Source organism: Zeugodacus cucurbitae, chromosome 2, assembly GCF_028554725.1.
Source record: "Zeugodacus cucurbitae isolate PBARC_wt_2022May chromosome 2, idZeuCucr1.2, whole genome shotgun sequence".
NCBI classification, from domain to species: Eukaryota; Metazoa; Arthropoda; class Insecta; order Diptera; family Tephritidae; genus Zeugodacus; species Zeugodacus cucurbitae.
Genome location: NC_071667.1, coordinates 2,882,339 through 3,819,249, shown reverse-complemented (window position 1 = coordinate 3,819,249; position 936,911 = coordinate 2,882,339). Strand labels below are relative to the sequence as shown.

General features: G+C 35.8%; 69 protein-coding genes, 1 long non-coding RNA gene and 2 other non-coding genes across 157 annotated transcripts in view; 38 read left to right on the top strand and 34 right to left on the bottom strand.

Annotated features, from left to right (window-relative positions):
• Atx2_1 (ataxin-2 homolog) overlaps nt 1-3,803 on the bottom strand; it is a 7,396-nt gene extending 3,593 nt beyond the window's left edge. Inside the window, exons 1-5 of the mRNA XM_011198617.3 lie at nt 2,705-3,803; nt 1,557-1,933; nt 316-1,495; nt 85-244; nt 1-20 (exon numbers count right to left, since the gene is read on the bottom strand). The exon at nt 1-20 is cut by the window's left edge and continues 1,277 nt beyond it. Coding sequence (XP_011196919.1) covers nt 1-20; nt 85-244; nt 316-1,495; nt 1,557-1,933; nt 2,705-2,754 — 1,787 coding nt within the window. The 5' untranslated portion in view covers nt 2,755-3,803. The remainder of the gene's footprint in view (nt 21-84; nt 245-315; nt 1,496-1,556; nt 1,934-2,704) is intronic.
• An 8,624-nt stretch (nt 3,804-12,427) lies between these two features.
• Nucleotides 12,428-20,002, top strand: LOC105221554 (sodium-independent sulfate anion transporter). 2 transcript variants are annotated; one of them, XM_011198619.3, is made up of 9 exons: nt 12,428-12,913; nt 16,329-16,598; nt 16,748-16,918; nt 17,869-18,071; nt 18,198-18,534; nt 18,600-18,761; nt 18,831-18,931; nt 19,134-19,319; nt 19,398-20,002. In XM_011198619.3, exons 1-9 carry the CDS (start codon nt 12,883-12,885, stop codon nt 19,725-19,727), a joined length of 1,791 nt encoding a protein of 596 aa, XP_011196921.1. In that variant the 5' UTR covers nt 12,428-12,882; the 3' UTR covers nt 19,728-20,002. The 2 variants fall into 2 exon arrangements, with proteins under 2 accessions (XP_011196921.1, XP_011196920.2); XM_011198618.3 differs by lacking the exon at nt 12,428-12,913 and adding an exon at nt 15,687-15,970.
• Nucleotides 20,003-25,180: 5,178 nt separating this feature from the next.
• LOC105221556 (RIMS-binding protein 2) lies at nt 25,181-85,577 on the bottom strand. 8 transcript variants are annotated; one of them, XM_054225640.1, is made up of 21 exons: nt 83,479-85,577; nt 59,278-59,405; nt 59,066-59,164; nt 58,639-58,881; nt 58,389-58,509; nt 58,292-58,327; nt 57,716-58,215; nt 52,546-53,110; nt 52,366-52,477; nt 52,037-52,182; nt 51,769-51,969; nt 50,634-50,824; nt 50,163-50,564; nt 49,837-50,098; nt 49,520-49,758; nt 47,359-47,448; nt 44,493-45,077; nt 43,560-43,865; nt 42,572-42,854; nt 37,175-37,242; nt 25,181-30,791 (listed from the first exon to the last, which is right to left on the bottom strand). In XM_054225640.1, exons 2-21 carry the CDS (start codon nt 59,395-59,397, stop codon nt 30,060-30,062), a joined length of 5,301 nt encoding a protein of 1,766 aa, XP_054081615.1. In that variant the 5' UTR covers nt 59,398-59,405; nt 83,479-85,577; the 3' UTR covers nt 25,181-30,059. The 8 variants fall into 8 exon arrangements, with proteins under 8 accessions (XP_054081615.1, XP_054081624.1, XP_054081629.1 ...); XM_054225649.1 differs by having other exon boundaries at nt 52,546-53,080; XM_054225654.1 differs by having other exon boundaries at nt 52,546-53,080; nt 57,761-58,215.
• Nucleotides 85,578-86,088: 511 nt separating this feature from the next.
• On the bottom strand, nt 86,089-87,694 carry LOC105221558 (programmed cell death protein 10). Its single transcript, XM_011198625.3, has 5 exons — nt 87,452-87,694; nt 87,161-87,338; nt 86,967-87,099; nt 86,745-86,909; nt 86,089-86,326 (listed from the first exon to the last, which is right to left on the bottom strand). The coding sequence occupies exons 1-5, from the start codon at nt 87,521-87,523 to the stop codon at nt 86,242-86,244; spliced, it is 633 nt and encodes a 210-aa protein (XP_011196927.1). The 5' UTR covers nt 87,524-87,694; the 3' UTR covers nt 86,089-86,241.
• Nucleotides 87,695-87,837: 143 nt separating this feature from the next.
• Nucleotides 87,838-91,503, top strand: LOC105221557 (cullin-5). The gene is made up of 7 exons (XM_011198624.3): nt 87,838-88,169; nt 88,249-89,514; nt 89,578-89,810; nt 89,915-90,035; nt 90,098-90,455; nt 90,521-90,699; nt 90,775-91,503. Exons 1-7 carry the CDS (start codon nt 88,161-88,163, stop codon nt 91,060-91,062), a joined length of 2,454 nt encoding a protein of 817 aa, XP_011196926.2. The 5' UTR covers nt 87,838-88,160; the 3' UTR covers nt 91,063-91,503.
• On the bottom strand, nt 91,122-96,005 carry LOC105221559 (NAD-dependent protein deacetylase Sirt7). The gene is made up of 2 exons (XM_011198626.3): nt 95,327-96,005; nt 91,122-95,108 (listed from the first exon to the last, which is right to left on the bottom strand). The coding sequence occupies exons 1-2, from the start codon at nt 95,528-95,530 to the stop codon at nt 92,679-92,681; spliced, it is 2,634 nt and encodes an 877-aa protein (XP_011196928.2). The 5' UTR covers nt 95,531-96,005; the 3' UTR covers nt 91,122-92,678.
• A 534-nt stretch (nt 96,006-96,539) lies between these two features.
• On the top strand, nt 96,540-98,024 carry LOC105221560 (serine protease snake). Its single transcript, XM_029037905.2, has 3 exons — nt 96,540-96,804; nt 96,869-97,139; nt 97,371-98,024. The coding sequence occupies exons 1-3, from the start codon at nt 96,693-96,695 to the stop codon at nt 97,945-97,947; spliced, it is 960 nt and encodes a 319-aa protein (XP_028893738.2). The 5' UTR covers nt 96,540-96,692; the 3' UTR covers nt 97,948-98,024.
• A 387-nt stretch (nt 98,025-98,411) lies between these two features.
• LOC105221561 (beta-1,4-N-acetylgalactosaminyltransferase bre-4) lies at nt 98,412-99,664 on the bottom strand. The gene has a single exon (XM_011198628.3). The coding sequence runs from the start codon at nt 99,516-99,518 to the stop codon at nt 98,550-98,552; it is 969 nt and encodes a 322-aa protein (XP_011196930.1). The 5' UTR covers nt 99,519-99,664; the 3' UTR covers nt 98,412-98,549.
• Nucleotides 99,665-100,179: 515 nt separating this feature from the next.
• LOC105221562 (protein AF-9) lies at nt 100,180-108,019 on the top strand. 2 transcript variants are annotated; one of them, XM_011198629.3, is made up of 3 exons: nt 100,180-100,498; nt 101,372-101,733; nt 103,024-108,019. In XM_011198629.3, exons 2-3 carry the CDS (start codon nt 101,553-101,555, stop codon nt 106,179-106,181), a joined length of 3,339 nt encoding a protein of 1,112 aa, XP_011196931.2. In that variant the 5' UTR covers nt 100,180-100,498; nt 101,372-101,552; the 3' UTR covers nt 106,182-108,019. The 2 variants fall into 2 exon arrangements, with proteins under 2 accessions (XP_011196931.2, XP_011196932.2); XM_011198630.3 differs by having other exon boundaries at nt 100,489-100,628.
• Nucleotides 108,020-109,500: 1,481 nt separating this feature from the next.
• On the bottom strand, nt 109,501-123,041 carry LOC105221563 (mucin-12). Of its 2 annotated transcripts, XM_054225755.1 has the most exons (7): nt 122,900-123,041; nt 122,226-122,807; nt 121,928-122,050; nt 119,730-121,491; nt 117,973-119,342; nt 117,241-117,525; nt 109,501-110,453 (listed from the first exon to the last, which is right to left on the bottom strand). In XM_054225755.1, the coding sequence occupies exons 4-6, from the start codon at nt 121,413-121,415 to the stop codon at nt 117,444-117,446; spliced, it is 3,138 nt and encodes a 1,045-aa protein (XP_054081730.1). In that variant the 5' UTR covers nt 121,416-121,491; nt 121,928-122,050; nt 122,226-122,807; nt 122,900-123,041; the 3' UTR covers nt 109,501-110,453; nt 117,241-117,443. The 2 variants fall into 2 exon arrangements, with proteins under 2 accessions (XP_054081730.1, XP_054081727.1); XM_054225752.1 differs by lacking the exon at nt 121,928-122,050.
• A 5,970-nt stretch (nt 123,042-129,011) lies between these two features.
• Nucleotides 129,012-133,874, top strand: LOC105208448 (putative ammonium transporter 2). The gene is made up of 5 exons (XM_054225834.1): nt 129,012-129,474; nt 130,566-130,851; nt 132,158-132,303; nt 132,545-132,794; nt 132,872-133,874. Exons 1-5 carry the CDS (start codon nt 129,315-129,317, stop codon nt 133,797-133,799), a joined length of 1,770 nt encoding a protein of 589 aa, XP_054081809.1. The 5' UTR covers nt 129,012-129,314; the 3' UTR covers nt 133,800-133,874.
• A 60-nt stretch (nt 133,875-133,934) lies between these two features.
• LOC128919963 (uncharacterized) lies at nt 133,935-135,140 on the bottom strand. The gene is made up of 2 exons (XM_054225893.1): nt 134,439-135,140; nt 133,935-134,378 (listed from the first exon to the last, which is right to left on the bottom strand). The coding sequence occupies exons 1-2, from the start codon at nt 134,791-134,793 to the stop codon at nt 134,365-134,367; spliced, it is 369 nt and encodes a 122-aa protein (XP_054081868.1). The 5' UTR covers nt 134,794-135,140; the 3' UTR covers nt 133,935-134,364.
• A 1,133-nt stretch (nt 135,141-136,273) lies between these two features.
• LOC105221565 (heat shock 70 kDa protein cognate 4) lies at nt 136,274-140,468 on the bottom strand. The gene is made up of 2 exons (XM_011198632.3): nt 140,306-140,468; nt 136,274-138,315 (listed from the first exon to the last, which is right to left on the bottom strand). The coding sequence occupies exon 2, from the start codon at nt 138,313-138,315 to the stop codon at nt 136,354-136,356; it is 1,962 nt and encodes a 653-aa protein (XP_011196934.1). The 5' UTR covers nt 140,306-140,468; the 3' UTR covers nt 136,274-136,353.
• A 666-nt stretch (nt 140,469-141,134) lies between these two features.
• Nucleotides 141,135-142,023, top strand: Dhfr_2 (succinate dehydrogenase assembly factor 3, mitochondrial). Its single transcript, XM_011198634.3, has 3 exons — nt 141,135-141,574; nt 141,637-141,746; nt 141,804-142,023. Exons 1-3 carry the CDS (start codon nt 141,493-141,495, stop codon nt 141,996-141,998), a joined length of 387 nt encoding a protein of 128 aa, XP_011196936.2. The 5' UTR covers nt 141,135-141,492; the 3' UTR covers nt 141,999-142,023.
• LOC105221566 (dihydrofolate reductase) lies at nt 141,996-142,722 on the bottom strand. The gene is made up of 2 exons (XM_011198633.3): nt 142,563-142,722; nt 141,996-142,498 (listed from the first exon to the last, which is right to left on the bottom strand). The coding sequence occupies exons 1-2, from the start codon at nt 142,640-142,642 to the stop codon at nt 142,021-142,023; spliced, it is 558 nt and encodes a 185-aa protein (XP_011196935.2). The 5' UTR covers nt 142,643-142,722; the 3' UTR covers nt 141,996-142,020.
• A 142-nt stretch (nt 142,723-142,864) lies between these two features.
• Nucleotides 142,865-146,021, top strand: LOC105221568 (uncharacterized). 2 transcript variants are annotated; one of them, XM_054225829.1, is made up of 14 exons: nt 142,865-143,226; nt 143,285-143,555; nt 143,610-143,670; nt 143,733-143,797; nt 143,860-143,885; nt 144,016-144,213; nt 144,279-144,429; nt 144,488-144,645; nt 144,700-144,773; nt 144,888-145,042; nt 145,104-145,147; nt 145,210-145,380; nt 145,444-145,600; nt 145,717-146,021. In XM_054225829.1, exons 1-14 carry the CDS (start codon nt 143,080-143,082, stop codon nt 145,836-145,838), a joined length of 1,800 nt encoding a protein of 599 aa, XP_054081804.1. In that variant the 5' UTR covers nt 142,865-143,079; the 3' UTR covers nt 145,839-146,021. The 2 variants fall into 2 exon arrangements, with proteins under 2 accessions (XP_054081804.1, XP_011196937.2); XM_011198635.3 differs by having other exon boundaries at nt 143,860-143,948.
• A 350-nt stretch (nt 146,022-146,371) lies between these two features.
• LOC105221572 (zinc finger protein Xfin) lies at nt 146,372-152,198 on the top strand. Of its 2 annotated transcripts, none has more exons than XM_029037724.2 (9): nt 146,372-146,658; nt 146,718-147,099; nt 147,163-147,265; nt 147,330-147,634; nt 147,699-147,786; nt 147,852-149,761; nt 149,828-150,495; nt 150,553-151,125; nt 151,193-152,198. In XM_029037724.2, the coding sequence occupies exons 1-9, from the start codon at nt 146,524-146,526 to the stop codon at nt 152,066-152,068; spliced, it is 5,040 nt and encodes a 1,679-aa protein (XP_028893557.2). In that variant the 5' UTR covers nt 146,372-146,523; the 3' UTR covers nt 152,069-152,198. The 2 variants fall into 2 exon arrangements, with proteins under 2 accessions (XP_028893557.2, XP_011196941.2); XM_011198639.3 differs by having other exon boundaries at nt 147,160-147,265.
• Nucleotides 152,199-152,613: 415 nt separating this feature from the next.
• LOC105221570 (uncharacterized) lies at nt 152,614-155,786 on the top strand. Of its 2 annotated transcripts, none has more exons than XR_003752018.2 (8): nt 152,614-152,785; nt 152,846-153,023; nt 153,080-153,221; nt 153,274-153,408; nt 153,460-153,880; nt 153,941-155,128; nt 155,221-155,375; nt 155,449-155,592. XR_003752018.2 is itself a non-coding variant. In XM_011198637.3 (8 exons), the coding sequence occupies exons 1-8, from the start codon at nt 152,698-152,700 to the stop codon at nt 155,579-155,581; spliced, it is 2,457 nt and encodes an 818-aa protein (XP_011196939.2). In that variant the 5' UTR covers nt 152,619-152,697; the 3' UTR covers nt 155,582-155,786. The 2 variants fall into 2 exon arrangements, 1 of the variants encoding a protein (XP_011196939.2); XM_011198637.3 differs by having other exon boundaries at nt 152,619-152,785; nt 153,941-155,145; nt 155,449-155,786.
• On the bottom strand, nt 155,713-158,178 carry LOC105221569 (myogenesis-regulating glycosidase). Its single transcript, XM_011198636.3, has 4 exons — nt 157,856-158,178; nt 156,917-157,787; nt 156,105-156,823; nt 155,713-156,040 (listed from the first exon to the last, which is right to left on the bottom strand). Exons 1-4 carry the CDS (start codon nt 158,019-158,021, stop codon nt 155,850-155,852), a joined length of 1,947 nt encoding a protein of 648 aa, XP_011196938.2. The 5' UTR covers nt 158,022-158,178; the 3' UTR covers nt 155,713-155,849.
• Nucleotides 158,179-162,969: 4,791 nt separating this feature from the next.
• LOC105208452 (furin-like protease 1) lies at nt 162,970-470,423 on the bottom strand. Of its 4 annotated transcripts, XM_054225764.1 has the most exons (12): nt 469,698-470,423; nt 377,149-377,189; nt 318,351-318,563; nt 298,103-299,117; nt 196,241-196,486; nt 196,027-196,155; nt 195,087-195,961; nt 194,849-195,022; nt 192,771-192,889; nt 188,978-189,132; nt 178,921-178,996; nt 162,970-163,996 (listed from the first exon to the last, which is right to left on the bottom strand). In XM_054225764.1, exons 4-12 carry the CDS (start codon nt 298,895-298,897, stop codon nt 163,155-163,157), a joined length of 3,411 nt encoding a protein of 1,136 aa, XP_054081739.1. In that variant the 5' UTR covers nt 298,898-299,117; nt 318,351-318,563; nt 377,149-377,189; nt 469,698-470,423; the 3' UTR covers nt 162,970-163,154. The 4 variants fall into 4 exon arrangements, with proteins under 4 accessions (XP_054081739.1, XP_028893711.2, XP_054081753.1 ...); XM_029037878.2 differs by lacking the exon at nt 377,149-377,189; XM_054225778.1 differs by lacking the exons at nt 318,351-318,563; nt 377,149-377,189.
• On the top strand, nt 193,289-194,657 carry LOC105221575 (serine-rich adhesin for platelets). Its single transcript, XM_011198644.3, has one exon. The coding sequence runs from the start codon at nt 193,527-193,529 to the stop codon at nt 194,340-194,342; it is 816 nt and encodes a 271-aa protein (XP_011196946.2). The 5' UTR covers nt 193,289-193,526; the 3' UTR covers nt 194,343-194,657.
• LOC105221574 (NADH-ubiquinone oxidoreductase 49 kDa subunit) lies at nt 196,556-198,480 on the top strand. Its single transcript, XM_011198641.3, has 2 exons — nt 196,556-196,853; nt 196,947-198,480. Exons 1-2 carry the CDS (start codon nt 196,661-196,663, stop codon nt 198,317-198,319), a joined length of 1,566 nt encoding a protein of 521 aa, XP_011196943.2. The 5' UTR covers nt 196,556-196,660; the 3' UTR covers nt 198,320-198,480.
• Nucleotides 253,493-256,580, bottom strand: LOC105221573 (carboxypeptidase N subunit 2). The gene has a single exon (XM_011198640.3). The coding sequence runs from the start codon at nt 255,214-255,216 to the stop codon at nt 253,819-253,821; it is 1,398 nt and encodes a 465-aa protein (XP_011196942.2). The 5' UTR covers nt 255,217-256,580; the 3' UTR covers nt 253,493-253,818.
• A 571-nt stretch (nt 470,424-470,994) lies between the features above and the next one.
• On the top strand, nt 470,995-473,375 carry LOC105221580 (vacuolar protein sorting-associated protein 33B). Its single transcript, XM_011198658.3, has 2 exons — nt 470,995-471,699; nt 471,758-473,375. The coding sequence occupies exons 1-2, from the start codon at nt 471,205-471,207 to the stop codon at nt 473,252-473,254; spliced, it is 1,992 nt and encodes a 663-aa protein (XP_011196960.1). The 5' UTR covers nt 470,995-471,204; the 3' UTR covers nt 473,255-473,375.
• Nucleotides 473,376-473,545: 170 nt separating this feature from the next.
• LOC105221579 (uncharacterized) lies at nt 473,546-475,991 on the top strand. The gene has a single exon (XM_011198657.3). The coding sequence runs from the start codon at nt 473,685-473,687 to the stop codon at nt 474,852-474,854; it is 1,170 nt and encodes a 389-aa protein (XP_011196959.1). The 5' UTR covers nt 473,546-473,684; the 3' UTR covers nt 474,855-475,991.
• Nucleotides 475,139-490,385, bottom strand: LOC105221578 (F-BAR domain only protein 2). Of its 12 annotated transcripts, none has more exons than XM_054225707.1 (16): nt 490,223-490,382; nt 483,011-483,265; nt 482,379-482,945; nt 482,210-482,308; nt 482,038-482,134; nt 481,155-481,961; nt 480,020-480,274; nt 478,897-479,002; nt 478,460-478,827; nt 478,215-478,387; nt 477,976-478,133; nt 477,543-477,908; nt 477,314-477,487; nt 476,800-477,135; nt 476,509-476,738; nt 475,139-476,406 (listed from the first exon to the last, which is right to left on the bottom strand). In XM_054225707.1, the coding sequence occupies exons 2-16, from the start codon at nt 483,038-483,040 to the stop codon at nt 476,309-476,311; spliced, it is 3,864 nt and encodes a 1,287-aa protein (XP_054081682.1). In that variant the 5' UTR covers nt 483,041-483,265; nt 490,223-490,382; the 3' UTR covers nt 475,139-476,308. The 12 variants fall into 12 exon arrangements, with proteins under 12 accessions (XP_054081682.1, XP_011196952.1, XP_011196956.1 ...); XM_011198650.3 differs by having other exon boundaries at nt 481,329-481,961; XM_011198654.3 differs by having other exon boundaries at nt 481,425-481,961.
• On the top strand, nt 477,036-478,134 carry LOC128919965 (uncharacterized). The gene is made up of 2 exons (XR_008470076.1): nt 477,036-477,166; nt 477,227-478,134. It is a non-coding gene; the product is annotated as an uncharacterized LOC128919965 (long non-coding RNA).
• Nucleotides 490,386-491,406: 1,021 nt separating the features above from the next.
• On the bottom strand, nt 491,407-495,031 carry LOC105221576 (ras-like protein 1). Of its 3 annotated transcripts, none has more exons than XM_011198645.3 (5): nt 494,865-495,031; nt 493,857-494,164; nt 493,600-493,740; nt 493,377-493,492; nt 491,407-493,297 (listed from the first exon to the last, which is right to left on the bottom strand). In XM_011198645.3, the coding sequence occupies exons 2-5, from the start codon at nt 493,993-493,995 to the stop codon at nt 493,121-493,123; spliced, it is 573 nt and encodes a 190-aa protein (XP_011196947.1). In that variant the 5' UTR covers nt 493,996-494,164; nt 494,865-495,031; the 3' UTR covers nt 491,407-493,120. The 3 variants fall into 3 exon arrangements, with proteins under 3 accessions (XP_011196947.1, XP_011196949.1, XP_011196948.1); XM_011198647.3 differs by having other exon boundaries at nt 493,857-494,098; XM_011198646.3 differs by lacking the exon at nt 494,865-495,031 and adding an exon at nt 494,622-494,755.
• Nucleotides 495,032-495,443: 412 nt separating this feature from the next.
• LOC105221585 (GATOR complex protein WDR24) lies at nt 495,444-498,955 on the top strand. The gene is made up of 4 exons (XM_011198669.3): nt 495,444-495,602; nt 495,659-495,820; nt 495,882-497,294; nt 498,101-498,955. Exons 1-3 carry the CDS (start codon nt 495,573-495,575, stop codon nt 497,289-497,291), a joined length of 1,602 nt encoding a protein of 533 aa, XP_011196971.2. The 5' UTR covers nt 495,444-495,572; the 3' UTR covers nt 497,292-497,294; nt 498,101-498,955.
• Nucleotides 497,306-498,465, bottom strand: LOC105221584 (39S ribosomal protein L47, mitochondrial). Its single transcript, XM_011198668.2, has 5 exons — nt 498,330-498,465; nt 497,957-498,260; nt 497,766-497,902; nt 497,569-497,709; nt 497,306-497,507 (listed from the first exon to the last, which is right to left on the bottom strand). Exons 1-5 carry the CDS (start codon nt 498,425-498,427, stop codon nt 497,357-497,359), a joined length of 831 nt encoding a protein of 276 aa, XP_011196970.2. The 5' UTR covers nt 498,428-498,465; the 3' UTR covers nt 497,306-497,356.
• On the top strand, nt 498,815-503,098 carry LOC105221583 (heterogeneous nuclear ribonucleoprotein M). 2 transcript variants are annotated; one of them, XM_011198667.3, is made up of 6 exons: nt 498,815-498,955; nt 499,060-499,618; nt 500,581-500,719; nt 501,494-502,474; nt 502,540-502,675; nt 502,747-503,098. In XM_011198667.3, exons 2-6 carry the CDS (start codon nt 499,068-499,070, stop codon nt 502,800-502,802), a joined length of 1,863 nt encoding a protein of 620 aa, XP_011196969.2. In that variant the 5' UTR covers nt 498,815-498,955; nt 499,060-499,067; the 3' UTR covers nt 502,803-503,098. The 2 variants fall into 2 exon arrangements, with proteins under 2 accessions (XP_011196969.2, XP_028893604.1); XM_029037771.2 differs by lacking the exons at nt 500,581-500,719; nt 502,540-502,675; nt 502,747-503,098 and having other exon boundaries at nt 501,494-501,843.
• A 186-nt stretch (nt 503,099-503,284) lies between these two features.
• Nucleotides 503,285-504,732, bottom strand: LOC105221582 (uncharacterized). The gene is made up of 2 exons (XM_011198666.3): nt 504,570-504,732; nt 503,285-504,507 (listed from the first exon to the last, which is right to left on the bottom strand). Exons 1-2 carry the CDS (start codon nt 504,597-504,599, stop codon nt 503,488-503,490), a joined length of 1,050 nt encoding a protein of 349 aa, XP_011196968.2. The 5' UTR covers nt 504,600-504,732; the 3' UTR covers nt 503,285-503,487.
• A 607-nt stretch (nt 504,733-505,339) lies between these two features.
• LOC105221581 (ras-related protein Rab-23) lies at nt 505,340-513,926 on the top strand. Of its 4 annotated transcripts, none has more exons than XM_011198660.3 (3): nt 505,340-505,476; nt 511,417-512,615; nt 513,467-513,926. In XM_011198660.3, exon 2 carries the CDS (start codon nt 511,727-511,729, stop codon nt 512,459-512,461), a length of 735 nt encoding a protein of 244 aa, XP_011196962.1. In that variant the 5' UTR covers nt 505,340-505,476; nt 511,417-511,726; the 3' UTR covers nt 512,462-512,615; nt 513,467-513,926. The 4 variants fall into 4 exon arrangements, with proteins under 4 accessions (XP_011196962.1, XP_011196964.1, XP_011196965.1 ...); XM_011198662.3 differs by having other exon boundaries at nt 505,419-505,552; XM_011198663.3 differs by lacking the exon at nt 505,340-505,476 and adding an exon at nt 505,565-505,750.
• Nucleotides 513,927-514,890: 964 nt separating this feature from the next.
• On the bottom strand, nt 514,891-526,876 carry LOC105221586 (RB1-inducible coiled-coil protein 1). 4 transcript variants are annotated; one of them, XM_011198671.3, is made up of 6 exons: nt 525,982-526,876; nt 517,899-519,725; nt 516,221-517,836; nt 515,861-516,134; nt 515,665-515,770; nt 514,891-515,597 (listed from the first exon to the last, which is right to left on the bottom strand). In XM_011198671.3, exons 2-6 carry the CDS (start codon nt 519,408-519,410, stop codon nt 514,948-514,950), a joined length of 4,158 nt encoding a protein of 1,385 aa, XP_011196973.2. In that variant the 5' UTR covers nt 519,411-519,725; nt 525,982-526,876; the 3' UTR covers nt 514,891-514,947. The 4 variants fall into 4 exon arrangements, with proteins under 4 accessions (XP_011196973.2, XP_054082012.1, XP_054082013.1 ...); XM_054226037.1 differs by having other exon boundaries at nt 526,277-526,876; XM_054226038.1 differs by lacking the exon at nt 525,982-526,876 and adding an exon at nt 523,604-524,096.
• Nucleotides 526,877-527,329: 453 nt separating this feature from the next.
• On the top strand, nt 527,330-533,449 carry Wdr33_0 (pre-mRNA 3' end processing protein WDR33). Its single transcript, XM_011198674.3, has 9 exons — nt 527,330-527,626; nt 527,697-528,036; nt 528,128-528,397; nt 528,630-528,781; nt 531,235-531,332; nt 531,424-531,550; nt 531,620-531,853; nt 531,911-532,122; nt 532,190-533,449. Exons 2-9 carry the CDS (start codon nt 527,707-527,709, stop codon nt 533,368-533,370), a joined length of 2,604 nt encoding a protein of 867 aa, XP_011196976.2. The 5' UTR covers nt 527,330-527,626; nt 527,697-527,706; the 3' UTR covers nt 533,371-533,449.
• A 1,167-nt stretch (nt 533,450-534,616) lies between these two features.
• LOC105221588 (A-kinase anchor protein 17A) lies at nt 534,617-538,463 on the bottom strand. 2 transcript variants are annotated; one of them, XM_011198676.3, is made up of 7 exons: nt 538,316-538,463; nt 537,777-537,962; nt 537,263-537,723; nt 536,946-537,203; nt 536,492-536,699; nt 535,743-536,395; nt 534,617-535,682 (listed from the first exon to the last, which is right to left on the bottom strand). In XM_011198676.3, the coding sequence occupies exons 2-7, from the start codon at nt 537,888-537,890 to the stop codon at nt 534,827-534,829; spliced, it is 2,550 nt and encodes an 849-aa protein (XP_011196978.1). In that variant the 5' UTR covers nt 537,891-537,962; nt 538,316-538,463; the 3' UTR covers nt 534,617-534,826. The 2 variants fall into 2 exon arrangements, with proteins under 2 accessions (XP_011196978.1, XP_011196977.1); XM_011198675.3 differs by having other exon boundaries at nt 537,777-538,447.
• Nucleotides 538,464-539,299: 836 nt separating this feature from the next.
• On the top strand, nt 539,300-573,015 carry Mme_3 (neprilysin-2). 5 transcript variants are annotated; one of them, XM_029037896.2, is made up of 12 exons: nt 539,300-539,458; nt 539,990-540,103; nt 567,062-567,195; nt 567,307-567,684; nt 567,743-567,957; nt 568,030-568,206; nt 568,267-568,643; nt 569,012-569,044; nt 571,057-571,466; nt 571,532-571,782; nt 571,989-572,175; nt 572,250-573,015. In XM_029037896.2, the coding sequence occupies exons 2-12, from the start codon at nt 540,087-540,089 to the stop codon at nt 572,399-572,401; spliced, it is 2,331 nt and encodes a 776-aa protein (XP_028893729.1). In that variant the 5' UTR covers nt 539,300-539,458; nt 539,990-540,086; the 3' UTR covers nt 572,402-573,015. The 5 variants fall into 5 exon arrangements, with proteins under 5 accessions (XP_028893729.1, XP_011196979.1, XP_011196980.1 ...); XM_011198677.3 differs by lacking the exons at nt 539,300-539,458; nt 539,990-540,103; nt 569,012-569,044 and adding exons at nt 560,997-561,170; nt 569,899-569,931; XM_011198678.3 differs by lacking the exons at nt 539,300-539,458; nt 539,990-540,103 and adding an exon at nt 560,997-561,170.
• A 142-nt stretch (nt 573,016-573,157) lies between these two features.
• Nucleotides 573,158-576,705, top strand: LOC105221590 (kelch-like protein 2). Its single transcript, XM_029037843.2, has 5 exons — nt 573,158-574,099; nt 574,241-574,574; nt 574,630-574,736; nt 574,795-575,446; nt 575,503-576,705. The coding sequence occupies exons 1-5, from the start codon at nt 573,977-573,979 to the stop codon at nt 575,910-575,912; spliced, it is 1,626 nt and encodes a 541-aa protein (XP_028893676.1). The 5' UTR covers nt 573,158-573,976; the 3' UTR covers nt 575,913-576,705.
• A 3,736-nt stretch (nt 576,706-580,441) lies between these two features.
• On the bottom strand, nt 580,442-719,540 carry LOC105221591 (serine-rich adhesin for platelets). Of its 6 annotated transcripts, none has more exons than XM_054226035.1 (12): nt 718,788-719,539; nt 685,946-685,990; nt 631,888-632,038; nt 608,297-609,212; nt 605,897-606,103; nt 600,222-600,364; nt 599,936-600,089; nt 596,598-597,878; nt 583,864-585,532; nt 582,362-583,799; nt 582,017-582,294; nt 580,442-581,179 (listed from the first exon to the last, which is right to left on the bottom strand). In XM_054226035.1, exons 4-12 carry the CDS (start codon nt 608,579-608,581, stop codon nt 580,992-580,994), a joined length of 5,643 nt encoding a protein of 1,880 aa, XP_054082010.1. In that variant the 5' UTR covers nt 608,582-609,212; nt 631,888-632,038; nt 685,946-685,990; nt 718,788-719,539; the 3' UTR covers nt 580,442-580,991. The 6 variants fall into 6 exon arrangements, with proteins under 6 accessions (XP_054082010.1, XP_011196986.2, XP_011196987.2 ...); XM_011198686.3 differs by lacking the exon at nt 631,888-632,038 and adding an exon at nt 581,498-581,594 and having other exon boundaries at nt 581,127-581,179; nt 581,993-582,294; nt 718,788-719,540; XM_011198684.3 differs by lacking the exon at nt 631,888-632,038.
• A 542-nt stretch (nt 719,541-720,082) lies between these two features.
• LOC105221592 (DNA cross-link repair 1A protein) lies at nt 720,083-723,018 on the bottom strand. Its single transcript, XM_011198688.3, has 4 exons — nt 721,593-723,018; nt 721,407-721,518; nt 720,891-721,341; nt 720,083-720,825 (listed from the first exon to the last, which is right to left on the bottom strand). The coding sequence occupies exons 1-4, from the start codon at nt 722,920-722,922 to the stop codon at nt 720,265-720,267; spliced, it is 2,454 nt and encodes an 817-aa protein (XP_011196990.2). The 5' UTR covers nt 722,923-723,018; the 3' UTR covers nt 720,083-720,264.
• A 276-nt stretch (nt 723,019-723,294) lies between these two features.
• Nucleotides 723,295-737,931, top strand: LOC105221595 (uncharacterized). 3 transcript variants are annotated; one of them, XM_054226040.1, is made up of 16 exons: nt 723,295-723,763; nt 723,826-724,310; nt 727,062-727,472; nt 727,638-727,848; nt 728,586-728,657; nt 731,425-731,660; nt 731,728-731,813; nt 731,886-732,188; nt 732,247-733,153; nt 733,221-733,580; nt 733,654-734,111; nt 734,177-734,275; nt 734,351-734,661; nt 734,729-735,005; nt 735,069-735,224; nt 735,291-737,931. In XM_054226040.1, the coding sequence occupies exons 3-16, from the start codon at nt 727,280-727,282 to the stop codon at nt 735,489-735,491; spliced, it is 3,870 nt and encodes a 1,289-aa protein (XP_054082015.1). In that variant the 5' UTR covers nt 723,295-723,763; nt 723,826-724,310; nt 727,062-727,279; the 3' UTR covers nt 735,492-737,931. The 3 variants fall into 3 exon arrangements, with proteins under 3 accessions (XP_054082015.1, XP_011196994.2, XP_054082016.1); XM_054226041.1 differs by lacking the exons at nt 723,295-723,763; nt 723,826-724,310 and adding an exon at nt 726,773-726,914; XM_011198692.3 differs by lacking the exon at nt 728,586-728,657 and having other exon boundaries at nt 723,296-724,310.
• A 2,844-nt stretch (nt 737,932-740,775) lies between these two features.
• Nucleotides 740,776-740,847, bottom strand: Trnag-ucc (transfer RNA glycine (anticodon UCC)). Its single transcript has one exon. It is a non-coding gene; the product is annotated as a tRNA-Gly (tRNA).
• A 279-nt stretch (nt 740,848-741,126) lies between these two features.
• On the top strand, nt 741,127-741,198 carry Trnag-ucc (transfer RNA glycine (anticodon UCC)). The gene has a single exon. It is a non-coding gene; the product is annotated as a tRNA-Gly (tRNA).
• A 64-nt stretch (nt 741,199-741,262) lies between these two features.
• Nucleotides 741,263-742,576, bottom strand: LOC105221594 (uncharacterized). The gene is made up of 3 exons (XM_011198689.3): nt 742,328-742,576; nt 742,018-742,268; nt 741,263-741,959 (listed from the first exon to the last, which is right to left on the bottom strand). Exons 1-3 carry the CDS (start codon nt 742,343-742,345, stop codon nt 741,383-741,385), a joined length of 846 nt encoding a protein of 281 aa, XP_011196991.2. The 5' UTR covers nt 742,346-742,576; the 3' UTR covers nt 741,263-741,382.
• A 1,385-nt stretch (nt 742,577-743,961) lies between these two features.
• Nucleotides 743,962-771,018, bottom strand: LOC105221597 (inositol 1,4,5-trisphosphate receptor). 2 transcript variants are annotated; one of them, XM_011198695.3, is made up of 25 exons: nt 770,055-771,018; nt 757,155-757,697; nt 756,409-756,479; nt 756,142-756,257; nt 754,713-755,466; nt 754,412-754,626; nt 753,810-754,283; nt 753,227-753,745; nt 752,996-753,171; nt 752,787-752,942; nt 752,555-752,708; nt 752,339-752,495; nt 752,080-752,100; nt 751,317-751,981; nt 750,861-750,996; nt 750,654-750,797; nt 750,213-750,436; nt 748,615-750,052; nt 747,136-748,547; nt 746,883-747,075; nt 746,687-746,809; nt 746,432-746,604; nt 746,208-746,372; nt 745,658-746,146; nt 743,962-745,588 (listed from the first exon to the last, which is right to left on the bottom strand). In XM_011198695.3, exons 2-25 carry the CDS (start codon nt 757,253-757,255, stop codon nt 744,995-744,997), a joined length of 8,670 nt encoding a protein of 2,889 aa, XP_011196997.2. In that variant the 5' UTR covers nt 757,256-757,697; nt 770,055-771,018; the 3' UTR covers nt 743,962-744,994. The 2 variants fall into 2 exon arrangements, with proteins under 2 accessions (XP_011196997.2, XP_011196998.2); XM_011198696.3 differs by lacking the exon at nt 752,080-752,100 and having other exon boundaries at nt 770,055-771,017.
• Nmdar1 (glutamate [NMDA] receptor subunit 1) lies at nt 763,694-781,935 on the top strand. 2 transcript variants are annotated; one of them, XM_011198694.3, is made up of 14 exons: nt 763,694-763,797; nt 771,463-771,682; nt 773,495-773,617; nt 777,212-777,436; nt 777,509-777,711; nt 777,782-777,947; nt 778,719-778,824; nt 778,951-779,111; nt 779,186-779,402; nt 779,752-780,169; nt 780,537-780,965; nt 781,040-781,212; nt 781,272-781,525; nt 781,589-781,935. In XM_011198694.3, the coding sequence occupies exons 2-14, from the start codon at nt 771,515-771,517 to the stop codon at nt 781,901-781,903; spliced, it is 2,958 nt and encodes a 985-aa protein (XP_011196996.1). In that variant the 5' UTR covers nt 763,694-763,797; nt 771,463-771,514; the 3' UTR covers nt 781,904-781,935. The 2 variants fall into 2 exon arrangements, with proteins under 2 accessions (XP_011196996.1, XP_054081970.1); XM_054225995.1 differs by lacking the exons at nt 763,694-763,797; nt 771,463-771,682; nt 773,495-773,617 and adding an exon at nt 777,039-777,117.
• LOC114803535 (mitochondrial sodium/calcium exchanger protein-like) lies at nt 773,701-776,985 on the bottom strand. 2 transcript variants are annotated; one of them, XM_029037753.2, is made up of 10 exons: nt 776,823-776,985; nt 776,531-776,751; nt 776,029-776,357; nt 775,887-775,961; nt 775,774-775,818; nt 774,995-775,342; nt 774,813-774,931; nt 774,504-774,738; nt 774,379-774,446; nt 773,701-773,949 (listed from the first exon to the last, which is right to left on the bottom strand). In XM_029037753.2, exons 1-10 carry the CDS (start codon nt 776,907-776,909, stop codon nt 773,716-773,718), a joined length of 1,761 nt encoding a protein of 586 aa, XP_028893586.1. In that variant the 5' UTR covers nt 776,910-776,985; the 3' UTR covers nt 773,701-773,715. The 2 variants fall into 2 exon arrangements, with proteins under 2 accessions (XP_028893586.1, XP_054081979.1); XM_054226004.1 differs by having other exon boundaries at nt 776,433-776,910.
• Nucleotides 781,936-809,662: 27,727 nt separating the features above from the next.
• Nucleotides 809,663-826,144, top strand: LOC105221598 (bumetanide-sensitive sodium-(potassium)-chloride cotransporter). Its single transcript, XM_011198697.3, has 12 exons — nt 809,663-810,396; nt 817,805-817,898; nt 822,244-822,628; nt 822,693-822,926; nt 822,981-823,297; nt 823,547-823,933; nt 824,014-824,361; nt 824,430-824,671; nt 824,754-825,172; nt 825,245-825,356; nt 825,420-825,693; nt 825,797-826,144. Exons 1-12 carry the CDS (start codon nt 810,104-810,106, stop codon nt 825,911-825,913), a joined length of 3,222 nt encoding a protein of 1,073 aa, XP_011196999.1. The 5' UTR covers nt 809,663-810,103; the 3' UTR covers nt 825,914-826,144.
• A 211-nt stretch (nt 826,145-826,355) lies between these two features.
• On the bottom strand, nt 826,356-831,460 carry Sugp1_1 (SURP and G-patch domain-containing protein 1). Of its 4 annotated transcripts, none has more exons than XM_054228364.1 (9): nt 831,387-831,460; nt 830,777-831,199; nt 830,475-830,720; nt 829,443-830,407; nt 828,993-829,137; nt 827,283-827,875; nt 826,664-827,222; nt 826,459-826,588; nt 826,356-826,386 (listed from the first exon to the last, which is right to left on the bottom strand). In XM_054228364.1, the coding sequence occupies exons 2-9, from the start codon at nt 831,070-831,072 to the stop codon at nt 826,360-826,362; spliced, it is 2,961 nt and encodes a 986-aa protein (XP_054084339.1). In that variant the 5' UTR covers nt 831,073-831,199; nt 831,387-831,460; the 3' UTR covers nt 826,356-826,359. The 4 variants fall into 4 exon arrangements, with proteins under 4 accessions (XP_054084339.1, XP_054084338.1, XP_054084340.1 ...); XM_054228363.1 differs by having other exon boundaries at nt 831,312-831,459; XM_054228365.1 differs by having other exon boundaries at nt 830,777-831,159; nt 831,387-831,405.
• Nucleotides 831,461-832,742: 1,282 nt separating this feature from the next.
• On the bottom strand, nt 832,743-845,740 carry LOC105221608 (biotin--protein ligase). Of its 2 annotated transcripts, none has more exons than XM_011198710.3 (14): nt 845,234-845,740; nt 844,852-845,165; nt 844,527-844,683; nt 843,826-844,349; nt 843,341-843,762; nt 843,077-843,275; nt 842,811-842,959; nt 841,003-841,159; nt 840,208-840,405; nt 839,854-840,036; nt 839,635-839,784; nt 839,403-839,546; nt 833,452-833,780; nt 832,743-833,384 (listed from the first exon to the last, which is right to left on the bottom strand). In XM_011198710.3, exons 1-14 carry the CDS (start codon nt 845,373-845,375, stop codon nt 833,207-833,209), a joined length of 3,246 nt encoding a protein of 1,081 aa, XP_011197012.2. In that variant the 5' UTR covers nt 845,376-845,740; the 3' UTR covers nt 832,743-833,206. The 2 variants fall into 2 exon arrangements, with proteins under 2 accessions (XP_011197012.2, XP_011197013.2); XM_011198711.3 differs by having other exon boundaries at nt 841,003-841,141.
• Nucleotides 833,903-838,588, top strand: LOC105221607 (kinase suppressor of Ras 2). Of its 6 annotated transcripts, none has more exons than XM_054226566.1 (3): nt 833,906-834,063; nt 834,262-834,575; nt 834,687-838,588. In XM_054226566.1, the coding sequence occupies exon 3, from the start codon at nt 834,741-834,743 to the stop codon at nt 837,936-837,938; it is 3,198 nt and encodes a 1,065-aa protein (XP_054082541.1). In that variant the 5' UTR covers nt 833,906-834,063; nt 834,262-834,575; nt 834,687-834,740; the 3' UTR covers nt 837,939-838,588. The 6 variants fall into 6 exon arrangements, with proteins under 6 accessions (XP_011197010.1, XP_054082541.1, XP_011197011.1 ...); XM_011198709.3 differs by having other exon boundaries at nt 834,682-838,588; XM_054226536.1 differs by having other exon boundaries at nt 834,660-838,588.
• A 191-nt stretch (nt 845,741-845,931) lies between the features above and the next one.
• Nucleotides 845,932-847,580, top strand: LOC105221606 (actin-related protein 2/3 complex subunit 3). 2 transcript variants are annotated; one of them, XM_054228034.1, is made up of 4 exons: nt 845,932-846,074; nt 846,744-846,917; nt 847,047-847,242; nt 847,307-847,580. In XM_054228034.1, exons 2-4 carry the CDS (start codon nt 846,789-846,791, stop codon nt 847,462-847,464), a joined length of 483 nt encoding a protein of 160 aa, XP_054084009.1. In that variant the 5' UTR covers nt 845,932-846,074; nt 846,744-846,788; the 3' UTR covers nt 847,465-847,580. The 2 variants fall into 2 exon arrangements, with proteins under 2 accessions (XP_054084009.1, XP_011197009.1); XM_011198707.3 differs by lacking the exon at nt 845,932-846,074 and adding an exon at nt 846,423-846,606.
• A 2-nt stretch (nt 847,581-847,582) lies between these two features.
• On the bottom strand, nt 847,583-848,637 carry LOC105221605 (NADH dehydrogenase (ubiquinone) 23 kDa subunit). Its single transcript, XM_011198706.3, has 3 exons — nt 848,461-848,637; nt 847,894-848,330; nt 847,583-847,839 (listed from the first exon to the last, which is right to left on the bottom strand). The coding sequence occupies exons 1-3, from the start codon at nt 848,498-848,500 to the stop codon at nt 847,678-847,680; spliced, it is 639 nt and encodes a 212-aa protein (XP_011197008.1). The 5' UTR covers nt 848,501-848,637; the 3' UTR covers nt 847,583-847,677.
• Nucleotides 848,638-848,758: 121 nt separating this feature from the next.
• LOC105221604 (polymerase delta-interacting protein 2) lies at nt 848,759-850,829 on the top strand. Its single transcript, XM_011198704.3, has 4 exons — nt 848,759-849,107; nt 849,314-849,716; nt 849,795-850,136; nt 850,195-850,829. The coding sequence occupies exons 1-4, from the start codon at nt 848,977-848,979 to the stop codon at nt 850,564-850,566; spliced, it is 1,248 nt and encodes a 415-aa protein (XP_011197006.2). The 5' UTR covers nt 848,759-848,976; the 3' UTR covers nt 850,567-850,829.
• On the bottom strand, nt 850,810-852,114 carry LOC105221603 (39S ribosomal protein L44, mitochondrial). Its single transcript, XM_011198703.3, has 3 exons — nt 851,955-852,114; nt 851,130-851,888; nt 850,810-851,037 (listed from the first exon to the last, which is right to left on the bottom strand). The coding sequence occupies exons 1-3, from the start codon at nt 852,022-852,024 to the stop codon at nt 850,889-850,891; spliced, it is 978 nt and encodes a 325-aa protein (XP_011197005.1). The 5' UTR covers nt 852,025-852,114; the 3' UTR covers nt 850,810-850,888.
• A 258-nt stretch (nt 852,115-852,372) lies between these two features.
• On the top strand, nt 852,373-853,919 carry LOC105221602 (SWI/SNF-related matrix-associated actin-dependent regulator of chromatin subfamily B member 1). Its single transcript, XM_011198702.3, has 3 exons — nt 852,373-852,773; nt 852,852-853,159; nt 853,224-853,919. The coding sequence occupies exons 1-3, from the start codon at nt 852,502-852,504 to the stop codon at nt 853,754-853,756; spliced, it is 1,113 nt and encodes a 370-aa protein (XP_011197004.1). The 5' UTR covers nt 852,373-852,501; the 3' UTR covers nt 853,757-853,919.
• A 38-nt stretch (nt 853,920-853,957) lies between these two features.
• LOC105221600 (histone deacetylase 3) lies at nt 853,958-856,006 on the bottom strand. The gene is made up of 4 exons (XM_029037839.2): nt 855,409-856,006; nt 855,254-855,342; nt 854,997-855,191; nt 853,958-854,931 (listed from the first exon to the last, which is right to left on the bottom strand). Exons 1-4 carry the CDS (start codon nt 855,573-855,575, stop codon nt 854,060-854,062), a joined length of 1,323 nt encoding a protein of 440 aa, XP_028893672.1. The 5' UTR covers nt 855,576-856,006; the 3' UTR covers nt 853,958-854,059.
• Nucleotides 856,007-856,131: 125 nt separating this feature from the next.
• On the top strand, nt 856,132-859,719 carry LOC105221609 (centromere protein J). The gene is made up of 2 exons (XM_029037727.2): nt 856,132-858,333; nt 858,387-859,719. The coding sequence occupies exons 1-2, from the start codon at nt 856,255-856,257 to the stop codon at nt 859,407-859,409; spliced, it is 3,102 nt and encodes a 1,033-aa protein (XP_028893560.2). The 5' UTR covers nt 856,132-856,254; the 3' UTR covers nt 859,410-859,719.
• On the top strand, nt 856,270-869,579 carry LOC105221613 (uncharacterized). Its single transcript, XM_011198716.3, has 4 exons — nt 856,270-856,289; nt 867,559-867,626; nt 867,691-867,963; nt 868,034-869,579. The coding sequence occupies exons 2-4, from the start codon at nt 867,622-867,624 to the stop codon at nt 868,605-868,607; spliced, it is 852 nt and encodes a 283-aa protein (XP_011197018.1). The 5' UTR covers nt 856,270-856,289; nt 867,559-867,621; the 3' UTR covers nt 868,608-869,579.
• Nucleotides 859,494-867,428, bottom strand: LOC105221612 (GPN-loop GTPase 3). The gene is made up of 3 exons (XM_011198715.3): nt 867,125-867,428; nt 866,396-867,060; nt 859,494-859,726 (listed from the first exon to the last, which is right to left on the bottom strand). The coding sequence occupies exons 1-3, from the start codon at nt 867,167-867,169 to the stop codon at nt 859,570-859,572; spliced, it is 867 nt and encodes a 288-aa protein (XP_011197017.1). The 5' UTR covers nt 867,170-867,428; the 3' UTR covers nt 859,494-859,569.
• On the bottom strand, nt 859,494-892,872 carry LOC105221616 (protein Red). The gene is made up of 3 exons (XM_011198728.3): nt 891,286-892,872; nt 891,052-891,212; nt 859,494-859,726 (listed from the first exon to the last, which is right to left on the bottom strand). The coding sequence occupies exons 1-2, from the start codon at nt 892,780-892,782 to the stop codon at nt 891,141-891,143; spliced, it is 1,569 nt and encodes a 522-aa protein (XP_011197030.1). The 5' UTR covers nt 892,783-892,872; the 3' UTR covers nt 859,494-859,726; nt 891,052-891,140.
• On the top strand, nt 859,992-866,594 carry Gst1_1 (glutathione S-transferase 1). 3 transcript variants are annotated; one of them, XM_011198714.3, is made up of 5 exons: nt 859,992-860,723; nt 860,979-861,964; nt 862,038-862,829; nt 864,858-864,999; nt 865,066-866,594. In XM_011198714.3, the coding sequence occupies exons 1-5, from the start codon at nt 860,196-860,198 to the stop codon at nt 865,624-865,626; spliced, it is 3,009 nt and encodes a 1,002-aa protein (XP_011197016.1). In that variant the 5' UTR covers nt 859,992-860,195; the 3' UTR covers nt 865,627-866,594. The 3 variants fall into 3 exon arrangements, with proteins under 3 accessions (XP_011197016.1, XP_028893562.1, XP_054082782.1); XM_029037729.2 differs by lacking the exons at nt 859,992-860,723; nt 860,979-861,964; nt 862,038-862,829 and adding an exon at nt 864,346-864,516; XM_054226807.1 differs by lacking the exons at nt 859,992-860,723; nt 860,979-861,964; nt 862,038-862,829 and adding an exon at nt 864,581-864,765.
• Nucleotides 869,410-884,629, top strand: Kdm2_0 (jmjC domain-containing histone demethylation protein 1). Of its 5 annotated transcripts, none has more exons than XM_011198733.3 (6): nt 869,410-869,547; nt 872,920-873,053; nt 878,362-878,522; nt 878,585-879,975; nt 880,137-880,876; nt 881,225-884,629. In XM_011198733.3, exons 2-6 carry the CDS (start codon nt 872,991-872,993, stop codon nt 882,692-882,694), a joined length of 3,825 nt encoding a protein of 1,274 aa, XP_011197035.2. In that variant the 5' UTR covers nt 869,410-869,547; nt 872,920-872,990; the 3' UTR covers nt 882,695-884,629. The 5 variants fall into 5 exon arrangements, with proteins under 5 accessions (XP_011197035.2, XP_011197033.2, XP_011197034.2 ...); XM_011198731.3 differs by having other exon boundaries at nt 869,442-869,576; XM_011198732.3 differs by lacking the exon at nt 869,410-869,547 and adding an exon at nt 869,604-869,742.
• On the top strand, nt 885,887-891,109 carry Zfp184 (zinc finger protein 888). 3 transcript variants are annotated; one of them, XM_029037732.2, is made up of 6 exons: nt 885,887-886,023; nt 887,507-889,679; nt 889,769-889,858; nt 889,913-890,371; nt 890,458-890,604; nt 890,656-891,109. In XM_029037732.2, the coding sequence occupies exons 2-6, from the start codon at nt 887,681-887,683 to the stop codon at nt 890,703-890,705; spliced, it is 2,745 nt and encodes a 914-aa protein (XP_028893565.1). In that variant the 5' UTR covers nt 885,887-886,023; nt 887,507-887,680; the 3' UTR covers nt 890,706-891,109. The 3 variants fall into 3 exon arrangements, with proteins under 3 accessions (XP_028893565.1, XP_011197031.1, XP_028893563.1); XM_011198729.3 differs by lacking the exon at nt 885,887-886,023 and adding an exon at nt 886,872-887,021; XM_029037730.2 differs by lacking the exon at nt 885,887-886,023 and adding an exon at nt 886,960-887,043.
• A 1,009-nt stretch (nt 892,873-893,881) lies between the features above and the next one.
• On the top strand, nt 893,882-897,813 carry Lly_3 (4-hydroxyphenylpyruvate dioxygenase). Of its 11 annotated transcripts, none has more exons than XM_054227208.1 (7): nt 893,882-894,068; nt 894,701-894,902; nt 894,959-895,112; nt 895,242-896,036; nt 896,109-896,290; nt 896,480-896,658; nt 896,737-897,813. In XM_054227208.1, the coding sequence occupies exons 2-7, from the start codon at nt 894,787-894,789 to the stop codon at nt 897,381-897,383; spliced, it is 2,073 nt and encodes a 690-aa protein (XP_054083183.1). In that variant the 5' UTR covers nt 893,882-894,068; nt 894,701-894,786; the 3' UTR covers nt 897,384-897,813. The 11 variants fall into 11 exon arrangements, with proteins under 11 accessions (XP_054083183.1, XP_011197028.1, XP_054083285.1 ...); XM_011198726.3 differs by having other exon boundaries at nt 893,882-894,074; nt 894,758-894,902; XM_054227310.1 differs by having other exon boundaries at nt 893,882-894,074; nt 894,735-894,902.
• A 223-nt stretch (nt 897,814-898,036) lies between these two features.
• Su(var)3-9 (eukaryotic translation initiation factor 2 subunit 3) lies at nt 898,037-904,121 on the bottom strand. 2 transcript variants are annotated; one of them, XM_011198720.3, is made up of 6 exons: nt 903,899-904,099; nt 903,165-903,339; nt 899,483-899,719; nt 899,186-899,403; nt 898,472-899,127; nt 898,037-898,410 (listed from the first exon to the last, which is right to left on the bottom strand). In XM_011198720.3, the coding sequence occupies exons 1-6, from the start codon at nt 903,962-903,964 to the stop codon at nt 898,335-898,337; spliced, it is 1,428 nt and encodes a 475-aa protein (XP_011197022.1). In that variant the 5' UTR covers nt 903,965-904,099; the 3' UTR covers nt 898,037-898,334. The 2 variants fall into 2 exon arrangements, with proteins under 2 accessions (XP_011197022.1, XP_011197020.2); XM_011198718.3 differs by lacking the exons at nt 898,037-898,410; nt 898,472-899,127; nt 899,186-899,403; nt 899,483-899,719 and adding an exon at nt 899,778-901,924 and having other exon boundaries at nt 903,899-904,121.
• A 984-nt stretch (nt 904,122-905,105) lies between these two features.
• Nucleotides 905,106-907,609, top strand: LOC105221620 (protein SET). The gene is made up of 5 exons (XM_011198736.3): nt 905,106-905,588; nt 906,182-906,371; nt 906,433-906,723; nt 906,792-906,842; nt 906,916-907,609. Exons 1-5 carry the CDS (start codon nt 905,331-905,333, stop codon nt 906,924-906,926), a joined length of 801 nt encoding a protein of 266 aa, XP_011197038.1. The 5' UTR covers nt 905,106-905,330; the 3' UTR covers nt 906,927-907,609.
• Nucleotides 907,610-907,865: 256 nt separating this feature from the next.
• LOC105221621 (ATP synthase subunit O, mitochondrial) lies at nt 907,866-908,938 on the top strand. The gene is made up of 3 exons (XM_011198737.3): nt 907,866-908,027; nt 908,198-908,635; nt 908,695-908,938. Exons 1-3 carry the CDS (start codon nt 907,998-908,000, stop codon nt 908,848-908,850), a joined length of 624 nt encoding a protein of 207 aa, XP_011197039.1. The 5' UTR covers nt 907,866-907,997; the 3' UTR covers nt 908,851-908,938.
• A 2,044-nt stretch (nt 908,939-910,982) lies between these two features.
• Nucleotides 910,983-913,218, top strand: LOC105221622 (zinc transporter ZIP1). Of its 2 annotated transcripts, none has more exons than XM_011198738.3 (4): nt 910,983-911,732; nt 911,777-912,026; nt 912,590-912,968; nt 913,034-913,218. In XM_011198738.3, exons 1-4 carry the CDS (start codon nt 911,293-911,295, stop codon nt 913,045-913,047), a joined length of 1,083 nt encoding a protein of 360 aa, XP_011197040.2. In that variant the 5' UTR covers nt 910,983-911,292; the 3' UTR covers nt 913,048-913,218. The 2 variants fall into 2 exon arrangements, with proteins under 2 accessions (XP_011197040.2, XP_054083627.1); XM_054227652.1 differs by having other exon boundaries at nt 910,987-911,732; nt 911,786-912,026.
• Nucleotides 913,219-914,050: 832 nt separating this feature from the next.
• On the bottom strand, nt 914,051-918,835 carry Cp190_1 (centrosome-associated zinc finger protein CP190). Of its 2 annotated transcripts, none has more exons than XM_011198740.3 (4): nt 918,592-918,835; nt 917,761-918,205; nt 915,334-917,697; nt 914,051-915,217 (listed from the first exon to the last, which is right to left on the bottom strand). In XM_011198740.3, exons 2-4 carry the CDS (start codon nt 918,160-918,162, stop codon nt 914,165-914,167), a joined length of 3,819 nt encoding a protein of 1,272 aa, XP_011197042.2. In that variant the 5' UTR covers nt 918,163-918,205; nt 918,592-918,835; the 3' UTR covers nt 914,051-914,164. The 2 variants fall into 2 exon arrangements, with proteins under 2 accessions (XP_011197042.2, XP_028893587.2); XM_029037754.2 differs by lacking the exon at nt 918,592-918,835 and adding an exon at nt 918,383-918,533.
• Nucleotides 918,836-919,711: 876 nt separating this feature from the next.
• LOC105221624 (ribosomal protein S6 kinase delta-1) lies at nt 919,712-924,036 on the top strand. Of its 4 annotated transcripts, none has more exons than XR_008471467.1 (6): nt 919,712-919,937; nt 920,000-920,780; nt 920,841-921,780; nt 922,274-922,493; nt 922,553-922,844; nt 922,897-924,036. XR_008471467.1 is itself a non-coding variant. In XM_011198741.3 (6 exons), the coding sequence occupies exons 1-6, from the start codon at nt 919,842-919,844 to the stop codon at nt 922,784-922,786; spliced, it is 2,211 nt and encodes a 736-aa protein (XP_011197043.2). In that variant the 5' UTR covers nt 919,712-919,841; the 3' UTR covers nt 922,787-924,036. The 4 variants fall into 4 exon arrangements, 3 of the variants coding, with proteins under 3 accessions (XP_011197043.2, XP_054088049.1, XP_054088041.1); XM_011198741.3 differs by having other exon boundaries at nt 920,000-920,381; nt 920,442-920,780; nt 922,553-924,036; XM_054232074.1 differs by having other exon boundaries at nt 919,713-919,937; nt 922,553-922,825.
• LOC105221625 (uncharacterized) lies at nt 923,943-927,740 on the bottom strand. Its single transcript, XM_011198742.3, has 2 exons — nt 926,066-927,740; nt 923,943-925,290 (listed from the first exon to the last, which is right to left on the bottom strand). Exons 1-2 carry the CDS (start codon nt 927,157-927,159, stop codon nt 924,342-924,344), a joined length of 2,043 nt encoding a protein of 680 aa, XP_011197044.1. The 5' UTR covers nt 927,160-927,740; the 3' UTR covers nt 923,943-924,341.
• Between the last annotated feature and the right edge of the window lie 9,171 nt (nt 927,741-936,911).

Below are 936,911 nucleotides of genomic sequence, written 5' to 3'. Positions count from 1 at the left end.
TGTGATTTTCCCATTGAAATCTGAAATCAATTTAAAAGCCGATTACAAATCACAAATTGAAAATGATTTTTTAATATAATTTACCTGATTCTGCGAGTCGTTGTAGTTCAACGGAGAATTTGTTTGAGAATTTTGATACTGACGCATATTACGATGCTGCATTGGTTTGCCCGAGTTCGGGTTAGAATCTCCATTTACCTTTGTCGGTCCTCCCATATGCTGTTGGTTCCTATACTGCGACGAGCTAAATGGACACAAATATTGAGCATTAAACATCAGCGAAATCAATGCAATTAGTGTATGTAAATAACGCACCCATGAATTATTTGAGGATAATTTTGTAATGATTGGTTTGGAATAGGCATCGGTTGATAATTGCCACTTTTGCCGCCACCAACACCCGACTGACTTCCGCTACTTCCTTGAGCCATGTTACCTCCGTTGCCACCAACCCCCGATTGAGTGTTCGAATTATTGGATATCGGTGCGTTACGCATGACTTGTTTACCCTGTGGCCCTGGTTTACGCTTCATCATGGAACCGCCGCCATACTTGTTGCCACCATCTGTACCGCTGACTATTCCAGCATTTGATGGCAAAGGTAACGACGATGGATTCTTTATGCCACCTCCGATGCCTCCGGATGACGATTGCATAGAGCCAGCTTGTTGTTGTGGCTGTTGCTGCGCCTGACCCATGTTTGATGCAACCGGTACATTTACCACGCGCTCGCCACCCATTATATCACTATTACCACCGCTATTAACACTACAACCACGATCCATATGACCACGTTGTGTGGGACCATTGCCACTGGTTTGTGATGATACGGTCGAAGAAGAAGAATTGGTAGACGCCATAGCAACAGGTGGTGGTGGACCGGTTATACTGCGTGTTGGTTTTGTTATATAACGTTCGGTAACCATTTCCCGATGATCGTAAGCACTTGCACCTGGACGTTTGCTACGTTCTCGATCATCACGTTCTCGATCGCGTTCTCTATCACGTTGTTCACGTTCACGATCGCGTTCCCGCTCACGATCACGCTCTCTTTCTTTTTCTCTCTCCCGCTCGCGTTCCCGCTCCCGATCCCGTTCACGTTCTAATTCACGTTCACGATCTCTTTCACGCTCACGTTCACGTTCGCGCTCCATGGCGCTACTTGGACGTTCCACTGCTGCGAATAGAGTCTCCTCATCTCCGTTCTCTAAATCAACGCGTTCTCTGTAAATAGGATTACTTTCGATTTCGGCAGCCAACTTTTCTGCCTTGGCTTCCGCTTCTTTAAACTCATCAGAATCAACTTTATCAAGTTGAACAGTATACGACGAAAGCGAATCATCAAAAGTCGATTGAACTCCAAAAACATGCTCATTTTGGCGGAACATATCATTTGGGTCCCAACCATTGGAGGCACCGTCTAGTTCTATGTCCACGTCTCCATTCATGCCAGACGCATCCCATGGTTCTAGTTCCTTCTCCTCGAATCGAATGCCTGCAAAAAAAAAGAGAACATTTTTACCAATTCATTAAACTATATTTTTGCAATAACCTACCATTAAATTTTTCTGAGATTGCTCCGTCTGTTGCGAAAGTCCTCGTAGTGGCATAACGAGAATCGAAGTCCCTTGCCGATATATTTACAACTGTATCGCAAGGAAAAATCATGTGATTAGGGACATGTTTTCCTTCATCTTCAATTTTGTTTGATTTAATGCATAAAGGTAGCTCCAGGGCTACATCAAAACTTGGCGAGAACGTGTGAAAAACACCCTCATAAATATTACCCGAACGCAAACGAACTTGGACGATACTGCCAACTAACGATGTGGCAGCGTGGATAAAATGAGTATTTTTATACACACCCTGCGCCTGCGTACGTCCTTTATTTGAATGCTGTTGATGTTGAGATTGGCGATTATCGCTGACATATCTTGAAGGTAAGAAAATATGTTATTTTATTTTAAAAACAGTTCCAATGAAATTGAGATCTATCACCAGTATGATGATATTGTTGTCTTAAATATATTGTATTCAATTATTAAACACACCTAACCTAAAATAAAAAAATACGTAATCAAAACAATATTGCGAATCATCGCGCATAACATGGTACAAATATCATCAAAGTCAACGCACTTTCTAATTCATCGACGTGACTTCTTTGCGGTCTATCGCCTTGCGTTGGAGCTGGTGTGAAGATGTACGTATTTAACACTAAGATATTAAGGTAAAAACATAAAAGAGAATGAATTTCGTAAACAAAAGAAGGAAATCAAGAAATTACTCATTTGGCTTCGGTTTTTATTCAAATTTGTTTATTACTAACAAAGCGTCCGCGATATTTAGTCAAAGCCATTGACCTTGCCTTTAGCCATGTAGTACCGAACGCGCATATATTAAAAATAATTGATAACATGAATATGATCTCTTACATCAAGCAGCAATCGTCAATATGGCTATACAAAAACAGAAAGCTGTTTGGCTTAGATAATGTACTTAGATCATTACGATAAAATTTTTACTAATAATATTCTCATATCAAAGTTTCTAAATGCTTTATATTTTGAGGATACAGAAAGGCCATATAATAACCATTTTAATCAATTAAAAGCACATGTCTAGCTATCATACTATTATATAAGACCCAGTTAAGATGATATTATATCCTTCATATATTTTATTCCTTTATTAAACAACTTACCGTCCTACGCCTCCAGGGCGATTTTTGCGTTTATTGCTATTGTTATTCATACTGATGTTGTGCTTAATTCACAACGATAAATTACCAAGTGGCACTTTCGCTTGTGCCGCTTTTAGATGTACCGCGTTGTCGATTCTTGCTCCACTTCTATTTCTCCCTGCCCCAACGATAAGATGCACTACACGCACTTTGTAAACGGGAAAAAATAGGCTGCTTTTTGTTGAGCACGTTTTCGATCTTTTTACGTACGTATTTAACAACTTCAACAATAGTTGCTTTGTTTTGACAATTTAATGTTATACTTCAAACTTCAAAAAAGTTCCGTATACCAAAAACACAAAATGAAAGGAACGTTTCACACTTTGTCAGTTCTTTTTGTTATAATTTTTATGCAATTATCGCACTCGACACACACACACACGAAGTCGCTGTAATCGAAGTTGCTTTCAATCTATACTTTCTCGTGTTGTAAAAAATTATATTTTGGATTGTACACAATATACTTGAATTACTTTTTTCACAGTTAACACTTTTACTTCTTTATTAAGTTTGATTTTAAATTATGGTTGGCAAATTTATGCTGATGTTGCTTCCTCATGCGTTTCTGCTTTTTCATTGGACATTCCTTTTCAAACCACTTCGCTCATGCAGGTATTTTCCTTTCCTTTTAATATTGGTCGTTGATGCGTTTTTCTTGTCACTATTACGCTTCGATGCGACGTTTGGTCAAATTCATTTTCACTACACACTCTTCCTTCGCTAAGAGCACCGTTGCCACCTTCTCACACTGTCACAATTCTACTACTAGGAAGCAAATGCGAACATCACCTTCACTAATTTATATTTTTGTTACTCTTTCTACTTTCCTACCATCCAAGTTGACTTGCCACAAATGCAGACTGAATAGCTCAAAGATGATGCAGTATCTTTTATAGTCGATCCGATGCATGCAACTCAAGTGAAGCACAGGAGTTGTTTTTGTATTAATTCCTTGAAATTCGCTAAAAATGCACTAAACACAATAGTTTTCAGGTAAACTGCTCCTATCAATTATTACTGTTCCGAAATTTTTCGCTGTCACTGCTGCGCTTGCAGGGTTGTACAGCGATATGCAGGCAGTGCTACCAAGTTGAATGCCACTACCTGCTATTAATGACTGCCGCACTCAACAGTTCTTGACGGCGTTGAAAATATTATTTACTTAAAACTAAATTTGGGAAAATAAACAATTTTTACAATTACTAGTAAATAAGGTTATTTACTTAAAATAGTTGCTTCTTGATTGTCTTAATTATACGCATGCATGCACGCTAAAAATAACATTTTTTATTTGAAAACAAATAATATTTTTAACTATTGAATATAAATTAATTGTTGATAAGAGTTTATGTTGATAGAATAAGTAACTTTGAATGTTAATGTTTTTAAGATATGAAAATGCTTATCAAAGTTTCAAACAGTTGATTTCTAAACAAAGATAGACTTTATATTACGTTTCAAGGAATAATAAATCAGTTAGTATAAATTTGTCTATTGTTTGTATAAAGATATGCTCTAGCAAATAATTAAGTAAAAACAATTTTTGCTTTTGTGTACATTTATGTAAATACATACAGTATACTCTCGAAAAGTAAATTCTCAGAAAGTAAATAATCGCGGAAAAGTTAATCACCTTTAAGATTACACATGCACCTCGAAAAAGTAAATTTTTTAATTTACTTTTCAGAGAGTGTGATAAAAAATTCGAAACGAAGCAAGAAGCGTTTTTTACGATGTTGCAAAAACACTTACTCTCTTGTTTATCGCGTCTTTTTAGTAAATAAACTCTCCTACTTGATCCACTGGTTTAAAAATGAAAACGATGCAAATCAGGTGTCAGACTTTTTGAATTGTCGTACAAAAATGGTCAGAAAATATATTTCAAAAGAAAAAAAACAAAAGAATATCAAGATTTTTTCTCTTCATAGTAAATACATATGTATGTATGTAAATGTAAATATGTTTTTCATGTAAATCCATATGTTTTATTGAAGCAAATAAATTTAATGCATTTTTTAAGTTTAAAAATGCATTTAATATTAAAAAAAAACAGATAATTTATATATATATTTGGAAAAGTAAATTACCCAAAATACCAATCGATTTACTTTTCGAGAGTATACTGTATATAGTTTTAATCTTCTAATACATATGTATACATCTATACATATACCTAATTTCGAGTGTCTACTGTTTTTGAGTGGTCGTCTAAAGGATAAACCGAACAGACAATGAAAACAATTACGGGAATTTTTTATTTTTCAAATCTTTTGTGGACAGCAAAGAAAAATGTTGAACAAGTTTACTCCACACGTAGTAAAGGTTAAAAGGTTCCAAGAAAGCAATAATTTATGCAAGGTTACACTGTTTTTAGAGGTTAATGTTTAAGGTAATTTTGAGGAATAATTTTGTTTTTATTACATAAAAACTACTTCATATTTACAAACTCATTATTTAGATATTCAGAAGAGTTGATATTCGCAACTGCTAAGCGCAATGTTTAGAGAACTGAATAGAAACAGTAAATAACATAATATTATCATTTATTTTTTGCATTTTCTTTTCCAAATTTAATAATTTATCGTCAGAAATATATTTCACTTTATTGTGATGAATTTGTTAAATTATATAACTCTGAGTCTTTCTTGGCTAGGCTGATTTTGATCAAGAAATTCCCTCCATGTAAACTGCAATGGGCATGAATCACATCAATATAAAAAAATATATTTTATAATTACATACTAATATTCAAATATATGTATATAATCAAATAGTACTTCTAAAATCCTTCGTATGCCACCTGATACAATATATTCGTGCATGTGTTTGTATGTATGTTGAAAAGTGCGCCTGCGAGCAAACCAGTACTGCTTAATCTATTTACCCTAGTAATTGTATCTTATCTGGTTAAATCGTGTGTTAATAAACATAAACTACGCACGAGAAATTTCAGCTTTAAGCAAATTAAGCAAACAAAATACGTTTGTTAATAATATTTTCTTTTCAAAGTCTAAAAACAGCTGTGCTTCAAACCACCAACCGAACGAAGTCAGAAGAAGCAAAATTCAGCTGGATGTTCAGTATTTATTTCATAAAGCTTTGGTAAATGTGCGAAATCTTAAACCACAGACTTTATGATAATGACTATAATTAGTTTGTTTGGAGTACTTAAATAAGTAATAAAACATTCGACGTAATTGAAAAATTAACTGAAAGAATATCAAAAAAATTAAAATCTCCTTAAAAAGCTTCTAATATTATATACTCGTATGTACGAGAGATATGTATCACTCATGTATAAGCAAATTCGTGTTTTCTAAATATTAATAGAAACTATTTTCATGAATATAAATGAGTACACAAATTATTTCCTCTATACTCAACATTTTCTTCTTAAAATAGTTTTATCACAATTCGAACTTATTCATGAAGTTTGATAAGTTGTTTCGATCTAATGTATAAAGATCTAATATACAAAGAATAAAGATCGATTAATAAGGTTCTGCTAGGTTCAGATTGAGTGAAACAATTAGTTCCTCTTGACTAATCATTAACATATTCAGCCTTATTGTAAACTTCATGTGAATAAAGCGTTCCCATGAATTTTTATTTCCGCACGAAAGAAAATTTCGTATCATGAATTTCGTGTGAATGAAAACTTATATTCGATATTCTGTCACAAATATTTTTGTTTTGGTTTTTTGATGATTCGTATTGGGGCTAAATATGAAGATTCCGTTTATAAAGCCAATTACGCGACTGTTGTAAAGCATAAATTATCATTCCATATGGAAATGTTGATATGTTTCCACATCATCTTCTTCCAGGCAACTTCTGCAGCCGGTTCCAATTTTTAAAGGGACAATAACCCCTTCAACTAAGAAAAAAAATATTACTGAGAACAAAGAGCTCCCAAGATGTCGAGAACTCGTAAAATATCGAGATTTTCCTTGGTTCAGAAGGATCTTGATACTGACTAGCGCTTGTGCAGCTCAGCTGAAGCCCAACTGTCCAGTAATAAATCACAATAGGATAGGTAGTGCTCCTACTTGTATCATTCTCATGTCGATAAGACTGACATGTGTAGTCCTACAATTTCCTGAATTGTCATTAACCTGAAGGACGCTACACTTCGAAGATGTAGATCCGCTGCTATATTTAACGCAGCAACTTGCACTTTAAAAACACTAAAATAGTCTTGAAGACTTTTGAAGCGCACTCCACCGCACAAGGACCCTAACGAATAATAATTTCAATATGGTTTCATATTGCCAAAGGACTAGCATACCATAATTCATATAAACGACATTTCCATTGAAATTAACACATTTGTGTTTTTCGTATCATGTATTTCACATGGGGAAAATCTCACATCTTCGAAAATTTTCCCTTATTGTAAATGTAATTTTGTTCATGTGAAACAGCAAAATTTGTTCACAAAATAAATTGTTGGGAACCAGTATCAATATTAACAATTTAATTAATTTTAAAAACTTTTTTAATATGAACTAAGATCTACATATATTAAGTAGTTCTTTGGCTATATGAACCCAAAGTTAAATTAATATTCGGCGGGATTCTTTTGTGGTGGAGGCTTCATAACGCTTCACGACTATTATTGTTTTTTTTAAACGCAAGTGGCTGCTAAAAAATAGCACTGGATCTATTACTTCGAAGCGTAGCATCCTTCGGTGAAGTGACGTTCACTCTGGTAGTAAGAGACTGGTAAAAAATGTCTATCCTTACTTTCAGTCGATACCTGGTCACGGAGGAATCCTAGGTAATAACTTTAGGCTAATGAGCTTCTTAACTACATTAGAAAACGAATAAGTACGAGCACCACCAACGCCCTTGTGATCTACTGGACAGTTGGGCTTCAGCTGTCCTGGATAAAAGCTGGTCAGACACAAGATCCTTCGGACTCACGGAAAATCGTAAGATGTCTAGGGCACTCTTCGCCCTCAGTAATATTTCTTAGTTATAGGAGTCATTGACCCATTAAAAATGTTTTTCTTGCGAATTAGCGAATTTAGAAGTAAAAAAACATATGCAGATTTGTAGTAGTAAAGGACTATCCTTATAGTCTAAGTGTATTCCTCCTTTTGTGGGAAACAGCCATTAAAAATAACCTAAGGGATATTAACAAAACACAGTTCAAGTTTTTGGTGGAAAATCCTGATAAAGTAAGTAAAATAAAGAGCTTTTACATTGAAAATAAGGAGAAAGTGCATGCATTTTGGATTAGTAATATGATTCCCTGGATATCATGGGGCCACCATCAAAATCGATTGCAGAATAGAACGAGGTTGTTAAGCTATCCAATGTGAGTCCGTTCAAATTATTTTATTAAATAATTTTTTCTTTATTCTTTCAGTTGGATTTATGGTAGTGCAACACTTAAATATGTATATTTCTGTATAGGTTTTAAATATAATATTTCCAAATCCAAATTAAAATCAGGGTCTGGTCCAGTTACATATAACGATCCAAATGTTGCGAGAACGTAACTTAAAGTATATAGAGAATCGATAAGTTAAATTCGTACAGTAATTCTTAATTATAGCGTAAACTCTAATATATTTTTTATTTTTAATTTTTCAAAATTCTCACCTTTCTGTATCGCATTTACATACATATACCATACTCAATATTCCATTTAACTCGACTTAGGCTACTCTTCCATACTACCGCGCTGTATGTCACGCGAAAGCTGTGGACACATGATTATAAGTGTGGGTATTCTAATTTTATATCTCACTTTAAGCTTTGGTATAAAATCATTAAAAAAGTTCCCAAATAAATTTGAGTATACTAATTTAATTAGCTTTAAGAATTTAACATAATTTTTGCGAAAATATTTGTACTTTTCGAATTTGTTTATGCATAATAAATACATATGTATCTACAATGAACTTTTTATTGATTTTTTTGTTTTTTATTCGTTTTGATTTTGCGGCTATATAATTTAGTCACACACATTGTGGATAAAATGTTATAATGTTCCTAATTCCAATCAAGTTCACAGCAAGAATAATGACTGTTGAAGGAAGTTGGTCTGCCCTCTCCATAGCATCCATGGTTGTTTTTATGGTTGTATGTAGGCTTCACAACAGATCGGACCAAATACGAAAGCTTCTATGTCTGCTCAGATAATGGAATGGATGTCGATTTATCTAATTTATTTATTTAATTTAATTTAATCGATAATGAAATTTTTCTTGAAAATTATAACACATTTAACTGTATGTCAAACTCTTCTAAAACCGGAGGAGTTACATTTTATGCTAAGAAAAATTGGAAAATTGTAAAAACATCTGAAAAAATTGTTACATCTAAAATATGGTGGTTGACATGTGTATGTAATGATGGAGACAATATGATAATAGTAATCGTATTATATAGATCACCAACTAGTTCAAAATCAGAATTTTGCGAATTCTTTAAAGAAAATGTGGAAGAACTAACCGAAAAAAGTAAAACTGTAATAATACTAGGAGATTTCAACATAGACTGGAACAGTGATGAATTTTATAAAAATCAAATTCAAGGTATTTTAAATGATAATGGCCTAACGCAAAACATGCAAGAACATACTAGAATAACTAACCACTCACGAACAATTATTGATTATGTTATATCGAACAAATACTGCTTAATTGCTACAGTTGATCAGAATTTAAAAATATCGGATCATGAAACAATTAAAATAGAAATTCCAAGAAAAACAAGCAAATTGTCAAAAATTTCACAAAGAAGTAAAAAAATTTATTATTACAAGTATGATAAATCTATATTTAAAAAGAGCATAGAAAGAATAAACATTGAATATGAAGAATTGCGTTCCATCGAATACAATTTAAATAAATTAGAAATGACATTTAAAGAAATAATTGCAAGTAATACAAAAGGTAAAATAAATAAATATATTAACACCAAAAAATGGTTCAATAGAAATCTAAGTTTACTGAAAGCAGAAAAAATTAATGGGTACCAAACAGCAAAATTTAAAAATACACATTATAGTTGGGAAATATATACCAAAAGTAGAAATAAATATAAAAAAGAAATAAACAATGTAAAAAATAATTATATTAAGAGCAGTATACAAAATTGCCAAAGCCAAAAACAAATGTGGAAAACAATCAAAGAATTAGTATTACGTGAAGAAAGATTAGAAATAAATACGGTTATATTTCAGGGAGTCGAATGTAATGACAGTGAAAAGATAGCAAACAAATTTAATGAGTATTTCATAAACAGTATTGAAGAAATCAGTAGTACAATTGAAAAAGTAAAATATATAAACCGAATTAAGGATGTTAACAGCAGATTTAAATTTAGGGAAATAACAAATGGAGAACTTTGTAAAATATGTAAAAATATGAAAAATAAACCAGATTTCGATAAAATAAATAGAGACATGATGTTAGATAATTGGGAAAAAATTGGATATAATATCTTAAAAATAATCAATAAATCGTTAGTAGACGGTGTCTTTCCACAATCGCTAAAAGAATCCATGATAACTCCAATTCAAAAAGTACGCAACACAAAAAAAGTAGAAGAATTTAGACCAATTAACACATTATTATACATACAATTGAAAAACTGTTAGAAATCGTAGTGAAAGAACAATTAATTCAATATCTTGAAGATAATATGCTTCTTTCAAAGTTCCAATCGTGTTTCCGCAAGTATCACTCATGTGAAACAGCGATAAACTACATCATAGACGAATGGAAAACGAAGGGAACAAATAATAAAATTATAGCAGTTTTTCTGGATTTTAAAAGGGCATTTGAAACCATAGATAGGAATATACTTATAAACAAGATGTATACCTACGGGGTTCAAGGAATCGAACTAAACTGGTTTAAGTCGTATTTAGAAAATAGATATCAAAGAACTAAAGTAAATGGAAAAATATCAAATTGGGGTACTGTAGAGAAGGGAATACCACAGGGATCGATTTTAGGACCGATACTGTTCATATTATACATAAATGACATAGAATCGGTAATAAAAGCTTGTAAGATAACGCTATATGCTGATGATACCCTAATATATGCAGAAGGCGAAAATGAGGAGAAGTGCAAGAATAAGATACTCAATGATATTGATGAAGTTTGTAACTGGTTAAAGATGAATAAGCTTAAATTGAATGAGAGTAAAACGAAATTTATGGAAATAAATTTCAAAGGGACTTTTGCTTTAACAATAAACGATAAATGTATTGAGAGAACTAAAAACATTAAATATCTGGGTATTATTATAGATAATGAAATGAAATTCAATGATCACATAGAGTACATTTGTAAAAAAAATGGAAAAAAATTAGCATACTTTAGATGGATACGTAAAAGATATTATAACAGCAATAAATATATGCAATGTGATGATAAAGCCACATTTTGAATATTGTTCCACCATTACATATACATGTGCAAACCAAAAGCATATGGAAAGACTGCAAAAATTGCAAAATAAAGGAATGAGAACTATTTTAAAATAAATATACATCAATAAAACACATGTTAGAAACGTTAAAATGGCTTAGTATCAGAGAAAGATTTGAACTCAATATTCTTATAACTTTAAATAAAATAAAAAATGGAAGCGCACCTAAATATTTAAGTGAAAAAATTGAATATGTAGGGGAAACCCATAATTACAACCTAAGAAATAACAATGATTTTAAAATTGCATATAAGCAAAGTTCCTAAGTTCCAAAGCGCAAAAGTCGATGTTTTATACAGGTTTAAAAATGTTTAACAATTTACCATTGGAAATAAAAAATGAAACAAGAAGCGTAGCATTTAAGCAAATGTGCTAGAATTCGTTAGAAATAAGACAAATAATTTATTAAATTTGTAAATATGTATATGATGTAAAAAGTATTTTTTATACTAATAAAGTAAATAATAATAAAATAAAAAAAATTAAATTAAATTAACTTTAATGATTCCAAATGTAAAATGTATAATCAACAGCGTTAAAATTAATAACTAATTTAAATAAATATGTTTATCATTAAAATATTCCGACATCCTATGCTAGACCACACAGTAAAATCTATAAACATATTTAGTATTTGTATTTCGGTGATCTCTCTATCTTTTAACGATAAATTTAACAGCTCAGCTAATAAAGCCATTATTATTTTCGGATTTCATGTGAATTGTTGTATTTGTGCATGCGTAGTTAGCTACAAAAAACGCGCTCGTTCGGACACCTTACAGAGATGGCACAGACTGCCCTTTGTCGTACATACCTCACGGTGGACGCAAATAGGATGCTAATTGCTTTGACAAATTCTCTCGCGCCGCAAATTGATAAGTGAGTGCCACGTCGACTGCGGCTTGTTGCTCTGCTATTTGTCCATTTGATTTATGTCATTATTATTCATTATAATTTTGATCGAAACGGAAAATTACGGAGACAATTTGAGATCAAGAATTGAATCGACGCACACGGCGACAAGTGCGGGGAGCAGCACATGCTCTTCATACTCTCATCTTACTATCAACAAATATCAGCAAGTCACAGCGACAAAGAGTGATCTGCGAATTATAGTATTTTTTTTAGATGCAATTTCTCATAAAAGTTTGTAGATAAATTTTATTATCAGTATTTGATATTAGCATAATGTCCGTATTTAAAACATTTGGCTGAGTAAGACAACACCTCAGTTGCACTCTTCATGTTATCGCGACGACGTCGATTACACAACCATCGGATGGTTGCGCGTTCCAGCTTCCGCGAGCCTAGATAAGCGCCCACGCCGTCGAAGGGCACTATCTTTTCGCAACTGATTGCAATACGTATCGGTTGGGCCAACGGACGTATAAGCGCAAGGACACCCACAAGGATAAACAAATCCGTATCTACAAAGAACCGTTGTCTACGAAGTAGCCACAAGAAAATAACTAAGATAAAACGCGACTATACGAATTAAATACATTTAAAAGTGTTCTAGTTCAACAAAAAAATACGTGTACAGTGTGTATTTCAAGGAGAACGTAATTCCATTTCCATCTTTCGTTCGTCAAATGTTGAACTTAAATAGAACTTAATTCAAAATAATTCAAGTTCAACGCAACTATTAAAGTGTGTGCTGTCAGTCGTTAGTTGGGGCTAAGATGACGAAAACTAAAAATCTCACAATTGAAGGTATGTACTATATACAGTTGAACTTCCATAACTCGAACTTCTACAGCTCAAAGTTCTCCATAACTCGAGCTCTTAAATTGGCAACGGAAGTCAAATTGCATACGAATTGCCTTCCGTAACTCGGGAGTCTCTCCAACTCGAAGCGGATTATGTTAATTCGAATTAGGGAAGTTCAACTGTATATCTCAGCGATGTAAGGCAGTTGAAGTTTAAATAAGTAAAATTATTTAATTAATTAAGCTAGTCATGTCGCTTAGGGGATTGGGATTGGGCAATTTGGGGAACGAATACACAAAATGCGTGCGACCGTCACAGAATAGTTGAATAAATGCTTCGAATCAATCACATTATAAGAATAGAAATTGTCATTCCTGTACTCTGTGAATTTGACTGAAAAATTCTACAAATTCATTCACATAAAAAAAGATAAAATCGAATAGAAATTTAAAATACACAAAAATTTAAGTTTAATTATAAAATTTGTCCCATTTCCTTTTATATAAACTGTTTGGCTCTCACAAATAAGGTAAAACGTAAGTGAAATTGCTCGTCAGACTTCCAACCGTCTTTTTAATAAAATTCCAACCACTATCAATTTTTATTTGTGTGAAAAAACAATTGTCCGATCGTCAATCGTATTGCTAAATAGATCAATAATGGCATGTACAAGTCTCAATACTAATCCCATTCCTTATATTCGGAAATTCTGAAATTTTAGTTTCATATTTCCCATTAACTATCTTCCGTTGAAATATGTCGCTCATGATCTTGGTTGGCTTTTCGTAGTTTTATGCCCGACACAGACCATTTTCAGCTCACCTAAATGTGATTCAGGTTGTTCTGAGCTTTTTTTGAAATAATTAAAATAAATATTTTCCATTTCCAAATTGACCTTAACCTTTGCGGCATAATCTACTCATCATCTACTAAATACCGGATGCGCATTACAGACTAACTAACTAAAACAAATATGCTAACCTTGCTTTCATTTTTATCAAACTTCAAAGCATGTAATCTAAATACACAATTACAGAGCTGCAAAGTTAGACTCCCGTCAGATACAAGTACTGCTGCGATTAAAGCACTTCAACCCGTATTTACAGTCGCAGCAAAATTAGCTGACTGCCTGTTAGACATCAAGTGTTTTTCGCTATTTATAACACCCCTACAGCTTTTAACGGTGAATTAATATGAACACAGTGACAGTTTCACCGAGTTGTTGACTCTTTTGGCAAGATTTATTGCCATCAGGTGTCACTGGCAGCCGTCACTCCAAGTGACAACTTCAAGCTCTTGCTTATCACTTATCTATGTGAGAAAAATTGCAAAAATAAACAATTTTACATTAAAATGTGAAAATATTCTAAGAAACTAAAATGTATATATTTGTGGGGGTTTATTCAAATGCACGTGGGAATAATATGCGACTTACTAAAATTAGGTGAAACCTGAAATTTAGATAAGCCTTTTAATTTTCTTCGCTAATATGATATTATCTATTTATTTAGGTTTAAAATTTAGTCGCCGTGTGACTTGTGGTCTTGTGTTTTTACGTCACATAACGAGCTTTCAAGCAGACTTAGGGGGTAGTATAAAAATAATTGTTTGTTTGCGATTTCAAAGCAGTGATGCTAGTCATTCTTAAAGATATAAACATAAATATGAGAGCAGGTGTAGCACGGAAGATTTACAAATCTGTCTACCACTTACTGACATTAAACACCTAAAACAAACAGTTACCTCGGTGGTGCCCTTTACCTGAAGGAAGTACTAGAAATTACCCAAAATTTTTTCTATATTTTGCCTATATGTCCAGAGGCTATTCAATATTCTTTTGTATGTCAAAAACATACATTGCTTTATAGTGCGTGTCTGAGCAAAAATCATCTCTTATTTGCGCATAAATAAATCTCAATGTCACGATCGCAAACAGATTTAATGACAAGTGTTGGATATAAAGCAAACAGCATAATAATGGAGTTCGGTGTGTAAATAAGTCATACTCGTCAACTCCTATGTTCTTATACGAGTATGTTTGAGCAATAATTTTGGATGCTCAAATTGAGGCTAACAAAAAAAATTAATTCTAAGCCAACAAAAACTAGTTGAAGCTGAAAGTAAAGAATTCTTTATTCCTTTTTTAAGCGTTGATGGGTGCAATTAAACCTCAATGAGTGCATCGTCAAGATCGATCGATCGTCATGTCGATCGATTTTAGCTGTGTAACAACAACAGTAAAGTGTTGAAATTCCAGTCGGTCGTTAATTTGCCGATGCGAACCTAAAAGTCTATGGACTAACTCTGAACCCCAAGCAACAAATACTCAATATTCATAAAATTTTCTCTGAGATAATGGGTCATTTAATGATGGAATGGAACAATGGAAACAATAAATAAATTGCAGTAAACACTCGATTTGATGTTGAATCGCGGTAGAAGCGCTAATAATTAATTTTTTTATTGATAAATCAAAGTAATCACATATAATTAATGACACCTAACATTTAACGTGTGATTCCATATATGAAATAGTGTACATATGTATGTATGTGCTTTTGAAAAAATCCCCTAAAATGTTAACAAAACAAAAGCAGGCGCAAAAAATGTTTGTCCAACAATTAACGTTAGTTTTATATCTAGATTTATATACATACGTACATATGTATTTCCGAAAGCTTTCTCATAAAAAAACATTGGCTTTGGCAATATACTCCCTAGCTTCGAAGTTAAGCCACGGTTTATTCAGTACTGAAAGCTCTTTCGCACTACATTCATACGCTCAATTCACATTCTATGTATGGTTGTACTACCTGATCGTTCAATGAATGATCGCTTATTGTTATTACTATTCAAATTTCGCAATTAGTTTCAAAATGAGATTCTTCATAAAACGTACATTTCGGTTGCCACAGTTGACAAATTACAGCTCCCACAATTGTAATGTTGGCGCAAATAAGCAAACTCCAGCAATTAACGAGAGATCAGTGGAGAATAGTCTTGTGAATGGAAAAAATGACGATGCTATACAAAATGCGGATAACTTAGTGGAAAATAAATGTAAATAACTGTTCGTGTAATAATAAAATATTAATACTTTATAACAGTAATATGAACGATGTGCTGGCGTACAATGGTCACGCACTTCAAACACTTAACGGCCATCATACTCGTACTAAATAATTAATATTTTTAAAACGTTAACAACAAAAACAAAAAATATGACTTTAGTTGTCATTACCAACATATATTTACAGTTTAAAACCCGACAATTGTTCCAAATATTAAACGTGCTTCAAGCAATTCAATGTCATACCAATTACTAGTACAGTTGAATATATACTTTTGTTTTATATTCAACAGCAATTTTTGCTAAACTATATTTTTTATAATAATTGCTTGTGTCATTTACTTACAGCTCTGGAAGAGCTAAAACCAATGAAAAATGGTGAATTCCTGGACACCAAGGTGACGATAGAAGCCGTGAAATATGAGCAGCCACCAGAGAAACATTGGATTTTACGACGCTTATACTTTTTGAATTGGCTGCAAAACTACGATCGTGAAACTGCCATAGCGGATTTAATTGCAGGCATCACATTGGGTCTGACGATAATACCACAAAGTATCGCATATGCCTCACTGGCTGGACTCTCATCGGAATATGGCTTGTACTCGGCTATTATTGGTAAGTTGACAGGAGTAGGAGCAAAATTTTTCGTTTTGTGGAGGGAATTCTTTTTGTTGACAAATTGTGAACATAAACATTAACATACATATTCATATATTTCTTAATTGGCTTATTGTATTTACAACTCTTCATTTCCTCTCTTTTAGGCACACTTTTCTATTCCTTATTTGGCACAATTCCACAAGTATCAATTGGACCGACCAGTTTAATGTCCTTGATGGTGCTGCAATTTGTTGCTGATCGACCAGTGCAATTTGTTTTTGTACTCGCATTTCTAGCGGGTCTTGTGGAGCTTCTTATGGGCGTCTTTCAGTTGGGTAAGCTACTACAATAATTATTCAATTGCATACACACCCTCTAACAGGCTAAAAAATAACTGACTACATTAGCCATCGCTGTCTTTAAGACCTAGGATTGTTATTCTTTTTTTTTTGGAATTTTTAATTAATTTCTAATAAATTTAAAAATAATTATTTAGTCGGTGAAAACAATTTTCGTTTATGCAATGAAAACGTTAATTTATAGAAAAGAACCAACAGAGCATTCGTGGAGTTCCAGTTCGTGGAAGCTCTCAGCTTTTCCAAAAGAAATTCTAAAATCTGTTTCAGTGGACGTACCGCATTTTTACACGTTATTATGCACTTAACATTCATTAAATTACGTTGATTAGAAAAAATTTCCGACAGCAACAAATGCTATTGCTACTCATGGAATAAACAAATTAATGTCACTAATTAGTTTAATAAGCAAATCATTACATTTGTCATTGTTCTGAAATTAACTTTGACAAATTTTCACACATATTTGCCCACATATCTATGTGAATTGCTGCTAAAAATAAATATAGTTAAATTCTGTACTTTCCACAGTAAAATGTGTGAAATGTAAAGACAGCTTATTTTTGCATGTGCATCAATATTAGCTTTAAACGGAACGGATACAATGTACGTATGTTAATTAATTGAGATCTAATAGATGAAATAAATATACATTTAGTGAGTAGCTAAGCAGTGGGGTCCAGCAATTTAGGTTTAATTGGTAAAACCAATATATAATAAGTACTTACTAAGAACACCTCTTAATTAGAATTGGAAATTATAATCGAAATAAAAAAACAAAAAAATGCAGTTAATAACAAATCACACTATTTGAGGACATGTCTCATGAAGAATTTAGTACTATTATATAATATAATCAAATAAAAGCTCAATAAACATATACACATTTCAATTACAAAAAACTTTTCCATTTCACATTGCGCCACCAGGTTTCGTCGTCAACTTCATACCAACGCCAGTAACGAAAGCATTCACCAGCGCCACCGCTGTCATTGTCGCTGCAGTGCAATTTAAAAATTTATTAGGCCTGAAAGGAAAAGGTGTACCATCATTTGGCGAACTCTTCAAGAGCATAAAGTACTCGGATGCCCTACTGGGTTTCATTTGTTTGGTGGTGTTGCTGCTCTTGAGAGTAAGTATGCTATAATAGCTGTCATCGATTCGTTAAACCTTAGAGAGTTACGAATCAAACAGACACAGTTATAACTCACGTAGAAATATAATGTAATCTTCACGTTTATTTTTCGCCGCTCCACAGCAATTAGCTCACATTAATTTCAAGAGGGACACACCGCATACACGCAGATTCAAGAAATTTCTTTGGTACGTGAGCATCTCACGCAATGCACTGGTTGTATTCATCTGCAGTACAATTACATACTTTTGGATGAAAAATCGTTCGTTGGAGTCCATACCATACACGCTCACCGCCAAGGTTACCTCAGCTCAATTGTCATTCAGTTTGCCACCATTCGCCTTTGACTACAAGAACACAACACTCGTATTCACCGATATCATACACGAACTGGGCAGTGGCATTGCTGTGGTGCCCATTGTGGCAATTTTGGCGAACGTGGCCATTGCTAAGGCCTTTGGTGAGTTGGAAAATACCCTAATTGTGTGTTCGAGAAAAATAGTTCAATAATTTGATTGCTTGTAGTTAAGGACAATCGCTTGGATGCCTCCCAGGAAATGCTGACGTTGGGTATTTGTAACTTGGCTGGTTCGTTCTTCCATTGCATGCCCACCTGTGGTGCCTTCACGCGTTCCGCCGTCAGTCAGGCGAGTGGTGTACGAACTCCGCTATGCGGTATATATACAGGTGAATATCTACCAGCAAGTAAATCATAAAGCAAATGTAAAAATGTGTTTTGCATTATTTCGTCTGAAGCTCTCTTGGTGTACTTGGCGCTCAGTGTACTTACTCCCTACTTTGGTTATATACCAAGATCATCAATTTCGGCATTACTTATTGTTGCTGTGGTGTTTATGGTGAGTACATAAAGACAAAAAAAGAACACAAAGCAATTCTAAAATAGCCCTCACCAAAATGGCGATCAGGACACCCATTTTCTAGAACAAATATGAAATGTTATATATTTATGGGCTTTATCTATAAATATCATTTGATACTTCAATAACTCATGGTAATAAACATAGGAATAATTAGTTTATTAATGATTAATTCTTTCAGGTCGACTTCTCGCCCATTAAAGAACTTTGGCGTACGAATAAAAAAGACTTCTTCAGTTGGGTGGGCTGCTTTATCGTATGCCTCGCCACTGGCGTAGAAGTGGGACTGTTGTTTGGTATCGTGCTGAACATGATATTCGTACTTTTGCGATTAGGAAATCCCAAGGTGGAGGTGACGCTGAAAGAGGTAAGCGTGAAATAGCGATTTACCACCCAAGGTTAATAATTCTTTCTTATAACACTTTACTCTCCTCTACTATTCCAGGTGGAAAATCGTAATTACATCTTCGTCAGCCCTACTTCCGATGTCTACTATTCGGGTATCGAATATATACGCGATAAAATCAACGACGCTTGTTTGCTGTATCGAGACGATTTTCCGATTGTGTTGGATTGTCGCCGCTTCATGCAGTTCGATGCTACATTCGTGGATGTGATCAGTGCTGTTGCTAAGGAATTGCACGAACGTGATGTATTATTGGTATTGTACGGTATTAGTGACGAATCCCAGGAGTTAATGCATAAATCGCCGAACATCAACTACTGTGAAGCTGGTCATATCTGCTCGGATGATTTGTCACCAAAGAAACAATAAGTTTGAAGGAATACGAAGAATAATTGAGGCAAAGAGCAACTGAGATCACATTTGTAAATAGAAACTTCAATCGAAAATGTAGAAGAATGCAGTAGTATTATTGTTCATTAAAACCGCGTATATTTTATGTAAGCGCTGGAGAGCACTGGAAACGATAAAGTTCCACATTATCTACTCATAGACCACATTATTGTCATTGCTAGTTAATTAATTGATATTATTTTACTTTTAATCGTTATCTTGAATAAAGTATTAAATCTTTTGAATTATACATACATACATATGTATTATTAATGTTGATTTCTTCTCATCGTTATTAATTGATGTCACCAGGGCATACATAGTCCCGGAATTTTGTCCTCAACTATGAATGTGAGCTCATTGCTCAAAACTTTCAAATAGTCAGTTATTCTGAATGCCTAAAAGTTCATGCACCTCACGTATACTATTTCTCTCTGGCACATAAAAATTCCGCGGAACAAAGGTGATTTTTAAGGAGAGACCTACATATATGGTATAGTATGAGCAATATAACTTTCCTTCAGTATTGTACATAGACTCGGTCACTGATGAAAAAAATGGTTTCAAGGCAGACATTTTTAATGACCATTCATGATATGCTCGTATTTGGACTCCATTTCTTAGGACTCTTAAGTGTATTTCCGATAAAAGCCAAGCCATTACTCAAACCGATATAATTCGATGGATTTTATATCAGTCTGTGATTATCACAGATTATGTTTCTCGTGGAATTAGGGGATTTCAACAACTAACCCCAAGTTTGAGAAACCTTTGAACGATGAAGAAGTACACTATGAAGCGTGTCAGTTGGTATAATAATTTTTTAAAACAATGACTATTGCCAATGAGTGCAACTAAATATAGTTACAAAATATACTATTTGGTGTTTTCAATATCGCATTTTAAACTAATAGGAAACATTATTTTGCCGTTCTGTGGTAAAGCGAACGGCGTCGCGGGGACTTTACTTTGATGATTTACGACGGTATGGCTTTATTCATTTAGCATTGTTGATTCTGCACTCTGAAGCTTTATTAGATAATAAATGTAAATAAACATGAAGTGAAAAATGATATATAAATGTATAATTGTTTTATTTTCTTGCAACTGCTGACGTTAGTTGTTGAATAAAAAAACTGTAAATGAAAACAATTTCACTGAATTTGTCTCGAATCATTTCCCTTAAATTCGACGTAATTCTTCACATTTGTCATTTGTGCTTGGTAAACAGTAGCTATGTTTTTATCATTGTTGGCTAATAGATTTAATTAGAATCTGGCTGTAAAAGCTGTAGCGTGTATTATAAATTCTTTGTAAAGCTTAACTGTTTGTTAGTGTTTATATGATGACGTTATAATACAATCGTCTACAAATTCAACCAAATAATATTGCACAACGCGTACCATGTTTTAAAACGTGCTATGAAGATTACTATATCTTAGTTAAGTTTTATACATAGATCTATAACACTATTCATGCTCAATTTCAGCCCAGGAAATATAATTCTTCTTCTTCTTGACTGGCGTAGACATCGCTTACTCGGTTATAGCCGAGTCCAAAACAGCGCTCCACGTATCCCTCCTTCTGGCAGTTTGGCGCCAATTGCTTATTCCAAGCGAAGCCAAGTCCTTCTCCACCTGGTCCTTCCATCGGAGTGGAGGTCTCCCTCTTCCTCGGCTTCCACCAGCGGGTACTGCATCGAATACTTTCAGAGCTGGAGCTCATCGTTCCATCGTCTGCGGTATTCGCCGTTGCCAATTCTTAAGGGACCATAAATCTTCCGCAAAACCTTTCTCTCGAAAACTCCTAGTGCCGTCTCATCGGATGTTGACATCGTCCTCGCTTCTGCACCGTAAAGTAGGACGGGAATGATGAGAGACTTGTGGAGTTTTATTTTTGTTCGTCGAGAGAGGACTTTACTTTTCAATTGCCTACTTAGTCCATAGTAGCACCTTTTGGCAAGAGTGATTCTGCGTACGCCAGTAGCTGTACACTCTTATAGAAGATTGTACCTTCTCGGTTTAGCTCTGCAGCTCGTATTATTTTCTCCAGCATCAGGTTAAAGAAATCACACGAGAGTGAGTCACCTTGTCTGAAACCTCGTCTGGTATCGAACGGCTCAGAGAGGTCCTCCCGATCCTGACGGAGCTTTTGGTGTTGCTCAACGTCAGCTTACACAGCCGTATTAGTTTTGCGGGGATACCAAATTCAGACATCGCGGCATAACGGCAGCTCCTTTTCGTGCTGTCGAAAGCAGCTTTAAAGTCGACAAAGAGATGGTGTGTGTCGATCCTATTTTCACGGGTCTTCTCCAAAATTTGGCGCATGGTGAATATCTAGTCTGTTGTTGATTTTCCAGGTCTAAAGCCACACTGATAAGGTCCAATCAGTTTGTTGACGGTAGGCTTTAGTCTTTCACACAATACGCTCGACAGAACCTTATACGCGATGTTGAGGAGGCTTATCCCACGGTAATTGGCGCAAATTGTGGGGTCTCCCTTTTTTTGTATTGGGCAGAGTACACTGAGATTCCAATCGTCAGGCATACTTTCTTCCGACCATATTCTGCAAAGAAGCTGATGCATGCACCTTATCAGCTCATCGCCGCCGTATTTGAATAGCTCGGCCGATAATCCATCGGCCCCCGCCGCCTTATTGTTCTTCAAGCGGGTAATTGCTATTCGAATTTCTTCACGGTCGGGAAATGGAACATCTGCTCCATCGTCGTCGATTGGGGAATCGGGTTCGCCATCTCCTGTTGTTGTACTTTCACTGCCATTCAGCAGGCTGGAGAAGTGTTCCCTCAACAAACTCAGTATACTCTGGTCATCAATAACTAGATCACCTCTGAGGGTCCTACAGGAGTGTGCTCCGGTCTTGAAACCTTCAGCTAGTCGCCGGATCTTTTCGTAAAATTTTCGAGCATTACCCCTGTCGGCCAGCTTGTCAAGCTCTTCATACTCACGCATTTCGGCCTCTTTCTTTTTTTGTCTGCAAATGCGTCTCGCTTCCCTCTTCAGCTCTCGGTATCTTTCCCATCCCGCTCGTGTTGCGGTCGATCGCAACATTGCGAGGTAGGCAGTCTGTTTTCTCTCCACTGCGAGACGACAATCCTCATCATACCAGCTGTTTTTTTGACTTTTCCGAAAGCCAATGGTTTCGGTTGCAGCTGTATGTAAGGAGTTTGATATGCCGTCCCACAGCTCCCTTATACCGAGATGCTGATGAGTGCTCTCAGAGAACAGGAGTGCAAGTCGAGTAGAAAATCGTTCGGCTGTCGGTTGTGATTGCAGTTTCTCGATGTCGAACCTTCCTTGTGTTTGTTGACGTGTGCGCTTTTCTACACAGAGGCGGGTGCGTATTTTAGCTGCTACAAGATAGTGACAAGATAGTGGTCCGAGTCGATGTTGGGACCACGAAGCGTACGCACATCAGAAACACTGGAGACATGTCGTCCATCTATCACAACATGATCGATCTGGTTGCGAGTGATTCGATCCGGGGACAGCCAAGTAGCTTGATGGATTTTCTTATGCTGGAATCTAATACTACAGACGACCATATTTCGGGTCCCGGCGAAGTCGATCAGCCTCAGACCGTTTGGTGATGTTTCGTCATGGAGGCTGAATTTTCCGACTGTTGTGCCAAAGACACCTTCTTTACCCACCCTAGCGTTGAAATCGCCAAGCACGATTTTGACATCGTGGCGGGGGCAGCGCTCATAGGTACGTTCTAGGCGCTCATAGAAGGTATCTTTGATCACTTCGTCCTTCTCTTCCGTCGGGGCGTGGGCGCAAATCAGCGATATGTTGAAGAACCTCGCTTTGATGCGGATTGTGGCTAGACGTTCATCCACCGGAGTGAATGCCAGGACTCGACGACGGAGTTTCTCTCCCACCACGAATCCCTCACCGAATTTGCGCTCCTTTATATGACCGCTGTAGTAGATGTCACAAGGACCCACCTTCTTCCGTCCTTGTCCCATCCATTGCATTTCTTGGATTGCGGTGATGTCAGCCTTTACTCTTACGGGATGGAGGATGGAGTCATATGTAGAAGTTCACGTAAGTGAGGAAAGTTTCTGACTGTCATTCACTTGGGAGTGGCCAAGTACGATTATTTTACATGTGGCTCAAGCAGCTCACGACTTCCGGTCTTAGACCAAGTATCCTCTGGGTAGCCAACAGACATCCGTTTAGAGGCGAGCTAAAGTGAGAAGGCGAAACCCGCCTATGCGGTTGTGCGTAGGGTTTGGGACCCACCACATAAAAACACCCCGCAATGAAAAAGAAAAAACAGCCTCGGTTGAGAAACCCCAGGAAATATAATTAGAGACTCAAAATAGAAGAACGCCCAGCACACAAGACAGCTTCTTGTACCAGTGATCCAGAACGTGGGTGTTGCATTTTTATTATTATCACAACATGTCGCAAGTTATTAATGATAAATTGGTTTCCTTAAGAGTTGTTTTAATAATAAAATACATAGATGTCGACTTATATTTATTACAAAAAGATCTGTTCGACGAGTCGTCTTGATTATCGGATGTCTGTGTGGTAATTTGAGTAAAAATTGTGATGTCTTGATAAAAGTTGGTACACATGTTTCTTGACAAGATTAGTATAGAAAAGGTATGAAATCCAGAAAACAGCACCTACTTTTTGGAGCCAAAAAAAATTAACTCTACCTTCGCGATGACTTACCGATACAAACAGGCTATCGAAATAATAGCCGTTGGCCGGATAAAATCCGGCTCGATTCTAGAATCACAGCATCCGGTTGTTGTGGAAAATGGTCGACCTTTGTCGAGGTCAATGGTGGGATGAGTAATGAGCAAGTGATCCCGCGAGATTAAGTCATTAATGAAACTCAAACCGAAACTCGAATAGTTCGTTAATATTTGCATGTACTGTAATTAATAATTAACTACTTGTTTCAATTTAATGAAGAACACATTGGTAGCTATTTTTCTGCATTATTTTCTTTTTTTTGCAATTATGTATTTACGATTTTTTCTCATTTACTTTTATTAAATAAATTATAAGTTATAGAAAAAGTATAATAATACCGTATAACAATTGTCTGTTTCATCATTATCATCATCATCATCATCATTATTATTGTAGTCATTATTATATTTATACTTCAATATATATATATTATGTGATTTTTCATCTTTTATGCATTCACCATTAAATTGCTTAATTTCTTTTACTATTTTTATGATGTCAGATAAGTTTGTAATCTGTGAAAGTATTTGACTGTTCGCATTCGCATTCGCATTTTCTGGTTTTTGTTTTTTTATCATTTCTTAGTAAATAGTTATTAAAACAAAATTTTGCTAGTGAGATTTTTGCTAAGTATTGTATTTGATGTATGTATGTATGTAAGTAAATATTTCTGTATTGTATCTATGCATTAGTAAATATGTATGTGAACAATTGCAATACTACGCATGTATGTATGTTTGTAAGTAAGAATTTACATACATCTGCAGTTTGGTATGAGTTTGTAAATGTTGCGTTTTATTCCTTCGAATGGGTATATATGTATAAGTAAGTACATTTAGTGAATAGTGGGCGTGGCATTAACAAGTGTATATATGTACGTGTGTGTGTGTGTTTAAATGCTTGCCGTTTTTTGTTTTCATAATCAATAAAAAATCTTTACATTTTAAAGCTTGACTTGGCCGCTAACTGCGAGCTCTGGTGAATAGTAGGTGAATAAAATTGTAGAAATTGAGTTGGCAATAACGGTTGAGAGTTGTGTTGAGTGGGAGTTTCGCCTTTCGACTTATAGCAAAAGCACCATTTAATAAGTAAATACTATTTAGGCATTATTACGGTTTCATTTCACTTTTACTTATTAACAACAAATCGGTTTTTCTTTTGACTAAGTAAATATAAATATTAAATGATTCTTTTAGTATATACAAAATTTAGGTGTAAACATGTTTTTCTCATTTTGTGGGCAACATTGGATAGTCAACGATTGAATATTATTTGTATTGTTTTGCTTTATTGTTGGGAACTAATTTGTTTGTTCCTCAAATTGTGTTTTTTCTTCACTTATTGTGTTTGTTGTAATTTCTAATTTGTTGTATGTGTGTGTGTGTAGTTTATGAAAAAGGAATCGCACTAACTAATATTTGTTATTGTTATTTTATTCCCTTTTTCAAAAGATCAGAATTTTAATAGAGTTCTATGTATTTTAACCTTTGGTGTGTCATGTTATAGATGCATGTGTGTGTGTGCGCGAATTGTGTTATACAATTTGTTTGTATGTAAATGTGAGTTTGTGTCCATTGCATAAATCCTGTTTACTGTCAATTAAGTACGTGTGTATATATGCATTTTCGACTTGTATATATGTTTACATAATTAGCCACTATTCTATTTCAACTTCCCTACTTCATTGCTTTGTTTATTTGTTTGTCTAGTGATACAATAGGTACATAAAATATTTGGTATATTCGATCATGTTTTTGTGATTCTGCAATTGGCCGTATGCTTTATCTAAATGTATGTATGTATATGCATAAGATTCTCAACACCAGTTTATGCGCCTTTTTTTAATTTTAGCGATTTCATTTGAATGCATGAAGATTTTATCCAGAAATAAGTGAAGAAGTTGCGGAAACTCTATGAAGTTACTGGCTGTGGCCGTTTACAGTTACTTTCGCAGTGGCATGTTCACTTATTTATTATTTTAAATAATTTTTTCTATTTTTTTTTTTGCTTCGAGAAAGTGAGAGAAAGCATTTTAATACATATTTGCAGGTTACTATATTTAGTTATTTATTGATTATTTAATGCTAGCCGCATTTTGAACAGAATAATTTCACTTGCTTACTTGTTTAAACTGTTATAATACAATCGCTTTCATTATTATTAGTGATTTGATTTTAAACTTCTTCTTCTCTTATGTATGTATGTATGTATGTAGAGTAAAAGTAGTTTTGTTTGAAAAGTTTTGTGGTTACTCGAAGAATGGCAATGCCTAATGCAAAGTTATGAAGAAGATTGTTTGATCGGAATTATTGGCAGATAATTTTGTCATTTATTTTCTAAATATATTATATATATATGTTAAGGAAGCAACTCAGAGTGAAAAGCAAGAATAATTAGAAGAGTTTAAGTTTATTTTTAATATTGTTATTATATTAATATGTATGCATGTATGTATTTATGTTTGATTAGCTTACTAAGATATTCTCTACAGTTCCGCGAAATTTTGTGCTTTTTTGGTTACTACAAAAGTTTAATGGCCAACTTAACTAATCTCAAAGACATTCGGTATAGTTTTTCAAAATCATTTTATACCATACAAACACAAAAAATAAAGACTGCAGAATTTTAAAACTCACAATTCAATTTTCGAAAATAAAACATAAAAAAAAATTATTAACTTGGAAACTTTCAGTGAAAGTTCGAAATTAAGTTTTTGTTAAAATATTACAGTAAATGTTAAAAGCTGATTTTTTTCTAATTTAATCATTGTATACTTATTTATAACAAAAATAAAAATATAAATATATTTTCGAAAGCTTTCTAAACCTTTTATAATCTTCAAACATTTTCTTCAAGCTAAATTATATTTCAAAATTAGAAGCTGTAGGCTAAACTATATAGAAAGCAAATTACATTTTATATATTTTAGTAGATTTAATGTTAATTTCATTCACTTTTTCACGTGGATTTCCTTTAGATGTTACTTTTTACCTAGAAAAAAATTATATAAGTAAAATATGCATTGTATGAACTTGCTTAAGAACTGTAGAGATTATTTGAGATGCCGCAAGATTTGACTACTAGTTTGAGTTTTAATATAATAGAAATTCAACTAGGGGTAAAGTAAAAAATGCGAGGTTAGGACGCGGTATTCAATTTATTTGACGTACATGCACACATACTTGTCTATCATTACTTTTTTTTTTTTTTGCTTACAATATACACATAAATCCGTGTATATGTGTATATACATATGTATTAGGGAATTAGCCTATACATATTTTGTTTGAATGTTTCGACAAGTTTACAATATACGAAAAAAGAATTAGAGAATAGCAACAGTTTTTCAAATTAATTCAAAATTGAAATCGCACGAAATAGCACGAGTTAAAACAACGAACTCTTATAAACGACATTACAGTCTCGACAGTAGCGGTAGGCAATTTCAATGCTACGAAGGTCAAGTGAAAATGAAAGTTATCTATAGCAGTCAACTTTAAAACAAAATCCACAATGGAAATCTTAATAATTGCAGAATCAAAATAATTCTTAACGCACCAGATGGTATAAAATATAACTAAAATTGTTAAAAATGCGGAAATACTTGTTACTAACACCACCGATAGAGTTCTTTTAGAGTTTACTAACAAAAAGCGTTATTTATTATTTGTTTATTTATTATTATTATTTTTTTAATAAATTTGCCTTAGCATTAGAAATGTTTTGTTAAATTTTGGTATTTAGATTAGATTTGTTTGTTTTAAATTCACTCATTTTAGTATTAATCAATTGGAAATAGCTTTAACTAAATTTTTGTATGTATGTATGTAGTACGTATCATTTAAAGTATTAGCATTTAAGTTTAAGTGTTACTTTTAAAGCAGATTTCTTATATCATTCAAACTCACTTTTTTTCTTTATTTTTGTATATATATATATATATGTATATGTCTGTATTTATATGCTTGTACATATATAGTATGCTGTCGCAGTTGATGAAGCCATTCACTTCTTTGTTTTTTACGAAACAGTTTTACAGGTGTTCTTTGTTTGTTTTCTCACAAGTAGTGTACTTTATTTTGAATTTTGCCAATTTCATTTTTTATTTTATTCTTTACATTTAAACTTGTGTTCTTTGGTTTCATTAGTTTTTTTTTTAAATATAATATAATGTATTTAGTATAGGTTAGTTGTAATGTTTTCTTGTGTTTTTTTGTAAGTTCTGGTTTTTATTTTTCATATTTTTTTCACGTACACGCATATAATACATAGTGTGTAGCATGTTTTATTCTTGTTTTCTGTTATGTATTATATTATATTTTTATATATTTTTGACTTTCAATTATTATATATATATATTCATTTTGTTTTATTTATAAACTGGTCAGCAACAGTAGCAAATTTAACAATGTGCGTAACAAATAATTATTTTTCTTGTAAATATATTCATATATTTATTTATATGTATATATAATAATATATAATTTGTTTTAATGTTTAATTATATTAATTATTAATATTTATTCATCTTTATATGTATGCATGTATGTATGTTGTGTTTGAATGCAGTATGTATAATTTTAATTTTATTTTGCATTGCCTGGAAATATGCATGTATGTTATTATATATATATATATATATATATATATAGATGTATGTATGTATGTGTGCATATGTGTAGCTAGGTATAGATAATATATCGTATGCATGTTTATATGTATGTATGTTCGTATGTAAATACATGAAGAATTCAAATAAAGTACATAGTTAAGAGTGAGTTTCATATAAATTTTAGTAAATTTCATTTTCAATATGATTTTTCTCATTTTTCTTTTTGTTGTCGAATATTATTGCATTTTTAACTTCTAAGTGACATCCCCTCAACATTTCACTTTAGCTTGTATTATTGTGTACGGTGTAGGTGTGTCTGTATGTAATTAGTTTTCAATTTGGACTTCCACATGTGTCTTCGTGTTTTCGTGTGATTTCGTGTACTTAAATCTTATTTTTCTTTTTACAACAATCATATAGCTTTTTCTCACAGTATTTTGGTTGATTTCCGCATAGTTTACACGCGTGCGGGTCCTCCGCCATCGCCCTTTAATCCCACTAAATATGCGCCGCTGTGTCAAAAGACCCCATGGCACGCCCTTCTTTCATTCTTTCAACCGTTCGGTCAATTCACATATATATGTATGCAAGTGTGTCGCATTGTTTTTTCGCCCGCAAAAAAGGGAAAAAACACAAACAATAACTTTATTAAATATTACTATCAGTTTGTGGTTTGTCGCTTTTACAATTCTCAGTTAATCATCGCTTTGCGCAAATTTTTGTCATCTCATATTATGTAATAAAAAATGCTAGTACCGTTAGTTTTTTATAATCACCACTGCAAACAATTGCTTTGTATGATTTACAATAATCATATTTATAATATTTATTATTATTGTTGTTGTTATTATTTATATTTTTAAGCGTTAATAATAGTTGTGGTTTTTGTTGTTTTCGTCTCTTAGTTAATAATAATAAATACAAATTGAAATACAATATAAATAGAAATGCCCTACAAAATGACCGGGGTTATTTGCCGAAGCCGAATCCAAATTTGCCGAAGAGATCTTTGCCTTTTGACAGTACATCCCCACCGGGCGCCGCCGCTGCAATCCCTTTCAGTCCGCCCAACAGCCCCGCCCCAGGTCCCTGACCCTGTGGCGGTGGCTGTTGCCCTTGCGGCGGTGGCTGCTGTTGGCCTGGCTGCGTTGGCTGCGCACCGACTGGTGGTTGCATTGGATCTTGTTTCGGTGGTTGTTTCGAACCAAATAGACCACCGGTGGCAGCCGAAGTAGCACCTGAGAGTAGGCTTGTCGCACCGGAGAATAAACCGCCAGATGACTGTGTTGTTACAGGCGGCTGTTGTTGTTGTTGCCCCATCATACCGCCCATACCCATTTGTTGTTGACCGCCCATCATACCGGGCTGTTGTTGTTGCCCCATCGCACCCATTTGGCCCATTTGTCCCATCTGCCCGCCCATGCCCATTTGTTGTTGCTGCTGCTGTTGTTGTTGTTGCTGTTGTTGTTGCTGCTGTGGCGTCATCTGCCCCATCTGGCCCATTTGGCCCATCTGACCCATGGCGCCCATTTGTCCTCCCATCGGCTGTTGTTGTTGTTGCTGTCCCATCATACCCTGCTGCTGTTGCCCCATTCCCATTTGTTGTTGTTGCTGCTGCTGTTGCGTCTGTTGCTGACCATAAGGTTGTTGTTGTTGTAGTTGTTGTTGCATACCAACATTACCACCGCGACCGATCATCCCCTGCAAATGTGCACACAATTCATCAGATTAGTCCATTTAGTAATGCCCATATTTTCGAATTGGAACTACGACAGAGGTTTTCGTTACTCATTATCTCAAGGGTGAGACGAGGAGGGAGTGGTGGGCAAAGATATAGATTTTGACAAAGGTTAGAAAATTGGAGAGCATAAGAGATAGTGAAACAGTTGAAGGAATTACAGGTAAAATAAGTCAGTGATTAACTTGGAACGCGGGAATTTTTATTTTTAATTTTTAATTTTTTTTTTTTCTAAAACGAAACTAACTAAAATCATGTTGATTAACGGATAAGTACAGGAACTTTACCATAGATATCGCTTTGATATTGTCCATTTAACTTGACTAGCTTTGCAATTGTTAATTGTCCAAGTATTAAAACCTTAAGAAAGCAATTATTACTAATGTGGTTAACAAAATTTCTTAATTTTCGAAAGAAACAAATTTCTAAACTTCCTATTTTACTATTACTATGGTTAAGGTTACAAGATTAGGAACGGATTCTACGAAACATCATTTATCGCTTAGAGAACGTATTTTATAATTTTCTAGATATAATCGTGGGAACGACGTGGAAGTTTAAGAGCAACTAATTGCTAGTGTCTGGGTTACATTATTTGTATGCTATTCCAGCTCAATTCGCTTCCGATTAAGCTAAACATTGAACATTCGGAAATTGTATTACGTGCGATGGACAGCGCCAAAGGAGAAATTTCTCAAAATGTGGAAACGAAGTTTTCTTGAACACTTCTTAATGTTTTTTGTTTCAGAGGCGAAGGTTCATCAGTAGTAAATCCAGGCGAAAACGTTTGAAATATCTGAGTGTTTTGGCAATTACTTTAAGATCTTAAATTTTTTGAAATATTATGATTTCCAACCATTTATTTGTTGACCGAAAAACTCAAGAGGCACCACTCAAATTAACGCTCAATTGCTTCTCTTAATTTCTTGTTACAGTTATAATAATTAAGCAATACGAAGTATAAGTAAGACTGAGTAAAATTTAAATCAATTAATAGAGAAGTAATAGCGATGGGCTGAAGTATAATCAAGTGAATATAATGTGAATCTTATAATACCAAAAAAGTCTCAAATTGTGATACGAAAAGTAAGCCCTACTAAAATCTTGTTAACCACATATATTAACTATATACAATGATACAACATGTCCTTTTTACCATAACAAAACGTACAAATACATTAAAATACCGTTTTTTTTATTTCTTTTACTCAATTATTATTTGTTTAATATTATTTCAGTTGACTTCTTTTACACGTTTACTGCTTTGAAAAGTCGAAAAATCTTCATTAAAAGTTAGTAGAAGATCAATGGGAAGATGGGTTTTTATGTAGAACTAGCAACGTTTTCATAACATTTTCGAACTTTGAACACTCTAAAGGAACTAGTTTCATAACTCTTATAAATACTAAGAAAAACAAGTAGGCTTTGTTGTAAGAGGAACATAACTCAAGGTGAAGATATTGAAACATATGTAAATATGTAAATAGTTTGTTTACGAACGAAAAATGGAAATCTTTAGAACTCAAAGAAAACAAACAACTAAATTTACTAAATCGTAGGCAAAAATATACATATATAGCCTTCAGATTTCACTTCATATTGATAGGTGTTAATTATAATATTTAAATTCAATTGTTAAAATGTGTATTGATATTTATGTATATAAATTATAGCAAAAGCTTATAAGCAATTTCGTCAATTTTTATGTACTTATAAGTAAGTTTTATTTAAATATTGATAGAAGTATGTATGTATGTATGTATGAGTATGTGGCAAGTGGAGAAATGTGTATGTAAATATAGATGTTGGTAGGTATGTATGTATGTATGTATGAGCGATAATTCAAAGTACGACGTTAAAATTCGAGGCGCTTTGTTGATGGTGATGTAGAGTTGTGGCAGCGGTGGTGAGGTTGGTGGACGCGTGGTACTTTGGTGGCAATTGGCAGGTTAAGTGTTTTACTTTCTTGTTTTACTTTTCAAAATTAATAACAACAAACGCAAGAAATTATCTATTTCAAATTAATATCAAAAGAAGCAGTTACTACTCCATATATGTATATGTATGTACACACATATACATATATATATAAGTATTTATAGATATGTACGCTCGATTACTATCCTGAGGGCTTACGCCTAATTTATGTGACTGATTTTTGTTGTATTTATGGTACAAATGTTGAATCATAAGCGCCATTTTATTTGGCAATCTACACGTGTATAATAATTTGGCACTAAGTACAGCCGGCACATATGTATGCATGTATACTCGATTATGTTGAGCAAAAATGTTGTATTATATATTATTTGAATCATGTATACGCTAGTTTAATTCACTTAAATTCGAACTAGTCAGTGTTCCTTGCAAAAAACCGAAAAAATTAAAGATTCGAAGCGATAGGAGAAAAGATTTTTATGGAATTTTTTTTTTTCATTTTACTAAAGAAATAAAATGGTTAACTAAATTTCAAAAATACAATATTGGACATAAAAAATAGTAAAACTAAAATAACGATAACGAAAAGTATTGAATTAAATTATGAGTGGAGGTTGCGATGATCACACATTACTGCACTACATAAGGAGAAATAGTGGGGGCGCACATGGAGAGGCATAAGAAAATATGTATTTTAGAGTTGTCCTAGTAAAAAGCAAAAGCAACTGTTTTACAATAAATAATATTGAGTGTCAACGTACACACAAATCTAGAATTGTTATTAGCACAAAAATAATCTAAACAAAATGCCGAAATTTCAGAAGAATATTTTACAATGGGAATAGAGGAGATAGAACAGGTAGAATAGGTACACAATCAATACATCAGAACTAAAACTCAAAAAGAACGAATAAGCTTTTTACACTTACAAATGAAAATACAAAGTTTTCATAGATTATATTGGTCGCATTACACAGTGAATCACATAGAGGTACTTTACGTAATACAATAATTACACTCATTACATCCAATAGTAATTAAACAAATCATAAGACAATACAATTTTACGTTCACCAAATGTAAAATAAAAACTATTTTTTACAAAATACACATTATTGCTTTTGTTATTTACTGTCTTCTAATGAAATATTAATAATAGATACATTACATGTTCTTGGTTTCTGAAAGCAAATACGCTAATTTCTTTGTGCTCGTTTTGTGTTTCAAACTGGAACTAATCAATATGGTATGTAAATGCGTTTCGTATTTACAGTTTGTTAAATTAAGTTGGTGCATAATTTTGTAGACTTAATCTTGTAAACTGTCTGTTAGCGGTGATTGAAGAGATGGTTTGATTGTTAGTGATTGAGTGAGATGCTGTGACGGCAGTGTACTGATAAATTAAGAATAAATATCTATGTATAATATGAATTTTGAGAAGTATAAAAAGTCGCAAAAAATTCTAAATACAATATTTCCAATATTGCCCAAAACCCTCTTACTATTTATCCTTTGTATGAAACAAGCAAGCGATAGCAAATAATGTCACATTGAGGCCTTGAATCAAATAATCATGCCAAACTCGGGATTTTATTAAATACTGGGGCATGACAATATGTTCAATTCAAATAATATTCTCAAATTCATTGACCCGAATAAACTACCATCTGGAACAATTTCCAACTGTGAAATAGTAATACCAACCTAGTCTGGGTTATCGTATACCTTGATTGTATAATAATTGAATTGACTTTTTTGTATGAACAATTTTTAAATACTGATAAATTGCTTGCCCTCTTTGTTACCACATAAGTTTTATGTGTCTCACGCTGTTGAAATATTTGATTGTTATAGAAAGTAGTTTGGTATATACGCTCTGAAAGGCATTGGGATCAGTTTTAGATCCAAAGAGTTACATATTTATATTTGTGATTTTTATAGAAAGTTCTTTGGTATATAGAAGATTTACGGTTCCTTAAACATTGGACGAAAGTGCTCCATCTCTGAAAGTGTTCGATGCAGTACCCGCTGGTGGAAGCCGAGGAAGAGATCCACTCCGATGGATGGACCAGGTGGAGAAGGACCTGGCTTCGCTTGGTAGTACCAATTGGCGCAAACTGCCATAAAGAGAGATGCGTGGCGCGCTGTTGTGGACTCGGCTATAACCGCGTAAGCGGTGTCAACGCCAGTCAAGAAGAAGAAGTTTGGTATATAGGCTCTGAAAGGCATTGGAACTAAATCTAGATCCAAAGAGTTACATATTTATATTTCGAGAAATCGTGTACCGATTTCAATATATCCCAACATAATAAAGGTAAAGATGTTTTTTTGGAAATTATGAAAAAATGCTGTACTTTACAGCATAGTAGGATTATATTGTATTTACACCCTGTTATCATCCTACCCGTTTATACTTATTACAATTATAATGATAACATTTTCAACATATTTAAAAATAAAGTGATTGTATTTATAAGAAATAAAGCAGAATGTATGAATATATGAAATGTATGGAGGATACTGTGGTATTGTGGAACTCCTTTGTTGCCATTGACTATGTTTCGAGTGCTTATGGTTTATGTTAGAAATTTATGAATTTCAATCTATTGCCGTTTTATTATACAATTTAATTATTTGTCCATTAGTATAATGTTTATAAGTAGTCCTTAAGAATTATAAGTTAAGACGTTAAATGAAAATGTAATTGTATATTTCAAGAGTACGTCTAAACCAGAATTGATTCTCAACTATTTTCGTTATCCTAACAAATAATAATACTGTTGTGTTTGGACTGAAGAAACACGGACAACCAATTTTGCTTTTCAAAACTATAGATTTTGAATTTCTTCAGTCTGCATTAAATGGATATAACATCATTTATGTTTGAGATAAACTTAAATACTTAATTGGATACTTAATTGTATTATCATTATAATAAAACAGCAAAAGATTAGAAATATTGCTCGTCTAGAATGTATGAAGTAATCTGAATAGACATTTTTATTTGCATGAAGAGTGAGCTGATTGTTCAAAATATATATGCTGGAAGTGATGAAAATAATAAATGAAGAAACCAAAAGTTGTACGCAGATAAAATGATAATGGTGGTGAAATGTGAAGAATAAACTGAAAATGTTTTCGAAATGCACAAAATGTACGTTTGCGGGGTAACTGTATATCATAATATCAACAAATAGGAGTACTATGGAAAAATAGATAGTACGAATATAGTATTTGGTAATGGTAACTACAAGAGTTTTGTTCAAAATGTTGCTAGTTATACATAAAGTTTTATTTGATAATTTAGTTTTTCGTTTGTTGAATTTTTATATATATATATATATATACGAGTATATATTGGTATACTGACAATATGACGGTATTGGTTGATAAGTATTCATATTTATATATAGTATATAATATAGTACTGTAAAAAATGCTTGACTGTTACTTGGTTTTTTCTCAAATATTGATTTTTGTTTCGCTAAAGTTTTTGTCCAATTTTCGCATTTAATGAATTTTATTTTAATTTAACTATTTTCACGTTTTGGTATTTTTGTGCTGTAAATTGAGTTCGAAAATTATGAAACTGTATCTTAATGGTTCAATAAAATATAGAAAAAAAATAAAACTGTAATATTTTTAAAAGGATAGTAAATGAAATTAAATAACACAAGTATATTTTTATCATCTTAACTTCCTGAAACTAGTTGAAATAATATTTGAAGTATTGTTTTCAAATCAGTTGCTGAATAGAGAAAATTTTAAAATTTTAAATTTTTAGTAAGAAAAATGAATCTCTGTTTAGTAGTTGATACCACCTTATCTATATCTAGAATATATAGAACTTATACGACTCAAAAAATATTAAATAAGCTTCTGAATATTTAGCGCTCGTTTATAATTTTCTATTTCTTGATGAATATTTCATTGACGAAAAATATAAATAAATTTGAATGTATTTACTCTAGTGCCTTTGAAGTATTAAAATATTTATATGTACAATTCTTATGAGCTTTTGGAAAAAGGATTCCCAAAAAACACACAGCAACCGATCTGAATAACGAAAATAATATAAAGGCTACAAATATTTTACAAAACTCAAAACAAAAAAAAAACACGTAGAATTCCAAAATTATAAAAAATAAACTTAATAAAAATATATGAAACATATTTTATATACAGGGAAATAATTTATTTGAAGTAAAATATCAGCAGAAATGGACTGGTTGGAGAAAAGAGAGAGCGGGATGGTGATAGAGTAATGTTTTTCTGGTTATATTTATACATGTATTTATATAGATATTGTTTTTGCTTAATAAATAAGACAAGAAAACGAAACAGAATGAACGAACGTAGAGAAGAAATGCGTTTTTTTTTTCGTTAAAAAAGAGAAAAGAGTATTTACCTGCGTTTGGTGATCGGGGGCAGGGAGGCCCGTGTTGTCTAACAGTGTAGGGGAAGCAGGGCGAGCATCTATAGCAACAAATATAACATAAAGACTTCACATTTACCACAGCAGACCATTACAGAAAAAGAAACTAAACTAAACTTAACTTTCGAGTTTCGAATAATAAATTAATGAAAGTGTTTCAATTTTGAAAAATAAATTACAAACTAATATTCAATATAATACAATCTCGAAATGATTAGAAAAAAACAAATTATATATATTTTTTCTATTTTTTTTTTAATTAGCCAATATTTGACTCACTATAATTTGTTTCCTTTGCCCTATTTAACTATTGTTCTCTTCTAATTGTTTTAATTTGTAAAAACCAATTCTTGTGAAAAATGCACATTCATATAGATATATATGTATAAATAGAAAATTGAAATTTTTTACAGCGTACATAAACAAAAACAAAATGAAACTTAAATCATAACAAATAAATGCTTAAATAGTAGAAGGATAGACACGTAAGTAAGTTGCATTAAGTTTTGTTTCGTTCTTGTTTTGTTGTTAATAAAAACACACCGATCAACTGGACAGACACCGGCTAGAGTGACCAAACAAACGATTATATTCACGTTTATGAGCTGTTAGTGCAGTTTTGCTTAGTATTTTTACAATTTAGTCACTGTAGTTTAAGCTTTTTTTGTTTTCTTGTTATTACACATAATTACAAAATGATCGCACCAATATGTTTATTTTTTGTGTACAGGCAAGTTGTAATGCAAGTACATTTACGCAGAGCTGCATTTCAAATATATTTGTACTGTATAAATAGTTTGCAGCTAAAATAAAAAATGTTTATAAATGCATTTATGCAGAATAAATATTTTATATATGTAATTATTTAGAAAAACACACACACACATATATATATATGTTTATAATATGTATGCCTCTAACAAATTCACCTCAAATTAATTAAAGTAAAGTTTTTGGGTCATCAATAGTAAAAGGAAGTGATCAAAATGTAAAAAATGTGGAAATAGCAACAAAAAATTAATATCACTAGACGCAATCATGATAATTTGCATATTACCTCATTTAATATTAATTATATTTGTTATAGTTGTGTATAAACACAAGTCTTCTCATTGCATATCATTAAAAAGTACGCGATGTCGATGTTTCTGCTCATTATTGTGTACTTAACTACTGTTTATTTTGGATGTCTTTTTAATTTTTTTCATTTTTAAACTGGCAATGTTTTTGTATAATTTTGTTGTTGTATGTTAAATATGTATTATGCGACATATCGCTATATAATGAATATTCATATAAATACATATATAACTGCAGCAAATCAAACACTCTGTATTACCTTTATTGCGCGCCCGTATGTAGACTTCCCGGACAAATCACTTATACACATTTCAAAAGTAGCAAATATTTACAATTTACAGTTTTACAGTTTTCGTCAGCATTCGTTTAATTAATAATTTTAAATGGTAATTATCTAAGTGTAGTTTTCACAATAGTCATACATTAGTTGCTTTTATATTTAAACTTATTTACAAAAGATATGATTTTTATATGTGCTGGATACCGATTTTTGGGACATTTATGTAAATAGGTGAATATAAATAAGAGAATAGTTTTATTTTGTGCTCGCAAGGCGTATGTTGTTGTTTTTGTTGTTTATGTTACACTACAAATACTATAAAAAATAAAATTTTGCCTAAAGTAAAACCTGAAATCAGTCAACCCAATCTAACCTTTCTTTTAATATGCATGTATATAATAATATATAATTATAAATTACAGACTACCAATGGAAATGTAGCAAATGTTGGACAAGTTTTAAATGCGGTTTGAGTACAATGCGCCCGTGCTACTTGTTCATATCGGAGTTAGATTTCAGATAAATATTTCATAATAAATAATTCATTTTCCGCAATAATAACTGATTAATATATTTTAATTAACGATAAACCGATTCAGTGATATAAAGATAAGATAAGTTCTTTGACATTAGAACTGTTCGGTACATAGCTGTTAGTGGTGAAGGTTCATTGAGTATGAGATTGGAAGGAATGTCACTGGAACTCTTAATTAGTAAACAAAAAAAACATCTGTTTCAATTTTTTATTTCTGAAATGTTTAATTTGGCAACATTTCTTATTTTCAAATTTATTTGGAAAACATTTCAGTTAGAAGCAGAAACTATTAGCTTCCGTTCGAATTGCGCTATAAATATTGCTTGTCTTCTAATAAATGTCTATAAATAATATAATTATATTGATTTTAAGCAAGTACATAAAATACAATATAAAAATGTGTAGTAAAATTAAACAAAGGAACGAGTAAGTTGGAAAAGTTGTCTTGAAAATAGCGTACATATAAGGGCACAGAGTAATCACAAATACATATATAGTAACAATAAATGACTCCTTAAATAATAGAGAAATTTATGTGGACTTAATAAAACTAGGCAGTTAGAAGGTTTAGTGTCATTAAAAGTTTACATCAACTGTTGCAAGAGTAAAATAAAAGGTATTTGAAGATTTCAATTTTGTTTACCAATTACTTAGTGAACCGAACAAAGTTATTCAAAACTGGTAACGAGTGATAAAATAAATTTTTTCTTTCGAGTTGAGTGATGTTTTATTCTCCTTATATATTTTTTTGTTGGTAGGAAACCTTTGCCCAACTATTGAAATTTCATTTGTTAACCACCAATAACTATCTAACGCCATAAACTTATATATTTACATTATAAAGTACGGATGTGATTTCGAAAATTTAAAAGCTGATGAAAGGACTCCTCTTTGCTATCACTATGCACTGTAATACTAATAAATAGATAATATATTTCTAGGCATCCATGTAATACTTCACAGGAAAAACTTTGGTGGCATAAAAAATGTTCATACAAATACTTTGACAGCGTTTTTGGCAACTGGCAACAGTCTTCTTAAAAACTCATTGGTAATAATAAATATATAACGAGTAGTAGTTAAATGAAAGGCCCTTAATCCGCCTTAGAAACTCAAAAGGTATGCAAGCATTATGGCATATGTATTATTTCTGTTTACTCCTTAATTTCTAGATTTTACATGCATATATCAATTATACAAAACTATGAACGATAATAATAATTGGTCAAAAAAAGTTTAACATACAAAAAATGTATGAAATATATGTATGTATAAATGAAATTTTCAATAGATATTGTAGTATATTTAAACTCTAAAACGAACGAAAGTTGAGACCATCATGCATTTTTTAACGAATGCCAAATTTCGACATTATTGAATTTCCAAATATGTTCTACTTCGATAAGTTTCAACGCAAAAGGCGTCAAAAAGTATTCTTCAATAAAATTCTATGGCAGAAATTAGGTAATTTTCCACTTGCGAAGAATTTAAGTGAATTCTGCTGAAAAAATCGTCTGATTATTTTGCTGAAAACAAGCGGGGGATGTATGTACATTGTACATCGTAAAGCTTTCTAGTGTCGAAATTCAAGTAGTTTTAGAAAACACTTATTTAGGGACTTTTCATTTGATCCAAAAATGACTTTCAAAATCAGTGAGAATAGACCAGATATTAAATACCCATGGTTTCACAGGCTGTTGCAATTTTACCGTTAGTTTTCAGGACGAGCAATAAGGGATAAAGAAAGAAAAATCAATGGAAAATTCAAAGAAAATTTAATGACATTTAACAGAATTATGCGTAATTGACTTTGATAGAAAATGTGAGGAACTCTGAAAGGTGAAATCGTCAACAATGGCATTGTGTTTAACTAGGAACAATTTAAAGAAAAAATCAAAACATTTTGAAACAAGTGCGGAGTTAAGGAAATTGTTCAACTACGTTTATATGTATGTAAGAGTACCATGTGTCCAATATGTAAATTTAAAATTCACGCAAATTACAAAAAAATACGGTTCAAAAAAGTAGAATGAAAATTAATTTTTCAAAAGGACGATATTCACTAATTTCGCCTTAAGTGACATATGGTACTCTTCCAACCATGGACCGTTGAGTGGCCACCCAAAACAAAACTGAAGGATTTTTAATAAATACAAAATATGCCGTAGAAAGTACAACATCGACAACAAGAACAACAACTATTTATATTGAACAGCTTACATTTCGCATACTTTTTGCATTTTCATTCAATGCAATAAACCAAGGATCTTGAAAAAAAACAATAATTTAACTGTGCCGAAAGGGAAATTGTGAAAATCTTTAAATATAAATATATACATGTACATATTAAGGACTATAACTGGAAATATTAAAAGCATTGTATTTGTATTTAAATGGACTTAACGCTTTGCATTCACTAAAATGAATAAAAATGAGAATTACAACTGAAAGAAAACAATTTGGAATCAAGAAAGAGTTAAAGCTTAGGAAAAAGTAAATTTGTAAATTGTTATTGTTTCTTTTTTTTTTTTAATATAATTCAAAGAAAATATATATGTAGTGCGCATATTTCAGCTTAGTTTAGTTAGAAGGAAAATTCATTAAAATAATAGTAATTTGTTGCTTGTAGTTTTTCATTTGAACTTTTTTCTTGTTTTTTTTTTTTATAGTATAGTAAACTGCGGACAAATATATATATTTATTATTTATTTCAGTTTTTCGGTTTAAGTATTATAGTTTTGTAAATGTGTCATATATATGTTCATACGCATCCTAACGTTTGTTTGCGCCCTGGTTTCTATAGAACAATTTACACTGAAGAAAATGAAAGCTCCGAATTTGTAGTTTAAATCGCCTGAGTTTGTTATGCCAAAAAGGGTTAATTAATTGTCTTTGATCACATAATGCGTTCGTGAATATTGTAATACACATGTCTATCGTTGTAAATAAATTATGTTTTTGTTTTTGTGCCTAAATTTTTGTTGTGCCTAATCAAATTGTAAATTGAACTCTTTAAATAAAATAAGAACAAAAAATCATGTAATCTCAAGTATATATAGTTAAGTAGTATATATGTATATTGTATAATATATAATAAGTAGATATGAATATGGCAATAATCTAAGTATATGTAGAAACTGACCTTCAACTGTACATTTTATTGTTTCGTTCGAAGGCAAATAAAAACGAAATGAAGAAATGAAAATAGAATAAAAATTACAAACTTATAATCACAGAAAATTTGCATAAAAAGATAGTTATAAGTACAAGTACACGTATTTTTTGTTGTATGTATACCATTTCTCATTTTTTATATCGTATATATCATTTTGCTTTGTTTAATGTCTGTTAGTAATATCAATAAGTAATTTGTACGAGTACAGTTAAATATTTGTGCATGTATGTATGTATACGACAGACATACATACAATAAGCATATGTAGAGTACGTAAATATTGACACAAAATTGACTTACTTTTGCCAATGGAACCACGTTGCCCAGTCATGCCGGGCATCATGTTATCTCTGGGCGGTGGCGGTGGCCCTCTGGCGCCAGGACCTTGTCCTCTGCCCCGTTGACTTAGGCCACCACGTCCTGCCGGTCCCATTTGATTGTTGTACTGATCGGGTGCTTCGGCGAGGAAATTCGACGGCACGAGACCGCGTATACCGTCTAATTCACCCATATAGAAACCATCTTCGTCCATATCACCATAAACGAGTATTACTTCACCCGTTTTGAAGCTCAATTCCACCTGCTGTGGTTTTCAAAATAATATTAATTCGTTAGTTTGCTTCATAAACCGGAATGTTGTTATCAGTAGACACTTTTAAAGAGATGAATGCAAGAAATATGTAGGCACATTCGAGCTTACACTTTCTACACGCTATCTCCTAGAGGAACAGTCTTAGATTTGTATACCTAGCTATGTCCCAATACCGAATCGAGGTTGACAATAAAGTCATGTAAATAGGTAGAGCACTATGAAAATAGGGATCAAACAATCTTACGTGGATAAAATAACATACTTCGGGTGCTATAGGTAGGTCCATGATCTAAATGTGATCCTAATATTAAATAAGTCATAATTGTACGCTTTAGGGCTATGCTATATTACGAGCTTATAATAATATTTCCCCATTAATTATTTCGTAATTAGTCATTAATTTAATAAAGTAAGCTGGTTCATAGAAATTTGCATTTTACAAAGCTCTCATAATATAGAAAAATTAGCGAAGTCAAAGCAACAGAATACGACCACTCACATTGCGTGGAACTTTTTGATTTGCTTGGGGAGTTCCAAATAGTTCATCTATGAAACCACCTAAGAAACCGCTACTTTTTTCCTTGCGCTAAGCAACAACAACAACAGTAGAACATTCAAATAGTTAAAGGCCCGATAAATTAACTAATACAAATAATGTCTAGTAATTAAATCATAAAGGTCTTTGTGTATACTTACTTCGGCGTCCACATTTGGACTCAGCTCTTGCGGGTCGTAATCATACAGTGCAATCATACGTTTCACCGGCATGTTTGCATAGATATCTCCCCAACGATCGCGACTTACATTGCGCATACTTTGTTGCGGGCCACCCTGACCAGGCATCACTTGACCCGGACCACCAGGCTGCTGTTGTACGCCCGGCATTGGGCCCATACCGCCGGTACCATCATCCACTTCAGTTACCATATTGTGCGGCACATAACCACGACGTCCGCGCAATTCACCCCAATAAAAGCCATCGGCATCTTTGTCGCCGAAAACCTGTATGGATTAGACGTGATCAATGTGAGAGCTTACAATTCATCGAATATTACATGTGGATATATGGAATATTATTGTCTTTTTAAAACTTATGTCATAAAAAATACATCAATAACACTTAAATGAATGTCTTGAAAATGGTTTTCTTTTTTATTCTGAACACAAGACTACAGCGGATGATTAAATATCATATAGCAATAGACTAACGGTTAAGGCATGCAACTTGGGTTTAGTGTATAAGAAATTACTGCAAATCTGATCTGTTTAATTAAAATGTATATGTATATGTAAGTGAGTAAGTAGCCGATTCTGTAACCGATTCATTCTCGCTCCGATTGGCAAAATCAATATTTTAAAAAGAAACTGTTTGGTGGTTGGTTATATGCGTATGCCTCATACCTTAGAGGTTTAGAAAAAAGTACTATTTGCTTCAGCTATCGCGTTCTCCACACACTTTTTCATATGCTAGCTCACCTCAATTCACCTTTGCTGGTGATTTTTGGTCCGTTCTTTTAAATATTGTATATTGTAAAGAGTATTGTTTTCACACCACCCTGTATACTAATTCTACACATTTACTACATACCAATATTCTACTATATGCTACCCCACAACACTACCACATACCTTGATTGTGTCACCTTCTTGGAATGGCAGTTCTTCATCGCAGCCATCTGGATTTGGACTCATTGTGCTTGGATCGTAGTCGAACATAGCGACGAAATATCGTGGCTTCTTTTGTGCCGCCAACTGTTGTTGTTGGGTTAATGGTTGTTGCCCAGGGCCCATACCCATTTGTCCCTGTTGTTGTTGTTGCTGCTGCTGTTGTTGCTGTTGCATTTGTTGTTGTGGATTTAGTGGACCACGCGGACCCATAGCACCTTGCATTTGACCCTGCATTTGTCCGGGCATTTGACCTTGCATCTGCCCCTGCATCTGACCGGGCATTTGACCTTGCATCTGCCCTTGCATTTGTCCTTGCATCTGTCCTTGCATTTGTCCTTGGGCTTGCATTTGTCCCTGCATCTGGCCGGGCATTTGGCCCTGCATCTGTCCCGGTGTAGGTCCACGTTGGCCGGGAAAACGTTGTTGTGCGCCCATTTGACCCTGCGGTCCATACGGTTGCTGTCCAGGTTGTTGTCCGCCCATCATCTGTGGACCAGGAGGTCGGCCCTGCATCATTGGCCGCTGCCCGGTTCCCGGCTGATAGCCCTTCATTTATAGCAAATGGTGCATGCATTTGTTTGTTTTTATGTTTTATTTAATTTTTGGATTTTTGGATTTTTGTTGGATCGTCCAAATCATCGGTTTGATGTGGTTTCGTAGTAATTATTATTGTAATTTTGAATTGAATCAAACGAATATTGTTAAGTAATGATAAATCAGGCATGAATTTTGTTTATAAAGAAATTTTGGAATTTAGTTTAATTGATTTAATGCTACGATTTATTGCTGTTTTTACATAAAATTATTCACTGTGGCAACGATTCGTATTTAGCTTTTTCCACAAATTAATAGATGTCTGTATATGGTATAACGTTATCAAACTTAAAAATGTAAGCGAAACTAAAATACATGAATAATCTTAGAGGCGCATCACATTACAATGATTTGTTGTAGGTATTACTTATACATATATTTTACGAGTATTTAGGAAAAGATATAGAGCTGAAGGTAAAGGAAAGTACAAAGCTACAAGTACAGAACGAAATTAAGTTCGAAATAGAATGCCTACCAAGAAATTATTCACGCAGTAAACATAAAAATAAGCTGAATAAAATATGAATTTACCTACAGTTATACAATAGATTCGGCTTAACGAGAATTCGGGTATAAAATAGAGAGCTTACATTTATTCAATTTATTTTTTTAATGAAAGTGTCATGATATGAAATCATGACATTTCTCCCTTATATAATACGTAATGTCCTAAAGACACTGTTTACTGAATTAACATATAGAACTTTTATTCAACTCCTATCAGCTATCGTCCTAATCCTAGTAAAGTTTAATTTTTAGTTAGTAATTATTGAAACTGTCATGCTCCTTACAAAAATTGTATATAAACACAGTAGGGATATTTTACGGAGATTACCACACATTTTAAATAATTAGAGACAATTTTGCTAAATTTCGTTATAATCGTCCGCGCCATCAAGTGACGCCTGGTCAGAAAGAATTGAAAAAAAGCATTATCGCAAATCAACAAATCTGTGTTGATATAGTTTTGTCCAAGTTAGTGTAATAACAGCGGCAATATTGTGTGATCCACAAAAAACAAACTTGTGTTGAAGAGTATTACTCTCAATTTTAGAACAGATTCGCACTGGTTGAAACCACTAAAAATTGTGTACTGGCTTATACAGATTTAATCTCACACTTGTGTCCAAACATGAAAATGTTAAGTATTTTTTAAGAGAGTTATACTGTTATAATTATGAATATATTTTTGTTCCGAAGTTGGATAATTGAGAAACCGAAAAACAAAAATAAACTTCTTTGAGCAAAACACGATATACAATAGAATAATGTACGGTATCCATTCCCTCTTAGTGTGTTATTCACACAAAGTTAGACAATTTGAATTGGTTTTTATACTCTAAGACCAAACTTTTGGCGTATTCTCAAGTGAAAATTAGACCTAACCATAATTTCGGATCAGATATATCGGAAACATTATATATTTTCACTTGTGTAATCAAAATATTTATTGTTGTATTGTGCATTGCGCTTAATTTATTCTTAATCAATTGCTTTATACAAAAATTATTTTTAAAACGGTTTTGTATTAACTCTTAGAAGGCATGTTCAAATTCAAATTTGTTTTAGAAACCGCTAAAACTAATCGACAGTTGAAGTACTTATTTTGGGTGAGTGACAGGTAAATCGGTTCTCAAATCTACACATCCGCTAGAATCACAAAAGTACTAAATCTAAAAGCGTCATACATACATATTTATGTGGGTAATTTTGATGTGAGAAAGTAATATGGTTTTCAGTTTTTGCAAGCAAAATGTAGGATGTGATATGGATGAGTACTTCAAAGGAGCTGAGTTGAGTACGTAAATATGATAAGTACATGATTGTAAAATATCAACGCTTCTAATGTATTTAACGGTGTTAAACTAAAAACAAAGTGTTTAATATATTTTTATCAAGAAAAAAAATACAGTGTAACTAAGTGTTAAGCATTCAAATGCATTCAGTTATTCAGTATTTACGTAGTATAGAGAAACAGTGTTGTAAAATGAAATTGTAATCGGTAATGTTGGTTAATGCCAGCAAGACTAGCCGCTAATTGTAAGTGTTAAATAGTAAAAACAATTAAAACTAATGTTTCGTATATTATGTAGCAATGTATCTTTAGTTATGTAATATTATTTTAAATAATTAATATTTTATAACAAAAGTAATTAAGTAATTAATTCATTTAAGTAGACAAGTAAGTAGTAAGTATGTGGTAAGTTTATGTGTTGTTGGGTGAGTAACTTACATTGACATTCTGATTCACTTGACTCTGAGTAGTAGGTTTTGAGAAGAGGCCACCGAGCAGCCCACCTAATAAGCCATGGCTTCCGTCAGGCTGCAGTGCGAGTATTATAGATGGATGCGTTTGGGTTTTATGAAAATTGTTGTAAAATGTTGGTTGGTTTGATTTTGGTTTATTTTATTTTTTTTTGGAGTTGTTTGATTGAATGTTAAAAATTGTTTACTTGATTGATTGATTGTTTGATACGAGTAGTTGGATTTGTACGTTTTTTGTAATGTATGTATATATGTTTTGCATTTTAGAAAATAAGTACATAAGTGAGATATTCTTGACTTCTGCATTTCCTAATTACAATTAGGGACGTTTAACTATAAAACATTACATTAATTGTTCAATAAAATATTCAATTCATTTCAAAAATTCAAATAACTTCGTTGAATGAAATTTCAGAAAAAATGCACAAGTCACAAAAGTTAATAAAAAAGTTTTTAAATTGGAAAAATTCGCTGATTCTTCGAAACTCAGTAGACATGCTCAAAATATTTAAATCTTACTGTTTTTTTTCTATTAATTGGTTTTAAACCACGAATAATTTATGTCAAACTTTACATACATACATTCGTCAGAACTCTACTATTGTTCTCAAATTGTCATATAAAATGGGGCTCAAAATGTGGGACCTTAGGGAGTAACAACTAAGTTTCGCATAAAAAATTGTTTTAGTGAGTACAGTGCAATTAAATTTTGCTTGTTAGTATTACTTAACTTATATTTCATAAAGCTCAGACAACACTTACAACAGTATCAAATATATATATTTAAGTAATCTTATTTAATGCAAAAGAATTTAGAGCAGAAAAAATGTATAGTGTTGTAGAAAACATTTTGTTTCAGAATATAGTTCAAAAGTAGGGCAGATAGATACACAGATTAGGTGTACGAAAGTAAGAGAAGATAAAATTGAAGGACGAAAGGAAATATGGCAAATGGAAGAGTGAAAAATGTTAGAGAGATTTTTTTTCACAATTTAAATAGCAACAAATAGTAAAGAGAACTTGCAAATCCGAGATTATATTATTTGTTTATTTCTCTATTATTTTTGGTAATCAACTTTATATACGAGTATGATTATAAAGGCTCGCTTAAGCTCTGTATTTTTAGTCCGTTCCGATTAGAAACTCAAATTGTTAGATATAAAATAACTCCTTGAAGTTCTGCAATATTTGTCTAAATACCAGTATGAGCTTGGAACAGAATTTTTGACGCTCTCACCACAACAGCATCTTTCTCACACTTCCATTCGCATTTTGAATCCACACATTTACAGTTTTTTACATTTTATAAATATTTAAGCCCGCGTTCATAAAAAATAAAATGCTTTGCAATGGTAAGGAATGAGACATTTGTCAAAGAAGCCATTTTATAGAAAATTGAAACTGCATTCTATTTTTTATGAATTACAGGGGGTAGTGTGTCGGCTGTTATTATATTTAATATAATACATATGTATATTTAAAATTTAATGGCAAAACAAAATTTGATGCAAACGCAAACAAAAGCGCACATTGTTTCAAACATAATCTTCCAGAATATTTCAAACATTTCCTGTTGAGTTAGTGGGTTAGTATTGAGTGCTTGTGATATTTGTGCTTGTGTTTTGAGTGTTCTTTTCAAGGTGTTTACTCTTTATACCAAAGCAATAATTTCACGGAAAACAAAAACGAAATCTGGAAATAGTTTCATCCTTTGGTTGTCTGCTTGTATGTATGTATGTATGTATGTACACATGTACGATTATTGATTATGTACAGCGCGCATGAACTGATTTTCCAAATAATACATTGAAATTGTAACACACACAGAGGACCATAAACAATCGAAAAACGTTTAAAATGTATACCAATTAATTTGAGAACTTGAAAATTGAAAAATAGTTCGAATTTAGTTTCAACAACTCAGACGGAGATTTCATATTTATGTACAATGTGCAAATGTTTGTGTTTGTGGGTATATTTATTTGCGTATAGTTGTAGTGATATCGATTGTTATCGAAAGTAAAAATCGAATGTTTTATCGATATCGAAGTAAGTGTACTTATTTTCTTCGTGTTCTGTTGTTTCTGTTTATATTGGTTAGACTGCCTTTTACGCATTGTATAGCTCACCTGTTGTCCCGGCTGTCCGGGCTGTTGTTGCCCCGTTTGTTGTTGTTGTCCGGGTTGCATTTGTTGATTCGGATCATATTGATGTGGGTCCTGACCCATCATGTGCGGCTGTTGTTGCTGATGCGGTTGACCGGGCATACCCATTTGGCCAGGCATACCATGTGGACCGGGCTGCATTTGTTGTGGACCCATGCCCATTTGCTGTGGGCCTCGACGACCAACTGCACTGCGCACTGTATCTGTAATTAAAATTCGTGTAACACAGTCTTGCCTTAGTCCCCCAACGTTTCGTTTGTCCAAAATGTGTAGCAACTCACTTGGTATTAGTATCGGTGCACTATCGGCCGATTGTGCGTCTCGCGATTTGGTGCGTATGGTGACCGCACGTGGATTGAATACGCCCAGTTTGCCGATATCGATGAGCGCATGATCCCCAGTTGGTGAATTAATGTCTGTAACTTTTTTACCATCGGCGTACACAGAATAGCCGGTTACGGGGCCAGAAGATGTTGGCCGGTTAACCGGCTGCCATGTCACCAAAATGGTACCATCTTGAGGACCAGCCTCAAGTTGGATATCCTAAAAAGATATTGAAGTGTGTGATTTAAGTTTCGCAAAGAGTTGTATTTTAATGCGAACTTACCTGTGGCGGATCGGGCAAACCCTTAGTCAACGTACGGAAATCAGCATACGCACCCGGTGCTTCCTCCTGCGGGCGTCCCGGTGTCGGTTGTCCACCTGCCGCTCGCAAATGTTTGGCCCGCACAGTGACTCGATATTGTGTGCTCGGGGCCAGCCCGGTAATGGTGTGGCGATAGACACCCGGTTTGACTGTACGCACTTCCACGTTATTCACGCACACCACGTGCTGATGATTGGAGTTGGCCGGTAACCATGATATGACTGCCGATGAACACGTAATATGTGAAGCACGCACCGCTGAGGGGCCTAAATGCGAGGTGTCACGTCCAATAATCATTGTGCAAGCCGCATCACGTGATGTCTGACGATTCTGTGTAACACTACGCACGCTGATACGATGCGGCTGTGTTTGTGTATAAACATATACGTTCGTATAGTGAAACCAAGCAAATAACACGAATTGACTGCTTACCCTATTCGAGTCTACGCCCTCTATAAGCGCTCGTGTTCGCTCATTAGCCTTTACCGTTACTTTCAGTACACCATCGACATAGACATGATAGCTGTCAATGAGATTATAGCCTACAGGTTCAGGTGGTGACCAACCAATGAGCACACTTTTATTTAGCTGGCGCTCGAGCGTTAAGTGTTTCGGTGCTGGAACTGTGAACCAAGATAATAACGAGAACAATTTATTAGCACTCAGACATAAAATATCCACGTTAGGTTTATTCTCGGGATGAGCGAGCACATTTCTAACGATAACTGTACATCTCTAACATTTGTTTTTGCTTCTTTCGAAAATATTTACAAATAATTTATACAAAGAGACAGAAAATATGAAAGCAATCCAAACTACCAACTGAAATCAATAAGCCATCAGTAAATATATATTTTTTCGGAAAATCGCACTGTGGCTGTGTTATTGGTGTTCCATTTTCATATAAGTCCGATTCCTGAAAGTTGCCATTTCTTTTGGTGTCATCATGTGTTATCTGAGCAACAGACTCTCAAGATTTTTAAATTATGAAGTTGGTAGTGTACACAAAATAAGCTTCTAGTCACCATAAGTAAACGCGATAATATCCATGTAAGGCACATTTAGCACAGAGAGGACTCAGGAAATAAAATTAAAAATATGGTTGTGATGTTGAAACAAACAGTATGGAATATAACTAAAGTGAAGGTGGAGTGAAGTTTTGACAGTCAACAAATTATCTACAACATTTTTAGCAATAACAGTAAAACCTCGCATTACAGATATATGGCACTAGCTTTATTACTTTATGTGAATATTTATTTAAATAATTTTTTATAATTTTTTTTTTTGTAAAATTTCAACTAGCCTTCAAATGCAGGCGCTGAACCTAAGAACAATTGATTCAATGGCCTCGATGAACCTATATAGCTAGTACGCATGTCGGAGTATACTTGCTCACGTTTCAACCACATTCAGATTACAACAACAAATCAATTGAAGAAACATTAAAAGCATAGAACAGTAACAGAGGAGAATAAACCAAATTAAATTAATTAATTGAAAAAAATTAACATTTTATTAACAAATTATAGATCAATACGCGACTTTAGATATATAAGACACTCACCATTATCACTTATGTCATCTTGATCGTGTTCCAGATCTGTGTGCGTCTCACTCAATCGTGCTAAATCCTCCTGGGTGTGTGTGAGCAATGGATTGTGTGGCGGCAGCGAGGGCAACGAAGTAGTATCACATTGCATTGAACCATCCTCGGCGTCGCGTAATGTCGACAGTACTGCCTGATGGAATTCCAGCAGATCATCACCTGTAAGGCAATATAGAATTACGGATATGAATATGATCAAATGTCAATAATCGAGCTTAATAGTTACCAATCAAACGTTGCACAAATGAGGCGGGCACGAGACCTCGCCTACCATCCAGCAATTCGGCATCCAAATACCCGCCTTGGGGTTCACCGCTGGTCCAAACAAGTAAATAATCGCCAGCACAAAGCGATAATTCGCCTTCAGCTTCCCTAATGAAGTAAATACAGAAGTGTTTAATAAAAGAGTTATCTAAAAGCAGTTTGTGGAGAACCGAACTAAAACAAGACAACTGGAGTACTGGAGTACTGGAGTCTAGACATTCTGCATAGTCATAATCTCATATAAAAAAGACGCTCTTCTAAGCGTAAACTTAACTGCCATGTCGTACTTACTCTGGTGGATCGTACGGAAAGCGCGCTATGAAGACGCAGCATCGTCCCTTGCCCGGTATGTCCAACATGTCTACTTGTGGTTCACTAACACCGTTTAAATTATGATTGCGCGCTGCAAATACATCGAATTACCATTAGATAATATTCCATACACACCTTACCACATATTGGCTCACTCACTTTCCAAATCCAATGCGCCCAACGCCAAATTGCCACGATTATGTAGCATTGATGCGCTCAAACTATCGGTGAACTCATCGAGTCCCCACGTGCTGGGCGGTATTGGCGAACACGGCGAGCTTCGATTGCCATAACGTGTCAACGGTATATCAATCTCATCGAGCATTTTCATTTTCGTAGCAGTACGTAATGCAGCCGATGAGTACGGATATGAGGCGCTCGAACCAACATCAATGAACGGTGGGGGATATGAATTGGGTAGACCACTGGTGAGTCCACTTAAACCACCAATACCAGTGCCGGCGCCTAATCCATACAACGAAGAGGGGCCCGTCACTCCGCTCAAACCCGACAAACCGGTAGTGCCCAGAAGAGTGTTCGTATCGAGCATATTGCCCAATGTGGGGTGTGTCAACGACGAGCCTAGCGGTGGCACTCCGACGGTACCGGCACCACTTAGCCCCAGTGCCGAGTAGCTGCTCGTGCCGGTCGGTATATTATGCGCGTTCAACGACAAGATGGGCATGGTTGTGCTCTGTAAATTATACAGTTGTATTGTGCCACGCTATTTTATTAATTTATTTTCATTTTTTTCGTTTATTTCGAAAATTTTGCAAAGTATTTGGGTTTTTATTTATTGATTATTATTTATCAGATATTGTGTTTTGTTTAATTTACATACAAATTTGTGATTTATTTAAATTCAAAATATATAAATTTATATATTTATATTTTGTTTGGTAAAGGTTAGTATATTTTGTTTACACAGTACACAAAAACAGACACACACACAAATTGGGAATCAAGAGAGAGAGAGAGAGAAAGAGAGCGCAAATATATAGAGACACAAAAAGAAGTGACAGATATACCGTATATTCGTTTTGATTGATAAGAGACAGCGAGATATTTAGATAAGGACAACATATTTAAATAATTTATATAAATATAAGAATTGAAAAAAGGTAGTTTTTGATTATTTCGACACAACACAGTTGAACGGTTAGGTTGATGTATCACATTTTACATATTTTCATTAACAAGTTTTGTTTTAAACATTCGTGTTAAAAAAGAAAGAATGAAAGAGACAACAGCACATATGAAAGAAGGAAAGAGAAATGAAAAATTACTTGCTTTCAGTTACCGTTGCTTCACTTTCAGTACGAAAGAAATTCTATGAGAAAATATTTATATACGAGACGAGTATGTATGAATATGTAGTATGTGCGAAACAATATATTACACATACGTAAGAACTATAAATGGTTATATGTAAATAAGTAATATTAGATACGATGCTGCTAAATACGTTTATGTACGAATTAATGTACGAAAAATGTGTTTATATACTTATAATATCTACTTATGTCCTTCTAGATGAAGATCCATTATATTTTCTGTAGTATGAATGTCGTCTCAGACGAATGCTAATGTACATACTAGAGACAGGTGAAGCATGAAGTTAGAATGTCTTAATACGAGCGCAAGTGAATGTAATGCTCAACTCGAGTAACTAGTATGTAAATACATATGTAATTTGAACAACAGCGTATTAAAGCGTTTTCGGCTATCAAATCTTTTCAGCAACTAATGAACAGAGCAAAGTGGGAGAAGAAAAATAAGTCACTTGAATACAGAAACATACATATACGAGTATACACTCGTTCAATATCGAGTTGAAATCAAAGAAAAAGCGTTACTCTCAACGTAATCATATGCATTGGGCATCAATATAAGCGTATATAATTTTTATTTTTTTAATTTAATTTCAATATTTAACACACACAAGCATACATACAAACACAAGATAACAATTTAATTTAAATATTAAAAAGTTGCCATGCAATTATTTTCAGCTTTTTTTATAAAAATGTATAGATTTAATATATTTGTCTAAATTTTAAAATGTTTCTAATATCAAGCGTGTTTTGTAATTTGTCAACTGCGCGCAATTGGTGTGGTCATTAGGGTGGCCCTTAGCTGTATGGAGGATAAAAAAAGTTTCTGAATTCTCGATCGCACCCCCTAGAAATATGTGAATAGCCCAAGAACTAGTATATACAAAGTTTTGGGTCAATCAAAAAAGATTTAGAGGTTGCGCAAGGAGCTTGAAATCCTGAAAAAATAAGAATTTTTGCCATTTTTATGCCTCAGATTTCCATATTTCAAAGTCACACTATCCCTTACTGGTTTTCCATACCGTAATAAGATAATAAGAATAACATTAGAACCGTTAAACGGTATATCACGAGCATGCGACGCTTGAGAATGCACCACACTAAATTTACTTTCATATTTGTATTTCTGTAACTCTATCATCAATCGACCGATTTTTAAGATTTTGGTAATTTTGGAAAGGTAATAAAATGCAGGTCTTATTACGGTATGGAAACCAGATAGTATGGCTTTGAAATATGGAGAGATACTAGTTTTTGGGCTATTCGCATATTTCTAGGGGGTGCGATCGAGAATCGGAATACTTTGGAAAATAAGGGCCAACCTAGTGGTCATATATCAAATTATTGTCGAGAATTGATATTGAAGACTATGTTCAAAAACATATACTGTTAAGTATTTCAGTACTTAATAATATCATCAAATATCTACTCATTAAAAGCTGATATCTTCATACTCAATAAGTAAAGTAAAGTAAATAATTGTTTAACTATTACCATCGAAATTATTTTTCAGTAAATAAAAACATTGTAACAAGAATGTTAGAATGTAAACTCAATTTAGCATAAAGTAAAGCAAACGTCACAAGAATCGAATATCTAAGGCGGCTCCTAAATACCCAACCTTACGACAGAATAGATAACAAGATAATTAACAAAATATGAAAGTAGCCATGCAAATTGTTTGAAGGAGTAAAGAAGTTTAATAAATACAAAATAACTTGAATAGTTTCTAAAATGATTGGCTGCTTCTATTTAACCAGTGTGTCCTGATGTAAAAAAGGGAGCCAAAAAAGCTATAGGCCATATCCGAACGACTGCATGGCTGCAGTACTTTTTCATGGCAGAAATTACTCATCATATTGTAATGTTTTGCTTTTAGCTTTAAGCTTTAACTAACGGAACAAATAAATATGTAATCTAACAAGTAAGGAAAGGTTAAGTTCGGGTGCAACCGACCATTTTATACTCTTGCAAATTTATTGATGTAATTTTAGAAAGATAACACAATTCGACCCATATATTCGGCATAAAGTTCAATAGAATAACGAAAATCATCATAAATAGTTTATGGGGACTGAGGTAATTCTTGAACCGATTTCATTCGTTTTCACCACCAAGATACAATATATCGAAGGCTATATGCTCACTTAATTGTATATTACCTATAATTAGGTATATGGGATCTGGGGGAAGTTATGACCCAATTTTGACCATTTTTGGTACAGAGACAAACTGTTATAAGAAAAAAATTCAGATGAAATGAATTACATTAAAATATTTGAGAGATTTAACTATATTTTCGGTGAAAAATTACCCTTAGGCACTAAGTTCTTCATATTCGATATCAGGGGCCTTGAAAAGTCATAGTCCGATTTTGACAATTTCTCCACAAGTGGTGTTACAGCTCAAATACAGTATTTTTGTAAAGTTTTATTCCGCTATCTTAATTGGTTGCTAATGTATATATTATAAAGTGAACGAATCAGAAAAATTCAAGATTGAGTTAAATGGGAGGCACTTTTTGTAATTTTCGACCTAACCTTTGTATGGGAGGTGGGCGTGGTTATTATCCGATTTCTTTCATTTTTGGACTGTATAAGGAAATGGCTAAAAGAAACGACTGCAGAGAGTTTGAAAGTTTATATAGCTTTATTGGTTTGCGAGTTATATACAAAAAACATATTTGGGGGCGGGGTCACGCCCACTTTTCAATAAAAATTACATCCAAATGTGCCCCTCCCTATGGCTTAGTTATGACACTGTATAGGTTTTCGGTTTTCGCCATTTTGTGGGCGTGGCAATGGACCGATTTTGCCCATCTTCGAAAGCAACCTCCTCAGGGTTCCAAGGCATATGTGTTCCAAGTTTCACTAAGATATCTTAATTTTTACTCAAGTTATCGCTTGCACGACAGACGGACGGACAGTCATCCGGATTTCAACTCCACTTGGATATAATCATATAAAATTTTTATTAAAAATAATAATAATAACAAGTGGTAGTTTTCTTTTTTTTAAGAATTAGCTAACTCGTTCACTGAGTATTACGTTTACAAGGTAATTTAAGAAAACTTCAGTAAGAATGCGTAACAGTCATTTGTATATTAAAGAAACATTCTTAAAAAACATATTGAAGAGGATTTAATTAAAGTATGCAAATAGAATTTAAGGCTTATTTAAAGAATAGTAAAAAAAGAGCACGCATTTTGAAAGCTAGCAAAAATTAACACTATGAGTACGGTTTTTACTCACTTGTTTGTGATTTAAAGAAATGAGTAAGCCAAAAATTATATATAAAATTATTTTCAATAATGAAACTACTGCACAACAATAATACCATACATTTACTACGAAAGCAGTTGGTGATTTCAGCGATTTTTATAATTTCGATTACACAAATTGCTTTACGAAAAGTGTATTGAGATTTTTATTTTTGTAGAATTAAATAAGTTTTTTAAATTAAGTAACATTTATGAAGATTGAGAATTTCCGAAGTTTTAACAAAAGCAATAGTTCACATTTTTTTTGTTTTTTATTCATTTTAAATGTTCATCGTTAACCGACATCAATACGATAATCATTCGAAACCCCTTAAAAGTTGTATAAAATATTCCGTTATCTTAATTCGCTCAATCAACCATTGTGCTTTCGCTGCAAATCGCTGGGTATTCGACGTTTTACCAATAATTTTTGCATTTGCTTATTGCTCTCTTTCGCATAACAAGCGGATGAGTTAGTATTCAATACAAAATACGAACAATTACAATGAAATTGCAAAATTCTTAGTGAAGCCAATTCGAATTTGTTAGTACGATTGTATGTTATTCTGATTGAAATTAATTTGTAGTCGATAACGATTTATCATTGTTACATATGTAAATCAAAAGTTTTCGAATACATTACTAAGTGATTTTCTGATTTGTTTTTTGTTTGTTTTTATTGTTTTGGTCAATGTAATTTGTGATTGCTTTTGGTTCATTATTAAAAATAGTTTACCTGACTTAATGCTGATGGCATAGACTTCATCGTATGAATATTTACCGGCAATGGTGGAATGCCGCCAGCGATTCCACTTGTTCCGCTTAGCAGTTTCTCAACGGACGTGGGACCAGCGCCATAGGCGGACGCTGCCGCGTTCATCGATTGTATGGCATGACTGCTCAAACTCGACGATATGCCGCCAATGGAGTTGGGCACCAGCGCTGATATGGATGAGAGGCCCATAACACCACCGCCGCCGCCGCCACCACCACCTGGACCACTGCCGCCACTACCACCACCACTGCCGACACTGCTGCCACCACCTCCACTAACGCCAACACCAACACCGCTGCTGCCTCCACCACCAACTAGTGCGGCTGACATGGCGCCAGCGCCATTCGGCAATGTGGAGGTAAGCGATGATGGTAAGCCACCAGCGCCGGTGGTGGCTGCGGTACCATAGCTGCTGGTGAGCGCCGAACTACCGACGGCGGTGCCGCTTGTGCCGCCCAACACTGCAATGAATTTTATGTTTGTTAGAATTGATGATTGCGAAAATCCCAGCGTTAGTCCGCTAAAATCCTTACTCACCTGCTCGCTTATAACGGTTCAGTTCTTCTTCTAATTCTGCAAATTTACAAAGTTTTCATTATAAAGCGGTATTTATGAAGTTTTTAGCATTGCTTACCATTTTTTGATATGGTTTTAAATTCACTATTTGTGGTATTCAATATGGAACTGGTTGGCATCGAAGACATGCCCATGGCCGATGTACGGGGCTGCTCCAGCTCGGCCAATACGCGATTATCCTGAAAAGCAAAAAAAAAAAATAATTATAGTCCTTATTGAGCAATATTCCCATTAGTCAGATATCTATCTTTTGATTTCGCTCCTATAAAATATAATTTTGCGCTCTTCACTCGCATGTATATTCTCACTTGTTCGATTTTCGCCATAATGATATCGATTTCAGAGCCTTGGTCCTGATGACTGATTGTCGGTGCCCATGTGACAGTGGAGCTTGTGCCCGAAGTGGCGGCCGCTGAAGAAGCACTTGCGCTTGATGCCGACATGCCGCCATAGTTGCCTCGATCGCTACCGCCAGAACGCGCAGACTTCGCCTTCAGCGCGGACGTCAATTCAATTTGCAATTCCTCACAGCGTACATTTTCCAAAGCGACCTAAAATTTAGCGCCGTTAAAATATATAAATTTGATTTAAACAGCGAAAAATATTAATTCAACGAAATGCGCTACAAGCGCCAGCGGCGCTGCGAAGCACAGCTTTACGAAATAGTTTCCAGTAATACACGAGCTTGGCACCTGTGCCGCATCACAATTTTAATTAAACACACGACCAACTCACTTTTTTCTCAAGTTCACGAGCACGCGACTGCAGATTCTCGACAGCTTCCGTATCCGGGCGACTACTGCTCGACAAATTGCGTATTTGTGCCAACGTTTCCTGATGACCATGGCGAAATGAAAACGAAGCAAAAGCAAGCGGTAAACGTTTATTGAAAACATAAATTTTGTTAAAGTTGTAATTGATTTTGATTTTGTAGCTGGTTTATTTACCTGGTGTGCGCGCTCTATTTCAGTGCGGCGCATCTCCGCATCACGGAGCTGCAAACTCAATGAGTCCAACATGCCGTTGGGCGCTGATGACTGGTGGTGATGCATGGACTCGTACGGCATTTTAGCGACTGCAATGCAATGCAAAAAAAAATTAAGAAATTAATATGTGTTTAATTGATAAATATAAGAAATCCGCAATTTAGGAACAGCCGCTTTCGGTTTAATTTTGTAACAATATTTTTATGGAGAAATAGTCATTAGGAAATTAGTAGGCGTAAATAGCTTTTTTTAATTCCGAGAAAGTAATTAAGTCACGCGCTAAAGTTGGCGAAATTAACGTCTGATCTTGGACTTCATCGACTGCGAAGACATTAAACTAATTTTTATAGTATTCTTACATATTATTCAGCTACGTATCCGATAATCACACGGATTCTTTTGAGAAACTTTTATATTTCAGAATTATACTCGGAAGTACGGCTTGCATTCGACCAATATTTGAGCCCAGCAGCGGTCAGGGTGGCTAACCAATCAAACTCCTTTTATAGGAATTAAGCGGACCACCAATATTTCCAACTACAGTGGCATCTAGCCAATGCAGTGAGCCACAACTTATGCATTTAGAAATGTGTGCATAGCAAACAACTCTACTTACGTTTCCTCCACTTTGTTTACGCTTTAATAACCTCCAACAGAGGAACCAAATTTTAAAATAATGAACAGCAACGTCTTTTATATGAAGAGGAATGTCGAAAAACTCTCCGCAGCGGGGTGTACAACGCTACCAAGCTGGATGGAATGCGGTATGCGATGCAGCCAAAAAAGGAGTGAGCACAGGAAATAGAAAGGAAGGCAGCCAATGCGCGGATTTAAATCCGAACTCACTATGGATGTCGCTGCCCGCTGGTCCACACTACGACAATTTAAATGCGAGTGAGAGGGTTTGTGACGTAGTGTTGGTGCGCATTTCTGCGCCTGTGTTTGTAAGCAAACGAAATGAGGTCAAACATTTTTTGACAACGACACGTACTGGAGCTCTGGCACGCGCCAAGCCTCAGTTGCAAATACACAACAACAATAATCCACTCGATGCAAGATGAACTATGTATGAAAACGAGTATGTCTTTTTGTAAAGAAGTTTTTGCACGAGGAACATAGAGTAAACAGTTGCTGCGTCGGCTGGTGAATAGAGGAGCTGCAGTCTTTCATTGCTTGCATACAAACCTCTACAAATATGTGCATACATAATTCCACGCGTACCATACAGACGAATACATAGATACATGTGTGTGAGTATGTAAATATTTGCACATCATGCAGTTGTTCATATACATGTATGTAGCGTCATTTATACAAACACAGTTACATAAATACACACACATTTGTAGATTTTCACGCGCACTTTCCGCTATCTTCAGATGCTTTTGAACTTTGAACTTTGGGTTAATTGCTTTGCTGACCGTGTTTTTAAGCAGCCAACGGCAAGGCGAAGCGGATGCGCTTAAGTGTGTGGCAGGCGACCACAGCCGGTATGCGTTCGTACCATCATCGAATATATATAACCTACTAAGGACAGGCAAGTAGCCAAATAAGCACCAGTAGTCGTTCATCAATTTAACGACTCAACAACTCCATATTATAGTATTTCCGTTACACGGCAGTGATACACAATCATACAAGGTGCTGAAAACTATTTTTTCGACTATTAAGATATGCGACTATTAATCAAAGTAATTTCTTCGACAATTTTCGAAATTAGCGCTTTTACGCTGATATGTACATTTATCATGCTCTAAATTCTCCACTGTCTTCATTTGCCATGTGTACACAGTTGGTACTATAACTAAAAATTAAATTTGTATTAAGTTCGCTTCAGATTCATTACTTCAACTTACAACACATTTCACAAGCATAGTTTTTATTTTAGTTTAAATTCAATTATATATCACTAACTAATCGTTTTATGCACAACTGTTTCAACTTTACTCGGTTTCACCTTCACGAAATTAAATTTACCTTCATTCTCTTTGCTTTATTGAATTTTTATATCATTTATAAAGTTGTGTACGCTGTTTATGGGATACTGGCAGACTGCACATTGGCAGCAAAATCTGATTAAGCAAGTTTGAAAGCAGCTGGATTGCGGTGGCGTATGAGTAACTTTCAGGTGGTTTACATGCGCGCGTGCGTACAAACAAACAAGTGCATACATATGTATATTCATATGTATATGCATTTGCTATGCTGCAATTTGAAGCTGACTGGCACTTTTGAGCCATAACACACTCTCATCGTAAATAATTTAATTTAAACTCAAGTATTTGTAAATTCGCTGTAATTTTTTTTCGAGCACATAACAAACATCAGCATATATAATATATTGTTAATTGAAGGGGTTAGGTGGGTGAAAAGTGCATTTTTAATGTATACAACATATATTTCAGTTAATTAAATTCTCTATATTAAAGATGCATACATAAATACAAATATTTTTGTGAAATTTTTATTTAAAAACAAGTAGGAAAATGCTAAGTTCGGGTGTAAACGAACGTTTTATACTCTCGCAATTTATTGCTATATTTTTATTAAGATAACACACAATTAAGATAACACACATATATTCGGCATAAAGTCCAATAGAAAAACGAAATCATTATATATAGTATATAAGCTGAGTTAATTCCTAAACCGACTTCACTCATTTTCATCACCAACATACATTATATCTAATATTATATGCTCACTTAATTTGGCTAAGATATTTCACATATTAACCCCTTGACGTATCAATTAGCGCAACGAAATTCGCTTCCAACTATTCGCACACAACTTGCACTAAACAAACCAGTTTTGATGCTTACGAAAAGTCTCAAAACGAAATACTTCTACACACACGTAGAAATACGGTAAGGTTATAAGCTATAAAATTATTGAAAATCCTATAATTAGCTATATGAGAGCTAGGGGAAGTTATGACCCAATTTTAACCAATTCTGGTACAGAGACACACTATTAGAAGAAAAAGATATCCTCTGAATAAAATTGAGATATCTAAAAGATTTACCGATATTTTCGGTGAAAAATTACTATAAGGCACTGAGTTCTTCATATTCGATATCCTGGGCATTGAAAAGTCATAGTCATTTCGATAATTTTTTCACAAGTGAAGTCACAGATCATATAAAGTATCGCTATCTTCATTGGTTCCTTATGTGCATATTATAAAGTGAAGGAATCAGATGGAATTCAAAATTGAGTTATAAGGAAGGTAGTCGTGGCTATGAACCGATTTCGCCCATTTTTTATCCGTGTTTTCAGTATTTTTATCATTGAAATCTGTCGAGTAGTTCCTGAGATATGGTTTTTGACCCATAAGTGGGCGATGCCACGTCCATTTATCATTTTGTAAAAAAATCTGAGTGAAGCTTCCTTCTGCTATTTCTTCTAGTGTGTAGTGCTTCTGATGTTTTTCGTTTGTGAGTTAACCCACTTTTAGTAATTTTCAACCAAACCTTTGTATGGGAGGTGGGCGTGATCCGATTTCAAATATTTTAATGGTGTGTGGTGGGGTACACAAGTGAACCGGCTGCAGAAAGTTTGGCTTTTAGCTTTATAGGTTTGCGAGATATATACAAATAACCGAATTGGGGGCGGGGCCAAGCCCACTTCCCCAAAAAAATTACATCCAAATATTTCCCTTTCTAGTGCGATCCTTTATTCCAAATTTTACTTTTATAACTTTATTTATGGCTTAGTTATGACACTTTTTGGTTTTCGTCCTTTTGTGGGCTTGGCGATGATCCGATTTTGCCCACCTTCGAAAGCAAATTTCTCAGGGAGCCATGGAATACGTGGTGCAAGTAAGTTAAGATATCTCAATTTGTATTCAAGTTATCCGTTGCACGGACAGACGGACAGACAGACGCCCGGATCAACTCGTCTCGTTATCCTGATCATTCTGATATATATAACCCTATATCTAACTCACATAATTAAAAACCGCATCACTCAGTCTGGTACATCGAAGAATTATTTTTTATTGTAACTAGCTCTCACAAATATTTTCACAATTTTAAATACACACCTCTCTATCACCATTTTTCGCCAAACTAAGACTCTCACAAACGAATAGCAAAGGACGTGGGCAACAAGGACATATTATACAAACGGTACTACAATCACAAACGTACAAAATTCAATGACCCTACTCAAGTGCCAGCAAAGTGAGAATCCATCCAAAAGACAAACAAAATGTTAGCGATAGTTTAGAGCATTGAGATATGACAATTCTTTTCGTTTACACATTAGTTGAAAGCTAAGGCCAACGACCAAATGATACCGCGACTGAAAGGCGGCAATACGCAATAAGCGCAAATTTAAAGATAGAACAACAAGACACTAGTGTTACTATATACATATATATGTATGTGAATCGGATTTGAACAGAGGATATAATAGGAGGGAAAAGCGGAAACGAAAAGGAAGGGCGATGACTTGTAAATGTACTGGAACATAAAATCGAACAAATTATGATTTTAGTGCGTATACTGAATATCAAAAAGAATCCAAAAGAATTTGCTAAAATATATGATGCTTTCTCTAAGAAAATAAGGTTATGTATTTTGTGATTATATTTTCTGATTGCCAGTTGCTAGTTGCCATGTTGACTCATTGAAGTGTTACCAGACGAATTTTGTCGTTCTCTTAGTGTTCAAAACATTTTCTACATTTTTCATACATTTTCGCCATAGGCACAAGTATACAAGCACATACTTATCTATACTAACAACCAACAAAATTTGTGAATGAATGTTTTTTTTTTGTTAGTATGTACTCATTATTTGTTGTTTGTAAGCACCAATAATATTATATAAATAGTTCATGCACCCCGCAAAGCAGTACTTTGTTTTGGTAGCAAACACTCATACGCCCAGTCGTACACTTAAATGTCACACACAAGCTTATGTAAACGTATGTACATATGCATGTGCATATTTGTGATGGTTACTTATACGCAGCGGCCAGTTGGCAACACTTCATCGCTCCGTTTAGTCACTTAGTCACTTATACGCACAGCATGCAAAATTACACACTCAATCTATTGGTAACTCATATGCCCCGCACAACAACTCTATGCATATACATATGCATATTAACACACACATTCGCACAACTAGCGCTATGACGCTAGTTTGTCTAGACAGTAGCGCAATTAAATGAGATTCAATGTACGTTCCTATAGAAGCGAGCGTGTGCATAGAATGGCTGTTGTTTGACTTCGCATTGACCAACACCGCGAAGTGTAATAAAATGGAAATTATGAACTTTATGACTGCCTGATTGTACTAATTCCGGGTTGGCGCTATCTTCAATTTACATTCACACTGCATTGGTTTAATGAATAGTCAATTAGAATGTGGAGTACAAAGCAAAATTTATGAGCAGAAAATTGTGCATGTGCTTTTTCCCATGAGTGTGCGGTTCCCACTATTGTGAGTTCGATTTGAATAATATTAAAATGTGAAAATGGCAGCAATGAGTTCTGTGACAATTGGAGTGCTTTTTAGTTTAACTATCCGGCAATATACCTATGAGGAAAATGTAACGATGCACGATGACTTTTTTTAATTTTAAATGCAAAGATATGATATGAAATTAGCTTTATTGTGAAGCACTAAACTTTTAGTCAAATATGGTCTGTGGTCAATTACAAAGTGATACTAAATCCCCTAAGCCAACAACAAAATCGCTTTCAGGGCCTCTCCGTTATATAAAGTCCTAAGGTATATTACCATATCAAGTTAAACAACAATAAAATTAACAAAATTGTCAGTGTTTTCATATTTGTTATCAGTAATAAATAGAGAATAGTTACTGTGTACTGTCTTCAAAGAATCCACACCAATTTTATTCCAAGTTGGTTGATTAATAAGATCGTTTTGAATATATTTATTTTTTATGAAATATATATGTAAGTCATACCACTTCCAACTCACACATGCTCAAGGCCTTAGTTTCCACATCTTGCACACAACTAATAGATTGCTGCTAAAGTACTCGCGCCGACAATAGAACTATTAATGCATTTACACCTACTACTTATACACACATGCATACATAATACAGGATGCAGCACTTAAAAACCATTACGTTATGTGCTTGTCTGTTAAGAATGCACACGACTGCACACATACATATAATAGATATAAGTGGGTGTCGTTAGGTAGATATGTCGAACTTTGAAGATGGCAAATGGAGTAAAGATAGAGGTTAAGAAAGATAAATCAGTGAGCAGAGCTTGACATTTCTACTTTTCACTTAGTGCTACCACTATTCTACACTACGATCACACACCAGCTACGGCAGGCAGCGGCACTCATTCATGCAGCCGCTTCACAGACACAATCGCAGGCAATTCATCAAAGCACACACATACATACATACATTCGTACAAAAGTGTTCGTGTGTACACACACGTACAAAGATTACGTTATTATCTGCTCGATGGTTACATACAGGCACCAATACTTATACAGATTGCATATATATGAACCAGTATGTAAGTAGTAGGTGCAAACATGTTTGACTAAATCATGCAATCAGCCACCTACATTCCCACAACACCAATAACATAACAAGCAAACAAACAAACAAAAAACCACAATTCAAACACACACAAGGTCCAGCTGCAACGAAAGAGGAGCATACTGCACAGGCAGCAGTCACCAATTCACAAGATACACACAAATTTCGAAAAATTTGCATTGATAAACTGATACTAAAATTTTCATATTTATGAAGTTGTCAACTAAAAAGTTTAACGTTTTCATTATGGAAGAACTTACAACTTCTGCATTTCTTATTGATTTTCATTAAACTTTGCCAATTTACCTGCTGCGTTTGCTGGCACAATTTATGCACGAAAATTCACTTCCCTTTTTAATTTTTACCAAATGGTTTGCGCTTCTTTATTAAACTAAGTGCTCTTATGAAGATTTCACGGTTTTCATTTTTCTTTTCACTAAAGGAAAAAATTACGCGAATGCCTTGCGATAAACAAATTTCGACGTCCTCTTGCTTCGCCAAACACTCGCGAGATGATGACGAAAATTCGCACGCACTTGTGTACATGCACAAATATACAGCGAACATCAATGTCTGAGCAACGAAGTTTGCCATCGTTATGTTTATACGAATACGAAAGGAATTTCTGCGTAAATTCATGTGTGTTTAAGTGTATGCACGCAAAGAAATTCGTATGCAAACATACTTGTGTATGTGTGTGTGTGTGTGTGTGTGTGTGTGTAAGGCATACAGTTGTACGTTTTAACGTGTGCACCCGAGCAGCACACGAGTTAAAGAGTCGCCTCTGGCCACTAGTTGCTGCTTTTGGCTGCAATGTGACAATTGTGAACGAATAACTGATGAAAAGCAAAAACCTAGCGAGTATGCATACACGTAAAAATGAGCGAGTAAAACACAAGAGTAAAAGTAACGAATAAATAAAACGAGAGTTTCATAAAACAGGGTAATACGAGCGAATGTAGATAGGTTATGTGAGAGTGTGTATAGAAAAAAGCATTAACGTGTCAAACGAAGAGATTTCACTTCAGCAACGAGCAATGATTGTCAATAGCCTGAGGCTATATATTAATAGCAATAGCCAAAAAAACAGGAAGTTCCTTGAGAATGAAAAGAGAAAGAGTTGAGACTAAGAGTAGTAAGTACAAGTCTTTAAAATACATTAAGAGAAACTTGTATTCTTTGCGATAAAACAATGTTTGGATGACAACTTTACATCAAGCCGAGGAGTTTTTTTAATTCCGATACTTGAGAAGGCGCTTATTCTAAATTAGCTAGTTTAGCTTTGCGCAGTCTTAACCTCACTGCGAACGGCTTAATTATGTCAACCTTAAGTAGAATTATTATAGATTTTGCTCATCATTTCATAAATCGACACTGCTTAAGCCAAAAAATCAACTACATTGTCTTCGATATGAGTCACAAGAGCCGATGTTTTATCAAACCGTACTGCGAATTTGACATTTCTAACCAATTTCTCAGTTTGACAGTAATCTATAGAGAGCACAGAACTTTTTTTAATTGACAGTGGATTCTTTTAAAGTGGTTCGCATACTATGGTCGCCTCTGAACTCGCCAAATAACTCTCTTAACAATTTCTTTAGCTCTTACACTCTCAATCCCTTACATTCATTTGATACGTGCACAACGAGTAATAATTGCGCATGCCAACAAACAACATGGAAATAATAGGGAAACAACCGTAACAGTAGTATCTGAAAAAAGGCCAAAAGCAACAAAAAAAATGTGCAAGCATCAAATGAAATGTGGGTGAGATACTTAATCAAAAGTGACAGCTGTCACTGAGCGTAGCCATGATGGTGTTTAGTGGGATGATATGGGTGTACGTGTGACGTAAGAGAAATATAAGCGAGTATTTTGCAGGAGGCGTGAGTTCATGCATTGCGCAGGTATACATACATATATGTATATATGTTATATGGAGGAGTTGCGGTGAAAATGCTACTCGGTTTTGTACTCGCACATACATATACGCACACACAAATACTCGAGAAATGGCAAACGAAATACACACACGCATTCACACGCATGTTGAAGAAGCACAGCTGTCAAACCGTCTAATCTTGACCTAATAGATTTATTTTTGTGTAATTGCTTAATTGGTTGGCATTTAAGCCAGCATACGTAGCTTAATTACTCGACCATTTCCTGTTTTCACCGACACCTTTGCGGTTATTGTTATTATCACGATAATAATTTTCTCTATCTTTAAAGCAATTTCAATTGCAATAAGTAATTAGGCGATGCTTTCGCAGCCTTCTTTCGCACAGGCACATCGAGTTTTTATACTCTCGCAACAAAAGTTGCTAAGAGAGTATTATAGTTTTGTCCACATAACGCACACTAAAACTAAACGAGTTAGATATAGGGTTATATATACCAAAGTTATCAGGGTGATCAAGTTCAAATCCGGATGTCCGTCTGTCCGTCCGTGCAAGCTGTAACTTGAGTAAAAATTGAAAAATTTCCTTGGCACCATTAGAAGGTTAAATTCGAAGATGGGCGGAATCGGACCACTGCCACGCCCACAAAATGGCAATAACCGAAAACACATAAAAAGCTATAACTAAGCCATAAATTAAGCTATGAAAGTGAAATGTGTTACAAAGGACTGTTTTAAGAAGAGGCATATTTGGATGTATTTTTTTGTGGGCGTGACCCCGCCCCCTTATAAGTTTTTTGTAAATATCTCGTAACCTACTAAAGCCATATCAACGAAACTCTCAGGAGTCGTTTTTTCAGGTATTTCCTTATATAGTCCAAAAATGGAGGAAATCGGATTATAACCACGCCCACCTCCCATACAAAGCTTATGTTGAAAACTACTAAAAATGCTTTAATTCAGTAAGGAAAACCAACAGAAACCTTAAATTTCATTATAAAGAAGGTACAGAAGAGCTGCACTCAAAATGGTATACAAAATTTTAAATAGGCGTGGTTCCGCCCACTTATGGTTCAAAAACCTTATCACCGAAACTACTCGACCAATTTCAATGAAATTCGGTTTGTAATATTTCCCTAGCATCCCAATAATATGCTGTGAAAATAGGCCAAATCGGTTCACAACCACGCCTATTTCCTATATACCAGAACTTTGAAATCGATCTGAATAGTTTACTTTACAATATGTATAGTAAGCACTAGAGAAGATATCGGAACAGAACTTTGCACAAATACTACATTTATAGTGTGGCATCGCCCTTCTAAAAATCGTCGAAATCGGACCATAAATTTTCAAGGCCCCATATATCGAACATAAGACGTCAGTGTTTCTAATATTTTTTTACCGAAAATATTGATAAGTCTCTCAGATATTTTAAAGAAATTCGGAGGAATATCTTTCTTTTAATAATATGTCTCCGTGCCTAAAATACGTGAAATCGGGTCATAACTTCACCTAACTCCCATATACTTAATATTAGGGTTTTTATACCATATACATATATGACGAATATGTGGGTCAAATTGTTTGTTATATTAATGAATTTAATAAATAAATTGCGAGAGTATAAAATGTTCGATTACACCCGAACTTAGCCCTTCCTTACTTGTTTAAATATGGCTTAGCCAACTTCTTGAGTTGTTCATAATCTCTAGTAGCAAAAAAGGAAATTAGAAGCTGCAGGTCAATAAAACCTTGCAATGCGAAGTTTCCATTTTTGAAAAAGGAGATATTTTGTTCTACTTGGAAGGTATGGATATTGAATAGATATCTATGTAAATGCGGAAGATTTACAGAACAGAAAACGCTTCTCAATATCTATTCACCAGACAAAGCATGCATACATTCTTCTAATAGAAGATAGATTTGGGTTCTCAGTGTTAGTAGTGTCCGTACTACAGCAACTATCTACGGTGGAATATGCATCGAATTAGTATATATATCTGAGGTAAAATATTCTTCTTTCGGAGCCCTTACCTTCATTTAAATTGAAAATAACATTTTAACCAAAGTTTTCGTAGCAAAAAAATTAAAAAAAAACATCTTGATCATATTTTCAACATTCTTTAAGAACACGGCATATGCATTTTCAAAACATCAAAGTTGCTTCTAATTCCAAAAGTTCTAGGTTCTAATTCGAATAATACTAATAATACTATGTCCGCATGCATTCTTATACGTCTATATATATGCGGAACACACAAAAAACCATGAATGGATGTGCATATAAAGCAGAAAAAGATAAAACGTTTGATAGAGACAGAGCATATATACAATAAATATATGTATTTACTTGTAAATATACGTGCCTTTTTATGCGATTCTGAACTACCGGAATACCCGCACGGGAATTCCGTACATGTATGCACATTTGTATATGCGCGCATACATAGTTGCAGTTGTGTTAAATATGGCTTTGTGTCCATGTGTTTACAGGCAAAGTGTAAGCATGTCAAGTACCGTTAGCTGCTGGTAACAAATTTGCATAAAAGTAACACATTTACTTATTTCCATTAACGTAAATAGCCTAACCTGTAAATTAACCAACTTGAGATTGAAGACAGGCAGGTGCAAAAGTAATACGAAGTTCAAGTAGATAAGACACAAACACTTGCATGTGCCATGAGGGAATATGTTAAAGTGGAGTAGCAAGATATATGTGTATATATATAGTAGAAAAAACTATTTTAGAATCGTCGCATGGCGATAATACAGTGGATAGAAGTTGTAATAATTTCCATGTTTGACCTATGTATAAGTAGCAAGTAGATAGTTCCGCGCGTCTCATACAACATATTTCTCATTTAATTGCACGGTAGCAAAGGTTTTTATTATTAACCCAAACACATTTAACACTCCAATGCCCGCTAGCTGGGGTGCCCGTTGCAGTAGCTCATATTAATGTGTAATAATATTGTCGATGTTAACTGCTGTCAAACCCCGCGCCAATCACCACCTGCTTTCCTCTCCCTCGCCGATGTGATGTTGGCTTTGCTTGCACTTGAGCGCACTGAGGGCGTTCAAGCGAAATTAACTTCAACAACAACAGTATGCGGCACCGCAAGCAACAACAACATCGTACGAGCAAAACGAGCAGGGAAATTGCTATTAGCAGTGCAAACCACGAACTGCCACTGCAGCAGCCGCATCTGTTGTGTATTGGCCACATTTGCATCTGCCAAGCATCAATATGCCCACCGCGTGCCTCTACCGAAGCCAACGTCAGCTATACTTAGATGTGCATAAGAGGCAAAGCAATGTTTGAAATGACGGCGTTGCGCTGTGGGGTACGTGAAGTATCATGAATAAATTCGCGGCGCCGTTTGAGTTTATAAACTGCATTATGAAGGTGTTCACTACATCATTTATACTTTGTGTAAGCGCACATGTTCACCTCATATATTTTCATATTTCAACAGCTTGAATACTTGCTTGCTTTTTCATTCGTATTTGGGTACGTAGGAACCGATTTCCGGTGGAAATGTTAAACGTTTAATAAATAGTACATTCAGAAAAGCGCCGAAAGGAGAGGATACAATAAAGGACAATTTTTAATTTCTTAACCATACCTTCCAAGAAGGAGGCATCGAAGATCTCTACTCGTATAACACGAACTTTTGACTTGGCAATAGCGTTTAGAAATCAAATTACATACAAATTTTCTTCCATAACTTGAACCTCTATAACTCGAAGTTCTTCATAACTCCAACTCTTGAATTGGCAATAGAAGTCAAATTCCATACAAATTTTCTTCCATAAAACGAACTTTTCAACCATAACACAAAATTAAAAAAATTACTATCGAAGCAGAATCTTAAAAGAGTCTCTCCAAAAATACAAAAAAATGATATTGCACTTATGGATTGCATAAATCTTGTAAGAAAAGCTTGTATACAGACATCAAGAGCCAAGCAATAGCAAACTGCAGCAAACAAGATTACAGAATAAATGCTTTAACGTATTTCACCAAACTTTATGCGAAGTAAATAAATAAAACTATGTATAAATCTAAATTTTCCAAATTTTTGGAAAGTTTTATGTTTTAGTGAAAATTCTACAACTCGAAGTCTCTTTTACTCGAAGTGTTTTTGTGGATTATGGTGATTCGAGTTAGAGAAGTTCCACTGTATTTGATGCTCGTATTATATCAGTTTGTGTTGAGCTGCCTCCAGCTGGCCCGAAAACGGTCACAATGGGGAATAACGTTTCAAACGTTCACGGGCCTATCTTGACATAGCTCCGAATGTTGGTGCCCGAGATAGCTGAGACAGTAGGCGTATAAAAAAATAGCGTAAAGTATAGCAATAACAATACGAAAGAGTATCAGAGAGATAATGGTCGCCACTTTCTGATCTACACCGACTTTCTGAATAGGGGTAAATTATTCGTAAGTAAGTTAGTTGTATGGGAGGATGGGATCATGTGTAGAAGTTCACGCAAGTGAAGAAAGTTTTTGATTGTCATTCACTTGGGAGTGGCCAAAAACGATTCTTCTCCACATGATTCAAGCAGCTCACGACTTCCGGTTTTAGACCAAGTATCCTCTGGGTAGCCAACAGACATCCGTTTGAAGGCGAGCTAAAGTGAGAATGCGAAGCCCGCTTATGCGGTTGTGCGTAGGGTTTGGGACCCACCACATAAAAACGAAGTACCAATGAAAAATCGACGAAAGCCTCGGATGAGACACCCCCCTTTTGATGACGACCCCTGCAAACGTTCGCCAAATCTTGGAGAAGACCCGTGAAAAGAGGATCGACACACACCACCTTTTTGTCGATTTTAAAGCTGCTTTCGACAGCACGAAAAGGAGCTGTCTTTACGCCGCGATGTCTGAATTTGGTATCCCCGCAAAACTAATACGGCTGTGTAAATTGACGTTGAGCAACACCAAAAGCTCCGTCGTGATTGGGAAGGACCTCTCCGAGCCGTTCGATACCAAACGAGGTTTCAGACAAGGTGACTCACTATCGTGCGACTTCTTTAACCTGATGCTGGAAAAAATTATAAGAGCTGCAGAGCTAAACAGAGAAGGTACAATCTTCTACAAGAGTGTACAGCTCCTGGCGTACGCCGATGATATTGATATCATCGGAAGCAACAACCGCGCCGTTTGTTCTGCCTTTTCCCGCATGGATAAGGAGGCGAAGCGAATGGGTCTGGAGGTGAATGAAGACAAGACGAAATATCTCCTGTCATCAAGCAAACAGTCAGCGCATTCGCGTCTTGGCTCCCACGTCACTGTTGACAGTCATAACTTCGAGGTCGTAGATAATTTCGTATACCTGGGAACCAGCATCAACAACACGAACAATGTCAGCCTCGAAATCCAGCGCAGAATAACTCTTGCCAACAGGTGCTACTTTGGACTGAGTAGGCAATTGAACAGTAAAGTCCTCTCTCGACGAACCAAAATTAAACTCTACAAGTCGCTTATCATTCCCGTCCTGCTTTACGGTGCAGAAGCTTGGACGATGTCAACATCAGATGAGACGACACTAGGAGTTTTCGAGAGGAAAATTTTGCGCAAGATTTATGGTCCTCAGAACATTGGCAAAGGCGAATACCGCAGACGATGGAACGATGAGCTGTACGAGTTATACGACGACATTGACATAGTTCAGCGAATAAAAAGACAACGGCTACGCTGGCTAGGTCATGTTGTCCGAATGGACGAAAACACTCCAGCCCTGAAAGTATTCGATGCAGTACCCGCCGGAGGAAGCCGAGGAAGGGGAAGGCCTCCACTCCGTTGGAGGGACCAGGTGGAGAGCGACCTGGTTACACTTGGGATGTCCAACTGGCGCCGAACTGCGAAGGAGAGAGAGAGGTGGCGCACTATCGTCGATTCGGCTATAACCGGCTAAACGGTTGCAACGCTAATCACATATGTACATACAAGTTAGTTGTATGAGCCAACTTTAAAACCGTGTCTCACGAACTCGCAATAATACTACAAACTATTCAAAGTGTTGAGAATCCGTCTGCTTGGCAGATTGACTGACCCGTCTGCTCATTGACACAATTTTTGAAATGGCATGAATACAGTGGCAAAGCAACCGACGTCACGTGCTTATATTAATTCTTTTTTGCTGTCAGCTTGGGTTCACTAAGGGCCGTGTATGTTTTCCGCATTTTCTTCATATTAGACACTTATATCTCGCTGGTTGTACTGTTTTCTCTCCTAGTCTATGTCATTGGCTTTGTGCTTTTACCTTTCATGACACAACAGTAGTCAGCACTCAAGCAGTCTTGTAATTAGTCTTCTTTCTCATTTAAACGCCTTGTGTAAACGTGGCGCTTCGTTTGTCGGCGTTATGCAAAAAGCCCGAAGAACATATAACAGGACGTTTGGGTATGCCAAAGAACACATGCTTATTTTGCTCATGAAACATATGAAGTGCTATATGTACGAGAAGTTATAAAATGATTCAGTTCCTTTAGTATACATATTTACTTTTACTTATATTTCCAATGAAATGATATATGATAGAATTCCAGAAATCTGCCATCATAAACATGGAAGGATTCAAATCTCGTGATTTGATTGGAAATCTCCGACCACCGACTTAACTTAAATAAGCAGGCAATGCAATTAAACTTTTATTGTTTCCGAAATTATTATTCCCATAGGGATAGTTTCTTCTCGTTTTACTCTACCGCGGTTGTTGACCCACTTTTCAAATATATGTGATCGTGTCACTCAAATGCAAATAGTATAATCATTAAAGTTTAATTTAATGAATTCCTTAGGTGGGGATTAGTTCGATTTTCTTCCCCTGTACTTGTTCTACTTACCTATACCATTCCTTCAAAAGCTTTATCTTATCCACACTTCAGTTACTGAAAAAAGCACAAAACAAGACTCAACAACAATGTGACCTATTAAGCATATGCTTCTGACCATCTGATCGCTCTTCAGTTGACGTTGATGCCGTCGCTGTCCACACCACTGGCAACTGCAGGTTTTGCCTTGGCACTGCCACCATTCTACTATACACTGATTCGTTCGATTGTATGGAGTAGTTGGCGTGCATGCTGTGGGCCTCTCATTGTCATCCGTTCAACTAACTGACAGTTCCAATTGTCAAGGGATAAAGGGTGGTGCAGGAGGCATACTAACTAGGGAAACCAAAGCCCATTCACATGAAGGAATGAAGGGAAAGGGCAGAGTGAAAATGCACAATGCGAAATGGATTGAATGATTTGCTGGGATAGTTAATGTGGTCTAAATATATATTTGTTTGTTGCTATTGTTGGCATTGCTCTCGCTGTCTTTTTTTATTATTACACCTCACATATTTAATACATAGCGAATTTGTTGTTTTGGCCGCAAGTGTAACTACCAACATCGTTCACACTTGAATGCAACTGTAGCAAATGGATGACCTCACTAGTTGGCTGACTGGCGGGCTTTTAAAGGGCAGAGGACTTCTGAGCTCTAGGGTATAAAGTAGTAGTATAAGAGACAAAACTATTAACCTAATTTCATGACAGATGTGGTTATCGAGAAAAATATATAGAAAATACATATAATCTATACAAAAGCAGAGAGAGATTTTTGAGACGGGTAGGACCAAATATGGGAGGATGGGATCATGTGTAGAAGTTCACGTAAGTGAGGAAAGTTTTTGATTGTCATTCACTTGGGAGTGGCCAGAAACGATTCTTCTCCACATGATTCAAGCAGCTCACGACTTCCGGTTTTAGACCAAGTATCCTCTGGGTAGCTAACAAACATCCGTTTGAAGGCGAGCTAAAGTGAGAAGGCGAACACGCTTCTGCGGTTGTGTGTAGGGCTTGGGACCCACCTCATAAAAACGGAGTACCAATGAAAAATCGAAAAAGAAAGCCTCGGATGAGACACCCCCCTTTTGATGACGACCCCGGCAAACGTTTTAAGGATAATAATATAAGGGCATGCACCTGGAATGTCCGGACCCTTAATTGGGAAGGTGCCTCTGCCCAGCTGGTTGATGTCCTCATACGACTAAGAACTGACATCACCGCCATCCAAGAAGTGCGATGGACGGGACAAGGACGGAAGAAGGTGGGTCCTTGTGACATCTACTACAGCGGCCATATAAAGGAGCGCAAATTTGGTGTTGGATTTGTGGTGGGAGAGAGACTCCGTCGACGAGTCCTGGCATTCACCTCGGTGGATGAACGTCTAGCCACAATCCGCATAAAAGCGAGGTTCTTCAACATATCGCTTATTTGCGCCCACGCCCCAACGGAAGAGAAGGACGATGTGACCAAAGATGCTTCCTATGAGCGCCTAGAACGCACCTATGAGCGCTGCCCCCGCCACGACGTCAAAATCGTGCTTGGCGATTTCAACGCCAGGGTGGGTAAAGAAGGTGTCTTTGGCACAACAGTCGGAAAATTCAGACTCCATGACGAAACATCGCCAAACGGCCTGAGGCTGATCGACTTCGCTGGGGCCCGAAAGATGGTCGTCTGTAGTACCAGATTCCAGCATTAGAAAATACATCAAGCTATTTGGCTGTCTCCTGATCGAAACACGCGGAAACAAATCGATCACGTTGTGATAGACGGAAGACATGTCTCCAGTGTTTTAGACGTGCGTACGCTTCGTGGTATCAACATCGACTCGGACCACTATCTTGTAGCAGCTAAGATACGCACCCGCTTCTGTGTAGAAAAGCGCACACATCAACAAACACAAGGTAGGTTCGACATCGAGAAGCTGCAATCACAACCGACAGCCGAACGATTTTCTACTCGACTTGCACTCCTGCTCTCTGAGAGCACTCATCAGCATCTCGGTATAAGGGAGCTGTGGGACGGCATATCAAACTCCATACGTACAGCTGCAACGGAAATCATTGGTTTTCGGAAAAGTCAAAAAAACAGCTGGTATGATGAGGATTGTCGTCTCGCAGTGGAGAGAAAACAGACTGCCTACCTCGCAATGTTGCGATCGACCGCAACACGAGCGGGAGGGGAAAGGTACCGAGAGCTGAAGAGGGAAGCGAGACGCATCTGCAGACAAAAAAAGAAAGAGGCCGAAATGCGTGAGTATGAAGAGCTTGACAAGCTGGACGACAGGGGTAATGTTCGAAAATTTTACAAAAAGATCCGGCGACTAACTGAAGGTTTCAAGACCGGAGCACACTCCTGTAGGACCCCCAGAGGTGATCTAGTTATTGATGAGCAGAGTATACTGAGTTTGTGGAGGGAACACTTCTCCAGCCTGCTGAACGGCAGTGAAAGTACAACACCAGGAGACGGCGAACCCGATTCCCCAATCGACGACGATAGAGCAGATGTTCCATTGCCCGACCGCGAAGAAATTCGAATAGAAATTACCCGCTTGAAGAACAATAAGGCGGCGGGGGCCGATGAATTACCGGCCGAGCTATTCAAATACGACGGCGAAGAGCTGGTAAGGTGCTTGCATCAGCTTCTTTGCAGTATATGGTCGGAAGAAAGCATGCCTGACGATTGGAATCTCAGTGTGCTCTGTCCAATCCATAAAAAGGGAGACCCCACAATCTGCGCCAATTACCGTGGGATAAGCCTCCTAAATATCGCCTATAAGGTTCTATCGAGCGTACTGTGCGAAAGACTTAAGCCCGCCGTCAACAAACTGATGGGACCTTATCAGTGTGGCTTTAGACCTGGAAAGTCCACCATGGACCAGATTTTCACCATGCGCCAAATCTTGGAGAAGACCCGTGAAAAGAGGATCGACACACACCACCTTTTTGTCGATTTCAAAGCTGCTTATAACGGGTGATTTTTTAAGAGCTTGACAACTTTTTTTAAAAAAAAAACGCATAAAATTTGCAAAATCTCATCGGTTCTTTATTTGAAACGTTAGATTGGTTCATGACATTTACTTTTTGAAGATAATTTCATTTAAATGTTGACCGCGGCTGCGTCTTAGGTGGTCCATTCGGAAAGTCCAATTTTGGGCAACTTTTTCGAGCATTTCGGCCGGAATAGCCCGAATTTCTTCGGAAATGTTGTCTTCCAAAGCTGGAATAGTTGCTGGCTTATTTCTGTAGACTTTAGACTTGACGTAGCCCCACAAAAAATAGTCTAAAGGCGTTAAATCGCATGATCTTGGTGGCCAACTTACGGGTCCATTTCTTGAGATGAATTGTTCTCCGAAGTTTTCCCTCAAAATGGCCATAGAATCGCGAGCTGTGTGGCATGTAGCGCCATCTTGTTGAAACCACATGTCAACCAAGTTCAGTTCTTCCATTTTTGGCAACAAAAAGTTTGTTAGCATCGAACGATAGCGATCGCCATTCACCGTAACGTTGCGTCCAACAGCATCTTTGAAAAAATACGGTCCAATGATTCCACCAGCGTACAAACCACACCAAACAGTGCATTTTTCGGGATGCATGGGCAGTTCTTGAACGGCTTCTGGTTGCTCTTCACCCCAAATGCGGCAATTTTGCTTATTTACGTAGCCATTCAACCAGAAATGAGCCTCATCGCTGAACAAAATTTGTCGATAAACACATTTCGAACCGAACACTGATTTTGGTAATAAAATTCAATGATTTGCAAGCGTTGCTCGTTAGTAAGTCTATTCATGATGAAATGTCAAAGCATACTGAGCATCTTTCTCTTTGACACCATGTCTGAAATCCCACGTGATCTGTCAAATACTAATGCATGAAAATCCTAACCTCAAAAAAATCACCCGTTACCTGGGAACCAGTATATACCTGGGAACCAGTATATACCTGGGAACCAGTATATACCTGGGAACCAGTATCAACAACACCAACAATGTCAGCCTCGAAATCCAGCGCAGAATCACTCTTGCCAACAGGTGCTACTTTGGACTGAGTAGGCAATTGAACAGTAAAGTCCTCTCTCGACGAACCAAAATTAAACTCTACAAGTCGCTTATCATTCCCGTCCTGCTTTATGGTGCAGAAGCTTGGACGATGTCAACATCAGATGAGACGACACTAGGAGTTTTCGAGAAGAAAAATTTGCACAAGATTTACGGACCTCAGAACATTGGCAACGGCGTATACCGCAGACGATGGAACGATGAGCTGTACGAGTTATACGACGACATTGACATAGTTCAGCGAATAAAAAGACAGCGGCTACGCTGGCTGGGTCATGTTGTCCGAATGGACGAAAACACTCCAGCCCTGAAAGTGTTCGATGCAGTACCCGCCGGAGGAACCCGACGAAGGGGAAGGTCTCCACTCCGTTGGAGGGACCAGGTGGAGAGCGACCTGGTTACACTTGGAATCTCCAACTGGCGCCGAACTGCGAAGGAAAGAGAGGAGTGGCGCGCTCTCATCGATTCGGCTATAACCGGCTAAACGGTTGAACGCCAATCACATACAGGACCAAATATTAACTGATTTCGAAAAAATTATAGAAATAGCGTATACGTCAGTTTCGAACCATTACGTTTTTGGGAAAGCGTTTGATAGGAAAGTAATTGTGTTCGTGACGTCATGAGTTTCCTCTTTCACTTTTGTTTTAAATTACAAAGCAGAAGAGTTCGATTAACATCTTACAGACTGTCGGATTTTCAGCAAATTTTGAGAAAGAAAAAGTACTAAAAAAGTACCGTTAATGTGTTAATATTTCACCTAAACTATATAAAATTACTCAAATTGTGAAACTCGAAATAATTTATGTACTGAGAAAAATTACTTCGATTCTTTATATCAAGTATTACTATATTTTGCCGAATCGAATGTACTTGATTTCCTATTGATGTGAAGATTTTATTCAATTTATGCCACTTCTGCGTAAATTAAGTTTGTTTTATTATTGGCAGAGGTTCGTTGTGTTATTCAAATTTAAAAGGCACAATAATGATACACCAACGTTATTTATTCGTTCCACTCATTGGCGTTGTGTAAAACTTCCCACTGTTCTCATCTAAAATATGTATGTATGTAGGTCGAGGGATATTTTAAACATTATGTGCCTTTATATACACAAGCAGAAATATATTATATACTCGTATGTACTTCTAGGAAAACAGATAATTTTCTTTAAGCTACTCAATTGTAAAACGTTCCCGCTCTGTGTGTTGCAAGGGTTAATGGCTAATTAACCATAAAGCCCATGGTGATGCACGCACAAAGCTCCAATTTAACAATATTTTCTATTAATACAATAACACACACACACATACAGATACACATGTTTATAAGTAAAACCCACATAATTTGTGTAATCCTTTGGTAAAGGAGCTTAAGTTTTATATTTACGCAAAATGACAGCGATGAGCTTGAGAACGACAATTTAACAATGAGATACTTTATTAATATAACATTGAATGGGCAGTGAATTATGAAAAATTCATTTTAATGAAATCGTAGTATATACAGGATGTGTTCAAATACTAACGGAAATTTTAGTTTTTGGTTTTAGAAATTATTTATAAATTCCACTACATTAATGTTGTGGCCTTGAAAATAGTCGCCATTCAATATTATGCACTTATAACAGCGTTTCTTCTAATTGTCAAAACACTGCTCAAACTCGATTTTAGGAATAGCCTTTGGTTCCTTCAACGATTTCTCGCATGCTTGTAAAACGTCGTCTCTTTAAGGTTTTTGAGGAAAAAGTCAAAACACGGAGCCACGGCTGGCGAATATGTAGGCTGGAGCATCGTTACAGTATTGTTTTTGACCAAGAATTATCGAACAAGCAACGACCAAACGTTGCTTTGAACAAACGAAATAAAAACACATTTAACCTTAGCGGCTTATACAGGCAGAGCAAACAGAGAATACTGCTAAAAATTGTATCGTACTTCAGGGACACATATGTATTTCAACATAATAAATAAATAAACAAGTAAGGAAAGGCTAAGTTCGGGTGCAACCGAACATTTTATACTCTCGCAATTTATTGAAGTTATTTTATTAATATAGCACACAAATTTACCCATAAATTCGGCATAAAGTTTAATAGAATATTGAAAATCGTCATAAATAGATATGAGGTCTGAGGTAATTCCTGAACCGATTTCTTTTATTTTCACCAGCAAGGTACACTATATCCAAGACAATACGCTCACTTAATTTTGCTAAGATATCTCACATATTAACCAATACATATATGCGGAATAAAGCCCATCGTATTTTTAAAAAACCTATAACCTATATGGGAGCTAGGAGATGATATTTTTGAAAAACCTATAATTAGGTATATGGGAGCTAAGAGATGTTATGACCCGATTTTAATAATTTTTGAAAAAGAGACACACTATTAGAAGAAAACAATTTCCTCTGAATTACATTAAATTATCTGAGAGATTTACCCATATTTTCGGTTAAAATTTACACTTAGGCGCTGAATTCAACATGTTCGATAACTGGGGCCTTGAAAAGTTATAGTTCGTTTTCGACAATTTTTTCACAAGTGAAGCCAGATATGGTATGTACTATTTGTGTAAAGTTTTATTCCGCTATCTTCATTGGTTCCTAATGTATTTATTATAAATTGAAGGAATCAGATGGAATTCAAAATTGAGTTATAAGGAAAGTAGTCGTGGTTGTGAACTGATTTCGCCCATTTTTTATCCGTGAAAATATTATATACCGAATTTCATTGAAATCTGTCGAATACTTCCTGAGATATGGTTTTTGACCCATAAGTGGGCGATGCCACGCCCTTTTTCCATTTTATAAAAAAATCTCAGTGCAGCTTCCTTCTGCTATTATTTCTGTGAAAATTAGTGTTTCTGACGTTTTTCGTTAGTGAGTTAACCCACTTTTAGTAATTTTCAACCTAACCTTTGTATGGGAGGTGGGCGTGGTTATTATCCAATTTCAATTATTTTCATCGTGTGTGGTGGGGTACGTAAGAGAACCGACTGCAGAAAGTTTGGTTTATATAGCTTTATTGGTTTGCGTGATATATACAAATAACCGATTTGGGGGCGGGGCCACGCCCACTTGCCCAAAAAAATTACATCCCAATATGCCCCTTTCTAGTGCGATACTTTAATCCAAATTTTATATCTTCATTTATGGCTTAGTTATGACACTTTATGTGTTTTTGGTTTTCGCCATTTTGTGGGCGTGGCAATGGTCCGATTCCGCCCATCTTGATCTTCTTATGGTGCCAAGGAATATTTGTGCCAAGTTTCGTCAAGATATCTTAATTTATAATCAAGTTACAGCTTGCACAGACGGACAGACGGACAGACGGACGGACGTACAGACATCCGGATTTCAAATCTACTCGTCACCCTGATCACTTTGGTATATATGACTCTATATCTAACTCTTTTAGTTTTAGGTGTTACAAACAACCGTTATGTGAACAAAACTATAATACTCTCTTAGCAACTTTTGTTGCGAGAGTATAAAAACTGACTAATATAGCGTAATATTGCTCAATATTTTTGGAATTAACATAGTTGTTATTTATTTATTTTTTTTTAAGTTTTGATTTTTTGAACCAGATTAGTATATTAAACCTTCGCTGGACGTTTGATCGAACTTAAATAATAATGTTGCTGTAGAAAAACCTCCATATTTTTAATATCATTTAACTAAGTATTTTTGTCGGTTTTATCATTTGCGTCTATTAACTTGTTTTTAATTCATTACGCACATATTTTGTCCTTTAATTCACTTCACTATCTTACATACATAGTTGCAATCTGTATTACCGAATTACAAAAGAACCGCAGTTGCATCATATGGCTAATTTCATTCATAATAGCACGGTTTTACACGCTACATCAGTTTAACGGTATTTTTAGCAAGCTGTTGCGAACTAAATATAAAATGAACAGTAACAACAGTAATGAAAAAAGTTGTTAAAAACTCATATTAAATCATTTGGAAGCACTATCTTGACATCGAAAAATATAACCAGAGACAAACCACAAAAACAAGCCACTACTTACGCTTAGTTCAATGTAAACTGCTTAACTTGCCGTCACACTTTTATCTGGGGGTAGTTCTTGAACCCACCTCACTTGCCCGCCATCGCACACAAACTCTCAGTGATTCTACTCTCACGCACTATCATACTCTTGTTTACGCTCACGCTCTTTTGCTGATAACTTAACAGTGAGGATGTGGGAGTGAGGGCACTTGGCGTATGAGTATCGCAAGAGCAGTGAAACAGTCGCAATCCGCCGCCATCACTTTGGTATCAGTTAGGAAAACTAAAAGCATTGTTGTAATTGTATATTTACATTTACCACCTCTTAGAATCATTTGTTCTTATGGGGATGTCAGAGATAACAACATCCACGCATGTATGTAAACGAGTGTGTGCACTTATGTACATATGTATGTATGTCCGCATATGTGCTTTCAATTGTGCACAGGAATGAGCGCAAGGGTAGATATACGCGCACATACAGCTATTGCCCCGAATGAGCACAAAGCTATCATTTTTCATTTTCTCTTTTTATTTGCTTTTTACCTCGTCAATTCAAGGGGATGAGGACAATTTGCCTGCAGCACTCGCTACATTGTAAAAGCCAACACGCGACATTTCACGTCACAGTAATAAAGCAAAACAAAAATATTTAGCAATTTCTTGCGAGTTGCGAAGTTCAGTGTAGAGGGGAGAGAGCGGATTGTCATATTCAATAAATAATAAAATTTATAATATAATACATTGTATGTACTCGTATTGATGTGGTGATGTGTGGATGTACTTACATTTTTACGATTTTGCGGTTGTTAAATTTGGTTTTATTTTAGTTATTAATGTTGTAGTTATTGTTGTTGTTACTATTGCTGTTCGTAGTTTTAACGTTATCCGTGATTTTATTCCCTATGCGCTGTTGCTGTAGATTCTGTTGATGTTTGTGTTGTTGCTGTTGCTGTTGCCCCATCCGTTGTTGGACGTATGAAATCATTTAGGCGAATTGCTTTAACAAGCAACCATAAATTTCGCCAGTCAACCGAAAGGCAGTGAAGCAGGCGACTAACGGTGAAGCCGATGGTGTACGAGCGTTTGTAATGATAAAATGTGCCTGCGAGCGTGTTGGCGTGTGATTGTGTGAGCGTGCGAACGTCAACGCAATCAAGTAGAACGCCTTTGCCTTTGCCGTCGCTTACGCTTACGCTTACGTGCTTATCACGTCTGCATTGATGTGTGTGCGTGTGTGTGTGTGAATGTCTGTACGACTGTGTATGTGTACTATTTGTACGCTGCGTAAGTGTGTATGGGTGTGTGTGCAATTTTTTCGTATTCGCTGCCCAAAAGTACCACCTGCTGACCCTTCACTTCCACTTCCTGCACGTTTGCGTGTCGATATGCTTTTTTCGCGTTGGAAAGTTGAACTCTCCTCCGTATAGAATAATTTTTCGATTTTTATTCGCTATCTTTACTCCCTACATAGTTGCACGTTTGCTTGCGAGTTATTTTTTTTTTATTGCCGACATTTAAATATTTTGTAAATTTAATATCGTATTTTTATATTTTTCTTTATTTTACGAATAATATGTATGTATATTTTTAGTTCATATGTATTGCTATTATTTATCCCCTTATTTTTATTATACACGAATGAGTGGAGGCGAAAATTAGTACAGATTAAATTTTTTCGCTATTTTAATATACATAAATTGTATTATTTGTAAGGTGCTGATTAATAATTTACATTTGCATTCGGAGGAATTTAGTTATTTATCATAAATGCATTTCAAAGGGTAAATATGTATGTATTATATGTATGTTTTACAATTTCTCACACCTTCACTGGCAATACTTATTTCTTCCTTCCACAACTAAAAACTGGTGTATCTATTTTTCGCTAGCTTTTGCTCTACTTTTATCGCCAACATCGTCAGATATTTGTTTTGTCGAAAAACTAAAATGAAACTCTGCCACACGACTAATTTATAGATTTATAGATTTACGCAATTGTAAAACTTTTCTTTTTCTATCTACATATTTTTTTACACTTCTAGCCCATTTCATTTAATATTTTGCAGAAAGCACATTTTTAGCACATTTTCACTCGCGCAACCATGAAAACCAGCTTTGTGACCGATTTTTATACAACTTCGTGCCAGCAGTTTTCTGTATAGCCTCTGCTAGCGCTCCGCTGGTGCTCCATTGGCGCTCCACATCTTTTGCTGTTACGCCTACTGCTGTGCGCTGGAATGCGGAATGCGGAGTTAAGGGGTGATTTTATAGTATAGAGCGAACTTTTGGGCCTGCGGATGCCTGTATATGCCTCTAGTGTCTTCAAAGTGGTTTTTCACACTTCATTTGCCTTTATACTTTTATGTTAGTTTATTTAACTGTTATTAATTGTTAAGCATATGGTCGCGCTAATCTTTTCTATTTACACACATTAATATTTACACATTTATTTTAACACTAAATTCTTTTTGAACCCAACACAATGATTGCTATTTCTTAATGCGAAAATTCCGAAAAGTGGGTCATCATCCTCGGTCGCTCAGTCGTGGTGGTGTTCGATTTTCGTTCTTCGTACGGAACGGTCGAGTTGATTTTGGCTTTGGCTTTCAGCAACGAGTAGCTAAAATCTACTGTCACAGCTTTTCTGCATGCTGGCGTAACTCTGTAGTGATTTTATGGCACTCGACTCGTTTCAACAATGTCCGAAGAATCGATTTTTGTTAACGGTCGCAATACAATAACAGAGCAACATGCTCTCATCTCTGCATTTGCTACTCTTAAATGCTTTCGACGCCTAATCTTGGCAGTTGAGGCCACCCCCTTTAGACAATAACATAGAGGCGTTCATTTCGCTCAGCCTACTTGCAGTTAACACCGACTCTCTGACTATAATGCGAATGTCACAAAACCAAAAACAGGGATGTCTCTTAACAATTCATGGATCGCTATTCGCTGAATTTCAATACAATTTTTTTTAAATGTATATAATATACTATATATATTCGAAAATTTCCATTAAACTGATCATAAAATGTCCGGACTAATTATAAGGAAACTGTCATTCATATTCAATCGCCACCGGAAATGGTTTCCTCGTTTAGAATACAAGCTGTTATTCTGCGAGTAGTTTTTTTTTATTCTTATAAAAATACTTTAAACTAGAATTTCTATCAATCTGAATTTATTTGCATGATCTACAGATTAAACCCCACTAAAAGGAAAAGTTCTACAACACTGCACATATGAATGAATGGTACCGACTATTCGTTGAATTTTGGCAGAGGTAGTCATGAAATGAGCTAAAATATAAAATTAGCCCCTTGACGCGGCATTGTTTATATTTAAAAATTTAAATTTGGAAGTTACACTAATATTTTATATTATATGTACATGTATTTCTTCATGTTGTTGTTGTTTTCTCATTTTATTCATATTCAATATTTTATCAATAATTTAATGTATTTTAGATTCATTATAATGGATTACTTTAAATAACTTTTGTTGTTGAAATAAAGAAGAAATTCCACTAATTTGTATATTTTAGTTTTTTATTCGCATTTGCTTTTTACTGTCAACATTATTTGATTCGTTTGTCGTATCAGATAAAGTGCACTTATGAATACTGCATTCGATCTGGAACAAAGAAAAGAAGTTGAAATTACTTTTAATTACAGTATGTTTGCAATTGACAATAAGATAAGATAACAGTAGGCATGAATTTTATAAGTATGACTTATAGAAATTAATATACAATGCAATGCACAATAATTTAAACGAAAATTCAACACATTTTATCCACTTTGTTCGAATTACTCATTGTAAATAGCAGTGACATCATGCATTAACTACATACATATATGATAAGAGTTCGATGCGTATAAAGTTTGATAAGCATTGCGGAATTAAAATTCCATTACTTTAACTGATTTTCTAAATTAATATCAAAATATCAGTCTAATTAATTATGTGTGTGTTGTCATAATAATATTTGTGACATCTATGATTGACCTCTAAAGCTCTGAATATTACAATAAGGTGTGTTTATACTCACTGTCCCTCTTTGAAATATTCTTTAAGCGTTGTGCTAAATTTTTTAGAATATTTTACAAATTCCTTTTTACGCTGCTCAACCGCTTGTTTGCCGGTCACTCCTGGTATAAAGGATCCGATTTCGTTCACCACATCTAATAGTTTTTTTATGGCGCTGGCAATTTCTCTAAGTAATTTGAAACATTTTAATTATTATAACTGGACAGTTATTATTAGTACGCACTTAATAGTCTCCAAGAAAGCCTTACGATCTGTTATCTCATCAGGTATACGACTTAGTATGACTTTGAGAGCAACGGATTTGCGGTTTAGCTCTTGGAATGGTTCTTCAGTCCGTGTAAGACGATATTCATGTACTGTAAGTATGATTTGCTATAGATATTATTTAAATGTTTTCATGTTGGAAATTTGGCTTACAATCCGACTCGGCTATATTGCCCTGCAAGCGAAGTACTGCTTCATTTAGATTAACATTAAGCTCTGCACGACGAATAATGGCCGCCACGAGGTCATAACATAAACCTGGATTATTTTGCTCACATTTCATTATGGCTGAACGCAGTGACTGTGCTGCCCCAACATCTCGACGTTCCAACTACAATCAAAAACATTAAAATTTAATAGGCCATATATGCCCCACTCCCACTGCTGTTCGAATTATCTGCATGAAATGGCCTACTTGCACTTTACTCCAATGAGCACACAAACCTTTGCAAAGATCGGCCTCAACAATACTGGAAATATTAGGGAAGATGTTGGTGTTTCACCACCCATTGTCATTTTCAGCTATTTTCTGCACTGTATTCACTTATTCCTTCTGTTCCTCAATTGTCCAAAAATTTTCACTGATCTTCTATTAATTAATTTATAAAAAATAGAATTTGAATACGAAAGAACAAAAATTCAGTAAAAAATAAGAGTAGTCATGAGAAATACCAATAAGAGTAAGCAAATGAATAGATGAAACGCATACAAAATGCATAAAAATTTGACATTTAGCCAACAACAATAGTAGATGTGTTTAAGAGGCGAAACAGAGTAGATGAAGGGTGTAAAATTCGGTGTGTTTAATGGCACCAATAAACTGAATTTGCAAATGAGGATCAATTCGACATTATGACATTAACGATTTCTTTGCCTGGTGTTTTTTTATTCGGAATCACTTAATCAATTAATTATAATAATGCATAGCACGTTTCATTTATTATAGCTGACCCTCATAGTTGGTGGTCAGCTGGTGTTCATGTGACTAGTGAACTCTAGATGGTGCTAATTTGCAAATTGACAATTGCATTTGCTGAGACGATTGGTTTTTTTATATCTCTCATTTTCTACACGAATTTGTCAAAATTTGCAGAACAAAAGAGCGTTTAATAAATGATTTCTTCAAAATAAAGCGCATTTGTAAAGCCATACAATGTTAAAAGTAAGTTTTCCTCATGCAATATAAAATATAATTAAATACCGCAATGCCCATATATATTAAATGGTTTTATGTGCATTAGGTCTCCATCGGACAGGGTAAAGGATTGAGGACCTTTGAAGAAGTGTGGCCCGAAAAACGTCTTATAGTGCTGAAACTATTAAACCAAGAAACTGTTTCGCAATTAGAATGGCAGGAATTGTTTTATGGTGTACATTTGGTTTGCTTGTGGGATGAGAAAGGAGCCACGAAAATTTATGACTGCTTGCGAGCAGATATTGTCGAATTTATAGTACATGCTCAAAGCAAGGTACAATCGCAACGCGGCGAACAGGCACTACTTACCACGTACATTGTCGAATGGCGTAAATTCTTCACTCAATCCAATTACCTGCCGCTCCCTTTTCGCCAGTTGGAGCAGTCTCTACAGTTCAAGGTGCCTACGTCCTCCTCAACATCGGCATCTAGTTCCTCTGCCGCCAGTACAAGTGCCAATACTACATCAGCTTCAACAGCTGCCGGCCCCTCCACATCAGCTGCTGCTGCAAACTCCACAACCTCACCGTCAGGAGGTAATAGTAGTAAAAAAAATACAACTGATGATTCTATTGTACGCAAACTAATGCTTGACTCTTGGAATGAAAATATATTTTGTGATATAAAAGATCGTTTACAAGAATCGGCCATGAAAATTGTTCATGCTGAGCGGAACGGCGATGCTTATGATGCGCAACTTGTAATTGGTGTGCGTGAAAGCTACGTAAATTTATGTTCTAATCCAGACGATAAACTTCAGATCTATCGAGAGAATTTTGAAGCAGCTTACTTAAAGGCAACGGCTGCATTTTATCGTCTTAAAACCACAGAACAACAGCAGGCAAATGGAGTATTGGCATTTATGAGATATGCAGACGCAAAATTACGAGAAGAAGAGGCACGTGCGAAACGATACCTTGAACCAAGTAGTTATTGTGTTCTGACTCAAACTTGTGTCAAAGCGCTGATCGGTGATCATATGAACACAATCATTGCCGAGTGTGCAGCACTAATAAAAGAATACGAAACCGAAAAACTAAATCTCATGTTCCGCCTTTTGGATCGTGTGCACGATGGTGTTGAACCAATGTTGCGCGACTTAGAGAGCCACATTGTTACTGCCGGTTTAGCAGACATGCTCTCAGCCTCCGATGTAATCACACAAGACTCAGAAAAATATGTGGAACGACTGCTTGAACTATTCAATAAATTCAGTCTATTAGTAAAATATGCCTTCAACGATGATCCGCGATTCCTGACGGCACGCGACAAAGCATTCAAGACGGTTGTCAATGATACAAGTGTGTTTAAGGTGAAGTTCCCCTATCATATACACAATAATTAAAATATTTTAATCGTTATTTTCTATTGATAGCTCGAACTACCAACCGGCTTAACAAACCGTGGCGTTAAGTCTATCACTCCTGAGAGTAAATGCCCAGAACTTTTAGCAAATTATTGTGACATGTTACTGCGTCGCACCCCATTAAGTAAGAAGCTTACTAGCGAACAAATCGATGCTCGATTACGCGACGTGCTATTAGTGCTAAAATATGTGAACAATAAGGACGTGTTTATGCGATATCACAAAGTTCATTTGACTAGAAGGTAAAGCCAAGTTACACAATAGGAACTCACCCGGTATTTCATCCGGCCAAAGACAACTCAACTCGATAAAATAGAGTAATATACTAATTCTATTTCATTTACAGACTCATTCTTAGTACGAGCGCAGACAGCGAAAAGGAAGAAGACATTGTTGAATGGTTACGCGAAGCCGGTATGCCAGCGGATTACGTAAATCGATTAGGGCGTATGTTCCAAGACATTAAAGTGAGTTGAGACCACCTAAAATAATTAAAATATTAACTAAATAAATTATATTTATTTTTCAGCTTAGTGAAGATTTAAATACTCAATTCCGCAACTGCACCGGTCGCCATGACGCAATTAATATCAAGATTCTCAATGCCGGTGCTTGGGCACGTTGCTCTGAACGGGTTTCTGTGAGTTTGCCCCTTGAATTGGAGGATTACATTCCAGACGTGGAAGAGTTTTATAAGAAAAACTTTTGTGGTCGTAAATTGCAATGGTATCATCACATGAGTAATGGCACAATTACATTTGTAAACAATTTTGGTCGATACGACCTGGACGTGACCACATTTCAAATGGCTGTGCTTTTTGCATGGAATCAACGGCCACATGATAAAATCTCGTACGAGAATTTACGTTTAGCAACGGAATTACCAGGCTAGTTTGTTTTGCATAAACTCTCCACTAAAATTTCCTTATTCTCTAATTCCCACCTTCTACAGATCCGGAACTCAGACGAACACTCTGGTCGCTTGTGGCGTTTCCAAAACTGAAAAAACAAATTTTGCTCATGGAACCCTCAACAATAACAACGCCGAAAGAATTTTCAGAAAATACTTTATTTAGCGTTAATCAGGAATTTGCTGTTGTGAAAAATGGCAAACCACAGCGCAGAGGAAAGGTGTGTACAATTGTTAGCTTTTGTCTTTTCTTATTATTGTTATTGTTTCACACAAATTATTTATCGTTTATGCAGATGAACATGATTGGTCGTTTGCAATTGAGTACAGAGCGCTCGCAACAGGAAGACAATCAATCAATAGTGCAGTTGCGTATATTACGCACCCAGGAAGCCATAATTAAAATTATGAAGATGCGCAAACGCTTGAATAATGCAACATTACAGGCGGAGTTGATTGACATACTCAAGAATATGTTCTTGCCATCGAAAAAAATGATTAAAGAGCAACTGGAGTGGTTGATCGAGCACAAGTATATGCGGCGTGACGACGATGACATCAATACATTCATTTATGTGGCTTAATAAGTTCAAGGATATACAGATAATTAGGCTCGGCAGCATACAACAGAGAGTGAGATATGTTGTATTACTATTGCCTCTCCGTTTTTACTATATTTTAATAATTTAAATTTTACCTTATAAGTTAATTGAAGTGGTCCAAATGTGGAATGCTATTTATAACACATACCCAAATATCATATAATAATTCATTAGTTTAAGATAATATATGCTTAGGAATATTTAAAATGCCAAACATTTGCAATTACTTTAAACATGTTTGTACACGCGGGTTCTTAAATTATGTTTAACATTCGGTACTAGTTAGAACGCATTACATTCATTGACTCCAAGTCACCCTTGTGTATTAGTTATAGATAACTCGACTTTTCGGTTATCAATCGGCGACTGCTTCATTTATCCCTTTTTCTAAATATGTATATCGCAGTTAAGTCATTATTATATTATTTTATTTTATTATTTTTATATGAATTTTTAATTGTATATTTTATATTTGTGTATTGTATTTTAAGTCCATTGTTATTAAATATCCTCTCATTACCATTTTATAAATTTAGGTTTTAACCAGGCATGTTTTTATTTGTTTTTATATCATTAATTGCAATGTGAATTGAGTGTTGGAAAGAAACAAACTTCAGCAAACCCAAATGCATATTGTATATTTGTGAATATGTTTGAAAGAAGCAACTTTTCATCAGCAATAATTGTACTAAATCTCATAAATGCGTACACACTTTGTTATATATACATACGTGTGAAGAGAATAATAGAATAACGACAGTATAATGAAAATAACTTATTTTAAAATTTAAATACATATATATAAATATATCAGAATACACTAAGTTATTATAAATAATACATAAATATAAAATAAAAACCGTTTAACAGCATCATTTAGAAAGCTTATGCAAATAAAAAATTCGAACCATGAAAACATCTGAAAAATATGCGTGTTATTCACTTGCTATACTGAGAATATTCATAGCACACTCAAATATGTATAGAGCTGTTTATCCAAATTTGGAGTAATTGAATTAAACGAAATAACTGGCGTGGTTGCAACAATAATTCTCTAGATAAAAATAGAGAGTTGTACTGATCATAAACAAAATTTCAAATAAATTCAAAAGATATAGTAACTTTTTAAAGAATTGTATTTTTATTGTTTTCTCTTGCTAAAGTTTATTTTTTTACCACTTTTTACTTAGTACATTTATAAACCTTAAACTATAGCGTGCTGCCACGAAAGATGTCAATATTGTTTTTAATGGAACAAAACAAAATTATATATGTATGAAAGTGTGTACAATTAATACTTATATTTTTGTATGATCGGTCATTTGAGACTATGCTAAATATTAGGAATCTCGTTCGGTAAAAATTTCAGTACATTGCAACTTATTCATTTAGTTATAAAACATGCCTTAGATTATAATCTAATCAACAAACAGTTACGGAAGACGTAACAAAATTACTTGCGCTTAAATTCGTACACTTTATTCAAATTACACTTAAAAAATGCACAGTAGCTGCAAACCTTAAATATAACTTCTTATGACTGTATAAATAATAGAGAATACTCATAAATGTTTTGTGGACTGGCGCAGTTGTTAACTTTATTTGCGTCGACGTGCCTTACGATACCCCTTGCCATACCAGCCTGCTTGTGTGCGCGCCAATTTGCGGGGGAAAGTGTTGCTTAGCTGTAATTGCCGCTTCGCTGCCTCAGCTGCTGCTATATGCGCTAACGAAATATTTTCATCGTAGTCATCATCGTCTTCATCTGAGTAGGAACAGCACTCACACACCACAAAACGGCCATTGCGTGCGCGTTTCTTATGTTTACGTTCGTTGAGATGCCATTTACGATAAAACTGACACTCAAATTCGGCATAATTATCAAAGCAAAATTCACAGGCGGCCGCTGCTCGATTCATGGCAAATATTGGTATTACTTGATAGTTCCAAATATTCATATCGGCTGGCGGTGGATAAACAATACTATGTAGACCTGAATAAGCATACTTTACATCGTACCAACAGGGTAATTTGCGTAAAAGCCAGTAACGTTGTGTTCCAATGCCATCCAGAGCCTCTTGCTTTGGCAATTTTAGTATGTCCATTTGGGCAACAACGTTCTCACAACCGGGATCATCATCATCAGAGTTAATTACATTGACCATGGTATTTAGAACCTGATTTACTTCAGATTTAACGACATTGAATGGCTTAATTTGACTAATGGGTACTAAAGCAGGCATTTCAACAGGAATTTCTGTTTTAACTTCTATTTTGGGATCTTCTTTTACACCATCAACATCCGTTTGTAAGGAGCACATATTTTTTAAGGCAACTTTGTTGTTGTTGGTGTTCAATGTGATATTAGTGTTGATTAGATTCGTGTCATCATCTTTCTTTATCCCTGAATTGAGAACAGTATCGGTTGTTAGTTTAGTTACAAAAGAATCCGATACAAGTTCCACTTTAATTTCCTGCTCATGTTTCATATCCACATCTACGGATGTATTGAATTCCAGTACATTACAAGCCACTGTCTTTGGGTTGTCAACCTCCTCTTTTATAGCAGAATGCTCGTCTATTAACTCTTGTTTAATATTTTCAATTTGATTTTTTTCATCTAACTGTACGAGTACACTCGGTTGATTAGATGATTTAGCTGAACGTCCACCTTCGTCGGCTTCTTTTACAGTAGTTTGGTCTTCATTCATCAAATCTTTAGATATATTTTTATCACTCTTTCTTACTGCTTCTATATAACTTTTATCGCTCCTTTCACTCTTCCCATCATCATCACAACTCTGGTTACCACTCCCCATTTCTATACGTGGCATCTTGTATTTCAGCTTCAAATTCGTTTTTATACGGGTACTACTCTTAAGGGGTGTCCGTATGCGCGGCCCTTTGCCTATCGGTATATCCGCACAACTGTCTCCCGACATTATTGAGTCCAAAGTTTCTTCGGTTGCACTGGTGCATGTTTCAGCATCATCTTCGGCGGTCTCAGTATCTTTGTCTCTATCTTCGCCGCCACTTTTTAACAACGGTTGTGTTAACGTATGCAGCTCCTCTGGCATAAGTAGGGATGCGTGGGCAAATATCGGATCTTTCTCTTTTGTGTAGACGGGTACAGTTATGTTGAGTGCACGCATTAAAATCTCCATAACACGATCACATTTACCATTTATTTTTATTGTTGCAATACTGTCCTTCGGTGTCCATTGCAAGTTGACAATGCATATTTTTGCACGTTGCTTTGCTGGTCGGTCCATTTGCCACAGCCATGTATATTTTTTTAATACTTTCAAACTAGATCCTAAACATAAAATAACATCAGCTTTCTCCGCATGATGACAGGCACCCGCCCAATTTAAAGGCCATTTAAGATTCCCGCGTTCCCCAAAATGTACAATAGTATCGTATAGTGGCTCTGAACAGCGATGACAAAGTCGATTTGTTTTATGACAATATCGTGCGGTCATCTCCGTCGTGTCGAACAGTCTCCAATATACCGCAGGACTAGGTTTGCAATGCTTGCACACCTCCATGTACATGTTGCCGTGTATTTCAGACAGAGATGCTCGCGGCAATCCCGAACGCAAATGTAAACCGTCACAATTTTGAGAAACAACATATCGTAAAAGTCGTCGCCGATGTAATTCGTAGAGTGCCATATGAGTATAAGTAGGATTTGCAGCCGACAAATCATGCTCTCCAATATCTTCACCTTTTTGTAATAGAGTCCAAATACCCTTACTGCCACGATAATCTGGTATTAAAGCTGATGTACTAATGCCTGCACCCGTATAACAAATTAAGTGTTTTGACTGTGCTATTATCGCCGCCAAGTCTTCAACCTTTGCCTCTATGACATGCTGTTCATCTTCTTTTTCGACGATACGATCTTTGTAAATTTCAACTCGTTCTTTTCGTTTTTTTATTTGTTTCACAATATCCGGATATTTTTCGCATAACTGGCGTTCTTCTGCCGTCAACAATGAATCGCATTTTTTAAAAATAGTTGATATCTGAAAGAAAAAGATACTTTAAATATATTCCACAACTGTACGCTTATGCTTATTTGAAATACCAGGGTTGTTTTGATAATTATAAACTTGGTGTAACACTAACTCACACCACCTGCACGATGGTCCCACCCTCTAGTTTGATCACGTAAAACAATTAAACTACATACTTATATATATATACATATATATATATCTTTGTAATTATCTTCGCCAATTACCTTACGCATTGCATCTTTTCGTCGTCGTTTTTCGTTATCACTTTTAGCAGGATTCATTTTAGCCCTTGTTATATACGATCCTTTCTGGCCACAATTTTCATTTGCCTCGATTACCTTGGCGCTGCCACCAATAGAAATTCCTGCCAATGGATTTTGCACACCCTTTTGTGCCTCTAAGTTGAGCTCCATCTTTACACTTGCCATTTCAGCTTTTCAAGGAAGCCCGTCGAAGTTCTTCACAATGAAGCAATATAATCACGTTCAAAAGAACTCGTTCGGCTACAGTATTAGCATATATTTTAAAAGTTTAGCATATGTAGACACAACATGAAAAAAGCACGCACAAAACAAAACAATTAAAAAGTGCGGCGTTCAACGCCGTCCTTTGGCAATTATGTAAAAATCAATTGCTTCGATGCACATTTGCCGAAAATAAGTTTATTGACTTCTGACATATCTCACAAATGTAACAATGTTTTATATACACTTATTTTGTTCTAATTATTTATATTCAATGTATAAAATGTAAACAAACAAATCAGCGCGTAATACGCGAGACGCTGCTTTAATTCCTCTGTTTCTGCCGTCGTCTCGTTGATTTCCTTGTCGCAGTCATATTTGTTGTTTTTCATACATGCGTGTTTTGAAGTTTAACGCCAGTGTTGCCAGTTCAACTACACGTCATATCGTTTTTAATATGATTCAACTGAGAGCGTAATTTCATATCGTTATAGTAGAGTTGATCTTTTGCTTAATTTCGTTTTTCAAAGTTCTTAAATATTTAAATTCCTATTTGCACAAAATTAAATTACTGGGGTACGGAAGTCATTATTGTGCTCATTTTGTAAGTTTTGTTCATTGTAAACATACAATAAACAAAGAATCTACAATGGTTTTATTACCTTTTTATTTTATATATAATCTTAATTTTATATAATTAATCCATCAAGTTTTAGATGTACCCGTAAGCGATGGAACGACTATCACTCAAAATATACTTGGTTCGAAACCGCATCTGATGGGTCATCTTTTCAAAAAAAAAACTGCAAGGTAATTTAAACAGCATCTTTCACAAATTACAAGAAAATTATAGACAAAGAACAACTTTTAAATGAGTTAGAGAATCCCTGTTGTAATTTAAGAACGATGAAAAGAAAAAGCTCGACTTAATTCAAAGTTTTAAAAGTAAAAATAGGGAATTAGGGAATAGCAAATTTACTCACATATAAGTGTATAAAAATAGAATAGACGAGTGCTTGCATTTATAAGTCTCTCTTCTCAGCACAATGGAAGATGTATGTATAACTAGGTATCGGTCAAACGCAGTTTAGTGAAGCTCCAGCAGTTGATCAGTTGTTTCGATAATATGCAGCAGTTCAGTTACCTTTCACCAACATTAACACTACTCATCCTATTGCTCTTCGGAAATAAGTGGAGGATCGCTAAAGCACAAAATGGCATTCCAACTGAAGTAAGAAGTAAGTATTATAACTTATATGCATTGAAGATAATATCGTTCTAATTCAATAATTTTGTTCTTAGGATGTACTCTCGTTAAACAACAAATATTCGAAGAGGTGAAAACTTTCAGTGCTTTCATACATGGGGCTGAAGAATTGAAATATACTATAGATCATTGTAAGCAATTTGCTCCCCTAATAGTCGGGGGAAGCCCAGCGAGTCCTAAGGAATTTCCGCACATTGCACGTTTGGGTCACGCAAGTAATGGAAGACCGACAGAGTGGTTTTGTGGTGGTACTCTTATAAGTGAGAAATTTGTTTTGACTGCAGCGCATTGTTTCTCAACAAACCGGTAAGTCATCATCATTATATTATATTCGTATCATATACATATGTATGTAGAAATACATTTAAATAAAGACATACATACATCGTAGGTTATCATCCATGTTAAAGCTTGCTAAATAACAAAAATACACTTATATAAGATTATAGATCGTTGTTTTCATAGCATTAGGAATACATGTATATTTAAAGTGTGAAACAGGAAATAAAACACCTTTTATGATCTTGAATTCCTCAGTGGTGAAGTGAACATTGTACGCTTAGGTGAGTTGGACTTTAGCAGAGAATCGGATGATGCGCGGCCAGAGGACTTCCGTGTACGACGCTACCTAGAGCATAAAGACTACAACCCAGCAACAATTTACAATGACTTAGCACTCATTGAACTGGAACGAGCTGTACGTTTCGACGCATATAAACATCCTGCCTGTTTACCTACCACTTCTGGAGAAGAATTTAAAAAAATGGTGGCTATCGGTTGGGGAAGCACCCGTTTCGCCGATTCTGAATCGAAAAAACTTCTGAAAGTAACGCTCGATCGGGTGGCCTTCGATCGCTGCCAACGTCTTATCGCATCATCGGATGTGGTTGTGGATTATCGATCGCAAATATGTGCTGGTTCACGAGAAACAAAAGATACTTGTAGTGGTGATTCGGGCGGTCCATTATTAGCCTATCATCCCAACTATCCCTGCATGTACACTATTGTTGGTATAACATCACACGGAATTGGCTGTGGAGCACCCGATCAACCGGGTATTTATACTAGGGTATATAACTATATTGATTGGATACGTAATATTGTTTGGAGGTAAAGTTCATGCAATTAAAAAAGTACATTTGTAACAAGTACATGCGAATAATAAATTGCCTTAATAAGAAAATTTCAAAATATGTATTTGTGATTTGCGTAACAGTGTAAGTAAATGTATTTAGGGTGTATACTACTTTTTTTTTAATATTATTATAATTAATCTCTAGAGTAAAATCAAATGAATATTTCCAAATTCTGTCTATGTAGCATTAATTTATTATTACTATTATATTTAAATATATATGTTTATATCGAAATTGTTTGGTGCTCTAAATTTAAAACAATTTAAAGCACTTGACATAATTGCATTAGGATTCATGTATATATACATATAATATTAATTAGCATTTTGTGGCCATGGAATTGTACATTCCAGTGTGTGTGTGCGTTTATGCGAATCGTACGCGCGTGTTGTATTAAAAAAAATTTGCATATTTTTATTTTTCCGTCAATATTAACTTAAAAATATGTATATGTATATCATTACGTTATAGCGTTAATAACTACAACCACAAGCCTTTTTTTCATAGGTTCTTAAACTATTTCCATCGGACGAATATGTGAAACTTGTTTGTTTAACATCTCTGACATCATCTCAGCAATTCACGTTTCTACTAAAATATGTGTAAATAGACTATGCAATCGACGTTCCTTCTCTGTGTAAACTAATGAATTTAATCCATCTATTTCAAAGCGTTTATATCCGCTTCGTAATAGTTTAATACGATTTTCGTTCTTCTTCTCCTGTTTATGAGGCATCATTGTGTATGTACTGTAGCTTGGATCGAAGCGGCAAATACCTAATTTATGCGAACATACTCTTGCGTAGAAATCATCATCTTCTCCTCCCCAACCCTCATATAAATTAGACATTCCGTTAATAAAACGATATTGATGTGTTTGAATGGCTACAACACCACCAAATAGTCCTCCATAAGGTAATGTGAAACGGAAAATATCCAAAGCGGAGGACATATGTCGAGGTTTCTGAGTACAGGCATACAATTGTCCCAGATTCATTGGAAGTAAATCGACGTCATGCAATATTAAACAAGGAAATTCAAGTTCTGCTGCAATTACTGAGCCAATATTAAATAATTTGGCGCGATTGAACGGTTTCTGATCATACTGTTCAACTAAGAAAATTCGATAGTGAATACGTTGTTGACGCAAATAATTGTGCATGTAAACAAGAAAAGCATGAAGTTGTTCCTCGCGTTTTCGGTAAGGCACGATGATTGCCGTACTAAAGCGTGCGCTGCAGTCCTCTGGAAAATATTCGCCACCAGGTAAAATTTCTTCTCCCCGCAAGACATGTTCTCGATATTGCGAAAGATATGTGATAACGTTATCTGCTAAGATATCACTATATTCACATGCCGGCATACGTTGCATGGAAATATTGCTAGTAACTTGTTCAACAAGCTCGCGCTGTATCTCATTTCGTTGTAAATATTCATAATGGGAAGCAAATCGCCATGGCATAACCCAATATATCACCAAAGCGACACATGCGATACGAACTATCAAATCTGTAACATGATAGTTTCTTTGATTTATTTTTAAAAACATACTTCTAATTATTCATAAAATTTTAATACTGCTATCACTACATGTCACACTTGTTTCAAATTATTTAATATTTTATAACATAGTTTATAAAATCGTACTAAATGTATTGTGATGAATCAGCTGATTTTGTGATGCCGTTGAATTTTGGGTTGTTTGTATAAAAAAAATAGGCAACTACGAATAGAGTTGCCAGAAACAGGTAACATTTTCATGGTATACCTTTGGGAAAACCGAAAGTAGCGTTTATAAAGGGTGATTTTTGCGACTTGTGGTTTTCAAGAAGAAATAAAACGCATCATTATGAAATGGCAAACCAAACTGGGTCGAAATCAAGCAAAACCTGTCAAATAGACCAACTCTGAAAAAAGTATAGTCTCATCGAAAACCACACGACTAAAACACAATAAACTAGTTATTTTAATCACATAAAATAATCAAAGATATAAAACAGATTTATAAATAATACAAATTTTATGTAAACTCCTTTCACTACTTCTACTTTTATACTTTTAAAACAAAATAATTATTTTTATTAATCACTTATTTAGCCAAGTTAAGAACCTTTGTCAGCGTTGCCAACAGCAACTGAAGCAGAAAGAACAAGTGAGGATAAGGCAGAGAACGTCGATAAAGTAGAATGAAAGCACATAAAAGAAAATAGAAAACTATGAAGTAGATCAGTAATCGAGAGAAGCGCAAGCAGAACGTATAATATGTGATGAAGATTGATGTGAAGTTACTAAAAATTCGTTTCTGGTAAAAAAGTAAAGGATTTAAAGAAACATGGTTTATCTAAATTTCTGTAAAGTATTAAAATAAGATTATGCAAATAAAATTTTTATTATCAAAACTAAAAATTACATGTGATTGCAAAGTGAATGAAAGTAGCAAGAGAACGTGAAAAATCGAAGTGAAAAAGTGAGTGGGGGCAGCAGCCTCAGCAGCAGCGGCGGCAGAAGCAGCAGCAGTCAATTGAAAAGGTGAGCACGCCGAAGAAAGATTTACCAAAAATGTGGTAATAATGGTGTCAAGCCGTGATATATTGCCGTTGAGATAGTAGTGAAAATATGGGAAACAACATGATTTGAAATGTGTCGATGGCGTCCAACGGTGAGGTGTTTATGTTAACTATGTGTAAAAAAACCCAACTGCTGCGTTATTCCGCGGAGACACAATGTCGACGTTGAGACTGTGTGATACAACTTTTTTCTAGTTTTTCGTTTCTTTTACTTCATTATTATTACTCATATATCAATGTATTCACTATGAAACTGTGCCTACATTAAAAACAAAATATGAATTAAATATGCATACATATATTCATTAATGGAGCAACACAACTTACTACATAAACAATATTTAAACCAGTTACGGCGCGAAAAGCAATATTGACTCGGAACTCGGAAGGATTTTTCTATAGTACATTTTTATTTTTGTTGTTGCTTGTGTGTAGTGCTTCTCCTAACATTTTATGTGCCGCATTTTGAATGACTACGTGCTTTAATATCGCCGTACCGCCAAACTAGAAATGCACCACCATTAATAGCAATGCATTCAATACGCGTCGGCGCATTTTGCCTCGTTAATTTTTTTTTACTTCGTTTATACCTATTCTTAAATAAAATTTAATTATTTTATATTTCCTAAAATATACCTGCGTTCACTATAAATACTATTTATCTATGTAAATCCACCTGCTCTTAATTTGTTGTTTGATTTTTCTTTAATACATTTGTATTTATAGAAGTATGTAGCTCCTGACTGACAACTCCATTGTTTTTGCTACTTATGCTATTCATTCTATTAGAACATCTTTACTAATGACATGTGTTTGTTTTTTCTCTTTTTTTAAGATTGATACACCAATTGGATATTTCGTGTTCATCAAGATACAAAATAAGATAAGCTGAAGAAATAGTGTGAATAAGGGGAGAGACTACGTGCGGCGTAAATAAATCACATTGTTACTGGGTTCTGTAACTGCAGGTTCTTGGTGGTCATTAATAATTATTATCTAGTTCGCCATCCACTGCGATGGCAGTGAAAGTGCAATTTGAGATCGGTCATACGGCGAGGCTGCGCAGCAAAAAAACACCAGAAGGCTTTACACATGACTGGGAATTGTATGTGCGTGGTGTGAAGGAGGCAGATATCGGCGCCTACGTTGACAAGGTCGTTTTCAATTTACACGATTCTTTTCCAAAACCAAAGAGGGGTAAGTAAAATTTATTTATATAAATATACCCAACCAATGATAATAAAACATAAATGAAAGCGGCGCACACAAGCTACATACATTGGTATACGCGTAAATATGTGTACTTTCCTAGATATGTTAATATGTGTGTGTCAGGATCAAAAACCATTGTAAAAAAGGGGTTGAGTGAGTAGATGTATCTGTAAATTTGTTGGAGGGTAGAAGACATTGTTTAGAGGGTGGTTGTTGACGTGCGAATATAAGGGATGTGTAGCATTTGCTTCAAACAAATCCTTGTTGACTTGGATTTGGTTGTTGCTTTATTTTTTATTCCAATTCTTCGTTTTGTTTTTCTACACACTTTTGTGACCAAAAAAAGGGGACACTTCTTGTTAACAGAGATAACAATTTATCTTTTTGTGTTTTGCTTTTAGCTTGTCGCTCTTAACTAGTGTTTATTGAAGAACCCGCATTAAAACGATGTACTGTTTTACATGTAAATTTGGGAGGAAAATAAATAAATAAAGTTAAATACTGATTTTATATTAACCTGTTTCAAGAGTATTAGTGAAAAGAATGCGCAGAACTTCTGCACTTAATTAATCAACTTCCTGAAGGTGCTTTACTAAAACTAACTGAAATCAGTCTAAATCCTTTAATTAATGAACTATTTTAGCCTCCTATTATGTATAAGTGTGTATGGATTTATATTCGAAATTCGGTTTCAACAAATTCCCGCCTCTTACGTTAAGAGCTGCTAATTCTCTACACGGATGTGCCATATGCGTTCCCTCCTTTTATTTAGTACACGTATGATTGTGGCGCACGACATATATGTACATAAGCATGTGTACTTATCTATAATCACCCTCAGCTAAAATATCGCACCTCAATTAGTACTTACAGCATTAATTGGTTATCAACTCAACCAAAAGCCATTTCTTCATTATAGAATCTACATGCGTTGCAACCCTTATCATGTTGCCTTTAGATAATCGTGATTTCTGCACATAATAAAACGAATATCGTACATCGAAATTTTAATGGGATTTTATTAGTTAATTCACATATCACCCATACAGTTTGGAAACAGCTAAAGCAATTTAAATTGGTTTGGTTAAGCATTATAATTTTCTATGAGATGTAACGATTTTTTTTTTTAATTATTAGTAATATTCAAAGGGCATACCACAAAAATATGAAATTTTTAAGAGTCACAATTTTTTTATGCCTAATATATGTATATACTTGTGTATTGTTTCGTTTAACACAATTTCTAATACCTTTCATGCATTATTCTTCTTACAGTTTGCAACAAGCCACCATACGTGATCACAGAGTCTGGTTACGCAGGATTCTTGCTACCGATCGATATTTATTTTCGCAATCGCGATGAGCCCAAGCGTATACAGTTCACTTACGATTTAGATTTGCAACAGACTGGTCCGCCACATCATCGCTTTGAAGTGCAGAAATTTGTATTTGACCATGTATCAGAGGATTTTCGTCAAAAGTTACTCAAAGGTGGCGGCATACCTGTAACTGGTGCTGGGATGGTTGGTGGTTCCACCGTTCCATCTACTAATACCACCCCGAATGCCAATGTTATTGACGAAGGAGGTGGTATGATTAGTAAACCCAAGCTGAGTAGCGGAGATTCAACTGGTGGCAGTAGCAGTAAAAAACACAAAACTCGCGTCGATGACTCGAAGAGTAATTCATTTGCGAATTTATTTGGTGCACCAATTAAAAGCGGCTCTAGTAAACATTCACCTGATGGTAAAAATAATAGTTTGAATACTGGTGGGGGCAAAGGAGCCCCGAGTACTAGTAACGCGAATGGTAGTGGTGTTGGGACTGGTGGTGAAGTCACCCCCAACCCGGGAAATATCAACGCGAACAACAATAGTTTAAAAGAAAAGTCTGTTAAGGATCGAGATAAAACTAGCAACTCTTCATCGGTGGCTACTGGTAGCAATGAAAAGACTCGTGATAAATCTGATAAGAAAGAAAAGCACAAGTCTTCAACTAGCCCCAATAAGGAATCACGCAGTGAAAACAAGAAATCCTCTGGAGAAAGTAGCAAACATGAAAAACGCGAAGAGTCCAAGTCAAAAAAGGATAAGTCACGAGACAAGGAGCGTGAGCGTAGTCGGGAGAAAGGTTCAAGCAGTGGCTCCAAACGCTCTCTAAGTCCAAAATCGAATGCGCGTGATGCTGGTGCGCCGAGTCCAAAACGGCCCTCACCGCCGCGATCTTCTTCATCCGCCAGCGGACGTGTGGATGATATTAAGTCATCTGGTAGTAGCAAAACTGAGGGGAAAGAATCAAAGACTCGGGAAGAAAAGTCCAGTTCAAGTGGTAAAAAGTCAAAGAAGGAAAAGAAAGACAAAGAACGCGATAAAGAGCGACGTGATGAGCATAAAGAGAAGCATCGTAGCGGTGATGGGAAGACAAAGGATTCGAAAGAGGAACGACACAGCAATATTGCTCCAGGACATGTTATAGCAAATAGCAGCAGCAACAGCAGTAATCCCGCGACATCATCAACGACGCCTAGTGGCCTAGTTAACAATGAAGCTAAAGACAATAAAGGCCAACAGTCACCGGCAAATGTGAGCATCAAGAAACCAGATAAAGATCCCAAAGATAAAACAGAAGCTGTGAAAGTAAAGAATAGTGATAAAAATATAGACAAGATATCGGCAAATGCAACCAATATACAATCAGCTGGTGTAAATGCCGGAACTACAGGTGGCGATAAGAAACTATCAGCCAGCTCAAACAGTCAAGGTGAAAAGATGGAGAAGGAAAAGGACAAAGAGAAAGAAAAAGATAAGGAAAAGAGATCTCACAAACACAAGAAAAAAGACAAGAACAAGGATAAAGATAAGGAACGTGAAAAAGAGCGGGATAAGGAGAGGCACAAAGAGAAGGAGAAAGAAAAAGAGAAAGAGCGATCTGAGGAGAAATCACGATCCGAAAAACACATAGAAGCTAATTCGAATGGGAATATATCGTCAACAGGAGCTGCATCTGCATCAGGATCCGGAGCCAAAGCATCGTCTCTCCCTGCAGAAATAACAGCGCCACACAATGAACCCCCCAAGCTTGAACCGAATAACGTAAACATGTTATCTAACCCGACAAGTAATTTTGTCAATTCCAATAACGTAAATAATAACAACGCGCCGGTATCAGTGCCCATTGGACCCACAAAGAAGTCACAAAGCAAAGATAGAAAATCCAAAGATAAATCATCCAAAGAGGAGAAACGCAATTCCGCCGAAGTAGGTGATTTGGAATCGCGAAGCAGTAATAAGCATAGTAACAAAAATACCACAGCTTCTATACTCGCAACAACCAATACACTTGTCGCAACCACTACTTCGAATACTAGTGGCAATACCAGCAGCAGCAAGACCGTTGATGCAATTGACTCTGGCAAGGTGCCCTCCCCAGAAGACTCTGCCTCTCTAACGGCAACATCAACACCAAGTTCAGCGGCTGCCACATCTACTGCTACGGCCGCTTTACATTCAGATAGTTCTAACAGCAGTTTTCCAGATTTAACGCCGAAGCCGTCGGCAGCCAGTAAAACTACATCGCAAAGTACCAAAGCGGATACAATACCAACAACAGAAAAGCCAGATAAGATTACTAGTATTAACGCTAAAGAACACAAACAGCGCGGGGGCGACCGTAACGGAAAGATGAAAGATGCTGGCGATAAACCCGAAAAAACTGACAAAAAGTTAGAAAAGGAAGAGAAGAAGCGTCGACGAAGTTCCGTTGCAGCGAGTACAGTGTCAGCAAACTCCTTTTTGGAACCGCCAGTAAAGCAAGCTAAAAAAGAGTCTAACAAGACGGGCCGTGAACAAACGAAATCTCCGGCATTGCGACACAGTCGAGCAGCAAGTATAAGTGGCCCCATTGGCAGCGATAATGGTAATAACAGCTCCAATGCGACTACTCAAAGCAATAATACCACCGATGCATTAAACAGTGGTGGCGCATTTTTGCCGCCACCCAGCAATACGACTGGCACTAGTGTGACCACCTCCCCCGCTGCTATCGCTACTACCGCCAATGCCAACGCTAATTTGAATGCTAACAACATTGTAAGCACATCGACGACAGGTGCAGCGCCGATCGCGTCACCACATCCACTGCGACCAACGTCGCCGGCTGGGCCGGTGGGAGCGTTGGCTGCAGAAGCTGCAAGCGCTAACAATGGCGCAACACCAACACCGGCATTGCCAACTGAATATCTAAGTGAACTACAGGAGTTACATCATAAAATAATGACGCTACAGGACAATGAGGAATTGCAACAAGTAGTCGAGATGATCGCTGCCACTGGGTGCTATGAGATTACCGCCAAAACGTTTGATTTCGATCTATGTAAGCTTGATCGTAGCACCGTGCAGCGTCTGCAAGAGTTTTTTGCAACATCCGTGTCGTGACACAAGATACACGCCTAAGGTGGAGAAGTGCCTCGCAGCAATGATGGCTGGATGCAGCGGAAAGCGACAGACCGTCTATGCTGGTACTAGATCAGCTCGACAGTTTGCCCTTCATGCCAACAACTAGCCAGCTAGCTAATAACAGAAAGTAAAATAATAAAGTACACTTAAGGGGCAAGTTGCTTTGCGTTTGTAAAAGTCGGATTAATTAGAGTAATAAATTACAGCGCTATATCACAGTTATTTTTAACACTCATTTTTAAGAAATCCGGGCGCATCAAAACAATCGTTGTACGCGTACAAACAATATAAAATATGATTCGCAACAGAATAAATAGAGACTCGTTTACCATAAGACAGTGTATATATGATTAATATATGTGAAACGTAATATCTACCATCAAAATATGTACTTGTATATACATACGTTAAAGCTAAATGAAGCTCAATGATAATTACATTTTATACTATCAATCGAATTATTGGAATATACAAAACGTACTAATGAGGCAAAAGATATTTTTTTTTATAAACAATTTATTCGTTTATGTTCTTGTCATAAACGCGAACACAGATACATATGGTACATATGAAATACGAAGGATGCAAGAGATTTTCAATTGCCTTGCAAGCTGCGTTGTTTGTTATTATTACTTTCATTGAGTTTTAAATTTATATCTGAACATAACGAAAACTAAGTCTTTACAAATGCGAATCACCTGTACATAAAATTTTTACATAAACATATATATACATACATAAAACAAAATGTAAACACGTTGCGTATACGTGTGTAGTTTAATATACATAATGCTAACGAAATGTTGTATTAAATAGTTTTTAGTCTAGTCTAGTAATTTTTTCTTAGAATCTAATTCTTATAATTTTTCATCATTTCATGTGCCCTGTGGTAACTGCTATGGAAAATTTATTAATATGACAAAATTACTTAGTTATGCATTATTCTGTATAAATATTTCACAATCAAGCATGTCCTTTTTTTATTATATATGCATATATAAAATCTAATTAATATCAGAAAACGCTGTATCAGCTACAAATGTTTGTATAACTATGAAGAAATTAGAAATAAATATAAAAACAAAAATTTATATACAAATGCATAACTACTGATTCTTGAAAATACTCTCATAATGAATTCGCTTAAGTAACTGGCTGCAATACACGTAATTCTACACACAAACATATATACGCACTTCAAGGTTTAAACTTTATTTATAGGATTCCTATATACTTTATTTAGAGGAAGTGGGAAAAACAATATTGAATGTGTATATGAAGTACACACACAGTTCTTGGATGAATGATAGCTTTGCTCAGCTTTTTGTATTTGATTTCGGTTTGGTTTAGTTATTTACGCATATTAATTTAAAATAACGGTAATCGTAAATATTTTCCATCTAAAGGTGAAAAAAATGAATTAGTGGAAAATGATGCAATGCACAGGAAGATAGGTTTACAAAACTTTTGTAAAGACAAAGAAGACTTTTTAAAAATTTAATGACTTACAGATCTACAATGTCCTTTTTTGCATATTTCATAAAGACAAAACTTTATGTAGTTTTGCTCTTTTTTATTATCAATTTTTTATGATAATTACAAGGCTTGCAGCAAATAATGTTTTTTTTTTTTGGGAATGTGGGAAAATAAATTATGTAAAATTATCAGTGATCTGCAGGAGTAGTATGAACAGAATCAATAAAACCAAAGAGCTAACAGAAGCGGCATTGACGTCAATGAAAATAACACATAATTTCATCACTTGTATTTTAAATGGTTATATGTATGTAATAAGAAAATTGATTAAATTTACAGAGCTCAAATAAATATATTCAAGTAAATCTACATTTTCATAACACAAAAATATATTTAATTTCTATTAACTCATCTATAATACATTTTTGTATCAAAGGACAACATTAATTTAGAGAGTATATTTTTCATTTGAATATCACCTGATAGCTAACAAATAAAAAAGAAAAAACAATATAATTAATTAAACATTTAAATTAAAGTTCATAAATTAGTTTGTAAATATTATACTCAATAGTAAAAAATTAAGCGCTGAAATTATCTTTTTTATTCGAAAATTTTTATTGTTTTTTATTTATACAAATGTTTGTCTACTAAAGTGTGTTATCTACGTTATCTGCACACACATAACAGAACGCATATATATTGTATTAATGAAAAATAATATCGACTTGCAATATAGTTTACATTAATAAATATCTAAATACGAAAAATAATTATGAAAATATAGAATCTTAAACTGAAATTGTCAAACAATGTGTAACATATATATATATAATAAATAAACGTGTTAATAAAACTTACCGAATTTACTAGATATTTTCAAACATATGCACATATATACACCGATACTTATTGTTTTTTGATTAATTTTTATCTGAAAAGTTTCAAATTTTCTTTCCTCTGTTATGTTAATAATTAAATATATGGAACTGTAATGCTTATGTTTAATATACATATATCGGTTGCTACGCTCATCCGCAGTCTTTTGTGTACTTTTTCCTTTGAAATAAAAATTATGTAAAATTACTTGTAGTTTTAAATAGAATTTTTTTTTTGTTTTGGCTATTTTTAAGTTATATAATTTCATTCAACTAATACATGAGCATTGAGGATTGGGAAAATGTATTCATTAATGATACTTAAATTCTTTTGTCTTTAATTTGCTGTTATTGTTTTTGTAATAACACAAAACAATACTGTGGTAATCCCTTGAGATGTTAGTTCTTCATCTTTGACTTTGATGTTCACAGAATTTAACATATTACTGTTAAGAAGTCGGAAGGGTTTAATGGTCGTCACTTATTTTTTTCCTCTTAACTGCATGTAGATTTTGAGCGATTGATGCAACGGGGTAATTAAATTCAGTTTAGTTAAACTAATTTATTGTTTTTGTATTTTAAGACGTATACAAATAATACAACTCCAGAGTTTTGAAAACGGCTTCAGAAGATCAAAATCTACTACCTGCCGTAGGTAGATACAAAGAAACGCCCTTTAATCACATATCTACGGAAAATACTAATTTTCACATTCTTTTATTTTACTCGCAAATCTCATGCAAAATAATCTACCGATTCATCCCAACTTCACAAGAAATAATATTATTGAAAAATGGGGCATGCAAATCTCATGCAAAATAATCTACATTCGATTCATCCTAAATTCACAAGAAATAATACTATTGAAAAATGGGGCATGCGTTGCAATGTTGTATGGGACCAAACTTACCAAATTCTGCCTCTGACAATGAAAATAAAATATGTTAATTTTTTATTTATTATTTATTTTATATATTATGGTAGTTCTTTTACACTCTTACAACTAAATACAATTCGTTTTTATTTTTCGCGAAAATCTTATCTTTTCGTACTTTTTATGCTTCTTCTTTTAAATTTAATATTTGCATAAGTTTCTTTTAAGATTTTAGTACATTTCTGACTGATTTTAATTTGTTTAACTGCCACTTAATATATATATACATACATTATGAATATATATTAATTGTTAATTTAAATATAACGATAATCTGTAACTTCTTTCTAAAATTTCAAAACAATGCATTTATTTGCGATTTTTACGAGTTGTATACATAGATTTATTTTAATATTTGGTTTTAAGATTTTTCATTTCGTCTTAATACTGGTTGCTGAAACATACTCTCGATCACTAGCTTACTATAATTTATAAGTAATACCATTTACATTTCTTTAAAGTACTTAGTGAAGTCATAAATGCTGGTACACGGTTGAAGTAAGCGAAAATCGAAAGGGTTACGCAGTCTCTACGCGAAGAACACTCACAGACAAATTCTGTTTACTATTCAATAGATAAAACGGTCGTGTGAATGCTCGGTCATCCAATAAAGCATTTCAACGCATCACAAACATAGCGCCTTATTTTCGCAAGAAAGAAGTGAACAAATCATCCAAAGGATATCAATAAACCGTCTTGGCACCCATTGTGAAGCCTTAACCAATGAAATATTCGCCAACAAGTCGTGGAATTACCAACAAGACTCTGCTCTATAACACAAAAGCGACTTTATATCAACGAATTATTGGCCAACTGGTAGCACAGACCTGTTGGATTACAAGTTGTGTTCCGTATTCTACTCTACTCTAAACTCAAATCTTGAGTTATTGAAGAAAGCCCTTGTCCGTGCGGTGGACAATTTTTCCTCGCGTTTGATGAGTGAACGTGTCGTCTCAAGTTGTGCTGAAAGGCAAAACGAAGTCATTTCGAATACTCGAAGATTTGTAGCCATTGAATAATCCTCCGCCATTCGGGGGTCGATTTTTTTGCGCAGCAATATTTATGACTTGACCAAGTATATAGTATCTAAAACTAATTCTAATACATCTAAGAAAGTTTTGTTGGTTTTGCATTATTTTGAAAGTAATTTCAAAATTTTCAAATCAACACATACATTTACAGCTACTATAAACACTCAAAGGATACACATATTGTTTGCTATTGAAAATGTTTGTTTCTTTGCGCTCTTAATTGTGTGTATATGTATAGGCATGTGCTTGTGAAGGCCAAGTAATTATAATTCTGGTCTTTTAATTTTGATACTTATACCCCCTACTGCAATTTATTAGTGACAGCATGATGTTGGAGACAAAATCGAAAATTAAATAATATTTAAGAAATTTGTTTATAATACAATCCCGAAACTATTGTTGGTGCGACCCGAAATATGGCATTGGCAAAAAAATCCATTTATCATTTACTTAATACAAAGTTTCAGCGTAGCATATTTTATTAAAACAAGTCGCAGTCGAAACACATTTTTGCGCTGGTAACTCGAATATCCTCTTTTAATTATATTCTGTTTAATTCAGTATCTTTAAAAGTTGAGCTTTCGAAGTTCCAAAGGATTCGAATATTGACGTCATTCATTCATCTTAATGTTATTACGAAGTGTTTAGATTGATCTGCTTTACTTCCGAAGGATCAGTAACAACAAAAACAAAAAACTAAAATGATAGCAACAACAATCGGCAAAAATAGCTTCAAACTGCTGTCCTCATCAGCAATCTCAGATATCATTTTAGCTTTCTGCGCTTATTTATCCCAAGTGCGTGGCAGCACCCGAAAAAATGGGTGTGGTGTTGCACTCCTAGAATTAAGTACAGATTGACTTTTACATTTAACAAAAATGGATAACTGGGACACTGAAACAAGAATTTGGATTGTCCGCCGCTATCACGCACTGGAGTCCGTAGTTTCGGTTCAAAGAGAGTATAGGCGCACGTTTGGCGGCAATCCTCCGGCGGCAAACGGATAAGTTTAACTTTAAACTCATCTTCTCTCATCTTGCCCGTCTTTAGTTAATTGCTGTTTCAGTATACAAGGATATAAAAAGTATTCTGAGCGGAAATAAATCTATAAAATAATAATAGAAGATGATATTTTCAGCTAAAATGTGCCACAAGGTTCTCGAATTTGTTTAACATTTTATTCAGACATTCGAAGAAAGCACATTTTTCCCATTTGGTGCTAATTGTATATTCGCTGTACTAGTCACTGAACCAAGTTTACACACTGCCCGTTATGACAGTCTATTGCTGCAAGAATTCTTTTGTCTTCTTGCTTCTTCACTTATCTTCCAAACTATAGACTACTGGAGTCCAATTATTTATATCAAATGGCTTTCCTTATTAATCGTTTACCTTCACCCGAAGAGGAAGAGTTATCTCAGGGTGTTTAAAAATATTAAATTTAAAGCAAATTTGCGAAAGGTGTTTCGCAGTGATTCTGGGGTGATTGCTCACCCCGGAAAATGGAAAAAAAGTGAAGATGACGCGTGAAGATCTGTTCACAAGATGCGCTTCATGTGGTACTGTTGCAAACGTGTCCATGAGCAAACTTGTATGTAAAACTTTATTATTGTTTGGAGGAAGCTATGTAAGTATTATATTTTCCATGGTACTTAATTTAATTATAATGAAATCACTGCATAATGAAGTTGTATTCGTTAGTCGATTTTTAAATTGGTTATTGCTGAAATAAGTACCGTGGCAACACGGTATTCAGCTTATACTTCATTGAAGATTTCTTTATAATCTATTTGTAAACTGCATTATGTTGCAAGGTGTGGAAAATTGTGAACATATTTATTGTAATCATTCTATGAGTGGGATCATTGTGTTGATTATTTAATTGCTATTTAATTATTGTTTTTATATTTAATATGTTTAGAAAGGACTGGATCTGTAGTCAATTGACCTATACCCAAAATATCTTGACTTGTATTTATTTAACTATCGCGATCATAAAACATAGATTCGCTTTACAATATGCGTTATGTGTTCTTATTATTGCTGTAGGAGTTGTCAGGCGTGGACAAATTCATGGAACTTGGCGCAGTACTGCCGGTTTTAATTGTTAATACCGGTAACTACGATGAAATTGTTGATGCAATTGGCTTTCGGTGATCAGAATTTAATTAAGGCTTATTTACAATTAAATAAAAATTAATAAGGTTTATTATATTGTGTACAATTCAGTATCTAACCGAATGTTCGATGCGGTAATAAATAAAAGAGGATTCACGTATTACTAATAACAGCCTGCCTTTAAAATTGCAATTAGAGGCCTTAAACCTTTCTAATTAACAAGCGACATATGCCGGTCTCAGACAAGTGTGAGGCAACATATACCACTATCAATATGTTGTGCGGACCATACCGAAATCTAGCAATTAATATTGCAAAGAGGAGTTATGTTTTAAAAAACACTTTTTTTTCAGAACCTTGACTTTGATGATCTGTTTTTTGTACGATATACATGAATTAACCAAATGAAACCATTAAAAATGTTGAAATCGAACAGAACAAAACTAAAATCTAATGAACATCAACGATCAGTTAAGAGGGTGGCCACTATATGACCTAGCGGATGTGTGACCGCTAACAGTTAGAAATGCATGGTGGTACCTTCAATAAAACAATTATTACTTAAAAGTAGCCGTCGTTAACTATTTCAGCGACAGTCCACAACACAGTCGCTACCATTCACTCATCGACGGCGAATACTTGCTACGGTCTCGAGAACTATTAACTAATTAATAGGGAGGCTCCATCCAAATTCCGTATACGGCACAAAAATGTTGGTATAAATGTTAAATGATAAATAATGGACTCATTTCAATATAACCTTTAATTGACTTAAACACTGAGTAAGTACGGAGGAATAAAGGTGTTTACATCAAATGAGTTTTACAATAACTTTCCAACGAGTACTTTAAAGCAATCCTCACCACTGTTTTTATTCAAAACACAATACAGAAATGTATTTGATTACAAAACAAAATAAAGGCTTTAAAGAGGATTTACTATAATTGTAAACGTCAGCGACATCAGGCGATAAGGAAGTCTTTGAACAACAAAAGAATGATAACAACATTTCTTAGTTCACTTCTCTTTCTGAATTTAAGCATATTTTTTTCGACATATTTATATAGATGAGATAATACTAATTACCATATGCCTTTATTTTTTATAATATACGGAAAATCAGTTATCAGGATATATGTAAGTATGTACGTGTCAGTACGATCTGAGTAGAGGTTTGACAAGCGGACAATGCAAACCATCTTCATATTATCTGGTTGCCTTTGTTTACAGAAACGCAATGGTTTTTGTGGGCATGAAAGTAATGACACGTTACCAAAAGGAAGGAAAGTAATTGAAACTGGGTTCAAGAGGTTAGATGTGTAAGTATTAAATGTTTAGATTTGTAAATATTAAATAAAAGAGGAGAGAAAATAGACTTTGTTTTGCTTTCATTCCAAACGTAAAAGACTTAAGACTTTTAGTAAATATAGAGTTTACATCAGTTCCTACAAATAGAAATGAACCTGCGAAAGCAAGTTTTTCATGCACAAAACGTTTGAAAACAAATAAACATTTATTTTTGTGAAATAACTAGCGCAATACAGGAGAAGAATCATTCAAACAAAAGCGATTGGAACTCGAATTGATTATACGCCGCATTGGCTTAATTTGAGCACATCAGATAAAAAAATATATATATTCTAATATCACTTTTAACTTGTTTATATCAAAAAGGACACAAGTCATGTTTAGTCGGCACATCATTGTTAAAAATCGATCTGTTTTCTGAATGATGCTCATAGGAGGTAGCATCACTTCATATGATGATGCTTATACCTTTCATTCACTGAATCACATTTCATGTATATCATGTCAATATTTAACTTTTAAGCTTTTCAATGGTATGTTCCAATTAATGATGATAAATTATAACAGAATTAAAGTAGTAAACTCTAGGTAAACTTGTTAATAATGAAAATACATATATAATGGCTGATTGGTTTGAGTGTCGGATTAGGACTTTCTTATTTAGATCAGAATATAATTATTAATTTCAATACAATTCTCATACCAACTTCCATAAATATTGTGTTTTGTCTTTAACAGCCCTATTCTCATGCCCTCACAAAAATCACCACACTCACTACTGTGAGGTTTTTGGATTTTGTGATGATTACCTTATGCTGGAGAAAATTCAAAAGCTCAAATGCTCACAATTTTCTCAAATATCTGTGACGTGTGAAAGCAGCCATCACAATACAAAAATATTTGTGTTTGTTTTGGTTTTTAGCAATATTTGGAAACAAATGTGTAAATATTTGCGTGCTATAACGAGCATGGAGGAATTGTTCTTTGAAAAAAAGGGCCTCTATAAAAGTTCAGTTATCGAATAATTGTGTTTAACCGAATCTGGAGCAATATGGACGTACCTTGCATTTTCATTTGTTGAGCGATTCGCTGCCAACGACATCTACGATCCGATAAGGACGCATTATTTTTGTAAAGCAAAGGTCACTGACGCACAGCCTCTATAAGACGATGACTTACATCCATATAATATTTTTATACTCTCGCAACAAAGTTGCTCCGAGAGTATTATAGTTTTGTCCACATAACGGTTGGTTGTAAAACCCAAAACTAAATGAGTTAGATATAGGGTTATATATATCAAAATGATCAGGGTGACGAAAAAAGTTCAAATCCGGATGTCTGTCTGTCCGTCCGTCCGTCTGTCCATGCAACGGATAACTTGAGTAAAAATTGAGATATCTTAACGAAACTCGAAACACGTATTTCTTGGCACCATAAGAAGGTTAAGTTCGAAAATGTGCGTAATCGGACATCCACACCCACAAAATGGCGATAACCAAAAATTTGGTACAAAGGATTGTTTTAGGAAGGGGCATATTTGGATGTAATTTTTTTGGGGAATTGGGCGTGGCCCCGCCCACTACTAAGTTTTTTGTACATATCGCGCAAACTAATTAAGCTATATCAAGGAAACTTTCTAGAGTCGTTTCTTTCAGGTACTACCTTATACCGTCCAAAAATGAAGGAAATCGGGTCATAACCACGCCCACCTCCCATACAAAGGTTATATTGAAAATTACTAAAAATGCAGTAAGTTCAGTAAGGAAAACCATCAGAAACCTTAAATTTCATTGTAAATATGGTACAGAAGAGCTGCTCTCAAAATGGTATACAAAATTTTAAATGGGCGTGGTTCCGCCCACTTATGGGTCAAAAACCATATCTTCCTTACTTGTTTTATAATTCTTTTGTTTTTTAACTTTCGACTGTAAATACGCAATTCCATTTGTTTACAAATTTTACATCAATTTGTATTTATTTTGAATTTATTTCTTTTAACTGTTTGACAGCAAAATGCTTTTCACCTCAATTGGTGACTTTTTTAAATTTTTTTCTTATGAGGTTCGAGCCAGAATAGACTCACAAAATATACGTCACAAGAAACCTCACAAATTGTTCCTCACAACTTAGTTATGAGGTTTTTTCAGAATAGGGCTGTAAGTCTATCGACGGCACTTCAAATAACTCGAGATGACGATCATATTTCTATACTATATGTCTTGCATTACTACGGAGACAGTTAAGGAGAACTCAAATAATATATTGTACATACGCAATGGCTGAATGGTAGTTTCGTCTTTTGTGAAAACATAATGAAAAATGAAAAAATATATATTGTCTACATTTTAAAATTCAACGGTTTTGGTTTTCGATTATTTTTGAATGTTTTTAAATCAAAGCAAAGATGAGTAATCACTGTAAATTGCCAGAAAGGAATATCGAAAACTGAATTAATACTTGGCATTCACGTACACTGTTTCCCTGTTTCTATCTCAACTAATGATGTTGAGCTGTAATTTTAGAAAGAATATTCACATTACTGGCTGTACAGCACGTCTTTATCTCCTTTTGATGTTTTTTAAACTAATTTAAATTGGCAGTTCAAATAAGATGTTTTGCATTTTTAAATCTATGTATATATCTATAACTAATTATGTGAATTTAGTTTCAATTGTAGTGTGTACCGCTAGCAATGTGATTATCTGATGTAATGTCGTTATGTATTTTCTATCGTATGGGAACATAAATATGTCAATGTTTTTTTTTTTTTTTTTTTTTTTAATTTTATACATCTAATATTTAATTCAAGTAAATTTTTCTTAGCATATTGTATGACTATACTGCCCAACGAAAACTATTTTACTGTCTTAATTATTAGTTAATTGAAGCGCACAATTATGAACATTTTTCTTTACATAAGAATACATTAAAATTTGGGATTAAATTTTTGGTATCGCTTAATTGTACAATATGTTTGTTTGTAATACTATTTTTTATTTATTATATATGTTATGTCGACAGGCTCGCACATTGTTGTTATATTGTTTTTTTTTTTTACTGAATCATATTGGTGAAATGTGCAAAGAGTAAAAAAAACGAGAATTAACAGTATATCTTTCCTTTATCATTTTCCATTGCTCAAAAACGAGATATTTTCAAGAGCCTTTCACTGTTCCTTAACTTGCTTAAGTATGCTCTTTAAAGTTAGCTTAATTTTTTTACTCGCAATACAGTTTAAATATACTATATATACTGTTTCAAATAAATGTATATATCATTTCAATACTTACTTAGACTTACCCGCTGTGCAGATATTACATTTAATGTTCGTACTGTCGTTTTCAATCTTAAACTTTTCGGTTTGCAAATCTCGAAGCCTCTCACTCACTCCGATACTCTGGTGTGTGCATATTTTTGTGTGTGCGTATATGTAATTATTGGTGCGCATCGTTTTTGTTTTTTTATTCTTTATTTAAAGAAAATGTGTTAAATCTCATTCATTGACATCCTCTTCGGATGACGAACTAGCAGGGATTGTAGAAAACCATGGTTCACGATTGTTATTTTTGATTGGACTAGACAAATTAAAACAAATTAAAAATGTTATTTAAAAGCTAATAATTATTTGCGATAAATGTTAAAACATCTATTTTAATTGTTTGTGTCTATTTCATAAACTAAATTTCATTGGAATTGCCTTTTATAGATCTACGTCCAACTAATGTAACAAACTTTGTTCAGATTTCAAAAATGTAAATATGACAACAACAATATGTTGAAGCAAGCCCCTAAAATACTCCTCAGGTACTTAGTCGAAGTACTGTTAACGGAAAATACTATGCCGAATATTGGTTATGTTAGAGCCCGCCCCGTTGACAGAGGCCATGCTGTCGCGTAAATTGCATATCTACAAGCTGATTTTATTTCATTAGACAGTCTCTTAAAAATTTTATAGATTCAGTATTTTCCTAATATCTGCCTATTACAAATGTATTAAGTTTTTAAGACAATAGTATACTCACGCATTCTTCTTTGGGTTCGTTGGTAGTGTGTGCGAAATTCGATAATACGCCTGTTCTTGTTCCTCTTTGTTGTCGTCCATCGATTTGCGCTGCAGGGTCATTGTCTCTTGTGGTGTTGCCTCCACTTCTTCGGCATTTAAAAAATATTTGGCACTCTGCGCAATTTTGCAATTCTCACACTCGCTTAAGTAATCATCATCCAAACTGGTGTCGTTTGGCAAAAAGTGCTCCTTTGGATTGTGGCAATTCTTAGAAGTGGTGCAGACTGGTAAATGTTTGGCAGAAGACAGCGCATCACTATCAGAAATGGTGGAATTGAACTGCGTTGTTGCATTAGCTGTTGCGGTTGATTTGATTTGTGAACTGCTGTACTGATGTGGATAGGCGGGCATATTGCATTGTGATACCGAAGATGTGGACACGGCTGTTGTTGTTGCATTATTCAAATATTTTGTGCCGCTACTGACGTTATTGCTATTGCAATTGTTGGTAGCATTCACATCTTGCTGTTTTTTGGCACGCAATACCTTTGGCAATGTGGTGCTACGGCCGTTCGCACTGACACTCTTCGACGTGGACGACATTGCCGTGGATTCGTGTTTACTGTTTGTTGTTACATTGCTGTGACTTAAGGCGTTATTTGTACAGCTGTTGTTATTCTCAAACAGATCAACTTCCCCGCCACCGACTGGTATACTGATCACTGAAGGCACCTTGCTAACTACACTGGCAATGGTGCTATTCAGCGATACTTTGCCACTTATGTGTTTTGGCAGTGTGTATGTCACATGATTATTTTGCAGTGGATAAAATGTACTTGAATTGATTTTGCTTGACTTTTCAGCTGAATGTGTTTGCGACCCTACCGTATTGTTGCCGGAACTACTTCCACTACCACTACTAGTACTGGTGCTCACACCTCCAAAGTTATTTGTTAACCCCGGCGAAAGTGTGAGCGGCAGAGTGAGTGATGGTGGCGAATTCTTACTACAATTGCTAGTTGCGACGTTGCCATTCACAGGTTCATGGATAGTATGATGCTCCTTGCGGCTCACATGTGCTGCAGTCGATGTGGTTGGTTTGCTGAGAGTGTATACCGTCTGTACGGCAGTGCAACTTGATGAGTTGGTGGCTGTACTTGTGGGGTTGGGTGTAGTAGCAGCAGCGCACGAAATCACTGTTGCTATGGTCGTTATACTATGATTGTTGTTTGTTGTAGTTTTTAAATTCGTTAGAGATTTGTGTAGTTTCGGTGGTAATATTGGATTTGTTTCGTTGGTTTGTTGTTGTTGGTGGTGATTCTGCTGCTGCTGTTGTGCATTGAGATTGCTGAAATTTTGTGGATGGGGAAAATTCAAGTATGCGTCGCCCTAATAAGATTAAATAGTTAAAAAAAAATTAATTCCTACTTAGCCAGACATACATAATATGCACGCACAATTTTCATTAGAGTCGACAAAATTTTGTTCATCTATTTGGTACATTGAGTTTGCATTAAAATGATGAATTAAAAATAATTCAATCACTCTAGTTAGTTTAGAAACGAATTCCGAACCTTACGACTTCAAAAAAAAAAAAACAAAAAACGCAAAAAATTAAATTCTTTTACCACATATATGAAAAGTAATTTAATTAATCTTTTTGTATTAACAAAATGAACAAACTTGTGCCTAAACATTTGCATCAAATATTCATATTTATTCGTACTAAGAATTGCAATTGTTTACCAACGTTCTCTTACCTCATCTACCACTCACCTTTCCATTCAAGTAGATTGCAGCCGCGCTATTCTCCAATTGGTGTGAGCTACTGTTGCTGCTTGCACGGCCACTACTAGCACTACGCGCGCGTTCCCGTTCCCGTTCCCTCTCACGCTCTCCACTGGATCGTTTCTGTACCCTCCCCAAAACTATGGGCATACTCTCGTCATGGGTCTGTGTCGGTAGCACAACAACACTGTGTGCATGATGAGAATGATGTGAATGATGGGCAGCGTGATGATGATGACCAGTTATGGTTGTGCCACCTAGATCTGCAGCGGTACTATCACCGACTTGTTTGGAAATAGTGGCTATTTTCGTATCATAACTGCATACCGATGTAGCATTAATGTTGCTATTGTTGTTATTATTAGTGGCCGTCGCCGTGTTGGTGCTGGTGCTCGTGGTGTGTATGGTACGTTTCAAGGTGCCGCCGACACCAAAGCTGTTTACATCGTTCGTTGACGATTGTTGAAGACTGTTGGAGGATTTGGCTCGTTGTGAATAGCCCAATGTAGTAACAGTGTTGGAGCGCCCAGAGCTACTGCTGCCATGTGATGTAACTAGAGTTGATGATGCTGACGTCGTTTGAGATGCAGCTGATGATTGGCAAGCAGCGTTCAATTTGCTACTTAGGGCCGAAAGAAGCGCACTGTTACTGGCACATTGCGCAACATTGCTCAATTGCGTGGCCGCCATATATGACATGGGCACATGTTGTACTGGGCATTGGCAGGTGGGTTTTTTGGTAGAAGTTCCAGTTGACACAGTGCCGCTCGCGCTAGCACGTGAACTATTATCCGATTTACTTTTACTTACGCCATAGGCCTCTTTGGCACTCAATGGATCGGTAAGTGCAAAGTATCGCGGTATAGTGCGATGATAACGACGTGAACTTGAAGGTGTTTTGCTACTTTGGCTACTAATGCTATTGGTGCTGCTGCTACCACTTTTTAATGTTTGCGTGTGAGCATTTGTTGGCAGTGTATGCGGCCCGGAGACGGCGCTTATTGGTGTTTGTGTGATTGAATCGCTGGTATTGCTAGAAATTGTAGCGATTTCGCCACTCATCAATGGCAACACATCAATGCTGGGTGTTGAAATGGCCCCTGATATCTGTGTTCCAGTATATTGCGATGACGTAGGCACCGTAGTAGCACTGACCAGCTCAATTTCACTGTCACCCCCACCTACACCGCTGCCATTTGGCAATGAGTGATACCCAACAGTGTTGCCACTGATTTCCACATCAGCAACAGTAACAAACTGTTGAAGCATATCATGTGTCATATGTGTGGCTTGAATTGGCATTGTACGTTGGGAGCGGCGCTGCTGCGATCCGCCTACGGCTGACGAAGAAGCCGACGCAGTACTAGCGCTGATATTCAGATGACAGTTTTTATAGCTACACTCGTAGTTGGTCGACGAAGAACCAACCGAAGATGACATTGCCTGCTGCAAAGCTTGACAGGCGACGTTTGCAGCAGTAATTTCATGGTGATGTTGTTGCTGCTGTTGCTGATGGTGGAGAGATTTAAGCCCCATCATTTGCGTTGATTGATTGGTTGTCTGGTTACCACCCGCTCCACCTGAGAGCGTCTGCACACAAATTGAGTTACTGGGCGTAGCAGCAGTCAAGTGAAGACGTCCCCCACTACTATTTCCTATGTGAGTTGTATTCATTAATTGTGGTTGCTGTTGTAACGACTGATGATTATGTGGTTCCTGCAAAACATTGCCGCCACTTTCGTGTTGCAAACTGAAATATGTAGAACTTCATATATAAATTCTTCTCCATACTATACTTTTTAAATACATGTACTTTTTCAATCTGAATTCTGAGTTCACATAGAGATGATGTGTATTAGAGATGTCAATGGTAAAGGGTTAAAACAAAGCAATATTGATGCGTAACATATAAACTTCATAATTTAAATTACATCAGATTTAGTGTAAGAGTTTACGGCTTAAAATGTTTAGTAATATTGATCAAGTGCGATGGCGAAACATGACGTTAATCACTACTTATATCGTTAAATATCAACAAATTTCCTACCAAGCTTTGTTATATGTAAAACTAACCGAATTGTTTTGATGTTAATGCATAGAAAATGGTACATTGTACAGCGATAATGATTTAAAAACAACAGAAGTATTATTAAATACGTATGTAGGTAACCAAAAATAATACATACGTCCAATTTGTAATAATAAATATAGAAGTGTGCACTAGTAAACAATTTAGATTCCAAAGACATTTATATTTCCAGAAATTTGTTTTTTAGTTATTTTTCTGTGTTGTACTCGAGTTTTGAGAACTGTATAGAAGAAACATAAACCAAATAAGAATAAAAAATTAAAATATGTATATGAGTGAAATAAATATGATTCAATCAATATTCCTCTTCAACCCAAATAGTTTATACTAAACCATCTAACATTGATTGACTATTTTTTCACTAAAACAGTTCCTTTACTGCTGTAAGCGCTCACCTATATGGAGGTTGATGATTTTCACCAGTAGCAATTGTGGTCACATTGCCTCCACTATTAATATTGATGTTAATTAGGTTGGTGGTGCTCTGTGTTATTTGATTGTGGGATTGTTGATGATGTTGTTGTTGTTGTGCCGTAGACGTCAATGCACCAATATGATGCTGCAATGTTTGCGTCGTGTTAGGCATCCCGACTAGCGAATTAGTACCGTTTACACCACTACCATTGTGTGATGTCGTCGGTTGATGCAAATGTATTGCATGTTGTTGGACTAAAGTTTGTTGTTGCTGCTGCTGTTGCATGTTTCGACGCATTTCAGCACTCAATTCAACCGGTGTAACAGTGGCATTAAGACCCATTGCACGGTGTGCTGTTGTTGCCACACTAACCGTGCACTGTGCGCTTAAAGCTTCTGCTTGCGATATGGCGACAGCCTCTTCATACGGTGGCGGCGCCTCCCCACGTGGAAAGTAACCACTAGCTGGTTTCCATAGTGGATAGTGAGAAGCACCTCCAGCGTAGGAATAATCCATACCACTCATGTTTCCTTCCATGTAACCCATATTACCGGCTATGTAACTATAATGAGCAGTAAACATTTTCAATTAATTTTAATTTTTTGCTACATTTTGTTCTATTTTGCGTGCTTGCTTGCTCGTATACACACTTACCCAATACTTCCAACAATACTGCGTTGATCCTCGGCATTCTGTCGACTTTCGCGTGCACGTATCTTACGTTGTCTCAGACGATTTACCAGAAAGAAAAGTAAAGATAAAGAGAGTGTGGCAGTAATGCCACTGGCCACCAGTCAAATACCGAAATCAGTACTTCCATCAGTGAATTGATCATCAAGACAGATCACTTCGCAACAGTTGTTACCACTACCAACTTGAAATGATTTGCATTTGCTAAATGCTTCACATAGTACCATCTTACAGGACTTCGGTAGACCGTTTTCACATATGCAAAGACGGCATGAATCCGGGCCGGGCATATAATGCATGCCCGTCTCGTATAGTTTGCCATTGTAATCACGGCAATGGCCACCGGGAATGAGACTTGAGCTGGCTGAAATTGCACCTGTAATAAACATTTTAAAATATGTATATACATATGTGAGTAGAATTACAAGTCCACATTTTAACAAGTAAGGAAAGGCTAAGTTCGGGTGCAACCGAACATTTTATACTCTCGCAATTTATTGAATAAATTTTATTAAGATAACATACAAATTAAACCATAAATTCGGTATAAAGTTTAATAGAATAACGAAAACCGTCATATATAGTATTTGAGGGCTGAGGTAATTCCTGAACCGATTTCATTAATTTTCATCAGCAAGGTACACTATATCCAAGACTATACGCTCACTTAATTTTGCTAAGATAGCTCACATATCAACCAATACATATATGCGGAATAAAGCTCACCGTATTTTTGAAATGCCTTAAATTAGGTATATGGGAGCTAGGAGAAGATACTTTTGAAAAACCTACAATGAGGTATATGGAGATGTTATGACCCGATTTTAATAATTTTTGGAACAGAGACATACTATTAGAAGAAAACAATTTCCTCTGAATTACATTAAATTATCTGAGAGATTTACCCATATTTTCGGTTAAAATCTATCCTTATTCGAATCGGTCGAGTAGTTTCTGAGATATGGTTTTTGACCCATAAGTGGGCGATGCCACGCCCATTTTCCATTTTGTAAAAAAAATTCTGATTGTAGCTTCCTTCTGCTATTATTTCTGCAAAATTTAGTGTTTCTGACGTTTTTCGTTAGTTATTTAACCCACTTTTAGTAATTTTCAACCTAACCTTTGTATGGGAGGTGGGTGGATCGTGGTTATTATCCGATTTGAACTATTTTCATAGTGTGTGGAGGGGTACGTAAGAGAACCGACTGCAGAAAGTTTGGTTTATATACATAGCTTTATTGGTTTGCGAGTTAAATACAAGTAACAGATTTGTGAGCGGGGCCACACCCACTTCCCCAAAAAATTACCTCCAAATATGCCCCCTCCTAGTGCGATCCTTTACTCCAAATTTTACTTTTATAACTTCATTTATGGCTTAGATATGACACTTTATGTGTTTTTGGCTTTCGCCATTTTGTGGGCGTGGCAATGATCCGATTCTGCCCATTTTCGAACTTAACCTTCTTATGGTGCCAAGGAATATTTGTGCCAAGTTTCGTCATGATATCTTAATTTTTACTCAAGTTACAGCTTGCACAGACGGACAGACATCCGGATTTCAAATCTACTCGTCACCCTGATCACTTTGATATATATGACTCTATATCGAACTCTTTTAGTTTTAGGTGTTACAAACAACCGTTATGTGAACAAAACTATAATACTCTCTTTAGCAACTTTTGTTGCGAGAGTATAAAAAACAATTGCTTCATATCGAAACCTTAATTTGTGTAATTATTAATAGCAAAGTACTCCATAACATTTTAATAATTATAATCAATATTTTCCTTTAATTAACGGGTGTGGCCCTTAGCTTCCGAGTGCACCCTGTTATACTTACAGTCCCATGCAATATTTTTAATTGCTCTATTGAAGATTTCCGTTACTTCTAATTAAGTGTAATAGGCAAAATGTAAATTGCGGAAGGTAACTAAAGATTACAAGCTTAATTAGCAATATGATATTATTTTTACATCATTGATAGCTTGTTTAAGATGTTTGTTCATAAGTATATAGATAGTTTTCGGCTTTATAAAATAATTTAATATTAAGCCAATGAAGCCTTGAATTATAAAGACTCCATCCGAATGTTAGCATTAGCATTACATTACAATGGCTATCAAAAAACATTGACTTAATCCAATTTATAAGCTAGCAAACGACAGAACGACTCTGTGCGTCGCCTAAAAAATCGACTGTAAATATTCTGTAATATCTTTTAAAAGGACTTATAAAATATAAATATATATGTAGATTTGCAGGTATAATATATATAATATAAGTTATATATGCACATTTTTAACAATACGAAAACCAAAGGAATTTAAATTTATTATTTATAAAAAACTATATTTTTATTATACATATTTTCATTCCTAAATGAACACTGCCGTTATTTGAGCATTACTGTAGTGGTACTCACACTTAAATAGGTAGGATAAGTATATTGAAATTGATCCAGACGAAATCAATATTTTTGAATGAATAAATCGAATACAAGTATTTTGGATTTGAAATATACATATGAATATTGTAAGCGGTCATATTGCTAGAGTATTATAATATTCACATTTACTATTACTAATTTATTATTAAACTAGTATTTATGTATATTGTTACTCACAGAAAAAATATTTTCTCTCAGACACAAATAAGTACAAATTTCCAATACAACCACTTCCACTACATTTATGCGACTAATCGAAATAAATTTAGATGCAGTTTGTGGCAGCTTAATGTCCATTGAATAAATATGACTAGCATTCTGTCGGCAGCTTCTTCGTCTACACGAAGTTGAAAGCCACCTATTGCAGTTAGCAACAAATTTTTGTTGCAGTCACATTCTTCCCATTTCTTCCCATTTTCCACTAATGTTCATAGTTTTCTTTGTGTTTACAGTAGTTTTGGAAACTTGCATCACTGAATACACCTAACACATATCATAACTTTATCCTATAATAAGTTTATACTTATCTGAAGATGTCTAGCATATAGGCTTTAGGCAATGCAACTTACACATCTCTAGTATATATCACCTCTTCGAAAACCTTTAAAAAGTAACACTCAACCGACTCAACAGAAAATCCAACAGAAAACTAGGAAAAAAAAACTATAGACCAAACGTCATAATACCTTCCTAGCAACATACCTCCACAGGTTTGATTGCACCTAACCGAGTTGCAGTTTTACACATACATATATATCACTACTGCACTTCAAACACCACCCACACAAGTCATCTTATATACATATAAACATATGCATATAACGAATATATGTATATACAGAACACGAATACATATGTAACTGTTGTATGCTCTGCTTCGTGGACTAGCCTCCTCCAATTGGTAGTTTCACTTTGAGCACCCATTCGTATTTGCTCCTGATGCGCTTCGTGCATAAATTAATAAGCACAAACGAAAGCACCCGACAGGCTTTAAAATTGGGAGCCCAACAAGACGAGGCTGAACACCAAAGAAGCGAACACATAGGCGAAGATGAACACAAAGCACATATAAAAAAGGATGTTGAGAAAACAGCACAGTATTGCGCGCCGCCAGAGAAAGGGGTGTCCCATAAATTTGGGACTTCGTTGACGTTGGCCATGGACCATTCGTTCGTTTGTTGGTGTTAATTGCTGCGTATTGAGAAAACTTGAACAGCTGAATATTATGCGATGAAATGCAATTGACACAATTAATACTTTTTGAAGGCGTTTGGCCGTACATATATGTAGGTTTAGATTTTGCAATTAATAAATATATAAAAATGGACATACACAGCCATTTCAACAATTTTCACTTATAGTTTTTCATATCCATTTTTCTGCTGATGTTGAACAAGGCGACTTATTTAGATGAAGTGGTATACCATTTTCATTATTACCTTGAATGAAATTAAACACAAGCACTGCAAAAACCAACATTATCGCGCACTTTATACAATTTACTTGAATTTTCAAATATTTTAATTCTATTATCAATTAAACAGCGTACATAAATTTGATGTTAAAGCACAAAAATATTTTTCTTGTCCTATTTTTTATCACACTCGCCCCGAATATTTTCTTTCACCAACTGCTGCATTCAGCATACAGCGACAATAGACAAGCGTTGCCATGCCAATTAAGGTGGAATAATAATACTTTGTCACTTTTAGTTATTGCATTTAAAAATATTGTTATAGAAAACTGGAATACAACCACTTGAGAAAAATTGCTAGCTCTGTAATAAAATAAAAAAATCTCATACATAAAGAGCTCCGAAAAATCGCTGATACTCAAATAACAATAAAGTTGCTTGGCTAGAAATATGGTAACTACTTGAAAACGTTCTAATTGGATACAAAATACAAAAGGAAACTCAGTCATTGACAGTTTTGCTATCACTGTAAAATGCATTAATTCAACTGTTGCAAGCAATTGGAGAATAATGGACGTATATCCGGTGAAGTGAGATAACGATATAATTCGAAATATATTTATTGCAATACTATATTCAGTTAGCGGGACTATTTATATTCCATATTAAATCATTTGTTAAATAAAAATTTGCGATTTACACCACAAGCAACTAGCAATTTTAAGGTAAAACAAACAAACTCAAAAACACATAAAACTTTGGCTTCTATTTTTAATTTTTTTTTTTATTTTTTTATTTTTAAGAGGTGGTTTGTATTTATAAGAAAGATTATGATCTGCAGCATCAAGTAAGCAACAATTCATCAAAATGTTTACATGAAGGTGTTTTTTCTAATGACAATCGTCGAGAACTTCTCGGCAATTGAAAATGAACACGATTGTTTTAAGTATTCTTACTGTGTAAGTTTTCTTTTTAAAAATATAATACATATACAAAGAAACGTTTGTATTATTACATATGTATGTACATATGTACTTACTCTTGAAAATTTTATTTAGTACTATTTAGTGGCAAATAAAACGACACTGAACGCTGTTACCGATTTGTGTGTACACAATTCTCTTTTACACATACATAAATGTGCCTCCATTCATAGAAATGCATGAATTGCAGCATGTGATACAACCGTTAATGAGTTAGTCGATTCGCTATTTGCAACAACAGTTTGTCGTCGCGCATAGTCCAGCCGCCTACCCACAACGATTAGGGGCAAAACGAAACGGAGTTAGCCTTTGGCTAATTTAATTTAATCGTTCCTTCAAAATAGATAAATATTATATTATCTACACGGTAAAAGTTTACAGGTACGCTCTTACTAATTCAAATATTTATATATGCAAATATTCGTATTCGTTGGTGAATTGTACAGTCAGTCGGGTGTTGATGAATGTATACCTTTAAAGGGATTCATTGCGTGTACACAAAGGCGTCGGGATTAGGGGCTGAATTTGGACAGCAAACTTTCACAATTAACATGAAATATTAAACAAATTATTTAATTAACATTCCCTTAAAATTATCTGTTACACCATATGTTAACATTTGTATGTATGTGAAGTGTGGTCAACTCTATATCATTTCAAGGTTTGGTATTTCTACAGACCACACGGCCCAACAGTAATATGTAGAGGTTAGCTTAGGTGTATAATCCTTTTTGGTAGCCTGATGATCCGCCTGTGGTTTTGTTGATAGCTGCGTTAGCATGCAAACTTGTTGACAATTCAAATCTAATTTTGAGGGTGTTCATGTTAAGTGGAGTACGCTAAACCAATATTTATGTACAATATGTAGATATAATTTATATATTCGACTTTGTGAACTTAAAAAAAACTTCAGTTGCTTTGTATTGTTGTATTCTATTAATTATATAAAGCTTTTTGCAGAGTACATACAAAGTTTATATTGGATGAGAATATAGACTTTCCTAATATTATGCCAATTTTTATTACATGTGTAAATTTTTAGAAACTTCTTAAGATATATTTGTTTCTGCCACTCCTGCAAGGAGCATTGATAACTTCAGATATGCACGATGAGTTTTCCAGATGCTTACTGTGAGACGATATCTGTTAAAAACCTTTCCCATAACACCGTGTGTAGCGCACAAGCCTTTAACTTCAGAAACACGCTATATATGTGCATAGGTTTGTGTCTGGCAATGAGCACAACAACGATAATTTGGTGCAGTTAATTCAAATGTGAATGCATAATTGTTGTTGTCCGCATAGGTGTAGTAATGGTTGTTATTGTTAGTGAAGTTAAATTAAAAAAAAAAAAAACGATTATTTACAAGGAACAACGAACACGAAACGACTAAATGTGTACGACAATCAGTAAAGTTACGAAACACCTGCCAGTCATAGTCAGTAAAGAACTTAAAACACGTATATTCTTCTCAATCGCCGGATTGTCAGCATTCCTTAAAGAAATTGAGAAGTCACAACTTGCGTTCAAGCACAATGACTTCAAAAGTGACAAATGTCTCAGCATCACAAGCCACAGCGTTGAAGGGCATTATACGCAATAGTAGTTATGTCATACCAGGATTATACGATCTTAGCGTGGAGGACACCAATTGGGTATTGACGTCATCCTTCATAATTTTCACAATGCAAACAGGTAAGTTTGAGACTAATATTTAAACAAAAGTGTGTTACAGGAATCAATTCTACTGATCTCGATGAAACTATTTTTTTTTTCTCATCTGCTAGCCCTAAAAAAATACCAAAAATAAATAAATAAATAACAGTACACAGTTTCTGTTGCAGTTGGATTTTTACCTCCGACGCATGCTAGTAAAATAATAATATTTGGGGAAGACTACTTCAATACAAATAAAAACTTAAAGAATATTTAAAAACACGACATCGCATGAAATTTGACTGGTCACTAGTATCCAGAAAGTACAGTTATAGAAAATAGTTATTGCATGTATATCCGGCAGAGTGTAAAATGTCAAGCAGTTCCAATTCCATACTAATAATAGAAATTGTAATGGCGGAATGTAATCTATTTTATAACACTTTATTTTAAAATGAATTTTACGACATCATAAAAGGTTTTCATTACAAAAACAACTGTTGCGCATTGAACGAAAAAATGGGTGAATAACATTTGTAATTGTATAAATGTCTAGCATTTGAACATTCTCATATAGCATGACACAGCCAATTTTACTGGGCGTTGGTAATATCCTTCTCTTGTACGAGAAACAAAGACTGAAATCTCTTACATAAGATAATTATGCGAAAAAGTAAGCAATTCGACGGAAACCATTCAATAATTTCGCCAAATTTTCACTTCCCAGGTGTTCCTTGTTCCGATGGTATTGTTATTCTTCAAATAGTTTTGAGGAAGTATTACATTCGCGTGATCTTGTAAGAATAAGTGAACTTTTAAATCAAGTTTAACTATTTCTACCCAGATATGAGACTTTTTTCTTTTCAATACAAAAAAATTGCGAATTGGACGAACATTTATACCCTTAATGACGATCACTTACTTGTACTAAATTCTTATACAATTTATTCTTGATTGATGCACATTTTTCGAAAGAGAATAGAACTAAATTTTACCGAATAGAAATTTGGTGAATCGCATGCAACCATCATTGGAGTGACATATTCATATATGGTACAATCTTTATTATTAAATGCAATATAATAAACGATTCGGAATTACTCTTTAATAACATTTACCTTCTCTCATAGGATTTGGCATGCTCGAATCGGGTTGTGTATCAATTAAAAATGAGGTCAACATTATGATGAAGAACGTCATTGATATTGTACTTGGCGGCTTTACCTACTGGCTCTTCGGGTATGGCATGAGTTACGGGCGTGGACCACTTTCGAATCCATTCATAGCGGTTGGAGATTTTCTACTTGATCCACCTGTCGGCGATCCCTTGATGGGACAAATTTTTGCTGCCTTTTTATTTCAGCTGTCCTTCGCTACAACAGCAACCACGATTGTAAGTGGCGCCATGGCAGAAAGGTACTTTGAAATAATTAAAACTGAATGTCAATTTTGAACATACTATTATGTAAGCTTTCTATTGCATGTTCATAAGAAATCTGGGGGTACTCTCCCACAACATTTGGTGGGGTTACACAATGTCAAGGAAAATGTAGTTTCATTTTTTGTAGTATAACGGTTTTATTCACCTAATATCTGTGTTTCTGTCCGTCCATTCGTCTGTTTTTCCATGCTTAAGATAGTGATTTATGTTAGTTGTTTAGTATATAATTTGCCCTTAATAATTTTTCTCTAATTTGTAGTCAATGAAGGCAGTATTCTGCTTTACAGGCTACAAAAAATCGATTTTTTTGTTTTGTTGTAAATCTCTTCCCAAACTATCCAAGAATATGTCTTTAAAATGCCAGAGGCCAATTCGACATATTTTCGAAGCTAGAGCAGTTTTAGTGACCGAGCGTCGAGTAGGTGCGAATGCTCAGGCAGACCTTTAAAGCGCGTTTTCTCGTGTTTTCATTTTCACAAGTGTTAGAAAACGGTGCCGGCGATAGCTTCTGTATTAAATTATCTTCTATTTGAACTAAAAAGTTGGACAAAAGTATTATACTACTTGTTTTGCAACTTAAAGTCAATTTTTTTTTTTAAAAGAGTGAGTTTTTTTCAAACTTCAAAAAAGTTTGGAATTTTATAACTTCTTCGGTATTTTTTTAGTTCATAAAGAAATGAAACTTATAAAAATTAAAAAAAAAAATTTGGTTCGACTGTTTCAGATGCTTCGCACGACCTCCATCACCGGCACCGATTAACAAGTGCAGACTCCAGGCGCTCCAGAAAAATACTTACAACTTTGAAAAAATTTCAATATTTTTCAATAATAAATATTGTTTTTTAAGCCTTAAATATAGTACACTATCGTCTTAAAATTCCGTTTACCGCAATCATTTCCTTCCCTTTCAAAAAAAAATTGCTAAAAAACACTTTTTTACGGCTTCTAAAGCAGACTACTGCCTGAACTAAAAGTGTTACATACATAGTTACTTTACCAAAAAAGGTCTTGAATATTATGACTGTAAAATCGATATCTCACATCGGTGAGATAACTTAATGAAAACTGGGGCCAATAAAGAATATTAGTTCTCAAATTGTCGAATACCGAGGCCTCATAGAATAATAACAACACTATTTTGAGCTAGATTATGATTACAAACATACAAATAGTCGTAGTATATATCGTGTGTTCGTTTTTTAACATTATAAATATTTGTGATTGACCTTAACTTGCGTAATAGCTGTGACACATTTTTATTCAACTTAACCTCAATTTCAGATGCAATTTCAAAGCGTACTGTTTATTTTCGTTACTAAATACTGCTGTCTACTGTATACCCGCCGGTTGGGTGTGGGGTGAGCATGGTTTCCTCAATAATCTTGGAGCTGTTGATATAGCCGGAAGTGGGCCCGTACATTTAATTGGTAAGTATGATTAACTCGCAAACCAGCTATTTTACACGCACATATTATTTACTTAGAATTACGTATTTACATTGAAGATTTAAGCTAGTTTGTCATTTAAGGGTTGTTGGTTAAAATTTAGGCAGACGTAATAATTAAGTTTGTAAAAAAGAAAATATTTTTTGTAACAGCGGCGACCTCTCTCCTGAAATTAACATTGGACAGTTTGTAAAACATATAGCTGTATTTTATTTTCTTTTAGGAGGTGCCGCCGCATTTGCATCTGCAGCTATGTTAGGTCCGCGGTTGGGTCGCTACTCGGACGGCTATGATCCTCTACCACTTGGTAATCCAGTGAACGCATGTATGGGTCTGTTTGTGCTCTGGTGGGGTTGGCTTGCTTTCAATTCCGGCAGTACCTATGGTGTAAGTGGAGCCAAATGGCAATATGCGGCACGTGCCGCTGTCATGACTATGATGGGTTCATTTGGAGGTGGGATCATAAGTTGCGCGTAAGTTGTGGAGGCACAGTTTAAGATAAATTAATTTAAAAAAAAAAAAACAAAAACAACCCTAACTTGATTCAAAGGTACTCGCTTTGGCGCCATGATGGACGTATGGACATTATCGACCTTATTAACGGTGTGCTCGGGTCACTGGTCTCAATTACGGCTGGATGTTTCCTATATCGTGCTTGGGAGGCACTAGTCATTGGTATGTTGGGTGCACTGCTCTGTGTTGTCGCAATGCCTTTGTTCGACCGGTTAGGGGTGGATGACCCAGTAGGTGCCAGCTCGGTTCATGGTGTTTGTGGAATTTGGGGCGTTCTCGCGGTCGGATTTTTCGCTGATAATCCTGTACCGCTTGAGACAACCAAGGGACGTTCAGGCCTATTTAAAGGTGGTGGTTGGTACTTGATCGGCATACAGAGTTTATCGGCATTATGTCTTGCTTGCTGGGGCATATGTTCAACATTTCTACTACTTTACATTATCAATAAATTTATACCTTTGCGCATGGACCCCAATGAAGAGTTGCTCGGCGCTGATCTTATGGAACATCGGATTCGTCACTCACAAATCGGGTTGTCGCGTGCCATTTCCGCACTTGCACCGATTAAGGTGAATCTCAAGGAAGTCGCCGGAATTCAACCGATTGGCCTAAATCCAGGTCACGAGAAAAGTATTGAACAACTACGCGCTGCCGAAGATAAATTACTAGAATGGCAGCAATATCTAGAACAAATGGGTCCACAATTACCCAAACATGTGCAAGAGCAATTTGCCACAGAGGAGCACAATATACTCAAGAAGATTCATAATTCGCCTGATCCCAAAGCGCAAACGATTGGCAATGTTTTTAGTAACAAATTAAAATCAGTACATATCAAGAAAGATCCGGACCGCAATGTGCATACCCAAATTACTCCCGGCTTTTATAAACCGAACAATAAAGAATTGCCAGTAATTTCGTCGAGACAAATTGACAAGGATACCAATTTCGCATGGATCGATTGAAGAATGAAATATGGTGATGGAAAAATAACCTTAAACCATTTTATGTAATAAATGATATGTACCTATTTACTTATTTTCTTTTGTAGTTTTATTTTACATGTCTGTTCGTTAAAAATTTTTATGACGAAAGCTGAAAATAGTTGCTACTTGATAAGAAAATGAATCTACGAAAATTTCCCGCCTCTCGGACCACGCCTTATAGGGCCGATAGAAAATTGTATTGATAATTGCACGTCACTCATGTATGATACATTACACAAAACTATAATTATTTCCAACTTTTAAAAGTTTGTTTTGAACAATTCGGATACATTTTCCTATGTTCTTGTATGCATTGCAAAATATAACCCCAATCACTTTCATTTTTGGTTAGCAATCCATGGTAATCTTGCATTAGTTTTACGGCTCTTTCTGCAGTGTCGTTAACTACTTTTAGAGAGTTTATTATTTTTTTGCCATCCATATATGAAGCCTTCGTCTGCCATGTTTCTGGGTTGAAATCCAAGAAGCTGGTATCTATCTGCAGCCTTGAAAACAATTTGAGACTGTTGGAAGATATGAAATGCTACATGGTCTCTTCTGTAAGACAATAATTTAAGAATAAAATAAAAATTTAAGAGTATCATTCTCATATTATACCTAACAATTGTCCCATGTCTTGTGAACTTAAAATAAGTTTTTTGCATCCATCGCATCTGCCAGGTTTTTTAAGAGCACTGACCATTTTGACTTTTGTCTCTACTGATTGTCTGTCATCAAAAAAGGCTAAAGCGGCTGCTTCCTCTGTCAAATACCATAAATGGTTAGACAATTTTCGCAGTGCAGCATCGCTGGTTGTAAAATCAATGCTTTCATAATATTTTAAACTTTTTATTATATTTAAATCGTCAACGGGAGCAGCAGTAGCGTCGGAGCATTTGAACCAAATCTTAATATAAAATCGCACTATGAAAATGCAGACATCAGCTAGTGCTGCTTTTTGTTCTTCCTGCATAGGATATTGAGCTCGGAACAGGAATATTTTTAAACAGTAAATAGCGCGAAAAATTTTTAATAGTAAATAGTTCAGCGAATAAAAAGACAGCGGCTACGCTGGCTAGGTCATGTTGTACGGATGGAAGAAAACACTCCAGCTCTGAAAGTATTCGATGCAGTACCCGCTGGAGGAAGCCGCGGAAGAGGACGACCTCCACTCCGGTGGAAAGACCAAGTGCAAAGTGACCTGGCTTCACTTGGTGTTTCCAATTGGCGCCAAAAAGCAAAAAGGAGGAATGAGTGGCGCGCTCTGGTGGATTCGGCTATAATCGCTTAAAGCGGTTCCTACGCCAAATATATATATATATAAATAGCGCGTGCCATCCATCTGGCTTGATGCATTGCTCCTGGAGGACGAAGTCGGATTCGTGTATCGCTTTTGATATACAAGAAGATTAATGTCAATTCCAAAAGCTCTCGATAGTCTTCTCTAACTAGACTTTTTTTAATTGTTGTGCAGCAAAATCTGCATCGTTAATGCTTTCACGGCAATGTTCATCCTCCATACCACTTTGATATTTATCTCTGTCAAGCTTTGACCAAGATTTCTTAAATTCTTTAAATAACGGAATATCGGGGCTTGATGTGAAGTGTGGAAGTTTAGCTTCAAACACTCCTCTCAGTACTATCTCAAATATATGGTGTCGACAAGGGAGATAAAGCAGCTCTCTATCAAGCATTTGCTCTAAGAGCACACAGGCACCACTCAATTGGCCAGTGTTTGAAAGTGTAGTGTCACAGCATAATGCCTGCACTTTCTCCGATACATTCCACTCCTCCAACGCATTATATACGGCGTAACGGTACTATCTTGCTCATCAAAGAATCATAGTGCAAACAATACCAAAACAATAACGTAAGTGTTAGCATAAGGCGTCTAGACGAAACGGTAAGTTGTCATCAATTGAGAAATATAGTTTTTGGAAATTAATTTTAACAAAAAAAATGTTTTCTTAATTCAATGCATTGATAATTTGATATAGTAAGAGACGAAATAAACTCGAATGAAGCAATATAAAATGAAGCAATACATTTGTGAAATGTAAATAATTTTTTGTAATGTATCATACATAATTCAGCGAATGTACGATTGGGGTATGAGTGACGTGCAATTAACAATACAATTTTCTATCGGCACTATAAGGCGTGGTCCGAGAAGCGTGAAATTTCCGTAGATTCATTTTCTTATCTAGTCTCAACTATTTTCAGCTTTCGTGACAAAAATTTCGAATAAAATAATTTTCCCATACAAAGGAAGAACAGCCTAATGTACATATTGCATAACTTTATACGCATACAATTCCTAACCATCTCTTTGAAAGCATATGTAATCTGACCGATTTTGACGAAACACTACAGAACATACCAAATTGCGGAACTTTATGAAAACAAGTATAAATAAAACGTATTTAAAAAAAAAATAATAAAAAACCATTAGATTTATATTGAAACATTCGCTTTATTTAGAATTGTTGCTCAAATATTTACGAGTTTTCACAATATTGTTTCGACTAATCGTTTAGTCGACTTCCTCGATGGTTGGTCCAGCACCGGCACCAGCGCCACCAGCACCTGGAGCACCGCCAGCTCCTGGGAAGCCACCGGGCATACCACCAGGCATACCTCCTGGAGCACCACCGGCTCCCTGGTACAACTTGGTGATGATTGGATTGCATACTGATTCCAATTCCTTTTGGCGGTGTTCATATTCCTCTTTCTCGGCCAACTGGTTGGCATCCAACCACTTGATTGTTTCGTTGCACTTGTCCAAAATGGAGGTGCGGTCAGATTCAGAGATCTTAGTTTTCATGTTCTCTTCATCTAAAGTGGCCTTCATGTTGAAGCAGTAAGATTCCAACGAGTTCTTGGCAGCAATAGTTTCCTTTTGCTTCTCATCTTCGGAACGGTATTTCTCGGCTTCGTTCACCATGCGCTCGATGTCCTCCTTCGACAAACGTCCCTTGTCATTGGTGATGGTAATCTTGTTTTCCTTGTTAGTGGAACGTTCCAGAGCGGTTACGTTCAAGATACCGTTGGCGTCAATATCAAAGGTGACTTCAATTTGTGGTACACCGCGTGGTGCTGGTGGAATTCCAGACAATTCGAATTTGCCAAGCAAATTGTTGTCCTTTGTCATGGCACGTTCACCTTCATAAACTTGAATCAACACACCAGGTTGGTTGTCAGAGTAGGTGGTGAATGTTTGGGTCTGTTTGGTTGGAATGGTTGTGTTACGCTTGATCAACACGCTCATCACACCGCCAGCTGTTTCAATACCCAACGATAGGGGAGTAACATCGAGCAGCAACAGATCTTGCACTTCTTGTGACTTGTCACCATGCAAGATAGCAGCTTGAACAGCAGCACCGTAAGCAACAGCCTCATCGGGGTTGATCGACTTGTTCAACTCTTTGCCGTTGAACAGATCTTGCAACAAGCGCTGCACCTTGGGAATACGGGTCGAACCACCAACCAATACAATATCGTGAATTGCAGATTTGTCCAATTTGGCATCACGCAACGCCTTCTCGACGGGGTCCATGGTGCTACGGAACAAATCAGCGTTCAATTCCTCGAAACGGGCACGAGTGATGGAAGTGTAAAAATCGACACCTTCGAACAAAGAGTCGATTTCAATGCTAGCCTGAGTAGAGGAAGATAGAGTACGCTTTGCGCGCTCGCAAGCGGTGCGCAGACGACGTAGGGCACGCTTATTGGTGGTCAGATCCTTCTTATGCTTGCGCTTGAATTCCTGAACGAAATGGGTGACGAGACGATTATCGAAATCTTCACCACCCAAATGTGTGTCACCAGCGGTCGACTTGACCTCAAAGATGCCATCATCGATTGAGAGAATGGACACATCAAAAGTACCACCACCCAAATCAAAGATCAAAACGTTGCGTTCACCAACAGCCTTCTTGTCCAAACCGTACGCAATAGCAGCAGCAGTTGGCTCGTTAATAATACGCAATACATTCAAACCAGCAATGGTACCGGCATCTTTAGTGGCTTGACGTTGAGAATCGTTGAAGTAAGCGGGCACGGTGATGACAGCGTTGGTAACTGTTTTGCCCAAATAAGCCTCAGCGGTTTCCTTCATCTTGGTCAACACCATCGATGAGATTTCTTCGGGGAAGAAAGTCTTTTTCTCATCCTTGTAGGAGACACTAATCTTTGGTTTGCCATCAGCACTGACCACCTCGAAAGGCCAGTGTTTCATATCTGATTGTACGTTAGCATCATCGAATTTACGACCGATCAAACGTTTGGCATCGAAAATGGTGTTTGTGGGATTCATGGCAACCTGATTCTTGGCAGCATCACCAATCAGACGCTCTGTCTCGGTGAAGGCAACATATGATGGGGTGGTGCGATTACCCTGGTCGTTGGCAATAATTTCAACTTTGCCATGTTGGAATACACCCACGCAGGAGTAGGTAGTACCCAAATCAATACCAACAGCAGGAGCTTTAGACATCTAAAATAGAAAAGAAAATAACATCAGTTAAAACATAAACACATATTTAGGTTCTAAAAGCACAAATTTTATTAAAAATTAACACGCCATTGTCAATATGATGTATTTTCTGTTTGGTTAGATACGATACGAAATTATAAATTTATTAAACATTACCATATTGTAAACGCCCACGTAGTTTTTAAATGTCACGAAATTTAATGAATTGTTTGTATTACGACAGAACGAAAACCATGGAGTAATTGGTTGAAGTTAATTCAACAAAAAAAATATCACAAGCCATTTATTAAGGAAAATTAAAATCAAAGCTTGAGATTAAATGGAAGACGGGATTGAATAAAGGCAAGTACGTATTAACAGTTAGAAATGAATTTATTGTATGTGTAAAAAAAATTAACAGGAAGTCAGTCAGCATGAATGCAATTTTATCGAAATACATATATAATTTTACCCTTATTGATTGTAATTCAATCGATCCGAAAAAAGGTTAAAAAGAAAACCGAATTTATTTGAATGTGCAAGTTACAAAAATAAAATATCGTTTTATGTATTAAAATAAACAACCACACGATCACATACGCTGGGCGCTGATACAAAAACCGAGATAAGCGTCAATGAACGGACAAACATACACACACACACACACGCTTAGAATTTTATGGAATGAATGGCGACTCATGTTGGCATACACTCGTACATACCTAGAATTCAACACAAAGCAAAGGTACGCCATTTATACAAGCGTAGTCACTACATGTGTTAAGAAACTTCTAGGGTTAGTTATTAGATACTACATTCGTACATAGTCCATAACTTTTAAGAGCTAAAAATAAACTGTACGAAGAAATAATGTGGGTATGTTAGACGGCAACAGTGAAACAGAAGTGTACGTCAAATACAAAAGGCAAAACATGTGTTTTCTCAATATTTTACCTATAATTCAGTTTGAAATAATATCCGATTTAAGCAACTGGCAAGTAAACGGAAAACAACCCCTATTGTATATTTGAAATGACTTCCTTCGTTCTCGCTTTCTTTAAATGTATGCCAATATACATATTAATTTTACAAGACCTAACACGAGGGCAATAGTCTGAATTCCCTGGAATAATTAAATATTTTCCCCAATTCGTGGAAGGGAATATAATGAGGGAAATATTTCAACGGCGCGTTAAGGATAGGCCAAATAGTCATATATTATAATCGAAGTTTGAGATTTAATTCCATCACGATTAATTTGGTCATTCGGTGCAGCTGCAACTTTCTCCTTTGTCAGTAAAATTGTGAACTCTAAACAAAAGCATGGAAAAAAATAACAAGCATATTGAACACCAGACGTTTTATTTTATCTCATTTTAAGTGAGATCTGAGAATTGCCATGACTCATCATGAAATTAATACCAGTATAGAAATATTGCATACAAGCGCAATTTTCATTTGATGAAACATCAACACTTCTACAGAAATCATTACGGAAATTTCCAGTCGACAGAGATTGCTTACTTTAAACGTGCAGAATATAGCGTAGGAAGAATATGACGCTTTAAAACCACAAACCACGTGATAAAAAAGTAACGTTTGGATGTGAAATGTAGAAAAATATTTTTCATATGCAATATTTCTAATTTCATGCGCAACTCTCCTCTTCATGTGGCAAACAAAAGAAAATATATACAATCGATATTCTCACTCCAAAGTTCACACCCAATGTTGAAATGTATATGCATGAAGAATAGAGTATAATGCTTAGGTAAATTAAACCTTGTTTAATTACAATAAAATACTCGACTTTGCCTTGATCTAAAAACGTTTTCCTAACTTGACATCATGCGAATTTGAACCCAAAATTCCAATTCCAGCGGATGTTCAGTAACCACGTGTGTAATGTACAAATTTAAAAGTTTTCAAAACGCAGATAAAAAATCGTAGAACATTCTTTATATAATTACATTAAAATGTATTTTATTTCTTTGCAAATTTTGACACTTACCTTTATTGTATTTTATTAAATGTACACAAAATATTTAATCGCAATTTGTTACTTCACTTCTCTTCTACAAGTTTTTCTCGTGTTTAACGCGTCCGACTAGACACACACTTTTTCAAGGAATGATGGTAGCGTGCCACTTCCAACACTTTTATAAATTATCGATGACAAATATTCTAGCACGTTCTGTACAATGCTGCTTTTCCCTGGAAAGGGAAAAAACACTGGAATTATGCTGGCGTTCTTGCAGCTGTTGAGCTATTTGTCACTCTTTGTAATGTTTGTGCATACACATATGCATATAAAAATGGCATTTATTCTAAAAAATGATATGATATGACAAATAACCTATAAAAAGCAGTTATCATTGTATATTATTGTGTATAATTTTCGGAAATATGGGATGGAACTGCTATTGTTTTTAAAAGTGTCTAATTTCAATGCAACATTGGCTGGAATATTCCATTTTAAAAATTGTGGAAATTAGACTGTGTTCAGACAAGGCATTGAATAAACCCATCTACAAACAACGAAACATTTATTACTCGTTACAGGCAATTTTTCTTTTAGTCCTCAACTTTCCGTAGAAACAGTGCAATTCATGTCGGACATATGTTAAAAAATAATTTTATTTAAATATTCCAACATATTAGCTGTCATAGATAATAGAGAAGCCACTAGAAGACAATCCAGTAATTCAAACAAAAAGACAGCACTTGTAGGGCAACCCTGCGCTAAAAAGTCCCCTGAAGCATGTGTAATAGTGTTGCACTATGTTCTCTGATGGATAAATTCTTAAATATTTTGGAAAAAAATTTGGCGTCTTACGTTTTCTTCAATCAAATTTAAATTATTTCAAGTTAAAAAAATTAAAAAAAAAATATATTTGTATTGTCCTTTTTGTCAATAATCTGTCCTATGAACCATTTTTACCATTGTGAATGGTGTAAAGGTGTAAAACAAAGTTTGGTAGCACTAACGCAAGCGTCGACAAAATGGCTATTATTGCTACCAATAATATTATCGAGATAACATTGATATCCAGCTGATGTAGCCTTAAAGGTGAGAACATAGGATAATTAAGCGCTGCCCTTAAAGCAAATTTCAAGGGGGTATCATATAAAAACAGCTGTTTAATTCATTATGTGCATTATAAAATCATAACACATCTATCCGATAATTTCTAAAAGATGTCTAAAATAATTATTGATCAACTGACACACGCACAAAAGGTGCGTATTTTGTATAAAACAATCTTACGTTTGCACAGAGGTAAATCTTGTTATCGTTATACAGTTCTATCATTTATTTTATTCACTGTTTTGTGCATGCAGGTTTACCAGAAGAACTTCGGGATTTGGGTGATAAATATGCTCGCGATGAATTTCGTCGTCACCTTACTTGTTCACCTATGGAGGCCCAACTATTTATAACAGAATGGGCGGTAATTACTTTCCTTTGTTTAATTCATAAAAATATAAATTTATACTTCATTTTACAGAAGTATGCAGTAACGATTACTTCACAATTAGGACTGAAAGGCAAAGCAAAGGGTACAATAGGTGACCAATTGGAAACAAGCACTGTGGAAATGCTTAAAGACGACCAAGTGATACAATTATATGAACTAATGTTGGCTGCTAGGGGCATTGAAGGTGAAACAATTACAGCTGAAGATTTACATCGGGCTAAATAAATGTTAATGCATTTTATTTACTCTATTTTCGTTTTTCCAATACTTTATATTCATATTGTATGCCTCCCTCTTCTTGGATGCCCATTGGAATTTCTGGGTCTAGTTTCACTTCTTGAAAATCAGCTGGAATCTCAGGGAAGAAAGTATCACACTCAAATTGTTGAAGGATTTTTGTTAAATATATTCGGTTACATCTTGGTGAAATTAATGCCTCCTTGTATACTCCACTGCCACCAACAATCCACACTGTTTCTATTTGTTCCCTTAATTCGGATTGCTCTAACTGTTGCATTGCCGATTCCAAGTTGGGAAAGAGTAGCACGCTTTCTGGTAGATCTGTGGCCTTGAGTGTTGTACTTAACACTACATTAAGTCGGTCAAATAGGGGACGCTTATCTTCAGGTATAGCAAAAAAAGTTCTTCGTCCCATTATGGCCACATTTTGTTTTTTCGGATCCAACCGTCTCCTTGTAGTAGATGAAAAGTATTTGAGCTCTGACCTGTTCAAATTAAAATAATAGCCAGTTGTAAAATGTGCTGTATTTTATTCAGCAATTAAGATACCTTAGACGCCATGGAAGTTCACCTTTCACACCAATACCGAAATTTTCACAAACAGCAACTATTAAATTAAAATTGAGCATTTCCAAAGATGATTTAGCAAACGCCGCCAAATTAAGAGATCCGAAGTCATAATCAACTAACTAATGTATATCGATCGGATGATAACCAACAATCGATATAGCCAACAATCGTCTATTGAAAGTCCGTGTTTAAAAAATATTAATTTTATATGTTTTTAAGTTTTTAGATTTATTTAATGTATTTTTTCTATACAAGTATAATACAGTAAATCTTTCACTATAATTTAAAAACTTGCAATAACCTCCGCTTGGCTACAAGTGCATTCTTGCCAGCCATGGAAAACTGTAGCAAAGTAAGCACTTACTTTAACCAATTGCGAATCGATAACTTTAAGAAGAAGAAGCAAAATCTATATAAACAATTGTGATGTTTTAGTTGATATGTGTCTATCAATCCATTGATAGAAAGACTTGTTTTCGGATATAACTTTATAATCATGACGAGCAGGAACATTGTTCAACAGAGATGTCGTACTTGCTTAGATACCACGGATGTAAACTTCCATTCCTTGGACGGCAAACTCGTAAAAGATAATCAAAAGAAAACACTGGCAAGTTTTCTCTGGGACACATGCAAATTGGAGGTATGTAATATATTAATAAAAGTGAGTATTATTATTATTTAATATATTTTCATTATAGAATCATTCCGAAGCTGCAAAATTTTTACCACAAAAAATTTGCGGAAATTGTTTGCGTAAATTAAAAATTACGTTTTCATTTGTAATGCAAGTGGAGGAGGTGAATAGGAAAATGATGGCCAATCTTCGTACCGTAAAAATAATAGGCAAAGAATCCATTCCAGAAAAATATGTTGAAGAGACTAATGAAATGGATGCCGATAACCATAGTTTCTGTAGATATAGCGAGTGTTTCATTGATTGCAACAATTCATTACCACAATTAGATGAAGGTAAATCACAATATTATGACAATCGTTTGTTGTTAATAAGCAAATTTAATTTAGACCCCATAGCAACTTCGACGACTACTAATAAGAAAATAAAGACGGATCGACATTTAAAAAGGTAGGATATTCTATTATCTAGGTATTTTTATAATCTATTTCATTCGTATAAATTTGATAAAGTGCACAATCCTCATATGGGCAACGGCAGAATGAAGAAGAAGAGTGTAAAAATGAATGCCACAAAGGTAATAAAATGGTATTTGATAGTTTATATATTTAAAAATAATACGACCCATATTATGAATAGAAATGAAGACCATGCTCCAGGATTTGGTGAGTATGCAGAAACAAATGAATGACAGATTTAAAGATGTTGGAATACATACCGACAAAAATGTAATATTATATGAAGTATTTCATATATAATGATCATCTTTTTATAGCATCTGTTTATAATTTGTAGATCTTAAATCAAATGAGTAAATTTACACAACCCAATGCTGACATTGAAGAAAACACTGTCCTTCAACTAGCCAATCAAGACAATTACGAGGAAATTGATCGCTTTGAAACTGTGAAAAGTTGGTTTCCAATATCAACGGTCGAACAAGCGCTTGAATTAGAGGATAATATTAAAAATCACAATTATGGTGGAGATTTCGTAAGAATATGAAAACTTGATATTTATTTCAGTAGATTATATTTGATTGGTTTTTGTTTTTACAGATAGCTTATTTAAAGTGGAATGAATACAACAGCGTTGACCATCTTTTACGTAGTATTTTCAAAGATGAACTAATAAATCAATATAATCTAGATGGCCGATCCGGAAAAATGTCTTTCATTACTTTCAAATCAATTCTAAAATGTGTCCAATGTAAGTTTTTTATCCTTAAACAAAAGTATGAGAAAATTTAAATATTTTTATTTTATAGGTGTATTTTCGGCTATCCCCGAAAAGAAATTTTTATACTTAGTTCGTAAATACATCATACTCTGTCATGGTAGACATAAGTATAAAAAATATAATTTAAAGAAAAAAACAACTTTTGAAAAAGTGATGAACCATCATGATACTGATTTGGAAAATTTTGTAAGATCATTAGTATGTTGGCTGAATAATTTAAAATAATACAATATATTTCAGACATATGAATCATCAGAATGCGTTGAAAGTCCAGTTATAGAAAATGCAGAGGAAATAGAAATTGATATTGAAAGGTAAATTCATGTACATAAAATGAAATTAAATTAAGTCGCTTAATTTTTGTTGTAAATAACATTTGGAACATTTATATTTATTCTATTAAAAGTACATATTTATTTTTCTTTAAGTGAACAATTAACGAGTGAAAGTTTTGAGGTCTCGAATTCACCAGGAAATTTATACAATGAAATTAAGAGGGTACACTCTCCTCTAAATTTTGAAGAACATGCTCGAAAAAGAACGAGATTTTCGGGGCGCGGTGAGAAGCTTAAGAGACATAAAGGTATAGTAAATAAAATATAGTCATTAGGTTACTTAAGTATGTATGTGTGTTTATTTTGTAGGAAGATTTATTGCCGGTAATGATGGTGCAGAGAGTTACGTCAAGGTTAGAACATGTCTAGAATTTATCACTAGATCTTTTTAACCGTGTTTAATGTTTTTTCTTAGCAACCAAAGAAATCAGGCCGCACATCAAGCTCTCACCAACAACAACGAATGGAAAGTGTTGATAAGGAATACAAAATGTTTGAAATTTCAAAAATGTTTCCTATACAAAGCCAAGACCAATTACTTGAAATTGAACAAAATATTATGGACACGGATTGCGCTGATGAAATAGTAAGCGTAATTGAAATCCAATATCACTTCTAAATAGTAACATCTCTCTTATTTTTAAATCAGTATGAATATTTAAACAGGTTAAAAGGTAAAAATGGCAATATAGACTACGTTCTACGAAAAATTTTTTCGGACGACTTGATTGCTAACTACAATTTGGAAGGTCTGCAAGGAAAACATTGCTTTCGCGACTTGAATCTTATTTCAGATTGTTTATTTAGTAAGTATGAGTATATAATAAGTATATTGGCTATTAATAATAAATAATACACATAATTATGAATTTTGTGCTTGAATATATTTTATTAATGATTTATTTCATATCTTCCTTTTTAGAGGCATTTTCGGAAATTACAAATATGGAATTTATGAAAGAAGTTCGTAGATATGTGACTATGAGTCACTATCGGACAAAAAACAAACGTACAAAAGCAACAAGGAAAGGAATGTCTACATAATAATTTCTGGAAGTTTTATTAAAACCGTTTGAACAACATTACATTCACGAATGCATACATATATAGATTTTGGTTTTTTGAACTTAAGAGTAATGACTTCAAAATAATGAATTTGCTTCATTTTATTGGTTTTGTTTTTTTTTTTTTTTAATAAAAGAAGAAAAGAAGTGGTATCTTACATTATGTACTTAGTACATACAGATTTGACAATTATTTCCAAACTGGTTTTTCTGGGTCAATCGTTAAAAAGGTTGATCCCTTTATCCTTTTAAGGTATTCCTGAGACAAACGGCTAAGTAAACGAACTAAAAATTATCTCCGGCTAAAATGTACATATCATGTAGAAATGTTCGAGAGCGCAGCTAATAAAAAATTGACTACAGAGTGTTATACATTTGTAGTATATATGTATGTATTATCTACATTTGTATATTTATCAGAATGTTTACAACGTAAAACACTTTGTATATATGTGTATATATTCAATTGTTTAGCTGCGATACATTATCGATATTTTTGAATAACGTTGATGATTTGCATGCACTCCGACGATAGCTTTCGGTCATCTTTAAAACGAACATTATCTATTGAAAGAATACGAATATTAAGTTCTATTGCATACGTATCTTATTTGTTAATGGATTTGTTGGGACTTCAGGTGTATTCTATAAAGAATATATAAATAATGTCGTCATATCAATGTCGAACGTGTCGCGAGCCTCAAGGTGGTAGTTTCTATTCTCTTGGAGAACTTTTGGATGAGGATCGACATCCTAATAAAACTCTTGCAGATTTCTTATGGGACATTGCAAAAATTAATGTATCTACAATATAATTAAATGCTTACAGTTGTATTAACAAAAGGTTTTTTATGTTTAGAATGAGACTGAAGTTGCTAAACGTTTGCCACAGCAAATTTGTGAAGGGTGCTCACACCAGCTTAAAAATGCATATTCATTTGTACTACAGGCACAAGCAACAAATGAAAAATTACAAGCTAATTTGTACATCGAAAATGTTAAAACTTTTACTGCCACAGTGGTGTCAGATAAGCAGAATGATTGCTTGTTGGAATCACCTATTGATATACCCAGTGAACAAACAGAAATAAAAAAAGAAACAGAATTTAATGACGAACAAGAAACTGTATCCAATGAAGAATTCGTTAACATCAGTAAAAATGAAAGTGGAATTGAAGTAAAAAGAGAAGTTGGCGTAGATTTAAGTGCGGTAGAAAATGATACCGAGAGCATTAATACAGGTAAAATATTTACATTTCTATACCTACATATATTATTTAAAGAATACCAAACCAAATTAGAAGACAACATGGTCATAGACCCCATAACCACTGTAAAAACTAACTGGCACAAAGACGCAGATAATGATGGAATAGAACACTTGAGTAATTTGGACAATAGCTTGAGGTAATATATCGGATATAGTTTTTATTTTGGATTCCCAATAAGTTTATTATTGGATATAATTCAGTGAAGACTCAGACACCCCATTATTGAAACGCCGTCGGTCTAGACAGATATCCACGCTGACATTTCAATTTACATTTCGTGACAACGATGGTCGATATCATTGTAATAAATGTTCTAAAAGTTTTGCATGGAAAAAAGACGCAAAACGTCATTTGCTCTTACATTCCGACATCTATCCATACGAATGCACAGAATGCACTCGTCGCTTCCAGCGTAAGGATAAATTTGATAAACATGTGGAAGTACATTCCAAGCGAAACGAAAAGAAATTAACGGAAAAAAGACTTCATTCTAATATAAATACGGGTAACAGTTATAGCGTTTACTATTGGAAAAATTTTCATATTGTAAATTACTTTTACTTATGTAGAAGATGAACAAATGGAATTTGATTCATGTTTGCAGCTTCATACAACAGTTAGTGAAACTAGTGAGGATGACAGTGACGGAGATGAAATGTAAATATGGATATGTAACCAAAATGTCCGTTATAATATAATTTTACTATCTATACTATTAACAGCATAACTAAGCGACTAAGGAGTAGGCGGGCATCTTCAAAAAAACCGGAATTCACTTATTGTAATGACGATGGCCGTTATCACTGCAACAGATGTAATAAAGATTTTGCTTGGAAAAAAGATGTGGAACGTCACATAAAAAGTCATTTCGGCATTTTCCCATTCGAATGCATAAAATGTCATCATCGCTTTCAGCGAAAAGATAAGTTTGCTGAGCATTTAAAGATTCATGCCAAACATGAGAAAAAAGTTCGTCGTCCTCGACCAATACAGTGGAATTTTGCGGAACATCTTTATACCGAGCAGCGTTTCCGTTCGCTAGAGTGTAAGCTCTGCCCTGAGGTTATAGAAAATATTGCCACTCTACGTCAACATATTCAAACACATAATGAGACTCACACATTGCATTTAGATGCTGAAAGTGACGTGATTAAGGAATTATTCCCCAATTTCAATGGTGACGTAATTAAAATTAAGGAAAAGATTTGCAAAGATATTAGAGATAAAGTTTTTGCCAAGTATTACACTATTGTTAATGCATATGGCTATGAAATGGCTTTAAGTGATTCTGATGCAGAACATGATTCGAATGTGGACAAATACAATTGCGAATTATGTAACGAAAAGTTCAGCAGAAAGTATCAGGTATTCCAGCATTCAAAGTCAGAGCATTCACAAGATAAGCTTCCTCACAAATGCAACGTTTGTAAATTGGAGTTTGTCAGCAGAACAATGTTTGAGTTACATTCACGCACACAATGCCGAAATAAGGATAGAAAATATCAATGTCTCAAATGCCCGGGTAAATTTGTTTGGGTACAAAATCTTCAAAGACATAACTGCTCCAACCGGCTAAATGTATATGTACCGAAGCGTCCAGAACAGCGCAAAAGAAATTTATTGCAGTGTAATTTTTGTGATAAAACTTTTCGTTATGCTACTGACTTGAAACGACATCAAGAGACGCATAACTTGAAGAGTCAATCCCATGTTTGCCCCATCTGCAGTCAACCATTTTTAAAGGCAGAAAATTTACGTCAACATTTACGGCAGGATCACGAGCAAATTAAACGACGCATTGAATGTTGCTTGTGTGGGGAGAAACTGAAAACACTCGCTGAGCTTCGCGTTCATTTGTTGCGCCATTCGGATGGCTGGAGTGGTATCAGATATACAGAGGGTCAATATTTTAAGGTTCATTGGCCGCACGGTTGTCAAGGAAAAGAGAGTGAGGTCGAACGTAGCATTATTATTGATTTTGCTGGTCAAAATTTAACAAATTATTATACGGCTGTTGATGAGAGTGGTAATGAGTTGGATTTGTACGATTCAGAGAGTGATTTTGAAACGGGCAGCAAGCAAGGCGGGAATCCTTTACCCGTATCCTATACGTGTGATCTGTGTGGTGAAGTTTTTTTCAGAAGAACACGCATCCTGCAACATCAACATAGCGCACATGCTGATGAGGAAGCCTCCTTACCTCATGCTTGTAGTCGTTGTGAGAAGCGTTACGTTTGTTTAGGCTTACTGGAACAGCACTATAAACGTGATTGTGGTAATATCTATAAGCGATTCAATTGCCAACGATGCTCAGCCCGATTTGTGTGGGAGGAAAACCTACAACAACATATGCAGCGGCAACACATTGATCCAGAGCAACAAATAAGTCGACAACTTGCTAATAAACTACAATGTGATCAATGCAATAAAGTATTTGTTTGGCCAAAAGATCTGACGCGACACAAACGCATTCACATGCCCGATGATGAGAAGTTTGAATGCCTGTATTGTGAACGAAAATTCTACCGGAAAGATCACCTACAGACACATTTGAGAGTTCATGGTTCCGGTGGCAGCATGGCAACGACAACAGCGGCCGCCACTAAACGCGAGCTTAATCGTAAAGTTAATGGTAAGTAGAATCACTATAATAATCACTTTTAAAATAAATAGTTAACATATTCTATTATTCTTTTAGCTGTCGACCCGCATCTCTGCAGACCCAACGGTTGCAAATGTGTTCAATGCAAAATCTGTTTGTCTAAGCATACAAAAATTGCTGATTTGCGAACACATATCTTGGAGCATCGAACAAATGTGTCGTTGTCGCAACATGTTACAACAAATTCGGAAGTTTCTTTACTTTTTTATCCAGATGAGGCCCCCATGTCCAGGGAGTTACTTATTGCGCGCATGATGGCTGATATTACAGCCGGCCAACTGGATCGATTCTACTCAATTACTAATGAATTGGGCCACGAGATAAGCATAAGCGGCTCCGACACTGATGATACTGATTCAGATTCCGAACCTGACGAAGTATTGTATCATGCAACTGGGGAAAATATTCGGCACCCAAGGCGTTCAATATACAATTGCGATTTGTGCAGTATCACGGTAACGCGTAAATACAAACTGTTTGCTCATCAAGCGAGTGATCATAATTGGGATGATGCTCCACATGTATGTCAACATTGCGGGGCGCGCTTTTTGTGTGAGAAGTTATTGCAGTCTCATTACCGACACCAATGCAAAAACTTATTGAAACGGTACGTGTGTCGTAAATGTCCTCAACGATTTATGTGGAAAGAAAACCTCAAAATGCATTTACGTACTATGCACCCGGACAGCGAAGAGGTTAAGAAGGTGATAACAGCGGAGTTGAAGTGAATTTTAAGATTTAATTAAAATTTTTTTTTTCAGTGTTTTGCACCCAGTTCTTTTGATTGCGAAGAGTGCTCTAGAAGTTTCCAGATGCAGAAGGATCTAACACGCCACATGATGACACATCGGGTCGATGCCACTGTGTTTCCATGTCTATGGTGTCCACGTAAATTCTACCGAAGAAGTAATTTGTATTTGCATATCAAGAGACATGGTATAACTTCACATCAGTTGAGTGCTGCAGCTTCTCACATCACTGCCAGTAAAGGACCGAATGGTATTAAACAGATTTATTGCCGGGTTTGTAACATAAAATTCCAAAGTTTGTCGGCTCTACGCACTCATCTGCGTCAAGAGACAACAGAAGTGCTTTCTTCGCACCACAGCTACAATTCACCACACAATTATTCAATTATGAATGAGTTGGGGTACGAGCTGAGCCTTGATGATTCAGAGACAGACGAAGGCGGCAATGCTAAAACATATAAGTGTCAAATGTGTGGATTAGTTTGCAAAAGGCGTTATGAAATGGGTCAGCATCAGTTGTCAGTGCATAAGCATGAACATATCACACTCAAGTGTGATAAGTGTGTGTTTAGAACAGTTTCAAGTGTAAGTGCGATAAGATATTTATATATTAAAATCGGAAGTCGTTGCTAATATTTTTTTTAATTTTCAGGACATTATGGAACATCATATGCGCACACAATGTAATAATAATGAAAAACTACATCCGTGCACACACTGTTCATATAAATTTATGTGGCCTGAAAATTTGGACGTGCACATGAAGCTGGTTCATCCAGAAGAAATACAAAAAACTGTTGAAGCTGCAGAAGATGTTGCGGTGTCCTCCCGCAGTGAGCCCGTACCTCTTCAAGAATTCCATTGCGATAAATGTGATAGCCGTTACAATCGTAAAGATCGCTTAATTGCACATATAAAAAAGATACATCCGCTAGTTGGTGATGATGCCAGTTGCAGTACGAATGTTGTCAAAGTTAACTTATCCAAAGATGAAAAAAAGCAGCCGAAAGAGAAGAAGTTTCTTTGTGCATTTTGTGGGCGCGCTGTAAGTTCTTCTTCAAACTTGGTTGTTCATATGCGACGCCATACAGGCGAGAAGCCATTTCAGTGTGAATTTTGTGATAAAGCCTTCCCACGCTCATCTGATTTGGCCTGCCATCGGCGTACTCATACGGGAGAAAAGCCGCATCGTTGCACAGTATGTGACAAATCGTTTTCGCGCTCGTATAAGTTACATACGCACATGCGTATACATTCAGGTGAAAGACCATATAAGTGTTCGTTCTGCGAGAAGAGTTTCACCCAATCCAATGATCTTGCTTTGCATGTACGCCGCCATACTGGTGAACGTCCGTATGTGTGCAATATTTGCGATGAGGGTTTTATTCAAGGAACTGCGTTAAAGAATCACCGCGCGTTACGGGGACATTTCGAAAAAGAGGAAATTAATGACATTCCTGGGATGGAGGAACAGCCGAACAACATGTTGCAATTGGATGAGCAGGGCAACAGTTTAATACAGTTGTAAAAAAAAAACATTTTGGTACAAAATTAAATGTACGTGGGAAAAGATGTGTATAGGTACAATTAAAGTTTATTGTAATATTTCTTTCCTGTTCCCATTCTATGTAAATATATAAGTGTAAAGAATATAGTGATATTGTTGTATTAATAAAAGGTGCAAAGGGTTTAATTTAATAAATTTCGTGAGCTTTATATAATAAGAAAGACTTTTCCTAACATCAAACAGTTTGTTCATTTTAATTGAGTCCAATTCGGGGCTATATTTGTAAAGAAATTGGTCTTAATAGCTTTCGTAGCTTAACATTTTATTTTTAACATGGTTTCTACCAGATCATTTAATATTTTTGAGGGAATGAATGTGAACCATAATTTGTCCATGGATTGGACATATGGTCAGAGTCAACCATATATATTTTTCATTTGACATAACAATTTGTGCATTTCTCAACACTAGCATGGTAAACAAATAATTGTGAATTATGAAACGTTAGAAGAAGCACTGTTTTTCTCATTGACTTTCAGAAAATTTTGAAAAATATCGTTATATTTATTCCATTCGCACGTATATATTTAAATATTTATTTTATTTTTGTCCAAATATTGTTTGAAAAAAAAGGATTGCATATTGTTGACATGAGCAACACGGCTTACTCTGCCTCTGAGAGCGATGCATCCGAAAGCGCGGATAATTCATTCTGCATATTTTTGCATCTTGTAGAAGGTGAGTTTTCAGTGCAGTTATTTGGAAAACTAGTTTGAAATACCAATTAATTATTGTTAGGAATTGGTCTGCATCGACGTGATGGTATTGGAGATTTTACAGAACGACATAAAGATAAGGTTATACTTACTGCCACTTTAAATGGTGTGAAATTCGAAGTAGAGGGTCATTCTACAGAAACAGTGACCATCTTTAACAGCAACTGCATTTGGGAGTGCGAGCTCAGTGATATTAAACGGTGTGCAACTGGTAATAATTACAAATACAAGTAACTTATTATAATTGTTTCTAAAGAATGAAAACGGACAATCGACCAGTGAAACTGGAAATATTTATTAAAAGTGGAAGAACGGATACATCTCCTCGTCGTGGAATTGGTTCCTTGCTTCTGCCTATTAGAGGGGTTCCACTAATCGCCGCACTTCGGAATGTCCAAGTAAAGTACATACTTACATTTTACTCAAATAATATAATATTATATGTTTTAGCTAAAACTACATTGGCATAAACTTAACGTACTAAGTTCAGAATGGCGGCAAAATAAGCCGGAAATTTATTTGCTTTTAGTGATCGTAAAAAAGAATCTCATTGATAGTGGGCAATTTGAAGTATTTTTGGGAAAGGTAAAATACGTGTAGAAATAATTAACGGGTAATTTAAATGTTTTCCTACAGAGAAAAGGTTTGGTTAACGAAGGACTTTCACCGAAATCTTCCGAGACATCACTTATGTTGCAGTCACAAAGTAACGTATATGTACAACTTCTGGAACAAGTAGGGCTGATTCAAGTGGGTAACAACCCTGATGTGGATTGTGACATTTTCAACGTGACTTTGACATTTAAACAAGTGAAGAATCTCATGAAAGTACTGGAAATAGAGAAGAATTACCATCGCCAAACCAGTGCCTTTGTGTTCCACTATGAATTTTTAGGCAGCGCTTCGCAGTTGGAAATGATAGGAAATCAGTCTGATAGCTATACTATCAATGAAAAGGTTTCGTTGTCGTTTAAGTCATCATTGAAGAGCCTACGAACGTATTTCCAACGCATTTTCTATATACCTATAAGTATTTACGTTAATAATACAGTTGTGGGTAAGTATAAAGTAGTTGTAATATAGATAAAAGTAGTCTATTGTTATGTTGTTACTATAGCGAACTATCGGTTGGATTTCTCCAAGTTATTACCAGAAGATTCGTTTTTCAATACGTGCAAAACATTTACGAAATATGGAACTTTTTATTTCGATCGTACAAATAAAATTTTAAGTCCCAGAGCCCCGAAACCTTCAGTGGATTATATATTTTGCATGCAACTTGTGACAAACTATTCCAAGAAATCGAACCCTGAGATTGGCCCACTGACTGAGGCATACGCTTCATATAAGATCGATGAGAAGGGAGCTGTGGACATTACAGAATGCTATCGAAATTTGGATTTTCCGAATAATTTACAACAAAAACGCGCTCCTTATGATCCAGGCCAAATTAGCAGTCGCAATTTTACAAATTTCGAAATTTACGAACGTAATTATATGAAAATGCAGACTGACGCTTTTATAATTGGACGAGTGCTGGGGGAGAACACTGAGTTATTTGCTAAAACATCTGAAGATTTTAGCAAGAATACTGATACTTTGGCACGTCGTCTAAGTAGACCAATATTATCTAATCACTGCGACAATGAACGGGAGCAATCGCAAGAAAGCACGTCAAATGTTGAACTTTCACGGACAAACAACTTGCAAAACATGCCAATTATGCCTGGAAATCGATCTGTTGGTGTTAATACCGATCAGTTAGAGACTGATCCTGAGGAAATGACAATGAAGATAGTTCGTGAATTAGAGGAATGGAAAACACAACAAATGGAACACTTCATTAAAGGCTTGGAACAAAAGGAGGTGGAATATTTAGCCGAACTGAATAAAGAGTGGGAACAGCAACGGTCCATACTACAAGCCAGACTTGAAGCGAAACTTTCCGAATGTGAGAGATTGAATGCAGAATTAGAACTGGCGCATGCCGAATTGAATGCAAATGCATTGAAGCACCAAGAGACTATTAGCATTGTACAGACGGTGAAACAGGACATCGAAAGGAGTTATGCGGAGAAGTTCCAGCAATTAGACGATGAGATGCAACGACTCAAACACGAAATACAACAGCGTGCCGTGGAAAGTGCAGAACGCGAAGTGGAACAAGCACAGCAAAAGTGCCAAACGGCGGAGGCCATTGGTTTAGAGTCGGAGGAAAAGTTGGAAATGAAGATGCGAATTGAGCAATTGGAAAAACAATTAACGGCCATGGAGAAAACCCATTTCTCGGCTGAACAACTGCAAGGCATGCTGTCAGATTTAGTAATCTATCAGAACTACATTTATATACTTTAAAAACATTGACCAATAATTATGATTATGATCAAATATTTACAGCAAAAACAAACGGAACGTTTTGCAGACATTGAGAAAGCCAAAGACTTTTATAAAGCACAATGGTCGAAGTCGGCGCGAGAACTGCATAAATTGCAAATGACTTTGTTGAAACAAAAAGAGGAAGCAATGGAAGAAAAGAAAGATGTAGACGTGGAGTAAGTACTTTAGGAAGGAGGTTTCCACACAATAAGACACCAATTTTGAACACATTATTTTAACGTCATTTAGTATATGCTTGGAGGAGATTCTGGAAGAAGAACAAGAAGCCTTGCATAGTGATCGTAACGAATTGAAGTCTATAAAAGATTTACTTTATGATTCCTTGGAGTCTGCGTCACTTGATGATCTGCGAGCTGACTAAGATTTCCCTGTTTACCATTTTTTATGTTTTGTTGTAGCATATGTTGTATCAACTGAACAAAATTGAGCTGTGATATGCCCGAGTACGCAATTATTTGATTATAATTTTCACATAAAAAGACATTGTACATGTTAATTGCGAAATTTTTTATAATGCCAATTTTTATTATAGTTCTATAACAAATAAATATCATTGTTTAAATATACATATATAATTTCTTTAGATTCACATAATTTCTATATATTAAGAGTTAATTCCTGTCCTCACTTTAATTCTGTACCCGCACAAAGTACGGCAGAATGTCCAATGGTGCACTGTATGCCATTAACCATTTAGGACCATTATGTACTTCATTCGTATTACCGTCTTTCCATTGTCCTTTAGGCAAGTAGATATCGCGTTTAACAGCACCTTCTTGAACAACGGGTGCAGCAATAATGTCGTCGCCAAGAAGAAATTCTGTAAAAGTGTAAACGACTTTTGTATAATTTGACAAATCAAAGAAATAATTAGCTCTACTTACGATCATATACACTTTGAGCAACCTTATCGCTGGGGTCGGCCCACCAGAGTGGCAGATTCACGGGTTCACCTGTTTCCGTTGCCAATTTGAAACGCTTGACAATTTCAGGCGCAAAATCTTCGTGCATTTTAACAAATTTTTTACTGATCTCAATCGTTTCGTCATCAAAGTTCCATGGTACATATGAGAATTGCAGACTTGGCATGAAAACATTCGCTTGCAGCCAACGCAGAAATAGTTCCTTGGTTGGTGGTTTGTCATCGTATCCATTGCCGCCGATCATGTCGGGCAACACGAACGGATATCCATTCAAATTCATTTGCAATAATGTTGTTATGAGCGTTATTAAACCATTATTCCAGCCCCATTCAGAGTCCTTATCGACAATGCGTACGAAAATTGGCATATCCTGTGTATTCTGACCGGCACGTACCTCTACTAGAGGACCGAAGGCACCTACGGTGCGCACATAGTCGCGAGTCATTTGTGTCGGCGAAAGGCTCAAGTCCCCTTGCAGTACTGGATCTTCGGGCATCCAACTTGTCTCGCCTGCGTCGAATTTGAAACTGTCAATACCGCCTTCCTCCTGCAACTTCTTCAAACGGTCGCTGAACCAAGTCCGCACTTCCGGTTTTGTGAAGTCAACATAAGCAGCTTCTTTCGAGCCGCTGTTCCACCACTGAGTGTCGGGATTGCCATTATGATCAAGGATTAAGTAACTATATAACAAATAATAATAGTGTAAGATTTCAATTTCCAATAATTTATAAAGCTAACAAATTCTGTCAACCATGCGTTATCGGTTTGCTTACCCTTTGTTCAGCGCCTCAGTATAGATGGGCTCGCAGTTCTTGTTGATGAACGGGTGTATCCAGAGTGTGACACGGAAGCCCTTTGCCTTCAAGTCATCTGTTAGTTTCTTCATATCGGGGAATTTCGATTTACGGAACGACAAGGCACCATAGCAATCTTCCCAATCATCGTCGATTTCGATTTGACTATTGTTGAAACCCTTATTTATGATTTCATCGGCGAACTCGCGCACAACCGACTCGTTTATATCCCGCTTATAAAGTGCCCAAGTCGACCAGATAGGAAGTGCCACCATGCGTTCGTCCGGGTATTCAACAGGATGATTCAGGAATTTCTTCACTGCATACATTTGTGCGGCTTTTGCATTAGCCGCCACACCAATGTGATATATGAAAGTTACTTTTTCCGTGCGTGGATTGAAGGGCACTGCACTCAATGCGCTGAAACATAGTTTATTCTCGTAACCAATGGAATTGAGTTCGACGAAAAGTGGCGTATTGTCATCGACGTAATAGAATTCGCCCTTGCTATTAAGCCAATAACGTTCAGCCACGCCCATATTCTCGAGCTCTTTAGTTACATAAGAGAAATTCGTCAGCGTTTGCTTCTCCACGGGCCAATAATGATTTTTGAATTCTGGACCACCGTACCAGTGCGTATTAGGTATATCCAGGTCGACGCAATCAATTGGCTGCGTACCGGCAGGTACGTCACGTGAGACACGTAAATGGACTATACCATTGTTGGCGAGCAAATCAAAATTAATAGTGGTGTCAGTGGTTTTAAGCGAATAAGAACCGGCATCCGTTAATTCCAGCTTACTATCACTCGAGCTGTTCTCCAAGGTAACAGTGTGTAGTGTTTTGGAACCTAGAAACATTGGTTACGATTTCGATGTTATGTACGTGATTACCTATTAATTTAACTGGAATACCTACCTTTCATTACTTGGTACTGCAGTTTTGGGGAGCGGACCAAACGCAAATAGATATCACTATTGGGAAACTTGAAACGCTGCTCCACAGATTGGCAGGAATCGATTTGGAGTGGATTTAGACATAGTGCAAATAAGGCACATGCCAAGAACACACTTTTGTAGCCCATTTTGGCTGTTGTCACAAGTTATATTCAGTTAATTGCTGCACTTATTGTCACGAGTCTTGGGAAACTTTTTATTATTTAATTGCCTTTATTATACAAATATGTATTGATACTGCTACGGCGGGAGCCCGTTTGTGCACTGTGTTCGAATTCTGTGACCAGACCGTATTTATACGCGAAATAATCATTTGAGTTCACACAATAAACTTCTCCAACGACAGTGTGGTGCTTATGTGCGAAACTTTCTATTTGCCATTTGATAAGATATTTTACTATTAAGTAATTTCGGAGACCTCTAGAAATAGGTTTTTAACTACAACTAAAAACAATACTCTTGAATTGTGTTCTTTTTTGAGTATTTCCTCTGTGTGGGTTTTATCGACACCTATGTACATATACTCCAAAACTTGAATGTCAAGTGCATTTGAATGCTTGATAACATGATTCCGATATTTCATTGATATTGGCAGAGAATTGATATACACCTGTTCCATACACATGCATTTTGTATCCCTTAAGGTTTCTAAACTCAGTGCCTTTCTAGACTTCCAGAATTCGAGAATTTCGTATAAGAAATGCAAACTTTGGCATGAAGATTTAACTTAGACACTCATGAGCGCTGGTAGCCTCTATGGCATGATATCTTATGGCTTTTTAGGGGTTAGCCTGATGTATGTGTGGTTCTATGTATTTGAATAGTTCGGGGAATACATTGTATTGTTTCTGCATTCAGTGCTTAGTGCTTCGCTTTGAAGTTCGTTGTTTTAAAACCTCCAAGTATGCCCATATTAAGTAGTGACCTTCTGGGTGTTGGTTGTAAATGAAATTCAAGGTCGGGCGTTTTGTTCAGTTATAAACTTCTTAATGCAGCTCTAATAAAAAAAAAACGTCCAAGAATATGGGTTAAACACCTAACGGAGTTCTATTAATAAAGCTGTGACTTTTTGAGAAACAAATACAAATAGAACTACACATAGACAAATTAAAATTCATAAACTAAAAAAAAAACAACTTTTAATTACTGTTAAAAGTGTCATTTTATTTATTGTTTTTACGATTTTCGAGTGCAGCGTCATTACGTCAAATTACAAGTGTTCTGGTCAGTGATCAGCGAATGAATCGCGTTCAGGAGCCACCAACGTACAAAACATTTTATCGGGTGTCACAATCTCAGTAGTGAAGTGCTTCTCACAGTTGGCATATGATAATGTATTTCTGTGGTGTAGGTAGTGACTTGCCAGACTTAGAGAATTGGCAAGAAAGATACAAATTACACACTCAAATATACTTTTCTTCATTCATTGTTTTTTTTTTCAAATTAAATTATCATTCTCTAATCAAGATCCTTCAGTATATACAAATATGTATTGTGTTTGTTATAAACGAAAAATAGTTCTTATCAAAGAGTTCAAGTTGGCTCCGTAGGAAAACAAGTTTTATGATTAAATTTTTTAACTGAATAACTACTGAAACAATCAAATACACACATTTATCTTTTCAAGTGTTTTTCTTGTTTTACCGTTTTTATATTTTACCTCCCACCCACTAGAAATACAGTCTTATTATTTAATTAGAGTCTTCAAATATGATTGGCCCAAATGCTCATTTCGAATTAGTTACATTTTCGAGAGCATTTGTACGTGTTCCCTACACTTGATGGCGTCTTCAGTTGCGTGCTTCAGGCGTGCGCTATTTGAATTCGGTACTGATCATACCCATTACTCATCTTTATGTTTACTGTCAGGCGTGTTGGTGTTGTTGTAATTGAACTCTTCAATTGCATTGTTAATTGATTACATTAAAAGTATTTAGCGGTACATGTGCCTAATGCATGCGGGAACGAATTTTGCTGATCATCCTATACATATATGTATGTATGTATGTACCCCAGTCAAATAATTATATGTGCATTTCGGCTTTTGTTTATATTTCTTATTTACTGTTATTTTTTGGATTTCGGTAAATGTGGAATAAAAGGTTGATATGTTACCGTTACTATGCAACGAAAATTATTTCATACTTTTCTCGTTCGTTGTACAGTTACATTAAGAATGTGCTTGTGAATTGGGTATTGCATAGAAAATATTTATATGTGCAAAATCAGTTTAGCGGATCTTTCTTACTGATAGTGTCGCAGCAAAAACTTTTTTTGCTGAAATTTGTTTTCAAAATTATTGTAGTTGCATTAACTTAAGGAATTATTAAAAATTTGATTACATTTATTTAATTTTAAGCCTAAAATGTCTCGTGGTACTAGTTTATCCGCCAAAGAACAAGTAATAATCATAGGAATGCATGAAAGCGGTTCCAAAATTTTTTTTTATTTTCAATATATCCTTATTTATTGAATCTGCTAACAACAAGTTATAAATCTTAAATCTATTTAAAAACTAGACAAGCTCAACCAAGTGATTGAGCTGTATTGGTGAAACGTTGCTCTTTAGTATGCAGTTCCAAAATGGCTCTAGACCAAAGCGACATCCGAACTGTATCTCAAAATTTCTTAAAAATCCCACTAATTATGGTATAGTGCGACGCAGCGGACGAAAAACAACATTGATGAGCGGTGCGAAAGGATGATTCGACGACTAGTAGTTGCGGACTTGATAAGCAGCGATTAAATATGGACCTAGTTAAGACAGAAAATCACAATAAATATAATTTTTTCAATTATACATAAAAATCAGTTTCTGTAACACACCGTCATGGCACCTGAAACCAACGCTAAAGAAAGACACAATAAAGCACATTTGAGGTTTGCAAATAAATACCAATTCTGTGCCGATGTATGATAGAATACAGTCTTTAGTGACGAAAAAAAATTAAATTTCGTCGGCCCAGGTCATTGCAAGAAATATTGGAGAGATTCGCACCAGGAACGACGGTCCTACTACAAGCGATGTTTTGGAAGCGGTACCTTGATTTCATGGGCTGCATTTTGTTGCTGTGGAAAGCTATCTACATGTTTTATATTCACTCAAATGAATGCTAATATCAATGTAGATCTTTTGGACAGCGAGTTAATAAAATTTGCTGGCAATATTTATGGCATATAACTGGACATATCGAAAAGATAACGCTTCAATCCACACGAAGAACATCTTTAACGACCGGAAAATTCCGGTATTACAATGTGCAGCATTGCGTTCGAACCTAAATCCTATTGAGGATCTCTGGGGGAACCTCTCTGCTCCCGTTTTCCACAACGGAAAGCAGTTGGAGACGGTACGTCACCTAAAATTAGCCCTAAAGCAAGAATTTGCCAATATTTACATAACTATTCTACAGTCAGTAGTTAATTCTCTGATTAAGCGGCTTAATTTAGTTTTAAAATATAAGGACTATTAAAATAAACATTTCTTTCAGTTAAACTCAAATGTATAGGCTTTACTGGTAAAAATAGTAAAATGCACATATAAATATTTACCATTAGCCTAAACTTCAATTCTGTTTTATAGTTTAAAAAATATTTTGAAATTTTTTAATTTTTTGTTTTTTTTTTATATCGTATACATTAATAATAACAAAGCTGCATACTCAGAAATATTTTGCAATTTTGTAATCTTTAATTTTTTTGCAAAAAGTTCATGCACATATAATTATTTGATATTTATTTTGAAGCAAGCCAGGGAGATATTTTATTTGAAATTTTGTGCTTTGTAGACTCCGGATTTCCAGATCCACACGTACTATTTCATATTGTTAGGAGGGGAAAAACAGTAATGATTTTACTGGTTGCACGTGTAACTCTCAATAGTCCGACAACTCCCACTTTATTTGGACATTTGACTTTTACTCGGTGGGTCTTGGGTTTTAATTCCTCCCGTTTCTAATATAAACCTCTGGGAAAAGTTTATTCTAATATCTGGTTCATTTTATATTTTCGGGGGTGGTTCTCGTAAAAGTTTCAATCGGGTCATATAATAGATAGAACTACGGCCACATTTTATATAGGTTGGCTAAAGATTTCCATTTTCGCCTGTTGGTGAATATTTTTTAATAATAATAATAATATAATTAATTTAGAGTTGTTGTTTTAAAATTTATTTAATTTTATTCAATATTATTATTTACATAAAATTACTTATTTTTAGTTATTTTCTATTCACAAGTTATATAATGGTTTCGTTTTTGGTGGCATATTTATTGTCCGGTCTGTTTCAAGAGTTGTGTGAAATGTGGTACCGTTTGCCTTAGTGGAAACCAGTCTCTCATTTATGCTGCCGAAAACTTGTATTCTAGCACTATATTCACATGGAAGTTTCAATAAAAAATAGCAAAAAATGATCAATTTATACAAAAAAAATTATTGCTATTATTTTATAAAAAATCAAGCCTAGGACATTTTGTAAATAGAACAAACTTCTACCATTTTTTTAACTAAAAATTTATAATTAACATAAATGTGTATGATAAACACTGAAAGCATAATTTATTAAATAAAATTTACGAATTACGATATTTTACTTTAACTATTAGGACTAAATCGATTTAATCGACCAGTGCTTGACATCTATGCTAGAGACATCTATTGGAAAACGGCGGAAGCATTTTGCCCGCTCATATTTGCTCATTACGAATTACAATATTTTACTTTAACTATTTTCAAAAAATTCAATTTTCAATTTAATTTTTTTATTAAAATGCATATTCCATCAAATTTAACCTCACAATTAAATTTCAAAAACTTCCTTTTGTGTAATTTATTATTTTATAAAGATTTAAAAATTTTTCTAATTTTTTTCTGAAAAAGGAAAAAAATAATTATGCTAATAAAATTGTATATCCCATTATATTATATTAAAATGGTTTTTAAATCTCATAATTATAAACTAGAGTTAATTAATCAAATTAAAATTTAAATTAGTTTGATTCAGTTGTTCTTGAAGATCTTAGCTGTATCTTTTATTGCAATATTTTGTTCGTATTAAAATTTCATTAAAGTGAAAGCTCATTGGCAATTAATTAAGTATTTAATAAATAAAAACAGAAAAACAAGTATTTGAAAACATAAAATTAACAGTAAGTTCCCAAAAAAATCTACTTAGAATAAAAATTAGACTATTACTTAATACATATGTAAAATAAAATAGAATGCCTCAATGTCAGCATCTTTGCTCATCATATTCTCTATTACTAATTATGTTGCGTTGAGTCAAAAAGTTCCTCCTCCGAGTCGCTTATATCTACGGCTTCAATAATTGTCGGCGTCAAATCGATGTCGATTGTCGCCTCATCATCAGCCACGCAAGGTGTCAGCTCATCGTGATAGGTGCGCACAGAACCGTGTATGTAGTGCTCCTCTTCATCATCGGCCTCGTCACCTTCGTCTTCGCCTTCGGTCAGCAGCGCTACACGATCATAGCCGACATTAGGTAGTGTGACCACACTTCCGGCTGTGTTACCGTTCCGCCAGAACGGTATACGTAAATTGTTTCGACGTGCAACCGAAACAAACATGATGGCGAAAATGATGAGGAGTGTCGGTACCAGAATTAGTGTAAGATATACGACACTCGTCGCATTCATAGCGTCATTGTGTTCTACGCTATTTATCGTTTCGACTTTGGCGGTGAATACGCCATTGAGCCTATTACCCGAACTACGTTCGGCAAAGATGTAGCAAAATGTTTCGTTCGTGAGCGGTATTTTGCGCAATTGACTGCCGGGCGGACAGGTGCTGCATTGCGAATTGAATGGTCCATAGCAGCGCAGACAGCTGTTGTCACATTTCTCGCAGCGTCGCAAATGTATCGGTTCCAAAGGTTTACTCGTGTCGGCATATAAGCGCACAGCTTCTCGTCTACGATCGATGGACTGCAATTCATCATCGTCGGCTACACTCGTTTTCGATGTGGTCTTGTCGTTGAGTGTCGCAGTTCCGGTTGCTGCGATGCTGTCACTGATGATGGCAAAGGTGTGTGTGGGGCATTGTTCATAGCAGTGGCCATTGTAGTAATACGTGGGCGTGGCACATTCTATTGGCACGGATACGAACGAGAGAGATAATAGATTAACAAATAGTGAATTTACGAAAGTACGATATCTATGTATGTGTGTGCTGATTCTGAATGAGAGTGTGACGTTTTAAAAACTAACTTAAATTTATGAACAAAACACCAAAAGCTAATAAAACCGGATGCAAACTAAATACCAATACCATACAATTACTGTTAGCGAACATTGAATACAAACACATACATACATATAAATAAGTTAAAAATACTCAAAATAAGTGAAAATTGTCTTTCTTTTTCTGATCATAAAAGAATGTTGACAGTTCAAAAGAGTAAAACAATATCATTATTTTAGTAGCCACACATATTACTAATTTATATAACATCTCATCTTAAGTCATTTAGTATAATGGTTCGTTTAACGTCCCATTCAGACTCTGACGACATCAAAAAGTTCGTTGGCAATGTACAATTGTGAATACACTAGGATACCACAAGGTTCTTTTTTTCAGGTCTTATCTGTATGCGTAAACGCAATTAACCTCAAAAAAGTCTAGTCTAGTCTAGTTTTAACTACCTCGAAACATCGCGAAATTTCCGTCCTCAACTACTATTCCATCTGACGTTTCTTAGAGTGCTTTCAAATGTCTTTTGTCGTTTCTTAGAGTGGGAAAATGTCTTTTTAGGCACGTAATTATGTCCAACGATGATGATCAGAGGTGACCACATATTTGAATATTTAAATTCGTTTGACTTTTTTGATTCTTTGAGGTTAATTGAAAGACCATTGGGGGAAACTTTAGTATAGTTTTTTGTTTATATGCATAATAACCAGGTTGACAGATATCAAGTGGCTAACTAATAATCGAAATATCGCCACATAAAATTTGTGAAATTTTCAACTTTAAATGCGAATATCTCAAAAACTATAAGTCTCCTGCGGCAACTATTATATATATTCGTAATCTGAAGATCGTCCTCTTTCCAACCATACCCATTTGAACTCTGAAATCGGGGGATACTATACTAAAGCCGACCCGACCATTGGTTATGTGTACAAGCCTCCGTAGTTAATGTCTCGAAATGTCAACGAAATAACAAATTTCTACGAAATATTTTTTTACACTTCATTATTTTGTCATTTAAGTATAAGAATTTTATTTATAAAAAAGTATAAAAATTTTATTTATAAAAAAAAATTATAAATTAATTAGTGCTTGTGCTTTTAATGTTTGTATGTACATATGTGGAAATAGATTTAAATATTCTAAAAATATAAACAAAATAATTAAAATAACATTTAAAAGATATACATTTCATTACAATTCAAAGCGAAAATATCAATAAAAAACAACAAATAATTATGCGAATCAAAGTATGCAAAACGAGTGATCTTTACATATTAATATATGTACATATGTATGTACGTATATATGTACATTGAAAAATAACGTATTCAAAATAAGCCAAAATTATGTGAGTATTGCATGCTGTCAAGGTAATTGCAATTGCATATTAGGGTTAAAGAAAGCAAAAAAAATCTAAAAACTGTCAAACCCAAATACCACATTTGATACAAAAACAAAAAGAAAGTATTAATAATGACAATAATATCAAATAAAACCTACACATGAATTGCGTATGTTAATTAAATTGCATTGATTAGCAAAAACTCTAAACCATAGGTAACATGTGAACGCATTAATTAAAATTTTGTTTTAGTATTACAATAACAAATTGTTCGTGTAGACAATGTATGTATGCTAAGTGAATTTTTTGCATGAATTTTATGAAGCTTTTCTAAGCTTTTCTAATTACTTTTTTGCGAATAAAAATTTATTATTTTTGATGTAATGATTTAAATTAATTAGTGCTGCGATTCTGGTTTTTTTTTTAAGTTATGATTTAAATTAATTAGCAATTTATGAATGCGCATGTTAATCGAAAAAATAGTAATAACGAACCATATACATTTTATAGTAATAACAAAAAATATTTGACTGAACTCACCTTTGACTATTTTGAAAATTTTAGTTGTGTCTCAATTCGATTTGTAGTATTGAAAGATATAGAAGAGTTATTTAGTAATGAATACTTAGGCATTATACAAAATATATGGTTAACGGTGTAGAGAACATGGGCACCTATTCATTTTATTTTATGATAAGATATAAAAAAGGAGATGAAACGGAATGAGCTGTTACAACTTAAAGTCCACAATTATTTTGGAAGACTTTCAAAATACTATTATAAAGTGATTTTCTTGCAACAAAAGTCATCTTTTTATACACAAACTTCTGAAACTGATAATTCAGTACAAAATCAATTTTTGTGATATTTTCGAAAAAATTGAGTCTTTGAAATTGAGAAAGAAAAATAAAAAAGATTATAATCAAACTACATGATTGAGCAATTGTAGAAAGAATATATCCACATTTATGCATTGAATCCAGTTTTTTGTAGATATTTATGCCTAGACGAGATATTTTTAATAGAGACCAACCGATTAATCGGCCTTGGTATCGGCATCGGCCACAAAATTAAGCATCGGCATCGGCCATATTTGGCCGATTCTTTCTACTTCTTTCGGTTTACACTAAAATAATTTATTTTTACTTTTTTGATTTCTTTAGAGCATAAAATTTTAATTCTTCTGTTTACCATATAAAACACAGTGAATCACATTTGATTAAACTAACAATTCATCATGGTAATAATTTAAGTCTAGTATAAAGAAAATCAATATTTTTGCATTAATGAAAGGTTTTATTTAGCTGCCAGAAACGTTCGATTTATGTCAAATATGCACAGTTTTGTTTAAAGTTGTTGAGGTTATAGAAGCATTCGTAACTAGGTTAATATATTTTTAAAAGTTTCGTAATAATCACTTGGTGCTGGCCTGGACTACAAGGTGCATGGAAAAGAACCTCCCAAACAACCTTCCGAAGTTTCTATTGAGTCACTATCACCATTTGCCGCCTTTCACAATGCGAGATATAAATGACAAAACTCATATCATTGAAAATAACGGATTATTTTTACTAGACCTGCTTTTTTCGAATATTGGCCTTAATGCTCATATTTGTCCTTAGGGGGCTATACCAGGTAACCCATGAAAAATTAGACGATTTTAGTGAATTTTTTTTAAGAAAGTACTCAATCGAAAGTTTCGAAGTTTTTTTGACATAATAAGGCGTTCTTTTAACTATATTTTAAGATTTTTATTTTCAAAAATTTTGATAAATAAAGGAGTTATGAGCTGTCTTGGGAGGTGCCAAGAAAAAAGTTCCCCAAATGCTGACATGATTACGGCCGAATGAGTAACTGAAACACAAAAATTGAAAAAGTATATTAAAGTTGAATATATTCCCTATACAACGTCCTAAGATTATTGAAAAATATCAAACATTAACAAAATGGCGTAGTTCTGAAAAAATTTCGATTTTTTAGGTAAAAAATGGTCGTTTTTAGATGCCAAATTGACAATTTTCATCAAATCAAAAATATAGGTCATTGTTTAGTAAATATATTCCAGAACATTCAGTTTAAATTTGAAGTTGATCGTTGAGTTATGATGTCAGCAATTTTGTGAAAAGTCGTTTCGAGAACAACGCGTTTAAAGTTTCGACTATAGCGGCTTATACCTGTGAGCGATTGCACTTTAGAACGCTGCCATTCAAAAACTATTCAAGATACGACCTTACCGCTTTCACAGGATATTTTTGAAATTATAAACTATCGAATAAGCAAAAAATGTCACACCGGTAAACCCCCTTAAAGGAAAAAAGCTATATTGTTGGTTGCTGATTCGCTTTGAGAAAACGCGAATAACTTATTTGTTCTATCAACATAGATCTTATAATAATCATTTATTTGGTTTTGAATATTAATTAAATGAATAAACAACTTCATATTTACATATGTATGAATTGAGTTGTTTACTTATTTGTGACGTTATTTGTCTTTGTTCTTATTTTGTTACTATACTAATTTACTAAATAAAGTTGTTGATGAAAGAATCGACATCGGCCTACTCTTGCTGCTGTTTTACGTATATCAAGCAAATGTAATTACAATTTTTTTTCTGCCTTTATTTCTCTTCGCGTGCAACGCTCGGTGCACAATGTGTCCACCCTTAAGGTAAAGGTGTTTCGTGCCTAATTTACGTTTCGTACGAAATAAAATACATGAATTTTGTGAAAACATAGTTTATTCTTCGCATTGTTCTCATTTCCGTTTTTTTTGTTTTTGCTCTTTTCTATGCAATTGTTCATCATATTTATTTATTAATTTCTCAATTACTTTATCAGTTACTTAAGACTGTAGCTACTACACATTACAATTTAAGTTAAATTTTATTTTCTCCATTTTATTATATTTTGCGGTTTTTACTCACTTTTTTTTATTTACACGTAATACAAACATACATTTATGAATTTTATTATTTGTTGTTTTTTTTCCTTTAATTTAATTTAATTTAATTTACTTTACTCTTTAATATAATTTATTGTATTTGTTGCTGCGCTGTGTTTCTTCTCGTTTCTGCTGTAGTATTAGTATCGATACGCTCTAGTTATTTATTTATGTATACAATTGGTTTTTATTTATATTTTTTTTACTTAAATACTAAATGCACATAATTCTTTTATTGATATTTTACATGTTCATTGTTGTTATTGTTATATATAGATTAGCTGACACCCGTTACTTATGTATTATTGTTGTATTTTATTTGCTTACTCTTACTATATTCTTACTGCTGAAGAGGAGATAGTCAACCAATTCGTGCGCTTGAATCACACAAGTGTAATTTTTACAAAGGATTTTCTCCTTTTGCTATGATTTTCCACTGACACACACACACATATATACAGTATATTCGTATATACATATGTATATTCGTATGTGCATTGGTATGCTTATGTGTTTCTATTGGCTTCTAAATTTCAATTGGTCGTGTTTTTGTAGTGCTCCGATTTTATTATTTTTCATGCTCTCTACTTCCCTATTCTTCAGTTTCTATTAGATTTGTATTTTCATTTTCACGTTTTATTACTTTTTCTATTAATATTATACTCGTATTTCATTTGGCTTTTTGTTTAGCTATTTCGCATCTGCTTGCTACCGCTAAATTATATGTGGGTGTACCTATGTGGTATGTGAGAGATTTGCTTAAGTCATAAGTACCGTAGCCCCATAGAAGTCAATTTTTAGCAATGGGTTATTATTCAAAATTAACAAAATGCAGCTTAAAACAAAATCGTAATAAAATATTATTGCAAAAAAGTAACCAGATCACTACGTTAATAATGATTTATCAGTGGTTAAATACGAAAAATCTACAAAATTATACAAAAAATATATATGTATATGTATATATTTACTATGCTTAGGAATAAACTTTCGTGTTATAGATTTTGTACGATTAATTCCCAAAATGATTTCATACATAATAAAGCTTTGAAAGATTTCGGAAAAAAAGTATATATGTATGTATGTATATGTATTAGTCCATTACTATTTTATGGAAATTTTAGTAACAAATTATTAAATAATTTCTTACTATTTGTGCGTTACATTTGCCGGCAATACTTGTTCACTGGCTAAGTATTTGCGCAACAAAAACAAAAATTGCTAATTGACTAATTAAAAAAAAAAAAGATTGAAATTGTGCTAGTTATTTACTATTTTAAAACGCTGCCCACACGTACATTTACATACATATGTATAAGGATATAGGTATATATATTTATATAAGAACATATATGTATGTATATATAACTGTTTGTTATTTATTCATTTGTTATTTACTCATTTTACACGCCGTTACATCGCGACTTTATCAATATACTAATAACGTTATTTCATTTAAGTTGCTATGTCATAAAGGGTGCAACAAAATGGAGTGCCACATTTGAAGCGAAATATTTATTACGACATTTTTTCGTGCCTTTTTCGCTGAGTATAAAGTATGGTGCACCAGTATTTCGACACATACACACATATATATATGTATATATGTAAATATGGAACTCTATTTTGGCGCACACTCCGTGTTAAAATGCATTTGGGTTTCGTTCAAGCGGTTACTTTGCTACAGTTTTATTATCAGTATAATCAATTAATAATTTGAATTAAAAATAAATAACAGTCATTTGCTTAATGTAGGCAAGGTGGTGGTGGTGGAGTTTCAACAAAAACAACAACAAAAAGGCAATAAACAGTAAAAATAATAGGTTATTGAAAAGAAAATAAATGCATAAAAACATACTTTTTTGTTAAATTTCCATTTGAAATGCACGCAAGCTTTTTAAGCTTTCAACGGCCTAGAAACTTATGCTTTTAATTTTAGCCAGTGTTTTGAAATTTTAAGCAAAAATAAGAAAACAATTATATACTGCTTTAAATGAAATTATTTTTAATAATAAATTTAGTGGAGGTTTCCAAGCTGAAAGGGCAACAGTTTACATAAAATAATATATACAACGGCGAATGCGACAAATCACATTGATTTGATATCAGTGAAAGCGTTAGCCTATGAAAGCTTGATGTTGTCTATAAAGCATGGGTACTTTTATAAGGTCTACTTTTAGGTGTTAATTACATAAATTTTTGCAACGTTCTTAGCACTCTAAATTGCTAACAAAATAGCCCCTTCAACTTTATAAATTATCCACATACTAACCACACATATGTATGTATGTATGCCAGTATAAATGTAGTTATGACGAGTGCGTTTTGTACAATTAAACTAAACTTGTAATAAAATATATTTACTTATACATATGCAAGTGTATTTGTAGTAAACATAATTAACAGTTATGTATTTGTATATTTGTAATATTGCACTCAAGTTACTTTGATTATCGAGGAATTATATATATGTACATATGTATTTATTGCTAAAAACAATTAATAATAATAAAGTGGGTCCAATAAATATGAAATATATTAAAAAGCAAAAAATATTGGCAAGCATAGTGAATATAAATTTCCAAAGAAAATAAAAAAAAAAAATTATAGAAAATATGTATGGACAAAGTTGAATTGGAGCCTCAACTCAAAGTGAGTAAATAATTCTGGATTCGTACATGAACAAAAAGGTTTCTTGTTATCGCCGATTAATTTTATTATGAATAGGTCAGAAAACTCAAAACATTGTTTTCAAAGAATCCGGGGCAGATCGAATTTTTTGAGACATAAAGCAGTATTTTACCAAACAATCAAGCGGCATAAATAATTGCTGATTTTGAATCTATGTACTTATGTGTATATATGTACATGTAGACATTATATAATTGTATTTGGCGTATGCGCCACGTCATTTTGATATGTGAAAAATTAATTTTAATATGTTCAATACAATATTTACTTAATTTTTTATTATCAACGAATTCTAAATGTTCAATTTTAGTTGCGAATTTGCAAATTATTAAGCATACTGATATGAAAATTATTGTTCAAAACTTTTCTGTTTTTGGCTGTGTGATGTTTTCGTTTTGCAATTGTAATTTTCTGTTGTTGTAGAAAATGAAATTGTTCATATATTATATTAAAACAGCGCTTTGTTTACATTATCATTTAATTTTATTCTATTTTTCTCTTAAAAATGCTCGCTCTTTGAAACGCAGGAACTTTTCGCTTATATAAATTTTGTATAATATATTAATTTTTTGTGCATCGCAATTTCTTTTTTAATTTAACACTAACTCTACTGTATTTGTTTACGTTTGCATATTAACTTAATGCAATAGAATATATAATATTATAAGTTTGGCCAAACTTTGAGGCTGAAAACCCTACCACCGTTTTGTGCTTAGACTCTAAAGGGAGTTTGTTATTGTTTTTAAATAGTAAACACTAAAATTGTTACAACAAAATTGAAAAAAAAAAAACATAGATACTAGAAAGACTTTACACTTTATTGGAATTTATCGGTGTTTTGTGTTAAAAAAAACTAAAATTTTTACGCTGTTCGATTTTGTTTTGTTTCGGAATCAAATTTGGGTTATTGCGGTGATTTTATGTACGCATGTCGTTGATGTTATTGAAATTTCATAATTTTAATGTGAATGCGAATTTTTAATTTAGTTGATATAAATCAGGCTGTGCAGTCATATACATACATATGTATGGTAAATATGTATTATATCTGTAAGTGCTTTGCACAAATTTTAATTCTGTAATTTGAAACAGTACACTTTATTTTTGCTTTCTGTTGTGTCAGCTGAATCTGCGCGATAGCCGAAAGCTTTCATACATTGAGAGTAAAGTTTATGTTGTGGTTACGGTAAAAAAGTTACAAAATAGTTAATTTTTTTTCAGTGGTTTAATGCAATTCAATTTAAATTTTGAAAATATTATCCTCTGCAGCGCGTGAAAGCATAAAACGTGTAAAATTATTAACTAGTAGAAAATAGCAGAATTTTATGTTATGAAAAAATTAAGTGAAACGCTGGTGCGCATAAAAACATTGACATTTTAGTTTTTCTCAGTGACTTTCCAATTCAAATTAGTGGCATATGTTTTTTGTTGTTATTTCATGTCATTTGAAGCCGGCGCAGGTGCTTTCATTTCGCACTAAAAAAAAGCAGCGACAAAGTTTAATTGTTGGCTTTTAAAAAGCAAGTGTCTTATCGACTTCGATTGGCGTCCACGCGCTGGATAAATGACATGTGGGACACACATACACACATATGTAGATGTATATGCACGTACATAGAATGTGCAATTTTTTATGCAACAAATGTGTGTAAATTTTATTCAATATAAGGGTTGGCAATTTATGAAATTTCCTGCACTTTTGGTACGTTTCACTTTTACCGAAGTTTATAAATTACAATAAAATGCTACACGCACGCACATACATATGTACATACAAAAAAGTTTACGTATTTATGAATTGATTTAATGCAGGCGCAAATGCATTTTCTGGACAGGTTGTTTTTTTTTTTTTGTTCTTAATAATCGAAAATTTCAAAATAAATTTTGAGAAACTTTTATTTCCCGGTGTTATTATAATAAATTTATATTTTATTGTATAGCAGTGTGCAGCGGGAAGACTTGGAAATTTTAAGTTACTCTTTAGTTTTCGGCAGTTTTTACTCAAAATAGAAGTCGATTTTTAGCAATGGGTTATTATTCAAAATTAACAAAATGCAGCTTAAAACAAAATCGTAATAAAATATTATTGCAAAAAAGTAACCAGATCACTACGTTAATAATGATTTATCAGTGGTTAAATACGAAAAATCTACAAAATTATACAAAAAATATATATGTATATGTATATATTTACTATGCTTAGGAATAAACTTTCGTGTTATAGATTTTGTACGATTAATTCCCAAAATGATTTCATACATAATAAAGCTTTGAAAGATTTTCGGAAAAAAAGTATATATGTATGTATGTATATGTATTAGTCCATTACTATTTTATGGAAATTTTAGTAACAAATTATTAAATAATTTCTTACTATTTGTGCGTTATATTTGCCGGCAATATTTGTTCACTGGCTAAGTATTTGCGCAACAAAAACAAAAATTGCTAATTGACTAATTAAAAAAAAAAAGATTGAAATTGTGCTAGTTATTTACTATTTTAAAACGCTGCCCACACGTACATTTACATACATATGTATAAGGATATAGGTATATATATTTATATAAGAACATATATGTATGTATATATAACTGTTTGTTATTTATTCATTTGTTATTTACTCATTTTACTCGCCGTTACATCGCGACTTTATCAATATACTAACGTTATTTCATTTAAGTTGCTATGTCATAAAGGGTGCAACAAAATGGAGTGCCACATTTGAAGCGAAATATTTATTACGACATTTTTTCGTGCCTTATTCGCTGAGTATAAAGTATGGTGCACCAGTATTTCGACACATACACACATATATATATGTATATATGTAAATATGGAACTCTATTTTGGCGCACACCCCGTGTTAAAATGCATTTGGGTTTCGTTCAAGCGGTTACTTTGCTACATTTTTATTATCAGTATATTCAATTAATAATTTGAATTAAAAATAAATAACAGTCATTTGCTTAATGTAGGCAAGGTGGTGGTGGTGGAGTTTCAACAAAACCAACAACAAAAAGGCAATAAACAGTAAAAATAATAGGTTATTGAAAAGAAAATAAATGCATAAAAACATACTTTTTTGTTAAATTTCCATTTGAAATGCACACAAGCTTTTTAAGCTTTCAACGGCCTAGAAACTTATGCTTTTAATTTTAGCCAGTGTTTTGAAATGTTAAGCAAAAATAAGAAAACAATTATATACTGCTTTAAATGAAATTATTTTGAATAATAAATTTAGTGGAGGTTTCCAAGCTGAAAGGGCAACAGTTTACATAAAATAATATATACAACGGCGAATGCGGTAAATCACATTGATTTGATATCAGTGAAAGCGTCAGCCAATGAAAGCTTGATGTTGTCTATAAAGCATGGGTACTTTTATAAGGTCTACATTTAGGTGTTAATTACATAAATTTTTGCAACGTTCTTAGCACTCTAAATTGCTAACAAAATAGCCCCTTCAACTTTATAAATTATCCACATACTAAACACACATATGTATGTATGTATGCCAGTATAAATGTAGTTATGACGAGTGCGTTTTGTACAATTAAACTAAACTTGTAATAAAATATATTTACTTATACATATGCAAGTGTATTTGTAGTAAACATAATTAACAGTTATGTATTTGTATATTTGTAATATTGCACTCAAGTTACTTTGATTATCGAGGAATTATATACATGTACATATGTATTTATTGCTAGAAACAATTAATAATAATAAAGTGGGTCCAATAAATATGAAATATATTAAAAAGCAAAACATATTGGCAAGCATAGTGAATATAAATTTCCAAAGAAAATAAAAAAAAAGTATTATAAAAAATATGTATGGACAGAGTTGAATTGGAGCCTCAACTCAAAGTGAGTAAATAATTCTGGATTCGTACATGAACAAAAAGGTTTCTTGTTATCGCCGATTAATTTTATTATGAATAGGTCAGAAAACTCAAAACATTGTTTTCAAAGAATCCAGGGCAGATCGAATTTTTTGAGACATAAAGCAGTATTTTACCAAACAATCAAGCGGCATAAATAATTGCTGATTTTGAATCTATGTACTTATGTGTATATATGTACATGTAGACATTATATAATTGTATTTGGCGTATGCGCCACGTCATTTTGATATGTGAAAAATTAATTTTAATATGTTCAATACAATATTTACTTAATTTTTTATTATCAACGAATTCTAAATGTTCAATTTTAGTTGCGAATTTGCAAATTATTAAGCATACTGATATGAAAATTATTGTTCAAAACTTTTCTGTTTTTGGCTGTGTGATGTTTTCGTTTTGCAATTGTAATTTTCTGTTGTTGTAGAAAATGAAATTGTTCATATATTATATTAAAACAGCGCTTTGTTTACATTATCATTTAATTTTATTCTATTTTTCTCTTAAAAATGCTCGCTCTTTGAAACGCAGGAACTTTTCGCTTATATAAATTTTGTATAATATATTAATTTTTTGTGCATCGCAATTTCTTTTTTAATTTAACACTAACTCTACTGTATTTGTTTACGTTTGCATATTAACTTAATGCAATAGAATATATAATATTATAAGTTTGGCCAAACTTTGAGGCTGAAAACCCTACCACCGTTTTGTGCTTAGACTCTAAAGAGATTTATAACAAGTTGGTTATTGTTTTTAAATAGTAAACACTAAAATTGTTACAACAAAACATAGATACTAGAAAGACTTTACACTTTATTGAAATTTATCGGTGTTTTGTGTCAAAAAAAGAAACTAAAATTTTTACGCTGTTCGATTTTGTTTTGTTTCGGAATCAAATTTGGGTTATTGCGGTGATTTTATGTACGCATGTCGTTGATGTTATTGAAATTTCATAATTTTAATGTGAATGCGAATTTTTAATTTAGCTGATATAAATCAGGCTGTGCAGTCATATACATACATATGTATGGTATATATGTATTATATCTGTAAGTGCTTTGCACAAATTTTAATTCTGTAATTTGAAACAGTACACTTTATTTTTGCTTTCTGTTGTGTCAGCTGAATCTACGCGATAGCCGAAAGCTTTCATACATTGAGAGTAAAGTTTATGTTGTGGTTACGGTAAAAAAGTTACAAAATAGTTAATTTTTTTTTCAGTGGTTTAATGCAATTCAATTTAAATTTTGAAAATATTATTCTCTGCAGCGCGTGAAAGCATAAAACGTGTAAAATTATTAACTAGTAGAAAATAGCTGAATTTTATGTTATGAAAAAATTAAGTGAAACGCTGGTGCGCATAAAAACATTGACATTTTAGTTTTTCTCAGTGACTTTCCAATTCAAATTAGTGGCATATGTTTTTTGTTGTTATTTCATGTCATTTGAAGCCGGCGCAGGTGCTTTCATTTCGCACTAAAAAAAAAGCAGCGACAAAGTTTAATTGTTGGCTGTTAAAAAGCAAGTGGCTTGTCGACTTCGATTGGTGTCCACGCGCTGGATAAATGACATGTGGGACACACATACACACATATGTAGATGTATATGCACGTACATAGAATGTGCAATTTTTTATGCAACAAATGTGTGTAAATTTTATTCAATATAAGGGTTGGCAATTTATGAAATTTCCCGCACTTTTGGTCCGTTTCATTTTTACCGAAGTTTATAAATTACAATAAAATGCTACACGCACGCACATACATGTGTACATACAAACAAGTTTACGTATTTATGAATTGATTTAATGCAGGCGCAAATGCATTTTCTGGACAGGTTGTTTTTTTTTTTTTGTTCTTAATAATCGAAAATTTCAAAATAAATTTTGAGAAATTTTTATTTCCCCGTGTTATTATAATAATATTACAAAAGACATTTATTGTATAGCAGTGTGCAGCGGGAAGACTTGGAAATTTTAAGTTACTCTTTAGTTTTCGGCAAGTTTTTATTTTTTTAATGCCTAATTTTGTTTTTGTTTCCCTACAACTAACTACGAATTGGACACGAATGTAAAACACGCACACGCAAGTACACTTTGTAATTGGAAAAATGCTATTATTTCTTAGACAATATATATATGCATGTATAAAATGTCTACGTCACAAGTGCATGTACATATAATATTAAATATTTTTTATTCTGAATTTTTCGAAAATAAGCTGTTATAATTAGATTCATGTTAAAAGAATACTATGAGGTTAAAAATTTCACAGTGAATTTTAAAAATATATAGTAGCTTAAAATTGCACAAAAACTTGTGATGAAAGTGATAGATACAAATTTTTAATTTGAAAAAAATTAGATGTACTCTTTTCAAAGAGTTATTTTTTATTTTAGATCTATCTGATAATTTTAGAAAACTAATGCCCGGTTTCAGAGTTCGTACTTAAGTTGTGCCCAAATAAAATCTTAGCTAAGCATTGTTGTTGACTGAGTAGTCATTTGCGTTTCACAGTCGATGCTTGTTTTCTATAAAATTTGTTTATGATATATGGCAGCACAAGAAAAATTTGTTTACAAATACCATCTGACAAATTGAAATTATTGTTGATGAAAAATAACTTTGCGACGAATAAATTTAGAATCTGGGAAATGGATGGAAACAATAAAAGGACACCGAATTCCACCACAAGCGAGTGGGGGCACCTATTGCAACTCGCATGAAAGCATATCACCGTCATTGAATGCAAGAAATTTCAAAAAAAAAATTTCTGCAAATAATTTTTATTTTATTTTTTTGATAAATAAGTCAATATTCAAAACAAAAATCAGCTGTTACTTAAGCACTGCTTAAGTCTCCCATTTTCAGTACTTAAGCAGAACTTAAGTATGAACTGTAAAACGCAATATTTCTCTTTTATCTTAAGCACAACCTAAGCACTGACTGTGAAACCGGGCATAAGTAATTGTTAAAGCATTTAATCTTTTTCCACAATTTTGGTGTTTTCAAATGAAGTGGTTTTCTCATTACTTGCCACCACCTCCTTTGTTGTTGCTTTATATGTTTTGTTTAATTTCCTGATGTCTCGTCTAAAGTACACTATTTAAACAACCTTTCAGTGTGTTCATCATTTCTGACAATTATACAAATACTTGATAAGCTGTTTTTTTATTTCTCAAAATTTTTGCATTTCTCGAAAAAAATGCTGTGTTATCAAAAAATTGCATGTTCTTAGCTACCTTAGAGTTTTGCTTAAGTGTATTTTCGATTTTCTGTTCATATGTATATTATACTTATATAACCCGAACTAACCTAACAAATTGGACACTTATGCGCGAATGTAGTTTGGTTAAGTTTTTTTCGCTTTCTTCACTGCCTTCCTTTAACCTACACAGCTCTTTGAAGGAAAATATTTTTACAAGAAAATTGTTAGAAGCGTCAAATTGCATTATTACACAGAAAATTTACACGCACATTACAAACAGACATCGTATCTTTTACGCTTACTGTACAACTCTAGTACAACTTTTATTTTCAGTTTTTTGTTTGTTTTTGCAACTAGTTTTTTTTTTGTCTAAGCTTTAATCTCAATATAAAATTTTTGCAAAATGTGTTTGCTTTTAGAAAAATTTTGCGCGGCTTACTCAATTTGTGTTATAGCCTACTTCTTATTATTATGTTTGTTGTTTTTTTTTTGTAATTTAATTTTAATTTTAGTTTTAATTTTATATTTTTGTTTTTGCTTTTTGGCTTGGTATCAATCAATTTACAGGTTTACTTTATACAGTTTTTGCATATTCAGAGTTCTTCTTTGTTTTGTTCATTACAATAACTGTGTCTATCTATTGCCATTTTTGTCATTGCTATTGTTGTTGTTGCTATTGAAGTTTAATAGTAATTGTGTTAATAATAAGAAAATTAAACACAAACCTAAACATCTTTGGTCGGATGTCGCCTTCAGACACGACGCATTTGTCTTATCATTAGCCATCGCACTGGGTTCAACCTGCAAGTGAAGTAAGAAATTGAAAATTTAGTAACAAGCCGACTATGTAGTTCAACTTTTGTATATAAATGCTAATATAATAATAATGCGATGTTCAAAAAGATTTATGATGATGTTTCATGATGATGATTGATGTTGGAACCCAATCGATCATAATCCCTCGATACGTATATGGGGGCTGAGGTAATTCCTAGACCATATTCATCACAAGATACACCATATCCAAGATTATACGTGCACTTAATTCTGCTATGAGAGCTCACATATTAACCGGTATATATGGTAGTTTGAAAAAAAGTATATGAGGTATTTGGGAGGAAGAGCTTTATTATTGCCCTGATTTTGATACTTTTTGGCACAGAGGCACATAAGTAGATAAACAGATCTTCTTTGAATTTCTTTAGAATATCGTTGAGATTTACCGATAAGTTCTATAAAAGACTAGCCATATGGTCCTCAAGTGCAATATCTGCGACCTTGAAAAGTTATAGTCCGATTTCGCCGTTTTGTAGATCGGGCTATGCCACTCACACAGTATTTGTGCAACGTTTTGTTCCGACAACTTCACGGGTACTTAATTTATATATTGTAAAGAGAACGAATCAGATGGGCTTTAAAAGTGTGGTATAAGGAAGGTAGTACAAAAGTACAAACATTGCCATTGGGATTCCAATTCGAAATTGGTAGAGCAGTTTCTGAGCTTTTTGAACCATAAGCAGGCGGAACCAGGCCCAATTCAAATTACATATTTGAGTGCAGCCTTTCTGTACCACATTTACCATAAAATTTTGTTTTTGTAGTTTTTTCTAACTACATTAAGGGGTTATATACAGTTAGAATTAAAAAAAAATCGATTTTTTTATTTCATTTTCTTAATGTACATATATTTAAGAATACACACAGAAAATTTCATATCGTTCCGGTAAATATTTTCAAAGTTACAAGCAAATGAAAAATTTGAAAAGGCGTTTCAGAGTGCTTAGAAGTACAAGGTCCAAACTTTAAACGCGTTTTTCTCAAAATGGTGTTTTCAAAGTCGGTGACCAACATTACTCGAAAACGGCTAGACCGATTAGTCTCAAATTTTAACACGACCTTCTTAAATATATTTTTTAGTAATTAATCGAAGATTTTTTCTCTCCGATAAATATTTTTTTTTTATAAACAATTTAAGGCCGAAATTTCGGTGAAAAATCGATTTTTTTTTTTGGAAAACCGCCATTTTGTCAAAAAATTTTATTTTGCTTATTCCTTCGATTAATTTCTAGATTTAACATTATTTTAACGAAATCAGTTTGGTTTTTTAATTTCAAATGATCCAGTTCCGAGATATAGTGGTCACCGCAAAACGTCTTTTTTGAGATGAGCTCCTGGAGATCAGCTGTAGCTCTTTTTCAAATAAATATTTTTACTAGTACTAAGTCTTAAAATACAGTTAAAAGATACCATAATATGTGTATAAATTTTTGGATCAATAAATTAAAAAGTTTTCTCAGAAAAAATTCTGGAAAATTCACTTTTTTTCGGTCGTCTAACTGTATATAACCCCTTAAAGCCCTTGTAGTAATTTTCAACATTACATTTGTATGGGAGGTGGGCTCTCTGCGCAACATGTTGTGAGAGTATAAAAAACTAAGTAAAATGTGAGAATGATAAATAATACTCAAAAGATGCAAGTGTGAACTGTTAAAAACTTTATTTTTTATTTAGTGGCACGTACTTTTCACGGTCATCACCGCTTATGTTGCGCTTTCGAAGTTGACGCTTAAATATTTATCTTTTCACATGAGTAAATACATATGTATATACATATGTATGCATGTATGTACATAAATATGTATAAAAATTGTAAGAAAATCGACCAAAAGCGGCGTGAAAATGCACGTCTCAGCTAAGTGGCAAAGTTCAAGTGCATATTCCTGCACTTGTATTTGTATGTCCAAGTGTGTATGATTGTGTTGGCAAACTTTGGATTTTGTATCCGGCTTGCGCAGCTAAGCAACAAGCGCCTCAACTGGCAACTATATAAAACACAACAACAACGAGAATCGCTAAAGAATAACTTTAAGTAGCCGTGAAAAAGTGACGAAAATCAGAGAAAGAACTTAAGAAGTGAAAAATAGACGCCAGGGAATGCCAAAAAGAAGCAAACTACAAACTGTAGCGCCGCAAGGGAGAGAAAAGCGTAAGAAAAATGGCAACATTGTCCAACTTGCTAGTATGTAGTTTGCGACTTTCATATTCGCTTTTGTTGTTTTCACTTTGTTGCGCCGAAATGACACTGCGCGGTCACTTTGTTGGGCGTTTTGACTTCACGTTGTGTTTGTGTGTGTTTCCAGTGTTGCAGCGGAATGTATTTGCCGGCGGCAGACATTTCGGTCTACGTACCGATAGACCTTCATACATACATAAATACCTACATATGCGTGTATGCGTGTTCGGCATGCCACGGAATGTTGCATGTTGCCATGCTGTCTGCCACAAACGTTGGCATGACCAATGGCGCGCATATTTCGGCTAGCTGCCTTTACAGGGGGCTGTCTATGTGACTCAACCGCCACGAAGGGGGCTAACTATGTGCTATGCTATGGCGTCCTGTTTGTCCGTTTGTTCGTTTGTCTGCTTAGTCTCGTTCGTGTGTGCTTTGCTTTTAGACGCCGACAAGTGTCATGCATGCAACTATCCTAAATACACTCGTAAATTTAAAGGATCTCGTGGGTCTTAGCTGCATGGCCGCAACACATAATGTATTTTGCTTTTACGTTGGCTTTGCTTTGCTAACTTGTGCGCACACATACACAGTGACATGCATAAGTGTTTATATTTTATTTATTTATTCTTGCATTTCGCATGCAACAACTGTGGCAACTATCACGCGTGTGTCCTGCCAACTTGTATGTAGTGGAGTGCTGTTGCTTTGCTGCGGTCGCCATTCATTTTATTTGCTTTATCTATGTGCATTTGTACATACATACACACATACCACATGTACATACATATGTATGTATATTCATTATTCACTGCCCATTAATGAAACGCAAAAATCGTAACCAGCAGCGCACACAAAGTTGTGTAAAAAACTAGAAAGTCAAATAGGAGGAAAACTAGTTAAAAGCAGTGGAAAAAGTTGCCAAGAGAATTATAGCGATAGTAATGCTAACAGCCGTGGCAGCCGGCGCAAATGCAGCGCTCAGTGGCAGACGTATTGGCAGCAGCAGGTTATTCAACTTTTAGTTTATTAGATTTTTTCAACTTTGTTGCGGCATTTCTACGAATGTTTTTATTTTTATTAACTCTGCAGTTGCCAAGTTTTATATTTTTCGTTTTGCTATTAAGCTCAGTTTAGAGAGACTAGAGTGGATACTAAATTTTTTTGTGCTGTGGCGCTCGTGCAACATTAATTATCTGCTTTACATGGATATAGTCAGATATATTATATATATAATATACATATATGTATACAGTTTTACAACTTTTCTAACAAATTTGCTTCTGCACGCATGCTTCCATATAGGTTTATTGCATTCGGCTTCCATTAATTGTAATCCGTTTTACATTGAGTTTAAGGGGAAATCCGCTGCGTCTTGACTCCCACGTCACTGTTGATAGTCATAACTTTGAAGTTGTAGATAATTTCGTTTATCTGGGAACCAGCATTAACAACACCAACAATGTCAGCCTCGAAATCCAACGCAGAATCACTCTTGTCAACAGTTGCTACTTTGGACTGAGTGGGCAATTGAAAAGTAAAGTCCTCTCTCGACGAACCAAAATCAAACTCTATAAGTCGCTTATCATTCCCGTTGTTGTTGTTGTTGTAGCGGCATAAAACATTCCCCAAATAATTTTGAGGAATGCTGCCGATTTGACAGACCTTGGCCGGATAAAAATCCGGGTCCGTTCCGGTTACGTAGAACCGACTGTCGTGGGAACGGTTGTATGGCGGTTCCGTCCTGTTGTATGGCGCTGAAGCGTGGACGATGACAATATCCGATGAAAAGACTCTTGCGGTTTTCGAGAGAAAGGTTTTGCGGAAGATTTATGGTCCTCTGAACATTGGCAACGGCGAATACCGCAGACGATGGAACGATGAGCTGTAAGATTTATACGACGACATTGACATAGTTCAGCGAAAAGACAGCGGCTACGCTGGCTAGGTCATGTTGTATGGATGGATGAAAACACTCCAGGTCTGAAAGTGTTCGATGCAGTACCCGCTGGAGGAAGCCGCGGAAGAGGACGACCTCAATTCCGATGGAAGGATCAAGTGGAAAGTGACCTGGTTTCACTTGGTGTTTCCAGTTGGCACCAAAAAGCAAAAAGGATAAACGAGGGGAGCGCTCCGGTGGATACGGCTATAATCGCTTAAAGCGATTTTTATATTTATTTATATATATATATATATAATCTATTCTTAAAAGGATACAATCTTTATTTTCCTACAAACATAGCGGCCTAAATATCGCATTGAAAACCTGATATGAGAAATGAAAGGTCATCAGGAGAAAATCAGAAACAATAAATTCTTTCGAATTTGAGTCTTTAAGTGACGCAAGTAACGTATAATTGCCAAATTTGATGGTGTTGTTACGTGAAGCTAACGTGTTTCATTCCCTTTAAATGGGATTACCACTTCACGTGATAAGGATAATAATAATGCTGCTGACAATAAAAAGTATACGTTCACATCCAAATTTATTTTCATCAAATTTAATTTATTTGACTACAGTTTTTTGGCTCTTCATTCATTTTCGTTATCACTTTATTTCTCGTTTTCTTTATTGAAGCTAAGCAAAAAAAAACCGCCATCAACTAACCAGCGGCGGCAGGCATTCATTCAACCAACTAAACCAGATCTGCTGGCAGAATAAAGAGCCACAGACGCCAGTGACGGTTTGCGGGAACAACTCACAAAGCAGGATGCCTGTACTCGTATATGGCAGCTCACTGAACTGGATGAGCAAAAGCGGGTTTGGCGGTCGAATGAGCGAGCGACATTGGCAAATTGCCCGCTGGCAATGTTGTCAACACATCACAGCGAATTGCAATTGCCAAAAATGAATTCAATGCAGATTTCGGAAAATCATCATGCATTCTCTATACTTGCATTAATAGGGTAGACCGCTTTTCGTAGAACTTTGTTATAATAAATTAGTATTAAAGGATATATACATACATTCAGAGTTGCATTCAGGCAGCACATCTTGGGAATTATGTATCTCAGTAAGTCGGTTGTCTATTAAATCGGCTATTATATTTTATTGTAGTTCAATGGATTTCTTAATGTCGTAGTGACAAAATTACCTGAAACTCTCGAGAGAGAGCGGGTGCCTGAGTCGGTTTCTATGCTAATTTTTGCAATGTAGTGGAGTTTGGGTAGTCGCGACTTGCTAGGATGACTTTGATCGTAATAATATCTAATATGAGACTGAAGATTTCAGCAATTATGTCTAATATATTTTGATATTTCTTCACTATTTTATTTTTATAAGTTCCTTATCATATAAAACATGTTACTCGTATGAAACTTATGGACGACCCTATTGCTGAATTTTGCTTTCCCATTTATGTAATGCTTTCTGGCAGCGCTCAATTGGTGGTCTGCTGGCGATGAAATTGCAAAAGCAGCATCATTACGGATATCAAGCATTGTTGTCGGCCTGCGGACATATGTACATACAAATACTGAAGACTAACTGCGATGTGGATGCTGGCGGAAAAAGTGAGGTAAATTGTCGTAAAGCGCACATTCCAATGCACCTAATTTATGCGAGTTTTTTACTTTAATACATTTTACTTCAACTCAGTGGACAAAAATATGGAAAGACTCCCCACAAAGAGAGGTTATAAAGAAGCCGTAATTCTCTACATCACTAACGTGGCTTCGAAAAAGAAATAAATAAATTAATTTACAATTATTTATTAACTGCAAATCGGTCTCTGCGCCAAGTAATAACTTCGCATTATGCCGGTGAAATGGCCTGGAAAATCTGCACTGCCGCATGCAAATCGAAGCAGAAAATCAGTCAGCCACTCGGTGGCTTCAGTGCCAAGCGCATTTATTCAAATTAAATGGAGATTTTAAAAATTCATAAACCTTACTGCCTCGTTGACAAGAGTTGCCGCAGGACAAGCGTTGTAATTTACCTCACCACAAAAACATTTAAATTGAAAGCTCCCCCTTCCGCCACGGCCCAATGCATATTCCTCGGACCAAAGGTCTATCGAAATATTGTTGCTTCCACCTTCTTCTTGTTATTTCTGCTGTTATTTGCGCCTCACAACAAACTGCCCGCAAAGCTGTGCCAACATATATATGTAAATCGGAATGTAACAGTATGTGGGCTGGTATCGAGAGGCCACATTAAAATGCTGTGCAGTTGAACACGCAACGCAAGTTTGGCCTTTGCCTTTGCCATGTTAATTTCTGTGAGTGTTGTTTTCACCATAAACCTAAAACAACAGCAACATCAACAAAAACAAACATATACGGTACATAAATGCAGTGTCTGCCGTGGTTCACACACTTCCGTAAGCAGTGTGTGTGTGTCTGCATGTTTACCGTAATTGCACAACGCTTGTTATGCGGTGTTGGACATGCAAGAAGTAGAAGCTTTTCCGAGTATGCACTCAAGAATGCAAGCGATGTGCAGCAAGTTGTTCCTGACCACAAGGATATTTTCTCAACGAGGCGCTTTAAACTTTATGGCCTTTAAATAAAATGTTTTAACTTTCACTGGAATACAAGCAGGGAAATCGTATTTTCTTCGAAAATTTGTAATTTTCTTGGTTTACACCGACGAATCTCTAAAAACGAAGTTGGGAAGTATTAAGGTCAGGGATTAATGATCTGATTGTTAGGGCCTTCAATGTTAAAGTAGTTTAAGCAGGCTTAAGGCTAGTTAGGTATTTTTAGATCTAGTAAAAATCTGAATATATAGTTTAACCCCTTTATCCGATACCATTTTTATACCCTGAACATGGTATATTAAGTTTGTCACGAAGTTTGTAACACCCAGAAGGAAGCGTCGGAGATGCTATAAAGTATATATATAAATGATCAGTATGTTGAACTGAGTCGATTTAGCCATGTCCGTCTGTCTGTCTGTCTGTATATATACGAACTAGGCCTTCAGTTTTTAAGATATCATTGAAATTTTGCAGATGTTATCTCTACGGTCTGCTCAGCGACAGAACTGTCTTTGCGGAGTGGGGAAGCGTAAATGCGCTCCGGACTGTAAATAGGGGTACCCCGCAAGGTGGCGTTCTCTCCCCTTTGCTCTGGATCCTGGTGGTGAACGACCTCCTGAAGGAACTTGAAAATCAAGGCTGTCGAGTGACGGCCTATGCTGACGATGTAGCCCTTTTGGTCAAAGGAAAATTCCTAAACACCGTATATGAAATGACCCAAGGTTACCTAGAAATGGTAACCCGCTGGGCGCATATAAGTGGCTTAGCCATAAACCCGAGTAAAACGGAACTCGTCTTATTCACAAGAAGATACAAAATTCCAAATGTTATTCTCCCCTCATTGGGAGGCTCCAGTCTGCAACCTGCGGATAAGGTGAAATACCTGGGGCTTATTCTTGATAGGAAGCTCTCATGGAAGCCAAACATCGAGGAGAGGGTAAGAAAGGCTTCGGTAGCTCTTTACTGCTGTAGAGGGGCTATTGGAAAAAGGTGGGGTCTCTCACCGAAAGTGGTTTTATGGTTGTATGAGACCATTATTAAACCTATAATGTTCTATGGCGTTGTGGTCTGGTGGAGGCCACTCGAGAAAGTCACACTAGCTAAGCAGCTGGAGCGTGTCCAAAGAGCGGCTCTCATTGGAATCAGCGGAGCGCTAAGAACAACACCAACAATGGCTCTAAATGCCATTTTACACGTCGCACCTGTTGATATCGCCGGTAGGTGCACTGCGGCAAAGGTCGCTGTCAGACTCAGAGACGCTGGGTACATGATCGGTCCCAAGCAGGGGCATTCTGAGATTCTCCGTCGGTTTCGATTGCATCCCTGACAACTTGGACCACTGCACTGCGGAACCGTCCCCTAGAGGCTTCTTCTCTACACATGTACCTACGAGGGATATGTGGGTGGGTAGAAGTCAATGGAGGAAAAGTGCAGTCAGCTTTTTCACGGATGGATCGAAGCTTAGGGGAAAGGTGGGAGGGGGAGTTTTCTGCAGAAAGCTTTCTATCAATACCAGCTTTAGGCTACCTGACCACTGTAGTGTCTTCCAAGCAGAGGTCGCTGCGATCAAAGTAGCAGTGGACGCACTGCTTCGTATGGTTACCTCTTTTAGAGAGGTATGTATTCACTCCGACAGCAGGGCGGCAATACTGGCATTGGAATCGATGACGGTACGCTCTGTGCTAGTTAAGGAGTGTCTTTGATCCTTATTAATAGCCTCCAGCTATTTTGCAATCCGACTAGTGTGGGTACCCGGTCACCGCGGGATCGCTGGTAACTGCATAGCGGACAAGCTTGCAAGGGAGGGTACCCTAGCTACATTGACGTCGGAATGGGAGTGCATTGGTAGTCCATGGTCCACCTGCGCAAGAGCGCTGGACATGCAGACTACGCATGAGCACGTCAAGCGCTGGTCAACTACCAGTACTTGTGCAGTGGCGAGGTCCTTTTGGCCCTCTGTGGAGCGTAAGCGGTCCTTTCAACTGCTTTCTCTGGGCAAGGTCCATCTCAGCGCAATCATAGGGGTACTTACTGGACATTGTCCAATGGGTACCCATGCGGTTAGACTTGGGATCGTGGCAGATGCCAGTTGCCAAAGCTGTATGGAGGAAGGCGAGATGGAATCATCTAAGCATTTCCTACTGCACTGTCCAGCTTTTGCCAGACTGAGGTTCAAACACCTCCGAAAGCCCTTTTTCGACGATCCTAGCGAATTGGCTAGAATCGATATTACCAGTCTTAAGAAATTTATAACGGATTCCAAGCGGTTTGCTGAATCTTAAAGGTCTTTGATCCACGGGGAGTTTTATTGGTACCACAATGGACAGCGCCAGGCTGTCTAAGTGAGATCTTTCTGTTTTGCAGAGATCTGCCTACAGACCTAACCTAACCTAACCTATTTTCTCTTCAAGAAGCTGCTCATTTGTCGGAACTGCCGATATCGGACCACTATATCATATAGCTGCCATACAAACTGAACGATCGGAATCAATGGCTTGTATGGAAAATTTTCGCATTTGACGTGGATTACTGCTTAAGGTAATAATATAATCTCCGAAGAAATTGTTCAGATCGGTTAACTATATAACCTTAATGTTTCTAGCAAACAACCCGGCCAAAAAGAATTAGTAAAATGTTATCTTTTTTTTTACTTACTTTTTCTTACGTCTTTAGATTTGTTTAAACACATAGTTACTAAAAAAACTAAACAACGGGGAACCTCGAACAAATTGGCCAAAATAGCTTGAATTGGAACAATTAACTTGAGACGACTAAAGATATTTTAACAAATTTAATCTCTTTGAAAAAACCATTGGTGCTACTGATGGCGTGGATGTTAATTATATGCTTCAAGGTTTCGAGTTTCGAAAACAATCGCATATCGGGAAGCCTTTTCTTATATATTGGCCAATTTATACATGAACCCCTCAGGCTCTGCTACCTTTTACCCATTAAAAGTAAACGAATGGAAAATCAAATAGGGTATAAGAGTGATTAACATAAACTATTATTCATAAAGGTAAATTATCATACAATATATAAGTAATGTGAAAATATACAAGTAATCAAGCTATATGGCTATAAGGCAGGTTCTGCAATCCGAGTGAAAGTGAAATTAAAAAAAATGTGAAAATTGAAAAGTTAAATCGAAATTCAGTACACCAAATATACGAAATATCTGATTGAAAGTGAATTTGCTTGAATTTCACTCGGAAGTGAATTACAGAACCTGCCTGTATATCTAAGTATATGAGTACGTCAATATTATGCTAAGCTGTAGTAAATATTTACCTGCTGCATATTTCGCCATTGCAAATTGGCATCGTATTCGATGTCGTTGTGCGCCATATCATTGCCAAATAGACCGTCGCTAATATGGACCGTGTCTTCCGGTTGGGCGGGTGTTTCTGTGCCATAGAAAATTAAGTCCCATTGTGTGATTTGCGCTACAAATGGAACAATGCAAATGAAAATTCAATCAAAATATATAAGAATATTACGCAGAAATTGACGATAGAGGACGCTAAGAAAATACAACTAAACTAAATTAAATATGCATTTGCGAGTGTATACCAAATAAATATTAATACATGTAATAAAAATAAAAATAATAAAAAGTGTATGCATGTGTGCGTAAATGCAGCACGCTTCTACGAAAATTATAGTTTTCATACTAGAAATAATAAAATACAAAATTTATTGGAGCTTAAACAACTTGAGTACTGTTAAGTGTATGCGTGTGTGTGTGTGTGTGTCGGTGTGTTAGAAAATAAATCAAAGCTTTTAAAGTATGCTTATGACTGTATGCGTGTGTGGTTTTAGTAGCAAATTGTTAGATTTGCTGAAACTATTTGTTTCCATTGCCTTTCAATTTCTTGCAAAGCTTAAAAACTTAGCATGCAAAATGAAAATGGGAATTTTTAGACTAAAACGGAATAAGGATATACATAATAAGGAATAACATAAGGGTGAAAATAAAATTAAAAGATTTGTAGAACAAAGTACCCATTGTTGGGTAAAATACGAAAAATTTTACAAAAAAAAAAATACAAAAAGTAAAAATTGCTGTTAAACTAAAGGTAAATTTGCCACGCAGGATATATGTATATGCGTTCATACATACAAATGTAGATGCATTTTCGAAGAGAAAGTGTAGACTGAAGCTCATAAATATTTTAAATGTGTGCAAGTTAAAAATTTATGGCGCTCTGTAAAGTTCGAGGGCCAATTGCAATCGCTCGAGCGCTTGAGTAAGAGCCGTTAAGGACTACAGCAGTACAAACGTACGTACATATGTAGTGGTGTTATACATATATGTCCATTGCCTTGGTAGTTGTTCGAATGAAAAATTCACAATTTCAGCTCAACAACTCAAAAAGTCGTGAGTTCCTCTTAAAACCAAAATGACGAACTGTGAAGGTATTCAACAAAAGCAGCTGCTCTTAGTCCAGCATCACTATCCGGCAGTTTGATTGATTGCCATCGCGTAGGAATGTCTGTCGCACTTAAATTGCCCGATTGTCAAGCAGTAGTAATCTGCCATCGCCCATAACAGTACACATCGGTATGTACGAGTACAAGAGGTTGGCGATAGCGAAAAAAGTCGGGATATCGATCTGCGTTAGAGTACCTTGATTGATGGCCAATACGCGCCCGCTCATGCAAGTGGTGTCAGCGTCAGTTGGAGAGTGAAGTGATTGCAAGCATTTCGTTCTTCAAGCACACGTTTTTTATTCACATTTGCATATCAACAAAGCGTGCGTATATTAGCGGAAAAATGCCTTTGTATTGCTGACTGACTGCAGTTGATTTTTCCAGTGACATATGCAGTGACTTTTATGGCCCTCAAATTGAGTGGAATTTACAGCTTGATAAACGTGTTTACAGGCGCTAGCCTCGATGGTAAGAGCGAATAATGAATTTTGAAAAGGAATTCTTAATTAAAGTACTAAGAACTTAGTCTGCTAATACAGGCAAACTTTTATTGAAAGTCGAAACAGCGAGTGCAGAAATCACTGCTGAGATATTACAAACTTCTTTATCCAGAGTTAGAGCCCAATTTATATGCCGGACAAAAAACTTTATAGCACTGACAAATCTTGCTAAGAGTATACACTTTGCTACAAAAAAAAAATAAAAAAGCAAAAATTCAAGTGAAAATTAATCACTAAAATGCATCGCACTAAAAATCTCAAAGACAACCGAAAAGAAAACGTTAAGCATTCCGTGCACAAATTTCACTACCATTGCTATCGCTGCTGTCCTTGCGATTTGGCAGCACACCGAGTACACCGCCAATAGGGCGTTGTGTGCCGCCACTCATTCCTGCTGCTGCCAGCAGCAATTGTTGCTTCTTGATGATCTTCTGATCGGGCACAAAGCTGGGCGAGGACTTTTTGGCATTTTCACGTGACGGTTTCGAAGCGCTGCCGCCGCTGTTGCTGTTTTTGTTATTGCTGGGGCTTTCACTGCTGGCACTATTACCCGCACCCAACATTGGTCGGAAGGTCTCAGCTTCGTAGTCCAGCGGCGAAATGCCCGCCGTGGCGGCCTGCTTACGTTTTTCGGCTTTCGTCGCTACGGCTGCGGTTGCTGCAGCTGCCGTGATATCCTTCCCTTTAGGTCCTTGATATGGTTGAAATTCCGGGAAGATTGCTTGTATTTTCTCGTAATGTTCGAACAGTTTGGGAATGCGCGTATCGGCGAATGAAGCAACTGTGAGTTTTTCGTGCGTTTGCAATGGTAACAATGACTCCTTGACTTGTTTCGTCGCCTTGACAGGCAACTTGGAGTAGTTGGTCACTTGTGTGGCTGCAGTTTTGGCCGCATTGTTCGCGATGGCGGTGCTAGAGCTGGCCGAGTTGGATTTGTTGGATTTTTTGCCGTTTTGACTGTTGTTGCTTATGCGTACATCAGTACTGGTTGTAGTTGTTGTTGTTGTTGTGGTTATTTCACCAACCACCTTACGACTTATCTTGTCGTCGTAGCCTTGCAAACGCTCCGCTGACTGCGCTTTCGTGCGTCCGCCTTGTTGTGCTGATTTTCCGGTCGACTTGCCATTTCCGCTTCCACTTTGTTGTTGTTGTGATATGCGGTAGAATTTATTTTTCGCATTTGCCGATGCTGGCTGTTCCTTTTTGTTAGTTGACGATTTGTTACCACCTCCTCCGCCACCATTCTTGCCGCCATTGCCCTTCTCCCCAGACTTTCCCTTACCCTTGCCCCCCTTGCCGGTTTTTCCGTTCTGCGAACCCAATATAACGCCATAGGTCGCTGAGATTTGCTGATAACTTGGCGATTGTATTTGTTGTTGTTGTTGTTTATATACTTGTTGTTGCTTTTTACTATTTCCGTTAGCAACATTCAACAATGGATTATTTGCGCCATTCGCGGCTGTGTAAACGGATTTGTTCGACGGTGTCGGCAATTTAATGGGAATTTTCACGCCTCCACCCGGCATCGCGTTGATGGCGCCAACAATGCCAGCTGCTGCATTGCTGCTGCCGACGTTATTGGACGAGATGCGCGGATATTGCGGCGAGTAGATCTGATGGAGGTTCGTTGTGGTGCTCGCCGCATTCGAATTTGGCGTGGTGTTCTCGGCGGAATTGGTGCGTGGCGTCGACACGGGGTCATTGGGGTCGATCGGCAGCGTGGTACCGTAGAATATTAGCGACCACTCCCGTAGTAAGGCGTGACCTTTTCGCCGGAACGGTGAAACGAAATGCACGCGTGTCGGTGAGTGAGTTCGTTTGTTGTTGGTTATTTGTGTTTGGTTGCAACAATTACACGTTGTATAGTTATATAGTTAGTGCAAGTTCATTTGTGGTTATTGGTTTTTAGTTTTTTTTTGTAGTTGTTGTTTTAGATTAGTAATACAATATAAATTATTTTGATGTTGTCATATTATCACACAAGCGCAGCATGTAAGTATATTCGGAAATTCGTAAGTGGTTAATAACATTCAGCAAGTTAAGAAATTATTTATAGTTTGGTCCAACCAGGGCCAAGTTACATAGTTCGTGGTAATATATATGGTGTGAAGTTATATATATTTAATTAATTTATGAATGACATGACTTACCCATATAACGACCTTCGTTGTGTATTTCCAGTTGCCAATCGCCGTGTGGCGATTCTCCCCAAGTATGGACGGACATGAAGGGCCATTGATTAAAACCAGAACGAGATACATCATGTATACTGTAAAAGCAATAAAAAAAATTTTTTAGACACCGTTCCTTGTTAGCCCCATTTTAAGTTTTGATAATTTTATTACTTTAAACTGCGAATAAATCTTTTGATTTTGTCTTAAATTGGGGTATTAATTTTTCGATAGTGCTGAAGCATGATTCTCCTACCTCTTGTAGGAGCAATGGAATAGGAAAAAAAGAATGTTGGTTCTGAGAGTCAGTAGAAAATTTTTAGAATTTTAACTATCGATAATTCTCGTTCCTACTGTGACTATTCAATTTTCTATTTAAAAAGAGTCATTTCAAAATTGTCCCAATCTACATATTTACGTTCTCGGTAATTTCGACAATTCCACTTTACTCACATTTTTGACTAGTCACATAGCGATTTGTACTCAAAATCTGTTTTTGGAACGAATTCTCATATGAAAATATTAAAAAATAAAATTTTAAAATAATCAAAAAATTTTAAAATCATTTGCATTAATTACCTATTCACATATAATCAAGAACCAGTCAGCAAATTTCAACGGCCACCAATATTTAAAATTTGCAAATTCGAAACATCAAATAAAGAAATCTAACACAGTGAAATCTGAAGCAAAATCTTAAATTTATATCACGAAGAAGTTTAGAAAGGTCTAAGAATGTCTTTAAGGGGACAGAAATCTCAGTTGAAGATGCAGTTTCGACCAGTGCAACCATGTTATAATGGTAACATAATCGGCGATGCTAGGCCGCATACCCGAATCAGCACTGCTGTCAATTTAGAAGAACATACTAGTGGAGAGCGCACTGGTGCACTGGCTAGTGCAGCTTCATCGATTACAACGTTAGCGCCGGCGGAAGCGACATCTAGCACATCAACGTCAGCAATACCACCAGGCTCGGTCACAACATCCGATGCACCGCCGGTGACCGAACAAATTGCTAATTTGCTGAATTTGGCACAACATCTACTGAGTAGTGTGCGTGCAGAACAGCAGCGACATCATCGACGCCACCATCGCCATCGACGCGAGTCGCGCCTGCAAGAGAGCACGCCGTACCAGCGGCCAACTAGCGAGGCGCTTCAGGCTGTGCAGCCACATCATGACAGTGACAACAGTTCGTTTCAAATTAACGGTACAAATGTGAATACCGTCAGTATTGGGGGGACTTGTGCAATTACAAATGGCGATGCCAACTCTATTGCTCAACAACAATCGGAGCATACACAATTTCGCAATGCCAGCAGCAGCAGCAGCAGCAACAACAACAGCAATAGTAGAGTTAGTGAAGATAATATAAATTTCAAATGTTCAATTTGTTTGGACTCGTATCTGTTGCATCGGCCGATGGTCACGCAGTGTGGACATATATTTTGCAAGCGCTGCATAAGGCAGAGTGTCAGCTGTCAGGGCAAATGTCCTATGTGTAATCGCAAATTGAATTCCAACAGCATGTTTCGGGTGTATTTTTGAGCCTTTTGTTTATGCGAATGCTGGGCCATCGACCGAGGCGCAATGACTGTCGGTTGAGGAGCCTGCATGCAATGCAATTTGTATTTTGAAATTTTTGTTAACATTCCTTTGTTATGCATGCGTGTATGTAGGTGTATTACAACGTGTACGCCATTTTTGGGCAATTTTCTTTTTTACTTTGAATATTTTGTATGTTTTATGTTCTTTTAGCGATAAACTTTACAATATCTCCAATATTTGGCTATGTAGTCTACTTATTTACATGTGTATATACTTTTATTGCAAATATACATGACTAGTTATGTACAGAACTTATTTTTAAATTGAAATTGCTGTTTTCAAAATTGCTGATGGGAACCTATCCATATAGCCTAAAACTCGACAATTCGTCCTATTCCAATGGGATCAATATATTTACCTGTTTCTACTGAGGATCTTATCTTTATCGATCTCTAATAACCAGTTAGGTTTGATCTAGTGCAACTGTCTTTAGGGATACGACTTACCGTGATGTTAATAAAGTAACTTTGGTGCCTGCCGGTGACTTGAGATTCAATTGAATGTCACCGCGACGTTGTGATGTTAATGTTATTTTGGCTTGAACATGCTCCAGATAATTGACGGATGAACAGTGTTTTACAGTTAACTGTAATGTGATATAACTTCTGGGCGGAATGACTCTATAAAAAGGAGAGAGAAGAAATTGATTCGTTTAGTTTCACCAAAAAGCATAACACCACTTACTTGTCCACATGTGGTGCATTGATTTCGCAACGTTGCTGCTCCGGCACAGTTTTCCATTTACGCGCCACTTGCACCATTGCTGCCGCATCCATGAGACCATAACCAAACGAATGGCTGATGCGTCGGCCGACCCCATTTCTCGACCATGTTGGATCTCGTAAGTTAGCCGGCTTGGCTGTACGCACCACAATATGCTGCAAATCACGCCACGTCAAATTCGTGTTCGATTCGAGCACTAGCGCTGCTATACCGGCGGCCAGCGGCGCTGACGCTGAGGTACCTGTATGCGAGACCGTACACGAGTGATGCAAGTCTGTCGTCACCACCTGCTTCTCACTCTGTCCGCCACTACTGTATGTGGTCGCCAATGTGGAACTGCATTTCTCCGAATACCAGGGTACATGACCCTCTTCGGTGGCACTAGATATTGACAGTGTCCAAATGGAGTTTGTATAGCCGTCACAATTACAATTATCGAACTCACGACCACCGTTACCCGAAGCCCAAATAAATATGCTACCTTTGCCTTGCCGGCCTTTCGTTACACCCTCAATGAAGGCGCGTTGAGCCAATTCACCGGGACCATCTACCGTTTTACCATCGTCGTCGGGTCCCCACGACGCGCTATATATGTCGATGTGTTGCGGATTCAATGATAAGGAGCGCGCCTCGACGGCGTCCGTCACATCGCCATCCAACATTCGGACACCGCCAACACTGGCGCCAAATGCAATACCAACCGCACAGATTGAGTTATTGGCGGTGGCGGCCACTTCACCAGCGCAACGCGTACCATGACGATTTGAATCGGTCATGTCGTAGTGTGGCATTGGATCGTTGTCGTGGCTGTTGACGTCGTAAGACGCATCAGGATCCTAAATAAGGCAATAATGTTGAGCGAATTTAATTGCGTTCTATTTTCAAGCGATTTTGAACTTACATAGTTATGCTCGATATCTGGATGGTCTGATTCCAGACCGTCGTCAAGTATTGTAACCACAATACCTTTACCGGTAATGCCTGCCTGCCAAGCAGGTACTACGTTCATATCCAAACCGCCACCGCGATTCTAATTACAAGTCAGAGTTATATGAGTTTATATATGAGCAAATGGAGTATGAAAGGCTGTGGCTTATCCGACAGCTGATACTTACCAAATACCACATTTGCGCCCATTTTGGGTCGTTCAAAGGAACTGTATCCACCTGTGAGAGTGCGCGCGATGATGTTCTTGACGGGCGCATACGTATGTAGTCACGTTTTTGACGCGACTTGGCTTGCTGTTGCTTAGCCCAATGCACCCTGTGATCCTCATCAAGGCGTGTCTGATGCGGCTGCGAGGGTGTTAGTGAACGCTTGGAAACTTTGTGATGTGCAAAATGGTAGTGATTTTCGAAAATCTGAAAACAAAAAAACAAATAAAAGCAAATGAAATCTGTAAAAAGTACTGTACGTATTGTTTATAAAATAGGCAATCTCTTCGGAATTTAAAAATTTGGCAACCCACTTTTCAAACGGAAATTTGCTGTGAAGAAAAAACTCAGATATTTTTTGGATACAATCAATAAGCGAAAATGCCGAGCGCTTGGAATAATATTTTGCAGATTCTTCTACTCAAATTACGCAACTCAAAACAACTCTCTCGCGTTAAGGAATACTCGAAACAGATCTTGACCAATCGGTTGTTGATAAAACCTGACCTTGGCGATGCATTCAAATCTTCTCTGGCTAGGATGGCTGTGGCTACTCTCTTCTCACAACACAAACGTAAGTGAAGTTAACAAGAAAGAAAATATATACATATTTACATACATACATAGAATTAGTCAAAGACTTCATCGTATACATTTTACGACATAGAACCGCGACGCTTAACTTGCACAGCAAAGGCTGAGAAGGAGGCTGAGAAGGAGGCCAACAAGTCGCCAAAGCCTGAAAGGAGGGAGTCTAAACACTGGTATCCAGATCCAGAATTTATGAAACAATTTGAGGGTTGCGTTATCGGTGGTGAAGATACACCACGCTTCGACCGTTGGACCGGGAAAATACCTTCACAAATAGAGCGCTCCTTTCGCACTAAGTTTATTAACTTCGGCCCGGCTCATCCGGCTGCACATGGTGTCTTACGTATGGTTTTGCAACTTGATAATGAGACAGTTTTATCTGCCGATCCACATATTGGCCTGTTGCATCGCGGCACCGAGAAGCTGATTGAGCATAAAATGTACATGCAGGCTTTGCCTTACTTCGATCGTCTGGACTATGTGTCGTGTATGTCGAACGAACTCTGCTATTGCCTCGCGATCGAGAAGCTATTAGGCCTTAAAGTACCGAAACGTGCGCAATACATACGCACAATGTTTTCGGAGATCATGCGTTTGACTAATCATACAGTCGCTTGCGCCACTGCTGTGCTAGATTGCGGCGGCATTACACCACTCTTCTGGATGTTCGAAGAACGTGAGAAGTTATATGAGTTTTGTGAGCGCGTCTCAGGTGCGCGCATGCATGCCGCCTACATACGACCGGGTGGTGTGGCTTTTGATCTGCCACTTGGATTTTGTGATGATCTCTTCGACTTTATTTGTCGATTCCGGCATCGTATTGATGAATTTGAAGATCTCGTCACAGATAATCGTATTTGGCGGATGCGTAACATCGGCATTGGACGTATAACGGCGCATGAGGCCATGAATTATGGTTGTTCCGGTGCGGTCTTGCGTGCGACAGGCGTAAAGTGGGATCTGCGCAAGACACAGCCGTATGATGCATATCCGGAAATCGAGTTCGATGTACCGGTTGGCGTTAATGGTGACTGTTATGATCGTTATTTGTGTCGGATACGTGAGATGCGCGAAGCGTGCAACATAATCAATCAATGTCTCAATCAGTTGCCGGACGGTGAAATCAAAGCAGACGATCATAAAGTCTGTCCACCGAGGAGGAGAATGATGAAGAGAGGCATGGAAGAGCTAATACATCATTTCAAATATTATACACAAGGATTTGCAGTGCCACCGGGTGAAACTTATACAGCTGTGGAATCACCAAAGGGGGAGTTTGGTGTCTATCTGGTGTCCGATGGCACAACAAAGCCCTACCGTTGTAAAATTCGTGCGGCAAGCTATTCACATTTGGCGCTGATGAACAAACTAACCTATAAGCACTTTTTGGCCGATGCAGTGGCCATAATTGGTTCATTAGATATAGTCTTCGGTGAAATCGATCGTTAGAAAATTACATCTTCAGAATCACAAAAGAATCACGGTTCCATGATGGAATTTGAAATTTTAAAGACTCGATCCGGAAAAAGGTTGAAGTCATTTTAATTGACAATTATGTGTAAATCACAAATAATTATTTCGTTAATTATATGAGAATAAAAAAACAACAACGACTGCTTATCAATTGCATTTCGCAAATTAAAAAAAATGCTTTAAACTGCACTTTGATTGCGCAATTTATGAGCAAACGCATTTTTCGGAGTAATTACATGAGTGTACGTGAACTTTCAACAATGTGGCAACACACAGCATCAGCCGCAATTAAGTGTCGCCTGTTAATTACTGCTTAATTAATTAAGGGTTAAATGGCTTAATGAGATTAATGTGAGTGCAAGTGCGCAAAAATAAAAACAAAAAACTCAACACACACACGTGACGCATGCTCATGAACGCACATTTGAAAGTAAAAAAAAAAAACCAAAAAAAAAATCTGCACTTACGGCTGTGGAGAATGTGAAAGCAGGGGACATTTTAAATAGAACTATTAACCAAAAAGGTGGAGATGTAAATACAAAAAATATATTATTATGCCACCTATGTAGTAACCATAGCGTAGCGTTGCTGTCACCAACAGCAAATGTCATCATGGCTGAGATTCGTTTTTCACCAAACAAAATACTTGTGAGACACACAAACATGCCGCACATTTTAACTGTGAATATAACGGTTTCACAGCGGAAACTTCTGCAAAAAATGTGTCATTTCAGAAGCAAAACTCTTTCCACCTGTCGCTGGGGTTTAACTTAGTGGACAGCGGTTCCTGTAAGACCCTCTAAAGTTTCCAATGGAATGATCTCTTTAATGTTTGAATTTTCCTCACCACTGGAAATTTGCACATTTTAGAGGCTATACCGCGTAATTTAGACAAATTTAGTACAAAGATGCTTTCCATATAACATAAATGCGATTTAATCTCGCTTATATAATGGTTTGTTCAGACAATTCCATAGTGAAATTAAAATACATGCATACATATGTAATTATATATTTGTTCATGAATATTTGTATGTTTGCATTTTTCTACGAACACACATACACATCCAGAGAAGCAACAAATGCAATTAACTCAATTAAAATGAGTATTTATGTTTATTTGTGAAATTATTTTATAATCAAGTGAATTTATGGCCGCCAACACAATTAGGCGCGGCAGGTGCTACGAATGTGTGTTCACATACATATAGATTCGTACATAATTCACTAATGAATATCCCATTAAACGAATTGCAGTTGGAAAAAGGCATTAAAAATATGCGTTGCATACACATAGGCGCTTTGGCAATTTGTGTTTTAATTGAAATTCCACGGTTTCTTTGCAATTGTAATTTTATATTTATAACAGTGATACAATGACATATTTTAAAACTCACATACATCTTTTTTTTTTCAATATACATTTATTTACTGAATCTGCTCTTTAAAGCCTAACAATAAGTTATAAAATCTTAAAACTAATTAAAACTAGACAAGCTCAACCAAGTGATTGAGTTGTTTTGGTGAAACGTTGCTCTTTAGTATGCAGGCATATCTCTTCTTTTTAGACGTGATTGATAACAGGATTGTACTAAATCATTAGCCAATGGGTTTGGGTGATCACGGAGTTTAGATATATATTTCAATCTGCTGTCCTCTACTTCTTTCTTTACCATAGGGATACCAAGATCTTTATGGATATTATCATTGCGCATGTACCATGGTGAGCACGTGATTGTTCTAAGCATTTTTGATTGGAACCTTTGTATTATATCGATATTAGTTGCACAGGTCGTACCCCACAGTTGAATGCCGTACATCCAAATCGGCTTTATGACCTTTATTGTATAAAAGCACTTTGTTGTCTAGGCTAAGTTTAGAGTTTTTATTTAAAAGCCAATTTAAATTTGCAGTTCTTATCTTCATGCGCGTTGTTTTACTAGATATATGTTTTCTCCACGTAAGCCTTCTATCTAGGTGAATACCAAGATTGGTAACTTCATTCGCTTGGGGCACCAAAATATTGTTCATTTTTACTGTCGGACACATTTTTGGTCTTAAAGAAAATGTAACATGATTGCACTTTTGTTCATTTACATTTATACGCCAGTTGGCTAGCCATTCTTCGACAGATCTTAAGTGCTCCGCTAATATTCTTGTTGCTAAAATGTGGCATTTGTTTCGGCTCACTAAAGCTGTGTCATCCGCAAAAGTTGATGTCAAAACATTATTAGCTGTTGGAAGATCAGCAGTATATATGATGTACAGAGTTGGCCCTAAAACACTGCCTTGTGGTCATCAGATATGAAGTCTCCTACTTTAACCATAAATTGTCTATTATTTAAATAAGACTCCAATATTTTATACAATTCTAAAGGAAGAATGTTTTTAATCTTATATAAAAGGCCTTCATGCCACACTTTATCAAATGCCTGAGCAACATCTAGAAATATAGCTGAACAGTACTCTCTGTGCTCAAATGCTTTTCTTATTTCGTTAGTTATTCTATTTACTTGCTCTATCGTGCTATGTTTTGCACGAAACCCGAATTGATGCGCTGGTATTACATTATTTTCGTGGAGGAAAGAAGACATCTTTGATAGTAACACCTTTTCAAATATTTTAGAAATACAGGGTAGAAGACTGATTGGTCTGTATGAAGACGGCTGTGTCAGGTCTTTCCCAGGTTTATCTATCAGGATAAGCTGCGACTTTTTCCATGAAATCGGATAGTATCCAAAACTAAAAATCGCATTAAAGAGCAAAGAGAGCACCTAAACAGCAATATTTTATTTCTAAATACGCATATATATATATATAGAGAGATATGGTGTCTTTAAATCTCCCGCCTGTTTAGAAATGTTGAGTTTGTGTGATGAGAAATCGCTTCTGCATTTTTAGTATGACTGACCCTAGCGAATGGTTGCATATTGTTATAGCAAAATTGATTCGAAAAAAGTCAATGGGTCCGCTATTCAGGGGTTTGACGTAAGCTTCAACGGATTTCTGCCTCAGATCCATTGAAAATACGAAAAGCCTTACAAAGTGTCAAATTGCAACTGTGCTTACTAATAAGGGAACATGTAAAAAGGTAAATTCAAAGGGCCAACCAAAACATGATACCATTTTTTTTTAATGAATTGGAAGAATGTATGAATGAATATACATACATACATATATGTATACTCCTAGCACCGGTTGGCTTTTCAACAAGCAGTTGTTGTCTTCAGTATGCCTTATGCAGTTTGCAATACCAATATCCTTGCTGCTTAAAACACGTCACACACACAGATAGATCAGCTATTTTCCCGTTTCCTTTTCCGTTGCCATTGCCATTTCCGTTTGCAGGTGCATCCTTTTGTTGATGACAAGCTCACTTATTGGAAGCATTGTGTTTTGTGAAAAGTTCAGTTGCGAAAGTCACTTCGCATGCGAATGAAATTCCAATTACAAATGAATTTTCGGCGAATAACGGAAACGGATATAGAACACTGCAAATTTGGCGTTTTGCTTGTGTGTTTATATACAGTATATATGCATTTATATATGTATGTCCGTGCGCAACATTTGCAATGCAGTTATCTGTTGCATGCTTCTGTGGCAACTGCAATTGACTGTAACCGACACATAAGGCTACGGAAAGTGCAATCTCAGAGGCATTTGTATGCGCTTGCCAATATGTTAGCATGATAGCAGTGGGTAGGATAACACAAATTTTACTGAGGAAGATATTTGATTTACACATATATGTATATATATTTTTTTCATTTGTACAAGTATGTGCATATATTTTTTAAATAATTTAATATTTTATAATATTAAAAATTTATAGCATTTCCTTCCTTGATATATGTAGTCTCATGGCAATAGTGTGTTGTATGCCACTGGTTATAGGTCCCCCATTTTTAGTGAGAAACGAAAATAGGTGTCTAAAGCGACATGCATTACATGCATTATTCAAATATGCCAAGATTGCTAGTACAAGTGAATGCACTTCAAACTATCTGGCAGCACTGCATATAGCACACATACATACCCATATAAAGACTGGAGCATACATCAGAAAATGCATGCACAGGCATATGTAAAAAAGCTTTTACTTGAACCACACATGCACACACATACATTTACAATTTACAACCATCAGATTTAAGCACAAATCTCTGTGCGGTCTCTGCCACTTTACCTGCCATCAATGCTTGCCGCTTTGTGTTAATTCGAGAGGCAACCACTCGACACTCACTTTAACCGCCAACGAAAACTTTGCAGTGTCTGTCACAGATTGTTCGGAGTGCACGTTGTTGCTGCTGCTCCTACAGCTGCCAACCGCTAGTCGGCTGAAAACATCCGAACAGCCGAACACGCTCTTCAACTTGCAACCGCCTTATATAAAGCGGTAATGCATGAGTATGTGTGTGTGTGTATGTAAGTGCAAGCTCTTGTGTGTTTATGTGTGCCTGTAGTAAACAGCACGAACTTGTAAATGTCACCTGACTTGCTTATGTAACGCGGCTATTCAACAACTCACCACCACTCCTGCGGCGCCTCAGCCGAACTTTAACAATGACATATCTGTACCCGTGCGGCAATGGAGGACAGGTTTATGCAAATTTGGCAGGCAAACAGCACGGCGGGACTCCAATCACACCAAAGGAAGCTCGGCTAAGCAACAATACAGCCAACCAAGCTGCCAGGTAAATACAAATTGAATGGCCAAGCAGAGCGAATGAATGAACCTACTCCTTTTGTTTGCCACACCTTGCGCCCTCACACACACACACACACACACATTATCATATAAGTGCACATGTAAGACACTGCAATGCACCTTCCAGCATTGCTTGGCACTAAAACTGCAACTAAGCGCCGAGATTGCCTAGCTAGTATTACTCGGCCAGGGTTCCTGACTGCTTAGGACTCCCACTAGTAGGGCTTAGTTTGTGCACATCACCCTCCAATAAGCCAAACTGACACCTTCAACAAAGCGAGCATCACTTACTACAAGCTTATATGCGTACTTGTCTTTACACACACACACACAAGCTTTCGCATTCATCTACAAGCATGTAATTCAAAGCCTTAGCTCCGACACGTCACTTGCTTAGCAACTTGCATAAACATGAGAAAAGTGCTTTACACTTCGAGTACATGTGTACTTAGGCAATAACTCCACAAGACGGGGTCACAACTGCAGACACACGGTGTCTTAAGCACAAAACGGTTTGTTTAAAGATTTAATCGCGAAATTTACTTAATTCACTTGTTTCAGCTATATAATTAAGCTGAACATTTAATTGACATCCTTCGAAAGCAATCTTTATATCTAATACTTATTCAACAATAAAGTATTTTTCAAATTCTAAATGCGAATCGAGTATCAGTTAGTCCACTTTGGTTCAAACCAAAAAAAAAACATTTATTATGAAGAACAAGGTTGCTAATGATCACAACAATCCCTGGTTGCCGCTTTTCTTTGGCGAATAGTTGTCGAATAGCTTCGTAAATTAAAGCTTCACTGATGAATTAAACACTAATTCCCTTTTGAGCTTGGTTACCTTCTCTTTACCTTTTTGCTGTTGCCAAGCGGAAAAGCCGTTGCACTACTTCAAAGGTAGAGACTTTTCAATTGCATTCGAGTAAAAAGTTCAAAGATGAAGCTTGTAAAAACTTCATCAAAGATTAATCAACCACGCCAACGGAAGCTTTTGAATGGTGAGCTTTTTGTTCGCTACGCAATTGATCAGCTTAATTGCTTTGTGTTGCATCTGGCTTGTATTTAGCTACACTTCGGACCCAGACCACACATATATATATACACGCTTCTCAAGTATATATACAGCTGTTTCTCACTGCACATTTTATCCTTTCGCTACAGTTTTCGCACTCTTCTTTGACTGTTAAGTGCTTTTAATCAAATAGCAATCTCAGTCATTCGTTTGTCGTTAGAACCGTTAAGGTGGACTGTCAAAGGCACGGACAAGCGAATGCACATAAATGGAAGAGTGCGAACCCGTATAATACTTGCAGGCGCTAAATGAATCATAGGAAACGTACGACCGCAGTGATCGCGATTAGGAGACGAGTTGATTAATTAAAACGACGAATGTGTTCAAGGTAAAAAAAAAATGGGGCAACCAAAGCATACAGCATTCTCAGTTCTTTTGTGGACACTCGTTGAACAAAGTCAGAAACAAAAACAAAAAACTAGTACAGTTTAGTTACGAGAGTAATACCACTTCTATATAAAAAATCCTGGTCAGCGAGTGTAGTGTGCAATCAGCGCGTTAGCGTAATCACATCCTTATCCTTTACTGCGATTCATCCTAATGTCTGCTGTGAAATTGGCCAGTTTGCGAAAAAAGGGAGAAAAGACCGCACTCAGCTCCAACAAAGTGCATGGCAATTAAACTGACTAAAGCTAATTAAATGGGATTAATGGCAACTGGTAGATAGAGATAGACGGCTAGATGAAATACGAAGCAAACTGTGCAAGAGCTTAAGGAATTCCTCACAAAAGGTATGCAATGATTGAGAACAACAGCAGCAAAATGTGTACACGGTCTCTTCAATGTACTATGTACTACAATGACAGTAGGAATATATGTATATAATCATATTTGGTGTGGAGCTTTGATAGTAGAATGGTACTCATTTAACATGTTGCAATTAAGGCATAAAATATTACAGTTCTCATGCACTGTTTTACATTCATTGTTACATGTTTTTATTGAGTTCGCCAAAATTTAGGCAATTAGTAATTAGTTCGATACTCGACTTCTATGTAACCAGTTAATTAATGTATACAAATTTATATAATATCAGAATTAATACAAATTCATAATTGGTACAAAAACTCAAATGATATTAAGTCTGAGCAGATTTTTTAATGGAACGTTATAGTGGAGACAACTTAAAATACATAGCAATAAAAATTTGCCTACATTTAGGATGAAATGAAGTTGTTTCGGCATTTCAAATTGGCATCAATTAACAACTAATTATTGCTAAATTTGCATTTAAAAATTGGAAAATTAACGCAGGCTTCTCTTACTCCTTTTTTATATGTAGTGCCACCAATTGTTATTTTATTATTTCATTTTGCTCCTTTAATTGCAATGCAATTAAATGACAATGCTATTGCATACAAATGTTACACAATAACCGTTACATATATACAAAGGAATACACAATATAAAGGCATTTGTTGTTAAAATTTTATGCAACTGTTGCAATAACCACAAATCAAGCAATAAGGAACGAAAATATTGCCAATTACCACCTTTTTGTGCAACAATGTCGATGCGGACGTAGGAATGAACGTGCGGCAGCTGTTGCCAAGCCGCAGCATTAATTTACACAATGTTATTTAAACGTTTACAACGGCAATGCAAGCACGCGAATATACACCTACACTCAAAGGTCCACACATTCTCGAAAAAAAATTGAATAAAAATACAAATAAATAAATAACGGCGAAATAACGACAGCCACAGATAATAATAAATGCAATTAACTGCAATGACAACAGCATCGATGCGGTCCGCCGGCCAATGACTGCTGGAATCGTCCAGCATATCCCACACAAACACACAAATACTCTGGCACACTCATTAATATTTAGTATATATGTATGTGCATATATCTACTATGCTTGCGCTCTTCGATAAATAATGAAATTATTTAATTGCAGGCATTATTTGCCATACAAAGTCATTAACGAAATAAGCGTTGCATTGCAAATATAAATTAAGTTAAAAAAATGCAATAAGGAAAAACGGTGAAAATGGTTATTTGTGCAACGTGATTTTTTAAATAAACGTTTTCAAAATACACATTAATTTGTGTGCGCGTGTAAGTGTAAATAATTAAATTCCAAAACGTGTTAATTTTGTGGTAAGAAACGTAAATAAAGTAAAAATCACAAATAATAAACAAAACAAGTAAGGAAGGGCTAAGTTCGGGTGTAACCGAACATTTTATACTCTCGCAATTTATTTATTCAACTTTATTTATATTAATAATGCACAATTTGACCCACATATTCGTCATATATAGTGCATAAAGTCCATTGAAAGTTGGAAACCATAATATTAGGTTAGAAGTACCGAGGCCCTCGTGTTCGATATATGGGGCCTTGAAAACCTTTGGTCCGATTTTGGCGATTTTTAGAATGGGGCTGCCACACTATAAAGGTAGTATTTGTGATATCGATATCTTCACTAGTGCTTACTTTATATATTGTAAAGCAAACGATTCAGATCGTCTTCAAAGTTCTGGAATATAGGAAGTTGGCGCGGTTGTGAAGCGATTTGGCCAATTTTCACAACATATCATTTGGATGTAAGGACAACTATAACTATTACAAACCAAGTTTCATTGAAATAGTTCGAGTAGTTCCTGAGATATGGTTTTTGACCCAGAAGTGGGCGACACCACGCTCATTTTCCATTTTGTAAAAAATCTGAGTGCAGCTTCCATCTATCATTTCTTATGTGAAATTTAGTGTTTCTGACGTTTTTCGTTAGTGAGATAACCCACTTTTAGTAATTTTCAACCTAATTTTTGTATGGGAGGTGGGCGTGGTTATTATCCGATTTCAACCATTTTCATGGTGTATGGTGGGGTACGTAGGAGAACCGACTGCAGAAAGTTTGATTTATATAGCTTAATTGGTTTGCAAGATATATACAAATAACCGATTTGGGGGCGGGACCACGCCCACTTCCCCAAAAAATTACCAAATTTTATTTCCATAGCTTTATTTATGGCTTAGTTATGGCACTTTATGTGTTTTCGGTTTTCGCCATTTTGTGGGCGTAGCAGTGGTCCGATTACGCCCATTTTCGAACTTAACCTTTTTATGGTGCCAAGAAATACGTCTTCCAAGTTTCATTAAGATATCTCAATTTTTACTCAAGTTACAGCTTGCACGGACGGACGCACAGACGGACGGACAGACAGACATCAGGATTTGAACTTTTCTCGTCACCCTGATCATTTTGATATATATAACCCTATATCTAACTCGTTTAGTTTTAGGACTTACAACCAACCGTTATGTGGACAAAACTATAATACTCTCGTAGCAACTTTGTTGCGAGAGTATAAAAATAGCGGCATTTTGACTGTACGCTTAAATGAATGGAATCAACTATTACCAAAAGAATATACCAATTTTTGACTTTTGGTATACATTTGAAAAAAAATTGTGAATTTTGCGTCTTTTTTTGTTTTAAAATTTTTGAAGGAATTTTTGTTTCATAATAGTCCATTGTTACATGCGCTGAGTGTACGCTAAAAATTCGGTCAACCCGTCTTTGAGATACGATGGAGGAAATTTTGAAAAACACGGTTTTGAGTAAAACGCGTTTAATATTTCCAGCAGCCAAGACAGCGCTTCGAACAGCTCCTTTTTCTAACTGCTGTATCTCGAAAATGGTTTCGAATTTTGAAATTTTGAATTTTGAAAAATCATAGGCATGTTAATAAAGCAATTTATGAAAAAAATAATAATCGATTTTTTGAAGTCCAGTACATGGGATAACCTCCTTAATATATATATATATATATATTTGGCGTAGGAACCGCTTTAAGCGATTATAGCCGAATCCACCAGAGCGCGCCACTCATTCCTCCTTTTTGCTTTTTGGCGCCAACTGGAAACACCAAGCCAGGTCACTTTGCACTTGGTCTTTCCACCGGAGTGGAGGTCGTCCTCTTCCGCGGCTTCCTCCAGCGGGTACTGCATCGAATACTTTCAGAGCTGGAGTGTTTTCTTCCATCCGTACAACATGAATGGGGGATGGGGTCATATGTAGAAGTTCACGCAAGTGAGGAAAGTTTCTGATTGCCATTCACTTGGGAGTGGCCAGGAACGATTCTTTTGCATATGACTCAAGCAGCTCACGACTTCCGGTTTTAGACCAAGTATCCCCTGGGTAGCTAACAGACATCCGTTTGGAGGCGAGCTAAAGTGAGAAGGCGAAGCCCGCTTGTGCGGTTGTGCGTAGGGCTTGGGACCCACCACATAAAAAAATCTCCCCAATGAAAACAAACCTCCTTAATACTTAACTTTAATATCCCTAAACCTGGAGAGTGACATATCCTACAAACAGTTAATACAATTAAATAAAGATAATGCGCATACAATTTATTTACTAAATTCAACAGGATAAGCTTGTTGTTGGTTTTACATGCTATCTTTTTAACGTTGTCGTAGAAGTAGATTGTTTATATTTATTTGATATATTATTTACACTTTAACGAATGTAAAAAAACTCTCAACTTCACCTTGTGTTGTACGAAAAATATTTTTTTGCAGACTCACTGTGAACACACGCACGAAATGTTGAACTGTATACCTTAAATAACAAAAATATATAGCGATGCATGTACCTTACTGTATGTAAGTGTGTCTCTTCCTCTTATAATAAAACGAAAATAATCGCAATGTCTGGCGCAGTGTCTGCGAAATGCCAGGCCACCACGGCACACCACTCCGATGAGCTTAAAGCCGCATGTAATGAAAGTCTGCCATTTGTCTGATTTTCGCACCGCCTCACACTTTCTAACCACTTTCCGTTTTCCACTACACGATTTTCCCTTTTCATTTTACGCACACATTCGCAACGCAGCGGCGGCGGCGGCGTCTGTTTGTCTGGGCGTGCATTAAATATTTGCAAAATGCGTACCGGCATTTGCAGCCGACCAAGGGCACTACACAAACAACAAACTAATCTTTGTTTTTACTATTATATTATTTCACTTGAGTGTGGCTGAATGTTTTGTCTGCTATTGTTGGGCATATTGTATTGTTGATGATGTGCGTGTGTTTGTGTGCCGGCGTAGCAAATTCCCTGAGGCCATGTGTATGAGCGCGTGTTTGAAAGCAAATAACAAGCACCCAAACAGTCTTATATTTTGTTTAGTTTGCGCCGAAAAGTATGCTACGACTAAAAGGTGGTTTTTCACAACAGCCCAATGGGGGAAGAGTACAATCGAGGATATCAGATATGCACGTAAACTCCCTTGAGCACAATTCAAGGTAAAATATAATAAAATAGAAACATAAAATCATCGTGTGGAAAGGAGGCGGTGGAAGCATTTGAAACCTGCGAAAGGAAAAATTTGCGGAAAATTTTGTGGAAAAAGGGTGCGTTATAAAAATAGAGTTTTCCTGACATTTGAGCCATACAAATATTTCGGCATTGGTTCAAGTGACTGTGTGCGGATGCTGTTCCGGGGTCAACCACCGAGGGTTGTTTGTAATTGGCAAAGTAGGCTGAGGCAACGAATCCACGGGGAAGGAGGTACCACGCACAATAAATTGCTTCCAAAGTGTGCAAAGCTGATGGGCAGCAGAATTATTTAAAAATACAATATTTTATTTGCTTCATGGAAGGTGGCTGTAATATAGCCGATGGATGGTTTAATGGAAAGTTTCACTTGTAATGTTCAGGCGAGGGTGCGTGTTTGCAATACGAGCGCATAATTAAACGTGAATAAAATATCGCATCACATAGTAATGATTTTCACTTAATTGAGCTTCGTAACTTCCCAAGACACTTGGATTTATCGAGAGAATACTTTTAATGTGAACTTTGTATTACATATTTCTAATGAATTAATTTAAAAACGATAAATAACTAAATTTTGAAAATAAAATTCAAATAATACAAGCATTTCAAAAAGGCACAAGTCAACATAAGCGAGATAATCTTCATTTTTTCCAATTAGTTCACTAGTTTTAAATTATTTTTTGAATTTCAATTTGCATAAAAACTTATGGAACTTAGGGATAAGCAAATCGGTGCGCGACTTATTTAATCAAAGATCGAAAAAAAGCAGCTGCCTACATTCCGGCGCAAACTGCATTAAATTAGCATCATGTGAAAGATACTATATATCGCATATGTATGATGAAACTAAGCACTTAGAAAGTGATAATTGCTAACAGACATTTTCTAACTCTTCTTCTTCTTCTTGACTGACGTGGACACCGCTTACGCGGTTATAGCCGAGTCCAAAACAGCGCGCCACGTATCCCTCCTTCTGGCAGTTTGGCGGATGGAGTCATATGTAGAAGTACACGTAAGTGAGGAAAGTTTCTGACTGTCATTCACTTGGGAGTGGCCAGGAACGATTCTTTTACATGTGGCTCAAGCAGCTCACGACTTCCGGTCTTAGACCAAGTATCCTCTGGGTAGCCAACAGACATTTGGAGGCGAGCTAAAGTGAGAAGGCGAAACCCGCTTCGCGGTTGTGCGTAGGGTTTGGGACCCACCACATAAAAGCAATCCCCCCCCCCCAATGAAAAGAACAAAACAGCCATTTTCTAACTCTACATATAAAATTAAGACTTCACAATCTTGTATTATCAATAGCCACACTGGAAACTCATGATTTCCAGTAGTTCTTATTCATTAAATGGATGAATGAGTACTTTGTAAGTTGTCTTTAAACGATTATGTATTCGAAGCGATTGAATTAATTAAGCAAGCAATTCGCGGTATGAAAGCAAAAAGTGAACGAGCAGAATTAGATCAACATAGTAATAGTGTCGATAGGAAAACATTTTTTCATCTCCAATTTGTTAGAGAGCTTCATATCTTCAATATGCCATAATACCATTTTCACCTGTGTATTCGCGCCTAAGGGAAAATTGTAAGAACGTGTTTGATAAAAAATAACAGTGATTTATCATTCACCGACACATCTTGCCGTTAAATTGTTAGCTAACTTCCAGACGTCTTGCTACAAACAGTTTACTTTCTTTAATCCGGACACAGTGGCCGCCCTTTGTTGCCATTGGATAGCATTGACAACTTTGCCACTGCCTCGATGCGTTGCTGGCAATTTGCATTGTGGGATTTTCAAGTCTCGTCGCCAAACAATTTCGTATTATCTCCAAAATGTTTGCTTTCTGCTTGTACGCCATCGATTTGTCTTCAGAGGTTCTCCTCACGTTTCCCATTCAGAGGTGAAGACTTAGCTGCGTCTCTTTGAAATTACCATCGAAAACATCATACTATACATACCGACGGTTGGGGACGGACGGTGCAGCGCTGTTTACAAATCGGCTTGTGCTGATAATGCTCTTGGCGTAGCAAATTGTTCTTGCTCTTGCTCTTGCTGTGACGCGTAGTTTTTGCTGAGTGCTGCGTATCGCAGGCGGCTGTGGTATCCGAACTCTTGGCATCCAAATCGCTGAAGTAGCAAAATCCTTCTCAGCAGCGCTCAGCCGGCACTTGAGGCATTTGCAATGCCTCAGCTGTTAGCAGCTAGCAACACTTTCGCTTTGAAGCTGTCGATGTTACGCGACGCATTTGTGGCAACTTACAGCAGATTTTTCGCTTTTCCATTTGTTTCAGTAGCGTCTTTCCCCTGGCCCTTTTTCGCAAATACAATTTTTTTTTTATGTCAATTGTCTCAGTTTCCCGCCGGCATTCAAGCTCTACTCGCATTCTCTCATTCATACACTGCTTCAACAACTGTGTTGTTGTTGTTATTGTGCAAAGTGATTTTCCATTAGCTGCTTTTTGTTAAACTCCACAAATAGTGTACTTTTTCTAGTAGAATTCATGGAATTTCCGAGGTGCCAGCAGTCGGTTGTGATTGTATGTGTTAGTGTTTTTGTGTGCAAGCCATAATATTTTCGACGATTCTGCATGTCTTTATTAGTTTTCGTCGGCATCCATAGATTGATTGCTTTGGTGTCTTTTCTACCCTTCGAAGCGTTTCCAATGCGAAATTGATGGCGGCGTTGATTGAGCGCCTCGTCGTTGCGATGCTGTAATGAAATTCTCGAGCTGCACGCTTCTCGAACACATACACGAATATGCGAAGAGATAGCACGTTCTTTGAATGTCATAATTTGTAAGACCGACTGTTGCTAATAGGATTCTCGGCCCACCGTTGGTGCAATCAGTATGTGTGGTAAGTTTGTGTGCGAACGGGGGTTGGTCTATTGTAGTTAATCTCGATTATTATGCGATTTTCCGGCACATGTGTTGTATTTACAAACTCATTTCGTTATCAATCCGACCGCATAATCGTCACAAATAATCCTAAATGTATTGATCGAGGACGTAATTGTAATTGTGGCTGCGCGATGAGGGTAAGGGCGCTAGCGAAGTTTAAAAAAACTTCATTTTCTTCGAAATCAATAAAACTGTAATAATCAGAATATTTCGTATTGCCTCGAAATCGATTGAATTGAATTCAACATGGTGAAAGCGTCGAATTATCGAGTTCGAAATTTCATTATTTTGAACTGAAATTTTTGTAGTATTACAACATGAATTTCATGTGTGTGATCGAAAAGGAGTTCACTTAAAATTGTTCAATTTTCATTTATTTCGAACGATTCACTACCAAACATCGAGTTACATATACATATATTATTTACCGTATTTATATATGTATGTAATGTACAACATTGCAGACTGATTGTTGACTGCAGGCAACCAGGCCAACGGTGAGTACACTCGATAGGCCAAAAGGACAACTTTAGTTTACAACGAAAAGAAAAACAAAACCGACTGCAAAAATAAAGGTGGAAACAAGTAAATTTGTTGTTAAATTTTGTTGAGCAGCGTGTGTATGTGTGTGTGTGTGTGCTTCTGTAAAGTTGTTTGAAGAGCACAGAGATGGGGCTTTAGCAGCGATTCGCCATGAATTGCATGTGCACAACGATGTTGCTGATTTATTTCTTTTTTTGTACAAACAACAACAAATATCCAGCTGAGTGTGTGCAAAGGAAAACAAGTAACGGCATTTTTCGATGCAATGAATTTTCTCATTTCATTTGCTTTTTATTGCAACCGGTTTCATTGCACAGCTTCCGCACTTGTCGTCTCGGCTATCCACTCTGCTGACCTCTGCCCCCACCCAGCTTCTTTGTGCTGACACTGTCTCCGCTGCTGCCGCCCGCACACCTGTCCTTCCGGCGTCGATATTAAGCTCGTTTACATTCCTCTGCCTGCTCCGTTTATTTGCTCGCTTGTTTTCCGGGCGTTTTATTGCTGTTTACTATTTGTCTTTGTAGCACAACTTTTATTTGTGTTTGCTGTGTTTTCCTTTTGTTTTTGCTACCGCATTATAGTTGTTGTTATTAAATTCATTTCGTTTGCTGCATTGTTTTCATGTTTTGTTTTTATTGTCAACGTGCTGTTGTTGTTGTTGTTCTGAAATATCCGAAATAGTGACAAAATTGTCAGCAAAAAGTGTGAAAATTGCAGTTGCAACTGCGTTTGTGGCAAAATTCACCTTTTGCTTTTCGACTTCATCTTCACCTATTTGCTTTTTTATTGTTTGCATGGACACAAATTTTATAATTTGGAACTACTGTTTCGGAAACTTTTCCAATTTGTCTGCTTGTTAGCATTGAGAGCATTATTGTAAAAGTGAGAATGTACGCACAGACACTCTCACAACGGTAACGACGAACGAAATTGAAACCATATTCAATATACTCAAGTCACCGTGAGGTATGTTTGAAAATATGGCGCATAGATTTTCAATGATTTATCATTTATTTATACATATGGGCATTTCCGCCATGTCGAACATGACAATCGTACACCTTTCAACTAAAAAAAATATGAACTCAAATGTTTTTTTAATTTTGACAGTAGAATATTTTAAAAGCCCTTCATTAGCTCTATATTTAGTGTAAAGGTTGATTTTGGAACGGTTTTCATTTTCAAGATAATTGCAAAAAACCAAAGCATTCGCACTGGACAAAAACTGGAAGTCGTTTTTGGGGCCAACGATTCAACCGGCGATTTCAGCGAATTTTGTGGCAATATTCAAATGTTTTTGATTGTAGAGCGTAGTGAAAGGATGCCTTTAAAATTGGTATGAATTTCACCCAAAAAAAATTTATAGTTTTTTTTTAATTAAATATTAACCACATTCGCACGGGACATTTTTTTCCATCATAATATTTATGTTGATTTTGTTGTTATAATACGAACTTATTTAACAACAAGTCCAATAAAATTGCTTAAAAAAATAGTAAATGTATTTATTTATTTATTTGGACCAACATCCAACGAAAAACACAACAAAAATTCTATAGTATGAAATGAAAATAGTATTATGAATGTGAAATACAGTTTTTTTTCAGAAAATGCTGTCCACGGGTATACAAATTTTTGGATTTCGTTATCTGCTAGACTTTCCTTTTAAAACTGTGGGAGCAGTGAAGAGTATTTTAATTATTTTATAAAATCAACCAGGCTTGATAATATCAATTTGATTTTAAACTGAGAGCAGTTGCCTCAAAAAAATAAAAAAAAATAAATATTTTAGAAAAGCAACTAAAGGATTTCTTAATTTTTAAATTCTAAGTGGTTACCAAAACCACAAATCTTCTGATTTTTTAACAAAATTTTTTTTATTTTAATTGTATAAAAATTTACTGTTTATACCCAAAATTTGGCGAGCTTGCTGCTTATAAATATTTGCAATGATGTGGGAACAAGTGTTGTTTTTTGATGTCGCACGGGACATTAAAATTTAGGATAATAAGAGAGCAAAAACTTACGGTTATTTGCAATCGCATGCTTCCTTATGCATTTTATTTTGCTCTTTGTACCCTTATAAAGGTTTTATACAAAGCAAAAATTAATACATGATATGTTCCTTTAACAATTTTGACGAAAAAACAAATGCAGTAGAAAAATCCTATGCGACTTGGCTGTCGTATATCTCGTAATTGGTTATGAATTAATTTAAAATTAATTTAATAAAAATAATAATAAATTTAAATATTTTCCTACGAAAATATGCAAAAACTTTGTAATTCTAATAATGTTTAATATTTCGTCTGTGGTGGGGACCTTCTGGCGGAAATGCCCATATGTATATCAGAGTTGGTTTGATTCTTCGGTGTGGTAAAATCTGACGCGTGCTGTACTTCAAAAGGGAGTTTGAAACCACTGTGTTAATTTTAGTATAATACGAATTGTTATATATCTTTGTAAAAATGCGGGAAAAAATTTATAGTTCAAAGATCGAATTGCGGTAATCAGAGGTTACATTGACATTAGAAGAGACTTGATTTTGATTATAAATATTCCAAGCTTTCGCTGCAGAAGCCAAAATTGAAATGTGGCAAATAAAAGTGCAAATGAGAGATGACTTTCTTATAAAATGGGACATTTCGGTTGATGTGTTAATATTATTCCAGAAAAGCATATATGAATGCTAAAGAGAGGGTGGGTAAGGGTGTGATAGAAAAAGAGGAGAGTAGGAAAATATGGCTGGGAGTACACACGAGTATCTCACATGTATATCAGAGCATATCTTACTTATGTAGTATGTATAAACATTAACGCGCATTTATTAGCGTATTTGTATGTGTATGTTAAATTTAGCAACGAAGAAGTGAGAGGTAGAAAAAATTGGTATTCATGATTGCATAGTAAATACTCGAATGTTGAAAGGCGGTTATGATGAGTTGCGGCAATCCAGCATTGGACTGCACTTGAAACTGGTAAAAAGTGCTGAAACTGGCACATCGTATGAATCGACACAAAGCAAATACAAATGAGTGTGTCCAATAAAAAAAAATAAAAAAATAAATGTTAATACACTATAATGAAAACTTCCAAACAGCGCATATACTTGTGCGCTGTGTCACGGTCAGACAGTTGCCGGGAAAGCTTTTTTATAGTAAAGTGCCCTACACAGGTCCGGGTATTGTTGCAGCCACCTTACAAGTGCTGCATGAAAGCACACACACATATACTCAGTCGGGACAATGCAGGCACACAGATAAATGCAATTTCGATGGTATGATGTCTATATGCAGTGGCATGTGAGCAGAGCACACATACAGTCACCCAAGTGATTGCGTGAGGCAAGTTTCCGCAAACAACCGCTGGTATCGACAGCGCTGAGCACGTGCATTCGTAGGACACATATACACGTACATACTGCGGGCAACCGAATCACGAAATTTGCTTTCAACACGTTGCAACAACGAAGGTGGGGGGAGGCAGTGTAAGTGCAAGCAAGACAATGGCGGAAGCAAGCGCAGCAGCATGTTATGTCGCCGCAGAGTGCTCGATTGAATTGAGAGGCAAACATTTGTGATAAAATGCTTACACACACACACATAAACACTTGTAAGCCATGCGCTGCAATCGGCAACTGTTTGTGACAGCAAACGCTTATAAATAAATCTGGCGCGCTGCCGTTATGGTGCGATTTAATTTTCTTGTCGTGATGTCAACTCCTGAGGAGCGTTACTACTCACAACTTATTCCTTTCTTGCCGAAAAATCTGCTTGCGCTCGTCTGCCACACTTGCCACAACTTCACTGGCAAACACACACAAATGCATGCACATTGACACGAGCATGTTTACTCATACACACACAGCCATTACGTGTATTTGACAACACACATAAGACGTACATGAGAAGCTTGTGTTAAGCAGTACGCCACTCAAAACTTCACCTTCTCGAATTTTGATTACTTTTTTACGCCATTTCTCAAGTTTTCTAGGAACTTAGTCACTTGTCGTCATGCTATTCGCACATCGATTGGCTTTACATGCACTTTGTTGTTGTTGTTTGTATTTTGTGTATTGTTAGCTTCGCAAGCGCCAGCACGTTCGGTATTTAGCAATCAATTTCGTCGCTGCAACAACGACGTGCAGGTGAGTTAAGTTGCTAACCCGCGTAAAGGTAGTTATGTTATTTGCAGGCTACACGCCTAAAGGTATGCAATATCTTCGTACGATGTGCATACAAAGTTTTATTCCTGCGGTAGCTCGATGTCTCGGCGTGAGATATTTTCCTCTTTTTCAACTAGATCTTCTTTCACTTTAAGTTTGTTGTAATAAGAAATTTTCCCTGTACCACAGTAGAGTTTCTTTTAACTTTTACTAATGGATTCTTCATATATTTTTACGAATCATCTATTTTTTATATAAAAATGTTTTATGTAAATAATATAAAAAATATTTATGCTGAAGGAAGTCTCCTTCTAGTTTTCTAAACATTCTGATTTCTTCGCTAGTATTGCTAGAATGACAAAATACAATATCTATGCTACAGTAATCAGATTGATTTTAAGTCAGGTATTAGAGTTGCCAGATGTTTATGATACATATTCGACTATATTGATTTCTATTTTTGGTTTCATATATTAAGAATTCTTGTATACAGTGGAATTTTTTACTTATTTTTATGCATACTTATCTATTCATGTTTCATCAACATACGACTTCAAGTTTTCTGTGACCCGAAATTTTAGATTTGTATGACATACCCGAAAGAAGAAAAACATTGAAAATATATCTAATTATTACATAAAAATTATAAAATTTAAAACAATTAAGAAACAATTCAATTTATTTTGAGTTATGATGTATATAAATTAAGGCAGTAGTCTGCTTTAGAAGCCGAAAAAAAGCGTTTTTTAGCAATTATTTTTGAAAGGGAAGGAAATGATTGCGGTAAACGGAATTTTAAGACGATAGTGTACTATATTTAAGGTTTAAAAAACAATATTTATTATTGAAAAATATTGAAATTTTTTCAAAGTTGTAAGTATTTTTCTGGAGCGCCTGGAGTCTGCACTTGTAAATCGGTGCCGGTGATGGAAGTCGTGCGATGCATCTGAAACAGTCGAACCAAATTTTTTTTTTAATTTTTATAAGTTTCTTTTCTTTACTAAAAAACTAAAAAAATACCGAAGAAGTTATAAAATTCCAAAATTTTAAGAAGTTTAAAAAAAATCACTTTTTTTAAGAAAAGAATTGACTTTAAGTTGCAAAACAAGTAGTTTAAATAATACTTTTGTCCAACTTTTTTAGCTCAAATAGAAGATAATTTAATACTGAAGCTAGATCACCTGCCCGACGCTCGGCCACTAAAACTGCTCTAGCTTCGAAAATATGTCGAATTGGCCTCTGGAATTTTAAAGACATATTCTTGGATAGTTTTGGAAGAGATTTAAAATAAAACAAAAAAATCGATTTTTTGAAGCCTGTAAAGCAGACTACCGCAAACGCTTGTGTGTTACGAGTATTAGCAAAATATTTTTTTTCGAATCATGAGCGATTGCTGATATTCAGTCGTATTGAATAAGAAAGTCGAGTTTTGTGCTAAAGAATTGTCGCATCTCTCACCAAATTTTAGTCCGATAATGCTACATATTTATGTATCTGGGTATATAATTATGGTAATGACATTTGCACTCTGAATATCAATTAGTTGTTGTATACACAATTTCTGCTTTGAATAGAGTTGGCAACATTTAGAAGATACATCTGCGCTTATTGCTGAGACAGTCAGCAACCATTTAGTCTGCTTGCAACAACAATTTCACTATTTTCTTTGCATTCGCTATTAACAACTTCACTCAATTGCTTAGCAAGCAGCCGTGTACTTTGCTGCTAATTTCCTAGCATATCTTTTCTCATCACCACAATTCTTTTATTTTGCATTTTCATGAAGATTCGTTTCTTTGTGTTCTTGTTTCTTTCCGCTTTCCTGTGTGTTTCTCGTAATTAAATTCATTCAGCATTTTCTTCTTTCGGCGCACAGCGCATTAAGATATCTGTGGCAGCAGCATTTGCAGCGCATCAGGAGTGAGCGTCGTTGTCGCAGTGACATTGTGTGAAAGCAACTCATTGATGATATAAAAACGAGGAAATAGAGGAAGAAGGAAAAATAATATCAAATTATAAAGAATGGTAGGAAACGGGAAAACATAGATAAAAGGTAAAGTAAGCTATAAAAAAAACCTATTGAATTTGTATGTTGCATGTCGCTGGCACCTGTTGCTGGCCGTTGATTATTTTGTGATTTTCTGCGGACAGCTGCGTAATTATGCGACTTAATTTTCATATTAAATGAAGCGTAAACATACAGTGCTTGTGACATTTAACTCGTTGCACATCTGTGTCGTGCTGTTTCATGAATCAGTAGTAAGGCTGCACACATAGTGTTATGAGGTGTAGAGTGACAGCAATATGCGAGCAACAAAGGGATAAAAAATTAAATAGACCCACTTTGTATAATTCGTCGTTTTTATACTCTCGCAACAAAGTTGCTAAAGAGAGTATTATAGTCTTGTTCACATAACGGTTGTTTGTAACACCCAAAACTAAACGAGTTAGATATAGAGTTATATATACCAAAGAGATCAGGGTGAAGTTCAAATCCGGTTGTCTGTCTGTCTGTCCGTCCGTCTGTGCAAGCTGTAACTTGAGTAAAAATTAAGATATTTTGATGAAACATGGAACACTTGTTTCTTGCGACCATAGGAAGGTTGCTTTCGAAGATGAGCAAAATCGGACCACTGCCACGACAACAAAATGGCGAAAACTGAAAACACATAAAGTGCCATAACTAAGCCATAAATAAAGCTATAGCAAATAAAATTTGCTACCAAGGATCGCACTATGAAGAGGCATATTTGGATATAATTTTTTTGGGAAAGTGGGCGTGACCCCGCCCCCTACTAAGATTTTTGTACATATCTCTTAGACTACTAAAGCTATATCAACGAAATTATCAGGAGTCGTTTTTTTCAGGCATTTCCATATAGTCCAAAAATGGAGAATATCGGATTATAACCACGCCCACCTCCCATACAAAGGTTATGTTAAAAACGACCAAAAATGCTTTAATTCTCCTACACTGTGCACTTAGCCTTATCGTGCTGGCTAATTATGCTATATTTACAGTGTAAATTTTACACTCACACTTTCCATCCATGAAATAAAATTTCTCTTACAGCCGAAGGCATTGTTATAATTTATAGTTAGTATAATTATTGATAATTGCATTTCCCTTAAATAAATAAAATAAAAAATCTTTACTATTTCATGAAAGTGGATTTGGTGGTGTGTGGATAATTGGCGGCAAACGAAAATTTGAATATATGTAATTTACTTAATATTCTCGAAAATAAAATATGAAATTCAAGCAAATATGAAGGAAATGCCCACAGGCTACAATTGAAAGCCAAACCACAGATGAAAATATTTTCCAACTACATATTAAATTTGAAGTTGTGCAACATATATGGAAGATGAATTGATGCATGCTTCCATAAATTTTTTTAAATAAATAAAAAAAATATCTATCGCTATTTTGACTTTTGATTTTCAATGTAACTTCAACCGAAGTAAATTGCGAAAGAAATGGTAAAGGTGGTCTGATATATTAAGAAGCCACCGAAGTAACGAAAGAGGTCAGATGAAAGCTACCATATACCATAAGAATGCTGAAGATTATTTGAATAAATACGCAAAAACAGGCAAACTGTTGTGTATAATAAGTGTACAAAGATTCATTGATAAATCCAAAGGTGAATATTGACCAAACAATACTGCAGAGAGAGTAGACCGTACAATGACTACATATTCACTCAGTTGCATGCGAAAGTGTTCATACTCTGATTGGCTAGTAGAATTCAATGTGCAACAGAAAGCAATCGCCCCTTGACCAACCTGTCAATCACCCGAGCGCGGTCCCTTTGGCTCAGACACCAGCAACACAACAGTTGCTGCAAGAAAGCAATATGCCAGCGATGTACTCGCATTTACAACTAATGTTCAGTCATGTACCGATTTGTAGCACATGCAGCAACTAATCAAGGGCCAAGCAGCAGCTACAAATGCACAAAGTGAATGAACAACTTCCGTCCGCTGTTGGCTGGTGTGCAATCAAAAAATTGACGAGCTGCAATTTTTCGCAAATTTTTGCATTTGCAACAGCTGCAGTCAATAGCGAGAGCATAACTCTTCACTTTCCAGCAGCTTGTTATTCTGTGTTGCTCGTTGATTTGCGTGTACGTTGCTGGCAGCCGGTTGCCGTTGTATGCGTGTGAGTGTGTGTGTGTGTGCGTGTTGCAAGCTGATAAATAACCTGAATTTGATTTGTGGATATGGTGCAATTTCATGGAATTTCTGATTATCTCCTTTTAAGCTTGCAGTTTTGATTAAAAATCTGCGCGAAATTGTAAAAGTTTTTCTGTTCACGAGAGCACAAGAGCGGCACTTTGTTTTTGTATGCGCTGAGCTAAATTGAATTCGTGAAAATTGCGATATAAATTGAGTGAATAACTTGTAGTGAAGGGTTAAGTTCGGGTGTAACCGGCCATTTTATACTACCGCAATTTGCAAGGCTCACAGGAGTGGTAAATTCCGTCTGTCTGTCTTTAAAAGAAAAGCTGTTCAGGTATTTAAAGGGAAAGTCAACCAGATATATATATGTACTAAGGGAAGATCTATTCTCGAGAACATGCTGACACCAAAATTCAATAAAATAACTCATAAATTTATCAAAATATTCGGCATAGAGTCTACTAGAATGACGAATATTGTTATATATAGGTTAGAAGGTCGATCAAACGATAACATAATTTTGCTTACATATTGACCGATATATAAGAAATAAAGCCAATTGGAAATCTGAAAATATTTATAAATATTAGCAGGAACAGATGCCTTCTGGATTTTATTAAGATATATAGAAGACTTCTCGATATTTTTGGTAAAAAGTTAGCTATGGGCATCGAGGTTCTCATATTCGGTATCTGGTTTCTATTGATAAATTATAGTACTTTTACATGGAGCATTGGCCTGTTGTAAAATGTAGTAAATAGTAGGAAAAGGCCGACTAACCACTACAATGGCATGGTCATATGAATTCTGATATATCCGGACGATTTAGGGTCCCTAAATTAGTAGCAAATTTCCAAAACTTAAGTAAGGAATACTTCCCTTAAAAATCAGCATGTCACCTCCGACTCTGTTTAGCGCCTAAACTGCATATTTCTTATTTTCACGTAGTAATTGCATAAAACGTTTGCTAAACAAGCCCTGGAACCAAAATTCAGCATTATCTGCCCACGACGAGCTCCAGGATCTAATTTAAGGCAAATGGCTGGCATATCGCTTTTTTATTTTCGAAAATATTGACCAATTTTTGCCAAACGTCAGGTATTTATGTTAACTTTTTTAATGTCCTGAGCAGCGTAGCAGCATTGCCTGTTCATGCAATATGCTGATTCGATGGTGCTGCAATATTAATAGGACTAATTGCGGAATTTTGTACGACAGTTCCTACTAATCTTCTGCATTCTCTTTGAGTTATCACAGGTTTCCGTCCAGTTATCTTTAAATTGTCCTTGCAATATTTCGTGTCCTTTTTTCAATAACATTATAAACAGTATTCCATCAAATTCTATAAATTTTAACTAACTCCGAAGCCGAAACCCCAGTCGTTAAACTTAGTAACAGTCTCCGATCTAGTTATAATCGATAATTCCTTTGTTTTCGGCATTTTATTTACCAATTTTTATATTTTAAGGCTGAGTTAGGCTTGCATGAATGCAATAGAATCCAATTATTGCTCTTGTTCAAACCAAATCCAAGGATAAAGGCTAAATCGCAGTGTGTAAATACTTTTGACGCAAAAAAATGTGTGTAAATACTGTATCAAGCTTCATAAATATATTTAAATTTTTATATTCTAAAACTTTACGAGTGGTGTTATGTATGAGTCCAAACATTATTATCTGGATGAAAATATGTAATAATATTTGTGGATAAATCGAAAGTGTGCCTTGAGCAAAAAAAAATACATCAGTTTTTGATATTTTTAAAGTGTACACGTCTTTCAATATTTTCTCAAACAATCGTTTTAACAAGAGTGAGGTAACTAACTATAAATTGCATTTCAGCCAAAAAGTATGCTACGCCAATTTAAAAACAATCTCACATTGAATATAAGCTTCAGCGACGGTGTCTTATGATAAAAATGAATAGCAAACCAGTGTGTTTTGCACACAGAATATACCGCACTTAATGCAACAAAAACAAACGAAAATATTTCGCTAACTAAAGCTTCGTTATTCTTTTCTTTTTTTCCCCACAAAAAGGAGACCCAAGCGAGTGAGAAGGAATGCAATTTGCAGTAAACTGATACACGTTAAAGCTGCCACAACGAGTGCCGAGCAACGCAATGGTAGAGATATATGTGTACGTATATTTATTGCTGTGGCGGGCGCATAAAAAATAATAAAATAAAAGGGAACCTGTTAGCGCGCAAGCTCTTTAAGCTTACGTAAGCCGCAAAACGTGCGAGCGCAATTCGGTTGCAGCAACAACAGACTGAGTCTGTGCGCATCACTTTCCATTTGTGTGTGCAAATATGTGGGTGTCTTCGTGGTCTGCACAGGCTTTATTGCATTGTTCCACGGTACTTTTCAATATTGTTAGCACGGGGTTTAAACCATTTGTAACAATTATATTCTTACTGTAAATTTTTATGCATGCACACGAACGTGCCTTTGTGTGGGTGTGTTTGCCTGTTATGGCAGGCATTTTTCTCCCTCGTGTTTGACATCTTTTATATTTTTTTGCATCTAATTTATTTCTAATTTGTGCTTTTTGCTGTTTATTTCACATTTAAATTAAAATTTCAGATTGCAGCATGCAGAAATTATTAGAAATATATTTCATGTTTTATATATATTCTTTATACATGTACTATTCTCTCATAATTCTGTAGTTTTCTCACTTCGATTAATATTTATATGCTGATATATTGATAACCGTTGCAACACATTCAATTAATATCAACAAAAGCAATAATTCATGCTCAGATGTATATCAATTTTCAAAATTCCACTTGTTGCAATTTCCATTTATTAATATTCTATGCAAATTACCACATAATATACGCATAAATGAATATTAAGCTTACAAGAGCGTTTATTCGAAGCTATACGCTACAGACAAAAATAATCTGACGATGATGTGACTATGCATGTATGTACTCGTATACACAAACAAGCATGTTAACATTTCGCCGTTATGTCAAAATTTACCTCCATCACACCAATATAAGCAGGAAATACTTGGCATCTCTTAATTTCCGACAGAACACAAACTCGGAACACAAACCAGTGAACACACATATACATTTATACACTTATCCATTTTACTTTCAATAGCCGAGTGAATTGATCACCTAAAGAGCGTTTGATTATTTGCGGTAGAAGGGCGCACATAAATTCAAAAAACACAAATTGGCCGAGAGGATGTTGTGCTACCAAAAGGGAAACTAGCAAACCAAATATACACTTTCCACTTATGACACCTACAGTATGCAATAGAACTATGTAGACACTGTAGATCGTGCAGTGATTTCAAAATGTACGGGCTAAACTGGTTTTGCAGATTTTGAGATTACAGTTGATATTGCTCAAAGATATAATATTACGGATTTTAAAAGTGTGTTTGGCGCGTGAGGAGCTACTCCGTGCATGAAATATGCTTCCAAACACCGACTACGTGTGCAATGTTCTATTACTAATGACATGGCTTTTGGAACTAAATGAGTTTTTTAACTATCAATTGTTGGAAAACTTTAAGAAATCAATTTAAACCAATGTATATACAGTGGGAAGCTAAACTGTCCGGATGTTTTGCACTAAGGAAGTAAGGTAATGAAAATAATACAAATATAGGTATATTATCAGAATATATGTATTTTTTTATTTTTTATAAAGCACAAAAACTCATATAAATTGCTTCAAAAAAATAAAAAATAACAAAAAACAAAAAATTCACTATTCGGACACTTTTGCGCAGTACAAGAAATAAACATTATCATGATATTGCTTTGTTAAAATGTAACGGTATTTAACCCGTTGGTTTTTTTTTTTGGTTGTTGTCTCGTTATCAAGCTTTTATTGCTCTATTTGTGCATTATTGTTTGACCTGTGAAGTGATTAACATGATTTTTAAATAAAAAATTAAAAGATCTTCAAAAATGAGAAAAACGCCAACTGATATTGAAAACAATGTGATAAATTTGTTGCAAAATAATTATTCATGCCGTAAAATTGCTGAAAAATTAAATTTAAGTAAATCCACGGTAAATGATATAAAAAAAACGACGAAATGTAGCTTGCAATAATAACCAAGGAGGTCGACCAAGACTACTTTCTGATGGTGATGCCCGGCAGATTGAACGTTTGCTACATAATAAGGACACCAAGACCCCGAAAAATGCTGCAAAAAGTATTGGTAAGGATGTCAGTTCCTGGACGGTTAGACGCGCATTAAATAGAATTGGTTTAGTAGCCAGTGTGAAAAAGAAAAAGCCAGCACTTTCCGATAGAAATGTGAAAAGACGCCTTCATTTCTGTAAAACCCACAAAAATTGGACAGTAGATGACTGGAAACGGGTTATTTGGAGCGACGAAACTAAAGTCAACCGATACCAGTCTGATGGAAAAGAATACTATTGGCATAGGCCGCAGGAGCGCATCCAAAAGCACCATGTGAAGGAAACGATGAAACATGGTGGCGGCAGTATAATGGTGTGGGGATGTTTTACTTGGTGGAACATTGGACCTTTGGTGAGAATACAAGGTATAATGAAGAAGGAGGATTACCTGAATATTCTACAAACAAATTTACCAGAATTTGTTGACGAGAGTGCTTATCCAACCGAAGAAGTTGTTTTTCAGCAAGATGGCGATCCGAAGCACACGGCCAAAATAGTTAAAAGCTGGCTACAAAACCAAACTTTTGGGACAATGGAATGGCCTGCACAAAGCCCAGACCTGAATCCAATAGAAAATGTATGGGCTATTGTGAAAAGAAGGCAGGGAGCATATGAAAACCCACCAAAAAATGTTGACGAGCTTTGGGAGAGAATACAACATGAATGGCGAGCTCTTGACCGTGATATCATCAAAAAGTTGGTGGAGAGTATGCCAAAACGTATTGAAAGCGTAATTAGAAATAAAGGCCTTTGGACGAAATATTAAATTGGCAACGTTAATTGGTTTCAACAAACAGTGCAAAAGTGTCCGAATAGTGAATTTTTTGTTTTTTAATTTTTTTTTATATTTTTGAAGCAATTTATAGGAGTTTTTGTGCTTTATAATTTAGAATAATGTTCAATTAATTTAAAACAATACATATATCTGATAATATACCTATATTTGTATTATTTTCATTACCTTACTTCCTTAGTGCAAAACATCCGGACAGTTTAGCTTCCCACTGTATGTATTAACAACATAAGAAATATATAAAGAAGAATAACACGAAGAAATTGAAATTTAATTTTGTAATATTGAATTCTTCCTTTCCGTCGGTATACATAGTATCGTTGCAGACTGTATGCATACGTTGCTGCACAAACTATATTTAGACAGCCATAGACACATTATGATGTTTGAGCACGCACACGTATAAAAGCATATTATTTAAGCATCTCTCCTGGCACTTCATCCCCGCCACACGTCGCTGTCAATTTCATTAATATTTTCTTTCATGGCAACATAAATACCCGGAGGACTAATAAATTTCACAATTTCCTTATTTCGCTATTTCCACAACAACCATACATACACACACGCCGGTAGAGTGGTTCAAGAGCATATGACAACTTATGCTTCCGTTGGGATCGTTGCTGGTGATAACGTTGTAGACATACTCTGGCCCCCAACCACACATTTGCTACGAGGTAAGCGGGGATTTCGTACAACTTCAATTCCATTCAGCAGCTGCGTAAACGCCAGCACAGCCGCAATACCCCAAATACTAGTCTCAGCAGACCCTTGTGGAGCTTAAATTGTTTACCTACTTCCATTTTTCTTGCTGCTTTAAGTGTTGTTCGCGATGTGTGTGGTAGCAAAAGGACATTGCTATCTTTATTTGGAGCATTTTTAATGTAACTGCAAGTGGTCAGCAAGCAAGCAAAGTAAGCAAATATTGTTTTTTTTTTTCGGTTTATAAAATAGACCCGAATGCCATTTGCGTTCTTACTTTTTTCTTTTTTTTTTTGAATTTGTTGAATTTGTAGAAATTTTAGTTTTTTGTTTTCTTTTATTCTCAGCAAAAGTGGGCTAACAAGCAGTAATGAATGAGCAGCGCTTGAAATGGTAATAAAGAGGCCTTCTACTGCGGATAAAAAGAGGAAGGAAAAGCGTAAGAGGCATGAAGACAGCCAGTGTGTGATTGACGTAAATGAAATACTCCAGGGAGTAAATGTATGAATGAGCTGAAAGCATAAATGTTAGTTTTCCGGGAATACAGGCATCTGAGGTACACCCACACAAAACATTATAACATCAGTTTGTAGTACTGATTTCGTCTGTTTCTTCCGCGTCTATCTATTTCACAAAAATAATTCACAGCACTTTGCGGTTACGCCACTGGGCAGCGTAAACCGTAAGTAAACTCCCTGCAGTGAGGTTACCGACAAATATTGACCACTGCTGAGCATTTGAATACCATCCAGGCCAAGAGTCCCCACAGATGGTCGCTTGTTATTAAATAAAAATGCGGCTGTCGTCACAGCGGTGAGACCGAAAAGTCGCTTCAAGATATTTAAGGTTCTCAAGGCATTTAAATTGTGCCAAATGCAAATAGTTAGCTACAATAGCACAGCGAATTTAGTACGAATGGGTAGATGGTTGAAAATCAACTGGTTTAAGCAATGATATAAACTCGCAATCACGGATAACCGTCTATCGTTGAAAGCTTCTTCCCCTTCAATAATACCATACCATATTCGTTTTACTTAACAATGTTCCTTTCTTCTTTTAACATGCTTCTCTTATATTAATGAAACATATAGGCGTATGCGCCTAAAAGCAGGCAATGATTCTTAGCAAGTACTCGAAATCTACTTGCCAGATTATTCTCAATTTTACATGCAAGAAAGCAAAGAAAAACATTGCAAAATATATACAATTGCATAATCGTTTAATTTAATTTAGTGTTTCAGTATAGAGTTGCCATTGCCGAAAAAAAAATCTGTTCCAAACAAATGAAAAAAGTCCGAACGAAGTAAAATATATTTGCTAAATTAAAAAACCAATACACATTACATACTTTTTGGCAGCTAACCATAAACATTTTAGTATTTGAAGAGCATCTGCTGTAATGATAAAAGACAAAAACACTTGTGCGATCTAAACCACAGCGGCATTTAAAATATGCAACTCGGTGCAGACATAGACATATCTGTGTATGAGTTAGCCCAATATTGTCAATCCTTATGTGCCTGAAAATATGCATTGTTTCTCAAATAAAATCATTTTGCTGCCAATGGTGGCATATGCAATCTATTGGCTTCAAATAAACGCACGTGTATAAGAAATAAATAGGTGTAACACCTAAAAATAGACAACTACCACGAAATTGTTTCCAACTGCAAATTTGGCATTTAGAGCTAAAGACTATGCAAACACAAATCGTTTTGTTAACGCCTATGAAATTGTTGCTTGCTTTTGAAATTGGGCAATAAAATCGAAATCATGCGATATTCGAATTCGAAATTTTAATCAACACAATAAAAAATTGCAAATTACTTTTTCTCTCAACAAATATTTTATACACATACATATACATAATATGCACTCTCTAAGACTGTATCGTATTACAAAATAATAGAGCATACTTTGCGGCGTAGTACAGAGTAAGTGAGGAATTTACACTTGAAATTGTAATCATATAGGTATTATCTATGAGCTGCCACGCCTTCTGACGCCTCTGTACAGGTCGGTTTACACTACTTTGAGCACCCTCAGTCGTGGTTGGTTTGGTTGCTAAGTGCTGTGAGATTGTATATGCGTACCATTTTTCGAGCATCAACAATTTGAGACGTGCACAAAGTCACTGCCTAATGCCTCTTCTCTTTCAACTACATTGTATTAGGTTTACTCCGGTTGCCTGACAGACATTGCTGTTGTTGCCAGCAGCAATTTGCAACTGAATCTTCGGCAGCAACAGCTCGACTTTCAAGGATTGTGCTATTTTGCCAGTCAAGTTGAGCTGCTAGAATTGCTGAGAGCCACAGGTTAAAATAATAAAAAAAAAACGGAAAAAAGTCTTATGTGAGCAACGGTTCGCCTACACGTTTATACTACTTACAGTATCAGTATTTTAAATGCTTACACCTTCAAGCCAATGCCTTGCAGGAAATAGAGAAGTTGACTAAGGATGCTAAATTTATATTTATAAGAATATATAATTTTAACAAGTAAGGAAAGGCTTAGTTCGGGTGTAACCGAACATTTTATACTCTCGTAATTTATTGAAGAAATTTTATTAAGATAATACACAAATTTACCCATAAATTCGGCATAAAGTATAATAGAATAATGAAAACCGTCATATATAGATATGAGGGCTGAGGTAATTCCTGAACCGATTTCATTCAATTTCACCAGCAAGGTTCACTATATCCAATACTATACGCTCACTTATTTTTGCTAAGATATATCACATATTAACCAATACATATAAGCGGAATAAAGCCCAACGAATTTTTCGAAAACCTATAATTAGCTATATGGGAGCTAGGAGATGTTATGACCCGATTTTAATAATTTTTGGAACAGAGACACACTATTGGAAGAAAACAATTTGCTCTGAATTACATTAAATTATCTGAGAGATTTACCCATATTTTCGGTTAAAATTTGCCTTTAGGCGCTGAGTTCAACATGTTCGATATCTGGGGCCTTGAAAAGTTATAGTTAGTTATTTTCGACAATTCGACCACAGCTCAAATACAGTACTTGTGTAAAGTTTTATTTCGCTATCTTCATTGGTTCCTAATGCATATATTATAAAGTGAAGGATTCAGGTGGAATTCAAAATTTAGTTATAAGGAAAGTAGTCGTGGTTGTTAACCGATTTTCATTTTTTAACCGCGTTGTCAGGATGTCAAGAAAATATTATATTCAATTTTCATTGAAATCTGTCGAGTAGTTCCTGAGATATGGTTTTTGACCCATAAGTGGGTGATGCCACGCCCATTTTTATTTTTGTAAAAAAATCTGAGTGAAGCTTCCTTCTGCTATTTCTTCTGTAAAATTTAGTGTATCTGACGTTTTTCGTTATTTAGTTAACCCACTTCTAGTAGTTTTCAACCTAACCTTTGTATGGGAGGTGGGCGTGGTTATTGTCCGATTTCTTTCATTTTTGGACTGTATAAGGAAATGGCTAAAAGAAACGACAGAAAGATTGGTTTATATAGCTTTATTGGTTTGCGAGTTATATACAAAAAACCTATTTGGGGGCGGGGTCACGCCCACTCTTCCAAAACAATTACATCCAAATGTGCCCTTCTCTAATGCGATCCTATGTTCCAAATTTTATATTTTATAACTTTATTTATGGCTTAGTCATGGCCTCCTCAGGGTGCCAAGGAATATGTGTTCCAAGTTTCATTAAGATATCTCAATTTTTACTCAAGTTATCACTTGCACGGACAGACGGACATCCGGATTTCAAATCCACTCGTCATCCTGATCATTTATATATATATAACCCCATTTTTCTTATTATTTCTTGGTGACACAAACAACCGTTATGTGAACAAAACTATAATACTCTGTGCAACATGTTGCGAGAGTATAAAAATTATCCAAACTAATTCACTTGACAAATATTTCAATTTTATGCAATCTATAGAGTTGCCAGATTTCAAAATTCTACTAAATAATTCATGAAAATAGGGACCACGTTTTAATAATTTTCTGGTTTAATTCTACAAATGTAGATTTAGTCCTAATATGGGTGGTTCCAAACATGGCGATATTGGTGGAGTAAAAATGTATTTTGCTTTTTCTTTGGTATTGAAAGCGAGTTGCATTTGAATTCCCTGCATGGACTTGAAAGCTCTAGACTCGCATAAAAACACTTGCAGGCTACTCGGGAGCTCTCGTTAATAGGATAGTATTTTAAACACATCTACGCATATATTCACATATACACGTATATTTAGAAGTAAGCTGCTTGTATATCCTTTTCATACAGTTGTATTAAATGGTTGTTGTTGTTGTTGCTGTCAACATAATTTACAGGAAATTTGCTGCACGTACGCACCAATAAGCATGCTGTGAAAGCTCACGCAAACACTCTCAGGTAATTTGTGAGTATTGCCACAGACACTTACGTTCAGCTTCGTTACCTGGAGCAAAAGGCCTTACTTTGAATGAGCAGGCTGTCGCATGCATTGCTTGGTTTCTTGGCTTGGCTCATGCCAGAAAACTATATGAAATTTATTTACAATTGTTAGCTGGTTCTCCCTGGACACTATGCACTTGCTTCACATACCTTCTTTATGTTTACGGTGGAACTATATCAGTGTAAGGAGGGGGTAGCTATTCGATGGCATTTGATTAGGTGCATGGACCATAATCGGTAGTGGTTGGGTTTTTGGTTTTGAGTTGATGTTATTACTTATATTTTAAGAGAATTTCGGAAAATAATTATGCTTTCAGTTTGAAGACCAGTCTTATTTTAGTCGGTCTCAACAATTAATTTGTCTCAAAGTTTTGCCTATATTTAGATGAATGAATATAAAAAAAAAGTGATAAGTCCTTTTGCTGCGCTCTCACTCTCACATTCAAATCAAGTTCTGTCTACCATAGGAAAATATATATAAATTAGTTTCGAATATTATTTCAATACGAATGCTTAGAACACATACATACAAATACATAATTGCTACATAGTAAATACGAACAAAAGTGCAAGTAGATGCAGATATTTGGTATTCCTTGCTTGGTTGTCTTTCGCATCTGCTCCTTGCTGCTTACAATTGGAGAGTACGGCTTTAATTACCGGTGTATTCAACTGCAATTGAAGCCTCGATTGTTTCTACTGAAAGCATTAGCCATGCAGTAGCTGGTTACCTCGATTCTATTTACTAATTGGCTCATTGCTACATACCAAGGCGTTCTATGATACAGCAGCCAGGTGAATTAATTACTCTTGTTTAAGGCAAATTTTGAAATTCATCACAATATGCTCAGCAGCATTAATTTTGTATCTGACCGACTTATTGATACAAACAAAGTTTCAAATGTTGCTACTTCATTAAAGTCTGATCCAATTTACTTTTGGGTACCATTTTAATTCAATTAATTGAAATATTTGCAACAAGTAAAGCTGTAAAAAGCAATGTGATACAATTAATAGTGTGTAATTTGAAATAAACTGTGCAGAGTGAAAATTACACATACACACACATTACAGAGAGCAGCTCGACAGAGTGAATTTACCAAGCAGCGGGCCACGCCCACGTAGGCATATTAATTATTATTTAATTGTTTTTCATCCCTTTTCAACCAGTTCACCGTTGTCAAATACATTGTGCTTTTGAATTTAATCATTTATATGAAATATTTCAATTAAAAAATATTGCAATAAGAGGCGCTGAGATGGCTGGAAAAAAGGACTATATGAGAATTAGATTGCGTAGAAGATAATTTCTAAGTATGAATGCAAATCTCATTTCATAATATAAAATAAAACGATTTTCCATTGTATATATTTCATTTTATATCCCCAAATGAGCTGCCACAATATAACAATATTAAAATATTAAGCAAAGCTCCATGTCATCTCCTTTTAAATTTTCACTTGCACTTGCGCATCGCCACACTTCGCTGTTGAAATATTAATGCGAAATATATAAACGCTGCACACTGGTGTCATTATGGCGCGTTAATGTCGAGGATTTACCGCGGTGCACATAAATCTCGTAAAGAGAGAATTAAATAAATCATTTTCGCAAAGAGCAATAAAACACTAACAATTCATTTCCGCAAATAGTGTGCTTGGGTAGCTCTTATGAACCGCCAATACATGGCGGTCATGTGATACGCTGCGTATGAGCAATATCATTTATGTACAATTGATATGTATGTGTGTATGTATGTAACACATACCATACAGTTCGAGTTTAAAATTTAATTATTTTAGAGTACTTCATTAAATTTTTATAAACATCAACTTTTTAATGACTTTTAATTCTTTCATTTAGAATTCTATGGCTTCTGAAAATTTCGAAATTGCATTTGAGTTGATTTTGACACGCGTAAATATGAATTTACAGCAGATATGTGGCAGTGATACTTTTGGCCACATCACATGTGAATGTCACTTAAACTATGCAAGCTTTTATTTATTTTTAACGAAAAATTCGAGGAAATTCAAAAAGTTGCGCATACGCCATGGATGCTCTCGCGTGTATTAATCTGCTTGTATGTATTTATGTATACATTTATTAACATTATATACGAAAAATAATTTATGAACTCGAGTCAAAATGTAAAGCGGTTGAAAATAAAAAAAATAGAATTAGCCAAAATTTGAAAGCAAATGAAGCAAATGAATGATGTAGGGTGTAGATAATAAAGTGAACATTTTGGCTCGGAAAATTCGGAATTAAATGAATGGCGTTTTATTTGTTTGTGTAATAAATATTTATATAACGACTCGTATTTCGTCTAAAATAACTATAAACTCTAAAAAATCAAAAAATTCAAATTGATTAAAATAACATAGAGTGGAACTTCCATAACTCGAACTTCTATAACTCGAACTCTTGAATTGGCAATAGCGTTTAGAAAACAAATTTCTTACAAATTTCCTTCTATAAATCGAATTTTTAGAATGTTTTTAATATCGAGATAGAATCTTAAAGGAGTCACTTTAAAGGAGGAGCCCGCTTTAGAGGCTTCAAAAAATCGATTTTTATCCAAGAATATGTCTCCAAAATTTCAGATATATAGAGCAGGAATCGGTGATTAGCATATTAATAGAGTAAGTTGAAGAAATTTACGAATTTGTGTGAACGAAAACTTTAACACGCGATTCCTCGGATTTCAATTTGTATGATTTTATCAAATTGGCGGGCAAGATAGGAAAAAAAGTAAACGTCCTATCGAAATGAATCAAAAAATGCGTTGCATTTGGATTTAAATTTCTTCTAGGTGAACCTAAAATACCTTAAGAAAGTTAACATTAATCCTGTTTTTAAACGATTTTTTTAATGCATTTTTTTTTAATCTGCGAAAAATTGTTGAATTTTTCACTTTTTGTTGAATTTTCTTGGTTCACCTAGGAATTACACTATTGAAAATTAAAAACTTATTTCTTTTGTTTTTTTTTTGTTTCAAAAGAAAATTGCGACCTGCATCTTGCCCGCCACACAGAAATTGCACACTCGAGGCGCCTCCGTAAATTTCTTCAAACATGAAGAATATCTAATGTATAATAACAAAAAAAAATTGAGAAGACTATTCAAATATATAAGAATAAATCCTAAAAGTTTAATTTCAATCAGACATGTCTTTCCTTGCCAAAAAAATCCTTGAAAATATAGATTTTTTGAATCCTCTAAAGCAGGCTCCCCCCTTAAATCATATATAGGCGAATAAAAAATTTGATATAACACTTATGGATTGCATAAAACATGTCAAAAAAGCATGGTATACAGAAGTCAAGAGCTAAACAATAGCAAACTGCGAAAAACAGAATTATAAAATACATGTTTTAACGTATTTAAATAAAACTGTATGCGAAGTAAATAAATAAAACTGTGGATAAATCTGTATTTTACAGGTCTTTGAAAAATTTATATTTTAATGAAAATTTCTAAAACTCGAAGTCTCTCTAACTCGAAGTTTTTTTGCGGATTATGATGATTCGAGTTAGAGAAAATCCACTGTATTTTATTTACATATACAATAACTATGCAGTTGACGTCTGTATTTCACCATATCTGTGTGTCTCTCCTATAGCGTAATTCACATGAAATGTGAAAAACCATATTTTTCCGGTATAAAAAGCAGAAGGAAAATATGAAAGAAGCTAAGCCAAATGGAAAGTAAATGTCTATTCCATTTGCGGATAGCTAAACGGAGTAAATGAGAATGTTTGTGGCCACAGCGCCAAATACTGTTCCTATCAAAAAAAAAAAAAAAAAAAAAAAAGATGACAGAGAACCACAAACACACATATGTGCGCAGGAAAAATAATACATAATATAAAAAGGCAATAAGCTTTACCACAATAACAATAACAGCAGGCAATAATGCCGACAAAGTAAGAGAGAGAAATAGTGAAGCATTTAGTGTCAGTAGAAAGGAAAGTAAGCTTACCCACAAAACCGACCAGAGTAAGCAATGATTTAGAGTAGCCGGGCGAAATATATTTCTCAAAACACACACACACGCATAAATAATCGTACATTAAGTAGTTGCCTTATTTTATTGCTATATATTATGTATTTTAAAATGAGTTTCTTCTCAAATAATTCTAACAGTTGTTGAAAAGCATTCACTGAACTGTTGTGGCATTAATGCTGTGGTTAATCAGAAAATTATAAACATATTTTTAGAGTGGTGGCCACATATATGTATAAGGCACACTAGTAAATTCGCATAATACACACACAAATTGAACTTTTACCAAATTTCCATATGAAGTTTATCCTTAAACTCAATTTGCATTTTCTTCTCACTGATCTAATGCAATAAATCCAACATCAACTGGAACAGCAGACCAAATGTTACAAAAACAACAACGATAAAAGCGACACAGATTACAATTTTAATAAAAAGGAAAACCAGCAATTTAAGCCACAACCCAAAACAATATTAGGTATATCGCCCTTTCCCACACGTAGCAGTTTCATTGTATTGAAATTCCATTTGTTAAGGATATATAAGGATGTGGGAGAGTATAACATAGAAGCAACATAAAGACATTTAAGGGTACCAAAACAAAAACAAAAATGTTTGAGAGTACCGTTTGCAAAACAAATGTCAGCTGCAGATGACAGCCAACGGCGGGGCATGTCCAACACGTAGGGATCAAGCAGGGTTATATTCTTAATACATAACCGTCGTCTTGTTATTGCTGCGCTTTGTTGATGCATCTGCAGATGTTTGTAGTGAGTGTAGTACACGAGTGTATATTCCACAAATATTTTCTTTTATTGCCATATGTATGAGTGTAATGCTATGCTATTTGCAACTTATGACTACGAATAGTTTTTGTGGTTAGGTTGTAGTATATTCTTAAAGTGAGTGCATTTAGTGGAGTGAATTCTGCAATCAAATACGAGCTATCAATATGTATTTATCCGTATACTCATATGTCCTAATATGAAATTTCTAATTTCCTTACATATTGCGAGAGATTTTAATATTCGATTGCATTCAAAGGAAAGCCTACCTTATTTGTTATTCGAATACTACCGTTTACTTCTTTTAATATTGAATGCATCGGTTTATTTGAAGTGCTGATATTTAATTGTATAAAAAGTCAAATTGTCAAGAATGCAAACATATTTTACATACATATATGTGTGTATAAAAGCGTAAAATACCATATATAAATCTATATGCACGCATGTATGTGTGAGTTTCTCAGTTCAAAATTCCTACGGCAACTTCAGAGTAAATGGTTGACATTATTAGGTGATGTGAAGTGATTACACTTAAAGCAAAATAGAATGGTTTGAAAGCCTTGAGCTGACGAGAGGTACAGGTGTATTGCAATATACTTAAACTTCACACCCCCTTCCACCACACACGCAATTTTCTCACATTCCACGCTTGCAAGTTATGTCCACTGGTATCTGTGTATTCCCTAGCGTGTCTTTGAAATCCGATCTACTGGTATTGAATATCTGTATATATGCATATCAGGATATTGCCACTGGCACATACACAAATACTCATGCATACACATATGCAAATATTCCTGAATTTATGAGTCCCTGCAATTTCACCTTGTATTGAAAATGTTCTGCCGACGTCGATAGATGCAAACAGGTGCAATAATGTTGTTCTGCCAAATGTCCGCTTGTGTATATCCACTCACGAGCATCTACATACGCATAGTTGCAAATACAAACACTTTCTGAATGTCTGATAAAAGCTCTGCTTAAGTGAGCCGAACAGCACGGATAGGATCGGATTCGCCCGAAAAGCAATTAAAAATGCTCAATGCTCGGTGGTTGGCAGACAAACAAAGAAGGCAGTCTGTACAAGAGCTCAGAGGTAGAGATGTTTGCGTTTGTTTGTACATGTGTGTGCCTTGCTATTCGGCATCAGATGCTTAGAAATTTTGTTGTATACCAATTCGATTGAATACTTTTGTCAAAGAGTCAGCGCAATAAACCTAAACAAAATGAAAATTTTCTTCTCCTTTTACCGTTACTGTTGTAATTTTGCAATGAAAAAAGAAATAATTTCCGAAAATCCGAAAAAAATTGTTAATGGTTTTCATTGGCAAAATGAGATTTTGGTTGTTAGGTGCATGTTTGGACTAGGCACCAAAAAATTATTTATTAGAATAAGACTTAGTTAAAAACATAACATAAAACAATTAAGGAAGGCTAAGTTCGGGTGCAATCGAACATTTTATACTCTCGCAATTTATTGCTATATTTTTATTAAGATAACACACAATTTGACCCGTATATTCGACATAAAGTCCAATAGAATAACGAACATCATTGTACGTGGTATATGAGGGCTGAGATAATTCCTGAACCAATTTCACTCATTTTCACCACCAAGGTACACTATATATTATAAAGTGATGGAATCAGATGAAATACAAAATTGAGTTATATGGGAAGTTGGCGTGGTTGTGAACCGATTTCGCCCATTTACGTATTATCAGGGTGTCAAGAAAATAGTGTGTACCGAATTTCATTGAAAATGGTCGAGTAGTTTTTGAGATATAGTTTCTGGCCCATAAGTGGGCGACGCGACGACCATTTTGCTTTTTCTTAAAGATCTGAGTGTAGCTTCTTTCTGCCATTTCTTCTGTGAAATTTAGTATTTCTGACGTTTTACGTTAGTGAGTTAAATAACTTACTTTTAGTAATTTTCAACATAACCTGGTTATTACCGATTTCAACTATTTTAATGGTGTGATGGAGTACGTAAGGAATACGAGTGCAGAAAGTTTGGTTCATATAGCTTTATTGGTTTGTGAGATATGCACAAAAAACTTATTTGGGGACGGGGCCACGCCCACTTCAACCAAAAAAATACATCCAAATATGCCCCTTCCTAGTGTGATCCTTTGTACCAAATTTTATTTTTATAGCTTTATTTATGGCTTAGTTATTACGCTTTATGTGTTTTCGGTTTCGGTCGCTATTGTGTGGGCGTGGCAGTGGTCCGATTACGCCCATTTTCAATACCAACCTCCTCAGGGTGCCAAGGAATATGTGTACAAAATTACATTATGATATCTCAATTTTTACTTAAGTTATGGCTTGCACGGACAGACGGACGGACAGACATCCGGATTTCAACTCTACTCGTCATCCTGATAATTTTGATATATACAGTGGAACATCTCTAACTCGAATGACTATAATCCACAAAAAAACTTCGAGTTACAGAAGGTAATTTGTATGCATTTTGACTTCTATTGCCAATTCAATAGTTCGAATTATGGAGAACTTCGAGTTAGTGCAGTTCGAGTTATGGAAGTTCAACTGTATAACCCTATATCTAACTATTTTATTTCTGGGTGTCACAAACAACCGTTATGTAAACAAAACTATAATACTCTCTTTAGCAACTTTGGTGCGAGAGTAAAAAAATATACGGAAATTTCCAAAATAATATACAAATAGTAGCAATAAGTTGTGGTTGAATTTACTTATTTTTATTTAAATCAATTTGGTTAACAGAATTTTTGAAAAATCTGAAATCTGCCTTTGTGAGGCAGCAACATTCTGAACGGTTGCGATAAGTAGAAAGAGTGTGTGTGTTTGAATTTTCGCAATTTTTTTTTGTTAATCGTATTTAGTTGCTTTAACTAATTTGGAAACTGTTATCAAAACTAAATGCGGCAATGAACTTAACTTGCACACACAAATATATACGCGCAACATATCAGTTGCTGTTGTACAACAAAACGAAGAGTTTTGCCGCATGTGTTGCAATTACTATTGCTGCTTTTGGTTAGAGTGCAATTTCAGCAGATTTTTGTTGTTCGTTCGTAGCCTTTCGTTTACAGTAGTTGCGTTTTGGTGAGTGGAAAGCTGATACTGCACGTGTAGCGTCCCGTTGCCAGTGGCATTTATTGCCCATGTTGCCACGTTTGTCGGTCGGTCGGCCGACGCGTTGTTTGGTTGATATGCAGCGTAGCGAATAATTTTTATTACGTTTTTTCGGGTGTTAGAAACGATTTACTCGTTTTTTTTTGTTGTCACAAACACAAACACATACATTTTCGGGGCGCTTTGTGTGTGGCTGTGCTGTGTTGTCTTCCTTTAATTTGCAGTTTTTTGTTTTGACTTTCAGTTTGCAAGCATTCCTTGTTGCTGTTGTTGTTGTAGTTGGCTTTGGCGTCGACTTACTGTATGGCTGCGCATACATAAACAATTTGTGTTTAAAGTTTTCGCGCGAAAACGTTTTGTTGCCAACTTAACGCACAGCCAGCGCCAACCTAACTGAACGCGTGTTTCAGCGTTTGTTGGTGGTGTGTGTGGCAAGTGTGGTGCCTGCGAGCAAGAACAAGCAATACGCGAGCGAATGGCGTTGGTACAAATTTGTAGATGTGTCAGCGATGACACGTGCACCTCGAAGGGAAACTTGCAAAGGTAGTGCAAAATAGATGTGTGTGAAAATTGGAGCCAAAACTCAAAATCATTATTATTAATCTAGCACTATAGTTTTCTATAAACAGTAGAAAATAACTCCCGAAGAGCGTGAAAGGCTGACATCTAAATTTACCAACGACTGAAAATATGAATTTCAAATCGACTTTAGAATATATAAATGAACGAAAAAGCTTAGTAGACACCTCTTATCAGCAGAAATGAAGATGATAGAGTTGTTGAATCCATTAACTTCTCTCAGTCTACAGCGGATGGCATAGCATGAGAGCTCCCTTGACTTGACGGCACTTCAACATACTGATTTTAGTTTCTCATTTGTGATCTCCTATAGAACAGAAGAGCTTTGTGTTAAATCAGTGAGCTTAACGAAAGGTGAGCCCCCTTAATTTTTGAATTCATAATTTTTTTAAGGAATCCTTTATAATTACTTTCCCTTAGTCCTAGTCTTTAAAAATGTTCCATAAATTCTTCCTACAAGGCGGAAGTAACCCGTCACGCTAGTTAGCGACTATCTGGCAGGTTGCTACTGCTGCATTTATTTTCGGGGTTGTGCAGAACAATTTTCGCGAAGACTGGGATTCAAAACATGCCAGCAACGAAGTCTGGCCAGAATTGAAAGCGGTGGCGAGAGTGTGGTATGCATCAGAAACAACATGTGCCTGTTTGTCACCAAGAACTCGCAACTGACTACTGCTGACTCTCAACACATATCTTAAATATATGTATATGTTTATGTTGTACAAATATGCATACAGATGTACGCAGCAGCAGAAAATACCAAAAAAAACGCCGAGTACTTTTAACTGCTTTATTGTTGCTTTTCATTAGGAAGTTGGCAACAGCCAGACAGGACAGACTTCTGGAAATCACAGCTTTCAAGCTTCCTCTGCATCCGCACTGCAATTGCTCTTCAGCGTCTAATGCCATACGAACTTACGTTACTAAGTTGCTCGCACTTGCAATACAATTTTCCTAGCAAATCTTAGCTTTACATAAGCATATGCGTGCATTTGTGCGCGCAGTGCAATCGAGTGCGCGAGTGCATAAAAGAAATTCGCTAAAACTGACTGTAAAGTGGATTATGTGCTCCTCACTTGCACGCTCGCTACTTCATTCGCCGGCAACTAACTTCTCGCAAACGACATTGCCGCAATACTATTAAATGCGCTTCTGCATTATATGAATATACAAACATATACTGAAATGTGTAGGAATTTGCATTTGGCAATGGCGCCAACGACGCGCAATTTGTTGCTTAGTCAGTGAGTTTGTGGCACAGCTTTTGGAAATTTGTAAATATTACTCATACGACGTGTGGACCGTTGGGTGGAGATTAAGTGTCATAAAAGCGGTATTATATGGAATAACGCAAGTGAATACGTATTTCGTGGTATTTTCATGAAATTGTGTTGCACTTTACAGATGAAATAAATGATGGGTAAGGGTGATACGTTTGCTAGCGCTAAAATTCGACATTCTAAGGGAACTATGAAAGCATTTGTTTCATTTCAATGCGGAAATGGTTGATCTTAATGAGTTTAATTTTCGCATTGCCTACTCTACTGCATTTAAACAACGTTTATCTTAAGTGAGTGAACAAACTTGTACTTTAGTATTGAACGAGGGGAGTATCATATATGAAGTCAATTATTAACAAGTATGGAAAGGCTAAGTTCGGGTGCAACCGAACATTTTATACTCTCGCAATTTATTGCTATATTTTTATTAAGAAAACACACTGATACCTGAGAGATTTACCGAAATTTTCGGTGAAAAGTTACCATGGGGCACTGAGTTCTTCATATTCGATATCCGGGGCATTAAAAAGTTATAGTCCTATTTCGACAACTTTTTCCCAAGTGATGCCACAGGTCATATACAGTGTTTGTGTAAAGTTTTATTTCGCTCTCTTCATTGTTTTCTTATGTATATCTTATAAAGTGATGGAATCAGATGAAATTCAAAATTGAGTTATATGGGAAATAGGTGTGGTTGTGAACCGATTTCGTCTATTTTCCACACGTGTCATCAGGATATAAAGAAAATATTATATACCGAATTTCATTCGAATCGGCCGAGTAGTTCCTGAGATATGGTTTCTGACCCATAAGTAGGCGATGCCACGCCCATCTTCCATTTTGTAAAAAAAATTGAGTGCAGCTTCCTTCTGATATTATTTATGTGAAATTTAGTGTTTCTGACGTTTTTTGTTAGTGAATTACCTCACTTTTAGTAATTTTCAACCTAACCTTTGTATGGGAGGTGGGCGTGATCCGATTTCAACTATTTTCATGGTGTGTGGTGAGGTACGTAGGAGAATCGACTGCAGAAAGCTTGGTTTATATAGCTTTATTGGTTTGCGAGATATATACAAATAACCGATTTGTGGGCGAGGCCACGGCCACAAATTTATTTTTCAAATTTTACTTTTATAACTTTATTTATGGCTTAGTTATGACACTGTATAGGTTTTTGGCCTATTTTGTGGGCTAGTCAATGGCCCGATTTTGCCCATTTTCGAAAGTAACATCCTCAGGGTGCCAAGGAATACGTGTTCCAAGTCTCGTTAAGATATCTCAATTTTTACTTAAGGACGGACGGTATATATAACCCTACATCTAACTCGTTTAGTTTTATGACTTACAAACAACCGTTATGTGAACAAAACTATAATACTCTCTTAGCAGCTTCTGTTGCAAGAGTATAAAAATTTTAAATGTACCTATATATTACATTGATTATTTTTGAGCTTAATGAATTTGTTTAGAAACGAATTGAGTGAGATAATTGAGATATAAATACTGTATCCTTCAGTTCCACGTTTTATACTCGATATTGTCTAAGAAAATTTATTTATACCACATTTGCTGAGGTGAACTTTCAATTTGAACATCTAAAAATACCAGTATTTTAATATTTTTGGATGGGTGCTACGTAGTATACAAGGAATAATGTTTTGTGGAGTGCCACATATGGATTATTGAGTATCATGACCAGTATTGTTTGAGTAAAAGTAAATGCGAAAATAACATTGAGCACTGGGTTTTGAGTGAGGGTTTCAGATATATGTAACAAGTGCTAAAACTGAGTAGAGTAGTCGAAAAAAATAATCAATGATATAGTAATTCTTAAAAAATATTGTTTGAAAGCTTCATATATTGACTGCAAACTGTTCCATATTCACTACCAACTACTGAGCGCTAATTATGGTGAGAAAACGCTGGCTTTGAACACATAATGTCTCTAGTGTTATGCAAACTATATTTTCGGTATGCCAAACTCAAGTTTATTTGTGCTTTTAGTGATTTTCTAATTGTATTTTAATAATTTTGAATGCAGCTATACAAGTTAAGAGAAAATAAGCAACTAAAGTCAAAGTCACAGAAGCAACACTGTCATTTAAGCCGTTTACAACGGCTGTTGTAATTTACTTCCTCCATAAAAACAATAAAAGGATGTCCATGCATATTTCATGTAGTTTATAAGGCAAACTGGTCTGCTATGAGAATCGGCTTGTTTTTACAACTAGCTTTTGCATTGTACGAGTATTGGACACTTGTGGCAAAGTTAATTTTAGCTTCCTTTGTTCGGTTTGAAATTACAGAAATTATGCACATGTGCGCACTTATTTATTGCCTATTTTCATACTCACCACGATTGTTGTCTATGTTCTCTGCTCGTTGTTAGCACATGTTTGCTAAGCTAGCACGCAGTTAGGCACGCACACACAGACACACACTAACCGAGCCGTGACCATTGGTTGGCATGTGTCGAAGACAACACTTTTAGGCAATTAAAAGCAGAAGACTTCGTTATATACTGCGGTGGTAAATGCAAACATGCTTTTATACACAATTTTCTTTATGCAAAGACAGAAGCGATAAATTTTGGTTGGTAGCAAACTCTTTGCAAACTTATTGGTTTATTTTGAGATGGAATATAATAATAAAAGTGTAACTTTTTCAACGTAGAAGCACGTTATTTACCTGAAAAGAAAAAAGAGAAAAAAATATTATTACTTTTTGAGATTTATATATTCATATTTGCATTGGTTGAAAAGTAATAAAATTGTATTTTTAACAAAAATTATTATTATCTTATCTGTACTGTATGTGAGTTGTTTACTGTAGCGAAATGCATCGCCAAAACCAATTTTACTACACACACCGCATGAAATATTCCAGTATTTATTGCGCACATATCACTTCTGGCCACCAAAATTAATTTTATAAATTAGCAAATATATTTCAGCGCCATAACGAATTAAAGGACGACAAACAAGCCGGCCAACCGCAGCAAATTAACCAATTGAAAATTATATTTTCGCCGTCAACGTTAAAACAAATCAGAAAATATGAATAATGCACGTGCCCACAGTGTTCGTGTGTTAGTGTGTGCGCTTGCGTGTGTGTCTGCGTTTGTGAGCAATATAAAATTATAGCCGATGCGATTAAAACATTGTACATTAATTCATATTTGTACAAAAAAGTATTGGTTAGCACACAGTTGCTGTGGCATAATTTCAGGCGTTTCAGCGCAATTTCGAATGAGGCTGACGATGGGAGTTGGTCGTTGGGCGTGGACGCGCAATTGTGGTCACATAATTAAACATTAGCGTAATAGGCGTGTTTGCGCAACTAACTGAATTGTTGCATGCGGTGTGCGCGCGATCATAATTACTCATACGCCGTGGTGCACGCGTGCCAATGCATGCGCGGCTGCAGATAAACGCTGTGTATTTACATATACGCATATATATGCATAAAAATGCCCGCTATTTGCATTATCTAAAGCGCATATGGACTTGCATAAAACGGCTTTGTTGGTGGCAGGCGCGCGACAGAGCGAGTTCATGCATGCTATTTACTTCGGCGCACAGTGGTGTGCGTGCAATTACCATAATACTTTTATGTCGCTGATTTTGCTTATGGCGCAAAAATATCTTAATGGATTTTAATTAGTATGCATGACGTGCGGTGCGATAAATACGGCAAACATGCACTACAGTTAATCTTATTTGCCTATTAAGGGACGGACAACTGTTTTCGCTCGATGTGCTCGAAATTTGGCAGTTAAATTAACGGAAAGTATGTGCACAGAGAATTAAAATCAAATTTTCCATAAAAATATATCGCCCTTTGGGCTGTTGGTAAAGCTTTGTTTTACAAAAAAAAACTAGCAGACCCAGCCACACGTTTTTGTGGCTAAGGTATACATAAAATTAAGTTGGTCCAATCTTGGCTTCGGCGACGATATTGATTACTCGAGGTTGATTTATGTTACGCAGCATGATGACAACTCACACTACTTTTAATTGCAAATTGAGTGGTGATAGTACAGGCAGTTTTAAATAATTTGGGATAATTGACTAGCTGTGTCAACTCTCCTGGACTGAAATTCTAAATTGTCGCATTAAGATCATCGATATCTTTGTTTTTTTTTTTACCACCAATATAGGTCATTCAATCAGTCATTTATGGTGATCATATTGAGGTTTCATGTCAGGAAAACTTCTCTTTCGAGTCAATGAAGTGACAGAAATCTGTTGGAAATGTTATTAATCCATCGAGGTGTCAACTGCGACCCTACCATTTCCAACTGCTTCTACAATCACAATTTGATATTGTTGCAAAAACACTCATATGTTAGTTGCTAATTGGCGATTCTTTATGTGTCGCCACAAATTAAATGCTTTAGGCAAGCGATTAGCCCGTCAATAACAGTTGATCTAGGAATAATCGGAAGAGTCTGGCGTAAATCACTTGCTAACATAATCCTGGCCCCACCTAAAACGTTCATCGACAAACAAGTCCTATGCCTCAAGTACCTCCAGCGACTTCTTGAATATTTGAAAAATCTTCGTTATAGCGATATTTTTAGCGATTTTGCCGACTGATGTTTCGTTCATTTGCAATTTAGGTGTAATTTCAAGGCCGAATGTGCCGTTTGTTAGCCTACTAATCTTGGTGGTGAAAATTAGTGAAATTGGTTCTGGAATTACATCAGCCCTCATATACTATATATGATGATTTTCTATTGGACTTTATGCCGAATATATAGGTCAAATTGTGTGTTATCTTAATAAAATTACATGAATAAATTGCGAGAGTATAAAATTTTTGGTTGGACCCGAACTTAGCCTTTCCTAATTTGTTACAAATTGTTTTGGGCTATCGACACAACCTTATACAATTGAACAATAACAAAAATATTTTAACAAAGCAACAATGACAACCTTCAAAATATTATTTTTTTCTTTTCTCTTTTTATATTTTTCACGAATAAACGGTTTGGCCGTTCTCGACTTTTTGCGAGACTAACGAACATTAATTCATTTTTATATTTATAGATTAAAAAAATTTTGTATGGGAGATTAGAAAAGTGTGGATTTTAGGCTTTTTCAGGGAATTTTTGTAATTTTTTTCTCCGTATAAACCATCCTCAAATCCCCTGGAATACACACAAAGAATTTCATCAAAATCGGTCCAGCCGTTTAGGAGGAGTTCAATGACTAACACACGTTATAATGATATATATAATGATATAAATAATTTTGTTTTACATAATATGGACATATTTACATGTTGATTCGATTAATAATAGCCTAAAAAATTGCCAAAATACTTAAGAACTTGGTCAAAATATATTTTGAATTATTAATTATTTAATTGTTGAAAAAAAAGAAAGTTCCCACAGAGTTGCAATAAGAAACTATAAAACCAACTTACATCTGCATACAATTCAAGGAAGCAGAGTTTCCTCTGATGCAATAAAACAATATATTCTCTCAAACGTTCACTAAAACACAGCGAATTTTCAGCGAAAACCCACATGCCGGAAGTGTAGCACGGAAGTGCGAACAAAGTATGTAAGACAAGCAAGTTGCTGCCATTATTAGTTTGAAGTTGCAAGCAGTTGATAGAATTAGTGTCGCTTTTAGTCGACACTTGCGCCGTTGCAACACCATGCATGTGGTAGTGGCAATTTATGATTGCATTTGTTTTAGAAGTTGTCTCAGAGCATTCAAGCCAACTATATACAAATGCACACGCACAAATACTTATATATTTATACAGTATTTTATGGATTCATAGAATATTGTATTCTTCGTTTAGATATGCGGCGCGTGAACGCATCTTCATTGTTGTTGCAAAATTTTGTGGTTTCTTCACACCAGAACTGTTCCTGTAGCTAGCAGTGGTTGGCAGCGAGCGCTGCAAAAACTCTGAGCGTAGGGCGAGCCACGGAAGCGTGTGGGTTGCAGTTTATTGTGGCAGTATAATTGCCACATCATGTCAGTATATGTACATATATTGGCTCATAACATGTGGCGAAAAGAGATTTTGCGGTAAGTACACACCAACGTCATTTATTAAAAATTACATTGTGTTGTTGCTTTTGTTGTTTGCCAGCAAAAGTTTTCATGTAATCGTTTTTGACTCTTTACAAAGTGCCAAAATTTATTGTCACAGCAACAGCCAAAATGATGAAGTTCGTTGTCATGGCAGCAGCAGGCCACATGTTGTGGCAAGCAAAATTTGCACCGATTTTAATTTACCGCCGGTCGCATGGACCGAGTAACTGTAAACAGTTGGGTTTTCGACACAATGCGCTACGTATGTATACGTATAGCGCTGTTGATATAGAAGTCGTTCACTTATTTATATATGTCTTGAACTAAAATAGAATATCGGTTATTAATCAATTTTCAATAGCTTTTAAGGCAAAAGCTCTTACCACCCCATTTATATTTGCAATAATCCTAAATATTTAAACAAGTAAGGAAGTGCTAAGTTGGGGTGTCACCGAATATTAAAAACTTTTAAAACTTATTAGGGGCCCACGTCCACCTCCCCAAAAAAATTTAACCCAAAAGTTTCCCTACCAAGTATGAAATAAATTAAACTTTTATAGCTTTATTCACCGGTTGGTTAGAGCATTTTATATATTTTCGGTTAACGTCATTTTGAGGGCGTGGCAATTTCCGTCCGATTTCGCATATCTGCAATACCAACACCTTCATGTTGCCAAGAAATAAGTGTACCAAGTTCCATCACGATATCTTCCCATCACACACATCTACCCATACATGTGAATATTTATGGATGTATATTCTCATTGTCATATGAGAAATGTAAATATAAGATGAAAGTAACGACAAAAAATACGAAAACTGACAGGTGTAGGAAGGTGTAGCAAGCAGATGACTGTAATTGTTAATTGTTGTTGGTGTTTAACAAACAACTACTGACTGTCAGCTGTCGCCCAGTTCCAACAAACAACACATTCCTGTAATTACACGAACATAGACAGCTGCACAAATCCACACACCCATACATTCGCATGACATACACACACACACACACACACACATTATTTTGTGTTTATGAAAATTGCATTTGCACTTTACTGTTATGTTGAACTGTAAATTGTAATAGCATGGATGCAAATACTGGATTATACGCAATTTTGTTGTTATTGCAATTTTCGTTTTGCTGCATGTCGACTAAGTTAATGGACAGTGAGTCATGTGAGTCAAGTCAAGTCATGTAAATAACAACAACAGCAGCAACATATCAAATATAGTGTTAAAGACAAAAAATATAAAATTCCCATTGTAAGTGACATAAAGAGTTTGAGTGCTTAGATTTGTATGCCTAAATATCGACGTGCAGCATTCTCAATGCAGACAAGCTGATGAAATTTTATGTTGCCAGCACTATTTCTTGGACTATGATTTATAACTATAATTATCTGATTCATCATCGACAACTATTGTATATCATATAAATTGAATTTAGTCGTGCGTCAAGATGACTAACTACTATATCTAATATAGCTTTATTACTGATCTGATTTCCTATGACTACAATCGCAACTGCTATATGACTACAAGTTTATTGATATGTGAAGCTGAGCTGTAAAATTTTATGATTCTATGAACATAGATATATGTATGTATGTATACTAACTCAATATATGACAAGCTACATATACTATACAATTTACATATCGCTTTATGCTACTATATAGATCATATAACTATAGAGCGGACCATATTGTGCGCTTCTTATCGAAATTGTGAGTATATTACAAATATATATGTATATACAAAGCTATACCAATTTATTCTAACTGACAGTTCCAATATTTCGATAACCACACCGAATACAGTAAGTGAAAAGACTGTATATCTGTATGTATTATTATATCCTAAGCAACCGTATGCGTGCTGAGTTTTGAGCCTTTGGTATATATATATATCACAGAAGTAGAAAAGTTTCAATAGAAACAAAAATAGGTATTTTGAAAATAAAATTGAAGCGTCACGAACAAAAGTTTTAAAAAATCACACGAGTAGCTTTTAATGAAATTAAAATGATACGAGTATACAGCAAATGGTTGTTGTACGTAAGAGTATATGAGCAAAGTTTTTTTTGTTGGTAGATTACGAGCTCAGCGCTAGTGAAAAAGTGCTGAGTGCGTTGTTGTGTGAGCGCGATCTATTTATTTACTTATTTACTTTTTAGTTTTTCGGTTTTATTAACGCTTCAGCAAAAGTTCTTGCATTGCAAAGGCAGGCGGGGTTAGAGGCTTACGAGTTGAATGACTCAGTGTAATGCAACATAAATAAGTCTTTATTCGCAAACATTCACGCGGATAATAATACATACACAAATACTAAATATGTTTTTATATGGGTGATTCTACGCTAAGAGGTTTCAATGCATAGAGAAAAAGGCCAAAGAAAAACTTTGGATTTTTTTCATGAAACCTCTATATTATGATTTTTGTCCCTTTTATTTGCCTTTTCACTTAAGGGCAATTTAGTTTATACATATTTTATTACTTTTTCGACGGCTAGAGTAAATACTTCGACCAGGGGCGAGATATAAAGTTTATGGTAGATAATTATTTAACCAAAAGCAAAAAAAAAATAATTTAAAATAGTTTTACAAATTAAAGATACTCTCTTTCCTAGAAGAATAAATCATATAATTAAAATAACAAATCAATAAATTCACTATCTATCCTAAATAAAAGAAACAAATATTAAATATAAAATCTTAAGCTCTTTCAAAAACATTTGCCGACTTTTTAAACTATTACTTCTTCCTCTGCGCTTTTAAAGGAAGATTTGGCATGGGGAGAGTCTGGCCAACCTGATATTATTTATATATATATATATATTAGGGTGGCCCTTATTTTCCAAAGTATTCCGATTCTCGATCGCACCCCCTAGAAATATAAGCATAGCCGAAAAACTAGGTTAATCAAAAAAGATTTAGAGGTTGCGCAAGGAGCTTGAGATCCTGAAAAATTACGAAAAAATCGCAGTTGTCGATCTTTTTAATTATTTCCACAATATTTTGTTTCATGGCATAAAAAACGTCATCTTCGAATAATGTCAATGCAATACATTCTTCGGACAGGTACCAGAGGTGTTTACAAAATTTTTTTATTGCAATTTCAGAGATTTTTTTATTAACATTTCTATACTCGTGAATTTCTGTAATAAAAAATAAGTCTTGAAGAGGTGCTTTAGACGGATTGGTGCAGTTAAACCAAAACTTAATGTAGAATCTTATAATAAATGCGCATATACTTGCTACCGAATTCTCTTCATATTCCGTTAGTTTGAACTGTTCACGAAATAAATAGATCTTTAAGCAATATAATGTCTTAGACATCCACCGCGCATGATGAGTGGGACCTGGTACACGAAATTTTATGCCGTTATTTGCTCCTAGACATATAGAGGCCAATTGCAATAATTCCCTATAGTCATCTCTAACTATTTTCTTTTTTCATCTCTTCCTTACAAAAATTTAAAATAGTATCTACGTTATCATTCAAACGTAATTTTAATTCATTGTTTTGTAGCAAGTCTTTAAAATTGTTTTTATCAATATTTTCCCAATTCTCTTGAAACCGGCGAAACAATTGGACGTCTTTACTTGTATTTACGGGAAAATAACACTCGAAAACCCCTCTCAGCATTACTTCATATATATGATGCCGACAAGGTAGATACAAAAGCTTTCGCTCAAGTTTTTTTTCTAACAACGTTGCAGCTCCTTTTATTACGCCCGTGTTAGTCGATGTCGTATCAAAACAACAGGCCACAATATGATCCTTCAAGTCCCATTCAAATATCAGTTCGTACAGCATATCAGCTATTTCTGTCTACATTGTCTACACGCGACGATTTCTCACTTTTGCGACTACGTTCGCACACTAGCTTTTAGCAATACAGAATATAAATTTTAATGACATTAGAACCGTTATAACGGTATATCACGAGCATGCGACGCTTGAGAATGCACGTGCAACACATTTAATTTACTTTCATATTTGTATTTCTGTAACTCTATCATCAATCGATCGATTTTTAAGATTGTGGTAATTTTGGAAAGGTAATAAAATGCAGATCTTATTACGGTATGGAAAACCAGGGATAGTGTGGCTTTGAAATATGGAAGTCTGAGACATAAAGATGGCAAAAATTCTTAATTTTTCAGGATTTCAAGCTCCTTGCGCAACCTCTAAACCTTTTTTGATTGACCAAAAACTTTGTATATACTAGTTTTTGGGCTATTCGCATATTTCTAGGGGGTGCGATCGAGAATCGAGAAACTTTTTTTTTCCTCCAACTAAGGGCCACCCTAATATATATATACATATATTTGGTGTATGCACCGCCACCGTCCATTCGAACAACATGACATAGCCAGCGTAGCCTCTGTGTTTTTATTCGCTGAACTATATCGTTCCATCATCTGCGTTATTTGCTTTTTCCAATGTTCAAAGGACCATAAATCTTCCACATAACCTTCTTATCGAAAACACCTTGTGCCGTCTCATCGGATGTTGACATCGTCCATGATTCTGCACCATAAAGCAGAACGGGGATGATAAGGGACTTGTAGAGTTTGGTTTTGGTTCATCGAGAGAGGGCTCTAACATTCAAATGTCCACTTATGATGATTAGTATCTCCCCTGGTCTCTAACTCTCTCCCCTGGCAGTTATTTTGCCAGGGGAGAGACGTTTTCATGAAAAATTTAATTGTTTGAATTGACTGAATTATTTTTTGGATTAATTATTTATTTCACTTTAATTATCGCAGTATTAGTAATTTAGTACAATAAAGGCAAATAAATTAAATTAATAGTATACGTTATATGAATTGCCAGGGGAGAGACAAAATCAGTTTTCGAATCCCTACACCGCATGATCGAACCGCAATAAATAAAAAACTACAGCGATTGGTATTATTAACTTCAAGTTGATATACTCTTGAGCACTTTTTTCAATGCGACCGTCTTAAAATTTATGTCGTACAAGCGGAACAAAATTTGGCAGGGCAGATATATAAGAAAAGCGGGACAGAAGTTCATTTTTTAAAATTATATTAAATAAACAAAATATTTTGGTTTTTTATTTAACAATACTAAATTTTGATTATTTTACTTTCGATTGAACTTTGTTTAAGTTTAGCATTTCATACAAAAAATATATGTATTATCCAAAAGTTAAATGAAAAATAGCAATGGGACAAACCAGGGGAGGGACTTTTTTAGACTTTGAAAGGAATTTCAGAAAAAATTGTTTTAATTATGCATTAAATTGTAATGTTATTTAATGCACTACATTAATATGATGTGATTCATTTAAAAAAATAGCAACATAAAGGACGAAAACAATACTTTATGCTGATTGCCGCACAAGTTACCTCTTATCGTAGAATTACCCATATACAAAATTAAATTAATAAAAGCAGAGAGTTGTTATTCATTCATATAGAAGAGAGCCATGAGTTTCGTCCAATTTCGTTTAATCCCATATTTATTGCCGTTCAAAAAGTATGCTTCGTTTCAAATGGCTAAGTGAAGATACATACATTTTTGTTTTTGCTTTCTACTTTTAAGTTTAACAGCGCTGGAACAGCTGGCACTCACTCCATGACAAAACCGTGCCGGGCACACCGCTTTCGTATGACAATGCGACGCTTTGGCGGTCACGCAAGCATTGTGCGGTCGCCCTCATGTGCTATCATAAATGTTTAATTTGCATAAATGCGAATTCCTTGGATAATAATTTACGTGCATAAAGAATTTTGCATGACTAAGTTTTTCATCTTCTCTTTCTCTCATTTGTGACGCTTTATTATGATAAATGCGAATTGAAAATTCTTATTTGAGGATTCATTGGATTTGTCGACAATTTTTAATTGGTCCAATAGACGTGAAAGATGATGGAAAACACTGTACAATTGTATTTTTAGTTTTATTGGAAACAACGAAGAGACGTTTATTCTGTCGAACCCAGTTGAGACTACGGGAAATAAATTACGTCCTGCTGCTTGCAGAATATAATATGAATTCGTTAGGTGGGAAATCGCAAATTAATCTAAATCAGACTCAGATCATCTGTAGACAGATCTCAGTATATGATTCCCTTCCTCGTATCCAATCTATGTACGACAATATCGAAGAGGACGAACCTGTAAATTACTTGATTAATGTGTGTTTAGTACTTCCATGTGTTTCAAGATTTTTTCATAAATTTACACAAGAAAAGTACTTTATAATAATGTAGATATGAGAGTTAATTGCAAAGTAATTGAATACAAAACCACTCCTTTGTAGTCCATTATTGGAATATAATATGTAAATAAAACGCCCCCGGATTTAAACCTAAGGTGTTTATTGCATCGATCGTGTACTGTTGTCGGTTAATACATAAACTTAATTCATAATTCTCTGTCACTTACTTGGTAAAATCTAAAATATTTCATTTTTGTAATGCTACTAAATATATAATAATTTGAGGTTAAATACGATTAAATACGTTTATAATGTGATAATTTGAGTATTACTTGTGGTTTAAATGCGATTAGATAAACATTAAAGCGATTAAAGTGATAACGTAAGCCATTAAGAATAATAATAGTTCAAGCCAAATTGTCAATTGTCGGTTGATTTCCTCTCGGCACTCTCTTTGTACGTGTCGACGCTACAAACGCATCTTCAGCTCATCGAGCATACGGTAGACCTTGATGAACTTCTTCTCCACGATCTCCGTAAAGGATTTGATGTCGTTGCGCACAATGGCCAGCTCCAAGGCGGCCTCCGACAGGCCGTCCCCAGAGCATTTCTTCGACGCCTTGTTGCTCTCATACCAACAGGCCACACCATCCACATAATCATCGACCAGTTCCGGTTCCGTGGTGTCCTCCATGAAGGATATATCACGCTTCTTCACAAACGAATTCATCAGCAACTGCAGGAAATCACAGTTCCAGTTATTTTGCTGGAAGTAGAAGTACTGCAGTGATTTTAAATCGTTGAAAAGCGGAAATTTCATATTGTACAGCGAGTTCCCAGAAATGTCCAGCTGCTTGAGCTGCGACTGCTTCTTAAACAGATCCTCGGGTAGATCATGCATGCCGATCGAGCTCAAGTTGAGCCGCTGCAAGCCGGTAAAGCGCCGCAACGGGTTGCCTTGCAACGTGCCGAGCGGGTTGTGCGCCAAATCCAGACCGCTCACGTTGGCCGCATGCGGTATGTGTGGCAGCTCGCGCAGCGAATTGTTGCGCAACTCTAAATCGTGGACATAACCGTAGACGGTGAGTTTGCGCATGTCGCAATCGTTGCAAATCGCGCTCTCCAACACGGCAAAGTTGAGCGTAAGATCTTGCAGCTCATTGCCCGAGAGATCTAAGAGTTTCAGACGCGGCTGCAGCTTGAACAGCTCAGTTTCAAATGTTACAAACCGATTGCGCGACAAATTGATGCGCGTCAAGTTGAGGTTGCGATCGAAGATGCCGCGTGGAAACGCCGCCAACCGATTGCCGCCCAAGTTGAGGTCTAAGAGTTTGCGCAGTGGCGCGAAGACGCCAAGTGGCAGCTGTGCCAGCTGGTTGTCAGCCAGCGACATTTCCTGCAACTCTTTTAGCGCATGGAAGCTGTTGTTATGCAGCGTACGTAACTGATTGTGATTCAAGTGTAGCGTGTGCAGATTATCGGCGCCAAGAAAAATATTTTTCGGTATGTCGCGCAGCAGATTGTGTCCCAGAAAGAGACTCATCAAATTGCTGGCGCCTTCGAATTGTGGCTTCTCGAAAACTTCGACTGAGCAATTTTCCATGCGCAGCACCTGCAAATCCGGGAAGGTGTCGAACATCAGATGCGGTATTTTGGCAATGCTGGAGTTGAGAAAGGTAAGCATAAGCTGCTTGGCGATGGGCATCTGCGACAGGATGACATAGTCATTGCGGCCGATATCGATGCCGCTGCAAATGCCGTGATGGCAGTGATCTTGCATCCAGACGCGACGTAGTTGCGCTGCATGTCCGTTATAGTGTGTATGTAGCGCAGCGATCGCGCAGACAACCAAAAAAAGAAATTTCATTATCGGCGAACGCGCGTTGTCGAATGAAACTATTTCACTGTTCTATTTGCACAAAAAGTTCTTATTTATTTAACTTGTATACCTGTTGCCACCCCTCGAGTTAATGTGCGCGCGCGCCACTCGAGGGGGCTTACACGCGTTCGTCACAAGTCTAGCGATGTGTTGTCCGCGCGAGTTTCACCACAACAATCTTTGAATCGAAAAATTCCTTTTTATATATTTCTAAATTTGATTGACACTTTTCGTGGCAAACACCGTTATTCTAACGCATTCGCGTCGATTTCACTCAACCGACTGATAGTCGAATGTTTCGTAGCGGCGGCAACAACATGCGCCCGCCACTAAGTGCTGCGCTCGACTGCCGTTAGACACAAAGCTTCGATGACCAAGTAGGCATAGTTTATTTAGTTTTTGACGAATTAAAATTGTACCGTCTCACATGCATACATTTTTTTAACTAAGCATATTCTTCCAACTAACTGCATTAGTAATATAGCTCTGCGTACGTTGTTCTTGCTCATAGTACCCCTTTTTGTAATTTATAATATTAAAAAGCCACAACAGGGGGCTGGCAAAACTAAGCGTGGACTCTAGATTATATTATTGTTTGTATTGTTGTTGTGATGACTGACTAATCAATGATTGTTGTTTTTGTTGCACAGTCGTCTGATTTAAAATTGTATACATACTGCTTTGTATGTAATGATCTGGTAGATGAGTGTGTGTGCGTGTTGTTGGTTGGTTGCTTGGGTTCCGTTTTCAATTAAACATCCGCTGAGGTTTCTATTTAATTCAATTGCGGTCGAACATTTAGCATATACCACGAAAATGCCACCAGAGTCGAGCGCACACATAAATACGTACATATATACATATATATAACATATATGTGTGTTCAAAAAATAACGGGAATTTTTTTTTTTTTTTTTTAAATATTCATTCGTCTACATACATTATAATAACGCGCCTTTAAAAAGTCTCCCTTCGATGCTATGTACTTATTCCAGCGCTACTTGTAATCATAATTCTAAGAGCCTTCAGCGATTTCTAGTATGCTTGTAAAACGACTTTAGAGGCACGTCGTTTTCTTTATTTTTGAGAATAGGGAAAAGTAACATGGAGTCATGTCTGGCGAATATGGAGGCTATGGTATCGGCACAGTATTTTTTTCAGACAAGAATTCACGAAAAGCAACGAAGTGTGAGCTGCTACAGACAAAAGAAGTGATGCATTTAATTGAAAATTTTACCGTACTCAAGGGGCATGTACATATATCAACATAATAAAAAAAATTGACAATTCTACTCTTCAAAAATCCCGTTATTTTTTTAACATACCTCTTATATATAAATAAGAGTAGCGAGGGAGATGAGAATGAACTGAAATACTCATAAATAAATGTTTAGGCTTATACACCATATATTTTTAAATCGATTTACGTAGAACACCAAGTTGTGGTTTTTAAATAACAAAATCGATCTTAAACAACACGATTATTTTGCTTCAAATGTTGTCAGGCATAATTCTCGTTTTTTTTTTTAAAGAAAATCAGATCGAATAGTTATTCTGTATTCGAACTACAAACAAACAGAAATCAGCATAAGTTTTATATTTGACGAATTTCATTGATTTCCGATGTCACAATATGTTAAAGACAACATAGGCTCAGCGGAATTAAATAAAAGATGGGTGTGGTTATTACATGATTTTCTCCACTAGAAGGGTGATAAAATTACGTAGAATTTGAAGTCAGGCTATTTATATATATAGTTTTGAGCATTTCTTAACACAAATGCTGATATACATATATGTAATGTCTAGCTCAAACAGAACAATTTCAAAGATAAGTGAAATAACTATAAATTGAAATGAGCTCAGAGTGTGTGAAACATCAGAATTGGCGAAAAAATATTTTTTTCTGTTAACCCACTCACACAACAACATGGCACTTGATTTATTAATACCATTTCAATTTTGTAGATTTGCTTTCATTTCCTTTCGCTGCAATTGTGGCCATTATGTCGAACTTTCAATTTCAATGGATTTATTTGAATTTAAGTGTTGATGATAAAAAATGGCTTTTAAAGTAGGAAATGTACACATTTTCACCACATTACTGATTTCGCCCTCACTGGGACAAATGCAGGCTTACAAATGTATACATATGTATATACATATGTATTTTGCCTACGTGCATGCTTTGCTATGTAACTCTTTCGATAAATGAACATAAAAAAATAATGGCTACAACAACAAAACGAAATATATATACTATATGAAATAAACAATTTTCAACAGCAAAATAAATACAGCGACACATTAATCTGCAGATTTAAATGACACATTTATTTTTGAATATATATATGGTGAGGGGTGCACATGTGTTTGTGTGGTTGTGTTATGGGCGATTTATGTTTACACGCTCATCCGCTTATCCGGCGGATTCGTGTTGGACCAAACAATCACTCGCGTCAGCAGCGGTAATTGCAGAGAGTTCAGCACACATGCACACTTACAATTGCGTCTTTACCCTCCTTCTAGTTAGTGTTGTGTGTGTGTTATCTCCCTTTTTTCGTTTTTTATGGTACGCATACATCCGGTCTTGTCTGTGCGGGCATTATCGCCTGCCGTATGACACTCGTTCAGTTTGGCATAAGAAAGGTAAAGTAAGTACACCGACAGCATGACGAATCCCCCTCTCCCTCTTTAATGGCTCTTTTACCGCCGCTGAGTTGGTATTACCGTTAAATTTCCCGTTCGAACTTTTACGAGTATTACCGGTTAACCGTAAACGAGTAGTTTTTCCGTTAAATTTACTACAGCAAATTGCAACATGCATGTGCAGTGCGAAGGTGAAAAGAAAATGGAGAGTGAAGTAGCAGCAAAAAGCCAAATCCAAATTGAAAAGCGTGAAAAGCAGGTGGGTTTAGTGAAGTACAGATTTAAAAAGCTGGACACTGAACTCATCACTATTATTTATAACAACTGATTTCAGCTTTTAACGGATATTTTATGGGTCTGTTCTAGGGTTGGTCAATTGAAGTAGTCGACCTTTGAATATTACCATAATGCATATAAAATCTTGTGGACTATGGAACATTCAAAAAATATCAATAAAATACATCATCCACTGTTAACGGTTTTTTTTTTAATTTTTATTTGAGCATTTGAAGGCACATACAATGTAAAATCTGAATCAAAACTCTGCAACAGATTCTCAGTTTTCTAGATTGCTAGTCTGCTAACGTGCAACGACTCTTTAGTGACGGAGTTAAGGTTGGATTTGAGATAATATACCATATCGCCATACCCATAACCATTGTCATAACGATAACGATATTTACTATAATCGATTATTGGCACCATAACCATAAACAGCATTTGTAGTTTTTATTTTCAATTCGAAGGTGCCAAATAAATAAAATAAAAAATAAATTAAAAAAATCACCAAACAAATTTCTATGGTTACAGCAGAAAATCAAAATTCAATAGACAGTTATGGTTATGGTCTTGCTGTTATGTTTGTTTAATTTGGTTCAAATAGCTGTTTTATATGGATATGGTTATGGCAACTTTAATTCAACCTTTAAGTAAGTAGTTAGTAATCACTCACTAGTCGTTTTGAGAGCCTTTGAATTTTTGAAAATGTCAGAGGATTCCATATGGCAAGATGCGTCCTTTTTTGCAGCTGTTGCCTTATATGTGTATATATATTATGTGTCCTTGTTCAAGTCTGGGAAACCAACAAATCTGTTTTTCAGCAAACTGTTTGTGGACACATGCAACAGTTGCACAGTAACAGCATTGACATGCAGCATGCCACATGCCTCTCATTTACATTTTTATTTCCAATGCGAATTTCGGCAGTTTTACAGGCGACTTTCGCATAATCTCATGCAAAAAGTTGTATTCGAGTTCACAAATGCGCGGAATGGTTTACCTTGGCAGTTGAATGTGATAAAGGGTAGCGGTTTTTGTAGAGTGGATGAGACGTAGACACGTAATAGCTATATGTCAACGCAGAAGAGGAGCCAGGTTTTTATGTATACAAATTTCCTGAGAGAATTTGAACAGAGCGAATAGTAACGTTAGCGATTTTAATGCAGAGATCGAACCGAAATAAACGTTTCATTCATTTATTAAAATACCATAATGTCGACCGAGTCGGAAGAATACTATATTTAACCACTTAAATTATTGTCTTTCGTAATTTTTCTTAAATTTTATATTTACATATATTAGAAGTGGAAGCATTGAAGCAGTTCTTGCTTTGGAACTATTAGTTTATGTTTTTGTTTTGTTCACTGATGTTGTTGTATTGTGGTGGTGTTTGTTGTTGCTATTATTAAGCTGTAAATAACACAGCATATTATTTGCTTCAATACTGGGGTGAATTGTGCTTAGGGTAAGGTGTCGTGCATAAATATGTGTCGCCTCATCAGTCGTGTGTGCGAGTTCTGCCAGCAGAGAGGGAGTCAAACGACGATCGTTACATAATTTCAACAATGCGAATGTTGTAGACAAAGCAGAGTCGATGGTACTTTTTGCAAGCAATCAAGTGATCTATCTACATCATTACACCGTTGTGAGCATAGAATATCAACATCAATGTGATTATGAAAATATACTCTACGAATGTTTGTAGCTAGTGGAGAATATGCATGTGTGGTGTAAAGGAAATAAGGGCAATAAATATACTGAATACTAAATTAAGAAATAAATATTAGATTTTTTTATAAGGTGAATATCCGTGATATCCGCTATTTTTACTTTTGTAAAGTCTGCAATATGATTAGTCGTAAATAAAGACTATTTTTGATAAAAAAAAATTTATTAAAGTTGACCTTAAAGTCGATTTACAAACATTCTAAATAAATAATAACATAACCTAAACAAGTGAGCAATAATGTTGATGAAGTAGCAGTTAGCAAAGTCGCACACCAATACGGTGATCATATACTTCTCCTTCTTCTTGACTGGCGTAGACACCGCTTACGCGGTTATAGCTGAGTCCATAACAGCGCGCCACGCTTCTCACCTTTTGGCAGTTTGGCGCCAATTGGTAATACCAAGTGAAGACAGGTCCTTCTCCACCTGGCCCTTCTATCGGAGTGGAGGTCTCCCTCTTCCTCGGCTTCCACCAGCGGGTACTGCATCGAAAACTTTCAGAACTGGGGCATTTTCGTCCATTCGAACAACATGACCCAGCCAGCGTAGCCGCTGCCTTTTTATTCGCTGGACTATATCTATGTCGTCGAACAACACATACAGCTCATCATTTCATCCTCTGCGGTATTCGCCGTTGCCAATTCTTAAGGGACCATAAATCTTCCGCAAAACCTTTCTCTCGAAAACTCCTAGTGTCGTCTCATCGGATGTTGACACCGTCCACGATTCTGCACCATAAAGTAGGACCGGAATGATGTAGAGTTTAATTTTTGTTCGTCGAGAGAGGACTTTACTTTTCAATTGCCTACTCAGTCCATAGTAGCACCTGTTGGCAAGAGTGATTCTGCGTTGGATTTCAAGGCCGACATTATTATCGGTGTTGATGTTGGTACCCAGGTATACGAAATTATCTACAACTTCGAAGTTATGACTGTCAACAGTGTCGTGGGAGCCAAGACGCGAATGCGCTGACTGTTTGTTTGATGACAGGAGATATTTCGTCTTGTCTTCGTTCACCACCAGACCCATTCGCTTCGCTTCCTTATCCAGGCGGGAAAAAGCAGAACTAACGGCGCGGGTGTTGTTTCCAATGATCATTGGTGATCATATACACAAACCATTAAAATGTGATTTCATTTAAGAATATATCAGAGTGTTGTTGTGAATAGCTCTGTGGAACTTTCTCATTCTAAAGTGAACTCACAAAATAATTTCTTAAAAGCTCTATATTATAGCAATATACATGTTTATTTCAACACATTTTTATATTTTATTTTTTTTTTTCTCATCTTTCTCTTGCTTTGCTGTTCTCATATTTTATGCTAATGCTTTTCTCATTACTCTTTCACAAAATCTAAAGTATTTGTATGAATGTGTAAGGTTTTATTACTTTTAGACTGTAATGATTTCGATATTATTTCCTTCCTGTGAGTTTCTTTTCATTGTGCTTTTCACTTATATTCCATACACATTTTACATATGTATGTATGTATGCACCAAAAATGTTTATGTAGGCAAATTGATATGAGTAGAGTCAGCAGTACCAAAGGCGGATATACCACCGACAAACAGCGAGCCAGCCAAGTATGAAGCAGTCAAGCAGTTGAAAAGCCAAGTGAAAAAGATGACTTGCCATTTTACAAATGAAAACTGGAGCAAGAAAATTTGAAAGCAAAACGACAGCTTCGGCATGTTATAAAACCAAACCAGGTACCTCCTGCCTGCTAAGGCCAAAAAGAGCTGTAAAGACAACTCGCAGACTAAAAACGGTGACGAAGTGAATGAGCTTCGTAAGAATGCTTTGGGTTGCGGTGACACAGAAATTGAAATTCGCTTGACATTTTTGCCATATCAACCGATTTTGTTTTTACATAAAATAATGACTTGGCATGTAATTTCGTATTTGAGTGAGGAGATTAATCTCTTAACTTCTTAAGGATATGCTGTTGTTTACATAAATTTATTAACTGTAAGTTGCCGTTGGTAATGCGAATACAAAAGATGTCATTCTGCAGATATTTGAAATTTGGGGCTGCAGTTAAGGGAAACATTTTAAGTGAATGGGTGTAGAAGCGCAGAAAACAACAAAGTTCTGTAAAATCAGCTTTGCAAATAATTTATGAAAAGCCAGATTTAATTCAAGTGAATTGCAAAATTTTTGGGTGAATGCGTAAGTGAAGCTGTATGTAGTAAGTCTTATTGGTATAGTAGCTTTTACATAATTGACATTTTCAAGCAACACTCTTTACACTGTACAACGCTACGCTGGGTTTTAGACTAAATTAAATTTTTTCGGGAGATTGAACAATGAGTAAAAAAAGTGTATTCTTCAATTTACGAAGTTAGCCTGCAAAATCGAAATATTTCACTTCGAAGTTCTAATAAAGGATTTAAAGAAAAAACTATTTTTAACCACAGAATATAGTTACTAAAAAATCCAAAATATGGATATAATCTATATTTTTCTCTTAACCTGTGGTATATAGAACTGTTCAAGTTAGCTAGTAGGGATATATGCTTTATATGTAATTAAATCAAACAGCGACAAATCTCAGTTTCAATACTACGGAGGTGCCCTTGTACAGGAAGTGGTATATGATGTGCCCTTATTAGGACCATGTACATTGGGAGCTTAGAATTACAGCTACACAGATCAATATCTTAATAATAGATTTTGAGTTCCTTTTAAAGGTTATTGTAGGGATCAACATATCTACAACAATCAAAAGTGAGAACAGCATATAATGCATCAATTTTATTTCTGACTAAAAGAAGTCTAAGTCATATTTAGTGGCCGTGGCCAATATACATATAATCCCATTGCCTGGCTAACCTGCAGCTGATTTAATGTTCTATTTCCAATGGTGGAATAATCTCGAAGCGAGTTTCTCTTTCATTGCTTTAAACGAGATTTCCATTTCTTCTGTTCCACAATAAGCAAATGCATATTTAACGCAGACATTTCACCGTTCGACGCCTGCGAAGCTTTCTTAATAAAAAAGCAAAGAAGACAATAATAAAATAAGTAAATGAAATGAAATCAGCCATCCACACAGGCCAGACAATGAAGAGGCGACTAGCAGCCACGTTGCGAAAATTCAAATTCAATGCGCTTTCTTTCTCGCGCATTCGACAATCAATTTTGTTATTTCACTTTGGCGCGTATGGCTTTCTAATCGGACAGGCAGGCAGACGAATGGCAGGAGTGGAGTAGCCTGCGTCATTTGGTGTGGCTGTTAGCAGGCTTGCAGAGCTTTCGCGGCAACTGAATAATGGATTTTCGCCCTGCTGGTGGTGCATAATTTAATTTCGGTTCAGTAAATGGCCATTTGCTGTTTTGCCAGCTCACTGGCTGCTTGCGCGACACTGCTGAGTGCGTGTGCGGTGCAAATGCGCTGTATATAACTGTCTGTATTTGTGTATATTTTTTGCTATTGCGCGGCACTGATTTAAATGTAATTTTAGCTTCTTTTGTTAAAATACCATTTCCCGTGTGTCCTTTTTGGTGGCATCGCCTATAACTGTGCACAACGGTGAATAAAAACTGTGAGAGGACAAAGAACGCTCTGCCTATGCGTAGACAAATGGCTTGCAAATGGGCAGCAAAAGTCGTAGAAACGTTCATAAAGTAGTCACAAGAAAACTTAAGCTGAATTTAATGTTGTACTTTGCAGGAAATGCTTGATTGGATATAAAGTGGAGGCATTATTCAGATTACAGCGAGTAACTGCGACCTAATATAAGTGTGCGTGTGTATGCATGTGTATTTTTACTTTGAGTAACTAGTAAAAAAGAGTGACGGTCGAAGCGGCGCCTGACTGTCAATTTAATTGCTATGGTTTCTAAGTGTGGAAGCTACAAATAATTGTTGTACTAACAAAATCAAACAGTAATTGATGGATTTAAGCACAATTTAGACTTTGAGCTATTATTTAGTGAAACAATTACGGTAAGTAGGTTAGTATTGTAGCATACTTTTAGGTACTTAAACTCAATAAAGCGCTTCCTAGGTGTCAATAGCACGCTAATTATACAATATATATGTTTTAAGATGGCTTAACCGTGATGTAACTCGTTTCAAACCGAATTATGGTCGATGCCACTACAAAAACAACAATAAACACTGCACTTTATGTCAATTTATACATGGAATGAAATTAAAAACGAAAAAATTAAGATATTATATATATTTAATGGTGTTGTCGCTTGACTTTATCTACAATAAATTTAATTAATGACGCATGGTCAGGACAAGTTTTTTTAATAATATGTAAAAAGCTTGAGGTGGTTCTGATAATTTCAAAGAACTTTATGAAAACCGCTTCAAATAATGCATCATAAGAGTAGCTGTAGGCCTGAGACACCTAACTTTGTGAACAATATTCTATATTAATATTATAAAGCTGACGAGTTTGTTTATTTGTTTGTTTGAACGCGCTAATCTCCGAAACTACTGGTTCGAATTGAATAATTCTTTTTGTGTTGGATAGTCCATTTATCGAGGAAAGCTATAGGCTATCATCAGGAGCGAAGAAACAGTGGTAAATGCGTAAAAAACGGGGGAAATTATTTATCTTTGATTTGAGGGCTTCCGTTCCTTGCGCTGCGAAAGCGGTTCAAGATACACAAAAGTTATGTATGAAAGAATTATTTCTCTTTTAATGACCAAAAAAAGTCCGTGAGTACCGTTTTTGTGATAACTAATTTGGTTGAAATTATTTGTTAGAGTTGTATTAACATAATAATATTAATCTTTATCCAAATAGATGTGTTGTTGGTTAAGAGTATTTAATTCTGAATAAAATTGTCTTTGACGACACTTAATTTCAACGAACAACTTAAAAGATAATATTACAAATAAATAACTCCGAAACAAAATCAACTCGCACTCTGCGCTGCGCTGGCCGGCGGGTGAGAAGCGGTGTTTGCGGGCGCGGCGGAGGGGGGTGCAGCTCTACGGCTCACTCGCGCGGTCGGCTCCGTACTGAACGGTCGAACGCAGCGCTAATTTGTTTTTGCGATATATTATCATCGTAATAATACTTTTTAAACACATTTTCATTTTGTAGTTGTTTTCTATATAGTAGATATTTTTTTTTTGTTTTAGTATATTACTTTGTTTCTAATAGTTTCACAGTATTTAATCCTTTTTTTGTTTTCATGTAGATTATTAATTAAATAAGTAGGTTAGTTTACCATATTTTCGTTTAACGGTAATTCTTTTGACATAATATTCAGTTTACGTAAATACCAAGAGCAGGTAAAAATAATATGAGATAAGTGCAATTCTCTAGAAGCACTTGACAGAACAATGAAAGATCTGTGGAATAATAATCGTCGCTTTGGTTGCGAATAATGTGATAGTTGGAAGAATTTTGCAAGGGACTTACAAGGGTGCAGAGTGCTTGATTTCACGAATTCCTTTGAGTTCCAAAGATTCGCCATTTCAGTTCAAACGTATTCAGTTTCCTGTGGGACTTACATATGCGATGTCAATCAACAGGTCACAAAGACAGTCGCTGGAAATGTGTGGCATAAATCTGGAAATACCATGTTTTTCACACGGCGAGCTATACGTGGAGTGTTCACGAGTTGGAAAACCATCTTCTCTGTACATTTACGCACCGGAGCAGAAAACAAAGAATGCTGTTTATCAAGTTGCGTAACGTGAAAAATATGTAACAAAATCGCAAATAAATCGCAAAATAACTCTTCTCAACAACTTTACTTTACTTGTGAAAACAAATACTTTCACGCAGGGCAACGATTGCGGGATCAGCTAGTGAAATATATATATAATGGAAGCCATACATTTATACAGCTGAATTTCCTACCCACAGATTCTAAACAGTCCAACATTTTCTATAAAATTCAAGTAAATGTAATTGTTTGCAAGACTATGTAATCAATACCAACTTAGTAGTGAATGTGCAATTATTTTACAATTTCCATAAATTTTTAAATAAGGCATCTGTAATGCAAATGCGATTTGCCGCAATGCCCTTAATAAGCTGTTTGACTGACACCAAACGTGTGCTAATGAAATCAATAGTTAAATATTCAAATAGTTGCAGCTGCAATGTTAAGCAAATACAGAACATACATACATATATGTACACACGTCGATATAAATAACTCATTGATCGATTATGTGTGCATGAATATGCTTATTAGTGAAGAAATTTCAAGAAAGTGCTTTTGTATTTGAGCTTCGCATAGAAACACTTACTTCAAGCACTTTGGTAATAAATGCTATATTTGCTGGAGGGAAATGTAATTTTATGAACCTAAAGTGCACACGCTTACTCACATACATATGTAATTCGAGAAGGTAGGCATGTGTAGTTATAAGCCAAATACATTTGCATACATTACAAAGCCAATTTTACAGCCGCTGCAGCAGGCACAGCAGAAAACATGAAAGATGCTGGCATACATTTAGGCACTTCTCATCGCACTACGCACAAGCACACATGTATGCCTCCAAAGCAGCTCGAAAGCTTGAATAAACGATTGGGGTTGACGTCGACTGGCGTTCGACAAATTGTCATCTCACAGCTGAGCTTACAACTTAATAAATAATTCCGCAACTTGATGAACAAATATGAGCGGCAAATCACACACACACATGAAAGGCATGTATGTACATATATACGTATATAAGCTTAATATACTATATATTTGTAGGCAAGTCAGCAAGCAAATACGCTTGAAGTAACGATACCTTCCAGCTACTGCTTTTCCGCACTTATTTCAATTGCAAATATAAAGATAAATTTCGTGTTGTGTGTGCTTTAGTACATACTTGTGGGCGCGCTTTCTATACACTCTATACAGGCTCGCACCCTCGCACTGCCGCTCATATTAAATATTAAGCCGAACAGCATTTATTAAAAAGCACTGCCTGCCGCTGCTTCCACTGCCTCCGCTGCCAAAATGTGTTCATTAACGTGATTTATTATTGTTGGCGTAGTTTGTTACGCGCACAGCGCTCCTAAAAGCATGCAACAAGCAACTGCACAAGTCAGAATACAAGCTAACAATGTGGACTACAAAATATACCTTCGTAGGGATTGGTAAGGTGCGGTGTTGGGGTATGAAATGTGTAACAACTGCTGTAACGGAAATTCCAAAGGGCAGAGGTTGGTGAAGGTTGAAGCTTCCCAGTGTGCATGTTGCGCCACGCTCACTAACTTTTAATGTATGAAAAGCGCGCTTCATTAAATTTGAATTTTGACACTTAACTTAAAATGGAAAACAATTTGATACAAGCGAGTGTATCGTGTTGGAAAGCGAGAGCTGTTGGTTGTTGTATGTATTTTTGTTGTCTTGTAATAATTAAATATTTTATATTTATTTAGTGTTTAATATTTTTTGTTATAAGAAGCAAAAACAAAGTTACGATTATGGCAATAATTTTCAAATATTTATACCCTGAACAGGGTATATTAAGTTTGTCACGAAGTTTGTAACACCCAGAAGAAAGCGTCGGAGGCCCTATAAAGTATAAAGTATATAAAGTATATATATAAATGATCAGTATGTTGAACTGAGTCGATTTTGCCATGTCCTTCTGTCTGTCCGTCTGTATATATACGAACTAGTCCTTCAGTTTTGAAGATATAGTTTTGAAATTTTGCAGATGTTATTTTCTCTTCAAGAAGCTGTTCATTTGTCGGAACTGCCGATATCGGTTCACTATAGCGTATAGCTGCCATACAAACTGAACGATCGGAATCAAGGGCTTGTATGGAAAACTTCCGCATTTTACTACATATCTTCACGAAATTTGGTGTGAGTTATTGTTCATAGAAATATTTTAATCTCCGAAAAAATTGTTCAGATCGGTACACTATAGCATATAGCTGCCATGCAAACCGAACGTCGGAATCAATGGCTTGTATGGAAAATTTTCGCATTTGACGTGGTATCTTCACGAAATTTTACATGGATTACTGTTTAAGGTAATAATATAATCTCCGAAGTAATTGTTCAGATCGGTTAACTACATAACCTTAATGTTTCTAGCAAACAACCCGGCTAAAAAGAATTAGTAAATTGTTTTCTTTTTTTTTTACTTACTTTTTTTTACATCTTTAGATTTGCTTAAACACATAGTTACTAAAAGAGATGCACCTGTGAAGGGAATATTAGCTTCGGTACAGCCGAAGTTAACGTTTGTTTTTTTTTTTAAGTTATGAATTTAGTTGGTAAACGGCAATAAACGAGAAATCAGTTTACATTTACGAATGATGCATTATTCACTATTAATAATATACATATCAAAATTACACAAATAATTATACAACAAGTAAGGAAGGGCTAAGTTCGGGTATAACCGAACATTTTATACTCTCGCAATTTATTTATTTAACTTTATTTATATTATGAGTATATAATTAATATTCGTCATATATATTGTATAAAGTCCATTGAAAGTTGGAAACCATAATATTAGGTTAGAAGCACCGAGGTCCTCGTGTTCGATATATGGGCCTTAAAAACCTATGGTCCGATTTCGGCGATTTTTAGAATGGGGCTGCCACACTATAAACATAGTATTTGTGCAAAGTTCTGCACCGATATCTTCACTTTATATATTGTAAAGTAACCGATTCAGATCGTCTTCAAAGTTCTGGTATATGGGAAGTAGGCGTGGTTGTGAAGCGATTTGGCCTATTTTCACAACATATTATTGGGATGTAAGGAAACTATTACAAACCAAGTTTCATTGAAATCGGTCGAGTAGATCCTGAGATATGATTTTTGACCCATAAGTGGGCGACGCCACGCCCATTTTCCATTTTGTAAAAAAATCTGAGTGCAGCTTCCATCTGCCAATTCTTGTGTGAAATTTAGTGTTTCTGACGTTATTCGTTGGTGAGTTAACCCACTTTTAGTACTTTTCAACCGAACCTTTGTATGGGAGTTGGGCGTGGTTATGATCCGATTTCTTTCATTTTTGGACTGTATTAAGAATTGACTAAAAAAAAGACTGCAGAAAGTTTGGTTTATATAGCTCTATTGGTTTCCGAGATATGTACAAAAAACCTATTTGGGGCAGGGCCACGCCCACCTCCCCAAAAAAATTACATCCAAATATGCCCCTTCATAGTGCGATCCTGGGCGTTGCAGTGGTCTGATTTTACTCATTTTCGAAAGCAACATTCCTATGGTGCCAAGAAATAAGTGTTCCAAGTTTCATTAAGATATCTTAATTTTTACTCAAGTTACAGCTTGCACAGACGGACGGACGGACGGACAGACAGACATTCGGATTTGAACTCCACTCTTCACCCTGATCACTTTGGTATATATAACCCTATATCTAACTCGTTTAGTTTTGGGTGTTACAAACAACCGTTATGTGAACAAAACTATAATACTCTCTTAGCAGCTTTGTTGCTAGCAACTTTGTTGCGAGAGTATAAAAATTTTGTAATTTATGACTAATTAATTCTTGAATTAGTGTTTTAATTTCAAAAAAATATTTATTGTTTTGTCCAGCTTACCGTAAATTGTTGCGATCGAATTACAAAATACATTGCCTTACCTGCAATATAATGAGGAAAAAATATAAATTTAATGTAATAAAAATTTGAAAATAGCATTTTATACTAAATGTTGTTCAACACATATAATGTTTGCTCTATAAATAATGGAAACATGTCACCAACTCTCCATAAAATAATAATAAATATTATTATCAACATTTAACTGTAGGTAACATATTATTAAATGGCATGCAAATTTCAATTAATATTTCAAATCATCCTAATGGACCATTCTGCTCCAATAAATTCAGATTACCATACAATACACACTATACCTGCATTTATAATGCTAATACTGATATTAATGTTAAAACAACATAACATATAATAATTTACATATACTTGTTGCATTCTAATTTCTAAGTATATGTATGTGCAAAGTATGTATAATGTATGCCGAATATGTGGCAAAATGAGGTCACCCTTAAGTACATACAGACAGACATCAATTCACCATAAATGCATCAAACATAAAATGCTTGAGTCATGCATAAGCCATGAACATACATACATACATATGTGTACATATGAATATACTCCGAGCCGTGACTGTCAACGACAAGTATATAAATAATATTTTAAGTGCTGTACGAAATGACTGCGCAGGAAGGATCAATACACTTGCGCCAAAATAATATATCATGACGAAGCAGCAGACAGACACCACAAATACAGACGCTTGGCAGCAGCAAAGCGAACTGGCTTTAAGATTTACTAACGCTTGGCAAACACGCTTGATATAAAATCTAAAATGAACGATGAGTTTTGGAATTGAGCTTTTATTACATAAGCACATAAGCACTTCAACGAATGCAGTGAATGTAATCTTATAAAAATGAAAAAAAATGAAAAGAAGATCAGCTAACTATGAACTAATGTCTATGATGAACTAATGTCAATTGCGCAGATGAGTGTAAATTTTTATAAACAATATCGTGCTGAAATCTACTGAAAAGCTTTCCTCTCCTAAACATAAAGTGAAACCAAGAGCTGCGTGTCTGACGCTTTTTACTTGTTGCATGCATTACTGTGACACTATTGTATACGTGTACTTAAAGCACTGCCGCAGTCATTGTTGCATGCAACTGTAGTACACGCTGTTGCAGCTTATCGTGCTGTCTATGGTCTGCATCGTCGTCTCCTATTGCTTTGCATAGCATGCAAAAGCTTACGACAACAATGTGCCGGTGGATTACTGGCAACCATTACAAGCACTATCATTTGCGTAGCAGCAGCAACAACAAAGCGCGCTTATCTTGTCAAACCGGAACATCGATAACAACAACAAGTGTAACAGAAGACGCTCGTAATGGTCATAAATTGTTGTCATGCAGTTGTTTGTATGTATCATAGCTAACGCCATAGCTAACGATCAGCTGATGCTGTACCACCATAGCTCTCATAGTCTGGTTTTAATGTTGTAGGTGATTGTCTTGCAATAATGTTAAATAAATATGTAAATAAATACGTTAGTATGTATGTGTAGCATACAAATTTGTAGCTACTGTAGTCCTCTTCACTGCTAAACTATCGGATTGCTGCCACTTTGCGGTTTATCTTACTTTCTGAATGAGATTTATGGCGCAAGAGGAGCGTTAGAAGGAGTAAACAAGCGGTTAAGCACACACACATACACACACCGAGTTTCTTCTAACATACAATCAAATATAAGTTTATGTATTTATAGCAAATCAACTGCAGTTGAGTTAAATGAAAGCAGAAACCCCACAATTAAGCTACTCGGAATTTCGCTTTAACTCACATACATATGCAGACACATATACTCGTATGTAGAATGCACTGCTTCTTGTCGTTATTGTTGTGTTAAGTTATTAAAATGACACTAGCTAAAGGCAGAAGCAATTACAAAATCAAACCAAGCAAATACTTACACACAGATAAATACAAATGCCTGTACATATATGTATATATACATGGAATAGTATCATACTTGCGGTCAGCCAGGGCGTATGAGTAATTTGTTCAGTCACATGTTGCTTATGCACACAATTGAGCCGTCTACTAGTTGTACTAAGCTTAGCTGTGATAAGATCATGCAATTAAAACTGACTGACGTTGTTAGTTTAATACATGTACAACAGTTCCTGTGTGACTGTGTACAGTTGTATGTGTGAAGGCAATTGAGCAAATGACAATTTGTAGAATTCAAAGCAGGATTTCTATTGCAACAACATTGTAATAATTGCCGTGAATTTGATACTGCATGCGATTACAATACCAGTGAGTACTTTTGGACTTAATAACGGCTTACCAGCAAGCAATTGCAATAGTCTATTGCATGTTGCTCATACGCCATGGGTAGTGCTAACTATTGAGTAGAGGAAGAAGTTCTAATTTTAGAAAATTGCATGTATAAATTAAATTGTAACAAAAATAATAATTTTAGTTTATTTATTTGCCTTATTTTGCTGAAATTCTGTATTAATATTCTATGTAAATTTTGTGAAAATTTTATCAATAAAATATTGTTTAAATTGAAATTTCCACACTATAGTTTTAAACTTTCTTAATCAAACGGTTGTTATATTTGTTTGATTAAGAATTGAAACAATTAATAGAATCAAGGCAAAGCACAGCATTTTGCAATATATTTAATTGTGAATTCCTCTGTGTCATGTGCATATAAGTTTTGGTGTTTTAAAATATATGTGAATACGCACATCACTCATTCCGCTCAAATTGCTTCATTACCAACTGCAAGCATACGCACACACGTAACGTTAGTTCAATGCTAACGCTTACAAAAGGCGACGCCAGAGTACCAAGTACTTTATTAGTTTTTATGTGTGTGCGTGTGTTTGTGCGGTTGATAACTATTGTTCAAGCTTTAAAGCTCCCATGACGAGCATTTGTTTTAATTAAAAGCACTTTGCGTTTGCACTCAGCGTTGTGCTATGCAACATAACATAGGAAAATATATGAGCATTTGTATAAGAGTGTGGCAGCCAGTTAATTGGTGTTAATGTCGAAAAAGCACCAACCGTAGGGAGATAAGAGCGTTTGAATATAATCAAAATATATAGCATTATATTTGCGCATACAGAGTACACATATAAACAAAGAATTCATGTTAATGTAAAAAATTATTTTGTTAAAAATTATAAAAAACGAGAAAAAAAATACTGCGAATTTTTTTTTTTTTTAACACCCCACCGATGCGTGGGGCGCAGTCCGCATACGAGCGGAAATTGCCGAGTCTAGAAAGGCAAGAGATTTTTAAGCGTCCAGTTCTCAAACTGCTCAACAACAGAAAGAAACATTTCAACAGCTGAGATTTAAAAATTTATAAAAACAAAAAGTTAAAAATTTCTGAATATTACTTATTAAGAGAAGACAAAATAGTTTTTTTGATGCTAAATATTGAGTCAGATGGATCAAATGTGCTGGAATGAGAATAAAAATTCTGCCATATTCGGCGGAATGGTTCGTTTAACTCAAAATTTGTTCTAGAAGATTTTAGAAGTAATGGTCTAAATTGCCTATTTGAACGCAATGGGATATTAAACTTAATATCAGACAATAGGAATGAACTACAAACTAAACCATTCAGAAGTTTTCTAGGAATATTATACCTAGCATTTCTCGGCGACTAGTGAGTGTGGGAAGATTTATAAGTTTTAAACGACTAGTATACGGGGGAAGATTCAATCTTGAATCTCAATGTAAGTGGCCTAAAGCAAAAAAAAATTGCTTTTGAACGGACTCAATATCATAAGAACGTACTGTTATATTAATATTAAATACATTTCGGGTACATTTAAAGCTTTTCATTAAAACTTTCAAAGTTGGTAGAATTTATTTTCAGAAATATGCCAAAGAAGTGTATCGATTACGTGCTAAGAACCTTCAAGCCTCACACTCGAACATTCTCTCGATTACATAAATCCTTTTTCAATACACACAACTCAACTACTGCTGTATACAGACATATACATGTGTACATAATTGTATGTGACCGTGACCATAGGAAAATCACAGCACGCACACAAATCCGTTAAACACAGCAACCGACAACAAATCAAAAATCGTGGCAATAAGTAAGCTCGTCAAGTGAAATGCATGAGCAAAGCGCAACACTGTACAAGGTTAAGTGCTTAAAAGCACTTTAGCACCACATTCAATACATAATTGGAACATTTTTGCACGCTCGCACAGCATTAGCGGGCTGCCTCTCACCCTTGCAGCACCCAGTCCGCGTCACTTCCGTGCGTTTGCACTTTTTCCATTCTTTGCTTTTTTGTTATTATTCCTCGCTCTCTTTCGATTTGTGGCATTGCTATTTGCGCATTTTCAATGTCATGAAACTACTTAATCTTGGCAGCGGCAAGTTGGTCACACGCCACTACCACTACCACTTGCACACAGAAGCTCATGCGGCAGTCTGACGAGTTTGCCTGCAGTTCCGTTGGCGCAGCACGTCAAATCAATGCCAGGCGTTGACGTAAACGGCGTGTTGAATCTGTGCCAAGTTTGTGGCGCCACAAATAATGCTGGCCTAAAGGATTTGCTGCATTTTATGTGCACACACGCCATTTGCGCGTTATTTATGCGCCTCAATGTAGGCAATTCCCCCATTGCAAAGTGCTTATGTATGGGTATAAATAAATACAGAAAAATGGCAGGAATGTGCATTGGAAATTGTTGTTAATGTTTAAATGCTGAAGTGTATAAAGAACTGATAAATTATTAAGGCAAATGCGGAATTAGTAAAATTTTAAAACTGTGTAAGTGAGTGCCTGAATTATCATAAAATTATTAATATTCAAGTATTTTAAGATTTCATTATAAATTTCGGTTTTCGGTAAATTTCCTCTACTCGAAATTGCATAACTCAAAAAACTGAAAACTACTATGCAACACAAACGCATTTCTGGGATGTTAGAACCCTTTAAGGCTTTACTATATGCAAAACAATGGACTATATGTGATATTTAAGATCTACTACACGGACTACTTAAAATGGCATTCGACATTTTAGTATTAAGTAGTATTTTCTCCATATCGCAGCATTAAAATGTTTGAATTTATTTTCTTGACATTTGCCATTCCAATTGAAGTTAAGGAGGCAGAAAGCGATATGCAAAACCAACGAATAAATATTTGCAAAGCTTAAAGTGCGAAAGCATCACCTGCGCCGTGCAATTATAATTGCGAGTATACATTTCCATTAGTTCGTTGCTGCAGCAATTCCACAAGCGTTGCGCGTTTTAATTAAAATACGCACTTAATTAAGTTGCACGTGAAGACGCAGCGTTTCCTTTTGTTTGACCAACATCTTTGCACCGAAAAAAAGAGACGAAGCGCCGCTAATGGCATGTTTAGCGCGCGCCTAAAGCTATGCAAACACATTTATTTAATTTTTTTCCCTCTAAAAATAACAAATTCAAATTCAAATGAAGACGAAAGTTGAAAAGAACAGCAGGAGCGTAACGGCACAAGACGACAAGTAGGACACAGAAGAATCGCTGCTATTTAGAATTTATAAAGCTTATAACTTATTTACTGCACATTTTGCGCTTTTTTGTTGATTTTATTTTTATTTTTTGTTTGCTTGCACACTGGCACCTGACCTCGCCTACGGCGCCGTTTAACACCAGAAGCTCTGCTTCTTAAGACGCTTGGCTGTGAACCGAATACTGACACATATCCGTTAGTAGATGTGTCTTCACCATGGCTGGCTGGGCACGAGCACTAGTTGGCAGTAGTGAATGCTTTATTTGTTGCCCGCATTTCTGCCACGTGGTGTGGCAAGCGCACAACCAAGAGGACAGTAGGCCGTTCTTCTTTGTTGCTGCTAACAGCGTTGCACTCACTCTGTTTTTGTATACAAGCGCAAAGTCTCTGCATTTCTTCTCGTTGCCTCGCTTTTTGCATTTTAATTTGCCGGTTTGCATTTATAAGTGAGTTTTTGTAAAATTAATTAACAACAACAACAATAATAAGAATAACAAAAGCGCATGCATAGTCATTGTACAATGCGTCGGTGTTGTCTGGTAAAAGCTTTGCCAGCTGCAGATTTGTAAATCTGCATTGTAAATGGCTAAGCTTTCATGCTGTGCCCATAGATTATGTACTCGGCCGAAAGCTGCAGTTGACATTCTCTGAAATATTAATGAATCAGCAACGCTTAGCTCAGCTGTCATTTGGTCACCGCTGATGCTCAAAGGCATGAGAACATGCGGAAGGCAGTTGGTGAAACCGATGTCAGCTGCAGATGGCCACTGTCGTAATTTACTGCAAAACGAAATAGAAATTACCAAAAAAACAAAAACAAAAAATAACGGTTGCTTTTGGCAAGTGGTGAAATTAAGTAAGAAATCTCAGCGCTTCAAGCTTCAGCTTTTATGTCACAAATGTTATTTTGATGAACTGAGCTTAAAGGCTGCATGTAAATTGCGATTGAAAATTTGATGACAACGGAAATTAGTAAAGGATAACTGTGATGGCTTAAACTATAATGAAGAGTCAAGAAAACTTTTACAAACCCATCTATTATTTAAATACTTTGTAGACAGTAAACTAAAATGATTTCTATTAGACAACTCAAATATGCAAAGAATAACATGGACTTAAAAGTTGACGTAAAACTGAGTGAAAGTATTATAATTTACCGGACATAGCTCATTGAAAATTTTACTAATAATTTTTTTTCTCCATTTGTATTAAAATGCATATTTAAAGATTTCTTCCAATTCAATCTACTTCTTTATATAAATTATGATTTTTTCACATACTAAATAAGTATACTTGATCTATGTAGGTATATGACGCTGCTATAAATGGCTTTAATATGAAAAAATTAATCTCAAGTGGAGTCTTGGAAGGCGTACTGATATACTTTTCTTCCGTTTTTTTTTTGTAAATTTAAGGCTTTTTTCAGTTTGGACAGCCTCATCATACGTATCCGAATGCATTCGATGAGCCTCAGCCGCACTTTTCTTGGAATTAAAAAAGAAAAGCAAAATTTCCCGCAATTGTCGAGAATTCAGCTCAAAAAGTGACATTTTCAGTCGAGAACAGATCTCTACAAATATTTTGTTGGATTAATGTTGATACAAATGTCCAAGATCGATATAAAACGAATTAATCGACCAGTGCTTGACCCTAGAGACATTTCCGCAAATGTCGAAAATTCGGCTCAAAAAGTGACATTTTCAGTTGAGAATAAGTTTGGGATGCAAACAGATCTCTACAAAATTTTGTTCGATTAATATTGACACAAATGGCCAAGATCGATATAAAACGATTTAATCGATTTAATCGACCAGTGCTTGAGCCTAGAGACATCTATTGGAAGACGGCGGAATCAATGTCGTAGACCAATATCGAATTTCTTATGACAACTGACACCACCTAAATTGAGGACCACCTTCATATATAAAAAGCTGTATGTGTATTTGCTGGTGTACACCGCTGGCAACGGAAATAAAAATTGCAAATATTAAGCTGCCGGAAACCGAATGTTATTCCTATCTATGCATATGCAAATGCTTAATCTTCAAATGCAAATGTTGTGCCTGTGTGTTTCTGTAGAATTACTTTATCCATACCACACAAGAGCCCTCAGTTATTTTACAAACAACAACAACAACTACACAGTGAGCGGATGCCTAGTCATGCGGTTGCCCAAAAATATGCAACAAATGACATGCAAATATTTAATTTACTTCCAGAAATTGTCACAGTTGACCGCATCAGCCACTCACCTTAGCTATAACAAAAACAATAACTAATCTAATACTATTCGTCTGCTTGGGAGTGGTACCTTTTATTTTAATAGCACTCAAAACTGGCAGGTGTCTGCAGCTGCAACACCTTTTGTACTTGGTGTTGTTGTTGCCTGAATTTGAAATTGTCGACTTGATTACACAATCGAGTGAACTATGAAGGTACATGTAACCCCAATTTGCCTAACAAATTTGGCGCAAATAGCAAAGCAAAGGTTAATTTAATGCATAGAATTTGAATTGACTTTGCAGCAACAATGGCTTTGCAGCTTTGGCTCAATTGAGCTCAGCAACCTTTCCGATGTGATAGCCTCAAAAATTATTTAATTTGCATAGTTCAAATTCAGCTAAGTAAAGCATAAAAAGGCAAAAGGCACAAGAGAAGTCGTAAAGCTTTTAAGGCAATCTCATTACAGCGTGAGTAAAGCCACAGAGCCAATGAGTGGCCTGAGTGAGTGGGTGCACCGTGGCGTATGAGTTATCCGGAAGTTGGAAGGTTGGAAGGTTGGAAGGGCAAAAGTTATTTTCAGTTAGTTGTTGTGTGGGCGTATGTGTATATGAGTGTGTGTGTGTGTGTGTGTGTGTGTGTGCTGAATACATTTTACAAATCACGTACTAAATTGTTATGCAAACACTGATAAACAGCTACAATTTGAAGGCGATTGAGTGGTAATTCCGTGGGTGCGATTGGTTGTTTTTGCGTTGTTTCGAGCCTTTTGGGTTAAAATGAAATTGAAGCGCCTTTTACAGCACACACACGCAAACTGAAACCATAACCTGGCTTAAAATGCACTCTCACTGATTGAGCTCGCTGTAACTTGCACGCTTCATTGACAGTACGAGTGTGTGCGCGTGAATGAGGCGATGATTGAAGGCCTCCGACGCTGGTGGGTCTGGCCAACTGAATGACTGCTCCATCAAAAATTGAGTTGCCACTAAAGGAATTTTATCAATCACTTAATTAGGCACGTACTGCACGGGACAGGCAGAAAGCAGAAGATGGCAAGCAAAGCAACAAAACAAAAAATACGAAAAAGCCATGAAAGAAGTGCGAAAGTTGCTGCGGCAAAACGGAAAGTGTGTCATTAAGACCCATTGATGCCAGGCAATCACGAATTCCTGTTACGTGCACACACACATACGCAATTAGGCAGGGAATGTGTGACCGATTGCATGAATGGGCTTTTGTTAAAGCGAACGCAGCCATCACGCTAGTTGTTACCCAGCATGTCGCCCTCATCCTCTCCCTCGCCCCTAACACACCATTTATGTATGAATATTTGTGAGTATGTCATTAAGCGTTTTGGGCAGCGCGTTTCGAAGGTGACACCGCAGGCTCAAACGTGTTGAGCAACAACAACAATTGCTTGCAATCACACTGTCAGCGTCGCTGTTTCAGAAATTTGCATAAATTTTAATGAGTTCATTAAATCATACGGCATTAATAAGCATTTAATTGAAGAGGCTTTACTCTGTGGCTGATGAGCAACTCAAAGTGTTCGCATTGTTCGGCTGGTGGCTGCTGTTGGCACCGTTGCCATGCTCTAGGCCAAATTAGCGCGGCCATGGTAATTATAGCGACGTGTTGTGGTGAGCTCAAGCGAGTCGCTGTTTCATTACAATACAAGTAATATACGTTCTTTATGTTTTACACTGGTACTGTAAACGCATGAATTTCAATTTAAATGCCCTCCTATCTGTTATAACTCATTTAAAGCTTTAGTGTGATTAATTCGGTACTCTTGCGGATTGAAATGTCTCAAAGTTTTAAAGCGATTAATTACAAGAATACGGTTGAAGGAAATTAGCTGAATGTTTAAAGCAATATTGCTACTAATTAATATGTTTACAGTGAAGTGTACTGAAATTATGTTTGACATTCTAGGGAATAGTAATATATTTCCACTTCAATTGTTTTTAATAAATGTATTTGCCTATTGATTTAACTATCTCTTTCCTTCGCAGTTCTGCGTCAGTTGGAGATCCCAAGTGTAGCCATGTCGCTCTCCACCTGGTCCCTCCAACGGGGTGGAGGCCTTCCCCTTCCTCGGCTTCCTCTAGCGGGTACTGCATCGAACACTTTCAAAGCCGGAGCGTTTTCTTCCATTCGGACAACATGACCTAGCCAGCGTAGCCTCGGTTGTTTTATCGCTGAACTATGTCAATGTCGTCGTATAACTCGTACAGTTCATCGCCTCAGCGTCTGCGGTATTCGCCGTTGCCAATATTCTGAGGGCCATAAATATTGCGCAAAATTTTCCGCTCGAAAACTCCTAGTGTAGAAAATATAAGGCTGCTCGAAATCAAAGGTCTACTGTAAATGCTGCAAGCGGTTATGTTTCAAAACGAATCGTCGAGCGTTTTATCTAATAATTATACCCATTTGTTTTTGGGTCAAATAACATTTAGACCAGTTTAACACTCACTCCAACTTCTTAATTTTTCCTTCAATACGATTTGTTTTACAGTTATTAAATTCTACATTGCGAAAGTTGATTATATTGCAAATTTTTCAACAGGCCTTAGCTAAAAAAATATTGCTTAGTGATTATATTTACGAAAAGTTTACAATGATTGGATCTGGACAACATCTTATAGCTGACTATTGGTACTATATACAGCGATGTACAGTTTAATATAATATGCTCTGAGGTTTAATATTCTTCGAGGCAAAATTGACACCACAAATGTAGATGTATTTGTTTCATATGAGACATAGGCTGAATAACCTAAAGACTTGTGTTGTCTAGTTGTAGGTGTCTGACTACTTATATAGCATGCACTTAGAAATCATTTATCGCGCTGAAGAGCAGAAAAAAGGAAGATATTTGTGTTCTTGCATTCAACAATTATAACTATAGGTTAGGTTAGGTTACTCTGGCAGGCTATAACGCCACACATAGACCAGTTTTGGTCCTTTGTGATACCAGATGGAGTGCCGTCACTTAGTTAATGAGGAGTAGTCATCCTTTAGGATGCCAGCGCTTGTTGCGAATATCAAAAGGCTTTGTGGCTTCACCAACGAAATCTCTTCCAGATTAACGTAATGTGTAGCTCGCAAATGCTGAAGCTGTTGTCTAGATATTGCAGGACATTCACATAAGAGGTGCTCCATTGTTTCTCTGGTGCCTTGCTCTTGACATTTCCTGCAGTTTTCACGATCAATCAGCCTTATCTTGTAGGCGTGCGCCGCCACAAAACAGTGACCAGTGAGTATGCCGACCATATTCCTACATTTGCTTCTATCGAGCGCCAATAGAAATTTCGTGTACTTCTTATCTACCGCCTTAAACATAACTTTTGCGGTTTTGCATCCCGGTATATTCTTCCAGCGCGCTTTGAACTTTTTTACCAAGTTTCTGTCTAGATCATCATATAGACAGTGTATAGGTCTATCTATCTTCTATGCCCTTGTGGCCTGGCACCCAGTAGAATTGTAGTCGCCTATTTCTGGCGACATCATCCACTGCTGTCCTACCACTTAAGACACTTTTGGCCGATATGCTGAAGGAGGATATTGCCTTGATTACCGCCTGACTGTCTACGTATATGTCTACTTTAGAGTATCCTGTAGGTGCGCTTAAGGATAGCTCAGCGGCTTTTCCAATTGCAAACACCTCCGCTTGAAATATACTGCAGTGGTCCGGTAGTTTGAATGGTTGCCTTATACCTAACTCCGGGCAGTATATCCCCACGCCTACTCCGTCCTCCATTTTCGAGCCATCCGTAAATATGTTTAAATTGCCGCGTGCATGTGCTATGCCCTTACGCAAGCCATCTCTTTCTAGGTTTACTTTGAAAGATGGGGTCAGGTAGTCGGTGTCCGCCAAACCGGCATTACCCACTGAGCTATGCCCAATGGTTCTATACATAAATTCTCCTGCCGCCATAAGGCTTCCCGCCGATTTTGCCGCGCTGTTTTCAGCGAAGAAATCTATAGGCGGCAGGTTTAGTATTATTTCAAGAGCCGCCGTTGGGGTGGTTCTTAATGCTCCCGTTATGCAAATAGCCGCAAGCCGCTAAACCCTTTCCATTGGCTTTCGATGCGTTGATTTCCGTGCGCCTGTCCACGACACTAGAGCACCGTAGAGCAGAATCGATCTTACCACCGCTGTGTAACACCAGTGCATAAGAGAGGGAGAAAGCCCTCAGGAGTACCAAGCATCTACCTGCACGCATATAAAGCATTGCTGGCCTTTCTTACTCTCTCCTCTATAACTATAAATATGAGATGAAAGTTGGCGAAATAATGTTTTCAAAATCAAAAGTCCTACTAACCACTAGGGCAGTTCTATATTTATTAAAGTTTACAGTTCTGTTTGCCAGAACATATGTACATATATGATAAACGCTCCTGTCATTTGTCAATTAAAAATTTGCGCTTGCAATATAAGATATTATTTTAATTTTGAAACCAATTAATCGGGCTTTAACTCAAATAATTCTAGTATTATATAACATAAACCATACATAATCTAACACCTGTCAGCACTTCTGAAAAATACCACAATAAATTCCATATGAATTACATTGCAAATAATTAATGCTTTTATTAGTTTGATAATAGTGTTTTGCAAAAAAAAAAAAAAAATATAAAATAAATAGATTCATGCATTGAAAACATTTCTGGAATAGCTATTGCTCAGCCAGCCGCGAATCAAATGCTCGTTATCGCAAGCATCACAACGCTTCGCAAATAGAATTACATGCATATGTTATGTATTTCAATATGTTGTATATATTATGTATATGAATAGAATTTTATTTTTGAAAATATTTTCACCTTAACAATTGGTTTAAATTCGCAAATATGGTTTACGAAATAAATTTATTAAAATAGTTGAATAGTTATCGCTTTGATGACGAGAGTGTCACGATTTTATTTCGAAGCATAATCGGTTTGATAAAAATCACTGAACTGTAAAAAATGAAGTCACCAAACAAATGAAGTGCTCATACAGTGTTAACTGCAGCTGAGTTGTTTTTATTGCAAATTTCACAAATCCAGACACAGCAATTTTAACACGCACACGCATGCAACCGTAAGTGCGATGTATTGCATTTTTAATCAAATTACACAAATAGTGCGACTAGAACTAAACTAAATACCTATGCATGTGGCCGCACGAGTATGTGTGAGTACTTGTTGTGGTGGTTGGTCGAGGCCTCGTCTATGTATGAGTGCGGTGCTATCACTTTGATGAAATTAGTTTACACATCTAACTCGCACGCTCTCTAAAAATAAATTGAAAAGCATGCAAATATAAAAGTACTCATGCACACACACACACGCATACAAATGTGCGCGCTGCTTCTGCAGTAAATTCTCCAAACAACTGCATTTCATGTGCTGAAAGACTAACTTTTTGCCTAAATTTTCATTTTTTGCGTTTGCACTTTTCTTGCTTCACATGCAAAAATATTTTTGTTTGCATTTCGGAATTAATTTCGTAAATAAAGTTGTCAACTCGCTCGACCTACTCGACTTTTGTAGCTTCCTTTTTTGCTTACTATTTAGTTTGGATTCTTGTATATTGTTATTATACTCTCGCAACAAAGTTGCTAATAGTTTTGTTCACATAACGGTTGTTTGTGTCACCCAGAAGTAAACGAGTTAGATATAGGGTTATATATATCAAAAAGATCAGGATGACGAGTAGAGTTGAAATAACTTTAGTAAATATGAAGATATCTTGACGAAACTTGGTACATATATTCCTTGGCACCCTGAGGATTTTGATGGGCGAAATCGGACCACAGCCACGGCCACAAAATGGCGAAAACCGAAAACCTATAAAGTGTCATTACTAAGTACAATAAAGCTATTTATATAAACCAAACTTTCTGCAGTCGATTCCCTTACGTACCCCACCACACACCATGAAAATAGTTGAAATCGGATAATAACCACGCCCATCCTCCATACAAAGGTTAGGTTGAAAATTACTAAAAGTGTGTTAAATCACTAACGAAAAACGTCAGAAACACAAAATGTTACAGAAAAAATAGCAGAGAGAAGCTGCACAGAGATTTTTTTACAAACTAGAAAATGGGCGTGGCATCGCCCGCTTATGGGGCAAAAACCATATCTCAGGAACTGCTCGACCGATTTCAATAAAATTCGGTATATACTATTTTTTTGACATTCTGGCAACACGAATGAAAAATGAATGAAATCGGTTCACAACCACGCCTACTTTCCATATAACTCAATTTTATATTCCATCTGATTCCATCACTTTATAATATATAGTGTACTTTGATGGTGAAACTAAGTGAAATCGGTTCAGGAATTACCTCAGCCCTCATAAATTATATATAATGATTGGTCTTTATGTCGAATATGTGGGTCAAATTGTTTGTTACCTTAATAAAACTATACCAATAAATTGCGAAAGTATAGAGTGTTCGGTTGCACCCGAACTTAGCCTTTCCTTACTTGTTGTTTTTGTTTTTATTTACCATTTGTAGCTGTGCTTATTTTTTTCATATAATTTTCGCTGTTACTTTCTGTCACTCTCTGGCAACTCTTAACACTCTGCACTCTGTCGAGTGCGAGTTCTGTTGTTGAGTGCAAAAATAAATTTCGCACTTTGTTGGAAAGTAGCAGCAGCAGTGAACATTTGCACTTTCTGTCAAAAGCACAGTTAGTTAGTTGGACAATAGTTTTATGGCGCCGCTTCAAAACAACACCAGCATTCCCCTCTTTTACTATTCTAATAATTGCAGCAACAAATTTGTACAATTGCTGCGAAGCCAATGCTGTGTATTTATATATTTTTAATGTTCATAGAGGACAGTTTTTGTTAAATAATTCGGTCTAAAAAATTAATACGATAATTAAAATAAATTTAGTTTGAAATCCATATTGTAGCAGTAATGAGTTTGAAACCCAGCAATAATGTTATTGTTTCTCTTAATGAAACCGTTTATTACATTGGTGTTTGTTCCGAGAATACGACGTCCGTCGTTGTTTCTACCGATCAGGTTTAAATAAGGACAAAAGAGGTAATTACCGTAAGGTTGTTCATGTCTGTACTAACTATTTTAATCACCCAAAAAAGAAAGCAAAAAGGCAGTTGAGGTACGTGCAAGTAGATTAAAAAACTTTGACACCGTAAAAGCATTATTTCCGTGATTTTGAAGTTTTTTTTATTCCATAAACTCATTCAACACTAACGACAGATCGTTGATGCTTTTATATTTTTTTTTAATTTTTCATATTATTTACCATCCATACACTTGTTTATTTGTTCTCTTACAGGTCACTCCTTCCATTTAAGAGTTGGCGGCTTTATCGCCACGCTGACAGCGACAACTCAGAGGACTTGAAAGCTTTTTTGGTAGCTGATGATGACCTGCTGTAAATGTTGTCACTCAGCATACTCACGCGGGCTATACATATCTGCTTGATGGGGATGGCGGGGGGACAATAAATGGAATTTTTATTGTTCACCGCATACGCTGGAATGTTCTTCCGTTTTCTATTTTGCTTTCGTTTCATTTTTACTTTTATTTGGGCAATTTCTGTTATTCTTAGCGGTTCAACATTTCTCTTGTCCACACTGCGCCGTGACTTGTCAGTGGACATCCCGGGCGTATGAGTGTTATTGTGAGGGTTTCGGTTTTTTGTGCATTTGTAGATTTCCACATTGTTGTTTTGCCTTCGTTGCCATGTGATTATTTTATTTTTTTTTTCTTTAAAATTGTTTTAACTTGTTCGTACCTTTGCACATGTCTTATTTATGCTTTTCGTTTATTTAACACATTTTTTTCAACATTTTCCGCTTTGATTTCATACAAAAGCTCGGCAAGCGAACAAGGCGAGGCAACCTAAGGTACTTGACCAGCAGTAGCGAGTGAGTGGCAGAGGAGACGACGAACATGATATGTTGCCCGGAGCGCTATTAACACCATGAAATCAAATACTGGCGTATGCTGTCAAGTGTCATTGTGTGTGTAAAAGTTCTTGTTGTTATTTACCTTTTATGTGTGTCTGGAATTCGCAGAACATACCAAGCGCAGAAAATTATTTGATCAGTTTATCTTCATTTCTGTTTTTCGCAGTTTATTCGCATTTTCATTTCTGACCTGTGCAGTCTTTTGATTTCTCCCCATTATCGTTGCCGGAATAAAATATCAAATTATATGAGCTTTCCTTGAATTACCGTTGCATTGTTGTGGGCGCCATTGTTTTTGTGCTAGTTGTTGTGGAAGCTGAGAATCTTGCATTAACAGAATTAATTGCGTGTTGTGTTTTCATTGGAAACTTCTCTTAATTTGTGTGAAGTGTGCAGTAGCTGGAAAAGAAATCTGACTAACTGGCAAAAATGTGAGAAATGCAATAATGAAAAAGAACTGTCGAATTTGTTGGGATTAAATATTAAATAGGACACATATAGGATAGGATATGTATATAAACATAGGTTGGAATAGAGGAAGACGATTTTATAATAAAAAAAAATCAATTCATTTTAATTAAAATAATTTTGCGTCAGGCATACATGAAAGAGTTCACTGACCCATTTACATTTTAAATCAAAACCACATTCACAGAAAAATTATTTCTAACTAAATTTATGGCAAAATCGCTTTACGATCAATGTCTCGACTTTTATATAATATTTTAGTTGCCAAAATGTTTAAATTTCGTTTCCGTCTCGGTTTCCCACGGCAAAAGGAAATCGTGTTCGTGTGCCACTTCTATAAATCAAATTGAAACGTGAAATCAATATCGCGTCATCCGGCACGAAAGCTCATTGAATTGATTGCTTCCCTCAGCGGATCAACCACGTCACAGCATTGCGAATCTACTCGTCCGTCTTCTCACGAAATGACAAAAACAAAAATAAAATAAATAAAGGCATAAAAATGGTGAAATAAATCATATAAGGATATCAAATCGAGCGCGTGTCTGCTGCGATGGAATGTTGCCAATCCGATGGCACAACGAAGTCCCGCAATGATTGTCCAGCGCACTGTGGGTCTATTTGATCAAGAGAAATACAAATAAAAATCAAGAAACAACGGCAAGCGTAGGACTATTGGCAATGCGCTCTCCGTACTGCGCGCGGATGTCAATTGAATATGAAGATAAAAGTGAAGCAAAAGGCTGTAAAATTAATCGCCGCCCGAACGAGCCATATAAATTCTTACGCGCGTTATATGTATGTATTCATGTAGATAGTAGCAAGTGAAGACATCAACCGAATCAAATTTTGGTAAACCAACTTATGCCACATCGGTGAACGCTGCGAAATGTTGGAGAAAAGTGTACATGGTGTAAAGAAATAGTATTCAGGATATACATATGTATTATAAGGAGGAGTTGGTCAATTATATGATGTGAGTGTGTTAAGATGATGTGTTTTTAGCTATTGTTAATAATTATCTAAAGAGACTGAGTAGTCTAAAATGCTTTCAAATAATATAATATATATATATATATTTGGCGTAGGGCTGGAGTGTTTTCTTCCATCCGTACAACATGACCTAGCCAGCGTAGCCGCTGTCTTTTTATTCGCTGAACTATGTCAATATCGTCGTATAAATCGTACAGCTCATCGTTCCATCGTCTGCGGTATAATATAATAGTTCAAAAAATATTTGGAATATTTTGACTAGCGACTTGACTAAGGAGAGATAGATTATTACATCCAATAAGACAGAGAAATTTCCACATGGTTAACCATTATGAGTCATAACTTTGATACAAAAATACACACCAAAACAGGTTATGATCACATAAATATTTTAGATTATTTTTCAGCAGCGTTGCCAGTAGGTTAAATATTTAATTAAATGAAATTGATAAAAGGTTTGTTTCGTCGAAAAAAGACCTTTTTTCATGAATTTTTTTAGAAAAAATTATTGCTGTAGGTTTTTTTTTCCTATTATTATATGAAAGTACAACATTTGAAAGATACTTAAAAAAAAAAGTTTTATCGAAAAATAGCGAGGAATAAAGGATTTATCGTCGATCTCTGCAGGCACCTCGAAAAAAAGTTGTTATGCGGTGACCAGCCTACAGCATCACTGGATCATCCGAAACCAAAAAATCAAAATGCTTTCTTTAGTTAATTTGTTTATCTTTCAATTGACGTCGAGTTTTTTTTAATTTTTCAATTTTTAAATTTTTGGTACCATTTTCAAACCAAAATGACGATTTTAGACGAAAAAATCGACTTATTTGCTATTGTAAATTTGTTAGTAATTAAAATTTTTGGAAAAACTCGACGTCATTCGAGAGCTATATACATGTAGAATATTTGTTCAAAATTTCAAAACGATCGATGCAGTAGTTTTTTCTGTAGGCTGGTCACCGACTTTAAAAATGACATATTTGGGAAAATCGATTCAAAGTTTTGTACACTCAGCGCAGATTGCTGGAGGTACCGTTATTCAACCTGCTGTAACTTCGTTAGTTTTTCTCCGAATGACCTAAAACTTAAACACAATATTCTTGAGATGTTGATGGTTCAAAAAAGTTGTCAAACCTTAACCCCCCCCCCCCCCCCCCCTTAATTTAAACAACTTTCAATGCTTCGAATTCGATATTTTGACGCAAAGCAGGGCAAAAGACAAAATTAAAACATTTTCTATTTTTGTAGAATTCATTTAAATCTAAATTTTATAATTGTTGTTTTTTTTTTGTTGTTTTTTGCCTAGCTATTGCGCTCCATTTAACACACACCACAGCCTGATCTAAAACCAACACTGCGTCCAATAAACAACTATAGCTATGTGTGTGTGTGTGAAATGTGAAATAAAATAAATAAATCGACAATAATTACATTTAATCACATTGCGTATATTTATTGAAAATCCATTAAAATTTCCCAATTAAGTGTGTAAAAAGCAAACAAACAGAAAAAACACACCGCAGTAACAACAATAACAGCAATGGTGGCTATAAAAACAAGAACAAAGGCAACTAAATTAATAGAGGCTGAATGAAAGGTGAGAGATTGAGAGCATTTAAATTTGAAAATTACCAGATGTGCGCATGTTTGTACGTTATGCAATTTGCTGATAAACACACGTAAACAGAAATGATTTCAAATCGTATTCTATGCTGTCTGTGGTGCCTATTTACCACTTGCCCTCATTTACCGTTTGCCGACTGACACAGTTCTTTAATTTTTAATCATACTCATCTATTTTCATTTTGCAACCTTTTACAACAGTTTGAATGTGTCTGCAAACTGAACACCTACACGCTCTCACACATACACACATATATATTCCTAAGTGTATGCTACGAAAAAGGAAATAAACAAGCTTAAATGTTATGAAAGAGCAAGTGTATAACATTGAGGCAACAATATAAAGGCAATGCAGAGAAGACATAAACAAGCAAATAAAAATTACAACAACAATTGTGTAAAAAATATGAACATGTAGCGAACAAGGCCAGCGTAGCGGGAGAGCACAAGATAGAAAGAGCGAGAGAGAGAGAGAGAGAAATTCACCTGTTGATCCTTACTGTGGCTGCACACACGGCGTACAACTTACATACATATACTGTATATTTACAAAATAAAGTACACGAGGTGTGTTCAAAAAATAACGGGATTTTTATACTCTCGCAACAAAAGTTACTAAGAGAGTATTCTTGTTTTGTTCACATAACGGTTGTTTGTAAGTCATAAAACTAAACGAGTATGATCAGGGTGACGAGACGAGTCAAAATCCGAATGTCTGCCTGTCCGTCCGTCCGTCTGTCCGTGCAACGGATAACTTGAGTAAAAATTGAGATATCTTAACGAAACTTGTAATACGTATTCCTTGGCACCCTGAGGAGGTTGCTTTCGAAAATGGGCAAAATCGGACCTTTGCCACACCCACAAAAACCTATAAAGTGTCATAACTAAGCCATAAATAAAGTTATAAAAGTAGAATTTGGAATAAAGGATCGCACTAGGAAGGGACATATTTGGATGTAATTTTTTTTTTGGAAGTGGGCGTGGCCCCGCCCCCAAATCGGTTATTTGTATGTATCACGCAAACCAATAAAGCTATATAAACCAAACTTTCTGTAGTCGGTTCTCCTACGTTCCCCACCACACACCATGAAAATAGTTGAAATCGGATAATAACCACGCCCACCTCCCATACAATGGTTAGTTTGAAAATTCCTAAAAGTGGGTTAACTCACTAATGAAACACTAAATTTCACAAAAATCATAGCAGAAGGAAGCTGCACTGAGATTTTTTTACAAAATGGAAAATGGGCATGGCATCGCCCACTTATGGGTCAAAAACCATATCTCAGGAAGTATTCGACAGATTTCAATGAAATTCGGTATATAATATTTTCTTGACACTCTGATGACACGTATGGAAAATGGGCGAAATCGGTTAACAACCACGACAACTTCCCATATAACTCATTTTTGAATTCCATCTTATCCCTTCACTTTATAAGATATACATAAGGAACTAATGAAGATAACAAAATAAAACTTTACACAATTACTGTATGTGATCTGTGGCATCACTTGTGAAAAATTTGTTGAAATCGGACTATAACTTTCCAATGCCTCGGATATCGAATATGAAGAACTCAGTGCCCCATGGTAACTTTTCAACGAAAATTTCAGTAAATCTCTCAGGTATCTTAATTTAATTCAGCGGAAATATTTTTCTTCTAACAGTGTGTCTCTGTGTCAGAAAAGGTTAAAATCGGGTCATAACTTCCCTTATATATGAATATATGAGAATACCTAATTATAGGATTTTCAAAAATACGAGCTTATAAATCGGTTAATATGTGAAATATATTTATGCCGAATATATGGGTCAAATTGTGTGTTTTCTTAATAAAAATATAGCAATAAATTGCGAGAGTATAAAATGTTCGGTTGCACCCGAACTTAGCCTTTCCTTACTTTTTTTCTAATATTGATGCATTCATTGACATTCATGTTATCGCCTTTAATATAGCCGCCATTCGATATTAAGCACTTATGCCAGTGCTTCTTCCAATCGTCGAAACACTTCTCAAACTTGATTTTTGGGATATAATTTGGGATTTCTCGTATGCTTGTAAAGCGGCGGTACTTTAAGGTTCTCTGTGGCATTGCACAGTATTGCTTTTGGCCAAGAATTCACGAGTAAGCAACGAAGTGTGAGCTTTTAACAAACGAAAATCGCCAAGCTCAGAAAAAACCAGACTAACCTCAGCGATTGCTACAGACAGAGGAAGAAATGAATACAGCTGAAAATTGAATCGTACTTCATTGGCATATATATAAACAGAATAAAAAAATACAATTGGACTCCTCAAACCCGCGAATTTTGAAATTCCAGTTATTTTTTTAACACATATAAATAAGGCTCAATCTAACCCGATTTAACTGTCTCTCATTAGAAACGAAAATATTTATCTAACATGATAAGAAATGTGATCCAGTTAAATGTACAGCACAAAGTGCTACGTATTTTTTATTCGCCTTGTCTTCTTCTCAAAAGCTCTCAATATATTGCTAACGCTAGCGAAACATTTTTGGTTAACTGTAAATTATTTACTGAAGCATAGATCAAAACTTCGCTTTGTCAAATGACTTTTCAAAGTATAATGAGATAAAAATGCTGTCAAAGAACGAAGCATGTCGCAGAGTAATAATGATTACAACAAGGATAATACTAGAGTGCTGCACTTTGCGTATTATTTGTGTACAACTTTTCATTGCTTATGTCATGCAAATACCTTTGCTTTTAGTGCAAGAAGGTAAGCAGAGTCGTAAGTAGAGCACTTGCGAAGAGTGAACAGTTGAGAGACTACAAAAGATGCAATTTAGAATATTACCATTGCGCTCGCAACAATAGCAGCAACTCTGCGAAACATTTCCAAACAGCGAAAGAGAAGAAAAAACACTGCCAAAAATGGCATGACATTCGAAGAAACTAGTGAAAAGAGATACGAAACGAAAGTTTGCTTGCAGATGACGGTAGAAGTACTTCAATGTGATGTCAAACTACTTACTGGGGATGATATTAAAATGAGAAATATTTCACATAGAATTTTTGTAAAGTTCTACAATTAGGCTCACTTTGATAACGTACCATACCGTACGCACTTAGCACTGTCTTACTTGTGTTTAACTCGAGACTATGTTTTCATGTAATCTCATGATAAGTAAGATGTCGATATAACTAAATAACAACTCAAATTAATTATGAGCGTGTATGGAATGGTTGTGTTAAAGAGTGTTTGTTGTTGTTATGGGGCTTATAGCTTTGCTGCTGTAGTAGAACTCTTGCGCAAATAATTGAAAAGACTGCCAGCGACATAGTCAGAGCATTTCCTATTAGCCTGAAAGGCATTAGAGCTTTCACTAGCAAAAGTTTAGCAAGTTTAGCGAAAGCTTGAATACGCAAAGTAATTTCAAAAGCCAGGAAGGACTCTGGCTTAAGATAAATATGGCGCGCTTGGAAACTGCTTAAGTATGGGCTTAGATATACGCTTCCTTCCCGTGTGGTGGACAAACGGCATATACGAGAGGCATATGTCTTTAAATGCATGTTGCAATAAGGCGGTGTGGACTACAGGGATGCACTTTATTTGCCTTTGTGGCGTATACTTGAAAAGCAACAAGCCCGGAGTGCATAAACAACACAAATGTAGCGAGTTATACAGTACATAGTCAACTGCGACAGACTCATTTGTGGCAACATCATCAACTAATGCCAACAAGCGACGGAAGCTCGCTTCCTAAGATATGTAAGTAGAAATCCACTACCGGAGTGTAGGCAATACTCGTACTTTAAAGTTGTTGTTGGTGAAAGCATCCAGCGTATACTTTCCAGGAATATTGTGTACGTGGGATGCAGCGCTAGTGTACAGAGTGCGCGGGACGCACTGTACATAGATAGTTGTGTATTTAATGCGGCGTTGGTTTTCTCAAATTAATTGCAATTGTTTGTTGATGTTGTCGAGTGTTAACTTTGACAGTAGAGTTACGCCACTCAAGTATGCTACAAACTCTGGACGACTGGCAACTCAAATGTTGCGAAAAACAACAAATTAACAAATAAATGTTAATTACATAGATTACATCGGGTATTAGCAAGATATTTCTACACTTTAACTGCAATGCAACCAAAGCGAAATACTACAAATATTTGCTTTGGAATGTGGTAAGCCTTGAAAATATGTCGTTGTGTTCGGCGTTTACAAGCATTTCTCTGTTTAAAAACACTGCAAACAGTAATTAATTAAATTAAAAGCATTGTAATATCATTAATAGTGTTTTTAGACAGCGGCTAATTGATCAATTAACTGGCCTCTGTTCGATTAAAACGCTTATTAAGATCGATTTACCATACAAAATAAAATCTACACTTATTTTTAATCGACTTGAAAATCAAATGCAACTCTGCATCAAAGACGTACGATATACATTCTTTGTCTGCGATTGGCTGAATTTTTGAATAAAAAAAGGCTACGGTAGATGTCGCTGCTAAAAATATTAATCAGCTGATGAAATTTACCAACTTCTTATGAAAAGCAAAAACAAAAGTGTATAAGAGCTAATCGGTTATCGAGTAGCCGGCAGTATAAAACGCGAAATATTTTTATTGATCAATCAATTTGGCTTAATACTCTTATGTATTTTATATATTTTGCAAGACGGCAACTCTGTTGAAATATATACATACATTTGCGATATATCAAAACAAACACTTTTATTTGTGAGCAAGCCACTTTCAACAATCGAAGCAATTAATTGTAATGAATTTAATAGGAAGCATTCAATTAGTTGCCAATTAGTGCTTAATTGCAAACAAACTGGTATCACAATTGCTAGAAGTAGATATGTTCCGTGGCAGAATAGTATTTATAAATTATGAGAAAGAATCGAAGTATTTACTTCGTCATTAAAAATGCTACAGTGTTGCTCAGCTCAAAAACGCAATTAATATTAATAAGCTTCTCATAATTTCACGCACTAATGAAAGCACTCAGCTTTGTAAAAATTTCACTTTCATACACCAACGAGTACGATCTCTTATCGTTTAATCCGAAAACTTCTGCCACTAAACCATTGAGTTCAGTTTGCTCTTTTGCACTTTTATGCGCACATCAATTCAGGGTGTACAATATGAAAGTTTGCTCGTAAAAGCTAATTCACGCTTTTTCCCACCGATTGAAAATCAGTTCATTTTGACAGTCCACCAACTACCAGCACCAACTCGGTGCACGCGCCAATCGTAATGAATTCCAATTCCATATTGCCACTATTTTCCATCTCTCCCAAATCCATACAAAAAGCACGGCAAGCATAGTTGGAAACTTTCACCACAAACTAATTACATACACACTCACAAATGCAGACGCAGAGAGGATGCAAACAAAATTGACCCTCAAATTTCAGGTGTGACTATGGCGAGTTAGTTGTCGAAGAGATAGTATTGAAATCGTATATTTAGTTACATTTATAATTGCATCACGTTGGGTTTGAAATAGGAGTAAAAAGGAATAGCAAAAAAAAAAGTGCATTCCCTGGCAAAAACCTTTATGAACTTAGTACATACACATATTTTATTTTCAAGTATATGTATTCCCTGCTCCCCTTAATTTAATAACGAAAAAGTTGTTTTCATTGAATTTTAACGGTACCATTCATTGCGAACTCGCGCCACTTGCACTTTGGTCTCTTCCCAGAGTGCAATCGAAAGTTGAGCCAAAGTTGATTGTGCATTTCATTGGTTTCGCCAAATACTCGTTTCATTTCATTCGACATTCAATTGCGCCAAACTTATTTTCTACATCAATTCATTGTATTAAAAGCTCCATAGAGATTGATGAGCGCTTTTGTATGATCAACGAAGTTCAAGCAAAGCAGATTGAGCGCAAACTTTACGGAGCCACATGGGGTTTTCAATTTACGAACAAGATTTAATTAATGCGTATTCTATTAAATCTTTCATCAACATTTTTGAATCTCTAAAGTATTGAAAGCTTAAGTGCTTGCAAGGTCTAGTAAACTTTTATATCTTAAAAGAGCTTTTGATGATGAAACAAACGCTCTTTAATTGTGGTGTTAGCAATGCCTATAAAAAGCTTATTATCTGCTCAGTAATATTGTGATTTTCTTCTTATTAAATTCATTGCATTGTGATAAGAGTGATAATATGTAATTTCGCGACAGTAACTCTATTTTGATTTTGAGAAATAGCTCATTTTCGCCGCAAGCTTTCAACTTAAGAATTCAGCACAAATTAGCATGCATTATAGAATGTTTTACAATTCTAAAAGTACTTTATAAAATTATTTTTCTCATATTTTTTCGAAAAAAAAGTTCAAATTAGCTTCTAAATTGCCACTTTTTTTTAATTTTTATTTGAGTTGTAATTTCGATTTATTTTTATTTCTTCACATTATCGTGTTTATTGCTTAAGATTTAGTTTTATGACATGATTCAGCTACGTGCGCTGTAGGAGCGTGCCGTTGACGTCGTCATGTCACGAACTTAACACTAGTTGAGACGATTATGGCAAGTGTCGAAAACGGCTTATTAGTCTCATCCTTGTACCCGGCTCATTTCTCACACTTAGTTGGTCTTGCGGAGCTTCAATCACAGCTAGTAAGTGTCCGCACACACAATCGCACTTGGGTCCACTTAAAATCACACCTAAATTTCACTTTATTGCGCTGAAAAACTGTTAATTTGAATTTGCAGGAATGCCCAATTAAAAAAGGTGAACTAATTTTATTCATCTGACAAAAGGGCGCACTGATAAAAAGTAGAGCATAACGAGCAAATTATAACTTTTCGGCAAAGTAGAAAACAGATATACAAGTTGAAACAGAAATAATATAAAATGGCTGGCAAACTTTGTAAGTCCGTTTGGCTTTTTTTGATGCTCTACCAACTTTACGCTGCCATTACTTTGCGCGCGCTCTCTTTTGCTCACATCCGTCCGGGGGTTCGTCTCACAAAGCGACTGAAACTTTCAATGAAGCGTAAATGAACTGTGCACTCGCATTTGGCCTGCCGATTTGATTGCAGTCACGCGCCCGCTAGCGGACTGCCACCTCCGTCGAGTGACGCTGTGTGTCAAAGTAAGCGCAGGTGTCTGTGCCACTTCTTCCCAAGACAGGTGGCGTGGATTTGCTAAAATTTATTTGCTCTGTCACTTTAGCCAGCCTACTAAGTCCTTCAATCGAGAGTCCTTTAAATAATAGTCGCAATGCAAAGTGTATAAGGTAAGTAACGGGCAGTGGCAAGCAGCAATGCTGGCTGCATGTGACAATGTAAAGTCGCCAAAAGTTTTTACGACAATTTTCCTGCAGCGTCTGGCGCATTCAAAGCAAAAAGAAAACGTAATGCCAAAAGGAATAATTTTGCCTTAACTACAAATTCATTGTCGTGCGCAAATGTCCTGCGTCCATGGGATGTTGCCGTATCTGTGTGCAAAGGCAACATTGTTTCCACATCACCTGCCAAGCGATCGCCTCGTTTACTTATGTCGTTTAAAGTTTTACTTGATTGCAACTCTACCTTTATTCCAACGAACTGTGAATGGCAAAATCGGAGGGGATTTGTGGTCGTATGTGTGGTTTGCATGAATATTGTAGTTGTTGTCTGTATGTGGGGAGCCTATAAACCAAATCTGCGGCAATGTAAAAGTTTCACTCAATTTGACAAGCATTTAAGGTGTATGGGAAATTGGATTTACATGGCACACATTCACACACACATAGTTGCATTCCGGCAGTGTTGTGTTTGCACAACGAACAAATAATCCGTTATTATCTTCCAACATAAGTCGCACGATTGACTCCCTAGTTACAAGTTAACAATGAGAGGGGTTCTAAGAGTAATATCACAGCATATAGGCAAATAGATTAGTGATGACTGTTTAACCGTTCGTCCGTCAGTTCATCCTCATTATGAGTCCGCCTAAGAAAGGTATAGAAAAGCTGTTTTGACCTCCTTATATTCTGATATAAAAGGATACCAAGTGCAGACAGGTCTTTCTCCAACGGACTGGCGAACTTCGTCTTACTCGGCTTCCATCAGCGGTCGAATACTTTCAAAACTGGTGTGTTTTCGTTCATTCTGGCAACATGACATAGCCAGCGCAGCTGTTGTCTTTTTATTCGCTGGACTATGTCAATGTCGTCGTTTAGCTCATACAGCAGGTTCTATCGTCTGCGGTCTTCGCTGTTGCCTATATTCAAAGGATCATACATTTTCTGCAAAACCCGTCTCTTGTAAAATTCTAGAGTCGTCTCATCAGTTGTTGACATCGTCCATAAAGCAGGTCGGGAATGATGAGGGACGTGGAGAGTTTGGTTTTAGTTCGACCAGAGAGGACTTTACTTTACTTTTTAATGGTCATTCTTCAAAAAGACCTTTTATGGTTTTGTTATATGTATACATATAGTTGATCTTTTGCTTAACGCCAAACGCTCACTTGGCAAAATTCACACCTGTCTTTTATGTACCGATTGTGCAGTCAAGCAAAATGGGTCTGCGTGTGTGTGTTCGTGTGCATTGACAAGCACATTTTCGACAGTTAAACTCCCCCAACAGCGCGCCAACTTAGTAAGCTCGAGTCGAGTTCGGGGCTAAGCATACGCAAATTTGACTAACTTAGCAAATTTTTGATATCCATACTTTTTATTTGCGAAAACTTCTGCAGAACTTGGCGTTCGGCCGGCCTTGCGATAACTCGTGCCACAGCAACGAAGCGAAGTGTGTAAAAATGTGAGTGCACTAAAATAAAACAACAACTTAAATGCTTTGCTCAGCTCAGCTCAGCGCTCATGATACGCTGTGTAAACTCGATTGTAGTGTGTATTACAGATGTGTTTGCTAAGCGACTAAGTGTGTGTGTGTGTGTGTGTGTTGAGTCATCGAGCCAACATAATCTTGTTAGGCGGCAAAGTTTACTTCATAGAAATTTGTCCGACGGCAAAAAAAGTTAGTTGTGTCAAGAAATAAACTGGAAGAATAGCACAGAAAATGGCAAAGAAGTGGAGGATGAAATGTAGGAGGTAACTAGAAGCGCAGCGATGAAGTGAAAGCTGAAATTTTCTTACACTCGACTGCAGCTTGCTGCTTGGCTGCTTGGTTGGCTGGCAGGCTGGTCGATGGGTCGGTGAGAGGGTGACAGTCGACGTGCGACTGCGGCAGGCAGCCGCAATCCTTGCGTAATTTATGCGAGCGACGAGCATCGAAGGCTTACATGGCTTATACTTGATATAATAGAAAATATAAATTTTTGATGGAATTTGCATAATTTCTATAGCAAAGCTGAGTGTGCGGGTGAAATTGGAGAATAAAGTGCATTTATAGTGCAGAAGCACAATATGCGTAGTTAAAAATATGTGTGTTTGTGTGTGTGCGTGTAATCATAAAAATATATGATGCGTTAGTGTATGAAAGCTTCCGTGTCACACTTCTACTAGCTAGCAATGCCAGGGTCCGGTTGCCGCTTCCGTCGGATATAAAGGCAGTAACTCATGTGTGCTTTGAAAATCGAATTTGTGGTCTTTTCACAGGCGCTGTAATGGTTATGTGGCATTGGATTTGTCGTGCTAATTCTCAGGGCTTACTTTATGAATTACGTAACATGCAAAATAAGTTAGTTTACGACCGAAAAAGGTATTTTTCGAAGTTTGTTGTTGTAAGGTAAAAGTTAAAAAACTGGAAAAATTGCGACTGTTCTCAAAGGTATTATAAGAAATACCGTTATACCATGCTCTGAGCAACATGTTGCGAGAATGACAGTTTTAATAGAAAATGTTAAACGTTTCTTTTATATGTTGCTTGAGGTATAGTCAAAGCGAATCACTTATGTCAGGAGCGTTGAATAAACTTCCAATAGATGGAACATACTCTTTAACCTGACTATTAGCAAGTAAAGTAAATTCACAAACAATTGAATTTGCGCACTTACCTTGCCCATATTGACGAAACCATGATCCCTGGCCACTTGATCGGCCACGCCGTTGTCGCCATCCGGTATATGCACCGCCCAGGTGTGGGTATAATGCCCCGCCGCCCCGTCGCTCTCTGTCCCACTGTCGCTCTCCTCGTAGTCGAGTTGATACGTCACACCGCCATCGAGCGCATTCACCGCGCCGCCCGTCAACGACACGCTCGTGTTGTTAACAATGGCGGCGCTGACATTCGGCACAATCGCGAAACCGACATTCAACGTACACAACAAAAACACTAAAAACACATTCAATTGCACACAATTCAATAAAATCCTATTTAAATGCAATGCAGCAAATGTCCGTGCTTTCACTTTGCGCTGGCGGCGGTGATGATGATGTGTATTACTTGTTTGTTCTCGCTGTTGTTGTGGTGCGTGAAAATGTCTACTCAGCGTGTTGGAGGATGAAGTGGCGAATTTCGATTTACGTTTGATCGCATTGTGGCTTATGCTATGCGGTCGTGGAATCACTAAATAACTACTTGTTGTTGTTGTTGTTGTAGCATTAAGAAAACTTGCATTAGTATCACAATATTGTTGTTGCATTTGGCGTTGAATGTGCCGTGGCTGTCCGCTAAACAGCCACCCACCATTGGACGCCTCGTACGCAGTCGCAGCGCTTTGATGCGCAACAGCCGCGTTTATTGTTGGAAAGTTGTTGCTATTGTTTTTGCTTTTGCTTTTATTGGGCATGCTGTCGCTCGCATCTTGTGCATTTGGCGCTAAACTCCATCGTACGACGTCGTTTTTCATTGTGCGTGTGTTGCTGCTTAATTACGAAAGCTCTGCTCACCACTCAGTTCTCAAGTTCTGTGTGAAGTTGTTGTTGTTAGCTTTTCGTTTAGACTTCGTTATTGGAAAATATATGAAAAATATAGCAGATGTTTATGCGCACAGTTGCATTGTCAGTCAATAAAAAACACGAGTTTATGGGTGCGATCACAGAGGGGAGCCTAAGAAGATTGGTTTTGAGCTGAAATGGAGAAGAGAGAAATTTGATTTAATTGTAAGGGTCTTCGTATACATTTTTTTACAATAACTATTTGAGTTTACTTTTCTTTTATTTTAAGTTAAACAAGTAAGGAAAGGCTAAGTTCGGGTGCAACCGAACATTTTATACTCTCGCAATTTATTGATATATTTTTATTAAGATAACACACAATTTGACCCAATTTGAAAATCCTATAATTAGGTATATGATAGCTAAGGGAAGTTACACTATTAGAAGAAAAATATTTCCTCTAAATTAAATTAAGATACCTGAGAGATTTACCGAAATTTTCGATGAAAAATTACCATGGGGCACTGAATTCTTCATATTCGATATTCGGGGCTTTGAAAAGTTATAGTCCGATTTCGACAATTTTTTCACAAGTGATGCCACAGATCATATACAGTATTTGTGTAAAGTTTTATTTCGTTATCTTCATTGTTTCCTTATTATAAAGTGAAGGAATAAGATGGAGTTCAAAATTGAATTACATGGGAAGTTGTCGTGGTTGTGAACCGATTTCATCCATTTTCCACACGTGTCATCAGGGTGTCAAGAAAATATTAGATTCCGAATTTCATTCGAATCGGTCGAGTAGTTCCTGAGATATGGTTTTTGGCCCATAAGTGGGCGATGCCACGCCCATTTTCCATTTTGTAAAAAAATCTGAGTGCAGCTTCCTTCTGCTATTTCTTCTGTAAAATTTTAATGCTTCTGACGTTTTTCGTTAGTGAGATAACCCACTTTTAGTAATTTTCAACCTAACCTTTGTATGGGAGGTGAGCGTGGTTATTATCCGATTTCAACTAATTTCATGGTGTGTGGTGGGGTATGTAAGAGAACCGACTGCAGAAAGTTTGGTTTATATAGCTTTATTGGTTTGCGAGATATATACAAATAACCGATTTGGGGGCGGGGCCACGCCCACTTCCCTAAAAGTTACATCCAAATTTGTCCCTTCCTAGTGCGATCCTTTGTTCCAAATTTTACTTATATAACTTTATTTATGGCTTAGTTATGACACTTTATGTGTTTTCGGTTTTCGCCATTTTGTAGGCGTGGCAGTGGTCCGATTTTGTCCAAAAGCAAACTTCTCACGGTCCCAAGGAACATGTGTTCCAAGTTTCATCAAGATATCTCAATTTTTACTCAAGTTATCCGTTGCACGGACGGACGGATAGACAGACATTCGGATTTTGACGCGTCTCGTCACCCTGATATATCTAACTCATTTAGTTTTATGGCTTACAAACAACCGTTATGTGAACAAAACTATAATACTCTCTTAGCAACTTTTGTTGCGAGAGTATAAAAATTGTATGATTTATTTATGGAAAATAGCTTTTTTATATTTGTAACTCTTAGTACAATACTTTACCAAATTTTCAATTTTTGTTAAGCATTGAATGAATTTTTAATTTAAGACGAAATCTCCTGAATTGAATTTTAAAATTGTTGTTGTAAATGCAAATGTTTTAGTATATTAATTTTGAATTATGTAATATGGGATGAGATTACACCAAGATAGATATCCGCAAGTCATAATTTCGCTGTTGCGGTGGCAAACTTTACCAACCTAAACTCTGCCAAGTGGCAAATATTTACTGTTAATCTAACTGTCAAAAGCAGACGTTTATTATATTTATCTAAGTAGAATATGCCAGCTATTCGCCATACATATGTTTTACTCTTGATAAATTCACCCACGCACACACATCCATATAAGTGAATATATGGGCATATAAATTAGCTGAAATCCCGAAGTGAATCATAGATTGGCTTTATGTGCTCATGGCGGTGACTGATGCAAGAGGGGTAAGGAATTTAATTATCAGTCAAATAGCCAAACAGTCAGAGTGACATAGAGCGCAGAAGTTATAAATCACATGACGAGCGGAGCCGTGCGCCATGTCAAAGTAGCTTCAGGACAGATATGTCGCTTTAAGTATACATATGACTATGTATTTGTGTGTGAGTGAAGGTCGAAGGGTGCAGGGAATTTGTATGTGAGAGTCGAGCTATGTTGTTGTGGCGTTTATCATTTGTCATGTTGTGACAGTTGTTGGTTTACATATTTTGACACTTGTCAGCTAAGAAACCAGATTAGCAACGGCAGCGTTCGCAAGCGTAACTGACATGAATGACAAGCAATCTATGTACCCGTCAGTAACAGCATCAACCTGCCGGTAGTCTATTATCATCAAAAACATATGATGTCCTTTGAAGTCATCAAACATATTGATTGGCTACGTCATTGCGTGCTGACACATTTACACACACATACTTAGAATCCGCTCATTTATTGTAATTGTAAGCAATCAGTGTGGTCAATGGTGCAGCGTGGCTTACCGTTATGACTTCTCTACTCCTCTGTTCCTTTGATAAAGCTTTATCTGCGTTGACAATAAATTTAGCGTATCTTTCAATGTCTGCTTTAGCCGTTATTTGGTCATTGGATTTGCATTAGATGAGAGTCATTAAGCATACACGTGCTCATATAAACTTACAGACATACATACATACTATTTAATTAGAATTATTTGCCATTGTATGTGTAGACATGTTGGTTTATTATAGCCATTGGCAGTCGGTACCAATATGTTGCCGAGAATCGTTGGTGTATGTAAGCGTAGTTGTCCGTTAAGTGCACGAGTATCAGTACATAATAAAGAAATTCCACAATTATATACTACAACCGGAAACTGAAGAGACTATGCCAACATATAAGGGACGTCATGGATTTGTATGTTTTAAGCGCCAAAAATTATGTTAATAGGAATGTTTCGTGCATGTGTTAATACAGTTATTGAAATAAGTTTAATGGGACAACATTTTTATTCAGCTTATACTAAATAGGAAATTTTATATTATTGAATTTAAAGGTCGGAAATTCATTGATGAAACCAATTTCATACTTAATAGGCCATCGACATTTCCTAAAAGAAAAATTAAAAGGAAGTAACGCGTACATACGTTACCGTCATATACCTATGACGGCTCATAACAGTAGAGGACTTTAGCAAACAAATTGGGGAAATATTTTTTTCTGCAGCTAGCCAAACATACACACAGTACTTATGTGCTTATGTACGTATGTGCTCACTTATAGACTTGTCGACAGGCTTTACTTTTCGTTGGCAAGCTTATGAATATGAAGTGTGAGTGTGAAATGTCAAAAGCAGTCAAAAGTACCACTCAAGTCAGACTTCATGTCAAAGTTCAAAACTACTTAAGTTTGACAATTATTCGCACTTATGTGACGCTATGAACATGGTACATGTGTATTTGTGTATTAGCGAGGCATAAATGCGAGCGATGACATACTTTCATATGGCACATTACGGCTCAGAAAGGCGCAAAAAAATATTAAAAAAAAACGAACAAAGTAGGCAGAAAGTAGCAAACGAACGAGACAAATGGAGAAGAGGATAGCCTAAAGGCAACACTAACACACATACTTACAAAACACGCATTAAACCCCATGAAATGTGTTTTAAAAAGCTCAAAACGTTTTATTTCGAAAAAAATATAATTTTGAAAAAAAATTATTTCGAAAAATATATACACTGGTGGCCACATAATTAGGGGCAAAATAAAGTTGAGTAAAACACGCGTTTCAGTTCAATGTTTTTAGCACTAAATTTTCGCTTAGAGACCCACTGTAAATTGCAACGGTATATTATAACTGTACTCAAAAATGTAGCACGTTTTTGAGTGACAAATTTAGACTCTTTTACTAAACTTCGGCGGTTTGATGAATTTATTGTATTTTGAGTGTGCTTGTGCTTGGTCACATAATTAAGGACACCAATTTTTTTTTATTGGATTTTTTATTATTTTAACACAAAAACTTGCGGTAAGTTGTATAAATCATTTGTATATTAACTAAATATTCAATATCAAATAAAATAACTATTATGATATGGGTCGAAAAAAGAGTTGTACTCCAGAATTGAGGAAAATGATTATTTACAAGTACGTGAAGGAAAAAATGTCCATTAGAGCCGTAGCGAAGGAACTTTTATGCTCAAAATCAATGGTTCACAATGCTTTGATTCATTACGGAGGACAGGGAGTAAAATAAGAAAAAAAAACGGCCCAGAAAAACTACTTCAAAGGACGATCGCGTAATTTGTAGAGTTTGCAAGGCGAATTCTTTTTTAACTTCCAGGCAAATTCTTGACACGATAAAGGATCAACTGACCAACGATGTATCAACACGAACCATCAGATGTCATCTTCTTGAATCGCGAGAAAAAAAACCGCACGTATCAATCAAAAACATAAAGAGTCGTATTAAATTTGCAAAGGAGTATATCGGAAAACCCTTAGATTTTTGGAAACAAATACTGTTGAGCGATGAATCCAAGTTTAATTTATTTGGTTCAGATGGGAAACAATTTGTTCGTTAAATTTTCAATAAATCTATACCTTAGAAGATAATAAATATGGTAACTGAAGTTTAAAAAAATATGTCGTTTTTAAATTATAAAATAAACCAATATTTTAAAAGAAAACGGAGTGTCCTTAATTATGTGACCACCAGTGTACATATTTTTGGAACAATCGTGAATTTCTGTTGGCCGAACACACGTTTTTCAACTTCTAACTTTTCGTTAAGAATTTGAAAAGCTATTAACACTCTTCAATTCAGAATAATGATAAGGCTTTTGAATATCTATAAAATCAAAGAGTGTTAGTATTCAACAAAATGGTTTGTTGGGTGATTTAACATGTAGCATACATACATACGCTCGTAAATATGTATGCCGTACATTCAAAGTATTCATGGCGACACGAAAGTGCACTTATTTAAGTTGAAAAGGCAAAATGTCAAACAAACCACAAAACGTCAGCAACAAGAATAAAGCGTGCTTACACGCGCGCTGAAAGAAGTGCTAAAGCAGAGTGACAAAAATGGCATAAAGTGAATTGTGACAGTTTGTAGGCAAAACGCATACATACGAACATAACGAGCAAACGAACTTGATGTGTGACCTTGACCCAGCCGGCGTAATGAGTAGCCAAGTCAAATGTTCTCAAACAATAAAGGGCAATTTCTCACAGGAATGATATGGTCTCAAAGTCAGAGGTACAGCGCACTACTAAAAATATATTTATTTACTTTAAATATTATTTCAGGGAATAAAGTGAGTAAAAATATTTTGATGAAAATTTTCGCTATAAAAAATATGGAATATTAAATAATACGTTTCCGTATTTGATATTCTAAAGTCATTTTGAATAAGTCGGAATAAAAGGTCCTGCGGAGCCCGAATTGTACAAAAGAAAAATCGCACTAAACTGTTACTTTATAGTGGCACCAATGTCGTAAGTGAGCACTTTGGGATTGTGATCTGCCGCTAACCTAACCTCGCCGTTTTTACTGAAATTAAGCCTTTTTATATAACCTGTCGGCGTTTTTCTAGCTGGCAGCCACAAAGAATAGAGGAAAATCACAAACTGTTGAAGTGAACCAGCAAAAAAATCAGCACACACCCGCATATAACATTTTTTTTATGTATGTATAGTTTTCCGGTAACAAAAACAGGTCTTAAACCATCACGCCTATCTGTTTGCAAACAACCTTTTATATATGAAAGCAAAAAAATGTGTGTGAGTGAAAAAAAATCCTTTAACACTGTAAGTCAAAGCAAAATGTTTGCCACAGTTAACGCCTGCATTCAGAGACGAAAAAATTCAAAGTATAGTTTTATGCGCACAACAGACGTAACATTCAAATGGTGTGCTTTGTAAATCAGGCACGCACCTTCACAAAAAACTGGGTGGAATAATATAAACGCTTGCGCAACTGAGTGTCTAGATTACTTGTGTGTTAAACGTTTAAACAAGGCGTTTGCATTGTTATGTTGCCTATTTGTAGGCGCGCGCACACGACTATTGTGCAATAAAACAAAGCACCTGTCATGTGTAACGGTATCCCCAAGATTGCTTGTGAATATTTGGTCAGCTAGAATTTCCTGAAAGCTAATGTGCACCTAAACTACTACCATTTATAGCTGTTATTGCCATCATGCACACATTGTTGTTGCATTTTAGTGAACAAAGTGGAGAGTTATGCGTGTATTATTCTGGAATTGAAACGTATGTATAATCGGTGAAAATAGCTCATGTGCAACGCGTACAGATAATAGCTCACATGAAATAATTTACACTACATACATACATACATATGTAGCACAAACATAGCAGGCGAGCTCTGCACTTACGTTAAAATCTCCTCGCAACCTTAACCAAGTGTATTATAGCATTACAGTATGTTAGATTTATTTTAATACGTGAATATAAATAGACAAATTTACTCACTTTTTTCTAAAATGTCTGCTTGCATGCGCATGTATTGCATACTTTTAGTTGCAAATTCTACTTTCTGCTTCAAATAGTTTCATATTTCAAATCATCTTACATAAACTTATAGCTGGTAGCACTACTTTCATTTAAAGCGTAAAAGCATTATGGCAAAATTTTAAAATTTAATGAAGCATATTTTTGTGCGCAGTCGAGCGTGCTGAGAAATTCATTTCCAAAGTGCATGATTCTAAAAGTTTTACAAGCATTTTTCATAGTATTTTACACAATTTTTAAGCATTAACAATTTTCAAATTCAAAAACTGTTACTACGTTTATGCTTAATTTCTACTCGGTTATATTCTACATGGGTAAAGCCTATAAGCATAAACGGCAAATACTCTACTCGAAGTAAATTCTGAATTGAATTAAATTGAGGGCTGCCACGTATTATAAATGTTGATAGAATTTTTGGTAAATAATATTAAATTTTTAGCGAAAAATTGGCAAAACGGGAACCCTGCAAATGCAATTTGTCAAAACAATATACATCGCTACTGAGTCCAAAAACAGATATATGTCCGTATTTTCCAAATATAAGGGGTGTGCTTCATAAATCGGTTGAGAAGTGTTCGGGCAGAAATGCACGAGCAAAACCGTCCACTGACCGACCCAAAAAAACCGGTTTTTCCACGAAAACCGACTAGCCACTCGTCTAAGTTTTTGCTAAAAACCGGTTTTCGCTACACCATCCGACTACCCACACTTCCACGGGTGGGCCACAAAAAACCTGATGCCAAAAAGTAACCAATAACCGGTTACTGTAGTACTAGACAGCACCAGGCGTTTGCCCCAAAAATTCGGTAATAAGTGGGGTAGGGGTTTTTAGCGAAAAATTGGCAATACCGGAACCCTGTATATGCAATTTGTCAAAACAATATACACCGGCACAAAAAATCAGCTGATTTGACCTTCGACTTAACTCTAAATCAGTTTATGCATTCGAGTTAACTCCTCTACATACGTAATGAAAATGTGTATATTCTATCCGAGTAGATCATTTAACTCGTGGTGAAAAAGTGTTTATGCATGTGGTTTGAACTTACCCGTGTATAATATAACCGAGTAGAAATGAAACATAACGTTGTATGTGTTTGTAAAACTAAGTTCAAAAATCTTTACTTCGAAAACCGAACAAAATTATATCTATATTATGATCCATATATCCATATTAAGTTCTTTTCACTATAAGATGGATGACATTTTTATATAACTGTAATACCATGGTTCTATCAAAAATGTATTAAATATTTTAGAAATTTATTATTAATTATTTACCTGCCAGAGTACACTACGGGGCGATTAAGATTAATAAATAAATGCAGGAGATACTAAGAAAATTCTTCATTTGTTAATATTTAGTTCTAGAGGTAAACTATTTCTTGAGCTCACAAAATTAAATGAGACGCAAATTATTAAATTTTCAAATTCTAATTCAGCCTTAAGGAGTGCGACTCATGTTTGTCTTGCAAATTAATTGTAATCGGCTAGAGGAAGATTGCTCGATAAATAGTCCGCTTACAATATACGCTTATCGCCATTGTATGCTTTCAAAAGCATACTTCAGGGCGCAGAGCTTATCTGCTCCAACACATAGCACACACACACACTCTACCAAACGCACAATCATAAATCGCAAATCTCATAACCCTTCGGCGGAATATTGAGTAATTTATGCATTTAACGGTAGAAATGGACAAATATTTGCATAAAGCTAAGGAAATAGTTGCGAGGACGAATAATTTATGTCAGCGTGGAGAGCGAATAGGGGGCGCTCGCAGCGCTCAGTCCATGTGCACACACATGTACGCGTATATACATACGTATTTTCACATAAGCAGAGGCACATGCACATGTATGAATGAGTGAAAACTTTATTTTCGACGCGCTAGTTAATTTGGTAATAAAGTTTTTGAAATCCTTATTTGGCTTGAACTCAAAGTAAACGCAAAAGTCCAAGCTGTCGTAATAGGGTAACTAATATCCTGCACTTTGTAGATATTTTGTTGCATGTTTCTTTGTGTGTTTTTTTCGGTTTATTTTGTTTTCATTTCGAATGTGAAATCTCATTTGTTTTCTTAATAAAAATTGCTGACACCCGAAAGGCAAATATGAGCTCGTTAAAAACTTTCGCAAAGCAATGCTCGCGAAGAAGCCAACGAATGTGAGTTTCGAAACAACAAACTTTTGGCGAAGCGACAGCGAACACCAGAGCGGGTGGGCGGATGCAGAACACAAAATTAAATGCTGCATGCCGCAGGAGGCAAGCATACAAGTCGGCAATAAATGCATACATACATACATACATACATCTTTCGCTGCTGCTGCTGTTGTCTGGCAGCGCTCGATATGTGCGAAAGGCTAAAAGACTGCAACAAAAATGCCAAAAAAATTCATATCAAAGTTACGCACACATTAGCAAATGGAATGGCAGAGCCGAGTAAGGCATATAATTTATATGTAGGTGTTTGCATGCGTTTGTCTGTGTTGCCTGCAGCTGAAAAGTTTTCAACTGTGTTGCACGAAGACATGCGCTGAAGAACAACTTAAGTCAAAGAAGGAGGTCGACGCGCGCACAAACGAGAGGATGGGCAGCCGCTTAAAAATGTCAGAGACAGTTAGCGGGGTAGAGTGTGCTTGTGCGAGAATTGAGAGTAAGGCAACCTAATTGAAAGCATTAAGTGTCGGCTGCTTGAGTGACACTGCAGGCGTATTGGTTCACGCGTGAAATGAATGGAATTGTAGTAATTTTGTAAAATAATATTTCGGGAGCAAAGAAAAAGAAAAAAAGTACTAACTTGGAAGAATTCGCAAAATAATTACTGTGTTTCGAATGATACTAAGTTTATATATTTGAGAAAAATGCTGCTTCGAGTTTTTGAGTTTTTCTGCAGCCAACAAAAATATTTTAGCAACATATTATACTATCATTGAAATATAATATTCAAATTAAAACTTAAAACTCATTCAGTTATAAAATCACTGGGAAACAAGAAAAAACGTTAACTTCGGCTGTACCGAAGCTAATATACCCTTTACAGGTACATTTCTGTTGGTAACTCTGTGTTTAAGCAAATCTAAAGATGTAAGAAAAAGTAAGTAAAAAAAAGGAAGCATTTTACTAATACTTTTTAGCCGGGTTCTTTGCCAGAAACATTAAGGTTATATAGTTAACCGATCTGAACAATTTTTTCGGAGATTAAATTATTTCCATTAACAATAACTCACACCAAATTTCGTGAAGATATGTAGTAAAATGCGGAAGTTTTCCATACAAGCCCTTGATTTCGATCGTTCAGTTTGTATGGCAGCTATATGCTATAGTGAACCGATCTGAACAATATTTTCGGAGATTAAATTATTTTTAAGAACAATAACTCACACCAAATTTCGTGAAGATATGTAGTAAAATGCGGAAGTTTTCCATACAAGCCCTTGATTTCGATCGTTCAGTTTGTATGACAGCTATATGCTATAGTGAACCGATCTAAACAATTTTTTCGGAGATTAAATTATTTCTATGAACAATAACAATAACTCACACCAAATTTCGTGAAGATATGTAGTAAAATGCGGAAGTTTTCCACACAAGCTGACAAATGAGCAGCTTCTTGAAGAGAAAATAACATCTGCAAAACGATATCTTAAAAACTGAAGGACTAGTTCGTATATAGACAGACGGACATGGCTAAATCGACTCAGCTCAACATACTGATCATTTATATATATACTTTATAGGGTCTCCGACGCTTCCTTCTGGGTATTACAAACATCGTGACAAACTTAATATACCCTGTCTGTTCAGGGTATAATAACACATTTTTTGTATGGAATACACTTGTGAGCTGAGTATCAATAAATCCATGAACTTCATATCTCATACAAACATGCATACACGGAAATATTCGCAATTCGTATGCAATTTTCACACCCGATTGCTTCATTCCCGCATAGCTGATTGATTTCGGTTAATTCGCATTAATGTGCATAAGAATTTCTGCGCTACACTTTCGAGCACACACTGAAAGCTTATTCCTGAAACATTCACATTCACACACATTCTTTCGAAAAATAACTTTCATTACGGGAGTGCAAAACAGTGACTGACCGCGGTCACTCGTAGTGGAGGTTAACAGTAAAGAAGCCGTAGCGTTGCTTAACTGGTGGTGGGCAGGCGAGTGTAAGTTAAAGCTGGCTGCGATTCGCGAAATTTACTTGTTTAATATTTCATTAACCACGCAGGGTAAACAATAAAATTTATTGGGGAAATTACACATTCTATTGCGCGTATTGTTATGTAAGCATATTCAGCTGTCCATGGTTTATTTGCTCACGCGCTTATTAATATTTATTATAATTAACAATATCTGCACGCATGCAAGCATTGTTGGGCTAGGGCGCAAAACCAGACGAATTTATTCACACCACTGTAGTGGGCAGTTATCTGAACGATTAAAGCTACAGACCTTAAAATAATGACGTACCAAAGTTTTAATTTCGATTAAGGTTTAACTGCGGCAGTAAGTGTTGGGTAAGTAGAAATTGGTATCGACTGTCTGATCGATAATGTTCCATAATAGATATATATCGAATCATTATTATCGTTTTATTAAAATTTTCTTCAGAATAGTTATTTGTTTACGAACTCAAAAGTAAATAATTGGTAAGTCAGTATACATATCCAGATCCAAGTAGTTTTGCTACAATATTAGTGTAATGTATCAAATTAATCGATTAATTAAGCGTGTATATCGATCATTTTATATAGCAATTGCCAGCTATGTAACTGTAGTAAAAGTAATTTGAAGTAAATTCGATTAACGTTCCCTATGTGATATGTGTGCAACAGGGCGTATGCGGCACTACTGTAAAGCCAGCACAAGGCACCATGGCGTATACGTAAATTGCAATATTTCGTGGTGTGTAAAATCCATACCATTTAATACAAATGAGAGTGATAACTGCGAAATCGAAAAGGAATTAAGCAAAAACACCGAATTGACCAGTAATGCTGTATAAATATTGATGAACAGATATATATGTTTGTATATGTATGTGCATATAAATAAATGCTTTCTTGGAAGTTGTATTTACGAGTGAATGCTTTTATTTTATTTACCACTGATTTAAATGCCACTTCCCAGTAAAGCGCATACACACACGCTGCAGTTTGTGCTTGTTTTCAGATATATATGTATGTTTGTATGCACATTTATAAAGTATATACATATATACTAGTAGAATATATAGATGTAATCGTAATTTCATGTGCAGGTGTTAATAATCCCTCAAATGTTACTTTTTTATCTCAAAATCTCCTTGCTGAAATGGGATGAAGCTTAAACTGCAACTAAGTTCCGGATTAAACTTAAGTTCAATTCATTTAAATTCATTGAGTTAAGTCTCTGAAATAGCTTAATAGCATCGAAAATTATATTAAGGATAACGAGAGGAAGCGGGTAAGCAAGTATGGTTCGATGTAAGCGGGTTATAAGCGCACATATGACTAAGAGCACATATGTATATTTAAATGAGCAATTGATTTGGTTGTGATACAATCAACCAACAAATACAATAAGTGCCAGATCAACAGTGAAGCATCACAAAATACGAAAATACAACAAAGGAAGTAAACAAGTTTAAGTATTACCGGAGGATTATTCGTTGCAAGTCTGTTAATGAACTCACGCAAGCACGTACGCAATTACACAAATCACATGAGGTGAGCTATGCATACAAAAACACTTTTATACGCGTAATACAAGTTTATACATACATATCTTCATTTATTTGAATGTGCATTGTATGTATGTATGTGATTGGCGTTGCAACCGTTTAGCCGGTTATAGCCGAATCGACGATAGTGCGCCACCTCTCTCTCCTTCGCAGTTCGGCGCCAGTTGGAGATCCCAAGTGTAACCAGTTCGCTCCCCACCTGGTCCCTCCAACGGAGTGTAGGCCTTCCTCTTCCTCGGCTTCCTCCGGCGGGTACTGCATCGAACACCTTCAGGGCTGGAGTGTTTTCGTCCATTCGGACAACATGACCTAGCCAGCGTAGCCGCTGTCTTTTTATTCGCTGAACAATGTCAATGTCGTTGTATAACTCGTACAGCTCATCTTTCCATCGTCTGCGGTATTCGCCGTTGCCAATGTTCTGAGGACCATAAATCTTACGCAAAATTTTCCTCTCGAAAGCTCCTAGTGTCGTCTCATCTGATGTTGACATCGTCCAAGCTTCTGCACCGTAAAGCAGGACGGGAATGATAAGCGACTTGTAGAGCTTGATTTTGGTTCGTCGAGAGAGGACTTTACTGTTCAATTGCCTACTCAGTCCAAAGTAGCACCTGTTGGCAAGAGTTATTCTGCGCTGGATTTCGAGGCTGACATTGTTCGTGTTGTTGATGCTGGTTCCCAGGTTTACGAAATTATCTACGACCTCGAAGTTATGACTGTCAACAGTGACGTGGGAGCCAAGACGCGAATGCGCTGACTGTTTGTTTGATGACAGGAGATATTTCGTCTTGTCCGCTTCGCCTCCTTATCCATGCGGAAAAAACCAGAACAAACGGCACGGTTGTTGCTTCCGATGATATCAATATCATCGGCGTATGCCAGGAGCTGTACACTCTTGTAGAAGATTGTACCTTCTCGGTTTAGCTCTGCAGCTCTTATAATTTTTTCCAGCATCAGGTTAAAGAAGTCGCACGATAGTGAGTCACCTTGTCTGAAACCTCGTTTGGTATCGAACGGCTCGGAGAGGTCCTTCCCAATCATGACGGAGATTTTGGTGTTGCTCAACGTCAATTTACACAACCGTATTAGTTTTGCGGGGATACCAAATTCAGACATCGCGGCGTAGAGGCAACTCCTTTTCGTGCTGTAGAAAGCAGCTTTAAAATCGACAACAAGGTGGTGTGTGTCGATCCTTTTTTCACGGGTCTTCTCCAAAATTTGGCGCATGGTGAATATCTGGTCAGTTGTCGATTTTCCAGGTCTAAAGCCACACTGATAAGGTCCAATCAGTTTGTTGACGGTGGGCTTTAGTCTTTCACACAGTACGCTCGATAGAACCTTGTATGCGATATTTAGGAGGCTGATCCCACGGTAATCGGCGCAGATTGTGGGATCTCCCATTGAAAGCACAAAAAAGCGGGATATACGCCTAAATGTATGCTAAGAGTCACGCTGCATTTGCAACCATTGAAACCATTTTTCAGTTCGTTCCGCAACCTGCAAATATTTCCCGCACTCACACACAATGCACTCATTAGCATTTACGGAATATAGACACCCACTATGCAAAAGGTATCTAAATAATGCTAATATGCCTATATGTATACTACATTTTTTATTTTAGCTTATACATTCTATGATTTCAACGAATTATTGAGACCTGTAAATATGAACAAACACAAATTAAAAACGTTTGTAACATTCAACGGCAGCAACGCATTTGGCAATTTGCATCGAAATTTCAGCATGTTCTACACAAAGACACACAAATGAATGTGTCCATTGCATACTATCAGGCGCATTTACATGCACTGCGCTGGTTTATAAAAATTTTACACGCTCTGTCCGCAATTTATGCCATAATTTTCGCGAAATATTTTACACCAGCTTTTTGTTGCATGCTTTTAGGCGCCATGCGTTTCCCATTGCAATCAACTCGCATTTTATGGTAAATTATTTCGCTGTTTTCCACCACTTTCGAGTCCGCCAATTTTCTTGCATCAACAGTCAGCGCTGCTGCTCAACGTTTTCGCCACCAATAATCACCGCTATGGCAGCTGCTTCTTGCTTGCCGCATCAGTTAACATGCGCTCACAAGTATGCTATTCGGTACGCACGGTAAACGTTCATATTTCCATTATGGATGCACGTTGTCAAGCAACTGAGTGCATTTTACATGCTGTCTGTAGCTGTAGTTGCTAGGAAGGAGCTGCCATTGTTTGTTTGGTACTCGATGGTGTGTTACATTTTCGCTTCGATTCTTCGGCTGGCTGTGTTGAAGGCATTGCGCCTGCACGATAATAGGCTACAATCGGATGCATACAAAAGTGGCTATTGTTTGCTGTTGCACACTTTTAGGGGCCGTCTGAGTCGTATTGTTATGCGCCGTATTTCTTTCGCCTTTATGAAAGGGCGTTGCCACGTGATGTGTATTCAAACTTTTATTTATTTTATTGCTTTAGTTCTACTTTATGCGAAACGTGAATTTGAGTACAGAAATATAATATTATTTATACGGAAGCTTGTATAACTGCTAGAGTAAGAGCAGAGTTGGTGTTTATTAAAATTTTACTTTACATAGCGGAGTAGTAAATGCAAGGGACTAACTGTAAAATTCGTTAAATAATTCTTTCCCCACTATTTTGCAATGTCCGTAGTTAGCTGACATAGCGTGCTCTTTAGATATGAGGAAATGGTTGATATCTCCCTATTTATTTAGGGAAATGCGGGTTGGGCATATGCTCTAACTCTCCTGCATATTTTCGTTTAACCATTGTCGGCGCTGAGCTATTTCCTATTTGGTTGTGTTTCTATTTTTAATATTCCCACAAATACATTCAATCCCGAAATAGTCGGTATTCGACGATGTTAAAAGAACATTTTTCGGGCGTTTCAGGATAATGACTGGATTTGATTGGAGAGATCATTTTGTGACCCTACGCGAGCTTCTGATTAAAATTAAAAGGGAAAAGTAGAAAGTTGGAAAATCAGGATCATTAAACTACAGTATCGCATTTATGAGATTCATCTGTGAGATCTCTGCCCTACAGAATACACATGCTTCGGGATTTCTCAGCCAAATACCAACGCCAGTAAAACGAGAATGTAAAAGTGAAACAAAGCCGAAGAGTAAAACAAGCAGAACAAAGCAAAAAACAAAAGACACAAAAAAGGAAGTGTGTTGAAGATTATGCGGCCCATTGTTGACTTTGCTAACAGTGGAATTGCTGCAACAGCTGTTTTTTGCAATGCTGAGTGCTTTTTGCGTTTGTTTTCTTTATTGCACGCTGCTTTGTTTTGTGTTGCTTCCTCGTGCTCTTGAAAAAGCAAAAACAAAATGGATGAACACGCAAATCACTGCTTACAACTTAAGCAACGCAACGACAAATGGAACAACACAGTGAAACAACTCGACGAGTAAGCAAATCGCTGGCCCAACAACAACTGTCAGCTGTCAGTTGGAAAAAGTAAAACACACACCTCCATGTAACACTCTTTAATCTGCCGGGCATTTAAGTCACACAAGCTGAATGTAAGTCAAAAAGGATGCAAAAAGGCGAGAAATAGCTGTGTGGCATGAAAATTAAAGTGCTGTCGATGCTGTTACGAACGAGTGTGCATATGTATGTGTGTAGTAAAAGGAGGAAGTATAGCCATTGATATAGCGAGATAGCTGGGAGATTACTACCTTCCGGTACCTTTTTAGGATGCCTTTTAGCAACAAAAGCAAATAAGAACAACAAAAAAACATTCCTGTCTAATCAGTCCACAGTTGAGACTGAGTGAGTGTGGTGCCACACTCCTCACAACACTGGTCATGGCGGCGGTGGGTGGAATTAATCTGTGTGCATAGCATAATCTTCGCTTCAGGCTATCCGTAGGATTTTATAATGCCATGATTTTCCACGTACACGATTTTGTTTTTGTTTTGTATTTTTTTAAACAAAATATAATGCTGCTATCTGCTAATCTGCGCCGCGATTAGCAAGCATTTGCCGGTAAATTATTAACCAAGAATTATATAAAGGCAGAAGGATATTGCTTACTGCAGAGCGGAAAAAAATTATAATATGAACGGAAGTGTTAACTTTTTATGTAAAAGTTGGAATATGGCTTCAAAAGCATAACTAGAACTTAGGTTGGTTTTCCGACAGTCAGCACGTCGTGTAACTGGAGTTCACCAAGATGCTGCTGTTTGTATTTAACAATTACCAACAGCCATCTCACATTGTCAATTGAACTCATTATTTGTTCATCACAATAATATTGGAACTTAGCTGAGGAAGTCGTTTATCATTTTCAATGTTTTACAGACGATCGTCAGAATGAAATAAATGCCCTCGATTTGCGAGCACATTATGGGATGGATCGTCGAACTAAGGCCGGTATAGAGAGATGGTGTTTTCCCATAAATCAGTTAAGTAAACAGAACACATTCTGCAGCTTAAAGCAATTTTTGTACTTGTAATAGTAAACTGATGAAGATCTATTGAACCATATTGCTATTCTTTCAGTTCTTTATTGATCGCTAGAATTAAGCTACAACGAGCATTAACTTGAGAACTTAGTACAGCTTCCTTTTCATCAATGTTGACTCGTTGTCCCATTAAGTTCCTTTGGTTCCTTCTATTTCATGAAAACACATTTCACATCGTATATTAGATCACATATCAAAAAAGTTCATGTTTATCTACTCAGAACCAATGTAATTTTGTGTCCATATTTTATACCAAATCATAATCGTATTAATATAACAGCTAGAACTCTACTCATTGCTCCTTTCAATACTGCACCAGACAAAATGAGCTCAAATAATTAGAAACGTTAAGGGAATGATGACGAATGTTCTTTTAAATGAAGCGCTTAAATGAAATCAACTGAAATTAGGACACATTCGCCACCATTGAAGGATTAAACGTGAGTCATTAGACGAACAAATTGTAAGTAAAATGCACATAAACACAAACAAATTGTAAAGCAAGAGGAAATGATCACACACACAAACAAAAAACCATATAAATGTATGGCAAAACTGGTAACGAAGCCAATTAAGCGCAATGCTGGGGAAAGCGCGCAACATTGCTAACGAAATGAAAAGCGGAAGATGAAAAGGCGACTCTTTGCCGCCCCACGCTTTAATTTAATGGAAACTTATGACATGCTCATTAGGTCGACGCGCAATTTGGGAAATTAGAAAATGCCCGAAAAATGACAGCTGTCAATGGGCGAGTATAAAAACTACTCAAGATTCTGCACTGCACTGCAGAAAAGGTTCCTTACTCCACCAATACACACATTTACTCCTTTGTTGATTTCAAAAGGCGTTGAGCTATTTCCACCAATCTCTTGTTGTTGTTGTTGAAGAAAGCAAGCACGTCGCTCTGTGTTGTTAATGAAAGAAAGAAATGGGAAAAATTAAAGATGGAATTTGAGTCGAAAAAGTGGCAAAAATAAGTGGAGGCGCTTTAACAAAAACCATGCACAGGAAGTAATGAAGTAATAAGAATGCGAAGTTGAGTTACAGGGCAACCACACACATACACAAAAAAAAACACGCATATGTATGTATTTCTGAGCACAACTGCGCCTACATAGAAACCAGTGCTTTTTCAATTGTAGGCGCTTTTGAAGCATAAAGTACGACTCTAATGAAAGTACTTACTCACAAAGCGCAGCGCCTCAACAAAGAAATCACGGCGTAAGATAGGAACCTCAACAACAACAATAAAGAGCAGACAAGTAAGTAATTGAGGAAATGCTGAAGAAAAGGCGTAAATGAGCGCATAAGTAGCAATAACACTAATGATGGCATATTTTCTATGGAGTCGAGTGGGAATGAAAGGAAAATGTTTTGAAAGAATGATGATATCTGTGGGTATTTCCTTTTCAGAGAGAGACATATATATAGATGAAGATTTGTAAAATTAAAATTTCATAATAATTATTCGTTAACGAAGAATATAAGCACTGATTAAGCAAATACTTGCAAGTAGTATCGAGACATTTGGCATTTATTATTATTATTTGGCTATTAAAAAAAATCCATACTAATTTAGAGAATACACTAGGAGCGCGACAATCCCAGCTGCTCTGCAATTCTTCCAAAAATTCTTCCAGAAATATAAAATGTTAAACAATAAACTTGCAACTTCATTTGCAACTTGTGGCATGTAAAATCCGAGCAACACTCCAAATGGGTGAGGAAATAATGCAGAGGTTAAGCTTGTTGCCAACGTGCAACCAATTTGTTAACCCAAAGGCGCAGGGTGGAAGTAAAAATTATAAGGAAAAAATGAAAATTTCTGCAAGGCACGAGTTAAATCTCCGGGCGAAAGGTTGCGTAGCACACTTAACCCCGCCTCAACAAGCTTGACAGCCACAAATTGGCGTGAAAGGTAGGATTTTCCGGTGCGCTTAATGCGTAGTGGGGGGCGGGGGGAAATAATTTCGACAATGCAGTCGGATTTCGGGTGCTTACAGCATTATATTTTGTTGATGTTATTAAATTGCGAATAAGATTTGCTTTGTTGCAACATTGTATGGCAGCTATTAGAGGCAATTTGTAAAACGCACGCAGAGAGTTGTGGCAGCTGGAGAAGAATGGAGAAAGGCACTTAAAGTGCAGCCTTTTGGCTTGGCTTTTAACCTGTTTACTTTATGCTGCACTTACACATACATATACACAAATGCGTGTGTGTGTGTGTATGCATGTTGTTGTTTATATTTAAGTTTGTAAGGGCGTACACTCTCTTCACTGGATTTACTTCACATTTTACCATTAAGCTGTGTTTGTACTTAAATGTAAATTTTTCTAAAGGCACTACCACGCCATGCCAACTCCCCAAATGCATATTTTCCATTTTTTCCTTTATTCGGCCCACCTTTGTGCCAGCGAACGGCTTGAGTTACGCAGGAAACGAAGTTCTACAGGAATTGTGCTATTTACCTGACTGCTTCTATGTACGAGTATGTTTTTTATGGAAGTACGGAGAAAAGAGTGCATTTACGTTAGGGCATATGCGCTCACAGCAAACCGTTAGCTTTGTGCCCGGTTACGGCAATGCTTTCTATTCAATGTGTTTACTCTAAAAGCTCGCTTTATGCGTTCCTCACCTTTGTTGTTGTTGTCGCTGCTGTACTTTCATGAGATATTTGCGTTATTTTTTTGAATATTTGTTTGTTTCTGGTACGTCCTGATGTACTTTTTATATGTAGGTGTGCGTCAGCTGCTTTCTAATCGAACAAAGGCATGCGAGTTTACGACTTTCGCAATTTATTTTCTTGGAAGCACTATTGTTGTTGTTGAGTTGTCTTACAGTTGGAGATCTGCAAAGAAAGCAATGGAAATGTATGTTGAAACATTGTGTAGACTCTGATAAAGTAAACATATGCGTGAAATACTTAAATGCAATACTGTTTTTCAGGCTGCCAAAATCACCCATGATTAAGAAAGCAAATATTCTATTCTAAGAAGCATAATTCTAGAGGTAAGTTTTAATTTGAAATTCTGGTGGGGGGTTTGGGCATTAATATGCTTTATAGCAGGCAATAGCATATATGCTAACATATATGATATGCTCTTTCATGGGTTGAGGCCGAGTCATACACAATAAGATGATCACGAATATTTACCCAGTGTCATCATTTTCTATCAAGCTGTGAGTATTTATTTTTTTTTTACACTCAAATAAATATTTGATGACACCTGCACGAAAGCAATTCAAATACTTGCAGAATAAAATAAAATAAATTGTTTATTTAGCAAACTTTTCACTACAATTTTTTTTTGATCTCATTGGAAGCAACAACCGCGCCGTTTGTTCTGCTTTTTCGCGCATGGATAAGGAAGCGAAGCGAATGAGTCTGGAGGTGAATGAGGACAAGACGAAATATCTTCTGTCATCAAGCAAACAGTCCGCGCATTCGAGTCTTGTCTCCCACGTCACTGTTGACAGTCATAACTTCGAAGTCGTAGATAATTTCGTATACCTGGGAACCAATATCAACAACACCAACAATGTCAGCCTCGAAATCCAACGCAGAATCACTCTTGCCAACAGCTGCTACTATGGACTGAGTAGGCAATTGAAAAGTAAAGTCCTCTCTCGACGAACAAAAACCAAACTCTACAAGTCTCTCATCATTCCCGTCCTACTTTACGGTGCAGAAGCTTGGACGATGTCAACATCAGATGAGACAACACTAGGAGTATTCGAGAGGAAAATTTTGCGCAAGATTTATGGTCCTCAGTACATTGGCAACGGTGAATACCGCAGACGATGGAACGATGAGTTGTACGATTTATAGGACGACATTGACATAGTTCAGCGAATAAAAAGACAGTGGCTACGCTGGGTAGGTCATGTTGTCCGAATGGACGAAAAGAGTTCAGCTCTGAAAATGTTCGATCCAGTACCCACCGGAGGAAGCCGAGGAAGGGGAAGGCCTCCACTCCGTTGGAGGGACCAGGTGGAGAGCGACCTGGTTACACTTGGGATCTTCAACTGGCGCCGAACTGTGAGAGGAAGAGAGGAGTGGCGCGCTATCATCGATTCGGTTATAACAGGCTAAACGGTTCAACGCCAATCACATACATACATAAAGCTAATTCTTTGTTACTGCTCATAATTATGCACAAAAGTTACAGTTATTGTTCACAATTTATAATAGTTTATCTTTAATAAAATATTTTTTTATTAAATAATTTAATTATACTCTCGCAACAAATGTTGCTAAAGAGAGTATTATAGTTTTGTTCACATAACGGTTGTTTGTAACACCCAAAACTAAACGAGTTAGATATAGGGTTATATATACCAAAGTGATCAGGGTGAAGAGTGGAGTTCAAATCCGAATGTCTGTCTGTCCGTCCGTTCGTCCGTCCGTCTGTGCAAGCTGTAACTTGAAAATGGCGAAAACCGAAAACACATAAATTGCCATAACTAATCCATAAATAAAGCTATGAAAATAAAATTTGGTATGAAGGATTGCACTATGAAGGGGCATATTTGGATGTATTTTTTTTGGGAAGTGGGCGTCGCCCCGCCCCCTACTAAGTTTTGTGTATATATCTCGCAAACCAATAGAGCTATATAAACCAAACTTTCTGCAGTCGTTTTTTTTTAGCCACTTCCTAATGCAGTCCAAAAATGAAAGAAATCGGATCATAACCACGCCCACCTCCCATACAAAGGTTAGGTTGAAAATTACTAAAAGTGGGTTAACTCACTAACGAAAAACGTCAGAAACACTAAATTTCACATAAGGAATGGAAGATGGAAGTCGCACTCAGATTTTTTTAGAAAATGGGCGTGGCGTCGCCTACTTATGGGTCCAAAACCATATCTACCATATCATAACTACTCGACCGATTTCAATGAAATTCGGTATATAATATTTTCTCGACACCCTGATAACACGGACAAAAATGGGCGAAATCGGTTCGCAACCACGACTACTTTCCTTATAACTCAATTTTGAATTCCATCTGATTCGTTCACTTTATAATGTAAACATAAGGAATCAATGAAGATAGCGGAATAAAACTTTAAACAAATAGTACATATCATCACTGGCTTCACTTGTGAAAAAATTGTCGAAAACGGACCATGACTTTTCAAGGCCCCAGATATCGAACATGTCCAACTCAGCGCCTAAGGTTAAATTTTAACCGAAAATATGGGTAAATCTCTCAGATAATTTAATGTAATTCAGAGGAAATTATTTTCTTCGAATAGTGTGTCTCTGTTCCAAAAATAGTCTTGGATATAGTGTACCTTGCTGGTGAAAATAAATGAAATCGGTGGTTCAGGAATTATCTCAGCCCTCATATACTATATGAGACGATTTTCGTTTTTCTATTGGACTTTATGCTGAATTTATGGGTAAATTTGTATGTTATTTTAATAAAATTTCTTCAATAAATTGCGAGAGTATAAAATGTTCGGTTGCACCCGAACTTAGCCTTTCCTTACTTGTTTTTATTAAATTACTTAATTTCTTTATAAATTAATTTCCAATAATTAATTTCACTTAAATCCTTGTTCTGTGGAATTGTAGTAGCATTCCTGAACGAAATTGTACAAGCACGCTGCAATGAAAACGCATAACAATGCGAATGCAACGCCGCTTAAACATTTTTACATATTTTTATTAACAAACAAAAAATGCCTTTTCATAAGAATTTATTGCAGAAAAAATGCAGAAAAAATGTGCAATACAAGCTGAAAAAATCAACTTTTCTACCCAGCAACTTCATTAATGCTCTCGGTTTTTGTGAAACACAGTTTATCGCTTGATTACATTTATGTTGCACAAGTGCAAAAATATTTCTGTTCAAGTATGAAATATAACTTTTATGCATTACATATTCAATATACATGCATTCATGTAGTTGTGTTCGCTTTTGAACCTGCAATTGATTACTTTACTATAGAAGAAGTTTTTAAATTGCATTCATATTTGTTGCAAGTATGCACACGCGGCTACAGTTTTATTATTTATAGTTTTCAATGTATACATTTCGTGTACGTTCATAAAAACATCCATATGTGAGTCAATATGCATGCGTATGTAACGGATAGCAATAACTTTTGCAGATAACAAGTGCATAACTTTTTTCTCGCATGCTATATATTTTTCTCACTTTATTCAAAGCAATTCGACGCTCAAAGGATATGCTGGTATCCTTGATTATGATATCAAACAAAGCAACTTGTAATCGACAAACCGAGCCAACATTGTTTTTTAGAAATTAAAATGAGAGGCGGCTCACTCATTATGGTGGTACAGATTTTAATTGGCAGCAAATCAAAAGCAGGTCTATCAAATAGCAAGTGTGAGAAAAAGGCGAAAGTTTAATAATATGTGCATAAAAAAGTTTCGATTTCCTTTTCCTTTCTTACTTTCGGTTTTACTTTCACGTTCACTTTTGCCTTTGACATCACTTTATGGTTGGTTAGTTGGTTGGCTGCAAACTGTTTATAAACGAGTTGGCGTCAAAGAAAAGTGTCAGCAGTTGCAACAACAAAGTGAAAGGTGCCAAGGTAAAAGCAAACGTGCGAAAATACACAGGACATGACCAGTACATTTAATGCCAAGAGGGAAACATAGCGAAAGTAGGTAAGGCAACTGCAGTGAAGGTGACATGTAGTGGTTAATGCAAATACATACATACCCATATACGAGTATTGCATTTGAAACTTCAGTCACAGCAGCTCATATTTATTTTGAAATTATTTCAAAGCAAGCCAATTTGGCTGTCAGTTTCCTCATGGACTTTCGTACTATGCCGACAGAGTTGAGCGGTACAATGCCCACATGAGTATTGCCACGTACAATATGCTAAAGCTAATGGAATATTTTAATATGAAATCAAACAAGTAAGGAAGGACTAAGTTCGGGTGTAACCGAACATTTTATACTCTCGCAATTTAATAATGTAATTTTATAAAGATAACACAAGTTGACCCATATATTTGGTATAAAGTTCAATAGAATAACGAAAATCATCATATATAGTATATGGGGACTGAGGTAATTCCTAAGCCGATTTCACTTGTTTTCACCACCAAGATACAATGTATCGAAGACTATACGCTCACTTAATTTAATATTACTTATAATTAGGTATATAGGGTCTGGGGGAAGTTATGACCCGATTTTTACCATTTCAGGTACAGAGAGAAACTGTTATAAGAAAAAAATTCAGAGGGAATGAATTACATTAAAATATCTGAGGGATTTACCTATATTTTCGGTGAAAAATTAACCTTAGGCACTGAGTTCTTCATGTTCGATATCAGGGGCCTTGAAAAGTCATGGTCCGATTTTGACAATTTTTCAACAAGTGATGTCACAGCTCAAATACAGTATTTGTGTAAAGTTTTATTCCGCTAGCTTCATTGGTTCCTTATGAATACATTATAAAAAAATAAACGAATCAGATGGAATTCAAAATTGAGTTATATGGGAAGTAGACGTAGTTGTGAACCGATTTCGCCCATATTCCACCCGTGTCATCAGGGTGTCAAGAAAGTGTTATATACCGAATTTCATTGAAATCGGTCGAATAGTTCTTGAGATATGGTTTTTGACCCATAAGTGGGCGACGCCACGACCATTTTCCATTTTGTAAACAAATCTCAGTGCAGCTTCCCTCTGCCATTTCTTATGCAAAATTTGGTGTTTCTGACGTTTTTCTTTAGGGAGTTAACCCACTTTTAGTAATTTTCAACCTAACCTTTGTATGGGAGGTGGGCGTGGTTATTATCCGATTTCTTTCATTTTTGGACTGTATAAGGAAATGGCTAAAAGAAACGACTGCAGAAAGTTTGATTATATAGCTTTATTGGTTTGCGAGTTATATACAAAAAACCTATTTGGGGGCGGGGTCACGCCCACTTTTCCAAAAAAATTACATCCAAATGTGCCCCTCCCTAATGGGATCCTATGTTCCAAATTTCATTTTCATAACTTTATTTGTAGTTTTGTTATGACACTGTATAGGTTTTCGGTTTTCGCCATTTTGTGTGCGTGGCAGTGGACCGATTTTGCTTCGAAAGCAACCCCCTCAGGGTGCCAAGGAATATTTGTTCCAAGTTTCATAAAGATATTTTCATTTTTACTCAAGTTATTGCTTGTACGGACAGATAGACATACGGACGGACAGTCATCCGGATTTCAACTCCACTCGTTATCCTGATCATTTATATATATATAACCTCATATTTAACTCTTTTATTTCTCGGTGACACAAACAACCGTTATGTGAACAAAACTATAATACTCTGTGCAACATGTTGCGAGAGTATAAAAATAATAATGAAGAAAGTTAATAAAGTGTCAAAATGTGGTGAGCACTGAGTGCAACGCTGGTGTTTTAAAGAACAATAATATATAATAAAAAGGTCTTTAGAGCTATTTTAGATATTTTTACACATTTAGAAATTTCTCTGAATTCACCGAATGTCCCTGTTAATCGCTTAACGCAATCATTTACGAAGTCAGCAAAGGGTCAGTTAAGTTAAGGCAACATATAATTAATTTTGAAAAGTAAATGCTGCTGCGCATGCGCATTGTTGCACACAAGCGCTTTGTGAATGCTGTTGAATGCGTTTCTGTGGCACATTAATTAAAAACTACCCCACAACGGTTGACCGTAGCATTGTAGTGTGTTGCATGCAGCCGGCATGCATTAACGGTACACTGTGTACGCTACAAACACACACATTGCCGAATGGTCAGCAGTACGTGAGACACGCAACAATGCAGGCGGTCTTTATACGCATCATGTGGTGTATCGGGAAGTAGATGCCAGTCAGTTGAGGAAGAAAAACTGAAACACTATACAATTAACATCACTTAAGGCAGCACAGCAACACTTTAATGCTCCAGTTGAAATTTCACATCAATTCAATTTATTTTATGACAACGCGAAAATTAATTTCCTCAAAGAAAATTATTATTACTATTCTTTTTGATGGCAACAGCGCGATAGTGAATTGAAATGGCGGCCATTAAAATGTCACCCGTGGATGTGTTTATCATCGGGTTGCTGGTTTTTATGAATTCTATCATTAAATTGGTTAGTTTTTTGTGTGCGTCGTCATTTGTTTTCCTTTTGTCAGCAACAAATTAATTTTATGTGCGTTTGGCGGCTGTCCTTTGTAGCATCAAGTCGCAGCGCTGCGTTCGCATTGCATGACATGCCAACATTATTTCGTGCGGTAACCGTATAAAATTGTTGTAGCACGGTTGAAATGTCAACGCCGTCGTTGTTATTGCAGTTATCGCTGGCAGTGTGATACTTTCATAAACATTTTTTTTAATTTTTTTTGTACAACTGTCAGCATTGTGGTTATTGCATCAAGTATCACTTACAATCACCGCAGTCATATTTGCCGTTATTCTATTATTAAAGTCCAGCGCTCTATTTATAATGCTATGTTGTTGTTTGATTCGATAGTTTTTTTTTTGAATTTATATTTAAATTTTAATTAAAATAAATTGTTTCAGGTAACTTTTTTGAAATTTCAATAATATACACGGTTTATTTTTAATTATTTAATGTTTAAAAAGGTGGCAATTCTGCTACATAAAGCATTAATTTTTTTATGTTTTGATATAGTCAAAAATGCGTTTATGTTTTGCCCAAGAGGAACCTAATTATCTCAATGTGGCATATATACATGCACACTAAATATATTTTCAAAAAGTTTTTGTTCGAAAGGTTGGCAGCTCTACGCAACAGATGTTTCAGAAACTTGATTTGAGAATATGAATTCTCTAAATCACAATGTGCCATTTAGTTATAAAAATAAAAACTCAAAAATATGTTGCAAACCCTTTTTTAGAGACTTTGTCAAATAGTACTAAAAACTACTGGAGTTTCCTGCATGTAGTTTAACGTTCATGATATGCATGTGTATATAAGTGTATGTATGAGTGTATATTCCAAACCGCTTAATCGTCTACACCTCCCTTTATAGGCGTCTGCAACTGTGACACGTTGCAGTCAAAGTTAAATGATTAATTAAGGTATCATCAACACACAAAGCCGTTGGACACACTGCAAATAGCTTGGCGACAGACACGTGCATACTTATACACATTCATTCATGAGAATCGCATAGCATGCCAGCCACCTCGGCATCGCACAGACGAATGCTGTTGCACTTATATATGTATCTTATACTTATGTGTACGAACGTATGGATGTATGTATTTGTATGCTTGCGGTTTTCATGGGTCATGGCCACTTAGCCACGTTAGTTCACAATTCTGCAAACAGTGTTACCAGCTAACGGTTTTTGTCTCAAATATGAAGGATTTCAAATTTTGTTTATTTATTTGTTAAAAATAAAAAACAAGTAAGGAAGGACTAAATTCGGGTGTAACCGAACATTTTATACTCTCGCAATTTATTTATTTAATTTTATTATTATTATATAATACGCAATTTGACTCACATATTTGTCATATATATGGTAAAAAGTCCATTGAAAGTTGGAAATTCTAATATTAGGTATATGGGAGCTAGGTGAAGTTATGACCCGAGAAAAATATTCCCTACAAATTTCTTCAAAATATCTGAGAGACTTACCTATATTTTCGGTAAAAAAAATGATTAGAAACACTGAGGTCCTCGTGTTCGATATATGGCGCCTTGAAAACCTACGATTCGATTTGACAATAGTCCGATTTCGCCTACTTTCAATACTAACCTCCTCAGGGTGCCAAGGAATATGTGTTCTAAGTTTCATTAAGAATTTTTACTCAAGTCATCGCTTGCACGGACAGATGGACGGATAGACATTCGGATTTCAACTCCACTCGTCATCCTGATCATTTATATATATATATAACCTCATATCTAACTCTTTTATTGTCTGTGCATCACTTTTATTTTCTTATTATTATTTTATTTTTTTTATGTGGAAATTTTGGGTATCATTCTAATAACATATCCATATATACATAAATGACTATCGCCAAAAATTTAAAAAAATAATTAGTTAAAAAAAAGTTTTAATTTATTTAATTTATGTTCCTTCATACTGGCACTCGATTTATTTGTGCTGATGTGGCAACGCTGGACGCATGCGTCCATGCGCTGTTTAACTAATTTTCACTGTATGTGTGTGTTGTTGATAAGCGACTAACCTAAATAATTACCTTTGAATTCCCGTTATTCATTATGATAGATTAACACATTCGCCAGACTTGTGGGTCAAAGAGGTGTCTGCACTAACAGCTAACCATAAATTGCTGCACAATTGAGGTGAACAAAAGTTGTATACACCTATGTAGGTAAATGCGAGAAAATAATGAAGCTTCACCAACTGCAACTGGGTGGGTACATATCGGCTACTATATGTATAAGGGCATACACGTGAATCGAACAGTTATGAACGAGAAGTATAATTCATTGTTAATGTTTTAACACAACACGAAATGAGAATTTACGATCATGAAGGAAGTTTAATCGATAGAGCTAGCAATAGCAACGCATAATTAACCTAACAAAATAAATCTAAGAGTGAGCTGACTAGGCGAAGTACTATAGTCATTACATATCTCTGTATTTGATATCGCAATGTTCTGAACTGTAGTACAATAACTCTATAATAACGGATGTTTTTAGACGTGTGGTTTCATTTACTTTTTTCGAAGTTGGTCTTTTTCACAGCTGTTACTTGATTTACACTCAGTTTGGACCTCTCGGCTGGAATTTATTCGAGCCAGCGGAGCTCAGCGAAGGTCAAGTTGTTCGAATGGCCGAAAGTGCTCCAGCTCTGAAAGTGTTCGATGCAGTACCCGCTGGTGGAAGCCGAGGAAGAGGGAGACCTCCACTCGGACTCGACTATAACCGCGTAAGCGTTGTTGTTGCCAGTCAAGAAGAAGAAGAAGCGGAGCTCACTTACCCGAAAGCATAATGGCAAAATATTACCTTTATAATAAAGCTAAATTCTTGACCAAACAATAAATGATATACCTTTCCCTTTTTCGGGAATACCACATATCTAAAAAACCACCCTTTACTTGGGTTCCTCCATCCTTACATAGCATGCAAGGGCTGCTATATATATTTCTGGCCTAGGCAACACTATGTGTTGCCAGGTACAATCTGACATTTCCATTGGAAAGTCTGACATTTTTTAGCATAACATCACTCAGAACGTTTTGTCATTTAATCGTGAATTGTTTTATTTACAGGGAATTAAAAAATTCATCTCGGCTAAAAAATGGAATTAACTCGTGAACATTTTCGTGCGATCATTTTTCACAACTTTCGACGTGGATTATCGCGACAAGAGTGCATCGATGAACTAAAATCTTTGTATGGCTATGAAGCACCATCCTATAGCACTGTGAAAAACTGGTACAACGAATTCAATCGTGCCCAACGCTCGCTCAAATACGAATTCCGTGAAGGTCGTCCAAAAACAGCCGTTGTGCCAGAAGACATCGATGCCGTATGTGAACTGATAATGCAAGACCGTGATGTAACATACCTTCAGATAGAGGCATGCCTCTGCATTTCTCCCACCAACATACATTCGATATTGCATGAACACCTGGCCGTAAAAAAGGTTTTGTTCTCGTTGGATCCCGCACAATTTGACAATCGCTCAAAAAAAGGCTCAAAAAAAGTGCTTCGAAAATTGGTTTGAGCGCATGCAAAAGTGTATAAATCTTGATGGAGAATATTTTGAAAAACAATAAAACCATTTTCGTTGATAAATATTCCTATTTTCATTATTAGGCCAGAAATATATATAGCAGCCCTCGTAATACCGACTCCTTTATTTACATATATTATTTCCGTTAAACCTGAGAAATGTTTCACACGTTTAAGTCAGGATAAATAAAACAAAGTGTTAAACATATTCTAACACGCATAACTGCACATTACTTAACACCACAGAAAGTATGTAAATTTCACACAGCACTTAACGGTACTCAATAAATATGTCCGGAAAACAAGTGGGTGTGGCAAGAAAACTACTTCTGTATATGGAACTCCACCTGAGCTGTAAGAAAAGGTTATCCCCACACCTAAAGTCACGCACACACACTCATATCATGTGGCATTCACCTAATTTAATGCTCAATTGAAACCAGCCTGTAACGGAAACACTTAATGAATATGCTAAAAGCCCAGTTTTGGCGTGGAAGTTCCCAACCAAAAGACACGCCCCACCACTTTAGTAACAGTGAACATGGAGCACAACACTAACACGAACACGAAGGCATTAACACGCAAAGCAAACAAACAAGTAACACACTCGAACTGAAGGAGACGGAAAAATCGCAGACGTAACTAATAAACAAGCAAATAAATTCTGATAAGTGTTTGGTAATAGTCTGGCAGGGCTACTTATAAACGACACGCATATAAGTCATAAAAAAACCTGTTGTTGTGCCAGGCGGAGTGGCGAGTACGTAAGACACAGAAAAGTGAACCATCCGCGGGTGGGTGGGTACGCATCGGCGGCGTCTAATGATGTGAAAACGAGAAAATAAAATGAAGAAAATTGAAATCAACGAACACATGTATGTATGTGAAAGTGATAGATATAAGTGTGTGGCAGTGAGTCAATAATGGACACTCGAGATTACAGCGAAAACCGCCTCGGTTGTAACGAAATCAACGCAAGTAAACAAGTCAACGCATGAATGAGAGCAAAGCCAAATATTTTGCCGACAGAACTAATCAAAATGGCTACCACCGACAGTCAAGGATAATGGCAGGATACAACTGGAAAGTGATGCATTAGAAGAATGAATGAAAAAGGACGCGCAGAAGTTTCGCTGCACTTTAAGTAATTGAAGAAACAACAACAACAACAAGACATAAGTAAGAAAAGTGGGCGGTCTACTGAGTGGCTGAGTAAAAGTGTAAAAGCAAAGAGATACGCGACAAACAGCAAATACTAATGTAGTTGAACGAAGCGACGGCTAGAAAGCATTGAAGACGCAGATAAATGGATGAATTTGTGCTCAAAGAGCCAACAAAAATAAATAAAAAGGTATGTAAGAAGTGCAACATGTGGGGGCATTTAGCGTCAACAACATTTAACGTTCAACAGGACACTGCTGGACTTGAAGAATCGTGGGCGCGCTGCAACGCAGTGAGTTATGGACACACAAGTGTCTTCGAAGATTGGAGGGGTGTGGCGCTCGGCAGAAAGTGGTGAGAGTCCTTGACGAATAGAAACAAGTAAAATGCCAAAAATACCATAAAAGTAAATATTAATAATCCGAGTAATAATAGAAAGAAATAACCAAAAGAAATAAAAAAAAAAAACAGAATAAATAATAAACGGTAAAATCAAAATCGACGAAAATGAAAACGCATTGAAGCGAAACAATAAAAAATCGACAAGACTAAAATTAGGAGATCAAATACGAAAAGATGCCCTCAGTGCGGCGACTAAGCGAAACTAAAAAGAAGCGAGTGTTTGAAGGAAAACACGCAAAGGGCGGGCAAGTGTCGTAGCTTTTCTCGTTAAAGCACAGACTCTACACTGCTACATCACTGAATCACTCATATACCTACAGACATACTTATTGAGGAAATGAAAAGTAAATAAACAAAAACAGTGAAAGGAAAATATTTACAATGACAACAAGTCGAGAAAGAAAACATAAAATATCGAAAAAATACAGAAGCCAGCTTCTAAGAGAGCAGCAGCAGTGAAGCTTTAAGCTTGTGCAAATGCGTTTTTGAGGAATACATATATTCAGACTATAAATCAACTGTGTATATTGTAAAAATAATGAATTTCCAACGAAGACACCAATTACACTTGAAAATCGATGCTTGTTTAAGCATGACTATGGTCAATATAAGTTATTGTATGGTATGCGCCTAAATGGAGGCAATGATTTGTTTAAAAAAATAACAATAAAAATATTAATATTACAATTGTGGAAACGCATCGCGACAGAAACGAAGACAATAAGAACGATAAATAAGTATAACAACTCCAAATAAAAGCGTACAGGGCGTATGAGTAATGTCTGTATATGGTAGCATTCAGCACCGAGAAACCGAATAACGCAAGCAAAATGAAAAAAAGATATAAAATTGGGTGCGCGCTTGACAATAGCGCAAAAATCGCGACAACAATTCATGTCTAAGTGACTGTCTGATGCATTGCACTCATGCTTCTACATATGTATAATACCAATATATGGGCATACTTATATGTGAGCCCTCATTGGCAATGGCATAAAGTTGTTAGCATGCGATTCCCAATGTCTATATAGATATCCTTTCCGTTAATACTTAGCGAGTGATTTTTTACTGTTCTCTTTTATGCTCTTTTTACTTTTATTCTCTCGGATTATTTTTTTTGTTGCTGTGAATCTGTTGTTTATTCTGTCGTCGCTGGCATTATTCAAATATTATTTACGTGCATCAGCAGTTTATTGAATTGTATTGTGTGAGTTTTACTGAAATCTAACGATTGTGTGTACGCATACACCACGAATATAACGGTAATGCATATGTGACAGTGCGCAAATGCTTGACAATAATCTTAAGCGATTTGCTTATGTAATAAGCTTCAGCATGATTTTATTGCCAGCGGCCGAGACGACTGCAAGTTGAACCATGGCAGATTACCGTTGTTTATCTTCTTTTTTTTTGTATTTTTTGCTTATGCAGATCTTAAATTCTATTTTGCAGACATATTTAACTTGGAATATCGGATTTTACACAAAGTGCCAAAAAAAAGTAGAATTTTATACAAAAATAAAAAAAAATCGTTCCAAAAAAAACTGATTTTTTATGTAGACAACAATATAATGTCTACAGCTTTTATTGCATATTTTTCGGCGTTTATGACTGGCGATGGCGTCTCGTCGTGTTTATGTGGGCTCGTATTGTATTTAAATTTCTCAGCGCGTCAGCCATTTGGCAAAGGGAAATGAACCAATTAGCTGAAGCATAATGCAGGGAAGACAAAAAGAAGTCGGCATAAAGCGATTGTGCCTGCGCACAACAAGAAAATGTTGAATACAAAATGTAAAAGAAGAAAAACGACGTAAAAGAAAATCACCGAAAGGTGCTTGATCTGCGATAAAATTAATTAAATTATTAGACTTGAAACTGCTGTGAATATAAATCGTGCGATGTGTCAGCGGCGTTTAGCTCTCAAAAAACTAAAAATTATGAATTAATTATGTAGTATGATTTAAATATCGTAACCATGAGATAATCGCTTTCCAAAGATTGTCATAAAGGGAAGAAGTAAAGAAATAGAGGAGCATACATTTTTACCTATGTTTTTTAACGAAACAAAATATTGGTGTTGCCTACATTTAGGATGAAGCTGTACAGCTTGAACCTAGTTGAATACATTTAGTTTTTTTTTTTTTCAAAATGAGAGACTGAAGCAAGTTTCCGATAGAATCGGTCCCAAACAACGCGAATTCGAGGAAAACCACAAATTTTATATTCGCTCTTAATAAATATTTAATTTTCTTCTGTAAGAAAGAACCATTTTTCTGGAGGTGGCCGAAGTGGCTTTCACTAAGAGTCTTCTAGAAAAAAAAATGTGCCTGTACAAAAGGCTACCGAGTAGTTGAAATTAAAATAAACAATATTTGTGAACCACAGAATTTTACAATACTAAAAATTTAATTCCAATAAAAGCATACCGCTGGCAAGGGCAAGGTGGCGATAAATACAATTTTAAAGAGTATTTAAGTCCCGCTCTTAGCAATTTCAAACACTTTGTGTGTGTGCACACATCACAGTGCAAAGTAATGCTTTGTGGCCACTCGACCGCAATTGGCAAACCGTAAGCAAAGGATAAATATTTTTCTAACCATGCTTGGCTATCAATATCTGTCTGACAGGCAGTCAATCTGACAGTTCTTTACAAAAAAAAATGAATTTTATATTTGCATATTCTTATCTCCGCATGTGCTGCGTACGCTGTGCAGGAATGTGTGTGTGTGGAGCCTTTAGCATTTGGTTAGCTCAGTGTGGGCGCGTTGAAGCGTTCAACCATTTGCGTGAGCATACAAAGCCAAAACGGCCACAAAGCAGCTACCACACGCGGACACATAGCTATATGCATACCTATATGTACATGTAAATGTATGCTGTATGTGCGTGTGTTTAAAACTCGACAAACAGCCATCATTTCGACACATGCATTCACTCAATCCATCAGTTCTGCAAGTAGATTGTTGGGCACACAAAATGCCAGACGGTCACAAGCACGGGGTGTTGGGTGGATTCAGCACCCACACACCCACATTATTTTACGCATTCAAGCTCATTGAAGCGCATTCACATACCAAGTGTATCTGCCAAACACATGCACACACGCACACATACATTTCTGCCTTAGCACGCCTCACGCCGTCGCCGTTCAATCGCTCGCTTATCTCTGTGTCAGCATTCATTTTCAGCTTTTAGCCCTCGAATCCTACCGCCTGCCACACATTACATCATGTAATTGATGAAGATTTGTTGTTGTTTTATTGTAAATATTTAATGCTTTTCAATTTTGACACGTTGTTTTGACGTTTTTCAACATAAATTCATCTCTTGTGAAATATTCAACTTTTTTATCAGCTTACTGTTGAGTTTCAGGGATATTGTTTTCAACAACATCTCTGAGGTGTAAGTAAAACATTTGCAGTTTCAATTTACTTTGTCCATCAAAAAAACAAACTGTGGTTAAAAGCTTTCCATTGAAGAACAACTACCTGGCCAATCGTTCAAAGTAAGCCAATATAGTAAATTGAAAGGCAAACAATATGGGTTGAAATAAGTCAATATTTTAATAAATAAAATGTTGATTATGTAAATGTAAGTAAATAAAAACAAGTAAGGAAGGACTAAGTTCGGGGATAACCGAACATTTTATACTCATTATAATTTTATCAAGAGAGCACACAATTTGACCCACATAATCGGAATAAAGTCCACTGAAAAAAATCATTATATATAGTGTTTGGAGACTGGGGTAATTCTTGAAATGATTTCAACTATTTTTGCCACCAAGCTACATTATAACCAATATTTTACGTTTACTTAATTTTAATTTTACTAAGATATCTTACTTACCAACCGATATATACAGTATAAAGTCCACCGGAAGTTTTGACATTATGCGTAAATGTAGGCAACGTTTTGTGGTAATTACTTTACTACAAATTAAAATTAATCGTTGCCTAATTTTAGGATGATATTTATATTATAAATTTCAATTAAATTTAATTAAAGTGTTGCGCGCAGTTTCGGGTAAAGTTAGACTATTGAGTGATGAAAGTAATGGCAATGCAATGATATATCAGATGATGGCATAAAGTATTTAAAGCTTAATGAAGTAAGACTTGCCAGTAGGTACTTATTGTTACACACGTCATCATATGTGTCATCTATCTTTTTGCTGGCTGTTAACCCTCATCAAAACGTCAGCTAACATTTCGTCACAACGCAAACACATCATTCAATCAAACACTCAAGTGATTTTTTATTTAAACACAGGCAAATCAAAGTTAATGAACAAAAACATGCCGACACTTTAGTATTTGAGTGAATGATGGAAAACGCGTCGACAAATAGGTATTTGTAGAAAAATCGGGAATCAGCACGGTGCTATATTTAGGCATACAGTAAATTTAGCTTGATAGCTTGATTAATTCGTCAAGGACAGACTATTTTTGAACCAATCACTTCAGCACCAAACAACAAAAATATATATTTATAATTATTTATTTTTTTATGTTTCACTTTAATAGCTACACATTTTTTGTAATAATAGCTTTATTTTTGGAAACAGCCCACATGAAACTGCCATGCTTCTAGTAAGAAATTAAATGCCTCACAGTTTCTAACTAGAAATGCTAGAAATGCCAAACAGGCAGCATTGAGGCCAGCAATCGGTGACTTACCACAAAAGACACCACAATGCACATTTCGATGCCACATGTGTGCATTTATGCCACCTGCAGTCAACTAAGCCAGCTGCTCTCGCATTTATTGAAAGGGGAAATATCAGATGGTATTGCACAGGAAAGCGCGCTGATGACCTTGTGGCAGGCGTTCAGGCTTTGATGAAGGTTCAAATTAAATTGTGTGCACACACGTATGTATATCTACAGACGCACAAGTGTATTTACTCGTAGTTCATATGATGGTGAAGTTAACCGAATGGTCAACGGTAAATTGAGTACGGTTATGTGACGTACATGAGTAAGTGTGCGTGTGTGCAGTTGTCATAATCAAATAGCAATCATGGCAAACAAAATTTAGAGGAAATTAAATTCTTATCGCATTTCACATGCGTATGTGTTGAATTGAACATAATCAACGGGCGGTGACTGAGCTGAAAGGATGTAATTTTTGGCAAGCGAAATTGAATTCTCTGTGAGAGCATTGCATAGTGGATTTGTCAGCCAACAAGACAAGTACATTTTCATTTGAAATGTCATCAAATATTGGTCTTCGTAAAATTTTGCACAGATGACATTGCATAACTTTGAGTGCAATGTACAACGCATAGAGACATACGTACATACATATATATGCATGTATGTACATATGTGAGTGGTATGAAATTGCTTGCGTTATGTAAATTTTAACTCAACTATAGTTTAATTACTACATGATGACAGTATTGCAAATGCAATTGAAATACATTTCAGTAGATCTATGCAATTCATGCCTAGAAGTATGCAAGAAACATTTAATCTAATGTGAATGCAGCAAACTGTTAGGGAAATGCAAATGTATGATTTTCGACACTAATTAAGTCAGAGTCATGGGAGGACTAAAATCAATGAAACATAATTTGCGTGATTGATGAAATAGCACAAATATTTGATTTCCTTTGACAATTTCCATACCATTTGAAATCATAGTATACATGTCAGAGCAATAATACAGTAATTGAATGTATGTATGCGAGCACATACAACTAGGATTTATGAAAGAACACCACACTAACGTCATATTAAGAGTTAAGAAAATTAAGCAAAATATGAAAATAATGTTTTCTGCGCCTAAAAGTCTGGCATACACTGATGTTGAAATTTAAGCGCACATGAGTCACTTGACTTAAGCAAAGAGGCTTTGTTTTTTTTTTTTTTTTGCTTTGAGATCACAAATCTCGAGAGAACAAATCTGCAACCATTTTAGCCCTTACTCCATGTGGTCTGAATTTTCGAAACCTATCATACAATTCAAATTGTTGGAACTGCAGCTATTTAGTTTTCAATTTTTATTAATTTTTCACGTATCCCCTCGTCACCTCCCCGCTTCCACTGCAAAAATCACACGCCACTAAATGCGAACACACTCACGACACGAACCACTGGCGCTTTTGCACCCAATAACCCGGTCGAATGGTAGAAACGACTCCTTTACACGCTTCTCTGTAAGTGTGAGTAAATAAAATTTTATTGCCGCCACAAGAGCGTGAGTGAGTAAAAGTGTTAACATAGTGAAGGTAGAAGGGGCAGCGCGGGTGTGAGCGGGGGAAGTGTGCACGTGCCATTTAAAAGCTGTCGCCCCATATCGGTGTGTATTCATATGTGAAGTGTCTATTACGTGCGGCGTATTAAGTGTTCACAGTCAATTGACAGGCATGGATGTCAACCGAGGAATAAAGATAATATTTACAACAACAAGAGTAATAACTTTGCAGTAAACGAGCAAACAAGCGGCCGTTGTGCGACAGTAATGCGCCAACAATCTTAATTACGTTGCAGTATTGTTAATGGTAAAAATGCGTATCAAGATCCTGATTTGCGGGATTGAATGTTCGAGATTTTAATAAAAATATTCACCGTTAAATATGCATATCTACTTTTGTAAATATTATTTTTATACTCTCGCAACAAAGTTGCTAGAGAGTATTATAGTTTTGTTCACATAACGGTTGTTTGTAACACCCAAAACTAAACGAGTTAGATATAGGGTTATATATACCAAAGTGATCAGGGTGAAGAGTGCAGTTCAAATCCGAATGTCTGTCTGTCCGTCCGTCCGTCTGTGCAAACTGTAACTTCAGTAAAAATTAAGATATCTTGATGAAACTTGGCACACTTATTTCTTGGCACCATAGGAATGTAGCTTTCGAAAATGAGCAAAATCGGAACACTGCCACGCCCACAAAATGGCGAAAACCGAAAACACATAAAGTGCCATAACTAAGCCATAAATAAAGCTATGGAAATAAAATTAGGTATGAAGGATCGCACTATGAAAGGGCATATTTGGATGTAATTTTTTTGGGGAAGTGGGTGTGGCCCCGCCCCCTACTAAGTTTTTTGTACATATCTCGCAAACCAATAGAGCTATATAAACCAAACTTTCTGCAGTCGTTTTTTTAGCCACTTCCTAATACAGTCCAAAAATTAAAGAAATCGGATCGTAACCACGCCCACCTCCTATACAAAAGTTAGGTTGAAAATTACTAAAAGTGGGTTAACTCATTAACGAAAACGTCAGAAACACTAAATTTCACATAAGAAATGGCAGATGAAAGCTGCACTCAGATTTTTTTACAAAATGGAAAATGGGCGTGGCGTCGCCGACTTATGGGTCAAAAACCATATCTCAAGAACTATTCGACCGATTTCAATGAAATTCGGTATATAACACTTTCTTGACACCCTGATGACACGGGTGGAATATGGGCGAAATCGGTTCACAACTACGTCTACTTGCCATATAACCCAATTTTGAATTCCATCTGATTCGTTCACTTTATAATGTATTCATAAGGAACCAATGAAGCTAGCGGAATAAAACTTTACAGAAATACTGTATTTGAGCTGTGACATCACTTGTGGAAAAATTGTCAAAATCGAACCATGACTTTTCAAGGCCCCTGATATCAAACATGAAGAACTCAGTGCCTAAGGTTAATTTTTCACCGAAAGTATAGGTAAATCCCTCAGATATTTTAATGTAATTCATTCCCTCTGAATTTTTTTCTTATAACAGTTTCTCTCTGTACCTGAAATGGTAAAAATTGGGTCATAACTTCCCCCAGATCCCATATACCTAATTATAAGTAATATTAAATTAAGTGAGCGTATAGTCTTCGATACGTTGTATCTTGGTGGTGAAAACGAGTGAAATCGGTTTAGGAATTACCTCAGTCCCCATATACTATTTATGATGATTTTCGTTATTCTATTGAACTTTATGCCGAATATATGGGTCGAATTGTGTTGTCTTTATAAAATTACATCAATAAATTGCGAGAGTATAAAATGTTCGGTTACACCCGAACTTAGCCCTTCCTTACTTGTTTACTTTTAATTCTTTTTACATTTATTGCATATGCACAGGCGTGCATTGCTTTCAAAAAGGTTCAACTACATCATATTATATTTAAAAATATAATACGTTCTAGTGGCAGGATAACGGTGTCAATGACATTAAATACACAGACTTAAACTATATTTACATAAAAGGGTTACTCACATATATTCGCAGTTAGCGTTTGAAAACACACGTGTGCTAAATTAGCTAAATTTGCAAATGCTTGCAAACATACGAATACACACAAATACATATTTAGATAAAAGGTCAGTGCGGAGTAGCGCATACACCTGTTGGATGCATGCAGTCACCCAACGTGCCACTTTCTGTGTGAAACATCAAGCAACAATTTGCGGCATCAATTGCGCCCCCGTTAAGTGCCGAACACACCGCCGCACTAAACAGGGGTGCAGTAAAGTAGAAACGGTACAAGCACAACAAAAGCTACGTAATTGCATTGCAAGCTGAAATTCTCGACACTCCACGCGCGTCACAGTCAGCAGCACTTCCGTCCCCATACACAGAGCGCAGAACGCTGCACTTGCAACATCACGCTTTTATGCAACACACTTGTATACAAATTAGTTTAATTGGACTATAACGTGATGCAAATAAGCTAATAACAACACAGACACACATACCCATACACACACAAACAAGCAAATATATGCGGTGTTCAGGGTAGTCTACGACTCCACTCTCATACAAATGAACACACTTCCAAAAAATGAAATTTCCACTCTTTGTGTGTTGCAACACATGTTGGCGTCATTCGAAGCGCGCTTTTGGGGTGTGGCAACCAGTGCCTGAGTGGTGTGCCGAAAACAATTTGACTAAATGTTGATTTATACGCGACTTGCAGCAAGTTATTAGCAGCACACATTACACACTCCCCCAGTGATTTACTCATTCGCTATTGTTTGCGGCACGCAACGCTAATCAAATCATGCATGCAAATGTAATAACCCAAGCGCAATGTTATTATGTAACTGTTGTGCAGCGAGCATCATCATTTGTAGCAAAAATCACTTCCGAAACGTGTTTGGCGTGTTGTGGTAAATTGATAATTATGAATTGATGTCTGCCTTAGCGTTATGAATATTGCTCATTTTATTATTTATTGTTCTGGTTATGAATATAGGTACTATGTGGCATATATATAAAAATTTAGCATAGCATTAGGCGTATGAACGTGAATAACTCAACTCAGGCGTGTGATAGAAATTTTAAATCATTATGGTTGATGGACCATTTATATTCTCGAATTATTGAAAAAAATAAACTAAACAGCAGGTAGTCTCTTTCTCATATAGCTGGTTTCGTTCACCATATTACTAGCATTTAAAATTTAAAACAAAAAATTTTTTGGGGGAAATTTAATTTTCCAAATCTTAACTCTAACCACTCCAATTCACAAAAAACAATTGGAAAACTAATTTCTATTCTTATTCCTTAAGTTTTTTTTTGGAATGCCACAAAATATCCACAAGTTGACCTTGAAAAGCTTTTAAGCCAACGTAAAAACTTTAAGCGGAATGTCAACCAATTAACTAACATTATTCCTGCAATTGCTCTGCCTCTGCTCGATGAACTATTATTTATTAATTTAGATTACTCGGTAGTCAGGCACTTAAGACACGACGAAGGCCAAGCAACAAGGACAAATCGCAAGTAAATGCGCCTGATTGTAGGCAATGGAAAATCGAATGGCCAGCAGATTTTAAAAAATACTGTGGAGCACAGCTTTATTAGGCCGGAACTCTGGCAGAGTTTCAATAAGTTATGTGACTTGTGTGTGTGTGTGTGTGCGTATCGCTGTGGTCCTGTAAAGTGCAAATTTGTGTTAAAGCAAAATCCCAAAACGAAGCCTTAATTGAAAGTTCAAATTGTTTAAAAAAAGCAACAACAACGCCAACAGAAAATCAATATATAAGGAATAGCAAAAACGGTGTATACGTGTTTTACATGGGTCTGCCACTACCGAAAAGCAACGACAGCCAAATCACTCGCAAAAGGAAATTGTGAAATAAGAACGTATATACGAATATAGTAACTAGCTACTCACTGCCAAGCAACAATTATATGCCAACAAAGGCATTTAACGCCAGCAAAAGTGGTGGTGCAATAATAGCAGCAACAACAACAACAACAAACACTTACATAAATCCACAGTAAAATCATTTGCGCTTTGAGTATTTCATTGTCAGCAGCAAAAGTAGGTGAAAAGCGAACGAAATTATTGCACAATAAAATCGTAGCAACATCACAGCTGCACACACACACACACACACACACATACATATATATAAATGCAAATGTATTGCCAGTCAGTGCAATCAGCAGCAGCTATTGGCAACAATCGACATCATTTGCCGGCGCCCAGCTTCATTACTAATGAGGTCGGCTACGGCCTCGAACACGATGGATTGGAATGTGTGAGTGAGTGAGTGAGAAGTGGGAGAAGCAGGGTCTAAAGCGAGCCAGCATTTTACTTTATGCCGAATTCGATGCCGTTGCAGTTGCTGTTTGATTGAATTAACCTAATAGCAAATTGAAATTGAGTAGCGGTAACGGATAAATTCACAACAACAACAACAACAATGTTGAAGCTGCAATTTCTCTGAACATTTTCGCACTGTGTGCCAACTTAATTTATTTCGTCTTTTCGAATGTTGTTGTTGCAAAAACAAAAACAATAACAACGTCATAAAATCACACACATACATACATATCTGCTTACGATTTTCCATTTACCAACTCTTAGTCCACGTTAAATCCATCACATTTGCTTGCTGCTTTCAGTGTCAGAGCATCTGAGATTTGGATTTTTTGTTGCTGTTGTTACCTTCATTTCGTTATATCGCCAATGTTCAGCCGATTATTGGCAGTACTAAGCGGATTTGGTGTCAATAAAATTGTGATAACCGTTGGTAAGCAATGACGATAGCAGTAGCTAAGCGTTAATAGCAGCGGCAACAACAACAAAAACAATGATTAAGCTACTAACAAGAGCTGTCGCAGATTTGGTACGAATAGTTGATGTTGCATAGCATTTTATAGATTTTTTTTGTTTTTTATTTTTTTTTTCATATTTTTTTATAACGCGCTCGGAGAAGAGAAATGAAAGTGGACTAACTAAATTTAATTTGATTATTTTTGGAAATTTGTGTTATTTTTTCAATTTCCTAAACATACCGATTTTTCACCGCTGGGCTTCGAACCATCAGTATTTCATTTCATGGTAGCAATGCACTGAGTATATTTGGTTAGGGCAGCCAGCTTTAGTTCCGAATTTCTTGAGTTTCGAATTTCGATTACGAACAAATATAACTTTACCGTGAGAATACTTGGGTAAAAGCTTCTAAGACACAAAAATGCTAAGCTAAGGGGTTTTAATGAGAATTCTAGGTATAATGGAGAACACGAAGCAAATACGAACAACCAGCAATCTAATAGCATTAATAATTTTCCTAAGCTCTTGAATTGTGAGAATACTTGGGTAAAAAGCTTCTAAGACACAAGAATGCTAAGCTTAGCAAATCCAAAGTCTAAGGGGTTTTAATGAGAATTCTAGGTATAATAGAGAACACGAAGCAAATACGAATAACCAGCAATCTAATTGCATTAATAATTTTCCTAAGCTCTTGAATTGTGAGAATACTTGGGTAAAAAGCTTCTAAGATACAAGAATGCTAAGCTTAGCAAATCCAAAGTCTAAGGGGTTTTAATGAGAATTCTAGGTATAATAGAGAACACGAAGCAAATACGAATAACCAGCAATCTAATTGCATTAATAATTTTCCTAAGCTCTTGAATTGTGAGAATACTTGGGTAAAAGCTTCTAAGACACAAAAATGCTAAGCTTAGCAAATCCAAAGTCTAAGGGGTTTTAATGAGAATTCTAGGTATAATGGAGAACACGAAGCAAATACGAACAACCAGCAATCTAATAGCATTAATAATTTTCCTAAGCTCTTGAATTGTGAGAATACTTGGGTAAAAGCTTCTAAGACACAAAAATGCTAAGCTTAGCAAATCCAAAGTCTAAGGGGTTTTAATGAGAATTCTAGGTATAATGGAAAACACGAAGCAAATACGAATAACCAGCAATCTAATTGCATAAATAATTTTCCTAAGCTCTTGAATTGTGAGAATACTTGGGTAAAAGCTTCTAAGACACAAAAATGCTAAGCTTAGCAAATCCAAAGTCTAAGGGGTTTTAATGAGAATTCTAGGTATAATGGAGAACACGAAGCAAATACGAACAACCAGCAATCTAATAGCATTAATAATTTTCCTAAGCTCTTGAATTGTGAGAATACTTGGGTAAAAGCTTCTAAGACACAAAAATGCTAAGCTTAGCAAATCCAAAGTCTAAGGGGTTTTAATGAGAATTCTAGGTATAATGGAAAACACGAAGCAAATACGAATAACCAGCAATCTAATTGCATAAATAATTTTCCTAAGCTCTTGAATTGTGAGAATACTTGGGTAAAAGCTTCTAAGACACAAAAATGCTAAGCTTAGCAAATCCAAAGTCTAAGGGGTTTTAATGAGAATTCTAGGTATAATGGAGAACACGAAGCAAATACGAACAACCAGCAATCTAATAGCATTAATAATTTTCCTAAGCTCTTGAATTGTGAGAATACTTGGGTAAAAGCTTCTAAGGCACAAAAATGCTAAGCTTAGCAAATCCAAAGTCTAAGGGGTTTTAATGAGAATTCTAGGTATAATGGAAAACACGAAGCAAATACGAATAACCAGCAATCTAATTGCATAAATAATTTTCCTAAGCTCTTGAATTGTGAGAATACTTGGGTAAAAGCTTCTAAGACACAAAAATGCTAAGCTTAGCAAATCCAAAGTCTAAGGGGTTTTAATGAGAATTCTAGGTATAATGGAGAACACGAAGCAAATACGAATACAAAGCAATCTAATTGCATTAATAATTTTCCTAAGCTCTTGGATGAGGACCACAAAAATTTGGCTTAAATACATGAATAACCATTCCAATCCAAAACTGTGGCTGCATATCTGTATTGGGCTCCTTATCTTGACTTTAAATCTCTTAAAGGCTAGCTACTGCTTCTCGATATTGTACATATGTGTGTGGGCCTTCAACTCATGGGAACTTCATAGTGGATGGCGTGTTCTGACCTTGTCAGAGGTTGGATAAAAGCTACTTTTTTTTGAACAAACATAGCCTTCAAAATATAAATATAACTCTCTCACAATAGCTATTGGTCCATTTTTTCGTTTGCGGTCCCTAATAAACTAAGAAATCCTAGACGATATACAGTACAATCGCTTTCTCAAAACATTCGCACAGTATATGCAAGTAGTCTCCATTTTCAATACAGTCATTTAGGCAAAGTTTTAAAAGGAGTCTCATTAGATTTGAATTACCATTAAACTTTTCGCTGCTGCTGCAAAACAAAAATAATAGTTTGTCAAACGGCGTGCTTTAAAAAGTTTGCAGAAAATTTTATACTCATTTCACATCAGCGAGTGCGGTATGCAAGTTTTTAATTTTGCTTTCACTTGAGAGTTCTCACACACCAATGTACACATGCGCACTATTAATCTATATATGTGTGTGTGTCGCCGTGCGCGAATGCAATTCCATGCCTGAGTGCGTTGTGCATGTGTGTGTTTGGTTTGCATCGCAATTGAAGTTGAAATTTATTATGAGAAAAACTATTTCGATTCACGAGAATGCGTTAATTATACTTCCGTTAGCATATTGACGCAAACTTATTTGAATGGGAAAGACTCACTTACATTCCGCGCACACTCAACCACACTCAACCACACATTACATATTTGTAATGAAATATTTGCATTCACAGCTCACATTTCTGCGCGAGCGCCATGTGGTGGAGGGGAGTGGAGAATAAAAGTTTCCCCATATGTGCACTGTCACTTGAAATCAAATTCCCAAGCACACTTGTACGCCAATACCCGCTCACCTACCCCCGCGCTAGAAAGCTAGTGCTCACCTCATTCATCAAACATATAGCGGTTGGCGAGGTATGGTATTTGCCTACATTCGAACAATTTTCATCAGCTTCGCAAACTCATCAACGCGAAGACCAATAGCTGCTGCAGTGAAATGGAAAAGCGGAATTAGACACGAGTGTTTCACAAAAAAAAAGAGAGAAAATGAAATTGCAACTCGATGTCAATTGTTGTGGGAGAGTTGTATATACATTTGTAGCTGTTTATATACAGTGGTACCTCGACATACGAGTGCCCCAACATACGAGTTTTTCGAGATACGAGCCGACGAGCAAGTGATTTTTTGCTTTTAGTTACGAGCGAAATTCGAGATACGAGTCCAGTTCGGTTCGGACCGGTAGAAAACGTGGAAAAAACACTCAGAAAAAGTTGCAACAGGTCGTGCATCTGACCTTTTTAATGACACTTGCCTAACTCATTTTCGGAACATTCTGAGAGGGAGGAAGAAACAAACCTCCTTGGACATGTTTTTTTCTAAACGGCCTACAGGTGAAAGCGAGAAAAATGTAGCGAAAAAGGCAAAGACCAGTAAGGATATCTAATTTATTTCTTTACATTCTCTTTTTTGTTTTTGTGTAATAAATATTTGATATTTATAAATACGTTTTTATTATTCAAAACCACGTAACAAAAATAAGTGGGGTGACATTTTGGAGGTTGGAACGGATTAATCGTAGTTCAATTGTTTTGAGATACGAGTAATTCAAGATACGAGTAAGGTTGCGGAACGAATTAAACTCGTATGTCGAGGTACCACTGTATAAAACATTTGTACATTTTTGATAAAGTATGGAAGATAGACTAACTGGGCCTGAAATGTAGAAAATCCTGACAGAAGGGCTTTATGCACTAGTCTTTGTAACGGTAACGTAGTTTAGTTATAAAAATACAACATATTTTTAAAAATAAAAAAACTAGGCATATGCCGCAAAAAACCGAAAAAACTCGGCAGCAGGTGGGTAGGGGGTAGGGGCGGACATATATCTGGTTTTGGCCATATATAGAATAACGAACTCAAGAAACATACCACGCAGTGTTGTATCAGTCATATTTTAATTTTGCATGTGAAACAACAACAGTGTTGGTATGATAGTCATAAAAAAATATGACAATATGACGATATGACACCTTGTGAATACCCTAATTGTTTCTATGTTTTTTTTTTCGCTAAATCGAAAAGCTATCTATGATCTATTGCAGCAACTCACCCTTTCTCGCTCAAAAATTTCTTACCTCAGTAAACAAGTCTCACAATTTCTTACCTGGAATAAAAAATGCAATAAATTAGTATTTAATAAACAATAATTGTGTGAAATATAAAAAATAGCGATAGTTAACCCTTAAATAAAATACAAGCCTGCACAAAATATATTACTGATCACACTGCAGAAGAGGTTAAGATTTCTTATATTGAAGGAGAGAGGAGAGTGAAACGCCCACCTGTTCAAATGAAGCAGTGCTGGCAATCACGTAATATGATTAGCAGGCGGAAGATAATAACTTTTCTAATATTTATATAAATTTAATTGATTCCAACTAGATTTCAAAACAATAAAATGAGCAATGAGCAATATTTTTTATAGCCAAACGATTCTCCACCTATAGTTGAAAGAGAAGAGAAAAAGAGTGTACATCGTGTTGTGCAAAAGTATCACAACAAATTACAGCAATGAATGACATAAATGACAAGCACGACAGCAATGACAAGTTCACACGTTTATGCGCCACCATTGATAATGCAACTGTGGCATTAAACAGGATGTTTTCCTCGCGCGCAACACGTCCATTATGACAAAGGCAAGGCAAGGCGACAGAAATGTATGCAACGAATGAGCCAGGAAGGCGCCGGTCGCTAAGGATGCTATTGAAAGAGGCCGAGCGCATCCACAGAAGTGAAGGAAGTACCCTGCCCTGCCGCATAACCACATTACGACACCGCGTCGGCCTTTAATGCGATTACCAGCAACAACAATAAGCGCTGGATATGCCGCTGAGCAGCCATCGCTTGCATGTAACGCACATTAAATAAAGGCGATGATGCAAGGCAGCAATGGGTGGAAAAAAGCGAAATGCTGTCGACTACAAGCAACCGCGGCGGCGGCTATCTGGCTGTCTGGCTGTCAATGATGACCGGCAATGCGGACACAATGCTGCGGGAGAATGACAAAGGCGTTAAAGCGGCGACGCGTTGAAAATATATATGCAAATACAACAAGAAACAGCAAAACAAGTGATTGAAAGTGCGACGGATATTAAATGATATTTGTCGCACGTATAGGGATGGCAACGATTAATCATTTGATTAAATTAATCGATTATTTTCATTCAATTTACGATTTAATTGCATCGAAACACCTTTTCTAATTACTCGACTATTACTCGAGTAATTGCAAAATAATCGCAAACAGCATTTTGAAATTTAATACATTTTATGTTCATCTAAGTTAGCTACAAGGGTCGAAATTGCAAACGGTGTAAACATAGTTAAATTCTAATATGTCAACGTAGTTTAATATCAACAAATGAATGTCTGGTAACACTGCATTTACAGTTAAGTCAAACGCATTTTACATTCAGTTGTTTGAAGAGCAATGGCGCCAGTTAAAAGCAAAGTGTGGACATTTTTTTAATAAAATAAGCAATAACTATGTTCAATGTCAACTTTGCTGCAAAAATTTAAAATTTTCTAATAACACATCAAATATGTTGCCGCATTTAAAATTAAAGCATGCAACTGTAGCCTGCAAATTGGTGGTAAGTCGGAGCAATCGGTATTACATTTTAAATTTCTTCTAGTTATATATAAATATATGTGTACAAATTAGACTCTGCAATCTTGGAGTAAAGACAATGTTTCCCTAAGTGATGATGACACTGACACCATTTTGTGCACTCTAGTGCACACAAGAAGGAGGAAGGAGAACGATTTTACATCTCCACAAGATGAATTGAGCTTTTATTTGAATTGTCAGGTATTAGAACTAAGCCGAAACACTATTTATGCTTGGGAAGAAATGAAAACCGTTTACCCAAACTGTACGGACTTTCAAAAAAGTATTGTCATCTACTTGGTACCTCAGTACCAACTGAGCGGCTTTTCTCAAAAGCGGGTGCAACTTCGACCGAAAAACGCAATCGTTTGACAACAAAAAGTTTATCGAAATTGCTTTTGCTTCAAACTTGGTTGAACAGACTTCTAAATTTTCTGAATATATTCAATGAATATATTTTCCTTTATGCTAAGACAAATGAATTTTTAATATGATATTTTAATTTTATTTCCGTTTTTGTTTTTGTGTATATACGAACACAATTTGAATGTATGAAATAAGAATGTATATATTGTCCTATATTTTATTGGTTTTATTTTTACGCAAAGTTGCAAACATTGGAATTAATCGATTAATCGATTTTTTTACATTAATTGCAATTAATTGCAATTATTTTTTTATATCTTGCAATTAATCATTTGATTATTTAATCGATTAAAAAAATTTTTTTGCCATCCCTACGCACGTAAGAAATAAAATGCGCGTGGGTGAAAAGATGGGCGTTATATGCAATTGAATTGTGTGGATAAACCAGAACAACTGCCGTTGATAGCATCTACAAACATGTATACATTTCCATTTACACATGTCAGTGTGTGAAGTGCATGTCAAACAAGAAAGCATTGTTTGTGTAAGTAAAATGTCAAAAGGCTTAATTAAAATTAATAAGGTCAGCTTACTGAAGCTGCAGTAGTGGCCAGCTGACATACTTTTAAATCGGCGAGGCACAACAAAAATTTCCGCGCACTTAAAACCTCACCCCATTGGCGCGAAGACTCTTAAGAGTCAAATGCCGTTTGAGCTTTTGGCAGGAAAAATATTAATTAATTAAAGCGAAATTAACACAAAGTGCAAGTTTAATTAAATAATATTGTAGCGGGTGGTGAACAAATGGGCGGTATTACAGGCTGCTGAAATATTTCACTAAAGAGGGAGGTGAATGTGCATGAATTTTCGAAAAAATCACGCACAGAGGATTATTTTTTCCATTTTTGGAACAGCAGCAGGGCTTTAAACATTAATATTAAACAAAGTTTGGTTAGATTATATTTTCAGTTAATAGCGGTGGTGCAGGGCTATTAATACATAAAAAATAAGTCATAATATGAGAAAAGGATCAGACAATGTCAGCAAATACCAAAAGATGAATTAGTAATGGCATATGAATTTATAAGCATATTCAACAAGTAAGGAAGGGCTAAGTTCAGGGGTAACCGAACATTTTATACTCTCGCAATTTATTTATTTAACTTTATTTTTATTATATAATACACAATTTGACCCACATATTCGTCATATATAGTGCATAAAGTCCATTGAAAGTTGGAAACCATAATATTAGGTTAGAAGCACCGAGGTCAACGTGTTCGATATATGGGGCCTTAAAAACCTATTGTCCGATTTCGGCGATTTTTAGAATGGGGCTGCCACACTATAAACATGGTATTTTTGCGAAGCTCTGCACCGATATCTTCACTAGTGCTTACTTTATATATTGTATAGTAAGCGATTCAGATAGTCTTCAAAGTTCTGGTATATAGGAAGTAGGCGCGGTTGTGAAGCGATTTGACCTATTTTCACAACATATCATTGGGATGTAAGGAAACTATTATAAACCAAGTTTCATTGAAATCGGTCGAGTAGTTCCTGAGATATGGTTTTTGACCCAAAAGTGGGCGACGCCACGCCCATTTTCCATTTTGTAAAAAAATCTGAGTGTAGCTTCCATCTGCCATTTCTTATGTGAAATTTGGTGTTTCTGACGTTTTTGGTTAGTGAGTTAACCCACTTTTATTAATTTTCAACCTAACCTTTGAATATGAGGGAGGCGTGGTTATTATCCGATTTTTGTCATATTTGGACTGTATAAGGAAATGGCTAAAAAAACGACTGCAGAAAGTTTGGTTTATATAGCTCTATTGGTTTGCGAGATATATACAAAAAACCGATTTGGGGGCGGGGCCACGCCCACTTCCCAAAAAATTTACATCCAAATATGCTACTACATAGTGCGATCCTTCATACCAAATTTTATTTCCATGGCTTTATTTATGGCTTAGTTATGGCACTCTATGTGTTTTCGGTTTTCGCCATTTTGTGGGTGTGGCAGTGGTCCGATTTTGCTCATTTTCGAAAGCAACCTTCCTATGGTGCCAAGAAATAAGTGTGCCAAGTTTCATCAAGATATCTTAATTTTTACTCAAGTTAAAGCTTGCACAGACGGACGGATGGACGAACGGACTGACAGACATTCGGATTTGAACTGCACTCTTCACCCTGATCACTTTGGTATATATAACCCTATATCTAACTCGTTTAGTTTTGGGTGTTACAAACAACCGTTATGTGAACAAAACTATAATACTCTCTTTAGCAACTTTTGTTGCGAGAGTATAAAAACTAAAGGTTATTTGCCTTGAAAACTATTATTAATATTTATATTTTATAATTGTTAATAGCTTTTAATATTCACGACTTCTAAAAGCTTAAAAGCTCATAATTTTCTATATTCATCATACGCACTGTCATACTCTTCTGTTATGATCTGCTTCTTAAACGCAATTACGTATTTATTGTAAATTTTAAACATAAATAGTATCAAATATGCATGAAATATAACAATTTACGACAGGCTGCAATAAATCTCAAATAAATCACAATCACAGGCGGCCTAAAGTATCAAAAATCATAAATACATTGAAAAAATTGACCAACAGAGTTTTTACGTGAACAAATTTCAAGCGAATGTAACGAATAAATGCTAAAAAATAACACTTTTTAACCAAAAAATTTTAAGCACCTGTTGTTAAAAATAATCTTTTATGATATTCTATATTTTGTGCAAAAGTGCATTGCTTAAAAACTAATGAAATGGAAAATAACAAAATTATTTGAAAATACAATTGAAAATGAATTCACTTGCAATGACAGTTGCAGCAGCTGTTAATTCCATGATTGAGTTTTATTAGCCAACAGCAAGTGAAATGAATGGTACATTAGTTGCGCTGGCATGAAATGATATGATTGGCTGATAAATTCGAAAGGCCTAAAGCATTGCGTTTAATTGTGTGAATTTTCCTTTTAATTTTTTGCTATCTTTCCATTTACATTTAGTATGGTTAATAGAAATATACGATAGAAAAAAATTGATAAAATGTGAATTTAATAATTTTTAAATAAAAATTGCTACATTTAACAAACGAATGAAATATGAAAGCTCTAAACAGTTGCACAGAAATTTATTGGTCGCGTAAATGTTGCAAGTCTCGCAGCATATAGACTGATATACCTTTAATAGTTTTGGAGATATACATCTTTATACAGCCATTGCCTATATAAAAATTGAGGAATTCAACTCGTGCCGTCATTTTGATCGTTTTTAATAGATTTAATTCGCTATCTATCTCCATGAGTTTTAGGTATTACAAACAAGCGTATAAAAATACGATGGTCAATTTATTGTCAACAAGAATGAACAATTTTGACACTTTATTAACTAATTAAATTGAATTCTATAAAAAAAACGCTGACAACACTGACCGCTACTAGCCACACATTGCGGCCAATTATAAATTGTCAGATGACATGATTTAACAATTAGTCATGGCAGCATGCAAAAACAAAAAGGCAATGCAAATTTCGCCTAAAAGTAGACAATAAAAAATTAAACGCGTGAATATTAATAGAAAATGCAATTTCAAATTAGGCGCGAAATACAAAAAGTACGACATAAATAATAGCCCAAGCCACCAAAAATACATCGGACAAATTGTACTATAAGCGAGAAAGTGTGAGCGCGCGGAGCAGCAAATATTCATTGACGCTTGTATGTACATGCACATGCATGTGTGTGTGTGAGTGTGCATGCGCTATTTAGCAAAATAATAGCAAAATATAATTAATAATTAGTGTTTAATTAAAATTTATTTTGTATTGCCTTATATGGCGAATAAACAACAAATCATTGTGTTAGCGCCTAAAAGCAGGCAAACAGAAATGCCTATAAACAATTACTGGTATGACTGTTTGTACGTAGGCATGTGAAAAGAATCATTCCAACCTCATTGGCGCGTGGCTTAATCTCATTTGTAGTGCCTAATTGTTGGCTTTTATTTAAAGCATTTATTCAATTGTTTGTTGTTTTTGTGAATACTGCTAAAATGAATAAAACTTGATCGTAGTAGAAAAAAATATAGCACGTACATCGTACATATACACAACATGCACATTTACGTAGCTGCTGTCGTCTATTGCCGCTATATAACATTTTAGGCGCATAAGCAAAAAACTGCAGTTTGACAATCGTCGCTTGAATAAATTGCAATTGGCTGAAATTCGATTTTAATTCTTTTATTTTTTCGCCGTTACCTTTTTCAGCATAAATTTCAATTTCGATTTATTTGCGGTTTTTGTTCCGCATATTCAATTAAAACTTCAATAACCGCTTGATTGTAGCCTATAATTCGGCGTTTTCATTATTTCAGCTTAGTAAATTAATAACAATCACCATGAAATTGCGCGAATAAACATTTACAAATAAACACTTTTGTGGTTTTTGGCATTTATTATCACCAAAAAAAACATATTGTAGTTTGTAACTTTTCGGTTCATTATATATGTATGGAATATACATATACAGAGGTAGTCAGAATTATTTACACATCGGACGTATTTTTTACAAGTTTCACACAAAAAGCTTTCGCTTGTTATTGTTATTGTCGCAGGGTAACAAACTGCTATGTTGTTGTAAGCCCTGATCTATTCCCGCGCGAATGAAGTCGGTTTGGCAAGAATAGCTAGAAATATGGCTATTTCTCAGCAAATGAACTGAAGACTCGCAGTAGTCAAAAGTATTTACACACGGCGATTTAGCCTTTAACCTTGGATTTGGTTTAAGCAAGAGTAGTAATTGGATTCTATTGTATTCATAACAACCTAACTCAGCCTTAAAATATAAAAAATGGTAAATAAAATGCAGAAAACAAAGGAATTATCGATTATAACTAGATCGGAGACTGTTACTAAGTTTAAGACTGGGGTTTCGGCTTAGGAGTTAGTTAAAATTTACAGAATTTGATGGAATACAGTTTATAATATTATTAAAAAGAAGGAAACGAAGTATTGCATGGGCAATTTAAAGATAACTGGGCGGAAACATGTGATAACTCATAAGAGAATGCAGAAGATTAGTAGGAACTGTCATACAAAATACCACAATTACTACTGTTAATATTGCAGCAGCATCGAATCAGCATATTGCACGAACAGTCAAAGATGCTACACTGATAAGGACATTTAAAAATATTAACATAAATACCTACGTTGTACATAAAGTTGACCACTTCCGAAACCCAAAAACCGATATGCCTCTCATTTGACTCAAAATCCATCCTAAAGCCTGTCGTGGACAGATAAGACTGAATTTTAGTTCCAGGGCTTCTTTAGTAAACGCTTTATGCATTTACCACGTGAGAAGAAGATTTATGCAGTTTAGACGCTAAATAGATTCGGGAGTGACATTATGATTTTTTGGGGAAATTTCTTTTACTTCTGTTTTGGAGATTTGGTACTAATTTAGGGATCCTATATCATCCGGATATATCAGAATTCACATGACCATGCCATTGTAGTGGTCGGTCGGCTTTTTCGAACTATTGACAATATTTTACAACAGGACAATGCTCCATTTCATGATGGAACTTTACCTACAAAAGTTTTAAATGAAGCAAATCATGTTGACCTCCGCACAGCTCTGACCAAAACTTTAGTCAAATTGTTTGGTATTTCGTTAAATATCAGAGGTCAATTGATATAATAACCGAAAACACCGAAATTACCGACATTTGGTTTCAATTAACTGTTAATTTAGCGCATAATTGTGCTGAATCAATTCGGACCATAAAGCAGGCTGTTAATGATACCAAAAGCGATGTAACAAATTATGAATTTATCACCTTAGAATATTAACTTATGTATGTATGTGATTGGCGTTGCAACCGTTTAGCCGGTTATAGCCGAATCGACGATAGTGCGCCACCTGTCTCTCTCCTTTGCAGTTCGGCGCTGGTTGGAGATCCCAAGTGTAACCAGGTCGCTCTCCACCTGGTCCCTCCAACGGAGTGGAGGCCTTCCCCTTCCTCGGCTTCCTCCGGCGGGTACTGCATCGAACACTTTCAGGGCTGGAGTGTTTTCGTCCATTCGGACAACATGACCTAGCCAGCGTAGCCGCTGTCTTTTTATTCGCTGAACTATGTCAATGTCGTCGTATAACTCGTACAGCTCATCGTTCCATCGTCTGCGGTATTCGCCGTTGCCAATGTTCTGAGGACCATAAATCTTGCGCAAAATTTTCCTCTCGAAAACTCCTAGTGTCGTCTCATCTGATGTTGACATCGTCCAAGCTTCTGCACCGTAAAGCAGGACGGGAATGATAAGTGACTTGTAGAGCTTGATTTTGGTTCGTCGAGAGAGGACTTTACTGTTCAATTGCCTACTCAGTCCAAAGTAGCACCTGTTGGCAAGAGTTATTCTGCGCTGTATTTCGAGGCTGACATTGTTCGTGTTGTTGATGCTGGTTCCCAGGTATACGAAATTATCTACGACCTCGAAGTTATGACTGTCAACAGTGACGTGGGAGCCAAGACGCGAATGCGCCGACAGTTTGTTTGATGACAGCAGATATTTCGTCTTGTCCTCATTCACCTCCAGACCCATTCGCTTCGCCTCCTTATCCATGCGGGAAAAAGCAGAACAAACGGCGCGGTTGTTGCTTCCGATGATATCAATATCATCGGCGTACGCCAGGAGCTGTACACTCTTGTAGAAGATTGTACCTTCTCGGTTTAGCTCTGCAGCTCTTATAATTTTTTCCAGCATTAGGTTAAAGAAGTCGCACGATAGTGAGTCACCTTGTCTGAAACCTCGTTTGGTATCGAACGGCTCGGAGAGGTCCTTCCCAATCATGACGGAGCTTTTGGTGTTGCTCAACGTCAATTTACCTATTAACTTATACTGAACATTAAAATTTGGTAGTTATCATTAGATAAGAATAGGATAATAGAGTTCATGTTGTGTGTAAATACCTTTGACTACTGCGAGTCTGTAGTTCATTTGCTTATATCTCCGCCATATTTCTAGCTATTCTTGCCAAACCGACTTCATTCGCGCGGGAATAGATCAAGGTTTACAACAACATAGCATTTTGTTACCATGCGACAACAACAACAACAAGCGAAAGCTTTTTGTGTGAAACTTGTAAAAAAAAACGTCCGATGTGTAAATAATTTTGACTACCTCTTTATTTTCTGTTTAGAATGGATTGAAATTTAGAAATGAATGAACATGAATTTAGAATGAAATTTTTAAATGATATTTTAATCTACATTTTGTCAATATTTCAACTTCGAACTATAAGATGAGCTGCTTTATCGTCGTAGGATACCAACAAAGAGTCCCACTACTTTCCACTTCATGGGTCACGACAGCTATTACTTCATTCCAAAGCATGGCGTCCATACACTTGTCAAGCTCGCTTCCGTTACTACTCTCTACTCTTTGTTACTACTGTCAATCACAAAACGTGGTTACTGATTATACAAAGGTCAGGGAAGCCCAACAAAAATTGCCGATAAAAAGTTCTAGCGCCGTCAACGAATAGCCTTTACCATAGGCATGATTAGTGAACAAAAAGACACCCGGAAAGCTTACGGCTCATAAGGAAAAAAATCTAAAAGACTTTATGAAGTAAACATTTTCATGAAATAAATGCAAAACAGAGTCAAATAAACCAAACCCGAAGCTACGCACTATCTTTTTGATTGTGAAAGACAAACTCAAATTTCTCAAAAATCAATAGCGATCGCTTGGAGTAAAACAATATAAAACTAAACAAAATACAACAACAAAAGCAAACATTGGTGAACATAAAAATTAGTTCGCCGACTTTTTGCTGTCTTCGCTCATCGCATTTGACATTTAAGCACTCAACATGTATGCATTTGCCCGCGGAGCTGAGCTCAAAACCGCCACTGCCGCGAAAAGTGTGTCAAAGCAAATGTCAAGCGCTGACAGGTATAAACTTTCAATTATAGTGCATTATGCGGTTTTCCGAAAATCTAAAAAAAGTAGAGATGAAACAGAGCTGAGTGCAATATACTATATGCTACAAGATAGAACTGTATTGTTGTATGCAAGAGGTTGCATACAATCGCTATGTCTTTCATTTTTGTTGTGCCATTGCTAATCGCTCCAAATTTTGTTGTTGCTGTTGCAAATGAAACGCCAAACAACTATGATTGCAAATGTCAAAAACTGCGCAAAAACCGCAACGAATTTCGATGCAGAAACAAAAACAAAGATTTTTTTTTTTTTTTTGAAAAATTGCGGAACAGAAAAACGCAAACAAGCGATTACGGTAAACCGCAAAACTGCCAGCGAAGTCAACGGCAAAAACTCAGAAGCAAAAACTCAGAAGCGGTGAAAACATAATACAGCCAGTAAGAGTTGTAAGCGTGGTTAAGAGCTAATGCTGTGGTGGCGAGCCAGCGGATATACCAATTAACTGATGGACTAAAAAGCTATGAGAAAAACACACGAAAACAAATACAAAATAAAACAAGCATGCCAAATAAATAAAAACTAATAATTTAAATGCAATAAGAGACAATTTAGAATAAAAAATGGAATACTATATTAAAAATTTCACCAAAGCAAGTTAAAAAAATGGTAAAATTCATATTAAAATGTAAAAGAAAAATTGAAAAAAAAACTAATAATAAACATAGTGTGAAGTAAAAAAAAAAGTACAAAACCCCGGAAAATGTTTGAAAATAGTTTGCTGATTGTGCAAAGCTCTGCCGTCAAACTGCGGACCAACGAAACAAACAATAAATAACAAAAAAGAACGAAGCAATAAATGCGCGCCCAAAACATATATATAACCAATAAAGGCAATAAAAGAGTAGATAAGCAATAGAATGGCTGTCATAAATAAAAGTGGAGCACCGCGAGGCATCAGAAGCAGATGCCGGCCAAATAGATTTGGCTGCAGTCAGGTGCAGATAAAATGCTGTGGTAACGAGGGGTTTAAAGCGCACCAAGGTTTGCGGTATAATGAAAAACACAGTTCCAGATCCATGGGAGTGTAAAAAAAAACAAGAAAAAATAGCTATAAAGTAACAGCTCAATAACGCACATCGAGGAAGTCAGTATGCTCCACGAAAAGAGATAAACGAATCATAAGGGATGCACGTATCAATAAAAGCGGTGAACACATTTTAATTTGTATGAAGAAAAAACAATCATATCTGCAATCACTTTATTATGAGCATTTCAAAGATATTTACAAAAAAAATTCCTTTACATTCCTTTCAAATGAAAATCATCTGCAAACTTCGGCTTCGACATAATTATTTGCTCGCGTATACATAATGAGAAAGAAAAACCATTTTCGTCTCTTATTTTATTGCACGCTCAGATACTGTGTTGCCACATTTTTAATATTTAAGCCTCCGCTTTTATATTTAAACCACTTCACTCTCATTTCATAAATCGGTAATATGAAATTTTATTGACTCATGAAATCTCGAGAAACATACAAAGACAAGTGGAGAGCATACCTTAAATCACATGAGGAAAAGTGTGTGCAATGTACTCAAAAGTGGTCAATGATGCACTGCAGACACTGAAAAGTTGGTTGAAAGCCAACAAGCCAATGCCAACAGCGTCCAGCGTTCAAGTGAGTCGTCAGAGAGAAGATGTTTCACATGCACAAATATTGATCATTTCATCCGCTATGCTATGTCATGCGCTGCAATGCAATGCGCCGACTCTGGGGTCTCGACTCTCGGCGGCCTTTGTAAATATTTTCCCATTGCGGATTGTGGATTGAGTGGAAATACAGCCGTATAGCTCAAAGCCTCTGTTCACACACACATTACATTTAGTGGGAGCCTGCGTTGTTCATAGAGTTGTATGTAATACACTATCATACTATTGCCAGCAACTTTTGCTATTATGCAACGCTATATAATTTTCAATTAAGTCACATGAGACGCGCAAGCAGACCGCCAAGCGATTCGTTCTTAATGATAAGAAGCATACAAACGCAACCTTCGTGCTTGACCTACTCAATCAATTTGCCACGCTACCCAGCACTTAATCCATCGCTCAGCAAGTAATTAGTCGCTGGGTTTGCGGTCAACATTGAGCACTCGCGGCCTCTCTTTCAACGCGCGGCGCCCAGCAGCTACTGTAATTCAATCAGCGCCTCAGTTGCGCTTTAGCGTTATGCCGACAAACAGCAGGAGCAACACTGCAATTTATATTTTAGCTGTTGCAGCTGGTTGCGTTAAAATTTTGATTTTATTCATTATTTCTGCATCTTCCAGTAAAATGAAAACATTTTTTTCACATTTTCTTTTCTAATAATAACTTTAATACTTGCTCTACACTCGGCTTGCTCTATTTTATCGGGATTGCCGTGGAAAAAAGTTTGTGACAGTGTTGCCACTGGTGATTTTCGAATGTTTTCAAGCATAAATCGGTCGATACTGTTGCTATTTCACGTTCGATATTCGTACGAAATCCATCAATCGTCGCTGGTTTGTTGGCATAGACCATAGACTTGACGTAGCCCCAAACGAAATAGTCTAAAGCTGTCATATCGCAAGACCGAGGCGACCAATTGACTGGGCCATTTCGGGCCAAAACTTGGTTTTCAATAAATCGATTTTGACACTCGCTGTGTGGCTTGTGGCGCCGTCCTGTTGGAACCACATATAGTCCAAGTCCATATCATCCAATTCGGGCCAATCATATTCCATTATCATTGAGCGGTAGCGATTCCCATGCACAGTAACGTGTCGGTGTTGATCAATACGGAAGAAGTACGGTCCAATGACGCCGCCGGCCCATAAACCGCACCAAATCGATGCATTGGTGACTCAAGAAGTACGTGTGGATTGCTGTCTGGCCAATAACGCATAGTTTGTTTATTGACAAAGACATTTAGCTAGAAATGAGCCTCATCGCTACATAGGACGTAGCGTTCTTAAATTTGACGCCACTGAGTCCGAATTTCGGCAGTAAATTTTAATAATTTCGACTCGTTGTTGGATCGTATGTCTTTCCCTGATGAAATAACAAACCTTACTGATTAGAAATGTCAAAAGAGCGGAACAAAATATGTTGTCGTTTGCTATACCAATCGGCTTTTGTAGCGCCCCTATTGAAAACCACTTTATATATTGCGATGATGGTTAATGTATTTTTGCAACGATTTCACAATATTTTTTCAACGTTCTTGCAATCTATATTAAAGAAAAATAAAATCCATATACAAGAAAAAACAAATGTTCAACTGTGCGCTGAGGTGTAAGCAAAGCTGGCGCACTGTTGGCGGAATGCAATAAACCCCAACCGCCACAACTACAAATCTGGCGAGGCAGTCATTTTCACGCTGTGGCTTTATTATTTTGTAATATTTATGACTTTGCAACCGCCACTGTGGTCATTATTTCATCATTCTTTTGGGTGTTTTGTTGAAAAAGTTTCCTGTTCTCATGCAGAAAAACAGAATGCGGTTCATCTCCAGTGCTGTCATGGCAGCATTACAACATTACAGGATTACAAGCGCAACCATTTGGTGTTGTGCGCGCATTTTCTTATCTAATGATGACATGCTCAGTTCATTTATCTTATTCGCAGAAACCGCAAGTCCACGAAGCGACATGCCATCAGTGGCCGCAGGCAACAACAGCCGTTACATTTTGCTTATTCATATTCTTTTTTTGCCTCCTCAGTGTAGTTAGAGTTGTAGTTGTAGTTGCTGTGTTAGCTTGTAGTGGTACGTGCTGAGCTTATCTGAGCTTGTTTGCGTGCACTAATGTTGGTTGGTAGAACTAAGTATGTGCTGGTTCCAGCGCGCACTACTTGGCCACCATCGGGTTTTTGCTCACCCTGCATTGTTGTTGCACAAATCAACTGTTAGTTTTTTACATGTTTTGATTTCATTTTAATATATTTTTTTGTCAGTGGAAACTCAAAAAGCCGCATCTATACGAGTACCAGGGAACGCGTAGCTTTGTTATTGTTGTTGCCTTATTTACAGCCCCCGCCAGCAGCTGTTGTCTTGTGTTATGTTGCTGTGACCCGCACCGCTGAATGTCCTGCGAATGCGGGCGCTCTTTTAAATAAATCATAACTTTGTATGCACGCCGCTGTTTTGCGGCACGGCACCGCGCATTCCGCTGTTGGCTGCTTGTGTCACGTAGTTCATAAACAAGCAAAGTGTGGTGAAAAAATTCTGCGGGTGTTGAAGGGAACGGAACGCGATATGTAATTTGAAAAAAAAAAATAAAAAAATTATTCAAAACTTGACAACACTCTGATTTATGTAATGTGTCCGTGTAGTAAGTAGCTGCTTCGCCAGATAACGGTCAGCCAACGGCTGATATATAACGTGTTTCGTGTTCTGACAAAAAGTGTACGGGTTATTTCGTAATGTCATTAGCATGGCACTAACGGTTAACTGCAATTTATTTATGCGCGCAGCTTGCACATAACACACTTTTATTTGAAAAAACTTCAGGACTTTGTGTGCACAAACAAATTATCTTGAGCGCCTTGAAGTATGCCATGAATACTAAACACACAAAGGATTACTATATTTTAATATATATACTATATACATATATTTTCGAGTTAGAGTATTTATACTAATTGCCCGCTGGTTCCTTTCGATATTTGAGTATACGAAGATAAAGCAAACATTATAAAATTACGCCTAAAGGTAGGCAGAAGAATATTGTTATTTTTGTATACATTTTAATACCACCAAAGATTTGGAAGAAATATTTAACTCAATTTTTTATAAAAGCTCTCACAAGATTTTACCACAATCACAATTACCAAGATTTGAGTTGAGTTGTCAATGAAAGTGTTTATAAATGTATTTTTTTATTTATTTCCCACATTCTTTGCATGTTGCCTGCTTTCATATGTTGTCTCTGACAAAAGCCGTCGACTGCAACAGTGTATTACCACAGTTTATTAAATTAAGCGAAGCAAACAAACATCAGCAAGGCACCGCAGGCAAGTAAAGCAGAAGATCAGCTGAGCTGAGACTGAAGTGCAAAATAGCATGAAAAGATATAATAGAAAAACGTTGAGCAGGCAGCTTGCGAACGCATCATATTTGGAAAACACTTAAAACTATGTTGTTGTATTTGGTTTTTTATATCTTTTTGTTTTATATAATAATATTGTATTTTCTATTTACCCGTTTTATTAAATGTGCTTTTTGTTGTAGAGATATTTTCAGCAAAAATAGTATTTAGCCTACTTTTATGCGTCAAAATAATGCCTACATTCCATGAGCAGTGCTAAAATAATTCATTTTCTACGAATCGCAAAAGCTTTTTAAAAACAATGGAAAACAATCCTGTGAAACACTAGGCCGCCTGCTGACACAGTCGAGTTCACTAGAAGTGCCTGTTCATGTACAGCGAGTTTTTCACTAGAGCATAGCATACCTTTAGGCAAACGCATGTGTCGCTGTGCGAAATACCAACTTTTGTGAATGAAAATGCATAAAACGAAAGTGAGAGTGCTTCTTTTTATTTTTCGCTTGCTTTGCTTTTATCTGCTTTCGCTAAAATATGAAAATTTAATTTCACACAATCTCTTACAGCAATGTAATTTAATGACATAGCCTACTTTCAGGCACTCACTAAAAAGAAATATAATTTCATTGCTTTTAGCAAATTAATAATAGCGAAGTTTTTTTTTGAATCTGTCGCCAACGCTAAGTAATGGATGATGTCGAATAAACAAATTAGTGAAATAAAAATAAAATTGAAAAATAATTTTCAAAAACAGTAAAAAGAGGCGGCTTGTGTAGCAAATTCCATTAAGGCGATTACTACAACGAATTTCGTAAAATTTATGGCAACAAAGCTGTGGTAACAGTGGCAGCGCCTAAAAGTAGGCAACAAAATAGCTTGGAATTATGTATTCAAGGACGGCATTCAAGGACGAGCTGCACGTATGGTGGGAATAAATGTGCATTACGTATATACATACACGTATATATTGCAAATTTGCCTACTATTTTTTAGGTTAGTTAAGTAATTTAATTTATTTAATGATGAACCGTCGCATTTCTTTTATTATGACAGTTACTTTAAATTAACTTTGGTATCACTTTAATTCGTTCGGATGGAGTTCACTTAACACAATTATATATACTTATATCACGTAAATTAACCATTCATAAATAAATTTATTTATACACATACCCATTATTAATTACTGAGAGCACGCTGTGTTATAAATACTATGTAAGGATGCTAGTTTATTATGAATTTCCCATAATTATTATATCATAAGAGGCCAAGCTTACATGCAGCAATGCACACTTAAACCAAATTAATTTTACTTTTCTCTGCAGCATGTTTTCAAGACGCTTAAGTACTCGTACACCTAAGCGTATGTGATACGACACTTGTACTTACACCCACAAGCTTAACTGCTGTATGAATATATGTGTTGATATACGAGATAACATTTCTACAATTCCAGATGTGAATATATGAATCAAAAACATATAAGAGCTTCCCACATCCCACACAGGGTCTGTTAACAAGTTTTATCTCTGACGGACTACTTCAAAAGTTAAGATATTCTAAGAAGTATTGTAGCAGGACTCTATCTCAAAGGTTTAAAGTAGACAACTCTTGATACTGCTCCAACATAGTACTCTCTTAACAGTTACCCCGGGACACAAATTAAAAAAAAAAAAATTACTATAAAATATTTGAGAGCGGAATAAATATTATCTATATCAGTTGAAACACCCTGTTACAAATTTCTGAAATCCCCAATTCGCACCTGTTATGTACATGTACCTTTTCTTACAATTATCGCATGCTACTTATCACTTCAATTAGCCCAAATATTACACACTTACAAGCATTCTGTTATACATACATACACCTATGAATGCGATATTAATGCAGACACACATTCGTACCAATTTAATTAAATAAGTAGTCGAATTGTGGTTGCCAACGCTTGGCCGACTAGCAGTACCTCTGTAACAATGTGGCAATAGCAGATATAGACCACAATGTTGCTGGCATCGCAAAATGCTTATTAAAGGCAGAAGGCCACTTGCTTGCCTGCACACATTAACAGGCGCCTTCTTGCATACACGCAGGCGCACATAGACACACACACACACATACACACGCTTGTATGAAATAAACGTAAAAATGCAAATGTGCCGTGCGAAGGTAAGCCTACAGTCGGCCATTGACTTGAGTGGTGCCTGCAGTGCAGCAGCGGCTTGTGAGATTAATTTTATTAAAGCGCATTTGCAATTACAACTACTTATATTATACATATATACATACATATTTATTTGTATAAATGTGTATGGAATTCTACATATAAATATAAAATTGCGCATACTGAATTTTGTGCTGGCAGCGGAGCAGCAGCACTTCTGCATGATTTCATAAATTGCCAAATAAGCTTTAAACGACTGTGGATAAGATAAATTGTATTTAAATAATATTTAGTGTTGTCCTTGGCACATCTTCGTAAATTTTGCAAAAAAAAAACGTATTTTTTCGACAAGCTGTATTACTGAAGTTGACTTAAGTGCTTTTTAATGTGATTTTTATTAAAATTTGTGTGGCACAAAGTTTGTGTTTGATATTTACAAGTTTCATTGGTATAATTCTCATTAACTTTCGCATTAAAAGTGGACGTTTATGCATAAATTAGTACTTCACTAATCATTACGCTCTTGCCAGTATTATTTTGTAAAAAAATAAATATTTTCCAAATTTTAAGAATTATTTTTCATCTCACTCATCGCGTTTTAATTTTTATACTCTCGCAACAAAATTGCTAGAGAGTATTATAGTTTTGTTCACATAACTGTTGTTTGTAACACCCAAAACTAAACGAGTTAGATATAGGGTTATATATACCAAAGTGATCAGGGTAAAGAGTGGAGTTCAAATCCGAATGTCTGTCTGTCTGTCCGTCCGTCCGTCCGTCTGTGCAAGCTGTAACTTGAGTAAAAATGAAGATATCTTAATGAAACTTAACAAACTTATTTCTTGGCAACATAGGAACGTTGCTTTCAAAAATGAGCAAAATCGGACCACTGCCACGCTCACAAAATGGCGAAACGCGAAAATACATAAAGTGTCATAACTAAGCTATGGAAGTAAAATTTGGTATGAAGGATCGCACTATGAAGGGGCTTATGTAAATGCAATTTTTTTTGGGGAAGTGGGCGTGGCCCCGCCCCCTACTTAGTTTTTTGTACATATCTCGCAAACTACTAAAGGTATATCAGCTTTCTGGGCTGGTTTCTTTTAGGTACTACCTTATACAGTCCAAAAATGAAAGAAATCGGATAATAACCACACCCACCTCCCATACAAAGGTTAGGTTGAAAATGACTAAAAGTGGGTTAACTCACCAACGAGAAACATCAGAAACACTAAATTTCACATAATTTCACAATGGCAGGTGGAAGCTGCACTCAGATTTTTTTACAAAATGGGAAATGGGCGTGTCATCGCTCATTTATGGGTCAAAAACCATATCTCAGGCACTACTTGACCGATTGCAATGAAATTTGGTTTTTAATAGTTTCCTTACATCCCAATGATATGTTGTGAAAATAGGACAAATCGCTTCACAACCACGCCTACTTCCTATATACCAGAACTTTAAAGACGATCTGAATCGTTTACTTTACAATATATAAAGTAAGTACTAGTGAAGATATCGATGTGAAGATAACTTCGCACAAATACTATGTTTATAGTGTGGCAGCCCCATTCTAAAAATCGCCGAAATCGGACAATAGGTTTTTAAGGTTCCATGTATCGAACACGAGGACCTCGGCGCTTCTAACCTAATATTATGGTTTCCAATTTTGAATGGACTTCATACAATATATATTTCGAATATGTGGGTCGAATTGTGTATTATATAATATCAATAAAGTTAAATAAATAAATTGCGAGAGTATAAAATGTTCGGTTGCACCCGAACTTAGCCTTTCCTTACTTGTTTTCTGTTTTGCTTTTGTCTGCTAAATCTTTTACGCCTTCCTCTTATCTGCCGCCTCTGCACCACGTCATCTAAAAATATGCTCACGACGCTTGCTGCCTTTGTCTGTTCCTTTTAACTGCCACACTGTACTGGCGACCACTTCCATTACTGCCTCCAAACTCAACAAGCGACATATGTATATCACTTTTTAAGCCTGTTATCGCTTACCATTACATTACGCTTTAATTTCATATAATTCTTCTTGAGGAAATTACGGCAATTTATGTCACATTTAGCATGCAGCACAAATAATTTTTTTGCATAAAGTCCTAAATTTTCGTGGCATTTTCCAGTAATTATATATATTATGACCAATGATTGAACAATACAACATTAATTAAATATTATTCAAACATTTGTACGCATATTGTCCAGTTTCTATGTCTACGACTGCAATATTATTCTTTCAAACAAAACGTCCCGAGTGTTCACCCACACATATAGTACTGCCGGGAGCCAACACGTTTGTCTTAACAATTCATATTATATAAACATAAATTAACAAAAGCACAAACACACACACACACAAGTTTATTTATATTTGTACAACAACAACAACTTCCTACGCTAGCAGACACTTGTGTAACGGAAGCACAGCGTGTGTGGCAAAAGTTTTGCTTTCGCTTGCCTGTTGGCACTCTGGTTTCTGGCATTTAATTTCATTTCACTTCAACGGCAAACTCAACGCCAACTTCAGCTTGTGGGGCTGTGGGCTTGTGTGCTTGGACATAGACGTGGACACGGACTCTTACTTTTGCTTTGCAACTAACTGCAAGCGTTTTAGAAAAGTTTCGCATAAAATATTTACTTTCGTTGCTTTCACTACACATAACCCTTTAATGCTTGAATGCGAAAAGTTTACTTGGCAACTCGCATGATACTTTTGGTATTTCGAAATGAAATTCAACTAAAGACGATCATGAAATTCGAAAGAAATTATAAACTTTTACTCTTATATTCAATAGCAATTTATTTATACGTGTTTATGCATATGAAAGAGTTTGGGATTAGTTTATTACATCAACTTACTAAAGTTTCTACATATTTCGAGGGAGATATTAACATATAAACATTTACATGTACTTACTTATATAAATACCATCATATAAATATGCAAATTACTTGCAAATTGATTTAAATAAACATTGCAACAAGATTGGAAATATTTTTCAAAAAATAGTTTTTCACACGCATATAGAAATTACCAAAACGCACACAGAAATATTTGAATGTGTGAATTTGAGGAAATTCCAAAGTGATGTGATTAATGTTCAATTAAATTCCAAAGGGTTTTAATAGCTCTCAGTATTTTACGATGTCTATAACTTTAAATAAAAATTATTAAATGTACATACATACATAGGTTTATAGGTATTTTTCTTTACATCCATACATATATTACTATTTATACTCAACTTTTATAACTCAGCAAATTGACATTTTCCTACCTATAACAACACCGCAAATGAGTGCTACGCTGCGTATGTGTTACATGTTCACAACCACGGGGCGTATGAGTGCTCTGAGATTAAATGCAAAATTTCTTGTGTAAAACCAACTAGTACACAACGATACGCAGCATGTCAAAACCCGAGTTTAGCACTGCCTGTGCAGTTGGCCGACCTCCGAAAACTTTGTTCACCCTCTCTCCACAGCTTCCTATACGAAATACAGCTATGTGCTGTACCTATTCCGGCCAATTTCCACTTTTTTTTCTTACTCTCAACTAAATAACAAAGCAGAAAAAAAAAGTCGCAGTTAATTAGTGTTGGCAGCTCAGCAGCCTTTTTTACATGCGTTCGCCTTGCAATTTTCCATGTTTTTTGATCAACAACAGGTAACTTTAACAATGTCCATTGTCAGTGTAGTTGGTTAGGCGTAAGCCAACAACTTTTGCTACATTTTTTTTACTCATGCGAAAAGCTTACTTGACATAGTACCAAGTAAAGAGGTGAGCTTGCACATGGGGTGCGAGGAGTGTAAATGAAGGGAACGGCGTAAAATCCATATGGCTTAATATGTGTATGTATATGAGAAGTAGCTGTTTCTCCCACATTAAAAAACTGGTTAAAACAAGTAAGGAAGGGCTAAGTTCGGGTGTAACCGAACATTTTATACTCTCGCAATTTATTTATTTAACTTTATTTATATTATATAATACACAATTCGACCCACATATTCGAAATATATATTGTATGAAGTCCATTCAAAGTTGGAAACCATAATATTTGGTTAGAAGCACCGAGGTCCTCGTGTTCGATATATGGGCCTTAAAAACCTATGGTCCGATTTCGGCGATTTTTAGAATGGGGCTGCCACACTATTAACATAGTATTTGTGCAAAGTTCTGCACCGATATCTTCACTAGTGCTTACTTTATATATTGTAAAGTAAACGATTCAGATTGTTTTCAAAGTTCTGGTATATAGGAAGTAGGCGTGGTTGTGAAGCGATTTGGCCTATTTTTACAACATACCATTGGGATGTAAGGAAACTATTACAAACCAAGTTTCATTGAAATCGGTCGAGTAGTTCCTGAGATATGGTTTTTGACCCATAAATGAGCGACGACACGCCCATTTCCCATTTTGTAAAAAAAATCTGAGTGCAGCTTCCACCTGCCATTGTGAAATTATGTGAAATTTAGTGTTTCTGACGTTTCTCGTTAGTGAGTTAACCCACTTTTAGTCATTTTCAACCTAACCTTTGTATGGGAGGTGGGCGTGGTTATTATCCGATTTCTTTCATTTTTGGACTGTATAAGGTAGTACCTAAAAGAAACCAGCCCAGAAAGCTGATATACCTTTAGTAGTTTGCGAGATATGTACAAAAAACTTAGTAGGGGGCGGGGCCACGCCCACTTCCCCAAAAAAATTGCATTTACATAAGCCCCTTCATAGTGCGATCCTTCATACCAAATTTTACTTCCATAGCTTAGTTATGACACTTTATGTGTTTTCGGTTTTCGCCATTTTGTGGGCGTGGCAGTGGTCCGATTTTGCTCATTTTCGAAAGCAACCTTCCTATGGTGCCAAGAAATAAGTGTGCCAAGCTACATCAAGATATCTTAATTTTTACTCAAGTTACAGCTTGCACAGACGGACGGACGGACGGACAGACAGACAGACATTCGGATTTGAACTCCACTCTTCCCCCTGATCACTTTGGTATATATAACCCTATATCTAACTCGTTTAGTTTTGGGTGTTACAAACAACCGTTATGTGAACAAAACTATAACACTCTCTTTAGCAACATTTGTTGCGAGAGTATAAAAAATCTTACAAAAATATGAATTCCGTGTCCCTGAACCAAATGTATCGACTTTTAAAGACACTATCTACAATATGTTATGCTATATGTTTTTCTTGAACTCATTGAATCCGAAGTCATTGTTATTAAGCTCTTCATATTCAGCGCTAGCTAAGCCGCTCCCACAGTTAAGTCATTCGATAGTCACATTGCAGTAACGGCAAATAGCGCGAACATGTCGATGATTTAATGCTAAGCAACAGCTAATTAGTAAATCAAATAAATAAAAAATAAAAATAAATAAAAATAATTATATCCGATAAATAAATCCGATAAGCTTATGCAGCTTGCACTGCAGCCACTTAATTAAGCTTCTGGGCAACTAGTTAATACAAGTTTACTGGCTGATTGCAAACGGCACTTCAATTAGACACCATATTTGATAAGCCACTAAAGTGGAGCAAATGTACTCAATTAGTAGATATTGAGTTAAGCAAGATCGGCTAAATGCATTAATGCTTTATATATATGTACATACTTACACACATACACAGATAAATATAAAACGCATTTAACCTGAAAATTAAAAAAAGCTTTCATAAAGGAACTCCACCTTTAATGCGAAAGCTGCTTACAGTGTGGCAGATAAATGCACGCGCTGCCACTGCAACAACCGTACAACTTGTGTACCTGAGTTGTGGCACACATAAGTGCACTTAAGCGCATGCAATACACGGCATACACAAAGCAACAGCAACGTAGCGTTCAAATTGCACGTCAACTCCTTCGCCATTTTGCATTTTGGCGTAAACCGTTAAGTGTACAGTTTTTCTTTTATGTCCTGCCACAACTCGTACTCGTACAATACTTTACTATCAACGCGCGCATAACTTACGACAAGTCACAGACTTTATGTCGCACTTACTCCGCGAAATTCAGTACAATAACAATAACAACAACAAAGAAGGATAGAAAATGAAAATCGCAACAAATGAAGGAAGCAAACAAACGAGAAAGTTGCAACAATGCTGTTGCCACAAAACAAAAACAATTGCGTGAGTGTGAGGTGAGGTGAGCGGCAGGAGGAACTGCAGATTGGAGATAGCGCGAAAGAGTTGGCGAAAAGCATTTAGAGCGCATATTGGAAAATTGGAAATGCGAGTGCAATACAAAAGAAGCGGCAGATAAATGAGTGAGCGTGTGTGTGCTTGTGGCAAGAAGGTGCGTAAGTGGCAAAGTGCTAAAGTGGCGTTGAAGAGGTTATAAATTACGCGTCGATAGCAAAAGTTTCGCGCATTTCGCCGCATATGCATGCAATCGGATGGGCGCGCATGTGTGCGTGTGCGCGTGTTACCGTTGTTGGCGCGCAGAAACAATGTTGTAAAAAATGGCGTGAAAATTTAACAATAGCGCCACGACACGCTTGTAATACAAGTGTGCGCTTGCTTTGCGAGTGTTGCTTAGTTGTGCATATAAAACGGTGCATTTACTGCAACGGCAGCGAAGGTTTGGCGTGCTCACGTACACACACACACACACGCACAAATATCATTTTGAAATGCTGTGCACTTCTATGTTCTCGGAAGTTTAAACTCGAAAAAAATCACGGAAGTGTATGGATAACAGTAAAAAGTAGCAAATTTGTAGCGCTCAGCGTTTGCATGCACAAACATTTGTGGCAAATATATTTTCTTCACAATTTCCATTTTCGTTTCGAGAGTTTATTCGACAAATATTGCTTTACGATAGTTCGGGAATAATAAATGAACTTCAAATATTTATTGCTTTTAATGCCAATTCAACATATACCTAAAATATACATTTTTTTAATCAAAATACAATAAAATAATTACATCTCTTGTGAGGACTGTATGCAGTAAGCCTGCTTTAAAAATATTCCAACTAAATACAACTTTTTGAAATTCGACATTGAAAAATTTTAATTTCGTAGTATCAAATTTTTTCGTGATTGTTGGTACTAACCTCCACTGCAAAGAAATAACAAGAAATGTTTACACATAATCAGTGTATTACGAGTTAATCCCTCCTTTAAGCTATATAATTTGCTAGTATTTCAATATGAATGTTAATAACAATAACAGTATCAATAAGCGTATTTATATGCCAGACGTGTAAAACACATTTCACTAATGTAACTGTAATATATATGTATGTATGTATTTATGAGTTCGTGAAGTCAAGTATAATGCTTAGCTCGAACCGCATGCAATTCCATCCAATCGTATCGGGTATTAAGACCACACAGCTTGTATTGGCCATATTAACGAGAGCATTACATACGGTACATATTCGCAATTGTACGCGTATGTGTTAATGCGCCTAAAAGCTGGCAGCATTTAATTAATGGCGATTAAGCAGAAAGCTTACAATAGCCACATGAAACCTAGTACGCCAGCATATTGCTCTTATTGAATTGGTATGCTCTTGTTGTTGTGCCGTCGTAGTTGTTGCCCCTTGAAGTTAATGAGCCAAAAAGTATGCCATGTTGGCATTACAAGTTCAGATAATAGAACATAATTGTAGGACGCGTAACTGTTTCTCATATTTTCAGATCAGAAACTTTCTTCTTCTTGACTGGCGTAGACAGCGCTTACGCGGTTATAGCCGAGTCCGAAACAGCGCGCCACGTATCCCTCCTTCTGGCAGTTTGACGCCAATTGGTTATACCAAGCGAAGCCAGGTCCCTCTCAACCTGGTCCTTCCACCGGAGTGGAGGTCGTCCTCTTCCGCGGCTTCCTCCAGCGGGTACTGCATCGAATACTTTCAGAGCTGGAGTGTTTTCTTCCATCCGTACAACATGACCTAGCCAGCGTAGCCGCTGTTTTTTTATTCGCTGAACTATGTCTATGTCGTCGAATAACACATACAGCTCATCGTTCCATCGTCTGCGGTATTCGCTGTTGCTAATGTTTAAGGGACCATAAATCTTCCGCAAAACCTTTCTCTCGAAAACTCCTAGTGCCGTCTCATCGGATCTTGACATCGTCCAAGCTTCTGCACCGTAAAGTAGGACGGGAATGATGAGGGACTTGTAGAGTTTGGTTTTTGTTCGTCGAGAGAGGACTTTACTTTTCAATTACCTACTTAGTCCATAGTAGCACCTGTTGGCAAGAGTGATTCTGCGTTGGATTTCCAGGCTGACATTGTTGGTGTTGTTAATGCTGGTTCCCAGGTAGACGAAATTATCTACAACTTCAAAGTTATGACTGTCAACAGTGACGTGGGAGCCAAGACGCGAATGCGCTGACTGTTTGTTTGATGACAAAACAAATTTGATGCAAGCATGTAACCTGCTGCTTGAACGGTTAACACCGAGACCTACACAAGGACTAAATCACTCAGCCAAAGAAAACGCATATGAAATGCCAAACAGAGAGAGATAAAGTAGAAGTGACAACCGAAAAAAGCGGAGAGAAATGAAGTACACATCCACGCGAAAGGACGAGGGAGTAGCAGCAAGTTTATAAGCGGCGTACAAAAGGCCGCAAGATGTTACAACATCTTTCACGAATTCATGAACTCAAAAACTGTGAAAATTCACTTTTTCGTTTATTTCTTTCTCGCGGCAAGCATATGTGTTGAAAGCCTATATTGCATCTGTATGTATTAATTTCCGCTTACTGCACACATGATGATGCCCAGGTTGGGGCCACAGAGAGGGCTTACACCCATAAGTAGCTGAAAACAGCGAATATCACAAATCGAATGCAAATCAAAGGAGGCGAAGTGTGGAAGGTAAAAGGCAAAAGACAACACACAACTTTTTGTGGGCAATAAGAATGAGAATTTATTGAGAGCTTTCGTGCGCGTGAAAGCTGAATAATTTGATATGAAAAAGGGAAGCAGATATGCGTGGCTGATGGCATTATTTGGAGTAGAATAAACGTATTGATAAGTATATTGACGGCATTAGTGTCGCACTAACGGTATTACAGGTGTTAGAGCTAATTTTGTGAGCCTTAAGGATAGTAAAGGAACTTGGGCGACAAGGAAAGACAAAAATAAACATATGCGTACAATCGTGTAAGAAATTGCTATTAATGAAGATGACATATCTGATTAGAATACTCTTTGCCTTTAAATAAAAATAGGATTATTTTTCAAAATCATTTCAAGATCTTTCTTCTAAACCGTTTCTAGTTAAATCAATGAGCGAGACTTGTCTTTTGGTAATTTTGCTCAACAGCTTAGTAGTATTAATCGAATAAAGGCGCAACTCCTAAACTGCTTTTAGGCGCAACTCATATTAGCGCAAAATATAGCATACATTTATGCGCGCTAAAAGTACATATTACGTAAAAATTTTTATATTTCTCTAAGAACCGCTCAAATATTACACACCAGCTATTGCATGCGAAGCAATTTCAAATCGCAAACAAAAAGACTGTAAATTTTCCCCAGAAAGTTTATAGGCGACTTCCGGTGCTGTGCGAGGCACACACAAAATATATAAATTTTATAAAAGCCATATATTTTCTTCTCCCATCTATACCGCACTTACTTGAGATCATTTTGTTGCTTGTTTAGCCTCGGCAGCCACTGCAGCACTTTGTTTGCGCGCGAAAATTTGCTTGCACTTCGGTGTGTAAAAATCGTAAAATGTGAAATTTTATCTTGGCTTCGTCAAAACGCTCGTAATACCGTTATGTGTTTGTTATGGATAATCTACGCACGCGTTTTATTAATATTCTTAGTATACTATGTATACTTTGTAAAGGATATCTAAACCGCATATCTACAAGAGAGGGATGTAATACTTTTATGTGAACTTTGAGAGCGGCAACAAATAAACAAAATCAAGTTGGGACTTTTGTTCTTTTCATTGGGGGGTGTTTTTATGTGGTGGGTCCCAAACCCTACGCACAACCGCATAAGCGGGTTTCCCCTTCTCACTTTAGCTCGCCTCCAAACGGATGTCTGTTGTCTACCCAGAGGATTCTTGGTCTAAGACCGGAAGTCGTGAGCTGCTTGAGCCACATGTAAAAGAATCGGTCCTGGCCACTCCCAAGTGAATGACAGTCAGAAACTTTTCTCACTTACGTGAACTTCTACATATGACTCCATCCGCTGTTAGTTCTTCTTCTCTTAGTTCTGCATTTTCCAGACTGGATAAAGAAGCGAAGCGATGAGTCTGGTGGTGAACGAGGACAAGACGAAATATCTCCTGTCATCAAACAAACAGTCAGCGCATTCGCGTCTTGGCTCCCACGTCACTGTTGACAGTCATAACTTTGAAGTTGTAGATAATTTCGTCTACCTGGGAACCAGCATTAACAGCAATAACAGTGTCAGCTTGGAAATCCAACGCAGAATCACTCTTGCCAACAGGTGCTACTATGGACTAAGTAGGCAATTGAAAAGTAAAGTCCTCTCTCGACGAACAAAAACCAAACTCAACAAGTCCCTCATCATTCCCGTCCTACTTTGCGGTGCAGAAGCTTGGACGATGTCAAGATCCGATGAGACGGCACTAGGAGTTTTCGAGAGAAAGGTTTTGCGGAAGATTTATGGTCCCTTAAACATTAGCAACGGCGAATACCGCAGACGATGGAACGATGAGCTGTATGTGTTATTCGACGACATAGACATAGTCCAGCGAATAAAAAAACAGAGGCTACGCTGGCTAGGTCATGTTGTTCGAATGGATGAAAGTGCCAACGCCAAACGAGGTAATTGGCGCCAAACTGCCAGAAGGAGGGATACGTGGCGCGCGGTTTTGGACTCGGCTATAACCGCGTAAGCGTTGTCTACGCCAGTCAAGAAGAAGAAGAAGAAGTTGGGACTTGACTCAATGCGTCTGTCAGCTGTGCGAGTATGAGTAGTATTTAATGTATCTTAGCAGGCAAAGGAGGCTGAATCGTTCGAAGTCGTGAAGATGTGGTTCAAGTGGCCTTGTGATTATAAAACGTTATGTCCTTAGCCGAAATAACGCTGAACTTTTAAGCCACCTGATGGCTTCAATTAGTCAATTAACAATTCTCTCTTATTAGACGTCCCTTTAATTGGGTCAGACAGACAATTTGTTACTTACTCATTAGAAGATATCTGTACAGCAAGCATAACTGTAATGTAGTCAATTTGTTAATTAACTAAATTAAGTGTTTGCCTGGAAAACAACTAAAGGCCACAAAAATTATGCCTTAGTTAAATTGATATGTATATACAAAATATCTGCAAAAATTTCGCTAACGAAACGAAAATAATATGGAAACAGTGACACCATAACCTCAATTGTGCATTTACATATAATTATGTAATGACACTTCGTTGACAAAAGCAATGGATAAACTGAATGAAGTACAACAATAAAGCCAAATATACTAAACCGAAACCTAAATTTTATATGCAATGACACTTAGTGGTAAAAGAGCTAAGTTTACTCATTTAATTGAAATTATGAATAATTATCGGGTAAAAATAAGAAGATAACATATATCAAAGTACTATCAGAGGTACAACCACCAATAATAAACGTGGCATCTTCCACAAGAATTTCATGTCACATTGCATTCCTGTTCCTTAATCAACCGCAATGCCCGCAACTCCCTAACCATTATAGCTGTATGCCGACAGTCCAATTTGTTGTTTTGTTTTGTCTCATTTTTTGCACACTTTTCCGTTTGTTGACACATTTCACCTTTCTTGGCGCTCATTTTGACTTTATTGACCCCATGACAACGCTGTCGGCTCTGCAGCAGCCAACAGTTAGACAAACAGCACGACAGCAATATCCGAAAGAGGCGACCGCATGTGACAGCCACTTGTCCTACTCGTCGTCAACACACAAGTGAAATTCAAATTGGGATTGCAATGAAAAAAGGAACTATATACCCTGTAGGGAATGCAAGTGCTTGTGACAGATTGTAGAGTCATTATGTCTCGGAGGTATTTGATTCTGTATGAAATATGCAATACATACATATATCGGCTACGCTTTGAAACTAGTCCCGGAGAAACTAGTCCCGAAAAAACTAGTTCCTTATTTTCAGTTATCAATACATATACTCGTATTGTAAATTTTAGTTTCATTTCTTCTACTAAATACCGAAGAATAACAACACTTTTCAGAAAAAATTAATTCAGATATCTTAATTTTTACTCAAGTTATTCGTTGCACGGTCGGACAGGCAGACATCCGGATTTTAACTCGTCTCGTGATCCTGAACATTTTGATATACAGTGGCTCAAACGTATAATTGGGCACTAGGAAGCTGTGCTCTGAACCGTTACCGTAACCGGATATGGTGATCGGAATTAATGTTACCGGAGCCGGTTATGGGTAATGGAACTGTAAATCGAATATGAGGTGGCCGGATACAGGGACCGGAAACCGGGTATGGGGTGGAACCGGAAGTAATGTTACTGGATATGTGACATACCGAACCAGATATGGCATAAAGTGTTACCGGATATGATGTTACGGAAACCGGTATGAGGTTAGCGAGTATGGGGAATTCGGAACCGGAAATATTGTTACCGGATATGGGTAAAGGAACCGGAAGTAGTTAGCGGAGGCATTAGGAACCGGAAATGGGGTAACCGGATAGGTGAGAGGTGGCCAGATATGGGGCAAAGATTTTACCGGAACCGGAACGAGTCTACCGGAAACAGCTATGGGATAACCGATGGAACCAGATATACGAGTTCGCCCATTTTCCACCCGTCATCAGCGTGTTTAGAAAGTATTACGTACCAAATTTCATTGATATCGGTCGAGTAGTTTTTAACCCATAAGGGGCGACGCAACGCCCATTTTCCATTTTTTTTTTAATCTGAGTGATAACGTTTTCCATTAGTAAGTTAACGCCCTTTTAGTAGTTTTCAACCTAACATTTGTATGGAAGGTGGGCGTGGGCATATTATCCGATTATATCAATTTTAATCGGGTGTAATGGGGTCCGAAAGGGAAAAGACTGTAGAAATTTGGTTTATATAGCTTTATTGGACGGACAGACAGACATCCTTACAGGTATAATACATACATATGAGCACGCCAAAAGTACCGGCTACATAGTTAAACATTAAAGTTCTGCGGCTCGCTTGACAAAGCGTGAAAAATATTATAGAAAATATATAGAGAAAACACACAAATAAAATAAAAATAGAATAAGTAAGTAAATTGAGTGCAACGCGTCAAGTGGTTGGTGGCGCCTCGTCGATGGCTGTCGCTTGCATACCCGCGCATCGCTTCAGCAACGGGCGGCGCTTTAAAGCTATTAGTAGCCGTGACTACAGCGACGAATACTCGAGCCGTTATCGCCTGCAGTCGTTGCCTCTACATTTCGCTCCAATTGACGCCACGCCGTGTCGCACGTTTTTCTCACCGCTCTGCTGCCGCTCCGCCTCCTATTCACCACCATTCCATCTTTTCTGAATGCATATCTCTCGCCTCGACGACCGTTGGCGCCTCTTCATCGGCATTTCTGCAATTCTTTATTTGCATTTTCCTTTTTGCAATGTCTTCTTTTTTCATTGCTTTTTACCACATACATATAGATATATTATTCGTTGTTTTTGTTTGCCTGCCAGCCGCAGAGCTAGCAGTAAAAGCAATAAAAACAATCAAAATGTAAACCAAAGCGAATGCATTAAAAGAAATGCAAGAACAAGCGAGAAAAATGCAGAGCAGCATTTTATTTTTTATTTCGTTTACCGTTTGTTTGTTTTTTTTTCCTTTTTTTCTTCAAACAATGACATATTTGTGCGATTGTAGTGCTCTTCTCGTTGTTGCTGTTGTTGTATTTTTGGCGGCTCTGTGTGTAGGTGTACTTAGTGCCAACAGCTTGCAATTGCAGCACATTTTATAAGTGCATATATATATATATGTATGTATGTATGTATGTATGTATGTATGTATGTATGTATATATGTATATATGCAGAGGTCTGTGTATGTGTGTGTGCGTGCATTTGTGACTCGACAAAAGTGGAGCAGGTCATATGGAAATTTATTCCATTCCATTTTATTTCGCATTATTTTCCATACATTCAAAATCTTAATCGAGCGCTCCCATAGTATTTATGCTTCGACTTCTGTACGTATATGTCTGTTGTAATTTTATTACTTCTTTTAACACGATTCTCTCCTTTTAATATTGAAATTGCATAAATTCTTTTCCACTTGTTTTGTTGCGTTTAAATGCCAAGCTCAGTGGCACAGTGAAGCATTTCCAGGGACTTGGTAAAAAAAATATGATTTTTTCTAAGATTTTATGTTATATCTACTTCTTTCCACCAATTTTTCCACGAATCTTTTTACATGCCGATTTATTTACGGATGTAAGTTGGTAAAAAGCCTACCGGAAATGAAATTTGATGGTGTGCTTATCGACGCTGTCATAAAAATGACTCAATAGTAGGCGACGAAAAACGATGCACCTTCATTCACTTTAGCTGTTATCATGCATATATCTCACACGTGGGATAAACTCAATCAAAATTAAAGAAAAATAATCATTTAAAAAGATATTGATCATTGTTGAATCAAGAGTATTGGTTAACCTTCAAAAATAAGAAGACTTGAAGTTGCTACTCGACGGATTTACAGAATTTTACATTTTCGATGGTTAAAAATAAGAAATACGATATTTCTCACCCTCCCTCCTCATCACCAATAGATTTACCTTTATAATCTTCTATATTCTGCAAATGATGACAGTATTACCTAAAAGAAAAAAAGATAAAATTATTGTTTGTAAAGAAAATTTTCAAACATTTTTTTAAATAATATAGTTTAAAATTCATCCGATTTTTTCACAACATTTTCATAGTTGAGAATTGAGTTTTTATAAAAAAAAAAAACAAGAAAAAACGTTAACTTCGGCTGTACCGAAGCTAATATACCCTCCACAGGTGCATTTCTTTTAGTAACTATGTGTTTAAGCAAATCTAAAGACGTAAGAAAAAGTAAGTAAAAACGAGAAAACAATTTACTAATTCTTTTTAGCCGGGTTGTTTGCTAGAAACATTAAGGTTATATAGTTAACCGATCTGAACAATTTCTTCGGAGATTATATTATTATCTTAAGCAGTAATCCATGTCAAATTTCGTTAAAATACCACATCAAATGCGAAAATTTCCCATACAAACCATTGATTCCGATCGTTCAGTTTGTATGGCAGCTATATGCTATAGTGAACCGATATGAACATTTTTTCGGAGATTAAATTATTTCTAGGAACAATAACACGCACCAAATTTTGTGAAGATATGTAGTAAAATGCGGAAGTTTTCCATACAAGCCCTTGATTCCGATCGTTCAGTTTGTATGGCAGCTATATGATTCACTGTTCAGGGTATAATTACAACCATTCTGATAATCAAGCCCAGCAGCAAAGTGCTTGAGGTTTGGAACACTTAGAAAACCCATTTGTTCCACTGTAACGTGCACCTTGATCTAATTACAAGCAATCTACATACACATATATGTATATATATATATATATATATATATATATATATGTAGTTAGATGCAAGAGAAACGCACGCCTTTAGTGCAATTCAAATGGCCATATGGTGCATCTCTTGCAAGTTGCCGACAACATCCTTGCAACGCTTATTGGCAACTTGACTTTGCAGGCAAGGCGGCTGGCAATAATACGCTAACGGCAAATATTGCAGCAATTTTATAAATATTTTCATTATTGTGTGCGCCAAATGCAATTGAGGCAACAACAAAAACAAGGATGCGCCATAAACACACACACACAATGCCAACTGTAAACTTCCACATTCTTTGTGGCAATGTAGAGGAGGAAAAGTGGAGAGTGGAATGGCAAGGGAGCGCAAAACATACAACAACAATAATATGCAATAATAATAAATGCAGTGCATTAAACGCTCGCCAACAAATGCACTTTATAAAAAATACGCTTGCAACAAAGCGAACTATTGAGCAAAGTGAACTTGCGCATGTACATATGTGAAGCAACGCAAAGAAATGCAAAAATATTGAAATAAAATGTCATAATTTGCCACAAATGCTAAGAAGGCATTCACACACGTGCAGGCATACATATGCACTTATGTTTGTATATATGTATGTATGTAAATGTTTATCCCTGCAGAGTACGTGTGTGTTTGCGAATGCACACTCAAGCGCTTACACTTGGCTGAGTCACAAATACTAATACAACTACACTCTGCTAAACGGTAATTCACAATAAACTTTTCAACACTCACACACAGCCTCCAGCCCGCTTCCACTAGAAGTCATTACCTACATACGCACCGCTATTTCATTATTTGTAGCACTCATTCGAACAATTCCACTTGGTGTGCTGCAACAGAGCTGTGCGTGTGTGTGTTTAGCGCAATTTGGGCATAAAGTAGAGCATTTCGATTAAGACAGCAACATTTTGATTATTTTATTAATTTTTAGTATACCATTTCGTCATCCTGAGAAGGTAGTGAGAAAAACATTGCATACAACTTGGCGCTAAGCCACTGCTAATGGATGTATCATCAACTAAATTCTTTTAAAGTGTAAATAGAAAGTCCTCAGGGCTAGTATTACATCCATAGTTTTTTTTTTTTTGATATTTTCCCCATTCGAAGTAGTCTTGCTTGACGAAAAACTTTCAACCGCTAGATGACGCTGTGATCGAGATACGCCATGATTTGATATGATTTATTTTATTTTATAGACTCGTATTAACGACTAATTACCACTGAATTGATGCAATTAATTCCAATCTCAATATACAATTTATTTCTTTAACAGTTTACAATATGTAATTACTCATATTAGAAAATCGAACTAGAAGTTTTGCTAACATCTTAACAACTTGGACTCAGCAGCAACCATGCCAGTATTTTCTCTATTATCCTCTTTAACTGTGGTATGTTTTGGCAAGAGAGTAGGTGATCAGATTTTCAGATCCTTTGACACTGTTGCCAAATCCACAAAATACATTTATTATACTCTCGCAACAAATTTGCTAAGAGAGTATTATAGTTTTGTTCACATAACGGTTGTTTGTAACACCTAAAACTAAAAGAGTTAGATATAGAGTCATATATACCAAAGTGATCAGAGTGACGAGTAGGCTTGAGTAAAAATTGAGATATCCTAATGAAACTTGGTACACATGTTCCTTGGCAAAGGGTTGCTTTCGAAAATGGGCAAAATACCACGCCCACAAAGTGGCGAAAACCAAAAACACATAAACTGTCATAAGCTATAAATAAAGTTATAAAAGTAAAATTTGGAACAAAGGATCAAACTAGGAAAGGCTATATTTGGATGTAACTATATTGGGGAAGTGGGCGTAGCCCAGCCAGTTATTTGTATATATCTCACAAACCAATAAGGCTATATAAACCAAACTTTTTGCAGTCGGTTCCCTTACGTACCCCACTATACACCATGAAAATAGTTGAAATCGGATAATAACCACGCTCACCTCCCATACAAAGGTTAGGTTGCAAATTACTAAAAGTGCGTTAACTCCCTAATGAAAAACGTTAGAACATCTAAATTTTACAGAAGAAATAGCAGAAAGAAGCTACACTCAGAATACAATACATTGAAAATGGGCGTGACATCGCCCACTTATGGGTCAAAAACCATATCTCAGGAACTACTCTACAGGTTTCAATGAAATTCGGTATATAATATTTTCTTGACACCCTGATGACACGTGTGAAAAATGGATGAAATCGGTTCACAACAACGACAACTTCCCATATAACTCAATTTTGAACTCCATCTTATTCCTTCACTTTATAATATATACATAAGGATCCAATGAAGATAGCGAAATGAAACTTTGTGTGTTATCTTAATAAAAATATAGCAATAAATTGCGAGAGTATAAAATGTTCGGTTGCACCCGAACTTAGCCTTTCCTTACTTGTTTTTATATTTGATTTTTTACAGTTAATCCACCACACCGACAACACTCCTCGTTACAACTTCTTCAAATGTATTCTCTGCTCTTTCTTCATAAACTTTTTGATTTCACTTGAAGTTTTGTACATTTCATTTGCACCTCCCCCTTACTACCGACACCGTTGCGGCACGCACACTAAAGAGCAATCAAATATTAATTTAATTGGCATTTGTGGTCGAACTTTGTTTACTTTGTGCTGCGTTTATTGCTATTTGCATTCGCCTTCGTCGTTGAAGTGCCTCATACCAAGCACGATATACCGTATTGCAGTTGTGTGTGTGTGTGTGTGTGTGTGTGCAAGCTCACTTAGCCCACTTGAGTAATTTCCTACGGAGCATTTTAAAATTCGCATAAAAGTAAGTTTTAAATGAAATTATACAAATATGCAAACCAAATAGCTGGAAACGTATTACTAGACTCAGTGGCTACTTGTGTGCGAAATTGTTTATGAAGTAAATAAATCATGTTGAAGAGTGTAGAAACGTAAAACAGAGCAATTTTCAGAAAAAGGACTTCAGAAGAGAACTTGCCACAAATTAAGTGTTTGCTAAGGATTTCAGATATGTAGAAGTATATTATTTAATTAGAGCATTGTTGGGTCACAAAGTTATGGTATTTACTTACATAGAGAACCAAATATAATAAAATGCTAAAATTATATTCTTCCAAAAAGATGCGAAATCTTAGATAATATACTAGTTCGAAAAATAAAAATTAAAAAAAAAAAATTCATAAATTCTCATTTATGCTTTGAAATGCATAATATCGTTTTATTACATTTTACTCTTAATTACATTTTTCCAATTATTAAAATACCTTTGCTTAATAATTATGATATGCAAGCAAAAGCAATTTGATGTTACATAATTCAGAGCAAAATTAATATGAAGCCAATTACGAGCAATGGACAGTGTGACTACTTTGTTTTGTTGTTGCTGACTTCTCTAGAATGCTGATTAATGACGGCAGCATGGTCAGAACAGTGAATGGCAATATATGTATGTAAAATGAAGCGTACAACAATAACAATAAAGCGAACATAGGAAAGGACTTACCAACGCGATTGGCAGGCATTACATACAATAACAACAAAGTTGTGCAGCAGCAACAGGATATTGACGTTCACCTCATAAACTCATTATTAATGTTCCGAGCAGCCTCTTTTAGCAACATGACATACACATACATACGTATACATATGTATGTATGTGTATGCATGTATGTGAGCATATGCCATACCGCGAACGCGCTGCCAATTCACAGTTCAAACGCGTATATTTACGCTTAAAGGGTTAAAAACCGCAAAAACAGCCAACTGTCCAATTAGGCTGACTGAGAGTGCCATTGGCCGTTAACGGCATTCGCACTTGAGTCAGCGCTCAAAATGGAAGGAAAGCGCATCAGCCGAACACCAGCAACAAAATTACACTTTTATCACGCAATCCAGTGGCAATTTGAGCCGCGAGCCATCGGAGAGCTTGGTTGGATTGAGTGGAAAATACAAATATGTTTGCAGTTTGATGTACACGCACCGACACAGTGTAACAGGATTGCTCTTGAACTGGGTGCTACATTTACAGGAAAAGGAATCTGGAAAATACATGTGATATGGAGCTTTCGGAGACTTGTATCAAAGTCATTAAGTTATCTGAGGGTTTTATGAAATGAGCAGCAGTAAACTTCTGTACTCGAAAGTGATTTAAAAGGGAGTTTCCTAGAGATCACTACGAGCTCGAAAGAGAAATACCTAGATATTTCCAATACATTGTATACATATGCTATTTAGAAAGGTACAGAAGGTTGTTTAACGATGTGATAGTGCCCGGGTCAATGGCCTTTATACATTGAGAGGTCATATTGAAAATACTTAGCTTTATCGAACAAGGAAGAGATCGTATGTTGCATCCAGCTAAAAAATTTATTTAACCCCTGTATCCAACTGCATATATGTCAGGCAGTGACCTAACGGCGTTGAAAATGATCCAAAAGTACATCGCCATACACATGGAGGTAGCCATGAGGCAAGCCAAGTGTCACAACAAAAATTTTGTTGCTGTCCTCACTGTTGAAGTGATTTTTACTATTGTTGTTGTTATTTTTGTGTGTTTGCATTGCCATTCAGTCAGCCACTCCGATGTTGCAATCTGCGTTTCTGTAACAGCGCTCAACCTCCCCCATATGCCTGATTGTTGCACGCCACACTTGCCACATGCCACATGCCACACGCATCCAACTGTTGTAATTAATGGTTTGGGCATCGTTCGCAACATTGCCGGCTGGCTGGTAATGAGTGACAAGCGAAGTGTTCCGCTAATGCAGTTGTCTCTAAATGTTTGCGGATTAATTCGCTGTGATGCATTTCAGTCGCGTTGTTGTGCCGTTAGCTCACACACACAAACACCCGCGCGCGCGCAGGCCCAACGCCGTAAGTCCAGATGAGTACACTAAATCGAACGGCATTTTCACCTCGAATCCAGAGCAAAATGCTTTAATTGAGTTGAAGCGCCGATAAACAGCTCCGCAAGCTAGAGGCGGCGAAAAGTGAAGTAGAGAGTGGGCCATAATGAATTGTTCAACAGTCAATATTTAGAGCTTTGGCCATTGGGCAATCAGATTAAATTTGACCACACTGACTACATGAGCTTTATGCCGGGGGCAAGAGTGCGGTTGCGAGTGAGTTAAATGGGGTTGGGGAGAGTGATTTAGTAAAGTGGTTAATAATTAGTACATGATATACTGTGCCACTGTCACAGCCGTGGCATGACATTAATGACACACCCCTCATGAAGCACTCCCCGCTTTACTGTTGACAATTTCCGCGAAAATTTAATACATTCGCAGGTTAATGTGCGGCATAAGCAAACACACATATACACAGATTTCCCTCTTTACCTAAAATCGACTTTCTGCGGTCTCTGTTATGTCACAATTAACGGTGTGACTGTCAGTATATTTGCCAATTTGTCAATGATGTGTACAGTTGCAAATGCATTCAATACCAGCACATATAACTGTAAACGATTGTATTAATTGGTTTAAGGTTGAGGGAATGGAAAAAGTGACGTCGCAGCACATTGGCGCCGCTGTTGTTACCAAAATCAGAATGTTACCAATTTCTGTGTACTTATATGAATCGGTAAAAACAGTAAAATTTGGAGAGAATTGCAACTCTTGATCTAATATTAATGGTAAATATGTAAAAGTAATGGTAATAATAATGTTGCCTACTTTTAGGGTGATAAGAGATAAATAGGGTTAGTGAAGTTATTTGGTATGAAAAACTAAATTAAAGAGAGAATTTTATTTCAACGCGCACTTCTATATTATAAGCGAAACGAAAAGCTCCAAAGAGTATGTCTATCGAGACAACGCAGAACTAGTAGGCTTTCCGCAAATCGATGTAAAAGGTATGCAACTATACCAGCGACATTTAGAGGAGCTACCTAATTCAGAACCTTAAAAAAATTCAAACACGGAAGCGCGAACAAAAACGCCAGGAGCAAAGCAGGCATACAGAAAATAACTAAACACCAAAAAAAAAACAACTAAATAACATTCCACCAAGTAAAACAACTGAAAACTAACAAAGCATACCGCCATACAGGCCGACAGACAGACAAGTCGAGATAAGTTAAACTACGCAAAGGCGCTCTTCAAAGTAGCAACATAGCGAAACTGAAGACGCAACAAGCAAAAATAACTCGGAAGATATAAGAATGGAAACAACACAGAGTTATAGCTGTCGTTGTTATTGTTAGCTATCGCTATAGCGGCGTACCAGCAATTTTACCCATGAACTCGAACGTGCCGCAACAGCAGCAGTCAAGTAAAATCGCAACGGACGCACGCGTGTATGTAACGCACACTCCAACAGATGAACAGACGAGCAGAAGCAGCAGCAGCACAGCACAGGCAGTGAGCTGAAGCTATGGTAGCAATCGCTGTGACAAGCGCCTTCGCCAATATTACATCATTTCATTAGGGCGCCTTCAGATTGAGCGAGGATGGCGCGGCATCGGTTGGAAGTAACGGGTGCATCATGCTCGGTGTATGTTTTTTAAGCTGGAATGATGCCATAAATCGCTGTGGAATGCGATGCTGGAATGAGGGCACACACACGCAGACACACAAACGTGCAAGTAGTGTAACGTACGGTGGCAACAGCGGCAGCAGCTGCAAAGATAACACACAATGAGTTCATAACTTTGCCACGCGCCCACTCAACTTAATACGAACGCCAAGTTGCTGCTACCAGCCAGTCAGCCCTTGTCTGCTTGCGTGTGTGTGTGTGTGTGTGTGTGCTTATCAGCGCATTATTGTGGCATTCAGGGAAAAGTTTCCAACTCTTTGCTGGCGAACGCCTATCAGTTGGCCCACCGTTGCGTATAAGTAATGCAGAGCAAAAGAAGCCAGCGAGGCAAGAGACGGAAGGTATGCAGCAATCGCAGCAGTAACATATACGCGCTAGTATATACATATGTGAGTTTGCTTGTGTTTGTGTGCGTAATTATGCAATTATTCAGTTAAATGCGTAAGTAGATTGTTTTCTGTTCAGCATATTGTGTGAACTTCTTGGCTTGCGACTTTGTTGCCCCACCATGTGGCGCCTGTTGGTGGTGCCCCGATTGAGCGGGAATGCAGAGATCGAGTCAGTGGCAACGTGCTTCGACTGGTGCTTTAATATTGTTTGTTGTTGTTTTTGTGCGAGAGATAACAAGTACTCGCTGCAGTGCCTGTGCATAGCAGTTAAACTGGCTGTTGTGTAGATATGCTTCAATATGTGTCCGTATGTATGTGTCCGTATGTATGTGTCCGTATGTATGTGTAAAATGCATTTTTCTATAGCATAGCGCGAGCAAGGTAGAAAAAAACAGTTTAATATAATATTTCCCTTTATAATTATTGCAAAGCTTATCGATAACATAAAGTGATTAAAGACAGCTTCGCAAAAATACGTATTTATTACATTTTATTTTGTACAAAAAAAAGATAGCAAAAGCTATCAATGTATGCAAAACAAACCCTATTAATACACATAGTTGCCACCAGCGACCAAAAAAATCATTTTTTTTATAAAATACAAAAAAAGTTGTGTGTGTCCAAATTCATTTTTTTTATTTTTTTATTTAAGTTGGCATCAGTGATACTCTTTCAAAAAAAAAATTGGAATTTTTTCAATATTTTTATCATTTTTCTCGGCACAAATTTTTCTCAATTTCGAAATACGCAAGTGATTACATATTACAAATATACAGAGGTAGTCAAAATTATTTACACATCGGGCGTTTTTTACAAGTTTCACACAAAATGCATTCGCTTGTTGTTGTTGTTGTCGCAGGGTAACAAAATGCTATGTTGTTGTAAACCTTGATCTATTCCTGAGCGAATGAAGTCGGTTTGGCTAGAATAGCTAGAAATATGGCGGAGATATAATCAAATGAACTGAAGACTAGCAGTAGTCAAAAGTATTTACACACGGCGATTTAGCCTTTATCCATGGATTTGGTTTAACCAAGAGTAGTAATTGAATTATATTGCATTCATAGCAACCTAACTCAGCCTTAAAATATAAAAAATGGTAAATAAAATGCAGAAAACAAAGGAATTATCGATTATAACTAGATTGGAGACTGTTACTAAGTTTAAGACTCGGGTTTAGGCTTCGGAGTTAGTTAAAATTTATTGAATTTGATGGAATACAGTTTATAATATTATTAAAAAGAAGGAAACGAAGTATTGCAAGGACAATTTAAAGATAATTGGGCGGAAACCTGTGATAACTCAAAGATAATGTAGAAGATTAGTAGGAAGTGTCATACAAAATCCCAAAATTAGTCCTCTTAATATTGCAGCACCATCGAATCAGCATATTGCATGAACAGTTAATGATGCTTAACTGTTAGGACATTAAAAAAGGTTAACATAAATGACTACGTTGTGCATAAAGTTGACCACTTCCGAAACCATGAAAGTTTCATTTCCGAAACCAAAAAAGTGATATGCCTCTCATTTGCCATTGATTGCATCCTAAAGCCTGTCGTGGACAGATAAGGCAAAATTTTAGTTCCAGGGCTTCTTTAGTAAACGCTTTATGCATTTACCACGTGAAAAGAAGAATAATGCATAAATAGAGTCGGTAGAGACATTATGATTTTTTGAAATTTTTTTGGAAATTTTCCTTACTTCTGTTTTGAAGATTTGGTACTAATTTAGGGACCCTAAATCATCCGGATATGCGGTGATCCGTCGGCCTTTTCCAACTATTGACTACATTTTACAACAGGACAATGTTCATTTTATGAAGGATCATTACCTACAAAAGTCTTAAATGAAGCAAATCAAGTTGACCTCCGCACAGCCCTGACCAAAACTTTAGTCAAAATGTTTGGTCTTTCGTTAAATATCAGAGGACAATTGATATAATAACCGAAAACGCCGAAATTACCGACATTTGGTCTAAATTAACTGTTAACTTAGCGCACAATTGTGTTGAATCAATTGGGACCATAAAGCAGGCTGTTATTGATGCCAATGGTAATGTAGCCAATTATGAATTTATCGCCTTAGAATACTAACTTAGACTAAACATTAAAATTAAAATAATTATCATTAAAAACTAACAGGATAATCCATTTCATGTTGTGTGTAAATACTTTTGACTACTCCGAGTCTTCAGTTCATTTGCTTATATCTCCGCCAAATTTCTAGCTATTCTAGAAAAACTGGCTTCATTCGCTCGGGAATAGATCATGGCTTACAACAACATAGCATTTTGTTACCCTGCGACAATAACAACAACAAACGAATGCTTTTTGTGTGAAACCTGTAAAAAAATTTCCGATGTGTAAATAATTTTGACTACCTCTGTACATATATCTAAAAAGACACTTACGCAAACCTTGAAAGAAACAATTTTGAAGCCTTTAACATCACTTTTGGTATTGTTTAAAATTTTGAGCACGACCAAAGCAGTCTTCAGAAATAACTATTTCTTTTTAGAAAACTTTTCACACTTAACACACTGAAGGGCAAATGCAAAACGGAAACCGATGCGAATTCACTGAAAATTTCACTAAAAATTCATGCAGCTTTTTCGATGAAAATTGTAGTTTACAAAGTCAAACAATAATAATAAATGCCGCACAGGGTGTTTAAATATTAGTCGAACAAAATCAACACACACACACGCACAATAGACCAAAACGAGCGACGAACTACACAGCGCGACGACGCAATTCGAATTGTGGCCAAAGCGCAAAAGCAAGCGAAGCAAGCGAAATTGAGCGAGGGAACACTCAAGCGACGAACGGGAAGCGAGAAAACGCAGGTGAAGCACAAAACACAACAATCGAATACAAATAATTCGAGTAGAAAAGTGATTTGAAAATATCAAAATAAAACTGAAATTAATTTACAAGCAAAATACAACAACAACAACACAAATTAGCAAAACAATACAAGCACGATTTTAGCTGAAAGCTTCAACAATTGAACTAACTATTTTGCACAATTACAACCCAATGCGGCACACACACACACCCATGCATTCACTTCCACATGCGCAGGTAATTCAGCGACTCACTTGCTGACTTTAACGTCAACACGCGCATCTGCACTCGTATTCGCCAACACTTCTGCGCTGTCACACTGACGTTGTTGGCTTCTCAAGTGTTTCGGCGCTGGATGGGACAGAAGACAGACAAATTGACAAGGTCTCAAAGCATCAATGGCAAGTACCGCGAAACAGCCATTGCCAAAGAGCACCTAAAGCGTAACAAGTGATTTGTACTTGTGTTTTTGTTGTTGTTGTTGTTTCAATCATACATTTTACAAAGTAAAGTGAATTAAAATCACATGAATATAAATAAAATCGAAAATTCAAGGTCATCAGCCGATTCAATGACGCCACCAGCGCCTGCGCCAACCGAATTTATTTTGACTTATTGTTATAGTTGTTGCTTTGTTTTACGCTTGCTCATTTAGCATACGTTTGGTTGCCAGCAAAACGACAAAAAAAATACGAAGTCACAGTGAGTGAACTCGCCCAGCATCATGAAACACGCTTAGAAGAATAAACTTGAGGAAGTAAATGCGCAACAAATTAAAGGTAATGAAAAAACAAGTAAGGAAGGGTTAAGTTCGGGTGTAACCGAACATTTTATACTCTCGCAATCTGTTTATTTAACTTTATTGATATTATATAATACACAATTTGACCCACATATGCGTCATATATATTGCATAAAGTCCATTGAAAGTTGGAAACCCTAATATTAGGTTAGAAGCACCGAGGTCCTCGTGTTCGATATATGGGGCCTTAAACCTATGGTCCGATTTCGGCGATTTTCAGAATGGGGCTGCCACACTATTAACATAGTATGTGTGCAAAGTTCTGCACCGATATCTTCACTAGTACTTACTCTATATATTGTAAAGTAAACGATTCAGATTGTCTTCAAAGTTCTGGTATATAGGAAGTAGGCGTGGTTGTGAAGCGATTTGACCTATTTTCACAATATATCATTGGGATGTAAGGAAACTATTACAAACCAAGTTTCATTGAAATCGATCGAGTAGTTCCTGTGATATGGTTTTTGACCAATAAGTGGGCGATGCCACGCCCATTTTCCATTTTGTAAAAAAATCTCAGTGCAGCTTCCATCTGCCATTTCTTATGTGAAATTTAGTGTTTCTGGTGGTTTTAGTTACTGAGTTAACTCACTTTTAGTAATTTTCAACCTAACCTTTGTATGGAAGGTGGGCGTGGTTATTATCTGATTTCAACTTATTTCATGCTGTGTGGTGGGGTACGTAAGAGAACTGACTGCAGAAAGTTTGGTTTATATAGCTTTATTGGTTTGCGAGATATATACAAATAACCGATTTGGGGGCGGGGCCACGCCCACTTCCCCCAAAAAAATTACATCCAAATATGCCCCTTCCTAGTGCGATCCTTTGTTCCAAATTTTACTTTTATAATTTTTTTTATGGCTTAGTTATGACACTTTATGTGTTTTCGGTTTTCGCCATTTTGTGGGCGTGGCAGTGGTCCGATTTTGGTTCCATTTTCAAAAGCAACCCTCTCAGGGTCCCAAGGACTTGTGTTCCAAGTTTCATCAAGATATCTCAATTTTTACTCAAGTTATTCGTTGCACGGACAGACGTACGGACGGACAGACAGACATTCGGATTTTGACTCGTCTCGTCACCCTGAACATTTTGATGTATACAACCCTATATCTAATTCGATTAGTTTTATGACTTACAAAAAAACGGTATGTGAACAAAACATAATACTCTCTTAGCAACTTTTGTTGCGAGAGTATAATAAACTACAGTAAAGAAAAATAAAAACGATCGAGCGTAAAAGATCAGGAGTATTGCGAAAAGGTTGCAAAATATATTATACATATATATATAGTTTATAAACTCACTTCAATGAACCCTTTCACATCATTATCCATATAAATGCAATATATTATCACATATTGACTGATTTAATATATGTAAAAATAAGTAATGAAGTAATTTTTCGCAGCACAATTAGTTACACGAGTCGGAGTAAAATCAAACATTTTATGAAATCAGTTGAAAGAAGAACCGCATGCAGCAATCTGGTATCCTTTGACGTCACGATTTCAAGAGTGCAACTTTTTGAAGACTATAAAAAAGTTATCTGCTAACAAGTAGTTCCTAAGTTCGACCTTGATCTTCACGCTTTAAGCCGCAATTGCCATATTTTTTAAACAAAAAATCTCAACAATTATGTAATGAGTTTCACAAGTGTTTCTTAACCTTCCGCTTACTTTTTGCAAGCGATGCTTAAGTATTATTCAACGCCAAACATTTACTGAACATTCACGGAACATTTTTCTGAATCCGTCAATTTAATAGCCTTAATCATGAACAAGCTGAGACGCCAACAAAGCACTTGATGTGAAGATGCTGCCTTCATTGTGCGCTTAGCTTTTACTTTATACGAATAATATACATATATGCAAATATATCCCAACTTTTTTTCAACTTTGATGTTATCGTTTGGCTTAAACCTTTTAGCCAAACAATTCAATTGTACTATGCAGCGTTTCAAATTCATTAAAAAACACTTTTTCAGCCATATTGAAGAAATTACGGTTTCCAAATTACTCTTTTCATATTAATTTTTATGATGTATAGCATGATATTATGACACACTGAATGACGAAAATATTTAACAAATTATAGTATTTAAATAAAAGTATTTATAAAATTCGAAATATGAGTCAAAGTACAATAAGCACCGTTATCAGTAACTGCAACAAGTGCAAAAAAGTTTTGTAAGTGTATAGTACTTGTCGAGCGATTAAATGAAATATGCACATGCTTAGTAAAGAATATTGATAAAATAAATTTATTACATTTAAAAAATTTAAAACATTAAAAGTGTGAAATGGAATGCACATAAATCATACTTCAAGTTCAATGAGTCGATTAATAATTCTTCAAATATTAAAACACTTAACTATTTACATATATTCTATATATCGGCTGAAAATCATACCGTTAACACGAAAATCTGAAAAATAAAACACCATAAAATTATATTTGCGCTTTTTATATTTAAATTGTAGAGAAGAGCTGCCTAAGATATCCATGTACCATATACATAGGAACTAAATGCAGTCAGTTCCAACAGTGTGCTCAAATATACTAAATATCACAGATTTTATTGTTATTTGTTTTTTAAAGTTACTGTTGGTCGCACTGCAAATATAATATTTGTTATCGCATTGATTACTGTTATCAAAAATATTTTTACTTAATGTATACCTTATTATCTTTTCTTTCTGTTTTTACAGTCGATTTTCAAGTGGTTTTTGTGTTTCACAACTGTAAACTTTTATCAAGCATATGACCAATCACATTATTATTATCTTTGAAGCAAAAGGTAATATGTAGTGAAATTTTATTGTTAAAAATAATATATAAACATATATATATACATTGGATTTTACTCCAATAGCAACTGTAATTTCTTAATTTTCCATCTCAAAACTGATGTTTTAATTACAAAACCTTGACAATTAGTTATAGCAGATACATCGCAACAATTATATAAAATCAACAATTGCATATATTATAATTCATCCCGGAACAAGTTATTACGAACAGTAATTAGAAAGTAATCAAATAATTAAAGATTAAAGTGTAATTAAAACTCTATATACAGGCATCGAGAATCTCAGTTGTCGTTGTGTATTAAAGCACAAAACGTGTCGTAAGCAAAAAAACTTCTCACTTTGTGCTGGCAATCACGAAAACTTAATTTTTGCGTTGATAATAAATTGTGTGAATTCCAAAGTAAGTAATACTGCAGATAACAGTTAATGATATATTAGCGTTATACGCAGTTGCAAGTCTATTGAAAAACAATTTCAACTATTTTTTTTTCTTACATACAATAAACAAATAAACATCAAAGTCAGGTGGCAAACAGCTAATCACTCAATTCAACGGTCGCCACTCTGACTCATTAGACAAATAAAGCAAATGAAAGAAACAATGAAAAAAAATAAGTAATATTTTTTCTTGTTTGAATTATGCGCTAATGTTAGATGTTGGCGTTAATGTGTGAATCAGCTTTCAACGAGAATGCTTTAAATAAGCCGAAATAGCTCAGCACTAAGAGGTGAGTGGACGATGCTCATGAGCTGCTAAATGATATTGTAAAGAAACGAAACTTCTTCGTACGCAATATTTCTCACTTATTATTTTTTTAGGGTATGTAGCTTGGAAGTTGACGCTCGTGTTGAGAGTGAGTGGCACTCAGGTGATAAAACTCTTACACTCGGAAAAATATCGGAAAATTTATGCAAATGATTGTTCCGTATTTATATGTATATGACAATAGACTAATCTGTTCTAATATGCATAACCATCTCATAGACAAAACTAGTTGGAAGGTTGATTAGGTTCCAAGTAACCTTCACATGCAAACAAAGGTCTCAATGAGTTGTCGAACCTTCTTTAATACCAACCTAAATGTGACTACAAATTACCAAAGGCATTCAACGATTTCGTTGGAGATACTCTACGATCAAAGAGTACGAGTTTAAATAGTTATAGTTATAGACATAGGTATGTATATATAACAAAATATTCTTCAGGAGTTAAGCGGAAAGCTAAGTGAGCGACACAGATTGAAAGTCTAAAGTAAAGAAAAGCAAAATTCCCTCGGTGCTGCATTTAAGAGATCGACAGCTAATTTTCATTTTCAGTGTCCTCGAGGGTGTAAACAAAGTTATATTAGTTCTACAACTTTGTTTCCGCTTTTTTTTTTTGAATTTAAGTTTTTCGTGTCGTGTCGAGTGTCGAGAATTCGGCTCAAAAAGTAACATTTTCAGTTGAGAATAAGTTTGGGGTGCAAACAGATCTCTACAAATATTTTGTTGGGTCAATGTTGACACAAATGTCCAAGATCGATATATATATATATATATATATTTGGCGTAGGAACCGCTTTAAGCGATTATAGCCGAATCCACCAGAGCGCGCCACTCATTCCTCCTTTTTGCTTTTTGGCGCCAACTGGAAACACCAAGTGAAGCCAGGTCACTTTGCACTTGGTCTTTCCACCGGAGTGGAGGTCGTCCTCTTCCGCGGCTTCCTCCAGCGGGTACTGCATCGAATACTTTCAGAGTTGGAGTGTTTTCTTCCATCCGTACAACATGACCTAGCCAGCGTAGCCGCTGTCTTTTTATTCGCTGAACTATGTCAATGTCGTCGTATAAATCGTACAGCTCATCGTTCCATCGTCTGCGGTATTCGCCGTTGCCAATGTTTAGAGGACCATAAATCTTGCGCAAAACCTTTCTCTCGAAAACCCCAAGAGTCGTCTCATCGGATGTTGTCATCGTCCACGCTTCAGCGCCATACATCAGGACGGGAATAATGAGCGACTTATAGAGTTTGATTTTGGTTCGTCGAGAGAGGACTTTACTTTTCAATTGCCTACTCAGTCCAAAGTAGCACCTGTTGGCAAGAGTGATTCGGCGTTGGATTTCAAGGCTGACATTGTTGGTGTTGTTAATGCTGGTTCCCAGATAAACGAAATTATCTACAACTTCAAAGTTATGACTGTCAACAGTAACGTGGGAGCCAAGACGCGAGTGCGCTGACTGTTTGTTTGATGACAGGAGATATTTCGTCTTGTCCTCATTCACCACCAGACCCATACGCTTCGCTTCTTTATCTAGTCTGGAAAACGCAGAACAAACGGCGCGGGTGTTGTTTCCGATGATATCAATATCATCGGCATACGCCAGGAGCTGTACACTCTTGTAGAAGATTGTACCCTCTCTATTTAGTTCTGCAGCTCGTATTATTTTTTCCAGCAATAGATTGAAGAAGTCGCACGATAGTGAGTCACCCTGTCTGAAGCCTCGTTTGGTATCGAACGGCTCGGAGAGGTCCTTCCCGATCCTGACGGAGCTTTTGGTGTTGCTCAACGTCAGCTTACATAGCCGTATTAGTTTTGCAGGGATACCAAATTCAGACATCGCGGCATAAAGGCAGCTCCTTTTCGTGCTATCGAAGGCAGCTTTAAAATCAATAAAAAGATGGTGAGTATCGATTCTTCTCTCTCGGGTCTTTTCCAAGATTTGGCGCATGGTGAATATCTGGTCCATTGTAGATTTTCCAGGTCTAAAGCCACACTGATAAGGTCCAATCAGTTCGTAGACGGTGGGCTTTAGTCTTTCACACAATACGCTCGACAAAACCTTATATGCGATATTGAGGAGACTTATACCATTGTGGGGTCTCCCTTCTTATGGATTGGGCAGAGCACACTAAGATTCTAATCGTCAGGCATGCTTTCTTCCGACCATATTCTACAAAGAAGCTGATGCATGCACCTTATCAGTTCTTCGCCGCCGTATTTGAATAGCTCGGCCGGTAATCCATCGGCCCCCGCCGCTTTGTTGTTCTTCAAGCGGGTAATTGCTATCGATCGATATAAAACGATTTAATCGATTTAATCAATTTAACGAGCAGTGCTTGACTCTAGAGACATTCCCGCAAACGTCCAAAATTCGGCTCAAAAAGTGACAGTTTCAGTTGAGACACAAATGTCCAAGATCGATATAAAACGATTTAATCGATGTAATCAATTTAATCGACCTCTGCTTGACCCTAGAAACATCTATTGGAAAACGGCGGAAGCAAAGTTGTAGATCTAATACTTTAATGTCGATAATTTCTTCTAGTGTAGAAATGCTTTAAAGCAAGAAGAGCACCAGCATTGCAAGACAAGTACACGTAAAGCTTACGCAAGAGCCAATTTAAAGTTCGCCTCATCTTCATTATTAAGATCACTTATCACTTTTTTAATGCGCTCACTAATCGTTATCAACATGTACATATGTATGTGAGAGCATGTGTCCAGCAACAAAACATGTGGCTTAGCTACGTTTGACAGCATCAACAACTTTTGCTGGGTGTCTTCTAGGAACGCTTAAACCCCATTATCAGCCGATGTAAACAGCGCCGAGAGGCAACAATGTTTACCTAAAGTGTTTCTAATACGTGAGTACATTTATACACATACTTATATGTATGTATGTATGTGTGAGTGTTTATTTTAAATGTGCTCTTGTGCGGCTTGCTTTTGTTGTAGCGACGACACGTCAGATAATCGCACGAGCACTGTGAGATGACGTGGATGAATTGCTGCTTCTTCCTACTTTTTGTGCTTTGTTGGCAGTTTCAACTGCCGCTAATAATGTTGGCCTACATTTTCCGCTTTTCTTTCTCTTTTTTATATACATACATATTTACATAAAGTTGTTTAACTGTTAACGGTGCGCTGAGCTAAATGCTGTTCATCTAACTGTTGTAAAAAAAAAAAAAACTTCTTGTTTGTTTGTTTGTTTATTAATATATTTTTTTATTTTTTATGAGTTATGATGCGTTTATGAGGTGATTAAGATATGTATGTATGTATGGATGTACACAAATGATAAGCAAAGAATTGCTCAAAGTGCTGCATCACGAGTTGAATATTTTTCTAAAGTGGAAAGAACTCAAAATCTTAATTGTGTGTGAGAATTCACTTGAATGTGCAAATTAGGGAGCAATGAAGGATGAACTCATGTACCGTAATGCCAACAGTCAGGTGGAAACTTTAAAATGCTTTCGTCGCTGTAGCAATTTTTTTTAACTTTTCTATCGCATGCAATGTTTAACATGAAAGGCAATAATATAAATATGTATTATATATAATAAAATATTTAAATAATTAAAATTAAAAAAAAAAAATTAAATTCTACGAAATAATTTTCCCGCATCAAGCATATTCCATTCATATTTATTATAAGCGTAGGAGTCAACGATCTTTGCCCTCACAAGTATCGTACATTTTAAAAATATTCATAATTAATTTTTACGAACTACGGAAATATAATACATACATACATACATACGCACATTTCCATTGTTTTTCGCAAATTGAAAAAAAAAATCGCAACAAAGAAAAAGCTTTGAAAAGTCACAAACAAAGCGACTAAACGATGTCGAGAAATCCCGTTGTATCAACGCAGTGTGTAGTATAAGCTTTTATTGAAATATAGTACAACGAATTTATTTTTAATAATTTAATGTTTTTGTTGTTATTGTTGTTGTTGCTAGCAAGTTTAGTAGATAGGACTCGCATTGTTATCTATTTCGGTTTTTTATATTGCGAAATATTAATTAATATTCATTTGTGCGCAGAAATTGTTTTGTTTATCGTTGAAAGCCATTATAGGAATGAAAATGTTGCTTTGTTTGCACCCGCTCAACCGGTTCGACGACTCGGCGACTTTTGCACCGCGCACAGTACTACACTTCGGAGGTAGAAGTCAGCAGCAGCAGCACAGGTTCTTAGCGTTCACGTTTTATGTTAATTTTATTGTTTTTTATTTTTGTTTTTGCATGTGCTTAGAGATTTTTTAATGCCGCTCTTCATATTAACTTAAATGTGCTAATTTTGAATTAAATTTTTTCCTTTTATTTCATATATTCTTTGTTAATTATTGTGTTTTTATATTTTATCTCCTTTACTGTCATTTAATTGGTTCCTGTAACCTGTACAATAAACGCAAATAACTGTCATTACGCGTGTTCTCAACTAACTGTAACGCGCCACTCAACCCAATTCAACGCACTCAACTCATTTGCAGATTTTCGGTGTCAGATGTCGAGTGTTATTTATTTAACCTGCTTTGTTGTCAATAAAAAAATGTGATGAATTCAGTAGTTTTAAATCGTTTTGCAAATATTTATATTTTTAATTTTTAATTTGGGGGAATTGCATTCAAATTCGCCCAAGAAAATCGGTTCCCAAGATATGAGAGAGAGTCATAGACCAAGTATTATTACTGTTCAGACAATCCGGTAAGAGCTGTTTCAGACGTGTCAACTCTGAAGAGCGCGCCTCCCTTCGTCGCCCCCTCTCCTGTAAACTAAGAATTGCCGCAACAGGAGTTGACAGGTCTGAAACAGCTCTAAGAGAAATCTTAGAAACAATATAGCTATAAATAATAATATACCGGAAGAAATACTGATTTGAAGTACACACTCTTTTCGGAATTGCCACTTCACTTTCTGGGCCTGGCACTCTTGTCAAAAAAATTCATTTGAAAGCAACGACATGTGTCTACATACATATATGGATATATACACAAATATCAAGTTTAACTACTTGTTTGTTCGTTTCGTCCATGTCCAAAGTTTTCGGAGAGCTCAAGCTAAAAGCTAATTTTCCATTTCTTTTTCTAATACTCCAAAACAAATTAAATCCCATCTCTATCAATAATAATCCGATGATAATAGTTGGATACACTTTGGCCTCTCGGTTACAACAAAAACACATCGTTTTTAAACTAAACCTATAGTTAGTACAAAGTCAGTTAAGCATAGGGGATTTCTTTGCTGATTCATCAGTGAGTGCACAAAATAAACAGGGGATTTACACAAACAATACATACCAAATACTCAAAATCACTCATTACTTGGGGCGGACAACCGTTCGGGCGTATAAATTTAGATTTTATAAGCACGCTCCTAAGATTTGCATATGCTAACACACACACTCACACACGCGAGTGTTGTAAATCGCTTGTCGGCCAATCGAAATCAAATTAAAATGCAAATGAGCTCAGCAACGCCTTGAAATATGTACTACAAGTTGGTAATGAATATACATATGTATGTAAGTATGTACGAGTAAGCACAATACATTTTCCCGTTAGTTGAACATTTGTGCACGTAAAGAAGGCGAATTTGCAAGTCATTTCGGATTGCTTACAAGCGAATACTTCGTTTAATTTATTTTCGCATGGTTCAATTTGTTTATGCTTTTTCCAAGTTTTCTTGGAATTTCGCCTATTGTGGTTGATTTCCTTATTTTTTGTTGTTGTTTTATTTTTTTTTAATTTATTTTACAAAACAAAACATTTTTGCAATTGCTTACGTTGGAAGAAAAACTTAAGGGATATGCGGGTGGAAATGTTATTAAACAGTCTGTTGATCACGCAAGACTGTAGCCAACCAAGTTCTTAGATAGATAACTTTTGAATGAAGCCTGCGAAATGTACATAAGTGCATGAGTTAATAAATACGATTTTTTAAAAACTCAAATAAAATACATAGTTTAATACATATGATTCACCTTCTCAAAGAGTTGCCATTGAACCATTTTGCGATGATATCTACATACTATAATAATACAAGAAATATTCGTAGGTATAGTCTAGATGTGTTCGGCGACTCTTAAAATGTTGGCGGATGTAGTGCAAGTCAAGATCATTGGTACATACCTGAAAGTAGAGAAAATATATTAGATCAGTAAAAAGTCTACAATTGTAGAAAGGAAAGAAAGTAAACGTTATACATACATATTAATAAGAAGTGCACAAAACCTTTACTGAACTTAGTTTAAATGTCTCCCTATTACATGAAATATTCCCTTAAAGTAAATGAGTTAGTAAACGGTAAAAATCAAATTAGATGGTATTGGTGTATGCCTCAATGCAACTAATAAAATCAACTCATATGCAACATTAACATTAACCAACATAAATTGGAGCTTATTAGATTTCTGAATGAAAATAATATAGATGTAATGCTATTTTCAGAAACCCATCTTACGAATAAAAACAATTTCTTTATACCGGGGTATAGACTATATGTTACAAATCACCCAGATGGAAAGGCACATGATGGAACAGCAGTGTTAGTTAGAAAACGACTAAGCCACCACGCATTAGAATCTCATGCTACAGCGCAGTTACAATACGAGACTTGGGTGGAAATTGGGCTCGAAGTTATGAGGAAAAGGCTACTTGTTTTGCAAATCACCTAGAAAAGGTATTTCAATCAAATTGCCCAAAGAATAGTTTTAAGTTGTCAATCTTACCTAACACAGCAAATGAGTCGCCCGAGCCCTTTAAAACTTCACCTTCTGAAATTATTAGCATCATAAAAGAACTTAATCCAAAAAAGTCGCCAGGACATGATAATATCACTCCAAAATTTGCTAATTGAGTTACCAAATATTGCTGTAGAGGTGCTCTCTTTGCTCTTCAATGCAATTCTAAGTATTGGATACTATCCAATTTCGTGGCAAAAGTCGCAGATTATCCTGATAGATAAACCTGGCAAAGACTTGACACAGCCGTCTTCATACAGACCAATCAGTCTTCTACCCTGCCTTTCTAAAATATTTGAAAAGGTGCTCCTATCAAAGATGTCTCCTTTCCTCCACGAAAATAATGTAATACCAACGCACCAATTCGGATTTCGTGCAAAACATAGTACAATAGAACAAGTAAATAGAATAACTAACGAAATAAGAAAAGCATTCGAGCACAGAGAGTACTGTTCAGCTATATTTCTAGACGTGGCTCAGGTGTCTGATAAAGTGTGGCATGAAGGCCTTTTATATAAGATTAAAAAGATTCTACCTTTGGAATTGTATAAAATATTGGAGTCTTATCTAAAAAATTGACAATTTATGGTTAAAGTAGGAGATTTCATATCTGATGAACGACAGATAAGGGCTGGTGTACCACAGGACAGTGTTTTAGGCCCAACACTATACATTATATATACAGCTGATCTTCCAACTGCTAATAATGTCTTGACATCAACTTTTGCGGATGACACAGCTTTAGTGAGTCGTAACAAATTCCCCATTATAGCATCAAGAATATTAGAGGAGCACTTAAGTTCTGTCGAAGAATGGTTAGCAAACTGGCGTATAAATGTAAATGAATAAAAATGCAAGCATGTTACATTTCAAGAAGGGATATGCCTGTGTACTAAAGAGCAACGCTTCAACAATACAGCTCAATCACTCGTTTAAGCTGATCTAGTTTTTAAATAGATTTAAGATTTTATAACTTATTGTTAAGCTTAAAAACAAGCAGATTCAATAAATAAGGAAATATTGAAGAAAAAAAAATATGGAACATAGCCTCTTTAAAATCCAGCAAATAGTTATTATTGCAAAAAATACCGCATAGTCGCAGAGCTTTAAAGCTTTATCAAAAACCCTCCATATTAATATGGCAATATGCTGTCAACAGAGGCTTTGAGCTCATATGCACATATGTATGTATGCATATTTGCAATCGCATGTGTCTGTGTGCGTTTGTGCTTGCAGATTGCACATGACATTTAAACGGTTATTTGTTCGACGGCTATTGTTGCAACTGTTTGAAGCGCGAACTGCCCAATAGCCCAAAGGCATACACAGTTGCATGCAACCACTCGCGTACACACACTGACACACACACAACCTTATACAATCACATTATGTATGTTAAATACACCGGGCAGCGACAAATGAGGCTTTACAGCTGGAGCAGCGAGTTTCATAGAAATGCATGTGGCTACTTATAACTGCCAGCGACTTACATATGTATGCACATACATACGGCTGCGTTGCACATAAGCACTTAGTGGGTGTGTCCATGACAGCAGCGCATAATATTTACTTACAACGGTACTTCTCGTCTGGGGTTTTTGTACGGCATTCAAGGGAAATTGCGCACATTTTATATGATTAACAGTATCATTGGCATTTGTCATATAATTTCAATACAATGCCACGCATAATAAAAGCTTCGGTAGGTTGCTGCAGTTGTTGGCACATCCAACTACATGCAATCTGGCATTGATGTAAAAAAAATTGTTATATTCGATCGAATTTTTTTTTTTTAATTTCTTGTATATTTCGCATAATTTTGATACTCTCGCAACAAAAGTTGCTAAAGAGAGTATTATAGTTTTGTTCACATAACGGTTATTTGTAACACCCGAAACTATATATACACCAAAGTGATCAGGGTGAAGAGTGGAGTTCAAATCCGAATGTCTGTCTGTCCGTCCGTCTGTGCAAGCTGTAACTTGAGTAAAAATTAAGATATCTTGATGAAACTTGGCACACTTATTTCTTGGCACCATAGGAAGGTTGCTTTCGAAAATGAGCAAAATAGGACCACTGCCAAACTTTCTGCAGTAGTTTTTTTAGCCATTTCCTTATACAGTCCAAAAATGACAGATATCGGATATTAACCACGCCCCCCTCCCATACAAAGGTTAGGTTGAAAATTACTAAAAGTGGGTTAACTCACTAACCAAAAACGTCAAAAACACTAAATTCACATAGGAAATGGCAGATGGAAGCTACACTCAGATTTTTTTACAAAATGGAAACTGGGCGTGGCGTCGCCCACTTATGGGTCAAAAACCATATCTCAGGAACTACTCGACCGATTTCAATGAAACTTGGTTTGTAATAGTTTCCTTAAATCCCAATGATATATTGTGAAAATAGGCAAAATCGCTTCACAACCACACCAACTTCCTATATACCGGAACTTTGAAGACAATCTGAATCGTTTACTTTACAATATATAAAGTAAGCACTAGTGAAGATATCGGTGCAGAATTTTGCACAAATACTACGTTTATAGTGTGGCAGCCCCATTCTAAAAATCGCCAAAATCGGGCCATAGGTTTTGAAGGCCCCATATATCGAACATGAGGACCTCGGTGCTTCTAACCTAATATTAGGGTTTCCAACTTCCAATGGACTTTATACAACATACACATGACGAATATGTGGATCCGATTGTGTATTACATAATATTAATTAAGTTAAATAAATAAATTGCGAGAGTATAAAATGTTCGGTTACACCCGAACTTAGCCCTTCCTTACGAATTTTTCCCTTTAGTACTCGTTTGGAGCTCAACGGATGAACTAGAACTATCTGAGATGTAGCCGCGGCCAACATTAAAAAGTGATAATCTTTAAAAAATAACTACCAAAGAATATTCTTTCGAACGATATAAAACATTCCCTATTATATTTTTATATATATATATTTATATATATATATTTATATATATATATTTATATATTTTTTAAGTAGGGAACCTCGAAATGGATCACTTTTTATATGTACTACATATGTAATATGTGTTAAGTAATCATTAAATCATCACACTTGTGATTTGAACGTTACAACTAAAAATCGGATTATTGGCAATGAATTATCGAATAACGCTTTCAGAGTGATTTCAACTCTATATTACAGCTAAATGTTCAACCACTACTTCTCATTGCTTAATAAAAATATATCGGATATTGATGTCAAATATTTCATTTAATTTCCAGCAAATATCACATGAAGCAGCTGTAAAATAAAAATTAGTTTTTTAGTAATTTTTTTATTGTTTTCGATTCTCTGGATAATTTTGTCATGTATTTAGAATTGCAATCGGACTAAAAGTGATTTAAATATATACGCAAATCAAATATGTATATGAACTCAGGAAAAATATCTAGAGGGATATACATACACACACATTTAAACATACATACATATATAAATATGTACATAGTATGCGTGCATTTATGACACTGCACAACATTAATACCTATCGGTCAATATAAAATGATGGAAAATTCAAAAATTGAAATATAGTACAAATTGTATGGATAGACAACAAGCAACCTGGGTATGTATGTCGCAGGCTATAAATCGTTGCTATTAAATATGAAAATTGCAAAACAGAGACCAAAATAAACACATAAATGTCAAGTATTGGTATAATCATTCATAGTTGTGCAATAATTTGCAATTCATTTAAATTAAAAGATAATAACAGTACTGATTTGCATTTAAAGCCGTGCATAAAAATTGCAAATATGGATTTGTGAGTAAGTACCCTGTGGTCAAATCAACTGAGCAAAACTAATAATAAACTACTTTGTGATTAGTAAAAACCGATTTTCTCTCCTCTCTTCTCTCTTTACCAGAAACTAGTGGTAGCCTTTGACACTGGTCATGTCACAGTTCGAACAGAAATCCACCAGTTTCCGAGTACTTCAAAAACATATTGATTTTCGGAATTTTAGAAACGAACTTTCAAGTAGTTTTTTTTTTTAATTTCTTAGAAATATAAGCTCAAGAACCACAGAGGGTTACAGGCAGAAATGTGAAAGAAAAAATATATTTTTTAATTATTTAGTACAGTATATATACATATTTAGCATAGAATAATGTGGAGCATTGGAGCTAAAATTTATGCTATACAAACATATGAGTGTATATAAGTATATATAAAATAACTAGTAATTAATTTTAGTAAACCAAAACGATTTGTAACGATTAATTTGAAAAATTATTGCATATTAATTATAAGCCTTTCGACTAAATTTGATTAGATAAAGAGCAGCATAATTAATTATAAATATATATATATAGAAACAAGTAAGGAAGGGCTAAGATCGGGTGTAACCGAACATTTTATACTCTCGCAATTTATTTATTTAAATTTATTAATATAACAAACAATTTGACTCACCTATTCGGCATATATTTGGTATAAAGTCCATTGAAAGTTTGAAAACCCTATTATTAGACCCGATTTCACTCATTGTTGGCACGGAGACATATTATTAGAAGAAACATATTCCCTCAAAATTTCTTCAAAATATCTGAGAGACTTAACTATAATTTCGGTAAAAAATTTGTTAGAAGCACTGAGGTCTTCATATTCGATATATAGGGTCTTGAAAACTTATGGAGCGATTTGGACGATTTTTAGAAGGGCGCTGCCACTCTTTAAATACAGTATTTTTGCAAAAGTTCTGTTCCGATATCTTCACTAGTACTAACTTTATATATTGCAAACTAAACTATTCAGACCGACTTCAGTGTTCTGGTATATGGGAAGTAGGCGTGATTGTGAACCTATTTTCATAACAACCGAATTTCATTGACATTGGTCGAGTAGTTTCGGAGATATGGTTTTTGACCCATAAGTGGGTGGAACCACGCCCATTTAAAATTTTGTATACCATTTTGAATGCAGCACTTCTGTACCATCTTTCTAATGAAATTTAAGGCTTTTGGTGGTTTTCCTTACTGAATTAAAACATTTTTTGTAGTTTTCAGCATAACCTTTGTATGGCAGGTGGGCGTGGTTATAATCTGATTTCCTCCATTTTTGTACTGCATAAGATAGTACATAAAAGAAACGACCCTAGAAAGTTTCCTTGATATAGCTTTACTAGTTTACGAGATATATACAGTGGGATACGCCCACTTCCCCAAAAAAAACTACATCCACATATGCCCCTTCATAGTGCGATCCTTTATACCAAATTTTACTTCATTTATGGCTGAGTTATAGCTTTTTATATGTTTTCGGTTATTGTCACTTTGTGGGCGTGGCAGTGGTCCGATTTTAACCTTCTTATGGTGTCAAGAAATACGTCTTCCAAGTTTCATCAAGATATCTTAATTTTTACTCAAGTTACAGCTTGCACGGACGGACGGACAGACGGACATCCAGATTTGATTTTACTCGTCACCCTGATCATTTTGATATATATAACCCTATATCTCGTTTAGTTTTAGGACTTACAACCAACCGTTATGTGGACAAAACTATAATACTCTCGTAGCAACTTTGTTGCGAGAGTATAAAAAAACAATACATGTACTACTACAGCAAAAAATTTTATATGTCCAACTTCACTTTTATTGTATTATATTATACTCTTTCACAGAACTGAAGAGGTTAACACAATATTTGCACAGTTCAGGTAAATATTTTAACGAGTTACTTGGTATTTTATTGCATATTTGTTAAATAGAAGCATTGTAAAACGCTCTTTACATATGTATATAAAAGTCAATGCGTATTTATGTATGTGTGTGTGTGTGCGTGAATGCAAATGATGAAAGCAAATATTTTCTTGTTATGCGATATAATATTAATTAGTATACAAAACTATGCAAGCACTGTTAACTGAAATGGTGAGGAAAATATTCGTTTGGACAAATACGGACTCAGTCGGAAGTCCTAATTGATTTGTAGCTCATACTGCGTTATAATAAACTAATTTGTTACATTTAAGTACTTAAGCAGTGATGACAAGAATTTTAATTTTGAATAAATCGTTTAAATGTTTAATATAAGGAAATTTTTAAAATTTCTAAAAACAATAATAAACAAATTTAAGAAACAACAGCAAGCTAAGCAACAGTATAATATGTAATTTGTGGTTTCTAAATATTTTTAATATTTTAATATGCATACAAGGATTAAGAATAGGTGTTTGTTTGTTAATATTTAGGTTTGACAAATTTTGTTTTTCCATTTTTATACTCTCGCAACAAAGTTGCTAAAGAGACTATTATAGTTTTGTTCACATAACGGTTGTTTGTAACACCCAAAACTAAACGAGTTAGATATAGGGTTATATATACCAAAGTGATCAGGGTGAAGAGTGGAGTTCAAATCCGAATGTCTGTCTGTCCGTCCGTCCGTCCGTCTGTGCAAGCAAACTTGGAACACTTATTTCTTGGCACCATAGGAAGGTTGCTTTCGAAAATGAGCAAAATCGGACCACTGCCACGCCCACAAAATGGCGAAAACCGAAAACACATAAAGTGCCACAACTAAGCCATTAATAAAGCTATGGCTATGGGGGCGTGGCCCCGCCCCCAAATAGGTTTTTTGTACATATCTCGGAAACCAATAGAGCTATATAAACCAAATTTTCTGCAGACGTTTTTTTAGCCACTTCTTAATACATTCCAAAAATGAAAGAAATCGGATAATAACCACGCCCACCTCCCATACAAAGGTTAGGTTGAAAATTACTAAAAGTGGGTTAACTCACTAACGAAAAACGTCAGAAACACTAAATTTCACATAAGAAATGGCAGATGGAAGCTGCACTCAGATTTTTTTGCAAAATGGAAAATGGGCGTGGCGTCGCCCACTTATGGGTCAAAAACCATATCTCAGGAACTACTAGACCGATGTCAATGAAACTGGGTTCGTAATAGTTTTCTTACATCCCAATGATATGTTGTAAAAATAGGCCAAATCGCTTCACAACCACGCCTACTTCCTATATACCAGAGCTTTGAAGACGATCTGAATCGTTTACTTTGCAATATATAAAGTAAGCACTAGTGAAGATATCGGTGCAGAACTTTGCACAAATACTACGTTTATAGTGTGGCAGCCCCATTCTAAAAATCGCCGAAATCGGATCAAAGGTTTTCAAGGCCCCATATATCGAATACAAGGACCTCGGTGCTTCTAACCTAATATTATGGTTTCCAACTTTCAATGAACTTTATACAATATATATGACGAATATGTGGGTCAAATTGTGTATTATATAATATAAATAAAGTTAAATAAATAAATTGCGAGAGTATAAAATGTTCGGTTACACCCGAACTTAGCCCTTCCTTACTTGCTTTTTAATTGTTTTTTTTTTCATAAATCCCAAATAATATTTATACAAAATCAAGCCATCAACCTGAATTTCCCACTATTGATGGAGGCCGAAAGCGTTCACTGTAGCCATGGAAGAAGTATCGTAATACTAACAACGAGAAGTATTTTGTTATTCTACGAAGTCATTAGCTAGTTTATACCAGTTAAGCAATACAAATAGTAGTGAGCGAATAGAAGGAGAGTGTCAATGACCGATTTCATATTTGCAGCGTCTATTTCATACATATGCATATGTATGTATGTATGTAAGCATAAATCAGAATTTACACTTTATTAACATTTCTGTATACATTTTAAATAAATCTCCATAATTCATTGAAGCTGATAACACACGCAGCATCAGCAAAATGAATGTCCAAAACAGCAAAGTGAACTGTACAAATTTGCTAAACACGAATGTCGCGGGAAGTCTGTTAATTATGAGTTTTGAGGCTGCAAAGTCATTAGCGTAAAAATGAACTCAAACTGGAAGCACCCGTAAATTAGCTGGCACAACAAAATGTCCAATGAACAGCAAACCTAACAACAATCGAAAATGTGACAGCGTACATTTAATAAAGCAAAGAACTGAGTCTGCTCTTAGACATACATGCATATGTATACTGTATATATGGGTAGATATGTACCGATATTTTCGTAAGTTTTTATATACTTACATATACATACACACATGTGTATGAAAAGGTAGGCTTTGTGTCGTACAAGCTGAAATGAAAACGAGTACTCAACCGAATGGAACTAGTTGTGGATTGGTTTCGAAGTAGTTCAAAAGAAAAACACAGTCATTTTACAATTGTATCTAGAAATATATACATATACATATGTATTTAAGTTAAGTGCTATGAATGCACGCGTTGTCATGCCACTTGTAGTCGAATCGTTGCTCAGTATGTCACTTTATTAACAAGTAAATATGTATGTATGTATGTGTGTTCGTTCGCTTTTGTGTCGTAGGCAAGTAATTTACTGTAAAAATTTTATCAAAGCAAATGAAACGTGATTTCTACGCTAATAGACTTGCAAACAAGCAAGCAAACAAACGCATGTGAGTGTATTGTATGTATGTATGTACGTATGTGTGTGTACAACTTATGCATCACACCACATAAATTGTGCGATGCTGCAGTCAAATACAGGCAACGCCAGATGAAAGCACAACGCACCCACACACACAGTCATGTTGTTAAATTTAAACTCATTTGCAACATAAAGGCAACAACAACAATGCCAACATAATAAACCAAAACAGTGAAGCGTCGACGAGGGAGGCAATAATGCTGGCAATTTGTTGTTGCTGCTATTGAATTTTATGTAGCTTATCGTGTCAATTCACATGACACACGGCGAGGCGCAACAACCTCCACCAAAATGCACACTCACCTATGTATACATACATACACACATACATGCATACATACAAATTTACATGTCTAACAACACTAACAAAGCGTGTAATGAAATGATGGCAAGTGGCGATCCACAGTACCGGCACCAGCAACAGCCGCCACTGCTTTTCCCCTGCCACCCCTCATTACGAGTTGCCTTCCGACGCATTGCTCTGCATGTTGCGTATGCTAATTGCCGCATTTAGCTTAGCTCGCGATTCACGAATTTTATAATTTCAAGTGTTCAAGTGTCATGACCCAGTAGGAAATTCAAATTTCCAAAGGACATACGGTGAAGTACGCTCTACCATATCGGAGCGCGGATAGCTAAAGCTTTGCGATGCCAAATTGATAGTCAGCTGAACGGAGAACATTGTGCTATAGCATGAAGAGCAAAAACTCGGGTTCGTAATCAAAGGGGGATCCGCAAGTTTTGAAAGTAACTAAAAGTTTAAAAGGTTTTGGTTCGAACAATTTTGCTCCAGTACTCGATTTGAGATCAGACGAATAAGGAAAGGCTAAGAGCGGGTGTAATCGAACATTGTACTCTTATACCAGTATATTAAACAAATTTAGAAAGAATTTTCTGTTTCCACGAAACTTTATTATTTTATTATCTAAAACACAATAAAATCCATTCGAATAATGGAAATCATTATATATAGCATATGAGGCCTGGAGGAATACCTGGTCCGATTTCACTCATTTTCATTACCAAGGTATAATATAACCAAGACTATACGCTCTAGTGATGAGCGATATTGATATTTTTGAATCACTGTGATTTTATATTGCTATTGCGATCGCTACAAAAAAAAATGAATTTATGAGAATTTGCAATCCACATTTTTTTTAATTTTTTACATTTTAATATTTATTAATTTTAACAATATCCAAAAATGTGTGTACTTTTGTAATCACAATTAACTAAATAATAAATGTTGGGTAGATTTAACTGCTTTCGTAATCACCGCACCCGAATTGATCGAAATCGCAACTAACATTGCTATTGCTACTGAACTGTGATTGCTACAGTGATCGAATTAGACTTACTGAACTCCTATATGTACTGTGATCGAACAAAAGCACTGAACTTCTCTATAGGTACTGTGATCGAACTCAAATTATTGAACTGCCATTGCGATTCTAATTCACTGCTATTTACAAAAATTGATTGCAGTTGCTATATGCGATTTTTCAATCACAGTGAAAAAATCACCGGTAGTGAAATATCGCTCATCAATAATACGCTCACAAATTGGCTAAGATATCTCACATATTAACCGATTTATGAGGAATAAAACCCATCGTATTTTTTAACCTTATTTTAACCATTTTTGGTACAGAGCATTAGAAAAAAAAAAACATTCCCTCTGAATGACATTAAAATATATGAGAGATTTACCGATATTTTGGGTGAAAAATTACTATTAGCCACTGAGTTCAATATCCGGGGCCTTGAAAAGTAAGAGTTCCAGCTCCTCATTCATTTAATTAGGTAAAATTTCTTTATTAAATAGAAGTGTTAGAAGGAAGGAAGGAAGAAAGAATATTCTTTATTACCTTTAATTTCCTACTGGCTCTGTGTTACTTTACCGCTCGGTAAGTGTGCGTGCTTGTAAACCGGCACGTGATTATGTTGCGGCTGCTGTCGACAATACCACCAACAATGGGGAGGATTTACCTCCAATCCTCTCCCCGTGCCGGGTAGCAAACAGTGTGAGGTTAAATAAATTTTAAATGTCAACAAATTTTGTCAAAATACGCGCTTATGCGCTCAGAGCGCCATGTGGCACGCGCACGCAAGCACACACATACCGAGAAGCAAACCCTGAAGCAACGATGAAGGTGACAGAGAGGCGTACAACTGGATTTTCTAATTAAAAATTTTTGAGTGTCGCTTGAATACAAATACAAAATTATTAAGTGCCGATGGGCGGGGGTGCAAGGCCAGACGGCAGCGTATATGCATGTAAATAAGCGCCTTAGAAGTTGTTTCATTTGAATTTCTAAAAAGGCAATTTGTTTTAAATGTGTGGTGTGTTGTGGCTGAAGGCCGATGCAGTGGGAAAATGGGGGCCAGGGATGATATGCCAATAAAGTATTTAGCAAGAAAGTCACAAATAAAGAAGTCCACAAACTCAGTGTAGGTGTGAGTACTGTGTGCCTGTTGAGAGTGATTCAAGTACTCACATATGCATGCGCTGTGGCGTTGCGTTGCGTAGCGTTCTAGGTGAAGGAAGGGTTAATTTCAAGTGAGGCTAATAAAATTTTCACATTTCATATGCAAATCGCAAGCAAACACGACGCGAGGGCGAAAATGCTGAAATGTTGTAAGCCAAATTTTGATTATTTTACATCAAGTGGCTGTGCGTGTGTGAGTGTTTGTGTACAGTGCGCAGCATGAGGCCGCTTAAAGAGTGTATACACTCACGCATACAGACATCCGTGCTAAGATGGTGCTACAATAATAAACAAGTGAAATAAATTTTACCGCCACAACGACAGCGGCAGGCAGTGGCCGAGGTGGTTACAAAATAAACAAACCGCTATAATAAAACAACAATAACAGAGTATGGCATATCTTACACCGGAGAGCGCTTTATTTGACTATATTCTATGCGGCGAAACAAATTAAAACTTTTCGTTTAAAAATAATTGAAAATTCTCCCAACTCATAATGCGCAAAGGCATAAAAGGAAAATTATTCAAACTGTAACCGCAACGGAAAATTCGACAAATCAACAATGGCATTTCAGTAAGTGGGCCAGCAAAAGCCAAAGAGTTAATGAAAACTTAATTGTGAAAAGAAAAATGTGAGCATCAAAAGAGGAGAGAGAGTGAGTGGAAGATTGTAAGACAAAGCAACGAGTGGAAGGACTTGTAGCGTTGCCTCAATATAAAGGAAATGGTTTATGATATGGTAGAAATACAAAAAAAAAATTCACATATGGATACATATATACACATGTATTCGTGAAAGCAGTGAAAAATTGACTTTTTGCTTTAATTTTCAACAAACAAAAATGTAATCGCAATTAAAATTCAATTGACGATAAAATAAAGTGAATTGAAAACCGCAACCTCGACAATCAAACTCGCAGCAATAAAAAGTTAATGCACCAAAAATAACAACTACAACATCTGCTCATTGGTTGTCTACTGACAGGTGGTGTCAAGCAGACGCTGTGTCGACCTAACTAGATATTAGAGTAAAAGAGTAACATTTTCAGACACACAAAAGCGAAGCAAGGAGAAAACCGCGAAACTTGATTGTCAAAAGAAAACTATCAAGAAATGCACAACACCAAAAGCCACAGCAACCACAAAAGGTACGGGAGCCCTACAAAGCGTACAAGAAGCCGCTCGACCTAAATAAATTCCGTGAACATTTATTGGCGGTTGTGCGGGAAACCGTTACCACAAAATGTAGAAGGTTATCTATAAATTATATATGCGAAAAGTTCAAGGCAATACATCGGATGTGAAATTGTGTGAGGAGGGTTGTAGACATATATATATAAACATAATTGTATATATCTTCGCAGATAAAATGGACAAAAAAAAATATGGTTAGTAATTTAAAATTACTTATTCTGACCAACGACAGAGGAAAATATTTTTATAAAGCTAATATTTATTTAAAACAAGTAAGGAAGGGCTAAGTTCGGGTGTAACCGAACATTTTATACTCTCGCAATTTATTTATTTAACTTTATTTATATTATATAATACACAATTTGACCCACATATTCGTCATATATATTGTATAAAGCCTATAAAAGTTGGAAACCATAATATTATATTAGAAGCACCGAGGTCCTCATGTTCGATATATGGGGTCTTGAAAACCTATGGACCGACTTCGGCGCTTTTTAGAAAGGGGCTGCCACACTATAAATGCAGAATTTATGCAAAGTTCTGCACCGATATCTTCACTAGTGCTTATTTTACATATGTATATATTGTAATGTAAATGATTCAGATGGACTTCAAAGTTCTGGTATATGGAAGTAGGCGTGGTTGTGAAGCGATTTTGCCTATTTTCACAACATATCATTGGGATGTAAGGAAACTATTACAAACCAAGTTTCATTGAAATCGGTCGAGTATTTACTGAGATATGGTTTTTGACCCATAAGTGGGCGACGCCACGCCCATTTTCCATTTTGTAAAAAAAGCTGAGTGTAGATTCCATCTGCCATTTCTTATGTGAAATTTAGTGTTTCTAACGTTTTTCGTTAGTGAGTTAACCCACTTTTAGTAATTTTCAACCTAACCTTTGTATGGGAGGTGGGCGTAGTTATTACCCGATTTCTTTCATTTTTGGACTGTATTAAGAAGTGGCCAAAAAACACGACTGCAGAAAGTTTGGTTTATATAGCTCTCTTGGTTTCCGAGGTATGTACAAAAAATCTATTTGGGGGCGTGGCCTTGCCCACCTCCCCAAAAAAATTACATCCAAATATGCCCCTTCATAGTACGATCCTTCATATCAAATTTTATTTCCATAGCTCTATTTATGACTTAGTTATGACACTTTATGTGTTTTCGGTTTTCGCCATTTTGTGGGCGTGGCAGTGGTCCGATTTTGCTCATTTTCGAAAGCAACCTTGCTATGGTGCCAAGGAATAAGTGTGCCAAGTTTCATCAAGATATCTTAATTTTTACTCAAGTTACAGCTTGCACAGACGGACGGACGGACAGACAGACATCCGGATTTGAACTCCACTCTTCACCCTGATCACTTTGGTATATATAACCCTATATCTAACTCGTTTAGTTTTGGGTGTTACAAACAACCGTTATGTGAACAAAACTATAATACTCTCTAGCAACTTTATTGCGAGAGTATAAAAATTAGAGAGATAGATTTTTACTTAGCATACTTTTGAGCGCCAAGCATATACCATAAAAGCTTCCGTTTCCATAACGTATAAACTTTTGAATCCCTACATTTTTTGATCAGTCGTTAAAAATCATGGTTTGAAATTAAAATTATTTAGTGAAAGTTCCACCATCAGACAAAGTAGCTCTCTAAAGAGTATGTACAATGAATTCTACAGAGCTCGTCCAACACAATAGATACGTTTCGAACAGCCTCGAATCTGGATTCGGACGTAGGAAAAGTAGTTCAAAATTTGCTTCTTACTCGCCGTCTTAACAAAAAATATTTGTAATAACTATTTCCATACAGTACTTATTAAATTCCGCCTGAAATCCTTGCTTTAAATGACCTCATTTACTTCTAAGACAGCGGTTAATTGGGCATGAATTCAAAAGAATACGAATATTCAAAGCTTCAAAGAAGAGCAAATATATTGCTTCATCTACTATTTACCGACTGTATTGATATAGTCGTGGGGTTTCCTAAATATTCGGAATTTCAAAGGAACTTATTGTATATATGTATGTATGTCTCGTTTCTAGGGGTGAAAAGTGCAGGCGGCATCAAGTTGAGGAGTTGAGCAGCGCCGAGTACACTCAACTGAGTGTGAACAGCGAGCAATCATTATTGGTGTGGTTAATTAAAATAATTGATTGGCGACTAAACACAACTTTTCGCAATCTCCAGTAAAGCTGAATGAAGTAGTAATATTTTAGTTGGAATCGTTGATAAAAGGAATACTTACGATGTAAGCAGGCATATTGGGGATAGAGAAGTTTGATGTTAGGGTTGAGGGTGGTTAGAAGGCACTGATTGCTCGATTCGACGAGCACTAACAGTTTCATGCTGCCACTATACGTCTATTTACTATAAATTTCTGGGAATATACTCAACTGAAGCATTTAATTAGGAGTTCATAGTAAAGATAATGATACAGTAATAACAATAAATTTGCTATTATTGTAGGGGTGGTCTGTGCCGTTAAAAGCCAGTAGTTGAACAAATTTCTATTCATATTTTGTAGTTATTTCTAGTTGAAAATTTGTTATATGTATTCTTTTCCAAGCCACCAACACTAGATATGTTCGATATGCCTGAACGCTTCCCTTTCAAAAATTCTTTTTCCGCATTTTCTTTACTCTACTTCACTCTTCATATGCACAACGAACTAATTGCAAAGTTGTGGAGCTGCGAAAAACCGTCTTGGCACCGGCTTGTCTGCCGAAGAAGATGTACTTAATATGTATCTTAACATGTAGATGAATACGAAAATTGCTTTACTGAGCAAACGAGCAGACGACAATCAAGAAAGTCACACGACTACTAAACTATCGACCAAAATGTACAGAAAGGCAAGAAGAGAAGATGAAGACTAGCAGTGACTAGTAATTGAAGGAGTGTGTTGAATGTAAAATTAGCGTAGATTGAATTGATTGGCGTACAAAGTTGATAAAAAAGTAGCGGATAGGAGAGAAAATGCAGGAAGAACAGCCGGAATCACTTTGCCCTTCTTTACTGTCCCTAGTATCACTTGGTCGTTTCTTCATTTCAAAAGAACCCTTGGGTTTCGCCTTCTATGGGTAAGCTTAACCAAAACTGCCGTCTATTGCGAATATTGAGTTTTGAGCATTATCTCAAGAAGTAAGTATGTTGATCCGGTAGAGTCTGTGGAGATTTCGGAATTGCGGCAACATATATCAGACATCACAAGATACATAGTTCATATGGTTGTATACTTTCTTATTACAAGCGAAAAAATAAAAAAAAGAAATGTATGTAGACCTTTCACAAGTAAACCAAAATAATTTTGTAGAATGCCTGCCAAGAAATGGCACAGAAAGCCGCAAACGTCCAACAAACTGTAATAACCTTGACAATTTTATGCTTCATTACATTTGTATCTTAAAACCAAAGCGAAAGTGCAGAAAAAAGAAAGTGGAGTAAAGCAAAGTGCTGGCAAACCGTTATAAATCCACAACACAACGCAGCAGAACACAATCACGTTATTTTAAGCGTCACCAGCTGCAGCTGACTCAACTTAAATCGACTTGACGACTTGGCGCCTCGACTGTTGACTTCTCAAACTTTTTACGTACAACAACAACTCTAATGACACTTTGATGAGGACAACAAAAGTGCGAGTTTCCGGTTGAAATTTCGTGACCGCGTGAAGAATTGTATGTGAATATGTATGAAGTAAAACAATATGTAGTGAAAATTTGTTGGCTAGTAAAGGCTAATGAAGAACGCTGAGTATAGTAAACAGCGCGCAAACGTTGAGAAGCAGCAACAAACATAAGAGGAATGGTCTCATCAGAGAGCAAATATAGCAAATTGCGAATTCCCTCGAATTTATGCTTCCACACCAAAACTATGTGCACCCAGTGCAACAAAGTTATTCGAGTCGCGCTTGCGCTGCGCCAAAGATGCCGCCGCCAATGACCAAATAAATTCGGAAAGTTTCGCAATTAAAAACTAAAAGCCAAATGTAAAATATTTTACAGTGCCAAAGAGTTCGCAACTCGCAACGCTGAGCGGATGGAGGAGGCGGGCATGCAGATGCCGCTGATGCAACAGCGTCGAGTCATAGCAAGCGGTGGCTACAGAGCACAGCTGCTTGTTTGCAGTTGAAAAAGCTTGACGCAACTGGTAGTAATTACTCCGGCAACGTCGATGGAGCGCAAAAGTGTGGCAAATTTTACTCATTTTAGCATTACATTAACAAACTTTCTGCTTATCCCTTGTCAATGTGGGCAATCAAAAATGATTTTGCCAGGGAATTTGCTGAAAGCAATTGGTAATTTAAATACCGCACACTTGTGGTCGGCAAGATGTACGTGGAAACTTGTGCTACTCAAAGTAATGGCGAGATGTGCGCAATGGAAGACAAACAAAACATATTTTAAGTTTTCTGATTTTGTAATGCATTTTCAAAACCGAGGTTTCGGGATACCGAACATTTCCGACAGTAGCACCACAACATCAGAATTCGTTTGGTATTTCGGACTCTGAAAATGGAATAAATCAAGGCCAGTATTTAGCGGAAAACAATTTACAAAAAAATCACATATAAATAAGTAAAAATTGGAATTTAAGAAAATTTAATTTATATTAAATTCAAATTTCAGAATTCAAAATTTAATCAATAAACTAACGTAACGAAGCCACACAAAATCAGCATTCATTGTATTAATAATATTTGCTCGTTTCCAAAGTGATTCATGATGTTCTTCTCGAAACCTTGACCCACACACACACCGCCGCCAAGTGTAGCGGTCTCGTCATATCATTTGACGAAATGCCAATTTACTGTTTCTCACCGAAAACAAAGGCCGCCAGTGAAAAACGCCATAAAACAATTCTATTACGCGCCCGAAAAGTCAATGAGCGTGAGGAAATGCGAAACAATGCGCCGCCAGTGGAGAAAGGGGCGCAGATTTGAATTGAAATATTTCAATTGTCTGACAGTGACAGTCCCATGACCACAACAACAACAACAACAACAAAATAATACTAAGCGAACACATAAAAATGCGTGGGCATTTTTGAACAATGAGAGAATTGGAGAGACTGAGTGACGACAGCATAAGGCAATAAAAGGCAGCGTTGCCACTTGACAAAAATTTCTTTATACCAAATAAAAATTTGTTGTGAAAGCGACTCTTAAATTTAAACGGTAGTGTCTTCTAAATTGAAGGTGAAAAGTTAGAAACTACAAACCAAAAAAATCAGTAAAAGTTTAAACTGTACAACACTGAGACACTGAGAGCACTCTCATTAACAGCGCTATTTCTGTTGACTTTGCTGTTATGACACCTGATAGGCAAACAAACGGAATAAAATGGCCTTTGTGGAAGAAATCGAGAACTGTATATGAGAAAAAAATTCAAAAAACTAAAATATAAAAATAGCATCAACGAAATTTGTAAAATTACAACAATGTACCGGGCAAATAAAAAAAAAATTGAATTTCTATATTTTTCCAACTTTAAAAATTTGCTAAAACAAAAAGCTTTGAAAAAGAGAAATTATACATATGTAAATATCTATTACATAGACAGGGGCATGGCAAGAAGAATCATATCTCGCTGGAAGGATCTGTCGGGGTGTAAAACTGCAACGGTCATGTGCAAAGCGGTAGATCAAAAATATACAAGGTTCCTACTGGAGCTCGATAGAAAGGGCTGTAGGACCATGGTTGGCATTCTTACCGGTCACAGCCTTGTAGCGGCGCATGCCTACAAAATGGGGCTGTCAGATCGGGAGGAATGCAGAAAATGTCAAGAGCAGGGCACCAAGGAAACAGTGGAGCATCTCTTGTGCGTTTGTCCTGCGTTAGCGAGACAGCGTTTTAGGTACTTAGGGGCCCCACAGTACGATAAGTTAGAGGAGATATCGTCAGTGAAGCCTCATAAACTATTAAAATTCACGACAGGCGCAGGCATCCTGAACGATGACTACTACTCAGGAAACACGTAACGGCACTCCATTCTGGTATCGCAAAGGACCATAACTGGTCTATGCGTGGCCTGCGGGCCTACCAGACTAACCTAACCTAAATATCTATAAATTCCTTGAAATTTATTTTTTTTACTGAAAAAACAAAGAGAAAGAATGTGAAAAATCAAAGAGAAATTGGAAATTCATGAAACAACCGCAAAGCAATGTTAAAGATGACCAGAGAAATAAATTGGTTGGTTGTAGAAAGTCGAATGTCAATCTGTTTTGCCACACATCCAATACTACAATACTACAAGTCGCTGGAGAAGTGAGAGCGGAGCGCACGTAGTTGAGTAAACCAAAAAAATACAAAGAAATTGCTGCCCCCACGCCTAGACATACACGTATGTACACTTGTACGTATGTAAGTGCCCCCAGAACCCGCATTAGATTTGCATGTGCGGTTTCAGCTTGGTCACATACCAAAAGAGCAGATTTCCATGGGTCCGCTGCCGACTTTACCACAAATACACTGCCACAACAGCACGGTGAGTGCGGGAAAGGGGCGTCAAAGGCATGTGATTTGTAATCGCCACAAAAATCGCAAATAAAAACAAAATATTAGGTTTCGAAAGGAAATTGCAAATTCGAAAGTAGTGAAATGCCTTGCAGCACCCAACATTGCTGCGTTGTGGCATAGCAGCTGAGTTCTAGCCAAAAATGCCTTGATGTGCTTTGTAATCGAACAAAAATCAAGCAAAATGGAAAAATCTGCAAAACCAATGTGCCGTATGTCGGAAATTGTTTGCCTTCTGTGTAAACCATGTGCGGTGGCACACTATAAATAAAGACACAAATACTTCTGTATACTTCAATATTACTTCAATATTCAATTACGTACGGGTGTGCTTGCGAAAAAGGATTAACTAATTTGCATGGAAATCGAGAGTAAAAATGGTTGATGGCAATGTCGTAAGAGGATTCAAAAATATGTTTGGCAGCAGATAATTTAAATAGTGGCGCTGCAGTATAGATTTTCATGCAACAAAGCACAATAGTAGATAAAATAGCAGGGAGTAAAATCCATATAAGATGGAATTACAAATTGGATATCGGGAGGTGGCATAATAGAGATAAAGAAAATACTGCAAATTAAGCAAATATTTCCGATTGAATATAAATTGCATTAAACAAGTGTTCTATACTGCTACAACAACAAATAAATATTACGAATTTGCCGTTTCTAGCCAAGCGGGGTATACACGATTTTCGACTTGGAATCCAATTTAGAATCAGTCTCTCATCTAATAAATGCGATGATGCCAGAAACAGTTTATACTGCAGATTAATGTCTCTCAATTGAGGCCGTTTGATCCCAAATTTATAACCCTAAAACAGATATACCTATTTATCTTATGTTGGTTTAGTGATCTTGGAACTTTGAACTAACAGGATGGGGTTGGATAATCAGCATCAGTTTGCCAAATGATTTTTCTCCTCGTTTGTTTTTCTTGCAAAATCTGGGCACAAACCTCACAACCGTACAAAATGCAACTCTGCAAATAAAAATATTGATTTTCTCACGGCATTTAATCGTCGGAGCTTAAAATGCAATTTTGTCATCACATTTGCAGAGAAGGCTCCACAGCCAGCACACAATAACAATGAAATTTTCCAAATAAATTTTCAGCAAAAAGTGGATTTTCACAATATTTTTTGTTCCACTAAATTCACTTAGCGATTAAACGCTGTGATTTAGAGCGCACAAATGTTGCTTTATTTACTAACACTCACTGCAGCCTAAGTAAAACAAAGAATTAGCAACAAAAACAATAACAACATATATAGCAGGAAATTGCAGTGCACACACCCACGCGATTGTGTATGTATGTGTTTTGGCGAGTGCTGCGCCACTTCGCATGCATAGAATGTTGCACGCACACACACAAACAAACACATCCATATGCACACACGCATGCTTCCCAATAAGTGGACGCGGCATGAATTCTAACGCCACACTAAGCGCCAGTAAAGCGTTGATGCGCGCTACCGACCAACAACAATGCGTCAATATGTGCTATGAAAACAGAAAAATAATAATAGCAACAACAACAACAATTGGTGACAAAAACTACTGCAACTGACTGTGATGGCTGGTGGGAGTGCTGGGATATTGTAGTTTCAGCAGTAGCTTTTGATGCGAGCGCGGGCGTTGGAAAACTAAGCGCTTGGAATGGATAGTGCTGCGCCGGCTGAATAACTAACGGCGCTTAGACGCGCTCCACATTTTTCTATTGTACGCGCCGCTATTGACAACATTTCAGCGATTTTTATTTTACTTATTTGCTTGTGACTCCGATTCGCCTCGTCGGCAACGCATTGAATCGTGCGGCTTTCAAATTTTACTCAAGTGTCTTCCTTGTCGGCACTAGAAACTGTCGGACTGACTGTCTGACGCACTAATTGGCGGGCTAAAATAGACGCTTTGTCGGTTGATGTTGTTGTCATTGCTTTTATTTGTTTCACACCTTCGCAGCGCTCTTCAATGCTATTTTTATTGCGCCAGCTTCGCCGCACTGAGCGTGTTTGTCTGTTATCTAGTCACAGCACACTCACTTATACACCCAGTATGGGTTTGACGCAGGCGCACCCAAGTACACGCGCATCGCGACGCATGAATGAATTATCGAAATCACTTAATCACGCGTGCATCGCAGTCACTGCCACCGCCGCGCCGCGCCGCTTCAGCTACCCCTGCTGTCATTGCATTTGTTTTCTGCTTCCAAATTCGATTTTTTCTCAGCGCTTTGTTGTTGTTACTGCTGCTTGTGCATTGACGGCTCGTCGCTGCAAATCGTTGCGCATCCGAGTGTGGCATATGGGATACGCTCGGACGGATATTGGTGAAACCTAATGGAAATTCTATGGGGTGTTGAAGATATGTGGACCGTGGAAGGTAACACGTGTTGGTGGAGAGACGAAGGGCATTAATGGCGTGCATCGTATGTTGCTGCAGCTGTCGATACGCTGCAACTTTGGAATCTATTTCTATTCAGCTTCATTGTTGTTGTTTTGTTATTTGCTCCCCAATGGGAAATTATCTTTATTCGAAAGTGAGCGCAATTGATTGTTAAATGTCCCGGGGGTGCTATTGAAGCCCGCGTACATGCATTGAGGTTAATGATAGATAGATTTTACGCATGCATACAGTGTTCGACATAAGTACCTATACAGCGTGAAAAATTACTTGCGAAACAAATTAATAATGCAATAGTAAAACAATGCGTCGTGTGAACTTCCCGAGGAACACCTATTCGAATGTCGAGCTGTATAAAGTAAAATCAAATTCAAATTCAATTCAAGTTTTTACACACACGGGGTGCACGTATTTCTGTCCGACACTGTATTAGTGTATAAAAAAAACACTAGAAATTGTTCTGTATTCTATAAATTGAAATATCAATCAGCTGGAGGGAATGCTAAAGCGTGTGACCACACTTTATTTCTTTTAAACAAAAATGTTTCATCATTAATTCTTGCTTGCTATTAGAATTTGTGACTTTTGGATAGACAGCAGAGACTCTGGAATTAAATCTAGTGAGAACTATGTTTACTATATCTTATTCCATCTTTTCTTTTCGTTTTTTTTTTATAGTTAAACTTTAATAGGCTAATAATTTTGGTACTTCTTCTTAAAATAAATTCGATAGGTGAACCAGTATTAATTATACTTAATATACAAAGTAAACTTAAAATTGAGCTAACGGGATTTATAGCAATAACAATTCAGCTTATAAATCCAACGCAGAATCCTCTCTAAAGTCCTCTCTCGACGAACAAAAACCAAACTCTACAAGTCCCTCATCATTCCCGTCCTGCTCTATAGTGTAGAAGAGTGGACGATGTCAACATCTGATGAGACGATTCTAGAAGTTTTCGAGTGAAAGGTTTTGCAAAGGATTTATGGCCCTTTGAACATTGGCAACGGCGAATACCGCAGACGATGGAACGATGAGCTATATGAGTTATTCGACGACATTGACAAAGTTCAGCGAATTTACAAATTTAAAGTATCTGAAAAATGGATTCAACGTATTCAAGCTAATACTCGCATTTGCCGGATTTTGATATTTCTGTATACTATAACAAGCGATGATAGCAATAGGTAATATAGAAAAATTACTGTAGATAACTATACTCGATCTAGTATAGATAGAGAATAGGCTCGAAATCCAATTTTCGCATAAAATATAATCTAATATATACGAATGTGCATACGAGTTTGTATGGGTATGTACATGACTGTATAGTACATATGAAAAATCCGACACAACTGCCACAAAGCCAAGCAAGCAAGACAGCTTGGAAGAGCGATAGTACTTCCCCACCACATCAAACAGTCTTACGTATCCACATGTTGCTAGCGCATATTCACATATATGTATGTATACACTTGCAACTTGCACTCAGTAATGCTGCACTTTTTGCCAGCCTGCCACACTGCAACAATTGCAGCTTACGACGGCAGCCAATATTCCAGCCGTTCAACAACATCTGATGCGTCGTTTAAAATTGCAATTGCCAGCATTTGCACAGAAGCCTGCCAAAAGCAACAAACAAAAACTGCGGCAATGCCAAACAACAACAACAACAACATGCGAAACATGCATTCGGAAGCTTCGGCGTCAGCAACATGTTCATTGAGTACACGCAGCAACTGCTACAAGGGTACTCATTACTGTGTGCTTTTGTTGTTGTTGCTGTTGTCACTCAATCTGTTGCTTGTTACTTGAGCTGGGATGATGACGCTGCTTCCCCCTCTTCATTCAGTCGTGCACGCATGCACATGTGTTCCCAGTCGCGATTCCTTCAACTCCATCATCAGCTGTGATGTTTCGGCTGCAGACGCCAACATCGACAGGGCGGCCAGGCAGTCAGTCAGTCAGTCAATGAATGAATGCTGCCGGTAGCAGCTGTGTTGTACAGTGTAGCTGCAACGCTCTCTTACCAGTTACTTTGTTATTATTGTTATTGTTGATTTTGTTGTTGCAACTTGTGTTGTGACATTAATGAATCGCGCTGATGTGCATATCCATGGGAATTGTGAAAAGCAACAACACCAAAACCACTCATTTACAACCCATCCATTACTCCAAACCGCTCGCCCTAAACCGGCTGCATGCTGGTGTATGGATGATATGCCGTGCGGGTATACATCAGTGGAGGGGGGGAGGGCATCACTTACGCAGTTCAATGAATTTTTAGGGCAAATGACCTGCTTCCAACAACAACAAAGTTTGTTGACTTTTTGCGGATTTCATAATATTTCTGATTTGTCTGTACATGTGAGCAGGCATTTGCAGTAGCAACAACAACAACATGAAATGCAAAGTATACAATATACGAGGAAACTGAAAACCACTGCGATAACGAATATACATACTTACATAGCTCATTTACGAACGATTTTCTAAATATAAATATAAATATTACTCACAGCCCAAAGAGATTTAATATGAAAAGGAGAAAAATTCTTATTCCAAGTACAAGCCAAAAAAGCTTTGATTGCGATAATTAGCCCACTATTTATATATGTACATATGTATGTGCAAACATTCAGAATGTAAACCACACTGATCCAAAGTCAGACTCATTATATGATTGGTTTTTTAATAAAAAGAGAATATTTCTCATAATAATTTCGAAGACTGTTTTATGTTTAAGTAAATTTGTTGATTTTTCGAATTATGACGTCATACAGCTGTGGACAGAGCGATAGTGCAAATTTATTTATTTAGTTTATGCCACTGCAATGTCAAGTTTTAAAATGTTAAACAAAAAAGTGTTTTTTTACGAATTCTCCTGAGCTCCTCCATTGGGACGATTGGACTTTGGATTGATTCGTCACTATGATAGCATGGCAAGATCCAACCAATATGCCGCCAACTTCAGCAACTTCTTTTATAGTGATTCTATTAACAACAATTCACTTTCTCAACATTTCCCTCTGTTGTCGATGTGCTGAGGCGTCCAGGGCGATCACATCTTTTCAACCACAGAGTACACTCACCGTATGCCACTGTCAATATTTCAAGTGTTTTTGAGCACCAAATTAAATGCAAATTCTTTGATCCACTTTTCCAACAACAGCAAATCGGCGAAACTGTGAACATACGTTCGAGAAGAGCATACCAAAAGCGCAAAATTGTAAATTTGAAATTGCATCTTATTTATTGAACAGACCTCGTATGTGTGTGGGTGTAATCATATTTTATATAACACTTTCAATAGCATTAGAAATATAATGCATTCAATTTGAACATATTAATGCAAATGTCAAGTGGCTTAAATTCATTAATGCCGCTCTTTTGTTGCTGCTTACATGCGAAGTTGTGTGATATGTATGTAATTATTGTCGCCATGTGGGCTGTAATTTTCTATGTTAAATGCAATAATACACTAAACAACCGCCTTAGCTAATCGACGCAACACATCACCATTGTCTTCCAAAACCACTCATCTCATTTTACAATAGAAAGTTCAAGTTTCTCTCAACGACGGCTTAGCTTTTTGGGCTGCTGCTGCTGCTACTGGGATCCACTCCGAACGTCTTCCACTTCAGCTGCTTTGTTATAGTAAATCCAGATAGGCATTAGCATAATAACACTTCGTGGATTATTTTGAAAATTTAAAACAAATTAAAATGTTAATTTCAGATATCATGTATTGTACATATATATGTATGTACATATGTATATGTAAATATTTATTTGGTATAGCGCACGACAAGTGGAAATAGAATAAGCAAAACAATCTAAATAGACAGGAGCACGTTATTTTACGTTTTTACTTTCCTTAAACACTTTTTCGCATGCTTTACACAAAGGGTCTCTCTTATATCTCTTTGGCAGCCAGAGTTGTTCTGGAAGAGAAATAAAAACCACAGTTCCTATGTCGGATTTGATAGTGGAGCGTTTAATATTTTTTAAGTATAACCAAAAACTAAATTTAATGTTTGTTATCGCTCTTCCCAAAGCGCATTCAGAAACGCAACCTCGGTCCCGATGTGATTTCGGCTACTACGAGGGCCTCTATATATATTTCTGGCCTAGGCAACACTTAGTGTTACTTAGTCAATCTGACATTTCTTAGCATAACATCACTCAGAACGATTTGTCACTCAATCGTGAATTGTTTTATTTACAGGGAATTAAAAAATTCATCTCGGAATTAACTCGTGAACATTTTCGTGCGATCATTTTTCACAACTTTCGACGTGGATTATCGCGACAAGAGTGCATCGATGATCTAAAATCTTTGTATGGCTATGAAGCACCATCCTATAGCACTGTGAAAAACTGGTACAACGAATTCAATCGTGGCTGACAGCCGTTGTGCCAGAAAACATCGATGCCGTACGTGAACTGATAATGCAAGACCGTCATGTAACATACCTTCAGATAGAGGCATGCCTATGCATTTCTCCCACCAGCATACATTCGATATTGCATGAACACCTGGCCGTAAAAAAGGTTTTGTTCTCGTTGGATTCCGCACAATTTGACAATCGCTCAAAAAAAGACTCAAAAAAAGTGCTTCGAAAATTGGTTTGAGCGCATGCAAAAGTGTATAAATCTTGATGGAGAATATTTTGAAACACAATAAAATCATTTTCGTTGATAAATATTCCTATTTTCATTATTAGGCCTGAAATATATATAGCAGCCCTCGTATACCAACGTAAAGCTTTCATCTATGGTTGAAACATCAATGATGAAAACACACAGAAATAGAAAACATTTCCAACAGTATCTTCATGATATCTGTCTAGTACCTACATATGTATGTTTATTGTAGAAAACTCGGTGCTGAAAATGTCAATTTGAGGGTTTTAAAGTTAAAATTATATATGCGGAAGAATATCTAAAATCATTGCAAATCCAGCATTACTACAAGCATTCATATGTATGTACATTTGCATAAAGATAAAAACGTGAAATGAAAAACAGAAAAATCGGAAGAATCGGAAGAATCGGAAGCATACAGCGCAAAACAATATTTTCACATCGGCTGTGTATTGTTTTTGCGAATATTTATAGCCCAATTATTTACGGTGAATTTCAATGACATAGTAATGCACAATTCATAGACGCTCAATTAACCTTCAAATGATATTACAGACAGACAATTAATTTTATTGCAATATTTTAAGCGACAACACGCAATGCTTGCTCTCTCACTCTCACACCCACACACACACACACACACACACGCACATTTAATACAGTATTCCCGCGCGGTTTGTTTTTGTTGGGCGCAGTGGCGGTGATGTCAATTAAATCGGCTGATAAATCAAATATGCCACAACAATGCGTTAACCTTTGTAATTAAAACAACAACAATATATGTATGTATGTATATCATGTAAAAAACAAAAGTCATAGTAATGAAAGAACAACAAATGATCGGTTAAATATATCAACAAGGCAGCAGAAGCAAATGCATTATGACAAAGCAAAGCAACAAATACTACAATAAATAACAATAATATCAATATAGCATCAAACAAGTAAGGAAAGGCTAAGTTCGGATGCAACCGAACATTTTATACTCTCGCAATTTATTGATGTAATTTTATTAAAATAACACAATTCGACCCATATATTCTGATTAAAGTTCAATAGAATAATGAAAATCATCATAAATAGTATATGGGGACTGAGGTAATTCCTAAACCGATTTCACTCGTTTTCACCACCAAGTTACAATATATCGAAGACTATACGCTCACTTAATTTAATATTACTTATAATTAGGTATATGGGATCTGGGGGAAGTTATGACCCGATTTTTACCATTTCTGGTACAGAGAGAAACTGTTATAAGAAAAAAATTCAGAGCGAATGAATTACATTAAAATATCGGAGACATTTACCTATATTTTCGGTGGAAAATTACCCTTAGGCACTGAGTTCTTCATGTTCGATATCAGGGGTCTTGAAAAGTCATGGACCGATTTTGACAATTTTTCCAATAGTGATGTCACAGCTCAAATACAGTATTTGTGTAAAGTTTTATTCCGCTATCTTCATTTGTTCCTAATGTATATATGTATTATAAAGTGAACGAATCAAAACAATTCAAAATTGAGTTATATGTGAAGTAGACGTAGTTGTGAACCGATTTCGCCCATCCCATATTCCACCCGTGTCATCAGGGTGTCAAGAAAGTGTTATATACCGAATTTCATTGAAATCGGTCGAATAGTTCTTGAGATATGGTTTTTGACCCATAAGTGGGCGACGCCACGCCCATTTTCCATTTTGTAAAAAAATCTGAGTGCAGCTTCCTTCTGCCATTTCTTATGTAAAATTTGGTGTTTCTGACGTTTTTCGTTAGTGTGTTAACGCACTTTTAGTAATTTTCAACCTAACCTTTGTATGGGAGTTGGGCGTGGTTATTATCCGTGGGCGTGGCAGTGGACCGATTTTGCCCATTTTCGAAAGCAACCTCCTCAGGGTGCCAAGGAACATGTGTAAGATATCTTAATTTTTACTCAAGTTATCGCTTGCACGGACAGACGGACAGACGGACGGACAGACATCCGGATTTCAAATCCACTCGTCTTCCTGATCATTTATATATATATAACCCCATATCTAACTCTTATATTTCTTGGTGACACAAACAACCGTTATGTGAACAAAACTATAATACTCTGTGCAACAGGTTGCGAGAGTATAAAAAGATAAGAAGTATTAAACTTTAGAAATATTGCCAATCAAATGAGGTAGAAATGAGCGTCTTTCATGCTGTGTTATGCCATGCTGCCACTGCATTGTCGGTGCTCAGATCAGCAGCGGTAGCAATGATAATGAAAACTTTATGCAGCATTCACTCTCATTCCCACTGGTTTCACATTCTCTATATTTTGTGTTACTTTGTTGTTGTTGCTTAGCTTTTATTATCATTATGTTGTATTTGCATTACTTCGCAGTCGGAATGATAGGTCTCATGAATAATTCAAATTGAATTGCATACCAAAGCATCTGAGTCTGTTTGTTTATTTGTAGACACAGCACAACCGTGTTGTCGTTGTTGATAATAACAACAACAAATGCAACAAGCATTGTGTTCGTATGAATGTGTGTATGTATGATAACAATGCTGACATTTAGCATTAATGACAATACAAAAACAAAGTACAAGCAATAAAAACTGAAGATATGCGCATATCTATGCAAGCAAGAAAAAAAAAACAACAAACAACAAGAATAACAGACAGTACTAAGCCTAGACGATCGATCGTCTCTCCTATAAATACGAAAAGGTAGCGCGGTGAGAGAATGTTGGCACATAGGAAGACAACAAAAAATAATAATTCTATTTGTTTGTGCACGCGCTATAATTGTACGTGGTCTAGTGTGTGGGGCTCCACTTGCTTCCAATCAATTGTAGGTAAACAACGCTCCAATTTATAAGTTGAGACGAATGCCGCACGCAACAACAGCAACATGTCGCGGCACCTAACTTAACTGTGTGGATTTGTATGCATATGTACATATGTATGTATGTATGTGATTGGCGTTGCAACCGTTTAGCCGGTTATAGCCGAATCGACGATAGTGCGCCACCTGTCTCTCTCCTTCGCAGTTCGGCGCCAGTTGGAGATCCCAAGTGTAACCAGGTCGCTCTCCACCTGGTCCCTCCAACGGAGTGGAGGCCTTCCCCTTCCTCGGCTTCCTCCGGCGGGTACTGCATCGAACACTTTCAGGGCTGGAGTGTTTTCGTCCATTCGGACAACATGACCTAGCCAGCGTAGCCGCTGTCTTTTTATTCGCTGAACTATGTCAATGTCGTCGTATAACTCGTACAGCTCATCGTTCCATCGTCTGCGGTATTCGCCGTTGCCAATGTTCTGAGGACCATAAATCTTGCGCAAAATTTTCCTCTCGAAAACTCCTAGTGTCGTCTCATCTGATGTTGACATCGTCCAAGCTTCTGCACCGTAAAGCAGGACGGGAATGATAAGCGACTTGTAGAGCTTGATTTTGGTTCGTCGAGAGAGGACTTTACTGTTCAATTGCCTACTCAGTCCAAAGTAGCACCTGTTGGCAAGAGTAATTCTGCGCTGGATTTCGAGGCTGACATTGTTCGTGTTGTTGATGCTGGTTCCCAGGTATACGAAATTATCTACGACCTCGAAGTTATGACTGTCAACAGTGACGTGGGAGCCAAGACGCGAATGCGCCGACTGTTTGTTTGATGACAGGAGATATTTCGTCTTGTCCTCATTCACCTCCAGACCCATTCGCTTCGCCTCCTTATCCATGCGGGAAAAAGCAGAGCAAACGGCGCGGTTGTTGCTTCCGATGATATCAATATCATCGGCGTACGCCAGGAGCTGTACACTCTTGTAGAAGATTGTACCTTCTCGGTTTAGCTCTGCAGCTCTTATAATTTTTTCCAGCATCAGGTTAAAGAAGTCGCACGATAGTGAGTCACCTTGTCTGAAACCTCGTTTGGTATCGAACGGCTCGGAGAGGTCCTTCCCAATCATGACGGAGCTTTTGGTGTTGCTCAACGTCAATTTACACAGCCGTATTAGTTTTGCGGGGATACCAAATTCAGACATCGCGGCGTAAAGGCAGCTCCTTTTCGTGCTGTCGAAAGCAGCTTTAAAATCGACAAAAAGGTGGTGTGTGTCGATCCTCTTTTCTCGGGTCTTTTCCAAGATTTGGCGCATGGTGAATATCTGGTCAGTTGTCGATTTTCCAGGTCTAAAGCCACACTGATAAGGTCCAATCAGTTTGTTGACGGTGGGCTTTAGTCTTTCACACAATACGCTCGATAGAACCTTGTATGCGATATTTAGGAGGCTGATCCCACGGTAATTGGCGCAGATTGTGGGATCTCCCTTTTTATGGATTGGGCAGAGCACACTGAGATTCCAATCGTCAGGCATGCTTTCTTCCGACCATATTCTGCAAAGAAGCTGATGCATGCACCTTATCAGTTCTTCGCCGCCGTATTTGAATAGTTCTGCCGGTAATCTATCGGCCCCCGCTGCTTTGTTGTTCTTCAAGCGGGTAATTGCTATTCGAATTTCTTCATGGTCGGGTAATGGAACATCTGTTCCATCGTCATCGATTGGGGGATCGGGTTCGCCATCTCCTGGTGTTGTACTCTCACTGCCATTCAGCAGGTCGGAGAAGTGTTCCCTCCATAATCCCAGTATGCCCTGGACATCGGTTACCAGATTACCACCTTGGTCTCTACATGAGGATGCTCCGGTCTTGAAACCTTCGTTAAGTCGCTTCATTTTTTCATAAAATTTTCGAGCATTCCCTCTGTCTGCCAGCTTCTCGAGCTCTTCGGCCTCTTTCTTTTTTTGTCTGCATATGTACTAACATTTATATGCATGTGAGCGTATATTTACCACATAAAAAAATAGTATCCACTCACAGTAAATTGCAATTAATCGTACAGTGGCTCTCAAATAGCTGTAAGCTCATCAAAAAATTATCAAATTACAACTAATTCCAAATATGATGTATATTTGTACTTACTTTCACCCTACTCACCCACTTATCCCTTAGCAAAAATGTTGTGATGCTGATCTAAAACTCTTTATAACGGTCCTATATTTCGCTTATAATCAATGACTTAACTCACTGAATACTTGAGTAAAAACTTTTAATAAAGGTTTATGTAAACTCTTGCAGGGTATGTAATGCCTAGAAATAATTATAAAGATTACAATCCGAATGAATCTGAATGATCCAACACCTAGCACCTGCTTTCTATTTCATGCTTCGTACACTTTAAATAACTTACAACATATTTTCGGTTAATGGAAATCTCAAGGTCAACAAAATTAATGTTCACTTAACTACTTAAACGCGCTTCATTTACAACATTAACGTTATTAAAGACCGTGAAAGACACTCATCTAACTATTTTATTTATTTACTGCAAAATTTTACGCGTCGCTGAGTGCGTAAAAATATTTGTTGTGATGTGTTGCTGAAAATGAAACGCAACGCGTTATTAGTAACTTAAAAAATTATAAAAATAAGCAGAATGAAGTGGGAAAATCATAAATTCAAAGCAAAATTTGTCATACACACTGCAGCCGTTTTTGCGAAATCCCAAAATGTATGATTGTTAAAGAAAAACCTGCGATCTTCACTTTTTTTTTTTAATTTAGTAAACAGTATCAATTGTTTAATGTATGAGCCTTATTCACATTTTATCATTTTATCATCTCTCGCAGAGAACACAAAAATAATTTTAACATTTAGGATCATTGGCAATCAACCACTCATAATGGGCTGAATCCGTACTTTAACATTGCCTTCTACATGTGTATAGACAATCCAACAAAAGCAAATACCTCTTTGTGATTTTTATACCCTGAACAGGGTATATTAAGTTTGTCACGAAGTTTGTAACACCCAGAAGGAAGCGTCTGAGGCCCTATAAAGTATATATATAAATTATCAGTATGTTGAACTGTGTCGATTTTGCCATGTCCGTCTGTCTGTATATATACGAACTAGTCCTTCAGTTTTAAGATATCGTTTTGAAATTTTGCAGATGCTATTTTCTCTTCAAGAAGCTGCTCATATCGGACCACTATATCATACAGCTGCCATACAAACTGAACGATCGGAATCAAGAGCTTGTATGGAAAACTTCCGCATTTTACTACATATCTTCACGAAATTTGGTGAGAGTTATTGTTCCTAGAAATAATTTAATCTCCGAAAAAATTGTTTAGATCGGTTCACTATAGCATACAGCTGCCATACAAACTGAACGATCGGAATCAAGGGCTTGTATGGAAAACTTCCGCATTTTACTACATATCTTCACGAAATTTGGTGTGAGTTATTGTTCCTAGAAATAATTTAATCTCCGAAAAAATTGTTTAGATCGGTTCACTATAGCATACAGCTGCCATACAAACTGAACGATCGGAATCAAGAGCTTGTATGGAAAACTTCCGCATTTTACTACATATCTTCACGAAATTTGGTGCGAGTTATTGTTCCTAGAAATAATTTAATCTCCGAAAAAATTGTTTAGATCGGTTCACTATAGCATATAGCTGTCATACAAACCGAACGATCGGAACACTACTACATATCTTCACGAAATTTGGTGTGAGTTATTGTTCCTAGAAATAATTGAATCTCCGAAAAAAATTGTTCAGATCGGTTCACTATAGCATATAGCTGCCATACTAACTGAACGATCGGAATCAAGGGCTTGTATGGAAAATTTTCGCATTTGACGTGGTATTTTAACGAAATTTGACATGGATTACTGCTTAAGGTAATAATATAATCTAAAATAAATTGTTCAGGTCGGTTAACTATATAACCTTAATGTTTCTAGCAAACAACCCGGCTAAAAAGAATTAGTAAAATGTTTTCTTTTTTTTACTTACTTTTTCTTAAGTCTTTAGATTTGCTTAAACACATAGTTACTAAAAGAAATGCACCTGTGAAGGGTATATTAGCTTCGGTACAGCCGAAGTTAACGTTTTTTCTTGTTACTACAATATTTAATTTAAAAAAAATCCGCAGATTCTTTCACCGACAAACATTAAAGTCAAAACATAAATATTTTTAATTTCGTATTTACGCTCCTTTTCATAAAACAACAATTTTGCTTAGGTGAAAGAAATGGCGATTGCAAACAAATGATTTATTTATTGTTATTGTATTTTTTTCTTTTCAATTATTCACTTGTTTGCACGACATATTATTTCGGTGCAAATGTTTTTCATGACAAATACAAATTCGACAAATATTTACCATATAAATAAAGCAATGTTTACCGTATTGTCAAATGTTCGAAAGGGGGAGGAGAGGGGTTTAATATTCGACTTCACCTCTACAGCATCAAGTTAGTCGATTTATGTACAGTTTAAAGCAGGTAGCTCACCTGAAAAGAAAGAAACAAAACGAAGAATACTTAATTTAAATAGACAACTATAAAAAGAACAGAGAAGTTATATAAATATTTGTATTTGGCAAATGGCGTACAGGTTATGTCAATATTCTGTTGTTACTTACGCACATATTTATTTAGATAAATAAATAAATACTGAAGTACAGCTTTGGAAGATTTTCATTTTACTTTGCTTACTGTTGCTGGCTGCCCCGTATCAGGAGCTGCTGAACAGCTGACAGGACGTAGCGAATTTCACCGAAGAGGATCAAAAACAAAAATATTTCATTCTCGGCTATATAAATAATGGGATTGACTCTTTATTGGTGAATATTGTGAGAGCTACTGAACTGATTGTGTCTACAAAAACAAATGGTGCATGATTAATTGCAGCAGGTTCTAAAATTATGAATGTCTTAATGTTTATAATTGCGGTGAAAGCAAAAAAAATATTCGATGTATTAAAAAAATTCTCCGCATAAATTACTTGACATGCAACACGCGATGACACACCGCACAGCACAGCACCGCTAAAATGCAGCCACAGCACTTTCACAACCTGTCATTTCGTATTTTTTAACGCTTTCGGCACTACAACAACAACAACACCAACAACATAAAACCGCTGACCTTTTTGCACTGCAATTATGTGTGCCAAAACTTGTTGCAGCTGCATTGTTTTTGCACACCAACCACTTGTGAAGTGTAGGAAAGTGTGCAATGCCACGACAAACAACCGTTATGAACTGCAGTTGCTGTTGCAATTACTTTGGCTTCGGCCCTCATGAACCAAGGTATTTAGTTGCCGTCAGTAGGTTGCTTTATTTGATGGTGATGACGTCGGCGGTTTTGGATTTCGGTTGCATGTGCGGTTGCGGCGCTACCAGCCGTAGGTATGAACGTGGTATTGCGTCAAACAGCTATCAACAGCAGACGGTCTCATTTACACGCTTATTAGCAATGTAATCAGCAAATGTGGAATCACGTTTTACCTACAATCAACTGGATAGCCAGCTATGTATGTGCTTCCAGGATGTGTTCCGTGTGCATTGTCGAGCTGGTCAATTACTTACATCGCTTTGTTGTGTTACTTACATCGTATTGTTTGTTGGAAGATGGAGCGTAAATTAAGAGATCAACAGACACACTTCATTCCACCTCAAGCTTGAACACCTTTGCATGAGTATGTGCTTACGTACAACATGCACCATCTAACCTTTTGCAACAACCCTTAACCTCACCATACTTTCTCTGTACAACCTAAACTACATCGCTTTATGTTCATATGTAAATGCAAAAACCACATAAATAGTACATACAACTTGATGCGCTCCTAACACGATTCTCAACTTTTAATTAAACATGCAACATTAATGCTGCAGAAGTGGCAAATTGATTTTCTTGCGGCTAGATAGAGCTCACACTCAGCCCCCAGCACTCAGTTTTATACGCCCAGCACACTTGCAAGAGGATCTGCAAAGCAACTCCGCCGAGCACACAACCACCACAACATCCAGGCAACAAAGCTCACATACTCACATACACTTCGAGTGTGACGCATGTACTACACACTATCCATCAACACCTGATGCATTAGACAGGTACGCTTAGTAGCTGATTGGCTCTTATGCACCGAGAAATGCATACGTGCTTACAAATACACATATGCCTAAGTATGTATGTGTGTATGTAAATGGGTTAATGTACTTCAATATTATGCAGTAAATTAGGCCGATCGGCCGAGGGTTGCCCAGTTCATTGAGTCTGTCTGCTTGCAAGAACTGCGCGTGTGTGTCTAAAAATTATTTTGAAACTTATTGCTGCAGGCAAATGAAAGCGAATTTCTAGGGCCTTTAGCCATTTACCAAGCCTTGGAACCTTCGAAAATCCAAATTTATAAAAAAACAACTTCTACTAGAGTGAATTTTGTAAAGACCGCAGAAAATTCAAAAAGTTATCGGCTTCTTGAACTAACGATGCTTATAATGTCAAATGGTGAAGAAAGACCTTGACACTGGAGCGGTACAAGACTTCGCGTGATCAGCTGTTCAGGTGTATTTGTTAAATATCATTGCCAAGGGGAAACTAATTTCGCATACATTCCGGAGTTTTAGAATACTGAAAGTAAATATTATTCCGAATCAACTTTGGTTAGCAGGAGACAGTTCTACTTTTTGTTTTGCTAAGATGGGAAAGAAAATGTTGGTCTCCATTTGAAACTCTCTAAAAATTAGTTAATGAAATCGAAACATATTTCAACGTAACTGATTTTTATTTAGCCCCCAATGAAGTTATTTGTGGCTATGATAAACACCTAGACTAACTAATTTCGAAATTTGATTTCATTATTTCTAATAATTTTCATAAATTTATCTTGCTTAATAATACTTAACACTGATTATAGACTTACGAAGTGAGTATATGAAAGCTAACACCGACGAAGTGCTACAAAAAGATTTTTTTTCCACTTTTCCCACCACTCAGACATGTCAGACAGCAGACGCACCAAACTACTTCAAACTGTCAAGCGTCTGCACATCAAAGCAGCAGCACTTCACTAAAACCCGCTACTTTCTCCGCGAGTGGAAGTCGCTGAGGGTGAGGTCCGTGTGCTTGAAAGAGCATTAAAAAGATGCATAAAAATGTTTACTATTGACATAAACTATGCGCGCAGCAGAATCGGCGAATGCAGCCATAGAGCTGTTGTGCAGTAATCAGAGCTTTATAAGAGAGTACTGTAAAGTGGGAAGGGTGTTTCTATAAGACAGGTCGAAGTTGCCACGCTATCATGCAATTAAAGCCTATTTGCTAACCGAGTGTTAACATTGAAGACCTTCAGAGTTCACTTGATACACTACCGAAGCTGGATCTCCCGAAAACCGTAACTCTGTGAATCTTACCAGGATGGTTGGTATAATCACATATCAACTTATCACGTGATATTTACATAATTTTTTTTTTATAAAATCTGCAAAGTAAAAATAAAGTTCTTTTTGCAACCCCCTCTAGCAGGACAGTGGCGAACAGCAAGTCAGCGCCAACAATAGACCAATAAATGATGACATCAATCAAGATCACTACGAGCAGAGAAGAGCAGTAAACTAGAGCAATGCAGCAGCAGCAGCTCAAAAAATGCTGGCGGGACTCTACCTACAGTGGTAATAACAGCAATGACAGCATTATAGCCCAAGTGCCAATGACAATGCAGACATATAATGAACAACAACAGCAACAAAAAAGCCATCACTAAGCAACGTCATGACAATAAGCAAGAACATTACAAAAGTTTTCATTTTTATCACAGCAATCGGTGCGAAAAGTTGAGCGTGCGTCGAGATACCAACACACACACACACATGCGCTCTCATGTAAGGGCCAAGTGGAGATAAAGCAGCGGGGGAGAGGAGGAGGCGCAAGTCAAGTGTATGTGGTGTAAAAATATTGCAAGGAACCAAAGGATGTCAGTGCTTTTCCAAGTGCAGCATATACACATAAACACATACTTACTTACATGCTTATGGACGTGGCGCAGCGAGACAATTTGCGCCTGGAACAACACTAACAAATACAAGTTACGTTCATGCAATAATAACAACAGCGAGTGGTGCTTTCAAGTGACGCGATTATTGCTTGTAGTAGCAGCAAAAACAACAACAACAACAACAACAACAAATGAAGTCAAACAATATTGTCGCCAACCCAGTAAATTTCCAAGAGCCACTCACTGCTGTCCGCCATTCTTGAGTGCGAGTGAATATTGACATAGTGGCTGACATTATTGTCTGTTACCCATCATCATCGTCATCAGCAGCAGCAACAGCAACAACAACAATAATAAACATTTTCATAAAGTTTATTACTCTTCAGCTTACGTTGACATTTAGCCCCTGCAACATGCCGTTACATTCTTTATTATTGTTGTTGCAACGGCTACTGAAGCGCTAAGCAACTTGAGTGTTAGAGTTACATTTTTTAGTGACTTACTTGGCCGACACTTTGACGGAATCGCATAAAACGCAGGGGCGATAACACAAAAGAGGAGCAACCCCCGGTGCGGGGAGGCCAAGAAACGACAATTTGCGCGCTTTGCCAAAAGCTGACAGGGTATAACCGTTTCGAGTCAACCGACGAGTGTTCGCGTATCTCTCGATCTATGTATCTCTCAAGCAGCTGTGTGTCCAAGTGGTGAAAGATTAAAAATGCAAAGCGAACGATTAGACGATGTTAGGAGCTACGTGATTTACAGCCCAATAAAATATGCTTCAGACTTTTGACTGACAAGCGTTGAGTGGGCGGTGGGTGGTACTCCTACATCGATAAGTAAAACGAGTAGATTTTATCTCAGTTGCAATCTCTGTAGCTGCGAGCAAATGCTTAACAAGTGGTGAGTACTTAAAGGTGTAACAACAAAAAGTCGGCGACAATGTCTGAGAGCTGTTTGATGAGCATAGTGTTGGTTTTGTTGTTGGCCGTTGTCACATTTGGAAAGAATTTTGCTTAAAACCACACACACGTACGTGCTGGAGGAGTGTGAAAGTGCAGCGTCATTAGTTGGATAGTTGCATGCAGATTTATCACTCTATTTAAGCTAAGTTGCACTTGAAGAGCTGTATGTACTTATGGAGATAGTTCACTTGATTGGCGTTAAGTTGATGGAAACCACTTTGAGTGTGTTCAAATGGTAGTTGGATATTGAAGAAGCAAATGAAGTGTGAACAACGAACTTATGATTATTTAGTAGATTGTATTATGTGACAACGCTTGACAGGTAAAAATTAAAGTAATACTTCGCCTTAGCGGTTAGAAATACAATTTTAGATTTTGTATAATAGTGGCATTCTGAAGTGCATACATAATAAGCATGGTTTCTAAAGGACATTCGCGTGACATCAGAGCATGGTGGCAATTTTTAAATAGGAAAAGGTCGATTTCTAAAATTGCGAAACTTCATAAAAGTTTCAGAAATATATTTTGAATCGATCCAACGGCCAAACGTTTAAGTCTTTCCACAAAACAACATCATTATTACTCGATTCTCCACTGTGAAAATTGCCAACTGCTTATAACGCTGGCGCAATAATTCTTAGCGCTGCATTTCCTTTTATATGAATTTTTGCCATAATTCAACGACTTCGGATAACCGCGACTAACCATAAACCATAAAGCGCCGGCCGCATCTTTTTGCTAAAGTTGGCTTAAGTAAGTCATAAAAATGACAAGCGGAAAATATATGATAAGCAGAAATATTTAATATATTGCTAGAGGTGGAAAAACCACTCACAAACACACACCCGCACTGACATCAATAATGAGGGTAATAAAAAAATATGAATTGTTGTCATCAGCGGTGTGTCGACAGCTGCGGTGGCGGATGCGGAAATTGCGTCAACCGCTCTCGTTATTGCGCTGGTAAATTGCACACGTCCGCCATTAAGTTACGACCTTACTTCAGACAGACTGACGTTGCTGAACTTTAGCCACCAAAGCTTAATGAGACGAGTGATAAGCGACGAAAACCGAATTGAGCGAAAGAGCTGACAGTCAACCCAGAGTGGGTAGGTTTACTGAAGGGTGCATGTAATCATACAGTGGTTCTCATACTCCGCAAACGCAAAAGGAAGTGCTATAAAAAATTAAACGATGAAGCATAAAATGCTAATTAAATAGCAAACGGAAACGTTTTGATTTGAAGAAGACGCTAGAAAAGGAAAACGGACTGGCTTACCTTCCGATGTGCGGTATGTGTGCAATTAGTCTATAATATCTGTATAGAACGAGTAGAATGAGCTGGCGGCATAATAAGTTTATGGGAGACAAAAACACAGAAAACGAGAGAAAGGAAGCGGAAGATTAATTAATGGAAAAAAACAGTAAGAATAGCAACAGCAAAAGAGGCGATGGGCAAGATAGCAGGTGAGCATAGTGAAGAATGGCTGGCAATTTATTAGAATACGGCTTTTATACAGTGATGGCACCCACTTTTGAGTCAAAAAACATATCTCAGGAAACATTCGACAAATTTCAAGCAACATTTGCACATAGTTCTTTGACATCCTGATTACAGTTTAAAAATGGAGAAATTGGTTCACAACCAGGGCTGCTTCTTCCACTTTACAATATATAAATCAAGCACCAGTGATGATTTGCACAAATACTGAATTTAAGATGTGGCATCATCTAAACATTTTCGAAATCGGACTGGAAATTTTCATGTTTCTAAAAACCTAGATAACCAAACCAAACAAACCTTTGAAATATAAACATATCCGAATTTAAGTGACCTCTCAAACTATAAACAGCTTTGATTCACTTGAATCCATTTGGTCGAGGTCAATGAGCTTTAGCCGGGGTTTTTGTACATGTCGACCAAGGCCAATAAAGTTTGGACGTGATTTGTTGACATTTTGATTGAGGCCCATGTATTTTTACCGGGGGTTTGTTTAAATTTAGGTCGATATATATGTTGTATAAGTGACATATATTAATAACATTAATAAAAAATATTTTCGTGTCTAGAGAATCTAAATAGATGAAGCCAATCTAGAACCTCTCCTAGCTCTAATTCACAATCTCGTCTATAAACGAGTTTTGTTGTGCGTATTTTAATGCCGTTGAGCCTTTCAAATTGCGAGTGTAGTATATAATTTTCGACGGTATACGAAATTAGCACTTCTTTTCTGGTTATGTATACGTTTAAATAAAACAAGTAAGGAAGGGCTAAGTTCGGGTGTAACCGAACATTTTATACTCTCGCAATTTATTTATTTGACTTTATTTATATTATGTAATACACAATTTGACCCATTGTATATATATTGTATAAAGTCCATTGAAAGTTGGAAACCATAATATCAGGTTAGAAGCACCGAGGTCCTGGTGTTCGATATATGGGGCTTTAAAAACCTATGGTCCGATTTCGGCGATTTTTAGAATGGGGCTGCCACAGTATTAACATAGTATTTGTGCAAAGTTCTGCATCGATATATTCACTAGTACTTACTTTATATATTGTAAATTAAACGATTCAGATTGTCTTCAAAGTTCTGGTATATAGGAAATAGTCGTGGTTGTGAAGCGATTTGGCCTATTTTCACAACATATCATTGGAATGTAAGGAAACTATTACAAACCAAGTTTCATTGAAATCGGTCGAGTAGTTCCTGAGATATGGTTTTTGACCCATAAGTGGGCGACGCCACGCCCATTTTCCATTTTGTAAAAAAACTGAGTGCAGCTTTCATCTGCCATTTCTTATGTGAAATTTAGTGTTTCTGACGTTTTTCGTTAGTGAGTTAACCCACTTTTAGTAATTTTCTTTTGTATGGGAGGTGGGCGTGGTTATAATCCGATTTCTTTCATTTTTGGACTGTATTAGGAAGTGGCTAAAAAAACGACTGCAGGAAGTTTGGTTTATATAGCTCTATTGGTTTGCGAGATATGTACAAAAAACTTAGTAGGGGGCGGGGCCACGCTTCCCCAAAAAAATTACATCCAAATATGCCCCTTCAAAGTGCGATCCTTCATACCAAATTTTAGTTCCATAGCTTTATTTATGGCTTAGTTATGGAACTTTATGTGTTTTCGGTTTTCGCCATTTTGTGGGCGTGGTAGTGGTCCGATCTTTCGAAAGCAACCTTCCTATGGTGCCAAGAAATAAGTGTGCCAAGTTTCATCAAGATATCTTAATTTTTACTCAAGTTACAGCTTGCACAGACGGACGGACGGACGGACGGACGGACAGACAGACATTCGGATTTGAACTCCACTCTTCACCCTGATCACTTTGGTATATATAACCCTATATCTAACTCGTTTAGTTTTGGGTGTTACAAACAACCGTTATGTGAACAAAACTATAATACTCTCTTTAGCAAAATTTGTTGCGAGAGTATAAAAATAAACATACACTGAACCAAATGGTGACTAATGGGTGAAAGGTAGAACGGTAAGCATATGTATGTACGAAAAGCGGCAACAAATATAACCGAAATTAATGCGATCAAACTTAAAAAGGTAGCAACTTTAAGAAGCTGTTATACAAACAACAAATTCAATTTATTAAAGAGCTCTTCATAGAATGAGAAACCAGTTTAAGCGCTAATCTGCATATAATACGAAAAACTGTTACTTACTTATACACTTCTCAGATCCAAGAAATATATTTGTATACAAACAGTTTCAAATAAAAAACTAAATCGAACGCTCGTAAATCAGCAGCGTTTTAGAAAGTAGAATTGATTTAATTAAATCACAAGTGAAAAAAAGTTTTGAGTGCCAAAATCAATTGTGCTTATATAACAGTTAATTATGCAAAGCAATCTGATGATGCTTGTCACTAGCGTTGGCACAAATTCGCGAAAATTAGTACAAATCTCTAAACAATTATAATGAAAGAACTTTGTATATTTCTCGATTTAATTGAAACTTCCAAGAACATTTTGTGGAATGTAACTTACGCCACACATTTGTCACAACAGAGATTAACAATTAATTTTAAATACTTGTAATTATTGTTTAAATTATTTTTTTGCCTTTTCGTATGAATTTATTGAAAATTATTCTTTTTTAACTTTCTTTTTCACTACCAATTGATCACATTAACGAAGTCCTGGAGCGTAGTTGCTACCAATGAAAAGTGTAATTAAATGAAGTTTATAGCCGCGAATGATTTGATACAAATTACAAACAGGAAAGACAGTTTAAAAGGCATTCAGCGGAAATAATGTAAAATATAAAAAAGCGCGAAAAATAAATCAATAAAAAATAATCTCATTAACATTAATGATGTACTGAATAACAATAACAAAAAAATTAATCAAGAAGCGTCATTCATGCGATGTGAATATTCCAGCAAAAGGTTACCCAATGAGCGTATGCGATGTTGTAGTCTCTTTTTTTTTTTTTTGTTTTGTTATTCATTAGAATATTTGTGGTGTTAAAAAATATTCAGTGACTCCACAGGACTAACATAGATGCTTCAGCTAATATTCATGAGTTCCTAATCTTTAATTATCGTTGCAAAAGCATGAGATTCAAGGAAATATGAAGCAGTGGCGCCATAAAGCCTCCGAACTCAAAATCTATGATTCATCACTATGTGTTTCACCGTTAAATATATCTATCGCAGTGGCAATATTTTTGATAATCGAATTTTTTTCTGAGATAATTACCACTCAAGGCTAATCATTTACCACAACTACAACCCCATTCCTAGACTTTTTGAAAGAATGAATAATTGAATGAAATAAATAGTAAGAGGCTCACAACACGCTTTCTTCCACAGGCTGTCAGCTCTACATACACCTGTGCTAAGAGGAATTCGTATGGAAACATAATGAAACCAGGCGAGAGAATATAAAAATAAGAGTACACCTGAATTAAATTGAAAAACTGGATGGGAATGACAACCTTGCATAATTACAAAAAATAAAAAAAAAACACAAATAAGAACAGCAACAAAGGCTGTTAACTAATTTAAAGAGACCTTGGTGAAATTTTAATTAATTTCAGCTTTTAGTCGGCGCGCAAAACTGTGGTGAGCAACAATCACACAACAACAAATACAAATTAAAAATAAAATTAGAACAACAACAAATTCAAAACAAAGCATAAACGTTTGCTGTAAGTATTTTTGTTTTTGTTTTCTGCGCCTGACAGCAGCAAATTGAATAGAAATGTGAAATTGTGACGCCTGGAACACGAAAAACGCAAAAAGCAAGTACGAGTACATTCCAACTAACAATTATTAACGCCCGTGGCAGGCATGCATTCGGCGGATTTTTGCCAACGTCGCGCGCGCCGCTGCACTTGACACTACTACGCGCTTATCAGCCGTTATTCATCGACGCTGCGATGTATTTATTGTCAACTTGTCATTGCGCATAACAGTGTTTTAATTAACAGAAACAACAACAACAACAAGAACAACAAAAATAGCGCATTTTATGACATTGAAGTTCACTAAATCATCAACTAATCTATTCGCCTCGTCAGCGTGTTTCCCGTTGTACGCCTGCAGCGCGGCAAGAGGCGTTGGGGAAATATGCTTATGTAGTGAATGTGTGTGTGTGTGTGTGTGTGAGCTGGGATTATACGCAGCTGCAACGCTAGTCACCCGCCTACACAACACGGCCGCTAATTAATATCGAAAACGATGCAATAATAGTAATGAATGCAATGGATGAGCTAGATAGTGGAATATTCTAAGCTAAATATCGCTAGTCAACAACGTTGGATAATAAATAAAAAATAATAGAAAACATTATAATTCAATAAATATACATATGTACATAATTCGACTAAATAATTCGAAAGAGAGTGGGTTATCTACAGTAGCTGCTGTTCGTGCTAATCTTATCAGTCAGAAATTACTTGTATTTTCTTTGTTCTTTTTTACATTTTTGTTATTGTTTAAAATAAAATTTTATTTTTTTAATTGTTCGTGCAATTACATTTGATCGCGTGACATAAACCTCAATTTGAAGCGGAATACGCAGACACACATACATATATACCTACATACGTACATATTTATATACACATACATACACATGTGTATGTACCCAAATGTATAAATAAAATGATAAAAATCACTGAATTACACATTGTTATTGCTGTAATTAATTTATAAGCCATTTTCACATGGTCGGCCACCATTAAAGTGTGAATGTTCATTTTATAGCGTTCATAACGGTATTTTTGATATGTACATATTTGCCAGCAAATGCCGTGCACTCGCTGCAATACAGCGCTGTCATATAATTTACAGTTTATTTAACAATAACTAACGAGACATAATTTTATTTCGATTTATTCGTTTAATTTCACTATGAAATTGCGAAGAATTCAATCGATTGAAAGGATATTAATTAATATACCAATTGTTGAGTATAACTGTAATAATTGTCAAAAGTACAATTCAAATCGCTTAAAATTATTTTATTTTTAGTCTGCAGGCTTCTCCATGCTTATTTTAAAAGTCAAAATTTCTACAGCAGCTTAGTCTCACTTAATGCGAAATGAAAGTAACGTATACGCAATGGACTATCTGCGGAGTTTCAAGCGCTAACACCGGCAGCTGCCACAATATTCAATGAACACACAATTTAGCCTTAGTAAAATCCAGCTTTAAATCTAATATTCAGCTTTCACATGTAGTAGTAAGTTTAGTACAATAAATCGAATCATCGACAACTTCATTAAATTGAAGCACTTTGCATTTCATATTCCAAAATATGGACTCTAAATTGATCAGTGTAATTTTCCGGTACTAAACTGATGATATGCAGTAAATTTCTACTATTTTACGATATTTTTACTGAAACACAACAAACAACAAAGACCTTGTGTTGCGATAATAATAACTTTACTGAACTTTATTACAACTATCAATATGTACATACAATTGTGGAGAGATTTATTTCTCTATTGCTATTACCCATACAACGAACTATCGTTGTCACTTAAATAAACTCACTTGTTTAACTCTATTTTTGTACTCGAATTACTAACAAAATATTGTTTAACTCAATCGTCAATGTTTACTACGGGAATGATTCAATTATATACCTGAAAGCATAAAGCGAGAATCTAGAATCGAGAATATGTAATAAATAAATATGATTCAATTACATACCTGAAAGCATAAAACGAGAATCAAAATAAAGAATATATGTAATAAATAAATAATTTTAAATGAAATAGGTTAAGTCGACTTCAGCTAATACGCTAGACAGACGGCAGAGTTAACTCGGATTAACTGCGCTTTTAATCAGTTCCAATTTTGTGGGTGACAGACGGCAGCAAAGCGAGTTATAAACTCCCATAACAGCTGATTGGCAATAAAATTTAATTTTGGTGAAATAATTAAAAGCAAATATGGCGGTTGTTAGCCGCACAAATAGTACAAAATCACCAATTATTAAAAAAATAGACATAAATACGTTATATTTATATTATATTATTATGTTATATTAGAACTTCCATTTTAGAAAAAATTAGCATACGTTTGTTTTTGTTTACATTTAATTGAAAAACAGCTGTCAGTATTGCATATTTTCATTCACAATAGATAAAAAGCGGCCATATTTAACAATGTTGCCAACGAAAATGCCACGAACTCCTACTAACTCTCTAAAATTTTGAGGTTTAAATGGGAGTTAGCAAACGGAGTTAACTGAGATAACTCTCGAATTAACCCCGATTAAAGCAGTTAACCCGAATTAACGACGCCGTCTGTAAGGGGTATAAGATAGCTACTATTAGTTTCAGTATAAATCTGGTCTCATTCTTCATCACAATTGTTTAGAATTTTGAAGCATTCGATTTCACTGTGTTATTTAAGGTAAAATGTGTTGTTAAAGGTAAGGTAAATCCTGAATAACTTGGTCAGAATAACTCAAGTAATCGCCATTACACTTAAGTCGACTTAATCACTTTTAACATATTGCAGCCAGTACAAAGAAGGAACAAACAGGTTCATTAATAAATCGCAATACAATATATTCCAACTTAATTTGTGATACATTACTGGAACCGAGCATGCCTTTTAGTTTATTTATTAATTTTACTTAAGCGAATTTCCACCTACTTTCTATAAAAGTATTCATACAGCAGCAATTACTTCCTTCCAATTTTCTTCATATTTAAATTTACTTAAAAAAGAATACAAATCAAATGCAATTCAATGTCCTCAAACTCAAACTGCACTCACTGTCGCTTGAAATATGAAGTTGTCAAAAGCGGTGTCTTGCAGAATCTTCAGCACTACTCGTTCGCAACTCTTTAGCCGTGCGGTCCCCTTGTCAAGAAAAGCGCCAGTACCATTTTGACGGGAAGAAAACACGACGTGGTGAACGAGATATGCGGCGTAATAACTGTTTACATTGCTAATTAATCTCCGAGCTTAATTAAAACGTGTTGACATTCTTGAAAACCCAAAACTCAACAACACGCAGGCACTTTCTATCATCAACCGGTCAGCTGGACAAGCAGACAAAGGAGCCGCAGCAATTCACCATTTCATACAGTAATGCGAGCACGTTGGAGTACGGTTGAAAAGCCACATTCATGCATGTACCCTTGCATATTAGGGTGGGCCAAGTTTTCTTATTAAATTAATAAGATTATAACTGAGCTCGAACGAAATATTAAAGAATGCGACTCAATGTACCAACTGATTAAAATAAAATATCGATCAGTAGTTGTTGAGTTCTCTTTTTGAACTCAAAGATGAAGTAACCATTATGTATGTATAACTGACAACTTTTATATCAATTCCTGACTATTACTTCGTACAAATAATATACCCTTCATGCTATAATACCAAACTCAGTGCTATATACTGTCTAAATGCTATGTTGAGAACCCATAATGTAAAACTGGAATTCAAAGCTATACTTAAAATCCCGAGTAGCTTCGCCGAAATTCGAGCATGATGCTGGTTACGAGCGTTCTAGAGAAAGGATATCCCATCTTACGTGTTAAACAAGCAAAGCAAACAAAGAAGGTGTCCACCCTAATATGTCGTTAGACTCACATGTGGGTTCAAAAGTGAGCTACAAACTGTAATTTTCGGCGACACCTCGTTCCACAACTACTTCAACAGTTAATTTATAGACCCGACTGGATGGTTATACACGACAATTTGCGAAATGACACAAAAGTTCACTCTCATTAAGCGAATATATATCAACAGGGCAAAATCTTACAATTCAAGTACAATAACAATAAGATATTTTACTGTTATAAAATAAAATAGAAGAGGTGATACGCTGTTAAGCAACCTTTGGTATTTACAGTTATGTTGTACGAGAGTGACTAGAAACAACCTAGGATATAAGCATCATTAATCAAAGGGACAACAGCAACAAGACACTGGTTTAACACTTACGTACACACATACATATACATATATATTTATACAAAAAGGAGTACTTTTTCTTGCGAGAAGGAAGGATTGGCGTGCACTCAACTTTCTAAGATCAAATGAAATATAAAACAAAACAAGTGCCGTAAATAATAAAAAAAGTGAGGTGAATCCCCTGTGAGCACTTGTTTAAATGTCATCCCGCTGGCGGCACTAACAGCTGAAGAGCCCACAAAGATAAACGAAGAAATGGCAGATGCTACTGTAAAGGAGAAATAAAAGACGACTTTGTGCCGTTGACTCCAAATGGGGTATGTCACTCAATGTTGTTGTACCTGAGGGATAAACATGGTTTCTGACGTTGATATGCAATACTCGAGCAGCCGCAAGGAACAATAAAACGGTATTACTGCGTGAAAGAACAATAAATTTTTCAATTAACCGTGCAACAGAAGCGGCTAATTGCAAATAAAACTCACACGCAAAACAGCGGCAACTTTTCCAAGGCATTTAAGTAGAACCTGATGAAAGTAGGCGGAATGCTGTACCGTTATTCATAAACATTTTCCGCACTTTCAGCATAAAGTAGACTTACAAAATGAAGAAATAGCCAAACAGCGGCGGTTGTCACAGCTTAGTATACCACAACGCTAACAGCCTCCAATTTGGTAGCCATAAGAAAAAAGGGCAAACAGCACGGCTCTAGGCCTACGTTTGTGGTTGGGGCTGAGCCGCAGGAAAGCACACTTTGTCGAATGTACGACAAAAGCAAACACACAGAGTCGAAAGTATTTGCAAACACAGACCGATGAGTGTAGAAAACAGTGTCGTTTGAAATAAATGTACCGTGAGGAGCTGCGTTCATTGTTGACTGAAAAGTATAGAAATGAAATTCAAGGGTGACAGTATAAATACATATCTTTCCCCACTGTAGTTTACTAAAGTAGCTCATCAGTTCCTTTAAAATTCACAAAAGCGGCGTACTTCTCCGCTCAGACTAAGCAGTTCGAACAAACTTTGCGTTATCTCCCCAAAAAATATAATTTGTAGTGTTTCCTTGGAGAACTGGCAACATACGGTAATATCGATTTATAGTATTAAATAAAAAGCAAAATAATCTTCTCTATGATCATCATTTAGGCATCATCGTACCAATAATCCCTCCTTTGGGGTTCTTTACGAGTTCGAATCTTAACGTGTCTGCGGAACCATAATCAAATATATACTTCTATGTTTAAAGAATATACTAAAACTTACAAAGACTTCGGAGTGCCCTAAGAATTTTAAGTGTTTTTCCAGTGTTCATCAATTGAAGTGGTTACTTCATGAAAACACTTTACTCGAAGGAGTCACCTTAATATTATTTTATATTCAGTCTAAAAAAGGTAAAAAAATAACAAAATATATAAATAGTGCTAAAGTATGCATCACAACTGTACATACATCCATATTTACACACAAACCACAGTGTAAGTCTCCCTGCAGCCGACTGACATTAGACATTTGACAGGTGAGGTTTTACCACGTGCGTGCATGCCTGTCGTGTCTAGTGCTGCATAAAAAGGTAAAAACTTTCGACAACCATGCAAGCTGCTAGATCAGCATAAAACACATATGTACACATAGCGGTAAAGGAATGTAACGGTACTTTCTATATATATGCACATTCATGTTATGTGACAGACGGAATGTGATGGGCAGCAGTTATCAGATGACCCAGGCCAACAACAACAAAAACAACATGTGTTAGCTGTAAAATTCTACTTTCTGCTCACCTGTATGTTACGAGCAAAATACTCGCAATCAAGCAGAAAAAGTTTAGTCTACGGCAGCACATACTGACAAGCAATAGCTTTGCTCCAATAAATTATACCGACACACATGGCAACATACAATATACATATGTATGTAATGTTGGGGTTTGTGGGTATGTGGGTAGCTTTTGTGCGGAGACATGTTTCAGACAGGCCGTCCAATTACGGAAACAATTAAGGTACATTGTTAGCAGGGATTCAGCGGCAAATGAAAAGAAATATCAAGCAAACTTGACAGAAACAACTGAAAGCGTAAAGTGCAATGAAATTAAAGGCAAAATGAGCTGATTGAGTGGAAATGGTGACTACGTGTTTTCAAGTAGAATAATTAAACGTGTGTTCACTAAGCATATACACACATTCTTAACATATACTTTCGCCACAAAAAACACCGAAAAGTCAGACAGTGCACAGTGAACACTTTGGCTAAAAAAAACTTCTTGAAAATAAACTACTGTACCTGACATTTTTTGAGTAAATTTTAGCTTTCTTCAAACCAAACGGTCACCTTTATATCAATAAATTAGAACTTTACTAGGGAATATTACACAGTTGTCTTTCAGCCTTTAGAAAGAAAGTATAAACTATCAACTAAATGAACTCCTAAGAGGACTAAAGAATTCTTTTAATTTTCCATTTGTGCTTAATATTCAAACAGCTATGAAGAAATATCCCTTTACGTTAAATGCTACTAAGCATTCAACTTGGCGTATAAAGCATTACAGCAGACTACTCAACTCATAGATAATACAACATACTTTAAACATACTGTTAAATATATGTATAACAGCAAAGCCTTTTTGGCAATTTCCGCAAACTAAAGCGCTTTAACAAAATTTGAAAAATTTTCCATAGCGCGCCACGGAACAGAGACTAGATGCAGAACAAAGACTGAGCGCTCCACCATTGTCCGTTATTTTAGTAGCCAAATTTAGTGCAGCTTTTGTAATGTGTTCTTCATTAAACGAGATTTCGCCAACTCGAGCGTTAGATAGCATCCCTTCGAAGTGAGCGCAGAAGCACATAAGAAAGCAAAGTGAGTGTGTGCGAGTGCGCTTAAGCGAAACAAAACAAAAGAAGCTACAAAACTAACCAACAAAAAATGCCTGGTGTTTTATTCGGCTAGCATTAACTGGCGCTGCCACCGTCTGCTGGTATGTCCCAATTTCGACAGAGGCACCCACCAGACGGCGCGCGACCAAAAAGGAACATCTATAGAGACATCCAGACAGCGCCAGGCCATAAACCCACTAGCCAACGCGGAGCCAATGGCCTTTCGAGCGAACGCACAACATCAACCCAGCCGCCTTCAACCATTACTTGATTTTTCTTAGTCTTGTCAGCGAGCGGTAATTTACGTTTAAGATTATATGTATGTATGCAAATGTGTGTGTCTTTCCTTTTTATTTTTGTTTTTGTTGATACTTAATTTATTTTTTATATACATAGCTTCAATGCTAATAAAAATCTGCACGTTTGTGGCGAATATATGAAACATAAAGTACTTGGTTATGTATGTTCTAATATGCATGGAGAAAGAATAAACTAGCTGTACAAGACATAGACTACTTTACATCCACATACTTATATGTATGTACACCTTACACAGTTACCCCACACCCACATTGGCGCACGCATACACACATATATACTTGCTGCAGCTCCAGCATGTTGACAGTTAAATTAATTATATCTTATTTCTCTAAAGGTTTTTAGTTTCGCACACGCTCTACACTTGCACTTAGGTAAGCGCTTATGAATGGAGAACGCTCAACGCTGTGCGAACGAAGGGGCGGGGGGAGTGAGCTGAAGGATACAGTGTAATCATATGCTTGTCAACATGTGACAAAGGCAGCAGAATCGCCTTAACTTACAAAATATTGTTTTTACTTCCGCAAGGAGCACAAAGACCACACCAGTCGCACTTACATACAGAAGAGAGCAAGCGTGTGACAGTGTGATTGAAACGAAGTAACAGAGCGTGAAAACAGTTTTAAATTAAATTGTTAAATATAATGCTCTATTGCTGGTGCGGGCGTAAAGCAAATGTTTTGCCTCAAATTAGTTGAATATATGACGTTGACTTGAAGTAATATATTACGTTTCTGTTTGTAAGTACCATGCGGTTATCTGTAACAAAATAACTGTGCTATTATAGGCTCTGCCATTCCAGAGTGCTTAACGTAGCGGAAAAGTGGGCGAGTGGCAAGAATGTGATAAATAAGGAGAGTATATTAAGAAATGCATCCAAAAACACTATTTTGATATGTCTATATGTTTTCACAAGATCTGGATGTTTTAATTCCACATAAAGTTTTCATATCCACTTCAGAGTAACGATAAATTGGGGAACGGGTCTATCTGTAGTTAATAAGATTTTCGCGTTGGACTCACAATCGTTTTTAAACATGGTCTGTGGAATAGATCATACGTGATAAAAGAGACACATTATTTAATCTACGTAACCGAACTGTCGGAGTCTATATATTAATGTTACCAGTAAAGCCATATGAAGTTACCATGTGTTACGGAATACAAAGAGATCGTAGAAGAAAAAAAAACATAAAACGGTTGAAAAACAACAGTTAGAAATAAAGTCAAGTTAATGGTCAATTAGGTCATCAATGGAAAAGTCAATCAAACATTTTCAGCCAAAAAATCAACCGGATCGAAACAGAATATACTATTAAAGCTATACAAATAATATGAATACCTATATAAATCATATTTATTAGGTTTACGTAACCGGATGCGATCAGTCATGATCTATAAACTCGAGAGAATCACCCAAAACGATATGTGAAGACCGTCATAACGCTGTTGGAAATGGAAACAAACAAATTTAGTTCTTACTGAAAAACACACAACAAAAATGCCTATAATTTTTAGAAAGCGTTTCATACATACATCTATACTACTATTATTAAGAGGAAGGATTTGAATTTACATATGTTTGTAAGGAATAAACTCAAAGACTACTGTGCCGATTTCAAAAGTTCGTTCACCATTGGAAAGCTACATTCACCTCGAGTAACATAGGCTATATATATTGCTAGAATCTCAACTTTCTAGAAATAGTTCCCAGGTGAGGGTATCAGACTCCGTGATGGAGAATCTTATTCTGAAACTGAAAATCGTATTGCAAGTCATTCTCTGCGCATCGCAAACGCGTTACAGGGAGTCGAGTATGGAGCGTGTGCAGCGGCTTGAAGAACAAAATATTTACTTTAAAAAGCAAAATATACAAAAATTTTAACAATGAGGTAATATTTTTGGGAAAAATTTGTTTTAACAAACGGTGTGCAGGCGTACGTAATCAACACAAAAATCAATCAGGTTGCTTAAGCTGGTGTCATTTTCTGCTTATTTATTTATTTTAATTTTTTTTTTGTTTTTGTGGAGTTGTTGTTTGTTTTGCGATTTATTATTATTTTTATTTCTCGTTTGTTTGCTTTCGCGCTTTTTTTCGTTTTCGCGTTTTGCATATTTGTTGTTCTGGTCAAACAGTACGCTTGCTATAAGATTGTTATTGTAGAGCAAAGAGTAGAGTCACATTCGCTATTTATCTAATTCTTCGCTTCGCTATAGATTATATTAAATTGCTTAGAAATTCTAGATTTGTCGCAAGCGACAGCAGTATTATTGCCGTTTTTTATTATATTGGTACGGTTGGTTCGGTGGGCCAGCTCAATGCGTCTGTGTTGTACAATGTCTCTCCTGTGATTCAACCGCTTCCGTGAATTTATTAAGGTTGCTATAATTGTTTTCCTCTTTTCGGGGTTGCTGTACGAGTTTTCTTTTCATGGGTTTTATTGTGATTCAAACATTCAAAGTCACATAAATACTTTTTTAGCCCAATGCTGGCTGTTTTTCATGCGTAAATTCGCACACACAAAGCCGAACTCACGCATGATGAAACATTACGAAGCGATGGGCTTTGGCATGGTACACATTTTAGTGAACGGTATGACACCCTTTATATAGTACAGGAAAGGTATATTTTGGGTTTTTGCCGTTTCTAATTTTTGGCAAGAAGTAATCGCAATGAAAGTAAGTTTGGGTTACGTTTCCATTTCACTTAGATTATGACCACTGTACAGTATTTCAACCACCGCCGTCATATATGTATATAGTATTTATACGTTTTCTTACTGCTGTATTCTACAAATAAATAACAACGTTAAGAGATTACCGTTAATACTTTAAGAATACCTCATTATTTTTCCGAGATTAGTTAAGTTAGAGAAAAGTTGATTGTAAAAGATATTGTTATTGTTAACATACACAGGTGATAATGAATGGGATTTTCTTCATAATATGTGACCTGGTCTACGGAAAGGGGGCTTAGGTGTCAAAAAATCAATTTTCACTTTTTAGTGGATTCGGATGGAAGATGAGATGCTTTTTCACGTGAGATACTGTTTCCCAGAAAACTAGTTTTCGCCCGTTAGCTTCCTTTTCGTAGACCAGGTCACATATATACATATGTACTTCGCGCTTTGGAAATCCCAGGGTTGTATTTTGAGAAAATTAAATTTACTTTACATAAATTTTCGATCCGTATGTTTCGATATTAATGTATAATAACAAAATAATATCGATTGTAGTTTTTGGGTTTCGGAGAGCTTAAAAATAATTTGTGGTAGGCCATTAGTATAATAATAAAGTGAATTCCAATTTGCTGACTAAAAATCATTCAATTGGATAACTTCCCATCAACCAGGATACATTTAGATGTTCAACAGTTCACGCATATTTAATAATCAAAAACATGTATTAATTAATTTGCTGAATATCGTTTAGAAACGATTTTCAAAAACAAAGCAAACAAAATATTACTTCCAGATTTGTTAGAACTAAAAAGCCTCCGGAAAGTTTAATGTGGATTTCATTTAAATAAATTATCAGTGAAGCAAATAGTAGTCGATATAATAATTTTGCACGACAATTTATTTACGGTGTAATTAATGATCTTTCTACAGTAGACTGGGGTTAGTAAATGAGTATGTCATTTAAAAGTATACGAAATGTCTTCAGACAGAAGTGAAAAAAGCTCATGTTTTATTCACATGACGGCTTAAATAGCATATTCGTTTCCACTCGATTGAATTTCCAATAAATAGTTTCTCCTAGCATTGTGTTCTGAAGCACACGTTTTACCGATAACTGGTTCTCAGTTGTACAATTTAATGTCGGAATTAATGCAAAAATACATTTGAGCTGATATTTTATTATTAATTCAGATATACATACGTACATATACAAAATTGTGATTTCCAAATCAATTTTAAAATATTTACTCAAGTAAAGTTTAAGAGAACCTACTTATCCTGATAATGATATGTATATAAAAACATATTGGTAATCCAGGATGACTATTTACGAAAAAAATTTCATTTATTCCTAAACGAATATTATTATTTTTTTTTTAATTCTTTAGAAATATCTGTCAAACCAATTGTCGGGTTAAACGGTTGTGATTCTTCCTTAAAATTGAAGATGGAGCTAACGTTGGATTTGGTCTTCTGTTTATATGTCCTTTTGCTCTCAGTCCTCTCTTACAATATATATTATATTCCATTATACATTAGACAATAACTTTCTAGGAGTCTTTGGAAGTAACTTTTCTTTTCCACCATTGAACGAACTTTCGTCTTATAAAATATGTATGTACTTATACCCAAGTACGTGCATTACACTTTCACCAATTGGAACGACCAAATTCCGAACAAAGGAAAATTGCATTTCGCCTCGCCAACTATAGAATATCGATATTGATTAGTCAATTAGAAAATTTTAACAATCAAACTTGCAAAGTAAAAGTCAAAAGCGAAAACGTAATGAAATGAAAGAGAAATTTTACGAATTGTCAAAAAAATATTGATAATTTGTAGGAAAAACTTTGCCATTCATTGCAGCCGCTTGGCAGCATTCACTCAATTTCAGCAGTTCACAACCACAAATTTCCAATTGAACGTCAGGCCAAAGGAAATGAATAGCAATAACGCAGTGGCACAAAGTGAAATGCGAAATTTGCAACATCGCACATAAAAAGTTATGAATTTTTGATCAACGGAGGCATTGACGTCCTGCTAATTGACTTTGCAAATGAGAAAACATAGAAAAAATTGTATCTTTCCTCAAGAGATATACTTAATTTATAGTTATGCCACATAAAGTCAACATTAACACAAAATAGTGAATACTAAACACAAATAAATAACTTTTAAAGCTTTGTAGTGAAGTCGCGGCAGTAAATTAAATGTTAAAAACTGCTTCATATACATTTCAATACAAAGTATTTGCATATAAGGGGCACCACTCTGCCGCTGCTTGAACTGCACCGCCTGCTCAGGAATGCGTTCACTCATAAAATAGAAAATTCTTCACTTTCAAAAGCAGGGCGAACAATGTGAGTGAGGCGAGAGAAGTAAATTTACACATAATTAATTATGCAATTTAGCGCGTACTAAGCAGCACACGGAAGAGAGGTTTAAAAATAAATGAAGTAAATAAAAACCAATTAATCGCACTTTGTTGCATACGAGCATAAAGCAGAAAAATAGGTGAGTGAGGTCAGCAATGGAAAATGGGAACACTTCTCAGGAAAATCCGATAAATATTACAGATATTATGATTTAAGAATAAAAAACTTTAATATTATTTTGTATCCGACTGTGTGCAGAATGAAGTTAAAAATTAAAAATTAGCGCTTCAAATACAGTTTTAATTACACATATATGTATGTATATACATACAATGCAATAAATAATGAGTAATTTACTAAAGCTCATCATCAGACACTTTTGTGCTTTTCAAATCGCTTTCAGCAACAAAATTAATTGCTGCAAATAATTTAATATTGTCAAATTGTTTTGCAAGTTTGCTTTCAACAAATCGATTTATCATTTCTACAACAAAAATATGTGAAATTTATTGTAAACATCAGTTCAACTGCGGATTAAGTGGCTGCGAATCTTCACTCACACCAATTGATGGTGAGAGAAATTAAAATTCGCACACTTGGTGATTTTGAACGCTTGCGGTATTTACTTTTCTGAGATTATTCATATGTCCAAACATTTATTTATATATTTGAATAATCCAAAAAATTCGAAGGTCAAAATTATTATTAATTCATATGATAACAGTACATTTCGTTTAAATAGAATACGTCTGAAATGTTTTTTGCTAATTAAATACTGAGAAATTGCTGTGTACTTATTATCTATTAATAACAACAACTCATATACATTGTACATACACTAATGATAAGAGAATTATACCGATATTCGTTATTTATATTTTAATATTTTTTCTAGAATTCTTGAGAGTTTCTTATTAATTACAAAAGTGCAAGAATTCACAAAAACAATTTTTGAAGTAGGCCATTTTTCAAAACTAACACTATGTTGTTGAGCGATATGTAAGCATGTCTCAAATCCATCAATCTTTACATAAACTAATTTATCAAAATTATTCGTGTTTTCGAAAATCTTGTGAATAATTCAAAACTATCCACATAACGACCTAACATTTCACGGCATTGTCATTATTAAACCGATTAAAAAGCACTCAAAGCACAAACGACGGACGTAAACATATGAGATTGGCCTTGAAGAACCGGTTGACCTCGTTTAAAAAAACTACACAATAAAAATCCACTTAAATCTCAAATGATTTATAATATTAAAAAGAAAATATCTTTGATTTAATTTTTTTCATAGTTTCTTTGTTTTCATGATGAAACACAACAAATCATGAAAATATGCCAGAGCAAATACTCCAAATCAAATATGTACATACTGAAGTGTATTTGTATACAAACGGCGGCAATAAAAGCAACTAAACATTTTCATATAGACAATTTTTCATTTGGCTTACAGCGTCCAGACCGTTGAAGCAGCTATTTATAAAATCCACAAGTTGGAGATTACAACAAATTTATGAAACTTACAGATTGGAAAACAAAGCGATGCCCGACATAGACCTACATACTATATATACATATATATGCACAAAGCTATGTGCTTGGTGTGAACAATTTTATTCAGTTTCAAGTGATTAGCAAATAATTGATATGAATTGAAAATCAGGCAAACTTCGACAATGTTCCATTTCAAGCGTTTGAAGTGTGATTGCTTCTTCAAACGCTCAAATCTTCAAAAAATAACATTTGTTAGTCTATTCTGTTAGCAAGCACATTTGTACTTGTACTTCGCCTTGTACTCGAATTAGTATGCATGTATGTTTTTAAAAAATATTTATTTAGGTTTTGATTGGAAAATAAATACCTTGTTGAATAGAATAACATTTGTGATACGGCTGTGCGTTCGGATTATATATAAATGTGTATATTTACCTGTAATTAGAAAATAATAGAAAATATAAGTACATATGTATGTATGTTGAAATTGGTATAATATTCTAACAAAATAATACAATAAAATAATAAAATATTTGAAAATATTAAAAGTTATCAATTAAATTTAATCTTATTGTTTCCATTCGGCTTAAATGAAGATTTTCGCAACATTTTTAATAACATGTGCTAAGTGAAAATAAACGATTTTAAACAAATTACTGTCAAAAATTAAAATAAAAAGTTTCTTTATGGATCTTAAAAACTTAACTTAAAAAAATGAACTGTATAGTTTTGTTGTTGTTCTGATGTTGCAACAGCAATTATGGCGAAACCAATTAAACGGAAAGGAAATAAAAAATTATATTAAAAATTTAAAATTATTTAAAATAAAATGTATAAAAAATAGTAAAAGCAAATAAAGAATCTCGCAATTTATATATGTATTTAATTTTATTAATATAACAAACAAATATTCGGCATATATGTATAAGATATAAAGTCCACTGAAAGTTTGAAAACCCTAATATTAAATATATGGGAGATAGGGGAAGTTAAGACCCGATTTCACTCATTTTTCGCACGGAGACATACTATTAGAAGAAACATATTCCCTCTGAATTTCTTTTAAATATCAGAGAGACTTACCTATATTTTAAGTAAAAAAAATTGTTAAAAGCACTGAGGTCCTCATATTCGGACCGTTTCGACGATTGTTAGAAGGGCGATGCCACTCTTTAAATGCAGCATGTTTGCAAAGTTCTGTTCGATATCTTCACTAGTCGACTTCACTCTTCGACTTCAAAGTTCTGGAAGTAGGCGTGGTTGTGATCCGATTTGGACTATTTCCACAACATATCATTGGGAGGCTAGGAAGCTATTATAAACCGAATTTCATTGAAATTGGTCGAATAGTTCCTGAGATATAGTGGGTGGAACCACGCCCCTTTTCAATTTTGTTTACCATTTTGAGTCCAGCTCTTCTGTACCATCTTTATAATGAAATTTAAAGTTTCTGATGGTTTTCCTTACTGCATTTTTAGTAGCTTTCAACATAACCTTTGTATGGGAGGTGGGCGTGGTTAAAATCCGATTTTTTCGATTTCTGGAATAGTACCGAAAAGAAACGACGCTAGAAAGTTTCTTTGATATAACTTAGTAGGTGCGGGGCCACGCCCACTTCTCTAAAAAAATTACTTCCAAATATGCCCCTTCTTAGTACGATCCTTTGTACCAAATTTTATTTCCATAGCTTTATTTATGGCATAGTTATGGCACTTTATGTGTTTTCGGTTTTCGCCATTTTGTGGGCGTGGCAGTGGTCCGATTACACCCATATTCAAACTTAACCTTCTTATGGTGCCAAGAAATATGTCTTCCAAGTTTCATCAAGATATCTGAATTTTTACTCAGGTTACAGCTTGCAGGACGGACGGACGGACGGACGGACAGACAGACATCCGGATTTGAACTTTACTCGTAACCGTGATCATTTTGATATATATAACCCTATAAAAATTATGATTTTGGTTGGAAATAAGAACACAACACTTGGAACAGTTACGCAAAATATACATACATAAATAAATAAATTAATACAAAAGTAGGCGATTCTAACCTACTTTTTTCTATTTTTTTGCTTACATATCAACTTGAAGAAGCTTCCACTTCACATTTCCATCAATCAGACAATAGCATGAAGCAAGTAGGCATTTACGAAAGAAATTGAATGTGTATATATTTATGAGTGTTGGCGTGTTTTACATACATATGTATGTACTTAACTAAAAAAACAGAGAGTTTTACGGCGAATATCTTCTTAAATTGCCCACATATAGAAAAACCACAGTAGTTACACTTCTTTGTATTTCTTATGTGGGAGCTACACACATACCTCTGACAAATGTACATAAGTTTGTAGTGCGTGCACTATAGAAATTTCAAGTACTTGCGCATTCTCATACAAGCGGTCTGACAGCAGCAGCGCTTCACTGACTTTTTCTACGGCACTTCAGCTTCAATTGAATGTCTTACTTGTATGCAACACGTTTCTTTTTTTTTCTTTTTTTGTACACACCTTTGCACTTCTCTCCTGCATACCTTTAGTAACACATTGTGCTATTTATGACATTTTCAATAACCGTTTGGCATGGAACACACACACATTGTATTGTGTAAAGAGTTGCCCTCTTCAAAGTTGCGATACATGAATATTTCAATTCAACCCACATTAGAGATGGTGCTCTCAACTACTCAATACTATGTCTGCATACATATAGATGTATGGTATGTGTGTGTAGGTGCTTTATGAATGAATATGACGTGACCTAATGCAAAAGAACCACACTTACACACACACACAGTACTCTTCTATGCATATTGAAGTTGAAATAAGTTGAAGAGATGCTCTATATTCTCTTGCAACTTGGCCAACATGGAACCATGGCATACCACACTTATGTAGAAAGAATAGCATGTAGCTATTAAATTTCAATTACTAGCTTTATATTGCAATAAAATAGCGGGTGACGGAGGCAACAAAGTGTGGGAGTAGAAATGCAGGCAGACAATCGGACGCATAGCTACTGAAATGTGAGCATGTACGTATGAATGTATGTGGTTTCATTCTTACAATTTTGGCGTGAGGATTATAGTATGAACGTGAGTATGCCTGACCACCCACAGCAGCACCCGTGCGTTTTGCTCCGCTTGTCCTTCCGCATTTTGAACTGCAACGAAATCGGTACAAGAATGTTGTGATAGCCAAATGTGGTTTAACCAATTGACTCGGGCATAAATATATATTGCAGCAATAAAAACCATTAAAAGTTGTATTTTTTGGAAATTACTATTTTTTCCTCACCGGTATATTGTATTTATGACTTAATGTTTGACTTTACAGCAACGGAGCGAGCCACAGTGTCTGCCATGAAATATCGACCATTTGATTTGGTTTTTTTCTTTCGGCGCCAAACAGGTTTTTCGTGCAACAACAACGCCAATATAAATTATTGCGTTTTTGTATTAAACAGTTATAAATAAACATTCGACTAGTCTTACTTATTTCATGATTTCTTTGTTGCTTGTCTCTTTCCATATAATTGAACTCTACTCTGGCGTGTGTTGAGAAAATTCAGTCGCTAATCAAACCGTGTAAAGAGTCAGCGCTTGAGTTAACGAGTTAACCAGCGCCTAGCTAGTCAAGTTCGACTGTGATAGCGCAAACGAACACATCGCACAGTAGTCCAATCCGTAGAATGTGGTGGAAAATTAATTTTCTTTTCCCTAATATTTAGCGTATTTTTATAGCAACAATTTTCATATTTCAATTATTCTTGTGAAATCAGTTTTCAAAGATTTTTCAATGAAACAATGTAATTATTTCACTTTTATACATATATATATATTTTTTTTTTCATCCACGCAATATCGTCATTACCCCACTGTGCAGCAATGTTGCCACACGTCATTTGACCTCTTGGTGTTCACATTCGCTGCTTGCCCTTTGAATTTTTTTAATATCGCTAAATTCTGTAAGCTCTTTTATTACAATTTGGCAGGTAGTGCAATTCGGTTCGTCGTAACCTTAACTCGCGATCCAATTACAAATGAAATAGAATAGGATAAATGTACAATTGGAAACTTTTAGTGCAGCATAAGAGTTGGCAATAAAGTTTCGCAGTTGCCAACCAATAACTGAATATACATACAAGCTCACAGTAGTGTATATAAAATGTGCAGCAGGTTGATGCCATTCTTGCTACACAGAAAATTCCAAAGTTTTTTTTTAATTTTCCATTTTTATGTACATAACTTCTTATATAACTTTATCAATCTACAATTGGATCAAATTTATTGTTTAGCAATAATTTGCTTTCGATAAATTTAAGTTTCTTCGCCTTACAGATTGTGTCATAAAAAAAGTAAATACCCATATTCATGATCTCATTAGAGATGCAAACATCGTGAAATGAAACATCGATGGTTCGATGTTTCTTCAAAACCCATCGAAATCAAAAACATCGGCCATTAAAACATCGATACATCGAAGCATCGATGTGTTTTTTTAACTTTTTTTTTTAATTTAGTGTGAAAAGCTAAGGGATACAGAAGCAGAAGAAGTAGATACATTTTATTTCACTTAGCATTCATTATTTGACTATTAAAGTTTTTTCTCAATAAATAACAGAGTTTCAAAACAATGACATGGAAAGTTTTTTCACTGTCATTTCTTTTCGATTTTACTTCTGCGTGATAGTTGCCCTGGGTTTAGAAAACAGTCTTTTACTCGGCACTGAAGTGGCCACAATGTGTAAATATTAATAAGCCTATTTATACAACTCCGGAAACACAGTATTCATGTCAACACAAACTCTATTGGCTTCTGATTGGTAGGGGTAACAGTCGAGATACACTTTCTCTTCAACCTTCCGTCCCTGTAATTGTAGATAAATTTGACAGCTTACATTTCACCTTTTGGTGGACCAAATGTTTAGTCTGGTTCCAAATATTAAACGAGTATTCTGTTTTACACTCAACCGAAGATTCTGTTGTATCAGCGCGAATCTTTGATTTTTTTATGAAACAAAAAAAAGTATTTCTTTTAGCCATAGCATCTTTAAAATGCAGTAATTTGAATCTCTGATCTAACGCAGTAGCCTACGCCAGAATTAAATTGTATAAATAAATCATAAAAGTAACCGCAGTATTGTCCAAGCGCACAATCCCTTAATTTGAATTCTTCATATTTTACAAAAATCGAATTCCAATGTAATAAAGCGTATCCAAATAGAGGGTTTCGAGTTAATAGATACCCGAAAAAGTGTGAAGTCAAATTTTTATATAAAACATCGTTGAAACTGACATCGATGGCTAATATCGATGCTTTTTGATGAAAACATCGATGTTTCAAAAACATCGATACATCGTTTGCATCCCTAGATCTCATACAAAATAAAATCTGAAGAAGAAATGTATTGTAAGAAAAAAAATACTGTAATTTTCATAACTTTTATAGAAAAAACAATTCATTTTTGCATATCTAGTTTAATATAATCTTATTATAACTTAATTTCCTATCTTCTATTCTACTTCCGCTTCATACCTATACCGCTATTCAAACAGAATGAAGCCCAAATTCGGTAACTATTTTAATAATCCAATTAAAAGGTTATATCACATCATCTGCGGAAGGGGTATCTGTGTAATGGCTTTTTATGCAACAGCTCCAGTTATGCTTAAGCAGTGCGTCTGCCAAATGTTTTACAACTGTGCCGTCCATAAATGTCGAATAATCCAATTAAACGTTGTACTCAAAGCCAAAAAAGTACAATTTTATGCCGTTGTTGGCCAACAAACATACATACTCACCCATGCTCATGAGCATAATTGAAAAACTAAAAGCTCTAGACGCCATTTGTTGGACGGCTTGAAGAGCGCGATGCCCCCAAAACTCGAGCGGCCAAAGCATGGCTCCAACGAAGCGGTCAGCGGTCTTGTTGGTCGATCTTGCAGTTGTCTAAATATGGACTGAGTGGAAGCACTAAATTCGCGCTGGCATAATGAAGATGATGCGCAAACGGTAATAGCAAGATAAGACTTCGCAAGCAGTTGCTAAAGGCTGGGTCAAAATCATCACAGCAAATACGACAATCAGACCGACTGCCAACGATTGGTTTAGTGGTATGTGAACGCTGAGCCATTTTAATATTGCAACATTACGTATTAAGCTATCTTCAGAAGAATGCGATTGTATGGGGTTGCTCCGTGTGAGACCGAGGAGAGTAGTAGCCGATACTTGTAAGGCATGAGGATGAAGAACCAAACATGTTTTGCTGCTGCACGATGCCGACGATGCGATGCGCCATTTTTGGCGCACTCCACAGTTGCCGCATGCCACATCAATATAAATAAAATGCCAGCTCGACCGCGGCAACAGAACAGCAAAATTCCAGTTTAAGCGAAACAACTGTGCGGCCAAGGGCGAACGCCCAGAGAGAAGGTAAAAAAATGTTTAAACAAAACAGAAGTAACAACAAAGTGAAACAACAAACCGCAGCAAAAGCGAGCGAAAATCAGCTGTGGCGAGCGACCGCGGTGGCCGAGGGCGGCTGCAAGTGGCGAACGAACCAAATATCACGGCAAGCACATTAAGTAAATAAATACGTACATATACCACTGATTGAAAAAAACAAGCTCAACCAAAGCCAAACCATAACGAAATAACAAGAAGAAATAGCCCGCGAGTGGCCGTACAAGAACAGCGTGATGTTGTGTGCGCCCTCTCTGCGGCACTGCGCTCGCTTCGTCGTGGAGTCACGGTAGCATAGGAGCATAAGACAATGCAACTTGATTTCCATGCAGTCTTGCGAACGCTTTGGGTGCAGCACCACGAGGACGCAATAACAACAACTCAAGAAGACTGACAAAAGCGCCAACAATAACAATGACAGCAATGAGCGTAAACTCACCACAAAAAGCGCCAGCAACCGTAACAACCACAACAACAACAACGGCGAACAATGTAAATAAATAAAGGCAACAACGCTAAAACAAATAGTAAAAGGATCCATCCGAATGCCGAACACCGAACACCGATCTGTGTGCTCAGTCTGCCATGACACAGGCATCCACACCGGGAAACAAAATGTGTAAGGCTGTCCACACGAATGTGAATTTGTGGTGGGCGTGCGCCTATATTGGTTGAGTGTATGCAGAAATGCACGAACTATGTGAAATTCGAGCATTGTCTGGAAGTTGTGGGCGGATCATGATCGTAATTTGAATACGATATTTGTTTTAATTGAAGATCTTTATTGCCTACTATTATCTTAATAGCAGCATACTTATGTACCAATGTACATACATATGTATGTATTTATGGTTTTGCAGTGACCGAAAACCTTGACTTGGCAGAATGAACCTTAAATTATATGTGGTGTTTGTAAACCCATTTTATCAGATATGCTGAGTTTTCGAAAAATGTTTTGAGATGAACTTATTGTACAAGACACTTGGTATGAACCAGGTTTCTAAAGGCACTATTTCGCTGAAGAGCTAGAGAACATTCGAAAAGTGGTCGAAGTGTAATGATTGGCGATATTTGCGAATAACCGCGGGGAGTATAATAAAAAGCCCTTGTGCAAGATGAAGTCGAAACTGCTGGTTAGAGCGGCATGCGTATAACCAAGATCGTTCTTGGGGTTATGACCGAAAACCTTGTTCCACAAATTATTGAGAATTTGGGGTATTCAAAATGAGATCGGCCATAAAAGATGTCGATGGTATCGTGCTGACAAGGTCCGATGCTGTATTACAGCTGAAAAATTGTAAGTATCTAAATACTTGCACACATACACATATGTATAAGATTATTTTTGTTTCGCGTACAATAATTGCGAAGAAGAAGCAAATAAGTAGTCTCACACGTAGACATGAAGTGTACGCAAACGTGCAATGTTTCGGTCATAGCCAGTCCCATGTTCTTAGCCTACATCGCCATCGGACACCATTACGGAGATGCGAAGCTTCCAGCGTCGGCCAACAAACAACAGAATAGCCGTGTGTAAGCGAAAAATAAAAGAAGCATACAAAAACATAAAAGTAAACAATTTTACAATTCAGTAGAATAACAAACAGAAATTTACTAAATCGCACGCTATAATCAACGCAATGGACGGACAAAGCAATCAAGCACAAGAGAAAAACACAACACCAAAAATGAAGCAGAAAGATAGACGACGACGGTTCGCGGCCTGAACTCGAAAGCCCAACAAGGCAAAAGCTGAAAGCATAAAACATTGCGTCTGGAAGACGAGCGAAAAACGCGTTGATGCTACCGCGCTGATAGCGATGATTATGCTGACAACACGTTTTATAGCATAATGAAGAGTGAAGGGAGATTGGTCAATTCAAAAACCTACACGCTAGTCACCACCATTCATTGGACCGGCCGTCGTCAGAACCATTCGCTTCGCTCGCTGTTGAAACAGGTCAATATCAAATCGAATTCTTGCGAATTTCTCAGATGTTTGTATAAATACTACAAATATACTATTATGCGAGTGCTTACAAATGTGTCTAGAGAAAAAGAAGAGATGCGATGTTGATTACTTAATGATGGGTCTCTGACCGCGTAGCAGTTAGTTAATACATTGCGGCGGACTGTAGATGAAGCAACACAGGAAAGTGACTAAGAATTCACTTAAAACCGAGCTGAATAGTGTGACCGGCGCTCGTGTTGGCCCTTAAATGCTGTGGCCACGAAGCTCCATTAGGCGTGTATGTTATTGTTGCGGGCGCTGCATCAACATCAGAGTCAACATTGAGCGATCCGTCAACAGCGTAACGCTGATCATACAGAGAATATATATGTGTATATATATGTATACATACATGCAAGCTATAGAAATCGGAAATCAGAAGGTACCTTATTCCACAAATTTGTATTTTTATTTCATTTCAAGCATCACTCCATTTTAATTCATTCGGCGGTTTTGCCTTGGCTGCTATTGTTCTTGCTGTGACTGTGTGTGTGTGTGTGCGAATGTTTCCTACACTTGATGGATGGTAAGGCAACTAGCGATTTACGCGTTCAGACTCATTCGGCATCATTAAGCACACAGTTGGAAGACATGATAGCGTACAAACATACACATATTCTTACGTACATACATACATATATGAGTGGTTACCGCATCGAGCCAGTAAAACAGGTAACACAAGAATACAGCAGCATCTTCTGTCGATTGTGTCTCTGGCGCTGGAGCGCGGTGAGCACGTTGGCTAATGTTTTTATGGAGTAGCTTTCGCCAATTACTATATTTGCTTGCATTGAATCGGCGCAAGTATATAATGCAATCGGTAGTAGAAATACTGGTAAACTCGTCCAGCGGTTCGACTAGATACTGGAGATCTTGATAATATATATAAAATGTTCAGAATTAAATTCGAGATACATTACTACTTCGGTAAACAATTATCTATATATAAAAGAATACGAAGATCAAAGACTAAAGGTCGGTTTCAGTTTCCAGAGAAACACCCATTGGATTTTTTTATTTTTTTATTGGTTCACCTTCTCCTTCGATTTTCCTTTACGTAAACACATGAGTCCAAGTAACTTTCCTTTTCAATAGGATTCTCTACACACTGAAAGGTATACATACGTATGATTTTCTTCTTGCTCAACTGTCGACGTTGTGCACTCGTCAAAACCGCATGTTTACCTTTGCAAACTGCATGGACAACACTAAGCTGGCGGAGAGCCAAAGGCGATAGGTAATGTGGCGATACCACCGTCTGCTTAGTTCAGCATTTCTATGTATTTTCAGGCACATGGCTGTGTCGCTTAGTGCATGATTAAAAAGTTAACTGTAATATGCACAATTTCTGTAGGAAAATACCCACAATAAAATGCATTAACCTGCCTTTGAGGTCTCCCTCTATGTGAGGAAGCGCATGTGTTTGCATCACAGCATAACATAGCAAAGAATATTTACAGTACGAATTGGTTGTATGTGGCATTTGCAAGACAGATGATGACCAGCCAAACTACACATAATGCCCGTTTGAAAAGAGAAGGTTGGGGTTCAAAGAAGTGGCGTGCGGAACGCTGTAGACGTTTTACTATTTTCTCCGATTATGCTTACGATGCAGAAAAAGTGGAATGCAACAACGAGTTGAATCGTCTGCACAAAGCGTCGGTCGCACTTTTGCTTTGAGTTGCTTTGAGCACAAAGCGATTGAGCTGCTGAAGTAGCGACACTCGCACAGCAAGATTATGTGGTTACTTATGTACATATGTAAATGTATGTATGGCAGCGAGTATTATCTTTGAGACAAGAACTTTTGTACACTCAGTTTCTTATGTGCTCATTTACTATGCTCTTAGTGCGTAAAAGCTATGAAGGCCTCACAGCACACCTTAGAAGAAATTGAAATAAGCTAAGAACTCGAGTGGTGTGCGTCCGCATGCCGGCAAACGTACTCTAGCATAGCATAGACAAAACATAGAGGAAAACAGATAATTGGTATGAATGTGCAATTTTTCTTATTTCACCTTCCTCTATTATAATACTTATTTATTGTTACGCACAAATGGCAATGAGTTGGCATGCTGTTCATTTTCGTTGTTTCTTATTTTTCATAGTATTTCTCTCTGAATTACTATTTCTCTAACTTTTATATACACGTTTATTTAATTATATTTATACATATATACCAACATATTCGTTGTGCACAGATAATTACTACGATGACGAAAACCTTTGTTGTGCATAACTGGAAAAAGTTGCGTCTCTTTATGAATGACGTCGGAACACATGTATGTATGTACAGTCAGGTGAAAAATAATAGGGACAAATGACACATGACCCTATTATTTCGCACACTCAAAAACGATCTTACTTCACAAAATGATCAACATTTTTTCTTTGATAACGGTTCTTTACTTCACTGACATCCCAGCAAACAATTGCATGTTACATTTTTGATGATTTTTTTTAATTTTATTATAATTTATTTTTTACCTATTTTTCACATGACTGTATGTATGTATGTATGTATGTATGAAAGCTGGCGAGTGCCAAAACGGAAATCATATCAAAATCAACGGTTGACCGCACAAAAATTTTACTACTAATTATATATACATCTGTACATACATATTTACATGAACCAGCATGTGCATAAACTGGACTAATGTATTATTATATTATAAAACGAGTTTGTTATCTCAAAAATATCGAAATTTTTTTTATTTATTTTTTTTTTTTTCAATAAGGAACCGCAAACTTGAAAACATATAAAATCGAGGTTTGTTCAAAATTATTATTAATTTTTTTTACAGTGGAACTTCCATAAATCGAAGTTCTCCAAGACTCGAACTCTTGAAGTGGCAATAGAAGTAAAATTCCATACAAAATTCATTCCATAAATCGAACTTTTCGAATAGGGGATAATACAAAATTTAAAATTTTACTATCGAAGCATATTTTAAAAGGGTATCTCTACATCATATGGAGGCTAACAAAAAATATGATATTACACTTATGGATTGCATAAATCAGAGCCATGGGATACAGACGTCAAGAGTCAAACAATAGCAAACTACAACAAACAAAATTACAAACGTCTTGAAGTTGTTCAAAAAAGATGGATCCTAAAGTCTTCTTCGAACACCACCATCTCCGTTTGATTTGACACCTGTTTCTTTGCCTTTGGGCATGTTAGTTAGAGATTTACGTAAACAAGTAAGTATGAAAGTATGGAACAAAATGATATTATATCTCGAACTGATTTATATTAAAAACTAATATTACCAAATAAATTTCTTTCTCGGCATGAGTGCGAAATAATTTTGTGGTTTTATAACTTCGGACAAAATAAAGAGCATCATGAACTTAAATTTTTTTAAATATTATTATGTCATTCTTATCGAAAACACATTTATTTCTATATATTTTATAAAATTAATGATTTTTCAACTAAGGAACACTGACACACAAAAAGTTTTCGAAATGTAATGAGTACTGTATTAAAATTACACAGCCTTGTAGTACAAAATTTCCTGAGCATTTATTGACTAATTCTAATCTCGACAATAAATGTGATTTACTGCCGCACCATGTGTTTTGTTTTCGCTTGACAGACCTTGACCTTATAAGCTGTACCACAGCCGCAACAGAAAAATTAAGCACTCATGAAGTGAGTGAATTAAAAAAGCTTTGACATGATGGGCGTGTTGTTAAAAACAATGAATGACAACTGTGGTGTGTTTTGGAACGTCGAACGGAGGGTCCCATGTATAATTATGTACTGGAAGATTGGCATTGTCGCAGCGGCTACATCAGTATGTTGCAGTGGAATTTCATTATATTTACGAGTTAGATACTTTTATTGTTCCGATAGAATCGTGGGAAAAACTTATTTGCTTACTGATAGTTTTCGCATGAAACATATTAGAACTGCAACTATGAATTATCTATATTTAATAAAGCATAAAACACAAAGATACATACATTTCTACACCTATAAGATCTTAAACATATGATGTCGTTTTTAGAAATTCATACATACTTTTATATAGCATCAAGCAAAAAATCTCTTCAGTATTTTTCTTCCAAATGCTGTGGAAACTCAGTTGGAGCCGCGGCATTTTTTTTTTTTTTTTGGAAAATTGCCAAATAGTGTAAATGAAAGCATTTGGTTTTGAGTACATTTAGGTTTTCGGCACACTTTCGCGCATATTAATAGCTCAGCAAGTAATTAGCGATTGAGTAATATGCAGTATGCAGTTTTTAACGCATAATTCCTTTTGAAAATATACATATGTGTTATAACAATTCGCTTGGTTATTTGAGAAATCGCCCTTTGCTATATATACATACACATCCATCAGACTTTAACCAGTCGTTGACAAGTTTGTGGTTTTCATTCTCACTATTTATTAAACAATATTTTATCTATGATATATATAAATAAACTTAATATACAGTCATGTGAAAAATAATAGGGACATTTGCTTGAAAATAGGTAAAAAATAAAATTAAAACTAAAATAAAAAAATTATCAAAAATGTAACATGCAATTGTTTGCTGAGATGTCAGTGAAGTAAAGAACCGTTATCAAAGAAAAATGTTGATCATTTTATAAAGTAAGATCATTTTGAGTGTGCGAAATAATAGGGACATGTGTCATGATAAATACTATTCTTCAACTGTACCATTAGAAGACAATGTTGACTGTCACTTATGAAAGTATTCCTACTTATTGTTTCACAGACAACTCCCAATTATTTTCGTTATCCTCGTTCTTAGAATCAATGATGTCTGATCAGCTCTTTTGTTATGATCGTGACATATTCTTTAATCCATACATTTTGGTTTTTATAATTTTCTGTACGCACATTTCTTTCACTGTCCTTCATATTAAAATTGAATTATGCCCTCATATTGCCAATTAGACAATAACACTTATTCGTGATCATAGGTCAGCCTGGCGCCAACATAATACAAAGTAAACAAGCGCAACGGTAGCATGTTTAGCAGGTAGTTTAAAAAATATTAGGTAGAAACAACAGAACAGTGCCAAACACATTCATTGCCTTTTGTTGGCGGTGATTTTCCCAAATAAACAAAAATCTTAATTTTCCATTCTCTTATCGGTGAGAGTTAAAAAACGGCATTTTTTGACAACTAACAAATGCTACTCTTAAGAGAGCACAATTTAGTGTGAGCGAAATACCAGAAATAGGAAAATGAAAACCAATTGACTACACACCTTCTCCCCCGCAAACAGTAAACACCTTTATTAACAGACTTGACGCAGTCTGTGGCTGCTGCTGCCCAGATTGTTGTTTTGTGGATCAGCAATGGGGACGAGACGTGAAGAAATGTAACGTCAGCCGTCGTTGCTAGAAATGCGATGAGCGAATAAGCACACAATTGGGAAATACTGTAGGTGAGAAGGAAAAGATATGACGACAACGACCACTTTAATATTGAATGCGGCAAACGATGTCTACCGGAAGGTTAATTTTATTCCTACCGCTTTTGCATTTAATAATAAATATTTCGTTTACTTTTCCACGAGTTATTTACTCTTTGTGTAGCTATTTTTAAATTTTCTTCACAATAATAAATCAGCAGCATATAATAATATGGTTTAGGTATTTTATGGAATAAATTAAATTCGCATTTACCTTATTAGTTATTTGTTTATATGAACAGTAATTTCGGTCTTTTCCTGAATATCAATAACGTTTGTTTTGCTTATTTTCTGTTAAGAATTTGCTGATGGCCGTTTTATTGGCCCGTTGTCAAACTTTTTATGCTCTTTTGCCTCTCTTTTTATGCGATAATCACTGACAAACCACTTCACAACATCACCACAGTACGCAAATATTTAAGAAATTTATTATGATATACTCCACAGAAGACCTTTATTTTTATGTATTTTCACTGACACATTTATCAAATTTCCCATACAATTTTCAGATATAATTAGCCACAAACACAAATAGCGAATTTATTTTATATGCATTCCACGTTTATTGTTGTTTGCTAAATTTTAATCACAATTCCACTGACGGTTGGTTGCCTTAACATTCGCACTCACTTTGTTTTGCAATCAATTAATTAAATCAAACTCAAGTTGAACGTGTGTGTGAACAACGAGAAAAAACACAGCAACGCGTTGAAAATATTTCACCCGATAATTTGCGATTATTTGTCCAAACACAAAGACCTTTTCAGAGCGACTGACTGTAATTTTGACATACATTTCTCCTCATGATTTCTCCAACGAAAACTTGTTTTCCTTCACTCGTTTCACGCCACTGTAAACTGCTGCTGTTAGTCACTGGACTCTTGTCTCTCATTAGGTTTAGCAGAAAAATGTGCATAGTCGATTGAGTGTTCTCTCTGACAGTTCGCGTTTCTCTCAATGGTTGCAATCTTATTGGAGTATTGCTGCAGAGAACTTACATATGTTGTAAGTTCTCTGTATAAACAAGGAAGCAGAGAGAAAAAACATTTTTGCAATGAGCAGGTTTTCGCCGCAACATATGGTACTTCTAAAATGTCATTACAGCTACGAACAGTGTTGATACTGAATAGTATTATGAAAGAAACCAAATTTATATATTTAATTCATGAATTAGTAAATTCTTCGTAAACGCTACCGTTTTTCAATTTCTCATTCAAGGAAAACATAGAATTTGTATGATAAAAGTTGCAATGTGCTGAAAACATATGAAGAAACTTAACACATATTCACTGCACTTAAGGGATCATTAGGTTGAACTGCCTCCTAATTAACTTCACAATTGCCATTATTTTGAATTTATCGTGAAGATAAAGATTTATTCCAATAGCTTTGATAATGAATATTTTTTCAACTCAATATCCATTTATTATTTGGAAAAAGTTTTTTTCTAAAAGCAGTTCACTGTTCGATTGACAATACAACACCATGCAGTTTGTATAAATTCTCCACTCTCCAGTTGTTGCTCTGAGCCATTAAAAGAAACAGCTGCTTTTGACAACTCTGCTAATCAGTAGCAACACGTCTGCAATGTTTTGATTACTGCACAGATTTGAATCACAACTAAAATAAGTTAATTTGATCGCCTCGAATATAATGGCCAATAGATTTCCTATATAATTTGCAAAGAAAACTATTTTAAGTGACTGTAGAAGGAGCGAGAAATGAATACAATGGAGAACGCATTGGAAAAAAAATTACAGGGTTTTCAGCTTATTGCACAGGAAAAATTGCAGGCAATCATATGTTCTATTCCAGGCAAAAAAGACTTAATTATTGAACCAGGACTCATTAAACCCTTGGAGCATGTTTGCGCTGCATCATGGCTGAAGCTGAAAGGCATACAGCGAATTTTCAAATTTGATGCTGATCACATTATTTCACGTACAGCCGAACATCAAGTTCACATATTTTTAATACACAGCAAATTTGAAATATTTCAACAAATTTTAATGCATATACACGAATTAGAGCGGCAGGATCCGACAGATCTCGATGCCGCTGTAAAAAGTTTTCATATAATATGTGTACCCACCTGCTTTAGCCATTTCCATATATTGCTGGAAGAGGAAGGCCTTTACGGACTAGTTCAACTTCATCGCTACAACTGGGATTTTATTTGTCTTGATCAAGGTGTTCTAAGTATGGAAATACCAAATGTGAGTACCTGTATTTGCGATGTGATTCCGTTAATATAGTAACGTAAATGCTTTATAGGTGTTCTCCACACTATTTTTACGAAAGGATACATCGCTACTGCCAGTTATTGCACAATCTTTGAGGGTATTACAAATCATATGCGGACGACCGGAAGTAATTCTAACTTTTGGTGAACATTCTGCAAATTTAGTAAAAATGATGCAAACTCTTAGCAAGCCTGGTAACGAAAACTGCAACGACTCGTCCACCGAGTTCGCCGCTTTTATTATCATAGATCGTGACAAAGACTATGCATCAAGTTTATTAACTCCAGCGATCTATGCTGGTTTACTGCTGGAAGTTTTCAACCGGCGTGCAGCAGAAATTGAATTAGAAACCCATTCAAATAAGATTTCAAAACAAAAGTTACAAATTTTCCAATTACCTCATCGAGCTGATCAACAAAAGCAAAGTGAAAAGCCGCCTGTGGGTAAAATAAAGGCGAAACTTCCAAGCATACGTATGAACGCAATAAGTGATGAAATTTATGGAGAAAATCGTTACAAGCATTTTGCACAAGCTAGCAGTCAAATACGAGCACAAGCAAAAACTATCGGATTGGAAGTACATAAACTGGGCGACATGAAACTCGACGAGATGCACGACTATGTGGCACGCAAGTTACCCAAAGTTACGGAGCTTAAAACAAAGGTAATGCGACACCTAAACGCCAGTGAACAAATTATAGATATGTTGGGTGGCAACTTTCGTCGTGTGCAATCTTTAGAGGAAGACATACTGAACAATGTGGCGCGCAAAAGAATTCTAACTGAAATCGATGAATTTCTTACATCCGATGGACAAAAGTTTAATACTCTACGTTTGCTTTGCTTACTACACTTATGTGCGGGAATTAGTAGTGATGAGTTGACACAATTTGCTCGCAATTATTGTAACTACTTTGGTCAACAACATCTAGTTATTTTTCAACAATTGGCAATGGCCGGGCTGCTGCCAATGATGTGGGAAGAGGATAAAGCGAACACGTCCGTGAAAATTCTCTCAAATTTGCCGTTACCTAAGTTTCAACAAACAGAATTTCAAGCAAATGCTAACAGACTAAGATTGATGGTTTCGACTACTGGTGCTGAGCCAACCAATGACAAATCTAGCTTAGGCAATGATAATAATGTATTGGAGAGTGTCGGAAGTTGCCCTAGCTATGTGTTTAACAATCTATACATACCAATTGCAGCGCAACTCTGCTCGTGCTTACTGAAAGCCCAGTCCGCGGAAGAATTCGCCAGTAAAGTAGGTATGGTGGACAAGTTAATGATGCACTTACCTAATGCCAAAGCACACAACGCCAAATCTTTCGCAAACTCTATTAAATTGAATGACTCGAATGAAATCTTTCCCTTGCGTAAACGCAACATATTTATTTTCGTCCTTGGTGGGGTAACATACGCTGAGGTTGGTGCCTGCAATTTAATATCTCGTCTTACTGGCTCTCAAATTATTGTGGGCTCTGACGCTATCATCAGTGGCAGTGATCTCATTGAGGGGGCTTTCTGACAAAGACATTACAAACTTAGAATCCTAAAACGAAATGCATCCAAATACATATTTACATTGCTATAACAAATGTATAAGTATAAAATATTTACATTTTTAATAAAAGTTATACAAAAAATAATACGGGATTTCTATCAAACTACTTTTAAATCTAAGGGGAAACCATTATTGCGGTAAATTTACTAGTGTGTTCTACTTGTATTGCAACGGCGGTAACTAAAGACTTGTTCGGCGGCGAAACATAGAAAGCAAAAAGCAAACTTGATGGCAGGAGCAACAAATCAGCTGGTTAGCAGCTGTACTATGTTACACAAACGGTGTACGATGTTTCCAATGAACTAAAAAATTTTGTTTGGTATTTCTAATTGTATTTCTATTGTTAAAGAGTGGATTTTATTACTATCTGAAGGCGTTATATACACTTGTGAAAATGTGGCCAAAAAACCAAATTCGGAACTTGCACATGGCGATTGCATGTATGGCGCGTGGTGTTGGCCGCCGCTCTAATCCCGGCATCGGGCATCAGCTCAGCAGCATGGAAAGCGTTGACGAACGTTTAGAACAAGATCCTGAGGGATTCGGTGACTTGGAATCGGACTTTATGACAGCTAATCAGACGCATCGACAATATGAACGTGAAATGATTGAACAACGTGAACGAGTTCGACACATTATGGTTAAACATAAATACTTCCGAGATACAAAGTTACCGAATTTGTTAACTTATTCTGAGAAAGAGCAAATACGTATGTTGCATGCACGTGACCCTGAGGAGTGGTCCGTTGAACGTTTGGCTGAAAGTTTTCCAGCCACAACCGAAATTGTGAAAAAAATTATAACCGCAAAATGGCAGGCACGTACTGAACATCGCATACGCAAACACGATGAAGTGGTTATACAGAATTGGGAAAAATTCCGTTCAGATCCGAAATTATTGCAATTACCTCCCGATTTTCAAGCTCATTTGCAAAAATTTGCCACGAGGCAAACGGAGGACTTGCGTATGCTTTCTGAAAGGCTGCCCCCTAGTACAGCTTTGCCGCGTCCAATAAAACAAGAATTTCTCTCCATTATTACAAGTTGTGATAAATATGCCGAAAAGGAAGACGTACGCCAAATTACCTCAGGAAGTACAAAAAATATTGAGAAAATGCCAAGTGCTACTTCAGCGGAAGATGAAACGTATTTGCTAGAAAAAATTCACGATAAACGAAGAATGCGCATACAAGAGCTGAAAAAGTTTAAACTATCCCCAATCGAGTTATCAGTTTCCGCTAATGAAAATCACACAGTTAATCGAGAAAAGATTGACGAGCAGTCATCTTCGAAATTGCAAAATCCGAACGGAACTGGAATAGTTTCGAAGTCTTCACATAATAACCCATTTGCTAATTTCAATATACTCGAAAAATATGAAAGTAACGAAATTGTTATCAGCGCTGAGGATCAGAAACGCTTTGAAATAACGCGCGTCAAAGATCACATACATATTCCACGTAAAGTATGGCGCAAAGGTGCAACCTATCGTGTTGAGGATGCATATTATGATGATGATGGGGAACTCCTGTATCGTGTACCGGGCATGTCAGGAAAGAACTAATAGAACTGCTTTATATACATATTATTCAAAGATTTGTTGAAAATATAGTTCATAGTATGTATGTATAATTAGAAAACAACCAAAAATAAAAGTAACTCGTTTCAAAAACAATTACTTAAAATTTTTATAACATCATCCATTAATAATAAACCAGTTTAATGTATGTCCGGAAAATCTAAATCGTTTTGATATTTTATCATTTGTATGGTTTTTTTTTAACATAACGACATTTATTAGATTGTGTAGGAACTCCCAAAAAAATTAGATATTTATATATACGTATGTATGTGTAGTAATGTTTATTCATGTTTATTGTACATAGTCTTTAAAGTGATGATGATTAAAGCAAATGTGACAGCTAATTTTAAATTAGTTAACGGAAGGTAACAAGAAAATTAGTAAATAATGGACATATGTATATTATATATATTTATATACTCCACTATGAAATAAATGTAAACTAACATAAGTTATGTGAAGTAGTGTTTATATTTTGACAGTGTGAATAATCGTAGTTTTTAAAGGCGTTTTATAGTAGCATATAGCTCGTTAACTATTTTACATACGACTTTAGCTTCCTGTTTAAGCTTTTTTAATTTTATTTGTTTTCTTTTAAAAAATAAACATAAAATCAACACTTAGTGTTCTACAGTAATATTAGCATGTACAAATGTATATATATATATATTTATATACATATATAAAATCTAAATATACACATACTCTTGAATAATAATATTTTAACAATACAATACATAAAATAATAATAATATTCTGTCACTACATATACTTGTACAATAAACTCGTATTTTCTGTAATATAATTAGAATACAATTGCAAATCAATCAAATTCAATTTAAATAACCGATTTCATTTGTTTTCAACACGATATACATAGATGGTACGAACTTAGGCTAAGCCGTAATAATACAAAAGACAAAAGTTTGTATAAGAAAAAGAAAACAAAAACAGAAAACACCGAAGATAAGCAGCGCCAATTTTTGTTCTTTAAATTCGGTATTCCACCACAATTGCATGTAGCGTTCCTGCGTACGTCCATTAAATATTCAAATGCACGACACACAATTAGCAAAAGCATGTTAATAAATACCTTAGTAATTATTTTTCAATATAACTTATAAATAATCATATTTATTGTTTTCGTACCTTTATATCATGTTTTCGTTAATAAATTTTTACTAATTCACGAGCCTATTTTTCTACTTGCACACATGTAGTAAACTTTCAGCGCGTTTGCAATTCTTATTATGTCTTATAGATGGTACAGATGTGTATGTATGCATTTGTAATTGTGTGTGCTTTAATTTGCAAAAAATTGCCCTTGTGTTCTCGAATAGTTGTAGATACTAAAATTCACATTTTATTGGACTCTGTGTGGTAATTGCTACTGCTAGTAGTATTTGTTTCTTCTTAGTAATTTAAATAGTTTCGAACTAGTTCGATTTAGCTGAAAATGGACTAGACGATCCCACAGACGGTGGTGTTGGGGTGGCACCACTGCGAACGCCATCGCCTTCACATACGTATTTGCCTGAAAACATACACCAAAATTATATTGTTACAGTTATTACAGTAATATGGAAATTAATTAATAAATCTCATTAGTTGTTTTTGGGTTTAAACGTTCGCATACCCGAAACAAAGCGACGCTTTACTAAGGACAATCGGTAACCACTGCCTTGTAGTTCGAACTCAATGCCTGATAAAGTGGTGCCCTCACAATTGAATTGTGTAGTCAATAAGGCTGGAATGGATGGACCATCATTAAGTTCGAGACGTGCACGTAGTGTGCCGACGCCACCGTCCTGTGAATTTTGCGAAATGTCTGTGAAATTCCAAACCAAACGGTTCGATTCACCAAGCCTATAATAACGAAACATTTTATTTATTTTTATTATTATTTTTCTAGGCAAAATGTACTCACCACGCGGAATGTGGTTTCGATTGCACATTACGAACCAAACCGTTCACCGGCACCGAGAGTGTGACATTCAGTAATGGTGATGCGCTTGCCATGGCATGGTTATTGTACTTATAATCGATTTTGAGAGCTGTAAATGTAGTTTCACACTTCCAGTAGGACACCAACTGGAAGGGACACGATGAGGCGCCGGGTTTAGAGCGCACTTGGTATTTTAATATGTCCACATTGAAGTATGACGCATTGGGATTATGTTCCGCTTGATGGCGCAGCAATGCGGTCAATGCAGGCATATTGAATTCCAATAATGTACTAAAGGAGCTCGATTGATTGCGATCGCTGTGTGGAGGTTATATAAAGATAAGAAATTGTATTAAATTACGTGACATTAAAAACTTAAAAGCAATACTAATTAATTCTACATTTTAAGGAATGTTCTGTAATATTTTCTTCATTCTGATCATTTCCTAACGATCGCGGTTGATGAAAAACTGTATGCTCTAACTCACATACTCACATTTGCACTAATTTCGAATTCGGTATTAAATTTTCCAAGTTTTGCATATTCTTGATGCGAAAGCCGAGTTTCGCCGGATTTGGATTATTGGCTAGAAGACCTACAATTCCAGCTGGAAAGGATAACATCATATCGCCAGAGATTTTAACCTGACAACGTGATTCATCGCTACCACTGTCGAAACGTGAAAAGATTAATATTACGAGCGTGTCTGTATATATATACGAACCGAAAGTATGCGTGTATAATTTCATGGAATGCCACCGCTAGTGGAATAGTGTCTGAAATGCCAATGGTGAGCGGCGATGGACCTCGCGATGACCCTATACCACCGATAGCTGTGCGGAATTCCAAACTGCCAATACTGTCTGCGCGATTCATTGCTGGAGATGGACTAATGCGCCCACGGGCCGCTGCTACTGAAGGTGCCATTACCATTTCGGAACGGCGCGAAGGTGGTCTTGGTATTGCAATACTGTTAGCGGATGTTGGTGTGGGTATTTGACGGCTATTTGATTTCGAAAGAGTTGCGGATGCCGGTGCAGAGGCGCTTACATCGCCCAGCTCAGAAAATATGTCACCCAAGTCGGCATATCTGCGAATGAATATATTTATTCATAAATAGGAGAACTGCTTGGAATATTTCAATATATGGCAATTACCTCGAATTGTTCGTCATGGAGAGTGTAGGACTTTGCAGTGGAGCATATGGATGCACTGTTGCCGTTGGTGTGGACGCATTGGATATCTCAGGCGATTGCTGACGCGAAGCAATGCGCGATTGCTGCAACTGCTGATTGCTGTGCTGTTGGTTGAAAGTCTATATGTAAGTGTAAAATATATATAAATATATGGGCACATTGAAAGCATGATAATTTGATGCAATGGATTTAATGTGTACCGAAAATACGCTGGTAGGCGATAGTGATATATTCTCCACAGTAGCGCGCAGCTCATCTACACTTGCGGACATTGGCGCCTGGCCATTGTTCAGTGGCTTGATTTTTACATGTATACGTCTTTCTGGCTTATCGTTATCTGAATCTGAGTCGGAATCAGAGTAGAAACTTCCAGCTAATATCAAAAAATATATGAATGAGAAATTATAGTCTTATATTATTTATTTTTTTTTATTTTTTCACTTACTTTTATCTTGATTTTCCTCCCAAGCAATCTCTTTGGGCGGTTGCATGCTGTAGCCATCCTCGTCAACCTCATTAGCACCATATGCTTTAGTGCCTCCTGCACCACTACCAGCTGTGCCATTACCCGATGCACTGCTATTTTTATTTGCATTATTTGTGGCACTGCTATTGCCATTGCCTGATGAGCCACCTCCAATATTTTCCGATATATTCACACCAAGCGCACCAGCGCCACCGCCCGACGAGTCCACGCTGCCCGGTGCTGAAGCAGATGATATGCCTAGCCCACCGGCACTGCTGCCACTGGAATTTTGCGCTTTCATTCTATTCATATCGTCAGTATCATAGGAGTTGTTGGCGCGATCCACACTATGTAATTATGAAGTTAATGTTACAGTGTCTTCATAAGGTTTATAAATGAAAATCATATGAAATTACCTTCCTTGATGTTCTTCTTGTATGTTATCTGCCGCTTCCCCATCTTTCTTCTTTTTAGACTTTTTGGTTTTAGCTTTATCTCGACGACTACGCAAAATACCAGACACTATACATATGAAAACATAAAGGATAACATATTGTAAACAAAGGTAAGAACCAATGAGGTCAGGTCATAATATAACTTAATAATTGAGGTATAAGAAATTTACATTCGCAAAATGGATGGTTTCAATAAAAACCAATTACAGATATTTATATTTGAAAGTAAATCTAATATACCTCATTTGATAGAATTATATACCATTTTGTTTATATTAAAAATTAATAATCGCAGTAGGAAAATTAGTAAAATACGATAAACTCAACGTAAACTTCCATGAGATGAGTGCATGCTTTAAAAAAAATACATATACAATATAAGAAGAGATGCTTTGAGCTGACAGGAGGGAGGATATTATGTAGAGTCCACTTCAGACGAAACATTTAAAATAAACGAAATAGTACAATACGTGCAAAATACCTGCAAATTGACTGATAAATTCTAACCTCAACCGAAATATTTAATAACTGACTAACCAAATATGCATCGAATGAATATAAAAAAAAACAGTTTTTCATTAATCACTAAATTCACGTACATAAAATGTAACCATATTTATAGTCACCTTAGTGCTTTGAAAGGGTATTTGAAGCATAAAATAATATACAATTACTAATTTAAACAAAAAAAAATATGTATATGAAAAGATAATTTAATAATAACGCCAAAAAAGTAAATAACAGAAGAAAAGGTCATGTCAAAGTTACCACAAAAACCAAATATTTGCTGATCAGATCCAATAAAAGGTGAAGTAATAAAATAGGTGCCATCAACGTACATATATATAGTTTTATATAAAAGAATAAATGAAAAAGTACCAAAATAAGACCAGTATTTGAAAATTGATTGTACACGCATATGCATATCTATCTATATATATATATATATATATATGTATATGTATGTGTAATGTCCACATTCCAGCGCAATACTGTCGTGCTAATAAAAGAGGTAATTTACAAAATATAAAATACATAAAGTGTGTATTATGTATCAGTTCGTTTTTGTTGTTTTCCTTCTCACCCTGAGAATTTGATGTGAAAATGTTCAAAAGCGAGGTTGTGCGGCGTGAGTTCCCCACGGACACACCCGCATTAGATGCTGACACAGTGCCGCCACTCGTGGACACTGAATGCGGATGTCGATGCAGATGGTTTGAACGTTCATTGAGTGATGTAGAAATCGGTTCTGTGTAATTTCGATTCGTGGCTGAACTGCTGCCAGTTGGCGTTGGCGAAGAGGTGCGCTGTTGTAAGTGCTGCTCCACTAAAGTTCGATCTAAATTTAAATATAAATGGTTTGGAGGTAGAAATGGAATTGGGAGTTGGTTAATAACGGGAAAACAAGAATTTCTGTTCAAAAATATAGTTGATTGTGGACCCGAAACGTTTGGTGCCTGCAGAGCTTCGATTTTCAGTCGACAATAAATATATAAAAGACACACACGCTTAGTGCTAATCATAGTCAAAATAGGATTGATCGGTAGTTTTAAACAAATTCCATACAATAATATACCTCTTATAATTAAAGATTATATGTATATACGTATGTGAGATTTAGGAAACTGTAATATTAATTTTAAAGTAATCTGTAATATTTACTAAATAAAGTCTAAATATCTATTTGGTAATGGTGATTTTCATAACATTAAATACAATTTTTTTCTACGAGCTATTTCTTTAACATCATGGAAAACATACCTAAATTTCTTAGCAGTAGCGCGATTTAATATCGAATTTTTCGTATTCCAAAGGTGTATTGGAGAATAATTCGCTAATATTTACAACAAAACTGACCTAATAAAATATATATATATGTATTTTAACTTCGAAATGTCAAATGGAACTAAATACATTTTATTAAATACTTAGTTTTCGCTTAAAGTGTTTCAACTATAGTATCTATCTTTTCATTGTTTCCGTAAATATGCTACCAAAGAAAACTCTCTAACCAAAAAACATCACAGCACACAACACATAAAACAAGGACATAGAGAAATAAGAGAAATAATAAAAACAAACAAAAGCTAAAGATTCAAATTAAATTTAGTAGAGTTTGCAAAAAAACAATACGAAAACAAAATGAAAAGTTTAGATTTAATAAAATAAATTAGTATAAGAGAAATAAAATGAATGAAAGCAAAACATAAAAAACCTACTTGTTATGGGGGTGGTTGTGGGTGACGTAACGGTATTGTTGGTAGTAGTATTATTTGTAGTATTATAAATAGTGGGAGTACTAGCAGTAGTAGAGGAAAGAGTAGTAGTAGTAGTGATGTTAGTAGTTTTATATTGTTGTGGTAATTGTGTTAAAGCAGACGACATAAATGAACCTTGATTATTATTATCCTGTAGTGACTGAAGCTCTGAGTTTAGGGAATTTTTGATGATGGCTGTGCTGGTGTGGGTAGAACCATTGCTATCCGTACCGAAATTCCCACCACCGCTATTGGTGGTTGTTGTTGCGTCCGTAGCTCCAGCGTTGGAATTCGCCGGCTGTTGCTTGCTGCTTGGAATGCTTGAAGAAAACCAATTTAAGAAATTGCTACGCACTGTGGAAGTGCTTGTCGATGTGCTTGCGGCTGCAGCTGCTGGCACCGCAGTGTTAGCACTACTAGTGCCTGAGGTTACATCAGCGGTGGTATTCAATAAAATAGGTGATGTTGCACGTGGTGATGCCTGTATACCTAGTATGTTGTCATCAGCGTTCAGGTGGCTATTACTGCCACTGCCACTACCATCTACTGCACCAATAGCGCCACCACCACTGGCTAAAGAACCTGCCTCGACACCAACACTGCCACGTTGGTCCATTGATATGCTACCGCTAGTAATACGTGATATGGCACCTTGTATACTTGTGGCTGAATTGGAATTGGAAGCAGCCACGGGCTGATTTAAGCGTGTAGCTGAGATGGACTGTTGTTGTTGTATGGAGAGTGGAATGTTTTCGAGTTCGGGCACTTCTGCAATTCCAAATTTATGTTAAACCGTAAATAACATGTAATTACAAACAGTTTTATGGACTTCAATTATACTTACCGGGTTTCTCCAATCCGGTGTATTTGTTTAGCACAAATTGCTCTAAAAGTTTATCCACAGTCATATCATTAAATTGACGCTTAAAATCCGAATGTACCTGAGTAAGGAATTTTTAGAATTATTTGTTCCGAACTATGTATGTACTTTTACTCTAATTTGGATGTATACAAACCTGTCCAACCATATCATGATTATTTTGTAGCATCTCTAAGAATGTGGACAAGAACTCTTTCATTTGCCGCAAATGGACTTCTTCAATTTCTTGAAAACGCTGTAAAGTAAATATATGTATATCGTAAATTATTTCTATCGTTTTATATTGTTTATATACCACCACACACCTTGCACGTTTGTGTCATACGCCGCTCGAAGTCGTTCTTGATCGGATTGTGCTTATCGAGCAGCGCTTTATATTCATCGTGTAATTTTCGCAGTTTCGTTTCGACTTTTTCGATGTCCTTCTGAGAACCATTGTCCTTGCGCAACTTCTCCAATTCCAGCACTTTGCTCGCGTAAAGATCACGCAGCTTTTGCACAGCGGCTGTCGAAGTCTGCATCGCTTGCACACTCTCCAGTGTCTGTGATTCTTCCTCCTTAACAGTTTTGTGTTTTTTATGCAATTCATCAGCATACTTAGCGACGTCCTTTACAAGCTCGGTGAGTTTTTGCACCATCTGTAAGTGTAGTGTAGAGAGTTTCTCGGCTGAAGTACGAAGTATAGTCCAGACGGGAGCAAATGTGCTATTCAGTGTACCAGTGCTGGCTTTGTGTGCCAATTTGGCCATTAATTTCGAGTTCTGTTCTTCGATATTGGACTTTTCCCGAAAGAACTCCGAAAGCTCTTTACTGGCCAAACAACCGAATTTCATATTGTGATAGAGTACATCGAACCCGTTGTTCTTCTCCCCCTATATAATAGTGATTAGTGATAAATTACAATAAACGAATCTCAGTAATTTCTATTCGTACTTACCCAAAAATAATCGTTGAAATCAACCGTCATCTTCGAGTCGTATAATCGATCGGTTTTGTATCAATGCCTAATTCCTTATACTATTTTAAAATTGCTGTAAATACCATTAATGGTTTATGTGGTTGTTTTTAATTAATTGACCTCTTATGATTGAATTTGGAATTAACATTTAAACAGCAAATTCGTTCATTCATCTTCCCTCGGATGACATAAGTATTTATTGGAAAAAGCAATGCAGAAATGTGTGCTAATTATCTGGAAAAGTAAGTAAAAAATGGTAGTTATAAAAAGTTATTTCAGAATTCGAAATATCTTTACATATCTTATATGTATGCCTAGCCTATTCAATATGAAGATTTCAGTCTGTCCCGGTAGCATTTAATGTGGATACCTCAGATAATTTGAGTTCTATTTAATTAAAGTATGTAAAAGTTTAGCAATAGGTCTGAACTGCTCACTAACATATTGTTGTCTATTATATTCTTATTACAAATGTTTTTAAGCTGCTTTAATTTTTCAGATTTCTAAATATTTGCATTTAACAAATGAACTTATTTCTTCTGTATACGTGTTCATTCTGTGTATTTATATCAATCCTAAATTGATTTTAATCACTACATTTTTCCCCGTTTGCAAGAAAACAAATTTAACCGAATAATTTTGAATTATATTTATTTGAGTACGGAGACACACAGTATAGCCTTATCTTTTATTGTAATACACATTTAAGTATGTCTTGTGATTAAATATATGGATTTTAAAGTAAAAATATGTTTGAAATTTATATTTTTATAAAATAAAAAATTCTAATCTTGTTTGCCACTGGGAAGTTTGGCTGCGATTTCTTTTGCTTCACGGAGACTCATTTCTGTTTTCTCATACTGCTCCTCCACCTTGGCCAGCTCCTCGTCAAGACGTTGATCCAAAGCGCGTACTAATATGTGACAGCAATCTTTGATCGCGTGATAAATTATGTTTTTAATCTGCAATTTGTCCTCGTGATTGGTGTGCGAGTGCGATAAATGACGAAATTCATGGGTTAAATGATAACAATGCGTTATGTTTTCTGGTGATACAAAGTCTTCCGCCACTTTGATACAATTATGGAGATTTTGTACTTGATGTGGTGCCCCAGCCGGAATGAACACTGCATCGCCAAGGCACTGTACAATGGGATATCCTTCTACACCATATTCCTTGAAGAGACGTGCACGCAATTTATCGTCTAAATACCAATTCTGATCATGAATGGGATCGTGGTCGGGTTCCAAGCGAAACCCTTTCTCTATCGTCACTCGATTTAGGAGATCGCGGATTTTATCAGCATCTCGTGCAGGGAAAATATGCCACAATGCACCTGGCAGGACGCCAGGTATTTGGCATCGTGCCCGTGTCAAATAATCGCAGCCACCCAAAGCTATAGCTTTTTGAGTAGCTACCAATTGTGGTTTACTATCGGCATCTTGTGGTACGCCCACATATACCATAATGTTTACAGCGTCGGAAATGTCCAAGTGCAAATTAGTAGTGCCCTTGTCAGGGTGCAATGCCGAACCGTAAGCATTGTACATCTTCGGTCCCAAGTCGGGTGGAACAAACATCTTCGGCAAACAGCTGGCAATATTCAAATTGCCTGTACGCAAGGTGTATTCCGGCATGGGTAGGCCGGTCATGAGATCCGCAAAACGGGTTGGCAATATTTCGGCAAAATCATCGCCTGGCGGCCAGTCTTTCAGTTTTAATAACATTGGTTTGCCATTTGCATCTAGCAATCGTTTCTTTATACATTGGAATCCCTCCCAGAAATATCGCATCGGTTGGTTAGGTACTAAATTTCCATTCAAGCAGTTTATCAAGTCATTGGGCTTGTCACCGAAATCCTTACAGAAGGCTTCTGGTCGCCATAACTCCAAGTTCAGTGATTGCGCTACTTCCGAGATCATAACGGGCTGACCACATTTCCATACCTCCTGATAAAGTATTCGGTTATCGGGATGCATGGCATTAGTAAGTCTCAATAGTTTGCCATCGCATAACCATTCATGTGGTACGCCAGGCGCCAGCATTGTCGAGTGGGTTAAGGTCATTGCGCGTGGCGGCAAAAATCGTCGTAATCCCGCTAAACCCTTCCGTAAAAAGTTTATATGTTTAAAATTATCAAAAGCGGTGGTTATGGGATCCTTTCCCAAAGTTTGCTTTGTCCACACTCGTCCTGGCACATAGTCTATACCTCTTGCTCGCGCAAACTCCAACTTTTTGGCATGCAATTCTTCCATTCGTGCCTGTTTACGTAATGTTTCTTCAGTAGCTAGCGATGAAGCGCTCGTCTGCTGCTTTAATTGCGATTCCTTGATCATGTCCTGTATTAAAGTACCAAGTTCCGTATCTGCCGGAAGGTCCTGTTTGCTTAACAAACAGCCACACATCTGTGGCACTTGCCACATAGCACGTATATCGTGCAAGAGTCGGCCCAAAACGTTTAACGCATCGCTAGCAATGATCTGTGTCAGCATCAGATCTCGAAGTTCATGTTTTTGATGAGTTGACGTTGTTGCAGTACATAGCATCCAGTGAAATTCATCGTGTCCACGTTGGGTTTTATCGCCCGTGCGTCTCTTACGACAACTGCGTTGCTCTTTGCGGTCTTTGAAACAGTCAAGACACACACCAAAACCACACTTGTCGCAAGTCCAATGAAAATTAAAAAGTGTGGTATCACACACATCGCAAATCTCACGTAGACCTTGCACCACCTTCTTCCAGGCGATTATGCTATTCGGATTTTCGTGTAAACGCAATGCTTCGGCCTCTTGTTGCCACAGATAGCAAAATTGGTCACCAGCATGTAGCAATATATACCGAGCAACTTGGATGTCCATCCAGCCTGCAGTAGGCACACTATGCTTATCTGGCTGCCAGATGCGTAAATCGTCGGCAGTCGGGTCCGTATAGGGGTTGGGGAAGCCAGCAACAACCAATTCACCCAATTCATTATACTGCAAACGACGGAATTCATAAAATCGACAATAGACATCTGAACCACCCTGTGAACTGCGGCGTCGACACTCGCGACATCTTGGTAGAGCATATTCAGTTGTAACATTATCATTGGAGTTTGACTCGCTTTTAATAATACTTTCCGAGTTGCGTTGGAGCTTGAAGCAAGGTAAGTGCTGAAGAAATGTTGCTCGCGATGCACGTAACTCTCGATCACGCTCTGCTTCTTCGGCTGTAAGTTCTTCTTGAGAAGTGTGACTATCGCCGATTTTAGAATGATTACTATTATCGTTGAGTGATATGGACGTCATTGGTGCGGATGTCGATGCTGATTCTGCAGGGGCTGATAATGGTTCTGCTTCTTCTGTTAAAGTTTTAACTTCAATTTTTACATTTTCAGGGGCTTTTACTTCTGAAGGTTTCTTCATTTCGAGCTTACCATCTGTGTCTGCGTTTTCCATAAGCGCACCATCTATATTAGATTTAAGATTCTCTTTCGGAATAACTTTTTGTTCGTTATCATCGGCGTAATCAATTATCAGTTCTTTTCTATTATTATTCTCATTTTTCTCTGTAATGTCAGTGACTTTATTTACCGAATCGTTTTCCTCCTTATTTTCATTGTTATTCCCCTTCTCATTATTTTCATTTTGCTCTATATTTTTTTGTAACTGCTTGTTAATGTTCTCAATTCTAAGAAATGTATCATCTTGACTCTTTAGTCTGTGCAATTCAATAATTGTTTGCTCCTTAAGTTGACGTATGCGTTCCAACTCTGCAGACGCTTCTTTATCATCAATCGCCTTATTAGAGATGTGAACTTCAATTATTGATTTCCTTTCGCCGGTAACTTCCAATTTTGGTTGTTTGGCATTTGGGCTGTCTTGTATGGTTGCACTATCAATTCCAGAACAATCATTCTCACGTTTACGAATTTTGGATTCCCCCTTTGTGTTATACGGAGATTCTTTTTGAGATGTTTGATCAATGCTGCCGTCATTATCTTCATTCATGCTGTCGGTTAAGCATATTCCGTTATTGTTTTCCTGATGACCCTTTTCCATGTTTGTTATCTCAGTATCCGTTTTTCCAATTTCACAACTTTCCTTGCTTTCTTTATGCAAGCAGTTATTCACGAACTGGCCCGTACCTACTAATCCCTCATGTCCGTTTATGTTATCAAATTCGTTTGTTTCAAGATCATTATCGGAATCTTTATGCGCTATTTCATTCAGTTCTTTTTGTTGTAAATTTTTTGTTTTACTATCATTATTTTTTAACAATGCATCTTTTAATTCCTGCTCGATCTCATCTTTCATATCCGGCATTTCACGTAATAGCTCTTCCGCCAAATTGTGGCAAGTTCCATCCAAGTCCATAAATTTGTCAGCTTCTTCTGACATTTTCTCTATGTTTGCAGTTAGGGATCTGGCAGTATGATAGTGAAAAGATAAAGAGAAATTAAGAGAAAAAACCCATGTTAATTTTCACTGCTCAAACGTACACGCATCCTTACTTATCAAATGCAGTCGTAAGCGGGTAATGTTTGGGCGGGAGTGAGTACTCGCGATCGGTGCGTCTCTCAAAATCGTTCTCACACTCGTTATTTGAGTTCATGTGTTAAAATATTAACTGATATCTTGCCAATTAAAATACGAAACGTACAAAAGGTAATGTTGGTGGTAGTTGAAACATTAACGAACCGATGATCATCAAAAGAAATTACGAAACATGAAAACCAGATCAGATAACATTTATCGCTTATACTAAAAATAATGAATGCATTTGAATTATAGAGAAAACCGCTCTAATTTGTCTTTTATTATACAAAGGTTTAGGATTTTTTGCATATAATACTCACTACCACCACATTGCCTGCACTTACGGGTAATAATTTATTCTTGATAACTAAATGTACATATGTATATAAATTTCTAAAATAATAGAGAAAATATGTTAATGCGACTCAATTACTAAGACTAATTAATTTTTGTATAAATATTTCACTTTGCAACATAGATTTCGACTTGAATCCGTACCAACGGAAATTATGGTTTTAAAATGCCATATTCACCGAAAACAAGTGCAGCAGAAATCTGCGCAAACACTTAAATGTCGTATTATACATCCAACATAACATGAATGTACATATTTTGCACACAACTATGTATATAATGATACATATATACTGTACTTATTAAAGTTTATGCCTACATAAAACCATGACTACTCAGATAGGTCGTTAATGAACATGGAGAAAAAAGAAAATGTACCATTTCAGATAGTGCTTATCTAAATTCTGTTCCGTCTGTTTGTATGTCAGCGATAACCGAATGCAAACAAATAAGCAAATCTCGCATACAATTTGTCCAGCCGCTTTTAATGCAGCCCAATTCAAGGTTATACAATTTTCGGATATTGGTTTCCTTCCTTTTTTACCAAAATAGAGAGATTAGCTTTATTACATAAAAATTTAAATGTTATAATAAGGATTTTTCCTAAAAATATGTATGTAATGGTTAATTAAGCCTCCTTAACACAGATTACCCTTCCTCCTGTAATCACTCGTAGCGAATAATCAAACTAATGAAAACTTAATTAGATTTGACACAGCAAATGCCGTGCAATAATTAGAGAGAGGCTGTTCGAAATATAGTAGATGGTGTACAAAAACCTGATAACATCAGTTAACTTTTCGTTTCCCATTTGCACTATAATTGTGTCTTTTAATAAATAGACCCTTACATTTATTGAACATTCCTTCTGCATACTTGATGAAATTTATATTATGCGCTTTCAAACACAAAAGCAGTAACATTGGTGTCACATGTGAATCGAGCAGTTGTATAGTTATTTAAATACACCCCTTCATAAATTACTACAAATTGAGAAAGTTCAAATGGCACATGGCCTTTTTGTATGTTAAATATATTAGTTTGATTGAGCTAAGTGTAAAGTCAAAGTGTTGACGTATATGATATGATATAATAATATGATTACTTTTAGTAGTTTCAACAAATATGATGGTGCAAAGTATTCCGAAGACCAGAATTGTTTCTATTTGGTTAAAAAAGCTACTGTCATATACAACGGTACAGGAAATGACATGATTAAAGATTATACATAATACATATGTACATAGATATAATGTGAACGCCCTCGTTCTTAAATCAAAAGAAAAAAGTGGTAAAAGTATCCCAAATTAGTTAAAAGGGCTTAAGACACCAGAACTTGGAGCAGAGCACAAGACAGAAGTTGAATATTTAATGGATTTAAAAATTTCATTGATAGCATATACATACCTATGTATAATAGATTTTATATTAGCATACATGATAAATTAAGATAAATTAATTAGGTTCCATTTAAGCTTTGTATTCACTTGGCTTTTAATATAATATTCTAATTAAGACCTTAATTGCATATTATTGTACATGAAAACAGTCACAATTAATTGAAAGAGCACAATTATACTAAAATGATAACTTTCATAAATATATACATTCGTAGCCGTCTGTTTATCCCTTTCCACATATTATATCACTTTTATTTTTTGAGTTTCAGTTTCAAGATTAATTAAATTAGATGGGCGTAGAGACTTCTTGAAAATTATTACGTTATCACAAACTCGTATAATTCGAGTTTATTAATTCCTTTTCCAGTACTTTTTTAATTCTCACTTTTTGTGGCACAAACATGCACTACGATTTTCAACATATAACTGCTTCGCTGAGCCACAGATATTGTGACGACGCGCCGAATGAAAATCAGTTTGTACGATAACAAAATACTATACAAATGAAAAGAAATAAAGTATAACAAAGAATATAAAGAGCACCCTATACAATAAAAAAAATTAATTTAGAGTGTAATTTTTACCAAAATAACACTCCGAAGGGTTACTAATTAAATTCCATGTATAAGTATGTACTTTTTGAGGATTCTCATTTCTAAGTGGACAATCGCAACTCTGACTTAAGGCGTTTATTGCTATTTATGTATGTGCATTTTTTCAATTATATTCCAATAACGCCTCAATATTTGATCAATGCAAGATTTAAATTTTATTATAGTAAACATTCAATAAATTTACACAATTTTCGACCATATCATAATTTTCACTATACATAGAGGTAAAAGAAAATCATTAGGAGTACTAACATACGTTTGCCTAAACTCGAGAACTATACTTTTTTCTGATAGTATTTTACTCACAGTTTATTATCCACCAATTATTTATTTAATCCTTTAACTTTTTACAATATTTTTGTAGGTTTATCAAAAGTTTTCTACATTTTAAGAAGAACAAACTATGCTGTGCTATTCTCTCAATTTATTACTCTTTATCTCTATTCGTGATTTATCATCTACACTTTGTGTGGAATGTATGTATGTTTTCTAAAGCATTGCCAACAGCGATAAAAAAATAAATGTTAAATATTCGATAATTCGATTTCTTAAATTATTTATATTTGTTACTTGCGACTAGAAAATTAATTTGATGTATGAGTTGGAATTTTTGGAGAAAATTACTAAGGCGTAAAATATATGGATTATCTTCTTAAAGATTTTAAACGAAACATTCGTTGAATATACGCAAGGACATACCAGAATTCAGTTTATTTTAATTTAAGAACTTAGGTGAAACATACTTTTGTATATGTTTGTATTTCAAAATTATATTTAGGCAATAATTAGTTACTGACGACCATGACGGTAATACTACAAAGTAATACACAAATATTGCTTTAAAATATTTGAACCCGCACTCAAATAACAATTTTGGCGATATTACGTTTACTGAGAAACTTAAAACACAGATAAGATTTATATTCAATTCCTCTTCCTAATATAACTTTAAACACCTCTCTGATCGTAATTATAAATGAAAATTACTGGAATAGAAATATAATATAAAAGCATCAATCCCATACGGTACATATTTATTATTTTATTTATGAGTAGTTATATTTTAGTTTACAGTTCTTGTTATCAAATATCGAAACAGATTTTAATCTTCTTTGAAAAAATCTATCACTCAAAATATATAAACATTTAATTAATATGTATGTTAAAAAGCTGTTTTGTATATATATATTTATATATTTTTAAATAAACAGCAGCAGAAAACTAAACAAAAAATTAAAATGAATTGATGACGTATTACAAAAAAAATGCATTTAAGAATACGTAACAAACAGCATCCGATTTAACATATTAATATGAACTGTATCGTGAAATTATATTCACATTTTAAGCAATAAACTATGTAGTTTAATAATGTTAGATTACACCTTGTATTAATTTCAGACTTGCAAACTTATAAATTAATAAATAAAAAAAGTCCCGTTAGTAGTATCTTGATAAATAATCGACAGAAGGTCTCATTAGCAGTGATAAATTAAAAAAAAGTTGAGTTCAGTTCACTGTTAAAAAAATAATCGTTCCAACTATTTCAAAAATGCAAAATATTTGTATTAACAGATACTTGCTTTCATTGAAGAATTTTTATAATTTTTGCACAATCATTTTTTTCGGTTTCGCATAACTGAAAGGCAAGATTGCTTTAAATTATTTACGATTTTTCAACAAACACAACCTCACAATGAAAATATATTTATGCGTTTTTTGTTTTAAGATAATTAATGGTAGGCTTCGGCTATTTTTGATTACTGGACTTTCGTAAAAAAATTGCAATTATGTTAATAATTTTGTGGTAACTAGCGATTATTTATCGTTGACACAACTCTCTAAAAATTATAAATCATTTAGATATAAAACTGTATTGCGTTTATGTACATGACGAATTTTATATTTACTATTTTTGAAGCTTTAGTCCTATTATTATGAGAATATGATGATGTAAGCATATAATAAATTACATATATAAAATATAAAGAATGACATTCAAAATTATTATGTCTTAATCTTACAGTGGATGTAGGATACATCGGTTGGCAAAGTTATATCATTCTTGCCTTATATCCTCATTCACAGATACCATAAAAATACATCAAATATTTTTTAAAAGAAATATATTAAACGTTATATAAAACTGAATATTTTAATTTTTTTTACTTTTATAAAAATATGCACGATAATTTCACTTCAGCACCAAAAAAGTATAAAAAGGGGTAGAGTCGTTAAAAAAAACAAACTAAAATTAACATTTGCTTATTGTGCGTTACAGCTAGTACACTTATCTTAATCATCATTTTGTTTGTTAGTTTTTAATTTTTATGTACTTAAATAAATGTATTTTATTAATAACCAAATGTTTTTCTATGTTTTAACATGCATACATAAAACACAGGCACATACATAGAAACGATGCACTTAAAAGGAGGCAAGTGAAGTGTTCATATATTTGCTATAATTATATAGTTCAAAATATAACAATCAGTTTGATTTTGATTCAATTTCTTCCTTTGCCTTAAATCTGTGTAAAGTTTCAGATTAAATTTCAAACATATTAATATATGCAAGACTTGACAAAGAACACAGTTCAGAAAGATACAATCAATTAACGGCACGATTATTTGCTACGATCAAAAATCAAAATTGTGAATTTCATCTTATTTTACTATATAAATAAATATTTCCAAAGAATGGAAAGCACACTTAATTAAAATAGCAAACAGTATAAAGAATTAATAGATCAACATACCCCTTGAAATAAAAAGTAAATATTTCTTTCAAAAGGAATATAAAAAAAAAAAATAAAAATTGTGCGCAGAAATAAAGTGAAAATATTATAATTAATAAATATTTCCTTCATTTCCAAATTTGGATATTTTTATGTTTTCATTTACATTTTTTACTTCTCCAGTTCGTCTGTTTTATGTATGTAAAATTTGCATATTTTATACTTGTGCGTATACCTAGTGTTATGCTGATTTTTAAATGAAAAAATATGTGCTTAATTTGTTGTTTTCCGGCTCTAGCTGTATTCACTGTTGTTTTTTTTTTACTACAGCCTCCTCATCACAGGCTAACTCTCTTATTGAATGTCTGTTTAGTTCGTTTTCGTTGTTGTTTTTGTTGTTGTTGAAATTGTCCGGTTGTCCGAATGTGTAGGTTACCCAACATCTTTTTGCCTTAATATAAGATCATTTACAGCAACTCGCATTTGAATTTATGATGTGGCAGCTTATGATGCTTGCGACCCTTTTTCCCTTTATGTTCTTTATCTTTTCGAATCTCACGGACTAATGTGTAGAAAGCATCATCCACACCCATTCTTGTTTTGGCAGATGTCTCAACAAATGGAATGCCGTATTGTTTAGCAACCTGATGAACATAAGCATATTTAATATATTTCATTAATTTTTAATTCACGTTTAATTAGGCAAATCACGCCGAAGCTCACCTCTCTAGCTTGTGTCATATTAACTGCCCAGGCTTGAAGATCGCACTTGTTTCCTACCAACACCATTGGTACCTCTTCTGCATCTTTTACGCGCTTTATTTGCTCTCGATATGTGCCTGGGGGTAAAAGTTATTATTTAATATAGAATAAACATTATTGCATACACAGTTCTAATGAATATTATTTTTATATATTGGATAAGATTTTTAATTGTAATTCTCACCAATATCTTCAAATGACTTCGCACTATTGACAGCAAAAACGAGCAGAAATCCTTCGCCGGTTCGCATATATTGATCACGCATAGCTGAGTACTCCTCTTGACCAGCGGTATCTAGAATATCCAACAGACACGTTTCGCCATCTGGACAGTAAATAATTTTGTTGAAATTAGAGATTTAATTAAGTGGTTAATAGGCATACATTTAAATAAAAGCTAAATAACTTAGATATTTTGAGAAAATATCATTATTAACTTACCTATAACCACTTGCTTTCTATAAGAATCTTCAATTGTCGGATCGTATTCATCCACAAAATGATTTTGTATTAACTGGATTGTAAGCGCAGATTTACCAACACCTCCAGCACCTACCACCACTAATTTGTACTCCGTCATTGTAATTTAGTTTTGTTTGGAGAAATTTATATAGGTCTTTGGAAGTAGATTTAAATAAATTACGACTTGTGTGTATCGTTTTCTTTTGGTATTTGTTTCTTTGCTGGAATGGTATAAATACGTAAGCCCAATAGACAACTATGTTCCGAAATTCCAATTGCAGCTTAAACTGCAACAAATAAAATAAAGAAAAATAATAAAACTTTGTCCATGCATTACATGTATACACATAAAGTTTTAAAATTCTAATGGGAGTCTTTTGTCATCGGAGTTGTAAGTTGCCTATTAAAATTAATTAAAACATAATGGCCAAGCAAAATTAATGCTTTAAATTCATTTGTTGTTGCTTTCTTGTTTGACGTTCGGCACTACGAGTGACTCATATTGAGACGAGTATGTCCCAAATTTATAATGAAATAAAAACAGTGCCTATACACAGTACACTGCACTGCATATTTCCAACAGCTTGCACAAACACCCATAAGGTATACAAGTGCAGCGCGATATACATATACATATGTGTATATATTTGCACGCCAACCCGTGTGCCTACTTAAGGAGTTTTCTTCACACCGCTTCTCTGTGGAACGCCTCTTTCAACTATTCTGTAATTACTACATATTTACCAAAACAACAACCGACGAACAAACTTGAAAATATTCTGACTTTTTTACTCAATTAACTTCAGAATACCACCAAAAATACACATTAGTAATTTTAGATTATTTCCATACTACAAGTCACGGAAAATTATGTTGCCATCGTCGCCTCCCATTGCTTATGCTTGTTCTTCCCATGATTTTATAAATTCTTTTCATTTGTTGATTATTAGCTAATATTTGAATATCGAGATAAACTCACTACCGTACCTTTACTGCACATGCGGTCGGTGCAAATAAATGGGAAAGTAACCAATCTAATTTGTTTATGTTTTTAACAAATTCACTGTGAAATATTCGTTTTTTCAGCAAAAGATCAACAAGACATTGTCCGCCCCGTTTTTCGTTTTGCTTTTCACAGTTTCGTCGCCATTTTGCCTACACAAGGCTGCATTTTTTTGTACCATATGGCCATAAATTAAAGAAGTGTCAAGTGTCCTAGCTGAAGATAAAAATGTCTAGTGCTATTACTTTACCGCTGAGAGTTCTTTTCGGGTGTACTGAAAAATCCAAATAAATTAACTAAACCTTTTTTTATGGCGATTATCTTCATGTGAAAATATAAATAAATCTCCCTACTATGTTGTTATTCTTAGAAAACAAATTTTAATTGTTTATGATTATTAATTAAAGAAAGACAAAAATAAAGACTTATTTTGGATAAGAGGGGTTACAATGTACCCAAATAACCAATAACAATAATTTTCAAGAACCATAAAATTATTCCCAAAAATACAATTTTAATTGGTTTTGAAAGAAATGCAACACTCAGCAAGAATGCTCTATTCACAATAGCTACGGTGTAGATTTTTTGATCGTATACGTTCCTTTATCAAATATACACCAACAACAATTGAAAAGCATGCAAAGTTGTTAAACGCGAATACAGGAGGAATGCTTTAGTTATCGAACATTAAAATGAATAATAAATTAGAGTTCAATAACTTGGTGGGTTAAATTATTTACGTTTTATGTTTAATAACTTTTATAAATGGTTTCTATAGGTTGTCACCAACAAGAAGAAGATACAACAAGTAAAGACGAAGACCATTCAGAAATTGGTTCAAAAAATTAAGAAACTTAAGTATTTATTGGATAAAAACCCTGAAAATGACAAGAATAAGGAACGCTTTCGCAAAGCTACTTTATGTCTAGAGGAATTGAAGGTAAGTTATTGCTAACATTTGTTATAATTTTTCATACATAATGTTGGATATCTGTTGCTAGAAATTGAAGTGCATTGCTCTGATGAAACGCGTTTTAATGCTGGAAAAATCTCCATCAGCGATTTTAACGAATGGATTATCCTTACCGGATGAAGTGGCTGTTGCAATGGTTACTGTCAATAAGTTTATGGAAGAGCTTGTCAAGGTTTTCAGAGAAAAATTAGGAATTTCAAACGATAATAAAAACTGGAAAAAGGAGTTAATGCAAGCGAGTAAAAAAGAAATTAAGGCAATTAAAACGGAGAAGAAACGAAAAAGTCGTCAAATTTTAAAAGAACAAAAAGCCCTATCTCGCAAACGTACGGAGTGGTTGAAAAATCGAAATAGTACACAAAACGTAGAAAATATTAATGAGCAAAACAACAAAATGGTAATTGAAAAAAATGATGAGGGTGCTAACGTATCTACGCTAGGTTATTGGAAAATAGAGGAAATTGACGACAAACCTCCGGTTAAGAGGGAAATAGGAAAAGTAAAAGTAAAAGAGTCGAAAGAACAACCAATTAATAAAAAACGTAAAAAATCCCAGGAAAATATTATCGATATTTTTGATAATGAAGATCAGCAATCCCCTAAATCAGAGGAAATTAAAAACCATTCTAAAAAGATCCATGCGGAAGAATCACCTGAATGTTTAAATACTCCTTTTGTAATCAACTACGGAGATAACAATGATTTAGAAAAAACTGATATTGAAGAAAATGTGACGCACGTTATTGATCCATTCTTTATCACAGATAGTGGTGAAAATTACCGGTCTTCTGCTGTTGTCGTTCGTAATGGGAAAGTTGTTGACCCGCAAATCTCTCAAAAAACTCTAGATATAGGATCATTTGAACATAAGCAAAGAAAATCTACCGATATTTACAGAAACCATCCAAAAAATAATAATTATGGAGTAAGTAATGCAAAAGAAAGAATTTCGCACAAATCTTTTCGAGAGACGGTTAAGGAAAACAAAACGGAAGGGTTGCATCCATCTTGGGCGGCAAAACAGAAACATAAAACCGTTATAGGCTCCTTTCAAGGCAAGAAAATTAAATTTGAAGATGACAACAATCAAGTCGAGGATATCTATGATAATTCAAAAGCAATCAAATCAGATAGTCAGTATAAAACGCATTTATCAGCAAACATTAGAAAAAATGATCATAAAGCAAAAGATTTGCATCCTTCTTGGGCTGCAAAACAGAAATTGAATGCGACCATAACTGATTTTAAAGGGAAGAAAATAACGTTTGGAGATGAAGAGGTGTTGCAATCCAGTTCTGTTCATATTAACGCACCATTAGAGCTTGAAAGCCTAAATACAACCAAAGGACTCCATCCCTCATGGTTAGCAAAACAGAAACAAAAACCAACAATAACTACTTTTCAGGGGAAAAAGACGACTTTTCAAGACGATGAATAAACAGTAAGCAATAATAAATTGGTGTTATAATTTTATTTATATATTTTTAGGATGTTGCATAGCAATTAGATATCCACTTTCGGCACAAAGTGTCCGCGCGTTTTATCATCTCTCAATAGTTTATCAACATCGACATCTGGATATTTCCTTCGAAGAATTTGAATATCAATATTCGGATTGCGTCGCAACATCATCATGACTTCATTGCGGGAACGACTATTTAAAGAAATAAATATTTTAGAAAACATAACACAATGATATACAATTCGAAACGTACTTCTTAGCCTTTCGTTTTATATTGTACAACTTTTCGCGATATAATAACAGGAATTTTCGGACTGCTCGCCCTCCGTAACCAATACTACGCGATTTTATCCATTTTGTGTTCATATGTGGGGGCAACACATGTTCGCAAGATCTAAATTAATAGTTTAGTTAAAGTGATAAAAAATCAAGCAAATTAAAGGGAATTACCTATATAGATGCCTTAAACCAAGTGCATTGTGTACTAGACGAGTGGGTCGCTCTCCAGTTTCACCGGTTTCCAGGAGATGGTATGCTTTATTTCTCTCACGCACAACCGTTTCCAAGTTGTCCATTGATATTTTAACCTATTTATGTAGTAGTTTTTAATTTAAGAAGAATAAGCAGAAATCTGAACGCACCTTATCTACACGCTCTGGACTAGGAAATAATTCCATTTTATCATTGCATTCGTGTTCCATTGTTAACAGCATGTTTCGCTCTTTAAGTAGAACATACCACAATTGGTGCAACTCTTTATTTGATTTTATACGCAATTCTTCCAGCTTCCACGCTCGACCAACTTTCACTTCATTTTCTGACCAGTTTTTGGGATCATCAAAAAATTCCATCAGATCTCGGCATGGACTGGTACAATGGAATGATCGCGCACTCAAATCAACCAAAGGAGCATTCTGATATATTTGTTGTTGCTGGCATTGTATTCTGCGATTACAAGAATCAGGTTATGTAAATGAAATTATTTTATAAATGACAATTCAAGAATTATTTTACCTGTTCAATAATAAAGGAGTCACACATTTATTTGAGATACTCGTACAAACGAATTTTACAGTTTTTGCCGCATTCAATATTTTTAAAACCGAACTCATTTTCCTCTTAAAAGTATTATTAATGCATGAAGCAATTCCGACAAAACAGCTGTTTTACATTTATGGTTTAATATGACTTATGAATTCACAATAACCACCTATTTAATTTACAACATTACACAATTTAAATAAAAAATTTCAGATTATTACCTATAGAACTCAGTATCATTAGTTAGTAGTATTAGTCCATAAATTAATTTTACATTATATGACAATTGTTCTGATTCAATCAGAACCTTAAACATTATTGAGTCGCTCCGATATGAGTGCTTATAAGCCTTAATTTTTAGGTTCTTTACACCATTCACAGTATACTTTTCACGGTTATCAACACTGTAATACTTCGGGTAGCATTCAATATTCCGCCATTTTTCATTTTCTCTATCTGTCGGCGTTGTTCTTGAGAAACATTTAAACACAGTCAATTTTTATGCAAAAAACTATAAAACAAATAGTTCCAACAGAATAATACATCATAGAGTTGAATAACATTTAAAAAGTGCAAATTACGTGAAATTCACAAATTGTGTAAGTAAAGTGATGTTAATTATAGGAGCAAAGATTTCCCGTATTTAAATTTTGCAAAGTTTGCAGAAAGTTGATTTAATAATTTTTTAATATCATTAATATAGTAATCAAAATGAAAACCGAGGGTAATGATAACTCTAATGACAGTCGAGAGAAAGATCGGGATCGCCGTGTACGTGGAGCACGTGCATCCAGATTTTCAGATGCTGATGCTGCTGGTCTTGGTAGCGGAGGCGCAGGTGGCAGTAGCAACTCTGGCAGCAACGTTAACCGTGATCGCAGTCGAGAACGCAGAAATTGTCGCGTTTATATATCAAACATCCCATACGACTATCGCTGGCAAGATTTAAAAGACTTATTCCGACGCATTGTTGGATCTGTGGAATATGTAGAATTGTTTCATGATGAGAATGGGAAGGCTCGTGGATGTGGAATTGTCGAATTCAAAGATCCAGATAACGTAGAGAAGGCTTTGGAAAAAATGAATCGCTATGAAATAAATGGGCGCGAATTAGTTGTCAAAGAAGATCATGGCGAACAACGTGATCAGTATGGGCGCATTGTGCGTGATGGAGGAGGACCTGTACGAGGAAGTGGAGGAGGTGGCGCCGGTATCGAAATGGGTGAACGAGATAGAGGATTCTCACGAAGAGACGATGACAGGTACATTAATAAAACTGGTGAAATTTCTATGTTCTCTTGTAAAAGGTTTTATGATGTTTGGTGGACAAATTTTTGTAAAACTATTTTGGGAAACGTCTAAGCGTTAGCGTCTGTGGTAATGTTTTTCGAGATTTGAGCATATTTAGAGCTATTAATCACTGTCATATCTTCTATATAAGTCTCAAATGGGTTTAATGATAGGGAGATCCAATTCTTGTCTAATATTTAATTTTTGGCTAACTTCTCTGCAACAATACGGGAATGTTAATGTATTTTAAATGTTCGTAGCATTCAGGTAAATCATCTAACAAATAAATTTATACATTAGAAAATATTGCTGGTATTTAAGACGTTCCAAGGTATATTCTGCTTTTTAATTGAACAAAAATGAAAATCAACTATAGGGTAGCTGATATTTTGTAATGTTGTTCTTTATATTACAACCTGACGGTTATATCTGCATCCACACAAAAGATCTATAATTAATGGCAAACAATTGGATAGCATTGGTTAATTTAACCACATGGAATAAGTGTTAATATTGATAAGGATCGAAAGGTGTCGTGTATTCTTGTTTCAAGGATGGGTTCCATTTATTTGTGATGGTATAGATTTCTAAATCAATATGTAAATTCAGATATTTATATTCATAACAATATTTTTCTTATGATATCGATATGCATCTCTAATTTTGAACTTCATATTTCGAAAGCTGGCATAGAAAATACAAGATAACATATATGCGGTATCAATGCATGAGGTTAATTAAGTTAGTTTAGTATTGATAAAAGAGATATATTTATTAATTTAATTATAACATTCGGTGGAACCAAGATGTATATTATTTATGTAAAAACGACCATTTCAACGTGTCTTTACGAGATTTTAGTAGTCGACGTTCACCTTTGTTTCTCTGGATGATGTGTTTACCTCTGACTTCCGATAACGTGTTCTTTTTCTAGATCTGGGCGTAATAATTTTAACATGATGTCGAATGATTTTAATAATTCATCGAATTACAATTTGTATGGTCTTTCTGCTTCGTTTTTGGAGAGTCTGGGCATAAGTGGACCTTTGCATAATAAGGTTTTTGTTGCTAATGTGAGTATACAATTTTTATGTAATCAAGAAAAAGAAAATGTAAAAAAGACGTGTTTCGTAATCTGGGGTTGTAAGCCTACTGGTCTTTTAAATAGACGTGGATAGCCTTTTATTCCTGGAAACTGGCATGGTTTAAAGTTCATATGATATAATTTTTATTTGCGCCTATTAAGTCTTTAAAAGCGTTCGCAAACCAAATCGGAAGGAATACCATTAAACCTTTCGTGTTCCAAAGGTGTCCGTAGTTCTTACGGCAATTCACTAATTAGGTGGTAATATTGTTAATACATTCAGGAAATCTTTGCAAACCATTGCATTCAATACTTGGTTGGTCAGATCACTTTTAATCGTGATTAAATATTCTCTCTTTTCTTGGATTATATTTTAGTGGTCTACTTGTTAAAATATGGCAATTGTCTAGTCATTTTTCTAATATCATATATCTACTGCAATAACTCTTCGCAATTGTTTGTAGTTTAATGGGCATGCGTTAACTATTTCTTGTTTAACAATGCTGGAGGCGGACAAATCATCGAATATTCATCCATTCCATTTGTAAAATATTAGGCTTCCATTCCGTTTCACAGATATTTGCTGATATTTTGTTTATTATATTCATTCGTCCGTAAATATGAACACAAAGTGGAATTCCGGCGTAGGCAAATTTCAACCTCTGCGTCTCGAATGGTTTTGCATTACTCTTACTTATTTTTATTCCTTAAGCACATATAGATGTTTATTTAAAATAACCTCATACAACTCGGTTTTTCACAGCTGGACTATAAAGTCGATACTAAGAAACTTAAACAAGTCTTTAAACTGGCAGGCAAAGTGCAGAGCGTAGATCTTTCTGTTGACAAGGAGGGTAACAGCCGTGGCTTTGCTGTTGTGGAGTATGATCATCCAGTGGAGGCTGTACAGGCTATTTCTATGCTGGATCGTCAAATGCTTTTCGATCGTCGCATGACGGTTCGTTTAGATCGAATTCCCGACAAAGGGGAGGGTTTAAAATTACCCGAAGGTCTTGGTGGAGTTGGCATTGGACTTGGTCCAAATGGTGAACCACTGAGGGATGTGGCACGCAACTTACCCAGCATTATTCAACAGCAACAGAATCAGCCAAATCAAGCATCGTTGTCTTCACAAGCCGGATCCAATATCTTGGGAAATATGGTAGCCAATATGGGTGGTGGTGGTAGTGGCGGTGGAGGAAACGGCGGCATGTTTAGCAGTCAAACAGTCCAGCCATCTCCAGTTGCTCCTGTGGTACAGGCAGCAGCAAAGTCTCTAGGTAACAATGCAGCGGGCCTAAATTTGGGTAACCTATCTACAACCAATTTGGCGGCATTATCGAATGTAGTTGGCGGACTTGGCGCAGCACTTTCCAATCCATTGCTTACAACGTCTCTTAACAACCTGGGGTTGAATTTGGGTCCATCGGGTGGCGGAAATGAGGATTCCATGTCTTCGGGCAATGCAGCTTTATCCAACAACTACAGCACCGGCGGCAATAACTATAGCTCCGGTTTCGGATCTTCCGGTTTCAATACAGGCAGTGGTGGAAATTCTGGTGGAGGCTTCAACGCATACAACACCAGCAGTGGTAACGCCAGTGGTGTCGGTGGTGCCATGGATGGCAACGATTACAGCGGTGGCGGTAACATTGATATGTATAGTGGAGGTGGCAGTGGCGGCAGTAATGCAGGCAATACAAGCAACAATCCGCGCAAGTCGGATACAATTATCATAAAGAATGTAAGCAATGAGAGTTTTGATTTTATATTGATGGAACATATTTAATGTGTGTTGTGTTATTTCAGATTCCATTAAGTTGCACTTGGCAAACTTTGCGGGATAAATTCCGTGACGTTGGCGAAGTAAAATTCGCTGAGATTCGAGGCAATGATTTGGGAGTTGTGAGATTCTTTAAAGAACGGGATGCTGAGTTAGCTATCGGTAAACAAATATTAATGTGAAATTTATCTTGTGAATTTAACTAACTGAAGTATTCTACATTCACATTATAGCTTTGATGGACGGTTCTCGAATGGATGGTAGGACGATTAAAGTTACATATTTCTAAAGATACTATAACCACTAGCCCATAGATGTCGATTACTATAAAACCAAGATTTCTCAATAATCCCGAACATTCAGTTTTAAGATTTTTACATATAAATGTGAATTACATGTATTATTTATATATTTTTATAAAATAAGCAAACATTTCACATCATTGACAATTTTACAAATTATCCACAAACTGTGCAAACGGCATACGGCGTGGTAAAAATGATTAAGTAATTTCCATTGTCGTTTTAACTGAAATATTTTGAGAATTGTATGCTTTATGACTATGAATAAAATTTAATAAATACATTTCGCTTTTTCATTGTAAGGACACCAGTATAAAATATTTGAAATACTATTAATTAATGGAAGAATGTTTTAGAGTGGGAATGAAATTTATCTAGCATCTTAGCAGCACACAAAAGCAGTTTATGTTGTTTTTTGTTCAAATCTTATTGAACTCTTTATTTTATGGTAAATAAGAAATACATGTCCTTAAATTGTTATATTTTTATTCAAACAAACTTTACATATTCACTTGAGTATAGTGTTTATGCTTAAATGTGCTGAATGTAAATAAATGTTAGGGGTACAAATTTAACTATGTAGCACATCCATTGCGTGTTACGGCGTAGAACTGGATGTAATGTATGTTGGTACTTTGTAGATGATGATACAAATTAAGTGGATGGCGGTTTTTAATTACCAGCAACTGAAGTTGGAGAAGCTGATGGTGTGACCACTGGGGCGGTTTCTATACTTTTCTCGTTATTTTCGGTACTTCCCTCCGCTGTTGTTGCAGCTTGCTTATCGGCTGTTGTTATCGATTGAGTATTTTTGAAGCGTTCCAAACGTGCTCGTGCCTTTTCAGCCCATATGTCATCCGATTTTGCCGAATCGACGGCAACGCCACTTGACGCAGTTGCACTTCTACCCGCGCCAAAACGTTCTTTTCGCTTTTGTAATTTCTCCGCTGCATCGATTTTTGCCATTTTTGAGGAAACGACGCAACCAAAGCGTTCCGCACGTTTTTTAAGCATTTCCATTTGTTTGGCATCATTGACAGCGGGTGCTATAGTAATATTGCTTACTTTTGTATTGTTAACCGGTTTGGGTGCAGCTGCTGCAGTGGCGGAGTTTGAGCCTAGTCCGAATTTTTTGGCACGAAGTTCCAAACGTTCCATTTGTGTTAATTGTACCACTTTCTTGCCACTGGTATCTGTACCATTAGACTCTTTAGGATTGAGATCACTTACGGTAATCGGATTGCGTTCACTCATTTTTAAAACCTTTTCCTTTGGTGGTTCGGTATTCTCCTTTGATGTTGTTATTGATGCGCCTTCAGTAGCCGATGAAACCTTACCATCGTCATTTGTTAAGGAAACTTTACGTTTTAAAATAATCTTTTTGGGATTAGTTGCAGTATTTGTGGCATCAGTGCTTGTCTTGTTTTCGTTCAATGGAGAAGGCAATTCTGATGCTGTTGGTGTACTGGTAGGACTCTTGAGTAACTCGTTTTCGTCTGCAGCAATCGGTGATTCCTCTTCGTCGGTTAATACAGCGTCTTCATCAAGCAATGCGTCCTCATTTGTAATTGCTGAATCTTCCAGAGATATATCGCCATCAAGTAGCGCTGTTTGTAGGCGGTCTTGAAGTTCCGTTTTATTACCCGTGGTAGCGAGGCCACGCAACTTTAGCTCACGCTTCAAATCAGCCACCTAAAAAGAAAGTTGCGGACATTAGATAATCATTCAACTAATTAAATGTTTAATGTATTTACCTTCATTTTTGTAACGTCCGATTCCGGCATAGTTTTGGTGTATATTTTTTAACTTTTTATAAAATTAGTTTCTGACTGTAGCCTTCTTATTGTTTTTTTCGTTCAATCACACAAATACACAAGGTAGCGACAAATTGACGTTATTCTTTGGGGTATGTTCAGTACGTGCACTTCAGATAATTGTTAGAAATGTCACAACTAAAATATGTCTTAATGTGAATACACACTGTACGATATTTAATGAAAAACTTTTGATCTGATCAATATTTTTTATAATCATAAATTTTTTGCTCTAACTTTGATTTTTAGATGACGCAAACACCGTGGAATCATGCGAATATCTGTTTTGAAACTGTTGCTGGTTTGTTAAACAGCTGAACTTATATACTATCCCAAATTCAAAATTTCTCAAGCAGGTAATCTTCGAATAACGTGCGTTAATTATTCATTTTCTAGGAAAATATTATGCATTTGTCATTTGCGTTCATAAAAAGGTTTGCCTCTACCTGAGTTATGTGAAGAAAATGGAATACTCTACTTTGTTACGTAATTCCCCTTTGGAAGGGTTTTTTTTAATTAAATTGTTTTCTATATTATTATATTATTATATTTTATGAATTATTTGAATATTAACGCTATTTTTTAAGAATTTTCGTACCGTCGTTCATAGTTTTAACTACAATTAATTAAATATTTCGCGAAAATTCTCCTAACAATCGCACACCTCGCTTTGCTAAAGAAATCGGTATGATCGTATTCTATTTGAGTTTCTTTAAGTTTAAGAAACAACACTGAACTCTTTAAGCCAAGATTTCCGAGGCTATGGCCAAATACCTTAGCGGCCGCTACGATCAATGGCCGAGCGCAGTCGCAACCAACCATCGAGTGTTAACATTACGTTAAGACGGTAAACGCAATTTTACGTGCAAACATAATTCATATTTAATGCTTTTGATACATATGAATTTGTACATTATAAATACGTATGTATGAATGTAGACTTGTTGCATCAAAAGAAAAAACATAATTTGGAAATATGAAGTGTAGTGATAGTGTATGCGTTGAACCAGACTTTCACTATGCAGAAGTTTTCAGCGAAAAATCTTAAAATTTAAATAAAATCATTAATCGAAGTGCATGAAAAACGAAAGAATTTTAAAGAAGTTAAAGCAAAGAAAAATGTGAGAACGTAATGTGATAGATTTCTTCACATCTTGTAACTGAAGACAGCAGCAACAACAAAACTAATGTTAAGAGAGCAAGTAGGAAACGACAAATTAACATGGCATTCACAAATAGGTTTCATGACATTTTACTTTTACGGAGAAGGAACAGTTTGTTGATGGTTGATTTAAATTTAAAAAACATTTTTCCTAATTAAATTCCAAACAAAAGAGCTAAAGAATGAGAAAAACATACAAAAAAAAACTTATACATTTGCGAATTCTAAACATGTATGTATGGATTGAGTTTTCATTGATGAAACTGTTAGCCATTTCTAGCAAACACTAACTTGTTGTAATCCAAGTATCTATACATATCTATGCTACATATGAATACCAGTTGAGTTAAACCATCCGCTAGTCATTTCTGTAAAATTGAAATCCTTATTTGGAATGCAGTAAAAATATTTGCTGATAATTACACACAATTTGTATGCGTACATACATACATACTTTAAGAAAGTCGGTAATAATCCAGTGCAATCAAATATTGCATGCAGCAGACGGTCATAAACTGCCAAACACAAACACAAGTGTCTTGAAAATACAAATTTAATAAAAAAAAAAACTATTATTGCCAAGCAAAGAACAAACCATTGCGTTAATATATGTACCAATGCAGCTTCAAAGAAAGAAACGATTAAGAACAGGTGCTTGCCGCTGTTAAAAGCCGCTACAGCAACATCGGTTCATGGCTCTCGATTGGCTTTGGTTGGTGTTGTGTGGGCATTAGTGATAGTTCGCCGCATGCGCTAATGAATTTACGTACGGGTAAAAGCCATTAAGGCATGCTATACACACACAAATACATATATGTTTGAATAACAAATCAAATACAACACGTGTGTTGTTTGCGCGAATTTTTCATTAAAATATTATTCGTTCAATTTCTTAAAGTATATTATAGTAAAATATAATAATTCAATTGTAATCGAATATATCAGAAAAGTCAAGAGGAACATTTGAGTGTGTTAAAAACTAATCTTGTGTCTCAACGCCCAATTTTGCTGGGATGGTTTCAAAGATCCCCTACTTTTGGATTTTAAACATATTTTAGTAAAGGCATACATGAGGAGACAAAAAGTGACAGTTGTTTGGTTCCTTAGTGATCGAAATTTCGATTAGAAGCTTATTTTCTCGTTTCCGCCATTTAAGTGCTATGATTGTACCGTTACGCCCATCTACATAAGTCGTAAGGAGAGGAATATACATATATTTATATAAAAGAATATTTGTATTCATTTTCCTCGCTCTCGAAACTATGAAGTTCTTGGCAGAACCAAAACACAATTTAACATTATGCACGACCTACCGATTTCCCAAAGTATCAATGATATTTTTCTTTTGATTTATATATGTACATATGTACTTAAGGTGACTATGAAAGTTAAAATTGGGAAAAAGGCTGAAAATACAATAAATTTAGACCAGAAAACATTATTCCGCTCATGATGTGGCCATGTGCACTCAAATATAAATATTTATGTTTAAAAATGTACCCAATGATAGGAGTTCGGCTTTGATTAACGGTTTTTTAAAGTATAGTGTATATTCAGTGAGGTACTGATCACTAGAGACAGCGCTAACACCACAAACAGGCCAATCTGCTTAGCCTCTTTTCTTTCTTAGTATGCTGTGACGACCTTAATTAGCCGTCCAATGATGTTAGTGAGTGGAGAATAGGAGAATAGGCCACTAAAACCAACTAAGAGTAACAATAACAATAACAACGCCAATCACAAAAAACCACAACAAAATGGTTCCAACATAATAACAGATACAGAAATATATATGTATAACTAATAAAAGTCACTATCACCACGAAATAACTGTGGCAAGAACAATAATATAAAAATACAACAACAAATCGATGTGATCAAACAAGTGTAAACCACCACTAGAGTAAAAGACCATAGAAGAAACCGAAGTGACCGACCATACATACATACATACATATATTTATACACAGAGCCATATATCAAATCCCACAAAAAGGGGGAAAACAACAGAATAGCTGAAGAAGTGGGAAGCAAAGAACATCTTTTAAAAACACCGAAGTGGGATAAAAATAGAAATTGGAAGCTAGTAGTGTGTGCGCACAAGCCAATAACTAGCGAGTTCGTTGAATAAATACAACAATTGTAAAAATACAACGGCTTAAGCCGCGCTTTGGAACTAGCCACTGAACTGATGGCAATGGAACCTGCTACAAGTAAACTATGTGTGATTGTATGAATGTAACTATTATCGGTCACAAAAAATGTTAAAGCTACTACTTCAACAATTCGCTTATAGAAATACATACATACATAGTTGAACTTGAATTTTTCGCGAAATACGCATATATATACACATACATACTCACATATGTATAATTAATTTCATTTTAATTTGGAGTTCTTATGCAAAAATCAACACTTCCTCTGGCAGAAGTATTGATATACAACGGCTGGAGCAATCAAATATTTGTCACTGGACATTGCTTCCCGCAGAGAATATATTCCATTCAAATGGATTAATTGTTTTGTTTGTTGCATACGTCTCATACGTCTACCATCTTAACCTATTTATTGGGTGCATGCATGCGCCTTCGTTAGCGAGGTGCACAAAAAGGTCTCTCTAAAATATAGATGCATACGAGTACATGCGTCAAATGTCTATGTGAAGTCTTCATTGAGCAGCAAATTCCCAAGACACAGTTTTCATGTGTTTTAATTAATCGTGTAAGATCTTAATTAATTGTCACATGTAAGCTGCGCAACCCAACACATTGCGAGTGTGAATCTCGGAAATGAATGTGGTAAATGCGATTACGTAGTTTAGATGAGTTGCTCCCATTTTCATTGTATTGAAATCGTAAGGAGAGTGGAGAGAGGAGTTTGAAAGCGTTTTAATTTTAAAATAAAGATTACTTTCAAATAAGAAAGGAAGACAAGTCGTGGCAGGGATGCTCAATATTCATAGTGAACATCGAAAATCAGTTTCGCTATAAAGTCGACAATTGTTATCTTAATTATAGTGCAAAATTAATTCTATAAACTTTGACTTTAATTAAATTACTATTATTTCTTTAAAATCATTGTATAACAGTACAATATGCATATAATGTTGACTGCTTATATTGTGAAAATTTGGAGACAATCCACTGTTACTCAAACTGTTAGATACGGAAGTATGCTGTGCGGGCTTATCAATTTTAAAATGTGTTTGAAAATTGTGAAAATACTAAAATCGTCAAACAAGGTTTAATTGTTGTTTTTTAATTGTTTTAACGGAAGAATATAGAAAGTGGTGGAATCGATTGGGTATTAAACACAATTGCATTACAAACAAGTAAGGAAGGGCTAAGTTCGGGTGTAACCGAACATTTTATACTCTCGCAATTTATTTATTTAACTTTATTTATATTATATAATACACAATTTGACCCACATGTGCGTCATATATATTGTATAAAGTCCATTGAAAGTTGGAAACCATAATATTAGGTTAGAAGCACCGAGGTCCTTGTGTTCGATATATGGGGCCTTAAAAACGTATGGTCCGATTTCGGCGATTTTTAGAATGGAGCTGCCACACTATAAACATAGTATTTGTGCAAACCGATATCTTCACTAGTGCTTACTTTATATATTGTAATGTAAACAATTCAGATTGTCTTCAAAGTTCTGGTATATAGGAAGTAGGCGTGGTTGTGAAGCGATTTGGCCCATTTTCACAACATATCATTGGGATGTAAGGAAACTATTACAAACCAAGTTTCATTGAATTTAGTCGAGTAGTTCCTGAGATATGGGTTTTGACCCATAAGTGGGCGACGCCACGCCCATTTTCCATTTTGTAAAAAATCTGAGCGCAGCTTCCATCTGCCATTTCTTATGTGAAATTTAGTGTTTCTGACGTTTTTCCTTAGAGAATTAACCCACTTTTAGTAATTTTCAACCTAACCTTTGTATGGGAGGTGGGCGTGGTTATTATCCGATTTCTTTCATTTTTGGACTGTATTAAGAAGTGGCTAAAAAACGACTGCAGAGAGTTTGGTTTATATAGCTCTATTGGTTTGCGAGATATATACAAATAACCTATTTGGGGGCGGGACCACGCCCACTTCCCCAAAAAAATTACATCAAAATCTGCCCCTTCATAGTGCGATCCCTTATATATATATATATATATATATTTGGCGTAGGAACCGCTTTAAGCGATTATAGCCGAATCCACCAGAGCGCGCCACTCATTCCTCCTTTTTGCTTTTTGGCGCCAACTGGAAACACCAAATGAAGCCAGGTCACTTTGCACTTGGTCTTTGCACCGGAGTGAAGGTCGTCCTCTTCCGCGGCTTCCTCCGGCGGGTACTGCATCGAATACTTTCAGAGCTGGAGTGTTTGCTTCCATCCGTACAACATGACCTAGCCAGCGTAGCCGCTGTCTTTTTATTCGCTGAACTAGATCCCTTATACCAAATTTTATTTCCATAGCTTTATTATGGCACTTTATGTGTTTTCGGTTTTCGCCATTTTGTGGGCGTGGCAGTGGTCCGATTTTCGAAAGCAACCTTCCTATGGTGCCAAGAAATAAGTGTGCCAAGTTTCATCAAGATATCCTAATTTTTACTCAAGTTACTGCTTGCACAGACGGACGGACGGACGGACGGACAGACAGACATTCGGATTTGAACTCCACTCTTCACCCTGATCACTTTGGTATATATAACCCTATATCTAACTCGTTTAGTTTTGGGTGTTACAAACAACCGTTATGTGAACAAAACTATAATACTCTCTTTAGCAACATTTGTTGCGAGAGTATAAAAATGGCGTCGTTCCCAGTTTTATTGATAAAGCAACAGAGGCCGCGTATGTTAAAGTGGCATTTATAAATATTTGTATTCTTCAAAGAAGTAGTTATGTATACACACCGTTGTTGCAGACTTGCAACTTCCCTTTTACTGATTTTAAATTGCAGTTGTGATAACCATTATTCAAATCCCATATGTATGTACATATGTACATTTGAATGCGGCAATGCAAAGCGCGACATTTTGCAATTTCCAACCGGTTGCATGAGCAAAGTTGCAAATTGAATACGCCAATCCGTCGCTCAATTAACGAAAAATCAAAGATGGCCAATGCGTTAGCAACGCTGATTATGAACATGAATACATTCATATTTGTGATTATGTATGAGAGCCTAGCTGGTGCTCGAGTGTGTTTTCGAGTCTTTTGTTGCAGCCGCTGGTGATTAATAGCTCTGGTGGCGTAGCATATTCGTCGTTAGTTATTTAGTTTATTGGTTAGCTATTATTGCATATGTATAGATGTATGAATTTAATGATTTCGGACTTGTTTGCGCCTTTATTGTTGTTGCTGTTTGAAGTTGAAAGTGCAGAGAAAACATTTAATAGAAAGTGATTGAAAATCTTCCAACCGGAGGTTAATAACTCAAATCGAACTTAACCCAAAGCGTCGCGCTATAACTTATTCCATATGCATGTATGTGTGTGTGTGTGTGTGTGTATTGTAACCAAGTACTGTAGAAATAAAAATGCAATATTAACTTAAGACAAACATATTATAAATATTCGTGTGTGATTATTAATAAATCGTGTTACATATATTTCACAGGTTGACCCATGTCACATAACAATTAAAACGAGCACTAATAAGGTAACAGCTTAAAACCGATCGCTATAACCGATATACAATCGTTATAACACGACAGATAACCGTTACCTATTGTTGGTAATTACAAAAGGCGAAACTCTTCCGTTCACTCGTAAATTTAATTACTTATTCGCAACATAACGAACAGCGGTCTATAACTCCAACGACACGTCTAGTCTTTCACTTTGTTGCAGCGACAAGTTCACATACACACACACACCGCTGACATAAATAAAGCATTAAAACGGCTCCCTCCAACACTTATGACATAATGCGCGAGGACGACATCGAAATCGCCATTAAGGTGGTGATTGTGGGTAACGGCGGTGTTGGGAAATCGTCGATGATACAACGCTATTGCAAAGGTATCTTTACCAAGGACTACAAGAAGACGATTGGTGTGGATTTTCTCGAACGACAGATCGAAATTGACGGTGAAGATGTGCGTATAATGCTATGGGACACAGCCGGACAAGAGGAGTTCGACGCCATAACCAAAGCTTACTATCGTGGTGCGCAGGCGTGTGTGCTCACCTTTAGCACGACAGATCGCGCCTCATTCGAGGCCATCCGCGATTGGAAGCGTAAAGTGGAAAATGAATGCAATGAGATACCAACAGTGATTGTACAGAATAAAATCGACCTCATCGAACAGTCAGTTGTAACCGCAGATGAAGTGGAAACTCTGGCGCGCAATTTAAATTGCCGCCTCATAAGAACTTCCGTGAAGGAAGACGTGAATGTGGCATCCGTTTTCCGCTATTTGGCAACTAAATGCCATCAGCTGATGCTTGGCGAAAGCACCGAACAGTCGGGTACACATAATGGCGGAATTGGTGGCAGCGGCGCTGCAAATGGTGGTTCCAGTGGTCATCAGCCCACAATTAGTGCCTTCAGTCCGACATTCACAAAGTCCAATAGTGGCACGATCGTTTTGCGAGCAGCCAAAAAGAGTTCAACAGCGCGGAAACGTAAAATTGTGCTTAAAAAATGTGGCATTTTGTGATTTGCGTGACAACAGCTGGCTGGTGGTGAGCAATCGGACGAGTAGGGGATTACATATGGACGAGATGTGAGCAAGAAAACGGGCACGAACACGATGAGTAATGGAATGTTTGTTGATGGAGGGAAGCTCGTGCTGTTGGCTGAACATAGCAAAGGTAAGTTGCAGGCGGTGCGCTAAATATGCACTGTGCAAGTGCATTTGAAAGCATCCATACTATAAATACATACATACATACTTACAGTATATGCAAGTGCATTATTTATATTGTATTATAGACTCGTAAATAATGGTGAAGTAAGTGAACACACAATTGCGATGAGCTGGTGTACACTTAAGTTTTTCTTTTTCTTTCATTATTTTTTTCTAATTCCAATAATATATGCATTGAGTAATTGGAGCATATTTAACTGTAAAACATATTAGACTAATTAAAGATGAATACCAAATGAGACTCAGATGAGGCGTGCGAGAGCGAATAGCGGAAAGCGGAAAACGGAGAAAAATATGTAATATGCAACTCTGTGCGGCCACACGTAGAGATGGTGGTAATAGAATCGTGCAATGAGCACTGCAAATAGAATTAAATACAAAAATGTGTTGATCGGCCAGTGTAGCTGATTTTTTAATTGGCACGAACAAATTGCATAAACTTTTTGGCAGCAACCAGACTGGCGGGTTTCATCCGCCATACTTTTTCATATGGTTAACTTAGACAAGGAAATTAGCTAGATCTCGTTGGTGGTCTTATAGTTACGAGTTTGCGTGTGGTAGGCAAATAAGCTCGAATGTAAATTTTCCATAGCGTATATATTATGTTGTATGTATGTATGTATGTATTGTATATGCATTCATAAGTACATGTTTGGTTATAGGTATTAACAGTTTTTTGTAAAATATGTACATACATAAGTAATAATTGAAAAATCGTATTTGTAAAAAAATCACACTCTCCGTTGCTCAGTCACCTGTATGCTGTTAATTTAGTTGATTAATTTTTGCTTTCAGATACAGTCTCCCACGGCTACACGGTCATTGAACCCAACTAACTATCATTTGCTGAACTCTTTTTGGCTGCTAGACTGATGTATAAATATACCTGCATATATGCACACTTGGAAAATAATAAAAATATTTTAATTAAAATTCGAAAGATAATCTGTTTTAGATTTAAAATTATATGTGCATATGCTTCTTAGCAAATGCATATGAAAATTATAATTTATAATAATAACTCTTAATTATACTTGTTGTATGCTCACATATCTTATATTGTTAATTTAATATACTTTAGAACCGATTTTTGTATGTGTTTGCTGAAACGAGCGCGTGTTTATTTTTAGCCTACGATATTTTATATGATTAGTCGGTTTGTATTATTATTGAGTGCATGAGCGTTAAAACCTTTGTTCATTCTGACCAATATTGTAATATATAATTTAATAAATATGTATTGTCGTAAAAAATATTGGAAGCTGTTTTATATTAGGGTGAGATCAACTGCTATCCTTATTTGTCCAACATCTATGTTCCACTTAATGTACACAAAAAGGAATCTCATAGCAAAAGGATTGGACGCATTTTAGCGAATTCGTATGACACCAGCGTTGTAGATGTGTTGGGTATCATCTATATGGTATACGGTTCACGAGCATTCTTAAGAAGATATTGCCAAAATAAAAGAAGTGTTTATATTTTGTTTCTCGGTTTATTACTTTAAAATACGCATTTTGTTAATTAAAACTATTATTTTTTTCTTGTCGTTTGCTGGTAAAAACCAACATTACATATTCTCTTTTTTTTGTAACAGTTTTTCTCATTTAGTAATTTCAAACCAATGCATATTTATTTTTCGGTAATTTTTACTTTAAGCCGTTTTACTATTTTGTTGTCGTTTAAGTTTTAGAATTCTTTATGAAAGAATATTATAACTATCTTTAAAGTGCAAATTTGAAGCTTTTTTGCAGTAAGTTAAGGAATAAAAAATATATGTATATATATATATATATGCGTGTGTATGTAGTTAACTCTAAATTGTGTCACGCTGAGTGTATTATAGCTTTATCAATTCGTATGGGTTGCTCGTGTACACTCTTTAATTTATATGCATTTTATTATCACATAACCCGACCAATTGATTTTTGGATTGCTTTGGGCTATCGATAGTGGAATTCATGTATAGTTTAATACCATTATAACTAGTTCATACGATTTTACAACTATTTTAAAGTTAAGTTAATGTGAAATTTAATTATTATTATAATTTTTATTAAACACATTCTAGTTTTTTGTTTGCAAGTTTTGTCCTTATTATCCCTACTTTCTTACATCTGGCTGATTTCTCATCCCAATTTTACATATATTGCATATAACGAGTTTATCTTAATTATTACGGTTAATATTTGAAAAGGGGCTTCGTTATGTTTTTGTTGCATATGTGTAACAAACGTATAATTTACGTTATTATCGGCATTAAGAATAAAGAATCACTATTCAGAAACGGCAAAGTCTGCATCATCCTTGTGTTCCAAAGAGCGATATTCATCCGAATCTTCGCTGCAGGCGGTGGCAAAGGATGCATTCTTTAAATCAGCCGAGCAACCGCTAACGTCTGCAGCCTCTATACAAGGGTCCGTTATTATTGGTATAACATTTTGTTTGCCCGATGACGTCGGTTGCTCTGTTATCACAGTCTGTAGCGTTAATTGTTGAGAAGGCATAGATCTCATAGACGTTGGTGTGCTGGTTAAGGTTGGTAAATCTTCTGTATCATCTTCTATACTAAAGCTAGTGTAGCGACATCGTTCACCCGTTTCACCCGCAACTGGATTATCGCCATCATCCACGGGTATTGCTTTGATTACTGCTTCTGAAGTAGCTTCGGTTTTGGTAACTGGTGTGGTGAAATCAACCACATCTTTTATTGCTGTTGTTGTCGTTGTCGTTGTCGCAGTAATGATCTCATCAATCGTGCTGATATTGGGCGAAAACTGAGGTTGACGCAGAGTTGGCGAGGCTTGGTTACAGCCGATCACCGGTACGAGCGCTTTACAACCGCTGGGCAGCAATGCAGTGGATTCGTTGTCAGTGCTCGGGTCACATTGTGAAAACGAAGTGGACGTAGACGCACATAAAGATGCTGTAAAAAACGTAATGATTCTTTCCATAACACAAATTAGAAAAAAATATATGGTTTTTTAACTTACTGTCGATTTTTTCCCGACGACCGGCCAAATGTTGCATGCTCGACAATGGCACGAGCTTTATGCGATAGAACTTTGTGCCTTTGGAAACACGATAGCGGTTTTCATCCTGAAAGATTATGTAAAATGTCACAATATTCAAATTAATATTGGTTTTCGTAATGGTTTTCAAATGTTATTCAGTAAATAAATCCCTTACCTTCTTAGCCTGACAGAACTCTCTATCGATGACACGCCCAATTGCGTAGTAAGGCACCGGTAGGAGCATATTTTCCAATATTGTACTTTCGCTTGGTGAAGGTGTGACCGGCATGCGCAAATTCATAGCTGACAGGCAGTCTCCATGGACGAAGTATAGAATTGGAGAGTCCTGCACTACCATATATTGATTGTGACGCATGCTCCACACGACGAAAACCACATCACCTTTATTGCAAGAGTCTAACAGCAAATATTTATGACTAGAACTAGAACTGCAAAAAAATAATAATAATAAACAAAAATATTTTTTTTTTTTGTAACAACATAGTATCAGAAAATATGCGGATATTTTACTTACGCCTTTAAGGCAGCGAAAGAGGTTTCCATTTCCAAGCGCTTCGACCGCTCCTTCTCAATGATTAGCTCCTTCTCCAAGCGCTTTTTATCGCGATCCAAGTACTCTATTTTTTCTTTAAGCCAGCTATTTCCTTCTTCATTCGTGAGCGAATCAAAGCGCAGTTTTAGCTGATAGATCTCTTTAGTTAACAAAAGATTCTGCTTACGCACCAGATCCAACTGTCGGTCTTTCTCCTCGAGCATCTCTTTTAATATGTTCACATTGCCAATCACGGATTCTGAGTTTAGGCTGAATTTTGTTTGCCAAATGGCACGTTCCACATCTAAAGCGGCAGCGATGGCCTTCTCCTTTTCAGTTTCGAATGAGGCACGTAATTGGGCGATAATTAACTCGTGTTCACTACGATCGATTGTGTTCTGCTCTATGTTGGGTGGCGGACGTTCCAACTTTTCGAGACTCGTTTCGGACGGCGAAAGCTCCATGGAGGTCATGAGTTTATAACGGCAGCGCAGCGATTCTATTTCAGATTTATGCTCGTGCAAGAGTTCTTCGCGAGCTGACGCCACTGCACGTTCCTTTTCCAGTTCAGCCGAAGAGAGTTTTTCATTCAAATCCTCCAACTGAGGCTGTAACTGCTCCGCTTCGCAAAGTTTTTGTCGCAAAGCGGCAAGTTCATATTCACGCTGCTGCGCCGTTTCATTTAGCAACTCTTGTGTTTGGAGCAATAATTGTTCACGCTGCTCACTTTGCATGCGTATCAGATTCCATTGATCATGAAGCATTTGCAGTTCGGATTGCAAGTCCTCGCGATATGATGCAACTCCTGTGCGGCAGTGTTCCAAATCAGCTCGTGACAAACGTATACACTCTGAAGATAGCTTATACATAGCGCTTAGTATGCCACGCAAACGCTCTACCTCGGCACGGGCGGACGATTCCGACTCGTCTGTAAGCGTTTCGGCGTTTTGCGTTAGTAACAAAGAAGTGGCAGCACTGCGTGCGATTGTCTCTACGGTTATTGTAGATGTTGCTGTCGTGATAAGCGTTGGTGCAGTTGATTGTGTTGCTGTCACCTTTTCGAATTCATTTTCCGTATCTGTTTCGGATCCTTCACAGCCATCGCCGATCTTCTGCAATTCTCCGAGTCTTTGGGACACCGGCGGCTTTTCACCAGCACTCAATGCATTTGTATCCTCTTCCTCCTCTGCCTCCACTTCAGCCGATGTACCAAGAACAGACACCACTTGCTGGCTCACCAATTCCTCCATTCGCTCCTTCTGATGGGGACCCGAACGTGAGACAAAAAAATTTATCACAGGTCCCATATCGGGTAACAATATCCTTGGTACCATATCTGGCAGATATGATGACAGCATATCGATGTCTGATTTGGTGATATTAGGCAATCGCGCATCGAAGATTGTTGGTGATTCATTGGCGAATGCAGGCGGCATGTCGTTCATACCGGGAAATAATTTGCTCAAGAAATGGCCGTCAAAAGTTTCGTTGAACTGTTGTCGTCTCTTTATTTCTTCGTTGTGGATTATTTCTAAGTCTTCTGCAAGTTTAGTGGCCCAAATGCGGAACTCACCGGAAAACATTTTACGTCGGACCACCTGAAATTTAAAATGAAATTAATATTTTACAGTTATTTAGCATTTCATTTGCAGCTGCTTACCTCTGTAACTGCGGCCACATACATGCAAGGCGCCTGGTGAATTTGTTCGATTATCTGTAGATGTCGTTCTGCACGACGTAGACAACGAAGGTAGAATAGTAGACGGTTATCAAACTCACTCATGCTATTCTCTACATGCACAATGCGAGTCAGTCGCATGTGCAGATTTAAGCCAAGCTCATCTTTAGCTTTGGAAACCATGCGACGAATTTCACGAACTTTTTGATGGTTTGTAACCATAACCGCTAGCTGAGACTGATGCGAGGCACATAGATCTGGCAATATTGATGGATCATTCAAATCGTTGGCCCGACTTTGATTTTGTTGGAAAGCGGTAGACAATACCTTTTGGTCTTGTACAAAGCGTTTGATCTGATATCTCAATTGCTCCAGCCTGCATAGCCGATCGCCGAGACCCTTAATCTCTCTGACATCGGTCTGTTCAGCTTGTTTTAAAATGTGCTGCATTTCGCTTTTCAGTTGAGCGTAAATATCTTTGTCGAATGCGCTTAGACCTTGGATGCACTCCTCGCACATAATATGTAGTCTATTTTGATTCTCTTTGGATATAATCCACTGCAAGAGATTTAATGTTGGACGTGAGCTGCTGCCAGATGAAATATGTGGATTAACGGTTGCTACCGCCGAGCTCGTTGTGTCCTCTGCTAATTCAGTGCCCTTTTTAGCTTGCTTGATTGGCGACTTTGAATTTTTCTCATCGGCGATGGGAGTATTATCGCTGTGAGCCGATGGGGTCTCCGATTCCTCGGTATTCCCAGTTTGTTGTGCAGGCACGCCACCTGCCACTAGCACCGACTTCTGTGTTGATTGAGATCGCGAGAATACTTCGTCCGCATCAAGAAAATCATCGAAGCCATGGAAATCTTCCTCAGCCATAGACATCAAACCCGGCAAAATGGGGATTCGCCCCAACATGGTTAAATCATCTGTGAATTTATTCAAAAGCTCCATATATCCATCTCGTTTTTCTAGATGTCGATCGAAAGCAGTTGAAAAATTTGTGAATCGCAACCGAAACTCGTCAATCAGATCTTCCATGTTGGCCACAACAGCGTACCAGCCCTGCTGTTGTAAATGTTGATCGTGCACAAGACGCTCGCAAAGGTTCTCCTCATCTCGGGCATACTCATACATTTTTAGTGCCAATTGTGCACGTTTCTCCACGGAAGAATAGATGGGCGGCAACTGTTTGCAACGCTCTACTTGTTCCCCCAAATCCCGATCTGGCTCATTCGCCGGCAATGGCGGTGGTGTGCGTGGGTCTCCGGTTAAAAACATATATATTGGATTCGTATCGGTACCAGCCGAATAATAAGAGACCTGCGTTGACGGTGTCAACATCTCACCACCGCTTACTAAGAGCACAATATTTATAGCCGGTATGCCGTGCATTCGTTCAATGGTATCCTTAAGGTTCTCAACCGAAGACAATGCCACTGCCATGTCAAAGGACATCATCCGTCCCTTGTCGACATGGAACACGTACAACATCGTGAATTTATTCGTTAGGTGTCGTTTATGTGCGAAATGTACGTTTGTGTGTATGTATTGACCCTAGCTATTGGCAGTGCTACAAAAAGTTATTACTTGCGTATTTATTAATAAGTTAATCCTTGGGTAAGAAGTTAACAGAAGTCTTAACAGTGATAGAGTGCAAGAGATTAAACAAAAGACGACGTCAGGATTTCAAGAGTGGTTGCTGTGCGCTTTGCCGGTGGCGGTGACGGAAGCGGTGGCTATCAGCGTAACATTCTTGCTGCTCTTCGCAATCATATAAAGGCTGTTGGCTGTTGATTGAAATTCGACCTGAACAAATAAAAATAAGAGCAGAAAATGTTGAGTGAGATAATGTTTTTAAAAAATATACAGTCATGGTCAGCATAATAGGAGCATATTTTGGTTTTGTGAAATAATCAAAATTTCATTCATTAATTTCATAAAGCCAATTTTTTATAAAAATACGATCTTATTGGAGTTACAGGTTGCAAAGATGTTTTTCGACTACCCCTTAAATGATTACACACAAATGTTTGTTTCTGAGTTTATTTCTGCTCCATTTAAGATTCCACAAAATATCTCAGTTAATGAACTGTTGTGCGTTTGCGTAAAATATTAATTGATGTTGATTGAAAAGCAGCTTAAGGGTATGAGAAAATTTCACTGCAAAATAAAAAAATGTCGTAGCTAAATACACAAGACGGAGTCGATGCTGTTTACTAGAAGTTTATTCTTTGGTGAAAAACCTGGAATAATTGGGTTTAAATGCGATGGAACAATTACATGTTTTGGGAGGTTAACATAACTCGGACAATTATTACAGCCGATTCACTATCAGCTATAAAAAAAGTATGTCACGGATTGTTTAAGTTTGAAAATTCAAGTGTACACGACTAGACTTTACTAGGTTAACCGACAAGGAGAGTTGAATTTTACCTGATCCAGCCGTGAGATAATTCTCTGTACACATATTCTTTGTGAAAAAAGATACTCGATGTAATGCACTTCACACCAACATATTTTTCTCATATAAGCTTTGAAATGAAACGCAAACAAACTGATAGTGCAATCAAATCACCAACAATTCATAACAATAGTAATAACAATAATTAAACTTCACAGAAGTATTTAAGCGATTTTGTATGTCTGTATGTCTGGGAGCGTGTACATATGTATATATGCATATGCGCAAGAGCGCACGAAAATATTTTGTTAAATAAAATAAAATCAAAAACTCGTATGTGTACTGAAATGAATATTGAATATCAGCAGCAAAACATGCGGAACGACAAATCCGAATAGCATAATAATAATAAAATTGGAAAAAATCTAGACAAACAAATAACACAACGGTACGGAATGATAAGAAAGGTAGACTGCGGTGGAGCTGAAAACATTATAATGCTTCTGCGTTCTCATTTTTTACTGAAGCAATTATTTCACTACTTTTTGATACAAGTTAGCCGTAGACACGAGCAACTGGATTATGTATGTAGAGAGGATATGAAAAAAGAGACTTTAAAAATTTATGTTCGTCTGTTATGTGACAATAAATAAACTAATTAATGCATAAAACATTGAAATGAAATTAACTGATTCGAAGAGAATAAAAATAAATACAGTAGCTTTGGGATTTTACGGACCAAAAATTCAATAATAATATTAGAAGCGACAAAACATTAACATAAAATAAATATTATATAGTAAGTATGTGTAGAACACTTGACCAAAAGTATTTTTAGAGCACTAGTAAATATATTTATACTCACATAATACTTTATGTACATACATATGTTTTAAAATAAAACTAAATTATGTTCAGAATGAGTCCAAAAATTTAAAAATGGAAATGCGAAGAGTAATTCTTAAATGAGAACATGATTTTGAGAATAACGATTAAAGAAGATACAAAATGATATTGGAATTATGTGAGTGGAAAACCTTACGACGATATTTTTTTATAAATCTGAAATCAAATTAAGATGAAGACTAATACACTACACTACACAGTACTACTGTGCTGCATAATTTTTAACGATGGAAAGTGTTTAATACAGTGGAACTTCCATAACTCGAACTTCTATTACTCGAAGATCTCCATTACTCGAACACTTGAATTGGCAATAAATTTACTTCCCTAACTCGAATTTCTATAACTCGAACTCTTGAAGAGGCAATAGAAGACTTTCATACAAATGACATTCCATAAATCGAACTTTTTGGGCAGGACATAATACAAAATTTAAAATTTGATTATCGAGGCAGAATCTTAAAAGAGTCTCTCTATATCGTATGGAGGCAAACAAAAAATATAATAAATCATCTAACAAAGGCATGGGATATAGACGTCAAAAGCCAATAATAGCAAACTGCAACAAACAAAATTACAAAACACATATTTCAACGCATGTACATAAAACTTTATGTCAAGTCAATAAATAAAACAGTGTATAAATCAATATTTTATAGTTTTTTTTGAAAATTTATATGTTTTAATGAAAATTCTATAACTCGAAGTTTTTTTGTGGATTATGATGATTCGAGTTAAAGAAGTTCCACTGTATATTGGAATACCACTGTTCAAAGAGAGAAACTAGCTAGACGCCAATTTCCTTGGCAATATTAATTAGAGAAGTATACACTTGTGTTACGTTGACACATACATATAAACATATTATTTGTTGATGATTACTTACTTATATGTAGTATGTTCTATATAGTTATGAATATGTACGTACATACATATGTATGATTAGATCGTAATGAAATCGTCGCAATGAATGGGTTGATTTGATCATCGCAACGCCATTACACTTTGGCAGCCGCTAAGTCGCTTTACCCACACGTGTCCGACGCAAAAGCTAGCCAAAAACAACTAAAAACCACAACATACATACATATGTACATATGTAAATATGATGAATATATACAAATGTAAAAGGCAATTTTATATAAAAATAGAACTAAGTGAGCACGAAATAAGCGTGTGCACCTATAACAAAATCTGTGTATATAGGTTTAAGAGTGTGAAAATCTATATACAACACTACTTACGAAACGTAAATATCTTTGTTTATACACATACCAATATTTTGTTTTGAGTGGTAAAAACAGAAAATAATGTCAATGGCACTGTTGTAGCAAAGTAATACTTCTATGAACTGTGAGAATTTTAACAAAACGTATGTAAATAAAAAACACAATTCTATTGCGTATAATTAATTAAAAACTGTGACCGTAACTAGTGAAGTTGTAATTTTTAATGTATGAAGAATATATATGAAAGAATTTACAATCTGACGACAAGGTGTCTGATCTTGTTATATTTAAAGTGCGTATTTACGTATGAGCGTGCATATGAGTACGTCCAGTATTCTTATCGATTTACTGGAGTGATTCAGAATCGATGATCAAGAATTTCATTTGTTTTTTGTTTTGTTGCCTCGTATTTATTTAGTTTATGGTTTAAGTATTATTGTTATAAATAATGTCTGAATGTCCTTAGTTTACCTATCTTTATAGGTAAATAATGGAATAGCTATGAACAGCTTTATATGATACCCTGTAGGAATTTCGGAAATAGTTCAGACATAATTAGAGTTTCGTGACTGAAGCCAAAAGGTCAAAATTATGAATATTATTGTAGTTTATTTAATTTATGGAATTATGAATATTATTGTAGTTTCAGGGGGTCGGAGTTTTAAATGGTTTTTTTTTTTTCAAAGAAATGTTCCTCTCTTCACTACAGGGCATGTGAACTTATGACAATGTGTATGAACAAAAATAATCTTTTGCTCCAATTACACCAAATAAATTGTAGCGATAAGACGGTTTGAATAGGAGGAGTAATTAACATTGGCATAATAAGTCAACTTTGAATATATTGGTGAAAATATGTTATTTTATTATTAATAATGAAAACGAATTTGTTACCATTGCATAAGTTCTTCAGACTAAATAATTTAAAAATAATATAGTTGTGAACATCAGAACTATATATTAATGCAACGTTTGTAAGATATGTATATGCACCGTTTACAAAAAAACTTGGATTAGAGTAACGAACCACACCTCAATTGATTGATACTACGTATGCCCGGTAATTCGATGATTCATCATGTCAACACTTTCAAAAATATGGTTCAAAATAAGCACTTTAAAATGAATATTTTTAATTTTACACTCACTTTGGTAACACCAGCTGGAGAAATCGACTTTGTAACAATTTATTAAAATATGTACATTCGTTCTGCACACTTTGCACAAGACTAGACAACTTAAAGTGCTTGTAACTTCTTTTAGTACATACTTGAAGGTAGTCAGAGAATTTACATCTGTACATACTTACTACCTGTTTTAAATAAGTATATAGGTATGTATGTATAAGTATATAATATGAACATGCATTAAAACTCTTAAAATGGAAGTAGCAAATATAAGGATTTTTGGGAAACATGGCCAGATTCCTAAAAGTTGTTTGGTAAAGACAGCTGTCATTGAAAATATACTAGAAGGTTATGTACAAATTTAATATCGTTATAAGCCTGCATATGCCGAGGTATCTCTGGATTCATATTAATATCATCTTAAATTAAAACCATTTACCTTTTCATAATATTCAAAATTTAAGTCACTTAAATAAACATAATTGCTATATATGGTATTCTTTTTTCAGAGATACAATTGAAATACAAATACAGTGAAATCTCTCTTGGACGGACACGCACTTTCAAAGCAATTTCGTTTGAGGAAATTTCATTAATTTCTTCAGTAATATCTTCAGAATGTGTTCTTTATCATCAATAGATTCTAAATTTTCTTCGATTTATCTCTAAACAAATTTTGGCACCGGAAAAATAAAATAAATTTATGTTCGCATGATATTATTAATAAAATTTACTTTTCGGCTAATGTGCGGACAGACTTATTATTTTTCTCACTATCGTTGATGATTTCAAATTTCTGCTTTAAGGTTATGTTTGACCGTAACACAATGACTAAGTTAAACAAGCTTGCCACGTGTTTAAATGTTTTCTAACGTACTTCTATATTAGGTTTTATTCGGGGAACCCCATTTTCATTTCATAAATACATATGTATGCTCCGCCGATAATATAGTCCGTCAATGAGAGGGTCATTTTTTCTAAAAATTGAACTTAAAACTTGTTGCATGAAAAAATGTTGGCTTAAGAGAGGTGTCTGTTATATAAATGCCGTTGATAAAATACGAAATCCGGTTATGTTTACCCAACTAACGAGCGTATACTATTTTATTATTATCGATTATATATAGTATATTAAAAAAATGAGTACAAAACCGAAACATTTTCTGTACTAATGATTGTGATCCTTGAAATGACTTGTAGTTGAAGTGCTTTGCAGTATGCATTTTGTAGCTGCAGTTATATTAATGATTATACATAGACTTTGTGAAAATCGGAGCGGACACAATCCCCGAGACTCTGTAGTTTATTATATTGATAAACAATAATTATCCCATGAATCAGTGAAATCACATTGTCTGGTGCTATATTTGGTGAAAATGTAAATGATTTGTGTACATACATACATGTTCGTGTTCATATGTAGTTCTACTGAATTAAACAATATTGAATATGTGAATGTGAACATGTAACAGGAATGATTGCATATTTGTTTATATTTGTATATATAGTACATTTGACACAAGTGAATATATCAACATTTTAATACAGTATGCATCTATTGAAGAAATGATGAGGCTTAAAGAAACTTCACAGTACCCAAAAGTAGTTGTTAAAGCCGTATTAAACATAATAATATTTTTAACATGTTGTGATCCATATATGTATGTATGTATGTGGTTTGTTTGCAATTTGGATCAAGTATCGAGGTAGTCGAACAACTCACTCGACAGTCGGTTCTAGAAATGTATTGGGATATGCATATTTTGTATTTCCTAATAAATAAAATTACGTTAAATACAATACTCGTAAGCTCGGAATGTAGATAAAGGAATATTTTGGTAAAACGGCTGAAAACTTCGAGACTAGTTTGAAAATTCCAAACAACTGCATATTTTTTCAACGACACTATAAAAACATGAACATATGACAAATGTATAAATAAATATACCTATCTCGTCAGCGGGGGTGCAAAGTGCTGCAATTATTAGTCTACCTAATGGGAGAGCGTGAATAGCAGACAAAAAGGGCTACCTAAGGTTGTTTCAATCAACTGTATATACATACAAACACTGTCATTGCATCTATAAACTCACAGCTGAATTTAACAAAACGTAAGAAAAAATATCACCTAGCTCACATATGATTATATATATGTATGTATACGATAGCTTGATACATATGAATATGTACACTGGTGCATGGTTGCAGTTGCAGTCAGTCACGTACGAACGTGGAAGAAAGATAGCACCAAAAACAAAGTAAATGCATGTAAATAGGAAAACGGACCGTGATTCAATAGAAAAGTAAGTAAAAGATCAAGAAGCATTCTTTAGAGAAAAAACCAAAGGGAAAACACCAATAATAATACGATAAAACAAAATGAAAGCACCATCACTTACCCTGAAATTTGATTGATGATTGATTAAAGACAACTTTATTAAAAATCCAAAGTTTTCAAAACCAAAAGACCTCGATTGTTTCAGCTCAACCTTTTTTATTATAAGCAGATGATATATATATGATGGATTAAAAATTAAAGAAATCACATCGAATCTCAGCTTCCTCGATAAACTTATTTTATTTGTTGTACCAATTTTCGTCAAGTCACAATTTTGTCGATTTCTAAATTTGTGTAGTTTTTATTCACTTCTTTCAGTACTTTTGTTTTATAAACTTGCTCGTTGTTTGCATTACCTCGTTCCCGTTCACAAGCACTGCGTATGTTTGCTTTTTTGCTTTTTTGTTTTTTGAATCTTTATGTGCGTATTTTCGTCTTTATTTATTCCAGTTCCTCTGATGTGTTTGGATTTTCTATTATGCCTCTGTTCTTTACATTGCTCTATTTCATGACTTATATGCAATAACTTTTTCAAATGGTTAATTTTCCTTTTTAAACTGATATACAACAACCGAATGGAGTTAAAAATATCACCAATTTATCGAAGATTAATATATAGACTTTTTAAGGCAACTATCACAATACGCAATATTACTCCATAATTTCAAAGATTTTGTTTTCTTTTTTCATATACTCTTCGAAGTTTATTATTGCTTTGTTCGAATCATACGATTGCAGTTCTGCTTGTACATATATACATTCATTATAATTATTCTAGTTTAAATTATATTTTTATTATTTTTTATATTTTATTTGTTCCACAATCATAAATAGATTCACTTTTATCTTGATTATGAATGCAATTCGAATTGGTTTTTCCTAATATAAATTTAAAATTAGAGCGTATAAAAAATTTCTAGCACAACAACGCACTTTTCAACTTCCAATGTGTAATGAGAGAAGAAAACTCGGCTGACTGTATTGAATGGGCAAAACTTTCCAAAACGATACAGAGATGCATTTGAAATTTTATTTTCTGATACCTTGCGATATGGATTCAGCCGGGACTGAATTAGATTATTGCTTGAGAACTTAAATAACTTTTATATACGTTTATATATATTTATTCTCACATTCAAAGAGCACAGTTTATACATTTGTAAATATAACTAATAATAAAACATACTATTTTTAATAATTATTATAATTTTAAATATAAATGTAACAATTTTTATAATTATAAACAGTATTGGCATAAATTTATAAGTATATTTTTTACAATAGAGACAATTAATTGTTTGAAATAAATACTCGAAAGCAAATCAGATAATTCTACGAATATCAATAATTTTTCATATTAATCACTCTATACTTTTATTCCTCTTTCAATAAGTACAAGCGCATCTAACTTCATTCTATATTTGATGTAAAAGATTTTCACGCGTTTTCTTCATCTTTCATTCGTTCTGAAAATTTGCAAACGTTTTTAATTTCTAATTTTTATTGAAATGGCGTAAGAATATTTAAAAATATATATTGTGTTAATTAGAACTCTATTCATTTTAATAAGTTTGCAAAAAGTGACACAGAAGTGAAATTTGTTAACGTGTCTTGTCTAAGTTGCAAGCAAAAGCGTGTGTTTGTCGCTGGGCTAGATTAAATTAAACTTTTGGAGTTACTGAGTTACAAAGCCAACATCAACAAATGTATGCAATTATTTATATCTGATAATAGTAAAGTATGTACATAAAGAATGAAAACATTTTCACTCCATAGCATTAAAGATATGGAATTCCAACAACTTACAATACCACAAACAGATGTCTCTCAACCACCACCTCAGCTGACAGCACCGTCGGCGCTAGCAACAAATGCAACATTACTACCATCACAATCGGGAGGTGGCGGCGCTTATGGATCACATCATCGCAACCACTACCATCCTCACCATGGGGGTTCTGGGAAGCCAGGTCACCCATATTTTAAACCATTCAATCCCGGAGGTTTTCAAAGACCCTTTGGCATGACGCAAGATGATTTTGATGGCAAGCGTTTAAGAAAAAGTGTTATGCGAAAAACCGTTGATTACAATGCTTCTATCGTAAAAGCATTAGAGGTACTGCTTTATATGCTCATTTCTTAATACAATAATTATCGGTTCGAAAGTCTGTATGTCTGCTAATACTTGTTTTTTTTTTTTTTAACAGACACGTCTTTGGACGCGTGACCATCGTGATCGTCATGCACCACAACCCGAAAATATATATGTGCCCGAACTTTTACCCCCGTCCAGCTACTTGGATAATCCCTCAAATGCAGTTACGACACGTTTTGTCAAAACTGCCACAAATAAAATGCGGTGCCCAATTTTTACACTCGCCTGGACGCCAGAAGGTAGACGTTTGGTGACAGGCGCCAGTTCAGGGGAATTCACTCTATGGAACGGGTTGACATTTAATTTCGAAACTATATTGCAAGTAAGTAAACAGTTTTTAAAATCTTAAAAAAATCTATAAGAAGTAATATTTTCAATGACCAGTTTATAATATATCACTTATTAACCCGTAATTCTTAAATTTTCTCATATCTGCTTCTGTTTTCATATTTTATTTTTGCTGACTTTCTGCCATCTATCAATTTATGGGACAAACTTTGCTGTGCACTAACGGATTTTATCTACCCACTTGTGTGAATGGTTTGCAATATTAGGCTCACGATGTTCCAGTACGAACAATGGTATGGTCCCATAATGACAGCTGGATGGTGACTGGTGATCACTCGGGCTACGTCAAATATTGGCAGTCGAATATGAATAACGTGAAAATGTTTCAGGCACATAAGGAGGCGATTAGGGGAATAAGGTATAGCTTACTAATTCCACTACTATTTTATTTATATTACTCGTACATAAAATTATTTTTATTACCAATCTTACCACAGTCACAGAGTCCTCTCTTACTAGTGTACAAACTTCTACAACTACTTTATTTAATATATCTCAATACTTCATTAAACATTAGTTTTCTCCCCAACATAGTAAAAAAAATATCTTCTTTAACTTATTTTAGAGTAGTAGTTGGATTTCAAAATGAATTATTTTAGGTTTAAAGTAAATAAGTGTGAGCAAATAAGAAATATTGGACATTAAAGCTGAACGCCTTTACGAGTCCGTATTTTCGCAAATGCTGTACTTTGAAATGACTGTGATATACATACATATATTAGACTATTTGTACGAGTAGATGCTAAAACTTATTTGAAGTGATTGCCGGTATTTAAATGAAGTTATTAATATTGTTGTTTTGTTGATAATAAAAAATAAATAAAAGTGAAAGCAATAAAACTAGTATGCATGTGTGTGTGTGTGTGTGTGTTTATCTACGTTCAATTTTATATTATATAACAGATTTGAACCAAAATATATATGATAACGACATTAAATATACTTGTCCAGAAATATATATTTTTTTGTTTTTAATGTGATAATTTCAAATCTGTGTAGTTCTGGTTGTGTGGAATATAGCTAAACTACAAAATGTTAAAGTTAAATCCAGGAAGTTACGAATTGTACACATGATGTAGAAAGTTTAAAAAAAGCAATTCCTGTTTCTGAGTGGTTTTTTTAAGATATAGAACTAAAAATATACGATGTTAAACCATTGTATTCGGTAGGAGGCAGTTAGCAATTAATTTATTTGGACAATTTCACTTTATTTAATTTATTTATATTTCTGAATGTAAATGTGCGTGAATGTGATTGTGTGACATGTTATTTAGTTTTAAGACCTTAACAGAAATGAGTTTATTCATCTTTATTGGTGAAGTTAAGGCCAATTTTGTTGCAAAATAAATATAAAAACATCGCGCCTTACTAACCATTTTTCTTATTCTCATACAAATAATTTTATTAAAGTATTTAATCAATTACAAACAATGTACAAGCAAATTACTATTGTTACCAGAAAAATTGAAATAAAGCATTAAAGACTGATTTTTTTTCATGCAATTCCTGAGAATACGAATAAAGCAAGCAAATTGAAAAAAATAATTAAAAGTTGATTTTTTAATTTAAAAGAAACAAATTTGGAATTTTCGATATTTTTGCTGCGATTTCCCTTCACTTTCACAATTTGCGACTGCTGATTTGGTTTGTTTAAATGAAAATCAATATATCAAATCAAAATATAGTTCCTCACTATCCCACTACACGCTGAGGCGCTCGTACATTCTGTAATATCCACGACAATTTTGTAAAATAATAAATTCAACAGCACTTTTTGTGTACATTTACTTCTTAATAAGCATGGATAGGAGGGTGATTTCTGGTTGCACAGCTTGAATATTTTCGCGAGTTTTTACACTTAGTTTTTGTTTGCCATATTTTAACGCCTTTGCCTGGGAAATCGGTCTCCATCCGCAAAGTGGAAATCCGGAAAATACTCATCAAATAAATGATAATAATATCTCACAAGGAGTTGGCCTTTTTATTCTAAATATGGTTGGGAACTTTTATGTTCATGAAAATCGAATAAAACATTTGTCTGAAAAACGCAATGAGACTTTTATTACATTTCACAAATGCTTTTTAGGTTTGCTTTCACAAACTTTATTATTAAAATAAGTTTAATAATATATATATGAAAATTTAGGCAGGTATTAAGTTAGAATTGTGTTGAATTTGCACCCTAAATTGTTATTTGGGCATGGTTAAGTGGAAATGCCTGATTTGCAATCGCCCATTGCGACACAAATGGAATACAAAACATACGTAAACTAATTACTTATATCTCATTTAAATAATTTGCATTTAATAACATGCAATAAATATCTTATTTATTTAAAAACATTATTTGATGAATATATACATATATATACATACAGCAATCCAATCCGCCCACGCACAGAGTGAGGTGAACGTTTATACCATTATCCAGTCTCAGCTTCGTAATTTGCTGTACTGTTATTGTAATTGTTTGCGTCTGCAGGCTTTTAAAGAGACACTTTTATTGCATTATGTTGTTTGGTAACAGTGTTACTTTGCATAGAGATATGTATATTTAATAAAATATAATAAGAAGCTATTTTTAGATATATAATATTGAAAATAAATTTTTATAATTTTTCTTTCTATTTTTTTGTTGAATTATGTCTGATATATTATGTATTTTAACATTTCAAATTAATGAAATTTACCAAACTATTGAATTTGCACGAAAATCGTATGCCTCGTACAACAACAATAACGTTCAATATCGCCCATCCGCCCATCTCCGACATAACTGTTTTACATCTTATATTTTACTACACCTTACAGCTTCAGTCCGACGGATAGTAAATTTGTAAGCTGCAGCGACGATGGCACACTCAGAATATTTGATTTTATGCGCTGTCAGGAGGAGCGCGTTCTGAGAGGTAAATATGAAATTGCATATGAATAGAGTAGAATAAAGATGATACTTGGAACTTTTCAAATTATGTTATTTCTAATTGTTCGCATTTTCAGGTCATGGTGCCGATGTCAAATGTGTGCACTGGCATCCACAGAAGGGTCTGATTGTGTCGGGCAGTAAGGATAATCAGCAGCCAATCAAATTGTGGGATCCAAAGAGTGGTAGTGCGTTAGCCACATTGTAAGTCAATCGAGTGTAAATGGGAGAAACACGTTTTCATAACACTTTTCGACATTTCCTCTTTTCTAGGCATGCGCACAAATCGACTGTGATGGATTTGAAATGGAATGATAATGGTAATTGGCTAGTTACCGCATCCCGTGATCATTTACTCAAACTGTTCGACTTGCGTAATTTACGCGAAGAAATGCAAGTGTTTCGTGGACACAAAAAGGAGGCTAGCTCCGTATCATGGCATCCGATACATGAGGGTCTCTTCTGCTCAGGTGGCTCTGACGGATCCATCCTCTTCTGGAATGTGGGGTGAGCAGCATGTAAAAATTATTTTTAAATAAATGAAATTAACTTTAGCTTCTGCAGTACCGATAAGGAGATCGGCTGTGTTGAGACCGCTCACGATAGTATTGTCTGGACATTGGCCTGGCATCCCCTCGGTCATATACTTTGCTCAGGCTCTAATGATCACACTATCAAATTCTGGACACGCAATCGTCCCGGCGATTTGATGCGTGATAAGTATAATTTGAATACGTTACCTGCGAGTTTGGCGGCAATGGATGATTGCGAATATGGTGAGTGCAAAAGTGTGATTGATCATGCCTCTGTTCATGCAATTAATTTTCTATATCTTTATTATAGATGATGCTGTTATTCCGGGCATGGGCCCTGAGGACAAAGTTGAATTCACGGAAAGTCTCACCGCCGATAAGGGCTTTATTCCTGGCTTGGATTTGGATCCTACCAGAATAGGTGATCGAGATCGGGAGAAGAAAGTACCATACAGCAAACCTATACCGCGTAACTTCCAGGCTCAGTGGGCGGGTTCACGTCGTCCCGACGAAAATAACTTCCACGATGAGTTGGCAATGCGTGAGCCGAAAGACACTAGCGGTCTGTCACACCAACAAATCAGCGAGAGCACCATTGAGGGAATGTTGGCAAGTGGTGTTCTCACCACCATGGATCCGCAAGCTATTGTTGGTCTGCTTGTTTACAATCGATTTATTCGCGTCCATCCGGACTCGCGTGTTATGGTTGCCATACGGCAGGGCCCTGATTATTTGAACAAATATATTGATGCTGGTAAATTGGATGAACTGCGCGATGTTGTGCCTATTCGTGATCGATCACGTTCATTATCGCCTACCTTGGAGGGACGTGAAAGTTCACCACCATCGAAGCGATCGCGCTTCGAGCCACGCCAGCATAGCGCTCAACTTGTATCCGTGCGTGAACTTCTGAGTCTTAAAAAGCCGTTCTTGCCTTGCTTGCTACAGCTGAAGACTCAACACGCGCCACAAAAGTCCGAGTACGTGGACGATATGGGTGATTCGCCTACACCGCAATCGCAACCACAGCAGCAACAAAACTTCCAACAGCAACCGCATTATCAGCAACAACAACAGCAATCGCCAATGCAACAACAACATAGTAGACCCAGTCCATGGGCAGTGGGACCGCCATTTCAACAGCAACAACAACAACCGCCGAATCCTTGGAACACATCACCAATGGGAAGTGGCTCGAATGGTGGGCCAAACATGGTGTCACCATCTAGTCAAAACGGTTATAATGGCAACAATGGACCGTTTAATGGTCCAAATTTCAATGACAGCATGAATTACGGTGATAATAATATGTTCCCCAAAGGTGGTGGAGGACCTGGTCCCGACGAAAACAATGGCATGCACATGAGTAATATGAATATAAACAATATGGGTAATAATAACTACGGAAACCAGCGCCGTGGAAATCGACGTGGTGGTGGGGCAGGCGGTATCCGTAATCGCGGTGGACGAAATAATAATAGACGTTTTTAGGTGTATAGCAACAAGATGTATATAAAATACACACACATACACAGCAAAGGGTTGAATAAATTTCAATTAAGCTATTTAATGGGCATTCGTATTATATATACGTACATATATGTAAAATAACCTACATGAAGTTCACCGAACAGCTATGATTGGTTACTTTAAAATCTCCTTTGTAATCGTTACAAATATAAGACGGCGAAAATGGTTTAATTGAGAGAAGACAGAAGCTAGTGCACCGAAGAGACATTTTTTCTTGGTATATTGCATATAGTGTGTGTATGTAAGTGATTTGTGAAAATTGAAGGAACATACAAGTTTGGTACGTCTGCGTATTCCAATTCTACAAGATTTTATACAATTATAAAAATAATGTAATTACTGAAATACGTCTTAAGTTTTTCATTAGCATGTAGGAAAACGAGTCCTGTGACGATTGTAGTCACAATTTCTGATAAGGATGCACTTAGAATAGAGAATGTAATACCCCATTAGGAAAGTCGTAGCATGTAAAATGTATTTACTCTTTATGTATGAAAAATGAGATAATTACGCCATCACTGTTGTAAATTAATGTTTAGCATATGTTTTTGTCTGAAAACATTTAACATTACCATATTAATTACTTATTTTTTTAATTAAAAAAAAAATATTAAATATTACCGAAATAGATGATATGAATATGTACAAAGGAAAAATACGCATAACTTTATTTTTGTATTTTAAAGAGACACTTTGTGAACTTCTTGGTGTTAAGAATTACCAACTGGGTACGAACGTGCCAATGCAATTTCAGGGGCAACGAAATAAATTTCAATATACGAATTGGTGCCTTATTTAAAACCAGTTTTAGGCTTTGTGAAAAAAGTTACAGTGCTGCTATCGAAGTCAGTTAACGATCGGTTCAAGAAAGGTGTTGTTATATGGTTTTCGGGGATGAGCAATTTCTTGGAAAACATTGCTACAATTTAGTTTCCGGATGAGTTGGCTGATTTTTCGACGATCCAACACTGTCTGCCAGTGCAGTCCATCATGTTGTTACTTAATAATAACTACACTAACTACTTACCAATGTAATTGCTTCATTTTTTTATTTTACAAGTGATCTCACAAAGAATTTACATACAAAATAATTGCATAAAATATAGGCGACGAAACGTGACACACCTATTTCGCGATTGAAACCGATTATGAAGCAATGATATTAGTATAATGTCGTCATATCGTTCTTTTTTACTTAAAGATGAAATCGTTATTCAAACAACTGTATTTTCAATTTTAATACATAATGCAAGTATTAAATAATTTACTTTTTGAGGACTCTACTTAGCTACTTAAATATTTACTTATGGATATTGGCGTAAATGTACATCATACATTTATATCTTTTAAACTAAATCAATTGTTTCGTCTATGTTACTTTTATATATTTTGAATTAAATCTAAGCGTTCAATTTATTTAACTTGCATTAGCTTCACGTTCATATGAATTGCGTCTTGAACCAGATGAGCGATGTGAATATTTACGGGAACGCTCTCTGCTGCGACTTCTCTCGGCGCGTTCGCTCTTATTGCTTAGGCCAGTTGAATTTGCTACTAACTCTGCATTACTTTCATCGTTGCCACTATATTTCGTATCCTTCATATCGTTTTCAGAGCTTGTCACTATTGCATTCCCTGCATCTATATTGGAAGTATTTGACACGTTGCGTGTTGAATTGGGCTTACAGTGTCGGAATTTCTCTTTTATTTCACGTTCTTCCTGTCGCATACGATCTTGTGTGACTTTTTCGATTGTACGTTTCATTTCCTCTGCCGATCGAACTAGCTTGTCAGTTTCTAGCACAACTTGTCTTTTCGCTGGTGACCTTTCTCCACGTCTGGACCAAGAGCGCTTCGAGTGTGTACGCGAACGGGATTTGGAGCGTGAGCGCGATGATTCGGAGGTCGAATAAGAACGACGTGTGGATACCAGTTTTTTATTGGTACGTTGTTGTATTGGGCTTTTGGAGCGTGAACGTGATCGCGATTTACGCGTTTTGGAGTCATCTCGAGGGTGCGAAGTGCGTCTTGTTTTTGATTTTGAATGAGATCGGGAGCGTGTGCGTGAGCGCGTATAAGAACGCGTATGTGAACGACGTTCTGAGCGTGATCGGCTGCGTGAGCGGCGCTGTCTGGAACGTGAAGGTGTACGGCTTCGACTCCGTGTGCGACTGCGACTACGACTTCGCGAACGGGAGCGAGATCGACTGCGTTTGGAGTAGTGACGCTTACGTGAACGAGAGCGGGAGTAGGAGCGACTGCGTGAGCGATTTCTGCGAAATAAATTTTAATTAAAATTAAAAGAATAAGAAAAAACTCTCAATTGCATTTACCTTGAGCGAGAATACGATTCCTTGCGGTAATCATTTTCGTCATACTGTTCATCGTCGTAATTATTTTTGTAACTGTTATAATACGATGTTTCATAGCCACCTCTTCCACGCCCCCGACTACCTCGACCACGCCCACGTATACGTGGTGCATAACCGCGATAGTTCATGGAGACAGGGAAAGCTGTGGGTGGCCGATAAAGCGCGGACATGCCTCCAAACACAGGTGGTACATACGGGAACATAGAGAGGGACTTCATCCATTCGCTGGCAGCTTCAGCTGGATATCCAGGAGGCAAAGTACCCGCACCTGCGCCACCAGCTGCAGCCAATGCTGCGACAGCTTTGAAGGGGTTTAATGGATTCAAACCAACGTTAGGTACTGTAGGTACACTTCCTGGATCGGTAGTAGATTGAGCGACCATAGGTTTGTCTTTCGATTTAGCTTCGTCGACATCGGAACTTTCAGAGCGACGGGTTCGGCTACTTTTTAGAAGGCCCATCAGTGGGGTTTTAGTTTTGATTTCTTCTACTTTCTTTTTCTGTTCGGTGAGCAATTTTTCAGTGGCCATTTTATATTTCTCGACCAAGCGATCGCGAAGATCCGTCTTGTGAGTGTCAGCACCTAATTTGGAATATTTGCCTTCATGTTTTAACTGTACGAAAATAAAAATATTTGAACATGTTGTATTAAATAGCTCTCTTAACAATGGAATCGTAAGATACACATTATATAAATAGGTTTCATGTACCTTGATTCGGTCAAATAGTTGCTCTAGTATTCGTATACTCTCCAACTTTCTTTGGGCAATCATTAATTTGCGCTCCTCGATGCGTATTTTCTGGGATATTTCAACTTGACCTTTCTCCTGTATTTTCTTCAGATGCTTCTCCTTGCGTTTCTCTTCTCGTTCGCGTTGCTTCTCTAATTCATCTAATTTTATTTGTTCTTCTTTTTGCCTGTAATTTTTTATTCGCTACCCTTCATTTTTTGGTTTACACCGTATTTTGTTTTCAATTATACTGACATTTTTCTTGGCTTCCCAAAAATCTTAATCTTAAATTTTATGGTGGAAGTTGTTTATGAAAAATAATCGCTAAACTATAAATTCATTGGAAGATACCAACAAATGAGAACATATTTCTCAATTGTTGCACTTCATTAACTCATTATGATTTTTAAGTAAAACTACTAAAATTTCAAACCTTTCACGTTCCAATCTTTCAATCTCTTCCTTTTTCTTCTTTTCCAGCTCCTCTTCCTCACTTTGTGCCTTTTGTATCAGACGTTTTCGTACCCGTTCCCTACGTTGAACCTGCGCATCGCTTAGATGTTTTGTTTTATCAAAGGTAACGTTAATGTTGATTGCTTGGGTTTTATCAACAAATTTGCGAACCAATTTCATGCCTCTGAAGTCATCCATGGCTCGCACAAATCCCATATACTCATCGAATTGAACATAGCTAACGAATTAAGTACATATTTATTACTCTTTTCACAGTGTGAATAAATATTTACTTACGCTTCAAAGAGGACTCCATGATCATAGCTGAATGTTTTCATTCCATTAATATCGGCGTTCATTTTGTTTCGATAGGGATCGCATATGGGTATATCTACATAACGAACGCTACCGAATTTCTCGAAAATGCGTTTGAAGATACTTTCGCTCGGTTTGACATTATCGTCATTTTCCATATGTCTGGGGCAGAACCATCGAATGGGCAAGTGGGTGAGGTGTATTGTGTCAGGACGTTCACCAGCCTTCATCTCGTCCATATTGCTGGCATCTCGAAAGAATGAGTCCCAATCATGTCGGGTGGGAAATTCATCCTTTGTTTCGGTGGCGCGCACCCGAAATGATTCACTAAAACCAGATAAACGCAACGATACTCCATCTATGCGAGAAATGGCACTGCGCAATTTAGTACGGTCCTCCAACTCAGCTTCGAAGCGTATGAAATCTAATGTGCTTTTTGATGCCTACGTAAGTAAATCGTTAGGTTTAATACATAAATTATGTTGAAAATATTTACTTTTAAAACAAAGAACTTATCCGGCTTTAAAGCGGCACTTAATTTTTCCATTACATCTAGGTGGGAAATAGATTTGCCTGTTTTATTAACAGGCAATGACACAGATATTGTCATCTTGGCCAGCGGTTTAAGATATAAACTATGCGGCAAATATAACGGCACACAGTCCGATACATTTTGTACATTCTGAATGTCGGTCATTTTTAAACAATTTGTTTTATTAGTTGTTTTAATTGGATGAAGTAAATCAATATCATACGATTATTTATGTGTGTGTGCAAGTTACGATAGGAGACATTGGCTCAAAAGAAGAAACATACGTTAGTAAAATAAAATTTTCACAAATTCCTGAAATTGTATATAGCTAAAAAGAAAACAATCCTATCTCTGACAAAATACAATAATATTATGGTGAAATGTATAAACTATATGAAAGTTTTGATGAATAACCGGAGACTGTATCACACAAAGGGTGTAGAAAGAAAGTAATCTAAGAAGAACTAATTTGATAAATATGAATATATATGGAACACAACGACTTTAAATTCGTTTTTATGCTTTTATAGTATTCAAAATTAATGTCGCGAGAAATACACGGATTCACAACTTTTTCACTAAATTATGGTACGATGAAAAATGCTGTAGTGAAAATAACAAAGTTGCATATTTTTTCACATTGAAACGGTTGAAATCTGAAATGCACACACAGGGAGAATAATATGTAAACACTTACAATAACAGGGTGAATATCGTTTCTAAAATTAAACAATATCTTTTGTGTCTACTGTGCCTACAATATGAAATTATTTTCCTGTTTTAAGGAAAATTCTAAATTCTGATTGGAGAATTCTTAAATGGTTTGGTTAGGGGCACTATAAGAATTAAACTTAAACTTGTTGTTGCGGCAGAAAACACTCCCAAAAGCTGTGAATAAACCAATTATGTAGTACTTCAATCAGTACACTCGTAATAATATGACGGAAAAGCATTCATAATGCCGGAAACTAAAAGTGTTCCTTCGAAAACGGTTAAAATTGAAATTTTAGTACAGAGTGCGCCAACCAATGCTTTTGTTATTTTTGTAGTAATATTTTTATTCTCTTTTACATATCGGAAGATAATAAAATATCTGCGCAAACTAAACTACATATGTATATTTTGGATCTTTACGAAATATTAATGTTGAACAATGTTCAGCATCTTCGTTTTGCGACTATTCGTAAATATCCACCGTCAACTGCTATCGGCACACTAACTGCCAAGTGCTCTACTGGACAACTGAACTACCCGAACTGGCTTAGGCGCCTATACACACATACATATATATATATATGTATATAATCGTAAGCATATGCGTACGCGCACAAGCAGATGTTGGCGTTCGTTTATAACGCTGTGGGGCCGATGCCTCCATTGGATGAGTCGTTGACGGTCTGTTGGACCGTTTTGTTGTGTATTTGTTGTTGTTGTTGCTGTTGGCCAAAGCTCTACTTGCTGTTGACGACTCTTGTTGCTGGCGCTACTATTGCTGTTGCGGCAATATTCCGCTATTGTTGTTGCTGTATTTGCTCTTAACATTCGTGTGTGAAATTCGCTATAAAACCGTTGCTTGATTGTCGCACCAACTTCAGTTGATCGCTGCCAGTGTTGTCGAACGGTTGTCGTTTACCGCTAATACCAAGGTATTTGTGCTGCAGAACTTGCTACCTTTTTGATATTGGACTGCCATTGTTGCTTCTTTAGTTCGCTTATTGACGCGTGTCACAGTTCGTGCGTACGTGTGTGTGTGTTTGTGTGCGGAGATGTGCATATGCGCGCGTCGCTATTGAAAAATTAGAAAATTAACTGAACAAATTTGAAAATCAGTAAATGAATTTGTTTTAAACAATTTGGCGTTGAAAGGCGAACAACAAAAACAAACACATAAACTTCATTGCGCTTAGACTGATAAGGAGCGCAAGATATACATACATACAAAAATAGCCGAGCAATAGCGAGTTTGCGAAATGTGCATGCGGAAGCAAATTTCCAATTTTTCAGTTAACTAGAAAATTAAAAGTGCCAAGTTGAGACTTTTAGTAATTACAAAATAAAAGAACAAAAAAAAAAGAGACAAAAGAAATAATATTTTAATAAAAAGAACGTTGCGTGCTTTTTCATGTCATTAATTTATTTAATCTGTGCTATTCGAGTAAATGATTTATCTTTTACAGTTTCGCGCTAAAAATCCTACGAATTTATTGAACATTTCTGGCGCATTACCGTTGAAGGCAGCAGCAACGCTCGATCGCAATTCATAAGCGAGCCAACATGCAGACCGTTATTAAGTAAGTCCTAAATCATAAAATTTTAGCTGTTCAAAAACTATTAAGTACACAACATGAATACAACAAATACCTGTGTAATTACACACATCCACACATCCACTTTGTTTAGCCCGCAAGTCTACGCTTTGTAGTAAGCGCGTTTAAAATTACTCAGCGCGCCAAATGACTTGAACAAATATTAAGTAATTTTGCTAGTTTGGCTTTTTCTGAGACCGCCACTCATTTGTATTTTGTTTTTTTTTTTTTAGTTGTCGTTTAAGAAAAACAAAAAAAAAAAACACAAAATCAAAATAAGTTCAAGGTTTAAAAGTGAAAACAAAACGTCTTTAAAGAAATAAAATTATAATTAAACAAGAAAAACCGTTCGTTCAGCGCTAAATGCCAAGAGCTCATGCGAGAGAAATCGCTGGCAAAATCAAAGTAGCACTCGCACTTTGCAAACCGCGGAGCTCAGCGGAAAATTTATTTTTTTTATATTTAATTTTGGTCAGCCTGATTTTGTCTTTGAATTAAGAAAGTAATTTTCGTACTAAAAAATAAACATCTTGCTTGGGATTAATGCGAATAAAGCAATAAAAAAGCAAATGAAATGAAACACTAGAAGACGCCTGTAAAATCGGCTAATTTTGCATTTGGTCTGATCAGTAATGTCTTGAAATAAAAAAAAATGAAATTTGGCGATTTTTGGAATGCCACATATGTAAAATATATAATATTATAGGTCTATATCAGCTTGGTGTTTATATGATCCCTTTATCCACATTAATTTGTCATTTTATCACATCGGACCTTAACTCGGTTCCCCACATATATGTTCTAGGTTTCAATTTAATCTTTTGTATTGAATGCTTTCGAGGAATACTCTTCCGTAGAAGCGTTTGGCGGATTTAAAGTTAACATTTGACGATATTTTATGGTAACTCTTACAAACAACGGGTGTATTATAAGTCTGATTCACGCAATTCTCCAAGATTTCCAACATAATGATTACCGAATCAATGAGCGAATTCGGTTCGTTGGTTCTTACAATACCGTAGGATACCCGATCACTATAATTCACTTTTGCGGTGATTTCAGTGGTTGTAAGATTTAAAAATATTCCATGTTCTTGAATTATTGATAATTTCATATCACATAAAAAACAGAAGACTGATAAGAACGGTTCTTCGCCCCGCCATATTTATTGATTCATTCTTATAAATTGGTGAATTGTTTTTTCAAACTTCAGTTCTGCATACATTTTTACAATAGACAATAAATGAATCAAAAATGTTAAAAAATATATTATAGTATTAACTGATCGTATTCAGGGATCTTATCTATCAAGTAAAATCTTTTAATCTCAATGTTTCCAAAAAAAAATTCTGTTTTTAACTAAAGCCTGAGTAGTGTTCGGCTGTGATCTCCTTGTTTTTTACTCAAAATAGTTATTTAAATGACCTGAACATCAACATTTTTATGCAACCGTAATTCTATTCGGGGTACAGCTTCTATTTGCTGCTCTCAGCTCAATAATACGCATATTTATTGTTAGTATAGGCAGTAGAAGTTGCTTTGTAAAAAGCCATAATTTTCGTGAAAGCCACACAGGAGTAAACTAAACCAGTTTCTAATTGTGTTGACAGCGTCATCCAATTACGTACAACAGTCAACAATACAGTTGCGGCGTCGATCTTTGCCGACCATCAATGCATTGTGTTCAATAAAAGTGCCTCTAGGCGTATAGGCCATAGAAGAAACGAACTATCAGGTTTAGGAACAGCTGTTTCACAGAAGCAACTTACCAAGTTCAAAATACAAGTTTCTTATAGTTTATTTTCATTTTATTTTCTTCTGCATGTAAGGCTTCTTAGCTGCCATCGCGTCAGGCAATAGACATCAAAGCTCGTGTTTAGTTGAGCGCTCTTACTTGTCTACAATATTTACGTAATAAATTTACAGCTTGATACAGCACTTTTGGCATATTGAAAAGGCAAACTGAAGTTCATCATAAAAGCAAACTAAACAATGCACGCTTTTGTCGGCTGAGACTTTTTGATTATAAAAATAGTTTTTTTTTATTTCGATTTCTGGCTTTTGCTCGAAAATACATACTTTATTCAATGATTTCCTAGTGCCACTGTCACGGCCAATTCGGCGCTCTCACCCAAACCACTTTCTAACATGTTATTTGCCGCTGATCATGGGCGATCGCTAAATCACAAAATTTATGGTGCTCGAATCGCGGTACTTGATATTCATTCGCACCTCTTTCACATACATAATTCCCCTTTCGCTATTCGTTAAGTGTATTTTATTTACCTTTTCACTTCTTTCTTCTTCTTCTTCTTTGTGTCATATCTTAAATGCGTCAATGCAACGTCGCCCAGGTGCTAATGACGCCGCTTGGTGCCCTGGTTTGTCAGCCTATGGTGCGTTTGGCGGACGCATATTCGATGTGGCGCGACGATTTTTAATGAATAGGTGAAACTGTTTTAATTTCCACATTTTATTTATATACAAACAACTGTATACTAACAGTTAACGACATGTTTGTAGATTTTTATTTTCGATTTTTGATTTCAAGTGTGTTTTTGAATTTCAAATGCGGGTTTCGTATAGATTTACGTACTTTGTATGTATATTTATTTATATAGTAATTTAAAGCTGACATTTGACTATAAGATTTGATTAGAGATTGCACGTAAATCCATTCTAACTCCACGAGAACGTGATCTTCTCCCGTCTATATGTATTTCTGCCAAGCACGATGTAAGCTTCAAATGGCATTTTCAACAAAATGTTGGATTACCTATACACATGAAAGATTTCTGCTCTATGTTTTTTTGTGAAAATTCGATAAGCAAATATTGGTCAAGTGGTTAATTGTGTCTGTTTGATAAGACACAGGTCGAGGTGATGTCTCAATGACTTTGCATGCAAGAATAATGGGAAAAACAAAATGGTGAAAAGCGCAAGTAACGGTAAAACAATAGAAAATAAATGTCAAAAGGCAGGTTCAAATAAAATGTATCAAAACCTTCTTCATACATATACCTTAAAATGTCAAGATATATATATGTATATAATATACAAAATAAATGTACATACATATATATTACATACTAATATTTGTAACGGTATAATCCAGTATTAAACTTTATGCATATAGTATATGACGGTATTTAGGCCATGAATTTCGAACGGAAAAGTACACACCTCACCAAAGTAAAGATGCCATCTCTACACGATCAGAAAGTTATTCTAAAAAGAACTAATGAATATCAGCAAAAACTAATTCATAAAATAAATTTATTTTAACTGTAAAAGGAATGTAGGCTTAAATTTTAATTTTTTTTTTTAACGAAATAAAAAATCTTTACCAGGGTGTGCCGCTATGTCTTATTGAGCAGTTATTAATTTTGAATTGTCTACGCTAGCATAAAGATGCCTCAGCAAAACGTATGTGTAATAGTTATTCTTCAAAAACAAGTATTTTTTTCGGTTTTTCCAGCTGACATAAGTCAACGTTATTTAATAGCCGTAGGGTTCTAAAGGTTTGATACATAATAAATCAGCTTTTATTACATTCCGTGCGTTCTAAACGATTTAAATCACATGAATTATCACATTTGAAAATACATTGTTCACCGTTTTATAATTATAAATTCAGAAACAAAAACCTAATTTTAAATCTTTTATGAATTACACTTAGAAAATATGAAAAAAAACATACGTTTAAATATATTTTTAATTTATATTTTTTAATTAACTTGTAATAAGCTAACTAATTTGTTCAAAATATCTAACCAAATACCAATTATTTTTTATAGAAATTTAAATGAGAAACTCTCTTTATTGGCGTTTGTACTGAAAACAACAAAGCGATTTTTGAATTATAAGCCATAAATTAGCCCAAACAAATATAAAAAAAAATTTAATATTTTTACTTATCAATAAAAAATGTTTTATTTTTTTTTTGTTTAAATACCCGTTAAACCGCTCATCAAAATGTTTAGAAATATAAATGCTAATATGTTAATTAAGAAATCCGTTTTCAATTTGCTTATATCAAATAACCGGTGCTAAGCACTTTTTTGCAAATTAATTGTACCGTTTGGACGCCGATTTCACACAAAATGGGAATATTTACTAACCGATTAAATCTAGCTTCTTAACATTAAGTACAAAATGTTTTTGTTTTTTTTTCAACTTGTTCCGTTTTGATTTGCATTTGTGTCTTTATCCAATTGCACATATTTTATTCATCAATTTCGATTTTGTTTCTTATCAGCATTTCTGCTTACTAACATTTAATATAACTAAATTCTAAAAGGAAAGTGCATTAAATGTCAATTCTTATCTTTTCATGCCGCCCTCTCTCAACTTTTGTAACATCGTAACAATATACGTTTTTTTCTTCAATGCATTTGCATTTTTTTCTTGCTTTTGAGCTTTTTATTTCATTTTCATTTTTATATTTATTTTCTTTTTTCTTTTTATACTCTCGCAACAAAAGTTGCTAGGAGAGTATTATAGTTTTGTTCACATAACGGTTGTTTGTAAGTCATAAAATTAAACGAGTTAGATATAGGCGCACATATATCAAAATGATCAGGGTGACGAGACGAGTCAAAATCCGAATGTCTGTCTGTCCGTCCGGCCGTGCAACGGATAACTTGAGTAAAAATTGAGATATCTTGATGAAACTTGGAACACACGTTCCTTGGGACCGTGAGAGGGTTGCTTTTGAAAATGGGCAAAATCGGACCACTGCCACGCCCACAAAATGGCGAAAACCGAAAACACATAAAGTGTCATAACTAAGCCATAAATAAAGTTATAAAAGTAAAATTTGGAATAGAGGATCGCACTAGGAAGGGGCATATTTGGATGTAATTTTTTTGGAAAAGTGAACGTGGTTATTTGTATATAACTCGCAAACCAATAAAGCTATATAAACCAAACTTTCTGCAGTCAGTTCTCTTACGTACCCCACCACACACCATGAAAATAGTTGAAATCGGATGATAACCACGCCCACCTCCCATACAAAGGTTAGGTTGAAACTTACTAAAAGTTAGTTAACTCAGTAACGAAAAACGCCAGAAACACTAAATTTCACATAAAAAATGGCAGATAGAAGCTGCATGCAGATTGTTTTACAAAATGGAAAATGGGCGTGGCATCGCCCACTTATGGGTCAAAAACCATATTTCAGGAACTACTCGACCGATTTCAATGAAACTTGGTTTGTAATAGTTTTCTTACATCCCAATGATATGTTGTGAAAATAGGCCAAATCGCTTCACAACCACGCCAACTTCCTATATACCAGAACTTTGAAGACGATCTGAATCGTTAACTTTACAATATATAAAGGAAGCACTAGTGAAGATATCGATGCAGAACTTTGCACAAATACTACCTTTATAGTGTGGAAGCCCCATTCTAAAAATCGCCGAAATCGGACCATAGGTTTTCAAGGCCCCATGTATCGAACATGAGGACCTCGGTGCTTCTAACCTAATATTAGGGTTTCCAACTTTCAATGGACTTTATACAATATATATGACGAATATGTGGGTCAAATTGTGTATTATATAATATAAATAAAGTTAAATAAATAAATTGCGAGAGTATAAAATGTTCGGTTACACCCGAACTTAGCCTTTCCATACTTGTTTATATTTATTTTCTTATATATTATTTTCTTATTTATATTTATTTTTTGTGTCTGATTCTTTCGTCTGAGATCATTCGCATACCAAAAACGACGAAAAAGACGAGCACTTTTATGCAAATCTTTGCATTTATTCGAAGGTTAATGTTTAACAAAAATAAAACGATAAGAGAGAAACGAAAAGATCCGACATAAGGTCACACGTTTCGCTTTTGTAAAGAATTTTTTGATTTTTAAATGAAATGAAATTAAAATAAAATTTGTGGTGCGAGTTCTTTCATACTTTCATCAATTAATGCTGGTTACATCGGCATCTAATTTCCACTCAAATAATTTCATTTGTATATGGCTAAGAAAGGCGCACAACCCTAATGTTCCATACGTCCCCAAACGACTCTACAGTAAAATTATTTGCAACTATTGCTTTTATATTTGCAATGAATGGCACGCAATGCTATATGACCAAACCGTTATTGCGTATGCGATTCCGCTGTCGTGCAATATTCTCTCCTTAAATTATGTTTGGGCATGCAAATTTCATGTATTTCTGTTTACCGAGCTTACCTGTTGACCGAGTGCACGTATTATTGCTATTGGCCTTTGAATGCTTATACACGCACATACATACATATATGTAGCATGATAGCTTCGTAGTTGAAATGCTCATAAGTGACTGACGAAATGTTGAACTGAGTCAACATAGAAATTCTGGCATAAAATGCCTCAAGTTTGCAATTACTTGGATGTTCCCATGGAGTGGGAGCACCTTCAAAAGCGTGATTACATGAGGTTAATTCTAGTGAGCTGATTATTAATAAATCCCAGTGGTTGCATCTATAAAAGCCACTATATTGTTAGATCATTATGCAATAACTTATCGGAGGTATCTTATGTTTGGTTATGAATGGATATAGGAACACAGTTTTTGTTTACAATATTACTTTGATTGTTATTCAAGTGTAGGGTGCTTCGAGGGGTTGCCAATGCGAGTGAAATGATAGAGCTTACCATTGAACAGTATAAAATATATATATATATATGTAAATAGCTTTTGGTTTCCTTCGAAGTTCAGCCACTTTATTTGAAGGTTTTTTAAGTTAAGAAACCACAAATTATAAGCAGCGTCAGAATCGAATATGGCAAGTGACACACATTTTTCACCGCAATGTTGTTGCTTTCGTTTTTTTTTGTGTTTCGTTTTGCATTTAATATGGTTTTTGTAGCGGCTTTGCATCGGCCCTACCGACACCCGCTGTGTGCTTTCAACTTCGCTGCAGCAACAGTTGTCGCTTCAAGGCGCCTCCCTATACAACGCGGTGTGAGGTTGCATTCCAATTACGGAGTACCTGTACTAGAAATAGTAATAGAAAAATGAAATATTAAAAAAGCGAACAAAAGAAAAAATTAAGCATACAATAAAAGAAATCGTAGGAAAATTCGTTACGCACGCCATTTCTCCTGAAGACACTTATGCGCATACACACACACACACACACGCATGCATTTGCACATGCTCAGCTGTGCATGAGAATTTGCGCGACGTTAACCTTTCACTCCTTAAGCGTTGCTCGCGATTACGCTGTTTTGCGCCAATAGTTTTACAATCAAGACATTTTCGGTTATTTAGCAACACGCTTGCCGTCCACAACCCCTGCTGCATACGAGCATTTCACATGCGGGTTGACATTGCATGACTTTAGTGCGAGCACACGCACCCGCATGTCTGTATGTACATACGAGCGTGGCTCTTCTCTTCGACAAGTACTCGGCTCGTACTAAAGCAGGCCATCAGCTAACCGCTTTTGCCGCCAATTAAGCCACAATGCGTGCAATTGGCCGACACAGTTACATTTCGGTTGGCGTGACATTGAATCGCGTTGACACAAAAAAACCCGACTGCAATCGACTTGCCGATATTAAGTACTTGTTGTTTATATGACTTATGGTAAGCGCGCTTCAATTGCGAAAGTGTTAAGGTTATAAATTTATGTAGTAATTGAATTTATTTTGCAAACGCAAAGCGTTTTAGGACAAAGTGATAAGAAAGAAATGGTGTGAAGGTCACCAAAAGCCGTTAAGTCGAAATATATGTTTTGGAATATTTATTGGTAGCTTCTTTCAAAGTTTTGGGAGCGTGCTTTACATACAAGTAAATTTTTATTTCGTAATTAATTATATTAATTCAGAATTTCTTTGAATATTTAATTTTGTTGTTTTTTCGTCATTAAAAGTATTTATTCTAATTTACATTCATTCTTAATTTTTTGTTAATACATATTTTTAACGCTCTATAAAAATATAGCTTATGAAAGCAATTAACGCGAAAACTATAAATTTATCTTTTCGAGTCTAAAAAAAACAGAACGCAGCTCATTGCATTTCGAGAACTATAAAAATTGCAACATTTTTGCTTTTGCACACCATTTTATCAGCTACTTATATTGTTATTCTAATAATATACATACACACACACTCGTACATATGGATGCATGTAAAATGGGGAATTAGCTTATCTAAAAGTAGTCAGTCAGAATGCAGTCGTTCAAATATAATGGCTTTTTAAGTGTTTTCCGTTTGCATTTTTTATATTTTATCGCTATTGTACAGAGTGTAGTAACTAACTATACTTAACACTTAGATAACACTGCAATGTGCAATTATTGGAATTTGAACACACATTTACCAATTTACATGTGTACTATGTTTATACAATTTATTCAAATAAGGCACTTTCTCATTCGTTTTCCAAAAAAATTGATTTAATAAATCCGAAAACGGACGAACAACGAATAAGCGCGCTAAAATACATACATTTCGATTGAAAAATAGCTGTAATTGAGGCAATGTCTAGCAGGCAATCGGCTGCATTTGGTGGCAAATAATGAACACCCAAGCTGAAATGAAAGCGACAAGTCGCGTGTTGCACGCCGATTGAATAATAATTAGCGCCAAAATCCAGTCAGATGACGATGCGTCAATAGCGCAGACGTGTCGACCGACCGATCGACCAACAAGCGGCCGGCCATGGAGAGAGAGAGAGAGAGTTAGTCAGCTGTTAAGCTGTAGAAAAAAAGTTGCAATTATGTGTGAGACTGTGTGAACAACGTGCGGAAATTGTTTGTATGCAATGAATGTGCAATTAAAAAGAAATTGCTACGCAAAGGCGCTAAATATAGATTAACTCGAAATGCAACTCACTCCACTGCTCTAAGCCTGTGACTGACATGACAAATAAAGTGGACTGGATGGAGCGCAGTAGTTGAATATTACAAATTCCTGTCAGCCGTCAAGTTGTCACACACACGCACATCCAAACTGTATATATAAGCCATATACAACTCGTCTTCCTTGTTGTGCGCTAATGTCATTCAATCATTTGTGGATTGTTTTTATTTTTGTAATGATTTTTCGCTGTCACACATCAATTTCATGACTTTGCACTGTTGAATGTTTACCTCGAATCATTTCTTGCATTTTCTGCAACCTTACTGCCTTAAATGGCTTCAAATGCGCCACAGCGCACAGTTATGGCTCTCGATCGGAGCAAAACAAAGTGATAAAGTGATTGTAAAAATGTCAAATACGATCGTACTATATGCAATGGGGAGATCAACGATCGCAGCGAAATGCCTCAGCGTGCACGTTGAAGACGTTTGCTAAGCCACTGAAATTTGTTGTGAAGTTTAAAGACAAATTGGCATTTTAATGATTTTGCCGCTGATTTGTGCGATCGTTGAGGTTTTTATGGCCATGTTTTTCACATCATTTTTGTTGTTCAACATTTAAAAATGTCCCATTGTTGTTGTGGGAGTTATGTGATCTTTGTTTGTGTTGTCATTACGCAAGAACAGTTGCCAAATTGTTGACATTTGAATTTCAGCACGAACGCACACACATACAAGCACATATATGTACATATTCACACACCCACCATTTGCTGCCAGATCGCCACTTCAGTAGCAATGTTCACAACAACAATTGCCTGAATCATCGCAACGCTCGTGAATGCCTCCAAACAAACGGCAACAGTTGTGATACACAATGCCAATTTATTGCACTGTGAATTCAAGATTTCTGTAGTATACCTCATTTGTAGGTTGTATGTAAAATAAATATTTAAGAATTAGCGAAAAGGGTTTAAATGCAGGAATTCTAATTCTTTTTTTATATAATATTTTTTAATTATTTTTTTTTGTAATTTTCTATTTAATTTATTTTTGCAATTAAAACTAAACATGATATCACTATGCGTACCATAATAAGTCTTACACAGAAACTTTGCATTTAATTATTTATAATTTTTCACAGATAAATATGTGTCATATTCATGGTTCAATTAAAATTTGTTTGCTTAGCGTGAAGTGTATATATTCATTAACTGCTATTCGTCTGAAATGTGTTTCATGTGTACAGGTAACATTCTTGAAGTAAGTAAACACGTAGCAGCCTTTGGCACACGGTTCAAAAACCTTGTCGAGCTATTGTTACTCAGTTATGGACTTATTGCATTGTGCAGCGTAGCTGTTTAGTGCCCGTACACGTATACATGCACACAAATACTGCAATTTTTGGTTTTATTCGCGGCTGCAACCCAGACTTTCTACGATCTTAAATTGATTTCAACAGCTTGTTTTATCGGCTTGGTTATAAATTGTGCTTATAGCCAGTGATATCAATAATAAAAAAATTTCACAGTTTTTTGTAGACAAATATGAATATTAAATACCTTTTTTAATAGGTAAAAACTGACAGCAATAAAAACAGAAATGCTTGCGAAGAAATATTTGAGTTTTAACTCTATGTACAGGGTGATTCATTATACCCTGAACAGGGTATATTAAGTTTGTCACGAAGTTTGTAACACCCAGAAGGAATATATAAATGATCAGTATGTTGAACTGAGTCGATTTAGCCATGTCCGTCTGTATGTATGTCTGTCCGTCCGTCCGTCTGTCTGTATATATACGAACTAATCCTTCAGTTTTTAAGATATCGTTTTGAAATTTTGCAGATATTATTTTCTCTTCAAGAAGCTGCTCATTTGTCGGAACTGCCAATATCGGACCATTATATCATATAGCTGCCATACAAACTGAACGATCGGAATCAAGGGCTTGTATGGAAAACTTCCGCATTTTACTACATATCTTCACGAAATTTGGTGTGAGTTATTGCTCATGGAAATAATTTAATCTCCGAAAAAATTGTTCAGATCGGTTCACTATAGCATATAGCTGCCATACAAACTGAACGATCGGAATCAAGGGCTTGTATGGAAAACTTTTCTATTTTTTTACTTATTTTTCCTTACGTCTTTAGATTTGCTTAAACACATAGCTACTAAAAGAAATGCACCTGTGAAGGGTATATTGCCGAAGTTAACGTTTTTTCTTGTTTTTTTTTATTATATTGTTTTCTTAACTAAAACGGCTAACTAAAATATTTCAAAAAAATAAATGGTTCAGTATTTAAAAATTCCATTCTCTAACAATAGCTCATCTCTAGACTGTATATCCATCAAATATCCAATTTTATCTTTTAACATAATCGAATTGAGATTTGTGTAAACAAATTTGTTTACTTTCTACAGCCGCATGTTTGTCATAAAAATCTTTTTATATACATATTTATAACAATAATGATGATGATATTACTGTAAAAGAATAATTATATGTAACATATGTTTGTACGCGCTATTACGTCGCTAAAGTTTGTTTTTAAATAAACTAAATTTCAACTTTTCGCAGTACTGCTCATGATCTGGGCCTATTTTACTTTCACAAAAACTGCAAAATAAACAAACTGCCACTAAATATCATATACATTAAGATGAAAATGAGCATTTTTAAGTAATTCATTAAATTCATCTGGAAAGCATAAATAATTTTTTAGTAATTCAAAAACAATAGCAAAATATTAGCACCAAAAATCGCTGCATAATAATCTACGCGTAAACATAAATAAACATTTAATTACTTACAAAATACTAAATTCAATTTTATAAAGCACCAGCTGTCGGCGAAACGAAAGCATTTACGCATACCTTTCTTATGAAATTATGAAAAAGAATTTCTTTAAAAGAAGTTTCAACATATGAATATTGTGTAATTAATTTCAACTAATTTTCAATATAAACATACATACATACATACATATATGATTGTTTGCATACCACACATAAGGCACAATCGAACGCATTTAGAATTTCGTTTAGTCACTCTCGCTATCAAAGGTTACTCATACGCCTTAGGGCGGTCATAAGTGGCGTATTGTGGGGGTATAGCGGTTAGCGCGCATATACATATATATGCATGTGTAGGTGTGGGCGTGCAGAAAAGCATGATCTTCGCATACATTGTTGCATTTGACTGCATATGTAGTAATTTATATTTATAAATTTTAACTTTAAGTTCGTCATTAATTTTACAGTTGCGATCTGTTATATATGTATATATGTATGTATGTTTATATTCGACTTAATTTTGTTTATGTACATTTAGTAACTAACGTTAAGCACGAATAATAATTTTCAAATATTTGCTCGTAAATCTAAACAAACGGCACATTAAAGAAAACAATTAGCAACAGCAATTGGTTGCAGTCAATTGTTGACATGCTCGTTTATCATGATACATATGTACATAAACACCTGTGAGGGTGTAACTAAACTGAGAGAAATGCTTGTTTTGCGCAAAAGTTGTACACTAAGAAATTAGTTAATTAAAAGGATAGATGACTTCTTATTATAAATAACTGCAATATTGCAGGATTATGAGTTATCACCAATCTTCTATTTGTGGTGAATATAATTTTTATACTAAAAAAAAAATATATATGATCCGAGATGAACGTATTATTTACTTTGAAGAAACTTTTCGATGTGTCTGTCAGCTGTCTACATACTTGTACACAACTCTGCGGCGACTAAACGCTAAGAAATATGGCCAAATGTGACTAATATGACCTTTCAACCAATAACTGCTGAATGTAAGTATTCAAAAACACGCAACGGTTCGAACGAATGTCGGCAATAAAAATCATTCCATTACACTAAACACAATTTAGTCATAAATGGCAAGCGTTGCAGTGCCTTTGAATGCTGTGTGACCTCCTCACTTAGGCTGCGGCGAAAATCTGTTAGGCGGCAACATCCTGTAACAGGCAGTCAGCAAAAAGCAACAAATTTAATAAAATAACAGTAAATAAACTCAAACAGCATGCAGTCAGTTGGCATTGAGCGTGTTAAATATTTTATTCTTTGATTAGATTTTGCTTATTTTATGCTTCACATCCGTTCGCAAGCAGTTCATTCGTTTGCGCATGCAAAGGTAAATAAGGCTGAATTGAATAAATACGAGTCACCGCAGCGCAGCAAGGCTGTGCGCAGCAGCTAGGTGGCGGCAACAAGTTCCTTCCTGCTTAAAAAGCGCAAATAAATTGTTTAAATTCTTTATCTGTATGTAAAGGACCGTTAGACAGATTAGCGGTTGTTGTTGTTGCTGCGGCTGTTTATTAACTGTTGAAGCAGTTTCCTGTCAAAAGCTAAAGTGCCACATTTAAGTGGGAAATTAAAATATTTGAAAGGAAGAAAGGCGCTTGTATGAGGGCGCATAGTTTAGATATACGAATATATGTACATATATATATACTTTCATCTGTGTATATGTTATTCAGTTGGTTGACTGTGGAGACCCTTCGGTTAGACGAAAGTAGGTGACACTAATTTTTTGTGGGGAGAAATTGAGTGCAAAGCCGTTAGTTATTTTTTAATGCCTGTGGCTGTTTTACCGGCCTATTTTATATTTATTAAAGCTGGCACTAGCTATTCAAACACATTCAACTGCCAAAATATTTAAAGTATACGCAATAACTTGATCTCATTCCGCAACCATTCTGTTAGCGCTTCCATGAGCTGACTTAAAACCTGAAATTAAAACTTTAAGTCGCAAATTTTTCAGTAGCTTTAGTGTGTCTCAAGGGTTTACATAACACATAAATATAAAATGCAGCGGAAACCACATACAACATTTGTCAGCCAACCAATGATCACATCACTTAGTTAGTCGGTCAGTCAGTCAGTTCATTAGTAACTCAGCGCGCAATGGCCCCTGTTTCATTAACTTAGCGAAATGCCTCCTCAACTCGCTTTGTTTACAATTAATTTTGTGCAACGGTAATTAAAACTGACTTTCAGTTGTTTGTTGTTGGTAATTTTTTATACTTTTTTTTAATTATTATAATTTGTAGCATTTCTCAAACTGTTGTTGTTGCACAGTGTCATAAAAACTGTTATTTAATATTGTTGTCTCTTGCCTTAATGACCTGTCACATAGCTAGCTAGCAAGTGTGTGTGTGCTGGTTAGTGTCGCGTGCAACTTGAGTAATCACCGAGATCGCTACCTAAATTCATAGGTTGACAGACGCCGACCAACCTACGCATGCGTAGGTATATAGGCATCGAGTCGGCATTGTGCAAAGTGACTTGCATGCGACTTACAGTGAACATCACTGTTGAAATGTGTCTAAGGCTAGGGACATAGTGCAGAAAAATAGTAAAAGCAAGATTTGGGCATAAGAAATATATTTGTACTTATTTTTGTATATTTATTATAGTTTTTACATTAAGTTTCATAGTTTCAATAAACATTGGGATTCTGTTACAACTAATATATGAGTCTAAGTAACAGAATGTGAAGTAAATACAAAATAATAATATTATCATATTATAAAAAGAGTAATAATTTCAAATGACCTAACCTAACTATTTATGTGTGAAAGAACTAATAAGTCTATCATCATCTTACGACACTATTCACTGCATTCCCACTCTGTTTGCAACATTATCTAACGGCAATGCAGCCCTACAGCCGACTGGTGCATTATCAATAGATTTCGTCTACAAAAGCACGACAAACGCTTGTGCAGCAGATAAGCGGCATCTCATGCGGTTACAGTCATAAATTAAAATGTAAGCTTAGTACACAATTAGTTATTAAAAGGCTGCCATTTTTTTGATTATTTCTACTTAAATAAGTGCTCGTGACTGTCGAGTTTTTGTTGTTTTTTTGTTTTACTTGTGAAACTACAATTTTTAATTTACTAACTAACTAACTAATTAACATACATGCTAGCTTTAAACAAACTGTTTTTTTTTACGTTGTAGTAGTAATATTTTACTTCCCTACATATTTTATCTTTTATAGCTTTCATTATAACATCAAAAGTTGCTTAGTGCAAACGATAAATAAAAAAATATACAAAAAAAAATGAAAAATTTCCACGGCAATTTTCGCTTTGCCAAAATGAACTGTGTGAATTCACGTAAATTAAATGAATGCATAAAAATGCATTTGGCTTGTATACCTGAAATGCACTTTTCATTTATTTATCTATGCGCTGATTATTGCAATTTTAAGGCCTCGTAAATCGATATTTCCATTTGTAGAATCGTAATTCCCTTGGCGCATCAACAATTTGCATTTGCGTTGGAATATTTAATTTTCATTTTCATCGGTCGCGGTTGAATGTCGTCCAAACGCAGGCGTGTGCGGCAAAAAGAACGTGCGCGAAATAGCCAAAATAGTTTTACAACAGCTTTACCGAATTTTGCTACGTAAATCGGAACTAAATGTAATACAGCGCGAATTAATACCTTGAGTATATGTGGAATAGTAATAAAAAGGAGGCGTGATCAAAATAATTAATGTGAAACGTTAAATAGAACTTTGTACTCGCTTATATTACTTATGCAGCTAAATTTTACCCTTGTCTGGGTTGATGACTTATTTACAAGGTGGTAATGTGCGATCAATTCGTTACAAGCTAGACTACAAGCGAGGCTTTGAATCTACAAGTGAGACGTCATACTTGCAGTAAATGTTATTGAAATAAATTAAACGACTTCGCCCGATTTCGGGTAACTGCCTTTGGTAAGTTCCAGCTCTGCTGATCGATCTGAATGCGAAAAGTAAATGCTCTCATGTGCTCCTTATCGTTTAATTTTTGTGGGTTTGAGAGATCTTCGCAGAGTTTTGCTATAATTTTTCAGTAATTTTTCATGATTTTTTACTTTTGGTGGTTCCTTTCTATCGAATAACAATATATTTTATGAAAATTATTTCCAAGGCACAAGCATTGCCAACTTTTACGATTGCCTAATTCAGCAAAACTTTGATTGTCGCAATACATTGACCTTAATAAGCTCTTACAAGTATCTTTCCGCGAGACAAAAGATTTACCAGATAACTGTAGCTCAACAAAGGAAAAAGTATTATCCGATTACGTTACGTGTCACAAAATTAAGGTGATTTGAACCCACCTAAATTGTGATTGAAAAGTGAAATGCATGTCTCTCAGTGACAACTGCGCACATTTAGCTTAATCTCGGATTATAGAAATTTTTTCTCTCTGTCAATTTCAAAGATAAGTCGATTACATAAGATAACAGTACACATTTCATTCAAGTATGTGTCTATGTGTTCATAACTTGTAGATTTGTAGCAATCGCAACATGGACTTGTGCGCTGTCTACATGTAACCTTCAGTTTGCAACGAATTGTAGGCCTCACCTAAGCGCTGAGGTTAATAGTTTTGACGGCTGCTGTGAAGTCATTGTTGCACGAACCACACCCATGCCGATTTTGTCTACCGATCGCTGAGCTGAGATATGCATACATATAAACAATTAGACAAATAAACATGTGTTGCAAGCGTGTTGCAACATCTCAGCGGTCAACACGCAGACGTTCATTGCCTGCTAATTGCATTTGTGTTAAGCGATCGTTGTGTCGTGTCAACAACCAATTATATATTTAAATAATTAATTAGAAATTAAATTGCGTTAATCTCATTGTAACCATTGAACTTGCGTAGTCGCAAAAAAATTAAAAGTAATATTGTCGCAAATGCGTTTCACTTTCTCATTTGAATATCGATTACGCGCATTTTGCCGTCACAGATTTGAAATTAATTAACTTCGCTTCCTTTTGGGAGCAATAAAAATGCAACCGCAACTGCATTATCAATTAATGAGTTTACAATTTTAATTAGATCACCGGATCGCGCACCAAATATGTGGTTAATTGAACCGATAAATCTTACAAGCTTGCGCATCACAAAACCAAACAACAACAACAACAACAAAACACAAAAAAAATTGTCTGCCGTTGTAAATGTTTACTTTGACATTCAAGCTCTCATTATTTTGTGTTGTTGTTGTTGTAATACGTTGTATTGTATGTCTGTGTTGTTCTTGTAGACACATTGTTTTCGTTTGCTTATGTGGATAAGATCACACAATCACAACAAAAGAAAACGCTTGAACCCAGTTAACCTCAGTGCGTTTAGTGGGTGCTTCGACCTCGCTGTTTGTTACTCCATGCACCCATAGGCACACGCACACACACGCATTTTCCACCCAATTTGCATATGAACTTTCGCCGGCAAAAGGGTTACAGTTTCCGCTGCGCGGGTAAATACTATTGTATTTGTTTTTGTTACGAGATTTTTATACAAATCGTATAAATCAACTTGGCAAGTTTCGGAGCATTAATTAGGAGGAAAAAAGTCAGAAACACTAAATTTTACAGAAGAAATACTCGACAGATTTCAATGAAATTCGGTATATAATATTTTCTTGACACCCTGATAAAAAATGGGCGAAATCGGTTTACAATCACGAATACTTTCCATATAACTCAATTTTGAATTCCATCTGATTCCTTCACTTTATAATATATACATAAGGAACTAATGAAGATAGCAGAATAAAACTTTACACTAATAGTGCATATCAGCTCTGGCTTCACTTGTGAAAAAATTGTCGAAAACGGACTATAACTTTTCAAGGCCCCAGATATGGAACATGTTGAACTCAGTACCTAAAGGTAAATTTTAACCGAAAATATGGGTAAATCTCTCAGATAATTTAATGTAATTCAGAGGAAATGGTTTTCTTCTTATAGTGTGCCTCTGTTCCAAAAATTATTAAAATCGGGTCATAACATCTCCTAGCTCCCATATACCTAATTATAGGTTTTTCAAAAGTACGGTGGGCTTTATTCCGCATATATATATGTATTGGTTAATATGTGAGATATCTTAGCAAAATTAAGTGAGCGTATAGTCTTGGATATAGTGTACCTTGCTGGTGAAAGTGAATGAAATCGTTTCAGGAATTACCTCAGCCCTCAGCCCTCAGCCCTCATATCTACATATTACGATTTTCGTTATTCTATTAAACATTATGCCTATCATATCTACATATTACGATTTTCGTTATTCTATTAAACATTTCGTTATTCTATTAAACATTATGCCGAATTTATGGGTAAATTTGTGTGTTATGTAAATAAAATTTCTTCAATAATTTGCGAGAGTATAAAATGTTCGGTTGCACCCGAACTTTGCCTTTCCTTACTTGTTAATCCCTATATCAATGGAGAATTCTTGTTACTCCTCAGTTACCATAAATTTCATTGCGGGCTTCTTGTTCACTTCGTTTTTTTTTTCGAATTTCTCGAAGATGTATACATATTTTTTTCTTCCAAATAAATGACAGACCTCTAACAGTATGTACATTTCCCGCAGTTATGCTCGCAATTGATGCTTTTTTACTATATTTGTTAATATCATCAACAATTTTAAGAAAAAAAAACGAATTGTGACAATATTTGGTTTTCTCTTACAATTCGTTTTACCTCATACAAACATTGATATTGACACTAATTTACATAATTGCCAAGATTCTTATCTGCTACTTTGCTTTTTTTTTTGTTATTAATATTTTACTATACTTTTTAATTGACCATTGATGACCCTCAAGTGGTTGTTCCCTCCAGCCGGTGGCGGCACACGGTTTTATTCGTATTTGGTCGCAGATTCATTTACCATGTCTTAAGTAGTTATTCAATTATATCTCTTGATTATTTGTTTTATTTTTGTTGCCGTGTACTTACATATACACTTCGCTTGTAGAATTCAGCATTTTTTGTTTATCTGCTAGCAATTAATGGACTATGTTCGTCGGATTTCAATAATTCTTCATCAAACAATGAAAGTCAATTTGTTCAAAGCCGGTCGGCCGCCACCTGTAATTTTGTGTTCGCAATTGTCGAGTGCAATTAAAAGTAAATATAGGTAAAATTAGTATTATACTGCCGTAGGCGAGTGTGAGTGGTGGGTTGAGAGATCCAGCAGTGAGCTGTAAATTATATAGCGATTCTAATACGAAAATCTTAAAGTTTCGAACCTGGGTATGACGAGTGAAAAAGCTTGCTTAAAGATAAAAAAAAACCTTAAATTTTTATTTCTTCGAAACCCGATTCCAATATGAGATTTACATATCTGATGAGAATCAGAGGAATTACCAATTGTCTAAAGTTAAAGTCGGTATTCTGATAGATGAAACTCAGGGCTAGGCAGATAGAAATAATAATGATTAAATATAAATATCTCTACACACTTCCAAAAATTTGGATTCACCTATCACCAAGCATATCATATATAGTATATTATTTTGTTAAGTCTCATTGCTGCACGATTTAGGGCCAGAAAAGTCATGGCTCCCAGTGACTGTGTATTTAATATTTATATATTTAATACTTTATTTGTGTTTAATGCAAATGATTGCTAAAATGTGCCGGCCGCCATTATTTCAGCCACATTAATTCAGATGCTACGCTCATTATTGTTTAGTCAAGCGTTGAACTAATTTGGCGAAAATAGAGTACATATATGTATGTGTGAGGTGTACAAATGGAAGCCTACGATTTGGGTGCAAAGCAAGAAATATGTTAAATAAAACAAAAATTGAAAACAAGCAACATATATTGCGCACTGTTTATTTAGTGAATGAATGTGGATAATTGAATTGCTGATAGACTCCAGACCCCGAACTGAGGGGCATACATGCATATATATTTTCTTGTTGGAATTTTTTCCAAGCGCTTTTTCTTAGGCAATTTCTCCACTTTACTTTATGCGATTACAAAAAATAGCTGGTCACCTTAATGAGTTTGCTAAAATGCTACCTGTATGAAATACTAAACTACTAACATACATACAGCAAAACAATACACGAATTGCAATTGATTGCCTGTAATCAGTAATGCACTTATATATTGTTGTTGTCGTTGAGAAAAACGTCGTAGAGATGTGTGTTCTTGAGTCATTACACGTTGTAGTTCTAATCTGTTTACACACACACACACATATGTACATTCATCATTTTCTAAAGTCATATTGAAGCTTTAAGCGTTGATCGTTTGCGTTTACGCGCTAAAACGCTTGACAGCTAATAATAAACTCCAAACCGGTCTACACAAATTCTAAGTAATTCCAGAGCTTTGTTTACACTTAGCGCAATATCTCAGAACGCAAATTGTGGATGCTTCATTTGCATATTATAACTCGTGCAATTAATGCTAAATGGAGATCGCAAAGTCCTCTATTGAGTATTCGGTTCTAAACAGGCCATAAAGCAGCAAGCACCGAAAGCATTATCTAACAAAATGTTTAAACTTCGAAAAAATGAAGACAGTCAATTTTAATCGAATTAAATTTACCGTTCGTTATTTAATTATATTCTGCAAAAGCAGCCAGTCAAGTAAGCTTTTTTTTTTTGTTTTGATTTTTGTGATTTTTAACTGCTTAAAATGCTGTTTGGTTTAATACACATACTTTTACATACATATGTATATGAACATCAAGCATTTTTATTGCAAACCAAACTTATTACAATCCTCAAATTATCAAAGAACCAAGCTATGTTCGATGAGCGCAAACGCTGATAACAACAATAGTTACAAGGTTCCAGCGTACGCTTGCATTCGAATACTCTAAATAAAATATGATTACAAATGATGAGTATCGGCGCGCCACAGCATTACCTGCTTGCATTGCGCGAGATTCTCCCATAGCTCCCAGTTTCCAGTGGCGATTGTAGCAACTGCAATGCACTTCAATACTTGTTCTGAGCCTTCTAAGAATTCTGTTGTGACTTACATACGGACTGGTACTGGTACTGGTAGGTACTTGTGTATAAATATACATTTGTATGTGCATTTATAATTGAAATTGAGTGAGAACTGCTGTCTACCAACACTTGGCAGATATGCATGGCAGATGCGGTAGGTAGTGGTAGTGGGGAAGCACCTCCGACAGTCTCTTTAATTTCATTTGTATTTACTTTCTGGCGTAGTGCAGACGTGTAATTGCTGTGATTACAAACGACAAAAACAATAGTAAACAGAGAACATTAAGTAAAATACAATAAAAACAAGCGAGAAGTTTGTTTATAAAAAAAAAAACGAGATAAAATAACAGCAAACTAAAAAAAAAAAACAACTATTTAAACAACAACAACAAATAATGTTTTGTGATGAGATATCATCTGCTGTGTTGTAGGTAATGCAAAAAAATATGCTTAGTTTGTAGTTATTTGCGGTGAGTGCAGCACCTAAAAAGCACAGTTGGCAATACAAAAATAATTAAATTAAATTAAAATTAAATAATTAAAGAACATGTCGTAAGTTTAGCGTTATAAATATTTTAGTGCTAAAAATACTTGAAAATTGACTTTCTCTCAAACAATTGCAAATTGAAAGTAATGTGATTTACATGAAATCAGCGCTCTTTTAAGCTTCGCTGCCGAACAGAAGAGCAGCTCAGTGATTTGAATTCAGTGATAACACTTGCGGTTGCTTGCGGTTTGCCATCATTGTTGGTGTAATTAAGGCTTGAGCAATCGCAAGTGGGTTTTTCGCGCTTAAAGCGTAAACAAAAACTTAATGAGTTATTGATTGAGCTTTTGAGTTTTAATTACCTACATACATATACATACATACATTTGCCTACTAAAGCCGACTCACAAATTTTTAAGCACATGTCTTATTTCAAGCTAAGCTTTAAGCTGACTACACACTGCAGTGCTGTGAGTAATATTATTATTGCAAATGGCTGCACAAATTCGTTTCATTTGGTACTGATAAGCCTTAAGCTATTGCTTGAAATAGCACCATTTCTAAATATTGCGAGTATGTGATGTGACTTTTTAGCGTAAATAAATTATAATATTGATAATCTGAAGTAAGTGTTTCTCTTATCTTATCTTTCTCACAGAAAAGTTCCATTAAATGCAACAAATAAGATTTTATGACTGGTCATATTATATAACTTTATTTATAGACTTAATAGCATTCGTATATATATGTACTTAAGGATATAGACTAATCCAGTAATCTAGTATTCTCTATTACATTTCATTTTTTATTTTAAAATATTTTTGCAAGTGTGTTCACAGATGTGTGTTAAACACTAATTGAAATTTGATTTTTATTGCCAATCTAGCATCTTCTTAACCGGTTTTAATTACTTTGATTAGGAAATTTATAAAGGTAATCATTGAAAATTACAAGTTTTTGTATTGTTTTGCAACGTCTGTTATTAAAGTATTGCGTCGTGTTAAATTAACACATACCAGGCATGTCAATAGCCCAATTTTGCCTACAAGCTTAACCTTGGAAACAAATATTGAAAAAATATATATTTTTGATGAGATTATTAGCAAATTTTACGATATGTTCTCTGGTATATATACTATATACACAAATACCTGTGGCCACCATACATAAGAAATTCTACAAAAATATATATTTTTTTTAAACTTAACTTAACTAAGAAATTATTCTAAGATATTCTATTCTAAGATTTCAGATTTCCCTTTATTAGTACCTACTTGTTTATGGGCGGCATAATTCTTTGGTGAAACCTGTGGTAAATCAGGTGTTGAGAAACATACTATTCATATCGACTGTAGCGGTTAAATTTTTCCTGCAAAGAGAAAGACGTTGTGTTCGTTTCATTGCAAACCCCTAAATAACTTTTAATCTTACTGCAACAACAAGTTGTTAATCATAATTGCATGTTAAAAGAAATAATACAAAAGCCAAAATAAAATTTCTTTGGAACAAGATTGTGTTTGGATTTTGTTCTGAAAATAACAGATTTTATTAACTTTCTTTATTTTCATAACTAGCAGACCCGGCACGTTTTGTGGCTAAGGTATACATAAAATTAGTAAATCTTTCAATGCAGAGAAAAAATTCTTACGCATAAAGACGAAAACGTTATAGCCGATAAATTTGAAAATGATTGATAGACATTATTGTAGATCTGTGTTAAGCGTAAATCATCATAATTTGTAAACCTTGATTTTTTTTAATCGTATATTGGAGAAAGTAACAATTGACCAAATTTCATAGTTGGCTTTATCTTGGCTTTGGTGCCGATATTGATTACCTTCTTCACAGCCAGCCTACTTCCTTTGCAAAGTTTGATGTTGATTTATGTTACACAGCATGATGACAACTCACACTACTTTTAATTGCAAGTGAGTGGGGATAGTCCAGCAATTTAAAATAGTCTGTGGGATAATTGAATACGTCATCCTGGTTTGTAGCTGTGTCAACTCTCCTTTAACGAAATTCTAAATTGTCGCATTAAGATCAAAGTGATCCTTATTTTTTTTACCACCAAAATAGGTCATTCAATCAGCCATTTATGTTTATTATATTAAGGTTTCATGTCAGGAAAAACACGATGAATAAGCTCCTCTTTCGAGGCCATGAAGTGACAGAAACCCGTTAAAATACAGACACCCGTTAAGATATCGTTGGAAAAACACTCGTATGTTATTTGTTAATTGGCGATCCTTTATGTGATTAGTTCGTCAGCAACAGTTGATCTAGGAATAGTCTGGCGAAAATCATCTGCCAACAGAATCTTTAAAATAGTTTCGTTGTCGCGTAAAGCTTTTCCTCCAGCGACTTAAATACCTGGAAAATCTTCTTTATAAGTCTTTTTTGGCGATTTTGCAGACTGGTGTTTCGTTGATTTGCAATTTAGGAGTAATTTCAAGGCCGAATTGCCGTTTGTCTGCCTACTAACAGGTGCCAAGTTGACCCTATCCCCATTATAACTGGGCGTTGAAAATGAGTGAAATCGGTTCAGGAATTACCTCAACCCTTATGTACTATGTATGCTGATTTTCGTTATTCTATTGGATTTTATTTCAAATTGTGTGTAATAAAATTACATCAATAAATTGCGAGAGTATAAAATGTTTGGTTGCCTTTCCCTACTTGTTACAAATTGTTTTGGGCTATCGACACAGCCTTATACAATTGAACAATGATAAAAATATTTTAACAAAGCAACAATGACAACTTTCAAAATATTATTATTTTTTTTTTTTTATAATTTTGTTGCCAATTCAAATAAAATCATCATTTAGTTATCTTTCTCACAATTTTTCGATATATACTTACTTTGTAATCCTTCCCTGGCCTTCCATAAATATTTCAAAATTAAAATTAGCCAGATCGGTTTGGCCCTTATCGAGTTTTTTCGAGACTAACGACACAAATTGTTTGTATGTGTGATTTGAAAAGACTTTTTCAGGCAATTTTTCTAATTTTTCGCTCCGTAAGAACCATCCCGGTACCTCTAAAAACATTCTAAACAAAGAATTTGCGAAATCGGTTCAGCGGTTCTCGAGTTATGAGCTTAGCAACACATTTTGCGATTCATTTTTATATTATAGAAGATATGAGTTTGAACAAAATCAACAAATCGTTGCAAATTTTTTCTGTCTTTATCAACATAGGCGTTAAGAGAAAAGAGTACGAAAGGACATTTGTAGATATGTATATATTTGGCGTAGAAACCGCTTTAAGCGATTATAGCCGAATCCACCAGAGCGCGTCACTCGTTCCTCCTTTTTGCTTTCTGGCGCCAACTGGAAACACCAAGTGAAGCCAGGTCACTTTGCACTTGGTCTTTCCACCGGAGTGGAGATCGTCCTCTTCCCCGGCTTCCTCCAGCGGGTACTGCAGATTTGTAGATATGTACTTTATGTATAAATATTGACTCTATGTATATACATATGTATATTAAAAAAAATAAAATATTTAAAAATCGTGTTTAACTGAGCTGCTCTCTGGTTTTGTTTACTGTTTGATATTCACACAATTTAGTTGAGTTTTAGTCTGTTGACTTGCTTGTCATTTGCTGTGCTTGACAAACAAAAAAACTGCAATGACACGCAAAACGCTAAGAGTTTCCTACCGTCTCACTGACTCACTTGCTAAATGCTAATTAAATAGTGAGGATGTTTAGAGATGACAGCTGAGCTTAGTACAAATTAAAATCACACAACTAATGTAAAACACAAAACATGTAATGAAACTAACAACCGCATAACAGCTTTTGTACTCGTATGTACGACATGTCTGTTTGTAGTTAACTATGGTACTGAAATAAACACAAAGGAAGTAAAGCGAAGTGACAAATTGCTATATTTCACATTTATTCATTTTTCCTTTCATGAGAAACGACAATTGTAAAGTGTAATCACATATTTTTGTTGTAGTTATAATAAGTATTTGTCCATTTTTTGCACATGCACTCTCTACACATACATAAAAACAATTGCAAGCAATTAACTTGCAAAAATCACCGCTGAAAATAAACCGAATTAAATGAACTGATATAACTAAATACAAAAAGCGCTAACTTATACATACACATACATACATATGAAAACACTTGAAAAGGAAGCTGCAAATTATAAATAAACTTTTATGTACGTATGTAAGTTTACGTGCAGCTAAGCAAGTTTCCAACAATGGTCAGTCATATTTCGGTGGCAAAGTCGCGGACTTTGCAAACTAACAAACAAATGCATATATTTAGCTATAGTTGCATGTGTGTGTGTATGTATCATTTGTGTGTAAGAAAAGTCCTCTGTTGCAAGCAGGGAATTGCCAACAATTCTGGTTGTTGTTGTTGTTGTTGGCCATTTGAACGTAAAACCACAAGACAAGTTTCAGTGACAATTTGGCTGTTCGATTTGCTTTTACGACTCGATCACATTGCAATTAACTACTTACTGTTAACTACTTACAGCATACATACAAACGACATGCACCAGTTGATGATTGCTACACATTTCTATTTTTAAACCACAGGCAGCGGCAATAACTGCCGGCGGCGCCAAAACTAATGGTTGCCACTGCAACTTGGTAGCTTGCAACGCCCAAATAAGCAATTGCAAGTTGCAAGTTACAATGCAATTCAACAAAGTTGACTGGCTATCGGGTTTCGCTTTGTCGAAGTTGCGCGGCGAAAAATCGTGAATAATATTGTAAAAGCAAACTACTGTGTCTTTACTGTTATGTTTACAAACAAAGTTATTGTGTATGTTTTTAAGTGTGTGAGTGAGCCCCTGTTGCTTCTGTTGCTTCTGTTGCTTATCAGCACTGCTTTCAAGTAATCTCTCGACTAATTGAGATAAATTCCAGTGCGTCATGATTAATGGAAAATTCGACGACGATTTGTGAAAAGTCAGTGTAAGATAGTTGACTTGGAACTTTAAACAATGCCATTTTATATAGAAATTTTATATAGAAACTTTATAAGAAAACTGTATGAGACTTCTTGGAAGAATATATAGAATAGGTTTAACATGGAATATATGTAAGTAAATTTCACAGATATTACTGCACCAAATGAAATTGCATGTTGTCGTAATGTAATATGATTCAAAAACAACGTTTTGAAATATATAAATGTCGAGATTGGATAAAAAATAATTATTCTGATCTGATGCTAGAGAAACATAATAAAACATATCGTAGAAAAGGATTGGTTGCTCTAGCGTGGAAACTCACAAATTATTAGTAATGGTAGTTGATTGTTTTGCGTGTGAAGGGTATAAATTCTTTATTACTATTGATAAATTTTCGAATTGTTGAAAATGGCGTCTACGTTTAAACTAGTCATTTGTTGTTGTTTTGTCGATGTTTTGTAAACACATGTCCCATTTTGCTTTATTTGCAATGTAAATTCTTCTTTTCCGGCCACAGCTGGAGTTAATTTGTCGCCGCATAAATTAGATATCCGCACGTGAATCGACTTGACTTCCTACTTATGGCCACACACCCTTATTCCATATTAAGCTTTCCTATGAAAAAAAAACGAGATCATGGTCAATACTTAAAAATAGCATATACACACACATACAAAAGTATATATGTGATAAACTTGAATTGTTGACGGCAGGGAAGCTGACAATGCAGACGAAACATTTTCAAGGTAGTATTTTCTCCTCTTGTAAAGTTGTAGAAATTCATCTCCAAGAAAGTAGTTTGAGTTAATTTCTTACTATTATTCACATATTTTTTTAAATTTAATTAAAATACTAATTTAAACATTTTCCCGTTTTTCCCGTCTTCTAGAAATCCGAATTGGTGGCGTAGACGGACCACGTTGGAACGATGCCTGGTATTGATCAGTATTATTGCGTTGATCGCAGTTGTTGGTCTGGTTATTGGACTAGTTTCGGTAATACTCTCTAACCGTTTGGTAGAAGGTGAGTTAAACGAAGCATATTGTGAGATATCCAAATACTAACTTATACTTACCTACCTGTTCATATTAAGTAAGAACCTTCGAAATTTCATTAATCGCTTTCTTCCGATAGAGCTCAAAGCCACTACCAATCCACCAGAGGCGCTGCAAGGCTCCACTCGCAACACGGACAATGAGGTCTTTATGCCACCACAGAAGATGCCAAAGGAAGATGTCTGCCTCTCAGCCGAATGCATACATACCTCGTCGGCGGTGCTGAGCAAAATGAAGCCGGAAGTCGAACCTTGCGATGATTTCTATCAGTTTGTTTGCGGTACTTACATTGAAGAGAATCTAATACCCGATGACAAGGATTCCTTGAATACGTTCTCTGTGATCTCGGATAAATTACACGAACAGCTGAAGGAGATTATTACCGAGGAACGACCAGCCACGGAGCCCAAACACTACCAGCTACCGAACGCGCTGTACAAGGCATGCATGAACAAATGTGAGTTCTGGTTTTAATGTTTTGAAAAAATATTGAAGATTAATTTCGCCAATTACAGCACTGATTGAGGAGCTGGATTCCAAGCCCATTGCAGACATTGCCAAAAAACTCGGCGGCTGGCCGGTAATTGAGGGCGACTCATGGAACGCGGACAACAGCTGGACTTGGCAGGAGACTGTAAAGAAGTTCCGTAAAATGGGCTTTAGCATGGACTATATTATTGACTTTTCAGTCAGTGTTGATTTGAAGAACAGTACAGTTCGCATTATTGATGTGAGTCCATTTTGCTTTTTTGTGGTTACTACAGTTTGCTTTACTTCAGAAATTTTCTTTTTACCAATACAGTTTGATCAATCGGCTATTGGCTTGAGTCGCGAATATCTAGTCAAAGGTTTCAACGAGACATTGGTGAGCTCCTACTATGACTATATGGTCGATATGGCTGTGCTTTTTGGTGCTGATAAGGATGTAGCGAAGCGTGAATTACGAGAATCGCTCGATTTCGAAATGGCTTTGGCCAATGTGAGTTGTCTATTCGAAGACTTGTTAAGATTAAATTAAATTAAATTGTTTTACCGTTAGATTTCCTGGCCAGCTGAGAAGCGCCGCAACACCAACGATCTCTACAACATACGCACATTGAAGCAACTGCAGGAAGCTTATCCCTATGTGCAGTGGGTGGACTATGTCAACGCTTTGCTGCCGGAAAAAATCAATGTGAACGAAGATGAGCCAGTGAATCTTTCGGTACCCAGTTTCTTTGAAGAGTTAGGCCCACTATTGGAGCGCACACCCAATCGTGTGATTGCCAACTACATGATGTGGCGTATACACGCCTTTTCGATCGTTTTCCTCTCGGAGCAATTCCGCAAGCGTCAACTGCAATACGCGACCGCTTTGTCGGGCCGTCAGGAGCAGGAGGCGCGCTGGAAGGAGTGTGTCGATATCGCCAGTGGCAGGTATGTGGTTGTTTACAAAGTTAAATTAAAACAAATTAAATTATGAATGAAAGTTTGCGAAATTTATTGCCCACTGATAGAAGAATGCTACGACATTTGCTGATTTGACTGCAAAATGTTCACCTAGTATAGAATTGTTTGTGTGCACGTAATTGATGTGACGGCATGTGTTGTACCCTGCAAATTTTAAATTGACCCTTATCTTTTACCATTAGTGCTATTTTCTGTTGTTGTACAAAATATTGGCTTGTTCCTTAGAAAAATCGTGCGTTCTATGCATTTGTTTAATTCTAATTCGTTTAGACTGAAACTCTTCAATTAATACGTTAATATATATAAGTATATGTTTTATCTTTGCTTTTTTACAGCTATGATGATGAGGTCGAAGATGAAGTAGATGGGTACTAAGTTCAATAGATTAATTTATTTTTATTTACTTTTGTTTGATTTAATTAACACCAATTTTGAGTTGAGTTTTGTATTGTGGCTACACTAGTTCCTCACAATTTGTTTTGTTTTTGGTAATATTCATTTCATTTCGTATCTGCACTGATAGCACACAATTTGAAGGTTAGAAAATTTGTTATTACCAAACTTACCTAATTGGCATTGTGAGTCATCTCAAAAAGTCTTCAATATATTAAAAATACTCGAATACACGTTACACTCTACACCCTCTAAACAGAGCTTTCAAAGCTCGCTTATCACCATAAAAGTAAGCCAATAACTTAGAGTGTTTGAATGATATAGTACTTCATATTAATCACTCACAAGTAAGGGTAAACAGATAAATGAAAGTTCGCGCTAGATCGGGGGGTTCTTCAGATCTGGTACCGCAGATAATTTTCCTCTTGTAAAGGTTAAAACAAATATCGGTGTCTATTATTATTATAAAAGAGGTGTACAAACTGTTGAGAATGATTAATAAAAAAGTTCGAAACAGCGTAGAGTCCATGTTCATAGTTTTTCGTTCTTTCCATTACCTGTTCGATTACTCTTAGAACTGTAGACAAGCTTTCTTCTTTATGAAGGATGATTATTTATTGCATCTTAAGTTTTTTTTAATACTTAACGTACTCTTACTTAATGTTTTTCTTCTCTAATAATGGGCAATTCCTACTGCATTTCGTTAATTATCGCATGTGCCTTTGTGTTTGCATTATTTTGCTTCAATTAATTTTTTTTTTTAATTTTTATTTGCAAAACTAAGGGAATATTGAAGTACACACGTTTGTCTCTACTTTCTACCTTTCAGCGGAGTACGTGATCTCGAATATGATGTTGAAGGGTATATAGTTTTATTGTTTTGCTTTTTGGGTTTCTTTACTATTCATAAATGATATATTTTTTAAGACGTGATGGGTACATCAATAAGACATTAATTTTTTGCCTGAAATCATATCGATTAATCTTAAGCGATTCCATGTCTAATATAACTGTTATATCCGTCTCTGGTAGCGCTATTTTATATATACATATATATGCTTACAATCAAGATCAACAGAATCACATTCATATGGATTAAAAAAAAATTTGGATTGATTGTTCCATTTAAGTTGGACTAACGTGTGGACCAGAGCTTGGTTTTCAAAAACAAGAAAGAAAATAAGAACTAATATTTTTTCGTTAGAGTTTCAAATGCACTACTCATAACGCTTGTTTTAATTAATTAGTTTATGTATGGTATGCATTTATTGGTGTACTGCCATCATAACCTTGGGTGCTTTTCTTTGATTGCTAGAAAATTATGAGTTTTGCATTTTAAATTTCTCCATATTAATTGTTCGTTAAATTAATTTATTAAAAATACTATAGGAAAGCTTTTTTACATCGTATAACTTTTTGCACTTTTTATGCACCTTTCGTTTCATCGGCTTTTGTAAGACGTTTTTATGCTACAGGCTAACAGTACACACTTATATTCGATTGCTTTCATTGAAGAACACACGTACATACTCAGTAGAAGAATTTAAAAGTCTAAATATTTAGTTTTTTATTTATCTTTTTATGCATATTTATTTGATTAACATGATTAATAATTAATCATTAAACTTTATTATTCTTTTTTATGTCCAATTCATAAAACATTTGAACAACGTGCTTGTGGTCACATCGCTACTCATCGTATATCATCGTTCCTTATCGTTGATACATCGTTTATTATACTCGTATTCGTTTCTCATCGTGCATATATGCGTTCCACAACATATTTACTCATGACACATCGTTCGTATATCGCTTATTATGGGACCATAATGATGTTCGATTCACATAACTCACGTCAAACCATGCATTCCACATTCCCCCACACTCGTGCCACCATTTGTTTACCATTTTTTGAACCTTATGCGCCGATTTTTTGTGAACATTGTCCTCACTCCTCCGTTCACTTCTTCATATTGGGGCTTAATAGCTTGGCCATTGCCGTCGGTTCGCTGTATGTGCGCAAACATTTCAAGCAAGACTCCAAGGCTATTGCATTGGATATGGTGCATCAAATACGCGGTGTCTTCGACAATATACTCAGCGAGGTTGACTGGATGGACGAGGTTACCAAGAAGGAGGCTAAGAAGAAATTGTATGCCATGACTACACACATTGGCTATCCCGACGAGATGTTGGATAATTCGAAATTGGAGGAATACTATCGCAATTTGGATATTGATTCAAGCAAATACTTTGAGTCCTTCCTGAACATGAATGTCTTCGGTACAGATTACTCGTTCAACAAGCTGCGCTTGCCAGTGAACAAGACGGATTGGATGCGTCACGCACGTCCAGCGGTTGTGAATGCCTACTATTCATCGATCGAGAACAGTATACGTAAGTTCTTGTACTAGATATAAGGGGACTATCTCGTTGCTAAATTTGTGCTTTCGTTCCTTTAGAATTCCCCGCTGGTATTCTGCAAGGACACTTCTTCCATGCTGCCCGCCCCAAGTACATGAACTACGGTGCCATCGGTTTCGTTATTGGCCATGAGATTACGCACGGTTTCGATGATCAGGGACGTCGTTTCGACTTGCAGGGCAACTTGTTGGACTGGTGGGCAGAGGATACCCAGAAGGCCTATTTGGACAAGGCAAAATGTATTATTGAACAATACGGAAATTTTACGGATGGACAAACTGGCTTGAATGTAAGAAATGGGAAAGCAAATGCTTATCAGAAATCAGAAATTATGTAGGAAAACGTAGGAATATCTGATTTGATACGATACGTTTGTTTTTTTTTTTTTAAATTAAGCAACATTAGATTTAGACTAGATGGCTCAATTCTTTTGTTTTGCAAATAAGCCTCTGATTGATAATAATTAAAAACTCCACTTTGTTTATTTATTTCCAGTTGAATGGCGTCAATACGCAGGGTGAGAATATTGCCGACAATGGTGGTGTGAAAGAATCGTATCGTGCGTATCGTCAGTGGGTGGAAAAGAATGGACCTGAGCCGAAATTGCCCGGTTTGGACTACACCCCCGAACAGATGTTCTGGATCTCTGCTGGTCAAACATGGTGTGCCAAATACCGCAAAGGTGCGTACATTAAATACAATTTACATTTTAAAACGTTAACTGAAATTTACTTCCGACCCTTTTCTTTTGTTTAGAAACGCTCAAAATGCGCATCACGACCGGCGTGCACTCGCCCTCGCAATTCCGCGTCATGGGCACATTCAGTAATATGAAGGACTTTGCGCGCGACTTCAATTGCCCCGAAGGATCCCGCATGAACCCAGTGCAGAAGTGTGAGGTGTGGTAAAGAAAGCGAGTAAACAGTTAATAATCATGGCACAAACACATATAGCCACCTGCACCAACACACACTCACACGGACAGCAGCAATGATGTGGACCGTTGTCAGGCGTTGCTTGAATTCTATTGGTGTTGTTTTTGTATTTTCAAATAAGAAAAAAGAAATATGTAAAATTTGTTTAATTTATGTATGTATGTATTTAGCGTTTAGTTGCAATTTGCTTTATTTTTGAAGCTGAATTTTTTTAATGTAGTGAATTTCGTGTGCTATTCGAAGCCAACAACAGTAAAAAACACACACTGTATGTACCACTTTTCGATTTCTACACCAAAACGAACAAAAACCACACAAAATAAATACGATGTAATGCTCATTGTAAATTTATATGTACTACATTGTGCTATGTAATTATTAATAATTTAACTAATTTATCACTTTATGTATGTATTTACTCATATATATGTGAAAGGACATTCGTTGGATTGAGTGAAATCGAAAGCAGAAAAGCAAAATAATGATTTGGAAATCACAACATTTCAAACTAAAAATATGTGAAATTTGAATATTTGTTAACTTATAAGATGTAAAAAAATAATAAAATAAAACAAAAAAAATATAAATTTTAAGGACAATTTATTTATTTAAATAGCAACTGAGTTAACTGATATTCACACTACGTTAACGTTACGGTCCAGTATTTAAATTCGGCTAAGAACTGTCACAAAAGCAGCAAAATATGTGTGGGAAATTCTTTTTACAAAACAAAAACCAGTTGTCGCTGAGTGAAAGGTCAGACAGACACAATTAGTCTAATGCTTCCGTATCAGGCCAGGGTTTCTATGAAACAGATGTAGTTTCAGTTGATCCTCGGCTGAAGATGAGTTCAGTGCAGATAATTATATCGGAAAGTTTTCGAGTACATTAAATCTTAAACACTCTGAATGTTGCACACATTTTAGTTGCAGTTTTTAGCAAAATCCTTCCATAAAATCCGGGAATATAATACATAATCGTAAATGTCGCCAGATAGGCAGACTGACACCGTTAAAATGTAACTCTGTTATCTTAACAAGGACGTGTTATCAACAAATTGTGTTGTCATTAAATTTGCCGCTAAAGAAGGTCGTTGGGAAAGCAACAGCTGTTGGCTTGTTTATCTTCACACTCTATTCGCATGTCATTCTACATATGCGAGCAAGATACACTGATTTGGACGGCAGTGCGCAGGCTCGAATATTTTGGCATTTCATGTGACGGTGGAAGTGTGTAAGTATTAGATAATAATGTGCGCAACCACCATTAATAACAAAGCAACGAAGGCAGACGCTGGCAAAACAAAGAAGTCTGCAATTGGATTGAATTGAGCAACAGCAGTAAAGAGAACGACGAAAAATGTGGTCAGTGAAAAATTTGTGCGCAAAATTGAAAAATAAATGCAGCTAATTAAATCGAATAATCAGAGCGAAATTCGGCGTAAGCAATATTTGTAGCAATACCTATAACAACAACAGCACAAGTAACCGTAATAACGGTCGCAGCATATTCAGCGCCGGAAGACGAGGTCACAGTGTGTTGTGGAAAATGAGCAGCAGCGGTGGCGGCGGCAATGGCGGTACCGGACGCCTAGCGGCAGCAAAGTCGTTGCAAAATGAGCACGCCGAAACGCTACTGGTGCAGCTTAATGAGTTTCGCAAAAGCGAGCAGGTAATGTGTGTCATTAGAATGGTGGAGAAGTGGCGCGGATGGAAGCCTTATTGGGTGCATGGTTAATTGACTAGCGCCACGCCTTAATTCTACTACGTTTCAATAAAGAGGTTTAATCCTTTTTAAATTCCATATTTCCAGTATATTGATATTTCCCTGATATGTGGCGATCTGCGCATTATGGCCCATCGCAATATACTCGCAGCTGCGAGTCCCTACTTCCAAGCGATGTTCGGTGGCAACTTTCCGGAGAGTTCACAGCGCGAAGTGCACATACACGAAATGGATCCGCGTTGCTTGGAGTTGGCGGTGGACTTCATCTACACAGGCCACCTGAATAATTATGTTGACTGTGTTCAGCAGTTGCTGGAGACTGCGGCCTTTCTGCAGCTGGAGCATTTGATGGACTTGTGTACGGAATATATGTGCGCGCAGTTGGACGCTGATAATTGTCTGGGTTTTAAGCATTTTGCAGGTGACTGGAGTTGCTGCGTTATACTACATATATTTTATATCGTTTTCACTTTCAGAGAAGCAAAATAATTTCACATTGCTGGATTCAGCTTGTCAGTATATCATAACCCATTTTAAAGAGGTTGTGCAGAGTGAGGAGTTCTTGGATATGTCATATTCGGAGGTAAATGTGCACGTGCTATTCGCAGATCCATAATACCAAACCATTTTTTCCATTGCAGCTCAGTAACATATTGGCTAACGATGCGCTCTACGTTCATTCCGACGATGCTGTGCTATGCGGCTTGACGCGCTGGGCTGAACATAGACCGACCGAGCGCGCAGTCCACTTGGCGCCACTACTGCGTTACATACACCCGGCTTGTGTAACTTCAGAAGTGGCACGCTCACTGTCCGTTCTCAAACAGAGCGCGGATAGCCAAAGTTGGCTGCGCGACGTTCTGCACAGCGCCGACAGCATGGAGTGGCATATCTTTATGTTGGACAAAATGGGCCGCAAACCGGATCTACAACGTTTCAATTTGTCATTCGACGAGGCGACGCAGCTGCAGCCACTGCCACGTCCAGCTTTCGCCGTCAGTTTGACGGCACACAAAAATATTCTATATGCTCAAGGCGGCAGTGTGGGTCGCAGCACACGCGAGTGTTTCTACTACAACATCTATCGCGATCAGTGGCACGAGCTGCACCCGTTGCTGATGGAGCGTTCGCACCACCGCTCGGTCATTTTGAATGGCTGTTTGTATGCGCTCGGCGGCAATACGTTGCAAGGCGCCACGTGTTCGGTGGAGTGTTTGAATTTGGTCACTAACAAAGCGACCTTTCGTGAGAATATGCTGGCGAAGCGCAACGCAATGGGCGCCGTGGTGTGCGGTGAGTGGTGTGTATAACAAAAGTAATTTCACATAATGACTTTGTTTTTTCAACAGATAATACGCTCTATGTGATGGGTGGTGAGACCGATCATCGATCACTTTTCTCAGTGGAGCGCTACGATCCGCGCGTCGGCCAGTGGCAGGAGATGCCCGCCATGCGTGAGGTGAATAGCTATTGCTCCAGCGCGGCTATCGGTTCGAATATTTATTGTTGTGAGGGACTCGGCAGCTGTATGGAACGGTTCGACTTGCGCGCCAATCGCTGGGATGTCATCAATTTTTGGGAGGAGCGCGAGTTTTATGAAATTTTTGTCGTGGACAATAAATTGTACAGTGTTTCCGGTGAGGCTATCGCACGCTACGACGAAATGGAGAACAAATGGCTATGCGAGTATAAATTCGCCGAATCACGTGAATGGGATACGGCTACAGGCTTGCAGATGGTCAACTATCTGCGGCTTTAAATCTGCTTGGTTAGTGTCGGTTGGAAAATGGGAGTGAACAGATATGTGTGGGTGATAAAAACTCTATCACCATTGCAGTGTCAATTTGGTTTGCCTAACACCATTAATTCGGAAGAATATTTAGTAATAAGATTTATAACTGGGCAATAGATTTTGTGTGAGCTCGACTTGGGCTCAGTTGGTGTACTTACGAACGTCATAAATATCATATATCTCGTTTGTGGCAGTACTTTAAGTTGAATAAGCGGTAAATTTTGTTCACAATTTCCAGGTTTAACAATATTAAAGTATTCCATGATACAAAGAAATACATCTATCATATACATTTTGTGAAGCTTTGGAAGCTAACAAAGGCTCAAGAGCTGTTAAGAACAAGAAGTTTCAGTTAAATATATTGCAATTGTCTTATTAAACCGAAATTGCCAACATGGCGTATGAGTGATTTTATTACTATCTCTTGTATCGTAAATAGCATAAGTAGTAGTGATTTTAAAGTAAATTAATGGATTTTGAAGTGAATAATTTAATGTTCGGTAATCTTAAGGCTCTAACTTTGAAAAATATATATAACGTTACATAAAAACCAACAATTTTCATTTATACTTTAGTATGGGTATCTGCAGGAGGAGTCACATGTAGAAGTTCACGTAAGTGAGGAAAGTTTCTGATTGGGAGTGGCCAGGAATGATTCTTTTACATGTGGCTCAAGCAGCTCACGACTTCCGGTCTTAGACCAAGTATCCTCTGGGTAGCCAACAGACATACGTTTGGAGGCGAGTTAAAGTGAGAAGGCGAAACCCGCTTATGCGGTTGTGCGTAGGGTTTGGGACCTACCACATAAATACCCCAATTTTGATGACGACCACTGCAAACGTTTAAAGGACTACGAATTAAGGGCATGCATCTGGAATGTCCGGACCCTTAATTGCGAAGGTGCCTCTGTCCAGCTGGTTGATGTCCTCGTAAGAGTAAAGGCTGACATCACCGCAATCCAAGAAATGCGATGAACGGGACAAGGACGGAAGAAGGTGGGTCCTTGTGACATCTACTACAGCGGCCATATAGCGCAAACTAGGTGTGGGATTCGTGGTGGGAGAGAGACTCCGTCGTCGAGTCCTGGCATTCACTCCGGTGGATGAACACGTCTAGCCACAATCCGCATCAAAGCGAGGTTCTTCAACATATCGCTGATTTGCGCCCACGTCCCGACGGAAGAGAAGGACGAAGTGATCAAAGATACCTTCTATGAGCGCCTAGAACGTACCTATGAGCGCTGCCCCCGCCACGATGTCAAAATCGTGCTTGGCGATTTCAACGCTTGGGTGGGTAAGGAAGGTGTTTTTGGTACAACAGTCGGAAAATTCAACCTCCATGACGAAACATCGCCAAACGGTCTGAGGCTGATCGACTTCGCCGGGGCCCGAAATATGGTCGTCTGTAGTACTAGATTCCAGACTAAGAAAATCCATCAAGCTACTTGGCTGTCCCCGGATCGAATCACTCGCAACCAGATCGATAATGTTGTGATAGATGGACGACATGTCTCCAGTGTATTTGATATGCGTACGATTCGTGGTCCCAACATCGACTCGGACCACTATCTTGTTGCAGCTAGGATACGCACCCGGAGAGCACTCATCAGCATCTCGGTATAAGGGAGCTGTGGGACGGCATGTCAAACTCCTTACGTACAGCTGCAACCGAAACCATTGGCTTTCGGAAAAGTCAAAAAAACAGTTGGTATGATGGGGATTGTCGTCTCGCAGTGGAGAGAAAACAGACTGCCTACCTCGCAATGTTGCGATCGACCGCAACACGAGCGGGATAGGAAAGATACAGAGAGCTGAAGAGGGAAGGGAGACGCATTTGCAGACAAAAAAAGAAAGAGGCCGAAATGCGTAAGTATGAAGAGCTTGACAAGCTGGCCGACAGGGGTAATGCTCGAAAATTTTACGAAAAGATCCGGCGACTAACTGAAGGTTTCTAGACCGGAGAACACTCCTGTAGGACCCCCAGAGGTGATCTAGTTATTGATGACCAGAGTATACTGAGTTTGTGGGATGGCAGCCTGCTGAATGGCAGAAGAACAATAAGGTGGCGAAGGCCGATGGATTACCGGCCGAGCTATTCAAATACGGCGGCGAAGAGCTGCTAAGGTGCCTGAATCAGCTTCTTTGCAGAATATGGTCGGAAGAAAGCATGCCTGACGATTGGAATCTCAGTGTACTCTGCCCAATACACAAAAAGGGAGACCCTTTTTGCGCCAATTACCGTGGGATAAGCCTCCTCAACATCGCGTATAAGGTTCTTTTCGAGCGTACTGTGTGAAAGCCTAAAGCCCACCGTCAACAAACTGATTGGACCTTATCAGTGTGGCTTTAGACCTGGAAAATCAACAACAGACCAGATATTCACCATGCGCCAAATTTTGGAGAAGACCCTTGAAAATAGGATCGACACACACCATCTCTTTGTCGACTTTAAAGCTGCCTTTATGCCGCGATGAATTTGGTATCCCCGCAAAACTAATACGGCTGTGTAAGCTGACGTTGTTTCTGCAGACTTTAACCTCATGATACCAGATACAAAATAGAGAGAGAGTTCCAGTTTTTATGCACACTCTGCATGTAATAATATTTACTGTGGATAATTTTAGACATTAAGTAAATATTCTGAAAATGAACACACATTAGCTATCAGCATCAAAATCTATTTAAAGAAGGCGCCTAAAAGTAGACCATCAATTAAGCTTCAACTTTTAGCAAATTATCAAATGTTTCCAATAGACTCATATTGCTAGGAAAGATGTTTCAAACTTCATGTTGCCAGCAACATTTTGCAAAAGGTTGTATACAAGATATTTTTTTTTCAGTACGTGCCGAGGGTTTACGGTTACTGCAACTGTACTTGTAAAACACACACATACATACATCACCACACACATCTGCTTCTGCTTCTCATTTTGTTACTTCTCAACACACTTAACCCCGTAATTCATGGCTTAAATAAAACAAGTCTAAAGTGAAATTTAATTTTCCAAACATCATTTGTATACATTTAGATCTTAAATATATTTATTTTAATAAATTTCGCAATACAAATTCAACGATTTAATGCAAATATAATTACAAATTTACATAAAATAAGTGCAGCGATACGATAGTGGTTACTTTACTTACTTTGTTGTATGAATTTACTGAATATGCTATCGTAAGAAAATGTAATTGAATTAAAAATTCTTACAGATATAACTGTATACACATATGTATATATAGTATTATCAATTTTTATGTTGTTGGTTCTCAATTATTTTGCTGAAGTTGTTGAATACCTTGGTATGCATGCACAATTACTTATTAAAAGCATTCAACTTAAATAAAAATAAAATTAAAAATCATTTTATTCGAAATATTTATTAAAACTTGATTTCCTTTAAATTTGCGTTAATTAAAGGTAAAATGTTCCGTTAAATAATATTGTATATATGTACATATTTATGTGTGTTTAATGCAATATTATTTTTCATGGGTGCATTTACTATAAGGTACATTTAAATCTTTTCAAAAAATGTAGTTAAAATTTTATCTTTTATCATATCCAAGTTTAAAAAATATATTCAAACAAATTTTATATTCTTAAATAAAAAAACACTGGATAACAGAAAAAAACGTTTATTATTGATTTTAGTGTTTTTTATTGTTTTTTTTTATTGGTTGCACATAAAAACTATAAATAAATATATTCAGCGAAAAAATATTTACACAAAAGTCATTAAATCTAATGTATATATGTATAGCAGAGTAAATAAAATGTGTATGTATGTATAATTATATGCATGCAATTTCTGCGAATTACACAAGATTAAATAGGTTGCTTAAATACAAAATGACAATTTTATATTTTCTTTTTGTCGTAAAAATAATTCAAGAATTTAAGATTTTTTAATTAATATATGTTACAATATCGTAAAAAAAACCGAACAAGCCATTAAATTTTTTTTCGGTATATTTGGCGAAAGCAATGCTTCTTGCCTAACATTATTCATATTTCGTTACTTGTTGTCAATTGACTTGTTTAGCTTTGTTTTGGGTTTTCGCGTCTTAAGCGCTCAGTTTTAGGCCTTAACGCCGTTTTCCTAATTTTATTCAACATTTAATAACAATCAAAATTTCCATATTCAACATTCATTTAGTGTGTTAAGTGTTGCCATAAACTTGCCATAAAGAGCTATAATATTTCTGCTTAGATTTGTAGAGCTTTTTGCTTGCTTTCAGCACAGTAATTAACATCAATGAATATGCTTTGTATTTAATATGTATGTATATGCATTTCGTGTGATATAAACGATTTTGTTTTTCAACTAGAATATTTGTTTGCTTCAACATTTAATAGATTTTAATATTGAACATTGATAGTTGCCACTGCGTGTCGATCGCGTTGGACTTTTGTTAGCCGAAATAAAAATATTAGCAAAAGTCTTAACAATTCATAGCTGCACATTTGTATAGATATGCGTGTGTATATATGTATGTATATATATATGTATGTATATCTATTGCGTTATACACAAGTTATTGTAGAATTGATTACCTCCATTTCAAATTCAATTTTTTTTTTGATTTCAATTTGTTTCATAAGCATTTAGCGTAAGTTTTAAGTAGACACATACATATGTTGTATATGTTACTAAGTATTGTTTTTTTTCGTAAAATTCATTTAATGTAAAATTTGAAAATTTCGTTACTTTTAAAAAGTGTAAATTGAAACATCAAAATGTGTAAATATAAATATGAAAATTATTCAACATTCAATATTTTTTTATATTTTTAAATTATCAGCACGACTTAAGCGCTTTTTGACTTGTTGTAGAGTTTTCGCCTCCGATTCTTTGCGGTTCTTACATTAACAGCTATTATTATTATATTAACAGCTATATGTTTTTGTATGTATGTGTTTCTCCACAACTCCAGCAGCATTTTGATTGTACAACAACAACAACAGCTGCTTTCTACAGTTATGACCCAACCACTCGATTTCCAAACAGCTTTCACTTTTCCACTCGGATTCTCTCAGTTGACCTCAGACGCAGCTGAATTTGATGCCATCATCGCTGGAGTAACAATTTTGGCAGTGTAATTTGTGGTTGCGCACGCGCACATCCGTCCCATTCAGTCCGTCACCGAGCTGCACGTGACACACGCAGCACTTGAAGCAATTGATGTGGTAAAAGAGCAGCAGCGATTCGATGATCATGGCGGCACCGCGTCCTATTTCATGCGAGAAATTGTAAAAACGATGAAATTTTAATTATTTAATTAATATGAAAATTAAAATTTAACTTAAGCTACTCTTTTAATTGTGAGTTGTTTTATCTTTATCTATATTTTTGAATTTGAAAAATAACAAATAAAAAATAACTTCAAATTTTTTCGATTTCTTCAATTGTTTGTGAATATACGATTACATTAATCCTTTCATGACTTGACTTATTTAAAAAATGTTAATTATATAGATTTTTTATTCATTTATAAAATGAAAATTTATCAAAAAATCGTACTTTGTTGCACAGTGTAAAACAGACATACATTGCTTTTTTCGACGTCAATATTTATTACACCCAAACTATATACTTAAGAGCCTTGTGTACGCGTCGACAACTTGCTTCCGTGCAGCCATTGACGTCTGCGTGTTGCGGAAAGGCATGTAAAGAAGATATGCTTTTAAATTGAAATTCGAATAAAGTACCATAAATAATAAAAATGCTGGCGTTTAAAAATTCAACCAACTAATGGCGGTGAAACAGATAATAAATGTAAGGACCTATACCCTATATATAGGGGTTCAATAAAATTTACTTTATTTACAGCTACACTGAGGTACGGTGAGAAGTTCAAAGGGAATTGGATGTAATGTTGTGGGATAATCGATTAAATTTTACATTAATATTTCCACAATTTGTGGAATTTAACAACACACTAAAGTATTCGGTGAACGATTAATGTCACCTATGAGTATGCGCGATCCAACTAAAATCGATTACTTTCAATTACTTGTAAGGAATTTCAAATGTAAACACTCACAACCAATGTAGTAGCAAATTTTACCTAATTCGTCACCACAATGTGAACACTTCTTCTTGCCACTGACACTCAACACCTTGTCCTGTTGCTGCTGCTGTGGCTGTGGTTGCTGATGAGCCGGCGAGGCGTTCACATTGGCTTGTGGTGGCATTGCGGCCAATGTCGAGCCGCTGAGTAGTCGCTGATGTGAGGGCGTTATAGGCTGCGAGAGCTGCTGCTGCTGTTGGTGTTGATAGTATGTGGCGGCAGCGTGTAACGGACTCTTCTCCAAAACACCAACTTGGTTGTTATAGTTGTCGAATCTAAATACAAATTAAATATCAAAATTAATTGAAATCCTTTGAGTTAGTGTCATTGGTAGGGACTCACCGCTTTCGCTCACCGATACCCTTGCTCTGCACACGTTCCGTTAGTGTTTGTATGATGGAATCTGGCAGCGGCTTGCCATTACTGTTGGCGCTGCCGTTTTGCTGGTGCACCGGTGTTGTGGTCGTCGAACCACCGCGTCGCAGCTGCTGCTCGGCGATGCGTCGTTGTTCGGCTTCTTGCACGAGCCAGTGGTTGTTATAGGCGTGATAAGGCTCCGGCATGGATTTGCGTTTCTGCTGATATGCTGAGAGCCAAGCAGGATCATTGGCCAAATTCGTATCGAACGATTTGCGTTGCTGCACTTGCACCCAGCCGTCGGTGTACTTTGGTTTCGGGGTAGCGCTGAGCGCATGCAGCGTATTACGCGACATATTGCCTGGTAATGCGGCGTGTCCATTTGGTATGGCCGGTGGCGCCGCATTAACACCGCTAATGCTGTTGTTGCTGCCGCTGCTGTTGCTCAGATTTTGTGTTGAGTGGTGAGCGGGGTATTGGTGATTGATGGGGTGAACTGAGTGACCACGTGGTGCTGCTGTTGGTGCTGCGATTTTCACCAGTGAGCCGCCGAAACCCTGTGCATTCAAGGCATGTCGCGATGCCATGAAGTCTTCAGCGCCGTTGACGGTCAGCGCATTGGCTGAAGTGGCCACTTGCATGGCACGCATCGGTTTCGTTGGTGGCATAGGTGGCAGCATGTGTCGTTTGGAGAACTCTTGGAGGTCGGACATGGATTTGCGATAGTCAATGTCCACTTGGTAGTACTGCTGTTCAATATTTGGTACATTTGCATAGATTTGCTGTGTTGGCTGCGTAGCCAGATGTGGTACACCAAATTGTTGCTGCGCCGGCTGTTGCATGTTATGCGCGGCAATGGCATATTGTGGCATCGCTGTTTGGAAGGCTACAGCTGGACCGCCGTTTGTTATTGGGAGACCACCGGCGAGCGACATGTTCACGCCATTAAGGTCTTGCAGTGAACGCCGATTGGCAGACATAAGCATTTTGGCGCCATGTTGCAGTTCACGACGTGCCATATTCTCACGCAGCATCAAGTTCTCTCGTTGACGCTTCAACTCCTCCTGTTCCAGCTGCAGCAGCTCTCTTTCAACACGCAGAACTTCTTCTTGTTCGCGTATCTTTTCCTCGATGGAGAGCATTTTGGCGTTGGCGGTGGCGGTGGCCTCTGTCAATGACTTTGTGGCGGCGGCAGCAACAGTGGCGGACTCAGTCCATGATTCGGCGGAGTTTCCTTTCACTGTTTGCAAGAGTGGTGTCTGCGCAGCCGTCAGTAGTGCTTCGTTCTGGTAGATGAGCTCGTTGCACTTGAGGCTATGCGGTGGTGTATCGATTTGTCGATCGTTTTCCTCCGATGAGTTGGTGTAATGTTCACTGCTTTGACGTGAGTGATTCTCAGAGACGCCCGAGTCGCGACTCTCGCCTGTAATAGAGAGATTGATTAATATTTTCGCTTTGTAGACCTACAAACACATTTCGGTACTAACCTGTGTCTGAACTATCACACAGACCCGCCTTCAGGTACAATTGCTTTTCCAAGCGTCGCTCCTCCTGCAACAGTTGCGCCATATCTGGTGGCGGTGCTACTGTCAATTCCAAGTAGGTCTCCTCATCATCTAAATTCGTGGTATCAATGCCCAAGAAACTCGAACGTTTATTGCGCAACTCCTTCTTGATGCGTTTCGTCGAATTCATGCGTTTGATGGGCGGCGAAGGATGGTCTGCGGCCAGACCATTGACATGTGGGAGGCGCGATGAAATCGTCTCGTAGGTGTTGTCCGAAGACCAAGTGTCAGTGTTATCGATGCTGTCCACATCGTCGAACGGCGGAGGACTCTCTACTGGCGGCGGTGGTGGCTTCTCTTTCGGCGGTTCCAGTTTGCTGCCATTAAGAGCGGCGCCAGTGCCGCTAGCCAATGTAGAGTTCTCCAAGCCGGTGTAGAAGACCTCGATATTCTCATAAAGCGGCACGGGGCGCAAATGTTTGGGGGCATCGTAGTATGGTTCGCTTGACTTCGGCACCTGATAGTAGGGTTCATGTTCTGCCAGAGTTGTGGCGTTGGCATCGGTTACCGTATGTGCGTCCACTGCTGTTGGTTTGTTGATTGTGGAAGAATTTTCAGAAGTGTGAGCTGATGAGTTCATTTCAATTGATTTTGTTGTTGTTGCCATATTTTTGAAATCTTCTGCTGTTGCAATTGTTGTAATTTGTGTTGTGGCTGCGGTAGCGCTGGTCTTTTCGCTATCAATCAGCGAGTTGCTAGCTACGGCTTCTATTAGAGTTGTTGTTGTTGCTGTTTTGCTGGCAGCTGTTGTTATAGTTGTTGTAGCATTAGCGAAAGCGTTGGTTAATTCAATAAAATTGCTATCAACAATGCTTACGTTGTTGTTATCGCTAGCGCTATAGCTACAAATATCATTGCTAATGTTATTGTTGTTGTTGTTAGTCAATGCATTACTTAGCGAATTATTGGCAAACGAATTCTCAAAGTCATTATTATTACTACTGCTATTGTTGTTGATATTTATTTGACTCATTTGTTTGTAAATATCCATATTGACCTTGTTGTTGTTGTCATTAAATATACTCGCTGGAATGATTCGTTTCGCTTCAGCATCTACTTGTCGCGTAGATGCTGCCGAGATATTCTCGTAAATGGGTTCCTGCGAGATGAGCGCCTCGCGCGACTCCTCCCTTCTTCCATCGACATCATCATCATCGTCATGAACATCATTATTATAATTATCGTCATTATCTTTATTTAGGCTATGTTTGCTTTTATCGCCATTGTTGCTGTCGCTGTGCATATAATTATGTGTATTTGCAACAAATTGCTGTTGCAGTTGTTGTTGCTTACTTTTACGTTCCTTCTCTTCGTCGGTTTTGTTCGAAGTATCTCTTGCACATAATAAAGCATTCACTTGCGCATTATTGTTATTGTTGTTTTGGTGGTTTATTGCCATTTCTGTTGTTTTTGTCGACATCGCTATTGTTGTTGTAGTTGCTAATTTATTTGTTGTTATTATGTTGCTTGTATGACTACTTGCAATTGTGTTCGATAATTTGGTAGTTGCTTTTATTGTTGCTGTATCATTTATGGTGAATTCGGTCTCTTTGTCAATTGCATCCAGCGCCAATTCAAGAGCTTCGTTGATCTGCAGCGGAAATTTCATTCGTTTTTTTGTATTATTTGTTGTTTTTTTCGTGAGTTTTTGTTGTTTATTTGTCAGCGTTTGTTGTTGATTAATTTCGCAGCAATTTAATTAAAATTTGTATTTATTGTTTTTATTTTTTATTTGTTATTGTTACCAACATCAATAATTCATAATACATAGCCATATTAATTATTATTTTTTTTTGTTTTTTATGCATTGCAATCGCAATTTAATGGTTTGAGACAAATTAGCCAGCAGTCAACAAGCACATGAGTACAAAGGTGTATATGAAAAAGACGAAATCATGAGATCAATGTTAGTTAGTCCAATACATGTTTGTTTGCCATTAATTAATGTATTCAGTAAATTAAGAAACTTAAATTAAATTATTGTAATTATTAACTCAAACAAGTAATCATGCGGTTGTTAATGGGTTAATATCGCATGCAAAACTTAATTATATAAATTTATGAAAATAACTATAAATATACGATTTTTGACTAACAAATATTTATATGCAACATATAAAGTGTAGTGTATATTTGAATGCAATCGGTGGTAAGCACCAAATAATAATAAAAAAAAGTAGGTCATGAGTACTGAGTACTTATGTATACCGCTTAGTATGCGAACGCGTAAGAAACACATATCTCATTTAAAATAACAAATATAAAATATAGAAAAATATATGTACATACAGAGGTAGTCAAACTTATTTACACATCGGACGTTTTTTTACAAGTTTCACATAAAAAGCTTTTGCTTGTTGTTGTTGTTGTTGTCGCAGGGTAACAAAATACTATGTTGTTGGAAACCTTGATCTATTCCTAAGCGAATGATGCCAGTTTGGTGAGAATAGCTGGACATATAACAGAGAAATGGGCAAATTAACTGATGACTCGCAGTAGTCAAAAGTATTTAAACACATTTTTTTTGCGTCAAAAGTATTTAGACACGGCGATTTAGCCTTTATTCTTTGATTTGGTTTAAGCAAGAGTAGTAATTGGATTCTATGGCATTTAAAACAAACTAACTCAGCCTTAAAATATAAAAATTGGTAAATAAAATGCAGAAACCAAAGTAATTAAGGATTATAACTAGATCGTAGACAGTTACTAAGTTTAAGACTGGGATTTCGGCTTCGGAGTTAGTTATAATTTATAGAATTTGATGGAATACTGTTTATAATGTTATTAAAAAGAAGGAAAGGAAAGGATTAAAGATAACTGGACGGCAACCTGAGATAACTCAAAGAGAATGCAGAAGATTAGTAGGAACTGTCATATAAAATCCCACAATTAGTCCTATTAATATTGCAGCAGCATCGAATCAGCATATTGGATGAACAGTCAATGATGCTACACTAATAAGGACATTTAAAAATATTAACATAAATACCTACGTTGTGCATAAAGTTGACCACTTCCGAAACCATGAAAGCTTTATTTCCGAAACCAAAAAAGCGATATGCCTCTCATTTGCCATAGATTGCATCCTAAAGCCTGTCGTGGGCAGATTTTAAGGCAAAATTTTAAGGCTAAATTCTAAGGGGAAATTTTCCTTACTTGTGTTTTGGAGATGTGGTACTAATTTAGAGAACCTAAATCAAACGGATATATCAGAATTCACATGACCATGCCATTGTAGTGGTCCGTCGGCCTTTTCCAACTATTTACTACATTTTACAACAGGACAATGCTCCATTTCATGAAGGATCTTAACCTACAAAAGTTTTAAATCAAGCGAATCAAGTTGATCTCCGCACAGCCCTGACCAAAAATTTATTGAAAATATTTGGAGTTTCGTTAAATATCAGAGAACAATTGATATAATAACCGAAAACGCCGAAATTACCGACATTTGGTCTAAATTAACTGTTAACTTAATCAATTCGGACCATAAAGAAGCTGTTATCAAGGTTTACAATTTAACATAACATTTTGTTACCCTGCGACAACAACAACAACAAGCAAAAGCTTTTTCTGTGGAACATGTAAAAAACGTCCGATGTGTAAATAATTTTGACTACCTCTGTATATCATATACACATACATATGTATGCCTGTTTGTGTACACCGAGTCAATTTGGAAATTTACACTATTAATTAATGCGGCTGCTACGTGCATGGAAATATGTTAGCATAGCAAAAAAGAGAGTTAAAACAGACAAATACAAGTAATAGAAAAATATAAAGAATACAATTTAAGAATTTGCAAATAAAATTCACTCATTCAAAGAAACCAAAGCATTCACGTTAGTTGAAGAATTAGAAGTAATTTTAATTTCACCATTCACCATTGAAGACCGTGAGATACAACATTGGCGATACTTGCAATGCTTATGGCAACAAAGAAGAAATATGTATAAATCCTTAGTGTAGCTAATGAAATCAGAATTATTTGACATGAATTAATGCTTTAAGCAAAAAAAGGAAAACATATGAACTAAAATACACATTTTAGATATATTATAATATCTCTTGAAACAGCCTTAAGAATATGTATCCCCTATTTAATTGTAGATATGATTGTGATATTTAGAGACAAGATGAGAACTCAATTAATTTACATTACTGAATTTTCGCATTATTTAAGTCCAGCAATTATGACGCAAGTAGAGGGATTACTGGCTATCTAAAAGCTCGCATACAAGTCTATATTCGGCTAGCAAATTCGCATTCATATGACGAATTCACAAACGAAAGTATATTCCAATTAGGAGTGGCTTAGTTTTCCCGTTGCTCTTGTTGATGGCAACGTGTCACATAAGTTCAATTAAATGCTCTGATTAAATCAATACTGCAGAAAGTGCAAATTGGAAAGCTTTTAATCAAACAAAATATTTGCGTCAAGCTAACGGTATGTGCATAAATAACACGATTATGTAAGTATATACCTATGCACATACATAAATAGAAAGCATATAACGAATGAGATCAAATAGACAATTCCGCTTTGCTGGTAAAGCAAACAGATCTAATAAAAAAGTAAGTAAATTTATTCATTTTTATTACTGACGAACACTTCCGAACTAATGCAGTTATCATATATAGTTTTGGACAATTAACAATAATTTATTTATTTTTTTCATACTCATAAAATTGAAACTTTTTTGATAAAAGGTTTTTATAAATATTTGTAAAATTTCTGCGTCCTAAAGTATATTTTTGTGGCGTTTAAATGATTATTTCATTTCGATCCATAGACATAATATCTACGAAAATTGCTTACATGTTATTATACTTATATGATCTAGTCGTTGTCAGAATCAGAAGTTGCTGCAGCTGTTCTTTATTATAGTACATAAGTCGACTTAATCGATTTCCGCTTTTAGTCAGTTGAAGAATAACATGTTAAATATTATAGAATGGAATACACCCTCTCACACTCTAAAAACGTCACTTACTCACCCGACGATTTCTAAGTTAAAATTTCATTGCAATTGGCGAGCAGTTTGTTGGCTTTATGACATTATTGTTTACCTCAACCTGTGCAAATTTTTTAAAACGCGCTATCATGTGCACGATAAGAACAACAAACATGGAACTAATATTACATTCTGATGAAATATTTTCAATATCTTTGAAATTTAACAAGCAGTATTCAAATATTTTCTATTTTCTATTGCCCTTAATTAATTTCACTTGATTAATAGACAATTGTTTCAATAGACGTTGTACTCGTACCCCTTTTGGGATTCAAAGTGACGGAAATATTTTGGAGAGCGTCGAAACTTTGCTAAAACTCATAGAGAATATAAACATATCAATGTAAATTAGAGATTAATTAATCAAAAGTTTACGATTCTGTCACATGTAGACCTTTCTCGGAAAACGTTGATTGCTATGTGATAAGTCGCGACAGCGATAGAACCTTATCTGTTGCCATTTACAGTTCTGTATACAACTCAATATTTTAAAGAAACTCTAGCATATGATATATTTCAAAAGAATTTTAGATTTTCTTAACATTAGTAAGTTTTTGCAACGGTATGTTGAAGTATTCGTAATCTTCTTTAAGCGCAAGAGAGAAAGAGAATCGGAAAGCGACGTACAATTGAATAGCGATGCAACAATCTATAATGAAATCGGCTAATTAGATTAAGTGGCGATGTCTGCAAATATTGAATCTAGCACTAGAGTACAGGCAGGCATATGTACTCGTATTCTGAATACAGTTAAGACATACAAATGAATTGTGAAAATTCGGCATCGCTTACCATTGGTTTGCGATCCATCCCGTGTAAAGAAGAGGCGTGTTGTAAACTTTGACGCAGAAGGTTTGCTCGTGTTTGTTTTACTGCACGAAAACCTAAAAGTTTACACTGTACTTAGTGGAGTAACCCAAAAATCCTGTCAAAAGTTTCGATATTTGAAAATTCACAAGCCAATGAGAATGTTCACTACACCACTGCTGGGCACTTGGCATTGGACTGAGTGTGCTTTAGCGCGTTTTAGCAAAATAATTACGATGGCACAACAGCGACGACAGTTCGAAGGCGACTGACTGATGCGGTGAATACATAGAAGGAACTAAACTATATCAGTAGGCCATTAAATGGGCATTTAGATAAAGCAAATGTGTTGTGTTGACATTTGACAAAACAAATAGTAAAATACAATAGCCTTTGCTCGCTACGACCAACTGTAATGAAATTAACAGTTGCTGCGATAAGTCAACGAGTCAATACTAAGTGAAAACAGTGCGAATGACGAACGAGAAAAATGCAGCGAAAATGCAAAGGTAAGCTTAGATACAAATGTGTGAATGTGGCCGAGGAGGTGAGGGTGAGTGTGTAAATGGGCTTTTGGGGTTGTTGAAAAGGTTATGGCTGCTGCTTGTGTTTTGTGTTATTTCCAAAAGCGCCTAAAGGTATGCTAGCGCCAATAAAGATGACGGCTCATGCGCCTAACAGCAGGCAAAATAGCTGGAAAGGAATACCGATTTTAATATCTATGCGTTGATTTATTTTAAGTTCCACTTCGAAGCATTTTTTTTCAGTTTTTTCTACAACGCTTTGAGTTTAGTTAAAGCGTCTATGTGTGGCATTAAACGGTCGCCGAGGTTCAGTGGGCGCAGTCACTAAGCAGGTTTCTAGCATTACAGACATGACATTTGACGTTCGAAGGGAAAATCGGTTAAATACAAGCAAAAATATATACACATTCATGTATGTGTGTGCTAAGTATGGTGCGATTGCGTTTTCAAAGGCATGCAATAAGACGTAAAAGGTATTTAAAGTGTAATGAAAGAAAAAAAGACACAATTCAACAAGAAGAAGACAAAACAAAAACTAAACATAACGAGCAGGCAAAATACGAATATGAGACAAAATTGACAAAAGTATAGTACAATATAAACAAATGGACAAATTGAAAACAAAACAATGCCACGTATAACACAGATACAGTTAAAGACAAGTAGACAAAATCATGGGTTTTCAAATCAATTTTCTTACCTTTGGCATTGCACAGAAGCTTTTGCTGGCAGAGATTATGCAAATTTAACTACTTAATCGAAAATATTTGCGAGCAATCGATATTTTTTAAGAAATATATACCAAATGCAATTAATTATTTTTTTGTTTTTTTTTCAAATATTTTCCACACAAGACATTGATAAATTCATAAATATTTGTAAGCAATACAATGCGGCGCAGCGAAGACAGAGCAATGGGCGAGCGACAGTTGAATTTGCATTTTTTATTTTAGATATTTTAAAGCGTAGCAAGATAATAGAATAATTTTTGTTTTCGATTTTTGTAGCATACATTTTGGCGTTTAAACGAACGTACATACGAGCGAACGAGCACAGTTATGCGCAGGCATGTAAAGAGAGATACAAGAAATACACATGTTTGTATGTATTCATATATGCATGTAGGTATGTATGGATATTTAATTTTATGCAGTAAAATACGTTTCAATATATTATACTAAATTACGTTTGTAGTAAGTGTGTCAGTACACATATCAATGTGGCCGCATTTACAGAGCCACATACTCGTATGTGCATATGTGCATGTGTAAGTCTCTAATGCAGTACGAACATAATTAGGTGCAACACAAGTGGTTTATAATTCTATTTTCAGTAGTTAATTACGATCATAATTGTTTATTTGTAAATCTATAGTACTTGACGGACTTTTGCGAAAATTCGCAAATATCACAGAAGTAAGAGTAATAAGTGTGGTAAATAAATAAAATAAAGAAGTAAGAAATATATTAAGTAAATCGGCAGAAAGTCCATAAGTCTCTAAATGGAGTTGATTATTGGTTTGTAAATCAACACCAATGGCATGTACAATCGGATTATTAGATTGTCAATTTATATTTTAATCTATCTATCTCAAATATATAGATAAAATCATTGAAGACCGGTTCGAAAAAATAAGTTTTGACTATAGTATAATTGGGAAAATATTTGGACTAACGGAATATAAAATTAAAAAAAAAAAAATATTAATTAAAATTAAAAAAAACTCTTCAAAAAATTAATAAAAAAAAAATAATAAACAAATTTTAATTTTAATAAAGGCTTAAAAATTTTATTAAAACCAAACCTGAATAAATATTAATACAAAGAAAAACTAAAAATGGAAAAAAGTGGAAAATTAAAAGCACAAAATGAAAATGAATTAAATAATAATAAAATAAAAGAAAATTTAAATAAATTAAAACGACATATTCCGATTCCGATTCGAAAAAATTAATACGTTCACTATTACAAAAAATATAAATAAATAAAGCACAAAAAACGCTAAAGCTTACATCTAAATAATATTCACCACCACCATAAAGCTTTCTGAAAGCCAAGAAATTGAGACACACTGACTGCCATGAGTGAAAATATGAGATAAATGAGAATGTATGACGTGTATCAAAGCAACAGTGGCGCATAATGTCGATGAGAAAATGTAAAAATGCGAAAACGTGTTTAAATGAAATAAAGAAAAAACTTTTTTTCAGTTTAGAGAAATAATTACAATGAAAACGGTTTATTTTGTTGCATATTGATTTACTGTTACATAGTATAAATTTCTTATGATAATCAATCAGTGTGATTATGCGACAAAAGTTTAAGCGCTTTGACATATGATAGCTAAACATTTATAAAAAATATGAAATCAAAAAGAGCTTATTTCAGATGTATTTTAGAAAAAAACGAGTATTAAAAAAAATTGAACTTATAGTTTCTAAAATTTATTGCTTCTCAAAATGCGCGAAGTTACAGAATATATTCGAGAGTTTGCAAAAAAAAAAAGCTTCACAATTTCATTGCAGTATGTAGCATATACATATAATATCTAATAAGTTGAATAGAAGAATCGTTTACTAAACATTTAAAGAAAATAATATACAAAAGAATAGTAGCAGAGATTCTATCAAAGAAACGAACGAGCTTGTGGTCGCACGACTGTGTGTGTGAGTGAAATTGAACGACTGCACGAGTAACTGACAACGGTTCTTGTGAGCTTTTTTATTTTACTCAAGTGAGTGTTGGTGTGAGTCGTTGTAGTGAACAGACAGACTGAGAGAGTTCTTAGAGCTTTCATAAAATGCTTCTTAAAATCAAATACAAATAGTGTAATTTTGGTTTAAAATAATTACAGCTTTTAGGGTTAAGCTTTCGGACAAAAAAACTTAAAAGTATCGAAAACATTTTTTTTAAACTTTGCGAGCTTAATTATATTAATATGAGATAACCAAAACTGTCGAGTAGCACCTATGCAGAGTAACCATTTCGGTACCATCATAAGAAAATAACAACGCTATTTGACTGTATCTACACTAGTGACCCCACCGTTCTCCGTCGCTAACTTATTCAGTTCATCGTCCAACATGTCGTTGATTTCCTGTACCAAAGCCTGTTCGCTATTGACCTCCTCAACGATTTCGTCTGTGGTGAATGTTTTTGTGATTTCGATGTTTACAGGCGCTGGCGTCTTCGGTAACGGTGGTGGCGGCGTATCATCTGAAATTATATAGAATTTCGAGTTATCCACAGTGATTATCTCGTCCACCTTCACCACGTCCTTATCGGTTGCTGGTTTCAGAACTAATGGTGCTGCATCTACGGTCGTGTTATCTGAAGTTGGAGCAGCATTTGTCGAGCTGTCGTCACCAAGTCCGAAGTTCTTCCGCAGAAAGTCAAATATGTTTTTGGTTTTCTTTGTATTTGGATTCGGTGCAGCTTTTGCACTTGCTTTCGTTGTGACGGCTGGGGATGCCGGCGGCGTCGTTGTGGTCACCTTGATTTGTGTTTCCACTACGTGCAGACGTCCAATTATCATATTTTCGTCTACGGATTCGGGTGTCGGTGGTCCACTGTTTTGCTTTAGTACTGGCTTACCTGGCTGATCAGCCTGATTCATGGAGTCTGAGCCGCCAATGCAGCAGGGTATCGGTTTAGGTATTTTAGACTTGCGCTGTAAAACGGGTGTGCCACTGTTTTTGCCGCTAGCGGCTGCTGGGAGCGCTGACTTAAGGTGGCTGCTATGTAGACGTTCTTCTGCAATTATACGCTCACAGGTTTCAATCAGAGCACGAGAGTGTGCGGCTCTCGCGGCCATAATTGGGGAGTTCGGTTTGGAGTTGGGCCGTGAGTTATTTAATTTTGAGTTAGTTGCAGAGACCGCAGGCGCAGTGGAACTTACTGTTATATTCTTAACGGTGTCAGGTGTGTCCGGCGTGGTGGCTATACTGTTAGCAGATGTGGGTGTACCGGGTGGGCTACGTTTGTTTCCAGGCTTTGCCAAGAGACCGTCACAACGACGCACTTGTTCAGCAGTTACCTCATCATAACCTGTTAATGGTACCTGATCGAAAGGTGGTAGGTCATTTATGTCAATCTTTTGACAGATTTTCTCTTCTACTGTGTGCTGCCGCTGCGTCTGAGGAGTTGCTGACTTAAGCACAATCTTAGGTTTACCTGAATCATCGCATTCGCGTACCTTGTTTCGGCTGATGTCTGAGTAGAATGTGCAAGGGGGACGCTTGTTTGGAGGTAGATCGTTTACGTCAAGCTTGTCGCATGGCGACTCATCGACCGTCTTCTGCCTTGTGGGCAAGAATGAGTTTGTGGGCTCAAAGGAGTCCAAGAAATTGCTACAAAGCGCCACATCAGTGGGCGAGAGTGGTGAATGTGGCGATGCTGGTGGTGTGGTAAGCTTAAAGAGTGTTGAAACATTCGGCTTACATGCCACTAGTTGGGGTATCTCAGACGGTATTGTAATAACTGGTGCCAATGAGTCATTGGGCTTCAATGGATCGCCAGTTGGTCGCGAAGCCGCTGGCTTATTTGTGGAGTCAGCGATGGTGCGTGCTAGCGGTAGTGGTTTAAGAATTGAGCGATTTACCTCTTTCATTTTCTCGATCTCTACTGGAGGTGTGTGTATTTGTGCTGTGGTTTCGAAGGGGCCTGTGCAAGCGGTGGAGTCACTTGATAGCGTCGATGTTTCGGAGATGATAGAAAGTTTCTTCAGTTCATCTGCTTTGGGCGATGTCGGTAACAACTCAGCTGTTGTCATCGCTTTGTGTTGTGGTTCGCGCTCTAATTTATTCATTGTTTTTGTTGCAACTTCTTTCGCCGCTGCAGTAGCTTCCGTACTTGTGGGCGCATTGAAGAAATTTCTTTTTGCCGGTGTGGGCGACTGAGGCGGCGTTTGCGGTATGCGACTGCGAGGTAACGGTTTCGGTCCTGGGATTGGTGGTGTCGTCTTACCGACGTGCTGATTAGCCGTCACATCTTGTGAGAAACAATTGGAAAGCGCTTTAACGGTATTGGGTTTCGGCAGCTCATCCGGATTCAAGATGGTTACTGGTGGTGCGCACATAACAACTTCAGTGGGGTTTTGTTGCTGTTGTTGTGGTGAATGAGGCACAGTTGTCACATCTTGTAGTCGGGCTTCGTGTGAAGGTTCATTGACTGCTTGCGCGCTCGGCATTGATTTCAGCTCAATTGACGCAGCTGTTGTTTGCGATATTTGATTAGAAACTGAAGGCGCTTCGCCAGTCGCGGGTATTGTGGTCACCGTTGTATGTGCTTGTAGCTGCTGTTGTTGTTTAGGAAACTCGACACCGCTATAATGCGTAACATTCATTGGCGATGGCGATCGACCGAGTAGTGGTGAAGTTGGTGTTGGCGTTGTTGCACAAAAATGTGGCACATATGATTTTTTTGCGCTCATTGTTGGCGTCGGTGGTTTCCCGGTTGGATTGGTATTCATATTCTTCGAGTTGAATATCTCAACACGACCATTGATGCTGAACGGACTATTGTCGGTTGATTTGCGTATGGGCGGTGGACTGTTAACGGGACTCTTGACATTGTAACGGATCGACTTGGGTGACATCGGTGGCTTGCCGATTGGATTGACAGCACGTGGTATCATAGAGAAACCGTTAGAAATAAGCACGCTAGGCGAAGAACGTGGTGGGGGTGTGGGTGCGCGCGCTGTCGACGGAGATGGTGGTGTTTGAGGTATAGTGATCGGCGAAGTGCCGTGGATGAAGGGTAAAGGAGAATGTGGTGACACAATAGAAGGGGACAAGCTTGAAGACTGAAATATTTGCGTGCTAATTGGAGCATCATCAGTCACAGTGAATGCGGTGGGCATTTGTGCACGCTCGATTGGCTGCGAGGTATGAATTGATTTTGGAGAAAGTGGAGCATCAAAGGCCGTGGGAGGTCTAACCTTAGGAATGGCACCACTACACTTGGGAGACTCGGAAATTGACTTCACTTCCTGTTCTTGTGCCTCGTCTAACTCAATGTCGCTCTTAAAGGTCTCTTTAAACATACGCAGCAGATTGCGCGCGTGTACCATCTCGTTCGAGGGTTTTCTTTGTAAATTAGAAGGCGTAGCAACCGTTAAAGTATTACCCGACACCTCCTTTTCAGCATTAGAAACAACTGAATCGTTTAATTTTTGTTGTTCTTTTTCAATATTAGCTACTTGTTCACCAAAACTACGGCTACCGTTATCATCACTAGTATTTTCAAAGCTACTTTTAACACTACTAGATATAGACGGTTCAAGCAATGATTTGTTAGTAGAACTTACACTAAATTCCATTTCGCATGGCTGTTCGTTAGTTGCTTTTGTGGTGGACACTGTGTTCAGGCTGCTGGCGATGGCGTTCACTGCGCTGGTAGAGAGCTCTGCAAACTCCGCTTCTATTTGGTTCACGGCATTGGCTGCTTCGGTTAGCTGTTGCTCCTCCAGCGCCAGTGCTGCAATAGCCGCATTCAGTTGCTGTTCCTGCTCGGAGATTTCTGTTGCTTCGATTTCACCATCGGCGGTGTGAATACCGCTGTCATCGCGATCGACTTCCTCTTCGGGCGCATCGATTTTTACCACCACCTTTTGTGGCACCGTGGCTTCGGCTACTGGCGCACTAATTTCTTTCTTTTCCACATTGCTTACTTCCTGCACTGTTTTCTTCTCGTTCTCTATTAGTTTCAAGCGTCGTTCCTCCTCTTCGTTTTTCATGATCTCCAGCTGGCGTGCATCGACAAGTGCTACCGGAGCCTTTCTCACCTCTTCTTTGGTTACGGCATTTTGTAAACTAGACAAACGATCCTTCAATGGTGGCACTGGTATATCGACTAATTTTGCGCTGGGTGCCTTGCCGGCATTGCCGCCATTCGTTGAACTGACTAAATTTTGCTGTTGCTCTAAGCTTTGCATACGCGATCGTATGCTCGTGATGTCACCCGATAGACGTTTAACTTCACGCTTCAATGTGGAATCTTGTACCTCTCCATTATTGGACACACTCTCGTCCAACTTGAAGCGATCGCGCAATGTAACGCGTGGTACAGCTACACCGCCAGCGCCGCCGTTGCCCACCAGTGACTTTGGTTCTGAGTTGGCGTTTTGACTTTCGAAAATCTCTTTACGTTTCGATATATCGATTTTTGGTACATCAACTTTCTTCTCTAAACCCTCTTGACTATCACTGGGTGAAGTGACTTCGAAGCCGATAAGGCGGTCCTCGATTTTACTGCCACGACGTGTGGGATAGGTATCGTTTGCTACCGTGTTGACGCAATCCGGTGTGTTTTCTTTTGAAGAGTTATTTTTGGAAATTAACGCCGAGTTTGTGTTGGCGCTGTTGAGTTTGAAATTGGCTAAAGCACTGCCACCGCTGGCGCGCGAGACGCGTTGTTTGTAGTCTTGAATGGCGCCCTCATATGTGTATTCGCATGGATCGGGAGAGCTGCCAGGCGCGGTGCTGGAGGAGGTATCGTAGCCGGGTGAGGAGATGTATTCGCGCGCAGGGATGCTACTGGGTTTTTGGTTATTATCAAATATGGCCTTGTCAAGTTCGGCATTGTCGCTCTGCGAATGAAAAGAGAATATAAATGAGAATTTAGTTAGTTATAAGATTTACAATGTATTATATATTTGTAAAGAAAGCTAAATTCATGATGTACCCTGATATATTTTTCGCTATTCTTTTGATTATAAATCTATACTTCTCCTCTTTCCTTTGGAGTAACTCCATATATCCAAGAGGACTCATTACGACATGTATGACTGCTCACAGCCCGTAAATCACGTGCGAACACCGAGTGATCTTCGCACGATCGAAAGGTCAACAGTCGACAACTTGCAGTAGAATGCAGCCTGAAGTGACAAGTTCAAATGTGCTCAAGCGAAGCGAGAAGTGGAGACAACAGAACTTTAATGAGGAGCATCTGATGTGGAGCTGTAACCCTGGCATCCATTGACAGGCGTGTGATCGTTAAATTCTTTTTCTGTGTGTCTTTAATGCTTCTTACTGCACGAATATTTACGAAATTTCCAAATTGGTGTGTTTGTTGTAATTGTTGCAGTAATATCATAGCCAGCTGTCAGCATTGTCATGTGGAACGTGCGCATAGCGCTTATGATCGTTAAGCTGATCGACACGCTCTCAACTGTTACGAATAACAAAAGATCAATCAGAACAAATGCTCAGCAAGCGCATTACAAGTGTGTTTATTTCCACGCAAACACACACACATACAAAGAGAACATGTAGGAAAATGGAATTAATTGTCGAAGCGCGCGTTTGACAAGATGTTCGACATGACTTTGACACAATCAAACGAATTTCGAACAAAAACAAAATCTACACAGAATTTGGTAATGAAAAATCGAGGGGAAATCAGGAGGTAGATAAATTTGAGAAACAAAATGTTCTGATACATTGCAGCAACTTAATTGATTTTACGCTTTCATTTTGATTTCAATTGATCTACTTGCTGTCGCAATTGGTTTGATTTGTTTGACAGGGGTGTTATTGCTTAACAATATTGTGACTGATTCAGTTTTAAATTTTGGTGTATTTGACTTTTGATAAGCGTTTGTGACTGGGTTGTCAATTTGTTATTGCCTATAAATTATGGTTCACCTGTCACCTTGCAAACGATCAGTCAAGAAGGGATCATCATAACCCTACGATTTGACGTTAAAGCCGAGTAATCTAGAGCCACGATGGTTGTTTGATAAGTCAGTGCATCGAAATTGTTGAAAATTTATTGTTTTTTAATTGTTTTGGAAAATCAAAGACAAGCAATCTCAACCCTGACGATCTTTTTGCGAACACATCTATGTATATATGTTGATATTGAGGAAGAGTAAGCCTAACCATCTTATTGATGCTCTAAATAATATTTTACAAACTTAACCTAACCGACTTTTGAATGTAACAACTGGCGACTAATTGGGCTCTAACTGACCGCCATAAGAGTGTAAACGGAAACTTTTACCATCAGCAACGGCTTACGGGCACATTTACGCGTGTGTTTGTGTGTGTATGTGTGGCAAAGTTTTGGCCAAAATTAGGCAGTTGTGATTGTAGAGTTAGGAGTGTAGTTAGCGACCACAATAAAATTAAAAAAGAAAAATATAAAAATTAACGATTTGCTAATGAGTCTGCGGCACAGTTGGACCAACAAAGTTGCTGCTAATTTAACTTTGAGCATAACTTCCGTTTTAGCTTCGGTTGTGTGTGTGTTTTGCTATAAATTATGTGTGAAATAAACATAACTAATACATTTTCAGGCACTGACCCAAATCTATGCTCATTGTTAAGACCACGAGAATGCGCAGTAATAAATTTAAAAGATACACGAAAACACAAACTTTCAATTCCAAAATGTCGAGAAAGTGTGGCAACTTAGCAAAAGAGAGCAGTACAGTCTGCAAAGTAGCAGAATGCGTAGCTATATAAAATAAAAAAACTATTAAATCCTTTTTTCTATGTTTAAGAGGGCGCCCAATTTGTGTCTAACTACTCTTGGTCAATACTATTGAGTACTTGTTGTTTGCAGTTTGACTGAATATTTTCGATTTGCAGTAAACATTAAACGTTGAAAAAAAAGCAACTCTGCAACGTTTATACAACTTACCAGTACACTGTTGTTGTCGTAATCCTCTGACTGGCTACTCTTGCCGCTGGCACTGCTGGTGCCAATGCCAAGATCGCTCAAATCGTTCGATTCGTCTTCATTGTAAACGGCTAATGAGGCCAATTTGGCGCGTCGCGGACCACCACGCTCACCTCTGTAATGAAAATGAGAGTTGTTATTGCATGTTACATAAATATGTAAATAAGGGTTAAAGAGACATTTTGACAAGGTTTATAATATAATATTTATTTTTATGAAATTTTTAAGTCAATAATATGCCACTTACCTTTCTTCCATCATTTCAGAGAACGTCTTCGATTTTCTTCGTGTCCGGTCGTGTTCTTCCAATTCGAGTTTTTTCACTTCCACAACTCGATCGATGATGTGTTCGACACGTTTTCTACGCGACGATTTCCAATTGTCCAAGTTCTGCAAGTTTAAAATGAAAGCAAAGGGAAAATGTAAAATCTGTGTTGAATTTTAACACTTTTGAGACTAAAAGAAATAATATTTTAAATATATAAAATTTTCAATACACATACGTTGATGTTTGTGGAAGATATTTGAGGGCAACTTTGAATTTTATTCATAATCTCCAAAGAATTATTCCTCTGTAGTTCTCTATCAAAGGAAAGAGGATAGTAATATCCAGATTTGTTCTGTTCAGAAGTAATGCATTTTCTTTTTAGTTCTGTTTTGTTTGTATTGAAAGTAAAACAAGTTCTTTTAGTATTGATTTCTCTCAATAGGTATGTTTGAACAATGTTTTTTTATCATAATGCAGCTTACCGTACACGATATGCACTTATAAGCGCTAATTCACTTGGAAACCTGGGAACTTTCACTAACGACATGCAACAATAAGTTCGTAATGACAAACAATGAAAAGATACATACATATATATGTATATAAATACATATCATATAATCTAAACACCTTAAAACAATAAAAAAAATGTGAAAAAACTGCAGTTTACTTATGCAACGACATTAAATGCTGACATAAGCAAACAAATTCAGATATGCACATACGAGTACAGTAGATACATACATATGTATGTATGTATGCAACGATTTAGCCGATAACGACTTCCTTTCCCACCAGTTGGCCAAGTCAAACAATTTACTCAAGTCAGTTACATTTGTACACATGTAGATATGCATTTATGAACAAACATACATACATACTTCAACTAAGCCGAGTTAGCCGAATCAGCACGCCGTAGCCTCAATAGGCCAATTGACCAATCGAACAAACAATGCTGGACGCGTATTAATTGATTTTCACACGCATAACGACTGCCTAAACAGTAGCTGCCAAACGTGTGATTACAAGCAGAAAGTGGTGAAGCAAGAATGGTGGTGAAAGAGGCACAATCGGAGAAAATCGTGAAAATTATAATAATAAAGAGATAAGAGCATATCAAGCAGCGAGAATGACTTTCAATTTGTTTTTATTAAAATCTTCAATAATCAATTATAACACATTTGATGGGTTTCGTGCACAATTTGAACTCATTAAACGAACTGAAACCCAAATTAATGCAATTGTATACTTATATATAGATATATGGCTCAATTGTGGTCTGTTAAGGTGAAAGTAATTTCGTTGGGGTAAAGAAAATTTAGAAAAATCAGGATTGGTGACGGAATGAATTGATAAATAAATAAATTGATAACTAAAGTCATGACTAAATATCAAAGAAAATAAATAAATTACAATAATATAAATTATAATTTTTTTAGTATTTTATTTCACAAAGCAAAAATGTTTCGATAAAACTATCCGGCTAATAATAGCGATATATGGGCATTTCCGCCATGTCGAACGGGACAATCGTACACCTTTCAACTAAAATAAAATATGAAGTAAAATGTTTTTTAATTTTGACAGTAGGATTTTTTAATAGCCCTTCATTAGCTCTACATTTAGTGTTAAGGTTGATTTTGGAACGGTTTTCATTTTCAAGATAATTGCAAAAAACCAAGGCATTCGCACGGGACAAAAAATGGAAGTCGTTTTTGGGAACAACGATTCAAACGGCGATTTCAGCGAATTGTGAGGCAATATTCAAATGTTTTTGATTGTAAAATGTTGCACATTGATGACCTTTAAAGATGGTATGAATTTCATCCAAAAATAATTTATAGTTTTTTTTAATTAATTATTAATCACATTCGCACGGGACATTTTTTTCCATCATAATATTTATGTTGATTTTGCTGTTATAATACGTAATTATTTAACAACAAGTCCAATAAAATGGCTTACAATAGTAGTAAATGTATTTATTTATTTATTTTAACTAATATCCAATGAGAAACACAACAAAAATTCTATAGTATGAAATGAAAATAGTATTATGAATGTGAAATACAGTTTTTTAAGAAAATGTTGTCCTAGGGAATAAACATTTTTGGATTTCGTTATCTGCTAGACTTTTCGTTTAACTGCTCTCACTCCATCAACGGCTCCTTGCAAAAAAATTATATTCTAATGAAGACTATTTTAATTATTTTATAAAATCAATAAGGCTTGATAATATAAATTTGATTTTAAACTGAGAGCAGTTACATTAAAAAAAAAAATAAATATAATAATAAAAGCAATTTAAGGATTTCTTAATTTTAGTTAAGAGATTTATCAAAAAAATAATATGTCATGCGTTAACTTGTCTCTTTTAAAAGCAAACGATTTTCTCCTGACAACCTTGTTAAAATGAGCACTCTTATTTTGATTTGTAAGCCTATAATTTTCGACAAAATCTATTTGAATAGTGGAATTTAAAGTGCGGTTTTTGCTCATATGTAAATAATTAATGTAAATGTATATATTTACATACTTAAGTCAATTTTATAAGACAAAAAATAATTTTCAATTTTTAAATTTCACACCTACGATGTCGCACTGGACCAATTTTAAGTAGTTGCCAAAACCACAAACCTTCTGAGTTTTGAACAAGGTTTTTTTATTTTAATTGTATAAAAATTTACTGTTTATACCCAAAATTTGGCGAGCTTGCTGCTTTTATTTCCGATGCAGTGGGAACAAGTGTTGTTTTTTGATGTCGCACGGGACATTAAAATATATGGTAATAAGAGAGCAAAAACTTACAATTATTTGCAATCGCATGGTTTCTTATGCATTTTATTTTGCTCTTTGAACCATTATAAAGGTTTTACACAAAGCAAAAAATTGTACATGATATGTTTCGTTAACAATTTTGACGAAAAAACAAATCAGTAGAATAATCGAAATGAGAAAAGTATCACCTATTCGGCTTGACTTTGGTATATCTCGTAATTGGTTATAAATTAATTTAAAATTAATTAAATATAAATAAATTTAAATATTTTCCTATGAAAATGTGCAAAAACTTTGTAATTCTTATAATGTTTAATATTTTGTCTGTGGTGGACCTTCTGGAGGAAATGCCCATATATATAAGGAGTCTAGAAATAGTACGAATGATCTTAATGTTCTTCAATGTGTCTGATTCAAATTTTGACACGAAGAGCCATTCGGATGTGTGCATTATTATCGTTATAACAATTGCTGTAAGTATGAAAGCCTGTTAATGGCAGTAAAAATAAATTTAGCTTTAGAGGCGCAATTTGTTTTATTACATTGTGTAAATAAATGATGACAACACGAATGACATTGAGTCAGACTAATAATGAGGATTGCGTAAAGGCCTCCACAAGCACATATATAAATATGAACGAATGTATTAATGAGTTTGGCTAATGAGAATGTCATTATGGTCGCTACCGTAAAATTACAAAAACACATCTGACATTAATGTTATTGTTTTTTACAATTGCTTTTAAATGCATATTATTGCAGACCACATTTATGTAAAAAAAAATAAAAAAAGGAAAAAACTGGATTAAGTAATCACCAAAGGTGACAACTGCCTAAATAAGCCAAAAAAGAAAGTAATTACAAAACTCAAATGGCGTGGTGTATGATTACTAAATACATAACTGGGTACTTTTGCGCTCATTTGTATGTATTTGTGTGTGTGTGATTTGGTAAAAATTTGCATTCACTACGTTTGGCGCTAGCAAAGTTGCATAACAACTGCAATAAATGAGTGAGCAAACTGAAGAAAAAATGCCATAAACGTTTTGCAACAACAAAAACAACACCAACTGCCATATAAACAGTATAGAAATGTCTGTGTCAGTATGTTAACCACGCCCCAGTGAAAAATGTAACAAACGCAAATCATGCATACTTCCACACACAAATACAGTCGTAAGCACAAGTACGAGTACGGAGTCCAAAGCCTTTTAACTGGACAAAGCAACAAATTGCGCGCTTTGACGAGCTTTTGATACCTGAGCGGAATATTTCATGTTGCTGCAACATGCAACACTCGCAGCGCGAACGGCGCAAGCGCCAGTGTTGAGTAATTGTGGCTGAGAATTGACCAAATTTCGATGGCGATAACAGCTGTTCAAATGCCACTAAATGCCGTTTGCATTCAAAGTGCTGCGTTCAGCGCATAATGTGACAATGGCAAACTTGGAAAAGACGTTGATAAACAAGAGAAAATGCTGCTACGCCCGACAGACAAGACATTCGTACAAATGACAGCCTTTTATCGCCATTCGGTGCGTATTTGTCTGCTATTTTCGAAAATTTGTCACGACTTGAGCGTTTATGATTTCGATGCTCGCTCCGCGTCCGTCGGCCGCCTTTCAGTTTTAACATTTTTTATTAACATTATTTATCTAGCTTCGCCTTAAACAGCAACAGTAATTAAAGCAAACAAAAAAAAAATTGGAAATAGAAATAGTGCTTCAAATGCAAAGCTGCGCGTAATTACACAATACGAAAACACTTTCAACAACAACAAAGCAGCGAGCATTTCAAAGCGTCCATTGACTAATGCGATTTTCGTTGGCAAATTTTAAATTATACACACCCAAATTTAGTCTGATCGTAAACACCGTAATTCGTGAGCATTAAAAATTACTAGTTTGCTGCGGCAACTTTATTTCCTTATTTATGCACTCATTCTTAGTCCCAATACACGCAAACATCCAAAGGCACAGATATTTTGGTTTTGGCACAAACGTACACCCACAAGAATCGAATGCGAACTTTTATTGCCAATATAACGAAAAATTTTGGAGTAAACAATATTCGTGAAAATTTTGATTTTTGATTTTTGTGAACAGAAAATTCTTGAGTTGACTATTCTGTTTGATGAAAAGTCACAAAGCAACAAAAAGTTGATCAAACCACTTTCCAGTGTTTTGGGTCGGTGTTTGTGAGAGGCTCAAAGGGTTTTGGCGATATTTAAGGTCCTTTTTTTGGGATCCGTACTTAGGAGTCTTTTGTCATCATATTGGATGTTCAGGACACTTGTCGCAACGGTGAATCTCTTAATCTAGATTAATCTAATTTTCTTGTCGATTACGCTAACAGTAAGTGTAAAAAATCATAACGGCCTATAAGATTTACAGAATTGGATAATAGTTTAAAAGCTTCCCGAGAAAAAATGTTTAATTTGGATCAGAAAATAAGTTTAAACAGTTTGAGCAATGCTCCCTGAGAAGACTTGCTTGTTATACGTCACCGGTTGAAGTAAAGGAGACCTTCCAGAACCATTCCTAATATAAGAACCGATTTTTTGAGATATTTGTACTGCTGGCAGTAGTAAAAAAAAATTTCAGTTTTTACAGAATGAGACCCTAGTCTAAGCCAGTGCCATTTCAGCGGTCGTCGGCTGTATTTAGGCCATACGATGATACACTGAAGGACGATATTTATTTGAATCATATTTTCATGCTTCCAGCGAGTAAAATGGGAGCCTGTTTCTCTACCCGTGCTTTACTCTAACCTTACCTAAGCTGATAGTCATCGAACTGAGTTCTTATTTATAACGCAGAAACACCAATCTTATCCAAATAAATAATATAAAAATAATATGAACTATTTTTACTTACATTCTGCCAATCCTCGGGCTCTTCCTTCTTAATTTCCTTAATCTTTTTCACTTCCTCAGCCTTCTTGAGCTGCTCCTGTGCGGTCTGGTAGAGATTACACGGTTTGATCTGTACAAATTGCATCGGGTTGTAGGACGGTGGCGGCGGTGTGGGACGTGTGACGCGCGCTTTAGTCACGTATGAAGTGGGATCCGGCGATATTATGGACTGTGAAATGAATGTAAAAATAAGAGATCTTATACATACAAATTGAATAAACATTTTTTATAAAATTGTAAGTAAATAAAATTCAAATAAAATATTCAAATGCTAATGCATTAATTAGGCTAGAATACTATTTGCATTTACATCAAAGTAATTATTCTTTAGTCTAGCCTCATTGAAGGTGCGCCCAAGCGCCAACTGGGCAGCAGCCGCCTGGCATAGCCGTGAAATATATATGTGTGTGTGGCAGGCTTTGGGAGTAGGTGCTGCGGCATTTTCTCCACAGTGATTTGCATTTTTTATTGGCAGAACGTGTTGTAGGGTCTGACACGTGTCTACTTATTGTTTTATTATCTTTGCGTATATTTTTTGTTGTTTAATTCTTTTATTATTTTTTAATCCGCTTGGAAATGTGTGGAAATTTCATGTGTTTTCAACATCATTTCACTCACCTTCCACTTCAGTGCAAACGCTTGCCCTGTTGTCACCTACAAGTGCACTTTGACTCATGCACTCAATGAGTCGGAAATGTATGAGTGCCGTTATATGAGGCAGTGTGGTATTTAACGCCTCATTGACAAGTGGGTGTTTCACATTTACATTGCTGACTGTTTATTTGGTGGCTTATCTGCTTCAGATGAATTGTGAAAAGTATTTTTGTGGAAGCTTTAACCCTTCGATAAGCTGTTGAGTGTTCAATGGTCTATATAAGAGTGAACAAATGGCTTGTCCCAAGTTTTAAGTCAATATACTTGCTATTTTACATATAATACATACTCTTTGGAATTTCTATCGCAAACGGAAATATATTATTAATCACATAGCTAATTTTCCTGTTGGGGACCTATTACCAATGTACATATGTACATATGTAGTGCTGGGGGTTTTTCTGCTTGACAAGTATCGGCCGGTCTACGCTGTGAGGGCGTCTCAGTGTGCCGTTTTAATGTGGTGTATTGACTCTTGAAGTGCTTCTTTCCTGCTCAGCATGCGATGCTTCACGGCATTGCTGTCTTCTCGGTCCGGCGTTGTCAGCGGATATTGATGCTCATGAAGAGCAGACGATAAGAGGCTGACGAGTGGCACTTTTACTTACATTACATTTTCATGCATGGAAATGGACTTTTGAAAGGGGTTAAACAGCACAGCAATAACAAATATTGCAAAGTAAAGGTATTTAGATTGTTTCATCAATATTTGTCAAAAATATTGATTTTGAATTAACCGCTGCTCAATATGTTTAGCCAATTTAATTTATCTCATTTGTGGTTCTGTGGCCGCGGTTAACTGATCTGAAAAATACCTAATGATTCCCAATAACCGCTAGTGATCACAACCGCAAGTGAAATTTGAGTTTTCCAAAGAGTGAGAGAGAAATTTAACGAACAGCAAGAGTGCGGATGCTCAGGCCAACCAAAAATGAAATGAAAACGATACTAATGCGACCACTAAACCGCTACTTTTTCACATCACTTAGTCAAACGTTTAATATTGGTATAAATATTAGCGCTAATTTGCTAAATGTTCTATTAATTATACCCTGAAATCATTAGACTCGAAGAAAGTCACACAACAATCTGTCATAAAAGTTAATGACTTGTGGTTATCTTACAAATACATACATACATACACATGTATATGTTTATATATATTCCCAATGTATTAGTGAAAAGCAAAAAAAATGGAAGTATCACTTTTAAATTGTTAAATGAAGCCTATGAATCGATTTAGCAGCAGTAGCCGAAATTCGTAAATGTGGGAAAATATTTTTGCTACGAGCAGTTAATTAATACACTAAAGAGAAAATAGAATTTCTATAAAATTTACATATTTATACGCTGACTGAATGTCATTGATTTTTTAAGTTTTTATGTTCGCTAAGTGATTTCCATTTAAGTGAATTATTTATGTAAATTTTTTATTTGAAGAAGGCCAATAAAATTAATGAGAGCTAAATGAAATTTCAGTAAAAATTTTAAAAAGTAAGAACAACTTTCTTGAAGGAAACAACAACAATCTATAAATATTATTAAAGAATAAGGCATTGAATTATGGCGTTAAGTCAATTGACAAAAATTCCAATATTTGTCGAGTGGTTGACCTCGTCCTTATAATGAAATTTGTATATTTCAAATGTTACAAATCAATGGTAAAATTATAAGCTTAATACCGTTAATGGCATTGTATGTAACTCACCGTTTTCTTGCCAACACCATTCGCCTGATTGCTGCCGCTGTGGCCGTTCGTTGCGGACGTCGTCGATGTCTGGGACGTGGACATCTTGCCGCCACTTAACTCCTTGTCCTCCATGTCGTCATAAAACTCAAGCTGTGCTGCCGCTGCTACTTCTTCTTCTTCCGCTTTAGCTTGCAAGTGTTCCGCTTGCAATTGTTCGTGTTTTTGTTGTTGTTGCTGCTGCTGTTCTCCTGGCTGTGTGTTCTGGCTCGTGTTGGCGATCGTACGCTCACATTCTGTAGGCATTTCAAGTTCAGCTGAAAATTGTTTTCAGCGCTGCGCGAGTGTGTGTGTGTGTATTAAATTGATACTAAATGTTCAAAAAATAAATTAAATCTAGATTTTCCCTTTTTTCTGCGTTTTATATTTTTGGTTTCAACTGCGTCGCTCGTTTTCCAGCGTGTTTAGGTGCAACATCATAAAAATCACGGCGCGTGCCACAAAGCACAAGCGAATTCCACAAATTGATATGGTTATTATTTCTTCTGAGACTTCTTTTAACTGTATATCGCTTTAACGCTTCTTTGATTTCACGCAAAGTTGATAAAAGTCTTGCTTGTTTGTTGTTGTTGACTTTTGTGTTGGTTTACAATTTCCACTTCCTCTTTGGCGCGTGGTTTCTTACGAATATAAATTTTCAGGTTTTTTCTTTTTGCTTTTAATTTATTTCTGCTTAATTCTTCCTCGCAGTTCCGGAGGTGTCAGATTTTCGATTATTTCCACTGATTTGCCCACGCTTGTGCTGTTTTTGCTGTTGTTATTTTTGATTTATGCACGTTCGTTGCTTACTCAGCTGCAGTTGGAGTTTATTGTCTTGTTGTTGTTGTTAACTTAGCATTGCTTATGCACTACTCAATGTCGAATTTTGAATATTTATCTGAAAATGATAAGAAAGTTAAAAAAAAATATTAAAATCGCACTCAATTAAATTTAACACAATAATTAATAAAAATTTGTTCGATTTCTTGTTGTCTTCGTTTATCGCGGTCAGTTTTATTGAAAAACGCATGCGCCTACAAAAATTTTCGAAGGCGGAAATTCATGATATATCTACTCGTAGACAAAGTATCGTTAACTGCACGACGTGGGCGCACTTCACAAATGACACTAAATGATCAAATTACAAAAACAACAGCAACTATGTAAGCATCACTTACTAAGTCTAAAATAAGTGCGTGTCAAATTTCTAATAAAATGCGGCTTTAGTGTCGAACAATGTCTCGAAGCTCAACTTACGTAGGCCGCTCGTTAGTTTGATATCTTCGCCAGGCGAAAGCTTTTATAAGCGTCATTTGTTTCGGCTCATCAAGTAACAAATGTCAGCGCTGTATTTCAGCGTTTTTGGACAATTTAATGAATTCATTTTGTTGTGAATTTATAACCTCAAAGAAACTTAAATTTATATAATTAGACATCATCTTTTGGATGTCGCAGAACTTCTACTTTGTTAAATTGAAATTTTTAAATTTTTATGAAAATACAATTAAAGAATGCACAAGAATTGATTTTTGGTGGTCAACTAAATTTTTGTAAGCCAATTTTCAAATAAAGCTTATTTAGCTGGCTTTCAATTGAAATCGCTTTTATCTATTTATCAATTCCGCTTCTGCAAAGTTTGCTATTCTAACCGTTGCATTAATTAACCCGCTTTCATCAATTGCTTTGAATTGTCGGCGAATTTCAAAGCTCCAAATTCCCTATGAAACAACTTAAGCGCCATTGTAAATGAGGAAAACAGAAAACAAAATAAAGAGAAAAGTGTGAAGGCAAATGAACGGTCACATTGTTGCACGAAACAAAAATCCTATACATACATACATAGTATTGCTTTGTAGTTTTGCATATACATATGAAAACAATAGCTTTTAAATGACTAACTCGTACATAGATACAGCTATGAAACATGCAATTAATAATTAATTAAGATGAAATAACATAAATTCATTTTTAACAAGCAAGCAATGACAACAACAACATACTTATTCATAACAACAGGGGACAACTCGAAACATTTCGAAGTCAACAAACTGTGTAGTGTGACCAAATGAAGATGTTTGGCGCGGCGCAGATATGTCTATGAATGCCCTGTAGGAAAATGTCTTCGGTCGAAGTTAAACATATGAACAAATTTTTTCGATCAGTGAAATAACGATTTTGCACACTTTCATTATAGTTGTGGACATTTGTAACATGAGCTGGGAAGTAAAAAATGTCATCCGATTTTCGATGGTTTCCTTTCATTTAACTGATTTTTAAGAATTTTAAGTCATAAAGAGTTTCTTTTAACGTTAATAGTTTAGAGTAGGATAAGAAAAATATTATATAAAGATCGAATATCGGTATAGTTGCATAGGTTTGCGATTGTTTCTGCTCTGAACGGAGAAACGCTCTGACAAGTTTTTATATATCAGTTCTTTAAAAGAAGTTATCATCTCGAAAGATTCGAACAGACTTTTCTTACAGGAATGCCACTAAGTTTCCAAATCCACATAACACTTGTCAACTGTGCGCAACGTCTCGTAGCAGATAGTTGTGCGAAAGCTGCATTGCAGATACTCTCTCACATTACTCACATATCATACATATCATATATATCCATGTATACATTGCCACCTCTGCAAGTCAGCTCGATTCATCATCGCAGCAGCTTTTTTCGATAAATTTGATCTGCAATTTTGTAACTTCAAAGTTGCAACTGACAGTCGACAGATCGGTGGCAACGATCTTTTCAAGTCGGCGGCTGTCAATGGTGGCGTTGATTTTATTTTAATTTCTTTTTTTTTACGCTGCGTGATGGGGTGGCCGTACGCGTAATGGTGGAAAAGCTGCTCAAATTACACTCTGAACGTCTCGCATGCCGCAAGCGCTCGCACATTTTCTTAATAAGTTTGACCTGCAACGCCTTGGCGCGGTTCGCAGCGTGCGGGCCAAAGCGTTATAATCTTAGCGCGGCAGTGCTGGAATCACATGTATTCGTTACACTACAGCGGCAGTTTTTCACAACATCAACAACAACACAAATGCATTAGCTAATAATAATGACCACACGCATTTATGGCCAGCATTGGTGTGGAATAATTGTTGAACTGTGTTTTTGTTTGTGTCCTCTGCGCGCAATTCATCATTGCCTATGACTAGATAGCGAGGCATGCAAGTGTTTTATTATTATTATTACCATTACCATTATTGTAGTAGGTATTTGAAATGCTTTGAAGTTTTATTGAGTGCAACAGGCAGTTAATAAACGCGCAGCAGCGTCGCGAATGTGAATTACTGTGAAATAAAATGCTGGAAAGTATGCAATTGAAGTGCGAAATGGTATTCATCTACGTACTACGCGTACGATGTAAGCGGATCTCTGACACTCACACATGCACTTCGTTGACTAAGATTTATAACCAGAAAATGTGTCGCTGTATGTGTGTGTGTGCAAAATAACTTGCGGCAAGTAGTCTCTTTGACACTATGTTAATTGCTGCCATCAATTAACGACCGCTAACCTCATTTTATGGAAAGAATATAACTGCACTTATGGCATGTGACCCTTTTAACGGCTTTCCAATTTATCGCAAACAATTATTAGCGCGTTGAGTGCGAGTCTCTAGAGTAAAAAATATATTATGATAAGGTTTCTCTATTTCGCACTTGCTGGGGTCACTCAAATTCGAAAGTTTCGATGGTTTTTACACCATTTTTTTACAAAAATGATACTCCAACAAGATTTTGACTCTATATAAATCATCACAAATAAGAATAAAAAGTTAAAATCTTATTTTGTTGCGTTTGTTTGAGGCTATGATTAGAGATAGTTGCTTTTTTAGCGAATGAAGAAACTTACGAAAAATGATGAGCTTTCATTGAAATTATTTATCCTCCATTTATATCATCATTTCAAATTCAGTTACGAAAGAATTCGACAATTTTACAGCTAATCATTTGCTGACAACATTTAAGCTGAGTGTTTTATATATAAATCTAAAGCAATATATTTTTATTGAGCTTGAGGGAGGGGTCTGGGCTTTCACTTTCGAAAAATCGTTTTTTTTTGTTTTATCTTATTGTTTAACATTTCAAGAATATGTCCTCAAAATTTTAATCCGATCTAAGCAATATTCTTGAAGTTATTGTTTAATTAGTCTCGGGGCCTTTAACGCTCTAACTCTAACAGCTACGGCTTTAAACGTGTTTTTCTCAAAACTACTTTTTTGAAGTCCGTGTTCACTGCCATTTGAAAACTACTCGACCGATTGGCGGAAATTTTAGTCGAAAATAACGTTTCACTCTTTAGATGGCCTTAAAAAAAATAATCAGAGAACGTTGGGGGGAAGATTTGTTTAAAATTTAACTAAATTTTTATGGTTTTTCATTTTCGGATAATTTCCGGCGGAGTTACAGTGAACACCGCAAATTGTTTTTTTTTTTCAAGACGTCCTAGGGGAAGCTCTGTCACGGGCTAATCGTTTAATATTTTTGCATGAAAAATTTACAGAACATAATCAAAACTATGCTCAATAATGTATAGAAGGTTTGAATAAAATTGCTTAATCGATATTTGAGATAAAAAATCTCAAAAATGTGTTTATTTTTGCGCTAAAACCCAGACCCCTACCTTAAAGCGTAGTGCTTGGATTGAGTACAAAAAATGTCCGTGATTTCTTAATATATAATAAGTGATGAAAATTTGAAAAATGTCACTAATTACTTGGAGTGAGTTATTAGCATCTATTTTAGTGCCACCCTAGTGTCTAAATTTGTAGCATCTTTTATTTCTTCAAATTCATATTTATGTTCAAAAAACGTATGCATCTTTTTCAATTCATATTTATAAAGAATTATTATAATTTTTACAAATTTGTCACAACAAAACCCGAAAATAACAAACAAGCTAATTTGACAACTTGAAAATGTCTAATAACAAATTTGTGACAACTGTGATGCAAATTTTGGTGTTAGTTACAAATAATTATGCCTTTTGGAATAATTTATATTTGTAAAAAGTCAACAGACAATAAAAATTATGTACTTATTTAGCTGGCTAATTTGAATAACACTGACGCTTTAAATATGCCAACAGAATAAGGAGAGGAGAAATGACGAACGATATAGAAATATGAAACGATAAATATTAACAATAATAATAAATATGGAAAAGAAGCAACTTAATGAGAGATAAAGTTGCTGTAAACTGCGTTTTCCATAAAAAGTAGCCACACTGTCCATTGAAATGAATCTCTAAGCTAAAGATAACCATAATTATGCTATCAGAAAAAATCTTGATTTTAAATTATTTAAATATGCAGACAAGAATAAAAGAGCTGTTTTCAAAGTGTTTAAAAGCAAGTCTACAACCAAATATGTAGACAACAAAGTATATAAAAGATAATGCATAAAAAGTCAACCACAGAAACATAAAAAGCAACAGATAAATAATAATTATTTGGTTAGAGAAAATGCTTAAATGAATTAACTGTCAGAAGAAAGCCAAAAAGACCTTCACGGCAAATCATAACTGTCTCAGGTGATTAAGTCAAAATATTGTGGTGAAATTAACAATGACCTGCAGTCAAGCAGCAGTAAAAAAACGAACAGGAAAAAAACAAAGACAAAGTATAAAACAAGAGTTCATAAATTGTTATGAAAAAAGCATAAAGCGTGTAGATCTCTTGACCTCCATATAAAGTCGCTTAAAACAGACTATATACAGTAAATAATAAACATAAATTTGCCGGACTTGCGCCATAGTTGGGCTAGCGACACTTTAATAGTCACTCAAAGTGACAATACATACAGTCGACGAGCGTCAATTTTAATGCAGGTGCCATTTATTTCCACTCCAAATAAAACAAAAAAAATAAAGAAATACTAAAATGGCTGCGCGTGATTCTAATGCAAATAGTTTATACTCGCATTATTCAAATGCTTTGTCAGTATGCCGTACTTCACTAGCCCGTTAACGCTTTGTCTTTAGTTGTCACCCGGCAAGTGTCAGCTGTGCTGTCAGAAAAGGTTGACAATATGCAGAGCACTGACAATAAAAATGTCATAAAACCAGAACGCCATAAAAAACTGTCACATGTTACTCATATTTATTATTTGACTTAATACTTTGATTTATTTTATTTCTCTTGCATTTTCCCTTTAATCATTAACCTCGATTGTTTGTCAGTTTGGAAGAAAGTGTTTTCATAAGTCATAAAAATGTGTCAAGAGTGTTGCAGTGAATAGAGAATTAAGAGCAAAGCTTTTAAAGACAGCTTGCTTGTTATGCTTTTATCTAAACTTGATTACATAATCTCTAGTTTAGAGTAGAGTCTAAGTGTAATATTATGATTACATAAATACATAGGTCTTCAAGCTCAATAACAGTGGGGTAAAAAGATTTCAAAATTTTTAAAATAGTGCTGTGAACATTATTAAGAACTTTTTATTCAGAAAAATTTATTCAACGTATTTTTTTAATTATCAGAAATTTTGAATTTTTATTAAAAAAAAGTTTGAAAACGAACTAATTCGAATTTTCACTTTTCATTTCTTTGAATCAATTATGTTGTAATTCCTTCACATAAAAGTGTATGTATGTATGTATAATATGTACCTATATATGCTCCAATACACTTATATTTATGCACGTAACTTCAATCGGAGCAATAAAGTTGTTCAACTGTCAAGCGACGTCACGCTCCTAATTTGACATACCCAACTGTTAATGGCATGACAGAAAGAAAATAACAAAAACAACATCAAAGTGGACACATCCAAATGAGCAGCAAACAAATAATTACTATTAACAATTTCCATTACAATGACGTTACAACAACAACAACATATTGAAAGCCAAACAATGGAAAGCATAAATTTCAACAAGTTGACGAGGAAAATTACTTGCATTAACAAAATACAAAACAAAAGAAAAAAAGTAATGTTATAAAAATACATAAAATATAAAGCCAAAAGGAAAGTGAGTGAACGCAGTTTCAGATTACGTTTGAAGCGCTCTTGAGCATGCGCGTCCAGGTGGCACACCCAACAAAGCTTTTGGGCTTTTGGGTGTGTTGCTAAATGTGACGTTTTGTCGACAACGGTTGTCCAAGCCACTAAAAGCATACAGAAATTAGACTTGCCACAAATTGCTATTGACAATGAAAGTGCAACCAGTTTGAGGTGTTGATAGAATAAATGAAGTAGTAAAAAAATACAAATTTGCTCTGAAAGTCAGATTATACCTTCATGTGGGGAATTTCGCTGTTTAGACGTATTTAACTGCGACATAAATTATTAGTTATCCTATATTAGATTTAGATTTTCAGAATCTTCGTAGATTATTTCGAATTTTCTGACTTGTCGACCCCTTTAACGCACAAATGTCAACTTTAAAATCGGTTTCATTATATTATTAGCAATGCTTTAATAAAATACATTTTATTTATGATGATTTATGCCTGCGATACAAATAAACCAAATATTAACTGGATTAAATAAAAGGCATTTGCATTCACCAGAAACAAACAAGCGCAACAAACGAGGTCATTGTACAATTATATGTTATCACAGTTTTAAATATACTCTATTCATATAACAAACAAGTAAACAAGCCTATGCTCAGGCGTGTATGCGCGCTTATTTGCATTGTCTGCGACTCTGTCGCTCTGCACGCATCGGTGCGTTTGCGCATGCGCAGCCTGCTATTTAACTGCCAACACTAAGTAAGATAAACGATTTGATAACAACGCAGGTAGCCGCTGTTATTTGAATATTATACGCGTTCACACACGCACACGCACACATAAACGTAAAATACAATTTACCGTGGAGGGGTGAGGTGAGCTTTAAATAATAAGCTAAGGGGCCAATGCACTGCGCCGCGACACAACAACAATTGCGCTTTTGTTGCACATTTGAGATGTTAAGATATACGCAGCGCTGCTGTTCATTGTGCATATGTACTTGTATGTGGTGGTGTCGTTATGTTTGTGTGTAAATAATAGCACTGACCGGCGGTTAAAATTAACTATAATAGCTAGAAATAAACAGAAACAACTGCGCGCACAATGCAACTGCAAACAATTATGATAGCGCGACAACACAACAATAACAGCAACAACAACAATACGAACAACGATCGAACGATAGCGTCTGCAATTATGATAACCACGCTAATAAAGCGCACAGCAGAGTAGCCAACCGCTGATGCTTCAACAACTAACAAGCGCTTATTTGTGGCAAGTACGAGTACAGACACACACACTTGGGGTAACACAATATCACACAATATCAGTGTATTCAATACCGATGCCATTTGAGAGCACCATTACTGCGAGATCTTGAAATCACAAAAGTCTTTAAGTAAAGTCAAGAAAAACTACATTTATGTAAACAAATATAGTGACTGGATATATTGCTTTACTAGAAAATATTTTAAAACTGTAATCGAACGAATTAAAATACTCAATTCACTCGACAATCCCGTTACCGCAGAGCTCTAACCTAAAATCTTCGGGATCGCGCATTCCACCACAAGATGTTCTCAATTATGTATACTTATGTATATTTAACAAGTAAGGAAGGGCGGGTGTAACCGAACATTTTATACTCTCGCAATTTATTTATTTAACTTTATTTATATTATATAATACACAATTTGACCCACATATTTGTCATATATATTGTATAAAGTCCATTGAAAGTTGGAAACCATAATATTAGGTTAGAAGCACCGAGGTCCTCGTGTTCGATATATGGGGCCTTAAAAACCTATGGTCCGATTTCGGCGATTTTGAGAATGGGGCTGCCACACTATTAACATAGTATTTGTGCAAAGTTCTGCACCGATATCTTCACTAGTACTTACTTTATATATTGTAAAGTAAACGATTCAGATCGTCTTCAAAGTTCTGGTATATAGGAAGTAGGCGTGGTTGTGAAGCGATTTGGCCTATTTTCACAACATATCATTGGGTAGTAAGGAAACTATTACAAATCAAGTTTCATTGAAATCGGTCGAGTAGTTCCTGAGATATGGTTTTTGACCCATAAGTGGGCGACGCCACGCCCATTTTCCATTTTGTAAAAAAATCTGAGTGCAGCTTCCATCTGCCATTTCTTATGTGAAATTTAGTGTTTCTGACGTTTTTCGTTAGTGAGTTAACCCACTTTTATTAATTTTCAACCTAACCTTTGTATGGGAGGTGGGCGTGGTTATTATCCTATTTCTTTCATTTTTGGACTGTATTAAGAAGTGGCTAAAATAAACGACTGCAGAAAGTTTGGTTTATATAGCTTTATTGGTTTGCGAGTTATATACAAAAAACCTATTTAGGGGCGGGGTCACGCCCACTTCTCAAAAACAATTGCATCCAAATGTGCCCCTCCTTAATGCGATTCTATTTTCTAAATTTTATTTTCATAACTTTATTTATGGCTTAGTTATGTCACTGTATAGGTTTTCGGTTTCCGCCATTTTGTGGGCGTGACAGCCGATTTGGCCCATTTCCGAAAGCAACCTCCTCAGGGTGCCAAGGAACATGTGTTCCAAGTTTCATTAAGATATCTTAATTTTTACTCAAGTTATCGCTTGCACGGACAGACGGACAGACATCCGGATTTCAAATCCACTCGTCATCCTGATCATTTATGTATATATAACCCCATATCTAACTCTTATATTTCTTGGTGACACAAACAACCGTTATGTGAACAAAACTATTATACTCTGTGCAACAGGTTGCGAGAGTATAAAAAAGATTCTAAGCAGCGTAAAGCAAACAAGAAACCTAATAACATACAGCGGCCGACATGAAACCCGACATACTCCTCAAAGAATGTCTTTGTCTTTTAACTTGTGAATACGTGGTACTAACTTCTGCTATTTAATATGATGTACAAATATTTTTAAAGCGATAAAGTGGGAGGGTTTTGTATAAGAATACAAACTCACAAGTAAGTGGCATTTGCTAGTTATCATTAGAGCGTTAAATGACTTTTCTTTATTCATTTCTGTTATTCTTGCGAGATGTTAAATCTACTTAAGCGGTATTCATCAAAGTGCAGAACAGATTTCTTCACTTAGTTTTAATCTATAAAGCAAGCAAGCAATTTAATTCTGCCGTCACGCACTTACAGAAAGTCTACTAAAACTTTCGATTAGCTTTTCTGAAACGTCTACGAACCATATGGAATACATATCAGTCTGAAAAATATCACTCAAACATTATTTAAAATGAAAAATGTTTCCTGATGTTTTCAATAATTACAATAATTTTTTAAGACCTGCACTATCATCTCAGACGAGAGCCTATCCAATCCAGTCGAAGTGGTTACGAAATCATCTTTATTCTGACATTAAAATGAGTGTGGATGGATGTGGTCATATACATAGAAGAAATTTTCTACAATTTGAAAGCTTGAATAAACGTTATTCTTCGTACATCGCAGGTCAATTATATTTTCTATCTTTCCTATACGTTGTTAGATTTTCACACCACAAATTATAACAGCCAAACATTTTCTTTCTATTTAACATTTCAGGAAAAACAATATCAGCTGTTTGATATATAAAATCAGAGTTTCTATTGCACCACTGACCCTCAATATTAACTGAATACCAAACTAACTTGTCTTAGGTTAATAATAGTTTTCAATATCAATTAGCGTAGCTTGAGTGTGGGCTGCACGCCCTCAATGGGCGTTTCTTAGACAAGTAGATCAGCTACTGGTTCTAGGTTAATTTAATGCTAATGAAAATAACCTGCAGAATTGTAAAATTCAAGTATTAAGCATTCCTATTTAAAACACAACAACAACACACTGTTAGTTGCAAAGCTTATGTCATGGGTGTAATAAATATTAATTTATAAGATTTTGCCAGCATGCACACAAACACTTATACAAATGCTTAGCATACTTGTAAGATCTTTTTGAAGTTGCAATTAATGAATGCAAATTAGACAAAGGTGTTGAAGACAATTATGAAATACATAGCTACATAGCTACATATGTATGTATTTATGTTTGTTTTTGTACTTTTGTTCCTGCACATTTTTTATGTTTTCTTAATTAAATTTAATTTTTTGCAATTAACTATTTCAAATAATAAAGCGTTTGAGTGTGAATTACTGTTGAAAAGTGAAGGGAGCCTAAAGGGTGCTACAATAGCAGAGTGCAAGTAATAATGGCGAGTGATTTGCAAGTTATGCAAAGAAGTGGATTTAAGCAACATTTTAATTGGAATTTCACACATTCATGTCATGATAATAAATGCACTTGTATGTGCTTACAAATGAATAACTGTAATTTCATCATTTGCATATGGCATTATTTTTTTTTTAATTAAATAACTGTACAGCAGCATTTTCAATTCAATCTGGTCTGCAATAATTGCTTAGAGTATTACCAACAAGCAATTATCATTTAATTGCCAAGAAGGCCAAACCAGATGAAGTGAGTGTAAGTGTGTCTGTGTGGATGTGTGAGTGTTGGTATGTAAATGCGTCAAGCGCATGGCTAAATGTTTTACAAAAAGTGAGAGTGAAGTAGATCGCATGTGCATACATACATACATATGTATGGGTTATAAATAAAAAGTAAATAACTCCAGCGAAAATAACTAAAAATACTAATTATAATTAGCAAAATGGCAAATGTTTATAATTACATATGTACATGCTGTCGTTTTTATATAAAAATATATGTGCATATGCTTATAACAAATATTAGACTTTTAATTGCTTTTATAGAGTAAATTTTCCACTACTTATACATATGTCTACCATCAACAACAACGAAGTAAGCAACTTTTACTAACGCAACTGTCATTTTGTTTGTTTTAACGCGTGAAATGTGAAAATTATAATGATTTCGCGAAAAAAAGTACAAAAGAAATCAAAACAAAAAATATACAAAAATACAACAAACAAGTAAGAAAGGTACAAGTAAGAAAAGTACTCTCGCCATTTATTTATTTAACTTAATTAATAATATATAATACACAATTTGACCCACATATTCGTCATATATATTGTATAAAGTCCATTGAAAGTTGGAAACCCTAATATTAGGTTAGAAGCACCGAGGTCCTCATGTTCGATATATGGGGCCTTGAAAACCTAAGGTCCGATTTTGGCGATTTTTCGAATGGGGCTGCCACACTATAAACGTAGTATTTGTGCAAAGTTCTGCACCGATATCTTCACTAGTGCTTACTTTAAATATTGTAAAATAAACGATTCAGATTGTCTTTAAAGTTCTGGTATATAGGAAGTAGGCGTGGTTGTGAAGCGATTTGGCTTATTTTCACAACATATCATTGGGATGTTAGGAAACTATTACAAACCAAGTTTCATTGAAATCGGTCGAGTAGTTCCTGAGATATGTTTTTTTAGCCATAAGTGGGCGACGCTACGCCCATTTTCCATTTTGTAAAAAAGTCTGAGTGCAGCTTCCATCTGCCATTTCTTATGTGAAACTTAGTGTTTCTGACGTTTTTCGTTAGTGAGTTATCCCCCTTTTAGTAATTTTCCACCTAACCTTTGTATGAGAGGTGGGCGTGGTTATTATACGATTTCAACTATTTTCATGGTGTGTGGTGGGGTACGTAAGAGAATCGACTGCAGGAAGTTTGGTTTATATAGCTTCATTGTTTTGCGAAATATATACAAAAAACCGATTTGGGGGCAGGGCCACGCCCGCTTACCCAAAATAATTGCATCCAAACATGCCGCTTCCTAGTGCGATCCCTTATTCCAAATTTTACTGTTATAACTTTATTTATGGTTTAGTTATGACACTTTATGTGTTTTTGGTTTTCGCCATTTTGTGGGCGTGGCAGTGGATCGATTTTGAAAGCAACCCTCTCACGGTCCCAAGGAACATGTGTTCCAAGTTTCATTAAGATATCTCAATTTTTACTCAAGTTATCGCTTGCACGGACGGACGGACAGACATCCGGGTTTCAACTCCACTCGTCATCCTGATCATTTATATATATATAACCCCATATCTAACTCTTTTATTTCTTGGTGACACAAACAACCGTCATGTGAACAAAACTATAATACTCTGTGCACCAGGTTGCTAGAGTATAAAAATATTTGAACAAAGCCGTCTTTTAACTGTGAATATGTGGAAGTAAGGTACAAAGCAAAACTCGCATGTGTATGAATGCAGTGCAAAATTTAGCCAAAGTATTTTTTTTAGTTGCCACATAAGTTCAAAGCTCCAACGCGCACATTTGCACATACACATACTCGTATTGCACATTTGATATTACTGAGCAACTAACAGATACCCATTTTAGTTTTAACCACACATTTATGAGCTTAGATATCTACAGATAATGGTATACATATGTACATATATGTACATGTATATATTTATTTATTTTGAATGTATGTTCATAGTTGCAACTGCGTGTGGCGTTAATTAATTGTAGCAGAAAGTTTTCACCGCTACCCCAGGCAGTGGTGTTGAGTTAAAATGCTCATATGTAGAGTTATAGCGGTTTAGATGATGAAGATAAGGTTGCTGCAGCACAAGCAGATTAATTAATGAAAGCGTTACTCTAAAAAAAAATACGCACGCTTGAATCACTAGTATCTAATATAGGTAGTAAGAGTAATTTAAATTTTGCGTTAGAAGGCTCTTTAAGTAAATAAATTGTATCGAATAACTGTATGGACTTGAAAAACATCGATGAGAGAGCTCGTGATAGAGCTAATGAGTACAATGCAAATACAATTGGTACTCATTTATGCTATTATGACGTCAGCAAAACAAGCAGTAGTGCTGCCACATTCCCTAATTACTTCAAATTGACATTCAGATTCTCGTATAAATCTTACTCTCTCAAGCACTAATATTTACTTTGACGAAAGAATTATCCAAAACTAGATTACGACAGTTTCGTTACATTACTTCATGACTTGTTTATCAATACTTTGAAAGTTGGACAATTCGTCTATGACATGGCGTGTGACAATCTTGCTTCTATCATTCGTAGCTTGACAGTTATTTACGACAATATATTAGTCTATAATTGACTTAATATATGTATTTCAATTGAAAATTCTATAGCTCTTACAGACTTAATAAAGTAATTGTCGCTATAATAGGATCACATAAAAGTAGCACACATGCACAGAAAGGACATTAAGCTATCATACAAAACAACGGTAAAAACGAAGTGTAACTTCGTTTCATTTTGTATACGTTGCTTTGAGTATAAATTGCGTTGAAAGCAAACCTTTTAAGAAATTACAAGTATTAAAAGCATAAAAGCGGGGCAAAAAGGACAGTTGAATGATGGCAAGTTTAAAATTGATTGTAATTCAATTATGCGAATGAATGAACGAGTGGATGCAAATGCAATTTTTCGCAATTTCCGAAGACAAATAAACTACGACGAGCAGCGGACATGCAACGCAACGTAGCATATGCTGATGACAGACGGTGGATGGCTACAAAGGAATTGCAGCGACTAACACAAGGGCGGGGTGCTGGCAGAGAAGGACAAATTGGCGGTGAGTGGCCAAAGCGAATGCAGAAAAACCACAGAACACTTCTTATTATTAGGTTAGGGAGGGGGTGAGCTGATTGGTCTGTTGTAACAGATGCCGCAACGTAAATTAGTTGATGGCACGGCGAGGAGCCGGTGTGTCGAGAAGCACCATGTCAGTTGTCAGACGTATCGATAGTCAATCAGCACCGACGTGTGGAGAATCAAGCGATCGTTGGAGCTCTTAGCGAACAATGGCGAATGACAGCAGCGAATAAATTGTAATAATAAATAGCAGGAGAGGAAAAAAATACTGTTGGAATATAAGCTATACATACGTTAATATAGTATAATTCATTTGAGGGCGAACATTTTTCAGTTTTATGTTATGGTTACCGACACTTCCGTTTCAAGTTTGCTTTGAAGTGGTGGGAGTGCTGCGCTTTGGTTTCTAAATTTTTATGGAAAATAGCAATGCTTTAGCTAGATTTAATTTGAAATTTTGTTTAGGAAATAATTTGAAAATTTTGAATCGAAATCCTTTCTATCAAATGTCCATATTTCACAGAAAATTAGATTAATTAACTAGAAGATCAACTATGAAAACCATTCGAAATTTTATATAATTGAACAAGTAAGGAAAGGCTAAGTTCGGGTGTAACCGAAAGTTTAATAGAATAACGAAAATCGTTACATATAGTAAATGAGGGCTGAGGTAATTCCTGAAACGATTTCATTCATTTTCACCAGCAGGGTACACTATATACAAGACTATATACTCACTTAATTTTGCTAAGATATCTCACATATTAACCAATACATATATGCGGAATAAAGCCCAGCATATTTAAAAACCATTAATTAGATATATGGGAGCTGGGGGAAGTTATTACCCGATTTTAACAAACAGAGACACACTTTTAGAATAAAACACTTTCCTCTGAATTACATTAAATTATCTGAGAGATTTACCATATTTTCGGTTAAAATTTACCCTTAGGCGCTGAGCCTTGAAAAGTTATAGTTCGTTTTCGACAATTTTTTCTCAAGTGAAGCCAGAGATGATATGCACTATTTGTGTAAAGTTTTATTCCGCTATCTTCATTGGTTCCTTATGTATATATTATAAAGTGAAGGAATCAGATGGAATTCAAAATTGAGTTATATGGGAAGTAGGCGTAGTTGTAAACCGATTTCGCCCATATTCCACCAGTGTCATCAGGGTGTCAAGAAAATATTATATACCGAATTTCATTGAAATCTGTCGAGTAGTTCTTGAGATATGGTTTTTGACCCATAAGTGGGCGACTCCACGCCCATTTTCCATTTTGTAAAAAAATCTGAGTCCAGCTTCCTTCTGTCATTTCTTATGTAAAATTTGGTGTTTCTGACGTTTCTCGTTAGTGAGTTAACGCACTTTTAGTAATTTTCAACCCAACCTTTGTATGGGAGGTGGGCGTGGTTATTATGCGATTTCTTTAATTTTAAGTTAAAAGTGGTCCGATTCCGCCCATCTTCGAACTTAACCTTCTTATGGTGCCAAGGAACACTTGTTCCAAGTTTCATTAAGATAGCTCAATTTTTACTCAAGTTACAGCTTGCACGGACGGACAGACGGACAGACGGTCAGACGGACAGATGGACAGACAGACATCCGGATTTGAACTTTACTCGTCACCCTGATCACTTTGGTATATATAACCCTATATCTAACTCGTTTAGTTTTAGGACTTACAAACAACCGTTATGTGGACAAAACTATAATACTCTCTTAGCAACTTTTGTTGCGAGAGTATAAGAAAAAGAGAAATGTTCATATTTTTTTATAGTCAAATATGAAAGAAATCAAAGTGCTGCAAAGCAAACAACAAACACTGTCAGCAACAAAATGTTGCTCAAACGAAATTTTAATTTCTAATCCATATACACATTTACTGTTGTAGTTTTTTGCTTACATAATCCCGTTCAAATTGTCAATTCCATTGTCGAAATGAGTGCATATACACTCGAAACCATTCAACACCGTTCGAACTCAAAATGTATATAGCCAGGTTAAACGATTGTCATAGCATGTTTGTTGCTGTTATTATTTCAACAGCAATTACATACATCCGTTAGCACTTAAGCCAGTGGTTACATGTGCATTCGGGCTTACATATGTACATACAAATGTATATGAGTACATGCATATCCCGTTTGCATTTGCATTCAAAACGTCATCGATTTCGTATTCCACATGCGTTGTTGCAATTGAAAATAAGTGCAACAACAATAATTGTTCAGTAAACATTGCTGCGTATTATATAAAAAATACATATTTACACGAGCACATAAGTATATTCACAAGTATCTATTTCCTTTTCAACAACTTTTTTGTTGCTTTCTTTACGATCTTTCGATTTCGTTTATTGCCATGTGTGGCACGTTGTTGCTGTCCGCTTCGTGTTAATATTTTGTTGCATAATTGTGACAGCGACCCCAACAACATTAAGAAATATGAAAAAGAGTATAAAAATAAAAAACAAAGCGTCGACAATAGTTTATGAAAACTAACAAAAAAATCGTAAAAAAATATTCAAAAGAAATTGTCCAGCTGGCGTTTGTACGGGAGCGTACAACAACAAAAACAATAGTTTACTAAAAAGTGCAAGTAAAACGTTTGTTTGAAAACGTGCTGTGAGTTGTTGTAGTGGCAAAAAGCTGAATGAAAATGCACATAGAAATGGAAATTCGAATTTGGCTTTATGAAATAGAGATACATACATACATATGTACATATGTAAGTGTAGCTATGTACTTGGCAATTGCTGTTAATTTACTGAGAAAATGCCAGCAATTGCAAATTGAAATTCCTTTCAAATTGATTTTTGTGAACAAAGCATTATTTTCCATAATTATTGCTTTAATTGTGTTATGTCATAATGTTATTTCTTGCTGCTTTGATTGTAGCATGTTGATTTTGGCGAACAACTGCGACTTTTGACACTTCAGGAAAAACTGAGAAAACTTCAGATATATGTGAATATTTATAAATTTTTAATAATTTCACTATTTATTTTCATTCGAAATTTTTTTTCTGAATTCAGCATTTTTTTCTAAATATTTTTTCTAAATATGTATATTGAAATTTACAAAAAAAAAAAAACACCACATTTCAAGTATAATTTACTGTTTACAGAAAAATCACAAAAACATTGTTGTAAATAATATTATTGATTATTGAAAACAGAAATCAAATATTTGCTATTGTAAACAAGCGTTGGAAATATTTTGGGCAACCACAGCTAAGTTCACACTATTTAAAATGCTTGTTGTATTGGTAATAAAAACAAAATTAAATAAACTGCATGAATTGTAAGCAAAACTGTGCGGATTTTATGAAAAAATATTACATTTGTAATTTTTATACTCTCGCAACAAAAGTTGCTAGGAGAGTATTATAGTTTTGTCCACATAACGGTTGTTTGTAAGTCATAAAACTAAACGAGTTAGATATAGGGTTATATATATCAAAATGATCAGGGTGACGAGACGAGTCAATGTTCTGAGGACCATAAATCTTGCGCAAAATTTTTCTCTCGAAAACTCCTAGTGTCGTCTCATCTGATGTTGACATCGTCCAAGCTTCTGCACCGTAAAGCAGGACGGGAATGATAAGCGACTTGTAGAGCTTGATTTTGGTTCGTCGAGAGAGGACTTTACTGTTCAATTGCTTACTCAGTCCAAAGTAGCACCTGTTGGCAAGAGTTATTCTGCGCTGGATTTCGAGGCTCATATTGTTCGTGATGTTGATGCTGGTTCCCAGGTATACGAAATTATCTACGACCTCGAAGTTATGACTGTCAACAATGACGTGGGAGCCAAGACGCGAATGCGCCAAGGAGGATGGGATCATGTGTAGAAGTTCACGCAAGTGAGGAAAGTTTTTGATTGTCATTCACTTGGGAGTGACCAGAAACGATTCTTCTCCACATGGTTCAAGCAGCTCACGACTTCCGGTTTTAGACCAAGTATCCTCTGGGTAGCCAACAGACATCCGTTTGAAAGCGAGCTAAAGTGAGAAGGCGAAGCCCGCTTATGCGGTTGCGCGTAGGGTTTGGGACCCACCACATAAAAACACCTCCCCAATGAAAAATCTACGAAAGCTTCGGATGAGACACCCCCCTTTTGATGACGACCCCTGCAAACGTTTTAAGGATAACTAAGCCGTAAATAAAGTTATAAAAGTAAAATTTGGAACAAAGGATCGCACCAGGAAGGGCCATATTTGGATGTAATTTTTTTGGGGAAGTGGGCGTGGCCCCGCCCCCAAATCGGTTATTCGTATATATCTCTCAAACCAATGAAGCTATATAAATCAAACTTTCTGCAGTCAGTTCTCTTAACTACCCCACCACACACCATGAAAATAGTTGAAATCGGAAAGTAACCACGCCCACCTCCCATACAAAGGTAAGGTTGAAGATTACTAAAAGCTTGCACTCAAGCTTATCTCACTAACGAAAAACGTCAGGAATCTAAATTTTACAGAAGAAATTGCAGAAGGATGCAGCACTCAGATTTTTTTATAAAATGGAAAATAGGCGTGGCATCGCCCACTTATGGGTCAAAAACCATATCTCAGGAACTACTCGACCGATTCGAAATTCGGTATATAATATTTTCTTGACACCCTGATAACACGTGTGAAAAATGAATGAAATCGGTTCACAACCACGACAACTTCCCATGTAACTCAATTTTGAACTCCATCTTATTCCTTCACTTTATAATATATACATAAGGAACCAATGAAGATAGCGAAATAAAACTTTACACAAATACTGTATATGATATGTGGCATCACTTGTGAAAAAATTGTCGAAATCGGACTATATCTATTCAAAGCCCTGAATATCGAATATGAGGAATTCAGTACCCCATGGTAATTTTTCACCGAAAATTTCGGTAAATCTCTCAGGTATCTTAATTTAATTCAGAGGAAATATTTTTCTTCTAATAGTGTGTCTCTGTACCAGAAATGGTTAAATTCGGGTCATAACTTCTCATAGCTCTCATATACCTAATTATAGGATTGGGTCAAATTGTGTGTTATCAATAAATTGCGAGAGTATAAAATGTTCGGTTGCACCCGAACTTATCGTTTCCTTACTTGTTTTTTTTTTACGAATGTTCACAGCTTATCCGGCAAGAGAAACATAACAACATTCAAAAGAAAGTATGTGATTATGAGACAAGTGTTGGCGCAAAAGAGCTTGCAGATGACGCTGAAATATATTTTGATGTCCATAAGTGCAGGGTGTTAGCTTTTTTTTTCTTTTGCAATTGCACTGCCAAAAAGTACGCTACTGGAGCTCAGCTGGATGTAACAAATAAACGATTGCAGCGAAAACATACAGACGTACAAAATCCATATTTTGAAAACCTGACGTCGAACTATGCAATTGTATCTACTTACAAAATACATACATATGTACATATGTACTAATGTAGATATATAGATAAACAAGTAATTGAAGCAAAGCCACATTGTTAGTGTCAATATGCAATGGAATGTCGTCGTCACGCCGACACGCTGATAAGTTAATTGCATTCCTTGCAGTTTATTAACATTTCCATTTCGAATTTCCAATTGAAACAAAAGCCAAGTGCAAGCACTACTATAATTGTGTGTTAAATAATTATATATTTGAATTGGTGTGCGGCAACAAAATGAAAGAAAGCGGTAAAAGTGAAAAATCAGTTCGAAGCAATCATTCGAAAAGTCAACTCGTCCTCAACATAAAATGATGACTATGGTGAAATGGTATTTTATGGTTGGGAGTATCGTTAGTAGTAGCGCTAATTGGGTGCAGAGTCCACATCACTGTCAAGCAAGCCTGAGCTTAGGTATTACTGACAGCCATTTGTTTGAGTCAATCGCCAACTATTGGCTATTTATATTAAATTTGACGTAATGCTTATTTATTAATTGAAATGCTGTCTGAAGTGTAAGCTCAGACTACCTTAATCTTAAGAGCACTTTAGTTAATCTGCTTTTTTCATTTTTTCAGCCATTATTTGTATGTAAATAATTACTTGTTAAGATTTTTAGAATATTAAAAAAAAAATTATAATCTAATATATAAAATTCTCGTGTCACGGTGTACGTTATTGAACTCCTCAGAAACCGCTAGACCGATTTTCGTGAATCTTAGCGTGCATATCGGCTAGGGTGGAGAATGGGGCAACATCTATTTTTCATCCTCTTAAATGTTAAGGGTGGTCCACACCTAAATTTTTTTAACTTTCCTCGAAGAAAATGAAAATTTTCTAAAATTGGGAAGTTATTGGTTGTTGAAGTTCAAACCGATCTGGCTAAATTTAGTTTTGAAATATTCGTGGAAGGCCAGAAAAAGATTAGAAAGTGAGTAAATATGGAAAAACTGCGAGGAAAAGAATTTTATTCGAGTTGACAAGAAAAATATAAAAAGAGAAAACAAAAAAAATAATATTTTGAAGGTTGTCATTGTTGCTTTGTTAAAATATTTGTGTTATTGTTCAATTGTATAAGGTTGTGTCGGTAGCCCAAAACAATTTGTAACAAATAAGGATTGCAAATGAACGAAACACCAGTCGGCAAAATCGCCAAAAATAGCGCTATAACGAAGATTTTCCAAATATTCAAGAAGTCGCTGGAGGTACTGCACAAGACTTTAAAAGATCTTGATTGTCGATAAACGTTTTTTGTGCAGCCAGGATTCTGTTAACAGGTGATTTACGCCAGACTCTTCCAATTATTCCTGGATCAACTGTTACTGACGGGCTAATCGCATGCCTAAAGTCATTTAATTTGTGGCGACACATAAAGTATCGCCAATTAACAACTAACATATGAGTGTTTTTGCAACAATATCAGATTGCGATTGTAGAAGCAGTTGTAAATGGTAGGATCGCAGTTGACACCTCGATGGATTAATAGCATTTTCAACAGATTTCTGTCACTTCATTGACTCGAAAGAGAAGTTTTCCTGACATGAAACCTCAATATGATAACCATATATGACTGATTGAATGACCTATATTGGTGGTAAAAAAACAAAGATATCGATGATCTTAATGCGACAATTTAGAATTTCGGTCCAGGAGAGTTGACACAGCTACAAACCAGGATGACGTAGTCAATTATCCCAAACTATTTAAAATTGCCTGTACTATCACCACTCACTTTGCAATTAAAAGTAGTGTGAGTTGTCATAATGCTGCGTAACATAAATCAACCTCGAGTAATCAATATCGTCGCCGAAGCCAAGATTGGACCAACTTAATTTAATGTATACCTTAGCCACAACAACGTGTGGCCGGGTCTGCTAGTATTACTATATTTTAAACGTTTTATATACATTATTTAATTTATATCTTCATATTTTAATTGATTGTTCCACATATTGCAACTGTATAGAAATTGTAGGAAATAATTCACTTATTACACCATACTCTGAAATAAGCACTACTCACAGCTTTGTTATTGTTCTACAGTCCATTATTACCACATTTATTGGAATACGATTACTTTAAACCTTTTTTTTATTTTTTTATATTTTTATAAAGTGTGTATATAGCTTTTTATTGCTTATTTTTTCTATAATTCAGTGCTTTTTCCATTCTCCTTCACCTTCGATTAGATAGTATATATATGTACGTACGTTGTTGTTATTCAATTTGTGACCTGACAATAATTTGGTGGCTGGTGAATGATATCTTGTCGTACTCACTCAATCAAAGTGCCATTCAAATAAATGGCTCTGTAACGGACAATCAGCAGACACATATGCAACAAGAAACACACACACCCACACACTAACACAATCACTTATAACAAAGCGGGCATTTCGCATAATCACTTTGCACAGCTGGAGTGCAACAGCACCAGCGATAACTCGGCACAAATGTCTTTCGCTTAATTTCCGCAGTAAATGTTGCATTTGTTTTTATCTCTTTTGAATTTAATCGTTTTTTCACAAATCTATTCACATTGCACTCTGTGCTGTACGCCGCGACGACAACAACAGTTTCGATTTCCTTTCAATAATTTCACTATTTATCACGTTTTTCATTGATTTTCACTGATTGCAGAATTGCCGTGTTGTTTCGTTGTTATTATTTAAATTGTTGTTCTTATTGTTGTCATTTGATTTGCACACACACTCACCACATATAATTTGCGCACTGATCAGCGGCATTAGTTCATTCATTTATATTGTCAGCAACAGCTCGTTCCACTAACGCGGCGAATGGCATACTGTGCCGATGGACTGATCTCAACTGCTCGACAGCCACAAAAAGCAGCATTTGCGTAGTCAGCTTTTCGCTCGACAGCGCAGCGCAGCGCAGCGCAGTCGATGCCACCGTCATCGCTGCTTTTGCGCTTATCGAAATAATCATATTGGCCGCCGGCGCGTATACGCGATAAATTGTATTATTAGCCTTTGCACACACACACTCACACCCGCTCATACATACAGTTAAGCATTGATGTATATTGAATGTATGTGCATAAGCTTTGTGTATATTTATTTAAACTCTTTTTTGTTTACCTGCTCAACGCCAATTCGATAAGAGGCATGTCGTCGACTCGCTCTTTTCTTATTGCTGTTATTATTAGCGTTAAGCGTTCATATTTATTTATCATGTTTATATTTATTGACATTATGAGAATTGCACAAACGATTTCTTTATTCGGCAAATTCACACATTCCACGGGCGAAAAGCCACTTGAGACTTTATTTGCGTTTACCGGCCGGCGTTTGAAGTCACACTAATGATTGAGTGCTCTTTTTGGTGTATTTGCTTTTTGTTTTTGTTTTTTTTTTTTGAAGAAATTAGAACGTTTTGATTTACTAATAAATAGCACTATTTATCTCTATGTGTGCAGTACAAGGATTGTTTAACTTTTTTTACTAATAAATGCTATATAAATTATCGAATTATCGGTAAGAATGATTTATGTTTGGTGAAAATAAAAACCTCTTTGAGAAATATGCCTTCTTTCATAAAAAAACACATGAAGCAGAAATTCAATTACCTTTATAAAACATTTCGGCGGAATGGAAACTTATTAGACTTTTAAGAATTATGAATGTGAATTCACAAACCCCATCGGAAAAGTATCAGCCAAAGACTTGTCCTTCTCTTGTACATAAACTTTAGCTTTAGTGCTACCTCGCTTGACTTACCTGAAATGAAAGATAAATAGAATTAGTAAACTTTATGAATATAAAATATTTTTACTAAATCGAGTTGTTTGAAATAAAAAAAAGAAGTAAGGAAAAGCTAAGTTCGGGTGCAACCGAACATTTTATACTCTCGCAATTTATTGCTATATTTATACTCTCGCAACCTGTTGCACAGAGTATCATAGTTTTGTTCACATAACGGTTGTTTGTGTCACCAAGAAATATAAGAGTTAGATATGGGGTTATATATACATAAATGATCAGGATGACGAGTAGATTTGAAATCCGGATGTCTGTCCGTCCGTCTGTCCGTCTGTCCGTGCAAGCGATAACTTGAGTAAAAATTAAGATATCTTAATGAAACTTGGAACACATGTTCCTTGGCACCCTGAGGAGGTTGCTTTCGAAAATGGGCAAAAACGGTCCACTGCCACGCCCACAAAATGGAGGAAACCGAAAACCTATACAGTGTCATAACTAAGCCATAAATAAAGTTATGAAAATGAAATTTGGAACATAGGATCCCATTAGGGAGGGGCACATTTGGATGTAATTTTTTTGGAAAAGTGGGCGTGACCCCGCCCCCAAATAGGTTTTTTGTATATAACTCGCAAACCAATAAAGCTATATAAGCCAAACTTTCTGCAGTCATTTCTTTTAGCCATTTCCTTATACAGTCCAAAAATGAAAGAAATCGGATAATAACCACGCCCACCTCCCATACAAAGGTTAGGTTGAAAATTACTAAAAGTGGGTTAACTCCCTAACGAAAAACGTCAGAAACACCAAATTTTACATAAGAAAAGGCAGAAGAAAGCTGCACTGAGATTTTTTTACAAAATGGAAAATGGGCGTGGCGTCGCCCACTTATGGGTCAAAAACCATATCTCAAGAACTATTCGACCGATTTCAATGAAATTCAGTACATAACACTTTCTTGACACCCTGATGACACGGGTGGAATATGGGCGAAATCGGTTCACAACTACGTCTACTTCCCATATAACCCAATTTTGAATTCCATCTGATTCGTTCACTTTATAATGTATTCATAAGGAACCAATGAAGCTAGCGGAATAAAACTTTACACAAATACTGTATTTGAGCTGTGACATCACTTGTGGAAAAATTGTCAAAATCGGACCATGACTTTTCAAGGCCCCTGATATCAAACATGAAGAACTCAGTGCCTAAGGTTAATTTTTCACCGAAAATATAGGTAAATCCCTCAGATATTTTAATGTAATTCATTCCCTCTGAATTTTTTTCTTATAACAGTTTCTCTCTGTACCTGAAATGGTAAAAATTGGGTCATAACTTCCCCCAGATCCCATATACCTAATTATAAGTAATATTAAATTAAATGAGCGTATAGTCTTCGATACGTTGTATCTTGGTGGTGAAAACGAGTGAAATCGGTTTAGGAATTACCTCAGTCCCCATATACTATTTATGATGATTTTCGTTATTCTATTGAACTTAATGCCGAATATATGGGTCGAATTCTGTTGTCTTTATAAAATTACATCAATAAATTGCGAGAGTATAAAATGTTCGGCTACACCCGAACTTAGCCCTTCCTTACTTGTTTTATTAAGATAACACACACATTTACCCATAAATTCGGCGACCTATAATTAGCTATATGAGAGCTAGGGGATGATATTTTTAAAAAACCTATAATTATGTATATGGGAGCTAGGAGATGTTATGACCCGATTTTAATAATTTTTGGAACAGAGACACACTATTGGAAGAAAACAATTTTCTCCGAATTACATTAAATTATCTGAGAGATTTACCCATATTTTCGCTTAAAATTTAACCTTAGATCCTGAGTTTAACATGTTCGATATCTGGGGCCTTGAAAAGTTATAGTCCGTTTTCGACAATTTTTTCACAAGTGTTGCCACAGATCATATACAGTATTTTTGTAAAGTCTTATTTCGCTATCTTCATTGGTTCCTAATGTATATATTATAAAGTGAAGGATTCAGATGGAATTCAAAATTGAGTTATAAGGAAAGTAGTAGTGGTTGTGAACCGATTTCGCCCATTTTTTGTCCGTGTAATCAGGGTGTCAAGAAAGTGTTATGTACCGAATTTCATTGAAATCGGTCGAATAGTTCTTGAGATATGGTTTTTGACCCATAAGTGGGCGACGCCACGCCCATTTTCCATTTTGTAAAAAAATCTCAGTGCAGCTTTCTTCTGCCTTTTCTTATGTAAAATTTGGTGTTTCTGACGTTTTTCGTTAGGGAGTTAACCCACTTTTAGTAATTTTCAACCTAACCTTTGTATGGGAGGTGGGCGTGGTTATTATCCGATTTCTTTCATTTTTAGACTGTATAAGGAAATGGCTAAAAGAAACGACTGCGGAAAGTTTAGTTTATATAGCTTTATTGGTTTGCAAGTTATATACAAAAAACCTATTTGGGGGCGGGGTCACGCCCACTTAAAAAAAAATTACATCCAAATGTATGTTCCAAATTTATTTATTTTCATAACTTTATTTATGGCTTAGTTATGTCACTGTATAGGTTTTCGGTTTCCGCCATTTTGTGGGCGTGACAGCCGATTTGGCCCATTTCCGAAAGCAACCTACTCAGTGTGCCAAGGAATATGTGTTCCAAGTTTCATTAAGATATCTTAATTTTTACTCAAGTTATCGCTTGCACGGACAGACGGGTTTCAAATCCGCTCGTCATCCTGATCATTTATACATATATAACCCCATATCTAGCTCTTTTATTTCTTGGTGCCACAAAGAACCGTTATGTGAACAAAACTATAATACTCTGTGCAACATGTTGCGAGAGTATAAAAATTTATAAAATAGCTTACACCTTATAGAATCATAATCTACGGCACGAACTTGCCTCTCTTTGAGATATTCTTAAATCAACCAACCAACCAGTTGCTTATCATTCGATTAAACTCAAAAAAGAAATCTCCAAAAACTGTCCCTTCAAAACTATGTCTCTGAAAGATCAATAACCAGTCCAAATCTGTGGTTTCTCACGCTTTCAATAAACTTGCGTATACAATACATATGGGGAAATTAAGTTTAACATATAATTTAAATTAGTAGAAGTCTTTCTTTTTAAAGGAAGTGGCGCTTAATGAGGTTTAATCCGCTAAAGCAACATATAGATTTGAAAGAAGAAGAAACTTTGAATAGAGAAAACTAAATATGTATTAAGACCTACTAAGGAAATGAACATTGAACATTTAATTAATAAAAATTAATAAAAACATTTGGCTTATGATAATAACAAACAAATCGCACAGAAATTTAACGAACGAATGGAACTTAATTAGAAAAAACATTTATTATTGCAACAAAATGAAAAATTATTGGTGTCTCAATTAATTACTACTAGCTCATTGGCATACAAAGTCACTTGTGCAATTGAGGCAAGGGCGCCTAATGCCGTCAATACTTGAAAAGAAACCTATCATTAAATGACGATAAACAAGCATAATTGCAGGTAAGCGTAGAAAAGCAACTTGCAACATAAGAAATTCGAAATCCGAATTATGGAATTAAAATGCACGCAACCTAAAACCGGCAAACTACGTTAAGAACTACTTACATTAGTAAGTATGTATGTATGTATTCTTTACAGAAATTTCATTTTTAATGCTCTCTCGATATTCATTCTTGTAATTAATTAGTAATTAAATATTCAGCGCATGCGTCAAGCGGCGAAAATATGCCGCCGAAAAATTTCATGCTTTCTTTCTTTCATAAAAACAAAAAAACAACAATTGGAAAATATTTAAAACGAAATCAAATAAGAATCGTAAACGACGCAAGCTCACTGACCCATTTGCCGGCGCTTGCTGTGTGCGTGTGTAAGCCTGCGCATAAATGCTTTAAGTATGCAATAAACATAAATGCCACAGAAATGAAAATAAAATGATGAGGAAATCAATCAATATGCGCACACTTGCAGGTACCATTATTTACATATCATACACATTTGCGTGTAGACAGGTGTGCACATGACATACTAGTACCACACCCACTGGCCGACGCCTCGTAAGCATACAACACCAATAACATTACCAATAATAATGAAGGCATCAAGTAAAATTTATAAATTGAAATGTGAGATAAGAAATTCAAACAGACAAATGTGGGCACGTATTGGAGGTATTCGTTTGACATTAATAATATTTTAATATTGCAAGCATATAAAATTAAAATGAAATAAATAAATAATTAACGCACCTTCGAATAAGCAAATGTGAAGATGGTAGAACTATTAAAACAGAAGTGGAATTGTTTTAGGTTAAGGGGTTATATACAGTAAGACGGCCGAAAAAAAGTGAATTTTCCGGAATTTTTTCTGAGAAAACTTTTTAATTTATTGATCCAAAAATTTATACACATATTATGGTATCTTTTAACTGTATTTTAAGACTTAGTACTAGTAAAAATATTTATTTGAAAAAGAGCTACAGCTGATCTCCAGGAGCTCCTCTCAAAAAAGACGTTATGCGGTGACCACTATATCTCGGAACTGGATCATCCGAAATTAAAAAACCAAACAGATTTCGTTAAAATCATGTTAAATCTAGTAATTAATCGAAGGAATAAGCAAAATAAAATTTTTTGGCAAAATGGCGGTTTCTCAAAAAAAAAAAAGAAATCGATTCTTCACCGAAATTTCGGCCTTAAATTGTTTATAAAAAAAAATATTTATCGGAGAGAAAAACTCTTCGATTAATTACTAAAAAATATATTTAAGAAGGTCGTGTTAAAATTTGAGACTAATCGGTCTAGCCGTTTTCGAGTAATGTTGGTCACCGACTTTGAAAACACCATTTTGAGAAAAACGCGTTTAAAGTTTGGACCTTGTACTTCCAAGCACTCTGAAACGCCTTTTCAAATTTTTCATTTGCTTGTAACTTTGAAAATATTTACCGGAACGATATGAAATTTTCTGTGTGTATTCTTAATTATATGTACATTAAGAAAATGAAATAAAGTGAAAAATCGATTTTTTGAAAATTCTAACTGTATATAACCCCTTAACCCTTTCACTACCATGGGGATCATGCATCCCAAGAGAAATTTAAAAAATCGTCAAAAATAAAAAAAGTGAGCGCGACGATTTTGAGGTTTGTTTTGTAGGCACAATCAATAAGAGCGAAAATATGGAGAGCATCGTGGAATGAACGGCAAATCTAACAGCTTATTTGTACAGATTTAGATTCATATATTTAAATAATTGGTATTTTTATAGCTTCAATTTAGTTATTCTTGAAATTGAGCAGCTCAATTTGAACAGCAAATAATCACATGTGAACTGGTTAGAGACCTTTTCAAATTCTTATAGCTTTCGGAAAACAGTGTTCTATTGAAAATGTTGTTGGTTAAATGTTGTTGTTTAAAGCTAGTTTTAATGAAGCCACTGTAGTAAGTTTGGTCTCAATGAAATTTTACCTTTTCAAGGCCGCTTAGAAGTTCGACATTAGTAAATGAAGAGTCACAGGTGGTGGGAGCTCAAATAAGCGATAATGGAGAGGCTCAGTACGGTAAATGGTTACGCACGTAACCACGTGGCAGAATGCGTACAATTACAATCGCATATGTACATAGGTGTGCAAAACATTTGGTGCCGTGCTATTGAGTATTTATTTGTATGGAGGAATGCGGCCGGCTTACTGGTAAACGAATTTGTTTGGCCGCCAGAATGACTGAATGGTTGAGCAACTGGTCGCGCGAAGCAACGTTGGGCAACGTAATGGCTGCGAGCGAAACTTAAATAATTTAAATAACATGAGTTCTGGCGAGGTACACATACACATATGCAGTTTTTGCCAACAGTTTGTGGACACCGGTGGCCGACGGCAACTGTATTACGAAGTGAGGAATTAACAAAAACTAACAAAATAATCGTTGAGGCGTAGCGCGGTGTCCACCTTGATGGCTATGAGCAAAACAGCAACAACAACAACAATAAGCATACAAAAATGAAATGAGTTCATTTAGCCTTTGTGGCAACAACATACGCACTCTGTGCTCGCTAACCAGATATGCTGTTGTTGTTACTGTAGCGCTGTAGATTTCGACTGCAACAATGCTGTTTGCCTTTATGCGCACTTGAGGCATGACGAATGTGACCGCACAAGTTAATACGCGCATACATAATAATTATGCGCTCAACACTCGCGGTGGTGCGTATACGCCCCGCCCCACCCCGATGAACCGTAATAACCGAACGCAGCGCTGAGGCAGTGGACAATAGTGAGGCAAAGTGAGGGAGGGAGCATGTTGTTGGATTTTTATGATTTCCTTTTTGCGTCAGCTTTTGGCTAAAAGAACTACCACCAAGTAGACAGTAGACTGTTTCGGATTGACCACATATACTATGTATGTGCCTAGCTTGTTGTTCAGTCATCGCTCTAACCTCAATAATGTCCGCCCAGCGCGTGCTTGGAATTTGTAAATGAAATTTATTACTTTAGATTATAATTAGTGTTATTTATAATTATGAAATGCGCGCATGTACCTCTCTCTCTCTCTCTCTCTCTCTCTCTCTCAGACAAAAACACAAACACACATATTAATTATTCAGCCAGGCACTTCATGGGTGTCTCATTCATTTCCCCAGCGCCAGTCATGTGTGGTACTAATGAAGTTTTCCACAGTGTTGTTGGCACTCTTGGTTGGTAATCGCTGGCATTTAAATCATTTTTTGGTTAATGTTGTTGGCTGCACTTTTTTTACTGCTCTATAGAATGTCACAGGTGTAGAATATAAATGGAAATCGAAGAAACAACAATAATGCAATAATAAAGGAAAATCGCTGCGCAACGGTGCGGCAATTTGGTCGAAAAACAAGTGGACACCTATTAAATTGTTTAGTGGCAACAGCATGTTTACGAAGTAAATGTGGCTGGTTGTTGGTGTTGTTATCGAACTGTTAGCTTAATAGCAGTGCTAGAATAGGAAGTTATGGTTTTCCTCTCCCCCATTTAATTGTAATTAATTTGTATATATGTATGAGCGTACATATAAGTATATGGATGGATGGAACATATGTTTACTTGCGTTATTACATTGACTGCGTGAATATAGCGTGTAATGATAACCGTTGATTGGAAACGGAAATGTGTATGCCATTAGTCAGATGGCTGGTCGAAATAAAAAAAAAAATTATAAAAATTATTAAAATAGGTTTATTGTAATGCTATGAGTTAGCTCATCTATTAAAATTATATTATAATCATTTATATAAGGCTGCAAGAGCTGAGTACCTAACACCACAGCTTCTAAATGTTCAATTTCAGCCGCTCAAGACTCTTTCTTCTTTGCATGACTCAAGAGAGTAGAGTACAGAGGTATCCTGTAAGCAACAGACTATCAACTTTATTTCTCTTTTTCAAGTTATAATCTAACTGTTAACCTGATAACTGTTAACGAGACTCGAAAATGAGCGCAATAAAATAACAGCATAACAAGTAAGGAAGGGCTAAGTTCGGGTGTAACCGCACATTTTATACTCTCGCAATTTATTTATTTAACTTTATGAATATTATATAATACACAATTTGACCCACATATTCGACATATATATTGCATAAAGTCCATTGAAAGTTGGAAACCCTAATATTAGGTTAGAAGCACCGAGGTCCTCATGTTCGATATATGGGGGCTTGTAAACCTATGGTCCGATTTCGGCTATTTTTCCATTTTGTAAAAAAATCTGAGTGCAGCTTCCATCTGCCATTTCTTAAGTGAAATTTTCAACCTAATAATAATTTCAACCTAATGGTGGGGTACGTAGGAGAACCGACTGCAGAAAGTTTGGCTTATATAGCTTAATTGGTTTGCGAAATATATACAAATAACCGATTTGGGGGCGGGGCCACGCCCACTTCCCCAAAAAAATTACATACAAATATGCCCGTTCATAGTGCGATCCGTCATACCAAATTTTATTTCCATAGCTTTATTTATGGCTTAGTTATGACACTTTATGTGTTTTCGGTTTTCGCCATTTTGTGGGCGTGGCTGTGGTCCGATTACGCTAATTTTTGAACTTAACCTTCTTATGGTGCCAAGAAATACGTCTTCCAAGTTTCATTAAGATATCTCAATTTTTACTCAATTTACAACTTGCACGGACGGACGGACAGACAGAGATCCGGATTTGAACTTTTCTCGTTACCCTGATCATTTTGATAACCCTATATCTAACTCGTTTGCTTTTAGGACTTACAACCAACCGTTATTTGGACAGAACTATAGCAACTTTGTTGAGAGAGTATAAAAAGTTAAAAATTTGCTGAAATATAACCCCGTCACTTTGATTGCGGCCATAAAGCTACAAGGTCTCTTCAATTCAACTAAGATACAAGCTAATCAGCTAATGAATAAAAGTTAAAGAATTATATTTGCAAACATTTTCAAACATATTAACAAAATTCCTTTGCGACTGAACTCTTAACATTCTACAGACCTTTTATGTCATTTTAATGTCTCTCACTTTGTCTGAAAAGTCAACTTGCAAATAAAAGAGCTTCCACACGCACATATGTATATACACTTGTAATCAACGGCAAAAAAGTCGAAATTGAGGTGAAATATAAACTAGCCGAAAACAACAGCAACTATTAACAACAAATCAACAATGTCAAAACAATAACAAGTCCACCGAAGGTTGCCACTCGTCATCAAAAGCGAATTATGACCGAAACTTTCAAACCGCAAGAGCCAAAGGCGAATTTCAATGCAGATGATAAATATGCGAAACAAAAAATAGCCAACAAATGCAACGCTGCGCGCTAGGCAATAACTCGTACACTGTAATGAACGCGAAAAATGTGGTAAAAATGTGTTATGCAATTCTCATCCGCTTATTGGTCGTTCACTCGCCAATTTGAATATGCGCTTGCGCACACTTGATCTACACAATGACCTTAGCAAATATTTCAATGCGTTTGCTTTTTGGTTGGAGTTTTATTTGGTTTTTTGTTTAGTTTTTGTTTAATTTACATACGAGCCAAATTCAACCGAGTCGAGTTGAGTGCATGCAAAAGTGGGCTGACTGCTGCTCATGCATAGTTACTGCAGAGGGGTTTGTGGCCAAAATTATACAAGTACTTAAGAGAACTGTAATAATCATAGACTTGTAGTATTAGATTTTAAAATTATATTAAAAGATATCGGAGTTGGTCTACTCGGTTAAGTATTCAACGATAATGGAAATAAGATCTCTGACTCAACGACCCGAAAGATTCACTTTCAGTCGATCAGCGAAGGAAGTATCAAAAATTACTAAGCAGCGACTAGCTGTAGATTCACGGTACTCTCAATCACTGTGGGTAACATAAAGTTTTATACGAGATTATAAACAAACAAACCGCGAAGGCGTTGGGTTTATATTATTTTATAGCTGTTGTTTCTATTGTGATTTTTTATAACCGCTTTTATTAAAATACAATTTAATTAGCCACTTGAGCATTGCACCACTCATATATCATAAATATAATACTGTTACGTGCCGCACACACACACACTCCCAAATATAAAGTGTTTGTGAATTTATAAAAGAAAAAATTCCGCAATCGCTTGTCAAGTGCGAAAATGTGGCTCTGGCTGGCTGTGCTGATGATTGTGGGCGCAGCAAAAAGCAAAAACAACAGAGATGTGTTATTAAAAACGCTTGATAAGCCACGCCATGGACGTTAAGTTGGCAGCTTGGTGACTTGAAGACGGCTTAGTAACACACACACCCACATGCACAAGCATAAACAAGTGTTGCCACAAGCATTGCAGCAACCGCAAGAGCTTGAGCTAAAAATGGAGACGAATATTGAGGCTGAGTTACACTGCTGCCGCTGATTAGCTGCTGAAGGTGACGCTGCTGAACTGCAACGGCTGCATGCGGTATTTTGAATGTCAAAGGTGTTTTCAAAATTTCGTAAATTGTGCAACAACAATGCAATACAAATTTTTCAACACAGACTGTAAATCAAAAATTATATGGCTAGAACCATCACTATGGCAAGTGGAACCCAAGTTGGCTTCTCATAATTAATCTTCGTCGTTCCACTTGTCTACATAGTTGTTGTTTTTATTTGGTAATACACAGTGCATATAATGTTATGTCTTGTAAAGGTTATGAGCCAAGTCATAAGATTACAAAAATCAAAGAACTTTGTACTTTGAATATGCTGTAATGCGATTTTCAAAACCATTCCGTGAAATAAGATGTAGTATAACATATAACGGTTTATTATAATTATAATGTTCTATTATTATGAGAGAGGGCCAAAGAACCGTAGCAGAAGGCATTGTACGAGAAACCTCCTAATTTATTCGATCTTTGAAAGAACAATACTAGATTAGAAGATTGTAAGTTAGAGATTTGAGCAAAAATACGAAATAGTCGATATTTTGTAGAAACTTAAGATGATCGTTCTCAACGCTGGCAAATCTTGTTAATTTCACAACCAATCTTTCTCTTTAATTTCACTCAATTTAGTTTTAGTACTACATATTTGTGTATATACCAGCACATTGCGCTGTCTTAATTGCATCTCTTTTGGTAATTCATTTAAGAATTCTAAGCCGCTTTCAATTCCAGTTGATTCACGGCAATGCCAGCCATAAATTCAACCAACTGACCGACTTACACGTTTATAGACAGAGCGCTACTTGTCTACTTGTCCGGTTAGCTGCCTTCAAGCCCGCAATCCGTGGCTTGCAGTTTGCCGCTTGTAATTGTTGTTTACCTTTTTTTAGCAGGTTTTTTTTTTTGTAACCCGTTTCTTCTTACCCGCAATGGCTGTGTGTAATTGTTATAGCGCTGATATGTTAAGCGTTATGGAGCGAGTATTCTTATTATACTCTGAACAGACAGGGTATATTAAGTTTGTCACGATGTTTGTAACACCCAGAAGGAAGCGTCGGAGACCCTATAAAGTATATATATAAATGATCAGTATGTTGAACTGAGTCAATTTAGCCATGTCCGTCTGTATGTCTGTCCGTCCGTCCGTCTGTCTATATATATACGAACTAATCCTTCAGTTTTTAAGATATCGTTTCGAAATTTTGCAGATGTTATTTTCTCTTCAAGAAGCTGTTCATTTGTCGGAACTGCCGATATCGGACCACTATATCATATAGCTGCCATACAAACTGAACGATCGGAATCAATGGCTTGTATGGAAAACTTCCGCATTTTACTACATATCTTCACGAAATTTGGTGTGAGTTATTGTTCATAGAAATAATTTAATCTCCGAAAAAATTTTTCAGATCGGTTCACTATAGCATATAGCTGCTATACAAACCGAACGATCGGAATCAATGGCTTGTATGGAAAAGTTTCGCATTTGACGAGGTATCTTCACGAAATTTGACATGGATTACTGTTTAAGGTAATAATATAATCTCCGAAGAAATTGTTCAGATCGGTTAACTATATAACCTTAATGTTTCTAGCAAACACCCCGGCTAAAAAGTATTAGTAAAATGTTTTCTTTTTTTTACTTACTTTTTCTTACGTCTTTAGATTTGCTTAAGCACATATGTAGTTACTAAAAGAAATGTACCTGTGAAGGGTATATTAGCTTCGGTACAGCCCAAGTTAACGTTTTTTCTTGGTTTTAAGTTATTTCTTCACAGTTCTCAAGCAAAATGATATTTATTGAAGTTTCTAGTTTTTACTCTTAACTGTTCTACTGCATTTTTATGACGGCGGGAGTTTTGATATGCGAAGAGTTTCTAAGTTACAAAGCGAAATGGATTGATGATGATTGAAGGCTGAGCTAGGTGCTATCAAGGATGACATAAAACCACTTTTACATTTTTAAGTTAAAAAAACAGAAAATCAGAAATATGGATTAATGAATGAAACAGTGAACATAGAAATAGACAGAAAGGTCTGTCCGTGAAATAAACGAAAGAAGAAAGCCACCAGCTCTCTAAAAATAAATAAAAGTATTCAAGATATAGGTAATGAAATTCTTAGAATAGAGTAAGAGCTGGTCATTTAACTCTACTAAACAAAAGAATTACGCAAGATGCGATTTATGCATTGGTTTGGAGACGCTTGCAGATTTTTACTATTAGTTCTCAGGTTTCCAGCGATAAATCACAATTGCTTTTAACAATCCCGCTACAACGAAATCCGTCGAACAAAGGCTAGTAGCATTCTGAAACGTAAAACGGCAGTTCTTCTACTGCAAATACGCATTTAGTTAAGTTATCTAATCTTCTACGGGTAATAGTATGAAAGCATTTCCAAGAACTAAGACATGCGCTCATTCGCGTACTTAAGTGTATAATTAAATTGCTTAAGCACGTCTAGCCCAGCAATGCTTAAGTGCTTGCTTACTGCAAGTGTCAATATAGTATTGACAAAAGCCTGGCTAAGCCCCTTAACAACAACGCATTTCGTGTGCAGTGAGAAGAGTCGAGAGTGACAAAAACAGTAACTTGAATGGTCTGTGTGGAAGCAGATATAGCAGAGTGTTTAGTATGTATGTTTTTGAACAACAAAGTTGCTGACCTCGAGTTGATTTCGCCTTTGCTACATTTACAAATACAACAAAAAAAAAAAAAAAATAGCGCCCAGAATAGTGAATGCAAAACCGAAATTCACTGTTCGGAATTCATGGATTTCATAAATTCTAATTTCTATAATTTTTATACTCTCGCAACATGTTGCACAGAGTATTATAGTTTTGTTCACATAACGGTTGTTTGTGTCACCAAGAAATAAAAGAGCTAGATATGGGGTTATATATATATAAATGATCAGGATGGTGAGTGGAGTTGAAATCCGGATGTCTGTCCATGCAAGCGATAACGTAAAAATTAAGATATCTTAATGAAACGATCCACCCTGAGGAGGATCGCATTAGGGAGGGGCACATTTGGATGTAATTGGTTTTGAAAAGTGGGCGTGACCTCGCCCCCAAATAGGATTTTTGTATATAACTCGCAAACCAATAAAGCTATATAAACCAAACTTTCTACTGTCTTTTATTTTAGCTATTTCCTTATACAGTTTAAAAATGAAAGAAATCGGATAATAACCACGCCCACCTCTCATACGAAAGTTAGATTGAAAATACTGAAAGAGCGTTAACTCCCTAACGAAAAACGTCAGAAACACTAAACTGTGAGATTTTTTTACAAAATGAAAAATGGGCGTGGCATCGCCCACTTATGGGTCAAAAACCATATCTCAGGAACTTCTCGACAGATTTAAATGAAAATCGGTATATAATATTTTCTTGACACCCTGACAACACGGTTAAATAATTAGCGAAATCGATTCACAACCACGACTACTTTCCTTATAACTCAATTTTGAATTCCATCTGAATCCTTCACTTTATAATATATACATTAGGAACCAATGAAGATAGCGAAATAAAACTTTACACAAATACTGTATATGATCTGTGGCATCACTTGTGAAATTATTGTCGAAAACGGACTATATCTTTTCAAGGCCCCAGATATCGAACATGTTGAACTCAGGGCCTAAGGTTAAATTTTAACCGAAAATATGGGTTAATCTCTCAGATAATTGAATGTAATCCAGAGGAAATTGTTTTCTTCTAATAGTGTGCCTCTGTTCCAAAAATTATTAAAATCGGGTCATAATATCTCCTAGCTCCCATATATCTAATTATAGGTTTTTTAAAATTCGTTGGGCTTTATTCCGCGTATATGTATTGGTTAATATGTGATATACATATCTTAGCAAAATTAAGTGAGCGTATAGTATTGGATATAGTGTACCTTGCTGGTGAAATTGAATGAAATCGGTTCAGGAATTACCTCAGCCCTCATATCTGTATATGATGATTTTCAGTATTCTATTAAACTTTATGCCGAATTTATGGGTAAATTTGTGTGTTATGTAAATAAAATTTCTTCAATAAATTGCGAGAGTATAAAATGTTCGGTTACACCCGAACTTAGCCTTTCCTTACTTGTTTTAAATAAAAAATTTCAAACAAAATCCAAATCAATTATTATTTTCTAATAATAATTTAGCCTTTCGGGATCCCGAAATCTTTTATCTTTTAAGTATATTTGCTTTGAAATCTAAATCTCAAAAGCGACGCTCTTGCACTTACTTAGATCCAAAATAGCGGCACTCAAAGTGTCTTTTACCGTGAAAGAGAGGAGCAACATCTCGTTGTAAAATATAATTTGATAATTTTCAGCAATAAAAGTGAATGCAATTTTTGTTGTTTCTTTTTTAACTCCAAGTTGTTTATTTATATGCATATTTGTATATGTGTATGTAACAAAGCATTGCAGAAATTATGTTTGAGCAACCGCCAGTATTACGAAAAGCTTGACATTAAACAAAAACCACATTCAAATAATTGCAACAACTACAGTACAACAACCTCTCAATGGCAACATAAACAACAGAAAAGCAGAAAAGAGCGCTGAAGTGTAAGAAGAGGCGTCGACCAACGCGCCACAAACATGACGGATTCATTGTTACCAATACACACACACACAAACACACAGCAACATGTGCAGCATAGTTGACTGCAGGTGTAATGGGTGGCTATAGCCATGTTGTTGTTTATTTTTTCATCATCTTTTAGTTGTTGCTGCAACGACATTTCCATCTGATTAAGGCTGAGCCGAGCTGAGCCCGCGCTAAGCTTTGGTGCGGCGCAAAGCTAAATCGGACGTGGAACATGATTAGTTGCTGGTTTTTATTGGCGTTTGGTTGTAGACAAGCTTCTTATATGGAAATCTCATGCGCAATTCAATGCTAATGCTCTACTCTGTTTGTTGTTGCTGTTGTTTGTGCTGCTTAGTTTACGTTTGCGCCGCGCTGTTATGATTCTACGCTGCGCCTTTGGGCGACTTATTGACCGCATTTGTGGCAATCATCGCGCAATTACCAGTTATTGGCTTATTTTTGTTGTTGTTGTTGTTTGTTTGCATTTGTTTTTTCATTGGAAATTCCTTGGGTTGCATATTATTGACAAATCAGCGAGTTGTTGAGTTATTGCGACAGCATTAAAAACCAACAAATGCAACAAGTTGTTATGCTAACTGCAACATGAGGCGATTGGCAGTGTGTTGCAAGCTGCAGTTGCACAAACATGCATATACAGTCAACGAGGTGCAGATTAAAGTTAGGCGCGTGTATTCTATGCTTTTTTGGAGGGGTGCTAAACACACAGAAGTTACGCCATGGAAATGTTTATTTAAATTATTTAAATACCAGCGACAATTGGCCAATTCCGAGTTATGCGGTAAATGCCGTTAACAGTTGTTGGAACACACACACAGCCACGCCGAAAGAGTCAGCAGCGAGATAAAAACAATGCCAAGAATAAAAATTATCCACATTTAAGTTTTCGTACACGTTTTTGTCTTTAACGGTTTTTCGGTGAGACTCCGTTGACCGGCGTGTTAGTTTCTAGGTTTCTTATTTTCCTTGTTTTTTCACAATTTTAGTGCTAACAGTGAGAATTTTATCTCAAAGATAAAAAATGAATTATTTGTTCTCTGTTTGTCATTGGTGTCATACAAATGAGTTTAGATTTTGAATGTTTTTTCCCTCTTTTTACAGTGAACGGTTCTTTGGATGATTATTGTTTATGAGGTAGGAAACACCGTTATGGAAAAAAATTTACGAATAACAATAAAAAAATTATTTTATGCGTTTATTTGGTTATCCTGAACTTATTACACTCTCCTGTAGGACCCCCAGAGGTGATCTAGTTATTGATGACCAGAGTATACTGAGTTTGTGGGATGGCAGCCTGCTGAATGGCAGTGAAAGTACAACACCAGGAGATGGCGAACCCGATTCCCCTATCGACGACGATGGAGCAGATGTTTCATTGCCCGACCGTGAAGAAATTCGAATAGCAATTACTCGCTTGAAGAACAATAAGGCGGCGAGGGCCGATGGATTACCGGCCGAGCTATTCAAATACGGCTGCGAAGAGCTGCTAAGGTGCTTGAATCAGCTTCTTTGCAGAATATGGTCGGAAGAAAGCATGCCTGACGATTGGAATCTCAGTGTACTCTGCCCAATACACAAAAAGGGAGACTCTTTTTGCGCCAATTACCGTGGGATAAGCCTCCTCAACATCGCGTATAAGGTTCTGTCGAGCGTACTGTGTGACAACAGACCAGATATTCACCATGCGCCAAATTTTGGAGAAGACCCGTGAAAATAGGATCGACACACACCATCTCTTTGCCGACTTTAAAGCTGCTTTCGACAGCACGAAAAGGAGCTGCCTTTATGCCGCGATGTCTGAATTTGGTATCTCCGCAAAACTAATACGGCTGTGTAAGCTGACGTTGAGCAACACCAAAAGCTCCGTCAGGATCGGGAAGGACCTCTCCGAGCCGTTCGATACCAGACGAGGTTTCAGACAAGGTGACTCACTCTCGTGTGATTTCTTTAACTAGCTACTGGCGTACGCCGATGATATCGATATCATTGGAAACAACACCCGCGCCGTTAGTTCTGCTTTTTCCAGACTGGATAAGGAAGCGAAGCGTATGGGTCTGGTGGTGAACGAGGACAAGACGAAATATCTCCTGTCGTCAAACAAAAAGTCAGCGCATTCGCGTCTTGGCTCCCCGTCACTGTTGACAGTCATAACTTTGAAGTTGTAGATAATTTCGTCTACCTGGGAACCAGCATTAACAGCAATAACAATGTCCGCCTGGAAATCCAACGCAGAATCACTCTTGCCAACGGGTGCTACAATGTACTAATAGGCAATTGAAACGTAAAGTCCTCTCTCGACGAACAAAAACCAAACTCTACAAGTCTCTCATCATTCCCGTCCTACTTTACGGTGCAGAAGCGTGGACGATGTCAACATCCGATGAGACGGCACTAGGAGTTTTCGAGAGAAAGGTTTTGCGGAAGATTTATGGTCCCTTAAGAATTGGCAACGGCGAATACCGCAGACGATGGAACGATGAGCTGTATGTGTTATTCGACGACATAGACATAGTCCAGCGAATAAAAAAACAGCGGCTACGTTGGCTAGGTCATGTTGTTCGAATGGATGAAAGTGCTCCAGCTCTGAAAGTGTTCGATGCAGTACCCACTGGTGGAAGCCGAGGAAGAAGGAGACTCCGATGGAAGGACCAGGTGGAGAGGGACCTGGCTTCGCTTGGAATAACCAATTGGCGCCAAACTGCCAGAAGGAGGGATACGTGGCGCGCTGTTTTGGACTCGGCTATAACCGCGTAAGCGGTGTCTACGCCAGTCAAGAAGAAGAGAACTTATTATAAATATTATTTTTAATTTTTTGAGCATTATTTAGTACTAGTATTTCGGATGTGATTAAATTAACACAGCCTACTTTAAAGTTAAATATTTAATAAGTAAAGCGTAAGAAGTCATCTTTAAAACCTCATCCAACACAATTTTTCGCCATTTAGATATGTTTCAGCGCAGAATATTAAAAATTACCGAAGTAAAGTCTTAAATCAGGCGCGTCTTGCGTGCTATCTTCCAGTCACGATCAATTGAAAGGCGTAATTTCTGCAGCCTGACTCATGCCAACCCGATGACTCACTGTCGAGCAGGCAGTGAATATTTTTTGTGCCTCCATCAACAGCAAATCCACATATCGCGCCTATTTCACCACTTGTCGCCCCGCACACTATGACAACGCGCCAATTTCTTCGTAACCACCCAGATGCGGGTTGAATACGAACGCCAGAGTTCTATTGCCGTTTGAAAAGCTCGCCAAGCGATAGTTTGTGGCTGCAGATGGCAGTAAATCATGCGGCGCGAAAAGCAGGAATGTTGCCTGTCATGGATTTCGCAACGCAGGCCAAACCGCTGTATGCGTGTGTGCGCCTTAAAGATAGTCTTTGCCTATCGTTAAGTGGCTGCTCAATTAAAAATTCACATAACGTAAATTTATCAATTTGAATATTCAGCTACCGCAAAATGCCAACCACTTGCCGCTTGAGCTGTGCGAGAGCGGGAGGGAGAGCGAGCGGGAAGGCGCAAAGCAATTGGGCGGCCAGCACAGAAGACTGCGGCCGGAGCTAAGCTGCTCGGCACAGACTTTCAAATGCCAAACGAGCAGGAAGCATTAGTTGTGCGCAGAAATGTAGTTTCTACAAATTCATATACATTTACATATGTATGCCTGTACATACGAGTAAGTGCAAATATTCTCGAGTATGGCAGCACTCCAACCGCAAGACTCATCAGCCGCGTGTGGTTCATTTAATTAACATAAAAAGGCCAGTCAGCAGACAACGGAGACGCAGCAAAGTGCGAGCTCTGTGTGTTTCGTGGCAGGCAGACAAACATTCCACGCAGCCAACTGTTTACATTCTTGCAGACAGTTATCGTCTTCATTCCGCTTACAATGAAGTTGTTGATTGACTATTATTGCCGATTGTTGGTTGTTGATGGAAAATTTGCATTCTTGCGGGTAAACGGCAGCCACTTGACAGTGCTCAGTCCTCATGCATACGAAAGTGGATATGTGTTGCTTGCATTAATACTAATGAACGCTAAGAATTTGCAAATAATCATGTAATTTGCTAAATGACGATTATTTTACAAGATTTATTTCCGGTTTCAAAGAAAATTTGTTTTGACCCCTGGAAGCCCTTCTATAACTAGTTTCAAATTCATAAATGCATTTCTGACGTATGGAAACAAAATCTAGCCCATCTTACACCACTGATATTGGGCAACCCTCCTCAAGAGATAGCTTGCTCCCATACTATATTTGAGAATAATTTACTAAAACGCATTATATATTTGAACTTTGAAGAACTCCTACTAAATTTTCGTATAATGGTATGAGCTAACCACTTTGTCAACAAAATGAAAAACAAACCTTAGAGTAATTTCCGGCCATTATTTAATCGGTAAGCAAATTACTTACCACACTCCCGAAGCGAAGATGTGAGAAAAATATTTCAAATTAAATTTCAACCACCAAACCGACTGCAAGATTTAAAATTTATAAATAAACGATTTTTTTGTACAATGTGCTGTCGCCCACAAGCAAAATAAAGCGAAAACGCGCTGAACGAATGACAAAGACAGACCACAGAAATAAACAAATGAGATATGGCACAGCTGTTGCAAATTCACTTGCTGCTTGTTGAATTTGCAAGTAAAATCAGCAAAAAATTATATTTGTGTGTGGCGTCCACACAATTTCCCGTTGCGAAGAATATAAACATCGAGATGGCAACTCAGCAAATGCGAAGGCGTAATCGGTGAGATATGGCGCAAAATAAGCTGCAAATGCCGCCACAAAATGAAAAGTAAGCAAATAACATGAGCATTTCGGAATGAATAATCAAAAGAAAAATAGAAATCCAAAATATACAATTTTAAACACAGTAAATAATAAGATTTGAATGAGTAAACCACAAGCAAATAATGGCAAAAATAAGACATTACCCCAAAATTATAATTTGTCATTATTTATTTTCATTTGCGTGCATACATAAATACATACTTTGTTGCAAATATCGCTTGAACACACACAAAAAAGTCTTAACTTTCGCACAGCCACACTTCTAGTCACATCTTGTCATGCCTACTAATTTGCTTGTGCTTGTGCAATCGGCGCCGCTCATTTCGCACCTCACACTGCACTTGTGCGGTAATTTTTTTTTCGAATATCGAAATGGCATCATACTTAATAGTCATCACACTCGTAAAATGTCGCGTATACGACGTGGACGTCGACGGCATGTAGAGACCGACCGATTAATCGGCCGTAGTATCGGCAGCGGCCAGTATCGGCCACAAAATTAAGCATCGGCATCGGTATCGGCATCGGCTATATTTGGCCGATTCTTTCTACTTCTTTCGGATTATACTAAAATACATTTTTTTCTTTTTTGATTTCTTTAGAGCATAAAATTTGAATTCTTCTGTTTACCATATAAAATACAGTGAATCACATTTGACTAAACTAACAATTCATCATGGTGATAATTTAAGTCTAGTATAAAGAAATTCAACAATTTTGCATTAATGAAAGGTTTTATTTAGCACTGCTAGAAACATTCGATTTATGTCAACTATGTACAGTTTTGTTTAAAGTTGTTGAGAAGCATTCGTAACTAGGTTAATTTATTTTTAAAAGTTTGCCATAGACAGGGTCACGTAATAATCACTTGGTGCTGGCCTGGACTATAATAAGGTGCATGGAAAAGAAACTCCCAAACAAGCTTCCGAAGTTTCTATTGAGTCACTATCACTATTTGCCGCCTTCCACAATGTGAGATATAAATGACAAAAGTCATCTCTTTGAAAATAACGGATTCTTTTTACTAGCCCTACTATTTTCGAATATTGGCCTTAATGGTCATATTTGTCCTTAAGGGACTATACCAGTGTAACCCATGAAAAAGTGGCGATTTTAGTGAATTTTTTTAAAGAAAATACTTGGTCGAATGTTTCGAAGTTTTTTGGACATAATAAGGTGTACTTTCAACTATATTTTAAGATTTTTATTTTACAAAAATTTTGAAAAATAAAGGAATTATGGGTTGTCTTGGGAGGTGCCAAAAAAAAACAGTTCCCCAACTGCTGACATGATTCCGGCCGAATGAGTAACTGAAACACAAAAATTTAAAAAGGTTATTAAAGTTGAATATATTCCCTATACAATGACTTACGATTATTGAAAAATGTCAAACATTAACAAAATGGCGTAGTTCTGATTCGATTTTTAGGTAAAGAATGGTCGTTTTTTAAATGCCAAATTGACAATTTTCAACAAATCAAAAAGATCGTAGGTTATTGTATAGTAAATATATTCAAGAACATTCAGTTTAAATTTGAAGTTGATCGGTCAATATCTCGTTGAGTTATAATGTCAGTAATTTTGTGTAAAGTCGTTTCGAGAAAAACGCGTTTAAAGTTTCGACTATAGCGGCTAATACATGTGAGTGATTGCTCTTTAGAACGCTGCCATTCAAAAACTATTCAAGATACGACCTTACCTTTCACAGGATATTTTTGAAATTATAAACTTTCGAATAAGCAAAATATAAATAATCCATTTTTTGAAAATGTCACACCGGTATACCCCCTTAAAGGAAAAAAGCTATATTGCTGATTGCAGATTCGCTTTAAGAAAACGCGAATAACTTATTTGTTCTATCAATATATATCTTTTTATAATAATTTATTTAGTTTTGAATATTAATTAAATCTCTAAACAACTTCATATTTACATATGAATTGAGTTTTTTACCTATTTTGTGATGTTATTTGTATTTGTTTTTATTTTGTTACCATACTAATTTACTAAATAATGTTGTTCATGAAAGAATCGGCATCGGCCGATTCTTTGCCAACTGGCCGATTAATCGGCATCGGCATCGGCATCGGCCAAGATTTTAGTATCGGTCGGACACTAACGGCATGTGCACCTATTCTGTACTCACACTCTGACGTACAAATGCATGTGTCGAATGACGAAACGTGTGATAAATTGATGAGTATGAGTATGGGCGGAGTGCAAGAGACAGAAGACGCAGCACTATTTAACTAGTAAATATAGTAGATTTGCGCTGATTGCTCGGTTCAAAGGCACAACTGAATGACTAACAGTCCGTTTGACTATGGGGAAGACATTAAGAGGAGACATTGATCTCGAAATTATTTCAGCCAGATCAAGATACCTTACATCGAGTGCTCAAAGATCAGCTATGCATGTTTCCTTAGTTTCGAAAGTTTAAATTATTATCTACATTATAAATCTTATATATGCAGTATATAACTAAACAATATATTTTTCAACAACAACAATCGCAATTTAACTACAATTTTCTACATAATCGCCAATTATTCGAGCGAATGAGCTCATAAAATATAATATTAAAGTGCCTATACAAAAAGCTTTATTCAATGCTTATTTAATCAGGCTATTAATGAATCATTAATTGCTTAGCAATCACTTACATAAGCGATCTTAACTATTATTATTGCGAAATACCTGATTATAACTAAATATATTTAAACTTGTCCTAACATATAAGTTTATATACGTAAAAAAATATGTAAAAATTACTTAGTTATTATTATTCCAAGCGTTGTTGCCAGAACTAGCTTAAATACAGCCTAGTTAGTAAGAATCTTGTATATTATTTAGTTTTCTGCTATTTCAATATTGTTTTAAAAATTAATAATTGCAAGTGTATTTAAATGAACTTGATTTTTCAACTATATATGCACATACATACACCTATCTATAATATATATAAGTATATTGCGATTTACTAAAATATCACTCACTTACATAACCTCTTCTGAACTTTTCCATTGGCTTAATTAAATGCTGATTAGATTTCGCAAGATCTCCTGTTATTTATTTATTTTTCATATTTTACTTCGTTGATTAGTTATTTTTCAGCGCGCTGTTAAAAGCAGCAGAAAAAGTGCAATAGTAAATGTGATGGGTGAGTCACTACAGCAAGTTGTGCATGCACTTATTGGCGATTTACATACATACATTTGAAAATGCGGTTGTTTGTTTTCACCTGACCTTACTACACCCTTTAGATAAATCGTCTTACTCTCTTCACGCTGTCTCTCCCTCTTAGTACCTATTATTGCAAGTGTATGCCTTCACTCAAGTAAAAGTGTAAAAGTTGTGAGCAATATCGGAACTGCTAATGGATTTCATGAGAAGCTCTCTGTTGTTAAGCGTAATTAAAGATTTTTGATTAATGGATTAAAAGCTATACAATTTTTTTCCATCGAAAAGCAATACAATTAATTAAGCATTAGAAAAATTGTCAGCATCCCTTTAAAATATAGAATTTTTTACTATGTAGAGAATTTGCCTGGAAGAAATGCACCCTTCTGCCTTAAGTCCGGTCTTATAAAAGAAACGGAAATACTACAAAATCTATAACTGGGATAACTGCTTCATTGAACAGAGCAAAATTCCAAGAAAAATGTTAAAATTTCCACCCACCCACAAGGCAGAAGACTCAACACTCAATTGTTGGACTATCTTTATTCAGTGTCGTAATGATTCTAATAATAAATAATTTATAAAAGAAAAACGATGTGTACAGTCTAAATGGGTAACGAGAATATTTCTTATAGAATCACATATGCAAATACAAACAACCATACATACATTTGAATGGGGATTTTAAATAGCTCAGAAACATATTATGTGTCTTCATACATGTTTTTAAATAAATTTCTTCGAATTTGCAATTAGCTCATAGTGACAAAGAAGTAAACTTAGTTGCTTAGATATGTATATCAAAAGGTGCACATACACATATCAATGCATATATACACATATATACCATAATGCTACTGTTTCAGCGACTCGTCAGCGTTTCAAACGTAACAAATTTTGTATATTATTTATTGCTTTAGCAAATGTTTACTTTTCGCTGCTTCTGCCTTTGGCCTTCAATCGAGCGTAACGCCACAAGTGAGCGCACAAAGAACTCTTGCTGTTGCTTAACCCCACCAACAGCCCGCCCACCAACATAAGCGTTGCTACAATTATAGAATTTACGTAATAAGGCAAAAATACACGACGCGCTCAGAATGCATATTTATATATGTAAATGTATGTATGTATATATAGAATGCAGAGCACAGCTCGATTGAAGGCAGGCGCAAGAGTCAGGTGGCTATCAGCACGACAATGCAATTTCGAGCAGCAAAAAAAAAATGCAACAAAATTACAATAACAAATGGAATCGAAACGTATACAAAAAGCTTGGCAAAACATTGATTTCATTTACAGCAATATATTTCCTTGCTATGGTTTGTGTGTGTGTATGTCTATGTGCAAATTTCAACTGTCGGAACAGCCAAAGGAAACAATAATGGCAAATGTGTGTAAACAGTGGTGCAACGCAAAGAGACGCCAGAAAACACTCAGAAATGCAAATATTTTTCCCATCAAAGTACACTCAATTGTAAAGCGCAAAGCTTAAGACGCGATCAGGCAATAACTAAAGGCAAACAAATAGCATATATATTAGCTTATACATTTACAATGCGACAGCTTATTATACAGAACTCACTTAGAATTCTTTACAATAGCAAAATTCTATCCTGAGTGTCTTTCACCTAAGTCTATTTAACTAGTGTAAGTAGTATCAGCAATTAAATTTTGCAAAAATACACACCGAAGCAAATTGTCGAAATATTTTATAAACATATCCAAGAATGAGCAAATTGTAAACAATAAAACAACAATCTGAGCATTGGAAAAGAAACCATGACATGCCTGAAGGCCATGCATGCCACACTGTGTATACTTGTCTGCATATTAAAATGCTCAAAATGTGCAATGCCAGCAATAGTTGAATGCAAATGCCTCCGTCTGGCTGGACAAATGAGTTTGCAAAATCTAAAATCATACAACTGTATCCAAACGAGACAGGCAGTAGAATCGCAAGCCGGGAAAGAGGAAATCAAACAAAATGCTTTTAGTGATGGTATTTAGCCATCAGACAGTCGATTTAGCGGTATTTTTTGTTGTTTGTCTGTTAAAATGGTCTACGAATAGCCTACATGCAGCTAAATAAATATATGTATGTATATGTGTATAGTTATTTGTAAAGTATTTGCGAATTCGCTGTTTGTCGACATTTTAGTTGGAAATGCAATAGTGTGGAAGAGGGCGAATTCGTTACAAGAACAATTGATATTTTTTTTTCCAGCTGCACTAGTTCTAAATAGTTCTAAATAATGTAAAGGATATATGCGGTAATTATACCCTGAACGGGGTATATTAAGTTTGCCACGAAGTTTGTAACACCCAGAAGGAAGCGTCGGAGGCCCTATAAAGTATATATATAAATGATCAGTATGTTTAACTGAGTCGATTTAGCCATGTCCGTCTGTATGTCTGTCCGTCTGTCTGTCCGTCTGTATATATACGAACTAGTCCTTCAGTTTTTAAGATATCGTTTTGAAATTTTGCAGATGTTATTTTCTCTTCAAAAAGCTGCTCATTTGTCGGAACTGTCGATATCGGACCACTATATCATATAGCTGCCATACAAACTGAACGATCGGAATCAAGGGCTTGTATGGAAAACTTCATCATTTTACTACATATCTTCACGAAATTTGGTGTGAGTTATTGTTCATAGAAATAATTTAATCTCCGAAAAAATGGTTCAGATCGGTTCCCTATAGCAAATAGCTGCCATACAAACTGAACGATCGGAATCAATGGCGTGTATGGAAAACTTCCGCATTTTACTACATATCTTCACGAAATTTGACATGGATTACTGCTTAAGCTGATAATATAATCTCCGAAGAAATTGTTCAGATCGGTTAAGTATATAACCTTAATGTTTCTAGCAAACAACCCGGCTAAAAAGAATTAGTAAAATGTTTTTTTTTTTACTTACTTTTTCTTAAGTCTTTAGATTTGCGTAAACACATAGTTACTAAAAGAAATGCACCTGTGAAGGGTATATTAGCTTCGGTACAGCCGAATTTAACATTTTTTCTTGTTTTAGTATGACAAAATTCTACTCCTAGAAACCCTGTTTGGAGACCTAGGTAGATATTTTTAAAGTTCACGAAGGCGCTTAATATTAGAACTACTGCTTAACTGAGGCATCTCTGTATATTTTTCTTTTTAAAGACCCTGCTTTTGAATTCAAATTTAAGACCAACAATGGCGAAGCGCTCACATCGAGCACACACCTGCACTGGCAACACAACGAACCATACAATCATATTTTCGAGGTGTGGATGCCGAGTCATTTGTTGTACGAGTGCATATTAACGGAGCACAACAACAACAACAGCAAACACTTGTTCATAGCTGCCACAGTAGCGAAGGCCTGAAGCTGTGAAACGCTGCAACAATGCATATAATACAGTTTTTCTGTATGAATGTATATATGTATGTATGTTCGTGTGTGTCTGTGTGCAAATTAGAGTGTGCAGGTGCAGTAAGCAGCAGCGAAGAATACCATAATATGAAAAAATATGAAATGAACACAAATAACAAAAGTGAGTAGAAAACCATAGTGGCTGGACGCAGAGAGCGGCTAAAGTCACGGCTCACATTAGTGCATCGTGTAGGTCGCGTAATCAGGCTGTAACGATTACGCGTTATGAATGCGATAGACTTGCAGCAAATACATAAGTGTACAAACACACAAACTCTCCGCTATGGGCTTACTAATGCATGCCCTGCCATCCATACAAACGCATATATGTTTGTATGTATATATACTCTAAGCTCAGCAAAGAGCCATGTTGCACGCGCAAGCATAAAAATAGAAGCCCAAGCATATGCTTGTGGCTGTGTGTGCAAACTCAAGCTGGCGGATATTCGAGCTTTGATGTCTGACTTTGTTGCTGCTGCAGCACAGCAACCTGCCGCGTTAGGCGAATACACCTACACACAGTTGCTCAGAAGAAACTAACTATGCAACGAACATGCAGTCTTGCTGTTTTTGTTGTTGTTGGCTGGCATTAGCATTAGCTGCTGAGGGACTCATGCGCAGGCGTAGCGTAAAAATTGCTTCAACAACTCATTTTTCGCGCTTTGTTGCTACTGTTGAGTGCCTTTCGTCATTATTATTGCTGTTGTTGTTGTTGTTAGCTGCATTACCAGCAATTTAACATAGACCTTAAATGTTGGCGTTGTGGTTATTGTTGCCTTTGCTGTTGCTATTTTCATGTTTTCGCCACACTCGCTAACGCTTCGGCACTGCGTGTAATATTATTGTTGTTGTTTTTGCCTTAGTTGCCACCGCAATTTTCATTTATGATTTCTTATTTATAATTTTAAAGTAGCTTCTAGCGCGTGACTTTTCTCGTCTCTTTCGTTATTTTCGAGTTGTTTTTTTTTTGTTTTATGCCATAAAGAAACGCAACGTATGTGGGTGCAAACATAGTCGCACTTATAGATACATACTTACATATCAAATATGCATAGACGCCGCAGAGATTATACAGTAAACTTTGAATAAGAACACTGCTAACTTTGGTAAGTCGTGCACCAGCTTTTTTTTTCAGAACATACAAAATGAGTTCTTCATGTGTATATGTATATGCATGTATAAGTACATAAATTCGATCTATTATCTATAGCTAAAACCTAACTAATCGTGTTCCAGTCCTCGTTTGTGTGCCTTAAATTAATTATATGTTATAAACCACAAGACTCGATCAGAAGCCATAGATAATGAAACTACATACTTTCTAACTAACTTAGAATATTCTGTCATCTGTCTTAAGACCAGTCGACAGCACCATCAGATCGGTATTTATCTTCGTAGTTCCTTTAGAAAGGATCCGAGCCATTCCAGGAGAATATAATGAAGGTAAATATTGGTGCCTTTGGATTTCAGAGCAGTAATCAAGAAGAGGCTGTGTAAGCTGACGTTGAGCAACACCAAAAGCTCCGTCAGGATCGGGAAGGATCTCTCCGAGCCGTTTGATACCAGACGAGGTTTCTCACTCTCGTGTGATTTCTTTAACCTGATGCTGCAGAAAATAATGCGAGCTGCAGAGCTAAATAGAGACGGTACAATCTTCTATAAGAGTGTACAGCTACTGGCGTACGCCGATGATATCGATATCATTGGAGACAACACCTGCGCCGTTAGTTCTGCTTTTTCCAGACTGGATAAGGAGCGAAGCGTATGGGTCTGGTGGTGAACGAGGGCAAGACGAAATATCTCCTGTCGTCAAACAAACAGTCAGCGCATTCGCGTCTCGGCTCCCACGTCACTGTTGACAGTCATAACTTTGAGGTTGTAGATAGTTTCGTCTACCTGGGAACCAGCATTAACAGCAATAACAATGTCAGCCTGGAAATCCAACGCAGAATCACTCTTGCCAACAGGTGCTACTATGGACTAAGTAGGCAATTGAAAAGTAAAGTCCTCTCTCGACGAACAAAAACCAAACTCTGCAAGTCTCTCATCATTCCTGTCCCACTTTACGGTGCAGAAGCGTGAACGATGTCAACATCCGATGAGACGGCACTAGGAGTTTTCGAGAGAAAGGTTTTGCGAAAGATTTATGGTCCCTTAAACATTGGCAACGGCGAATACCGCAGACGATGGAACGATGAGCTGTATGTGTTATTCGACGACATAGACATAGTCCAGCGAATAAAAAAACAGCGGCTACGCTGGCTAGGTCATGTTGTTCGAATGGATGAAAGTGCTCCAGCTCTGAAAGTATTCGATGCAGTACCCGCTGGTGGAAGCCGAGGAAGAGGGAGACCTCCACTCCGATGGAAGGACCAGGTGGAGAGGGACCTGGCTTCACTTAGTATAACCAAACTGCCAGAAGGAGGGATACGTGGCGCGCTGTTTTGGACTCGGCTATAACCGCGTAAGCGGTGTCTACGCCAGTCAAGAAGAAGAAGAATCAAGAATAAGGAGAAACAGTGTAATGAGGCACGCATCAAAGTTAGAAGAAATGCTCTTGTTGTTGTTGTAAGCATTGTTGTAAAGAACTTTTATCATGATTATAAAATAGCAGTAATAATGTAATTGCAATTTCAGCACGCACATGTGGTTGTAATCTAATTATCTAACGATTGAATGTACAATTCAGTAACGACGCAACGATGCCAACAATAGTAATAGCCATCAATTGCTGCAACAAACGCATTTTTGCCTATCGCCCATGATGCAACATGTGGTGCGTTTTCAGTTTTAACCAATCATAGATACTCTTATACATATGTATGTACATATTTATATAACTTACGAATTGGAGCGGAAAATCTGCGTCTCTGTGAGTGCTTATGTGGAGTACATACCTGAAAGGAAGCAGGGAAATTAAATTATTAAAACGATTTAATGCTAGATATAATGAAATACAGTGTTCGCAGTTAAAAGGTATTGAAAAAAATTGAAATTGGAAACAAAATATTTAAAATCTAATAAACATAACGGTCTATGGAAATAATTGAGTATATGTACATACATTTGGAAAATTAAAACACAAAAGTTAAAGCCAGATAAAGTCATCGAAGCCAACAGCTGCTTGTGTTCATTTGGCACATACTCAATATACATACATATACGAACATATATAAATGTAGTTTATATGTTTATTTATGTAAGAAAATTAATTTCGCGTAAATTAATTTAACCACATGCGAGCAAGAAAACTAAGGAATAGCAGAAATTTTAATTTGAAAAAAAGTTCTACTTTGCGTTTTACGACTGCCAGTGTTGTTTATATGAGAAGATGCATATGTGAGTGTGCGTAACTGTAATCAACGGCTTTTGGCATTGACCGTTCGAATGGAAATGTGCGTCCAGCTGTCGATGGACGAGCTGTTTTTATGGTGCTTGATGTATGACAGTGTTGCCGCTCTTTGTTGAAATTCTTTCAAAAAATGGTTGAGAACTTTTTTGAGTCATTACTTTTAACATATAGAAATTTATTTATCGCTACGATTGGAAAGTATTCATATCCTAAACTTAACCTTTGAATCGATTCTGTTCACTTTTTCAAATATTCTGACACTAAAATATTGAAATGCAGCTATGTTCTATCGGTTGAACTAATACCATGCAATTCCTTAAAAGTGGCAACGCTATTCGCAATATAATTTTACGATTGCATTGTGCGCCATTGTGCTGAGCGCGAGTAGTTCGAGGCACTAAAAGTGAAATAGCTTTGTTTAATTGAAAATGCAAACGGCATATGAGTTCTTTTTTCCACAAACACACTATTGTTGTAACTACGCGCATAAGGCATAAAAGTGAAATCGTTGCAGCCGGCGTTGAGCGAGCGAAGTAGGCGAGTTGGCTAGTAAAACTGAGAAACAAAAACAAAACGCAAGCGAATTAATAGTATTTGGTAGCAAACAAAAAATCTTTAAAAGCAATTTGATGTATTTTAATTTCATTTTTTTTTTTGAATGTGAACTCATTATCCAAATGGGAAAATAATAACTGTGCGTTTGAGTCAAAAATACGCGGTATACAAAATCAGTTGAGAATAATTAAAAAATATGGTAAATGTGTGAAATTAGTAGAAAATTTCAAATTTCAACACAAAAAGTGCTAAAATAAAATTAACTGTCTTTGAGTTTATATCGCGTGTGTCACACGAGATATGTATGTACATACATTTAAACGAGTTTAACGCTTCAGTGATCGTAAACACTTTAATAAAGATTTAATAAAGACTCTCCACACAAAGACGAGACGAAAAGCTGTAAAATTCTTTGCAGCACAAATTGACACTGAAGAGATCAGCACTTTCGCTGCACATACTCGTATAAGATTCGGTTTGAAAATTTTTAGAAAAGTTGTGAAAACTGTATGTCTTTGTATTAAACTCAGGGTTTATGTCGCATGCGTAGAAATCAATTACTGGCATAAACGATAATTGTTCATATGATGCTTGTTTAACCACGTGCTTCTTCCGTCAGATAGTTTTGGGAGAAAGTCAGTATCGTATCAGTCGAAAATCTGGAACATTGCTTCACCATCCAACTCTATGATTCAAAATAAACGCTTGAATTACACAGGTCAACACTCAATTTGCTTCTTTGAATTTATCAACTGATTCTAGTTAATTTGGGTGCGCTGAATTCAATCAGTTTGTCTCCACCAGCTCTAGTTTTCAAGATATAGCTTTCTTATACCCTCCACTTAGCTTATGACCTGGTGAAATTTTTTTAATTTTGTCAGGCTGTGTTATTCATTTAGAAGATCCACATGACAGCCTCTTAGACAAGCTCGATATGAACAGTTATCTTTCTCAGGGTGTTTTATTTGCGAAAAAATCACATTATTTTTAGCTGTGTATATCAAAGGCGATTCGTAATTCAAGTTCATTTGCAAATTCTTTGAATAGTCTTTCTGATTTGACACACTTTGTCTGTCACTGTAAAGAGCATTTTGAGATTTTTGTTTACAAGTGTGTGTGTACTTGAATACTAAATTTTGTTAACATTTCAGTGAATTTCAAAAAAAAACTAAATTAGAAAATATTTAACGGCGTATCGCTTGAACAGCGCAATTTGCACATTAAAAATGTAATTTATATGTATGGTATGTAAATAAATATATTGAAGTAGAATGTTTCGTCTCGTTCATTACGCTTCGCCTCGTTTGACTTCCGTTCTAGCGTTACGGCTAAAAAGGCGTGGACTTTCCCTCACACATACATACACGTTTATGAGTCAAGGCCAGCAGATGACAGCAAACAATAATGAAATGCCAAGGGCGTCAAAAATCGAAACAGCAACAAAACAAAAATAGTGAATTATGTCAGAGCAAATTGTGCAAAATATCAACAAAAACTGAAAATACTGCAAAAACACTGAAACTCGCCAAAATGTCTTTTCTCCGAACGCCAAGTAAATGCTGTCAAAATAGCTAGCTGCTTATATAATACGCATTTCGCACAATGAGTGAATACAATTTAAAAGAAATTTCAACAGAAATTTTAAAATATCATTTTACCTAAGCATTCAATAACAAAGCAAAAAAAAGCAAAAAAAAAACATTTATTTAAATTTATTTTGTATTTTCATTATTTTTTTTTTGTATTGACACACAAACACACTTAACGAGTAGCAGAAAAATAAGATTTTATCGTTGGAACAGTTGCTGCTTTTACTGTTATATTGTTTCTTCTTCATTTTTGTTGCTTTAGCAACTTTTAATGGGCGAAAATTTAATAATATTTGCACAAATGTGACATTGAATTTTTATTTTTAATTTTTTTTAAATATATGTACATATGTATGTACATACGTAAAAGTATATCTACAAATTAGCTGGCTGACGAATATATTTCTTTTTATAATGAACACGAGCACTGGTTGACTTTAAAAAGCCATTAAAGACAATTAAAAAGCATATAATTCTTGTGTGCAAATTAATTTTGATTTTTCGATTTTCTTATTTTTATTTTCGGTTGCACATAAAAATTGCAATAAAATCTCCACTCATTTGTACACAATAGGAAACAACCAGTAACCGGTTCGGTAGTTCTTTGATTGACTGATTGCCGATTTTAGTTAAGTGTACAAGTTATCAAGTAATTAGCAAGAATTTAGTATGTTGCCGAAATGATATGCTTGCTATGAGACATACATATACGAAAAAGAAAGAGCTAACAAAATTATTTGAACAAAAAGTCAATGTTCGAGGATATATACGAATATAGCTCTATATAACTCTACTAGATCTCATGATGATGAAATAACTGCCGTTTCACTGGGTTCGAAAACATTACATTATAACCACTTGATCAATAGTGGAATCAAATTCCAAAAATTTAAATTTTATAAAAAACAGTGTTCTAATGTAGTAAACGTACCTCACTAGTTGTCTCAAAACAGGCAACAAAATTGAAACGAGTTGGTCAAAAATCTAATACAGATCAGACAAGAGTGAAGATACTACTGCCTCTGTCTAGTCCATGGAGTCCAACACCAAGTATTTAGTGACTAATTTCTGTATATTTATATTTACATGCGTTGACTTTATAAACTTTATACTAAACTAAACTAGTTTACTGAAGGCCTTTTGATCTACTGTAGATTCCAAAACCAAATTCAGAAATAATTTTATGACAGCAATAAATAGACTTGAACGAGCTGCTGTTAAAAAAAAAACTCGATTCGTTTTTATTTGTCAATGAAAAATATTTAAATTCCTCTAATTTACATATGCATGTATATATGTATGATGGTATATGTAGACACTCGCAAAAACTCGTTCTTAGCCATTTATTAAGCTGCAATCTAAATTGTGGCAACAAATAAATTTCGACTAATGAAATATGCAAACAAAATACGAGTCGTCTGATATTCATTTAAAAATTGTGTGTTAATTTATGCAACAACAACAAAAAAATAAGTAATTTATGGCACAAGACTTTTCGTATAAACGTTTCTAAACGGCTATCCAAACAAGTTTGTTGTTGAGTTTTGTAAAGAAGCTTAAGTCAAATTAAGTTATGGCAGACACTTTTACTTCTTGAAAGAAATATGGAAACATATATTCGTTGTATAATAGTTTAATAGAATAAGTTCGTTAGAGCTAAAAGCCTCGATATCTATAATATAATATTTCAATCAACTTAAGCAACAGTTATAAATATACTCTAAATTTCAAAATTGTCCAAAAATAATTCTGCAAATCTAAATTTTACAAATTAAGCACATTTATTCACACATTTTAGGTAATGTTTAATGTACAATCGGTATGTATATATTGCATATACATGCCATATTAATGTATGATTTCAGATTTGTTGGCATTCAAATAGTTGTAAAATTTTGGCTGAAATTCGAGCAACTCTTATGTAACTGTCACAATTTTGGCAATTGCTCTGACACATTTCACAGGTGTTTCGGCGAATTTGTTTTTGTTTTCAAATTTAATATAATTTATTTGCATTAATTTCTGTTCTATCATGAATTTATAATGTCTGTCGCATACTTGTTGGCAATTGTAAATCATTTTAATTTAAATAAAGCACTTAATTATTTGCATTAACAAAATTGTGTTGCCAAGCGCAGCAAATTAAAGAAATGTCTGTCGTTAGCATAGTTTAGAGACAGAGGAATTTAATGCGGATATCAATCAACCAACATATTTGAGGCATTATTATCGCTTCTGTGTGGCATGCGAAATGTGGCGCACCCAGAAGAATGTTTATAAAATGACAAAGACATATTTTCTATTTAAATGATCATGTACATATGTATGTAGGTTTGTAAATAAACTTACTTGAATATTTATTTTAGCACTTAAAACCATAAAATGTCTAGGGTAATACTACCCAATTTATTTCCTTGCCTCATATTTCATGACCTTTGAATGGGTTTCCTCAATTTGATGATTTTTCCATTTTATTTATTTATTGAATATTTTACTTTTTTTTTCTCTCTTTTTGTATAATTTCACCGCTTTTTGACAATTTTCAGCATCATTAAAATAACTGTAAAGCAGTGAAGCGTCGAGTGTCATCAAATATTTTGCAAGCTTATTTGCATAACATATGTACATAAGTATAATCTGAAAAATGTTGAATTGTATAGTAAAAATATCTGAATAAATAATAAACTAGCAAATAAAAAAATACTGAATAGTTGACTGATTTACTATTCGCCCATTCTTTTGAATTTATTTATGACCCATGTGACATAAGAACTGTCAAAATCGTTACGCGATCCGTAGAAGACAAATGTACATAATTAAAAACTCATATTATACATTGTCTGTCCAAAATTATATGCGAATCCACACATAGACATATATATACATACATACATACGTCCATTTATGTGAATATCATATGTATGCTTCATAGAATTTGAATATCTAACTACATATTGTCTTCAGTCAACAGTTGCTTGACCTTTACAGTTCTGCAGGGCAGACAACGAAAAAAGAAACAAACCCGCAAATGGATTCTTTTCGTGGTGATCGAAGATTATCAACGGCACAATGCAAAAAAGTGTGTAAAAATGGTTTAAAATGGCATAAGTCGACTTTAGTTAATGATACCGATTATGCGATATTCTGACCAATTCATTTGAGACGCGACGTTGTGTTTCATCTTTAAAGATACATTCACTTCGACAGCTTCAAATTACCTTAAAACAGTGATAAAAGTTATGTCCAGCTTATTTACTAGAGATTAAAGCAGCTTCCTCAACCAAAGTCGACTTAGGCTATTTTAATTTTAACTCAAAAAAAAAATTTTTTTTTTGTTACTACATATTTAGCTTCAGTCCTTAGTTAGCCAGATGCTTTGTTACATCGAAGAGACTACAGACAGTAGCTGAAAACAACGAAGAGCAATTAAACACGTTCAAAAAAGACGATAATCATCGAAATTCTCATTCAAAGAGCGTTTGCGGCAAAATGTGCTGCAGAAGTGGATTTATCAAAGAATAAATTAAAGAATCGAGTCAGTAATGAAGTGTTGAACAGAAAGTAAAGTTATAGAAGAAAACAAATTGCAAAGATATGGACCAAAAATTTGACAACTTCATTTGATATTAGCAGAGAAGTGAAAAGTGTTAAATAACTCGGAGAAATCGCCTACTATACCGACAAAACAAGCGAAGAAAACTATGAAAGTAATAGATTTAAATTCGATATTGGATAATTAAGTTTTTTGCAATATTTTTCTCACTGCTCACATGGTATTTGCAAATATTGCTGTATTTTACAACTTTTTCGAAATACTTCTTTCATTTTTCGATAAATATTTTTAAATAATTGTACAGCATAATTTATGCTTTTCGCATTTATTTGTTGCTATTTTTTCATATATCACAACTTGACTCGACTCATTTGAGTTTAGCGCTTGACTTCGTGTCTCTGACAAATGTGTTTTCGTGGCGCCAATTGGTTTGCCAAATAAATTGTTTGTGTGTGTTCTAAAGTAGTTTAGAGACACATGCTTTCAATCGCGAAAATTGCTTTTTGGTTGGACAACATTGGTATGAACGGAATTTCGAAAACTATATTCACGACTATTGAAGACACTTCCCAAGCAAATATAACCTCAAACTGTTTTTGCTTCGAGTTCCTTTTCACAAAGTGGCAGAAGCACTTAAATATTACGTAAAACGCCCGTAACGGTTATCGACTAAAGTCGATAAATATATCATAAAACAAATTGCTTTTCATAACCAGCATGACATTTAATGACTTTTGTCAACTTTGGTTAGGTACGAGTGGTCTATGGTAGTCATTGCATAACCGTTAATTACCGAAGTAGATGCACTGGTTGGCTTCAGCGCACTTCAACGAAATGTTGCTGACATTTCAACGACGACAGCGCCGAGCAATGATAATAAATATCATCTCTGAATTGCAATATAAACTAAAATGTTTATTAATTAATCAAATGTGCGGGCGAGCATTATGAAATCGTGTGTGCTGCTAGTGTGTGCTTATGTGTGACTGTGAGGTTGCTCGCGGCCAAGTGAAACATGTCAATACAGGCGGTGCATTATGCGCTGCTACTAATGATGCTGTTGCAACAACAAACACACAGGATGCATGTGTATAAATAGACATCATTTGTTGTTGTTATTCATATGATTTTGCTAAACAAATGTAGTTGCGGCTGCAAACGTCAATATGACGTTGCATTAAAATTTCTGTTATTTTAATATCTTGTTGCCGTGATCTTCCGCCTTTTCCAACTAATTGCACTTTGCAACGCCAACGTGTGCAAGCATCATAAATTTGTGTTTATAATAAATGGTGTAATTGGCCTTCTCTCGTCTAATGCTGTCGGCAACTAATGTTAGTGTTGTTATTGTTATTGTTTTTTTTTTAGCCATTTCAGGCTGGTGCAACACTTGTTCGCTCATAATCGACCCTTGCGCGTGTGTGGCGTTGCTGCTGAGTGATGTTACTCATTTTTAGTTAATTGATTTTCATTTGGAAAAACGTTAAAACGTTTATTTTTCAATTTCATTGCTTTCCTGCTCACTTGTTTGTTTACACGCGGCAATATGCTTCCACTGTTGCATAACTACTCAAGCCATGAATTTGAACTTCAATCGATTTTTCCGTTCAAATGTATGCACATGCCTGCCGCTTCGCTTATTTCCGTACGTATATCGAACGAACCGTTACACGGCGACGAGTAAAAGTCATTTTCGCATAACGAAAGCGAAACCAAATGTGAAGACGTAAACGCGAAAACACTTTCGAAATGTAATGACAATAGACGCAACACCAGCAACAACAACAACAACAACCAATAGCAGCAGCAAATGAAGATATCACATCAGCAATATTTGTCAACAAAAACAACAAAAAGAGTTCAATAACCTCTAGCACTCCGTCAATTCGCCTCAACACGCGCACCTTCAGTTGTGGCAGTTCATATCATATATAGCCCTTAATTGTTGTATCTACATATGTTTGTATGTATGTATGGTGTGTCGTCGTAATTTTAACGATGTTAAGGTCACATGGTTGTTAGATGAATTACGAGCATTAATGCGTACTTTTCCACGAGTTATTTATCCTGTTTTTGTGTTTCCTTATTTTACTGCTTAGTGTGCTACACAAAAACAACAATAACAGTTCAGTGAGTTCCACCTGAAAATGATACGACTTCCGGCAGTCATATCCATATGTAAATGCTATGATAATATTTATAAAATTTTTTCGAAATTAAAGATCATAAGACTAAAGACCGAACGAGTACCAAAACCGTCGAAAGTTCTTATTCGTACAAGTATTTAACTAATAGTATAAACAGGAGGTCCATCCTCATAAATCTCTATCCTTGTAGAAAGAACTTCGAAGCATTGTGCAAATTATTTGACTTGGTTCTTGGCATTTTTACCAAGTGGGAACAGTTCTAAGCCACAGTGAATCATAAGCTCAAGATCGAGCAACTTTTGAAGTTATAGAAGTATTAAATTTAAAACAACAATAAAAAAAATTCGTTTTTTCTCATATAAATTATAATTCCCTGCGGCGTCCTATAGTCTGATAACGCCCTTTAAATAACATTTGCCCAACAGCGACTTGTGACATTGCTTTTGTAAACATTTTAATTAATACAGGACTAACAACTCTGGTAAAAGCATTTCCCCATTTGGCATGACATGGACTCTTTCAACACAATGTAGTAACACATGAGCGCACATCGTTCCTCAAACTGTTTGCCGCAAGCGATAGCGACAGAAGACAACACCCGCACAACAGCCACACAAAAACAATATTCAATTAAATTAAACCAGAGCTTTTTGCGCCCAACTGCACTCTGTATTTTGTTGGTTATATGTTGCTGAGGCGAAATGTTGCTGTCGCATCTGGCGGCATGTTGCTTGGGGATTTTCGTAGTCACTTTGATGTTGTACGCTGCCAGTTTGGCTGTCAGTTGCTGTGATGTCGCCTTTAAAATGCAATTTGTATACACAAACATATCACCACAAAATGCATGGGTAACACACACATTTATATATGTATATATGTACATATATATATATATATTTGGCGTAGGAACCGCTTTAAGCGATTATAGCCGAATCCACCAGAGCGCGCCACTCATTCCTCCTTTTTGCTTTTTGGCGCCAATTGGAAACACCAAGTGAAGCCAGGTCACTTTGCACTTGGTCTTTCCACCGGAGTGGAGGTCGTCCTCTTCCGCGGCTTCCTCCAGCGGGTACTGCATCGAATACTTTCAGAGCTGGAGTGTTTTCTTCCATCCGTACAACATGACCTAGCCAGTACATGTACATATGTATACAAATAAAGCGCACAATTTGAATTCAACAAAGCATATGTGTGTGTGTGTGCGTGTAAAAATCAACGGCATTTGTGCTACAATCGCCTCCCAGTATTGTTTTATGGCTGAAATTTTCTCTCGCCATTGTTGCTTTTGTTATTTTGGCGCTGCCGCATTGCGTTGCCGCAACTTCCTTTCTCTCGCGTCAATCAAATCGCAATCATAATTTAGTTATGTTTTCTTCTCCTTGACTCGTTGCCATTTTTTATTGTTTTCTTTTATGGTATAACATTTTCTACATTCAACACGAAGTTGTTATTGGCATCTTAATGCATTTGTTGCATAATTTATTTTATGTTGTACGCGTTTAATTTTGATTTCATTTAAATGCAAAGAAGGTTTGTATGCACGGCTCACACTCAATACAATTAAATTGGTCAAAGCGCGCATGCGTGAATGCCAGTACTCACACACCAGTCCTCATATAGTTCAGCAACTGCTAGCGTATATATGTAGCATGCAATCAGGCGCATTAACCAATTAAACAACCACTTTAGTTTTTCTTTATGTTTTTCTATTATTTTCGGTTTTTTCATGTTGTATATATGTTTCTAATTGGTTCAACACTCGGTTTGTTCGTCGATCGGTGCCAGGGGCATACATATACATACATACCAACAAATTGCTTGAGTAATTCGTTTCTATTTTCGCATATGTGCATTGTTAACACCGATTAATCGCTTTTTTCTCAGATTATTATAAATTTAATATGCCATAATTGCGCGTTTTAATTAGCTGTTTTTGGTGTGAAACTGTTTTCCATAAAATATCAATAGAGAATGGTTTGTTTACGGCAAATACTATGTTGCTTCAAAAAAAAAAAAATATTAAAAAATATATATACTTACTTTTATTGATACAGTAAGTATTCGTTAAAAAGAGCACTTGTTATACCAACAGCTTTAAAGGACTTTTTGAGCTTACAAACTGTCAGCTGAGTTCAGAGATCTGCCAAGTCTAACAAAATAAGCAATAGGAAGCTTAACTTCTTCACAGGTTGTACGTCCAAAGTGACGTCCATGTTTATCCACAGACTAGACTATTCTTTTTATAAAGAACTCAAAGTGTTCTCATTGGATTTTATATGAAGCTTTGAGTCTAATAAGATATTTTAATTATGAAAGCTCGAGTTGGCGCTCATCATACTCCAACTTGCTTCTCTTTAATGTTAATTAAACAAATTTTCGCGAACTTACTATTTAGTGAAGACTATTTCGGCATTTCTTTGCACACCCTTTTGGAATTTACGAATATTTTCAATATCCATCTAGCAACCGGCATTGGATCAATTATTTATTTAAAATGGCATGCCACAATTTATGTCTAATGAGGTTTCAAATTGCATCCGATAAAGATAGACTAATATACAAGCATAAATTTCAGCCGCAAAGAATTTATTGTGCAATATGGCAACTATGGACGCCAAAAGAAAGACAAATTTACAATAATGTATCTACGTATGAGTGTCTTTCGGTACATACGCAAATGTCATGTGGCAGCTGCGCGCTTTTTTAACCAACATACTGACACCTACACATATGCGCCAAGGCTACACTTTCTAAAAAATACTTTCGAAAGTAACACTAGAACAAACAACAGCAACAACACTACACATGAAATAGAGCGCGCGCGCGAAAGAAATCTGAAATCTAAAACAGTTTCCGACAGTTGATTAAGAGAAAATATAATTTATAGCAGATTTGTGGCAATGAAGCGCACCGAATGACGAACAAACACACACAGGCAAGACACATGCGCCATTAAAGGGGCAATTGATGTTGTTGTTGTTGCTATTGCACTCGAGTGAGCGAATATCCATTAGACGCAAGCGATCACAGACTGACGAGCGCGTGTGTATGTGCAACATTTCATTTGCATCATGCCACAGGCGCCCAACCCAAATGCGAACGACACATTTCTGTCGCTATCAATAATGTTGCCGCCGCTGCGCCACCTCCGCTGCTGCAGCCGATGTCGCGACCGTCAGGAACTAATAACATTTTCTAATATGCCGCACATTTCATATGTATGTACATAACTACACATGTGCGGTGCTGTTGTTGTTGTTGCGGTGAAAAGAATTTCACTCGACCTTTTCGCCGTTTCTGCTCCAGAAAATCCCCAACTCTTTTGTTGGCGGCTGTCAATTGTCGTTGGCGGTCGGCTCGTGTACGCGCAGCTGCGCACAGCGCGCTGTCAATCAGTCGCGATTTCCAGAGGTGGGCGGTGGGTGACGCGCGGCGGTGGCTGCTGTGGTGGCGAAAGACAAGTCGCGACAGCAATGCCAATTGAAAAACAAAACATGGCTCGTGCTTGGCAGCAGCAGCATGTTGCTGTGCAATTTTCATTTATGATTACAAATAGTTGAGATATTTGACACATTTATCATAAATTCTGCAAATAGTACGCGTGTATCGATGTGATTTGATGCACGCCTGCATAGAAGGCTTATTAGCAACAACAACAACTGCTAACGCTAACAATGTGCGCTCGTATCAGCAACATTTGCTTGGCGCGCCACTTCTATGGCATATTTGTTGGTGTTATTGTTGTTGTTGGCTGTGCAGCCTTGCGCCATAACTTTGCTATGGTTTGTGGCATTGCGCTTGAATTTTCGCCCATATGTGCCATAACTTTCGCGCGCCAACCGACCGTCCGACCAGCCCCGGCACTTCTCACTCGTTTGTGGGGGTTTTGCAACTCCGTGGCAGCGTTACATTGTGTACATTGTTGTCGGCACATTTGGCCAAAATCAAATAAAATATACGACCATATATGCTGCTCGTGCTTGCTTCAAAAAGTTTTTACGGATTTTTTTTATTATTTTTGTGCTCCGTTTTTTGTTTCTTCTCTCCTTGTTTCGTGGGCGTTAGTGGGCTCTTTAGTCTGGGCGCTGTTGGAAATATGCTTTTTGTTGTTGTTGCGCCTTGAATTTTCACATCTCTTGCTTTCCTGCTCATTACTTCAGCCATTATGATTCCCAGCCGCGACGTCATACACCGATCGCAGCACAACATTCAGTTGCCGCTCTGCCGTGGAAAGTAACATGAACAACACATGTCGGCGTATTTATGGCAGCAAAGGCCTCAAATGTCTTTAAAATAGTTCATCTCGTGTCAGGAGGCGCGAGAAATTTATTACCGCTTCAAAGAAAATGTCTGCGTGTGCTTGTACTTTAAATAACGGATATTGGAGTAGAGTTTGTTTGAACTCTTTAAACTGTTGTGGAGCTCGAGCTTCGATATGTCAAAAATATTTTTGAGACCCCGATGAATGCAAAAAATTACATTGAATTAAACAACGCACACAGCTCAGTCAGAAAATGGAAGCCGCTTCCGAGCATCGGTAACTAAATTCCACAAATAGAAACTTTTATAAGAGATGGTAACAGCTAATGAAACCTTTTTCTACATACACATTAGATAAAGAGGTCTAGAGGATGAATAAGAACTGAGAAGGTAATTGAGATGTAGCATCATAGATCGATGAACAATGCTATTGTAATAATTGATGTAGAAACCCGGATCAAGTCGAAAGAATGAATGTAAAATATTCGGTCCCAAAGTAGAGAGAATCAACTCTGTTTTTCAAAATCTTTGAGAGTTCAAAAATCAACTGACGTTCTCTAGTGTAACTAACTTCCACTTTAATTGAAAATTATTCTAATGGTTAACCTTAAATCACAAAAGGCGTGTATGGTATAACATAAATGCAAACAAAATCACATCCAATAAAACATACTTCCCCGTATTGCCACTAAACAAAACCTTCAACTGTTTGCTAGCAAAATTCTTTAGAAATAAAATTATGAAGTTATGGCTACCCTGTCATATTAAAAGTTCAGTTAATTTTCCCCTTATTCATGTGCATATAAAAATCACGATATTTATGGCTTGAAATGGCAAGAAGTGACAATTATTGCAGGCGGCTTTAATAAATTCAGCGAGTATTGCGAAATGTATAAACATATATTAAATTGGAATGTGAGCGCATAAAAAGTGGCAGAAACAAACACAGGGTGTCAAATAAAAAAATCAATAATTATTGACAATAAAAGAACAGTTATTAGAACGGTTATAAAAAGTGTGGAAAATTTAAAAGAACGCTAAAACAAATTATGCTTTTAAGTTTCTACATTTGTGCATGTGTATGGGCGCTTGCGGAGAATCACCGATAAAAAAGTAAAAAATATAACGGCAATAAATGTTCATTTGTTGTTTGTCATAAATAGCAAGGCGATGGCTAAAGTGAGAAGAGCCAACTGTTGTGGGCCAATGCCACGTCGTCTGCGTAGCGATGTTGCCGCTGTTGTTGCTATTAAATTTCGCATTATGCATTTATTGCTGCTGTTGTTGCTGATGTTGTCGCTGCCACAAATTTACGGCAAGTATTAGTGCAACGTATTCGAAGGAAATTTAGTGGGCATTCAATTAAAAGGGTCCAACAGCAGCAATTTGTAGCGAATGAGGCACTAAAGTGCGCAAATGCTGAGCGAAAAATAATAAAAATAAACGAAAACAAGTAAGGAAGGGCTATGTTCGGGTGTAACCGAACATTTTATACTCTCGCAATTTATTTATTTAACTTAATTTATATTATATAATACACCATTTTACCCACATATTCGAAATATATATTGTATAAAGTCCATTGAAAGTTGGAAACCATAATATTAGGTTACAAGCACCGAGGTCCTCGTGTTCGATATATGGGGCCTTAAAAACCTATGGTCCGATTTCGGCGATTTTTAGAATGGGGCTGCCACACTATTAACATAGTATTTGTGCAAACCGATATCTGCACTAGTGCTTACTTTATATATTGTAAAGTAAACGATTTAGATTGTCTTCAAAGTTCTGGTATATAGGAAATACCGGTAGTTGTGAAGCGATTTAGATTTTCACAACATATCATTGGGATGTAAGGCAACTATTACAAACCAAGTTTCATTGAAATCGGTCGAGTAGTTCCTGAGATATGGTTTTTGACCCATAAGTGGGCGACGCCACGCCCATTTTCCATTTTGTAAAAAATCTGAGTGCAGCTTTCATCTGCCATTTCTTATGTGAAATTAGTGTTTCTGACGTTTTTCGTTAATGAGTTAACCCACTTTTAGTAATTTTCAACCTAACTTTTGTATGGTAGGTGGGCGTGGTTATGATCCGATTTCTTTCATTCTTGGACTGCATGAGGAAGAGGCTAAAAAAAACGATTGGTTTATATAGCTCTATTGGTTTGCGAGATATGTACAAAAAACTAAGTAGGGGGCGGGGCCACGCCCATTTCCCCAAAAAAATTACATCCAAATACACCCCTTCATAGTGCGATCCTTCATACCAAATTTTATTTCCATAGCTTTGTTTATGGCTTAGTTATGGCACTTTATGTATTTTCGGTTTTCGCCATTTTGTGGGCGTGGCAGTGGTCCAATTTTGCTCATTTTCGAAAGCAACCTTCCTATGGTGCCAAGAAATAAGTGTGCCAAGTTTCATCAAGATATCTTACAGACAGACATTCGGATTTGATCCACTCTTCACCCTGATCACTTTGGTATATATAAGCCTATATCTAACTCGTTTAGTTTTGGGTGTTACAAACAACCGTTATGTGAACAAAACTATAATACTCTCTGTAGCAACTTTTGTTGCGAGAGTATAAAAAAAAAAAATTCGACAAGCTCACACACAGGACGGCGGTGTCACATGGACGACAACAAAACCTACTTGAGAAGAGAACAGAAAATATATGTATTCCTAGAATTCGTTTTTGTTTGTAGTTTGTTTGTTGTTGTTGTTATTTGCATGTCCCCTTTTAGTTTGCCGCATCTCAGCGCCGCAACATAAAATCATCAAAGTTGTTAGCATCACAAGTTGCTTGATGGGCCACTACACTTGTGCGCAGGCATTGAAGTCTGTATACATTATATATGGATGGATGTGTGTGTTTGCTACGCACAGCAAAAAGAAGCAAAAACTATCTGTCCAATGTGTTAAGTTACTAAACAAAAAACTCAAATTGGCTGTCATTAATATTGTCAACCGGAAGTTTGCCAACACACACACACGCACACTCGTTCAACATGCAACTCGCTGAAGAAAAAATAATAAAAAGCAACAACAAATCTGTGCGACACCAAAGTCCCTAGTGATTGCTGCTGATTTGCCGGTGCTGGGCATGATAGGCCACTCAATGAGCTTCGCCGTGGCACCCAGCTCACACACACACAAACACAACCGTCCACTGCCATTTGCATATATATACTGGTGCAAAATGCTATAAATTTCATTTGTGCATTGAGGCATAACCATATGTTATGTATATTTATGGGTTTATGGTTGGCAACATGAGTCGCTGTTAAAGTGATGATCGTCAGCAGCAACAACAACGTGCGGAGCGCATGTTGCATGTGGTAATAAGGTAAAATACGTAGAATATAGTAAGAATGCACATATCAGTAACTTCACTGCATTCAAAGGGACACCAGTAAGCGGAAATGTACTTTGTCACATTGCTAGCGATCGGCTCGACACATGTTGCAAGAAGCAACAATGTTATAGTAAGTTTTTACCGTAATTTTGCTCTCCGAAAGGCACGAAATTTTTTGGACTCATGAAATCATTATCATTCACGCTTTAGCGAATCGTTCAAACGCCTTATTGAATTGAGTTGCTGGAAATTTTGCCCAGGAAATTTATGCGCTACATTAATTTAAAATGATTCAGCCTTCGACTGGTTTGAGTAACTGGAGGAGATCACGATGAGCAGGCGTATGGCGCAGTAAAAGAGACAGACAGATAATCAGATAGCCATTCATACGAGTACATACATATGCATGCCTTCAGATATTTAAGCAGACAGTTTGGCAGTGCGTTGGCAAACGACCTTGTGCGCATGCGCAGGCATTTCACAAACCTTTAATCGCATTAAGCGCACGCAATGCAGACAAATAATAAAATAAGAGCCCAAAGGCAAAGGTAGTCCTTTTTTCACGAGATCGAATTTTAAATGAGGCGCAAAAACGAAATCGTGTGCAAGTCTATAAAACGCCTCAGAAGTTTGCACTGCGCATATTTTTGTCTGAATTATTAGCAAAGGTATGCCGCCGACGACAAGTTTCCGATGAAGTGAATTGTCGTATAGTTCAAGTGTAAATTCAATCAATTGAGTGTGATGAAAGGCCACAAGGGAGCGCTACACCTTCTACATACAATGGGTCTAAATGAGAGAGCGACACATTCCTTTGAATACTGTTGGAATTTATTGAGGCTTAAATCACTATTAAGCTTTCAACTAACTCACCTTTGCTCTCACTTAGTCTGCAAGCTAGCACTTCTGTAGAGAATTTTGATGAAAATCATCTGAGAGTCGGTTTAGTTTTTAGTAGATCCATAACATCGAACCATAATTTTGTTCGGACAACGGTCGTTAGGTGAGGTAGGGTTAGTGTGTGGCATAAAAACTGTTTTGAAACTCACACAAGTAGAGTGGCCGTATATGAGTATATCAGCGACAATTGTTCCTCAAAAAAGCCAAATATCATTTGCTTAGCGAGGCGAATATGAATATGAAGGAGACTTCCGTTCAAATTAAGGAACTTCCCGATAAGCGCAATCAACTGTATCGAAAATCGAAATGTTGCTACAACAACTTTTACAAAACCGCATGACAGCAACTACATTTCACACTTCTTTGCTTGATTATTCATCACACACACACACAGTCATATCCTTGTAAATAATAAATTAATCGCTGGTAATTTGTAAAGCATAGCAATGCCGTCAACCAAACGATCGATGACGAGGAAATAAAAAATGCAATAAATACACCTGTGTATGTGAAGTGAGCAATTAATAATTGAATGAATGAGTGAATATTTTTTTTCAGACAAGTGAATGCAGTCAGGCAAGTACAACTGCCATTTTTAGGCATAAATTAATAAGTGGAATGGAACAAAATAAAAATTGTGAAAAATATTGATTACAATTTTAAATACACAAACATACATAGGTACATATGTACGTATGTATTTTCGAGCAAGCCAATTATTCACGCTTTAAAAAAATCGAAAATGATACAATGCAATTTTATAGCAATAATTTAACAACTTTTAAACAGGTTTCTAAAAACAATAACAACAAGGTGTTGCAAAATGTTCCAAATATAGAGCTATTACTTCATCTTCAGATATTACATAGTCACATATATTTATAAACACATACATACTATACGAGTGCACTCGTACTTGGTATGTGTGTCATGCATACCGCTAAGTGCTGAAAATTGAGTAGCATTCGAGACGCGAAAAAAAATTTGCAACCACAACGACACCTTTCGGAGCGACACATGTACATACGTTCATATGTATATATATGCATGTATATATATGCATACCAAAAATATCTTAAGTGCTGCTCTTAACCAACAAATTAGCCGCTTCATTCATTCATTCATTTGCTCATTCTTTTTGCTCTGTTTTGAGTGTTTTTTGTCATTTAAATTGGCTTTGTTGTGGTTTTGTGAATACATCATCACAATTTAAACTGAAGACCAACTGAATAATGCATGACCAATTATGTGCATTTTGCTATATGGACACACACATCTACAACGTAGGCAAACATATGTGCGCTTGTATGTGATGAAGGCAGCATAAATGTATGTCAGCATCGAAGGGAGTCACAATGCCTACGGAATAAGGTCATGACTAACCAAGAAACCGGCAAAACAGCAATCAAATAAATACCAAAATAGAACAAGAAAAAATAATAATAACAACAAAAGCACGGAGTGTGTATGTGTGGGGTTGAGCGAAGCCAAAGTGACATGCTGAAGAGAACCCTTTTTTGGTCTGCCTCTTAATGCTGCAACGCTGCCAAGACGAGCATTGTTGTTGCCATAAGATTTAAGTAGAATAAGAACGATATATGTAAGAACAGTAACTATTGAAGATATAAAAGGTAGATGGAATGTTTTTGTGTCCAAAAGAAAGTTTAACAAAATAAAATGATTTCTAAAAGCAAGGCAAGACTATAAACCCAAACGACTTTTAATAAAATTATGTTTTAAAATATAAAATAATTTCATTATGGTTACTTGTAAATAAAGAAAAAAATTTAATTCTTACTCTGCCAATGTCAATCGCTAAAAAGGTTAAATTATTCCTGCTTCTATAGTTCTAGTCTCCTGGGATTCAATTGTCAACGATCTTCTTCTTTTGCCTTTTATTTCAACATGAAGCAGGAACTTCGTGAGATCATTTTGTACAACAACAAAGAAAAAACTATATTTATCAATACAAACTTTAGACTAACCTCAAGCCTTGAAGCTTCTTCTTGTGAAATTAATATTTATACTCTCGCAACAAATGTTGCTAGAGAGTATTATAGTTTTGTTCACATAACGGTTGTTTGTAACACCCAAAACTAAACGAGTTAGATATAGGGTTATATATACCAAAGTGATCAGGGTGAAGAGTGGAGTTCAAATCCGAATGTCTGTCTGTCCGTCCGTCCGTCCGTCCGTCCGTCCGTCTGTGCAAGCTGTAACTTGAGTAAAAATTAAGATATCTTGATGAAACTTGGCACACTTATTTCTTGGCACCATAGGAAGGTTGCTTTCGAAAATGAGCAAAATCGGACCACTGCCACGCCCACAAAATGGCGAAAACCGAAAAGACATAAAGTGCCATAACTAAGCCATAAACAAAGCTATGGAAATAAAATTTGGAATAAAGGATCGCACTAGGAAGGACTATATTTGGATGTAATTCTTTTGGGGAAATGGGCGTGGCCCCGCCCCCTACTTAGTTTTTTGTAAATATCTCGCAAACCAATAGAGCTATATAAACCAAACTTTCTGCAATCGTTTTTTTTAGCTACTTCCTCATGCAGTCCAAAAATGAAAGAAATCGGATCATAACCACGCCCACCTCCCATACGAAAGATAGGTTGAAAATTACTAAAAGTGGGTTAACTCATTAACGAAAAACGTCAGAAACACTAAATTTCACATAAGGAATGGCAGATGAAAGCTGCACTCAGATTTTTTTACAAAATGGAAAATGGGCGTGGCGTCGCCCACTTATGGGTCAAAAACCATATCTCAGGAACTACTCGACCGATTTCAATGAAACTTGGTTTGTAATAGTTTCCTTACATCCCAATGATATGTTGTGAAAATAGGCCAAATCGCTTCACAACTACCGGTATTTCCTATATACCAGAACTTTGAAGGCAATCTAAATCGTTTACTTTACAATATATAAAGTAAGTACTAGTGAAGATATCGATGCAGAACTTTGCACAAATACTATGTTAATAGTGTGGCAGCCCCATTCTAAAAATCGCCGAAATCGGACCATAGGTTTTTAAGGCCCCATATATCGAACACGAGGACCTCGGTGCTTCTAACCTAATATTATGGTTTCCATCTTTCAATGGACTTTATACAATATATATGACGAATATGTGGGTCAAATTGTGTATTATATAATAGAAATAAAGTTAAATAAATAAATTGCGAGAGTATAAAATGTTCGGTTACACCCGAACTTAGCCCTTCCTTATTTGTTTTAAATATATTTATTTCTATCAAAAATTCAGTGATCTATCAAACTGTTCTCTAATATTTATTTTATTTTTTATGTTTGAAAAAAAAAAAACTTAAAATTTCAGGGATTTTTTCGATCAAAAAATATAAATCGCTTCAATGTTACGTAGATTACGTCAGACTTAGCAATATTCTCCCAGGCACTTAAGTTTAAGTGTTCTTAAATATTGTTTTGCAATCGCTCAAACGCCAACACATAGTAAACTTGTTGAATTTTCCATATTCATATCATAAATAATTTGATATTTTCTTTCTTCAATTAATATTATATAAATCTTTTCGGCTACCGAAATGGCATATTAATCACTACAGAACACACAGTATTTCCACTATAATTTTTAATTTTGTTATTCACTTTATTTACACAATTTCTCGCTGTGTCAGCGCGTGTAAAATGTTTGCGTTTTCAAGCTCACCTTACCTTCATTCGGTTGGCTTAAAAATACAATATTTTATTTTTGCAATTCTATTATTTTTGCTTTAGCCAGCATTCTTTCGCCGACTTTATTTTGTGCTTAATAATCTTTTTAATTCTACCTCCAAGACGCCCACGCTCAAGCACGTCGCGCATTACTCATGACTTGCTGACTTTTTATTTTCCTTAAATATTGTTGTTTTTTTTTTTTAATTTGCGGCTGCTTTATTTATTTTTTCACGCTTTTGGTTCATTCTGTTTACCTTCATACTGCCGTTAGGTCACCAGCGGCTTGTTTTGCGATGCTTCGCTTTTTAAAACATATATGATTTGTGTTTTCATTTTCGTGTTGTTTTTGTTTTTGTTGTAGTTGCATATTTCATGTTTTAATTTTTTTACGGTCGCTTCTGGCCTTTCTTTGACATTGACAGTAGCCTTTTTGCCATTTTTATTGCTGCTCTTCATTTGCAGCTGTTCTGTATCTCTGCATTTGTTGTTGTTTTTGTTTGTGTGTGTGTGTGTGCTGCTTGGCGTGTGTCTCAGTTTTGCGCCGATTGTTTGCAAATTTTACGCTCACTTTGTGTGCTAAATGCTTTTTATTTTAAAGACAACAAGCATTGCAGCGTCTTTTTGGCTTTTTGGCTTTTTCGCTGTTTCTTTTGTTTTTGATGTTGTTGTTTTTGCACCTCACACTCGTCTTACCTCACTCAACGCATTAATTTGTTAAACAAATTTCGCAAAATCACGCGTATAAACCGATATGTGTATGCATACATATGTTTATCTCGTTCAATTTTGTCCGCTTCTTGTGTCTTTTGTATTCATCGATCGCAACGCATTTGTTTGCATGACTCACTTTGTGGTTATACTTAAACTTGTAGAAAAAAAGAAACAAAATTTCGAAACAAAAAAGTAAAATCTCATGTCTCGATGCTATTTCTGGTTTATTGCGTAGCTCATTAATTCTTTTTTAATGTCTTTTTACTTTTTCGCGTAATCTATTGGTTCTCTGCCAGCTGAGTATGGGATCATATCACACAAGCTGATGAGGTTTCTGCTTCAATGTCTAACAGAGACAGTTGTATTTTGTTTTAGAAAACGTTCCATTGGTTTTATCGTGAGGGTGGAGAGATTTTATTGTACAAATGGTTATTTTAGTGATTTTATGAAAAGCTTACGCTTATAACTCTTCTTATGACTTTGAAAATATACACATTTTGTATTTCCTATTTATAAGCTTAGATATCTCCTATTCTGCTAAAAAAAAGCTTTGTTAAAACCAAAAAAACACTTTCAAAGTTTATTGCAGAGTTGGTCAGCTGTATAATTTCTCTCTAAAAATTATTGCGAGAAATATTAAATATAAACTATAAAGGTAATATACCCTTTTGAAATTTTGTTTGTAGGCTGTAAGCCTTTACTTCTTTCTTACTTTATCACTTTTGTACCATACATTTCTGCAATTCTAAGAGCAAAAACATTACACAATTCAACAACATGTTTTTTCCAATTCGTATCCGATTCCAATGAAGTTCGTGTTTTTTGTGTAAACACTAATCACGGAAATGTGTTGGAACGCCAAGCACAAAAAGCAACACAATTAAAACTAAAATAGCTTAGAAATCTCAGCAACATCAAGAAGACCCACATAAATTAATTTGAGGAAAATTAATTAGCGCACCGGCAACCTGGCAACCGACACACGCACGCACTTTCCACTCGGTTATCTCTAACCACTTTACCTCTTTATTGGATTCTCACGAAACAAGGTCACAATGTGTTTTCTTTTCTACACCGCCAACCGGTAGCTTCTTTTAAAACAACAGCAATATATGTATGTTGATCAGCTGCTGCACCGAACGCGATCGCGGGCGAACACAAATAAGTGATGGGACGAACCGGTAAGCTGGCGGTCAACCGGTTGAGCGCTGGCGCCAGGGCACTGAATAGAACGCGGCGAGACGAGTGCGCGGTGGAGTGGTGTGGACAACGCTAGTGAGCGAAGTGGGAGGTGTTGAGCTATTTACTACTTTCTGATGCAACACTTGCAAATGGCAGTACGCGATAAATTGAAGAAGCCAGCGCAGTAGGAAGGCGAGGTAAGGGAGACGCTGAATTATAAGAAACAAGGCTTTTCATTGGCCGATTATGGCAGACGCACGCAATACCAGATCCTCACAGTCTCCACGAAATAGTGCTCCAATGATTTTCCAGTTCCACTTATTATGTTAACACGCAATTAGAGTATTGGAGTTGATGGCGCTCGCGGCAAAAACAAGTAGCAACTGGAAACTCAAGCTTATGGCAGGAGTGGAAATTCCATCTCCTGAAGATGACAGTTTCTGGAAGACAATGACGGTGTAGTGAGGGGTCTTAACTACAGTGCGCAATGCGCTGACAGACGACTGAAGGGGTGATCGGTTGCCCAGAGTTAGGCAAAGAGGTGTAAAAGACGCACTTGAAGCGTGATGTATATGTGAGTAACTGGAGTGCGGCGGTAATGTGTGGAGCAGAGTAGAGTGGAGTGGCATGGCGTGGCGACTAGTGAAGTGGCTGCTAAATGCAGTAGCGCGAAGAATTTCTGCGAAAAAACACGCAACAACCACTTGAGTGTCGGCTCTACGAAGAACCATGCCTAACTATTTAAGTTAAATGGTAAGAAAAACATGAAACAAACAAACAACAACAAAAGCTAAAACCAAATAGAGTGCAGAAGAATAAATACAACAAGTGAAGCAAAACAGCCGCCAAGTGGCGAAGTAGCTACTGGTCTTTAAGTATACGAGAAACCAAGCAAGATGCAGAGTTGAGAAGCAATAAGAAGACGGAAAGTGTGTGGATGTGAACAAGTCTATGTATATATACATATATATATGTATGTATGTATGTACATGATGTAAATATAATCAAACATTCCTTCTTTCTACTGAAAACGAATTCTTATTCGTGCCATTTGTTGTTGTATTTATAAAATCTTATTAGAGTCAGCATTAAGAAGTGAAGGAGTGAAGTTTACAATTTGCGTGGGAATTTCAGAAGCAATTCATATCTCTTTTATTATTATTTATAGTCTGGCGGGTAGTTACCGTAACCGCAGTGAAATGAGAAGAGTAAATAGCGAAGTAAATGACTTATAACAACAAATAAGTAAACAATGTAGACCAGTGCGACAGTGGCGAATGAAATGAATTTAAAATATTCTAAAGGAATTGTTCAAAATAATGGATGACAAAGAAAAAGTCTTGAAGTACGCTGAAAATTTTTAAATCCTGAAAGCATACTGTACGTTCAAGTGAGACTAGCATTGCCAGTTCGTTGTTATTGTTGTTGCATTAAATATTCTAAAAAGTATTTGACTGAAAAATTCCGTTCCAACTGAGACCAAAATTATCAATACTCTCAGCTGTTAAATTTGGAATAAATGCTGTAAAATGTTTCAAGGTCACGCCGGTCACACGAAGATCAATTTCATCGCTATTAAAGATTTAACTAATGTATTTCAAATAATGAAGAACCAAATATCATACACTAAATCTGACAGAAACTCTTTCACAAATTACTTCAAAAAAATCTGGCAACTCTACCGCCAACAGCCAGCGAAGAAGTCACAAGTCATTGCTACTTTTACACTTCCTCCACGACACTTCACAACAATAAATAAAACAATCACACATTATCGTAGTATATATTCAGATGTATGTATGTATTTAAATGTCCATTACACGCGTCTCCATGTTTGTATGTATGTAAATACGTCGAGCTCTATACTATATACATTGTTATTTCTACATATTCACGCCCTTTGCTAATATACAAGTCATCCGCGTCCGGAGTTCAATTTACATGCGTTCGACAACGTCATGGAACTCCACCAACGAAAAAACGAACATAAAATCAAAAACAACAACAACAACACATTTACATACACTGATTGCCGCTGGTTACCTTTGCCGCCCGTTTCACTCCATCAGCCAACTTACTACTAAGTAAATTAAGTAAATTTGCGGTTTCAGTCTCAATGACTTCCACAAGACGCACACACACACACACACACACACAATAGAGGCTTACACACACAGCCACAAAAATAGTGCTCATGAATTGCCAATCCCTCGGGCATTGGAGTCGGGTGCAAAGCGCATGAATTCTGTAATTTTAGTTGTAAAATCAGCCATGACCCGCGAGACCGACGAACTCATACTTCTCTGCCTGTGTACCTGAGCAGAAGTGTGTAGATAACTACGTAGGAACGTAGGAGTAGCTAACTTCATTGACTCTGCCTCTGAGTTGTGTTGTATTCGCGAACAAAAACTGTTTTTGCGTTGCCATGGGATTTCTCAACTTTTTGCTCTGAGCACTAAGCCTTCATAGTTTTAAACTCATACTTTTTGTTGAGTTCTAACTTAGGTATGGTTCATGGTTCTCCTATTCTATTTCTAATTATTTATTAATAAACGAGTAAATGACGTTTGTAGCGGAAACTAGAGCGCTGAGAAGTGAGTAGCACAGCAGCCAACTTAACTCAGTCACTCCAAGCAATGAGCTTGAGTCTTTGAATTTTCTGTTTTTGCTAGAGTTCTAGTTGTTTTGTTGTTGACTTACCTTTATTTCTTTTATGCTGCGTTCAAATTAAATGGGCTTCCGTAACTGTAAATAAGAAATAGATCAAAATACAAATTAATTCGTGTTTCATTTTTTGTTGACAATTTCACTTAGAACAACACTGCAACCATGTACATGCATACTAACAAAAAGAGCACTCGAAATCTTAAAGAATCTATTAGCACTTTCCCACACATTAAACAACCAATTCACAACTGACAGAACACCGAACAGTGTGTCAACAAGGCCGTTACTACCTATACTATGTACTCGTTAGTTTGCACACTTCTAAGGTGCGCGTATTTACTCATAACTGTATGGTCAGTACAAGGTACAAGTGACCGGTCTTCCTTGAAATTACGTGCGTAACAATTAGCTTTCTTTCCGGTATATCACACACATCTATTGTCGGTGTGACCCAGAGGCGGTTAAACGTTAGAAAAACACGTTGCACAAACACACACACACAAAAGGTTTTTAAAACGAAGAAACGTGAAATCGCACGGGATTTATTCCCATTCACAAAAATTTTTAGTTACCAACTGTTTGCTTTGGCATAAAAAAATGCTGAAGACAAGACAACGATTTACGACGATGTTGTAAGTCATTCCAGGAAACACACTCGGGTGGCAGAGTTAACGAAAAGCACAAGCATGACGGGTGTGACAAAGTGGCGTGATTAAACCTAGTTGCAACTATAGCATTTATGTGTGTTTAAGTTTCACACGTCTCCAAATAAGTATGTATTTTAAGGTTTACATTTTGAAGACAGCTTTTCTGGAATGGTTAAAAGCAAATACATTTCGTTTACCTTTTAATTGGTATCTACTACATGGGTGTTATATTTAGCTTTTAATAGCTTTTAGGCACTACATAGTGGTTTTTGTATATAGAGCTTTAGCTGAAATAAATACATTTCCTTTTGTATGGAACTGCGACTTTTTCCAAGCAGGTGGCAAACATTTTTGTAAAAATGTATTGAAGATAAGAAAAATATTACTATTTGGATATACAACAAGAGGTTTAAAAAGGGTTTTATTGTCGTGCAGATAAGTTCCACCTCTGTTGTTCTACACACAATATTTGCTTTTCTTGTTTTGTTAATGTATGGTAAAATGTATGTAATATTTCGCCAAGTTGAAGCATAGCCAAAAGTTAGGTTAGGTTAGGTAAGGAGGCTGATCCTGATTGCGTTAGAGATCGCATCGGATCTCACTTGAACAGCTAAAAATGCAGGCCCTTTGTGATGTCAACGAAAACACTCCTACAATTTAAGGGTCGGGCAGTAATCTAGCAACAGAGCGCTTAGGGTCTTACCGAAACATAGCGCCAAAATATTTCAAGCAATTAACTATTCCTAACTTATTTTTTTTTAAGTTTCTTTCCGTACTGTTGTTGGGAATTCTCACTATTCATTTTATTATTGTTGTATGTGTACTTTTATTAGCATAATTTTGTAATGAATCATAAAATAATATTTTCATTATGGCAACGTGAATATTATTTCATTTTTCGTTTTTGCTTTGAGTTAATTTTCGCATTCTTTTGTTAAACATTCCATGTTTCCTCGCACGTTAGTTTCAACTTTTGTTCTCTAGCACACGTGTCAATCATCATATTTGTAGGCAATTTGTCATATATATATGTACATGTCTAAATAAGTGTATATAAAAGTTTATAAAACTCTTTGTCAACTCACTTTACCGCTTTTGCAAATATTGTTTTATTGTCTTCATTCACACTTTTTTCTTTAGAACAAAAATAAACCATTCAGTTAGATGTATGCATGTATGTCTGTATACGTTCATATGTATTTTTCTTTTCTTTCTATTATGAGCCTGCTTTCATAGCTAATTAATATGCTGCCTATCTCGAAGAAATCTCGAGATGAGATCTCACGTTGCTTGGCACTTCAAATACAGCGCATACATATATATATATTTGGCGTAGGAACCGCTTTAAGCGATTATAGCCGAATCCACCAGAGCGCGCCACTCATTCCTCCTTTTTGCTTTTTGGCGCCAATTGGAAACACCAAGTGAAGCCAGGTCACTTTGCACTTGGTCTTTCCACCGGAGTGGAGGTCGTCCTCTTCCGCGGCTTCCTCCAGCGGGTACTGCATCGAATACTTTCAGAGCTGGAGTGTTTTCTTCCATCCGTACAACATGACCTAGCCAGCGTAGCCGCTGTCTTTTTATTCGCTGAACTATGTCAATGTCATACATACTTATGTACAATAAATGTAAAAAATTTCAAATGTGCTCACACGTACATATAGTACATAATATGTACATATTCTATATTATATATTTGTATATAATTCAATTAACTTAAAAATTATATAGCTCGCTTGCTTGTATTGTTAACTACCTTCACTTGTAGCGTTTTCTTTGTAACATTTATTCTGCCCTGTATTCGGATTTTCAAATTGTGGATGATAGTTGACCAGCATAATAGGAAGACATTTCTCTGTTCTTTTATCACGTAAAAAATGGAAAACATTCAAAAAGGTAGTACAGCATTTGTATAATGTTGGAATAAAAAAAGGCAGCATTTTCATCGAGAAAAGAAAACGCTATTAGTTTTAATAATAAATTAAACACTTCATCTCCATTTTGTTTATATTTTGGTCGAGTTCATTGACCTTTGACAAGGGCTTGTTTACCTTTTGGGTGAGTTCATTGACCTTTGACGAGGGCTTGTTTACCTTTTGAGTGGGGTCCATGCCCATTTTGAGCCGAGGTCCATGATCTTTGAGAGGGGTTTGGTTACATTTTTAAGGATCACTTGAGGTTAGGTTTGTTAAATGTTAGGAAATTTTATAAAGTTAAGTTTGTTGATATTTTGGGTGGATCTCCTGAAATCTATAGGTAAATTGGTACTAGTAAAAAAAATATGAAAAAGATGAAAATTTTAAGAATTTCAGAAATTCAATAAAAATCTAAATTACTTTATTTCAATAGTATATTGTCTCAGCTATCGTTTGCTATCAGTTTAAGTCACTTAGCTTTAATTAAAACAGAGTTATGGGCAAAGAAGCAGAGATGTTGCAATTCTTTAAATTCGATACTATTGGATTTTTGAGTATTTTCATGAAAGGGAACAAATGCTTCCATTTTAAATTTAAAAAACTACAAGTGATAAGCTTGATAATACTGAAAATTTCATAAAGATATTCAAAAAATTGAGCATATTATTGTAATTAGAATCAAACGTGTTGGTTAGGCTGAATTTTGAAAAATCGAATTTTCTCAATTTTTTTTTTTTGCCGAATATTTGGGTCAAATTCTGTGTTATCTTAATCAGATTAAGTAAATAAATAAATTGTGAAAGTATAAAATGATTGGTTCCGCTCGAACTTAGCCCTTCCTTTCTTGTTTACATTAATTGTATATGAGAGAACCAGCCAATACGAATTTTATGAATGTTATTTTGTATGAAATCGCACATGGCATTTAAATCAGGCAATTAAAATCTGGTATTTTGTAAAATAAAGCGCTTTTTAACAAGATATCAGGTTTTTCAAAATCTATACACTATACACATACATATATAAACTATAAATACATATATATATCTATATACATATATACTCATTAAACAACAAGTATGTTCAGAGATCAAAATATGCAGGTAAATCATTCACCATCATTCGCACTCATTTGTTGTTTCAATGAATTTATAAAAAAGTTTTAAGGTGTGTCTTATATATATTTCGAATTGGAATTTCGAAATGGATGCAAAGGTTTGGCACAATCGGTCGTCCCGAACATATCGATAATTAAGTTAATGATAAATGTAACTATAATTTCAATCGAAAACCTGATATAGAAATAGCAGAAGCTCTGGCTTTATGTTAATAACGGATGTCTCAACCAAAAATTCGATGATGAAGAATTACGGTACAACCGTTGTTTAATATTTGAGGAAACTGAGGTACATATTCGGTAGAGACGTAAAACTTGTGTCCGAAAAAATAACAACAAAAGGACAAGATTTTTTAAAACAGATCCAAAAAGAGTATAACCAATTTTTATCAGTCTCTTTAGGTGCAGTATTTTGAGCTGAAAATTTGCATGATTTTCCCATAAACCCTTTAATGAAAATTGTAAAGCGCACATTTAGGCGAATAAAGCTATTTATCACAAAATTTACTAAAAATCGTGTTTTCCGTTCACTAATCGATAGTAATTACAAAGTAATTTTGAAAAAATAAAATAAAAATCTTAAAACAAGTACATGAACTTGCTTTTGCTTTGTTCAATTGTTTATACATCTATTTTGATTTACATATATACAAGCATTAGTATAATAACAAATAATTGAATAATTAAAATGGAAACACATACTTAATCCAACTTAATTGCAGCTTAATCTGCGCAGTCAAATGGATTTAATCATATTTTAAGCGGTTTAGCCTTTAGCGTGAGTGAATTCGCAGGTATCTTTAGTACCGTTATACAAATAAATGCATACATTTTGGTGAATTAATTTTTACAATTGTGCACGAAATTTCTGGCGTGCTGCATTAAAAAGTGATTTCAGAAATAAATCAATGAAAAACATACGAAAATAGTGTGCGGCGCTGAATCACTGCAGAATTCAATACGCGTACCTTGTATGCTTCAAAATTGCTTGCCACAAATATACATGCAAAATAAATTATTTGCAACTGGTGGCAGGTGGCTGGTGGCTGGTGGCACGGTGTACGCATTGCATGTGGAACGCTAAGTTTCCGAAAGCGAAATGTCTACGCTGTTATTTTTAAATGATTTGTTTTTCTTCAAATCTTGCTTTTTAGCCAGTTTTCAGTTGAATTTTTTGATTAGAAACGAAATAAATTTCTGTTTAAAACTCGATGAGCAATTAATCTACGTCTACATGTTTATTTGCGCGTATGAAAGAAACAGTAAAATTCCGTTAGACCGTTTAATTTATTAACTGTAAAGTGTTGAGCAACCCATCATTCTTCAATTTGGCACAACTAAATTTCAAATGACATGCAATTAATAATTGAAATGCATGAAAATAACAAACGAATTGAAGCGTAAAGCAATTCGCATAAAACAAAGCCATGCCGCCGTCAGCCATTTCTCAAAATAATTTCGACCGAAAAAAAAGAAAATGCTCAAATTGCAGACGGACATCAAGTGGCGCCTCAAATGCGCCATAAAAGCGCCATTAGGCCGCTGCTACAACTTTTTTCAGCACTCAATTTAGAGACGCACACACACTTTAAATTGCCATTTTAACGCTAAAAGCTGCAGCAGCAGCGGCAAGTAGCAATGGCAACAATGTCTACAACAAGAACAACAACAACAGCTAGAAAATAGTGAGCAATTAATGCTGGCGGGCAACTATTTAACGATTAAATCATTTGCTATGTGTGGGTACAACGTTCAGCCGGCGAATGGGCGGCAACAGCGCAGCGGGTGGCGGGACAGCGGAAAGCAAACGAAAATTAAAAAAAAATAAAAAGAAATTATTTTTTAAGTTACACATAGTTCATAGCGCGCGTTAGACGTTATAGTGGCTCTGATGACATCAACAACAAATTGTCCAAAGTGGCCGATTAATTTTGTAGACTTTATATGTATAAAAGTATGTATTTGTGTATATGTGTATGTATATGCCGTCAATAAATTAAACTGGCGACAAATATAAGTGATTGATTATGCTTTCTAGATTATACAACAACTGTGAGCTATAAAAAATTAATATTAAAATTGCCATGAAATGCTATAAAACAAGCGTAAGCACATTGAATTACATATTTACATGTGTATGTATGTACTGGTGTACTTATTTAATTTTGTACGCCGATCTAATGACTTTAACATATTGAATTTCAAAACATTGGCTTGAAAAACTATTGCAAAATTTATAGCCTGTACGTAATTTTGTAAAACAGCTTGAGCTAACGGTTTTGTCTTTTCGCTTAAATCTTTATTTGCATCTCGAAGATTTTTAAAATTTTTCTAATTTTTATTTCTACAAAGAGCGCTTCAAATGGCCAACTTTTCACTTCACTCGACGTCTGCGCTCATAAACGTATTTTGAAAACCAAAAACGTATAGGGTATAAAAATTCCACAGCCAAATTAGATTCGTTTCGTGTAAGTTTTTTATGTCATCATCATCAAATATGTGAGTGAGCGCATTGAGTAATTTCTGATTTAATGCCGCCCCAAAAGCTATAAAAAAATAATTATATGGAATTACAATAAGACGATTTGATAATCTCAGGCAACAGAAGAAAACTAAATCTGCGGCGGCACTCCGATTGCAGCATCTGTGTGGCACACACGAACAGCCGAATGTCTGTATATTTAAATCTCCACAAACATACATACTTAAATACAAATATTATGCATGTGCCGCAATTGCAACAGTTCTTTTTTTCAGTTTTATTGCATTTTATTGCTGCTTCTAAAATGAATACACAGCTTTTTTACGGTATTTTTCTAACGCCACTCTAGCTCGGACTAGCTGCTGGCTGCTGGCTGCTGACTGTTGGCAGCTGAACGAAAATAGCGACGAATGTGACTATTTTTACGGCAGGCACCGCTCCACAGCCACGCGTTGCTGTCACACACACACGCACACACAAACAACAACATACGAGTATAATCCATGCAACACTTGCGTCTGGCGATGGCGAATTTCTTGGTGGCAACAAGCGCGTGCATATATGCATACGTGATTGCTTTATATGCATATCAGAGTCCTCCACTTACTCCTCCTCAGCGCCCTTGCACCAGCGCTTCGACTAAGGAATTTCCTCAGTCTGCGCGGAATTTCACTGAATTATAGCCGCAGTCGCGTCGCGTTGCGTCGCTCGAAATAAAATTGCCTAATTCATAGCAGCTTCGTGGAGGAATCACTCACTGTGCGCATTCAGCATTCAATTGCGGCAATCGGTGCTTCTCGTGCAGTGTTTCATCGTTTGTTTCTGTGCATTGTCGCCTCCGTTGCAACATGTTGTTGCAACATCAGCCATATTGTGTGATGGCTGCGCTTTTTTCCTAGTTTGTCCGTATGCGAGCATTTCAAGTTGCAATAAAATTTAATTGCTGTCAGTTAAAACATGATCCTAAATCTGGTCATTACACAAATTTTCAGTTAACTTAATGTTTGGTGCATTTATTGCTTCATAAAAATACCTGAACGAAAAGAATTTCTTTCGTTTGAAAATTTTGAATTATGCCATCAGCTTAATTGACTCGGAAACATGTAATTGTGGCGCCAACGCATGAAAAAAGTTTTAGTGGATAAAATTTCACTTTTTATTTTGCCGGAAAAATTATATATAAATATAAGTTCGATTTATGGAACGAATTTGCAAGAAATTTGTCTTCTAATGGCACTTTCAGAGTTCGAGTTATGGAAAACTTCGAGCTATAGAAGTTTGAATTATGGAAGCAAATTTGTATGAAATGTGATTTCTAAACATTATTGCCAGTTCAAAAGTTCGAGTTATGGCGATCTTCGACTTATATAAGTTCGAGTTATTGAAGTTCCACTGTATTTAACTCCATTTCTTCAAGAAACTTGCTTAATAAATTAAATCCCAACACATTGCTAGTTTCTATTTCTATGACCATATGTGTAACAGTCCAATAATGAGCTCATATTGTTTATCACACATTTTTAGCAAATTAAATTATTTGCACAAATCTTTGTTTATTTGTGAATTTTAATATTCACTTGTGTACTTTGCATTTTTGTATCAGTACGCCTCTCAATTATAGTAATAGCAATTGTTTGTACGAATATTGAAAAAAAAATCAAAGGAATTTTATCAGTTGCAATGTTATTTACTTTCAGTATTTGCAAATTGACTTTTGATGCAATCAGGGACTCAGTGAAGCGATAAGATACACATGTGTCATTTCATAAGTAAAATAAATGGGCGAGTAGACAAGGTGTGGTATATCAGTCATCAGTTGGTTGGCTTGAAAATCTATAATTTCCAAATGTAAGCAGTGGTAAGTAGTAAAAAGGCTCTAATTTTAAGAACCCTATTACCTTACTCCTTTGATTAGTTTATAGTGTTTCTGTAGTTGTCTCCTTTTAGTAAGTAGAGATCTAATTATATGGTTTCTCAATCAATCTAAATCCATACCATTAACGTTAACAATCTTGATCACCAACCTGAGTCTACACCAGATTATGAGTAATTCAAACTCTAACTAACGTCGACTGTCCTCATATTATGGAAACTAAAAACCAACAACAGTTCTTCTAAAAATATCTGTACTGAACACTATCGAATTGCCGAAATAGTGATTTTTTAAAAGAACCCATAAATTCAATTAAAAAAGAACAAACATTCGAATATCGAACGCTACGCCACGCAGAACGCCCATTTTAATGCTGTCACTAGCTACAGCAATCAAACATCCGCACAAAAACAGATATTTTCTAGTGCGTTGAAAAAGAGTGCTAAGGAGAATAAAGAGAAATAGAGGTGAAGCAATCTCGCTCCAACTTATTTTCTCGATCTTGATCCTATAGCTGATGTGTGTCTGAGCGCAATAGTGCAACAACGAGAAGAATATTATAGTAAGGAAAATGTTATTGGTCTAGTTGATTGAAGTAAGGCCATCAACAAGGCTAATTTTGGTCTATCAAGTATTACTCTGGGTTCGGTACAAAAATTGTGTAAAGAAAGACACCTCTTGATCAATCAAATAACTTAATATGTGTTTCAAATATTCCAAAAAAACACAGAAACGTTCTGAAATTCATTGAATAAAATATACTCTCTTTCAGCAATGCTCGTCCGCTCCACTATGTGCTTAGCCTTATACGAATAGTTTATTTTTTCGCAGTAGGAATGTAAATGTTTATCTACCGTATTGACGAAATTTCGAAATGTCTATACTTTTTAACTCTTAATGTTCAATTTTCTTCAAATGTGTAAGTCTATAATTTGCTCTCGGTGCTCATGCACTTTAATACTTTTTCTTGCAATATAAATGTTTGCCATTATTTTTGAAAACTATTTTTGAAATATTAAAACACACAATTAATTCTCGACAAAATTCCTTAATTTACATTTTTTCATACGTTTTCTTCTCTATATAATATGGTCGACTCTTCAGCTTTTCTCTTGCTCGTGTGGGTGCCACTGTTTATTGCTGGTGTTGTTGTTTTGTGCATTTCGAATTGTTGTACTCGTACGCTTGTCGCTAATGATAATGCAGCGTGTGATGATTCGTTATGCCTGCTTCATATATTTATTTTTAAATTTTATTCAAATTTTCTGTATTTTTTTGTTGTTGTTGCAGCATCAATTTAGCTGAGGATGAGGCGCTATTGCACTCACGACATAAATATTTGTTGTCATTCTATGTTTACCCGCTTGTGGCAGCACCTCTATTTCGAGTCATGTGTATTTTGGTCGCATGAAATCGCTATGTGAATTTTTTAAATGCAATTCTTATATTTTCGTGTTTTTCGCTTTCGCGGCAAGATTAAGAAATTGAGTGATACATTTTTGATTTTTTTGTATATTTATATTTATTTTTGTTTTTCATCTCATCATTTTTTAAATATAGCCCGTTTTTTAAATCTCACATTTAATTGTTTATTGCACCAATATGAGTAATATTTTTGACTTTTCAGTTGGCGAATCTGTATTAAAAATTGTAGAATCATATACATATATTTTTTTAAGTATTTTCACATTATTATTTGATACAAAAATAAAGCTTCAAACTTCTTCAGCTTTTCTTTAGGCGAAGCGCATAGTAAATCGTCACAACTATTTAAATATAATATAATGAGTACTAAGATTTAAGTAGTGCAGCATTATATTTAATAATGCGGTTTTATCAGAAATAAATTCTTAATTTGTTTTCGGTTTTATCGAGCATGATCCTATTTTACTCAAACATATATTAGGTCTACAACTTTGCTACCGCCGTTTTCCAATAGATGTCTCTAGGGTCAAACACTGGTCGATTAAATCGATTAAATCGTTTTATATCGATCTTGGACATTTGTGTCAACATTAACCCATCAAAATATTTGTAGAGATCTGTTTGCATCCCAAATTTTTGCTTTTCTTTTTTAATTTCAAGAAAAGTGCGGCTGAGCCTCATCGAATGCTTTCGGATACGTACGGTGAGGCTGTCCTAAGTGAAAGAACATGTTGCGAATTGTTTCAACGTTTTAGGAATGGTGATTATGAAGTCGAAGACCGGCATGGTGGTGGAAGGGAGAAGATTTTCAAAGATGCTGAATTGGTTGCTAAATCTAATTGAAACGTTTGAGCCGAGCACTAAAAGAAAAACGGCCACAGTACGAGGAAAGGCACAATAAGGTCTTTCGCCAACATGACAATGCTCGGACTCACGTCGCAAAGGTGGTAAAAAAATATTTGGAGACGATGAAATGGGAGATCTTACCCCACCCGCCGTATTCTCCAGACGTTGCTCCATCTGACTACCACTTGTTCCGATCGATGGCACACGGTCTAGCTAACGAGTACTTCAGTTCTTATGAAGAAGTGAAAAATTAGATTGATACTTGGATCGACTCGAAAGATGAGGAGTTCTTTCGTCACGGAATACGCATGCTGCCATAAAGAAGGTCAAAAGTAGTAGCTAGCGACGTCAAATATTTTGAATAACATTTTTGTTATCGTTTTTATACAATAAAGTCTTAAATTTACAACAAAAAAAAAAAAACGGCGGAGGCAAAGTAGACCTAATACCAATCGAGATTGCGATACCTTCACTATGTGCTTAGCTTCACGAGACAAAGTCTAATTCCAATGTGCTTCACCCATTAATATTCCAACTATATTCAACCTAATAAATATTCATAGCGATTTTATCTCGTTATTTATTTGCTGGAAATTAGCTAATTTAACGATCTCCTGCGAAGTTTCGTTTCCTGCATCGATTACCTGGGATGCCTATGTGCTTGCACACCTGCATTTGTCACCACAACAATTTCCAATGCCAATTACAACGTTATTGTAATTATTTAATTGCGAATTACTTGCCAAGACTGGTTCTGGGGGTATTAAGAAAGTATTTGTCGTGAGCAAAGTCATTAGATAATATACATTCATATATGAGTGCAAGCGAGCTTAGGGATAGAGAGTGTGATACGAGGCAATAAATATCTCAGTGGGTTTTATTTCTAGTTCATGTTACTTATAACTGCACCAAATGTGGGCTCAAATGCTTGAAAGCCACGTTCCACACGCTGACATGATATTCCACATATATTTTAGACTGTGATATATAAAGCGTTTGACAATTGGAATCCTCATTCTGGCATCATTATTTTAAGCTATCAGAATTATATAAAAGATCTCAATTTCAAATTTCAAAGAATTCTCCACAAAATTGTGTTCAATATCATATCTACTCTATAAAGAACGGTGTATGAATTAGAAAGTGTAACTTTCACGAAATTCTCATTATATTGCAAATTATTTACACATGCCTTTCTAATAACAATACACAAAAAGTTCTATTCAAAATTCGAAAGAATCGAAAAATTGTGTTTTTCTACGATGCTGCCGCTGTTACTTGCTTTCTATAGATACAATATCTTCAATATGCCGCATTCTTTCGTAAAGCTACTGTGAAATGCGGAAAATTAGTTTAGAAAAATAATTGCTAAAAAGCGGCAAAAAATGAGAGCTAACATATATGTATATATATGGTTATACATATGTATATCACAAAAATCTGACTAAAATTGCAACAATCAAATAAATTAGTTTGTTGTTTGCTTTTTGAGAGTTGCGGCTTTTCGTGGAACATGACTGCCACAGCTACTTGTACTCGTACTCACCACCCGTATTTAATTATTATTTATTTATTTTTGTAAATTTTTCTTCTACTCAACATTACACTCATTTGCCAGGTAATAGCTTTTGTTCGCTCATTGTTGTTTTTGTGTGTTTATCACAATGGGTTGTCGACTTCCAGCACTTCTAATTGAAGCATTTAATTAGCACCCATCTGCGCGCCTCTGGTCATCACACGAACACACACATTCACAGCAATGTTTAAAAATAGTGAAGAAAGTCAAGTGGCAAGAAATAATTATTGAAAGTAATTGCAACAACAACAACAAAAAAGTCGCAAAAGCAATTATATACAACTCCATTTTGGCGCTAATCAAATGCTCGGCCATTCAGTGGCGATTCTAAGGAGAGAATAAGTGCGCCGGCGCAACAGTAGCACAAATAGCGAACGAAAATACATAAATAATGCTGAAAAGCAAAAATTGTTTTGGTAAAAATGGTTTCTAAAAATTCTTTGAGTAATGAAAGTGGAGAAAAGTGCTGACACACTTTAACGAAGAACACTATGTCGGAGCGAATAGTTGAACACCAGCGAGCCATAAAGGTAACAATCCATACTTTATTATATGAATTAGTGTCGGTTATTATAAATTTAAGTCATAACATTTATTGTTGCTGAGCAGAAGACAACGAACAAATGCCAAGCAATTTCAGCACAAGTTACAATATGTGCGAAGTCTTTATGACCATCAGCGCATTGGGCACGTAATGTTATAGGAAAACACAGAAAGGAGAAGCATTAATTAGTGTCCCACATGCACAAATACTCAATTCATACGCACAAAATATCATTTACATTAAAGAATGTTCGTATTGTGACCACCTGTCACTTAAGGCCATGCTAAAAACAGCTATAGCACACAGTTTTGTCGAAGCAACACGAGCTTTGTCGGTCACATGAGTTATTGGAAATAAACTTTAAAGAATTTTCCTATAAATCCATGGTATCTCCAACGTATATTTTCTCCAGATTTTTTATATACCCTAAATTGATTACTTTATTTAGTCAACACTCTCTTACAGAGACTGCAGCCTGCAATATTACTATACGTCCCTAAAAGGATACGGAAATGCGTTCCAAATCTGAACTTTGACATAAATTTATTTAAGAGTCAGGCTTCTTTCGAAGGTTTACATGAAATTCAGCAAACAACACAAAGTACAGGGTTACCTATATGGTAGATATCTATGTATTTAATATATCACTTCCTCTGTTCCCATTATTAATCTAGATTCTAGAACAATACAAAAACATACCGAATGCGAGAATTGGTATGGTTATGTGTATGTTGTACGGTAGAAGCGCAGAAATCAATCAACCAGAGCAACGCAAGCTTGGGAAGCTATTTATAAAAGTCTAAACCGAACGACCGTAATTCCCAACCCGCCTCAACAAAGCGGTCGAGATCAAATGACCGATCATGGTTAACGGTAGTTGCAGAAGCCCACCTACAAGCGAACAACCCAAATAAAGACAGCAAGCGAAAGAGGGAGAAACCTAAAGAAAAGCATGCACATTCATTTGAGACTCGGTACTGCAGGAATGTGATCGGATGTGCCTGCAAGGGCATGCCAAAAGACAGCTGGGAACTGAAATCGAACCGCAAGCCATAATGATGTGTTCATGAATGCCAGAAACAACAACAAACACGGACGCATCGACGATCGTACGATCAATCGTGCAGCCAAGCAACTGAGCATCAACCGATGGTGGAAGATGATCATATGATCATCATTATGTTGTTGGCAGTTGAGGATGATGGTAAAGTTGTTGTTGCGCAGTTGATCTTCGCCAATGGAGCATGACATTTGTGCAATGATTTCGCCATTGATGCGACACAGCAAAATTAAATAAATAAACAAACTACAAACAAATGGGTATGTAACAACAACAATAACGATTGCGCATAATGACGATCGTACAATGAACTTGAAGTCAACTATACAGCGAACGGCGGCCTTACGCACCTCTTGGGTATTAATGGCACACCAACGCCTCAATCACATCCCCGCCGCTTCACACTCTTGTACGCCCACTCGCTGCGATCCAACTGCTCGGTGAATGCCAGCCAACTTTGTTTTGGTTTTTATTTCGCTGAAATGCATATGATGCCAGCGGGAAGAACAACAAAAGCAATGCCAAAAACAACAAATATCGAGTTGAGCTGCTGGCAGTTGCAACAATTTGCTATGTGCAACAAGAAAAAGTGAGTGAAGTGAAGGAAAATCGCAAGCAACCGATCATGCGCATCTCCTGCAACACAATACAACACCGCCCGCAGCAACGCCATCGGAGTCGGCAGCAGCAGCAGCAGCAGCGACGATCGATGTGAGGCAACAGCATCCATCAGGCAGCGAGCAGTTTGTCGAGGCAAATGTGAACGCCAGTGAACTGCAGCATCAAATTGCAAAATTCCAACGAAGAAGAATGCTACCAACACAAACAAAGACACAACAACAGGAACTACAACAGCAATAACATGATTATTATTATAAACAACAGCAACATCTGTTGCAATGCTGGCTGGCGTGTCGTCGTATCGGCGAATAAAGCACACAAACGAAGCGATTGAGTCTGTCATAGAGTGAGCTGGAGTTGGCTGTTTCATATCGAAGAGTTGGTGCAACGCGCTTGAGGGGCGTATGGTTCAGGGGAGCCAGTAAATCACATATGGTCAGATTGGTGCCATGCGTTTAATCTGTTTGTTGTTGTCGGTTGTGTTGCTGTTGTGGTCGTGTGTGTAACGCGACTACCAAAAGCGGTTTAACCAACCACAGCAATATAACACACATACATACGTACATATATCTATGTATGACTGTATGTTCATATATGGACAAATGCTGCAATTTTTTGTTGTCGTCAATATACTTTAGCCAGATTTTTCTAATGACGGCAATGTTGTTGCTTTCGTTACGTTTGAACGCGCTTTGAGAGTGGAACAGCTGAAAACATTTTCATCAGCACACACGAATATAAATTGTAATTGGTACGCACCCTGTAGAGAAACTATAATAAATACATAAATGAAATATATCAGACAGCTTGACGCCAACAACACCTTCACCTGTCAGTGTTAAGGCATAAAGACTCTTTCAAAATTGTAAAGTCGTGAAAAGACGCATAAGGCAACACCAGTTGTTGTTCCAATATGTCTTTAAAAGATCTTCAATGGATCTTCAATAAAAATCTTTCAAGATTAGCTAAGAACCTACATGATCATGTGAAACGCCACTAATATAGGTCTTTTAAATGGTGGTACTTGGAATTCTACTGAAAAAAGTGCTTCGTAAGTGATTAGGGTACTGAGTTGGTCGCAATCATTTCGTAGACCAAAATTGGCGAGTTTTGTTTAAAATGGCATAGACAAATATTTTCCAAAATAGTTCAAAGTAATTCGTATTCCTCCTGGGGTAGTTTTCATATATATATAAACAGACTTTACTAAACTTACAATGTTGTTGCAATGTATGCCTGATATCATATTACATACATCAGCAGCCATAGCAATAGCGTGGCAACATCAATAACAAACAGTAGCAACAATTCAACAATCGAGAAAGATAAATGAACGCACCCATACTCACATACATTCACATTTTCTTTTGTATTAAGCAACTACAGTTAAGCTTATGATTCTCAACAAAAGATCTCTAACTTGGACGAAACGAACGCACAAATGCATGCTAAGCTCATCCCTTCGCTAGTCACATCAGCTACAAGGAGAGCATCGACACAAACTGTCTAAGAGTTGTAGACTAAGGGCGGTGGGCTTTAAAATATTGAGGAAAATTTTAGAATTTTGGATGGAGTGAACGTCTTTGAATAAATTTTAAAGTACTTTATACTAGATTGAGATTTAGTGATTTATGTGAACATTTTGAAATATTTATTCCTTTTAACCCAATAAGCTTGCAAGGCAGGGTACCCTAGCTACATTGAATGGGAGCGCATTGGTAGTCCATGGTCCACCTGCGGAAGAGCGCTGGACATGTAGACTACGCATGAGCTCGTCAAACGCTGGTCCTTTTGGCCCTCTGTGAGGTGTACTTACGGGACATTGTCCAATGGGTACCCATGCGGTGAGACTGGGGATCGTGGCGGATGCATGTTGCCAAAGCTGTATGGAGGAAGGCGAGATGGAATCATCTAAGCATTTCCTTCTACATTGTCCAGCTTTTGCCAGACGAAACACCTCGGAAGGCCTTTTTTCGGAGATCCTAGCGAATTGGCTAGAATCGATATTAGCCGTCTTAAGAAATTTGTAACGGATTCCAAGCGTTTTGCTGAACATTAAAGGCATTTGATCCACAGGGAGTTTTATTGGTACCACACAAAGGACAGCGCCAGGCTGTCTAAGTGAGATCATCAGTTTTCTTTTGCAGAGATCTGCCTAAAAACCTAACCCAACCTAACCCAATATTCACATTGCGCCAACTCAAACTCGAGTTTATTGGTTAGTTTGGTATTTCTCTTAGACATAACCAAATATCAAACATATTTCTTTTGGATTTCGTTTCCCTCAACGACGTCGTTTGCACCACGACGACTTGTGGCTCAAGGCATAACGAAATTGCAAAAATGCGCATTTTTTAAGTGGAAACCACATTCCATGCTAGTCAACCACTGCCACCAAACATGGCACTTCTTCATATGTACACAGCGACACCGCGCGCCCCACCTTCACGCATTTCCACAACATATGCCATGAGTAGACGAGTATATACAGCCAAACAGTGAAAAAGGAAAAATCAGGTGAGAAAAAAGGCCTGCTTGTCGCATCTTACTAACAGTGTTTGCAATTATTATGCAGCATGTTTATTGCTGTTTTTGTAGCTATGCAGTCTCTCTTCAACCAGCTGGTTGGGCATATCGCGCTTTATGCGCGCCTTGTGGCGTTTTTTCGTTGCGCTGAAATGCGCTGAGAAAGCTGCACAAACTACTCACACGCCGTAGAGCGCCGGATTAAGCAAGTACAAAGCTCAAACCCTTACAATAGTCATCACCGTTGGCGTTATAATGTATTTGCAATTTGTTGTTGTTGTTTTTGTCTGCAAGATTTCAACAATTTGTTTGCTTTGTTAATTTGCGGCGTGTTTTTGCGGCGTGTTTTTGCGCCCTTTTGTTGGCGTCGCAGCCACTTTGCGTCACCTAATGCAAGAAGAAGAAAATGATGACGACAAGCAACACAAATGGCAATACTGAATGCATCAAAAGTACAATTTAAAAGCCGGATTGGTGGCTCAAAATCAACAGCAACTCGGCTTGATGCTCGCATTTTCACGCCGAACAGCAGCGACGACAGCAATGTTGCTGCAATTCGCAAATAACGCGCGTGCATGCAATGCTTGTGATATTGCAACATTGCCATCTAAGGCAACACGTTTTTCCAGCTTAGTTAACAAGCGCCAGCGAAAAAACTCAAAAGCCGTAAGACAACCCTCCATTCCTCGCCGCGCGCCTACTAAAAGTGCGGTAAACTTGAGTTCCCCCAAATGGAACTGCCGTTGCCAAACTTTTTAAACTTTTTAGTACCGCTTAACACTTTTATGGTGGGACATCATATTCGGTCGCATCTGCTTCAGCAGTTACACGTGCCTGCACTGCACTTGCCCCACCCACCTGTACGGCGTGCTGTCGTCGACCGTTCGACGGCCTCCAGTTATACGAGATTTTCAGTGAAAAGTGAAATTTTCATATTAATGACATTAAGACGCGTGGAAATTTTACGTTTTTTCTTTGGCTTTGAATTGTTGTTAGTCTGCATAGCGTTCATGTAGACTTTGAAGGGAAAATCTCTCATTCAGCAGCTGTTTTATTATATTTTTTATTTTTTCCTTAGCATTTTAATACGAAATGCAGCTCTGAAGTTTCTAAGATTAATAAATTTTCTAAAATTTTGTTATCACTAGTATTCTTTGAGAATGAGATTTGAACAATGTGCGGGCTGTTATTCCATTAGGACCTAATTTTCTGGTAACAAAGAGCATATTCAACTTTTAAAAAATACATTCTCAAAAAAAATTGGTTTCCAATGTGTCAATTGAATATCTTTTTGATCTCTAACAATAACGATATTTTGCAACATTAGATCTATGTTTGGGTTATCAGTTAGCTTTTTTAAAATATGACATTTTACCTTAAGTCTACTCTATGAGTCATATCTTTATCTGTTTGCAATATATATATATATTGCTGCATAGGTTTATCAGTTTGAGTGCTCTTACGTACACATTCTGAAGGTTGCCAATGTCTTTTATAAATTTATGATTGCAAATTCACACAAACCTGAAAAGAGAAGAAAGAAAATGCAAATTAGTTCTGCAGTTAGAGCTTTAAAATTAATTGCGAGGGCTAGAAATATAAAATTAACTGTTATACTTGTTTGGCAAACATTTTTTTCCAACTCGATTGCGCAACCCTGTCGCCATTTAATATTTAGGTGGGCCACTTTCGTTGAAGTGATTTTGAATAAGTGTCAATAAAAAATTATATAAACCTGACTATAATTAAAAATTAAGACAATACTTGAGCATTTGTAGATTTGATATTATTTTTAGGCCTTATTCACGTAGCAACACAATTGGAATATAATATACCTTTTCCATTATAGTCAACAAACGTCGAGCAATATCTGCAGTAATTGAAAAAAGTTTGATCTCGTGTTGATATTCATATCGGAACAATCTAAAATTCGTTTCTAACTTTTGCAGAATCGGGTTTGAGTTACAGTTGAGAATAAATTGAGAAACATTGTTATTGGAGATTTGAGAAAAAATTTAGTTTTCGAAGTGAGATCAAGCGCAAATGCTTGTTGTGTATCATACTCATACTATATTAATACATACAAAGCGGTGCATAAAATCGCTAGCCAAAATCGAAAAATTGAAAAATCAAAAAAAAAACCAAAAAAATCAATTTTGTACGAATTGAGGGCACCTTTGACAAATTGACGACCGCACAGCGGCAAACTGCGATTAATTGTGGTTATCAATAAAAATTAATTGCAGCATATTGTTGCTGCCACAGCAGCCGCATGCCGCATGGCATTCAGCGTGCAACATGCAAGTACACTTGAGTTTGATTTATGTGTTATTTTTGTGAATAATTATTCTTGCAAGTATATTTTTGCAAAGAAACAAATGCACTCATGTCTTGTGGCAGTATGTCGGATTGACTTGGGCACAGATACCATATAACAGTATTTAATTTTTCGAACAATTTGGCAATGTTAAAGTAGTATTCTATATACCATGTAAATGCTTAAGTTGGCTTATGTTAGTGGACTCCATTTGCTGACCAATTTATTGCGAGCGTCGCGCACCGTTAAAGGATACAACTTAGCTTAAGTCGACTTAAACTACTGATATAATAACAATAAGTGGTATCTTACTTGAAAAGTTTAGTTTCATAAAACTTACTCCAACCATGGAAGAGTTGTATTTTCACTTTCAGTCTAAAAAATCATAAAATGTGCAAATTATTGATAACAACAAAGTAACGTAACCGAGTTATGCTATGAAGCACTGTCAAATAATAAAATTTATATATAATGTACATATGTACATTGCACAAGTATGTATACAAGCAAATGGAGATCGTGAAACAATGCCTTGGCATTCATTATAAATGTTGGTGGTGATATAAAGTCAATTTGCACTTTAACGCTTGCCAACAATGCGGCTTAACAAGTACAGTCGACCAATTGTTGGCCAACAGAGATCAAGTCTTTCAGTGTACACCCTTAGAATCAAACACTCTACAACCGCTCCTCCTGTCAACGACAGAAAAGTGCAAGCGCCGTTATTAGGTGAAGTAGTTTATGTGTGTTCATAGATATATATCATGCGACAAATATTGTTCTCATTATTTGGTATTGTTTTTTGTCTTTTTATACTCTCGCAACAAAGTTGCTAGCAACAAAGTTGAGAGTATTATAGTTTTGTTCACATAACGGTTGTTTGTAACACCCAAAACTAAACGAGTTAGATATAGGGTTATATATACCAAAGTGATCAGGGTGAAGAGTGGAGTTCAAATCCGAATGTCTGTCTGTCCGTCCGTCCGTCTGTGCAAGCTGTAACTTGAGTAAAAATTAAGATATCATGATGAAACTTGGCACACTTATTTCGGCATATATTGGCACACAAAATCGGACCACTGCCACACCCACAAAATGGCGAAAACCGAAAACACATAAAGTGCCATAACTAAGCCATAAATAAAGCTATGGAAATAAAATTTGGTATGAAGGATCGTACTATGAAGGGGCATATTTGGATGTAATTTTTTTGGGGAAGTGGGCGTGGCCCCTACTAAGTTTTTTGTACATATCTCGCAAACCAATTGAGCTGTATAAACCAAATTTTCTGCAGTCGTTTTTTTTAGCCGAAGTGGCTAATACAGTCCAAAAATGAAAGAAATCAGATCATAACCACGCCCACCTCCCATGCAAAAGTTAGGTTGAAAATTACTAAAAGTGGGTTAACTCATTAACGAAATATGTCAGAAACACTAAATTTCACATAAGAAATGGCAGATAAAAGCTGCACTCAGATTTTTTTACAAAATGGAAAATTGGCGTGGCATCGCCCACTTATGGGTCAAAAACCATATCTCAGGAACTACTCGACCGATTTCAATGAAACTTGGTTTGTAATAGTTTGATATGATAAAACCCAATGATATGTTGTGAAAATAGGCCAAATCGCTTCACAACCACGCCTACTTCCTATATACCAGAACTTTGAAGACAATCTGAATCGTTTACTTTACAATATATAAAGTAAGTACTAGTGAAGATATCGATGCAGCACTTTACACAATACTATGTTAATAGTGTGGCAGCCCCATTCTAAAAATCGCCGAAATCGGACCATAGGTTTTTAAGGCCCCAAATATCGAACACGGGACCTCGGTGCTTCTAACCTAATATTATGGTTTCCATCTTTCAATGGACTTTATACAATATATATGACAAATATGTGGGTCAAATTGTGTATTATATAATATAAATAAAGTTAAATAAATAAATTGCGAGAGTATAAAATGTTCGGTTACACCCGAACTTAACCCTTCCTTACTTGTTTTCTTATGCATTACACCAGTGAGTGGTAGTATTATTACTGAGTGGCAGTGCATTTGTCGCAGCTGAGCTAAAAACGCGTATGATATTGCAGTGTCAAAGTTTTATCGAAGGTTAAACAGATTAACGCAATACATGCACAAATTATATGATACAACAACAACAACAGCTGGAACAACAATAATTGTTTACTATAGCTAAGCAATAAAGTTAATAGCAGACTTTCACTTACACAACACACACTCATACATGTATGTACGTACATACAGATATAAGCTATTCAAGAGCTATTTGCGCTCACGAGCAGCTGAGTGTTTACATATTTGCACTTGCACTGCAAATCCTTAGCAAACTTGTATTTACGTTGTGCCAGTCATAAAATTATTTAATTTGACGCAAGACAGTGTATGATCTGCTGCAGTTCATTAATCTGTTGCCACTTAATCAAGGCCGCTTTAGGTTTCGAACATAGATTTCAGTCTCCTGTTATGCATCCTTTGTTCTCATTATCTGTTATATAAAACAGGATTGCAAGTTGGGTTTATCAATTAAGCTTGTGCGAGTGACAGCGCAAATCGAACTGAGTTTTATAACTCAATATGCTATACATACTCGTTTACAGATTCATTTATATATTGAATATAATAAATTAAACGTGCTCCAAATTTCATAGTTGAAGTATTGGTAGAACAGCTCTTAGACTCCGTTGCAAATATGTAAATATTGTCGTACATGCTGCGCTCGTTAGAATACTCGAGAGTTGATTACATATTTGAATATATAGACAAAGTAAATGTTTACTAGAGTACATATGTACTTATATATACCATATACAAGTGAACTATTTACAAATATACAAGAATTTTACATATATGTTTTTAAAAATATATGTATGAATGTGTGTGTAGGCCCAGACGTTTGCTTCATTTTCAATTTACACATGCATACATTTACTTACATAGGATATACAAGTACATACGTATATACTTTTTAGCAAGCTTTAAACTAGGTCAATCATCTTTCGGCTGCAGAGCACACGAACGCCATTTGTAGTGCACATTGCCCCGGACACTCTGTGCGCCCGAGTAGATTTTATATGCTCGCAGAAAAACCTTTTGCCCCACTTTGAGTGTATCCTTTGAGCTTTCGTTGGCACACAGTTGACAACGACGGGATAGCAACACGTTGTGCCTTTACAAATGCATATAGCACATACGTCTGTACATATGTACTTATATTTGTTTTATATACTAGCTAGATACAAGTACTTGTATATGAGCATATGAGTGATGTGCGCATATATATAACACTTCAAAATGCTTTTTATGCGCATCAAGCGTCTTTTAAAAGCGAAAATCCAACAGCATGTTGGCAACAACCGCACCCAAACACCACACACACACACACGCAAAACGGGTGGTTAGTACGCAGTCAGCGATATCCTCTAAAGTAAAACGCCTTAATGTACTTTGACACCCACACGACAACCGTTAAATCCACTCTTTTTTATCATCACTACTATCGGCGCTTGTGGTGAAAATGCCGTTTAAATGACTGTCGACGCAAAGGTGAAATTCCTAACTGCGAATTTTTGATAACTGCATGCGTTCGATCCCACACCGGCATATAATGCACACGCGCATAGCGGGACCTTCCATTACCGCTGTGGGCTAATTTTCCGCCTAATTTATGATGCATAATTTTGGTTTGACAGGTAAAAAGCTGATTTCGAAAAATGACAACTGTGAATAGCGTATGAACCGATAGTGAAAATTGAGGCAAGCAATATTTATATATATATGTACATACTCACATACATATGTATTCGTATAGTTTTGTAAGAAAATTGCCTTATGTAAAGTTATAGGTTTCTCAATTTTCAATTTACTTTATCACAATTCTCTGCCATAAATCAGCAGCTGTTCGTCACACTAAAAGTCGAGCGCTTTTGCTCTTTATGACTCAAATGTCACCTAATGACTAGTTATTGTTGTTGTTTGCATTTAACAAAAAACAATTTTATTTTATTTCAGATTAAACATGAAAACAAAAACTCTCATAAAAGTCACAGCCAAAAGTAGTACCGTAAAGATATCGAATTTAAGCTTGTCTTGGCGTATTCTCTTCGTCTGGCTTTTAATCTAACGCAAAACGACATCGTGTGTAAGTATGTATGTATGTATATTAAACTAAATTCGTTTTTGTAATGAAATTTGAAACGAACTTGGATTTAAATTTCCACTGAAAAACTTACAGACAGATAATGAAATAGACTAAAAGACAAGCGATCTCCTACACTACTATATTTAATTAGGCTTTGTATATCAGAGTGTTTTAAAAATGTTGTTATATCATAGAACAGAGTCACCGAACAGAGAATTGAAGTATAACCACAGTGAAGTTAACATTCTATTGAAAGGTGCTCTCCTCTCTTATAGCATATTCGTCAATCTAGCAATATCTTACAAACAACAATATCAAACAAAAAAAATTGAAACTATCATCATTCAAATAGACGACCTGCTGACGACTTTATCAACACCTTGGCATCTAAAACGGGCCAATTACATTTATACGATACATATGTACGCGTATATACGAATAAGCAGAAGTAAAAGAGATTCCCCTATTACGTGTGGCAATACTACACAACAACAACAAATCGAATAGGCATGGCTTTGATGAGACCGCAAGCGAGGTCTTTAATCCAGCCAAGTGTAATAACTACACCAATCTCACTTTGATCAAATCGCACAACAGAGGCGACTACGAACTAAAAATAGCAAATAGTCTCCGTGTGGAGACGAACACAGTCGAAGAAGAAAAGAAAAGTGTGATGTAAAATCAAGAAATCAGCGTAGTAAAGCAAAAAAGTTATGGAAAAACAACACATAGATATTTTCGAGGTAAACGTTTGGGAAAAAGTGCAGACAGCGTGAAGTATGAACGTGCAAAGTGAAGGGTGCAACAAACACACTGCTAATGACAATTCTCCCAACATCTAGGCCATGTTAACTGTCATACGGCATACACGTGCGAGTCCATACAGATACACATGTTTATAAACATGTATGTATATAGATGACTCTAAGGCTTATAAGACTACTATTTGACTACTGCACAGCTGCTTATGCGGCAAAAGAGACTGTCTGAGTACGAAACAATACACTTATTGCCACACTTCGGACAAGAGAAGCAATAAAAAGAAGAAAAAACAAAGCGGCGAGCACAATGACATTTGCGTATTAAACAGGCAGTGAATTAAACGAGCTCCATGGATCAATGCTGTACTGGACACTCCTGTAACTAAACTAGTTTTCGTCAAGTGGTGATACCAGACAGCTGATTGACAAATTGTGCGTAGATTTGAGTTGAATTTATTTAAATATTGAAAACCACATTTTTTATTCTTTACTTTATCTGGATTACATACATAGAATGATAAAGCTTTATTAATTTCTATGATTTATATTATTTTGGGATCCGCGTAGTCTTCAACGATTTCCCTGAAATCTTATGTAAACATAAGATCCACAGTGCTGCACAGAATAAATAAAACTAGTTCGTCCTAAACCTGAAACCATTTCTCATTATTTTAGGAACCGTTTCGGAGGTGTCCAATGTGTATTCTCCGTCACTACTTACTTAATGAGACCAAAGCAATTTTTAATGTTTAATACTCGCACGAATCTGACAAAACAACAAAGCCATGTTAATCTTGTTGAATAGCAAAACAACCCTGTGGTGTTTCCGTTTTGTCTATGCATAATACGACAATGTCGCAGAAGGGCTCAGGTTGACAAAGAATTACACAAAAGCGGAAAGGCGAAAAATGATGAATGAAAATCATAAGACACAAACAAAAACAAGAAAAAACAGGTATTAAGTGGTAGGCTTGTCTTTAAAAAGCAAATATTGTTAGCAGTGTTTTTCAGAACTTCATTTTCTATGATTGAAGTGTGTACTTGGCACAGGAAAATGCATTCAATTTTTTTTCTCACCAGCGCAAAGGTGTTGTGTGTGAAAATTGTATAAATTCAGTGTTGATGGCTTCTAAGAATTACCCCTTGGCAATTATTAATGCATTTGGGCAAGAGTTTTCCACAATTTTCCGCTTGCGCTGCCAATTGGCTAACCGAATTCAAACATTTGTTTGTTGGTTGCTTGCTTCGACCTTTATTTCCCCACCATTGTTTCCGAGACATTAATGCCTTGCAACACATGCTGCACATGTCAAGGTGCACTCGCACCCATTAAATTGTGAAATAATAGCGATGACGAGCCAATGCTCACATATGTTGCCGGTGCACAGTGTGAGATTTAGTCAATCTAGCATCTCAAAATTAATTTTTATATGAAGTTGTAGAGATATGAACTTGAAATTTGGCACGATGGTTAAGGAGATTGTAAGCTTCAATATGGTGAAAGACAACTAGTTCCAACTAGTGTCAAAGGGGACTAGTTCCGAACTATCCTCAAAAACACTAGTTGGGGACAATTTTTTTTTACACATTTATATCCAAATTTCTTCTTTTTTTCTCTTCTAACTAAAACTTTTCGTTATATTGATATAAGCACCCACATACAACCATTTCTATAAAGTTCTTCAAGTTTCGAACTTTAGTTTTCGATGATTCTTTGCAAAAGAGAAAAATAAAAGGTTAATGTTGTTTCAATGTTAAATGTATTGATATCTAAAACATAATAAAAAGGGAAAACTAAAACATCCAACGAAAGTTCTTAAAAGAATGGAAAATATTCAAAATAAGATTTTAATATTTGCTGAGTCTCTTTTTCTACAGGATCTCAGATACATTGCGGTAGCCATAGTTAATTGTTCCGAAGCTACATTTGATATTAACTCTATGCATTTCCGTTTTTGTGTACTCGAAGCACTTTCAGCAAACTCTTTTTTGTTTTGAAGCTGATGGTGCGTGATCAAGAGCAAAATCAACAGCAGAAATTTTTGAACTTAGCCAAATAGCATTGTCATGCATAAATCTTGCTTTATCACGGTGAGATTTACTCCATCGCGATTGAAATTGGAAGCAAAGCTTTTTTATACGATCTTTAATTTTGGTATCGTCAACATCTGGTCCAAAAATTGATATAACGTGCTTTTCGACCGCTTCTGTTTTGTCGCTTTTCACCTTGTTCAACCAAATCCAAAATAGCTCCACTCGCGATATTTCACTCATACTAAAAAAAGGCAAAAAATGGGCAGGATTTTATTTTTTAAATTTGTTTTGGGCACATTAACAAAGATTATGCTGGCATTCCCATCACGGAACTCCATGGGACTTGGAAGTTCTAGTCTATCAAATATTTGAAAACTTTAAAATTTGTCTTACCTTTCAGGTGGTTATAAAACAATTTTTTCAAAATACTTGAGTGCAAAAATAAATATTGTATAAAACAAAAATTTTAAGTTTAAGTAATAACCTTCAATACAAAAAATATTTTAGGCCAAAATAACCACTCACAACTTCGACCTGATCACTCAAACTTTTGTGATCAATGCAAGCTTGCAAATCAATTGTAGCATGCTATGCAATTGTATGTGTTTGATAGCTGTTATCACGCTAATAACATTTTTTTATTCTATTTTGTGTTTGTTTTCGTAACAATTGGGGTCTCTTCTCACGTAAAAAAAATATGAGCGAGTTACGAAAACATTTTTTTTTTTAATTTCGAGATGCTAGATTGACCAAATCTCACACTGTGCGGTGGTTTGACTTGCATTGTGGACACTTTGAAACGCGCGCAAATGAGCGCGGCAATGACTCTTTGAAAGAACAAAAAATGTGAGAATGTATTTTTTGGCTCAAAAGAGCCACTTTAAAGGTCATTATGTCTTGAATTTTCTTTATTACTTCTTCTACAAGTAAATACAAGAAAATCAACTCAGTCACTTGAGCGCTACTGTTGCTGCCGCAATTGGATCAGTAGCAGTATTCTTCAGACTCTATTCTTCCATTTTTTGTCAATGAAAAGACAAACATTGTATTTATTTGCTCATGATGATGTTTAATATTATGATTTGCTGCACAACTGTATTTGAACTTTTACGTTTTCACTACTCTTCGTGCAACACATCTCGCCGCTGTCTGACTGTGTACCATATCTAAGGTTGTGGCTTGGAAAACTGACTTGATTCAACTTGATGACGCCGAGGGGGAAAACGGTGGCAGCACTCGAACACGCTAAAAACTTGTCTGTTGTCCAACACAATACAGTTTGCCGCCGTCACCGCCAACAACGTTAGTCAGTCAAGTCCGTCAAGACCCGTTTCAACGCTCTTGCACAGCCATTGTTTTTCCTTTCCTTTATTATTTATGCTTATTCCATTCATACAATATTTTTGCAATGTAACTACTTTTATTCGCCACTGTGTTTTCACATTTCCTCGTACGTTTTGCGCGCCATCGCCAGCCGAATCGTTTAAAAGTGCGTGTTGCAAGTGCGCTTGGAAGACAATAAAAATAATTGTTGCTGAAATAAGAAAGATGTATTGCATGAATACTTGCTCATTGAGCGCTATGTTCGGCAACTTCCGAATGAATAACGATCGTTATTAGCATCGTTCAGAAAAAACTGATCATCACACAAACAGTTTTTAGCTGAGATTGTTGCAGTCTGATCTGGTGAAGATGTTCCACTTCTTTGTGGATGGCAGGGTGACGCTAAAAATATAGGCTTTTTATTTATGGTTTGTGTTTGAAATTTTAAGTTTGGATTTCGTCGTGAGGAATCTCTCAAATATATATTCTAGATTAGGTTTGTATGTATTATCTGAAGATACATTACTGTTGGTCAGCTGATGTTCTTAAAATCGTTGAGTACTCATTAGCCCAATCGGTGCAACCTCAATTTTCGTGCATTTGTCTACCGAAAATGCTGCTAACGACTTCTTTTTCAATTACTTTCCGGCGCACCACCAAATTTCTCCACAACCTCGAATAATTTGCCGAACTTTCGAAAGCGGCGTTGTTATTCGCATTTACGCGGTTGCTTGCCACGCAAATCGATTCTTTCAACTTTCAAAAACTTGCAATTAACAATTGTAAAATCTCTGTGTGCGTGTGTGTGTGTGTGTATGTGTTTGTGGTAGTACAGTTAGATAGTGGAAAACAGAATTCGTCTAATTAAAAACTACTGCGAAACTTTTACGTTGCAGCCAAGTGAAGAATCTGTGCTAAATCACCAACAAAAACGATAATAGTGAATTGGAGAATGCACACACACACATACATACATATGTAAGTGGTAAACGCTTTTTCTTTCAAATCAATTTGAAATGAAATGGTGCTAATATTTCTTTGCAGTACAACAACAACAAAAATAAACACAAAACAAGAATATCAAATACTAAAAAGCAGTTAACAACAACATACCCAGCCAACTGATTGACTAACTTGACTGGCTGGTTGACTGAATGTCTGCCTTGCTTCAATAAGTGCTCGACTAAGTGATTTAGGCTGCCAGTTACTTTTGCCGTTTTCTACAGTTTCTAAGCTAAAGCAGTTTGTAACTGACTATTTTGCTTTTCATTTTCTTGCATTCGAGATTTGTTGCTGCTACTACAACACACACATACACATCTATACAAATTTACAATAATACAACGGTGGTTTTTATTATTACTCTTTTCATTTCTATTTCCATTCCATTTCCATTTCTCTTGTTAAATGTGGCAACTAAGAGTTATTGGCTCGTTTGAGCGAAATGCCATACAAATGCTGCTGCGTCGGCGCAATGGCTTTACAACTGAAGTCTGCTTAATAACGGTGTCTGTGATCCCGAAATAGTCTAGCAAATGTTGTAAAGAACGCTGCTCAATGAATAAAACTTAAATTAGAGTTGTACCGAAGCGATCTTGCACGAAATCCCGAAACTGCAGAAACACCAAGTTGAGCCGGAATTGTTTGTCGGTAGCGAAAACACATAACCACTTAACAACAACAACAATCAATTGTACAACAACATGTATGCACTTAGCAACAACATTCGCACTAATAAACCGTTACATGTTTACTACTACGTACTGGCATTTAATGGTAACAATTATGTCGCCACTAATTTTGGTAATAAATCGCAGTCGCGTGCAAAAATGCATGCAGCGTATGTACATATGTATGTATGTATGTACAAGGGTTACACATTTTTCTACTCTCTTTTGGCCACGTTTGTTTTGTTCGCCGTGGAACACTTTGATTTGTTTCACAAGAAACGACGTAGCTTTGGGAAAATCGTGTTGGTCTCTTGGTGTTATCTCTATACAATTGAAATACTTTCGCAAGGGAAATTGTATAGAGGGGGCCAAAATGCGAGTGTGGCAAAACATGAGAACTGAAAAAACATAAATTTAATTTTTTCAGCATCCAAAGTGGGCTCACACTCTTCATCCGAACTACAACAGATTTATAAACAAACCAATAAAAATATATTAAAATGCGACAGATATTCAACAAAACAGGTGCCTCATAATCATAAATAATTAAAATAGGAAATTCAAGTTTTTTTTAAATTAGTGACTAATTTGGAGGGAAGTCACTTCGACGCTTCAGTCAATAACACCAACGAAATGGCAGCAGCAAAATAACCAACTAACTCATACGAATACATAAGAAACTTAAAAAAACGAAAAAACGCAAGTACACGATCAGACACACAGAAACAACAAAAGCAAAAAAATAGAAAAAATTAAGTTGAAATACTAGAAAAATAATTTGGCAACATAATGGGGCAGCCGCAGAGTCATTCAACAGCGCTGGCGCACCCAGCTGCGCGTCAGCAGAAAAGGCAGTCAATGGCGCAGACTAGAGATATTTGCTGCTACAACACAACAACAACAAATTGCCGCGATCGTTGGAAAACGAAAGTTCAAATTTGGGCAAAACAACGCCAACAAATGAAGTTGCAGCAGCAGTAATGCAGTGTTTTTGCGTTTGTTGTTGTTGTTGCTGTTCTGATATTTAATGTTGCCGAACCGGCCAAACGTTTTGCTGTGTCACTGACACTATTTTTGCTGCTGCTGTGGCGATCGTGTCTATAAAATCGCATGCGACATTTTAAGGTTGTTTTTGTTGTTGCTTCTTACAGATATACCACAACCACAACCGCTTTCCGATGATGGATTTGTGCGCGTTTTTGCCAGTTGGCAGAAATCATTTGAACTAGTCGACTTTGCTGCTGCTGCATTGAGGCAACTAACCCAACGAACGACAAGTTTGTGGCAACAACAATCAATCTTTACTTAACCGATTTTAAGCGAACATGATGCTTTGCAAAGCTATGAGCAAATGTTGTTGCTCCAGTGGAAAATAATATAAATTTAACACTCGATAAAACTATTAATTTATAGAAAAAAAGTTGCAATAATATTAATATTATTTGCTGCACGAGTGTTTAATAAATTAATAAATAACTATTTAAAGATAAAGCTGTCGAGAGTATTCTACTTTAGCCGCCTGGTATTATCGAAAATGTAAATAAATTTTTTAATTTTCTCTCTGAGAATTCTATTTACTTTCCACAACGTACTCGCACAATTATTTACAAATCATACACATATACATATGTACATCTATTCAAACAAATGCTATTCACTTTTTGTTTGTGCTATGCCACTATTCTCCGCTTTGCCAATGCCGGCGTGCCATCATTATCCATTAATTTCTGTTTCGACTTATCTACCTGTTCTAGACGCAGCTTCTTTGTTTCCGCTTCGCTCATCTTCTTCTCAACTTTTCACTATTTTTTATTCTATACCATTTGGAAGCATGGTTGGACAGAAATACACACATTCTGTACATGTTTACAAAGTTTGCCGCCACATGTTGTCGAGTCTGTCATTTGTATGGTTGTACAGTTTTAGATGCCACAGCAGCATCCGTCCATCCATCAACACTCGAAATAAATTTCTTTATCTTCCAGTTCAGTCTCTCGCACACACGCTCTCTCTTAGCAACTTCATCGGAGCAAACTTTTTCTTAATTTTCTTTAATCCCGAAGTTTATTTTAATATTTACATCGCATTTTTCTTCTTTGAGAAGGCATTGTAAATACTAAATACTTGTAATAAGCTGAGTACATAACATTAGAACTTCTTCAGCATTACTGTTGTTATTATCATCACTGATTCATCAGCATTTTCATCCCTAGTCATTAAATAAATAGTTGGCGGATAGTGCGAATCAACAAAAAATTATCATTAACTTTTTCTACATGGTACTCATTACTCATTACTTTTAGAGGATAATGCGTTTATAGTACTATATTGCAGACTACTTTTCCATTTCTAGCAGTCGATCCTTACACTTTATAACATCGTAGATCTACGGACCCATTTGTTTACGATGTTTTCCCTTCTCAGCGACCAAATATGTGATTAGCCTTAGAAGAGCTCTAATCTAATCTGATGAAACCAAATTCAAATTCATTCAAGTAAATTCATGTTTTTATATCGGACCTGGTTCTTAAGTTATTTGTTTTCTAATTAGCTACAGCTTTTCAAATATAAATAAATAAATTACTCTTAAATATATGCAAACACCTAAGCGGTGTTTATTGACTAATTTTGCTAGTATATACATATGTAAACTGCAAGGTGTTGACAATAGAAGATCAAAAAATTTATTAAAATAGTTTAAAGAGTGTTTACTATAATAAAAAAAACGTAGTTTTTTGTAAAAATCTCCACCGAAATAAACTAAAAATGGTGAAAACATATTAATATAGTATTATTATATTAATTTAATATTAATTAATTTCAATTATTAGCAAAAATAAAATTCAATGCGTCTATTTGAGGTTATGTTCTGCTACTTCACAAACCTCTGCAGAAAATTAAAATTTTTCTAACAAAAGTAATAAATGTAAGTCTAATAAGTAAATAATTTCTATAAAATCAGTGGAATCAAGTTTTAAGAGACCGATTTTAGCAATAATTTCATGCTTACTTATTTCTGATTTTATCTTCTCATATGAATTTAATGTGTTTTGATGCGTCACAAAAGCGGAAATCCATATTTTTTATGAATTTCATATATGTATTTATGTAAATCCAATAGATATAGCTACCGCTAGCACGCACCAAAATACAAATGGAAACCATATTTGCGTTCTACAACGACTTAAGAGCAAACACACACATGCCAATACAAAAATATGTATATTTGTAGGTATGTAAATACAAAAATACACGCTCATGCCCACAGTTCGTTGCCTGTTTGGCTATTTGGCTATATTTTTTTTTATATTTTGTACATACATATGTACAGTGTATGTTTGAGTGTCTCGGTTGGCCAAAAGCGTAGCGGTAACACTGCTTGGCGCACTGACTGATTGAGTGAATGCCTGTATGACAGACACTACACTGTGGCTGACTATACAGTTCACTAGCTCCACGGCTGACTAACTAGCTAAATATTTGTTTATATATATGTATGTACATATTTTTAAAGCAGTGACTTGAATATGGATAGTAATAGTATTATATTATTTGTGATCGCAGGGAAAATTTATTTTAAGTGCATTTAATTATTTTATTTTAGTTTAATTTTAATGTTATTTATTGAACTAACTTGAATATTATTATTTTGATTTGTTTTTGCTTTAATAAACCTATATATACATACATATGTATTTATTATTATGTATAGTATTTTTTATTTATTTAATACATATATAGGTATATATTTTGCTTTATAAGCTGGCTGGATTTATTTTATTGCTTTGCTTTTATCTAATCAATTAGCACTGTAAGGGACAATTGCACGCGGCACGGACCTTAAAATTTATAATAAATATTTAAAATTGCAAAATAAATTTTCATTTATGGTTTCGTGCTGAGGTTTTGCCAGTGTATTTTACTTTGCCTCAACTCATCTTAAAAACATATTTTTATTATTTTTAAGTACCTTTGAAGCGTCGTCGTATTCCACATTTGGCTTAAAATGCTGGAGTTGGCTAGACAAGTTGCACACTGCAAGCGGCAGCGCAAATCAAGAATACCGTATAACGTAGTTGTTGCGAGAAAAAGGTAAGCAAAGAATTTCAAAGAGGAAATTCAACACTAACACTTTGCACGTTTATTTCTGCACGACTCAAAGATTTTCTAAGTAAAATTTTACTAATTTTTGTATATTTTCAATATTTAACAATTTTCATATTATCGATATTTCAAGTATATACACTTCATACATATAGCAGTTTTCGTGCTTTAAATTAATTTATTTTGTTTGTTTAACTTTTTTTTTTACAATTTGCTTTAGCTTTGTTTTCTACACATTTGCAGCCTGGCGAAATTACACATTTGCACTCGCCTTGCTTTGATTCACTAGCTCCCTGTATTTATTGTATTTCGTTTTGCTTTAGCACTTTCCAGGCGAAAACAACAAGTCGCTTTGCCCAAATCAACTAATGTTAATTACTTTGCGCAAAAATTAACGAGTTTTAGCAAAAAGTTGCATTTGATACAGCGATGAAGCGCACAAAAAAAAACAATTGCACAATTTAAAATTCGCGCGTACACACACACTCGTATGCACCACTCAAGTGCAGTTCGTTCTCGTCGTTACGCCCACAAAACAATGAATTCATTTAATTCTTCGTTAGTCCGTACGCACACGTCCGTTTGCGGCAGCAGATCTCGTAAAACTAAACTCAAACCTGAAAGAGATTGACCAAAGTTAATGTTTTTACTCTTGGCTAAATGACTCCATACACACACACACACGCGCGCATACAGAGAGATACCTGTGCTGTTGCCTTATAAACTGCATGTCGGTGCAAAAGTATCTATGCCACACAGCTGGCTGCTTTGAGAGCCAAACGAATAGCACACAAACACATATTCATACAAGTAGATGTGTCTCTCACAGTTATGGTAAATACACACACACATACACATGTGATTGTGTCTCTTGTTGGGAATAAATTGTATCTCATGGGCCGTGCGCCGTGGCGGATATTTGACGGAGCCAGAGAACTTTCTCTGGAGAACGTAGTCAGATCAGAGATTGTAAAAAACTTTAAATGTACTCATACAGGATATATGAATATTTACTATGTAACTATATCCGGTTCCCACATGCACCTAAACCTAGAACCTTGCCAACTAGGCAATCAGCGTTCTTGAGTTCAAGCAAATGAAACATTGGATCATAAATATATAAAAGACCTCTTAATGATGAATAATTCAAGACTCCATTCGTAAATCCATAATTCATGTATATGTTTTATTAATTGAGGTGATACAAAAAATTGTGATATAAAATTTAAGCTTTAAGCTTAATTACCTTAAACTATTCACAAAGAATGTATTAAAGCAGTTACAAAGTATAGAGAAAACAGCATTATTAACAAAAACAGAACTGAGACAAATCTCACGCTTAACTAGGATAACCAATCCTCTAAGGCATCGGATTCAGGAAATAGAGTAATCACAGGCGGTACTTTCAGTGACGGTTCCTGCTGACACTTATTATCTCGTTGCACTTCTATGCAAGTAGCCATGGCACGTACACTCAGTTGTGATAGACCGTTGGGCATGTAATCTGGCGACTTCGTAGGCGTTACACAATTCGTGATAAGTTTGGTAGATGAGGCGTTTTGTGCCAGTTGACGAGGACGCATTTTTAAAAAACTAGTTATCGATGGCTGGAAATTGCGGTGCCTACTTTTAAGGCTAACATATTTATACCACTTCTCTGGTATCTTCGGTGTAATGCATGGATTACCCTGCATCACGGGCACGGTACTGATTACTTCGCGCGGCTTCAGGTATGTTACAAAGCGTTCCAACTCCGCATGACTGGAATGTTCAGAGTACTCAATGCCCACGATATTTATTTCACCACGCAGTTGTGGTTTGCCATTCTTCTCCCAGCCGGAAGGCCGAAATGCCAGCACAGCATCGTATTGCTTTTTAAATGGTCGAAAATACTCGACTAAAGACTATTGAGAGCAAGTACATGAGTCCAAATAGAAAATATCAATAATAATAACCATTAGTTACTTACTTGATAGCTGACTTTTGCAATCGATATCACATGCATTTCTGCTTTATGCGGATCATCACATAGTAAATCTCGTACTTCTTCTAAATCCATGGCCTGCAAAGCTTTCAATCGATTCTTCTCCGTCCATACTTTTAAATTAAATTCTTGCGCTAAATTTGCCCAAAAACGTTCTTTTCCAATCACATAGGAGCCAACAACAAACAAAACACGTGTTTCTGGACGTTTTTCGCGGAATTCTTGTATTATACGCTTTGCTCGATCGATACTTTCATACTGTGATGAAAAATTGTGTTTATGCGCTATGTATGTGGTATCCAAATATATGGTATCAATGTTGTTATTCCAGAAAATCGGCTCTGACTCCATGTCCGGTGAGGCACGAAAGTCTCCAGTATGTACAATACATTGGCCGCTGGCCAGTTTAAATACAAACATTACCGCACCTGGACAGCTAAAGTAAAAATGTCAGTCTAATTGATATATCTCATTCCATATATGTATATATACATTACGTACTGATTTGCATCGATTGCCGTAACTTCAACATCATTTATCACCACAGATTCGTTGAGTTCTATTTCGTGGATATATTTATTTTCCACTGATATGAGTGCGCGCACTAAGTTCGCTAAAAGTTCATAAATAAAAGTTGTAATACAAAAGTTCTTACGTATTTAAGAATATGTGTGAATTTATACTCACCGGTTATTGGACTCACATACAATGGCATTTCGAATTTGCGCGTCAAACCTTGATAGTGGTCCGCATGGAAATGTGTCAGAAAGTAGTGCGTAACGCCACTAATCTGTCCATATTGAAACGCATCCACAGCAAAAGTAGTACCAGCTATTTTTTTATAAGGCGGACAAGCACGAAATTTTCTAACTCTCTTACTTTTAGAGGTTGTAGGTTGTTCTGTTGGCGATTTTTGTAAATCATTATTGTTTCCAATTCTAATTGGAGTTGGGCAAGTGTTCCCATTGGACACTTGAAAATTATTCGTTGCATCTTTGGTTTGGTTTGGTAAAGACGTGGAAACAACATCTAGTTGTGATTCTTGCTTATCTTTCACTCGTTCAGATTTAACTAAATTATTCTCCACTAAAATTTTTGAAGACACCGGAATTTTGTTGATGTTTTTTACTTCTGTTTTTATATCCAAATAACTGTTATTATACTTTGAATGTTGTGCATTTTCTTTTGCCATACAGTCTTTCAAATCGTCTGTGGTATTTTTAGAGTTCGTTTCATTTAAGGGTATAGACACCATCGGCACCTTGCATGAATCAGAAAGCTCTTCATTTTTATCGGACTTATCTCGTTTACTGGGTGAAGCAAACACTTGATTTGTTAGTGAGTTAGCAGCTTCGTCTACTAGACCTTCTTCATCAGAACATAAATCGATTAAATCTTCTAAAGAATATGGCTTAGCTTTTCGTTTTGAGCATTTATTAGAACTACGATTAGCTTTCGTAGATGTGGTGCGTTCAAGCTTGGGTTTTCTGGAAGTTGACCCCACATCCGAGTTGTTCATGTTTCTTTTGGAAGTTGACGATGTCGAACTGCAATCGTCACCTTCTTTGAATAGACGTTTCCTACCCTTGATTTTTTTATTTGCGGTTGCTCCAACTTTTTTTGAAGTTTTGTTTGTGGTACTTCCTCGTGCCGTTAAAAACAACTTTTCTTCCTTTACTGAAAGGCTCTCAATTTTGTATGACTTAGAAGAACTTTTGAAAAAACTATCTATGCGCAATTGACTAGGAGGTGGATCTTTAAATTTCGGAGTCCTTTTCTTCGTTGTAGTTTGTATATTCTCTGTAATAACTGTTAATTGAGTGGCACCTTTGGTTTCTTCTATGGACTCCAATACTCTCTTGCAAGTTGTTGTTGCAGCCTTTTTCGCTTTATTTCGCTTTGGACGAGTAAGTGGTGTAGTTATCGCATTTTTATCTTTACTATCAACTTTGTTTTCATATTCAACAGAAGTTTTGAAGTTATCATCAATTAAATCCACAATCTCTATTTGGATCATACTAACTTGATTTCATGTAAAATATCTCTTATTATTTATGTATTTCACTTGTTAATGAAATGTCAACTTGTAGCGCGCCTAATTTCTGAACATGTTTTTCTGTGAATGAAACACATCATTCACAATAAAATGTTTAACAAAACAACAAATATTAAAAATACTTACGTTGCTGTAACAAACTCGAACTTATTATGCAAAAGTTTAATTGTTGATATTAATGATATTCTGTAAAATAGTTGAGTTTACCCTGTTTGATTGAAGTAGAACAATTAGAAAATTCATTACATGCCCATTCAACATATCTCAAAAAATAGCAACCCTGCCTGTGACCTGTTTGTAGTAATAAACAATCGGGCGAATGAAAAGAAGGAGCAAAATTGGAATTCAGTTTTTCTGAGATTTTCAAAGCACATATAGGTGCAGTCGGTTTGTAAGTTCGATTTTCCCGTATATTCTGACTAGAATCGCATTTTCCAATATTTCCTAAACATAAAGTGAAAATTTACTTATCAGAAGAAATCGCATATAAAAGATACTATCCATATGCTATTGAAATGAAAACAAGTTTGATTAAAAATGAGAAAGACTAGAAAAAACATGTATTCAAAGTTATAAATGAAACATAAAAAGAATTAAAGTGAAAATGGAAAAATCTATAATACGAAGTGGAAATAAAGATGAAGTGTGAATGAAAATTGTGCACAAGTGGTGTGGCTAGCGTGGAGGAGCAGAGTAGAACTGAAAAAGGAGAAATAAGTGGTGCGGTGGAGTGAAACGAAAAGAACCGAGTAGTAATACTGCCGTGTAAAAGATAGATTTAATTTAAAAATAGGATATATATGTAGATATGTTGACGATAAAAATATAGGGCACATGTTTAAAAATTTTAATTTTTCTAAGAAGAAATCCGATTCGTTATAGTTTTGCTTCGTTGATTTCAATGCCTTTTGTCACTTGAGGAAGTACCTTCCTTAAGAAGATCTGCTGAAGAAAACATATGTACATAAACAAAGAGCAACAACAAACAATGGAGTAGTAATGTAAGCTGCATTAAAACCTTATTGTATGGAAGTGGGGAGCACAGCGCCTACATTTGCAATAATAAAACTGAACTTAAGAAGCAGAACTGCAAGGTAAAATAGTTGTGAGAACAATAAGGAGTTATTGGCAAGAAGGGTCAATGTGTGGGGTAGAATAAAGACGATCAAAGCTAAAACGACGGAGTGCGAATTATACGGTTATCTGTGCGTTGACCGGCTGACAGAGCCAGCAAATAATCGAAGACATACGTTCTATAACATATATGCGAGGAATAGATTACTGGATTACAAGCTGCGAGAGAGATTTCAATTTTGTAATTGGTAGTCTCACCATACACGTTCAAAACGGTGAGTTTAAATAAAAAAGTAAGCTTAAAACATAACATACACACTACTTCATACGACATAGACACATTCCGTATATAAATAAATTAATTGACTTCGCAGCAGCACATTCCTGTGTCATATTGTAGAATTTGCGAGCAGAATTACAGAGATAGCTTCGTACTATTCTATATGTGTATGTACATATAATAAATTGTAATATCCACTAGTGTAAAATGCATTCAAATTGAAGTTTGAAACGTTTTATGGACAACATGCTGATTTATAATTAATTTACACAGTTCGAATAATTATATTAGTTCACACAAAAATTTGATTTACACATATACCCAACTACATTCTATGTACTAAGTTGTTATTTGCGAAGTTTATCTAGTTGATTTAATATCTGATTATCAGTTGCAAAAGCAATAAACAACTTTTTAATATATATACATATACATACATACATCAACAATAAAACTCTTAAACATGGAGGTTTATGGAGGTTTGCTTAAAAACCTGCCACTTTTTGTTTTATCAAAAAGCTTACTTTCTGAACATTCTGAAAAAGTGATTCGATCTTAATATATAAGTATGTATGTTGTAACAATAATTTGAATTTTTAGTTGTTGTATTAATACAATTCCAATGTATACATACATACGCATTTAATATAATAGTAGAGATGGTGACGCCATGCTGTACTAAGTTCCACACAAATATGATAACTTGTGTATTTAAATTGTTGGGAACGCGATATCTTCGCTTAGGTGAGGTAATTTTATTATAGTTTATTGAGAAACAAAATTGTTGTGTACATACATAGTATTTACGTACATATAAGAGGTCATTCATGCGATATACGTGAAAATGAAAAATAATTGGCCTTTTATTCGAACTTTAAACTATAAATGCAATATTATTCTAGTTAGTTAGAATTATTTCGTGACTAATATCATTTTCTCTACCACCGAAATTATGCATACATATGTAAAATAAAATAAAAATATGTTTGTATACAAAAAATTATATATAAATAAGTTTGTATATATACATATATATTATATATGTTTGTAAAATTTAGCATTCGCGCATTTGCTTATGCCCCAAAAGTTTCCCGCTACGTATGCACATACGTTCTGCTGCTCATAAAACTTGTTTTGACTTCAAAAAAAGTGTAAACGATTAGCATTTTGGAATTTTCAATTTCATAGCCTCCAAACGTTGTATTAATTTCCATTTGCGTACATATGTTATACACAAGTATACAAACTTTAACGTATAGTATTTTTATTAGTATAATGTATTGTTGCTTTAAAAAATTTGATTTAAAGTTTGTTTACGATTTGAGTTTTATATGTATTTTAGTCCACATACAAACATACATTCATATGTACTTGGCGCATGATAGTTTTACTTTGGTTGGTTGGTGCCAATTTAATCAGTTAACAATTATGCTTTATACACTTAATCTTAATTTGTTTACGCGAGTGTGGAAAAACGTGCTGCAATACTTGACTTTTTGACCCCACCCATATAGTGCGCATTGTCACAATTTCCCAATATTCAAGCACTTGTTATTTATACGATTTTTATTGTTATTGCCGTTATTCTGCCGTTTTTTTTTCATAAATACTGTCCTCATTTTGTAAGAGCCTGTTACAAAGCACTCCATTGAAAAAAAAATGTTACATATGTACATACATACAGAATTAATATATTTTACTTGTTCTGCCAAAGTAAACTTCTTATTTATGTTCAATATTATTTGATAAATTCTAAAACTCACATATATATTAGTGTCGAAGAAATTGCCTTTCTTCTTATCTTACAATTGCAGGTATTTGTCAGTTAATGTTAGTATTTAAACTGTATAGTCAATTTTTCAGTGCTATTTAAAATAGTTCCCAGAGTTTTTTGTTCTAGCATGCATTTTTTTATTTATTTTTATTTTTTTCTTTAATTTTTTTTTAATTATTGTTTTTTTTTTTTGCTACCTCCTTAAAAAGTAGCACTACTTATGACATTAATTTTCTTTTTTATTTTCGTTTATAAAATTATTAACTAATAAAGAAGTTTGTGTGTGTGTATGTGTATTCACATCCCGCATATTTCGAACATGTGTGCAATTTGTCTGCTTTGTATTTCACTTTCAATTTGCTTTGCGCTTTAATGTTATTGTTGTTGCTTATATTATTCCATCAAGAATTCCGCCTTAATAGCTTTTGATGTCTTTAATTTGGATTTATTCCAAATGCCGCAATTCCAGCGCTTGTACATACACTTGATCACTACAACTGTTTTTTATTTTGGTTTTATTATTTTAAATCAGAAGAATTCCAGCGGCGAATAAAATCAAAAAGAATTACATAAAAAACAAAAACACATAGTTCGAAATGACTTTGAAGAGCCACTAAGAGTACAGTTGATTTTAGAAAAAAAAAAATAAATTTTTGCAAAAGAAAGTACATAATACGCTTGAAAGACATTTTATTTTCATGAAAGTCTTGTTCTTGTTGAACATAGCTTAACTTGTTTTTTTGCAACTGCATAAAGCGTTCAGAGCTCAGAGAATAGATTGAAAGTCAATGTACGGTGATAGAACGGAGTGAAGTCATTAGTTTGGTAATATTCTTTGAATAATGCGTTAACCCTCAACTTGCTTTCTTATTTGATTCAAATATAAATGCAGGCCATTCGACTTTATATCACATATCTTTATACAAAAATTAATTAAATATTCCTTTTATAAAAACTTTCTTATTTTTCCAGAATCAACGAATCACATTTCTAAATCTATGCGAATACTCCAAAGACAAAATGAAACATGCAATAATTGTCGATGATGTAATGACACGCTGAAACACAATAGAAATCTACTAAGTCGACGACCGGCCGACTGTTTGAAAAAAAAAAAAACGTTTATATAAATACTAACATACAGACGCTTAGAAGTAGAAGCGAATAAACTCAAAAGATTAGTGGATAAAATGTCAATGCTGCCATTAGCGGGCAGTGCCTCCGGTACACATCTACGTCCACTATCATTGACCGGCCCAGAGCGTGAACCTGTGCAATTTACGGTTAATTTGGTTGGCGCACCGCCCGAAGTTGAGCAGCTGGTTGAACAAATCAAAAACGTAGCCGAACAGTTTCTGTATCATTGGAAAACCTTCCCAATCGGTGAGTTTTGATACAAGTGACATACACACTCACTCACATTAGCATACATTCGCACAAATTTCACATCAAACGATGATGATCAGACTGATTAACTTTGTTACTTTGTTTTATTACGTTATGTGTTTTTTCTTTTTTACTGTTGCAATGTTGTCATCGACTTCGCAGTACTCCCGCAACCGCTATCCGCAACAACACTAGTGCTGACCGTCAACAATGCAACGAACAGCGTTAGTAACCGCAACAAAACGCGACCGATTAATTTGCGCGACCTATTTATAGCGCCGCCCTTTGATGAGTTGGATGCCGTTGCATCGGATGGCAGCGGTGAACCGCGACGCCTCACCAATTCGCAGCTGAAGTCATTGCGCGAGTCTGGGTGAGCCACTTTATCGATTTTATAATCGCTTATAAGATTGTGTTTTCCAATTTTTTGTTTTTATTTTTTTTTTTGTGTGTGTGTTTTCAATTGTGCATTTTTGTTTGTTATTGTGAAAAAGATTTGTTTTCCCATTCGTTTACATTCCCTTGGTTATTATTGCTAACAATGCGGGTCAATTTATTTTTTTTTTTATATGCGCATCTGCTAGCGCTAGAGTGCAGCAAAGCAATGCTAATTTAAAAATTTACGATATTTTATTTACGAATATTTCAAAATTTTTTTCAATCTTATTCAAATTATTTGAATTTAATTTAACATAAAATCACTGCCTAACATACAGTCATCAGGGTCAGCTCACCGCTCAGGCTTGGCTTGGCGAGATTTTCTCAAATAAATTCATTCGTAGATCTTTCGCTTTCAATTTGCTTATTTATTTTAACACTCTTCGCATTACACTCTGCTAAGAATTTTTGAAAATCCAAGCATTATTTAGAAATTGAAAAACAATTTTTAAGAATTTTATTTGTTTAATTATTTTCAATTTGTATTGAACTTAATGCTTTGTTTCCATCACAAAGGATATCACTTTGCTATTTTCATTTGATTTACAATTCTATACCCAATATCATATCATGATAATCTTTTTTCTGTATTTCTGAAACATGAACAATAATTTTTATCAAAAAAAAAATCATACCGATTTGCAAATGTTTTTGTAAAATATTCGCGAAAAGCTTGCAAAAGGATAAATACGGCAAACCGAAGAAATTAACTTTGGAACAATTGGAAACAATACGTAAAAATGGGTAAATACCGATCAAATAAATAAATTGAAAATATTCAAACATACATACGTACATGCTTACATTTTACTGTGTACATTTCTAATAATTTTTTATTTACAAAATAATAAATTTCGTTTTCAATGTTGTGTTTAATGATCTGCGTTTTAAATACCTGCGAACAAACTATGTATGTTTACACATACATATACATATACAAATCTACATACATATATGGCATGTGTATGATACTAAATATATGTACATACATATATGACCACACGATTTGAATGTGAACTCACGTTATACATACAATTCCCCATTCGTATGTGTTTATATGAAAATGAATTTAAATTAATTCCATGTTGAAACACTGATATTTATGGACATCCTCGAAGATCAAGTTGTTTTAGATTGATGAGCGCATGTTTTGAACCATTATATTTTATAAGCATATATTATTCACCATTTCTTGTCATAATTTGGATACGAGCTGTTTAATCCGTGCTTCGTACTCCTTAAACTAACTTTAAAATATAAATTTGTTAACATCATCAAACCTATTTTTATAGGAACTGTCTATTTTATTTTTAGCACTCATCGGTTTAGGGGTTGATATCACTTTAGACAATAAGAATCTACTAAGCGAATGAAAGAAAGCAAATCATTCAATCATATCGAATTTAGAAATTTTGTTTTGTTTCTGGTAACAAAACTCTTGAGAGTTCATTAATCCTATACTCTTTTCTGATACTAAAATCTTAATACTTTTAATGTAATTATTGTAAAGTCAAATTTTCTGCATATATTGTGACGAAAAAAATTGTTATAAAAAGAATATAAAACAAGTAAGGAAGGGCTAAGTTCGGGTGTAACCGAACATTTTATACTCTCGCAATTTATTTAATTTCATTAATATAACACACTATTTGACCCACATATTCATCTATCTATGGTATAAAGTCCATGACGGAGACATATTATTAAAAGAAAGATTTTCCCTCCGAACTTCTTCAAAATATCTGAGAGACTTACCTATATTTTCGGTAAAAAAAAATTAGAAGCACTGAGGTCTTATGTTCGATGTATGGTTTCTTGAAAATTTATGGTCCGATTTTCGTCTATTTTTAGAAGGGCAATGCCACACTATAAGTGCAGTATTTATGCAAAGTTCTATTCCGATATATTCATACTGTATGTAATACATGTGTGTGTATGTATACATGTAAAGTTAACGATTCAGATCTACTTCAAAGTTCTGGTATGTAGGAAGTAGGCGTGGTTATGAACCGATTTGGCCTATTTACACAACATATTATTGGGATGCAAGGAAAATATTACAAACCGAATTTCATTGAAATTGGTCGAGTAGTTTCGGAGATATGGTTTTTGACCCATAAGTGGGCTCATTTAAAGTTTTGTATACCATTTTGAGTGCACCTTCTTTATAATGGAATTTAAGGTTTCTGGTGGTTTTCCTTACTGAATTAAAGCATTTTTAGTAGTTTTCAACGTAACCTTTGTATGGGAGGTGGGCGTGGTTATAATCCTATTTCCTCAATTTTTGAACTATATAAGGATATGCCTGAGAAAAACGACTTTCGTTGATATAGCTTGAGCAGTTTGCGAGATATATACAAAAAAATAAGCAGGGGCGGGGGCACGCCCATTTTCCCAAAAAAATTACATCCAAATAGGCCCCTTCCTAGAGCAATCCTTTGTTCCAAATTTCACCTTCTTATGGTGCCAGGGAACACGTGTTCCAAGTTTCATTAAGATCTCTTAATTTTTACTCAAGTTACAGTTTGCACGGACAGACAGACATCCGGATTTAAACTTTACTCGTCACCCTGATCACTTTTGTATATATAACCCTATATCTAACTCGTTTAGTTTTAGGACTTACAAACAACCGTTATGTGGACAAAACTATAATACTCTCCTAGCAACTTTTGTTGCGAGAGTATAAAAATCATTCGTTCATTAACTAGATAATGTTATTCCAAAGATTTATAAGACAATAAATTTTTTTGTTTCAAATATTGAAATATTGAAACCCACCCTTAAACCTACATTTTAAATGCATAATATAATTCTATTGCTATTTTATATTTTTTATATGTTATAATAAATGCTTCCAGACCACAAACTCAGTTACTCGTTTTTTTATAAAAAATCTAATCAAATCGAATACTTTCGTTATAAATAAGCTAATGCAAATATATTTGGATAGATTTATAGCTAAACATGTTCGAATACCCTTTTCGAAAGTTTCGATTATAATTTCTCCAAATTCACATAAACGCATTATTCCGTTTTCCTTTTCTAACATTAAGTTAAATATTAAAAAAAAAAAACCACAGTAATCCAAGAAACAACTCTAATCGGCTAATCATGCTCACCCACTTGCTCAGCTCCTTTACACGCGCTTGACATTTCTGTGCTGAGGCTTTACGCATTCGCGGCACGCATTTCTTCTTAAATTAATACGCGTACAAACCTGCACAACGAAATAAGAAAACAAAAGTAAAAGCAACTAAAACGCAATTTCCTTTTTATGTTCAAAGCATTACTAGGAGCTGCGCAACCACAAAGCAATTAGTTTGTCAGCATGTCCAAGCACATTTTACATTGAAGCGCCGCTACTGCTATATTACGCCCATAAACTCCATACTTTAGAAGCGCACTTCTCCGGAACTGATTTGTTTTATTGATTTCCACATACTGCTCTTCCCCGCTCTTCTTCCGCTTTACATTTATTCTAATTTATTTTCTCTACTCTTTGACGCAGTGAATTCGATGTACCCAGCCTGCACTTCCCCGGCCAGGTGCACAAGTGGCGGCTGTCGCAGCTGCTGCAGAAGGGCACATTGCGCGCGCATGACTCCTTCCTCAGCGACTTGGCGCTGGTCGCGCGTTTTATTGTTGTGACTGCGCGTGTGCGCATTTTCGGACACTTTTTTTCAGTAGTACACGCCGCACAGGCGCTTCTCGATGGCGTCATCAAGCTGGTCGATATGTTAATCGGTAAGTGAATTTTTAAACAAAATAATTAAGGAAATTTAAAAAATATAATTTTTGTTTTATTTTGTAGGGGTGCCGGCATTACTTGCCCATAACTTGGATTATAAAATTAAGGAAGAACGCTGCCGTTTTCTAATCGCGGAGCTTGTGTGTCGCGTAAGTGCAGAGATTTCGTGGAAATTACCATTGTCCCTTTTTAAGCAAATTCGTTCCTTATTTCCATTTCAGCCCGAATTTGAGGACTGTCTGGATGGGCTGTGTTCGTACGTGCGTAAAATGCTGCGCCGCGCTACAATGGAAAAATTTGATTTCAATAGCTGTGAAGTGACGCAACCGGTACCGTATCTATTTCTCACACCCAAGGGTCAAGAGATTGATTTGCGTCTGTTCTGCCGTGACGTCATGCGCAAAGCATTGCCGGTGCTGATCGGCATATTGGAGCGTGAGACACGCGGCTGGTTCCTCCACTTTCGCGAGCGGCTCATCGCCGAGCTGCGCGCCAAGAAGCTCAGTGACAGGGAAATCGAGGAGGTGAGCAGGCAGTATATTTTATTTTCATGCGAAGATTAATGCTACAAACAATTTGCAGGAAGTAAATGAGGCCGTTATGAAGGAATACTTACAACGTGTCTACTCCTCCATACTGTCGAACCCCAAACTGGCCGAGCTAGGAGATGGCATTCCTGAATTACTAGTTCAACAGGCACAGTCCGTTGTGTTTATGTACAAGGCGATGGATAAAGTGCAGAAGGACATTAAGCGCACTCGTGAGGATCATCAGAAATGTCTTGCCAACGATCATTCGGTTTTGTCGCGAGTCGCACCTTGGCTGCGTTCGAAATTGCGCACAGCCGAAGAGAGCAAACTCAGTAAATCTGCATGGTCGGCACATGAGGAGGCGTTGAAAATGTGCACTAAGCATAATTTACACCAAACTGCCTATTTTCTTAGTCGGGACTTGGCATTCATGAAGGAACGCGAACCAGTTTTACTCAAAGAGCTTAAGAATGCGAAAACTCCGACGCGCAGCTTCCAATGGGCCTGCCGCATATGGTCGCCGAGTGCTTGGATAATACGACGCAACTTTCAAGGCCAATCAGATGTGATACCAACAGTGATCAGTCAGCAGGCAACCTCTATCGTAACGCCGCGCTCTGATCCCAGTCAACCAGTGTTCTTGGTGGAGAAGGAGATCATACGCACAACCAGCACGCGCTGGCCACTTTGGCGGCTGTTAAATTTGTTGCAGCGCACATGGTGTTGGACATGGAACATGATGTTTCTGCTCGGCATACTGGTGCCCTGGTGTAGCCCCCTGGGGTTGCGTGCGCTCTTCTGTGTAAAGCCGTTCATGCCGGACCTGGAGCTGTCGCAGATCAATGGCACTCTGTTTCCGCGCAAGACCAGCATTACGCAGACGATGGCTTCGCGTTTGATCGAACTTTGGCGACACATATCAAAGTCACGGACGCACTTCGAAACGGAACCGGACACTGGTGAGTTCACACAATTCCAAGTTGCGTTAGTTGAAATGAAATTGGTTTCTATTACACTACTTTGCAGGGTTTATTGGAAAAGGATTGACACGCAACTTAAATCGGGTTTGGAATTATTTCTTTAAGGGTTTTCTCGGCACCCTCATCATACTCTTCGCATTTCCGTTGATATGCTTAGCCACCAGTTTTCTCAGTATTGCATTGGCGCTGACCGCGCCGCTGTGGATTCCTATATTTACAGTGCTTTTGCATCTCTATATGATACTCGTATATGATTTAGACTGTCCGGACAACACACGCAATCGTTACTGTATACTCTTGGAGGCTGTAATTTGGAACGTTATTATACAAGGCCTTATACAACCGATTGCAGCTGTTCTGGTCGCAACGTTTTGCTGTCCGCTGGCATCGAGCATAATTTTAGTCGGTAAGCGTCGTTCACACCGCTTCGAATTCAAATAATTTTTCTTATAATTTCATAATTTGCTTCTCTTAATTAGTTGGAGTGGCCCGCTACTCGCTCCGTCTTCTATGGGATTCCGTGATGTTTCATTTGTTCATAAAAAAATGCGGTCGTGTGCCGGCTTCCGATAGCCTTGCTGTAAAACGTATAGCTGGTCCGGGTCTAGCACTCGACTACTATTTTATTATTAAACCCGAACAAGCTTTGGCTGCGTTTGAGGCGAAAATGGAGTTGGACGAACTTCAGGCATATCAGCACGCCATGGAGCGCATCATACTACAGCCGCAAAAGGATTTCAGCCAATTCGTAGAAGCCTGCTTTGGTCCATTCTCAGCACAGCTGGCGAAGACCGGGCCGTATATGACACTGGACCGCGAAGCACATGATCTGATGAGCACCCTACACGAGAAGTTGGAAAAGCGGAGACGAGAACTACAAACCTCGCTGATTACTCAGGTGAAGACCCGCATAAAATTAAATACCAAAGAGTTAAAGGTTAGTATGATTTTTTTTTTAATATTCGCCTCTTTTCTGAAGTAAAGCATTTGATGTTCTTGTAGATTGCTATACAACTGGCCGCCCATATATTAGAGAAATGCTATCCGTCACATGTTATTGCCAGGCTGTCCATTAGTGAAGATGACTTTTGGGATAATAAGGTAGTACATCGCAATTGGAAATTTTTCAGCATAACGGTATATTCACGTTGTTTTTGGTTTCATTTCCATCCTTAGGGCCTCAGCGTTAACGATTGGCCCGGTCTGGCCGGACTTATGTATACCGAAATATTTAGCTTAGATTTTCTAACGCCATTGACTGAGAACGATACACATTTTAAACTAGAACCGCATCCCTCGCTTGACTTAACACGTTACACAGAAATGGTACAAAACGCTACCGATGTGATAGGCTCCAAAGGTTTGGATTTGTTGGGTAACGTGTATGCGCCGCGCGGTAATGTGCAAGTGCATTTGCCATTCCTCGAAGTGACAGCCTTCAATCCGCGTTCACGAATTACGCTCAACTTCAGGAAGCCAGAGAAAAGGTGAGTCTGAATGAAATTTTCAATGAATAGTAATTAAAATTACAAATAAATAATGTCATGTCAACAGAGACATGTCCGTCGGCTTAACGACGCCACGCGTTCGCGCACACCGTTCGCAAAACACGAAAGCGCCAGAGCCACTGAAACCTTGGCGTCCATGGAAAAAGAAAACGGATGAGAAGAGCGTCGCGGAGAAGTTGCTTATACCGTTACCTGTGCCGCATCCCGTGCACATTGCTATCGCCATACACAATCGTGACACTGAGAACCCGATACCGCTCGACTCGGAACTCGTCTGGGAGATACTCAAGTCAATCGAGGATTGTCAAGGCGGTGATGTGATGGTGAGAAACGCTCATCCCATTTTGCAAATTATACTAATTCACTTGATATTTCTATTGTTCTAGGCTGTGCAATCAGTTGCGCGCTATCGCGGCGTTGTAACAGAATCTAGCAACGACTCGTTAGCCACCAGCAGCAGCATTGGCAGCACACGCGATTCCGGTTCCGGCTCAGGCATCGTAGGCAACGGCACCGAAACATTGCCCTGTGTTAACCGCGAGGTGAGCCATTCTCACATGCGCACAAATCAATGTACAAGCAAGTTCACATTTTTTGTCATTTAATAGGTTTGCACGCAGGTCAAAGTGTCCGAGGAGCCTGTACAAACGTCCGGCTTCCATTGGACGCTTAGCAACTGGGGTGCCGCGCAAACGGCGCGCCGGCGCACCAATTCGAATGTACGCGTCGACTTGGCGAGTCCCGAAGATATATCACTGGACACGGACAGTTCGCGCGCCGTCTTCAACGCATACGGCACAACGGTTTAAGACAACCGAACAGTGAATGTGGCTGAATGCATGCGTGAAGCAGATAATAAATAAGCATGGTTTTTAATTTAAATATAAATGGCAAGTATTTTATATGAAGCATATGAATGCGCGTCAATGAGTGGATTTTGTATGTGAAGTGGCAGCGGCATGATGGCGTTCATACAACGAATGTTTGTCAGCAAACGAACTGAGGCGTATACGCGCAATTCTAAAAGTATAAACATACATACTCACACATATACATTCATATGACCATGAGCATACTCGTACATTTCATATACTTTCATTCATATATAGTCTATATACTAGCTTACATACATAGCATTGATATGAAGAAAGGATTCATAGTAGTTATATACATACATACACAGGCATATATATTTGTAAAACATACTACATACTTAAATATATATAAATTTACAATGTGCATCTTGCATCGTGCATACAAATCGCTGTACTGTATGGCTATTTGAATATGCAACCATATAAGGCATCTAGTCGTGCGAACAAAAAGGAAATATTCAGTGAGCCACCTAAAAGCATTCATTGACACTGGTTAGTGGTGGCAACAATATCATGTTTTTTTTTCTTTTATTTAAATAACTTGTTTTCGTTTTGCTTACTTCATATACCTTCATCCAATTTAGCAAATTCAGTATAGATATTATATAAAACAAGTGCCCCATAGTTCACGAAATGTTTTTTTTTTACGTTTTTTCCTTTATACACCCTAATGGTAATGAAAACTCATTTTCTATTATATATTGTTACTATTTAACACACATATTTACTCAGATCGAACTCGAATAACGCACTTAAGTTACGTAATTTTCTAACATAATTTATAATTTTATTAGAAGTCTCTTCTATAGTTTTAGAATATTTCGAATAACGTTTCAAAGCCATGTAAACAAAATGCCGTTAGAACTCTACCAATTATTTACAAATATTTTTTTGTATTTATTTATCCACCGCTTTTTGGTTTTATTTTAGTATACCGCAAGAGATTTTTTTGCGAATAAATGGTCTCGTTTTATGAATTACGCCTTTTGAAGTAAAGAGCATTCAGTTTTTTACCACATTTTAGATTTTTATCTTGCACTATCTTTTTTTGTGAGCACATTCAATATTCATTTACATATGTATATGTATTCATTGGGAATACTTCGATGAAACGTCATCGCAACAATCAGAAATACAAAATATACAACATTTTGCTAACTAGTTATGTGTATTACAGACGAAATATAAGAAAGCTGAGAAATCTATTATCTAGCCGTAGTCAAAACGCCCTTATAAGAACGCAACCAAAAATTTAAATGAGATTTACATTTTAAGTAGCAACAAAACTAACAAAATAATGTTAATTCTATTTTAAAATGTCAATACGAATTCTATGTACGAATATATTATATATACATAAATGCAATTTGGAAACAAATGAAAAACAAACCAGAAATAATAATACATAATTATGAAAGTCAAAAGATGTTGATCAATAGAGAATAAAATATAAGTAATATTACATTTACAATTTATATACAAGCGAAGAATAGTTATACAAATATTATACATAATACAAATATGAATAGGTATTTACATATAACTATACTACTCCTATCCTTCCCGGTCTGCGCCTGTCATCCAGCTTTGCACTCATTTCAGCGGTCTCCAAGCCACCTGAACCACGCGTTGTGGTAATAAAAAGAAATCAACTTAGCTGCGTACAAAACTAAATATGCTGGCTACCACGAAACATTGAATCAACTGCAGCTGCATATTCGTATGCGAAATATAGTTTAAGTGACATTTTTTGCAATTGATATTTATGTATAATTAACGAAAATATGCTAATTATATTTATATATATATATATGTATATGTATGTCTGTTGTTAGCAGCAAAACCAAAATGTACGAAAAGAATAGTTAATATGTGTGCATGCACATTCGATCGTTGGCTAAATATTATGCATAAATTATAATTATTGGAAAAGAAAGGCACACAAAGCACACCACATATTACAACAACACGAACAAACAAAAACACTTGCTTAAAACATCTTGATTAACGGGGAACACAAACTTAGTTACAAGATTATACAGCTGCCCATCAGCGCCATTATTATATATATATTATTGCCAATTTGTTATTATTATATATGTACATTATAGTTCAAAACGCATTCAATTGTATTATATCAACAAATTCCCACGAAAAGATTCCGTACAGCCTATTTAAAACAAACCTATGTATTATGTACAAGTATTTTATTGATACAAGCAACTGACCTTGCCATATTTGTATCTTTTTTTATAATTTAGCATATTTCTTGTTCGCACCAAATAAGAAATGCGAATTTGCAATTATTAATTAAATGTTCATAATTTCACATTCACTTTTCACATACCTGAGTACAATGCAGCCAACACCAACGTACACACACACACACACACAAACGAGCATAAAAATTAATTGACAAATATTTCCAAACCAATTTATCCAGTGTTACCTTTAATATTTTTTTATATATTAGATTGTATATTAAATTCATTTTTGTTTTTGTAAATAATTTACAAATACTACTATTATGATTTGTATTTACCATACATACACATGTACATCAAAATAAATCACATTATATACATACATACATACATATACGAAACACATTAAATTAAACATACATTTACATTTAAGTGCATAATGACGAAGTATAAATATATTATTATTGCAAAGAGAACAAAATATTGATACAAATTTAACTATTATAGCGATTTGCATTAATGTAAAGCAGCTGATTTAATTGTGAAATGGAGACGATTTCTAATAAATTGTAGTGTTATGAATATAATGTTGCAAACAATACCAAATGTTTAGTGCTTTTATTTACGCAAAACAACAAAAGTCAAATAGGCCTACAGAATACATATAAATATTTGACGTAGAAACCGCTTAGGCGATTATAGCCGAAGCCAACAGAGCGCGCCTTTCATCCCTCCGTTTTGCAAATTGGCGCGATATGGAAATTCAAAGTGTGGCCCGATCGCTCTCCACCTGGTCTTTCCAACGGAGTGGAGGCCTTCCTCATCCACGACTTCCATCGGCGCGTACTGCAACGGACACTTTTAAAGCTGTTGTGTTTTCGTACATTCAAACAACATTACCTAGGCAGCGTAGCCGCTGTCTTTTTATCCGCTGAACTATGTACAGTCAGTGTCATATTTCATCGTACGGTACTTAAAAATGAAAATTTCCGTTTTTAATCTACTCAAATGAAAAAAGTTCTTCTATAGATAAAAGAAGGCTTGGAAATAGTATAATTTATATGCAAATTGATTGAATAAAAATGATAAATTAAAAAAGCTTAAACTGAACAAATTTTTTGCGTCATATTTTATCGTACGTTACACATTTATGTAATCAATATCTTTACTATTATGTTATACGCGATACATTTGTTTAGAAACTTAAAATATAGTAGTTTGTGGGTCTTTCATTCTATTTAGCATCGAAGAGATGAGTGTAGCTGTAAAAGTAGTCGGTATTTTGTTCCACTCTTCTATTAAGCCCTTTTTTGAAGTGACTCATACGGAATTGTATGTTTTTAAAGATTCTTTTTCATATAATCGCTTAAGTATTCAATGGGATTGAGATCCGGACCTTGTGGAGAGGTGTGAAGCTGTTTCGCGTATTATATAGCATTCATTCGCGAACCAAATATGCAGTATGCTTTGGGTCGTTGTGTTGTTTTAAAACATAAGCATCAGTTAAGCCCATTTTTTCAACTGACTGCTTTAAATTTTGCTTCAAAATTTCTGAATATTGTTCATTATAAATTTTTCTTCTAATAAAGATCAGCTTTCCAACTCCAGAAACTATCATGCATCCCCTAACAATCAAGTTTCTTATACCATATTTAACAGTACTTCGCAAATTTTTAGTAAGAAGCGTTGTGTCCGGTTTTCACTAAACTTTTTATGGTCCATCATCGCCGAAAAGATTAAATATGCTTTCGTCTGTGAGAAGCACTGTGTGTCAAATGTCAATACCCTTCTTCAAGTGCTGATTTGCGAAAGTTATACGTTTTCGACTGTTCGATTCAGATATAGGCGGTGCTCGTCGCGCTGTTGGTGACGATAATTTGAGGATAACCATTACGCCAAAATGTTTTCTCAATTGTATACTTGCTCAACCATATTTCCGAAGCTGTTTCCACTTCACTAGATATTTCTGAACAGCTCACACGGCCATTTTTTTCGTGCCATATCCCTTATTATGTCCTCATTAAGTGTTCGCGCGCCTGTCGATCCATTTTTTTATTCTCCATTATTATTTTTATAAACAAATCTAGTATGTGCAGTATTGTAAACTTATATTTAGAGCTAGTTTTATCAATTTCGCTCATTGATTTTGCTTCTTTTCGTTATTATATAATAATTTCTCTAAAATCTGAGGAAGTTACATATCTTTTCTCCATTATTGTCAAAATTGGAAATAACCACTGGTCCGCTTCACAGCACGTGCTAAACTGGTTCCACTTCTATGTTGAAGCTATTTTGTTTTAAAATGATAACAAGAAACTCTTAAAAGTAAGGATAAACAATGCCGTACGATGAATTATGACCAACTTTGAACATTAGGCCAATTTTTGAGTTTTTACATTTAGTTTGCAAATAATTTTTATAACTGGAAAATGAAATATATTTTGTTTTTTATTTTGATCAGTTTATAGAAGAACTTTTTTCATTTAAATGGACTAAAAACGGAAGATTTGATTTTAGAGTGCCGTACGATGAAATATGACGCTGACTGTATGTATATCTATGGCGTCGTTTAACACGTACAACTCATCATTCCAACGTCTGCGGTATTCGCCGTTTTCTTTTTCTTCCTTACTTGTTTTACTTAAATATCATAAATAAAAACTAAAAACTTTTAATTTTTTTAAATGTTAAAGGAAATCGAAAGTATTAATTCGCGGAATTTCCTGCTTTACTTAGAAATTAAAACGCACCATTTGACATACTGACTGCTTGTCACAGGGTGACACTAGGCTAAATTGTTTTTCTTAAAAATCTTATACGAATGAACACAAAAGAGAGTAATAATAAGCAGTATGCTTAAATAAAATACAGCCGTAAATAAAAAAAAATTCGAAATTGATCACAATTGATTAAATAATTCAACAAACGCGTGATGATTTGCACTCTAATTGAACAAATAAATCCCATTATGAAAGTGGAAAAAAAAATCTATCCAATATGAAAAAAATTTATTGTGCGTCGGCCGGGAATCGAACCCGGATCAACTGCTTGGAAGGCAACTATGCTAACCATTACACCACCGACGCACCTATCACATTACTCTCTCATTTCACATTTGAGCACTGGAATACCGCTGTATGAGGAGAACAACTAAAGAACAGAGTGTTCCATATTATTTGTACTTATCACATTTTGATATATAAATACCATATATTTTAAATAACTATTAGTTTTACTAAAACAGTAAATTAAGAGAGAACTTTTTAAATAATATTATTTATAATTTTTTCTTACTCTGAGTCACACTATGTTGAAAGCATTAGCTTGGATGTGAAGTATGTTCTCTCGTTGACATAATAGTAGGTGCGTCGGTGGTGTAATGGTTAGCATAGTTGCCTTCCAAGCAGTTGATCCGGGTTCGATTCCCGGCCGACGCACATTAGATTTTTTGCTTGCACTCTTCATTTTAACTTTTTAGCAGTTGCATTACAAAAGCTGATATACTTTTAACAAAAAGTTTGTTTTTATTGTAATAATTAATATACGAATTATTTATAAACAATTAGTGGAATAAATTCTAATAAACATGGTTAGATATGATGAACATTTCAATTGCGCGCTTTATAGCCAACCACCGGATCCAGCTGCCGATCCCTTGCCACCATTACCTGACCAGGGACCCAACGACTGTGCATTGGGTACGTGATTGGTACCTGCCGTTATGGGACTGAATGCCACATCTTTGGTCAAGGTGAGATGATGTGCTGCGCCAGCATTGCCATTTCGTGTATACTGTCCCAGCTTGGAAGCTTCATATTCAGTTTTCTGTATCTCAGCCGCAGCTGCATGAGCCGATCGTTGCAATGCCGATGCGGCTTCAGCTTCACGCGCCGCTGCAATACGTTGTTGATGTGCCACGGCGGACTTTGAGGCGGCCAAACGTTGCTGCGCCAATACAACAGCTTGTGCGGCAGCTGCAGCTTCGGAGCGTTGAATAGCCGCCGCTGCCTCGGATTTTTGTGTAAGGATAGCGGCAGCCGTTTCCTTCTCCATAGCCATACGTTGCTGATTGAGTACATTCTCTTTAGCGGCCTGCATTTGTTGTTGGGCAATTAGTACATTGGCCGAAGCTTGTTTTGCGGAGGCAATCGCATTAGCCACTTCGCTGGGAGAAGGCGCCGAGCCGTGGCTGGCAGCACTGTAAGATTTGCAGAATAAATATTTAAGACTTTGATTTAATATTGATATTGCCTTACAAGCTCTTCCATGGATTCCAGCCACTAACAGCTAGTGCACCAAAACCGCCGCTGAAATGTCCATCATTGCCGCCACCACCCAACCAAGGATTAGGGCTGATAGCAACTGTGTGTCCCGACTCGCTGCCAAATCCAGTGATACTACGTCGATTCAAAGACTTCTCCGGTGTTAAGGTTTTTAGCTCGACATTCCCCTCACTAGCGCTGATGACAATGAAGCCGATGGCGTACAGCAAGAAGACGTGGGTAAACTGTGGACAATAACTTATTAAAAGCCTTGCTTGCTACGGACTTACCAAATTTTACTGACCAAGTTTTTAGTGTACATTTTCGTATTGGAATTCTTAGTTCGTTAGTTCCTGTCGTTGAGAGTAGTGAGGAAGACTAAGAGTTTTGATATTTTCAAGCTGAACGGCTGATGCAAGTGTAAGACTCAAACTGAATAATCTCTGGAATCACAAAGGCCTTTTATACAGATTTTACCAAGCTACCTACATTTCAGCCACTGGCAAAAATTAGCAGAAAAATCGCAAATCTACCAATAACTCTGTAGCCTCCAACAGCCACCATAAAGATGTCTGTGTCAAAAGGGACAACCGCAAACGGTCACGTAGAACAGTTTATTTTGTATAACTTTCGCTTTCCGGCAAGCGCTAATCAACCGCTCTCTTCTCCATGGTCTTCTGCGTTGGTTCAATACTTTAGCTAATCTTTCAAATTATTACAAAGTAAATTAAATCACCGAATTAACAGGAAAAGAAATGCTTTGATTAACTATAACTGTACAATCTTAACCGGTTCCCAACGAAGCGCGGTGTAGGCGCCAGTGGTAGCCCAATTTGCTGGAATTTCATTGAGTGCAAAGTGATGCTAGCGTACTTATTGAGATGGTTTAACCCAATAACTGAATTAAATGCAAATATATTTATATACATAAGATTATATATGCAACAGAGTACTTGGCCCACTCTCTATTAAATAACCATCTTCCGCATTGCATAACAATAAGTGTTAATACAAACCGATTTTTTGTATATTATTTGTACCGTTATAATTATTAAAATGTATGGAAAAAATATAAGAAGAGGGAATTAGGTATTATTTGCGGACTTCCTAAATTTATTTGTGTTCAATGACAAACACTAAATTGTGCTTTATTTGGCAGCCGGTAGGTCTGAAGCAGAAAATAAATTCTGAATATGGACTCAAATATGATCTCTATTAATTAGTGAGATTGGAAATTTAATTTAACACCTCGTCATACGATGTGTGTAACTACCGCCAATAGTTGATTCACAATATCCGAACTTCAAACATCTTCAGAAATATCGAGTTTCAAGCGAAACGACATTATAAGTTCAATGGTAATCTTGGATGTAATTCTTTTTAGTTACTTCACAGACATTACTTTGGACTAAGTATGTAGTCGAATAAGGTCGCATTACGTGGACCTTAAGTGCAAATCTCAGTAAAGGCATTTTGCACTTAGTGAAAAGAAATATCAAACATCGTAATTGTCACGATGAACAATGACCTTTGTTTATTCAAAACCACAGTGCCGTTATGAAAGTCGTACAAAATGCTAATTGACTCAATTAATAGGCTATCTAAAAAAAAGCTATATCTCATTAACGCTGACAGCTAAATTAATAAAACAATACAAACATTTTCTTTTCATATTTTTGACTACAATTTTATTAAAGTTTTCTATAGAATTCCGTAACTGCACATTCATTATAATTCAAAATATATGTATGTATGTGTGTTTATTACATTTTCAATAAATTTATTTAAGTCGTATAATGAATAGCATTAATAATAATTGAGCTAAAAATTAGTCTCCATAAGTTTACACTAAACTACAATTTTAGTTTTTAATTATTTTTAATTAAAGTACATATTTCGAAAATTTGTCAAAACTACTAATATATGTATGTACATATATTGTATTGTATTTAGTTAGAAATGTATGTAAATAAAATAAAAAGTACAATAGAAACCACAGCTGTTAGTTTGAATACACTTGAGTAGAGAGTGGAAAGGACACGTAGTGTGATAGTTGAAAAATTTAAGTAAAAATCGAAAAGATCACATTTTGTAGAGAGTTTTCACCTTAAAGTATTTACATATATATTTGATTATATTAGTGTTGAGATTGTATATTATTGGTAGTACATCATGTTTTTAGTAAATATTATTGGCTTATTTGTAAATAGTTTATAACTCAGCAAATGTACGAATGTATGTCTATTTGTATTGCATATGTTTGTATGTAATGTGAAGGTTAATATGCAAGAAAATGTGTAGGTCAAAGTTCGTATATAAAATATAAAGTATATGTAGGTAGAAAGTCACAAAAGTGCCAGAAAGAGTAATCGAGCAAATATAAATAATTCCCACAATAGGTTCGAGACAGAAGAGAGTAAGTAAGCAATTGAAGAAAATAGATAACTACTATAGTATTATACAAATTTAATTTTAAATTTTTTAGGCGCAGTGGATATAAATTTGAAAACAGTTTACTTAAATATAGTGCAGTTGTATGATTCGTATTCGTTCGTATACTCGTATATCTATGATTCGAGGAGGTAATATGCAATTTTGTATGTTTTGGTGTAAATGAAATAGATACAACTTTGCACTAAGTTAACATACATACTTATTATGACATACAATTATTTTTTTTTTTTTATATTTTTCAAATAGTTTTCTGTTTCCGAGCTAAATTATATCCGAAATTTGATTTAATGCTCCACGCATTCTATACAGCTGCACTAACTGCCACTATTATTACCGAACTAGAGTTATTAAATGAATTAAAAATATAAGAATAAAAATAAAATGAGAAACCTTGTCAAATGCTACATTAACATTTCCACTTTGTTATTGCTTAACTCGTTAACACTTTGTTATTGCTTAACTCGTTAACACTTTATTATTGCTTGGCTCATATTCCGCTAACTGCTGCTGGCACATTTCAGGACAAGCTATTCGCATCGCGTATTTGATAGCAAGCCAATAGATTGCTTGGCGCTGTGTTAAGTAATCCCAAGCGTTGCTTTTGTTTGCGCTGTTCGGTCATGTGATCCTTCAGTTCGTGCAACTGTTGTGACAAGCCCGTTATGAGTAACTGCAACTCGAATACCTGATCCCGCATGCTGCGCAACTCGATTTGCTCACCGTCGGCATCGACAGCGGCCAGCGACATGGCGCGTAGGCGTGGGAACCAGTCCAATATGCCTGCTTTCACCATGGCGTATACGTAACTCTCGGGTCCAGTGAACTCAGTGGGATCCTTCACTTTCACCAACACGATAAAGTACAAATAATGCCACATATTGTGTTCGCTTTTGATGTGCTCTTCAAAGCTGACGGTTTTGTTATCAAACGCCGAGCGATTAAGGCCGCACACAAAGCAGGTGTTCTTAAGGATGAGCTCCTTTTGCTGCTTCTCACTTCTCAAATCGGCAAAGGTGTCGATGATGACACCAAAAATCAAGTTCAACACGATAATGATGACGATGAAGAAGAAGAGCAAATCGTAAATGACACGTGCGGCGAATAGACTTTCCTGTGGGTCAGGAGAGTTCGGAGATTCAAATTAATATCAGGTCTGTTGTATTTATTTCAAGTCACTCACCTTGCTGGACGGCGCGCGTAGTATATCGCCAATACCGCCACCATTTCGCAGACCCTGGTTTAATGTGGTCACAATACACATAACTAAAGAGTCACAAGAACGTTCCTTTGCATCGGCGCCGCCGCCGCCGCCGCCGCAACCGCCATTGGCAGCGGTGGCAGTAGGACTAGCATCGCCACCACCATTGCCGCCTCCGGCGCAAAATACTCCTTTGTTAAAGGCATCTGGCGCGCTACAAGTGTTCTCCGCGTTATTTGCTGCCATCGATATGGTAATATCTGGCAGTGATGGCGGCGTTGAACTCGCCTGCCCGTCATCAGCATCCACCTCGACAAGGAAGTCGTCCTTAAAGAACATATAACCAATGATGGAGAATAGGTAAACCAAAATAAGAGCTAGGACTGCTGTTAAAACGATCGAGCGCCCGTTGCGTGTGACGGAGCGTATGACATTCACCAGAGTTTCTTCGCGATATACAACGTCAAACAACTGTGGAGGAAAAGGAACGCGTAAAATATGTTCAGGAAATAATTATTTGTTTTATACGCACCAGTAGCGAGTAGAAGAAGGGATGGAAGATCAGTCCACAAAAGCAGAAGAACATGTATATGCAGTGATAGAGTAGTTGCATGTCTGTGATTATCTTGAAGAAATTCTTCTCCAGTGTGCCGTTATTGCCCATGATACTCACGATATGCACGCTCTTTAACGTCACCTGTGAGGAAGATGGGAATATGAATTTTGAAACTGGTATTTCAATCACCTGAAGCTTACCGTCACAACTCCCAACAGGCAGAGCGTCGACTCTGGACCAATTAGAAAGATGGAACGTAAAATCACCGAGCCGATTAAAGTACGAATGCCTGATTCACGTGGAAGCGTCACAACAATAGCCAGTGAGAATAGCAGAATGGCCCAGAAGAGTAAAGAAATATGGGAACTGAGCTCTGCGCAGGAGAGAAAATTTAAAATTTAGAAAAGAAAATTCATTGTACTGCGTGGTTTAGAGAGGATTCAGAGTACACCTACCCGGTACCGTATTATCGAAAGGATAGAAGAATGCCACAATCAGATTAATGACAACCACACAATTGAAAAGAATATTGCTCCATAGTGACATATAACTGCTGACCCAAAAAAGGAACGGTTGTCCTATAGAGAAGAAAATTGTAAATATTTAAACTCAAGACGTCAATAGACCTCTTAAAAATTCTAGTGGACTCACCTCTCAACTTCTTTTGCCACTTCATTTCATTGAACATCTCCTCGGCCTTGTCAAAGAAGTCCGCCACCTTCGAGCCCTGATCATCGCGTTCAGCTGTGTTCAGTATTTTGATTTTCGTGTCTGTCGTCAAGTATTCGCATATTTCGGGTATCGGAAAAACGATTTGCTCCAAAGTACGGTCGTTACGTACGATCTTCAAAGTAAAAAACAATAAATACAAAGACTGCAACAATTTTCGTTAGTTATCGCTCACCTCAATTTGTGCTGTGTGCGTCGCATAATACATTAACGCCTGGCTCATTTTCGCATCAAAGTTGGTTGCTTGTGGATCTTCACACGCCTTTAGCAGCGCCGCCAGCTCCTTGTTGTGCTGCGCCAACTGGTGACAAAGAATGTAAATGTTGTGGCCCACTTCACGTGGACTCACCGAAACCTCGTCATCCGCTTCGGCGTCGCCGCCATCATGATCATCATTCTCGTCGATCATCTCCTCCTGGTGGTAGGCCTTACAGGCTACCTCTACTAGTTGTTTCGGATTCATATTGTATAAAATACGTTCGGCGTTCTCACTGTCGCCTCGGCTTTCCATAATGGCCAACAACAGTTTGGAGGCGTTGTTCTTAAGCTCCAAGACGAGATCCATGCGGTTTTCACCGAGAGGATTGATATTGTTAAGTATTAGTGCTGTTATAATGTCTAGACCGTTGGACTCATGTGTCGCTATGCAATTTTGATTTTCATGACAGGGTCCCTGACAGTATTCGGTTAGTGTTTCCAAAGTTTGGTTGATGAGTGCGACATTGTTTTCGTTAATGTATAGTCCCAGTAAGCCCAACCCACCTGTCGTTGAACCACAAATACAATCCAGAAACATTAGGGTTTCGGAGACGAGGTTATAGTTGGTTTTGTTGTTTTGATTGCGAAGTAAATTCTGCAGATCGGGATTATGATTCTCGCAGAGTAACTGCAGGAAACGCAGAATGGGTTGCATCACCAACACTTTATTCGAAATCTTATTGCGATCGTCCTTGCTGTCTTTGTTCTTCTCCAGCTTCTCGGCGAGTATGTCTTCTAATGGGCTATTAATGCTAATGGCAGAGTTTTCATCGCCCGGATGAATGCTTCGTGCATTGCCGTAAGCGCGAGCTGTTGCAAGACCCGCATTGTGCAATTCCTTCTTTAGCTCATCGGTGATGACAACGCCATTACTTTTGACGCCATGCTTACGAGCAATTTTATCCAGCTCCAAATTAACATCCTGCTTGCTTTCGTGAGCCTTGGCCGCAATATCTGAGGTGTTAACCGTCACAGTTGACTTTATTTCCTGTTGGGAGTCCTTCATTTTCTCGAAGAAAACTTTGTAGAATGCTTGATTGAAGTCGCCACTGAGAAATTTTTGATACATTCCCTTTTGTATGATAGGGTTGCCGCCTTCGAGTAGAGCAATGCCCAGTTCAACCGCTTCCACGAAAATTGAGGGAGAGTGTACGGACTTTATAACGAGTTCAATGACCAAGTCAGAGGCGCCTTCACGATCCAAATGATTTTGTACTTCATGTAAGGTTTTACCAGCTCGCTGGAGATACTTGGCACCCGGGCCGTGAGTTACGAGATGAACACGTTTCTGTTGCTCTAGTAGACTAGCATCAGTACCATCTAACTTGCCTGAATAGTTAAAATTCAATAAATATACAGAAATAACGGGATTGGGAATTAACTAATTGCAACAAACCTTCAATTGTCTTTTGCCCCATCCCACCGATTCCACCGCTATCGGCTACGCTTCCAACCATTATACCACTAGCGCCACCTCCGCTAACACCGCTTATAATTATACCGCTTCCGCCGCCCCCCTTCCGATCAAAGTACCGCATTAGCAGAGTGTTGCGCAGCGCATCTCCTTTGTCGCCATAATTCACATCGATTGCCATCATTTCGCGCAGAGTACGCAACACCTTTACACATAGTTTTTCTTCCTTCTCCTCCAGCAGCTTCTCAGTGTGTTTGATTAGCTTTCTAATAAAACCGCCGCTTTCGCAACTTTTGCGGGCCTCGGTGCCGGGCGGAAAAAGTAACTCCGATCTGTACAGAATGTCGACCAACAACGACAACTCCGCCTCCACCACCGGCTTCAGCTGATCTTCCAACAGCGACACAATATCTTGCAAGCCCTCTATGATCGAACGGTCTAAACGCATTAAATTTGCCGAGAGCTGCGTCTCATACTTTGGCTGCTTCGAGGCCAAAAGCCATTTGGTGGTCTGACGCGTTAGCAAGGCTGTTTTGCTAGACATCGACACCACCTGTTGCTCCAAGTCGAGCGGAATCGCAATGTTACGCGTCTTCGCCGACTCAGCCAACGTACGAACGCAGTTCTCGACATTAAAGCGATCGGCCAGTGACAGCCACTTACACTGTGTTAAGCGATAGGTGGCTTGCAGTATCTGAACGAAAATCATCTGACGCGTTTGCACGATGGTGCTCTGATCGGAGAAGGGGCTGGAGAAGAAGGTATTCAACACATTCGTCACACCACTCAACACATAATTAAGCAGTGTCTTATCGGCGTTGGCGCCGATGGCAATCAGTTGGTTAATATCGACCAGAAAAGACTTCTCAAACAAATTCCACATGTGACTCGAAGAATAAATCTCCTTAACCTCCACCTCGGTGTCTATATAACAATGATTGAGGAAGTCAACATAGGCTTCCTTCACCTCCGGCACGCAAGCAGGATTACAAATAATCGTTACTATATCGTCCAGCGAGAGCAAATTGTTGCATTTAATTTCTGTGTAGACATTCTTGCCCATGGTACAACAGGCGAGCAACTTAACAAGCTCCACATGATAGCGCAGCGGACTCGAGTCGCTAAGTGGTGACTTTTCACTCTGCATCATGGTGACGAATTGATTGAAGGAGCTTTTGTCGTTGTAGAAGACGAGCACATCTTCACCGGCGTTAATTAGCTCTTGCATAACCATGTCCTGACATTTACGAATGAATTGGTTCTCAGCTTTGACGATTGTTTGAAGGAATTGCAAATACACAACATGGCGGCCATGGATCTCAATGCAATGCACGAAATGTTGTACTACCTTGTCGGTCACCTCATTGCAAAGCGCGAGATTATCCTTAAAGATTGCGCAGACGGTCTTGGCCTCCAGTATCTGGAATGAATTAAAAATGGTTGAACTCAAGATAATTATGCCATTAATGGAATTCAATTAACCTCAAGTAAATATTGGTTTGGTATATTGAAGCATAATTTAATAATTTTGATTTTAATTGAGTCTACAAAAAAAGGAAATGAAGATACTCTCTACTCACGCCTGGATTGAGGAACAAATCTAACTGATTGTGCAACAACACTTGATTCTGTTGATTTCCCAAGCAGAAATTCTGCAGAAACTCATGCGCCAAACACATCAGCTCCTTCATGAGCACATCGTCCTTTTCATCATACGGATTCTGCAGTAGATCGAGAATAACTGTGTGCACACCAACGTTGCGGAGTAGGCGTTGTTCGTGTTTGCGCGGTTTGACGTTGGGACCTGAGGTTATGAAAATAACAGTAAGATTAAAAAGTGGTGGTGATGAGGTTTATAAAAATAGGAATCTTAGTAAATGACGTCGAAATAACTCAATTTATCCAGATTGTGCAAAGGGTGAGCAAAAATAAATCGACAAAAGTATTATTATAATAAATTTGTGCAGCGAAATTTGATATTAAAGAAAGGATGGCCGATTTTTCGAAACTGAAATACATACCCGTGGTGACGCAAAACTTATTCATACGTATGAGTATCTCTTTAACCTTTTTGTACTCATTTAACTGCTCATTTGACAATGAAGCACGATATTCATTACTCAAGTTGGAGACATCGATAGCCGGGTCGGATGAGCGCTCAGCAGCTGAAATAGGTGAAGGTTAAACGAATTAGTACTTTTTACTCCCACCTTTATGGCGACACTTACTAGCATTAAACTCATCTGTGGTTTTCGGCTTATAGACCCACAGCTCGGACTTTTCGACACTTTGCCGCAGGATGTCCAAGTCCTTTTTAATTTGCTTATACGACTCTACATCACTGTCGGACACAAGCAATTGCACCTATAGAGAGAGTTTCATTTTAGCTACGTGTTCAAGTTCTGTTTGTCTACATGGTGTGTTAATAAATATGATTAGGTAAATTAAAAACAAAAAATGACTGTACTAACGATATGATCCCATTTTGGCTAGCGCACGGTTAGAGTGGATTGTGGATGGGGTTACGGGTGGTAATGAAACGGATAAAAAATTATAAGCCACGTTATAGTTTCAAAAGAAAATTGCGGTTAGTCAACATTTGAGAAAGCAAAATGTACAAAAAATATTGTTAAAATGTTAATAAGAAACATAATCAACAGATCGTTCCCAGCATTGGTACTTACCTGTCTGAAAGCCTGTAACACCTCCTGTCGCTGACTGAAATGTCTGAAGAGCAGATGTAGCGCGCCGGATACCAACGACGGATAGTCGTGCATGATGAGATGGAGTAGGACGCGCAGAAAAGTGCGCCCACCCTGGCCATCCAAATCCAAATTCGACGCATCACCACTATCGCAGTCGAAAATGTCCTCCGCCTGCACACCAATTGACTCCAAATCGATATTCTTCTGACGTGTACTTAGCGCAGCAGCAGCTGCCGCCGCAGCCTCCATCAGCGCCGCATTCTTGCTACTTATCTCGCCACTACTCACATTGCCATCATTGGGCGAACCATCGGCTGTGCCAGTTGTATTGGCCGCCGCAGCTGCTGCTGCTGCTGCTGCCGCGGCTGCGCTTAACTCGGTCTCATCAAATTCGCGCTTGAATATCGATAGGAGGCAACTGATTCTATAATCCAAACGTACGTCCAGTATGAATTGTAGAATCTCAATTATCTTCAACTTGGTATCCATGACCAGGGGATACTCCTTCATCATCTGGGAAACGGACTTGCGATGTTGCAGTGCTAGCGAGGCGGGCGATGCGATCGCTTGACCAACGGAGCCGAGCGCCAGCGACGTCATAACCGTGTTCATGTCACCGATGGAACGAAGAACGCCGCCTTCCGCTGTAGGGGAAGACAGTTGTTAGTGGCGCTTGCGTTAGTGCAGCCAAATAATTTAACAAAATAGTACGCGGATAACGGGTATAATAACACAAACTTACCCGTTTCCTCTTCTGGTTGCGCTGCTCAATTTTATATTTTTTTATAATCAATTTCAATTTGTTGCAAGAGAAGAAAGCCGAAAATTCAATTTATCAAAATGGTAAGCAAAAATGTAATGCAATTTTAAGCAGGCGATAAGAAAAAACAACAAACTGGTAAACAATTTGAAAACGAACTTTCGAAAACATAACTCAAGCAAAAATTCCGCCGCTAAATATATGTGAATATATTCACTGTGACAATATTTGATCAACTTACAGTCCATATCCGTATTAACAAAGCGCCCAGGTATTGCGCCGTCCATGCCAGTTTCCGACACACAATCCAAAATGCAGAGCAGAGTTTTGGTCAGGCGCAGCAGATCGCTAAAGCTGTAGAAGCCGAAGTAGATGAGATCGCGTGCCAATTTTACCACCTGAAAAACATTATACACCTCAACATAGGATGCAATAATGTGAAAATAGAAAACCTAACCTCAAACGTTAGTTTATTTTGCTCCTGGTCGGTGAATAGCCACACCTTGGTGGCCACGTTGCAGAGATAATTTTCTACAAAGGCGATTGTCGTGTTGAATTTAGCGCGCACAGCTTCTTTATTATGATCTGGTTGCTGGTTCTTGCCATCGTAGCTGCATTAAAAAATAAAAATTAAAATTAATAAATTACAGCACTCAAATAAAATTTGAGACACAATCATTTCCACTTACTCTAGTATCGACATCTTTGATGGTATTTCGCTCCAGAGACGCGCATACTTAACCGGTGTCACAGGTTCTTGTGGATCACGATCGACATGCAAATGCAGCATTAGACGACAGAATGAAGCGCGCAGCTCATACGGCATTGTTTCATCGGACATGCATCTGGAATATTCAAAAGCCATAGTAAAAATAGTGATATATGTGAGTGAATTTACTTGAGTATCAAATCGATATCCAGATGCGGAGATAAAATGTTCAACGCCAAGTACTGGCGATTCAAACACATGTTCGAAAAGAGATTCAATTGATGGCGATAGTAATTGAGTATGGCAGCCTCCTCCTCTTTGCCTTGGGCAGCACAATCGGCCAAGTCGCCCATGGAACGTGAGTTCTACAAAACGGACGCAATTAGTTTATACCGATTTTCATTTTGTAATCGCACTTACTGGTTGACCGCGCCATTTCAAATGTATTTCATATTTTTCCTCAATCTCCGGTGCGTCATTCAGACTTGTCGTATCCCAACTGGTCGTTGTTGTTGAATTAGAGATCAAATCGGACTTCTCCTCGTCGTCTAATACCTCCGTTAATGTGCTCAGCGAATAGGAATCCGCGGAGGAGTTGGGGTACACATCGAACACAGGTGCTTTGAAATGTTTGATCTGTGTCTCGATAAGGATATCCGAGTTCTTTGAGCTGAGAACACTCTTGCAAATGAGCTCCTGCGTCACAGCTATCGCTTTCCGATTCGAAACACACAAATCGGAAAGGTAGTCGAGGAAGCGCGAATCCCAGTTGTGCATATTCTTGCGGACCAGACCTACAAAGGTCTCAATCTCCGCGGCGGTTATGTGTTTCTCCAGTAGTTTTCGATTGTTGTGCAACAGTGCGGTGATCGTGTCCTCAGCTAGGATATCATAGCCTATTTGCTTTTGCATGAGACCAAAGTGCTTGGCGATATACTCCTGCGAAAGACATGGAGAAATTAAAAAAAACGATTTTCATATATATGTATATTATTAGCCTCACCTGATTCTTGCGGTAGTCCTGTTGGGAGAGACGCAGTATGCGATAGCATAATCGGAATATATTCTTGTAAGGACTATTTTTCGGATCGCTCAGTTCATCGAGTCTCAGAAAAGGCGCTTCACCGCTCGGATGCTCCTGGAATGGACCCTGCAGTATTTTAAACAGCTGCTTGAGGATATATTGCTCGCGTAGCAGTTTTTGGCGATCTCGTATTGGACTCTTAATTGTTAATTCCAATGCCTTCGCTTTGTTCTGTTCATTCTCCATGCCAGCAATAAAGAAGACAATATCCTGCAGCAACGCTATCAGTGCGCGTCGCTCATTTATGGATATGCTGCCATTCACCAACTTGCTTGTAACGGTATCCAACACCTTGCACGCATCGTTTGCAAAGTCCAAATCACGCACCTCCACGGGTGATACCGGTATGAGGGCGAAGGCTTCTTTATCCTCTTTGATGGGCGAACAACAGACCTACGAATATTTGCAAATAAATTGAGTTCAAGGTCTGCCGCAAAGCGCTTTGATTTTGTAATTATAATTCAATTGTCTGGTATAACGCGTGCTATTTATATGCAATACTTGTCTGTATGTGTACGTACCTTTGACATCACCGGCTTGTCATCGTCTATGTCAATGGGTATGGAGGTGGCGTGCACCCAAGTGTTCGAGCACAAATGCCGCAAACGCACATAACTCGATTGCGGCACAAGACTGTCGGCGCGCGCCATCGTTGTGGGGTCTAATTCGAATACCGATGCGATTTCAGTGGAATATGGCACTGGCACCAGGCGATAACGTTCGCACTTGATCTTATCTGTGTGTTAATTGGGTGGAAATAAATTATGTAAATTCAATTGGAACAAGAAATATTTAATTTTATTACGCTGCTCGCATACACACCTGACTCTTTTAGCGATGTGTCCAGTCCACTGCCTTCCAAAGATTGGACCAAAGTCGTGCTGACTACCGATTCCAGCTCGGCGGCTAGGTAGTAACCGGTTGCTAAATGCTTAAAACGGTACAAAGAGTTCCAGTGCCCAGCACCGCCACGACATGAGTCATGTTGTACAACCTCAACCTCCCACAGCGCCTTGCTACTTGTGGCCGCTGTCGCGCTTGTACGTCCCGTCGTACGCAAGAAGACATGCTGTTGCTTTTTATACTCGTCCATGGTGAGGAATTTCTCTTGTTCGGCATGAAACAAACGCACAACATCACCGCCCTTGAGTATGTGCTCTTGATTCTCTTTGTGCTCCATGAAGAGCGTGATCTTCCATGAGGTGGAGGAATTGAGCACATTTACCTCCTTACAGCCAGGGTTGTCCGGTAACTCGTAATTGGAGGCTACATGTAGATTTTGTTGCTCAGCATTTACGGGATTCAATATGACTTTGTCGCCAACCACAACATTATCGCCCGCGGAACGTAGCTTATAGAAAGGCATTATGTAGAACCAAGAACCCTCATTACCATTGGCGTCCAAGTAGACTCGCATCGCATTTTTCTCAAGTAGCGAGGGTAATCGCTTGTTCATGGTTAGATATTTGTTTGATTTGAGATGGAGGAGCTGCACGACGCTGCCATATTGCACCACGGTACCCAGCAGCTTCTTGTTTTCGGTATCATTTTGTTTCTTTTCGATTTCCGCAGCATGCTATCGGAATATATATACATATGTAATTGTTATGTGCAATATGAGTAAAGATATGTAAATAGTAGGGACTTCAGAAATTCAATTGTTATTCCTCACTTCGAAATGACTTCCCTCGGAGCGAAAAAGTTATGTATAGTAGAGTAGAGAGAGTAAACTAATTTACTTTACAGTACCGGGTACTAAATCATCGTTCGGGATTTTTCGAAAGTAAATGTGCAGAATATGGATTACGCAGAGAAAAAAATCCGGAATTATTTGGCCCTACATCGCCGAGATGTTTGATATTGCTGCAACGACGACGTTGCGTATTCCTCGACGAAGAAATCCATACTCTTCGAGTTCATATTGGCACCCGAACTAGGGTCTACACCGATTCTAGAATGGTGTCGCGTTTAGATATACCACATATAATTAGAAGAGATCCCACTCATAATTAAAAATGATCTTTTATGGATTTATATGGGTCCTTGTTAGCAGTCTAAGTTATTTCATGCATAGACATAAGACATAATTAATAATAATAATTCAATGCTCGATCTAGATAGCCCCATAAATAGATTGGTCTTTAAACAAAGTTATCCGGCCGTTATTTCTACTGTCAGTCCCTGTACTGTTAAAAACTTGGGTAGATATAAAAATTGATATATACAAAATATTTCAAATAGCGCTACTCACATGCAAACGCTTCAAGAGATTCGTGTCTGTATTGGAGCTGGCAGACTGCTTGGCGGCTTTCCAGAATTGCTTTTGTGCAGAATAACGGTTCATGGGACAAACCTTTATGAGACAATCTGCAAAAATGCCATAAAACAATGAGTGAAAGCATACAACGCGGGCAAATAGCCAGCGTGCCAAAGAGCGGGTGGCGAAATGGCCACCTCCCCTGAGATGGTTTAAAAGTGCAAATCTAAAACAAAAACTTAAAAGCAACATTGCACTCACCTCTGAACTTCTTAGGCGGATAATTCAAATCGCCCGCCTCCGGGCAAACCACCGTGCGATCATCGACCAGGCTGACTCGGGCAATTAGCGGTAATGCAGTGGAGGTCGTTGGGTTTAGATTGGGAGGACATTATCACAGGCAGACGCAAACACACATGGGCACAGTGGTCGTGGACAAAACAGGCGGTTTTGTTTGATGGCCATTTGGTTGATTGTTCGGTTCGTGGGTTGAAGCGGTGGCATGGTGTAAAGTAAATATGAAATTAGTCAATAGCCAATACAGAGTATTTGTAGCGCTTAATCACATAACACGACGGGCGTACAGCAACACGATAATTAGTGAATTAGAGGGGGTAATAAAAATTCATAAACACAATAGGCGCCGTGGGAGGCAGAATCGTACAAAAGCAAAAGCCATTTGAATGGTCGCATGGGCCTAAGCAGAATGAAAATTCTTTTTGAGCCAACACGCGAACCATTAAATGCATACTGGACTTTATTTGTATTGTCCACAATCACAGTATAGCATAAGCAGTAAACATAATGCCAGAGCAATGAATGGCTTATAATATGAGTATAGTAACTAAGTAATAAGTAAATACATGAATATGTAAATATGTATGCAACATTACATTTGTACATAGGTGGTTTGAGTAAGAAAGCCGTGTGTGGCTTGGTTAGTATGTATGCATAGTAAATACCTTAATTTATAGGAGGATATAAAAATTAACTATTCATTAACTTACCCGAGTGTGCTGAGGAAGCCGCAAACACTGCCCTCCGCATAGAGCGACACAATATCGCCCAAATGCAAGAAGCTTGCCGAGCCAATTATATTATCGCCCATTGTGTTGAAAGTGGGCGTAACAGGGGTGTGAGCGCTAGTGACACTATCTGGAGCACACTGTGTCTCGCAAGCAAGTGGAAATTACACCTCTTGAATATCCTGTTTCTTCTTCTCCCTCTTATTCACCGTCTCGTTAAATATCACATATGTGTTTCAAAAGTGTATGAGCGCTTGCTTGCTTGTTTGTTGGTGTGTGTGCCCCCGACGAAACCGCAGAAAATGAGAGAGAAGCAATGGTAGGCGGAAAAGCGTGGAAATGGATGATAGTAGCAGTGGAAGTTGTACTCGATGCTGTAGTTGACGAGATGTTTGCTAGTGTTTGTATTTGCGCTTGTGTGTCTTACAAGCAACAGAATTCCTCAAGTTATGGCAACAACTGTTGCTGCAGTTGCTAAAAGCACTAAGTTTGCAAACTTGCCTTTGGAAATTCAAATTTAATTGGCTGTAAAGAAAGATAAATCGCATAGGTATGTGAAATTGCCTATATATATGTATGTAAGTGTAGGGAAATTTTGTGAAATATAGAAGAAGTGTAGGTATAGCAAGGTACAAAACTTATACAGTTCTAGTTTTCGTTTCACTCACTACTTGCTGTTAAAATGGCTCATTTATTTGAGTGATTCGGTCGAGCAACTGCCTGAAACACTTGAAATAAAGTCTAATTTCAGAACTATGATTTTCATTTGGCTAAATTCAAATTGTCACATGTGAAAATGTTAGGTTTATTGATGACTTTCTGAGAAGTTTATTTGAAATGTCTCTAATGATGCCTTTCCCAACAAAATCCATTATTTTCAATGGTTTGCATTTAAACATATATATGTACTTATTTCAGCTCATCAAATAAGAAGAAGCGTAAAGATGATCTATAATATTAATTAATTGCATACTGCAGCAAGACCGTAGAAAATAAACCATAACTTAGCTAAAAGTAAACTAATTATACTCTTAATTTATCCTAAATAATAAAGAATGAATATAAGTAACCGGCTCGAAAGCATTGCAAGCACTCTACTTCCATAAATATTGGATATGTATGTTTAATCATGCGCAAGACTTTTATAGGTATCTCGATCTAGACAAATTACATCTTATGATAATTGCCAAGGTCAAGCCAACACGTCGGTATTCCTTCTGTCCCATATGCTGGCGGTGTCTTAGTTTGAAACTCAGTGAAGTTTTATCGCAAGCGAGTGAGTGATGACTATGTACTTAAAAATAAAGCTATTTTCGCAAGTTTCACTCGTCTGTCAAAACTAAATGACACGTGCCTTTCCACACTGTATATCAAGACTCACTTACATACAAATATAATAAACATTTATGTAGGAGTTTTCGAGCATACGCGACAAAGTGCTTGCAACTAAAAGTGGGTGGGAAAAAAATTCAATTTTGCGTATGTCAATCAAATTATTGTTGAGAAAGGCAAACGTGAGCAGCATCGTTCGTTCTTTGATTTGTAGCAAGCACATTACCATAATGAGAAGAACTATGTAAGAGCTAGAGCCCACAAAGGATGTGCTGAAGAAAACGCAAATGTTGCGGAAATTACTTTCATTTGTAAGTTGAGCACGCACTTATAAATACTTTAACACAATTTTCTTCCATTAGTTATGCATTAAAATGTGTTAAATAGAAAAAGTAAATTTTCATTTATTTATTTTCAGTATACTGTCGGTTACTTGCGTACAATACGTATTTGTTACACCACATTCCACATTAAACAACACACCACGAAATAGTTTCAATAAAAGTTTCCACAAAAAAATATAACTTTTTTACATTTTATTTTTGTTCTTGCCACAAACCTCAACCACGATGGCATAAACAAAAAATATTTCTAAAATATTAAAACTCACACACATATTTGTTTGTTTGACTGTTTTTAGGTCAAAGTGTAAATATGTATGCTGGAATTTTAAAGGAAAGTAACGAAAGCGCGGCGAAAGCAGAATGTTGTTGGCTGCCTGGATGGGTATATGAACAGGAGGTAAACATAAAAAGGCATATCCGGCGGGAGTATGAGCTCAACTCAGCAAATAAATATTGGGAGGGAACGGTGAGATAGGGAGTCGCTGTCACGCGCCAAGCTGGATAATTTTAGGGGTTTGCTGGCGCAGATTACCACCCCACATATACGAAAGATACAACGTGAAACTGTATTGTCATTGTAGCAAGAATAAAAACAACATTAACGACAACAACGACGAGCAAACGGAGTGCCGAGCAGCCAAATTCCATGCAGCATCCGAATAAGTGACAGTCAACGACGGAAATATGTATCAAAGTATTTTGTATAAAAAGATACACCCAAATTCCTGGTTATATTTAAAAATTTATTGAGTTGTCTGGGTGGATGTAACGATAAGAGGTACTTTGCTTCACAATTTTCAACTTTGACAGCACCAGTAAGAGATCTGAGAGTTTTGTTCGCATATATATATGTATATATATATTTGGCGTAGGAACCGATTTAAGCGATTTTAGCCGAATCCACCAGAGCGCGCCACTCATTCCTCCTTTTTGCTTTTTGGCGCCATCTGGAAACACCAAGTGAAGCCAGGTCACTTTGCGCTTGGTCTTTCCACCGGAGTGGAGGTCGTCCTACTTCAAACCGTTGCCAATGTTAAGAGGACCATAAATCTTACGCAAAACCTTTCTCTCGAAAACCCCATCGGATGTTGTCATCGTCCACGCTTCGGCGCCATACATCAGGACGGGAATAATGAGCGACTTGTAGAATTTGATTTTGGTTCGTCGAGAGAGGACTTTACTTTTCAATTGCCTACTCAGTCCAAAGTACCCCCATAGCTTCCAGAATAAAACACGGCCTAGAAGGTTGCATGAGTTGATACTTGTTCAAACCTGGTATATAGCGAACGGAGCTTACAGGCAAATGATTCATCGTCTTTTGCTTCTCTACGGCAATCAATTGTCTAAGTGCTTAGTGATTTCAACAGGACGATTTCGGTTGATGATTATTTATTTATGATTTGTATAATTGTAGCGTCGAAACAAAAATATTTATTTAATTCAAATATTGGCATTGGGAGACATTATTTGTAAACACATTTCTGTTGCTTAGTGTATGTTGATCTATATATACATATGTTCGATTACTTATACATACTTATTTAGGTGTTCCCATATAAAACTTGTACTTTTGTATATAGGGCCGTAAACAGCATTTTACAAGTAATACATTACACTTAGACACATACATATTTACATATATGTACATACTATCATGTTGCTTGGGAAATAAACAATTTGCATTAAAAAGACATAAAATGAATTTATTTCAAATTCAATTAAACTTGATTAACCATTAATTGGCTTATAGTTTCAACACAAATTTCTTCACAATCATATCAATATGTATATATGTATTATACAAAGAAACTGGAAGAGATGCACACGATTTTAGTGAGCCACGGAGACGCACACACCCATGCACATGCACACAGATTTCACCTTTGATCATCGCGAATTTCATGGGTAATATCATTTATTGAAAATTAATTGCTTCTGATTGATTTATAGCACTTAACACGTTCGGAGGTGCCATGTAGGCTGGAATTTGGGATTCTGTATATGTGTGTATGAGTACACAATTCTAAAATGATACATTTGGAACACAGCCCCGAAAATACTTTGCTTTCAATGATACAATTTTAAACCATTTTATTCACATATACAGCACATGCTGACCTCCTGCAGCAGGATGGCACACTCAATGGTAAAAATTAGTTTTTGTTGCAACAACTTTAATTAGTTCTTATAATAATTTTTTACATAATATTAGCAAATTTTCCTTTTTGTGCGATTTTTACACTCTTCATCTATGGACACTCGAATTTTGAAATCTTCACTCAAAATGTGTTGCGAAAGATTTACCAGGTCTATTAAATGATGCTGCTGTGATGCTACTCCACACGTTTGCCCGACACGACGTACGTTTCGGTTTCTGTAGCGAGGCGTTGAAATAAACAAATATTCGACCGCGAAATTACACTACCGCACTCATCAAAAGTAAGCAAGCAAACGATGCGCGAAATAATTTTTAATTGTGTTGTTTAAAAGAAACAAAAATCATCATTGCGCTGCGTCTAAACGCCAAACATCAAATTGACCCACTCACTCGCGCGCGCACCCTCTTGAGGTGTTGGAGTGTGTGTTTTGTGTGTCTGTGTGTGTGCGAGCGAGTGCGATAGGTGTTGCGCGTCCGCTTCCGACTCGAACTGAAATGAAAATGAGGCCCCTCAACTGGGCAACGTATGCGTATGAAAACCAGCCAGAGCCAAAGCCACTGGAAAAGCTGTGAAAAAGCGTTATTGAGTAGAAATCATTTAGAATTTCACTCAAAAGCACGAGGCGGCGCAAGAGCATTGTGAGTTCTTGCCACATTGACTTCCTGACTGCGGCTAGAATACACTAAAAGCCTGTTGGCTTAAGAAATTTTTGGCTTATAAACGTTTGTTGGGGGTTTAGTGTGCACTCAGATGCCAACGGCCTCATTTGCGCGCAAGAGTAAAAGCTCTTCTGGCCACTTCGCTTCGTTTAAATAAACACTCTCACTCTCATTGCCATGCGTGCATATTTGTATATGTGAATGTATGCGTATTTGTTTGAAATTTGTACTGTTTTCGGTTGTATTTTGGAGCCCCAAAAATTCGGTTCATACATATACATACATACATACATATCGTGTTCACACATTTACACAAACAGCCAATAATTAGCGGTTAATGCAGTTGAGATTTCCTATTGCGTTTGTTCTACATTCTTCTTCTTTATTTCTCTGTTTTTGCTTTTATTGTTCTCAAGGAATTTTAATGACTTCTGTTTATTTACGAAAATGACCTAAAGTGTAGTTGTTGTGCTTCTTTTTTTTTGTGGTCTATGCAGCAGAGCATAATATGGGCTAATTTATGGCGCTTTCACACGTACTTGCGGTTTAGCATGCATATACAAAAAAAAACTAGTTAGATAAATATTTACGCAAATTATGATTTTAATTTGAATATCGAGGTAAAGTGGTTTTATACGAAACTGATATTGAAATGGGCATCTTATAAAGTTCAAGCGCCCAAAAACATAGGTGTATAGTGGTACAGTGGAACTTCTCTAACTCGAATCACCATAATCCACAAAAAAACTTCGAGTTAGAGACTCTTCGAGTTATAGAATTTTCATTAAAACATATAAATGTTCAAAAAGCTGTAAAATATATATATATTGACTTCGTATAAAGTTGTATGTTCATGCGTTAAAACATGTATTATGTAATAGGGTTTGTTGCAATTTGCTATTATTGGCTCTTGACGTCTATATCCCATGCCTTTTTTAGATGATTTATGCAATCCATAAGTGTAATATTATATTTTTTGTTTGCCTCCGTACAATATAGAGGTACTCTTTTAAAATTCTGCTTCGATAGTAAAATTTTAAATTTTGTATTATGCCCTGACCAAAAAGTTCGATTTATGGAAGGAAATTTGTATGAAAGTGGCACTCTATTACCTCTTTCAGAGTTCGAGTTATGGAGAATTTCGAGTTATAAAAGTTCGAGTTATGGAAGTTCCACTGTATTTATAAGACGAAAATAAGTTCTTAAACGCATCTCCTACTGACCGGCTTCTCCTGTATCTCAACCTCGCGTTAAGGAAATACGCTCTTAGTAATAATTTTTATCAGGCATCTTTCGAGAAAGTCATAAATGTCATGATAGATACTTAATATTTAATGTTTTCCTTCAGATTGTCTAGTTGATAGACTAGATCTCAAAACCCTAACGATTACAATCCTCTAACTTTCTGAACAACCCTCGTTCCCTTGAAGTTAGATTTTTCACGCCAAACTTTGTTATCATAACTCGATGAATTTATTTCCCATTAGAAACTAAGTATTGTGAAAACATAAAACGAAGCTCATGCCACGACGAGTCACATTATTTACTTATATAGTCATTTCTTTGTATAAGCGCTATTTATTCGCATACATATGTCTGTATTTACATCCGTTTGTATATTTACGAATGAAGTAAAAAGCTCACAATGTTGCCGGCACAATGTAAACAATAAACAAGGTAAACACAACCAACCGCTGTCTCTATCCAACGCACTCATAGATACTTGTGCACATTCCACTTATCAGCTGAAAGAAAATCACGTGTATGTGGTATAACCACATGCGCACGACTAGTCAGCTGTTTGACGGCCGTGTGATAAGTGATAAGGGAACGATGAACAGCTGTTGCCGCATAACACAAGTTGTGATAAAAGCGAAAGTAAATTGAGGAGATAGAAATGTAGAGAGCAGTTGAGTTTTGAGAAACCAAACAATTTAATTTAGCAGAAAGCACGAAAGCTCCACAGATTTTGAGAGCTTTTCATTTTATAAAAGCTATGAAGCTCGCAAGCTTTTTCAGGATGTTAAGGATTTTAGGCGCATACTGATGGCGTAGAGGAATTCACTTTAGTGGCAAATTGAAGCTGTTGGCATAAGCGTGAACGGATGTGCGAGTGTTAAGTGTTAAAGAGGTGCTTTGAGAATTCCATTCTTTGCAAATATGGTGGTGGTGGTTGTTGGGTGTGTGCATGTATGCGCATATATGTGAGAATACATATTCGAAAAAAGTGTGAAAATTATGTGCAGAGTAAATTTAGAAAAATTTGTATTAAGAATAAGTGGTTTTGATAAAACATTGAACAAATGAAAGTGAAATGAAGCGAATTGTCTTTGAAAGGAAACAGTTTTCAGTGAAAAAAAAAAATTTTGCAACCGTACCAATGTTTGATAGATATACATATGTATGTATATCCACAATTATATATGTATGCGTGTTTCAAGTAATCTAGGATATAAAAGAGTGATAAAGAAATATTGTGACAGTAAAGCGAGTATAACGGAGTTCATTTGAAAAATTATAATATTCATTGTTAAAACATATTCACTTAAATATATGTATCTATGAAAAATCTAAAAATCAATTTCAAATAAAGTGAAAATTCTATCAGGCTTAGTGTAACACACCCAAAAATATTTTCTATACCAAACAATAGCGGTTTACAACTGTTAACTGCCTCCAGACACACTGATATACAAGTCTGTATTTATGTTTGTATATATCGTATATGTATATTGGGATGCTGGAACACGATGCTTTTAATACAGAATTCGTGTACATAGTACAAGATAGGGGGTGCCACCAAAAACAAAGTCTTCATAAATCTTAAATCGTTTTGTGATAATAGCGAATGGCGTGAAAGTGTCCCTGTTGGGAATTAGAACCTGACGGAGGCTAATATGAGCCTTCGGTATATTGTTTGTTTCATTAACCGTCGACTTCACTGTATTGTTTTATATCAATTTATTTAAATAACTGTTGAGAGTAATTTGAATTTTTCGCGTCAACCTCGGGCCAAATTTGTCCATTACGTAATATTGCTTTAAGAATAATAAAATATTATTTAAGAGCTCAATTTCCGGCTGGGGAAAAAATATCATTTCCACACATTCATACGTATACACATATTATATTGAAAAATCAAAGGATGAGTGTAGAGGTTTTCAATCTCACAGTCGCACATAGTGCAAATAACGGACTGCCGAGAATTCATTTAACGATTTCTGTATAACTTATTGAGTGTCTGAATTTAGAATATGGACCTATATGGAAGTGGTGTGTCTAATTTGATTGACTACAAGAAAATATCTAAAATGTAAGTCTTTAAGTTAAAAATCACTTAAATGCTCACACCATCAATTCCATAAGATTAAAGTGATTTCATAAAGGGATGATAGTAATTCAAATATTTGATAAGACTATAATATTTATTATGTAGAGCGTCTTTCTTGCACTCACTAACAAAATAGCACGAATCGTTTGAATGAGCTAAACGTAACGTTGATACTATAAAACCAATTGACAGATTCCTACAAGCTTTAGAACAAAATAATAGCAAACAATGCAAAGTTATCGGTGTATATTTTCAATTCTAACAGCCAATGCTTCCCAACAACCCATAATTAAACAACAACATTCCAGAGAACTTTATACAACGAATTGTTTGGCAGAGAACACAGCCTGCTGCCAACTCAAGACGCACACACTTTTGTATACTACATCTACTTACAATCACCGCAAGGCACAGCCCAGCCAACCTACAAAATTATAGTATAGCCGAATTCTTTCGCATCACCACTCAACCTGCGATGACAGAGTCTTTAAAACAACTACAGGCGAGAGACGATAATTAATTTTGCTGAATGAATAGAATTAACGGCGTGGCGGAATCTGAGAGGAAGGAGTTGTCTAAAAAAAGCAGAAAACAAGAAATGAGAATACTTACAATTACTTAGGAGTGCAGTGTGTTTTTAAGGACCTGCCTTAGCCAAACCATTTTCATAGAAGCTTTGAAAGCTTGGAAGAGAACAAAGCGGCAGGCGGTGGAAGGAGTAAATGAAATGAATATTTGTTTGCATAATTGAGACTGGATGAGAAAAGTTGGATTATTCTTTGCGAATAATAGTTGTCGGCAGTGTTTAGAAAGATTAATCAATTCAATAATCAATTCAAGAAGAAGAATCAATTTTTATTAATTTCAACCATTTTCATTCTGTTCACTAATATGCAGCGTCTTCATGTGTCATATGGGCATTTTGTATGCATTAAGAATGAAAATGAAATTAATTAATTAATCGGTTGAGAAATCTGAACAGATCCTAATGTATACCAAGAAATCATCAAAAGTTTATAAAAAAAGACACAATTATTTTTCAAATTTTGAATATACTGAAGGTAAATCTATAGGTTGGTTTACTTCTTTTCTTTTCTCTCTTTAGTTATTATTTTTCAAATTCACTGAGAAACCGGCATACGCTTTCAATGGAAAATTAGATAAGAACTTCGATGAAAGATACATACATATGTATGTAAATATGTGAAGATTGGTTACTCTTTCGTTGAGAATCCATTTCCAAAAAAAATTAGAAGCCAATTGACCCTGAAATAATAATATAGTTGACTTCTCTCAATTGAGATGCATGTGTAGTATGTATGCCTGTTAAAAAGATAATAAATCTCCATATATACACACATATGTATGCACATGTTCACACGCAGATGCTCACACACTGCTATTTGTAGTTGTAAATTTAATTGAGCTAAATATAGCCATAAAATCTGTGTGCGATCATTAACAACAATGCTAATTGATACTCGTGTATAGAAATTAAACAAAGCCATGCGCCAACACAACGCCAACAAGAGTGCGCAATGCACAATGCAACTGCAAGCCAGCATGCACCATTGCAGCAATAGCAACAACAAGAAAATATAATAAATAATGCTCCTCCACTAGCTAATTTAGCAATAATAAATATGCATGCTTTAATTAGAGCCTAGCGGGGCGCACACTGTGCCGAGACAGGCGAAAATGCTGAAAAAAATACTGTGAAGGGGTGAAGAAGAGTTAAGTTCATGTTAAGCTGACCATTATCTATACTACTATTATAAAGAGGAAAGATTTGTAATGAATAAACTCAAATACTACTATGCCGATTTCAAAAATTCTTTCACCCTTGGAAACCTACATTTACCCCGAGTAACATAGGCTATAGTTTTTGCAAGAATCCTTACTTTCTGGAAACAGCTCAGAGGTGAGAGTATCAAAAAAACTCCGTGATGGAGAATCTTAATCTGAAACTGAAAATCGTCTTTCAAGTCATTCTCTTCGCATTGCAATCGGTCAGAGAGTCGAGTAAAGCGCGCTCGCAGCTGCTTGCTGAACAAAATTTCAAAACTTCCCAAGTACGCGCTTGAGAGTCAAGTACGGAACATGTGCAGCGGCTTGAAGAACAAATATTAGAAATATACAAGCTCGCATTAGGGCGTCGAACTCTGAGCGTTGCCAAGGCCTTCATAATCAGAGACAAAGACATCGGTTGTAATCAAGTTTTACCTTATTGTAAATAAAATATAATTTCATGTTCGATTTTTTTTTAATTAACCCACGCAAGAAACGGGAAAGTACATACATATGTACATATATAAAAAACTTATAACTTTTGAAATGTTAGTTTAAACCCGTGCGAAGCCGGAGCGGTCTGCTATTATGTATATAAAATTGAAGGATCAATGATTTCTATATATGTAAAGTCAAAAATCTACAAAAAACCTATCCAGAATTACGAACACTATTGTACTCGTATTCAGTGTATGGACCTCGGATAATTAGTGGACCGATTTCCTTAACTTGGTCTATTACTCCTGTCTTGAACCCCATTGATCTTGCGTGACTTGATCTCATAAAATGTAAATAGACTTTATCTCTTTTGACCCATAGCTTACCATTCATTACCTCTATATATGTAAGCAAACTTAACCTTGACCTGAAGTTTTTCTTTAACTGAACCTGAATATTCTATTACTCCCATATTTACTTTATTACGAGTATATGGTAATACAGAGAATTGTCTTTCAGAAAGCCATCCTGATATAACTCTATATCTACCACTTTTAATTAAAGGTATTCGAGAAAAAGTATTAAACTCTGTGAAACATCTTAGAGGTTGAAGAATGGCTTAGGGTAAAAAAAATTATGGATTTATTTCGCAGACAGATTAAACAATGCACCAAACTGATATTTCTAGGCATCACTAGCTCACTTAGGCAAAACGAAATGGAATAGCCCGACTCGCGAGACACAAGTGAAAAGCAACATGCCGGATAATTGAGCGCCACCGCCGGCAACAAAAGCGTGCCGCTGCACCAGATGCGTTTACATTTTCATTTATTATCCAATAAAACCAAAGTGAGCTGAAGCTGGGCTCTGCTATACAGCTGGAGGGAAAATAAATATGTATACATGTACGAGTATATATGAGCGCACTTACATGGCTGAGATTATAATTTGAATGCATTTCAATACTATAAACCAGAAGCTAAATTGGTGTGTGTTCGTGCGCTATCTGATGCACGCTATCAGCACGCAAGCCGTGCATTAATTTTGAAATTAACACAATACACGAGCGTATATGAATATATGTACATTAGGGTGGCCCTTAGTTGTATGGAGGATAAAAAAAGTTTCTGGATTCTCGATCGCACCCCCCAGAAATATGCGAATAGCCCAAAAACTAGTATATACAAAGTTTTGGGTCAATCAAGCGCAATGAGCTTGAAATCCTGAAAAAAATAAGAATTTTTATTTCTCAGACTTCCATATTTCAAAGTCACACTATCCCTTTCTGGTCTTCCATACCGTAATAAGATATTAAGAATAACATTAGAACCGTTATAACGGTATATCACGAGCATGCGACGCTTGAGAATGCACCACATTAAATTTACTTTCATATTTGTATTTCAGTAACTCTATCATCAATCGACCGATTTTTAAGATTGTGGTAATTTTGGAAAGGTAATAAAATGCAGATCTTATTACGGTATGGAAACCAGATAGTGTGGCTTTGAAATATGGAGACATAAAAATGGCAAAAATTCTTATTTTTTCAGGATTTCAAGTTCCTTGCGCAACCTCTAAACCTTTTTTGATTGACCCAAAACTTTGTATATACTAGTTTTTGGGCTATTCGCATATTTCTAGGGGGTGCGATCGAGAATCGGAATACTTTGGAAAATAAGGGCCACCCTAATGTACATATGTACATATGAGGTCTTTGTATGTTCAGCTGTTTGAAACCGGGTGGCGCATGACACTGTTCTCCCTTAGGATGAGATAGGACCATGTTAGAAAAATTCTCAATCTTCGGCCGTTTGTCACCATGAGCCTGCAAAAATTTATAGCGTTTTCTTACCTCAAATGTTGCATTTTTTCTCGGATATTCTGTACTCGGATATTCAAATCGTGAGGGAGAGTGAAATGTTTTTGTTTTTTTATCATGTAAATAATAGAGCACATTCAAAGAGTTTATTCATCGAGAAAAGAAAACACGAAAAATAGTGTTAGCTCTCGAAATTCGCAGACAAGTTAAGGCTTAAAGAATTATTCAGCACCTCACTTCGACCGACCAAAGTTCATTGAATGTTAGCAATAATAGCTAATCAACTTTTTCTCATGTTTCCATTCTGAAAGTTTTTTAGCAACACCCGGTATACAAATATATAGATAGGTACGATTGTATGCCTTTACTCGACAACTGGGTACAATTTATGACAATTTTTAGTTTCGTAACTCCACAATCTCCTAATCAGGCAAAATTAGTCAAAGAAAATATTAGAGTTGTTGTTGTAGAATTAAAATCAATAATTTATGGTTGCGACGAATTTGTCTAACAAAGGCAGCAAATAACAAACTGATTAATTTGAATGATTAATTTTGATTGTTTTTTGATAAGAAACGAAAAAGTTTTAATAATAGTTGAGACTTTTCACACTATTTGCATTCAAATAGTACATACATACATACAAGCGGCGTTAAACATAAGAACATGCACGCTTTAATTGTTGGGAATACTTGCTGGCATATGTACATGTATCTTGTATGTACATACATATACTCATTAGGATGATCTTTTGTGTTTTAAATAAGTTTTTCTTTACGACGTCGCCCTTAATATGACATACATTTAATGTGTATGGCTGTTGTAGCGCTTGCAGATATTTCATACACAACTTATAGTACCAGGATCAATGACTAATATTCTATTATAATACACCATCTCGTTCAGTTTGATTCGACTTAGTGTATTAACCTTTACCGCCTCATAAACATATGTACATATGCAAGGTCGAAGCATTAAATCAGATTAAATTGTATGCAGTAATACTTACAATGTGTTATTTAATACGTCCATCCGTTTTTGCGGTTTGTTTGGAATGTTAATGGAATGTTTACGTTGTACTTATCGCACTTTAATACTTTACTACCTAGTATTATACATTTATACAACGGTAATTTCACTTGGAATCTTGAATTTTTATTTACCGCACAGATCACAGCTAGCAACTTTTGCTATTTCATTTTTTTCATGTAAGCCACAGACGATTCTCTAAACAAAACAATGCAATTGATCAATGTAGTCTTTGTTTTGCACTTAAAAATAAACACCGCAGAAAGAATGTGGAAAAATAACGCGGCAAATGACGAATATGTGGCACATAAACAAAACAACAAATCTAGTTAGAGAAATATAATTCCGTGAATGTGTGTTTGTCATCGCCACATAGCTGCTGTGCCGAAGCGACCCGGTTATGTTCCAACTGGCTTGCCGCTAACACACCCACCGCGTTCGCAGAAAGCGTTTTTCACTTAAACATTCGCTTTATAGCAGGCAAGGCATTCATTTGTAGCATTTAAGGTATTTCAAATTATATTCTGTATATGAATATATCTATTCATATGCAATGTTTGTAGCTCTGATCGCCCTTTGTGGCTTGGTTAACACTTGTAGATTTTCTTTTACTTATATTTTTTTATGTATATTTACTTATATGTGTACTAGCACAGTGCGAGCTGGCTTTTTACGTATTCACTATCTCACACACACACGCTCGCACAACAGCAATATATGTAAATGCGATGAATTTCATAGTATTACTGCCGATTTCACAACGAATTTCTATTCACTCAACTTATTTCCGCAATAACCCAGCGATTAGGCATATTTTTACGGCGGGAAACGCGAAATTTAACCGGAAAATATCAAAGTGAAAATTGAACCGAGACGGAACAGCAAAATTCAACAAGTGGTGCAGTGACGATGGAAAAGCGAATTGTCCAATCAGAATGTCACGGAATGGTTGAATTGTCAAAAACATATGATCGCAGCAGCGCTCAATTTGTATTGTGAGAGAGAATTTGAGAGCGGATCAGAAGTGTTAAGCGCTGCGCCACCTATTTTGGATTTCGGCGCCGTTGGGTTACAGTGCTGTTTGAAAAATTGTGACGAATGTTTGGTATGAATGCTGATAAGAGATATTAAGGCGAAATGAATTGTAGTAAACAATAATAATAACACTAATAATAATATACAATGCCATACAAGAAATTTGCAAAATATATGCAAAATACAAAAAAAAAAATAAAAATATTTGTTTTTGCTATATTGTGTTTTATGTTATTTAATTGTGAGTTGTAATTAATTTATTTTTGTATAATATTTGGAAAAATGAAATAAAAATAATAATAATGAGCTTGGCAGTACAATGAAAGAAATATCTATAAATATGTATTTTGCAGTACTTCCTGTTAGCAGATATTGCACACATACATGCAATAGCTGAGATCAAATATGGCTGTACTTGACGGAATGAGTGTGGTTTTTCTGCTTTTCTGTGGTATACATTTAGGAGTTACAGCGCAAAAGCACACTCAACACTCGGACAATCCCTCAACTTACAACATTGGTGGTGTGCTGGCGGATCCCGAAAGCGAGTCGCACTTCCGCACAATAATATCGGTAAATCAGCATAAGTGAATACTTATACTATACTTTAGTGCATTCCTGCATATATATACAGAGGTAGTCAAAATTATTTACACATCGGACGTTTTTTTACATGTTTCACAGAAAAAGCTTTCGCTTGTTGTTGTTGTTGTCACAGGGTAACAAAATGCTATGTTGTTGTAAACCTTGATCCATTCAAGTTCCATCGTTTGGCAAGAATAGCTGGAAATATGGCGGAGAAATAAGCAAATTAACTGAAGACTCGGAGTAGTCAAAAGCATTTACACACATTTTTTTTGCGTCAAAAGTATTTACACACAACTTCAACTATATTATCCTGTTCCTATTTAATGATAACTTTAAAATTTTAATGTTCAGTATAAGTTCCTATTCTAAGGCAATAAATTCATAATTGGTTACATTACCATTGGCATCAATAACAGCCTGCTTTATGGTCCGAATTGATTCAACCCAGTTGTGCGCTAAGTTAACTGTTAATTTAGACCAAATGTCGGTAATCTCGGCGTTTTCGGTTATTATATCAATTGTCCTGTGATATTTAACGAGAGACCAAACATTTTGACTAAAGTTTTGGTCAGGGCTGGGCGGAGGTCAACTTGATTTGCTTCATTAAAAACTTTTGTAGGTAAAGATCCCTTATGAAATGGAGCATTATCCTGTTGTAAAATGCAGTCAAAAGTTGGAAAAGGCCGACGGACCACTAGAATGGCATGATCATGTGAATTCCTATATATCCGGATGATTTAGGGCCCCTAAATTAGTACCAAATCTTCAAAACAGAAGTAAGGAAAATTTTCAAACAAATTTCAAAAAAATCATAATGTCACTCCCGACTCCTTTTAGCGTCTAAACTGCATTATTCTTCTTTTCACGTGGTAAATGCATAAAGCGTTTACTAAGAAAGTCCTGGAACTAAAATTAAGCCTTCTCTGCCACGACAGGCTTTAGGATGCAATCAATGGCAAATGAGAGGCATATCGCTTTTTTGATTTCAGAAATTAAGCTTTTTTGGTTTCGGAAGTGGTCAACTTTATGCGCAACGTATGTATTTATGTTACTATTTTTAAATGTCCTTAGCAGTGTAGCATCATTGGCTGTTCATGCAATATGCTGATTCGATGATGCTGCAATATTAAGAGGACTATTTGTGGGATTTTGTATGACAGTTCCTACTAATGTTCTGCATTCTCTTTGAGTTATCTCAGGTGGCCGTCCAGTTATCTTTAAATTGTCCTTGCAATATTTCGTGTCCTTCTTTTTAATAACATTATAAACAGTATTCCATCAAATTCTATAATATTTAACTAACTCCGAAGCCGAAACCCGAGTCTTAAACTTGGTAACAGTCTCCAATCTAGTTAAAATCGATAATTCCTTTGTTTTCGATATTTTATTTACTAACTTTTTATGCCGAGCCAAATATTGATTTTAAGGCTGAGTTAGGTTGTTAAGAATGCAATAGAATCCAATTACTACTTTTGCTCAAACCAAATCCAAGGATTAAGGTTAAATCGCCGTGTGTAAATACTTTTGACTATTGCGAGTCTTCAGTTCATTTGCTTATTTCTCCGTCATATTTCTAGCTATTCTAACCAAACTGACTTCATTCGCTCAGGAATATATCAAGGTTTACAACAACATAGCATTTTGTTACCCTGCGACAACAACAGCAACAAGCGAAAGCTTTTTCTGTGAAACATGTAAAAAAACGTCCGATGTGTAAATAATTTTGACTACCTCTGTATGTTGTCATACATAATATGATTTATCAAAGTTATTCATATTTTGTATAAATTCACACAGAACCTGAACTTCGACCAGCAATATGTGCCACGCAAAGTCACCTACTACGACAAGACAATACGAATGGATAAGAATCCAATCAAAACAGTGTTTAATGTTTGCGATAAGTTGATCGAAAAACGTGTAAGTACTCAATTAATTAATTAACTTCAATAAAATACATACATATATACATATATAATAAACATAATCGTAATAATAGTATATCAGGTTGGAACTAATTAAAGTTCCGGTTCGATAGCCTGATCCATTCTATGATCGGTGCCATATGGATGTATGACTTCAAATTCACCCAGAATATTATATAAGAAAAAAATACAATATGTAATTATAACATAAACACCAAAACTGGGTCGAAAGTAAAAGTCTGTGGTGAGAGCACCCAGTAAAATGATAAACAAGCTAATTATAAGGAATATAGTGCAATTCTCGCCCATTATTCCCTCGCCGAATTCCTAAAAGTTAGAGTAAATTTTGGATTAAATAATTTAGCACAAATTAAATATTTATATACAGCCTTGGCCAAAAGTATTAGGCACCCCATTAAAATACAAGTATTCTCAAATGTGGCTATCAAAGTTACCACTTCTTTTTGTAAATGTCTTACATGGGTGTTTAACTGTTGATTAAACGAATAAATTTTGTAATATTAAAAGTTTAAGAAAAAATTAAGCTAAAACTAAAAATTTTCATTTTTAAGAAATTTATAAAATATTTTATATTTTTTTATTTTTTTTTATGTTATTATCACTATATTCATTGTATTTTCACTGTTTTACTAATAAAACTTCATTATTTCACTTGTTAAAACAAAAAATTCAGTAATTAGTGGGGTGCCTAATACTTTTGGCCAAGGCTGTACATATGTATATTTTTTAAATTACCGCAATCACGAAGTTATCAGTTGTTAGTGTCTTATATAGTAAGGTTGAGCCAACAGCCAGTAAAGAATCTTGAAAATATTTACTAGTTGAAAACATGGGTATGTAAGAAGATATCTGCAACTCACTGAATAGCGGTCCACCGAAGCAAGCGGCGAGCGCCATATTTTGATAGCCCTGCCGAGCCAAATATTGATTAGCTATCAAATCACCAATACTATTTGCCCAAGATAAAAGAGTGACGCCAAAAAAGGAACTACTGAAGCCAGTAAAGATGCTAAGGACCGCGAGTACATTCACGATTTCAGCACAGCAAATGCGCACAACGAATACAGAACCAGCAACGCTGAGAATGGAGAAATACTGCGGAAGAAATTGAGAATACATGAGTACATGATACACTATTACCGAATATTATTTTATGTATAATAAGTTACATGATGATAAAGCGGCGTTCGATTCGTGTTCGAATTAAGAAACAAAATAATAGCCAAAGGACATGTTATCAACGCCGACCATAAGAAAATTGGTAAGCCAAAGAGGGAATACTTGCTGACTGAAGGCGAAACCCATTGTAAGTCAAACATCAAGGCAAGTCCAAAAGTAATTGATGACTTACGTGTAATATAGCATATAAATGAAGGCAATAACACCATTTGTGTGCAATTCAAGAGACGAGACCAGCCGCGACCTTCTTCTCCTTGATCGGTAATTGGTATGAATATCTTGAGTACCAGCAATATCGGCATTCGTAATATTATGAACACTTTCATTAGCAAATTGGCACTTTCCCATTCGCTATCATCATATGGCTTGAGGCTAAGATAGAATTGTTGCCAAAGTGTTGGTAAGTTCGACATAACCGAATCTGAGTAAATGATACTTGGATCACGACGATCTAGAAAAGACAACTTCTTTTGCTGCCGAATCGCACCCTGTGCACGCAAGTCATTCAGACGAATGAGATCTGTACAGAAATGTTTTACATAATTCACTCTTCATAATTGATAAATCAAAATGATTATAAATAATTTAAATAAAATAATTATAATTACACCAGCACATTACGAATCGGCGAATTCGATCAAATTTAAAGCACCCTAAATGTAGACTATTGTCGAAATACATTTCTTGAAGAGAATACCGATATCCGATGTACAATAGTAAAAATTTGAGAGGAGCCTGACTGCAATCAATAATGAAATTGTAAAACTAGAGCCAGTAATTCTAACCGGAAGTTAGCGGAAATAATAATATATGAACTTGAACTTTATATGAACTTGATGGGACTATACTTCTGTTTTCGGAGCTGATATTTAAAGTGCTTTCTTACTTTTACAAGATACATACCACACCCATGCCAAATATTTACAATAACTTCTTATTTATATTATTTACCAATATTGGAGAGCCTCTTAAAAGTTTGCCTCCTGATCCGCAATACTGCGAAGCAAAATAGTAAACAAATTAATTATTGAAGGTGTGATGATGTTGATTTCTAAAATACTTACTTTTTGTAGCGCGTCTCACTAGATACTGATCAAATATAACCACAAATAAGTAGCAAAAGTAAATGCAAAGTGTGACTAAAGAATAAAAGATTTCATTGATAAAAATGCATACACACACACTCATACACATTGAGATACTCACTAACACTATCAAGCACCGATATGGCATTATCTTTCTTAATTATATAATCGACAACACAGATGTCGAGTAGAAGGAATAGTGCATCGCGTAACAGTAAATAGGGTTGTGCAGCAAATGGGTATCCATAAAAGATAATGCCAGCCACAATGAGCACCACAAAGAGTGCCGAGGCGAAAATATCTGCATATAAGCGACGGGTGTTGCTGTCAAGATAAGCCAGACTGCTGAATATATCGGGTGCGCCATTGCCAAAAGCGACCAATGTAACGCCAGCAACGTTCTCACTCATTCTTAATATGCGCGCCAACACCGCCAGAGCAGGACAAAAGCTGGTGGATAAAGGAGCGAAGTTATTGAGATTGAGCAAAAAATAATTGCTAGAAATAATAATTACAAAACGTTACCGATAAACGTAAAGGAGTTCGGTAAGAAAGAAAGTTAGGAAACATTATGTGGCACACCGCGGCGTATACGCATCTTTCTTTCATCCACATTAACTTACAACACATCTGCAGCTACACCGAAAATAATGAAATAAAGACAGATAACTATTAGCAGCACGATCGATGAGACTGCAGCACCCAAAGTGGTGGATATTCTCAGTTTACAGAAGATGATGTGTATGTAGTTGATCAAGTAGACATTGGTGTAGCACGAACTGGATTGGGCAATGTAGTCGCATCTCTCATCCAGCGGCAGTGTAAGCAGTGCGCTACAACTTTGCTACGCAGCACAAAAACGAGAAGAAAGTTTAGCAACGATGAGCATACTTTTAAACGACATTCACTTCACACATTGGAGGTTTCCATCGCTAAGTGCTCGTGTCGCTCAAAATGCGGCGAAGTTTGATTGATGGTATTGAAGTTCTCATATAATATCATGCTGCAGTTGTATTTGTATACTACAGAAGTTAGAAATTTTATATTTTTGTTTTATTTTTGAAGTGAGAAAAGAGATAATTAGAAAAAAATTACACAATAAATAATCAAAAATGATTAAATCTGCTGAGTGAACACATATCAAACAGAGTTTCTTTCATAAAATCTGAAAGTCATACTAATTTCTATTTCAATATATATATTTTTTAAGGTATTTCTTCACTATTCGAATTTTCTCGAATTATGAATGACGAGAAACCCTTATTATGATATTTTACTCTACACATTTTTCCCTTACCCAACAGGTCTACGCCGTTGTTGTATCACACGAACAAACCTCAGGTGACTTATCACCGGCAGCAGTCAGTTACACGAGTGGCTTCTACCAGATTCCAGTTATTGGCATTTCCTCGCGTGATGCTGCCTTTTCCGATAAAAATATTCACGTTTCCTTTTTGCGCACAGTGCCGCCGTATTACCACCAGGCGGATGTCTGGCTGGAAATCATGTTTCACTTCGGTTACACCAAGGTGAGGCTGTTTGTTGCGTTTAAATGATATCACAGAGCAAACATATTATTTTTGTTTTTTTTTTTCTGCCAGGTAATCATAATACACAGCTCGGATACGGATGGGCGCGCGATACTCGGTCGCTTCCAGACCACCTCACAGACGAATTACGATGATATCGATGTGCGTGCCACCGTTGAAATGATTGTGGAATTCGAGCCGAAGTTGGACAGCTTCACAGAGCATTTGATTGACATGAAGACCGCTCAGTCGCGCGTGTATCTCTTATATGCGAGGTAAGACGCTATTCAATTTCTTCATTTTATGAATTTAATGCACCCACTTCGCCTAACACACACCGTACAGCACCGAGGATGCACAGGTTATTTTCCGTGACGCTGCACTGAACAACATGACCGAGGGTGGACATGCTTGGATTGTCACCGAACAGGCGTTGCATGCCAACAACACACCGGTCGGGGTCCTCGGACTGGTTTTGGAGCACGCCAACAACGACAAAGAACACATAAGGGTAAGCACGAAAGCGCATAATCAAAAGACACATGTTTATAAATGTTTTTAAGACCGCATACCATCACACGCGTGGTCTGCAATGCCTTAGTGCCAGTATTCATCTGCCATTCAGTTGATTCACGCGCATTAAAGTAACACTCTCATGCTTCTGATTACCCACGAATACACACACAGGCACATAAGTATGTCTTGCCACCTTGTCTTCATAACATAATTAAAAATGTATGACATACGTGTTGACCCAGCACACAAAATACGTCATCCACAGCCCTTTATGGAAGTAATAGGGGATAGAGTGCTGAGATAGAGAGCCGCTTCAGAAAGTTTTAATGCCTGACACATTAAATTCCTCGAAGTTTGCAGCTTTCGACCCTTTCGTTGTAAGAACCTTCATCAATTTTGTCATTGACTCTAACAACTGCTTTTACAATTACATCGTCATTGGTAAAAATTAAATAAGAGCTCTCACACAATCTATTCCTCATACATCTCTCTCTCTCTTATGAGATACCTAAATCAACCATTCTCAAACAAGTTACTCAACTAGCCTAAAAACAAGTACTCCTTGAACATAGTCTACTCGTTTTTACTGCTAGTAGTACCACCAAACAAGCGCATTCTCTCATACACACATGCTCTTACAACGAATGTTTGCACTAGGCATTCCATAATTCGCTGATATGCACACCTTTACATACAAACATGGTTTACATATATGGTTTACTCTCGTGCTGCTCATGTCTCATTTGCCACTTTGCGGTTCTTTTAGGATAGCGTTTATGTACTCGCGTCGGCAATTAAGGAGATGATGTCCAATGAAACGATTACAGAGGCGCCAAAGGATTGCGGTGATTCAGGCGTTAATTGGGAGTCCGGTGAGACAGACTATGTTTGCTTAAAATGAATTATTAACTCACATAAATGCTCACATATACTACTTGGTATATTAATGAATACATATATGCGCTCATCATTTTGTCCGTATGTGTGGGTATGTTTAGGTAAACGGCTGTTTCAGTATCTCAAGACGCGCAACATAACAGGCAACACGGGCCAGGTGGCGTTTGATGACAACGGTGATCGCATTTATGCCGGCTATGATGTGATAAACATACATGAGAAGCAGAAGAAGTATGTTGTGGGCAAATTCTATTATGACCCTGTGAGTAAACAATTTTGTCTGATTAATGATTTAAACTACTTCATACAATATAAAAAAACTGTGTTTATTTTTAGGAAAAAGCGAAAATGCGCCTACGCATCAACGACAGCGAAATTTTATGGCCTGGAAAACAAAAGAAGAAGCCTGAGGGTATCATGATACCTACACACCTGAAAATCTTAACCATCGAAGAAAAACCGTTTGTCTATACACGTCGTTTGACGGACGATGAAGTCAACTGCGATGAGGATGAAATACCTTGTCCGCTGTTTAATGCCACCGACGGCAGCGGTTGGTAGACATTTTACTCAACATCTCTCCTATAATCACTTTTCTCACTAAACTGAAAATTTTGCAATTTGATTATCACTGTTTAAGGCTGAGGTTCCTGGGCTATGAATTTAATTTCTAACAAAAAGTTTCTTAAACTCATACAAAAGAGCATTGTTCTTCATCTCATCTAATTTATCTAGTTTGAAATAGAAAAAAGATTAGAATAGCTGAGGGACGTCCTTCAATGATTTCATATTTTATTTTTTTCTCATTCACATTATTCTAAATGTCACTTTGTACCATTTTCCTTCTGCCAATCTTTACTAAACTCTTTTAATAATGAGTAAATGCAATGCTTTTCTTGCAGAGAACGAGAACTGCTGTCGTGGCTATTGCATCGATTTGTTAAACGCTCTTTCGCATCGCATTAATTTTACCTTCGATTTGGCACTCTCACCGGACGGTCAATTCGGTCATTACACCTTAAAGAATGTGAGTTCGTCGAGCTCGGGCGCGATTACATCGCGTAAAGAATGGAGCGGTCTGATTGGGGAATTGGTGAATGAACGTGCCGACATGGCGATGCCACTCACCATTAATCCAGAGCGTGCCGAATTTATTGAGTTCTCGAAACCGTTCAAATACCAGGGCATCACAATACTCGAAAAGAAACCATCACGTTCAAGTACTTTGGTGTCGTTTCTGCAGCCATTTAGCAACACGCTATGGATATTGGTAATGGTATCTGTACATGTAGTCGCGCTGGTCCTATATCTACTCGATAGGTAAGTAGGGTTATACAACCCCGATCCTATCACGAGATCAGTCCTCGCATACGTAAAACTTATAATAATTACATTCGGTTATCAAAATGTGAAAACCACTGAGAGCTGATCTCTCGACCATGCACCCTTTCCCCAAACAACAACAAACTCAATCAAATAAAATACAAGCTCACAAAATGATATTAGTAACACAAAAACCCACTAACGATCGCCGCTCATCGATCATATGCCGAAGCCCTCTAAGCATTTCATTTTCCAATACCCACTATCGTAGTCTTCTTGTAGTGCCCCTACCACAAACAGGTAAATAACAGCACTGCAACCACGCTTTTCTTGGCGATTTTTCGTTTTCTTTTATTTTGCACAGATTCTCACCGTTTGGACGTTTCAAATTGTCGCATACGGATAGCAACGAAGAGAAGGCTTTGAACTTGAGCTCCGCTATCTGGTTTGCCTGGGGTGTACTCTTGAATAGCGGTATTGGCGAGGGAACGCCACGCAGTTTCTCAGCACGTGTGCTTGGCATGTTCTGGGCGGGCTTTGCGATGATCATTGTCGCATCGTACACTGCCAACCTGGCCGCTTTCCTCGTGTTGGAGCGTCCGAAAACTAAACTTAGCGGTATTAATGATGCACGTCTGCGGAATACAATGGAGAATTTGACTTGTGCGACGGTGAAGGGCTCATCGGTGGATATGTATTTCCGACGTCAGGTGGAGTTGTCTAATATGTACCGAACAATGGAGGCCAACAACTATGACACAGCAGAGCAAGCAATACAGGATGTGAAGAAAGGGTAAGCGGAAAGAACTTATGGGTATATATATTTGTAATAACTTCGCTTTGTGAAACTTATATTTAATAACAAAGAAAACTAATGGCCTTCATTTGGGACTCTTCACGTCTTGAATATGAGGCGTCGAAAGATTGTGAGCTAGTTACTGCTGGTGAGCTGTTCGGACGTAGCGGATATGGCATCGGTTTGCAGAAAGGTTCACCGTGGACGGATGCGGTTACGCTCGCGATTTTGGAGTTCCACGAGAGTAAGTTGCTGTGAAAAAAATATTATGGAACAATTGCAAATTTATTTATTTGTTTAAAGGCGGTTTCATGGAAGCGCTCGATAAACACTGGATTTTCCACGGCAATGCGCAACAATGCGAACTCTTCGAGAAAACACCCAATACGCTTGGTCTACAAAATATGGCTGGCGTTTTCATATTGGTTGCAGCTGGTGTTGCCGGCGGTGTTGGTCTCATTATTGTCGAAGTGATCTACAAGAAACATCAAGTGAAGAAACAAAAGCGTTTGGACATAGCGCGCCATGCAGCAGACAAGTGGCGCGGCACTATAGAAGTATGTTTGTTAACCGCTAAGCACTAAGCAAATTAATTTCAACATCTTATTTACACTTTTCAGAAACGTAAGACCTTACGCGCTTCGCTCGCCATGCAGCGACAATACAATGTCGGACTAAACGCCAATCCGGGTACCATTAGTTTCGCTGTGGACAAACGTCGTTATCCACGCATGGGTCCGCGCGCACCCGAACAAGCCTGGAAGAGCGATGCCGACATTTTGCGAAATCGCCGCTACCTAGATGAGGCTGCCAAAGGCGGCCATTCACCCGCCGTGCACATGCCGATTTTGGGCAAAATGCGTCCACCAACCAATATGCTACCGCCACGCTACTCACCAGCATACACCAGTAACGTCTCGCATTTGGTGGTCTAATGGACACAAAAATATAATAAAATCGAATAAAACAATAAAAAATACCACTTTATCTTCTTCTCGAGTTTAGACTGTTTATAATCTAAATGTTTAGCTAGTTCTAAGAAAAATCAATGGCCGAAGAGCTTTTATAATTTATGTTAACAAAATGTGCCAAATAATATGGTTTATATTACACCATATATCACAGACGACATCGTAATGAACGAAGAAGGTAATATAATAGGTGAACTCAAAAATAGTATTGCATCAGTGCTATCACGCAATATGCAAGATTTTCAAATTAGTTAAGGTCCAAGCATACAAGTTAACAAAAATAAATTAGAAATAAATATTTGCTTAAAAGCTGAAGAAAATGAAATGTTGAAATTGAATAAATGTGCTTTGAGTGTTAAACAATTGTTCGAATGTTTTTTCTTATGAGTTTCGCATTTGGTTACGAGTAACAGATATCGAAGTTAACTGCATAACAACACAAGCGTTATTAGTGCACATTATGATCCCACATACTTTAAGAATGCAAAAGCAAAGGCTTAATAGTATAATATTCAAAATTTGCGCTATTAATCGAGAAGATTAATTAATTTATTTCAACAAATTTAGTTTAAATCGGTTTTGTAATCACATGAGTAAATTTTTGATCAATTCTCTGTTTAATTTGTATTCAAATGAATTTCACTTTTCTGCGTTCGCTTTAATTAATTGTTTACACAATATTTACGTACGCGTTCGAATTAAGAAATTAAGCACAGCTGTCCATTCAAATAAGAAAACAACGAGCATCAGTCGAGGCGAAGTTGAGAAGGCAATTTCAAACTGCAAATATGCAAATTGTGCTGGCTCAGCGCAACCAATTTAACGCACACACACACACACACACATTTTTTAGGAGTGAAAACATAGTAACAGAGTGGAATTTCGTGTGTGCGAATGGTATACATTTTGATTACAATCGATATCCTCTACTGCTATTTGTTCCATATTGGCTTTTTGCCACTCAACTTGCAAGACAACCCACTGTGCCTGAGTGTACTCGTACAGAGAATACGTGTGTATTGCATAGAAGTAATCATTGACGTACCACTTCCCCTGAAGTGGAGTAGAACACGAGCGCTGGGTAACCCATTCGCCGCAGTAAGCGCCGCACAGCAGGAATAACCGCCGTCGGCCGCTGGATGCCGGTTACAACCAAAATGAATGACGGAGTATGTGCAGCACTTGCACACAACGCAAATTACGCCTGACACTCAATTCAATTTCAATTAATCGAAGCGAGTCGTTTTTATCACATTCAACCGCGTGCCAAACCGCTCGCCAAACCGCTCGCCAACTCTGCCGTCTTAATGATCGAGATGCTCGGTACATACGAGCACACATAAGAAGTAGAAGAAGCGAGAAAAACAATAACAAAACGCTGCGAAATTTCAAATAGATAAATTTATACGTGTTAGTATGTATGTGTGTATCGGACATTAATATTATGCTATTAATGATCAGGGTGCATTCGAGAAAATGTAGATAACTTTTTTCATCAATGCAGAATTTTATAATCTAGAAGTAAAGAACTCAGTTAAAATACACTAGTACCATATTTATTTCGGCAGACCATTTTTTGTTGGAGTTTACTATTGTAGTTTCGAGGGTCTTTTCAATCACACAATCTTCGTATATGACAACGAACCACGCACTCACTTATCTCGATGGCATAGCGACAATTCAAGCAGCTTTCACTTGTGCTCTACACATTTCAACCCAAAATAATTCTGATTTCCTCAGTTTGCACTTGGTTTTGAATAAAAAAAAATTCAACAACTTTGTGAAATTGACAGGATAACCTATGATGACTATGAAAGGGGGGGGTACCACGAATATGACGTTGACGGCTATTAGGCAATTCACAAGCTTTGTTGTATGTCTTATGTCATATTTTAATATTCTTAAAAAATACGACACTTGTGAGCACCCTTAACTGTTGTATGTCATATTTTGTCATATTTCTACACTTAATCAGCTGATAGGAAAAAATTAAGAAGACAGAAATGCTATATATCCGCGATCCGCGATAAAAAATCATCAATATATATATGCGATCATTCGATTTTGGCCTTAGCAAAACAAACAGCGATTTTTGCTGAAGCCAAAACCAGATATATGTCCGTATTTTCCAGATATATACAATGTGCGGTATAAAACGGTTGAGAAATGTTCGGGCAGAAGGGCACGAGCAAATCCGACCACTGACCGGCCCAAAAAACCGGTTCTTCACAGAAAACCGACTACCCACTCGTCGAAGTTTTGCCCCAAAACGCCCCAAAGCCCCACCCACCGACCGCCCAAACTGCCACGAGTGTGTCCCAAAAAACCGGTTCCAAAAAGTAACCGGTTACTGCAGTACTAGGCATATGCCGCAAACAACCGAAAAAATTCGGCAGCAAGTGGGTAGGGGTATAGAATAACGAACTCAAGAAACATACCACGCAGTGTTGTATCAGTCAAATTTTAATTTTGCATGTGAAACAACAACAGTGTTGGTATGACAGTCATAAAAAAATATGACAATATGACGATATGACACACTATGACACCTGGTGAATATCCTATATGTTTTTTTGGAATTGAATACTAGCTCACAAATAAAAAATATGCACTGACAATGAGTTAGTCCGAAATGCCACAGCCACTATCAAGGTTAAAACGATTAACTAATCAGCCAACTTGTTCAGCTTAAATAATTAAATACACTTGGGTACAAAAACTAGTGGTAGCCAACTTGAAAATAGTACGAGATTGGTTTATTTCTGAACCATTGACTGCCAAAGAATGAAAACAGGATAGTCCGAGGACTAGTGGGGTTTGCAAAATATGATAATTGTAAGTTGGTTGACGCCCAAAGCAAAGCTGCGAGATCGCCAATTCAGACAAATAAAGTGTGCCAATAATGTGAGTTTGCGGTTGAACTCAGTAATTTATCAGACGTTTATGTAGACGTTTCGGGTGTCTACACTATTAACAACGCATGTTATACTCATGTGTGTAAGCATTTTCTCCAATATTTATTTTTAGTTTATGGCTCCTGAGTCCCGTGTACATACTTTATATTGCTCGGAAGAGTATAAATAAATGCGGCATACGGTATGGAACACATCAGCATAGTCACCCTTGAAGCAAATAAATCAACAAATGGACTCATCAACACAATGAAAGTGTGACACATTTTGAACTTTATTTAATTGGCTGAAAACTTCAAAGATAGAAAGACGCTTAAAAAATAATCTTTAAGTAATTTAAAAAGAAAATCCCATTCGAAGTGGTCCGAAGCATTTAGAATGCTCCATATGTCTAATAACCTCTAGGTGAATAACAAAAACAGAAAAACAAGCACACCTCGTAGAGAATGAGTACAGAAGGTATATTGAAATTTCATACCACTTCCTAGACTACCAGTCACTCCCACGTGACACCACACAATTCATATGCACTGAAAGCATAAACAACCAGCTAAGGAGATATAAAATACACATCAACCACCAACCGCAAAGCGCAAACGAGCAAGAGTCTTCACTGTGTGAGTAATTATTATTATGGCGTTCTTGCAATTCCTATTAGCCAATATGCTGGACTTCTGAACTGGCTTTCAATTGACAATAAACAGCAGGATACACAAGGCATACCCTAAGCACAGGCATTCAAGCACATACGCAGAACTCATGACTCAATATAACGTGTAGAAAGAAAGAAAACCAACAGAAAATACACGCGCAGGAGTCGTTCACGAGACAATTTATGTATTCAATTCAATTGAAGTGTGCAAATGCGAGCAACAAGTATACAGCTAAGCACACCACAAATGTCCTGCAAAATGACCTGTGTATATACATACATATATGTATGTATGTATGTATGTATTAATGCGCCTGTTTGGAGTGTGTGGCATGAAGAAGAATTTATTGTAATATGAGTTGAGTTGACAGCGTGCACGGCGCGACACTCAGCTACTTGTTTAGCGAATAATACGCGTATGCGCTAGCAATTGATGTCTATCAAAGAATCAGCGGTGCAGCGCAGGAGACAGGACAGGACCGGGGGATGTTGTTTGTTGACTAGCAACGGCGCTATCAATTGTCTATGGGGAGCATACTCCATACATATTTATATATGATTATCCCACACATACACATGTACATGCCGGCGCGTATGCGTTTTAGCTGAATCCTTTTGCCAATGCGAATTCAGTCTTACCACAGGTCTGCAGGCGAGCGCGCATACAATTTGCTGCCGGAGTTGCGTATACGACAAGGTGGGCACACACGAGCCAACGCGGGTGAAAGTGCATGAACTCATCCATTTGATATATTGATGATTAATTTGATATAAATATACGCGATAAATTATTGTTTCAAATCGAATCATGTGCTTGTGTATGCGTGTGTGTGCAATCGCTAACGTCTGCGGTCGCGTCTATTTAAACTTATTATACTCATTTGGTTACATCAGAAAAGCATAAACGAATTTAGCAAGTCCAAGAAAATACTAATCAGTATATTATATATATTTGTACACAGAAAGTCATATCATACATATATATACATACATATATAGCACCTGTCGTATGTAGATCCCGCAAGTGGTTAATGTGTTTGTAGTGTGGAGAAATGTGATCAGATCATATTACATACAACTTGAGCATAGATGCGTGTGTGTGTGGGGAAAGCAGTTAAAACAAAATATATCCATTTTAAGTTAATTTTAATTTATGCATAAGTATAGCATTTCACAGAAATTTACAGATACGTGTTTTTACAAATATAGTGTAAGATTATAATACAGCCCGCAGGCAATCGATTTTAATTTATGTATTTGTACAAAATGATACCATTTCATTGGAAAGTAATAGTCGTTCTAGTACCTGTTCAAAATTGAGGCAAGATTTTTACAAAACCAATAAATCTGGATCGAAAGGCCGAATAATTAAACTTACGTCGGGCTTTGAGCGTTTCTACATACATACTCATATAAATACATATGAACAACAAGTCATATAAAAATCGTAATTTACTTATTACTTTTATCGCCGATATGAGCATTACAATGAGAATCCCATTGGTAATAGACATAAACAATATAGCGCTTCTATTTGACACGCTCTCCCAAACTTACCCAACTTTGCCGATTATCATCACTATTAGCGTCATTAGCGCGCTGCCACCATTATTAACAGCACTTAAACAGGTATTAACCGCTTTTATGCGGTAATGGCTCGCTAAAAAATCTCAAGTGATCAGCAAAACTAAAAACAAAATTAACAAGTAAGGAAGGGCTAAGTTCGGGTGTAACCGAACATTTTATACTCTCGTAATTTATTTATTTAACTTTATTTATATATTTTATATAATACACAATTTGACCCACATATTCGTCATATATATTGTATAAAGTCCATTGAAAGTTGGAAACCCTAATATAAGGTTAGAAGTACCGAAACTATTACAAACCAAGTTTCATTGAAATCCGTCGAGTAGTTCCTGAGATATGGTTTTTGACCCATAAGTGGGCGATGCCACGCCCATTTTCCATTTTGTACAAAAATCTGAGTGCAGCTTCTATATGCCATTTCTTATGTGAAATTTAGTGTTTCTGGCGTTTTTCGTTATTGAGTTAACCCACTTTTAGTAGTTTTCAATATAACCTTTGTATGGGAGGTGGGCGTGGTTACAATCCGATTTCCTCCTTTTTTGGACTGTATAAGGTAGTATCTAAAAGAAAAGACTCTAGAAAGTTTCCTTGATATACCTTTAGTAGTTTGCGAGATATGTACAAAAAACTTAGTAGGGGGAGGAGCCACGCCCACTTCCCCAAAAAAAATTACATCCACATATGCCCCTTCCTAGTGCGATCCTTCATACCAAATTTTACTTCCATAGCTTTATTAATAGCTTAGTTATGGCACTTTAAGTGTTTTCGGTTTTCGCCATTTTGTGGACGTGGCAGTGGTCCGATTACGCCCATTTTCGAACTTAACCTTCTTATGGTGCCAAGGAACACGTGTTCCAAGTTTCATTAAGATAATTTTACACAAGTTACAGCTTGCACGGACGGACGGACAGACAGACATCCGGATTTTAACTATTCTCGTCACCCTGATCATTTTGATATATATAACCCTATATCTAACTCGTTTAGTTTTAGGACTTACAACCAACCGTTATGTGTACAAAACTATAATACTCTCGTAGCAACTTTGTTGCGAGAGTATAAAAATTAATAACTGAATGAGCCTAAAATACAAATACTCATCTACTCGTGCATGCAATTAAATATATATATGTATATTTTGTTTACATTTTTACAAAACGCTTTTTTCTTTTGTTTAAAAAGTTTTAATTGCAAAAAAACATGCAACACAATACTCGCAGTTTCAGCTTTAATTATGGAACCGGTGCGATTATTTTATTATTATAATCAAATTTGTTTTAATAAATTTTTAATTCTATAATTTTTGTTTTTTTTTTTTTGTGGTCATTTGACACTCGAATAAAATTTCCACTATTTCAGTTGACAACTGTGATGGAAGAGAGGCGGTGGATATTTATGTAAAAGTAACATCACAAACATTTTGCATTTGCTTTCACATACAAAGTATACGTTTTGAACGAAACTTCTTTAAAAATATTAATAATTTAAGATTTCACCTCGAGTCGAATTTGAACCCTCCTCCATCCGACTGGTAATGTATGTGATTATGATGTACGCCAAAGTTGCCTCTCTTAATTCAAAAGAAATCACTAGGACAACCGTCGGCTATATCCAATAGGATTGGAGCCTCAAGCTGTGACCACGCGCACTCTTGGCTTACCACTTTTATTATATTGTGGATTAACAAATTGCAAATATGCTTGAGGGTCGTCATACGCTTAGGGGGCTTATACGCTTCTCAAGCAGTAGACCAGTAGTAGCAAAAACAATTTAAAAACTAATTATATAGTATATTTATACATTTGAACATACGTTAATGTATGCACATATTTCTACAGTCACAAACAACGATACATTGCGAATCTATCTAATTTCTATCACTCAATGTATAGAATATATCTATAAGGAATTAAGTATCATACTTAGATATGTATAACATAGGCACACTCTTCTTAGTCTATCTCTTAGTCACCAACGGGAGACCAATAAAAGTATATGTCAACACCTGTGGCTGTCGGAAATTGTGGAAATCCCGCAAAATAAGAACGCATATATATTTATATTATACATATGTACGAGCATGAGCATTATAAAATAATATAAATGTGAATGATAGAAAAGAACTGCAAAATTTTCGTTGAATTTTTCAAAAATATTTAAATAGCAAATGAGAGTTTGGCGCTGTCAAACCTACATATATGCATATATACTTATATACATATATATATACTATATATGTAGAAGTATGTAAACATTTGTGGGTATTTTTTGATATTTAAGAATAAAATTTCAATAACATTAACAATGTGGCCCGCGGACATATTTAAGTATATTCGTGTGTGTGTGTAGGTAAAAACTAATATTGAATACACACACCGATGGAAGCATTCACGCGCTTGTAATGAGTGCAATTACACTTGAATATGATTTTGTTATATTTTGTATATTCAAACGAAAATTTTTAAAATAAGTAAGCTTCAAAATTTATTGGCGTTATGCCCTCTTGTCTTTCGAGTGTAATTTATAAAATGTTATAACATATAACAGGCGGAGCGAAAAGTTCATTTCAACACTTTTTTTTTGCAAATTTCGTTTTAATATACAACGTTAGATTCCATCCAATTTCAGAATAATTTTTTTTATTGTGTGAGTTAAGTCTCGACGATTTTTAGCCATCATTCACTGATTTAGAACAGATAAAAGTCGAGAGTGGGTATTCTCGGGAACCAAGATCTGGAGAATATGGTGGATACCAATGCAAACATCGACCGAAACTACTTTCGAATTAATCACAAATTTCTTTATTTAAAATACATTAATACAAATACTTTCAACAGACCTTCGAAAACTTCCATAAACTTCAGATGTAGTCAAAAATATGTACTAGAAGTAGTAATTAACACTATAGCAGAGGCAAAACACTTCAAAAATACTTGCATCAAGGATTTAATTAGCAGACAATATTGCGGTGTTAAGTACCATTTTTAATTAGCAGCTCACAGCGTAGGCCAACAAAGTTTTCCGGTTTCCCTGTGTTCGGCGCCACAAGCAGCAGACTTACATACTACTCTACTATGCTCGTAAATACTTATATAACGCTATACGATACTTGTGTATACACGTGAAAAACTATTAACTAAACCTATGTATACATATACCCACACATTGGAGACAATAAAGAATTTTATTGAGATTATTTTTTAGCTGCAAGCTTGTAGTATGCATAATACATACACATATAGACACATGATACGGCATTAACTCCGTGTATGAAAGTGTAAATGAGTATCGCGTTGTTCGCTAAGAATCAATTTGCAAACGGGTGGTAAATACTAGCGCCTAAATGAAAGCGCATGCATAGCAACATACCTACATACATATCTACAAATGTACACGTTATCCACCAATGTTAATTAGGTGATAATAAAGATGACATTGTCTTTTGTCTTTTGCCGATGACTCTATTAGTTAGCGTCTGCCTTTAGATTCGGTTATTAGTTGTGTATGTTTGTTTGTGTAGGTGAAGTGCTTGTATGTACATATATATGTAAATACGCTGTCGTGTCTCTAAACTAATTAACAGTATTTCGAAAATAAATATTATTATATTTAACATATTTGTCAGTTATAATTATATTTAACTGCTGTCACAGAAGCGACAATAAACAATTCATGTAACAAGTGAAGTTACTCAAGTTTGGTTAAAGCATATTATATATTTTACTGTTTACTAGAAATTAATAGACAAAAAAATCGTGAAAATTTTGAGGCATAAAAAACGACGCAAATATTTTACTCAACCTTTGTCTTACCAAGAATAATTGTGCAAATACGCCGAAAGCATTAATTGGTTAACTGGAGTAATTTCTTAGAAAATATGCAATATTTTGTCTGCTAATCGATAATAGTAGTTCATGGTTATCTGAAAAACACACCTGGACTTTCAGCGAATTTAGTCATGACGATGTCACTCGTTACAGAATTACCTCCAAACCGAATATGTATGTACATGAGAAATGTGGAGAAGTTCACAGAGGAGGGAAGAGGTGAACACCAAACAACTTTCTGGACATTCAAAACATATGGTGAAAACACTAGTTGTTGATTGTTCTTGTGGTTCATGTTTTCCCCACAGGGTAAATGAGTAAAAGTGAATTTTATTACAATTTTTGCTTACGACTGAGAACACGCGTACTTAAACACAAACTATAACTGATGTAACTGTCAACCTAACATTCCTCGCACATCCATATCTACATATGTATATAAATATGTACATGCATCCATACATATATATATATGTATGTATGTATATTTGACACTTAGTATGCACTTGTAATATTAGCAAGTAGATAACAATTAGGCAGCCTGTTTCATTGCCACCACAAAAGGGTGTGTATATTGTATTAATATGTTAATATACGCTGTGCTGCACATACTTGTAAAGCAATTTAAATATAGCGCAGAACTGTTAAACTGTTAAATAAGTACATAATGGTTTGATGTTAATTACAATTTTAAATAAGAATTTCAAACTCTCACTGCGCACTTTGAAGATCTTAATAGTCGAATTTTGCTTCCCTAGATGTAAGTAAATTAGATATTTTAACCCTTTACCCTTTATATTACGCTAGCTAATTTTTGATCTTAAAGTAAGCAGAGATGGACTGTTGATTCATAAATTTCCCTCTGTTTCCATTTAAACCGAATATAGTACTATCAGTTGACGTAGAATCTTTCCTTCGAAGATTCGTATACGGTATTTGTACCAGCTTAAAATAGTTGAGCATGAGGTGATTAATCATGTTATTATATAGCTAATTCTATAATCTGTGTAGTGGGGCCTATGGAGCTCAGTATCATAATATGAGACTAGAGTTTATTATTTATTTATTTTCTTTGGATTAAAGTAAAGAAACAATAAATTGTAATGCAAAAATAAAACACACAACAACATTAATTAAAAGTTCATTCTTTGAATGAAGTCAATAATACTATTACATATATGTATGTATGTTTTAATACCTTCAAATAACATAAATGCAATGTCCAACAATTAAAAAGTTTTTTTTTTAATGTAATGAAATGTGTGAAAGGCTGTCCCATATGTGTGGTATTTTGTATGTATGAATGCACGTACTTATTTTATTTATTTATTCTTACTTACAATATAGATATGTACATAGCGCTCATTTACTTGAATAGTGTCACAATTCAAAAAACACGATTTTTGAGTTGAGTATGCAGAAATGTGCGCAATTTCATCGTCCATATTGTATAAAAATTTCATTTCGATGCGCAGAAAAATAAGCGGTGAAATAAGAATGTGCCGTTATTAAACTTGTTACGTTGCAATATTTTTTAACCACAATAACGACACTTCTCAGTTGTGCCAGAATTAGTTATAATTTTTTTACGAAACAACGACATATTTTGTGTTACAATAGGGTGAAGTTGGTTTTCTTTTCAGAAAGAACGGCATCTTTTGTGTTAGAACGATATTGGTGAAAATTGATTAAATTTTTATACTCTCGCAACAAATGTTGCTAAAGAGAGTATTACAGTTTTGTTCACATAACGGTTGTTTGTAACACCCAAAACTAAACGAGTTAGATCTAGGGTTATATATACCAAAGTGATCAGGGTGAAGAGTGGAGTTCAAATCCGAATGTCTGTCTGTCCGTCCGTCCGTCCGTCCGTCTGCGCAAGCTGTAACTTGAGTAAAAATTAAGATATCTTAATGAAACTTGGCACACTTATTTCTTGGCACACATAGGAAGGTTGCTTTCGAAAATGAGCACAATCGGACCACTGCCACGCCCACAAAATGGCGAAAACCGAAAACACATAAAGTGCCATAACTAAGCCATAAATAAAGCTATGGAAATAAAATTTGGTATGAAGGATCGTACTATGAAGAGGCATATTTGGATGTAAATTTTTTGGGGAAGTGGGCGTGGCCCCGCCCCCTACTAAGTTTTTTGTACATATCTCGCAAACCAATAGAGCTATATAAACCAAACTTTCTCCAGTCGTTTTCTTAAGCCACTTCCTAATACAGTTCAAAAATGAAAGAAATCGGATAATAACCACGCCCACCTCCCATACAAAGGTTAGGTTGAAAATTACTAAAAGTGGGTTAACTCATTAACGAAAAACGTCAGAAACACTAAATTTCACATAAGAAATTGCAGATGAAAGCTGCACTCAGATTTTTTTACAAAATGGAAAATGGGCGTGGCGTCGCCCACTTATGGGTCAAAAACCATATCTCAGGAACTACTCGACCAAATTCAATGAAACTTGGTTTGTAATAGTTTCCTTACATCCCAATGATATGTTGTGAAAATAGGCCAAATCGCTTCACAACTACCGGTATTTCCTATATACCAGAACTTTGAAGACAATCTAAATCGTTTACTTTACAATATATAAAGTAAGCACTAGTGAAGATATCGGTGCAAAACTTTGCACAAATACTATGTTAAATGTGGCAGCCCCATTCTAAAAATCGCCGAAATCGGACCATAGGTTTTCAAGGCCCCATATATCGAACATGAGGACCTCGGTGCTTCTAACCTAATATTAGGGTTTCCAACTTTCAATGAACTTTATACAATATATATGACGAATATGTGGGTCAAATTGTGTATTATATAATATAAATAAATAAAGTTAAATAAATAAATTGCGAGATTTTAAAATGTTCGGTTACACCCGAACTTAGCCCTTCCTTACTTGTTCATATTGCTTTTTTCAGCAAAAACGACACATTTGACTTATGACGGCGAAATTGATTTATATTTATCACAAATAACGACATAATTGAAAATGGGTCACATTTATGACCAAGGAAAAGCATTAGTACACTCTATTTGGTCCATTTCAACATTGTATTTAATATATTACAGGCCACTAGATTTGTCAATAAACTGATGGCAATTTTCTATATTTGCTGAATAAGAGACAATTGAAAACTTTAAACCGCTCTCCTGAAAAATCGACTTTTTTGGGTTGTGACACTATTCAAGTAAATGAGCGATATATAACAGACATAATTGTATGCTATTAGCATCGACATCTACATAAATTTGCAACGCATACGAGTTAAATGCAACAATAAGATGTTAGGGGAAAGGCAATCGCATTATTAATGACCGTAAATGCATTTCAGACCGTAGTTAACCAGCACAAGACATAAGTAGTTACGAGCCAATGTTTATACATTGTTATTTACTTCAGTGCAAACGTTTTTGTAAACCTTACATAAAGTAATACAAATAAACACTGTAACTTTGATAGAAATATATATGTATGTATGTTGACAGATTCAATGAAATAACTAATAATAAACTTGAATAAATTATTTCATATAATTATGTAAAGTCCAACTGTATTCGAGCATATATTCTCAACTTAAAACATCACGAATCGACTATCACCGGTGGGGAGAGAAGGATGTCAAGCAGCATAGCTTTTAGCGAACGTTATTGAGAGGAGTATATATTAGCTAACTCAAGATGTTTGTAACAGATTCCAAGCGCGTTTCCAATTTTTTTGTTATCACAAAGGACAGCGTTTAAAACTGTCCAAGTGAGATCTTCGTGCATATACAGAGCTCTGCCTGCTAACCTAACCTAACTATTGATTGCTATATTGTTCTGGATAATTTAAACGATACATCGGAATAGAGTTGGATCTTCTTGAGCTCAAGCTAAATATGATTTAAAGGTTATCGACTACCTCTCCACTTATAAACTTGCTGTTTAACAACATAACAATATATAAGAAGTGTAACATCTCTCTAAGCTAGATTTTCAATGATTTTGATAAAACGTGATCTGTCCGAAGTAAACTGCAGTCTAGGATAGGTCGCATTCACAAACACATGTGTATACTATGTAAGTATAATTCTATGATCTAATTGAAGGTGCAACACACGAGTACTTTCAAGGCCCTCCTTTGTGTAACTGCTTTCTGAAGCGTAAATGAACGAATGCTTTTTTGTGCAAGACGAGTGAAATGTACACACCAATTACCAACTTCAAATTTAATTAATTAAATAAAAATGTATAATAAGCTGGTTCTTACCAGTTAAATCTTCTTGGGAAAGTAATAAATTTTCCTCAGCGCAAAGATTTGAAGCCAAATAAATAAAGCACTTCGGTTTGAATTTTATGTAATTTACCTGTAAATATCTTTCATAACAAACAACACATCTCCACTTCAGACTCAATATGCACACACGTTTGCATGCATTTATATGTGTTGATGTATTGTTCGCATGGCTTTTTGTCGCTTGTCAACTGTTTACGCAAATTTCGGATCAACATGTTCTCCTAACGGCTCAATGCCCTTCGACAGTTTCGGCATTCATCAATTCACAAATTCAGACCAATAAAAAATACATAAAATAGATTCACACAAAAATGCTACGAAATGTGTGTATGTATAGTGACGTCAGCTTTTTGATTTTCGTTCGGAAATAAAAATAAAAAAATATCGAAGTTTCGCAACTGACCTACCCGAATGTGATGTGTGCAAGAAAGTAAGCGCGATATGCGTGCATATTTATGAGGTTATGTGTGTATTTTTGCACGCCGGTATACCTTAATTTGCATATGTGAAGGTGCTTTATTTATTTACTTGCCCACTTGCCCACAAACATTTGCATATTTATGTATTCATTGCAGATCTTAATATTAATTTATAAATATTTGCATATACATATGTACATATGTGATTGGATACCAAGACAGGCGAGTAGCTTATATACAAAATATAATAATCGGGTAAAAAAATTGCATTAATTCTACAGAATTATTACAGCATTTAATCGCCCAAGGTAATACAAAATTCATGTTAGACAAATGAGGAAAGGCTAAGTTCGGGTGCAACCGAACATTTTATAATCTTGCAATGTATTCACGTAATTTTATAAAGATAACACAATTCGACCCATATATTCGGCATAAAGTTCAATAGAATAACGAAAATCATCATAAATAGTAGATGGGGACTGAGGTAATTCCTAAACCGATTTCACTCGTTTTCACCACCAAGATACAATATATCGAAGACTATACGCTGACTTAATTTTATATTACCTATAATTAGGTATATGGGATCTGGGGGAAGTTATGACCCGATTTTAACCATTTTTGGTACAGAGACAAACTGTTATAAGAAAAAAATTCAGAGCGAATGAATTACATTAAAATATCTGAGACATTTACCTATATTTTCGGTGAAAAATTACCCTTAGGAACTGAGTTCTTCATATTCGATATCAGGGGCCTTGAAATGTCATGGTCCGATTTTGACAATTTTTCCACAAGTGATGTCACAACTCAAATATAGTATTTGTGTAATGTAATGTAATGTATATTAATGTATATATTATAAAGTGAAGGAATCAGATGGATTTCAAAATTGAGTTATATGGGAAGTTGTCGTGGTCGTGGAACCGATTTCATCCATTTTCCATACGTGTCATCAGGGTGTCAAGAAAATATTATATACAGAATTTCATTGAAATCTGTCGAGTAGTTCTTGAAATATGGTTTTTGACCCATAAGTGGGCGATGCCACGCCCATTTTCCATTTTGTAAAAAAATCTCAGTGCAGCTTCCTTCTGCCATTTCTTATGTAAAATTTGGTGTTTCTGACGGTTCTCGTCACTGAGTTAACCCACTTTTAGTAATTTTCAACCTAACCTTTGTATGGGAGGTAGGCGTGGTTATTATCCGATTTCTTTTTTTTTTATTATTAACCCAAACGATTACCCTCCACCCGCCCAACCGACACGTGGGGCGCAGTCCGCATACGAGCGGAATTTGCCGAGTCTAGAAAGGCAAGAGATTTTTAAGCGTCCGGTTCTCAAACTGCTCAGCTACAGAAAGAAACATTTCAACAGCTGAGATTTAAAAATTTATAAAAACAAAAAGTTAAAAATTTCTGAATATTATTTATTAAGAGAAGACAAAATAGTTTTTTTGATGCTAAATATTGAGTCAGATGGATCAAATGTGCTGGAATGCGAATTAAAATCATGACATATTCGGCAGAATGGTTCATTTAACTCAAAATTTGTTCTAGAAGATTTTAGAAATAATGGTCTAAACTGCCTGGATGAACGCAATGGGACATTAAACTTAATATCAGACAAAAGGAATGAACTACAAACTAAACCATTCAGAAGTTTTACTAGAAAAATTATACCTAGCATTTCTCTGCGACTAGTGAGTGTGGGAAGATTTATAAGTTTTAAACGACTAGTATACGGTGGAAGATTCAATCTTGAATCCCAATGTAAGTGGCCTAAAGCAAAAAGTAAAAATTGTTTTTGAACGGACTCAAGCTTATCAGAATGGGATTGATAGCTAGGATTCCATACCACAGAACCATACTCCAATATAGGCCTTACCAATGTTGTAAAAAGAATTTTAGTAATATACGGATCACTAAATTCTTTAGACCAACGTTTAACAAAGCTAAGAGCACCTTTAGCTTTTAAGACAATTGAATTTACATGAGAATTAAAATTTAGTTTAGGGTCCATATTAACTCCTAAATCAACAAAGCTAAAAACTTGCTCTAAACTGAAGTTATTTATTACATAGGGGGAAAGATCAACAGTTCTACGGGAAAAGCACATCGTTTTACATTTTTTAAGATTCAGTGGCATATCATTTTTGTGACACCAAGTAACTAAATTATTTAAATCCGATTGCAACTCAGTCCTTTCGTTATGAGAAGTATATGATTTAAAAAGTTTTACATCATCCGCATATAATAAAATTTCTGAAAACTTAATTACTGAAGGTATATCATTGATGAACAACAAGAACAGAATCGGGCCGAGATGACTACCCTGTGGAACCCCTGAAGTGACACTAATTGAATCGGATAAAGTATTATTAAATAAAACTTGTTGTTTTCTGTTAGTAAGATATGAGGATACCCATTCAAGAAGTCTTGGTTGAAAACCAAGAAGATTCAGTTTTTGCAAAAGAATTGAGTGGTTTACTCTATCGAATGCTTTACTAAAGTCTGTATATATAACATCAGTATTCTTATTATCCCTAAAACCCATTGAAACATGGTTTACAAATTCAAGCAAGTTAGTTACTGTAGATTTCCCTTTACAAAATCCATGCTGAGAGAATGAAATTAAAGGAGAGATTAAGAAAGTTATTTGGTCAGTGACAATAGCTTCAAAAAGTTTGGGTATAGCTGACATTTTAGCTATCCCCCTATAGTTCTCAACAGATGATCTAACTCCACTTTTATGCAAAGGTAATATAAAAGAGTTTTTCCACATTGACGGAAAAATACCTTGTTTAAGAGATAGGTTAAAAAGCTTAGTTAAGGGCAGATAGATATATTTTGCGCAATTTTTAAGAAAGCTTGAGGGAATCATATCAGGGCCATATTTAAACGAATCTTTTAACGTAACTAAATAATTTAAGACATCTGTTTCAGAAATAATTGGTGTATTAATTACAGTACTCGGACATAACACTTGATGATATGGCACATTCATAGGGTAGTTTGAACAATAATTGGATTTGAAGAATTCTGCAAACATGTTAGAAATAATATAATTGTCACATGACATTGTTGATTTATATTTCATCGCGGACGGAAAATTTGAAATCCTGCGTTTGGAGTTAACGAAACCATAAAACAATTTCGGATTACGAATAATATTATTTTTTACTTTGATTATGTAGTTTTTATAACATTTTTTGTTAAGTTCCTCAAACTGACGACGCAATTTAGAATATTTTAAATAGTCAACAAGAGCTCCAGTTCTTTTATAAAGTTTAAAAGCATTAAAAAAAAAAATTACAACTAAATGGGCCACTCCCTCATACGATCCTATGTTCCAAATTTTATTTTCAAAACTTTATTTATGTCTTAGTTATGACACTGTATAGGTTTTCGGTTTTCGCAATTTTGTGGGCGTGGCAGTGAACCGATTTTGCCCATCTTCGAAAGCAACCTCCTCAGGGTGCCAAGTAATATGTGTTCCCAGTTTCATTAAGATATTTCAATTTTTACTCAAGTTATCGCTTGCACGGACAGACGGATGGACAGACATCCGGATTTCAACTCCACTCGTCATCCTGATCATTTATACATATATATATAACCCCATATCTAATTTTTTTTTTTCTATGTGAATAAAACTATAATACTCTGTGCAACATGTTGCGAGAGTATAAAAATTACGAATTTTTTAAATATTTAATCGAAATGATTTGAATAAAAAAATTAATTTAATTTAATCAAAATTAATTTAATACATCAGTTACATGGTTTTCAAGAAGCAATAAATTTTACAAATGGCGCAATATATGAAAACTGTCAAGAACCACAAAAAGTAAATTCTTAATTTATTTGGTTTCGTTTATGTTGTTCTTTATTTGTTATTCATTTTTTAATTTATTAAGTTTTAGTCAGGCCGTTTTTGTTTTCACAACAACACAAATATTTCCGCGTACCTACATCATTCAATAAAGTTGTTGGAACAGCTGAATTTTAGGTTAAAGTTTTCCTCAAATATCCCAATCAAGTTTCGTACGCTTTTATCAAACGAAAACTTCCAAAAAATGTGTAAATAGGTGACTGTTTTATTAGTTTTTATCTCAAATATCCAAGTGGACTCGGGTGGGTGGTTGCGGTCAATGCGTAATCGTAGTTGCCGACATTGAGTACAAACATCTGTATCACAACTGTACAGACATAGTTTGTATGTTTGCTAGTGCAAACACACACCTAAATGACAAGAGTGAAGTAATAATTTTCCAATTAACCATTTCAATTGAACAGCAAACAATTCATAAGTACTACCGCACACATACACGCATGCAACACACACTAAATGCACGTGCAAATATTTTCATTGTATTTAAACTGAATGAATGTCAATAAAAAAACAGTTAATACCAGATCACACCGCTTGCAGAACACTTTGCACATGCAGTTATATGTACATATGTACATACATATATGCAAGCAAGTAAGCAACTGAATTGTTTAATTACATTTTGACTGCATCTCAAGCACCGCCAGACACTAAGACGCGGCGCCGGCAAATACTAGTTGATTCGTTAACAACAACAACTCAATTTCTAAACAAATATTTATTACAGAGCTGACTTTTTATGACTGGTACCGCACCAATCTTCACAGCGCTGTGGATCACATGAATAAATTCACAAAAGTAAACACACAAATTCACTAATACAAAACGGTCTGTATGTATGAGTAATGATATATAATGAATTGATATCTGAATTTACGTAGATTTGTCATACATTTAGCCTTGACTAATGCCGCTTGTAAAAGACCATATCAAATATTTTGGTCTAATTTGGTTTAAATGCGACAATTAAACTGTATAGGAACTAAGTTAGATAATAATTAGAGATAATATCGCTTGGAACTCAAAAAACTTTAAATGAACTTCCTCGTCTAATAATAACAAAAAAATGTTTTTTTTTTGTATTATCGTACGTGGAATTTCCAATTCATATAGTCTTATTCTATTGACGGCTTTTACGCGTGAAATATTTATACCACCAAAGAACACTAATCTGATAACAGTTACATATGTATGTATGTTTGTACATCTGTCTGCAGGCATGTAAGTGCGCCGTGTGGTGGGAATATACGATTGTGCTTGAAGCATATCAGTTGCCACATAGAAGGTTAACAAACATTATAAAAAGAATCCGTTAAGAAAGGTTAGCCCTTTCTGAAACAAATCTTAATTAGGGATTCCAAACGAAGAAGCAAAAGTGGCACATTTAGCCAGCCAAAACAATTCCAGGGCGATGATCCAAAAGAGTGTTGCCCTTGCTGGCTGAGCGCATGCAAATATTTCTGTTTGTGATATTTTGTGAATATTTCAACAAAATTACATACAATTGTCGAAATTTAATCTTGCTAATAGCAACTCATTAGCAGATGTTATGGACCATGATAACTTTTTATAATACTTATTGACATTGCATAGATTTTTATGGTGTGCTGCAAAAAAAAACATACTAAATTTATTTGCTAAACAAAAGGTGCACGACTTAACATTTATGAATTATCACCGGCATTGAACAATTGTAAGGTGTGATTATTAAAATTACCATGCAAACACTTACAAGTTATGAAAAAATATACTTGTATTATGGAAAATTAACGTTTTTGCTCTTCGCTTAATTGAATATCTATTTAAGATAGTATGTTATTTAAATTTTTCATGTACATATGTACAGTTGAACTTCCCTAACTCGAATCACCATAATCAAAAAAAAAAACTTCAATTCAGAAAGACTTCCGAGTTACGGAAGGTAATTTGTATGAAATTTAACTTCTATTGCCAAGTCAAGAGTTCGAGTTCCAAAAAAAATATACATGTTACACTTTAAATATTGAATTCTTTTAAAATGTATTGTCATTATTTATTTAGTGTGCATTTTTATACTCTCGCAACAAAGTTGAGAGTATTATAGTTTTGTTCACATAACGGTTGTTTGTAACACCCAAAACTAAACGAGTTTGATATATAATGTTATATATGTATACCAAAGTGATCAGGGTGAAGAGTGGAGTTCAAATCCGAATGTCTGTCTGACCGTCCGTCCGTCCGTCTGTGCAAGCTGTAACTTGAGTAAAAATTAAGATATCTTAATGAAACTTGGCACACTTATTTCTTGGCACCATAGGAAGGTTGCTTTCGAAAATGAGCAAAATCGAACCCATGCCACGCCCAAAAAATGGCGAAAAACGAAAACACATAAAGTGCCATAACTAAGCCATAAATAAAGCTATGCAAATAAAATTTGGTGTGAAGGATCGCACTATGAAGGGCATATTTGGATGTAATTCTTTTTCCGCCCCCAAATAGGTTTTTTGTGCATATCCCGCAAACCAATAGAGCTATATAAACTGCAGTCCTTTTCTTTAGCCACTTCTTAACACAGTCCAAAGATGAAAGAAATCGGATAATAACCACGCCCACATCCCATACAAAGGTTAGGTTGAAAATTACTAAAAGTGGATTAACTCACTAACAAAAAAAGGCAGAAACATTAAATTTCACATAAGAAATGGCAGATGAAAGCTGCACTCAGATTTTTTTACAAAATGGAAAATGGGCGTGGCGTCGCCCACTTATGGGTCAAAAACCATATCACAGGAACTACTCGACCGATTTCAATGAAACTTGGTTTGTAATAGTTTCATTACATCCCAATGATATGTTGTGAAAATAGGACAAATCGCTCCACAACAACGGCTACTTCCTATTTACCAGAACTTTGAAGTCGACCTGAATCGTTTACTTTACAATATGTAAGTAAACACTAGTGAAGATATCGGAACAGAACTTTGCATAAATACTGCATTTATAGTGTGGCAGCCCCTTTCTAAAAATCGCTGAAATCGGATCATGGGTTTTTTAAGGCCCCATATATCGAACATGAGGACCTCGTTGCTTCTAACCTAATGTTATGGTTTCCAACATTCAATGGACTTTATACAATATATATGACGAATATGTGGGTCAAATTGTGTATTATATAATATAAATAAAGTTAAATAAATTGCGAGAGTATAAAATGTTCTATTACACCCGAACTTAGCCCTTCCTTACTTGTTGTTTTTGGTTTTAGAATCTCCAATACGTACATACACAATGATGCACACCAAAAATGGCTAAGTGCAGTTTATGTACCTTGAAGATAGCAACTTCTCGTGTCAACTAAGCGCCGATAGCCATCTCTCATTCTGTTATTGTAATATAAGTAAATACATACATACATATGTACATATATTGAAATGTCTGTGCAAATATAGGGGACCGAGAATGCATAAATATATGGCCGTCATTATTAATTGCTTCTAATCGCCTCATTCTGTCATCTCCTCTGCTTCTTTGTCTTTTTACTCTCCCACTTTCTTTCAGACAAACCACTACAAATATATTCTCTATACGAACATATGCACTTATTCATTCGATTTTTTCTTGTTGCGGTTAAAGTTTAAATTATTTTTATGTGAATTGTATTGGGTGACAACATGCGCGTGGCATTCGATCGTTTTGCTGACATCTCTCTGTATGTGTATGTGTGCGTGGAATGGGAGGGGTGACATAAACACTTGTACTAGGAAAAATTATTGACTTTGGCAAACATTTTGACAGACAATAAACAGAATTGAAGACAAAAGGACAAACAACAAGGGAACTGACAGACGGCGAGGTAGACATTACTAATGCTAAGTAAACAATTTCTGTAAGATAAACATTTGCGAAATTTTATTGACACTATTCAAATGTAATCTCCTGCAAAACTATCGAATATCTATTTGAATTTTATTTTTATTAAATTGAAAGAGTTTTAAAAGTCAGATCTCTGTAGCTTTTGCTTCTCATTAAATTCTCAACTGATCTGCTTCATTTAGCTGAGAGTTTGTATTTAAATCTTAAATTAGGGAATTGGTTTAAAGTATAAATTAATTTTTTGTTTAATATAAACTCTCTAATGATGTTGATTTGGGATAATGATAGACAATTTCTTAAGAAAGCTTTGGTCGGCGGTGAGCGTTATCGATGGTGTGGTAAACGATTCTTTTTCTTGAGCGATAAGCCCCCTCACAGGAATTTCAATTGATAATCCAACAATTGAGCCTATGACAGGCTTTTTGCGGTCGTGGTAATGCAAGAAAAAATTAAAGGAAGCAATTTTAAATTAAAATACAAGCGAACAAATGGAGAATCGAATGTCTTAGCCGGCGAAATATGAAAATTCCCCTTTCCGTAAGTAAAAGTACACATACCATCTCAGCAGTACATACGTATATTTACAATTGCAGCATTTCCCCTCCAAAAGTTGGCGCAATGCGATCGGATTGGATAACCGCACCGCTCTCAGCCCAAACCAATTTAAACCAGTTAAAAGCGGCCAGCGAAATTGAGTGCAAATCTTCGTCTGCAAATAGCATTACATACTCTTAAAACCGATTCACCAATGCTTATCCACTCATTGTCAAAGCCACAAAAGAGTAACTACTAGCTAAAGTTAAGAATGTACGATATATACATACTCATCTGCGAGGGGCATGCTATTCTAACAACAACCAGCGTTTAAGTGTAAACTCTTGTGGAGCAGTGTCGGAACGTTTTATGGCAGCACGTGGTGATCGTGGCCAACGAACCACACGAGCGGCGATCGACGAACGACGAAAGTAGCAGCTGCTTCAACAACAACATCCTCGCTTGCGGCGAAGTCTGTTGGCCAGACGACATACAGCAACAACGTGGAGGCAATAAGCCAAAGCGACCCAGCGCTGAGGCGAACCAGTAAGCCAACCTCTTAACAACAGCAGCAACAACAACTACATGCGGCAATAATACGGCGAGTGACGAACAAATTGACGCAGGTCAAACCAGATAAAACCGAATTAAATTCGTTTGATGCGATTCATTTGGTGATGGATATACAAGCGAAATAAAAATTGCAAAAACAACAACTAAACAAATATGTACATAGAAAAGAAACAAAACCAAATTATACAACACCAGTACTCGTATAAATACAATTTCTTTTGACTTGAGTTGTGTCTGCCTACAAGTGTGTGTGGACCACTGAGTAAACATTAGCAAGAGTAATAACAAGAAATATGTGCCGACACTAAAACAACAACAAATACAAACAAATAATCGTGTAAACTCGCGCGAAATTTGAACTAATAAAGGGAATCAAGGGAAGCGGGAAGTGCTCAGGCCAAAAGGGAGTTGATGTGTGGTAGTAACAATTTAGTTAAGCGCAATTCTAATTTTAGTGTTTATAATAATTATCACGATTTTTGTTTAATTTTCGCTGGTGAGATTGTGAAATGATAATTCTTAAAGCATGCCGATTGAAGTGAGAGATTTATGAATAATTCAGGTGAGCAAAAGCACACGTCTCTCCGAAACACTCTTTGGGAAATTGTATTTAAAATGTTAAAACGTGTGAGTAAAAGCAAAAGTGGGTTTATATGCATATGTATGTTTATGCATTTAAACAATGTAAAACAATATTTGCGTCAATAATGCTCGCGTGCATTTCGGAATAAATTAAAATCAGATAAGCTCAAAACAGTGCAGTTTTTTTATGAGCAAAGTGAAGAAACTAAATATTAAAAAACCAAGAAAGGAGTAGCCGATTTCGTGTGGAACTGAGTCGCTATATAATGTTTATAACGGAACAGTGAGTAACGGCGCTTTAAAAAATAAATTTCGAAAATACATTCCGAACGTCGAACCTACACAGCGACCGTGTTTTTACCAACTTGCAGCTCCATGGTGAGCATTTGGTATCGTAAAGCTTAAGTTCATTTGGTAAAGTAACATCACATCAACGATTTGTATAGGAAGATGATCCGATATATTTCTATATAAATCATATATTACGCCAACGTAGCGCTCACTGGTGACCGAAATGGTGTATCCAACTCGTTTGAATGCTTATTATATAACTGTTTATATTTTTTTTAAATCAGACTACATTATTGAAACATGGGTATAAAATGATGACAATCGAATTATGTACAGCATGCTCGTAAAAATTCGAGTACTCAAAAATAGCAACACTCTTATTTAAAAAAATGCGGGAGTTGAAAGCTTCACGGAGTCACAATAAAAAACGACGTAAGCTACAGTTCAGTGTCATTCTAGCAATCACGACGCAAAGTGAGCCGAAAACATTGTAGTTATTTGAGAAAAAAATTAATGAAAATAAATAAAATAAAACGTATAATAATTATAAAAAATTCCTTGGTACTTGGGTATAGTGGAACAGGGCTTATTAAGCAAGGAGTATGATATAATTGCATTGCTTATACTATATACATATGTACATACATACTTAAGTGCGCCGCGTCCATTCAGATTGTATTTACACTTGTTTCTAATTTGTGCATCCATTTCCGCTCCGCTGTGTGCTCATCTCAGCGCGTCACCGAGCTCTTTTCGGTTCCTGCGAATTGCAGGCTGTTTTGTAATGTGTGTATGTACATACATACATATGTGTTTGTGCTTTACTATAAACAAAACAAGTACGTCCATTATGCGAGACAAAATAGCAAAATAAAATAAGTAAGGAAAGACTAAGTTCGGGTGCAACCGAACATTTATACTCTCGCAATTTATTGCTATATTTTTATTAAGAAAACACACAAATTGACTCATATATTCGGAAGTTATATGTTAAGGGAAGTTATGACCCGATTTTAACCTATTCTGCTACAGAGACACACTATTAGAAGAAAAATATTTCCTCTGAATTAAATTAAGATAACTGAGAGATTTACCGAAATTTTCGGTGAAAAGTTACCATGTATGTAAAGTTTTATTTCGCTATCTTCATTGGTTCCTTATGCACATATTATAAAGTGAAGGAATAAGATGAAATTCAAAAATGAGTTATATGGGAAGTTGACGTGGTTGTGAACCGATTTCTTCCATTTTTCACACATGTCATCAGGGTGTCAGTAAAATATTGTATACCGAATTTCATTGAAATCTGTCGAGTAGTTCCTGAGATATGGTTTTTGACCCATAAGTGGGCGATGCCACGCCCATTTTCCATTTTATAAAACAATCTGCGTGCAGCATCCTTCTGCAATATATTCTGTTTTAGTATTTCTGACGTTTTTCGTTAGAGAGATAATCCACTTTTAGAAATTTTCAAACTAACCTTCGTATGGGAGGTGGGCGTGGTTATTATCCGATTTCAACTATTTTCATGGTGTGTGGTGGGGTACGTAAGAGAATCGACTGCAGAAAGTTTGGTTTATATAGCTTTATTGGTTTGCGAGTTATATACAAATAACCGATTTGGGGGCGGGGCCACGCTCACTTCCCCAAAAAAATTACATCCAAATATAGTCCTTCCTAGTGCGATCCTTTATTCCAAATTTTACTTTTAAAACTTTATTTATGGCTTAGTTATACCACTTTATAGGTTTTTGGTTTTCGCCATTTTGTGGGCGTGACAATGGTCCGATTTTGCCCATCTTCGAAAGCAACCTCCTCAGGGTGCCAAGGAATACGTGTTCCAAGTTTCGTTAAGATATCTCAATTTTTACTCAAGTTATCCGTTGCACGAACAGACGGACGGACGGACGGACAGACAGACATCCGGATTTAAACTCGTCTCGTCATCCTGATCGTTTTGATATATATAACCCTATATCTAACTCGTTTAGTTGTAGGACTTACAAACAACCGTTATGTGGACAAAACTATAATACTCTCTTACCAACTTTAGTTGCGAGAGTAAAAAAACAATAACAAAATAGTGCAAATTTGTTACCTTTTACACAATGACACTTGTTACGCGCAACCAAGCGAGGTGTTAACTACCCATAAGCGAGCGTTCACACAACACCTTCGTTCAAACATACCATCAGAACAAACAACCACAGAAACGATCAGCTTTTGTCGGTGTTTAAAGCTTTATCGCCCCTTGTTTTGACCATTTGTCGGCGTTCTAAACAATTGTACGCTCAATTCATTAGCGCCAATTTGGAATGCGTGCTTGTATGTCTACGAGCAACGATCGACGACTTGTTGATTTGATTTTTCCCCTTTTTTCGCCAATACAGACATCAATTTCTATTGGTCATTCAGTTGGACAAGTTGTACATTTGTACATACATACATATGTACATGTGTACTAAATAATCTAGTGATTTCGTTTCGTTTTGCAATACATATCTATGCGTTTTGTTTATTTACAATTTGTTGTTATTATTTATGAGCGTGTTAATTAAGCGTGTTGATAGAAGTGTAAAAAAAAGTTATGCGAGATATAGCAGCAGCGTCGGGGTAGCGACCGGTGGTAGAATATGAAAACAAAAGTTCCTTCATACACGATCACTACAGGTGGAAGTGGATGATTAATTTATATTTTCATAATTACTTATGTGGCAATAAATTTTAAATAACGGGACTGGCGTTGTAGAAGTTGTATTAGATAAGCATTTAAGCAATTTTACTTAAAAAATGTTTATATGATTATTGAGTACCTAAATTATTGAACATTTTTAATATATATAGAATATAGATTTTACTTGGAATACTCTCGGTAGTATACACACGGAGAATATATATATCAATAATATAGTATACATATATATTGATTATGGTTATCTAGAAATGAAACTGTACTGCTCGAAATCAGCTAATTTTTTTTGCTTCAACACTATCTCCCATATAAAAAAGGTTAGATCACTTTTTGTCTTACTTCGCAATTGGCAATGACAAAATGAGTTTCGACAATGAAAATTGTTATTATTACTATTATACAGTAGCAGTAAATTAAATTTCACAACTATTTAAATATTTATGAATATATTTATTTTGCCAAATTACCGAAAACGGATTCAAATTACACTGTTATAAATTTGTGCTAAACTCATAAGTCAAAAACTACAAATTGTGGAACAGCACAACAATTTCAACTAATTTACGATCAGTAAGCTCATAAATATAATAAATATATGGCTAACAGGTATATTATAATAGAAATGAGGGTGGATGTTATTCAACTAAACATTTGGGCGGCACCCATAAAATTCCGTAGAGAGGAAATTGTGGTTGTTCACTTTAATTAGGGGCCAAAAGGCGTCAGCTAAAATATATGTATAAAATAAATTGAAATAAATCTCACAACGGTGAATAATGCGCACCCTAATGTGTCTACGTTGAACACACAGTAGCGCAGCCCTAATTGCATGCAAATCAGTCGACAGACAAATAATTAGTAAAAGTAATTGAAATTTCATTGAGTGCTTGAGTGTTTGCTTTGAGATTGAAAAAGTTATTTTTTTTTTTCAATATTCTATCGACGCCTACAAAACAGCTTTACACAACTGGTGAACAACCGTTAGTATGAGCATGTACTCTGCTGCTATACAATAAATGTGTGTGTGTGTATACATGGCTGTTAACATTTGTTTGTGATTTGTTTTGAATTGCAATGTTTTGGTTGATTTAAATGAGCGCCTGCGCGCATTACAAGTAGAAAGTCAATTTAAACAATATTTAGCACACACACACACACACACATGCCAAAGCGCAAATAAGCTAATATCCCTGAGTGATCGCTCACACACACGCACTAAATCGAGAATTCACTCGCTAAAAACCAGCTGACTGACAATTGTACTCATACGAATACCACTACAAGCACATACGAGTACATGTGTAAACGCAAAGAAATGCATATACGTATATGACACTTGTATGTGTGCATATTGGGTGACTCTCGCAAAGTAACTGCCCTCCCCAAGCAATAACGATTGACTCCCGTACTTCGTGTGATTTTTTTTATACAAATTTTATTGTTTTTTGTTCGCTCGCATTCTGATGCCGTTGGCATGGTTGTTGTTGCAGCAGCGTACGATGGCGCTTGCTGTTGCTCGTCGTGTTATTCAACTCACTCGTTATTCTCTGTTATTACACTTCGATTCACATCGATTGAGATAAAAGAAACTGTAATTAATAATTTTCAGTTATTTGCCGCTGATATTCCGAAAAGTTCGCAACGAAATCGTGCAGTAGTCATGCGCTAGCCCGCAATCCGCAATCTCGTACGTACGTCTAGTCGAGCAAAAGTGTAACGAAAGCGTAAAGCCGGAAACGGAAAGCAAACCGCAAAACTTAAAACTTAAAACCGCATTTGAAAATAGTTGAGAATTAAAATTAAATAATTCTATTTCAATTCTTGCAGAAATTAAACATAGTAACGTGACTAAGTTATAAAATATAAGTGCGTAAGGACTTTGTACTAAGAAATTTTTTTAAAAGTGTGCTAATTATGGAAGCCCCCATTTAAATTGCAAAAATTTATAAAGAAATAATATTTTATTACGTATTTATGTGTTTGAGAAGTGTTCTTAATAAAATTGGGCTTTTGAATATTTAAATTAACTCTAATTTGTGCACAAAAAACAATGGCTGATCACACGCCAAACGGCAATGCCGAAGGTCAGGGTGGCCTCACTATACCCACCATCTCGGAGAGTTTGTCCAACAACACCACATCCCAACAGTACAACGGATATCCGCTAAATGCAAATAGCTCTGCGTCCAATGCGCTGGGCGACCCCACTCACCTGAGCACCGACAGTAGCAATCCTGCCTGCCGTAAAAACTCCCGCCTTTCTCTCCGTGGTTTCGGACACTTTTTACGCAAGAATTCGAGACAGGAGGATGAACGTAAATTCAGTTTGGCGCAACTAACAACGTAAGTGAAAGAATTTGTAAACTTTTAACGTGACATCCCATATTTTTGTATTCAGTTGTAAAATGGTTATAGTTGCCAAAATGTGATTTGTAAAAAACAATGCAGTTATTTTGCACCGAAGTAGCACTTGAGTATTGCAAAACTATTTCCTACTCATGCTCAACACAAACCTCAAGTCAATTAAACTAATTTACATTGTCCATCGTTCGATTTTGAATTAAGTGGTTCAGTTTAAAATATGGAAATTTATTTTACATCATTCATTTTTAAGGGGTTATATACAGTTAGCAGGTCGAAAAAAAAAAACATTTTTCAAGAATTTTTTCTCAGCAAACTATTTGATTTATTGATTTGGAACTTGACAGGTATATTATGACAACCTTAAACTATATTCACATATTTTTTATTGCCAAAAATAATTATCGGGAACGTTGATATTGCCAATTTTGCAGAGGTCCGCAAAAAAAAGGCCTCTTGCGGAGGGCACGATATCTCTGGACCAAATAAATTTCATTAATATAATAAATAATAGTGATTGATCAAAGGAATTAGCAAAAAAAAAATGTTGACAAAATTGCGGCTACTCTCAAAGCAAAAGGTTCGATTTTCGACCAAAATTCGGGTCTTTAATTGTTTATAAAGATAAGACTTTGAAAAATCGTTTCGAGAAAACGAGTTTATAGTTTTGAAAGCCTCCACTAATGTATCTATAACTTCAAAGATATTCGTAGGAAATATCTATCGAAATTTTGTGTGTGTATACTCAGATATATATACATATATTAAGAAAACGCAAAAAAATCGACTTTTTGAAAATCCTAACTGTATATAACCCCTTAATATTAATTAATTGCATAATCTAAATATCAACTTTACATTTTAAATTTTTTACAGCGTAAATATTTACGAGCTTTTACAATAAAATCCGGGTTATAATCATTATTCCATTTCATAATTTTCTAAAATGATCCTTCACAATCGGAAGCACAATCATATATCTACATCATCGAAATGTCTGACGATTATTGACATCTGAGAATAATTAGAAAAACCTTTCAGTTCGCCCTACATATTCTCATGTGGTTAGTTTAATTTAGATTACAGAAAACCCACATTCCTGAGAATAGAATGCGAGTGAAGAAAATAATATTTAAAAACTGTTTGGAACTAAAGACTTAAGTAAAAGTAAAAGCTTTATCCAAACAATTATTGGATCCTCAAAATTTCGGTAAAAGCATTCCACAGGACTGCACTTAAATAAGCTGTACGTTGTATCCTAAAAATACTGTAAAATCCGTAATTCTCATATTGTTAATCCAATTAATTTAAAAAAAATTTGAAAACCGATCGAATTATTGTTCCATCGGCCACGTTGTTAGCAGGCATAAGGCACACTTCCTAAGTGTTAAAGTGGGTCATTGCACTCTGGCCTTAATGTTCAATTAAATTTCGAACACGGGTATTCTATTACTTGCGCGTTTTCTGCCAATTGGGTCTGGGACACAAAAAAAAATTGCTCAAAATTTCTTTAATTTTGTAAATCGATCGTGTGCATATGTACTATACTTATTGTACATCCATACATATGTATGTACATATGTTCTTGCGTTTATACAAAGGTGCTTTAGTACACGTCCATTCGTAGCACATAAACAAAATTTGCATTCAAACATGTAATTCAGCAAAACAAAATATTATTTTCCGATTTGCCAAATATATTGCTGAATTTCGTTCTTTAAATATTTATTCTCCTTCATCAAAAGCCGAATGAGTTGGCGAAATGAAGAATTTAGTGTTTAAGATTTCATTTTTAGCACACTTTTGTAATAATCGAAAAATAATGCATCAAAACACATATGTACATACATACATACATATGTATATACTTAAATATGCAAATAAATACGGCTGCTTGCAGGCCGGTGGAAAATGGGTTTTCCAGCTATTGATGAAATGAAATCAAGTAAAAGCAATTCGAATAAATCGAAAATAAAATAAGTAAGGAAGGGCTAAGTTCGGGTGTAACCGAACATTTTATACTCTCGCAATTTATTTATTTAATTTTATTAAGATAACAAACGATTTGACCCACATATTCGGCATATATGGCATAAAGTCCATTGAAAGTTTGAAAAAATTAAGTATATGGGAGTTGGGTGAAGTTATGACCCGATTTCACGTATTTTAGGCACGGACACATTATATTAGAAGAAAAATATTCCCTCTGAATTTATACAAAATATCTGAGAGATTCACCTATATTTTCGTTAAAAAATGTATTCGAAGCTCTAAGGTCCTCATATTCGATGTATGGGGCCTTGAATACTTATGGTCCGATTTTGGCGATTTTTAGAAGAGCGATGCCACACTATAAATGCAGTATTTGTGCAAAGTTTTATTCCGATATCTGCACTGGTGCTTACTTTATATATTGTAAAGTAAACGATTCAGATTGGCTTCAAAGTTCTGGTATATGGGAAGTAAGCGTGGTTGTGAACCGATTTGGCCTATTTTCACAACATATAATTGGGATTCAAGGGACTAACCGAATTTCATTGAAATTGGTCGAGTAGTTTCGGAGATATGGTTTTTGACCCATAAGTGGGCGGAACCACGCCCATTTAAAATTGTGTTTACAATTTTGAATGCAGCTCTTCTCTGCCTTCTTTATAATGAAATTTAAGGCTTCTGTTAGTTGGTTTAACCTTTGTATGGGAGGTGGGCGTGGTTATAATCCGATTTGCTCCGACTCCTGAAAGTTTCGTTGATATAGCTTTAGTAGTTTACGAGATATGAACAAAAAACTTAGTATGGGGCGGGGCCACACCCACTTTCCCAAAAAAAATTACATCCAAATATGCCCCTTCCTAGAACAATCGTTTGTACCAAATTTTACTTTCATAGCTTTTTTTATGGCTTAGTTATAGCTCTTTATGTGTTTTCGGTTATCGGCATTTTGTGGGCGTGGCAGTGGTCTGATTCCGCCCATCTTCGAATTTAACCTTCTTGTGATGCCAAGGAACACGTGTTCCAAGTTTCGTTAAGATATCTCAATTCTTACTCAAGTTATCCGTTGCACGGACGGACGGACAGACAGACATCCGGATTTTAACTCGTCTCGTCATCTTGATATATATAACCCTATATCTAACTCGTTTAGTTGTAGGACTTACAAACAACCGTTATGTGAACAAAACTATAATACTCTCTTAGCAATTTTTGTTGCGAGAGTATAAAAGGAAAATGCGAAAAAGAATGTTTTCGTAAACAAAACAATTGATAATTCGGCAAAAGAAATTAATAACTTATGCCTTTAGTTCTCTAATTTGTATCCAATGCGCCAAAATAAGTTTCTAATAATTTTTTGTTAAACTATACGTATTTTTATTAAAAACACTTCATGGAAATTTTATCTGAGTTAAGCCAGTGACAGACTTACAAGCTAAGTAATCCTAATATATAGTATAGGTATTTGAGTCAATTCATGGATATTTGTCATACATATAAGACTTACCTTCGAGTGGTCAGAATTTCCAGCTTTATAATGCGAGTGTATTTCACATTGGTATTTATTAATCGCAGTGTACTGTCAATAGTATAAATTGAAGTAGTTGCCTTATCTACCGACTGTCAATTAACGCTTTGTAATTTACTCAATGACTTATTTTTTTTTTAGTAAAACCTTCGCCTTCCATCTTGTGTTTTTATAAATATAAAAATGATTCCATATAATGGCTGCTCAGAAAAACATCAAATTGGAAAACATCAAAATAAAATTTGTTGAGAATACCTTTTAATTAGATTATCAGCTCTATCAAGGTGTATAAGTAGATAAACATGACACAGTGTCAAGTCGTTCATATTGTTTTTCAAACACCTCCTTCGTCTCATTTAGAAGACAGTTACTAATATTGACTAGTAGCCATGGTTGCTGTTGTAGCCACATAAAATGTTTATTTGATGTTTTATTTGATTCGTCACAATTGGTCATGTGCTAGTTACTACAATTTTATCAAACAAAACAGTTTGGAATATTATTTATTTTATATGTACGTATGCGTATATTTCACTTCCTCTATTCCATCACTGCACAAATTTTAAGTGCTAGTAATTTTATAATTAGCGATGTGTAAATTTGTATGTCTTTCAGTGTAAAAATTTGTGTTTACTTTCAACCCAAAACCAAATGAAAAATATACATATATACTATAATGAGGGCGATCAGTTCGATTATTTGATTTATTTCAAATGAATATAGGTCGGTGCGGTAAGATTATTCCAAACATACCAAAGTCAATTCGCAAAATACACATATACATACATCTGCACATCTGTACCTCAGTATATACAGTAGAAAACCTTTTTTTGTTTACATTAATTTTCATCTTTTAACACACCACCGAGGCGTACTTGGGTTGTGTGCTACGCTTTTTTTGCTACAATTGTGGTAATTAGGGTGTTGTGCTAGCATTTAATCTTCACAAAACTTTTAAAGTCCGATGAACAGTACTTAAATAATTATTAAATAAAATACATTTTTTCATTATTATTGGAATTATTTTAAATTATTTCGGATATTTATTAAATTTTATGGTGGTATTAAGTGTTATTTATTGATAAGTCAGTTATATTTTATGTACAAGTGTATAACGCGATTCAACTAATTTTTAAATATTGTATTCAAATAAATACATCCCTGGGTTGGTGACACTGTATTTGGCGCTTTCAAATTTTAAAAGATTTAATATTACTATTAAACAATTTGAATAATTTTCACTAAATAACCTTGAAAGAGTATGTTTGTCTGGTTCAAAATAGTTCTTGGCAAACTTTTCAAGCATTGGCAATGTCTTCCATAGATAGTCAGCAATCTATTAGACATTGTATGGAAATTGATATAATTGAAAACGATTTCCTTCAGAGAAATTCATTTTCATATTTATATGGTTATATGTATAATGAATATTTTAAAATGCACAATTGTTTGCTGTCTTTAACATTATTCGAGAAAGGGTAGATCTCTGAAGACGCCAATACTTTTACAAAATAAAAAGTGTAAGATTCGTCAAACTTAGTAAAAGCTCTTGAGATTTTTATAAATTTCAAAAAAAAAACTTATATTAGTATTAAATGACGATTTTGATTCTTGTTACCTTGGACCCGATAGTTTGAAATGCCTATTCAATAGGATCATGATATATTTTGTTTTAAAAATGTTTAATAAGGAGGCAACCACGTATCATTTCAAGCTTATAAAACTTGTGTGTACTTCCAAGCTTTGCAATTCAAAGTATTTTAAATATAATTGTTTGTAATAATTTAAGTAAAAACTAGCAAAAATGGATTTTTTGCTAATTTTGTGCCAGTAAAGTCTAAATAAATGTGGCCAAGAATAACGTACCACAGAGAAGTACTTGTATGAGAGCTGCATTTTATTCTCACCACTTATGAAATATCTCATCAACATTTAATATTTTTTTTGCAATAATATGACACACATTGATGTTAAAATCTTCTATAATTGAAATATAGTATAAACAAATAATTTCGCTTTATATAAGACAGCTATATACATAATATTTGCTATTTTATGACTAAAGTTTTACTAAAATGAAGTACTCTATATATACAGCACTGTGTTTTACCAAGATGGCGGCTATCTTACCACCGAGAATTCCCCACGAATAAGGTTTTCTACTGTATGTACTGTGATCTGTACGTTTGTATTTCAATATAAAAAAAGTTCACCAATATAAATATATGTACATTTGTACGTATGTATAAATATGTATATGAGAAATAAATTCACTGAGAATGAAATATGAATTCAACTATGTTGGACAAAACTATTTTCTAGTAAAATTTTAACCTTTGGTTTCATTTCGTTTATATACATCGTTATGAAAATGGCACTAAATAAAGTTTTTAAAAGTTACAGATTTTTGTTACTTATACCAAATTTTATTTTTCACTCTTGAATTTTGAGAGAATGCGTTTTCTTCTTATTGCCGAAAGTCAAATAATTCATTAATTTTAATGTTTTTTTTTATTGAAAAAGTCAAAAATATGCAATAAGCAATGCGCACCCAAACACGTACACACATACATTCGTTCCCTTTGAGTAGGGAATAAAAAAGGGCGATAATGTATGATGTCTGCCGTTGATTTGACATTTTAAACGCTGCAAAAAGTACCGAATTTTTCGCTTTTTTTCAAAATAAAACTTGTTTGACGGCACATTTTATTGTAATTTAAATAAAAAGCTTACATCGCCACATACACTCTTACATATACATATGTTTCTATAAATAAATCCAAATGAGACAGTTCGTTGCCCTACACTTTCACAGCGTAGTAAAATTAATAAAGCAAAAAAAATCATAAATTTTTCTACAATTCTCTAATTTGTTTCAATTTGTTAAAATTCTGTTTAAATGTAAATATGTATTTACATATATGTGTATTGATGACAAGATCGTTTCGATTGTAGCTAAATGCACATTAAAAACTAAGAATTCACACGAATTAAAGACAACGGAAATCATTATATACGTTATGTTAGGGTCAGGGAGGAGATTTATTATATACAGATTTCACCTATTTCATATTCGTTCGTTGAAACCTTTCAAGAACACAGTGCGAAAAGCACGTAATAAGTTTGCTTCAAATTGATCAATTAATTTGGACTTCAGCCACAACGTAAGTAATATAACGTCCGGCGTTAAGTGGTTTATGACAAATCTGTCGCATGTTCCGTTGTTTTAAATAATACATTCACAAGGCAGGGCAACAAACTTAGTTCGTAGATTACGATATCAATGTAAAATGTTGTCAAACAGTTTAGCTGAATAGCCTAAGTGGTTTATGATATGCATACAATTAACGTAATAGCGAGCGAAGTCACAATATATTTTACAAAAATTTCACATTATACATTTAGATTTCCCTTATACCAAGGAACATAGTTATATCGAATAGAGATCCCTGGTCGCTAAGTGCACTCTAGCTCTAATCACTGTCGAGATTTAAATTTTCTTTTCTTTTATAAATCATAAAATCCCAACTGGATCAAGTCCCTCATTCAATAACACTTCTATAGAAGTAGTTCGTACCATGTATTTGAGTAGAAAACTGTTCCTGGACTGATTTCATGATTACCAATGCCGCTTTCATGTTGAAAACAATTCGAAATATTTCACTTGAAAGCCGGCTGAGTAAGAGCAGGCATTAGTAGAACACTCGAGTGTTTATAAGGTTGGACATATGTGAGCCGATATTTACAATAATATTTTCAGAAATACTAATACCGACTACATATCATTTTAAAACACTAAAGTGAATATAAATTTATTTTCTATAATAGCTGTTTTCTCAATACTAATAAAGTCACATTAATCTCGTTTTACAGGGAAGCATTGCCCAGATTAGATAATTACAGAATATCAAAGCGTAATATGAAGCGGCCATCGATTGGCGAATTGCATGGCGAGCTGCAAGAGCAGGTAAGTCAATAACAACAAAACATCATCGGCGAATATACAAATGCACATATATTTAAATACAATCGTCAACAACAATTACACATTTGAAGTAAAGTAGAGTAGCACTTTCGAATGGCATGAGTTAATCTTAACAAAAAGCAAAATGTTCAATATACATTTATGAGGGAATGAGTATGTACAAATATGACACATTTTAATTGTAAACTTTTTAAAGAGATTTTCCAACCTGTGGAATGTGGAGAGAACATATTATTTAGAAAATAAAAGAAATTAAATTTTACTGAGAAGGGTCATTTAGGGGTAAAATGCGATAATCAAAAAGTTGATTATTTATGATTTAAAAGGTGATTTAGAAAATTGATATTATATATAAATATATATTATTAATTTCTTCTTTTTTCTTATAAATTTACTCATAATAATTATTGAAATTGGAAACATTGAATTCAGTGTTTTAGATGTAAGTAAACCCGATCACCGCTATTATTTTATTTTTTTAAACCGATTGGCTGGGCGTATGCGTAACTCTTCATTCCCACTCCAATAGAGTTTTGAAAGTAAAATTTTAATGTTTTCGTATGTACTCGCTTATCTGATACAAAAGTTCTATATAGGCTCACCTTTGAATCAGTTGAAGTTATGCAATCAAAAACCCAACGAAATTCGAATTAGTTTAAACTGCACGCTCATGCCACTTCAAAATTCATTCAATTGTTTTATACAATATTTAGACTTTATCTGTGCTTAAGCACTTTCCTGCACTTGAATATGGCAAAAACACTTTCTATCTACACTCGAAAAAAAAAACAACAACTTTAAATTGTACTGTGAAATTAAACACCAAATATATTTATCTTTAAACCACATTTATATTTATTATTCTCAACGTTTTTATTATTAAAAACTTTAATACAAAATAATCAATACTATATTGTACTACAATGGTTAGACATATGTATACGAGTGTTTATCGAGTATCTACTGCTTTTTTCACACTGAACAAGTTTTCGTATTAAATTAAATAAAATTCCATTTTTACGTGTATTTTTGATGTGCACCGACACTTAAAGAAGCACACCAACAACAGAATTACTGATACAAAAGTTAACTCAATTGTAGAGTTTACTTAGGACAGGCCTTTTTCAATATCCCCTCGTACGAATATAATTACTTGCATTTTTGTGTTATTTGTAACCATTAACCAATTTTAAGTACAAGTTTGGAAAAAGAAATGTACTTATGTATATAAATAAGAGCACTTGCTTTCGTTTATTTGTATTTTATTAGTATTTTGTTTCATGATATTGCTTTTGAAAATATCAGTAGCATAATTAACACCGCCAGTACAATTGTTACCGCTCAATTACTGAGTGTCACATTGAAGTAGATCTTCAATGTCGTTTATTCTTTTTTTTTTCAAAACTATTTGATGTAGGGTTTGAAAAAATAATATTTTCATTCTCAGTTTGTTTTCATTCCACATGTGTCGGCATATTGCTATCTTTCTGGTTATATCTGGTTCTGTCAGTCATTTAACATATTGATGGCATGTTCGATACTCATGTAGCTGCCACCGACCGACAGCACTCGAGTGTTTGTTATTTGTTTTCTTTGCTTTTATGCTACTGCAATTGCTCTGCTTGACTCTGTTGTTTTTGACTAAAGCCACCCAGCTGATTTACTTGTTGTTTATGTATCATTGATTGAAGAGGACAAATACATAATAGAATCAGAAAGTTTTTCAATATTTTAACCATTTATGTACTTATAACCAAAATGAAAATACATTTTTTAGGTAGTTTTATGCGTCACAATGCTTGCTTTGAGACTTTCGCTCTAACAAAAAAGTTCCATATCAAATAATCGTTTAGATTTTCAATTTTTTTCTTAAAATAAATTCGATAGTCGGCAGTATATTCTTTAAGGAATTTCGTACACTTGATCTTGATCTAATAACACATAACGATTGTTTGTAAGTCCTAAGACTAAATGAGTTAGATATAAGGTTATATATACAAAAGTGATCAGGGTGACGAGTAAAGTTCAAATCCGGATGTCTGTCTGTCTGTCCGTCCGTCCGTCTGTCAGTTTGTCCGTCTGACCGTCTGTCCGTCCGTGCAAGCTGTAACTTGAGTAAAAATTGAGATATCTTAATGTTCCTTTGCACCATAAGAAGGTTAAGTTCGAAGATTGGCGGAATCGGACCACTGCCACGCCCACAAAATGACGATAACCGAAAACACATAAAGAGCTATAACTAAGCCATAAAAAAAGCTATGAAAGTAAAATTTAGTGCAAACAATTGTTCTAGGAAGAGGCATACTTGGATGTAATTTTTTTTTGAAAATTGGGTGTACTATATCTCCGAAACTACTCAATCACTTTCAATGAAATTCGGTTTGTAATATTTCCCTTGCATCCCAATTATATGTTGTGAAGATAGTCCAAATCGGTTCACAACCACGCCTACTTCCTATATACCAGAACTTTGAAGACGATCTGAACCGTTTACTTTACAATATATAAAGTAAGCACCAGTGAAGATATCGGAACATAACTTTGCACAAATACTACATTTATAGTGTGGCATCGCCCTTTTAAAAATCGTCGAAATCGGACCTTAAATTTCCAAGACCCCATATATCGAATATGAGGATCTCAGGGCTTCTATTTTTTTTTACCGGAAATATAGGTAAGTCTCTCAGATATTTTGAAGAAATTCATAGGGAATATCTTTCATTTAATAATATGTCTCCGTGCCTAAAATACGGGTCATAACTTCACCTAACTTCCACCATATAATATTAGGGTTTCCAACTTTCAATGGACTTTATACCATATACATGACGAATATGTGGGTTAAAATGTGTGTTATATTAATAAAATTAAATAAATAAATTGCGAGAGTATGAAATGTTCGGTTACACCCGAACTTAGCCCTTCCTTACTTGTTGTTTAATATATAATATTCCAAAAGTAATAGAAAATGATACTAATAAAAAACAAGACAATCAAAGGACTCTCCTTATGGATAGTACATATAGTAGTTAATTAATTTTTCCGTGTGTGCTGATACTATGCAATAATTTTGCTAAATAATTTACAAGCAAATACAACAACTTGACTACATTCGTGCACACATACGTACAGAAGCCTTTTAAACTCCCACAATTAGTGTTTTTTTAATAAGCGATGTGATCATTTAAAGCGTACAAGCAATTTAGTGCAGAAAAAACTGAGAAATTACACAACACACATACACACATACATGTGCATAAGAGTCGAAAGCAACAAGTATGTGCGAAAATATGCGCAACAATTGGCAATTCATTGCCCGGCTGCTTACTTCCTTTGGCTGAGTGATTATTAGTACCACGTTGCGAATTAGCGTGTGTAGTTATGATCATTATCACCAAAGCGTACAACAACACAAAAAATAAAAAATAAGAATTGCGAATATTTGCTAAATGAGTATGAGTGTGCATGACTCGCATGGGTGTGTGAGAGTCTCGCCAGCTGATCTAACGATGCTAATCAAAATTCATTAACATTGCGTTAATTAATTTAAATTTGCTTCAATTCTGCTCTGACGAATTGTTTCTATAACGCTAATGAGTAATTGAACACTTTTGTGCTGAAAATCTATGTAAATTATTATATTATCTATGTGATTATTAATGCACGTACACATACTAAACTCTAGTTGAAATTTAGAAGCAATAAATTATCTACACTTTTATATAATACAATGAACATATGTACATATATATTTGCGATTCATATCTGCTTATGAATTTACGTATTTTCCAATGGCCTACATGACGTATGAGTAACGTTTGCTTTGTAAATCATATTTGTGATGGTTAAATTGTGTGGGATTACAGTGCACTATAAATAATAACCGAATCTTTTCAGTGTGAAATTTAATCAGAACTAAAACATATAAAGCACAATGATACGATATTGAATTACTTTTGCTTTATTAAAGTAAGAGAGCATAAATGCACGAAATAACAAACTTCGTTTCTTGGACAAATATTTATTATATGACTTGTGTAATTTTATAAACTGACAAAGAGTCTGTTGAGACACTCTTAATAAAGAGTCAGTGAGTGGTTTCTCAGTTTTCTTTGCACATATAAGTATATATTATTTATTGACTATCTCACAGACAGCAATAACCCAAAAATAAAACTAGTCAAAGGACGATATTTTCTCAGTACAGTCGAATCTAACCATTTCAAGTCATAAATATAATATAAGCATTCCTTTTTATCTTGTTAAAATGGTCGTATATTCTTCTGCTATAACTATGCATTAACACAATTCTATTTCTCTCCAACAGAGCATCCAGATGCCAGATCCGCCACCTGAAAGCAATAGTCACATGATCAAATTAGGTTGGATTAATGGCGTCGTCATACCATGCTTACTTAACATTTGGGGCGTCATGTTGTTCCTGCGTCTCAGTTGGGTAGTCGCCGAGTCCGGTATAATGCAATCTCTGATTATTATCGCCATTTCCGCGGTGGTTTGCGTGATCACCACACTCTCATTATCCGCAATCAGCACCAATGGCGAGGTGAAGGGAGGCGGTGTGTATTTCATTATTTCACGCTCACTGGGTCCAGAGTTTGGTGCTTCGGTTGGTGTTGTCTTTGCATTCGCGAATGCCGTCGCTGCATCCATGAACACTATCGGTTTCTGCGATTCACTAAACGATCTATTGAGTAAGCGTTTTACAGTTATCTAACCCTTTTATTTCTATAATTATTATTTTTTGCTTGGAAACAGAAAGTCATGGATTGAAGATTATCGACGGAGGTATTAATGATGTCCGCATAGTTGGCGTGTGCACGATAGTGGTGTTGATTCTCGTTTGCTGCGTGGGCATGGAGTGGGAGTCGAAAGCTCAAAATTTCCTGATCGTCACAATAGTTCTGGCTATTTTCAATTTCCTTATTGGCGCGGCCATCGGACCACGCGGCGATGAGGAATCTATCGCAAAAGGCTTTGTTGGATTCTCTTGTAAGTTAATTGTATTGTGCTTGATGAATGTTCAATTAACACAGTACTTTTCAGGGAGCAATTTTAAGGAAAACTTTGGTGGGGACTATCGCTATTCGGAGGGCGTTAATCAGGACTTCTTCAGTGTATTTTCAATTTACTTCCCCAGTGTGACCGGCATACAAGCGGGTGCAAATATTTGCGGTGACTTGAAGGATCCAGGCGCAGCTATACCCAAGGGCACATTTTGGGCCCTCATGATTTCAATGGCGTCATATGCACTTTTCGTTTTGTTTGCGGGTGGTGCAGCGGCACGAGATGCCTCCGGTAATGTAGCCGATTTAATTAATGGCACATTAATCACTTCACAATTGCCGTGCAAAGAGAACTCGGTAAGCCCCTAACAGTATGCAACATTAATTGTCGGCATGATTTTAAATCATTGAATATACAGACGAATTGGTATTCGTATATTACTAAAACTTTTACATATAGAGTAATAATGCCGGTACGCCTGAACTATGTATTTACGGTCTGTAATTGTTACAGATTTGCTTGCTTTATGATTAAAACAAAATTTGTTTATAGAAAATTGTATAATTTCACGATCTCGAGGTAACAAATATGGTATATACTTACAGACCTGTGAATATGGCCTACATAACTCATACTCCGTTATGCAACTGATGTCCATTTGGGGTCCCCTCATCTACGCCGGCTGCTTCGCTGCGACTCTGAGCACAGCACTAACTAACATACTTTCAGTGCCACGCCTTGTGCAAGCCCTGGGGATTGATCGTATTTACCCCGGTTTGATTTTCTTCTCCAAACCTTATGGTAAACATGGCGAGCCCTACCGTGGCTATGTGCTAACTTTCCTCATATCGGCTGGATTCTTACTGATCGGCGAGCTGAATGTAATAGCTCCACTTATTTCGAATTTTTATTTGGCCTCTTACGCACTCATTAACTTCTGTACATTCCATGCGTCATTCGTTAAGCCGCTCGGCTGGCGACCAACATTTAAAGTGAGTATAGACATATAGAGAAGTGAGTGTCCTCCGATTGATTTATCGAGATATCAATTTTTTCGCTTTCCACATTTCAGTATTACAATACATGGTTGAGCTTGTTTGGCTTTATACTTTGCATCGCGATAATGTTCCTAATCGATTGGAAATCTTCTCTCATCACGTTAGTCATTATATTTGCTCTCTACCTGATCGTAATGTATCGTAAGCCAGAAGCTAATTGGGGCTCTTCAACACAAGAACAACAATACAAAGCCACACTGACTGCAGTTCATCGACTGCAAAATGTCTCCGATCACGTCAAAAACTATCACCCACAAATATTGGTGCTCTCTGGTGATCCAAGCAGTCGGCCACCGCTAATTGATTTCGGCAACATGCTCACCAGACACAATTCCCTAATGTTTATCGGTAATGTTGTCCCGGTAAGTAGATTGGCGTGATGTTTCCGCCACAGCCGAGAATCTCTTGTAACTTTTAGCTTTTGTTCTAGATGAGTTTGGGTTACAAAAACCGTTTGAGCGTCATCAAGGATGGCCAGAAATATTTGGATGCGCGCAAAATTAAATGTTTCTATAACGTCATCGATGGCTTGTCTATGGAAGAGGGCGTTAATGCGCTAATAAAAGCCACCGGCTTTGGCAAGTTGACGCCGAACATCGTATTGATGGGCTACAAAACCGATTGGGCGCAATGCCGTCGGCAGTGCGTCGAAAGCTACTTTAATATCTTGTAGTGAGTATATTTCTAATTGTGCGCATGTGTGAATGTGTATAATATGTAATGACACCGCTTTAAAACGCATCTGTTCTTTCAGCAATACCTTTTCGCAGCGCATGGGCGTGGTTATACTACGTCTTCCAAATGGTTTGGAATTTTCCGAATTGAATCCCGAAATACCGATTAATGGCCGGCATATGCATAATACTAACGAACTGGGTTACACGAATACGTTGGTACCCAGCGCAAATGCCGCTTCGGAGTTGTTGCATGTGGACTCAAATTTGAATTTAGCTGGCATTGACAGCACCAATTCGTCGTTCACAGTGTCGCATGTGCCATCCATGCCCAACATGGCGAGTTCGCGAAAATATACCGTAAGCCAAGGCGACGGTATAAAGTACCTGACAAAAGGTGGCTCCGAAGTACCGAAGGATGTGCTCGACGCCGTGACGGTATTCCTACGCAAACAGCCCAAGGGTACCATAGACGTCTTCTGGCTTTATGATGATGGCGGTAAGCGCAGACTCTGTTCATAAAACTCATTTTGCTGATGTGATGATAATAATGTTTTCCATTTATTCATAGGTCTGACTATGTTGCTACCATATATACTCTCGCTACGTTCAAATTACCAAAATTGTAAGTTGCGGGTATTTGCATTGAGTCACGGCAAGGATGAGGAAATGGAAGAAAAGAAGTAAGTACAGAGCTCTTCTCTAATCACAAATTTTAGTCTTAACTCGTGCAACTTGTCCCACAGTATGGCCAATCTACTGAAGAAATTCCGCATCAAATTTTCCGAACTTATAATGCTTAAGGGCCTGTCCACAAGACCGCGCATGGACACGCTGGTAAAGCACAGGCAACTCATACAGAGTTATTGTCACAACTCTGTCAATGAAATGCGTCATCTCGAAGAAGAGCTACACTCGTTGGAAGAGAAGACACACCGTCAGCTACGCATACACGAATTAGTCGTGGAACACTCATCAAAGGCGACACTCGTCGTTATGTCCCTGCCTATGCCGCGAAGGGTGCGTACATTACAAACACAACAAACACAACAAACACAACAAACACATTATTCTATTTATATATTCGGATGAACATTTAAATTTTGAACTTTATTATTCACAGGAGGCGATATCAGCTGCTTTGTACATGTCTTGGTTGGAGATGCTTACCACCGATATTAATTGTCCTGTAGTGTTGGCTCGTGGTAATCAAACGCCCGTTTTAACATTCTATTCGTAGTTTTGAGTACAAACATACACACGCTAAGGCGATTTATAAGCGTTTAAAACAACAACGGCCAATGCATGCACTGATTACAACATACATACGTATGAATATTGAAGAGTATATACATTTTTTGCTTGTAGTATTATTAGTTTGTAATTTGTTAAGGTCAGCTGACCAAAAAAAAAATTAATAGAATATTGAAAATAAAATGTTGCTATTTTATATCAACAAAGAAATACCAAATTTATATTGCGTGATTACTTCATATTTTATGCATTCAATATAGTTAAATTCACTGTTATACACTTTGTGGTTTTAAAGTGAACTTGTTGGGTTGCGGGATATTTTACGGCATAGATAATATGTAAATTAATATATATAGTGCTATAAATGTAAGAGCATGTTATTCAAAGGTTTTCGTCCACAATCCCTGCGAACTGTTGAGCCAGCATAGGCGTTTAGTAATAGGCGCGACGTGGATTGTTCTGTGAAAAGTTTTAAATAAGAGAAAATTAAATTAATAATTCAATAAATGTTATATGAAAATATAATAATACCAGTGGGTTGGGTCGAAAACGATAAGCTAACATCATGCGTTTACGGTAGGCATCATACTCATTGTCGCACTCCTCAGGCGTAGCGGCGCTGGCCACACCCAGACCCTGGTTACCGTCCCTTTGCGGTGCTCTATACAGTTAAGTATAATTTTTATTACAACTTAATTTACTTATTCTTTCACCATGTAGCTCGTTTAATACTCACTTATTAACTGGATCTACTATGCCCCCGCCATCTGTGCCCAGACCTTGTCCCTCTTTCCAGCCTAATTTTTGTAGCATTTGAAAGCCAATATTGTCCTCTTTCAATTTGTACTCCTTGTAATCACTCAAATCGGGTTGACGATTACTCTTCTTCGCTTCATATTGTTCCATGAACTTCTTCAGCTCCTCGGGTGGCAAAAAGTCACCAATGTGATGTTTACCTTCACTTTGTTTCGTTAATGCTGTTGCCCATAGCTTGGTGGCCTCCATCTCAGCGCAACGTAGTTTATGCTCCCAAGTGCCACCATCGACATCTTCATCCGAATCGTATTCATATTTGAATTTGCCGCTGCGTGCGAGTCTATCGATCTCCTGACGCTTACGCATCATGTCCTGATACAACAAATTCACTTTGTAGTGCTCTTCGCACTTCTTCCAGTCCTCCTCGCTCAGGTTAGTAGAACCGTAATTAAGGCGCGCATATTGCAACAATGCTGGATCACTGCGTGTTATGGCGGTTAGCATCGGTTTATTTTGATTGGCGAACGAAGTGGGAGCATCTAAATAAAAAATAAATATTAAGAGAATATACAAGATATTATCCATTTGACTTTACTCACTTGACAATGCATCTGATTGGGCACCGGCGCTGGTAGACGCCTGCACTTTCTCGCCCCAACGACTTTTACGCTGCTTCTTGCGCTCCAAGCGTCGTTGCTCCTCCAACTCAGCTTCGGCCTCTCGTTCTTGACGCTCTTCTTCGCTCAACTCATTGCGGCACTCAATGCGACGCTTTATGTTATCACGATTACGATCTAACATACCGCGCATGTATTCGTCATCGGAATCCACATCACCGCTAATAGCCGACTCAGGGTCATATTTATCAGTTGCATCCTGTTGGATCTCATCTTGTGGCGATGGTTGTTCGCGCTGTTGTTGCTGTTGTCTTTGCTTCTGATGGTAACGGTATAGCGCTTCCTGTTGGTGCTCCTGTACTCCTCCACTTTCGCTAGAATCCTCATCCGTTTCCACTGTATTTTGACTTTCGGAGCGTGGCAGCGATTGCTTCTGCCTTTGCTGGTGCGGTGGCGATTCTGTTTGCTGTTGAGTCTGCCGTTGAATCTGTTGATCGTGTTGAATGCGGCGACGATGTCCATTCAATCGTTGCCGGTAATTGTGATATTGCTCGCAACTTTTTTCAAACAGAAACCTAAATTGAAATTCGAATAAAATCGATAATAAAAACAAACATAAATTGAAAAGGAAAAAAAATCAGCTTTTATATATTAACGGTAACGCTGACGGTAACGCTGCCGGTAGCATTTGTCGATTTATTCTGCGACCATTGTTGAGATGCCTTTTTAACAATTTTACTCGCATTTTCTTTTTATCTTTTAGACAATTCGACATATTCGAAAACGTTGGGACTCAACTCCCATTCAAAGAAAGTCCTGAGGTCAACACCAACGGATTGCTGACTCGGGCTGGAATCTGCTCATTAGTTGCTGTTGTTTTATGGCTCCAAAATAGGCAGAATATGTGGTAAATTCGTTCGACTTTTCAAATCTGATCATATCAACAAACCATGTATTTCATTTTAGGCTGCTTGCTTTCAACTATTATACTTTTATAAACTAAACTAAATAAATGGGTTCTAAACTAACCACTTCGAGCTTTTAACTAGTAAATCAAATACACATATATATGTACATGATATATTTTTTGCACATGTATGTATGTATGCATTACTGTTCTGATACAAGCAACGGGAAACTAGTGATTAGAATTCGAAAACTCAGAAAACAATATTTCTATTTAAAGAACTATATTTTACACTATTTTATATATTCAAGTAATTTGTAGATTATCACAATCAGTTGTGAGGACAACATGTACATAAAAGTATTTCAAAATTGAGGAACAGACGAACAGGCACACAGTAATCGTTCAATATACATATTTGAAAATTGCTTAAAATAGTTGTAAAAAAACTGCTATTACATAGAAAACTTAAAATATTACACTTGAGTCCTAAAACCTGAACATCACACAAGTCAAGTATTTTATGTTAAACACCCACAAAATTTGCAATTACTGCTTAAATTATGGCAATTCAACAAGTTTAACGTACGATTGCTTACTAAAGCTATCTGCAGGAGTTGCAAAGTATGCAAAGCTGAAGCCGTAAACTTTTTTGGCATTGGCCTCGCGCATTTCCGAATCATTTAAGTACTATTAGTACGTTTTCCGTATGTGTATGACATTTTGTACCGCAAGCAGAAGAGAAAAAAATACATAGTATGCATATGGAAAACAACAAAATTTACCACAATGCCGGATGTAGTTCGTTTTTATGCGAACGTATTTCATCTTCATAACCATCCCCATTTTCGCCAACCAACTCGATTAAGTGTTCAACAGTTGTTGGTAACTGTATGCGCGAGCAACTGTGGTCATTGTTGTCTGAAAAAACTACATAAAATCCTTTAAAATCAAGCCTAGCGTAGCAAGCACCAAAAAATTTATGTATGTATGTTTGTATTAAAGACTACAATTAAAAAAAATGAATATTGTGCCGCAATTTATCAGCGGTTAAATATAGTTCTGAAGTAGCCTTCATGGAAGTGACGTCTTAATAGCAATGCCAATTATGACAGTTTTTAACACATATTCGAATGTGTCGAATGCTTTTAAGCGCTTTCGGATAAGAGTGATATCCATACATAAACAAATTGGCGTTTTTCCCCAACTTTACTTAAGAATTTCGTATTACACACCTGCTTTATGAGTGGGACTGCCGTGATCGTCGACTTGTTGCTGCTGGGGTGGTGGAGGTGGTGGCGGCGTTTGCTGCTGGTGATTGGAAGGAAATTGTTGTGCATGTTGTAATAATGGCGACATTTGATTTTGCAATTGTTGCAACTGTGGCGGCAATTGCGGTGGTGGTGGAGGTGGTTTGGTGTGTTCACTTAATGGTTTTTGCATTTGCTGCAGTTGTTGATGTGGTTGTAATTGTACCATTTGATTGTTTTGTTGCTGTGTTTGTTGTGCTTGCAATACCTGATGATGTCGTTGCTGTATACCATGTGGCATTTGAATTGCCTCCACGTTCATTTGGGGATTGGGTATAGCATTCAAATCAAACTCCTTTGGTGGCGGTATGGTATTCAGTTGCATAGGCTCCGGCGCCGGTATCATATAGAGCGGGCCCAAGGCTAAAGTCATGGGTAACTGTGGCGGAGGAGGAGGTGGCGGAGCGGTAGCAAAAAATGCCGCCGGAATAGGATGTGGTGGTGGTACAGGCGGTGGTTGTGGTGGATGATTAAATAGAAATTGTGGTTGTGCGGATGGTGGAGGATGTAATAGACTTGTTTGCGGTGATTGTTGCTGCATTGACGGCTGCGGCTGATGTTGTAGCGTTGGAAGTGCCTGCAGCTGACTTTGTGGCGATGGTTGTAATGAACGCATAAGCTGTTGAGGTGGTGGTGGTACAGAATGTTGATGGTGCATTGTTGGCTGAGCCATCGTCGACACAATTGAGTGTTGCAGAGATTGCTGAATACTTGATTGTGAAATCCCTTGCTGCTGTGATGTTACCATAGATGTTTGCCCAATCGGGTGCTGACCATGCGCTAGTTGCATGGACGAGTCAATTGGCCTGTTCGATTCGACCACAACGGGTTCGGTGGACTGAGGAGCAGACAGTTGGTCGGATATTGTAACTTCAACGTTTGATTCTGGTCTATAAATAAAGAAATATATGCAAATATGTGGAACTATAATTATGTAAGTTCATTTCATGTACTCACGCTAGTATAACCTGTGTTTGCTTTGGTTCATGCTTTTCTAAAATTTTTTTAAAGTTTTCCAAAAACGACCCGTCATTACAAAAAGAATTAACCACTTTTGGTGGCGGTTGTTCAGTAACTGGAAGCTGCGGTTGTAGACGTTTTAATCCAATTGATATTTTGCCAGTTTTTCCTGTGAAGCTATTTAACGTTTTTGAACTAGTTGATTCAGGTAATTCCTCTTTTTTACTTTTTACCAACGAATCGCTTAAAAAGTATATGTATTAAAATATTTTACTTTTTTGGTAGTTTGTAATGCAAACCTCTTATCAATGGTGGATGACTTTTCCTTAGAAGCTAATTCAGCTGTATTTGGCGTTGAAAGGTCAGTGTCATCTTGCAAAGCGTCTGCACTCGTCTCATTTATTTCGTCTGTAGTTTCAGCCCCATTAACGTCAGACTTCATTTTTGCAGCTAAACTCTGTGCTGCTGCCACGGCTTTGGCCAGTTGAGCTGTTCTTTGTTTCTCCAAAATCTCCTGGCGCTTCTTTGCTATTATCTCCTCCTGCTTTGTCATCTGAGCAAAGCGATCGATACGTGCATTGTTACGTTGCGCCATATTTGTCACTTCTATTTTCTCGGCCTTACTATTAAAATAACCTATGTATGTGTATCTATCGTCCTTCCTCAGACTTGCACGCGAAAACTTTTCAAATGTAGAAGACTTTTATACACATTTGATCTATCTACATATATTTATGGGAAAATCCTATTATTTATATGCAGATATTCGGGTATGTATAATCAACTTATCTAATGCAATTGCAATCTCATATAAAACTATTATAACAAAATTACCCTTTCCAGAATAATTTTATTAGTACATCTATTTAATATTTGAAAGCAACTGGTATTACATCAGGATGTCCTTACAATAAAACTCTCAAATGTGGACACATACAATGCACTTTTTCTTCACAGAGTTAAAAATTAATTTGAGAAATATGGAAAACCAAATACAAATGACATTTTAAGTATTTGACAGAAACAATGTTGTAACCTTTATATATTTATTTTCAAAGGGCAAATAATTTCCCATTGTTAACCCTATCAAAGAACGTATAATAATAAGAAGGAGCAAATGTTAACTCGCAGCTTTTTGTGTGCTAAAATATAAGGGAACATCGAAAACTCGCCACTTCGAAAGAAAAATAATACACCACAGAATGAGCGAACTGAGATCAATTAGACACAAAGGGGAAATGGGTGTTCTCACGTCAATTCTCCATATGCTTGCTTATTAAGATTTACATTTGCAATTTATTTTATATTTTAAGTTATTTTATAGAAATATTTAAATTATTATAATTAACCTAGTCGAACCTAGGGAATTTGATGGACATGCAAAGTAGCAAAATACGTGCGTGTGGATGTATGAATGATAGTTCACTGAATAGATTGTGCGAGAATTCGCCGATTGATGGTAGGCAATTCTGATAGTCATGTTTTATTATATTTATACATATATTATTCATAATATATTTATTTAATTTAATTTTCTATATATTTTATATTATTTTTAGTTTTTTAAGTTACTTTTTATTCATATCTAATTGAAAATTCTGTCTTATTCTTTAATTATTTAAATAAACTATATAATAATCTACAATATCATTATTGTCTCGTGCAATCATTGATTTGCCGTCGGCAAATTTCATAACAATGTGTATGTTCAAATATTTTTACTACGCGTGCAGAAATATACATACATATGTATGTATATGTACATATGTACGCACTTATAAATGTGAACAAACAAATCTACATTATTATACGTTCTTTGCTAAAACTTACCGCCAAATATACACAGTTAATACCCAATGACTAGCATGTTGAATTCATATCTTCACGACTGAAGATTATTTAAGAATTATTTTTATGTCGAAATTAAGGCACTGATATATTTGAATTGTATTAATGATCTTTATTTTTAACACTTTATTTGTATTTAGGCGATACAGAGTAGCAAGCTTATGTAAGTATTATTTTCCTATTAATTATATATATTTTAATATTTTAAACATTTATGAGCCTATTATTACAATTAATATAAATTTGAAAGCCTAATAAATTTAGAAATAAGAGCAAGGAGCAAAAAGTGTCTATGTTAGAATCCCTTGATTAATACAAATACTTTTTACTAACACAATGTAAAAAATATTGTAGTTTAAGTGAAACATATTAATAAAAATAAATAAAAAACAAATCTATTTTATGATGTGATAGATATATACCAGTAATTCACTTTCATGTAAAACCTCACACATAGATTAAGTAAATTTGTAGCAATATTCCAAAATTTGTAGCGATATTTCCACAAAACGTATATGTATTTTCATCAAAGAAATTTCCACATTTAACATTCATTATAACCAAATCTAATCAAAGTATATACTATTGTATATTTTATAATCAAATTTAATCATATACTATTGTTTATTTTATCAGCACTAAATAGATTTTATATTATTTTAAAAGCTTTAATTATATTCCTTTTATATTTTAAATTACATATATAATTTTCAATGTCATGGCAAACTTTTTAACATTTATTAAGTAAACTTTATATTCGAATAATATAATCAACGCTTTCATTTCATATGAAATAGATTTCAAATGCACTATCAATACAAATAATTCAATGGGTCATTATATATGGACTTAAAATATGCTTAACATTTTTTGTTTTCCTTTTAATTATATTTAGGTACTATTAGTCCCTGCAGCATGTCAAAACTATTTCCATCCGGTTGAACTGTTTCAATTTTACCATCCACTGTTCTAACTCTTAGATAGCCAATCTCGTCAATACCAATGACAATCGCCTCTTGTTGGCTTCCAAACGTATCGCAAATAATTACCTTTTGTAAACTATAAAAATGAGACATGGTACATAACAAAAGAAATGTGTAATTTTATATAAAAATATTTATCTTACTCATGCAGCCAATGCTCGTAATAGAGTTCATAAAAATTATCAAAATCACCCGATTTCACTTTCTCTAGGATCCGTTCAATTTCATTAAATGTTAACGCAATAAATTCCTCATATTTTAGTATTGGTATATTCGTACGATTTATCATATTATATTCTGAAATCATGGAGTTAATGCAAGTTGTAGGTTTTTCATTATCTAAATTGATTCCGCATCCAATATTTGCGATGACTTTCGATCCAATCATTGTTGTTTTCACAATAAGTCCACCAATCTTTTGTACACCATTTGCATAAATATCATTGGGCCACTTTAAACGTATGTCAAGATCCTTAAAAAAAAATATTTGATTTTAAAATATATTTGATATTTATCATGGCAAATATTGACACATATATCACATTAATTTGATAATAACCCATAAATGAGTTATATGGCAACTCATATATTATTTTCTGTTATTGCTGATGTTCGTGAAATCGCTGTTTTAGTTACTCGCTGGTTTGGTTGTCTCTAAAATACTACAAAATTTTCAGCACGAGTTTTTACTAAAAAATTACGTTTATTTTTCTCTTAAAAAAGAAGCTTAAAACAAAAGTGCTTTAAGAGAAGAAGTAAGTGAATTTTGATTGGTGTGCATTCTAAAAATTAATATTATATTTAAACTAGACTAATATATAATAAATTTATGTCTTAAACATAGTCTCTGAAGTCGCAATAAATTATTCTCCATTTGAAAAATAATAAAAAATATGTATTGGTCCCATAATAAGGTTCCGAGAATTGATGTTGAAATATTTTTGCATATACAGGTGTAACGCAATTGTTTGCTAATTTGCATTTCGCATTTCTAATCCTTTGTTCTACACTTGTGAACTTCAATTACATATAAATGAAAAATCGATTATGTTGGGTTGTACTTTTTTTGGTGGGCCTTTTGCGTTACCAACTAAGGATACGATAGACAAGTAGTTAATACGGACGGAGGCAGTAACGAGCAAAATGCGGTAAAAAGCCGACTACGACCGAGACCAAAGCAGCAAAAAAGATAATTGTTAGCATTATGATGCAGTGTGAATAATGAATTTTGAGAGTTAGCAATGTATAAACATACTTATGCATATGTGTAAGTAGGTATAAAAATACAGTTTCTCAAAAATATGCGAATGTTGTATTGGTAAATACTCTTAACACTTTTAATTTATGTCAGTATGTATATATTTTATTTTTAGTGCAGTAACTGGATAGTACCACTCCACCCTTCCATCGTCACCATCTATAACCACCAAAAATGACTGCGGCATCTTCAGAAGCAGCTTCGTTACCGGTAAACGATCTCGATGTCATACAAGATATGATAGACATTTCGGCCGACCGTTTGGAGGGTTTGCGTACACAATGTGCCACAAGCGCTACACTAACACAGCAAGAGATCCGTAGCCTTGAGTCGAAACTAGTTCGAATGTTTTCAAAATTATTGTTAACCAAATCACGTTTAAATGAGAGGATACCAGCAAGCGGATTGCCTCATACTACCAGCACGGAGCTAAAAAAATGGTTACGGGTTGTGGGCATAAGTCAAGAGTCATCAAATATTTGCCTAACCCGCCTGTCTACATTAGAGCAACTACTCGAACAGAGTGATGATGAAATTAAACATTTGTTAAGCAATAATCCTAGTTATCGAAAAGATGAAGATATAAGACGACTAACAACAGCTATGCAGAATCTGCGTAAATGCAAAGAAAGCCTAAGCATGCTTGAAAATGAGGGGATTATGGGAGGCAATAATGTTTCAATTGAAAAGAAAGAACATTTAACTGAACAATTGTTTTGGGATTCGTGGGATCGTCATCATAATCATCATCACCATCATCGTAGCAGTATGGGAAATATAGGAATACCAGCTTCTCCGCGCACACATCGAATACTAACGAAACAAGGAAAATCACACAATCACCAATCGGCGGGAAATAGTAGTCGACACTCGCCTTCCCATGATCACAGTTGCAAATCAACATCAACAGCAGCAATGAACAATACCACCGATGATTTGTCTAGCATACAAGGTTCTACACTAACACTGACACTAACGCCATCCCCGCCAAATTCTCCATTCACACCCACAAGTTTAATCAGTAATTTCAGTACGATTTGTAGTACAGGAAGCAGTGTAAATGGCACACCACAAAGAAGCAAACCGGCTGGTACACCACCGCCGATGAAAAAACATCAGACATTATTAACCAATATGCAACAACATACACCTACTCATATTTCCGGTATCCCTACTAATAACCCGGACGGAACGATGTTACCTTTAGCCAAATCTAAATCAAATGGATCTCAATTTCGCGACACGCCGTTATCAAGTACTGGATCTCCACAATCACAATCATTAGCGTCATCAGTAATTGGCGCAACAATAGCAAATAACAAGTCAGCATTATCACGTTCGCGTCTGAACACCGACCCTAGCCCCGATAGTTTTTCGTCTGCTAGCTCGGATGTTTTCGTAGAAAACAATAATAATCCAAACAATCTTCAAGTACCAAGATCTCCGGGCACATTACCATTAGGCATGGGGCACACGATATCACATCGTTTTGCCAAGGTTTTCCAGGTGATGTCAACATGTGACCTTTGTCAAAAACAAATGTTCTTCGGTCTCAAGTGCAGAGAATGCAAGTATCGCTGTCATAAGGACTGTGAACAAAATGTACCACCATCTTGTGGCTTACCCTCCGAATTTGTTGATGAATTTAAGAAAACGATTAATGATCATGGTGGATTTGCTTCCTTGCAACACAACCAGTCCACAGCCAATACATCACCAATCACAAGGCGAAAACGTGATAGCAGTTCACCTGGCTCCAGTTGTAATAGCTCGAGTCCGTCTAGCCCCGCATTATTTAATCCAAAATCTGTAACAACTCATGCCGGAGCTGTTTTCATTCCGAGCGGTGGTAATATGATGAGTTCTTCCGGAGGTGGCAGCTCAAGTACGAGCTCCAACATGCTATCCACACCTTCATCATTCCACAAGCACGCAAGTCTTTTCAATTTTCCAGATGTAACGATAACATCTAATTGTAATCAAGCGGCTGGTGGTACTACACAAACCCTTTATTCCTCGCAAAGTGGAACGGATTCGACGAGTGGTGAATTCAATTGTTTACAGCAGACGGATTTTCAGGATGGCAACAATTCACTCACATCTTCAATCAACAAATCGAGTCACGGCAGTGACAGTTTATCAAACAGCACTGTGGTTACATGCGCGGTATCCCATTATAGCTCTACTAATGTTTCGACCGTAATTGCTTCAACAAACAGTAACGTGCATTCTATCAGCTCAAGTATAGTCAGTGGAACAGGTTCGTTTTACCCGCGTAAACTCAGCTCAGCCGGTGTGGATAAGCGCGATCCATTTTCTGAACTTGCCGATACACATAAATCGAATGATAGTGATAAAACCGTCTCATTGTCGGGAAGTACTTCAGCCAGTACCGACTCCGACCGTACACCAATCAGACTGGATTCTACAGAAGATGGTGACTCGCTAAATTGGCCACGTCAAAATTCATTGTCTCTCAAAGAATGGGATATACCCTACGACGATTTACATTTGCTAGAATCAATCGGTAAGGGACGTTTTGGTACAGTACATAGAGCATTATGGCATGGTGATGTGGCGGTTAAATTACTCAAAGAAGACTACCTCGACGATGAGCACATGTTAGAGGCATTTAAACTGGAAGTGGCAAACTTTAAGAAGACTCGTCATGAAAATTTAGTGCTATTTATGGGTGCATGCATGAATCCACCCCACCTAGCCATTGTTACGTCTTTGTGTAAAGGCAATACCCTTTACACATACATTCACGCACGTCGCGATAAATTCACTATCAACCGTACTACGCTAGTGGCACAACAAATCTCACAAGGTATGGGCTATCTTCACGCCCGAGGTATTTATCACAAGGATTTACGCACAAAGAATATCTTTTTGGAGAACGGTAAAGTGATTATCACCGATTTTGGTCTATTCAGCTCCACAAAGTTACTATACTGCGAATTAGGTTTGGGAGTGCCCAATGGATGGCTGTGCTACTTGGCACCAGAACTGATGCGAGCACTAATGCCAGTTAAGCCGACCGAAGAGATTTTACCCTTCTCAAAGGCATCGGATGTATACTCATTCGGCACGGTGTGGTACGAGCTTTTATGTGGAGAATTTCCGTTCAAGTCACAGCCACCGGAATCAATAATTTGGCAGGTGGGCCGCGGTATGAAGCAAACATTAGCCAACTTGCAGACTTCGCGTGATGTCAAAGACATACTTATGCTCTGCTGGTCATTTCAAGCAGACGACAGACCAGATTTTGCAAAGTTGCTCTCCCTTCTGGAGCGATTGCCGAAGAAACGATTGGCACGCAGCCCCTCACACCCCGTGCAATTGTCACGTTCGGCAGAGTCAGTATTTTAATCAAATCGCAATTAGTACAAAATTTGCGATATATTGTGTACCTCATCAAAGGAAGCGCCACCCAAAGGAACTGAGCCCATGCATGCATGCATACATATATGTATCGCTTTATAATTTATATATGAACTAAGTATGACATTATGAAAAGTGGCACAAATAACACATTATTATAAACTAGATTTAAGTACTAAAAGCGAACACACATTACGTAAAATGTATATGTATGTGTATGTATGTAAATTTACCCCGGAGTAGGGTAAATCAAATCTGCTATTGTCAAGTACAATTTTCGAAGAAATATTATTAAATGATAATCACTGTAAATACATAATTGTTATGACAAAAAATACAGGAAACATTTAATAATCGTAACATGAAGTGTTTAAATTAAAGTATACAAAATAAATTACCTTTATTTCATTCCTCTTATGTACTGAGTACAAATAAATGTAGCTATTCATTTAATTCTTAAGAGCCTTCTCTATGATTATGTAATATGTGAGTATATGTATGATGTCATGGCGGCAATTGTCAGATATTGTTTCAAAACTATGCATTTGTAAATATTTAATATTTTGATAATTATCAAGGCTAATGCAGACTTTATAGATAACAAAAAGACAGTAATGAAATTGAATGAGATTAGCAAGCATGAACATGAAATGCATATGTACATATAAGCAAGTCATACATGTATCAAAATTTAACGTATTTATTAACTAAAACAAAAAATCATTAATTGTACATCTGTGTATATGCGAGTAAGAAAAAAAAACGTAAGGAATATTGGCTTTAAGTAACAAAGAGAATTATATAAAGAAATTTGCTAAAAACCGATTGTTATCCGATACGAGAATCCACACTATTTTATAATGTGATGAAGATGCGAAAAGTTTAAATAAATGAAATGAAATGATTTAAACACTGTTGTTTTACTAGAGTAGACATACACACATATATAGATAGGAAATGAGGCTTGATCTTGAAATGATAGTAATCGCTCTGAAATACGAACTAGAAACATTTGGGTCGCTTTATATTATTGGTCGCCTATTGCCAAAGGCAACGTCTCAAGCCAAGTGGCTGTATTCTCACTCTGTGATAATCAAGAACTCCTCTTTGTACACATTTAGGGGCATTTCAATAATCTAAATCTTTGTGGCATTTTATACAAAGATAAGAAAATTAAAGTGAATTACAATATATGTAACATGGGGACCACCAAATTGAAACTACTATTTCATAAAACATTTTATATTAACTATCTTTTAGATCTCAATTGAATTTATAGTTTAACTTCCTTTGAACTCGGATTTGGTTTGTAGAAAACAATATCAAATAGTTCGAGTAAGTTAGTTTCAAATATTTAAAGATTTTATAATTTACTCGTTGATATTATATAGCTTATAAAAGAGATGTAAGTATAATATTGGTATAATGAAGTAAAATAAAGTGCATGCTTACCTTATAAGTGGGATTTCCTTTTAATGTATTTACCAAAGCCAAGCCGATAATATGTTGCAACAATGGTAGACGTCTACCCAAGGATGAGTCCAGTGACAAATGTAATTGCAACGAAAACATGGCACAACCGAGCGGACTAAGCCACTGCAAAGAGAAACAAAAAGTAATTGAAATATCAGTCACGGGTGAGTCTAAAGAAAAATCAACTTAGTGAATACTGAGCTCTCCTCACCTGATTGTTGCTACGACCGACACCTTCTGTTTGTTGACGTACTAAAACCACAATGCCATCCGTAAGTTCCAGTTCACTTATCACATTCATGCTGGTACTTATAATGGGCGCATATATGACTAGACGTCCAATATAATTTGTTTTTAAATTCTATGTCAAGAAAATCATTTTTAAGTGATATAATGGTAATAAAATTATATTTTTCTTATTTTGCATTACATCAAAATATTCCACAGTTGAAAAATCCTCCGGACAGGAATGTATAAGTATTGGTAGAACATTTGTATTAGCACCTTGGGGCTTATCACCCTTATCACAAAACTGCATGGTCAGTTTGGAAGTGGTTATAATGTTACTCTTAGCTCCAGATTTCTTAACTTTCTCCAATAATTCAAATTTGGACTGTAAATATTTTTTTTTTATATTTATATGTGGATTGTTGGTTGAAATATATATAGTGCAAATAACCCAAAACATTTATTATTTAATTGTAACATGGATTTATCGAGTCTCGCATCTTTTACATCAACGATGTAAAAAGTAACTTGTAATTGAATAACTCGATATGCTCACCTCGTGTCTTCCAAGAAAATATGCTTCCTGATATGTACATTTGGATGCATTACGCGGATTGGATTGCTGAACGCTTACATTCAAATGTTTGCTCAGTAAGTCAGATAAAATTTCCAATCGAATTTGTTCATTCTGCTTTAAAATCTTATACTTGAACTCATCCATTTCGAATTGCGAAGGATTTGTTTCCAAATGTACCTTGTAAATTTACAAATATCACATTAGAATATTGCCAACATATTACAAAGTAATTACTTAAATTAAATTTGTATGTGAAAATTCACTGATCTTATATAAGATCATATATATGTATATATCATGATATTATATCAGATCAATTTTGAAAAAAAAAAAATGTTCCTGCAGGATTTAACTAAAATCCACACCAAGACTTTATCATCCTAATTTAATAAATGTTATGTAGGGCTTAATAAATCTTTGTCACGATTACACGATTATTATTATTAATGAATTAATTCAAATTAATAATTCCGTTACATATGTATCTTGTAATTGCTACCATTGTTTCCATTTTTTTTTTTGTTAAATCTGATCTCGTCATTTAATAATTACATATAAAGTGCTCATGGTATAGAATTATATTTTTTAGACTATCTTGAAAATTCAAATAAGGTCAACAATTATTCAACGATTCTAGTTATTAGTCGCAATGCACTCGGAAAGATCCGGATTTATACAATATCAAAATGTACTCAAAATTGTAATGAAGATTTAATGAAAATTGAAATTGTATCTTTAAAATTTGATATTCCTTACTAATTAGCGACGGATTACCTGCGAGAAAACTGCACATCCTCCGCTTTTCACGCTGTTCGCCAATAACAAACTAGGAGTATTCCATGTTTCCTCAGTGCCAAGCACTTTCACATCAAGATTGTGCACTTTACCATGAAGATCCTGAATTTCGACAGACCTTGGACACACTAGAGCTCTAAGGGCGGATTTTTTGTTTTGTTTTTGGACCACATAAATGTATGTATGTATGTACGAAGTAATTGTCACAACACATACAGATACAGGAACGAGCAAAAGGTGTAATGAAAGCAAACATAAACAGACACACAAGGAAATGTGGAGAAAATTTGAACAAAAACCGTGTACCAAAAGGACAAATCAAACCAGAAATTGGAATAACGGAAAGATATTTTATAATTTTCAATTTTTACAAATATATATTATACATTATATAATATATAAATTTTCAAAGTAGACAACGAGATATAGTACATCAATTTAATTGAATGTATAACGGCAAGACAAAAAAATATAACATATACGCAGACAGAATAATGTTTTTTAAAAAAATAATGCACAAAAAATTGAGAAAAAGAATTGAGTAAAAAATACACATAAATTAGTTAAATTTAAAAGAAAAGAAAATTAAATAGGATGTAACGAGATTTTCAATAACCAGAAATGGTTAAAACAAAAAATGCATTTTTAATATTTAAAATTGTAATCTATTATTTTATGTAAAACTTCTATATTCTTGTAGCTATGTACAAGATGTGCTAAAAAATAACGGAATTTAAAATTTCGCTGGTTTGGGAAGTCCAATTGTCAAATTGTTTATCTATTATGTCGATACATAATTCGCCTGAAGTACGATAGCATTTCAGCTGGTTTCATTGCATGGCGTTTTTATGAGTTTGGCGAATTACGTTTGCTAAAAGCTCATACTGCGTTGTTTGTACGTGAATTCTTGGCCAAAGACAATACCATAACGATAGCACAACCTCGATATTCGCCAAACAAGAATCCGTGTAACATTTTCCTAATTCCAAAAATAAAGAGAACTTTAAGGGGACGTCGTTTTACAAGCATACGACAAATCGCTGAAAGATCCAAAAGTTATCCCAAAAATCGAATTTGAGAAGGGTTTCCACGATTGGAAGAGGTGTTGGATAAGCGCATAATACCGAATGGGGACTATTTTAAAAGCGACAACATTAATGTAGACGAATGAATAATTTTTTTTTCAAAACCAATTTACCGTTATTTTTTGCACACACCTCATATGAGTTATATCGAGAAACATTCTTACATCCATAAACATCTATACACATAAAAAAACCTAAAATATTAATTGGCATAACATGGACAATTAAAAGAAGTATTTTTTAATATACACATATTTAACTTCGAAAGAATATGAAATAATTGTTGGTACCAATGAATATAAAAACACAACGTTTAGCAAGTACGATCAATAGTAAGCGAAAAGCTAATCGAGTGGAAAGCATAATAATTTTAAATTTATTGTAGATGTTTATCGCACCAAAAAAAGATGTTAGTATACCTATTAAGTACGGAAATTATATAGATATGGTCAAGAGTTACACCGAATGTACTTTTTTAAGGTGCAATTATAGACACTAAGTAGTAGCAATTTTCTAAACAAACAGAAACAAAGAGTGAAAAAATATTCGAAAACATCTGATGGAAAACTTCTTACATTCTCCTTACTCACAAATTATGCACTATATAATTAAAATTAATTGTTTTCAAAGTATTTATGTACTTATAGTACTTTATATGCGTGTATATGGATATGTGTTTTTCTAGATGTTTTAAAGACTTACGGTTTTCTCCCACTTGATTGTGTAGCATCATCGCTATCCGTAGAGAAGTTTTTTTTTACAGGGGAAGGTTGATAACAAAATATGTGATGCATCATTTTTATCTTTTGCCACTTATCATACGAGAACTGCACCAGCTCATTTTCACGCACCTATATACAAAAATAATATCTGAATAAATTTGCCCAATAATTCATATATATATACATAGAATAAAAACTATTCGCCACTGTTAATAAAAACAACAAAGCAAACTTATTTGTAATCACCTCAGCTGTCCGATAGTTGGGTAGCACAAAATTCAGAATATCCGAACATAGCGAGAATACCTTCCCACCGCACAAGAAATAATCAACTAGTATTTCCCCAATATTTTTAGCTACGTTACCACAAACTACTAAAAGACCAGTGTTTTCTATCCAGTATTTTTGTGTTAACTGTTGAGGAGTCAATTCGTAAATTGTATACCTTAAAAGTAAATCAAATCAACATTTGTAATAGAAATTATTTTTCTAAACAAGTAAGTTATTTACCTATCCCGATCTAAAATCTCTTTAAGCGTAGACATTGCTCCCTCACGTGAACTGGCGCTTTCGGAATAAACAAATACATTTGTTGGTTTACTAGGGCGAGAATTAACGGCCCGCTTTATCCGCTCCTGACTTGATAATGCTTCAGAACTTGTTGATGCGTGTTCGAAAGTAGATGTGTCGCTCTCCCTATTTTTTGAGTTTTGTAGATGACTAGTTTCGAACGGTATCAACTTTTGCTTTTCTAATGATGTTGATAAAGTTCCTGAGGCTATCTTGCCAAGATCAATTGAAGATTGATTGACACTGTTGGAAGGCATTTTCGCGCGTGTTGTGGTTGTCGTTATGATGGCTGCAGCCGCAGAAATGGTAATAGGTGGATCAGACTTTTCTGTTACTTGTGCTGCTACTGAAGCATCAGGAACCTAAATGATTGTTTCCAAATTTTAATTTCAATATATATGTAATTAAAATAAGTTTCCACTGACCTTTGTAGTTTTGAAGCGGTTCTCGATTCCGCCGCCACTAGAATTGGTGTTAGGGACAACCGGCTTTCTGATTTCGGTGGGTTTAGCCCTGATTTTGGATAAAGAGGAAGAACGTTTATCAGCTATTTCGGTTTCTTTACGTACTTTTGTCACAGCCGGCGATTTGCTAGGAGTGACATTTAAAGGTGTTTTAGAACCCGTCGATGATTTGGAAGATTTTTCGGCATTAGAAGTGGTGACAACTGCTTCAGACTCTTGCGAGCTGCTTGACTTAAAGTTCGCCTGTTGTTCGTAAGGTATAAGATCTGGTTTTACTACAGCATCACCCGTAGTTTTACCCTCTGCCCGACTTTTTTTACTCTCAAACTCAGTGGCTTGATGTGCTAATACGCTCAATGAACGTAAATGCTCCAAATGGCGCTGCCAATCCTCAAGACTTAAATCAAGCTCGCTATGGCGTACGGGCTTGCGCAAATGGCTGGCCAACAAGTTCATAGGCTGTGGTTTACCCTCGTATTTAATAGCTGACATTGTATTAAAAATAATTCCTTAATTACATATATTAATTTATCTTGAACAATTGTATATAAAAAAATAAAATGACTATTCAAAATACAAGTAATAATAAATAAATTTCATCAAATCAACCAGTTAACCATTAAAAAATTAAAATAACTAATTAATGATTAGTACTAGCTTACACTCAATCCTTAGTAATTGTAGTTGATCGTTAAGGAAGAAATTATTTTGTAAATATGTGGACAACAACAATTTGGTGAAATGTTCTACATCAGTCTCAATGAGCACAGCAAGATGTGAGTCGACCTTCCATGCTATTAGCTTACCAAAATTTTCTATCTGAAAATTAAAAAACAAAAGACGGTTAAAACATGTAAATTTTGTACGAATGATTGTAGACTTTTGTTTTCAAATAGTAAATTATTTACATAATCAATTATATTTTATAATTCAATAATCCGACAATTGAAATATGTAAATGCTATCTTAATCAATATTATCTCATACCCGCACACTATTTTCAATATTCTCCGTTTCATAACAAGGTTGTATATCGATTTCCAATAGGAGATGCAAAATATTATCTTTACTTATAACAGCAAAATGATCCAATAAAGCTTTAGGATTTGATGAATGAGCAAATGGAAGTAGCTTATTCTCCATGGGCGCAGCATTCTCCTCAAACGATATCCATGGCTTTAGCTGCACCACCTGCACCGGATATAAACAGCAGCCACGGTGTAAACCACTTAGCCAAAGTATTTCGGAAACCCGCGCAGCACTTCGGTTGTGACAGAAATCTGATGCTGCTAATGAAGGATCTATTGGGAAGGAACAGATTTAATAAATATTGAAAAAAGATTTAAAAATATATATATTTTTATCTCACCAAAACCATCGTCATTTCCTGTAGGCAACGTGTAGAATGAAATACTCGTATTTAGAGCTAATTGGTGTCCAATTTTTGAACAAACGTTCTTTATACGCCAAGACTGCAGGAATGTAGCAGTGGCATAATATAATGTTAACATACTTAACCGATTTTTATAGGTTTACACGAGCAGATTATAAATTTCACTTAAAGTAATTAATGTAGTTATTAACGTAGTTTTACGTTAAACAAAAGCTTTTAGGATTAACCAAAATTTACTGCATAATGAAGATTATGGAGAATATTTGGTTTCGTAATTGACTTTATTTCCGTTTCCACTGCAGTATTGATCTTGGACGTATTATTATCTTCACAATTGCCTTTTTTTCTTTATCAATAGTGATTAGCTTATGAATAAGCCCTGCTCACAATTTTCGCTATTCAGTTCTTAGTTGTCAACTATTTCACCTTTTCTTGTATTTTCTGTTCTATTTGTGCTATTTCCACTTTTCGCATTTTTCCTCACACATATATTTTACCCATTATCCAGCATTGACAGCTGTTATCCGTTTTGTTATCATTATCAAAATTGTTTAACACGCCGGTCTTTTCTAATATTTTGTTTCTTATAACTCTTTTATACCAATAAAGTGGTAGATGTGATCGAGAAATATATTATATTGATACTGGATAACTTAATACTTTATATCATCATACTTTAAGTACCTACATCTTTATTATTGGCATATTACTTGTTGTGATCACAAACAATAGTTGCTATCACCTGCAACTCAACAGTAGAAAAGTTGTTAATAAAGACGGTGTTTTGCGCTTATGTTATACATATAAATTGGGAAAGGTAAGTTTTATAGAAGAAATTATTATTATTAAAACAGTGCGAATAAAATATTACGTACTTACATTCACACAAATTATTATGAATTAATAATTTCATACAGAATATGTGCACCGGTTAGGGAAATCAATATCGAATTTTATGTCTATAAATATGTGCTTCCAAATGATAAAACGTTCTTTATAAAGTTAACTTTCCTCAATGATGCTGAAAATTCTACAAGGTCCACTTATAATATTTGATCTGACAATAAATTTGACAGTTGGTTGGCTATAAGTATTGTCCGTAGAGCCGAAGTGTAAGGTGGATTGGATAAATTATCGGTTAAAAAGAATTCAGATATTCAATGTGAATGACAGAGTTGAACAGTGCTTACAAACCAGAAAACGAAAATCAGTGAACAAACATCATCAATATTTTCTTAAACATTTGCATTCGTATATCATCTAAAATTTAAATAATTTGTAAATATTTGTTTCTAAAGACCATTTTTGTAACTAACGAATATATAAATTAAAATAAAGAAAATATGCCGGTAAATATAATTTCTTAAAAATATTGAATTTTAAAACCTTACTAAAGCAAATGGGGTGCGGTCATTTCATTGATCAAATATGATAACAAGCAATGTATTAGCAGAGTTTAATGCCGATCTGATTAAATATCTTTTAGGCCTACCATTCTCAGATTAAAGAATTTTCCCAAGTCGTCGGAAATATGGCAATTTTGCCTTTACGAACTCAAGCTCGTGGACCTGCTCCCAGTGCCAGTATTGAAAACGATATCATTGATGAGTCACTATATTACTTCAAAGCAAATGTTTTCTTCCGAACATATGAGATAAAGGTAATAACTTGATGTTACGATAGTTCTTAAAAAAAAAAAATTAAATAGTTTAATGGGCATATGTTGTATATACAAATATAAACGCGGAATGAAAATGGATTATAGTAAACTAAAAAAACATTATTTCAGTCTGAAGTGGATCGCGTGCTCATATACATTACATTGTATATAACCGAATGCTTGAAACGCCTACAACGCTGTAGTAACAAAAACCAAGGCACTCAAGAAATGTACAGTTTAGCAATTTCCAAGTTCGACATTCCCGGAGATGCTGGATTTCCATTAAATGCAGTTTATGCTAGACCACAAAATACACAAGAAGCAGGTATTTTAAATGAATTAACTGTTATAGTAGAATGCATGTTTATATTTATGCCAATCTCTTTCAGATTTAATGCGTCAATATTTCCTACAATTGCGACACGAAATTGGAAATCGCGTTTGTGAGAAAGTTTTCAACAGTGAAGACGGAAAGCCTAATAAATGGTGGATTTGTTTCGCCAAGAAGAAGTTCATGGAGAAATCTTTATCTGGTCCTGGCCAATAGATGTGAGAGACTTCAGTTACTTTCACTACTAACATTTCAAATATAACGTTATTAAACGGTGTAATACAAAATATTTTGATTCAAAGTGAATAATAAAGTGTTATTATATATACATATGTATGTGTTGCATTAACTTTTGCTTTTATTCAAGCTAAATTGAAGTATAATATAGTTAACGAATTTGAGGACTTTAGTCAGTCTAACTCAAATAATTTATCGGTATAAGTGATCTGCTTGCAAATTCGATGCAATTTCAGATTCCCATTTATCGCCATTACAAAGCAACTTCTCCTTATTGTATAATAATTCTTCATGTGTCTCAGTTGAGAATTCAAAGTTCGGGCCCTCAACAATAGCATCAACAGGACAAGCTTCCTAAAAATTTAAAAGCTTTATGTGAATTTGCGTATATTTTTGTATGTATATTACCTGACAAAAACCGCAATAGATGCACTTGGTCATGTCTATATCATAGCGTGTTGTTCGCCTACTTCCATCCGATCGAGTAGCTGCTTCAATTGTTATGGCTTGTGCTGGACATATTGCTTCACACAATTTGCAAGCAATGCAACGCTCCTCTCCACTGGGATATCGACGAAGAGCATGCTCGCCACGGAAACGTGGACTTAAGGGACCCTTTTCAAATGGATAGTTAATAGTGGCTGGTTCTTTAAATATATGCGCCAAAGTCACAGCAAAACCACGGAAAAGTTCTCCTAAAAACATGGTTGTTGCTGCGCGGTCAGTGATCTCATTAATTTCCATACTTAGCTCTTTATTGTTGACATACACATAACCTTTCGGTACAGTTACTATATCTTTACCAGCTGCACATAAGCGGAGACTGGTCCCAAACATACGCTGACCTATAACATTTTGTATTACAATTATTTGATCCTTGAATTAAGATGTGACATAACTTCCATAACCTCAACCATACATTAAGGAAACAAAATATACAGTTCTTAGGGGAATTCAATTCATATGTATACTTACCAGTTCGCGAAAGTGTAAATACTTTAGCTGGTAATGTCATTTTCGTTGCAGAATAGGTTCCAACCTCCAAATAGACTATTTACTTGATTATTTGGATTCTGTTGCAGTCGGGAACTGAAAACAATTTTTACCACCTCTGCTTATTCTTTTCCCTTGTCTTTCTTTGAAAAAATAAAATGTATTAAAGTCAACTCAGTTTGTTTTGATCACTTGTTCGTATATCGACTTTTTGCAGCCATCCATCAGTGCTACCAAACTTTTACAGTGCCAATTAGAAAACTATTGCAGTGAGTTTTGGAGTATTTTCGCTAAAAATCAGCCATGAAAATCTTATTCATTCTTTATTTGCTAAAATAAAAAAAATAACATTCATTAAAATTATTCTAAAAATAGTCTATAGTTCGAGAAACCATAGAATTTTTAAAACATATAATCTAAAGGACTAAACTCTTAGTGATAAATCGTATTGTTGTGTCAACTGTGAAGTAAAGTGCACTAAACAAAAACACAAACAATATGAATAGCTTATTTACTAAAACGATAAGAAATAATCATTTAGGACGGGTTTTAGTTCCTTTAGCAGTTATAGCAAAATGTGATATTATTCTACTACGACAATTTTCAAAACAGGGATCGAAACTCGCCAAGTAAGTAAACTTTTCCTCAAATATAAATGCATTCATCGTTATGAAACCATATCTAGCATTTCCTTAGTAAATGTAATTTATGTGTATTTTTCTTTAATAAAGAAATGAAGGAGTGAAGGGTTCAATTGAGCGAAGTGTCATTTAATTACATAACAAACTGCAAATGTCGTTTTCGGTCTCAAATCTTTTTTGTATATTTTATTTAGATTAGCTGAAGTAGGACGCTTGGAGTCAGTCAAACTAGATGGAAAATATGAGACAGGCCAGTTATTCCTACACCGCATATTTGGATACCGTGGGGTTGTGCTTTTTCCATGGTCTGCCCGAGTATATGATCGAGATCTACATAACCACAGCAAGCAGAAACAAAGAATAAGTGCTGAGAGGTCTTCCAACACTTCCATTGCTACAGAAAAGAGTAATCAAAGCGCAAATGCTCAACCATCAATTACAACTGGACAAGGGAAAACAGATGCACATGCAACTAGCGGAGATGAAATTGCAAACTCATCTGCCACTAGTGATACGGACGCATCTGCGAAAGAAGTGAAAGGCAAAGTTCACACATTTTATCAAGTATTGATCGATTCCCGCGATTGCCCTTACATTGTAAATAAACGTTTTAACCGTTAAACCATTTAAACGATTGTATATAATTTTTTTTTTAATATTTTGTCTTTTATTAAGCGCGCACAAACGGAGGCAGTAACATTTTTAGGAAACCAGGATTCCAATCGCAGCCTGTATGCTATTCCAGGTCTTGATTATGTGGCACACGACGATATTATGCCGTATACGTCGGGAGAAAAACATCCTCTTCAACATGAACTCTTCGATAAGTTTTTAACGCATGTCCCAGGCAAAGATCCACCATTTGAGGGTCAAGATACACTGAAAGCGTGGCAGGAAAAAAACCATCCTTGGTTGGAATTGAGCGATGTACATAAGGAAACTACAGATAATATACGTGTAACTGTTATACCTTTCTATATGGGTTGTCGGGAAACACCCGCTTCCTCGGTTTATTGGGTAAGTGTACTCTGAAACAGAAAAATAATATACTTTAAATTATTGTGTTTCATTTTAGTGGCGGTACTGCATTCGTTTAGAAAATTTAGGTGTGCTCAGCGTTCAATTAAGAGAACGCCATTGGCGAATTTTCTCCCTATCAGGCACTTTAGAGACGGTACGTGGACGAGGCGTTGTTGGACAAGAACCAATACTTAGCCCACGTCTGCCGGCTTTTCAATACAGCAGTCACGTCAGCCTGCAAGCCCCTAGCGGTCACATGTGGGGTACATTTCGGTTAGAGCGTGAAGACGGTCATACTTTTGATTGTAAAATACCTCCTTTTTCTCTTGAAAGTAAACCCGAGGAACCCGGTACTGGGCTTTCATCCAGTACTGGAACGAATAGTGGTGGCAATGTTGGTGGTAATAAGCCGGACAATGTAAAATAATATAAATTTCTGTACATGTACATATATCATATAATTTGTTATTCTAACATACGATGTAAACATATGGGACAGATGCATGGTACAGATTGACATAGCTTAATTTTGGGAAAACAAGTTGAAAAGATTAGTAAGATTAAGTAGTCCACATTTAGTGCATAAATTATTTCCCAATGACAAAATGTTTGTGTATAATATAATATATATAACGCCATTTTAAACAATTTGGAAAATAAATTTCAAAGATTTTGTTTGTTGAACCCAGATAGTTGAATTTTATTTCAAGGACTTATATTGATATACGAACAAAGTAATGTACTTAATTTTAAGCCAATTTTTCTATAGCATCTTGCCCAACTGGCTTTAGATGTGCCTGGAAATTTAAGGGACGCATGTTGTCTTGTATACAAAATATTTGCTGGAGAGCATTGAGGGAAGCCACTTTTATTGCAATTGCTACATCTTCACCAAATCCTTAAAACAAACGAGATTTTATAAGAAAATATAAATATCTATAAGATACATATCCTACTTTGAGACGAGCATTGAATTCCATTTTTTCTTACCTTTGCCAATCAGTTTTTTATTTGCATATAATCCCACATGATATGCAGCAAGCAGTGTATTTTTCCCGCATTCTCCAATTAAACGCGGTTCTACTTCACCCAAATTTCGTTCCTCACAAATTTGCTTTAACAATACTTCTGGATCGTCAATGTTCCAGATTTCAAGTAAATCTCGTTGATTCATTTGTGTACAAACAAAATCTCTTATAAAAAGAAAAGCGCGTTCTTGCCCATTCGATTGTTCAATTGCACCGATAACAGCAAGAAATGATCGAGCCAAGGATTCCTGTCCAGGTGGATAATCGCCATCAAGCAACAATTCATTCATTCCTAGATACGAGGCGATATATGATAACATTTCAGTACTTAGCAAATAATCTGTGAAGGCATTAATCCCATCCGCCGGCACATTCGGAAATGAATGCTTCAAATATGCACGAACACACTCATTTGCTAAATATGCTCCTCGTTCGGATAATTCATTGTTGTCTTTAATTACTACGTCTGTTTCCATGATACCAAGTTCACGTTGACGTAGTTGTTCATTTTGTACATACGAAGCCTGCGTGAATGCTGACTGCAGCATTTCTAAATCAAATTCTTCATTTAAGCGTTTTCCAAAAGCAAACAACTCAGCACGGTAATTCCATTCAACGAAACCAGATCGGGGTTGTGGCAATTGTGGTCCTAACTTTTTTTGTCTCCTGCGAAGTTCACGTAATGTCGGCGCCACCCAACGTTTAAAGCAGCGTGTTTGATCTAAAATGAGAAGATATAAAAGAAAAATTACTTATTCGTAACGAAGTTGTTTCAAATAATATTCACCAAACACAGGCAAACGGGTTAGCGCTTTGTTTTGATTTAAAATGCGTAAAGATGATCGAATCAGGGACATTTTTCTCTTTTAGTATTTTACTATCAAAGAAATTATGCCAATATATCTAATCAATCAGCTGTTTAAATAGTCGTGTTTAATAAATATCGATAGTACAATTAAGAAATACCGATTAAAAGAATTTCAACGATATGAATTCGATTTATGTGTTTTTTACTAATTTTAAATTTTTAATTACATCTGGAAAACTCTCAAAATTTTTTAAGTATTAGTTGAAAATAACGCAATATATGTAGGTACACAAAAATTATACATATCGTCTTTCGATTTTGTAAGTTGTTTTCCAAAAATATTACATCTGTTAGAAGTGCACATGGCACCTCTATGTTATTTTGAGTGCTGGCATCCCTTTTTTTAGATTCGCCATTGTTTCATATCTATTGTATGTTTTTCATAAATTTTTAGCGTTTTCGGGTGAAAAAATTTTATTGGTGGAAAAAGACATACATTTTGTGTTGATCAAACTATTTTTATTAAATGGCGTTACAAACATACGGAGACAAGCCTATAGCTTTTCAGCTGGAAGAAGGTGGTGAATATTACTATGTCGGATCAGAAGTCGGAAACTATATGCGTTTATTCCGTGGTATTCTGTATAAAAAGTATCCTGGTATGACACGGCTAGTACTTTCCAATGAAGAGCGTAAAAGGCTAGCTGATTCTGGATTGAGTTCCCACATATTAGCGAGTTCTGTGTCACTGCTACGAGCCGTGGAGGTAGACGATATAATTGCCGGAAATGATGAAAAGTTAGTAATTTATTTTGATACTCAACTGATATTTTCTATTTTTATGAATTACATATTCAATTGTTAATGCTCACATAGATATCGTGCTATATCCGTAAATACATCCGAAGCACCATTACCACGTGAAAATAAATCCAAAAAACAGCCACAATATGTTCCAACTATGCCGAATTCTAGTCATTTGGACGCAGTCCCACAAGCTACTCCCATAAACCGTAATCGCGTTCATACCAAGAAAGTTCGTACATTCCCTATGTGTTTTGATGATACCGATCCAACAGCTAATATTGAAAACGCAGCACAGAAAGAATGTTTAGTACCTATACGTTTGGACATGGAATTGGAAGGTCAAAAATTGCGTGACACATTCACTTGGAATAAAAATGGTTTGTTATACATACATATATTTTATAATTGCTTTTTTAATTTTTTTATTATATATTTATGAAGAGAGTATGATAACGCCAGAACAATTTGCGGAAGTACTTTGCGATGATTTGGATTTAAACCCTATACCTTTTGTTCCTGCCATCGCACAAGCAATTCGACAACAAATAGAAGCTTTTCCTAATGAGCCTCCGATACTTGAAGAAAGTTGCGATCAGCGTGTTATCGTTAAACTAAATATTCACGTCGGTAATACATCGCTTGTTGATCAAGTTGAATGGGATATGTCTGAAAGAAATAATAATCCCGAGGAATTTGCTATAAAACTATGTGCTGAGCTTGGTTTGGGAGGGGAGTTTGTAACAGCAATTGCTTACAGCATACGCGGCCAGTTGTCTTGGCATTGTCGTACGTATGCCTTTAGCGAAGCTCCTCTATCTACCATCGATGTACCCTTCCGGAATCCCAGTGATGCTGATGCATGGGCACCATTCCTCGAAACATTAACCGATGCAGAAATGGAAAAGAAAATACGTGATCAAGATCGTAATACGCGACGCATGCGTCGTCTAGCCAACACGACAACAGGTTGGTAAAACCATTTAACATATCCAGAAGGTCGCATTATTCATTCAAGATACTTATTAATATATCGAGGAATCAAAATCATATTTATATTAAAACTATTTTACGTTTAAGATGTAAATGGTATTTTTTTCGAATTACCTAATAAATATAGATTCAAAAATTATAAAAAAATGCAGTTTTATGAACGAAAGCACTAACTTTCAATAATCTAAAAGTTTATATAAAATATTATTATAATTAAACTTAAAAACAATATATAAATTTTTATATTTTAAACACAGCTTTCCATCGCATTACTCGCACAACATATTTTAACTTTCAGCCGTGTCGCCTTTATCTTGATCCGCATCTCCACCATAAAATTCATTTTTGGGCTCCACCATTTTATCTTCTTCAGCCTGTGATATTCGAACATCTGGGTCAGATTCTTCCTTAACTCGCACTTCCTCCATATCAAGTGCGTCAGGGGGAATTTGTACCATTTGCACGCTTGGTGAATGTTGACACATTTTTAGATTCTCATACACATGTTTCACTATCAATTCCAAATATTGTTTAGAATTAGCGTTTTCCTGGCGTGAGTTCACATCAGGATGAAGCGTAAAATCAGGTGCGAAAAATTCTAAATACTCGGACATTGGTAAATCATTCGATATATTTTCGTCTAAAAGTAATGATGTTTCGTGTGTCCAGCAGCGAGCTACATTACGTAAAGTATATCCTCCACCGCCAACTACCAACGTTGGCACATTTAATTCTTTAACAAATTTAACGCACTCGCCGTGACCACGAGTGCTGAGTGAAAAACATCCTAGCCGATCACCAGCAAGCGAGTCTGCGCCACATTGTAATACGATCGCGGTAGGGCGATAGAAGTCCATAACAGCCGAAATTATTGGTTTAAAAACTTGGAAATAACTGTGATCGTCAATGCCTTCTTTTAGTGGGACATTTACGCTATAGTATCGGCCCGATTCCGCACCAATTTCATACATATCGCCAGTCCCAGGGAAAAAGTAGTTTCCATATTTGTGAAATGATACAGTCATAACACGATCCGTGAGATAAAATGCCTCTTGTACGCCATCGCCGTGGTGCACGTCAATATCAATATACAAAACTCGTGGGTTGTACTTAAGTAATTCAAGTATGCCTATCACTATATCATTAACATAACAAAAACCTAAAATGAAAAATTATTTATGAAATGGAGAAACAGTGGAAAAAAAATAATGATCTAATCCCAACCTGATGCTTCGAATTTTTTTGCATGGTGCAAGCCTCCTGACCAATTAATGCATATATCACTGTGGTTGTGATTCAACTTTTGGGCCCCTTCCAGAGAGGCTCCTGTGTACATCGCGCAAAACTCAAATAGACCATCGAATACTGGACAGTCTTCGCCCACGCTGAAGTGAGACAGATATTTTGTGTATCCTACGGCTGAGTATCAAAAGAAACAAGTATAAATATTTTAATCATACAAAATATTATCATTTACTTACTATTGCACTGAATATTTTGGGGAGTAACTTTTTGAAGAAAGTCGATATATTCCTCACTATGGAAACGTAGCATGTCCTGTGCACTAGCTCTAAAAATATATGATCCCAACTCATGAAAATGGTTATACAATTCAATTCAAAAAAAGTTTAGTTACTTGTAAGGCCGGTAGATTTTCATCTTTTTATGAAGTCCGTAATTCATAACAAGACTATGAGTTACAGATAAGCGATGCGGCTTCATTGGATGTCCGGGACCATAATGAAAATTACCAACATCTGGATTATAAAAATATGAAACACGTCGATTGGTGGCTGTTGACATGTTTCGACACTTTTTTTCCAGAAAGTTGTTGGTTAAGATTCGTTTTCAAAATCACTGAATATAATCCTTTTTGCTAAAAATATAGCCAGCAGAACAACCACGATAAAAAAAAGCTGTCGAGTAGTACTAAAGTCCAAATCTCTAAAGCTCATAACGATTTAAAGAATAATTATTATTGAATTTCTTTTGCACTGTCGCGAATATTTCTTAACTAATTTGTACACAAATATTTAATTATTTAAGAAAAATGTAGCAATAATAATAAGCATCTAAAGTTTGACCGGTTGTCAATTATTGTGTGTCCAGGGTTGTATTCGTAATTATTACACAGCAATGAATTTCCAAACAGATATTATTCGTAAACAAAATAATATCAATGTGTGATATTCTATAGATGGAAGACATCTATCACTCTTGTCCACAATTCGAAAATTTCAAATATGGAAATTGTATGTTAATTTCGGTTTTAATAATAAACTAAATAATTCGCACCATTATCTTATAAAAGTTAGTTTATCGATAAAAGTATTTTTTTTCTATACACACATCTCTGATTTCTTATTTATTGAATGAATCCGTTAAGTTGGCTATACTGAAATAAATAACATTTTCAATTTAAAATATTCAAGTGTGAATGATTCAATTTATTTTGTTAAACTATTAACGATCAGCAAATTTAATGTTGAAAATGCTGCGAACTAATTGCAATAACAGTTCTCTGGACGCTCAGGTGAATATAGTAAAGCGTTTGGAAAAGTTAAATAAATGGCAGGAAGAGCAGAAACGTCTGCTGGACGAGCGCCAAAATATGCAACGAAAAATGCTCGGCTTAGAGCACCAGGATGTATATGAAAAATTAGGATTCATATCTGATAACGACATCATTGCAAATGTAGAGAATGGCGGTGGTGACACATCAGTTGATCAGATAAAAATATATGGAGATGAAAATAATTTTGGGTCTGACAGTAAAATCAATGAAATAGAGAACCGATTATTTCAAGGCATAAATAAAAATCAAGAAGAGTTCTCAAATCCAAGAAATTATAACAATATTGCCTACAATAATGAAGAACTTGAAGTTATAGATGCTAAACCCAAGCGGCCATATCTTAAACGTGGCGAGGGCATAAAAGCACGATATAAAATATCGCCGGAGTCTTTGCGACTAAACAACTTGCCGCGATATAAGTATGCTGCGACGCATTCGAAAATTAAAAATATGCAACGTCGTAGGCTGGCACCCAGAGTAAAACCATCTCAAAAAAATTTAGTATCAGTGGCTAACACAGAGGATTATATTGATGATATAAAACAGGATGTAAATGAGAAACAATTTCATAAAATGTTGGCAACGGCGAATCCTGCTAACAGTTCTACACCAGATTCCAAGTATTCTAAAGCGCCCTCTTCTTCCATTTCTATAACTCTACCCAATGTTCGGTTAAGAAAAACTGAATATAAAGAAACAAAAGTTTGTGAAGACTTTGAAGAAAGTGGACCGGAAGAGCAAGTTGAACCATATGTCTCAATTACTTGGTCAAAAGTTCTCGATCCGCAACATATAAAACCAATACCTATAGAAGATTTACGAACGAATGTATCTATATCTGAAAGAAATACTAATACTAATGAAGATGATGAAACTTTAAGTATCTTCGAACTTCTTGAGAGACAAGCTGATCAAGGAGCTATTGACATGAACTCCAGTTGTGTTAAAAAATTCCTAAACAATAAAATTAAAAACGATAAAAATGATTCAAATGAAACGGAAATGCTTATAAAAAAGAGATATGCTGATTGTCGCTTGCGACCCACTGTGGAAGAGATGTTAAGGTGTGATTCTGACGAAGAAAATAGTTCTTCTGATAGCACAGACCTTAGAGGCGAAGAACGTCGAACACCTGGCATCTTAACTTACCTAAGTGCTGAATGCAAAAATGAATCAACATTAAATGGGGACAAAATGGATTTGCATGTCCGGTTTTCTGAAGAAAATACAACTTGTGAATATGAACAGTGCGAAGATATAATTTCCAATAATTCTATGATAGATGAAGCAACGACCACAAATAAAAGTTCATATTTATTTCATCAATTCAAGGATGCTCTCTTTAGTGCATTGCTGGGCAAAGATGCTGGAGAAGACAAAGCAACAGGTCAGAAAATGTTGATGTCCTCACCACCATCTGCGTTAACGCAAGAACTACAAGAAAAGAGCAACATTATTAAATTACGTCTGGAAGAGCTTGAAAAGGAAATAGCTGCCTTCAGGAATAATAACATTGAATTATTGCGAGCTAAACAGGAATATGAAATGGAGAGAGCACATTTCAGTCAAGAACGTAACGAAGCACTGGATCGCTTAAAAGACGACAAGATTCAAATGGAAATGTACCTGCATGATGAAAGAATGAAAATTGAAGAAGAAAGACGTAAATTTGAACATCAAATGCGAGTGCAAAAACAAGTAATTACTAGCAAAGAACGAAAGGAAATTGCACGACTCAAGGATGAATTAGAAGCGCTACAAATTCAATTGAAACAAAAGGAACAATTACATGCATCTGCGCAGGCGCGTTTGCGTGTCCAAATAAGAAATATGGAACGTGATCAAAAACAACTATATGAAGACATTGAACGACTAACGAAGGAAAATAAACGATTGCAAAATGAGAAACAGAAACTCGAAAGAGAGGGCAACAATAAAATGCTTATGGAAATAAATAGAAACATAGCCAAATTAGCACCCAAATTGGTGAGTATATCAGTTTTTAAAATAAATAAATAATTCATATTCATACTTTATAGACTAACGGGAACACATCCAACAATTCTGAATATCCCGATTTAAATAATCGATCTTGCACCAAGAACTCGAAGCCATTACACACTTCACCTACTCAAAAATCAAATGGAAAATTTCATCGTATAACGAAAGCTCCACCTAACACGCGTAATACTAGCAGAACAGATTTAATAAATGATTCAGAAAAGTCATGTGCTTTATATAAATTGGATATTGATGAACGGTGTAATGACTCGGAAGGCGATTTAGCAGATGATGATGATGATATTATTTCCGAATTGAAACAGACCCAGAATTGTAAAAGCGTGAAATCTGTTGAAAGTACAAGTCGTTCTAATACCTCGAAAGATACTGTAATTTACAAAGGTAATGATAGGCCTAGTGTAAAAGACCATGTCGTGGATATGGAACGGGAAGCGAGTGGGCATAAAAGTGGTAAAAGTGGTTCAGAGCGTGAAGAAAATTTTCGACGTGAAATTATTAATCCAGATGGCAGTAAAGATATTTTGTATCCAAATGGTAACTTAAAAAAAATCTCCTCGGATGGCATGAACATCCGTATGTTATACTTCAACAAGGATATTAAAGAAACTAATGTCAATGAGGGGACTGTTAAATATTATTACGCTGAAACAAATACCTGGCATACAACATACCTAGATGGGCTGGAAATTCTAGAATTTCCCAATGGTCAAACCGAACATCGTTATAAAAATGGAGTTGTTGAAATTCATTTGCCCGACAATTCTGTGAAAATTACAAACCCCGCTGAGAAGGAGAAACTAGAAGAGTGGCGTTTTGCTGATGGTACAAATTTAATACAAATGCGAAATGGCGATAGAGTTTTGATGTTGCCTAATGGTCAAAAAGAGATACATACGAAACTTAATAAGAGACGTGAATACCCGGATGGCACAGTCAAACTGGTTTATCCCGACGGAAGTCAAGAAACGCGGTACTCAAATGGGCGGGTACGGTTAAAAGACAAAGATGGCATCCTAGTAATGGACACTGAACGAATTTAAATATACGTATTGTGTCGAGCTATTTTACAAAATATTCTGTGTTAATTAAAAATTTAAAATGTAAAACAAAATAAAAAATTATAGTATTTTTGTGAAGAAGTAAACAAAATCTTTATTTATTAATAATATTTGAAATTACAAATTGACGGTAAGGAATTTTTCAATCCTCATTTTCATTATCTTCTTCCTCTGGTGGATCGAAATCACGTATCTTTACGTCAGCATCTTCTCCATATTGTATTACGTTGTCGATTTGGAGAAGCAAATCCTGGATACTTTCTTCATCGTCAACATTCAGTGGAACGAATCTTACTAGACTGAAAATAAATACAAAAAAAAACCAGGAAACAATATTAAATAGTTTTACAACCATAATTTACCATTTGAATTTGTAATTACTCAAAATCCAACACTAAACGTTACAGTGAACGGTGCATACTACAAAAAATACAGTTTTAAGTTAAAACAAAAAAATTTAATTTTTAAAAAATTTCTCATCTTAAATATTACAAATATTTAGAAAAATGCAAAATAATTAAAGTTAAGTCTGGCAGCACTGCTATTGCAGCCAACTTAAAATTGGAGATTTCGGGCTACCATGTTTGAGTTTTACTGCGAAACTTTTTGGTATTTGTAGTCGTCTATAAAATTGGAACACTCTAAAAATCCAAAAATCACTCCATTCCTTATTCAACAGCGGGATTTTGTGTATAAAAGGAAGATAGAAAATATAAACAAAAACAGTGTTTTAACCAGCAATCAAATTTTAAATTAAAGTATACAAATATGTCACAAATGGATATATCGCATGTGCAAATGGTGCGGTCTGCGAAAGGCATTGATATGTTATGTGTCGATAATTTCTTATATCATTTTGTGGACAGAGGAAATAAAAGATGCCGGTGGGTATGCAATAGGTTGAAAAATAAATACCAGCCGTGCCGTTCAAGAATAGCCACTGTTATAATTGAAGGTGATGAGTCTCAGCATAAAGTAGTGCGAGTAACAAACGAACATACGCATGAACGCTGTTCTGAAAAAGAAATTTCTAAAGTAGTTGAACGAAAGCTCCGCGCAGATTTGGCTGGTAAGCCGTGCACTTTGAAAAGCAAACGTATAAAGCACAAACATTTATCGGATGAGGAAACTAACGCCAGTAAGCAAAGATGGAATGACGGTTCGGAATCTGATGAGTGGCCAGCAGATGATGAAGACATATTTCCCAAAGAAATCAATAAAAATGAAAAAGTTGTTGAAGCGAGTTCTGAAAACGATGACATCTCTAGGAATGAAGGAAATATCTTCAGTTTCGAAGTACATACTAATTCTATATACATATGTATATTGTTTACGTTTTATTTTATAACCATTCGTATAATAATTGCAAAACCATTAGTTGAATTAATGTTGGGTGTTTCTAAACCTAAAGTAGTTATGTAAATTTCAAACAACCAAATGTCATGTATTTAAAAAATGTATTTGATTGTTTTTTTTTTGTTATTTCTTTAACATATGATTTTATCATGCCTTAATGAACTTATCCCATTGATATGGTTTTCTGCTTTCTAGAAACAAAAGTTATACATGCTCAAAACTGCGCTTGGACGCCAGATGATATCAGTAGACGGTTTTCTTTATCGTTTAGAATCTAAGTCTATTACATCGAATACTCATCGCTGGGAGTGTATAAAGCAAGATCCTGCGTGTAAAATACGTATTCTTACGGAGTGTTTATCGAATAACACTCACCGCTTAAAAGATCGACAGGTTGTGAATCATAGTCATAACGGCTATACACCTTTGAAACTGACGAAACTACTCCTTAAAAACAACATAAGTGTACTAACTGGAAGTGGCGAAAATGCAGCTTTCAAATCAATGAAAGATTTAGAAAACTTAAAAAATTACTCTCCAAAGCATGGTACACCATCAATTAAACCACCAAAAAAACGTATAATTGAAAGTTTTAACGCTAAAACATCGACGGAAGAAACCACGAACAATGGCCAAGAAAAAGCCAAACGATTTCGAACAAAAGCGCAGCCTGTGACTTATACATATTCAGAAGATCCGCTTGCGGCTTTATCAACTAACACGAAACATGACTTGGATAAAGCAAAATTCACGTTTTTACCCTCAGCTAAGGGACATAAAGTTCTTTGCCTTGATAATTACATTTATCATTTGGATACTCGAAGCCCGCGCAATGGCCGGGCATATTGGACATGTCTTCTACGTCGAGATAAATTTTACAAATGTAATGCCCGTGTAACGACAGAAATGACACATAAAGGTCCGATTATAGTTCGAGTGTCCGGGACTCATTTACATTCCAATCATTCACAAGATATTAAGCGGCGCTTGTGTAAAAGTTTTGTTGTGCAAAACGCAGAGAAAGCCGGCTTGAAAACTGAAAATATACTAAACGAATCAGGAAATGGATTAAATAAAGAATTTAAAGAGATTGTGGAAAGGTCGAAAGAAACCATTGAACGTCGAATTGGATATTTGAGTAAGCAAGGCAGTAACTCAGAAAAAGAAGTAAAGTCGAAAAGGTAATTATAATAGTGTTTCAAGGCAATGTTGGGTTTTAACTTATATTTGTTTTATCTAATTTCATAATACAAGTTTAACAGCAATGGATTTGTGCGAGAACACTGTTTCCAGTTTTTCCAGTGCTCTAGACTCAGATGACGATCATCTAGATAGTTCTTCTGTCTTACCAAACAAATTGGAGGAAATGCGTGAGAACGCTAAAATATCTGATGTTTGTGATACTGAAACAATGACAAATCCGGATGACTTACAAAAGCAAGAAATTGTCTATAATGTTACATACCAAGATTTGGTTGAAGAAATGACTGAAGGAGATGAAATGGAAGTTGAATATTTAGACATAAATACATATTCAAATGATGACCATTTAGAAACAAGTTCATTAAAAAACGCGGATTGTTTGGACGTATCGACAAATCAAAAAGCTCTATTAGATACAAATTTAACAATCGATACAGAAATGGATGTGAGCAATGTGTCAACTTTGCGTTCTGCCAAAGGCGGCGAATTGTTATGTGTAGATGGTTATATTTACCATTTGAGGAGTACGCAGAATAATCGTACCTATTGGTCATGCATAAAATGCAAGGATCCGGAACTTAATTGCAAAAGTCGTGTATCTACAATTAATGTGAATAATGAGATACGTGTTTTCCGTACCACTAACCGTCATACTCACCCGGTAATTGAGTCAGATATTAAACGCCGTTTATTCAACGAAATAAAAAATGAGAAAAATCATGCGGAAAAAATATTTGGACCATCAATAGATGCTCTAAATGTGAAATATACAAAAATATTAGGAAAAGATACAGCGAAAAAGGGATTGGACAACTTCGAGACGGAAATCGATGATGCCATAGGGTAAGTAACGCATCAAAAATTTTTAATTTTTTATATTTTATTCTATCTTTTTGGCAAGAATTTAAATATTCATTTTATTCCATGTGGCAGAAAATATTTCTAATAATTCTAGACACATATAAAACATTAGCGGGTAGAAGATTGTATGAAACCCACTTTTTATAACAGAAAAATATAGTTTTGATATATTAGTACGCTTAGATATTGTTATAACTTTAGCAAAGAACAGAAATGGAACTCACTAATACACAGTAACTTGGTTTTGTTATACTTCTAATTTTTTAAGTTCTGGTCATAAAATCTATAGCAGTCTTTTGTTGATTTGCTCAATGCATTTCCTTTTCTGATTTAATCGATGATTCAACTAATATATATTATATATATATGTATATACCATAATGACAGCTTAATCGATTTATAAAGTAATTACTCAAATGAATTGCAGTTTTGCAAATGTCTACAACAATAATAACTATGTACATTGAAGTGCATAGCAATTAAATTACAAATTGTTTAAACTTAAATGTATGTATATATGTTCTCAATATGTACATTGATATTTGTATGCATATATGTACATACTAGGGCTCTTAAAATTATTCGATTAACATGAAAACCGATTATTTGAATATCCGGTTTGTAACCGTTCGTACGAATAATAACCGGTTAGCACTATTCGGTTAGTCGCAATGTTCCGACTATTCGAATAGTCGTTCTACTGCGGTTATTCGAATAGTTATACTGTCACTATTCGAATAAATGAAAATTGTTTGCAGTCTAAGAGCCTTTGATTTTCCAGATATATGTCTGTATTTTCCAGATATATACAATGTGCGGTATAAATCGGTTGAGAAGTGTTCGGGCAGAAGGGCACGAGCAAAACCGACCACTGACCGACCCAAAAAACCGGTTTTTCACAGAAAACCGACTACCCACTCGTCGAAGTTTTGCCCCAAAGCCCCACCCACCGACCGCCCAAACTGTCACGAGTGTGTCCCAAAAAAACCGGTTCCAAAAAAGTAACCGGTTACTGCAGTACTAGGCATATGCGGAAAAACCGAAAAAATTCGGCAGCAAGTGGGTAGGGGTATAGAATAGCGAACTCAAGAAACATACCACGCAGTGTTGTATCAGTCATATTTTAATTTTGCATGTGAAACAACAACAGTTTTGGTATGACAGTCATAAAAAAGCGAGTTTTTTGTTAGTTTTAATGTTTCACTTTTTTCAATAAAAATGAGAAAATTAATGAACTTGCACTATTCGAATAGTCGACAACGAACGGTTAACCGAATAGTCGAAAATAAGCGGTTAATCGAATAGTCTATGACTGACGACTATCCGAATAGTGCAAACCGAATATTATTATTCGAATACCAAGAGCTCTAGTACATACATATGTATACATTTTGCACATTAATTTCAAATTTTCATTACTTCAATATTATAAACATAGCTGAGAATGCTTACAGTTGTCTCTTCTGGGTTTATCTAAAATCATATGCGTCACATTGGTCTTATACGATGTGCATATATTCAACTAAAAACTTTAAAGCTACCTTAAGCTTTTTTTATTAAAATTCAGTCTTCAACTTCTAATAACTTTTCGTTCACTAGAGCGATACAGTTGGCTATTAGCTTTACTTAAAACAGGTTTATATTCGGTATTTATCTGTGTGCTCGAACGGTATGTAAATATGTGGTACAAAAATGTCTTTCGCTTTTAAGAAATTGATAGTTGTTTTATCGAAAGATGTTGCATATTATTGCCAATATTTTTTAGAAGTTAGCATTTTATTATTGGTAGTCCATAAAATATGAATTAAATACAGTAGGCACAAAGAGTAATTCACTTGTTTTTTGGTATATAATAGTGTGGTGCAGCAACAATTTTGCAAAACAAGTGTAACGTGTTACAGCTTCCAAATTGATGAAAGTAATCTCAAACCAGTCAAATTAATGTATTCTAGTTTGTTAATAAATTCAGTAATATAATTAAAATCTAACTGATTATAAATATTATTTAAGTATGACGATGAAATTGTATGCCGTGTCCGATGGCCCCCCATCACTATCAGTTCGCATGGTTCTTAAGGCTCTCAACATACCTTACGAACTGGTTAATATCGACTTTATCGCCGGAGAACATATGACAGAGGATTATGCCAAAGTAGTATAAATAATTTTAACTATATTCTTATTTGAAGGTATATTAATATTAATATTATTATTGCAGATGAATCCGCAAAAAGAAATTCCCGTGCTTGATGATGACGGTTTTTATTTACCCGAGAGCATTGCTATAATGCAGTATCTTTGTGATAAATATGCTCCAAATAATAATCTATATCCGAGAGATGCAAACAAGCGAGCTATTGTGAACCACAGGCTCTGCTTCAATATGGGTTTTTACTATGCCGCCATTTCAGCTCATAGTATGGCGCCAATATTTTTCGATTACCAACGCACCGATATGAGCCTTAAGAAAGTTAATAATGCTTTAAGTGTTTTTGAAACATATTTGCGAGATGGCGCCACGAAGTATGCCGCCGCAGATTTTTTGACAATTGCTGATTTGGGCTTAGTGTCAGCTACTATGTGCCTAGAAGCAATCAACTTTGATTTTTCACCTTACCCATTGGTACAGAAATGGTACGAAACATTTAAATTGGAAAAACCTGAATTGTGGGAAATCGCAAATGGTGGAATGCAGGAAATTGCTGAATTCGAGAAAAACCCTCCAGACTTATCTCACATGAAACATCCATTTCATCCAACACGCAAATTAAAAGAATAAATTTGGATAATTGGATTACGAAAACAAACACTCGTCGCTTTCTATATTGAAAACATCAGCAATTATCTTAAAAAGGTTTAATTTTTTCAATGTTATTTTTATCAATTCTAGTAAAAATTAAAATGTATACAAAATATAATATTTATCGAGATATCTCTTGAAATTGTTAAGCACTCTCTATAATTTTCACAAATATAACCATTTATTTTACTTTCAAAAACAAAAGGTTAAAGTGTGGTAAATAATTATATAATATTAATTGTGAAGTAATATATTAATAAACTGTTCAGAATCTTATATATTTAAGGTCGCAGCATTACGTAAAACATAATCCTTAAACTAAAAACTTTGATAGCAACATTTTACTTTTTTTTTGCCACATTCAAACAAAGCACAACTCTTCAAAAATTAAGCTAAGTTATTTCGTTCGGGGAATATACATATATTTATGCATTATGCGTGAAAATTACTCCATTTGTTGGCTACCTTTAAAAGGCAAGCCATAAATAGAAGCAAATGTAAACGATAAGGAGATGCTGTAGATTAGGAATTAGAAAAAACCTATTGTTCAAAACTGACTTGGTCGTCCGACGATGACAATGTAGTTAGCAAAAACTTTTTTCAAGCTTTTAAGAATTTTTCTGATATTTGATTATAAGTTTGATACCTAAGGGAAACGACTATAAAAGCTAAGTTACTGTTTTTTACGATTAGAAAGATAGTAAACATCAATATATCAGAAAATTGCTGTCAAATGTACTGAATTTACCTGAAGTCCTCAATTAAACTTCCAATTGCCTCCGAAAGCTTCCGATACGTTCGTCCCCATGATGAATCTTGTGTCACATCACCCAACAACGCTTTAGGATCTGGGTCCAAATAGTTGTCAAGCTGTTTACGTGCTGTTTTGCTGAGCAAATCCATTTTACTTAATATATTTACATGCGGCATTTCTAAGTTGGCCATTACACTAAGAGCGGCCATTGTGCCAGACAGAAATTTAGCTCCGTCCACCATGAATTGCGAGTCGACTAGGAAAACCGTACAAATACGGAAATTCCAAGATTCTAACAATTGTACTAACTGTTTACCCATTGTTAGGTGAGTAAAAAGTTCTATTTGCCCTGGCATATCAAATAGTATGTAATCATCATCAGGTTCTCCGCCAATTTCATTGTCGGAATCATCTGCACCACATAGTTGGGCTTTCAACCAATCTTGATTCTGTATTAAGTATTCCAAGCAAAATACTAAGCCGCCATTTGGACCATAATGAAGCTCTTCATCTTCCATCGCATCGTCCAATTGAATTAGGTCCCGAATATCCACTAATGGATGGTAATCAAAATGTTCTGCCGCTGGATCCAAGTTAACCACTTCAATTACACGTTTGGAATCCTGAGCATGCCGCTGCATATATGTGCAGTAAGTCGACTACTTATTCATAGGAAATTGTTATTTAATTTTAATTAATTTACATTTTTTTTAATTCTCTTACTTTACCACTACCAGCTGGACCAATGACAACTTGAGCGTACCGCATTTTGCTATCAACTATACATAGCTTTTGTAAAACTTTAAATTATTAAGATTATGTTCGTTTACAATAGTGTGACAATATAACAACAAATAAACAAATATCGAAATTAGTGATGTGCGTTTGGTAAATCTATGTTCTAATAGATCTTCGAATCGAAATATAATTTATTTTTCTCAATAGGCTTTGTTTGTTAAGAAATAAACATAGAAACGAATCAAGAAAACACGTTTGTAATTTTTACGATAATAGAGACGACATTTGTAAGACGGATTTTTATTCTTGAGAAGTATGGCAAGGTGCAATATTCTAGAAAAAGAAAATAATAAAAGCATATTAAATGTCAAACTCACACTGAGTTAAAAGGAATAATTAATACAAAACGAGTGTTATTGCAAACATCTTTAGTTTTTGGATAAATTCATGCGAAAGCTAAAATAAATTGTTGTACGAAAAATATGAAGTAAGTAATATACATAAGTAATATAATATAAAAATAAATATGTACATACATTTCCATATGACAGCGGAGCTGAAACAGACTTCACCGCAACAGCAACACCAACAATTCAACAACAAATTTTCAGCACTCCATCATGCCAGCAACCAATGCCAACACTTCCTCATTTGATGCCAACTCCTTCGCCAACGCCGTGGAATCTTGACACAATGCCTTGGAAATTAGCTAGCACAAATTTAGGGCAAGACGGCGTAATGCAATTCAGTGCTCAAGTCAACGAGGAAATACACAACCGAGCAGTTCTCCATCAAAAACGTAAATCGGACGTAGAGAGTCTATTGTAAGTTGGAATCGTATGTTAATATTTTTAGTTAATAGAGAAACTTGAAAATATTCTTAATTACTTCCAGACCAGTCAAGCAATTTATTTCTGAAGAAAAAATTACTGCGCATTTCAATGGATTACACATCTCTAGTGATTATATTCAAACCAATTCGAACACATGTAGCAAATCTATGTTCGGTGATGATACACCCAGTACCAGTACGGGTAAATGTTTTACTAATCTCACATACAATGACTATAAATTAACAGCTAAGGAATTAGAAGAAAAATTGCGTAATGCGAACAGAATAACTTTGTGTGAGCAGTTGAAAAAATTTCATCAACAAGAACGTAAAACCACTTTTCTACCAGAAGCGCTTTTCAATAGAATCGAAAAACCATGTACCGCTTTGGTGCTTTGGCAACCGCCGCCGGTGTTAGAATTGTTACATCGTAAGAAAGAAAATGAATTGACACCCAATAGTAGTGATAGTACAAGTGCTGATAGTTTTGGGACAGCTGACACCATAGATGAGGATGACGAATTATTTGATCACGAACCTGAGCTGGAGGATTTTGATGACTATGTCGACAATAATAACACATGTCGTTTAGATTTCAACAACATGAAAGCCAATCATATGGATGAGGATTTGTAGTTTACGTATTATCGAGATATCCAACAAAGCTTAGATGTTGATAAAAATCTGATTGCTAATATAATATATATTTTTAAGAACGAGTCGTGAAACAAAGTTTGCAAAACTATTTTGGAACTGAAAAATAATTATGATAGTATATATAGTTTTTTTATAATAATGCATGGATAGTATGAATGAGCCAATGTATGCAAACGAGCCTTTTAACCGTAATTAATTTGACTAAGCATATTTTTACTAACTATACAAATGTAAGTCAGTAATATTGCTCAAAATAATTTATTAATTGTTACAATATGTACAAATGCATTGATTGGCTTCAAATGTTACGTAAATACGACTCTATCGACGTTTCTACATTTGCAAACAATAAATTATTATTATTTTAATTTGGTATAAAAACATAATAAATATAGTATGTATGTTCAAAGATATTCCATGCTGTTTTATGTCTATTTTAATTGATATATTATTGAATCTACAAAACATGCCATAATTTCTCTACCGATTCATCATATTTATAACATTGGTGGAAAACGAAAACTTCTACTGTAATTTGTTTATAATCGTCTTTTAAAATTCATTCAGTGTTTTAACTTGTTGCAAGATTTTGAAAAGCACTGGAATGTCTTAAAAATCCCTTCAGCGAGATTTCAGTTATAAGTTCTTTGAAGCAACACTGTACGAAAATGATAAAGCGAAAATATATAAATGGGGATTAAATATGGTGCAAATGTTGATATGGTGGAGCAAAGTGGTGACGGAGAATATCGTTGATGGAGACAAGTTCCGTTTTCATTAGTTTCGTTGCAATCGTAAGGTGTGGACGTGTAGAATTTAATTGCTGTGCAGCAATACATTTTCCAGCAGAAAATATCGGACCGTGCGATAGAATTTCTTGTCAACTGCGCGTCTCGCGAGATTTACATCAATTCAAAAAGTGAATAATTAACGAAATGAAAATATACCGTATGCTAAGTTTAAACTAAAATACTAATTAAGACTTGTAACAACAATGTTTTTATATACAAATTTAATATGTATATGCAGTAGTGAATAACAAAAATAAGTATATAAATATGGAGAAGTGATTTGTGCGAATCTAAGAGATTACCATAATAAGCAACCATCATAAGTATGAAATAATAAATACATAAGTAATAACATGCATGTATATATGTAAATATGTGCATTACACAAGGGAAAATGAAAAAATAAAATAATAGACAATCAAAGCAAAATTATTGGTAATGAGCTGTAATAAGAATTCTTTAACACAATATACATATGTACATATGTATGTGTCACATTCGCTTAATAAGAAATCACAGAATTGAATAAAAAATAAATGCAATAAAATAATGAAACTGAAAATGATAGTGAAATATTAAAACAGTTAGACACGATGATATTAGTACGTAAGTTCGGGGGTAAATGAGAATGATTACTAAAAACTGCACTAAACAACGTTATATGTGTTAAAAGTGAGCAAAATTTACAAGCATTATTATGATTTTAAATTAGTATCTCGAGACGGTGACCGGTTAATCACATGAAAAATAACTATATATGTTTGCATGGATGTGTGGTGGTAAAGTCGACTTCCAAAATGTGTGGAAACTATTAAATTTTATATAGCTAATTTTAATGCTAGGGGCAACATATAGCAAATTGAACTGTTCTTTTATGATTTACAAACAACACGCTTTTAACAATTATAAAGAATTTTTCATAAAACTGATATAAATGCGGAAACAGCTGGGCGCAGAAAGTAGTACTGGACTTGCAGTCTGACAGGAACAAATTGAATTATTAACGTGGTCTTGAGTTAAATTTATCGTTCATAAAGATGAAAGTACCTAAAGCTAAATCTACATAACTTTGTTATAAAATCGAACAACTCCATACTGCGCGTTTGAATGCGTTGACCCTAGTAGGGTACGGCTACCGAAACTTCAAACAATTGAAAGAATTAGAGCTAAACTACATAGCTCGCGAATGCGAATGCGAACGTTTGACAGTTGAGTTGAATACACATGTTCTTATGAGATGAGCTACATAGCTTTCGCATGTTTTCGCAACCAAATCTCCGAAATTCGAACTCGGACTCGAAGACGCACAGAAGTTGAAAATTTTAAACTTTCATGCGCTAACACAGCAACCTTCACATTCTTGAGAATAGCAACCAATATTATGTTACTTACTATCTTGCGTGTTTTATTTATTAAAGCCCGTTTTCTTCGCTAAAATATAAGTATTTTGTGAAATATAATATTAATTATTTTATTAATAATATATTCATCAAATATTTAAAGTAATTTTTAAAGATAAGGTGTGATGAAGTTTTAATAAACTAGGTAGACAGTTTAAATTTTCTTTTCTTTGCTTAATTCAAGGTATTTATGAAAAATCACTAAAAATTGAATATCTTTGTCCATGTTAATTAGTTCGTTTTCAAACTCGCAAATAAAAATTGAGTATGTGTATCACCTTGTACACAGCTGTCAACGCATTCAAAAGCGCATTTATGTAGTTGCTCGAAATAAACGCAGTCGAGCGCATTCTTTCGATTTCGCATTCGCATTCGCGAGCTATGTCGTTTCAGCTTTAGCATGAAAACTAACACACATACACCTTGCAACCCATCAACCTTATGTGTAAGAAAGAAACGTGTAAACACGTACACAAGAGTTTCGGATAGTTTTATAAATTCTGCCTTAAGAAACTCATCAAAACTTTCATAGAAATATCTTCTAGTTATGACTTGTACCTATCTATCCTATCTATGTAGTTATGACTTGTACCTAGTATAAACTATCACCGTGGTATAAACTTTAAAGCTGAAGCTACATAACTCGCGTAAGAGTAACATTGCACTTGACTCCATAGTGCGGGTTTGAATGCGTTGACAGCTGTGATTCAAAGAGATACACATACACAATTTAACTTTATGAGTTTCATAACGAACTAAATTAAAGGGACCACGGAATACATTTCTACATAATAAGAGCATATTATATGTTATTACTGACCTCACTGGAGATCAATAAGTTAATAAATTTGCTTATTATTTAACAAAATAGTTTGCAATAAAAATTGAAAGCAAACCTTAGAACTTGAATTTTGTACCGTTTTTTTACCTATCGAAATTAGTTTGCTTTTATTTCGCATATTTATATTATATGAAACAGTTATTACAAAATTAAAATATTAGTATTATTATTTGATAAAAATGTGACAAATTAAAGTGAAAAACAATTTGATAATTCTCCACTGAAATGTGCAATATATTACAAAGGGAAAACCAAAGTGTATTCAACACTTGAATACACTTTGGGGAAAACGTGGAATGTCGGCAACACTACTTACATCGAAAACGGGTAAAATTTATGCGAATAATAAAATAAAAAAGAACGAAGAGCGAGATAAGTACATTGAGATACTTACCAAACTTGCACCAAAGATGACATGATACGAAACTCTTTATTCTGAGAGAGCGCTGTAAAAATCCACATTTTTTATAACATTTGACAATGATCCCGCTATGTAAAAAAATAAATTGGGCATTTTAGAAATAACTTTTGGGTATTTTAACTTTTAGATATTATTTTTAAATGCTCTGTTCCCTATTAGACCTATATCATATATATACTAACTTGAATATATTTATATACTAATTATAAATAATTAAGAAAATAAAAACATGATTTTTTATAAATTCATGCAACAAAATATATTAATTTATTAACATAAAATATATAATATATTAAATATAATGATGTCACTTGATATATTAGATATCATTTGTAACAAATAATAGCAAAAATAATAGTTTCACACAGTTTAATATTATCAGTGTATTTCCCTAAAATTATATTTCGCACTGATTTTGTCATATACTTTTATCGGTATTACTTCTGGCATCCCGCCTTTTCTGTCAAAAATTCCTTCAACTCGCATTGCTACCAACTTAAAATGAGAGATCAGGGAATTCGGTTTGAGGAAAAATGAGAGAGTTTCGTATCATGTCATCTTTGCTTGCACGTTTAGTATTTTGCGGTTCGCTTACCTTGCACGTTGGTAAAATATTAGTGTTAATACAGAACGGTGAAACTACATAATTGTTCCACGAGATGAGCAAACGTCATTTAATATCAATACAAGGCAGAGCTTAAAAAAATTACAAAAAAAAAAAAAAATTGTGGTTGCATATCATTTACATACATTTTGTCTATTTGAAAAGTTAGTTTTATTCTAAATGAAAAAAAATGAGTTATTGTGTAGTGTTAAACTAATTTAATATATTTTTCAGTTAACAAAAAACAATAGAAAACGTTATTTGTGAGTGTGTAATCTGAATATAGCTAAAAAATTACGGAGGCGATGTCCGAAACGGGGTCGCCGGGCAAAACACAGAAAGGTGGACAGCAGCAGCGTCGCCAATTAGTAAGTATAGAATTTTTTCAAAATAAAAATGTAATTTGCAACCAAATTATACAAAGTGCATTCAGTATAATTGTCAAGTTTTTTAAATATTGTTTTGTTTAAAACACAAAGCAATATTTTCAATGTATAAAATGAATCGTTTCCGTGGTTGTTTTAGTTGCAGAGTCTAGCAGGAGCGTTGCCCGAAATAGCTGGCTGCATTGACAGGCCAAAAAGTCGTGTGATAATGGCGCTTACGCTCGCTAAAGTGAGAAACATAGCTCGGCAAATACAAGTGGTGTTGTGAGACATTAACGAGTCAACTCTCAACACAACCCTCCAAATCCCCTATTATATTTATACAAACGTAGATATGTATTTTGTTCATAGGGTGGAGGTGAACTCATTGAAACTATGTACATAATTTGCCGATAACAAATTTTTATTAGATAAAAAACATATGGTCTAAATCAAAAGTGCACATCTACTTATTGAGAAAAAACAACCAGCCGGTTAAAATTATAGCTTTGCTACATTTCTGCATTATTATTTTTATTTCAATCTGCAACAATAACTACAGATGACACTGGTAAATCAAATGTACTTCAAGGTGTTTAACATGAAATTAGTGATTTTCGTTGATTAACAAAGAAAATTGTGTGAAAATGTGAGGCACGCTAATGCACAATACACATCCATTTCAATATGTACATACATATGTACATATAAATCCATCACATGTGTGTATTTGTGAACATATTCCTATAAATATGTGTATGTATATATATATAATTGATTCTGGTGTTCATATACTTGATCGAGCGTTATAAATTCGTTGCTGTACACGTAAGAGCGCACGCAGTAAATAAATGCGGCCTACAGGCCGCATGGTCTATCTGTACACTATTCACGGAACAAATTGTGAACAATTATACCAACGCGGAGATACTCAAAACAACTGACGCTGCTCAACAATTTTCGCACGCTTAAAAAGAACCGGAGTATGCGGGTGCTGCCGTATATATAACCACATATCTACCTATTTATATTCGCTTAAACCACTCAAAGTTGCACAGATACAAAATGTAAATACTCAATTTAAGCTATGTATGGGTAAAGCCTATCAAACGATGACTGTCACCAGTGGTCTCTCAGAGAATATTTGTACTCTTCTCGAGTTACTCTCTTATACTCGGATAACTCTGCTATGATGATTTTTATATTTTCTCATTCTGAGATAACTCTTCTTTTATAATTTCTTGTATTTTTATGTAGCTTAACTTACATTAGCTTATTTAAATTTTATTTGTCGGTTGTGTAGTTTTGTTTACTGATATATTTACCATATTCGAAACAGTTAATGAAAATGATTCCATGTGAATCACATGCTGTTGTACATACATTCGTGTAGTTTTGACAACTGTGTTACCGAGCAACAAATATTCAACGATCTGGCGATTGTTCTTTGAAATACGAACACGTTTTATTTAACGGTATTTAAAAAACGCCCCTCTGTATACAAATTAAAGTTGTTAACAATTCATTGATACTTTAGTACGATTGTTCACGTGCCCCGTACCACCATACCATTAAAGCCGAGAGGAAGTCGAATTCAGTCAGTTTTTTTTATTATAAATTTGTATTCTACTTTCGATCTCGAAATCACACATTACCTAATTCTGTTTATTTGCCGTTCTAAGGTTTGTTTATATGTGCATACATAAGTATATACAGTGCTCAAACTGTCTTATGCGCAAAGAACTTAAACAATGCTATACGTATAATAAAAATATAAGTATATAAAAACGAATAAAACAAATGCCGCCAAACAACCTTATCAAGGTACCAGTATATTGAAGAGACTTGCAACAGAGTAAAATAACTATCTCCGATTACCGTGGGTAATCGAAATCCTGTTTAAGGAACATACATATGTATGTATGTATATATAATATGTGCAAGCAGTCGCTTTCAAACTAGCAGTAGTAGTTGTAGAAAAGTTCGGATAACTTTTTTGTTATTCAAAATAAATGCAAGGACATTAAATTTCTGTTAATTATTTTGTTTTTTTTTTTTATAGAAAATTAAAATGATACGAGAGGATGAATAATTATATCTTTTCATGTTTAAATGGTTAAATATCGAGAATTTTCAAGCGAATACTAACTATTAATAACCTTACGCATAATCAACTAGATTTGTTTTGTAGCTTTATTTATCAGTAACTTTTATTTAAATTTAACATACCCAGGAATAGTAATAATGAATTGAAACCAATGTGAAAAACTGTTGCTTTACTATTATTTTGACTGCAGTTGTACATACTCACATTTGTAGTTCTTTGTACAGAAGGTGAAGGGCATGAACTTATTTCCTATTACACTTTTCCAAAAAATACGCTTGCCAAATAGCAAACACCACAGTTGATGTTGTGGTTATCATTATATGTATGTACATACATATACATGTACGCACATCCGAGATTGTAGTTGTTTTGAGTATTATTGAAGGTCGCTTCTGGTGCTCGCGTACTCTTAGTCACAGACGAATTTCCTAAATGTCCTGTTTGAATTCGCTTGTTTGATGTGTAATGGTGACTGTTATGGTTAGCGGACCACAGTGCATTGTAAATATTCTTCGAGCACAATTGAGTATTACGGGTATTCTGGGTCCAATTTTTAGATTAACGCCTGCGCAGATATGCTCCCATTCCTAATAAAACCACAGATTCAAAAAAAACTCGTATTGTAATTTAAAAGCTTGCTGTGGAAATGCACTCAATATACATATAATCTATAAGCTCTGCGCACGGCTTGGCCGGCCACTGTAAACTCAAATATTGCTATAGCCCGGTGGCTACTGGAAATATGAGTGTTTTCGCTACCAACTCGCTTCTGTTGTTATTTACTGTGCTTATTATGGCCGTTAGGTAAATCTCTATCTGTTAGACTATCATATACGTATGTACATATATATATGTATATAAGCACGTGTGCATATTTCCGTTTACTTCACCAGCTAAATTAGTGATTGTTGACAAAAAGCAAACCAGCTTACCCCACCTGCTACTTGCCGCTGTGGTATTCTTGTGTCTCTTCACTCTAACGACTTTTCTCTAAGTTCAAGCAAAATTTGGTTATTGCAATTACATCACAAACCTGCCGGCTATGTCATCGAGCAATATGATAGTAGATATCACTCCAGTGACAACATAAACACAATTAACATGTACAATATGCACTTATAAATATGGACAATTTATTATGTTTTTTCAATTAAGAAAGTTTAAAGAAATTAAAATAAAAACAAGTAAGGAAGGGCTAAGTTCGGGTGTAACCGAACATTTTATACTCTCGCAATTTATTTATTTAACTTTATTTATATTATATAATACACAATTTGACCCACATATTCGTCATATATATTGTATAAAGTCCATTGAAAGTTGGAAACCATAATATTAGGTTAGAAGCACCGAGGTCCTCGTGTTCGATATATGGGGCCTTAAAAACCTATGGTCCGATTTCGGCGATTTTTAGAATGGGGCTGCCACACTATTAACATAGTATTTGTGCAAAGTTCTGCACCGATATCTTTACTGGTACTTACTATATATATTGATCGTCTTCAAAGTTCTGGTATATAGGAAGTAGGCGTGGTTGTGAAGCGATTTGGCCAATTTTCGCAACATATCATTGGGATGTAAGGAAACTATTACAAACCAAGCTTCATTGAAATCGGTCGAGTAGTTCCTGAGATATGGTTTTTAACCCATAAGTTTGCGACGCCACGCCCATTTTCCATTTTGTAAAAAAATCTGAGTGCAGCTTCCATCTGCCATTTCATTATGTGAAATTTAGTATTTCTGACGTTTTTCGTTAGTGAGTTAACCCACTTTTAGTAATTTTCAACCTAACTTTTGTATGGGAGGTGGGCGTGGTTATGATCCGATTTCTTTCATTTTTGGACTGTATTAGGAAGTGGCTAAAACAAACGACTGCAGAAATTTGGTTTATATAGCTCTATTGGTTTGCGAGATATGTACAAAAACCTTAGTAGGAGGCGGGGCCACGCCCACTTCCCCAAAAAAATTACATCCAAATATGCCCCTTCATAGTGCGATCCTTCATACCAAATTTTATTTCCATAGCTTTATTTATGGCTTAGTTATGGCACTTTATGTGTTTTCGGTTTTCGCCATTTTGTGGGCGTGGCAGTGGTCCGATTTTGCTCATTTTCGAAAGCAACCTTCCTATGGTGCCAAGAAATAAGTGTGCCAAGTTTCATCAAGATATCTTAATTTTTACTCAAGTTACAGCTTGCACAGACGGACGGACGGACGGACGGACAGACAGACATTCGGATTTGAACTCCACTTTTCACCCTGATCACTTTGGTATATATAACCCTATATCTAACTCGCAGAATCACTCTTGCCAACAGGTGCTACTTTGGACTGAGTAGGCAATTGACAAGTAAAGTCCTCTCTCGACGAACCAAAATCAAACTCTATAAGTCGCTCATTATTCCCGTCCTGATGTATGGCGCTGAAGCGTGGACGATGACAACATCCGATGAGACGACTCTTGGGGGTTTTCGAGAGAAAGGTTTTGCGCAAGATTTATGGTCCTCTAAACATTGGCAACGGCGAATACCGCAGACGATGGAACGATGAGCTGTACGATTTATACGACGACATTGACATAGTTCAGCGAATAAAAAGACAGCGGCCACGCTGGCTAGGTCATGTTGTACGGATGGAAGAAAACACTCCAGCTCTGAAAGTATTCAATGCAGTACCCGCTGGAGGAAGCCGCGGAAGAGGACGACCTCCACTCCGGTGGAAAGACCAAGTGCAAAGTGACCTGGCTTCACTTGGTGTTTCCAGTTGGCGCCAAAAAGCAAAAAGGAGGAATGAGTGGCGCGCTCTGGTGGATTCGGCTATATTCGCTTAAAGCGGTTTCTACGCCAAATATATATATATATATATCTAACTTGTTTAGTTTTGGGTGTTACAAACAATCGTTATGTGAACAAAACTATAATACTCTCTTTAGCAACATTTGTTGCGAGAGAATACATAGAGATTCTTCTCAATTTCTTTTAATTATAATCATACGGCGGTTATACTTCGTTTGTAATTGTAATCGAAGTGATTCCATGCGGGTTTTCATTTGTTTTCGGCGATTTTCAAAAATATAAATAGCGGGAATCTATTCCACAAAAAATCTTAGTAAATTTAGTTACAATTGTTATTATTTTAAGAATTTTAGTGATATTGCTAAGACAACCAAGCTAACTTATAATAAAACCATTCTTGTTACTTTAGCGTGAGCGCAAGCAACGTAAACTGTATCTCGAAGAATGGGCACTCGGAGATGATGATTTGGAGGGAACAAGAGGATTCAGCGTCTCAGAAAAATTGGAATCATCGAAATTCGCACAAACTGGTATGGTTCGCGAGATGCGTGGCAGTGATTTGACCGTGGCGTAAGTTATCCGTCTCTCCTATTTTAAGAACATCATAATGAATAATTCCATATATATTTTAGTTTTCTTCAGCAATATGGCTTTAATATTCCACTATTGTTTCGTGAGAAGACCGGTTTAGGACTGCGAATGCCAGATGCTAATGAATTTACTGTAAACGATGTACGTTTGTGCGTTGGATCACGTCGTATACTGGACGTAATGGATGTGAACACTCAAAAGAACTTACAAATGACAATGAAAGAGTGGCAACAGTATTATGATAATCCACATAAGGATCGACTCCTTAACGTAATTTCGTTAGAGTTTTCTCATACCCGTTTAGACAATTATGTTCAATGTCCCGAAATTGTTCGACAAATTGATTGGGTAGATGTTGTATGGCCGAAAAGTCTCAAAGACTCACAAAAAGAAGGTACAAATGTATTGGGGGAAATGATGTACCCAAAAGTACAAAAGTACTGTCTTATGTCAGTGAAGAATTGTTATACGGATTTTCATATTGATTTCGGCGGTACCTCGGTTTGGTACCATATCTTAAAGGGTAGCAAAGTGTTTTGGCTGATACCACCAACAGAAAAAAATCTACAATTATATGAGAAGTGGGTATTATCCGGCAAGCAGGCGGATGTCTTCTTTGGCGATACAGTAGAAAAGTGTGCTCGAGTATACTTAACGGCTGGGAACACTTTCTTTATACCCACCGGTTGGATACATGCTGTGTACACGCCAACAGACACATTGGTTTTTGGTGGTAACTTTTTACATTCCTTTGGCATAGTTAAACAGCTTAAGACCGCGCAAGTGGAAGATGCAACTAAAGTGCCGCAGAAATTCCGATATCCCTTTTTCACCGAAATGCTGTGGTATGTCCTAGCACGCTACGTATACACTTTACTAGGTAACTCTCACTTAGAGGGTGAATCTTCATTGAGTGAGGAGGAAATGTCCAAACGAAATCATGTGCATCTCACACATTATGAACTTTTCGGTCTGAAGGAGATTGTCATGTATCTATATGATTTGCCACCCCAAAAGAAAAATGTACCAGAACTGGTAAGAGATCCAGTGGCATTGATCAAAGATGTGCGTACGTTGGTAGAGCGACATTGCAAGGACAAGCCTGAACTGGCGATAACGGGTGATTCTGTATTGAAACCCCCCGGTCAGATGCACCCCACGGTTCACGTGTACGATCGTGCGGTCGTGAAGCAGGAAATCAAAGCGGAAATCGCGCGTAAAAATGCTGAAATCATACGTGAACAACAACAGTTAGATGCAGCGAATGCGGCAAATGCAGCAGAAAATCCATCTCACAATCGTGATGTGCAAAATAAAGTAGATACAGGTTCAAATTCGAATGTTATAGCCATTGCAAATGTGACTGATAACGATGGTGTCATTGTAAAGGAATGTAAAAAAGAACCTGTTGAGAATGGTACTCCACTGACCGGTAAGAAATTATTTTTTTTTAATTAGATTTTTCTTCACTCTCGAAGAATGCCATTTATTTTTTTATACTCATACCAAGTGGTTTGTTTGTTTTTGAGACTGCATTAAATTTAAATTTGAAAGTAATGTTGGAAATACTTTTTGTTATTTATATTCTACTAGCTACATTTGTATCACCCACGGACAGTCTCAAGTATCGCCCTCCGAAGAAAATGCACCTCGCAAATGCTGTTGCTGCGGCAGCGCATCAGGCCAACAATACCGTCAGTGTTATCGCCTCTTGTTCAAGTTATTATTCAGCTTCAACAGCAACAACGACTATTTCAACAGGAACAACGACTGTAGCATCCAACCAAACACAAAACAATTTACCAGCACAGCCACTCACCCACAACCCAAATGCTGTTAATACTACCGAAAACTCTTGTCTCTCGCCAAACGATTCAAAGTTGTCACCAAATGTCACCGGCACTGGTCAGCCGCGTCGACGGCGAACGCGGTGTAAAGTCTGCGCCGCTTGTCAGCGTTCCGACTGTGGGGAATGCAGTTTCTGTTTGGATATGGTGAAATTCGGTGGACCTGGACGCGCTAAGCAAACTTGCATGATGCGTCAGTGTCTCTCGCCCATGTTGCCAGTGACAGCACAGTGCTTTGTTTGCCATTTGGATGGTTGGCGTCAAGTACCCGTATCCCCGCAAACTAAGCAGCTGGCATCGCTCGAGGGACCTTCGACGTTGATGGAGTGTTCGGTGTGTTATGAAATTGCGCATCCTGATTGTGCGAGGTCGTTATTGGACGGCACCGAAGATGCCACAGATGCTAAGGGTGTAGTAAATGAAGACCTACCAAACAGTTGGGAATGCCCAAGTTGTTGTCGATCTGGAAAAAATAATGACTATAAGGTAAAATTTATTTTCTCTATATTAAACATTTGTTGTTGTAGTAGTAGTTTTAGAGTGCAGCCAAATTCCAAAATGGAAATTTAATTGCACATTTGTTGAACATTGTTGAAAGATGTGAGTTCGTACTTATTTAATTTGTGATAACACTATGGCGATCGTTTAAATTACGTAATACACATTATGGAAAACCCAATCAACTTTTGCTCACTTAAAGAAGCTTTTTTCGAATGCGCAGTATCCAGAATTAACCCCCTCTCATTGAAAACTCTTTTATTTTTTATGATTTTCAAAATTGGCTATTATCATAATTAAATAAATTAATTATTTTCACATTGTTTTTTAATATAGCCACGCCATTTTCGTGCCCGCCAAAAGTCTTCAGAAGTACGACGAACATCAGTGGGTGGCTCAAATATCATCACAGCCGGTCACGATCACGATAGCAACCAACTGCCACCGCCCATTGGTCAATACAATGACTTCGTTTTCACAAGTGAATCGGAAATGGAATCTTGCGCAGCTAATGTTGTACATTGGAAGCATGTGGCAAAGCGCCATCACCATCAAATTGAGGTGAAAACAGAGCGGAACTATGATACCTCTTCGCCGGGTATCTCGCCTCATGCAACTGGCGATCGCATCAAGAGACGAAAGAGTGACGACGGCTTAAGCTTGTGCAGTAGCATGCAGGACAGTATTGATGCGGGCGCATCCATGGACTGTAATGTCGTCGTTGGAAATGGTGGTATTGTTGGCAGTAGTAATGGTATACAAATGCCACGAAAGAAAAACTCAATACGATCGCAATTGGCTCAACAAATGCTTAACTCTTCAACGAGAGTACTCAAGAAGCCGCATTATGTGGTGCGACCAGCTGGGCATTTATCAACAAGTGGAAACGGTTTGGCAGGTAGTCACATGGGGGGCACAAATTTAGCGCTCGATCCAACATTGCTTAAAATCATCTTTCGCTATTTGCCCCAAGAGACACTAGTCACCTGCTCTTCGGTTTGTAAGGTGTGGTCGAATGTGTCTGTGGATCCTGATCTCTGGAAGACAATGAATTGTGCAGAACACAAATTATCTGCTTCACTGCTGACAGCGATTGTACGCCGACAGCCCGAGCACTTAATACTCGACTGGACACAGATAGCCAAACGGCAATTGGCCTGGGTAATTGCACGTCTGCCAGCTCTTAAGCACCTATCACTACAAAATTGTCCAATTCAGGCAGTCCCGGCTTTGCACACTTGCCTTTGTCCGCCGTTACAAATATTGGATCTGAGTTTTGTGCGTGGCCTCAATGATGCCGCCATCCGTGATATACTGTCACCGCCCAAGGATTCTCGACCTGGTTTAGCAGATTCAAAAACGCGCCTACGTGATCTTAAAACTCTTAAACTAGCCGGAACCGACATAACGGATGTGGCATTGCGGTACATAACGCAGGCGTTACCGAATCTTGTCCACCTAGATCTTTCATCATGTCAGCGCATAACTGATGCCGGTGTGGCACAAATTGGCACATCGCCGACTGCCATTGCGAAATTGGTCGAATTGAATTTGAGCGCTTGTCGATTGGTCTCTGAGTTCTCTTTGGAACATCTTGCAAAATGCGAGCAATTAATTTGGTTGGACTTGCGGCACGTGCCGTTGGTGCCAACGCAGGCGGTGATAAAATTTGCAGCCGAATCTAAACATGATCTCTGCGTGAAGGATATAAAATTGGTGGAGAAGCGGCGACTACAGAAAGCGACACAGCTTGCAACGTCCTCGAGCTTACTTGGAATGGGTTCTGTCAGCAGTTGGAATGACTAAAAATATTAAGTAGAAATAGAACAAAAATAGGTTTTAGAGTTAATAAGTGAAATTAGATTTCGATAAATGAATGAGAATGTATAATATTATTATAAGAGTGTAGTACAAGCAAAATATGTACGCATACAGCAAAGCTGCAAAACTTCTTACCAACCTCTAAAAGTTCTATGCATATTTGTGTAAAACCAAGAGTTAGTAGAGGCAAGCATTAATCTACTATAAATCAAATATTGGTCTCTGCAGTATAGAGTAGATGAGGAACTCATTACGCCAATTATATAATAAAATAATTATGAAAACATGACAAATATTTTATTATTATAGATCACCAAGGTCTAACACCTATCAATTGTATATGAAAGTCGATTTAAAAAATGGAAACATTTTCCGCATACTCTTTTTTTAACTTAATTTACAAATGCAGTTATAATGGCCAAAGTTAGGTTTTGTTACAATAACAATTATTATATTTTCATGTTTTCAACCAGTATTACTTGTATCTCCTTCCTCCAATATCCTCAAATGTAAGCAACAATATATTGCCAAATATCCACAAAATAGAAATTGATAAATTCTTTACATAGCTTTGAGTCCACACTGTATACATACATATGTATATATGTAGCACCTCACAGAAGACATACTATCCCAACTGAGGGGCGCAGCGACTCCCTTACTCCCAGTGCTATTCTGAAATTCATCACGGTCCTGGGCCTAACGGAGTCGTTGAAGACATTGTGAGGCCACAAAACACCACAAGTCACAGTGCATTCTTCTAATTATTATTCTATTCTATTTATGAACATATACGATGCAATAGAGTTTGAAACAAATCTGTAACCAACCTTCAATTAATGCACATTAGCAATATGAACTGTCGTATTTGACATACATAAGTGCACATGTATGCATGTGTGTATATGTTTGAAAAAAAAAATTAGGATATACTGTTCAGAAACATTGCTTTGTAGACATATGCATGTAACTTTAAAACTTTTAATTATAAATATGTAGTAGTGCTATAGCTTTAAGCTTTTATAAAATACAAATATTATTAAGCTAAGGTATAGACGCACATGTATACAGCAAATGTAATCATATGTATGTATGTATATACAAGTAATACAAACATATGTGTGCTTTCTTATAAATGTAAGTAACCCAATGCAATTGAAAAAGATCTGATTACGTTAATTCGATATAGAGTCATTGATAAAGACATCAACTACTTACTCACATTTAAATATATATTCCGATGAATTTTGAAAAGTTAGTCAACGCTTTTAGTTGCGTGATAACATTGTTAATGTCATGGAGTCTGTCGCAAATAATGCTACAGTTAATCCTACACTGAAATATTTCACACATACTTGGCATAATATTTTATAGACACTGAAGAGGTTGTCGGCGAATACACATACTTGATTGATACAAAGAATAAGCAATTGTAAATGTTCACCTGATAGGTTTGAATTCTTTCATTTCATTATCAATTTCCTTGTTCGTACATACATACATATGTATGTACTTGCAAAACATTTCCATTTCAACATTGAAGTGTAATGCTCATTGCAACTCTTACTTATAAATACGATCATTGTGCATACATACATACACATGCACGTATATACATAAATGTACATGTATATTCCACAAGTAAATATATTATTAACGATTTAAGTTACATAAATACGCGCATTCACACAGTTTTAAATATATAAATAGACATATGATAATTTTTGTATAAACACATGTAAATTTCAAGTCTAGTTATAGCACATATTTAACATGTTCGCGTTATAAGCGTGAACAACCGACACATACCTTACACCTTATACAATATGTAAATTACATATATACATACATTTAAAAAGAAATATGTGAAATTATTATCAAAATGTATTGTTTCGCAATAAATAAGGTGCATCTATTCTATTTAAATATCAATTATTTTATTATTTACCGAAAATGGTCAGTACTTAAAATGAAAATAGAAATCAAACTAAACTTCGAGTCTAATCGCGTACTAAATAATCACAAAAAATCGTAAACTTTACATTCATCAAAATAAAAGCAGTCATACTTGACAGTTATTATCATCAACTTAAAAAAAATTATAAGAAACAGTAAGGAAGGGCTAAGTTCAATTCATTATTTCTAAAATTATACGTTAACTTAATTCTGCTAATCCCCACTGAAAGTTTTAATATTTTAATATTAGGTATATGGATTAGGAGCTAGAGGAATTAATTAGAGATCGGGCAAATAAATGTGAATAAAATCACATTTTCATTAAAAAAAATTGCTTCCATTAGATAGCCTTAGGCTTAAGTAAAATTAGAATTAATATGCAGTTGACAAGCAAATTTAGGTTCTTTGATAAAAAAAAAACTTATGTTTTACAGAATAATGTAGCAAATTCGTATTGAAATCAATACGAGTCGAACATAACATACCCTTACATTTGTTATTTATAAGCTTATTTGCATATAGGAAGACAACGCGCCGTTTAACTTGGTATAAAATAAGGTAGGCCAGTAATTATTCTCCATATCGTAAGGCACTGGGATGATTCGCTTTTAATCGTATTCGAACCACAAATATATAGATATTTGTAAAACTTACTTAATTTTTCTAATAACATTATGAAAGTACAATATATTGCACATATCAAAATTGAATTGGTTAAGACTGCTCTTCAAAGAATGTCGTGATCATGTATGTACATAAATATTAAAACAAGTTAATGGAACGAACAAATTTCAAAGTCTTCAATGCATACAATTATTCTTTGTTGCGAAATTCTAAATTGTAAATCTTGCACTGTGTTTCCCATAAAATTGGATTAACAATATTCTGAATTATGAGTTTGTAAAGTGTGATAAAGTATTTTTGATTACCAAAATTATAAGTGCAGAATCAAATACATACCTAATAAACCAAGCGCTACTTAAGTTCGAGCGAAAGCGAACCAGTTACACTGGAAATTCGTACAAATTTAAAGCCTGTGATTACATCCAGGTTTTATAAAATTTCCGGAATTGTGAGGTGGTGAATGAAACAATTTAAATCACATATGTAGGGGGGGCCTCTGCTAATAGTAAGCATTACATACATACGTACACATGATTTTATTATATCTTCAACGTGTGTTGTTGACACAGTTCTATTCTGACCAAAATTGAATATCAGTTCAAAACGAAATGTGGATCACAAACCAGAGTCGTCGAAAAAAGATGAAATAGATTTGTAATAAAATTTTTAATATTTGGTCATCTGCGTTATTTCGTCAGAAGTGCTTGGACGTTGAACTTGAAACACATTCGTTTGTAAGTATTTTGCAGCTAGACAAAATCGCTCAAATAATCAGTGCTAAAAACGTCAACTCATTATCAATAAATCATTGCGGCACTTAAACACTTGCACCCCACAGCACGCATATACACGGTACTCTCGTTTAAAGGTCTCAATTTACGTATCGCTGAGAATTAGACCACATACATATGTACATAGTTCTCCATATAATAAGGCGTACATTTAAAGGGGTGTGTTTATATCGACACCTGCATAAAACACCTTACGCGCTTCGTAAAAACAACCGGTGGATCTAGGGTTTCGCAACTGCTATATGAGAAGGAGTTTATTAATTCGTTTCACATTTTTGAAAGATTATAGGCTTTTAGCACTTATGTGTAACATAGTAATGATGAATATGGCATTTAACGTATAGAGAACCCAAAAAAAGTTATAATTTTTATTTACTAATATTTGATAAACCTGTTTAATAGCAATATTCAAATTTTGTATTTTCTAATAGAATTCATTGCGCCATAAAATTTAAAATTTTTCCGATAATTTTTTGTCTAGAGACTATTTTGCGTATGATTTAGTGGAGTACTGATGCAAATTAGCCAAATAACTTAAAATGTTATTTACTTACATAATGTATTTAAAAACTTAATACAGACAGGTGTATGTGTTATTAATTTGAAGATTATATTAAAAAAGTGATAAAATATCAGACAGTAATATTTTGTGTATTAGGTGCCCCCTTAGGGGCCGACTATGCCTGTGCTCTTAATTGGAGTATATTTTTATTTTTAAGGCATATTCAAAAAAAAAATCATAAACGAACATGTGTGTATATGTATATATGTATATTTAAAAATAGAAACAATACCTCATAGGCAAAATAGATTTCACACGAACAGGTATATAAGTATGGGGGTTGATCAAGATTCTTCCATCAGTTGATGGAGGATAAATGTGCATACATAACCAATTGGAGATACAATTTGTTCAATTTATTCTACTAACAGGGAGATGAGTTGAGTATTGTATATAAAATTGTACGTCTATGTACATAGGGTGAAATTTTTTTCATTCTCGAACATTATTGCGTAGTAGGTACAACTTCTAATACAATAAATATAAGTGCACCAACATACATACAAACATATCAATGCAGTACACCGTGAATTCCTACTTATTTTGTTCATCACTACTCCAGTGCAAAATCACATATCCGTTATCAAGCAGCTACCGAAATTACGAATCTTTTATTTAAAGTTATAAGACTGTTATATACAATGCTACAAATACATATGTAAATAAGTATATACACAGGTTGTTGTATGTACATATGTAGATAGAAGTGCGAAATGCCTTTAGACATAATTGCAATTGTATATTTCGCAATTCGCGATTAATGAATGAGTGTATTTTAGTGACATCTATTGAGTAAAATAGCGGTTTGTTTACTTATAACAATTTTGTTTACATAATATTCTTAACTTTTTTACAACAACGCAGACGCAAACACGCGAAGAAGAAGCATATATGAGTGATCGGTAACAAAATTGATGGAGGTAGTGGCGGTAATAGCAGCAGTAGCGACAAACAATATGATTATAGTATTAAAAAAATGTGTGAGACTCCGTCCAAGTGATCGAAATAATTACGACTACCAGCCAGTTTATCGTAGACATGGGTTGCAGCGTGTACTGTCGCACCTGTGCAGTACCTCCTAGGGATTTAGCGGATGGAATGATCGACATTTTTGCAAACACGAAAATTATTGCACTTTTGAGTACTATAAAGGAGTGGAAATTGGATATTACGCAGGACGATGGACTGTCGAAGTGTATTTGTAAGCCGTGCGAATTGGCGCTAATTAAGATTGATACATTCCGATTGCAAGCGTTGAGAGCTAAAGAATATTTACAAAAGCGACTTCAATCGTTAGAGGCAACTACTGTGGACGGTGAAGCAATTAACGGCAATGAAAATGACCTTCATATTGAAATAAATTGTGGTGGAGTGGAGATGCATAACAGGGAAGCCTTACCTATTCAAATTTGTAAAAATACAATTAATATATTTAATGAAAATGAGAAAGTGAGCGAGAAAGAGCAATCAAACAATATGCAATCAGGTTTAAGTGCAGTTATTGAAGAAACGGGTGAGTTATCGTTTGATTCGAATATTGAGTCTAGCAGACCACTCGAATTTCAGGTAATACTAATTGAAGAGGAAGAGAAATTGACATCACAGTGGATAAATGAAGACGAAAATGCTGGAGAGAAGAGAATTCAACCATTTATGAGGGGGGGAAATGAATATGAGGAGCTTAACAATAATGACAATAAAAGTGTATCAGAGGTAGCTACAGAATTGCATCCAATAAATATGCACATTTTCACCAAACCGACAAAAAAGAAATCAACTCACGGTATACCCAATGAAAAAAAAATGAAAAGCAAAAAAAAATGCCAAAAAAGGAAACATTATGAAATCACGCCAAAAAAAATTTTACCACTTGTTGAAAACAACCCACCGAAGACTGTTTCAGGGACACAATTTCAATTGATTCATAAAGAGACAATAAAAGACATAGGACCTCAATGTAAAAAATTAAGCGGCATACCTTTGGAGGATCAAGGGCAAATGAATGATATTCAAAAATTATTAGGCAGCAGCAGCATGTCACTTGAGCCACTTAGAGAGCCAAGTACATGCTCGTCCGACGATTTACAATCAGTTCTCATGAATCAATTCACACTTCAAATGATCAATGCAAATGTTAACATCCTTGAAGAAGATTTGCAAATTGATGACTTCGAAACTTTGCTGGCCGCAGTTGATGAGCAAGCCTCTTTAGCATCGATAAACAATAATAAAGAAAAATATTCCAGTTCTCTGGAAAACGGAGAAAATATACTAAAAGTAAACAATGAAAATCTGATTGGTTGTAAAAAAAGAATTCTAGCATCAGATATAGGAAAAAGTACCTTGTCAGAGGCTGCTATATACAGTGATAAAGAAACTGAAGGATTTGTAACGGAAATAAATGACAAAGCCAAAAATTATGAATCTAAAGTGGTAAATTCTACATCACTTAGCCCTTCTAAAAAAGTGTCATATAATGAGGAGTCGACTGGTAATACTATTCTTAAAAATAATGCATCTGGCGCTGTTGGCCGTTCAAATAAAGTAACTTCAAGAAGTATGCGTTGCCGCCTTTGTGTATGTAAGGTTTCGGATCAGCCACTTTTCGCTACAAAACAGATGCTCGATGATCATATAGCTTCAGTACACGATGATAAAGAACGACCATATAATTGCCCTCAGTGTACGGCGCGATATCGCACGCGAAGCGGGTGTGTAGCACACATAAACGCCATACACCTAAAAAAGGGGGACAAATGTGAGTTGTGCGATAAAATTGTTGTAGGCGGCGCCGGACAAATGCGTATGCACATCGAACGCAATCACACCCACGGCAACTACACATGTGAGATCTGTCACATAGAGCTAAAGAATATATCACTTTACAATTTCAAGTATCATAAAAGATGGCACAATGAAGATAAATTGTGGAGATGCGAGTTATGCGAGAAAGCATTTGTTACGCGAACTCATCTAATAGAGCACAAAGTAACACATACACGTCAAGGAAAGTTTCTTTGTACACGGTGCGGGAAAAGTAAGTAAATAGTACATTCATCATACATATATAAATAAATACATGCTTTGCCACATATTCTAAGTAGGTAAATTTAAATTTATTTAAAGGTACGCGCAGTAAATGGGAGCTGCGTACACACCTCTATGCCATTCATGGCGAAGGAGAAGCGCCATTAAAATGCAACTATTGCGAAGAAAGTAAGATGAAAATAACATAATGGGAATAATTTATTTCAAAAAATCTTGTTCCAGAGTTTACTCAACATGTACAGAAACGAGCTCATCTTGAGCGTTATCATCCCATGGAGTTGGCTAAGCGTATAGTTCCCTGTTCAAAATGTGAAAAACATTTCTCTACAGAGACTAATCTTCAACGGCATATTAAGCAACAGCATAATGAAGCTAAAGCCTATATCGGACTCTCAGATGTCGTGACGACTTCGCCAACACTTTATGACGGATTTATGTGCGCACATTGCCCTCGTAAATATCGCTCTAAGTATGCCCTCATTAAACATCTAAGAGTGCATGCGGTGATGGCAGATCGGCCATATTCATGTCCTGATTGTGATATGCACTTTAAACACTTCTCAGAATTGGACAGGCATGATTTGCAGCATCATGCTACAGTGCGTCCATACAAATGTGATGAATGTTCCAAAGCTTTCGCTACAAAAACCGCGCTTAAAATTCACCGACAAGTTCACGAAGGTGGGTACCCAAAATGATTAAAATATCCATAAACAGTTATACTAATAAATAGCGCATATTGTTTCCACTATTTTTGGGCTTATTAGTAAAGGGCAGAAACTTTCGATGCCCAGAATGTAATCAACGGTTCAAATTTGAGAAATCTTTGAATTTACACATTATTTCGCACAAAACAATGCGCCACACCTGTGAAATTTGTAAAAAGTCATACATACGACTAACACAATTGAAAAGTAAGTAACTGAGCACACTAGAAAACTGTTTAATTAATTATTATAATATAGCTCACAAAAAGCGATACCATAAGAGAACCACCGATTCAGAGGAAGAGTAACTCTACTCCATCCCCACAATTGATGGGCCTACATAACCATAATGTACCAAAGAAGTTGAACTCGGCAGCATTCCTAAAATTTCTTTTAGAATATTTTCTGATGCTGCAACAACAACACGAGAAAATGTAATTTATTAAGAAAAGATATGTATCTTGCTAGATACAGACAGATCCTCCACATGACATGATGTCGGGTATACGTGACGTAAACGGACTCTATTTTATGTCTGACCAATGCATGTTAAAAGAAAAATTATCAACAACGACTTTCAAATGTAATTTTAAATATAAATACGCTTTCAAATTTATTGTTTAAAATCAAATGTATGAATGTGAATGTACTTACATTATAAATGAATGAAACAGGATATATGTGAAACTATTCTGTATAAATCTTTAGATAATTTTGATGTTTTCTTCATTAATATTTGCATACTAATATTTAGCAGCTTTGAAGTCAGGCTCTTCGGCACCTCCTTTTGGAAACTTTCGTTTTTGGATAATATTCTGCAAAAAAAAAAAAATAAAAATAATATCTTTTAAAAATTACACGAAAATTATTAATTTTATTGTTATGTACCTGTATTTTCTGCCATTCACGATCCAACTCTGCCTTTTCGCTTTTCTCTGTTTTGTTTTTTCGAGTTCGTCTTCCGTCTTGCATTTTGACTCCATATTGAAATGCAGCTTTGGGTAAAGCCTCCTTTGTGCTCATATAATCGGAATATTCCTCTTGTGTATCAAAATCCCATCTACCAATAGGTCCTTTTTTGTTGCCCAAATCCATTTTGGTATAATCTACTTCGTCATCAGAATCATCGATAGCATCATTCATCTCTTCTAGGCCTGGATAACACTCAGCGTAACCTTCGGGTTCATTAGCAAATCGCGAAGCTATCGTCTTTGTAATCTTTGGCGGTGGAGGGATGTTCGTTACTAACGGCTCGGAATCGTCGTTACCTTTTACATCCGCGAAGTAAGATCCAGTCCCACCTTTAAGGTTATTTTTATCTAATTTGGAACTTTCCTTTTTAGAACTTGGTTGATAATCACCAATATCGTCATATATGCTGTCACCAACAGCTTTTCCAGTTAAATCAACACCATCACTCAATCCTGTCCCAATCATATTCAATGATTGTTCCATTTCTTTTTCATAGAAAAGGGGTTTATCTTTGTCCCTTTTCTTGTTTTTCTTATTACGACCACCAGCCCGTAAATAGGAAAGAATTTGAGAAAGTTTATTTATAACTATATCATTTGTAGTGAGGGTGGCAATGTCTTCCCGATTAACAGGCACTTCGAATTTTGACCGTACCAATGTTGTAGGAATATCAGTTTCGCCCAAATCATCCTCTAAATCAATAACGTAGGCCATGCGACCTGGAGCAAATAGTTCATTACAAGACACTTCTTTGGATCGCCTAGCTTGAATTATATTGAAAATGTTTCGGGCCATAGTGCTTTTTATAGTCATATGATCATCAACATCTTTGTTTTCTGCTTCAGCTTGCTCAGCTGCTGCGGTTTCTGCCAACTTTTCAGTAGCCGCCGCCACTGCCAATTCTTGTTCTTCTACCTCTTTAGTTTGTAATTCAGAACGTACTTTTTGTAAAAGAGCATAATCGAGACCCTTCACCAAATGGGTGTGTCGCATATCACCACCTAAAAATTTAGATTCCTGTATAATTCGACGACGGCGCTCAGCCGCATCTATGCCTGATTTTAAATCCGGAGCAACAGCACGATAAGCATTGTTGCTACTATGACCAGGTGTGCTGACGTTTTGATAATCTGGATTTGCACCGTCACGGCGTTCCCTGGCTCGATCGCGATATTTTTCGGAAAGTTGCTGTAATTTGCCATCTTCCTGTTTCTTAAGTGCCGCATAAAAATTTTTCTTCTTCCGACGCAAATCATTACGTTCACTACTTGAACCTTGAGGTTTTTTCTTTTCAATGGACGACGATGTAGCTGCAGCTGCATTTATAGATGGTGTACTCCCGGGAGGCGGTTGACGCGGAGTAGCCAAAAGTTTACGAAAATCATCGTTTGTCAAACGGACTGATTCAGCCATTTATTTGATTATATATGTTAAAAAACAAACAGGAGACGATGATAAAATATATTCAGTACTATAATAGTTATGTCAGTAAAGTATCGGAAAGATGAGCAGTCGATAAATTAATACATAAATATTTGATTGATTCCAAATTTTGTTTAATATATAAATTTGATTTATAATTAGTAAATTAATTAATTATGTTGCAATAATGTTATTAATATGTTTTTGTGCCTTTTAACTTCAAACAAAATTATTGATATTAAAAATATGCTCCAGAAAGTTCAATTTTAAAAATCCTATGTCATTATAATAACCAAAAAATTACGAAATTCTCGATATTAAGACAAATTAATTAATTTAAACAATTTTATTTTATTTAAAAACTTGATGTGTTTGGAAATATAAAAAGATATTATTACTCATTTAACGTCAGCAAAATCAGCTGTTAATTTTTATATGCATTTTATTTTATGGCAATCTTGCAAATATGCAAGACCATGTTTTGTGGTATTTATGGCATGCTTACAATTAATTCACAATCAGCTGATATTGCCAAAGAGCGCTCATTTAACTTGTGTTGCCATATTGCAAATTTGCCATTTTTATGTAAGTGCGACGTTAATGAGTACAACTATTGTAACGAAAATGGTACCAGATCTAACTCGAATCAACAATCGGAATCGATAGCGTCTCAGATTTATCCAGACATCGAAATTCGTAGTTGCCAAAATGTTCAAGTGTCGATGTATTGCCAACTTTCGACTATTCTGATAAGGGAGTTGTCGAGTAAATACGAGTGTCGATGTATTGCCAACTTTCCACTATTCTGATAAGGGAGTTGTCGAGTCAATACGATGAAAAAGAGAGAGTTGTCGAGTAAAGTGTAAACAAGTTGGAGTTGTAAAGTAGAGTATTGAGTAATAAAGTGTTAAGTTATAAGGATTTAGAAATAAAGATTAGTGTATAGCCATTAAAGTGTGACTTTTATTTGACAATCCAGTGATCGAACTTAGGGTAAAGTTTCAGGACAGATTTTGGAAATCCGTTACAATATGGAGAATTTATGAAATCATCATGGCACGCAATATTATATGGCAACATCGTAAATAATTTGCGAACGCCGGTTTCGAAAATGCTGTATCGAAAACAATAAAAAAAAAATTTTATCAGTTGGATTTAGGTGGACATATGTGGGCTATAATGTGTTTTAATTTGCAAACATAAATTATTAATAAATGGTGTTTTCGCATATAAACAATGAACAAATGAAAAAGAACTTTGCGAAGTTATTGCCAAAAGTATATGTGCGTGTATAAACACACTATTAAGCTTTTCTTAAAGCAAGAGTTCAAGCTCGTTTGTTTAGAAATGTAGTGATTATATATAAACTGATATTTAATGTTTACAAAGTGTATATTGGCATATTTAGTGGTAAAAAAATTGTTTGCAATTTTCCTCTGTTAAGTGCCTTTTAATATTTTTGGTATTGAATGCGCTAAGTATTGTGAAAAGCAAAACAAATACTTATTTTCGTTATTTTTTTCAAATTTATTGTTTTAATAATAAGTATTTTTGTCATTAATAAGAAATAAATGTGACCTTAAGTCTAAAAGAAAAAATATTAGATCGAAGTATTTGAGAAAAAGCTTGGCATGTACCTCGAGGTGCTTAAGCGAGATTTATTTAAGTGCGTTTCCCGCCTCAGTGTCTCAAAAGTCTTGCATATTAGGAAGGGGTACTTAAGCGGGGATTACTGTATATAGTTCTATATTGATTTAAGATAGCTAATTTATTTATAGCTAAAAAAATAAGTAATTTTTTTAGAAATTCCCTAATCAAACCTCAAATAAACCGTATCTATAAATATCAGCAGTGTGTGTAAACCCTTAATGCAATTCAATTCAATTCCTATTTAATTCCTAAAATTCAGATTGCATTACCTATCTTCAACTAAAATACAGTAGACAATGCACATTTTCTTTTTAAGTTCAAATATATAAAGCAACTGTTTCCGCCATGCGAAAAATACGTCGACGTTTCACCTATAAGATTGGTGCATTGTTAGCTGTCCTTACAATGGTTTCATTTTTACTGTTTATTCGGCCTCAGGAGATGGATCGCAATGAAAAGATGTAAGGAAATATTAATATATATACAGCTTAAAATATATATTTTTTTTACATTCCAGTTTAATAATAGAGCGTTCTATACGTTCACCTATGAATCGTGGAGAGTGCCATCTCCCCCAACTGCCTTTAAATGATTCAGAAGTAATGAAATATTACCATACAGTTGATAAAATCCAATGTGGAAATGCCCAAGATGATTGGGTCACATGTGAGGTACAAGCAATCATTTTATAATTTTTTATTAAATTATTTTACAAGTATTTTATAATAGAATAAAACCACAGCTAAAAAGTTGAGAGTAGAAATCTAATATTTCACATGAATATTGTCATTTATTTATAGAAATCTATATGTTTTGTCAAACCAGAAATAAGTGCCACTCAAGGGGAAGTCATTTGTACTTATACAGATGTGATACGTAGCTCAGATTATACAAGCAAATATGGTAAATCGACCAAAACCAAGGAACCATATATATTGCAGGCTAGTGATTTCGTAAAAGTTGTCTGCCACAGTTCTACGTCTGGTAATATTTGGTATGGCATGGCTTTTGGCATAAGAGATGGAGTTGCTGTAAAACCGAAAGCACCTCCACAAGTTCCGATTTATGCGGGCCTCGCTGGTGGTGTTGCCAATATTGTAAATGAGGACAATAATCCTTTTGTGTCAAAGTATTTCAACATACTTATGTTTGGTTTTGACTCTCTCAGCCGTAATGCATTCCAACGCAAATTACCTAAATCGTACTCATATTTAGTACAAGATTTACAAGCCATTGTTTTGCAAGGCTATAATATTGTGGGTGACGGTACTCCCCAAGCTTTAGTACCATTGCTTACAGGCTATACTGAGCTGGAATTACCCGAGACTCGTACACGCATGCCGAATGCAATGAACGTCGATGTTTATCCAATGATATGGAAGGAGTATGCACGTCATGGATATTATACCTCTTTCAACGAAGATGTACCAAATATTGGTACATTTACATATCGAATGAAAGGTTTCAAAGAACAGCCAGTCGATCACTATTTGCGCACACTATATTTAGAAGCACCTAATATGTGGAATTGCTGCACACAACACTGCATAGGCCATCAACCAGATCATGTTGTAATGTTTGATTACACTAAAAATGTAAATATATGATAAATATTGGTTGAAAAATTATATTTGGAATAAAATTGCAAATTCACATTTATCTTTAAGTTCATGCTTAAATACAAGGATTCACCACGTTTCGTATTCAGTTTTCATGGAGGATTATCACACGATTCTATTAATTTGGTAGGTGCGGCAGACGATGACTTAAATTCCTGGCTGCGTATTTTGAAGGATACACATATTCTCGATAATACAATACTGATTATGATGTCAGATCACGGTAATAGGTAAGAATTCACATCTTAGCAAAATTCTATGTTGAATCGTGATGTGCATACTGAAACTTTAAATTCCAATCTGAAACGAAATAAATTATTTTATTTCATATCTCTATTTAACTATGTTGACTATACTGCATGTTAAAGTTATGATTTATATATTTTATATTTTTACAATATATTACATCCTTTATATAGATTTGCTGAAGTTCGAGCTACCCTGCAGGGCAAACAGGAAGAACGGCTGCCGTTTTTCAGTTTCACATTTCCAAAAGCATTTCAGGAAAGATTTCCCGAAGAGTATGCAAATTTTAAAGCGAACGTTGATCATTTGACCACACCATTTGACGTGCATGCTACACTACAACATATCCTTGGTAAGATCCTGACAACATCTTTTCATATTGATAGTGCTATCTAGTTTAATATTTATTAACTAATAATTGATATTTCAGCACTTCAAAGCAGTACCGATGATATGGAAAATCATAAATTGAATTCAGATTACTATATGCCACCGGAAGTTGTAACTGAGAATTTAGTGTCTTCACGTCACCAACAGCTTGCTCAAAAACGTGCTATTTCATTATTCGACATAATACCAAAAAATCGATCCTGCAGCGATGCTTACATCGAACCACACTGGTGTGCCTGCCTCAACTGGCAGCGACTCTCCCTCAATGAAAGCGAACCTCACACTCCAGTATTGCTGAAGGCAGCCGATAGCATTGTGAGAACCATTAACGATCTAACCAATTCGTACCGTCATCTTTGTGCCCCCCTTGAACTGGTACACATCAATTGGGCATTACGACTTCATCCACATAAAGAACTTTTAAGCTATAAGCAAAATAGTGACAAGGATGGCTATGTAGCAGACTTGAGTGATAAAATGCATATAAACGAAGAATTATATCAGCTGCAGATCGTTGTAGCACCGGGCCAATCCCTTTATGAGGCTAGCGTCTCATATGATTTAAAAACATTCGAGATGCAAACAAAGACTACTGAAATATCTCGTGTAAATAAATATGGCGATCAAGCCAATTGCATATACGAACGCAATCCGGAAATTCGAAAGTATTGCTACTGTCGTGCATAAATACCTTTGAAATTTAAATAATTTAATTCACAAAGATTAATATTTAAATTTCATAATTTTATTCGTGTGTATTTTTAAACCGGGTAATAGTTTCTGTAGTTCTATCCATACCATATATGTGTTACTCGAATATATTTAGAAAGGAATGAGTATGTAAACTCAGTAAATTTAAAATTACTTTATCGTAAATACCTTTAATTATTGCTAGTCTAGCATTGGCGCTTAGTCACTGCATTTTGTAACGTGATACACATTTATTATAGACAATGGCCAATATATGAACAATTCAAATGTTGCTGTAGTCGTTACAACATACATATGGCACATCCAATTATGTTTAAGTACCTTTGTATTATCAGAATTATTTTAAATACCAACAATAAAATATGAAAACGGCACATTTCCATCTGCCCAGATTACTACAAATGTATATATCGCACTTTATATGATTAGTCGTTGATCTTAGAAGGAAACCCGAAGAATGAAAAAAATTTTACGCGTGGCTTGTTCGAGTTCATAAAATCAACTTAAATTCATCGTCATTAGTACGGTCTACGTTATCGGTGTGGACTGAATTTACATTTTATTGAGGAAACTAGTAACTCGACCTCTATAACATCCCATAAAAAACTTATAATTCAGAAAAAGCAACATAAAATTTTGTGTAAAAATGTATTTCCTTTCATTATTTGCTTTTTAAAATAATAAATTGTAATTCTTTTTAATTATAGTAGAAATTAAATATTTTATAGTTTGTTGTTTTGTTTCCTTTTAAAACAAATTCTATTGGTAATGTTAGTGTTTTCGTTTGTAATGTTTGAAAATTAAAGAACGAAACAATATCTGTTGATAATTTATATATATAAATTGAAGAATTGCGAATACGCTTTGTTCGCTTATAACAAAAACGTTTCAATACGTTGCTACTGATCGTGACGTTAACTATCAATATTATTTCTTGACGGGCTTGCTGTCGAGTACAGGTTGAATAGTTTTGCCACCAAAGATTTGACCCCAACCAATCAAACTGTAAGAAATTTTAAAAGTTATTTTTATGGTTATCAATATTATTTCTCAATGATACTTACCGCCAATGTTTCTCCACACGACGGCTTAGAGCGATTTTTTCTCCTTTCTCGGTACAAACTGGCGTGGTGAGAACAATTTTAGCTAAATCACCTTTCGTAGCCGAGATTCGTCCACCCGTACTCAAGGAACCAATATTCACCAACAGAATCTCGTTTCTTTGCAATTTTTCCACACGCGCTCCCTTTTTATCACCATCGGTGCGTACACCCAATAATCGTCGCAAAAGATAATACGAAATTTCCAACTCTATGTAAATGTCAGGAAGATGGCCAACAGCACCCAGCACCTGTCCAACCAGACGATCTGCACGACATAAAGTTGGATCGATTTTGGTACCCACGCCAATTAAACCGCCGGGTACGGCGTACTGCAGTTCATTTTGTTCAGCATACAATGAGACGATACGGGAGAAAATTGGTCTGCACGTGATGTTACCTTCACTGTCCTTCGTAACTACACCAGGACGAACTTCAATTTCCTGACCCACCTTGAGCACACCGCATAGAATAGAGCCGCCAGCCACACCACCCTTCAAATCGTTCACCTCACAACCCGGCTTATTTACATCAAAAGAGCGGATGACGATTAGTCGTGGTGGCGCTTTAAAGTCTCGCTGCGGTACCGGAATCTTTTTAGTAATATACTCACACAATACCTGTATTAAAAAAAAGCAAACTTGAATATGTAACTGTATAAAATATTTCATAACTTACATCAATATTGTACTTCAGCTGCGCAGAAATTGGTATTATAGGTGCTCCTTCAGCAACTGTTCCCTGCACAAACTTCGTTATTTCTTCATGTTGCTCTTTAGCTTGACTTTCCTTTACCAAATCTATCTTATTTTGCAAAATAAGTATTTGTTTTAGCTTCATAATTTCAATGGCAGCCAAATGTTCAGATGTTTGCGGTTGAGGGCAGGATTCATTACCTAATGTAAAAAATAGTAACATTAAATTTAATTTATGTACATAAATCTCGGCTTACAATGGCCGTTATTATTAATTTACCGGCAATTAAAAGTAGTGCGGCATCCATCACAGCAGCGCCGTTCAACATTGTTGCCATAAGGATGTCGTGACCAGGACAATCCACAAAACTCACGTGGCGCACCAACTTGAAACGACCAGAACACGATGGGCGTGCGCAAGGAAAACTATCATCCTTACTTGAACCGTCGGAAATGAAGCAAGCCGGTCGAGGACATTTCGGATTGTCACATTTATAAATTTTGGCGTTGGCGTAGCCTAGATAAATTTATATAAGTTAACGGGTTATTTAGTTTCTTTCCATAATAACTATTTGTATTCCTCGCCTTAAGGAAGCAAGTAAAAATATTTTCAATACTGTTTTAGCAAATTTTATTTTATCTCTATTTAAAAACCTCTTAATTATTTCTACTTAAAATTGGTTATAATTAAAATAGATAAATGGAAAATTAACAGAACCTTTAAGGCAGTGAGAATTAAATTGTATGATATAATACTTAACAATAGTTTATTCTAAAATATATCCAAAATATCCTAGTTAAACATGTAAATATGTTTTAGTTGTGTGAAACTTTCTGAATGAATTATTTTGATAATTAGATAAAATATAATATAAAATAATTGCGTTCGAAATTTTGTCCATTAGCCGAATGTCAGCAATTGTTTTTATATGAAAGAAATATTCTTGATTGTATTTTCTTTTTAATTAAAATTAAATTATGTTTTAGTAATTTTTTTGTACAATTAATTAAAACAATACTTTGCGGCAGTTTTCTGCACCACAACGACAAGAAACCTTCTCTGCCGCTGACAAATTTTCATAGTCTGTGCGCACATAATCGAAAGTCAATTCTTCTCCAGCTTTTATTGGTCGAAGAGAGAAGAACGCCAAACGAGGCATGTTAATATCCAGGTTGTTAATCCAGAAAGGAAACACCGCTAAATTTGGATTACATGAGTGATTTATAAAATGCGATATATTGCCATAGAGCGCCGCATCAATTGTATACACACTCTCTCCCGAGGTATTGTAATCTAAATCGAAGAGGTAAGTACGTCCAATGGCGTCATATGTTTGGCCACGATCATTCGCCTCTTCGCTGGTAATTATCTCGCCCACATATTCACACACGTATTCTCCTTTACGCAAAGGTTTCTCAGTCCGTACACCCCAACCGCAACCATTGGAAGTACGGAATATGCAAAGGTTGTTATTGCGTCCACGCTGTATCACGCGATTCACACATTTCTCGTCACACAAACATTTATTGTTACATTCATAAATTGCTTCTCCAGGTCTGATTCGTAAACGGCCGTTCTTATCATAAGCAAAATAACTATCCGCCATCCGTGCACAGCACGAAGTTAATGGTGCGCAATCGTTTTCACATTTACAACCTATTGGTGGATCTTCTTGGATTTTCACATTTATCCCGGCGAAACTGTCTTTAATGTATTTAAAAGTGGGATCAATGACTTCCAAATCGACGAAATTCTCAATCGATATCGGAGCAGTACTTTCTACTTGGTTCATACGCTTCTGAAATGATTGTAGCTCCATTTGTTGCTGCTTACGGCGATAATAGACAGGCTTCATAAGCATCATATCAAGAATACGTTTACGAATCTTTTCGGGTTCTCGTTGGTTACGAGATCGGCATGCACGGAATTGTGCCAATAATATTAAGTCCGCCTTCAATACTAGAGGATCATATTTATCCAATTTATCTATTTGTAAGTTGGTCATATCAAAACAAAGGCCCTTCTCCGCAATTTCCAATTCAATCTCTGTTGTTATTTTTGAAATAATATACTCATGCAGTGTATAACGCGATTCAATGAATGGTTCAAATAGTGCACATTCACATACATTGATGAGGGACTCCCACGTATTCGTTTCGGTAGGATATCCGAACCATTTGACAAAAAATATAGGATTTCCATTAACTGACTCAATCGATTCTATGCATTCTACAATGTACTCTTCATTTCCTTTGAATCGTTTTAGCTTTTTTCGCTTCGTAATAGGTGTTTCTTCACCCTCAGGCTCTGCTAAGTTGTTGTCAGACTCGGGTTTATTTCTTTTTTTGCCCACTGTTGGTGAATCCTTTATTGTGTTAATTGCATTTGTGAAGACATGTGAACGCGGCGTTCTAGAGCTGCGCTTCTGATCATAATAAAGAGATGGAGCACTTTCAGAATGACTCTCATAACCACTGCTGGGACTTGTCGAGTTACCACGAGTTGATTGGGTTTCGCCGAGACTGCTACTGCGTGCCGAAGTACTAGTTAGCTGCGTATCTACGCTGACACTGCGATGCTTATGATTACACACTCGGAGAGCTCGCTGTTCTTGAACGACGGGCAAACTATTACGGCGTTTTTCGTCTAATTTCGTTTCAAAATCGCGCAGCAATTTTGGCGAACTCATTAAAGCGCGAAGTTTTTTTTCACTCAGGCGTTCTGCAGAATGTAAATATCCAGCACCAGTACCGTTTGTGAAGATATAAATTGGATTTCAGATGCATGGAATTCCATTTAAAGTGAAAATAAAAGTCAATGAAAAACAGAAGAAAACAGAAATTAAATTAGTGTGCTGGACTCTGCTATTTAGCATATTGAATTTTTATATATAGAAATTAAGTACTCAATACAAGACAAAACTTGAATACAAATATTAAATAGAGCATGTAATCAATAAATGCCCAACTACCAAGAAGTCTATCAATTTTTCCTTAAGGAATCCTATGCACATATTATTTTTATTGCATTATTACATTTTTATTATAAATAACAAATTATAAAGGACAGCAAGATTTCCAGCAACTAATTTAATTAATTTAACTTTAAATGGAATTCCTTTAGCACTTTTTGTCTTATCAATGTTCATTAACATACTCTTTACACAAAATTAAAGTATATCTGTATGAATCCACTAAATCCCGACCATGATGTAAATATACAGCGGCTGACAGCAAATATTATGTGCAATATAAAAATAATATTTTACTGCGATATCGACGAAACGAAATTATGATCGTTTTTATGTTTTTTAACAATATGTTACAAGTAAATTAGTGTACTGTTTTGGTAATTAAATTGATTCAAAATAATAATCTGTATTTACAGCGAATCTATTAGACGTATTTATAAACGAAATATAGATTTTTTTCATTGAAATTTTAATAAATATTTAAGAAATATAAAATGTGTTCAGAAGTTCAAATAAATGTAATTATAAAATAGGAACAAGTTTCTGTTCCCAAACAAGCAACATATTTTAATTTTTTTATAGTAACTATGTTATCCAGTAACATTCAAAAATCTTCGATAAGTTTTTCAATAAACATATTTGTGCATATTCTTTTGAAATGCCTAAACAATGCACTACGTAGCTGATATATTCATATATACATATACACGTACAAAAACATTTGGATATGTTAATGTTAGTTTAACCGAAGACACTTGGGTATTTGTTGTGATATATGAAAAATATGAAAAACATGTTTATCATCAGAATTCATGGAGATACACATAAAGTAAAGAATCAGAACCACGATAATTTTCCGAGAATTTACATTTAATAGATGAATGTCCTTAATTGTTTCTATTTAGTTAATAATATACATATTCCTAGGTAAATTTGAAAATGTTCTCATATCTACTACAAAAAATAATTTCTTCAAATTATAATACATACCGAGCTTAATAGTAATATTTCTTTCCAGCTCATTTTTAAAGCGAACAGTTTGCACTCCAGAAATAGCTTTTACTACGGTTGATTTACCGTGGGCTACATGTCCAATGGTACCAATGTTAATTGTAGCCTGGCGCGAAATAACTTCCGGAGAGAGTGGAGTTAAATTCTCTAAATCCTGTAAATACATAATATGTAAACATTATAAAGCAATCCATTGGAGAAAAGTTAGAGCAAACCATTCAGAAAACTAATAACGAAATGGTTTGCTTACGTTGAAATGAGGTTAGAATCCTCATATTGCATCAGAAATAGATGATTTATTGACGAACATATTACTGTGAATGTATCTTTACTACAATTATTCATAATTTTGATATTAACATTTTCATAGATATATTGACATCGCTTCCAAATTATTTTGTGTTTTAACGCCACGTGCAGTATTTATTTTCATTCACGGCAGATTTTTGAATGCATATAATATTTTTCTATGTTAAGCAAAGTCTTGATATGGAAATGTTGAATGTAACATTAATATTAATTCACACTAATAATTGGTGTTCCGGTTAATGACAATAAAGAAGTATAATTTAGACGAATTTATAAAACTCGTATTATTAGTTTGATGCAATTGACATATGCCGCGTTGTCCCTTGACAACTCTAAAATTGGTTTTTGCTTTCATCTCATTTTGTGGTGCGCTCCACCTTTCCCTGGCACATTTTGGGACTTACCAAATTATCAAGATCCTGTTTTTGCAAATTTGTATTCACACCTATTTGTGCTTCTGTCGTAGACATTTTTTATATTTTTATATTAATAATTCACACGGTCAAGAAGTAATTCAATTCAATGAATTCAAACTGGTCTACGTCTAAACATAAAAATTTATCGGTCACTTGTGAAGAAATATGCCAACTTCACGCGGCGCCTTTTATGAAAGAGATAATAGTAAAATTATGTGAAAGAGACAAATATATTATTAAACTCGGTAGGGATGTATTTTAAAACAAATGTATTAAGTCCACTTTCACACAGGCAACTTCTGTTGCTAATCTCGGGCGATTCTCTTTTGCTGTCGCCCCTTGCGTTCACACGAGAAATTCTTGTTCGACAACTCTGTTCGTGTTTTTCTGTCATTCTCTTCATATAATTTTCTCAACTTCTTGTACGCATCGTTTCCAAGCAAAAAAATATATTTCATTAACTAATTTTTATCGTTATTCTCAATTTTCTAACACATTTTAATTATATTATGCTTATTTCTATATGTATTTTCAAATTACATACAAAATTAAATGATTAAATTCAAATTTTCAAATATATTGTAAACATTAATTTTAAAATGTGTGTAAATGCAACACTGTTACGTAGCAGCGCACTGTTACGTAAGAACACAAAGCGTGTTGCCTGAACACAGCAGACTCGGCGCGATCTCCTCTCCTCGTCGCCCCCTCTCCATTAAAACTAAAAATTGCCCGTGTGAAAAGGGTCTAACAAATCGTAACCTTTAAAAACGATATCATTATTAGCCGTCCACACTTTTTTTGAGATGGTAGTAAGGGCATTAAATTTATATATCCTATTTCGTAAACTTATTTGGTACAAATTATTACTGTGACACTAATTCTAAAAGGTTATCTTTTTCCTTTCAGTTGATAATTTAGTATTAAAATCGGTATATGTACAATCCCCATAGAAATACTCAAAAATACGAGCACTTGTGATTTCCACATTTTATTACAATATTTTAATAATTAAGTTGAATAAATCGCAACTTTTTAAATATTAAAAATATCTTTATACTGTTGTGGAATTGAAAAACTTATGATTGTTAATATAGTATGATTTTTTCTTAAATTGGTGGCATTTGGTAACTTGAGCCCTAATATCATGTGCACAGTGCTACCAACATATGCATGCGAATTGCCGGCTTTCATGGTATTCGCCATTTATTTCTCATCGTCACTTTGCAACAGATTTGTGCGGCATTTTCTGAATAGGTGTTCTAGAAGTGAGGTAGAAGGAAAGAGCAAAGAATTACAAATTGCGCTTCTTCGTGAATAAAAAACGGCAACAGCGTATCGACTGTACCAATTGTATGTACAGTAACAGTTCATAAAAAGCGGAAAAGTCTTAAATTAATTAAACCAACTAAGTATCGACATGTCCAGTCTGCCGAGCAAAAAAGCCAAATTGTCGAACGATGGTGATGGCAATGCGACGTCTGCAAACGCACCTAATGAGGAAGAATCGGAGGCTTTGGAATTAATTGATGCGTGTCAAAATGAGATTGATGCACTTAATGAAAAGGCCAGCGAGGAAATACTCAAAGTAGAGCAGAAATACAATAAATTAAGGAAGCCTTGTTACGAGAAACGCAGCGAGTTAGTAAAGCGAATTCCTAACTTCTGGGTGACAGCGGTAAGAATCTGTATTTTGTATCAATAAACATAAAACCAGCTATCAAAAACAGCAATAATCTTAAAGATCTGTAAAAAAAAAAAAGTTTTATAGATTCATAGTATGTAACGTTACTTTTTGTATGTGTGCTGAAAACGTAAAAATTGTGTATTCTAATTCGGTCTTTTTGCACGTTTTTCGCGTACCCTTTTTACTGGCATCTACAAAGCATTCATATCAATATAGTAAGGCACAGATATATCGACCTGTGTGTGTGAGACTGCTGTTAGTAATAAAACGGCGTGGCGCTTTGTGTACACATTTTCGCTCATGCTAGTTTTTATTTATCGCTTTTGATTATTTTCAATTTATTAGACATTGTGCCTAAGACTGTCGTCACTAAGCCATTCATGTAATTACATATCTATTAAACAAATCCATAATCCTTCCAAAAACATCACGGCAAGGTTCATTATTGTTTTCCACAAATTAGATTTACATACACATCGATTTGATAAAGCATACATATTCATTCGTTAATCAATTTAGTATTGTATCAATATATAATTTTGAAATTAGTAAATTTTAACAATGTCTTTGTTTAATTTTTCAAGTTTATTAACCATCCACAAGTGTCTGCCATTTTGGATGAAGAAGAGGAGGAATGCCTTCACGCTCTTACTAAATTAGAGGTAGAAGAATTTGAAGACATAAAATCGGGATACCGTATCCACTTTTACTTCGACGAAAATCCTTATTTCGAAAATAAGGTACTTACTAAAGAGTTCCACTTAGGATCGGGAAGTAAGTATTATGTTGCTGTTCACTTATATAATATTTTAAATATTTTCTGTTATCCATTCAGATGCTGAAAATAGTGATTGTCCATCATCGACGAGCACTCCCATACAATGGAAGGACGGTAAAGATCTTATAAGATCATGTATGACAAAGCCGTATCAACAAAATAAGCGGAAACGACCTGCGGACTATAAAACATTTTTCGACTGGTTCTCAGACAACACTGATCCTGTTAATGACGAGATAGCAGAACTAATCAAAGATGATCTTTGGCCTAATCCTCTTCAGTATTATTTAGTACCTGATATTGAGGTGGAACCAGAAGATGATGAAGATGATAATGAGGATAATGAAGGTACATTTTAGTACAGCTAAAAGAATCCATATTAGTCGTATTTATGTTTTTCAATATCACTTTTACAGAGGAAATGTTTGATGATGAAGATGCTGAAGGCGATGATGATGATGAAGAAGGTATGCTTCAAATAGTTATGTGATATGTATAATTTAAATAATGATTATCTATTATTCTGTGATAAAATTTCAGATGAAAAGTAAATGCAACGTTAAAAGGTCTATTTTTCAAAAAGTCTTCTATAAATTACCACAAACATAAATTTCTTTAATATTAAGAAACGTATTGAAAGTGTCCATCAGCGGAATGTTTTAGATATTTAAGAATTTTTCATTTTGACTCCAACGAATATATATTTTTGACACTCACTAACTTTTTAAATGAAATGAATTGAAGTATTAAAATTTGTCAAATTATGCAGCTTTACTAAGGACGATAACTGATACATATTTGAAATTTTTATATAAGATTTTTTCAATTTTAGTTCAATGAATATTTATTTTTGACACTTACTAACTTTTTAAATGAAATGTGAAGAGTTAGTTGTAATATTTCCTTTCTTTTATTTGTTGGAGTATTAAAATTGTCAAATTATGCAGCTTTACTAAGGACGATAACTGATACATATTTGAAATTTTTATATAAGATTTTTTCAATTTCAGCTCAATGAATATTTATTTTTGTCACTTACTAACTTTTTAAATGAAATGTGAAGAGTAAGTTGTAATATTTCCTTTCTTTTATTTGTTGGAGTAATAAAATTTGTCAAATTATGCGGCTTTACTAAGGACGATAACATACATATTTGAAATTTTGAATCGATAGTACATTGACAGTACGTGTTTCTCGAAGAAGAATTAAAAATAAATAATAAGAAAAATCAAAATGGTATACATATTTTTATTGGTAAATTGGTGTGTGAACTATATAGGTATTAAAATATAATCTTCTTTGCGATTTATTTTCCCTATTGAATTTTAAGTTGTCATATATTGAATACTAACTTTTGCATTGATGTTGATTATCAACATCACATTTTAAATGAGCGGGCTCGCTTTCTACGTGATGGACCTTTTACGTCTGAGATTAAAAAGCGTTACGAGTTATCGGTTTAGGTTTGTCTTAAAAGTTTAGTAGTGTAGTCTTCACTCATTATGCTGTAATCGTAGAGTTGCCAAACTTTTCTTCAAATAGCAAATTAAGTTGGCAGCGTTGGTTGTCATTGTTAATAGATTTGTTCAGCGACGTTTGTGAAAAGATTCAGATTTTCCAGGATGGCTGCTGCTAATAAACTTGGTCTTTTGGTATGTTAAATAATTATATGATTCCGCTAATTGGGTTAGGAATTAAGAAAATATATTATTAATAGTACTATAAGATGTTATTCAAGGATGTGATCACATATGTCATAATACATATGTTATTTGCATGTTACTCTTGGTTATGTAATTTATGCTTTCTTTACATTCTATAGAGCCGATCCCTCAGTTCGACAGCTCAATTTGTAAAACCACCAGTTCAAGTTTTTGGTCTTGAAGGTCGTTATGCTACATCACTATATTCAGCAGCTTCCAAGTTGAAACAGTTGGACCAGGTGGAAAAGGATCTGAATGCTTTGCAAGTAGCTTTAAAGAGCAATGCTTCGCTGCGCATGGCTGTTACCAATCCAATTATTAACAAAAAGCTAATGTCAAACACCCTTAAGGAGACTGCAGATAAGCTGAAGATGGCTCCAGCGACTGCCAACCTATTGGGACTTTTAGCTGATAATGGGCGTTTGAAAAATTTGGACACGGTTATAAATGCCTACAAGACTATTATGGCTGCTCACCGGGGTGAAGTTGTTTGTGAAGTTGTAACTGCTAAACCCTTAGATTCTTCTCAGAGCAAGCAGTTGGAATCTGCTCTTAGAGTAATTAAAATTTTAAAATGTTTGTTCATTATTTTTTAAATAATATTTATGTTTTTCAGTCATTCTTGAAGGGAAACCAACAATTGAAAATTACTTCTCGTGTGGATCCTAGCATTATTGGTGGTTTAATCGTGTCTATTGGCGATAAATATGTTGATATGAGCATTGCCAGCAAAGTCAAATTGTACACCGATGTTATTACTTCATCAGCTTAAGATAAAAGTATAATAGCAGGAAGTGGATATATAAGATACATACATGTTATATCATTTGAAAATAAAAAATTGAGATTTCGAATGTGAACTTTAAACTTTTAAAACCCAATTAATATTACAAGATGTAATACTTAATTTTGAAGTTGTAAATTGAAGGTTTGAGGTGGATTTCTATCGCAATTCCAGAATAAATGGTTGCACCTTAGGATACCAAAAATGTATTAATATATATATTATATATTGAAACCAAATAGTCTAATTCAACAACGTAAACTATTAAGCTTTTACTTGAATATGTGGATCATTTTATAATTCGACATGTTTACTATTGTTGTATTTATTTTACTTTAAATACTTAGAACCCTTGCACTTTGTGAGATCAAAACATTTACATTTTTTCAGACAAAAGCCATAACTTGTATATATTTTCTTTGATTAAAAGTTTTCACAAAATAATATATCACGTAATATTTCAATGGGTACATAAAAACGATGGAATATTTCTTGAGAGTGAGAAGTATAAATTATAACAATATTCGTAAATTTAATTATGTTTAATAACGTCGCGAGATCTAGCAGTTCTGTCTATGCCATTAATTTCTAACTTCACATTCCCATCTTCGATATTTTTTACATCTAGTGCTAGTCGTAATGCATCCACATGTTCCAGTAGAGTTTTATATGATTCCCGGTAACGGGCAATTGTACTTTCAAGACTTTGTATATATGTTGCTTGTTCGCTTATTACTTTAAGTAATTGATCTTTGCCTGTTTGTTCACTATTACTTAGAGAACTGCAACTGCTATTTTCCACTGATATTTCCTGATCTGTTGACTCTTTAACATTTTTGGATTGATTTATTTGGTTCTGAGAACAAATTTGGGGAGAATTTTCTGCTTTCACAGCTCCGATGTTTTGAACTGGAGTTTGTCCTAATTCATCAGTAGCCGCATTACCGGCTGACCAATCGGAATCAACTATCTCTTCCGACATTAAAACTTCAATGTCAGAATCTGTGCCGGAATATGTGCGACTATTTCCAAAATATTTGTCGTCACACTCTGAAGAATTAACTAACAGCACCTCAGTAGATTCTTCAATACCGCATGAAATGGACTCGCGATGTTGTAAATTTGTTGTTTTGATTGGAGATTGTTGCTGTTTAGGTACCTTTACAATATCAGGTTCAAATTTCGATTCTATAGCAGATTTTAAAATTGGACCTATAGGCTCAATTGAAGATGTGCTGAACACTGCAAAGTCGGCGTGTTTTTTCAATGAAATAAAGGTCTCATTATCTGGAATATTTTCTTTATCTTCATACGTGGATGGCATACGACGATTACAGTCGTTCGAGTCCAACATTACAATGTCACCACGACTATTACTGCTGTCTCCTACATTTCGAATGCTTCTTTGCATTTCTGCTAACATCTCTCGGCTTTGAGGATGCAATAATGTGACCTGTACATTACCAGTAGGACGAGCTTCATCATTGCTAGAATGCACATCTAGCTGTAATCCAGGTGATTTTGGTATAGTCAATTTTGGGCCGTTATCTCCGTCTGTGCAATCAACGGCGCTACACAGATTTACAGTTACACCGTCTCCGAAATCCATACCATTTGCCGATAATTTGTTTATGGTTGTTTAAATAAAAGTGTATCTTTTTATAAAATCAAAACATATTTTCTGGAAAGGTGGTTTTTCCTAATGTATAATGTATATATATGCTTTGCAAATTCAATCACTTTAAATATTATATGGTTAAACCAACTTTCAAAATTAGAAACACTTTGCAAAAAGTAATGCAACGAAATGCAAGCTAGTATATAATCTGTGTACAATAAAATACATGCATATATAAGTATATTAGTACCATTTCATTATTGACGTCATTGATTAGGGTTGTTGTGATGAAATTAAAAATAACAATTACATACATTACTTATAGTTTAATAATTATTTCTATATTGTTTTTCGTAAAATAAAACAAAAACGCTTTAAATTTAAAACATATGTAATAGAATAAATAAATATAGGTAATTTTACTAGTGTTACAAATAGCATAAATTCCATAAAAAACTACATTTAAAATGCAACTCTAATATATCTAATGTTATGTTTACCACTTGATAATGTTCGCATTATTTACATATTCATTATTTTAATTATTTATGTTTATAAGAAAAACATCAGAAGAGAAGATATTGATAAGATTAGAGTGATTAGGGTGAATTCTGTTCTCATTTTTCAACTAAACCAGAGTTATTAGATCGTTCATTGTCACATTGTAAAATTGATGCTATAGTTGAAAGCATTTGGATGAGTGTTATTAGTAATAGTTGATCGTTGCTCCAAATAGTATATGTACAGTATTTTATGGTTTATATTCCAAAAAATATAATTAAAAATATTGTTGTATCACCGGTGTTTTCGTAATGCAGAATTCAGATAATAGTAGTGCAGATCGTGGAGATGCGGAAAAGGTTTTGGCTATGTGTGCTTTAGGTGTTGGTAGCTTATTGTTTGGAATGTTTCCTGCAGTTATTTCGGAACAGAATCGTCGACGTTTTCCTCTAACTTTATCATTATTGTTATGCTTCGGAGCTGGTGTACTTTTGGCTACTGCTCTAGTTCATATTTTGCCAGAAGTACGCAAACAAATGGATTCAAACTTTGCGGAAATAACAATTTGTGGAGGATTTTTTTTAATATATTTTATTGATGAATTCATACATTACTTTTTTGGTGAAGCTTTACAGCACACACATTCTCATTCCACTGTCTCCATTAGAACCAACAATCCCGGAAATAGTAACTTGCTTTCGGACACTACCCCTCTTTTGAGTGATAGACATGATCGTTATGAAAATAACCAGTAAGTTTAAACGAAAATGTGAAAATTTTTAGTTTTTAGTTTAGTTATTATAGCTATGGGGAACGGCAACAAAATAATTCTGTCAATGAGTCAGCTCACCAACATTTACATCATAACACATCGCATTGTGCAGAAGAAGCTGTTATTGCTGAATCGAATGCACGAATATGTCATACGAGTCATGAAGAACCATGTGCCCAGTCTATGACTGGTACCTTGGGTCTTTTCGTGGCATTATGTTTACATTCAGCGATCGAAGGCCTCGCAATCGGAGTTCAAAATTCTTCCAGAAAGGTACATTTTTTGAAGCTTACGTAAATTCGTCCACATGTCATGACAACTCGCTAGTTCTGCTATTTTACATCACATTTATTTACATACAATGAAACCATTAATTGATATATATTTGAATGCTTTTAAAATTTTTTTGATCATATTTTCTATTAGAGCAATTTTGGTTTCATTGGTTTATTAAATACAATAAATTCTAAAATTATACTATCGCTACAAACTTATATTATGCAAATATGCATGTAAATAAGATTCAACTGTGAGGTTCATCTTATAAGAGAACATGCTTAATTCTAGTCGCTGCGCATTGACGCTTATGTGTATTATTCAGCAAAAAAATTTAATATGGCTATTATCACTATGCTATACCAACAAACTTGGCCTAGATATTCTTTTAGTTGTAAATAAACAAGCATCATTATTTAATAAAAAAGTCGAGATAAATACATCTATCATTGTTGAGCTTGTATGTAATACGCACTGGTAGCTGCTTTAGAATTCTTTTTACAGAATATCCACGTGCATAATCGTGCCATCAAATATATTATTAGTTTTATCATTTTCAGGTACTTTTTCTGCTCGGGGCCGTCGCATGCCACAAGTTCGTTATGAGTTTCTGTTTAGGATTAGAGTTGCGCTCAAATTCACAAACAAGCCTTCGCCAATATTTTATCGGCATAGCAGTGTTTGCATTGGGAGCTATTGGTGGCATTGGAGTAGGCATGATCGTAGTCGATGTTCCTTCGAATTGGTCGACTGCTGCGCTACCAATTGTACAAGCTCTCGCTGGTGGTACGCTTTTTTATGTAACCGTGTGCGAGGTTATACCAAGAGAAAAATCTCGTTGGCATCAAAACGCTACACGAAAAGCAGCTGGATTTGCACAATTCTTGGCAGTTATCGGTGGCTTCGCTTTAATGTGTTTAATTAACTATTTCCTGGATGGTAAGTACTAAAATATACATACTATTTATGATACATATATGTGATAACTTTTTTATTTTGTTCAGACGACGATAGCTAGTAGAAGTTTTCAACTATAACTAATTTCTGATGCTAATCTCCAATATTTTTGTCTGGCTATAAAGCAATAGAAGGTCGTGATTTTATAAATATGTATTTATTGTAGTAGCATATGTAGATACGTATTAATAAATTTATTTTACACTCACTGTTTAACGAAATTTAATGAATTTACACATCAGTTATAAACTTATGATCGGTTTTACTCACTATTTATTTCATAAATGTTCCACCAAATATAGATTTATATTGTAAAATTTAAATAATATTTGAACATATGATATTTTGACAAACGTATCAGAAATTACTTAATGCAATCCTTCAAATGAATTTACCATTTTCTGCTTTAATTGTGGATATGTGATTCCGTGTGTGGTCATACAGATAGTGATTTCACTCTATTACAAAACCGTTGGAAAGGATAAGGTGGTAAACATTCATAGGCTAAGTTAGTAAATAAGTTTAAAAAGTAATCTCGGGCACGCTTAATTCAAGTTATTATTAAAAATTAATTTGTATATTTATATGCAGAGGCGACATGAATAAACAAACTATTTTTACTATTATTGTTGCTTATTAGGAAATTTCCAGAATATCTAGATAAGTATGTGTTAATAATTAAATATGTTAATTGCAATATATACGTAAGATTCAGATAAGTATATACAATATTCTAATTCACATAATTTTTATTTATTTTTTTTAATGAATCGATCCAAATCAAACATAAACCCATGTGGGATTTTCTCAAACTTTCCACACGATTGGTGAAAACAAATCACTTCTACAACGAAACATATTTTATAATAATTTTAATATTAATTCATGAAAAACATTTGAAGATTTAATCTTCTTAATTTTGCGGTCAAATCAATCAACAAATTTCAATAGAATAACACTTGCCGATGGCCAAATTGTGACAAATGTAAATGGTGCGCCAAGTTACATTCAATTAATTTATAAAATAACGTAGCACGAATTTTATTTCATATTTAGTAGATATAAAATAAATTAACAGCTTATGATGAATATGTGTATGTAGTATATCTACGGCTACATATGTATATTTAATCATTCTTAAACCGTTTAAAAACTTACATTGCAATTAAATCTAGATCTCAAAGAGTTCCTTCCTCCTCCGTTGTGATTATAGCCGTAGGAGGAGTTATTTGCTCTTCTTCCTCCTCATCTTCACCCCATTCGCTAATAAGACTATTAACGCGTTCTGATGTTTTTAATAATTCGTCATTATCTTTGCTTGCTTCGCTGGCTCCCGTACCAACATCTTGTATGGCTTTTTCGTCAGTTTTAATGTTAGCATCGTCCCGATCATTTTCGGTTTCGGGTTTCTCTTTCATAACTTCATTTGCATCTTTATCTTCGTCTATTTGGGAGGCTTCAACCACATCAGTTGATTTTTTGACTGTTGTAGAAGATTCTGGAGTCTCCTCGGACGATACTTTTATAACTTTAGTTTCTACTGAAGAGCTTTCTGCAATAAATTCTTCTTTTATAGAAAGTTCTTCCAACAGCACATCACGTTGAAGTGAACTTTCGCTGGCCCCCGTAGCACTAATAGTATTATCTGTTCTATCTGCTTCTGTTGACATATAGTCAGATTCAATTGCCATTGTGTCTTTTGAAGAAGTAGTAAACTCTTCCTTTTGAGTTGCTACATCATGATCATCTGCGACGACTTCATTCGGTTTTTCTTCTTCATTCTCTTTTTCCTCACCTTCCATTTCAGTTGTTGCATCTGTGTCCTCCTTATGTAAATTTTTCATTAACGTATCTAAATCATCTTCATCCCCCTTCGAATCATCCACGTTTGCATTTGTGTATGTGGGATCATCATCTTGAAGAATGGCGTTGTCTTCAGCTGCATCTAAAATGTCACTTTCAGCGTCGGCTTTATCTGGTTCCATTGATTTATTGTCTAATTTTTCAGCAGCTTTAACGTCCTCCTGCGTAGTTTGATTTTTACTGGGTTCAACAGTATTACCTTTATCTCCCAAAATATTTTCAATAATGGCAGAAGATTCTTCTATTGTATCTACTTCTGACACTGGAGTTGCTGCTGGAACCTCTTGTTCTTCGTCGTTTTCGTCCTCTGACCAGTCGCCAGTCAATTCTTTAAGCTTTTCATTTATGGAATCTACATTTTTATTTTCCTGTAATATTAGATTAGATTGGATAAATGATTTATATATTAATCAATAGTTAAATGGAAAGTTTTAAATATATACAATATTATTTTTGGAATATAACGGTATATATTCGTATGTACCTTAGCATGTTTTTCAGCTTCTATTTCTTGATCAGCCATCTCATGAGCACTAATCAAGTTTTCCGCCCATTCCAAATTCTCTACTGATTCCTTGCTCTCATCCAATGCACTTCCGCTGGAAGTATTTTTTTTGTCTCCAGCAACTGCTGTTGTATTGACAATGCCTGTAAGCCCGTCTTCGTTGTCGTGTGTGTTCTGTGCATCATTGAGTTCTCTATAAATTTGACTGTCGTCAAAGTCATCAACTGCAGTTGAACTTTCAGCTGCTATATTTCCAATTTCTTCTTCCATAGTTTCGTCCTCATGTTCTTGCTCAAGTTCGGGATTGGTATCCTGTGCTGTGTGTTCCTTTTCACTACTGTTTTCTACATTGTCTTGATGAGTGCTTAAAGTGGTTGCTTCCGTAGTATACTCAGTGGGCTCATTTAATACCATTACGACACCACCACCACCACCATGGTCTTGGTTTAATTGTGCCATTATCTCCTGTCGCTGCTCATCTGTTAACACCATTTCGTTGCCATCAACAGTAACGAATTTGGGTTCGGATGCTATAATGGAGTTATCATTGGTTTCCATAAATTCTTGTTGATCACCTGCAATACCGATTTGTGCGTTTATGCCAGTAGAAACGTTACTACTCTCCATATTGATTATCGTACCGGCGCTGGGTAAACTTATATCGGAAATTATCTTAATCTTTGATTCTTTCTTTTCTTTCGATGCAACTTCTGTCGCTCTTGTATCTTCACTAGCGTCTTGCGATTCCGAAAATTCCTCATCTGAATAATCTATAATGCCATCTTCTAGAGCCTGCTTCTTGTGGTAGGTTTTCATGTGATTATATAATTGTAGTTCACGCGCAAATATTTTATTACAATAAATGCATTGTTGTTTGTTTTCATCTGGATGAGCTTCAACCATATGCTGATTGAGTGTGTTTGTGTCTAAAAACGGATTAGAACACAACAAGCATTGTGGGAAAGTGTATGAGGTAGTCTTTACCTTATGCTCAACTTCCATGTGAAAATGAAGTTCACGTTTAGTGCTTGAACGCCAACCACAATGCTCGCATAGAGCTGGATCAATTTGCTCTTTATGTGTATTGATCAAATGGCGACGGAAGCCCCGATACGATGGAATACTTATGGGACGTCCATTAACTCCACAACGGAGACACAGCCAAGGACCAGTGGTATTTTCTGCCCCTAATGCAATTAACGCATGCATTGTTTTACTATCAATTCGCCGTTTTTGAGCGGGCGCTGACGATGACGTTGCGCTGTCAACATTGCTCAGATTGGTAGACGTTACTGATGTGGCTGAATCTTTCTGCTGTGTTGGTGATACTTTCGGTTGTACTGGCTGCTGTGATGCTGTTTGATTCACACTGCTTTGAGACTTCTCCATTGGTTTCAATAATGTTTGCGATGAGGTTTGTCCACGCAGCACTGATTGAGATGGGGACGAAGACTGACTTTGTGTGTTACCAGTAATGCCTTCCAACTGTTCTTTCTTTACAATAATTTTTTGGGGTTGGTCACCAGAGCTGGGCATAATCTTTAACTTGATATTTTTATTACTCTTTACTAAATGTGGATACTGACGTAGCACTTCTTTGATGATTTTAGCATGATTCATTTTGGAATTGGAACTATCTTTGACGACAATAGTAGGCGGCTTCTCATTTTGGTTAATGGTAATTGTGGTGGCTCCATGTTGCAATTGAGTATGACGCGATGTGGATGGCTGTATGGCCGACGGTGCAGCTGTGGCAGATGAAGTAGCTAAATCGTCGTCATCATCGTCATTATGTATGTCGTCTTCCATCATACTACTTTCATACTCTCCTTGATCATCACCAAATTCAGCAGCAATCTGTTTCCTCATTCGCTGTTGTTCGGCAAATTCTTTTACATCTTCAATATTTAATTTCTTTGTTGGCGGAGATATCAAAGTATTGCTAGCGGGTCGTTTATTATTGTTATAACCTTTACGTAACTGTTCAAATGGTGATGTTGCAGTTGTCTCTTCAGGCTCTTGTTTAATTGTAGTTGAATGTGATTCAGGTATGGTCTGGTTACCAAATTGTGACCGGCACTGTCCTGTATTAGAGTTATTATTTCCAATATTTGTTTTTATTAGAGAAGTTGACCCTATCTGTTGGCGGTATTGGCTTTGTATATTAGCAGGAGTTGATGGAGATGGATTAGTACTACTCGCCTTTGCCTGAGCAATACGACGCTGAACACCAGAAACACTATTTGGTGACGTTAATATACGACGTTGTTGAATGCCAGGCTGCTGTGAAGGCAAATTTCCAGCTACAGGCACTCGACGACGCAATGGTTTTGGGCTAGGCGGCTACAAATATATATTTTGAATTAGTTTGTTTCTTATATATATACTTATAATATGTGTACATACCCGTTGCATACGGTTTACTCCTTCCATTGTACGACGGTGTGCTTCCAACAACTTTAGTAAAACTGTCATATTCATATCCTTTGCTGTTCGTAACAGCTTTCCATACATTTTGAGCTCGAATTCTAACGTTCCGGTGTACATGAAATTTACAATAGGTACAACCACATCGGCTTGCAATTCATTAGGCATAATGAGCGCATCGTCTACCATTTCGCATGTTTGCTCCAGGACGTTGAAATAATCTGTGCAAGCGCTAAGCACTAAGCGGTGGACCTTCAGTTGAGAGTTGTCTCGAAACTGTAGTGTAAGATCACAGTAGTCGGTCTTATTGAAGAAGTTTTGTAATTTCTGAAGGAAAAAGACACCCCAGTTGTCCACTTTCACTGACTTGATTTCACCCATAGTAAAGGTGCGAATTTCGAGATTAGAACAGAAATTTTAACACCTATAAAATACACATTAAGGTAAATTTCATTTTTAAATCACAGAGAATATCATAATTGCAATTTTTTATGTACTATAAAATAATAGCAAAAGTAAAATTATATCAAATGCACAATAAAATTTGTTGAAACGCTTATACCCCCACTGCGTGTCCGTATATTCACTTTCTTGACAGTACCTAACTAAATCGGCGTACTCATGCGAGGTACGAGAAACTGTACTGCACCAGTCATGTATATACATTGGTAGCACTACCAGAGGTCCTTATAATAGATAAAACTAGTGCATTAATTTCAATCCTAATATAAAACTATTATAAACTTCTACCATAATGTGGTATTAATATTTATTCCAAGAATACATATTTTAAAATTTTTATTGATTTACTTGTATCACTTCCACTCTCGTTTCTTTTCTGAATAAGATAATTCTTGATAAAACTTAACGGCTCCGCGTTATAAAACGTCAAAATTCGAATGCAAAATGTTTACAACATTTATTATTGTGGCAATTTATTTAACCCGCTTTTGCATTTTACTATGCCGCTGCAATCTGAAAATGAATCCTACGAAAATGTAAAGAAAACGAAAAAATTACTCGTCGTTTAATGTTTTCCGAAAACAAGAACCAATATGGCGACTTTACGAAGAATGAACGAAACGCCATTATGCGCCATTTTAAGGTGTGTGTATTGGAAAAATAACCATTCACATTTTATGAAGACACGATAAACTTTACTAACTAAAAGCAAAATCAAGGTGTTTTTTAACCAACTAATTTGCAGATGATCGAAATTCCGTTATCATTGAAACAGTGAACACTAACGATATTTTTGAAGGAAATAATGAGAATTTCTTTGAATGCAATGTAAATGAACTGAAAATAAATATTTATTTAATGATTTTTTTACAAGAAACAAATGAAATTTATATAACGAACCAAATGGAATAATAAACATGAAAAAAGTCTCTGCAATTTCGACCTTACAAATTAATATTTATAAATTATTAAATTCACTACAACTTTTAAGAAAAATAAATTCCATATTTTTTTGGTATCAATGTATAAGCTACGTTATTTATATTTTGTTCTTCAACAATTATTAAAAACACTTTAATAATTATTCTTTCAAAACAGCTTTACAATTGTACGCTGAGTGGGTATCTGACTGAAGTGTAATTATAATATCGTACTCAATATTCACAACATATCAATTGGGTATTTTATATATATTTCCACTTATTTGCTGATCTTCTTAACAATTTTATTTTTTATTAAGGAAACTTTAGGATACTATCCCACTATTTTAGGGTTAAATTGGATATGGGTACTAATATTGACTAATAACTTAAATGCAAATACCTTGAAAACTATAAGTTTCTTGCTATATATTATATATATATAGCTATATATATATATAACAAATCTTCTAACCGAAAATAAAATAAATATATTAAGTTAGGTAGCATGTCGGTAAGGTTGTTGTTTCTTATTAAACACATAAATATGGTAGCATTGTAACTGTGACATATGTATGTTTACAATGGATTGTTCAGATTTCATGTATATCAATAAAAATTGTCTAATTTTGTTGAAAAAGTTTTTGTAATAAATATAAAGAAAATAATGTGGATAAAATGACACCTAATCTTGGAGGTTGGATTCATAGCTTCACAGTCACGGACACGCTAACTCATAAAGCCGGTTATACTATATACAAAATCACTTCAATCGTAACTATTCAAATATGTTTTTATCAACCCTTCAGGGATATAAACCATTTTCATTTCAATAGGTATTTCCAAGGACCTTACCTCAAGCTCTAACCTGCTTAACAATTTGGAAACGATTTCATGATATAAAACGTTTACATAGAGAGTTATCCCGTCGTCATCGTAGTCTCAAATTACCAGGACAACTTCCTGAACCTACAGATTGTAGTTTTTTTAAACGTTTCGATGCAAATGTTATACGCCGTCGAAAGGAATATATATTGCAACTGCTGGATTTCGCTGCTCAACACCCAGCTCTTTATAAGTGTCACGCATTCACACAGTTCTTTAGTGAAGCACAGCAAAGCGTTGCCGGAGGAATTGCAAATGGTTGTCTAAATAATTTAATTGTCACCAAAAAGGGGTCACCATTGCATCAGTTGTATACAGAAGAGGGCCTAAAAGGTGGGGCGATAGCTGAAATATGTGATAAACTTGATTTACTTTATGACCCTTATGACATAGACGTTAGCATTGCCCCACTTGGTTCGTTGGAAAAACAATTTGAAAATGAAGAAACACGGAGCACTGTTGCAGAAAAAACAAATTTGATTGATTATGAAAATAATGCAAATGTGAAAGAACCAATATTAAACGATGAGGTCATTCTGGAGGAGACGCGTTGCCAAGATTACAAGCGTTTCCTAACTCCTATGGCTTCAATTGAAAGTGAAGACAGTGACTATATTTATGAAGCAGCCTTGGAATTTAGTAAAGCAGTTCAGGCAGAAGCAAATTTAGAATTTCAGGAGGCACATGCGCGTTATAAGCGAGGCGTTGAACTATTGTTGATTGGTTCGAAAGGTAACATCTTAAATTCGCAGTTAAAAATAAATCAGAACATATTTTTTTTTGTTTTTCAAGATGATACCAATGATGAACGTAAATTTATTGCAAAAGCTAAAATTTCAAAATACCTTGCACGAGCTGACGACATATATGCACAAATTTTGGATGATAATTCCAACGAAAGAGATTGGCACGGTAGAAAGAATTTTCAGTTATCTATTGATGTGACAGAGTGTGCAGTTGCTGGAAAACTGTCTGTGTATCTCGAACGTCCATGGAACCACTTGGCGAAGTATAAAGTCTTGAAAATTCTGGGGGAAAGTGTTATGCAGGTTTATTGCGTAACTGAACCTGAACCGCGATCAACATACGTGATGAAAGGAATTGAAAAACCATCCAGTAATATCCCTACACAAACGGTGTTTTTGCCACAGCATGTAGCTTTTATGGTAGATCTATTGGCATTTTTCCAGTCCGAACAGAAAATCTTCTTGCTATTAAATTATGCGGAAGGAGGACGTCTGTATGACTATGTGCGATCATATACACCGACGATTGCGTCGAAAGGAAGTAATAATTTCTCGGTTTTATTTCCGGACGATGTGGATCCTCAAATATCCAATATCCCCAATACAATGGAAGTTGTGGCGGAAAGCTCATATAGTACCAGTAGAGGTAGTGTAGAAGATACTAGTTTTTCTAGTTCAGCTAAAGCGAGGAATGAACTCTTAGTGCCTTCAAAATCAGAAGAATTCAAAGAGTTAGTGCGTTCGTCGCATGAACTGCTTCAATCAGTGTCAAAAACTTTAAATCAGATAAAGCTATTGGAAGATACAACAAAGGGATCGAATGAAACGAGTGATGCATGCCTAAACAATTTGACGTGTCAATCATCTTCTCCCAATAATAAGAGTATTATTAAATTCTCAAGAATTCCAGAAGCTAGTTTGAAACAATGGACTCGAGAGTTAGCGGTAGCTATACACTGCTTGCACGGAAAAGGTGTCATACTAAGGTGCGTGCTAACCAAAATTATCATTTTAATTATTTAGGAGTTTCTTGAAGGGAGGCTTTCGAATATTAAATAGTAAAAATCGAAGACAGAATTGATTTTTAGGGTCGGAATAGTTCATACATTATGTTGATATACTATGTATGAATATGTGAATATGAACTAAATCGGATGATTAATTTAGTTTTTAGAAACGTTTTAAAATAACTCAAATGAATGGTACATATAGATGTGCAGGTATCTTGATTTATATCTTTAACAGCGTATTTTGGATAGTCTTATGTACATTTATTGAACATATCCGGTGTAGCCCACAATTACCTCGCCAACTATTGTCTTTGTTTTCATATTAGTTTCGGAAAAAACTCTTCCAACCATTAGACGATCGCTGTTAAAATATTCTATAAATTTGGCTCACAACAGAAATAACAGGAAAAAATGTTTTATAACATTTTATATAAATAGATTTTATAGAAAATTTACTATTTGATTTTAGCGATCTCCACATGGATAATTTGCTACTTGGCTCAAAAGGTCAATTATTGCTCACGTATTTTTATCAAAATGAAGGACTCAGTGATTCCAATAACTATATGCACAAAGCTTACAGCCAGACAGCATTAGACGGTCACTATGTCGCTCCCGAACGTCCACTCACATTTAAATCGGATTGGTGGAGTTATGGTATTATACTCTACGAGTTACTTATTGGAATTGTAAGATAATTAGATTAATGTATTGCTTAAGAAATTTTAAAAATTAATTTATTTTTTAGCCCTTCAAGTTAGCACATCCTGGCAGCATTGATTTGTACGGTTTTGTACAATATCCTGAAAATATTGATGTATCGGAGTGTGCCAAGGATTTGATAGAAATGCTGTTGCAACAAACACCAGAGAATCGCGCGGATTATGATCAAATACAAAAACATGAATTCTTCATTGGTACGGATTGGGAGATTGTGCAACGCAGTGGATTGAATCACAACGTTATTGACAACTACAAATAGCACGAGAAATAAGCATAAAATAGTAACATAAATACATATGTATGTACGCATGTACTATGTATGTTATTATAAAGTTTTAACTTAAGTGATTTTATCATCAAATTTTGCAGGCTCGAAAACCATTCTTTCTGAATAACAGAGTAGTTGCTACAGCGAAGTAACTGTCCTAAAACAATCTTCCCATCTCAACTAATTTTTTCGTTATGATTTGTTATGATTTGTTATTTCTTCATAGTACTGTATTCTATATTTTTCATAAAAGATGGTATGTTTTTATCGCTAAATGTTTTCGGTAAACTAATTGAAATAAGCCTTTACCAAATAGTATTAGAAAGAAACGGAGACTTTCGATAAACTACAGCCGTGTTATAAAGAAATACAATTTCAGCAATATTATTTTTTATTTCCCTTTAGTGAAAATTTTCTAAATAAATTATTATCTATTTGTTCTTAAACTTTAAATACATTAATTATTAGAAAGTACAAACAAATTTAAATTAAAAGTATTGACCTAAGGAGTTTTTTTCGTTATTTATAATATTCTCAAAATATTTAAAAACCTTAATTAGAAATGTAAATACTATTCCAAAAAAAAGAAACGTGTGATTTCATTTTAATTCGTGTGTAGAAAAGCTAAATTGTTTAAATATTTAAATATTTTACAAATTGTATGATTAATAATATATAAAGAAAAATATTGTCAATTTCACAACAGTTAAACATTTGAATACAGTTTAATAAAGAAATATTTAAAATTAAAGTCTGCTTCATAGTGTTTATACAGGAATCCTTAATTCTAAAGTATTTTCAGAATAAATTTAAGATCTTATGCACATACATACATATATGATAATGTTACATCAGTAACACTTTTCTAAACTATTTTTAATAACGTAATAAGGCACATACGAATGCGTTATAATAGGTGATATTCCAAAACCAAATTGAAATCAATTGCGAACTTGGATTTTTGTTTCACTGTCATTCTATTAATTTCTACGGTCCTACGGTTCTACTTCTATACCTAATAGTTTAATTATGCATAAGACCATGCAACTACCATATATTAACTATATGATAAAATGGCAAGACTGTGGATTCTGTTGCTTGTATATCTATTCAGTAACTTAATTACACATTCTTCATTCTTTTTGGATTTATGTATCTACAACATATTTATAGGTGCACATAATCATATATACAGCCATGCATACGTATATGCATAGCATCATAACATTTATGCATGTACATATATACTTAAAATTGAAAAGGAACCGAAAATAAAATGTATCTAAAATATATTTACGTTGAAATGCTCATCATCATTAATTTCTTAATTTCCCATATACTTGACAGAAGCTGCCCATTGAACTTCTCTGCCGCAATTGCGATCAAATGGGTCGCTGAAAGTAATTTCGTAAGTGGCTCGAATTCCGTTGCATGTTTCGTCGACAAAGAGTGTCGGGCATCAGTGGGTCAGCTGTCGGTAATTTGTTTGATATTGGTGGTTTTCTTTGATATTGTTGGTGTTGTTTGCGATGTGAGAGCATTTCTTTTAGTGCAAAAAAGGCGGCAACACGTAGCTATGTGTCACGTTGGCGCCCTGGCTTGACCCATTGCCGTGATCCTCATTTTTGATCACGGTTTGTATACTAGTAGTGGTGCCATCATTGCACGGATCTTCAATGCTTTGAGAACTTACCGATCCAGCAACAATATTACCATAATGTTGTTGTTTTATCGCTATATTGCCATCATGAGTGTGTGATTGTGTATCGGCTATGTGACAACCACCATTCGATTGATGTGGATCCAATGGATTCAATGTGTGCGTTACACCGCCTACACTTACATATTTAGCCTCTTCATTGGTTAAATACTTGCCATTGTTTGTGACCTGATGATGCATCACAACGACATTGTGATCGCTCATATGTGCCGATGCACTGGCCTCATCGATTGCAGATGAACCGTAACCGCTTTCGGTGACATGCATTTTGTGCGACACACTGCCATCATCTGCGCCATTGTTGGGCGCATTCATTTCCAGTCTTGGCGGACTGCCATATTCAAAGTGACGCATCGGGAATAGTTGACTTTCGTGAACGTACGTGCCATATTGGCTTGAGTAGGTTCCGTATGGGCTGGCGGCAGGTGAAAGCAAACTGAATTGAGGACTCAATTCGTATGGCGGTTGGTAGCTTGTCCAACTGTCCATGCTCCCAGGCGGAGTGACCGTGGTGGTTTGCGGGAAAGTAGCGAATGGTGGCCCAAGAGTTGTGTTCATCGAAGATGTTGGTGGTGTGTTTGTCTTAATGTAGCCGGTCTTACGTGGTGGCTCGTGTTTGCGCCACTTGGCTCGACGATTCTGGAACCAAACTTGCACGCGCGACTCACTAAGATTTAATTTAATGGCGAGTTCTTCACGTGCGAAAACATCGGGGTAGGGAGCTCGTTCAAAAGCTCGCTCTAGTTCTTCCAGTTGATAGGCAGTAAATGTGGTGCTAAAAGTAAACGCAATGCAAATGATTAGAGATATATTAATAATTTGGTAAATTTCATCTATTTCCTATAACTCTCTATTGTTTTTGGTTAAATAAACTATGGTACGTAAAGGTTAAGCTATTTCCTAAATGTTAATTGCAGTTTTAGTACGTTATCGATAGAATTATGTTTTAGAAGTGTTTTTTCTTCTGTGAAATAATAACCAATTTTTATATGTTTCACTATATACAACCGACTATATATGCGCATTTATTTAGTTTTAGCATATAGATTCTTTTATTATTTTCGAGTTATGGATTTTTGAGGAGGATAAGTATCGGGTTTTTTAGATTCGTCGAATCTGTTTTCAAACCCAGCCTTGAGTACTTGGAGGAACTTATGTATATTTTCATAGATTTTTTGGAATCTACGTTTTGATACAATATCATATATATTTTATCCAATCGTTATAAACAAATGCTCTGTACTATCTGCGTTAATCGGTGGTTGGTATAACTTCACTGTTTCCGATTAATTTGTTTTCAACACTTGTAAATGTAGTTGGATAACAATTCATTCCATATGTAAGTTTGTCAATAATCACAAATCGCTCGTAAAATATAAGTTAGTCTCGTAGTAATAAACTCTAGGTATGTATGTAATAATGTGTACTATTAACCACTAATAAGTACCACGTACTGTGCGGATAAGTGCGGTATTAAAATGCTAGATAAAGGCATGGATTTCCTACATCCCAATATTGGCGGTAATAATAATATTAATTTCATTGCTTACCGAGTTTTCTTTTTCTTGATGCCATTGGGGTCATTCTTCTTTTTGTCATTCTTGTTTTTTGCCGCCGGTGTTGATGATTGAGCGCCGTTGGAGTTGCCGCTTGATCCACTGCTGCCGCTACCATTTGAATTCACCTCTCCACTATTAGAACTTAATGATGCCATTTGACACATTTCATCTGCTTTCTTGTGCTTGTTGTTATTGCCTGCTGATGCTTGATTAGTTGCAGCTATATTAACACCCACAACACTTGTGGCACCATTGTTGGAATTAATTAGGACGCCGTCGCTGGTGCCGCTGTGCGCTACGCTGCTAGGGATTAAGCCATTTGCTTGCTGAGCAGCCTCATTTCCATTGAGTGTGACCGTGCCGACATTGCTGTCGTGTGCATGTGGTGCGTGGTGGGGGCTGGAGCCGTACAATTGCTGCATGTGCTGCTCATACTCCAACTTAGCAGCTGCTGCAACAGAATTTGGCGAGTAATCGATTTTGCCGCCATTGGCTGACATGTGCGTGTGATAGTCACCTAGCATAGGTGTTTGATGGGGATTGTGCAATTGTTTGTGGTGCAACAGGCCATTAGGACTAGCAACGCCACCGCTAGTTGGTGCCGGAGGTGGTGTGGCCGAGTATTGTTGTGGATGGGTTGAGTGATGATCGAGCTTGTGCGGATTATTGCCATTGGGCGCAATAGTGGTAATATATTCATATTTCTGAGTGGGCGAATAGCAACCCATTTTATTTACTGAACTATATTCCAGTTTTTGACCATAGTCTGGCGTCTTATAAGGATCTAGCTTTGGCGAACCACCTGGCAGCAGTGTATTACAATCGGGTAAACGTTGGTTACAGAGTTCGCCGTTATTATTGTGTTGTAGTACTGAGTTTGATGGTAGTCCAAGCATGACAGGATGTATGCCGTGTGTCCCAGTGGAGTTAACACCGTTGCCATTATGTGCTAGGGGTTTGGCGCCCAAGGGGCTTAGTGGACCAGAGAAATCGTTGAAAATTTGATCATCGAAGGTGGTGTGCTCCATGTTTACTTGAAAATCACTCACTACCTCGGCGCTGGCGCAAAAGTTTGTGTCTAACATCAGTAATGTACAAGTAAAAGCGTTTGTACGAATATATAACTCGAGTTTTTGTTAAGATTTTTTACAACCTCAAGCTGTCGTTGCTTTTTAAAAAACGTTTAGTTCAAGTCTACATATAGATATATGTATATGTATGTATGTTTTTATATATTTCTTCCAGATTTACCCAAGGATGTTGGTTGAGTAAGATTTATTCAATAACTTGGAAGAGGCTATAACTCCAGGCGCTCTTGGAAATGTAGGTGTTCTCAGCTGTTTTTAACCATTCAATTAACTATAAGGTGTTAATATATCTTATGTACTCATATGTTTATGGTTGTTCTGTAATTAATCCAATGGGACTAATCAATGAGCGCGTGAAAATTAAATCAAAACCAATTAATTCAATTGTAAGAAATTGATAACTGTGCGCCACACTAACCACTCCACAGATTTTGCAGGTCAAAAAATTAAATTGTTGTAAATTAATTAATTGCATTCATCGCAGACTGGTCACAATCGGATATTCAGGCGTTCGGGAGTCTCTGTACCGCTATTCTTAAACACACTGTTTTCCGGAACCTTTTTCAATTTATATGATGCATATTTTTGCAGTGTTCCCACTTTCGGGCGAATTTAATACATGTCACCAAAGCGCCTTAATTAAAGGAATTAAGTCAATTCATTAAAACAGAACTAGTTTTTTTTGTAGCTGTAGTAAACTTTCAACACTTTTCAACAATTTAGTCTACTATTTGATACACACGAAACACATATCTATATGTCGTAAGCGCGTATTGCTGATCACTAATAGTTGATTTCACCGTTTGCAGCCGTCTTTACACAACGCGTGTCTAACTCTAGTGAAGTCTGTGCCCTTAATTGTGCCCACAAAACGATGATTGCCTTTTTATACCCAATTTAGCTATCAATTGACTTTGGTTGCCGCTCGACCAATCAGAGCATTGCAATGGCTGACCGCACGCTGTGTAGCATACACTGCAGGCACTTAAGGGTGGACGAATCGCAGAACCGTATTTTTACTAGCCAATACGTTAGTGTACGTAAGAGCGCAATAGCCGATAGTATTTCCATGAGTGCAAGGAGTGTAAGTATAAAAAATGTTGATTTTCACTATTGGCTTGTACTCGCGCATATTATACACGCACGCTGCTTTATGTACACTTGCACAAGTATGTATATATGAATTTATGTGTATTGAACCCCTGGTGGAAAAATTCGATGTGAAACGAATATTCATGTACAAATTATGAGCAAAAAAATCGTGTAAAAGTTGAGAAATGTATATTATTATATTTTAATAAATTTAATTTCTTTTTGGAATTTGACGGTTAAACACGACTAAATGCTTCGAAAATCGACAATGGTTTGTCGTTTATTATTATTTGTGATAAAAATATTATTATTTCGCAACAATAGTCAGTTGAAAGTTACAGACCGAGAAGGTCGATTATACCATATAGTAATAAAATATCTAATGCAAGCAACATTTTCGTTTTAATAAACAACTTGTTTTTTATTTAATTACCTAATATATGTAAATATAATATAGTGTTTATTCAGCTAATACAAATCAAATTTAGTTGCTAACTTTCCTACTGGGTCAAATAGTTTATATTGAGTCGACATTTTAATGGGCTATATGCAGTATATGAATTTGCTGGTTGTATTTGTTTTCTCACCATTCAAAACTTCCTGCAAGTTTGCTATAATTTGGCATGCGAACTGCTTGTGTCTGGTATCATATAGTGTAACCCCCTTCCTGTATTATATGGATGTATGTATGTATCGTCAGTGTAGGAATGCTTAGAAGCGTTGAAAATGCCTAAACATTATGTTTGCAATGCATAAGCATGCGGCTAGAGATTTAGGGGTGTCAATAGAACACAAAAACGTTTATTTTCGGGCAAAGATGGATTGCGTGAGCGCTTGCGCGCCCTCAACTGTCAATTGGTGAAAGACTTTTGAAGCGAAAATGAGTAAAATTACAATACGCCGTCGCATAGTTGTTGTTTATGGGCATGAGAATATTCAATGAATGCATAAGGATCTCATGAGTTGACCGACCTTTAGTTTTGGATTTACAATCACACGAATTAGTTAGATGGAGTTTGAAGGACGAAACATACAGATACAGTTGAACTTCCCAAACTCGAATCACCAAAAAATTTCGCGTTATAGAAATTTCATTAAAACATACGATTTTTCAAAAAGCTGTAAAACATAGATTTATACACAGCTTTATTTATTTACTTCGCATAAAGTTGTATGTACTTACATTAAAACATGTTTCTGTAATTTTGTTTGTTGCTGTTTGCTTTTGTTGGCCTTTGACGTCTGCATACCATGCATTTGTTACATGGTTTATGCAATCCATATGTGTAATATCATGTTTTTGTCCATACGATATAGGGACTCTTTTAAAATTCTGCCCAGGTCGAAAAGTTCTATTTATGGAAGGAACTTGCTATTCTATTGCCAATTTAAAAGTTTGAGTTATTAAGAACTTAGAGTTATGGAAGTTCAATTGTATACACACTTATGTATATAATAAGTTGAGAATAATCTAACTTATCGGAATCCTTATACTGCTAAAACTCGTATAATAATGTATATATATAATATAAAAGATATTTGGCGTAGGAACCGTTTTAAACGATTATAGCCGAATCCACCAGACTCCACCGCCACTCATTCCCCCTTTTTGTTTTTTGGCGCCAACTGGCGTCGTCCTCTTCCGCGGCTTCCTCCAGGTACTCTCGAACACCGGGTACTGCATCGAACACTTTCAAAGCTGGAGTGTTTTCGTCCATGCCTAGCCAGCGTAGCCGATGTCTTTTTATTCGCAGAACAATTTCAATGTCTCCGTAAAAATCGTACAGCCCATCGTTCCATCGTCTGCGGTATTCGCCGTTGCCAACGTTTAGAGAACCATAAATCCTGCGCAAAACCTTTCTCTCGAAAACAAAAGTCATCTCATTGGATGTTGTCATCGTCCACGCTTGTAGACTTGCAGAATTTGATTTTGGTTCGTCGAGATAGGACTTTTCCTTTCAATTGCTTACTCAGTCCAAAGTAGCACCTGTTGGCTAGAGTGGGTCTGCGTTGGATTTCGAGGCTGACATTGTTAGTGTTGCTAACGCTGGTTCCCAAGTAGACGAAAGTATCTACGACTTCAAAGTTATGACTGAGACGTGGGAGCCAAGACGCGAGTGCGCTGACTGCTTGTTTGATGACAAGATATATTTCGCCTTGTCCTAATTCATCAACAGACCCATACGCTTCGCTTCCTCGATGAAAAGGTGGAGAGTATCGATTCTTCTCTCCCGGGTCTTTTCCAAGATTTGGCGCATGGTGAATATCTGGTAAATTATATACATGCATAATAATGATTATCATTTATTTCATTTCAATTTCATTATCTTGTCGAGATTTCAGAGGCTATTGATATACTATGTATTTATGTGTTCGTCATCTCATATTAGTAATAAAATTAGTAATGAAGTAACCAAAAATCAGATTTATCTTAATTTTATTATCTTTACCCAGGTTGAAGAGTTAACTAAGTTTTTACACGAATTTTACAATTTTTTTACATCATTAGGAAATCAGCAGTTTCATAATATTATAATATTAACCATTGTAGAAATTGCATAATACTAAAATTAATGCCAGCTTTGAGTTTCCATCCGCAAATTCAATTCGTTAAAAACAAACACACATACACATGATTGAGTAGTGCAATTTAAGTTATAAGTGCTTTTAGGTCAGCCGACATTTTTCCCATGTCCTTACAAATTCGATGTTTTAGGTTCTGCCCATATATAGTATATCTTTTGTATTTGTATTTATATGAGATACATAAGTGCATAAATTGTTTGACCCTCTTTTTTCGGGTTCCAATAGTATTATGTTTATTTCCATCTCATTAGCAAGGAAAGATACCCATTTGAGTGGTGTTCACGTCAGTTGTTCCGCTGTGGGTCACGTGTTGCGCTCGTTCCGAATTTTAAAAATTAAAAAGAAACAAAACTTTATATTTGTATGTATATACATATATAAAAATATCAACCACCGCTTATAGCGTTTCATGTTTTTTAATAATAGACGTTTGTATGGAACTGTTTTTAAATGTCAGCACTGAAATAGTTTTACCGCGGAGGCACAGTGTTTCGCTTACATAAATAATTGTACAAAACTCACTCATTCTATACATATATTATATTTCCACTGAAGTGTGGTTTTGGTATTCAAATACTAATTATTTTACAAACTATTTTGAATGCTAAACTATTTTTTACCTTGCAAATAATATTAGAACATAATGTCTTAATGAAATTAAATAAAGCCATTATTTAAAAAAAAAATATAAATAAATTTTGCTAAATATGTTGATTAAAAAAACAGCGAATTGCTGTTTGGCAATTTGAATGTGAAAAATACCAATTCCAAATACTAGTGAATATATGTTATGCGTGTGAATGTTTCACTGTTCCTATGTGCTGGCACTTTTTGTGGTTTCACGTTCCATCACAAACGCTTACCACTCCATTAGAGGGTTGAAAATCGCAAGCAATTTCCCAAATTTCCTACAAGCCGAAAGTAGCGCGTGTCATGCTGAGTTTGATTGACTGTCGACGTTGCGTCGGGACTCGAGCGATCGTAACCTTTTTTCACTACGAGTATTTCATTTCTCGTGTGATCTTCTTTACTGGTTGCCAGTTTGGCGGTATGCAATGCTTGGCAGCGTTGAAGGGAATATTTATTATGTAAGGGCACTCCGGACACCACGCACTCACGCGAAGGGTACACGCGTAGGTCTCTGTGTGCCTATATGAATGAGCAAACTCTTATAATGTATTCAATTTTTGCATAGGGGGAGTTTATCTTAAATGTTATATTGTGTGACATATGGGCCTCAAACTGTGTTCAAGTTACTTTTTGCCTTCGGATGTTTTATGCAGAAGATCGATGAAACGATTTGAATATAAATACGAGTATTCCGTTCGCTCGCTTGGGATGGGGTGATGATTTCAATGACTTGTGGCACTATAAAGGAATGGTGGCAATAAAAGTTAAAGTTATAATGATGGGTCACCATAGCTAAGTTGATTAAGCACATAGATTGTTTGGTGGCTGCTTACATGCAATTTTCGAAACATAACTCGCCAGGAATGGGAATGGGAAAATAAATTGTTGCATGCGATCGTCTATTTCGACCAATATCTATAGACAGTCAAATGTGTTTGGAGTCATTTATGAATACGTTTATTATTAGCATACAGTAGCTTGTTAACTTTTTACTTTATGCGGTACATGTAACGATACGTTCCTGAGATAATGTGAACAATTAAAAAAAAAATGGTTGAAATCGGAATATATGTATCTTATCAGACACCCATATACCGAATATGAAAGTTTCCGTGCCTAAGGCGAACTTTATTCCAGAATCGTCAATCCTAGTCAGTTTCCCTAGGTCCTGCATACTTACATCGAATTTTTTTCAGGTATTGGTAAAACTTAAAATAGTTATATGGGGACTAGACCAAGGTTTATACTGATTTTACCATATTGGATATAAGGGAACTATACTGTTCAAACCAATTTTTATTAAGATAACAACAGAAATCATTATTAGAGTCCGACTGATTTATCGGCCTTGGCATCGGCATCGGCCATTATCGGCCATAAAATTCAGCATCGGCATCGGTCGATTCTTTGCCAAGTCGGCATCGACATCGACCAAAAACTGGGTCGGACACAAATCATTATATATAGTAAATGGGGGCTGGAGTAAGTTTTAGGTCAATTTCAACCATTTTTGCCACAAAGCTATATTATACCCAAGATTATTTGTTGATACAATTTATTTTAAGATATCTCACATATTAAATGATATATATATACGGTATAAAACTCATTGGAAGCTTCAAAATTGTAATATTAAATATATGAGAGCTAAGCGAAGTAATTATTAGAATTTACTTACTTTTGATACAGTGGCACACTATTAGAAGTGCGATTTTCCGATATTTTCGGTAAAAAATTATCCATAGCCCCTGAAGTACTGATGTTCAAAATCTTTGGCCTTGAAAATTATAATCTGAGTTGGAAAATTTTTAGATGGGCCAAGTCTTACATCCAATTCCGATATCTTCAGTGGTGCTTGATGTATATGTTAAAAAGTAAAATATTGAGATGAAATTTAATATTGTATTGTGTGAGAAGTAGATTTGGTTTTGAACCGAGTTCGACCACTTTCAGATTGCGATATCAATATATTAAGGAAGTCATATGTACCAAATGTTGTTGAAGTTAGCGAATAGTTTCTGAGATATGATTTTTAACCTAGAAGTAGACAGTGCCACTTAACATTACTATTCTTCTTGTGTATCAAAACCAATACTGATAAGACTACCCATTATATACGGTATTATTTAAGAAATGAGCCCACAAATATCTAAATGTACTTTCACATACATTCGTTCTTATCTAACCATCAAAACGACGTCAAGGGAAAATATCATTCGGCAGAAGAACTTAATTTTGTAGTCGCATTAGTAAACCCTTATTGCGTGAAAGTAACACTAGAATTGATCTAGCATGCCTGCCGTTCTTCATTTTTTCATTCCTCGCTTTCTTTTTGCTATTAACAGTAATAACGACGACCTCAATAATTTTCGCTAAATTTCCCACATTAAGACAAACAAACCATTGAAACAAACAAAAGGCATCAAATAAAAACAACCAGAAACAAGATAAAATCTCATAATATTCGATACTTTATTTCGCGGTATGCTGCAGAATCTCATTCCAACCGTGCAGTGAATGCATACTCGCACTAGTGTCTGCAGCGGTTGCGGCGATGCGGGCGCCTCTTCGCCTTCGACCTTTGCTTGCTGTTTGGTACTCGTATTCGAGTGTAAATGCAACGCGTATTTAGTCACACGCTATCAAACACTCCTGTGGCTGGCCGTTTAATGAGTGGTAAAAGGAAAACGAACCCCAGTCGCCTAGTTTCGATTCGGGACAATTCGGTTTTTACGAGGATTCATTAGACCGATTTCACACAGGCAATTTTTGTTGCGGCAATTCTTAGCTTTATAGGAGAGGGGGCGACGAAGAGAGGAGAATTTCTCTCTCTTTCGCTTCCCTTGGTCGCCCCCTCTCCTATAAAACTAAGAATTGCCGCAACAAAAATTGCCTGTGTGAAATCGGTCTTAAGGGCGCTAATGGCAGATCGACGCTTAAGGAAGACAAACGAATCATCACGAACACTGTTGTTGTTGTATTGTTTAGTTTTGTTGTTGATAGTAGTGTGACAGGGGGTAAATGTTTTATGAACGTTTAAAAGGTTCTCGAAGGTGAAGTGTGAAATGTTGGTCGAAATGGGTTGGGTTGTTCTGGAAAGCGTGCAATGAAATTTCGTACTTATCATATTCACACAATTCAAGCTGGTTAATTACACGCGTCGCATCAATCAATCGAAGTCAAGTAGAGATAACTTTTACTGCGCGCTACCAAAAAATTGAAAATTCATTAATGAAAGGGGTGTGGTGGGAACAAAGACGAAAGTGAAAATATGTGTGTAATTTGCGAAACATATGTATCTTAATTGAGAACTGAAGAATAAGACTACCTGGCTAAATACTAATTATGAATTTTTGTTCTTTTGGGGAAGAGGTGTTGACGGAGTTTCCGTAAGTGTAAAGTATTTTCTCAGTTATTGATTTTTTTTATATATTAAAGGAGACAGAAATCTTCCTTAAGATTGTTAGAGCTAAAAGGAGATAAATTAGATTTCTATGCAATTTGCAAATTTTATGCATCTTATTCTGTTATACTTTTGGATCCCGTGAACCAAGCAGTAAAAATTGTTTAGGATTATTCAAAATATTGGATTTTGTCCCTTTTTAATATTGGTGAGAATCGGCGTGCTTTCGAGCATGCAACACGGTTCGTTATTCAGAATACCTGTGATTTAATTATCTATTATAATTTCAATAACTTTTTATAACTTCTTGGAGCATTGTGATATCTACATATGTATAACTAGCTGTGGCCGCGATTTCGTCCGCGTGGAATAGTGATTTTGGGCTTCGTCTTTATCTTCGTCCGCGTCAACTTCTGTTATCAAAGAACTTCTGCGTAAATTATATTTTTTCTTTTATTTTCTGGTGGCAGAAGAACATATTGATTTTCTCCGCAACCTGATCTTGACAACGTGACATATAGTAATTGGCCATGTAAAAGCAATCTTTGCGTAAATCAATCCCCACTTGTTTAAATGTTTGCCCCTGCCATTTATTAATTGTAACGGCGAAAGATAGCTTAAGGGGAAATTGAATTCTTTTAAAATTAAAAGGTATATCATTTTGGATCATCGGGGTGAAAGGTATAAGTACTGTTTGCCAACCGCTGGACCAGTCAAAACTATTGCAACGATCACGTTATTGCGAAGAAATTTGACTTGAAGTCGGGTCCAGTTGCATAAATTAGGTGGTTTCAGATTTCTAAGTAAAATTATTGGGGCGCCTATTTTTCTCTTAAGGGAATGTGGAGGAAGGCCACTTGGGTTCAAAGAATTTAGAAACTCCTGTGGGTGATGGACCACATCTTCTTGATCCATTACATTATCAATAGATGTGTATGTGACTATATCTCCTTCAAGTTTATTTAAAATTATGTCATTAATTTCGTCCACGCTACTGTTTCTCGCCGCCAATATTGCCTTTTGACACATCCATTGGTGATCTTTATTTTCTATTTCGCTGATGTCAGGGTAATCTTTTAATATTAAATCCTCAATGTTACCTACTCTTACTCCTAAATCGAGGTCAATTCCAATTTTATTTTGAAAATGAAACTTCCATAATGGAGAACTTTTAAGGTAAGACTTTACAATGTCTGCTCTAGTTCCCCTTACTATTACGGGTAAAGTTTGTCGAAAGTCCCCAGCAAACATAACAGTAATCCCATCAATGATTTTATCACAGCTTCTAAGATCTCTAAGAGTTCTGTCTAGAGCTTCTACGCTACTGCTAAGGCTAGCTGTCCCTGAGACCTTACTTTTGCTAATATAAGATAGTAATGAATGTCTTGCCGGTCCCACCGGGAGCGTCCAAAAAAATCTTCCTTCATTGAAACGAACACTTTGCAGAACACCATTATACAGTGTCACCTGGTCATTAACTAATCTTGGTTCATTTTAAATAATATACTCATTTAATTCATTTATATCATATGGTTTTCGCAATGCTACTTCTAACGGGTCCAAAAGCGAATAATTTCTTTGATGCAGGAAGCCCAAAATCAGTTATCAGTTAGGGATTTGTCGCAAATCTCATGAATTTTATCTTCTATTATGATTAGTCCATCATTGTATACATAACTTTTGTGTATCTTGAACCGCTTTCGCAGCGCAAGGAACGGAAGCCCTCAAAGATAAATAATTTCCCCCGTTTTTTACACATTTTCCACACTTTCAAAGCTGGAGTGCTTTCTTCCATTCGGACAACATGACCTAGCCAGCGTAGCCGTTATCTTTTTATTCGCTGAACTATTACAATGTCGTTGTATAACTCATACAGCACATCGTTCCATCGTCTGCGGTATTCGCCGTTGCCACTGTTTCTCCCGAAAACTTGTACTCTCACTACTTGTAGCATCGATCATATTTATATTAATTTTGTTAATCTAACGGTGATTTTTAACCTAACACTCTCATCTAAAAACGGTTGAAATCAGACTAA

Coding starts and splice junctions, on each gene's coding strand:
- LOC105221554 (XM_011198618.3), top strand. CDS start 15,739: ATGATCGCTTATTGTTATTACTATTCAAATTTCGCAATTAGTTTCAAA. Junction 16,599..16,747: donor CTTGTACTCGGCTATTATTG/GTAAGTTGACAG, acceptor CCTCTCTTTTAG/GCACACTTTTCTATTCCTTA. Junction 18,535..18,599: donor GGCCATTGCTAAGGCCTTTG/GTGAGTTGGAAA, acceptor GATTGCTTGTAG/TTAAGGACAATCGCTTGGAT.
- LOC105221556 (XM_054225640.1), bottom strand. CDS start 59,397: ATGCCGTACGAGTCCATGCATCACCACCAGTCATCAGCGCCCAACGGC. Junction 52,478..52,545: donor GGGCGCATTGGATTTGGAAA/GTGAGTGAGCCA, acceptor ATGTATTTGCAG/CGCGCAATCATAATTTAAAC. Junction 43,866..44,492: donor AAGAAGGTGACACAATCAAG/GTATGTGGTAGT, acceptor TAATCCATACAG/GTTTTCGGCGACAAAGATGC.
- LOC105221558 (XM_011198625.3), bottom strand. CDS start 87,523: ATGACAATGGGTGGTGAAACACCAACATCTTCCCTAATATTTCCAGTA. Junction 87,100..87,160: donor CAATATAGCCGAGTCGGATT/GTAAGCCAAATT, acceptor TCATACTTACAG/TACATGAATATCGTCTTACA. Junction 86,910..86,966: donor GCTTTCTTGGAGACTATTAA/GTGCGTACTAAT, acceptor CAAATTACTTAG/AGAAATTGCCAGCGCCATAA.
- LOC105221557 (XM_011198624.3), top strand. Junction 89,515..89,577: donor ATGATACAAGTGTGTTTAAG/GTGAAGTTCCCC, acceptor TTCTATTGATAG/CTCGAACTACCAACCGGCTT. Junction 89,811..89,914: donor AAAGTTCATTTGACTAGAAG/GTAAAGCCAAGT, acceptor TTTCATTTACAG/ACTCATTCTTAGTACGAGCG.
- LOC105221559 (XM_011198626.3), bottom strand. CDS start 95,530: ATGGCAAGTGTAAAGATGGAGCTCAACTTAGAGGCACAAAAGGGTGTG. Junction 95,109..95,326: donor GAAAAGATGCAATGCGTAAG/GTAATTGGCGAA, acceptor TTTTTCTTTCAG/ATATCAACTATTTTTAAAAA.
- LOC105221560 (XM_029037905.2), top strand. CDS start 96,693: ATGCAGCAGTTCAGTTACCTTTCACCAACATTAACACTACTCATCCTA. Junction 96,805..96,868: donor CATTCCAACTGAAGTAAGAA/GTAAGTATTATA, acceptor TTTTGTTCTTAG/GATGTACTCTCGTTAAACAA. Junction 97,140..97,370: donor CATTGTTTCTCAACAAACCG/GTAAGTCATCAT, acceptor TGAATTCCTCAG/TGGTGAAGTGAACATTGTAC.
- LOC105221561 (XM_011198628.3), bottom strand. CDS start 99,518: ATGTTTTTAAAAATAAATCAAAGAAACTATCATGTTACAGATTTGATA.
- LOC105221562 (XM_011198629.3), top strand. CDS start 101,553: ATGGCAGTGAAAGTGCAATTTGAGATCGGTCATACGGCGAGGCTGCGC. Junction 101,734..103,023: donor TTTTCCAAAACCAAAGAGGG/GTAAGTAAAATT, acceptor TTCTTCTTACAG/TTTGCAACAAGCCACCATAC.
- LOC105221563 (XM_054225752.1), bottom strand. CDS start 122,791: ATGGGTTACATGGAAGGAAACATGAGTGGTATGGATTATTCCTACGCT. Junction 121,492..122,225: donor AATCATCAACCTCCATATAG/GTGAGCGCTTAC, acceptor TACATATTTCAG/TTTGCAACACGAAAGTGGCG. Junction 119,343..119,729: donor CAATCTACTTGAATGGAAAG/GTGAGTGGTAGA, acceptor TAATCTTATTAG/GGCGACGCATACTTGAATTT.
- LOC105208448 (XM_054225834.1), top strand. CDS start 129,315: ATGACTTCAAAAGTGACAAATGTCTCAGCATCACAAGCCACAGCGTTG. Junction 129,475..130,565: donor AATTTTCACAATGCAAACAG/GTAAGTTTGAGA, acceptor CTTCTCTCATAG/GATTTGGCATGCTCGAATCG. Junction 130,852..132,157: donor AGTGGCGCCATGGCAGAAAG/GTACTTTGAAAT, acceptor CCTCAATTTCAG/ATGCAATTTCAAAGCGTACT.
- LOC128919963 (XM_054225893.1), bottom strand. CDS start 134,793: ATGCAGGAAGAACAAAAAGCAGCACTAGCTGATGTCTGCATTTTCATA.
- LOC105221565 (XM_011198632.3), bottom strand. CDS start 138,315: ATGTCTAAAGCTCCTGCTGTTGGTATTGATTTGGGTACTACCTACTCC.
- Dhfr_2 (XM_011198634.3), top strand. CDS start 141,493: ATGTCTAAAATAATTATTGATCAACTGACACACGCACAAAAGGTGCGT. Junction 141,575..141,636: donor AATCTTACGTTTGCACAGAG/GTAAATCTTGTT, acceptor TTGTGCATGCAG/GTTTACCAGAAGAACTTCGG. Junction 141,747..141,803: donor TATTTATAACAGAATGGGCG/GTAATTACTTTC, acceptor TTCATTTTACAG/AAGTATGCAGTAACGATTAC.
- LOC105221566 (XM_011198633.3), bottom strand. CDS start 142,642: ATGCTCAATTTTAATTTAATAGTTGCTGTTTGTGAAAATTTCGGTATT. Junction 142,499..142,562: donor GAACTTCCATGGCGTCTAAG/GTATCTTAATTG, acceptor TAATTTGAACAG/GTCAGAGCTCAAATACTTTT.
- LOC105221568 (XM_011198635.3), top strand. CDS start 143,080: ATGACGAGCAGGAACATTGTTCAACAGAGATGTCGTACTTGCTTAGAT. Junction 144,430..144,487: donor AATTCTAAAATGTGTCCAAT/GTAAGTTTTTTA, acceptor TTTATTTTATAG/GTGTATTTTCGGCTATCCCC. Junction 144,646..144,699: donor ATACTGATTTGGAAAATTTT/GTAAGATCATTA, acceptor AATATATTTCAG/ACATATGAATCATCAGAATG.
- LOC105221572 (XM_011198639.3), top strand. CDS start 146,524: ATGTCGTCATATCAATGTCGAACGTGTCGCGAGCCTCAAGGTGGTAGT. Junction 147,787..147,851: donor GACAGTGACGGAGATGAAAT/GTAAATATGGAT, acceptor TACTATTAACAG/CATAACTAAGCGACTAAGGA. Junction 149,762..149,827: donor GCTTAATCGTAAAGTTAATG/GTAAGTAGAATC, acceptor TTATTCTTTTAG/CTGTCGACCCGCATCTCTGC.
- LOC105221570 (XM_011198637.3), top strand. CDS start 152,698: ATGAGCAACACGGCTTACTCTGCCTCTGAGAGCGATGCATCCGAAAGC. Junction 153,222..153,273: donor CCGCACTTCGGAATGTCCAA/GTAAAGTACATA, acceptor TATATGTTTTAG/CTAAAACTACATTGGCATAA. Junction 153,881..153,940: donor CGTTAATAATACAGTTGTGG/GTAAGTATAAAG, acceptor TTGTTACTATAG/CGAACTATCGGTTGGATTTC.
- LOC105221569 (XM_011198636.3), bottom strand. CDS start 158,021: ATGGGCTACAAAAGTGTGTTCTTGGCATGTGCCTTATTTGCACTATGT. Junction 157,788..157,855: donor GCAGTACCAAGTAATGAAAG/GTAGGTATTCCA, acceptor CAATGTTTCTAG/GTTCCAAAACACTACACACT. Junction 156,824..156,916: donor ACTGAGGCGCTGAACAAAGG/GTAAGCAAACCG, acceptor TTTGTTATATAG/TTACTTAATCCTTGATCATA.
- LOC105221575 (XM_011198644.3), top strand. CDS start 193,527: ATGTCTTTAAGGGGACAGAAATCTCAGTTGAAGATGCAGTTTCGACCA.
- LOC105221574 (XM_011198641.3), top strand. CDS start 196,661: ATGCCGAGCGCTTGGAATAATATTTTGCAGATTCTTCTACTCAAATTA. Junction 196,854..196,946: donor TCTCTTCTCACAACACAAAC/GTAAGTGAAGTT, acceptor TTTACGACATAG/AACCGCGACGCTTAACTTGC.
- LOC105221573 (XM_011198640.3), bottom strand. CDS start 255,216: ATGAAATTTCTTTTTTTGGTTGTCTGCGCGATCGCTGCGCTACATACA.
- LOC105208452 (XM_054225764.1), bottom strand. CDS start 298,897: ATGAAAAACGACGTCGTACGATGGAGTTTAGCGCCAAATGCACAAGAT. Junction 195,962..196,026: donor CAGATATCGAGCATAACTAT/GTAAGTTCAAAA, acceptor TGCCTTATTTAG/GATCCTGATGCGTCTTACGA. Junction 192,890..194,848: donor GTTACTTTATTAACATCACG/GTAAGTCGTATC, acceptor TTGCTTTTACAG/TATACATGATGTATCTCGTT.
- LOC105221580 (XM_011198658.3), top strand. CDS start 471,205: ATGAATACAATGGAGAACGCATTGGAAAAAAAATTACAGGGTTTTCAG. Junction 471,700..471,757: donor TAAGTATGGAAATACCAAAT/GTGAGTACCTGT, acceptor AATGCTTTATAG/GTGTTCTCCACACTATTTTT.
- LOC105221579 (XM_011198657.3), top strand. CDS start 473,685: ATGTGGCCAAAAAACCAAATTCGGAACTTGCACATGGCGATTGCATGT.
- LOC105221578 (XM_054225707.1), bottom strand. CDS start 483,040: ATGACGGTTGATTTCAACGATTATTTTTGG. Junction 482,135..482,209: donor ATCATGATATGGTTGGACAG/GTTTGTATACAT, acceptor TTCCTTACTCAG/GTACATTCGGATTTTAAGCG. Junction 481,962..482,037: donor CACCGGATTGGAGAAACCCG/GTAAGTATAATT, acceptor TTGGAATTGCAG/AAGTGCCCGAACTCGAAAAC.
- LOC105221576 (XM_011198645.3), bottom strand. CDS start 493,995: ATGACGGAGTACAAATTAGTGGTGGTAGGTGCTGGAGGTGTTGGTAAA. Junction 493,493..493,599: donor GAAGTCATTTGAAGATATTG/GTGAGAATTACA, acceptor TTTTACCCCCAG/GCACATATCGAGAGCAAATA. Junction 493,298..493,376: donor ATATGACACAAGCTAGAGAG/GTGAGCTTCGGC, acceptor TATGTTCATCAG/GTTGCTAAACAATACGGCAT.
- LOC105221585 (XM_011198669.3), top strand. CDS start 495,573: ATGAATAATAAATTAGAGTTCAATAACTTG. Junction 495,603..495,658: donor AATTAGAGTTCAATAACTTG/GTGGGTTAAATT, acceptor TGGTTTCTATAG/GTTGTCACCAACAAGAAGAA. Junction 495,821..495,881: donor TATGTCTAGAGGAATTGAAG/GTAAGTTATTGC, acceptor ATCTGTTGCTAG/AAATTGAAGTGCATTGCTCT.
- LOC105221584 (XM_011198668.2), bottom strand. CDS start 498,427: ATGAGTTCGGTTTTAAAAATATTGAATGCGGCAAAAACTGTAAAATTC. Junction 498,261..498,329: donor ACTCCTTTATTATTGAACAG/GTAAAATAATTC, acceptor TTGTAATCGCAG/AATACAATGCCAGCAACAAC. Junction 497,903..497,956: donor GTCCAGAGCGTGTAGATAAG/GTGCGTTCAGAT, acceptor CTACATAAATAG/GTTAAAATATCAATGGACAA.
- LOC105221583 (XM_011198667.3), top strand. CDS start 499,068: ATGAAAACCGAGGGTAATGATAACTCTAATGACAGTCGAGAGAAAGAT. Junction 499,619..500,580: donor TCACGAAGAGACGATGACAG/GTACATTAATAA, acceptor TTCTTTTTCTAG/ATCTGGGCGTAATAATTTTA. Junction 502,676..502,746: donor GGATGCTGAGTTAGCTATCG/GTAAACAAATAT, acceptor TTCACATTATAG/CTTTGATGGACGGTTCTCGA.
- LOC105221582 (XM_011198666.3), bottom strand. CDS start 504,599: ATGCCGGAATCGGACGTTACAAAAATGAAG. Junction 504,508..504,569: donor CGGACGTTACAAAAATGAAG/GTAAATACATTA, acceptor CTTTCTTTTTAG/GTGGCTGATTTGAAGCGTGA.
- LOC105221581 (XM_011198660.3), top strand. CDS start 511,727: ATGCGCGAGGACGACATCGAAATCGCCATTAAGGTGGTGATTGTGGGT.
- LOC105221586 (XM_011198671.3), bottom strand. CDS start 519,410: ATGTTGTACGTGTTCCATGTCGACAAGGGACGGATGATGTCCTTTGAC. Junction 517,837..517,898: donor ATGTGGCCGCAGTTACAGAG/GTAAGCAGCTGC, acceptor TTTAAATTTCAG/GTGGTCCGACGTAAAATGTT. Junction 516,135..516,220: donor TCTTTCGCTGCCTTAAAGGC/GTAAGTAAAATA, acceptor ATTTTTTTGCAG/TTCTAGTTCTAGTCATAAAT.
- Wdr33_0 (XM_011198674.3), top strand. CDS start 527,707: ATGGAATTCCAACAACTTACAATACCACAAACAGATGTCTCTCAACCA. Junction 531,333..531,423: donor GGAGGAGCGCGTTCTGAGAG/GTAAATATGAAA, acceptor TCGCATTTTCAG/GTCATGGTGCCGATGTCAAA. Junction 531,854..531,910: donor ATCCTCTTCTGGAATGTGGG/GTGAGCAGCATG, acceptor TAGCTTCTGCAG/TACCGATAAGGAGATCGGCT.
- LOC105221588 (XM_011198675.3), bottom strand. CDS start 537,977: ATGACCGACATTCAGAATGTACAAAATGTATCGGACTGTGTGCCGTTA. Junction 537,724..537,776: donor ATAAGTTCTTTGTTTTAAAA/GTAAATATTTTC, acceptor TTACTTACGTAG/GCATCAAAAAGCACATTAGA. Junction 535,683..535,742: donor GAATCGTATTCTCGCTCAAG/GTAAATGCAATT, acceptor TTTATTTCGCAG/AAATCGCTCACGCAGTCGCT.
- Mme_3 (XM_011198677.3), top strand. CDS start 561,145: ATGAGATATCATCTGCTGTGTTGTAG. Junction 567,196..567,306: donor CTCTAACCGTTTGGTAGAAG/GTGAGTTAAACG, acceptor TTCTTCCGATAG/AGCTCAAAGCCACTACCAAT. Junction 571,467..571,531: donor ATCGATCGAGAACAGTATAC/GTAAGTTCTTGT, acceptor TCGTTCCTTTAG/AATTCCCCGCTGGTATTCTG.
- LOC105221590 (XM_029037843.2), top strand. CDS start 573,977: ATGAGCAGCAGCGGTGGCGGCGGCAATGGCGGTACCGGACGCCTAGCG. Junction 574,575..574,629: donor GGGTTTTAAGCATTTTGCAG/GTGACTGGAGTT, acceptor TTTCACTTTCAG/AGAAGCAAAATAATTTCACA. Junction 575,447..575,502: donor AATGGGCGCCGTGGTGTGCG/GTGAGTGGTGTG, acceptor TTTTTTCAACAG/ATAATACGCTCTATGTGATG.
- LOC105221591 (XM_054226035.1), bottom strand. CDS start 608,581: ATGCCTACAGAATGTGAGCGTACGATCGCCAACACGAGCCAGAACACA. Junction 600,090..600,221: donor TCTGAAATGATGGAAGAAAG/GTAAGTGGCATA, acceptor TTTTCATTACAG/AGGTGAGCGTGGTGGTCCGC. Junction 583,800..583,863: donor GTGTGATAGTTCAGACACAG/GTTAGTACCGAA, acceptor TCTCTATTACAG/GCGAGAGTCGCGACTCGGGC.
- LOC105221592 (XM_011198688.3), bottom strand. CDS start 722,922: ATGATCCAAATAGAGATTGTGGATTTAATTGATGATAACTTCAAAACT. Junction 721,342..721,406: donor ACGGCAATCGATGCAAATCA/GTACGTAATGTA, acceptor TTTTTACTTTAG/CTGTCCAGGTGCGGTAATGT. Junction 720,826..720,890: donor TTGCAAAAGTCAGCTATCAA/GTAAGTAACTAA, acceptor TGCTCTCAATAG/TCTTTAGTCGAGTATTTTCG.
- LOC105221595 (XM_054226040.1), top strand. CDS start 727,280: ATGTCAATGCTGCCATTAGCGGGCAGTGCCTCCGGTACACATCTACGT. Junction 727,473..727,637: donor TTGGAAAACCTTCCCAATCG/GTGAGTTTTGAT, acceptor TCGACTTCGCAG/TACTCCCGCAACCGCTATCC. Junction 733,581..733,653: donor ATCGAGCATAATTTTAGTCG/GTAAGCGTCGTT, acceptor TCTCTTAATTAG/TTGGAGTGGCCCGCTACTCG.
- LOC105221594 (XM_011198689.3), bottom strand. Junction 741,960..742,017: donor TGGAATCCATGGAAGAGCTT/GTAAGGCAATAT, acceptor CAAATCTTACAG/TGCTGCCAGCCACGGCTCGG.
- LOC105221597 (XM_011198695.3), bottom strand. CDS start 757,255: ATGGGCGATAATATAATTGGCTCGGCAAGCTTCTTGCATTTGGGCGAT. Junction 747,076..747,135: donor CGCACACAGCACAAATTGAG/GTGAGCGATAAC, acceptor TTTACTTTGAAG/ATCGTACGTAACGACCGTAC. Junction 746,605..746,686: donor TTTCGATAATACGGTACCGG/GTAGGTGTACTC, acceptor TCTCCTGCGCAG/AGCTCAGTTCCCATATTTCT.
- Nmdar1 (XM_011198694.3), top strand. CDS start 771,515: ATGGCTGTACTTGACGGAATGAGTGTGGTTTTTCTGCTTTTCTGTGGT. Junction 771,683..773,494: donor ACTTCCGCACAATAATATCG/GTAAATCAGCAT, acceptor AAATTCACACAG/AACCTGAACTTCGACCAGCA. Junction 781,213..781,271: donor GATTTTGGAGTTCCACGAGA/GTAAGTTGCTGT, acceptor ATTTGTTTAAAG/GCGGTTTCATGGAAGCGCTC.
- LOC114803535 (XM_029037753.2), bottom strand. CDS start 776,909: ATGATATTATATGAGAACTTCAATACCATCAATCAAACTTCGCCGCAT. Junction 776,752..776,822: donor TAGCGATGGAAACCTCCAAT/GTGTGAAGTGAA, acceptor TGTGCTGCGTAG/CAAAGTTGTAGCGCACTGCT. Junction 775,343..775,773: donor TAAGAGGCTCTCCAATATTG/GTAAATAATATA, acceptor ATTTCTGTACAG/ATCTCATTCGTCTGAATGAC.
- LOC105221598 (XM_011198697.3), top strand. CDS start 810,104: ATGGCTGATCACACGCCAAACGGCAATGCCGAAGGTCAGGGTGGCCTC. Junction 822,629..822,692: donor TTCACTAAACGATCTATTGA/GTAAGCGTTTTA, acceptor GCTTGGAAACAG/AAAGTCATGGATTGAAGATT. Junction 823,934..824,013: donor GCTGGCGACCAACATTTAAA/GTGAGTATAGAC, acceptor TCCACATTTCAG/TATTACAATACATGGTTGAG.
- Sugp1_1 (XM_054228364.1), bottom strand. CDS start 831,072: ATGGCGCAACGTAACAATGCACGTATCGATCGCTTTGCTCAGATGACA. Junction 829,138..829,442: donor CAGTCCCACTCATAAAGCAG/GTGTGTAATACG, acceptor GATTTTATGTAG/TTTTTTCAGACAACAATGAC. Junction 827,223..827,282: donor CCAATCAGATGCATTGTCAA/GTGAGTAAAGTC, acceptor TTTTTTATTTAG/ATGCTCCCACTTCGTTCGCC.
- LOC105221607 (XM_011198708.3), top strand. CDS start 834,741: ATGACTGCGGCATCTTCAGAAGCAGCTTCGTTACCGGTAAACGATCTC.
- LOC105221608 (XM_011198710.3), bottom strand. CDS start 845,375: ATGTTAACATTATATTATGCCACTGCTACATTCCTGCAGTCTTGGCGT. Junction 845,166..845,233: donor AGGAAATGACGATGGTTTTG/GTGAGATAAAAA, acceptor CCTTCCCAATAG/ATCCTTCATTAGCAGCATCA. Junction 843,763..843,825: donor ACCGCTTCAAAACTACAAAG/GTCAGTGGAAAC, acceptor ACAATCATTTAG/GTTCCTGATGCTTCAGTAGC.
- LOC105221606 (XM_011198707.3), top strand. Junction 846,918..847,046: donor TCCGAACATATGAGATAAAG/GTAATAACTTGA, acceptor ACATTATTTCAG/TCTGAAGTGGATCGCGTGCT. Junction 847,243..847,306: donor ACAAAATACACAAGAAGCAG/GTATTTTAAATG, acceptor AATCTCTTTCAG/ATTTAATGCGTCAATATTTC.
- LOC105221605 (XM_011198706.3), bottom strand. CDS start 848,500: ATGACATTACCAGCTAAAGTATTTACACTTTCGCGAACTG. Junction 848,331..848,460: donor ATTTACACTTTCGCGAACTG/GTAAGTATACAT, acceptor AAAATGTTATAG/GTCAGCGTATGTTTGGGACC. Junction 847,840..847,893: donor TCTATTGCGGTTTTTGTCAG/GTAATATACATA, acceptor TTAAATTTTTAG/GAAGCTTGTCCTGTTGATGC.
- LOC105221604 (XM_011198704.3), top strand. CDS start 848,977: ATGAATAGCTTATTTACTAAAACGATAAGAAATAATCATTTAGGACGG. Junction 849,108..849,313: donor CAGGGATCGAAACTCGCCAA/GTAAGTAAACTT, acceptor TATTTTATTTAG/ATTAGCTGAAGTAGGACGCT. Junction 850,137..850,194: donor CCGCTTCCTCGGTTTATTGG/GTAAGTGTACTC, acceptor GTTTCATTTTAG/TGGCGGTACTGCATTCGTTT.
- LOC105221603 (XM_011198703.3), bottom strand. CDS start 852,024: ATGTCCCTGATTCGATCATCTTTACGCATTTTAAATCAAAACAAAGCG. Junction 851,889..851,954: donor AACCCGTTTGCCTGTGTTTG/GTGAATATTATT, acceptor TTCTCATTTTAG/ATCAAACACGCTGCTTTAAA. Junction 851,038..851,129: donor TAAAAAACTGATTGGCAAAG/GTAAGAAAAAAT, acceptor GTTTGTTTTAAG/GATTTGGTGAAGATGTAGCA.
- LOC105221602 (XM_011198702.3), top strand. CDS start 852,502: ATGGCGTTACAAACATACGGAGACAAGCCTATAGCTTTTCAGCTGGAA. Junction 852,774..852,851: donor ATTGCCGGAAATGATGAAAA/GTTAGTAATTTA, acceptor ATGCTCACATAG/ATATCGTGCTATATCCGTAA. Junction 853,160..853,223: donor ATTCACTTGGAATAAAAATG/GTTTGTTATACA, acceptor ATATTTATGAAG/AGAGTATGATAACGCCAGAA.
- LOC105221600 (XM_029037839.2), bottom strand. CDS start 855,575: ATGTCAACAGCCACCAATCGACGTGTTTCATATTTTTATAATCCAGAT. Junction 855,343..855,408: donor AAAATCTACCGGCCTTACAA/GTAACTAAACTT, acceptor ATATATTTTTAG/AGCTAGTGCACAGGACATGC. Junction 855,192..855,253: donor CCAAAATATTCAGTGCAATA/GTAAGTAAATGA, acceptor TTTGATACTCAG/CCGTAGGATACACAAAATAT.
- LOC105221609 (XM_029037727.2), top strand. CDS start 856,255: ATGTTGAAAATGCTGCGAACTAATTGCAATAACAGTTCTCTGGACGCT. Junction 858,334..858,386: donor CCAAATTAGCACCCAAATTG/GTGAGTATATCA, acceptor CATACTTTATAG/ACTAACGGGAACACATCCAA.
- Gst1_1 (XM_011198714.3), top strand. CDS start 860,196: ATGTCACAAATGGATATATCGCATGTGCAAATGGTGCGGTCTGCGAAA. Junction 861,965..862,037: donor AAAGAAGTAAAGTCGAAAAG/GTAATTATAATA, acceptor TCATAATACAAG/TTTAACAGCAATGGATTTGT. Junction 862,830..864,857: donor GAAATCGATGATGCCATAGG/GTAAGTAACGCA, acceptor ATATTATTTAAG/TATGACGATGAAATTGTATG.
- LOC105221612 (XM_011198715.3), bottom strand. CDS start 867,169: ATGCGGTACGCTCAAGTTGTCATTGGTCCAGCTGGTAGTGGTAAA. Junction 867,061..867,124: donor GTCCAGCTGGTAGTGGTAAA/GTAAGAGAATTA, acceptor ATGAATAAGTAG/TCGACTTACTGCACATATAT. Junction 859,727..866,395: donor AGTTTAATTGAGGACTTCAG/GTAAATTCAGTA, acceptor ATTTATTTTCAG/TCTAGTAAGATTCGTTCCAC.
- LOC105221613 (XM_011198716.3), top strand. Junction 867,964..868,033: donor TCGGACGTAGAGAGTCTATT/GTAAGTTGGAAT, acceptor AATTACTTCCAG/ACCAGTCAAGCAATTTATTT.
- Kdm2_0 (XM_011198733.3), top strand. CDS start 872,991: ATGTCCGAAACGGGGTCGCCGGGCAAAACACAGAAAGGTGGACAGCAG. Junction 873,054..878,361: donor AGCAGCAGCGTCGCCAATTA/GTAAGTATAGAA, acceptor TTGTTACTTTAG/CGTGAGCGCAAGCAACGTAA. Junction 878,523..878,584: donor GGCAGTGATTTGACCGTGGC/GTAAGTTATCCG, acceptor TATATATTTTAG/TTTTCTTCAGCAATATGGCT.
- Zfp184 (XM_029037732.2), top strand. CDS start 887,681: ATGGGTTGCAGCGTGTACTGTCGCACCTGTGCAGTACCTCCTAGGGAT. Junction 889,680..889,768: donor TTGTACACGGTGCGGGAAAA/GTAAGTAAATAG, acceptor ATTTATTTAAAG/GTACGCGCAGTAAATGGGAG. Junction 890,372..890,457: donor TCACCGACAAGTTCACGAAG/GTGGGTACCCAA, acceptor TGGGCTTATTAG/TAAAGGGCAGAAACTTTCGA.
- LOC105221616 (XM_011198728.3), bottom strand. CDS start 892,782: ATGGCTGAATCAGTCCGTTTGACAAACGATGATTTTCGTAAACTTTTG. Junction 891,213..891,285: donor GTGAATGGCAGAAAATACAG/GTACATAACAAT, acceptor TTTTTTTTGCAG/AATATTATCCAAAAACGAAA.
- Lly_3 (XM_054227208.1), top strand. CDS start 894,787: ATGCGAAAAATACGTCGACGTTTCACCTATAAGATTGGTGCATTGTTA. Junction 895,113..895,241: donor ATGATTGGGTCACATGTGAG/GTACAAGCAATC, acceptor ATTTATTTATAG/AAATCTATATGTTTTGTCAA. Junction 896,659..896,736: donor TACACTACAACATATCCTTG/GTAAGATCCTGA, acceptor TTGATATTTCAG/CACTTCAAAGCAGTACCGAT.
- LOC105221620 (XM_011198736.3), top strand. CDS start 905,331: ATGTCCAGTCTGCCGAGCAAAAAAGCCAAATTGTCGAACGATGGTGAT. Junction 905,589..906,181: donor CTAACTTCTGGGTGACAGCG/GTAAGAATCTGT, acceptor TAATTTTTCAAG/TTTATTAACCATCCACAAGT. Junction 906,724..906,791: donor TGATAATGAGGATAATGAAG/GTACATTTTAGT, acceptor TCACTTTTACAG/AGGAAATGTTTGATGATGAA.
- LOC105221621 (XM_011198737.3), top strand. CDS start 907,998: ATGGCTGCTGCTAATAAACTTGGTCTTTTG. Junction 908,028..908,197: donor CTAATAAACTTGGTCTTTTG/GTATGTTAAATA, acceptor TACATTCTATAG/AGCCGATCCCTCAGTTCGAC. Junction 908,636..908,694: donor AGTTGGAATCTGCTCTTAGA/GTAATTAAAATT, acceptor TATGTTTTTCAG/TCATTCTTGAAGGGAAACCA.
- LOC105221622 (XM_011198738.3), top strand. CDS start 911,293: ATGCAGAATTCAGATAATAGTAGTGCAGATCGTGGAGATGCGGAAAAG. Junction 911,733..911,776: donor GATCGTTATGAAAATAACCA/GTAAGTTTAAAC, acceptor TTTTTAGTTTAG/TTATTATAGCTATGGGGAAC. Junction 912,027..912,589: donor TTCAAAATTCTTCCAGAAAG/GTACATTTTTTG, acceptor TATCATTTTCAG/GTACTTTTTCTGCTCGGGGC.
- Cp190_1 (XM_011198740.3), bottom strand. CDS start 918,162: ATGGGTGAAATCAAGTCAGTGAAAGTGGACAACTGGGGTGTCTTTTTC. Junction 917,698..917,760: donor GAGTAAACCGTATGCAACGG/GTATGTACACAT, acceptor ATATATTTGTAG/CCGCCTAGCCCAAAACCATT. Junction 915,218..915,333: donor AAGCTGAAAAACATGCTAAG/GTACATACGAAT, acceptor CTAATATTACAG/GAAAATAAAAATGTAGATTC.
- LOC105221624 (XM_054232074.1), top strand. CDS start 919,842: ATGACACCTAATCTTGGAGGTTGGATTCATAGCTTCACAGTCACGGAC. Junction 919,938..919,999: donor TATACAAAATCACTTCAATC/GTAACTATTCAA, acceptor TCATTTCAATAG/GTATTTCCAAGGACCTTACC. Junction 922,494..922,552: donor ACGAGTTACTTATTGGAATT/GTAAGATAATTA, acceptor TTTATTTTTTAG/CCCTTCAAGTTAGCACATCC.
- LOC105221625 (XM_011198742.3), bottom strand. CDS start 927,159: ATGTTAGACACAAACTTTTGCGCCAGCGCCGAGGTAGTGAGTGATTTT. Junction 925,291..926,065: donor ATCAAGAAAAAGAAAACTCG/GTAAGCAATGAA, acceptor GTTTACTTTTAG/CACCACATTTACTGCCTATC.